This window comes from Topomyia yanbarensis, chromosome 2 (genome assembly GCF_030247195.1).
Source record: "Topomyia yanbarensis strain Yona2022 chromosome 2, ASM3024719v1, whole genome shotgun sequence".
Taxonomy (NCBI): Eukaryota; Metazoa; Arthropoda; class Insecta; order Diptera; family Culicidae; genus Topomyia; species Topomyia yanbarensis.
In genome coordinates, this window is record NC_080671.1 from 199037125 (window position 1) to 199929624 (window position 892500).

Consider the following 892500-nt stretch of genomic DNA (forward strand, 5'->3'; position numbering starts at 1 on the left):
AATCAAGCTCAGACTAAGCCAGTACCCGGCGGGAACATACAAAAACGTTCTCCCAATCCCTGGTGGGATAAAGAGTGCTCAGACGTGTACGCGGAGAAGGCCGCTGCGTATAAGACCTTCCGGAACGACGCGTTACCCGCTTGTTTTCGACAGTACGCGACGTCAGACAAGCGAATAAAGAGTTTGATGAAAGCCAAGAAACGTGGTTATTGGCGCCGGTTCGCCGACGGATTAACGAGAGAAACATCGATGAGCACTCTTTGGGGAACAGCCCGACGTATGCGAAACCGAAACAGTACTAATGAGAGCATGGAATATTCAAACCGTTGGATATTCGATTTCGCCAAGCAGGTTTGTCCGGATTCCGCCCCGGCACAGAAGATATACCGCGCCGCACCCCCTCACGATAACGCGAACGAAATACCTTTTTCGATGCTGGAGTTCTCACTTGCTCTCTTGTCGTGTAATAATAAAGCTCCAGGGCCAGACAGAATCAAACTCAACTTGTTGAAGAATCTGTCAGACTCTGCCAAGAGACGCTTGTTGAACTTATTTAATAAGTTTCTTGAGGTTAACATTGTCCCACCCGATTGGAGGCAAATGAAGGTCATCGCCATCCAAAAACCAGGAAAACCAGCCTCCGACCACAATTCGTATCGACCGATCGCAATGCTATCCTGTATCCGGAAGTTGTTCGAGAAAATGATCCTATCCCGTCTCGACAATTGGTTCGAAGCAAATGGCTTACTGTCAGATACACAATTTGGCTTTCGCAAAGGCAGGGGGACGAATGATTGTCTTGCGTTGCTCTCAACCGAAATTCAAATGGCCTACGCTAGCAAAGAGCAGATGGCATCAGTGTTCCTAGATATTAAAGGGGCTTTCGATTCAGTTTCGATCAACATTCTTTCAGAGAAGCTGCACCAGCATGGTCTTTCAGCGACTTCAAACAAGTTTTTACTAAACTTGTTATCGGAAATGCACATGCATTTTTCGCATGGTGACTTATCGACATCACAATTTAGCTACATGCGCCTTCCCCAGGGCTCATGTCTAAGCCCCCTGTTATACAATTTCTACGTCAACGACATTGACGAATGTCTTGACAATTCTTGCACGATAAGGCAACTTGCAGACGATGGCGTGGTTTCTGTAACGGGACCCAAAGCTGTCGATCTACAAGGACCATTACAGAATACCTTGGACAATGTGTCTGCTTGGGCTATTAAGCTAGGTATCGAATTCTCCACGGAGAAAACTGAGCTAGTTGTATTTTCTAGGAAGCGTGAACCAGCACAACTACAGCTTCTATTAATGGGTCTGACCATCGCTCAGGTCTTCACAGTAAAATATCTAGGGGTGTGGTTCAACTCGAAAGGTACTTGGGGATGTCATATTCGGTATCTGAAACAGAAATGCCAACAAAGGATCAACTTTCTTCGTACAATAACCGGAACATGGTGGGGTGCTCATCCAGGAGACCTAATTAGGTTGTATCAAACAACGATACTGTCGGTAATGGAATACCGATGCTTCTGTTTTCGAACCGCCGCGAACATACATTTCATCAAACTCGAAAAAATTCTGTATCGTTGCTTGCGTATCGCCTTAGGGTGCATGCAGTCGACCCATACGATGAGTCTCGAAGTCCTGTCGGGCGTTCTCCCGCTGAAAAATCGAATTTGGGAACTGTCATATCGATTGCTCATTCGATGCGATATCTTGAACCCGGTGGTGATTGAAAATTTCGAAAGGCTTGTTGAGCTCAATAGACCTTTCTCGTCCGACCTAACCCCCATTTTTCTTATTTTTATTTAAAAGACTACACATTTTTAAGAATATTTCCGCTGAAATAAGACTTTTTAGAGCTATCGTGATTTTTTAATGATATTTTTAAATTTGCAAGAATGTTGAGTATTTTTTTCACCTTTGCAAGAATGGTGGGACTCAAAATATGTGTTTGGGCAGCACTGATTTGTATATTTTTGCCTGTCTTCCTGGCAACGCGGCAAATGAAGTGGTGAGTCGCGGTACAAAGTTCATTGGTTACAAAGAGAATAGGAAAACAGACGAATAGTGTGAAGCCAAAAATACCTTATTGAGCAGACCAATCGTGCAATGTAAATAAACATTACTCATGCCTGAGTTGGAGGAGATAAGTATTGTAAATCTATCAAAAAAAAATTTGAATTTTCGTCAGAATTTAGTGCAATCGTGATTGTAAGGTGCATTCTAGAGTCTATGTATGAGTAAAAACAAGTTTTAGAATTATTTCATCTCTTTGTTTCGAAATGCACATCGTTTGATAAACAAATTCAACGATCGACAAAAGGTTTGTTTTTAAAATATAATAGGAGTCATTTAAAGTGCTGCCTTTGGAAAGGTTGCCAAATTCTAGTGTTGAAATCATCGTAAAGGGAGTGTTGCCGTTTTGACTGATTTTCACTCTGCGTCTCTTTCACTATTCTCTTTGATTGGTTATGTAAACAAACTAAAGTGAACCTCTCGGTGGAGAACGTTGCATGGTAATGTTTAACCTCACTTTTTTGACAGTTCAAAGAGATTGTTTACATGATCTTGAAATTTTTGTTAATTCGATCATAGTATGAGAAACTTGGTATGGTTCGCTGCCAAATTTTAACACTTTCCCAACAAGGTCGCTCAGTTGTATTTTTTAATTGATGTCGGCATCATACATTGTTCCGTTAAATTTAACATTTTTACTTTTCTTGTACATGATTCATTGAAGAAGCAAGGAATTTCTAGCCAAACATTTGAAAAAGGCCTACTGCCAAATGCAAACAAATCGAATTTTGATATTCTCTATTAAAATCCTGGGACAGAACCTGTGGTTAGATGTTTTCTTTTTCTTTTTTCTGTTCATTTTATCTCTTGTCTTGCATAGCCACTGTTTCTTCCTCACATATTTTAAATGGACTGGCTACATTTGACAGTCCCCCTGACTGCATTTGACGGTTCCCTTTGGCTGCATTTGACAGCTCCCCCTGGCAACAATTGAAATATATATATATATATATATATATATATATATATATATATATATATATATATATATATATATATATATATATATATATATATATATATATATATATATATATATATATATATATATATATATATATATATATATATATATATATATATATATATATATATATATATATATATATATATATATATATATATATATATATATATATATATATATATATATATATATATATATATATATATATATATATATATATATATATATATATATATATATATATATATATATATATATATATATATATATATATATATATATATATATATAGATTGATACACGGAAACGAAAAACTACCTAAAATTGAGTTCCTTTGACTCAATCTCGTGGTATCGTGCTGGCCGATTGGAGCCCCGACCAGTGGCAAATTGCTACTTGCTGTTTTCATTTCAAAGCGACAGTTTTATTTCTTACACAAGTTGAAAACTTTACTTGTATGTCAGTTCTCAGTGGTTGAAGCTACCCGGTCAAACCATTCGGAATTTGATTCGGAATCCTTAATGGAGTCAGTATGGATTCCAAATCAAATGCAACAACCGATTCTGAGTCGGAATCGGTTGTTGCATTTGATTTGGAATCCATAATGACTCCATTCAGAAATCCGAACCGGTTCCGGAATGAGTTTAACTGGGTAGTTTCCATTCAACCATGGTAAAAATTACACCTCATTGATAGGTTTTTTATACACAAATTTAAGTTGAATTTACCTAATTTTGAGTATACCCCAAAGAACTCAAAAGTAACTTCCTTCACGCAAGACCTCGACTGAGTCGAATCTCTCGTTTTGTTTTTGATAACACTAATAAGTGCGAAAGCGACGCACAACTCAAAAGTAAGTTAAAAGAACTTATTCTGCAGGTTGTTTTATTTAACCGTGTAGATAGTACAAATTCCACGTAGAATGAGTTGAGGAATGTAGGTGCTGGTTTTGGGTTGATTTACTGTGGGTTGGTTGGTAAGTTTACATAGGGGAACGGAAACCACGATCCGCTGTAGCCTGCCATCAAACATAATAACCAACATACCAATATTTTCGACGTTTTAAATCATAACTTGTTTGTGAATTTGATAGTAAATACAACTACAGGTCCCTTGGTTCCAACTGTGATTACTTGTAAATTACAGTTTTATGACTTTTCATTATAAATCATTATATTCCATCACTGAGAACTGACATACAAGTTTTTAACTTGTGTATGAAATAAAACTGTTGCTTTGAAACTGGCCGGCGCTTCGATCGGCCAGCAATCGCTATTAGAGATGTGCGGGTATGGATTTTTTCATACCCGGACCCGACCCGAATATTATTCTTGTAAGCTTACCCGAACCGTGCCCGGATTTTTTAAAAATACGAAACCCGAACTCGACCCGTACCCGGGCCTGTAAAAAAATGAGAACCCGACCCGAATCCGACCCGCTCCCAAATTTAAAAAAAAATTAAAAACCGTGTCCGACCCGAACCTGATTTTCAATAAATAAATTTAAGCTATTTGATTCGAAAGAGTAGAGAAGTCCGATGCTAGTTGGCAGAATTTTCATCTCTTTTATTAAAGTAGATTGTGCACAAGAGTGGCTCGACATATCACATTTTTCAGCACAGCACTTTTTGAGTTTCTTTTGTGGTCCCAAATGCATGTGCAAAATTTGGGAGCAGTCGTTCGCTTCCCGGGTTTGCGCATTGCTTTCAGTTTATATGGGATTTTATATGGGGGAATCAATTATTTTGCATTTACGTTAATAAATATCACTATTTCACTCAATATGAAAAACCAAAAGCATTTATTATAACCACAGAGAACAGACATATAAGCTAGAACAACTTTTCCCGAAAAACCTGTGTAAACATTTAAATGAAAATACGTTGAAAATGACCATCGCATACAGGTTCGTATGCGTCAGTCACCATTGCATCAAAGTTTGCATACAAATCCCGTATAGCGATTGCTGGCCGATCGGAGCGCCGACCAGTGGCAAATTGCTACTTGCTGTTTTCATTTCAAAGCGACAGTTTTATTTCTTACACAAGTTGAAAACTTTACTTGTATGTCAGTTCTCAGTGATATAACTATAGTTCAAACTTTGGTTAACAACTTTGTCGAAGACGGTAACTAGCTACGAGTTTTCAAAAAATAGTTATAACGATTTTAAAACTTATGGTTCAATCCAAATGCAGAAATTCATTATTTCTTCCAACGCTGTCAGAACACCGCCGATATCGATACTTTAAGCCTAAATAAATGAGAACATAGTCATCGCAAAGACTTGGTACCCTTAAATAAAATATTTAGAATGAATTGTTGAATAACAATAATACATATTCTAAAACACTATTTCTTAGCCGTTCAGAGTCAAAATTTACAAAAAATGCAAATCGATAAATTCCTTGAAGTCTCGAAATTGTTTCTATTTACGTCTTCCTTTGAGAATCTAAGAACGAAACCAAGATAGTTATTTCAAACAGATGTTTTTGATGAAATTGAGTTGGGTTCACGCAAAACAGTGGTAATGTTAGGAAAACAAATATACTTCAGGGTAGAACCCAAGACGATTTCCAGAACTGAGTTAGTTTTAGCCTCAAGCAAAAGCAACACCTAAGTTTTTAGGTGTAAATTCTAAATTTTGTAAATGTTACTTCCCACAGCAACGATTGTAGTATGATTCATATTTGAGTCTATCAAAATATTAAGAAAGTAAAGTCGTTCACATTTACTAGGGTGTAATGATTTTTTATCTTATACAAAACAATCTAAGAAAGGGTACTGGGGAGTACACAAGCCCCCCACCCCCTCTTCCTTTCATTTTCGTACGACGTCTATATTATTCAGCAATTCATTCTGATCATTTAATTCAAAGGTATTGTGGTTATCACTGTAAATTAGCAAAAATAGCAAAAAAACAAGATAGCGACAAGATTGCGAAACCGCCATTTTTAAGGTTTAACCTTTTCAATTCCGCAAGGCTACACAAATGTAATTTGAATTGATTTTTATATGAAGTGTTCGAGCGACTATTGCTCTTGAACCAAGGAAAAACTAAGGAGGATGCAAAGGAATCGAGTTAGGAATCAAAAAGGCACACTAAACAATAAATTAAATGGGTACCAAAAAATAGTAACCAACAGGGCCTATATATTGCTAGATGTTTGTTTTAAACTAGGCAGATGGAGCTAACAGGGTATATTTTCAATTCTTTCGCTATTTTGAATTGATTCCGTCGGTGAAAAGCACAACACCAACACACTCAATTCAGTTCGGTAATTTCCGCACAGCTGAACAGCCGGTTTTTCAACTGATAGCTCAGCAAAGTGGCGTTAATTTACTAATTTTCAGCGATATATTCACCGAGTTTATTCAAAACAAACGTCACTTCTACTGAGACCTCGGTAAAAGCTTTGTTAGCTGAGTGCTCGGCTGTGCAAAACTCGGTAAAAGTAGCGAAAAAAGCTGGGATTCGGTAGAACAAGATTGAGTGTGAATGTCTGCGATGAATATATTCTCATTTATTCAAGTTTTAAATGGCGATATCTGTGGTATACTGGCAGTGCTGGAAAAAAAAATCCGCATTTGGATTGAACCATAAGTTTTAAAATCGTTATAACTAGTTTTGAAAACTTGTAGCTAGTTACCGCCTTCGACAAAGTTGTTAACCAAAGTTTCAGCTGTAGCTTTATAAAGCTGGTTTTTCATATTGAGTGATATAGCGATCTTTATTAACGTAAATGCAAAATAATTGATAATCTACATTTTTTGGTGTTTGGTGGTTAATTTATACTATTTTCCTTGAAAAGATCGATAGAAGTCATACATGGGAAAAGATATGTACATGCACTTGCTTTTCTTTCTGAATGGTGGAAAGATGAAGGAAATTTACATTATTACTTCAAAAATACTCGAGAAACTTCGTAAAAAGCGATAATTGTTTCCCTGTTTAATAGTACAGCAAAACATTTCAATCGAAATTTTCTAAATGATTAACTTCCAGTTCAAAATGGAAAATTATGCTTGTTTTAATATTTTAATACGAGGATAAGTTATCATTTTTTTATTGTGGGGGAAACATTCAAAAACGGGTAAGTGCACAATTTTTCGAAAAAAACCCGACCCGACCCATACCCGGAACAAATATTTTTTAATGTACACGACACGACCCGTACCCGGTGATAACGAAACCAGAACCCGCCCGATTCCTACGGGTACGGGTTCGGGTCGGGTAAAAATACCCGTACCCGCCCATCTCTAATCGCTATACGGGACTTGTGTGCAAACTTGGATACAATGGTGACTCACGCATGCGAATCTGTATGCGATGGTGATTTTCAACGTATTTTCATTTAAATGTTTACACAGGTTTTTCGGGAAAGTTTGTTCTAGCTTATATGTCTGTTCTCTGTGATTCTATTCTATTCTAACCCTTACACAGCCAATATTGAAAAGCATCCTGTAAAACACTGCAGTTATTCCGTAGTGTCAATATCAACATTAGGTTTGTGGTACCGGTAATACCGGTACCGAAAATCCCGGGAATACCGACCCATTTTTGGTACCGTAATACCGGTACTGAACAAAAGCCAGTACCGGTATTTTCGGTACCGTACAATATTTTCATGGAAAATGTGTGGACTCTCTAGTGGACCTGTTTAAAAATGACTGCAAGATGACTTAATTATATTAAATATCTCCTAAATAAATCGTTGAGCTAACACCTTTGTGGGGAAATCCGCTGGGGCCATCATAATAATAGTTCTAGAAGTTAAACATTACTAGCTCTTGTTGTACTGAACGGTTTGTTTAAATTCCTGCACTATTTTGTCGAAATTAAATTTTAACGATCTTGTAGTAAATTTCAAAATATTCACATGTAGCGTTAGAGACATAAAATTTTTCTATGCTTTTTTATTAGCAACCTTCTGTTTGTTTTCCATTATTCACTGGGTGGCGCGTAATAATACTATGGTCTATGTCATGTCTGTATTTGGTTTGCTCTTAAACCTTTATCTATAAAAGAACGAACAGCGATTTAGAAGCTAACAATTTTAGACTAGGTAAACTGCTTCAAATGTGGCAATTGGTTATTTCTTGTGATCGGAAAATTCAGCAAAACTCTATAGTTTACAGGAAAGCAAGGAGCCTTGGTATGCATTAGAGAATAGTAGGCAAACGACATAAAGGTCGAAACCAATTTACAGAAAAGCAAGAGAGGAAATGCGAGCAACCTGCATGGATTCACTGCCATTCTCGCTTTGATTTACTATTGTTAATAGGGTTTCTTACATATACCATCTGTTGAAGTCGACGAAAGTCGCACCGCGTAGCAGTTGTTGATTTCAAAGTAGCCTTGATTTCGAAATAAAAGCAGGTGCCTCATACGAAAAATATCTTCTGTGAAATGAGTCATGCCTAAGCTGACCAACTGTGGGCTAGGAAAAATCCGTACACATTTCTTCTCAAAAGTTAGAAAACTAAAGTTGGTTCGATTCCCAACCCCGCACACAGGGTTAGAGTTTTTTCAAAAGCGATTCTTCTACCACGAAAAAAGAAGCAAATGACCCCAATGTTGAAACCTCTATAATCGAAATATTTTCTGAATTCAATGTAATTGATGGAGCACAGAAATTATAAGTCAGAGTTTCTGTGTTAGTGTACTGATTGGTTTCCTCCATGTACATTTGTTATTTGATTTGCAGTTAGTATTTATGGAACCAAAATATATTTAGTTTACCATCAAAGTCTAGTTCGACCATTCCGAGACATCGTTTCGTTCTTCACATTATGCTTTTAAAAATATCCAGAAAAAAATCTTCTGTTTAGCATTCGTCATGTTCACAATGAACTGAAATTTTTGCCATGCAGGAAGGTTCTTAGAAATTATATGGGTTTCTGTAGAAAATTAGTCCGATCGAAATGAACTTACGAAATTATAACAGTTATGTTCGTCGGAGAGGTCGCCCATAGCCCAACACAACTACAACAACCCCATACAGCACCTAGAAGATGGGCCCTCTGCCACACCGCCTCGGCGTTGGAGAGAACGCCCATGGCCCAATACAACGAGACACACGCCACACAGCACCGGAAACCGGGGAATCCCCCACCATTCCAGAGCACCCTTCACTCCGTGTGATTCCTCTGCCAAGCACCACGATGTGCTGGAGAGGCCTCCCACGGCCCAGGCCAACTCAGCACTTGCCGACCTCACCGCTAGCAAAATATGAAAATGGTCCCAATCAAACGGAATCAAAATGGAATCCTTACGTTTTGTATATTTATTTTTTTTTTGATCTCATGGGCGAATGACCAGTAGGTTAAAACCCAAATAAATAAATAATAATAATAATAATAACAGTTATGTTGCTTAGAACATTGAATTCAAAATGATTACTGATTAGGTTTCGAATTTAAATTTAAATATCCAATTTGATTAGAGGATCTGAATGCAGAATCATAGAATTTTGAAGTAGGAATCTGTCATTGATAACTGCAAAGCGTGGTTTATAGAATTATACTGTCGTGTTTTGTAATGTCGGACCAGGTAGGAAGAACACAATCTTAACGCGTAATCACCATTGAAATATCTAGGAATAATTAGTTTTTTTTCATGTGTCCTTTGTAACGATTCCACTTTTCTGTACAGCGACACTTTTAAAAACCGTATCGCAAGCTCGAGATGCCATATCGTGCAGTCGAATCTTGATTTTGCCATTATCCATAAACACTAATTGTTGTAGATTGTTCTGCAAAATGATTTTATTTGCCTAGCGCAATCTATCGAAAATAATCATTATTGAATGTCTGATATGATGGCATCTGATAGAGGTGACTTTCGCAAGGCTATGCTATGAAAACTGTATGTAAATATTCCAAAAACTCGGACTAATACGAAAAGATTAAAAGTAACGTTCTTTGACCAGAGTTCCTCTTTTGTTTTTCATTTTCACATATCTCGACAATAAACGATCACTTCGGCAAGAATTAAAGTATTACAGCGATTGTTGTTCAAATTGACACTTCCCGACAGATTCTACGATACAGTAATTCTTCCAAGATTCACTCAAAAATCTTTAAAATCGCGAAAGACCATTTTCACTACAGATGAAACATCTAGACCTTTTATTCAAAACGACTTCTACAATGATTGACTCTCTTTGTTTACTTTCTCTTCAGTTAATAATTCGGTCGCTTTAACATTTATCCCTCAACTTTTTGCATAATATGCTAGTCAAAACCACCATCTTTCGATCTGTACTGTAAAATAAGTAAAAAGTTCTATAGAGATGCCGTAAAAATCGAAAGAGAAAGTAAACAAAGAGAGTCACTCATTCCCGGTCAAACCATTCGGAATTTGATTTGGAATCCTGAATGGAATTCCAAATCAAATGCAACAACCGATTCTGAAACCGATTGAGTCGGAATCGCTTGTTGCATTTGATTTGGAATCCACACTGACTCCATTCAGAAATCCGAACTGGTTTCGGAACGAGTTTAACTGGGTTGTAGATATGTCGTTTTGAATATAAGTTACGCCATTAGACGTTTTATTGCGCACTTTCCGCCAACCTGGACTCCGCACTTTCAAAGGGCGAGTGATCACACTGCTACTGAAAACTGCGAGCTGTCAAAACACATGTATTTCAAGTGATAGATATGGTACTTTCATAGACAGACCAGTCGAACTAACCAGTCTATGAGAAGAATTTAATAGAAGAATAGTAAGTGCGCAGTGCGGTTTTTAGTGCCTCAAGCAACACTAGCATGGGTTTTGAGCATTTTGCACGGCAAAGCAAAGTTTTTTGATTCAAGTGCAATACTTTAAAAGGACCTAAGAGTTTTTGCAGCGTTTTCAAAAAAAATGTGACGAGATCTGTATTATGTTCAGCAAAACACAAAAAAAACAAACGCAGAATAAAAAGTTGCGAATTTTTCAAAAAATTATTTTTTTTATCAAAAATTAAAACTACAAAAACTCATTTTTTTAAAACTTTTATTTTTTCACAACGAAAGTCTGAAGAGAATAGAAACATATTTATTGTGGTTGCATCGCGGAGAAGTGAGTAGTAAAAATGTTTTTCTTGTAAATGTTTTTAACATGTTTCTATATTTCATACTAACTGACAGACAAAAACATAATTTTATTACAGAATACGATTCTCATAGATATTTTAAATTTCGTTTTCTTTTTCGAGAGTTGTCCTACTGGAGCTGTAGAGCTGAGTTCACGGAAAGGCTACCCATCAGAATTACTCATTACTACTTAAGTCCAATTGCAGCAGGCCATGATTCTGATTGTGATATCGAGTGTACGGTTCAATTGTGCGGGCGTATGGGCTCTACGATCGCGTGAGAATGAGCGTTTATTGGTGTGTACTTGAGACAGCGTGAATCGGATTGGAAGTGATGTAGGCGTCACTAAATTATTCGGGGCGTTTTGTGTTAGCGAAATATTGGGCGTAGTTGTGCGTGGATGATCGCGATTGTATGTTCGGCTTTGTGTATAATCGCGAAGGTTTAGGGCGTTTGTATGTTAGTGTATTCGATTGCGTGGGCGTTTGTTTGTCGCGTAGACGTTTGCATGTCGTGTGTGCTAGCGTGTCACTTTGCATCCATAAATTCGATTTTAAAACCAGGTCCATTTACATATTCGCGTGTGTTCTTGGATGATCACACGGACCGTGAATCTGATACTTATTTTCAGTGTATGGTTCAGATGCTAGAAAAGAGTGAGTTTTCTATCACAATCAACTCTATCATTAGAGTTCCCGGTCATGTCACCATGGAACGTATTGTCTAGTAGATATGAGCGTGATTTTTTTTCTGATTGGTCCAGCTGAGGGCATGGGGCCTAGGCTGCTAGGGCCGAAAGGAAGAACTTCCGGACATAATTAATTCATGATCACGAGAACACGAGCGTATGTAGGCTCATTCTTGAGACTGCGTTTCTGAATTTATAAGTGCTAAAACGTTCGCTTAGTCACCGGAGTGCATGCATGCACAAGAACGGTGCTGCATCCTGTGCACTGGCTCATAATGTATCAGAGCTAAGTTCATTGAGCTAGCAAGTAGCACGAGCACCGATGAGCGAGAGCTCTTGCTAGCCCGAAGCTAGCTAGTACGCTGCTCCAAGCTATAGATCAGCTATAGCAAAGTTGAAAAAATACAACACGTTAGTGTGAGTAACAATGCTTGTATCGTTTTATTGCAGAGACTTGTCGCACATTTACCAAGATATTTTTTTCGTGCTTTGTCCTATTCTTTCGTTTAACGGCTTACTCTATTGCGTTCTTGCTCATTGGGCAGGCTTACCGTGCTAGTTAATTGAGCTAAATCGTGCCAGATTACCGAGCTAGCTCTTCGAATCCTACAGCTCGAGCACAAAGTATACGTAGCACGAGCGTTGTCAGTTCTAATTGCATTTGATTCGTTCAAAGCGGCCTCTGAGCTCGTGTTAGACTCTCGTGCTGTGCTTCATGCATCCCTGCCGGAGTGTTCCTGTTAGCAAGATCGTAAGCGTAGGTATGCATAGATGATCGCGAAGGGCTCAAACGTTTGTATGTTAACGTGTTTGTCGCGTGTGCTAGCGTGTATGCAACTTCGCGTGTATGAATTCGATTTTATAACCGTGTGGCTATTCGCATATTTGCGTGTATTCTTGAATGATCGCGCGCGGACTCTGAATCTGATACTTAATTTGCAATGTATGGTTCAGATCCTAGAAGAGAGTGAGTTCTCCCATATCACTAGAGTTTCCGGTTATGGCCAAAGAGGCATCCACGTAAAATAAAATCACCCCAATAACTGAAATGGAAGTAAAAAATCTCATCACGAAAACTTACAGCAGTAAATATGAACGGTTTATGATACAAACGAGCCTGCTATATAATTTGGTCCCGAAAAAGAATAAAAGTAGAAAATGTATAATCCGGATCATTTTCAGATACCTTCATAGGAGGCAAATTGAGTTGAACCAAATACTAGGGGCAGATCACTCTAGGAATACAAATTACCATCAATTTAAAAAAAATGCATTTAATTTCCAATTTTGCATCAACTTTGCACTCCCTCGTAGAAAAGTTTGTTTAACAAACGTCCTACGCTGATCCACTTTGTTCGACATTTTGTTGAAAGTAGGGCTAGTTGTTTTGAAGGGTTTTGACGTCTTACACGCAGCGCAAAATACATCAAGAATTTGTATTTTCATGGAAAGAAATTCAGTTAATTTCGCTAATTGTTAAAAATGCATCACAAGTGATCTGCCCCTAGACCAAATGTGTACATCGAGCACTATATTTTTCATTACGGAAATTAATCGAGTAAATTGCGTTTCGACTTCGATAGAACGACTTGGCGGCTGCTAGACACTGAATTTCAAAATACCACCAAGCTTGAAAGAACGGCTTAAACAACTAGTCGAGGTGGATAGCGGGACCTATAAAAGTTCATTTTTTTCTTTTATATTAGAACAAATCGTAAAGTTAACTTAGTCCCAAAGCTTATAAGAAAATTCACAAAAATTGATTTTTTAGCACTCTTGTTCACTGGTTTCCTTTTGCTTATAATTGCATTTTTGAAACCTGGGAAACTAGTTTGCAACATTATTTAGTCTGTTTCCATTTGTGGAAGATTTTTTGTTGTCCCGGGAGTACTTCCACTTCCACTGAGGTTGAAAATTCCGTACAAATTCCGGACAAATCCGTACAAGTATTTTTTCCGGACACATGACCAAAAATCCGTACTGTCCTCCCAAATTCCGTGCAGTTGGTCAGCTTAGTCATGCCATTCCGAAGTAATTAAAAACAATAAACATGCTTTTTTGATCAGCACAAATTAATCATGTAAGAATAAGGTTTTCGGTTTGAGCATTCAATTTCACTTTGACACTTTTTTCAAATTTAAAAAAAAATATTCGAGTACCGGTACTTTACCGGTACTACCGGCACTGAGAGCTTCAGTACCGTAGTACCGGTTCTTGCCAAAAAGGGTCGGTACTGCGAACCCTAATCAACATGCCAATTGTTAAAAAAAAACAATTTTAAGCTTAAGCCAAACATGAACCGCCATGTTGGAAAAACGAGAAAAACAATCAAGTCCATTCTAGCTGCCAGAAAAATTGTCTAAGTATTGAAATTGCCTTTAAATCTCATTCGCAAATTGCATTTGTTCCTAGGGGCAATTAGCACAGGCGAGTTGAGTCAAACATCAAACTGTTTAAATCGCCTGACTCAGAGTTTTTAATGGTAGAGTTGCGCAAAGAGGATTGGCATCATTGGATCAATCATTGGTCTTTTTTAAATTTTGGCAACCTTTTATTTTTAGTTGAATTTCAAATGACTTCACCCGAACGCTTCAGTTAGAAGTTAATTTTGTGCATTTAAAAATTTAAAATTAGATGTTTAGTTTTATTTTGTAAAAATCAGTACGATAAATAACATCGTATAAAGAATTTAAGATTTTCCGGTTCCCAACTGATTCGCAATCAAGAACGAAATGTATTGATTTTTGCCGCTTGCCGTCTGATTGCGGAGTGAAAAAAACAATCAAATTTTCAACGAAAAATAAATTTGAATAAGTAATATATATATATATATATATATATATATATATATATATATATATATATATATATATATATATATATATATATATATATATATATATATATATATATATATATATATATATATATATATATATATATATATATATATATATATATATATATATATATATATATATATATATATATATATAAGTGGAAAGCATACACAAATTTGTCAAAATTTTAGCAGCACCTTTAACTACCTTCATATTTCCACTGTCGGTGGAAGATTATTAACTCTACCCAGAGCTGTTCCGGTGTTTGAAATAGTGACAAATTTAAATATCAGTGCGCATATATTTTTAATAATTATATCTTTAATTTTCTTAGTTTGAAATAATGTTAATATTACATCATTGAATTTTTTCTCATAATTAATACTCCCCACGCATTCGAGCATTGTTATTCTTCGTGTCCGATAGGTAGACATTTTGAGTGTTCGATAGGTGGTAGATTTGCTTCAGTCTTTGCGCAACTGTTCTTTATAAACTGTGGCCTGACTAAAGACGCTGAATCCCTCTGGATAAACACTCGCCAACCCTATCTTATTCTTATTATTCATCAGTAAGTGTCATTCCATTCGAGTACGAGACATGTCAAAAGCCCTCAATCCGAAGAAAATTGCTTCGAATCCTTCTGGAACGAGGGCCATTGACAGGTCTCGTGCTCGATTGGAATGACACTGACAGATAAATGGTAAACAAACGATTGCCGTGTCGAGCCTTTATCCAGAGGGATTCAGCGTCGTTACGCCTGACCATGTTCGTCCGCATTTTTTTGACCGGGATACAGTAGTTGGCCATTTGACATAACAGTCGTATAGCATATGCACAGACATAACACTATGGTTAATTCTTTAATAATATCGATCCGCCAAACACTACACATATTAGCACAGATAAATATTAGTTAACCCTCAGACCCAGGAGCTTTTTTTACTAATGGTCTATCCCGTATACTTGCGCATATATCAGTGGCTCCATATATGAATTATAATCGTAAATGCGATCACTGTTCCAACTAAAAATATCTTCAAAATGACCGCTAACATTTGCGAAGAATTGTTGTCGAGTATTATATCTGTTAGTCTGTGATATAAGTACCATTTGGCATAAGGTACGAAAATACTTTCGAATGTATTTCGGGTGTATCGTACATTTGCATACAAAAAATTTCGAATTCAAAAGAAAGATAAATCTAGAGAAAATTTTCAATAGGACGTAAGTAACATTAAGAGCCTCTCTTTGTTTACTTCCTCTTTCGTTTATTACGACGTCATTACAACACTTTGCACTAATTTTCCAGTACATATCGAAAGCCGACGGTTTTTACTAGAATATTATGCAAAGAGTAGAGTGTTAAATATTGAAATGGCCTAGTAATGAACAGAAGAGAAAGACCCCAAAGAGAATCTCTCATTGTTACTTACGTCCTATTCTAAATTTTCTCTAGATATCTCGATAAATATACACTGAAATGAAAATATCTTTTGTATTTATTAGATTTGTCATATGAATCAGATCACAATTCTTTGTGTAGAATTTATATGAATACATATGAATGTTACACAAAGTTCATGTTAAACCTCAGTGATATCCAATAAATTTGAATCCAGCGCGGACAATATGAATATAATTAGAAAAGCATATTCAAGTTATATGAATAGCTAATGAGCTCAACCGTCTCGTGGGTGTAAGTAGTGGGTTGTAAAACGAAGCCTGACAAGAAAAACGAAATGGCGGACCGAAAGCAAATGTTTTTGTTTGGTAAGGGTTTTTAACAAAATTAAAATGGTAAAGATACGTTCTAATGGATTTTTTTTTTATTTCCACCAGGTAATGGTTTCGAATTACACTAGATGATATTCTCTTCAACAACTAACCACAGAAAACAGACATCAATTTCAAGCTTTTAATTTGTTGAAAAAATAAAGATACATATTCAAAGGTAATTGAACACCACCAAATGCGAAACTGTCGCAATTTCGTTAAGTAGGTGAGTGTTACTGAATTTAAAGGCTGGTCATATAGAAATTAAAAACGGCCAACATAATTATGCACCGAGTTAGGATAGGCTGGTATGGTGTAGGGTTGGGAAAACCGTGACTTATTTAAAAACCGACAACCAAAAATAAAAAAAAAAAAGGAAAACAAGTAGAATTTAAAACGCAGTCACAAACAATTGTTTCGAAAACTGACCTGAAGCAAAGATAAAATTGTCATTTCTTTGCCTGAAGTTGCCATTTTCTCCTCATACAAATGCTTCAATATATAATGAAAATTGTGTTCAACAGAAATTTGAGCCAAGTTCCAGCGCATCACAATCGTTTTAGATTTGCTAAAGGTCAAATTTATCCCGGTTTAATTTGTAAATGGTATTCAAATCCATTGGAGCAGTCATACTCAATATATATGAAACCTAACATGTATTTGCTTTCTTTTCCAACTGAGCATGAGCATAACGATCGTACAATTCGTAGAAGTAGCCTTCGCGATTGACCAGAACAAGCGAATGAACGAGAATCAACGGATGGAGCCTGGGAGTAGCTGCATGTGCACGTTTCGAAAGTTCTATGCGCCACGTCTTTACAGTAATATGGTAAGGGAATTAATGTTATTATAACAAACGTGGTTATGGAGATTCTGTATATCTCTGCATCTCTACGTTTACTACGGGAAGGAGCTAGTGAGGTGGGGTAAATAGTTACAAATCTGAATCCACCTTGATAAGCGATACGATCTATGTAACTCGGAGAAGAATTAGCGCGTGTTTTTTACCCTGGGCTGCTGGCTGCCGAGAATTTCAAATCAATTCTGAAATTCTGAGATAGTTAAAAATGCAACTTCAATCACGGATAACCGATGACCGGGAGTATAACTTAAATATGAAGTAAAAGAAACTGATTTACTAATTTAATATGGCAAAGTGCTAAAATAGAAAATGCCATAAATGGAGAAATGATTCTAGTTTTTGTTGCCTCTTACGAAAACGTTTTTTGCTTCCTTTTACAATTTCTTTTAAACTTAACCCGTTGCAGTAACGCTACTAGATTGACATTTTATAAACAATATTTAATGTGACGACTTTGCGTAATTAAGACTGTAGAATTTATTTGTCTTTATTAACAGTTTTATTATAGTTTTGAATCGCATATAGATTAAAAAAATTGAACACAAGTATATTCAGCTACAACGCGTTGATCACTTAAAGGACACATCGAAATGCGTAACATTAACTACGCTTCCAATAGTCCGATTATAGTGATGGTTCGTCGCTTCAACGAGTTTGTCGAGCACTTCGACTTCGATACCAATTCATCACAATTCCGTCACCGTTTGCTGTTAAGTTAATTATTTTTAGTTTAGTTAATTAAGATTTATTGTAAGTTGAACACAAATTTTTAAATACAAATGTAATTTCCTTCTGCTGAAAAGGTAACACACTGCACATTGGTCCCAAAGAGCAAAAAAGGGGTTTTTTGGATTGCGTCAAAACTGTTGACTTTAGCAATGTGGTGTCTTTGAGAAAGTTTCTTGGAGTACAACTCCCCTTCTTTTCGTTTTATCGGATTTATGATTAATCCCCCTAATAGTGAGTTACGAAATTTATTTTATTCAATTATTCAGATAGACAAATACTTCAGCAAAGTTGTACAGAAACTAGTTGCAAACATTTTACCTGAAGGCTTTAACTCTCTATTTTTTCATGACAAAACATGCAAATGGTTCAACATTTGTTCAGAATCACGTCCTAGTTCTAATGATAATTTTAAAGACATTTAATTTCCAACGACATTTTGATCATGACTATCGGTGGAGAAATAACGGAGTAATTCGACTTTGCCTAAATTAGGAATTGCTCCCACGACTCTTAAGGGGTTTATGTGGCACTGCTACTATGATCAGCATCGCACCACAGCGGTTATTTCGAAAGAGAATTTTCCGCCTTAAGGGCTCATGCACGACAATTTCCAATTTGAAAACAATTGAATACCTTTGCCATTTCCCAATCGATTTTAATGATCAAAATGTCGTTGGACACGGAATTAAATGTTCTTTCGAAGTATCATTAGAACTAGACCGTGGCTCTGAGAAAATGTTGAAGCATTTGCATGTTTTTCAAGAAAAAAAACTCAAAAAATTGGCAATTTTAATATTGTTGTCCAAAAATGGCGCATTATTTCTTACAAAACAGCATCATATGGCTATCTTTGGAAAGGTATACTTTTCTTCTAACTAGAAATGTTGATAAATCGCAAATCGGCTGAAAACTGACAGCGCAATTAATTTATTGCAGAAAGTCCCAAAAAATGGTTTAATTTTGCTATAATTCAAGATTTTCTATACCCCATCTTTACAACAATTTTTTAAAATGCATTTGAAGTGCTTTACAACCTGTACTAGGTCTCTTGAAAAGTTCAAAATTGCTGTAGCACCGTGTAATAAATTGAAGATTTGCCTTCCTAATTTAGAAATGTTGCCACATCTATTATAATGTATTGTAATGTACTGAGAACGAGAGCTTGAAAAAATTAACATCCCTGCGTGAACTTAAAAGAAAACAAAATTCAATTGATGCCCGCCACGATGAATGAAATGTATGGTTCGTTCCCCTTGTAATTCATTCTCCCGACACACCGCATTCAGGTTCGGGCATGTTCGGTTTCAGAAGCAAACTGAATTTTGTTTCTATGCCAGCTCTGAGAGGGATTATTGAGCAAAAGTGCACCAGATATAGATTCCGCAGTTCACTTATGCTAGAAAATGATAAAACGGTACTACTGGCGATAATCCTAATTTAGTGTTCTGTATCTACTTTTTGAATTTTGAAGACGAGGCAATTTCTTTTATGTCGCTATGCGACAAAATTTAAAACTTTGGTTAATAAATTTAAAATTACATGTTTAAAAAAATAATGTTTTCCAATTTTTGCTCAAATATACTTAAAAGTAAGTTCTTTTCTATGGTTCAATCCGAACTTACTTTTATTTGCCCCAATCAGAGATAATGACATTTGAAAAAGGGCTATTTATGAACTAAAAGTTTCCATAACTTTTGAAAGAATAAAGTTAGACTTTCAGAGTTATGAAAAAACGTGGATTGAAATTTTCTAAAAGTTGTTCAAAGGTTGTTTTAACAAAATATAAAATTTCTTTCGAACATTAACAAGTCTCAATTTTACATTTGGATTACTACTTGTAATGAACTTAAGCAGTTCATCTGTCTTTTACCAGTGATTCGCCAACTCTCTTCGACTAATATCCATATTTACTAGTTTTATTTAAAACGAATAAAATCAGAAACCTTTTTGCCTTTCTCAATAGAAAGGTATTGCAATTGCTCTGAAAACCGACTTTTTAACGGAGGCCCGGAGGGCCGAGTGACATACCATTCGATTCAGTTCGTCGAGTTCGGCAAATGTCTGTGTGTGTGTATGTATGTGTGTATGTATGTATGTGTGTGTGTATGTGTGTGTGTGTGTATGTGACCAAAAATGTCACTCATTTTTCTCAGAGATGGCTGAACCGATTTTGACAAACTTAGTCTCAAATGAAAGGTGCAACGTTCCCATAGGCTGCTATTGAATTTCTAATGGATCCGACTTCCAGTTCCGGATTTACAGGGTGATAAGTACGAACACGCAGAAAATGTCGATTTTAATAAATTCTGCAATGAATGTATAAAGGTGAAAATTTTTCCAAAATATGACCACAACTGCTTCGATTTGTAGTATTAGGTCACTAACATCCATTCAAAGTCTATTTGGCCACATTGGCCACCATCCTCGGTTCCGGAAGCCCCGGCGGAAGTATCTAAATTCAGAATAACAGTCACATCGGTTTCTCGGAGATGGCTAGACCGATTCGACTAAACTTGGCCTCAAATGAAAGGTATTGCGTCCCCGTAAATGGCTATTTAATTTCATCCCGATCCGACTTCCGGTTCCGGAGTTGCAGGTTGTGGCGTGCGATCACATAGCAAATTGTGATTCAAACCGATACTCCGATGAAAGCAAAAAAGGTAAAAATCTCACTAAAATGTCTCTCAAACAACTTAAATTTGCTGTTCTAGGTCACCGACGGCCAACCAAACTTTCGTTGACTACATTAACCACCATAGACGGTTCCGGAAGTGCCCGGGAAAAGCGGCCATCTTTCATAACTAGCAAACTCATATCAGTTTCTCGGAAATGGTTGGGTCGATTTTCCCAAATGATAGCTATATTATCCCCACAGATGTCTATAAAATTTCGCACGGATCGCTTATATGGTTCCGGAAATATAGACTGAACGGTCCGGTCACACATGAAATTCCCATATAAGCCTGAACTCATATTTTTTTTCAAAGGGGGGACCACATGAAATTTCAGAAATCGAATTCGTATTTTTGATGCCAAACATCTTTAAAATGCATGAAACGTCGAGATTTTATGTTATCTCGAAAAACATTTTTTTTATAAAAATCGACTTTTTGGGACTTTGCCGATTTCGCACTTTTTTTCAGCTCAATATTACCGTGGCTGTTTTTTCTTTTTCAAAATTTTAGAACTCGAATAATGATTTATTTTCCTGTATATAGTTGTCATGTGAGGTATAATAATAAAATGTAATATATGCATTTAAAAGTTTTTAATGAATATAAACAACGCACACATTCTCGTGATTCATGATTGAGAAAGGCACAATTGCACCGCTAGGTGGATTAAAATAGGTTTTTGACAGTCATTTCACTTATGCAAAGCTTGCTGCGATGAGAGAATGACATTTGAAAGTGGCTATTTTCACAATACAACGATATGTGTGTAAATGCGTTAATGCGTTGAACCTGCAAACCTACAAACTTTAAATCTAAATTGCAAATTTTAAAAAAATAACGTGTTCGCCAATTTTTGCTCAAATATACTAAACAGTATGGTCTTTCATGTGGTTGTAACCGTATTCAATTTTAGGTGCCCAGCGATATTGAGCCTTGAAATAGGCTATTTTTTAAAGTGTCCATAACTTTTTAAAGAAAAAAGTTAGACCTTCGGTGTCTTGGAGAAAAATACTCGGCTTGAAGTTTTCAATAAGCTGTTCAAAGGTTGTGTTAACAAAAAGTAAAAGATACGAAAGTTATACTAAAAAAACGTTTTTTTCAGGAACACCCTAATATTTTTTTTAATTTCTTGTATAACAAAAACTAAAATAGATAGAGCTTTAATATATTCAACAAATTTATTCAAAATAATTTACTTTACAACTTTGTGGAAGACTGTGGAGCTCTATCTTTCATCAGTAAAAAGTTTATTTTCGTATTTTAGAACCACCCTAATAACTATTCCAATAAAAAGAAGCATCTTCTGATGTACACAAATTCATCCTAAGACATGATACGGCTAAATTATACAGGTTTGTCAGAAAGTAAAAATTCCTCTTAAATTAGCGATCTGGACCACTGTGCACTGGTACCAATGGTATACAAATATGTTCTGAATTAAAAACTATTAAATGTTTAATCTTTTATTTACATTATAGTTGTTTCACTACAGTCTAAGAATAACTGCATTATTTTAATTAAGAATAATAAGACGATCGGTATACTATGAATACCATAATTTTGGAGCACATCCGAAAACAATCAGTCCAGCTTCATATAAGAATTACGTAGAAAAAGCTCTCTATCTAAATAACTAACATTTCTTATAGATTTAATAAACCATCATATGTTTTAATCCGTTAAATATTCCTTATACATTTATCAAAGTGTCATATACATTTCATTGGACCACCCAATGTTTTTAATATGATAATTATCAGATAGTTATTATATGGTGCGCTGATAGATTTGGGTCTGACACTGGAATTTAAATGTTATATGGAAACCTGATAGAATTGAATTTGTGAGGAATGCAACATTCAACATGATATCCATATAAGTTTGATATACTTTTGAAAGTCTAATGTAGCAATCATTGGAAATTCCAATAGTGCTGAGTTATATGAATATCATATAATATGGATGTAGCGATTCCGCTCAGTGTATGATTACGGCGTTAAAGCCAACTGTCAAAATTCGCTTTTAGCGGAAATTCTGGACAAACCGTTACTCTCCAACGGTAGTAAACAAAAGAGAAAGGGTTTTTCTTTCATTAAATGCTGTGAACAGTGTGTGGCCTATAATAGTTTGTCAGGAATTTCCTTTCAAAGAGTTTTGACAGTAAGCTTTTACGCCGCAATCGTATGTTTGTCGAGAAATGCTCTAAAAATACACCAATCTGTTTGTCAAAATGAGCATTAATTTCGACTTTAATACAGATTCACGGAATGTTCAAAAGATGGAATCAACACTAGGGGCAGATCACTCTAAGAATGTATAACAAATTTGCATCAAATTGAAAAAAATGCATTTAATTTCCATTTTTGCATCAGCTCTGCACTGCCTCGCAGAAAAGTTTGTTTAACAAACGTCCTACGCTGATCCACTTTGTTCGACGTTTTGTTAAATGTAGGGCTAGTTTTTCTGTAGGGTTTTGACATCTTACACGCAATGCAAACAACATTGCACGCAACGCAAAAACATTGCACGCAACGCAAAATACATTATGAATTTCTATTTTGATGGAAATAAATGCATTTAATTTCGCTGATTTTTAAAAATGCATCATAAGTGATCTGCCCCTAGAATCAACACCTATGTTTGAATAATCCGGTCAGACGAAAATGTCACAAATTTGCGGGCAAGAGTTATTTGGCATAGAAAACCAAAAAACTGCTCATGATTGAAAGAAGGAACCAAACCCTATGATCGAGTAAACTGGTTATACGAGTGGATAACAAGTTGGCTTCGGCAACATGTTCTCAGCAGCTTTACACCGCATTAGTTCCTTGAATTAGGTAATGCGCAACCCTTAGGCTTCACCACAATAAATGATTAAGAACATTAACTTTTCTGGGGAATGGGGCATTCTGGGGTATGACTTTCTATGACTGTGGAATTCAGGGTATTGGCTTTCTGGGGAATGGTATACAATACAATGAAGCTCTATATAAACATCAATAATGCATAAATACACAGCCGAAATATAGCATTATCGCTTGCTCTATATGCGCATATAAAGCTTATATAACGCGTACATGCTTCAAGGATCTTCAAAGCATGTAAGCTTTACATGTGCATTTAGTGCCATTGTAGAGTAAATAGAAAACCGATATAATGCTATTGTATTGCTGTGGGTTCATTCGTTATGTAACTCTTCTTGAAGGTTATATTCGGCATATTTCATTAAAATCGAACGTATGCAATATAGTCCAGACAGCAAACGCAGCGCACTTACCGTGAAGGACGAGGCAAGATACCTCAGTTCGATACTTAATAGAGATAATTTTCGTAAAACATTCATATCACATGAAAACGAAAACCTATTAAGGATATTCATTACAATGCATTAGAAGAGAGTCAATTATGGTTTTAAACAGAACATTTTATTTTAAAAATTTTCCTTTTTGCTCATCATACCGCAAGGAAATATAAGAAATGGTTTTTAAACCATGGCGGACAATGACAGCCAACTGAAGCTTTCTAATAGCATTAGTTGTGCCAATATAAGGCTTTTGAATGTGACATTTGTACGCTGGTGCCATATAACAGCATTAGTGCTGCTAAAACGAGATGTCAATCTCTGCACAGTAATAGCACTAAATTTCGCCTTTCATGGCATAATACCAGCATTATATCAGTATTTAGGGCTTCACGGCTCTTTAACATTCGGAATACCAAGCGGGTAAAAAAATGGGAACGCTTACTTTGACCGGTCATATCTCAGCCGTTACATAATCGATTTTAAATCTGTCATCACCAATAGAAAGGTATGTCTTTTGTGCACACGTCGAATTAAAAAAATAGAAGAATAGAATTGTCTACCGTAAGTAACAGTAAAAAGAGTATAACAAAGTCAGTGAAAAAAATGGGAACGCTTCTTTCACTTGCCATATCTTAGCTGTTTGCTCACCAATTTTAATTCTTTCTTCACCATTGGATAGGTAAATCTTTTATAAAAACAGTGAACAAAGAATGATGGAAAACAAATTTGTATATCTGAAGTAATTGTAAAAACAGTAATTGGGAGTCAGTACAGACGAAATGAGTTTTTCTGTTCAAACAATCGTATCACGACCGTTTGTCAACCAATTTCAATTTTTCTTACACCAATGCAATCCTTAGAGCTTCTAGACTTGTAATATATGCAATAAATAGTAGATTTTTAAAAATTACTATACTTTTTCGAGTTTTTAGGAGATAGGATTATTACAATGTACCTGGCATACGGTTGATTGAAATTCTTTGCGACTTGTTAGTTTTACGGTTTGAAAATTACCTGTTTACTCAATAGTTCTACATATTATACATGGATATTATTATATCAAAATGTTTGCACAAACGTGGAGAAACACAATATTGTATGTAAGTTACTAAATAATAGAGTGTGTTAGGACGATTCAGTAAATACGAAGAAGTTCAGAATTTTAAAATATTCGTCATATAACTTTAAACTTGAAGCGATGACCTATACATTTTAATACACCAGTCGATTGTAATTGATGGCGGCTACAATTTCTGAAAAAACATATTTTTATATTTTCTCAAAAAAATAGCCAAAAATACGTACAAGTACAGAAATTTCATTTAGTGGGTAAATAACGTCGAATTCTAAGGGATGATTTATACTTTTTTTATACACCAATCGATTGTAATTGATGGCGGCTACAATTTTTGAAAGAACACATTCTTATTTTCTCAAAAAATAGGCAAAATACGTAGAAGTACGGAAATTTGATGTGGTTGGTAAATAAGGTCAAATTCAAAGTGATGGCCTACACTTTTATATATACCAATCGATTGTAATTGATTTCGGCTACAATTGTTGCAAGATAAACTTTTCATATTTTCCCAAAAAAACGACAAAAATACGCAGATGTTCAGAAATTTCCTCTGATTGGCACATAATTGCAAATTCAAAGGGATGACCTACACTTTTTTATACACCAACCTATTGTAATTGATAGCGGCTACAATTTCTGAAACTTTTTTCAAAAAATAGCCAAAAGTAAGTAGAAGTACGGAAATTTCATTTAGTTGGCAAATAACGTCAAATTCAAAGTGATGAACTATACCTTTTTATATACCAATCGATTATAATTGATTTTGGTTACAATTTCTGGAAGAACGATTTTTATATTTTCTCAAAAAATAGACAAAAGTACGTACAACTACAGTAATTTCATTTAGTTGTAAAATAACTAATACTCGAAGACAAATAACTAATACTTGAATAAGCTATCACCTATGCAATTTATACACCAATCGATTGTAATTGATTTTGGCTTCAATTTCTGAAAGAACAATTTTTTATATTTTCTCAAAAAATAGCCAAAAATACGTGTAAGCACAGAATTTTCATTTAGTGGGTAAATAACGTCGAATTCTAAGGGATGATTTATACTGTTTTATACACCAATCGATTGTAATTGATGGCGGCTACAAATTGTGAGAAAACAATTTTTATATTTTATCCAAAAATTGACAAAATACAAAGAAGTACAGCAATTACAAATAGTTGGCATATAACTTTGAATTCATGTAACATAATTTGGGAAATACTGTCTTAACCATTATTCTCATCAGACCTTACTCCCTCCGATTTTTTATCACTGTAGTCATTTCTAAGAGGAAAAAAATTCATCGGAATAATACCCTCCATATGGTCGCCGATGGGTCTTCGGTCTTCAAGAATGAGAAGTATCATATCAACTGGATTGAAAAATTATGCGTTTCATCCAAGACGAAGAGAAACAAAGGTGGGAGCATTTGTTACTTTTAAGTGTATTAGTTTTTTTAGTTGTTAAATTAAACATGGTGTCCGGGACCCTGGAAGTAAACATAACCATCCGGACGAGTATGTTTGAAAAATTTCTGACATCAGGACTGGTAACAAAGCCGATTATGTCATTTGTTTATGTTTTTCTTCTTCATGTTCTCCGATAAAGCGGTTTTATCGAAGGAAAATGATAACCGTACTCATACATAGAAAAATGTGGCCACCTGGCAGTCTTGCGTTTCATAGATGTTAAATTATTCGGTTGTATTTGTGGCATCGCCATTTTTCAGTAGTGTAATTCTGGGTTAAATTTTCAATAGAACATCTCGGCGGGATTTTTTTTTGTTTATAGAGGTTTTAACTTTAGAACCATTCGCCTCTGTTATCGGGTTAGAAGATTCTATTTTAAAAAGATCTCAAAGCCTAAGTACGGGGTGCGGAATCGATCCCAGTTGAGCTACGTACAAGGCATTCGATTTACCAACTGCGCTATGCCCATTCCCATGATGAGATTCTCTTTACCTACTGTTCGAAAATCGTCTTAGGGCGCTAGCGGGTGCTCGTTCAATGGGCCATTTGCGCGACTTCCCGAGGGTTACCTATCAACAGCTGAGATAACAGTATGTCCAGATTTTCCCCTCAAATACATTTTGATAGTTGGCTTTTACACTGTAATAATGTGAAGAGACGTTATGCAACAGCGACAGATGAAGGTGGAATACATTCGGAACTATTAGATGTCGAAGTTTTTGGAAAAAGCACAAAATTTATATCAATCAGATACATGCTCCACATAAAAATGTAACAAATGCGTGGTTGCTGCTCTATCGTGTGACTATTGTCATGAAAAAGTTTGCAAAAAACATACGCACAACAGAAAACAGTGTAGTGGAGAACAGTGTAGAAAACAGTGTAGTGGAGAACCAACATAACACAGACCAAAGATAACAAAATCTATTTGCTACTACTGCAAAACTCACAAAACTAAAAGCTATGCAACTTGCAAATCCTGCAATTGTTCTTTCAGAAATTGTAGCCGCCATCAATTACAATCGATTGGTGTATAAAAAAGTATAAATCATCCCTTAGAATTCGACGTTATTTACCCACTAAATGAAATTTCTGTACTTGTACGTATTTTTGGCTATTTTTTGAGTAAATATAAAAATTTGTTCTTTCAGAAATTGTAGCCAAAATCAATTACAATCGATTGGTGTATAAATTGCATAGGTGATAGCTTTGAATACTTGAAGTTATTTGTCAACTAAATGAAATTACTGTAGTTCTACGTACCTTTGTCTATTTTTTGAGAAAACATAAAAATTGTTCTTCCAGAAATTGTAACCAAAATCAATTATAATCGATTGGTATATAAAAAGGTATAGGCCATAGCTTTGAATTCGAGGTTATTTGCCAACTAAATGAAATTTCTGTACTTCTACGTACTTTTGGCTATTTTTTGACAAAATATAAAAATGTGTTTTTTCAGAAATTGTAGCCGCCATCAATTACAATCGACTGGTGTATTAAAATGTATAGGTCATCGCTTCAAGTTTAAAGTTATATGACGAATATTTTAAAATTCTGAACTTCTTCGTATTTACTGAATCGTCTTAACACACTCTATTATTTAGTAACTTACATACAATATTGTGCTTCTTCACGTTTGTGCAAACATTTTGATATAATAATATCCATGTATAATTGTTATAATGTTGTTTCACCTTTAAATCCATACCTTTATTATACTACCTTGACACAGCCAGTCTACCAACTGGCCATTTCTAAACAATGTATCTAGTACGCTAACAAGAAAAATAAAGATTCATTCGTTGTTGTAAACCACTAAGCGAAAGTTGTCTTTTCTTCCGTGTCTGCATTTACAACAATAATATAAAGAACTATTGAGCAAGCAGGTAATTTTCAAACCGTAAAACTAACAAGTCGCAAAGAAGTTCAATCAACCGTATGCCAGGTACATTGTAATAATCCTATCTCCTAAAAACTCGAAAAAGTATGGTAATTTTTGAAAATCTACTATTTATTGCTTATATTACAAGTCTAGAAGCTCTAAGGATTGCATTGGTGTAAGAAAAATTGAAATTGGTTGACAAACGGTCGTGATACGATTGTTTGAACAGAAAAACTCATTTCGTCTGTACTGACTCTCAATTACTGTTTTTACAATTACTTCAGATATACAAATTTGTTTTCCATCATTCTTTGTTCACTGTTTTTATAAAAGATTTACCTATCCAATGGTGAAGAAAGAATTAAAATTGGTGAGCAAACAGCTAAGATATGGCAAGTGAAAGAAGCGTTCCCATTTTTTTTCTCGCTGACTTTGTTATACTCTTTTTACTGTTACTTACGGTAGACAACTCTATTCTTCTATTTTTTTAATTCGACTTGTTCACAAAAGACATACCTTTCTATTGGTGAAGACAGATTTGAAATCGTTTATGTAACGGCTGACATATGACCGGTCAAAGTAAACGTTCCCATTTTTTTAGACCCTTTTTTTGGTAGTCCGCGTAACTTTTTACCCCCTTGGTATTCTGAGTGTTAAGACTACTTTATATGCGAATTTAAAGCAGATATTAGGCTACGTTATAATGCTAATTGATTACTTGGGATGTTTCCTGACGGATGTCTCATATTCAAAATTGAGGTATGGCATACTGCCCTGGGCTGCTGCGTTGAACTCTCGAGGAAGAACCGAACGAAGTTTTTAAGCACGTTTCGCCTGATAGCTGTACGTTTCACGAGCGCGTACAGAATCATAAGGTCGAGGGCAGTATGCTTCATTGCCGGGATGATTACTTTTTGGATCACTCTGGTTGAGGACGTGAAGGAATACACGAAATGCAAGGAGACTGGTCAGAGTGGAGTTGTTCGTTAAGTAGCAGCAAGAGTGGGACAACACAGTGAAAGCAAAGTGGGGTCTCCGACTCATCCCAAATGTCCCAAGTAACCAATAAGCATTATAACGTAGGCTAATATCTGCTTTAAATTCACATATAAAGTGTTAAAGAGCCGTGAAGTTCTAAATACTGATATAATGCTGGTATTATGCCAGAAAAGGCGAAATATAGTGCTATTACTGTGCAGAGATTGACAGTTCGTTTTTGCAGCACTAATGCTGTTATATAGCACCAGCGTACAAATGTCAAATTTGAAAGCCTTATATTGGCACAACTAATACTATTCAGCTTCAGTAGGCTGTCATTGTCCGCCATGGTTTTAAAACCATTTTTTATATTTCCTTTCGGTATGATGAGCAAAAAGGAAAAATTTTAAAATAAAATGTTCTGTTTAAAACCATAATTGACTCTCTTCTAATGCATTGTAATGAATATCCTTAATGGGTTTTCGTTCTCACATGATATGAATGTTTTACGAAAATTACCTCTAGTAAGTCTTGAACTGAGGTACCTTGCCTCGTCCTTCACGGTAAGTGCGCTGCGTTGACTGCCTGAACTATATTGCATATGTTCGATTGAAATGAAATATGCCGAATATAATTTTCTAGAAGAGTTGCATAACGAATGAACCCACAGGATTACAATAGCATTATATCGGTTTTCTGTTTGCTCTATAATGGCACTAAATGCACATGTAAAGCTTACATGCTTTAAAGATCCTTGAAGCAAGTACGCGTTATATAAGCTTTATATGCGCATATAGAGCAAGTGATAATGCTATATTTCGGCTGTGCATTTATGCATTATTGATGTTTATGTAGAGCTTTATTGCATTGTTAATGCTGTAGTGGAGTTTCAATGCAACATTAGTGCAAGTGTATAGCCAATATAGTGCAATGGCTTAATGCTTATGGTTACTTGGAGTCTCGTGCTACATATTACTCCTCCGATTTTCAGCATGATTCTTACCAATACGTTAGTTGTTCTTGCAGTCTTCTCACATACATAGCCGACATGGCTGTTGTAATTTACCCGATCCTCGACTGTCATACCCAGGTTCCTCAGCGCACGCATCGAAGGAATGTAGTGTCCGCCGACGATTTTTTTTCGGTTGCCGACCAGCACTACCCTCGTTTTGTGGTGACCCAACTTCAACTTGACATCAGCCATCCAGATTTCCACAATGCCTATTATCTCTGCCATCAGCATCTCCACTTTCTCGTGCTTTGACTCCCCTGGGTAGTTCCAGTGTTAACATTCCGTTGTACATGATATTCCAGAGCGTTGGGCCGAGTATGGAGCCCCGAAGTACTCCCGCCGTGCCCCTAATCGAAATTTGTCCTATGTTCGTCTCGTAGACTAGTACTCGGTTCTGAAAGTAACTTCTAAGAACCTTGCACAAATAGTCCGGGACCCGCATTCTATGTAGCGCTACGGCGCGGCGATAGTACCGTTGAATGCTTTCACTTCTAAACCACGGCAAATCATTGTTTAAAACTATGTTTGTGAGTGAAGAGCATAAGACCTATAACTAATTCAACGATATTCAATTAGCTAGAGATTACTGGATACGGAAAGGTATGAAAATTTAGAGCCATAGTACTTGTTCGCAATAGCGAAAATTTACTTAACGAGCGAGAATATTCTCCGACCAGAACGTTCTCCAACCATCCTGGCGCACTGCACCGCGAAACATCTCGAACCCTCCGAACTGCGCAATTTGCTTGCGAGGCCGCAAACGAGAAAGAAAGAGACGAAAATGCGCATGCGCCAACACACAGCAGCACGAATCATACCGATGACGCCATCCCACACGTTGATTGGTGGGCCAATCAGCATCAGCCATTCGGTTTGCTACAGCAGTGAATGACGTATATATAGCAGAGCCTTGTTCTAAATAATTCATTGAGTTTCAAACCTTTGTAAAGAAAAGTGTAAGTGTATACCACAGTAATAAAATAGTGTAAAAGTCACAAGCTTTTGTCACCATTTTTTTTTTTGGATTGGCGTCAATCCGGCATTAGCTTAATCCTGTCACTAAGTTAATGCCGGATTCTGATGAGACGAAGTCGAAACTCAAATACCATAACTAATTTATACAATGTGTGTTATGAACGTTATACTCGCCCAATATTTAATTTATTGTGATAACTTCATTGGCTTAGTTCATTTGATATAGATTGGGATTCAAATATCTTCTCTGGTGGCACTCCCCTGTCGACTCTTAAACGTTAAGCATATCAGGGTATATAACCATAGCGATTGTCCTTATTGAAATCATTAATAAAACCAGTGTTATATGTTAAACTTTTAACCACTTCTTTTGAGACGGGATGCACAATTGAAACTTTGAAGTCATTGATCGAATCAGAAACCCTGCTGATCGGATTTTCAATTGAAGCAGTTGGATCATCACCAAACAGGGCACGATATTTCTCCGTCTTGACAATTCCGAATATTTGAAATAGTGCCACAACGCAAGCCCATAAGTAGAAAAGCAGAACTGAAAATAATCGATCTTTTTTGTAATTGCAGAATAAGAAGTACAACACAGAACTCACGTAGAATAAATCCTCCGATAATCGTCAGTGCTATTAGATCACCTAAACTCACGTCTTGTTTGACCACCATCATAGTTACTATATGTATCAGGGTCAGCATACAAAGTTTGATAAAATCCATGATGATGAACGGAATCAACAAATATCTAAACATCTGTAAATTGTCAATAAAACGTTTTTGAATTGTCCACTCACACATTCCGTTACAGTTATACCTTTAAAGCCCCAATAATCATTAAAATGCAGCATAACATATGAATCCCGAGAAACGTCGTTAGTGCCAAGAATATTTCATCCGAACCTGCCTTCAACATATCCATAAGCCATATGAAAATATCTTTTTGCTCCGTTTCCTCATCCTGGCCCTTCATTCGTGAAACTACATTCCTCAGGCTGTCTGCTCCACCAACAACACAAATCGCTATTATTGGCACCAAAACTTGGATCTAAAAAAGAAAAATGGAATTTCTTGCTGCTAAATAGATAAAACTGTATACAATTGTAAGGCCTCCAACAATTACACTCCCAAGCCGGGTGGAAAGACGAAAACAGCACATTTTCATACAAGGCATGATTGGTTTGGTAGGCCGACGCGTAGTCCACGAGTAAATTATATTCTAATTTCTATTACGAATATATCGTTCGCGTTTGGTAGTCTAAATGACACATTGCGGGTTGCGTGTTGGTAATTTAGATTTGATGCAGCAGATATTATTTTAACAATGGTTTATTTCGTTGCGTTACACAATTAGCAGCTATCGTATGCCTGCTTACCTTTCTTATTGAATAAGTCGAAATAACTCGCTAAATGTCTGAAAAAAAAAATTAAAAATTGTTACGAGATCCTGATGGCAGCGACTCTTAGTTTTAAATACAAATCGACTCAGCTCAATGAATAAATGAATAGTTTTCGGATCATTATCTCAGCAAAAGTTGCATCGTACAGCGTCTCAAAAAGATGAATCAGATTAGCCTTCTTCGAAGAAGTTTATAGTTCTGAATGGACACATGTTTTGATATAATGAGTTGAGTGTATTATACCGCTATAAGATATATATCAAATTTATTTTTCCAACAAATTTAGACAGAATCTTGTTTTCTTTTATTTTTTAAGCGGGCTGGAAATGTAACTCAAATATGTTGTTTATGATGGTAATTTAATAGTCTATTTAGATTCTTGTGTTTAGTTTTTGATTTCATACTTTTTTTTGAACAATCAATCTTGAGTCGATTTTAATGACATTATCAGCGTGTTATTATTAAAAAGTGCACAAGTACCCGAAAAATCAAAATATTTTTGAAACTGTAAGTCTCAATTTTTGCAAATAATATTTACATTGAGCATGAAAAAGATTCCTCGGAGTAATGTATATTTTCCATTCTATTCTATTCTAACCCTTACACAGCCAGTATTGAAAACAGGCCCGTAGCCAGGATTTTATTTCGAGAGTGGCTAAAAAATACAATATGTAATTTTAATAGTGTTTACGATTTGAGATGACCGAGCACATAGGCTCATAAAATCAAATGCTATTTCGAAATTTCGCCAAATGGAAACAATGTTTGTTTACAAGTTTCAAACCAAAATGAGGTGCAGGGGCCAACATGTGCTCTCCAATTCGATTTATATCGTGATCGATAACAATATTTACGAAAAAATTAACTTCAGTTTACTTTGTGAACAAGAAATTTTCAGCGGTCCAATCTGAGTTAGGCATTTCAGAGTATGTTGGAAAGAATAAAATTTCGGAATTCCCAAAAAAAATCTTATCTGACAGGCGATTCATAGGTGTGGTAAAACTGGTATTGAATTCTACTTGTCACAACTAATGAAGCAGAATGAACTATTTGAATTCCCATTATAAGATTAATCCTTGTAATTTTTTCAATTTTGCTTGAAATTGCTTGAATTCAAATATTTACTTGTTTATATTTGAATTTTCGCCTGGACCGAAAAACTTTTCAATTCAATTCATTCGCTGATATCAAAATTGCGGGTGGGAAATACTAAAACATAAATGAAACTGATCTCCTCAGTAAACTCAAGTAATACATATTCGATAGCCCTTGATCATGTTTATGAATTTTTCATTACTACAATACAAAAATTGCGCAACCGCATTTAAAATTAAACGGTTCAAATCTAAATAGTACATACACTAAATTGTTAATACTTCACCACTCGCAACACTGGTCAATGCGCTAGCTTAACGAAGCCATGGATCCGTCATATATTTACAATGCGTAAAACTAATATTTTCAAGACGGTGTCCGGTGAAGATTTTCTTTCATTTGGGAGAAACAAGGGCTTCTTCGCCTACTGTATCTTGGAGGTCATCCAAATTACTCTCGATGCCGTTATGGTCAACGTTACTACCGTGATGGTGTTCGTGTTCAGATGTTCTTGCTTGTGTCAACTCACGGATCACAAGCCGTCTTTGGTATCGGACGCAGCTTTTGACTACAATGTTTGTCCTGGATGTACTATGGTTTTGGACTGTTAACGTTTTGGTGTCTCTGTTGTTTCATCATACATTGCGCCTGTGTGTATATATACAATCATGTGAAACGACTAAAATTTTGCTACTGACAGCAACATGAATTACTCATGATAAAATTACCTATGAGCGAATGATGGAAGCAAAAATTGATACATATTGATGTGACTAATAAACCTATATGTGATCGGCATCCGACCAAAAGAGAAGACTGAATCACGTAGCCTACTTTAAGGGGAGAATTTTCTTCAACTGACCAGAGAGTAAACAAAATTTTGAGTCTAAATGACAAAATTTTTATTCACGCGGTTTTTGAAATTTTCGCGGTTTTCATTTACGCGGATTTTGAAATTTGCGCGGTTTTCATTTACGCGGATTTTGAAATTTACGCGGTTTTCATTTTCGCGGCCTGTATCCCCCGCGTAAAAAATCGTACACTCAGATTTTTTACGCGTTCTTTAGACCTGTCCACACGTGCAGTGCAACACGAAGCATTCTGGGAACGTGCATAATGCCATGGATAGGTTTCAATCTGTGGAGTGCGTCTCGAGTCGAGAGCGTCCTACGGCGGCCAGGACGCCGCTTCGAACAATGTACAATGCACAGGAAGGCAACACTGTTTGCTCCCAAACCGTTGGTTTTAAATAAGTAGTATTTTCGCCAATCTTTCTAAGAACTTTCTTGTGAAATTCAGCTACATCATGTTCTGCAAACAGGCATGGGAAAAATCATTTCACGAAACGATCAATTTGAAATCATCCACCAACATGCTCTTACTGTGAAACCCGATCTCGGCAACCCTTCTTGTGCAGAGTTACGCGTTCATGTGAAAGCGAGAAGCAAAACACAAAACTGAAAAAAGTGTCAGCGCCCGGCTATGATTCATTCTCCATCGCATACGTAATGTTTTGAATGAAAGCAGAAAGGATCGCAAATGAATGCATTCTTTCATTCACAAAGATTCATTTCAAACCATTCACCGGATCGTTCTAATAAAAAAAAACTTGTCGTTCTTGTTCCTATGAAATTTTCACTTGGTGATCTCTTATTGTTAAGAAAGTAGTTTGCTGGTGAAAAAAATAACTTCTTAAAACGATTCCGTGCATATCACAATATCAATTTCAAGTGGATTGTAGTGCAATCTACTTCTCAACATTGATTATAGTGTACATTTGCACTATAAAGTTGACCTAACCCAACCAGAGAATACAATGTCACATTCATTTGTGAACTAAAAGTTGATTCACCTGTGAATGTTTACAGTACAATCTTCCGATTCAATCCCCGTATGAAGAACACGACCTTCTTCATTCAACATAGTACGTGTCATTCTTTTACGTTCAGATGTGTTCTTTTGGAGAGTTTTAGTCGGATCGTGAATGAACGACTGGCTGCTGTCAAAGCAATGAACGGATTCGCCAAGAATCATGCGAATGAATGATAATTCCCATCCCTGAACTGCAAAGTTATAATACAATTAAATTTAAGCTGCTGAATAAACTATTTGCCTAACTCGAATGTTTCAAGCGTTATGATTTTTAAAATACTTAAGGTAGGGTGTTTCTTGAAAAATTGATTTTCTATTCATATGCGTGTTAATTTCTCGTGTTCTAGAGGTTTGCAGAACTTTTATAAATGCACATTTTTGCCGAAGCAATACAGTTTCCATCTCTTTTGTTTGCATAGTTATGTGATTTTCAAAATAAAAATGAATTTTCAAAACCAATTTCTTCCAAGATTGCAAATGGATTACGCTTTCAAATGTAGAGTTTAAAATAAAACCTAATCTTGCAAATTGTATCTTTCTAAACAGTGTGTTTTCATTTAGCCTAGTTACTTCTGACTCACCCGTAAATAAATAAACTAGGGGTGAACGAATTTGGGTTAGAGTGACGGTCAGCCTTATTCTGCATTACGACGGATCACATTTTCGAACGAATGTGGTTCGTTCGAAGCAGGATTCCGTTTGGTTTTGCTGTCGTTATTGAGAATGCAATTCAGATTCGTTTGAAAAGCGATCCGTCATAATGCAGAATAAGGCGGAGTATATCGAAGTTGTAATTTGTTTTTGTTTCGATTGTAGATGCCTTAACTTGTTTCAACATAATAAGATGCTTTCAGTGACTTTGTTTTTGGTTGTAAGTTAAGGTTAAAGTTGCTGCTACGGTGATTGAAACATGATTAAAATAGCTTTCAGTTTAAGCAGTTACACCACCGTAGAATTTTTAAAAAGTCGAATTTTTTTATTGATTTAAAATGTGTTTTAGGGTTTTGAAAACGATATACCAAAAAACACAGACGACGATAATTGCTAAAGGCTCAAAATTTTAATTCAGCCGCAATGCCTCTTATGTATACCCTGAGCGTACTGAAAACTTTAACTGCGTTTTTACCGAAACAGCTAGCCGGGAACGTAACTCTATCAAATTATTGTTGATCGTTTTGAAAGTTTTACAGTATATTCAAAATTTATAATTCCAGCGACGTATGTAGGATTTTATTTTTCTATTGATTAATTTTTCGTTATTCGACAATTTTGTGTTAATACTTTTTACTGAAAATTTGTTCATTTGGCGAAAAATCAAAATATCGAAAAAAAATCCTGCGTACTTCGCTTCATATTGTTATAAGGAATCAGAAAAATTCTAGTTTTAAACGAAAGGTTAAAATTACGGGGGATATGTTTCCGGCCGTGGACCGGTTTCAAAAAGACGCGTCTAGGGGAAAAGGCTGCACAGCCGCCATCTTGTGACAGAACAACTTGAAACAAATTATTTTTTGCGCTTCACAACTAGAATTATAAATCTTAATTAGCAATATCTCGATTCACTTCTTTATTGCATGTAGAAAAATTTCTGAAATATGCCTATTATTTCGAGCTCTACAGTGGTGTATCCCCTTAACATCATAAATATCAAATGAAGTTTTCGTACTTTTATTTAAATTGAAAGAATGAACACGGGTGTCTTAGCTTCGAATAGAATATTAAACGTGTATTCAAATAAAAAAAAACACGTAAGTATGGAAATGAATATAAATATTACGTTAACGTGACGTGATTAGTAGGAAGGGATTTCCGTTATCCCCATCCAGCCTAGCCGGCCAGTAGTAGATTGGACTAGTAGGCTGTATCGATAGGTCATTTGCTAGCGATGACCGCCGAAGGTTTATGGGCCATTTTTATAAATAGGTACGACTACATTCAATCCACACACTAGCTCAGAGCGCAAAACGCGAACTACTACCGGGTTTCAGATGGAACAATGCTACGAAATACGACACTATGTTACACCATTAGAAACGCACTTACACAGTGTAACCGGCTATCAGTCGACAGTCACGAAGACGAGTCGCAAACTCTTGAACCGACAGTAAAACAACTACCGTCAAAACGGGTTGCTTCAAACTGACTAAACAAATTTCACAGCTTCTCTTTTTAACCATTCGAAATTTGTCTGAACGCTAGCAACTTAAATTTGAAGTGAAACAAATTACAAATTGTTATAAAGTAGAAACCGGTGTCAAAATAACGCAAATCTGAAAAAAAATTCTCTACAGGTATCATATTTGTAACATAGATTGATAGTAATATAACACGATCGTGATAACTCGAAATGGCAGTGTTAATTAGATTGCGAACCAAATGAAAATCTAAAGCCACTCGTTGCGACGGTATTGAACCAGTGCGCTGCAGCGAGGCACGACGATAACGCGACACTGACGGCATGGCAGAGAGAAACAACAAACAAACAGTCTCAACATCGGAATTAAATTCAACCAAGTCAGCGCGAATAAAGCTGCGCATTCGCGGTTTCTCGCGCCGTTAGTCTGTTTTTTCATTTAGTACAGTTTCTTATCGCCTTCGTTCCAACATTCTGGGATTCACTGAAATCTCTAGCAGGAGTAGCTGAACTAGTTTCCATTTGTTATTTTAGTTGGTTGGATCGCGAAATTCCGGTCGATCGTTCGCGGTCCGGAGAAAGTTGTGCTTATAGTGTACAATTATACCACATTCGTAGCTGATGTCGAGATAAAAGTGCACAATACATGATCGAGTGTTAGTTGTATATCATCGGAGCACGAAATATTTAGCCAAATTTACGGAGTGAAAACGTGTCAAAAGGTGTGAGCTTCCGAGGGATACAATGGATAGGGAATATGTTCTAAATAATAATGTGTAAGTCTTTGAATTGTCTTTGAAAAAAACAAAAGAATTTATGCTTTCGACATGGTTTTGTATCCAGTGTATTTTAAGTGTATTGTTTGCTAGCCGTTCATCTTCTGAGTTATTTTTTGTGACTACTTCGTAGACCACATTCCATTCCAGCTCTATTCGAATAGCTTTCTAAAACGAGCATCTTCTTATTATGTATTTAGATGCACAACGCGACATGTGGAGATATATAGTAGACATGCATTATGATGATTATTCAAAATTAACGATTTATTTGGAATACTATCTGATTTAAGGCGTAATAGTTTGAACTAGGCATATGACGCGTAGTATTGGATAATACTCAACGTATCCTAACAATCGGTAATTTATTTTGAAGTTTTGTAATGTAGGAGAGTAAGGTTGTTTAAACTTTTCAATAAAATCTAAATGCCACTAGGAGAATGGGTTTCCCAGTTTTTGATGTCAGAATCGTAGACAATTAAAATTAGTGGAGCGAATAACGTAAATTCAGAAATACCTACATGACTATCAATTTGAATCAGCATTGTGTTATGATTACATCCACTAGTTAGTTGCACTGAGTGAACGTCGTTATGAAATTTAGGTGAAATCTTTTCAAAACTCTAGGGAATTGTGTTAATGTAGATAATGATGCGACTCCCGAAATGTTAAAAGAGTATTCTGTGCTGGGGGCGATTGCCTTGTACGCAGCTAACCTGAGCTCGATTCCCAACCACGCACATAGGGTTAGAGATTTTCCCCAATAAAGATTAGACCCTAAGGTTAAAACCTTTATAAACAAAAAAAAAATTCTGTGCACTTGTTTCTTGATTTAAAACACAAGAGGGAACTGAACTCAAGTGTGGTGGATTCTGTATGACAATGCTATTTCTCTTTCGTTCGATTTCTGTAACTTTATTAGGTAATAAATTTCGATTTCCAAAAACTTTCTTCGATTTTTTCGATTACTAATACATTCAAATATGATGTTTACTCACATCATTTGGATACAGCACATTGTACTAAGTCCTCTCACCCACCACTTTATCATGCTTTGAAGGTACATTTGTACCTTTGCTGCTTAATATTTTCCTTCCGATGCTCAATACAATTTTACCAAAATATTTACAATAGTCTAATTGCATGGAAAATGTAGTCGAAGACTGTGTACTTTGATAGGTTTTAGCAGTTTTCAAAAATATTTCAAGACTACGATGATATATCATATATCGGGGATAAAACAAACTCAGTCATAGTACCAGCACACCAAGAGGCTTGCCCGCTTCGAGTTAGGCGTGTTTCTATAAAAATACCTTGGTGGAATACCGAACTTGTGTACTCAAAAAGTTATATAGAAAGGCTTGGAATCGACGCAGGGACGGGTCGGAGGCCTTTAAGTTGGCTCGCAAACCATACAGAAATACCCTTCGATCCTCTGAGCGAAGTGGTTGGAAAATCCTCTGCACAAATGTCCCAAGTCTCAACGAGACTAGCAGATTAAATAAGTTACTTTCGAAATCGAAAGACTTTCATATATGTTAGATTAGAACTGCTGATGGTGAATACTCGTCTGACGATATAGTCTATTGTCTTTTTGACACACACTTTCCAGGCTGTACGGAGCCATCACTAACGACTGCCCCTGAGTTCTTCAGGTAATTCTGATTCTTGGGCATTTGCTCGTAAAATTGTGACAACCGAATCGATCAAATGGGCGATTGAAAATTGTGCTCCGCACGAGTCTCTGGGAAAACATGAAATCATTCCAGTTCTACTACAAAGAGGATAGGAACACATTGAAAAAGGTTCTTACTTGTAGTCTTACAACAGGATACATCCCATTAGCGTAGCGGGAGATAACCGTAAAATTCATTCTCAAAGATGGCCGCGTCTCTTATGAGGAGGCAAAGCGCTTTAGACCCATCAATCTGACCTCCTCCCTTCTCAAATCACTGAAACGTTTAATCGACCACTACATTTTGGACGATAGCTTGGGCGAGCACCCGCTGCATGCAATGCAACATGAATATCAGCGGGGGAAGTCTACTACTACCCTATTACACAATGTTGTCTACAACATTGAAAAAGCTTTTTCACAAAAGCAATCAAGTTTAGGGGCTTTTTCTCGATATTGAAAGTGCTCAAACCCAAGTACATTCAGTGGATCTACACAACGTTTGTTGGACCAATACTGGCATACTGGTGTCTTGTTTGGTGGCAGAAGGGAGAAGTTATGACAATCCAGTCAAAGTTAAACCACCTTCAGAGGATGGTGTTGATGGCGATGACTGGTGCGTTCTCGACAATATTTACTGCTGCACTCTTGAACATAAAACCACTACGTGTGTTTCTGAAACAAAAAAGCACTTTCTTGTGCATACCGTCTAAAGGTTACTGGACTCTGGAATAGTAACCCAATAGACCGTGCAACTAGCCACACAAGACTGAGGGCCCCAAATTGTTACCTGGGATGAGTATGGATGGAGCGACAACTTGAAGAATATTGTAGTTCGTTATACTGACTGTTCTTTGTTGGAGGGCCGACCTGGTGCTGGAGTCGTGAAATGAAATTAAAACAGGCTCATTCGCTCGGTAGATACTGTACCATATACCAAGCAGAAAGCTTCGCGATTCTGTGTGCCGTACAATCGGAACTTCAGCAGGGAATTTGCGGTCAAAGAATCTATTTTTGCTCTGACAGTCAGACTACTCTGAAAGCACAGATTCGAAATTAGTAATCGCATGTCGAACTCAAATCGAAGAATTTAGTATTTTAAATGTCATTCCGGTATTACTGGAAAAGAATGGGCGGACAAATTGGCTAGAGCGGGCACTGCGACTGACTTCGTTGGTCCAGAAGTAGTTTTACCACTTTTCTACCTGATGCGAGTCCGAAAATGTCAAAGAATTTCTCTTCTTTTTCTAATCACAATTGTAGTATTGTAGTCAGGGCATTGAATAGACATTGCAAACTCAATTATCACATGGCTACTATTCAACTTGCTGAGTATTGTTCGTGTGATCTTTGTGAATCCGATTACGGAACTTCATATCATTGGATATGTGGCTGCCCTGCAGTAATGCAATTGCGTATCCGGATGTTCGGTTCTCCATACATAGATTATTCTATGTACAGAGAGCTGAAACTCAAGGATACGCTACTGTTCCTAACACAAGGTACAACACCCAACCGCAAATATTTGCTCCATTTGAGAATTGGTTTGAAAAAAATCGGTTCAGTCATCACCGAAGAAATCGGTTCTTTAATTATGGAATTTAATTTAATAATGGAATTTAATTATGGAATCTACCCGGAGCCCGGGACGTTATATTCCAAGAACCTTGGATTGGCCTTCCGTGATTTAAACCTACGAATCGAAGTAATTTGAAGTCAATTCCAATAGATTTTTAACCTCTAATGTATTGCCGTTGTACCGATTTTTATGAGAAATTCCTATGTGACTATAGGGGAACATGGGGAGACTTGACCAGGTTTTCAGCTAAAACTGCACAAATCTCTAAAAAACCTTCAATCCCTCAAAAGTCATTGAGATATAATGTGCAAAGCTATTGTGCGTCTTCATGATTTTTTGCAGAATTTTTATTTTAATTTTTGAAAAGTTACAAAAGTTTTCTGTGATCGTTTTTTTTTTGGTCAAGTCTCCCCACTGCGGGGAGACTTGACCAAGGCGTGGGAAGACTTGACCAAGAGAATTTTGAAAAATCATAACAAAAAATAATGACATAAGACATACTGTAATTATTTTTTCCATATTGTCGAGATCCTTAGGTAGCAGTAAAAAATATAAAAGGGTTGCATTTGATAAATTTCGATTTTTTTAATGCATTTCTTTTTAAGGATTAACCGTACTGCTTGCATTACATGTTCACATGTCACGAAATTAGTCATACTATTGCTAACTTTGTTTACTAATACTAAAATATAAAGACTTATGTGTGAGGTGGGATTTTTTTATAGCGTGATTAACATTAACAGTAAATATCAAAGCATAATAAATATCAGGAATTTTGTATCTTTCTTCAGCTAATTGCCACTTGGTCAAGTCTCCCCATAAAATCTTGGTCAAGTCTCCCCAACATTAGTTATTGCATTCAATGTCAAGCAAATTCTAGTAATAACTATTCCAATGTTCCAATATATGTAAAATCATTTTACTACTTCACAAGGATTAAGATGGTATATTAGTACATTAATAGTAATTAGTAGTCGAGTAGATATGTCCAAACAAAATTTGATAAAAAATTACATCATTTAATGCAAATTTATTAATTACGTAATATTTTCTATAAGGAAAGGATTTTTCATTCCAAACTTTTAAAATTACCTTAAGGGAACTAAACAAGTATAAAAATATTTTTGAAAAATTTTTAAGAAACGAATAGAAGACACCATAGCCAAAAATAGAATTTTGCGCTTGGTCAAGTCTCCCCATGTTCCCCTACAGTATCATACTTGTAATTCCAGAATTAAAAAATGTTTTTGTTGCATAAATATATGTTCAGGAATAGCAAAAAATAATTTGATTGAGTTCAACTGAGAACAATTCAATAAGCGGCCATATTGGAAAATGAAAAATCAGTTTTGTCTTACAGTGCTCAAAGCAATTAGTATCAATTCAAGGGAATTCAAAATCAAAATATTTTTCACCGAAATATAAGACTCGTATTTCATATTTTTTTATAAATTACTTACAGTTTCAAGAAAGGTGTCCGTTTAAATTTCACTGTACTATCAGTTGGACTTATACCAACACCGTGTAGTATGTAATATAATACAAGTGTAAATTTTGAAGACCACTTGGACTTATACCAACACCGTGTAGTATGTAATATAATACAAGTGTAAATTTTGAAGTGGTTTCACAGATTTCTATAGCGGAATACTCCTTTTCAAAGTAAGCCACTCGAGAATATTTCAAAAAATATATTGCTATAACTAATTCAAGTTTAGCCGAAATGCCACTTAGGGCCGATTTCTTCACCCTCGCTTAACCTTTAAACCAGGTTCACCAGTACATTTAAACCTGACTTAAACATTAAGTGAGGGTTAAGAAATCGGCCCTTACACCAATAGTGCAGAATTACTAATCTAGCAAGAACTCTTTGAGCATTAGTAGAGCATTGAAAATTGATAAACTATAGATAAAAATTCGAAATAATGCTGTCGATGTTTTGTCATATCTAGACTGAATTTTTAAACTAAAAATGAACACAAATTTCACTTATCGTGAACAAATTCCAATATTCTAAAGATAATTAGATAATCCAAATTGCCTTATTCAATTAAGGGGACAAAACTTTCAAAATCATTCCAAAAATATCAATTTTAATTAATAGTCATATCACCTCAGAGTCTTATAGCAACGTATCAAAGCTTATTTTGTCATGAGTTAAATTTATCATGACGCGTCATGACATAGTGATTTTTTAAATACATCCGCGTCTATAGCAACTAAACACCTCCTTCGAATGATTGAATGATATCTACTAACTGTATTGTTAAGTTAGGGGTTTAGCTTTTGTGAATATAATTCTAGCGAGTAGTGCTTGACAGAACTTGACTCATATTGAACAAATCAACACTAAGATATGTAGGTAACTATCGATCAGCAGTCGGAAACGCCATGTAAAATGAAGGACAACATCTCTGTCCGTTGGTTGCAATTGCAATAACGCTAGACGGTTGGGTGACACACGTGATGTCAGAACATGATAACACGCTATTCCAGTGAACTGAAAAGCTCTCATGCAACGATCCACGCAACTGTAAACTTGTTTTTACGTGTTTCTTCAGCGGGCTAACTGCACTGCAGGAATTGAATATTTCTGTAATCTCAAAGCCAGCTTTTAATTTGGTGGGCACTGTGCTTATTGTGCTTCAAATATTTAGTGGGCAATATTAGAAGCACAAGAGGCATAGTGCCCACCAAATCATTAAAATCAATAAATTTGAAAATACTGGCTATTTAGTGTCTGCAATGCTGTTAGTATCTATTCTAATGTGCTAGCGTATAGAACACAAATCAGGTATAAAAGATACAAAATCAACGAATATATCAAAAATAAAATTCTGGCGACTTGTGAAAATGTTCAAACTATTCTAAAACGCAAACACAGTTTTCAATATTTCAGGTAATTAAATGTGCTACAGTGATTTTATACTTTTCAAGTGACCTAGTATGGGTTGTAGTTCTCATCAAATGCAATACAAAATAATGTATCAAAAATGTTTTATGCCCTCAAAATCTTGATTTATAGCAAAAGGAACTATTTTTTTGGCTTTCGACACTAAATTTTTTTTCTATGCTGTAATATTTCAACCTATTTTAAATTTTTTGAATGTTGTAGAAAGAAGATGAAATCATCATGCAAGTTATGCTCTTTTGTTAACAATACTATGCGGTTTTGGAACAAAACTATGAAAACAACAATTATTTTGCAATTTTTTCATGAAAATCGTGAGTATTACTCAACATTCTTCTAAATAAGCGTTTGTTGTTTGTTTGAATAAAAATTTAGAAAATATAATTCCGAATCTAACGACTTATTTATCATCAGAGTCGGTTGAGAAATGGCAGTGTTATTAATTGCTTGAAATTGGAATTGGAAACTTGCTCCCATGAACTCTTAAGGACGATTCAGACGATACATCAGCTTCCGTCAACGTCACCGTTCCGTCAGGATAAGTTACATGCAGTTAAATGGAGGCATTCACACACAACATCAACGGCACGGAACGTTTTGACGTACGGCATGTGTGAACGGATGCAAGAGAAAAGTATTTAACTTATCCTGACGGAACGGTGACGTTCCGTTGACGTTGACGGAAGCTGATGTATCGTCTGAATCGTGCTTTAAGGGGTAAAGGAGGCATTGTCGAGCACTATAGGATTTTAGAATTATATCTTCCGTTATTTTTCCAATTTTAGAGTCAAATTTCACACACATAGTTTTGAACGTATACGTAATCGAGCATAAAAAATCGATCTCTGCCATTGTTCAACTTATTTTGATAATAAACAGGTCGTTGGATGCAGAACAAAATTTTCTCACTATTTTTTTATAAAACAAAAACGCTTCTTAATTAATGTGCCGAGCATTTTCCATATTTTTGATGAAAAGATCGCAAAATAATGGTTAGTTTCATATTATTTGGTCCAACTCATAGTATTTTCAACAAAAGACCATATCCTAGCCTACCGTTTGAAATGTCAATTCTTCTTCACTCAAATCATTTAAAAATTGAAGATCGGCTGATAAATAACCAGGTAGAATTTTTTTAGCACCGAAAATCCAGAAAAATTGTTTTGTGCTATAAATCAAGATTTTGAGGGTATATTAACCCTAGAACAGTTTTGTGGGGTACAATCGTACCCCAATGCTATTTGCACTTCCATTATAGCAGGCGTAACCTATTTGTTTCATTTGACCAACTTAATAGTGCCCGTTTAAAGTTTGTTTGGGGTAAAAATGTACCCCACAAACCCGTTTACGTTAGTGTTTTGTCATGTGCACATAATTGATTATATCTCTATTTAGGGTAACGTGCCTATTTTCACCATACTAAGCAGGGTGCCTCACTAATTCATTAATTTCTCGGCCTACAATCAATGTAATCCGTAAAAGACTACATCAACAGCTTTGCTTTGCTGTTAAGAACCAACATAATAACACAAATGCGCTGAAAACAGTGAAATTCTTGTGTTTGAGCGCAACGAAAACTCGAATCGACTGCCCCTATTGTTGCGCTACCATTTGACTCAATGCGTTGAACAAAGATGGCAGACACTGCTCTAACCAACGGCTTCAAATGGGTAGCGTGATAATAGAAACATAGCGATAATGGGCTCATCACCCTATATAGAAAAATATCGATACATAGTAAGCGAGAAACTTGTCTAAAATTTTATAAGCTTCAACATTGCTGAACAACAGAATTTGTTATTTGATATACTAAAGCTACTGTGGCAAAGTAACTAGAAAGTGCGCTTGGATCGTTATCGTAATTTTTGATTTGCGGATGAAAGAGACGAAATACATTCGTATATCTGATTTCCATATAATACAGATTGGGGAACATAATTAGGGGCTGTTCATATACCACGTGGACAAAAAACCTTCGTTTTTAATCCCCTTCATTCTCTCCATGGACAAGTGTGGGCTATTCCTGTACCCCTACTCTCCTCCCTACGATGTCCACGTGGAATTTAAAAAAAATCGTGTAATTTGTTATATTTTCTCATAAATGACAAAAAAATTAATAAAAGTCCACGTGGACATTTTCTATCCCCCCACCCCCTTCCCATGGGCAAACGTGGACTTTCTCGTGAGCCCTCCCCTCCCCTAAATTTTCACATGGTATATGGAAGGCCCCTAAGGGATCATCCGTAAATTACGTAGCATTATATGGGGAGGGGGGAGTTTTGTATTTTATGATGATGTGTGACGATAGGGAGTAGGGGGTCATGTCATGCTACGTATCTTTTTAAAGGGGAATAAGGGTTGACCTGATGTCACGACAACCTTACCCGTTTCATCTAACTAACATCGCTTTTTATTTTTTTAAATTTTTTTACTGGGACAAGGGGGGAGGAGTTTTACCGTCAAGCTACCTAATTACCATGGGGTATTTAGAGGTTTGTGACGTAATGCTACGATGGGGGAGGGGGGTGTTAAAAATCACTCAAAAAATGCTACGTCATTACTTACCCTGTACAATACACTGTTTTATCATCGTTATAGCATATTGCTGTATTTTTACAGTTTGTATTGGCGCGTGGTGTTCAAAAAAGCATTGGAATACTTTTCAACTGGTTTTGGAATTATTTACTATTTGTTCAAAAGACAATTTAATAATATTCGGTCAGAAAGTACCGGAGTTATAGGAAAAAAGGGGAATTTCGATGCATTTTAATGCTTGTTCTATGAAGAAATATTACAAGATAAAATAGACAATGTACCAATATTCATTGAACAGGCTGCTTTACGAATGATTTTGGAATAAAACTATCCAATTTATTTATAAAATCAATAAAAATTAGGACTTGGTGGTATCCAACGGGGAAAAACGATCGGAAATGGTGAGTGAAGCTAAGCAATAATGTGAAAAAAATTCCCCCCAGAGGCGAGATTCGAACTCGCAACCTTTGAGACTCCGGCCCAATGCACTAACCCTTATGCTATCCCTGGGTATGGTGACATCCCAGAAATAACATATGATTATCCCACTGGCGACGGTGATCGTAACCTGCCTGCAAAGCGAGAATCACACACAACAACGACAGCTGATCACCCCAACACATTTGATCTATTTAATTTCCCCGCTAGATAGATAGATAGATAATAAAAATTAGACATATTAGAATGATTTTAGTTCTGGGGTACGAATTTTCCTCACAAAACTGTTAACGTATAGAAACCGTTGTAGGATTAAGTTGATCAAACGTGGTTTTGTGTTGTTTTTGAAAAGACCTACAACCTTTAACGGATCACTTGAAAAGTTCTATCAATTCTTTATTTTGTAGCACCGTGTAATTAATCAATTAATGGAGTAATAGCAGAGGGTTAATTGCTCATTGTTCCAACAATGAGTAGGTACTCATTCAGAGAACGGGTTAGTTATACGCTGAATTAGTTACAGATATATAATGTGTTAATTTTATACTTAAAATAAGCCTATATCGTACTAAGTTTATTTTTCGTCGCCCGAAAACGAAGGAGATATAAGAGCCTGTTTCTAATTCGCAATATTACTCTGTTCTTAGATGATCTGCAATTTGTGGCCTTCTCTGAAATGCCTGAGCTCTTCGACATTATGTTGTGCTAAATAGTGAAGGGCTTGATTCGCTCCTGAATCTGAAATTATGAGACAGCTACACATTCCGCACTGATAGAATATATTCGTAAATCGCTGCGAAATAGTTTCGTACAGACAATTTTCATAAAATATACGAATTTTTCGTACATGTCATGAATCATTCGTAGTTCTATTGAAACACTTCTATTTTTTATTACGAGTTTTTCGTGAGACGACTTTCGTTTGCTTATTACGAAACGGCATCATTAGGCAAACGAATTGTTCACTGCTATATACGAAAGTCTTAATACTATTTACGAGCACTATTCGTCCAACCACCAACGTCAAAAGAGCTTCACTAGAGGTAGAATATGGAGTCCTTTTTGCTATATGTCAGATAATTGCTCGTTGGTTTTGTATGAAAAAGTTTGAGTTTTTCTCTACCGGAGCAATGTCAGAATAATATGCTATTAAATTCGAAAACGTCGCTTAGATGAACGAAATGAATTCGTGCGACCAACGAAATTGTTCGTAATATTCACAAACCAGGCCCGTGCGCAGAAAATTCTCAAGGGGGGGGAGGGTTGATTTTTTAAACGTTTATTTATTTATTTATTTATTAAACCCACAGAAACCCTTAAACTTTGAAGATTTTTTCAGAGGCTGGCCCTAGTCTTGTGAACCAAATGACTCAGCTCAACAAATTGGGTGAATGTTTGTTATCGAGAAGGAGTTATCAAAAGACGCCGCTGCATAGTGGTCGGAAACCCCAAAAACGTAAACTTAATTCACTAGAGGCCTAACGATCGAATATATTCACAGGGTATCTTTGGGCGAATTATTCGTAAGAATATTCCCCACAACCTGATAAAAATTAAAATTAGGCATGGCTTACTAAGATTAAACTAAAAAAATTAACTTTTTATGCTGACGAGGTAGAAAGTTGATGTCTTCGACAAAGTTTTAGAAATACTCGTAATAAAGAATTTTGTTAAACAACTTGAACTTGTATGACTTAAAATTATCGTTTTATAAAGCGTTTTCTAAGGCTACCCCCTAAAATTTAGTTTTTTAATATATTTTTTTCCATTGTGACTTGGATGTGGAGGCATTAAAACCACACACAGAAAAAAATGTTGATAAAAATAAGAGTTTTTCACTCTTAGCAAAAAATAAAACTTTTGTTTTGAGTACTATGCTTTATTTACTTAAAAGGAAAACTTTTACTTTGATTATTATTCTTGATTAATTGAAAAGTTTTACTTTCAACCTAATAGTTGGCGTTGGTTGTTTTTTTGCTAGGAACGGAACACTCTTACTTTTAGTAATATTTTTTTCTGTGTGCACATAATATTATTGGAGACTGTAAGTGAAAATACTCATTCGTTTCAAAGTTATTGAAGATTTTAGTATTTTATACCATTAATTACAAAATTTCACAAAAAAACGGAATTTTTTTTTCGTTGATTTTTATATGGAAAAAGTAAAAAAAAACATTACAAAGTGCCCTATTCATAGGGTTCTAGAGTGCCACGCATCAAACCTTACGTTTATTATGCGTAGTCTGGACATTGAAAATAGTGCCTGCTCGTCCATTTTGGTTTACACCTTTCTCTCTTATATGCAGTTAACGTTGGTGTAAAAAAATTTAAATTTCTTCAATAACTCGAAAATGAATGAGTATTTTTGCAAGATGTGTGCGCCGCGCCGCCGATTTCAGGTAAGAATTTTATATGCAGTCTTCAACAATAATTTAATTTTTCAATTAATGCAGCCTTAATTTGTCTGGAACATCGTTTGCACAAAAAGTCAAAGTGAAAAAAGTTATATTAAAAAACTAAATTTAAGGGGTTTGCCTTAGAAAACCCTTCATAAATCGATAACCTTAAGTCCTACAAGTCCAAGTTGTTCAAAAAATTCTTCATTATGAGCATTTCTAACACTTTGTCGAAGACATCAACTTTCTACCTCGTCTATACAAAAAGGTTGTTTTTCTAGTTCCATCATAGTAAGCCATGCCTCAATTTAATTTTTATCAGATTGTGGGGAATATTGATACGAACAATTCCTCCAAAGACAAAGACCCTGTGAATATATTCGATGGTTTGGCCTCTAGTGAATTGAGTACGCGTTTTTGGCTTTTCCGACCACTGTGTGTTGCCTGCTGACTCGTGGTGGATTCGGATTGGTTTGTTAAGTCAACCGACTATACCTAAACCTCTTGTATCTGGCAATCCTCATCCATCCGAAGCAACCGTTAAGTACTGCTTTAGTAGGGATTGTGTTCTTGCTTATTTTGTTTTTTGGTAATCATCATATTTTTATCCATTGCTACTTTTCCTTACTTGCTGTCCAACCTTCGCGATATATCTGGCCTGCTCAGGTCTGCTGCAAATATCGTCACCTGTTGAAACATGAACCGTTGCGGAGGCGTCGACCATAAGGATTTACATCTGTTTACAACCACATTCACCGGGATTCTTATCCTTCTTGGTGCCAGTCGTTCCCATTTTTCTGCTAGCTGTGCTGAGAACTTCTCGCCGCGGTATTTCACCGTATACCAATGCCGATTTTCGCGATCCATTTCGCTGCCACTCCAACGGAATAATCATCGGCGGTAAAATTTCTCTGGACATCGATATCCCGATTTTCTCCCACTTTGTGTTTTTCCTCTTTAGCTGCCGTTGCTAGCCTGCTGACCGACATCTGCTGTCTCCTCACTACTGTTGCTAATATCGAAGCTTGTCGAAACGTGAACCGATCCTTCAGAGAAGCCATCCAACTTGACATACATCGCTTTCCATCCGCCCTCGCAAAGTTTCGTCTTTGGTTTCTTTATTGGTTTGTTTCTAGAGTGACCGAACTCAAATGACATTGTTGTGTCAAAACGGTTTGCAGTATATTTTTTTCCTGAACAGCAAGTTAATAAATTTTTAAAGGTCAATAAAACCCGTTATCGGGTGGGTGGGGGCTGTATTTGAAAACCCAACCCCCTCCCCCTCCCCCTTGCGGGCCTGACACAAACGTTTATTAAAATAATCGAAACATTTCGTTTCATTCACGAAAATATTGTCGTTAATAACGATAACATTCGTGCAATGTACACTAAATATGTAAAATTTACGAAAACTAAAACGTTCATAAAGCGGCCATTACTTCACACCACAACCTGTCTAGTTCTTAATGGCAGGTGAGCAGGTTGAAATAAAATCGATTTTGCCAGATAGATGTATTTAGTTAAAAAAATCGTTGTTGTCAAACATCGATTCTAAAAGAACGATTGAAAAAATAATACTTTAATAAATACGAAAACTTTCCAAAGATAAACGAAATGAATTCGTGCAATCAACGAAATCGTCCGTTATATACATAAACATTTATTAAAAGAAACGAATTATTTCGTTTCATTCACGAAAAATAATGTCGTTATCAACGACAACATTCGTGCAATGTACACTAAATATGTAAAATTTACGAAAACTTTCGTTCATCAAGCGACCATATCTTCATACTACAATAAAATCAATTAGGCCAGATCGATATTTTTAAATTAAAAAAACGGCGTTGTCAAACGTTGTCCTGAAAGATCTTTTGAAAAAAATAATATGCTAATAAATACAAAAACTTTACTAAGATGGACGAAATGAATTCGTGTGACCAACGAAATTAATCGTAATATACACAAAAAATAAATTTATTAAAATAAACGAAACATTTCGTTTCATTCACAAAAAATGTCGTGCAGTTTATACTAAATATGTAAAATTTACAAAAGTTTTCGTTCACCAAGCGGCCATTCTTGTTCGTGAAATGAACGAAACCTACTATTTACAATGCAAGAAAAACCTTCGTTGCAGAAAACGACGACGATCGTGCATTGCACGATCAATTTCATTATATTTACGAATTTATATTATCAGTGCGGAAACATTCTTACACACTAAATTTTGACTGCCGGAATGAGCAAAATTTTGCCGAATTTTGACGAGCTGAAATATCAGAAAAAATATTTCACTGAAATTTCAGCAATTCGAAACTGTCAGTTTGATTTACTGAAATTCAGCAAAATTGCCATTCTTTCACTGATTGTTTCAGCAATCAAATTCTAGAGATTTGCTGATTTTCGGCAGAATAATGAGCGTCACTGAAAATAAGCGAAACAAAAATGGCGAAACTCATTTTTTGCTGGAAAAATTTCAGAAATATGTTGATTTGATATAAAATACAAAAAAAATGGTTTGTTTCATATATATCATTCAAAAACATCGTGAACATTCTTTTAAATCTTCACATCCTCCTACTGAATTGTTTTTGATGCATAGAAACTTTGTTTAAAATTGTTGTTTTGATTAAAGGCCTAGAATAAAACTTTACATGCATTCTAAATTTCTCAAATTTGATTAGCATTTTATCAATTTACATCAAATCTTAGATATACAATACACATTCAAAACAAGAATGAGTCAAATGATGATTTGAAACCGGAATAAATTAGCATCGCTAAAAATAAGCTGGGGACAAGGTGTCATATATCTATTTTGATTTTAGTACAGTTTGTTTTGTATTATATTCGATCTGTCCAATAAGTCGCTACTCGCACGATGCTAACAAATGGATATATTATTTATTCATGAATAAATTTTTAGTATACGATGCGTGTCAACTATCGATGTGAGTTTTCTTGCGCGATTGCAACACATTTACGAGTAGGTATGTGTCCGCTTAAAGGAGGTTTCTACTTTGTTGGGCCATAAAATAAACATTGCTGAAAAAATTACATTTAAAAAGTCACGATATTGAAAAGGACGGCGTACTGATGGTAAAAAGAAGAAAAAAAAACATTGCTGAAGAATATTCGTTTTATGACCCAACAAAATTGAAATCTCTCTTTACAAAGTCCTAATTTATTTCACTTGAAGCTTGCGATAAATATTTATATTAACTATTATCCAGATAGATGTATCATAGCTAAATAAATATGAGGTGACATTAAATTTGCTACAATATTTATCGATGGGATTGTTCTGTTTGTTTGTAATTTAAAGAGTATCAAAATCTTTTCCATCAACTACAACAACATAAGCGTTCACTAGCCTCACGAATCTAAAGCCGAAAAAGGATAAAGCTTAGAATGATGGGTAGTGGATATTTACATCAGCGATATTAATGTTGCGTTAGGATGGTGGGAGTTTTAGGTCGGTGGTAGTCAGACGAACCAAATCGTTTACGTTCTGACCGACGCGACGGAAAGTTCCATCTGGAAATAGGAGTCAATTTTTCATTCGGGTTTGATCTGAAATATAACAAGTAGTAAGGGGTTCTGAATAGGGTACAATCATTAAGAAATCAATTCTTTTTATTCAATTTCTTAAATGTGTTGTTTATCGTTCCTGCACAATAGTATTTCGCGATGTTACGGCAACACTACGTTTTTGGAAGCAAAATAGGGCCTACCGATAACTACCGATCAAATTTGTGTAAATCTACCAATATTAAAAAAATAAATCTGGCCACTCTGATTTTGTGATTTTTTAGAATTGGCATGAAACAAAGAAAGTTATTGAACAAATTAAGGTTTATTTTAAAATTCAATTTCATGAGCCTAAAATTGTAGTTTGAAATCAGTTTTAGATTTTTTTTATAGGACTTTAAAAATAAATTTTCCAGAATTTAAAATTGCGTTATTGACGAAGAGTCCGATGAATGAATCATATAGACATTTGTAATGTAAAGTTCTGATTCACCAGTAAAGTCAGCCCGAGCTCTTTACGGCTTTTGTCATAATTCCGACTCCAGTAACACAACCGATTCTAATTAGAATCGGTTGTTTAATTGAAGCCGGAATTCTGACTGTAGCCAGCCGGGATTTCGACTGATATCCGGCTAGCTTAACTAGGTTTTATGCGAATCATATGTATATACGAAAAAAATGATAAGTCAATATTTCAAGTCCAAGTACTGAAAGCTATAGTTGCTACGTCCGACAATGTATAAATTAATACCCGAAAATAATTCAGCAGACGCGACAACGAATCAAACACACAAATAATCCAGAACCGGTACAAAGTGCAGTCAGAAGCATGACGTCAATGATTGGAAGTGTTATCGCCTCGCTCAATAACAGCACAAAAGGGGCAATGGTTTAGTCATGAAGCGACCGACCGATACGTTGATAACAACTACATGAGAACAATGTTGCTTTTGAACTTAATGCTTTTAAATACACATAATATATAGGGACGATTTCAACAGCTGTTGAGAGTTCATTATTGAAATATGATTACTTCAACGCGTGAATCTATGTCCTCGGAATAGGGCTTAATATAGGCTTTTGCGTTATCAGACCTGTCGACTTAAAACGTGATATCGAATCCCTGCTATCTGGTTGCTCCTTTGGTAATTATTTTAGATACTGCGTATCTGTTTATGTGGAATGTGGGAAGTAATCTAAGGATTGTTTTTTCTTGACTGATTGCTCAGTTTTGGTTGGTCACTGTCTAATCTCAATGCATGCACGATGCACCTGCACTATTGCACACAAACAAACTAGCGCGGGGTCAGTCTCGAAGTCAACGTCCTCTACCAGGATTACTGCTCAGTATAAGTATATCTGATTTACGCTCATAGTTGATGAGCTCAAATACTTCTCGATATGAATTTATAGGACTCCAACAGAAACTAGTCCAAACATTGTTTGCTATTTCAAGAGGACTATTCAGTAGCATGTTTTCTTAGTTTTTGTGGTATTATGGAAACGTGAATGTTCTTGCTCTGAAATCAGATTCTCATTGTAGATTTCTTGTTGTTCGTAATGGGAACAGCATCAAAGATGGAATACACAATTTTCTTTTTAAGCACATGACAACTGTCGTTTTTTATTATTACTTTACATTTTACTTAAAAAAGCATATGGACATATGAACTGCCCAGGTAAACAATAAGCACGAAAAATAGCCCATAATCAGCTGTGTATGCCTCATCATGTCAGCCTTTGTAATGCTAAATAGCATTTAAAACACCCTCAAAAGTATTAAAAAATTTGTTTTGGAAAAATATGACGCCGTACAATGTTCGAAATTTGACACACACGTTGGTTGCCTTAAATGGTAATGATAGGATTGAGATTGCGTTTTAACGAGTGGCGGATCCAGGGGAGGGTCCTGGGGGTCCGGATCCCCCCCCCGGAAATTTTTTAACTTGTTGAGGAACTTTAAAATAGTTTTTATTTGAATTCGTTCTGAGCTCCAAATCATTCCAAACGAAATTCGACCACCAAAATTAAATTTAATTTAATGAGGACATTACATTATTATATAATGAACATTTCAAAATCGAAATTTCAGACCCCCTCCGAATTTTTTTTCTGGACCCGCCCCTGGTTTGAACTGCTAATTCAATGCATTCAAACTACGGCTCAATTTAAAATTGAAAGAATTGAAAACAAACAAAACGCAGACTCCGGAACTGGGCAGAGGTGTTTCGTTCATCTCACAACGCAATTCTTAGCAAGCTGTAACATGGGAGTGGCCTTCCTAATAGGAAGGGGGGTAGAGAAATTTGTAACAATTTGTTACATTAGGGGAAGGGGAGTCAATTTTGGGCAATTTTTGCGTTACGTAATTTATGAATGGCCCTTGACTGCGGTTGCTGTTGTTTTCCATCAGTCGTTCAACACGTGAATGAGCTCGCGTATCGCGTTTGGTGCCTAAACTTGTCATCCCAGGTTTGTAATGTGCAATCTTCTGTATGAAAAGGTATAGACTGTGTTCTATATTATTCAAATTGTCATTGCTTTAATATAAAAAATTAACGGTTTAATCTATTGCTGAAAAAAATGTCTAAGCTACAGGTGCAAAATTTTTAACATTTATTGTTGAAAGTGCACCCCCATATCGAAAACGAAGACGTAGTTCGCTGTCAAAAGTGACACCACTGTAGGCGCACTATATTGCTACTTACTGGTGGATTATTTCACGAATATGAAAACATGTATTTAATTTCCATTTTTTTGCATGAACGTTTCTTTGAAGAAAAGTTTGTCCAATTAACAAAGTATTCAGCTGAAATGTGATACTCGTAACGCAAACTTTATTTTGAATTGATTTTTTGATGGGTAGAAATACATTTAATTTATTTTCCAAAATGCAATGCACTTGATTTGCCCCTGAAATGCTATTGCTTTTTAAGAATGTCTCTATTTGAAAAGTTAAATAATTCTTAAGAGTGCAGATGGAGCTTAAACTGGTAGAAGTTAACTAAAGAGACTAGAATAACAAGAGATGCCATGTTTCGTTTGGAATTCCAATTTAACTGTCAATGTCATTCCAAACGAGCAAGAGAGTTGTCAATCATAAATTATGTGGTAATGTGTTTAAGGAAGTATTGTTATCCAATCCATTAAAATTACTAATTTTTTTAAAGATAACAGTTACATCCTCAAACCAAATTTGGTACAATACCATCGTGTTTAGAAACGCTAACGAGAAAATGGCATGGTTTGATGGGAGAGCAAATTTCAGCATGAGGGTTACGAATATTAAATGATGTAAAAATTTATAATGAAAGTTGTTCCGTTATTGTTCTGAATCAGCAAAACAAAGCAAGGCTCTTTTGCTTCCTGCAAACTCACAAGACAGGGACATGAAATCATGTTTTAGCTGGTCGAGACACTCAGATTCCAGAAGTCGCAGTAAATTTTTATTTTGGCTTAGACCTATGCGCCGCCGTGCCACGCCGCCGCCGCCGGTAAATTTTAACAAGTGCCGACGCCGAAAGGTAGACAGGCGGCGCGCCGCCGATTTTTTTCCCCACGCCAACAATTCGCGAACTCGAAAATCGTTGGCTCATAATTTTAACCACAAATCTAGAAACATTGTCTATGGTCCGAATATACGACGTTAACTGATTCATGATTAATCACATATTGATGTTTATTTGGTATTAGTGGTTGTGAATTAGATCACAAAATTAACAAAGTCTTGATATTTTCTCGCAAATCATTACACGACACTCGGAATACAATTCATGGATCCATTCTTGCTTCGTCAACTGGTTATGATTGCAAGCATATAAGTTACAATTCACCATTCGTGCGCGTGGAAATGTCCACAAATTATAAAAAAACACTTCCACTTTCAAGATATAAGTAATGAAATTTACGATAATGTGCCTAATCTTAATCTTTGCACGTAATCAATTTCACTGGAATACAGTGTATTATTCATCGATTTTTTAACCGATTCATGATTCCTAGTATGCTAGACACGATTACCCGTCGAGCTCGTGAAACTGTTCATGATATAGTTCATGAAGTAATTAATTTTCCACATAATCTTAATATACTTACGAAAACAATTTCAAGGAACTCAGACTATTATTCATGGATTATTCTTTCTGTTCTTTGGTTTTGAAATTTCTATGTAAGATATTGTGTACAAATGCTAGCAACCAGTCTCATAGGCGCGAGCATTAGATACAAGGAAACTACCAGGACCTGTAACCCTGTTATTCTTTTGTTAAGATTCAGTGTAATGTTCGGAGTTAAATGAAACTGCGCTAAGCATCAAAAATACATTACTTAGCCACAATTCAAGTCCGTGAAATAATTAAGAAAACTATAAGACACGTGACTCTGTGTAAAAAATCCGACGATAAACTCAAGACTAAAATATCACGTTAACACGAAGAGAATTTACGAAAATCGTTGCACATCATTCAATTCTTGACTTTTTTAGTCAATAAAGTTAATACAAATCAATGTATCATCAAGTTATGAACTAGAATCATAAAAATATTAAGCATATTCAGACACAACCACCTACTAAACATATGAGTATAATGCCATCTTTTTTGCGTGAACTAGTTTTTTGAAAACACAAAAAAAAATTCAATGCGAGGTTTACTTATCATTGATTGAATCGTGACCTATTTTTAAAAAAATTTTTCGAAGAATAGTTGGACAGAATGATCCTGACTTTTCGCGACGCTGGTGCACTGATGTGGCGATGCAGAGGATAAGATTTCTGGTCTCAATAATTATGCATCGTGTGATCTAGCCCCACTCAGGAAAGATTTTCAGTGTCAGTTGCATCAACCCGGTATCACAGACAAAAAAGACGTAACACGAGATGAATTTTCATCACTCGTAGAAAAACGGTCGTTTTAAATTACAAAAAATGCGCCATATCAGCGAGCGTGGTGTTAGTGAAAAGATTTTGACACAGAGCTAAATGCGTTACTTAGTTTCCGCACCCACCCAAAAACGTTACCGTCTTTTTAATCTCATGCAAACCAAAACAAACAAAATGGGCCGGAAATGTGAAATTCATTCAAAAACTACAAAAACTAGAGATACGCTCAGACCATTTTCAATCAGACTTGTTTAGTAATCAGTTTCAACCCAACATCAAGTCGTGGAATTATTATGAATGATAGTAACTGTATATTTAGGTTTCGTTATGGTGTAGATCTGTATGACTCCAGCACATCGAGCATACTTTGCACTCTAGATAGAAGCAAATCTTAAGTTGAAAGAAAATGTAGTGCCACGGAATCGTATGCGTTATTTTGTACTTACAAGAAGTAAAAGTAAATGCCAACCAGGAAATTGAAGTAATACCTTGAAAGGTCCTTACATGACCATTAAAAGTGACATTTCCACGCAGTAATGCCATTAATGCCATTAGTAACGCCTCGTGTTAGGGTACCCGAAATCTGTGGGATTCTTAAAGAGCGACGGTAAAGAAGACTAAAATGAGTCAAAAAACAATGAAACGACAACAAGAATTAATTTCCTCAAACAAAACAAAAAGTATTTAACCGTTTTAATTTCCCAAACATAGAACAATAAATAATTATTATGGGTCATTGAAATACAGTCGTTAGGCCATTACAAATATTTTTTAAAAATTATGTCACCCCCCCCTGCAAAATCGCTGAAAAAAATCAGGGGGCAAATAATTTTTTTTTAAAATAACCAAAATTCAAAAAATTGTCACGTTTTATAGAATAAAAATAACTTCCATAGAGTTTTGCTTTTCGTAACTGAAAACTATTATGGTAGTTTTAGAAATTACCATCCCATGATAATTTTTATTTTGACCATTCTCGGGTAAATGTGAAGTTTAAATGAGATCATCGATCCAGTCCAACATCAAATGAAACGTTTGCTGGGTGCGGAAGGAAGGACCCATCTGTGTATTATCAAACAAACATCTCATGGAAAGGCTAATACAGACCGACTTCTGAATCGATTCCAAATTAAACTCAACAGTCGATCGAGACATAATCGATCGTTGCATTCGAAAATAATTTCGATAAGGAAACAATCTGAATTCAAATCAGACTCCTGGAGATTTATATGTGGTTCAATATTCTATATACATGAGCTTTACCGAAAGGTTTTTGACATTTAAAGATTTTATATGGGATCGTAGTATTCCTACCGTATTTCCGCAGCCATATGTGCGATTCTTATGAACTTGATCAGATCAAAATCTGCTACCAAACCTTCCATTTAAGGCTAAGCTTGTGAAAATCGAATAAGCCGTTTTGCGAGAAGCCGAAGAGACATTAATTCTGAAATATTCCAAGAACCAGAAACATGCGAAATTTTCGAGATAGACGCTGGAATCAAAAGAACTTTGTCTGGCCATCAGCGATCAAGAATGCTCTAGCAAAGCTAAATATAGATCTTACAAATAATGGTATCATCGGCACTTACCGCAGGAAGAACCGGGAATCCATTATCGATGTTAATTTTTGTATCCTTGGAGTAACCGTAAAGATGGACTGAAAAGCGTGCGAGGATATATCCACAGCGACCACCAAGCGATTTGGCACAGCATTGATAACAGGACTATGAACTACACATGAATATGAATATGTAGGAGATATATAAACGAGTGAAGATGGAAAACAGCGATTTTTCACAGGAACGTGTCCGTCGAAGAACTTGAATTTGAGGGTATCCTCTTTAACCTAAATGCGAACGAGTTCACGGCACTACTAACAAAGGCGTGTAATGCGACCATACCAAGGGATGGGAAACTGAGAAACGGTCGCCGGGTGCAATACGACGATTATCGATCTACGTATAAGTTGCCTCCGAGCTTGGAGAAGAAGTCGGAGATCACTTCGGTTTCTCATCTCGCTCAGTTCAGAAGCTAGAAATCGCTCCGCTGCAATAGCAGGGCAAGTAATCAAATTTACCCGCGCGACGCTTGGCAAAAATTGATTCCTTCTGCCTAGTGTGTGATACGTGAACAAACAATGAGTGACAATGCCAAGCAAAAGTATATCACGATGCGGGCAAACTGTGTTGCTGTCAGAGCTGCAAATTTTCACCAGGTTGTTTTGAACTTGAAGGAAGAACAAATCTCAAATCATGCCCTACTATGTTCAATTCGCAGTTATTCGTTTACATCATTCATTCAAACAGTCGAGCTGCTCAATCATTTTCCTTTCATTTTCGATTTAATTTACCTTGTGAATATCTCTGTACTGGGATATTGACTAAGTTTTTCAAGCAAAACTACTCTGAACATACTTCTTGCTGTTCATGTAAGCTTGAAAACATTTAAGCTAAACCTGTCAACATTTAACCTAAACTGGCCTCTACAGAGCAGATGACAACTTTGGTTGGTGAATGAAAAAGCATCAATTTGAAATGAAGACGTACGCTTCGGTTATGAAAATCCCGCCAACTTTAAAGTGAATGATTAAGGGAGGCTTTGAATTTGAATCATGGTTGGGTTTGATTGAGCTGAAAGTTGGCATTTGAAAATGAAAATTTGCACCACTGGTTGCTGTTGACTAAACGAAATATCCGGTAATACCATCAATTCATGAAGGGGAGCAAATGTTGAAGGAGAACTTGAAGTTCAACGTAGCTTGCGGTACTTTATGCGGTGCAATTCCACCATTTACGTCATGCGGTACTGAACATGTTAAAAAATATTAGTCAAGCAGAATCATTCGCTTCCCAGAACAACACGAAACACGTCATCGAATGTAATGACATTTTATACAGTATTCCAACGTATATAGATGTTGACAGTATCGAAAAAAAGATACATGACCTGGCACCACGTACTAGTTCCTTCGCTATCAATCCTGTCAAAATACGGAGAGGTGAATAGTGTTAAGGAAGATAGTTGGAGGAACTTCTTCCCAAGACTCCACAACGAAGTTCGTGTGGTGAGAATGCGTCCGACAAAACCTATTCCCTCTTACTTGACTTTCACATGCTAATCACCTAATGATGTTGAATATTCTCAACGAACACTAGTCACGCACCCAGGACAGATTCCTACCTGTCAATATTGTGATCATCCGCTACACCACAGGAAACCTTGCGCAGAGACTGCTAAAGAAATTCCACCTGATACGAGCAAAGCCGGTATACAATCATCGTATGTTAAACCACAACCAGTTGGTAAACCAACGACTGCAGACCGGACATTCACAAACACCAGCTCAACAACGATCGGCCCCAGTACCACTAAACCATCTGCCATTACCAACATCGAAGTAACAACGATTACAGCAAATGTTTCCAAACCAACAACCAACACCACCAATAAGGAATCTAATACCGATGAAGAAGGATTTACAATAGCGACCCGTAAGCACAAACAACAAATAAGAACATCCGACGATGAGCAAGATGAATGCAGTACCGATGATGACATGGACGTAAACGAAAACGCGAGAGAAGACGGACCAAATGACCCACAATGTGCGCTCCACGGCTCAGTTGTGCTAACGCATTGAGCTGTGTAAAATATATTTAAAATTAAAAAGAAGTCAGAAACCTCGAGGGAAGCGAGCTGCAAGAACCGCTCTCAACAAAGCAGTCAAGCTGTACAAGAAAGCCTTGCCACAAAGCCAACGCGAATTTCCTTAGGAAAGACCTACAAAGTTGGCATAACAAAAATAAAAGGCTCAGCTGCACCACCTGAAAGGTGCCCGGAAAAGATGGAGGTCACCATCGAAAGGTTTTCCCCACAACATGAATCTATTCTCGCCGTACAGTGAGGAGGATGATCACAAAGATGAAGATCGATTTACCAACAAACAGATTATCGAGATGGCGAAAGCCATAAAAGTGAAGCGATACATGAGAGCCCGGATAGTTTCAAAACGATCCGATAATTGGAAGCGACAAAAGCTGATGTTGCTTCCGATGCCGGGACAACATGGAAATCTTTCAGCGTAGTCAATATATCCCTTGGTAATGTTAGAGAGAAGGAGTAATCCTGAACAAGCTAACGAAGTACGCGGACCGTGAGAACGGCATCTCATATAATTCGGCTTCGTTATAGGCAGGTCTACAGTGAAATCCACCCGAACGGTTGTGGGAGTTGTGGAGACAGCAGAGATAAGGATATCGTTTTTGCGTGGTGGTTCCCTTAGGCGTGAAGAATGCTTCAATAGTACTAGCTGGGAAGCAATCGCCCACACGCTGTACAGCACGAGTAACTCTGCAGGATATTATAGAGCTACTTTCAGTACCGAACACTGATCTACGAGACAGACAAGGGGGAATCACAACTACAACTGACGTTCCTCGACTCGACGCTGTGGAACGCAGTGTACGATGGAGTATTGAAGCTGAAGCTTCCCAGAGATATAACGATTTTCGGCTTCACGGATGATGTGGTGTTCCAAGTAATCGGACAATCGCTAGAAGAGGAGACACTCGACACGGAGACGATTGCCCATCATAAAACAGAGTTGGTGATGACTAGCAGCCGAAAGACAGCGCGGTCGGAAAATATATCATCGACTTGAACTTTTAAAGTCACGACGATTATGTTAAGGGGAAGGCTGTGAGAGTAACCACAGCTTTGCTTGAGGCGCCAGTGTACTGGGCACCACGAACCAGCGGAAATCGCTGGACCGAAGCATGTGAACAGACTAGTTTCACCGTCAGGGACAAGATCGAGTAGGTCGAGTGAAGCACCAGCGGTGGGTCGTCGAGTTTTCAACGAACTGGAAGCAGCGAACTAGAAGCTACGCTCCATCCAGTATCGCCGAACCGCCCTCGCCAAGTACTGGTTGGCCCTTTGAGTAGGATTTATATACTATGCGAGTAGATTGCGACAAAACTGGGAGCTAAATGACTCGCGCAAAAGCCATCGGTATCAGGAGAACTTCCGACGAGGAATTGAGATGGCTCGCGAAAACAGGAACTAAATGGTTCACAGAAACGAGAGCCAAATGGCTAACGGAAGTTCACCACTGCGATTAGCCGGATATGTGTTCGGAGCTAAACCGCTCTAATGTATCATTTTGTCTTAAGACTGAATCAGCCTCCCCACGATATAACGCTTCGATGCAGTCGACATTTTCAGATATCGACGAACTGAATCTAGTGGTATATGACACTCGACACTCCGGGTGTAGCTTAAAAAGTCGAGTTTCAGAGTGATTGCACAGTCTTCCTTATATGAAAAAGGCAAAAAATGAACTGATGATTGCTATACATTTCATAAATCCGTAAATGAATTTCTCTGATATGGCTACCTACTGCGCAACAAGATGGAGAAAAATGCAAAGATTTCGAAGATGTACACTGAACCGAGCCGAATTACTATCATGTACCAAACAAACAAATCTACAAGTCTTCAAGCACAAGCGATAAACCAAAGCTGATGTTTCCACTAGAGTTCGAAAAAGTTTAGTATGCACAGGATGTACGTTCGCCAGGCTACTGTATATGAAATACGCAATAGAAAAAATATCAGAGAAAACCATATCTGAGATAAATAATTCCATTGACGCACACTTTACCTTTGGATTCATTTCAGAATGTTTTCCAAAAGTCCATAAGTGAAATGTTGCAATCCTGTTTCTGTACATTGTTATCAAGCAGGTTCACCTTTGACCGATTTCCATGCCTTGTGTGTACAGTCGGTCCATGTGCCGCCATAACGGAACGAAAACTATTCAAGCAACCAAAAGTTAATACCTTAATGTACTCTTAAATGTTTTTTAAGTTCTTAGAGAACTTTCAAGCTCTTATTGGGAATTTAGAAATTGCACTGTTCGGAAAATTATTTAAAACGAAAACTTTAGCATCCCTTTCCTATGTGAACTTTTGATTGATTCAGTAATGTTTGCTTGAATTTTTCTAGTAAAACAAATAGCTCAACCCCGCTATACGAAATCACCCTGCGGAAATGTCCATGAGAACAATCGAAAGAAAATGCAAAAAGAAAAAAAAAATTGTCTTTATTAAAATAAATATTTATTTTTTGTTTGCCCCCCCCCCCCTTCAGAAAAAAATTTGTACTTGGACATAATTTTTAAAAAAGATTTGTAATGGCCTTACTCTGCTTTCTTTAAATTTGTCCATTGCAATCATTATTTCATGCGAAGTCGTAGTATGCGACATCGACATTTTTTCTATTTCGTTCTTTAAATTTTGCAACTGTAAAAATAGTCCCGCCATTCATTTATTATCTTGCATTTGGCAAGCAGGGTGGGCACTTGTGACGCATCAGCGAAATTAAATGCATTTCTTTCCATCAAAATAGAAATTCATAATGCATTTTGCGTTGCGTGCCCTACATTCAACAAAACATTTAACAAAGTGGATCAGCGTAGGACGATTGTTAAACAATCTTTTCTGCGAAGGAGTGCAAAGTTGTTGCAAAAATGGAAATTAAATGCATTTTTTCTAATTTGAAGCAAATTTGTAATACATTATGAAAGTGATCTGTCCCTAGGTGGGTACTATTGGAGCTTCAGTTGAAAAAAAATTACTTGATATGATTGCGAGAATTCCATTTTGTGCAATGTGTTCAACAGATGTCGCTAGTACATCGTGAGCGATGATTTTTTTAGAATTTTCTTCAAGCTGGTAACGTCTGTTTGTATGTGCTGCGAAGTCTGTTACCAATTTGGGAAAGGAATTTTACTGCCAAGAATTGTTTTTAGTTACATAGGCGTCAATATTCGTCACGCCGACACACGCCGGCGCGCCGCCGCCGATAGGGTCCAACGGCGTGACGCCGCCAACGCCGGCCAAATATGTCGCTTACGCCGCCGCCGATTAAAAATGAATCGGCGCACACCTCTATTTGGCTAAAAGATACAAACGGAATAACAACAAACAAGTTTTATGAGGCTTGCACATTTGCAGTGTTGCATGTGACCCATAGCTTTATTGCTAGTTGGATTGTTTTCACTGAATTAAGATGGCGTCTCTTTGTTATTCTAGTCTCTTTAAAGTTAACATTCTGCTGATTTTTTTTCAAGAATTTTACTCAAGATAAGTCATTTGCTTCCTGAAACAACATGCAGTACATCACTGAATGCACGTTAAAACCAGAAGTCGCATATGTAACATGTATCAATAGAGGTACGTTTACACGAGCTTGTCCTACGTACTCCTAATGGTGTGAAAAAATACACCTCAACATTCATTTTTTAATGTTGCACCGACTTTCAATAAGCAAGAGACTGGACGGTATGAAGTAATTTTAATATTAACAACCATAGTAGTCAGGGAAGAGCAGCGAGATGAAGCGAGAAAGTTTAGAAAAGTATGGAAAAGGATCATATGAAACAGTTTAGAGTCTCCCGATGACTTGACCCTTTGTATTCTATCGCAAGAGTTTGGGCGTTTTAGCATTTTATCAAATGTAAATCGCCTGAGACGGCGACACATCCGGAAAAGCGTAAAGTGACTTAACACTTTACTTTTTTTCGTAAAAAGACTCCGTTAAACGTGATACTTGAGGGAACTTCTTCATTCTCTCTGTTCGTGTGGTAAGAATTTCTCCGACCAAACTAATGTCTTCATAGCTGGCCACCTTATACAAATCACTCGAAGATTTTTCGTATAATCAAACAACGCATGTCACGCCCCGGGGGCAGACATTTTACTGCATTCCGGAAGCTTTTTGCACAAGCTGCTAAGCAAAGTGCGCAGATCAGGTAGATATAGATTTTTCACTCAACAGCGACTAACACCTCCAAGTCAACATCCAGCACAACCATAAAATCTGCGAAAGATGAATACAACAAGAAACAAACACATCGGTTTCTCGGCGATGGCTGACCCGATTTTCACAAACTTAGTCGCAAATGAAAGGTACAAGGTATTCCCATCGGCTGCAATTGAATTTCATTTTTATCCGACATCTGGTTTCGGAGATACGAGTTGAAGAGTACGGTTACATAGAAAATCTTGTTATAATTTGTCCATATCGGTTACTCGGAATTTTCTGAACCGATTACCACAAACTCAGTCTTAAATGAAAGGCACAACGTTTCCATCGCTGCTATTGAATTTTGTGTGGGTTTGACGTCTAGTTCCTGAATTACAGGATGATGAGTACGATCACGTAGAAAATCCAGATTTCAACGGATACTGCGATGAATCTATAAAGATGATATTTTTTTCCAAAAAGCGACCACAACTGCTTGGATTTATAGTCTAGGTCGCTAACAGTCATTCAAAGTCTCGTTGGCCGCATTGGCCACCATCGCCGGATCTGGCGGCCCTGGCGGAAGTATCCAAACTTAGAATAACAATGACATCGGTTTCTCGGAGATGGCTAAACCGTTTGGACCAAACTTAAATGGTCCAAACCATTTACTACTACTGTGATTAAAATTCATTCTGATCCGACTTACGGTTCCGGTGTTACGGGTTGTGGAATGCGGCCACATAGAAAATTCCGATTCAAACTGATACCACGATGAATATCAAAAGGTAAAAATTTCGCTAAAATGTTTATATGTGTCAAACAATTTGCATTTACAGTTCTAGGCCACTGACGGCCAACCGAAGTCTCCTGATTGACCATCATACACAGTCCCGGAAGTGCCCCGGAAAAGTCGCCACCTTTCAAAATTGGCAAACTCACATTAGTTTATCGAGTATGGTTGGGACGATTTTCATAAATTTAGTCCCAAATGTACGGTATATAATCGCCAAAGATGTCTATAAAATTTCGTACGGATCGGTTATATTGCCTAAATTTGAATAACGAATTATGATGATGATAATTATTGACGTAACGGTCGTTGCAATGATTAACTGCTAAGCTTTTCCAGCTTTAGCAAATGATCATGTGTCCATAAATCTGTACTGAACGGTAGATCGTAATATTCTCTTGGGCATTACCCGCGAGAGCAACTGAGCTGTCAATCGAATAGAATAACGCAAGTTAATAAAAAACAGAATTAAAACAGGTTTTGTTATACACTAGCGACAACAGCATTAATTGCATGAATCTCCTTCTAAGGTTGTCAGTGAAAATCATGGTCTTTTCGCAATTGCAGATCATTGATGGTAATAAACTCATGCGATCGCGGTTGATGCTACGGCGGTACCAAACCCGCGACCGACATACAAGTTGTTAGAATGGCTTGAAAAAGTTGACTTGGCGGCCTGAGAAGTACCGCTTTGGCCGGTGCAGGCGGTATAAAAGCTGACTTTTGAAGGCCGTCTAGTTCATGTGCGATGGTTACTGTATTCAATTTTGATCTATCAATACGGCAATCAACGATCAGGTTGCAGCACATAAGCACCGGATAGTAAGCCCTTAGCGGCATCCACTGACTGGTTTCCAGACACGGGCAGCGAGAAAACGTTTAACCCAGTTATAGTCATTCAACTTTAACTGAACCGGTCGGTAGTGGTGCTGTTCTGGAGGAAGTATGGTTGGCTTTGAACGAGAGACAAAATTAGACGGAAGGTGTGTCCCAAGCGTATGAATTACGAAGTCTTTAATCATATCTAGTCATATGATTGGGATCATTTGTAGTAGAGAAAGATCCAATATAATTTTAACATCACTATGTATGGAATATCATTCTTATATAACTAATATCAAAAGTATTTCAAACGTGCTAGGTAAATCTAACAATCATTAGACGAACGTGATAATTACCCGATAGTGATTCGAAAATAGTAAACCCTGATTAAGCAAACAGATCCGCCTCAATGCAAGCGGAAATACTGAATAAACAGAGCTCAGCAATCATTCAAGAATGACGTTTTATCGAAGTTCTTAATCTTGATTGATCATTGTGTTGCTTTGTGTTATCTGGTGCAAGTATCTGTGCTGATTTTACACTATACACTAGACAAATACACGTGGAAACTCGACGAATATACGAGCCATTCAGTTCAACGATCTGTACTTTGTGATACATTTATGAGCGAGTCGCGGGTCAAAATGTAAGTATTCAGATGCAGATATATGCGAGGTCGTTTTTCATACTCTGGTCGCTTACATGATCTGCAATTAGAAATTTGCCGAAAATGCTTTTTATGGGATTTATTAAATTAATTATGGAATTTGCGTTTCGACCTCGTTTCATCAAATTCCGACACTAACTTAATGGCAGGACTAAGCTAGTGCCAGATTGACGCTACCTCTAAAAGAACGAAAACATTATTTGTGTTTCTAAGCAAACCCCTAATCATACGTGATGTCCCGCTAAGCTTGTTAAGTCAAATCAAGTTTCGATGTCATTAACTATCATCAGCTTAAACAGAACATATTAAAAGAGCTGTAGAAAGTTCAATTGTGGCATTATTATATGTTAATTGTTATATGCAACCATTTTTGAAGCAGAATACTACTAACGTTTCAATATGGGGTCCCGTTTCAAAGTTTCTGCTGAGCTATTTTCCCAGTCTTCAAATGCAAATTCCGTTGCTGATCGTAAACTCTATATTTTTGCACTATCTGATCGGAAATATGTGCACGTATATTGTGTTTGATTCCGTAAAATGTACGATTACTATAAATAACGAAAATAATATATTTTGTGAACGTGGTAATTATCTGCGCTGATTTGTCCGTACAATTCAACCAAGCAGCGAGTGTTGCTAGGACTGCCTCTTTGCCATCCAACGAACTGCGACATACGTATAAAAGCGGCACGTAAAGCGAACCCTACACGAAACAGAAATATTGTCAATAATTATATTGACAAGACTGCTTCAATCCATCAATCCCATTTAAATTCTACAGAATCAATATTTTCAAAATGACCTTGCACCATCAATATATTGATCAATATATGATTTATTGTCAATATTTCTGCTCGTGTAGGGTCCGCTTAAGAGAAAAATCGTTAGTTGTTCGTTCGGTAGTTGGTGTTCGGTCGTGGTGTCCGTTAGGTTTCGCTAGAATGACGAAAAGTAAACGGCGGTCAGGCCGAAGCTCGAAGGCTAGCGGACCGAACGGCAAACGATTGCGTTCCGAAGGAGACAGAATGTCAGCATATTCTACGCATCCCACCAGTGTTGCGAGTGTAGCTAAAATTGCAACAAACCGGATCGAACTAGGTGGATTTGGTGGCTCAGTCCAGGATCTACAAGAGGGCGATCTACAGCTGCCAATCAAAGTCAAGCATTCCCCGATTATGTTAAAGTCAGTGTCGCTCGACAAAATAATGAAGAAGATGAAAGCTCTTGGTGTCACAGTCGAATATAAGATGTAAGGAATCGGAACCAAAGTTATGGTAAACTCCAAAGACGACTATAATAAAGCTACAACATATCTAAAAACAGCAAAACCGAATTCTTCATCCACGATATTGCGGGTGATAAACCATTCAAAGCCGTGATTCGTGGATTGCCAGTAATGAACGTACAGGGAATCGAAAATGAACCGCGTGCCAATTACAAGTTGATGCCAGTCGGTGTTTTTCAAAAGTCTCGGCGAGACAAAACTAAAGCCTTTCGGGACTGCCTCTACTTAGATCACTTTCCAAAGGAGACGGTTTCGCATAACGCACTACAAGCAGTGAGAAGTATTGGTTCAATGGTTGTTCGTTGGGAACCATATCATGGTACCAATCGTGATGTAACTCAGTGTTAACGACGCCTGAACTTCGGCCACGGGACGAGAAATTGTAATGTTAAACCTCGATGCGGAGATTGTCGCCAGCCGCATGCCGCTGCAGACTGCTCGATTGAAGGTGCTGTCAAATATCGCTGTGCCTATTGTAATGTAATTTGTAATTGTAATCGACGCATGGATCGAACCGAACGGGAAGAATATAACATTATCCGGAAGCAAGCATCCAAGAAAACTCAACCATGAAAGAATAAAATGGAAGTACCTTCACTCCCGCCCGCCAACTGCCCTGAGCTGCCTCCAGCTAGGTCCGGGTCGGCGACACCTCAGTCCACGCCAACTGCAAATAACCCATGGGCTCTCTCAGCTGTTTTCGAATAGACCGGTGGGCCTTCAACGAATGCTCCAGACCAGCTATCAACTCCAATGTTTTCGGCAGAGCAACTGATGGAAATCTAATAAGTAAGTATCATAACAGAAACCCATCTTTCTCCTGATATACCATTCTCCATACCCAACTATTCTAGGGTGCGCATGGATCGAAATTAGTCTCGAATCATTGTGAAAAAAGCGTCAAATTTCATGTTCTTCTCCAACCCAGTACAACAGTAATAGAAACAGTAGGTGTTGAGATTGAAACATCTGAAGGGAAACTTAAAATCATCGCTGCTTACTGCCCTCGTCAATGTTTTATGAGCAATGGCTCGTCAAGGTAATTTAAAAACGACTTGTCAAAGCTCACGAGAACGAATACCAAATTTATTATTGGAGGTTACCTGAATGCTAAACATGATCTTTGGAGAAATAACCGAAAAAATCAAAACGGCAACTTGACTACTACTGTGTCCACATTCCTGATGAACCGACCTATCGAAATCCCACCACTCTGGACATTTTTTTGTCCAATGTAGACATCTCCAAGCCCTAAACCTTCTCCGAGCTCAGCTCCGATCACTTCCCTGTAGTGTGTGAGTTTTCTGAAAAGGTTAAAGGACTGCGATCCAACAAAGAAAAGATTACCATAGAGTGAACTGGGAGGCCTTCTAAAGAATAGTCGACTCGATTGGATGAAAATCCAGTTCTTAACAACACAGAAGACATTGATAGATGCCTGGCTGGTTTCCATTGACCCCTTTTTTACAATGGAGAAGACGTATTCGTCCTAACCCAGTACACGTGCTATTGGTTGGTGTCGAAGCTACCACACGGGGTGTACTGGGGGCGTGTCGGGCTCGAATGGTGACGCTGCCATTAATGCCGACTAAACTCCATTGGGCTCCGCCATCGTTCCCCCCAGGAACTACCTCTCGGTATTACTTCTGGAGGGATGGCTGTACTTGATGTACTCATTCACTCTCACTCACGCGTTCATATGTCCTGTATGAGGCTTAAGGTGCTCTCTCCATTGACCCCTGGAGGAAGCAGATAGGTCCTGCATCCGGGAAGTACCAGTGAAGGCTACTTTCATCCCAATCGACGGTGACACCAAATACTATATTTGCCTGAGAAACATCTACAGGCGTCAATTCCAGAGAACGGGTGACCTGAATGAAAAACAACTCGTATCAGATCTCAATGTTGTAATCAAAGCTAGAATAGACCGTCTCAAAAACCAAAATTTTGGAAACGTAATCCAGAACTTTACGGCCATTCTGGAAAGTCGCTAAGGTACTCAAGTCTCGTCCCAAGCCAATTCCACCGCTAAAGAAGGATGCGAAGCTACATGTTTCTCCCCTCGAAAAGGCCAACATCATTGGCGATCATTTTGTGCGATCACATAACCTCGGTAGCAACATCCAAAGCCCGCTCGAAACATTGGTTGAGGAGAAAGCTCGCAGTTTAAACGAATAAGTCGGCGTTGTGCCTCAAAACCAGCTCGTGACAGTAGAACAAGTTCGCTCAACTATCAGGAATATGAAAAACATGAAGACACCTGGGTTCGATGGGATTTTTAATCTTATTCTAAAAAATTCTAGCCAAAGAACTCTTACTTTCCTAACGAAGGTGATCAACAATTGCTTAATACTTCAGTACTTACCTTCCATCTGGAAAATGGCCGAAATCGTCTGGATCCTCAAACCCGGGAAAGATCCCACGATATCCGCGAGCTACACACCCATCAGATCGCCTCCTAGTATTCTTGAACAATAACAACATCGTTCTACCTGAACAATTTGGCTTTAGGAGAGGTCATTGAACGTTACACCAGCTGCTAAGAGTCATAAACATATTCCGAAGAAACAAAGCCGTCTCCAAATCAACGGCCATGGCGCTACAAGATGTCGAAAAAGTATTCGATAATGTGTGGCACGACGGGCTGATATATAAGCTTTGTGAGTTCAATGTTCCGGTCTATCTAACGAAAATTATCCACAATTACCTGCAAGATATAACCTTTAAGGTCTCTCTGCAGGGAGCCGTCTCCGATTCTTTCCAAATACCGGCTGGTGTGTCCCAAGGTAGCCTCCTTGAGCCAATATTGTACAGCCTGTTCACGTCAGACATACCTGCCCCCCCCCCATGGCTGTCACTATTTGCGGATGACACTGCCATACTAGTGAAAAGACGACAACTTCGAGAGCTCAGGAGGAAATTACAACGATGTCTGGACATTCTGGTAAAATATACAAACACCCAAACCCAGACGATCATGTTCAAGCGCCGACAAACCACCACCAAACTGGATCCTCCAGACGACTGCAAAGTGTCGCTTGGAGGCGTCCAAATAAACTGGTCCACCGAAGCAATATACCTTGGACTATTAATAGATTCCAAACTCATCTTCCGCTAAGACATTGAGAAAGTGCAGTCCAGATGTTCTCTCCTCGTGAAAAGCCTCTACCCCAACATCAACCGGCGTTCCAAGCTCTCCGGATGCAACAAGTTGGCAGTGTTTAAGCAGATAATCACCAGTGATGGATTACGCTATTCCGGTGTGGCAGACTTGTGCAGCCACCCATAAGAACAAATTGGAAGTGCCGCAAAACAAAAAACTAAAAATGAATTTGAACCTACCGTTTGATACCTGGACTTACCTAGTCCACAGGCTAGCTAACATAGGAACTTTTATTCAAAGAGCAATAAAAATAACAAATAAATTTAAGGAAAAATTCCAAATATCAGAACATATGCTTATTCGTAGACTATACTAGGATTAGAAATATTATATATTAAGGTTTACGTTAAGAATTTAAAAACAAACAAATTCCTCCAATTCGGCAAGTCTATAACAAAAACATCATAACCAAAAACAAACAAAATACGCAAGAATTATCAAAGACCCATTGCATGTACCTATACAAATAGAAACCAATAAAACAAATTTAAACTGTTAAAAATAAATCGTCAGTTTGCTTTCTGACCTCCTAGTAGTTGCTACGTTTCGTCAGCTTGAAGCAATAGACATCATTTCAATGATGTACTGTTTCGCCAGTTTCATGCATACAATGATCACAGACCACATAAAAAACAGAACGCTCTTTCTTTCGGAGCTAAATAAACTAATTTCAAAGTGTTCACGGGTGATGGGGTGGTTGGGTGCGAGAGACCTCGCTCGCTTGCTCTTTCAATGATGTGTGGCGTTCTCAAATAAATTCACCACGGCGAGTGGTTAGTTTTCTTCTGGCAAGCGGCCGTGCGGGTGCGATTGACGATTTGATTAGTACTGGCTGTAGCATTGTGGTATCAGGTATTGTGTGAAGGAGATCATGTTGGTTTATTGAATACTGATATGTAGAAGCTTCTGCTGATGGTTTGATAATCGGGGTAAACTGGGAAAACGTTTCACATATCATCGTATATGCTGCTATGAACAGTTTTATAACGATCCGTAGAGCCAGATTAAGTGAATAAAATGTGCATAACACGATTTTACTTATTATGATTGCGAATTTCACTGCTCAACAAGTGAAATGCTCCGTTAAAAGTAATATCCTGGTACTACATTTATTCATAGAGGCATTCGCCTTAACTCTCTAATGCTGACATTTCAAGCGTTTCCCTGTCTTTTAACTCTGGAGTGAGTTCAACTTCTAGTGAGTCCAAAAAGTATTTGTTATCCGATTTGGCCTTCAATTTATTTTATTTGTGCATGCTTTGCTTTAAAGCTTTAAAGTGGCCTATTTCTAAAAATAAGCAGCTAGAGGATTGCATTTTGACACCAATATATACACTACCGGTAAAAACTTTAAGTTCACCCTTCAATGTAAAAGTAATGTTCAAAAAGCTGTGGTTTTCTTCATTTATTGTTATTAATTATAATTATTTAAACAGATTTTTCGACCCATTTCTCTACGATACACACAAAAAATTGTACTTTTTTCACTTTGCAATAATGAGATGATAATCTTCGAAATGGTTCAATTTGAATAGATATTTCTTTCGACAGTTACGATTTAAAATATAAAATCTCTACTTGCTTTTTAACCCTCAAAAAGGCAACCGGGTCTCAGAGGCCCGGCACGTTACAATTTTTTAGTTACAAAAAAATGTGTATGCAGTATAAGCTTGGGCATGGAAATTTTGATAAGTAGCTTTGAAATCTTTAACAAAAATAAAGAATTGTGAAATTTTCATCTATGGAGTGATGCGCAGCTATGTTTGAATTTTTTACATGCACAAAAAGGCAAGCCGGGCCTGGCAGGCCCGGTGTACATGCAATATTTACTAGGAATACCACGGGTTTTATACATTAATATTTATCTGAAAAAAACATTTTGATGAGTTCTTCTTCATATTAGCAGGAATTTTTTTCATGTTTTGATTGATTTCATCTTTTTACCTTTTCTTATAAGAAAAAATTATTGAAAGTTTGAGCGAATTCTATACATTTCTTTTATAAGAAATGTAAAAATAGCATACGATAATGACGTGTGTCATATTTTTTTGGGTAAATACTTTTATTTTACCCACTGGGGTCTACTTGACAATTATTTCGATGCAACATAACCTAACTCTGTCGTTATTGTCTATTTTTGTTGTCTATTCTTTGTGTTATAGTTGTCGTAATTATTCAAATTGTAGGATCTAAAAGCAACAAAAAATTGAAATGGCTATAAGACGATATGCCCATGTTTTCAATCGTCTCAAAGAATCTGAAATAATGGAAGAAATTCGAGCAAATTCAACAGCAAACGATTCCGAAACTGATTTGCAAAGCGAGGAAGAAGATGTGAATGATATTGCTTCCGACGATGAATCTGATGCAGAAAAATATGAATATGTACTCCGGTTATGCATCAGAAGAAATTAATAGCAACCCAGAAACATTTATTGGTCGTGTTCAAACGAAATGGAGCTCAGAACCAATCGACAGTCGACGTGATCTTCCGAGTACTAACCTTTTGGAAAAAAAATTTGACCTTTTTACATCCATCGCCTTATACGCTGAAATCGGGATTTGCTGCGTGTTCGTACTCATCATCCTGTAGTTCCGGAACCGGAAGTCGGATCATTTAGAAATTCAACAGCAGCCAATGGGAATGCTGTACCTTTCATTTGAAACCAAGTTTGTAAAAATCGGTAAAGAATTCGCTGAGAAATAGGTATGAAATTATCTTAGGAACTTGGTAAGTTCCCCCGGGGCATCAAGAACCGCCATAGCTGGCCAATGTGGTCGAAGTGCCTTCGGTGGGTCATTAATGATCTAGACATGCAAAGCCAAGTAATGTTGCGCATATTTTAATATATATTGCATCATTTGGACATCATGGTGGTATCAGTTTCTATGGAAATTTGCTGTGTGATTGTACTCTTCAACACGTAACTCCAGAACCGAAAGTCGGATCAATAAAAAAATCAATAGCGACCGATGGGAAGGCTGCACCTTTCATTTGAGACTAAATTTGTACAAATCGGTCCAGCCAGCTCAGAGAAAAATCGGTGAGATTGTTTGCCACATACATACATCCATACATACACACACATACAGACATTTTACGATCTCGACGAACTGAGTCGAATGGTATAAGAGATTTGGCCTTGCGGGTCTCGGTTAAAAAGTCGAAATTTCGACCGATTGCATAACCTTTCTATATGAGAACGGCAAAAAGGAGCTTGAATTTAGACGGGCCTGAGGGGCCCGGCTTGCTCTTTAATGTTAGGATTTTAGCTTGCCTTCACAAGGGTTAATATAGAAAAATATAAAAAACGATTTGGAATATAATTATGTAAAATTAAAAAACCTATTTTAATCCACCTAGCGGTGCAATCGTGCCTTTTTCAATCATGAATCACGAGAATGTGTGCGTTGTTTATATTCATTAAAAGCTTTTAAATGCATATATTACATTTTATTATTATACATCACATGACAACTATATACAGGAAAATAAATCATTATTCGAGTTCCAAAATTTTGTAAAAGAAAAAACAGCCACGGTAATATTGAACTGAAATATCGGTTTGAATCGGAGTTTTCTATGTGATCGCACTCCACAACCCGTAACTCCGGAGCTGGAAGTCGGATGGAGATGGAATTTAATATCAGTTTCCGGGGACGCAACACCTTTCATTTGAGACTAAGTTGATCAAATCGGTCTAGCCATTTTCGAGAAACCAATATAACCGTTATTCTGAATTTGGATGCTTCCGGATACGTCGATGGTGGCCAGTGTGGCCAAAGAGACCTTGAATGACTGTTGGTGACCTAGATCTACAAATTCAACAGTTGTGTTGACATTTTGGAAAAAAATTTCACCTTTTTACATTCATCGCAGAATTCGTTAGAATCGGGATTTGCTGCGTGATCGTATGTATCACCCTGTAATTCAGGAACCAGAACGCGGATCCACACAAAATTCAACAGCAGCTGATGGACCTTTCCTTTAAAATCAAGTTTGTCAAAATCGGTTCAGAAAATTCCGAGAAACCGTTGTGGACAAATCAACAAATTTTGTTTTGTAACCATACTCTTCAACTCGTAATCCGGAACAAGATGTTGGTTGAAAATGAAATTCAATAGCAACCAATATTGTACCTTTCATTTGAATCTTAGTTTGTAAAAATCGGTTCAGCCATCTCCGAGAAACCGATGTGTACATTTTGTTAACAAATCCGCACATTCACACACATACACACATACATACATACATACATACATACATACACACAGATATTTTGCGATCTCGGCGAACTGAGTCGAATGTTATGAGACTCGGCCCTCCGGGCCTCGGTTAGAATGTTGGTTTTTGGAGCAATTGCATAACCTTTCTATATGAAAAAGGCAAAAGAATAATATTTAATTAGCTTAATCAGCATGAGTTCAATGTTATCTTCATCTGATTATAATTTGGAAAGGTTGGTGGAATGGGTTTGAGCGTGTAGGGAATGGAGGTTAGTAGAGTGGGAGTGGAGGATGCGTCAGAAATCCTTCATCTTATTTCGGTATACGGGGTGGATGAAGGAAATGCGTGAGGGTAGTCCAAGAGGAGGGGTGATGAAGGAGGGAGGTGTAAGGGCAAGGGGGGGGGGGGAGGCGTGTCGACGCAATACTCAACTGCATATTTTGCCTTCCATTTGAGACTTGGTTTGAGAAAGTCGGTTCAGTCATGACCGATGAACCGATATGACTTTAATTGTGGAATATGCCCGGAATTCCGGACTCCCGTAATCGTCGATAGTGCACAATATATTCAAAGAATGTTTGATTGGCAATCAGTGATCTAGATCTGCGATTAGAAGTAATTTGGTGACCATTTCAATAGTTTCTAGCCTCTGAGGTATTATGATTCTACCGATTTGTATGGGAAATTCCAGTGTATCCTTACTAACATCCCTGTAACTCCGGAAGCAAGAGTCAGAACCGAATGAAATTCAGCAGCAGTCAATGGCATTACTGTATATTTCATTTGAAATCAGGTTTGTAAAAATCGGTAAAGAATTCGTTGTGGAATGGGTGTTATATTAGCTTAGGAACATGGCGGGTACCCCGGGGGCGTCATGAACCGTCATAGGTGGCCAATGGGGTCAAAGCTGCTTTGATTGATCAATAGTGATCCAGACCCGCAAACTAGAGTAATTTTACATCAATTTTAATATGTTTTGCATCATTTGAACATCATGGTCACGGTGTCTTTTTTTAACAACTTTATGCAAAAAAATTCAGCATCTCTGAAACTTCAGGATATGAAAGAATGGGCTTTCCTCTTTCATTTGAAACCAAAATCAAAATAATCCGTCGGGGGGTCTAGAGCAACTTTTTTTTGAAGTTTTTTTTTCGTGAAAACATAGATTTTACAATGGAACTAGTTCATATTTCTGCCCCTAGATGGTGTTTTAGACATTCGAACAACACTAAAAGTGAGAATCTGATAGATTATTTAATTGTCTACCACTTTGTTACCAACTAAAAACCGATTTGAAATTATCCCGAAAAGTAGTTTAATATTTTAACGAATTCTAAGTCTAAGTTAGTTTCACAGAAGACCTAGTGGTTTGTTAATTCACAAGCACTTTTTTATTTGCCAAATAGTTGTGTTTAGTTCAATAGTGAATTCAGCGGAATTTGAGAGCTTGGAAAGTCATCTTTTAGCTGAAAATTATAATTCCCTGATACAGGGCACCATTCATATTTTTGGAATGAGAAGTTTTTGATAAGTGTTGACCAAACTAGTATGATATTAATATTCTTTTTCATGATGGTAAGTGATTCCTCCCGCAGAAACAGCCTTTTCAATTATGTATGCTATCTTTTTCATTTTTTTCGATTGTTCTCAGGGATGACTGATAACTATTCTTACATGAATCACCTACTCTGTTAGCATCTTCGTATAAAATTGACTTGTCCTGAACTTCAACCTTTATATTTGAACAAACTCAATGAAACTTTTAACGCACCATAGCAATATTTCGCGGATTTCATTGCAACGCTTGGTTCAAAACGCTGATTATCCGTTTTCAAAATTAACTCAATGTGACAAACAGTGAACAAAAAACTTTGAGTTTTTGGATCAAGATAATTTTTTTTGGGATATATTCTAGGATTTCTATGTATATAAGGTTATTGTTGTACTCAAATCATATTTTGTTTTCAAAAGTAATACATATCGCATAATCTAGGATCAATTTAGTAACGATATCTCGAATAATTGATAGGAAATGGCCGTAAAATCCAATTGCCACAATATGCTTTGCGGAGAAAATTTGAATAAATCATTTCACACTAGCCACTAATTTGGACAGTTACTGCTGTGGTTTGCGTTAAACTAGAAACGGTGTGTCCCAACATTTCGTCTTGAATGGAATTATAATAGCTGACTTAAGCGATCATAACCTAAATTATACGATGTATGGTCCTTTCTAAAACACCCGTGTAACAAAACATAAATGTAAGCAAACCCTTGTAACCAAGCAATACCTTCCGATGAATGGTAGTCCCTTCAAAGCTATCGGGAAAGATTACAAACCAAAAGCACAAATAGTTTTCTGATTCTGTCAAACATCCTAATTTTCAGAAGTTCAATTAGAATTGTCAACGTAATGAATCCCGTCTAATATTTTTATGCCACTAAACCCAATTTTTTTTTTTGGTAGTATAATAAGTGCGAGAAAACATATTTCCAAACCACTAGGCCTCGTGTGAAACTATCTAAGATATAACTTTGTTAAAATCTTAAACAACTTTTCCGGATGATTTCAGATCAGTTTTTAGTGGTCAACAAACTTGTAGACAATTAAATTTTCTATCAAATTCTTACTTTTAGTGTTGTTCGAATGTATAAAGCACCATCTAGGGACAGAAATATGAACTATCTCCAGTAGTAAAACCTATATTGTTACGAAAAAAACTTCAAAAAAAAAAGTTGCTCTGGACCCCCCGACGGATTATTTTGATCTTAGTTTCAAATGAAAGGGGAAAGCCCATTCTTTCATATTCCGGAGTTTCAGAGATGCTGAATTTTTTTGCATAAAATTGTTCTAATAAATACACCGTGTGGTGGTACCAGTTTATATGGGAATTTGCTGTGTGACCGCACTCTTCAACCCGTAACTCCGGAACCGGAAGTCGGATCAACTAAAAATTCAATAGCAGCTTATGGGAGCGTTATACCTTTCAGATGAAACTAAGTTTGCGAAAATCGGTTTAGCCATCTCTGAGAAAATTTTGTGAATTTAAATGACACACACACACATACACACACATACATACACACACAGACATTTGCCGATCTCGACGAACTGAATCGAATGGTGTATGACACTCGGCCCTCCGGGCCTCGGTTAAAAAGTCGATTTTTACAGTGATTGCATAGCCTTTCTTTATATGAGAAAGGCAAAAAGCAAGTGAACTTAAACTTTTGACCGGTAGTGTAGGGGAACATGGGGAGACTTGACCAGGTTTTCAGCTAAAACTGCATAAATCTCTAAAAAAGCCTTCAATCCCACAAAAATCATCCAGATATAATGCGCAAAGTTATTGCGCGTCTTCATGATTTTTTGCAGAATTTTTAATTTAATTTTTGAAAAGTTACAAAAGTTTTTCTGTGATCGTTTTTTTCTGGTCAAGTCTCCTCATTGCGGGGAGACTTGACCAAGGCGTGGGGAGACTTGACCAAGAGAATTTTGAAAAATCATAACAAAAAATAATGACATAAAACATACTGTAATTATTTTTCCCTATTGTCGAGATCCTTAGGTAGCAGTAAAAAATATAAAAGAGTTGCATTTGATAAATTTTGATTTTTTTAAATGCATTTCTTTTTAAGGATTAACTGTACTACTTGCATTGCATGTTCACACGTCACGAAACCAGTCCCACTATTGCTAACTTTGCTTACAAATTTTAAAATATAAAGACTTATGTTTGTGGAGGGATTTTTTTATGGTGTGATTAACATTAACAGTAGGTACCAAAGCATAATAAATATTAGGAATTTTGAATTTTTCTTCAGCTGATCGCCACTTCGTCAAGTATCCCCATAAAATCTTGGTCAAGTCTCCCCAACATTAGTTATTGCGTTCAATTTTCACTGTTTAACAAGGATTAAGATGGTATATTAGTCCTTTAATAGTAATTAGTAGTCGAGTAGATATGTCCATACAAAGTTTGATGAAAAATTACATCATTTAATGCAAATTTATTAATCACGTAATATTTTCTGCAAGGAAAGGATTTTTTACTCCAAACTTTCAAAATTACCTTAAGGGATCGAAACAAGTATAAAAATATTTTTGAAAAAAAATTAAGAATCGAATAGGAGACGCCATAGCCGAAAATAGAATTTTTTGCTTGGTCAAGTCTCCCCATGTTCCCCTATGTATATAAAATATATGAATACTAGAAATACCTAATAGCTGATTTTATTGCAACCGTGAAGAAGATAGTAAAAATTGCAAAATTCGAATTACCAACCTAAGTGTATTCTACATCACTTCGGTTATGTCTCTGACATAACCTACCCATCTCTTTTCTTTCAATTTCAATGATCAGTGTGGTTCAAAAAATTCTTTTTATGGCGGTTGTGTACAATCGGGAGTTTAAAATAACTTGTCGACAATGTATTCCGGTAAAATATAACTTTTTCTGAAAAAAACGTTGGATTATCTTAAACACATTGAAGGCATCATTGATACACTATTTGGGAACAGAATCGATAGAATCCCTTAACTCTAACACTATTGATTTTTCAGGATGCTAGTATTTGTTTAAAAACATAGCTAGTCGGCTTAACTGTTTTCACGTATAGTAAAACTTAAAAATATAATTTATTGTTGTTAAAAAATGGTACTCTAATGGAATTCAATATTTATTTTCCAACAGTGAAAAAGGAAAGATTAAATTTAATCCGGCCCAAAAATGAATCGGTAATACTCTTTGCATTTTGTGTGGGTCATACTGTAGCTCGAATCAAAGAAGCTACTGTAATTATTCATAATTTCAATCGTATTTTGGCAATAAAAATAATAATTTATTTTTATTGCCAAAATACGATTTAAATTATGAATAATTACAGTAGCTTCTTTGATTTGCTATATCTCCTTTGTCAGATAAGTAATGCATATATAGTTTCAGATACGTTCAGTATCAGCGGCACTACAGCAAATTTGGTTTAATTTTGTCTATGAATCGCTACCAAGTTTGTGACACCTCCCAAGTAACAATTGAAATGCTTGAAGGATTTACCATTGTTTTATCTTGATTTTAAAAGGAAACCGTCGAAGCCGCTGATTTTATTATGGTTTTAAATAGCTATCATTAGAATAGCTCTGTAAGTACTCTATAAAACATTGTTATGACTTCAACAATATAACTTGAACTTTTAAATTTGGTTTTGTAGTTGTAAAAAGGTTCTGTGCACTATTTTAAACCTAGAATAAAGCTAGCATAAAACAAGCAATCAAGTCATAAGACAGTTTGATTGTAGACTATTGCAAACCTTGAAATTGACCGATTTCTTTAATAAAACCTATTCAAAACAATTATTCTAACGCAAGGTATAATATGCATTACAGCGTTATTATGATTGTCAAGATAAAATAAATAAATGGTGGGAGTTGGTATTTTGTGAGTGTGAATCGAGTCCTTACCTTGGCGCAGCCCCAAAAAATAAGTGAAATGGTGGGAGCTTTTATACTGATGCAGTTGTCAAACTTGAGGGTGAAATAGAATGGAATTTAGTGAATAAATTTTACGATTTGGTGGACATACATAAGAAATGCTGGATACATATAGCGTCAGCAAATTAAAAAGACGAATATATGATACCAGGACTAGCGATCTTAAATAATAAGGTAACTTTAGCATTTATTAGTAGAATAGTAAATATTATTTACCGATGCAAAAAATTACAATATTTGAATAATTCACGTATTGAATTAGGGCGATGGAGCTTAAATTCTGTGTCTGTGGAGATTACGGTTGTATTTACTATTTTTATTTATATTCTACGAAAATTAAAGCAGGTGGCCATTTCACATTATCAGCCTTTTTGCTAGACATTTCACCCGCAGAGGTTAGATTCGTTGACCTGTTAATTCAACTTTACAAATTATTTGTTTTGTTATTTCACCTACACAATATTAAAAAAAAAGTCACTAAATTTCTTTGGCGTTAGTTGCATCGAAAAGCATAAAAATCAACGCAGAGTTTAGTGAGGCTATTACACAAAAGTTCCGCTCGTTACTCGTTTTATTTTATGATCGACGAAAATAGATTGTCTGTTCAAAATAAAGCGAATTTTTTCCTATCTGTTTGGAAAAACTTCGTTGCTAATTCTCAGCGAACAAAACAATTTCATGGATAGTACTACAATTCTGCACTTACAATTCTTCTTCGAAATGGAAAGTGTGGTATTTTTCAGTTCTATTCCTAAGGAGCCAACCGGATCTCTAAAGTTGAATCAGTTAATACCACAATGCTTCCTACATGAGATTCCAAAACATGATGCTCCGTTCACATGAATACGGAAGTTTCCTGCTAATTTGGTTACTTCAAATTTACTTTAAATTTATCATGACATTTACTAGAAAGACATTACATTGTGTGACATTTGCTATAGCTGTCAACAAATCAAATATTTGACGGCGGTCTCAGCAACAGCCTGCCATTTTAGAATATAGTTTAAAATAGTAGTTTCGATACATGTTACAGTATTAGCTGTAAGTGCGGAATGTATAACCATTGTATCTATATTGATATTTTATGCTACTCAAAACGAAAAATGTATCGTAATCGCTTTGTTTTCCTTTAATAACTCAAGTTTGACAACCGCTGCATACAAAAAACGCCTACCTTTTTATCTACCATCTTGGTCGAAGCCAATGTCAAAATAATTATAATCTGCAAGCAGCGATACAGCTCAACATAAAACATGTCGATCGTAACATAGCAACAAAAGCGCTATGGTAAACACACTAGCTATATGACTTGTTATGTTATAGCAAACTCAGGAGGACATGTCATATTGAAGTATTTTTAGGTATATCAAGTTTTGTTGGGAATAAATGTCGTCTGATACAAAAATTCATGCAAACACAAAAAACACAAATTAAAATTTCTCAAATACATGCTTATTACTTCGTTTGATTGAGAATTATACGTTTCAAGGCGTCTACTGAGTAAAAAGTAACTTTCAACAAAATGTTGCATTTTTAGTCAGAATTTGGTAGAGTGTTATTTTAATTCTAGCATTTTAAATATCATAGAAAACCCATTTTTGTCCGAATTCATGAGGCGCATTTAATCTGCGTAACTTTTGTATTATACTTCACCGTAAATATTTAACGGCATGCCTAGAAAACAAGTAAAAATGGGTCATAAACAAGAATAAAGAATTCGTATATTTAATATTTTGGGAAATATTATATACCTAACAATCATGCATTTCGTTCGATGATTGAAGTTATGAGGTGTGAAGGAATATAACCATGATTAAATTTTATTGAATATATCCATTCAACAGAGAAAAGCCAAGCTAGAAGTGAAAGCTTTAACATGGAAAACAAAAGAGACTTTAAAGACTTTGAAATAAAACGATTACTCCTATGGTGGTTTGCATATCACTTATACTGGTAGCAGTACAACTGGGCCAACTTATAGAAAAGTGTCAAAACCATGAAGTATGCATGGAATGTTTTAAACATTGGTTGTAATAAATGCTATAAAACTTGAATATAACCAAAATTGTAACTTATGCTGGTCGATATCTATAGTCGTAGCTAGAGTAGTGCAACCGTGTATGCGCCAAATAGCTGCCATGGTGCGGTTCACCCGGCCCTACACTCCCCGTCTAAACACACTGTCATCGCGATGAAACGGTGTTCGTATGAGCGGCCGCCGCGGAGGTACCGAGTACCTACAGGCAGACAGCTGTGGTGCGCGTATGTTTTCATATAATTTTAGTCATCGTTCGACTCGAAAACATTATATCGTACAGCACGCATTCAGTCGTTCTCTGGACAGCAGTGTCTGCAGGCTGTTCCATCCAACGTTGCAGCTGTGCTTCGGGTGCCAAACGAACAAGGGAAGAAAACCAGACAGAAGGTCGTGCGCCTGCAGATTTGGATGAGTCAAGTACCTGTTCTCGTGGATAATCCATTAGAATCGCGCTTAGAATCATCGTCGTTATCTTACGTTAGTGTTGTTCATGTGATTTTTGAGCACGTAGAACGCAAAGCAAATGCCAATGCTACTCTAGTGCATAATATTTATGACTATTGTCATAGTGTTGAAACGATATGCACAAAACGAATGAAAGTGTGGATACCTAATTGAAAACGAAATTGTTACGTCCATTGAGTATACAATATAAATATAATTACTGGCGAAAGAAGTAGATCGAAAGGCAAAACCATGTCGGAAGTGAACGAAAGCAGTTGTAGTGTAACTAATAATTTACTCGATGACAATAGGAAAAATGGCGCCGTTCGAGTACAGATTGTGCCTTCGCAACCGAAAACGCTGTCCCATCTGCCGACGCGACCCGCCGTGGATTTGGCCTTCCACAATCTCACCTACCGGGTCAAGGAGGGACGACGCAACAGTAAGTACCCATCGTTTTTTACTGACTGCCTTGTATTGTCTTGGAATAAATTGTATGTAGGTATTTGTCGGTTTGGCCTCGTTCTAATGCATGCATGCGAAATAAGCTATCACTTCCTTCCAGCAACAGGCATCTTGCGCCAGTTTGAACTATCGGTATATGCGCCCCAAGGCTTCTCGCTATTTGATTTCACATTCTACGTTGAAAACTGCCATTAAAAAGTATTTATCGTCACGCAAAATATAATGATGCGATAACATACTGACGAAACCCGGATTAGGTGTAGGTGCTTATCTCCAGTCCAGTCGGGCGATTGATACGAAATGAGTGATCGATCATTTGCGCCATACATTACTTTACCGGAATAAAATAATATAATTTGAGTTTAAAAATCGTTCGGATATTGCTTTTTGAGGTTGAATATTATCTGTTTCGAACATTGAACTGATTATAGGGTTTTCACCTTGAAATATAAATCTAAAAATCCTTTTTATGTTCCCGACTGTATTCCTAAAGCACACAATAGGAGTATTTGGTGCTGACACCGATATGTCTATCACAACCATCGACCGAACTAGTTGCATTTCAAAGTGATTTTCAAATCAGTTTTTCTAGAGAAGCGCATAGGAAATCAGTTGAAGTTAAGTTTCAATCAATAAGTCTCCTTCTTCAAAAGCTTTAGCAATGGAGATCCCGAATTAAAAAAAAAATCTTTTCATGTATTTTGAAGGTATTCAAAAACAAAATAAATGTACATTGTAAACTGCCTAATAGCTAACAAAGTGCTATAAAAGCTGCTCTTTTTCGGATTAGAAAAATCTTGTTTTAGAAATTTTTTTTAACCTGGATGAGCTTCATACAAGGCAATCGGTTCACCAAATACTCCATTTCTGCCCCTGCTGAAGCCAGAACTAGCTGTTAACCCGTCTTGCTTATCCGTCAAAACTTCCATCTCCTGGTTCTTTAGGTCGCCTCTAAACAGACACTTTCTGTCACAGGTATCAATTGCCTATAACGTATGCGGAATGAAATTTGGACAACGCTTCCAGCATTAGAACAAAAATGCAACCCTGCGCAAAGCACCATACCAAACGTCATACTCTAGGCACACTTATTTCAAATATCCAGTGTTAATTTCGACCCACTAGGAGATACCATGTGAACAAAATGGCAGCGAACGCCCAATCTGGCACTTAGCTATTAATTCAAAAAAAAGTTTTGGCGCATTGGAGGATTATGGTATATATTTTGTACGAAAGGCTGATATCCCTCCAAATATACCACAACTGCGTCCAAATGAGGTTTTTCTGGGATAATATGAAGCAGAGAGTAAATGCTCATAATTTTCGACATAAAACTAACAAAAATGATAATCAAAATTAAGAAAGAAATTAAAAAAATGCCAGCATCAATTTTTTCGACTCCTTTGCAAAAAGTTCCTGCAAACTGTCGTAAAGCTTCTCGAATGAGTTCAAATTTTTTTCTACATTAAGTTAAAAAGCTGACAAATTCATATAGAGAGAACATTTAATAAATGGTTTTCTACAAAAAAATTGCCTTTTGAATTTTGTCCAAATTTTATTCCGCATACGTTATCTCCGCTTTACAGTAGAACCTAGAGCCTTGTAAAGACCATAAACTCGGCTAACAATTTTAAGTAAAAGTGACGTTTGATTACTGAGACTCGGATAATATTTCGCCGAAAATTAGTAATCATATGTCACTTTGCTGAGATATCAGTATCTTAATTTGCTGACTTCACGACTGTCTGGAAATTACCGATCCGAATTGAGTGAGAACGCCTTTCGGAACCTTACATCCAATCAGTTCAGTTAGGTATGACAACTTCCAATGAAAGATCAAAGAATTGCCTAATCGGCATGCTCTAAGTGAATGTGTTTACGTTGAACAGTTTCCGTGCCTCGTAAAATACCTGTATTAATACCGATGGAGGTACTACGCTCTGCCTTCATCTTCGTCTTAAAATGGACATGATCTATGTCTAACAATTCTTCCAAGCAATCGTGATTGCCAGACAAAGCACTCTTTATACCTTTAGACAAGCCACTCTTTATACCTTTGATTCAGACACCCTCAACTTTTTTTCTGCATTCGCGTGTATGATCAGTGCGTCATGTTTGGTTGCAAGATTTCGGGTAGCCATTATGTATTTTAAGGCTATTTTCGTAGTTTTTTGACATGCCGATTTCACAGCAGGTTACTATCTGTAATTACTCCAAGATATTTACTTTGCGTAACACTCAGGTGATGGTTCCGTTGAGGATAGGTGGGTTCAGTTTGGCTTTTCTTTTTCTTGAAAATGGAATTGCGCTGATTGTGGGTATTTGTGCTAACATTCTCCATTTTACAACATTGCCATGTCGGGTTCGGAAAAGTTTGAATATGGTCTGAAATAATAGATTCTACTTTGCCCCACACAGTGATAACAATGTCGCCTGCGTAACCCGTTTACTACTTTGAATCACAGACCTTCCAGTTAATTCAGAAACTCGTTTACTACGAGCGACTACAGAAGGGGTGACAGGACTCCTCCTTGAGGGCAGCTGCTGGTGGTTCTCATGGTTACAGGCACGCCTTCCAGCGACGCAGTCACAGTTCAGCAATACATTATTTCAGTAATCGGTTCGACAGTGGAACGCTAGACGGATCTATTTCGGTAGTGTTCATAGCATTGTTGATGATGTAGGAATCCTCGACAGTATTACGGGCAGTATACGCTCGAACTTCGAGCGTTTTGGCCATCTCACGCGTTGAATGATGAAATCATCATTAACTTTTCCATCCATATCCTTACATGTTCTTCCTGGTTTCCCACAACCAAAACTAGGCCGTAATACTTTTGCGGCAATAAAGAAAAGCTCTTATTGCAGACTGTTAATACTAAAACCTGTTTTAATCCACCTATAGGTGCAATTGTGCCTTTCTCATTTCTCCAAACTATGATTTAATAACTGGTTCGTACAATATAATATTATGGAAATGTCTTTCATTCTTATTACACTTGGTAAGTATATATAAGAGCACCTTTTTGCATTCATCGAGGTATCGGTTTGAATCGGAGTTTTCTATGTGATCGCACTCCACAACCCGTAACTCCGGAGCTGGAAGTCGGATGGAGATGGAATTTAATATTTCCGGGGACGCAACACCTTTCATTTGAGACTAAGTTGATCAAATCGTTCTAGCCATTTTCGAAAAACCAATATAACCGTTATTCTGAATTTGGATGCTTCCGGATACGTCGATGGTGGCCAGTGTGGTCAAAGAGACTTTGAATGACTGTTTGTGACCTAGATCTACAAATTCAACAGTTGTGTTTATATTTTGGAAAAAAATCACCTCACCAATTCATCGCAGAATTCGTTAGAATCGGGATTTGCTGCGTGATCGTACGTATCACCCTGTAATTCAGGAACCAGAACTCGGATCCACACAAAATTCAACAGCAGCTGATGGACCTTTCATTTAAAATCAAGTTTGTCAAAATCGGTTTCCGCACATACACACATACATACATACATACATACATACATACATACATACATACATACATACATACATACATACATACATACAAACATACATACATACATACATACATACATACATACATACATACATACATACATACACATATACATACACACATATATACACACAGATATTTTGCGATCTCGGCGAACTGAGTCGAATGTTATATGAGACTCGGCCCTCCGGGCCTCGGTTAGAAAATCGGTTTTTGAAGCAATTGCATAACCTTTCTATATGAGAAAGGCAAAAGAATAATATTTAATTAGCTTAATAAGCATGAGTTCAATGTTATCCTCATGTGATTATAATTTGGAAAGGTTGGTGGAATGGGTTTGAACGTGTAGGGAATGGGAGGTTAGTAGAGTGGGAGTGGAGGATGCGTCAGAAATCCTTCATCTTATTTCGGTATACGGGATGGATGAAGGAAATGCTGGCGTGAGGGTGGTCCAAGGGGAGGGGAGTGATGAAGGAGGGAGGTGTAAGGGCAAGACGGGGGGGGCGGCGACGCAATACTCAACTGCATATTTTGCCTTCCATTTGAGGCTTGGTTTGAGAAAATCGGTTCAGTCATCACCGAAGAACCGATGTGACTTTAATTGGGGAATATGCCCGGAATTCCGGACTTCCGGATTCGTCGATAGTGGACAATATATTCAAAGAATGTTTGATTGGCAATCAGTGATCTAGATCTGCGATTAGAAGTAATTTGGTGACCATTTCAAAAGTTTTTAGCCTCTGAGGTATTACGATTGTACCGATTTATATGGGAAATTCCAGTGTATCCTTACTAACACCCCTGTAACTCCGGAAGCAAGAGTCAGAACCGAATGAAATTCAGCAGCAGTTAATGGCATTACTGTATCTTTCATTTGAAATCAAGTTTGTAAAAATCGGTAGAGAATTCGTTGGGGAATGGGTGTGATATTAGCTTAGGAACTTGGCGGGTTCCCCGGGGGCGTCATGAACCGTCATAGGTGGCCAATGTGGTCAAAGCTGCTTTGATTGATCATTAGTGATCCAGACCCGCAAACTAGAGTAATGTAACATCCATTTTAATATATTTTACATCATTTGAACATCATGGTGGTACCAGTTTATATGGGAATTTGCTGTGTGACTCCGGAACCGGAAGTCGGATCAACTAAAAATTCAATAGCAGCTTATGGGATAGCAGCGTTATACCTTTCAGATGAAACTAAGTTTGCGAAAATCGGTTTAGCCATCTCTGAGAGAATTGTGTGAGTTTAAATGACACACACACATACACACACACATACATACTCCTCCGCGAACATAGTGAGGAGAAAGAGTGGGTTACGTTTTCCACTACAGGACACATTTGCAGATCGGCTCACACTTGAATACACAGTAAGACTGGAAAAAAATGGTTGTGTGATGTATATACATGTACAGCTACCGAAATTCTTCATTCCATCCTTCATTACTTTTGCGGTAATAGGGGTTTAATAGGGGTTTAATCACAATGCACAATTGCATGGTCTATTAGCAAATAGGTAATTGAATCTTACCTAAAAGTAATAGATGTTCACCCGTCTGGCACCATACTGGTTACTGGTGATCCAATGTAAGCCGACTTTGGAATCTATTCAGTACTCGGTTGAACTACAAATTTTTAGTTTTTTTTTGAGAGCGCGATATAGCAGCTCCGATTTTCTTTGGCGCATGTTTCACGGGTCTCTATTTTACTGGCCCCCATATTCGCCGTAATTTGGTTAATTCCTGTCCAGTTGAAAAAACAGCGAGAAGGAAACAATAATTTCAAAAATACCTTGCTGAACTGATCAATTGAGCAAAGTGCCTAAATAAAAATAACTCGTCGTGGGCCACGATTCGTGGCTATAAGATGGAATGTGTAGTGTAACTATTCTTGAAAAATAGGGTTATCTGCGGAAAAGGTTGCCAAAAATGTTCAGCTGAAATCAAAATACAAGGAGTGTTGCTATGTTGGGAGTTTTTCTTTTTTGTCTCTCTGTTGTAAAACCCCTAATATCCTTCGGTAAATAGTTGACAAAGGCTGAAATTTTGATGAACAAGTCGAATGCTATAGCGAGTTTTTGTAAAGATAGTATAGCCCTATTTTACTGACTGCGTACAAACAGTGAAACAATGTCATAACGACGTAAGTGTTGCAATAATTTCGTATTCACCCTTCAGTGCGACATCTTCCCTAACAGAACCAACATAAGCAAATCACCCTACATTTTCTTCAAGCCGTTTCTCTTTTGCCAAGTCACGAGTACGTAATGATGGTCAAAGTGCTGGGGCTACATTGAGATAGTCCGAAACGACTGGCAAGAATGAGTAATTTACGCATGCGCCGCCGTCTCAATAATCCTTCAACTGTATCAGCCAGCCTCAAACCATCCAGCAAGCAGTGCTGACTAGATTTCTCTTTTTTTTTGCTGCTCTCTTCGCTCGAGTGAGTCTGATTCAAATCGGACTTTAATTTCTTTGTGATTTTACTTCTACTTCGCAAACACGTTCGTTCTTCTTTGTGAGTAATAAATAAATAAATAAATAGTAGCTTGATTGTCTCCAACTCAGTTCAGTGGACGTTGGAGTCTCTCCTTTACAAATGGACTGTGTTGTCATGTGTTTGAATTCCCATAGCTTTGACCGGGAGCCGATAATCAGAATAAACATTCGCGGTTGCCGTCAAGTGTGCACCAAGGAGGTGAATATTTAATCAACTGATAACGGTAATACATTTATCGTCAGAAAGCCTTTGTTTTAAGTTTTAATTTGAATGCTTACACTGTAAAGGGAACAGACGAGATAACCAATACCATTTGACAACGACTATACCAGTAAGGGTAGACGGGGATCAAAAGTCAACTATCGTCAGTCGGGTGGATTTTTTCGTGCGCTTCAATTCACCGCCATGTTTGTTGATATTGGTTTTAAAACGTGCAAAGCCCAGAAACGACTTCATCGATTGGTGGCTATTAAGCTCCCGGGATTTATACCACGTGGATATTCTCTGATAATAATTATGGGGAAATTTGTGGAATTTTCACTGACGACAATGGATCGATCGATTCGATACGCGGAATGCGCAACATAGCATCGTCACTATTGGAGACTGGGTGGTTGGAAATACGGTTGAAATTTGTATGTTACTTAACATTTTGCACGGTTACTTAGTTTTCTTTTAATTCATAATGAATTTTGCGTTTCTCACTAGAAGGCTATACAATTGCTCTGTAGGTGTGTTTACGTGTGTCTGTGTGTGTATCTGATCAAAAATGTCACTTCGTTTTCTTAGATATGGCTTAACTGCTTTTCACACACTTAGTCACAAATGAAAGATATATTATTCCCATAGACTGCTATAAAATTTCGAATGAACCTATACAGCTTTTTACTTGCAATAATCGGTCTAAATTGTTTAGTTTAATTGCCCTTTTTTGATAATAATCGTTTACGCCAGCTTGACTGCAACGCCCAGTTGAAGATGTCGGGCGTTTATTGAGTAAACATCCAACGCATTGGACTAACGTAGGATGACAATCTCACTGGGCGGTTGACGTAAACGATTATTGTCAAAAAACGGCAATTAAACGTATCACGAACTGAACAATTTAGAACGTCATTATGGCACGTAAAAAGCTGGATAACGGAGCTCAAATCTGTGAATAACATTCATCTAAGTTATAACGATTTCCAGGGATCACGTTACAACTTTTGTGTTCTTAACCGTTATGTGTCCAACAAAAAAACATCTGTAACAGGCCGACGTGGGTACCCGGGTACCCACAAATTGGAATGCCCATAACTATGGCTTCCTTTAACCGATTTGGACGGTTTTAGATGTTTTGGATTCAGGAACTCGTCCACTTTTTGATTTCGTAAAATTGAACCTAGTTCATAGGGTATGATTTGTAAATTTTAATAATGCTCTAGCAAAACGAGTACCAAATCTCTTCAAATTGTCTCGGAAGTGTGGTACGGGACCCTACGGTAGTTTGAAAAATGTAATTTGAATGGAATGGCCACTCACGGCCCCACGGGGACCTCATCCGGAATGTCCGTTCCGGGGTCAAATCACCAAATGTTGCCAAAACTACGAGATATAGCCTACTAATGCTATTCCAAGAATTTTGATACTCATATTGATAGTATTCCATTGAAATTCACAAATAGTATCCCAGCACTGGAATCTGTTTCGATAGTAAAGTGGAAGTACATTTTATTATTATATAGGGTAATGAACCTATTGTGGCAGTTGATCCTCTTATGACTATTTTGCACCTCTTGGTTTCGAACCAAGTCTGTGAGATAACGATAATATCTATTTGGATAAAAAAGCTGTGTAGGAATAAGTTCAAGTTGTATTCTTATTAGCGCTACATAAAATATTCAGAACTATAGGCTAATCCCAGCTAGTTAAAATTACGCGACCTTTTTTTTAATATCTGCTAATTCGCCTCATTCACATAGTTAACCGAAACTGTACACAGCGGCGCTTAACAAACCCACAAATACGACTGGTCGATTACCGCCTAATATTTCGCTATACCGCCACAATATATTAAACAGAGCACATAGCTTAATTTTAGCTGGAGAATCCATTTATGACTAATGTTACAGTACATAATTCAGGAATACGACGGTTCCATTTATTGCCATGTTTGCTTAAGATACACTACCACTATCAAAACAATCATTTTGCACCCAGAACACAGGAAAGAATCAACAGTATGGCCAAGTTAAAATATAATCCTGAAAACATAAAACATGTAATGCAATTTTAAGTAGAGCAAATCAATTTTTTCTAGTTATTCAACTGATTGTAGAATAGAGATTTTATTTTCATCTTCATATAATTTTTTTGGCTAGTGGCAATGCAATGTAACTGATCTGTGACTAGTAATTACCAGTTGGCTTCACATGGTAATTTACTGCGAGCACAGTTCTGGGAGCTCTTTCATGTGTATGATGTTTATGTTTGTTTAGTTCGGCTGAAACAAGTAGAATGATTAGTTATAGAAATCATGCGATGGTGCCCATGATTTGGATACCCAGTTAGTTAGTTTTCGGTGCAATGGAATATATGGTATTGCGTTTCAAGCAGGCTTTTTTCGTTGTGGTGAAATTTATCACGCTAAGAAGACGATAATTGGATTGCTATAGTGAAACTAGATGCACAAAATACTACATTTATTTTCATTTATACTGAAAAGTATGGCTGCTAAATAAGTATTATCTTTAAGAAACAGTTCACTGATACATTATTTTTAGAAAGCTTTTAGATAATATAGTTTCATTAAAAAGTTGTTAAAAAAATAATCTGACCCTCTATCTAATATGGTCAAAATAGACTCATTACACTACTAGTATCTGTTTTGATAGTGAAGTGCAAGCGCATTTTATTATTATATACATAGTGGAATAAAAAGGCAGACGTCTATCTCAAATATGTGAAGTGTGACATTCCAATAAGTCACTAAAAAGCTTCGTTTTCAATTGTCTAATTCCTGGCTACCCTACCACCTCCGAAATTATGAATTTCACGTTCCGCCCCGACGCGGTACCAGTAATGAAATTCTGTAGATTTCGACGTAGAACTCGTTATTAGGCTCATTCCGAGAACCGGTTTGAATTAACACAATAATGATTGTGGTGAATTCGTGTTTCGGAAGCTGCCTAACGACTTGGATCATGATTTAGCAGTTTGATGCACGGATGGCATCCAATACTTTTAATTGAATTCCATCTAACATAGTTTGTTGTTTTAATGGCTGTAAAGTTCCGATGGGCATCATCAGAACTCGAGAAAAGGAGGAATAATCTTATAAGGTACCGTTGTACACTGTTTTGATAACGACTGTCATCGTCCGGTTTAAACCATCGACTATAATGGACATCTTTATTCCAACCGGTAGCGCTAGACGAAAACGTGTTTGAGCGACTAAGAACGGTTTGAAACCGGCATTAGTGGTCTGACCTTGAAAGACGAGGAAGAAAAACAAAAAAAATGCTAATGAGTTGAGTTGTATGCAAAAACGGTTTCTGATCATTAGTATGTACACTACAAGTTGCAAAGCAATTTGACATATCATTGGGGTGGGGAGCAGAAGAAGTACGCGCGTCGAATTCTACTTGCAGAATGTCGCATTTTTGATGATTTTTTGAAGCGTTACCAAGCATCAATAACATCGTTTATTGCGAGAGGTCCGTCTTGCTGATTTTCTCCTCAATTCCATGGCGGCACCTGTGTAGACTGATAATAAACAGTAGATATTTAATCATTTTATTTATTTAGCCCTCCGAAAGTCGCGCATATAGCCCACTGAACGAGCAGCCGCTGATGCTCTATGACGATTTCGCTAGCTATTCAGAGCAGCGTGCACTCAGTGCACTCGCGCGACTGGTGGAAGGTTAACCGGTCTAAGATAATTTAAGGTCGATGTACCAATAGCCGTATAGTGCTCTTAAACTATAATATTAAAAAATCATTGCAGATATCTACGAGCTGTGATAATAGGGTAAGAAGCCTAAGTCATAGAAAAACAATTCAAAATTCCACGGTTGCCAAGAGGAATCGGTGTTTCAGTCAAAAAAATTTTTTCTACCATCTGTGATGCCCAAAAAAGAAAAGAATTCTGTGAAAATGTCTATGGAAGTGTCTAAACCACTTAAAATGCAATAGTTATGGGCTTTTTAATTGATAGTACTCGGGTACAGAGATGCCAGATTTGAAGATTTGTCTTAATTTTGAAGACATTTGAAATGTTGTGAAGACGTGTTTTTCGTTTTGAAGACAAATTTATTCGGTTGTCTGCCTGATTTCTGGCAAAATTCTGGCTCAAAATCAACAACCGATTCAGAATCCTGGCCGTTGAAGACAAATGAAGACATTTTTTTTTATAAAATGTGAAGACATTTTACATACCTGGTATTCCTGCCGGGTAACCCTGTCGACTTGTTAAAGGTGTTCTTTTTGTTGGGTTTTTGTTGTTTTTGTTTTGACACACTAGAAAAAAATCGGATGCGAAAAACAAATCGCTAATACTTTGAATTGCAATTTATATATAAAACTTATTCCAATTGAAATCTGGTTCATCTCGGGATCGCTTTGAAATAGTTATTCGGCTTAATTAATTACACTTTGTAAAATGAGGTCAAAGACGATTGTAGTTAATAATTTTTTATGTTATTTATTTCATCGTACATAGTGTAACTGCAATAATCTTTCATTAGAAACTAATCCCTAGCATGGGGAATGTTCAAGGACACTGATAAGAGACGAATGGAAAATAACGAACAAGTAGAATATCGGGAATGAAAACTCGTGCGCAAAATTTTCCGCTTTGTTTGATGGATTCGAACCCGAACTTAGCTCGGAAATACTACACGTTAGCTACGCCACTGTACAGCTGTGGTTGGAGAACTGCCACTGCACATAAGAAGCAGTGCGGGTATTCAAAACTCTCATATGATCAATTCAAATGTTTGCTTGTAATGGGCAATGGGAGCAAGGAATACTATTATTAATCGCTTTTGTGCGTCGCCAGCTCACTAGTCTCACTGATTTAATGGCAGCGCTTCTAGTGGTCATATTTGGAATTCTAGTAATTTATTTGGAGAATGCACGTGATTCACTGCTGAGAGTTTCGTGTCGATACGAGCAGTATTGAAAATGTTTGGTCAACACCAGGGGCCCTTTTTTCAATGTAGCCTTGAGTCGTTTTTTCAGATATCCACTTGATGATTGCCAATACCTTTCGATAGGGCGTAATCGCGGGTAGTTGGGAGGATTGAACTCTTAGTGGGTGAAATTCACCTTATTGTAGCGGTACCACTGTAGTCCATCCGAGCTGTATGCCACTTTGTAGTCACGCTGTTATGTTCTACTTTAGCGGAGTCAGGAGGGTTCAAGTCTTGGTGTTATTTTTTGGGATTTTTTCTTCGTGTCGTTATGGTCACCAACACATAAGTAAGTTATTTATAGTATGATTTTAGGCTAATGTAAAATTAATCACTTGCATAATTTTGCACCATTTGTCGCGTTCCATTTATGTTCAGAATAGATTATGTGCGTAATTTTACATGATTTTTTTATCTGTGTCGGAAAAAGTGAAAACACCCATACATGGGTCAGTTTGTTCCGGACATAGCCATCAATAGGCAATGTAGTATATACAGTGGGGTGGGACAAAAATTAGTTTCCTGCTCCGAGCAACTTTTTGAATACCTTTCAGGTTCTAGAACAACTGTGCAAATTCTAAGCTCGATTGGTCAAACTATATTTATGCGCCCGCGGTTTAAAGTTTACATGGCATTTCGTATGGGGGAAGTGACTTTCACAAAGGAGATTTTCAAAATTTAGAATGACTCCCAGCCCCAGATAGTGGAGTAAGACATTTTTAATGTCAAAATAATTCCTCTAGGAGTCGCCCATTGCTTCCTAAAAATAAACCGATATGTGGTTTTCATAGAAAATTTATAAAGAACCAAAGTCTCGAAGACCACGAACACCACGATGCTTGTGGAAAAAGTTATAAGCAAGAAACTGATGAGCTGTTGGATCTCGAATTACATGCATTTTTTTACTTTCTCTTATTGGGCCCAAATCAATAACCTGAGCTTTTTGGCCCCATTACAAGAGTTTTGAGTGATAAAATGAGGCTTTTTTGTTCACAATAAGAGAGAGTTAAAGGTGGTGTATATAATTCGATCGTTAGCAGAAGTGATGCTATGTAAATTGAAATTTTCATCAATCTTCAGAGCATTAATTGAATTTTGCTTAATAGCTTTTTCCAAAAACGTCAGATCGTTTCACAGTCTTCGAGACTTTGTTTCTTTGATAAATTTCCTATAAAATTCATGCATCGATATATTTTTAGGAGGCAATGGGCGACTCCTTGAGGAATTATTTTATGAAATTTATAAAAGTCAAAAATCCCTTGTATAAGCCGTGGGCGCAAAAATATAGTTTCACCGATCGAGCTAAAAATTTGCACAGTTGCTCTAGGACCAGGTATGGCGAAGATGGCACTTTGATATTCGTAAAATGAATCTTACATGAGTGGTGTGAGTGATTACAGAATAAATCGACTTGCTTTCGTCATACCGTTCGTTCCGCTCTCATTGAATCGTGTGAACGCTATGACGTTCGCCGCTGTGCTCCTGGATTGTTTACATATTTTTGGTTGCCAACACTAGCTCTGCCACACCTATATATACCTCATTGGTCAATAGGGAGCACCTAGCGAAATTCCACGAGTATATAAATATGGGTACCCCGTGTCTGTTTCAGGGTTACCAGATTCACAGATTTATCTGTAATGTCACAGATTTTTTCACGATTTTTGATCACAGATGCTTTTTTACAGATGACAGATTTTTGGCGGTTTGATGAAAATTTCACAGATTTTTGGAAATATAGTGATTTTTCACAGATTTTTTGGAAATTTATCACAGATTTTTTTCCTGTTTTAGTCATCACAGATGGTAAAAAGATTTTTTTTGACTGAAACACAGATTTTAATGTTTGAGTCAGTCGACGCTTGCAGTCCAAATGAGCAACGTGGTGACTATACACTTAATTTTTTCTGCCAAATCTCAGCTCTGTTGCATCTTTTGCCGAAATCTCAACAGCTACGACCTCAGCAAACAATTTTTTGATGAGATATCAGTAAATGTGACGTTTGATAACTGAGACTCGAAAAATATTTCCCAAAAATTAGTAAACAAGGTTTCTAAATGGCTGTTGGGGGTGGGCGTAGCGTATTGGTAAATCGATTGCCTTGTACGCAGCGCACCAGGGTTCGAGTCCCGACCCCGCACATAGGGTTAGAAATTTTTCATAAGAGATTTTTCTAACCCGAAGAGGCGAATGACCTTACGGTTAAAACCTCTATAATCGAAATAAAAAAAAATGGCTGTTGAGAAATTACCGAACTGAATTGAGTGTGCATATCGTCCAAAGAGTACAATAAACGGTAAACGCTATGGCCTTTCTGCTACTTACACATAGTTAAATCGTGTACAACTTGCAGCCGTTTCCTTGTTGTGTGCAAAGTCATCGCGCGCTGCGCGGGTTGAAATTTTGCATACCCAAAAATTGAAATGTAAATAATGCACTCTAAACTACTTATACCCAAATTTTCAAGAGAAAATACCCAATAGGTTATTTGCTACAGCGTTTTTTGCGTTGAGCAAAACTGAAGCAGGCTCTATTTAATTTCATTTCAACAGATTGTGTTTAATGTAGAAAGTAAGCTCGAATAAAATATAGACATGTGTTAGTTTGAATAATACAGTAATCAAATAATGTTATAATCACATGAAAGTATCGCCAAGACTCGAGGGACGAGTTCAGTGGAAAGTGTGCTACAATAACACATTCAAATCACCCAACATAACCAGCTACCAGCTATTTAACTATCTCGTCTCTCCTCAGTTGGATTAGAATTCACATGAATTTCTTTCACGGAACACACCAGGCAACATGTTTTGAGATCGATTATTCTGCACCTCATCTACTGTTGTGTGACGGAATAGCATGGGTACAATTGAAGCAATAGTATCAATATTAACAGTTGAACTGTTGTATCTCGATTATTTGACGATGCTGATTCGCCAACGATCTATTTAATCAAGAATTCTCAGTTAACTCATTATAATCAACGTACTTATCTGATATCTGATAGGTAATTGCGGCTGCAGTTTTTCAAGTTGAAAGCGATTTTTCTATTGTACGGCTTATTAGCAAGTCCCAGGCTAGAACAATACATACGACGAGCTCTAACTTTTTCTACTGGGCCGTTAGTAAAATGAATATGAAAGTGGTGTGCTCATACAGCATAGGTCATTTCTGCCTTTTCTGTTTATTAGTTCATTTGCCTCACGTCTTATATGCTTCTCGTCAGTTGCAGAGAAGTTCTTTGTCAAATCATGTTGCTTTACGACAAGGGTTTCCCTTCTCACAAAATTGACAGCGCAGGGACAGATAAACGACCACGTAGCGAACTCCTACAGCATCGATTTTATTTTCCTACAGGTAGAAAAATTATCACGTCACGCAATCGACCCGCATCGATAACGCATACAATCAATATCTAGCTTAATTACAGTCCGGTTTGCGCAGTCGGAAAAACAAGCAAAATGACACGTGCTCGGCACTGACCTTGACCGGAAGCGATGATACTACTATTTCATTCGTACCTCTGCTTCAGCTTCGATAATTTGCAATTCTAGTCGATACTTGAAAGTTCGTGAAGTGTCCATCGAAAGGGTAATTATAATTGATCACGTGTTTTATTTTATCACCTTTCTAGATGTGAAAACCATTCTGAAGGAGGTCAGCGGCAGGCTCCGGTCGGGCGAGCTGACGGCCATCATGGGGCCTTCGGGTGCAGGAAAAAGTACACTGCTGAACATTCTCACCGGTTACAAGTAAGTCCTCGTTCGGAGGAAAAAATAGAAAATAAAAAGCCTCTTTTACAAACCGGTTTACATTTTTCCGTAGGACCACAAACATCGAAGGATCAATCACGATGAATGGAAAGGAACGTAACCTTAGTCAATTCCGCAAGCTGTCGGCCTACATCATGCAGGACAATCAATTACACTCCAATTTGACCGTGGAGGAAGCGATGCACGTTGCCACCAGCCTGAAGCTTAGTCAGCAAGTTGAGAAGAGCGAGAAATTGCATGTGGTAAGTGTTGAATATGAGCTTGTAGTAGTCGAGACTATACAAACCGTTTTAAATGAACACATCCGACCGAGACAAATCTCAAACCATCTAATGATATGAAATAGTCGGTCATCTAACACAAAAACCGCCTCTATTGTAGATCAAAGAAATTCTGGACACACTTGGACTAGAGGAGCATCGCGCAACCCTGACGAGGAATCTCTCCGGAGGACAGCAAAAGCGTTTATCAATTGCCCTCGAGCTGGTTAATAATCCACCGATCATGTTCTTTGATGAACCAACATCCGGATTGGACAGTTCGACCTGCTTCCAGTGCGTTAGCTTGCTAAAGTTCCTCGCACGAGGTGGCCGTACCATCATCTGTACGATTCATCAACCGTCGGCGCGTCTTTTCGAAATGTTTGACCAATTGTACACGCTTGCCGATGGACAATGCGTGTATCAGGGAAACACCAAGCAGCTGGTGCCGTTCTTGGGAACGCTCGATTTAGAGTGTCCGTCTTACCACAATCCGGCCAGTTACATAATTGAAGTTGCCTGTGGGGAACATGGTGATCACACGCGCAAGCTGGTGAACGCGATTGACAACGGCAAGCGGGATATCCGAGGGGAGAACGACTTCCCTGCCTTGAAGAATAAAAAGAACGAAAATGGCAACGTAAATGCCAATTTGAAATCAAACTACGACAAGTTGAATGGAAATAGCAACAAGTATGCTGACAACTTGAACCTAGGAGGTAATGGTCTATTGCCACCGTCTATGGTGAATGATATTGCAAAGGAAACAACGACCGAGTCGGTTAAAATCAACGTTGAGCCGGAGAAGGAACCGGAAGTGAATACTGCACTCTTGCCAGTGGATGGACAACTCGATGCCGGACAGTCGCCGGAACGATATCCTACCTCGGAGTTCCACCAGTTCTGGGTGGTGCTGAAACGGACACTGCTGTTTAGTAGGCGTGATTGGGTGAGTGGTTTGCTTAAGAGTATTTTGCCTATGAGGTTTGTTCCATGAAGATAGGTGATCCCACCGAAAACGAGATAAACAGTTCTGAGAAGGTTGCACCAAAATATTTGAAAAGAGAGGAAAAGAAGAACTTTGATATATTTTTAATACTAAGTTAGTGTTAATTGTCCTCTCAAGCATTCCACTTCATTTGTTAAGCTATGGTGGATCATTAATATAGTTATTCCATTACATTTACATGTGACCATCAACGCTCCCCGGTAGATCTTCTATTTGATATTATAAGACTGAGTCTGGTGGCTGTTAAGAACTTCCTATCCTAGGTTTCCTATCCTCTTCTTGCGTATCAATTCGTGAACCGCATGTGGTAGAGTGCTTTTTTGTATAGCTCACGAGACGGGCTGTCACCGAGGCGTTACCGGTGCTGTAGACTTGCTATGATCGTCGTAAAATGTTCCACGTTGGGCCACCCACGGGAGTTTTTTCAGTCCATGCTTGCCTAGAACTTCCACATTCGGCGAAGAACAAAGCAATGGCGCCTCACCTACCGCCAACAAAAGTTCGACCATTTTGAGGAACATGCTTCTCTTCACGATCCTCCAGCGGAGGATGTTTCCATCGAACTATTTTGGAATCTGCGCCACTTCCACGGCTTCCAATGAAGTACTTTCCCAGGGTTTGATCGCAGCTATGGCATCTTGCAGCCACCTAACTGTATCCTTGTCTGCACAGGTGAATTCGAGAGACCCTTGTTTGTATATGCACTTTCTATACTTGGGTCCCATATTAGTTGAGCTCTGCTCCGTGACACAATCGATCAGTGCGCATCGAGTAGCATTCTGTTGCTCATGAGTGAGGGTTTTCGCAGGGTACCTAACCGGAATGATGGCCACCGAGTTAGATTTGACCATTTCATCGAAGGATGGGCGCTGATTGTTTTTGTGTTGCTCTTGGATCTTGCCCCTCGGTGTCCGTCGAATGCTGTCGCTTGGCTGATGCTATCCTTATAGGGATATTGCTAAATTTATCGTTTCACGGGTTTTCTAGCCGTTTCTCAGAAACCACCCATCGTCTTTCTTCGTCGCTCCGCTTAACTGATGAGTTGCTCTACGAGACTGGTCTGTGTCTGTGTCTTGACCACTGTTCGATTCTCTTCTCTGGAGCACAGGAGGAAACATCCTCCAACGACCCACTATTCAGTAGCTCCCCAAGTTTGCTTTCTGCACCATCCTTCTTATCTTCCACCTCCACCGCCGCAGTCTCCCCTATGTTTAAAGCGTTCTTAGTGTTTTCCATTTTGTTCCCACGAATAGCTAGAGAAAGAAAGGCAGCCCTGTCAGAGCTCCGCTTAACAGGGTAAGGGCAAAATACTGTGGGGTGTGCCCTCGTTTCCTACAGGCTCTGTGCGTGGCTTGGTATTTTGCAACACTTCGGAGGGCAAGTCTAATACTAAACTATATACCTACAAGCTGGAGACAAACAAGGGTAATATTTATACCAAAATATGGGAAGCGCAATACATCACTTCTAAAATCTTTTAGGCCGATCAGTCTAACCTCCATATTTCTGAAAATAATGGAGAAAATGATTGACTTACACATTAAAGAGTACTTGAAAGACTCTCCACTGAGCGAATTTCAATTCGCATATCAAAGTAACAAATCAACAATAGATGTCTTACACATGTTGGTTGAAAAACTTGAGGATTCTATTGAAACAAAAGAACTCTCACTTGCGGCTTTTTTAGACATAGAAGGAGCTTTCGACAATGCATCTCATAGTTCAATGCGGAATGCTACGAGAAAACATGGGTTTGAGATTTACACAATAAATTGGATCAACTCAATGCTTACAAGCCGTGAAATAACTAGCACACTTGGAAACACGTCAATAACCATGCAAACAAATACGGGATGTCCTCAAGGCGGAGTTCTATCACCCTTATTGAGATCATTAGTTGTAGACGAGCTACTGAAATCATTAACTGACACGGGATACGAAGTAATTGGATTTGCATATGATGTTGTAATCCTTGTGAGAGGAAAATGTGATTATGTTATCTTAAATAGAATGCAATCTGCACTCAACTTCACTTTTCAAAGTGGTGTAAAAAGAAGGGGCCTGAACATAAATCCCTCCAAAACAATCATAATACCATTTACTCGAAAAAGGAAATATTCCATATCAACACTTTTGCTCAACGGAACAGTAATGAAACGTCCTCTGAGGTAAAGTATCTGGGATTGATACTCGATAAAAAAAACTAAACTGGAATGCACACATTGAGCAGGTTATAAGCAAGGCAAGTTCTCCTTGGGTGTGCAGTTGAATAGTTGGTAAAAAATGGGGTCTCAGACCAAGTATGGTTCACTGGTTATACTCTACAATAGTCAAACCAAGAATAACATATGCCTCGCTAGTTTGATGGCCTAAAACAAAAGAGACATCAACTCAAAAAGTTAGGTAAACTTCAAAAGCTTGCTTGTGGAGCGATGACCGGTGCCATGCGAAGTACTCCATCAAAAGCATTATATGCACTGTTGCATCTCCTTCCGCTACATCAGGTGATACAACTTGAAGCGGAGAAAAGCGCATTCAAAATAAGTCGTCATAAACAATTATTATCTGGAAATTTAACAGGACATCTTGCGGCTCTGACAGATTTCCCTATAAATAACCCCGTCATTGCAAATGAAGACTGGCTGCATGCGATGCCGAATTTTGAAACTACTTACAAAATTATGGAGCCTGAACGGTCAATCTGGGAGTATAATCGAGTGCCCTCAAAATGGAATTGAAAAAGTGGGAAATCACAGCTATAAAGAACTATTGGAGTACCACACCTGGACTACGACAATCAAAGAAATTATCTCACTCAACGAGAAAAAAAGCTTGGAGTTGCTTAAACTAAACAAAAAAGAGCTACGCATCATGACAGGAATACTTACCGGACACGGTCCTAGTAAATATCATCTTAAAAAATTGATAAGCTTACAAACGATACATGTCGGGTCTGCGGATCTGATAGTGAAACATCAGAGCATCTGCTCTGCGAATGCAGTGTTTTGATACAACGCAGACTAAGAGTCCTCGATAAAGGAACATTGGAGCTTTTTGATAATTGGACTGCAAATCCCAAGCAGGTAATAAACTTCATACGAAGTGGAGTGCCTAACTGGGAAGAGTGTGTATCTCAATAACGACAACCACTCATCAATAGTGATATGTCATAGTAGATAGCAGTCTTCCCATGAACATCGACAAGTTTGCACCCGTGTACAAAATTTCGTGCACGCGTTCAACTTCAAACATGATTTGCCTTTGTGTACAGGTTTGCATCGAACACCGAACCCAAGCGAACGATGTGCAAACTAAGGTTTAAACACCGTGTTCGTACACCGTGTGCGTACACAAGAAAGGGAAGCACAAAACAGAATGCGTCAACGCTAATGATGATTAGTGAAAGAAAGAGAAATCTAGTGTCAAGATCCTGTGTGTACGAACACCGCGTACGTACATGAGGTTCGGATGTGCACGTGTTTTGGTACGCATTAGTGCGTTCGATTTTGCACACGAAATGTGGGTATAAGATGAGCACCGAACTAGAGCGAATATGGTGTTCGATGTTAATTTGGGAAGACTGGTAGATAGCACATTTAGATTAAGGAAGGGGGATACCACAATAGATCTAAACACTGGTCGCAGTGGTTCGTCTCCAACAAAAAAAAAGAAAACACTTCGGATCCCAGTCCTAGTTTTACGTAGGGTTGGGGTTGGAAGTGTTGATGCCCCCCCCACCATTCATCCCTCGGCACATGTCGCGTCACACCTTGGATTGGGACATAAATTTTACGGTACGGGCTTTAAGGCCCGCCTTTTGGCACCCTCTTATTCCGTTGCGACAGCAGAAGGTTGATAGCACCAGCCGACGCCTGTCTAATGACGAAATGTCTTCGATAGACTCACACGGAGGCATGAGATAGGGAACTTGTGAGTACTAGCTTATCTCACTATTTGACGGCACTGCTCGGCACGCCTCTTACGACATCGGGAATAGAAACCCAGTGGGTCCATTCTTTGCTTAAGGTTCAAGTTACCTTTTTTAAGCATGTGTTAGAATTGAACGCTTGGTAGTGTGGGTAGGAAAATTTGTGTTCAGCTTTGCCACCGGATTATCCATTTAAACCTTTTTAAAACTCTAAAAGAAGAACATCAGTCGATTTATTAGATCATCATGGTTCAATTCATGCAAAATACCTGCTGGAAAAACCATCGGCTTAGCTAAACGGTGCTTTTGAAAAAGTGGCTGTGGTTTTTTCATTGCGCAGTTGTGGTGCGTACCCCAGCTCGGTGTGGTAGTGTGATAAAAATCACAGCCACTTTTTCAAAAGCACCATCCAGCTAAGCCGATGGTTTTTCCAGCAGGTATTTTGCATGAATTGAATCGTGATGATCTAATAAATCGACTGATATTCTTCTTTTAGAGTTTTGAAAAGGTTTAAATGGATAATCTGGTGGCAAAGCTGAACACATTTTTTCTTACGCATACTACCAAGCCTTGAGGTAACTTGAGCCTTAAATACTGCGAGAGATTTCAGCCACCACCGGATACCACACGGCTTGATGCTTGATGCTTCATCCAACAGCTTTCATTTCATGAGCTTAAGTGTGAGGTCGTCGTCCAATCGGGTTTTGAGGGCTATTGTAAAAGTATCGTATTAGTCGGAGAGACTTCTTAAAATTATCGCGATGGTAAGATTCTCCTCTTCCTGTGTTGGCAGTGGTGAATCCAGGGGTGGTGGTCCGGTCCCCCGAATTATTTTAACTTGTTGAGAAATTTTAAAATAGCTTCTCTTTTCTTTTGTTCTCAACTCAAATTTGTTCCCAAATCAAATTCGACCATTAAAAATGATTTTTATTAAATAAGGTTATTACATATTATGTGTTGTACAATGAACATATCAAAATAAAATTTTCGGACCCTCTCCGAAATATTTTTCTGGATCCGCCCCTGGGTGTTAGTCACACGACAAAACAGCTTCTCCTTCTCAAATAGACGTTCCGCTATATCGCCGCAGCTTGCGAAACGTTTATCACAAATTTCTTTTAGTAATGACACATTTGACGTCAGGTTTCACTGTTGGTTGCACTTGAGTAGCGCGCTGTCCAGGTCTCTTTGGACGATCATGATTGTGTAGTTCGTCACACACATATTATTCGACTTACGAACTACGCTTTGCCAGCTCTCTGAACAGTCAAATACTGTAATAAACAGTAATAGTGGTTAGGCGAAGTATCTTACTATTATTACTGTTGGGATAAGTGCAGAAATTCCTGCATTTGTAACCAAAATCTAAAGTAATTTTCAAAACAAGTGTCAGTTTTTACATAGATATACACTGTGAAAAATAATGATAAGGATGCATGTCATTTTAAGGAATTATCTTAGTGCGATTGAATAATAATGACACAATTGTAACATTTGATGCTTTAGAAAACGTTTTGATAATTTTTAAAGTAATTGACTACTTGTTTCAACTCACACTCACTGATGTTTCAACTTACCTTGGTATGAGAAGAGTTGAAACGAAGAGAACACTGTTACAAAAATCAATATATTGATGCTGTTGAGAATTGTGGGACTTCGGCAGAATCACTTTTGATAGCAGTTTTCTCGTATAATAAACAGCTTCAAAACTGAAAATTTATTCATATTAATATAGGTACAGTTTTACAAATTCAACATTAACTCACATTATAGTGCTTCTTCTCTCATTTGCCGAGCGACAATTTTCAACAAATCCGCCTGTTTTCAGATTCCTATTTTGAAACACAAACGGATTAGAAACTTAAACTAATATATAAATTTGTAGAATTCATTTGTTTTTGTTAGATCATCTAATTGCATCTATAAATCATTTAATCATTGGACAATACACTTACTCACAGTGCGTGGTGAATATGTGCGACGCACAGTGGCACGACGAGTGACAAAACCCCAAAAATCAATGTCTTGTAATACTTTTGTAAATATTTATTTTATTTTTCTCTCAGTTTGAATAAAGGTATCTCAAAGTTTTACTATGATCGGATGAAAAATGAATTTTTAACATGTTGTTGAAGCAAGTGATGTCGAGGATTTCTGTTCAATTCAATTCATTAGAATTTTTAGTACCTTAGAGTTTCAAATGGCGATATCTCAAGAACTACACAGCCGATTGGAGCAATTTTAAGTTAATTGAAAAGAAGAATGAATATGCTAAACTATAGATGGGAATTTTTTTGTGCAAAACTGATTTACATTTGTTCTGCATCAAAAAAATCCAATTAAAAAGTTTCATATCGTATCAGTAATTTATCTTAATACGTCTTCTAATTTTTGAGATGTTCTCCCATGGGTCACTTATCATGAATCTGACTCAAAATTTAGTGTAGTTTCAAGATATATAGGGCTCATCTTGCGCATTTTTGCGCCGAAGTTGGTATATCTATGTTTTTGAAAATACCCATATAGAGACGCCTTGTAGCTCATAAATCTCCTTACAAATTAATTGCCTAACCAACATCATATTACTGAAAAAATAAGTGATTTCTACTAGTTTTGTCAACCATTTCTGCTATCTGATGAGATTGGCTACTATGATTAATGTTTATATTAACCCTTTAACGACCAACGCATTCAAATGGGTTTATATGAAAGTAGTCGAAAAATGAAATATCAAAACTGATAGCAGAAATGGATTCAGCGACCCAAAATTAGCTAAAACCCCAAGTTTTAGCCACATAGACCAATTTTTATAATTTTGTCACAACTTTGTATGAACAGGTGCCGCTGTGCGACGTGGTGGGTATAGTTAACACATTAAATTTTAATTCCATGCAACTTCACACAGAATTGGTGCATCTGTGTGTTCTATCGGGATGTGTACAACGGTCGATTTGTCCTTCAGGTCACTGTATAGCGAGCTTAAACCTGTTGGCGAACAAACAGCTTCATAAAGAAGGGGCCTACAAGATCTTATTGTTTCCTGCAACATGAACTCGTGGTAGCTTTTGTTGCATGATCACACCGCATTTCTTACCGGTTGGCCTTTCTATCGCGGCAAATATGCTGCGGTTAGTGTTTAGCGTTGTTAGGTAACGCTAGATTTCAACCAACGGTAGGGAATGGTACTACCCGAAATTAATTATTATTAAATGCCGCCTTTGTAAGCACATGCACTTCGATCGAACGCTCCTTTTCGTCTGCCCATTTGTCTAGTATATGTAGGCACACTCATTCTGCTCTTTGCTCTCTCGTGTAGTTGACATTTCTGCTGAACGGTACTCAACTCCGCATCTGTTATTGTTTAGGGAGTATCCGGATACTACACTACTATCAGCAGTGTTGTCAGATTGGCTGTTTTCAACAGATGCTTTGTTATTGATTAGTACCAGTTATTTTGATGTAATTTGGTAAAGCATTAACAGAAGTAAGAAATTTAAAAACAAGCAGTCATCAAATGACAGCTTTTGTCGATTTATCTAACAAAAACAAAAAAAAATTGTTTCAACCCTCCTCGGTCTTCCCTACTTACGTTTATCAAAATCACAACATGCGGCGTTTTATTGGCTAAAGGGAAGCAATTTAATTTTTAAATAAGAAAATAAAATTCATACTTTATTACATAAATTGATAGAGCTCTAAATGTAGCAAAGTATTTGTATTTCTAAATTCTAAATGTAGCAATGTATTTGTATTTATTCCACGAAAATGCAAACACGTCCTTGGTTGACACTATCGGTCTTCCTTGACATTTAATTTTGTCGGCAGCATAGTTATCATTCATAAAATTTCAAAAAATAAATATTATTTAGTTTTACGTACAATTAAGTGAAACGAAAGTTTTCTACTGCGTATCTTTAACGTCAGCTACATTGGAAACGACCAGAGATGCCAGATTTCAAGATTTGTCTTCATTTTGAAGACATTTGAAATGATGCGAAGACGTGTTTTTCATTTTAAAGACAAATTTTTTTGGATGTCTGACTGATTTCTGGCAGAATTCTGGCTGAAGATCAATAACCGATTCAGAATCTAGACCGTTGAAGACAAATGAAGACATTTTTTTCTAAAATGTGAAGACATTTGAAAAAGATACCTGGTATCCCTGGAAACGACCAAAATCGTTTTACGGCTTAAGGGGTTAGGGGAACAGCGGGCTTACCCGGATATCAAATTTTAAATCATACAATAATGACAGGATATTATTAGTACGATTATTTTAGGCATTTCGATACACATCGATGCCGTATGGATTCATTAAACGTCAACAAAACAAACAAAACAAGCGAAAGCAAAGTTGATGCGCGTTTGGATGTTATTTTTAGTTGATACATTTTAAGGTTTCAATAACACAAAAGCTTTGAACATGACCCGTTTTTGGGTCACACATTCTATTCTACTCGCCATATCGTTATTTGTGTGAATTGAAGATAAGTTTGAGTATTTCAATACTGTTAATTGAGCATTTAACAAAAATGTGCGCTGTTAGGGTAAGACCGACAGTTTTTGGGTGGGGTAAGACCGACACGGTGTTTAGTTGATTGGGTTCGTTTTTGAATCGATACAAACGACTTGGTATATTTGTTGTGTTCAATTATACTATAATTACGTCATGTTAATGATTGAAATACACGGAAACTATGTTTTTTTTGTCTTTATTTATCAGTATTGTCTAAAAGCCGACCAAAAAAATTAATAATTAAATTGAGCGTGATTCATAGTTATATTACAAACAGAAACGAAAAGTATAATCTAATATGAGATTTTGAAATGATATTGATGAATAACTTTCATTGACCACCGGATTATTGATCAACAGTGTTCCGAAAAATCACAACACGAACCGGATAGCTTACTACGAAGCGTGCGTCACTTTTAAGTGAATGAGTCCTAGTAATAGCGTATATAATCTGCTTGCAGAACAGCTCTTCCTACTTAGAATGGCTATACAAGTGGCAATTAAGCTCGAAAGAATTACTTGAGAAAACCCGTACCATAATATAAACCATGCGTTAAACATTAAACAACATTTTTAAAATGTCATTTTCTCCATTTTTGGCAACCAATAATTTAATAGTTTTTGAGATATCACGTTCACCGCAACGGTACTTTTCAAAAAACTTTGTTCCGAGATAATTGCGTTAAAAGATTTGTGTCAACTTCATTCGCGGAAGAACCAGCGTGCTGCGAACGGCTGTAGTTTGAAATCTGGTGCTCCGATCTGAATGAAATTTCGCAGAGATATTTTCAAAAGTATGTACTTTCAGAACATTAAATAATAAAACTTTCAATTTTTTGAGTTCCAACTTTGTATATAACCCCACTAATTAATGACTTCAGTGACTAGGGTTATAACAATAGAAAGATGAAAATCTCCTTAGGATTTCTGGATGGGATGTACTGTGGGAATTTGATCAAATGGATCCGGGAAAGGGGTGGAACACCATTGTAATCGGAGGATCTTTCATTTTTTCACTAACTCTATTTATCTATTCCAGACCCTCATGTATCTCCGTCTGTTTGCTCACATCCTGGTCGGTTTCCTGATTGGTGCATTGTACTACGATATCGGCAACGATGGTGCCAAAGTACTCAGTAATTTGGGTTTCTTGTTTTTCAACATGCTGTTTTTGATGTATACTTCCATGACGATTACGATTCTATCATGTAAGGTTTACATAGTATTCGCTTGGAGGAAGATTCTCATAACGTTTCATTGCAGTCCCTCTCGAGATGCCTGTTTTGTTGAAGGAAAACTTCAATCGGTGGTATTCACTCAGATCATACTATTTGGCTATAACCGTTTCGGACATTCCATTTCAGGTTAGTATTCAAACAACAAACTGCTAAATAAAATTCTATCTGATGAAACATATTTTTTTTCAGGCAATATTCTGCGTTTTCTACGTATCAATCGTATATTACTTCACATCACAGCCGCTGGAGTGGTTCCGTTTTTCGATGTTCCTGGGATCTTGTTTGTTGATTTCATTTGTCGCTCAAAGTGTTGGCCTGGTCGTCGGCGCTGCTATGAATGTACAAAACGGCGTTTTTCTTGCCCCGGTTATGTCCGTACCTTTCCTGTTGTTCTCCGGCTTCTTCGTTTCATTCGACGCCATTCCAATTTACCTCCGGTGGATTACGTATCTATCTTATATTCGGTATGGATTTGAGGGTACAGCTCTGGCCACATACGCGTACGGACGTGAAAAGCTTAAGTGTCATCAAGTGTATTGTCATTTCAAATCGCCTTCGACCACACTGGAAGAGCTTGATATGCTGGATGCCAACTTTACGCTGGACATTGTCGCTCTGGTAGTCATCTTCGTAGTGCTGAGAATCGCTGCATTCATGTTTTTGCGATGGAAGCTCAAAACCACTAGATAAAAAATTTTCTAGGCGGTTTCGAAATATTCTAAAATACGATATACAAAGTTATTACTCGAGAATAGTTTTATCTATGTAGTTAAGGGGCTTAGAATATCACTTTACATACCGTAATAAACATTGAGAGCGATTTATGAGAGCAAATTTTTTGCAACATGAAAAATGGCCAGATGAAACTGAGATAGCTATTTGTTCAAAATACCAACGCAAAGTGATTGAAAGTTAATTATAGAAAGTTTGTTTTGCAATGAATGAATGAGTGAGGCTGTGCTGAATGGAATAGTTTGCAAATCAAAACAAACCACAATGCTCTCGTTGTCAAATTTTTAAAAGGAAAACATTTCTACCAACTAACAATTTGCGGGACTACGGATTTGTATACAAGTAAGGATTCATATTGATAAACATTCAGGAAAATGTAATGTTTTTGAATATTTTTACAACCAGTTGTGACTATTTACACACAGAGCTATCCAATTGTGATACTTTTCAATTTAAAAAAATGGAATAAATGTGGTGATTAAAATCGACTATGCTTTTAATTTGCTTCATGTGAAATGTACTCAAGTGGTGTTTTCTTCTACGCTGTTTTTAACAACAAGATAGTGATCAGAAAAATTATATTGAGTGATATTCAGCTTTAATCTACTTGCATACTACCTGCGTAGTGTGCAACGTTTAGAAATTCTAGCGAAATCATCCAAGTAGATAATAACGCGATTGCCAAAGGGTTAACAGCAAGCTGATTTTTTTACGGCTTCCATCGCTTCTATCGATTTCTCAGCTAGTCTCGATTTGATTTCTTACTATAAGTTTACATTTAGCCGCGGGCGCGATGGGCACGTGACTTTCATTATTTTTCAAGCACACGGTACCAAGTAAAAAGTGCTTACCTTCAATATTTTTTGATAACTTTAAAAATTTCTGGAAAAGTTTCGAAAGGTCTTGAGGTTATTTGTTGCATTTAACCGCGACATTTAATCAAATTGAAGAAAATTTCTATGTTGATGTAAAGATTGATTGAAAAAGGTAGAATTGGAATTAGGTTCAATTCCCAACCAAAATTTTTATAAAATGATTTGTCTAACCTGTAAAAAATGTATCCTTATGACCTTAAAGCTAAAATTTCTATGATAAAAAACATCCTAAAATTTTAATTATCGATGGTGGCGCAACTATCCGAAATTTCATCGAAACCAATGTGTAGAGAAAGCGGTTTTTTCGGCGCTGGGCCGTGGAGTAAAAATCTTCTCTTATGCGATAGAAGGCAAAATCGACACAAACAATGAAATATAATTGACATCTCATAAAGAGACATTGTAATAATTTGCCATTAAATATTTAGTGTTGATTGAGCTCTTTGACTATGACGGAAATAATTATGGGGACAACTAATCAACGCATAATTTTAATAGCCGGCTCGAGCTATTATCAGCCTGCGCAGGGAATTTAGGCGTTTATTCAAACCACTCTTTTATCCATCGACCATCTCCCGCTGCTGCTTTCGATACGCAGTCACACCATCAAACGTCGACGACTGGTGGTACCGCGCTGCTTACACCAAATTCGACGAGTGCTGTTCGACGACGAAGCGGACGTTTCGCGCTTTCTTGCGCCGAGGGTGTTGTTAAGGTCCTAGCTTGCATTTAGATATCTACTGGTAGTGTTGGACATCCGGACTGCGTACCAACAATAAAACACTGATGCTACGGATCCGGCTGATGGCGTTTAGCGATGCAGGTAATGCAGCGCTGGCGCGGCGGCGCTTCGTTGTCCGACTTTTTGTTGAATTGACGCAATTTCTCGATTGGGAGGTTTGATCCAGAGTGTAGTGGTAGGAGGTGGGATGATCTTATCTGGCGGTGCGGAGTTAGCTTCCCCAGGCGTAAAATCTGTTATTAGAAGCCGTCGCATGGCTCTCAATGAAAATGATTTATTATTTTTTTAATTCGTTTATTTGACACGGCTCATAGCGGTAGCTTAACGGAGCCGTGGATCTTTTATACGTTTACAATACATGTAAAAATAAAAATACAAACAAGAATTAATTAATTGGATCTCATGCGCGCAACTTTTTATTGCGAGCGGAGACCTTTTTTCGCGAGTACTGTTGGCAAACAGCGTCAGGGGGGTCATTTAATTCTCTCTTGTTTTTCACGTTCCGGTCGAAGCTAGCTTGGTGTCCGGGATCAGATGTTCTCCCTTGCTTCTTGCACTTATTGTTGATCAGTGTAAATCCGTCGTCATTGTTACTGCATTCGTTACCGATGTTGCTTACAGTTGCTTTTGGGGTGCTGGATGATTCTTTTGCGGTTGTCATTATGGTCTGAACAGCTGCCACAAATTTGGCCACCGTTTGTGGTTCAGGCATTGGTATTGAAAACTCTTTTTTAGGTTGGTTTGCCGTAGATGAGTTGGCAATCGGTTGAGATGCATTTTCCTCTGCATCTTCCGCGCAAGGTTGTCCATGATGAGCTGTCTGATTACAATACTTGCACGTAGGAGTTTGCCCCTCATGGGTGCATAGCGTAGTTTGCATAATTGTAGTTCCGTGAGTATTGAGTTTTATTGCCAAGTAGGAGGGTATAGGCCTTTCAATCCGCATCCTCACTACAAAAACGCCGTTTGGAGTACCCGGGAAGAAGTTTCTCCAAGTATCAGGTGTAACGGATTCTACTTCTCCGTATTGCGACATGCATTTTGCAATTGGCTCAGGAGGGGTACGAGGTGATAGGTCATATAACCTTACATCTATATAATCATTCTCAATGTATACGGGAATCTTAATTCCAACGTTGTCACTTTCAACCACGTGTTTTAAGTTGTTCTTCAAAACGAAACGCTTGGCTTGTGCTAACGTGTTGAATGATATTAACACTACATTGCGAAGATGATGATACTGAAGGTACAAGACTTCCGCAAGCCTAAGTTGCATTTTTACCTTCAGAAGGTATTCCACTTCACTAAAACTCGGTCGTTTTAAACAAAATTTAAAGTGAACGACCGCAGCGTTGGGTCGGAGTAAAGCTTTTTCGTCAACTTTACTCATGATGACAAGAATAATCCAATATTTCCTTTGTTCTCGAGACAATGCACACTAGATCGAGAGGCCTGTTGTTCACTTGGCTCGATTGTACGTCTGACTGCGGCAGTAGTAGAAAGTAGACTAAAAATGATTTATTTGTAATTTGGCCTAATCTACAGAATTCTCACGTTTTAGAGACAAAACCTCTTATCGAAATTCCGACACTACAAACAAACTTTGATTTCTTCTACTGATCAAATCGATATGATTGTTAGATTAATCGAGTTTAGAGGGTTTGAAACCGGAAATTACATTACGAATTAATTTGGAACTGTTCGGGATCGATGAAAAATTCATGCTGGAAAGAAATGTCATTTTCGATTTTATGTCAATGTATAAAACATACATTGACAGTTTTCTTTCAAGAACAGCAACAGCAGACTCATGCATGTATTGCATTAAAAAAACATTAGCAAGCAAATATTATTGACGTTAACGTAATTTTACTTTCTCTAAGGGTCCAAAATTGGTTGGTTACCCTACGTTTATGTAAATTGAAAACCGATGAAAACTATCATTCCACTATTTTTGGATTTGAACGCTTGTTAAAATTATGAGCCAACTCAATAATAATCTGTGAATCTAGCGTTATCAACTTTGTGTTATTATGATGAATTTTAAAACGTAAATCTAATATTTGCATTCGATATAAAAATTTGTGTTCAACTGACAATAAGTCTTAATGAACTAATAGATCATAATGTCGTTCAGAAATGAGACATTTCCATGGACATTTCTCAAAGAGATTCTATGATATTTTGTTTTGTTGTTTGATATTTTGTTTGAACGATTTTCATTAAATCGGTATCTTGCTCTAACAAATTGGAAAATTTTCTACTAAGATTGAAAACCTATTTTTATTAATGAAATCACAAACAAAATTTTGGAAAGTCCACGTGGATATCGTAGAAAGGGTGGTGGGGGTACAGGAATTGTCCACGCTTGTTCATGGAGGGAAAGGATTTATTTATTTGTCTTGAAGACATTGTAGCTCTAGAGGAGGGGGGGGGGGTGTAGAGCAAGAGAGGGAGTGGGGAAGAATTATACACATAAACAGAGGTAAAGTTTCCCATGAAATATTATCGAGTTGCTATGTTCAGGTGATTTATTCGAAGACATTTTGAAAGGATAATCTTTTTGACGCTGTCCGATCAACCGAAACGAATATTTCTGTTAAATTTGATTACTTGTGGATTGCTTGTTGAAATAGGAAATTGGTTTCTCTCCACACCAAAGTGATTGAACTGTTCTGCAAAGAGCATCTTATGCATATACATCATTATCAACTTTTCTATCATCGATATAAGGTAGAGTAGAGGGGATGCATCACAACGCTAATCTTCTTACCTATTACGCTTATGAGATTGAGCAAATGTGATTAAATAAGTCATCTAAACAAACCAACTCGGCAATATTACAGTTATTTTAGTCCGAACCTGTTTAAGTGTATAATACACCTACCCCAGACATTTCCCGATCTCGCCGAACTGAGTCAAATGGTATGACCCATGGCCCTGTTGGCCTCCTTAAAGAAGTTGTTTTTCAAAGTTATTGCAAAACTTTTCGTTACATGATAAAGGAAACAATCAGATGATTCAAAAATGTCATGATTGGAAGATGTGTAATAAATTATTTCGGAATATTACCCCGAATACGAAAGGTTCACCACCGTCGAACACTTTTTAAATTATTTCGAAATCAACAACCAAGGCCTACATTATGCAACCAAGTCGAAACGATTTTTTCATTCAAGCTTGCATACAAAAAAACTTGTTTCGACATGCGAAGTGTCATCACAGGGCACTAAATCGTTCATTAAATGTTCAAAACGGAACTTCACTCATTTGGAAGTCCTCGTCATGGGATCATAAATTCGGCAAATTCACTTTGTGCGCCATATTACCATAAAGTTAACGGAAAGGCAGAATTGGCGGTCAAAATAGAAAAGAATGTTTTGAAAAAGGAAAGGATAGATGGCTATCGTCACTTGAATTGTGAAATTCTCCGCAACCCGATGGATACACATTAACACAGAAACTGATGGGCAGAACAACTAGAAGAGTTTTTCCGGTTGCTTAACATTAGTCACAAATTATGCCAGTGGATGCTGAGAGAGTCTCTGTAACTGTCTACTAGCAATCTTCAGGATGAAACCTCAGCTAATAGCATCCAATATTTAAAAAGTCTAAGTTAACTATTACTCTGGTTCAGATTTATTTTTCCCGACTAACCTTTCTTTTCAAGGTGGCGAAGAGTTCACCAAATATTGCTAATTTCTTTCACAAAGCAATGAAAATGAAAAACAAATAAAATTTACTACAAATTAACCTTCCGGAAGTCGCGCTACTGCACTGAGTGCACGCTGCTCTGAAAATCTAGCGAAATCGTCTTAGGGGACCAGCGGCTGCTCGCTCGGTAGGCCATATGCGCGACTTCCGGAGGGTTAAGTAAAGTAATTTTTCGCTATGTGCTACAATTGAAATGTTGCATTCCACTAAGTCGCTCAAAATGGTGTAAAAAAGTTATTTTGCTGCCATTTTACCAAATCATTTCACTCTTAGTTGTGCACCAGCTGCACTAAGGTCTGGCAGATTTGTTCTAATCCAACTGACTAGGTCAACATCAAACGTGTTCTTCCGGTGTTGTTGCTATTCCGGCAGCGATCCTTAACTGGACTAAGGAGGTGAGTGTTGCCCCTTTGTTACGAAATTAAAATTTGTTGGTAACGAATAACCGACACCACATAATATGATTTCGCAGCACTGCCTCCTTTTCTGTTAATTTTGGAGGAGAGCAACGCTCGTTCGGCTTATCCTCCACAGTGAGAGTAGCTGGTGCTTTTGTATTCTTGGCACTTAGTCGGGGAAGTGAAACACTACACCACATTAAACTGATAAAACCGTTCTCAAACGTGAAATATTTACAGTTTTATGTTAACGTAATAATAAAAAGTGATTAAAGTGCTCTAAAATGCCGAGCAATCGCTTTGATTCCAATTTCTGTCTCGTTCCACTCAAAATACATCACCCCCCAGCTCAGTGAAAATCTCTGGGTCAAATGGGAAAATCGAACCACGAATCGTTCATTCGTCGTTCACAAGAAATCTTTCTTCAGTTGTGATGCATTCTGTTTGCTTAGAAAATGATACAGAGTTACCTGGTGCTACGAACACACGCCAAATCTACATATACTTAAGTAATGTAATGTAATTTAACGTGCAATATTGTTTAATGTGTATATGTGAAAAGATAATGAGGTTCTTACGTGCATTTGGAGGGTGTCACACTAACTGCAAATGGCCTTTTTCTCATTCAATATTTCATGTAGACCATGTAGGTCAGATGGAAAATCAATAAATAAATAAATAAATAACCAGTGAAGAAGCACATCCGTTCATTTTTATTTTATCCATTCAGCGGTTCGCGCTTGAATAAAATTTTTATTATGCAGTTTTATTTTAAGTTTGATTTTTTGTGTTTCGAATTCATCTCGTCAGTAACTAGCACCAACAGTTATTCGATGTATCTAAACTAATGCCCAAATTAGCACTAGTTACGGTCGATTTCTTCAGCCTCGCCTAGCTTTTAAATCAGATTCACCAGTACGTTTAAGCCTGACTTAAGCATTAAATTAAACGAGGGTGAAGAAAACGGCCCTTAGACACAAAAAAATTCCAAATAGTTTACACGATATATATGAACGTTTAAAGCAACTGACTTGTCCCGAGACGCAAATGCAGAAGCTCTGGTTTGCTGTCGAGATAGCGAAAACGAACTCTTGATAATTTGGATATTAGTAAAGATACATCGTCAGTAACTAGACACCCAATTGGTGCTAGTTACTGACGAGATGAATTCGAAACACAAAAACTCAAACTTAATTTAAGTTAGGTTTTGTGCTCTTAATACGCAAATTTGTTTAATCCAAGTTTCCCTTTTGGGAATTATTATTGCATAGGTTTTATTTCGTTTTCATATTCACAAATTATGATATACGCTTAGAAAATCATCTACCGTTTATTGAATAGCTTCTTCCTTGGTTTCTTCAACGACTTGTTTCTAGAGTGACTGGACTAAAATGGCATTTTTTGTGTCAAAACGCTGTACAATTTTTTCCTTAACAGGAAGTTACTAAATTTTCAAAAGTAATTCAAAATCCTCATGGGAGGGGTTTGAACCCTCAAAGCCCTCTCCTTGCGCACGGGCCTGAGTCGAACTAAGGCAGCATTACTTCAACTACCGAAATCATTCTACAATCATCAACGAAGTTACCGAATTCCTCGTCTGAAAACCAACTACCATGCGATCCGGAGAGAGTGCCAGTGGTGCAAAAAGGATTGAGCAAAACCGCAACCTCCAGCGATGGCTGATCTTCCACATTCTCGTCTGGGTGCTTTCAGCCGCCCGTTCACCTACATGGGGCAGATTATTTCGATCGATTCTGGTTTTGCTTGGATGACACTCGGAGAAAAGGTGACTACCGACTCTTGCGTAATGGCAATTCGAAACATCATGACTAGGAGGGGAGTGCCGGCTGTCATCTACAGCGATCGTGGAGCTAGCTTCCAGGCTACAAGCCAGGTGATTAAGCAGACGATCAAGCAGCTAGCGACCTCGCCCCATTTAGGAACGTCTGAACCGCAGGAAGCTGAATTTAAGCAAACTACAACCTACTAGACCACCTACCGTCAAGGTGTATTAGAACGCGTGATCGAGGTAGAAAACATTGTCAACTCGTGACCACTGACTGGCATTCCCTTGAATAACGACAAATCACATGTGCTAACACCTAACCATTTCCTGTTAGGATCAATAAACGGTCTGAGGTGGGTTCATTTCGATGACAGTCTGGTACATAGGAACCGTCGGACTCAATCACAGATCATGGCGAACTTATTCTGGAAGCACTGATCCGTCACTATCTATCCACGATCACATACAGAACCAAGTGGTTTACTCCAGCAAAACCGATTCCTGTCGGCGATATTGTAGCAATCGTCGAATCTAAGTTTGACTGCAACTGCTGGGCTAAGGCACTGAGAACTGGCATACAAGTAAAGTTTTCAACTTATGTAAGAAATAAAACTGTCGCTTTGAAATAACAATAGCAAGTAGCAACTTGCCACTTGCCGGCGCTTCGATCGGCCAGCAATCGCTATACGGGACTTGTGTACAAACTTGGATGCAATGGTGACTCACGCATGCGAACCTGTATGCGATGGTGATTTTCAATGCATTTTCATTTAAATGTTTACACAGGATTTTCGAGAAAGTTTGTTCCAGTTTATATATCTGTTCTCTGTGCCGAAGGGTAAGGTTATTGCAACGCAAAAGGACCCCACCGTACGTATACAGACAGAAACCGGTGGAATCAACGAGCGGCCTGCAGTATCTTTAGCTGTGCTCGACGAATGCGCTGTAGACAATAAGGTGACGGAAGACAGGTGTGCACATTTTTTTCTGTGTGTGAGTGCGGTTGTCATTTTTCTTTGATGAAACCAAAAAAACAAGATGATATGAAGAAGAAAAGCACAAACAAATGACGTAGTGGGCCTTTCTGTTGCCATAAGTTTTCTTTCGGTTCGGTCATAGTTAATTTAATCGGTTTTTTCGAAGTAAAAAGTGTCCCTAAGCGTTCTAATAGGTAGATTCGAGGTGAAGCTCGGCCTTTTCTCACTTTTCATCGTGCGCCAAAGAATCATGATGCTCGTTCGTTCACTTCAAGGGCCCCGGCCGCCATGCTTAATTTTGCAAGTATTAAACTAATACACTCAAAAGTGTCAAATGTTTCTCCCATCTTGGACGGAAGATAGTATTGACTACGCCCCATCAATCACCTAATCAGGTACCCCGCCCGCCATGCTTAATTTTGCAAATATTAAACTGATACACTCAAAAGTGTCAAATGTTCCCACCTTTCTCCCATCTTGGACGGAAGATAGTATTGACTACGCCCCATCAATCACCTAATCAGATCCACTTGATTTCGATGTTGCTGCGCTAGTGTTAGTGCTGCGATGGTGTGTGCCCCACCCAACCCGTCCACGGGATCGGCAGCAGTAGAAAGGGCATAAACAAAAACATAAACATAAACAAAGTGCAGATAGTTTGGTAAATCAATCTGATACACTTGCGCGTGGACTAAATTAAAGCGAATCCAACAAAATTATTAAAATAAACTTATACTATTCTAATTCCTACTAATATAATTAGAGCTCAACCTGGTAGACTTACAACTAGTAACTTTGGGCTTAGAAATAGGATACAAAGTGAGGCGTTATTTGTTGGTGTACTCATCTCTTATATTTTGGATAATCTGATATTAGTTCGTGTTATGCCGACTATAAGCACTGAGAACTAACATACAAGAAATTTTTCAATATGTGTAACTGCCACTAGGAAGTAGCTACTTGTCACTAGCCGGCCAGGAAACGCTATAAGGGCTTTGCGGGTAAACTTAGATACAATGGTGATCCATCTATGCGAACCTATATGTGATGGTGATTTTCAACAAATTTTCAAATTTCATGTTTACACAGGTTTTCCAGGAAAGTTTGTTCTAGCTTGTATATTTGTACTCTGTGCTATAAGCGATTGAAACATACAGTGTTGCTAGAGAACTTTACATGAACCGGGAGTATAATTGAAATTATTGAACTTAAGTCTAAATCTTCAATCTATTGTTTTAAATTTATAATTTACATTCTTCCACAGAATAAATTAAGAAGACGAACTCTTGTCTTTTGGTTGAAGAACCAAACGCTTGGTATTATGCAATAAATTCCCAAAAGGGAAACTTGAACTAAACCGTTTTGTGGGCACAAGACCTAACTTAGGGGAAGATGGGGTAAAAAGCACCCCCTAAGGAAATATGATCATAACTCAGCTGTAGAACATAAATCGGGAGAATTTAATTAATGATATCGTTTTGCCAACATTTTCCTCTGTAATCACAATCATAACACTTTGAAAACTAATCAAGAACATGAAAAATATTCGATTCTTCAAAATCATTAAAAATTGCCTTTCGAAAAATAAGCAGGGCAAAACGCACCTGTTCGGGGGTAAAATGCACCACAACAACGGGGCACAATACACCGCAACAACGGGGCAGAATGCTCGGTGAACAAGCAAGTAGTTTTGTTTTCTAACGAGATTTCACAAAAGTGTGCCATTAAAAAGCCTTAGGTTATGTATGTTTTCAGAACAATATTTCTGTTTTCGATTAAAAAATCAGCAGAATCAAAGAAGAGGGCATTTTGCCCCCGATGGAGCAGAGATATAAATTTAGCAAAAAGTGAATTTATTAGTAGATTTTTCATATATAGTGCGACAGAATAATGAACAACGGTATAAATAGAACTGGAATGCACTGATATAATAATACAAATTGCATTTATAAGAGCTGAAAATCCTTGTTGCACGAGCCACGATAATGACATGAGAAGAGCACGTTATTGTCTTTTGTTTATTTCTCGAGCTGCTATTGATGTACGGTTATTAAACTTTGACAAAGTATGTTTATTTTGGCGGACTTCCGACAGGTGTTACCCTTTTCTATAATTTTTCAGTAGTTTTCGATATAAGCAAGGGGTGCATGCTGCCCCGGGGGTGCGTTTTACCCCATCTTCCCCTAAATTAAGTTTTGCTTTTTTGTGATTCGAATTCGTCTTCGCTTTCTCGTCAGCAAACCAGAGCTATATTTGCTTCCCGGGACATCATTCGGGACATGTAGCACATATGTCGTGTGAACTGTTTGGAATTTTTTGTGTCTAACTAGTGCTAATTTTGGTACTAGTTTAGATACATCGTCTAACTAGACACCCAGATGGGTGCTAGTTACTGACGAGATGAATTCGAAACACAAAAAAGCAAATTTAGCTTAAATAATTTCTGTGCATGATTTGCCAATTTTTTCGCCCCTCTCACCGCATGACAGGACACGCATTTCCAAAATTTTCAAATCCATTTTCTAAATCGTGCATCAGATATATTTTACCAAGAAGGCGTGCCCCCCTTTATCATCTGGTTGGAGCCGCCTATGATTGACACTGGGCCATTTCAACAAGCCGGCCGGTCTTGTGATGCTTCCACACAAGAATATTTCTAGCAGATCTGCGATTTTAACTTTCCGATGCGCGATGAGTCATCTCCGTCATACCTCATAACTATTTGTTAAAAAAAACGACCACAACAAGATCGTACATCTTCTACGTTGGGAATAAAAAAATGGCGTAATAGCCCCAACAACCTGTTTCTCTGCGAATAGTTTCATTCACTCAGCGACGTACAATGGCAGCTTCTAACGAGTAAATGTCTAATCATAATATTTCACGTGTTCCTTTCCCACTCCCATGTTGCTCCTGACGGTTAATCATGGGCCTATTGTGGGTCAGTAAGGCCAGTCCGCGCACGAAGAATGGCACACTGGTACACGGCGGGACAACGTTGATCGTACGCTTTCTTCTTTTCGGGGACACTGATCGAATTGAAGCTACCGGTGCGGTGCTCAGCAAAGCCATGACGATTGATTTTTGGACTGAGTATCCCAGGGTCTTATGGACACAAAATATTAATCTTACGATTGACGCGGATAGCGGGTGCCGGTGTGTTCGGAACGGGCCTTAGCACGGGAACGAAAGCGACTTGCACAAACCAGTGACTTTTAATTTCCTCGGTTGTTTCGGTTCTTCCCATCTTTCGCCGAAACTGACCGGCATGTTGCTGAAGATGTCTGGGCATTCCCGTCTTTGGTAAATGGTATTTATGTTAATTGTTTCATTCAATTTATTGTTGAAGCGCGATATGATATATGTTTGGATGGATTTGACCTCCTTGACGATGTATTATTATGAGTGCCGCGTGAGACATGCTGTGTAAGCAAGGGGGAAATCAAAACATCGGTGCGTGGAACTAACTGAAGAGGACACCCCGCGAAACGTCCGCTTTGGATAGCATTTATTGGGCGAAAAAGTAGAGGTGGTTCTTTGTGAAGCTTTAACGACCTAGATCTAAAATATAATTTCACCAAGTGGAAATTTGCTTTAATATCTCAACACACTCAACCTTCTAGCGACATCGGACATGGTACCCATTTCGCACCATAATCGAAAACAATTTCACATACTCCGGTGCGTTAGACTAGTTCGTGGTTTCGTGAAAAATAAAATGAAACTAAATTGCGTGCAAAGCATTTCTTCAGTTACTTTTGTGATCCCAGCGACTGTGAAAATGATTGAGGTTATTGGTTGCTGCCCGGCTTTCGGTAACGCGTTTAATGTTTGTATGGAAATTAGTACGGAATAGAATGTGATTAAAAACTTTACCGCGAACTTGCTTGTATTTGACAATGTATATAACCAACCAATTTTGGACCGCTAGAGGAAGTAAAATTACGTTAGCGTCAATAATATTTGCTTGCCTATCTTTTTTAACCCTCTGCTGCCCAAATTTTTGTTTCACTTTGAGTAGTAGTCGTAAAATATATTGCCGGTATACGAAAGCTACGGGTTTTTCAGTTGAACCTCAAAACATGTAACCCGTCAAAAGGCGGGCTTGGGAAGCTGTGCCAATAAAATGTAAAAATATTTGTTTCACGCCAAAATGTTCGAGATGGTTTTTTTCTGGCATAAACATCGGGGTAACATGCTTAGTTTGTGTGCACACACACCTATGGATGTCTGCGACATCAGTATCCGATTTTCAGTATATTTTCCAGGTGATCCTATTGGATCAAGGTAGACGTCAAGTTAATCTTATTTGGTGTTTGAAGCGACAGATATGCTCGCTTCGAAAAGGAAAGATAATGATCAGTCAGGAATATTAAACAACAATTGTTGGCTCGTTGAACCAGATTCTAGAATTCCCGCAATGTATAGCTCATTTATCGTCGCGTCGATTCAATTGCAGATGGCGCATGACAGTAATATTCACACAAACAGGTGGTCTAAAGAACCCGATTCCGCAATCCCCGGGCCCAGTTGAAAAGTTTCCGCAAGTGTTCGGATAATTTAAAATGCTTATTATTGATTTATCATCGATTTGGTGTGTAATTTGGCATGTTATTACAGTTATATTTAGGTGCAAATGTTTTATGTGTGTTGCGCTTTTCGGATATGTTTCCTCTACAATGTTCTATGGAATCGGTATAAGGATGTCCCAAAAAATCACGAATGCACCAAGAATAGAATCTGGAGAATGCTACATTACCCTCAAGTATATAATAAGAATAACTATGTAGTTTGACATGGCGTTCGGTATTGTGAAGTTGTCCTTTACAACGTCTCCTGGAAGCGTATCTAAAAGCAAAACAAAGCTTTGATACTATCATTCCGTTTTGGAACTTGACCTTCGGTTTCAACAGACTCGCAGCAAGTTCTTAGTGTTCAGGACAATTACACAGCCAGTGCTACGATGCTGCTGATGACGACCAATCCTTCATAGATAAGTTCCGCACGTACGATGAATGGTTTATGAGAACAGCACCTTACCCTCTGAACCGCCTAACCAGCGATCATTTCTAGGTTGCCCAAAACTAGCTAATATGTCTCCAAATTAATTCAGGAGGCTGACATTTTGGATTTTTTATACTCAGGTTATGCTAAGGCGCACTTTTAGCTAGGAATTGGATGAGTATTGAATATGGCTCACATGGCCCATTGACAGACCTCACTGGATTTCTTTGTAAAGTCAGAAGTGGTTTTCTGACCTGACCAAAAAGTATAGTTAATAAATCTTGAATAATTTCCCAATTATATACAAGGAGTTTAGTCGAAATCGGTCGAAAATTGAGAAAATTTAAGCCAAATAAACACCTTAATTTGTTTGGGTTGCAGTCGGAAGGACCGCGTGCGTTTTCTCTAAGCCCTCGACCTACAAGTCAAGCCACGGCAGGTCTCGTGAGGGTGGGTCAAACAACGTCCTCTTTTCTGCCCTAGATCGAGCTGGAGACACTTTATCTCAAGGTCGGCTTTGCTCAATGGGGATAGCTAATCAGGGACTCAAGGCTGTGAAAAATGTAGGCAAAACGCTGTCAATTACAACATCCTAAATTTATTACCTATAGTTACAAATCCTGTGTGTGTTAGAATGTCTGTGTGGACTCGAATGGCTTCTGCTCGTACGACTTTCTGTGGTGACGGCAGCTGGCACGAGGCGATAGGTATATTCGGGCCTTGTGGCGCGCTCCCGGTGATCGGGTTGAGAATTGCTTGATCGTTTGCTGGCGATCTTGGAGGGACGCCGGGTTAATGCTGCGCTCGTATTGTCCGGTTAGGACGTTGATTCCGTTGGGTCTATGGGAGCGTATCTGGTGGTGGCGTGCTTCCGGTGATCGGGTTGACGATCGCTTGGTCGTTTGCTGGTGATCTTGATTCCGTTGGGTCGATGGGATCGTATCGGGTTGTGCTGATCCAGATAGTCGCGTGTTCGAGTGTGTGGTTTGCCGCTCAATCCTTTTTCCTAAACGGTGCAACTTCCAGCTAAGTTGGAGCTAAGGATCACGGGTCCTGATCCGATGTTCACGTTATTCGCTCTTGTGAAAACTCAATAATTATTTTAAAATTACTATATTTTTTCTTAAACGCCTTAATGTCGGCGATATTCACTACTAGATCGACTGGTTTGTCTCAAGTCCTCGTGGAAACAGAAAATATTTTCACTACATCGGTAGTGATCTGCCTCCCTCTCTCATTGTTCTTCTCGATCATCCACTGAACTGTCTCAAGCGTTACCTTTTTCTAGCAGTTTATTTTGTGTAGTGTGAGCGTACCCTTACTTAAAACCTAAGCTGTGTCGTGTTATTTGAATTGGCCGTTATATTTATTTTAGTCCATATGAGATCTTTTAACGTTTACAATAACTTTTAACATCAGTTTTCATTTAGTATGAGTTTTAATCTAGTTTTATCTCAAAGCAACTTAATTTATATACAGTGTGGTTAATTATTTTAATATATTGTTACGAACGGTAACAAATTTTAAAGTGTTAAGTTCTTCGAAAACGCAATTTTTTTCGCCCATTCGCCCAACACCGCCTTTAGCTCATAAGTGTAACTTCAAGTTAGTACTCGACCAAATTTCAATATTCTACAGTAAACTACTGCTGAAATGTAACTTACCAATTTTTTTTAAACTTAAATGTGTGATTTTTTTTTCTTATTCCCTCAAATTTCCAACTTTCAACTCAAATATCGTTTTATATAATGATTTCAACAAGCAGATAATGCATTTGTATGACAGGTGGGAATGTTTTGAAAAGGTTTTAGTGGGGTTGACAGCACAAAATCGTGTATTGTGCATTTTACAGCGATTCTGCTGAACCCCGCCAAAAGACGTAAATGTATATTTTTTACATTGACATAAACTCGAAAATGACATTTCTTTCCAGCATGAATTTTTCACATTTCGGACCCTTCCACAATAATTTAGATAAACACGTAATATGCGTAATACCAAATCAGACACACTGATTGAATCCATAAAAAATATTATATAATTTTATATTTAAATCCAATTTGAAAATGTCCTCCGGTTCCGTTTGGCTATTGCTGAACTTCCGGAATTATCAATTGTGAGCAATATATTCAAAAAATATTTGATTGGCAATCAGTGATTTAGAGCTGCGGTGATTATTCCAATAGATTTTTAGTAGATTTTTAATAGATTTTTAACCTCTGAGGTATTACGTTTGCAACGTGATCTTACTAACCAACCTGTAACCCCGGAACCAAAATTCAGAACCGAATGAAATTCAATAGCAGTCAATGAGATTACTGTATCTTTCATTTAAAATCAAGTTTGTGAAAACCGATCCAGAATTCGATGAGAAACAGGTGTGATATTAGTTTAGGAACTTGGCGAGTTCGTCGGGGGCATCAAGAACCGTCATAGGTGGCCAATGTGATCAAAGCCACATTGATTGGCCATAAGTGATCTAGACTTGCAAATCCAAGTAATATTACGCCCATTTTAATATGTATTACAACATTTAGACATCATGGTGTTGACAGTTTATCTGGGAATTTGCTGTGTGACCGCACTCTTCAACCCGTAACTCCGGAACCGGCAGTCGGATTAACTAAAAATTCAACAGTAGCTTTGGGAGCGTTATATCTTTCATTTTAAACTAAGTTTTTGAAAATCGGTTCAGCCATCTCTGAAAAAATTTACGAGTTCAAATAACACACACATACATACACACAGACACTTTCCGATCTCGACGAACTGAATCGAACGGTACAGTGGCGTAGTAGCGCGGAGGGAGGTTTGGGGTTTGGGTTTCCGGAATCGTAAGCCCGACCACTGCACCCCACCGGTTGTTCCGATAGCAATATAGCAAAAACCAAAGAAGAATCGGTACAGGGAGAGAAGCAAACAGGTTTATTACAAAAAAAAATCTTATATGGCTTATGGTAACAATTAGAAAGCCTATAAGATGCAAAAAATTTCGAAGAGGGTCCTGTTTTTGTCACTTCTTGTAATGTGCGAGTAGGAGAACGGTGGATGCCACGCGGCCTCTCAATGATATCAAAAGAGGAAATAAAGAAAATCTGATGCTAACCACGAGCCATTCGAGAAGAGCCATCCTTGGTGGAAAGGAATAGAACAAAATAGCCATTGGTTTGCTTCGTTATTTGTTGTTGCAGTTTCGGCTATGATGCGTGCGCTGCGCACAAATTGCGCCAAGTGAAGAAAGCTTTCTTGTCGACGACGAATCATTTGCGGAAGCCGATTCTAAACAAATCCTGGAGCTCAAATTCTACGAGACTCATTCCGTGGCAAGTTTCCTGGTAGATTCAAGTGTGATTCAAGAAAAAAAATTGGTTTAGAAAGATACCTGCTCATGTAGCAAGAAAATTAGTTTTGGACAGATCTAGCCAGTTGCCATTGTAGCAAGGGTGAGCTACAATATTTCAACGGCGATGGAGTACAGCTCATTATAAAAGAACCCACCAACTTATTCCCGTAAGATTAAGGCAGCAGTCACCAGCCTCACATTGGTCCTATGAAGAATTAATGTAATCAGATCGCCAAGACCGTGACTTAAAAAGCATGCAACGGCTAATTTTCGTCCGACCATATAACCATATAAATTTCATTTTGAATTTCAAATGATTTCAAAATGAACGAAAAAGTCGAGGTCTGATTCTGATATCAAAGTAAAACACAAGTTTTGAAAAAAAATTGTAACGGTTATGATAAATAAAACATTCGTCTTGAAAACAAAATTTTCTTGAGGATAATTTAAAAAAAAATCTTCCTTGTGACTTTGAACATTTTGTTTACCTTCCAATTTTTCAATCAGAGTAATCTGCGGAACAAAATAAAACCAAAATCTAGCAGTGAGTCAAGGATTCTGCTTAACAGTTGTGAAGCAACATCTCCATGCAAATTTCGGTATTAAACTGTGAAGCCGCGTTCCTTTTTTTGTAAATTACTTCACCACGGGTTTTAATGTCCTCAAACTTCGGGTTGTTTCCATTTTTATTTCGTTTTTAAAAAAGTTAATTTGGTTCCGTAGGGTACCTTCGGGCCTTCTTGCGTGATCGTTCCTAGGCGAGGATTATTTTGTCGGTCTTGGTGGCAAAATTTGACGGCAAGTTACACTGGTTTATCTATTATACTGCTAGACTCGATAATATCAGCCCACCCTAGTTTTCTGTTCTATATTTATAGCTGATTTGTTTTAGAATACTATTCGTCTTCAAATTCTACGAAAATAACCATATCAAAATCAAGTTGAAATTTGTGCCAATTAAAATGCAATAACAATATGAGATATTGATTTAATAATTTTATATTCATTTGACTAAAACCCATCGAATAACCGAGTCATGAAGTATGGTTAATTAACGAAGTTGTGGATCAACATGAAACTCTGCACTCATTTATAGGAACTCAAAAGTCAACTAGCGATCCATAAGTTGATCTACCATTTGCATATCTATTGAGGCTACAAACATGAAACAGGAAAAGTTTCCATACAAAATATGTATCCTCTTCATTGTTGCTTGAATGCATCCACTTTGAGGCTTTCAATCGATTATAATTAGCTCGCTTGGACTTGTTGTGAGTAGGGAAAAGAAAATTGGCGGTGCTCATTAGCTTAGTTTTGGAAAACAAATCATTGGTCACGTGCTCGGTTTCTCTATTCACGTTTTTAACGGAAGAACTTCAACTGTCTTTTTGTGGCGCTGTTATCGCGTGTGTGAGGGAAGGTTTTGAAAGTGTGTGCCTTGCTTCAAAAGTCGCTCGGCATGGCGAATGAATATTAACAATGTTCAATATCAGACGCGGAACAATGCGGCAAACGAAAGTCAAATATCATCGCTACGATATCACGCAGACGTTTCATTGTAGGAATTTTTTTTACGGAACCTCGACTAGCTAGACGTGTCAGTTAGGTGGCTACAACCATTGATCCAGTCTGAATATAGATACATAAATTCCAATGGTTGTAGAGCTTTCTCATAAAATATCTAAAATTGATGATGTAGGGTTTCGCGATTTTATCCAAGCATCTCCATCACGGTGCTACTTGAAATCACCACATGCTAAAAATAGCTCATGCGAACACTCCATAAAAGTATCCCATCCAATGATAATTACTTAGTGTCGAATTAAACAATAAAAATTCAGCTGCGTACAATGGTCATCGATCTTTACCGTTTCAGTTTGCTTCGTGAACTAATGAGCTATCCTTTCACCAGATTCGTGCATAAACCGCATTTTGGGCATACTTTTCAGAAATAAATCGCAAACGTTCTCCCACACTGGTTTGCTGGAAGAAACGCTTGATTTGCTAGCGAATGGGACTTGATTGACAATTTAACGATCAGGCCGAGGAGAGACGTCTTCAAATTTCCATAAAGTTTACTTTCATACACTCACATTCACCATGTGCATAAGCTCTTCCTATCCGACACTTGCGGGAGGATATGGGCTTCTTGAGACACGCGAAAAAATCGTCTTGAGCAGTAAAAATAACAATTCAAAAGTGACGGTTCATTGAAAGCAAGAAACACACTCGAGCTTGAGTGTCGGTGCTGCACCGAAAGGTACACAGGACCATCTTTCACTCCATTAACGGCGGCATCGCGGCGATGATCGACGCCTGTCGCTTGGTTTGGCTGTTGCTCACTGACGTGATTTATGCTCAGGTTGGCACGCTAATAAGCTCACGAGCCGTTGAGGAATAAATAGCACTCGCTGGGACTGGCGCTACTAAAATATGAGCAATCATTGATCCTATCTTGTCGTTCGCCGCCCGGCACGGGATTTCACTTGTTTCTTGGTGGATTGCACATCGAAGACAATCGCTTTTGCGCGTGCTTCACGGTCACTGAAGTATTTACCTATTGGAATCGGTGAAAACGAATCCACCGTATATTGAATGGGACGATCGAGTGCTTAAGCTTACCTTGTTGCCAAGAAGAAAAGCTTTGTTGAACATCAGTGCCCACAAGGGGAGAAAAACTTGTAACAAATGTGTGAGTAAATGGAAGTTGCAGTTGGGCCAGTGATTTTCATAAAATTCTTGTCTAATTGAATTTTCTATAAGACTTAGAGTGACATTTTATTCAAATTTCATTTGGCCGATATACTTATAATTTTACCATATGAAAACTATTTATTATAGATCAAAGCGCAGAGAACAGACTTATAGGTTGGAACGACATTAATTGTTTTAATGTAGCCTTTGGACGGTTCATTCTTGATTCCCAAAGGTAAACTATAATCAATTTCTGATGCATTTTGAAAAACTTGTTATTTTTGATGGAGAATCGCATACAACTAATATGATAATATTTTTACGAATTCTCGGTTTTTGTTGCATCAACGTTTAAAATATTTTGAAAACAACTACAATTTAGAAGATGTTTTGTTAGGAGAATTTAAATTTCTAATGACATATAAGTTACATTATTGACCGGCAAATAGTATGACATTTGAAAAACATGTTTAGATTGTTTGTAGAAAAACATTCAATGTCTAAATCTTCTCCATACTAGATTCATATACAACATTCACGTTGGTGGTAAAAATTATATATAAAAAAATTGGTTTTTGTATTTCCTTTTTTAAAGATTTTGAAATTTTGGTTTCTTGAAAAAAATGTCGCATATTTCTCGTAAAAACCGACTTAATTCACCTAGCAGTGAGATGAGACATTTCTTTCATTTGTTATTGTTGGTCGTTCATTAGTTGTAGATGCGAAGTAGGCACTCATGAGCAGGAATGAGAATAGTTTCGTGTTCTGCATGAATAATACCTCGAATAAAGTGGATAAAATATAGAAAATCAATAAAACAAGCGAAATTTAAAAAAAATGGGTTACATATGTTGAGGTCAGCCAAAAAATCAATTATTTTTATTCTACTATAATAGTTTAGGTTCTTAAGAATGTTATCTCAAAGTAATTTAGACACAAAGTTTTTTCATCTTGCTCCCTTGCAGAGGCGTGGCTTACTCTTGAAACATTACACGCGATTATCTCAAAATCATGTTTCCCAAAGATGTGACAACGATTGCCGAAAAAGTTTTCGACCGACCTCAAAACTTTTTTTATCTTGTTCGTAATTTATCTGCCGCTTCCTTGAACGATTCCATTTTTTCGTCAAAATTTTCGTATTGATGTTATGAATTTTTAATCTTTTTTTTCGTGTGAAAACAGTATTTTTTGTAAAAATCGTACCCGTTTCCAAAAAGAAGAACACTAAGTGAAAAATTCGATGAAACGAATAAAAGGAATAAAAGTACAAAACTGCATAAAATTTAAGTACTGAAAGAAATTCTTAAAATTAAAATAATTGATAGAATGAACAGAAAGAATAAAATGAATAAAAGGAAACAAATAAATAAAATAAGTAAAATAAATTAAATAAGTGTATTAACCGTTATGTATCCGACGCGGTACCCGGGTACCTTTTTAGGTTTCAATTAATGAAATTCCTATGTTTTATCCATAGCTGGAAATTGAAACTTTGTTACATTTTAGAACACCACTAAGTCAAGCTTTTGGGTTAATAATGTTGTTGATATAGTAATAGGGGGAGTGAGGAGGGTCTCCTGATTTTTTTACTACGTAACAGGCCGACGTGGGTACCCGGGTACACACAAAACTGAAATGCCAATAACTAAAGTAATTTCCGACCGATTTTGATGCTTTTGAGTGTTTTGGATTCAGAAACTCATCTGCTTTTGGACTTGTTTAAAATGAATCGGGTGACACGGTTTGTGAACTTCATTGGCATACTAGCAATATGGGTATCAAAATTCTAGGAATTGCATCAGTAGGCTGTATCTCGCGGTTTTGGAACCATTTTGTGATTTGACCCCGGAACGGACATTCCGGAGCAGGTTCCCGTGGGGCCGTGAGTAGCCATTCTATTCCAACTCCATTTTTTAAATTGCCATAGGGTCCCGTAACTATAAATAACAGACTTCCGAGACAATTTGAAGAGTTTTGATACTCATATTGATAGGACATTATTAAAATTTACAAATCATGCCTAGTACTGGAACATTACCCCGGAAAATCCGAATTACCAAGCATCAGATTCATTCATCCGGTTCATTTTTACAGAATCAAAAAGTGTACAAGTTCCTGAAACCAAAACATCTAAAAGTGTCGAAATCGGATAAAGGAAGCCATAGTTATGGGCATTTCAATTTGTGGGTACCCGGATACCCACGTTGGCCTGTTAAAGGCGTTTTTTTTGTTGGACACATAACAGTTAAAGAAATAAAATAAATTAAAAATAAAATAAACATAATAAACGTGAAATGAATAATTTGGATAAAATTAATAAAAATAAAAATAAACAAAATAAATGCATATGGTAAAACTAATAAAACGAAGAGAACATAAACAGAACTAAATACATTCCATCAGGTCCGCGCGCAAGGGAAATGTTTTGGGGGGTTCAAACTCCTCCCATGAGAGGTACAATTATTTTTGAAAAAGTTGGACGGCATCGCTGAATCGGTTTATACTTGAATAAGCTTCGATATTAACAACAGTTGTGAGTAGATTAGTTACATAGCAAAAATCGATCATTGAGCTAGGAATAGCAGCAAAGGAGAAAAAGTAGTGAAGGAACTCAGAGAAAATAGGAATATCATTGCCTAGAAAAATTGCACCGTTGGTGATCTTTGCGTCAGAGTTGCTAAATAGCTCATGAAAACGGTGTATTAGGAGAAATTCCGCTGCCGAGAAACTCTCAGTACCAGCAAGAAGATAAATAGGAACGAGTATCGCAAAGAAGGATAAGAAACCCTGCGAAGATCGTCGATATCTCTGTATCGGTTCGCATGTCTGCAGGTGACGATATTTTTAGCTAACCTGAGTAGGTCAGTTATACCATATAGGTTGGACAGCAAGTAAGAAACAGCATCAATGAAAAAATTCGAACGATTACCACAATTAAATAAAAATTCAATAAAATTAAATAAAAATTTATCGGTGACCCCGGAAGAATAAGGATTAAGAGGAACAAGAGGTTCAGGTTCAGGCTTACTACAAACAAGCACAGTAAGAATCCGATGCTGCCATGACCCAGCAGGCGGTGGTGTCTGACCAAGATTTCTTCCCGATAACAGGCATTATTCCTAATTTTTGAGCTGAGTCCCCAAAAGTTTCACCCCCCTGATCTCGAAAACTTTTTGCAACGTTTAAGTGTTTCTATACCTTCCTTATATAAGAAACAAAAATAATCAAAACCTACCTTAAGAATTTTCTGCGCACGGGCCTGAATTCAATGTTTAGATTAAAAATTATGCGACATTAAACGAGTTGTAAAATTAGGATTAATGAGTTTCTGTTAAACTAATAATTTGGATGGAATAAACAAAATTAGTCAGATCATTGAAACAAAAAAACTAAACAAAATATAAAATTAAAAAAAAATGAATAAATTACTTAAAATGAAAAAAGTAAATGAATGAATAATATGAATAAAATGCACGAAATAAATAGACTGATCATAACGAATCTAAGGAATGAAACGAATAAAATAAACAACACTCAAATAAGGACAATGAATAAAAAGAATATTGAATAATATGAATGAATATCTGGTGTTTCTACTTTATTGGTCAGGAGCGGATCCAGAAAAAAAAAATCGTGAGGGGAACAAAATATTGATTTTCGAATGAACATTATACAATACGTTATACGTCAAAACCTCATTTAATGAAAATCAGTTTTGGTGGTCAAAATTGGTTTGAAATGATTTTGAGTTTGAAACTAATATAAAATTGAAACTAATTTAAAAATTTTCAGGATGTTGAAAATTTTTGGGGGAGGATGGGTCCGGATCCCTAGGATCCTCCCTCTAGACACGCCATTGTTATTGGTGGACCCTAATTAATTATCAGGGTATTGGAACGTTCAATAATTTTAGGAATTAAGGGGTTATATATGTTGAGGTGCGGGAAAAAGGGAAAGGTTAAACTTTTGTAAAGATATGTAGCCATATTTGAAATACATGTTATACGTCTAGCGTGGTACATTGTGGATTTGCAAAATCCACTCAAGAACACAAAAATATTAATTATTGTCGAAGTTGTAGCAATTTCCGCAAAACGTGTTTTTGTCAAAGAGGTTTGCCGTGACTACGATTCCAGTCCAACAGCTCAACTGAAAGCATAAAACTTCAAAAAAAAATCATCAGTATATGTACCAGTGTGGGTATTTTCGGAATGGCCTTGATGAGTGGGTACCAGAAATTGATATTCGTCGCCATTTTGAAATTCAAGATGGCGAGTTCCGGTTTAGCGAAATGCTCTATAACCCAATCAATATGTGTGTTTTTGGAATGGTTTTGACAAGTAGGTCGACATTGTTTTGAAGTTCAAAATGGCGACTTCCGGCTTAGTGAAATCTTCCAAAACTTTCTCGAATATAAAATCTACTATAAACAAGCGAAACGCAAAATATTTTTATATACTCATCTAGAAAAGTGCGATGAGAATTTCTTTTGACTCCCCGATACCTGCGTCGAACGAGCAGCTTCTTTCCGTAACGATCAACAGTACTACTTACTTCGTTATACATAGCTAGTTATAAACGTTAGAAAGAAAGCTTTCGATGATTTACAGCCTGACATCGAGGGGCTAAAGGCACATGGCAACCTGCTGAAACGCAAACGATCTCACGTTATTTTCGATAGCGATTATATGTTACAAGATCATTTACACGATAGAATTGAACTAAGTTTTGATTCGTTAACAGTATGATATGTATAAATATGTAGTTGAAGGGGTAGAACAAATAGCTTTAATCAAACAATTGAATTTACTTGAATTTTAGCAATGTGTTTGAATTGATTTGAATTAATTCAAACTCACACCACATCCTCCTCTTTTTCTTCTCACTTTCGTTCTCGCACGCACTCTACTGGATGAACACATAAAAATATTTTACGCATCGCTGGTTCATGATAAGATCTAATTTTCGAGAAAGTTTTAGATGGTCACCCAGGTTTTTTATGCGGGAGATACCGCACCAATTGTAAAATTCATATCTATTAGTTTATAGAGAACTAGCTAATATCCATCGCGCGTTGCTGCGACTTTCACCAAAATAGGAGATAAACACAATTTGCTCCGAAGCGCCATCTGGTGGGCAGATAATCCCCAACCAATAGCACACAAATACGCTATATATATATATATATATATATATATATATATATATATATATATATATATATATATATATATATATATATATATATATATATATATATATATATATATATATATATATATATATATATATATATATATATATATATATATATATATATATATATATATATATATATATATATATATATATATATATATATATATATATATATATATATATATAGATGTCGGTGAACCTAAAGTCGCCATCTTAAATATTAAAATGACATCAAACATCGACATTCGTCTCTTACTCGTCAACACCATTCCGAAAATACCCATATTGTCGAGGTGTGGGCCATAAAGGAGCTTCTTCCGTCTTTCCGAAAATCTTCTAAGACTTTTGCTTTAAAAGGGACTTCAAATTTTTTCGAAAAAAAAACCGTTTTAATTGCGAAATCAGCGCAAAAAAACTGCCAAAATTCTTCTAAGTTCTTTGCATTTAAAAGGACTTACAATATTTTTTTCAGAAAAAAGTCTAATTCATTCGCATGCAAAAGGACCGCAAAAAGAATATTTTTGCAAAAAACGTGTTAATTGCAAAAAACCGCATAAGAAAACCTGAGTATACCTCTGTTCAACGAATTGCTTGAAATAGTTGGACGAGAAGAGGGGCATGCCAAAGTAGTTTTTTTTGTTGGATTATAAAGGTTTTTGATTTATGGTCATTAGCTCCATTTTTTCGGGTAAGAAAAATCACCAAGGCAAGGGCGGATCCAGAATTTTTTTGTGGCCTGATCTGAAATTTTGATTTTAAAATGAACATTGTTCAATTCGTATTAGTAAGAACCTTATTTAATGAATTTAAGTTTTGCTGGTCAATTTAGTTCGGAATTATTTTAAGTTTGAAATATAAAATTGAAACTAATTTAAAATTTCTCAACAAGGAGAATAAGTATTCGGAGGGGGTCCCCAGGACCCTTCCCCTGGATCCACCACTGCCTGTGAGCGGGATTGGTAATCGAGTCCAAGTGAGCTGCGTGCAAGGCACTAGATTTACCAATTTCGTTATGTCTACCCCTCGCGTATAGTTTTCGAGCCACTCTAACGCAAGTATTTAACACTTTTCAAACCTGTTCTGTTATTATGCAACTTCTTATTAGCGAACAAAGATATGTATAGCAATTTAAACAGAGTCCTGTTCAGGAACGCAAATTGTGTCTCCGTTTTTAGGAGCTAGCGTCAATCTTGCGCTAGCTTAGTCCGTTAACTAAGTTAGTGTCGGTTTCTGATGAGACAAAGTCTAAACCCAAATTCCATAACTCATTTAAACAGAGCCCATTGCGTGCAGGTTGGTAAACGGCCAATTGATATGAATTAAGAGTTATCTACCATGATTGAAACTAAAAGTAATACAGCACTGATGCATTAGTTGTTCATTGAAAAGCAATTGGTTGCCAAATTCCACATCCATTAAATTTAACAATCAACATCAAGGTATTATATTCTGTACTAAAGCCAGTACCCTTTTATCTGTTATTGGCAATTATCAGTTTAAATAAAATAAAATTGGTTCGATATAGGAAAGCACTCAGCACTGCGATACATCAGCAACAGAGAAGTAACTTATATTTTATGACGGTTTCACCAAACTTCAATGACTTCATAAGTGCAACTATTCTAAACAGACTTGCACAAAATATCCTGGGATTAACTATATCAATTCCAAAATAAATCATTACGATTGGCATGTTGTCATAATGAACGCATTGGCCGCTATTCGGTTACTTCGATCAAATCACTTGATCCTATATATACACAGTTGCACGCAAGTTACCATCAAAGAAACGAGTTGCGTCTTTGCTAACACCTTCTCTGTTTACTATTTGCAGTGTGCTCTCAATGATAATTATTCTCAATTCTCTAGAGTTGAAACGCATGTGGTTCATTAATTTCTCTTCTCTCAAGCTCACGCTTGCGAGATTTTATCCTCTGACTGAGCATCGCTCCCGACAGAAGCTTATACGCTTGTGCCAACATAGGAACATTATCGTCATTCGAACCTCTCTGGAAGCCGCACATTGGCACCATCAGCACCATGGAATAAACGCGAGAAAGAGAGCTCTGATTGTGCAAAAGCCGCAGTAGGTGTACCAGTTGAGCGCGTTCGATCGCTGTTGTAGCGTTTTTCGAGGCCAGTTGGCTCGATGTACGACAGCTTTGCGTTAGTTGTGAAACGTCGGTGAACTTGTAAACACTCGTTTCTTTCGGGGAGAAGTTTTTTTGGTGCACGTTTAGATTGCAAACTAGTTGGAGCATTCTTTGATGTATTTTCGCTAATGAGTTTGTGTAAATAAACGATTTATGTAATTCGAAACGACACTTTCGACCATTGGATAGATGGAAATAGTGAACCTTTTTTGAAGTGTACTAGATTTAAGGTGACGAATGCAGTGGCCGTGGGTGTGTTCGATCGTGTAAAACGCGAATATTCTGATGGAATATTAAGGTTGAATCACACATATCCCGAAAATGTTGACGATTTCAGTGCAGGTGAAGCGGATGGCTGCTAGAAGAGCAGATCTGGTAACTCTTTTTCGCTGAATCGCAACCGCGACGCTGCTGGTGAATTTCGGTGGTGTGGAAACGTCAGAAAAAACTAACATTTTCACACGCAAACAGTTTTGTGTCAGCGCATGGTGCGCAGCAGGTTCAAGTCACCATTTACGCGAGGGTGCCTGTGATTTTTTTTGTTTTCGGTTGCTGTCTGTGCCTACTACGCTTGTGCTTGTGGCTGCGTACGTATGAGAGTTAGCCAAGTGCTACCCTGACGAGGTTGGCAAACCGGTGGTGTGTGATTTGAGCAGAAATATCCATGAAAGTGGAAGGAAGGTGAAAAACGAGATAATATCGCCGCAGTTCATTTGCGCTGCTGAGCGAGGTGCGCGAGCGATTTCTAATGAATTAATGATGTGGCTAAAGCTGTCCCATGGTGGATCGAGTTTTGTACGGTTTTGACAGCTAATATTTATTAGAAAGCTGTCAAGTGGTGTGTTTGGCTGCCCTGGTGATCTCCAGGTCTGGCTGGTGTGGCTGTCTACGAACGAAGCCAGCTGAAATAAATAATAAATATTTGTGTTTTCAAAGTGGTTGATGCTCGTGAGCGCCAGTTGCTGCGAACAGTGGAAGGAAGACCCAGATCAGAAGGAAGCCAGAGTGTAATAACAAGTGAATGGAATGAATTGGCAAATAGATGATTTTGTGATGCAAGTTTTTAATCACAGTCAAGAAGTAAAAGATTAACAAGGAACGAGTAAGAAGAATCGACACTAAACTTAGGTGTACGAGTAGCGAAAGTTAATTGTTATTGGTACAGGTGTTACATTAATTAGATTTCATACTATCGATCGATTTCGAGCCGAACACGTTGAAAACAAGGCGAAAAGGAGTGAAGAGGTTGCCAGTGTCAGTGGTGTACACCGGAGCCAAACAGCAGGAAAGGAAACAAGGCTTTGGATTAATTTTTCTTGTTTCTCAAATTCGTTTTGTTATTCTTTTCGACGACGGCTTAAATGCTCCGTTTCGTGTGTATTCGTTTTATTTTTCCCTACGAGTGAGTGCAAGTTGTATAGACAGTGATTAAAAATATGTGTTTCCATTGAATTGGAGTCGCTATTCGAAGACGACTAAAAAGGTTTATTTTGGTTCAATTTCGGTTCAAGTGAGGTGTTTTTACCCTCGGTTGTAGTTCTTTCGAGTTTGGTTTGATGCTGCTGAAGCATCGACATCGATAAGCATTCCATCGAGGCGGAACCGGAGCAAAGGAAATATTTTCGATTTTTTGTGATCCCTTCTGAGTGCGCTTCGGTTCTCCCGACTTTTTTTTCATACCTTCGGTTGACGGTGGAGAAAATTCGTAACGATGGGCAGCCGAAACGTGGAGTGTCGTAAATTTTCACCAAACATCTTTAACAAGAGCAAATGTACACACTGTTTTCGCCAGCGTGAGGAACACAGTGCGGCTGCACTGGAATGCAATCGGGTAAGTTTTATTTCTGTGCTCTGTCGTTGAGTTCTGACTTGGGTGATTTTATCCGTATGTCTACATTTCTGGGGGACTTACGTTAACGGAATTGGAACGAAGGGAAGGGATCAACAATCGCAGATACGTATCTGTGGTTTGGGTAAATGAACCCATACGCAGGGGTGACACTTTAAATTATTAATTGTAGCGTGTAAAAATGCCTCCTACAGTCAGCCGACTGAAGTTGTCTGAAGGAATTTTGATCTCATTCTCACGGCGGACACTTTGAAAAGTCATTTGAAGTTAGCGTTCCGTTTGGTAGACCTAACAATAATCGGGTGTGACGGGCGGAAATAACAACCTACACATCTTTTTATTACGAAGTGCAATGTTGATGTGAGGAACACACGTTGCTTGTCGCAAAAGGAAACATTCTTCGCTTGAAAAAAATAAAGTACATGTATATATGTGATGTAATGCTACCTCAATATCGTGTTATTTTTAAAGTGCTAATAAGATTATAGCCACTTGTACATGATGTTTGGCGTTTGATTTGCCATTGTTGGTGGTTGGTTGTAAATTCATGGTCGACTGGATTTCATTTTAACGATACCGATGTTGTATGGAACACAAAATGTTGAACTAGACAGGCATCGATGTATCGCTGTTAGTTACAACATTCATCCCCAAAACATTTTTTACCAATGTAACAACCAGCTTTAATTATAAATATTGGTCAAATTGGACTTCACTACTTAGGATTAGGGTGTCAAAAATTTGTGAAATTATGGCTTAATCTTGTAGTGTGTGTCATATGTTGCCGGCTTTTCATTAAGTTAAGTCATTTTCGTGCTCCAGATTCTCCTCGTCATCAGCTAATAGCTGTCTTGACTTCTAGCTAGACACTAAATTCAAAAATGACACACGGCGTATGTGTTCGGTTGGTATGACTGATCGGGACCGAAGTTCCGGTTGGTACAAAAGATATTTTTTTTTAATAATGTCTACCATATCGAATTGATAGTTTTGTAATTAACGCGCCAAAGTAGTGATATGATGATTTTCCCTTGGGATCCATATTTTAATTAACCCCCTCGTCGGATCTTCAGTACTAAATAATTAAATTTTAAAAATTACTAGCTGTAAATTAATTGCAATAGATTTTTGGATCATCAAAGGGTGAAATAACAGTTTTCACAAGTCTTTTATCTCATTACTGCACGTGAGTCTAAATCTATTGGCATTTAGTGCTTAGACCGGCAACGACTGGTACTACCAGCCTTTTGCTGAGAATAAGATGGTAGCCACGGGTTTAGGCCTGAAAAAAACTGTTTGGAATTCAAATTGCCTTTGTTTAGAAAACAGGATACTCTCGGTAGCCGGCTACCCAGAGTTTAAAAATACCTAAAAAACTAAGCAAGATTTTTCTTCTTTATGTAATCAAAGACCAGCTTGTTGTGGTGTTAATATGCGCCAGATTGGTATGAATTCCTACTTACCATTGTCTAAATAGTTGTTATTAGATAATCATCAGTCAAACATAATAAAATCAGCGTGCAATCCGCCAAAATCATCGTCACAACGCAACATACCAGGCGCGTAGCTTTGCCGAATAAACAAGATGCATTGTCGGCATCCCTTCAGTATTGCTTCCAAATCTAAAGCTAGAAACAACAACAAACAGGTATCCACTTTACAAAATCCATAGTTCTTAGGGCCGATTTCTTCACCCTCGCTTAACTTTTAAACCAGGTTCACCAGTACGTTTAAACCTGGCTTAAGCGCTAAGCGAGGGTGAAGAAATCGGCACTTAGAGCATGAACAGAAACACGATTTAATAATGATAACAGAAGTCGCGACAAAAAGGGGTGTTGAATGTGTTACGGAGGAAAAATTGAACACAGTTATAAAACATATTTTTGTTCACGGTATTTTCATAACGTAAAAAAACGTGCTTGTTTCAGAGTTCAACAGAGCAACTACTAAACTTTTTTTGTTTCAAAGTTAGTTACCTTTAATAAAAAAATAAAACTTTTTCAGATGGTATTACTTTCGATTAGGGCACAAAACAATAAATACCATAGCTGTTATATGAAATAGCATGCTTTTTAGCATATAGAACATTGACAATTATCGAGGAATTTATGCGCTCTGTGCCGTTTTCAAGCTCTTCGAGTTAGTCGTGGTGGACTCAGTATTTTGCACTGTAAGGAACATATTCCTAAAAACCCACAAAAATTCATGCCGAACCGATCAACGACGACGAATCTACTATCTCCAACCTCTTTTGTGTCCGAAAGGTTCGACGCGAATCAATAAACTGATGTTATATATACTGACCTTAACTGAAAAAATATCTCAAATAACAAAAACTCAACGTAAGGGTTAGGTATTTTTACATAGAATCGCAAAAAGTGTCTTTTTTCACGTTGAAACCCTTATCCCTCCCCCTTAATGAAAAATCAAAACTGCAAAATTTATACAAAGAAAACCATTTCTTAAGTTGCACCAAATTGTTTGAGTAAATTACCTATGAAATGAAAAGTACAAGACATAGGCTTATAGTGTCTTCGATAAAGTTTTTAATATAATTTTCTTCAATTTTCTGGAAGACAGCAAAACTATCTCGAACCATTTAAAAGTTAATTTTCTGATTTTAATAAATTTGGAACCACCCCACCCAGTAAACTCGTAAATTGCGAAATTTATTAGTAAAACGAAACTATATCTTCTCTATTGTCCACCGTGACAGTAATTTAAACCAAGGTCAATTCATGAAAAACAAAATTTTTAATATGAATTTTTCAGTTTTCGTTTTTTTTCCAAGCTGTCCTTCAGATGTTTTTCAGAGTTTTTGAAGACAATTTTTTTCCAATGTTTCAAAATTCTAGCTTCTATTATTCAAAAGATATAAGACTGAATGAAGTAACCCGATTCATTTTTACCACGTCTAAAAGTAAATGAGTTCCCGAATCCAAAACACCAAAAAGAATCAAAATCGGTTGCAAATTACCTTAGTTATTGGTATCCCGAGCAAATACTTATCGGTTCAAACACCACATAGCCCCTTGAAAAGTCCTTAAATGTGGTCCGCACCAAAATTTACAACCATCAAGACACCATAAAATGATCTCGTTAACCCATAAATACACTAACATATGGTATTTTATATGGAATCTACCGGATCATGGTGATGGTGTTTTCAAAGGTTGAACCCATTTCAAACATCCATGTCAAACCCCATGAGCATGGGTGTATTATGGGCTTTTCGTTTGCTCGGGATTTCAGTTTTGTGGGTACCCGAGTACCCACGACGGCCTGTTACGTAGAAAAAAATTCAGGAGCCCTTTCTCACTCCCCCTTACTATATCAACAATATTATTAACCCAAAAGCTTTACTTAGTGAAGTTCTGTCACAAAGTTTCAATTTACAGCTATGGATAAAACATGGGAAATTCATTAATTGAAGCCTAAAAAGGTACTCGGGTACCGCGTCGGACACATAACGGTTAAAAACATAAAAAATCTTTGCTTTTGATTCCATGTTTTATTTGTTTAAAAGGACGCCACATGGAAATTAAAATTCTTCAGAGGGGGTGGGCGTAGTGTAGTTGGTAAACCGATTGCCTTGCACGCAGCGCACCTGGGTTCGAGCTCCTTGCTTGACACTTGCTTGTTTTAACCACATGGGTTAGCATTTTTGGTAGTTAATTTAGCAAAAGGATAGTGATCAAGGTGATTTAAAGGAAGGTGTGGCCCAATTTCAATTTTATTAAATAATTTATATTCATTCTTTTACGTAGCAAAAAGAAAAAAAAAACGTCTGCAGCATCGAAAATGACTAAAAACAGCATTTGGCTTAACATTTTCATGACTAACTATTTTCTCGTATTTATAGAATTCTAAAACTATTTTTCCTTGAAAATGGAAGGGTCAAGAAACACGAGACACCTTTTTTAATACAGATAGGTAGTCACCTCGCAGTGCTAGAAGCTGCACAATTTTTACTTTCCAATGCTCAATACAAAATTCCTAGAATTATCATAATAGTCCAATTGCATGGAAACGTACTGGAAGACAGTCTGAATTGATAGGCTTTCTCAGATTTCAATAATAATGCAAAATAACGAAGATATACCAAAATTTCATTTTTCGTCGTCAACGTGAACTACCCCTGGCAGCACTGTTCCATCTATATCCAATCAGACTAATTGCAATAACTTCAGTTCTCGAGCTAATACATACTTGTAACTAGTATTGCTCAAATGAATGGTAATAATCACATTTATTAACTTTACTTCTTTTGTGAACAAAACTTACCACAACCAGCTGTTGTGTATAAGGAACAATGGGCATGAAGGGGTTAATTAAATTAGTTATCGGAGAGTCGTGTCGAGTTCCTCTCACCAGAATCCGACACTAACTTAGTGACAGGACTAAGTAAGGGTTTTATTTGTTTGATTATACACTTCTAGCAAAACGTATTTAACCACTTCTGATTTTTGGTGCTGTCCAAGCAGTGTAATAACTAATAAAATATGGGCAATTTTGAGAGTAGAGAAACGGTTAAACAAAAATATGCACATGTAGTTGTCTCTTTCTAACGTACATAAAACTAAAAGTTAGTCAAATATATTTCAACTTCTTCTGATAATCCCTTTAAAATGCATATATTTCCAAATGCGCTTTACATATTAATTGGTTTGAACCAAGCGCCATTTTGAGATCCATGCTCAAAACCACCATCGCATCCAATGTCCTACTGGATAAACCCACATTTATTTATTTTTAAAATCTCAAATAGCAAATGAAAGCACATAAAATTTTATTGAAATTCTATATTAATGGCAAGTTACCCAAAAATAAATTTTGGCATGATACCAGAAAAATACCAGATAAAATATGGCGCTCAGTTCGGTTTGGTTTAACAGTTGTGTCCAACAAAAAAACACCTTTAACAGGCCAACGAGGGTACCCGGGTACCCACAAATTGAAATGCTCATAACTATGGCTTCATTTAACCGATTTGGACACTTTTAGATATTTTGGATTCAGGAACTCGTCCACTTTTTGATTCTGTACAATAGAACCGGAATAATGGATCTGGTTTTCGGTAATCCGGATTTTCCGGAGTAATGTTCCAGTACTAGGATATGATTTGCAAATTTTAATAATTTACTAGCAAGATGAGTGTCAAAACTCTTCAAATTGTCTCGGAAGTCTGTTTTTTATTGTTACGGGGCCCTATGACAATTTGAAAAATGGAATTGGAATGGAATGGCCACTCACGGCCCCACGGGAGCCTGCTCCGGAATGTCCGTTCCGGGGTCAAATCACCAAATGGTTCCAAAACCACGAGATACAGCCTACTGATGCAATTCCAAGAATTTTGATACCCATATTGTCAGTATTCCATTGAAGTTCGCAAATAATACCCCAGCATTGGAACCTGCTTCCGGAAACCCGGATTCCCGGAAACCGAATGAAGTAACCCGATTCATTTTTATCAAGTCCAAAAGTGGATGAGTTACTGAATCCAAAACGGACGGCCAAAAGTATCGAAATCGGTTGGATATTACCTTAGTTACGGGCATTTTAGTTTTGTGGGTACCCGGGTACCCACGTCGGCCTGTTACGTAGTAAAAAATTCAGGAACCCCTCCTCACTCCCACGCTTACTATATCAACAATATTATTAACCCAAAAGCTTGACTTAGTGAAGTTCTAAGATGTCACAAAGTTTCGATTTCCAGCTATGAATAAAACATAGAAATTTAATTAATTGAAACTTTAAAAGGTACCCGGGTACCGCGTCGGACACACAACGGTTAATGCAGGCCAATATGCGTGCGCACAATGTTTCACTTGGTCCATTCTCACCCACCAAGAAAAACATTACAGACATTATAGCAAAAAGTTTGAGTAATTTATGGAAAAAACCATTTCACTGTTGAAATTGCCATTGGTAACTTTTTATCCCACAATTGACGTTGTTGTATATCGGCGCCGGTGGTTGAGTGATAAGCGTGACCGCCACTCATTCCAGGTGGCCTGGGTTCAATTTCCAGCCGAGGTCGTTGCGATTTTTCTGAGTTGAAAAAATCTGTTGTCACGTCTTCCTTCGGAAGGAAAGTAAAGCAGTTGGTCCATACCGGCTTGAACCTTCGTTCGAACCGGTCACGAATCTTGATAGCTCCTGGTTTACCTAGAGTTTTTCAACAGAAACAGTCTTTCTCAAGGCTACCTACATTTTCGCTCGTTCCGTCTTTCTCAAGACTACCTATATTTTTTCGACAATTAGTCTTTCTCAAGACTACCTACTTTTTCTACTCTACTTTTCTATTTTTTCAAGACTAAAACATTTTTCAAGAACAATTCAGCCTAAAGAAATATTTAATTCTTCCAACATATCTAGGTCCTCCCAGAAAGGCCGTGTGTCAAAAATTAAAGCTAAACGGAAAAGGGTATCTTTTCCACCCAAAAATTCAATTGACTGCAGCAACTCATTCGATGTTTTATCCGAATGTGAAGCTGATGAAATTTCTAAATTTCCTCGCATTGCGCATAATGCCAATGAGAAGAAAACGCAATCACCTCCGCCTATAACAGTGATGATCTCCGACTTTCGAACTGAGCTTTCGACGTTCCTTCCGGACGTGAAAGTCTCTTTTCAGATTGGCCGAAGAGGAGAGTGTCGAGTTACAGCGGAGGAATTGATTGGCCACAAACAACTACTCCAGTATCTTACGGAGAGGTTATATAAATTTTATTCATATGATTTCAAGACCGATAGACCATTCAAGGCTGTCTTGAAAGGGCTACCACAAGGTCAAAGTATGAAATATCCAACGAATTGAAAAATTTACTTGGCTTTTCTCCTTCACAAGTTATTCTTATGAAGAGAAAGGCTAGCGGCGATAACACGCCAGTACGCTCTGGAATTATCCAAGAGCTTTATTTAATTCTTTTTAACCGTAATGAGGTTAATAATTTGAAAGTATTTGAAAAAGCACGTTTTATGTTCCACATGCGAGTAAAGTGGGAACGTTATAGACGACATGAGGGCAGACATGAGGCTTTGGGCACTGACAAAAAGCTGTCATTTGGATTCCAAATGTATGATCTGTGGTGATAAATCGCACACGAAAGATACTTGTCCGGTGAAAAAAACCACAAAAAGTTTCAAATGCGCTAATTGTAGTGAAAACCATAAATCGAATTTCTGGGGTTGTCCTGTTCGAGACAAAATTATAAATTCTCGTTCTAGACAACAAAAACAACAAATAAAAAATGTTCCTACTTCTTCAGGTACACTTCAAGAAAACACGTCCAAACGTGTTAATCCGTTTCAAAATAGATTAACATCTTCTACCTCCGTCACACCATCCTACAATAGTGTGTCATCTTATGCTTCAGTGGCAGGTAACAAGGCCAAAATAACGGCTATCGTTACCACGCCTACAAAAGCATTTGCACTCAACGCTTCCTTTAGTCCATTGGATCTAGGTAGCGTAACGGAAGAAAAATTAAAGTACTTGCAAGACTCTATGTCACCTATGATGATTGCTATGTTAAATTCTACCTCCATGTTTGAAGCTTTTCAAGCGAGGTGGGAATTTGCTAACAAAATTGTAATGAAATTAAAGTTTAACAATGACTTTAAATAATCATTTAAATATATTAAATTGGAATGCTCGTTCATTAAAAACGTGCGAAGACGAATTTTTCAACTTCTTGAGGATACATAATGTCCATATAGCCGTTGTGACCGAAACTTTTTTAAAACCAAATATTAAATTGAAGAGTAACTCTAATTTTGTTATTCATCGATTTGATCGAATTGTTGGGTTCGGCGAAGGAATCGCAATAGCGGTTAATCGCAGGATCAAACATTCCGTTACGCCGTCTCTTGACGCAAAGGTGATCGAGAGTTTGGGTATCGAAGTTGAAACTGATCTTGGTATCATTTTTATTGCTGCAGCCTATTTGCTTTTTCAGTGCACTGGCGAGCAAGTTAATTTCTTGAAAGGAGACTTAGAAAAACTTACAAGAAAGCGGTCGAAATTCTTCATAATCGGTAATTTTAACGCCAAACACCGAGCCTGGAATAATGCTCAAAGCAATTCCAACGATAAACTACTTTTTAATGATTACTCTGCTGGTTATTATTCAATTTTGTTCCCGAATGGTCCTACGTGCTATTGTTCTTTAAGGAATCCATCAACAAATGATTTGGTTTTGAAAGATCCAAGTCACTTTTGTAGCGAATTGATTACACATGCTGACTTTAATGCTGATCATCTTCCAGTAACTTTTTCACTTTCTCAAGAAGCTATTTCCAATCCCATTAGCTCAGTGTTCAATTATCACAAAGCGAATTGGGAAAAGTACAACACTTATATTGAGAATAATTTTAATCGTGACCTTGATTTACAAAATAAAGCTGACATTGATACGGTATCACAAAATTTAAGTATATTTATAGTTGATGCTAGAAATTTATCAGTATCAATAACACAGAAAAAATTTAATACTCCTATTATTGACGACGATCTTCAACTTCTGATTCGCTTGAAGAATGTTCGAAGACGTCAATATCAACGTTCTCGTGATCCTGCTCTGAAATGTATCTATCAGGATCTACAAAAAGAAATTAAGCATAGATTCACACTCTTAAGAAATGAAAATTTCACGAAAGAGGTTGAACAAATCAAGCCAATTTTCTTTCTGGAAACTTTCTAAGGTTCTTAAGAAACCTCCAAAACCAATTCCAGCTTCGAAGGAAGGTGACCACATACTTCTTACAAACCAAAAAAAGCCCAAAAACTTGCTCAGCAGTTTAAAAGCGTCCATAATTTTAATCTCAACGTTGTGAGTCCTATTGAAACCGAAGTCTTACAAAAATATGAAAACGTTTCAAATCAAGTATTGTCTCTCGACGATATTGTTGAAAGAAACTATGATGAGATCAAATCCACCATGAAAAAGTTAAAAAATATGAAAGCTCCAGGTTATGATGGAATTTTCAATATTCTTCTTAAAAACCTTCCCGAAATCACCCTAAGATACTTGGTCAAAATATTCAACAAATGTTTTGAATTAGCATACTTCCCTGAAAGATGGAAAAATGCCAAGGTTATTCCTATTTTGAAGCCAGATAAAAACCCAGCAAAAGCATCTAGCTATCGACCAATTAGTTTACTCTCTTCTATTAGTAAATTATTTGAAAAAATCATCCTAACTAGAATGATATCACATATCAATGAGAATTCTATTTTTCTTCCTGAGCAGTTTGGATTTCGTATTGGACATTCAACTACTCATCAACTTGTGAGAGTAACTAACATGATAAAGGCAAATATCTCAGAGGGCTATTCCACTGGAGTTGCTCTTTTAGGCATCGAAAAAGCTTTCGACAGTGTTTGGCACAAAAGATTAATTGCCAAAATGTGGGATTTTAATTTTCCAATTTACATAATAAAGATAATTAAAAATTATCTTACTAACCGTACCCTACAGGTTTCTTATCAAAATTGTAATTCTAATAATCTACCCGTTAAAGCAGGCGTCTCTCAAGGATCAAGCGTCGCACCAATCCTATACAATATTTTTACCTTTGATCTTCCAAATCTACCTACAGGCTGTAAAAAGTCACTTTTCTGTGATGATACTAGCATCTCAGCCACTGGTAGGGGTCTTCGTATTGTCTGCAGTCGACTGCAACGAAGCTTGAATATTTTCAATGATTACCTGAAAAAATGGAAAATTTCCACTAATGCGGCAAAAACACAACTGATTGTGTTTCCGCATAAGCCAAGAGCTTATTCTCTAAAACCAAATAATAACCATATTATTAAATTTAATGGTTTGAATTTAACGTGGTCAGATCAAGTTAAATACTTGGGTTTGATTTACGATAAAAACTCACTTTTAAGGATCACATTGAAGGAATCCAAACAAAATGCAACAAATATATAAAATGTTTATACCCTCTTATAAATAGGAAAACTATTAATTTATGAACACATATTTAGACCGGCAATGCTATATGCAGTGCCGATCTGGGCAAGTTGTTGTGCTACTAGGATGAAAACGCTTCAAAGGATTCAGAAAAAAATTCTGAAAATGATTTTGAAGCGTCCTCCCTGGTTTAGCACAAATGAGTTGCACAGACTCGCAAACATAGAAACATTAGAAATGATGACGAACAGTATTATAAGCAACTTCCGACAAAAATTGCAATTGAAGATTGCAACGATTAGGTCTCTTTATAGTTTATAAGTTAGTTTATAAGATTTGCTTAGCTCCTTATTCACAAGACAAGTAGGTTTAAAACATCCTACTGAAAAAAAACTTAACGGCGAAAGCATATTATATCTTAATAATAATAACTGAATCATGTAAACAATAGGGATGAAAAGTCACCACTTGTGGCTGAACACCCAATATACTAAATTAGGAATGTAATGCAAACAAAGCAATATAATCAAATAGAAAACAATATATAAAAAAAATAAATAAAGCAGTTGGTCCCCGGCTCATGAGTTGATGGATATCTAGTCCAGATAGTGGAGTCACCTCTCTGGCGTCGGTAAAGAAGAAGTAGAATCCAACTTCTAAACTTACTAACAAATATCCTCCCGTGATACTTGTGGAGTGCGCAGTAGTATACATATACAGCCTCTTGCAAAAGCAAGTATCGGACTAACCATTCCTTCCTTTTCCTGCCACGATCTACGTTCGGGCCTGGCCGGCGCTGGTATTGATCAATGAACACTTTAGGTTTATCAGGAGTTGCACATTGCAAGATGTTTCGCTACTCCCAAGCATAATTATCTACTGTTTCCATGTGCAACTTCAGCTAGTCCAGATAGATAACGGAGTAGCAGCCAGGGGTGGTAGCACAAGCTCAAGCTCAACAATTGACGTTGTTGTATATCTGCGTAACACTATTAGATTAGATTAATTTGAAGTGTTATTTGCGTTGCATGCCGCATTGCATTTGAAATTCATATGGAAATTAATATGAGAAAACCTACTTTTTACATTTTCATTTCCAAGTTTTTGCGAAAGTACACAACCTATTGCTTTACTTTGAGCAACCTTAGTCCATAAAGTATCTAAGAAGTTTGCCGATGGCATTCCGGTGCTAGAAAGTTTTTTTTTTTATACCCTCCACTATACCCCACACCAAAGAGCTCACACAGAGAGCCCCCTGGTAATGGACACAACAAGTAAACAAAAAGAAACGCGGAGATCAAAACAACAAACAAAATAATATGAAATCCCAGTGGAACTTAGTTCCTTTGAAGGGATTCACAAAAAATGAGCCTAATTTAAATAAAAAATTTAATTATTAACTTAATGATAACTTAATGATAACGTGGTTTAAAACAAAAAGGAAATTAAAGTAAATTTAAACTTATGAAGTAGGGAAAAACTAGCAGAAGCCAGAAAAAACCTACAGGTTTGAATGGTTGATACGCTTAAAATATATATTCGTTTACGTTCCTCAGTATATGCTGCTTAAGCTTGCTTTTGAAAAGAATATTGTTTGTTATAGCTTTTAATTCTATAGGAAGTACGTTAAATTTCGATGCTCCGTGATATGTAATGCGCGCAAGACCAAGGTTGGTACATGCACTGCTTCTCAATAGTTCGTTTGCGCTTCTAGTGTTCTGAATGTTTACCCGAGCCGCGAATACAAGATTGTGATGGAATTTCTGGTTGTGTAACGTATTGTGTACAAATATGATTGACTGAGAGTCGCGTATACCTACAATGGGGATAATTCTGTGGCGTAAACTAGTGAAAAGTGAAACTGCAGAAAACAAGGTCGGCAGATTGTAGATTACTTTAATGCATCTATTCTGCAATGTTTGGATTCTTTTCAATTTCGATTTAGCAGCATGACCCCAGACTATAATCAAATATTGAATTATTGACTGAATGCATGCATAATAGAATCGCAACAATGAGTCATTAGGCACAAAAGAACGCACCCTTCTCATTAGGCCGCATAATGATGAGACTTTGGTAGCTACATGATGTATATGACTGTCCCATGAAAGACATGGGTCTAAATAAAGTCCTAAGTATTGGAATGATGAAACTTTTTCAATGTGCAATGTTCCGACACATGGATCCGCATGTTGTGAAATTTTTTTCCGTGGTGAGTGAAAAACCATGTACTTTGTTTTTGTCAGGTTCATGGAGAGGTGATTCCCGTTAAAATATTCTAGGAGGGTAGCAAGATCAGATTCAATGTCATTAATAATAGACACTACAATGGGGATAGAACAGTGCTGTGTCATCAGCGAAAAGTCTTGGTGTCCCATGCAGTTTCAAATTTTCTATATCGTTGATGAAAATCAAGAATAGCAAAGGCCCTATGTTGCTCCCTTGCGGGACTCCAATGTCTATCGGTCGTAAGGTACTGCGAGCGCCATTTATCACCACAAATTGTTTTCGTTCTGATAAATAACTTCTAATCAATTCGTTGGCAACACCTCTTATTCCATATCTATCGAGTTTGGCTAGTAAAATTCTGTGGTTTATAGTATCAAAAGCTTTCTTAAGATCGATGAATAAGCCTCCAACGATCTTTTTTTGGTCAATGTTACAGAGCAATTCATCAATGAGCTCGGTAATACCAGTCACAGTTCCACACCCTTCCCGAAAGCCATACTGAAGTTTATAAAGAACATTATTGGCACACAAAAAGTTAACAAGTCGGTTGGTTAAGAGCTTTTCCAAAATTTTATTCAGTACCGACAGGGTTGAAATAGGTCGATAATTCGTAGGGTCGTAAGAGTCACCGGATTTGAATACAGGCGTTACCTTAGCGATTTTCAAAACATTTGGATAAGAGCCCGTTACTATTATACGATTGAATAGTTTACTAATGATCACGGAGAGAGGTCCTATGTTGGCTTTCATAAGATCTGCCGATATGTTATCATGCCCCCTACTTTTTTAACGTCAAGCTGACTTATGAGAATACTAACTTCACTTACACTAGCAGGTCTCAAAAAAATAGAATTGCTTACACTCTTTACTGATTTCAAGAAATCAAAATTGTTTTTCGGGAGATTATCGGCTAGGTTATTTCCAATCGTGGAGAAGAAACTATTGAACACTTCAGCAATATCTTGATCAGATTCAAGAGTGCTTCCATCGTTTTTTAATTTTATAGGTTCACTAACTTTGGTGCGACCAAAAATTTGATTTAATTTTTTCCACACGTTTGTATGGCTTGAGCTTTTTAGTATATTTTCGTAATAGTCACTTTTGCATCTCTTTTTGGCAATCTTAACTTTTTTTGAAACATGTTCTAGCATTTCAGCAGCTTGCGCATCGTGAGGATTCCTTTTGACTTTATCAAGATATTTATTCTTTATTTGTATCAAACGCCAAAGACTGAAGGTCATCCATGGACAGATTTCATTTTTAACTCTAACGGTTTTAGTAAACGTTCTGGTACAATCGGTCAACAATTTGTTATAGGTTGTAATAAGAATATTCAAGGTAGCTTCAACATCATCGGTAGTTTGAAAACTGTTTAAAAATGTGGAGAATTGGCTCTGTAGCTTAACACGATCGACGATATTCATTCTGAGTTCCTGTTGCTGCTTACCTAAATTCACAGGAAGAGACGAAATGACAGGAAGATGATCACTAATGTCGCTGTAAATTGTATGATTTTTCAACTGAGAAGCGGAGTCAATGGAGCAAATAAAATGATCCAAAATGTTGTTACTTATTGGACGTGTTGCAACAGTATTTGTGCACACATAGCTGTACGATTCTAGTAATTGTTTGTATCTAATTACCACGTTATTATTGTGTAGATTGATTGGAATGTTCACATCGCCAGCAATGAAATATGGTTTAGATGGAGTAGAGTTAGATAACCAATTTTCTAACATATTCTGAAAAGTGTTGTAGTCAAAAGATGGTGGCCGATACACACCAATAACATTATACAGGTGGCCGCGGAATTTTATTTCTAAATGAACGTAGTGCAAGCCATTGATTGTTTGATTATCTATCAATTTACATTCCAATGAATTTCTCACGAATACTGCTAAACCGCCTGACGAGTTATTACGACATGAGAAAAAAGGACGATAGCCAGGAATATTGTAAATGCCACAGTTCTCTTTCTTTATCCATGTCTCACCAATAACAATAACATCAATACCTACCAATACCTACATTCATTCACAAAGTAAATCACTTCATCAAACTTTTCAAAAACATTTAATCCTCTAACATTCCACTGAGCAACATTTAAACAATTAGTACCATCCAATTCACATTTTTCGTTAAAATCATGCAAATTATCATAAAATCTATTTAAAATCATATTCGGTGTAGAATCCATTTTTCATGATTGGCAACCCAAATTTTTAAGAAATTTCTGAAATTTATTGTGTGCTTTTCTTCCGCTTAGGCGAAGGAGATTGCACAGAAGTTGACGCACAATCAGGTGTATGTACTGGTTTCAAAAAATGTTTCATGACACGATTGAGATCTTCTCGAGTTTTTACCAATTCCGGCTTACTATTGTCATCTTGTTTTATCAATATGACTCCACCCCTTCCTGCCCAAATGTGCTTCACGTTTAACAATTCTTGTGATTCCCTGAGTTCTTCGAGCAACTCCAGAGCTAATGGAGTCAGTTCATCGCGCAAGGTCACGTTTGTGGCTCTACCGTTAACTACAAAAAGTTATGACTGTTCAAAACTCGATGGCTCGAGTTAGATTACAAAATCGCACTTTTTTCTGTCAACGCTCAAAAATCTGAGAAACATGAAACATATTAAAGATTGAAAGTGCCCTTCGACCAATAAAATTACACTCAATGCTTTTGTTTCATTAATCGGAAGAGCTGGAAGGAAGTGATCGACTAAAATGGTGAACGAAATGTTTCATTCACTTGAATGAACCTGATATGATAGATTTCAAATATGTCATGGATTGAGTAACCCTATATTAGATGAAAAAGTTATGTGCGTTTTTGCTACTGCTCACTTAAATTCAAATTCATTAAACGAAGTAATGGTATTCAAGTTTAATATTTGGTTTGTACGAATATATGAATCACATATATATTTTATCCGATTGCGAACTGGAGAATCTCCAAATCTTGTGTTTCCTATTTTGCAAATGCAACTAAGTTATTTTACAAGCTTAAATTTTTAGTTGGTTGAGGTTCATAAAAGCGCTGAATATTACGGGAAAAATTGCAAATAACATCGAGCTGAGGTACGCCGTTGAACGAAGGAACGGTATCTGTATCGTATGTATCTAAGTCTGATCTGAACAGAACCACTGCATCACTACAAAAATATCCAATTTAGTTGGTTAAAGTCGAGTAACCGGTTTGATATGATTTACGACAATCGATAGCCAGATGGAGAATAGACCATGCGCAATCTTCCGTCATCAATCGTGGGTCGAAAGAGAATATCCAACCAACCAGAGGAGAAGTTTTGCCTTAAGCAGGTCGTAAATTAGAGTCTAAATTTGGCAACTAACCTATTCCCATACTCAATCATTCGATCTCTATTCTTCCGCACATATAGGCACACACGATTTAGCGTAGACTAATGACCCCTGGTTAGTTGGTTGGTTGGGTTGGTGCATGTCTCTCCCGAAATCCCTGGGTCCAACGTGTAAAATGTTTTGGAAAGAAAAACACTTAAAATCTCACTCAAACTCATACAGAAAATAACAACTTGCGAATGTCGAAATTGATGTTCTCGACGTCGTCGCTCAAGTGGTTCGCCTCTCGTCCAGATTGAGTCCGAAACACCACGGCCAAAGTGGAATTTCTAGCACCTCGTACAGCGCGCATAAGAGGTTTATGGATGATGGTCCTTGTGACGTCCTTCGGTTTTCGGCGCTCCGTGACCAATCTGGCTGGCTCTGCGGGACTCGCTCACTGGTTGGCTGTGCCACTTGCTGTTGCTCGGCAACGGCGTTTCAAGCAGCTCTCGGCATAAATCATACAGATAACTGTTCATTGGTAGTTTTGTGGCTTTTTGAAACAGAGGATGACGTTTCCAAACACCACCTCACGCCGGTCAATTTCGCGTGGCGTCAGTCAGTGGAGCCAGCAAGGGGTCAGGTTGGTGTTTTAATTGATGGCATTGTTCTATGTTCTCACATTGTAAAGCTTTTAGTTTTAGAGTGCGCAGCAAGAATATGGCATAAAAGAACTGTTGCCAAGGTGTTGCTGGAATTAACCACTGTTCACTGGTTTTACTACAGAATGTTCAAGAGAGGGGGTATAGGAATATTAATGGTGCTTTATGACAATCAATTTCTTTATTTATTATGTTGGGATAGGTTGACACTCGGCCAATTGTGATCGATAACTGTAATTACGGTATTTCCAACCAATATAATTGGAAGTAGTCTATATTACCGTAGGTTGTAAATAAATTCCATTCCACTCCCTACTATTAAACTGTTATTCGTGCAATTTTAACGCTGGTAGATTGATGGGGTTATTGACACGAGCGACAACAGTGATCACTGAGTTAGCGTCATCAAAACCTTCTAAGGTAAAAACCGTACAATGCATAACCATTCCTATCGGTGCTTAATAAAAAAAACTAATCGGAAGCAACGGAACCCCCGGCTTTCAATGCGGACCTAACAAAAGTCAGAAAAAGAAAAGTGAACGTGCGCGATGAATCAATCTAAACGGCCGCAGCAGTAGTCGGTCGATCGATCGGCGCGTGCATTGCGGCGAAATTGTCGAAACGGCCATTCCCAACTTTTACCTCAACGCTGTCGTATCCAATCGCGGTTGGTACCTAACTTCTTATGTACGTGCACGCTTCAACGGACAATTATCAAAATCGACAATAATGGCGAAACTGAGCCTCTATCCAATCCACGTTGGCCCATGAGTCCGGAAAGCTTTCCGATTAATTCATTTTCCAACGATTTCATTCAATGTCGACGCTGAGCTGGAGGTGATCAAGTTTCGCTCCGAGATACACAGACCTTTCGGTTTAGTCGAGCGTTTCGGCTGGCTTTGATTTTCGTTGACACTCAACGAATGCTGTTGCAAAACTACGCAACGTGCGAAGACCTTTTTTCCAGTTTCAAGCAAATATCAAGCCCTTAACTGTATACTGTTGCCTTTTGGCAACATACCGAATTCTGTGATATAAAGCCTTAACAAGAGGTATATATTGTATCCAACCAGAAAAATGAGTACCAAGAATAAATGAGTTTCATGCATTTAAGGGTTAGAGTCAAAGTTTTATCCATTCGAATGTCTCATACCATCAGGGCCACTGGGTAATTTGCAGAAGTTTTTAGCATTGAAAATGCTTCACTAGACTACAAGGGAAATCAATCCGCGTCGCGAAATTGTGGCATAATTTTAAACGATTACGGCGATAATTGAAATTGAATAATGTTAGTAACTTTATTTTGGTTTTTCAGTTATAACTTATTAAAATAATTAATCTTTGCATTGTTGGGGGAAAATATTAAACAGGGAAAACAAACACAATTTCGCATACGTTACGTTAATTGTTAATGAATTTTCATAATTAGAGCACCAGATCAATTTTCGGGAACTTCCGCTAAACTTTCACTAACACAGACCTCATTATCATACACATAAGCGTCGTACAAATTTAGTCGGTTAATATAAATTCAATTCCTCTACTCTGTTGTGAGCATGATTAAGGTTTTTATTGCTACTACTGGCTAGTAGGATATCACAGTTCAGGAACCCTTTGGGCCCCATTGAATTTACGTGCCCATTATAATAGAAATATTTGCGCGTTAAAAATATGGATAATAAGTCTCGTATTTATGAAAATATTTGTGTTTTCAAAAAACTAGTTCGCGCCAAACATATACATGGCGTTACATTCCAATGTTTGGTTGGGTTACTGGGGTTCTTCCCTGGACATGTTTAGTTTTTGTTTAGATTTCATAATTTGGGGATACACTAGATTTGTATAAACTATATCAACTGAAAGAACCGATATTTAAACGATCATGATTTCAGGATCTTTGTCGCAATTATCGTACCTTTTCACCACATAACTATGATATTTAATTCTTGAGTTTACCGGCTATCGGTTTTCTGGCAGAATAGTGCGATTTATGTTCATGATTTCAGACCTTACTCACAATTTCCGTGAATTAGATTGAACTGGCAGAGTATTTTGATTTATGCTCATGATTTCAGGATCTGAGTCGCGAATTTTGCAATTTACATGCACGCTAACGTGATATGTTCTTGAGCTCACGTTCGAATTTAACGCGTGGAGTAATGCAATTCGTGTTCATGATATCAGAAGTTTTATTTTGATATTCGTAATGTCTCTTAGTCTTATCGTGATATGTTATTTTTAATGACAATCGGATTTTTTACTAGGAGTAACGTGACAATAGTGACTGGATTTTAAAAGTATGACGGTATCTAGTTTTGTAAATGATATCACGAATATGTTTTGTGGTTCTTTAATGTATCTTTGGTTCTCAGCTCAATTTTCATTTTCTGTTCAGATATCACATTGAATCTCATCAAATGAATAGCGGTGTTCGAGATTCTAATAGTTTTCTTATGCCTGCTGCACGTACTTATTACTAGTTGCTAGCAGCTGGATATGTCATGAAATTACCAACTTCGTGACGTGAAAATTTCATGACTATGTGCACCATGAAAATGATCAGAGATATCTTTTAAATATCACGAACACTCAAGATAGATAGTGTACTAGGTATCATTAATGAATACATGAACAATGTATTATCGTTTTGTGATCTATTTCATGGGTACGCATGGTCAGGCATGGCTTTACACTAGAAATCATGAACCAGCTCACGTGCATCAGTTGAATAAGATTTCATGGTTTTGTGACTTTTTTACGAGCACGTATGGTAAGCGGTGACTAACATACTAGAAATCATGAATCAATTCGCGAATACATGAATAATATTTTATGATTTTGTGAACTATTTCACGAGCGCGTATATTGAATCGTGGTTTATATATTAGGAATCATGAACTAGTTCACGATGATTGAAAGGAAATGATTCATGAAATAGTTCACGAGAAAATATGTTCTGATTTTGTGACACAACCACGAAAACTAGATCATTTTGAAGACGTAATAAATCATGAATCAGTTCAAGCCGTATACTCAGTCTCTGATTAATATTCCTAAGTCTATGAATAAAACCACGAGTCAACCTTTGATTTTAGGAGTGATGGTCATAAAGTTGTGAACTATTTCACGTACAGAAAATCGATTTGATTATGACATGGCGGACACCGTGACTGAAGTTCACAAAATAAAACAAATATCTCCACGAAAAAAGTGTTGTTTAGGCGCTACTGTAAGCAAATTATGGTTCTGTTTCCGTGACGTAAAAACGTGATTGTTCCAGAATTCATGGAAATTATGGAAACGATTTTTTTCTGTGTGACTTGGAAAAATTCTGCATGTTTTCATATGCATCGTTAGCGTAATTGTCTGTTTTCGCAACCTACTAAACCCCCAGTTTTATCGCGATCTACTCTGGCAGTCTACTCAATGGTGACGCTGTTGGTCCAGCAATTCTGGATGGTGGTGGCACTTCGACGCGACCCACTCGATCGAGTCCCAGGTGGTGGATCAAGCCTACTCACGGGCTTCTTGATAAAGTGGCGATGTTGGTCACTGGCGGTGAATGTAGCCTACTACACGGGCCACTGCTAGGATGCGTTTATTCGAACTGTCAGCTCTGATGACTAATTCGTTAACTATTCTTCATTTCTTCTGCAGCTCCACTAGTAATCGGCGTAACTGCTCCATTGACGGTGTCCCACATCCTTTCGTCTTCGCACATATTTTCTATGACATTCTCTAAGCTTAAAGCCGGTAACTCACTTGGCCCTTACTCGAGACTGGTGCAGTCGAAGATCAAGCGAAACTGTTGAGGATGACCCTTCCCAAGAGTTTTTCAAGAGTATTCAGCATGCTTATGGGTCTGCATGATGCTGGATCTCCTAGACGTTTCCCTAGTTTGGGCGTTTCCATCAATCTATGAAATAGCTTTATTCCAAGCATTTCGTGATCACCGTCCTGAACTTGTCCGGAAACGCCAGGATTACCAGGTTTAATGACACGTTGAGGATTTCATCCGGACCGGGAACTTGCTTCACTATTACACCCGTTGCCATTGTTGGAAGCCCGAAATTAGAGACCTGCCAGTCTCCGGTGATCGCTGTTTCTACCTCGCCCAGTGTCAGCGGTCACGTCTTGGAATCATGCTTCGTGAAAAGACCCTTTTCATGAATGCCTTCAACTTGTCCTGGCACATTTTAATTGGCGTCGAGCCGCAGATCATTGCCATAATGACTCGATAAGCGTTACTGGATCAGCATTAGCTTCTCGGTACAGTTTTTGTCGAAATCTTTTGTCTTCCAATTTATCACGCCAGATCTCGTCTATCATATTGCCGAAGAGTTTTGTTAATCTATACTGTAATGAATCGCTTGATGGGCGCTGTAGGTATAGTCCTCACCAACTCTCTAGTTGATGTTTCTCACTAGCGACGAACTGCAGACCATTTCGTCAGTAATGGATTCCCGTCCCTCCAACTTTACTGGGACTTCCAGTGGGATGAATCCTCTTGCGTTGGTTCGTCTGCACCCCCACTCCACCACCCATACCTTAAAATCTCATCCGCTGACAACCGGTGTTCGCTCAATCAGCTTGTCGGCTAGTACGTCCAGCATCAGGTTATACTGCTCCACTGTCACCTGTTGATTTATGCAATTGCGAGCCTTAGAATGAACGCTTGGATACTTCTTGGGTGAGGAATCCGCCCATTATTTTAATTGCAGACATTTCTGCACTATTCGCCACCCAGCACTTTCTGCACTCTACAACCGCTTCCTGAATTCCATACTATCTACTTCGCTTCCTTTTCTACTGCTTATGTCAGAGCCTCTAGACAATTCGTATTCTTGACCTATGAAGACTGCAGCTTGGATAACTGCTTACCTTTCTGCTTACACCTGATTCATACCAATTTCTCACTCAACTCCTTCAGTTTGGGATCCTCTCTCACCCTTTTGAGAATCGCAGTATACGTCGATAAGTCGTTTGCTTTGGCGATTAGAGCATTTGCCTTATGCCTCACCCGATGCTGCCGAAGTTCTTCTTTAATCCTTTTCCCTTCTTTCCCTTTCTATTTTTCCTCCACTGGTATTGGGTTTCTACTGATTTTCTTCCACTTCCCATTTGTCAGTCGTTCCACTGTCCTTAACCAACCTTCTTAGGCCACCTGTGGCTCTTCCTAATCTTGCGTGTCCCTTACTTTCTTCATGGGACGAGTATATCGGTCATCATTCGACATTTCTTCGGTGTCTGTCTACGTTTTCTCTGTGGTCTTCGGTGCCTTTTCAAAGCTTTCGGTTCTCTCCAACAACATGAACTGTTAGCAATCGGGTGCTGCTATAGCGGATTTGATGCTGATCCTTGATTTACCTGTGTAAGTTTCCTTTTCTTTTCATGTACTCGTAGAGCTCATCCATTTTTTGCCTCAACTTCATCACTTTGGGCCATCGAGTCTACCGATATTCTTAAGTAATGTCAATGTCTTGATATCCTGGACAAGTGGCCTCCCGGGGCTCCTCTCGCATATTTGATGTGGATTGCCATCTGCTTGTGTGCATGACAGTTATCGTCTCTGGCTAATTTTACACTAATCGTAAACATTGCCGGCCACCTAAATTTGTGCTTTTTCAAATTTACAATTCATTTTCTAAATACAAGCACTAGTTTACAAGAAAAAATAACGAATGTTTGTTTTGCTTATTTTAAATGCACGTCGTGGTACTCGTTGACTCTGCGGCACTGCTGATTTCTCGGTTGAACGGAAGAGGACATATTTTGCATGCTGGACGTGTATATACACCGCTTTTAGTTCTGATTGTTACTACACGAACGACGTTATCCTCTCCTGGCGAAATTTTTTTCAACTCTGGCAAGCGGCCATGATGTCGATGGTTTAGTTTCATCCAAAAGCAGGACGATTTGTCCTACCTGGATGTCAACAGGTGATGTAGTCGTTTTCCGTTGATTATTAAGTTCGGTGAGATATTCCTTCCTCCATCTATTCCAGTGATTTTGTACAAGGTTCTGCAAAAGTTGGTAGTGATGTAAACGGTTCACTGGTATGTTGGTATAATCCGGATCTTGTAAGCAGGCCAGCGATGAGCCGATGAGAAAATGACCTGGCGTCAAAACATCCAATTCCAGTGGATCCTCGGAGAGCGGAGTAAGCGGGCGGGTGTTCATATTTCCCTCGATCTGGGTGAGGACAGTAGCGAAATCCTCGAACGATAGCTGAGTGCCACCGATTGTTTTCAGGAGTGAGTGTTTTGCCGTTTTTACTGCTGCTTCCCAGAGTCCTCCAAAATTCGGCGCTTTTGGGGGAATGAAACGCCAATCTATTCCACTGCGACTGCATTCATTGACGATTAGTTCCTGATTCCGTTGATTACTGAAAATGTTGTATAATCCTGCGATTTTGTTTTTTGCTCCCTGGAAGTTTGTCCCGTTATCGGAATGTATTTCTGCGGGCATTCCCCGTCGGGCGATGAAGCGGCGAAGGGCGGCTATGAAGGCATCCGTGGATAGATCGCACACCAGCTCGAGATGGACTGCTTTTGTGGCGAAACAAACAAATACGGCGATGAATGCCTTTCGGGAGGCAGCCCGTCGGTGGGTGGGTTTTAAATATACCGGGCCACAGTAGTCTACACCAGTTGTAGCAAACGGGCGACTGGGAACTATACGGGCCTTAGGCAATCGGCCTTGAGGCTGGTTTAAAGGGACAGGGTGGTATCGGAAGCAAGTATGACAGTTACGACAAACTATGTTGACTAAATCTCTTCCTCTCACAGGCCAGAACTGTTGACGAATTGCGGACAACGTCATCCGAGGACCAGAGTGAAGATTTTGGGTGTGAAAATGCACCGCGATGAGGCGAGAAAGTGGGTGTTTGCTTGGTAAAGCTATGGGATGCTTGGTATGATAATTCTCGTTAGAATTTTGAATACGACCACAGAGACGAATTATCCCCTTTTTGTCAAGAAATGGTCGCAGCAGTTTTAGTGATGACTGACGTGGTACTGAATTTTTTTGTTTCAACTCTTTTAATTCCTGCACGAACTCCTTCTGCTGCACCCCTTTAGCCAATGCTTCCTTTGCTTCGGCTAACTCCTTCGTGGAGAGGAATGGTTGATATATACGGGTATTTTTTGTTCGACAACAATTGACAAACCGTAGTATGTATGCGGTAACACGGACCAATCGCCAAAAGGATGAGAACCGTTCGAATAGGGGGTCCGGTGTCAGAACATTTTGCACTAATGCTACCGTTTTTCTCCGCTCTAGTACATCTTCAGGAGGGGTGACTAGTATAGAGTTTCGGGGCCAATCATCGTCGTCTATAAGCCATTGCGGGCCGCACCGCCAGTTATTATTGTGGATGAATTCATCCGGTAGCATACCGCGAGAGACGAGATCTGCAGGATTTTCGGAACCCTTGACGTGATGCCAGCTATGGCCGTGTGTAAGAAGCTGGATCTCCGAAGTGCGGTTTCCGATGAACGTTTGCCATGTATTGGGTGTCGCGCAAATCCAATGCAAAGTCACCATCGAATCAGACCAAAACCAGCATGAATTTCCTTCCATTCTCAGCGCTGCGGATACTTTAGAGTAAAGTCTTGACCCCAAGAGTGCAGCACACAGTTCCAGCCGAGGTAACGATAGTCGTTTCAGTGGCGCTACGCGGGATTTCGAAGCAATTAATTCAACCTTGACTTGACCTTCCTTGCTGGTTGACCGAGCATATATGCACGCCCCGTATCCGACCTCCGATGCATCGCAAAAAACATGAAACTGGACCGTTGACGAACTGGCCAAAAATATATGGCGGGGCACCTTGAAGCCCTGTAGTAGATGTAATTGTTTGTAGAAATCCAGCCATCGCACCTCAATTTCCTGCGGTACTGGATCATCCCAGCTGATAGATACAAGCCATAGATGCTGGAGTCGTATTTTGGCCCATGTTACTACAGGAGACACGAGTCCTAGTGGGTCATAAAGCTTTGCGATCGTCGAAAATATTTTCCGTTTCGTCCAATGCCCATCGTATTGAACTAATTGTACGTCGATGCAGAACTCGTCTCGTTCTGGTTCCCATGTAACCCCTAGCGTCTTCACTCTATGCTCCATCTCGAAGTGTAGCGTAGCCGTTTCCTCTAGTACCTCCGGTGGTAGATCTTTCAAAACTTCTCGTCGATTCGAGCACCACTTTCTTAACTGGAACCCGCCTGCAGCCATTAGCGATTGGACTTCATTCCGCAGTTTAATTGCCTGCTCGATAGAGTCAGCCCCGGAAAGGAAATCGTCCATGTAGAAATCCTCCGATACAGCTCGCGCGCCAGTTTTGTACATGCCTTCCAAATCCGATGCAAGCTGCTTCAACACTCGCGTGGCGAGAAAGGACGATGGAGCTAAGCCATATGTGACCGTCTGAAGTTCGTAAGTGTTAACCGGCTCGGATGAATCGAATCGCCATAAAATCCGCTGCAGAGAAGTATCTTCGGCATGTATGCGAATTTGTCGATACATCTTCTCAACATCCGCAACCAACGCTACCGCGTGTTTGCGAAACCGGAGCATGAGATCGAAGAGTTCGTCCTGAATCACTGGTCCGGTGAGAAGTGCTTCGTTCAAAGAATGGTTGGTGGATGTTTTGGCAGATCCGTCGAACACCACCCGTATTTTCGTAGTTGAGCTCGATTCCTTGAAGACCGGGTGATGTGGAAGATAGCAAACCGTATTGTCGGCTTTGTGAACCTCGTCCGATGTTCCAACAACCTTCATGTGTCCCAGCTTGATGTATTCCTGCATGAAGTCGTTATAGTGGTTACGTAAGTTAGCATCCTTCGCAAACCGTCTCTCGATTTGTTCAAGCCTTCGCAAAGCTGTGTTCTTTGATTCACCGATCATCTCATGAAATCCCACCCGCTTGGGATATCGTGCTACGTAACGCCCCGATTCGTCTCGTGTGATTGTGTTCTGAAAGTGGATCTCGCAGTCTTTTTCCTCCTGTGACCGAAGCGGTTTTTCTGAAAGCTCTTCAATTACCCAGAACTTCTCGATTGCCTTATCTAGCGGATCTGCCAAAGCCATATGGCAACAAACCTTCTCAACGTCCTCACAAAGATTCGTTTCCCCAGTAGCCACCCAACCAAACACTGTATTGACGAATGATAGTAATTCTTTGCCGACTTTGCGAATCTGAAGCCGGCCACCATCGAGTAGATGGAAGTCGTAAAAGAACTGTGATCCCAGCACCAGATCGATGGCCCCAGAAACATAAAATTCGGGATCAGCTAAATCCATGCCCTGTGGTGGCTTCCAGTTTGCTAATGGAAGTGACGTAGATGGCTGGTTATCTGTAACCTGCCCCAAAACCAAAAAATCCATCGACAGAGAGAAATCACGAACTCTTGAAGTGATATTCGCCGAAACTTCGTACGCAGTTTGTCTCCGAGATTGGCCGATCCCTACAATTTCCACCCTTTTATCACGTCTAGGTAGCCTCAGAAGCTGGCAGAGCCGTTCGGACATCAAGTTGGCCTGTGAACCAGAATCTAGTAACGCCCTTGCGTAGTGACTCCTTCCCCAATTGTCCTTTACTTTCAACAGCACTGTGAGCAAAAATACATGAGATCTTGCGTACCCCACTGCCATATTTGAAGAAATCGATACCGCTGAACTAGAAACCGATTCACCAGAGTGCGATACGGCGACGGAAGATTGCGGGGAAACCGTGCTTTCGTCTTGATTCACTGTCTGGGTTGCAACTGGGCCAGATCCAGGAAATCCAGGATGGAGTAGAGTGTGGTGTTTCCTGGAACAAGTTCGACATCGATATTTAGAAGGACAATCCCGTGCCAAATGATTGCGCCCCAAACAGTTACTACACAGCCGCTTCGAATTGGTTAACTGTAACCGCTCATCAACCGCCAGATTATTAAACGAAGGACATCGTGACAAGAAATGTTGCTCGCTGCATGCCATGCAGTTTGGACCAGTAGTTTCAGTCGCCGCGTTGACCGAAAGCTTAATCGAATGAACCTTACCATCAGTAGTCGATGGCCCGCTGTTTGAACTTGACGTTCGTTGATCCACCAACACTGCATCCAACACCCGGGTCTGCGTCTTCAGGAACGCAATCAGCATCTTGAAAGAGGGATCATCATTCTGCGAAACGTGCTCTTCCCACTGTACCTGTGCACTGTCACAAAGCTTTGAAACCATCAAATGCGTCAACATTGCTCCCCAACCACTTGTTGCTTCTCCTAACTGGTCCAGGATCTGCGTGTTTCGCTCAAAACAGTCAATTAAGTCGTGTAATCCCGCCGCAGATGCCTTCTTTATCTTTGGATATTCAAACAATGCATTCAAATGACGCTTTTTTAGTAGATAACGGTTGGAAAATCTCGAAACCAAGCCATCCCAAGCCACCCTATAGTTCGCATCACTCATCGGAAAGGAATCGACTAGTCTAAGTGCATCACCCTTGAGAGCAGCCTTCAAGTAATGAAATTTTTGAATATTGCTCAACTGCGGGGAAGAATCTATCAGGGCTCTGAACGTATCATGAAACGGAAGCCATTTTTCATAATTGCCATCAAACTCCGGCAAATTTATTTGCGGTAGTCGTACATATGTGTGTACGTTGGCCGGGTCAAGGCAATCGCTGGAATTCTGTGCTGAAACCTGCCCTGTAGATCGAGGCAACTTTTTCACCAACCCTGCCCTTACCGCAAAGTATCTCTCCTCAAAGTCAGCCCTTACGTTTCGATGTTCGTCCACATTACTCTCATATTCCTCGCAGCCTTCGATCTCCGACTGCACCTCCTCGAACTCGCTCCATTTAACCTCCAATTTCTCTAAACGGAACTTGATCTGGTCCTCGTCCAGCTGCTCGCTGCTCTTCAAAAATCTCTCCGTGCGTAGAAGAAAGTCCATGATGCCATCTCGCGTGTGGATCTTCATTTTTAGTTTCTTTCCCATAGCAGTCGATTGAAAGCGGCTGTAAATATGAGCCAAGGGAAGCACCTTTCGTGTGAAATTTAACGTGGATGGACAGGTACTCACCTGGTGAGCCTATCTATAGGGCCTTGCAATTTGAATATACTGCGAAAAATTCACTCTCCGCCCTATCTACGAACAAATACAAAAAAACCAGCGATGTCTACGGCTACGTCCAACCCTTCTAGCATTTGCAAAGCTCGAGCAATGAAATTGACAACCAGCGCCAAGCTCCACTAACTTCACTGTAAAAAAACAGCACAAGAGAAGCACCTTCCAACAAAATAGATGTATTTTGGACAGGTACTCACCTGGTACCTGTCTAAAAATGCTTTGTACAAAATTAGCAGGTATATAAAGAGACTGACTCTCAAGTACAGTTTTCAGGACTTCAGAACGCAGGGAACGTCCGTGTTCTCCGTCAACTAATTCCAACCACCAGATTCTCCCGAAGACTGATTCCCGGGTCGTATGATTCCGAAATTGCCTTATATTTCCAAGGTCACCGATACTCCGACGATCGTTGCGATATAAAGCCGAAAAAGAAAGATCCGGTAGAAAAGAAAAAGATTTTGGATATTTTGGACAGGTACTCACCTTGTGAGCCTGTCATATAGGCTCTAAATCCGAAATCTGTCGATTCTTTTGATCCAAACTCCAAAAGGCAATGGCCGTGCCCAGTGCGACTGTCTCATACAACAAAGTTGGTCTGCAATGGCGACGATGCTATTGTCAGCTACCCAAAATGTTTCCATCCGACGCCGAATCTGCTTGGAACTCTATTCTGGTCACGGCACCAATGTTGTGACCTTACCGAAGAGTTCCACCGAAATTATTTTGGGACTTAATCCGTGGGGTCTCCCTATTGATGAACAGCTGGTATTTTGGTTCCTTCCAATTCCTCTTTGGCGTTTCTTTCTCCCAGATATAACCGACGACGATCGAGCAATTTCAGCGGGTAAGTACACACCATTTATTTCACTACTCCGTTTATTTATAACTAAGAACGTCTTCGGTTTATTCTAACTTACTTTAATGTATATATCGCACTTAATCTAAATTGGATATTTTATAGCTTAACCGGTGACCGAACTAGCGCAATGAAGGCGAGAGAATGACGATAACAGCAATGTATATGGCAACTATTTCTCCTACAAGTGTACGGCCCTAGATAATCTTGCATGCAAGAGCTAACTTGAACTTCAGCCTACCTACATATTTGATGTGGATTGCCATCTGCTTGTGTGCATGACAGTTATCGTCTCTGGCTAATTTTACACTAATCGTAAACAGTTCTGTTTCCGTGACGTAAAAACGTGATTGTTCCAGAATTCATGGAAATTATGGAAACGATTTTTTTCTGTGTGACTTGGAAAAATTCTGCATGTTTTCATATGCATCGTTAGCGTAATTGTCTGTTTTCGCAACCTACTAAACCCCCAGTTTTATCGCGATCTACTCTGGCAGTCTACTCAATGGTGACGCTGTTGGTCCAGCAATTCTGGATGGTGGTGGCACTTCGACGCGACCCACTCGATCGAGTCCCAGGTGGTGGATCAAGCCTACTCACGGGCTTCTTGATAAAGTGGCGATGTTGGTCACTGGCGGTGAATGTAGCCTACTACACGGGCCACTGCTAGGATGCGTTTATTCGAACTGTCAGCTCTGATGACTAATTCGTTAACTATTCTTCATTTCTTCTGCAGCTCCACTAGTAATCGGCGTAACTGCTCCATTGACGGTGTCCCACATCCTTTCGTCTTCGCACATATTTTCTATGACATTCTCTAAGCTTAAAGCCGGTAACTCACTTGGCCCTTACTCGAGACTGGTGCAGTCGAAGATCAAGCGAAACTGTTGAGGATGACCCTTCCCAAGAGTTTTTCAAGAGTATTCAGCATGCTTATGGGTCTGCATGATGCTGGATCTCCTAGACGTTTCCCTAGTTTGGGCGTTTCCATCAATCTATGAAATAGCTTTATTCCAAGCATTTCGTGATCACCGTCCTGAACTTGTCCGGAAACGCCAGGATTACCAGGTTTAATGACACGTTGAGGATTTCATCCGGACCGGGAACTTGCTTCACTATTACACCCGTTGCCATTGTTGGAAGCCCGAAATTAGAGACCTGCCAGTCTCCGGTGATCGCTGTTTCTACCTCGCCCAGTGTCAGCGGTCACGTCTTGGAATCATGCTTCGTGAAAAGACCCTTTTCATGAATGCCTTCAACTTGTCCTGGCACATTTTAATTGGCGTCGAGCCGCAGATCATTGCCATAATGACTCGATAAGCGTTACTGGATCATGGTTGTGACCTTACCGAAGAGTTCCACCGAAATTATTTTGGGACTTAATCCGTGGGGTCTCCCTATTGATGAACAGCTGGTATTTTGGTTCCTTCCAATTCCTCTTTGGCGTTTCTTTCTCCCAGATATAACCGACGACGATCGAGCAATTTCAGCGGGTAAGTACACACCATTTATTTCACTACTCCGTTTATTTATAACTAAGAACGTCTTCGGTTTATTCTAACTTACTTTAATGTATATATCGCACTTAATCTAAATTGGATATTTTATAGCTTAACCGGTGACCGAACTAGCGCAATGAAGGCGAGAGAATGACGATAACAGCAATGTATATGGCAACTATTTCTCCTACAAGTGTACGGCCCTAGATAATCTTGCATGCAAGAGCTAACTTGAACTTCAGCCTACCTACATATTTGATGTGGATTGCCATCTGCTTGTGTGCATGACAGTTATCGTCTCTGGCTAATTTTACACTAATCGTAAACATTGCCGGCCACCTAAATTTGTGCTTTTTCAAATTTACAATTCATTTTCTAAATACAAGCACTAGTTTACAAGAAAAAATAACGAATGTTTGTTTTGCTTATTTTAAATGCACGTCGTGGTACTCGTTGACTCTGCGGCACTGCTGATTTCTCGGTTGAACGGAAGAGGACATATTTTGCATGCTGGACGTGTATATACACCGCTTTTAGTTCTGATTGTTACTACACGAACGACGTTATCCTCTCCTGGCGAAATTTTTTTCAACTCTGGCAAGCGGCCATGATGTCGATGGTTTAGTTTCATCCAAAAGCAGGACGATTTGTCCTACCTGGATGTCAACAGGTGATGTAGTCGTTTTCCGTTGATTATTAAGTTCGGTGAGATATTCCTTCCTCCATCTATTCCAGTGATTTTGTACAAGGTTCTGCAAAAGTTGGTAGTGATGTAAACGGTTCACTGGTATGTTGGTATAATCCGGATCTGGTAAGCAGGCCAGCGATGAGCCGATGAGAAAATGACCTGGCGTCAAAACATCCAATTCCAGTGGATCCTCGGAGAGCGGAGTAAGCGGGCGGGTGTTCATATTTCCCTCGATCTGGGTGAGGACAGTAGCGAAATCCTCGAACGATAGCTGAGTGCCACCGATTGTTTTCAGGAGTGAGTGTTTTGCCGTTTTTACTGCTGCTTCCCAGAGTCCTCCAAAATTCGGCGCTTTTGGGGGAATGAAACGCCAATCTATTCCACTGCGACTGCATTCATTGACGATTAGTTCCTGATTCCGTTGATTACTGAAAATGTTGTATAATCCTGCGATTTTGTTTTTTGCTCCCTGGAAGTTTGTCCCGTTATCGGAATGTATTTCTGCGGGCATTCCCCGTCGGGCGATGAAGCGGCGAAGGGCGGCTATGAAGGCATCCGTGGATAGATCGCACACCAGCTCGAGATGGACTGCTTTTGTGGCGAAACAAACAAATACGGCGATGAATGCCTTTCGGGAGGCAGCCCGTCGGTGGGTGGGTTTTAAATATACCGGGCCACAGTAGTCTACACCAGTTGTAGCAAACGGGCGACTGGGAACTATACGGGCCTTAGGCAATCGGCCTTGAGGCTGGTTTAAAGGGACAGGGTGGTATCGGAAGCAAGTATGACAGTTACGACAAACTATGTTGACTAAATCTCTTCCTCTCACAGGCCAGAACTGTTGACGAATTGCGGACAACGTCATCCGAGGACCAGAGTGAAGATTTTGGGTGTGAAAATGCACCGCGATGAGGCGAGAAAGTGGGTGTTTGCTTGGTAAAGCTATGGGATGCTTGGTATGATAATTCTCGTTAGAATTTTGAATACGACCACAGAGACGAATTATCCCCTTTTTGTCAAGAAATGGTCGCAGCAGTTTTAGTGATGACTGACGTGGTACTGAATTTTTTTGTTTCAACTCTTTTAATTCCTGCACGAACTCCTTCTGCTGCACCCCTTTAGCCAATGCTTCCTTTGCTTCGTCTAACTCCTTCGTGGAGAGGAATGGTTGATATATACGGGTATTTTTTGTTCGACAACAATTGACAAACCGTAGTATGTATGCGGTAACACGGACCAATCGCCAAAAGGATGAGAACCGTTCGAATAGGGGGTCCGGTGTCAGAACATTTTGCACTAATGCTACCGTTTTTCTCCGCTCTAGTACATCTTCAGGAGGGGTGACTAGTATAGAGTTTCGGGGCCAATCATCGTCGTCTATAAGCCATTGCGGGCCGCACCGCCAGTTATTATTGTGGATGAATTCATCCGGTAGCATACCGCGAGAGACGAGATCTGCAGGATTTTCGGAACCCTTGACGTGATGCCAGCTATGGCCGTGTGTAAGAAGCTGGATCTCCGAAGTGCGGTTTCCGATGAACGTTTGCCATGTATTGGGTGTCGCGCAAATCCAATGCAAAGTCACCATCGAATCAGACCAAAACCAGCATGAATTTCCTTCCATTCTCAGCGCTGCGGATACTTTAGAGTAAAGTCTTGACCCCAAGAGTGCAGCACACAGTTCCAGCCGAGGTAACGATAGTCGTTTCAGTGGCGCTACGCGGGATTTCGAAGCAATTAATTCAACCTTGACTTGACCTTCCTTGCTGGTTGACCGAGCATATATGCACGCCCCGTATCCGACCTCCGATGCATCGCAAAAAACATGAAACTGGACCGTTGACGAACTGGCCAAAAATATATGGCGGGGCACCTTGAAGCCCTGTAGTAGATGTAATTGTTTGTAGAAATCCAGCCATCGCACCTCAATTTCCTGCGGTACTGGATCATCCCAGCTGATAGATACAAGCCATAGATGCTGGAGTCGTATTTTGGCCCATGTTACTACAGGAGACACGAGTCCTAGTGGGTCATAAAGCTTTGCGATCGTCGAAAATATTTTCCGTTTCGTCCAATGCCCATCGTATTGAACTAATTGTACGTCGATGCAGAACTCGTCTCGTTCTGGTTCCCATGTAACCCCTAGCGTCTTCACTCTATGCTCCATCTCGAAGTGTAGCGTAGCCGTTTCCTCTAGTACCTCCGGTGGTAGATCTTTCAAAACTTCTCGTCGATTCGAGCACCACTTTCTTAACTGGAACCCGCCTGCAGCCATTAGCGATTGGACTTCATTCCGCAGTTTAATTGCCTGCTCGATAGAGTCAGCCCCGGAAAGGAAATCGTCCATGTAGAAATCCTCCGATACAGCTCGCGCGCCAGTTTTGTACATGCCTTCCAAATCCGATGCAAGCTGCTTCAACACTCGCGTGGCGAGAAAGGACGATGGAGCTAAGCCATATGTGACCGTCTGAAGTTCGTAAGTGTTAACCGGCTCGGATGAATCGAATCGCCATAAAATCCGCTGCAGAGAAGTATCTTCGGCATGTATGCGAATTTGTCGATACATCTTCTCAACATCCGCAACCAACGCTACCGCGTGTTTGCGAAACCGGAGCATGAGATCGAAGAGTTCGTCCTGAATCACTGGTCCGGTGAGAAGTGCTTCGTTCAAAGAATGGTTGGTGGATGTTTTGGCAGATCCGTCGAACACCACCCGTATTTTCGTAGTTGAGCTCGATTCCTTGAAGACCGGGTGATGTGGAAGATAGCAAACCGTATTGTCGGCTTTGTGAACCTCGTCCGATGTTCCAACAACCTTCATGTGTCCCAGCTTGATGTATTCCTGCATGAAGTCGTTATAGTGGTTACGTAAGTTAGCATCCTTCGCAAACCGTCTCTCGATTTGTTCAAGCCTTCGCAAAGCTGTGTTCTTTGATTCACCGATCATCTCATGAAATCCCACCCGCTTGGGATATCGTGCTACGTAACGCCCCGATTCGTCTCGTGTGATTGTGTTCTGAAAGTGGATCTCGCAGTCTTTTTCCTCCTGTGACCGAAGCGGTTTTTCTGAAAGCTCTTCAATTACCCAGAACTTCTCGATTGCCTTATCTAGCGGATCTGCCAAAGCCATATGGCAACAAACCTTCTCAACGTCCTCACAAAGATTCGTTTCCCCAGTAGCCACCCAACCAAACACTGTATTGACGAATGATAGTAATTCTTTGCCGACTTTGCGAATCTGAAGCCGGCCACCATCGAGTAGATGGAAGTCGTAAAAGAACTGTGATCCCAGCACCAGATCGATGGCCCCAGAAACATAAAATTCGGGATCAGCTAAATCCATGCCCTGTGGTGGCTTCCAGTTTGCTAATGGAAGTGACGTAGATGGCTGGTTATCTGTAACCTGCCCCAAAACCAAAAAATCCATCGACAGAGAGAAATCACGAACTCTTGAAGTGATATTCGCCGAAACTTCGTACGCAGTTTGTCTCCGAGATTGGCCGATCCCTACAATTTCCACCCTTTTATCACGTCTAGGTAGCCTCAGAAGCTGGCAGAGCCGTTCGGACATCAAGTTGGCCTGTGAACCAGAATCTAGTAACGCCCTTGCGTAGTGACTCCTTCCCCAATTGTCCTTTACTTTCAACAGCACTGTGAGCAAAAATACATGAGATCTTGCGTACCCCACTGCCATATTTGAAGAAATCGATACCGCTGAACTAGAAACCGATTCACCAGAGTGCGATACGGCGACGGAAGATTGCGGGGAAACCGTGCTTTCGTCTTGATTCACTGTCTGGGTTGCAACTGGGCCAGATCCAGGAAATCCAGGATGGAGTAGAGTGTGGTGTTTCCTGGAACAAGTTCGACATCGATATTTAGAAGGACAATCCCGTGCCAAATGATTGCGCCCCAAACAGTTACTACACAGCCGCTTCGAATTGGTTAACTGTAACCGCTCATCAACCGCCAGATTATTAAACGAAGGACATCGTGACAAGAAATGTTGCTCGCTGCATGCCATGCAGTTTGGACCAGTAGTTTCAGTCGCCGCGTTGACCGAAAGCTTAATCGAATGAACCTTACCATCAGTAGTCGATGGCCCGCTGTTTGAACTTGACGTTCGTTGATCCACCAACACTGCATCCAACACCCGGGTCTGCGTCTTCAGGAACGCAATCAGCATCTTGAAAGAGGGATCATCATTCTGCGAAACGTGCTCTTCCCACTGTACCTGTGCACTGTCACAAAGCTTTGAAACCATCAAATGCGTCAACATTGCTCCCCAACCACTTGTTGCTTCTCCTAACTGGTCCAGGATCTGCGTGTTTCGCTCAAAACAGTCAATTAAGTCGTGTAATCCCGCCGCAGATGCCTTCTTTATCTTTGGATATTCAAACAATGCATTCAAATGACGCTTTTTTAGTAGATAACGGTTGGAAAATCTCGAAACCAAGCCATCCCAAGCCACCCTATAGTTCGCATCACTCATCGGAAAGGAATCGACTAGTCTAAGTGCATCACCCTTGAGAGCAGCCTTCAAGTAATGAAATTTTTGAATATTGCTCAACTGCGGGGAAGAATCTATCAGGGCTCTGAACGTATCATGAAACGGAAGCCATTTTTCATAATTGCCATCAAACTCCGGCAAATTTATTTGCGGTAGTCGTACATATGTGTGTACGTTGGCCGGGTCAAGGCAATCGCTGGAATTCTGTGCTGAAACCTGCCCTGTAGATCGAGGCAACTTTTTCACCAACCCTGCCCTTACCGCAAAGTATCTCTCCTCAAAGTCAGCCCTTACGTTTCGATGTTCGTCCACATTACTCTCATATTCCTCGCAGCCTTCGATCTCCGACTGCACCTCCTCGAACTCGCTCCATTTAACCTCCAATTTCTCTAAACGGAACTTGATCTGGTCCTCGTCCAGCTGCTCGCTGCTCTTCAAAAATCTCTCCGTGCGTAGAAGAAAGTCCATGATGCCATCTCGCGTGTGGATCTTCATTTTTAGTTTCTTTCCCATAGCAGTCGATTGAAAGCGGCTGTAAATATGAGCCAAGGGAAGCACCTTTCGTGTGAAATTTAACGTGGATGGACAGGTACTCACCTGGTGAGCCTATCTATAGGGCCTTGCAATTTGAATATACTGCGAAAAATTCACTCTCCGCCCTATCTACGAACAAATACAAAAAAACCAGCGATGTCTACGGCTACGTCCAACCCTTCTAGCATTTGCAAAGCTCGAGCAATGAAATTGACAACCAGCGCCAAGCTCCACTAACTTCACTGTAAAAAAACAGCACAAGAGAAGCACCTTCCAACAAAATAGATGTATTTTGGACAGGTACTCACCTGGTACCTGTCTAAAAATGCTTTGTACAAAATTAGCAGGTATATAAAGAGACTGACTCTCAAGTACAGTTTTCAGGACTTCAGAACGCAGGGAACGTCCGTGTTCTCCGTCAACTAATTCCAACCACCAGATTCTCCCGAAGACTGATTCCCGGGTCGTATGATTCCGAAATTGCCTTATATTTCCAAGGTCACCGATACTCCGACGATCGTTGCGATATAAAGCCGAAAAAGAAAGATCCGGTAGAAAAGAAAAAGATTTTGGATATTTTGGACAGGTACTCACCTTGTGAGCCTGTCATATAGGCTCTAAATCCGAAATCTGTCGATTCTTTTGATCCAAACTCCAAAAGGCAATGGCCGTGCCCAGTGCGACTGTCTCATACAACAAAGTTGGTCTGCAATGGCGACGATGCTATTGTCAGCTACCCAAAATGTTTCCATCCGACGCCGAATCTGCTTGGAACTCTATTCTGGTCACGGCACCAATGTTGTGACCTTACCGAAGAGTTCCACCGAAATTATTTTGGGACTTAATCCGTGGGGTCTCCCTATTGATGAACAGCTGGTATTTTGGTTCCTTCCAATTCCTCTTTGGCGTTTCTTTCTCCCAGATATAACCGACGACGATCGAGCAATTTCAGCGGGTAAGTACACACCATTTATTTCACTACTCCGTTTATTTATAACTAAGAACGTCTTCGGTTTATTCTAACTTACTTTAATGTATATATCGCACTTAATCTAAATTGGATATTTTATAGCTTAACCGGTGACCGAACTAGCGCAATGAAGGCGAGAGAATGACGATAACAGCAATGTATATGGCAACTATTTCTCCTACAAGTGTACGGCCCTAGATAATCTTGCATGCAAGAGCTAACTTGAACTTCAGCCTACCTACATATTTGATGTGGATTGCCATCTGCTTGTGTGCATGACAGTTATCGTCTCTGGCTAATTTTACACTAATCGTAAACAGTTCTGTTTCCGTGACGTAAAAACGTGATTGTTCCAGAATTCATGGAAATTATGGAAACGATTTTTTTCTGTGTGACTTGGAAAAATTCTGCATGTTTTCATATGCATCGTTAGCGTAATTGTCTGTTTTCGCAACCTACTAAACCCCCAGTTTTATCGCGATCTACTCTGGCAGTCTACTCAATGGTGACGCTGTTGGTCCAGCAATTCTGGATGGTGGTGGCACTTCGACGCGACCCACTCGATCGAGTCCCAGGTGGTGGATCAAGCCTACTCACGGGCTTCTTGATAAAGTGGCGATGTTGGTCACTGGCGGTGAATGTAGCCTACTACACGGGCCACTGCTAGGATGCGTTTATTCGAACTGTCAGCTCTGATGACTAATTCGTTAACTATTCTTCATTTCTTCTGCAGCTCCACTAGTAATCGGCGTAACTGCTCCATTGACGGTGTCCCACATCCTTTCGTCTTCGCACATATTTTCTATGACATTCTCTAAGCTTAAAGCCGGTAACTCACTTGGCCCTTACTCGAGACTGGTGCAGTCGAAGATCAAGCGAAACTGTTGAGGATGACCCTTCCCAAGAGTTTTTCAAGAGTATTCAGCATGCTTATGGGTCTGCATGATGCTGGATCTCCTAGACGTTTCCCTAGTTTGGGCGTTTCCATCAATCTATGAAATAGCTTTATTCCAAGCATTTCGTGATCACCGTCCTGAACTTGTCCGGAAACGCCAGGATTACCAGGTTTAATGACACGTTGAGGATTTCATCCGGACCGGGAACTTGCTTCACTATTACACCCGTTGCCATTGTTGGAAGCCCGAAATTAGAGACCTGCCAGTCTCCGGTGATCGCTGTTTCTACCTCGCCCAGTGTCAGCGGTCACGTCTTGGAATCATGCTTCGTGAAAAGACCCTTTTCATGAATGCCTTCAACTTGTCCTGGCACATTTTAATTGGCGTCGAGCCGCAGATCATTGCCATAATGACTCGATAAGCGTTACTGGATCAGCATTAGCTTCTCGGTACAGTTTTTGTCGAAATCTTTTGTCTTCCAATTTATCACGCCAGATCTCGTCTATCATATTGCCGAAGAGTTTTGTTAATCTATACTGTAATGAATCGCTTGATGGGCGCTGTAGGTATAGTCCTCACCAACTCTCTAGTTGATGTTTCTCACTAGCGACGAACTGCAGACCATTTCGTCAGTAATGGATTCCCGTCCCTCCAACTTTACTGGGACTTCCAGTGGGATGAATCCTCTTGCGTTGGTTCGTCTGCACCCCCACTCCACCACCCATACCTTAAAATCTCATCCGCTGACAACCGGTGTTCGCTCAATCAGCTTGTCGGCTAGTACGTCCAGCATCAGGTTATACTGCTCCACTGTCACCTGTTGATTTATGCAATTGCGAGCCTTAGAATGAACGCTTGGATACTTCTTGGGTGAGGAATCCGCCCATTATTTTAATTGCAGACATTTCTGCACTATTCGCCACCCAGCACTTTCTGCACTCTACAACCGCTTCCTGAATTCCATACTATCTACTTCGCTTCCTTTTCTACTGCTTATGTCAGAGCCTCTAGACAATTCGTATTCTTGACCTATGAAGACTGCAGCTTGGATAACTGCTTACCTTTCTGCTTACACCTGATTCATACCAATTTCTCACTCAACTCCTTCAGTTTGGGATCCTCTCTCACCCTTTTGAGAATCGCAGTATACGTCGATAAGTCGTTTGCTTTGGCGATTAGAGCATTTGCCTTATGCCTCACCCGATGCTGCCGAAGTTCTTCTTTAATCCTTTTCCCTTCTTTCCCTTTCTATTTTTCCTCCACTGGTATTGGGTTTCTACTGATTTTCTTCCACTTCCCATTTGTCAGTCGTTCCACTGTCCTTAACCAACCTTCTTAGGCCACCTGTGGCTCTTCCTAATCTTGCGTGTCCCTTACTTTCTTCATGGGACGAGTATATCGGTCATCATTCGACATTTCTTCGGTGTCTGTCTACGTTTTCTCTGTGGTCTTCGGTGCCTTTTCAAAGCTTTCGGTTCTCTCCAACAACATGAACTGTTAGCAATCGGGTGCTGCTATAGCGGATTTGATGCTGATCCTTGATTTACCTGTGTAAGTTTCCTTTTCTTTTCATGTACTCGTAGAGCTCATCCATTTTTTGCCTCAACTTCATCACTTTGGGCCATCGAGTCTACCGATATTCTTAAGTAATGTCAATGTCTTGATATCCTGGACAAGTGGCCTCCCGGGGCTCCTCTCGCTGATGCTGCTGTTACGGCTGTATTTTCTGTTGCTGAGTCGGCGACCTCGCAAACCCACTTTGGCAAACGAATTCGCCGCACTTGCCGCATTGTAATCTTTTTTTTATTTTGGTAATATTTGTTATTTCAGTTACCTACAATATTATTGATGCTATGGTTACCTTTGTAAGCAGTGAAGTCACATGTGAAGGTTGAGGAGGTTTTTCATGGGAAGCGCGTTCAAAGCCGGATCAGCGCTAAGCAGGAACATTCAACTGAGCATACTTTCACTGGCTAAGGTACCGGGTCTCGACCGTACTTGGAAACGTACCAAAGATATAGCGGTTCAGAAGACAGCTACATGAGCTCACTCGCCGCTTCGGAAAAGTACTCATCTTTACAAGAGTAGTAAAATAACATGACTGTTAGTCCGTAATACCATTCCGATGAAGTCGTTATCCACGGCCATGTATTGCCACTAACTTACCATAATTAGGGCTTCGCTGGGATAGATCATAATACAATCCTGCTGGTGTCGGGGTAGTGCGCTTCATGCGGCTTACCACACACTAGAGATTCAACAGAGCCCACAGTCGAACTCCACTTCATCCTAGGCGAGCTTCCTGTATGTAACGAATGTTCTATTAAAATGACAAGTCATGTGGTTAAAAAACAAAAAAAAATCAGCGAATTCAGTAATTTTTATTAAAAACATACTGTTTATTCGTCAAAAAACGTCAATTAATATTGGAGGAGCCCTGGTCAGCCATATGACGCAACTTAGTCGCGATGCTCTCACAAGAGCGCTGGACGGCACTGACTGCTGGATACAATTCCGGATCCTAGTGGTCAACTGCTTCGTAACCTAGGCCCACCGGTTAGTTTTGTACACTAGGGCACTGAGGGAGCCGAAAAAATCCCCAATGAGACGGCACTGGGGTAAGTTGGTCGGGTTCCTTTCTTTCGGCACGGACAGTATCTTTTTCTACTCAAGATACTCCAGCGTCTTCTTGGCGTAATGGTAACACACCTTGTCCGGTCAGAAGACGTACTTCCCATCCGCATGATGCTCCTTTAAGAACGGCAGAATGATTTTCTTAAGACACTCCTCTTGGTACACTTGTTGATTGATGGCCAGACCGCTTGGCTTGAACCACGGCTTTGAAATCCCTCTGTCCGATATAGCGACGCACAGCATAACTTTTTTTCAAATTTATGCTTTAACTTATATTTTACTTCGAGGGGTGTGGCCGACTTGTCGCTGGAATAGTAGCTGTCATTTCCTGGAATGTGGGTCTTAGAGGGCGGAAAGTAACTTTCGTCATCCTGCACGAACGACGTAGTTCTTCGTTATCCACCGACACGATTTCACGATCGCTATCTGCTCGTCCGTGTACTCGGGGGACCGAGTCTTCTTCCGACAGATGATGCCCTCCATCATGAGGGTTCGGTGAATCAAGGTATGGGAGGAGTGATATTTTCGGCCTTCGTTCCGTCCTTGTTGTCGAACAGCTTTTTCAACGCATCCTTCTTCTTCGTCATTATCTTCGCCGGTCGCCACTATGGGGCGGCATGCGGCCAAAAATCAAAAATGGCACCAGCTCCAATTTAATTCTATTCTATACTGACTATTTCTATATACTCTAGATAAGAAAACTCTTAAGTATCTCAGAAAAATATTCGACTCAGCTGGGTAATATGGGTGTTTGAAGATAAAAATTATGAAAAAAAACATACTACGTGCGTTTTCTCAATTGTTCGTATCTCTGCTGAATTTTGCACGAAGCATATGTTCAGTTCTTATATGTCATTTAAAAGCTTAAATTACCAGCTTTGTGATAAAATTATTAGAAATGCTTATATATTATATCGATATGCAGTTTTATGAAAAATAACCTTGCAATGTACTAAAATATCCCTAAATTAGACCCGAGAAAAAAAAGTCCCCCAATTTCTCCCTGGACTCTCGATTGGTGATGCAAGTATGATGTATCTTCTAACTTATAGTTGTCCATATTTGCCCTAAGCTGAGTATGCTTCAAATGAAATTTCGATAACCACACAACACAGGTCGCCATGGTTGAGTAGTTGGAAAGCTAAGGATTATTTCCGAAGTAGGTTGCTGCGTAGAATCCGAATTCGGGGATTTTGAGATATTTGAGATTAAGTACATAGTGAATGAAAAATTGTATTCTGTCTCTCTAGTTACACCATTTAGTACCACTGTGATTCATTAATTTGACAAATCAAGATGTCAATGCATGTTTACGATTTCAATAGATCAATTACGATTTTTCGCAAATTTATGGCTATATGAAGTTACAGAATTTGTCCCTTCGGCGTCTTTCATTCCGCTATTTTGAATATTGAAAAAGCAAATTATACTTTTTGACTTCATATTCGTTCTCAGCGACTTTTAAAGCTCCGTCGTGAAAATTTTTGTCCGTTTGCCACAAGAGCAGATCGTTTGCCAAATCATGTACTTATTGATAAACTTTAAAAGTTTCTGCTTCCTCCGGAACATGAAATTTGTACTGGGTGGTGAAGAACAGTAGCCTCGGAAGCTGCCAGAAGTTCGTCTTGACGTAAGCCTCATTATCCATGATGAGACAATGAGGTTTCGTCAACATCTGGGTGTACAGTTTTCGGGCCCGTGACTTTGCCATCGTATTTAGCCATTCGTCGTGATTTAGAATCTTCTGCACTTTGTACATATACAGTCCCTCCCGGTCCTTGGCTCTCTGAACAAAAGACTAGACAGGTTCAAGCTTCGGATTCCGCTCAAACACTTTCACTACACGCTTGTGATTTTGACAGTAGTAGAACATCCATTTTGACCGCATTTCATCCACCGTTAGATGCTCAGGGTTTGGTAGTAACGTTTAATCACACGACTCACAGTTGACTGCACGATTCCGAGTTGTTTTTCGATGGCCCGATGAGAGAGTTGAGGATTTTCCAAATGCTTGCGCAAAATCAATTCGCGACGTTGCGTTTCGGGTGACGCCATTTTTTCCAATTTTCGGAAAACTGACAGCGATAAAAATACAGTGTAAACAATACACTCTAAAATACTTCTATCCTAATTTTCAAGAGAAAATGTCCAATGGGTTATTTTGCACAGTGTTTTTTTCCATGATGCAATTTGATGTGGGACACCATTTACTACTTAGGAAGAAAATTAGATAGACGTACGCGGCATGTTTTTTTTCAACTTCCCTCCAAGCAGTAATATAATAAGTATAAACATACACGTTAAATAAAACTAGCACACACCGTAATATTGACACGTATAGCGAACTGATCTTGCCAAAGAGCGCTACATTAAAAGAAAAGATGCTCAAATGAAAAGTATTTTCATAGCCCGATCAGCGTTGGGGTTTTGGAAAATACTACACAAAATTTCTCCGAATAGAATGGGTCATATAGTTGACGATTGTGAACGGATGTTAGTAATTTCTGGCTTATTGGAAGAATAAGTTTACAAGCTTTTTATCAGAAAGGAGACAATATGCTTAAAAGAACAGATATTTTCTAACCTCCTCCCTGTGCATGAAACGATGCAATAAACCCCCTTACCGACCTTGGTCGGTGTCTGAGTTGTGCTCATCTTGGCCAACAAACCGAACGAGGGAACCAAACCGCACACCCTGTACGGCATGCTACCCATATGGTTTTCGTTATACCGGATGGAATGTGGTTTGGGATGAGACCGTTCATGCGTGCTATGAATACTGATGACGCGGCCTTTGCTCTGGGGTCTTTGTTGGCTGCCGCCAGCCGCCACAGACACAACGCAACAGTGGGCCGTTCCGCGGTCGCGCGCTGTCGCCCTACGATTCATCGACCATTTTAGATAGGGGAACCGCAGCAAGCAGAGAAAGTTTAAATATGCCAGGTCCTGGTTTAGGTTGCGCAGTGGCCACCTCAGTGCGGCGTGTAAGAATTTTCACGATTTTATGCCATTCCATGCGGCGTTGTGTTTCGTGGAGCGACCGGAAACATTTGACGGAGAAAGTGATTTCGATCGTGCGGAAAGCATAACTAATGGCCGCATTTTTGGTCACTTTTTTGGGACGTTGCCGATGGTACAGGGTGGCCTAATCATCGAAGAAGCCGCAGGGTACACAGAATTGCGTTTCGTTTCTCGGTGTGATGTAACGTTGTAAAGATCAATCAACTTGAATGGCGGTCCTATGAAGTGATTTACAATCTCTTAAGTCGGCCTCGTTAGCCCGTCCAACACCATCTTTAGCTAAAGCCGTCTATCATTCATCACCATTAAAATCCAATAACATAAATTACCAGCTACAACCGACCAGTGATAACTTATCGAAACAGCTAATTTTCCTAACTGTTTCAATCTTATCGCAAGGAGCACGTCAGTAACAAATCTCGTGGCGTTCCCTTGCCTCTAGAATGGATTTCTACTGTCTGCCGTTTTGTGTGCTTGCTTCCAAAGTGGAAATCAGTGATCAATAAAATAAAATATTTATTATGCTGACCTTCATGAGCACCTTCCTTTCTACGCAAATGTAGAGGTCTTAATTTCATTCCAGCCATTGTCGCTACTCCACGTTAGCTGCATCTAAAATGTCTGTTGTTGTAAATTTTTAACCAACCCTCCGTCAAGTGCACTTCAAACCGAAAACACTGCTATTCCAGTGAAGAATACAACGCTTATCTTGAAAAGTTAAATTAATATAAAAGGTACCTAATTTTGCACCTACTTTCGAAATGTACCTCAAAGTGCGGCCCTCACCAGATACCTAGGTCCAGGAGAAGAAGAAAGAAGCAAAGATTCTGATCTTTTGCGCACGGCAAACCGAACGGACATCGATGGATGGGACGAAAGTTCGAGGTGCTGCTTCTGTTGTTGATGTTGTTGTTGTTGTTGTCGATGATCCACGGCCACTGTCATCATTCTGTGTGCAACCCGAATCTTCCTGGCACAGGCTCAACTTACAACGAACGTGTGGGATGCCGGTCCAGGCTGACGATGATGCGATGGCGCGGTTATTGCTATTACTTTTTGCACTCTCTCTGGATGATGGTGATACGAACTGCTTCCGCAAGTGGCTGACCGTCCCAGTCAGTACCCACCAGCATATGCATGATGCACACAGGCTTTCCTCCACTGGCGCAAGTCGGCTGATCGCTGTTCCTTTATGTGCTCGATAATGTTTATTATCGTTATTATTATTATTATACATAACTTTCCCGTACGTTTGTAATTACTAATTTTTCTTATTGGATACCGTTAGGTTCTATGTTTTCTGAGCAGATTGGTTAGCATGTGAGCGCGCGGATCGGTGATCTTTGTAGCAAGATGCCCGTAGACTAATCTCCTCTGGGTGAGGTCACCCCGCAGTGCAGCTTTTTATTTTGTTCCCGCTTGTGCAGTGGCCACTTGAAATAAATTTTTCCAGAGTGCTGGATTAGCACATTTCTCCCGGCCGTCGAGTACCTTCCGCCATCCCATCCCATTCCATCGGAGTTCGATCATCAGACATCGTTTGGTCGGTTGGTAGGTGTTCGATGACCGAGAAGGCGACACGTTGGAAAGAAGCGAAAAAGATATTTGTACGTTGCAATGTCTTACACATCTCTATATCGTATAGAAACACAACATAATAATGCTTCAGGAATGTACACTCGTTTTTGCGCTCCGCCGTGATCTCCCACGTTTCTGCTCCAGCCAGATGTTGCGTACTCGCGATTGGCTTTTAGGGACAGCATTCTCACAACATGATATTGAATCTGTTGCAGGGAAGTGATAGACACAAACTTCTCTTCCCTATGGTGAATCTATCGAGTAGCATCAGCGGCGATCATATCTTAGTCTGTTTTCCTATTTATTCACACTTAGAATGTATAACAATCGCATAGAATAGACCAATTTCTGTATCACAATATGCGTTCTCGGTTTTCCCGAGATCAAGCCATGATCTGGGGTGCTTTCACGCAGAGTTTAGTGGGTTACAGCAGCGAGAAGCAAGGCCAATGCGGGCTTGCCAATCATTCAATCAGTACAGTTTTAGTTGTCTCTGTTGGCGATCTTAGTCACTTCTGACACACCCGGGCAAATTAGTCCGAAAGTATGCTGCTGTAGTTTTCGATGATTGATCGCCGACTTTCGGAATGCGAACTAATTTCTGGGACACGCCGCGGTTGACTTATGTATAGCAATGTACAACCGCACCACAGCGAATGGTCGAGACAGTGCCAATTCCAGCCAATTGCAGCGATGATTTCGTTACCCGGGCGATTCTTGCCGGCTTCATGACTTGCGTGAAATGAACATAAATAAATAACTGCTGCTGGCTCGGACCGCCGGCTCCGGCGAGAAATGATCGTTATTGGTGATTTGGCGTTGTTCTGCTGCGGTTTCGCTTTTCTCATTTCTTAAAATAGAAAAATGAAAAAAAACTAACTCGATGAAGTTATTATCGTGTTAGCAAAACTGCTGTTTATTTACTTAATTTATATCGAATTTGGTGGTTTTGCTATAACCTATTTTCAGTTCACTTCTACCCACGTTACCAGATCGTCGTAATCGACTTCATTGTCTCAAGCGTGATTTCAATTAGACGTTAATTTTCATATTAAATCAGGTTACTTATTTGCCAGACAGTGGAGTAATGCAAGTTGCGAATTTAAGGCTGTGATAATCCATTATTGTTAATTTAAGGCTGTGATAATCCATTATTGTTAGTGTCAATTGGTGCTTGGATTCTAAAAGTGTTTTCATATATGGTTCCATTCATGGCTAAAATCTCTCTAAGGGACCATAGGGAGGGGGGCCTTGATTTTCTTTCTTCTGTAAATAACTTGGATGTCCTAAAATACCTCTAACTCAAGAAGTATACTACTTTTGCCGATCTTTTGAATCCATTGGCAAGATGATACCGTCGGCATCGGCGGTAAAACATGATGATGAGTTATGTTCTATCAACGACCGTGCGGTAGACTTGGGTGGAAAGCCCAACTGCTACCAGCAGAAGGCAAACGATTCTTCACATTTCCTTTCGATCATGTCCATATGAGCCTGTCTAAATAGTCCATGATTTCCTTTCTATGTTTATAACTGATTCGCTCTAGAATACCTATCCCTCTTTTAATTTCATTGCTTAGTCTTAAATTTGCCGAAAATAACCAACAAAATCGATACAGTAGAACCTTGCGTCAACATAGTAACATAATAAAAGATGATATTATGTTCTTTTAAATTAAATTTTCATATCTGTCATTTCATGTGTTTATGCAGTGAAATGGTCTAAAGTATTTTTAGGGCAGAGTCCTCGAAAAAACGTATTTGTAAAAAAAATTCACTTATTGTTCCAAATATATTTAACATTAAACTTTTTACAGATAAAAGTAAATATACTAAACTACTTAAAAACGTTTTTATTTTTTTTATTATGGTTACACCGAAAACAGCTACTCAAACTTGTCCTATTTGTTGGTGAGTGTCATCATTTCTTGGAAACTAGTCTGGTTGGTTCTACAATGAAACATTTCCACCGAGAAAAAATCAAAATGGCGGACTTTTTAATTTTCGACTCTTTTTTGACCTTTAAAAGAAATTAAAAAGTCAGCCATTTTATTTCTTTTTCATGTTTCATTGTAATACCGACCAGAGCCAATTCGATACAGAATGTGAAACTGATTTGCTTTTGGCTTTCAGATGATTCGTTTCCAACACACCAAAAAATAATGAAATTTAAACGACATGTAAATCGATACGAATGCAAACAGCTGTAAGCTTGAATCAAAAATTTGATTGAAAATTAAGTTGAATTCGATGCATTCAATGGAAGCATCAAAAAGCATATGATTTTAAACTTTCGTTCGCGTAATATTAAATGTCATTTATTTTACAGCAATATTGGATTAAAAATACATTAAAGTATTCCGTTTAATGAAACTGTAAATATCAATTAACGTGTAATATTATAATAAAATTCCTTGAAGAAAGCACGATAAGTTATGTGTATTTGTGGTGGAACCTAATTTTACATATATATTCATGCTTCAAATATGTGCATGAAAATAAATTAAAAATAGCAAAATATTTTTTTCTGTGAAGAAATGATGACACTCACCAACAAATCGGACGAGCTTGAGCAGCTGTTCACAGTCGCCACAATAAAAAATGTTAATAAAAAAAGCAGTTTCAAATATGTACTTTTACCGGTAACAAGTTTAATTTTGAAATACCTTTGGAACAATGAATGGATTTAAAAAAAACATGTTTTTGGAGGAACCCTTACGAACACGATCGTTCAGTATTCCAAAATAACGAATTTGGCCAAATATATTACAAAATATTCTTACAAAAATATATACTAGTGGAGCTTTAAGCGTTGAAAATATTTTACTCGATCACATGGGGCTGGGACTAGATGTAGAACTAAAATTTGAAATTCGATCCGCTTCAAACCTTATTTTAAACACCTGTAGCGCTGTTAATCATTGATGGAATGTGTCATTTACCAATCTATTCAGAAAAACCCAACTTAAAAATTGATTGTAACTTTAATTTGCTGATTCAACTATACACTATTGAAAAATTTGTATTATGGTAAAATTTGGTGTAAAATTAGAAAAGGCACACATCGTTTTTGCTTACGTTTTGTTAATTGGTGATTGTTATCAAATTCATTTGTGTAATTTAATGGTACACTCTTAAAAAATCCGAAAATATGGAAAGAAGAAAAACATAAACAATTTTCACAAATATGAGCAAGACTTTCCCTAAGACGAATCTTATCTCGACTCTCAAATAGCGCCCTTCACATTTTATCGCTTGATATAAAAGGAATTTTTCTGACCAAATTCCTTCATTGCCATGTTGGCAGAGCGTGCAAGATTACATTAGTTTACAGCATTTCTGAACTAAATCAGCTAGTGGTCATTTTCAATGTGAAATCGTTTGCTGAATCCGAAAATGAGGTCCATTTACAGTAGAACAGTTTTCGAGTTACAGTGAAAAAATGAATTTTACCTTTAAATTTAAAAAAACGTTCCGTAAAATCCAAATATCGTCGGTTGTAGTGCATCGATATAAAGTATTAGTATGTAGAATAAAAGGTAACTGAATGCACTTCCGATCGTTAGGACATTTTGTTTTAGTGCGACTACTGGTTCTGACGTCATTTACGAATCTATTGAACTTTTTCTTAATTTTTCGTTGTTTTTGAACAAAAATGAGCGTGTGTCAATATTTTCAGCAAGATAAAGCAATCCCAAAAATTATATTTTTATGGGCAATTAAAGCCTGCCAATAACCAATGAAAATAAGCACTTGTTAGTTTAAGTCCGATGAAAACAGTTGAAAAAGGCTAAATCTCAATTCGAGGTTTCCTCAAACTGCTAGATTACTCTGAAAACACGTTTACATTGAAAAATAGTAATGCTCGTGGAATTCGTTTATTTTCGGCTTTGCATCACACTGCAAGGAGGTTTAATATTTTCATATTTTGGTCATAAATTGTCTAAAACCATGAAAACCCATTTTTTCATCACTTGTTATCGCAAAAAACAAGTGAAATAATTTTGGCCATGGATTTGAAATAGTTACGCCACTGTGCGACGGCTGGAATGGCAGCGTGAGTGTCATGGCTCTTTCTATTCTCTTTTGCACCGGTTCAAATCAATTATTGAACCAGCGTGCATTGCTGCAATGTACTTATGGGCATTGGAGCTGTTTGCAAAACGAGAGCTGTGTACAAACCTTGCGCCGTTCGTTCACAGCTGCTGGTCGAACGCTTTTTTTTCTTGGGTAGCCTAACAAGACGTTTCTGCCTTTGGGCATACTAGTTATAAGCGCGTATGTAGGGTAACTGCTCCCTAATTCATCTTAGCACCTCTATTCATCTCACCCATTTGAACACATTAGTTAGAGCAGTATCTGCTATCTCTATTCAACGCATTAGCTCAAATGGTAGGATGAATAAGGGTACGTTGTGCTCGACTTTTCGCTTCGCTCAAACGCGAGTATTTTACATTTCCCAGGAAAAAATTTTAAACTGTGCTGCTTCTTAGGAACGAAGCAAAGATGATGATACCTATTTAAGCGCAATCCACTAACTCTAAGTCGAGTTATCATCGAAATAGTGTGATATCCTGACTAATGAGATGAATAAGGGCTCGTCTACCCTATTTGGTTAGTTCGACGATAATAATGAACCGTCTACTTTTGCGTCAAAGAAATCGTATGTTCTTTGCATTTACGTACTAAAAATATGTCTACTGAAAGTTTTCTATTCATGAACGCGTAGATGTTAAATGCCTGTTTCCCACGATAATTTGCGAGGAAAATAAGTTTTCTGGATTTAATTAATTGCATGTGGAACGTTCAAATTTCTATCAAATTTGAAAGAATTAAGGTATGATTTTAAACCGGTTGACAAATGTTTCGATCTATCTTAAACAGAAGGACGAATAATTCTCGGTGTGTAGAAAATAAGATTCTACATTGCAAGTTAATTCAAATCATACAACGATATATAAGTATTCAATAATCCTATTATACATGGTTGTATTGCTTATGTTTCAGTTAAGAAATCTTTTTTCAAGTCTAATTAAGTGGTAGCCTTCTTGGATATGATACATATATATATATATATATATATATATATATATATATATATATATATATATATATATATATATATATATATATATATATATATATATATATATATATATATATATATATATATATATATATATATATATATATATATATATATATATATATATATATATATATATATATATATATATATATATATATATATATATATACATATATATATATATATATATATATATATATATATATATATATATATATATATATATATATATATATATATATATATATATATATATATATACAGGGTGTTTGGTTCATGGTTAAGAATCTCTCGGCGGGGGTGATAGACTGCCATATTTGGAGAAAAAAATTGTTCTACACATACCATCAAATCTCAACCGTTACAGAGTTATTGAACTTTTTGTGTAAAAAACTTATTTGTCTTAAAATACCTTTAACTTTAAAAGTATACTTTGTATTTTAAATGTTTTAGTTCCATTCGAAAGGTGAGAAAATTTCGCATTGAGTGATGCCCTCGCATGTTTCAGCTAATGAGTTTAAGTAGCCTTTTCAAAGTAATTTATTGAAAATTAAACAATTTTAAACGATTTTTCGTTCACTTCTTGAAAATCCTAATAGTTAACCTCATCCTTTTAATAATTCAGATTGTTAGTCTTGGTGAGCTGCTTAATTCGTTCTTTGACATGATACACTTACCTTTTCTTATTTTCATGATTTTGGGTTATTCAACATGGATATTTTTATCTCATTTTCACTAGTACCAGCTGTAATTGAAAAATTATGGCACTTATTGTACTTTTTTTCTTTTTATTCGAAAGCCAGGAAAATTTTGCAGTGAAAAAAGTATTAATACCTTACAGTTAAGTGAATTTAGTATTCTTTTAAAAGTAAATTAGTTTAAAGTTAGTGCTATTATTAGCATTTTCGTTAATTTTCTTAAAATAGTAAATAATAAACATCACCATTATTATCATGGAAATAATGCATCTCAGCAAGTTCTACAGTTCTTTCTTTGACTCCATTCAATTATCTCTTTTGGTTTCGACGCAAAATCGTGTTTATCACATCGTTTCATATGCAAAAATAACGATTTCGAACCCACTAAATTTGTGGCGAGCTCATGCTGTGTTAACTATTAAATAGCAGCAAAATGAAAAGTGATATAGACAAAGTGTCAAATAAAAAGTTATAGAGAACATTAAGGGACATCAAATGAACAATAGTAACGATAAATTTTGTTGATTAATAATTAGAATAATTAAAAAACTCTCCAAAAACACAAATTTTGAGTTATTTCGTAAGTAAAAAACCATTTAGTACACTTAACTAAAAGATATTTGTACATACACTGATAGGAAATTTTCTCAGCTTTCCAATGAAATCTTGTAAATAACGATATAAAGCATATTTTTTAGATTGGAGTCTTTTAAGCACTTGCAAGTCGGTTACAGGAAAAGTATAGTAATGAAATCACAAAGAAATGAGAAGAGATAGAAATATGACGTCCAAGAACAAATTATGAATCGTCTTACAACCCAACTTTTGGATAATAGATATTGCTATAATCATACTTCATTATTTCGAGAATATTAGCAAAAACCTCCTCAAAAACACTAACTTTTAACTACTTTACAGCTAAAAGGTAATTAAAACAAATTACTTAAAAGATATGAGAACACCATTCAATAGGAAATTTTCTCACCTTTCGAATGGAACTGAAATATTTAAAATACAAAGTATACTTTTAAAGTTAGAGGTATTTTAAGACAAATAAGTTTTTTACACAAAAAGTTCAATAACTCTGTAACGGTTGAGATTTGATGGTATGTGTAGAACAATTTTTTTCTCCAAATACGGCAGTCTATCGCTCACCGAGAGATTCTTAACCATGAACCAAACACCCTGTATATATATATATATATATATATATATATATATATATATATATATATATATATATATATATATATATATATATATATATATATATATATATATATATATATATATATATATATATATATATATATATATATATATATATATATATATATATATATATATATATATATATATATATATATATATATATATATATATATATATATATATATATATATATATATATATATATATATATATATATATATATATATATATATATACAGGGTGTTTGGTTCATGGTTAAGAATCTCTCGGGGGGTGATAGACAGCCATGTTTGGAGAAAAAAATTGTTCTACACATACCATCAAATCTCAACCGTTACAAAGTTATTGAACTTTTTGTGTAAAAAACTTATTTGTCTTAAAATACCTCTAACTTTAAAAGTATACTTTGTATTTTAAATGTTTCAGTTCCATTCAAAAGGTGAGAAAATTTCCTATTGAATGGTGCTCTCATATCATTTAAGTAATTAGTTTTAATTACCTTTTAGCTGTAAAGTAGTTAAAAGTTAGTGTTTTTGAGGAGGTTTTTGCTAATTTTCTCGAAATAATGAAGTATGATTATAGCAATATCTATTATCCAAAAGTTGGATTTTTAGAATATTCATAATTTGTTATTGGACGTCATATTTCTATCTCTTCTCATTTCTTTGTAATTTCATTACTATATTTTTCCTGTAACCGACTTGCAAGTTCTTAAAAGACTCTAATCTAAAAAATATGCTTTATATCGTTATTTACAAGATTTCATTGGAAAGCTGAGAAAATTTCCTATCAGTGTATGTACAAATATCTTTTAGTTAAGTGTACTAAATGATTTTTTACTAACGAAATAACTCAAATTTTGTGTTTTTGGAGAGTTTTTTAATTATTCTAATTATTATTCAACCAAATTTTGTTGTTACTATTGTTCATTTGATGCCCCTTAATGTTCTCTATAACTTTTTATTTGACACTTTGTCTATATCTCTTTTAATTTTGCTGCTATTTAATAGTTAACACAGCATAACCCCGCCACAAATGTAGTGGGTTCGAAATCGTTATTTTTGCATATGAAACGATGTGATAAAAACGATTTTGCGTCGAAACCAAAAGAGATAATTGAATGGAGTCAAAGAAAGAACTGTAGAACTTGCTGAGATGCATTATTTCCATGATAATAATGGTGATATTTATTATGTACTATTTTAAGAAAATTAACGAAAATGCTAATAATAGCACTAATTTTAAACTAGTTTACTTTTAAAAGAATACTAAATTCACTTAACTGAAAGGTATTAATACTTTTTCCACTGTAAAATTTTCCTGGTTTTCGATTAAAAATGAAAAAAAGTACAACAAGTGCCATAATTTTTCAATTAGAGCTGGTACTAGTGGAAATGAGATAAAAATATCCATGTTGAATAACCCAAAATCATGAAAATAAGAAAAGGTAAGTGTATCATGTCAAAAAACGAATTAAGCAGCACACCAAGACTAACAATCTGAATTATTAAAAGGATGAGGTTAACTATTAGGATTTTTAAGAAATGAACGAAAAATCGTTCAAAATTGTTTAATTTTCAATTAATTACTTTGAAAAGTCTACTTAAACTCATTAGCTAAAACTTGTGAGGGCATCACTCAATGCGAAATTTTCTCACCTTTCGAAAGGAACTAAAACATTTAAAATACAAAGTGTTACCGCGACTGAACCTGCAAGCGGAGCATCCCTCGGTCGATGGTGACGTTTGGTTTTTCGCAACTAGCTCCCGCTCGTTGTGTCCGTGTGTGAACTGTCAAAAAACCGAAAAAGTTCACATGTGGTTTGTTCTTTATTGTACCCAGAAGCTGCCATAGGAATAACCTGAATACTTACCGAATACTTACCGTGAGTAACCTGAAAAAGAAAGAAATTTAAATTATAATTCATAATACTTACCTCAAAAATTATAAATACTTACCTTACCTAGGAAAACAAAAGTAGGAAAGAGGAAAGGAAGATAGTTAGAAAAGCTGGTCGGAAGGTATTAGCGTGGGAGGAAAATTTGAAAGTAAGAGAGAGAAATTAAATGTTAAAGATGGAAATTAATAAAAGTTTATTTAGTTTTAGCCTGCATAAAAAAGGTGCTTGCTCATTATTTCTTTCCGTTCGGGGACGACCGAACAAACTAAAATTTCAAAGTTTGGATCGCACCTCACCCTCGGCACGATGAGCGACCAGGAACTAGACTACACTACAACGCCGTGCGGCAAGTGCGGATTGGCTCCAAAGGAACTAGGTGGAATGGTTGCATGCGACCACTGCAACAATTGGTATGATTACGCTTGCGCGGGTGTAACCGATACCGTTAAGAGGAAGAAAAAATGGTTCTGCGATAATGCAGTTTGTGTGGCGGCAGCCAAAAAGCGCACGAAGAAGGACGCAAACCCTCAATCGACGGCAGATGAATCAGATGCCGGAAGTGTCAAATCGTCCACAGTGCCGTCCGCAGATGAACAAATAAAGGCCATGGAAGAAGAACAGCGGCGGCTCGAGGCGGACTGGGACAAACAGATGCTAGTGAAAGAGAAGCAACTGGAGTTTCAGGCCGCAATGAAAAAGAAGAAGTTCCTGCAGGAACAAGCACTGCGCCGAAAGCAAATGCAGCTAGAGGAAGAGTGGCGCTGTTTCGAGCTAGCAGAACTAGAGCGCGAAAACCAGCTGCAGCTGCAGGTAAAACACGAGCACCTGAAGCGAGTTCAGAAACTGGAAAAAGATTTTCGGGAGCAGATGTCAACTGTGGATAATCAGTTGGACACAATGAAAATGGAACGGCAACAGAAACATTCCCGACCTATTACCGTTAAGAATCAAAGTACACCGCTACTAGCTCCGGCGGGAAAGACGGGTATTTGTGTTGAGTCGGAAATGGATGATACGGAGGAGAGTTCCAGTTCGGAGGAAGAAACTGATAATGAACCGGACGAGAAGGTTAAGCAGGGTTCCAGACCAACAAAGGGCCAACTTGCTGCCAGGCACGGGATCGGTAAACACCTTCCCCTATTTTCGGGAAAGCCGGATGATTGGCCACTGTTTTATGCGGCGTATAACTCTTCTACAAAGGCGTGCGGGTTTAGCGATGTCGACAATTTAGCACGTCTGCAACAATGCCTAAGGGGCGACGCACTGGAGCTTGTACGAGGACAACTGCTTCTTCCGAAATCGGTCCCTCGTGTTATTGAGAAGCTTCGCCAACACTTTGGTCGTCCCGAGCAATTACTAGATCGTCTGTTGGAACGCGTTAAAGAATTGCCGGCACCGAAGAATCTGAAAGGGTTCATTCCGTTCGCCAACGTAGTAGAGCAGCTTTGCGATCACGTGGAAGCAGCGGACCTTAAGGAGCATCTGAAGAACCCGTTGCTTATACAGGGCCTGATAAAAAAGCTTCCGGATGCGGAGAAAAGACAATGGGCTGATATCAAACGGGCTCGAGAGGGAAGAAAGATTTCTCTTCGTACAGTAACGGACTTTCTCCTACGAATTGCGGATGATGCGCGGGAAGCAGAAGTGGACATCGAGCGTACCACGGAGACGAGATTCTCAGGCGAACATTTCGGTCGAAAGCGAAAAGAGAAAGGAGCAGTATTCAGTCACGCCGAGGAAGGAAATTCGAATACAGTCGTCAGCCACCGATTAGGGTTGAAACCATGCAAAGTGTGCCAGCGTACCGACCACCGATTGCGGTTTTGTCAGGATTTCAAGAACTGGTCACACGCCGAGCGCGTAGCAATGGTGACACGCGATAAGCTATGCAAGCTATGCCTAGGAGAACACGGAGGACAATGCCGGTTCAAGTTTCGTTGCAACGTCGGCTCCTGTAAGGAGGCACACAATCCGCTCATTCACCCGGTCAGTGCGGTGGGTATTAGTGCACACATTCACTCGTGCAACCCACTGCTGTTTCGGATAATTCCCATACAACTACATGGTAGGGATCGGACGCTGACGGTTTTGGCATTTTTAGACGAAGGTGCTTCCGTCACATTGATCGAAGGTAAGCTAGCTAATAGATTGGGTATTGTCGGGGCCGAAGAAAAGCTTACAATAAAATGGACTGCCGACTATTCACGTACTGAGAAAAACTCAAGAAAAATGAATGTGTGGGCTTCGGCAGTTGGTGTTGGAGATAAAATGTTGCTCAGAACGGTTCGCACTGTGGGCAAGTTAATGCTGCCTCATCAGAAATTGGATGCTGCAGTACTTTCAGCCCGCTATCAATACATGAGCGATCTGCCGATCGCATCGTATGAAGGCCAGCCAGAGCTTCTTATCGGTCTCAACAATGTTCATGCTTTCGCGCCCATGGAAGTGAAGATAGGTACCGTCGCTGACCCGATTGCCGTCCGTTGCAAACTCGGATGGACAGTATATGGTCCGAATCAAGCGAGCCATACTACAGAGAGAGGGTACGTATGCTTGCATCATGATGTAACCAACGAAGACATACATGGTTTACTGAAAAGCCACTATGCATTAGAGGAATCTGTAGTAGCAACGGCCCAAGAATCGGCAGAGGACAAAAAAGCGATGGAGATTATGGAGCGGACCACGAAACGCATCGGAGAACGGTTCCAGACCGGTTTGCTCTGGAAGGAGAACAATCAGCGATTTCCGGAGAGTATTCAGATGGCGCTGAGGAGAAATTTGCAGCTGGAGCGGAAATTAATGAAAAATCCGGAATTATACACGAAAGTGCGAATGCAAACCGATGAAGATGCCAGAAGAGTTGTTCTGTTTCACGAATTCATAAAGATGGAGGCGATTTCGAGATGGAACAGGCTGCTGAGAGTGACCGCCACAGTGTTGCGTTTTATCGGAAATTGCAAGCGCAAACAGAAAGGGTTGCCGATACTCACAGCAAAGGCAACGATGAATCAACAATTAATGCTGAAGACTGCACACCCCGCAGTACAAACACCGTTGCAGAAAAACGAATTACTGGAGGCGGAGAAAGTTTTGTGGAAACAAGCACAATGGAACAGTTTCCCCGATGAGATGAGCGTGCTGACGAGCAACCTACAATTAGCCCTTGGCCAGAAAGCAGAACGAATCCCGAAAAGAAGTGGCCTATACAAATATTCGCCGACGCTCGACGAAGATGGCGTGCTGCGAGTAGATGGTCGACTGGTGAATGCGGAAGCAATGTCCTTCAATCAAAGGTATCCTGTTATCTTGAGTCGTTTTCATACCGTAACTAACAAAATCATCCAGTATTATCACGAGCAGTTTGGACATGCGAATACAGAGACAGTGTTCAACGAGATACGAAAGAAGTTTGTAATTCCGAACCTTCGTGCAGCAGTCTCTAAAGTGGCCGGTGAATGTGTATGGTGCAAAGTGCATAGGTGCGTTCCACACACTTCGCGCATGGCACCACTGCCAGCTCAGAGTGTTACGCCTGGAAAACGCCCCTTCAACTCTGTCGGCGTGGATTACTTGGGCCCTGTTAAGGTGACAGTTGGACGCCGAAAGGAAAAAAGGTATGGAAAGCCAGAAGAGATATTCTCCGACAATGCGACTTGTTTTAGAGGAGCGTGGAACGAAATGGTAAAGGCCAAACTACAAATCAACAGAAAGTGCGCCGAGGAATTCATCAGTTCAACTACTGCCTGGTGTTTCAATCCTCCCGGCACCCCGCACATGGGCGGTGTTTGGGAACGGATGGTGCGGTCTGTAAAGGAATCGATGAAAGCGCTGGATGACGGAAGGAAACTCACTGATGAAATCCTGAAAACAACAGTAGCAGAAGCAGCTGATATGATTAACACGCGTCCACTCACGTACAAACCTCAGGAACCCGCAGGCGAGGAAGCACTAACGCCAAACCATTTCCTGCGAGGTGCAGTGACCAGTGCGGATCTCCAGGTGGAGCCAGTGAGTGCAGCGGAGGCTCTACGAAACGTTTACAAACGTGCCCAGTACCTAAGCGACCGTATGTGGGAGCGGTGGATCACCGAGTATCTACCTACGATCAACAAACGCAGCAAATGGTTTGACGATAAGCGACAGTTGAATGTTGGGGATTTAGTTTTTCTGGTGGATGGGAAAATTCGGAAGAATTGGAGGCGTGGAAAGATAGTAGAAGTATTTCCGGGAACAGACGGGACCATTAGACAAGTCAGCGTGAGGACAGCAGACGGGAAGCTACATCGCCGGGGAGCGGTTAACATTGCGGTAATGGAGATAGTTGAAGGTAAATCCGGAACAAGAAGTAACGCCGGATGTTACGGGCCGGGGTCTGTTACCGCGACTGAACCTGCAAGCGGAGCATCCCTCGGTCGATGGTGACGTTTGGTTTTTCGCAACTAGCTCCCGCTCGTTGTGTCCGTGTGTGAACTGTCAAAAAACCGAAAAAGTTCACATGTGGTTTGTTCTTTATTGTACCCAGAAGCTGCCATAGGAATAACCTGAATACTTACCGAATACTTACCGTGAGTAACCTGAAAAAGAAAGAAATTTAAATTATAATTCATAATACTTACCTCAAAAATTATAAATACTTACCTTACCTAGGAAAACAAAAGTAGGAAAGAGGAAAGGAAGATAGTTAGAAAAGCTGGTCGGAAGGTATTAGCGTGGGAGGAAAATTTGAAAGTAAGAGAGAGAAATTAAATGTTAAAGATGGAAATTAATAAAAGTTTATTTAGTTTTAGCCTGCATAAAAAAGGTGCTTGCTCATTATTTCTTTCCGTTCGGGGACGACCGAACACAAAGTATACTTTTAAAGTTAAAGGTATTTTAAGACAAATAAGTTTTTTACACAAAAAGTTCAATAACTCTGTAACGGTTGAGATTTGATGGTATGTGTAGAACAATTTTTTTCTCCAAATATGGCTGTCTATCACACCCCGAGAGATTCTTAACCATGAACCAAACACCCTGTATATATATACAGGGTGTTTGGTTCATGGTTAAGAATCTCTCGGGGGGTGATAGACTGCCATATTTGGAGAAAAAAATTGTTCTACACATACCATCAAATCTCAACCGTTACAGAGTTATTGAACTTTTTGTGTAAAAAACTTATTTATCTTAAAATACCTCTAACTTTAAAAGTATACTTTGTATTTTAAATATTTCAGTTCCATTCGAAAGGTGAGAAAATTTCCTATTGAATGGTGTTCTCATATTTTTTAAGTAATTAGTTTTAATTACCTTTTAGCTGTACAGTAGTTAAAAGTTAGTGTTTTTGAGGAGGTTTTTGCTAATTTTCTCGAAATAATGAAGTATGATTATAGCAATATCCATTATCCAAAAGTTGGGCTTTAGGACGATTCATAATTTGTTCTTGGACGTCAGATTTCTATCTCTTCTCTTTTCTTTGGAATTTCATTACTATACTTTTCCTGTAACCGACTTGCAAGTGCTTAAAAGACTCTAATCTAAAAAATATGATTTATATCGTTATTTACAAGATTTCATTGAAAAACTGAGAAAATGTCCTATCAGTGTATGTACAAATATCTTTTAGTTAAGTGTACTAAATGATTTTTTACTAACGAAGTAATTCAAAATTTGTGTTTTTTGGAGAGTTTTTTAATTATTCTAATTATTAATCAACAAAATTTATCGTTACTATTGTTCATTTGATGCCCCTTAATGTTCTCTATAACTTTTTATTAGACACTTTGTCTATATCTCTTTTCATTTTGCTGCTATTTAATAGTTAACACAGCAAGAGCTCGCCACAAATGTAGTGGGTTCGAAATCGTTATTTTTGCATATGAAACGATGTGATAAACACGATTTTGCGTCGAAACCAAAAGAGATAATTGAATGGAGTCAAAGAAAGAACTGCAGAACTTGCTGAGATGCATTATTTCCATGATAATAATGGTGATGTTTATTATTTACTATTTTAAGAAAATTAACGAAAATGCTAATAATAGCACTAACTTTAAACTAATTTACTTTTAAAAGAATACTAAATTCACTTAACTGAAAGGTATTAATACATTTTTCACTGTAAAATTTTCCTGGCTTTCTAATACAAAGAAAAAAAGTACAATGAGTGCCATAATTTTTTCAGTTAGAGCTGGTACTAGTGAAAATGAGATAAAAATATCCAAGTTGAATAAGCCAAAATCATGAAAATAAGAAAAGGTAAGTGTATCATGTCAAAGAACGAATTAAGCAGCTCATCAAGACTAACAATCTGAATTATTAAAATGATAAGGTTAACTATTAGGATTTTCAAGAAATGAACGAAAAATCGTTTAAAATTGTTTAATTTTCAATAAATTACTTTGAAAAGGCTACTTAAACTCATTAGCTGAAACATGTGAGGGCATCACTCAATGCGAAATTTTCTCACCTTTCGAATGGAACTAAAACATTCAAAGTATACTTTTAAAGTTAGAGGTATTTTAAGACAAATAAGTTTTTTACACAAAAAGTTCAATAACTCTGTAACGGTTGAGATTTGATGGTATGTGTAGAACAATTTTTTTCTCCATATATGGCAGTCTATCACCCCCCGAGAGATTCTTAACCATGAACCAAACACCCTGTATATATAGATATATATATATATATATATATATATATATATATATATATATATATATATATATATATATATATATATATATATATATATATATATATATATATATATATATATATATATATATATATATATATATATATATATATATATATATATATATATATATATATATATATATATATATATATATATATATATATATATATATATATATATATATATATATATATATATATATATTGTTTGCACTTTTTCTATGGTAAATTAAACATTCTACAAGACGATTATTGGACAATTAACTGGTGGGTTTTGTTTTGGTTAGCTTCAGCGAACAGTTTGCTGTCAACGGCCCTATTCGTTAGATGTTGGATGAAATCGAAGACGAAAAAATCAGCTGAACAGAAACTCATGGTCTCATGGAATCGCATTAGAGATGATTGTGACGTTTAGGCGCTTTGTGGTGTATTGAACAGGTTGACGGTGGAACCACACGTCGCCTCTGATAAATAATAATTCTTTCCTGCATTCGGTAACGTTTTTCCTAAAAATCGCTGTTTGAAGCTTTAAAAATTGTATTAAAAATTCTCATCTGTTGCTATATTTTAATTGCCGCAAGGTTCTACTGTATCGATTTTGTTGACTATTTTCGGTAAATTTGAGACTAATAGAAACGAAAGCAATGAAATTGAATGATGGACAGGAATTCTAGAGCGAATCAGTTATAAACTTAGAACGGAAAACTAGGACTAGGCAGGCTCATATGGACATGTTCGAAAGGAAATATGAAGCGTCTTTTGCCTTCTGCTAAGTAGCAGCTGGGCGTTGCACCCAAGTCTACCGCATGGTGATTGATAGAATATAACTCATCATCATGTTTTACCGCCGACGCAGAAAGTTCTGCGACGTAAACTGAAGCGAGATCATTCAGTTTGAATGAGGCGGAGGTTTTTGATCGGATATATCGAAGCCATAGGAGCTGTCTTGACTCGTTGGTGTAAAGCATCTTGCTGCGGTCGACTTCAAAAAAAAAATCTGCCGACAAATTTCTTATTTCCATGATGTGTCGAAAAATACAGTTGAATCAAAAGCATGAAGCATATTGACACGGTTGGTACAATACGAAGAAGAATTGATGTTTTGTGCCATGTAATCGAAGTATAAGGACATAAATCGAATATGAGAATTAAGCTCATTGAGTATTTGTGACAGCTGCGTCAGGGAATGGAAGCGGAACTGATGTATATGATAGAATAGTACGTAATCCTTCTCAGGATTCATTGATCTCTTTTGACCGGTGCTTCATTCTTGTATTTGATTTGATTCATTCGGGAAAATTGACAAATTAAGGTGCGATTAATTTACCGACGCACGTGAGTCATCCATTAGCATAGCATGAAAAAATTATAACATAATGCAAATGTCGTTAATTGTACATAAGTATCATTTGCTGTAATTTAGACGAGTTCAAGTAGTAGTTCATCTTCTTTTCATCTACTTGATTAGTCTGTCTTTGTTGTATTTATATTACTCATGTATGCCAAAACTAATATCGATCAATTTATACGCTTCTATTTAATTTCTTTCCTTTTTCTTTATTCGACATCTTATTTTTCCTTTTATTAATATATCTAAACTCAGGTTTATACTAACACTCAATATCACAATAAATTGCATATTTTCTCATATACACTCACAATCTCTCTCATTCCAAACGTACAAACGATCGCGGCCTTCGCGATAAGACAAACCTGGTCACAAACACGAACATGCAATTGTAATCATCTGCTGTCTCGCCAACATTCAAAGGCCGGGTAGTTCAATGATCGATAAATATGCAAACGCTGTCTCAGGAGTGAACCTACAAACGCCGGTGTTCGCGCGATCATGAATCGGTTTTGTCCGGACATCCCTACCCCCGGCCCTTGAAGCAAATGTCCAATGCCTTCAGGTGGACCAAACAACAAATGACGGTCATATCCACTAAACAACATGTTCCATGGCGACATGAGCGGGAATTTTAGTGCTTTGAAAGAACTCTTTCTCTCTTCTAGCATCTGAACCGTTAACTGAAAATTAAGTATCAGATTTACGATACACGCAATCATCTAAAACACACGCGAATGTGCGAATGGACACGCGAAGTCACATACACGCGAGCACACGTGTCAAACACGTTAACATAGGACCGCTTAAGCCCTTCGCGATCTTGACTTGATAACACCCCGGTAAAAAGGTAAGCGTTTTAATACTTACAAACGTGGTCTCAAACACGAACCCACATCGGTTACGTCCGTAAATCTTTACCCTCTGTCCTAGCAAGATAGGTCCAATTGAAAAACAACGCTCATACCCACTGGACAAAACGTTCCATGGGGACATGAGCGAGACTTCAAGTGATGTGGAAGAACTTACTTTCTTCTAGCCTCTGAATCGTACACCGAAAATTAAGTATCAGATTTACGGTCCGCGCGCGATCATCCAAGAACACACGCGAATATGCCAAAGGACATACGGTTATAAAATAGAATTTATACACGTTAGCAAACGCGATATACAAACGCACACGCGATCGAACACGGTAACGTAGAAACGCTCGAGCCCTTCGCGATGATGCGTGCGATCACGAATTCCCTACACCGCACACATCTGAGACGTACAATGAATATCACATTCAGAATTATGGCCCCCTGCAATTGGCCTTAAACGTAGTGTAGTGAGTATTCTAACGGGAAACCCTTACGAGAACCTAGTTCTGCTGCTCCAGTAGGACAACTCTACAAAAGACATGTTCAAGCAGTATCAGCAACAGTTCGTTTCGACTTAGTGAGTCGTACGCTACCTTGAAATCTACAAACAGATGATGAGTTCGCAAGTTGTATTCCCGGAATTTATCCAGAATATTGGGCATTCGCAGCTAAAGTAGTCAGCCAAATAGAACACGAGAGAGCAACGTATAGGCGGCATTGAGATTTATTACGCCAAGATAGTTATTACACTGGAATTTATGGCCTTTCTTGAAAATTGGACGTATGAGGCCACCCGAATGGAAATGTACAGTAACAAAACCATGATTTTCACTGTGACAGTACAGTAATTTACAGTAAATTCTGGTGTTACACTATAATACAAAAGCAATAAACTTTAACGTTTCTACAGTCAATTACAATGTAAAATAGACTTTTACAGTAAAAAGGAGGGTGATTATGTATCCTAACATTGTAAAAATTGATTTTTTTTCATGCATTTTTTCTCGAAAACAGTTAAATTCAATGTGAATTTACTGTATCCGTTTTTTGCTGAACTGTAAAATTGATTGTTTCATGAAATTTTATTGTAACTCTGTGAAGAACAATGTTGAAACAGTAATAACTATAATATTTATTGATTTATGATTGTTTGTAGGGTAAATGCTATTGTAAAATTCTATTCGGGCAATTTGTGTTATAAAGCTCGTTTTAAAGAATATATATTTATTTTGTTATTGCGTCAAGACGAATTCCCCAAATATATCTATTTTTCGAGCTTTACAGTTGTGTAATTTCTGAAACCATGAAACTAAATAAAACTGTAGACACGAGCGCAGTTGATCTATTTAACCCATTGATGCCCATGTTGTTTGTGGACAACAACGTTTTTAAGCTGCTATAACTTTTGGTTTAGGCAAGAATTGTTCCCAAAAATAAGTAAGGGTAAGAAATGTGACTAATACCTTTCATTGGAGCACTAAAAGATACAAGTATTAGCTCTAAAACTGAAGTTATTCCAATTATCTTGATTGGATTCTGATGGAGCAGTGCTGCCAGGAACAGTTTACGTTGATGACGAAAAATGAAATTTTGATATATCTTTGTTACTTTGCAATATTATTGAAAACTGATAAAACCTATCAATTTAGACCGTCTTTGACTACATTTTCCACGTAATTGGACTGTTGTGAAAATTCTAGAATAAATGAATTAAGCATTGAAAGGTAAAATTTGCGCAGCTTCTAGCACTGCGATGGAAGTACCTACATTTATTGCAAAAGATTTTTCGAATTTCTTGACCCCACCACTTTCAAAAAAAAATAGTTTTGGACCCCTTGTATGCACAAGAAAAAAGTTGGGTATGAAAGGGTTAAGATATAAGTTTTATCTTACGGATAAGAGATTATGTATTTGTTTATCACACCTGCTCATGTGCATTGTTTGCATACTACGCTCTGACCTTTCTACCAGATCTGTTAGATGCATTCGAAACCGCTTTACATCAGTGTGTTCACCAGCTCCGATTTGTCATCGCACGTTTCGTTTAAAAAATTAATCATGTTCATACAATGCATGCAATTGTGCGGACCCTATCCCTATATCGGAATCAATTTGTTTCAATTTTCATTGTGCCGAGAGATGGGAAAGGCAACGAACTCTGATACCCTGTTCCTTTTGCGCATTCACCTCGGAGCACCAGCCGCTCCGCAATGATTATCGGACAACTTGCGTGCTACTGTGGTTGACTGAGCGCGTTTCGAATGTGACTTCGTTCACACTCGAACCCATTGCCCATGTGAGTCATTCATGACCTATCCCAATATGTGTGCAACGTTCACGCGTTCCCGCTGACAATTTATTGTTATTATTAGATTTTCTGTTTCGTTGGAAAGCGTCGGTACCCGAGTTTATCGAGTGTCCGGGGAGCTCTCGGAACGTCACATGTCAGATCCAAACTGGTTTGCCGCTCTCGATTAATCGGTGGTATGTATTGAAGCGTTATTAAAAATTTAATTCGCGCTTGTTACTCACTCGATTGGTGATTGGCAGAAGGTTTCGGTTCAGCCACCTTCGACCAATGAAACGGAGCCTGTGTCGATCTAAAATTAAAGGAGTTGTTCATTAGCCGTGTAGTGTCATAGATAAGAAAAAGTACCTCCCTATCTCAGTATATTATTTTATATTAACAAGCAAACACACTGTTTGTTGATTCTAAAAACAGACGCAGGGCTCCGGATGAGTGGAAACGAATAGACGAAGGGCGCGATAACCTGGACAAATATTGCGAGACAACACCGTAGCAGCTACAAATCATCGACATATGATCCTTAATGGTCCAAGCAGGCGCAACACTTGGCTCAGCTTCCGCTCGCAGTCAGTGCCCGGCGAAGTGCTAGAGATGTGAACTGGTAATAGGATATCTTCATGCTTCTTTAACACGTTTGCTTGGATAGCAGATTGGGGCATTTTCTGCGTGTGTTCGGTACACCTTTTTCATTTGTCTCTACTCAGCCGTGAAGTTTCATCTCGTGTGAGCACGATGCGAGAGGTATCGGGTAATATGAAACTAAACCAGATTAGCCGACACTGATAATAACGCCATCAACAAGAACACGCGATGGGCAAGGTATCGGAAGTTTCGATCGAGAGTCTAGTGTGTACTGAATAATATCTATGTGCTAATGGCAAGTCTTAAACCAGTTAGCACAGCGAATATGATCCCGAAAAGTGCAGTTATAGGTCAACGTAAGTAGTTTTTTTTGTGATATGATTGTCGGGAGTGGTGAATGAAAGCACATCCCATTGCAATAAAGTTTCGGCGGTATGAGTTGAGAGTTTTAGCTTAAATCAGTACGTGATTGTTTTTGATTTTTGTTTTAGTCCGACTGCCTCTACTATCTGTCAACATCCTATGAAGGGAATTAGAAACGGAATTACCTGCCACTTGATGATAAGATTGTCTGGTTACGTTCGCAGATTCTTGACGACACGCGCTGATAAGCGGTGCGCTGATTTACTTTTTTATAGCATCGACTCCCTTTCCCACCTGATAACACCGGCGGCACAATCCATCACAGTCCAGTCCACGAGCCGGTTGATGAGCAGTGCTTGCTATAATTATTCATTCCCGCGCCGATAGTTGAGCTGGTGGTGTTTATTTTAGTTCAATTTCGTTCACTTATCTAACGCCCTCAGGGGTAAGCAAGGCGTCTACAGACGAGTCCAGCTCCGTCAGATCGGTTTCCAAGTTGGACGTGAAATGAAACGATCCAACTCCATGTGTGGAAGAAAAGTAATCGGGCACCACCCACGCACTTGTGGGGTGCTCCAAGTGGTAGACCCTTCCACGGACAAATTTAGACAGACGAAGTTGCGCGATATTTTCCTCCATCCGATCGTTTTTTTCTCGTTTGCGTGGATAGGGGAAAAGAAATTCATTTTTAATCTTACCCAAACGAAGCGATTTTGATCAACGACCCTCTCTAGCGAGTCGCTGGTCTGAGGCGAGTTTGAACTGTTGGAGTTTGAACAGAGCTACAGCTGAAGCGAAAGATTCAGTCCTAATTGAAACTTGTTTCTGACTGGAAATCCTATATAGCCGCATAATAAATAGCTTGTAGTGGAGCGATGAAAGATTGAGATAGTGAACGACCGGTGAAGCCGAAACTGTGTATAAAATCCAAAGAAGTGAGAGGGTCCCTGGCGTAAGGTCTGCTGTTGATGGTCAGCTCAGCGGAGATAGATATCCAATAGGTGGGCGGGAGCGAGGGACGTTTGATTATGGCTAGCATGGCCATCAACGAAAGTACAATAAATAATGTTATTCTTCAAATAGTGTGGAGACTAATAAAATAATCAGCCTGCGCCATTTCTAGGGTCCTAACGGGGTTTCGGGTGAAGCAGCACTGAACGGAGATCTGTTGAATTGAAAGGCGAAGAACAAAAGCCTCTGTGGTCAACAATCGCATCGCAGTTCACCGTGGAATGGGAGGCACGCTCAGTAATGGACTTGTAGGTACCGAGAAATGTGAGAGTTAAAGTAGTCCCCGAAGTCAGCCGACTTTGGAAACAAAGATGAAAAGGAAAGAAGCCGTATGGGTAATGTGTAAAGACGATTAATCTTTAACAAATTTCTACAGTTGGCGCCTTCCATTGCGAGATACATCCATTTTTGGTCGTCCTGTAAGAGCATTGAAACCGATTAAGGGCCCTGCGATTGTAAACGGCTGTTCTCCTTCGGTTTTGTGTACACTCATAGCTAGAGGCAATCAATGCTTTTATTTTAGTTGTTCCAATGTCATCACATCGGCAGGCGCTTCATTTCATTGCATTTTTTATTGTTTCGAAAATGATGCAATCTTGACCGAAAAATATGCTCCTATGAGTGGATGAATGCTCGGATCTTCAGGCTATTCTGAGGGGTCGATTTTTTTGTCTTCAATCGCTACAATTATTATCAGAGAATATTCTTGCAATCTTTCAGAGTATGGCTGATTAACATCTACTGCCATTATATTTTCTTTAATTTGATTCTGTCCTTCAAAAATCTTTAAAGCCCATTTTATGATAACCATGTTTATCAAAATTTCGTGCATGAAAAACTATAAAAGCAATGTATACAAGTAAAACACTGTTATTAGATAATTTAATTGTGCACAGCCTTAAAAATGTATTTAAAAAAATCTTATTTTACATTTCTAAAAAGGCCGAAAAATATACTGTGCAGAAAATCCTTTCTTCCGAATAATGAAATATTTCATTGTTTTGTTCCAAGTAAAAAAAACGGGCCGAATCTTGCACGGTGCAGTTGTCCGCGGCGAGCTACTGCGCTATCTTGTTAATAATTAACTTCCTTTTGTTGAGTAAATATATGTTCAAAAATACGCAAAAGATAATTAGTTTCTCTTGTTTTCTTTTAATTCGTTTATTTGACACGGCTCATAGCGGTAGCTTAACGGAGCCGTGAATCTTTTATATGTTTACAATATGTAAAAATAAGAACACCAACAAATATTATTGTACCAATATTGGATCTTATGCGCGCAACTTTTTATTGAGAGCGGAGACCTTCTTTTTGTTGACATACTGCGTCCGAGGGGTTATTAAATTCTCTCCTGTTTTCACGTCCAGATCGAAGCTGGTTTGGTGCCCGCGATCGGATTTTCTTCCCTGCTTTTTGCACTTATTGTTGACCAGTGTAAATCCGTCGTCATTGTTATTACCTTCCTTGCCGATGTTTCTTACAGTCGATTTTGGGGTGCTGAATGCTTCTTTTGCGGTTGTCATTATGGTCTGTACAGTTGCGACAAATTTAGGCACCGTTCAGGCATTGTTATTGAAAACTTTGTTTTGGATTGGTCCATGACGTCCATGATGTGCTGTCTGAATACAATACTTGCATGTAGGAGTTTGCCTCTTATGGGTACATAGCGTAGTTTGTTTAATTGTAGTTCCGTGAGTCTTGAGTTTTATTGTCAAGTAAGAGGGTGCGGGCTAGGACATCGCAAAAAAAAATCTTTAATCTCAATGTACTCCCCTTTCATATTGTGACAAACGTCAAAGTAAGCTCAGATGCAAAATTTCACTCCATTTAAACAATTTTAGACCCCGCCCACTTCGCTTGAAGTTTTTGACATTGGTACCTACTATAGGAAAATATGAAGAAAAAATATATTAAATGCTATAACTTTTGAAGTGGCATTCGAAAAATTACAGTTTATACCTATGTTATGGAGAAACATTCTTGACATTACAACGAGAATATTTCCATTACTCGAAAAATACAGAAAGTTGGAGTTTTGGGACATTATGTCAGATTTTCTAATGTGAAAAGGTCTCAGGATTCGAATGAAATTATTGCGACCTTTGTCAGAATACGAGAAGTTGGGGTTCTAGGGCATTTCGTCCTTCATATTAAATTTTTACAATTTTCTCGTGCACGTATCTCAAACAACACGTAACAAATTTTATCAAATGTACCTTGTTGAACTTAGAACATCATATAGAACAAAACAGAAGAAAATTTGCTATCATTGTATTTTTTGCCATTTAGTTTCGATTCCATACTTTTTCATTAAAAAGTACATATTAACTTCATTTAACAATAAATTACTATTTAATACACTATTTCTAGTGTAAAAATTATCAGAAATCACATGGTATATGTGATCCCATTCCAAGAAAAATAAAGAAAGCTGGGGTATCAAAGCATTTGATGTAAAAATGAGGTTTTTAGACTAAATATCAAAGAAACTGACGTTTCTTAATTTTACCCGCAACGAATCTGTTTTTTCCTTCCTTTGAATTTTTACGTTGTTCAATTGAAGAATAATAGAGATTCACGAGAAAATGATAAAATTTGATATGAATTACAAAATGCCCAAACATCCCAACTACTCGTACTCTGATAAAGGTCGCAAGGGTACCATTCAATCGCTGTGTTTTTTTTACATTAGAAAAACTGCAAAATATGTATGATTTGCAGCATAGAGCAGAATGATTATTCAGAATATGAAATTTTTGGGACAAAATGTTCCATAACTCTATCTTCACGTGTTTTTCGAGAAACGAAAATATTTCCTTTTAATTGCTAAGACTATTTTTTCAAAACAAAGGTATAAACTGTAATTTTCTGAGTGCTTTTTTAAAAGTTATAGTATTCAATATATTTTTTCCTCATATTTTGCCATAGCACCAATGTCAAAAACTTCAAGCGAAGAGGGAGGTGGTCTAAAATTGTCCAAATGATGCGAAATTTTGCATCTTAACTTACTTTGACATTAAAAAAAGATCTTAAAATCTTTTTTATGAGCCACTGTCTAAAGTAGGTAGTCTCTAAGGATACCGATAATACGTCTCTCACGATTGTGATCTCTTACGCATAATTCTGTGCAAACTTTTTCGGGATTCTAAAGGTACAGATAGACTCCATCTCTCCACTTCCTATGATATTTGTTCAGAATTTTTATGTTATTTGTTCAGAATTCTCGGGATTCCGGTGAAATAATTTCAAAGTTCTTGTGGAATTCTACTCAGAGTGAAATCCTCGAGATTCTAGTGGTAGGTATCTTTAGGAGGATGATTTTCGTTCGACTCTTGAAGATATTTTTCAGTATTATTGACAGGACTCGAACAAAATTCTGGGCATGCTCCAATAGAAACATGAGCACGATTCACGAATCAAAATCGCGAGCAAGCGTCGCTAGAATTTATTTATTTATTTATCATGTGACCTAGTTTGTCTTAATGATATGGTATGGGGATGGGGAAAAGCCAATTCGTGTGAAACATCAACTCTTCCCTAAGTGGCACTGTCTTTTCAATTACACGTGCAATACAAAACTTAACAATAAATAGAAAAAAATTGTATCATAACGAAACAAACTAACTCAATAACGTAAACAAAAAAGTAAAAATATAAGTGAAAAGGAGTAAATAATACAGATTAAAATGTCATTAGTAAATATCTGGAAAGTCATAATCTCCTCAATAGCCGGATCTTGAAATCGAAATCCGCAAATATTAAGTTGAATGTGGCAGACATGAAGCAAATCGGATCATGACCACCATATAGGGAGTTTCTATGTTCCAACAGCAAAAAGCTTCGTTGCCGGATCCCACGTTTCGGTGCCCAGGTGTGGAATTCACCCAATAATTCCGACGATTCCAACTCTCCTAGAAGAATCTTAGCGACGAAAACAGCTTGGGCTACTCTTCTTCACCTTTTAAGCGTATATGGACCTAATAATCTTCATATGGTCGGTGTTAAGTCAGACCGGACTAAGTGACAATTTATTGATTTCGAGAAAAACGAGTTTAAAGTTTAAATCGCGCATCCTTTACCATATAATAGGACTTAGGAGATTGACTTAGCTTATAAGATTATGTGAAAATATTTCTGTAATGTTATTGAAATGCTGTATACCTTGTATGTAATTTTGTTAATTTGTAATGTCAGTTCATTATTATTGTAGGAAAAACATGCGAAAAGATTATGGGTTTTTACGCGCATTCGAGGTCTGCTTCTGAAGTGAACCTTGAAATGGGCTTTTCCCATACAACAACATTAAATTTCATGTAGACCAACATGGGTCAGATGAAAAATGGAAATAAATAAATAAATAAATAATTGGAAATTAATTTTCGCCATAACTTCTGCTTATTTTTACATATTTCAAATCTGGCTAAAGTCGAATGTAACTGATGAAATTCTGTATCCACTGCTATTATTATCTTATTTGTTGGTGTTTTGCGACTTGGTCCTGTCTGACTTAACACATATATGGCGGAAGATCATTGGGGTCCTGCCACGGAAACCGTCTTAATACATATCGAACGAATTTGCTTTGAATTGCTTCAATTCTGGCTATCCATGTTGCTTGATACGGACACCATATTACGATATATATTATGGTTCGTTAAATTCCTTCGAAACTTTAGACATGAATCCCATCTGTCGGTTAGCCTTGTTAATAATAAAGTCGAAATGAAATCGGAAAGTGAGCGCAGAATTATAAAAATCGGATGTAAAAACCTGCAGTATAAAAATTGGAAAAGTATATCCGATTCTTACAATGTAGTTTTCGCCTTTCTCAATAGAAAGGTATTGCAATTGCTCTGAAAACCGACTTTTTAACGGAGGCCCGGAGGGCCGTGTGACATATACCATTCGATTCAGTTCGTCGAGTTCGGCAAATGTATGTGCGTGTGTATGTATGAATGTGTGTATGTTCGTCTGTGTGTTTGTATGTGACCAAAAAAATTGATTAAAAAGGCAAAAAGTGATTTTGACAGTCTCAAACTGAATGTTAATCTGCCTAGCAAGAAATTATGGAGTAATATTAAAAAAAACTTGGTGTCACGAAAAATAGATCATCTGAGGATAAGTATATTCATTCGGTCGATGATATCAATGACTACTTTTCCTCCAATTTTACAACAGACAGAACATCGATGCCAGACTTTTCGTACCTCACAGAAGGCTTTCGGTTCCAGCCATTTGAGGATTCTGAAATTATTAATGCTATTCATTCAATGAAATCTAATGCGTTAGGGCTTGATGATATACCAATACAGTTTATAAAAATCGTACTGCCATTAGCATTACCATTAATCAAACACCTTTTCAATGCGATTATTAAAACATGTAAATTTCCTTGTGCATGGAAACTCGTTAAAATTATACCTATTAAGAAAAAAGGAAACAGTGAAAGTTTATCTAACCTCCGGCCAATAAGTATACTAAGTGCCCTTTCAAAAGCGTTTGAGAGATTGATAAAGGATCAAATTCACAGGTTCATCACCAGTATGGATTTTTTAAGTCCCTTACAATCTAGATTTCGTGTAAACCATAGTACCGACACAGCTCTTATGAAAGTACACGACGATATTGCTAAAGGAATTGATAAAAGAGGAATGGCTATTCTTCTATTAATAGACTTTGCGAAAGCTTTTGACCGAGTGTCACATGTTAAGCTTTTAAAAAAATTGGTTTTATCTTTCTATCTTGGTTTTCTAATATGGCTGCAAGTCTAATTAAATCTTACATGTTTGCCCGTAGACAAGCAGTTTATTGCAATGAAACCATGTCTTCTTTCCATTGTATCGGGTCCGGTGTTCCTCAAGGATCTGTGTTGGGGCCCCTACTCTTTTCATTGTTTATAAACGATTTGCCCTCAGTACTAAAATATTGCTCGATTCATTTGTTTGCCGATGACGTTCAAATATATTTCTGTGCTGACAAACATACAAATATTGATGATATTTCCAATAAAATTAATAGCGACCTAGAAAGTATTTATATGTGGTCTCAACGAAATTTATTGTTCATAAATCCCTCTAAAACTAAAGCTATATTTTTTAATAGGGTGAACACAACAGTTTATCCAGCATTGTTTCTTGACAATCAGCCAATTGAGTTCGTGGATCGAGTAAATAATCTTGGAGTTATTTTCAAAGCTAATCTTGACTGGGACGACCAAATTAGTTCACAATGTGGAAAGATTTACGGTTCCTTAAAGCGACTAAATTTAGCAACGAAACATCTTTGTATTTCAACAAAACTCAAACTTTTTAAAACACTGATACTTCCTTATTTCATATATGGCGATTTTTTATATTTAAACGCATCAGTTATGTCACTACATAAGCTAAGAGTAGCTTTAAATGCGTGCGTTCGATACGTTTACAATCTTTCCAGATTTTCTCGAGTATTCCATCTACATCACCATCTTATTGGCTGTCCATTTCATCAATTTTATAATTTACGGTCCAATCTAACTTTATTTCGTATTATCCAATCTAAACAACCTGACCTCTTCGTAATCCTCGCACACTAAATTTTTCATTACCCCTTTATCATATTATAACCAATCAATATTTGTAAGAGGTGTTGTTTGTTGGAATAACTTGCCCTTTTCAATCAAAACTTGTAATACAAAAATAGCCTTTAAGCGAGAGTTATTGCGCGAACTCAATAACATGAATTAAAATATTAGCAGTTGAGAGCAAAAATTAGAATAATAGATTAGTATTAGTTTTAAAGTTTCATAACTATCATGAATTCTGATCAAAGCAAAGTGTAACATTTAAAAAGGCAGGTGCCTTACGTTATACGGTGGAATAAGCAAATAAATAAATAAATATTGAATTTATAATGGATCCGACTTCCCGTTCCGCTTTTACAGGGTGGTGAGCACGATCACGCAGAAAATGTCGATTTTAATAAATTCTGCAATGAATGTATAAAGGTGAAATTTTTTCCTAAACATGACCACAACGGTTTCGATTTGTAGTATTAGGTCAATAACATCCATTCAAAGTCTCTTTGGCCACCGTCATCGGTTCTGGAAGCCCCGGCGGAAATTTAGCTAAAATGTCTCTCAAACAACTTAAATTTGCAGTTCTAGATCACCGACGGCCGATCAAACTTTCGTTGACTACATTGACCACCATACACGATTCCGGAAGTGCCCGGGAAAAACCGCCATCTTTCAAAATTAACGAACTCATATCAGTTTCTCGGAAATGGTTGGGCCGATTTTCACAAACTTAGTCCCAAATGATAGCTATATTATCCCCACAGATGTCTATAAAATTTAGCTCGGATCGCTTATATGGTTCCGGAAATATACACTGAACCGTCCGGTCACATATGAAATCCCCATATAAGCCGGAACTCAAAATTTCAGAAATCGAATTCGTATTTTTGATGCCAAACATCTTTAAAATTCGTGAAACGTCGAGATTTTATGTTATCTCGAACAATTTTTTTTTATAAAAATCGACTTTTTGGGACTTTGCCGATTTCGCTCCTTTTTGCCTTTCTCGTATAGAAAGGTTATGCAATCACTCTGAAAAACGTCGACCTAATCACGGCCCGGAGGGCCGAGTGTCATATCCCATTCGACTCAGTTCGTCGAGATTGGAAAAAGTCTTTATGTGTGTGTGTATATGTATGTGTGTGTATGTGTGTGTGTGTATGTATGTGCGTATGTGTCAAATAATGTCACTCATTTTTCTCAGAGATGGCTGGACCGATTTGCCCAAACTTAGTCTCAAATGAAAGATGCAACCTTCCCATCGGTTGCTATTGAATTTTGGATCGATCGGAAGTCTGGTTCCGGAATTACGGGTTTCAGAGTGCGGCCACACAGAAATTTCTCATATAAACTATAGGAAAAATTAAAAATAGATTTTTTATTTTTGATGCTAAATGTGTTCAAGGTGCATGAAACGTCGAGATTTGATGCAAACTCGAAAAAAAATTTGACGACGATTCACTTTTTTGGATTTTGGCACATTTTTGCCTTTCTCATATAGAAAGGTTATGCAATCACTCTGAAAAACGTCAACCTAATCCCGGCCAATTTTTTTTTCGACTCGCATAAAGTTTCTGGATTTTAACAGGGGCGTAGTTGATGGTTTACGGAGAGGGGTTACACCCCCCCCCTCTACTGTTCACTCCCCTCCTTTAAAAATCTCCTTAAATCACCCCTCGGACCACCACCCCATCCAGCCCTCATACCCCTCCCTTTCAACCCCATCATCTTTAAACCACCACTATATCACAAAGCATACCAATTTAAGCTGGGGAGTCGTTCGTTCATGGGACTTTCGCCCTCTTCACATACCCACCCCCGCATGACAAAATGAGTTAGCTAGCAGATAACATTGATCTAATGCTGATTAGGCTAATGGAGTATGATATTTTTTTGTTTCAAGTGTTTCACCGTCGACACGTAGCTCATCAAGTTCGTGGCTGGCATGCCATTGTGTATAAGTGCAAAGTGTACTAAGAATGTAATGGACATTTCCACGATTATGTTGAACATAAAAAGCCTCCGTGCCATAGTTTAGAGAAATGAGAAAGGCACAATTGCACCGCTAGGTGGATTGAAACAGGTTTTTCATTTCAATATTACCGTGGCTGGTTTTTCTTTTGCAAAATTTTAGAACTCGAATAATGATTTCTTTTCTTGTATATAGCTGCCAATTCATGTATAATAAAATTGTAATGTATGCATTTGAAAGCTTTTAGTAAGTATAAGCAACTAAAAAATTCATGTGTTCATGATTGAGAAAGGCACAATTGCGCCGGTAGTTGGATTAAAACAGGTTTTTTAACCGACTTTTACTCTCGAACATCACGGTATACGGATGCTCCTGCGTACAAATTATTTATTTTTTACCGGTTTTTGCACTGTAGGTTCCATCCTTACTGAGTTTTACGGGTGAGAACTTTTTAAGTGATTCTTATGCTGAAGGATCTCTGTCCGGATTTACGCTTCAAGTTTACTTCCGATTTTTATATTTGAGCCTTTAAACTCTTCTCTTGCTTTTTGTCTGCATCTATTACGTCCCATTTTACTCCCGTCTGAGTGAACCGTTATGCTGCTGATTTCATGAGCCATTTAGCTCCTGTTTCTGTGAGTCATTCGGCCCGGCAGTGAACTAACTGTGCTCCGATGGGGAGTTTTCCAACGGAAGTATTTCTCTCGATACCCGCCAACTAGCCCCGGCGTTCCCTATTCAGTTTAATCGATGTTTTATAGGTACAGAACCTCCCAACTCTAGTTGGGTGCCTATTTTGCATGAATTCTGTAAACTAATAAATACAGTGATACAATACAAATATCACAGATCACGGCTAGGTGTATTAGACCGGTTCTATTTACTGTAAACTGCTAAGATAGAATAACAATCTATGGCACAAGCATTCAACTCAGTATCAAAAGAAAAGTAAACCTACCTCAACTACTGAAATATCCTGTATCTGATCTGGACCCACTCGTGCACTTCAATCTGATGCACCCCCGGGGAAGTCTGGTGTTTTCCGCCGCTAGCTTGACCACCGCAGTCGGTGTAAAAATTGACACATGGCTAAACGGACGTTTAGCCGTAACGGGACTCGCCTAGAGCTACACATCGCAACCGGTCCGTCCTCGTGCTGTTCAGCTTCGGCAACTTGAAATGCAGGAAGGAAGGCCCACTGGAACCGATTTGCTGCGATCGTTGTTTGGCGCAAGCCGCGTGGTTTGCGCTTGATTGGAAATTCAAATTTCTTTCTAATTTATGATTTTACCACTCCACGAGTTTATTACGAACACGTTCACGTTCTTTTCCGCGGACCGGAGGATGGCGATTGGCAGGTTCGTTTCGTTTGGCGTGTTATCCGAGCTGGGCAAGAAAAGCGTGATAATTTCGGCTGACACTGCACTCGACCAAAGGCTGGATAATCGTAGGACAGAACAACACAAAACAAAAACTATTTCGAAACCAATCGTGTGTGAGTGATAAAGATAGCGAAACCACCTTGATGTTCAATCGGGCGGGTCGTGTTTCCTGAAACCTACACGTCACATGCAAATTAAAGCAGTTATTTCATATTTTAGCTTTCCTTCTGCTTCAGGCTATCGACAGGTTTTCTGGTTTCTCCTAATAAGGCGAACCCGACTGTGTGGCGGAAGGGGTGGTTGTTCAGATCATGGCGGAAAATAGACTCACTGTGAATAGTTGGAAGATGAGATTGCCTTTCCATCTAATTGAATTTGTTCAGTGCTTTTAAACTTTAGTCACAAGAATCTATCATGGTGGAAAATCATACCCAAAAGCTGGAAAGCGATAAGCTAACATTCAAATGCACTCTGATTTCTTTTTTAGCAGTTGATTTATGTTGGATAATACAATACAAATGATTACAATAAAGCGTTTGACTGATACCTATCGAAATTTATAACATCTAATTGATTTCCCTTTATTCTTTCTTCCAGGTATGTTGATCAGAGTAGTTGTTCAATTTCTTATTCTATGTAAGTATGTAGCACACTTAAACTTTATCTATAACTATATATCACATATTTCTCATATAGTATCTCTTTCATACACATTAAAACCACTTTCAGTGAACAAACAGTTTAATTTCCACGAGCCGCCCGACACAGGGTGTAGAAATTGAGAGTTAATGAAGCTGTTACATCATTCGTCTGGTAGTTTCCCATTCCGAATGGTTGTCGTATTTCTATTGCTTGCAATCGGCTGTTTCACATTCATTTCAATCTCCAATTTCCCAGCATTTATTTTCATCTTCACGCTTCTTACGGTTATAATGAAGCGCGAACCTGAACTTTGCTCGCCATTGGAGCAAAGTGTTGAAATTCCAACAGAAAATCTGAAAAACAAATAGCCTTCAGCCGTACTGAATGGATACTTCATTTTTCGTTCTTTTAATTAAAAGTTGCACGTTTCCACTGGTTGCCTTCAATGGCTTTTAAAAATTTAATTCGACACTTCATCCTATCATCTATTGTGGCAAACATAAAATCAGTTGGACGCTTTATGCGAATTGTAAATCATATGGTTGTGAAGTTCGATAGAGCAGTAGTTTTTTGAAGGTCTATCAAGGTTCCACATGAGAGTTGAATGCACTGAATGGGGTCTTTGAGTACACTTTATGACTTATTTTCGGGGGACGAATATTTTCGAGATTTGTTGTCACCAAGGTCAACGAACTTCAAAAAAAGACTATGTTCGAAAGGAAAATGAGCCATTTCACAAATCAACATGGACGAATACCTCCAAAAGCATCTATACCTCTTGAGCTCTTGCATCCTGTCACTATGTCCGGGCAAATTAAGATCATCTAATATTTTCTTTTGTTTTTGAGATACATCAACCCTAAAATCGCACTAGAACCAGGGCCTAAAATACTCATATCCATTCAATGAATAATGAGACTCAAAAGATTCACCTTCGTCTTTCACTGCCTCTTGGTGTTTACAATCAGCAATTTGTGGTTCTCATTTTAAGTTTCATAAATTGATATTATAGCAATGTGCATCTAGAATGCAGCAAACACAAGAAATATGCACACCTACAGTGCTTTAGTCTTCTAATATCATTACTAGCTCGTAAATTAACGAATTCGAACAACGACAAGTAAATATCGCTACTAGGGTCTTTTCGTTTCCTCAGCACTATGTTCAATATCTAAAGTACTAATGCCGTTCTCAATCTCAAAGCGAAAACGAGTGTAAAGAGGAAATAATAAAATTAAATTCACACGCATGCTTTGTCGTTCGAGCTAAAGTATTCCATCCACCTGTTCATTTTCCTTCAACAGAGCTTGGCAACAGAGTTATAAACTTCAGCTCTTATAGTTAGGCTACATTCAAGGCTTTTAACGCGGACAAATCACTGTCCAAACTAGCGATTGCGTGCCGAACCCAAATCGAAAAACTAAGTATTGTCTACACTATATTGTCTGGGTGCTCGGACATCCAAGTATTACGGCAAATGAATGCAGCATACTGACCAGGGCTTTAACCAGCCACTGCAAATTCAATTATCTCATGGCAACTATTCAGCGCGCTTCGTGTGATTTTAATGAATCCGACTACAGAACCTCATATAATCATATGCCCAGCAGTAGCGCAATTGCGATTTCGAGTTTTCGGCTGTCCTTACACAGACGACACCGTGTTTGGACGACTGAAACTCAGATACTAAAGTCCTTTATCCAATGCGGTAAAGAGCTTTAGGCTTTCTCGTAGGCGATTTTAACTACACTGCATACTTGTGAGTTTAACTTACATGCCGTTTGTCTTTGTGCTGTTATTTTTCCCACCCCTCTAATTATACTGCCTCCTTCCTCCTTCTTCTTTCCTTCCGATCAGGGAAATGAGAAGATACGGCAAGGCACAAATCCTCGACTACATACAGGGAACGTATAATTTGAACCAATATATTCTTATTCATGATCCCTGATATTTCAGACCCGTATCTAGTCCCTCCCGAGAATGACATTTTGGTAGCAAACAGATATAGTTGCGATACAGGTTATGGGCATTTTCCCAATATATCGATATATCGATATCGAGTGTTATGGACAGACAGGAGAGTGAGAGGTGTGACGAGGATTGGGATAATGCAAAGAACAAAAATGGCCTCCAGCTAACTTCGAATGAGTCTTTGTGGGAACTTCTGAAAGCACTTTCACTTAACGCAGTTCCAATCAGGTCACGACTGCTTCAAAAAGTATATGAATTGGCTCGGTCACGCGTCTTTATTCTACCGTTCGGCGTGTGAGTGCGTGTCTTCGACAGCGCAAAACTGGAGGAAGCGCAGAAGAGTTAATAATGTAGTAGAAAAAATGTATAAAAACGAAAGGACGTGGAATACCGCAAGTAGAGTTGTCACACAGATACAATGAGGGCTACAGAGGAAATGGAGAAGAGATCAACGAATTAGTGACCAAAGCTGACATTTCGGTCACCGCGTTGAGTAGACTAGATCCATTGCCGGAGACTTGCTCGAGTAGAAGATGTTGATGCACGGGTGGTGGGTCGTCGGACGCTAGTGAACCGGGATCAACGCTTCATCTAGATTTGCCGGATTGACCTCGGCATCTAGAGCGCCGCACAGTGAAAGAAATCCGACCAAAAAGGCAATTAATTAGAAGCCGCTGAAAAAGTATGACAATATATACACCAAAAGTTGCGGAATTTTTTAGAAAATAAAACTGCAACTAATTTTTTTCACCGCACGCAACTGTGGCCTGATTTTTAACAGCCCCCTCCCCCTCCCCCATCGTAGCATTTCGTCACAATCCTCTGATAGTTACGTAGCTTGACGATAACTCTTTCCCCCTTGTCACCGCAATTTTTTTTTAAATGATAAACGATGTTAATTATTCCCCTTTAAAAAAGCTACGTAGCATGACATGACCCCCTACCCCCCTGTCGTCACACATCGTCACAAAATACAAAACTCCACCCTCCCCCATATAATGCTACGTCATTTATGGATGGTCCCTTATCGGTTTTCATCAAATCAGAGGCCCAATCCAGAATCTGCTGAAAAGTACAAAAAATTATACCTTTAAAATTGTGAAAAACTCCAGCGAATTTGTTGACCGCACGCACTTGTGACCGGAGATATGAAGCTTTAGAAATCCGGAGCATTATCGATTTTCATCAAATCTGAGGCCTAGTTAAGAAGCCGCTGAAAAAGTACAAAGAATTATACACTTAAAGTTGCGGAAAACTCCAGTGCTCAAGACGCAATCAAATTTATTTGCCGCACGCACTTGTGACTGGAGATATGGGGCTTTGAATATCCAGAACATTACCGGTTTTCATCAAATCAGAAGCCTAATTCAGAAGCCGCAGTAAAAGTACATAAAATTATACCCTTACAGTTGCCGAAAACTCCAGCGCTCAAGACGCAATCAAATTTGTTCACCGCACGTCCTTGTGACCGGAGATATGGGGCTTTGAAGATCCGGAACATTACCGGTTTTCATCAAATCTGAGGCCTAATTCGGAAGCCGCTGGAAAGATACAAATAATTATACCCTTAAAGTTGCGAAAAACTCCAGCGATCATGATGCAATCAAATTTGTTGGGGCTTTGAAGTTCCGGAACATTACCGGTTTTCATCAAATCAGAGGCCTAATTCAGAAGGCGCATAATACAAAATTATACCCCTGAAGCTGTCGAAAACTCCAGCGCTCAAGATGTAATCAAATTTGTTCACCGCACGTCCTTGTGATCGGAGATATGGGGCTTTGAAGATTCGGAACTTTACCGGTTTTCATCAAATCTGAGGCCTAGTTAAGAAGCCGCTGAAAAACTACAAAAAATTATACCCTTAAAGTTGCGGAAAACTCCAGCGATCAAGATGCAATCAAATTTGTTCACCGCACGTGCTTGTGACCGAAGATATGGAACTGTGAAAATCCGGAACATTACCGGTTTTCATCAAATCAGGCTTCAAATCAGAAGCGGCAGCAAAAAATTAAAAATCTGTGGATAGAAAGTTGCAAAAAAATCCAGCAATCAAAACGTAATTAAATTTGTTCACCGCACGCAGCTGTGGTCGAAGTTATAGGGGTTTTAATATCCTGAACATTGCCAGTTTTTCATCAAATCAGGCGCCCAATCAGTTGCTGCAAAATACTACAAACTATACATCGAAAGTTGCATGTAATTTTCATTTTTTTAAAAGTGTGTAGGCACAAGATGAACCGGCTATATGGATCACGAAAAATTAGTTTACAATGACAAAACAATTGCTTTATTGATCTAATTGTGATAGGTATCTCCTGTAGCAAACAATCAGGATATGTTGGTTGCTGCACTTTCTTGGAGCGATACATTTATAGTTCGAAAATCAAAAAAAAAAGCAACACGAGATTCCGAGTTCGAGAAGGTCATTCGTCATTTCGCAACTTTAAGGGTATAATTTTTTATACTTTTACTGCGGCTTCTGAATTAGGCCTCTGATTTGATGAAAACCGGTAATGTTCCGGATCTTCAAAGCCCCATATCTCCGGTCACAAGTGCGTGCGGCGAACAAATTTGATTACATCTTGATTGCTGGAGTTTTCCGCAATTTTGAGGGTATAATTCTTTGAGGTTTTTCAGTGGCTTCTGAATTAGGCCTCTGATGAAAACCGGTAATGTTCCGGATCTTCAAAATCCCATATCTCCGAACAGAAGTGCGTGCGGTGAACAAATTTAATTGTCTTTTATTACCTAGGAATTCCGCAACTTTTGGTGTATATATTGTTAAATTATTATATTGTTACCTCACACAAAATATCTAACGCTCTCATTGATGACGACCACTTTCCTTTCACACGAGTATGTACTATTTTGAACGGAACGGCGCCATCTTGAACAGATGCTTTTGCGTTCTTTATGTCCTATTCACTTCGTTTTGGCGTTTTCGCACGAAATTACGCACAATTTATTATATTTATATTGTAGTAAAGGTCTATAGTGCCCCCCAACGGCTAACCTATCGTGCTCCAAGCGTATGTGTCATGTCGATGTCCGTATTTTTCAAAAACAAAAATATAGAAAACCAACTCAAAACTCGTGTTCAGCATTAATTATTATGTAAGAAAAAACTCACTTCACATTTGTTTCCATTGATTAAATGTACTGTACTGAACACAAAGGATAACGCGTTTTCGCAGAACAACACACGAGAACATAAATGACGCCGAAACTAATACAGCTGATCCACAGTAACAGCCGAAATGACAACCGTCAACGCTGTTCTCTACCGTGTATCTACCAATTCATGAAACATGAGCGACCTCTGCAAAAACATAGCAAATTGTATCCCCATACCTATTTGACCCCATTCTACCCTATTTGTAATTTCAATGGAATACTGACAATATAAGTATCAAAATTCTTTAAATTGTCAGAGAACGGCATCTTATACATCAAATGTTATGTAATGAGCAGTAAGGCACTTCTGGTAGAATTTAAAAAAAGGATTTTATTGAAATGCATAAATCGTATCCTAATATAGGACTATGAAATTCTAGAAATAGAACTACGAAAACTCAATTTTGGATCGTTGGTGGTGGTGTGGTTTTCTTTTTCGCTCCGTAGTTTCTTTCTAATAGCTAAAACGGTAGGGAATGTTTTTTGTGGTAAAGCACGAAAGTCAATCCCACTCTGTGCCAAAATTCTGAATGCAAAATTTTTGAAGCTTTTTTAACTCCATAATAAAAAAAAACAATTGCACAACTGAAAGAATCGAGTCAAGTGGTATACAAGACTCGACTTTGTGGGCCTTGTTTAGGAAGATTAGGTTTTCAAAGTGATTGCATAGAACGATTACGAAAAAGGCAAACATGGATAAAGAATACTTTTGGTTTTTTGTACATAAACCTATTTTTATTGCTCTTTCTTTGAGCAAGCAACCGTCTCGTGATTATCTATAACCACTCAAAGCAGGTTCGATGCTAGGGAACCCAGATTTGAGTTCGCTCTTTTATAACTTTATATGATCCAAAGTTTTTTTAAATTCAAGGCAGCGTAGCTAAAACAGATAATCTATAAATGGAAACAATCGGCTCGCACCCAAACTACATATAAAGATGAGGCCAAATGAGCTGCCGACACCGACATATCACCTAACAGCAATCCGGTGCAGCTCAAACTATAACAGGTGTCAATCATTGCATGAAAACCTATTTTTTATGGCCGCGCCAAATAACGATTCCGACTGGCATGGAAAACCTGTCAGCAAGCGAACTACATAATTTGTCATGTATGTAGGTACACATGTTGTTGCTTCATTGCTGGATGCTGTTGAAGATATTCCGTACACGGTGCTGCGAAGATTGCAACTTTGTATGCTGTATCGACACTTTGCTGCCCGATTACTACTCGCCATATTGAGGCTGCGCATGATGTAGCAGAAAAAAGGCGAACACCTCCAATGTAACTTGAAGTAAAAGAATGTTACTTAATGCATTTTTCATTGCCCCCATCATTAACCTAAAATCATTGCCACGAACAAGCGCATTTATAAGTACCGAACCTATTCACTGTGCGGCCGGGGTAAAGTCACGTGCAGTGCTAAAAAATTCCAGCTAACCTACACAACCTTCTACCCCAGGCATGCATTGTAGAAAACGGAAGGTTCTCTGGTGCCTGCGCCTACCTGTTGTCTACTCCCACTTGGTAGCTAATTTTTCGACTGCACGCGAGAACCCCTGACGATACCGGCGGGTGCACCGTTCGATACCCAGTAGCCTATTGGACTAGATTACGAAACAAGTTCATTCGCTCTCATAGCGGATATGTCGCCTGAACGAGAAGGCCCTTGGAGCGCGGGCAGGGGAGGAAGTTAGGTATGGGTACACAAAAACACGCAACCGCCTTTGCATGTACAGTTACCCAGCGAGTTTGCCCAGTTGCCAATGACAACCACGACGTGGGAATGTTCTAGCAGTTCTATCAATAAATATTTTCTCGGATACAGTTCAATGCTGGTCGGCAGTGGGCGTGAAACAACTATGTTGACTGTAGATTATTAGGGCGTAAAGTTGGCGAGTTTCCGGATTGAAATCAAACTTCGGAGATGCAGATTTTGCCGAAAATTCCTGCGGTACTGTCAGTACATTTGGAGTAATCATTTTGATTGGAGGAATAGCTACATGTTATATTTTTGAAAGACAACCAATAGTGGTATCGACTATGATTGTCATATTTCAATATTCGGTTAAATAAAGCGAGGTCAGATGAATTAGACGGAAGCATATTTTTGTTTCTGAAAATTGAAACTGACATATCATCGCAAAACACTTTACCACGGAAACGATTAACAACACACCAAAGAAATTGACAAAAGAGCAAGTGCATATTCAACTACACACAGCCAAAGTGACCCCTCGTCTGTGTTCTGAACGTACCGCAAATGCACTGCGTAAGTCAACAATCCTCCGGTTTTTGCGTACTAGGAATGGGAAGAAGTTCTAGTAAAGGAAAAAGAGAGATGTGCACCGATTCCCATGCTCAAGTCGATCGAATACAAATTGAACATAGTATTGTTATTTTGCAATTCAAATACTTCCAGGAAAAAAACCACCGAAGAACACATATTTAGTTGATGTTTCGTAATTCCGAAGCAATTAGAAATCAGGCCAATCATTTCGAAATCCGTTTCGTGATAGAGATCAATTTAAAACTCTGAACCATCTAATCATCTTCCTTGAGCAAAGGGGAAGGAAACGAAATTTCAAAATTATATAACGCTGAAACCATCCATCGCGTTCCGGGTGTTCAGCGTTGGAAGTCACAAAGTGGGCATTAAAATTCTCCCAATTTATTTATAGGAAACGATTAAGAGCCTGATGCTGCGGGCGATGATAAAAGCAACTACCGGCGAGGCCACGATGTCGCCAATGAACGATGTCGCAAATTAGGGTGGAGATAATTAAAGTCTGCGGTCGGAATAGATTAACTGTAGAAGATTTTTAACCAAACCAGAACGCCAGTATTCGGTAGCGTGTGAAGGTGGAATGATAGCGCAGCGAAATTTGAAACGGGAATTCCAGTAGAACCTGCCCCCTCCCATGGCACTATTTCATTTGTGATTCCGGCCTACAATCGATGGAATGTATTTTAATTGGTATTAATCTCTTTGTTTCGGTTCTAATGAACAGTATAATTAGAAGAGTGTCAATTTCTTCAATAACGACGCCGACCACGACCAATGCTGTTCTACCGGGGAAGGAAAGGAATGTTAGTTCGATACTCGCTGTTGAAAGAGACCGAGACTAAACAGAAAAGGATATTTTGTAATTTTAAGGGTATTTTGATGCACATATTTGGAGCGTGAATATAAATCTAAAATTAAGTTCCACCACAAATACACACGACTTGTCGTACTTTCTTCAACTAATTTTTTATAATTTTACCCGTGGATTGAAATTTATAGTTTCTTAAAACCAATGCACTTCAATGTATTTTTATTCGAATATTGCTGTAAAATGAATGACATGTAATATTACACAAATGAAAGTGTAAAATTGTATGCCTTTTGATGCTCCAATTGAGTGCATTGAATTTAACGAAATTTTCAATCAAATTTCTGATTCAATCTTTAAATGTTTACATTCGTATTGATTTACATGTCGCTTAATTTTCATTATTTTTTGGTGTGTCCCTGTGCATCTCCACGAGCATGACGGGAAAGGAATTGTGTTAGTAGGAGAGGGAAAGGATCAGGAAATATCTTGGTAGACAATACGATCTGAGTAATTTGCACAAGAGTCGACCGCGATCGATTTCCTAAAGTTTGTATCGAGCGACTTGAGCTCCGGACAGCCGGTCATCGGAAGTGTTGCTTCTTATTTATACTTCAACAATAATTTTCAGATTTTTTTAGTTCGGTTTTTTGGTATTAGTTTTTAGTTTTCATTTGTGCGAAAGGCCCTTCTAACAAAAGGACAAAAACAATATAATCCAAGGTCGTAATTCTACAACAGAAAACTATCTAATTTATTCATGAAGAATTGAGCGACCTAAAATAAGTAAAATTAAAACACACTAGAGGCTCACGTGCGCGTCGTTTGTTTTCCTTCTCTGTCAGGATACGATCACAGATCCTACCGGATCGTCATTATTGCCGCTCCCGCTCGAAACGAAACTGAGCTAACCTCCAACTCCAACCACTGTCAAAATGTATGAAGTAACAACGGTTGATACCAAAACCAGACTCAGGCCTCAAGCACAAACGACATAAGGCAAGTCGTATCCTGGTTGGTATCACGGGCAGGTAAGGGATAGGAGTTCTGTATCAAGGATGAATGGCGACATAGTGTGGCCTTTTGTTGTACAATAATACAGCTTGGTTAACCTGCAAGTACCTCTCAACCCATTTTAAGTTTACACACCTGTTTTAAATTAATAATAGAACTGTTTTGCCATTGTCAAAACAATATCAAATCTGAACCATAAGCTAAGATCTCTCTAAGATCCAATGGACCAGAGGCAACCAACAAATATGTCAATAAAGCGTTAGTTTGTCGTTCTAATACGGTTCGTTCGACGGTTCACCGCTCATTATTTATTCATAAACTCAATTTCCAGTCTTCGTACGCGGATCATAACACTCAATCATTTATCTGTCCGCCCCTCACTCATATCAATATTAAAGCTTCTAACTCTCACTATTTATCACGCCAACACCAACCTCTCGACTATTTATCACACTAACCCAATGTGTATGTGCCTCTAAACTCCTCCACTTCCCCAACCGTAAAAAATTTCCATATCTACTGTATCGCAAAAGAAGTGTTTTATTTAAACGCCGAAACCCTTCCCCCTCCCCCTTAAAACGTTGCTGTTTATAAACAACAATGGTTAAACAATGAGTGCTATCATCCCCCGCATTCGTATAAGTATCGTATCTTCCGGGGCCCTTGAAGTAAACATAAACATCCGAACGTGAATCTGGAAAAAAACTCTGATCCTCCGATTCGAATACTTAGGGACACCTTTTATCTCGAAACTACCGATAAAACATAATTATAACCGAACCGAAACAAAACTTATGGCAACAGAAAAGCCCACTACGTCCTTTGATTATGCTTTTCTTCCTCATATCATTCTGTTGTATCGGCATCATCGAAGAAAAATAACAACCGCAGTCATGCATAGAAAAATATGTTTGAAATTACCATAACGAACGAACAAGATGCACCAGGATTTCCAAACTTCGAGAAAAATCGTTGATTAAGCTAGGGTTACCAACCGTCCTTATTTGAAAGGACATGTCCTTATTTTCGAGGTTTTTGGAAAGCGTCCTTATTTTACTTCAAATGTCCTTAATTTTAGTCTCAAACCATGGCATATACAGGGTGGTTCAACATGAAGTTTTTTAACAGGGCATTTTCTAGTAGTTAACGGGTACTAACTGCAAACTGTCATGCTATTGTAGTTTAGTATTGTTTGCCATTTTATAATGGAAAGACTTACACTGGCTCACCGTCTTCCATTTATTCAACTATATTTCGAAAATCAGCGATCTGTGGAAATGTGTTTAGTGAACTCCAATCATAATAAGGTCGACATCTTCGGCCAACTGTTTCAACTATTCGCCATACAACCAAAAAATAAGCGTTGTAGTTCTTGTTATTGGATGATAAGCGTACAAATCGACCACATCCAGCACGCAGTGAAGAAAACATAGCGACGCACAGAGGAGTAATTGGGGTCGAATCCTGGCCAAAATTATTTGCTGCTGCAATTGTTGTTATTATGCCTTAATATGAACTAAAAATAGACAATAACTAGTTTTTGGAACAATTTGGCATCTACCCACTTACCAGTGCAGAGGCCAATTTTCTATATCCTTTCAAATACTAGTCATTTCTAGGTGATCTTTGTGAATACATTTATTTTTCCAGTTGCATAAATATTTGATCAGTGGGAAAGGGAGAAGAAAAGGGACGCCTGTGCATATTTTCATAGAGATACATGTTGGCAAACATAGTATTTGGCCCTACAGCATTTCGGCGTACCTCAAATTAGTATAAATATCAATATTTTCAAATCGCTTGGGATTGGTGGATCGGACAAGATCGGAAGAGTTCGAATATTTTTTGTATAGCTGAAATCTTGTATTGTAATACTGCTTCAGCAACTTTGCCGGATCTAGCCGTATAATGTAACTTTTTTATAATTCAAATTTGGAATAAAATGTTCAAACAAGGTATTTTTTAAAGTTGGTGCAATACACAGCAAGTTTACTTTTTTTAGTTAGTTTTAAGCTGAAGTTAAACAAACGGTTGTGTTGAACTACGTTTGTAATAATATTATCTTATTTAATACAGTCATCATCACTAGAAAGCGATTTTGCTGAATATATAACGAAAACGATTAAAATATCCCTTAAAATATCACCATTGGGCATACATGCAAAAATTCTTTAACAATTTTTGATATACTCCTTATTTTGCCACGTTATACAGTAGGTTCTTAGCTATGTAAAAAAAATATAACGAAACAAAAAAATCGAAAAAAAAATATTTTGGTTTTTGGCCAAGAATTTGTTCTAGTTACTCCTCTGTGCGACGGTGACATCCTCAAGCATTGGAAACCAACATTACTCGAGTAATTAGCCAGATACCACTTGAAATACTCGAATCCGTCATCAAAAATTGGACCAATTCAGATAAACTTTTTTCCAAGAGAATCAATTTCAATTTCTTCCAGTGATTTTTTTTGTACTCTGCGACTCATGGCGACCAAAATTTGTTTTACTCAGAAGTAACCATAATTTGTTGGATAGCTCAATATAAGGTTTGGCCAAAGTGGTATCTTCGTTTGGTATTCGCACTACATCATTCTAATTTTTCTCGATTGAGATTCAACATCCCAGTTCAACCGCTGGAAAATTGGTCAGAATTCCGACTGTTTTTTCAGCATTCTGGCTCAAGTGACATAACTGGCATAACATTTGTCAGGGATGTCCTTAATTGCCTCTCAGCCCATTTGGTAACCCTAATTAAGCTTTAAAATAAACGCTGAAAATCTGGAGCAGTTTGTGTGAATAGAAAAAAAAAGTTATCCAAAAAATATAGGGTCAACGTATAAATGTGGGACCCCACTTTTTCACTTAATCTGCCATAACAAACGAACGAAACACACCAAGGCTTCGAAATTTCGAGAAACATCGTTGTTTAAGTTTCAAAACATACGCTGAAAATTTGCTGCAGTTTGTTCGAACGAGAAAAAAAAGTTATACTGAAAAAAACAGGGTGAACGTAGAGGACACACTGTATCTCGTATATAGAGTCATTTTTGTACGGTAATTTGATATTGCGAGTTTGTCTTTCGGAGAATTATAAGATTGGAGATGTAAAATAATTCTTATTATTAACTAACAAAAATATTCTTAATAATTATGGCTTAGGTCCGGACCTGGTGGGGAGAAAAGGGGATGAACTAGATCCAGAGATCCGGATTCGGGTACTAGTCCAGATCCGAGTACTGGTCTGGATCAGGGTACTGGTCCGGATCAGGGTACTGGTTCGGATCCAGGAACTTATCCGGGAGAAACTAATTTTGGAACTGGTCCGGCTCCGGGATTTGGTCCAAATCGGGCCTTGTACTAGATCCGGGGACTGGGCCAGATCCGGAAACTGTCTAAAATTTTTATTTCACTATTTAACCTACCCAGTAAAAATATCCGTAATCCCGGCTGGTTTCTGCCAATATTGGGGCAGATTCCAGCCTGAATTCGGGCAGAAACCCGCAGAATTCCGGTTGGTTTGACTCAATACATACGAAGAGAGCCGAGGTTGGCACATACTGCAAAAGTGTTTGGTTGTGTGATGCACATACATGAATAGCTACAGAAATTCGTCATTCCAGTTTCCACCGTTTACTACCTTTGCATTAATATGAGTTTAATACCGTAATTACGAGGTCAGCTTCCGAAAAGACAATATAACCTTACCCAAAAGTAAGTCGGATTTTGGGTGTAGTTACTGGAAATCTGCTGCTATCACACATGTTCACAAGAATTGTTAGTTGGAGAACTATGGCGCGATATCGATCCTCAGCTGCCTCCAGAAAGTATTTGAACGTTTGTTATGCGACATTGTTTATCAGACCATGCATCATACCATCGTTGAGGAACGACATGGCTTCGTCAGGAAACGATCTACAACCGCAAACCTTATGGCTTATGTATCCATAAACTGATTAACTCTGGCGGAAAATTTTATGCACCATTTTGCAACGAGGCACGATCGTTCACCATGGTCAAGCAAACAGTCCGCATGGTGTAGGGATGTTTTAGTCAGAGTAGATCAGCTTATGTATCCACCATCATCGACAAACTTGACAATCGACAACAAGTTGATTCCATTAATGTAGACTTGCCAAAGGCCTTCGACCATACTCCGCATCGCATTGCTGTCGAGAATTGAATTTCCGGCTGGGTTAACAGATTGGATTGCTTCGTATCTCGCAGGATGCAGAGCTTTTGTTCAATTGGGCAACACATTTTGATATGCGATCTGGTGTGCCACAGGGCAGTCATCTTGGACAATTGCTCTTCACTTTGTTTATTAATGATCTTGGAACGGTTTGGAAATGTCCGAAATCTATGTTTGCTGATAATTTGTAATTTTACCGACTAATACAATCTTTGGAAGATTGTAAACTGTAAGCTGGATATTGACGCCATGTTAACTTGGAGCACTATCATCGGAATGCAGGTTCATACAAAAAATGCACCGTGATTACATTCACTCGGGTCCTATCGCCGAAGATGTTGAACTATAAAATGTCGTCAGACAACGTACACCGCAACTTCGTTATCAATGACTTGGGAGTTTATTTGGACAGCAAGTTAACTACTGCCGCCAAAGCTTTCCGTAAGTTAGGATTTTTGAGGCGTAACACTCAGTTGTTCAAGGACGTGTGCAGTCTAAGAGTGCATTATTTGTTCGCTTGTAAGCAGCAGCTTGGAGTATGTCGTTCCTGTTTGGGCTTGTCATTACATTGAGAAAGTGCAGAATTTCTGCATCAGGTTTGCTCTTCGTTTTTTACCTTGGACCGACCCAGTTCATTTACAAGGTGCGCAAATAATCCACCTGCCTACGTTTGCTGACCAGAGGATCAAACATCAGCGAATGCTTATTTTCGACATACTGGACGGGAAAATCGAAAGCAGCCAACTATTTGGACAGCTTAATATTAGTACGCCTTGAATACTAACACACCAAGTGGGCTTCTTCCGTTTACCGTTGTTCCGTACAAATTTCGGACGAAACAACCCTGTTGTCGTATGTTGAATCAAATTTAATGTTTTTTTGGTCTTAATGTGTCAAGATGTATTGGATTAGTTGACAAGTTAGTATGTGCGATTAATAGTCGAAGATCAATATATAAATACATTGTAAAGCAACATGCTTAAAAAACAAGCAAGATTTATTCATTAAGTTGGGTTTAACATTTTGCGTTCAGCATAACAAACATATTCACCAGGCCCATAGTGAGCAGTTGGCCCCCACCAAGGGCACCAACCCTATTTTGCTTTATGCAGCTCTGCATCCAATTAGGGACGATCCATAAATGACGTAGCATTTTTTGAGTGATTTTTCACACCCCCTCCCCCATCGTAGCATTTCGTCACAAACTTCTATATTCTCCCCTGGTAATTTCGTAGCTTGACGGTAATCCTCACCCCCCTCGTTTTCCCCGTAAAAATTGAATGAAAATGTTAGTTAGATGAAACGGGTAAGTTTGTAGTGATATCAGGTCAACCCCTGTTCCCCTTTAAAAAAGCTACGTAGCATGACATGATCCCCTACCCCCCTGTCGTCTCACATCATCACAAAATACAAAGCTCCCCCCTCCAGCATATGATGCTACGTCATTTATGGATGATCCCTTACAAAATTTCATTCGACAATTTGTTTTGATTTCACTTACGCGAACCTGCTATATAACTCTTCGATGTGGCGTTCTGAAATGAGCGTGTAGCTAAAAAGGACGATAAACAATATCAGAAAAATTGCTCATCAAACTCTATTACACCTGTTTTTCGTACTAGATGAAACATACTATTTTCCCTTTTACCGTTTTTTGTCTAGTAGTGGCCATAATATTACGCATTAAGGTAGAAAAGTTAATTCAAAATATTCATATGTTTGGAAGAGGAACACGGCGGCCTTTTTTACTGTTAAAATTACCTTTGGAGCAGGATGCAGTGATTCCTACAATAACAGGTACTAATGTCTTAAACCGTACCTTAATACCATGTGGCATTATCAACTAGATCAAGGCTCACCGCTATTACTACCTAAATTAAAAGTAATAGTCACAGTTGTCAGTCCTACTTACCAAATCTCGTCTAAACCATTAGTTGTAGCTGTTTAAAAACGTTTTTTATAAACAACGTGAGCTTGAAGAGGTTAAACTGCCGTAATACGCATAATTGACCATTGATGTATGTGATTCCCTATACACATGGGACAATTATGCGTATAACGGCAGTAAACTGCTTATTCAATTAAGTATTAAAATAATAATCCATTTTCCCGTCAGCAACGTTCTGTTCGTCAGCGTTCACTAATTAATAGCCGGGTGAATTTCACATGACCCAAGTAACATTTGAAATTTTATGGTACCCTACAAGTGCAATCTAAGATATATGAATAGTTATAAAACTACCATAAACCCTCAGATCTTACTAGGGGAATCATTCTAAGAACCAGAGTTTCTCAGGTCGAATCCCGGACCATTAACAACAAAGAAAAACTTGGCAATGAAATTACAAAAAAAATAGTGACCAGTGCGAAACGGGTTATCAAGTTAAAGACTAATAATCTAAACCAGCGACAGATCACAAGTTTGAACACCGACAATCATAATTAATGCTTCACCTCACAGGCAAGTCCTTGAGTATGCTAGTTATAAGTTCATTGTTTTCAAGCTTCCCAACGAAAACCAGTTCATTCTAATCACCGTGTTTCGGAGGTAGGCTAAGGTGCTGAGCGAACGAAGGAAATCAACAAAGCAGGTCTTTTGATTGAGTATTAATTATAGAATCTGTGCTTGGGTTTTGTACCATTTTTCATTTCTTCCGCTCGTTTTGGACTCAGAAAAAAATTTGGTCACGCACCGAGCATCTTCTTTTTCCAGCATCAATTTATTTCCAATTATTGCTTTATAAGATTACACGTCGTCCTATTCAGGGTTCGGTTCTCGTCGAATCAGCTTCATCCGGACGGCAGCCGGTTCAGAAACGCCCTTGACGAAAGAATCTTATCGATTCTTACCTCACATTTCGGCTAATCGATCTAACAACCGGCATTCCAGGCTTCGTTCCTTTATATCTGATTCTAAGCGGAGAACGCTGACTGGCCCTTGATGAACTGGTTCTACCGGTATGTATGGCGGATGCTTACAAGGAGTGGCTGTAATTTATCAGCGACGAGCTCGACAACATTGGAAGAAAGGAATGAAAATTAGGAATTAGGAGACTGTAGAAAAATAATCGTGGGATGCTGAAGACTCACAATTAGGCGACTGATGATGTTTCGAGAAGAAGAAAGGGGATGGTCTTCTTCGGTTGCACCGAAAGGTTGATCGAAGTAGTAGTAGCATCAGATCGATATCGATCGAATAGCAACGCCAGGTGTCATTTTGTAGTCCGAAATGAGCCCGTTTGGAAACGGAATTTTTAAACAGTTCAGCAAAAGGCATGAAACATGTGTATTGAGCCACTCCACACTCCGTTTCAACTGTCATTTGAGTAAAAGTGTCTCGCAGAGCAGAGTGTTGAATATTAATGATTTATTGTAGAACAATGTCACTCAATTCGCACTCAACAGGATAGCCCACGCAAGTTTCCGGTGCGACAAAAACAGTCAGGTCGCTCATGAAGCCATGCGAATGCTGGTGCGCTAAAATATAGTAATGACGGGCATAGGCTACATTTACGGTTGACCTTTTCCTTGTGCCTGTTTATGCATACATTTATGGATCATTTAAAGTGGGCCAATCAGGCTGGTCTGCACCGTTGCGCCGTGAGCGGTTCCTATAAAAATGACCAAGGAATGTAATTAATTTGACCAGCCTGTCCGAAATACGGCAGGAAGTCACTTCATGGATCACACATAATAGCAGACAACGTGGCATAAATCATATAGCAATAGGTTGGGTTTCCAGACGGTCACCGTTTGGTCACAGCACCAATTCATATATATCGATCTGTCCCTAGTATTAGTCCGAACAAGAAAACCATAACACTTATCCCAACTTTCACAGGTTCAATCCTGCCGCGGTTATTAATTTTCAGTTTTGCTCTATGCGGAATTTTCCTTCCCAGTTGAACGAGGTGAAAAACTATTAATTATTTATTGAATCCATCGACTTGGTCGCTTCTATTGGCAAGACTTGATGGGAGCTTCGATGAGCCGTGCTAGTTTACACTACCGGTTATCATCAACACCATTATAGTTATTATTATCAGACCGGCTGCTGGCTGGACACGACCATCCATGGTGAAAGCGACCCAGCGATTATGTGATATATTATTTCGCTCCCCTCGATTTTCGAACGATGTCGGCTGGTCCTGTGTGGCGTTTTAGATATTTTGGTACACCTATAAGGTGCTTCTATGACACTAACCTGTGCCGAACCAATTAATCTGAGATCCCATTTCACCAATTATTATTGATTAAGGTTTATCTTCAACTTTCGGTTCTCTACTATGGAATTATTTATATTGGATGCTGTGATCTACTTAGTTACCAAAATGAGAAAAGAGTGTGATCGTGACTGCATCGCAAACTATATTCAAATGAAAAATTTAGAATTAGCTATGCAGTGTGTCCCATATTTATACGTTCACCCTAATTTTTTGGAAAACTTTTCTATAAAAACAAACTGCACCAGATTTTCAGCGTTTGTTTTAAAGCTTGTTTATGTTTTATTGCAGTTCAAGTGAAAAAAGTTGTTCCTGCAAAACACGTTAAGGAACACGTAGAATGTACAAAAGGCATCGAATCGCGATTGATGGCATAATACGCTGAAGGTTTCACGCGCGGAAGCTCTTTACTCAGCTGTAGATGAAACTGCATTATCTCGTCATGGATGACGAGACTTTTGTGAAAATAGTATTGCGGCAGCTGCCTTAGCTTTTTTTCTTTGCTGCTCGTTGTAAGTTTGACGTCCGTGAGGAAGATAAAAAGCAGATGTCTAAGTTTGCCAAAAATACATGATTTGGCAAGCAATTTGCTCGTGTGCACCCCGTTAGTGACTACCGGAACAATCAATTGGCGAGTGTGCTTGCAAGCATGCCTCCAAAAGTGTATACTTTAACTTCTGAATCTCACGAGGGCTATACGCTTTTCTGCTCTAATCTATCAGCAGGCTTACGCTGTCAAATTTCCGTTTGATTGTAAACAGCATTAGCCGGGATGGGTTTCGCAGTAAATGTAAGCTTAGAATGTGATCAATAATATGTAAGCTAATGTAGATAAAATTCCAAGAATTTAATAACATTTGTTTTAAATAAATGTTCTATTACGAAACGGTGTTATACAATCAGAAATGACGTCCCGGTCAGTTGCGAGACGCAACAATGTATATATGTTTTTAGAGAGCAGAAAACATGTTAAAAACACGATGAGCAGGAAAAACTTGTACAAAAACCAAGGAACGGGTTTGAGCAGCCACCTGACCCGCTAATACAACTACTTTTGCACGAAACCTGATTCCTCCCTGGCACTATCTTACGACATTACTTTGGGAAAGGATTATTTTTTGTAGACAGCAAAACTCCAATCCAACTACTTAGTAGTTAGTTCTTTCAGTAGAGTTACAGCACCTATCGTCGACATACTACCAGTATTCGACAACGTGGAAATTTCTGTTTGGCAGTAGGAAAGCTAGCTGTAGGCCGAGAATTAGTGCTCTTCCTCTACGAGGACAATAGGGCATAGCAATTTTTTTTTAATTCTCAAAGCTCAGATGTCAAGTTTCACATCATTTGGACAATTTTAGACCCCCGCCCACCTCGATTGAAATTTTTGAAATTGGTACTATAGGAAAATATGGAGGAAAAATATATTAAATGCTATAACTTTTGAAGTGGCACTCAGAAAATTACAATTTATACGTCATTTTAAAGAAAATAATCTTAGTAATTGAATGGAGATATTTTTGTTTCTAGAAAATTAAGGGGAAGTGGGATACTGGGTAATTTTGGCCCCAAAATCCCCTATTTTTAATAATTTTTTCTGCTCCGTGATGCAAATCATACATATTTTGCAGTTTTCTAATGTGAAAAAATCTCAGAAATCTAACCGAACCCTTTTGACGTTTGTCCGAATACGAGAAGTTGGGGTTATAAAGCCTTTCGTCATTCATATAAAATTTTATCATTTTCTCGTGCATATCTCTATTATTCTACAAATACTAAGATTATTTCTTTTTTAAAGAGGTATAAATTGCCATTTTCTGATTGCTACTTCAAAAGTTATAGCATTTAATATATTTTTCCTTCATATTTTCCCATAGTACCAATTTTAAAAATTTTCAAGCGAAGTGGGCGGGGGTCCAGAATTGTCCAAATGATGTGAAATTTGGCATCTGAGCTTACTTTGACATTTGTCACAATATGAGAGGGGGGGCCTTCGAGAATTAAAAAAAAATTGCAATGCCCTAGAGGCGGCAGATTGTCAAATGTTCTGAGCCCTTCGGCTTCCTTTGTGCTATTAGCACCACTTCCTCGTTGAGCTCCCGAACTACTTGCTCTAGTCCCAGAGGATTCTACTCCGACGGAGAATTCCCCGGTGGGAGAGGTTCTTCCAAAACCGAGCAAACCAGCCAGGTGTCGAGATCAGTTCGGCGATGCCGGTGGAGCAGGGACTCCGGTTCGCTAGTGCCCCGACGACCCGCGGCTGGTGGTGTCTCATCGCGATCTACGCAGTCTAGTCCCCGGCGGTAAATCTAGCTTACACTGACGGAGAGTTCCCCGGCGAAATAAGTTCTCCCGATACCGATTTTTTTTTTGGTTTTTGCTATGTTTCTATCGGGCCAACCGATAGGGTGCCGTGGTCGGTCCGGCATTTACAGATGGAGCGTGGCGTCTAGTTTGCTGGCGTCCCGACGAGCCATACTCGGTGCTCTGTCGCAGTCTACGCAGTCCTTGGCGGGGGATCTAGGCTACTCCTGCAGAGAGTTTCCTGGCGATGATTGTTCTCCCGAAACCGTTGTTCTCTATTCATCACGCCATTTTCGCTGTAAGACGGTCATGATCTGCATCACCACTCTGTTGAACACGTTCCACGTGTTAACGTCGCTTGACATACTATATGCTACATTATCCGGGTTGATGTCCGGTCCTCCCGTTTTAAGTAGCTCCCTGCACGTCGCTTCGAACCTCGGACATTTGAAGACCACATGCTTCGGTATCTCCTCAACGTTCTCACGCTCCGAGCCCGAACCGATGAAAATACTTCCTGAAGCAACCGTGGCCTTATAGCAGCAGGTGGAAGGTCACCTCTCCGTGCCTTCTATTGACTCACGTCGACAGGTTTGAGATGAGCCGGTAGGTCCACTTTCCTTTCTTCGTATTGTCCCATTCCTGCTGCCACGTCACCATCTACTAATAGATGCTCATCATCATTTTTCTCAAGTTTCTGGCGCTTCTTTGATTGTAGCACTCGATATTCTCCGCCAGGGTGATAGAGAAGGAAATCATCCAGGCGATAACGCACTCTGCCTCCGACGATATTGTTCTGTACGTGCTTGAGACTCGTACGGCCATCAACTGCAACGCCCTCTTCAGCTTTTCGCGATTCCACTTCGTTTTCAAAGCCGCACCCCAGACAGGAACCCCATATCGCAGTGTTGATGACGAAACCAGACGTCTCGTGCTGCTTCTCGGCCCGCCGACGTTTGACATAATCTTTGCTATTGCGTTCGTTACCTTCGCCGACTTTTCGCAGACGTAGTCGACGTGGTTGTTGAAGCTCAATCGGTCGTCGCTTATCTCTCTAATTAGCTTCAGTGAGCGGTTCGGTGCAATAACGTGCCCTCCGACGGTGATCTGCATCCACTGAACCGCTAACCGCTAGGTGCTAACCAACAACATCTCCGTATTATGGTGAGCTATCTGCAGCTTGATGCAGTTCTCGATCGCGTCTATTAACTCCGTCACCGACCCTTTCACTAGATTCTCACCTATCACCGTTAGTGACATGTCGTCCGCAAAACCCACGATTTCTTGGATAGCCGCAGTGTCAAGACCCCATCGTAAATCCCGTTCCAAAGAGTTGGACGGAGAATGGAGCCCTGAGGAACGCTCACACTCTCATTGACTTCTGCCCTTCGTTCGTCTCGTACATCAGCACTCTACTCTGGAAGTGGCTCCTCAGGATCTGGCATGGTCATTCTGTGCAGCGCTGTGGCGATGGCTTCCTAGCTGTCGCTGTTAAACGGATTCTTCACATCTATCGTAACTACAGTGCCGTATCGATCTCCTGTTCACTTCTGTTTAGATGCCTTCTCTGCACTTCCGAGCATTGTCCGAATTACCTTCAATGTCGATACTCTTTTGCGGAATCCGAACTGCATCTTGGACAGCCCGCGCTCACCTTCTGTATATTTCGTCGCCTGTCAAGGATATTTCTTTCCAGGAATTTACCAAGTGCGTCCGTTTTATGAACTAGTTTTGTCACGACACCAGAAGCCAACTCCCCGCTTCACTGCGATGTACGCAATGTAGTCCTCGACAGTAGACTTAGCCTCCACAACGGTTCGACCGGTAGGTGCCGAGGTCCGTCGCCAATGTTCACTACAAGGAAATGAGCTCAGAAGATAACTTTTGCCCCCCCCCCTACTACGCCATTGACTACTTCATAAGGACTAACATGGCATTTGAGTTCTCTAAAAAGATTAATTACTTTAGTAGAAATGTCCATACAAAGATTGACAAAAATTACATCATTTTACGCAAATTCATGAATTACGGAATATTTTCTATGCTGAAAGTATTTTTCACTCCGAATTTTTAAAATTACCTGATGGGATCGAAACAAGTAAAAAATACTTTAAAAAAATTCAAGAACCAAATGCAACATGTTATTGATAATTGTTTAATCTCGTACTTGGTCAACTCACCATGTTCCCCTACCTGACGTCCAACTCTCTAAAATGGCCTCTGATCCGTTCACGAATTCATCATTTGAGTAAAACCACTTGTCAGCAAGTAATATATTATACAGATTATAGTTACACGGAACCATATCCGGAGAACAAGCGACGTAAGAGAGGATTTTGATACCTAATTTAGTCGGAACATGATGCATATGCTTTTGAACTCCAGACAACATATGCCACGCTTGCACACTACCATGGTCTACCGGAACATGGTTCGTCATTTGTCTTCTTACGATCAAATTCGGATCCACACGACATCGTACTACTGGATGTTTACAAGCTCAAATGGCAAAGCCAATACGGGACCAGCTGTACCTAATCCACCTGCAGAAAAACTCCATTGCATTTACCTATCTAATGAACATGAAAGCCAATAACTTAGGTTTTTACCCGGTTTATTGCGCGATTTTCATTTACGCGGATTTTTGAATTTACGTGGTTTTTGAAAATTTACATGATTTTCATTTACGCGGATTTTCGAATTTACTATTTATTGACTAACATGGTTTCCATTAACGCGGATTCTTAAATTTACGCGGTCTTCATTTACGCGGATTTTAAAATTTACGTGGTTTTATTTACGCGGATTATGAAATTTACATGGTTTTCATTTACGCGGATTTTGAAATCTACGCGCCCTGTAAAACCCGCGTAAAAACTGAGTGTATCTTTATAATCAAGAGAATACTATTAGCCTGTTCACGGCGCCGTAACATTGCGACCAGACTACCGTAAAATGACACCTTTGATCATCGGGGTAAGTTTGATCAAATGAGAATTTTTCAGTAATATGCGTTAATATGGTTCCCTCTAATCATCGAAACAAAAACAAACCATATTCTAAACACGTTCAGCATCTATCAGTAATGATTATTTCGTCTTCTCATGTACTATTTATGAGCATAAATTCAAATTGAAATTGATACAACCAGAGGTGGGAAAATACCGGTTGAGTACCGGTACGGTAAACCAAATTTCTACACATGTTTGTGTTTCCTTTACATTGTGTGCGGTCTTACCGCTGGTTGTGTTTCAACGAGACAAGAAAACCAAACCGAGTTTCGTTTACACAGCACCGCGGTTTGGTTTTGATTTTCTTTTACCGGTGCACGAGTATGGGACGGAAACACCAGAATAAAGAAACCAAACTTTGGTTGTGTTGCGGTTGTGTATTGGGGTTGATGTTTATCGGCTAAGCTAGTACTGCTAGTATTTTTATTACGAATTCTAGACAAATTTCTTTTGGGTATAATATAAGGTATCTTTTCGGTAATTGAAAAAATGTCTTCAGACATCTTTCTGTTCAAATAAATTATGTTCGTTGTCATAAATGACGTTCCTTAACTCAATATTGCGACATTTTCATAATGATTTATCATCAGGAAGTTTGCAATATGAGTATGTTTGGTATGGGAAACTGCCCAAAAATCGAAAGTAAAAGGAAATATTTAATAGCCTCCGCTATTTTTATATCTAAGATAGCAGATCAAAAGTTAAGATGACGGTATATTCAAAATATTCTGTCATCTAGAATCATGCGACATGGAAATTTTTAATATAAGAAATATGTTAACAGATTGCAAATTGATGCCTGCCGTCATTTAAAATATAATATGGCGAGCTATATTCAATACTACTAGCATTCAATAACGTTTTTGCCATTAAAAAATCATGAAACAAGGGTATTTTTGATATCAATAAGTTGTCTAGAGATTCAAAATTGTTATTCGTCGCCAATTTGCATCCCAATATGGTGTTATTTTCACGACGATTTAGCATTTAAAAGCATATTTAAATAGGAATATAATTCCAAGGAAACGAAACTTGAATTGCGTCGTAAATAAGAAATTCAAAATGGCGGAATTATATTAAAAATTATGGCCTATTCATGATGATTTAACAACTGGCATGGTTGCAGTATGGACCAATATTCACATTAATGATTGAAGGACGTTTTATATGTTTTGTTGTAATGAGACGGACAATTTCGTGATTGGTTACAATGTTAATATTTTTTTTTCATTCGAATGTTCGCGCAATTTTTTTTTAATTTGATTGTTCTGCAGTAGATTTGTATACACACAACGACTGGTATCGCCGGAAATATTTATTCCTTAAAGATACTTAGTTTCCAACGGCGGCCTATTAAATGAAAGTATTTTTGCAATTCGTTAGTTAATTGCTGTTCTCAATAAATTAAGTTTTTTTAGTAATTGAATAATTGAGGGGTAGTTTTCTCTTAACTCGAATATTCGCGACCAAACCTTCTAGAGGACCTCCATAATATGTCAAAACGATGTACAGTATCAGCCACAATAACCGAAATATGTTTTACCAGTACTCAGTAAATAAGGACCTAATCGTTTAACAGTGAGTTTCCCCCACTTGCGTCTGAGTTGCTTACCATATGGTCGGTGTTAAGTCAGACTGGACTAAGTCGCAAAACATCAAAAAATGAGTTAATGATAGCACTGGATAAAGAATTTCTTCATCTACATTCCACTTTTACCGCATTTGAAATATGACACAATAAACAAGAATTATTGCAAAAATTATTTTCCAATTATAATGTAAAGGATGCTGCGATTCAAACTTTAAACGCGTTTTTCTCGAAATTAATGCACTGTCACTTAGTCCGGTCTGACCTAACACCGACCATATGTGAGTACACACATATACGCAATTGCCTCTGTGCAAGGATATATGTATCAATTCGATGCGCCATACAGTAATAATAAGGATATATGTATACGTCATGTGACTATGAGCTCGAGATTATTCGAGAATCGCCTAACCAGCACAACCAGACATGGATTAGATTTCATTGATACGACTGTTGGCGATATAAATACAACAGGCCTCTTTGAATGAATGTGAAATTATTGATTTCATTAATTTAATGGATTTTTGCCTTTCTCATATAGAAAGGTTATACAATCACTCTGAAAAACGTCAACCTAATCCCGGCCCGGAGAGCCGAGTGTCATATCCCAATCGACTCAGTTCGTCGAGATCGGAAAAAGTCTGTATGTGTATGTGTCTGTGTGTATGTGTGTGTGTATGTATGTATGTGCGTATGTGTCAAATAATGTCTCTCATTTTTCTCAGAGATGGCTGGACCGATTTGCCCAAACTTAGTCTCAAATGAAATCGGCTGCTATTAAATTTTGGATCGATCGGAATTCTGGTTCCGGAATTACGGGTTTAAGAGTGCGGCCACATGGCCACTATAGGAAAAATTAAAAATAGAATTTTTATTTTTGATGCTAAATGTCTTCAAGGTGCATGAAACGTCGAGATTTGATGCAAACTCGAAAAAAAATTGACGACTATTCACTTTTTTGGATTTTGGCACATTTTGCCATTCTCATATAGAAAGGTTATGCAATCACTCTGAAAAACGTCAACCTAATCCCCATAAGGTTTCTGGATTTTAACAGGAGCGTAGTTGATGGTTTAAGGAGAGGGGTTACATCCTCCCCCCTCTACCGTTCACTCCCTTCCCTTAAAAATCTCCTTAAATCACCCCTCAGCCCTCATACCCCTCCCCTTCAACCCCATCATCTTTAAACCACCACTATTTCACAAAGCATACCAATTTAAGCTGGGGAGTCATTCGTTCGTGGAACTGCCGCCCTCCTCACATACCCACCCCCGCATGACAAAATGAGGTAGCAAGCAGATAACATTGATCTAATACTGATTAGGCTAATGAAGTACGATATTTTTTTGTTTCAAGTGTTTCACCGTCGACACGTAGCTCATCAAGTTCGTGGCTGGCAAGCCATTGTGTATAAATGCAAAGTGTACTAAGAATGTAATGGACATTTCCACAACTATGTTGAACATAAAAAGCCTCCGTGCTATAGTTTAGAGAAATGAGAAAGGCACAATTGCACCGCTAGGTGGATTAAATTCGATATTAACGTCAATTTATATGCTCTAGACAATTTCGCCGAATCAAATATATCTACATTTCATTCAATTATTCGCCAAGACAAGGTAGCGGTTTTTAGTTTGCTGTACGCCATCTTGGTTTCAGCATTGAAACAAACATCAATTGTTGAACTGTTAACAACTGCTCAGAACCAGCCATTTCGATATTGCCCCATTGACTCTTTACAACTAATTGAACTCAATTCAGTTTTCTATTCGGCAGCACTGCATACGAATTTACTGCTTCTTCTTTTAACCGCAGCACCGTGTATAGAAAAAACCAGATTCGGTTTTCTAAAACCGAACCGAAACCGCTGCTAAGAATACATCAACACAAGTAGAAACTTGTGCACACATGTAAACGGTGCTGAGTGACTCGGTTTGGTTTTAGAAACTGAGACCCGGTGGAGGTTTTGACTTCGTTTACCGTGTGAACGAAATCAAAACCGAATACGATGTGTATCACTCGTTTACACGTGTTGAAATTTTGACAACCATACCGGTGAATATACGTACTGGTTGGTTTTCTTAACCACCTCTGGATACAACTCTAATGCATCATTTCAATCTATTCAAACAATACCATGTATATTAAAGAAATCAGTCATTTCCAACTAAACTGATATTTTTTAGAAACCGTAAAAATATTTGTCCAATAATTCATTTAGAAAATCCGAGATTTTTACTGTTAACCAATTCATTTCGAATATTTTCCTGAAAAAATCGATAAAAGCTAACTGTATCCATCTAGGTAATTTTGTTCTGGTTCGAGACTTCACAATATCGGGCCATGAAATTGCCTGCAGATATGCAATTTACACAACATTTCAAGAGTTATGTCCCATTTCGATAGACATATTTTGTTGATCAAAATTACCCCAAAAGCAACGAATGAAAATTTACAACAAAGTATTTTTATTTTTATATTAAAGCAAAATAAAATACCCAACTATTTAAACATTTTCAATCTATGAGTACTTGTTTTAAAAATGCAAACAGTTACATCTACTTGAAATGAAGATAGTTATTCAAAAAACTTTTGAAAAAGTGACCAACGTTCCCCCGTTTACGGTACTCAAAATGTGGACAAAAAACAAAGCCACATTCCATTACGGAACTTTATCTTCCCACAGACTTCACTGTTTATTCTTAGTGTACAGAATAGTGGTATCAGCGGAGCCCAAGGCTTGTTGGCCGATAGAATCCTATTACCTAAATATTTTTTGTATATTTTTTGTATGTGGAATCTTGTTGGTAATTTACTGTAGAAGGTTTTAAATGGTGGAGAAGACTACGCTATAGTTCTCCCTAAGAAGAAAACATTGGGTAAAAGCCATTTTTTCTCCGCTAATGAGAAAATTAGATAAATCCACTTTTGCACTTGAGGGGCACAAAATATAACTGAAGTAATTAAGAAATTTCGACTTCGTCTCACAAGAATCCGACACTGATTTAGAGCCAGGACCAAGCTAGTGATGGGTTGATGCTTGCTCCAACCACATCCAAGTCCTAACAAACTAATGGTAAAGAAGTTGAAAATATTTTCAAAAAACAATTTCATGCGGAATCGTAAATGCGCCATTTTAGAATAATCGAACAATCAAATTTTGGGCGGAACGAAGTTTGCCAAGTCAACTAAACAGAGACTATTCAGGCAATACGTATCGCAAAAATTGCCACAAATTGGCATATCACAAATAATCACAAATATACAGTTTCCCTAATAAAAAAAAACAATAAAAAGTTCGAAAGTTCATCCCGAAAGATTTCTAATGATTTGGCATTGATTTTTCCCTTAAAGTTTAATGAAAAACTAACAAAGTAACTAACAAGAGTTTCTAATCCTTCATGGCTTTCTCAGCCTTCCGGAAATTACGTAGATCCCTTAACGCTTAACGATATGAAATTCGGATGAAATCGCTTTGGAGCCTTAATTTAGATATTAACGCGCCTGTCGAAAGGATTATAATGCACTAATCCCCCTGTATGAGCATAAGTAAAACGTTACATATGTAGAAAAGATCATGCGTTCAAACAAGACCTAGCTATTTATGAATCGAAACATTTTTTCAGTTCTTCCTATTATTTACTGTAATAATAAATACTCTTATAATTATTCTAACATTTTCCTTATTTTGTTCTCTTTACAGGTACGTAACTGTCATTCGTGAATCCGCTTATGATGAAAAAAAATCAATCCAGCAGTGACAACCGGGCGTGCGTAACGGTTTCTTCATCTGTCCGTCCTTTTGCGGAACGAATTCTTGCAATAATTTTCCACTACACATGGTCATGTAGACTGCTTATGGCCTATCGGTCGGTTGATCGAAAATGGATGCGAGAGTAATTAACCTTAACTCGAGTGAGCGAATGAACGATTTCTCGATAAAGCTGGATCTAGTTTTCATTGCGATCGATTTGCAACTAAATATAAGAAGGAACGCTCTTCTGCCACGCTGCTGGTCATCATCGTGGGCTCTATCAGACTTGTCACAGAAGGAGTTCGTGCGAATTCGTCGAAACACGCTTGCATTTCCATTATCGGCCGACTTGGCCTGGTCTCCTTTGTGGCATTCGGTGTAGTTACATTTAGTTGAGTTTCTTTTTTTTTCTCTGCACCCGATGAATAAAGTCGACTGAAAATGTAAATTGTCCGTATCAAAGCAGTTTCATGGCCCTGCGTTTTCGCGGCGCATATAGAGTGCACTGATACTGATGTTTCGCTGATCCCCGGATGATGGATGCACTTTACACATTGTTTCTATTTTTAATGTCTACCAGTAAAGTGAACAAATCCCGGTTGCACTTTTGGTGCATACTGATCTGTTCAGTGACTTCACAGCTTACGACGAAGGGGTGGGATTTTGGTTTACTCGATCCGTGTATAGTGTGCTACTCGCGATTCGCACAGACAAGTTTCGCTCTTCACGACCGAGCGATCTATTTTCGGAAAAGTGTAGCACCATCCCGTCCGTATCTAGGAAAATGGCTCTTGCGATACATACGAGTTACAATTTCGCTATAGATACGATGCTCCTGTACTACATGGAGTCTGTTGAAATCGTCAAAAAAGGAAAAAACCAGAAACTTCTTGTCTTATTCAGTAGGACTTACTGCAGACTATTGCGGAAAAAAATACCATCGCTCTTTAGGGAACTGAGCGGAATGAAGCCACAGTTTAATCGTGTTCGACTTTCTGCATGTTAGGCTCCGTGTGGGATTGCAGTTTCTCACCGATTTTGAATAATAGTTTGCCGCATGACATATTTCTTGTTCGATGGCGGCACATTTTCCGACCACGAATTGAAGTACATTTTTTTGTTTGAATCGTTTTCTCTCGGCTGGATTACATCTGCAAATTAGAGACACAGAAATTTGGTTCAAATTTTTAACTATTTATTGATGTGATTTGCATGGCAAAGTCCTCAGGTGAACTAAACAAACCTAAGCTCTGTAAAAATGTTTATCGCAAAAATTAGAGTTTATTCCAAAAGTAAAAAAAAAACTCCATCATAAATTTCTTTATGCATTGGTGTCAGTCCACGAGGTTTTCTGATTAATAAGATAGTCTACTTCTAAAACGTACAACTTCTTGAACTGGGCCAAACCCTAGGAGGCTACTTGACCACCTCCCTTCCCGGAACATTCGCAAGAAATCAGAGCAAATCCAAGTTGTTAGCAAGATATTTACATGCATGCGTGGTAGGATGCTAATGTGTACCTTGGATTCCGTATAACTCTCGCTTTATAAAGATAGAAATCGAATGACGTCAATAATAAACGATAGGCATTAGGTAGCTCGGCTCTAGTGGACCACGCAGTTTGTAAGTAAAAGCCGAGAAGGAATCGTAGCAAATCATAACATTGCACTGGAGTTAGCATCGCGATCCGTTCCCCGATGTAGATTCGAGATATGTATATGCTGCTACTGACTAATTTGCCACGATCCGAGCGGCTGATAGTTTGCATGCATGGTGCAGGAAAGAGAGCATCAAAAGCAGGCGAATCAAAGCTCCACTAGCGGTAATTAGGTACATTACGTTATCTCCTATAGCTAGCGGTTGTAGAGGTACCTCCGATACGATTTAATTGTTAGATTTGCAGCTCCCTCCGGTAATCGGTGACTTCCGTTGGCGGTTGGCTTGCGACGTCGATTTCACTCCTGTTCGGTGGTTTCGGGGTGTGCAATCTAATTAACAATCCTTCCGAACGCCGCCACCACTGACTGCTGGCTGCCATGAACGCGTTCCAGCGACCAATTAATCGCACATGAGCTGCTGCCGCCACCGCCACACTCGACATCGCCAACTGTGCTGGGAAATTGCTGCTTTATCGGGGTCGTCATCGGCTTCGTGTGCGGTGGAAAAATAATTCAAAGCGGTTTGCAACTATTATGATGAAGTGTGTTCCACTTTTTTTTAAATTTTACTCGCTTGCGTACCTCATCGTCGACGTGTGCCGCTACCTATATCAGTGGTGAAATGACAACAAGGCGACAGCGAATAAATAAAAAATAGCTTACAAGCTTCCACTTCCGGATTGATCAAAATTTGTTTTAAAAGTTCGTAGGTATGGTTTCAGTTTCGTTGCAAAAAATATATATTAATAGTTTGATTTAATTAGTTTTTTGTGCAATGCGGGGGGTTTTAACCAGATGGTCATTCGCCCATCGACTCAATTGGTCGAGATTGGCAAATGCGTGTATGGGTGTGTTTGTAAATTTTCTAATGTCACTTTCCTCAGAGATAATTTAAGGGATCATTCATAAATTACGTAACGCAAAAATTTCCAAAATTGGCTCCCCCTCCCCCCATGTAACAAATTGTCGCAAACTTCTCTATCCCCCCCCCTCCCCTATTACATAACGAATTCTCCGAAAAAATTGTTCTGTAACAACATGTCAACTTCTCGTACCCCTCCCCCCCCCTCTAAACGCTTTACGTAATTTATGAATGGTCCCTAATGGAATTGCACAAACTTTGTTTCAAACCGGACTTCCGGATTCGGATTTACGAGTTGAAGAGTCACACAGCAAATTTCCATGTAAACTGGTACCACCATGATGTAACACATATTAAATGATGTAGGGGAAGATGGGGTAAAATACACCCCCTAAGGAAATATGATCATAACTCAGCTATAGAACATCAATTAGGAGAATTTAATTAATGATATCGTCTAGTCAACATTTTCCTCTGTAATCACAATCATAACGCTTTGCAAAGTATATAAAAACATGAAAAATATTCAATTTTTCAAAATCATTGAAAATTATTTTTTCAAAAATAAGCGGGGCAAAACGCGCCTGTGCGGGGGCAAAATGCACCACAACAACGGGGCATAATTCACTACAATAACGGGGCAGGATGCACCGTAACAACGGGGCAGAATGCTCGGTGAACAAGCAAGTAGTTTTGTTTTCTGACGGGATTTCACAACAGTTGCCATTAAATAGCCTTAGGTTATGCAATTAACATGTTTTCAGAACGATTTTTCTGTTTTCGATTAAAAAATCAGCAAAATCAAAGAAGAGGGCATTTTGCCCCCGATGGAGCAGAGATATAAATTTAGCAAAAAGTGAACTATTTAGTAGAATTTTCATATATGGTGAGACAGAATAATGAGCAACGGAATAAATAGAACTGGAATACGCTGATATAATAGTAAAACAGCATTTATAAGAGCTGAAAATCCTTGTTGCACGATCCACAATATTTACATGAGAAGAGCATGTTATTGGTTTTTGTTTATTTCTCGAGTTGCTATTGATATACGGTTATCCAACTTTGACAGTGTAAGTTAACTATGACGGACTTCCGATTAGTGTTACCCTTTTCTAGAAATTTTCAGCAGTTTTCGATATAAACAAGGGATGCATTTTGCCCCAGGGGTGCGTTTTACCCCATCTTCCCCCAGTACATATTAAAAAGACAGGTAGGTAATGTCAGAGACATAACCGAAGTGTAATAAGTCAAACCACGTCAAGTGGGCCCCGAAATTTCAACAAAATCACCGATTTTCATGAAAAATATTTTTAGTGTAACTTTTTGTATTGATATATTGATAAAATTGCTTTTTTTTGTTTAAACTATAGACTTTTCAGATCTTCAAAACAATAAAATTGCAGTTTTTCTTCAATTTCATATTTCTCAAAAACCACTTCTGATAATTGAATGAAATACACTGTCATATAAAAATATATTTGTGGAATATTTGTTTAAATAGCAGTATTTTACATACATTTTTAATAAACAATTTAAAATATTTTCGTGTTCTCGGCGCTATAAAAAATCACAAAATATAACAAATGACGCGGAAAAAGTTCACCTTCAATAATCTGTAAAGATATTTTTGTTCTTTTGTTCCTGTTCAGAGATATGATATTTTATATCACGCACCGTGCTCTTTCAACATGCTGTGCATTTCGATGATGGCCGTGATGACCAACCCTCCCGCAACTTGACATTTAGTCTAAGTTGCTTGAAACCACCGTGTTTGGGATGATGTCGCCACCATAGAGTCCACTAATAATACTGTAGATTTGTATTCGAGAAAATAATTTCGTGGCGTCTTTTGCGAACTTTTTTTCTTTGTTTACATTCGGAGAAGGTAATCAGGATAATCATATCAAAACAGCGTAAAATTTTAATGTAAATACAAACCACTCAATTCATCATTTGGGTGTTTCAAAAAATGATCACAAATAGTGCCAAATGTAAAATGCATGATTTGAGTTATTGCGTTTCTAGTGTAAGCCTTTCTTCCCCGTCGCTCTTGAAACATCTTTCGCATATGACTATTCTCGAAAGTTTGTCGTAAATCCTTAAATACATTTAGTTTTGTGATTGTCATTTTTAACTTCGCATTTAACAAATGCCGGAGTGATGCCGTTTGTTTATCTTTGTACGCATGTCATCTAACTGATAGGCACTGTGCCATTTACGGTGTAAAGTTATGACAACTTGTTTTTCATCGGAGAGGAAGAAAAACAGTTCTGTGTCATGGTGTACTACGTTTACATTGAAATAAATATCTTATTACCATAAAATCTGAAAACTGTATGAAGCTTTTAAATGACTTCTATGAGCGCTACTGGGTTGTATGCCTATGATTCCAAAAAAATGATCGGAGTGCATTATTTTTACCAAACCCCACAAGTCTTCAAAAATGAATTATCGAACGTAAAACAATCTGACGAGAGAATTTGTACTGTTAACAAGTTTACGCTTTGTTCTAGAAATTGGTCTTGAAAAAAGATTGATCTGCCATTTTAGACTCACACGCTCAAAAAATGGATTCAACGATTTGTATAGGAGCTGTCAAGTTATTCCCCCTCTGATGGTAACGCACTAGCCACAGCCCACGCGAACTCGATCAACAGGCATGTTCAAACTTGTGTTCAGCACATTGCGGTATCTATCATTTAGCACGCGTCAACTTGTGTTGTATACCAAATCGTAACTTCTATTGTTTAGAACGTCGTCAGTTCTACAGTTGAACATATGTTAATTAAAATTATAATCATAAATGAGGTAGTACGGTTGTAACGGAGTACAACGGAGTACAAGTTGTTGTAAAGAGAAACTGTCATTTGCTCTTCGGACCATTTGACATGTTTGGCTAGATATGCTTTAGTTCACTTATTATAAGCCTGAATGTTTTCATATTCTCAACAAACTAACAAACGTCTTTGCCACTGTACCGTTTATTTCGCAAAATTCTCAATCATGCATCTCGAAAACACATTGATCCACGTAACTGAGCCTGTGTAAATGTTTTTCGTTGAACTAAAGAGAATATATCGAAAATACAATTGATGAGTAATAGCAATATTGTCGCACAGTTGGCACTTTACTAATGCCATTCAAAGTTAATATTCATGACGAATATAACGATAATAGGAGAAACCTAGTCGACAAGTTTGTAATGTTCAGACTTTGCATCTACCAGTTAGATAAAATGTGGCACTAGACAATCGATCAATGGCTTTGTAATGTTTCAAATGTGTTTAAATTTACTCGTACTTTATTTGTATCATAAAAGGTATTTAGTATGTATGTATATAAAGTTTTCACTCTTCGTATGTAAACAATATTACATGCATTTCATTTTATTTCAATCTCAATACTCCCCATGAGTTACTTCATATATCCGCCATATTTGTTTACATTGCTCGTTTGGAACCGTTGTTTTGAGTTCGATTGGAGCTTTTGGCTTCGCGCATCTTTATACAACCATCTCTGACCCACCGCAAGGCTTTCGAGCGCGCGCCGCGGCGGATTCATCTGAGCACGCCACACGTAATTTAAAGAGCAAGAGAGCGGGGTCTCTCGCACTCTACCACCCCTTTCTCAACGCACACTTGACATCCGTTTTTTGAGCTCCGAAAGATTTTCAGTGATGTGCTATGTAGCCGCTTTTGCATGAAGTCAGATCGCCAGATTTTGAGTTTGACTCACCAATATCCGAAAATATTTTAAGAATTTTGCCATGTGGATTTAGAATTTTTATATATGTTCCAAATTGTACTAGCGATTATTTTGAAATTAGTTGAAATGTAGTAATGAAGAATTGAATTGGAGCTTTGGGGCGCTTTTCAGTAACTTAGCTTAATACTTTGCCGTTTTACATCAAGAGATAGTTAATCCCAAGTAACAATTTAATCTTTAATAGGTTTTAAGAGCGACTTCAAGAGTGTGATAAAACCGTAATTGTTGCTAGGGAATACTATGGTTTTGATCCAGGAATCGATTTTCTGTTTGTTAATGAAACAACGTAATTATGGATAAAATCCTCTCTTGTTCAGTTAAAATTCTTTGTATTATTGTGAATAACTTAAAACAATCACATCTTTATTCGATTTGAACATTATTCACTACATACAAAAGAACGAACACCGATTCTGTGTTATACTTGGCCGACGAGCGGAAAGAAAATTCTATCGGTGCACGAAAGAGAAGCATGCAAGCATTGCTATGCCTAATGTCGCTGGTAACTCACGATGAATGCGAGAAGACCTGAGATGTACTGCTCGACAGCTGGTATATGCAAAAAACGAAAGTATGAAGTGTCCACTTCATAGAAGTAATTGACTCTGGTAAGATCCCAGATCCTTTAATAACGTTAGCATATTTACGGTCTTTACAAAATAATAGATTAACAAAATGATTCCGGTATGGTAAGATATCACGAAGCGTGGCATTGGGTAATTTACCTTGGGCTCATAAGGAATCTTCTGTCTGGGATCTGACACCACGTTATTCTGAACACGTCCAAACAACATGCTCGATATCTTGATAACGCTTGTCACAAAAGCTTAGTTTACTATCAATGAGTCCGATATGAAAAATATGAGCATCGAACTTATAGTAATGGGAAATTACCCAAAACTTCGAGTGATTAAAATCACGAACTAATTTCAACTTCTCCAGAAATGCTTTCGTTGATGCCATAGGGAAAATAGAATGTAACCACCATTCCACCAGTTGATTCTATGACAAGCGAAACAGTTTCAATGAACCTGTAGAAGATAGATAAATTCTTGTTAAAGATACCGAAGTTAGTGGATTATTCAATACGTGTTTCCCGAAGAAACTTTCTCACAGTCAATGTGTTTTTTTATTTATTTGTAAAAATATTTGGGCTCTCCTGCAACCGTTGATGATCCAGAATTCTACGAATATAAGTATTCGGATAAGTATTCTATGCAGAACGTATAATCTGAGTATTGCAGAAACATAAGTAGAAGAATTAGACTTATAACCGTGGCACAATCTTGGCAGGTGCTGATCCTTACCAAGATCAAATTAATGCGCAAAAAATTAATGTATCGATGTCTGGTGTATTCTCTTCAAGTGCATTTAAAGTCGGAACAGCCTTCAGGTACTTGAATGCTAAAGTGATCATTCTATCCTTTACTAGAAGATGAAGTTGTGCTGGATCGCACTTCATCGAAAACCAAAATTTCCGATTTAGAGAACTCGATACCCGAATTGTTAGTCAGTATGCAAATATATACAAAGATACCTTGCATTGGTTTTAGCATATCTGTAGCTCTGTGACAGAAACCACGACAGAATGCGCTAATTGTATTGAGTTGGCAAGATATTTATCAATGATACACAGGTATAAATTGTAAAGAACCCGATCAGAAAACCATATCAAAAATATATCAAAATTATTGCTCGATTTGATATTTTAATCATATGATCATATAATTTTGACATATGTCGCTTGGAACAAATTATGAATAAAATTTAAATTATATCATGTTTTGATTTGTCAATAATGATATCATATATCATATTTATATCAACCATATTGTCTTTTCAACATAGTAAGAACAACAAAATAATATCTTTCCGAGACAGTTTTACTAAACTATAATGATGCCATCAGAAATGAATCCTCCCAAGTACTGGCTCCAAATCGCATTACTGGTAGTCTTGTCTTGTCATAGGTTGGAATGTAAATACATGAGAGAATGTACGTTTTGTAAAGTTACTCGCGGATTACAGAACACAACAGAGAAAATGTTCCGCTGCAGGCCCGCGAAGCAGCAAGTAGCTTTAGAGATTTGATTAGACCGGTTTCGGCATACGACAAGCCAAAAGAGCAGCACTCTGTGAACTGTGAAGAGGAATGGAAGCAAAACGTATATAAATTGCAGGCAAATTATTAAAGAAAAGTATAGGAGAGAAGATCATGCGAAAGAATAGGAATAAGCTTTTTAAATATGCTAAGGATGTAAAGCGCAAAACAGGAACGCCTTAGAAAAAAAATTAACAAAGTATAAAAGCACGCTGAACTAACTGCGAGTTCTAAGTTAGAACAACTTCTAACAAGTAGCTGCGACGGTAATAACAATAATAAAATTAGTAAGCGAAATTAAATGCAAATTGTACTAATGAGAATTATCTTTCACAAGAAATTAATTGATTTTTTAATTAAAAACAGAAGAAAAAAAAATTTGGATTTATGTGACACAATTTAGATATTTTCAGATATATTTACTGCCCTCAATTAGATATAAACTATCTTAAATATCCGTCTCTGTGATATAATGATTATATCAAACCAAGACTCAACAAAAATACTTTATATCAAAATAGACTAAGATATAATAAGATATAACCGATACATTTTCTTGGTATAAAAACTTGATATTTTAACAACTATCCAGCTATATTTTATAGCAAAGAGAGATATATATTTTTCCATGATATAATATCTTATCTTGATATAGTTTTGATGTAAATTTCTGATCGGGAAGGGGCTTAAACAAGAGACTCGTGGAGAACCCATGTTTCATATCCATGTAGAGCAACAGGAAGCATCAGCAATATGTATGGAGAAAGTTTGTTCGTTTTTAGGCTACGGGACTTCAACTGAAAGCGCAAACCGTAGAAGATCCCATTTACAGCCGTGTGTTATCTCACGGCCGTCTCCGTTATCACATGTCACGGATGTCACTAGTGTTCCAAGATATATTAATTCGTCGACAAACTCGGATCAAACACTGCGTGAGTTGCCTGGTTCTCTATCAGCTACCGTGTATTTTATTTTGTTAGGCACAAAAACCTCTTCCTTTACGCTACTAATATTCCAATGGTTCGGATGCTAAGTATCGTGTGAGATCTCGTGATAATAGTTTTGTTCGCAACGTATTCCTGAATAATAAATCAGGAAGCGCATAGCTCTTCTTCAATACATCTAACGTCACAAACGAGTCGGATGTCTATTTGGTTATTCTGACACTTGATTTTCAGCCATCTAGCGTCTTATGAATCAGCCTGTTCAGAAAGTCGGAAAGCTGCTTTTAAGCTTTCTGCATGACGCCATAATTCGTTTCGTTGCACTGAATCATGCGCTGCCTTGGAATCCAAGGAGCAGATGTAAAAAGTGTATATCCAAAACAGTCCAATTTACAGTTTTTACAAACTACCTAAAACTAATTCCGGAATCAAAAATTGACTTAGTTGGTTGGTGGTTGTTTATTACGGGCTTTAACCTACTTGATCATTCATCCGAGAAGATAATAAAATACATACATATTATTACATTTCATTGTGAATTTCATTGGCGATATTCTAAAGGCTGACTGATAGGTTGTTCGTTGTGGGTCGCTGGCGTGTTTTGAATTTTGGAATACTGACTTAAAATTACATGGATTACTCAATGTAAATATCCTAACAACTTTCTTCGAAGAACACGAATATGAAGTTCACGAAGTTGCATTTTTTTGTTGGAGGCGAACCACATTCGCATTCAGTGACGCACTACAAAATATACTTCATTGAGATTTTTTCAATGGCGAGAAAATTATCTGGATTCCCAAAGAGAAAGATATCTGGATTCCCAAAATATCCCAACATTGGTTCACCTTCTTCGCCAGTGTACTATCTTGTAATTCTATTTTGTATTTTTTTACACCCGGGAAACTCTTCAGTTAACCTTAACCTCAATTATAGGGTCCGATAATATGAGATGAATTTTCTTAGCGATCAAGAAATTATTCACGTTTGCAACTAAGCGATAATATTGGCTTAAAACGAGCATTATAGGAATTCGCGTTGCGGGTAGCGGAGTAACAGTGGAGGATGCGTCAGAAATCGTTTACCTTATTTCGGTATGCAGGTTGAGTGAAGGAAATGAACACCGCAAGGGGTGGGGAATCTGAAGGAGAAAGGTGTAAGGATAAGGGGGGGGGGATGTAACACCCAACTGCATATTATACCTTCCATTTGAAACTTGGTTTGAGAAAATCAGTCATCAACGAAGAACCGATGTGACATTAATTGTGGAATACCTATGCCCGGAACCCGGGACTTCCAGAATTGTCAATAGCGAACAATATATTCAAAGAATTTGATTGGCAATCAGTGATCCAGACCTCCGAATCGAAATAATTTAGTGACCATTTCAATAGATTAAGAGCCTCTGAGGTATTACGATTGCAGCAGTTTATTTGGGAAATCTAAATTATTCCTATACAGCATGATATTTTATTTTATCCCAGTTTTAAATTTGTTTTCTCAGAATTATTTCCTTCAACATTGCACAAATGTGTTTTATATTAAATATATTTTATATGAAAGTGTTTTTCTAGTTTTAGATATTTCGGTATTTCCATTAGAAATACAGAAATATTTGGTTTTAATACAACCTTTAAGAAAACAGTAAAAATTGCAGTATTCGTATTAACAGCCTAAAGTGTATTCTACTTTACTTAGGTGATATCTCTGACAATACTCACCTCTGTTTGATCACTTTCGCACTGCTGATGAAAGTGAGTCACGCACAGCATCTAATTTTTTCGTTATTTATAGTAATCGTACACATTTCAATATTTCGTGCAAGAATCTTATAACTATTCTCATAGAGAACATCAAGTATAATAAAAGTTATTAACGTTCAAAAACTGACGCGACTGCCACAGCCTATATTCAAAGCTTAAACGTATTTTACATTAAAGTATGACGTCATTGTGAGGTCGCTTATTTCTATTGAATTAATTCACCATATCTGGGCGATGAATTTGGCAAAAAAGCTGAAATTGGTGTGACAAGATGAAGTAAAGAAAAAATGCATAAAACGTATTGTTACTACAAAGGAATTGCAAGAATGAAAGAAAAGAAAAGTTTGCGTCCATGTTTTTCCTGTCACTTTCATACCGGAAAAAAAAATTCGTTCGCCCATTGAACCGCTCTTGAAATTCGTGACCTTCTATTGTCCCCTGAGGTAGCCACCATTGTCCGGGCTAAGAAGATCTACAAAGTATAATATTGGCAGCTAATTTCATGGCACCGACCTGTCCGATCGGTGGCAGTGCTTCCATCATTCGCGTGCATCGTATTGAATGAAACTCGCGCAGCAGACGAAGCAAAGGACCGACAATTCAACTCAAGTGGTGACAATTACTCACGCTCTCTCGAGATCGAGATAAGGGTCAATGTGAGGATCGAAGTGGTGGGATGTTATGTATAGGTAGCCTCACAAAAGCCAACGATGACAGATAATCAATCATAGCAGATTGATCTACGACTTCCCTTTCGCGGTCGCGTCAACGCAACTCTATATTTAGTCCTATTTAGCCTTGAGTGCAGGGCACCTTGCCTTCGAGGTGCAAAGGAAATCGCGTTCGCGATATAAAATAAAATCACGGTGAAATAGGTATCGATTGGCCCCTTTCGCCTCGCCAGCAGTGATGCAGGTCAGTTCAATTCTATTGAAGCATTCCAGTTCAATCGAGGCGTAAACATTCAATTCAACACTGGAAATAATTGAGCATTAATTAGGTGCTTGACTCGGTTGCACTTGATTGGCTGTATGGCAGAGTTGTTTACTGCTGTCGTAAACTAGGTCATAGCGGTCGGTGCTACGTTTTTCCTGATTTGGTCCGAGTGGAAGTTCCAGTCAATGTCACCAAAAAACATATGTTATCAAAAGTTGATCGTTTTAAGGTTACATTTGATCTGACGTCTAAAATTATAGAAAATATTATAGCTCAATATCAAACACTAATCTCATCTTTACTTCCTCCTTTGGAATGATAAATTACTAGGCCTGCAACAAGATCAATGAAGACATATAACAAATCTACCTGTTCCCACTAATCAAACATCAACGACAATCCAACGACCTGTCAAACAAAACTGCAATCGCCCTTTCTGGACAACAAATTGGCTGCCAGGAATTTTCACATTTATGGTTGAGTGTGTCATCCACGGTTTATCATTCGACGTCGAAGTTTCCATTCGGCCCTACAAAGCGACGTCAACCGACTGGTGACTCAAGACTCCAAACGATTGTTCGGAAGGGGCTTCTATTTATTTCCTTTCTGACCATTTGCTTATGAGAAGACGGCGGTCTCTATACAAGCATCTGTTCCTGAATTCATCAGAATGCTGCCATTTTTGAAAGGGACCGGTAATCTAAATGGAACAATCTTCACCGGCCGAGAGCCATCCGATCGGTCAAGCACCATAGGACCGAGTGGGAAGACTTTGGCATTGCGATGAGTTGAAGCATAGAGAATTCACAGATAATGCGGTATCTGATCGATCTTCTAACAATCACGCACTTTCCATCGGCCATCGTTTGCCAATGGCGGAGAATTAGGTAGGTATGCTTTTTCTGAACCGAGGGCTTGTCGAAGACGTGATTATCTTTTCAATGTCTTTTCCGTTTGTCAGATGTTTAGACGTCCTGGGCTGGACCATTGTATCTGATCCGATGTTGACAATCCGAGTTTTTGATCACGCATTCCTGGCAAAGATGGAGCAGATTTTGCAATTGGGTCTTTTCAAATCTGTTACAGTGATAGGTTGTGTTTTTGAACTGTTGATATTGAGTTTTTTCGTTTTGAACACTCAATTTAATTTGTTCGAATCAAAGAAAATAAATATTCTATAATTTACTTTTGATTTTGTAACATGGTTTAGATAAGGTTATAATAATCGAGAAAACAGGAGAAGATTAAAAACTTCTGATACAATACTCAGTTTTGTAATTATGGAGTATTTTAATTAGAAAAGTTTTCCGTTCTAATTCCATTTAACAGGCTTGTCGACTCATCGAATAGAGATTTCGTAGATTTCGAGGCAGCATCTGAAATCAATTAATTTGTGGGTGCGAGAAGCCATATTTATGTTAGCTAGTAATAGCCGAGCGAATTGCTCGCATTTATCCTCGGTATTCTCATTTCGCTACAATCTTAATTCTCGTTTCTGCCACATATCAAACTGTTATCTTTCATTCGTATTGTGTTCCTCCGGTCGTTCGGACGTGTATTGTACCGTTCAGCCGGGATTATTCATGACACACTTTTTGTCTGAATAGCACACACATTTTTCGCATGATGATTTAAGTACGATTCACACGATACATCAGGCTTCCGTCACCGGTACGGAACCCCAATATTCAGTTACATGCAGTTAAATGGAGGCATTTACACACAACATCAACGGCACGGAACGTTTTGACGTACGGCACGTGAGAACGGGCGCAAGAGAAACGTATTTAACTTATCCTGACGAAACTGTGACGTTCCGTTGACGTTAACGGAAGCTGATGTGTCGTCTGAATCGTTCTTTATCGACATCACGATTTAGTTACAAGGGCATTCCCCACGGCTCATGTCTTAGCCCCCTTCTCTATAACTTTTACGTGAATGGCATTGACGAAAGCATTGTCCACTCATGTAAGCTAAGCTGTGAGTTACTAAGTGGCCTCTGTTATAGAACCTACAGCTGTCGATTTGCAAGGACCACTGGGAAATACCTAATAGATAGATAGATAATTTGTCTACATTGGACTCTTCAGCTGGTTATCGAATTCTCCACAGTGAAAACTGAGCCTGACATATTTTCTAGGAAGCGTGAACAAGCGTACCAACAGCTTTTATGGATGCGTCAAACTATCGCTCAGGATTTACCTTTTAAATATCTCGGAGTCTGGTTCGACTTTAAACGTACTTAGGGATACCACATTTGGAATCTGAAACAAAAATGACAAGAAAGGCTCAACCTTCTCCGTACAATAACTGATACATGGAGTGGCGCCCACTCAGGAGACCTGATCAGACTATACCAGACAACGATATTGTCGGTGATAAGGTACGAGAGTTTATGCTTTCGCTTCGTTATGATTATACATTTCATCTTACTGGAGAGTACCGTTATTTACATATTGCATTGAGTTGCATGAAGTTAACCCATACGATGATCCTCGATGTGCCGTCGGGCGTTCTGCTACTGAAAAATCGACTTTGAGATCTCCCATATCGATTGCTTATCCGATGTGATATCTTGAGCCCGCTGGTGATTGCGAGTGGCTTGTCGTGTTTAATTCTCAGACTCAATTTATGTCCTTGTACTTCGACTACATGGCACAGAACATCAATTCTTTTACAAGTAATCCCAACCGTGTTGATTTCCTAGATCCTTCAGATTCAACTGTTTTCTTCGACATATCCAAGAAAAAAGAAAGTGATCCAAAATGTTTTTTTATGAAATTATTCCACGAAGTACAATAAAATATTCACTTTGCTCACAGATCATAACTCCATAGTTTCGGATAGCGTTAATTATACTGATGCTGTCCGTTCGATGAAGCCGGCTGAGCACTCTCCGTATTTTCGAATCAGATTACATTAGTATGGGTTTCCTCGCATTACACTATTCTGAACAATAAGAAGTCGGCTTCATCTGCTCCACCTTAAAAAGTGACATCTACGAAAGATCAATCTGCTTCAATGAATCATTTGGTATTTCCGCCAGAGAACACTCGAAAGTTGGCAGATCTCGTAGAGCTTGGTCGCTGGCTACAATACAGGTTTAGGGAAATGAATGTGGGTTGGGATTTTATTCTCGAGATGTCCAGAATAATTACATGTTAGAAACACATCTTAGGTGTATTGGACTTGTGGTTATTGGTATTTGCGCTTGTGAAACATGTGGGAAACATGACATCGACCATGTTGTCTGGACATGCGCCGAACAATGTGGCACCAGGTCTCAATTATTGGATTCAATTCGCCCAACGTTCCGGTTAGGGATATAATGTTTCCCTATATGTCTCTTATCTACCTTCTCCTATAATATCAATATTCCAATTTAACCCCTTCTATTTCCCTTTATTCTCGTTCTCAGAAGTCCCCTGTACTGCATTTGTGGCGTCGATTTGCATCAGAGCGCTACTACGTAATCGCATGTACTCTATCTATTCACTGCTGGTACCGTTCAACACATTGACCAGCATTTTGCATAATAACCTAGAATTCTAGGTTGTTTATGGCAGCGTTAAAAACAGTATCACTGTGAATATGAACAATGGGAAAATTAGGATATGGTTGCAGAATCTGGCACCGCGTCCTTTCGATGTGACCATTCAAAAATGTATGTCGCAGTTTGGAGTCCGTACGGAGGATACATGTCTCCCCTAGGTAAATAGGATTGATAGTATTGGAAACATCTTCAAACAATATTACATGCATCAACTTGAATAAATTTATTAGAATTATCAACAATTAATATCAGCTTATTCGTAAATAGCCATTTAAAGTATCCCTTAGAAAAAAAAATCTCCTCGATAGTGGTACATCGAGGAGACCGGGAGGGCTTGTCAAGCTTTTTGATTTTGCATGCTTTTCCTGATGTCGCCTACCCAAACCAAAGTTAAGCCATTAGTTAGTGTTTCCAATATTTGTATGATATTCGAAATACAATGTTCTTGTTTCATGTGCTGTATGTTTTTGCATTTCTCACCTTGTATTTTAAACATTTTTTGTAGTCCTTCTCATTATTGCAACAATATCTAATGCATTTCTCTAATATATTGCAATATACGAGTGGTTTGTCCATCAATAATTTATTGAATGAATGTCTAATTAATGTCTTGTTTCTACTGTTCCTTCTTAAAAATACATGGGAATATGCGAACGACCACAAGGTTACATGTATTGGTATGCACGAAACTCCAAAAACGCCACCATGCACGATTTACAAACATTAACATGGAAATGATTGTGCCTTTTACGATAATATAAAACTGACCACGCACGCAAAGATTCAATCGGGAGAGCGCACACCTACGCCCGCGATCTTGCACAAACACTAAGGTAATCAAGTCAACATGTAACCACTTACGAATTTAAACACACGAAAGTGCGACTATGCTAACGCCCGTTCTCACACTGTTATAAATCGATCACATGTGTTCCTGAATCTCGCTCAGAGCAAGAGCAAAAAAGTACCCTGTTATAGCTATCAATAAACTAAGCTTTCAATTTTTACTGCTTTGTTGCTCATCCACTACACAAACAGTGAAGTGTGCCTCTACTACGAAAATTACCATTGCGACTGACTTTGAACAAATTCGTATTAGACCAAACGTGCGCTTGGTGAAACAGTTCCTAAGGCTGATAACGGAGTTAATCCGCAAGAAAGTGGCTACATCGTGGGCGATGTTTTTACCCACAAACTCGCGTAGTTGTATTTTTTCTAGTCTTGTGCTACTAGCTCAAATATTTATCCGTTTTCGGCTACATATTCACAAGTTCATGAAAAATATTCAATAAAAAGTTCTAAAAATTGTTAAATTGATTAGTATTAAGGTACACCGGGGCATGTTGAAATGCTAGGAAAGTTGGAACGGGAATCTGAACCTTCACCAGAAAATAGCAATAACCGAGATTATTTTTTCCAACAAAAAGCTTCCTTAAACGCACCTTTTGTATACCATAAGCCAGTGGTTTTCAACCGGGGGTGAATTCACCCCCAGGGGTAAATTGGACGATTGTTGGGAGTGAATTATGCGGGACAAATTTTAACTTGTTATCCAAACATTCCCGTCGGGTATTTGCCTTTATATATTGTTTCAGTATGTCAAAAATTGAGATGCTTACTGAGAGTGCCCTGGAACAGTTTTCTTATTGTGAAATTGTGGCATTCATCCAATTGAAAATCTTTTTTGCAGGGTAATAGGGTTACCACCTTTGGTATGGTTTTCACCCGGAAATTTTTACTGACCTGGGATAGGTTTTATACAATCACTTTGAACCTATCTGACCTATCCGCTGAGTTTAAATTAGATAAGTATAAATTTTTTCATTCTTTTTGTAACTCGTCGAAGTATCAATCACCAAAATTGACTCACATTGACCGTTTGTTGTTTTGTTTTGGCAAAGCATGATACACACCAATACTTTGAGCTTTTCTTATTAGCTGTAAATTTATCACGTTCGTAAACCGTATTTTCCACTTAGATAGGTGTGAAATTTCACTTCCCTGTCTAACGACAAAAATCCAAAAGCACCGGCCACTCACGCTGTGGAGGAGCAGCCGAACAATCATTGCTCTCTGCCACAGCTAAGTACCGTGAAGCAGGCAGGAAAGAGGTAGCATCTGTGAAGCACACTGCGGTGTCTTACAAAATTGTTGCTGTGCATAAAATATTCGGTTATTTGTCATCACAGTCGCTAGGAAGGTTCCAACGAAGTAGCAAATCGTTTCTACCTGGCCAACAGTTAAGGTCCGCTGCTGGAGCAGTCAACATTAACACCGGAGGTAGTCATTTGAACATATTGAGTTGAAATTATTCATCGTATCACTATACTCGGAGAAATAGATGCAAAACCCGGAGGCAATGAGATCCTCTACAAAAACTGGAGGGGCAGCAACCCTACAGGGTAATGATGCTAAACAATTTTTAGAAAGGGGTACATCATGGTTATCAATGTTCGGAAAGGGGTACATGGAACGAAAAAGGTTGAAAACCACTGCCATAAACGGTAGTTTGAAACATCCCCCCCCCCCCGATTTTGGCCCTTTTGTTTATTTTTCGTCGTTCGCGAAACCAAAAACCTCTTTTTCCAGAATCAGATAAATCGGTAGAAAAATGTTGTGGTTACAGATTACTAGGGGAGCCCGGGGCTAGTTGGCGGTTGGGGTAAGTTGGCGGAATCCCTTTTTCTTCGTTTCTATCATACATACAGCGCTGCGTTGTGTACCTCAAGTTATGTGAAACCCATTATCCAATGTGTTTTGTTGAAAAAGTTTGCGGATTTACAGTGCAAGTTGGCGGTGCTATTTACAGTGCAAAATAATCATCAAATATTTTTATTTTTGGAATTCACTTCAAAGTAAGAAAATCTTTTTCTTGTGTATCTCGTCAATGCAGGGTTGGCCAATCGCCTGAAGAATTTCGAAAATATGCTTTTGAGTATGGAATACGTGTCAAAGTCCAAATGCCGAGGTATTGAGACTGAAATATATTGGCAATTGTCGGTAATATACAGTTTTATTGAAAAGACATTCAGAAATATGATTGCTTATTTTCTGGCGTATCCATACCTACCGCCAACTTATCCTGGGGCCGGGGTAAGTTGAAGTTTTTCCGAGTCACACATTTTTGTCTATTAAAACAAAGGCAATGCAACTTTGAAAAACATCAGGGAGGTTGCCAACAGTCTGTCCTTTCTTGCCATATGTTCTATTTTGCAAGATTTACCTACATCAAAGCTGTAAAAAATGGAAACTAAAAACACCGCCAACTAGCCCCGGTCTCCCCTACTAAAAAGTTGTATGTTAAACAATCGTTTGGGATCTATCAAGTGTAGTAATTATAAACTGTGTGCTAAGAAACCTTATTTTTTAGCGTTCCATTATACCCCTTATTTTGACACCCATTGGGGCAAATAGAAATACATACAGAGGGTTGGAACGACAGTAGTAATGCTCTAATCTTCAATTCGGGATTGGTCATTTTGTTCTAGCATCCGTTATGGTCCGCTAGTACACCAGGAAGTCGACTAAATATTTATTTTACTATTTAATAATAACTGGTTACATACTTGGTTTATTTTCGTTTGTAATTTGCTGCGCAATTTCAAATTCAGTTGCCAATTGCTGTGTGAATTTATCAAACCCAGCATTCAGTTTCAACGCCTCTCTCACACATTCGCTTCCCAGCTGACTGAAGCTTCACGCAGAATCGAATCCATTCAGTGCAAATATGTATTCATTCACCAACCAACGCATTCATTTGTTATAGGGTGATGTGCCTATTATGGCAGTAGAGCCTATTGTGACCCTATTTCGTACCCCTTGGTTTCGAACCAAGCATATGAGATAATGACAATATCGATTTGGCTAAAACAGGTGTGCTAAAAAAGCTCAAGTTATTTTCTTTATTTGTTGTGCACATACGTATTCAGAACTATCCACTAAATCCAACTTTTAATTAAAACAAAATCACCTTATTGAAATATCTGCTGATCCGCCTCACTCGCGTAGTGAACCGAAACAGGACGCAACGGCGCTTAGCAAAATAAACACTTTCGAGCCAGCATTTACCGCCTCATATCTCGTTATTCCGGCACAAATATATTAAATATTGCACTGATACATACCTTTATTTTAGCTGGAGAACCTTTTTACGATTATTTCGCTTTAAAAGCACTCGTCAAACACTAGAATAGGCCTAGTGTTATAATAGGATAAAACTAAATACGGGGGTTCCTATTATTGGTATGTTTTGCTGATACACTACCACACTCAAAACCAACTTTTTGCATCCATCATACAGAAAAGAATCACCAGTGCGGCCAAACCAAAACATGAACTTGAAAACATAATGTTATGCAATTTCAGGTATAAGTAATCAATTATTTCAAGTTATTCAACTAATTGTTGATCGCAGATATTTTATTTTCATCTGCACATACAATTTGGATCGGGAGGAAGTAATGTGTGATGTGAACTTTATATTCCAGTTGTTAACTTTCGCATGGTTATTTCCTGCATGCGCAGTTCTGGGCGCTCTTCCACTAACAGCTGATGAGTTTCTTTCGTGTGCGTAATGTTTACGTTTGTTTTGATCGGCTGAAAAAAGCAGAATAATTCGTTTTACAAATCACGCGTTGGCGTCCATGATCTGGATACCTAGTTAGAATCGACGCAAATGAAATATGAGGCATTGCGTTTCAACTAGATTGTTTTTCGATGAGGTGGAAATCGGCACACCCATGAGGCGATAATTGGAACGTTCAGGTGGGAATAGATGCACAGAATAGAACATTTATTTTCATTTATGCTGAAAATTGAGACAATTCTGCCAAATAAGCATTATACAGATGTTTAAGAAACAGTACACTGATACTTTATTCTGAAAAAGGTTATAGGTAATATGGCTTCTTTTTAAGTTATTCAAAAAATAGTGCGACCCTCTCCATAATGGTGCCAAAATAGGCTCATCACCCTATGTGGGCAGAAAGTGACATCTTTTATATTTTCGAGCATAAGAAAAGTGTGTAATCTATGCCTGAGGTATTCTTGGTCGATAACTCATAGTCAGCATAGAATCAAAATTCAGTTTGAAACTGAAATTGAATTTGAACCGAAAATAACTAAATGAATGCACTACGAGGCACGATTGAACGACAAGGCAAACAACCGAAGCATTTCCTTCAGCGCACCGAGCGTGATTTTTCTTTCGTTTCTCTTTCAAGCTCACTTGGGTATGTAAATATTTCAGAGTTCTACTATGTAGAATACAGTGTTTGAATTTATTATTGTCCTACATTTTTTGTATACATATCGGACTCCTTGGTGGAGGTTAGAGGAGTAGGGTTCAGAGTTATCTTTTCTATTCAGAGTCCCTCACTCTGGCACACGGTATTATGCAGCGACTGGTACAAAGGCCAAACTTTCAACTCATGAAATCATATTATTTCAACATACCCCGAAACGAGAGGCAAGCCGAAACAAAGCACTTGAAAATTTGAATTTTCAATAACCACTATATTTCATAACTAGATTATGAATTGTTTATTTTATGATTTAAACTTCTCTAGTTCAAATTTCAACTTTGAAAAACCCGTTTCAACTTGCCCTGGTGTACCTTAACTGTTTTTACTTCATTCTAACGTTCATAGCATGTCATTTGACTTCCCTTTTACCTTGGCTTTATTGAGTTTTGTGTTTTAAGCGGCCCTTACACGTTCAATATTTTCGTCAATACCAGTATTGACGATATTGTTACAATATTTCAGTCCCGTTTGAAATCCACATCGTCAATATTTTTTTTCCATTACACGTACAATACTTTTGTCAATACTCTCTATTATTGACAAAAATATTGAACGTGTAAGGCCCGCTTTAGACAATTAACCTTAAATACCTACTTAATACATACTCGACAAGTTTGTTAAAGCAAAAGCATGGTAATAAATCGAAACCTATCTGGTAAACTGAATGAAAAATTGAGCATGAAATAAAGAAAAATGCAAATGAAATGAAATGCGAAAAACAAAGAAAGAAAACGTTGCTCTACTAATATCTTCAAATGAGTAAAACTGCCATTAGATTTTTCTAAAAATATGCTCAATGCTTCTTCAACTTGGTTTCTCAGAATATTTTAGTGGTTTTCAAAAATATACAACCTTTCTTTATTTTTTTGTATTGAAAGTATACAAATGACGAAGTTCAAATTTTTGCACTCTAAGTGGATTTTGAAACCCGGAGACAAAACATCTTCAAAAAACAATCTTCATGTTTTAAACATAATGTATATTCTTTATCTTTACTGCGGGGCCCCTTCTCAATCGTCATAGATAGATGATAAGATAAAACTTACGGGCAAAGTTAACACTTGTCTCATAACCAGAGCCACTATCCTACTTTAAAACACGAAACTTGCAACGAAGATCTAGCGTGCCATCAGTCATCGTTACCGATTACTTAATGGGCAAAAAAACAAACATTCGTACTGATCCTGAGTGGCAATGACGTTGCTAAAATAGTAAATAAAAAAAAATCATTTTATTATCTAATAGTTTCTTGTCTAGCCTATTCGCTGCGACTAATTATGCTGTGTCGGATTGTTTGTTTAAGTAATAACGAACTTGTTCTTCAGGTCCGTCGATACAACCAACACCGTGACAAATCCGATCCATCACTGTACGTAGTAGGCCATTCGTTTCGGCGATCTATTACCTCATTACAACAGTCCATTCAGTGGCCGGTTTACTGATAATGGCACAGCTCTATTTATGGACTTTTCAAATTATCTTGCCATATGTCTTTGCAAAAGGCTCGAACATGTTAGTTATGTCCGTTTCGTATTTATATGGGCCGAACTGGAATCAGAATGATGGTAAGTAAATAGTTGCTGCTACGAGACCGAGGAAAACGGCGATTGCTTAATTCGGTTGCTTCGTGGAGTGAAGCTTGTCCTCGATTCAGCACTGGGAATTTTGAACACAGCAACGTACTGGTTTGGGTATCAATCAATCAATGTTCAGAACGTCCCAACATGCTGTTTTCCGCAGAGCTTGGGGTCAACGATACGAACCTTATGTTACCATCATGTACGTATATCAACATGTATAGTCCAGATGTTGCTCAACTTTTCATAATGCTCAGAAGATTTTAGCACTCTCATGCAATCCGTCATCGTCGTGGAGAACTCCCTGTGATGAACTTGAATCTTATTTTTAGCAGTCTCATTGATGTCAAATTAGGACCCAGTCCGTTTCGACAGGGCTAGCCATAAGACAAAGTGTCCGTCGTATCGGACTCTGGAGATCTAGTTTGCATGGGCAGGACAAATTTTAGATTTTTTATTTTGTCCACAAGGCAATATTAATCTTGGTTACCTATTATTTGGGCACGATCGGTGAACGGCTACTGGTCGGAAGCCGTTGAACTTTTGCCGACAACCTGATGCGAAGTTTTGCGATAATCATTGTACGACGACAGGCGTGAAATAGTGAAGATAATAGGAAAATTTTAATAACAGTCTCGGCATAGCTCTGCTTGTGCCGCACCACTTTCATCGAGATAATGCCATTTTTACACGAGCCATTTTGGTATAATGGAGAAAACATAAGTAGCTCTCACCACGGGCCACAAACGTCACAGTGGTTGGTGAACTGCGTAGCGATTATGACGCTAGTTGATGAGGGTTACAGTGCAATATATTGCTAAAAGTTTGAAATATGATGCATCAATATCAACAGTTAATATAGTAGTTACAGGTAGCTCGTATGGGTGTAAAGGAATCGTAATGTTGCAGCGACTGAATCCTTCCAATAAGGGATTTCTGTATCTTAATTTACTCAATGATTTCAAACTCCTATCTAACGTACTTTCTCAAATTCTCGTTATAGTTTTATATACGAATTGACCTACTACAGACTGGCTCCAAGCTATTTTGCAAAATCACTAAAATTGCGCCCAATGTGACAGGTTTCAGGGCCACACCCGCGTTGTGCAAATCTACACATTGCCCACAGCAGAAGCAGTATCAACAGCATGATCGCGTTTTTTCAACATTAGCGAAATTATCCCTCGCGGAAGATCGACGCAAAATCCAACGGCGGCTCATTCCGTGAAGCTAATGATATTTTAATTACCCGCAAAACAACGAACGACGAACGAAACCTGAATTGATGCACCAGTCGTGTGTCAGAGAGGAGTTGAATTCAAGGAAACCCCAAAAAACACTAGCATCACCATTTGCCCCTAGGGCTCGTTGGTTGCGTGATTATTGAATGAGGAATTGGCCATTCGCATTATCCCTTCAAGATCGCCACCTCGAGAAGTTTTCTATCCAGCACGTGGTGCAAAATGTTCTACATCAGCACCAGTAATTTCAGAATAGACTCTATTTCCAACCGAGTCTGTAATTATACAGCTCTGCTATGTGGCGCACCGTACAAAGCATTGACTTTTTGCGCCCTCGATTGGAAGTATTGATCGTTTTCTACCTTTTTGCCGCCTTTGGCGTTTATTAGGTAATGTAACAGGGGAAACGGATTGATTAATTAAAAAAAATACCTAATGAATGAACGACGTCGGCGTCGACTGATTGTAAAGCTTTGGTCAATATAAAAAATCTTCGTGCGCGTAAAACGATTCTTCATAGTAATGATTTCTTAGTGGGACTAATTTTTTATCAACTGAATAAAAATTGTAGAAATCCGCCCCGTTGGGAAATGCAGGTTTGCTATTTTACAAATTTGTCTAATACAATATTGTTTTGTGGTAGTTGAATATTATTTGAATGATTCCTGAATTATTTGGTTGAATGTTAGAAATATGATTCTAAGTATATCATGCCTATGTACAGAATAGATTGACCTTCGTTTATCTTTCAGACAATTTACACATGTTTATGCCGCGATTGAATACACTGTAATATCAAATCGATTGAAGACACTGTAAATCATCTAATTTTATATTATTATCGTACTGTTTAATTTACTGTCAATGCTAATTCCTACAGTTGTTTTCTCAGTAGTCCCCAACTAATATACAGGCTATCTAAAAAAATTAATGCCTCCAGCATTAAAAAAAGCAACCCTGTCATACTCGAGGTAGAATCTGTGTATTATTAAATCTCATACAGAGTAATGCGCAACACTGCATAAAATCGTAAGTACCTCTGTGTTTCTAGCAACCACAGTTTTTGCTATAACTTTGAACGACTTCAACCGAGTTACATAATAAATTCATACGGAGTGAGTGCAAAACATGCTGTTTCGTGGCTTACAGCACTTTATTTATAAAACTCTTTTGTTACAAAAGAGTACAACAAAATTAATAAAATGTCTTGTCGATTGAAGTATTTACCAATAATATTATCTATCTACACTATTACTTTTCATGCATTTTATCTTCTCCGATAGAAGAAACGAACGGTTTCGTGATTTTTTGTATACGTTAACGGTTTTGTGGGGTACATTTGCATCTCAAAACTAAACTCGCTCTAATATGCCTAATTTTTATTGAATTTATAATTAAATAGGATAGTAGTGCTGTAACATCGAAAGTTTCGAAACGATTTAGCCTATCTATATGGCGTTGTGAAGCTAATTAATTTGCCTTTTGAACAAATATTAATAAATTCACAAAAAAGTAAAAATGTATTCATTCCGATGCTTTTTTGAACACCAAACGCCAATAAAAAAAAGAAATATACAGCAATATACAGTAACAAAGTTAAAACAGGAAGGCGTCGAAGCGACAGGCCTGTGCATTGCACGTGTATATTAATTATGTTCCAGAGCCTGGGCTTCAGAAGCGGACGGATTTAGTGGTGCGTGGTACATATTATATACAAATCATATTCATGAATGTGTTTTGTCTCGTTTATCATCAAAACCAAAAAAAAAATAGGATAATGATCGAAGCGCATTTTCAAAATACTTTGCTGAAATAGCTTTATAACAGATTCTATTGTTCAGCAATGTTGAAGCTTGTTACTATGTTTTAATTGCCGCAAGGTTCTACTGTATCGATTTTGTGTTACTATGTTTTAATTGCCGCAAGGTTCTACTGTATCGATTTTGTTGGATATTTTCGGCAAATTTGAGACTAAGAGAAACGAAAGCAATGAAATTGAAAGACGGATAGGTATTCTAGAGCGAATCAGTTATAAACTTAGAACGGAAAACTAGAACTAGTTCTAAGTTTATAACTGATTCGCTCTAGAATACCTATCCGTCTTTCAATTTCATTGCTTTCGTTTCTCTTAGTCTCAAATTTGCCGAAAATATCCAACAAAATCGATTTTGTTGGCTATGTTCGGCAAATTTGAGACTAAGAGAAACGAAAGCAATGAAATTGAAAGACGGATAGGTATTCTAGAGCGAATCAGTTATAAACTTAGAACGGAAAACTAGAACTAGGCAGGCTCATATGGGCCTGATCGAAAGGAAATGTGAAGAATTCTTTGCCTTCTGCAGAGTAGGAGATGCTAGCAGAAAGGGAGAAGAATGATCGCATGGTCGTTCTAGGCGAGGATTTGTGAAGAATTTTTTGCCGGCGTCGGCGGTAAAACATGATGATGAGTTATGTTCTACCATAGACCGTGCGGTAGACTTGGGTGCAACGCCCAACTAAAATAAACCGTAACGGAATAATAGGGATTGTAAATATCTCAGGGGTATCAACGTTTTAGGGCGAAACATAAATATCGCCTTTGACTCGAGGCACATATTTTCAACATCCAGTGTTACTAGGAGATACCACACAAACAAAATGACTGCGAAAGCCCGATCTGGCATCTAGCTAGCAAAAAAATTTGAACGCTATGTAGGATTATGGCATACCTTTTGTACACAAAGCTGATAACCCTTCAAATGTACTACAACTGCGTCCAATTGAGGATGTCTGGGCTAATTTGTAGCGGAGAGTATATGCCATTATTTCTACCCTAAAACTATCAAACATCTGACAATCCAAATTAAGAAAGAAACCAAGTAAATGTCACCATCAACTTTTTCAACAGCTATGAACAAAGTTCCTACAACCTGTAAACTGTAAACGTAAAGTTTCTCGAATGAGCTCCAATTTTTTTCTAGATTACGTTGATAAACTGATAAATGTTTTCATATAGAGAGAAAACTTGATAGATTTTTTTTGCCTTTTGAATTTTGTCCAAATTTTGTATCGCATGCGCTAGTGCTCAACTTTGGAGAAAAATTCAATATTCAAAAAAAATTATCTAGAGGTTTCACTAAGTCATTTTATGAAAAAGGTCTTTTTTAATAAAATTGGGATTTCAATATTTAATTTTACTGTAGACCTCTAGAAGGTTTTTTAGAAAATTGATTTTTGCTTCAAAAGTACTTCAAACATGTACATCAAGGGTTGAGCATGTTTTTAGACATCCTTATGTAAGGGTACATACATTTTCCATCGGGATAGTGATCCCAAGCACACAGTTCAGAGTACAAAACTGTAGCTTTCATATAATCCCACAAAATAACTGAAACGCCTCCTCAGAGCCTAAATACAAACACGTAGACAGAAAAATGATTCATGGGGTGGAGGGGGAGGGCGTTGAGAGTGTTTTATCTGAGAGTTTTGATGTAAAATGTCGATTTCAAAACATCTTGCAGAAATGACGCTGTGGTTGGTTGCCGATCTGTCCACGTTTCAATATTTGTCAATATCATCATCGCGACAAAACTGTTATTGTAAAACAGGATTTTTGTGACACACCATCTTGTCAGTGAGTTTAGCATAAAATATGGAGGTGTAAAAGTAGATGGTTAGGTAGTGTCATCGATTCTGTGTACAGTAGTACTCAGGTAACCAATAAGCATGCTGAATGCGTCTTAACGGCTACTTGATAAGCACTTAAGTCGTTTTAAATGCTATTTAAAAGTCGCTTTTGGCAAAATATACGGCTACATTACTGCTGTGCTATGAAAATGCTTTTTTACTACTGTTGTGCATTCAGAATGCTGTTTACTGGCAAGAAGTTTTTGAACAGTTTTTCAAATGCTGATTAACAACAGTTATGCATAACGAATGCCAGCATACTGCAAGAAGCATCCGGCATGCAAAATTTACGCTACTTTACTGCATACACTAATGCTTGTTGGTTACCTGGGTAGCGCTGCACAGTATCCTTGATTGTTGGCCGTGATGCCAGAGTTAATGTTATTGAATAGATAATCTAAGACGAAAAAAAAATATTTGCATTCGATATCCGACCACCGCTCAAGGCGGTTGGTTCTGTACTTAGTGATAAGTTTAAATAAAAAGACTAATCAAAGTATAAAATTTTTATTTACCTGTTGCTGTTGTTGCTTAATCCAGTAATTCCCAACCTGGAGTCCGCGGACCGCTAGGGGCACGTTTTTGGGGAGCAGCGAAGAAAAAAAAAATTTCCGAGTGTATATTGAAATTTCAAGACTTGTTTCCTAACAAACTGAAAATAACATATTGATAGCATACACAATCGATGTTTATCCGTGGGAATCCGCAGTAACCCAGGATGATTTCTAAGGGGTCCCGTGGTACGCAAAAAGTTGCGAATCGCTGGCTTAATCGATTATTTACCTGCTACCGTTGATATCATCCGACGAGTGACCTGCAATGAGAATAACCCGGAAACCACGTATCTAAGTATGGATTCTCGACCCATTCCAATCCCGATCAGAACGAACTGCTCATCCACAACGTAAGGCTTAATCATTGGACGCACAATTGTTTGTATTTTTAAAACAAGTACTGGTGCCCACAGATTAAATTCGTTCGATTTATTTCGTATAGTTATGAAAAATAAATATTTTCATTGTAAAGTTTTAAACTTTACTGCCGGGGTAACGTTGATCAGCAGAATTATTGGTTCTAAAAGTTCTCTTTTAGATAGCGTTCGAAGAGTTCCATACCTTCAGGGAATCCCATGCCCATTATTGTTACGGCCCAAAAAACAAGTTTGCCTGGAAGGATACAGAGCAATTTTATCGAATTTCGTTTAGAAAAATAGTGGAAATGAAATAGTTAACAACAAACTTCCATGATTTTTTTGTGAAATAATTACCCAAAATATCTACGCTTTCGAAAAAACGGATCAGTTCAGTTATAGTAGCTCGATTTCAAGAATATACAAGGCATGGTTTGATCAGATCAAAAGGGTGCAGGAAAGTTATTTGCAATGTAAATTCAAACAACTTTATAAACGTTGCGGATAAATTCTGAATATGTTCAAAAACGATTGGATTGTTTGTTTCTATAATTTTGTTAGTGAGAATCATCTTATCGTACCGTCACTGAAGTTCTTTTTTTTTATTATAAACGGTCGGTGGTAAAATGTACCAGTGTGCCCCATGAGTAGGAACTATGAAACACGACGTCGTCTACAGTGAAATATCCTACTTGTAATTTTTATTCTTTTGTTTTGACGAAGAAAGATCCAAACGCTTCTAATCAAAGTTATATTGAGGCGCAAATCGTTTGTTTACGAATGAAATCATTATATGATCACGTTATATCGGACCATCATATATGCAAGTTACATAAGTTACAATCCTGAAAGAAGAGTTGATTTCTACAAAAATTGCCCACATTGACAAATTTTCCACAAAATGAGTAGTTTTTACTGTGTAAAATCGAAACCCATTCACATTACAAGATAAACACAAAAAAAAATAATTCGCTGTTCCCCATACGTCGTCGTTTCATAGTTACTAAATGGGTCTATTTTTGAAAATTGTCAAATTACACGGAATCATGACAAGTTACTAAAAAACTTTGTTCGCGGCAAATGTTGAGCATGAAATTTGCTATTAACAGCAATAGACTAAACATTAATCCGATGAACGGTAACTCATAAAGATCTCATGTGATCAAAGTTATCAGGTGATCAAAGATACCCCGTTTTACGGTATTCCGAAACTATACAACTAATCGGTATATTGGGAAAACAGTATTGTTAGCTGCGCACTGGTAGTATTGTTTCCGTGTTAGTAGCAGACTGCATTTTCAGGCGAGCAGAAAAAACATGTCGAATGAATTCTTTTAGATAACAATTATTATGCCAAATGGTCAATGTTGTATTTCATTACCTCCTTTTTATGTGATTTACACCAGCTGCTATTTTGTATTATATATTTACTATAAAATTTTGTTTATGTTTATTACCTTCACCAACAGGCCCCTTGGCCCCAATGGTGGTTGCTAAAACTAATTACATTTTAAAATTGCCAACATTTTCGCTTTTATCGCATTCCGCGTCCGGTTGAAGTCAAAAGTCGTCGCCACACTGTTAAAAATTCGTTGGAGTCCGGTAACAGCGCTCTGGCAACCATAATTGGTTCTCCTGAACGGAACTCGCAGAAGAGAGTTATTACGTAGAGCTCGAACGCGGGCTTGAAGATCCAGACGTCCGAGGATTGTAGGGCAATCCACTCCGGCAGAGATTAATTCCGAGACGAACAGGGCTCGAGAGCAATCCCTCCGAATGCTGAGTGTATCAAGGTGTATTAGCTGGCAACGGTTTTCATAGCTCGGCAGCTGAAATCTGTTTCGCCATGGGAGATGACGAAGAGCGAAGCGTATGAACCTGCGTTGGACAGCCTCGATTCTGTCAATCCCCTTCTGGTAGTACGGATTCCAAACAGCAGAACAATATTCTAACGTTGAGCGGATCAACGCGCGGTAAAGCGATTTAAGACAATATACGTTCCTGAAGTTTTTCGCTATTCGGAAGATGAAGCCAAGCTGTCGTGATGCCTTATCCACGATGTATGACGCGTGTGGTTTGAATGTTAGTGCCGAACCCATGACGACTCCGAGATCTTTGATGTGAGAGTGTCTTGGAATGCTCGAGCCGAAAAAATGGTAGTTAAACTGAGTCAGATGGCGTTTCCGCGTGAACGTAACGATTGAGCATTTGCTCGGGTTTAAAACCTTTCTGTTTAGATCACACCACGTACTAAAGCTGTCCAATTCCCTCTGAAGAAGCTCGGCATCGGTTTTATCCCGTATTTGTTGAAAAATTTTCATGTTGTCGGCGAAAGAAAGGCGGGGTCCTTGTAATGTGATATTGACGTCATTAAAGTAGAGGAGGAATATTACTGGCACGAGATGGCTTCCTTGTGGTATGCCGGATGTAGCGAAGAATGGTGCAGAGAGACAGTCCTTAATGCTGATTTGGAGTTGCCTTCCATCGAGGTAGGAACGAAACCAGCGCAGAAGTTGTCCATGAATGCCGAGTTTGTCCAGCTTCGCTATTGCGATATCATGGTTGATTTTGTCAAAGGCCGCAGATAGATCCATGTAAATAGCATCGGTTTTCAATCCGTCAGCGAATCCATCCATTACATATGTTGTGAACGAGAGAAGGTTTGTCGTTGTCGATCGTTTAGGCATGAAACCGTGTTGGTCATCTGCAATGTAGAGTTTGCAGTGAAAGAAAATAGGATCTCACACAACCAGCTCGAACAGTTTTGATACAGCACTTAAACACGAGATTCCCCGATAATTGTCAATGTTCGATTTGTTTTCTTTTTTATGAACTGGAAACATGTGCGCTGCTTTCCAGCAGGAAGGGAATGTACCAGTAGTGAGTGATAGCTCGAAGACTCGCCGAAGTGGTTCAAGAAGCCCGCTGATGCACTTTTTGACAAAAATCGAGGGAACACCATCTGGACCCGGGGAACAAGATGCTTTCAGTTTGGCATTTGCTGCAAGAATGGCAGCATTATCGATACAAATTCGGTTGAGGGTTTGTCCTAGAGAAGGAGTTAAATTAGCGGCAGCAGCGACTTGTTGTGGTGGCAGGTGCTCGTTGGAAAAAAAAACGCATGAAAATTTGTCGGAGAACAGTTGGCAAATTTCCTTAGTATCGGTGCCTAAAACTCCATTAAACGACATACAAGATGGTAAACCGGATTCTTTTCGTTTCTCGTTAACATACTTCCAGAACGACTTGAGCTTGGATTTCAGTTGACGCTCGACGTTTCGCTGGTGTCTAAAAAAGGCGCGCCTGCTTTGTTGTTTATATTCGTGGTTGAGTTGAAAGTAGTGATTTCGTAATGCAAGTGTCTTATGCTTCGAGAATTTTTTGAAAGCAGCTCGTTTGGCAGATTTTAACCGTCTAAGGACGGTTGATTGCCAGGGAGGGTGTTGATCGATACTAATTGTTCGTTTTGGCACATGGCGATCGATAATGTAGTTATGAATACTAGAAAACGTCATCGCTGCTTCGTTCGCGTCGTCATTGTTATTATTTTCGTCCCAGGTTATATCCAACAGCGTACTAACGATGCGTGTCGTAGTCAGCGTTTTTAAAATCGTAGACGATAGAGTTTGAGACGTCTTCAAAATGCACTCCTAGGTTACCAGCGAATACAAGATGTAGTGGGGGATGATGACGCACCTGCTTGACTAAAGGAGTCGGTGCAATGCAGCAGTACGGAGCGCTGTCCCGGGCACTTACAAAGCAGAGGTCCAATGTACGTCCATTCTCGTTGGTGACATTATTAATTTGTCGAAGAGTTGTGCTGCTGTAGTTGTCCAAAATAGAACTGGCATTGTTAATAAGCGCAGATTTTTCGATATCCAATCGTAGAAAACCATTACTTGCCTGGCACCACGTCAATCCAGGTAAGTTGAAATCGCCCAGTATAAAATATCATCAGACGGGGCGGCGATCGAGGTGATAAAAGAAACGGAGGAAAGATGTACATCGATCAGGCAGGAATCACGAATTCTGTCAGGTGGAAAATACACAACACACAGGAACACTGTTAACTGAATTTTCATATAGAAAAGTATATCAAAACCAAGGAAAATTAGTACACCCAAAATCCGACGGTTACGGTTTCCATTACTTTGGTTTCTACTCCTGGGTAAGATTCTATTGTGTTTTCGGTAACAGACCACGCAATTGCGCATTGCGGTATTAAACTCATATTCCCGCAAAGGTAGTAAACGGTGGAATGACGAATTTCGGTTGCTGTTCATGTATGCGCATCACACAATCAAACACTTTTTCAGTATGTGTCAACCTCGGCTCTGTTCGGATGTAGGATAATTCGGTCGATTGCTATGATAGTATTAGTACCGAGTCAAACCAACCGGAATCCTGGCGGATCTCTATCCAAATCCAGACTGGAATCTGCCTCAATATTGGCAGAAACCAGCCAGAATTACGGATTTTTTACTGGGTAGGTTGGAGAGTGGAATAAATAGTTAAGGCGGTTTCCGGATCCGGCCTAGCTGCCAGATACGGACCAGTCCCCAAATCCAGACCTCCCGGATCCAGACACGTGCCCAGATCCGAACCATCTCCCGGATCTGGACCAGTACCCGGATCCGGACCAGTACCCGGATCTAGCCCATCCCCTTTTCCCCTTACCAAGTCCGGACCTGAACCAGACCCAGACCTGGTGCTTAGATCCAGACAAATGTCTGGATCGGGACCCTCGGTTCGGATACGTGGATCCAAACCATAGGTCTTGCTTCCCGTACATGACGGGAAGGACTGTTCCGATCTTCAAATACGGAATGTGTCGTGTAGAGAAAATCGAATCTCGTTTTTGTCCACATAGTGTTCACTTCACTTGATGCGCAATACAACGACAAGCGAAGTGCTACACACTTCCAAACAATCCGACGCGAAAATATTTATTGAATAAGAATTGATGAAACATGAGTGCGACGCAGAGAAGATTTGAATGTATTGCCGTTTGAGGAATTTTTTGTTGTGACCGTTTTAGCATGAAACATCTTGCTATTAGAGCATTTTTTTCTTATTACCGTAAAGGTATTACTGCCGAGTTTTGGGTGTAGTATTTTTTCTTGGATTTGGTATTCTTTGCTATATAAAAATCCAATTAACAAATTTTCTATTGCGATTAGAGCTATGTTCACCTGTTAAAACATGTTAAGATATGTCTAAGGAACAACCTTTGACGACATGTGGGCTTGTAAGGCCTATTAAATCAGAGTGTAAGTGGTCTTCCTATGGAAACATATCAAAAACACGATTTTTGATTGGAGACACCTCTAAATCATGTCCAAATTAAGCCATTTTTGGCGAAAGTTTTTAAATTCACACCTAGAACAAGAATTTGAGCTGACCTATGTATATTTCAAAACTTTTTCAAAATGTGGAAAGGTCTAAGGAACAGATTGCGATCGGCAAGTTTCACTGATATCCACACTTGCTCGGAGCTCCCCCACCGGTCATCGTTGATCACTCGGGCTTTTATACCACGGCGAACGGCGATAAGCACACCGCCGCCTGATGTCTTGTGGCTGTTGAGGGCATTGCGGTCACAGCGGTAGACATCGAATGTTGAACCAAAGACCTGGCGAGACAGAGTACGGTTGTCGAGCCACGTCTCGGTCAAGGCGATAACGTCGTAACAGCAACCCGTGGTCGCGAGCAAATAGCTGTCCGTTGATAAATTTAAGCCACCAATATTCTGGTAGTAAACCTCGATGTTGTTGGAGGACGGATCAGGTACAGCAGAGAGCGAAGCCATGTTGCCGTGTAGGAAGATCCTTTCATCGCGCCCCAAAATACGACTATCGTCTTCGTCGAGAGAAATGGCAAAAACTGGAATCGAAGAATACATCAGCGCTTGAAGTGTTCGGAACAGATGTATACTTGCCATTTGCGGCAAGTTGGAAGACCCTTTCACCCATCCCACACAAGGACCGGGACGACTGATGATCGCTGGCTGCAAGTGCTCGACTGTGGCGGGGGGATCGAGGGCTTCCATAGTGCCAACTGCGGTGCGTCCCAGTATGCGTTGAAACCCGATGGCGGAATGCGGAGAGCAGGAGCGGGGTGGTAGCAGCTTACGGCGAGAGTCTTACGATGAGCTAGAAGCGTAAATCGGATCAACCGTTGTATCGTTACAATTTGTATAATACTTATCGAGAAAGACGTCTTGGAAGACCCTTTCTCCACCCACACATACAGGACCGGGACGACTGATGAACGCTGGCGGCAAGGGCTTAACTGTAGCGGGAGGATCGAGGGCTTCCATAGTACTAACTGCATTGCATCCCAGTATGCGATCAGCATCGATACTCCTTCACAAGGGCGGTGTAGCTTGGTATAGTGGCATGGCCAATCGTTGCGGAGTCCTCTGCAGGACCATTGATGGGCCGGGTTGTATTAGAGAAGTACATGCTTCTTCTGGGGGCGGTGGAAAATCAGTCGGCGGGCTCCAAATGTTCTGGGTACGGCTGTCTTCAAATTCCCTGAACAGTATGCCTTGCGGCCATGTGTCAGGGTTAGGAGCTGCATCACGGTACTTTGGGTGAACTTCAACTTTGAAGGATATGAAGTTCAAAGTACTGACGTCTATGCCTTTTGTAACAAGCGGAATAACCTTTATCTCCTTGTTACAATTTAGTCCTTCTTTAGACATTTTTTTCGACAGTCTCTTTGCTAACGCTAGGATGAAAGCGGGAAAGATACATCCAGAGCAACGGCGCGGGAGGTGGAACCGTAACAATGTTGCTATTATCGACTAGTTTTCGACCACCAACAAGAATATTGCTCGGATCAGGGCCATCCTCGCGACGACGTTTCTGAGGTGGTCTAGAGGTACCAGGGTTTGGCCGGACTGGAGTAGCTGTTGAAACCCTTCTAGCGAGGCGCGAAATTTGCTGGTTATTTTTGGATAACTCGGCCTTTAGTTCAGCACAGACGTCATCCGTTTTCCCAGCGATAGCAGCGATAACACATCCAAGTGAAGAAACGGTGTCTCGAAAACGAGCAAACTTCATCAGCTTGACACATTCATTGCACATCCAAAATAAATTTGGGTTTTCCGCAAGTTTTACATATCAAAAAGAAACAAGTTTTACATATCAAAGAGAAGTTTCAATCTTACAATTCAAAATTATGTAAAACACCAATAAAACTACTTCCATTGCAACAAAATCGGTAAAAAATGCGTGGTCTGAATTGTTCCAGAGTGGGGGTAATTACCTTCGATGGACCTTTGCACAGAAGTGTGTATACAAAATACTGTAAGAGATCTAAAAAAGTCGCATTAAACACACCTTCTGCTTCTTTAGCTCATAAACCCTAGCTAGGTTCGAATTGACCCAGTTTTTCATCGATGCATTAAAAATTATTCATATTTTACCTAGAACAAAAGACAAATGAAAAAGTTTTTTTCAACGCTTTCTGAATTTTTCAGCAAATTGTATAGCATGATGGCGGCTGTACAACCTTTTCCCGTAGACGCGTGTTTTTGGAAAAGATCCACGCCTGGAAACCTATCTTCCGTAATTTTTAGCGTAGAGCTTAAAGCTAATATTTTTAGAGCCCTTATAACAATAACAAGCGACGTACGTAGGTTTTTTTTATTTTTTTATTTTTCGCGACATAGCGCTCTTTTTAGTAAAAGTTCGTGTTACGTTTCCGGCCAACTTAAAAAATGTGGAAAACGCGGGGAAAGTTTTCAATACACTAGGGGGATAAATAAAAGGCGTTGCGGCAGGATTGAACATTTGAACATTTAGCAATTATCGTCGGCTGTGGTTTTTTGGTATATCATTGTCAAGACTTTAAAGCACATTTGAGACCAATAAAAAAATCGATTTTTTAAATATTCTATAGTGGTGTAACCCCTTAACACTATTTGGTTCGTCTTGACTAAAGGAGTCCATAAACATTTCCATGTTTAAGCATTTTCTATCACAGTTTGTTTCGTTTCACTGAATCGTACGCCGTCTTGTAATCCACTAACGGATGGTGAGTCCGCCAGTTCTATTGCTGGAATGTATGCAGGGTTTGTCGCAGGATAAACATATGGTCCGTCATTATTCGTCGTCTCAAATTCTGGTATGCGTTGACAAAGATTTAGCCGTCAGACACAATCGTATAAAAATTCTGTAACCATCATAAAACATGATATTGCAAAATAGTAATAATATTTTTTCTTTTCTAATTGCAGGTAAATACACAACTACAGCCAAAAAGTCTGTCTTTGCCGTGAGATATGTTGGTAGGCTTGAGTGATGGGTGGGTAATGTCTATGACATAATCGGAGTGTCGTGATTACAAGTCGGCCTGATAGTTCAAATCTAATGATATTCAACGGAATCATGTTTGAATGGATGTTTGAATATTTTTATATGGTGGTCTAAACAGAACCTTTGATGTTGGCGTTAGTTTTGATATGTGATTCGCTGGATCCAAAGATTGTTGAATGCTGCTAGATGCAATATGCATGCTGTTCGTGAGTACGATTCTGATATGATCTATGTAGATCGTCAATGAGTATTAATTTTACCATGTTATATACTACAGATTACAATTACTACAAATTAAAGCATTATATCAATCAAATAAAGTGTCGTTCGTATGTGCAAAGTTTATTTTATATAATAGTTTAAAAGAAATATCTCGTGTTGCAAGCCATGTGATTCTTTGGCTTGAAAAATAGCCTTTATATCGCAACCGGGGCTGTCGACCAGGAAATTGGTGCGCAGAATTACTTGGAAAAACATCTCTTGACTTTCCTCAAGCAACACAATTGTTCCTTGCTATTTTGACCGGATTTTGCATCTTGCCATTACGGAAAAAGGCTACGGAGTACTACGCCGCGAACAACGTCCGGGAGGTGCCTATGGACATGAACCAGGTTCGTGCGTAGAAAATTCTCAAGGGAGGGGTTTTGATTTTTTTCGTTCCTTATATAGGGAAGGTATGGAATCCTTCAAACGTTGAAGATATTTTCCGAGTCCCGGAAGGCTGAGTCTTGTGTCGACTTGGCTCAACAAATTCGGACAATGTTTGTGATCGAGAAGCAATCTTGGTCAGACACCACCACCTACTGGTTCATGGTAGTGTCGGATTCTTACTGTGGTTGTTTGTAGTGAGCTTACCGACTGAACCTAAACCTCTTGTTCCTCCCAATCCTCATCCTTCCGTGGCCGCTAGGCCGTTAGGTATTACTTCAGGAAGGATTGTGTTTTTACTTTTTATATTTGACGTTTCAGCAGCATAGTATCAACCACTGCGGTACCTACAAACGTATGCCTGATGTGTTTTAATCGCTTTGGTTGAAATAGTATTTTTTGTCGAATGTGAGTCTAAATGATTGTTATCTAGTTCAATACCTACTAATGATGCACATAAGAAATGTTACAAATACGTGTTTCTCTTATTGTTACATGTGAAATAGTGGAATTGAAAGGATATCTAAAAAACAGCAGGCGCTAAAAGCATTCAAAATGTCACTCTGATATGCGTTCCAAATGCTATTAAAAACTTTGCAAATCACAAGTAAGTACATGGGTAAATTATTAGGGAAAATATATTTTCATTATATAGAGTGAAAGTAAGAAAAGAGTAGGGTTATCAATTCCAATCTGAAAAAATCGGCAATTGAATAAACTAAAAACTGGGTAGCTTGATAGCTCTGTCCGTTCTGCCATTTCAGTGGTTGACAAATAGTCTTTTTCGTACGTACGTTCTAATACGCAGCTGAAGCACCGTTTGCTGATTTCGTATGCACAACACGAACTTCCCCCTAACCTATAAACCTGATCAAGTGTGACCAAAGATCGTTTTCAACGACCGCTACCGTACTGTGTAAGATTGTATTAGATTTCACGCCATGCCTCCGACCCGTTGTGATCCAGGGAAAACAGCAATTTCAATCCAGTACCTACTTTTCCCACTCACATTCGGCTTATCGAGTTAGTCGGTTATAAATAAAGTACTTTCGCAACTCGTCTCAATTGACCGATGACTCCAGGAGCTCATGCTGTTGCGCCGTATCCATACCTAGCAAGATGGTCAGCTCAGAGTCATCATCCATCTGCGGTAATTTCATCGAGGCGAACCCAATTGCTGCCACGGTTCTGTTTGGATGAATGCATGATGAGTCCGTCGTCAGAAAATGGGTTGAAAAACACGAACACGAGGTTCTCCCTTCTGCAGCAGCTCAGTACCCCGATCGATCATACATCCAGGACCGGGCAGACCAGAAGTGTGTCACTAGTGATGTGGATAAAATTGGCGGAGCGTACATAATTACTTAAATTATGATTGTCCGCAACATGACTGACGGCAATACAGTGACGGCGATCGATTTATAGGACTTTATAGTAATAAAGAAGTTAAGTGGAGTGAAATGCAATGAAACGTCAGAGATCTGATACGTTGATTTTTTTCACAAACATAAAAAGCTCCATCGACCGTTCCAGAACGATTCGATATAGCCCAACGACTGTTGCGTTCGTCTGTCCTGGTGCGGCATTTTAAACCGATTCCAAAACACCACACCTTTCCGAAAAAAAAGATACTGCTCCCGCTTCTCAGCGAGGCAGTTCGAAATTAAGACTGCGTCGCCGTTTCGTGCTTGCTGTGAGCCATGGAGGGTATCATCATTTCATGATCTAAATTACAAGGTGGGTTATGAATTCATGTAGGTATCTGGTTACAAACAATAAAGATCAGTAGAAAAAAGTGCATCGTTGAGCGATCGCTTCGGAAAGTTACGGGTGGAGATTCGTTCAGCTGATACATGTCATGGGTTACGTTTTACTCGAGTAGGTAGGAGACACGACACGTGATGGACTGAATAAGGATGATTGAATCGAAGTTTCAGGAATTTTTTTTTTAAGTATTTACGTTGGGGAATCAGGGGTCTGAGCTGGAAGCAATACCAAAAGTGGAAGTGATTCTCATAGTTGTTAGTAGGGCTGCATCATTTTCACCCAATCAAATAACTAATAGAATATATTTTTTCACTTGTTGAGTTGTTAACTAATCCGAAAAGTTCCCAGGTTCGCTCTAAACTGCACTTACATTCTATCGGTTTTCAACTTGCTACTTTTGCAATAATTCGGAACCCCACTTTCCGAAAATTTTCAACTTGTTGTGAAATCTTAAATTAGTTTCATAAAATTAGTTTCAAACTCAAAATCATTTCAAACCAAATTTGACGATCACCACTTTTTTTAAATGAGGTTTTTACGTATTACGTATTGTACAATGTTTATTTCACAATCGAGATTTCAGGCCCCTCCCGATTTTTTTTGATACGCCCCTGGGAGTCAGTGTTGAAAGCCAGATAGCCTCCGCTTTTTTGGTTAAACCAACCCATGTGAAAGTTCACCATCCCAATTCGACATGACGAATCTTTGTGTTTTCTTTCGTCCCGAAGCTAAACTTCGCATTACTCGGGACCTGAGAGCCAACTATTCGGCAGTATCCGAAATCCGCAAAGTTCGACCTAGCCGATTGCGCATCACAGTCAGTAGCTTTAAACAAGCAAACGCGATTGTTTCAGACCCACACTTCACGCTAGTATATTTGAAATATATTTCTTCTCGAAATGTGGAAGTAGATGGCGTAGAGATCGAAACGGAACTAACTTTCGATAACTTTTTGAAGGACCGGGTGGTCGCTTTTATAACCCCTTACTTAAGCCTGTAAAAATATTAGATTGCGAGTAATTGAGCTCAGTCGATATCGTAGCTAGCAAGAAGGTCTACACCAAGACGGACACGTTTCGTGTAACCTTCGCCGGGTCTACTGTCCCAAGCTAGTTGCTGGGAAAACTCGTCTACCTGAACGCTTGTTTGTACCACGTGTCATGCACTGCCTTAAATGCAAACAGCTCGGTCATACGGTCATATGGGGAATAGCATGAGGATATCTCTTGCGGAAAAAAAATCCGAAAAGTGTTTCTACTGCGGGGATAGTCCTCATGAGCTTACATCATGTCCTACGTATAAGCAGCGCGGACATAAACTAAAGCACTTTTTAAGGAGCGTTCGAAGCGCACCTTTGTACCATCATCCCTTTCAGAAAACCTTTACGCCCGCTTGTCTCTGTCGTGTCTGATTCTGATGACCCACACGAGGTAACATCCTTCGTTGTCCTGGGCAAGAGGAGAAATCTTCCCTCTCCCAAACTAAAGAATTTTTTCAGTCATGTGGTCAAAAAATTTTTTTTCAACGAATATTAAAAACATAATGTTCATTCTTCATTCTTCAAAAAACGTCAATGAATATTAGAGGGGGCCCTGGTCAGACGTACGACGCAACTTAGTCGCGATGCTCTCACAAGAGCGATGGACGGCACTGACATCCATTTTCCGGATACAATTCCGGATCCTGGTGGCCCACCAATTATTTTTGTACATTGGGGTACTGAGGGAGCCGAAAAAATCCTCAATTGGACGGCACTGGGGCAAGTTGGTCGGGTTCCCTTCTTTCGGCACGTACGGTATCTTTTTCTGCTCAAGATACTCCAGCGTATTCTTGGCGTAATGGGAGGACGTCTTGTCCGGCCAGAAGACGTACTTCCCATCCACATGATAGGCAAATTATAGTTAAAACCGACACCTTAAGCTTAATACTTTTTCTGGGTTGCCACAAAACCCATAAAATTATAATTTCTACACAGAATTCTTCTTCAGAAAATTCTTAACAAGGCTTAATTTTTTCAGCGCTTCAAAAAATTATTTTCATTAAAAATTATTGGTTGCAAAACTTGGAAAACAAAGAGAACTTTTTGTAGGCACTGCGGGTAAAACCGACACCCCATAGGGGTAAGATCGACACTCCCTTTAATTTATTTTCTCTCCACTTTATTAAAATGTTTGTATTTTTAAAAAATGTGATGTATGCCTGAGTAATAAAGTGTGAGTATGTGAGAAACAAATATGTGCTTTTCGTAGTTTCATTATGTAGTGAGAAGAAGAGAGTTCGAAAGCGTAGTGCTATAAACATGAATATTTTATGCTATAGGATTATTTCTTGATAAGGGTATTTCCAAATAATCCTTATGTACATCATTGCAACCTTCAGTGTCATTTTTTTCGTAAGATAATATTTGCAAGTGTTCTACATTCTGCTAATCGGATTCATTCACTTATAAGTGACGCACACTTCTTAGTAAAACTACCTTTTCCAGCCTTCATTTTTCGAATTCTGATCATCAACGATCTACCAGGTCTCATTGTGATAAAGTATATCTATGACAAACCAAGAGAACACTAGAACTTCGGAGGAGCATATTGGAGAAATAGCATAAGCTTCTATACAATCTGATAAGCAAAAATACCATTTTTTGATTTTTAAAGAGGCTTATAAGAAAAACAAAACAACGAAAGTATTTTCGTGTATTTATGCCATTACTATAGTGTGCTAATAGTGTGATTGAAGTGTCACAAAGATCCACAGCCTTTTGTAATGAACCGCATGTAAACACAACCATCTTAACAGCGCACAGTGGCGGATCTTCAAACAAAAATCGGACAAAACCTCAAATGTTACCGAATTTGGCTGAAAATCACAATTTAAGCTAATTTTGAGATGCTAAGCTCATTTTTTGATGTCAAAAGTCGTAAAATATTAAATGCATCTTTCCATACAGCGTCATTGAACCTTTCTTATAACTATGATCCCGTTTTCATGATTGATTTTCCGTCACTGTGCACCAATGTCAGCAATATCATAAAAAATGAAGAACACTACTTTAAATCCATTGTATAACGTGTTGGTTTACTATAGATTGTCTAACTATTATACACAAAACACCGTGCGCCTCCATATCAGCAACTAAGCTCCAAAACCTCCTTAAACTTTTTTGCGTACCTAGGCACAGAACGAGACCATGATATTCGAAAAGTATAGGTTATTTCCCATAGAATGAATACTATGTGACTGTTCCGAAATGATTCCAAAATTTGTACAGTATACTTTGGTGAAAAAAGTATTTTTCATCTGACCACCTCAAACATATTTAAACGAAGAAGTCATAGTTCCAAGCAAATTTACCGAATGTATTTTAATCGCTAACCAAGTTCTTTTGTTCCCCTACATAATGAAACTAGTTGTGCAAAAAACCGGACCAAAATCAAAAGAGTTATGTTAAAATGATGTTAAAAATCGTGTTCTTATCCAATGACCATGAAATTTTGAATATACATCATTCAATACATGAAAAAAATAGGAAAAATATAAAATATCAAAATTTCAAAAATAAATTTTTGAGGTTTTGGCCAGCCTTCAGCCACTGTGCAGCGTGTCGGTTTTACCCTAACCAAAGGGTGTCGGTTTTACCCCAACAGCGCACATTTTTTAAAAAAGCGATTAAAAATATTGAATTTCTCAAACTTGTCTTCAATGCACTCAGTTGATCAAAGGAAAGGCCGATAATAGTAGGTACTGAAAAATGTGGTGATTTGAAAAGCTTTTGTTCGGTTAAAACCTTAAATTAAACAAAATTTTACATCCAGACTAGTATGAAAGCTGCTGTCGTATGTTTTATTTATTTTTATGACATTCGGCGTACTAACGTAAATCCAATTTGTCTTCAAATGCTCTACATAATCATACTAATAATAAAGTGTCATTATGAAATGAATAAAAATTTGATTTCTAGGGAAAGTTGTGGGGTGTCGGTTTTACCCACAATTCCCCTACTCCTTTAAAAACGGCAGAAGAATTTTCTGGTACACTTGTTGATTGATGGTCAGACCGATCAGCTTGAACCATGGCTTTGAAATCCCTCTGTCCGATATGGCGATGTGCAGCATATTTTTTTCAAATTTATGCTTAAACTTATATTTTGCTTCGAGGGGTGTGGCAGACTTGTCGCTGCAATAGTAGCTGTCATTTCCTGGAATGTGGGTCTTCGAGAGCGGAAAGTAACTTTCGTCGTCCAGCACGAACGACGTCCCGCGCTAGTTCTTCGTCATCCACCGGCACTGCGATTTCACGATCGCTATCTGCTCGTCGGTAAACTCGGGTGAACGAGTCTTCTTCCGACAGATGATCCTCCATCTTGAGGGTTCGGTGAATCAAGGTATGGGAGCAGTGATATTTTCGGCCGACGTCACGCAAACTCGTTCCGTCCTTGTTGTCTTACAGCTTTTTCAACGCTTCCTTCTTCTTCCCGATTTTATTCGCCGGACGGCCGCTATCAACCTTCCGCTCCACGCTTAGGGGTGCCAGTTTCCGGTAAACTGTACTCACGGGCACGTTTTCGTCTCGAAATGCGTTGACCATGCGTTTTGTCAACTTTACAACACGCTCGCGGAGTGCATACTGTTTCGACGCCATCTTCGATTGAACTGACAGCACGCTAGCGAAAAGAAACATGCCACCCATTTCTAAGGAGTCCATAGAGAAATTTTCTTGGAGAGAAAAAAAATACGCTCTTTACTTTAATTACAGCAAGGTATTGAAATCATTCTCATTATTAATTGAACACCCGTTACCTCATAAGGGCGCCAAGATATCCTCCACGGTGGTTGCGCCATCACGATCAGACCAAATTAATGGAAGTGCAGCTTTAAAACCGAAGGAAGTAGTTCATGGACTGCGAAATTTGAATTCCACTAAAGAGTACCTGGAACATTCAAGGACATCAAAAATCCCAAGTGTCTCTTTTTTCTAAGATAGCTCAGTGATTTTTACAACTCGCAAGTCTTCTGATAACTTTTCTCCCTATAGTGAAAACATTTTTGAAGCAGTTTACTGCTGAATGGCGTTTCTTTTCATCGATGGTACCCTTCGATGGATAATTCATCGAACAACGTCGCGGATCTGATCACTGTTCTACAGTAGAACTACAGAAGTATCATCCCGAAAATCGATTCATTCTAAATGTTAATAAATAATATGATCTAAAATCTGAATACAGAAATGCCATCAAAGGTTCAATTTTCTCCGGACAATAACCAAAACATGGTGGGATACCCAGCCAGGAAACCTGATCAGGTTTTACCAAACAACGATATTGTCGGTGATGAAGTTCTTTCCGTTTCGTTGCGAAGAAACACTTCATCAAACTGAAGAGAATCCGGTATCGTTGTTTGTGTATTGCTTTGAGTGGCATTCACTCGATTCATACGATGATTCTCGAAATGTTGGCGGGTGTTCTTTCACTAAAAACACGATTTTAGGATCTCTCCTATCGATTGCGCATTCCTTGCGCTATCTTAAACCCGTTAGTAATTGAAAATTCGAAAGGCTGTCGAGCTTTATTCTCAGACCGCTTTATGCCCCTGTAATTCGACTACATGACACAGTCAATTAATCCTGCTTCATATAATTCCAACCATATCCACTTCTCTGATATTTCTGATCCAATCGTATTCGTCGACTCATCCACGAAAGAAGAAATTTGTGGAGTCCCGGATCACGTAAGCGCTCAATCGATCCCGTAAATCTTTTATAATAGATTCCTAGAAGTCAACTGTGATAAAATCTTCTACACTGACGGATCAAATCTCAATGGCTTAGGTATCTTCAATGAAAATATCACCGTTTCTTTCAAGCTTAATGTTTCTGTTTCAGTTTACATTGCAGAATTAGTTGCAATTGAGTACTCTTACTCTTGGGATCATCGACACTTTTCCAATTTTAAGTGTGTACCTATTAATTTAGGACACGTTTTTAACATAAACTACACAAACAAATGAATGAATGGGACAAGGTCCGCCAAATTTTGAAAGAACCCGTGAAATTATTCTTTTAACAAACTACCAAAAATTGTATAGTTGGTGTAGTTCGATGCAGGAGAAAAAAGATATCCTCAAAAATAATTCTCAAGTAGACAGTATTCGAAGAAGTTTCTTGTGGACGAGTTTGTAATGAGTTTGTTTCCATTTCTTCTCGTTTTCCGAGATATATTTTTGATCGATCAAAGGGTCATAAGTTAGAAAATTAGTTATTAGAAGGTACTGGCAAATGAAAGATTGCACATTGATAATCACTTCTCCAAAGATGCTATTAACCACAACTTAGCTGTTTTGGCGGTAATAGTCAATTTCATGTTTTTGGTCTTATTTCTAGATATTGGGAAATGGCAAGAATCCGTCATCCGTATTTAATGTTAAATATCTCCTTCGATAATAGTCCGATTTCAACAAACTATAGTTCGTTCGAAAGGTGTTCGTATAATCTGTCTGAGGATGTATAAAGTGTTTATCAGAATTAGAGTGGAGGATGCGTCAGAAATACTTCATTTTATTTCGCTAAGCGATATGGATGAAGAAAATGCGGGTGTATGGGTGGTCAAGGGGGGGGGGGGGGGTGATGAAGTAGGGAGGTGTAGGGGTAAGAGAAAGAAGGCGATGCAATATTCAACTGCATACTACGCCTTCCATTTGAGACTTGATTTGAGAAAATCGGTTTAGTCATCACCGAAGAACCAATGTGACATTAATTGCCGAATATGCCCGGAATCCGGGACTTCCGGAATCGTCGGTAATGGACAATATATTCAAAGAATGTTTCATTGGCAATCAGTGATCTAAATCTTACTAACCAAACTGTAACTTTGGAACCAGAATCCAGAAACGAATGAAATTTTCAGCAGTCAATGGAGTTATTGTATTTTCCATTTGAAATCAAGTTTGTAAAAATCGGTCAAGAATTCGCTGGGAAATAGGTGTGATATTAGCTTAGGAACTTGGCGGGTTCCCCGGAGGCATCATGAACCGTTAAAGGTGACCAATGTAGTCAAAGCTACGTTGAATGATCATTAGTGATCTAGAGCTGCAAATCAAAGTAATGTTGCATCTTTTTTAATATGCATTACATTATATGGACATATGTTGGTACCAGTTGATATGGGAATTTGCCGTGTGACTGCACTCTTCATCCCGTAACTCCGGAATTGGAAGTCGAATTACCTAAAAATTCAATAGCAGCTTTTGCGAGCATTATACCTTTCAGATTTAAGTTTGTGAAAATCGGTTCAGCCATCTCTGTGAAAATGTATGAGTTTAAATAACACACACACGAACACACACATACATACATACACATAGACATTTTTCGATCTCGACGAACTGAATGACACTCGGCCCTCCGGGCCTCGGATAAACAGTCGATTTTTACAGTGAATGCATAGCCTTTCTTTATATGAGAAAGGCAAAAGATTTAGTTCCGGGTTATGTGGGAATTTCATTTGTGACCGGACGATTGAGTCTATATTTCCGGAACCATATAAGCGATCCGTACGAAATATTATAGACGTCTATGTAGATGATATACCTTTCATTTGGGACTAAGTTTTTGAAAATCGGCCCAACCATTCCCGAAAAATTGATGTGAGTTTGCACAAAACAAAAATAAAAACTAAATAGTGTAATCTAATATGAGATTCAAAAAATGATATTGAAGAACAATTTTCACCGACCGTCGAATTGTTGATTACTACGAAGCGTACGTTACTTCTAAGTGAATGAATCCTAGTAGCAGGGGATACATTTTGCTTGCAAAACTGATTCTAATCCTTAGAATGGCATCACAAGTGGTAATAAAGCTTGAAAAAATTACTTCAGAAATTTCATTATATAATATGAACCAAGCGTTTAAAATTATTTATTCATAACACCACGCATTCGAATGCTCTTTCTCTAGCTACGCGATGGAACTTCAGAAAGCATGCATTTGAATCACACATGCTCATTAGGGTGGGGCAAAATGATCGTTTTTTCAGCACAGCGCTTTTTTGGTTCCTTTAGGGGTCCCAAACAACTGTGCAAAATTTGGGGTCGATTAGTGTTGACCCGGCGTAGCACATTGCGTTTGAAATTTGTATGGAGATTAGTATGGGAAAACCTACATTTTTGCATTTTTAATTCTACAGACTACAATTCTTCCTGTAGTATGCCAACAAATAGATAGAAGTGTAGTCCAGGATATACTAAACAACTTTGCCGAAGGATGTATGGTGTTAGAATGTCTCTAAGCCAAGTTATACCTGCTCAAAGTTCAATACATCGAATTAAATGGCAAAAATCATTTTTATTGCCAACACTGCGGGTGTACCAATGGAATTTCATATAGAATTCCAAAATAACATTATTTATATTAGATTTACCACATTGATATGTTTGGATGAATTATTCAAAAGCATTAGCTCAATTTCATAAGGTAGTTGTGCAATAGGGCGTAGTGAGGGGTGAGGGGTGAGGGGGGGACTTTAATATGTAGAAATTCGAACTGAAATGTCGAGTTGGAATGTTCAGATGAATTATTTCATAACATTTACACATTGTCCTACGCATAATAGTAACGATGAAATAAAACATACTGTATCCATTTGTCTTGACTTTTATCAATAGAAATTATGTTACAGACTGAATCAAATGATGTCGAGTTGATATGTCAGAGGATTATATTTCGGTATAATACGCATGATTTGATAGCATGCTCATTTCTATGCTGTTCGATCACGAGGCGTGAAGCTAATTTCTGGATTTCAACATGAAATCCACCAGATCCCTACATCATTTTTTTGCTTCAGGTGATCGAACAGCATCGAAATGAGCATCCCATCAAATCAAAGTGCGTATTAAACTGAAATACAATCAATGCAATCCTCTAACATATCAACTCGACATCAGTTGATTCAGTCTGTAACGTAACTTCTATTGATAAAAGTCAAGGCAAAAGGATACAGTATGTTTTATTTCAACGTTACTATTATGCGTAGGATATTGTGTAAATGTTTTGAAGTAATTCGTCTGAACCTTCCAACTCGACAACATTTCAGTTCGAATTTCTACCTATTAAAGTCCCCCCTCCTCTCGCCCCTCACTACGCCCTATTGCTCAACTACCTACGCTCATGAAATTGAGCTAAGGCTTTTGAATAATTCATCCAAACATACCAATGTGGTAAATCTAAAATATATAATGTTATTTTGGAATTCTATATGAAATACCGTTGGTACACCAGCAATGTGTTGGCAATAAAAATGATTTTTGGCATTTAATTCGATGTATCGAACTTTGAACAGCTATAACTAGGTTTAGAGACATTCTAAAACCATACATCCTTCGGCAAAGTTGTTCAGCATATCCATGACTATACTTCTATCTATTTGTTGACATACTACAAGAAGAATTGTAGACTGTAGAATTAAAAATGCAAAAATGATGGATTTCCCATACTAATCTCCATACAAATTTCAAACGCAATGCGCCACGCCGGGTCAACACCAATCGACCACAAATTTTGCACAGTTGTTTGGGACCCCAAAAGGTACCAAAAAAGTGCTGTGCTCGGTTGATGTGGCTATGATTACGTTTTTCCATATAACAATGCCCCACCCTAATGCTCATAGATACATAATTACACTTTATCACGCATACAAAACACATTTTAATGAAAAAATTTGACAAAAAGATTGTTAAAAAGGGTGTCGCACTTGTCCCTTTGGGGTGTCGGTCTTACCCGGAATGTTTTTTTTGCCACTTTATAGCAACCAAATTTTCAAATAAACCCATTTTTTGAAACGCTAAAAAATTATATCTTGTTAAGAACTACCTTACCAAGGATTATGTACAGAGTTTACAACTTTAGGAGCTTTGTGGAAATTTAGAAATATGATTGCGCTTAAGGTGTCGGACTTGTCCCCGGTTCCCCTAATTAAAAAAAACAAAAGCGACATAACGTTTCGTTTGTATCCCGTAGTCCCAACGAACGAAATAGTTGATCGAAGCTTCAAACAATACCAACAAAAAACCAGGTTTGATAGAAAGTTGGTAAATGTAAATGAAAGTTTTGGCCTAGCAAATGTGACATACAAAATAAATCAGAATCATAGTGGGAGAAAAATAATGAATTTCATCGGCTTTCAACCGCTAGGTTCCGTCGGTTTGCGAAATAGTTGACAAACCGAGTCTCAGCCTAGTGGTTTGCATGAAACAACGCGCATTTCGTTAGCAATGATTTTTATTATTTATAGCTGAAATTGTACCTTGCGAATCAACATGCCATTCAAACAAAATGTTAACTGCCGCAAGTCTCACTCGGTAATTATAGTTTGCATCTGAATGTTAATTGGTGATTTCAGTTGAATTTAAAGAATGATTCTTCTCGTAACGTGAACCTTATTTCCATGAAACAACTACTTCGGCTGACTAACTGACTGACTGACTGACTGGTAGGAGATTCACACAGAGCCATCGTAAAAGTCGCCGCTAAATTGCAAGAGTACATAAAATTCTGGAGTTAAAACAAACATGGATACTCACAGTGACTTGGTTCAGTACATAAAAAGTTACGTACCCATAATGCAAACGGAGTGCCCGCTTCTGTTGCCATTTGTATTCCTATACATACATACATACATGCATACATACATATATACATACATACATACATACATACACGAATTGACAAGCAACTGGCAATGAGGCCCGAATAGCGCAAAGAACTTGCACTTATTCAGAGCATGCCCATTTAATGTTGTGAAAAATTCACAATACTCAACTAGAAAATAACAACAACAAATCGACAGCTGATTGTTCGTGGGAGGAAAGTGCGCCGCAAACATTCGCTAGCATAAGGAAAGCATAGCAGAGACCGCATCAGCGGCGAGCCTGCGCTCGTGCCCTGAGCATACCCACAGTTGAGAGGATCCCAGCTGGCATAGGCGCGTAAGTTGTGGAGAATGTGCGCGAAAGCGATCTTGGCGAGTCATAAAAATAACTATAATGCATTACTTTTTACGATCTACATAATTTTCAATTATAGATATAAATGAAAAGCAACCGTGCGCACGCGTTGCAATATTCCAACCGCTTGCGCTGCTCTGGCTGATGGCTAAACTTGGACCGTTTGCTGGCAAACGATCGATGGAAGAGTATGTACGTTCAAACGCACTGCTCCAGTCACTCGTCGCATTTTCGCGTGGTTTGGGTGGAATGGCGAGCATGTAGGGTGATGTGTCCATTTTGAACCCATTGAGCAGGCTGTCAGGTTATTGCGTTGATTATTCGGTCTACACTATATAGATTGCACATCAGTCGACATCAAGGTGTATGATACATACTAAAGAATCTATAAAATAATAAATTGTATGAGATAACACACATTCGTGCTTGGTTGAAGAAAAAAAGCATGCTATTTCACAAATTCTTTAGGGCACTAATAGGATCATGGTACAGTTGGGATCGATACCCTATTACAGTTACCATCGCTCAGCAACATGCGCCGGTAAGGGATGAGTTTTCGAACTGAATTTATCGATGCATAAAGAGCAATGCACTTACACCGGGGTCTTTGAGTGATTCTGCGCACAAATTTCGCTCTGATGGGTGTACAAAACGAGGTCAGCAAGCGTTGATGTGAGCATGCGTAGCGCAGTACATATTGCGAAAGTGGATTTGTAAAAAATATTAAACAGATGACATCGTTTATCTGCAAAAAAAAACATTTTTAAAAGAATACAATTTGCTTGAATCAATCAAAATTTGGACGAAACTTTTATTCTTCTTTTTTAGTCATTGGTTTAAATTCTGCAATTCCAATTAGACAACCGATTTTTAAAAAATGAGCGACGCGGGGAGAAAAAATTTCGGGAACGTTTTAGGCAAAGCTCTAAACTACATCCCCTTAGGGAAGGCTCGAAACAGCATGAATTTAGAGCTATCATTACGATTTTACTTCTGATATCACACTGGTGACGCATTCTAGTCTGACCGAAAAGAACACTGGGTAAAACGATACAGGTTCCTCAGGTGCTGCATCAGACCTTACTTACCTTTTCATACATTTTTACCTTCGTATTTTTCAATGTATATTTCATTAGGAATTATTAATGCCACCTATAAAAAGGAACTAACTTTGATTGCATTAAAATACATACATAAACTGAGGTCAATCCACTAAAGAGTGGAAGTATAAAATAAATTAAATTCTATTAATTAAAGAATACATATAATTAACAGAATGAATAACATGAGAAAAAATGATCTATTTCGTACATTGAACAGATTGAGTATTACAAATTAAATTAATGAAATAAGTCGAATAAAAACAATGAAATGAATTAGAATAATAATGTGAACACATTTAATTTAATTTATTCATTTAATCTATTTTATTCCTTTTAAATAAATAAAATGAACAGAAGAGAAGAGCTGAATGTATGTAAAATGAATGAAATAAATCAAACAATCAATGTTTATAAAATGAATAAAATATGATTATACAATACTAGTCAAACTAATAAAAATGATTCCAATGATTAAATAATTAAACTGAATAAAGTTAATAAAATCAACTATATGATCAATTAAATTTAATAAACAGAATAATAGGGGAACCCGGCGCTATTCGGACCAAATCGCCATTTTGGGTGGGTAGATGTGAGTGAATTGATCGGTCTAAGGTCCTATATTTTTAGTTTTAAACCTCTACATTTTGAAGCCATAAAAATTGATCAGCCCAGCTCCATGGCAGCGCAAGGCGACGGTTTGCAAAACTCTATTTTTTCCATCCTTCTAAAATGTAGGGGTAATTCGGACATTCATATGAGGCGATTCGGACCGTCCATTTTGCCTTTCTCATATAGAAAGGTTATGCAATCACTCTGAAAAACGTCAACCTAATCCCGGCCCGGAGGGCCGAGTGTCATATCCCATTCGACTCAGTTCGTCGAGATCGGAAAAAGTCTGTATGTGTGTGTGTATGTGTGTATGTATATGTGTGTATGTGTGTGTGTATGTGTGTGTATGTGTGTGTATGTGTGTGTATGTGTGTGTGTATGTATGTGCGTATGTGTCAAATAATTTCACTCATTTTTCTCAGAGATGGCTGGACCGATTTGCCCAAACTTAGTCTCAAATGAAAGGTGCAACCTTCCCATCGGCTGCTATTGAATTTTGGATCGATCGGAATTCTGGTTCCGGAATTACGGGTTTCAGAGTGCGGCCACACAGAAATTTCTCATAAAAACTATAGGAAAAATTAAAAATAGAATTTTTATTTTTGATGCTAAATGTATTCAAGGTGCATAAAACGTCGAGATTTGATGCAAACACGAAAAAAATTTGACGAAGATTCACTTTTTTGGATTTTGCACATTTTTGCCTTTCTCATATAGAAAGGTTTTGCCTTTCTCATATAGAAAGGTTATGCAATCACTCTGAAAAACGTCAACCTAATCCCGGCCCGGAGGGCCGAGTGTCATATCCCATTCGACTCAGTTCGTCGAGATCGGAAAAAGTCTGTATGTGTGTGTGTATGTGTGTGTATGTGTGTATGTGTGTGTATGTGTGTGTGTGTATGTATGTGCGTATGTGTCAAATAATGTCACTCATTGACCGGCTAGACCGATTTGCCCAAACTTAGTCTCAAATGAAAGGTGCAACCTTCCCATCAGCTGCTATTGAATTTTGGATCGATCGGAATTCTGGTTCCGGAATTACGGGTTTCAGAGTGCGGCCACACAGAAATTTCTCATAAAAACTATAGGAAAAATTAAAAATAGAATTTTTATTTTTGATGCTAAATGTATTCAAGGTGCATAAAACGTCGAGATTTGATGCAAACACGAAAAAAATTTGACGAAGATTCACTTTTTTGGATTTTGCACATTTTTGCCTTTCTCATATAGAAAGGTTATGCAATCACTCTGAAAAACGTCAACCTAATCCCGGCCAAATTTTTTTTTCGACTCGCGTAAGGTTTCTGGATTTTTCTTATAAGCTAGCATAGGCGACATTCAAATGCCAACGCGCTCTAACATGGTAACATAGAAGCACCTGAACCTTTCGCGATAAGTGTACTATCTACTATGGCATATCACTACTGATTAAAATTAAAAATAGAATTTTTATTTTTGATGCTAAATGTATTCAAGATGCATAAAACGTCGAGATTTGATGCAAACACGAAAAAAATTTGACGAAGATTCACTTTTTTGGATTTTGCACATTTTTGCCTTTCTCATATAGAAAGGTTATGCAATCACTCTGAAAAACGTCAACCTAATCCCGGCCAAATTTTTTTTTCGACTCGCGTAAGGTTTCTGGATTTTAACAGGGGCGTAGTTGATGGCTTACGGAGAGGGGTTACACCCCCCCTCTACTGTTCACTCCCCTCCTTTAAAAATCTCCTTAAATCACCCCTCAGACCACCACCTCATACCCCTCCCTTGCAACCCATCTTGACAAAATGAGTTAGCAAGCAGATAACATTGATCTAATGCTGATTAGGCTAATGGAGTATGATATTTTTTTTGTTTCAAGTGTTTCACCGTCGACACGTAGCTCATCAAGTTCGTGGCTGGCATGCCATTGTGTATAAGTGCAAAGTGTACTAAGAATGTAATGGACATTTCCACAATTATGTTGAACATAAAAAGCCTCCGTGCCATAGTTTAGAGAAATGAGAAAGGCACAATTGCACCGCTAGGTGGATTAAAACAGGTTTTTTACAATAGGATTATGTTTACTGATGAAATCTTTATTGGAGAAGCTCCAGAAGAAGCAAAAAAATTGTTTTAAAAATTGATCAGGGTAGCCACAGCTGTCGATTGGCGCATCATGTATTCGCACGAAAGTGGTGAGCGTCTTGAAAATATTTGTGTTTTCACCCACACAAAAAATCATTCCATAAAATAAAACTCTCAAGTCTTCCAAAATACTTGGCTGTTATTTTTTCACTTTTATTTGTTACTTTGTTATTATAATATTTTTTTATTTTGAGGATGGCAAAAAACGAAACACGATGCATCTCCCTTAAAAAAACTGCTGAATGGCATTCATCTGTCAAAATTAAAGTTTCAGGTCTTAATAGCCCCGGGTTCCCCTATAATTTAAGCTCATAAACGAATAATATGAGTAAAAGAATTAAATTACTAACATGAATAATCTGAATATAACCAAGAGAATGCGAATAATTAACTGGAAAAGAATTTGAAGTATCAATCACCAATATTGACTCTCATTGACCGTTTGTTGTTTTATTTTGGCAAAGTATAATGCACATCACTACTTTGAGCTTTTCTTATTAGCTGTAAATTTATCGCGTTTGTAAACCGTATTGTCCATTTAGATAGGTGTGAAATTTCACTTCTCTGGCTATCGAAAAAAATTCAAAAGCACCGGCCACTCACGCTGTGGGGGAGCAGCCGAACAACCATTGATCTCTGCCACAGCTAAGTACCGTGAAGCAGTCAGAAAAGCTGTGAAGCACACTGCGATGTCTTCCGAAATTTTTACTGGGCACAAAATATTCGTCGCTAGGAAGGTTCCAACAAAGTAGCAAATTTGTTCTACCTGGCCAACAGTTAAGGTCCGCTTCTGGAGCAGTCAACATTAACACCGGAGAAACTGATTTTAACATATTGAGTTAAAATTATTTATCGTATCACTATACTCGGAGGAATAGATGCAAAACCTGGAGGCCATGAGATCCTCTCCAAAAACTGGAGTCTCAAGGTCAAATCCGGAGGGGTAGCAACCCTACAGGGTAATGATGGTAAACAATTTTCAGAAAGGGGTACATCATGGGGTTCAATATTCGGAAAGGGGTACATGGAACGAAAAAAGTTGAAAACCACTGGTATAGCTGATTAACATCTCATGTTTGTAAGTTTCCTTTAATTTGATTTTTCTTTCGAGATTGGTTTTGAATCTAGCATTTTTATTTATTTTAACACTCAGAAAAATTTTACGTTGAGTAAATATATGTAAAAAAAATATGCAAAAAAATACTTTGTTTCTCTTTCTTTTTTCATGACCAAAGAATACATCCAGGAACCCCTTTTTGAATAAGCCACCAGTAAACGTTTTAATCCCTAAAAATTTTTAAACGCGGTCTAAAGTGCGATTATATAAACACGCGTTCCTACGCGGACCAGCATCGGTCTCTCCCAGAAGCCTGAGATCTAGAAACCTAGGCCTTACCTTTAGTTGGAGCATTCTCAAAAAAGACGCTCATATTTACTGGACAACAAGTTTCAGGGCAACATTTGAAACTCTAGTGATATAACGGAACTCACTCTCTTCTAGCATCTGAACTGTACACTCAAAATTAAACCCACTTGAGTATGCAATTGGCCACACGGTTATACAATCGCGAAATTTCTTATAAGCTAGCATAGGCGACATTCAAATGCCAACGCGCTCTAACACGGTAACATAGAAGCACCTGAACCTTTCGCGATAAGTGTACTATCTACTATGGCATATCACTACTGATGAGTGATTGTCGTTATTGAGATACACACACTTCTCAGTAAGGAACTTGCCTGTCTGGGATTTGCAATCCAAATATCAAAAGGCTCCAATGTTCCTTTACCGAGGACTCTTAGTCTGCGTTATATTGCTCTGATGTTTCACTTTCAGATCCGCAGACGTGGCATGTATCGTTTGTAAGCTTACCAATTTTCTTAAGATGATATTTACTCGAACAGTGTCCGGTAAGTAGTTCTTTCATGATGCATAGCTCTTTTTTGTTCATTTTTTTTAATTCGTTTATTTGACACGGCTCATGGCGGTAGCTTAACGGAGCCGTGAATCTTTTATATGTTTACAATACATGTAAAAGTAAAAATACAAACAAGAATTATTGTAGTGATATTGGAATTTGGGCGCGCAACTTTTTATTGCGAGCAGAGATCTTCTTTCGCGAGGTCTGTTGGCAAACAGCGTCAGGGGGGTCATTTAATTCTCTCTTGTTTTTCACGCCCCGGTCGAAGCTGGCTTGGTGTCCGGGATAAGGTGTTCTCCCCTGCTTCTTGCACTTATTGTTGATCAGTGTAAATCCGTCGTCATCGTTACTACATTCGTTGCCGATGTTGCTTGCAGTTGCTTTTGGGGTGCTTGATGATTCTTTTTCGGTTGTCATTATGGTCTGAACAACTGCCACAAATTTGGTCACCGTTTGTGGTTCAGGCATTGGTATTGAAAACTGTTTTAGGTTGGTTGGTAAATGAGTTGGCAATCGGTTGAGATGCATTTTCCTCTGCATCTTCCGCGCAAGGTTGCCCATGATGAGCTGTCTGATTACAATACTTGCACGTAGGAGTTTGTTCCTCATGGGTGCATAGCGTAGTTTGCATAATTGTAGTTCCGTGAGTTTTAAGTTTTATTGTCAAGTAGGAGAGTGCAGGCCTTTCAACACGCATACTTACTACAAAAACGCCGTTTGGAGTACCCGAGAAGTAGATTCTCCAAGTATCAGGTGTAACGGATTCTACTTCTCCGTATTGCGACATGCATTTTGCAATTGGCTCAGGAGGGGTACGAGGTGATAGGTCATATAACCTTACATCTATATAATCATTCTCAATATATACGGGAATCTTCTTCAAAACGAAACGCTCGGCTTGTGCTAACGTGTTGAATGATATTAACACTGCATTACGAAGATGATGATACTGAAGGTACAAGACTTCCGCAAGCCAAATTTGCGTTTTACCTTCATTAAAACTCGGTTGTTTTGAACAAAATTTAAAGTCAACGACCGCAGCGTTTGGGTCGGAGTAGAGCTTTTTCGTTAACTTTACTCATGATGACAAGAATAATCCGATGTTTCCTTTTGAGGGCACTCGATGGGAATCCACAAAATGGTGCTGGACCGATAAAATTAGTGGAAGACCCTCTTCTTGCTAGCTCATCGGCTTTTTCGTTTCCTGCAATGACCTGGAACCAAGTATAAATTAGCATGATTTTTCTCCACCAATTGTCGGATTGCAAGAATACACTCCCATACTAGTTTTGAGCGGCACGTAGGAGCACTTAATGCCTCGAGCGCAGCCTGACTATCTGAGAAAATGCAGATATTTGCATACCGGTATTCTCTATTCAGACATATGGAAGTGCATTCTAGAACGGCATATATTTCTGCTTAAAACAGTGTCGGCCAGTATCCCATGGAGATACTAGCGTTTATTCCTGGTTCTATTATACCAGATCCTGTCAAATAATTCATTTTTGACCCATCTGTGAAGAAAATTACTGAGCCTGGGCGGAGACTAGGGCCACTTTGTTCCCAGGTTGTCCGTTTCGGCTCCATAATTGAAGTGCAAGAGCGGCCCAAGGCAAAAAATATCAAAAGTGGATTAATCACAAATTATTATATGTTATTATGTAATGAATGCAATGACACCGACTTCTGATCAAAAAACTTATTTTGAAAAACATATTGTTTAGCTTACGATTTTTTTTCAAAAATTTAAAAGGAAGAGCCGCCCAAGTCGATTTGGGCCGTTTTTCCTTTTAGCTCTGGTGAGAGATAAGTAATCTTACATTACATGGTTATAAAAGTTTTTTTTTTTAATTTTTTCTGCAGAAATAATCGTTTTTATTGCATAACGGGTTTTACATATACAATACTTAATGGTTTGATGGTCCATAATGTCAAACTTTACAGTTAAACCTAAAACAAGACGTGACAATAGGGGGGAGTTTTGTTCCAATTTTACGTCAGAATCTACCAGCTGCTGATTAGTTTATTCTACCAACTTGCACCATAGGAAATGTTACTGCAGGGATAGTGAAATGAAGTTTAGTAGTGTTGCTATATTTATAGGAAAGTATAGTCATTACTTTCGACAAATAAAATAATTGTCGTCAAATGAACAAAAATATTCAAATCGAACAGAGAGTGTGCGGCAAGTATTTACCATGTCATGATTAACTTCAACAATAATAAGAAAACAACCAATCCATGATCTAAAAATTTCAGAAAATGGCTTCATCAAACCATTCTAGACACTCATGACACGGAAAAACGGTGCTCTTCATCAATATAGTGGAATAAAGTTACAAAATATTGCAGACATAAATCCCTCGGCATGATACCGTACCTTGATGTGGTCCGGGGGCTTTTCCACCAAAGCAGTATTACAGTGATTATATCACATAAACTTGGGATACGATTATTTTCTTTTTAGTTAAGCTACATTGTGATCAATTTTAGTACTTAACTTGGCGACCTTTATTATCCACTGCTATGGTCAAATAATATACAATGTGGGTTTAGGGCCCAATTCTCTCTGCAGGCACCTCATTCCAAACGTACAAACGTGGTCTACGCGATAACACAAACCTGGTCACAAATACGAACGCCCGCGATCTCGCCAATATTCAAACACCCCGATTGATTAGGTGAACGTTGGAACCTAAGAACCTAAGCTCGCGCAATCATGAATCGGTCACGTCCGGAAGTCTCCGCCCTTGATCATAGCAGCCCAAATGCATGCCTTTAGTTGGACCAATAGAAATAAAAACTAGACAAGACGTCCATGTGCGATCGTCGGAGAATACGCGAACATGCGAATGGCCACACGCTTATAAAAATAATGTGTCCACGCGAAGTTACATACTAGCACACGCGACAAAAACGTCCACATACAAACGCTCGAGTCCTTCTCGATCATCCACGCACGACTACACCCACGATCTCGTAAAAAGTATAACACCCTGGTGACTAAGTGAATGGTTTAGCACTTATAAATTAACAATCCCGGTCTCGAGAGTGAACCTCCAAATGCCCGTGTTCCCGCGAAACTACATAAAAATCGAATGCAAAGTCACATACACGCGACAAAACAAAATATCAAAATGCTTGAGCCCTTCGCGACCATCCACGCAACCCATACTCGCGCTCTTCCAGACATTATAACATCCCGGTGATAATATGAACGTCTCGGCACTTGTAATCACTCAAACGCAGTCTCAAGCGTGAACCTACAGTCCCCCGCACTCGCGCATTCATGAATCGTTCGCGTCCGGAAGTCTCTATCCCCGATTCCAGAAGTCTAGGTCCATGCCTTAATTAAATCAATTAGCTCTACAGTTCCAGTAGGACAACTCTCGAAAAAATCGGCATATTATTAATACTCAATAACAATACTAACTCTTCTCTTTATTTTATTTTTTTTTATTTATTTTCGGTCTCATGCGTTATTTTCTTGTGATGACCTTTTTGAGCTCATACATCCAAGAAGAGCAACATTGCTGCCAACAATGATTCTTCTCTGCCATCGGACGTCGCCAGGTTTTAGAACAATGGATATGTATTCTCATACTCGATGGTATCAGATAAGTAGGAACGATCAACAAACTGCAAGTAGTATATTACACATTTCTTGTTTTGAAGTATAAAATATTCGTATTAAAATATTATTTACAGGCTCTACACATATCTCAACACACACAAATACACAAATGCTTGACAGGTGACTGGGCCAAGTGCATTCACTCGTAGGATCTATCATTTCGATGATCGCCTCGATTCTACGAAACCAGTGCACAAGTAAGCTGACATAAGCTAGTCTCATCTGGTGAATGCATGTAACCTGGAAACCCCAGACACGACAGGACGAGACGGACAGACTGGACTCGACGGGGCCTAGTTCAGAGTTTTTGAGCATTGTTCAATGCACGGTTATTGACCTAAAAAAAGAAACATTCGGCATGTTATTTTTCCTTTTATTACTGTATCTTGAGTTGGGTTCATACTGATATTCACTAGCACAGTCAATTGCATATTCTCCCATATACATTCACATCCAAAACGTGCAAACGCCCCTTACTTTCGCGATAACACAAACCTGGTCAAAAACGCGAACTTACATTACAATTTCAATCATCCACATACACCTACGCTCGCAATTTCGCCAACACCCCTTTACTTAAGTGAACTTTTCAGCACCTATAACTTTACAACCGCGGTCTCAAGCACCCACCACTCGCGCGATCATAGACCGGCTACGTTCGGAATTCTCTACTCTCGATCAGCCTAGACTCATGCCTTCAGTTGGACCGATCGGGAAAGATGCTCATATTCACTAGACAACACGTTTCTCTACCAAACACTGAAAATTAATTATTAGATTCACGGTCCGCGCGCGTTCGTTCGAGAATATACGTGAATGTGCGAATGGCAACACGGATCTAAAACCGGATTTATGCACGCAAAGTTGGAGACACGCTGGCATTCATATGCTCGAGCCTTTAGCGATCACACTATTACACAATTAGTAAACGCCCACGCTAATCCAGACAGATATGCACTCCTGGACTCGAACGCTAAAAACCACACCTTCCACGCATACACCACCCAGGACTGAACATTAGATTCATACATACAAAGCAACAAGTAATAATTACAGGTATTCGACTGGCAACCGGGGGAAGTACATCTCAAACGCAGAACTTATCATTTCAATGATGGCCTTGGATCTGCGTTGCCTGTGTTCAAGGCACCATAGCTTTATCCGTCAGGTCAAGGATGTATGAAACCCGCTAGCCACCACCCTCGGCCCTAGCTGCCCATAAAGGGATAAAAAAAAAATATTGCAGACATAAATTAAATGAACAAGAATTCATTTTTATTAATTAAAGTAGCAACACTGTTCGGAAAATTTCGGCAGAAGCAAATGAGCGAAAAGAAGAACGTCCAAGGAAAAATAAGCCGATTGTCGCGAGTTGTCTTAGGTTATAACGTTCTCTATTCGTTACGCGCATTTTTATATTTGAACAATGTCGGATTCGTCCCAATCTCCGTTCGAAGGATTTTCAGAATCGGAATCAAAGTATGTGCCTTCTGATAACATTGATTCCTCGGAAAGTTCTGATTGTAATTTGATGTTGGAAGTTCGTGAATGCCGTAATATTCAAGATGGTAATACGTTCATGCTCCAATAAATTTTCCAATACAACTTAGTTCCAGCTTTTCAATTACAACTTAATTTCAGCCAATCATTAGAAATCCGCCGGGAATGTGAAAGACTCCGACATTATCCGAACCAAACATTGCATTTGATCGTGTTTCACACACTGACGGTAAGCTTTACATACAAAGCAAACACCTTTTTATTGATTAAAATCGTTTTAAATTTGGCTTAGACGCTATTCACCCACTAAGCCAGAAGCACAGTCATAGGGAATCCAGCTGGAGAATGAACAAGGCTAGACAAGCTAGGACATCTGACAAAGAGTTCTCACGTTCACAAGCACACCTGTTGCGTGCTAAAGTTTTTACGAAGGAGAATGCGTGTGTAAACGTAAATGCCATTCTAAATTTTCGATTGACCAACGGAAAAAAAATTTCAGCGCCGTTTGGAGTTTCAACGCCGTTTGGAGTACCCGAGAAGTAGATTCTCCAAGTATCAGGTGTAACGGATTCTACTTCTCCGTATTGCGACATGCATTTTGCAATTGGCTCAGGAGGGGTACGAGGTGATAGGTCATATAACCTTACATCTATATAATCATTCTCAATATATACGGGAATCTTCTTCAAAACGAAACGCTCGGCTTGTGCTAACGTGTTGAATGATATTAACACTGCATTACGAAGATGATGATACTGAAGGTACAAGACTTCCGCAAGCCAAATTTGCGTTTTACCTTCATTAAAACTCGGTTGTTTTGAACAAAATTTAAAGTCAACGACCGCAGCGTTTGGGTCGGAGTAGAGCTTTTTCGTTAACTTTACTCATGATGACAAGAATAATCCGATGTTTCCTTTTGAGGGCACTCGATGGGAATCCACAAAATGGTGCTGGACCGATAAAATTAGTGGAAGACCCTCTTCTTGCTAGCTCATCGGCTTTTTCGTTTCCTGCAATGACCTGGAACCAAGTATAAATTAGCATGATTTTTCTCCACCAATTGTCGGATTGCAAGAATACACTCCCATACTAGTTTTGAGCGGCACGTAGGAGCACTTAATGCCTCGAGCGCAGCCTGACTATCTGAGAAAATGCAGATATTTGCATACCGGTATTCTCTATTCAGACATATGGAAGTGCATTCTAGAACGGCATATATTTCTGCTTAAAACAGTGTCGGCCAGTATCCCATGGAGATACTAGCGTTTATTCCTGGTTCTATTATACCAGATCCTGTCAAATAATTCATTTTTGACCCATCTGTGAAGAAAATTACTGAGCCTGGGCGGAGACTAGGGCCACTTTGTTCCCAGGTTGTCCGTTTCGGCTCCATAATTGAAGTGCAAGAGCGGCCCAAGGCAAAAAATATCAAAAGTGGATTAATCACAAATTATTATATGTTATTATGTAATGAATGCAATGACACCGACTTCTGATCAAAAAACTTATTTTGAAAAACATATTGTTTAGCTTACGATTTTTTTTCAAAAATTTAAAAGGAAGAGCCGCCCAAGTCGATTTGGGCCGTTTTTCCTTTTAGCTCTGGTGAGAGATAAGTAATCTTACATTACATGGTTATAAAAGTTTTTTTTTTAATTTTTTCTGCAGAAATAATCGTTTTTATTGCATAACGGGTTTTACATATACAATACTTAATGGTTTGATGGTCCATAATGTCAAACTTTACAGTTAAACCTAAAACAAGACGTGACAATAGGGGGGAGTTTTGTTCCAATTTTACGTCAGAATCTACCAGCTGCTGATTAGTTTATTCTACCAACTTGCACCATAGGAAATGTTACTGCAGGGATAGTGAAATGAAGTTTAGTAGTGTTGCTATATTTATAGGAAAGTATAGTCATTACTTTCGACAAATAAAATAATTGTCGTCAAATGAACAAAAATATTCAAATCGAACAGAGAGTGTGCGGCAAGTATTTACCATGTCATGATTAACTTCAACAATAATAAGAAAACAACCAATCCATGATCTAAAAATTTCAGAAAATGGCTTCATCAAACCATTCTAGACACTCATGACACGGAAAAACGGTGCTCTTCATCAATATAGTGGAATAAAGTTACAAAATATTGCAGACATAAATCCCTCGGCATGATACTGTACCTTGATGTGGTCCGGGGGCTTTTCCACCAAAGCAGTATTACAGTGATTATATCACATAAACTTGGGATACGATTATTTTCTTTTTAGTTAAGCTACATTGTGATCAATTTTAGTACTTAACTTGGCGACCTTTATTATCCACTGCTATGGTCAAATAATATACAATGTGGGTTTAGGGCCCAATTCTCTCTGCAGGCACCTCATTCCAAACGTACAAACGTGGTCTACGCGATAACACAAACCTGGTCACAAATACGAACGCCCGCGATCTCGCCAATATTCAAACACCCCGATTGATTAGGTGAACGTTGGAACCTAAGAACCTAAGCTCGCGCAATCATGAATCGGTCACGTCCGGAAGTCTCCGCCCTTGATCATAGCAGCCCAAATGCATGCCTTTAGTTGGACCAATAGAAATAAAAACTAGACAAGACGTCCATGTGCGATCGTCGGAGAATACGCGAACATGCGAATGGCCACACGCTTATAAAAATAATGTGTCCACGCGAAGTTACATACTAGCACACGCGACAAAAACGTCCACATACAAACGCTCGAGTCCTTCTCGATCATCCACGCACGACTACACCCACGATCTCGTAAAAAGTATAACACCCTGGTGACTAAGTGAATGGTTTAGCACTTATAAATTAACAATCCCGGTCTCGAGAGTGAACCTCCAAATGCCCGTGTTCCCGCGAAACTACATAAAAATCGAATGCAAAGTCACATACACGCGACAAAACAAAATATCAAAATGCTTGAGCCCTTCGCGACCATCCACGCAACCCATACTCGCGCTCTTCCAGACATTATAACATCCCGGTGATAATATGAACGTCTCGGCACTTGTAATCACTCAAACGCAGTCTCAAGCGTGAACCTACAGTCCCCCGCACTCGCGCATTCATGAATCGTTCGCGTCCGGAAGTCTCTATCCCCGATTCCAGAAGTCTAGGTCCATGCCTTAATTAAATCAATTAGCTCTACAGTTCCAGTAGGACAACTCTCGAAAAAATCGGCATATTATTAATACTCAATAACAATACTAACTCTTCTCTTTATTTTATTTTTTTTATTTATTTTCGGTCTCATGCGTTATTTTCTTGTGATGACCTTTTTGAGCTCATACATCCAAGAAGAGCAACATTGCTGCCAACAATGATTCTTCTCTGCCATCGGACGTCGCCAGGTTTTAGAACAATGGATATGTATTCTCATACTCGATGGTATCAGATAAGTAGGAACGATCAACAAACTGCAAGTAGTATATTACACATTTCTTGTTTTGAAGTATAAAATATTCGTATTAAAATATTATTTACAGGCTCTACACATATCTCAACACACACAAATACACAAATGCTTGACAGGTGACTGGGCCAAGTGCATTCACTCGTAGGATCTATCATTTCGATGATCGCCTCGATTCTACGAAACCAGTGCACAAGTAAGCTGACATAAGCTAGTCTCATCTGGTGAATGCATGTAACCTGGAAACCCCAGACACGACAGGACGAGACGGACAGACTGGACTCGACGGGGCCTAGTTCAGAGTTTTTGAGCATTGTTCAATGCACGGTTATTGACCTAAAAAAAGAAACATTCGGCATGTTATTTTTCCTTTTATTACTGTATCTTGAGTTGGGTTCATACTGATATTCACTAGCACAGTCAATTGCATATTCTCCCATATACATTCACATCCAAAACGTGCAAACGCCCCTTACTTTCGCGATAACACAAACCTGGTCAAAAACGCGAACTTACATTACAATTTCAATCATCCACATACACCTACGCTCGCAATTTCGCCAACACCCCTTTACTTAAGTGAACTTTTCAGCACCTATAACTTTACAACCGCGGTCTCAAGCACCCACCACTCGCGCGATCATAGACCGGCTACGTTCGGAATTCTCTACTCTCGATCAGCCTAGACTCATGCCTTCAGTTGGACCGATCGGGAAAGATGCTCATATTCACTAGACAACACGTTTCTCTACCAAACACTGAAAATTAATTATTAGATTCACGGTCCGCGCGCGTTCGTTCGAGAATATACGTGAATGTGCGAATGGCAACACGGATCTAAAACCGGATTTATGCACGCAAAGTTGGAGACACGCTGGCATTCATATGCTCGAGCCTTTAGCGATCACACTATTACACAATTAGTAAACGCCCACGCTAACCCAGACAGATATGCACTCCTGGACTCGAACGCTAAAAACCACACCTTCCACGCATACACCACCCAGGACTGAACATTAGATTCATACATACAAAGCAACAAGTAATAATTACAGGTATTCGACTGGCAACCGGGGGAAGTACATCTCAAACGCAGAACTTATCATTTCAATGATGGCCTTGGATCTGCGTTGCCTGTGTTCAAGGCACCATAGCTTTATCCGTCAGGTCAAGGATGTATGAAACCCGCTAGCCACCACCCTCGGCCCTAGCTGCCCATAAAGGGATAAAAAAAAAATATTGCAGACATAAATTAAATGAACAAGAATTCATTTTTATTAATTAAAGTAGCAACACTGTTCGGAAAATTTCGGCAGAAGCAAATGAGCGAAAAGAAGAACGTCCAAGGAAAAATAAGCCGATTGTCGCGAGTTGTCTTAGGTTATAACGTTCTCTATTCGTTACGCGCATTTTTATATTTGAACAATGTCGGATTCGTCCCAATCTCCGTTCGAAGGATTTTCAGAATCGGAATCAAAGTATGTGCCTTCTGATAACATTGATTCCTCGGAAAGTTCTGATTGTAATTTGATGTTGGAAGTTCGTGAATGCCGTAATATTCAAGATGGTAATACGTTCATGCTCCAATAAATTTTCCAATACAACTTAGTTCCAGCTTTTCAATTACAACTTAATTTCAGCCAATCATTAGAAATCCGCCGGGAATGTGAAAGACTCCGACATTATCCGAACCAAACATTGCATTTGATCGTGTTTCACACACTGACGGTAAGCTTTACATACAAAGCAAACACCTTTTTATTGATTAAAATCGTTTTAAATTTGGCTTAGACGCTATTCACCCACTAAGCCAGAAGCACAGTCATAGGGAATCCAGCTGGAGAATGAACAAGGCTAGACAAGCTAGGACATCTGACAAAGAGTTCTCACGTTCACAAGCACACCTGTTGCGTGCTAAAGTTTTTACGAAGGAGAATGCGTGTGTAAACGTAAATGCCATTCTAAATTTTCGATTGACCAACGGAAAAAAAATTTCAGCGACTTTTATCCAACCACAACTTGCTATCTACTTTTATTTTCGGAAGCGTTAAAGTAGCTAAAGAATGTTTCCAATAGAACCCGTACAACGGTTTATTACTTGCTAAGCGGAATTTGCAAGGTAAAAGTTTGTAAGTTTTTTTTAAGGAAGTGTCGGATGGGCGTAATAAAATAATTCGAAATAAGATAGATATTGAAACAGCAACTCCGTTGGATCAACGGGGAAAACACGTAACATGGAACCGAACCTCTGACGAGAGAAGGTATGCAGTTTTATTAATCGACTTCCGGATTACGAGTCTCGCTAAAGCCGTTCTAACAATCCCAACCGAAGATATCTAGCCCCTGATCTTTGCATTTCAAAGTTATTCAAACTCTACAAACAAGATTTAAATGGGAATGATGAACCGGTTTCCATGTACCTACGTATTTACCAAAATTTTCAACGAAAAATTTAATTTGCATTTTCGCCTACCACGGAGCGACACTCGCAAAACGTGTGAGAACTTCAACATTATGATTAACCCATTATGTCCTAGCGTATGAAATTTCATACGCAAAAACAACACATTTCTGGATAATACTTGTTATACAATAAAGGTGTTTTCAAACTTCTGGTCTTCTGTGAACGTTAATTAATACCCTATAATTTATAATGTGTATGCTCAATAATCTTTTTTACATAAAATTTCATTGTGTTTTCGAATGTCAAAGTTGGACAAAATTCAAACCAAAATATGAACAATGCATATTATTAAATTTCTCTTCTAAATCACTAACTCTTGTTTCGGATTGAGAACGAATGGCCATGTGAGGTGTGAAAGATTTAGCTCAGAGAGAAAAAATGGGAGAAATTGGTGAAACAATTGCGAAAATTCTGCTGGCAGTACAAGGTATGAAATTTCATACGCTAGGCTGAACCGGTATCTTTTTTTCCTAAGACAAAATTATTTCCTCTTTAGGACCCAGGGGGAATTCACAACTTTATCGCTGATTTTAACAGTTATGTGCCCAACAAAAAAAACACCTTTAACAGGCCAACGTGGGTGTACCCGGGTACCCACAATTTGCAATACTCATAACTATGGCTTCCTTTAACCGATTTGGACACTTTTAGTTGTTATGGATTCAGGAACTCGTCCACTTTTTGATTCTGTAAAGTTGAACCGGATGAATGGATCTGGTTCTTGGTAATCCGGATTTTCCGGGGTAATGTTCCAGCACTAGGGTATGATTTGTAAATTTTAATAATGTCCCAGCAATATTAGTATCACAACTCTTCAAATTGTCTCGGAAGTCTGTTATTTATGGTTACGGGACCCTATGGCAATTTAAAAAATGGAATTGGAATGGAACGGCCACTCACGGCCCCACGGGAACCTGCTCCGAAATGTCCGTTCCGGGGTCAAATCACCAAATGCTTCCAAAACCACGAGATGCAGCCTACTGATACAATTCCAAGAATTTTGATACCCATATTGCCAGTATTCTATTGAAGTTCACAAATAGTATCCCAGTACTGGAACCTGCTTCCGGAAATCCGGATTCCCGGAAACCGAATGAAGTAATCCGATTCATTTTTACCACGTCCAAAAGCGGATGAGTTCCTGAATCCAAAACACCCAAAAGCATCAAAATCGGTTGGAAATTACCTTAGTTATTGGTATTTCACTTTTGTGGGTACCCGGGTACCCACGTCGGCCTGTTACGTAGTAAAAAAATTCAGGAGCCCCTCCTAACTCCCTCCCTTACTATATCAATAATATTATTAACCCAAAAGCTTGACTTAGTAAAGTTCTAAGATGTCGCAAAGTTTCGATTTCCAGCTATGGATAAAACATGGGAATTTTATTAATTGAAACCTAAAAAGGTACCCGGGTACCGCGTCGGGTACACAACGGTTAACGTTGAATCAGTGCATTCAAGGTTAACAAATGCGTATTACGTTGCAAATCATGCCTGGTTTTAACCAGAATATTTTTTATGTAAATTCCTGTAAGAAAATGTTCTTTTTCTTAAAATAATTGCAAAGATTGAGGAAAGGATGGTTTAATACAGCGAATCAATCATGCGACGAAACGGCACACAAGAGGAGAGAAGTGTTAAAATCGTTCAAAAAAGCTGCTAAATTAATGATCTCGCAAGGTTGAAGTTATTTTTCGATTTTATGCTAAATATAAGGATATTAGCCGAAATTTATCTGTAATGATTTTTTGATACCCTATCAGCCCAGCGTATGAAATTTCATACGTTAGTTTTTTGCGCAACAAAACGTTTTAAAGGGGTTATTTTATTTTTCCCATACTTAATTCGGCATAATTTGAGGGCTCACGAAGTATTTTATAAATTATCAAAAGTTTTAACATAGCGGGGTTATAATGGGTTAAAACAAGCAAGGAAGATGAAAACGCAAATTTTCAAGCTGAAAAGAATCAACACTTGAAACATGCTGAACTTCTTCGAAACGGAATGACGAAAGACACGGCATTTGGAAAGCTACCCGAAAACGATACAACAGTCATTGTGTTTGATTTGATTAAAACACTTCCAACCCCGAATTTCTCAACTGGAGTTGCGTCTATAAGCGACAGCTGTTTTGGGGTGCACAACTTGTGTTCAAATGTAGTTTACATGTTTGTTTAGCACGAAGGAATAGCTTCTCGGGGTCCATCGGAAATAAGTTCATGTTAGCAATTCTTCGTAAAAAAGTATGTACCCACAAAGAAACAAATCATGTATAGCGATCAATATGGTGCACAGAACAGAAACATTAAAGTATCAGCTGTTTGTAACTTTATGGTATGTAACAACCAATTCGTAGTTGAGAGCATTGACCACAATTTTTTAGTTTTGGGTCATAGTTGCTTACCATGTGATAGGAATTTTGGAGTTGTAGAAAAAGAAAACAAGATGCACAAAGATATATTTCTACCAGAAGATTGGTATAATTGACTTACCCTGCAAGTAACGCGAAAAAAGAAACCAACATTTCAGATGGATAAAACTGACTTCAAAAGCACAGATATGTTTGAACAACTGATCACCAACAGGAAGATTGACAACAGCGGAGAAAAGTTGAAAGTGGAATGGCTTAAAGGCTGTGGATGCGCTATACCGCTGAATCACCATGCACAATATTTTATAAATACAGTAGCAAAGAGAGCGTAAAATTTAGTTCGCTTAATGTAGATAGGAAGCAAACTCGCCATTCACACAACTTGAATGAAATTTCATTAAGCACTCTGTATCCTGACGGGCGCCCAATAGATCGCAACAAATACAATGACCTGCAGCAGCTGCTACCATACATACTCCCCCCCCCGTTATTCACAGTTTCTACAAAACTTTAAGAACATCTACTACAGCGGAAAATACCGATATTGATATGTTCCTCGATTGTAATTAGTGGCCTAAATTCTTGTTTTTGGGAATTTTTTTTTATAAACCAATCCAAAAACATTGAATTTATGTTCAAAATTATCCTGGAATATTACCATTTTAATATACGGAAAAGAAAATGCAGAGAAAACTTAATAGTCGCAAATAAAACATAAAAACAAATTCTGTTATTTTCATTTTCCGTTATTTCTCAGAACAAGTTTTTTGGAGCTGGGCCGTTCTTTCACTAAGCCCTTCAATTTTGTAAGTAGTTTCAATGTTCGGCATCGCATGCAACCAGTCTTCATTTGCAATTTTAGTTCCCGATCAACGAATTTTGACTATTGTCCAGAAAATGTTCGATAAGAATGATTTACATCTTTCCAAGCAATCTTTTTTTCTGTCAGTGCGTCAGAAAGTTAGGTTTTAAAATTTCCTGAAGTTATGCAACCAATCATTCTTTTGCACGTTATTTGTAATTTCATTCCAATAATCATGCTGATTAAAATTACCCTGGGAACAAATTTACAACAAAAAGCAATAAATCACACAGAAATTTTAACGTTCCGATCCCAGCAATTTTAATGTGCCGTTGGCTCGAACAAAGCGCACGCAGCGCAAAAATAATGAATCTACACATTCACACCGATGCCAGACGCAGACCACCGCCTTACAAAAACTGGACACCGCGAGGGCGGCAATTAAACTGGACTAACCGGGTTAATCGCAGTCGGTGTCCGCTGGAACACCACAGCACAGAAATCACAATCTACCGAACATGGCGTACAGATACCACTGCTCGACTAGCCTGCATACCTGTCCATTTCAGCAGCACTTTTCACAAAGTGGCTGAAGAGGATATCCGTTAGGTGCGTTTGCGCCCGGCACGAATCCGTCCGACTCATATCCGCCAGACCCAAATTCGTCAGGCCCATATCCGTCAGGCTCTTATCCGTCCGGCTCATATCCGCGGGATCATCCATTGCATTGTTACCTTGCGGATTTCAATCCGATGGAATATGGTCATCCTCCGATGGGTCACGGAGAGATTTGCTTATACCCTAATGCAAATGATTGGATCCTCTTAAATGTAAGCCGAATCGTGTATTCCCTATTTCATGAATTTCCAAATTAGATTGAATGAAAAAAAAACAAGTATGGTCCAATCTCGCAATTTAGTGAAAAGCTAAAGATAGCTCAAAATCCTTGTGCAATAGTGATTGATCCTTCATTGGCCTTCTGGTAGCCTCTCATTCTCACATTGGCTCGAAAACTACTTTTACTGGTCATTCGACAAATTTAATTTTTGATCTTGTGAGATACTTTCGAGTCTCGACAAAACTGTGCAAAAAAGCAGTATATGGCAACCATAATTACTACATACGCAGTTATCGAGACAACACAGAAATTTATTTTTTTGACTTACCCTGCAAAAGTACACAGGCCAATCTGTTCAGCTAATATATGCAGAACGATCGGCTATGCATTGACGGCTGTGTTAGGGAAGCGCAATTAATTTTTAACTACCTTTTTACCAACTAGTTCATATGTTACTATGTTTTAATTGCCACAATGTTCTACTGTATCGATTTTGTTGGCTATTTTCGGCAAATTTGAGACAAAATCAACAAGTAGTTCAATCACAATAGGATCGGTGCGGCACCGATAGCTTGGTGTCGATTGATGCTAGCAGAAGTGGAAAAGAATGATCGCATGGTCGTTCTAGTCGAGGATTTGTGAAGTGCAACGCCGAAGGCAAAAGACTTTTCACATTGCCTTTCGATCATGTCCATATGAGCCTGCCTAGTCCTAGTTTTCCGTTCTAAGTTGATAACTGATTCGCTCTTCGTTTCTTCGTTTCGCTTAGTCTCAAATTTGCCAAAAATAGCCAACAAAATCGATAAAGTATTGTTTTGCTGATTTCTCTTAATTTTTTTTATAATTTCAATACAGAAATCATTTGAAATTGATTCTACCAAGGGTAAAGATGTAGATTCATGTGTATCTTTCATGAAATTCAACTCGGCAGCGGAATAATGAGCGAAACAAGTTTGTTTACAAAAATCTCATTAGCCCTTTTGAAGAATTAATATGTTGATTTGCCTTAAACATCGTTTTTAACTATTTAAACAAGCTTTACGTGTCGAACAAAATATCAGTAGCAAGCGTTGATCACATTCCAATCGATTTGCGAAAAAAGATTAGCAATTAGTTGAATAGGGAGAATGTCATTAAGGTTCAAAGCGCACGTAACGCTTCCGTTTTCAAATTATTATGGTATAGTGAAGAAAGATGTAAGTCCTACGTCAATATTCAAAAGTATTCTTTAGTTCATGGTAAAATCCAGAAAAGGGCGTCAGAGCTTTTGTTTTCTTTCCGGACATCACGTTAAGCCCAGCGAAATAAATGTTGGCGTACGGATTGGTTACTATTGCGGGAGAAAATTTATACATAGATATGTACTGTCTTCTTCACTTCCAAATGCTTTGTCGAAGGTGAAGCATTGTATCGAAATTGTCTTCATGTTTGTGGTGGGATTGTAGTTCGGATATATAGCTTCGAAGCTTTGTTGAACCTCGAAGAGAAAATATTTTGTTGAATATATATGCAGATATTACGTTGTGAATTACAATAACACTATATGACCATTGTATTTCAGCAAATGTGGAAAATCTTGAACGATGTGAGCTATAGCTTTCTTTTCCTGAACGATGTATTGAAATAACGGAAAACATTCCACCATGCCGTCGCAAATGGTTCTCATATGTTGCGAGTTCGCACGATGTGAAGCTATGCGTTCCACGGCTTCGCTCAAAATCTTACTTGGTTTGATGATATTAGTTATAACGTTCCTTCGAAGAAGAGGATTTAAGATGAACAACCACAATTAGAAACAATCTGGTAACTTTTGGATACTAATCTAGGTACTAAGCATATATTTAAATGTTCGCGAATCTACTAATTCCATTGATGCTATAGGTTATTCAAGAATGTCTTGGAGAAGTTATAGTTACAGGTAACGTAACAAACCACCACAAAAACCAACTTCCATGTTTGAACAAACAGGTTTAAAATACTTGTGTTAAAATTTGTACGGAAACCGTGAAATCACCATACGCATTCCAAACTGGTAGGATATGGTCGGTGTTAGGTCAAATCGGATTTTGTGATATTTCGTGGATTTCTAGAACAAAATTTCTTCAGCAAAGTTGATCGAGAAATCAAAGACTACTAGATGGCGACAAATTAGTTTCAGATACTTTCGCTATGCGGCGCTAGTAGAAAATGGTGTCTTCGGCAAAGTTCTTTAGCGTATAAAATTTTGACTTCCTGGACAACTTTTCCTGAGACACCTTTAAAAATAATCAGTCATGATATATTCATGTCAAACCAATTCAACGAAGGTCCTATTTACGACGAAAGATTCGATTTATTTAATCTCTTGATAGCACCGCTAGCGGCATAGTTCTCATTTAATTGGTTAATCAATGGCTCTAAATTGTAGACCCAAGTTAATACAAATGATGAATCGGGCAAAATAATCGGCCACAGCCCCAATTAGTCGAAATCCCATAAGCTATGGGATCCCTACAGGTAAGGTGACGGTGAGAATAAGGCCAAAATTCCGTTGAACGAAAGTTTTTTCAAAATTGTTATTGAGTAGTGTTACTTTATTAGTAATCTTAGTTTTAAAGTGTAAACTAACAATGAAAATGAGATTTTAAAGGCAGCTTTATTTTCGTCAAGCATATGTAGACCACATGGTATTCCTATATTTACTTATACACGTTAAATTATTTCTACAGTTAAGTTCAAATTTAATTTTCTTTAGGTGTTTGGGTCAATATGACCCAAAATGAACCTTCAAAATGCGATAACTTTTTAAGTGTTGTACCTAGAAGTTTCCGATGCTGATTCCGTATAACTGTCTAATTCATTAATCTAGTTCTAGAATTCTGAAGTTTTTTCGAAAACTTTTATTCACGTTGCATTGGCATAAATTTCTAGTAGTGAGTGAAAAATTAACCATATTGGTCACATAATGACCATCTAGAAAATCTGGAACATTCGCTAAACTGATCAATTCATAAAGCTGGTCTTAAAACCATGAGTTTCTGTATTTCATGAATTCTCATTTGAATGATTTCGTACTTATGACCTACACATGTTTTTTGCTACATTATGAACATCCGAAAGATCTGGAACATCAGTGGAACTGGCCATTTCATGAATCTTGTCCTAGAGCTCTAAGATTTTTTGGAATATCATTCGCATAAATTCGAGAATTTCCTAATCGCATAAATGCGTACTTGTGACTGGAGGAGAATGACCCTTAGGGTTAAATCCTCCATAACAAACAACATCTAACATCTACTTGTGACTGGGATATGGACCCTATTCATATCGTTACGGAAGATCCGGAACTGGCTCTGGAAATCTATGGTTTCCTCGACAGTTTTTTAGAAGTATTATTGGAAAGAAATTGCATTTGTGACTGCAACAAAGACCCTATTTGTGAACTAACCAATTCTACGACGGATCATCCGATAGGTCAATGGGTCTTTGTCCCAGCCACAAGTACAAATTATGCGAATTATTTGACCAGCTACGTGGATGTTCCAGATCTTTCGGAATATCATTATGGGGCTAATTTTTCAGTTATAACTACGAAGTTATGCCGATGCAACAGATATTTTCAAAAAAAAATCAGAGCTCTTGAACTAGATTCATGAATTGACACATTATACGGATGCTCCGGATCTTCCGGATGATTTTCACGTAGAATCCAGGGTCAATTGTTGAGTGTTAATTTCTTTATAGACGTGATTTTATATAAACTTTCAAGCTTATTACAAATGTTTGGTATCAATTTCATTGATTGACCACATTGTCACTTGTTCAACATTATGAGATATACAATCGGCATCGGAATTGAATTCCAGTCGTATCATGTATAAATTTGGTACACATTTTCTTATTTTCTATTTGTTTGTGTTTATTATATAGTATTTTGTCAATAAACCTGTGATTTGTGATGAGTGTTGTGCATACATCTATGTATGCCAAACATGACCCCATTTGGCACCGATTCCCACTAGCCAATCTGGACAAAAACGGTTATTTTTACCAGAAACTGAAAATTGAAACTCTAAAACACAATTTGGGTACAGGTTCATATAGATTTGACTGAGAATGGGTCTTAAAATTAAGTTCGAAATCCGGGTCAATATGTCCCGCTAACACCTTATTCACTACAAAAAGTTAACACCTAAAGAAGGTTAAAGGCAGCTTTATTTTCGTCAACCATATGTAGACTACATGGTATTCCTATATTTACTTATATACTAATATAAATTCAAATTTAATTTGTTTTCTAGACATAGTTTGACCTAAAATATTGTTCAGGGAATAAATTGCGAGTTCTTAGTTGACGGCTAGGCACATAAAATTTTATTTGCGAAAGTAATGATGCGGATTGTACACATTGAGGAATAATGTCGATGATAAAACAAAGCATGGCAAATTCGCGGCATTCTTTGAGTGTTTGTATATTAATGAGCATGCAACGTGCTTTATACGATGGAAGAGGAAATGTCGTACAGTTTAGTTTAAGACACAATTTTGCATTTTTCTACAAGTTGGTTGCCTAAGTGTATGGCTATTGGAATATTTGAAGTTTTTCTGCTGAAGGTTTTTGAGTTATATTGCTTTACGTAAAGTTGGAGTAGACTTTTGGTACACCATGTCTGGAGTAGAATAATTTCGTTTTGGAATACTTTTAGTGTCTTTGACATTTCTTATTTCCATGTCATCTGCATATATAATCACTTTTAGATTTTTGAAGTAAAAGGTAATGTCATTTACGTACAAAATAAATAGAAGAGGTCCTGAATAGAAACCCTGGGGTACGCCAGAAGTGTCACGAATTACTTACCATATAACTTTGCCATTGTTTAACCATTTAGTATATGAGCCAATGAAAATGAAAGTTGCAAATACAGAACATGCTTCGTATAACCCGTTTCAAATATATCAGATAATAAAAATCGGAAATAAACTTCAAGTGTAAAAATCGGACAGAGATCCTTCAGCATAAGAGTCCAGTATAAAAACCGGTTAAAATACATAAATCGCTCACAGGAGAATCCGTATATCTTGATGTTCAAGATTAAAAGTCGGCTTATAAAACGCTACTTTGTAAGAATCGGACATATTTCTTTCTGGTTTTTACACTGAAGGTTTTCTTATACGACTCTTACAAAGGAAAGTCCCAGTTCGATTTTTATGCTCGAAGTTTATATTCGCTTTTTATATTAAATTTTAAACGGGTTTACAAAGCATGTTCTGTCCTTGTGACTTTTATTTTCGGTCGCTCATATGTACCAGCTGTTTCGTCTTACTACTTCAAAACTACTTCGTTAGATACTGAAATGCAGAGATGCACTATGCTATATTTCGCCTTAGTGGAGAACTTGTAGAGAACAATATTTTGCTAAAAACTATTTTTCTCCATTAAGGAGAAAATTGTTTAAAACCATTATTGCGCATCTTGCAGTGGCTTGCTAAGCCAAACCAAATGTTTCAATTTCATTAGATCTCATCAGCTTAAAATGAGCTACTTTGCTCAGGAACACAAATTGTTTATCCGTTTTTTTTTTTGGAGCTAGCGTTAATCTGGCGCTAGCTTAGTCCTATCACTAAATTAGTGTCGAATACTGAAGAGACGAAATCTAAACGCAACATCCATAACTAATTTAGTTATAGATTTTGTGCTCTTCACGAACATAGGTTTTAGACAATTTTCTCCTCTGAAATCAAATATTTGGAGGTTTCATGGGTAATTTCATGGGTGCTTTAAAAATCAATGTTCAATAATTGGGACTGAAGGTAGCTCACCTTTAATCCCATATATCGAACATTGTTTTTTCAAGCATCCATGAAATTACTAACGAATATCAGTGAACAATCAAGCAATAGTGCAAAAATGTGCTACACAATTGCGGCATAACCGTACGACACAAACGTCATTCCCAATTCACATACGTTATCCACTAATCCACTCGATCAGATAAGCTCATCCTACGCTGTAAGGCTTCTCCCCACCTCCCGGACAACCGATCGATCACGTGTATCTAATAGGATCTGACATTTTCCTTTTTGCATGTCACAGGATTAAAGTCTTCCTCTCAATTGGATTAGCAAAGTCTCGCTCATCGTCATCGTCGTAAGCATCGTCAATGTGCTAAACCGAGCGTCACCGGGCTCGGGAAGGAAGAAAATATTGTGACATTGAACAATGCGCTCCGGCACATACAGAATATAGGTATGTACGTACAGCTAGAGGGACGGCATTCTGATGGCAAAATTGTACGCGGAGCTCGACCTCGTGTTCATTACGGAGAGGAGATGTATTAATTCCACCTCCGTTTCAGACGAGAACAACATCAATTAATTATTGACTTGCAATGCAAGGAACCGACGCGGGTGTATGACATTTTCAGACTTAGACACATTGCCATCGATACCTACTTGTTGCTTGCTGAGTAATGATCTCAGAGGAATATTTACCGCCTGCATCGCATTTTTGCGGCGTTGACATTGACGTTGACGTTTGGAGGTGGGTGCGTACTTTATACGGTGCCGAAAACAAAATATCAATTTACTCGTGGGACTATTTTTTGTTTTACTTTCTAAAGTGGAACGGTGGATATTTCATGTTACGGCGAGGACAAAAATGACTTTCAAGTAGATCCGTGCTACCTAGTGGGAGATGGGAAGGTCGATCACCGTGTTGGTATAGTCAACAAGCAATCATCTTTTTCTAATTAAAGCATATTTTCCAAAGATGATGCTGAACGAGATTATTTTTCGAACCGACACTATATAACTACCTATATTACTATATAACTATAATACCACGTAGAAACTATTCTCAATTGTTTAAAAATCCGCCATTTTTATTTACTTATTCAAAAATACGCTAACCACTCTCAAAACTTAGATTGCACTTGTAGTATGCTATAAAACCCTAACTGTAACTTGGGTCCCCAGTCGGAGATGGAATATGGGTGAAAGCCGTATATTTCATTGCACAAATCGAATGAAACATCTTAAAATTATCAATGACTCAAACAAAATTTCATGTAGAAACGAGTATTTAAAATTTGCTTATGATTTATTAGCAAAGATAAACCGTTCCTCAAAAGTAAACATTCTCGCCTCCTTGACAGTCGCAAAACGCCCACAACTGAATTATAAATCCAACCACACTGAACGGTAAATATATCTTCCCTTGTGAATCACGGAGCAGTACATTGCGAATGCATTCCTGGTACTAATAAAGCCTTGACCGACGTCCGACACGCCAACGACCATTAATCTCTGTATGGGATGCCATCATATCCGAAATAAAAACGAAGACAATTCCACTTGTGCACACCCGATGCCAAATTGAATGAAGGATTGCCCCACCATGCAGTAATGCTAAATTATTGAAGCGATGCTTAATTGCTGCAAAAAAGTCCACCCACTCACAAAACTTCTTCCATTTATGTTGTTGAATTCAAGTTTGAAATTCTTCGCAAGATTGGTCGGTGTTAAGTTAGACCGGATTAAGTGACATTGACTAAATTTTAAGAAAATCGTGTTGAAGCGCACCAGGATCTACGTTATAATTTAAAAAAAAAATCCATTATTCTTGCGTATTATAACATGTTTTAAATCTAGCAAAAGTCAAAAGTAGCAGAAGAAATTCTTTATGCAGTGCTTTCATTATCTAATTTTCTAGATATTACGATTCAGTCTGGGTTGATTCACTGACCCATTGAACCCCGCCACATGGCCCTTCCAATTTGGTCGGCTATGTTTAAAGGATTGACGTGTCGTTCGTTGCCAGGATGGAGAAATTGAAAGTGCGCTCAACTTTTACTGAGTCACATTCTTCTGCAAGTTTGCGTTAAATGGATGGCAAATGTTTGAATAGAAAACAGCAAAATGTCGCTGCGCGTAAAGAGCTCTCTCTCTCTGCCTAGCCAGCTGCGCACAGCGCATTCCGAGGCATCGTACAGTTTTTCAACAAAAATAAAAAAAAAACAAAGAACTCTCACTTTCGCAATAAGGTTTCCCGGCGCGGATACCGCGGCCGTGGTGTTGCAGTAGGGTTATGACCTGTGCTCAGTACAGTGTGTATCATCGAAGGGCTCAGCCAAGGCTCACTGTAGGCGCATGAATATATGAAAATCTATAGCCACATCCTTTACCACGGGGGTTATGCAGCAAGGAGTGTAATCATTCATAGAAGGTTTCAAATAGTTTTTGCACTTAGCACTATTGAGAGTAATATGTCCATCATCTGATCTATAGAGATGTGGTGATTGACATATGCTAAAAGAGCTTATAAATGAAACAAAATCTCCACTGGAAGTATTCAAATTTTCGAGTTTTAACCTTAGGATACCTTACAACAAAGTGATTCATTACAAAATAACAGTCGAAATATTTAGCAAGTTAATTTTGAACACACGAACTTCTAAAACATGATCTCACCCGGTGAATGTGAAGCTCGAGGATGGGGACTTGAAAAGAACCCCTCATTCTCGATTAGGTTTTTTTATAATCTCATTCTAGTGGACAGACCTACCTATAAATTCATTAGATGTTAACTGACCCGTCAACAGCAACAATGATAATACCGGTCACCCTTCGCCTTGGTAACTGACTAAGCAAACTAAAATTAAGCAAGTATTCTCATAAGAAATGAATCGACGATTGCTCTATCTGTCGTTTTCAACCCTCACGCCATCAATATAATGAAGCTGCTGAGAGATGAATTTTAAACAGTTCCTGGGTGACATTATTAGAGGTGTGAAACGATTTCGTAAATCGCGGACGCATGGTTTTCCGCTAAGATTGTGGGAGCCAGAGGTGATGATTCAGATTCTGAACGTTAGAGGAAATACTTAAGGGGTTGCACCACTGTAGAACACGAAAAAATAGGCATATTTTAGGAATTTTTCTAGACTCAACAAAGAGATGAATCGAGATCTTGTCAAATGGGATTTATCATACTAGTTATGAAGCCCAAGCAATATTTTTTTCAAGTAATTTTGTCACAAGATGGTGGGCGTACAGCCTTTTCCCGTGGACGCCTCCTTCCGGAAAGGGTCCACGGCCGGAAACCTATCTCTCATAATTTTTAGCCTAGAGCTTAAAACTAAAGTTTTAACATTCGAAATGTCGTACTGCACTATCTGGGGTGGGGTGTCATTCTAAAATCTAAAATCAAACGATGTGACGTTTTTGCATCACTATTTTGAACGCTAATAACTTTGTTATTTATGAACGGATTTCCGTCTGGTTTTCCCCAAACAATTTGGAATTAACTGAAATTATGTTTTATTGCTATAGTGTTTTTATATTTCAATAGCACAATATTGAAAAACAAGCAAAAATGAATAGATGTCGGAGAACGTGAAAACTCCCATGCATCAGTCAATCTATCCCCGGCAGAGCCGTCTATATGGAGCACCTTAGCGACTCAAACGAACACGAAAAGTTATAAATAAATGTGCCGCGTGCCTGTTTGAATCAGTTGTTGCTCTTTTGCCAGACAAGTAACATCGTGTCTGTAGCGTCTCGTACGACAGATTTGAGCACCCAGCACACTACGCTTCTATGAATGACGTCATCCTCGACTATTTAAAGAATATCATTCCTCGAGCGAGTTCTTTCTCCCGTCGAACGTCGGGCCGTAAAAAACAGTCAGGCATGTTGACAATGCGCTGCCATGAGTGCTGCATTTGATCACTGCTACCGCTGGGGGTGGGGACGACGACAAGTCTAGTCCAGCGGCCAAGCGCTCGTGATGTCCTCTTTCCATGGCTCTGATTGGCTGTATTGATTTGGCCGATGACATCGTCCTAGGTTATATAACTTTCAGCATTTCTAGGGCGAGCTCATTCACTGGTCGAACGTCGGAGCGGAAACGATAGCAGTAGCCGATAGATATATTTAAATTATGCAGTGCGCTGTGTACTGCTTTGCACACCACAACTTGAAAGTTATGGCACTTAGTGCTAGTTGAGAGCATGCCGTTGCGATGAATCTAGTACCGTGTTGCTTTTTGCGACACTAGAGTTTATAAACTGACAAAAAACAAATCGACTGTTCTCATATTGGGAAAGCCGATTGTTTTGAGCTTTGTGGAACACATTGAAGCTCAGTGTATTTACACAGGCTCACTCTCGCTCATTTTGATTTATTTAGGTACTCGTCCGCATAAAAGATTAAAATTTGTGCGTATCGAAAATGTTGAGCCCTAGTTAGCTCTGTGGTATCCGGCCAAGAATTGATCCACTAGGTTCCTGCTCCCATGTCGTAGGAGGCGACTGAAAGTAGAAGTCCCTAAGTCAAGGTGTAGTTCCGTGCCGATGACTTGATGACCGGAGGGTCTAAAGTATGCCAGTCGCTCACGGAGCATTTTGGGTTTCCCCCTTACTGTTTTATGCGAACCTCTGACACAGTGGACCATTATTTTCTTCGCAAATTGTGGGAATCAAATGATCGTGTCCCATTTAAACCTGATATTTTTTTTTTTTTACAATGGAGAAGACCTTTATGTCCTAGCCCAGTACACGTGCTAACGGTAGGGTCCAATCTACCACACGGGGTGCACTGGGGGCGTGTCGGACTCGAATGGTGACCAGCCATTAATACCGACTAAACTCCATTGGGCTCTGCCATCATTCCTCCCAGGAACTACCTCTCGGTATTACTTCTGGGGGGATGGCTGTACTAAGTGTACTCATTCACTCTCACTCACGCGATCATACATCCTGTATGAGGCTTACTTGGGTGCTCTCCCAATCACACTTTGATTCACTCTCAAACACTCCCACATGAGGCTGACTTTTGTGCTCACCTTTTACGTTCCATGCGAGGCTGACTTGTGTGCTCACCTTACTCATTCCTTGCTAGGCTTACTTTTGTGCTCGCCCTACCCATCCATGTGAGGCTGACTTGGGTGCTCACCCTATCACCTGATTCACTCTCAAACGTGCCACTCTATTGTACCTTTGTCACTCCCTCTGGCATCCCATGTGGGACATTTTTCTTAGGCCCCACTTCTGACATACCATGCGAGGCTGACTTTTGTGCTCACCTTTTTCATTCCTTGCTAGGCTGACTTTTGTGCTAGCCTCTACCAACCTGTGAGGCTGACTTTTATGCTCACCCTTAACATGCAATGTGAGACTGACTTGGATGCTCACCCTTTCACTCCTCTGCCACGCCATGAGGCATCGATAGCTTAGTTCCAACATACTACGCTACGACCCTCCCGTCTTGGCATGAGGCAGTCCACTTATACGCCTATACACTCACTCTTCTGTCTTGCTTCGGGGTGGCTGGGTTTACCCCTTACGCGGTTGCCATTCGCTGCGCCAACCTACCTCGGCATGAACAGACCATTCACTCTCTTATTTTGCGCTTGGCCTTTTTCGCTCCAGCTAACCAATCACTAGTTAGCCGTGCCCGTCGTCTGTTGCTCGGTTCGCCAGATTACCTGTAGCCTACTGGCAATCTGGATGGTAGCAGCCGAGACTGCGTTCCACTTCTCCACCGTTTGACACATCCGCTGAATAAGGGTATCCGGGGTTGTGTCCCAGCCACAGACGTCAAGCATTGCTCTTCTTTCGACGTCGAACCGATGACATACGAACAGTATGTGTTCGGCAGTTTCATCTACACCTGGGCAGTCCGGGCAGACTGGGACCTCCGCGTGCCCGAACCTGTGGAGGTACTGACGGAAACAGCCATGGCCTGACAGGAATTGTGTCAGGTGGAAGTGAACTTCCCCATGGGGTCTTCCCACCCAGCTCGATATGCTAGGTATCAGCCGGTGGGTCCACCTACCTTTCGAGGAGTTATCCCACTCACGCTGCCATCTGGCGACCGAGGTCACCCTGGTGCGCTCGCGGGCTCCCCTATTTCCACGTAGCTCAAAGCACTCCTCATCTTCCCGAATGACCAGCCCGACTGGCATCATGCTCGCTATCACGCAGGATGCATCGTGTGATACCGTGCGGTAGGCAAATATCACTCTGAGGCACATCACGCGGTAGGTGCTCTCCAGTTTCTGTAGGTAACTGGTTACCCTCAGTGCTCTTGACCATGACGGGCCGCCGTACCTGAGGATAGAAACGGCAACGCCTGCCAGTAACCTACGTCTACTGGCGCACACCTTTGAGCTGTTGGACATCATTCTCGATAGTGCCGCAACAGCAGTCGACGCTCTCTTGCACGTATAGTCGACATGGCTGCCGAAGGTCAGCTTGTCGTCTATAATGACTCCGAGAGACTTCAGACTTCGCTGTGAAGTGATCGCGACTTCTCCCACATGGATAACTGCATGTTGTGCCGACTTGCGGTTGTTGACGATAACTACCTCCGTCTTATGATGAGCGAGCTCCAAGCCTCTCGCGCTCATCCATTCCTCCACCGTGCTAATCGCGTGTTCTGCGGTTAGCTCTACCTCAGGAATTGACTCCCCGTAGACCTCCAAGGTTACGTCGTCGGCAAAGCCGACGATCTTGACCCCAGGAGGGAACTTCAGTCTCAGAACCCCGTCATACATGAGGTTCCATAGCACCGGGCCTAGGATTGAGCCCTGCGGGACTCCGGCGGTAATCGGAACCCTTTTCTGACCGGCATCGGTCTCGTATAGCAGTACGCGGTTTTGGAAGTAACTTTCCAGGATCCGGTACAGACCCACCGGTAGGCTAAGCCGGTGTAACGAGAGCGCGATGGCATCCCAGCTTGCGCTGTTGAATGCGTTCTTCACGTCAAGTGTCACTAACGCACAGTATCGAATACCTCGCCTTTTTCGTTGGATCGCTATCTCGGCAGTATTTATCACTGAGTTGAGAGCGTCCACTGTGGACTTACCCTTCCGAAAGCCAAACTGGTTGCTTGACAGACCGTCCGTACCTTCCGCGTACGGGGTGAGCCGGTTGAGGATGATCCTCTCAAGCAGTTTGCCAGTCGTGTCTATCAGACAGATTGGTCTGTACGCCGATGGGTCGCCTGGCGGCTTTCCGGGCTTCGGCAACAGCACCAGTTTCTGCCTTTTCCATCTATCGGGGAAACGGCACTCGTCAAGGCATCTCTGCATAGCTAGCCTGAACATGTTCGGGTTCGCTATGATCGCTGCCTTGAGAGCGTTGTTCGGAACTCCATCCGGCCCTGGAGCTTTGTTCATTGCTAGGGATTTAGCCACTGCGAGTAGTTCTTCGTTCGTCACTGGAGCCACCATTTCGACCGTGCCCGCACTGTTTCGTAGTGCAGGTGGCCAGGGGCTTGTGGCCGAGACGGGAAGAGTACTTCGATAATCGTTGCCAACCGGTCCGGAGACCGTTCTGGGGGTGAGGAGCCCCCTTTGGTCTTGGCCATCACAATCCGGTAGGCGTCACCCCACGGATTCGCGTTGGCACTCTCACACAGGTTGTCGAAACACGCTCTCTTGCTGCTTTTAATAGCCTTGTTAAGGGCTAATTTCGCAGCTCGAAACACTTCACGGCGGTTCTCTCTTGCATCCTCGGTGCGAGCTCTTTGCATCCTACGTCTAGCTCTGAGACAGGCTGACCGTAGAGCTGCAATCTCGGCACTCCACCAGTATACCGGGCATCTACCGTTTCTTGGCAGTGTTTTTCTCGGCATAGTGGCGTCGCACGCGCGTGATAGAACAGCTACCAGCGCATCCCCGCTTAGACTGTCGGTGTTGGCCTCCAGTCCCAGGGCCGCGGTGAAAGCTTCGCTGTCGAAGTGATTGACCCGCGTACCTGACAGGGATCTCCCGCCCTCGGATGCTGCACACCATAGTTGATCTTAAAGCGGATTGCTAAATGATCGCTATGGGTGTAGCCTTCGTCTACCCTCCATTCCATGCCTGGAGCCAGACTCGGGCTGGCAAAGGTCAAATCAATCCACGCCTCCACTCCGTTTCTACGGAATGTACTAGCGGAGCCATCATTAGCTAGCACAGTATCGAGTTTCGCAAACGCTTCCATTAGCGCTTGACCCCTGCTATTTGTACAGCGGCTGCCCCACTCCACTGCCCAAGCGTTGAAGTCTCCCGCTATTACTACCGGTTTCCGGCCCACGAGGTCCGACGAGAGCCTGTCGATCATCTGGTAGAACTGTTCTATTGGCCACCTTGGTGGGGCGTAGCAGCTGCAATAGAACACACCATTGATCTTGGCAATCGCCACACCCTCGGCGGAGGGGTGTATTACCTCTTGAACCGGGAACCTTCCCGTTGTACAGATTGCCACCATTCCAGACCCGTCCGACACCCAATTGCCGTTGCCGGCAGGGATGCTGTACGGGTCTGATAAGAGGGCGACATCTGTCCTCGACTCCGAGACCGACTGCCACAGCAGCTGTTGGGCTGCTGCACAATGGTTAAGATTTAGCTGTGTGACTCTCACGGCTTCTTCTTATTTAACTCGCCGAAGGGACACGAAGGTCCGCCCATAGCATGTTTATGGGCTTGCTTCTTAGCGGTGCAGATAAGGCACTTATATGCCTTAGTGCACCCCCGCTCTTTATGCCCCTCCTCGCCGCAGCGACGACATAGCTTGCTCCTATCTATGCCTTTGCATTCGTATGCTTTATGGCCGGATTCTAGGCACCGATAGCACCTGTCCACTGCAGGCGGCTGGGGTATACTAATAGGGCATACCGACCAGCCGATCTTCAGCTTCCCTTTCTCGGTTACCTTTTTGGCATCCGCATTCAGTAGCCTGAGGTAGGCTACTTGGGTGCCAGAGGGTCCGTCCCTCAATCGCACAGAGGCCCGCTCGATTGTGACGCCGCAGTGCTCCTTGACGGCTGCGACGACGTCTTCTGCGGTCGCGAACTCGTCCAAGTGCTTGCACTGGAGAGTTGTTTCCGCACCTAGCGACCTGATTTGGGCGCCCTCACCAAGGACCTCTTGGGCCAAGGCCTTATATACTGCACTTGATTGTGCGCCTCGCTTCAGCACCAGGAGCATCTCTCCCGTGTTGGTGCGTCTTACGCTACGCACATCCTGCCCAAGGGCCGAGAGACTTTCGGCCGCCTTCATCGATTTAAGGACATCGGCGTATTTGTCCTTGTCGGTTTTTAACCACAAGGCTTCGCCTCTGTCCTTGGCCTTCCTCGCAGGCCGCGGTACCTCCGGTTTCGGTGCCGGCTTTTTCTTGGTGACCAGCGTCCAGGGGTTTGAGCCCCCCTGCCCCGGTCGTGCCGGGTTGCTGGTACCATCGCTCTCCACAGCGAGGTCACTCTCGCCCTCGCTTACCTCACCCAGGCGGCGTTTGACCTTGACGGTTGCACGCCGAGTGGTGTCGGTTTTGGCACCCTCGCCTGGCGACTTCCTAGGGCGCTTCGCATTCGATGCCGTCTTGCGATTGCCCTTTCCTTTTCCCTTCGAGGGGAACTCATTCGCCGCTCCGATCGACGTGGCTGCTCCGTAGAAGGTAAAGGCCACTGTCTGTGAACCTCTATCGACCTTCTCTCTTTCCTCCCTATTGGAGGCCACTGTCTGGGTTTCTCTGTCGGGCCTCTCCCGACATTCCACCCTCTCAACATAGGCCTGCTGTTCCTGTCTTGCGACACGAACAGCTTTCCGGAGCTCCAGAAGGCTCAACTTCAACTCCTTGGCTATATTCTGCTTTGCGCTAGCGAAGTCGATTATAGAATCGAGTTGCTTCGCTACTTTGCGCATCGCAGCTATTGGCCCCTCCGATGCATTGGTAGGGTTATTGCCTACCGCCGCTGGGGGGTCACTGGTGCTTTCGGATGCAGCACTCATCGCTCCACTACTCTCCCCACGGGAGGGAGACCTCGCCAAACCACCTCTTGCGAAGGGGTTTGGCACCTCCGTCTGTTTGTTTTTATTTTTATTTACCTCCATGTATAGTCCCACGAGTAGCGCGAGAAATATATGTCCGCCACGCCAGAGCTCCGCATTAGCGTGGTAAGGGACGCTTACTGTGGGGGTTGCCCAGGTACCCCACAGGCTCCGTTAACGATCGAGCATCTTTTTCACCCCCTCGATCACTCATCCCTCGGCACGGGTCGCTTCACGCCTTGGAATTGGGGTTATGCCCTACCTTGCTTTACGTGGTGATCTCGGCCCGGATCATCACAACCATCCTCCTTTACCAGGGCTTTGGACCTGTAGCTCTGGTTCTCAATAGTTCCATGTACGTATGTTATTACAGACATGCTACTATTGGGATCCGTCATTCGCTAGCGGATGAAAAAAACCTAAACCTGATATGGCTCGCTATATGCGTTAACATCCCAACTTACTTGGTGTCCTTTAGTTGTTGTGCAATTTATGTTGGAAATGAAATGTACAGTTCTTTAATCAACAATGGGTAGAATAGCATAAATCAATTTCTGGCATAAACGTACAGCAACTCGCGCTGTTGTGCTATCTTATGAAAAGCACCATTTAGCACTTTTCGAGAGATTTTTAAAGTTTGAAATAGAATATTATGAAATTAAAAAATGTTAGAAGCTTTTCGGAGAAGGCAATCGATGCTTCTATCTTTTCTGTAGTAATCTCTCAATTTATGCGAAGATTGGTGACTATAGTGACAGTTTTTGCTTAAAATGTGAACCAAAGTCACTCGCGTACGTGTCATAAGTGTGTATTGACGATAAAAAATGTATAACTTGTCAGAAATGTGCACAGAAGATTTAATATAAAAAGACTCATAACTGATTCGTAAAATTATGCGTTATAGATCACTATGCCCCATGTTATACTTTTCCATGCGGTAGTAGCTATATTAGGTTACAAAATGATGGTATTGACCACAAAATTTTCTCAGTTTTCCTCCTTTGTTCAGGAAAAACAATAAATAAAAGTTGGCTTATTCAACAATTTAGAGACAATATATATCACACGAGGTTATTATTGACAGGCGACTAGACGAAAAAAATATTCTTCTTGCATAATCCTTCATTACATTTCGGCATACTTTCCAAAACTAGTGGAAATTTCAAAAGGAAATTTGTTCAATTATCTTTTAAACACAAGCCAACAATTCGCAGAAAAAAACTATGGTAGGAAAAGTTTTCATCCCAAGACAAGAGCCTAGAAAATGAATATGGTTAATCTGCACAGGAATTACGTATGTCATCAGAGACATCTGTTGGCTTGCTATAAGCTTTTTGGCTTATAGCAAGCCAACAAACTAGGATTGTTGTCCATTTTTTTTTTGTTGCCACAAGATAGCAAATTATGTTTATAATCTCAAAGTTTAAAAATCGTTTTTCTTGAAATGTGCTAAATGGCGCTTGCCATAAGATAACACAACAGTAACGATCTATCTGAATTTTCTGTGCTGAACAAATCGTAATTTAATTTTATTTAATTTAATTTAATGGGCACAAATCCAAACCTGGATCACAACTAGGGACACTCCCCCCTACACATTGTGACTTTTCAGCCATGCGTTACCGGAAAGTGCGCCAAATTACACCCGTTAACCCATTCATGCCCATGTTGTTTGTGGACAACAGCGTTTTTAAGCAGCTATAACTTTTGGTTTATGCAAGGATGGCTCCAAAACATAAGTATGGCTAATAAATGTGACTATTACTTTTAATTTGAGCACTAAACGTTACAAGTATTAGCTCTAAAACTGAAGTTATTACAATTAGTATGATTGGAATCCGATGGAGCAGTGCTGCCAGGGATAGTTTTCGTTGACGACTAAAAATGAAATTTTGATATATCTTCGTTATTTTGCAACACTATTGAAAACCGATAAAACCTATCAATTTAGACAGTCTTCGACTACATTTTCCACGTAATTGGACTATTGTGAAAATTCTAGTAAAATTGTATTAATCATTGTATGGTAAAACTTGCGCAGCTTCTAGCACTACGATGGAAGCACCTATTTTTATGGAAAAAGGTTTTTCGTGTTTCTTCACCACTCCGTTTTCAAGGAAAAATAGTTTTGGATCTCTGTATGTACAAGAAAAATGTTGGGTGTGAAAGGGTTAAATTTGCAACAGTGCAAGTGTGTAAACGTTTCGATGTTTATTTTTGTTTCGATCACTCTCGAGTGTTTTCTATATAGCAAGAACCCGACGAAAATATAGATTATTCCGAGATGGACTATATCTCAAAATGATCTATATCTTTTATCAATTTTATAAACAAAAAATGTCAAAGGAGTGTTGCCAAATACACGATTGAGAGTGGTTTCAACCGTCGGAACATATTTAATAACATTTCAGTTAGCGTTGTTTCACGCTGGCACACATAATCGTATCAGCTTGTTATCAGTAATACTAATTTGGATTTTTTTCTTTTGTTTTCAGGTATGTTCAGCAATGTTTTATCGATTCGATTTTGATACTGAAAACAGCGGAAGTTGCCTTTGGAATGCTTGTACAGCAGATACCAACCCGTGGTGGAGGAGTAAATCAACGTTCAAGTTATTACACTCGTGACTTAAAAAATATTAAATTTCTTTGTCACAATAGTAACAATGTAATTAGCCAACATAATTTACTAAGTCAACACTTTTTAATAGCCATAGCTAAGTGGATCGAATGCTTCCGTACGATAGTTTTACAGCTGTTTCTGACACTGGGTCAGCATTTGCACCTGTACTTAAGAATTGTATCCGACTGACAATGTGTCTTAATGAACCTAACTGAAAATAATAGAGAACATTAAGGGGGTGCTTTACTCTCGAGGCCCTAACATGAGCTGTTAATAAAAGTATTGGTTCGATTTGGGGAATAAACAGTAAATTATCTACTGAATAGATATTGAGAATTTATTTGTTTTATTTTTCAAAATACATGTTTTGATTTTCAAATTTTAGTTCTGAAGACCAAAGAACCCCATTCGCAACTTTGAAACATCATTGATTATAGTTATGTTGAAACTGCTGACGAATAAGACCTTTCATAAAAGTATTGGTCCGATTTCTATTTTTATAGTGTCTAATATTTCATAAAAACGCAGTTTCGTAGAACAATTGTGTCAAAATATCCGCTCTACTAGCAACAAACCAGAAAATACAGAAGAATATACATGAGGTCTTATACAAACTAGTGACTAAAAGGAAATTTCCTTGCGGTTTCACGCTCCTATTGATTGTAATTTTTTGCTTTATTAGAGCAGAGAGAAATTCGTTCCAGTGAATAAAATGCAGAGAGAAATTCATCCCAGAATCCGAAACCTTCCAAATTTTCTTAGCATAACCTTAAAATCAAAGTGTCCCTTCCGTAAGCTCTAAAACTGGTTTCGGCAATATTTTGCAAAAGACTTCCTAAATAAATAAATACAAACGAAATGCGAAAAACATGCGTGGTTAAACATATGCTGGCAACACGGTTCTTTCTAACAAATGAAATCTAGTCCCCAGCCTATACGACCATCAGCGTGGCATGGCGCATGTTCCGTACTGTTTCCGCCATAAACCGATGTGTCGATGGAATTCTGTTCCGGCACAGCCCCCATTTTTTCACCATCGTCTGCGCATGTCATTCCCAGAAGGTACAGCTGCCCAAAGATATCATTCCCTCCCCTCAGTACCGATGTTGCTCCCTATCGCGAGGCACTGAAGATGTTATCTCACCTGTACATGACCCGCTCATATTACAGTGCCGCACAAGACATCACAGGGCAGCAAATTTCGCCCGGCCAAAGAGCTAGCTCGCATTATGGAAGCACCAGAAGATAAGATCGCATTTTGTAACGGGCAAAAGTTTGCTCCTGTCGCGGCATCACCGGTGACTTCGATGCCCTCTGTAAGCCCAAACACATATGAAAATGAAATCACGGCCGATCGCTATCGCAGCAATCCGTTCCATAATGTTTTCCTACACGGGCCCTCAGGTTCAGTGTCGTTACGAGGAGGTTTTTTTTTGTCGAGAGAAGCAGTCACAGACAGATTGCATAGTAAGCCGAATGCAAGCCTATTCTGCAGCATGTGAGTGCCATGTTACTTCAGCTGAAAGCGAAAGTCACGCTGAGCCTGCCAAGCCGAGCCGAGATAGGTAGGTATGTGTTATGTTGCCGCGGTGCGGCCGGTGCTCCAAAGGTGAAAGCGAGAGTTTGACGGCCTGAGGCAATATAGGGAGAAAAACGCGTAAAACTATTCGGCACTGATGGCGAGTCTACAGACGGGTTGTTCGTTAGTTGCGATACAATATCCACAATGGGTCTTTTTCGATTAGAGTGTATTTTTTCGTAATACTAGATAACAAAATGTTCATTTGATCGTGTCAGATATACGCATTAAATAGAAAATGACTTTTTGTTCTGATAACAGATGCAATTAAAATGGAGCTTAAAATGTAATGTTTTGTATTTGTCGTTAAGTTATGACGGGTAAGAGTGATGACGACCGATACTGATAACAGTGACAGAACCAAAAACCCTGCGACACCAAAAACCAATCCGTACCGAACTTTTACTTTTTAAAAGTAAGCTAAACCCTATATGTGGTCAAATTTCGCTCACTGTCAAAGTTGAAGATTCCGACCAGAATAGAGAACATGTACCATCAAGTTTTAAAATTCCATCAAAACTAGCTTTATTTGCACCATCTGCTTGAGTACATGAATAGATTTTCTATTTCAAAGCTTTTGGCAGCAACTCCACGCGTACCGGACAAAATGTTGCAACTTTACTATTTCCGGCGCTTGCAGCCATCGTCGCGCTGTGAGAGCAGCAAAAACGGTTATTTCTCATACAGCAGCATATCTCATGTATTAATCAAACGCAGTTGACATTATTAGCTGCAGGCAGAAAGCATTAGACACACGTGACTTGGCTGGCTCTGTAGCCAGACTTTTAACAATAAATAAATGGTGGAAAACTCACCGCACCGCCGCGAACCATTCCGCTCAACGGCAGATCAAGAAGACCATGAGTTTTCGAACGTCTCTCGATTCAACCCACCACCGTGGCTGACTGACTGCACTGTCACACGAGTTCCCGGCTAACGATAACTAGCTGGCCGGACCGCTACACGAGCGACCGACTGCCGCATCACGTTTCTCCGCTGCGAGCTGCCTTGGACAAATGGCCGGGCGGTTGCCTCACAGCCAGCGGTGTCATAGTTCGATAGGAGAGATGTCGCTGAATTGTGGTGAAAAATTCATGAGCTGCAGGAAGTTTTAAATGCTGAAGGTAATATGTGTCCCATTCACTCTCGGTACGACCCTAGCCTTGTGGAGGCAAATTAAAGAACTGAAGAAGGAGACACGAGAGCGAGATTTCAGCTGATTGATAATGTACGGATGAACGGTGCAGGGGGAGGGGGTCTTTATCATGGGTAATGTTTGGCATATACATAGAGGCACAGGTACCATATGCACCTCGTCACATTTTTTCTTTCGTCGTGGTTTTCCCTTTCGTTTTTAAGGTATAGACGAAGCTCGTGGGGAGAACGACCAGGGTGCTGTTTTTCTCATGAGACATGTGCATTTTCAATTTTCATCGTTAGAGTAGAAAGTTTAAGGCAATGTAATTACTGGGTCAGTTCTATCATGACTGGTGCACCTCGTTGTCGTCGGCGATATCGTCGCTCCATCGTGCTTCCTCTTTGTTTAGCAATTCAATTGAAGCACGATGCACGTGCATTATCGTTAGGAAATTAGAAATAAAGTAGTTAAATTAATTTGTGCTACCTGTTAATGAATCACAACTGGCGGTGAGCATCTTTTCCACTCATGTAGGAACACTTTGTGTTATGTAGTTGGAAAGCCCCATGTAGTTATGTCTATGCTAGTCATGGCACATGCTTCCTGAATAAGCACTCGGATTGAAGGTTCATATCAATCCGTTGCGTTCGACAACTCTACTAGTATCCTTTAAAATGCAACTCTAGATCACTCGCAAGATTCGTTCTCTTGGCCAGGATTCTCACCTTTAAACGATCTTTCCATCTTTCTCAAGTATCAACGCTTTATAATTTGACAATCAGATACAAAGCTGATATTGGTTTTGTTATCTCTATTCGGTTTTCATAGCGCTTTTTCCAATTGATAATCACTTCGTCATGGTTATTGATTAGAGTTGTTTTCAGGACTTTTTCTTCAACATGAAGTCTAGTAAATCATCTGTGCGTTGCGCGTCTTTTTCTTTGTGAAACTTCCTCTCGCCTCTGCGAAGCAGTATTCGTCAGTTGCAAAGTTCAAGAAAGCAACCAAATCATTCTAAACCAAGCTCAGAGCAAAAAATAAAGAAAATAGTAATAACTAAATGCCGAAGCGAATGAAACTTGTATTCAAAAAAATTAGGAATTGTAAAACTTGTATTCAAAAATATTAGGAATTGACTACTACGTGAAGTGTTACATATTACTGGATGATTACTTGAATGAAGCATTTTTTGGGAAAAACTATATTTTTTCTTAGTGAACGTATAAATGCAGGAACAACTTTTTTCACTTAAACTGCCAGCACAAACGAACGAAATGCAGCAAGGCTTCGAAATTTTGAAAAACATCGTAAATTAGGCTTTAAAATAATCTTTGAGAATTTGGTGCAGTTCGCTTCAATGAAAAAAAGTAAAGGGTTGTGTACAGGACACGACCACTAGACTGCCCAGAAAAATAATGAATTTATGAAAACTCAATCGGCCCACCCCTGAGTCGATTCCTAGTCCCACCAGGAGTACTTGCTCCAAATTTGAAGCAAATCGGACAAGTCTAGCTACCGGACCAACGTGCTTGAAGTTTGTATGGGATTTTTCGACAATTTACATGGAGAAAACCCTCTTGCTCACATTTTCGCCGCTAGGTGGCACTGTCTACATCAGATTATCACCAAAAGTGAAACTTAAGAAGATAATTTTATTATCTACAACTTTGTTGAAGACTGCAAAGCGATCCGACTCCAATAGGAAAAGTTATTAAACTTTTAACGAAGTGATGTCTGAGTCAGTTTTGCATGGGGCCTAGCAGTGCATGGTAGTGTATCAGTACTAGGTTCTAACAAACTAAACATTTTTATGGAATAATGGTTAGATTTAGCTGAATAGTATGTTCGGAAGAATTGCAGTACATAATACGAGTTATGTTTTGGTTAGAAAATTATAGTTCAATCTGTGACCGCATAGATGGCGCCAACACTAACTTTTCAACGGAGAGAGATAGAATATCGAGATGTTTGGAAGAATTACTGCAATATTCTTGTTCAACAACTTTGTAGAATACACCTAATTTCTATCTCTTTTCGTTGAAAAGTTAGTGTTGGCGCCATCTATGCGGTCAGATGTGGAACTACAATTTTCTAACCAAAACATAACTCGTATTATGTACTACAATTCTTCCGAACATACTATTCAGCTAAATCTTACCATTATTCCATAAAAATGTTTAGTTTGTTAGAACCTAGTACTGATACACTACCATGCACTGCTAGGCCCCATGCAAAACTGACTCAGACATCACTTCGTTAAAAGTTTAATAACTTTTCCTATTGGAGTCGGATCGCTTTGCAGTCTTCAACAAAGTTGTAGATAATAAAATTATCTTCTTAAGTTTCACTTTTGGTGATAATCTGATGTAGACAGTGCCACCTAGCGGCGAAAATGTGAGCAAGAGGGTTTTCTCCATGTAAATTGTCGAAAAATCCCATACAAACTTCAAGCACGTTGGTCCGGTAGCTAGACTTGTTCGATTTGGCTCAAATTTGAAGCAGACACTCCTGGTGGGACTAGGAATCGACTAAGGGGTGGGCCTATGGGGGTCATTTTTTTCTGTCACTCTAACGACCACGGTGACTTTAAAAATGTAGCTTTTTTCTTAAGCGTGCAAATGAATGACAGGTCAGGAAATTCCAGGTGTTTGGAAAGAATTTGTTCTCTCGACTCGCGTTGGTTCACCTCCATTTTCGTTGAATCGAAAAACACGACTTCGAGTTTGACAGCATGTAAACAATACACATCAATGAGAAACTGTGCAAAATTTGGTTGATTTTTACCCAATGGTAAAAAAGTTATGCCCTGTTGAATGTGTCGCAATAATTTCGTGTTCGCCCTTTAGTGGTCTGCTCTTCTACTAGAAAATTCAACAACAGTGAATTTGGCTCCACAGTTTACCAAGTTGTTTTGTCTGCTAGTTTTGGCAACCAGGAGTTTTGTGTAAACAGCGAGTGACTTGTTGTTTTAAGGAAAGCTTGACGTATTTCTTTTGAGAAATATTTCATAAAATACTCAATCATGCAACTCGAAAGCGCATTGATTCACGTAACTGAGACTGTGTAAATATTTTTTGTTGCACTAGAGAGGATATAACAAAAATACAGTTGATGAGTAATAGCAATATTGTCGCACAGTTTGCATTTTGCTGATGCCATTCAAAAAAAGTATGACGAATATTACGATAATAGGAGAAAATTAGTTGACAGGTTTATAATGTTCTGACTTTTCATCTTCCAGTTATATAAAATGAAGGACTAGACAATCGATCAATGGCTTTGTAATGTTTAAGATGTGTTTAAATTTATTCGTACTTCATTTGTATCATGAAAGTTATTTAGTATGCATACATATAAAGTTTACACTCTTCGTATGTAAACATAATTACATGTATTTCTTTTTATTTCAATTTCAATACTCCCCACGAGTTACTTCCTAAATCCGCCATATTTGTTTACATTGCTCGTTTGGAACCGTTGTTTTTGGTTCGATTGGAACTTTTGGTTTCAGTCTTCGCGCATCTCTATACAATCATCTCTGGGAAAGCCCACCACTCTCCCCTTCCTTCCATATACAGCTTATCCAGAGTGCATATTGAATTTAATTCCACAATTTCAGGTCTATAACTTGTGCGTTAGCCTTTAAATATAGCTTTTACATCTTTTTAAATTGTAACCCTCTAGTTTAAAGCTAAAAAAAGAAAAGACAAAAATTGGCATCTTCCAGCTAACATACCGTGCCGCATAAAACAAACAAACTAAATGAAAAAGATTATTGTCACGACCCCTCGGTCGTTGCATCTCACCATCTATAGCGCAGGCAACACTTTAACGCACTCAGCTCTCGGTCGGGCGCTAGCTCTTCGCACTCAGCTCTCGGCCGGGCTCTTATGTCAGCTAGACACTTCGCTGTGAGTTGTGATAAAAAGTAAAACCACGAGACAGGTCACAAGTATAAAATAGTAAATCTAAAATCTAAAGTAAAAGTGAATTTATTATTGCTTAAAATAAACACATGCAAAACTCTTATACTAGTTGGTACTTAAAACTAACTTGCATCTAGTTACGAGGTAAGAAATTAAAGAACTACATTTAAAACTAGAACTTACTAAAAGCTAATTATTTCCTACTTACCTAACCTTAAAATCTATACCAGAGGACTGTGCTCTGCGATTTGAAAACGTGCCAGTGTTCGCACAGCTTCCGCAACCGGTTTTTAAGGTAACGATTCCTAAAACTAAGACAAATCATTAAAGATATCATGTTACAACGCTTGTTTTAGGAGAGGATAAGAAGAGGAATAGGAAGGAAGACAAGGAAATTTATAGGGAGTAAAGGTAGTAAACGTAAGTAGTTATTAAAACCTAACATTTCGTACGTTACAATACGATATAATCCTTCCGTAGGAAATTTGTAATCGCGCCATCAATAAACGGATTAACAAATCGGAACCAACCTTTATTCCTTGTCGACATTCGTCGACAATTTACAAATTTCGTTTATCCACGTCCGGGATAACGATGTCGGAAGGCAGAACCAGTTCCGACGAATCAAACCAAGGGGTTTGCAAGGTATGCGATGGAAGCGATAACTCACGGATGGTCCAGTGTGACAGATGCGACGACTGTTCCATTTCGACTGCGTGGGGGTAAGTCAAGCTGTAGAGAATCAAGATTGGTTCTGCTCGGACTGCTATGGGAAGCAGCATGCCAAGAACAAGAAATCTACGAAACCAACTCTCCCAACGGTACCGCCCGTAAGTACACTTGCAACCATTGTAACAACTGGAACACTGGTTCCCAAAATTACGAGTACGTCCTCTATTAAGGCCTCTATTAAGGCACAAATCTCCGATCAACATGGGGAACGTGCCATTTGAGCCAGACGCTACTGATTAATGCACCAATGCCACCCCATTCGCTAATGCCATCCTGTTCATACGCGCAGTCTTATTATATGATGCCACCCAATACGCCAATGCAATTAAATACTTCTATTTCACCAATGCCACTGATACAATCATATCGTCTGTCAAATCCGAGTATTTTGTCGTCGGGAGTGAACTACTACGACCGTTGTTACACAGTGCCATCCAGTTTCATTCAGCCCATTCCGTCAGTGCCCTATCCAGTTGTGTCTAATGATGTGCAACCAACTACCATCCCAATAGGAGGACAACCTAAAGAGCTGCTGGAGCAACTGCATCCACGATTTCCTCCGAAGACCAAGAAACAAGTTTTGGAGGATAACATGAGCCAGTATTCCGAAGTCAGTTCCAGAAGGTCCACCAAACAGAGACAGTTGAAGTTGCAACTGCAAATGTTGGACGACGAACGGAAACTACAGGAAGCGGAAGAAGCAAGCAAACGCGAGTATATTCACACCCGAAACCAGCTGATGAAAGAGATAGTCAACGAGGAGGATTCGATTGTGGATGCAGATGAAGGACTGTCAGATGAACGAGTAGCGGAATGGCTTAACGACGAGGCTCCTGCAGAAGTTCCAGTTTCGCAGAACCAACGTCAGCTACCGGTATCCCAGTCAGTGGTTGTACCACAACTAACGAATGTGTGGGCGTCGGTCGGACAGATGCAGATCCAGGACCGAGTGAAGAAAACTGGTCTGTACCCGACTGAGAATCCCGGGATCAGACGAATGAATGTCAACCATCAATCGACCGCGGTGGGAAGCAAATTTGTTCCTATGTTACGCTCTACTCCGAGACAGATGCCCTCAGGTTATGAAAACAGCAGCAACCTAACACATAGCCAAGTCGCTGCTCGACAAGCCGTGTCACGAGAACTCCCAGTATTCAGCGGCTCGCTGGAAGAATGGCCGTTGTTCTACTCCACGTTTACGACAACGACCAACATGTGCGGCTATACCGCAGAGGAGAACCTAAGGCGGTTGCAGAAGTGCTTGAGAGGCGTATGAAGCAGTAAAGTGCCGCTTGATGCATCCGGCTAATGTTGTTGGTATCCTGTCCACATTGAGGATATTGTACGGGAATCCCGAGATCATCGTGCCAGCGCCAAAAGCGGACTAATTAGAAACACTCATCGAGTTTTCCCTTGCAGTGCAGAACCTTTGCGCAACGATCGAAGCTTGCGAGCTGGAAGAGTATTCGTACAACGTTGCTCTTTTACATGAGCTTGTAGATAAGCTACCTTCAGGGTTCAAGGTGGAGTGGGCTAAATATCGCCGTAACCTACCACGAGTACATCTTTCAATATTCGCAAAATGGTTGTATGAGCTAGCAGAAATTGTGTGTCCGATCGCAAATTTGCATGGTAGCGGGGCTAGAGCGTAACAGAGTAACAAGAAAAACTCAGCGTTCCTTAATGCTCACAGTGGGGAGACAAGCGGCGGTACGACGGACAAGACTAATCGTCAATCCAATTCGAACCGATTTGGGGCTAACTCTAAGGAGTGCCTGGTTTGTAAGGGAAGTTGTCCTAATGTGGAGAAATGCCAGCGGTTCACTGAGCTTGGATACAACTCTAAATGGGCAACTGTGAAAGAGTTCGGGTTATGCCGGAAGTGTCTACGGAAACATAAGGGACCGTGTAAGCCAAAGCAAGTTTGCGGCACAAACGGTTGCACTTTCAAACATCACCAACTGCTCCACAACAATCAACGTGAAGGAGCGCTGCGTTCCGGTAGTAGGGATTCACATTCCGCCACGGTGGCACAAGACACATCTGTACGCGAATGCAACGCTCATCATAAGGCCACGAACAAGGGACTGTTCAGAGTTGCTCCGATCGTCATCCATGGCCCGGTTAAATCCATCAAAACTTTCGCATTTCTCGACGATGGGTAAAACTAGATGGGACGCATCGCTAGTGCAAGAGCTGAAGCTACAAGGAACGCCGGAACCGTTATACCTTAAATGGACAGGTAACAAGCGGCGGATGGAAAGTGACTCAATGAGATTGGACCTCGAAGTTTCTGGAACGGGAGAGGTTCAGAAGAAGTATCGCCTTGCAGGAGCACATACTGTTGCTAGTTTGGATCTGTTTCATCAAACGGTAGACACGGAGTTGATGTGTAAACAATATCCCCATCTACGAGGAATCCCCATCGAATCGTACATAAATGTACAGCCTCGGATCTTGATCGGAATCGATAATGCCAACCTGACATTCCCACTCAAGGGAAGGGAAGGCAAGATGTACGAGCCGATCGCAACGAAAACGCGACTCGGATGGATTGTTCACGGAGGTTCGAACACCGGAGAGGCTGTTGTGGGACATCATAGCCATAGCGTTCAGAGATGTCCATGCAGCGAATGATCCAATGGTATATTGCAGCAATACTTGTACGTGAATACTTTTCTCTGGATGGACCGGGAATTTACAGACCGGAGAAGCAACTTTATTCCGCGGCAGACCAGCGTGCGCAGCAGCTTATGCAGTCAGCGTCAAAGACAGAGAGTGGGCGATATGAAGTTAGCCTGTTATGGAAGTTCGACGAATTCCGACTACCCAACAGCAAACCTGTAGCTCTACGACGCTTCCGCTGCCTAGAGGCCAGAATGAAGAAACAGCCGGAGTTGGCCCAAGTATTGCGGGCGAAGATCGAAGATTATCGTAAAAAGGGGTACATCAGAAAGCTGTCGGACGAAGAGCTACAAGTTCCACAAGAACGAGTGTGGTATCTCCCGTTGTTTCCAGTGTTCAACCCGAATAAACCTGGGAAGGTGAGAATTGTGTGGGACGCGACTGCAAAAACTAATGGTGTATCGCTGAACTCGATGCTGCTGACAGGGCCGGATTTACTGACGCCTCTGGACTACGTGCTTTTCCGGTTCCGAGAGTTCCGCGTAGGACTTAGTGGTGATGTGAAGGAGATGTACTTGCAAATGGCAATGTCCAAGAAGGATCAGCACTGCCTCAGGGTGTTATGGTGTGATGACGCATCTGGAGAACCGAGCACCTACGTGACGCAGGTTATGCCGTTCGGTACCTGTTGTTCGCCAAGTTGCGCGCAATTCATCAAAAATCTCAACGCAAGCAATTTCGAAGGGCAGTACCCAGCGGCCGCGCAAGCCATTATCAAACAGCACTACGTGGACGATATGCTGGTGAGCGTCGAATCTGAACAGGAGGCGATCCAGTTAGCAATGGATGTGAAATTCGTGCACGCCCAGGCTGGATTCGACATGCGAAACTGGATTTCTAACTCCCCTGCAGTTATGAAAGCCCTGAAGGAGAATAACAAGGACGAAATCAGTCTAAACATCGGAGTAGAGCTGACGACCGAGAAGGTTTTAGGAATGTGGTGATGTACGGATTCAGATGCATTCATTTACAAACTTTCAGCGAAGCACGACCGGGATTTGCTTGATGGGAATCGCACACCTACGAAGCGAGAGATGCTCAGAACACTCATGGCTGTTTTCGATCCACTGGGATTGATATCCAACGTGATGATCTACCTAATAGTCCTATTCCAGGAAGTATGGCGATCCGGAATCGGCTGGGATGAGGTGATACCAGAACGTCTTACCGAAAAGTGGGAGAAATGGCTGGAGATCCTACCCAAGGTACAGACTATCAGCATACCTCGCTGTTACCGGTCTGCAACGCGGTTGGGCCCGCAAACGAACATCCAGCTACACACGTTCGTCGACGCTAGCCTGTCGGGTTTCGCAGCGGTCGTCTACCTACGTTTCGAACAGGGCAGTACTGTGGAGTGTGCGATAGTAGGTGCGAAAACACGAGTAGCTCCCATAAAGTTTGTTTCCGTTCCAAAGCTCGAATTACAGGCCGCAGTCATTGGAGTCAGGCTAGCTGACAGAATTACAAAGTCGCTGTCGTTCAACGTCCACCAGCGGTTCTTTTGGAGTGACTCGAGGGACGTCTTATGCTGGATCCGGTCAGACCGTCGCAGATATTCGCAATTCGTTGCCTTCCGTGTCAGTGAAGTCTTGGAAACCACGGGAATTACTAACTGGAGATACAAGTGCTCGAAAGAGAACGTTGCTGACGATGCTACAAAATGGCAGGGGTTTCCCGATCTCACCGAAGACAGCAGATGGTTCAAAGGTCCAAAATGCTTGGAGCGCAGCGATAGCTGGCCATCAAATCCATTCGAAGATGTGCATACCGAGGAAGAGCTACGTGCAAACCTGTTTCATCATCGAGTTGAACCCGAACCAATCATCACCGTTCAAGACTACTCTCAATGGGAGCGGTTGCTTCGCGCCACAGCCACAACATTAAGAGCAGCACAACGGCTTCGCAGCACAACGGAAGAAGCAGAAGGCAGCAAAGGATCTCTCACGGGCGAAGAATTGAAGCAGGCCGCCAACTATCTGTACCGACTGGCTCAAACAGAAGGATTTCCGGATGAAATGGGCGTTCTATGGGCTAAAGTGGACAACAAGGTGCTACCCAAATCAAGTTCGATCTACACACTCAATCCGTTCCTGGACGAGCAACACATACTACGAATGCACGGCAGAATCAGTCCATGTGAGTACGCTTCCATGGGTGCTAAGAATCCGATTATCCTTCCGAAGGACCATCACGTCACAGGGCTGATCGTACAAGACTATCACGAGCGTTACCACCACCAGAACCACACCACCGTCGTGAACGAGTTAAGGCAGACCTTCCGGATTCCAAAGGTTAGGCGATTGTTTCAACAAGTTAGAAGCAAGTGTCAGGTGTGCAAAAACCAAAGGGCTGTTACTCGTCCTCCCCCAATGGGTGATCTTCCTGTGGCTAGGTTGGCGGCATTCACAGGACCATTCTCATACATTGGCTTTGACTACTTTGGCCCAATGTTAGTAGTTGTTGGGCGTCGAACTGAAAAGCGTTGGGGTGTGCTTATAACGTGCTTAACTATACGGGCGGTACACATAGAAATCGCACATTCCCTCGATGCGAATTCATGTATAATGGCGTTGAGAAACTTTATGGCAAGGAGAGGCGTACCAATAAAGATCTATAGTGATCGTGGGACTAACTTCATTGCTCTAAATAAAGAGCTTGGGAAGGCAAGCGTAGAACTTCAAGCTGCACTGAAGGAGATGAACCAGGAGCACGTCGTCCGAGAAATCGTCAGTTCAAACACTGAATGGTCATTCCTTCCTCCAGCATCTCCCCATATGAGTGGAGCCTGGGAAAGGCTTATTCAGTCGGTGAAGAAGAACCTCATGGCATTGAAACCAGGACGCCATCAAACCGACGAGACTCTCCCCAACATGTTGATGGAAGTTGAGAACATCGTCAACTCACGTCCGCTAACGTACGTTCCAGTAGAAGACCCGGAAGCTCCAGTCCTGACACCGAACCATTTTCTCGTGGGTTCATCGAGTGGACTCAAACCCTACAGTGTCCTCAACGATGATTCGGTAGTTCTGCGGCGAGCATGGTGTACGTCACAAGTCGAAGCGAACATCTTCTGGCGACGATGGGTGCGAGACTATCTGCCGGAGTTAACCAAGCGCTCGAAGTGGTTCAGCGAGGTCAAGCCGATTGAGGTGAACGATATCGTAATCGTCGTCGATCCAGGGCTCCCACGGAACTGTTGGCCCAAGGGACGGATCATTTCTGTTAATACGGGCAAAGATGGACAGGTAAGGTCAGCTGCTGTACAGACACAGGCCGGGATCTATGAGCGGCCTGTGTCTGTACACTTTAACGCACGCAGCTCTCGGTTGGGCGCTTATGTCAGCTAGCTCTTCGCACTCAGCTCTCGGCCGGGCTCTTATGTCAGCTAGACACTTCGCTGTGAGTTGTGATAAAAAGTAAAACCACGAGACAGGTCACAAGTATAAAATAGTAAATCTAAAATCTAAAGTAAAGGTGAATTTATTATTGCTTAAAATTAACACAAGCAAAACTCTTATACTAGTTGGTACTTAAAACTAACTTACATCTAGTTACGAGGTAAGAAATTAAAGAACTACAATTAAAACTAGAACTTACTTAAAGCTAATTATTTCCTGCTTACCTAATCTTAAAATCTATACCAGAGGACTGTGCTCTGCGATTTGAAAACGTGCCAGTGTTCACACAGCTTCCGTTTTTAAGGTAACGATTCCTAAAACTTAGACGAATCATTAAAGATATCACGTTACAACGCTTGTTTTAGGAGAGGATAAGAAGAGGAATAGGAAGGAAGACAAGGAAATTTATAGGGAGTAAAGGTAGTAAACGTAAGTAGCTATTAAAACCTAACATTTCGTACGTTACAATACTCCCCTTGCGAGCACGCATGAGGGCATTGCTAAAGAAGTATGTTTGTTTACTTTGCACGATAGGTAGCCGGTGACATGTTCGATTGGTAGATTTGGCTTCATTCTGTGCGAGCCTTTATATAAGTAAACAACGCCTTTGGTATGTAACAGTTTCTAAAAGAATGTTGCCAAAACCTCTGCCTGTGCCAGATAAATCTGGCATAATGGCATCCCTGTCCACATCTCCTTTTTCTCCAAGATCTTCCCCCAATAAGTCCAATAATGGAAGCGTGAGCTTGGTTACTACGTTATCCTTAGTCACACTCTGTCACTTCGCAGGATAAATAGAACGGCCGCAGCGAGCAAAGATCGTTTTGATTAATCTCTACCAGTCACGCGTGTTTGCCTAATTGCCCTCCACGAACGTCACAAACGATCATCCGTTATAAGCAAGAACGTTCGCAAATATTCTTCCTCCCTGCATCATTTTTAATTTCAGCTTGATTGATATGACACGGAACGTTGTAGCTAATTACGCCACTACTTTTTGCTGCGGATAAATCTGAACCTGTCTGTACGGCAAAGCAACAAAAAAACCAGTTCTGTTCGAGAGATCCTCTTGAACAACACGACACGGGACGTAATTTAACCTTCCCTTTCGGAGACCGTGCGGTCACCCGTAAAGGTTAATTCCTGCCAGAAGAACAAGCGGGAGGCAAAAAAAAAACAAAGTTTATGGAAGCGACAAATAAGTCCGTTCAGCCTTACAAGTGCATTCGCCACGGGTCGGCCATGTGAAGCGAGGCCAAGCGCAGCAAATTCCACCAGAGTGGGCTTCAGGTGATAAGGGTTTTTTTCCGAAAGAATGATTTGTTTGTTTGTTTGTTTACCTCAACATTTTGAGTCATCTTATGTAACCTTGGTGAGACAAGTTTTTACCTTTTATATTTAAAAACATAAATCAAATGTAAGATAATTGACTTCTAAAGTCGATACCATTAGATTAAAATTATTTTATCCTCAGTTATGAATCAAAATCAAAAATCGAACCACATGAAATTGAAGCTAAAATATGAACCTAGTTGATCACCACCAAGAAAGTGCGACCCTGTCAATCATGGTGCACCTTCGATCGGCTCATATCTGCCAACGCGTGCTCAGGTGTCGCCAGGTGCAGTAGCCGTCAGTGCCATTGTTGCATCCGAATACACTCAAGGTTTCGTATAGATATCTACCGAAACCTTATTGTTGGCTCTGGTGGTCACCGATATTGTACATTCATGGGATTTTTCTAGCGCCCATAATGGGGATGGTACGTTCAATAATCTACAGCGTAACCTTCCGAAATATAATGCGAATAATTGATTTGTGGATTTCTCCCTAAGGGGAAAAATTCGGTAAACGTCAATATTTCTTCCTATGGCGAAATTTTTTGATGAAACCACTCTTTGTACGTGAAGGGGACAATTTAACTATCAATTGCAGTGAAGATTAATATCGAGTTTTATCGGGTCTCATTCGATCTGCACAAACACAGATTCCATAATTTATTCCACCGTATTCCCGCAACGTGCCGGAACAATTTGTCAGGTTTGTTAACACCAAAACCCTTCTGTTGGTTCGGTCTGTGAAACTTTACAAGTAAGTAAGTTACCTTAAGTATTCGAGCGTAAATAGTTCGCTTCAACATTACTACCAGGACAGAAGTTACGTTTAAGCTATCGACAAAAACATTTCAAACAAAAAAAACAGAAGTGCTATACAATTTCCATTACATAAAACCCCATTATCGTGCAATGCAATTAGTATCCGCTACGGTTATTGCAGACTTCGTTATTCCGAAAAACATAGAAGACTCTCCCAATTCGAGCAAGAACAAACAGTTTGATAGCTACCGTTCTCGTTGATTTTATTCTGATCTGTAGCAAATTAAGAGGTACTGTTTTTTTAACTAATTGAACTTTAGCTTTTACCGATCAAACTTGTTGATCACCATGTTTTTTTTTTCAAATTTATGCTACCATCCATTATAAACTACCTCATCTCAAAAAAACCTATTTTAATCCACCTAGCGGTGCAATTGTGCCTTTCTCAATCATGAATCACAAGAATGTGTGCGTTGTTTATATTCATTAAAAAGCTTTTAAACGCATATATTACATTTTATTATTGTACATCACATGACAACTATATACAGGAAAATAAATCATTAATCGAGTTCTAAAATTTTGAAAAAGAAAAAACAGCCACGGTAATATTGAACTGAAAAAAAGGTGCGAAATCGGCAAAGTCCCAAAAAGTCAATTTTTATAAAAAAAAATTTTCGAGATAACATAAAATCTCGACGTTTCATGCATTTTAAAGATGTTTGGCATCAAAAATACGAATTCGATTTGTGAAATTTCATGGGGTCCCCCCTTTGAAAAAAAATGAGTTCCGGCTTATATGGGAATTTCATGTGTGACCGGACCGTTCAGTCTATATTTCCGGAACCATACAAGCGATCCGTGCGAAATTTTACAGACATCTGTAAGGATAATATAGCTATCATTTGGGACTAAGTTTGTGAAAATCGGCCCAACCATTTCCGAGAAACTGATATGAGTTTGCTAGTTATGAAAGATGGCCGCTTTTCCCGGGCACTTCCGGAACAGTCTATGGTGGTCAATGTAGTCAACGAAAGTTTGTTTGGCCGTCGGTGACCTAGAACTGCAAAGTTAAGTTATTTGAGAGACATTTTAGCGAAATTTTTACCTTTTTTGCTTCCATCGGGGTATCGGTTTGAATCACATTTTGCTATGTGATCGCACGCCACAACCCGTAACTCCGGAACCGGAAGTCGGTTGGGGATAAAATTTAATAGCCATTTACGGGGACGCAACATCTTTCATTTGAGACTAAGTTTGGTTGATTCGGTCTAGCCACCTCCGAGAAATCGATGTGACTGTTAGTCTGAATTTGGATACTTCCGCCGGGGCTTCCGGAACCGATGATGGTGGCCAATGTGACCAAAGAGACTTTGAATGACTGTTAATGACCTAGTACTACAAATCGAAGCAGTTGTGGTCACATTTTGGAAAATTTTTCACCATTATACATTCATTGCAGAATTTCTTAAAATCGACATTTTCTGCGTGATCGTACTCATCACCCTGTAATTCCGGAACCGGAAGTCGGATCCATTAGAAATTCAATAGCAGCCTATGGGAACGTTGCACCTTTCATTTGAGACTAAGTTTGTAAAAATCGGTTCATCCATCTCTGAGAAAAGTGAGTGAGATTGTGTTCGCGTACACACACAGACGCACATACATACACACATACATACACACACATACATACACACACAGACATTTGCCGAACTCGACGAACTGAATCGAATGGTATATGTCACTCGGCCCTCCGGGCCTCCGTTAAAAAGTCGGTTTTCAGAGCAATTGCAATACCTTTCTATTGAGAAAGGCAAAAAGGTGCGAAATCGGCAAAGTCCCAAAAAGTCGATTTTTATAAAAAAAATTTTCGAGATAACATAAAATCTCGACGTTTCATGCATTTTAAAGATGTTTGGCATCAAAAATACGAATTCGATTTCTGAAATTTCATGAGGTCCCCCCTTTGAAAAAAAATTTGAGTTCCGGATTATATGGGAATTTCATATGTGACCGGACGGTTTAGTCTATATTTCCGGAACCATATAAGCGATCCGTACGAAATTTTATAGACATCTATGGGGATATTATAGCTATCATTTGGGACCAAGTTTGTGAAAATTGGCCCAACCATTTCCGGGAAACTGATGTGAGTTCGTAAATTTTGAAAGATGGCCGCTTTTCCCGGGCACTTCCGGAACCGTCTATGGTGGTTAATGTAGTCAACGAAAGTTTGGTTGGCCGTCGGTGACCTAGAACTGCAAATTTAAGTTGTTTGAGAGACATTTTAGCGAAATTTTTACCTTTTTTGCTTTCATCGGAGTATCGGTTTGAATCACAATTTGCTATGTGATCGCACGCCACAACCTGTAACTCCGGAACCGGAAGTCGGATCGGGATGAAATTAAATAGCCATTTACGGGGACGCAATACCTTTCATTTGAGACCAAGTTTAGTCGAATCGGTCTAGCCATCTCCGAGAAACCGATGTAACTGTTATTCTGAATTTAGATACTTCCGCCGGGGCTTCCGGAACCGAGGATGGTGGCCAATGTGGCCAAATAGACTTTGAATGGATGTTAGTGACCTAATACTACAAATCGAAGCAGTTGTGGTCATATTTTGGAAAAATTTTCGCCATTATACATTCATTGCAGAATTTATTAAAATCGACATTTTCTGCGTGTTCGTACTTATCACCCTGTAATTCCGGAACCGGAAGTCGGATCCATTAGAAATTCAATAGTAGCCTATGGGAACGTTGCACCTTTCATTTGAGACTAAGTTTGTCAAAATCGGTTCAGCCATCTCTGAGAAAAATGAGTGACATTTTTGGTCACATACACACACATACACACACACATACATACATACACACATACATACACACACACAGACATTTGCCGAACTCGACGAACTGAATCGAATGGTATATGTCACTCGGCCCTCCGGGCCTCCGTTAAAAAGTCGGTTTTCAGAGCAATTGCAATACCTTTCTATTGAGAAAGGCAAAACATATTGTAGCAACCTCGTAATAGAACGATGCTCCTAACCTGAGCCTGGAAGTCACCTCAAGTCTGGTGCCTACTTCAGCCAGTCCTGTTGTACAGTTGTACAATCCACGTTTGGTCCAGCCCCACGGGCACGAATGATTCGCACCGAGCTCACATAAGAGCCATTACATCAAAACATATTATCCATCCTGAAGCGTGATCGGTGCCGCGCTAATCATTGATTTTCGATCAATCACTGTTGTGTAGACACGTCTCTGTGTCTGCCCCTCACTTACCGGCCCAAGGTGCGGTTTTAAACATTCGGCAGTTTGTGCACTTTGCTTCTTCTTGCGACTAAATCGTACCGCACACAATTGAGCGCGTCGAGTAACAACGAAAAAACCGGAGTCTCCGTTCAGATCAACTCCCTGCTCAAGCTGTGAGCTACTGCCCTTCCGCAATGGGAGTGCGAGAGAGAAAGAGAAAATCAGACAACAAAAAAAGTTGCCGAGGGAAAAAGTAGTACATTGCTCAAGTCACCACAGCTGATGGAGGTAATATTTAATAATAATTGCAATTTTCGATAGGACGGTTATGTAAAATGGGTATCACTTTGATTATTGTGCCACTAGGTCTTTCGATGCTGTTGCCAGTTTGAGAAAATATAGCGAAAATCTTACGCCGATTTGCTATTCACACGTTGCTCGAGCAAAGAAATGATCGTCAAAAATATTGTAAATATAATTACTCATGCTGTCGATTTGCACGTAAAGGTCGGACTCCGCTCGATGCTTGATATTTCGCTGGGGCATTCTCCATACCTTGAAATTTCGAGGCACGTCTAGGAACCACAGGCGGTTCACATTTTGCGACCTAGATATTAGCTGAAGTACTTATCTAATGAATTCCATTATAATTTGGACAATTCATAACAGACCTTTGATTTTTGGATGGTAATGACAACAATCGCAGCCTTTTGAGATTATTATTGGGATTATGATCGTCTACCAAAGGCGAATAGGAGCTATCATAATTGTTGTACAAAGAAAATATGTAAAACGAAGAAGCGAAAATAGTTTGAGATGAGTATGAGCTCATTTATTTAGGTCTTATGACTGTCGGTAATTAAAGCCGCACTTGAATTCTGAAGTTCATCGTAATAGAAAATCTCCCGATGACGGAAATTTTACTGAATCTTACTTAGGCCATTACAAATCTTTTTTAAAAATCATGTCCAAGCACAATTTTTTTTCTGAAGGGGGGCAAACAAAAAATAAATATTTATTTTTATTAAAGCAAAAAAAAATCTTTTTGCATGTTCTTTCGATTGTTCTCGTGAACGTTTCCGCAGGGTGATTTCGTATAGCGGGGTTGAGCTATTGGTTTTACTTCAGCAATTCAAGCAAACATTACTGAATCAATCAAAAGTTTATATAAGAAAGGGATACCAAAGTTTTTCGTTTTAAATAATTTTCCGAACAGTTCAATTTCTAATAGCGGTTTAATCTGTTTCTAAATTCCCAATAAAAGCTTGAAAAGAACTTAATGTGAACATTAAGGAGTAGGTACGTTTAGGTATTAACTTTTGGTTGCTTGAATAGTTTTCGTTCCGTCGTGGCGGCACATGGACCGACTTTACACAAAAAGCATGAAAATCGGTCAAAGCTGACCTTGCATGATAACAATGTACAGAAACAGAATTGCAACATTTTACTTATAGACTTTTGGAAAACATACTGGAATGAATCCAAAGGTGCTCCACAAATGTAAAGTGTGCGTCAATGGATTTATTTATCTCAGATATGGTTTTCTCTGATATTTTTTCTATTGCATATTTGGCGAACGTATGTACATTCTGTGCATTCTATAATTTTTCGAGCTCTAGTGAAAACATCAGCTTTGGTTAATCGCTTGTGCTAGAAGACTTGTAGATTTGTTTGTTTGGTACATGATAGTAACTCGGGTCTGTTCCGTGTACATCTTCAAAATCTTTGCATTTTTCCCCATCTTGTTTTGCAGTAGGTAACCACATCAGAGAAATTCATTTGATAGTCATACGGATTCATGAAATGTATAGGAATTATCAGTTCATTTTGCCTTTTTCGTATAAGGAAGGCTACGCAATCACTCTGAAATTCGACTTTTTAAGCTAGAACCGAAGTGTCGAGTGTCATATACCACTAAATTCAGTTCGTCGATATCTGATAATGTCTGCATGTTTTATAGTATGATTAAATAGCTTCAAAAGTGCATTGGCACTAGGTGGGACTCACTTTTGTGCCTAACCACTACAAACAGTCCTTACTTTTCTTCCTCCCTTTTGTTCCACGAGACTGCATCGAAGCGTTATATCGTGAGGAGGCTGATTCGGTCTTGAGACAAAATGATACATTAAAGCTGATTAGCTCCGAACACCTATTCGGCTAATTGTAGTGGTGAACTTCCGTTAGCCATTTGGCTCCCGTTTCTGTGAACCATTTAGTTCCTGTTTTCGCGAGTCATCTCAATGAGCCATTTATTCCTCGGTGAAATTTCTCCCGATACTGATGCCCGTTGTGTGAGTCATTTAGCTCCCAGCTTTGTCGCAATCTAGTCGGATAGTCCATAAATCCTACTCAAAGGGCCAACCAGTACTTGGCGAGGTCGTTTCGGCGATACCGGATGGAGCATAGCTTCTGATTCGCTGCTTTCGGTTCGCTGAAAACTCGACGACCTACCGCTAGAGCTTCACTCGACCTACTCGATCGTATCCTTAACGGTGAAACTAGTTTGCTCACATGCTTCGGTCTGGCGATTCCAGATACGTGGTGCCCAGTACGCTGGCACCTCAAGCAAAGCTGTGGATGCTCTCACAGCCTTCCCCTTAGCACAATCGTCGTGACTTTAAAAGTTCAAGTCGATGATATATTCTCCGACCGCGATTTTCGCCTGTTGTTGTCTTTAGGCTGCTAGTCATTACCAATTCTGTTTTATGATGGGTAATCGTCTCCGTGCGAGTGTCTTCACCTCTTCTAGTGATTATCCGATTACTTGGAACATCATCAACGAAACCGAAAATTTTTACATCACTGGGAAGGTTCAGCTTCAACACTCCATCGTACACTGCGTTCACAGCATCGAGCTGAGGAACGTCAGTCGTATTGGCGATTCTCCCTTGTCTGTCTCATAGATCAGTGTTTGGTACTGAAACTAGCTCTATATTATCCTGCAGAGTTACTCATGCTGTACAGCGAATGGGCGATTGCTTCCCAGCTAGTACTATTGAAGCATTCTTCACAATGTAACCACTACGCAATAGCGATATCCTTATCTCTGCTATCTCCACAGCTCCCACAACCGTTCGGATGGAACTTACTATAGACCAGCCTATAAGAAAGCCGAATTGCATGACATGTCGTTCTCACGGTCCGCGTACTTGGTTAGCTTGTTCAGGATTACTCTCTATAACATGACCAAGGGATATATTGACTACACTGAAAGATCTCAATGTTTTTCCGGCATCGGAAGCAGCATCAGCTTTTGTCGCTTCCAGTCATCGGATCGTTCTGAACATATCCGGGTTCTCATGTTTTGTTTCACTTTTATGGCTTTCGCCATCTCGATCAGCTGTTTGCAGGAGCTGAGCTTCTTCTTTGTGATCATCCTCCTCACTATACGGCGAAAATAGGTTCATGTTGTGGGGAAAACCTTTCGATGGTGACCTCCATCTTCTCCGGGCACCTTTCAGGTGGTGCAGCTGAGCCTTTTATGTTTGTCATGCCAACTCTGTAGGTGTCTCCTCGAGAATTCGCGTTGGATTTGTGGCAAAGCTCCCTCAATGCAGGCTTTCTTGTTCAGCTCGACTGCTTTGTTGAGAGTGGCTCTTGCAGCTCGTTTCCCTCTTTCGGTGTCATCCCGAGCCCTCTGACTTCTTTTTTTATTTTAAATATATTTGACACGGCTCAATGCGCTAGCTCAGCTGAGCCGTGGATCTTTCGTGTTTTTTTACAATATGTAAAAACAGAAAAAAAATCGTTACAGCCTGTTCGTCGGATCTTGTTGACGCATCTTACTGCTGCGTATTGAAATCCTCTTCCTTGGTGGCGAAATATTAAATGCGAATATGAATATGAATGAGAATATTCAACACCATGAAGTGATTTGCATGTGAAAGTCATGTAAGAGGGAATAGGTTTTGTCAGACGAATTCTCACCTCACGTACGCCGTTGCGGAATCTTGGAAAGAATTTCGTCCAATTATCTTCCTTAACACTATACACTTCTCCGTATTTTGACATGATTTGTTTGATAGCCGAGGAACTAGTACGTGGTGCCAGGTCATGCATCTTTATTTCAATACTGTCAACATCTATATACGTTGGGATACTGTATAAAATGTCATTGCATTCGATGACGTGTTTCATGTTGTTCTGGGAAGCTAATGATTCTGCTTGACTAATGTTTTTGAACAAACTGCATTACGTAAATGGTGGAATTGCACCGCGTTAACTTCTGCTACGTTGAGCTTCATGTTCCCCTTCAACATTTGCTCCACTTCACGAATTGGTCTTACCGGACATTTCGAGTAGTCAACAACAATATAGTTTGCCCGCAACGGGATATACTCTTGCTTTGCATTGTCACTCATTGTTTGTTCGCGTTTCACACACTAGGTAGAAAGAATCATTTTTTGCCTTTGCAAATAGACCAAGCGTTGCGCGGGTGAATTTGATTACTTGCCATGCGATTTCTAGCTTCTGAACTAAGCTAGATGAGAAACCGAACTGATCTCTATCTTCTTCTCCAAGGTCGTAGGGAACTTATACCTAGATCGATAATCATCGTATTGCACCGGGCGAGTGTTTCTCGGTTTCCTATTCCTTGGTATGGTCGCATTACACGCCCTTGTTAGTAGTGCCGCGAACTCGTACGAATTTAGGTTGAAAAGGATGCCCTTAAATTCAAGCTCTTCGACGGACACGTCCTTGTGAAAGATCGCTGTTTTCCACCATCACTCGTTTATATATCTCCCACATATTAAAACCGTGTCCTATTATCAATACTGTACTAGATCGCTTGGTGGTCGCTGTGGGTATATCCTCGCACACTTTTCAGTCCATCTTACCTGCCATTTGAGCCAGACGCTAATGATTCCTGATCTTACCTGTTACTCCAAGGCTACAAAAATTGACATCTATAATGAATTCCCGGCTCTCCCTGCGGTAAGTGCCGGTGATACCATTGTTTGTCAGATCTATATTTAGCTTTGCTAGAGCATTTTTGATCGCTGATGGCCAGACAAAATCCTTTTGATTCCAGCGTCCATCCCGACAATTACGCATGTTCCTGGTTCTTGGAATATTTCAGAATTAAAGTCTCTTTGGCTCCTTGGAAAACGGCTTATTTGATTTTCACAAACTTAGTCTTTAATGGAAGGTTTAGTAGCAGATTTTGATCTGGTCAAGTTCATATGAATCGCACATTTGGCTGCGGTTACACGACGATCCCACATGAAAACTTTAAATGTCACAAGCCTTTCGGTAAACCTCATGTATATTGAATATTGAACCACATATAAATCGCCAGGAATCTGTTATGAATTCAGATTGTTTCTTTATCGAAATTATTTTCGAATGCAATAATCGATTTTGTCTCTATCGACTGTTGCGTTTCATATAATTCAGAAGTCGGTCTGTGTTAGCCTTTCCATGAGATATTTGTTTGATAATTCACAGGCGGGTGCTTCCTTCAGCGAACAGTAAACGTTTCATTTGATGTTGGACTGGATCAATCATATCTGCCCGAGAATGATCAAAATAAAAATAATCATGGGATGGCAATTTACAAAACTACCATAATAGTTTTCTATGACGAAAAGCAAAACTAGAAAAGCTATTGTTGTTCCATAAAATGAGACAATTTGTTTAATTTTGGTTATTATAAAAAAAATTATTTGCCCCCTGTTTTTTCAGCAATTTCAAGAGGAGGGGGTGACATAATTTTTTAAAAAAGATTTGTAATAGGCTTACTAATTATTTGGCTAAACAGTGTAATAATGTGAATGACGAGTCTAGTCTACACACTTACTTTTTTGCCGAATCTCAGCATTTTTTGCATCTTTTGCCGAGATTTGAACAGCCCAGTACTCGGCAAGTTCGTATTTCGCCGAGATCTCAGTATAAGTAACAAATGTTTGTTGAAACTTGGAGAATATTTCACTGAAAATCAGCAAAAAAATTACACTTTTCTGATATTTCAGAAAAAAAACATACACTGAATATTCGGCTGTGCAGGAAATTGTCGAGCTCAACTAAGCATGCAAGACCTACGAAGCGTACCCAAAACATGCCATAAAACTCATCTATACACAAGTCGGTAGAGAAGAATTATTCCGTCCAGTTACAGTACCTGGGCATATAATTGTACTGCAACTAAAAATGGAGCAATCACTTTATATTCGTTGTTTTGATTTGTGACAAAAATGCAATATTTAAAATGGCTAAATGACGTGATATGTGGCCAACCAAATATGTATTGAAACGGCGGAACCATATTTCTTTTCAACTTAGGTATAATAATACGGTCAGGGACTGCACTGGAACCAATAGCTCGCTGCAACCAGGTGTATGGCAATTTAAAGTACATGATGGATTTCACTAAGATCCGCCCGAAAATCTTCAAAATCGTGACCGATCATATTTGATTCTGATGAAACTATACACATTTCGCGGGCATGGTAGACTAAACGTTTTCCACAGTCAATGAAATTATTTTAACTGAAGAGCAATTTTTTAAAAGGGTGTAGAAGTTTTTGCATGTAGCAATTTAAAAAAAAAATGTTGATATGAGAACAAGTTACATGGAATGAATATTTCTGCTCGAAAAAATATACGCTGAAAACAATGATGTATTTTCCAAAGACAAAAAAATATGTTAAAAATTTAAATTATAAACACTGGAGAACCTATCAGTAATTTTTTTTCTATCGATAACTTTATACATGTTTTTAAATTTCTTACTAATTGACATACTAAACTGTAATTCAATATCAATTCTTCAAAAGGGCTAATGAGATTTTTGTAAACAAACTTTTTTCGCTCATTATTCCGCTGTCGAGTTGAATTTCATGAAAGATACACATGAATCAACATCTTTACCCTTTGTAGAATCGATTTCAAATGTCTTTTGTGTTGAAATTATAACAAATTAAGAGAAATCAGCAAAACAAATGTTTGTTTACAAATCTAATTAGCCCTATTCAAATGTTGATATGGAATTGTATTGCAAAATATGATTCTAAGTGCCATTTCAAATGACAATGAACATCCAAAATGTGATATTTGTCGAGATTATTGTAATTTTATTTCGTAAAATTACGCCCTTTGAAAAGTTGTTCGCGTTTCACTATCTGCAACTATCAACAAACAAATGTTTATCGTTTTAAAGGCGTAAGGTTACTTTTTGAACGTATTTGGATCATTGAGTTTCTCAATAAATAAAATAAATGCAATAAAAAAGTTTTCCTAACAAAAAATTTTAACATATTTTTATAATTCGTGTTATTTGCAATCAAAAATACAGTTTTCTTATTGAATATGATTTTAAATGCCATTTCAAATCAAAATTCTCATAGCAAAAATTTTCGAAAATGAAGTATTTTTCGAGATCTATTCTGCATGCAGAAACCCGAATAACTTATGTAAAGAGCGCAATGAAACAAAATAATTGTTTTTGTTAAACCAAAAATTAAAATATTTCGATAACTACTAAATTTTCGAAAAATTTTGTATTTTGATTTGAAATGGTATTAGAATTAGAGGTGTGCGCCGTCACGTCATGCTGCCGCCGCCGATGATTTTTACACGCCGCCGATTTCAGGGAAAAATGGTCAGCGCGCTGATTGCCTTTTTGTGGTGCGCCACCGATTATATTTAAACCCGCGCACATTTCATATTTTACCTAAATGTGTCTTGAGCTATTGAATTTAGATATTCTCTTTGTAAAACAAACTTTTTGGATATAACAGTTTTGTGTGATTCTTTCCATTCCCAATCTTCAGGCATGATATTGTAGTCCATATGGAAATAAAGGTGCTTTCGAACTGGACGGCAATTCTGCAAGCAATTCAATTGTCGCCTGGTCTGTGAGTGGTTTGCTTAGGAACTGTGAATTTATATAGTGTTCCGCTGCTAAAAGACTGGACAAGCGAATATCAGCCGAATAGCTTGGTAAGGTATTACAAGGTATTAACAGGTTTAGCAATATCTACTTGCAATATTGTTCACTTGCACTGATCGTTTCTTGTATTACTAATCAATCATTCGATATGATAATGAACTAGCCTGGAAAGTATTTTTTCGGAGTTCCTACTCGCAGAGTCATCCGGAAACAGCAATCCACAATCAGTCTGTGGAAACCATAATACTTCCCAGTGTCGAAGTCTCAGTAGTTAAAGACACAAGTTGCTCAGTACAATAAGTGAATGAATCCGATTAGCAGAACGTAGAACGCTTGCAAATCTTCTCTTACGAAATAAAATGACACTGCAGGTTGCAATGATGTGCGCAAGGATTATTTGGAAATACCCATATCAATAAATAATCCTATAGCATAAAATACGCCTTCGAACTTTCTTCCCCTCTCTACATGATGAAGCAATAAAAAGCACATATTTGCATCATACATACTCACACTTTATTAATCACGCATATATCTCATTTTTAATACAGATAAAGATTTTAATAAAGTGGAGAGAACATAAATTAAAGGGGGTGTCGATCTTACCTTTATGGGGTGTCGGTTTTACCCGCATTGCCTACAAAAAGTCACTTTGTTTTCCAAGTTGTACAACCAATAATTTTTAATGAAATTAATTTTTTGAAGCGCTGAAAAAATTAAGTCTTGTTAAGAATTTTCTGAAGAAGAATTCTGCATAAAAATTATAATTTTATTGGTTTTGTGGCAACTTAGAAAAAGTGTTAAGCTTAAGGTATCGGTTTTAACCATAATTCCCCTACGATGCAAATTATCATCACACGCGTGAATTATTATTCTACCCAAATTTGCACGCAAGCAAGGCCCGTAAAGCAATTCTCGACAAACATGTCAAATGGTCCTAAGTGCAAATGACAGCCTCTCTTTGTTTACTTTCTCTTTCGATTATTACGGCGTCAGCGTACAACTTTTCAATATTGTTTCAGGATATATCGAAAAACGCTGATTTCGACTAGCATATTATGCTAAGAGTTAATTAACAAACGTATAAACGGACGAGTTATTAGTGAAAGAGAAAGTAAACAAAGAGAAACTGTCATTTTCACTTAGGACCATTTGACATGTTTGGCTAGAATTGCTGCAGGTTTGTTATTTGTTCACACCATGTGCACCAAGAGCGAAATTAACCGATGAAAAAAAGAGCAACACAAAAACATTGCGATGTGCAGATCACTCGCGCAAAGAGAAACTTGAAAACGAAAAAGAGACAGCTGTACACCAAGAGCTGCACAAGTTCACACAAAGAGTCACCTTGAAGAGCCACTTTTTTGTGCCTCCCCTCACTGGCAAACAGGGAGGAAGGTGAATTAAACTACAATTAAGATAAATATAATAATAATAATAATATGTAATTTGATTGAGCTTCCTGATTCCGTACGCTCCGGACCAAGATACACACTAAAGAGTCTCTTTATTTCTACTCTTTAATGTGTGCAGCCATGGAGTAGAATGCATAGAATGGGAGCAACACACGTTGGAGTGAAGGGGTTTATTGTAAAAGAGAATAGCTGTGATTCGCATGAATGGTGCAAAGAGCGTTTTTATCCTTCTCTTTGTTTGCTCAGAGGTGCATTCCATCCCTGGTCTGCTGGTCGATCGTTGTGTCGTCCTCTACTGGCATTTCAAAACAACAGTGTTATTTTTTACACACGTCGAAAACTTGATTTAGATGTCATATCTCAGTGACATAATCAGACATGTATTTGACAAGAAATCCTATTTAATCGTTCTATGCTAAGACAACTCGTAATACGATATTGAAACCAACTATTAACTATTAACAACCTTGGTTCAGAGGGTAAGGCGTTGGTCTTATAAGCCACCCGTCGTATGTTCGAGCCTAGCCAGGAAGGATTCTTAGTAGTTAGTAGCCTCGTAACACTGCCGAAACGAAACTTGGAGCGGGAAACTAGTGCTGGACATACTCATATAGGCATGACGGAAGGTTTTCTATAAGTTTACAACTGATTCTCTCTTGAAAACCCAAAAAGACCTTCAAGATCGATACAGTAGAACTTTGCCGCAATCGAAACTTAGTCCTTTGGAGAGTTTTCGACATCTGTCAGTCGGTCCAACTAACGAATCAAATTCGTTAGTTGGACAGAGGTGTGGCTCAACCAGCGAATCACGACTGTATTGGCCTATTGTTCAGTGTATCAGGCAAAATATTGAGTTCAGTGTATCAAACAATCAGAGTAGCCCAGGAAACGTCCCGTTAATTTCTATTTCAGTATTTCAGCAAGACTCAAATCTCAATCTTTTATTAATTCGTTTATTTGGCATGGCCTATACTGCCCATGATCGCATACTTGTCCCGTTTTCTATGGGATTTCCTATCTTTATGGGACTGATATGCGATCATAGGTAGTATAGCGATAGCCTAAAGTGTATTTTCATTATATAAAACAGATGTGCATGTGCTTTCTATCGGGAGCGGACTCTTTCTTTTGCGGTGGGTGAGACGATGGTATGTGTTATTCAAATTTATCGCTGAGCCAACAGCGTGTAGCTATGGGGTACGATATTGTATTGCACAAGTATGAGGTTGGTTGAACACTAACGCATCTTTTGGGAGCTTTTCGCTCACAATTCGAGAGCGAAAAAAACCATTTCCGCTCTCAAAGATTCGTTTTGGATTGGTGTCTACGATCAGATGTTGTTTCTTGCTTCTTGCACTTGCGCATTAGCAACGTAAACCCGTCGTCATTGTTATTTACGTCCTCGCCGAAAGTGCTAACATTTGATTTTGGGGTGCTCGATGCTGTTTTGTAATTTTCATTACGGCCTGATCATGTGTCACAAATTTGGCAACCGGTTGTAGTTCAGGTATTTGTATGGAAAACTCTGTTTGGATTAGTTTATCGTAGATCTGCATCTTTGCATTGCGCAAAGATTGTTCATGGTGTGGCGTCTGATTTTAATACATGCACGTAGGAATTGGTATGTTATGCAGTACCGTCTTTACGCAATGGCACCCTGGGCCAGGGCCAGGGGCCCCAGGCTTTTAGGGGCCCCAGGCTTTTAGGGGCCCCAGGTTTTTAGGGGCCCCCAACTTAGGGTGAATTAGAATCATTCTGAAGGCTTTGTTCCAAAAAAATAGCAGCACTCAATTGTTTGCAACTCTATAGCGTGTGGGTAATAATGGATCAGTTGCTCGTATTTACACATTGCACCTTAACCCATGTGACATTTTAAGAGCATCAGACAATCAAGCGAAGTGGTGGCAGCGGCAGGGAACGAGGATGATATTGGACTAATTCAAACGTCAGCCCAACATTTCTATTCAAGTTTCAATTCATTTTGAGCAAAAACAATGAAATGTTTTCTACAACATATAGAAAGTTCGAAAGGCACCAACCAGGAGCGGCAACCAACAAGGTGGCAAAATTTGTACAAGAAAGTTGTACAGAAAGTGGAAGAGGAAGATGCCGAAATTCGGTACACAATCCTTGTTTGGCAAGCGATCCGCGCATGTGGCAAATTTTCATTTCTTCATTACATCAGGGATTGCACACTTAATTTTTTCTGCCGCATCTCAGCTTTTTTCACATCTTTTGCCGAAATCACAACAGCTGAGATCTCAGTAAAAAATTTTTTTGCTGAGATCGCAGTAAAAGTGACGTTTGATAGCTAATACTCGCAAAATATTTCACCGAAAATCAGCAAATAAATCTCACTTTGCTGAGATTTCAGTTTTTAAATTTGCTGACTACACAGCTGTTGGAAAATTGCCGATGCGAATTCAGTGTGTGTGAATGGACAAATCTACATGAAAACCTCTAAATGAATCCTGGACTTCTTTAAGTCTCAATATACTTTCGCGGCCAGATTAGGCATTTTCCACTATGCCGTCGTAATCTGGTACAGTACCAATTATGTTATTTTTGTACGACAATCCGCCCTATCAAAAATATTAAAGGCCGCCAGAATCAGGAATCAGAATATACTGGCTCAAATGGAACGTATTCCGTAGGTAGTCGAGGATTTGTGCAGCATGCATTCGATGTGTTTACTATTTCGTCTGGTATTAAAATGATGTTTTTAAATTCAATTTTTTATTCATTTATGCTTGAGTTTACATTTTGTATAATATTGCAGACTAAGTGATATAGCATTTGATTGTCGTCTTTGATGAGCTTCGTTGGTAGATGGTTGTATCTCTGATTATGAATGAACTCCTTAAAGTAGTGGTAGTGAATTACTGAAATGAATTGAGTTGCTCATATTAATAGGTTCGAGTAATTTTGATGTTTTGCTATGTTTATTTGTTTAAGTAACAATGAAGGTATTGAATATTTGTACTTTCGAAAGGTGAAAGGGCTAATTATTGTTATTATTTTTTTCCTTTGGTCTCTTTCTGTACTGAGTGCCTATCACCGACACCAGAGAGGCGACTTTACCATCAAAACCCTAGACTTGCCACTTAACTACTGGCACCGGCTTTGAGATACTAATTCGTTAAATATGAAAATATTAATATTACTTATAATGTACTTGTTTGCTATCTTTGCCTCTCAGAACCGTTTACTACAAAAGAAAGCACAAAACTTCTGTCAGAATATGTAACAAAAATCTACTTCACCAACAATTTTTGCAGGAAGAGACACTATTTCAAAGAATCGTTCTATTTCTGCGGCGAAAAATACGAATATCTAAAATGGATGAACCTCGAATCACACAATGATTTGACATAAAATCGATTGATTTCAATGGCTACAACATTCAATATTGTCATCTGTAAATGTAGCTGAATCATGATTGAAAAAAATGTGGCTTTTTTAAAGCTGGCAATGGACTTTATCCAGCTGCATCATATCAGGAACAGTAAGAAATTGAGAACAACATTATACGAATCAATGTAACTTTTGTAAATAACGTAGTCGTCATCTATTAACAAATAGGATTTTATTGGCATATTGCTAAATATTTTTCCTTGATTGTCATAGTGTAAGGACAATTATTGAATGAATCGTCGACATTGTAGTGTTGACGTTTAACCCCCCTTACTCCATCATCCCTCATTATTGACGGAGGCACTCTTCTGCCTCAAATATCGTCTTAGACTTAGATCAATGAAGGTCAGATTATATCATTTAGGGAGCAAATAACGCAACTCTATACGCAGCTCACCTGAGTTCGAACTCCCACAACCGCATATAGTGTGTTAGGCCATTTGCCAATTTTGGTCAAATTGGTCAGAAATGCTAATATCTTTTTAAGATCTATCAAAATTATCTTCCGTTTTTCGACGGTACCTAGACAATTACAATGAAGGAAACATAAAATTTTGCTCCATATATTTTGATTTCTACAGTATTTTTAATACTTCCACATAGTTAAATCAATCTCAAAGTGGTGTAGATGGTTCCCTGATGTTGGGGATTTTTAGATTATCCTACTTTACAGCAATTTGTACCTGTTGAATTATAGGGGCCCCTAAGTTCAGTTGTGCCCAGGGGCCCCGAGTGGTCTTAAGACGGCTCTGTTCCGATCTCGACGTAGTGAAGCCCTTTGTTGAGAAGTCGATTTTTTGAGTGATTTATTTATTTATTTCGTCTTCGGCATATACCGTACAGATAACTCTTAATATAATTGTTAACGTCAATATTAAAAAATTTTAATTGCTAACTTATAAATAGATTTAGTGGTATGCAGGTCGTAAACTAGAGCAGTTCCGTTGAATTTGCTACAACATCTGTCCACCGGATTATTCTAGCCATAATCTGTACGATGTCTAGGAATCCACAAAGGCGGACGATTCCTTATACCACGAGGAGGAACAAACAAATTAATCCTAGAAAGAATATCGGGACAGTCAATATTGTTCGATATCATATCGTAGATGAACATTCTTTGCAAGAAACTACGGCGAGACTCTAACGTTGGAAAATCTAGCAACATGCATAGGGATAGGGTCGTTCCAAGGCAAATTCTGAGAGCAAATCGTACAAAGCTTCTCTGAATACGCTCCAACCGATTAATTTGGACGGCGTTGTATGGAGCCCATACTTGTACAGCATACGCAATTTGATTTGACATAAAATCGATTGGTTTCGATGGCTGCAATATTCAATGTTGTCATCTGTAAATGTTGCTGAATCATGATTGAAAAAATGTGGCTTTTTTATAAAGCTGGCAATTGACTTTATTCGGCTGCATCATATCAGGAACAGTAAGAAATTGAGAACAACACTGTACGAATCAATGTAACTTTTGTAATCACGTAGTTGTCATCTATTAGGATTTTATTGGCATATTGCTAAATATTTTTCCTAGATTGTCATAGTGTAAGGACAATTCCATATCAACATTTGAATAGGGCTAATAAGATTTGTAAACAAACTTTTGTTTTGCTGAATTCTCTTAATTTGAATGAATCGCTGGCATTGTAGTGTTAACGTTTAACCCGCCTTACCCCATCATCCCTCATTATTGACGAAGGCATTCTTCAGCCTCAAACATCGTCTTAGACTTAGATCAAAGAAGGTCAGATTATATCATATGGGGCGCAACTCTAAACGCAGCTCATCTGAGTTCGAACTCCCACAACTGCATATAGTGTGTTAGGCCATTTGCCAATTTCGGTCAAATTGGTCAGAGATGCTAATATCTTATTAAGATCTATCAAAATTAACTTCCGTTTTTCGACGGTACCTGGACAATTACAATGATGGAAAAATAAAAAAATTTCTCCATATGTTTTGATTTCTACAGTATTTTTAATACTTTCACATAGTTAAATAAATCTTAAAGTGGTGTAGATGGTTCCCTGATGCTGGGGATCATTTTTGGATCAGAAATTTATACCTGTTGAATTATAGGGGCCCCTCAGTTCAGTTGTGCCCATGGGCCCCGAGTGCTCTTAAGACGCTCTGATGTTATGGGCGCATAGCGTGGTTTATTTATTAGTTCCATGATTTTTGAGTTGTCACCCAAAACGGCGCGCTCCGATTTTCTGTGTTGGGCTCACAATCTCATTCCCAAAAGCAATCTTTTTTGAACATTGAGCTGTTCGCGCACAATTCGAGATGAGCGCAACGCTCGCGAAATAAAAAAAACGATGACACACACTCACACACAAGGAAACTTTGTTAGTATTTGGTTTCGTATCTTTCTTCTACACCTTACATTCCCCCCTCCCAACAACCACAAGCAATCTCATCATCATGGCTGCTGTATTGCATTTTGGTTTGTTTCATACTTTTCTCCGCTGCTATAAATAGCACGTGACCTGAAACTTCTTGTAAAAAAAACCTGATATCAGATTCTAGATTAGAACCGACAAACTTCTGTTCGGTAAAAACACCTCTTTACTACCCGTACCATGATGACACACTGGTGCAGTAGTAAAATGGCATATATAAGCATCATATTAATGATGAGTGAGATAATATCGTTTGCCTCCCTGCCGCCGCGTCGGTATTTCAGCATCGTCATTGACGCATTTTGCTTTGTACCATTACCCCACTGTTATTAATATTTCGTTTGTATGTATGTGTTTGGATCTAAGCCTTACTAGAAAAAAGATTAACGGGTAACATCAGGACTGGAACCGTCAAACATCTATTTGCTAAAATGCCTACTTCACACTTTGGGCCATAACGACACATAATGAGTAGTCATTCCAATGAGCTACATAAACTTCTCATCATTGCAATGCATTGTAGCAGCGATCACAAATGGGACAACATGGAAACGATGGTATGTGTTATTCAAGTTATCTCTGCATTGCATGATCCAACCGCGTGTAGCTATGGGTTCTGATATTGTATTGCACAAGTATGATGTTGGTTGAACACAAACGCATCGTTTGGGAGCTTTTCGCTCACAGTTCGAGAGCGAAAACAAAATAGATGCATTTCCGCTCTCAAAGATTCGTTTTAGGTGTAGTCAAGTAGGGTCCTTTGATCCGCATTCTCAGCATAAAGAAATTTCTCCAACTATCAAATGTAACAGATTCTACTTCTCCATATTACGACATGCATTTTACAATTAGCTTAGAAGGGGTATGCGATTATGTCGCCTTACCTCTATATTGTAATTTTTCATATATGCGGGAATCTCAATCAGTATGCTGTCACTTTCAATCAAGCTTTTTAGGTTGTTCGGCAAAACGAATTTGTCTGCCTGGTCTAACATGTTGAATGAAATCAGTGTTGCATTGCGCAGGTGATGATCCTGAAGATAGGCGACTACCAAAAGCTACATTTTCACATTTAGAAAACATTCCGCTTCACGAAAACTTAGTCGTATGAAATAATAGGGTAAACTGACGGCAAGGAGTTAATGAAAAGGGATTTGCATTTTGATACGTTGATTTTCATACCATTTTCTTCGCATCAACGGATCAATGCATTTATATCTTCTTGGAGTATATAACAATCAGCTGTTGTAGAGATCACATTGAAGATTTTTTAAATTATTCCTATTTATGGAAGACTTCGAAATTTAGCACAAAATTGATGAACATTTTGCAAATTTATCACTTTGGTTTATTCCTAAATTTTAAAATGGAGCCCCTATATTGAAAAGTATGTCAGTCACAACAATACACAAAAAATAAATCGACTTTTCCCACTCATAATTGGCCTTACTCATACTCCACCGAGAAAGTTACATTGTCTACAAGACAACTGCTCAAACATGATCTTGCAACTATAATGGCGAATTCTACGAACGAGGTTATCAGCTAAATTAGCTAAATCTAATTTCCCATTACCAACATATAAACGATATCAGCATAAAGTGTTTCTTTTATTCGAATATTTATTTCCAAAATCACGAGTAAGACATTTTTTGTTAGATATTAACCGGCACTATTTACAAATAAACACATTGTGGACATTCGATTCATATATCGTGTTAATAATTCGGAACCGGTGTGGAACTTCAGGGCATCTAATTAAAGCGTAGGGTGATTGGAGCTGCCAACTTTCTTTCATTAGTATTTCATGGATAGAATGCGCACTCTTCTACAATCTTCCACAAGCCATCGGTTAGCGTTTCAATGTATGATCAGGTGATTCAAATGAGAATTTCAACCATATCGTGAAAAAGCATATAAGTGCCTCAACTTACGGGTTCACCCATCCTATTTTAGCTTTTCTTACAGACATGTTAAAGATATCAAACATGTTAAACTTGAACAAATTATACTGGAAGTTAGATCAAGCTACCTGTTCTGGCCAAGTGTACATAACTCATGATCAACTATTTAACGAAATATCTTCAATAAATCTAGCCGCACGTATGTCAATAACAGGGTTATTATTAGACTAATATACTCCAGATGATCCAATTCGACAACACTCGCACGCACATCAATCCACACGATAGTTTTCACCGCGAGGAGAAAATTTCTATTTCGGGCACGGTGGCATGCGTGCATTTGACATTTGCGTTTGTTTATCAATTTGTAGCGCAAGGAAAGTGGCCAATTAGGAGAAAATAACCTGAACAATCACGAACGATTCCTCCATTTGCAAACCGTTTTCAGTATCTGTTACCGAATGCAATAGTGTGGTTGTTCGGTAAAAGCCGAAGATCGCACTATATGGTGCATGAAAACGATGCCCGTGCCATGGCGCATGATGATGGCGTTGATGATGATGAAGGTCTATTCTCGCACAATTGAACCCGATTTAAACGCGAGCACTTCCACCACTACTAATCATCGCTAATCAACGGTTCACGAGAATGCTCCGCTTATTACCGCTGCCGGAGTTCACTGTGGATCATGTGAACTTTTCGGGTTGTGTAGGTTAGGTACTGCATGATGGAAAGCGATGGGAGCAGCACGAGACGCTGATTGAACCATTTTCGCTTTCATACTCGTACGAGTGTTCATAGTAATTTAGCTCTTTTCACAATTGCACGGAATAAATGTGTTCAAAAAAGGAGAAAAATGAAAATCAGATATGACAAGCACTTATGTACACTTCTAGTCCGCATGCGAACGCGGATCTCAATTGATCATGAACATACCGAGTACGGCAAAATCGCTCACCGAAATAACAAAGCTAGGCGGTCCAGGGACTAGTGAAATGCACACGAAGAATTGTGTCGTACATTCCAAAGACCGTTATGTGAAGAGTACAGTCGGGATCTCGTTTGCAATGGCTGAATTTGGGGATATTGTGTGTTCTAACATCTAATACGGATATAATTAACAGTCGCTACGAAGCTCATCGCCGGAAACCTTAAACTAAACCATCTTAATCAACTCGGTAGTGCCACACCGGCATCTACCCGTGTGAACTATCGTTGCTATAGAGCCTTGTTACTGACTGACCGACTGTACCATCTATCTGATTGCGTATGAGGAAGGCAGTAGCCGCGCACAGGCACCATGTCGAGGCTTATTCCTTCTCTATCATTCGAACGCCCCCTCCCAGAGCGCACAAATGAAGCGTGTCCGTAATGAGAACGTATGCGTGAAAAATGCAGACAAGTAGAGCAGAAAATGCCAAGCCGGAGAAATAACGCAGTCGGACGTCGGTTACGGAAAGCCAAAGGTTTCGATCTTTAGGTGCACCTAACTGACTACGGCCGGATGGCGGGCTTATGTCGTGAGTATGAATTAGTGATGCTGTAATTAGTATCAACAAGATGTATCATTTAGATGAAGTGAAATGGAACCGCTGATTTAAGCTGCGGATGGCAAAAATGGATCTACTTCGTGTCGAACTTGTATCAGGTGAAGTGCCTCGGCGGCCGTTTTTGGAATGGGCGAAATTAGGTTGTGAAAGGTGGTTTGGTTTTCTGTTCGTAGTGGACATGCGATGTAGATGAAATGTGGAAGGTTTGAAAATTTTGAATTGTACTCTGATTTGCAGAGCACTTTCCTAAGTCATGAAAAAGAAGGCTCAACAAGGGAATGATATCAATTCTTACCTCAGAATTGCACGTAAACAGCTTCTTTAGGTTCATATATCCAACTGACAATTCTTGTCATGTCTAGTTTACACATACAGAATTTGTTCGTGAAGAGATCCTGGGAAATGATAGACGCTAGTGTATCATTTTTCTTATCAACTACTAGCTGCCCGGCAGCCGTTGTCCTGCCTATGATTATTAACTGGAAAATACGAAGAAAGCAAAATTAGCAATGATTCTGGATCAAATTTCTATTAATTTTAAATCCAGTGATGTGACTCCAAATGTAAAACATGTTACGAAAAGTCCGTGTTTGTGCCTCTCTCTATAAACAGTAACAATGCTGATGCTTTACCAATTTACCATGGGAGAATTGACGATACTCCAAATTTATTCCGAGGCTTTTCGATGTCTTATTTTTATTGTCAAAGTCGAGTAGGAACTTGAATCCGGTTGAATCATGGGAATTCGAGGAAACAAAGCATCGCTTTGTACTCTCCTTTGTGCATAGTGCCTTGACTGCACAGAATGAGGGTCCCCGACTATCTATGCCAGATCCTGAAGAGCTACTTCCAGAGCAAAGTGCTGCTGTACGAGACGAACGAAGGGCAGAAGTCAATGCGAGTCACAGTGGGCGTTACTCAGGGCTCCATTCTAGGCCCAACTCTTTGGAACGGCATGTACGATGGGGTCTTGACACTGTGGCTATCCAAGAAAGTGAAGATAATGGGTTTCGTGGACGACGTGTCACTAACGGTGATGGGCGAGAAACTTGAAGAAGTGGAGGTGTATGTAACGGAGACAATAGAACTGGATGATCGGGGTCAATCTGCAAATAGCTCACGACAAGATGTTGTTGTTGGTCAACAACTGCAAAACCGGTCAGCGAATGCAAATCGACGTCGGAGGGCACGGCGACTGGTTGAGCTTCAACAACCATGTCGACTACGCTTGAGAAAATGCGGCAAAGGCAATGAGTGCAATAACGAGGATCATGTCAAATGGTCCGAGAAGCAGCACGAGACATTTACTTCTAGTGTTTCGTCATCGATACTGCGATATGGGGTTCCTGCCTAAGGTACGGCGCTGAAAACCAAGCGGAACTGCAAAAAGCTGAACGGGGCACTCCAGCTAATGACCGTGCGAGTCGCGAACGCGTACAAAACAATATCGTCGGAGGTAGTATGCATTATCGTCGGAATGATCCCCATCTGCATCACTCTGGCGGAGGCTACAATCAAAGGAACACCAGAAACGTGAGGAAATTGATGAGAATCGATTCAATGACGACGTGCAGGAATGGGACAATATGACGAAAGGAAGGTGAACCTTCCCGCTCATTCCCAAACCTACGACGTAGCTAAGGTACGCCGAGGTGCACTTCGACCTGACAAACCTTTTGTCTGACCACGGCTGCTTCAGAAGTACCGGGAGTATGAGAGACCGAGGAGACACCGGAGCATGTGGACTTCGAATATCCGAGGTTCACAGCGACACGCAGGAAGTTGCTTGAAACGGGAGGACCGGACACTTACCGAGTATTTCGCGAAAAAGTCGAGAGCTCAAGGAAGAAGTGGTGCTAAATGGCACGTGTAGGGAGTCAAAGGGCCTAAAGGAGTTGCTGTGCTAAAGGGCACCCGATAGGAAGCGACAGGGCGCAAGAAAATACGGCGTTGAATGGCACAAGGGAACCGAGGCGAAGTATTGAATGGCACAATAAATTCGAAGGGATCAGTAAATTAGATAATCTGGAGTTTGCCGCCCAGATTGTCCTTGAACAGGAAGAGCACTAATTCTCACCCACAGCTGTCTTTCTTTCTATACATAAATTTCCACGTTATGTGGATAGTCTAATACGGGTAGTGTGTCCAGGAGGGGGGCTGTAACCCTACTGAAGGAACTAACTACTAAGTAGTTGGATTAGAGTGTGTGCTATGCACATATAAAAGAGCAATTCCAATAGTTCAGGGACGAGGCGGAAAACTGTATTTGAGCAAAAAATGTTCAACATGTTCATGTTTAACGACATTCAATTAGCAATGGACTGAAAGGCCTGAAGTATTTTAATATTAACCCTCTAGTGCCCAATTTTTTTTTTTGGCTTGAAAAAAACTTTTGTAGGTAGTCTTTGTGATGAGAAAAAAAATAATGTTGATAATTCTTGTAAGTAATGGATTTTTCATTAAAGCCTTAAAATAAGTAAGCTGCCTAGAGGTGGAGTTGGGCACCTAAGAGAATAAGAAATAAAAAGAATCTATTTTCACGTTACCCATGTGAAGCCGTTGGTTAGAGCGGCGTCAGCCATCTTTGTTCTACGCATTGGTTTAAATGGCAAGGCGATTTTTGTTATCATATTGGTTCATAAGAAGGAATAGGCTCTTTACTCCATTACGCTCAAAAACGTGTACGAAACAGAATGTAATGCAACATAAATACATTGGAAAATGTATTACACAGTACCTTAAGTGCAGAGACAACGCCATATGTCTAATACAAAAGGATAAAATGATAAGGACACCCATATTCTAAGAGTGCATTCACCCAAAGTGTTTCAATCTATTGCGGGTGACAACATACAATAATATTTTAGCAGTTTTATTTAGATTTTTATAGAGACCGCCTAGAGGCGGTGGTGGCAACTAGAGGGTTAAGATTGTACACGAGGTAATGTATAAAAATACAGTCATATCATGACCAAAGGACAGTCTTCAAGCCGTATGACCTTCAAGTAGCTATCCGTTATCTAATTTATAAACGTTTTTGTGTCTCTACTATCAATAAATTTATTGTCATGTAAATAGTTAATAGCTTCTTTAAAGTTACACTGCATAATTGCGTAACTTGTAAATAGTTAAACGATGTGTTCAGAACATGCAAATCCTAAGAGTTATAAAATCTCCTCGAGGGCTTCCATAACCAGAAACCTTTCTTTCGTGTGTTTAACTAAACCTGCAGCGGATCGCTATTTACAATAGGAATGGTGGAAAGAATCCCAAGTGACTCCTAAACATGCAAAGTTGAACGAGCTCTGCTGTCGCCATACCATTCCCGTCCACGGGCAAACATTTCCTTCATAATTTTAGTATCATCCCTAGCAATAAATGAGCGTTTGTGTGGGCAACATAAAAGAAGAAAATAAAACGCTTACAGTTACTGTGACGTCGACGTCGCACATAAAACACATCGCGTGTGAACCACGGCCGCAGTGACAGGGCAACGAAAGTGAAAGCTTCAATCAAATAATCATAATCGTTGCTGCCATAACCGAACAGGTATGAGGCAGCTTCCTTCCCATTTCGCCTTACGGAGCCGGCCGCTCAGTGCAACAACCCATTCACCCACCACCGGCTGTAGCTACGGAATGGCATGCTGTTTCTCACTTCTTTTCCAACCGACCGACTGTCCACAGCCATCCAACTCAGCCACCACCGACCGTCTGTCTGGTTTTTGTCCCTCCGGCACGGTAGGCCCTAACCTTTCGCTGTCAAGTTTTTTTCATCAGCTTAACCCTTTAATAGCCAACATCGTTATTTACAGAAAAGCTCAATCAGAACAGCAGCTTATAAATGTAATAAATTATCGACTGAGCATAATTTACACCATTATGATCGAGTATTACTTGGACTCATTTGAAGTAAGTGCCATTCGAGCTGCAAAAATATGAGCCAATTAAGTAAAAATCGAAATTGAAAGTCTTTTGTTACAGAACAATTTGATAAGGAAAGCTTGTTGGATTTCTTTTCATGCAATTTTGTTATAATGTATTCATATATGTAATTCAGACTACAGATACGACAGAATTTTAATAACCCACCAAAAAATGTTCAATTGAACAGTTACGTTGATCATACCAGGATTTTTATTTTTTTATGAAATGTAGTACGAAGTAACCAAAGTTATTTTGCTGCAAAGAATATGTTCTCTTATACACAAAACCTATAAAAAATCTGTAATCTCTCAAGAGCCAATTATCTAATTTCCAAATGCCAATGATCTGGAGCTTTACAAATGACTCTTAATCGTTTCTATACCATTCTTTCAACTTTTGTAGTCATTTGATTTTTTTCAGATCGGTTGAAAATTTGCAAAGTTTCTGTGGAAAAAATGAAAACCGCGTTTATTCGTCCAAGCCAAGTTATGTATCATTGATTCAATAAATTCCGTACTTCCACCTACACAGCTGTTTAAGCAATTGAAAAACGGAGATAATGATATACATTTCTTTTGTTTGCATGTTTACCTGCGAAAATTGCGTTCGTACTACAGTGCAGCGTTCTAAGGTAAAAAAGAAAGTGTAACGTTCTAGGATTGATTGCGTTACGACTTTGTTTCATCAGTACCTCCTAACGTCTTGGCACCAGATAGACACTAAATCCAAAGCGCAACACTACCTTCACTGGTAATGACAGAGATAACTCAGGGCGTTGCACAGTGGCTGGAGGCTGGCCAAAACCTCGAATATTTATTTTTGAAATAATGATATTTTATATTTTTCCTAAATCCTCATGTATTGAATGATGTATATTCAAAATTTTATGATCATTGGATAAGAACACGATTTTTAACATGAGTTTAAACGTAGCAAAGTCCGGACTTTTTAATGATTTTCATTTCCGAAACCACCGTTGCTCTGTTCACTTCAAATGCATGTTGCTCTTTTGATTTTGGTCCGATTCTAGCACAACTAGTTTCATTGTGTAGAGGAACGAAAGAACTCGGTTAGTGAATAAAATACATTAGGTAAATTTGCTTGGAACTATGATTTTTTAGTTCAAATATGTTTGAGGTGGTCAGATCAACAATACTTTATTCACTAATGTATTCTGTACAAATTTCGGAATCATTTCGGAACGGTCACATAGTATACATTCTATAGAAAATAACCTCTACTTTTCGAATATCATAGTCTCGTTCTGCGCCTAGGTGCGCAAAAAGGTTTAAGGAGATTGCGAAGCTTTGTTGCTGATATGGAGGCGCATGGTGTTTTGTGTGAAAAAGTTAGACAATCTAAAGTAAACCAACACGTTATACAATGGTTTCAAAGTAGTGTTCTTTATTTTTTATGATATTGCTGACATTGGTGAACAGTAACGGAAAATCTATCATGAAAACGGTATCATATTTATAAGAAAGGTTCAATGACACTGTATGGAAAAATGCATTGAATATTTTACGACTTTTGACATCAAAAATGAGCTCAACACCTCAAAATTAGCTTAAATTATGATTTTCAGCCAAATTAGGTTACATTTGAGGTTTTGTCCGACTTTTGTTTGAAGACCCGCCACTGTGCGTTGTCTTGGTAACTGTACCAGGTTTCGATTTCGCTGTCTCATCAATAAGTCAGAACGGCTGTGCGTCTGGAGCTTCACTCAAAATCAATTCTTTGCTTCGTTTGAGTTCAGAAGTGTTACACTTTTAGAGTTAGCATATATCTGATGTCCAATCACTCATAAATTTTAATGAAACGAAGCCGAAAGGCAGTCCTTAACTTTGAACAAACTTACTTGGTATGTTGTTATATTTCTATTCGTTTCATTATAACGTACTAATAAATTGTTTATTGTTTCTATTTTGTTCAGTCTATCTCACCATTTTTGCATTTTTTTTATTTGTTCAATTTACTTCATTTTTCGTGTTTCATTATTTTAATAATTTTCTTCAATAGTCAGGTATTGTGTTCGGATAAATTCTGCTTTCTTATTATGTACTACCGGTAAAAAGTTTAAGTTCACTTGCTTTTTTTATTTAACATACTTCATTATCTTCTCAGTTTCTCAGTCTACGGTTTCTCAGTAGGCTTTGTCAAGCACCTGCGTCATGACTATATCATGTTGCTACACGCTGCTGGTCAGAGTGTGGTTTGACGCCTTTGGATGACCCGTAGATCTCAAACAAACTTGTTATAACAAATTGTATTCTTTCAATGCGTCGAGTACATAATACGCTGCGAGAACTCACTCTAAAAATTATATTCCAAATTGTTTTTTATATTTTCTGTACTAAAACGAAAGATTTTTATATCGAAAATAACTGCAAACATATTTATTCAATTTGACCTAATTCGAAGATTATCATCTCATTATTGAAAACTGAAAAAACTACACATCTTATGTGTCTGTCGTAGTGAAATTATTAATAATAAATAAACAATAAATGAAGGAAACCTTAGCTTTTTGAATATTACATTAGCATTGTAGGGTGAACTTTAACTTTTGACCGACAGTGTATCTTGTCGACGCTTTTCTGTCCGAATTTATAAAATTATCAGCATTATTCGTTGAAGTCATATTTACATTTTTGTGATCTTTCCAATTTATCCTTTCCTTCTCGTTCCTATTTTTCTATCATATGTCCATTTTTAGCATTTTAACTATTTTCCATTATAACACGGAACCATTTTTTTCCAATTTGTTCCATATTATAATGTTTCTTTGATTTGTCCTTTTTTTCGTCTAGATCAATCGTTCAGCTTACCCCTTTGTAGAATTATGCGGTGAGACCATCAACATCACTTTAAATCATTTTACTATTTAGTACCATAGCTTGAATGAGTTCTATTATTTTCTCGTAATCCTATTTTTTTTATACTTGCTTCTCTCAGCATTTTCTTAATTTAGTCTGTTTCTTTTTTCAATTTTGAATTCGCAATTCAATATATTTTTTATTTATCTGCATATTTAACTTTTTAATTTGTAATCGATTTTTGATTATTTAACTTTCTTCAGATTTGAATTTTTCTCCATTTTTTCGTAGATTTTTCTGTTTTATTTTTTCACTTCTCATTTTTATTGAATTATGTATCTTTCCATTATTCAAACTAATCCTCAATTTATCTATTTTTATTTCCTCGATCATTAAAGTTTTAAATGTTTCTTATTTGTTTATTTATTTTTGACGCCATTTTACTTGTTTTCATCTGTTTCGATCGCATTGCTTTCTTACTTGGTTTATTTTCATTTTTGTGCATTTTTTCACTTTTGATAACTTTGATAAGTTTTCTATTTTCTTTTGCTTTTCATTCTGTTTTGATTTTTATTGATTTCACCTTTTATCGCTTTGCATCTATCCGTCTACCACATATATTTGATATATTCAGCTCCTCCATTTTGTCGAAATATTTTCACCATTTTTTGTTCATTTCCATTCCTTCGTTTTTTCCTGAATTTTACCCCAGTTATTCCAATTTAAATTTTTACAACATTTTCAATTTTGTCCATAATTTTATGTTACAAAATCTCTCCATTTTTCATCTTTGATAAATTCCGAATTAACATTTAGGAATAAATTTATTACAGACAATAGACCACAGTTACGTACGTGCCCCGTTAAAAACGATTCTTACCATCAAAAACCACGATGAAAGAACCCAACTCACACAAGCCCATGTTAAATCGTTTTTCAATTCATGCGTTTACCAAGGCCTGTATTTTGTCGAAAATTTTTACCCCAGAGAAGAAAACAACGTTTCTGCTGATAAATTAGTTGATAACATTGCTATACCGACAGAGCCCATTTAGTAAGCTTAAGGGGTTGCATGCCTTTTTGCGAGAAAAATTTGTGGAACGCTCAAGCGTTTGAATTTATGTAAAAGCATGATATAATTATTTTATTACATCAAAGTTATAGTATTTTGATAGCACATTTTTTAGTGAAAAACAAGCATTACCTTATAAAAATATATTGAGAATTGGTGGAATTATGACTTTTTATTTATTTAAGAGGCTTGCGGTGATCACGATGAAAGTCCAACGAATCAAGTAAAATCCGAAAACTCAGAAAATGCATTAGTGTAGTAGTATTCATCATAGTAATGATTAGTTGAATAAATAATAGTTTTTCTGTGCACAGAAACGTACGAAAACAATTGAAAAAAAATTGAATAACATCGGTTGAATAGTTTTTCGGCAATCGTGAGCACGTAAAAATCATTTTCGGAAAAAAGACATTTGGGGATAACCGAGTTTGAAATTTCATGTTATTACTGCTCTTGGTAGACGAGGCGTGCTTCTAAGTGCTGAAACGTTCGATCTATTGATCGGATCGCTGTGAAAATATGAGAAAATATTCTCAAGTAGTTGTACTTTCAGATTAAGTAATGCAATTTTTTAAGATTTTTGGAATTCAAGGCGCAAATCCCCGACTACATACGGGGAACGTGCCATTTAAGCCAATATATTCTGATTCCTGGACTAATGCTTGTGAGTTAGCTGAAAATGTTGTAGTACATATGTATGCAATTTGTTTATAGATATGTCAATTCGCAATCCGATTTTCATTAGTGCAAAGCGTTGTCTGAGCTTTGGGTGTCCCATGAGCTAGAGTCACAAAAAATGAAATTGTGCAAATTAACCGCATTTTCAGTTTCTCTAAGTTTCAATCAATTTTTCAGTATTGCGACATGGATTCTATAATTGATTCCTTTGTAGTAAGTGTTGAGGATCCTAACATTGACTGCTCCTTAGTACGCTTTACTTCTCTCGCTCTCTGTTTTATATGAATAAAGAGATGTACCAAATCCTACTTACTGAATAATACCAGTACAACCTTCCCTGCATGGCAAAACTGTATGCAGAAAAGTACCAAAAAACACATTTTCTCTTTTGATAATCGTTTCATTTCACGAAGACAGGGACGAATCTTGTGGCACCATTAATACCAGTGCGTACATTCACAACGGGTGAAGCTTATGTTAATCTCCAGCTTTGCTTATCTCGATCCAACTCGCAGTAGAAATACTAATAACGGCGCTTTGTTCTAGGTTTCTTTTGTTCACGGGCACGATATTGCTTTGAACTTGGACGGGGGAATCTTTTTATAGATATGATCTAGTGGACATGCATAGAGCTACCTTCAAAACAGTCTATAAAGAATTATAGTATTTAGTGGTTACGAAATATAACATTGAAAACCGCATGGAAATTTCGAAGAACTGGTAAAGTTGCTTTACAATGCTTATCACATTATTCAGAAATATGAAAATAACTTCGTAGACTACGGAATATTCTGAAATCATAAACATCTTTGGATTTGTCATTTTTCTGCTTTGTTCTGGATATTGAAATTTCAAAAATCTCGACAGGTGCTTTAAAGAACCACATAAATCGAATAGAATTAAATAAATAGAATTTACTATATTATAGTGTTTTGTCAATATTTTTTGATGTTTTATTACGCAAAATAAAGGTTAACCCCTTCATGTCCATGTTGTTTGTGGACAACAACGATTTCAATCAGCTGTAACTTTTGATTGAGGCAAGATTTACTCGTAAAAATGAGTAAGGCTAATAAATGTGACTATTGCCTTTCATTTGAGTATTAACTAGGATCAGATCTAGAACTGTAGTTGTTTGAATTAGTTTGATTGGATTCCGATGGAGCAGTGCTGCCAGCGACAGTTTACGTTGACGACGGTAATTAAATTCTTATAGATCTTCGTTATGTTGTAATATAATTCTCAACAAACATATGATTAGAGCATATAAGCCAACTGTCAAAATTTACATTGAGTGGAAATTCCGGACAAACCATTACTCGCCAATCACAGATGTTAGCAGTAAAAAAAGAAAAGTTTTCTCTTTCATTAACTGCTATGAACTGTGTTCGGCCAGTAACAGCTTGTCCGGAATTTTCATTCAAAGAGAATTTTAACAGTTGGCTTTTACGCCGTAATCATATGTTTGTCGTGAATTGAAAACTAATAAAACTTATCAATTTAGGCTATCTTTGGCTACGTTTTCCACGCTATTGGACTATTGTAAATATTCTAGGTGAATTGTGTTGAGCATTGGAAGGTAAAAATTAAGCTGCGAGGGAAGCACCTATCTTTATGAAAAAAGTCTTCGTGTTTTTTGACCCAACTGTTTTCAAGCAAAAATACAGTTGAAACCTTACATACACTAGAAAAAGTTTGGCACGAAAGGGTTATCAATCTTAAGGAGGCACTCACAAATAACTCGTTTCAAAACTAATTTGAGAAGGGATTGCAGGGGAACCATTAAAGCGAATGGAATGAGACTTTTTGGGTTCAAATAGTTTATTTTTGAACTATAAACATGATTTTTTTTTTGATTTTTTGTTCTATGGTGTTTGACTTCTGTTTGACCTTGAAATATGTAATCAAACGGTTGGCAAAAAAATTGTATCCCCTTATCTATCATCTGACACACGGTTTTTTAAAAAAAATTGGCAAAATGGTTGAGATGAGAACAAAAAAAATTTCGGTGTTTTTGCTTAAGGTGGTAAACTTAATAGCAGCTCGTATCAGACGATAGCAGTTCGTTTTCCGAACATTCCTCAAGGTGTTCCGGGTCGATTGATAAATTTGTCTCTGAGATACCTTGCAAACCAGTTGCAAAAACACGACTTTTGGAAAACTTGCGGAGGTGAGTTATACGGGGCAGCACGCAGCCATGTTCAGAACTCGCGGAAAAAACTAATACGTATTCCGTTAAAACCTTTTAGTATCGTATTTGAAATATGCTTTAGAATAGAAGAAGGCAAAAAACTATTTTTTGAAACCACATTTGTAGAGAAATGAAGTATATAATCACAATAGCAACAATTTTGACGTTAATTTGCTTAAAAGTTCTTTCCAGAAAAAATTGTTTAAAAGACGCTTTTGCTGCCTAAGAAACCTTTTAAGACTGATTTCTCAACGACTAGAAGTTTGTAAATTCCACACAATAAAAAAATGACAGGTTGTGGTTAAATGGAAAATAATTCAGCACACTTTTGTGATTAAACAAGGTGTGCCAAATTGTGAATCGTTGAAAAAGCAAACAAACGTCATTGCTAATTCCACGGAAAATATGAATAGAAATAGTAGGCGTAGGACAAGTTGAAAGATTCTGTTTCGTATAATCGCTCGATCCTCGATCGTTACGTAATATGACGATTAGCGATCCCTGAAGAGGAGAAGGGCGAAAAACGAAATCAAAAGTGAAGAATGAGGTAGTACGAATCGCTAAATAATAGCTCAGTGCTGGAGTTGTTCGTCTTTGGAATTGAATTTTATGAGCCTTGAGGGGGATATGAGCGAGCAGAGGAAAGGGTGCAACACTGGCTGGGAGTATTTTCGCCGGATCTATTATTTTCTGTTCCCTCCGATCATAAAGGTTTTTTTTCTTCAATGGCATAAATCGCTGTGAAATAAGTTACTGGTGCGATAACACAATGCGACGAAAAGGAAATGGAAACGATTAAGTTCATAAAAATGTGTATAGAATCGGCAAAGTGAGCGTGGCATATCTAAATCGGCATGAAAATATGCTTTCAACCAGCAGCCATTCGATGGCGTTACTTATGAAAAAAGATGTAGTATTTATGAACGGTCAAATAATACAAAGGAATCGATTGGAACGGGGCACGGTTAAATAATAAGTTCTAATCAACCATAGGCATGCTTATTGCTTACGTAACCAGGGAAACGCAATTGTTATTGCCGTGGCTATGAACAGGTCAACCATGCTAGTAATCATTGAAAAAATGCCGGTTTAGTAATTGCAACCAATAAAAGAATGCAACAAACAGAGATCGATTAGTAGGCTGTGATTTAGTATTTAATGGATAGATTTTTAGATGCTGATATTCAGCTGGAGGGGTGTCTATCGCGGTAGTATTTAGTAATTTTATTTTGAGCAAGGATATAAATTATTTTATAAATTTAATGGTTTGGAATAGCTATTTTTCTATTTGAGATTAAGGGTGTTTTTGGTGATATTTTTAGCGGTAAAAAGATACTAAACTTTATAGCAGTGTAGAGTGACAATGCGTATTGTACCATAATAGGCAAAACTGTATTTTTTCGGATGGCTGTTCATGTAAAGGAATAAGGCGCAATGTCAGTGAAAAAATAGAAATAAAAAAATTGAAATTAATAACTAGAAATCGTAGAAATACGAAGAAATTAAAAATGTTTACTTATTCTCTAAATATCTTTGAATTTAACGCAATGTCCTGTTTCCAATGAATTTAGACAAATTTTCTTCCATAAATTGTAACCTGCATTGATTGCAATCGATTGATGAATTATTATGTATATGTCATCGATTAATTTAAAGTCTTAGGCTGAATAATTACGCATCTACCACGCTTGCTTGCCGCGGCTCCATTCATTATCGTTTGAAAATGTGACAAAATGTGCAACAGACAAGGGGTGAATCGCTTAGCACAAATCGAGTTGTGCTTGCAACCAAACAGCGTGACAGCCTGTGTCGCAATGTGCCACGATGTGCCATGGTGTTCAGCAAAACAAAAACATGGGTTGCTATGACCATACTGAATTTTGTTGACTGTTTTTGAGCTGGCAGAAGTGTGCCTCAATGTTCCACATATTGTTATAACCAGTGAAATGATTGTGTATTTCTATATGTCGTATTCTTATATCGTGTTTTCGTAGCTAATAGAGTGTATATGGCACATTGTTCTAGGCGGATCACCCCTTGGCAACAGACAAGTTGTTTGCGGCGCCCCAAACTTTTAAGCCTTCAATCCTCTGTTCGAAACCCGTTCGCGGCGACGCTCGGCGTGGAATAATTCAGTTACAATTGGCGGGTCATTTTCTTCTTGGCGGCATGTTATTTGACACTAGAAGTAGCATAGGTGATTTTTTTCGATAAAAATAAGAACACCTTTTTAAATGCAAAGCTAATGTTTAGGAAAATTTCATTCTACACATACCATCAAATCTCACCGTTACAGAGTTGCTTTTTTACCGTTCTATAATTGAATTCGACAGGGTGTTTCATTTGATTGCCTTTTATTAATTTCTCATTTCAAAATATGATTATTTGTACGAGATGGTCGAATTTTTAAAAATTTACCTTTTTCGCATTAAAATGTGGTGTTGACCTCCAACTGCTGCGAAACCTGGCGAAATAGACGGTGAATCAAAATGTTATATAAAAATTCGATCAATACAAGCGATTTTGTGATAATCAGTTCACCTTTCTCTTTCCCTTAATTTTCAATTTTTGTTTATTTAATTATTAATGCAATAATGTATTATACTCAAATTAAACCTATAAAACGACATTTTGTTTCCTAGTATATCATTACTTCTTTAAAACATTAACTGTTCCTCAGAGGCAATAGAACTGATTATTTAATATCTTATTCGAGAATGATTTGAGTTGGTAATCAAACCATTTGGAAACAATTTTGGAAACAATTGTTTTAGTTTTCAGAATAAAGTTATTAATCATGGAATCATCAAAACGATCGGGGGTTGGTACAGTTTTGAACTCGATTATACCGCATATGTACCGAAACGTTTTGAAGTATGTAAAATAATGAAAAAAGTGGCTTAGTAGCTGGGTTGTTTTATCATCCAATAATGTTTTATAAGTTACTTGTAGTGAAAACCCCACCACCGCTCACGGAAACGGGTATCGGTATCAGGAGAACTTCCACCGCCAGGGAACTCTCAGTTGGAGTATGGTGAGTATCTTCCGGGGACTAACCGAGCAGATCGTGACAAAGTTGGGATCCAAATAGCTTACAGAAATCGGAGCTAAATGGCTTATGGAATCAGGAGCTGCCCTGCGGGATTTTTCTGCCGGAGAATAGCCATGTGAAGTAGCAAAAATCGCGCGAGTACGTAGTAGATAGAGATAATGATAGAAAGCAAGAGGAATATCGAGAGTTAAATAGATGAATCAAGCGAGGCTCCGAGTTGATTGTCGAAAATTCCTGAGAAAAAAAAGAGGTGATATGAAAGAACAACGAGACCCTCCTCTCCCCAAGTTATACTTTAATGTAATTTCGTGGGCGACAGAAAAAGAGTAATGAATGTTTTTAGTAGGTGGTGGATAGCATACACGAAGGCTTCGTGATCGCCAAGGTCAACGGTGTATTCCTGTGTAGCTGTCCTGCTCCCCAAGGTACCAGAGCGGTACAATCGGACGAAGCTGGATGTAAGACTGTGCAACGAAGATTCCGCTAGCACATTCCTTAAAGTCTATCGGTAATCCATCATCGACGTAACATTCTACAGTTCGTAGCTGATGAATAATACGAATTGCTCACTAATATACACATAACCACTACACTACTATTGGTCGGTGAAACTGTACTATAAGGCGGAGGCAGATATATTTAAACGTAACAGCGCCAAGGTTATTGGAACCGAGGAACTGCCAACGTCCAGCATGGAGGAACAAAATGCTCCGCACTCTCCTGCTGCCTGCCTAAAAGCCTGAAGACGCGCTCAGTTAGCAAGATAAGGCAGTTAGAGAGGAGCGTGAGGTAATATTCCGAAAGCTTCCAGTTCGGACGGTATCCTCAACATTGTACTGATGACCGCGATCCTGACATGTTAAATGCCTAGACGAAGGTTTCCTACCAGGTGGATGGAGGATCAAGAAGATGGTATTGATGCCATAACCGTGGAAGGAGATCGGCCTGTATGCTTGCTGGATACTCTTGGTAATCTTCTGAAAAAGATCATCCTCAAAAGGATAGCGAACTACGCTGAAGTGAGTGCGTGCTATCGTAGAGGCAGCTTGAATTTCGAATTTCAAGGGATTTAAACGGTAGATTTAGTGAAGAACGCGTTCAATAGCACCAGCTGAGTGGCTATCGTCGTAGTGCTGCATCATAAAAAATCCAACGTGGCGTGATCAGTTCCAGTGGACCTTGAATTCCATCGATGCATGCGCTGTGCAATGGTGTGATGGTCGACGATCAGTTATATTTCAAAAGCTACGTCGATTATTTATGTGAGAAAGCAGCGAGGACAACTCACGTCTCATGGTTACTGTCACTCCCTCACTCAATGCTTAAGGGGGTCCTTTACTCGCGAGGCCTAAAATTGAGCACTTTTTTGTGCAGCATCTACTCAATGGATTTTGAAACTTTTTTTTTATTTTGAAGATACATATTTTGACTTTTCAATTTTACATTTGAAGACAAAAAGAAAAATCTCTCGCGACCTTGAAAATTCATTAATGACATCGATGTTGAAACTGCATGAGTCCCGCTTAAGTAAAGTTTTGGTAAATTGGGTAATCTGAAATCGGAAAAATCATATTTTTTTTAGTCGTGGTCACGTTGGCTATGTTTAGACGAGAGGGATTTCTTTTATTTTATAATTTGTAAAAGTTATGTAACTATTTGTGAAAATTTCCAATATTCACATTATTTTTTGGCCTATTAAGGGCCATAAAAATGGAACACATTGACATTTTGCAAATCCCTCTCGATCAAACATAGCAGTATATTTCCTGAACAGTTGGTGGAAAAATTATTGAAATCGGATCGCTTAAAAAACACTACTTTCGGGAAAACGCGTTTAAAGATATAGTACGGTGTAAAACTCGATTGTAGTACCTTACTAGATAATCTATCATGAAAATGCTCTTGGCTTTGCACATTTTGCCCTCTCTGTTGACTTCGGGCCTGTTTTGCCGCGACACTCACTTTGCGTTCAGAACGAGTTATACGTTCACTGTCGAGTCGAGAAGCACATCTTTTAGCTTCAGTCCCCAAGGTAATTTCCATCACCTCCATAGCTTGTAAGATCGATGAAAATCCTTGGTTGCAGATGCTGACTGCCAAATAAGTCACTACATTGACCGCCTGCTTGCCAAAATTTGTGCGTTTTGGTGCTAAGGAACAGATTCCACTATTCAGAGACACATTGATTTTTTGTGTGTGAGCTCCTAAGCATCTTTCGAATAAATCATTAGATGATGTACTTTCGTAGATCCTGACATGTTAGAAAGTTTCTAAAGTTCCTTTTACTTCAGCCTGACGCCACTTGCACCAACTGTCCTCGCTGGGTGAACACTTTGAGGGATTTTCGTTCGATGACGAGCAGTGTTCGAGGGAAGCCCAGATTCCATTTCGCGTATGTTCTAAAGAATTTGAGTTTCTCCGAATCGCCAGCCCATGAAATTTTGTTAGCTGGCCGATTGATTTGTCCCTCAACTTTCCCTTTCCTTTCCCACAGATACCTTTGTTTTCTTCAGTTTTCGTAATCTCGTTCCCATACGCTCTTCAACATGTCCAACGCATTCTTTCTTCCGTACGATAATATCGTCCCAAAAAAGCAAGAAACCATTCATAGACGCTCACATATACATAAACCGTAAAGAATGGACCGGTAAATTCTTTAAACAATGATTTTTCCATTTCCATACCATCGTGGTGCCGCAGCGCTTAGTACCTCAGAAACGGCTGGAGTATCTCAGAAACGGCCGGATCCTTTCTCTTACATATTCTTAGATAAATAAAAATAAACAAAGATAAAAAACCGATTGTTTGAAACCGTGAGAGTAAAAGACCCCCTTAATGTAGGAAATCGCCCAACATTTGCACGAGCTGGCAGAGAAGAAGTGTTAGATGTAACTCTCTGCTTTGGCAGTAAAACGCTTGAGTTTTAGATAACCGTCGTTATCTGATCATAAGTACATCGTCTTTGATCATTTAAACGTCTCACTAGATATCGTCATATATCGTAATACCACATCTACTGGGACCTCTACGTTTCAGGGGTATCTTGCGACGATTGAATCTCCACGTGACTTGGATGATGGATAAAACAAACACACTCATAGCTGCAGTATATCATCAAGAGGTTTGCCCGCTTCGAGTTATGTTTCTAGAGGAACACTTTGGTGGAATACCGAACTTATTCGACTCAAATTAGTAATCGCATGACGAACTCAAATCGAAGAACATAGCATTTCAAATGCTATCTACCTTTTATAAGTACCTGGTCATTCCGGTATTACTGGAAATGAATGGGTGCACGGATTGGCCAGAGCGGGTGCTGCGACTGACTTCGTTGGTCCAGAACCAGTTTTACGCCTTTCGATAAGTTGGATTCAAGATTCGCTATTTGCTGCATTTTTCCATGCACAATTCCAGTGGTCTAGTCAGGGCTGGACATTGCAAACTCAATTATCACTTGGCTAGTATTCAGCGTGCTGAGTGTTATTGGTTTGATCTTGAAGTGTTATTGGTGTGATGAACCTGTGTACAGAGAGCTGAAACTTAAAGATATGGTATTGTTCCTAACCCAGTGTGGTAAATATTTATAGTTTAAGCCATATTTAAATGACAATATCTCTTCGGAAGGTGTTGTCGTTCTATTATCTCAATATCCCCTTGGGGTTGTACCTGTGTCGTTATTTTCCTTACTACTAACCTTGCCACTTCCCCAATCCTTCCCAAAACGGACATGATGAAAAAGCAGATCAAGGCACAAATCTCCGATCAACATGGCGAACGTGCCATTTGAGCCAGTCGCTATTGATTCCTGATGATGGCGTGAAGGTCTCTAAGCGCAATAGAAATTTGATTGCGCGAGATCCAACGGATAATGAATAATATTTGTTTTTAGTTATATTTTCACGTATTGTTAATATATCAAAGACCCACGGCTCTACGGGCTAAGCTACCGCTATGATCCGTGTCAAATAAACGAATTACAAAAAAAAAGCTACCACACGTTTTTACATTAAATACTTTTGGTCAACATTTCAAAAACCTTTCGTAATGTTGTTAATCGCTGCCGGAGACGGCACTTTTCTAGCTCAAACAGTTCCCGAAAAAGATCGGCTGGTTACCCTAATACTAACTCTATCAAAATATGACTCATTTGATATATTCTAAAGTCTTTATAGCTAGAAAATCCATGGAGGACGTGTCTTTTTTATGAGTTCTACATGTTCAAATATGGAGAAATTTGCACAAAGCCAAGCGTGTGGATATGAGTGACATGCTAAAATAAAAACTTAATATAAGATGCATATTGTAAATTCCCATTTTATAGTCGATAGCATAAAATTAAGTGTTTGCTGTGATAGCAATTGCCAAACATAGCAATTAGGCATTAAATTGAGCGTGACAAACCAGTTATTCTAGGAGATACAATATTTTGAAAAAAGTGTCGGGAGAGCTGGTCCTACCGCACACACAACGGAAAATAATCAACAGCCTGAATAAGGCTATTGCTACTTACCGTGTGGAAAACAGTGGTATGTGCCCTCTGTGTGCCCCTCACGGCTCACGGCACATTCCATTCTTTTGATAACTCCATATTTTAATATGTAAATGTTCCACAAGTACCTCCGGAGACTTCATCATGACCCTCCCTAGTAAGCCACAATATTGCTTTGCCCTAAATTTTGAGTACGCAGCCGTCCAACCTTTCCGAAATGAAAAAAGAGTGACATTACTGATTCAGCTGTCAGCTGTGCAGTTGGATTTCCAAAAAGACCCAGCTTCTCGAAACTTAACGGAACATTATATCAAACTACGCCCTCTACGGGATTCATTTTCATGCGAACATTGATGTAGTGTCCGCACGATACAAAGAAAAATACCGCAGTCAATCGAAAAGAATTTCCCGCAATTGATTTCATCTTCTGATAGCTGTGTTTACAAGGGGCAGCGGCTTTCACACTGACCGAGATTCGTCCGGAACGCTTGCGGCTGCAGAGAAATACACGCGAAATGTTGCGATGCATCCAGTGCCAGTGTGCCAAAGATGTTGCTGAAACCTGTTCCGAAGAGAACGAATTGAGAAAGTAGTTCAGTAGAAGGTTCGCTCGGACCATGACAAAAGGGGCGAGGTCGACTAGAATGAACTTTGGCTGGCCACGATTCGCTGTTCAATGGGTTCGAGGGAGCCGATGTAAAGATCTCGTAGATCGATAGAACGAACTGAGCGCAAGAAAAATTTCCAAACTTCTCTGTATGTTGGAATTTGTGTTCACTCAGTTTCTGCCTTGGCTCAATTGGCCAGCTTGCCACAGACACCTGTTTTACAAAATGAGGCATCTTTGGTCATTGTTCAATGGAGCTAACGAGTCCATTACAGCAAGCATCGAAACAATGCATCTCTTTGCTCAGAAGACGTAGGAAAAACAGATCGAGATAATTTGCCGCCTTGTGTACACATTGCGCTGGGGGTAATTGTAAGTTCTGTTACAGCTTGGAGGCGACTTTCTTCCACTTTGTAGGACGGTTCGCACAATTTGCAAGCCTGTGGAGTAGAACCGTGCTGCGCCGCGCCGCTTGTGACCAGCCAGACATTGTTTCGAAAACTGTTCATTATAACGAAAGTCGATGTGAGATAGTTTGTGCTTGTTTTGAAATTTGAATGCTCATGTGAGTCATGAAATCGGGCCCCTTCGTCTCTGTGGCCGCACTCACAAGGGGAAACTCTGTCTGGTATCGTACGAATCGGAGAGCAATGTGCGCTGGTGAATACTATGTTTCAGGCAGGCCGCTCGCTGTTGTCGATATGTTCCTGCACACATTATTGGCAATGTGGGTGAATGGGGAACCAGAACAGCCGCCTCCGCCACCTCGGTTAGCGCCTCCTCAACCGACGTCTGTTCGACACACATGTTTGTTTTCGCTGCACTGCGCAACGCCTCCTCGATGGGTGCAGTAAAAATAAATCCAGATGGGAGCTTGTTCAATCGAAGATCTGGCTGATTGCTCACGCGAGGTCGGAAATTGGCCATAATAATATTATTCCAGCACCCCGTGGGCCGGTTGGAACGGGTGCACGGCGCAACAGCTGATCCGTAGCTATTTCGGTGAACCTGGATGAGCAGGGCCAAGCATTGAGAAAGGTCTAATTTTTAGAGAAAATATTCCTTGCACAATGCAGATCTTTCTGACTCGGTTATAGTGTTCATTTTGACAGTTTATTCGTTTGTATTTGTTATTTCTACACAATTTAATCCATCGTGTGCACCATTTTATCTTTTTCAGTTTTGAGTACATGAAATCTTTTGTTTTCTTATAATAATTTACGTTGATTATATATTTTAGTTTATCCTTGCCCATATAAACTTAATGTTGATAGTTTTAATACAGTAAATTCCAGAAATGAGCTTTCTTTGTCTATTATTTTGGAAATTGGAAATCCTGCTTCTTTCTGTACTAGATATTTATCAAAAACATGGAAGAATAAGAAATATGACGTTATAATTTTTTAAATCCTATGTAGAGAAACCTGTTTCATTCCACCTAGTGGTGTAATTGTACCTTTCTCAATCATGAAGACTAGGATTTCATGGTTGGTTATGTTGATTAAAAAATTTCAAATGCTTATTAAATTTATATTAGGGGAGCCCGGAGCTAGTTGGCGGTTGGAGTGAGTTGGCGGAATCCTCTATTCTACGTTTCTATTAGACATATATTGCTGCCTCGTATATAACGATACCTCAAGTTATGTGAAACCCATAATACAATGCGTTTTTGTTGCTAAACATTTTGTCTTGTAGAAGTTGTGTGTTGTAGTATTGTGTATATATATATATATATATATATATATATATATATATATATATATATATATATATATATATATATATATATATATATATATATATATATATATATATATATATATATATATATATATATATATATATATATATATATATATATATATATATATATATATATATATATATATATATATATATATATATATATATATATATAAATATATATATATATATATATATATATATATATATATATATATATATATATATATATATATATATATATATATATATATATATATATATATAGAAGACGAAGTAAATTTTCTTAATTTTAAACATTTTGTGTTTAAGGTGATTTTTAATATATTCCCCGAATGGTTATATTTTTCGATAGTGCATGAAAAGAGCTTTCAGTATTCGTATAGATATTATACCGATTCACGAACAAAAGTTATTTTCTAAATATTTTTTGTAAAATTTGCGGTTGGGGTACGTTGGCAGTAATGCACGTGGGGCAAGTTGGCGGTACTATATATAGTGGAAAAATAGTCATCAAATATTTTTATTTCCGGAATTCACTCCAAAGTAAGAAAATCTTTTTTTGTGTATCTCGCCAATGCAGGGGGTATTTATTTTGGCCAATCGCCTGAAGAATTTCGAAAGGGTAGTAAAGCCGTTGGTCCCGGTCCATGAGTTTATGGATCGATATTTAGTTCAGATGTCGTCGGTAAAAAGAAGCAGAATTCAACTTCCCGTGATACTTGTGGAGTGCGCAGTAGTATACACGGCCTCTAGCAAAAAGAAGTATCGGACTAACCATTCCTTCCTTTGAATGACGGTTTCGTTACTCCCAAGCATAATTATCTACTGTTTCCCTGTGTAACTTCATCTAGTCCAGATCGATAACGGAGTAGCAGCCAGGGGTGGTCGCAGAAACTCAAGCTCTCAAACTGAAGCTCAAAATAAAGAGAATGCAATATACACGTTGATAAAATTCAGGGGTGTTGCCAACAGTCTACCCTTTTATGATACGTGTTATATTTTGCAAGATATACCTAAATCAAAGCGGTAAAATATGACAACTGAAAACACCGCCAACTAGCCCCGGTCTCTCCTAATGACATGAAAGCCATATACAAGAATACATATCAATATTCGAGTTTTATAATGTTGTAAAAAAAGAAAGCCCAATTAAAAAAACGAAACCTCAAAACCAATGATCGACGGTTTGAGACATAATTTGGCCGTCATGATCTGCTGGTGGAAGAAGAAGAGTACTGATCGCACCACGCTACAGTTTGCTCGGGCCCGGGCTGAAGCTATATTCACCAAATTTTTGAGCAAATCGAATGAAAAATAAAAGTGCTACATTTTTTTGAAGTGAGCATCCGTCATATAATTCAGCTTTAGTAAGTACTACAATCATAAATTAAACAACACATTATCAATGAAATCAATATAAGAAATTTCTTTAAAACTGACTTAGTTACATACAGAGTATTATCACTTTATCGGTAAAAGCTTGTAAAAGGATTGCATCTCTCGTAGAATTTCGTCTTATTTACGAAAATCATGTCATTTTGCGCCGTTTTGCACAATAGCTTGAAATTTGGTAATTTTTAAAAGTAGTTTTTTATTTTTTTTGTTCATTATTATTCACCGAAAGATTTCTTTTTCTGAACGCTACTCGTATAATCAGGTTTTGTGGCGATTTCCGTGCTACAAATATACGTAGGGAAGAGGGGTTATCCCCATACGTCATTGTTCCCCCGTTACCCAATGGGTCTATTTACGAAAATTGTCAAATTACACAGAACCATGAACCATTTGCTATAAATAGCAATAGACTAAACATTTATTCGATGAAGGGTTACTCATAAAAATTGAACAATATTTTTCATTGGAAATTTACTCTGGCTATTATAAAACAAACAAACAATAGAACTCCTGAAATATGAGGGAATGAAACGGTTCTGTTTATGCATTATGGTTTACTTCCTATATTGCATGTTCCCGAAGTTGTTGCACCTTCCGAGCAGTTTCTTTCCGTTTACTACCAGAATGTGAAAGGAATGAGTACGAAAACACAAGAATTCCATCTAGCGCTTTCTTCTAGTTATTACGACGTCATTGTGGTCACGGAAACCTGGCTGAGACATATTAAACGCTGAACTCTTATCGAACTACGTAATATAACGCTTCGACAGCAACGCAACAACCAGTCATCTGCGCCGAGGCGGTGGCGTTCTAATAGCGGTAAAGAACAACCCCGTATGTTCGCAGCTAAACTTGTCAGAAATTGAACGCTTGGAGCAAATCGCCCTCCCGAATTGATCTGAATATAATAGCTGTGTTTATCTAAGGCTAAATAGTGATCTGGATTTGCATCACGTTCACGCTAATGCCGTTCAAACAATTTTTGACAATACTGGCAGCCCGACACTGTTCTCGTTTTTGGAGACAACAATCTTCCACGCCTTCAGTGCTCGCTCGTTACCGATCTAAAATGTTACTTACCGTCGTGCGGGGTATCTTTGCGCACTTTTTATCAATTTTTCAGTTTGGACGACTTATAACCAGGGATGCCAAAGGTACTGGTAAACAACATTTTTTTCGGTATATTTACATTTGCACATGCCGTACAGCCCGCTACAGCGACGCATCACTTCAGCTCTTGCCAGAACGGTAGCCAAACCGAGTACATTTTCCCGTAGAGCAGTAGAATACATTTTTGTTTTGCTGCTGTACTCCGACTGCTCGGTGAGAGTGTGGCGTAGTAAAGTTTGTTCTCTCACTTTGTACACTTTTCTCTGCGTAGTCAAAGGGAGAGGCCCGCACACGAAAGCTATGATGCCGGTCGTGGCGTAAACGAACCGCATTTATTGTCGTCGTTTGTGATTGAAAATATTGAATAGATTAAAAATATTAAAAAGTGTAAAATAAGGAAAGAGAAGCTGTACCGCTCGCGTCTGATGGCTGTACTGGGGGCAGTATTTCTTTGTCATGTTACTGCTTTGCTTACAGACTGCCGTACAGCGCTGGGCGTCCTGCAATAGCGAACGACAGCAGCGTCAAAAGAGAAATGAGAATGTAGGCAGAAAAATTACAGCCGCAGAAAAGGTAGGCATTTTGCATCCTTGCTTATAACTCCTTTAACCCATTCGTGCCCAACATTTTTCTTGTGCATACAGGGATCCAAAACTATTTTTCCTTGAAAATGGTGGGGTTAAGAAACACGAAAAACCTTTTTCCATAGGTACTTCCATCGTAGTGCTAGAAGCAGCTCAAGTTTTACCTTCCAATGCTTCTCACAATTTTCCTAGAATTTTTACAATAGTTCAATTACTTGAAAAATGTAGTCGAAGATGGTCTAAATTGATAGGTTTTATCAGTTTTCAATAATATATTTTGCAATATTATTATAGAAGAAGATATATTAAAATTTCATTTTTTATCGGCAACGTAAACTGTCCCTGGTAGCACTGCTCCATCGGAATCCAATCAGGCTAATTGTAATAACTTCAGTTTTAGAGCTAATACTTGTAACTTTTAGTGCTCAAATGAAAGGTAGTAGTCACATTTATTAACCTTATTTGTTTTTAGGAGCAATTCTTGCCTAAACCAAAAGTTATAGCTGCTTAAAAATGTTGTTGTCCACAAACAACATGGGCATGAATGGGTTATTAATCGATGGATTTGTATCATATCAGCACAGATTTATTGTCATCGTGTATGTATTATTTATGCAAAATATGCGCAGAATTGGTTCATACATAGAAAAGTTGTTCATATAGCGTTTGAAAATATTTTTTGTGGACTAGCTGGGGGCTACTTTGTATACTTCTTGAATTCGAAATAAAATAAAAATTAATTAGTTTTATTTATTTTTATTGAAATATCATTAGTTTCTACTGATATCAGAGGCTTTTTCAACAATAAAACATCACCCAGTTGTCGCAGTTTCTAAAATGAGGGATTCATTTAAATTTAACATTTACAATGTTACTTGTCAAAAAAACTTGAGTGGATTGAGACTGCATATTGTTTTTCGTAGAGAGAAAAAAAGGAAAATGATGGAAAATGGCGATATCAGTTTATCTCTAGTATGTCAGAATAGGTTTTTAAGAGCATTTAAGGATGTTTTGTATCATCAATTATAAAAATAACCACACGGTGGGATAGAAAATTTCGCAAAATAAAAAAATGGAATAAGGGGATATTTATGACGTACGTTCACAAGTTATGCTCTTTTTATGTCAAGAATTCTAAAATAAAGGTGCGAAACCAGCTTTTCACGGCCAAGATCACATTATTTCGCAACCACCAACTTTGGAGTTTCAATGTCTTTCAGAAAATTATACAATATAATACAGAGCATCTCTTAAAAAAAATAATTTGGTAATTAATGCTCTTGGAAATAATTACTGAGAACAAACTCAAAACATTATTTAGAGGCTTGGTATGTTCGGTAAAGTTGTTGATAATTATATTAACCTTTTTAAAGACACAAAAATCTTCAAATGGTCATAAAAACCGATCCTTACACAATCGGAAAACGCCATTTTGCATCACACAAAAACCTTCAAATGCTCATAAAAACCGATCCTGACGTACTAGAACGGAAAACGCCATTTTTCATCATTTTTTCTTCTTTCCGAAAATCAGGTTTCCGTACACTTAAGATTTTCTGTTTTGTTGGGCAGTCTCATTTTACGAGCCTCCAACCACTTTTATCGACCCTTGAAGTGTTTTGTTTGTTTTATGCAACATGGTTAAAAGACATGGCTCTACAAATGTCAAAAGTATAATAAAACTAATAAAAGCCCGTCTGTTAGTAAATATTGAAAAACTAAGCAAACTGTGCAAAGTAGCCCCACATATCCAAAGTAGCCCCGCACGACGGTACCTACACACCTAGAAAAAGTCGTGTAAATTTACGTCTCCTGACCCCGACATATACGAGCATCAAAAATGACTTAGTTTTACGTTTGGTTTTAATTTTACATGACGTTGATTTTTGTAAATTGTGTAATTTTACTCAACATATGGCGTTTGTTTTCAATGGCAGTAAGTGTAATTTTGTGTTATTGCGCATGTAAAGCATATGTTTCATGTAAAATTAAACGGAACACGGTAATGTTTCCACATTTCAAGAATTACAGGTTGTTAAATTGTGTCATATTTGCAATTACGTCAAAGATAAAATTCATAATTTTTTGGTGTGTATTAATGCCAAGATTAATACAAGAAATAGTTATGACGGAGTCAAGCAATCCTGAAATTAAAGCGTTCACGATTTCCCACTTGGCTGACTAACTGGTTGCAGTCGTATATTTCCGATCGCTTGGCATTCGTGAGTATAAAAACACGCGCTCAACCAAACACCCACAGGTGTCTCGCAAGGCAGTCATCTAGGCCCTTCTATTTTTATTTTGATTATTAACGATATCTGTATTCGGATCTCAAAATCTTCCGAATTATCGCTTCGGCACTTCACGCCGTAGTGCTCCTAGAAGATATCTGAATTATTCAAGAATGGTGCGCACTAAACGTAATAGAAGTCAACGTTAATGAACGCAAAGTAATTAGTTTAGGACGCTTGATTACTCCACGGCGTTATGAGGACAGGCTTACAGGAAGAACAATTGAAAGCGTCGACTCGATCCGTGACTTGGGAGTGCTCTTCGATAGGATAGGAAACTTCCACGGAATGATCCAGTTAAATTGCCTCCTTATGCCGATAGATGTTTGATACTCGGCCCGCAGACTCTGGCGACTCGCCGTATTTTACTGCAACTCTTTGTTTTCGACTTGCTGTCAGGTAATATCAGTCCAGATCTTCTTTCGGGTGTTAATTTGTATGCGCCACCCCGTGTTCTTCGTAACCCCACTCTGGATCCCAATACACCGTACTTCAAATGGACAAAATAATCTACTGGAAAGAAGTTGCCGAAGATTTAACGAAACTTGTTCAGTGTTTGATTTTAATATTTCCAAGCATGAATATAAGTTATTTATAAGCAATATATAGTTTAAAACGTGTCTGTACGGTGTATACCGAAGATAAGAAATAAATAAATAAATTATTGCGAATGTTTCATAGCTCTTCCTGTTCTACCGTTACCCTTTCTCAACCAATGCCTAATCCGTCAGACAACAAAGACTTGGGTTTCTATATTTCCACTGTTGTCAGTAGAGAAAGGTTCAAGTCAATAGAAACCAGTTTGTAGTTTAATAAAAGCCAACTGCCACTACTATTGTCAGTTTCCATGAATCCTCTCTTATTAGTACGTATTTGCGTTAGCCTTACTGGTAACCGATATATGGTTAACGAGAGAATCAGTGGAGTTCCTTTCTACCCGAATTTCTTTTCCTTACTAGTGTACAAAAACTTTTCCTACAGCGCTGCGATCGCTAAGTACACAAAAATGTAAAATTGATATACCGTACACAAAAAAGAAAACGATCCGAATTGATGTAGACCATGCTTTTGAGCAGCAAAAATTGACGCTCAAGATAGTATTACAATATGGACGATGGAAAAATAAAAGATTTCATTATAAGTGGTATGTTTTTGTCTGTAGTCCGACTGTATAGGGTGTTTAGTTCATGGCTAAGAATTTCTCGAGGGGGGATAGAGCATCATATTTGTGGAAAAAATCATTTTACACATACTATCTAATCGCAACCGTTACAGATTTATTGTATTTTTGCTGTAATTGACGTGTTTGCCATATTTTTATCAAATACAAACATATTTGTATTTGTTTTTATCTTATTCCTCTAATTAAAAAGTATGCCATACCAAAGTATGTTATGTTCAATATAATTGTGGAAATATTTATTACACTCTTAGTACACTTTACATAATAGCCCGCCAGCCACGAGCTTGATGAGCTATGTGTCGACCGTGAAACACTTGAAAAAAAATTCTGCGAGATTACATCAAATTTCTACGACATGCATTTTACAGACATTTGACATCAAAAATACAAATTCGATTTTTAAATTTCTACTCCCCCCTGTCAACTTTACTCATGATGGCAAGAATAAATAAAATGTTTCCTTTGTTCTCGAGACATTGCACACTAGATCGAGAGGTTGCTAGTTGTTGTTCACTTGGTTCGATTGTACGTCTGACTTGGGCAGAAGTAGAAAGTAAACTGAGTGACTCAAAGTTCAACAGCAGCCGATGGGAAAGGTGTACTTCATTTGAGACAAAGTTTGTGCAAATCAGTCCAGCCATCTCTGAGAAAAATGTGTGACACTTTTATCACATACACACACATACACGCATGATGATGGAGATCATTTTGACGTTGCACAGCAGCTATTGCGACAGTCAACAACAGAAACGCAAGTGCGACGTGCGACGTTGCAAATATTGCAGTGTCATATCATGTTCCTCCCAGTAACGAAAATTGGGTGGTGGATAGTGCAGGGATAACGACAATCTAAGTGATGGGCGGTTTCCCTCTCCGAGAGGTGGTGAATAACACACACAAATGTTTCGTTATCGCCACGATCAACGATGTATTCGTATGTAGCTGTTATGCTCCCCCACGGTGGACACCAGAGCAGTACAAGCGACTTATTGGTCGTTTGTAATTGGAGGAGATTTTAACGCTTGGGCCGTTGAGTGGGGTAACAGACTGACCAACGCAAGTGGATATAGCCTATTGGAAGCCCTGGCGAAGCTGGATGTAAGGCTGTGCAACGAAGGGGCCGGTAGCACATTCGGTAAAGACGACCAAGAATCCAATATCGACGTAACATTCTGCAGCGTGTCACTGATGGATAACATGAATTGGCGAGTTAGTAAGCAGTATACACGTCGATACCACCAGGCGAGACACTACACCATTGGTCGGCGGAATTGCATTGTGACGCGGAGAGTGAGGACCGGTGAGCGGAAGTGGAAAATAAAAGACTTCGACAAGGACCTTTTTGTGGAAGCCTTTCGTGCTGACAGCCTCGCACGAATTTCGAATGCCGCTGAGCTGTCGGAAACATTAGCGAGGGCGTATGACGTGTCAATGCCGAGGAAAATGGAGCTGAGGGACTGCCGGTATCCGGCGTATTGGTGGAACGAAAAGCTCACAATCCTCCGTGCTACCTGATTGAAAGCCAGAAGACGCGTTTCGAGAGCAAGATCTGAGGCAGTCTGAGAAGAGTGTTAGGTGACAGGTCCGCTTTTAAACACCAGATAGGACTTAGGAAGTCCACCTACTACAAGTAGCTGCGCAGAAAAGTAGACACTAACCAATGGTTCAACGCTTACGGTGTCAAGATGGCCAAGATCAAGGGTCCAACGACGCCAGCTGAAATGTGCGCTAACAAATTGAATGTTATCGTGGAGAGTCTTTTACCGACCCATGCTGGTGACAATGGAGTCTCCAAGGATGAACTCCTTGTAGTGGAAACAGGACAGAAAGCGAAGAAAGCTCTTGGTCCGGACGGTATCCCCAACGTGGCACTGAAGACCACGATTCTGGCGTTGCTGGACATGTTCAGGCTAGTTCTACAGAAATGGCTGGACGAATGCTACTTCCCGGACAGATGGAAGATCCAGAATCTGGTGCTGACGAACTGCGCTGACAGTGAGTACGGACTATCACAAAGGCAGTTCGGATTCCGGAAAGAGATATCGAGGGTGGATGCCATCCGCGCAGACATCGCGAGCGTGGAGAAAGCGTTGAAGCAAATGAGAATGAGTAATCGCAACTGCGCCGTGGTAATGATTAACGCGAAGAACACGTTCAACAGTGCCAGCTGGGCAGCGATCGCCACCTAACACGATGCACAGAAAACGTGATTGTTTTGAATAACTCCGAAATGGTTCATTAAAGCGTACGAACTTTGAAAGAATTTGTGACAATGTAACGCCCCTTCTTTTTAAATAAGGATTAATCCTACTGTAAGTGAGATGCAAAATTTGTTTCTATTAAAATTAGAGATAGCGAGTTGAAGTCTTCGACAAAGTTTTAGTAAATTATTGTACAAGAAACTTTACCGAAGGTGGCAATACCCTATCTTTAATGATCTTTAAGGTATCGAGCACTATTTTAGAAAGGACCGATCAAACTAAACAGGAGTCTTCAGAAAAGTTGCTGTATTGTAGTTAGCAAGGCCGACGCTGGTATCAAATTTTTATTGAATTTTTATTACAAATGTATCTTCTGAGGATGCAAATTTTATTAACTATAAATTTGGAGATAGAGATAGATGTTTTTTGCCTTTCTCAATAGAAAGGTATTGCAATTGCTCTGAAAACCGACTTTTTAACGGAGGCCCGGAGGGCCGAGTGACATATACCATTCGATTCAGTTCGTCGAGTTCGGCAAATGTCTGTGTGTGTATGTATGTGTGTGTATGTATGTGTGTGTGTATGTGCGTCTGTGTGTGTACGCGAACACAATCTCACTCACTTTTCTCAGAGATGGATGAACCGATTTTTACAAACTTAGTCCCAAATGAAAGGTGCAACGTTCCCATAGGCTGCTATTGAATTTCTAATGGATCCGACTTCCGGTTCCGGAATTACAGGGTGATGAGTACGATCACGCAGAAAATGTCGATTTTAAGAAATTCTGCAATGAATGTATAATGGTGAAAATTTTTCCAAAATGTGACCACAACTGCTTCGATTTGTAGTACTAGGTCATTAACAGCCATTCAAAGTCTCTTTGGTCACATTGGCCACCATCATCGGTTCCGGAAGCCCCGGCGGAAGTATTCAAATTCAGACTAACAGTCACATCGGTTTCTCGGAGATGGCTAGACCGAATCAACCAAACTTAGTCTCAAATGAAAGATGTTGCGTCCCCGTAAATGGCTATTAAATTTTATCCACAACCGACTTCCGGTTCCGGAGTTACTGGTTGTGGCGTGCGATCACATAGCAAATTGTGATTCAAACCGATACCCCGATGGAAGCAAAAAAGGTAAAAATTTCGCTAAAATGTCTCTCAAATAACTTAACTTTGCAGTTCTAGGTCACCGACGGCCAAACAAACTTTCGTTGACTACATTGACCACCATAGACGGTTCCGGAAGTGCCCGGGAAAAGCGGCCATCTTTCAAAATTAACAAACTCACATCAGTTTCCCGGAAATGGTTAGGCCGATTTGCACAAACTTAGTCCCAAATGATAGCTATATTATCCCCACAGGTGTCTGTAAAATTTCGCACGGACCGCTTGTATGGTTCCGGAAATATAGACTGAACGGTCCGGTCACACACGAAATTCCCATATAAGCCGGAACTCAAAATTTTTTTCAAAGGGGGACCCCATGAAATTTCAGAAATCGAATTCGTATTTTTGATGCCAAACATCTTTAAAATGCATGAAACGTCGAGATTTTATGTTATCACGATTTTTTTTTTAAATCGACTTTTTGGAACTTTGCCGATTTCGTACCTTTTTTCAGTTCAATATTACCGTGGCTGTTTTTTCTTTTTCAAAATTTTAGAACTCGAATAATGATTTATTTTCCTGTATATAGTTGTCATGTGATGTATAATAATAAAATGTAATATATGCATTTAAAAGTTTTTAATGAGAATATAAACAACGCACACATTCTCGTGATTCATGATTGAGAAAGGCACAATTGCACCGCTAGGTGGATTAAGATAGGTTTTTGAAAATTTCATTTTCATATCATTTCATCATTTTCATTCTAATGTTTACCCAAAGCTTGAATGTTTCTATCTGATTGTGTATTATTATTCAGCATATTTCTCCACTAGCTTCTTAAAACTAATTTCAATGATATATGAAATAAAATCGTAAAAGAAATTAAAGCATTTTTTAAACCATACAAAAATTAACAAATTTGATTTTTTACTCCTTGTTTCTCCGGCCCAGATTTCTTTTAGATAAACATTTCGAGGCTTCTTAGCAACTATCTAATGCATATTTGGTAACAGAAACTTGCCGAAAATCATTTAGTTCATTTAGTGAGGTCAAACGTTATTTTTCTCGAAGCAAAGAAATATGCAGAACAATGCTACATGATTAGATAAATAATCAGCAAGCTTTGGGTAAAAACTAAACTAAAAGAATATGTTTGCAAGAAATTCATTCCAGAGGTTGTAAATGAAGATATAGCTATATACACTCAAGTTTTTTTACGCGGATTTTGAAATTTACGCGGTTTTCATTTACGCGGATTTTGAAATTTACGCGGTTTTCATTTACGCGGTTTTTGAAATTTACGCGGTTTTCATTTACGCGGATTTTGAAATTTACGCGGTTTTCATTTACGCGGATTTTGAAATTTACGCGGTATCCATCAATGAGGTTCCCTTTATCGCGGATTCTTAAATTTAAGTGGTCTTCATTTACGCGGATTTTGAAATTTACGCGGTTTTCATTTACGCGGATTTTGAAATTTACGCGGTTTTCATTTACGCGGATTTTGAAATTTACGCGGTTTTCATTTACGCGGATTTTGAAATTTACGCGGTTTTCATTTACGCGGTTTTCATTTACGCGGCTCGTACCCCCCGCGTAAAAAAAACCTGAGTGTATGTTGAATATTAACGGAAACCTCAGGGACACCCCAATCTCCGTAACAATTTTAATTACCTATAGATTGAAAACTATATGGGCTATGACGCATATTCGAAATAGTTGCACGCTTTGATTTCTCTATCATACTCCTTAATAAGGAAACCAATGGCTAGTTATTTGCAGGTTATACTATATTGTCCACGATGGTCGTATACTCATTATAGTTTTCTCCTCACAGTAGATTAAAATTACATGGTGAAGAAATCCTCTGAACAATTAAACAGGATTAGATTTAAGATAACAATTTTTTACGTAAAAATTCAACTTACTTTCAAAAAATTCGTCATTTGTTAAAATCCGCCTACCTACAAAATTCGTATCCTTAGAAAATATACTTATAAGTATCCCATCTACAACTTTGTCGTGGACACCATCTTTCTATCTAGTTGATAACTAATAATTGATAACAGCGAACGAATGTTTCATGATCAAATAAAGTTCTGGATGCTATGCAACAACTTTACCAAGGGTTGAGTCTGTAAAACTGTAAAACGAATGATAAGGCAAGGACGTAGGAATTGTGGGTTACCCTATTTTGTACGTCAAAAGTACCAGATGCAAGCTATTTGGGGGAAAACATTAGCACAGTTGATTGCGAATCGTCAAATAGCAGCGACTCAATGGTTTGACTTGTTAAACGACTCCCGTCACGTGTCGCGACCCTAAATAATATACGAACGGTTCTCCGGAGGGACATACTTACCAATTGTTACAGCCTGACACCTGCTTGTGAAAATATAAACAAGAATGCACACGTCATCTTTCGAAAGCTGTGTCAAATTGGCGAGAGAAGAAAAAAAGAACTAGGTAGGCCTGGTTCGTCGCGAATGGGGAGAAGAATCACGTTGTTATGCCAACTCGACGGGCGCACGCGCGCATGCCAACAGACGCGAAAACGATAATTACGAGTTCCGTTATAAAGATAAAGTGAAAGAGAAGAGACCCATCCCCTAGCAGACCTGCTGCGTGCCGCGCCAGGCCACGCCGCGGTTCGGAATTAAATATCGACAGCAAAATTTATGTTATTTCTGCAGTATGCACACACGTAGGCTCACCCAGGGGCAAATCAGGCTAATGACGTGCGGCCATACAAGCGGCATTGGATGCAAGCCGAAGTATTATTAATAAATAGATGTAATCTACGATCAGCGCGCGAAATTCAAAACAGCTTCTACGATCTTCTTGTCTGTTCTGTTTTGTTTTTGTCGGTCATGTTTCATGAGCTGGAACGGAGCGTAGGCGTGTAATGTACGGTGTAAATTGGTTTGCTATGACCCATTTCACTTCACTAAGTCGGCTGTGCTTAGGGAGCAAACATGGAGCCGCTCGTCCTCGTTTCAGGCTCTTCCATCCGTGTAGTAGTTATAAACTGTCTAGATCGCAATTTATGGCAATTCATAAAACGTCGACCGAAGAATTGGTTGTAATTTGTAAAGCTTTACTTTCCAAATAAAACGTCATAATGCACCGCCATATTCAAACACGCACATTCAGACAAAGCTATAATGTAATAGGGTAATTTAACTATTTTGACCCCTACTAAGGAGGATACCGCACAATTTCCATAATGATTCGGCCTACAATTGATCGAATGCGTATGAATTGGTATCAATATCTTTGCTTCGCACCTAAGAAAGAAAATATAATACGAAAGTGGGGTCAAAAAGGGTAAAATACTAGTGTCAGTAAAAAATTCGAAGCGAATGCCGAATAATACGTTGAATAAAGATAGTAAATCTTTCTCTAACTAACGGTTTGAATTGAATGTGGTGATAATAGGGATAGAGTGAACATGAGCTGGGCACCCTTGTTGAGCATGGTGAGTGGCAAAGTAAAAATATGATTGCTAAATTGAAGGTACACCCAAATGGCTGAGAGACAATCAATGCCATCGTAGTAACAATAGGATAATAAAAAATGCACTTCTCGTAATACACCGTCTGACTGAGTGCGGTGACCAAAGCACAGTAGGCCCTAGCTGGTTACAGAGCAAAGGCGGCTTCGATGGAGTTGTCGAATCGGGTATTTGACGCGATCATTCTTTTGGTGACGACTAACGATCAGACTGTACTGTTCAGGGTGATGGTTTAAGAGAATAGCGGCGGCGACCATGAACACAATCGACGGGGCGTATGATTTCTGTTGGGAGCTGAAGTGGACAGAAACAATATTATTAGCTAAAGGCGTGAACTAGCATTAGGAGAGACCGGAGCAGATTAGTACACTCTCAGCAGTATGTCATCAGGTTTGTCGGAATTTCTTGCGGGCAACAGCTTAGTCACCTCTTTGAGCACCATTAACCGCAGAGACCCTTTTCCCACAATTAGAATGTTACAGTTCAATTACTGTACCTCATGCCACTTTACGAGCATCTTATCAATTCAATGGACCATTTTCAGTATTCACAACGGGCCTGGTTGGCCAGGTCACAGAAGGGTACAAATTTCGTAAACCATTGTCTACTGGGGTTAGCGTATTTCGGGTAGGTGGCATGTCGTTCGTTGTCTTGGAGCCAATGCAACGTCTAGCGAAAAGATGGAAGATACGTATACCCTGAGGCCACCTATTCTTTGGGACTTGGATTAAACACTTTGTCGGAACACGAAGTGCTGAAAGTATTTGTTTTTTGTTTCCACAGAGTTGCTTTCGATTTTCCTCACCGTGGGTTTGCCAGTTTTGTTACGATTTTGCAATGCAGCGAACGTTTAAACTAACTCGGATCAATGCTTATACCTCTCGAAAACCGCTGAGGTCTCGCTACACCGCCAACCGCTTTTCCATCGGGACAGCTCTCGGTTTGAGCTCGCTCGATTCGGGTATCGGAACGCGAAATTGTGTACATGTATGAATTAATCGGTGGAATTTTAATTGGCATTTAGTGCCCATAGTCTTCCTCTGCTGAGTCTGGATTTTTCTTCGCCAACTCTCGCCTCGATCCGAACAGCAAGCACCCCTTCGAGCGCAGTCAGTGTGATTGAAGCTGCTGTTAAGGAATTTGTGTACATTTTCCGCTCACCTGCACTCGCTTCTGCACTGATGTAATAATGCATGACGTTGGTGCATAACACATATATTTGAAATGAGATTCATAATTTAAAAAGTCTCCGGGAGAAGCAAGAAGAGCCGTTTTTCAACTAGTTTTTTCTTCTTCTTTTTTCCTTTCAGGTAAGCATCACGGCATTCACAAACAACCATAAGTATCGCTCATGCATTTGCATAGCGTAATCAATACGTTTTGGAATTTAGTGTCTCACTACTGTAATAAAGTAAGATAAAATATCTATTATAAATAATCATCGATTACTCTTATATTTACTATATTGTACCTACTTATTGAGAAAATTAACAAAAAACCTGTTTTAATACACCTATTGGTGCGATTGTTTCATTCTTGCAGGAAATGCGGATGTTAGGGGGGGGGGTAAAACGGGGGGGGGGGGGGTACAAGCGTAGGAGGTAATGGTGTAATGGTAAACTCAACTGCAACAGGTGGGAGCAATGCAAAACTCAACTGCATATTATACCTTCCATTTTTCCATTTTCCAACTGCATATTATAGTTTTCCATTTCGGTTTAGTCATCAGCAAAGAACCGATGTGACTTTGTAGAATATGCCCGGAACATGGAACTTCCGGAATTGCCGATAATGAACAATATATTTAAAGAATTTTTTTTTCCTTTTTTATGTCGACTATGTTAGTCACATTTTTTTTCTACATTTTAACGACATTCAATTAGCTAGAGATTACTGGGTAGGGAAAGTTATGAAAATTAGAGCCATCGTACTCAAGTGAGAGCAAGGATGTGAAGTAAACAGGTCGGAAAACTAGAAATGGCAGGGTTATTTGAACAGGCTTAATATCGTGCGGGCTTAATCTTTGTCTTCTGTTAATGAGGGTCGAGCTTAGGCAGTATAACTACGAATCACCCGAGTTCACTAACATGTGTCCTGGTAATGATAGACGTGTCCATCAAACCCGCCACGACTGTAAGCACAGTGACAATAGTCTAATAAAAATCTATCCCGGCATTCGAAAGGCAAACAGAAATGAACAGCAGCAATCATCATTACGATTGATGCTAATCGTCGACAGGTTTTCAGTGGTGATCTTGCGTGGCTTAATTTTTGTCGGTTGTCACGGTAAAGATGGACACGTCTATCATTACCAGGACACATGTTAGTGAACTCGGGTGATTCGTAGTTATACTGCCTAAGCTCGACCCTCATTAACAGAAGACAAAGATTAAGCCCGCATGATATTAGGCCTGTTCTAATGACCCTGCCACTTCTAGTTTTCCGACCCGTTTACTTCACATCCTTGCTCTTACTGGAGTACTATGGCTCTAATTTTTATAACTTTCCCTATCCAGTAATCTCTAGCTAATTGAATGTCGTTAAAATGTATTTAAAGAATGTTTGATTGACAATCAGTGATCTAGACCTGCAAATCGAAGTAATTTGGTGACCATTTCGATAGATTTTTAGTCTATGAGGTATTACGATTGTAACTGTTTATATGGAAAATTCCAATGTGACGTTACTAACCACCCTATGGGAATTTTCTGTGTGACAACCCGTAACTCCGAAACCGGAAGTCGGATCTACAAAAAATCAATAGCAGCTTATTGGAGCGTTATACTTTTCATTTTAAACTAAGTTTGTGTAAATCGGTTCAGCCAGAGAAAATTGTGTAAGCTTAAATGACACACACAGACATTTTCCGATCCCTATGAACTGAATCGAATGGTATATGAGACGCGGCCGCCCGGGCCTTAGTTAGACAGCCGATTTTTAGCGTGATTGCATAGCCTTTCTTCATATGAGAAAGGCAAAAAAGTATAGTTCTTTATATGAGAAAGGCAAAACAATAGTTGATGTCACGAATAACCCAAACGAAAAGTCCATAATGCCCCCATGATCATGGTCCGAATTCACCCCAACTGCATAGTGTTTTGATAGTGTTTGGAATGGTTTCTACCCATGAATCACCATCACCATGATCCGGAAGATCCCATTTAAAAACCATATTCTGGTGTATTTATGGGTTTTGAGACCATTTCACGGTGCCAAAATAAAAGAATGCGCCGGGGGGATGGTATTTTTATAGGGTTGTATGGTGTTTGAACCGTTGAGAATTCGCTCGGGAAGAATGATGATTTCTACTTTACTTGAGAAGCCACCATCATAAAAATACAATGCGATTCGATCATCGGATTGGTTCGATAAGAACCCGATCAGGTCACAACATAATGCTATCAAGCACCAGTACTGATTGTCTCCAATCGGCTCTCTTGATTATTTTTACATAAGAAATATTACTGATTGAAACATTAACGAGGGCATGTGGCAATTCCCAGGAATCTAAAACCAAGGTGCAATCGACATCCCGCCTACTACTGGAACGAGACACTAATGCTGTTTTCGGTTATAGAATCGAGTCGCCCTAGGTTCGCTCTAATGTTTACAGTTTCCATACAAAAGTGACAGCTCCGAGCGAACCTAGAGCTACTCTGATCTAAAAACGAAATCAGCATAAGAACTCTCAGGATAACTTATCTTAGACGCGTTCAGCGAATCAGAACCGAAACAAGTTAAGAAGTGCATAGCGTAGTGCACTGTGTTGCCAGAAACGGTTTCAAAGCAAAGATAAAGATGAGCACATCAAACTGTTACAAAAAGCTGTATCGAGAAGGTGATGCTAATCCTTGTACAGTGGGACGAGCCTGGATTTAAGTCCATATATGAAGGTTATGCGATATTCTCACTAATATTTTTCTCGTATCAGCTGAGCCATCAGAGAGATTTTAGGTGATTTTAATACAAAATAAATTTTTGACAGCTTTTTGAAGGGAATAACTCAGGTATTTTTTGCATTCTTTGACCATAGGAACTACATACGGTTATTCTCGTTTTTCAAAGAAACGGTTGATTTTATGAATTGCATTACTTCACCAAAATTATCCGTGTGATAAAATTACATCGTAAAATCGCCAAAAATAAGTCACTAGTTGGTTTAGTTAGTGTTTAGATAACTGTTTGTCATGATTTTTTATTGAATTCGAACTTCTAAAGCGATAACAACAACGACGGTCGTAAATGCCCGCGATCACACTATGCTCATTCCCTTTAAAATGAGCCTATGCTAGTTTTGCGAAAACTTGCGAGAAGCAGTCAAAATTTTAAAAACTGTGAATGGAGACGCATGGTTATTACTGATATTTAATTTGAATATTCACTCTATGACTAGAATAATGACACTAATTTATGCACAACTTTTAAATAGCATTTAGAACATGATCTACAAGGGTTTTACTAGTGATCAAGAGTAAGGAGCCGAATGGGAAGTATGGTTTTTAAGTGGTAAAGGAATTAAGAATGTTTAAAATTCAGTAAATATTTTCAACCATCTGAAATGTGTCATAAAATGTTTCATGAACTATTTTTGCTAACTTACGCAGTAACTGTCAAATTGAGTGAACACAGTTGAGTTCTAGTCATTTGGTGAGACTATTTTTTCCGAGTTTGCATAGCGCTGATATAGCTTAAGGGTATGCGATATTATCCTAATAAAATAAGACCATTTTTAAATGAACCATATACATCTTTTTTGATCCTTAAAAATAATATAGTCATTTCTAAAGCCACGTAATGAGAATCAATTCGTTTCAATACGGAAAATAAATTCCAAAATTACAATTAAAAAAATCTTTATAAAAGATAAAATATTTACTTTTGAGCCACTCTAATAAGTAGTAAAGTTTATTTCCATTTTCAATAACCAACATAGGAATTCAGCGCACAAAAATGTCTTTAAAATTTGTTTGAACCTTAACAACAAAATAATTATTTTTGAGCCACCCTAATGTATAATGAATTTTTTTGCAAATGTTTATATCAAAAACGATTTAGCACACGAAAATTAATATACACAAATTTTAAGAACGATATAGAAAAAAAAATTTGAGACACCCTAATGAATAGTAAATGTTTATTTTTCAAATGTTTTAATATCGAAAACGAATTCAGCGTACCAAAATTACATAAAAACATCCTATATGAACCGATACGGAAAAGTTTGGACTTTAGTCCACCTTTTGTTTTAAGTCGTGCCACTGTGCCTTGGGGTAACGCTTATCGAGTCGTGATAGCAAAGATCTACGGTCCATCGACAACAGTTGAAATGTACCTGGATAAACTGAATGGAATCATAGAGGGTTGATCGTCGATCCAACGGCGTCGCTGCCGCTATCGTCCAACGAGCTAGAAGCATTAATTGCCGAAGATATGAATGTCCTCAAAGTCGAACCTCAGATAGTTTCGAAGGCGTCAATAGCGAAGAAAGCTCTCGGTCCGACTGGAAATCTGTTTCGCCATGGGAGATGCCGAATGGCGAAGCGTATGAACCGACGTTAGATAGCCTCGTTTCTGTCAATTTCGTTCTGGTAGTACGGATTCCAAACAGCTGAACAATATTCTAACGTTGAGCGAACCAACGCGTAATAAAGCGATTTAAGACAGTATACGTCCCTGAAGTTTTTCGCTATTCGTAAGATGAACCCAAGCTGTCGTGATACCTTATCCACGGTGTATGAAGTATGTGGTTTGAACATTAGTGCCGAATCCATCATGACTCCGAGATCCTTGATGTGAAAGTGTCTTGGAATGTTCGAGCCGAAGAAATGGTAGTTAAACTGAGGCGTTTCCGCGTGAACGTAACGATTGAGCATTTGCTCGGGCTTAAAACCATTCTGTTTAGATCACACCACGTACTAAAGCTGTCCAGTTCCCTCTGAAGAAGCATGTCGTCGGCGAAAGAAAGGCGGGGTCCTTTTAATGTGATATTGACGTCATTAAAGTAGAGGAGGAATATTACTGGACCGAGATGGCTTCCTTGTGGTATGCCGGATGTAGCGAAGAATGGTGCAGATAGACAATCCTTAATACTGATTTGAAGTTGCCTTCCATTGAGGTAGGAACGAAACCAGCGCGGAAGTTGTCCATGACTGCCGAGGTTTGTCCATCTTCGCTATTGCGATATCATACTTGATTTTGTCGAAGGCCGTAGATAGATCCATGTAAATAGCATCGGCTTGCAATCCATCAGCGAATCCACCCATTACATATGTTGTGAACGAGAGCAGGTTTGTCGTTGTCGATCGTTTAGGCATAAAACCGTGTTGGTCATCTGAAATGTAGTGTTTGCAGTGAAAGAAAATAGGGTCTAAAACAACCAGCTCGAATAGTTTTGATACGGCACTTAAATACGAGATTCCTCCCGATAATTGTCAATGTTCGATTTGTTTCCTTTTTATGAACTGGAAACATGTGCGCTGCTTTCCAGCAGGACGGGAATGTTCCAGTAGTGAATGATAACTCGAAGACTCGCCGAAGTAGTTCAAGAAGCCTTTTTGACTAAAATCGAGGGAACGTCATCTGGACCCGTGGAACAAGATGCTTTCAGTTTGGCATTTGCTGCAAGAATGGCAGCATTATTCGGTTGATGATTCGTCCTAGAGAAGAAGTTAGATTGGCGGACAGCGACTTGTGGTGGAAGGCGCTCGTTGGAAAAAACGCTTGAAAATTTGTCTGAGAACAGTTGGCAAATTTCCGTAATGTCGGTGCCTAAAACTTCATTAAACAACATACAAGATGGTAAACCGAATTCTTTTCACTGTTCGTTAACATACTTCCAGAACGACTTGGGATTGGATTTCAGTTGACGCTCGACGTTTCGCTGGTGTCTAAAAAGGCGCATCAGCTTTGCCGTTTGTATTAGTGGTTGAGTTGAAAGTAGTGATTTCGTAATGCAAGTGTCTTGTGCTTCGAGAATTTTTTAAATGCAGCTCGCTTGGCAGATTTTAATCGTCTAAGGACGGTTGATTGCCAGGGAGGGTGTTGATCGGTACTAATTATTCGTTTTGGCACATGGTGGTCGATAAGGTAGTTAAGAATACTAGAAAACATCATCGCTGCTTCGTTCGCGTCGTCATTGTTAAGATGTTCGTACCAGTTTATATCCAACAGCGTGCTAACGATGTTGACGTAGTCAGCGTTTGAGGCAGAGATCGATGACCATTACGGCGGAAGTGCCACAAAGCAAGCACCAACGCTTTGGAACAGGAGTTTCGAGTTCCAAGACGCTCGTAGAAGTCAAGATAGTTGAATTCACGGAAGACGTTCTAACGCGAAACACTGAAAGATGCGGAAATGCTGACAATGGAGACCATCACCACAATCGAAATCTGGATGTATGTATTGGAATAGTTGGGAGTAATGCTAGACGATCGGTTAATCATCAATAACCACATCGACTATACCTGGCAGGCAGAAATCGAGGAAGAAGACCAACGCGGCGGCTGGAATACTGGTGGACAAAGAAGGAATGAAAGTCTTCGAAATTGAGGTGTGATGTTCCAGCCTGATGGAGAAAGCACCAGAACAATGACAATGAAAAAAAAAGAAAAAAACGCGTTGGTTCTGATACAAAAAATTGAAAGAGCGAGAAGGTAAATCATTCGAGAACTTTCGCTCTAATGGCTTGAAAAAAGCAATTGCAAATGTAATAGTAGTGGTAGAGCTCGCCTTTTTGTTGCACTTGGATGCCGGGATGCTGTCAATCATAACCCAGTAAAATTTGTAGAGCTCAATCGGGCCAACTATGCCCGATGACGGGCCGATCAGAGCAGGATATCGGGTTTATATCATGCAATTCTACACAATTTGCATAAACCGCGTCAATCTTCGAACATATCAAACGTATCCACATTATCGGGCTGACGTGAGCCCGACATCGAACTATAGAAAATCGGGCGAGTTGTGATAGGCGAATGATTTTGACATCTCGTACCACTATCTATAAAGTAAGCTAAATTAACCGCGGGAAACTAGTTCGAGTAGTTCGCGTTGATACACCAGTAGCAAGGCCTAGAGGCACTTGTGAACTGGAAACCACGTACTGGTTGACCTGTTGTGACTAGGTCCACCATTGGGGACTAGATCAGGTAGCTCTCGCCAAAGCACAAATGTATAGTGGTTTGAACAGCGAAAAACGTGATCGTGAAGATAGAAAGCCATAGTCTTTGGCAATGGTTTCAGATTCACCGAAGATTTTAGACTATAAAATCATATTCTTAAATCCAGCTTCCAGAGCCATGGATACAACCGGATACAAATGATTTATACATAATTTCGCAGTATTATGAGTTATTTGAGTGCAACGTAGGCTGCAGGTAGTACATTCCCTAGTAACAATTGTGATTTTATGATAGTTTTATAGCCACTGATAAAACTTAGATTGCACTTGTAGCGTGCCATAAAACTTCAATTGTTACTTGGGTTGCTTTAACTAACATGTTTGGGCGTTTTTAAACCACTGTGGCCGCTCTTGGAAATACAGTATCATGAGAAATTCCGCCGCCTGGAAACTCTCAGTAGGATAGGAATTCACCGCCGGTGATTATCCGAGTAGATCACAACAAATCTGGGAGCCACAGAAACGGGCATCGACTTGGGGAGAAACTTCGCCGCCGGGGATTAGGATAAATTTACCGCCAGCGTATTCAAGAGAAAAATCGGGATATGCACCGGTTTCAAAGAACTAGAAAATGGATGAATCAATCCAGCTTTCGAGTCAATTGCGGAAAACTTGCTATATGAGAAAGGGAGATCGCGGCAGATGCTAATTTAGTCCCAGAACGTATTATTACCTATTATTAAGTTGTTCGATATGGTTCCAACCTGAATAAATAACTAATAGCCTTTTCAAGCTCTTTCGAAAATATAATCATCAGTATAATAATTTTAAACTTACCATACAATGTGTGGGATAATCAAATTTTCTTGGAATACTAAAATGCCTCTTATCTTCTACAAAACACAATCATATGTTCCACTCGATGCAAAATGTTTACATCAATTGTAGTGTAGTGCAAACTAAAAACAGCTTTGCGCCACGTATCCAATACTGATCAAGTAAAAAGGATTCCGCCAACGCACCCCTACCACCATCTTCTCCCGATCTTCCTCGTGTCAATATTTTTACTACTTCTATTTAATAGTTTTTTCTCATACACGTCTTACAGAGGCTAGATTTTCTCAATATTGTTACTGGTGGTAATATTAATCATTATTTCGTAGTAATAGCCCCACTATCCACAATCTCATTTGTGATGCCCTGTCATTGCCAATTGAATGGGGTTTTAGAAAGGTGAAAGGAAAACCGCAACTTGCCCGTGCAAGAACACGTGTTCAGATAGAAACCGTGACTGGACAAATAAGCACAAACGTGCACTGATTAGCTATGGCTCGAGGATACATGGTTAGTCCAAACAATGGGCAGCAAGTTGACAAAACCTTTCCAACTGAGCAAATTTGTGAGCAAAACTTTTCCGTATTTCTATCCCTTTTTTGACCGTTATTACTACCGCCTCTTTAATGTGCGTTGCATAATGCTACAATTAAGCAGATGTTCATACAATCGACAGGATCTTCCTATAGCGCTGTTTTCTGGTTAGCTACATGTTACTGGGTTGATTTATTGCCAACTTAAGCATATTCGATCTTGTTCTCCGAGAGACCTACTTCGAACGCAGCACGAGTCTCCGTGTGATCCCATGTTTTGGCACACGCCACAGGATGCCACTTCACGCAACCAGGAAGTAGGCACAGCACACCTAAACATGAATCATTTGCAGGGATATTTTCCCAATTCTAAGAACGGCTTTCTTTTGGTCGGAGTGTGCCATGAAAAATTGATACAACAACTCATATCGAAACATGATCACAAAACTGTCGCACTTCATGTGTCGTTACAAAACATACCAGCGTTTCAGAGGCAGCCCAGTACATACATTGATTGGCAACGATTCGGGCTTGTTTTGGTGAATTGAGGTTATGTGCAAATGAGAAAATATATATGACTGCTTTATGAGTCAATTCTATGCAAATTATGATTTATTTCTCCTCGGTCCCTAATGGATCCCCGCCGTGGGTTGTAGGTATGGTTCGCGTTAGCTGTGGTGAAGTGATTTATTCTTGATCTTGAACATTTGTGGCTTTTCACTATCGGTGCAGTCTACTTTTCAAATGGTTTCATTGTTGCCGTAAAATAAGAAAAAAAGGAAAGGCCTCAACCACAAGTTGGTGCTTTTAATTCACACTCCCTCCATTTTTATGTTATATTCAAAAGTAACTCGAAATTCACCCTAGCAAGAGTGATATTGTTAAGGTTCAAGTGTGCTATGGTAGGGTGAGTGTGAGAATGGAAAACTTGTTAGCTTCGCTTCGGTTTGATTCATAGTTATTTTTTCAAAAGCGGCACATATTCAGTTAGATCGTTAGTTGCTGCCAGAAGCATTTTTGCAAGATTCGAATCATGGTTGCCAACTGAATCAATTTTTTTTCTTTTTAGCTGTTTCAGTTTAATAAAAGTTGTATTTGAATAGCGAAGCAGAGTACACTTTCGTTGTTTATTGTTTTTTTAATTAAAGGCTTTAACTTCATGGGTCATTCGGCCTGAAAAGAAAAAAGGACTACAAAGGTTACATTTGTTTTATTGTAGCCCGAAAGATGTCTCGTTGCTATGTGGGCTCGTAGAGGTGGCCATTACGGATTTCTCCTCCTTTGCGTGGTCGTGGTTTACTGGTTTGCAGTCGAATGGAGTATTGTTTAGCTGATTCATTTGGGCATGTTAGGGTTGCGGAGAATCCTCCCCACACTCTCCAGAGTGTAGCGGAGGACCCGCGGGAAGTGTTGGTTCCCGTTTAAATAGACTCAAAGATCCTAGCATCCTTTGAGAAGTAGAGTTTCCTCTCGAACTGGATCGTTACCCAAAGCATCCCGAATGGACAAGGGTAGGTTAAATTGCTCACGAAGATCATTTAGCTCTTGGCAGTTAATCGGTAAGTGTTCGATCGTGATTCTAGCCTGACAGGATTCACAAATCGTAAGGTCGACACGTGATATGGTGTGAGGGTGAGTAATTTATGTGTGTCCCACGGGGAACAAAAGAGCATTCTTTACGCATAGCCCCATATAACGGTGCAACTTTTCTCTCTATAGATTTTATATGCTCAACCCAGGAGAGTGTGGGGTCTAAGTGAAGTCCTAAATATTTGAAGCAGTTAGTTTCCTGAATTACAGACTGTCCCATTCTTGGGTTAAGCAAGGTTGTGCGATTACATTTGGTATGTCGTGTGCTAATTACTTGAATTAATCGCTTTCTGCTCTTGCAGTCTTGCTTTACATTTCTGAAATGCGGTAGGAAGGTCAATTTACGGTCAATCGTAATACCCAGAATCTTTGGTTTTTTTGCCTTTCTCATATAGAAAGGTTATGCAATCACTCTGAAAAACGTCAACCTAATCCCGGCCCGGAGGGCCGAGTGTCATATCCCATTCGACTCAGTTCGTCGAGATCGGAAAAAGTCTGTATGTGTGTATGTATGTGTGTATGTGTGTGTATGTGTGTGTATGTATGTGCGTATGTGTCAAATAATGTCACTCATTTTTCTCAGAGATGGCTGGACCGATTTGCCCAAACTTAGTCTCAAATGAAAGGTGCAACCTTCCCATCGGCTGCTATTGAATTTTGGATCGATCGGGATTCTGGTTCCGGAATTACGGGTTTCAGAGTGCGGCCACACAGAAATTTCTCATATAAACTATAGGAAAAATTAAAAACAGAATTTTTATTTTTGATGCTAAATGTGTTCAAGGTGCATGAAACGTCGAGATTTGATGCAAACTGGAAAAAAAAATTTGACGACGGTTCACTTTTTTGGATTTTGGCACATTTTTGCCTTTCTCATATAGAAAGGTTATGCAATCACTCTGAAAAACGTCAACCTAATTCGACTCGCATAAGGTTTCTGGATTTAAACAGGGGCGTAGTTGATGGTTTACGGAGAGGGGTTACACCCCCCCCCCCTCTACTGTTCACTCCCCTCCTTTAAAAATCTCTTTAAATCACCCCTCAGACCACCACCCCATCCAGCCCTTATACCCCTCCCTTTCAATCCCATCGTCTTTAAACCACCACTGTATCACAAAGCATACCAATTTAAGCTGGGGAGTCGTTCGTTCATGGGACTTTCGCCCTCCTCACATACCCACACCCGCATGACAAAATGAGTTAGCAAGCAGATAACATTGATCTAATGCTGATTAGGCTAATGGAGTATGATATTTTTTTGTTTCAAGTGTTTCACCGTCGACACGTAGCTCATCAAGTTCGTGGCTGGCATGCCATTGTGTATAAGTGCAAAGTGTACTAAGAATGTAATAGACATTTCCACAATTATGTTGAACATAAAAAGCCTCCGTGCCATAGTTTAGAGAAATGAGAAAGTCAATTGCACCGCTAGGTGGATTAAAACAAGTTTTTAAACGGTATAATGGTACCGAGTAATTTCACCGGCCGATGCGTTGCTCTGTGCATAGTATTGCAACAGTGTGTAACTGCACATTTCTCTGTCGCAATGTTGAAGCCGACTGATTCTATCCAAATGCCGACGGCTCTTACAGCAGCTTGGAGTATGATTCGCACGCGCGTCTTATGTTTCCCGGTGATTACCAAGATAATGTCATCCGCATATACTAATAACGCCTTTTGGTAAGGTGGCGAATAGTAAGTTCATCCCGATAAGAAATATCGTCACCGCCATGACGGAGCCTTGGGGAACCCCATTTGCTTCTTGAAAAGAGATCGACTTCCACCTATACCAACCTGAACACACCTGTTACTCAAAAATTGCTGTACGAAGTAGCCCAAATTTTCTTCAATCCGCCATTGCCTGAGTTGTCGGAGAGTTCCTTCACGACACGTAGTGTTGTAGGCCTTGGCTAGGTCTAGAATAGCGATGTCGATATGGTGACCTTCGTTCAGGGCCTGGGTTGCCACTTCGCCGAAGGATCCCAAATGTACTCCAGTACTGAGGTCTTTACGAAAAGCAAATTGTCTGAGATCCAGCAGATTACGATCCTCCAGGAGCGTGGTAAGTCTTCGGTTTACCATCCTTTCCATCACCTTAGATGTGCACGGGAGAAGGCTTATTGGGCGAAAATCACTTGCTATTCTAGGTCGTTTCTTAATTTTGTTATTTATTCCTCGGCTTTTCGGTCTTTCAAATCAGAACGGGTATTGCACACTGCCCGACGTTTCGGCCACTGGTTTTGGCCTTTTTCCAGGGAAATATGTTATCGTTCTAACATATTTCCCTTGAAAAAGGCCAAAACCAGTGGCCGAAACGTCTGGCAGTATACAATACCCGTTCTGATTTGAAAGACAGAAAAGCCGAGGAATAAATAACAAAATTAATAAACATTATCCGGTCGTATGTATATACTTCTAGTTCGTTTCTATTTTGATATTGGTACAATAAGAGCCTCACAACCTTGGTGGGAGGTGGCGCAATATGGGGTCAAGATCTGTTGACTTCCCTCGACCAAAACCAAGGGCTGTAGCGATTTCGATACCAGAGAAGGCTCTATTGTATTCTTGACTGAAGTCCGGTGAGAACTTTGTAGGGGATGCCTCTAATGCAGTTTTGCATCGAATGAAGGCGATAAATTTGGTCCAAATAGCGGCTTTGGCTTCTTCAACGACCTTTTCCCCATGTTTCTGAGGCATTCGGACGAGGCTTCGGGGTGTTCTCTTGAGTGCGCGCAGTGCAGTTTGGCGGGCTTCAAGGATTACAGCCACTTCAGGGTTCCGCCAGTGTAGTGCGTTGGGTGGGAAGCGCCGCTGGTCAGGGGAATACTCTTACCCGCTGCTCTCAATATGATGTCGGTGAGTTCACCAGTAGCGTATTTACGATCAAGGTCTAGGCTTTCCAAGATTTCTTCGAAGTTCGGCCAGTCGGCGCGATCGAAAATCTATCGCCTTTAGCGTGTGGTTGCTGGTGATAAGTATTGGTACGATATAACGATTGGAAAGTGATCACTATTACCCATATCCGGCGATACCCTCCAGTCGAGTGTTCCAGCGGGATTGCTGGAACAAATGGTCTGATCAATGGCCGACGATGTGCGGCCACGAAGAAATGTGGTACTGCCGTCATTTAGTATGATGGTATTGGTATCTTTGGCCACCTCGAGAATCACGTTGCCCCGGTGGCAGCATTTTTCCGAGCCCCAGGAAGTGTGGTGCGTGTTAAAGTCGCCCATATTGATAAAGGAGATGGGTAGTGGTCTGACGAGGTTTCGAAATTCGTTTCCGAAATCGCTAATCGTGTGTGGTAGATATACATTAGCTACAGTACAGTTGAAACTATAGGTGATCAGAGTCGCCGTGGCAATCAATTCGGTTGTCAAGGGGATTGGTTCCAAAGGTATATCTGCCCTGATGCCGAAGTTTGGTAGAGATAAGATCTTCTAGCTGTTTCCCACTGATAACGGTTGCCGAACCATGCTGCTAGATCTATATCGCTGTTGGTGTGGGTTTCTTGGATCGCGAGGCAAATTGGGGAATTTCGAGCAATAATGATCTGTAGCTCACCTAGATCTGCTCTAAGTCCATTGGATTCCTAAAGTAGAATCTTTTTCATCTAGTGGAGATGGTGGTATGATGAAGCTAGAGTATCTCGGATGGTTAGCGGTATTTGTTGGGCTTGGCGATATGTGAATTTCTGACACAACTGGGCTAGCTCTGCTGTATCTTTGGTCCTCTGGGCTCCTATGGGGCTGCGTCTGATTAACTTCTTGGGTCTTAGGGGGTTGCTTTGTTCAGTTTCATTGGCTGAAAAGTGAGTCGGGGACTCAACTGATCCTGGGTTTATTGTGGAGTGACTTAGCCTGGGTGGGAGCCGAGCCTCCTGCATCAGCAGCTGCCGGAGGCTCATCGACTAGGTACGGGACATCCACGGTCGGGGCCGGTGCAGGGGAGAGGGCTTTTTCCCTAGTGGATCTGGTAACGTATTTGTTATTACTAGTTATGCCGTGTCTTCGGTCCATCGGGTTGCTGTGAGGTGGCGTTGAACTAACGAATCGTGCTCCCAGGGATATCAAGGGGTTTGGCGAGAGAACCGCAGTGCTTGATATTTCGGGGTTAGCTCCATAGCTATCGATGAGCCATGACCCCGCCATTGGACTTAGTAATGGAAGATTTGTTGCTACCGTAGTGATGGCGTAGATGTAGTTCGTCGTCTTTTCGCTGAGTGTTGTGAAGGCTGCTTTATTTTGTAACGAGGTTGTTCTGGTTGATGGAGTGTATTGTATAATCTGCCGGAGCGGATAAATGAGCCTGCGGTGACGGAGCTTGTGGACGGCTCATCTGAGTCGTTAACTTTTCTTCTCTGGTTGTTTGGATTGCTTCTTAATTCAGGTTAGGTGGATGAGACACGGCGGCCCTTTTTCTCTCCAAGAGCCCTCTGGATGGTTGTCGAGGCCTCCACGTATTGTTTTGTGCAGTAAAAGTAGGCCGGAGCACTCATCTGGTCTTGGTTAAGAATTATTGTGTGGATACTTACCCGGGCGGGAGCCGGGCCTCTGCACTAGCAGCCGCCGGAGTCTCATCGAATGGGTTCGGGACATCCGTGGTTGGGGCCAGTGCAGGCGAGAAGGCTTTGTCCCTAGCAGATATGGTAACGTGTTTGTTCTTGATGGTTGTCCTGTGTCTTTTATTCTCCGGTCTTCGGTGAAGTAGCGTCGGGCTATAGGATCGTTTCTACAGGGACATCGGTTTGACGAAGGGTTCGCGGCACTTGAAATGTCAGAGTTTATTTGGCGTATTCTATAGCTTTCTGTACGCCATAAGAGGCCCGCTACCGGGCTTACTAGGGAGTTAGATCAAAAGCAAGCAGCTTTAGTGTAAACTTTGAATTTTGATTTCGTTATAAAAATACGTCCTATCTCGAGGTGTGCACGATCTTTAAAGTTTGTATTTTTGGAAAATAGCTTTAAAATTAAATAAAAATCAGATAACAGCGCCGGTAATTTGATACGAGCTAGGTGCTAGGAGACAACTTTTTCTAAGGGACTAAACTATAACCAGACAGCTTAAAAAGGGACGCAGGAATTGGGGGGTGGACGCTAGGTTACCTCACCAAATTAAGAAAACGCTCGCTACATGGTAAGCTATACACGTACTGATTTTTGCTCGAAAGCATGAATCAACAAACTAGTAATATATCAATATACATTTATTTATTAATTAATTACTGTAATATTTTATTTATTTATTTTTTTATTTATTTATTTATTTATTTATTTATTTATTTATTTATTTATTTATTTATTTATTTATTTATTTATTTATTTATTTATTTATTTATTTATTTATTTATTTATTTATTTATTTATTTATTCATTTTTTTATTTCTTTATTTATTTATTTATAAACGTAAAACATTAACTGGCCGCAATCGGCTCCAATAATAATATCTTAATCTAAAAATTCTTGATTCAAAAACTTGTCCTTATCTCATTACTGTCAAATTGAAGTCAAATAGATGTGTCACACGATTGAAAGTTCGTTGTCATCCTGTAATGACCACATTTGCTGTGTGGTTGAGCTGCCGAAGAGGCACTCTTAAAAGTAGATAGCTGCGCAACGTCCTAGTTCTAGCTAGGACGTTTACTAGTTCGACCAAGGCTGGAAAATCGATGTGCGCTGGCAACTAGAGCTCTTGCTGTCTGCGGTGCTGTAGTTGGCAGCGGCTCTCATAGCTAGGTAATCGAAAACGATCCAGCTAGAGTAGCTGTCTCAGAGCGAATCGTATAAACTTTCGTTGGGTACCGTCAATTCGATCACAACCGTTCATATAGTGCGGGCTTCACATCGTGGAACAATACTCGAGAGATGACCGGACAAGACACACTCTTAAGGCAGTATATATCCGTGAATGATTTGGCAGCACGGAACGTAAAACCCCAGGTGCCCGGCCAGTAACATATGAGGCGTGCTACTTGAATGTGAGTTTGGAATCTAACATCACTCCAAGATCCATCCTGTATTCCATTGAACTCATAGCACAGAATTGACAGCTGATCGGTTTCATAGCTAGCGAGCTGGATAGGATTTTATTCCCCAGTTTGCAAACTTATATAAATTACTGTCAGAGCAGAGAGTTACATTTAACAGCTCTTCCTTGCCAGATTCTGCTAAAATTCGACGATTTTCTGCATTGAGTACATGCAAGTTCGTACTGCTTAAATATTCTGTGAATTCAAGGCTATTCAAATTGATATCTGAGCTTATCCAAATTATGTAATCAGCATATACATCACTGCCGATTATGGGTGGAAGTCAATTTCTGCCACAGTATGACTTAACTCTTTAGAAGTTATCAGAAGATAATGGTTCATTATGCGGCAAATATGCCGAACAATATCAACAATTATATTGACTGTGACAGCACAAATATCGCGGATGGAAAACATATTATTTTGGGAACACAATTGTTCTTTTTAATGGAAAACTTAGTATTTAAAATAAGTTAGTTTCGATAAGATTATTTCATCTCATGCAGGTAAGACTGGGTCAACCGGAAAATGTATTTAGTTGATTTTCTATATTGGGCGGAAGGCGTTTATCGAATTGACACATTCTTCTAACAGCAGTTAAGCTACCTAACCATTAGAAGAATTCATAAAACGCTTCATTGTTTTCGACCGATGATTTGGGACGCCCTCCACTTTCACCTTTTTCCGACACCCCGTATGTGCAATGCATAGATACATAAATCACCTTTCTTTTCTATATTCTCACGTCGCGTGTAGCATTTTTCCAACTCTCTATAGGATAAATGAAGACATAAAACAACATTTACCTAAGTAATTGAGAGCCGATGCTGATGTGACACAGTTTAATACGCCGTTGAAAACACATCTAAGCAACCAGAGCTCTCTCTTGTGTTCGATTGTCCACTGGAGAAAAATCGAGCGTTTAAAGTTTTCTTGGTTTATGGTCAGGCGAGCTCACTTACGGGCTGAGGCTGCGCTATATGTCGTCTTGGAGCAGATTGCGTAAACTACATTCTGAAGTCGCCAGTCGGGTGAAATATAACACTTCCAGGCCAAGTTCCCTAGTGCCGCTTGCAGGAAAGATCGATCCGGTTACTACCGCTACAGACGGTGGTGTGGACTGTTTTAGTATGGATGGCAAAATTAAAACGGGGACGGAGTATTGCAGTCAGGAAGGAAATCAAGCTGTCCCCAACACAACTATAAATTAAATCAATTATAAACGACCGAGGCGCCCAATGCTAACAGATACCGGCGTCCTTCGCCAATGGCAAGCTGCCCAGCATGGTGTGCCAATCGGAATGGGAAGCTCTCACCGGTGCAACATCAATGATATCTATCTGGTTTCAACGAACTAGAATACCCTCGCTGTGCAAATTGACGGCACACAACACAACGATGTGACCTCAGAACGGTGATTGAACGTCAGTCTTTGCATGATGGAGCAAAAATTTCAATTTATTCCAACCTTGCACCTGGTTCAGGCCCCCAAAATTCGACGTTCTCACAAGTTTGCGTCTATTTTTCGTGGTTGATCAGGGTGAGGGAAGGCGAGGAGCTGACGTTCGTAAATTTGATTAACACTTGACAGCCTAACTGTTGTCCGGTGGCATCAATTCTACCCCTGCTTTGATGGTCAGGAGGCACCCCGTGAGACGGATGGAATGTTACTAGCACAACATGTGTATGGTTCTCTGTTTTTGGCATCGCCTCCATTCACCTTCATCCATATCGGGATGTGTATGTCATGGGAAACCTGTACGCCTAAGCCTCGCAGTCGATGGCTGGTATTAAGTCCGAAAATGGCTACCACCATCAGCCGAATAAGTCCGCCGCAATGCAACCAACAAGCAACACAGTAACCAGCGAATTTATGAAAAGAAGTCTTTCATCGTCAAGCAAAGTTGTTGTAGTTGTTGTTGTCGTCGTCCTCGTCGTCGCCATCGAGCTGAAGAAGCATCACTGTGAATTATGGCCAACATGGCCTGTTCAAATGCTTATTTTGACATTTTCAGTTTTTGTTTGTCAGCCTACTACAATGGCGCATTTTTGTGTGGATCATTCTCGTGTAATAGTTTGCTAGGTGCTTCAAGTTTCATGCCTAGCAAACAAAAAAGTATTCAGTTCTGTAGCTTTGGTTGATTCATGTTTGCCTTTTGATGAAGTCGAGAAAAACTTTCAAATTGGATGGAATTTGGTAGAATAAAATTGTTATGACTTCAAACGTGTGCTGCGTTTAGCTCAAACTCACTTCAATGTTCACATCACCTGTCAATTTAAAATATACACTAAGTAGAAAAAATTTACCCACCCTCAGCACGACAGTATTTTTTCAATATTCATGACAAAGTTTTTCAAAAGTACGTTTTTATTTACTTGTTTTATTATTTATGCACATTATCAAATTCATTACAAAAATACTTCCATTTTCCTTTTTTCACGAACACGAATGGTGAGTTATGACTAATATACTAGGAATCATGATCAAGTTCACGAATACTTGAATAGTATTTTAAGACTTTGTGAACTAATTCACTAGCCCGAACGGTCTGTCGTCAATAATTCGCTACGAACCATGAATCAGTTCACGCATACAGGAATGACATTTTCCGTTTTTGTAAACTTCTTGACTAATTCGCTAGGAATTATGAATCAGTTCATCTATACTAGAATAATATTTTATGATTTTGTGAACTGTTACATGAGCACGTATATTAGGAAGCATGAACTAGTTCACGATGATTGAAAGAATTCGTGAATGATATTCTGAGTTTCGTGGAAAGTACACGAAAATATATGTTTTAATTTTGTGACCTCATTCACAACTATAATAACCAGATGCTGTTCAAGATGTAACATATCATGAATCAGTTAACGTCATATAATGGGACTCTGTATCTTATTCCTAAATCTATAAATAAAACCACGAGTCAATCTCTGGTTTTATGAATAACTTTCATAATGCTGTGAATTAGTTCACTTAAGTTCACAAAACAAAAACAAATATTTCCACTTACAAAAGCGTCATGTTGTCGTTACTGAAGGGAAATTGAACATGATTATAAAAGACATGATTTTTGTTCATGATCCTGTTTTCGTAACGTAAAATCGTTATTGTTCCAGAGTTCACTGCACTTTATTCACGATTCTTGGAATAATTGTTATCCGTGTATTTAGTAGGTAAACTGGGCAGAAAAAGTTCATGACCCCTAATATACCTAGTTACATTTTAGCGTACACAAACAAGTTACTGTCATTATTTTCAATGTAAACAATGTACATATCCGCAATATCATCGCCGACCCTTATGCTTTCAATCATTTTATTCATGGTATAAGTCAACCACACTTTTTAATCTTGTATATCACTTGGCAACAGATTTCTTACGAAATAGGAAGATCTCGGGACGTTCGCTGCCATTTTTTGTATGCAATTCCAGCTATAGTTGTTATTTACTATGTTTACTGCAAGTTGTTTATATGCGCTCAAATGTAAAAAGTTGCATTATGGTAGATAGTGGGATTATAGAGCAATATATCTCTCTGATTGCATGAATAATTGTTATACAATCTACTACTATCATCAGCTAGGTTTATATCTTGGTATCAAAAGGGTTACCTTCATAGATTTTCTCTGCGTTTGGATTGTATATTTACAAAATTAGTAGGTATTTACTTCGGTTTTGAATCGACATGTTTATGGATTTGGATGCAATGTATGTATTGGAGAGGAATTCTAAAACCCTAGAGAGACACCGAATATGAATTGACTTTATTAGGCATGTTGTCCATGAAACACGTTGTTCACGCACATTCAAGCGTTTGTAGAGCTGTTGGATATTTATGACGAGGGAACTTGTTCGGTTCGCGGTGCAGTAAGAAATCGCGGTCACTACTCTTAAATTGGGTGGGTTTATTGAGGAGAGGTGATTATGTACACATGCACTGAAAGAACTGTACTGTTCTGTGGATAGCACAATGTATTTCACTACCGCATGATAGCTTCTATTGCTGATAACTTTTAATACTAACTGACTGTGGACAATGACTCTTGAGACTAGCTCTTAATACCAACTGACTTAACTGTTAATGGGTTGAACTATATATAGATTGCTGCCAATATTAGATGAACACAACTGTTCATACAGGAAACGAGAAAATTCTAGAACCTTATCTATGTATGCGTGAAATGCAACTGAATGCTTCAAACTGTTCCGTAACGTATATCTGTAAGGTTCATTATGCGATACCTAACTGTCCTGCACTACAGTGAAGTCTTATTACATCGAATAAATATAATTCGAAAGCTGGCGCAAGCACACGTAACACCACACTTCTCAAAATTCTTGATAGCGGAACTTTATTCGATGATAACACCGTCTATCTCTACTTCGCGCAATGGAATATGAACGCAACACTTAATCATAAAGAGCTCACAAGAGGTTATCTCGCAAGCTTGTCTAAGGTTTTCAATACTAACGCGTTGACTTTCACGATCTCTTTCATCGCAGAGAATCGTGAAGTCAAATCCTTTGCAATTAGTACAGCATTTAGCGGTTTTACTTTCCGCTTAAAGAAAACCATCCATGGGCCAGATGACTCTTCAGGATAAACCTCCATTCTAGGGGAATTTGAGGTAGGGGCATCAGTAGAATTTGAATGCCTTGTGATATAGAGGTAATATAAAAATGACGGGGGTGTGTGGCTGGTATGAGGGATGGATGGGGTGGTGGTCTGAGAGGGATGGTTGAGGTAGTGGTCTGAGGGAGGTGCAATGAAGGAGGATCTAAAGGGGGTTCAAATGGTTTTGATCAGTGAAAGGGGGCCCTTTCCCCCTAACTACGCCCCTGTTTAAATACAGAAACCACAAAAAAATTGGCGGAATTAGGTTGTCGATTTTCAAAGTGGTTGCATAAACTTTCTCTATGAGAAAAGCAAAAATGTGTCAGAATTCAAAAAATGGCAATTTTTGTCAAATCTTTTGCGAGATTAGATTAAATTTCGAAGTTTCATGCATTTTAACTTTCCGGAAGTCGCGCCTAATTGGGGCTATGGTCGAATATTTCTTCTGCGTTTACATTTTGCGCCATACTTTCTTTGACAAAGTTATTGTGCTTACTTAGACCTACAACTTAGACTAATTGGATATCTAATTATTGAGCACTGTACCACCATTGATGCTTTAAAGGACAATAAATAAATCGAGCCTCTTGTGAATCTGAATATCATTGAGTGGGTTTAACATGGAATATAGCGAAACACTGATTATTTTGAAAGGTCTCAGAAAGATTTATCCAGAAAGTCAAAAACTTCTGGATGGTGAAATTAATAACTCGGAATTGTCCCGCCAGGCTACGCTAGTGTGAATGCAAATGATCAACTAATGCCAAAATCATTGTTTATCTAAATAGCGAGAATATTTAGAGGGGTACTGTCTTCAGTAAAGTTGTTCGAGAAATCAAAGACAACCAGATGGTGACAGGTTAGTTTGTGATACTCCTACTATGTGGCGCTAGTAAGCGTACCACCTTTCAGCACCTTATGGAATATTATATATCTCAAAAGTCTAATCACTTACAAAGATGATGTGTTCGGAAAACTTCTAGAAGAGGTCAACGATTGTGGACAAATCAAATTGAAATAGATCCACAAGCCGGCGCCATTAAGCATATACTATTTTTCAAATTCTATATCCCGAGATCATGATAAATTACAACACAGATAAAAAAATCATGTAAAATTATGCTAACTATACTACACATAAAGGGAACGCGACCAATAGTGTAAAATTATTGGAGTGATTAGGTTTACATTGGCAATAAATAACTTACGTATGGATTGGTGACGATACCGTCATCAAAAAAATCCGTTAAATAATACCAAGACTTGAGACGATAATCATTCTCTCACCAGAGACACCCCCTTATAGACTGGGCTAAAGTGACACATAACAACGTGACTTCAAAGTGGCGTACATAAGCTTCGCTTAAGCGTGGACGATCCAAGCGCATTGAGTTGCGGCTCATGCATGTATGTGTATGACGCAGTTAGGTTTTCTCTCTGCTCAACACCGTTTCGTATAAAATCGTGTAAAAATAAGATATTTTACCTGAAAGTTGAATGAATAGCGCGCAGGTCTCGAGCAGAATAATGTAAATTCCCATAGGAACATACAGATTTGCATGATTTTCAGGGGTCATTTTATGTGCATGATATATAGCGGAAATTTATTTGTGAAACATAATTACACGAATAGTTTTTCTGCGATATCAGGAAATACGCGGAAGTTAATTTTCATATTTTTTTTGCTGTAAAGTGTGGTGTCTTCGGCTATATTCATCATCGGATCTAGTGCTGCCCGAAGGCAAATAGGCAATTTCAGAATTCAGCCACTAGGCGGCGCTAGGAAGAATGTATAACTATAAATTGGCAAACCTCAGGCGTTATAAGGCGACAATGAAAATGTTGCACCGCCGCGGATAAGAATCTCTGCATGCACTGAAAAATTTCGTACGAAGAATTCAATTAACACACATCAAATATATTTTTATTATTTATTTGTAGGACATTTTTAAAATACACACGTCTCCGTTAAGCTCATGCACATAAACGATTTAAAATAATCCGTTTCGTTGGCAAACAACCTTATGTAACAAAAATGTATGCTATTTATGTACATATCACATAAAATGGGACCTATGATACTTCCTTGCGGCATATCAAGTGGAATTCAGAGTGAACTAGATACCAATTAGTACTTTGAAATTTTAAACAGTAATAGTTTGAATTATAACTGAGTCTGAGATCTTGCATGTTTTTATAGGATGTAAAAATAAAAAAATAACATAAAGTTACTGCAATCTGTTTAGTTTTATTAACGCAGCTTGATCAGCGTTTTGAAATCCTATTTCTTAATGGTGGTACATTAGCTACGTTGTCCTTCACGGTTCTGGATCAGTCCGTCTACCTTCTCCATGTCATCAACGTAATGCTTTCATGCTGTTCACGGTCGGAAATTTTGATTTGTTTCTTGATCCTACGGGTCACTGTTGTAAATCCATCTTCATTGGCATTTGTTTCTTTATTGGTGGTGTTGGTTGTTGGTTTGGAGGCATTTGACGCAATCGCTGCTACTTCGCTGTTCGCTATGGCAGTTGGTTTAGTGGTACTGGGCACGACCTTTGTCGAGTTAGTATTTGTTTCTGTCCGGTCTGCAGTTGTTGGCTTAGTAACCGGTTCTGGTTTAGAATACAACTGTGTACCGGTCTTGGTTACAACAGATGGAATTTACTTAGTAACTTCTGTGCAAGGTTTTCCGTGGTGTAGCAGTTGATCGCAGAATAGACACGTATGGATCTGCCCTGGACGCATAGCCATTGTTTGCTGAATATATGTATCACTTTGTCTCGATTTGAATTGGATAATCAGGTAGGGGGGATTGGTTTTGCCGGACGCATTCTCAATACACGAACGCCTTTGCAAAGACCTGGGAAGAAGTTTCTCCAGGTATCTATGTATGTCTTAACGGTACCCACTTCTTCATATTTTGACACGTGTTTGATAACGCCTGCATTCGTACGTGGTGCCAGGTCATTAAGCTTTACCTCAATAGCGCCATCGTCAGCATATGCTGTATAAAATCTCATTACATTTTACGTCGTGTTTCAAGTTGTTCTGTGAAGCAAATGATTCTACTTGGCTAGTTTTTTAACATAATCATCAACACATATCGTAGATGGTGGAGTTGCACAGCTAAAATTTTTTTTCTAGGTTGAGCTTCACGTTCACCCACAAAAATTGCTCCATTTCTCGAATCGATGGTCTTACAGGTCATTTCAAAAAGTATACAGCAACACAGTTTGACCCCATCGGGGAATAAACTAGCGCTGCATTGACACTCTTTGTTTGTTTACTTTTCACGCACTAGGTAGAAGGTACAAAATTTTGCAAATAATGCTTACATTAAAAATAGATACAGAAAAAATCAGCAAAATGACGAATGGGCCTTTTCAAAAACCACAACAATGGAAAAAACAAACACACAAATGGGAACGAATATATAAAAATCATACATCACACCTCTAACCGCAAGTCACTTAATGTAGAAGTAATAATTAAAATGGACTTGCCATTAAAGCATTACTTAGGTAGGAGGTGGGGGTGAAATACGTCTAAGCATATCGCGAGAAGCGTGTGTCGTTCTTCATGACATGAAAGTCAAAGGATTGGTGGATTGAAGCCAAAGACCTTAATAACCAACTCAGTAGAACCACACAATGCTTTTCGGATTAATAAAAAACACCAACGACTCGAGTATTTTTGCCTTGACTGATTCCGAGAAGTGCCCCAGTGCCAAACCCACAGAAGTGTTCTCGTTTTATCAAGTATTGTATGATTTATATGTACATTGCATTGGGTTTGGATTTTTGTACATTTCATTTCAAAAGGCATTCTGTTTCGATCCAGCTGCTGATGGAGAACTCTCTGCTCCGCCCCCAGCCGCTAGGCCTCCCTCATATGTTGAAATTTACCGCAAAAGGCAATCCTTTCAGAAGAAAAAAAAGTTTATCTCTTTCGCGCGCGGGCGCACATTCTCTTTGCTGTCAAAGCCCCTCAAGGTCAAATAACAGTTACCTTTAAAGTGATCCGTTAAAAGAACCTGTCAGAGGGAAAAATAATACATAATAATAGCAAAAGAATGACAGGAAGAAGAGGAGACAGCGGAGGAGATGCCGAAAGAGTTGAGCTGAAAAGGCCAACCACTTCAACCGGCAAGATGAATTTTAATCAGAAAGCGTGTTTCACACTCTAACTGAGGATCGCAGCATAAATTCAATCGCGATTGTTACGCAATTTCCACCGAACGGTTTGATTGATTTTTGGTTGAACAACCTGTTTTTGGTGACTGAAGTTTGGTTTTTAGAGCCTATTAGCATATTGTGTTGTGTTACTTTGCACGAATAACTTCAGCGGACAATAAATTTGAAGATAACATGTTTTTACGACAGATGTCTTGTTTGTACGGGATGAAACTGTACCACAGGTGGAAACAATTCTCGAAGTTGAATACTTTGGTAATGGGCAGCAAGCACATCCGACCTACTCATTTTCAACCAATGGTCAACGAGCGCACCTCAAGGATCTTACAATCCATATGGTCAAATATATGAAAGATTCCCTTATTCATCTGAAATTAAATTTATTGTAACGTTTTATATAAGTAGGTGTAAAGAAACAATCGGGACTTTTTGGGCACTTCATCGTCTTTGTATTGTAGTATTTTCAATATTCCGCATAGATAGTATGCTCACTAAAGTTATGTAATTTACTAGTATCTGAAACATTCTAGAATTTTCCTGAGAGACGGAAATTCATTTTATGGATAAAATGTAGAAAAAACAGATTTTAAGGTATACCTACCAAAATATGGATATACATCTGCCAAACACGTTTATAGGCAAGTAAATATCTTCAGTTACTCCAAATCTACTGTTCTACAAAATTGCTGAAGAAAAAACATTTATTTTATTGTTTATCAAAAAAGGTTACCTAAACGTAGGAATACCCGTATCTTATGCCTCAAAATTGACATAAAAACTAGATAGCATGTTGGTGAAAGGTTTGTAATTTTTTAGAATCTTAAACTTTATTGAATAAACCTATTTGATAATCATTGCATGGAAAAAACGGTACCCCTTTCATTGACATATTCTACCAAATAAATTAATAGGCAAATAGCTCATACAACCATTCTGAACAATTCTGTCGAAGACACCAAGTGTTTGCGAAGAACATATTCTAAGATATTTAGGATTGAATCATAGATGATGGTTGTACATTGGCAGTGTTGACAATTTCAGCGTTTAATTTAACTCTCCATCTTAAAATCGTACCAATCGCCCCCCCCCCCAATTTACACAGTCGTTTGGGATCACAAAAAGAACACAAAAAGTACTGTACTGGAAATAGTATATGTATACTAGGGCATTGCAAAAAAAAAAATTTTTTTTTTGAATTCTCAAAGCCCCCCCCCTCTCATATTGTGACAAAGTAAGCTCAGATGCCAAATTTCACATCATTTGGATAATTTTAGACCCCCGCCTACCTCGCTTGTAATTTTTGAAATTGATACTATGGGAAAAAATGGAGAAAAAATATATTAAGTGCTATAACCTTTGAAGTAGCACTCAGAAAATTACAATTCATACCTCTTTTTAAAGGAAATAACCTTAGAATTTGAATGGAGATTTTTCTGTTTATCGAAAAATACGGGAAGGTGGGGTACTGGGTCATTTTGTCCCCAAAATCCCCTATTTTTAATATTGTTTTCTGCTCCGTGATGCAATTCATACATATTTTGCAGTTTTTCTAATGTGAAAAAATCTCAGGGATCGAGCAAAGCCTCTTTGACCTTTGTCCGAATACGAGAAGCTGGGGTTATAGAGCCTTTTGTCATTCATATTAAATTTGATCATGTTCTCGTTCATATATCTCTAGCATTCTTTTACCAATTTTAATAAAATGTATCTTGTTGAACGTAAAAAATTCTTAGGAACAATTCAAAAATACATTCGCTACCGGTAAAATTCATAAACATAAAAAATTTTGACATTAACTCCACAAATCACATTTTTTGTCCTAATACCTCAACTTTCTCTATTTTCCCAGAAATGAAACTATTTTCATGTGATTCCTAAGAATATTTCACACTAAAACTGGTAAATTAAATAATAATTTATTGTTAAATGGAGTTGATATGAGCGGTATAATGATGAAATTGTGAAATCGAGACTAAATGTCAGAAAATTTGATGTTTATGAACTTTACCGGTAACGAATCTATTTTTATTTTGTTGCTAAGATTTTTCCACGTTCAACAAGGTACAGTTCATTAAAATTGAGTGAAGAATAATAGAGATATATGCAATAGAAAATGATAAAAATTAATATGAATGACAAAAGGCCCTATAACCCCAACTTCCCGTATTCGGACAAAGGTCAAAAAGGTACCGTTCGATTTCTGAAATTTTCTCACAATAGAAAAAACTGCAAAATATGTATGAGTTGCATCACGGAGTAGAAAAATTATTGAAAATAGAGGATTTTGGGGACAAAATGGCCGAGTACCCCACTTTCCCGTATTTTTCGAGAAACAAAAATATCTCCATTCAAATTCTAAGGTTATTCCCTTTAAAAAAGGTATGAATTGTAATTTTCTGAGTGCTGTTTCAAAAGTTATAGCATTTAATATATTTTTCCTCCATTTTTCCCATAGTATCAATTTTAAAAATTTCAAGCGAAGTGGGCGGGGGTCTAGAATTGTCCAAATGATGTGAAATTTGGCATCTGAGCTTACTTTGACATTTGTCACAATATGAGATGGGGGGCCTTTGAGAATTCAAAAAAACTTTTTTTTTTTGCAATGCCCTAATGTATACGGCGAACTACGCTAGTGCATATGCACCTCTCGAACCCGTCGCATTTGCAGACACTCGTATGCAAAATCTCAACTCGCACTTCTTGGTGAAGAGAGTACAGTAGTTGTACTTGTTTATTTCATGTTGCGTTTTGTGGAAATTTAAATGTTAACAGTAAGTGAACAGCCCTTTGGTACTCCATCTTTGTTTTTGTCATCATAGGTTTGGCTTTTTGGTTAGTTTTTGTGACTTGTTTCTGGTTTTGCATTGCGTTGCGCAGCGTACTTGAGGCATAATGTTTATGTGCAACAATTGGGATATTAGAAAGGAAGTCTTGATGAGGTACTTACTTAACGGAAGGCCTGACTCAGTGACACTCCTATAAGTACCACGGATTCAGTAGTGAGTAGGTATTTAGTCAGTATTCACTTCAAGCAAGCGACTGATAATATAATTTCGTGTTATAGAATTTTTGTAGTTACTTATGTCAGAACAGTTCACTGATTGATTAGAATAAATATATATATAGTTTTATATAAATTAATTAGACTAGGGATAACCAATTATCGAGAGTATGTTCCGTCAGAATCAACTTGAACTCCGGACAGCCGCACGGTGGCGTGTCATCGAACAGAAGTCGGACAAAACCAAAGATGTTACCCAATCTGGCTGAAAAATACATGTTAAGGTAGTTTTAGGGTGCTGAATTCATTTTTAACGTCAAAAGTTATTAAAGGTGAGACATATTTTCCCATACAGTGCTATCGAACCTTTCTTATTAGCATAATACCATTTTTCTGATAAGTCTTTTTTTAATGATCAACTGTATCAATAACAACATAATAATTGGATAACACTACTTTCAATCTCTACATAAAGTGTTTGTTCACGTTTTATTCAGTTGTTATTTTGCACTAATCACCATGCACCATGTTCCTTCATGTCAGCAAACATAAAAAATGTCGGGGGGGGGAGGGGGGGGGGGGGGTGCTAACTCCGGGAATGCCTAGCGTCCAAAAGGGGCTGTTATAAGTAAACGAAATTGAATACGCCCTGTAATATTTAACGTGGCAATGGCGTTATGCCTCGTTTGTTGGTACCGCTTTTATAGTTCTTGTCAAGTTTGTTACGTACGAGTGACAGTAAAAAAGACCAAAAACTTCTGGGCATAGTGATCAAGGAAAGTAGTCCTTTATTTTATCTCTCTATTCCGTTATTGCATTTTGGTGTTGTATCTCGGCAATCTCGATCGTTTACGTTGCTCGAGTGAAGAAAACGGTTTTAATTCCACCTGGCGCTTGTGCGCCAAAATAGATAAAGTGCGTTAAGCAAGGATTCTCATGACGGCTGGAGAAGCTCTGCTGTGAATAGCGTTGTAAAGCAGAAGGACCAGAACAACTGGAGGTAAGGAAATCGAAACCTGTAGTCCCGCCTGAATCCAGGGGCTAACCCACAATTCACACGTCCTTTTGTTTTGAAGTTATGGTGTCTTTGGCAAAGTTGTTTGACATCGAGCGCTTTATTTGATCATTTCATATTAGATCGAAATTCAGTCGCTAGGGCGGCGCTGTTATCAGCTTTATAATGGAACGAGATAGAAAGATAGTGTATACGGCAAAGTCAGTGGCGGCGCTAAGGGGGGGCGAAGGGGGCAAGCGCCCCGAGCGGCAAAATCAGGGGCGGCATTTCCTGCTCAACAAATTTTAATATTTTAATAATTGTTCAAGTTGCATTAATCTCGATAAAAATCAAGTGCGGGTGAAACGCTTGAATGTACATTATTTTCGCGTCTGTTGACGATTAAAAAGGTAGGGGATCGGGACTGACGGATGCGATCGAACAAAACTATACACATATTCCTCAGTCTCAAATGATTCAACTGAGATGAGTTTCCAAGCGCACTTGAAATGGTGGGAGTATGCAGACTAATTTGCTGGAATTAAACCAGGAAGCTCTATCATATACAGGGTGTTTGGTTCATCGTTATCAAATCTATCAAATATCAAATATTACAAAGTTATTCAACTTTTTCCGTAAACAGCTTGTTTGTCTTTTAATGTCTCTAACTCAAAAAGTATACTTTGTGTTTTCAATCTTTTAATTTCATTGGAAAGGTGGTTCCTTTCCTGTTACGTGTAACGGGTACGTTGGTCCAGCATAGCCGATAAGACAACCGGTCTAATAAGTGTTCTATAGAAGGTTAGTTTCGTTTGTCGACCGAATAGTTTTTTTATAACCGGCGATTAGCAAGGGGTAAACAAACCAACATTTTTTGTTCACTGACTATAAACTCTGATTTCTATACGGAAGATTATCCGAGAGTTTAAAATCGATAAGGCCGTTGGGAAGACAAGACGCACCCGGCGTTTGAATAAAATTTCTTTCGAAATTACTTTATAAATTTATTCTCAGTCCGAAATACCATATTTGAATTCAAAAACAAGAAAATATTTGCATAGACTACGCAAAAATTTTCAAGCGAACTAGAATTATTTCACTTGAACTGTTTATTTTTTACTTATGCGTCTGTAGAAAAAAAAGCCCCACATTGGCCCACTTATTTCTCATCGTGGTTATAAAGTTAAAGGTCTCTCTCTACTCGTCACCAACAACAGCTGCCGCCATCTGCTGCTTCATGGGTTATTACAAATGTTGTGGAACATTTTTTTTATTTAATATTTATGATGAAAACACCCTTTAAATGTCATGATAACATCTATCACTCTTAAAAACTATTTTAAATATTGTATATTTTCGAAGATTTAGGAATAAAATATTTGAATCCAGAGATTTTTTGATAAAAAAAATGTTAAAATGTTATTTTCTCGAGTATTTTTTTAATGTCATGTAGCGCCATCTATTATAGGTTATAAAGCAAAAGTGTCTTTAGTACATATGCTAAAAATATAAAAACAAACAAGTTTGCCGAAGACAGTTTTTTAATAGAACGCTTATGTCAAAAGAATTAATCTTTATCGGTTTCTACTTATTTGATTATTTGTTTAATACTAGAGGGTTTTGGCGTCGAAAGTTGCATTCTGCCCCACTGTGTGCCGCCTACAAGGTAGTCCTCGTGTTCCAATGTACTGGATTCTAAGGTGTGGCAATGCTATTGCTCTCTCGCTCGGTCTCTATAAAGAACGTGGATATATGAAAAATATATGGAGTCGAAATTTATTACGTAATAAGTTTACAGAAATTGAGCGAGAGAGCAATATAGCATTGCCACACCTTAGAATCCAGTTCATTGCTCGTGTTCTGTTGAGGAGACTGCGCCTGTTGTCTGAATACTTTGTCGGCGAATATCAAAGTGGGTTTCGAGAAGAACGATCAACGCCGGACCAATTGCGACAAATTTTGGATATATTCCGGGAATAAAACTTGCGGACTCACTATCTGTTTGTGGATTGCACGGCGGCAAACGATTCAGTAAAACGAAATGAACTGTGGCAGATAATGGTTGAGCATGGTTTCCCGACAAAACTGATTAAAATAATGCGATCAATATCGACATCATTGGCATTGATTGCAGTACAGTGGAAGAGGCATTGTTGCCTTTTAAAAAGGAAGCTGCAAGAATCGGACTGACTATAAACTTTGACAAGACAAAGTACATGGTAGCTGGTAGAGAACGTGCAGTTGTGTTGGGTTCGTAGCAACGTGCAAAAACGATCAAACCATTCGTTAACTAAATAGCATTACTAGAAAAATACTCTACATGCTAGAAAAATCAAGACACCCCAAGGCTTCTCACTACATTTTCGTATTTGCACAGGATTAAAAATTTATATGCTTTCGGTTTTGCAGCAGGTGCAATGGATACATAAATTAATATGTCAAGGATATGTTTTAAAAATCATTTTGGAAGTATCAACTGATTCTTTATATAAATCATGAATGAATCAAATAGATTTTTTGGTAGTTGACTTGAAGCAACAATTTCAATTTCGTTCAAATATTTCGAATATGCTCAAAATGACTACAGATGCTCTCTTAAATTAAAGGGCTATATGTGTATATCCAAACATCGAAAAAATAATTATTCTTTTATCTTTCTTATCGTTACACGCAAAACTACTCCATGTGCAATAAAAATCCCAATACACATGAGACAATTATACGTAGAGCGGCAGTATAAGTTCTTAAGAATGTTTTCCTAAATTATTATAGAGATTCAAGCAGTAGAACCAACATTATAGCGTATTTCACTATCCCCTAATGAGGTCCCGGGTATATACTAGAAACTTTGCAAGTGATTATCTCGAAATCATGTTTTTCCAAAAACGTCTTTGCTGTGACTACGATTGCCGAAAATGTTTTCAAGCTATGTCAAATTTCTTTTTTTTATTGTTTGTAATTTAAATGTCGTGTCCTTGAATGATTCCATTTTTTCGTCAAAATTTTCATATCAATATTATGAATTTCTTAAAAAAAATTACAGTGATAATAGAAAAATGGTGGCTTTTTTGGAAAAATCGTCCCCGTTCACCACAAGTGCCTGCACTTATGATTTTTTTTTGTTTTTATATTTTCAATTGAGCTGTTATACAGGAATCGTAGTCACAGCAGATCTTTTAGAGAAAAATGCGTTTTTGCGGAAATGGTTATAACATTTGCTTGTACCACTATAGGAACACATGTACCAATAGTGGTGCAAGCGCTAATTTAATTTCTTATGGGACTTGCAACTATAGGTACACTATATCAACTATAGGTGCAAGGGAGCTCAAAATTCAAAGAACATATTTTTTTTTCAATAGTTATTTGAGCAAATTTCAAGGATAACAGTTTTAGTGTGACGAATCTCTAAAAAAATATTTGTTGATGGTTGGTACCTTAATTAGGCGTATAACCCACTACTGCAACTATTGGTACACCTCAACTATATGAGCACCCACCCTATTAATATTTAGTCATGTTCACAAGTGGGTTTTGCAAATTAGACATTGTACTACGCTAGAAGTATAATAAGTATTTGATAAAAATATGGCTACATAACTTCATAAAATTTCAAATTTTTACCTTTTGTCCTGCACCTCAATATATAAAACCCCTTAATCACAAACAGAAACTCCGTTGTATTTGTTTTCAATAATGCTTTCCAAACGAATTAATTTTTGGCTTGTTAAACTATTAAAAAATGAATGGAGAAGTTGTATTTTGATAGGTTTAGTCTTCCTTACAGAGAAAGCCTATAAACCTGCTCGGTACTGTTTAGAATCCGCATATCATGACTATATATTCGTAACACACCAAACATTACGTTTGTAAAAGGTTTTCTAATTATTATTGATATAGTTTAATTGAATTGTTAATAACATATTTAAGAAATCGAAAACAATTGTGCGGGATTCAAAGATAGATTGCAGAATCTCACTATCTTCACTGCAACTGAATATGTAGAGAGCAGTCTTGGGCCGCTCTTATTTTTCCAGTATATAAAAAAGGTACTTTCATTTAGTTACCAAGTAGCTTATCCGTTTTTACTCGCTATGCTATATTTCACCCTAAGGAGGAAAATTTGGTAAAAAACAAAATTTCTCACTAGGGTGAAAATTTGTTGGTAAAAACCAGTCTTTGTACAGGAGGGCACAAATCCTTATTTCATACTATGTTGCGTTTCGGCTTCGCCTCATCAGAAACCGACACTAACACATTGTCGGAATAGATTAGCGCCGGCTTGACGCAAATCCCTTAAAGCTAAAACACACTATGTGTTTCAATCAAACGACTGATCAAACGTGATGTCCCGTTCGAGCAGAAGTTCTGTTTATGCCGATGAGACACAAGTGAAGCCGAAACTTGTCTTGGCTTAGCAGGCCTAGTGAGAAATTTTGTTTTTTACCAAATTTTCCTCCTTAGGGTGAAATATAGCATAGTGCTTTCGCATAGGCCTGCTAAGCCAAGACAAGTTTCGGTTTCACTTGTGTCTCATCGGCATAAACAGAACTTCTGCTCGAACGGGACATCACGTTTGATCAGTCGTTTGATTGAAACACATAGTGTGTTTTAGTTTTAAGGGATTTGCGTCAAGCCGGCGCTAATCTATTCCGACAATGTGTTAGTGTCGGTTTCTGATGAGGCGAAGCCGAAACGCAACATAGTATGACGTTTTTACTCGGTTTGGAGATGTTGACCTTAGAAAGAGTGAATAGCTCTGTAAATAGCGAAAAGCGAAGCGAAAACAAGTTATGGTGGTTTAGAAATTTGTCTATTTCAGCCGTCTATATTACTTTTTTAGAACATCAGAAATCGCTTGAGGCTCCATAATATAAATTGTGTCGAAAAAACTGTTTTTGAGGGGTTTTTCACAAACAACGCCCTGTATCTCGAAAACCAAGAGTTTCCGAAAGAAATCGTCCTGGTAAGTTTGTCTACAACATCATTTAAGTGAGTATTTTTCTATCTGAATTATTGAAGAAAATAAATTTCGTAACTCACTATTAAGAAGATAAGTCAACGATCCGATGTGATTGAAAGAAGGAGCGTTTTATTTCAAGAAATTCACATCACATAGCTAAAATCAATAGTCTACTTTAAGACCATTGTGGAACGGGGCGAAGATAGAAACCCATACGAAGAAAAGAACAGTATATGGGATTTCGCCAGGGGCGAAGATTAGAATTGAGTTTCATCTTGCGTTAATTTTCGCCACTTTTTAAAATTGTTCAAACTTAATTAAATAAAGATAATAATCGCGGATGTGCGTTGACATGTATTCCTGCAATGCTCAAAAACATTACTATTGAATATTCTAACGCTTACTCACAAAATTTATATAACTTTCCCCGCGATAAAAAATTGCCACCATTTTTAGTTTTCAGGAAAATAAGTGCTCTACAGGCATTACTTTATTTTCGATTAAAAATACGTTATGAAATATTTTTGTTTAAATTAGGGCAGTTTTCACATTTTATTCGTCTTAGTTTGTTTTTCAATAATAGTCTAAAGCGAAGGTCCAGATCGTAAAGCAGAAAGAATTATTTGCAATTGTTCTACAAGGGGGGCGAAAATTAGGGAGGGGGCAAAGAATGATACTTCTTCCCTATATGGTAGTGCCCAAATGAAATTTAATAATCTCAATAATTAATTTTATAAGCTAGTCTTGCTTTAGCCAAAACTTATGGTTATAGATAGAAAGGGGTTTAATGGGGTTAAAGGTATATAAAGTTTCTCTGATCGTTTAGCTAGAGAATTTAAAAAAAGACATGGTTGATCGCCAGTAATTCACAGGAATTTTAGTTTAAAATTATTTATCCCATTCTTTGATCAGTGTTTTTCAATATGTAAGTTTTGAAAACACGTCAAAATTAAAATTATTCAATAGAAACTTTTTAGTAACTTCGCGATTTTTTTTGTCTTCATATAATATTAAAATTAATCTTGCACTTAAATTTCATACTTTGATTTTATATTTAGGGTAGTTATAACTAATATCTTATATTTTATTGAGGATCTACCAATAGCGCGGAGCGAACAGGTGAGCGGAGTCGTAGCGCCACCTTTCGCAAGGGCATTTATGCGCAGCACTACCGCCATGAAAAAATATTGACAATAAAATGTGAAAAAGTTCGTTTTCATGTAGACATTTTCTAATACTTTTATCATATTTGTTTAATATAGGTGGGAAAAAAATCGAACTCTTTTAAAAATTTATTATAAACGGGGCGGCAAATTTAATTTTTGGCCCCGAGCGTCAAAACACCTCGCGCCGCCACTGGGCAAAGTTATATGTCAGGTAATTATAAATATATCTTCTGAAGATACCAACTTTTTAGGTCCTACTGGTTTTGAAATATGGCGCATTTTTGAAAACAAAATCTGTAAATGTTTTAACTAAAACCTTCTCTATCTCGAAACATACAGGATCTATAAAGTTTGCATCTTCAGAAGATATGTTTAAAATTATGGGACCTACATCTTTTCGAAGACACCACATTTCTATCTAGCTTTATTAAAAAGTTGGTAACAGCGCCGCCCTAGCGACTGAATTCCTAACTTGTATGATTCAACCAAATAAAGCGCTATGTGCCATACAGCAACTTTTCCGAAGACACCTTAACTCTATAAGGAAAGATAATAATTGATTCTATGGTTTTTAACTTTCCGACCACAATGTACCGTTTTATTCTTGATCACTTATTGCTCGTTCAATTTTCAATGTATAGACATGACACTTTCACTGGAATTTTCGACAAAATACGCTAGCCCCTTTTGGACGCCAGCCATTCATTTGTGAAAAAATAATTTTCTATCAACCCCCTTAAGATATATTAGTAAAAATAAAACGTTCTGTAAAGAAAGTCCACTTTCTTTGCGTATTCCGTTCAAAAAGGACCGAAGCTATTTTCGATTAGCTATAATCTGATTACTTAAAAAATTCGCGAAACGCTGCTTTTGGCCATGCTAAAAATTAAACCCGGGAAAGGCACGCATTCCGGGACGTCAGGTTTTAGGTCACTTTAAGCCAGAGGTGCTTGCTGTAACCAAATGGAAAGGAACTAAGATAGTATTGGGTGTTTTCGAGATTAGAGTTAAATAAATAAGTGAACATCTGAAAATCAAAATAAACCATTAACCAATCAGCATATAACCAACCATAATTTCCCGTCTGTAATTTTTCAAATCATTGGTAATTATTTTTCGCTCAAATTATATAGCGATTATAATTAAATTGTCATTATTGCCATACAAATATACAATACAAAAATACGACTTTCGTTGCGCACCAGTAGAATATTGTGCCGCACCGTTGCTTATTCACCGCGCCTTGGCTGCTGAGAGTGAAATGAAACCTCCACCTCATTGAACTGCCAACTACGCAATGTCACTAATAGGCGCTGGTGTTTGGAAATCGTTTCTTTTTTGTGTCTCCATTTCCCATTCATTCAGACAAACTCCGTGTGATTGCTGTGGATCGTCTTTTCTCTGGTGCTTCCACCAATATGTGACGAATTTATTCTGCGTTCGAAAATGGGGTCATTGTGCCACACCGCCGCCATGCCGACAGGAGGCCCCGTGGCAGAAACAGCAATTCTGTTGCAGTACCGCTGTGAATTATTCTACCGTTACGTTTAACTGTACACTCTGGCTGTCGAATAGTTTGGTATTGCTTAGAAAGCATTTAAAATTGCCATGTGCGAATGGCAACCAGACAAACTGTGCATCTATGTCAATAGGGTGGTTAACAAGTGAGGCCAGATAGAGCAAGAAGGGTACACGTTTATTGGGAATAATTTCCATGAAATCATAATATCTGTACTGATTACTAAGGACTGAAAAAACGCATTACTGAAATTCACATAACAAGATGCTATTGATCCGTGCCAAAGCTAGAAAAATTCAACCTTGCTTTTTAATTTGCATCCTTTTTGTGGTAAGTACCTAGCGGTGGCGTGTTTATTGATGGAACCTCCCTCGGTTATCACGAGGAGAAAAGAGTGTAGGGAATTAAATAAATTATCTATTTAAAGGCAATTAAACAACACCAGATCTTACTTTTGATGTTTTCATTAGGTGTCAACAGCTACATGAGAGCTATTTTATATTTAGTTTGAGTGAGTTTTAATATAGTAATTCGGTTGTCGTGAGTCGTGACTAACTTAAACTCTAAAGGGTGTTACGATCAAAAATGAATCAACCAAGAAGGTGTGTAAATCAATCAACTTTCTATTAAAAAGTTAAAAGAATTTTAATTCATACAGACTAAAAAAAAGTATTCCCTCAAGCTTCCTCTTGACGGAATGCGAATTGCCGGGCCTTCCATCAAGTTTTGCACAGCGTCCTTGGTCACTTTCCTCCCCACACAACGCAAGATTGCCTAGAACTGCATCTCGCTGACAACTGTTCTTCGTGACTTCTTAATGTTCCTCTTGACGATTTCCCAATATTTTGATATTGGGCCGAGATCTAGCGTGTCGATGAGGAGGGGTGGAGGGGGGGGGGGTCGGTGTCACAGCCTTGGGCACTACCTGGACATTGCTTGCGGTATTACACTCCACTCCACTGCCTTTTTGCGTAATGGCAAGATGACAAATCCGGCCAAAACAGAACGGAACAATTATATTGCTTGAGGAAAGGCAACAGATGTTTTTCCATATAAATTTTCAGATTGATGATTCCGGTTGCAATGTATTTGTCACTCTTCAAGCCACAGTAGCAGATGGCCTTCCACACAACCTATTTATTTTCAAGCCTCGACAGTTTAATGTGTTTCAAAATCTCTGCCACCTTTCCTCTTTTAATCGGCACATAATGCTCCTGTCCAGGAAGCTACTTAAAGTCTGCCTTGACATAGATTTTGTCATCCTGCACCGCGCATTCAAATTTCATCAGCATCTGCATGTACGTCTTACGTGATCGTTCTCTGACCGACTTGTTTTGCTGATCGTCACAATTTCAGCTTTCTTGCGACATCTCAGACGAGGAGGTTGTGGCTTGGCTTGAAACAGCTGATCACTGTTTTCGTCTTTCTTGCAGCCTTCTGCCTTCGATTTACGCCCGATCCAGCCTTCCTGGTTGTCGTCAACCGTTTTGCGAGCACTTTTATTACATTGGTAACGGTTGATTTAGTCACAGTCAACAATTTTGCCAACTTGGCGTGCGAGTAGTTCGTGCGAGTTTCCGTACACTACACACACTACACGATGCCTGGAGAGCCGAGTCTTGTGTACCAATTGACTCAGTTCAACAGATTGGGTGAATGTCCGATATCGAGCAGGAATCTTTAATAGACACCGCAGCCTGCTGGATCGTGGTGATGTAGGATTGGTTTGTAGTACCGACTTAGCCTAAACTGCTTGGCTCTTGAAATTTTCATCCATCCGGGGCAATCGTTAGGAGCTACTTCAGTAGGGAGTTTGCTTTTGCTCTTTTTATTTTGTGTTAAACGTTCATGTTTTTTTCTATTGCTTGCTTGCTGTCCAACCTTCTCGGTATATCTGACCTGCTCAGATCTGCTGTGAATATTGTCATCTGTTGAAACACGAACCGATCCGGAGGTATCGAACATAGTGATTTACATCTCTTTACAATCTTCGGAGGGATTCTTATCCTTCTTGGCGCTACTCGTCCCAATTTATCTGCTAGCTAGTGCTGAGAGTTCCTCGGCGGCGGTATTTTTCTCGATAAAGATGCCCATTTTCACGAGCCATTTAGCTGTCAGCCACTCCATCAGAAAGATCATTGGTGGTGGAATTTCTCCAGACAACGATATCCCGATTTTCTCCCACTTGTTGTTGAAACGTGAGCTGATCCAAAGAAACCGATCAACTTGATTTATATCACTTTCCAGCCACCCTCGCAAGGCTTCTTCCTTGGTTTCTTCAATTTGTTTCTAAAGTGGCCGAGCTCAAATAACATTCCATATCTCAAAACGACTCGCAGTATAATTTTTTTCCTGAAGAGGTAGTTAATAAATTTTTAAAAGTAATTTGTAACCCTCAAGAGAGGGTTTTGCACCCCCAAAACCATCCCCTGGCGCAAATAAAATATGAGATATCACTTCGCTAACAGTTTAATAACTTCTTTTAATAATGCCGGTTTGACTGGCAGACTTAGACAAAGTTGTAGACAATTAAATTATCTTTCTTATTTTCACCTACAGCAGTAATACGATGCATACAGTGCCACCAAGCGGCAAAAATGCGAGCTAGTGGATTTTCTTCATGTAAATTGTCAAAAAATCTCATACAAATTCCAGGACCGTTGGTCCGGTAGCTAGAGTTATCCGATTTACTTCAAATTTGGAGCAAGTATTCTTGGTGGGATTACGAATCGACTCTGGGATGGGCCGATTGATTTTCAAAAATTTATTATTATTTTTTCTGGACAATCTAATATATATATATATATATATATATATATATATATATATATATATATATATATATATATATATATATATATATATATATATATATATATATATATATATATATATATATATATATATATATATATATATATATATATATATATATATATATATATATATATATATATATATATATATATATATATATATATATATATATATATTTGTTTATGTTTATGTTTATTACCTTCACCAACAGGCCCCTTGGCCCCAATGGTGGTTGCTTAAACTAATTACATTTTAAAATTGACAACATTTTCGCTTTTATCGCATTCCGCGTCCGGTTGAAGTCAAAGGCCGTCGCCACACTGTCAAAAATTCGCTGGAGTCCGGTAACAGCGCTCTGGCAACCATAGTTGGTTCTCCTGAACGGAACTCGCAGAAGGGAGTTATTACGTAGAGCTCGAACGCGGGCTTGAAGATCCAGACGTCCGAGGATTGTAGGGCAATCCACTCTGGCAGAGAGTAAGTCCGAGACGAACAGGGCTCGAGAGCAGTCCCTCCGAATGCTGAGTGTATCGAGGTGTATTAGCTGGCAACGGTTTTCATAGCTCGGCAGCTGAAGTCTGTTTCGCCATGGGAGATGACGAAGGGCGAAGCGTATGAACCTGCGTTGGACAGCCTCGATTCTGTCAATCCCGTTCTGGTAGTACGGATTTCAAACAGCTGAACAATATTCTAACGTTGGGCGGACCAACGCGCAGTAAAGATTTAAGACAATATACGTCCCTGAAGTTTTTCGCTATTCGGAAGATGAACCCAAGCTGTCGTGGATAAGGCATAAGGTATGACGTATGTGGTTTGAATGTTAATGCCGAATCCATGCTGACTCCGAGATCTTTGATGTGAGAGTGTCTTGGAATGCTCGAGCCGAAGAAATGGTAGTTAAACTGAGTCGGTTGGCGTTTCCGCGTGAACGTAACGATTGAGCATTTGCTCGGGTTTAAAACCATTCTGTTTAGATCACACCACGTACTAAAGCTGTTCAGTTCCCTCTGAAGAAGCTTGGCATCGGTTTTATCCCGTATTTGTTGAAAAATTTTCATGTCGGCGAAAGAAAGGCGGGGTCCTTGTAATGTGAAATTGACGTCATTAAAGTAGAGGAGGAATATTACTGGACCGAGATGGCTTCCTTGTGGTATGCCGGATGTAGCAAAGAATGGTGCAGATAGACAGTCCGTAATGCTGATTTGGAGTTGCCTTCCATCGAGGTAGGAACGAAACCAGCGCAGAAGTTGTCCATGAATGCCAAGTTTGTCCAGCTTCGCTATTGCGATATGATGGTTGATTTTGACGTAGGCCGCAGATAGATCCATATAAATAGCATCGGTTTGCAATCCGTCAGCGAATCCATCCATTACATATGTTGTGAACGAGAGCAGGTTTGTCGCTGTCGATCGTTTAGGCATGAAACCGTGTTGGTCATCTGCAATGTAGTGTTTGCAGTGAAAGAAAATAGGATCTAACACAATCAGCTCGAACAGTTTTGATACAGCACTTAAACACGAGATTCTCCGATAATTGTCAATGTTCGATTTGTTTCCTTTTTTATGAACTGGAAACATGTACGCTGCTTTCCAGCAGGAAGGGAATGTACCAGTAGTGAGTGATAGCTCGAAGACTCGCCGAAGTGGTTCAAGAAGCCCGCTGATGCACTTTTTGACAAAAATCGAGGGAACACCATCTGGACCCGGGGAACAAGATGCTTTCAGTTTGGCATTTGCTGCAAGAATGGCAGCATTATCGACACAAATTCGATTGATGGTTCGTCCTAGAGAAGGAGTTAAATTAGCGGCGGCAGCGACTTGTTGTGGTGGCAAGCGCTCGTTGGAAAAAACGCTTGAAAATTTGTCGTTGGTTGGTTGGAAAATTTCCTTAGTGTCGGTGCCTAAAACTCCATTAAACGACATACAAGATGGCAAACCGGATTCTTTTCGCTGCTCGTTAACATACTTCCAGAACGACTTGGGCTTGGATTTCAGTTGACTCTCGACGTTTCGCTGGTGTCTAAAAAGGCGCGTCTGCTTTGTTGCTTGTATTCGTGGTTGAGTTGAAAGTAGTGATTTCGTAATGCAAGTGTCTTATGCTTTGAGAATTTTTTAAATGCAGCTCGTTTGGCAGATTTTAACCGTCTAAGGACGGTTGATTGCCAGGGAGGGTGTTCATCGGTACTAATTGTTCGTTTTGGTACATGGCGGTCGATAAGGTAGTTAAGAATACTAGAAAACGTCATCGCTGCTTCGTTCGCGTTGTCATTGTTAATATTTTCGTCCCAGTTTATATCCAACAGCATGCTAACGATGCTGTCGTAGTCAGCGTTTTTAAAATCGTAGACGATAGAGCTTGAGACGTCTTCAAAATTTACTCTTAAATTACCAGCGAATACATGATGTAGTGGGGGATGATGACGCACCTGCTTGACTAAAGGAGTCGGTGCAATGCAGCAGTACGGAGTGCTGTCCCGGGCACTTACAAAGCAGAGGTCCAATGTACGTCCATTCTCGTTGGTGACATTATTAATTTGTCGAAGAGTTGTGCTGCTGTAGTTGTCCAAAATAGAACTGGCATTGCACAATGGTCCAGATCGCTAATTTAGGAGGAATTTTTACTTTCTGACAAACCTGTATAATTTAGCCGTATCATGTCTTAGGATGAATTTGTGTACTTTAGAAGATGCTTCTTTTTATTGGAATAGTTCTGAGGAGTAATTTATTTATAATTAATTAATATCAACAGACACAGTGTGGTCCTAATGATAATTTCTTAATCTATTTAAAAAGTCAACATGTAATCTGCTACGTGGAATGTGAAGATCGAACTCGGATGACACTCTGTTGAAGGTCCGCTGCAAACCAATGATGGCACCGTTTACTCCATAGTTAGTCCGGCGAAGAGGTAATCGGAGGAATAAATTATTGCGAAGGGCGCGAGGGCGAACATTCATATTTATCGCACTGAGAAGCTCGGGGCAGTCAATTCGATCTTGCAAAATATCCGAAATTGTCATAGCACGGAATAGATCCCGTCGCACTTGCAATGTATCGAGTCCAATAAGCAAACCCCGGCTTTCGTAACTTGGCAGCTGGTGAGGGTTGCTCCAAGGCAATCGACGAAGGGCAAACCGAACAAATCTGCGCTGTACTGTCTCAATTCGATGGACACCGTTGAGATAATGAGGGTTCCACACAACTGAACAATATTCCAGAGTTGATCGAACGAGTGAGCAGTAGAGAGATTTCAAGCAGTAAATATCTGAAAAGTGCTTAGATATTCTCATTATGAACCCCAAACAGCGTGATGCCTTTGCGACTATATAGCTGATATGCTGTTTAAACGTCAGTTGTTCATCGAGAAAAACTCCGAGATCTTTGACGCAATTCGCTCTGTCAATTGTGGATTCAGCTAGACAGTAATTGAATCGAATTGGCGTTTTTTTCCTCGAGAACGTAATGACCGTACATTTCTTGGGGTTTAGGGTCATTCGGTTGATCTCGCACCATTCCGCAAAGGTTTCCAGTTGGCGTTGAAGGAAAGCTGCATCATCAGTATTCCGTATTCTATGGTATAACTTGAGGTCGTCGGCGAAAGACAACCGTGGCCCTTCTAAACAAAAGTTAACGTCGTTGAAATACAGAAGAAAAATCAATGGACCGAGATGGCTGCCTTGCGGAATACCAGATGAAGCAAAGAACTCTTCGGATACACAATCACCTATCTTGACTGCTAGACGACGATCACTGAGATACGATTGCATCCAACGGAGAATATTAGTACCAAAGCCAAGTCTATCCAATTTTGCCACTGCAATAGCGTGATTTATCTTGTCAAAAGCAGCTGAAAGATCCGTGTAGATAACGTCAGTTTGAAGGCCGTCCGACATAGCATCTGTAACATATGTTGTGAACGACAGAAGATTCGTAGATGTTGAACGTTTCGGCATAAATCCATGCTGAGTCTCGGAGATATACTGTTTGCAGTGGCTGGAGATGGGTTCCAACACAGCCATTTCAAACAGCTTAGGAACTGCGCTTAGCGTTGTAATACCACGGTAATTGTCAACTACCTTTTTATCACCTTTTTTGTGAACTGGAAACATGAAGGAGGATTTCCAGAGTTCGGGAAATACTCCGGTTGATAGCGACAATTGAAACAGATGACAAAGAGGTTCAATTAGACCGGCAGAGCATTTTTTTAGAATAATAGTTGGTATACCATCTGGGCCTGCCGAGGTTGAAGCCTTCATTTTGCTAATCGCCAGTTGTACCATATTATTGTCGATATTGATAGAGTTCAAAGACTGGTATGATTGAGGTACATTGAGAGCCGCGCGTGAAGCCTGGGTCGGTGTCAGTTTCTCGTTGGAGAAAACACTCGCGAACTTTTCAGAGAATAGTTGGCAGATCTCCTGTAAACTAGAGCTCATACGTCCTCCATAGCTCATCGTTGAAGGCAACCCGGATTCCTTTCTTTGCTCGTTTACATGCTTCCAGAATGTTTTAGGTTCGGACTTCAACTTACGTTGCACGTTTCGCAAGTAATCGGCATGGCAACGCTTCGATGTCTTTTTATAGACTTGGTTAACATGAACGTAGTGTTGTCGCAGCACGTAGCCCCCAAACTTGGAGTACTTCTTCAGAGCGGTTCTTTTAGTCGCTTTTAACCGTCTCAGCTCGGCAGTGTACCACGCTGGGTGCTTAGATTGAAGGCCACTTCTTTTGGGTACATAGCGATCGATAGCATAGCTCATAACATTGGAGAAGGTCTGCACTGCAACGTTGACATCATCATTGTCGAGAATTTCAGTCCAGTGGATATTCGACAGGAAGTCAATAATGCTATTATAGTTGGCTTTTCTAAAATTATAGCTGACGGTGTCAGAAGCATTGCAGTCATGCTTCACTCGAATCGTTATTAGGGTGGTTCTAATTTATCTAAAATACGATAATAAACTTTTTACTGATGAAAGATAGAGCTCCACAGTCTTCCACAAAGTTGTAAAGTAACTTATTTTGAATAAATTTGTTGAATATATTAAAGCTCTAGTTTTTGTTATACAAGAAATTAAAAAAAAAGATTAGGGTGTTCCTGAAAAAACGTTTTTTAGTATAACTTTCGTATCTTTTACTTTTTGTTAACACAACCTTTGAACAGCTTATTGAAAACTTCAAGCCGAGTATTTTTCTCCAAGACACCGAAGGTCTAACTTTTTTCTTTAAAAAGTTATGGACACTTTTCGTTAAAAAAAATAGCCTATTTCAAGGCTCAATATCGCTGATGCGGGCACCTAAAATTGAATTCTGTTTCCACCACATGAAAGACCATACTTATTAGTATATTTGAGCAAAAATTGGCGAATACGATATTTTTTTAAAATTTGCAATTTAGATTTAAAGTTTGTAGTTTTGCAGGTTCAACGCATTAAAGCATTTACACACATATCGTTGTATTATGAAAAAAGCCACTTTCAAATATCATTCTCTCATCGCAGCAAGCTTTGCATAAGTGAAACGACTGTCAAAAAAGGTTTCTGATTTTATTCGTTTTAAATAAAACTAGTAAATATGGATATTAGTCGAAGAGAGTTGGCGAATTTGCTTATTTCTGGTAAAAAGACAGATGAACTGCTTAAGTTCATTACAAGTAGTAATCCAAATGTAAAATTGAGACTTGTTAGTGCTCGGAAGAAAATAAAAATCTTCATGTTGGAATTTAGAAGGTTGTGGATTCGGAGTAAGCGCACTCAAATTCGGTTTGAGCTGTTGCTAGAACGTATGTATGTGCTATTAACAATCATCAACAGCAAATTGGGAATTAACGCGGATGCTTACCGGAGTTACGCCGAAGATACACGATTGCTTTATGTACGCCTGTATGGTTGGTACGCTCTCTCACCAACCGTGCATAAACTCCTGGTCCATGGAGGAAGCATTATTCAACATAACATGCTGCCAGTAGGTATGTGCAGTGAAGAAGTTCAAGAAACCAGGAATAAAAGTATTCGCAGATTCCGAGAATTCCACGCACGCAAATTCGATCGACTCGTCAATCTTGATGACGTTTTCAAGAGACTTCTTGTTTCATCAGATCCTATAATTTCTCTTAAATGTAAACGTCGAATTCAACGAGCACCGCTGGATATACCTGAAAATGCAATGCATCTACTTTTGAATTAATTGGCATTGAATAAATTCTCCTTATATAAATCATAAATTGTTGTCATAGCCAAATTATTTTTAATGAACACATTCTGTATTGTTGATATGTAAGCAAAACAGAAAAGGAAATACAAAGGCTTTAGGCAATTTCTTTTATGTCGCTATGCGATAAAATTTAAAACTTTGGTTAGTAAATTTAAAATTACATGCTTAAAAAAAATAATATTTTCCAATTTTTGCTCAAATATACTTAAAAGTATGTTCTTTTCTAAGGTTCAATCCGAACTTTTATTTGCCCCAATCAGAGATAATGACATTTGAAAAAGGGCTATTTATGAGCGAAAAGTTTCCATAACTTTTGAAAGTATAAAGTTAGACTTTCAGAGTTATGAAAAAACGTGGATTGAAGTTTTCTAAAAGCTGTTCAAAGGTTGTTTTAACAAAATATAAAATTTCTTTCGAACATTAACAAGTCTCAATTTTACATTTGGATTACTACTTGTAATGAACTTAAGCAGTTCATCTGTCTTTTTACCAGCAATAAGCAAATTCGCCAACTCTTTTCGACTAATATCCATATTTACTAGTTTTATTTAAAACGAATAAAATCAGAAACCTTTTTTGACAGTCGTTTCACTTATGCAAAGCTTGCTGCGATGAGAGAATGATATTTGAAAGTGGCTTTTTTCATAATACAACGATATGTGTGTAAATGCTTTAATGCGTTGAACCTGCAAAACTACAAACTTTAAATCTAAATTGCAAATTTTAAAAAAATATCGTATTCGCCAATTTTTGCTCAAATATACTAATAAGTATGGTCTTTCATGTGGTGGAAACAGAATTCAATTTTAGGTGCCCGCATCAGCGATATTGAGCCTTGAAATAGGCTATTTTTTTAACGAAAAGTATCCATAACTTTTTAAAGAAAAAAGTTAGACCTTCGGTGTCTTGGAGAAAAATACTCGGCTTGAAGTTTTCAATAAGCTGTCCAAAGGTTGTGTTAACAAAAAGTAAAAGATACGAAAGTTATACTAAAAAAACGTTTTTTCAGGAACACCCTAATCTTTTTTTTTAAATTTCTTGTATAACAAAAACTAAAAGAGATAGAGCTTTAATATGTTCAACAAATTTATTCAAAATAAGTTACTTTACAACTTTGTGGAAGACTGTGGAGCTCTATCTTTCATCAGTAAAAAGTTTATTTTCGTATTTTAGATAAATTAGAACCACCCTAATAACTATTCCAATAAAAAGAAGCATCTTCTAAAGTACACAAATTCATCCTAAGACATGATACGGCTAAATTATACAGGTTTGTCAGAAAGTAAAAATTCCTCCTAAATTAGCGATATGGACCACTGTGCATTGTTAATAAGCGCAGATTTTTCGATATCCAATCGTAGAAAACCATTACTTGCCTGGCACCACGTCAATCCAGGTAAGTTGAAGTCGCCCAGTATAACGATATCATCAGACGGGGCGGCGATCGAGGCGATAAAAGAAACGGAGGAAAGATGTACATCGATCAGGCTGGAATCACGAATTCTGTCAGGTGGAAAATATACAACACACAGGAACAGATTGCGATCGGCAAGTTTCACTGATATCCTCACTTGCTCGGAGCTCGCCCACCGGTCATCGTTGATCACTGGGGCTTTTATACCACGGCGAACGGCGATAAGCACACCACCGCCTGATGTCTTGTGGCTGTTGAGGGCATTGCGGTCACAGCGGTAGACATCGAATGTTAAACCAAAGACCTGGCGAGACAGAGTACGGTTGTCGAGCCACGTCTCGGTCAAGGCGATAACATCGTTACAGCAACCCGTGGTCGCGAGCAAATAGCTGTCCTTTGATGAATTTAAGCCACCAACATTCTGGTAGTAAACCTCGATGTTGTTGGAGGACGGATCAGGTACAGCAGAGAGCGAAGCCATGTTGCCGTGTAGGAAGATCCTTTCGTCAATCTCACGAACAGTATCGGAACGGTTCACGGTCGCCTGGTCGACTGTGGTGAGGGATTCGAGGCATCCCGAATCAACTGCGTCGCGCCCCAAAATACGACTATCGTCGTCGTCGAGAGAAATGGTTGGCATCTGATAACAAGATGTCGGAGCAAAAGGCAAAAAACTGGAAGCGAAGATATATATATATATATATATATATATATATATATATATATATATATATATATATATATATATATATATATATATATATATATATATATATATATATATATATATATATATATATATATATATATATATATATATATATATATATATATATATATATATATATATATATATATATATATATATATATATATATATATATATATTTATATATATATATATATATATATATATATATATATATATATATATATATATGCGGTAAATAGTAAATGATAAAATTTGATATGGATGACATAATGCCTTTTAACCTAAACTTTTCGTATTCTGACTGAGGCTGCAAAGGAAAAAATTACAAAAAATGCTACTTTGCAAATTATAGTATTTAATGTATTTTATCCTCATATTTTCCCATAGTACCAATGGCAAAAATTTCAATCGAAGTTGGCGGGGGTCTAACAATGAAGAAATGATGTGAAATGTAGCATCTGAGCTACTTTGACATTTGTCAGAATACGAAGCGAGGGGCATTTGAGACTCACAAAATGAGTGTTTTTTGCAATGCCCCAATAAGCATTCCGTATAGCGGCGTTGTACGCATTCGAAATTGAGTCAATGGAACAACAAACATTTGAAACCGGATTTTCTTTTATTCATATGACACAGAGTGAATGTGGCATTTTTGTCTTCCTCATATTGACGCTTCCATGAAGTGCTCAGTTGCCCAAACAGACAACGCATGTATGTCACCCGCGGCTGCAACCGCATGCGAGTGACAGAAACAATTGCACCCTTTTCAATACAGTCATATACAATTCATTGTACAACACATAGCTGCAATAGTCCGCCATTGGGAGTTGAAAACAGTGCGCTCAAACCGTCTGTTCTACAAGCACAGCAAAGCTGTTTTAAATCTAATTAATTTACATACCTGGTTTCATTACCTTGCCCAAACTATTCCGCTATGGCGTCTACGGCATCAGTTGGAGCGATTGTTAAACCATATTTACCCTGACAAACTTCCCGCTCCGCAAAGCCCCACTGAGCAAAGAGCAGGCCATGAAGTGCCAATTTGTGCCCTCCAGCGGATTCAAACGAGCAGCCAACTAGCAATCCCAAGTGGAGGCGTTGGGCGCGTGCTGAGCACAATGGCAATTTCAGCCTACTTCATGAAGTGTGAAATGAATGGGATTTGCCGCCTTTTATGACAATTTCTTAATTAGAGCAGAAATCTCGTAGTATTGACGGCATGCTCCACGGTTCTATTCCAACCACTTTACGCGACAATGTTGAACAAAACAAGTTAGATTTGCGATGAAGGGTACAGGATCAAACAGAATTTAGATTGTTTACCTGCAGATTTTTTTATTCGTTGAACCCGATATACATTTTATTGTACCTCTACAGATTTACTTCACCCGGAAGCACAATTATTTTATTAGCTTCCCCACTTACCGACGAGTGAAGCTCACGACAGTACTAATGATTTTTCTATCTATTTCTCTTTTTCCTCCCGCAGGCAACGAGGAAAGTGTCAAAACGTGGATATTTATTCGTGGCACCCGACTGGGACTTCAGCAATCCGCTCTACAGAACAAAGGTAAGACGTTATGATTTAATGTTCATGTTGCCCCACGGTCACACTCGAAGTTGAGCCTGGAGTCAACCTGTTTCGATAGTGCTTTCACTATGTTTGCATTGGTTTTTTTAATGAGATTAAAGTCAATAAAAGTGCCGAGTTCGTGCATGCAGTCAAGTCTGTCATACTGAGCGTTGGTTTGACGTGAAGCAAATAAATAGTTATATACTGGTTGACTTACTATGTCTTTTTGAGTCTAACTGGGAGTTACATATGTGCTTAAAACTATTTATCCTAAAGTTTTTGAGCTTTTGGAATCTGTCCTCCTTTTCCCCGTTAACTTCTACTCTTTATACATCTTATGGCTCCAGTTGTTCTAGTAAAGGTGTTATTCCTATCAATAAATATCAAATACTACGTGGACAAAACAGTCACTCTTGACCCCATCTCCCTCCTGAGGCCTTGCGTGGACGATTCTAGTGACCCTACCCACCTTCTCACATTTTTCGATTCATTTGCTATAATATTTTTTAGGAATCGTTTCACTAAAAGTATTCTTGAAAAAAACTTCAACGGAAAATATATGTTGACAATGAAAATGATTGCGTTTTAAATTTTAGACAGGTATCCAATAGAAATCGTTCCCATGTCTGTATGCAGTACGGTGGCTTAGTGTCGTCTCGTGAATGCCAACGTCTGTAACTGTTTCACATCACGGGTGTGAATATACGTGCTGAGTGAGCTACACGACTAGAATTGACATACAAAAGGCAGTCCGAACTAACCTTACCCGGGTGTTACCATAACGCTGAGCGACGGCCATCGTCTTTGATTGGTTTACATCACGGGTGTGCAAATGAACACTGAATGAGCTGCCCGAGAAGAGTAGGCATACAAGCTGTACGGGGTTACGGAGCACACGGGGAAGCGCATATAACGCCAGATAGAAGACGCGGACTGTCGATATTCCTTGACAACAAAACTATGCATGCTACTCGTATCTTCGTAGAAGATACGAGTAGCATACATCTATTAGCATAAGATGGCAAACTAACTGGATCATTCCATGGAAGTTCCCTGAAGGCAAATCGGACGTATCTTTGTATCACGTATCACGTTCTAGTCAGTATCTTTGAACGACATGGTATGATACATAGACTTGCACAGCGCACTCCCGAACACTTATGATCAGGGCACAGTAAATTGACTTTAGTGCATGGAAATCATCGAACTCTGCGATACAATTTTTAAGAAGCCTGCCATTCCGAAAGTTTTTGGAGTTGTCGCGGTTATATGGTCGAAAAAGCTCAACTCAATCCTATCGAAAAGCAGTCCTAGGTCAAGAATCGAATCGATGCTTCCAATAGCGCCTCCTTGTATGCTATATTCATAACGTCCTGGAGTAAGTAAGCTTGAAGCACTACAGTGTGCAGTCCCTTAGCAATAATTTGAAAGATTTTGATATAGTCTTCATGTAACAATTGCATAGACTTGATACGAGTATCGTTAATAAATAAATTAAAAATAAGCGGGTCGAGAAGACTGCCGACCTTTTGTTCGGGCTAGAACGCGTGTTTCTACCTATCCTAACCTAACCTAAAAGTTGTAATTTCAGGATTGTGATGTTGTGTGGTACATTGTCGAAATCTTCTGAAAAATCCATTTGTATTGCGTCCACCTGATGACCCATAGCACTTTGAGCTAGTTTTGATCAAATCTTCAGATTTTTCACTCACACGGTTAATCCTCCGGAAGTCGTGCACAACGTTGTGAAATTCAGACGAAATCGTGCTAGAGCCGCAGGAGGTCTCCTAAATGTGATAATAGCGTCGTAGAGATAAGAAATACGGACAAATTCGAGAGCGTTATTCTGCAAGAATACATAGGGAAGTCCGGGGCTAGTTGGCGATTGGGCTAAGTTGGCGGAATCCCTTTTTCTCAGTTTCTATTAGACATACAGCGCTGCTTCTCGTTGTGTATCTCACCTATACCTGGTTTGTTGCAAAACATTTTGTTTTGTAGAAATTGTGGGAGATAATGTATTCACGAGCATACTAAGCAAATTTTCTTAATCTTGAACATTTTGTATTATTTAAGGTGACTTTTAATCCTTTCCACGAATGATTATATTTTTCGATAGTGCGTGAAAAGAGCTATCAGTATCCGTATAGATATTATACATATTCACAAACAAAACGTTAGTTTTTAACCCTCAAAAAGGCAACCGGGTCTCAGAGGCCCGGCACGTTACAATTTTTTAGTTACAAAAACATGTGTATGCAGTATAAGCTTGGGCATGGAAATTTTGATAAGTAGCTTTGAAATCTATAACAAAAATAAAGAATTGTAAAATTTTCATCTATGGAGTGATGCGCAGCTATGTTTGAATTTTTTACATGCACAAAAAGGCAAGCCGGGCCTGGTAGGCCCGGTGTGCATGCAATATTTACTAGGAATACCATGGGTTTTATACATTAATATTTATTTGAAAAAACCTGTTTTAATCCACCTAGAGGTGCAATTGTGCCTGTCTCATTTCTCCAAACTATGATTTAATAGCTAGTTCGTACACTATAACATTATCGAAATGTCTTTCATTCTTATTACACTTGCTAAGTATATATAAGAGCACCTTTTTGCATTTATCGCGGTATCGGTTTGAATCGGAGTTTTCTATGTGATCGCACTCCACAACCCGTAACTCCGGAGCTGGAAGTCGGATGGAGATGGAATTTAATATCAGTTTCCGGGGACGCAACACCTTTCATTTGAGACTAAGTTGATCAAATCGTTCTAGCCATTTTCGAGAAACTAATATAACCGTTATTTTGAATTTGGATGCTTCCGGATCCGTTGATGGTGGCCAGTGTGGCCAAAGAGACTTTGAATGACTGTTGGTGACCTAGATCTACAAATTCAACAGTTATGTTTATATTTTGGAAAAAATTCACCTTTTTAGATTCATCGCAGAATTCGTTAGAATCGGGATTTGCTGCGTGATCGTGCGTATCACCCTATAATTCGGGAACCAGAACTCGGATCCACACAAAATTCAACAGCAGCTTTTAAAATCAAGTTTGTCAAAATCGGTTCCGAAAATTCCGAGAAGCCGATGTGGACAAATCAACAAATTTTGTTTTGTAACCATACTCTTCAACTCGTAATCCGAAACAAGATGTCGGTTGAAAATGAAATTCAATAGCAACCTATGGGAATATTATACCTTTCATTTGAATCTTAGTTTGTAAAAATCGGTTCAGCCATCTCCGAGAAACCGATGTGGACATTTTGTTAACAAATCCGCACATACACACACACATACATACATACATACATACATACATACATACATACATACATACATACATACATATATACATACATACATACATACATACATACATACATACATACATACATACATACATACATACATACATACATACATACATACATACATACATACATACATACATACATACATACATACATACATACATACATACATACATACATACATACATACATACATACATACATACATACATACATACATACATACATACATACATACATGCATACATACATACATACATACATACATACATACATACATACATACATACATACATACATACATACATACATACATACATACATACATACATACATACATACATACATACATACATACATACATACATACATACATACATACATACATACATACATACATACATACATACATACATACATACATACATACATACATACATACATACATACATACATACATACATACATACATACATACATACATACATACATACATACATACATACATACATACATACATACATACATACGTACATACATACATACATACATACATACATACACACAAATATTTTACGATCTCGGCGAACTGAGTCGAATGTTATATGAGACTCGGCAATTGGAGCAATTGCATAACCTTTCTATATGAGAAAGGTAAAAGAATAATATTTAATTAGATTAATCAGCATGAGTTCAATGTTATCTTTATGTGATTATATTTTGAAATGTTGGTGGAATGGGTTTGAAAGTGGAGGGAATGGGGGGTTAGTAGAGTGGGAGTGGAGGATGAGTCAGAAATCCTTCATCTTATTTCGGTATACGGGGTGGATGAAGGAAATGCGAGCATGAGGGTGGTCCAAGGGGAGGGGAGTGATGAAGGAGGGAGGTGTAAGGGCAAGGCGGGGGGAGGGGCGGCGACGCAATACTCAACTGCATATTTTGCCTTCCATTTGAGACGTGGTTTGAGAAAATCGGTTCAGTCATCACCGAAGAACCGATGTGACATTAATTGTGGAATATGCCCGGAATTCCGGACTTCCGGAATCGTCGATAGTGGACAATATATTCAAAGAATGTTTGATTGACAATCAGTGATCTAGATCTGCAATTAGAAGTAATTTGGTGACCATTTCAATAGTTTTTAGCCTCTGAGGTATTACGATTGTACCGATTTATATGGGAAATTCCAGTGTATCCTTACTAACACCCCTGTAACTCCGGAAGCAAGAGTCAGAACCGAATGAAATTCAGCAGCAGTCAACGGTATTACTGTATCTTTCATTTGAAATCAAGTTTGTAAAAATCGGTAGAGAATTCTTTGGGGAATGGGTGTGATATTAGCTCAGAAACTTGGCGAGTTCCCCGGGGGCGTCATGAACCGTCATAGGTGGCCAATGTGGTCAAAGCTGCTTTAATTGATCATTAATGATCCAGACCCGCAAAGTAGAGTAATGTTACATTTTTTTTTTTTTTTTTATTTCAATTATAGAGGTTTTAACCTTAAGGTCATTCGCCTCTTCGGGTTAGAAAAATCTCTTAGGAAAAATTTCTAACCCTATGTGTGGGGTCGGGACTCGAACCCAGGGGCGCTGCGTACAAGGCAATCGATTTACCAATACGCTACGCCCACTCCCCTAATGTTACATCAATTTTAATATGTTTTACATCATTTTAACATCATGGTGGTACCAGTTTATATGGGAATTTGCTGTGTGACCGCACTCTTCAACCCGTAACTCCGGAACCGGAACTCGGATCAACTAAAAATTCAATGGCAGCTTATGGGAGCGTTATACCTTTCAGATGAAACTAAGTTTGCAAAAATCGGTTCAGCCACCTCTGAGAAAATTGTGTGAGTTTAAATGACACACACACAAACACACACATACACACACACAGACATTTGCCGATCTCGACGAACTGAATTGAATGGTGTATGCCACTCGGCCCTCCGGGCCTCGGTTAAAAAGTCGATTTTTACAGTGATATATCTTTATATGAGAAAGGCAAAAACATTTTGATGAGTTTAGTTTAGTTTAGAGTTAGCAGGATTTTTTCATGTTTTGATTGATTTTATCTTTTTACCTTTTCTTATAAGAAAAAAATCTTGAAAGTTTGAGCGAATTCTATACATTTCTTTTACAGGAAATGTAAAAATAGCATACGATAATGACGCGTGTCATATTTTTTTTGGGTAAATACTTTTATTTCACCTACTGTGGTCTACTTGACAATTATTTGGATACAACATAACCTAACTCTGTCGTTATTGTCTATTTTTGTTGTCTATTCTTTGTGTTATAGTTGTCGTAATTATTCAAATTGTAGGATCTAAAAGCAACAAAAAATTGAAATGGCTATAAGACGATATGCCCATGTTTTCAATCGTCTCAAAGAATCTGAAATAATGGAAGAAATTCGAGCAAATTCAACAGCAGACGATTCCGAAACTGATTTGCATTGCTTCCGACGATGAATCTGATGCAGACTCGGAAGAAAAATCTGAATATGTACTGCGGTTATGCATCAGAAGAAATTAATAGCAACCCAGAAACATTTATTGGTCGTGTTCAAACGAAATGAAGCTCAGAATCAATCGACATTCGACGTGATCTTCCGAGTACTCACCTTTTGGAAAAATTTTTTTTGACCTTTTTATATCCATCGCCTTATACGCTGAAATCGGGATTTGCTGCGTGTTCGTACTCATCATTCTGTAATTCCGGAACCGGAAATCGAATCAATTAGAAATTCATCAGCAGCCTATGGGAATGCTCTACCTTTCATTTGAAACCAAATTTGTAAAAATCGGTAAAGAATTCGCTGAGAAATAGGTATGACATTATCTTAGAAACTTGGTAAGTTCCCCCGGGGCATCAAGAACCGCCATAGCTGGCCAATGTGGTCGAAGTGCCTTCGGTGGGTCAATAATGATCTAGACATGCAAAGCCAAGTAATGTTGCACATATTTTAATATATATTGCATCATTTGGACATCATGGTGGTATCAGTTTCTATGGAAATTTGCTGTCTGATTGTACTCTTCAACACGTAACTCCAGAACCGAAAGTCGGATCAATAAAAAAAATAAATAGCGACCGATGGGAACCCGATCAAAAACACATAACAAAAACATTTCATAACTATATCTCGCGCTGTTACTTGTTATAATTTTCTGTTATTTTAACTACTAACGAGACCAAATTTATAACACAGTATGTTACGAAAATTGAATTCTGTTATAATCTTGTTATTTCATTCTGATCGGGAAGGCTGTAACTTTCATTTGAAACTAAATTTGTACAAATCCAGCCACCTCTGAGAAAAATCTGTGAGATTGTTTGCCACATACATACATCCATACACACATACACACACATACAGACATTTTACGATCTCGTCGAACTGAGTCGAATGGTATAAGAGATTTGGCCCTGCGGGTCTCGGTTAAAAAGTCGAAATTTCGACCGATTGCATAACGTTGCTATATGAGAACGGCAAAAAGGAGCTTGAATTTAGACGGGCCTGAGAGGCCCGGCTTGCCCTTTAATGTTAGGATTTTAGCTTGCCTTCACAAGGGTTAAATAGTTTTTATGAAATATGCGGTTGGGGTAAGTTGGCAGTAATATTTACAGCGCAAAAATAGTTACCAAATATTTTTATTTCTGGAGCTCACTTCAAAGTAAGAAACTCTTGTGTATCTCGTCAATCAGAGAACATTTACTTCGGCCAATCGTCTGAAGAAGTTCGAAAATTTGCTTTTGAATATGGAGTACGCGTCGAGTCAAAAAGTTGCGGTATTGAGACTGAAACATAATGACAAATGTCAGTTAATTTAAAGTTTTATTGGAAAGACATTCAGTACGTTCCATAAGAACCCTAGAAGTAATTGAATCTCCATTTAATTGCTTCCATACACAAATATTCCGCCAACTTACTCCGGGGCGGGGGTAAGTTGGCGGATTTTCCGCGTAACATATTTTTTTCTATAAAAACAAAAACAAGGAAGCAAACATTTTGATAAAATTCAAGGATATTATCAATAGTATACCCTTTTATGCAACATGTTCTTTTTTATAAGATCTCCCCAAATCAAAGCGGTAAAAAATGAAAACTGAAAACATACCTAAAATACCTCATTCGGCCATCGATAATTCCCCACTAGACCTGTGCGCCGCTGCGCCACGCCGCCGCCGCCGGCAAATTTTAACAAACGCCGACGCCGAAAGGTAGACCGGCGGCGCGCCGCCGACGCTTTTTTCCCACGCCGACAAGTCGCGAACTCGAAAATCGTTGGCTCATAATTTTAACCACAAATCTAGAAACATTGTTTATGGTCCGAATATACGACGTTAACTGATTGATGATTAATCACATATTGATGTTTATTTGGTATTAGTGGTTGTGAATTAGATCACAGAATTAACAAAGTCTTGATATTTTCTCGCAAATCATTACACGACACTCGGAATACAATTCATGGATCCATTCTTGCTTCGTCAACTAGTTATGATTGCGAGCATATAAGTTACAATTCACCATTCGTGCGCGTGGAAATGTCCACAAATTAAAAAAAAAAAAAAAAACACTTCCACTTTCAAGATATTAGTAATGAAATTTACGATAATGTGCCTGATCTTAATCTTTGCACGTAATCAATTTCACTGGAATACAGTGTATTATTCATCGATTTTTTAACCGATTCATGATTCCTAGTATGCTACCCGTCGAGCTCGTGAAACTGTTCATGATATAGTTCATGAAGTAATTAATTTTCCACATAATCTTAATATACTTACGAAAACAATTTCAAGGAACTCAGACTATTATTCATGGATTATTCGCTCTGCTCTTTGGTTTTGAAATTTCTATGTGAGATATTGTGTACAAATGCTAGCAACCAGTCTCATAAGCGCGACCATTAGATACAAGGAAACTATAACCCTGTTATTCTTTTGTTAAGATTCAGTGTAATGTTCGGAATTAAATGAAACTGCGCTAAGCATCAAAAATACTTTACTTAGCCACAATTGAAGTCCGTGAAATAATTAAGAAAAATCTAAGACACGTGACTCAGTGTAAAAAATCCGACGATAAACTCAAGACTAAAATATCACGTTAACACGAAGAGAATTTACGAAAATCGTTGCACATCATTCAATTCTTGACTTTTTAGTCAATAAAGTTGATACAAATCAATGTATCATCAAGTTATGAACTAGAATCATAAAAATATTAAGCATATTCAGACACAACCACCTACTAAACATTTGAGTATAATGCCATCTTTTTTCGCGTGAACTAGTTTTTTGAAAACACAAAAATTATTTTCAATGCGAGGTTTACTTATCATTGATTGAATCGTAACCAGAATGATCTTGACTTTTTTCGACGCTGGTGCACTGATGTGGCGATGCAGAGGGTAAGATTTCTGGTCTCAAAAATTATTCATCGTGTGATCTAGCCCCACTCAGGAAAGATTTTCAGTGTCAGTTGCATCAACCCGGTATCACAGACAAAAAACACGTAACACGAGATGAATTTTCATCACTCGTAGAAAAAAACGGTCGTTTTAAATTACAAAAAATGCGCCATATCAGCGAGCGTGCTGTTAGTGAAGAGATTTTGACACAGAGCTAGATGCGTTACTTAGTTTTCGCACCCACCCAAAAACGTTACCGTCTTTTTAATCTCATGCAAACCAAAACAAACAAAAGGGCCGGAAATGTGAAATTCATTCTTGTCGAAGTGTCCAAGGCGGGTGTTGTTCACAATTATTTCTTAAGTTACAACACGATGCCGATCGCCGAGTAAGCACTTAATAGGATGTTAGTAATTTAATTGATTCGGTGTATTCGAATCTGACTAGATGTATGCAATGGATTAGAATTTGCTGGTCCCCGGATCTGCTGGAGCAATTGGCGGAGTGCAGGTGCTACGAAAACTAGAGATACGCTCAGACTTGTTTAGTAATCAGTTTCAACCCAACATCAAGTCGTGGAATTATTATGAATGATAGTAACTGTATATTTAGGTTTCGTTATGGTGTAGATCTGTATGACTCCAGCACATCGAGCATAGTTTGCACTCTAGATAGAACCAAATCTTAAGTTGAAAGAAAATGTGGTGCCACGGAATCGTATGCGTTATTTTGTACTTACAAGAAGTAAAAATAAATGCCAACCAGGAAAATGAAGTAATGTGTGTACCTTGAAAGGTCCTTACATGACCATTAAAAGTGACATTTCTGCGCAGTAATGCCATTAATGCCATTAGTGACGCCTCGTGTTAGGGTACCCGATATCTGTGGGATTCTTAAAGAGCGACGGTAAAGAAGACTAAAATGAAACAAAAAACAATGAAACGACAACAAGAATTAATTTCTTCGAACAAAACAAAAACTATTTTACCATTTTAATTTCCTAATCATAGAACAATAAATAATTATTATGGGTCATTGAAATACAGTCGTTACTCTGCATTCTTTAAATTTGTCCATTGCAATCATTATTTTATGCGAAGTCGTAGTATGCGACATCGACAATTTTTCTATTTCGTTCTTTAAATTTTGCAACTGTAAAAATAGTCCCGCCATTCATTTATTATCTTGCATTTGGCAAGCAGGGTGGGCACTTGTGACGCATCAGCGAAAATAAATGCATTTCTTTCCATCAAAATAGAAATTCATAATGCATTTTGCGTTGCGTGTACGACGTCAAAACCCTACAAAAACCCAGCCTTACATTCAACAAAACATCTAGCAAAGTGGATCAGCGTAGGACGATTGTTAAACAATTTTTTCTGCGAAGGAGTGCAAAGTTGTTGCAAAAATGGAAATTAAATGCATTTTTTCCAATTTGAAGCAAATTTGTAATACATTCTGAAAGTGATCTGCCCCTTGGTGGGCACTATTGGAGCTTCAGTTGAAAAAAAAAAATTGCTTGATATGATTGCGAGAATTCATTTTGTGCAATGTGTTCAACAGACGTCGCTAGTATATCGTGGGCGGTGATTTTTTTTAGAATTTTCTTCAAGCTGGTGACGTCTGTTTGTATGTGCTGCGAAGTCTGTTACCAATTTGGGAAAGGAATTTTACTGCCAAGAATTGTTTTTAGTTACATAGGCGTCAATATTCGTCACGCCGACACACGCCGGCGCGCCGCCGCCGATTGGGTCCAACGGCGTGACGCCGCCAACGCCGCCGCCGCCGGCCAAATATGTCGCTTACGCCGCCGCCGATTAAAAATGTATCGGCGCACACCTCTATTCCCCACAATACTTCTCGGTAGCCGAGAGCATTGCATTATCCATCATCAAAATTGTACCGCTTTTCGCCATCCAGCCAACACCGCTCCGTTTTCGCTTTTCCAGCTAATTTAGCAGAAAGTGACAGTAAGCAACAACAGCCACGGGGGCCAATTTACGCCTGGCTCACGACAATCGTAGGTACTGTCGGCTGCTGTCGGCTTTGGACTTGACTCTGGTGGTGACATAACAAGCCTACTTCAATTTCGCTCAGCCATAACGGCCAACAGCTCGTGACAAGTGAAAACCAATTGGAGGAGATGTAGTCAACTTGAAGAATTGTGCCCCGCGGACCTGTGCGGAATGTTGGAGCCGCAGCTTTTGGGGCAACAGACAAGACGTGCACTAAAGACACTTTAGCCAGCGTTAATTAGCCCCCATGACAATACCTCTTTTGTTTAATATTTTAAAATGTTTAAGCTAATTTGTGATGAACAGACAGTTCAAGCCTGTTGATGTAATGGTTTATGCTTGACTGACGTATGTTATGTTTGGTGCTTGGTACAGGTTTTGTATGGCACTCTTTAAGATTGAGCTCGTGCCCTAGGGTTGCCACCTCTGGAGAGGCTTTGACCCAGAGATTTTCACTGACCTGGGGGGTGGTGGATTTTGAGTGGAGCTAGACGGAAATTGGAATCGAAGCGATTGCTCGGCATTTTAGAGCACTTTAATCGCTTTTTATTACTACGTTACAGTAAAGCTGTAAATTTTTCACATTTATGAACGGTTTTGTTGGTTTAATCTGGTGTAATATTTCACTTCCCCGAATAAGTGCCAAGAATACAAAAGCACCAACTCTTGCTGTGGAGGATAAGTCGAACGAGCATTGCTCTCCTCCATAACTAACAGGAAAAGGAGAGCAAAGGAAGCTGCGGCATCATGTGGGAAGCACTATGTGGTGTCGGTTATTCATCACCAGAGGTCACAACAAAATGGCAAAACTCACCTCCCTAGCCCACAGTTAAGGGTTGCTGCAGGAGTAGCAACAACACGAGAAGAACTCGTTTGATGTTGACCTAGTCAGTTGGCAAAATCTGCCATACCTTGGTGCAGCGGTCGATAAGCACCACTAACAGTGATGTGATTTAGTAATATTGCACCAAAATGACTTTTTTACTTCATTTCGAGCGACTTAGTAGGATGCTACGTTTCAATTGTAGCATATAGCGAAATATTACTATCCTTAATTTGTAGTAAATTTGATTTGTTTTTCATATTCATTGCTTTGTGAAAGAAATCAGCAATATTTGGTGAACTCATCTTCACCACCTTGAAACGAAGGTTAGTCGAAAAAAACTGAATCAGAGTAATAGTTAACTTAGACTTTTAAAATATTTTGTAAAGAATCAATTAATTCCAAAAAATGAAAATATTATTCTTCCCACCAAACCCGGAGAAATTGATGTGAAACCCGGAGGCCCGGAGATCGCTCCCGAAAACCGGAGTCTCCGGATCAAACCCGGAGGGGTGGCAACCCTATCGTGCCCTCTTGGGTCATTGGGGTCATTGGGTTCTGGCACTGACGTTACGAGACAAATGGGTTTTGAATTTTCACCGATAGTTTGTTAACCACCAACGGAGACTTGAAAAATAGTTTAGTGTGAACAGTCTCTGTTTAATAATAACTTTTTTGGGTGGACACTATTAATGTGTAGAAGGTGCTACTCATATTTAACACTAAAAGAACTGAACATTAGTTATGTAAAGGGGCATAATAGCGATATTCACGTTGGACAAATCGTTGACGTGTCATATTATGGCAATTTTGCTTTTAACTCTTTCAAACTGCTAAATTTAGAGTTACTAAGTCGTACAATGAAAAACTATGTACTAGTTTTTTGACATTACTAAACTTCAGCTAGTCATAAGACTGGCCCGTGGCGTCAAGAAACAAATAAAAATGCCCTTATTAGCGAGCGCCCAAATAACTGCCAACTTTGCTGTAACTTGCTAGGGTTTTTTCTGAAAATATTACTGCGATTTTAAAATAGAAAAGCCAAAGTAATCGCAGATTTTTTTTTCATTGGCAACATTGCAAACGTAGTTTTTGTGAAACATTAAACAATTTAATCCTTAACCGCTTATAATACCCTGCCAAGAATTCAGGGCTACAAATGAGGTCAACACGGTACAGGCCAGACTCGATTATCCGGGGAAAATTATTCGATAATCCTAGTGTTTGAAAAAAAATTAAATTTCAACTGGAATGTCTGATTATGATTCTAATTCGATCATTGAAGTTAATTGAAAATGCAAATCCATCAACGGCTGGATTTGACGTTATCATCTGCCGATGTGCTTTGAGGGCAGATTTCAATATGCTTCACCATAGCTTTATTCATCGTCAGATCGCAGGTTCGATTCCTGCTTGAGGACATATTTTTTCTTCTTTTATGTCCAATAAAAGGTTAATTGTCACCATTTCGGTCTTTCTCTCTCTATTTTCCATTGGACACACACTGGTCTCGTCTGAAATACGTTGAACATTAGGAAGACTGACGTTTTTCCAACTGGCGGGGATAAATTTATTTTATTTTAATTTATTATTTATTAGTAATTGTTGCCACTCATAAACTAATAATATAATAGCATATCTAATGTAGAGGGAGAGGTGGCAGGACCAAATGTGACATGTTTTGACATATGGGGGAGAACGAACATTACGAAACATATTACAGCTTAAGAAAAATTTCCTTATCAAAAAAAATCTCATGAATACGTCGTTACTTGTTCAAGTTCTGATCAGAAATGATTCTTAGTATCAGTAGAAACATTATTTTAGACTTGAAATTACCAGAACTTCACTTGGAACCATTCTGCGGAGTAGAAAAGTTAGCCTTCCCACTAATTTTCAATAAGAGAAACTAAAAGGATTAACTACTACTACTACTAACTTCCATGCAAATTTTATACGTCGACTACTACCACTGAAATACTCCCCCATAGCCACCATAGAAATACAATCAGGCGCCGACTTATGTATAAGTCTTGAGTATCACCAGCCAATAGTAATTGATTGAGCACAGTCAGCAAACACATATCGCAATTGATATCAGAATAAGTCAATCTCACTGTAATTAAATATATTTTGCGACTTTCCAACTACGTTTAAGAGATTCTAAGAATCGTTCTGAAAAGTTCTTTCGAAGGAACCAGGTGCCTGCAATTGGATTGGTATTGATGTGAATAAGCGAAAATGCAAAAAAGTAGTTTATCTTATAATAAGCTCCTTACAAACTTTAAATAGTGCTCGAGAAGCAACCAATCGCAATCATTTGGAGAAACTCAAAAAGCTGAAAAATGAAATATGGTGAGTCACTCTACTCATATGTGACTCATATATGGCTCGTCATATATCATTTTGCTGCACAGCACTTTTTGGTTTCCTTCTGTGATTTCAAATTATTGCTGAATTTGGGAACAAATGGTCGGTGTTAAGTCAGACCGGACTAAGAACATTGCTTTGATTTCGGGAATTGAATCGCAACACCTTTTACATTATAATTCGAAATAAATGTTTGCCATTTTTCATGCTAATTGTAACATATTACAATTCTGGCAAAAGTGGAATGCAGCTAAAGAGATTCTTTATCCAGTGCTTTCATTATCTCACTTTTGATGTTTGGGTACTTAGTCCGGTCTGACTTAACACCGACCAATTACCCCCGAATTAGGTAACTTACTCAAATAAAGCTCGTCGTACAAGTCATGTAAATCAGCTATATTCGAAAAAGTTCCAAATTAGTTCATTATGTGTTCCCGAACCGTAACGATCGTTAATCATCTAATAAACTGAGACCTGGCGCAATATTCGGCGTACGTCCAGACAATGTGCGCGATATCGTGACTACCATCACCACAAGTGCAGAGAATACTGTCCAACACGTCGAAGATACTCATCTAACATGCGAATAGAATCCCGATCCAAATCCATCCCCCGAAACCAAGATTCCCTCGAGATATTAGAGAAAGGCCAGCGACCAAGCTTCCCGTTGCTCCACGAGGTCTGCCAGCTTGCGAGTGTTCGTTTACAAGAAATGCCGAAAAATTCGTTGAAGCAAATTAATCTTTAATAAATATTGCGACAACGGTACTTGTTTATCTCAAGTGTGATGAAGTGTATGTTCGCAGCGGAGCAAAATCAGAAACACCTCTACACCAATTTTGTTGCTTGACACTACTTGAAGAGGTCACTTGGGTGGGCACCACACCATGTCTAGATTATTGTACGGCGACAGTTAATCTTTTTTTTTTAATTTTTATGTTTCTAATGTGACAGTTCCCTTAGAGTACAACCTGACCACGGGATATTTAAACGTTAAATATTGAGCGTGAGAAGTTGCAGTTGCCTGGGCCATGCTTGTTAGAAAAGACGACCAGGTCAGTTTTCCCCGTGCAGAATTTGACTCCCAACTGAAGAGCCCAACTAGATAAATTGTCCAAAGTATCTTCCAATGGTCCTAACAGATCGATTGTTTTGGGTCCTGTAACAGAGACTACTCCGTCGTCTGCAAGTTGCCTTAACTTATAGGAATGATATTCGTCAGTGTCATTCACATAAAAATTGTGCAGTATCATCGTACGAAAAATGCAAAGGAACTTTGATAGAGACTCAGTCGCAGAATTCGACTGATTTCTTAAAAAGTTAAATATGATTCTATCTAACCCCGGAGCATTATTGTTGCATAACAAAAGAGCACGTGAAAAATCCATCATTTAAAAAACGGTAATTTGCTTGGTTCTGTGAGGGATCACGACGTGGAGTGCTAGCATAGAATCCGAGAAGACTTTTTTGGCAAAATCGAATATCCAGTGATAGAAAAATTCTACGCGATCGTTGGTATTACAGTGGTAGCGATGTTTCTCTTGTTAAACCGTCAACGACCGGCGCTTTTCGGCTTTCATTAAGCACTTCATAGTCGTTTCCAATATCGAGTAATTCATCAAGATACCGGGCGCTACAATCTTCTGGAAGTCTATATACGCGGAGGCCTTCTCTGCGTACAAGTCTGAGTACTCTTTGTCCCACCACGGGTTTTTGATTCTGCTACACGTTTCGCCGCGAATGTTTCGTGTGGGGACAGATAAAACACCAAATAATCTTACACAGTTACCAATTCACTAGGTTGAATCTCTGGCTGAATTATTGAGGCATTTAATGTTTTGGTAGCTCCCTTTTACAGTTTAACCCCTCTTGAAGATCACTTAAGTCACATTTTTTCTGTACCTGACCTAAGAGAACATAAGAGTTTGTTATAGTCGCAAACGAATTTTTTCAAAGAAAAAAAGACTGCTTCACTTATGCCGTTTTTGCTTAACTCCGACACTGAGTTATATTCGAACCCCAACGGCTGTCAGCTCAAACATTTTGACAGTAGTTGAGGTTAGAAACTAATGTCGTTTTCGCTTGAGGCAGAAACTAACTCAGTTTCGGACCTAACTGCTGTTTGTTTGAAGCCAGTTACGAATCTAGGTTACCTGAAATATTTTATCCTACAAATCCCCCAGTTGAAAATCAACGTTTTTACTGATTCCCGAACAATTTTTTTCTGGTGCTATACCCAGCAAAGCCAAGTTTATTTTACCTGACAAATTCGCCCGGAAACTGACAGCTTTTCAGAACCAATAACACGATGGACTCGAAGTTGTATGAGCAAGCATTTCCAGAGAAATGTATACATTATTTCATTAGGGATCACAAATATCCAGATGGCTGCACGACTAGGCCCTGTAACTGGCTTCGATCCTATTTCGTTCATTGTCAAGTTACTCTTTGTATTGGCACCGCTCACTATAATTCCTTTTCGAGCATAACATTGGAGTTCCTTAAGGCAGTACACATGGACCACTACTATTTTCGCTGTTTAGCAACGACGACGATATTTCAGGTCTGGTAGCACACTGTTAAAATATATTTCATCTATAGTCATTCTGACTTCTTTGTACTACAAACCGTTCTGGATACTCTCATCGGCTGATGTATGCGGCATATGGTAATTTTGTATATTCTTAATTGCATTGTCATCAACTTTTGTCGCACTAGAAACGCCATCAAATATGACTACATTATTTCTGGAAATCATGTTAACTAAAATAGACTTGGTGTAAATATTAAATTACAAGATTACTTACCCTCACCACCTCTCTGCTACAATCGATAACGGAGATTCCTGTTCAAGATCTCCAGCGCATTTCGTGTTCCTTTGAGTTTTAAGCTATTTACTATTCGTTTGAGCCTTTGATGCTGAAATTTTGGCAGTTTCCTTTGGAATCTTTGGCATTCTGCTTGGATCAATATGATCTAAGAGGGTTCAGAGACATTTCGTCAGGTACAAACAACTATGCAGCCAACAATCCAGTCATCACAATAATAAAGAAGTTCAGAGTTTTCCGAATTATTTGATTTTAACCTTACGGTTTCTGAATTTTGGAGACGTATTCAATCACACTAGTTTTACGATATTTCATTAAGACATAGTAGATGAATAATATTTTGCGAAACACAAATTTCACCTGATCGAAAAATATTGGGCAAATATCAAGCGGAGGTTAAAGAAAACCAGAAATACACGACTCAGACTACTGCTCAAATAGCTCAATGTTGCAAAAAATGGCCGTGGACCAGTCTAATGTCGGGTTCTCGATGTTTCAATTTTCTTTTCTCGTCTTATATCCATTTTTTTTTAAATAATTACGTGGAGCAGTCTAGTACATATCTTAAATTGTCACACTTATCCTGACTCCTTTTATGACTTATTGTCATTAATTTTATTAAACAGATCAAGATTTCTGCGCCCCCTAAGGCCGGCGCCCTTCGTCGGGGCCAACTCGCCCAACCGCACGCTACGGCCCTGCTCACAGTATGGATACTTTTCAGCATTCCCACTACAAGAATCATCCCCATGATTCCCTCCGCACTTGCCATACCGGGCTTTATTGCTACAATGGGTGACAGTGTTGCCCAATAGGTTACATTTAGTGCCATTCATGACCGGCGGTAAGCCGACAAGCGAACCTAGTCGGAGAGCGAATAATTTGACAAAACAGAGCCGGCGAAATATTGCACAGCATTTTTTTCGATTTGCCTCCGGAAATTCAATATCACTAGCATAATTTACATTATTTCGCATTGAACAACATTGAACGAACCAATCCATTTAGTTATCACAAAAATATTAACAACTTCGTGTTTCACTGCAAATACCTTACCCTCCTCGCGCCCCCTTGACCAAGTGTTATTATTAACTAAGCTTGACAAAATAGGAAATCGATCCTACCTTGTACACCGTGAAATTGTTTATCAAATTGGTGACAGTATATCTGAACCTTTCACTAATAATTCCTTAAAGAAGCACACTAGGTCTACTATTACTCACGTTACTTGAGAGAAATGTTTGCTCAATGGTCTAGTGAAAAGTTGATCTTTGCTAACGATTTCAACATGATTCTTGTTGCTCGGTTATTGCTGCCATAGCGGCAATAACGGAGTTGGTGCGTTGAGTGGGGGGCTTGGTGACTTTTTTTTTAATTTCAATTATAGAGGTTTTAACCTTAAGGTCATTCACCTCTTCGGGTTAGAAAAATCTCTTAGGAAAAATTTCTAACCCTATGTGCGGGGTCGGGACTCGAACCCAGGTGCGCTGCGTACAAGGCAATCGATTTACCAATACGCTACGCCCACTCCCCTTGGTGACTTCTTCTGATAAAACAAGATATCGGGTTCAATTCCTGATCAATCCAGGGTATTCCCGGAAAGGAATATCCCTGGATTGCCTTGGGTTAGTGATACGCAACTTTCAATAAAGGGGCCTGATGTGGATGATATAACTCGATTAGACTCTGCACTGCCACTAGGCTCGTCACTTCTCACCTTAGCATGTGGTAGTACCGATGTCTTGGTCAGGCGGGAGGAGTCTTACAGAGAATTATCAGAAATGGAAGCTATTGGGTTCAATTCCCGATTCTATCAAGTATCTTCCCGGAATGGAAATTTTCTTGATGGACCCTGGTTGTTGATGGAATATTCGAAATATATCTGGTTACGTTCTTTTGAAGGAAAGGCTATGTCTGCAAATTGAACCAGTCCGTTTTTTTTTGTTAACTGGTCTTGTCATGATTGAAAATATTAATTATCTTCTAGATAAATCGTTCAGCTCACACCTTTGTGGGGGTATGAGGTGGGACCATCATCATCATCATGTTATACTAAAAGAAACCTTTTGTACAAAACAACCAGGAGGTTTTAGTCGCGGTATCTCATCATTGAACAACGTGAAGATCACTTAAGTCACATTTTTTCTGTACCTGACCTAAGAGAACATAAGAGTTTGTTATAGTCGCAAACGAATTTTTTCAAAGAAAAAAAGACTGCTTCACTTATGCCGTTTTTGCTTAACTCCGACACTGAGTTATATTCGAACCCCAACGGCTGTCAGCTCAAACATTTTGACAGTAGTTGAGGTTAGAAACTAATGTCGTTTTCGCTTGAGGCAGAAACTAACTCAGTTTCGGACCTAACTGCTGTTTGTTTGAAGCCAGTTACGAATCTAGGTTACCTGAAATATTTTATCCTACAAATCCCCCAGTTGAAAATCAACGTTTTTACTGATTCCCGAACAATTTTTTTCTGGTGCTATACCCAGCAAAGCCAAGTTTATTTTACCTGACAAATTCGCCCGGAAACTGACAGCTTTTCAGAACCAATAACACGATGGACTCGAAGTTGTATGAGCAAGCATTTCCAGAGAAATGTATACATTATTTCATTAGGGATCACAAATATCCAGATGGCTGCACGACTAGGCCCTGTAACTGGCTTCGATCCTATTTCGTTCATTGTCAAGTTACTCTTTGTATTGGCACCGCTCACTATAATTCCTTTTCGAGCATAACATTGGAGTTCCTTAAGGCAGTACACATGGACCACTACTATTTTCGCTGTTTAGCAACGACGACGATATTTCAGGTCTGGTAGCACACTGTTAAAATATATTTCATCTATAGTCATTCTGACTTCTTTGTACTACAAACCGTTCTGGATACTCTCATCGGCTGATGTATGCGGCATATGGTAATTTTGTATATTCTTAATTGCATTGTCATCAACTTTTGTCGCACTAGAAACGCCATCAAATATGACTACATTATTTCTGGAAATCATGTTAACTAAAATAGACTTGGTGTAAATATTAAATTACAAGATTACTTACCCTCACCACCTCTCTGCTACAATCGATAACGGAGATTCCTGTTCAAGATCTCCAGCGCATTTCGTGTTCCTTTGAGTTTTAAGCTATTTACTATTCGTTTGAGCCTTTGATGCTGAAATTTTGGCAGTTTCCTTTGGAATCTTTGGCATTCTGCTTGGATCAATATGATCTAAGAGGGTTCAGAGACATTTCGTCAGGTACAAACAACTATGCAGCCAACAATCCAGTCATCACAATAATAAAGAAGTTCAGAGTTTTCCGAATTATTTGATTTTAACCTTACGGTTTCTGAATTTTGGAGACGTATTCAATCACACTAGTTTTACGATATTTCATTAAGACATAGTAGATGAATAATATTTTGCGAAACACAAATTTCACCTGATCGAAAAATATTGGGCAAATATCAAGCGGAGGTTAAAGAAAACCAGAAATACACGACTCAGACTACTGCTCAAATAGCTCAATGTTGCAAAAAATGGCCGTGGACCAGTCTAATGTCGGGTTCTCGATGTTTCAATTTTCTTTTCTCGTCTTATATCCATTTTTTTTTAAATAATTACGTGGAGCAGTCTAGTACATATCTTAAATTGTCACACTTATCCTGACTCCTTTTATGACTTATTGTCATTAATTTTATTAAACAGATCAAGATTTCTGCGCCCCCTAAGGCCGGCGCCCTTCGTCGGGGCCAACTCGCCCAACCGCACGCTACGGCCCTGCTCACAGTATGGATACTTTTCAGCATTCCCACTACAAGAATCATCCCCATGATTCCCTCCGCACTTGCCATACCGGGCTTTATTGCTACAATGGGTGACAGTGTTGCCCAATAGGTTACATTTAGTGCCATTCATGACCGGCGGTAAGCCGACAAGCGAACCTAGTCGGAGAGCGAATAATTTGACAAAACAGAGCCGGCGAAATATTGCACAGCATTTTTTTCGATTTGCCTCCGGAAATTCAATATCACTAGCATAATTTACATTATTTCGCATTGAACAACATTGAACGAACCAATCCATTTAGTTATCACAAAAATATTAACAACTTCGTGTTTCACTGCAAATACCTTACCCTCCTCGCGCCCCCTTGACCAAGTGTTATTATTAACTAAGCTTGACAAAATAGGAAATCGATCCTACCTTGTACACCGTGAAATTGTTTATCAAATTGGTGACAGTATATCTGAACCTTTCACTAATAATTCCTTAAAGAAGCACACTAGGTCTACTATTACTCACGTTACTTGAGAGAAATGTTTGCTCAATGGTCTAGTGAAAAGTTGATCTTTGCTAACGATTTCAACATGATTCTTGTTGCTCGGTTATTGCTGCCATAGCGGCAATAACGGAGTTGGTGCGTTGAGTGGGGGGCTTGGTGACTTTTTTTTTAATTTCAATTATAGAGGTTTTAACCTTAAGGTCATTCACCTCTTCGGGTTAGAAAAATCTCTTAGGAAAAATTTCTAACCCTATGTGCGGGGTCGGGACTCGAACCCAGGTGCGCTGCGTACAAGGCAATCGATTTACCAATACGCTACGCCCACTCCCCTTGGTGACTTCTTCTGATAAAACAAGATATCGGGTTCAATTCCTGATCAATCCAGGGTATTCCCGGAAAGGAATATCCCTGGATTGCCTTGGGTTAGTGATACGCAACTTTCAATAAAGGGGCCTGATGTGGATGATATAACTCGATTAGACTCTGCACTGCCACTAGGCTCGTCACTTCTCACCTTAGCATGTGGTAGTACCGATGTCTTGGTCAGGCGGGAGGAGTCTTACAGAGAATTATCAGAAATGGAAGCTATTGGGTTCAATTCCCGATTCTATCAAGTATCTTCCCGGAATGGAAATTTTCTTGATGGACCCTGGTTGTTGATGGAATATTCGAAATATATCTGGTTACGTTCTTTTGAAGGAAAGGCTATGTCTGCAAATTGAACCAGTCCGTTTTTTTTTGTTAACTGGTCTTGTCATGATTGAAAATATTAATTATCTTCTAGATAAATCGTTCAGCTCACACCTTTGTGGGGGTATGAGGTGGGACCATCATCATCATCATGTTATACTAAAAGAAACCTTTTGTACAAAACAACCAGGAGGTTTTAGTCGCGGTATCTCATCATTGAACAACGTGAACAACGTGCCAATGGAGCTAATGTATTCGGATTTTCAAGGTACGTACATATTTCGATCGCTGTTTGGCCTACGTTAAGCCAAACCAAGCTGAACGCCAATTTTTTTGTTGGGCATGTATTTAGAAGTTCGCCGCCTCCAACAATATGACCATACGTAGTACCTTAACCCAGCATAGCCTCGCATATAAGTACACCTGGAGGTCACCACATCAGACTGAATCATAATTCGACCACATTTTGATCGATGGATGGCACATCTCTGACACTATCGACGTCAGAACCTATCGTGGTGCTAGCATTTACTCGGACCACTGCCTGGTAATGGTAAAACTGCAGAAGTCGCCACAACATCCGCGTAAAACCTGGAGGCAGCATTGCCGAATGAAAGGGAGCTCGATGAGGCCCCTCTTGAGGACTGCTGAAACACTATTCAAAGCGGAACGGACTCAACGGAGCGACTAGTTCGAGGAGGGATGTAGAGGGATTTTATAAGAGAAGGACGCAGCGCGGGCATTGATGCTGCAGCATGGCACGCGGCTGAACGTTCAACGATACCGACTGAAGCGGAAACAACAGACCTGCCTATTCCAGAAGAAACAAAGAAGAAACAGAGTGTGAGGAAATGGAAAAGATGTACCGCTCTCAAGAAACCCGAAAATTTTATCAGAAGCTCAACGCATCCTGCAAAGGCTTCGTGCCGCGAGCCGAAATGTGTAGGGATAAGGATGGAAGCAATCTGACGGATGGACGAGAGGTGACTGAAAGGTGGACGCAACACTACTTTGCACACTTTAATGGCAACGAAGAAACGGATGCAAAAGGCCAAGGCAGCGGAGGAGAATACTACGTCAGTACGGCGAGCGATTAAAACCAGCCTATTCCCACATTGGGGGAAGTTAAAGATGCCATTTAACAGCTTAAGAACAATAAAGCAGCTGGTATGGATGGTATTGGAACTGAACTCATCAAAATGGGCCAGGAAATGGCCATTTGTCTGCACACACTGATAGTCAGAATTTGGCAATCCGAACAGGTACCGGAGGAGTAGAAGCAAGGGGTTATTCGCTCCATCCATAAGAAGGGCGACAAGCTGGAATGTGAGAACTATAGAATGATCACCATCCTGAAAGCCGCCTACAAAGTGTTATCCAAGGTTATCTACTGTCGTCTACCAGTTATTACTACTGAGTTCATGGGAAGTTATCAGGCGCCGGTTTTATCAACGGGCGCTCCACAACAGACTAGATCTTCAGCGTGTGGCAAATCCTCCAGAAATACCGTGAATACTAGGTCTCAACGCACCACCTGTTCGTCGATTTCAAGGTGGCATAAAGCGACGATGGAGGGGTTGCAAAATGTTCAACAACCGAGGTACGATTTTTACACAGTTTGTATGCTTTGCGGATGAGATGGAATGGCATTCATATACCTCGTATATCTGCTAACGACTGATAATAATAACAATACTAATATTGTGTCCTAATCAAATTCGGCAGGTAGGTGGGCTGACCAGGTGCAGCAAGATCTGGAAGGTATTGGACACAACCGAGGGTGGAGAGAGGCTGCCGCAAACCGAGTGTTATGGAGAAAGATCGTTGATCAGATTATAACAAATTAATTGATGTAAAGTAATATAAATAAATAATAAGTATTTAGAAATGGCGCTTGGTCCTCTTTGGTTTAACAAAACCCTTACACACAATCAATGTATTCATCACTATAATTTCTGTTCGCGTAGGGCCCACTTAAGACCAATTACACTACCAACAATCCGATTTCGTTAATGATCGTTCGCTTCAACAAGTTCAAAGAATTGTTATACGACACCAATTCTGAACATTTTTGTCATCGTTCAGTGCCGTTTTAAGTTACTTAATATTTTGTTCACCAAGGGTCAGTGTCAAATGGAGACCAAACTAAATTACAAATTTACAACATGATTTATATTGAACAATCCAGCCATAAATAAATGGTTCAAAAACTCGCTGAATAAGATTATTTTTATGTTTGCACTATTTTCATTAAAATTTGTGCTTGGATTAAATATTCACAGCGGTTAGAACAATATCAAATTTTAACCACAATATCTCTGCTGACTCACTAAAAATCCTTCCTGGGTGCGGCTCATGCATATGTCCTGTTACTTATATGACCCGCACTATGCCTTCAAACCACAATCTAAAACTCGTGTAAACAAAACAAAATCGGCTCACAAATTTCTGCACATATGCTAAGCTATGTACATGTTAAATTTTGGTTTTAACTAATATCAAATTTGTTCAATAGATGTTATGGCAATAATAATTTTTTTAGAAAATTCCTGGTTCTAAATTTTTATACCTTAAAAGAAAATTTTTATACCTTAAAAAGCCCATCTAATTCACCGAAATAAAAGCGAAAGGAACTCAAAATGTGGTGTTTCGCTTCTTCACATCTGTACAGTCTACTTTCGCTGTTCTTCATTTTCGATAAACTGATTTCACCGACAGCAAAACACACGAAAAATGATTACAAAATTGATTGCTGATTCGATTTCGATTTCAATCCGTGGATGGAGAAGAAAAATTAGAAGGAGGCTGGAGATGGAACCATGTTCTTGGCCCAAAGTGTTTTCCCCTCTGTCGAATTACAGCCGCATCCTCAGACAACGAACGATCTACAATCGTACTCGCGGAGATGAGGCAATTTCGTTCAATCGCAATCGGATTATCGATGAATCATCGGTTTTGATTTCATCGATGCTTTGGCAAGTGCGAACAATTTCCTGTTTAATGGTTTATCCACACTCGTGCCGGAGAATTGATGGGCAGAAGAAAGAAATGCTTGTTCCATTTGTGTATCTTCATACTTGGTCTACCTCAAGTCTAGTTCAACGGGATTTGCCTCGATGGTTTCCGTTAGCGAGAACATTTAGTGCGGAATAACAGCACGATTTGAACCGTGTGTGTGAGTGTGTAGCATTGTAGTCGTCGCCCGCCGGTATTTGTTGGTTGCACACCCTTTGATTTATAACCAAATGGATCTTCACCCCGCTGATGTTTTATCAGCTGGCAACGAATGGAATACCAGAGAAAAACAAAAAAAGTTGAAGAGTGAATTAAGTAATTAAACATCTTTACGGTGGCTCTTTCAATCTTGTTCCTTGCGATAAAAGTACCTATTGAAAGAAACGTAACGTGCAATGTCACTATTGCAATTGGCCTGCGTTAAGCCAGACCGAACTGAGCGCCATAATTTTTTTCTGGTATTTTTCATGTTAAAATGCATTTTTAGGTAACTTATCATTAGCGTGGCAAATTAAAGACCACTTATTTGCTTTCGTTTGATATCTGTGTTCCCAAAAATAATTAGATGTGGCTGTTGCTGGTGCTATGTTGGATGCGATTGGCGCTTGGTCCTCTTTGGCTTAACACAGGCCAATTAGGGGAAAGTCGACTAAGACGGACACTGTGGATATGAACGATACCTTGCGTTTCTCATAAACCGCAAAATTCTATAAAAATGTAATCATTCGGTATCATTTATAAAAGATTTCGAATGCTTCTGGAAGATACTGCAAGAATCAAGTATGTAAAATATCAGATACATGAGCAAAACAATTTGTTTTTACGATAGCGTGGTAATAGATATAACTTTTTTTATAGTCACCCAGGTTTTTTTACGCGGTTTTTTTTGCGCGGTTTTTTTACGAGGTTTTTTTACGCGGATTTTCCAATTAACGCGGTTTTTTTACGCGGATTTTCCAATTAACGCGGTTTTTTTTACGCGGATTTTCCAATTAACGCGGTTTTTGCAAAAATATTCTAAGTCCTTTTGAATGCAAAAAACTTAGAAGATTTTCGGAAAGATGGAGGAGACGCCATTTTGAAATAAAAAATGGCGACTTCCGGTTTAGCGAAATTCGCTATAACCCAATCAATATGGGTATTTTCGGAATGGTCTTGACGAGTAGTAGACAAAGATAGATATTTGACGCCATTTTGAATTCCAATATGGTGACTTTCGGGTTAGCCACATTCACTATAACACAGTCAATATGAGTGTTTTTGGAATGATCTTAACGAGTAGGTTCCAAAAATTGATTTTTGACGCCATTTTTAAATCCAAGATGGCGATTTCCGATTTCGCGAAATTCGCTATAACCCAATCAATGTTGGTATTTTTGAAAGTTGAAGTTGTAGTACAAATAGTTTTAATTCAACAGTTGAATTTACTTAAATTTTAGCAATATGTTTAATTTGAATAAATTCAAACCCCCAACTCACACCACATACGTCTCTTTCTTCTCTCTCTCTCTCTTCCATTCTCACCGCACTTTCCTGGATGAACACATAAAAATATTTTGCATTTTGCTGGTTTATGATTAGATCTTATATTTGAGGGTGATTAAGACGATTGCCCAAATTTTTCATGCGAAAATTTCGGTAAGCCGGAAGTCGCCATCTAGAATTTTAAAATGACAGCAAACATCGACGTTTGTCTGCTACTCGTCAAAACCATTCCGAAAATACCCATATTGATTAGGTTACAGCGAATTTCGCTAAACCGGAAGTCGCCATCTTTGATTTCAAAATGGCGTTAAAAATCAATTTCTAGCACCTACTCTTCAAGACCATTTCAAAAATACCCATATTGATTGGGTTATAGCGAATTTCGCTAAACCGGAAGTCGCCATCTTGGATTGCAAAATGGCGTCAAAAATCAATTTCTGGCACCTACTCTTCAAGACCATTCCGAAAATACCCATATTGATTGGGTTATAGCGAATTTCACTGAACCGGAAGTCGCCATCTTGGATCTCAAAATGACGCCAAAAATCAATTTCTGGCACCTACTCTTCAAGACCATTCCAAAAATATCAATATTGATTGAGTTATAGCGAATTTCGCTAAACCGGAAGTCGCCATCTTTGATTTCAAAATGACAACAATAATCAATTTCTGGCACCTACTCCTCAAGACCATTCCGAAAATACCCATATTGATTGGGTTATAGCGAATTTCGCTAAACCGGAAGTCGCCATCTTTTATTTCAAAATTACGTCAAAAATCAATTTCTGGCACATACTCTTCAAGACCATTCCGAAAATACCCATATTGATTGGGTAGTAGCGAATTTCGCTAAACCGGAAGTCGCCATCTTTGATTTCAAAATTACGTCAAAAATCAATTTCTGGCACCTACTCTTCAAGACCATTGCAAAAATACTCATATTGATTGGGTTATAGCGAATTTCGCTATAACGGGGAGTTGCCATCTTTGATTTCAAAATGGTTTCAAAAATCAATTTCTGGAACCTACTCTTCAAGACCATTTCGAAAATACCCATATTGTTGGGGTGCGGGCCATAAGGAATCTTCCAAACCCGTCTCTTCCATCTTTCCGAAAATCTTCTAAGTCTTTTGCATTCAAAAGGACTTAGAATATTTTTTGCAAAAACCGTGTTAATTGCGAACTCCGCGCAAAAAAAAAACTTCCAAAAATATTCTTTTGCTGAGTTTTTTTTTTGCGCGGATTTTCGAATTAACGCGGTTTTTTTTACGCGGATTTTCCAATTAACGCGGTTTTTTTACGCGGATTTTCGAATTAACGCGGTTTTTTACGCGGATTTTCCAATTAACGCGGTTTTTTTTTACGCGGTACGTATCCCCCGGGGTGTATAAAATTACGAATAAAACCTGAAAATCGTTGATGTCAGGAAATATTTCTAAATGGGTATGAGATATTGGGTATTCAACACTTGATTGGCAAAAAACGGAAACTTTAACTAATCATTCTGAATATAGACATATTTCTTACGCCAATACAAAGCAGAATGCCGTCAAGTTGCATATTCTTTGGCTATATTGTGATGAACCGACAGAAAACAAAATGTATTGGTCGAGAAGCATCTCATTCTGCCCTTATCCTACGTCAATATTTACCAATGCTGCATGTTCATCTTATCTACGCCAGGTGTCCACCTTTCCCATACCACTTTTGAAATGACGAGTTCTTATATTGAGACAACATGATCTCAAATCAAGGTTTACGTGCAATTTGCGTGCAATGCAAGGGATGAATGAGTCAAATTTGCTTTTTAATCTAAGGGTGTCCATTAGGGTGGGGCAAAATGATCGATTTTTCAGCACAGCACTTTTTTGGTTCCTTTCGGGGTCCCAAACAACTGTGCAAAATTTGGGGTCGATTGGTGTTGACCCGGCGTAGCGCATTGCGTTTGAAATTTGTATGGAGATTAGTATGGAAAAACCTACATTTTTGCATTTTTAATTCTACAGACTACAATTCATCCTTTAGTATGCAAACAAATAGATAAAAGTGTAGTCCAGGATATGCTGAACAACTTTTCCGAAGGATGTATGGTGTTAGAATGTCTCTAAACCATGTTATAGCTGTTCATCACCTGAAGCAAAAATTGTTGTAGGGATCTGGTGGATTTCATGTTGAAATCCAGAAATTAGCTTCACGCCTCGTGATAGAATTAGGGTGACCATATGAGGCGCGTAAAAAACCAGGACAGTTGAAAGGGGACAGCCTCTCCCCGTTACCTCTCAATCGACTGTGTCTTATCCAAAGGTTTTCGGCAGTTACAAAGTTCTTGGGTCTGGCAGGCAAAGCTTCGGCAGTAAAAAAGTTCTGTGGGTCTGGGAGGAAGAGTTCTATCAGAAAATTTTTCGTGTGAATTCTATCACCGTGCTTTTTCGGATTTACACACACAAACACAGTTCTTGCTACACCACTACCGGCGAAAGTTTCATGCTGTTGTCGGAGAAATGGGATATCCTGAATAGAGCAAATGAGACGAAATATTATGAGATCGTTTGTGCAGGAACCGGCGAGGAGTTTTCAGCACTAAATAAATGTCATTGAAGTAAAACCGAAACATCAACGATCCCTAGTAGCTTCCCTGCGCTATATCTGGCAATCTCCAATGAAAACCATTTTCTCTCGATCTGAGAGCTAGGATCGAAACAGTTGCAAAACCTACCGTTGATTTCAAATTTCTCCATTTTATCGATTGCTATATTAAAACCGGCGGATATGGTGTTGCTAGTATCAGTTTAAGCGCGACTTTCGCACATGGTTTGGCACATAGGTATCTGGCCTTCATATGTGCACAGCGTGATTTGCGATTTGCTTACACGAAATACGTATTGAAGGATCAGGTGTGAAGGAATAGGTTTCGTAACTCGCATTCTCACGATATGAAGACCATTGGAGATACCTGGAAAAAAGTTTCTCCAGGTTTCCAACTTTCACCGTTACGTACTCCGACATGATGGTTGTAGTGAATTTATTGGTAGTACGCGGGGATAGATCGTCCAGACGCACATCAGTCTTATCATCGTCGATCTAAACGGGTATCTTGATTCTAACATTGTCATGCGCAACGACGTGTTGCATGTTGTTTCCAATAGCCAAACTTTGGACATTTTTAAATGCTATCAGTACTGCATTACAAGTATGCGCCTTTATTAATTGTTCCACTTCGCGAACACAAGGATGAATTGGACAATCACTGTATTGTACCGAAGATCGTTCAAATTGTGCTGCTGACTTTCACGCATTTTTAAATAAACGATACCGCATCGATGAAAGTGACGGTGCTTTATTGTTCACACTGGCTTGGGACAACTGTTATTTTTCTATTGCTCTGCTGGCGCGATACATGTAGATAGCAGACAGTATGTAGAAACATTCGTTTGATTCACTGCACAAGCTCACCGATTTAGCTTTCGATTCGATTGAGATGGAAAAATAGAGTTATTAGGAACTGGTATTGATTTTAAAGGGGCTCCATAATCACCAGCTCGAGAGAGCGTTCAACGAGGTTATTCCATGATAGTTATTGATGTTGCGCCATTTTACTTTTTATGAAATGGATTTCCAGTAAAACGAAAAACTACCACTAGCAAGAGAACTCTAGGAGAAGAAGAGTCACCAAAACTTCAATGTATTTAGGTTTTATTTGTCACCGCAAAATTGTTATGTATTTGGTTTATTGATTTTCTCAGTGAAATTAAAAAACGAAATCTCCTTTCTTCGTTGTTACGTTACGTTTCGGCCTACTACGCTTCAGCCATCGTCGGACGCCTACAAACATTGAATAATCATTCGAAATAAATGTTTGTAGGCGTCCGACGATAGCTGAAGCGTAGTAGGACGAAACGTAACGTAACAATGAAGAAAGACGGTTTCGTTTTTTTAATTTCACCGAGAAAAATTAGTGAACCAAATACATAAAAACTTCAATGTGTCTTCTCAGATCTACCAAAGGAAATTTTTCGGATCCCGGATTGAAAGACGATTTAAGCCAAGTAGAAACTCTGATAATCATTGTTTCATCGACATTGATTTGTTCGGTTGCCAAAGTTTCTTGCAAACAGACTAAAGCTCATTCATATGCTACATACATACGAACACCTCTTTCTCTTTTCAATTTCCATGTAAAAAAGTTGAAAAATGAAATAACCTGGTACTATCGAGAGAATTAAAAAGGTATAGGATGGTACAATTGGGAGATCCGAGTGTAGTTTTGTTTGTCGAACTCTGGAGCAGAGTGAATAAAGCGAAAACTCAATTAGAAATATAACAGGTGTTCAATAAAATATGATAATGATTTCAATACCTTTCTGTCATTAAAGTAAAGAGTTTTTTCTCTCCAAGAGAATTGCTCTCTGGACTCCCTAGAAATGGACGGCATATTTTTTTTCGACGGGTGCTATCAGATTAATCGTAGATGGCGTCGAAACAGCAAGCACTCCGCGAGCGTGTTGTACGGTTTTACAAAACGCATGGCCATCGTGAAAAAATGTTTACGGTAAACCACTTTCGAGACGAGAACGTGCCCGTGAGTACAGTTTACCGGATCCTGGCATCCCTGAACGTGGAGTGGAAGGCCTGTAGCGGCCGTCTGGCGAAGATAATGACGAAGAAAAAGAAGAAGAAGGAATCGTTGAAAGAGCTGTTCGAAAACAAAGACGGAACGAGTTTGCGTGACGCCTGTCGAAAATATCACTGCTCCTATATCTTGATTCACCGAACCCCTTAAGATGGTGGACATCATCTATCGGAAGAAGATTTGTTCCCCCGAGTACACGGAAGAGTAGATAGCGATCATGAAATCGCAGTGCCGGTGGATGACGAAGAACTATCGCGAAATGTCGTTCGTGCTGGACGACGAAACTTACTTTCCGCTCTCGAAGACCCACATTCCAGGAAATGACAACTACGACAAGTCGGCCCCACCCCTGGAATAAAAGTGACTTGAAAAAATTCCTCTGCGATTCTTGAAAGAATATCACACGGGTCGGAAGTACGTCTTCTGGCTGGACAAGGCGTCTTCCCACTACGCCAAGAAGATGCTGGAGCATCTTGAGCAGAAAAAGATACCGTACGTGCCGAAAGAAAGGAACCCGACCAACTTGCCCCAGTGCCGTACCATTGGGGATTTTATTGGCTCCCTCAGTGCCCTAGTGTACAAAAATACGAAGCAGTTGACCAGTTCCGGAATTGCATCCGGAAGATGGACGTCAGTGTCGTCCAGCGCTCTTGTGCGAGCATCGCGACTAAGTTTCGTCGTACGGGTGACAAGGGCCCTTTCTCCAATATTCATTGACGTTTTTTGGAGAATAAACATTTCGTTTTTAATCAAAAATGCATAATTCGTTGAATTTTTTTTATGACTGAAAAATTCTCATTTTATTATTTTGAACACCCTTTATTAGGATTACAGGAGGAAAAACCAGGACAAATCAAGCTTTTTCCTCGACTTCCCAGGACACCAGGACAGCCAGTGCAAAACCAGGACATGTCCTGGGAAACTAGGACGTATGGTCACCCTAGATAGAATAGCATAGAAATGAGCATCCCATCAAATCATAGTGCCTATTAAACTGAAATATAATCAATGCAATCCTCTGACATATCAACTCGACATCAGTTGATTCAGTCTGTAACGTAACTTCTGTTGGTAAAAGTCAAGACAAAGGGATACAGTATGTTTTATTTCATCGTTACTATTATGCGTAGGACATTGTGTAATTGTTTTGAAATAATTCACCTGAACATTCCAACTCGACAACATTTCAGTTCGAATTTCTACATTTTAAACTAACCCCCCCCACCCCCCCTCACTCCTCACTACGCCCTATTGCTCAACTACCTACGCTCATGAAATTGATCTAAGGCTTTTGAATAATTCATTCAAACAGACCAATGTGGTAGAACTAAAATATGTAATCCCGATCAGAACGACATAACAGAAAGCTATCAAATTTATATCTCATGTTGATATTTATTACTCACTGTGTTATCTTTAAGATATCCCAATCAGCAAGGCAAGCAAACTTATATCAAGATTATATCTTCTGGTGGTATCATTAAACTGCTAATATGATATTAAAGTACGCATATAACGATGATGTTATAAAACATTACATATTCTTTCACAATTATCTTTGTATGCTAACTGTAAACTGTAAAGTGGGCAAATGACCAGTTGGTTAAAGCCCCAATAAACAAATTAATCGATCAACTGTGAATGATTGTTATATTACATAGATGACCGTCTATTTGCTAATACGCTGAAGCCTCTTTTTTTGCGTAGTTATTCAACTTTTTAAAGCAAATTTTCGTTTATTTTTTATTGCTTTACTAATATTTTCGTTTTCCACATGGATATTCAAGGTTCCACGATTTTGAGAATAGATAAGTTTTAGAAGCAAGTGGTCGGAAAATTCGAAATTAAGGTGTTTAACTTACTTGTTTGCGTTTTGAATAAGAGATTACCTATTTACTGAGACACTCGTCTGATATGCAATTTCGAATATGGGGCTTATGATTTCAATGTTGAAACCTTTATTCAAAAAGTTTTGAAATCGTAAAGTTATCAACAAGCTATTCTAAAGATAATAATTTTCATATAAAACTTATTTTAAAGAAGATGCAGGAAGTATCAAGCACTCCAGATGAAATAAAGAAACGCGGATTGAAATAAAAAGCATTTTTTAAACTATTTATTATGGTTTAGTCAAATGATTATATAATTAATTTTCTTTTAATTAATTGTGCATATTGCGAAAACGAATTTTCAGAACTCAAAAAACTGTTTTATATATACCGATTTCCACAACACCGTTATGAATTTTGGGGATCTTCGAGGATCTTCAGTCAGATTTCTCCAATTTATGTGGGATTTTGATAAACAACCGAAACTTGTCCAGTGTGTGATTTTGTGCGTTCTCCGCATTACCAAAGTATTGCAATTTAAACCCCCGCATAAAAATGTTTGAGGCTGAGATTGTTGTATCTTTTCATTCCACCTAAGATAAGTTTGACATTTTACGGTTGAACTGCCAATTGCTTTGAATGCGCATATGTACTAATGTTTCCGTTGTATTCGATGGTGCTACGTTCGGCTTAAAAAAAATCATCGAATTAACAAATTTTCGAAATATTCAAGATACTTGATTCATTTTGTTCAAATTGTTGAAAGATTAATATTTGTGAGCACGCTGCATAGAGCTATCAATATTTCAAAATGGCCTAGAAATCCCTGAATATATACATATCCCAGCTGGTATTATTGTTTGCTGTTAAAATTTAAATATGTGTTTTAGATAATGCTTGAAATAGCTGTAGGCTTGAATGTAAAAATATTGAATAATTTCCTTCTTAAAATTAAATAAAATTTAGAAAAGAAAATGTATTTTAGAAAACATGAAATATTCTAAAATTCGTCACACAGAAGAATCCTCAACAATTACTCGAATTTTCAGATTATCTGTTATAATATTCGCTGTTGATAGATTGAACTATTGTAAAAAACGTATTTCTGAGAATTTATTAGGTGTGAGATAATTGTACTAGTTTGCTTAATCTTCCCCATATTAAAAACGCCAATAACAAAACCCCGAAAGCGACATTACATGAAATCTCAAAAGTGTGGTATTTGTTTCTTTGAATCTATTCGGAATCATAAGAAACATTTGTAGTCTTCTCCGTAAAATAATGTAGGTAAATTATCCGCTCAATGTTACCATATCGCATCGACATTATTTCTAAAAATCGCGTAAAACATGTAAACGTACAAGAGAAGCACCGAGTCGCACTATTCAGAATCTAAAAATAGCCCCACTTTCCTAATCTGAAAAGATATTATAAAGCTATTCAGTCTAAAACAAAGCGTACGATACAAGGAAAACAAACAGTCCTTAGGCTTTGGCAAACTTCAATGTGTGGGTTCATCTGCATCATCTGCATCTATAATCGTTTTGCCCTTGACGGATGCGTGGAATATTATGCTAACATTCAACATCGGTCGAAAGCAACGTCGTTAGTTCATCCAGGAAACATCTCCATAAAACTCAGAATACCCAGGTTCAAATCGCTATATCCACAAATAACAATCAGTGCGTCATATATTCATAATAACAATCAGCCAACATGTATGCAATCATTTGACAAAACTATAAAAAGCTTTTGCTACATGAAGCTTTTTGCTTCCAAACGAAAAGTGTCTCAATGCATGCTATATTTTTCTATTCTATTTTTAGACATGCACGCTAAATTCGTTGATACTATGCAATAGGTAATAAAAGCTATATTGGCCATGGGAGAACCTAACAAAATTTGTTATAATTCTGATAGAAGCCTATCACAGGTTGTCATATTTTTGATATGAACTAGAAGAATTTCTGTTATGTTTTCTGTTATTTTACCAACTAACGAGACCAGAGTTATAACATAACTTGTTATCATAACAAAGTAACACAATGTGTAATAACTTTGTTATCTCTTTCTGATCGGGATGTTATTTCGGAATGCTATATGAAATACCATTGGTACACCCGCAGTGTTGGCAACAAAAATGATTTTTGGCATTTAATTCGACGTATTGAATTTTGAACAGCTATAACTTGGCTTAGAGATATTCTAACACCATACATCCTTCAGCAAAGTTATTCAGCATATCCTGGACTATACTTCTATCTATTTGTTGGCACACTACAAAAATAATTGTAGTCTGTAGAAAATGTAGGTTTTCCCATACTAATCTCCATACAAATTTCAAACGCAATGCGCTACGCCGAGTCAACACCAGTCGACCAAAAATTTTGCACAGTTGTTTGGGACCCCAAAAGGAACCAAAAAAGTGCTGTGCTTGGTTGATGTGGCTATGATTACGTTTTTCCATATAACAATGCCCCACCCTAGTGTCCATCTTAGTCACAATTTCCCGTATAATGCTGTATTATTTGGTCGTTGTCCTAAATGTACCATTGCTTCCTCTTACGGAAAATTATCCTGTTTTATCTAGTTGTGTATTTCTCTGCGTTGTTAAAATTTCAATCATAAATTAAAGAATTATTCGTGAAACTAAACATTTAAAAATAGGTTCTTAGCTCTTAGACTCGTAGTTAGAGAATGAACAAACGTCATTTTGAATAATGCTATTTTTTCAAGTCATACTTGGCGATATCCTGTAAGGAGGCCCAATTCTAGTTTGGTGGCACGATCATCACATTAGGAACGTTAGTTTATTTGTTGTATATCAACTGCACAAAATACAACATGAAAATCAGTGTGCGAAATCCACGATCACACTGCTTAACAATGTTTTCACGAGATTAAGAAGGCCTTCTCGCTCAAGCAATCTAACTTGGGTGTATTCCTAGATATTGACAATGTGTCTTTCCAGTCTATTCTGGAAGCGAAACGCGGTCATGGGATATCTGCACGTATCTCGGGTTGGAGAAACGCAAGGCTTAGTAACCACATTCTTTGATCGTCATTGAGACAGGCAGAGATACGGAAGTTGAGTATTTACGATTGTCCTTAGAGTGGCTTTCTGTCACCTTTGTTACCGACGTCTTATTGAAGAAACCTAATAAACATAGGCCTCATTTGTCCCTTATACAAAAAGGGACACAGACTGGAGTGCGCCAATTATCGAGTAATATCGCTCCTCAATTCGGCGTACAAAATTATGTCACGTAATCTGGTGGGTTTCGTGAAGGCCGATCAACAACGGATCAAATGTTTACCCTGCGACAGATCCTAGATAAATTCCGGGAATACAACTTGCAGACACACCATCTGTTTATTGATTTCAAAGCGGCGTACGATTCAGTGAAAAGAAACGAGTTATGGCAGATAATGGTAGAACATGGTTTTCCGACGAAACTGATTAGGCTGATTCGTGCAACGCTGGATGGATCGAAATCGGATGGATGTTCGAGTTGCGGATGAGATTTCGACGTCTTTCGTAACCTTAGACGGATGGGTGATGCGCTGTCAAACTTGCTGTTCAACTGCCGTAACAACAGTCAGGCGAGATGGGCCACTCCTGGCCTTAGCCTGTCACGTTACAGTGACGAAAGCAAAGGAAAAAAACTTGCTGTTCAACATTGCTCTCGAAGGCGCCATCTGGAGAGCAGGCGTGCAAAGGAACGGTACCATCGTCACTCGGTCGCATATGCTCCTAGGATTTGCGGACGATATTGATATCATTGGAATCGACCGCCGAGCCGTGGAAAAGGCATTCATGCCTTTTAAAAGGGAGACAGCACGAATTGGTCTCATAATCTACATGATAGCTGGAAGAATACGTGGGTCCAATAGTGATGTTGGTGGTGAAGTGGTGTTAGGTGGTGATAAATTTGAAGTAGAGGAAGAATTTGTGTACCTTGAAACTCTAGTGACGGGCGATAATGATGTTACCCGAGAGGTGAAAAGGCGTCTTGCAGCTGCAAATAGGGCTTTTTACGGACTTCGTAGCCAGCTGAAGTCCCGTAGCTTGCAGACGAAGACAAAATTCGCGTTGTACAAGACATTGATAGTTCCGGTTGCCTTGTACGGCTATGAAACGTGGACGTTAAAGGAAGTTAATCGTAGAGCGTTCGGTGTCTTCAAACGTAAGGTGCTGCGAACAATACTCGGCGCTAGAGAAGAAAATGGCATCTGGCGGCGTCGCATGAATCACGAGTTATACCAAGTATATAAAGGAGTGGATATTGTCAAACTAATAAAAAACGGCAGGCTGCGGTGGGCTGGTCATGTGGCACGAATGCCGGAAGAACGACAGGCGAAGATAATATTCAGTAGAGAACCGGGAAGAGACCGACGACTCCGTGGCAGGCCGCGTACACGATGGCGTTTGCAATGGTAGAGGACCTAAAAGCACTCAATGTCCAGGGTGACTGGAAGAGATTGGCCCAGGACCAGGTCCAGTGGAGGAGAATTCTTCACTCGACGTAGATTCAACGAAGCGACTTGTTGCCCATCAAGTATCAAGTAAGTAATGAGCTTGGATTTCCAAGCTACGGGTTTGCAATCAATTACCAAATAGTAATTACTGGACTGTGCATCGGAACAACAAGCATTATGAGCTGTTGAACAGTGGTGTCGAAAAGCTAAATTATCATATAACCCAAAAAAAGCTTCAATGGCTCTTCTTACGACGAAGCAAATAACAACCTGGGTTCAGGCCTTGCAGTTCTTTGATTCAGAGCTACTGTGTACAGATCAAGTTAAATAAATTGTAACTGCATTGGATTCTAAACTGAATTGGTCTACTCACATTGAGTGCAGAGTCAAGAAAGCGTGTATGGCCTTTGGGCAGTGCAGACAAACTTTTGGGAAGACCTGCGGTCTCAAACCTAAATACATCTGTTAGATTTACACGACAATTGTTCGCCCAATACTGTCATACGGATGCCTTGTGTGGTGCCAGAGAGTCAAAGCTAACCCATTAACCCATCTGCAAAGAATGGCGCTCATGGCGTTGACTGCTTTCACCACAACTCCGATTGCAGCCCTTAAGGCCCTTCCAAACCTCAATGCATAATCATATGCATACAGACTGCAGGTTACTGGGCTTTGAAACAGTAACCATGTTGCTCTTGCTCCCAGCGATATTACACTCACATGTAGTGTTCGTTACAGGACATTCCATGTATAGATTCTCTCGTAAGGAGTGGTTGTCTGGCTATATGGAGAGACAACAACAAACGCAAGTGGTCTGTTACACTGATGACTCTCTCGCTAAGTAGATACTGTACTGTATTCTAAGCAGAAATCCTTTTTTTTAATTCGTTTATTTGACACGGCTCAATGCGTTGGCTTAGAGGAGCCACGAGTCTTTTATATATTTACAAGAAGTAAAAAATAAAAATAACAATAAATATTATTTTGAGCCTGCAAGATCCCGTGCGCGCAACTTGCCATTGCGAGCGGAGATCTTTTTTCGCGTCGGGAAGTAGTGCTTTTTTTCGCCAACTTCGGGGTTAGCCATATCTGTCTCGTTGTTATTTACGTCCGTATCATCATCTATCTGCCATGATACTCGCGATCAGATGTTCTTCCTAGCTTCTTGCCTTTGCGGGTCACGAATGCGAACACTCCATCCTTGATGGAAGCTTCTCCACTGGTGGCATTAGTTGTTGAATTTGAAGTACTTGACGCAGCTTTAGCAGTTGTCATTTTTGCCTGAACAGCAGCCACAAATTTGGCAACCGTTTGTGGTTCAGATAGATATTGGAGCCTGTGTGTTGGCATATCTTTCTGGAGATGAGCTTTCCTTAGCTGTTTCTGGGCATGGTTGTCCGTAATGTGCCGTTTGTTCACAAAACTGGCACGTATTAGTTTGTCCTTGATATGTACAAAGAGTTCGCTGTGTAATGGTATCACCCCCTTCTGTGTTGTACTGCAGGGTAAGGTGGGAGGGAATGGGTTGGTCTACCCGCATTCTTGCCACAAAGACACCATTTGAAATACCTGGCAAGTAGTTTCTCCATGTGTCCTCCGTAATAGATTCCACTGCTCCGAAATGCGACATGAATCTTTTCATTGCCACTTTGCAAGTAAGTGGAGATAAATCATGTAATTTAACTTCAATATTCCCATTATCCATGTATATAGGGATCTTGATTTCTGCGTTGTCACAAACAATCACGTGTTTTAAGTTGTTCTGCGAAATGAATCTTTTCGCCTGGGCGAATTTGCTGAAGGTTATCAGCACCGCATGCCTGACGTGCTCAAGCTGTATGCAGGTGACTTCCGAAAACCGAAGCTGCATTTTCACATTCAACAGATGTCCCACATCACGAATACTTGGTCTTATTCGAAAAGACCTGAAGTCAATGGCCACTGTGTTAGGCCGAATAATCACGTTTTGTTGAGACTCAGTCATCTTGATAGATCACGCAAGAATAAAAATAACGGTATCCTTTGTTCTTCAGACAATGCGCACAAGTAACTGTTTTTGCGTTCGCTTTGCACTGGCTCGGACAGAAGCAGGAGTACACTGAGTATCGTGACCGATGCCTTTGATGGTTGAAAATAGACTAAAGCAGAAATCTTATGTGCAGGGTACAATCAGCCCTTCAACAGAGCTTGTCGGGCAAAGTTATAAACGACTCTGGTGATACATGGGGCCTCTTTCTATAACCGGGAAAGCGAGTGGTCCCTTGGCAATTAACTTACCGTTTAGGCCAAGATTGCAATTGGAATAAAGATACCCAAGGTCTGCGAAAAACGGGAGACACCGTTTTGAGCCTGCACTAGTTGGATGTTTGCACCACCCAGCACGTAATGTAAGCTCTAGATTAGGTAGCTTGACATGCAGCGTAGGCCAAAGGAGCGAATTGATAGGTGATAGAGAAATAGCCCAGTAGTGGGATGGTACTAATAGACGTCTCCAATTCTCGACCAACATATGATTACGGCTTAAAAGCCAACTGTCAAAATTCTCTTTGAAAGGAAATTCCGGACACGTTACTCACCAATCACAGATGTTGGTAGAAAAAAAGAGAAAAGTTTTCTCTTTCATTGACTGCTGTTAGCTGTTTTTGGCCAGTAACGGTTTGTCCGGAATTTCATTTCAAAGAGAATTGTGACAGTTGGCTTTTAAGCCATAATCATATGTTTGTCGAGAATTGAATGTATGGAATATGCCAAGGCTGGGTATCTTTCTCCTTATTGATATCTTTGGCTTCGGTTAGCCTACACCAGGACGAACGAGGATCCCAACCACGGCTCTTTTCGAGGAGAAAAATATGTAAACAATCCAGAAGCACAACGTGTTGACGACATAGTATTCACACGATTCAACGGGAGCGGAACGAACGGTATGATGAAAGCAAGTCAATTTATTCTAATATCATTAATACCATTCATGTAAGATTCATCATACGAATACCAAAGAACCATCTTAACCTTATAATATATCCGTGTAACACTACCTAAAATATCGATCACCACTCGATGACCTAAAAACACATCTCAAAATCACACCGTTTCCACTAGCTGTCAGTGTACAGCATAATCAGTATACTTTTTTGCAGCAAGAGAAGAATTGTAGTCTATCTAAGCTCTATGTTATTGATTTACACTTATGAACAAAAAATACTGGACCAACAGAATTGTTCACAAAAGCCTAAACAAACAAAATATACTAAAAAATGTGAACGATTATAAGGAATAACGTTGAGCATTCTGTTGCATAATCAATACACTCTACGGAGTGTATAGTACAAGCGTAAGTATTTTTCTACCCACTGCTAAATTATTACCCTGATGGTTTACAAATGCAATAAAAGCTGTCGTTGAATTGAAAGGATGACCAATTATATAATTCGAAAAAAAACATGCTTGTTTGTTCTATTTTTCCCTTGGACATAATGCATAAAGGTTCTGCTGGGCATATATCCAAATCTCGACCTAACAACGGCAGATATTTAGTTAAACATACACAAGCAAGGCAGAATGCATAGAAACAAACAGAGCGATAAGGATTTAATTGAACTTCCAGAGTATATGGGAATCCCCACTGAGCGCGAGTTTAAAGTTGAAATAGCATTACGTTGCCTAGGAACACTAGTCTCTTCAGTCGGTGATAAGAGATGGAAACGTAGAGTTTGAACAAGGCAATGAAGCTGTGCTCTGCTCTGTTCATGTGTTTTATTAGCTTGTTCAGTATTTCGAATACAGGTTAAATTTCATTTAATTTCTTAATTCACAACTATTAACAAGTCATTTAACAAAACAGATGCCAATGAGACCTGCATAACAGTGGATGGATCGGAAGGGCACTGTGTTCCACCGGCTCGATGCAACTGGGTTCATTCGAGAGCATTAACTGAGCAGAATATTTCATCTAAGAGCAAGTGTGGAATCCGTCATAACTATTCTAATTTAGTTTGTTGCCCCAAGTGGAAAAATTCGGAGAGTTGTGGAAATACTGCAAACAATTCAAATTCGTCAGTAGATGCAGGAACGTTTCCGTGGGTGGTAGATGTGATCTACCACGTGAAAAGGCAAATCTACGCTATCAATTGCGCTGGATCATTGATCAATAGTCAATACGTACTGACGGCGGCGCATTGCATTTTGGATTTACCTATGAGATATAAACCGTACGCCAAATTATTCGATATTCGCCAACGCGAATTTAATACAGGTTTTTTTCAGGTACAGGATTAGGGTGAAACATAAATCGTATCAAGAAGACTACGAAATTCAGAAAAGTATTATCCATCCTAACTATAGTGAAAGCAACTTCAACAAAGTGCATGACATTGCACTATTGAGACTGGCTGACACGGTTCAGTTTACTCAATATTTACAACCAGTTTGTTTACCCGACAGAAATGATCACATTAGTTCATTGTCCCAGCCACGCAATCTAACCATTTTTTCAGTCGGCCCACGTCGAACAGGTATGGACATAATATAATGATTTCCTTAAAATCGCCTAAACATAATAAAAATCTAACCAGTTTCAACAAAACGCATCAAACGGCCAATTCTGATGCCGGAGCATGATAATTCCGTATGCAACGATCTGTACCGCGAGCTCAACCTTAAACTGGATCGATCGCAGTTGTGTGTGGGCGGTGAGCCTGGCCGTGATGCTTGCCGTGGTGATTCTGGGGGTCCCTTGATGCAACAACAGTCCCAGCGCTGGTTCCAAGTCGGTATTGTTAGTCTCGGTCCACCACGGTGCGGTGGCTCGATTCCGGGAATCTATGTTAACCTGTTGGAGTACATTGACTGGATTGAAGCAACCGTTGCTGCCGATCAGAGAACTGGCACTAATTAGCATAACACTACTGACTAGCCGGGCAGCTGCGTGCCGCTGAGTTAAGCGCGAGTTGCAACGCAATCGAAGAGGACACAAATGCATACATCGCATCCGTGCTGTGGCAGAAGCGCGGAAAATGATGGATATGCTTCTAATTATAGCATTTCAAAGAAACAAACAAGTAGAAGACATGTGCCAAGATCGGTTCCATGTGGTAACATGTGCAAATTGTTCTCGGAAAAAGCTGACATTTTTTTCTAATCAAGACCGACGGGGAACTTACACCTTGATTTGTGGAGGAGGGAGGTGGGACGACGGTGGATGCGAACGCACCGCGCCACCGTCGAAGCTAGGAATCCTTTTGAATATTCATAAGAAAGATGACAAACAAGGAATAATGGCGGTAACGTGCGTGTTGGTTGATCATGTAAATTGGCGGAGATGAATAGATGCTAGACATGAAAGACTTGTGACTAGAATCGACCAAGACGCAAGTTGAAACATGTCGAGTGAATAAACTTATGGGTGTATGTGCTTAATTATTAATTAAAAGAATTGTGTGGTAATTCGATGAAAATAGTTATTTAATGAAGAAACTCACAACGCGATCTAGCTAGGAGTGATATGAAGCTGATCTTGTAACAAGTGTCGTATCGAGTTTGGTTACATCTCAGATAGGTGCAGATGATAGAAATAGAAACAATAGTATTGAAAATTAATTCCCTTTGTCAAGGATGAGTTTCATATTTAAAAGGTTGGTGCTGAGTTCACTGAAAATATTTCCTTTCAACAAGCTGTATTTGCATACTAGCACAAAAATATCGCATGATTTATCGCCAGTAAATTCTAGATAGCACCAAAATAATTAAAAAGTGTTGTCAATAATGTTGAATTGAATTTAAATGACATTAAATAAATAAATAAATGGTGAATTGAATAATTCATATAAATTGGGCTTATATTACCCAAAGGACAATACAAATATAACGAGTGGGTTGAGTATTTGCACAATTCACCTGATTCCGAAGGTTCGCAGGTTTGAGTCCTACAGCATCGGACAAAGCAGCAGGACCAATGAATAAATAGAGTAATATACAAATCTCATATGTTTTTTGTTTCCTTAAATAGTCATTCATGAACTTTACCCTGCCTTATCAAGATAAAAATAAAGAATATTTGGAAAAATTTACTAGATAAAGAAGATCCGTGTACTGTACAAAATGTATTCTATTAAAATATAGATTAACTATACTATTAACTAAAAAAATAATCAATAAAATAAAAACCAAAGAAGCACTATTTTCGAGCATTGCGATATTATTTGCGAATTTCAATGGAATAATCGTAATATGGGTATCAAAATGCTTCGAATTGACGAAGAAACCTGTATCACATTGTTTTGAAACCATTTGGTGATTTAACCCCGGAACGGAAATTTCGGTGCAAGTTCCTGTGGGACCGTTCCGAGGCCAAATTGCCATATGTGCCCATAAATATAAATAACAGACTTCTGAGACTATTTCAAGAATATTGATATCTATGTTCCTATGATTTTATAAAAACTTCCAACTCATGTCCTAGTACTGCAACATCTCTCAAAAAACCACATTACCGGGAACTAGATCCGGTTCATTTTCACAAATTCTAAAAATGGATGAATTTCTCGATCCAAAAGTGCCCAAATCGGATGCAGAAAGCCATAGTTATAAGTTTTTAAACTGACAGGTACCCGGGTACCGTTGTCCGTTTGATAAATGTAGGGGGAACTGGGGGCCAATTCGGACCTAGTAAGGGTTTATGAGCTATAGAACTGGAACGTGTCAACCGATTCACAAATTAATATTTTTTGCTGAAAGCCTGATCAATTGCGTACATTTTTTTCCAACACGACTTTTTCCGATCTTTTACGGTATTGTGTTTGAACGATTCTGCGCAAAAGTACATGAAAGGTCCGAATTACCCCAACCCTGTTCCAATTTGGACCACCCATTTCTTATCGATTTTTTGCAGTAGAAATTAATTTCAATTTTGGCCTAAGTAATTCCTATCTGATTTGAACTAAATTTCGAATTGTGAAATGAAAAGTTCTCTTTGATATCTAAAACTTTGTAGAAAATATACAACAAAAATAAGAGCTGGGCCAAATCACCTAAAAATAGGTTATGAGACATAACGTCGAAATCTGTCAACCGATTTGCAAAAACTTGTGTTTTTCTGAAAGCTCGACTGACTGCGCATATTTTCCTCTCAAACGGTATATACTTATAGTATAGTATATAGTATATACATATTTTCCACTCAGTTCGTATATACGGAAAAAGGTCCGTATTGGACCAACCCATATTCTATTATTCCCACTTCGATTAAACGAAAAGAGTTCATTGTCTCGCCCAAAACAACATATTAAATAAAAGATATTATCCGGCAGATCCAGAATTACGCTAATTCACTTGATTTAATAAATTGTTGTTGCCAACAAAAATCTTGTTTTTCGGCTTACAAGTTTAAAAAAAGCGCTCCGAAGTAAAATTTGCCCCTAGCGTAGTCAGTCGCGTTGCAATCGATCTTCGGAAAGCGAAATTGGAATTCGACGTTGTGAGAAATTGATTAATTGAGATCGATTAATTCACAAATTGGACTTGCACCTTTAAGAAGAGGGTAACGCAATCGCTCGTTGGCCGAGTGGATGGTCTACTCTGTACTACATAAGAACAGACAAAAGCGAAAGATAGTTTGAATTCGTCTGAGGGGATAATTATCGTTAGGTTTTGGCTGTGCATAGCAAGCAGGACTCGGGGTTTGCCTTGTGTATTAGCCTAACTGAGCCGCGGGTCCTCTATATATTTACAATATTAGTAGGAATATGTTGAACCTTTGGCACACGATGTATTATTTCGTATTTAGTTATTTCCTTTTTCTATAGCGAGAGCCGTTTAAAAGGTCACAAGCTGTCTGCTTTGTCCCGAATAGTACTTGTCCATGATTCTGTCGATTGATATCAAAGCAGTATCACTTATAACATTTCTTCATTGCATTAAACATGCAAGTACGTCTCTTGTTTAACAAATTTAAGTTATATTTTTCAATAAATATCATTCATTATTTTTAAAAGAGTTCGTAGCTCTATCGATTTAGGAAGGTGTATACGTACATCTCGAACCGGGACATTGGGTAATCTTCCTCAGGCCCGAAAGGAATCCATTAGTTGCGATTTGTCGGAACACTACTCGGCGCATGCTCAGATAATACAGCTATTCGCGAACCCAATACGTCAGAGATGAGAATCTAACGTGTAGTGAGCCGAGATTTGAAAAAAATTTAAAGTTAAAAATTGAGGAATAATTTGACCCATTAATTGAAGCTGTAATTGCGCTGGCTCACACTTCCTGGAAAATACAATTAGTTTAGTTTTATCCGTATAGAATTCGATACTCAGCTGGAGGGCCCAAGCTGACAAATTGTCCAATAGTGCTTGCTCTTTGCTAGCATATGCCATTTGATTTCAGTTGAGAGCAACGCGAGACAATCGATGATCCCATTGCCTTTGCGGAAGCCAAATCGTGTATTTGGCAGTAAACCATTTGCTTTGACCCAAATGTTGAGGCAGAATAGGACCATTTCTCGAATAACTTCCGGATACAGGATAGCATTGTAATCGGTCGATACGAATTATGGTCGGATGCTGATAATAGAGCAAGTGAGAACTCCACCATCGAAAAAGGTGTTTCGTTCGTGTTATCGTGACGGGACGCAGCGCGGTAGACCTTCTGTTCTGTGGCGGAATCCACACAAACCTTCTTGACGAATATTCAACGGTTTGAATATTCCACGCTCTCGTTAGTACTGTTGCGGTTTCGCATACACCCCAAAAAGTGGTAATTGATGTTTCTCTCGTTGGGCCGTTAAAGAACCAACGCCAATAACACCGTTTCGATCGATAACTGGCGTGCAATCTGTCGTCCCAAAAGGTCTTATACAAATGGCAGATGGTCGTTGCCGTGGGTATCTGGGAAGGTATCCGCATACAATCTAACCGCAAAGATGTCTGATGCGCCCGGGGGCGCTGGGGGAGCCGGAATCCGTGTCATTTCATCCGTTTTCAAAATGGTCATATTGAAGTTGTCACATAGCTCGAGAAGTGAGGTAGATCGATTATCGTTTATGCTGTACCGTGGAAGTTAAAATCGCCTACAACTAGTCTCGGTACGGGGAGGAGTTCGACATTATCGCAAAACTGTCGGTCACTAACTGAGGCCCTAGGGGGGATGCAGGTGGAATAATGCAAAGATTTTTGCCATTAACTCTAGTTCGGCAAGCAACAACTTCAATACCTGGTGTCGACGGGAGGTTGATCCGATTGAAAGATTAGCACTTTTTGATCCCCAAAAATACTCCTCCGCAAGAGACTTCTTGTTACAAACGGATAGTATTGAAATCGTGAAAGTTGCGATCCATTTCTGAAGTAAGCTATGTTTTGCAGAATGCAAATGCATTGTAAGTTATTTAGTAAAATTTTAAAAGAATCGATTCTCGGGATAATGCTTCTGCAATTTCACTGTACAACAATAGTCAAATCCGTGACCTCATTCGATGAATTAGCCATCGACGGATACGTTCACTGAATGGAATAGCCATATTGTAGTCAACTACATCAAGAATGTTTTTTACTGCAGGGAGAAAGTTTATTAAGATGCTTTTAACCCCTTCATGCCCACCCAGCCAACATTTTGATTCACTTTAATAAGTTGCAATTTGATTAACTGAACTCTTAAACGATATAAATTGATTGTATAAAATGTATAGATCCCTTCTATGTGAACAAAAGTGGAGGCCATATACGTACAACAAATCGGTATAGTAGAACTATGTGATTTACGACGAATTTTGATCTCATCAGAAGCATTACACAATCATCTAGCTTATCTGTTTATATGTGATCAAACTTACAATCATACATGAAGGTTTATGCAACTTAAGGTGCCCAATGTGGTAACAAGGAGTATTTTTTTAAAAATAACATGAAAATAAAACAATCAGGATGAAATTTCTATAATTCTGTTATAAGACATAGTTACGCCCACACTGGTCGATATGTTTTTCATGGGTGAGTTTGGAGTTACTGGAACATCAATTATCAAATTACCTGCTACGATTTACTTCCACAGTTTCGAACCTGAGATCTTCGTATTCCCAGCATAGCCGCTATGTACTCACCTATTTATACACTGTCAAGCAACGATTATATTTGATAATTTTTATTGCTTTGTGATTACGATCTAAAAATACCATAATCCAACCTAAATATGGCCCTCCAATGATACCTTCTATACCTGTCAAATCAAAACCTACATTCTTTACTCAAGCCATTTTTTATTGCTCAAATATTGAACTAGTCTGACAGAGAATTTGCGAAGTGCTATAAGCAGGTGACAATTTTTTTGAACGATTTTGCAGTTTAATCCAATTGCAAATTAATTTCTATACAATGTTTCAAGATTTCCGCATGTACAATTTTGTTTTAAGTTGTAGTGGACTAATAAATAACTTCAAGTCAAAATTGTATTTGGATCACAGATTTGCATTTTATGTGAACTTTTTACAACAAAACATAATTTTTGCTTGCACTATTTGTAATTTTGATTTAGTCTGTCATTATTTGTAATTTATTGTAAACTTTTATATACGATTGCTGGTTTGCTGGGCATGTTGTTTGCGGACAACAACGTTTTCAAACAGCTATAACTTTTGATTGAGGTAAGATTTGCTCACAAAAACAAGTAAGGCTAATAAATGTGACTATTGCCATTCATTTGACTATTAACAGTTATAAGGATCAGCTTTAGACCTGAAGGTATTGTCATTAGTATGATTGAATTCTGATGGAGCAGTGCTGCCAGGGATAGATTACGTTGATGACGGAAAATGAATGTTTCATATATCTTCGTTATGTTGCAATATTATTTAAAACTGATAAAACTTATCAATTTAGACTGTCTTCGGCTACGTTTTCCACGCAATTGAGCTATTTTAAATATTCTAGGAGAACTGTATTGAGCATTGGAAGGCAAAAATTTAGCTATTTCTCGCACTGCGAGTGAAGCACCTATATTCTTGAAAAAAGGCTTTTCGTATCTCTTGATCCCACCGTATTCAAGCAAACCATTTTAAAACTTTACGCTCTAGAAAAAAAAGTTGGACATTTAAGGGTTCAGAGGGTCAGAAGTATTTGGAGCTGTATAACTATTGTTCACAATATCATAGAATTTTATTAAGCCAGCACTGGTGTCTTTCTATGGCTGGAATATGGAAACAAATGGGGTTTTTGATGTCCCAGAAAGTGCTGGGAGCTCCTTTTCTGAGCTCAGGAAGTTGATCATAGTAGGCTATAGAAAGTTTACCGTTTTAACCGAAAGAGATAGCGTTTGGCAGTATTCGATAAAGTTGTAGAGGAGAGTATTTTGATAAATTTTGCAGAAGACATGTTGTCTCTGTCACTCACAGTAAATGAGATATGATATGTTTTCTATGATGAACTCCTTCAATTCTTATTTTTGTTTATAACTTTTTTGATTATGATTTTTTACGTTAACAATGTTCGAAGGTATTTTTTATCATTACAAAACACATATCTTTTTCGAAGATACTAAGTAGCTGTGAATGCTGCGTAAAGATTTATGGCTGATTTTGATTTTATTTTATCCTGTTTTCGAACCTGTGTAACTTTACTATAGGCAAAAATTGTAATTATACTATAAATTATTTTAGTAGAACTGGGTTTCCCCTACAAAATGAAGTTAAAACCGTTTGTCCGTAATCACCCGTTCAGACGTTATACCCTGTTGAAAGCTTTATGCCTGGCCGTTTTAAAGTCGAGCGCATGGCTCACTGAACGAGTAGGCGCTGGTGTTCAGTCCTATTAAAATAATTGATAGTATACTCACGATAGTATGTGTGTTTTGTAATGATAAAAAATACCTTCGCACATTGTTAACGCGAAAAATCATAATCAAAAAAGTTATAAGCAAAAATAGGAATTGGAGAAGTTCATCATAGAAAACATCTCATAACTCAATTACTGTGAGTGACAGAGACAACGTGGCTTCTGAGAAATTAATAAAAATACTCTCCTCTACAACTTTGTCAAAGACTGCCAAGCGCTATCTCTTTCTGTTCAAACCAGGCATGCACAAGAACGGTGCTGCTTCGTGTCCTATTGCTGTGCACTGACTCATAATGTGCCAGCATTAAATTCATTGAGCTAGTGCTTGCGCTGGTTTCCGATGAGCTAGAGTTAGCAAGTAGCACGAGCACCGATGAGCGAGAGCCCTCGCCAGCACGGTGATAGCTAGCACGCTGCACGGAGCTATAGCTCAGCTATAGCAAAGCACAATAAAAAAAACAACGCGTTAGTGTGAGTAATGATGCCCGCATCGTTTTTTCAGCAACCTGTCGCACATTCGCCAACGCATATTTCTTGCTTTGTCCTATTCTTTCGTTCCATAGCATACACTGCTGCACCATTCTAGCTCATCGGACAAGCTTACCGTGTCAGCTCATTGAGATAACTCGTGCTAGCTCACTGAGCTAGCTCACCGAGCTTGATCGTGCCAGCTTACCGAGCTGGCTCATGGTGCTAGCTTATCGTGCTAACTCGTTGTGCTAGCTCTTCGAATCGTACAGCTCGAGCACGAAGGTTACCTAGCACGAGCGGTGTCAGTGCTTATTGCTTTTAGTTCGTTTAAAGCCGCCGCTCAGCTCGTGTTAGGCTCTCGTGCTGTGCTTCATGCATCCCTGGTTCAAACGTTAAACTTTCTATAGCCTACTATGATCAACTTTTTTCAAAAGTAATATTGCGAAAAAATGGAAAAAATACACACACAAACATGGTAAAATATGTGAAATCGCTAATACGAACAGTTTGGACTCCAATGAATTAAGTACCTCAAACCGCTGTTTTGAGCCTCTGTACACAGTAAAGACACTTTTCAACGACCCTTCCCCAAGAATCAGCCACATGATTTCCACTGCATTTCCCACAACGAACCTTATTCCACAATTGTAGGCTGTGTTTCCCAGTTGTTTGAAACTTGTGGAGTTTATGACCCACGGCACCAAAAGGCGAATAAGTAGAAGAAACTTTGTCAAAGTGGAGATAGTTAGGTACAGCAGAACCGATAAAGGTCACCCGATTAGAGTATGATTTGACGTATGTCCGCTTCCCGTCAGCTGCGACTGATGCTGAATGCTAGTATCTTCACTGGTTGGAGCACTGGGTCTTTAAAAAAAACCAACCACGTGCATCAAGAGCTCCGCGCAATTCAAATTCGAATCGGAGACGACTCCTTCACATTCAACCCGATTAGCTGGTACATATACTCTGTACTCTTTCGTAAAAGGCCCGTAGCAATATCATTTGCCTGCTGCAAACTATTTGCCCGACGCTTATCAGGGCGATGTTTCGATATTACTGTCACAGCTGAATATCGCTACGTTAGAACTCGAGGAACCTGTAATAGATTCAAACATTTCTTGTCTTTGGACCGGAATAAGATCACAAATGGCCCGGTTGCGGAGGGTGGGTACAATTTTAGTCGGAGGGGCGATTTTATTTCTGCATCTATCTCGCCTTAAGGCAAATCATTATCAGGGTAAGTCATTTTTGCAAGGGGCCTATTGCCCAATGCAGGCTGGTATTGGAGAAAATAATGGGGAATGTCATATAATAGCTTTACTTAACTTGTATATAAAAGGGTATCCAGACAGCTTACTAGAAAGAAACACTGGCGATAACAGTAAACGTGCAAAACGCAAAAGAATGAAAAATGCTGAAACCTCGACGAGGCAGAAAATGCTCAAGGTAACCTTGACAGCGGATTAGTACTATTCTCAATATTCAGTATGCACGGACTAGACAGATCGACCTGAGGTTTTCGTTAGTAACTATTTAAATATTATATTTTTTGAAAAATATATCTGGGATACGCAGCTTTGCTGTATTAGCTTGAGTTCACCAAGAGCTCGATATTTTGAAAAGTGAATTCAAAAAATTCAGTGCGGTGCGCTAACCTTCTCAACAACTAATTATAGAATAAAAACCGCCAAACCGATTTTTCGAATTTATGCCACGTTAGTTGGGTTTCATTGTTGTATAACACTAACAAATTAAAACTAGCTCTGATATGTAATCCCAATCCAACCGAATGTTGTTCTACTTTAGTATGGATCTAAAACTCATCCGTTTGAATATTATCTCAACTTGGGAATGATCCATAAATGAGGTAGCATTTTTTGAGTGATTTTTAACACCCCCCCTCCCCCATCGTAGCATTTCGTCACAAACTTCTATATACCCCCCCCCCCCCCTTGTAATTACGTAGTTTGACCGTGAGGGTTACCCCCCCTCGTTGTCCCCGTAAAAAATTAAAAAAAATCAAAAACGATGTTAGAGAAAACGGGTAAGATTCTCGTGACATCAGGTCAACCCCTATTCCCCTTTAAAAAAGCTACGTAGCATGACATGACCCCCTACCTCCCTGTCGTCACACATCATCACAAAATACAAAACTCCCCTCTCCCCCATAGAATGCTACGTCATTTATGGATGGTCCCTTGGTGGATGCAAAGAATTATAACGTACCTATTATATATTGTGCAAATACGGAAAAATGTGGTGAATCGTTTAGTGCATTGATCACAGATCCATTTACAATCCTAGATAGTTATTTGTACGTCCAACATAAAAATAAAAGTTCTAGACACTTAGAAAGAACATTTTAAAGCTTTTCTCGTATGAAAAAGAAGCAAGCTTCCGTTTAATGAGTGTTTCAGCGATTAAATTTGAAATATCGTTTTATTTTACGAATTTCAAGAGTTTCACAATTAAAGTGGATCCGCCTAATTTAGGTCAGAGGTATCTTCAAAGGATTTTATGCTACTGCATGTCCATTATTCAACCACCTTACTTAAAAAAAGATGTGATATTTATTGGATTGAAAAGATTCATTAAAAATTGATCGTAGAAATATTTAAAAAAAATAAATGTTCTAACTAATAAGCTTTCGATTAGTAAGTACTTCAACGATACTATTTTTTCTGAAATTATTATATATTGTCTTCGAATTAATAAATTTTCATACAGACTGAAATACTATACTAACTTAAACCTATTTTCAATTTAAACATTTCTCTACTTAAGTTAAAGTCAAAATGATGAAAAACGCTATTGAAGAGCTGACAGCAAACATCCACCGGGTTATTCTGGTCGTACTGCGTGCGATGAGTAGAGCGCCGAAAGAAGTCCATTCTCCGCAGAGACCTACCAGGAACGTTGAAGTCCTGCTTAGCGAGAAGCAGAGGGCAGTCAATGTTGTCAGCGGGAAGATCGAGCACAAAAAGTCGCTGCAGAAAAACTCTCCTGTTTCGTAGCGTAGGCAGGTTGATAATAGCACAACGATGCTCATACGGTGGTAGTTCAAATCGATTTTGATTATTGATATCAAAAGTCGTGAATCGTTTTAATAAACGAGGTCGAATATTACTCCAGAATAATTCTCATAAAATTCGTCATATTATTTGTTTGACAGAGTTATAACAGAGAATCCCTCATAAATTGTAAAAGAATTGGCATCTAGACGGTTCAATAAGTTGACCCAGGGAAGCCCAAAAGTCCCATTCTACTTGTAAAATTTTCACAATTTTTTATCCGATTTAAACTAAAGTTTATTCTTTTTTATATATTTTAACGACCGTCAATTAGTTAGAGATTAGGGGGTACGATGATTGCTGCTGTTCATTTCCGTTTGCCTTTCGAATGCCGGGATAGATTTTCATAGGAAAAAACTAAAGCTTATTTTTATTAGTTGTTAACAGGTTTTAAGCTTTCAAAATATATTGCTTTATCTTATCTAATATCTTGGCCAAACGCTAATTTTTATTAAAAAATGAGGAAAAATTAAGAAAATATTCAACCACCTCGTAAATAACGTCAGAATAATTAGTCGCACTAAAACAACATGCTCAAACGACCGAAAGAACATTCCCTTTATTTTAATACTAATAATTAATCATATTGATGCACTTCAACCGAAGATATTTGGATTTCACTTTCATTTAAAAGGTGAAATTAATATTTTTACTCTAACTTGTAATCAGTTCTACTGTTATTCATTTTACTATGCTATCGTGGTTTTAGTGAATAAATTGACTTAATTAAAAATATCAGTAAGTTGATGTCGTGAATACCAGACAAAAATATCTGTAAATTCAAATCAACAGTTGGAGCTACATTCAACTCGATTATTTCAATCACTTGTTTGCAATCAACGGAAAAGAGTTAGACACTCTTTTGCTACCAGCGACATAAATCAAAAACATTAGTTGCCATTTCTAGCAAATTCCAATGATTGAATATGCAATAATAAACCGCAGCCCTACGATAATAAATCAGCGAACATAGTTGATAGCGGTGTGTTATCTCATCGACACAACTTTCATTTCGCCCGGAGGGTTTTTCTTTCTGTACATACGGTTCAGCATCATTGGAAGAAAGCTGCCCTCAAACCGAACGAACGCCTTCCCGACGCTTCGGACAGTGTCGGAGTGAGTGGTGAGTGATCACATCTAAACCAAAACTGAAACACATGACTGCGAAGAAACAAGGATGGTCATCGACAGGCCTATAGGTACGGAGAAAACGGTCTAAACAGTAGAAAAACTTACCTGAATGGGTTTATGTTGAGACAAGTGACGGGCTAAAACCCGTATTGGCTGACCATGGGCAGTCCGAGAGCCCGCCGTATTACGTAAGCAGTTCGTCTATTTCGTAGAGGAAATCGAGTCTGGTCGGTCATATAAAATACAGGAAAACGTTTTGTTTTTCTTTTTGCGCTGCTACAACTCGAACTGTTAAGCTGTTGTTTTATATCCTCTGACCAGTATCATAAATTGTTGATTCAACGATAGCTGAGCTGCTAATGTGCGATGAATCCACCTAACTGGAGGGTCTGAATCACTGATCTTGCACGATCGACCAGAGTGCAGTTGCCGTCAACTAGCACACTTGTCTTTGTGTTACAACATCATCTATCTGGTTTAAGATTTCACTTCAGGGCAGCTGTTTCCTTTCTCGAAAACACCTGTTCCGCAAGATCGAAAAAGGTATGTCTGCCCAATTTGAGCCTGTAATCGATCATAAGTTTTTTTGCAAAATGTCTTTGAACACGACCGCCGCTGATCGCACCGCAAAGCCAAAAGTGACCAGTTTTTTTACATCACTTGTCTGTATACAAATCGAGAGTTGACTGCCCTCTGTGTGGTCGTGCGGTCGTTAATGATGGTGTAATTAAATGTGTATTATTTTCGCATTACTTGCCTTGGAGGACGAAGGCAAACCGCGTTTATGTTTACAATTTGGAAAATTGATGGCGTATCTGGAATTGAAAGACTCGAGTTTGCACTTTTCGTGCTGTTCGTTCATCATGTGCTGGGCATGTTGGAGCACACGCGGCGAAAGTTTGACACCCTTTAAGTTTTGACTTCAGTTAATAACGGATAGCTCTCAACTAGGTTTCATTTACGCTTTAAATCACCACGTGATTACTATTTGACAGATTCCCACCGCAAATATAATATTTTCAAATCGTATTCAATAGACGAAAAGGAAAATATTCGTAAAACCATATGTCATGGTTTGTATTGGCAATAGGATGTAGGCTGTTAGATATCAAAATATTTGAATCAATCAACCCCTAAACCAACATTGTCCTTAACTTATATCTATACAGCACACGATATAAAGTCTCCAGTGTCGCTTTGTAAGTACATAGACAGATTAACACCGCTTGCAAGTTTGAGGAGTGCTATCATGCATGAAATTCCCTTATAAATGTGTATCTTTTTGCTTTCCTTATATAAAAGTCACGATGTTTCCCCAAAATTGTATAGAAAGGTTATACAACCTCTCGAAACTTATCATTGTAATATTGCATTGGACTCAGTTCGATGAGTTCGGAAGATGTCTGGGCATATCCCATCACTTTTTCAGAGATGGCTGATGAATGCAGACACACCGAACACCATGTTGGCAGCTATCGGCGGTTCCGAAAGCGCCGGTTAGTAACCATCTAAATGACTAGAAAAACACGATTTTTCGGAAAATTCAATTGGCCAACTCCCGAATCGATTCTAAGTCCGCAAAATTACAGTATGCGAAAATAACAAAAAAAAGTTTATTGTTCTCAACTTTGTCGAAGGCTATAAACCAAAATTTAAATTTTGATCAATCAAACTATGACAGGAGAAGTTATTAAACTTTTAACGAAAGGATCCCTGAATCAATTTTTCATGGTGAATCACTAGAGTGCTGTAAACAGAAGTGGGCTAACCGAAATTTTTTGAGTACTAGTGATATCTATGTCATACCATGCGCATCATTACCATATTTTGACGTTAGCTCACCTTTCATAAGCATTTGGAGATTGTGGACCTTTTTTAGCATTGTCCAGAATATCGCACCGCATTTTTTTGAAAAAGTTTATAAGCTTGCTTGCATTCATGAATTATTGCATATTCAATCAAATGGGATAAATGTGCAATGTGCTAGTTTCCGATCAAATCTTTCGAAATGCCACGTGACGTTTGCCCATTATACTGAACCACTGATAGCAGTTTTTAGGGTAATTCGGGTGCGATGATTTCAAAATTGACCATAGTTTTCACCGCTGTGCTCCTGTTTTTGAATAAATTCCATAAATTACAGACAGACTATATTAAACCTATTATTAAAAGCTGCTACAAACATCTGACAAATACATATTTGGAAATCCGGAAATACTGTTAAATTTAAAAAAAATACGTGTGAACAAAAAATGCCATTTATAAGAAAATTTGACATTTTTCAAAATTCGAAGTGCTGCCATTTCAAAAGTTCTCAATTGATTTTGATCAACAATAGCTATATTTGTAGCTGAAAGCATTTTCTTTCAGTCAAAAAAAGTTTAAGCTGACGAAAATTGTCAGAAAGCATTTGACAATTCAGCTTTATAGTTCTTGGTGTTTCATTTGTGATAACGTTTGAGTTTGTCACCTGCATATTTCTTGGGTTGTGCATTCAAAAAGCAAATACGAACAGGTATTTATACATTGTATTTATTCAGTACTTCATCCCTAGCACACCGAAACAGCATAGATTGAAGCAACAGGGCGTCTTCAAGGAGAGAATGAAAGCATGAAACACAAAGAACTATAGAGCTGAACTGTCAAATGCCTTCGATCGTAATGAAGTGAGGTACAATCAACACATGATGGGCATGGCCGTTTCTAGGCCAGCAGATGTTGAAATATTTTTAGGTTACTTTTGAAATGAGATCATGCAACTACTTTATGACTTTTAATTTTTATTCAGAGCATCGCAAGACTATAAAAAAACATTTATTTTTAATAAATTTTCCGAAAGGGGGGGGGCGACTGGTGTAAAGTGCTCAAACTCAATAAAACACAAGATTCGTTCGTGGGCTGCATCCGAACATGCCAACTGTTGACGTAGCTCGCAAACTTGCCTTCAAACAAAGATTTTTCTGCCGGTGTGAGTCCGAAAATGTCAAAGAATTTGCTGCATTTTTCCTATCACAATTGCAGTATCAGGGCACTGGCTGCACATTGCGAACTCAATTATCACGTGTCTATTACTCAGCATGCTGAGTAGTATTCGTGTGATCTTTGTAAATCCGATTACGGAACTTCATATTATTTGATATGTAACTGCCCTGCCCTGTAGCCGGATGAACCTATGTACAGAGAGTTGAAACTCAACGATATGCTATTGTTTCTAACCCAGTGTGGTACTGAGTTGTTGTTTAAGTCGTATTTGAATGACAACATCTCTTCAGGGGTGTTGTCGTTCTGTGATCTCAATATGCCCTTGGGGGTGTTGATATATTCGCTCATTGTTAAAATAAAAATCCTAAGTTCCGGCGGCTGGAAGTTTTTATTTCTGCTATTATAGCAACTGCATCCTTCCGGGTGTGCAGAACGCTCTGTTTGAATTGTTCTATGTGGTTATTTTCCTTACCTCTAACCTATTCCCAAATCCTTCCCATCAGGAAAATGATGAAAAGACATCATGGCAAGGCACAAATCTCCGATCAACATGGGGAACGTGTCATTTGAGCCAGTCGCCATTGTTTCCTGAACCCCTAAAATTCCACACTTTTATGAAAATCGAAAACAAATTAGAAATTTCATAAATTTATAATAGCGGGAAGTTACGTTTTTTGGTCCCATTCCGATTGAAAACAAAAATGTCGCGAAAATTTAGATTTTTAAATACTAAGGGGGTCCTCTTATATAATCGTGCAAAAAGCACATAATATTCTAAATTTTTTCTTTGAAGAAGTAAACTGACTTAGACATGTGCGCTATTATGCAAAATGTTTATTAAGGTTTCATCTAAAAAATCAAAATTTTCGAGTGCAAGGTGTCAAAAATGGCGGCTCTAGCAAGAGGTGTTTTGAAAACCGACCTCATCTGCACGCACAATACGCAATTCGATCTTGAAGATTACATACCACAGAGACGCTCCAATCTAAAAATCGTGAAAAAAATTCATCATAGAAACAAAATGGAGACCACTTGAAAATAAAGCATCATTTTTTCGCACGATTTTTCCGATTTGGCCGGCTATAAAAAAACGTTAATGATCAAAATATTGCGATTTTCTAGGTTACAACGCCAGAGAATGCGGGCAAAGCGTGCAAACTTCCTTTAGGCGAGCAAAGCGCGAAGTTGATTAGTTGAATTGTTAATAAATAAGAATTATTATGGTTTCAGCTATAAAATCAAAATTTTCGAGTGTAAGGTGTCAATTACATTCGAAAATTTGGATTTTATAGATGAAACCTTTATAAATATTTTGCAGAATAGCGCACAAGTCTAAGTCATTCTACTTCTCCAAAAAAATTTCAAGCATTAAGTACTTTTTGCACAACTAAGATTAATAAGAAGACCCCTTAAGATCAAACATCAAAAGGTGGCCCGCTTCTGTCTGCATTGCTCTGGTCGACTTCCAAAAACTTTAGTTCATTTAGCGATTGGTTAGGTTTAGCAGAATAATACATTTGATAGAATATTAGTACATAATATGAGTAATCTCTTGGTTATAAAATTTTAGTTCAAAATTTCATCAATAAATTCATAAATGGGATCGACCCAAACCTCTAGGATTGAATTGATCCAATTTGTAAATATCAAACCCATGTTTTATCACAGATTCCATATTGAACGATGGGATTATTTTCAGAAATCTGGACGTCAAGCTGATTAACTTTAATGATTTTGGATGTGACACGCTGACTTGATTTAGTATTTGTTATAGTATTCAATTCCACTCCGTCCGTTTTACAGAACTCAAATTCTATACTGTGAAAATGAAGACATCTAGTTACACGATTCGACTGTTTATGTCTTCATGGCTCATTCGCACATAATTTCATTCTTCCTTTGAGTATTCCACCATTCCTGATCGTAAGGGATCTGATGGACTGCGGTGCATCGTTCTTCTACAATACCTTACCCTTTTCCTGCTTTTAATTGAAGTGGAGTTAGTGTGACGAGACGGTAAAAAATGAACAATTTTCCATCTGAATCTGGTTGGTTGCATCTCAACTACCCAGTTCTGCCATCCATTCCCCATGAGAAAATCATGATAGCTGCTATAAACGTGTGTATTGTCGCTTATTGCATTATAATAAGATATATTGTTATCATCCTTGTTGAACTGATGTAAGATTGCTTATCTGACTTTAACTGCATTGGTTATGATAAACACGATATAAATTAATTAACTCGACGTCAATTCAAATAATACATACCTGAAAATAAGTTTGGAATATATCCACATTACACGCTTTAATTTCCGAGCAATACCTTTTTGTGCAAAGAATGTCAAGAAAGTTTGAATTTACGTAAAGACCTAAAGCAATGTTTCATTACATCAAACTTATAGTATTTTGGTAGTACATTTTCAGTGAAATAAGCAAGCATAAGTTTATACAAATATATTAATAATTGGCAGAGTTATGGCTTTTTCCCTGAAACCCTTTTTTATTTAAGAGATTTGCGGTGATCACGATTGAAGGCCAATAGATATACTAAAATCCCAAAAATCAAAAAATCCATTAGTGTATGAGTATTCCTCGTACCTTAACGATTAGTTGAATAAATAATAATCGTTTCCTGCATTCGGGAACTTTTTTCCAAAAAATCGCTGTTTTAACCTCTAAAAAATTTAAAAATTGTCATCTACAAAACAAACTTTTATGCATAAAAAAAGAATCGTTAAGGTACGAAAAAAATTAATGACGATCAATTGTAAAAAAAATCGAAGCGACATTTCGGGATAATCGAGTTTAAAAATTTAATTTACCACTGCTCTTGGTAGACGAAACGCGCTTCGAAGCGCTGTAACTTTCGATCTATTTCTCGGATCTCTATGAAAATTTGGTAAAAATTCTCAAGGAGTTGTGCTTTCAGATAAAGTAATAAAAAAAGAAATTTCGATATTTTTTTTAAATAAAAAGGTATGTAACCCCTTAAACGTTAAATGATATTCACATATGTAAACTAACGCAAACGTGCCTTATTAAATAAACGAATTGAATAAAAACCCCTTAAACGATGTCATTAGCCGCACGACTTGTTTTTCGTTAATCGAACAAATATTTTGGTGTTATTTACATATTATTTAAGGGTTTGACAAGTTATATTATTTAAAATAAAGAGATCGATCTGACAAAATCCATTTTATTCTAAAGTGCTCACCACTATATTTCTTATACGTGACGTTTACCGGACATATTTACAAAAGTTAGATGCACTCTCGTAGTTAATAATTTTATTGTGATGAAATACAGTAGGGAGTCTTTGTGAAAAAACCGTAAATGGGGCAAAGCAAGTTGATTGGGTTGATGATGAGCCTATTTCGCTAATGGCAAGAATTGTTCGATTAAATACATGAAAAATAATATAATATTTACAAACATCTTTCGTAGTAATGGGCATTTCGAAAAAAATCGATTTTCTCATCCGCTGATGAAAAAAAATCGATTCATCGATGTAAAAAAATTGACACATTAAATTAATTCTATGAGTTGACTACGAATCTATTTCGTTAATAGGACGAACACTATTAGTAATGTTTACGAATAGCGAAGCTCCTTTTAAGTTGCCATTAGTTTTATTGCAGGTTGCTCATTAGTAGCATAAAATAAATTTTGTAGGATGTTAAAAAACCGATTTCGTAAATTGTACGAGTTAAGGTAACCAACCAATTTCGGTCCCCTAGAGGAAGTGAAATTACGCTTGCCTATGTTAATCCAATTTGAAAATGTATCACTTCCACCGGTTTTTCTTGACTGTCATTGAAATATGAAATGTTTTCGGTGATGTTTAAAACTTTTGATTCTGTTTAATTTTCAACAATTAGAGATGAACTAATGATATTGAAGCAATAGGCAACCCAAGGAATGTAATTGTTGCATCAAACCAAACAAATGCAGATCAACCTGGCAGTTCAGGAGGCAAATAGATTAACAGGGTCCAAAATATGGGTAGGGATCCAAAGTAGGTTGGCTACCCTATTTGATGAAAAAACGCAAACAATGTTATATTTGCGAACATTATTCGTAGGGGAGACTGAGGAGACTTGATCCCCTTTTGTATTTTTCAATCCTACTCCATGGAATGACACAAAAACTATGTTTTTTTTGTTGTAGTTTTATATTGTTTCTAGGGTTGACTGATAATCATAAAAAATTACATGGAAATATTTTACTGGACATGAGCTATGAGCATTTTTGGAAAACAACAAAAATTGGAAAATTCTTTGATTAGTGGAGACTCGATCCCTAATTTGGGGACACTTGATTATTTTTTGAAAACGTGTTTAAAAGAGCATGTAGGGTAATAAACCTATTTTTACCCTTTTTCTATTATCATCCTATCCATCTGAAGCCTTTGGTTAGAGCAGCGTCTGCCATCTTTGCAAATCAAATGGTGTTGCGATAATTGGGGTACTTGGTTAGAGTTTTTGCTGCGCTCAAACAGAAGATTTTCACCATTCTCAAGACAATTTTTTGTTATTATATTGGTTCTTAATAAGAGGCGAATGACCTTAAGGCTAAAACATCTATAATCGAAATAAAAAATGGCTCCTAATAACAAAGCAAAGAAGCTGAAATAATAAAATTATTAATGAAATAATGTGGTACCCTCCCTAATATTATTACATATTACGCATCTCTCACAAGATTTTTTACGAATTCCCTAAATCTCTGTGCAATTATTTGAAAGCTGTCGTTATTATGGTTGAGGAACGTCAAATGTGGGATACATGGTTGCTACGTATACTGTAGTTAACAATTACAGTTAAGTTTATGTACGATGAAGCGTTCATTTTTGACAGTATTTTTTGTTATTTTATGACAACAATGACTTCAATTGTTCTGGCGTGAATTTGGTTATTTTCAGTGGTGTGTATGAAGCATGGCGAAAGGGATCAAATCTCCACAAATTTGAAGGGATCAAGTGAACCCATAGCATCTATTTCAGCAAACTTTAGTACAAGTATAGTTGAACAAAAAAATCAGCTCAATCATAACGTATTCATATAATTGACATTCTCCTGTATTTCTATATGCAAAAGTATAGTATGTAGTGGGTGACTTTATCAATTGTATAAAAGTTTGAAAATGTAGAAAATAAATCTTCTTCACTTCTTCTGAGATTTTTTTCTTTGAATCGGTAAAAAACGGTAAAACTGCGCAACTTTCTAGTATATTCGATTAATGTATTCTGATCCGCCTTTGAGTTACAATGATGGGATCAAGTCTTCCCGGGGATCAAGTCTCCTCAGTCTCCCCTATATATTACAATTTTCAACCACGAGAAACGAATTTAAATACAAATTTCATCTGATTACATACAAACAATTCCTATATTTTACGAAAGAGCTACCCTGTAGAGTATCGAGGCCGGTATGGTGATTTCGGTGAGCCTGGCGGTACTACGTCGCGTACTACTCAACTGGTCCCCGCCGTTGGACCTAGTATAAACCGACGGAGAGTTCACCGGTGGCGGAATTTCTCCCGAAACCCCATTTGTGGCGCTACTTTGTTCGCCACTTCCTCTGCAGCTCGTAACTACTCTGTTGAAAACGTCCCAGATATGCTCGTCGTGGCACATCTCTTCGTCGATATTGTACACTGTCGCACCAGGCTTACCCCTTCAAACTTCTTCGAACCGAGGGCATTCGAAGACCACCTGATCCGGTATCTCTTACACGTTCACATACTCCGGGAAAAACGTTGACGAAACATGTCCAAACCGATGCATGTCAGGAACGTTCAACTGAGCCTACTTTCGCTGGCTAAGGATCCGGGTTTCGAACGTACTTGGGGAACTACCACAGTTTTAACGGGATGGTGGCAGCCAGTACCATTGGTTCAGTCTAGAGCTTTTATTTCCCAACGGTTTTCAGCTTCCCGGGAATCGGGAAATTAATAAAACACTTCCCGGGAAATCCTGGATCCCGAGAATACACACAGAGAAAATAAAAGAATGGCTTGCTTCATAGAAAATAAAACAAATTAAATTTAAAAGTTTTCAAACCTGATTGTCCTCAAACAGTTGTCAGAAGATGTCGATTTGACGGACTACGCAGCATTGAATCATTTGATAACTCGTCACTCAGTTTATACAATATCAACTTCTTTTGAATGATTTTTCTTGGATTAACCTTGGATAATCTAAATTCTGATAATCACCAATACGATTGAGACGATATCCTGAATGTACATTTCATATAAAAAATTGATATTACAAATCCAGTATAACACATTTCGTTAAACACTATATCTTGACAAAATATCAAAATTTTAGAAACCAAAACTAATTGATTTTTTTAAAGAAATCAGCCAAATTTCCTTATCTAATCTCTATTTTCAAACACTTTCATTGAAGATTTAGTTATTAAAATAAAAAAGAACTGATGAAAAATCCATAAATTGGTTTATCGGTTGCGGAGATGTCATGCGCACCACTAACGCTACTGTAAAGAAATGTTTCGCGATAATAGTCGATTTTTCGATTTGGGTATGAAAACATTAGGTTTGGGCGTAATTCCTTAAAAAATCACAAAAAAACGTTCATATTACCAAGTTCAAAGATATACAGTAATGTTTCGATTATATCACGGTCGGTCTGTATTTTATCGTGATATATTTGAAGCGTGATATATTCAAAACAAAACAAAAGGTTACATTCAAGCATTATTCCATGCATTTCTATAAACAAAAAGTAATAAAAAGTTAAAGTTAGTCAAAAAGAATAAATTATAGTTGGGTAATGAGCCTATTTTGGCCATGTTTCTATTTTAACACTACCCATTTGAAGCCTTTGGTTAGAGCAGCGTTCGCCATCTTTGTTCAACGCATTGGGTCAAATGTTATGGTATCAGCGAATAATTTTTATCCACACAGCTTCACTTTTCGTATCCCGTACCGTTTCTTAAAATTGTTGAACCACCCAAATCTAACCTTCATGGAATCTGGCACGTTAAGATGTATTCGAAGGGACTACGATTCAGTTCTCGTTGTTTGAACATCCATATAAATAGTCCCATATCCAATCGTTGATGTTGTCCTTTCAAAAGAAAAGGTTTCACATCCATTCAAGAGAAAATGTCATATCTCGGCATACCTACCATATCTTTCCTATTTTGTTTTTCTCATCATTTTGTTAGATTTTCCTGCGGATAACTAACAATTAAGCGAATAAAAAAGAAGTCGTTTTTTTACCAGACGGCTTCTTAACCCTTTCATGCCCAACTTTTTTCTAGTGAATGTAGGGTTTCAAAACTATTTTTCCTTGAAAACGGTGGGGTCAAGAAACACGAAAAGTGTTTTCATAAAGATAGGTGCTTCCATGGCAGTGCTAGAAGTTGTTCAATTTTTACCTTCTAATGCTCAATACAATTCTCCTAGAATAATTACAATACTCCAATTACGTGGAACACGTAGCCAACTACAGTCTAAATTGGTAAGTTTTATCAGTTTTCAATAATATTGCACCATAACGAAGATATATGAAAAAATCATTTTCCGTCGTCAACGCAAACTGTCCTTGGCAGCACTGCTCCATCGGAATCCAATCAGACTAATTGCAATAACTTCAGTTCTAGAGCTGATCCTTGTAACTGTTATTACTCAAATTAAAGGCAATAATCACATTAATGAGGCTACTTGTTTTTGTGATCAAATCTCGCCTCAATCAAAAGTTATAGCTGTTTAAAAACGTTGTTGTCCACAAACAACATGGGCATGAATCGGTTAAGGACACGGCAATTAAGTTACGAAGAATTTAAAGCAAAAACTACTACTGAACTACTGTTTCTACTACCTAGACGTCTTAAAAAATTTCAGATTCATTCTTAAGAGTCTATTCTTTAAGATAAAAGAAAAAAAAGTTGGACTATTTGACCGACACCATCATATATAAACCCTTAACGAAATAGTCCGAAACCCAATAATAGGCTCATTACCCTACATGTACATAAACAAATCAATTGTAAAATATCTTAAAAGTATCAGGACATAATATGTGGCTTAATTGGATCACAACGTAGTGTGCCTTGTCTGTTTTTCAAAAAGCGTGATATAATCGAGACAAAACCGTGATATAATCGAGGGTGATATAAACGAGTATTGATATAAACGCATAGTGATATAATCGAAACATTACTGTATCGCCCATTGATCTGCGAACCAGTTGAAAAAGTATAATTTACAATTTCTACCCACTCCAAATGCTTGCCAGTCGACATATCGCCTGCAGAATTTTTTGTAGAAGGTAAGTTTTTTGGAATAAATTAAAAAATCCTTTTCCCGGGATTCCCGAATCCCGGGAATGATGAAATATAATTTACCGGGATTCGGGAATCCCGGGAAAGCTTTAAATTCCCGAGATTCCTGGGAAATAAATCTCCGGGATGGAACCTCTAGTTCGATCGCCGTTTCAGGAAAGTGTTACCCATCCTTACAAAGATAGTTGTTGGATTACTGTAGCGTGTGATTTTTCCGTTAATTCTTCAGCTTCCGATATTGTTTTGGTCGATTTGCTGATGGTGTCGATCGAATTTTGTAACAAATTGTCACAAGAATGAAAATGCTGACCTAGTTTACTGCATATGCTTTCGTTCTTTTTATGGACGACTTGCATTGACTGTTTTACGTCGTTAAGTAATTGTTCGATGCTACCGAACAATTCAAGACTGTGGCTCTTTAGGTCAGCTGTGGTTCGATGTTGTGTGTCCGTATGCGACTTCGTCATTTTAGCAGCTGATCTTGTAGATGGATCATTTTGCGTGTGTCGGCCTCTGTCCTAATAATGTGCTGGCAGTCCGCACACACAAGCACCATAAATGCCCCAATATTTTTTTCCTGATTACGTTGCACACCTACACAGGCAGCATGGTACGATCTACTGCAAAATTCACACTTCCAGAGGAAGCGGTCGTCGTTGATGTTAGAAGTTTTTACACCGCGCTGCATTATTTTACTGTTACTTGAAGTTCAATAGCACTGTAACTTACGATGCACGTTTACGTAGGTAAAAAAACTAATTAAATTAACATTACTTGCGGAACGCTTGGAGAGGCGTCCGCACTCGTTGACTGTTCGAGCGAAAAATCGGTCAGGATGTAGCCAGTAAGTTAAATCTGTCGAAGTCTTTCGTTCAGAGAACCAAGAATCGGGAGGGACTGCATACGTACACAGTGCAGATGCTGACGAAATCTCAATGTCTCATTATGGATGATGAAACTTACGTCAAGAGGGACTTCCGACAACTTCTGGGGCTACCTTTAAAGTTTGCCAATAAATACACGATTTGGCAAGCGATCTGCACATGTGGTAAACGGAGTGTGCCGTTCGTGACTACCGGGACTGTAAACGGGGAGATCTACTTCAAGGAGTGTCTACTGAAGCGTCTGCTTCCTCTGTTGAAGCAACACGAGGGCCCAACGATCTTCTGGCCGAATCTAACTTCTTGCCACTATTCAAATGTTGCCATAGAGTAGTCTGAAGCCAACGGCGCACTTTCGTACCGAAGAACATGAGCCCCCCAATGCACCGGAACTAAGCCCCGTCGAAAAATACTGTACAACTTTGAAGCAGGCGGTACGGAAACATCCAAATCTGAAGAAGGCATATGGAAACAGTGGGTTTCCGTACAGAAGTAACTGCAGCCAGAAGTTGTACAGAACCTAATGAGGGGAGTTGAGCGTGAGGTGCGAGCATACGGTTGTGGTAATGAAGTTTTATTCTCTGAAAATTTGAAAACGATCGGTCCACTAGATAATGTTCTACAGATTTTTTTCCGTGATGCAATTTGATTTGGGATATGAATTCTGCTAACTAATTGATGATCCAAAATCGAAATGTGTAAAAAATGTCTCATCTCACTGCTAAGTAAATTAAGTCATTTTGGACCATGTGGACCAATTAACCCTTCCTCTGGATCTATTACCAACTCATGATTCACACACTTACCATCCTATTCCGTTAAATGTTAAATTACACTCCAATCGATTAAAAACTATCTGCGGTTCACTACCTGGGAATAATACATCGAAGCTAATGAGATAAAAATTATAGAATTTTCTTGTGACAAAACGCAACAGAACATCAAATTGATTAGGTCTCAGTATCCTCGCATCCTCGTAACCTCGCAATTGGAGCAGCGTCTACTGCTCCAACTCACAACTTCAAATCGAAATGGTAACAATAGGGACGTGACGAAATTTGCATCATCACCCTGTCTCATCATCCTTTCTCTTTCGTACGCAAAATTATGTTACAAGAAGGCAGCAAAAAAAACTGATTATACCGGGTCGAGCCATCTTCAGCACGTCACGAATTGACCGGGGAATTTGCTCGGCGAGGGATGCAATGCTGGATCATCATCACCGCTTGAATGCAGCCCCCGGAGGGCTCGCCCCGTTGCACCATATTATTACCGGGTTGATGTTATTACGGAGCCGTCGTGCCCGTTATTACCGCTATTATGTAACATCGGCGAAGCCTTCTTCCTCCTGCCATGCTGCATGTTGCTACGATGTAATAAGAGGTAGATGGAGGAAAATTGTGTATGTGCGTCCCTCTGTCTCTCTCCCACAACGGTAACCGGGAGGAGGAGCGTCAATCGTCTTTGGGGGCGCTTTGAGAGATGCAGTTGCAGTTAGAAAAATGATGCACCTAGACAAATAGGTAAGAATGTTTTGTCTTGTTCCAGATTTTTCCTTTATCTGCGTTGCTAATGGGTTTTGTTGTTTTTCCGTTGCGTTCCTGATCAATAGTAAATGTTTCTATTCGTTTTCGATTGAGTGCAATTGCTGCTGATTTTTACGATGAAACACCAACGGTGTTTGTAATCACTCACTGATGAGCATTGTATAGCTTCCGGTATTTCGAAGCAGTCAATGCTTTCTTCTGCGCCGGTAAATAAGTATGTAAGCGCGATTCGTTACTGCGGTGCACGAGTTGGATATCGGTGCGGCATTCTATCATCACATCAAGTGAGACTGTTAATAGTAATTGCTACATTCTTATAACTTTATTAGAATCAGTTAAATGAAACTACAGAAATGATATCTTGCTTCTACATAGAACGGTTTTGATGACTTTAATTCACCTCTATCGAGAAGTTAAAATGCTTCGTTTTTCTGTCAAAACGTCCAATATAGAATATCACGGAAACTATCCAATTAAAAATCAGTACACTGTGGTTTACTTTATTTTAGTTGATTTAGCAGTTTTAGTTGATTTAAGCCGACAACTTTCTCAGAATAGTATTGTATTCAATGATACAGGTTGACGACACTTTTTAAGTTCTCATAGGTCTTGGCTAATTTGCGACACGTCTTGAGCAGTCCGAATAAATTGACTAAACCAGCAAAAAATAGGTCACAATAATCCACTCGTTCGGTTGTATTTTCCAAATATCACATTCTCATAGTAATAAGCAGCACAAATTCACCGAAGAAAAAAGCTAGCAAAAAACGTGATAATCATGTCCTACCCTTTCGCATCTAGATCATCACCGTGCAAATCAATGTTGCCTACCCTATAAAAGAAGAACACAAAAACCACAACATCTTTTAAATAAATAGATGATCATCGCTCGCCGATGTTGATCACTAAATCTAAATTGCACGAAAATGTCAATTGTTCCGAGATTGTTTCACACTTGTTTTTTTTTTGCTTCTCTCTCCCTTCTTTGGTTCCCACTCATTCATACGCGAAGAGTTCCCAAGTTATGCGCTCTAGCATGGAACGAATTCCTCTCACGATCTTGGAGCGGCTCCCATTCGTGCTGAGTGGGGCACGGATGCTGGCACAAGTGGTCCGTGGTGGTTCATCTTTGTGTGGCTTGTTACTCTGCATTCCGCCTGGCCAGTTCCAGTGGCCCGCGTGATGGAGGCGGTAGACTAGTCGAACTTGGCCCGATCTCGACTGACTGATATGGCCGCGTGTAGTGTAAGAAAACATCCGCCGCGACACAGGGTGAGAAGATTGTGTAATATTTGAAACCGAGACGGTGGGATTCTGATCGTGTCGCGTTCCAGTGAGTTGGAATGTTCATTTTGTTATGTTTGCAAATTGTACGTGCGTATGATTCCTGTCCTAATCCACTCAATGGTGCTATTGTTCCTTTCTTATACTATAGCGACCCGTTTTTATCAATCTCTTGGTGTGTTCTAGCTCACAAAAAATGGGGATGTTAATAAAATCTGGACGCATTTTTTTCTTTCTTTTCAATAAACTCCCTAGACATTGCCTCATAACCCTATCTGATTATTTATCATAAATTCCAATGCAAAATTTTAAAAAATAATTTAACTTTTTCACATTTTTCATCTTCAGGATAACAAAAATATATCCAAGAAAGGATGTACTCGAATTTGACTTGGTTGGTTAACAAAAGCGCATTAAGCTGGTTTTCATATGGTCGGTGTAAAGTCAGACAGGACTAAGTCGCAAAATCGTAAAAATGGGATAATGATAGCATTGGATAAAGGATTTTTTCAGATACATTTCACACTTAACAGATTTGAAATATGTTATAATAAGCAAGAATTATGGCAAAAATTAATTTCGAATTATAATATAAAGGATGCTGCGATTTTTTTTTTTAATTAATTAAATTTATTTAATATCAAGCAGTACAATACAATTCATTTTTAGCCAAAACATACAAAGAATTAGTCTACGTAGCACTACCAACAAATGTTTAAAAAAATTCAAAGCCTTTTCTGGATCAACAAATGTCTAAAAAAATTCCGAAATCGACAATAAACCTCTCTCGCTTGTTCCATCTCATCTCTCTAATCTCTTTTTTAAAAACATACAGAGAAGGTTCGTGTGCCCTCAAATTAAACGAAGTCGCCCTTACAGTCAGCCATAAAGCAGCTTTTAATTGCTTCGAAGAAGGTGGAATTTTTTGTTGGAGAACATCCTCTATGTCCGCTACATTAACTTTCATTCGTTCGATAATGATTTGGTTGCACCAATCCCATATTATCTTAGCTTTCGTACAATACTTGATTCGATGTTCATTGGTATCAGACAAACCACACTTCTCACATTTGGTTGAATTCAAGTTTCCGATGCTGTAAGCCTTGAGTTTTTCTCTATTTGGGATAAGGTCATTTACGAACATGTACAGATACGCGTGGTCTTGAAGTGGCAAGAAGTTTACACTTAGGTTCTCCCACACGTTCATCCAATCAAGCTGATATTTAGCTTCAATTGCAGGAACTGTCTTGTTATTATCAATAAAATAACTATACAATAATTTTGTTGTTTGCAAATTAAAATCGTTCTTCAGAATTATTCCTAAGGGGGTGGGCGTAGCGTATTGGAAAATCGATTGCCTTGTACGCAGCGCACCTGGGTTCGAGTCCCGACCCCGCACATAGGGTTAGAAATTTTTCCTAAGAGATTTTTCTAACCCGAAGAGGCGAATGACCTTAAGGTTAAAACCTCTATAATTGAAATAAAAAAAAAAAAAAAAAAAAAAAAAAATTATTCCTTCCTTTATCCACTCTCTAGCGTTACGAGAAAACTTTACATATAATTGGCTGTTCAATAGATAGTTTTCTTCCATGTGATTACCATTATCGAATATATTTTTGAGAAATAGAGCTTTCGATTTAGCTTCAGGGTCAGCAAGATGAACACCTCCTTTTTGACAATTCAAATACAGCTGATTCCTGGCCAATTTGAAAATAAAACCGTTCCAAATAAACTTTCCACATGCCGACTTTAATTGAGCCAAATGTCGGTTTGATGGCGGAATAATCTGTGCCACATACCATAGCTTGGATAAGATAAATACATTTAACACTATGCTACGTTCAAAAATGTTCAGTTGGCGAACATTGTGGATCTGCAAGTGTGCTTTAACATTTGTTACAAGTCTTCTATAGTTTGATTCCACCATAGAACTCCAGCTTTTTTCAAAACAGACTCCCAAAATTTTCACGTTTGACACCTCCTTTATTTTTTGAGGGCCCACCCTAACATTATTCAACCGCATGTATGATGATTTCATTAAATTAAGTCTAATTTGAGCAAATCTGCCATATGAATCAAAGATTGATAGCAATCGATCGAATTCAAAATCATTCCTTACAAAAACAACAATATCATCTGCATAAGCGATTACATTGATGAACTTGTCATATACAAGTACTCCTGGAATACTATCTGCTACTTGCCTTATTAAGGGCTCAATGTAAAAAGCAAAGAGCACCATACTCATGGGACATCCTTGACGAACCGAAGTATTAATTTTAATTTCTTGAGAAAGAAATCCATTAATTGAAATTCGAGAGGATGCGTTCATGTAAATGTTCTTCAAACAATCAATGAAGGTTTGAGGAAACTGAAATTATTCCAGTATTTTCCACAAGTAAACGTGATTTACTCTATCGAAGGCCTTATTTAAATCTAAACTTACTATACAACCCTTAACTTTTTTCGTTTCAATCGATCTAGTAACTAACCTTCTAATATCTTTTAAATTATTTAAACATGACATATTCGATATACAGGCAGCTTGTCCTGGTCCCAGCAATTTATCAAGAAACTTCGTTATCCTGATTGCAACTCCTGATCCTATCCTATCCTGATTGCAACTCCTCCAAGTACTCCTGGAATACTATCTGCTACTTGCCTTATTAAGGGCTCAATGTAAAAAGCAAAGAGCACCATACTCATGGGACATCCCTGACGAACCGAAGTATTAATTTTAATTTCTTGAGAAAGAAATCCATTAATTGAAATTCGAGAGGATGCGTTCATGTAAATGTTCTTCAAACAATCAATGAAGGTTTGAGGAAACTGAAATTATTCCAGTATTTTCCACAAGTAAACGTGATTTACTCTATCGAAGGCCTTATTTAAATCTAAACTTACTATACAACCCTTAAATTTTTTCGTTTCAATCGATCTAGTAACTAACCTTCTAATATCTTTTAAATTATTTAAACATGACATATTCGATATACAGGCAGCTTGTCCTGGTCCCAGCAATTTATCAAGAAACTTCGTTATCCTGCATGCAACTGTACCCTTCCATATGATTTCCTAAATGTTTCAACCTTGCATGTTCTATTTCCATCAGCCGCGATTTAATTAATTTTATGTCCAACAACGTTTCCTGACCTGCATTTTGTTTATCCATCCACTCATTCATTTTACCATAGAAATAGTTTTTCTCACTGGAGATACGGCTGTTTAACAGAAAGCTTTCCCGCTTAAAAAACTGTTTAATTTTATACTTTCCCACTTCGCTCCACCACCTACCTCTGTCCAACCAATAACACTCACGCGCTTTCCATCCATCGTATTCTACCGCCAATTGCTCACAAGTACTGTTATCTTTTATTAGTGAACTATTCACTTTCCAGTATCCTCTACCTACAGGCACAACATCATCATTAGTCATTAGAATCCCGAAGTGGTCCGAAAAAGCTACAGGAATCGTCGAAAAGCTATGAACATCCTTCGCGAGACACAACGGGGCATAGAATCGATCTAACCTTGCTGAAGAACCATTTCTTATGAACGTGGGTGTGTTCTTCTTTAACTCCAAAGCAACATCTTTTAAGTTGAACATATCTACAAGTTTCTTTAATCCCGTGGAAAAATTCTTCATTGAACTATTTGAATCAAAGCTATTCAGAATGCAGTTGAAATCACCGCCAATAACATCAAAGTGTTTCCCACCTTTGCTAATGTGCACAAATCATTTACGAACAATTGATCTCTTTCTTTCTTTCTATTACTACCTGAATATGCGTATACGTTTATATAGTTAACCTTGTTAACTATCACAGAGGATATTCTCCCGTTCGGATCCATTAAAGGCTGACTGAATTCAAACGACTTTCGTATCAATATTGCGGAACCCAAACCACTCTCTCCTATATTGACTAATGCATTATGAGAAGGAACAAACGAAAAATTAGCATAGCAAACTTCATGCAAAAAACTATATCAATATCATTATTTTTTACAAAATCCCCCAAAAGACATTTGTTGATTGCATTAGTAGAGCTATTCAGATTAATTGAGTGTTTTAAAACGTCGTTTACGTGCTCAAAATTAATAGCGTCTAAACCGTTGACTTTAGAGGTATAGTATGTTCGGAGAAGTTGTTGTTCAAATTTATTTTCCGAACTGATTGAGATAGAGACTTTGTGTCTTCGACAAAGTTGTAGAAAATATTACTACAAAAGAAATTGCTGAAGACACTATATATCTAGCTTCAATCGTTTACGAGTTATGGAACATATTATATGGAAGACCCCTTAAAATTAATTTTTTCATGATAACTTTTTTAGACATTCTCGTATCTTCTTGGAATCTTCCACAAAGTTGTTTGCGGTATTGAAACACATATTTTTGCTTAACATAGTTACTTCGTATCTGTTGAATTTAAAAAGATATTCCAAATTTTACGATATTTTGGGGGTAACTTCCACCTTAAATAATTCGTTAAGGAGCAAAAAGGAGCAAACAACATCATAACATACTGAAAGTACTAGCTTTTTACTTTCATATAATGGCCCGATTGTTAGTCGACGCGATTCTTCCCGAGTGTTATGTTCAATACAATATGCCATCGCAGTGGTATAAAACGAAATATTCAAGCGCACTGCGACAAGCAGCTTCATGTTTTTATGGTAAATTGTATAGAACACGGTCGCCTATAACATGCAATGCATATGGTTTGCGTTTCAAATATCAAATTACAGTTTTGGATGTGTTTAATAATGTCGATATTTGCATTATAAATTAGATAAATAAATTTATTTTTAATAATCGTTTTCTACGTCATCTTCAAAGTTTCTTCTTCCGCTAAAAGAGCTTTGGCGTCTTATAAAAATCGTTTTATACTTTTTTAGCCATCCCCGAGCCTCAGTCACGACAGAATCCACATTGTGAACAGGTGACGTTAATCAAGCTCCATTATAATTGTCACGAAAGACATTAATAAACCTTCTGGTAGGACTTTTAATAATTTTTCCAAGCTTACCAGTATCCACTGATTGCTTAAATTTCACATGACACACTTCTCGAACGCACTATATGCTACGTTTCGTACTTTGATCATGATTGTGGTCAAAGTTCTCCTTTCCTTTTTTGACATCGATGAATATGTTTCATGCAATTTACCATGAAAGGATGAAGCTGCTTATTGCAGTGCGCTTGAATATTTCATTTTAAACCACTGTGATGGGATATTGTATTGAACATAACACTCGGAGAGAATCGCGTCAACTAACAATCGGGCCATTATATGAAAGTAAAAAGCTAGCACTTTCAGTATGTTATGATGTTGTTTGCTCCTTTTTGCTCCTTAACGAATTATTTAAGGTGGAAGTTACCCCCAAATTATCGTAAAATTTGGAATATCTTTTTAAATTCAACAGATAGGAAATAACTATGTTAAGCAAAAATATGTGTTTCAATACCGCAAACAACTTTGTGGAAGATTCCAAGAAGATACGAGAATGTCTAAAAAAGTTATCATGAAAAATTAATTTTAAGGGGTCTTCCATATAATATGTTCCATAACTCATAAACGATTGAAGCTAGATATATAGTGTCTTCAGCAATTTATTTTGCAGTAACATTTTCTACAACTTTGTCGAAGACACAAAGTCTCTATCTCAATTAGTTCGGAAAATAAATTTCGTATATCACTTATAGGTGAATTAATCACAGAACGGTAACCTCCTGTGGATGCGCAATCATAAGAATAACAACTTCTCCGAATAAACTGTACCTCTAAAGTCAACGACTTAGACGCTATTAATTTTGAGCACGAAAACAACGTTTTAAAACACTGTGCTCAAAGCTCATTTTCTTGAGATATAATACCACTACCGTGAATATACTTGATATAACAAATACTAGCAATTACCTTCCAATTAGAGCTAAACAACAGACCGCTTTTCACTAGCAGATCTGCTTCTTCTTTCCTCTTTAGAAAGCTTTATCTGCTTGCTCCGATTTCTCGTTATGACTTTCTGCTACTCGCTGATAGTAGAACTAGTCGAATGGGACTTAGTGTCCGATGTGTCCGACAACGAGCTTTCATCGCTTTCCCCTTTATTTCCTTGCTGTCCGTCGTCCCTCGATCGCTTCAGTGAAAGCTCATCCGTCTCCATCTGTGTATGTGTAAAGTTCTTGCTTTGACTGGTGTGTGATCCGTCAGTCGTCTCCATCGAAATTATTTGTGTGCGTAACGATGTATCTGTTTCCGGTCTCACTGCGTGTACCGCGTTGTCTGCCTCCATGCGCGTTTGTTCGATGTCTCCTGGTTTCCTATTTCCCATCTCGTTGTCTAACACGTGTTTAGGCAAGCATGAGGGGCTCGCGCTGCTAGAAGTTAAGAACTGATCAACACTAGGCTTAACACTCTCCCTCGTTGATTGATCTTCTTTTTGCGATGAGTTCGATGCAAGCAACTTGTTCAGATTCGTCATTGTGTCACCAACCTCATGGTCATGTTTCTTTTGCGCTTTGGACCAGTTCCCTTTCAAAGCAGCACTGTATGAACCGCTTTGATTTACTCGAAGCCTCTCATTAACTGACCGGCGCGCCGGGCAATCCATCTTGATATGTTCCGGACTACCGCACTGGAAACACTTATTCACCAGACCTTCGTAATATACATGTGCTTGCATGTTTCTTACGTTCACAATTCCTGGAATTTCTGCTCCTTCCTTTAGCTCCAAGTACAACCCTTGAACTGAGGTCCATATCGGAAACCCGGTTTCAACACCATATTTCTCTCGTATCATACGTTGTATCTTTCCATACTTGGCCATTACATCCCAAATATCCTTGTCCTCAACTTCCGGCGGCAAATTGAAGAGCCTTATATACCTAACCACACTGTTCGCAGCTGATAATTGTACTTTGCAGCTTCGATCCTTGTCATATGCAAAATCCATTGATCCGGGTAAACTGTCCAGTGTCCTCATCATATCCTCTTCTGTTTTAAACTTTTTAATCACTGACATCGAGATTTTGTCTTTGTACATGGATAATAGATCATCACTCCGCAATTGCATTTTATCTTTCATGAACACGAAAATATCCGTATCTGTAGGTTCAGCACTACCACGCTCAAAAAGTAAACGTAAGGAATTGGCCTTGAGATCAGCCATTTCAGGTTCCGATAGTAATTTAGATTCAACCGACTCCTATTGCACTATTATTTCAATAGACGGCAATAGCTTTGTATTTTTCAAAGTAAAGTTTGCGAAATCACGTCTGCTTCGCAGAACAGCCTAACACGAACTGATTAAACTTGTTTTTCTCGAAATCAACACAATGTCAGTTAGTCCGGTCTGATTTAATACCGACCATATGGTACTGACAAAATCGGGCAAAAAATCTGACCATATCGGCGGTAGACAAAATCGGGGGCAGACAAAACTCAGGGCTAATAATAATAAATTAAAACCCTTTTCTGGGAATGTGTTTGTTTCAGTTCCATGTTTCAAAATAGAGGTGCCGTGCGTACGTTTTAATCTTTCGTTGCTCGAATACCAAACGAGAAACTTTATGACTATATCGTCCGGACGGTACAATCGTTCGTGTACATGCCGAACATCGGATCGCACGGCGAGGTGAGGAGCGCATGTCTGATTGTGCACGCAGCAGGGCCATAGGTGCAAATTTTACACAGTTTATCTGTTCGAGTTGTTGCCGTCTCTGTCGAAAATCCATAACATCTACTATGGGGTTTCGGCAGTGGTGGCATTGACGCAGTTGGACCTTCTGGGGCATGCTGTGTGCAAGGTTTGTCGTGCGCTCTTTGCCCTTCTGTGGAATTAAGGACATTGTATGTACAAGCACGGATGCTGGATTTATCTGGAAAGCAACATTTTTTGCAGCTTCCAATAAAACATCTTACTCTGCCAAGTTTTTAAATTATAGAAGCGATCACAAAAAAAATTATGTAACTAAACTATATTTTGGAAATTTTGGAAAAATCGATTGATGCACTTTCTGTGAATACTAAAATGTACGCCAAATTTCGATGTTTTCTGAGGTCGCTGTCAAGTGACAGCTTTTTTCAGACAACTTGCATGCGTTGGGTTGATACGGGTGAAATTCTGATGCCACAGAGTGATGAGCCTATTGACACACACGATTATTATTTCGAATATGCGTGATGCTTTTTATCACTGAGGCATCTGACAACATGCTTCTGTAGGTATTTCTGAAGCACGGGCGTAATTAACTGGAATTGAACCTGCTAAAGGGCAGATCTTGTTAGGAGATTTTGGTGGGCGAGGAGGTTGAGCTATGTTAGAGCAGTTTTAGTAAGTTTAAAATAGTTGCGAAGATTATCTGTAGTTATTCTTGGTGTCCAACACAAGGGTGATGCAATCTGACCAAGATAAAGCTCTGATTGGGTTTTATTGTTATCACAAGTTTGCAAGCATTAGTATTTTATGTCAATCAAGTTCCTTAGGGTGTATTAAGTAACGCAGTTTTTAATATAGGATTTTAGAAAGATTATAACGTACGCACGGCACCTCTATTTTTAAACTACCTGTTTTTGATTGAGTCACTTGGGCGCGAGTGTGTGATTTTTCGAAGTAAGAATAATAGTTTTTACTCAAATGCTCACCAATTTGTTCATAATTGGATTATTTGCAACTGGATGGGTCAAGGGCTACATAATTTAATACGCTTTAAGACCCAGTTCGAATTTTTTATTTCCGATTCACGTACGAGCTCCAATCCATGGTACCGCAATTCATCTATTTTTCTCACTGGCAACTCCAAATTACCGGAGAGGAGTGGTGAAAAGGTTGTCGTATGCAACAAAAATTGTTGTTCAAAACTAAAGAGTGTTTTGTAATATGCAAAAAAACCTCCATTCAGTTTGCCTTCCCGCTTAGGGGCCATGCACTAATTACGTAAGGCTTTTTTTGAACTTTTCAACCACCCCCTCCCCCCCCCCCCCCTGATAAGAGTTCGTAACATTTTGGTGAACTCCCCCTCCCCCCTACGTAAGATCTTATCATGATTTTTGTAATTAAAAAAGCATATTGTTAATTCATTAAATAGTAAGATAGCGAAAACGAAACTTAAAGAATTATTACAAGAAAATAATGACAAAATTCAACTGTAATCATCAGCAGTAATTTTATTAGCATCTTAATTTTGCCCAGTAGAAATTTCAGAATAACTGGTGGGAGATATTCAGAAACTCCGATTTGGTCCTTAAAGTCTGCTTCGCTATATTCGGAAATAGTTCCTTGTGATGTAAAACCTCTTCTGGTGGGAATTAATTCTGAGTTACAACTGTGACGCTTATCGTACGCGTAGCTCCGACATAGCCATCTACGAATTTTCTTGAAGTCAAAAACAGTTCACACTCTGGCAATATTCGGTCTACAAGATCTTTGACAATCGCATGACAGAACATTTTCCGACTACCTTGCGGAAGCGAAAATTTGAAAAAAGGATGTCGGCCTAATAACACGGTGTCAACATTTCCTAATTTGTAAAGCATATTGTGACTCCAGTTCCTGAACAGAACAATGTACCACCAAGAGTCAAGAAATTGCTGTAACTGATCCAACACCATCGACAATTAAGTCGCTCCTCACGCTGCCAACAATCAATAAAATTCCATAACTAATTTAGGAATTATATCCTGTCGGAAAATACTTTAATTTGAGGTCCGCTTTTCCTTGACCATGATGTAAGATATATGCTCGTTTTGTGTAATATACATGTTTATGGTAGAAATAAGAAATAGTGCCCTCCTTTTCTTATGAAAATAATATTTTTCTTATTGATTTTATTTTTCATACTTGTTTTACGATATTACGTAAGAAAGGACAAACCCTCCCTCCCCCTTAGATAAGAATTCGTAAGATATTTTGAAACTCCCTCTCCCCCCATATTCCCTTACGTAATTAGTGTATGGCCCCTTAGAGGTTTTTTAATGTGTCAAAAAAACAAGGTAAACTACTCCTATGCCCCCTTAAGGGCTTGTAGCAATTTGTCACTGGATGGATATCTACCTACCTATCTGATTACTCTCTATCTCTCAGTAGAGTGTATGTATTAGACTGTTTCAATTTTTAACTTTTAGCTCCACCAGACTCTACTGATTCCTTTTATGGCCCTTAATAATTGTGCAAATTTTGGTACCAATCGGTTGTGGCTACGGACCCTCCAAAAATTTCAAAGTTTATATGGAAATTAGTATGGAAAATCGGTTAAAATTGAAAATAAATTCTTAAAAAATCACCTTATCAATCAATTCATGAGAACACTATATATTTCTAAAGGTATTCTTCTACTGAACACATTCGTGGAACATTTTAAGTTTGTTAAAATTCGCTGAGAAAAGTTATTAATTAAAAAAACAGCATGACTTCAAAACAAGTGGATTTTATTATTAATCATAGCAACAGTGCACTGTTCACTATGATTCATGTTTTCTTGAAAAATTTCACTTTTTCTTGTAAATGTTGTTTGTTTTTGCTTTTGTGGACGTTTTTGTCGGCCTAGTAAATTTTGTTTAATATTCCTGTATAAATCACTTAGGGATTAGATATGTCACCGCTCTCCTTTTGCTTTTAAATTGTTGCTGGTTATACTGCGCAAGGGCGTTGACAGCTATGCGATGAGGCGGTATTGCATCGTTTTATTTTGATCGGGCAGAAAGTGACGGACCACGATTTAGAACAGACGCACAGTGGCTCAACTATATCAAATCTATGGCCAAAATAGAATTTATTTTTGTTTTTTTGTTCAAATTTTTAGCTTAAATCGTTCTTCGAAAAATACTCTAACGTTTTGCTTAAAAAGAAAAGCGTTTTCGTTTGATAATTTTTGTATGCAATAATTTGAAATCAGTGATTTTTTTTTACACATTTCATTAGCTTGAAAGCACTATCCCACATTTTTTTCAGATTGCTCAAAAACTAATTACCCAAAGTCGATATATAATTCAAAATCGTGCTTTTCATAGCAAACTCCAACAATTACTATCAATTGGGGTCAATTCTTGCTTTTCTTTTTCATTTTTGAGAAGGTTTTACAAAAGTGCTCACTTTATTCAATTCAATTTCATATTCGTTAGTAAAAAAGTACCTTGTCGGGCAATGTCGGGTAAATCCGTTAAATGGAGAAGATTATTTGGAGTGTCTTCTCACTGTTCCATGAAGAAAATCTTCCCAATTAATAACATTCGATTTTTTACAGTTGTTTGAAAATGTAATTTTTTTGCTCCAATATAACAAGAATAAAATTTAAAGAAAACGGTTTTGGACTATTTAAAAGATCTTATATGACAAGAATAATTTGCGAGCGGTTAACAAATTTAATTGCGTCTGGATAAATGAAGTTTTTCACAAATTTTAATGTATAACTCTTTGTACTTTTGCTGCGGCTTCTGAATGAGGCCTCTGTTTTGATGAAAACCGGTAGTGTTCCGGATCTTCAAAGCCCTATATCTACGACCACAGTTGCGTGCGGTGGACATATGTGATTGCATTTTGTTTCCCAAAAAAATCTGCCACCTTTGGTGTATATATTGTTATACTTTTTCAGCGGCTTCCAATTAAACGCCTTAAAGATTTCTTCCACTGTGCACTGCAAGGAGGTTTCATATTATCATATTTTGCTCATAAATTGTCTAAAACCAAGGTTAACCATTTTTCATCACTTGTTATCGCATAATAAATCTGAAAAACGTGAAATAATTTTGGCCATAGATTTGATATAGTTACGCCACTGTGAGACCTCTGGAAAAGTATTTTTTGCTGAAGTTTTCCGCCACTACCAACCAATGAGATGACGTGCACGCGTGAGACAGTAAAAATCCCTGTCGAAAATTGTTGGCCCGAGATCCGGGTACTCAATAAAGAGTGGTACCAGATGGCCAATGTGTTACAAGAAGTTTCGCTTCCTCGTCTAATCGTCAAAAATCTTTAGCGTCCGTTCTTCTCGCTGTAGGGGATAAGCCGAGCGAGCAAAGTAGAGGGAAGCAGCTAGGGCAACGGCTCCGCAGACGAAGACACCAGTCTTGCGGGATTCCTTGCCGGGAGCAAGCGAATCCGACAATATTTCGTCAGCGTTGCTAGAAAGGTTCCAACAAAGGAGCCTAGCTCACCTCCCTAGCTAAACGCCAAGGACCGCTGCCGTAGCAGCCAACGAAGATACGACCGAAGGAAAACACGGCCGTTGTTGACCGCGATCAGCAGATATCATCACCAGCAGCAGCAAATTGAGTATCAGCGTGCAATTCAGTGAAGGGGAGTGGATGTGGCGAATAAAAGTCGGTAAATTACATATATGTTTATTTACATTTTTAGTTTATGCACGAAAATCCGGAATTTTGATAAGAGCATCTAGGCCGCCCTGACAAATAGGGTCCGCCGGGCAAATAAGAACTCAAGTAGGGGAGAAACCCCTACTTACAAGCTGTCGAACAATGGTGTCAACAAGATAAATTATTTCCAAAAAAAAATGTCATACATATTTATGTCCCCTTCCCTAGTGCGTACACACAGAAAAAAATATTGGTAAAAGTAAGAGTGTTCCGCTCTTAGCAAAAAACAACCAACTCCAACTAGTAGATTGAAAGTAAAACTTTTAAATTTATCAAGAATAATAATCAAAGTAAAAGTTTTCCTTTTAAGCAAATGAAGAATAGTACTCAAAACAAAAGTTTTATTTTTAAACTAAGAGTATGTGTTGGTTGTTTTTTGCTAAGAGTGAAAAACTCTTATTTTTGCCAACATTTTTTTTCTGTGTAGTGTATTAATTTTTAAAATGTTTTTTTAGAAAAACATATTGCACCACGTTCTAGCTTACTCCCCCTCTCACATAACTCACAAAATGTAACATATGGTCATATTCAAACTTTTTAACTTGTTAAGAAATTTTAGAATAATTTCTATTTTAAATTCGTTCTCAAATTCTTTCTAAATCAAATTTAACCACCAAAACTTACTTGAGGTTATTATATATTACGTGTTGTAGGGGACGATGGGGAATTGTGAACATAGTTTTATTTTCGGGGCATAACTACCATAAACATTGGTCGATTTTCGAAATTTTGCCTGATATTTGTAAAGGGCACCTTAGTACATCCACAGGCTGAACCAATTTAAAATATTCGTTATCTTCTTTGAAATATGGTAGAATGCGTGAAATAGGCATTTGTTTGTTTGGTGGGGAGTTGTGAACCATCGCAAAATGTAGAAGAAATGGAATATTTTTGTGGTTTATTTTTATTTGAGCTGTAGAAGACAAATTTTAAGATATTTCTATACTATATATGTGATGGAAAAGTGATCTTATTCGCAATGCGTAGGTGACAAAATCATTTGCGCCAAGCCAACTGAATTCGCGGTTGCGGCACGGGGTGATTAAAATTGTGGTAGAATCCTGTTTATTTTAACCTTTTTATATCATAATATGTATAAGTCATCCATGATTTTAGAATTATGATACTGTTCGTTTTGGAAAAAAACTATAATCCACTGAAATGTATGGTTCACAACTCCTCACTTTACATATCTTCGAAAAATACGTATCTTCATCGACACACTAAAGTTTCATCCAAATTTTTTTGTCAATGAAAGCCAATTGCCCAAGGAATGTTTTGCACTAATTTACTTTGAAATCAGCTACATAACTGGACTCCACATACCAGATATACAATTGAGTGAAAAAACTTCTTGTTTGGTGTACTCGCTAGTTACCTGAACATGAAGAACCTGAGTTAATGAAAGACTTGTTAAAGAGAAAGTGACGTTATGATAGTGGAAACATTTAAAAGTAGTTATCTGATTTTTTTTTCAATTATCGCTTAGCGGGAATTGACGGTGTTCACAACTCCCCATGGTTCACAACTCCAACTGTAAGCGACTGAAACTTAGTAACATATGTACTAATGTTTTTAACCCAATATGATAAAGAGCTTTTGGCTTCATCGTAGGCGATTTGAATTACTTGTGAGTTTAACTTACCTGCTGTTTGTTTTTGCGTTGTCATTTTCCGCACCATACCAATTCTACGTCCTCCCTACTCCTTCTCCTTTCATTCCGATAGGAAAATCATGAGAAAACACGGCTTGCCACATATCCCCGTATACATACGAGGAACGTACAATTTGTGCTAGTATATTCTAATTTTTGATTCCTGTCTGGAAAAAGTTTTCCGCCGCATTTTCTAAACCAATTCGTTTTGACCAGATTTGGCATCCTGGCATTGCGGGGAAAAGACCATGGAGTGGTGAGCCGTGCATATTGTGACATGCATATTGTGCCCAATAACAAGAACCCTCCCAGGATGCCAGAGAAATATGGTGCCGTGATCGTGCGGAACTTAAAGAAGAATCATGACATTATTTGATGTGAGATGAAATTTAAGGAACGTTGTCACTTTGCAGAATCAGGTGGCACAAATTAAACGAAAGCCCCGGCAAATCAAATTCAGTCAACCGGAAGCTTATCTGAACATTTTTTTTCTGTAAATTAACCAATTGATCATAAAAAAGAAAAAAAATCGATTGGATTTATAACATTTTCGATCAGACATTTTCGTTTCACCAAAGTTTGATCGTAATATCCTTTACATATTTCCAAATTAAGCGAAAACTAGCTAGCTATGAGTTCTATGTATTTAAAAATGCAATATCAAAAGTAGTATAACAAAAAAGCGATCATCCCTCCCAGACGCAGACTTAGCATAAGTACTGCACCGCAGCGTCCCTCGTGCAATCGCGATCGATGCCGACGATCGTTTCCCAACACCGAACACAGAGGCTTGGCTCGTACGATGCGATGTTGAAGATGAGTTGAGTATGCACGATCTCGTCCCAATCGATCGATACGCTGCGACAACTTCAACGAGCGAGCAATGGCACACGAGAGACGGAACATTTAGAACTCCAAGGTTCGTTGCCGTTCTTCCTTCTCGTTCACATTCAGTGCAATGTCTTCATTGTTTGCGGGCGAAACACCGCGCACGTCTCTTACTTTGCGCCACGGTTCTAATTTGTTTTATGGGTGTGACAATTTAATGATTCTGTAATGTTAGCTTAGATGGGATCTGCAGAATCATTAGCGGGAATTTTGTCCATTATTCTCGCCCATGGAAGACGAGGTGTGTCACGCCGCGTGTTGGAAGATGAAAAGGCTTATTATCAATATTTATGTGTTTGTCGTTTGCAATTAAAAATCGTCTCGCTTTTTCTTGTAACGTGTCTGCCAAGCTAACCATCACTTATGCCAGTCAGTCGCTAATGTTTGCTAAAATGTTTCTCTAATGAATTCATTTTCTACCTCTTTCAGGTATGTCGCATACAATCAATGCTAGCGGGACATGTTCTATGCATGGTAATGTACAATTTTGCACAATTTCCTTTATACAGCTAGTGCCAACCCACGCGGATCAATCTAATTGAACCCAGCCACGGGAATCGATTTCACAATTAATTAGCAGCTGCTCAGTCGAATGCATTTTTCATCCGTTTGCTGCAGCAAACGTATTCATTATGCACTATTTGCTATCATGGGCAAGCCATAATAAGCACTGTTATTCTAAGCAACGATCCCGAAAGCACTGATCCAGCAGTAAGAGTAAAACTTGATCTTGCGAGATTACTGCTATAATCACATTTCCTCTGCTTCGCGCTTAGACCGCGACTTGGTCAAGATTATTTGTTCGAATCTTGTAGAAGATTATGTCTGTGCGCTTGGTCGGAACGAGTCGTAGAATTTATTATTTACAATTATGGCTCAACCAACATATCGCTTTCCTAATGATTTTCCAATTTTGCCTACAGTTCAAGAATACTGTTCTTCTCGCCGGAGAATGATTGTGTGGTCACTTGCATGTAGGACCTAATCACCTCGTGATCACTGATGCCAATCCCATTTTGAGATTGCAGCATGAATCAGTACATCGTCAACTGTGCTATTGAACGCTATCATACTTAATTTCAAAATCATCATCATAAATGTTACCAGAATGTTAAAATCGTAGAGATAATAGTGCACCCTGCTAGGTGGATTGAAACGAGTTTCATAGTGCTGTGTGCTGACTGTTGCGCTACCGTGGTGTATATCAAATAACATTTATCGCCGGCTGCAGAGCTTAATCCGGGCTATCATCAACAGCAGGGAAACTTTAACGATCGCGATGTGGCTGATGAACAAATTTCTGTGCCGTTAGCTTTCGTTTACAACCGAATCATTTTATATGAATACCTATAAATATAAATATATGGCGATATCTGAATTGATTACTTAACATCAAGGTACTGTACATTTTAATAAAATATTTTCACGATCGCATTGAAGCTATTGTACGAAACATTGGGATACATTGTTTGAAACCCTACAAAATATTAGAGAAAAAATTTCCGAGCAATTTTTTGGAAAAATAGTATAAACCATTAGATGAATACGATCTGCCAAATCATAATTTATTTTCAAATTAATATTTCACGTGCTCTACACTAATGTGTTACTGACCACGACTTGGCTACCTCTCAGTGACTGGTATTTTGTCATACTACCACAAATTAATTTACGGTATCCCCGTATGAAAATAACTGGCCAACAAAAAAGTTTTTGTGTGAACACAAGTTTGTTGACACATTGAGATGTGGCCCAAGAGAGAATCGTGTGCTTTATCCAATTGATCGACAGTGGTAAAACTGGGTCTGGTTCATCGAATTCATTCGTAGCATGTTCTCTTGTCAACTCGTTTCAAGTAACACCAGGATGGCTGTATAGTAATTAAAGATTAATTCTTTCATCGCTAGTTCCCTGTTCAAATGCTGACTGTGGGTCACACAGAATCGCTAAGATTTCCACAGTATCTACTAAGCGAATGGGAGTAGTCAAATTTCATTTCACGATAATATACACCAGTACCTGCTCAACCTCCCCAACACAGAACTGTTTATTCGAATTTTATTCTAACAATCCAATGAAAACTTACAGTAAATCTCAATTCGTAAAATAAAAAGTAGATTTCAGATTTTTAGTTCAACCCGAATTGAAACACATTATACTGAGCGGGATACTTCTAACGGGTGTTCAATCAAAAAATGAGAATTATTTCAAAACCTTTCTGTAATTAAAGTAAAGAGCATGATTTTTTTCTCTCCAAGAGCTCTCTGGACTCCCTAGAAATGGATGGCATGTGCCCGTGAGAACAGTTTACCTAATCCTGGCATCCCTGAGCGTGGAGCGGAAGGTTGGTAGCGGCCGTCCGGTGAAGATAATGGCGAAGAAGAAGAAGGAAGCGTTGAAAAAGCTGTTCGACAACTAGGACGGAACGAGTTTGCGTGACGCCGCCCGAAAATATTACTGCTCTAATACTCTTGATTCTCCAAACCCTCAAGACGGAGGACATCATCTGTCGGAAGAAGACTCGGTCCCTCGAGTACACGAACGAGCAGATAACGAACGTGACATCGCAGCAACGGTGGATGACGAAGAACTATAGCCGGACGTCGTTCGTGCTGGACGACGAAAATTACTTTCCGCCCTCGAAGACCCACATTCTAAGAAATGACAGCTGCTATTCCAGTGACAAGTGCCACACCCCTAGAAGTAAAATATAAGTTTAAGCTTAAATTTGAAAAAACAGTTTTGCTGTTAACAAGTGTACCAGTAGGAGTATCTTGAGAAAATTCTTCTGCCGTTTTTAAAGGAGCATCATGCGGATGGTCAGCACGTCTTCTGGCCGGACAAGGCGTCTTCTTATTACGCCAAGAAGACGCTGGAATATCTTGGGCAGAAAAAGATAGTACCGTTCCATTGAGGATTTTTTCGGCTCCCTAGTGTACAAACATAATTGGCGGGCCAAGGATACAAAGCAGTTGACCACCAGGATCTAGAAGATGGACGTCAGTGTCGTCCAGCGCTCTTGTGAGAGCATCGCGAATAAGTTGCGTTGTACGGATGACCAGGGCCCCTTCTCCAATATTTATTGACGTTTTTTTTTGAAGAATGAACATGTTTTTAATAAAGAAATACTAAATTCGCTGAAAAAAAATTGTTTTTTAACTGCATGGCTCGAAGAATTCTCATTTTTTATTTAACACTCGTTTGCGCCCAAAAGGGAGTAACCCACAATTCACACGTCCTTGCATTATCTTTCATTTAAGAATTATGGTGTCTTTGGCAAAGTTGTTTCAGGGTATCTACCGCTATATTTGATGATATTAGTTCCAAATTCAGTCGATAGGGCGGTGCTGATATCAACTTTTTACTAGAATGAGATAGAAAGTTGGTGTCTATGACAAAGTTTTATGTCAAGTAATTATAAGTATATCTTATAGAAATACTTACTATTTTTAATCTAAAGATTTATTTGAAACGGCTCAATGCGTTAGCACAACTGAGCCGTGGGTCCTTCAATTTTTTACAATGAGTAAAAATAAAAAAATAGAATGCTAAGAATATCGATCTTCCAGATCTTGTTGACGCAGCTTGCTGCTGCGTGTTGAGATCCTTTTCCTTGGCGGTGAAGCCGCTTAGAGGTCATTCAGTCTGCCTTCTCTCGCGTTCTCGTTCCCGTCCATGTCATCATCGGTACTGCTTTCTTGCTGTTCACGATCAGAGGTTTTTTTTATTTCGATTATAGAAATTTTAACCTTAAGGTCATTCGCCTCTTCGGGTTAGAAAAATCTCTTATGAAAAATTTCTAACCCTATGTGTGGGGTCGGGACTCGAACCCAGGTGCGCTGCGTACAAGGCAATCGATTTACCAACTACGCTACGTCAACCCCCCTGATCAGAGGTTCTTATTTGTTTCTTGTTCTTACGGGTCGCTGTTGTAAATCCGTCTTCATCGGTATTTTCTTCTTTATTGGTGATGCTAGTCGTTGGTTGGGGAGCGGTTGTCGTGGTCGTTGTACCTGTATTATTGGTTAATTGGATCGTTGTTTTGGTTTATCTGAAGGTGTCGGTGGCTGCTTGTTAGAGTTTGCTGTAGTAGACGACTTTTGACTAGTTGCTTCGGCGCATGTTTTTTTCCGTAGTGGGCAGTATGGTTACAGAATTGGCATGTTGGTGTCTGCCCAGGATATGTGATTAGCGTTGTTTGCTTATAGGTCACTCCATCCTTCGGAGATTTGCATTCGATAGTCATGTAAGAAGGTATTGGTTTAGTCACTCGCATCCTCACAGTACGAACGCCGTTGGGTATGCTGGTGAAAATTTTCTCCAGGTGTCATTCGTAATAGATTCTACTTCTCCATTTTGCGACATGATTTGTTTGATGTAATCTTTCTTAGTGCGCGGGGCCAAATCATGGATATGCACGTCCACCATGTCGTTTTCCATATGCACCGGGATCTTGATTCTGGTGTTATTAAACTCGACCTCGCGTTGCATGTTGTTCTTTTCAATGAAGTTTTCTGCCTGTGCTAAACTTCTAAACGTGATCAAAACACAGTTTTTAACGTGATGTAGCTAAATGTACGTAACTTCAGCGAGATTAAGCTCCATTTTAACTTTAACTAATTGCTCCACTTCCTGAACTGTGGGTATAACGCGAGTTTTATTAAAGTTGATCGAAATAGTGTTATCCCGTAGCACGGGCACTTTTGTTTCATTTGGCAAACTCATTTCACTCCGCAGCCGGGGGAAACAATACAATATTGTTTGTGCACTGATATGATATGGACTGCTTGTGCGATAGGAACCGATCGGCTTGTAGGTAGAATTGACTGTTTCACTTGTGCGGGACGATTTTTAGCTTCTGTTCAGGGCGAGATGTGAAGACAAACTGAGATACTTTTTTTTATTCATTTCGTTTATTTGATAGGCACAAATGCGTTAGCTTGGCGGTGCCAAATGCTTTTGTTTTTACATTTTGGATATCTTAAAACTAGGAGGTTACAATGCTGAAATATTTTTTTTTACAAAGGAAAAGAAAGTTTACAGCTATCTTAAGACTAGAAATAAGATTCAATATACAAGAGAGGGCCAAAAGATTTTTTTATGAAAAAATTTAAAACGAAGGATTCTCTTTGATATACAAGAGGGGGAGTAATAGTATTTTACGAAATATTTTACGATTATCTTAAAACTAACAATATAGTTTAGTACACAAAAGGGGGAACAAATATTTATGAGAAACTTCACAGAAATCTTAAAACTAGGGATTCAATTCTATTAACAAGATGGAGGACAAGAGTTTCAATAAAGAATAAAAATTATAGCTATCTTAAAACTAGGAATACAGAATACTAATTTGAATTTTTTAACTAAAACTTATGCTTGGTCAAGATATTCAGAGGGTGGCTTATTTCCGCATCAGTGTAGCAGCAGTTGTATCAAGGACGGGGGAGAGACAGGGAAAGAAGAGCAAAACTTGCAACTTTCGCTCGAACGGGGTGGGGGGAAGGGGGTCAGCGAAACAAATTTGCGCCTCAGTCTAGTAAGTCGTCGAGTACCGGATTGGCGGATGGTATTCTTCGGACCCGCAGGGAATCCTTCAAAAGTCATCGGACCTTGAGTCGCTCTCGCTTCAGTTTTCTTCTATGCAGGCGTAGTGGTAAGGGCGACGGCGGTTACATAGTGGCACTCTGGAGCTGATCGGTTCCACAAGGCAGGAGGAAACTCTAAAAACGAGAAATAAAAGAGAGGGGCTAAATTGGGATATTTATCGTTTTTATGAAGATATAAATAAGGGACATATAGGGGAAATCACGAGTTGCCAGCATATCTCGGACTGGTACATTGGGTGGTCTACCTCGGGCCCGAAGGGATTCCTTTAACTGAGACCTGGCGTCACAATACCCGGCGCATACCCAGACAACGTGTTCGATGTCGTGATAGCCCTCGTCACAAGCGCACAGACTACTCTCCGCAAGCCCAATACGCCGCAAATGCGCATCCATGGTGTAGTGATTGGACATAAGTCGGGACATTACGCGAATAAAATCCCGACCCACATCCATCCCCCTGAACCAAGGCTTCGTTGATACCTTTGGGATAATCGAATGTAGCCATCGTCCAAGTTCCCCATTGCTCCACAAGGTTTGCCAACTGTTGAGCGTCCTCTGACGACAAATACTAAAAAATTCGTTGAAGCAGATTGGTCTTTCGTATATGTCACCATTTAATGCGCCCACCTTTGCTAATGAGTCGGCCTTTTCATTGCCCGGGATAGAACAATGAGAGGGGACCCAAACAAAGGTAATCTGATAAGATTTTTCAGATAACGTACACAAGGACTCCTGTATCTTCCCCAGAAAATACGGGAATTGCTTTTTAGGCTTCACCGCACGAAGAGCCTCGATAGAGCTGAGGCTGTCCGAAACGATGAAGTAGTGATCTGTGGGCAGAGTGTCGATGATCCCAAGGGTGTACTGAATTGCAGCTAACTCTGCGACGTAAACGGGATCATTGAGCTTGAATGAAGCGGTGATAGTATTGTTGAAGATACCGAAGCCAGTGGACCCATCGAGATTTGATCCGTCAGTGTAAAACATTTTGTCGCAGTCGACTTCTCGGAATTTATTATAAAATATATTGGGGATCACTTGAGGCCGTATATGGTCCGGGATTCCACGAATCTCTTCCTTCATGGATGTGTCGAAGAATACAGTAGAATCAGAAGTATCTAGGAAACGGACACGGTTGGGATTGTACGAAGAAGGATTGATGCTCTGTGCCATGTAGTCGAATTACAAGGACATAAAACGGGTTTGAGAATTAAGCTCGACGAGCCTCTCGAAGTTTTCAATCACCAACGGGTTCAGAATGTCGCATCGGATGAGTAATCGATATGAGAGTTCCCAAAATCGATTTTTTAGCGGAAGAACGCCCGCCAGCACTTCGAGACTCATCGTATGGGTCGAGTGCATGCAACCCAAGGCAATGCGCAAGCAACGATACTGGATTCTCTCCAGTTTGATGAAGTGTATGTTCGCAGCGGAGCGGAAACAGAAACACCCGTACTCCATCACCGACAATATCGTTGTTTGGTACAACCTGATCAGGTCTCCTGGGTGAGCACCCCACCATGTTCCAGTTATTGTTCGGAGAAAATTGATCCTTTGTTGGCATTTCTGTTTCAGATACCTAATGTAACATGCCCAGGTACCTTTAGAGTCGAACCAGACCCCGAGATATTTAAATGTGAACACCTAGTTGATCGTTGCACCCATTAATAAAAGCTGGAGTTGCGCCGGCTCACGCTTCCTAGAAAAAACAACCAACTCTGTTTTCTCCGTGGAGAACTCAATACCCAGCTGAAGAGCCCAAGCAGACAAATTGTCCAAGGTATTTTGTAATGGTCCTTGCAAGTCGGCAGCTTTGGGCCCTGTCACAGAGACCACCCCGTCGTCTGCAAGTTGCCTTAGCGTGCATGAATTGGCAAGACAACCGTCAATGTCATTCACGTAAAAATTGTAGAGCAGGGGACTTAGACATGAGCCCTGGGGAAGACCCATGTAGCTAAATCGCGATGTTGTTAAATCGCCATGCGAAAAGTGCATGTGCTATTCAGACAACAGGTTTAGCAAAAAGTTATTTAAAATTGGTGAAAGACCATACTGGTGCAGCTTCTCTGACAGATTGTTGATAGAAACTGAGTCAGAAGCCCACTTAATATCCAAGAAGACTGATGCCATCTGCTCTTTGTTAGCATAGGCCATTTGGATTTCTGTAGAAAGCAACGCAAGGCAATCGTTCGTCCCTTTGCCTTTGCGGAAGCCAAATTGTGTATCTGACAGTAAGCCATTTGCTTCAACCCAATTGTCGAGGCGAAGCAAGATCATTTTCTCGAACAACTTTCTAATACAGGACAGCATTGCAATCGGTCGATACGAGTTGTGGTCGGAGGCTGGTTTTCCTGGTTTTTGGATGGCGATGACCTTCACTTGGCTCCATTCATAAGGGACAATGTTACCCTCAAGCAACTTGTTAAATAAATTCAACAAGCGCCTTTTTGCAGTGTCAGGCAGATTCTTCAGCAAGTTGAATTTGATTCTGTCTAACCCTGGGGCGTTATTGTTGCACGATAAGAGAGCAAGTGAGAACTCCACCATCGAAAACGGTGTTTTGTTCGCGGTATCGTGAGGAGACGCGGCGCGGCACGTTTTCTGTACCGGGACAGAGTCCGGACAGATCTTCTTGGCGAAAGCGAATCTCCAACGGTTTGAATATTCCACGTTCTCGTTGGTACTATTACGGTTACGCATACGTCGAGCCGTACCCCAAAGAGTGCTCATCGCTGTTTCTCTCGTTAACCCGTCGACGAACCGGCGCCAATAACTGCGTTTTTTAGCTTTAATTAGACTCTTCATTCGCCTTTCTAACGACGCGTACTGTTGATAGCTAGCGGGTAACCCGTCTTCCCGGAAGGCCTTATAGTGGACTTTTCCGCGTACAGCTCTGAGCACTCTTTATCCCACCCACTGAGATACTTACTTTGTAGGTCCTACAAGTTTTGAAATACGGCGTATTTTTTGAAAACATAATCCGTAAGTAAATTTTTTGCTGTATCTCCAAACATACAGGACCTACAAAATTTCCATCTTCATATATTTAAAATGAAAGAGCCAACAACTTTCTCGAAAACACCACATTTGTATCTAGCTTTATCAAAAAGTTGATAACAGCGCCGCCCTAGCGACTGTATTCCGAACTAGTATGATTCAACCAAATAAAGCACAAGGTGATATACAGCCACCTTTCCGAAGACACCATAATTCTATAACGAAAGATAATAATTGATTCCATTTTTTTTTAATTTTTCAACCGCAAAATACCGTTTTTCTCTTGATCCCTAATATTGCTCAGTCAACATTCAATGCAGGGACAAGACACTTTACCAGAATTTTCAAAAAATTACTGTCAACAACATCCATTTGAGCAAGAAATATAATATAGACAGAAAATAGTCTTACAGAGCAAGTATGTGAGCGGCACTCACCTTCAGGAACGACTGTTCGGGCCGAAACGTCAACGTACAACGCAATCCAATATCCAGTTCGCTGATATGTGAGCTACATAATAAGATTTACTGATAGCGAATCGATGGACTATTTTTTCTTAAAACGTCGGAAAACGAACGAGAAAACTCGAAGTTCCATAAGACACAATGTGGGGTTAACCCCTTTTGGACGCCAGCTAGTACTGGTGTTTCCTCCATGGTCAACTTTGACCGCTAATAGCAAAACATCTAAAAATTATTTTCAAATTTCCACGTGGATTACTTAGAACTATAAAAAATACAAAAATGTCAATTTCGGAAAAATTGTGCGTTCGCCTTCTTTGGACGTAAGCCATTCTATTGTCATCTGCCATACTCACAGAGCCGCTCTCTATACTCTATACTCGCCCGATAAGCTACTCCTAAATTCGGGTATTTCAACATTAAAAAAACAATGTTAAACTGTTAATTTCAATGTCTCCGTTTTTTGGAGCTAGCGTAAATCATGCGCTAACTTAGTTCTGAACTAAGTTAGTGTCGGATTCTGACGAGATGAAGTCGAATCACAAATTCCAATACACCGCAAATAGGACTTCACACAACTTGTGACACAAGTCGTCACTGTCACTGTCTTATGACAAACGCCATTTTGGGGTAAACTGAGTTAGATATGCCACATTACTTGTCTAAAAAATCTCTACAAAGTGGCGTTTACAGAATTTTGATATTCTACTTGGTTACTAAGATATAGCGAGAAACGCGCTGAGAAATTTTTAATTTTTTGCTTCAAATGACTGTGTCTGGGGATTCGCTCAAATTATCTTTATGTATGAGATGTTTTTATATGTAAAACTATCTGATAAACACAATGGCATAATCATTTTCGAAACAAAAATGCACGAACTGTGACAAAAATGCAATTTAAGTTTTAAACTGGAAATATAGCATATTTGGCAACACTGTAACCAAAAATAACTATTTTTTCTAGATTCCCTGACTCATTTCCTTCAAAATGCATCTCACCGATTGTTTATAGACCAAATGAAGCCAAAAATATGAATAAAAGTTAATAATTGATGATTTTTCTCTATGGAAAATTTTCCATGCACGATTATGACACGCCATACAAATTTTGTTATCAATACACACCTATGACACATGTGAGACCGACTTTTGTTTACATTTTTAAAGAAAACTCGCAATGTAGTTAACCGATTTTCGTAATATTTGAGAGATTAATGCAGAATAGATAGAAGCATCATTTGTTTTCTTTTAATTCGGCTGTTTTCAGCGCCCCTCAAAGGTTGGCGCCCTTGGCGGGGGCCAACCCTGCCAACCGCACGCTACGGGCCTGCAACCCATACATTTCATACGGAAAAGTTCTCCATTTTCATTCTATATGGCGCAATGTTTCAAATAAACCACACATTTCACACCAAGGAGCCTGTTTCCAAAGGAGCGGTGGAAGCCAATCATTGTTATGAACATTTCTGGGTGTGAGTAAAAAATCAAAGCAATCCAAGTGGGTTTTGACTCTTAGGTTTTCACTCCTGGTTTTGGCTCCTCCTGTCCACTCTGGTTTGTGATTATTGTTCTGTCGCCGCTTATAGACCGAATTTAATTTAAACTCGCTAATGTCTTGTTGAAAATAGACGTTTTTCAGACCTTTTTTGCATTTGTGGACAGACAAAGTGCGCCAAAATCCAACGGTAAATTGTAGAGAGGTAGAGACCATCGACAACGGTAGCGTGCGTTGTCGATGGTCTCTACCTCTTTGAAAAAATAAGGACCGGATGATTGTTTTGGAGCAAAATCCGGCCCAAACAGTTACTTTCTGGTTGTGCAGTGGTGTTTGATGCATAACATATGGGTTCTGTGTCCCCCAAATTCGACAATTTTGTTTGTTTACCTCGCCGGAAAGGCTGAAGTGAGCCTGCCATATTTTTTACGATAAGCACGCACAGTTTTCACTATTGAACGATCGTTTTCCATGTAATGCGCTACGATTTCAGCGCGTTCTTTTGGTGTAAATCGACTTATAGCTAAAATAGCACTAAATGATGTTTCAGAATTGTGTTTATCTGTCAAAATCGGCTGAAAAATGGCGGAGTTGTTCAATGTTGAAATAGGATGCATTCAGATGGTGCACCCTGTATATATTGAAGCAAATCATTTGTTTTCAATTTAATTTTCATTAACAAATATATTATTATAACAATAATCACGGGCAAACATATCTCAAATCCGGCGTAAAAATGTTTCTGCTGAAGTGATGAAATCCGAAAGTTCAAATGCATAGTGGAAGGATGCAAAACAGGTGTACTATTTATTACTGTAATGGCCTAAGCCTAGCCTAGTATGCTAACCATTGAATGCTGACCTTCGAGGTCTATCGAAAAGAAGCTTTCGCCATGAAGTGTACCAAGGATCTGTTTTGCTTTTGTGCTTGATAAAATGATAATTGAAAATCTAAATTGAGCTCGGACTTTTAAACTGTATGCTGCAATTATAATCTAGTAACCTGTTTTCACTCCTCAGGAGCCAAAAAAATCATGGAATCATGAAATCATGGATTTTAATGATTTGTCGAACTATGGTTTCTTCAACGCATGCTGATTGGAGTGATTTTTGAAACAATGATATGGCGTAAATTGAGTGATTTCATGTTTTATTTCTCACTAAATTATGTTTTTCAGTTACCAACAGTGAAAATAAAATTAGCAGAAAATTACTATTTTTGTTTTAAGAATTCAACCTATAGGAAGTTTGACCTCAACATGGGGAACGTGCCATTTGAGCCAGACGCTACTGATTCCTGAACATGAACATATGTGATGCGTATCGATGGATATTGATGTGAAATTCATGGTTTTATGCAAAACAATAAGTAGTTTTAGCTGAGATTTTTTTTGTAAAGTTTCAAAAATTGTTTAAAAAATGGCAATTTTTGGAATTTTGTGCTCATTATTACATAATATTCATTGCAATAAACACCAATTTGCTTTTGATATATTTTACCGAAATCAAACATTGTTAAATTGGTGAAACTTTGAAACTCGTAACATTTTCGGGTGACTTGCGCCAGTGGTTCCGATTGGAATTTTAATGAAAAAACCGCTAGGTTTTACTTATATTTTAAATATCTGGTTTAGGCACTATGAATATCATACTTTTTCCGTAAAAGCGTTACTAATGAAACTAAAAAGATTAAGTAGTTCACAGTTCAGTGACACCAACAAAATTTAAATCAATTATGGAACTTCGGAAAAAACACAATTTAAGCGATTTCAACACTTTACTTTTATGAGAGAGAGAGAGAGAGAGAGAGAGAGAGAGAGAGAGAGAGAGAGAGAGAGAGAGAGAGAGTAAAAGAACAATAGAGTACCTACTAAATGTAAATACGTACCAAAGACTCATCAGAATTCGTGCCACAGCTCATTAGAATTATAAAACAACATTAGAATGAATTTGAAACGAACGCCGCAGTTTCCTGATGCGCTAAACTCGCTTTAACTGTGACAGCTTGCACGAATGCAGAACGCAGAATTTATCTCACTGCACTCATCACTATCATTCGTGGTGGCCTGCGCTGTAATATTTTCTGATATCTTGTCGAGAAACGAGGTGCCTCCATTACCAACATGTATTCACATCGTACATCAGATTATGTTCGTAACTTGACCTATTCGAAACAAATTAAGGTTAATCTCGTTCCAATCTGTAGACAAGTTCTTTTGAAAGGTTAGAGAACCTTCTGCTGTGATGCAACAGTTTCATAAATAGACACAGCATTGGAACCGACAAAGCATAAACAATACAAGTTAATCTAATTTCAGAGGAATAATAAAACAACTTTTCCCGGCATTCTAGCGACCGACCACCGCCACGTCAATTCATCAAGTATCTTTGTCGGTTCTTGGAAAAAATAAATGCGAAAGGTAGCCGATAAAAATTACATTTAAACATTGAAACTACCTCTGCTGAATCATGGACAGTTTTATAAACATGCAGTATTATGCGCATAAAATGCTCAACGCTTTCTTTTTGAAAATTGTTGGTGTTATGACAAAAAAAATAAATCTTTTTAATAGAATTGGCCAAAACGCAGTTTTGAACAGTTTAACTACGATTATTTCATTGAATAAAAAAAACTAATCTTCATGAATTTATCGGCAATATTACGCCAAATTTCTATGATGAATGTGTCGCCGTACCGTCTACGGCTGTTAGTTACCTATAGTCATGGACAAGTTCCACGGTTTCGCTAACGGGCAGACCATGGATGGCGGCGACTTCTCAAATGAAATGCAAACCGCCCGCCGAGATCAATGTTCGCTGATTAAATTTATAAATTGAGCCTGTGCTTCATCGCCAGCTGTTGCGCAACCGAGTCAGCTTCCATAGGTCAGAACGCGTCGTTGAGCGAGATCAGGAGGAGGATGACTTCACGCATTGCATTGCCAGTTTTGCCGGCAAAATTCATGTGAACCGATCGCGATCGGGTGCGGTCAGACAGTCTGAATGGAGGCGCAATTGAAGTTAACCAACCAATAAATTGGATTCACCTGTTGGACCCCTGCCTCTGTCTACGAGGGCAATGTATGAGATGAGAAAGGAAAAAAAATCCCACCGTGTCTGGCAATCGCAAAGACGCAAGTGGAACACATGTAAAGGGTCACCTGAACAGTTGCAGCATTTGTATAGCGACATACACGCGGCACTAGCCTACGGAGGGAATCTCATCTTCCATCTCAGTTAGTCCGCAATGAAGGGAAAATAGAAAATTGATTTTCTAGATATCTGTCTCCGTAGGAGCTTCCGCCTTCTGCAAACAACGATGTTTGTCCAGTTTCACCGCGTTACGAAAGAAGTCCGACCGCCACCACCGTAGAAATAGCGGTAAATGCGCGCCGCCCGGTAACTTGCGCAGTTTTTGTTTCGCTGCCCACCGGCAACTTTGCCTTCCATGCCTACAAATGAAGATGACCGATCATGCTCTTCCTCATACCGATGAAATAGGCTGGGAAAAGTGCGACCAAACCAATTAGTTTAGGTTGGCTGGACTGTTATGTTGTAATGTTGATTTAAGTTAAGCAATAAAAACTGTCTATGTAGGATTGATTACAAATCCAATTCCATCTTTGTTGGCCGTCTACCGATTAATTGCACATTACCTGGTGTCATTGTCCTCGATTCGCATGCAAACAGCATTGCAAAGCACAAAGGTGACGCCTTAGCTCTGCACTCTGTTGTGAAACTTGATCTTATAAATCGACAGACTTCACAGACGATCCGAAGCATGCAGGATAACTAATTGTAGAATTCGATCATTTATATGAGATCAGTGCCTACCAAAAAAATATCGTAAAGCGCGATAATTTCCCGTTAGATTATAGAAGTGGGCCTATTGTCACCGTATATCGCATCTCTTGAATTCAAGGTGAGCATATGAGAAAACAGCAATGTCAATGATAAGCGACATTGCAGTCACTTTATCTTTGGTGGGCCGATCTTCGATTCGTTCGTCGAGCTTTTAACCTTCCGGAAGCCGCGCTAGTACACTGAATGCACGCTGCGCTGAAAATCTAACGAAATCGTCTTAGCGCACCAGCACACAGTGGGACAAATCCAAAAAAGATGTGACAAAACCTGTTTGAGGCCTTAGATGTCATTTTAGAGCCAGCATTTCTTCGTAGGATATGTTCACAATATTATTCTGCAACTTTGTAAATAGAATATTTTTTATTGGACTAAAGTAGCAAAAAAAATTTCCAAACAAATTTTAGAGGGTCGATGTCTTCGACAAAGTTGTAGAATATTATGTTTTGAATAACTTCTTCTAAGATATAACAGACATCGAACCTCCTTTTTGAGACAAAATTGTTGTTTTTTGTAACTATGACCAAAATCAGTTTTTCGACTTTTTGGTTGATTTAATATGTTTTGCAAACTTGCTGGTATCACTAAAATATAATTTTTTGTTGAAGGAACTAATAACGTAAAAGCAATATTTTGGCTTCTAAAACTATTTTTCATATAAATTTGCTCTATTTGCATCAAAGATTTCTGTTTTTTGTGCACTTTTGTGCAGCCAAACTTTGACTATTCCGATAATATATTATTCCTAGAATAGAATGAATGTGACTCAATTTTCTCAGAGATGGCTGAACCGATTTGCACAAACTCAGTTTCAAATGTACGGTATAATGCTCCCATAAGTCGCTATTGAATTTTTATTTGATCGGACTTCCGGTTCCGAAGTTACGGGTTGATGAGCGTGGTCACACAGCAAATTCCTACCCAAGTAGCACGCTTTGTTACTGTACAGTATCTGTAACTCTCTTGGTAACAACTATGTTATGGAAAAAGCGCACTTTGTTTGTATGTTGTGCAACATGTTCCTAATTGCAGCAAAATAATGAAAACAATAGCTGTGCCATTTTTCGAGCACTGGGTAGTTGGACAGTTCTGTTTTAGGGTGGAATGGCAAACAAAGAGGCATTTGCAACTTGTTAGACTGTTTGTGCAAGTTAGCAAAGTTTCTGATTAGTTTCACATCTGTTATTAATGTTTGCATAATTAAAACTATTGGCCAGCTCTATAGTTACACAGTTGCACAATCAGTTTAAAAACCCGTGGAAATTCTTTTCAAATATATCCAACAATAAAAAATATTGTTAAACAGTTGTGCAACATTTAAAACTTTCAACAAGTTGCAATTGCTACTTGGGTATATAAACTGGAAACCCTATGATGTCCGAATAATGTAATACATATTCAACTACGTACAACATTACATGAATTTGCGGGTCTAGATCACTAATGACCAATTCAAGTAGTTTTGACCACATTAGTCACCTATGACGGATCTTAATGCCCTCTGGGAACTCGCCAAGTTCTCGAGCTAATGTCACACCTATTTGCCAGCAAAGTCTTAACCGATGTTTACAAACTTGATTTCAAATGAGAAATATAATACTCCCATTGACTGCTGTTGAATTTCATTTAGTTCTGACTTTTGGTTCCGGAGTTTCAGGTTAGTAATTGCGGTCACATAGGAATTTCCCATATAAGCGGGACAATCGTAATACCTCATAGGTTTAAAATCTATTGAAATGAACATCAATTTACTTCGATTCGCAGACCTAGATCTCTGATGGCGAAGCAAAAATTATTGGAATGTATTGTCCACTATCGATAATTCCAGGAGTCCTGGGGTTCCGGGCAAATTCCAGGTCTAAAGCCACTTCGGTGATGACAACCAAATTTCACTAACCTAGTCTCAAATGGAAGGTATAATATGAAGTTCGGTGTTGAACCCTCCATCTACCCCTCCACCACATACCTCTCAATGCCCAGCCCTCCAGCACCCTCTCCCCACACTCTCAGATCAACCTCCCTCATGCATTCCCTTCATCAACCCCGTATACTACAATAAGTTAGATGATTCCCAACGCATCCTCCCTCTCCCACTAATTATATCCGTTCCCATGGAGTTAACATGAAGACAACATTGAACTCACGCTGATTAAGCTATATAAATATTATATTTTTATTTGTTTCAAGTGTGTCAGTATCGACATGTTGCTTATCAGGTTCGTGACAGTCGTGCAGTTATATATGCTCATCAAGTGTAATGAGAATGTAATAGACATTTCCACAATGTTATATTGAACATAACCAGCTATTGAATTATAGTTTGGATAAATGAGAAAGGCACAATTGTACCGCTAGGTAGATTAAAACAGGTTTTTTGGATTGGTCCCACTGTGCAGCGGCTGCTTGTTCAGTGAGCCTATTGCGCGACATCCGGAAGGTTAAGCATATCCCTCGATGACACACTCAGAAGACAATTATGCTAGACATGGATCAGAGTCGACATTCAGTCCACGGACATCAATGGCAGCGGAGAAATGTCGACTTTCAATCAAAATATGGTCAATTTGTGAGCAAGTTTCGCAAGTTTGGTTGGTGGTTGAATGACAAGACCTACACGACTGAATTTGTGTCTTCCGACCTATGCAATTGTATTTCCAATGCATCGCGATGATAAGGTATTAACTAGGCGCTTAGGAGACTCATTGTTCACATCATCAGGTTTGTCGATTGTAAGTACGTAGGCATGTTTATATTATTGTTGTTTTTTACTTGAAGCGGAATACACTTTTGCCATTTTTTGCGTATATCAACGCTTCCTCGAGAGAAAAATTTTAGCCTTTTCAACAAAATTTCATTTGCCTATAGTTTTTGGGTGCAGTGACAAGGGGATGTCTAAGTCGTACTTTACCTGAACAAACTATGAAATTTTGTAGTGGTGAATAGTACCTCTCTTCAGTTTCCCTTCAAAAGAGTGCATTAGCATGTAGTATACTTGACTGTTTTTTATTAGCATTCAAAAGTCTATATTGAAACGTCTTGTTAGTAAATAGCATTCGGAATTCACAACAGCAGTAAAAAAGGATTTTTATGGTAGTTCAGTAACGTAGCCGTATATTTTGCCAAAAGCGTTTTTTAAATAGTATTTATAACGATTCGGTGATCACGTTGTCAATCTCTACTTTGTAGACGGGAATGTAGATACGGTAGCACATCATAAAATACTTGTCGTCAGCAATATCATTTGCTTGCTTTAGATAGGATTTCACGATGTTGGGTTCATTTAAGACTGACAGTTTTTGTGTCAGCAGTTTAGTACAAAGTGAAAAGTTGAAGAGATATAAATTACAGGAAATATAAGAAATTGAAAGACGAGTCAGTCGATAATACGGCAAAACTGTGGTCACCTACCTTTCCTCGATGTATGGCTGGAACCTACCGATACCAAATGGCAAAACCGATAGCAAATGGCTAGAAGAATGCGTAAAAACTCTTATCAGCAGCAGATTATAAAACCATCTTTTTTACTAGCTTGTGCAAAAGGAATGTCGTGACGCCGTTTGGACTGATAATTCCCCTCTAATATTATGCACCGTAAACAATGATCCACCAACCAAGCCACAGCTCCTAAAAAGTGTCTCCTTAGTTTGCCGAATATATGCTCCATCCGTTGCCTTCAAACACCTAGCCTCAACTGATGTCACAATCAAACAGTCTATTGGAATTCAGATTTTCATTATTCTATCCGACTGATGTGTTTATTCTGCTCAATTTTTCAGCGATGTATTTTGCTCTTTGTGTCTAGTGGGTGAAGAAATAATAAGTCTGGGGATCTGCAAGGGGTGTCATTCTTATTGTTTTTAACCAAAACTGCCTAGTCAGGTCAGTAAAACTTCTTATCTAGCAAGCTGCATAATAACGATGTTTTTACTGGTCTTCTTAAATCACGAATGAAATTTGTCCTATCTAAGAGAAAGTCGTGTTTAACAGTCTGTGTCAGTGAAATGGTCATTTTATGTTGTATTAGTCAAGATGAATGTACCATATCAACGCAGTGGTGCAAATTTTCATTTTCAAATGCCAACTTTCAGCTCAATCAAACCCAACCATGATTCAAATTCAAAGCCTCCCTTAATCATTCACTTTCAAATTGGCGAGATTTTCATAACCAAACCGTACGTCTTCATTTCAAATTGATGCTTTTTCATTCACCAACCAAAGTTTTCATCTGCTCTGTAGAGGCCAGTTTAGGTTAAATGTTCACATGTTTTGCGTATTCAAGCTTACCTGAAGGGTAAGAAGTATGTTCAGAGTAGTTTTGCTTGAAAAACCTAGTCAATACCCCAGTAGAGAGATATTCACATGGTCAATCAAATTGAAAATGAATGGAAAATGTTTGAGCAGCTCGGCTGTTTGAATGAATTATGCAAACGAACAAATGCGAATTGAGCATAGTAGGGCCTGATTTGAGATTTGTTCCTCCTTCAATTTCAAAACAACCTGTTGAAAATTTGCAGCTCTGTATCAACGTATATACTAAATTATTGTTAGAAAGTCGAATTGAAAACAAATGCTATATAAACACTAAAGGGGCGCAAAACTGAGACCTCGCCAAGGGCGTCAGAAGACCACGCTACGGCTCTGCGGATTGATGCATTTTATGTCCACGGACACGAATCCACTGTACTGCATTAACACCTACTCGGCCACGAAGAAGCATAAACAACATCACAGAGCAAGTAATATGACAGTTGTAAGTAGCAGTTTGCCCACTACTCGGGTTTTTGTTTGCCCGGTGCACCCTTCTTGTCAGAGCGGCCTAGGTGCTCCTATCAAAATATCGGATTTTCGTACATGAAAAAGGTAAACAAACAAAATAAATTAATAAATTCACCGACTTTTATTTCCTTTGCTGTACTGTGCACTGCTAATGCTAATGGCGAATCAACACCGCTTTTACGTGTGCCCGAACCACGGACCGGCCCACAGTGGGACCAATCTAAAAAAGGTGGAACAAAACCTATTTGAGGCCTTAGATGTCATTTTAGAACCAGCATGTCTTCGTAGGATATGTTCACAATATTATTCTACAACTTTTTAAATAGAATATTTTGTTGTTGGACTAAAGTAGGGTACACGAGCAAAAAAATTTTTTTCAATAAATTGTTTTAGAGGGTCGATGTCTTCGACAAAGTTGTAGAATATTATGTTTTGAATAACTTCTTCTAAGATACCACAGACATCAGACCTCAAATTTGAAGCAAAATTGTTGTTTTTTGAAAATATGACCAAAAAATCAGTTTTTCGATATTTCCATGCTAAAAACCCTAATTGATTAATTCAATATGTTCTACAAACTTGCAGGTAACACCAAAATACAACTAAATTTACTCTATTTTGATCAAAGATTTCTGTTTTTAGGTGCACTTTTGTGCAGCCAAACTTTGGCTATTCCGATACTCTATTGTTCGTAGAATAAAATTAATACTACATAGAAACAGGATATAGTTGGACGCGTTGTTTGGGTGACCATTCATGTACGACGGTTTATAACATAAAATAAGCTTATATTATTTTTAATTTATATACGTTATTAGCTATTAACAAAATCTTATATTTTGCACGCACTTACAAGCATGTAGAACATATTAAGTTGATCAATTAAGGTTACAATATGGAAAAGTGAAAAAACAATATAAATTTTGAATTTAACCTGCCAAAGAACAACGATTTCGGATTAAAAAATAAATCTAAAGTATGTATAAGGTATTTTTAATAAAAATGTTCGAAATTGAATATTACACAACTTTGCTGAAGTCCTCAAGCATCTAAAAAATAGAAATGATTCAATTATATTGTGAATATTTTGTTAGTGCGTACAAAATGTAAGATTTTATTAATAGCTAATAATGTATATAAATTAAAAATAATATAGACACATTTTATGTTATAAACCGTCGTACATGAATGGTCACCCAAACAACGCGTCCAACTATATCCTGTTGCTATATAGTATTAGTTTTATTCTACGAATAATAGAGTATCGGAATAGCCAAAGTTTGGCTGCACAAAAGTCCACCTAAAAACAGAAATCATTGATGAAAAGAGAGTAAATTTATATGAAAAATAGTTTTAGAAGCCAAAATATTGATTTTAGGTTATTAGTTCCTTCAACAAAAAGTCGTATTTTAGTGTTACCTGCAAGTTTGCAGAACATATTAAATTAATCAATTAAGGTTTTTAGCATGGAAATATCGAAAAACTGATTTTTTGGTTATATTTTCAAAAAACAACAATTTTGCTTCAAATTTGAGATCTGATGTCTGTGGTATCTTAGAAGAAGTTATTCAAAACATAATATTCTACAACTTTGTCGAAGACATCGACCCTCTAAAACAATTTTTTTGAAAAAATTTTTTTTGCTCGGGTACTCTACTTTAGTCCAACAACAAAATATTCTATTTAAAAAGTTGCAGAATAGTATTGTGAACATATCCTACGAAGAAATGCTGGCTCTAAAATGACATCTAAGGCCTCAAATAGGTTTTGTCCCACCTTTTTTGGATTGGTCCCACTGTGCGGCCCTCTGCGACGGATTTACCTGGCCGTCAAATGCACGAACTTCACTTCACTGGCAATAGTGTCGAAAAACTGTCGCGAAAAGGATTTGCTAGTTCGGGCGTCTGATAACACTCATGGTTCGTCGCTAGCAGGGATGCCAGATACTTTTTTCAAATGTCTGCAATAATAATTTTTAAAGTCTGGGAAGAACAAAAATGTCAGGAAAACTAGGAATTTGCAGCCATGTCTGTAAATCTGGCATCTCTGGTCACCAACTAAAACTTTACGATGGCCGCCTTCTGCACTCCACCAAAACAAACACAAAAAATCGCACCACCGCATATCTGTCATCGGTACCAGGGTTGTTAATCGATAATTAATCGTCATCGTCGATAACGGTAACCACCCGTCAACGTCATCGGAAACTCCGTTAACGATAATGTATCGTCAGATTCATCATCATCGTCGATAATTCATCGGTGGTTATCGCGATACATTTTGCGTTACTTTCCCGTTTATTGGAGTTGAAGTTGATGCGGTTAACTTTCAATTGTTTAGGAATAAATAACTATTAAAGGACATGTTGTTGGCAGTTGAACATCAATAGTATTGGACATTTTCTATGCACAGGGGGGTTTGACGATGTGTCAAAATGGATTTTTTGTCAACTTTTCGGGAGTGTTTCATATTGAAGGGAAAGTTATTGGCAGTTGACAATCATTAGTTTTGGACATTTTCAATACACAGGGGGTTCGACGCTGTGTCAAAATGGATTTTTTTCAACTTTTAGGGAAAGTTTATTATATTGAAGAAGTTATTAATAAGTGAAAATCAATAGTTTTGGGCATGTACCGTCGGTGCGTCAAAATAGAAATTTTTTCAACTTTTCGCAAACTTTTTATATTGAAGGGCAGGTTGTTGGCAGTTGAAAATCGATAGTTTTGGACATTTTCAATTCACAGGAGAATCCACCAGTGCACAGTGTTTTCAAAATGGCAAAAAGGTGAAAGAAATTCTTTGAACCACGAAAAACATGTTTTAGCTATAGTGTCTTCAGCAAAGTTTATTTATATTTTTTTTGCATTTAAAAAGTATTAGTTGGGTGATTAATCCCTCTAAAGCTGAGAAGCAAATTTTTGTTTGGGCATTCATGAAAATAAAAAAAACTTTTTTTGACAAAGTTGTTGAGAATATCTTTAGTATTAACTTCGCTGAAGAGACTCTGTGTCTATCTGTCGATTTAATTATACATTTGTGAAGATTTCTTTGATATACCCCACAAAATTGCTTATTTCAAAATACTTTTCCTGGTAATTTTGTAGAATTTCAAAATGTTCCAAGATTTCGTTCAGCATAAGAAAATGCAGAATTTTTGTAATGTTAGTTTATTTGTATCTTTTACAACTTAGAAGTTATCGAATGATTTAGTGTCCAAAAAGCAATGTTTTGGTATGGAAGCCACAAATTTCCGCAAGAATAGCTTCACCAAGACGAATCTGTAAAACAAACACTATCAAAACCGTTTGGTGGTCTCTAGTCTACGTTCAAGTCAAATTCAAGTAAATTCCTTCTTTAGCATATCTTTCTTATCTGAGAGATGCAAAATATACAAAAATAATACTACTGTACTGTAAGACCTCCTAAGGGAAATTTTTACTAAATAATCAGAACGGGTTATGAGGCTTTGTCGAGGGACTAAAGAAGATTATTTTATTTACTGCGGTTTATTAAAAAGAAAGGAAAAAATATATTAGTCTTGGTGTTTGCGTTTCGACATCGTCTCTTCAGAATCAGAAAAAATATGTGCCGATTTTGTCAATGTCAACTCACCAAGGGGCTGATAAAAACGGGTCTTCACTTTATTCAAAAACGACTGAAATTCTATTATGAGGCCGTTCATAAATTACACTACATATTTGAGGGTAAAAGAAGGAAGCATGAAGCATCTTGTTACATAGTGGAGAGAAGAAACGGAAGAGGGGCTAAAAGCTTCCCAACTAGAAAAAATATACATTGTAAATATGTATATTCTCCTTTTTAAAATTCAAAATCTTCTAGTTTAAGTTAAAATTATAATAAAATATGTTAATCACCTAATGGCCTAATAATAGTGGTTTAGTAGTTTTTTCAATATATGTCTTTGCGTGATAAAAATTACTAATTACACAATAGCTCAAAATTTGTTTTCTTCATGGTCAAAACAATTTTGATTACCTTTTTGCCGCACTGTGCACCTGGGACTATTCTGTGCACCAACTTACTCAAAAAGTTAAAAAAAAATCCATTTTGACACATCGTCGGACCCTTCTGCGTATTGAAAATGTCCAAAATTATTGATTTTCAACTGCCAACAACTTTCTCTTCAGTATGATACACTTTCCCGAAAAGTTGAAAAAAAAAATCTCCGCTGTGCATAGAAAATGTCCAAAACTATTGATTTTCAACTGCCAACAACATGTCCTTCAATAGGTATTTATTTCTAAACAACTGAAAGTTAACCGCATCAACTTCAACTCCAATAAACGGGAAAGTAACGCAAAATGTATCGCGATAACCGATGAACCGACGATGACGATGAATACGACGATACAATTATCGACGATGACGATGAAGGCGACGATACATTATCGTTAACGGAGTTTTCGATGACGATACATTATCGTTAACGAGTAACGCCGATAAATTATCGCGAAAAATGTATCGTATTAACAACCCTGATCGGTACATCATAGTCAGATCACTTTTGCAGTGAAAGGCGAGCGGTAACCTAAATAAACCCTATGTTACGTAAACACACATGTTTAACAAAATTTTCTACACCTATCTGCACGCATATAACCATTGACAAACGCGAAAATAAACAAAAAATTACAACCAAATGTGAACGGTACAGAACAGGGGTGAGCATAATGTCGCGTAAACAAATATACGGAGTGATTTACACCCGGTGCTATTTTTGACCCTCGTGTGTTTCACAGTATAAGTTCCAATGATTGATTTAATATATGTACAAATTTGGTTTTTATCGGCTAAATACATGAGAATTGATTGTAAATTTACTGAGTGCCAGTGTTTCTAACATTACAATAGAAAAAGCGCTCGTTCTAATCAACCCTTTTACCCGTGAATACTAAACACATGGTGTTTTCTACAATGTTTCTAATCTGAAATAGAAAATAATTTTACTAAACAACAAAAATTCAAAGCTTGGCAGCAGTAACCAGTAACAGTGATTAATACAAGTTGAACGCAAGATAACCTGAGTCAATGGATCAAATTTATACTTAATTGCATCCCTGTTTTGTCATTGATGTAAATAAGCGAAAATAAACTTAGTGCGGAAGGATCTATCTATTTCTGGGCAGTACTTGAAAGCAATTAGAAAATTATTTAAAAATGGCAAATAAAACAATTGAAGCAGAGAATAAATAGAGAGCAGTGTCCATCCACCGCTCATTTTAATGCATAAATGATTTTAACTCGAATAATAAATGTAACTTAGAAACAACAATTACAACAAAAACAGCAACAGCGATATCAATATAAGGATAATTTTCAAAGTAATTTTACACAAACAGAATCAACACACTCTGCAACACCTAAATTTTGTCCTAAATTTTCGTAAATAAAAAAAAATTAACCTAGAATTTTCGGTAAATGGATTCCTATCATTAGGAATGATCCGTGAATGGCACAATAGAGAGATGCGCTGAGGACGTAATAACCTTCTTAGAATAGTGCTTTTTCGATTATAGAGGTTATAAACCTTATGGCCATTCGCCTCTCTTTTCGAACTAGAAAAATTATTTTAGAAAAATCTCTATCCTACGGGGTTGGGAATCGAACGCAGATGAGCTGCATACAAGGCAATCGATTTATCAACTACGCTATGCCCGCCGCATTTTATAGTCCTAAATAGAAATGCCAACGTGTTTTTATCATATTCTGGTCAGAAACAATTTGAATTGCTTAGTCTCTATCCTCTATGGCTTCCAGTATAATTTTCCTCCCCTAAAAAGCTTGAAACGTGTTTCAAAGCGCGGCTAGCTGCGATCAGGCTCAGCTACTTTTCAAATCTCGCCATCATGTGTCTCATATCTTACCGTATTTTATTATTCTGACGGGAGCGGTCGCGCTCTGATGACAGGTTTGGCCACATTTCACTATTATAGCAACCAGTGGTGTCACATGCGTGCGTGTGTATGTGTGCATGGGTGGATGGCCATCCCAAGCTCATCGAGGAGTGCGTCTGACGAAAAGATGTTTAGTCATTGATAACAGAAAAGGCCGTTGATTTCCATCAGCAGGATAGCGTTCGCCCAGGCCCCCTGCTGTTGCTGTTGCTGGCACTGGACAAGTTCACGTTATTCAGAACGCAGTCACTTCGAGAGAGACAACCCATCCAAATATCTTCACACCGAAAGGCATGTCAATGACCCGTGGCAAACCATAGTAATGGCCACAAGTCAGAGCTCAACAGTCAGCAGCGTGTATGTAATATTGCTTCAGCTGATTTGCGCAAACAATAATTACCGATCTTTCGGAATGTTGAACGTCAAACAACGTAAACGTTAAGCGAGTACAGGTTGCTCCAGGCCACCTTTAACCAGCAGTTCCACCGCGTACATGACACTGACACTTGAGCTCTGATGAGTGGCGTTGACGAGCCTCACCAGAGCCAGTGAGTGTTAGGGGCGAGTGTGGAATTACTGGGTAGTGTATTTATGTATGTTTTCTGCCATCATGGTTGCGTCTGCGGCATAGTTCTTTGACATTCTACAAATCGCGGCTCGGGACAGGATATAAAGTCTACAGGGTAATTGAAGCTAATGATTAAGCGAGGTTAAAAAACCTTCTAAAGCAGCACAAATTTGCAATCGTGAATTTGTATACTCCTTCAGCGACGTTCGAGAAACATGCCTTCAGCCAGTGGTATTTGAAAATTATTCGGTCAATTATGTATCGCTCTTCAGTGCGCCAAATGTAAGAGAAAAAGGATTCTAAGGCCACACAGCTCGAAGAAAATAGCCTGGGTATTTCGTAAGATGAACTCAATTACAGCGTATACATTTATTCGCATTTTATTTTCGGAGCATGCCTACATTGCCCTCTTTCGCATCTTATATGTACAGTGACTGCAGGGCTCGAAGGTACTTTTTCGTGTTCAGGTTTTAACAGTATGATTGCAAAACTAAATTGTTTGCAGGTCCACATTTGAAAACAAATTAATCACGTTAAATGTGGAAATGGTCGCTACGTCATAAATAGTGATAATCTGCGGTGATTCATAACCATTATTTAGAACACATGGTAACGAAGGTAAGGCATGCAGGTTAGGGTGTCCCAAAATGACATCATGTTAAAAAAGTCATCGGGCTCACTTCTTAAATGAAAGCTTAGGGTATTAGGACCACTTTCTTCTTCGGAGTGAGTTTGCTAAAACGCTTCCTACTGGTGGCGACTTTTGATTTTTTGAAAAATGAGCCGATTTTGGATAAAATTTCAAATTTATGCCTGTTGAAGTGGTCCTGAACTGTCTTAGATTTTTTTTCAGCATTTTTTATTTTTTTGGAGATCCAAACAGAGAAGTTTGGTTAGTTAGTTTGTACAAATTTGGAATTATAAGAGCGGCAGAGCCATTAAAACTTAGTAAAAAGTGAAATTTTTAGTGTTTTTCAGTATTTTTTCTTCAAAACTGGGTATCTACAAAATTTTAAAAGTACAGAAAATACTTTATATAGTTGAGCCGAATTCAGGGGCGTAGTTTTGCTGAAGAAAGTGTATAGCTACAGCTAATGGGGTATGAGTTATTTAAGTTTTTGTTAGATATCCTTTGACATTTTTAGCAATTTATCAAAAATAATGCTGTTCCAAAAAGTAAATCAGTTCAAATGTGCTTTAACCACACAATGTTTTTCGAAAAATAGAAGGAAAATTATGAAAAATGACGTTTTCTGTACGTCTTTAGTATGTCAGGACGAGGTTTAATGAGCATCTGATGATTTTTTTGTAACTTAAATTATAAAAATAATAACTTTGCTAATGACGCCAAGTCTCTAATTATTTTTTGAAGAGTTAATTCTCCATAATTACTTCTAGGAGGCATCTTCAACAAAACGATTGTGTCAGAAGATGCGCTGTAGTCTGTTGTAAAACTTTTTCGAGGATATTTGCCCCAAATTTGACTATTTCGGAATTATGTGATCTAAACAGTAAATATCTGTTTTTCAACACTCACCTCACTCTTCTGCATTTTTCTCCACTTTAAAGTTCCAAATATGGAAATAAGACCTTATATACAAAATGTAAGTACGTTAATAAATTCAGCCTTCAAATATACGCCATAACTTGCCATTAACTCGACATATTTGTTTATTTTAGTGATTTTCAAACCCGCTAGGTGGCTATTGGTATAGAAAATATTTTTTAAAAAAATCGTCAAATGCTCATAAAAACCGATTCTGATGTACTAGAGACAAGCGAAAAACGCCATTTTTCATCATTTTCCTTCTATTTTCCGAAAAGTAATATGCGGACTAGGTCCACCTAAGTTGTTTTATATTGTAGAACAGTGTTATTTTTTATGAATATCATTAAATGTCAAAAGGTTATTTAACAAAAACTTAAATAACTTATACCCCATTGGCTGTAGCTATACACTTTCTTCAGCAAAATTACGCCCCTGAATTCGGCTCAACTATATAAAGTATTTTCTGTGCTTTTAAAATTTTGTAGATACCCAGTTTTGAAGAAAAAATACTGAAAAACACTAAAAATTTCACTTTTTACTAAGTTTTAATGGCTCTGCCGCTCTTATAATTCCAAATTTGTACAAACTAACTAACCAAACTTCTCTGTTTGGATCTCCAGAAAAATAAAAAATGCTGAAAAAAAAATCTAAGACAGTTCAGGACCACTTCAACAGGCATAAATTTGAAATTTTATCCAAAATCGGCTCATTTTTCAAAAAATCAAAAGTCGCCACCAGTAGGAAGCGTTTTAGCAAACTCACTCCGAAGAAGAAAGTGGTCCTAATACCCTAACCATTCATTTAAGAAGTGAGCCCGATGACTTTTTTAACATGATGTCATTTTGGGACACCCTAGCAGGTGGGATACGGTTAACAATGTTAAGTTCACCGTAAAATTAATCCCTTAATAATAAATAAGAGTGAGAAACTTTACTACCTAGTTCCACAAATTTCGCAGCCAATTCTTGGCGTTTATGCAAATCGCGGTACTAGTGGAACGATGCAACAAACACTAATGGCTATTCTTGCTTGAGACAAAAGCACCAAAAGGAGCCTTAAAAACTCAATGTTCTTGTTTTTAAAAAATTTCGGATGCATAAACACTACAAAAAAATTTGATATTTTTATTTGTTAGTTGATTCCCGACATGGTTTTGAGCAACTTCGGAGGAAATCTGCGAGAAATAGCCAACATTAGACACATTATACATGATCCTTTTTGATTGAAATAAAAAAAAAATTGCGCATATCTTGTAGTTGGTAGACGATATATTTTTCATTGGCCAAGAAAGCCTTTTTACACAAGAATACCTTTTGAAGATAGAGTATTTTTTGACAAATACCTTTCAAAAAATCTTGGTTACGTTGAAAAAAAATGTTATAAAAAGTTGCAAAATATGTAATTAACGGAAAATACACACTAAAAAATTTAATATTTTTTAGAAAATCTTCATTGCGCTCTCGAGTATATAAGTGAATTAACCTTCCGGCAGTCGCGCTAGTGCACTGAGTGCACGCTGCTCTGAAAATCTAGCGAAATTGTCTTTGGACACTAGCGGGTGTTCGTTCAGTGAGCCATTTGCGCCACTTCCGGTGGGTTAAGGTTATAAATGAAGAGCTATTCTCAATGCTGAAAATAAATTCAGTAAAATTTATTATTTAAAAAATACCTATTCCATATCAGGACTAAGATTTCCATCTGCAACGACAAATTATTCAGAATTAACGAAAAATTCTTGGTACGAGGATATTTTCTTCAAAATAGATTGGCTTAAGCGCAACAGTCCCATTTTCTATGGAATTCCTATATAGGTGGGGCTGGTATACATATCATGGCATTATAGTCCTCTCAAGGAAACGGGAGATATGATACATAAAGTGTGTTATGATATAAATTTGGTCGACTTAAACGTGCCGCGTTTCGTTTGATGGGTTATGAGGTTATGTGTACACCCAAAACGAATCATCGGGAGCGTAAATGCTGTTTTTACCGCTTTATTGATCATCCAGTCTTAAACTTGTGCAATATAATATCGATGCAGAGATAACATGGTGTTATTCATATTAACGTATCCATGAAGTCCCTCTTGTGAAAATTGCTGCAATTATGAGTAATTGAGTAATATGAGTAGCACATCCAAAGAGCTACTTATCATATCTTTTTCAAAGTATGAGATTGAATGTCTTGAAACTTGAAAGGGGTATAAACAATTCAAAGAAGGCAATTGATGCTTCTATCTATTCTGTGTTAATCTCTCAAATATTACGAAGTTCGGTTGACTATATTGCGAGTTTTTACTATAAATGTAAACAAAAGTCGCACTCACAAGTGTCATAGGTGTGTACTGATGATAAAATTTGTATGGCGTGTCATTATCGTGCATGGAAAATTGACCACAGAAAATAAATCATTAATTATTACCGTAAAACGGGGGAATATTGATCACTTTTTAAAAATATTTCGAATAACTATCTTCACTTCAAGTAGATGTAACTCTTAGCGTTTTGAAAACAAGTACTGGTACTCATAGGTACTCAAATTGTTCAAATACATGGGTATTTTGTTTAGTTTTATTATAAAAATAAAACTAATTTGTTGTAAATTTTCATTCGTTGCTTTTATGTTTATCGAAATGAGAGATGCATATCTGCAGGCAATTTCATGGCTCGATATTGTGACGTCTCCAAAGAGAACAAAATTGCCTAGAAAAATACAATTGGCTTTTATCGAACTTTTTCAGGAAAATATTCGAAATGAAATAGATAACAACAAAATTCTCTGTTGTTATCTATTTCATTTCGACTTTTTAAATGAATTATTGGACAAAAATATTTACGGTTTCTAATATCACTTTAGTTGAAGTTGACTGATTTCATTACTATACAAGGCATTGTTTTAATAGATTGAAATGCATGAGAGTTGTATCATTTTCAATTTGAATTTGTGCTCATAACTAGTACACGAAAAGACGAAATAATCGTTACTGATTGATGCTGAACATGTTTAGAATATGGTTACTTTTTTGTTTCGATGATTTTGGTAGAGGGAACCATCTTATCAATTATTACTGAAAAATGTCTCATTGATCAAACTTACCCCGGTGATCAAAGATACCCTGTTTTACGGTAACTTTTATTCATATATTTGGCTCCATTTAATCTATAAACAATCAGTGAGATGCATTTTGAAGGAAATAAGTCAGGGAATTTAGAAAAAATATTTTTATTGGTTACAGTGTTTCCAAATATGCTATATTTCCACTTTAACACTTAAACTGCATTTTCTCACAATTCGTGAATGTTTGCTTTGAAAATGATTATGCCATTGTGTTTCACAGATAGTTTTACACATAAAAACATCTTATACATCAAGTTAACTTTAGCCAATCCCCAGATACAGTCGTTTGAAGCAAAAAATAAAAAAATTCTCAGCACATTTCTCGCTATACCTCAGTAAACAAGCAGAATGTCAAAATTCTGAAAACACCATTTTGTAGGAATTTTTTAGACAGGTGATCTGGCATATCTAACTCAGTTTACCCCAAAATGGCGTTTGTTATAAGATAGCATAACATCGACGATATGTCGTTATGGCCTAGGGTGTAAAGCGGCGTTTTTAAAGAGTTAGTGTTTGTCGGTTCTAATCCTAATGCTGCCCGCTAGTATTTTTTAGTAAGGTTTACTTCCCAACACATACATTCAAACGGGATATTAATATCAGTGGGACATGGTACAAAGCAAAATGCGTCAATGGAGATGCTGAAAACCGGTAACGGGTAGACAAACGAAATCATCACACTCATCATAAGTGTAAAGTTTATATATGCCATTTTACGACTCAACGAGTGTGTGTCGTCATAACATGGATAGTGAAAAGGTGTTGTTAGCTAATAGAAGTTTGTCCGCTCTAATCTGAGAGATGCATTTTTTCCAAAATGTGCAGCGCGACAATGATGAGTGGGAATATGAAGTGTAGAAGCAAGAGAACCTTTGTAAGCTTCCTAAGCAGCAGCAAATTGATACGAAACCAAATACCAAAAAAGACTATATTTTTGATTGTGAATATGTGCCATCATTTTATTCGAAAGCATTGCGCTCAACTCAAACTGTGTGCGAATAGCTCCAAGTTCAAAAAATTTTGCTTTTGGGCATGAGATTGTGAGCTAAAAATCAGAAACGGTCATCAAGCCGTTTTGAATGTTGCAACTAACGACAAATATACTTTTTTTATATAAAGAGTAAAACGATCACTTCGACCTCAATTCAGCGTATTTTCTTTTATATCGTGGTCTCATTTTAAAAGTATGAAATGTGTATGAAATATTGCCTTCCCGAGCAAACGAAATACCCATAACACACCCATGCTCATAGAGTTCTAAAAATGTTCAACCTATGAAAAAAAAAACATCACCATGGTTCTGAAGATCCCATACAAAAACCATTTTTTAGAAATTTATGACTCATACATACTATTTAATAATATTTTCATTGTTGTAAAATTTGTCAAGGACAAATGGCTACGAATTAGGGATATTGACACTACATAGAAAAGAGCAAAGGAACGAGCCGAGAGTTAACTTACATGTTAACAGTGACGCCCATTGGGATGACAGCAGCGAAACACTACGGCTAAGGCAAGAGCACGTAGGTTGTACACAACATCTCTGCTGATATACTGCTACTGGTAAATGAAAAATTAAAGAATAATTTTGAGCGGAAAAAGTTATCTTTCCGAGAAAAAACTTTGATCTAGCAAGCGATTTGCACATTTGAGTTAAAAAAAGAAGTCGTAGCCAAGGACATGTGAGTTAAAAAGACGGAACCTCAAAAAATACATGAAATAATTGGAAATAAGAAACCATCCAAACCATCTTTAGGCTTTAGGCATCAGATATAGTTGACACATCAGCGGTACAAAATGTATTGGAAGGTTTGAAACGTTAATACGCAATGGGGACATCAAAAGCATAAGCACATGATGAATTATGCAACTATTGTAGGAATATTGCATTTTTCGATCTCTTACCAGATTGTGTGCAAACGCTTTTGTGCAAAAGTCCGAATTACCCTAACCCTGGTCCAATTCGAACCGCCCTGTTTTAAGGATTTTTGTAATGACAGTGAATTGTAAATCAATTTACTTAATTTGCTATTGCAGAATGAAAATTTCACTTCGATACGTAATGAGTTTTTGTTAGTGGGATGTAGTAAACACCCGACCAGAATGCAATAATACGATTATACCAGCATGCAAGTTTCGTAATAAGCGGCGTTATAAGTTTGGTCTCGTTATTAGTTAAAATAACAAAAATTTTTAACAAGTTACAACGCGATTAGCTTCGAAATTTTTCTGTTCTGTGTTTCTGATCGGGTAGTTATACTATTCACCTTTATAAGTGATGCGATCTAAATAACTCTCAGAAGTGCTATAATGTATTTATTACTCTGGGCAGCCGGTTGCCGAGAATTTATGATAAATTTATCGACTCTTTAATTAATTTGGAAATGATTGGTTTTTATAAAAAGTCACTTCAGCTTCGGACAGTCGGGGGTGTTGCTTATGTTTAATTGAATCAAACGGTATGTAGAAGATTTTCCTTGTTTCGTCTTTATTCCGACGAAATACCAACGTCCCAAGAACAATGCAATGTAATAAAAAGCGATTACCAAATACCGATTTCGTAAGATGAGTATTATTTATGATGTATAAACTTTCTCTGCATTCGAATGAAGAAAATGCCGATTCTTATATTATCATTATACCAGCGCGTTATTATACTAACTGAATCGCATTTTAACGGTATAAAACAAGCACTACCGGAAAACCTGAAACTTTGTGTGTCGTATATACAATCGATGAGATGCGCGCAGGTTTTTTTATGGCAATCAAAAATATAGTGAATGTTATACTGCAAAACATATGAAAACACTGAATAGAATAAGAACAATTAATATAATTGATAACTGATACAATGAACTAAAAGTATATGACAATAAAAGAAAATTGTTCTTCATGCTGGTATCACCGCCACAAATTGGTAAGTGGTTTTCGATTCTTCTCTCGAATCAATTCTCAACCCTCATAAAGGATGTCCCACATGAAATTGCATGAAATATAGAAAATTACCTGGTAGTCCGATCCTTTTTTTGGCATATTTATTTCATTCAACATCAATACCACAACCGTAAGCTCGCACCTTACGCTAAACTCCACTCATTAGGTTCTGTACAACATCTGTCTACAGCTTCTTCTGTCCGGAAACCCAGTTTTTCTTTATGTCTTCCTCAGGTTTGACTTTCTTGGAATGCTTCCGCAGTGTTTGCTTCATAATTCTTCAGGATTTCTCAATGGGCCTAAGGTGGGGGGGAGGGTCATGTCCTTGGGTACAAAAGTGACCCCGTTGGCTTCGTACCACTCCAGGACAACATTTGAATAGTAGTACGAAACTAGATCCGATCAGAAGATCGTAGAGAGCTCGTGTTACCTCAACAGAGGAAGCAAACGCTTCTGTAGGTACTCCTCCCCGTTTACGGTCCCGGTTGTCACGAACGGTGCACTTCATTTGCCACATGAGCAGATCGCTTGCCAATTCATGTTTATTGACAAACTTTGCCAGTTTCTGCTTCCTTACTTCCTTCGGAACATCAAACTTGAGCTGGGTGGTGAAGAACAGTAGCCCCGGAAGCTGCCGAAAGTCCGCCTTTAAGTATGTCTCATCATCCATGATGAGACAATGGGTCTTCGTCAGCATCTGGGTGTGTAATTTCCAGGCCCGTGGTTTTCTCCCCATATTTTGCCGTTCGTGTCACGATTTATGCAGACCCTCCCAGTCCTAGGCTCTCTGCACGAAAGGTTTGGACAGATTCAATGTTTTGGCCACATTCATGACCGAAGCATTGGGATTCCGCTCAAACACAAATATCCATTCTGACCGCATTTCTCCTTCCGTTAGATGCTGAGAGTTTGGTAGTTACGATTAATCACACGACTCACTGTTGACTGTACAGGGGACCTTACACGCGCAATAAAAGTGTCATTACTAAGTAATGACATGACTGGAATTATATGGAAATTCCGTCATTACTCACGTTACACGATCATTAAAAGTGACATTACTGCTCAGTAATGACATTACTAGCGCCTCGTGTAAGGGTCCCTTACGATTTCGAGTTGTTTTCCGATATCCCGACGAGATAGTTGAGAAATTTCCAGGTGCTTACGCAAAAAGAATTCGCGACGTTGGTTTTTGGAACCAATTTTTTCCAATTTTTGAAAAACTAATAAAAAAATACAATATAAACAACACACTCTAAACTACTTCTACCCAAATTTTCAAGCGAAAGTACCCAATGGGTTATTTTCTACAGTTTTTTTCCGTGCGACAATTTCACGTGGGACAACCTTTACATGATTCAAAGGTTATCATTCCACTCAGACAAGACCGTGCGTATTCCCCACGCACTTTAAATTCCCAGAGGATTAGTTCCCCAGTTTGTCAAATAAATACTAACAAACCTAGGAATTGGTTTGCTCAGTCCAAAGAAATGTCAACTTGATAGGCATCACCCGGCGGATACATGTTCCCTTACAATGCCATGAAATCAAAGAACATTTAATGATAAAATGAACACTACTTAGTTATTTGCAATAAAATAAGAAGGGTTAAAATGGGTCGCATAACCCAGGCGATTTATTTTCAAAGATAGCACTGTTTATGAACCACCTTATACTAATGAGGGACGCAGACGACAATAGCTGACCGCTGAAATATTTTACAATTTACAAACCGATTAATCAAAAACAGTCGATAGTCTTACCCAAAGCACGATAACAGATGAAAGATATTATCTAAGAGGTTGACAAAAATTCATTTGATTTAATCGATTACAATCGCATACAAATATAGCGCTGAGGATATTTTTTATTAAAAACAACTAAATTAAGCTTTGAAATCGTAAACTTTATTAAATCATATTTTTACCATTTTTTTTGTTAACCATTTTTGTTAACGACCTATTGAGTTAATTTGTCAACAGTTTTTTCGGCATTTAATTAGCAAGGGACTGGAAGGTGAAGTATATTTTTCAATATTTAGAGCCATAGTACTCAAGGGAGAGCAAGGTGTTGAAAGGAGAAAGTTTAGAAAAGCGTGGAAGGATCATATATGCAAGCTTAGAGCTCACCGGCGACTTAACCCTTTGTCTGCTACCGTAGTGGTCAAGGTCTTTTGGCATTAGAAATGCGAATCACCTGAGTCTACGGCATGTCCGAACAAGCGTAAAGTAACTTGTTACTTCATGCTGTCGGAACCGACAAAAAGTTAAGTCACGGTAAACTTCCACACTAAGCATTTGCGACGTTGAAACTCATTGAATGAGCCAGTTTTGTTTGTTCCCTCACCAATTGCCTGCCTGAGTGATTTTATTTTATCGACTATTGTGACTGTCTCAGCGTGTGTAACAATATGGTCACATGTGTTGCTGATTTGCACGGTGTCGGCAGCTTTCACCCAACGCTGCAACGATGAATCCCCATCACGGTAAGTTCTATTTTTACCATTTTTTTTGTTAACCATTTTTGTTAACGACCTATTGAGTTAATTTGTCAACAGTTTTTTCGGCATTTAATTAGCAAGGGACTGGAAGGTGAAGTATATTTTTCAATATTTAGAGCCATAGTACTCAAGGGAGAGCAAGGTGTTGAAAGGAGAAAGTTTAGAAAAGCGTGGAAGGATCATATATGCAAGCTTAGAGCTCACCGGCGACTTAACCCTTTGTCTGCTACCGTAGTGGTCAAGGTCTTTTGGCATTAGAAATGCGAATCACCTGAGTCTACGGCATGTCCGAACAAGCGTAAAGTAACTTGTTACTTCATGCTGTCGGAACCGACAAAAAGTTAAGTCACGGTAAACTTCCACACTAAGCATTTGCGACGTTGAAACTCATTGAATGAGCCAGTTTTGTTTGTTCCCTCACCAATTGCCTGCCTGAGTGATTTTATTTTATCGACTATTGTGACTGTCTCAGCGTGTGTGACAATATGGTCACATGTGTTGCTGATTTGCACGGTGTCGGCAGCTTTCACCCAACGCTGCAACGATGAATCCCCATCACGGTAAGTTCTATTTTTACCATTTTTTTTTGTTAACCATTTTTGTTAACGACCTATTGAGTTAATTTGTCAACAGTTTTTTCGGCATTTAATTAGCAAGGGACTGGAAGGTGAAGTATATTTTTCAATATTTAGAGCCATAGTACTCAAGGGAGAGCAAGGTGTTGAAAGGAGAAAGTTTAGAAAAGCGTGGAAGGATCATATATGCAAGCTTAGAGCTCACCGGCGACTTAACCCTTTGTCTGCTACCGTAGTGGTCAAGGTCTTTTGGCATTAGAAATGCGAATCACCTGAGTCTACGGCATGTCCGAACAAGCGTAAAGTAACTTGTTACTTCATGCTGTCGGAACCGACAAAAAGTTAAGTCACGGTAAACTTCCACACTAAGCATTTGCGACGTTGAAACTCATTGAATGAGCCAGTTTTGTTTGTTCCCTCACCAATTGCCTGCCTGAGTGATTTTATTTTATCGACTATTGTGACTGTCTCAGCGTGTGTGACAATATGGTCACATGTGTTGCTGATTTGCACGGTGTCGGCAGCTTTCACCCAACGCTGCAACGATGAATTCCCATCACGGTAAGTTCTATTTTTACCATTTTTTTTGTTAACCATTTTTGTTAACGACCTATTGAGTTAATTTGTCAACAGTTTTTTCGGCATTTAATTAGCAAGGGACTGGAAGGTGAAGTATATTTTTCAATATTTAGAGCCATAGTACTCAAGGGAGAGCAAGGTGTTGAAAGGAGAAAGTTTAGAAAAGCGTGGAAGGATCATATATGCAAGCTTAGAGCTCACCGGCGACTTAACCCTTTGTCTGCTACCGTAGTGGTCAAGGTCTTTTGGCATTAGAAATGCGAATCACCTGAGTCTACGGCATGTCCGAACAAGCGTAAAGTAACTTGTTACTTCATGCTGTCGGAACCGACAAAAAGTTAAGTCACGGTAAACTTCCACACTAAGCATTTGCGACGTTGAAACTCATTGAATGAGCCAGTTTTGTTTGTTCCCTCACCAATTGCCTGCCTGAGTGATTTTATTTTATCGACTATTGTGACTGTCTCAGCGTGTGTGACAATATGGTCACATGTGTTGCTGATTTGCACGGTGTCGGCAGCTTTCACCCAACGCTGCAACGATGAATCCCCATCACGGTAAGTTCTATTTTTACCATTTTTTTTGTTAACCATTTTTGTTAACGACCTATTGAGTTAATTTGTCAACAGTTTTTTCGGCATTTAATTAGCAAGGGACTGACCACTACGGTAGCAGACAAAGGGTTAAGTCGCCGGTGAGCTCTAAGCTTGCATATATGATCCTTCCACGCTTTTCTAAACTTTCTCCTTTCAACACCTTGCTCTCCCTTGAGTACTATGGCTCTAAATATTGAAAAATATACTTCACCTTCCAGTCCCTTGCTAATTAAATGCCGAAAAAACTGTTGACAAATTAACTCAATAGGTCGTTAACAAAAATGGTTAACAAAAAAAATGGTAAAAATAGAACTTACCGTGATGGGGATTCATCGTTGCAGCGTTGGGTGAAAGCTGCCGACACCGTGCAAATCAGCAACACATGTGACCATATTGTCACACACGCTGAGACAGTCACAATAGTCGATAAAATAAAATCACTCAGGCAGGCAATTGGTGAGGGAACAAACAAAACTGGCTCATTCAATGAGTTTCAACGTCGCAAATGCTTAGTGTGGAAGTTTACCGTGACTTAACTTTTTGTCGGTTCCGACAGCCAGTGTTGTCATAATCATAATCAAAAAATTAAAAATCAAAGATCACCGTCGAAAAAAATCATCGAAGATAATCGTTTTCATTATTACCACCTAACATTACAAACCTTATAACTTGATATACAGAGTGTGATGTTGATCTAGTATTCTCGTTTTCAATTTTATGTGCCCTCTGTCACCCACTACTGTTAGCGCAACGATAACCAAAATAAAATCATCACGTGATTGCTACACATTTGAGTAGAAGAAATTTTATTAAAGAATCGTGAACAATATTTCTCAGCGTTGTCTCTGGCTAAACGCTCTCATCATATTTTATAGGCTATATTAGTAGAACACACAGCTAATGGCATTTTCGTTTTTGACAATGCACTACACTGGTGTAGTCGGTGTTACACTCACTCAAACTCCCTAACAGCAGAGAAACCGTGTGAAGTTTCCGGGTTTCTAGTGTTTTGGCGGCTTCGGTGATCACGATGTGAGCCCTATTGGGCTGTTGGTCAACTAAAATCCTAACACTCAAACATGTTTAATTTGTACTATAACGTTAAATTAATATTTTGGTTCGCTGCATACGAGAACATTTTCCTCCTAAACAAATGTGTTGGGCCCTAATTAACTTCCCGCATCTTCCGTTATATTCAGCTCTAGTTGTTCGATCGCAGCTACTGCAAAATGGCAGACGAAACTAATATAGCAGTTTATGCGCATAATAAAATAATCAATATCACACATCATTGATAATTGGTGAGATTGATTTTCTCTTTAGATGATTTTATGAGTACGTGTGAAAGAAAAACTTACCACGATGATGAGATCGAAGAAGGCGTAACGGATTTCACATTTTCATTGTATTGCTAAACTCATCCGTGATTTTGCTGATAATAAATATCGAGTAAGAGAATCAGTAGTAATTTTTTGCGTTACCGATTTTTGATTTTGTGATAATTTACCAACACTGCCGACAGCATGAAGTAACAAGTTACTTTACGCTTGTTCGGACATGCCGTAGACTCAGGTGATTCGCATTTCTAATGCCAAAAGACCTTGACCACTACGGTAGCAGACAAAGGGTTAAGTCGCCGGTGAGCTCTAAGCTTGCATATATGATCCTTCCACGCTTTTCTAAACTTTCTCCTTTCAACACCTTGCTCTCCCTTGAGTACTATGGCTCTAAATATTGAAAAATATACTTCACCTTCCAGTCCCTTGCTAATTAAATTTATTAAATCAGTTTAATCAGATTGACATCAAAACGAAATTTCGTCATTTTGGGATAAGTTCAGAAAAGAGATTCCTGCTTTTCTTGATGTTTCATAGTAGGAGAACATGGGGAGACTTGACCAGGTTTTCAGTTAAACCTACGTAAATGTCTAAAAAAGTTTTCAATCCTTCAAAATTCATTTGAACAATGTGCAGCAGTATTGTGCGTATTCATGATCTTTTACAGAATTTTTCATGATCTTTTGCAGGACTTTTTCCAAAGTTATAAAAGTTTTTCAGAGATGAGTTTTTTCGTCATGTCTCCCCACCGCGGGGAGACTTGACCAAGGCCTGGGGAGACTTGACCAAGAGAATTTTGTAAAATCAAAACAATACATTAAGACATAAAATATGCTGTCTTTATATTTTTACATATTATCGAGATCCTTAAGTACCAGTAAGAAATATAAAAGGATTGCATTTCATAAATATCGGTTTTTTCAATGCATTTCCTTTTAAACGTTAACTGTACTGCTTACATTGCATGTTCACATGTCACCAAATCAGCCATATTACTGCTAACTTTATTTACTAGTACTAAATGATATACACTGATGTTTGATGTGGGATTTTTTGCGACGTGATTAACAATAATAGTAGGTACCACAGCACAGTAAATTTCAGAAAAATTTTATCTTTCTTCAGCTTATTGGCACTTGGTCAAGTCACCCCATAAAATCTTGGTCAAGTCTCCCCAACATTATTTGTTGCGTAAAATGTCGTGCAAATGTTAGTAATAACTATTCCAATGTTCCGATTTATGTAAAACCATTTCACCACTTCATAAGGAATAAGATGATATATGAGTAACGAAAAAGTAATTATTAGTCGAGTAGTTAGATAAAAATTGCATCATTTAACACAAATTTATTAATTGCGGGATATTTTCTATAAGAATAAGTATTTTTCATTCCAAGCTTTCAAATTTACCTTAAGGGGTCGAAACAAGTATAAAAATATTTTTGAAAAAATTTCAAGAACATAATAGAATTTTGCGCTTGGTCAAGTCTCCCCACTAACTAACTCACTAACTATGAAATGCTATGTCTGAGTCCATTAAATATACAAATTACAATTACTTTCTATCTAGTATTTGTTGAGCTAATCTTTGTTATCCTTGTCAATTAGTAAAAGCAATTCACAATACCGCACCGTTTCCGTCTCATGCACAGAGTAGGATATACGCTTAAAGAAAAGATATTCAAATAAAAATTAGTGATGAAATGATATACGAACGAGAAACTCATCGTCAATGTAATCAAACGAATGCCAGCCCATCAAGAACGCCGTAACGCCGTTTATTTCTTTATTCAAGTTTCAAGCCAAGGAAGAGATGTGCTGTACAATTATTAGTTAAGATATAGTGAAAGATAACACTTAATTCAACTACGACTTCTTACTGCAGCTGGCAGTGAAATGGGAAAAATTGTTATAAATAAACATGTACTTAGCAACTCCCACCGAGATATGTGGACAAAAAAGTCTTCGGGGGAGGCCGGAAGAATTTTATTATTTCAACACCGGTGTCTCTCATCTCAAGCTTTACGAGTAGAGAAGTATGTCTGCATGTAACCGATTCTAGCTGTTAGCTGTAGGCACTGCCCAACACGATAGGTTGTTAATTTAATTAGCATAACAACAGGCAGTCTGATGCTCGCTTCAAAAGTTTGTAGGGCCGTAATGTAAATAGAGACTACCCGGCACTCCTTCCCATTGTAAGTAGGTGTACACCTTTTTCAGTCATTGCGGGGAAGAGGCAAGTGTGAATGATTAATCAATGAGGTACTTTGAAAAACAAAACAATGATTATGTAAAATAGCACACTTTTGTACCTTTTGTTTGATAGCTTTGTTTCAACACCGCAATGCGACTGTTTCGGCACGCAGAGATTTATCTCGGAAGATATTCGTCAATGAATCGTACAGGATTTCAAACAGATCAAAATTCTTTTTTAAAAACTAGGTGATCATTCTGAGCGGTAGGACCCGTTTCCTGCCTTCCAATAAACGGACGAAGCGAACAAGGCACAAACAGCGAAACAAAAGACGGACTGTGATAAGATATAAAAACACAAAGTACGATCGATCGACCACCGCCGGCGGTGACTGAACTAGACTGTCGTGAATTTTATTTGGCGCACTTTATCACAGATAATACATGTACAACGGCGGGGGCATATGCACAGATTGCGCTCTGCCGCAACATACTCCCCCACCAAAACGAATGTTTTTTTGTTAACAGCTGTATGATTGGTTTAATAAAGTCAAACGACGGGTACTGCAGAACTTTTGAAATGAACTTCGACATGTTTCCTCCATTGTAGTAACTTTGGACGGTGGTATTCCATTGTGTTGACATGATGGCGTTCAGCGATTTACTTCGGCGGAGCACTTGCTTTTGATGACTGCATTTGGGGACGTTGCGATCGGTGCAACTGGAAGTTGATCCCACTGGAGTAATGCATTCCACTAAGCGGCTGCAAGTACGCCCACACCGGCTTAGCTCCGCACCGGCTGTAAATGGATTTGATTTCACTGTTGCTAACTGGAATAAATACTGATTCAATTGTCCTTGTGACTCATTCAACTGAGTATTTTAAATATTTTTTCCCAAATATCTAAGACAATGTTTTAAAATGTTAAAAAATATATAAAATAATAACTTTTAAACCTTCCGCAGACGAGACAACAGGACAGACGTTACAAAAAATATTCACTGTGCATTCTGTTTTAATTATTCACACACTGTTGCCGCGGCTTTTAACTCTAATATTTAAATTATTTTGTTTCATCAATGATCTCCAATTTCTGGGAATACTTTAATTGTTCATTCTGCACATTTCAAAAATGCTCAAAAATATTTAAGTAGAATTATTCCAAGGATTCCATATAGGCGTAAAACAGCATTCGTTTATATTTTTGCCTTTCTAATATAAAGAAAGGCTATGCAATCACTGTAAAAATCGACTTTTTAAACGAGGCCCGGAGGGCCAAGTGTCATACACCATTCGATTCAGTTCGTCGAGATCGGCAAATGTCTGTGTGTGTATGTATGTGTGTGTATCACTTAAACTCACACAATTTTCTCAGAGATGGCTGAACCGATTTTCGCAAACTTAGTTCATCTGAAAGGTATAACGCTCCTTAAAGCTGCTATTGAATTTTTAGTTGATCCGACTTCCGGTTCCGGAGTTACGAGTTGAAGAGTGCGGTCACACAGCAAATTCCCATATAAACTGGTACCACCATGATGTTAAAATGATGTAAAACATATTAAAATTGATGTAACATTACTCTAGTTTGCGGGCCTGGACCACTAATGATCATTTAAAGCAGCTTTGACCACATTGGCCACCTATGACGGTTCATGACGCCCCCGGGGAACAAATGAAAGATATAGTACTACCGTTAACTGCTGCTGAATTTCATTCGGTTCTGACTCTTGCTTCCGGAGTTACAGGGGTGTTAGTAATGATATACTGGAATTTCCCATATAAATCGGTACAATCGTAATACCTCAGAGGCTAAAAACTATTGAAATGGTCACCAAATTACTTCTAATCGCAGATCTAGATCACTGATTGCCAATCAAACATTCTTTGAATATATTGTCTACTATCGACGATTCCGGAAGTCCGGAATTCCGGTCATATTCCACAATTAAAGTCACATCGGTTCTTCGGTGATGACTGAACCGATTTTCTCAAACCAAGTCTCAAATGGAAGGAAAAATATGCAGTTGAGTGTTGCGTCGCCGCCCCTCCTCCCCCGCCTTGCCCTTACACCTCCCTCCTTCATCACTCCCCTCCCGTTGGACCACCCTCACGCCCGCATTTCCTTCGTCCACCCCGTATACCGAAATAAGATGAAGCATTTCTGACGCATCCTCCACTCCTACTCTACTAACCCCCCATTCCACCAACATTTCAAAATATAATCACATGAAGATAACATTGAACTCATGCTGATTAAGCTAATTAAATATTATTCTTTTGCCTTTCTCATATAGAAAGGTTATGCAATTGCTCCAAAAACCGACTTTCTAACCGAGGCCCGGAGGGTCGAGTCTCATATAACATTCGACTCAGTTCGCCGAGATTGCAAAATATCTGTGTGTATGTATGTGTATGTATGTATGTATGTATGTATGTATGTATGTATGTATGTATGTATGTATGTATGTATGTATGTATGTATGTATGTATGTATGTATGTATGTATGTATGTATGTATGTATGTATGTATGTGTGTGTACGTGCGGATTTGTTAACAAAATGTCCACATCGGTTTCTCGGAGATGGCTGAACCGATTTTTACAAACTAAGATTCAAATGAAAGGTATAATATTCCCATAGGTTGCTATTGAATTTCATTTTCAACCGACATCTTGTTCCGGATTACGAGTTGAAGAGTATGGTTACAAAACAAAATTTGTAGATTTGTCCACATCGGTTTCTCGGAATTTTCTGAACCGATTTTGACAAACTTGATTTTAAATGAAAAATCCATCAGCTGCTGTCTAGGTCACCAACAGTCATTTAAAGTCTTTTTAGCCACACTGGCCACCATCGACGGATCCGGAAGCATCCAAATTCAGAATAACGGTTATATTGGTTTCTCGAAAATGGCTAGAACAATTTGATCAACTTAATCTCAAATGAAAGGTGCTGCGTCCCCGGAAACTGATATTAAATTCCATCTCCATCCGATTTCCAGCTCCGGAGTTACGGGTTGTGGAGTGCGATCACATAGAAAACTCCGATTCAAACCGATACCGCGATGAATGCAAAAAGGTGCTCTTAAAGTTATATTGTACGAACCAGCTATTAAATCATAGTTTGGAGAAATGAGACAGGCACAATTGCACCTCTAGGTGAATTAAAACAGGTTTTTGTTCTACTGATTAGTCAGAAAAATTTGGCCATTTTTATATTTAATTTCGAAAAAGTGGTTTTGATAAAATCTGCCTTAAAAATGTTAAAAACACCCTGAGCAGGAAAAATGTACAAAATCCAACAACTCAGAGAACGGGTTTGGACAGCCATCCGACCCGTTAAAACAACTACTCTTGCACGGAACCTGATTCCTCCCCATCACTACCTTACGGCATTAATTCAGGGAGAGGTTTTATTATGTGTACAGCACACACTCCAATCCAACTACTTAGTAGTTAGTTCTTTCAGTACAGAACACCTCCTCGACACAGTTTTCAACCAGCCACACAACATGGCAATTTCTGTATGGCAGTAGGAAAGCTAACTGTGAATGTGCTAGTGCTCTTCTCCTACGAGGACATTCTGGGCAAACATCAGATTGTCTAATTTACTAAGCTTTTGTTCCATTTAGTATCACATCCTCGTCGAGCTCCCGACTTGTTCGCGAACTATTTGGTCTAGTCCCCGACGATGGACTTAGCCTACTCCAACGGAGAATTCCCCGACGAGCCAACCAGCCAGGTGCAGAGGACAGTTCGGCCGTTCCGGTGGAGCAGACCGTCCGGTTCGCCAGTGGCCAGACGAGCCGCAACTGATGGTGTCTCGTCGCAATCTACTCAGTCTAGTCCCGGCGGTTACTCTAGTTTAAGCCTACCGAAAGTACCTCGGCGAAAGTAGTTCTTTTTTTCGATTATAGAGGTTTTAACCTTAAGGTCATTCGCCTCTTCGGGGTAGAAAAGTTTCTCATGAAAAATTTCTAACCCTATGTGCGGGGTCGGGACTCGAACCCAGGTGCGCTGCGTACAAGGCAATCGATTTACCAACTACGCTACGCCCACCCCCTGAAAGTAGTTCTCCCAATACCGATTCTTTTTTTGTTTCTGCGCCACCAATTCCCTTTGGCTCCCTGTTCGGTGCCATTTAGCACAGAAAATCCTTTAAGCCCTTTGACTCCCTTCTCGTGCTATTTTGTACCATTTCCTTGATGAGCCATTCAGCTTCCGATTTGTTCGCGAAAATACCCGGTCTAGTCCCCGACGATGGATCTAATCTACTCCAATGGAAAGCTCCCCGGCGAAGGAAGTTTTCCCGAAACCGAGCCGTTCAGCCAAGTGACTAGATCAGTTCGACGATTCCAGTGAAGCAAGGCGTCCGTTTCGCTGGTTCCCCAACGACCCGCGACTGTATCTGTGGTATCTAGTCGCGATCTACTTAGTCCAGACCCCGGCGATTAATCTAGTTTACGCCGACGGAGAGTTCCCTGACGAAAGAAGTTCACCCGACACCGATTTGGTTTTCTCTATACAGAAATGTTTCGATTATATCACGCCTAGTTAGATATAGGGATGGATGTATACATGTATAAAACAATATTTAAGTGCCCCTATTGTTGCGCTACCATTTGACTCAATTCGTTGAACAAATATGGCAGATACTGCTCTAACCAACGGCTTCAAATGGGTAGGGTGATAATAGAAACATGGCGCAAATGGGCTCATCACCCTACATAGAAACATGCATACATATATAGATATATAAGCGTGATATGATCGAAACATTACTGTACTTCTTTCGGGCCAACCGGTAGGATGCCGTGGTCAGTCCAGCGATTCCGGGTGGAGCGTGGCATACGACGACCCATCCCCAGTGCTCTGTCGCAGTCTTCTCGCCTAGTCCCCGGCAGTGGATCTAGCCTACTCCGGCGGAGAGTTTCCCAGCAATGATTGCACTCCCGATACCGATACTCGTTTTTCGTCACGCCATTTCCTCGGGCATGATCTGCGTCACCACTCTATCGACCACGTTCCACGTTCGTTTACATCGCTTGTCATTCTGAAGACGACATTATCCGGGTTGATATCCGGTCCTCCCGTTTTTAGCATCTCCCTGTGCGGTGCTTCGAAACTCGAACATTTCAAGATCACATGCTCCGGTATCTCCTCGACGTTCTCACACTCCGAGCACAACAGTGATGTTGCATGCCGGAAGCAATGAAGATACTTCCTGAAGCAGGCGTGGCCCAACAGAAACTGTGTCAAGTGGAAGTTCACCTCTCCATGCTTTCTATTGACCCACGTCATCAGTAGGTCCACCTTCCCTTCTTCGTATTGTCCAACTCCTGCTGCCACCTCACCATCGAATCTATTCTCACCCTCTTCCTAACGTTTCTGGTGTTTCTCTGACTTTAGCACTCGATATCCTCCACCAGAGGGATGCACATGGAGGTTAACCCGGCGATAAAATATACTGCCTCCGGCGATAGTGTTCTGTACGCTCTCGCGACTCGTATGGCCATTAGCTGGAACGTCCTCGTCAGCTTTTCGCGATTCCGTGTAGTTTTCTGAACCGCACCCCAGGCGGGAGCCCCATATCACGGTATCGATGACAAGACAATTAATAGCAGACGTCTCGTCTGCCCTTTTATGCAATTGTGACGTTAGCGCCAAAAGGAATTTTTGTCGGGAAATCAATTTTTGCGTTTCGTGTTGTTTTCAAAAGCACGATTATCAGGAATCAGAATATATTGGCTCAAATGGCACGTTCCCCGTACATAGTCGGGGATTTGTGCCTTGCCGTGTGTTTTCATCATTTCCTGAGCGGAAGGAAAGGACAAGGAGGTGTGGGGAAGTAGACTTGGAAGGGTGGGAAAAACAGCACAAAACAAAAAATAAACAACAGGTAAATTAAACTCACAAGTAGTTCAACTTGCCTGCGAATAAGCCTAAAGCTCTTTACCACATTGGATAAGAAACTTTAGTATGTCTCTGAGTTTCAGTCGACCAAACATGGTTTCGTCTATATAAGGACGGCTGAAGACTCGTAATCGCAATTGCGCTAGCGCTGGGCAGTTGCATATCAGATGATATGAAGTTCCGTAGTCGGATTCACAAAGATCACATGAAAAAGACTCAGCGCGCTGAATAGTTGCCATGTGATAATTGAGTTTGCAGTGGCCGGTTAAAGCCCTGGTCAGCATGCCGCAGTGGAGCTTCGAAAAATGTAAGAGATTTTTCGAAACCACTGGGCATGGTTGTTCTAGAAACGCCTTTGTTTGGCGACACGTTTGTAGATTTCTCCAATAATTGCGGTGCTCGGACGAAGCCCAGGACCGTATTTTTTCCCTTATCCAACTTGTCGAAATTGGCAGCGCGGGCTCAGGACCAATGAAGTCAATCGCTGAACCTGCCCTGGCCAATTCGTCAGCCCATTCATTTCCAGTAATACCGCAATGTCCGGGCACCCAGACAAGGTAGATAGTGTTGACAATGCTTAGTTCTTCGATTTGGGTTCGGCACGCGATCACTAGCTTGGACCGGGATTTGTCTGAGCTAAGGGCCTTGATTGCAGCCTGACTATCGGAGCAGAAGTTTATAACTCTGCCGGACAAACTCAGTTGAAGGGCCGATTGCACCCCGCACATAATCGCAAAGATTTCTGCTTGGAATACAGTACAGTATCTACCTAGTGAGTGAGACTGTTCCAGTCTCATTTCACGACAGTAGACACCAGCACCAGCACGTCCCTCCATCAGAGAACCGTCAGTGTAACAAACCACTTGCGTTTGTTGTTGTCTTTCCATAAAGCCAGACAACCACTCCTCTCGAGAGGGAATCTTAACATGGAATGTCCTGTAAGGAAAACTACAAGTGAGTGTAATATCGCTGGGAGCAAGAATATCTTCACCCCATGTAACCATTTGTGACCACAATCGTGTATGACTGGTAGCAAGATCAACATGATTACTGTTCCAAAGCCCAGTAACCTGCAGTCTGTATGCACATGATAGTGCTTCTTGTTTTAAGTGTATGTGTAATGGTTTGATATTTAAAAGTGCCTCAAGAGCAGCAGTCGGAGTCGTGGTGAAAGCACCAGTCAACGCCATGAGCGCCATTCTTTGCAGATGGTTTAGCTTTGACTGGACTGTCACCACCTCTCCCCTCTGCCACCACACAAGGCATCCGTATGACAGTATTGGACGTACAATTGTCGTGTAAATCCAATAGATGTATTTAGGTTTGAGACCCCAGGTCTTTCCAAAAGTTCGTCTGCACTGCCCGAAGGCCATGCACGCTTTCTTGACTCTGAACTCAATGTGAGCAGACCAATTCAGTTTGGAATCCAATATGACTCCAACGTATTTGACTTGATCTGCACACAGCAGCTCAGAATCAAAGAACTGCAAGGGACGAACCCCGGTTGTTATTCGCTTCTTCGTGAAAAGAACCATTGAAGTTTTGCTTGGGTTAACTGATAGTTTAACTTGTCGACACCACTGTTCGACAGCTCTTAATGCCTGTTGCATCAAGTCAAAGATTGTTCCGATGCAAAATCCAGTAATTAGTATTTGGTAATCGTCAGCAAACCCGTAGGTTGGAAATCCAAGCTCATTGAGTTTCTTCAACAAGCCGTCAGCTACTAAGTTCCATAACAAAGGTGACAGAACGCCGCCCTGAGGACAACCGCAAATACTCAACTTCCGTATCTCAGCCTGTCGCAGTGACGAGCAAAGTATGCGGTTACTAAGCATTGCGTTTATCCAACCTGAGATACATGCAGGTATCCCATGACCGCGCGTCGCTTCCAGAATAGACTGGAAGGACACATTGTCAAAAGCACCCTCAATATCTAGGAATACACCCAAGCTAGATTGCTTCAACGAGAAGGCTTTCTCAATGTTGTAAACAACATCGTAAAGCAGAGTGATCGTGGATTTCCCACACTGATATGCATGTTGCATTTTGTGCAGTGGATATTCAACTAAACTAACGTTCCTGATGTGATGATCGATTATCCGTTCCAAAGCTTTCAGAAGAAAAGAACTTAAGCTGATAGGCCTAAAACTCTTGGCTTCTTCATAGCTTGAGCGCCCCCCTTTGGGAATAAATCTAACAGTTATTTCTCGCCATGCTTTCGGGATATACCCGGTAGCAAGACTGGAAAGCAAAATCTTTTTCAAGACATGTTTAAGGATATCAAATCCCTTTTGCAGTAGCACGGGAAGTATTCCATCTTTTCCGGGTGATTTGTATGGAGCAAAGCTGTCAACTGCCCACTTGACCGATTCAGTGGAAACCAATGTGCGTGCTAGCGCCCACGAGTCCGAATCACCAGAATGAGATCTGTGAACATTGATCAACTCCGGATCGATACAACCTGGAAAGTGTGTGTCGAAGAGACAATTAAGAACATCTTTTTCGTCTGTCACATAAACACCATCTCTGGTTTTCAAGGAGTTCATCTGAAAATCATTCGATTTGGAGAGAATTTTATTTAATCTGCTAGCCTCGTTCAGACTAGAGACATTAGTGCATAGGCTTTGCCAGCCAGCCCGTTCTGCAGATCTAAGACATTTCTTATATGCACTACGAGCTGACCTGAAAGCCCTGGAGTCATCACGCTGACGCCGGTTCCAAGCTCTTCTCATAACTTTCTTCATTCTATCAAGCTCAGCCCTCCACCAAGGGGTTCCCCTAGTCGATTTAACAGTACGAAGTGGACAAGCTTCTTCGTAGGATGCTAATATGAATGAGTTTGTCGTATCCACGACGTCATCTAAGTCGTCTAGTTGACTAATTGTTGGAAAATATCCATGAAATTTAGTCGCTAAGTTTTCCAAAAAGAGGTCCCAGTTTGTAGACTTAGGATTACGATATGTCACCACATTGAAGGTGACATCAAAATGCTCGAAAAATATATATTTATGATCGGATAGAGACGGTTCAGTTTCATTTGGAACCTGCCAATTTCCCAGTTCATGCAAAATTCTATCAGAGCAAAGTGTTATGTCTAACACCTCCTCCCTCCCAGACCTCGCAAAAGTTGGTCGGTTTCCCACATTCAGAATATGGAGATTTGTACTACTTATGTACTCCATCAGTTCAGAGCCTCTCAGATTGATGTCTGAGCTGCCCCAAATGATGTGATGAGCATTCGCATCACTGCCGATAATGAGCGGAAGCCCATTTCTGCTACAATATGATACAACGCTTTTGAAATCATCAGAAGGAGATGATTCGTTATGCGGTAGGTATGCTGAACAGTATATATATTTTTTGTCTACGTTTCCGACAGTCAATGTAATTGTGACAACACAGATATCGCGAGTTGTGAGCTCCGATATGAGACACGCGTCAATAACCTTATTTGCAAGAATGCAAGCACGAGGCATTTCACGTGGGTTAGTCATGCCTGTCTTGTTGTAAGCAATGAAGGCAGTGTTAAGTAACTTTCCAAAATAGAAGTTTCCTTTATGGAAATACGGTTCTTGAACCAATGCTATGGAAGCTTTACCTTCCTGCATGAGTCGAGATAAATTCATAGTTGCTGTACGTTTATGTTGGAGATTGACTTGTGCTATTCTAACCATTGTTGATTAGAGAACTGTACATTTCATCTCCAACACAAATTGCACAACAACTAGAGGACACCAAGCGAGTTGGGATGTTAACGCATTTAGCGAGCCATATCAGGTTTAAATGGGACATGATCATTTGATTCCCACGATTTGCGAAGAAACTAATGGTCCACTGTGTCAGAGATTCGCATAACACAGCAAGGGCAAAACCCAAAATGCTCCGTGCGCGACTGGCATATTTTAGACCCTCCAATCAGTAAGTCCTCGGCACGGAACTACACCTTGACTTAGGGTCTCCTACTTTCAGTCGCCTCCTACGACATGGCAGCAGGACTCCAGTGGCTCAATTCTAGGCCGGGTACCACACGGCCTCTGGGCAGGTTCATCTGTACACATCGAAATTTGATAATCGAGACTCAACAAAACTTCACCGAACTACCATCAGCCGAGAGTCTCTGCAAACCCCCAGCCAACAAAAATTCGGCAAAATTAAGTGGATCATCGGTGAAAAAAATCGGTGTGTAGAGTGAACGTTCCGCTGCGTAATGCAGCGTACTGGGGAGTTCGCCCGACTCTTCCCAGGCTCCGTTCGCCATTGAGAATGTTTTAAACCCCCTCAACAATTTCACCCATAGCACGGGTCGCATGACACTATGGAATTGGGGTTCCCTGTTTGGTAGATTTTTACCACTGAAACAGGTAGTCCGTAGTGTAATTCTTAGCCGGTTGAAACAACCACTACCGACATTACATGGCTTATCTAGGCTGTTCGGTGAAAGAAGCTGACATTGAAGAACAGCTTCCATATTTAGATGGGCGAACAGCCGCAGAAGGAAGGAAGGAAGGATAACGGGAGGAGAGGGATTTGGGCTAAGCGCTTATTTAAAGGCGGCACTGGCTCGCCTTGTCAGGGCTGCTTTAGGGCATGTGGTATTTAGGCCTAGGACGTATAGGGCCCACTACCTCGTCCTACCACACCCGCAGTCAGCCCCCGCTGCTGGTTCGGGTCGCGAATCACAACTAGTTGCTATCGCGATTAAGCATTATCCACCACCTATGACCCGCCCGGTTGCTTGCAGCTCAGCTTCCCACGTAGCGTTCCTCCACCACCACGGGGCCCGGGTACTTCTTTCGGGCCAACCGGTAGGATGCCGTGGTCAGTCCAGCGATTCCGGGTGGAGCGTGGCATACGACGACCCATCCCCAGTGCTCTGTCGCAGTCTTCTCGCCTAGTCCCCGGCAGTGGATCTAGCCTACTCCGGCGGAGAGTTTCCCAGCAATGATTGCACTCCCGATACCGATACTCGTTTTTCGTCACGCCATTTCCTCGGGCATGATCTGCGTCACCACTCTATCGACCACGTTCCACGTTCGTTTACATCGCTTGTCATTCTGAAGACGACATTATCCGGGTTGATATCCGGTCCTCCCGTTTTTAGCATCTCCCTGTGCGGTGCTTCGAAACTCGAACATTTCAAGATCACATGCTCCGGTATCTCCTCGACGTTCTCACACTCCGAGCACAACAGTGATGTTGCATGCCCGAAGCAATGAAGATACTTCCTGAAGCAGGCGTGGCCCAACAGAAACTGTGTCAAGTGGAAGTTCACCTCTCCATGCTTTCTATTGACCCACGTCATCAGTAGGTCCACCTTCCCTTCTTCGTATTGTCCAACTCCTGCTGCCACCTCACCATCGAATCTATTCTCACCCTCTTCCTAACGTTTCTGGTGTTTCTCTGACTTTAGCACTCGATATCCTCCACCAGAGGGATGCACATGGAGGTTAACCCGGCGATAAAATATACTGCCTCCGGCGATAGTGTTCTGTACGCGCTCGCGACTCGTATGGCCATTAGCTGGAACGTCCTCGTCAGCTTTTCGCGATTCCGCGTAGTTTTCTGAACCGCACCCCAGGCGGGAGCCCCATATCACGGTATCGATGACAAGACAATTAATAGCAGACGTCTCGTCTGCCCTTTTATGCAATTGTGACGTTAGCGCCAAAAGGAATTTTTGTCGGGGAATCAATTTTTGCGTTTCGTGTTGTTTTCAAAAGCACGATTAACGTTTCAACTATCTATTCTGTACAAAATGTGTACAATCCATCGTGGATAAGAGCCAATTTTAACTAACGTCACTTTTGCAAAAAAAAAGGACGATTTCATTTCTGACATACGTATACAAACCAATAGTGTCGGGTAAAGTGTATTGTGTATTTTCAACCGGCCAGATGTTCGGTTTTGGATTTATGCGGATGTTTTGTGGGTTATGTACGAGGGCCATTTAGTGCATTTTCATTAATTTTCCAAAGCTTAGCTGCAAGTCTGGCATTATTGGAAAATGTATCAACTATATTATCGTGCATATGAACACTATGAATTCGATTTGGTATCATGTAGGCCTTTTCAGGCAACGCGGAAGCGGTTCTGGGCTGGAAGATCTAGTGAATATATCTGTGAAACAATTGTACTTGAAAATACTTGCCATGCGGCACTTGAACGATGATCTATGAACAATGCAAACATGTAAAGTAGACCGTCAACAATTTTGACTTTTTTTTTGGAACACTACTAATTCGAATGATAATTGGTAATGGTAATCTTATGAAAAATATGAGCTTTTTCCGAAAGTTCTAGTTCACCCACCAGAGGTTTCAAGATTCTATTTTAATATATATTGAAACTCGGAAATAAAAACTTAAATTCCAATAAAACAAATCGCAGTAACTCTGCGTACCTCAAAACTTACGGTTGCGTAGCTTATTTTGTAACAAATAGCTTTGTTGCAGATCGCATATTGATTGGAGGTTCCCCTAAAAAGTTATTTGACTTTGAAGACCAACAAATTTTTCTGAAATTTCCTATGCTAAGCACTTGCGAGGAAGAGAGGCAACACATAACTTTATATGAGAATATCTTTTTACTGCAAAATCGGATCAATTTGCAGTCTTCGGCAATGTTGATCCTTACACCTGAAACTATATATCTGCATATTTTGGAATGCACAAGATGATACTGGCATTTTGTACTGAATTTATTGTTTCTATTGCCTGTTTTTTATATATTTTCACATACAAACTTGAAAACTCTTGTGAGTAAATTAGAGTTTTCGGAAAAAGCTCATATTTGACAAGTGGTATGTGAATTCAATTACCGTTTGATTTAACAGTGTTACGAATAAAAGTTCAAATTGTTGCCGGTCTAATGTAAAGTCATACGGACACACGGGGAAACTTTACGAGTTATTCCGGGAATTCCGGATGCCTTCTCATCGGACGAAATTTTAAGCGAATATTCCTGTCACGCAGCACATCAAAGTACACCATTCTGACCAAACAATTCCAGTAATTATTCCTGTCATGCGGCACACTAAATTCTGTGATCTGTGAATAATGCAATGATATTTGAAGACATTTGGATACAGTGTCCCACTTAACGACCGGTCCCGGTAATTCCGGATTCCGCTTCTTTGGTAATTATTTTAGTGAATGCACGTTCTGTTACACAGCACATCAAAATACATCATGTCGGTTGTCTATGAACTATTCAAGAACATTTCTGAGCATACGGTTATTCAGGTGTTGGTCGTAATCTGTCCCGTGTGATCTGATGAATTTACATCTGTTTGCATTGTTAGTAGATCGAGTGTGTCGAATAACAGGTGTAGTCAGGTACAAACATTTCATGGGTATGGTTTATCCATTATGGGTCCACTACGTCTCTCAGATGGTTTCAACATTCCTTTACATATACAATTTATTAATGTTAATTTTATATTAATACCAATCTTTAAGTTATACTTTGAAAAATTAATAAAACTGGCCTAAATTAGCCTCGGAAATTTCTTATAAATTCGGAACCGGATATCTGAACAGTTTAATTCACACGGTTTATGAAACTTGAATTACAGAGTTGGTTTGGTTGGAATTAGATTAGAAATCTGCACCGAAATAATGAGAAATAGAACAACAGCGGTCAAAATTTTGAACAAACGTTTCCTCCAAGAGACGTTCGTACATTATTGTTGTATCAAAAATCCAAGCTGAAAAAGGCTAAGTTCGCTGCTTTACAGAAACATTCTAACTTGCACAGGAAACTTCTTTATAAAATATAAATCGTTAAAAAATAAGTTTCTATCGATAAATTGCTGGAATTTGATCGCGCTAAAAAGCTAATTTGAATACCACCCTAGCCTAATTATAATACCACCCTAGCCATTTACATCACAAAATGGTGCTTATCTAGCTCCTCAATATTACTTATGATACAACAGTTTAATAATAAACTGTTTTGCCTTGTTAAATACGCATTCCGTGCTATATTGCACCGGTACGTCACTTTGGTAAAAAAAATGGCGTTTACGTTACTTTGTTTTTCACTTTCAAAAGGCCATTTTGTATAATTTTTGAAAGACTATTACACTAAAAGACGTGGATTTTTGTATAGAACTCAGAAATATGAAAAAATGAAATTTGACCAAAGTGGTGCTAACGTCACTTTTGCATACAAGGGCAGTCGTGCTGCTTCTCGGGCCGCCAACGTTTGGCATGATCTTCGCTATTGCGTTCGCTGAGTTCGCCGACTTCTTGTGGGCGTAGTTAACGTTACTGTTCAAGATGTTGAAGTAGCTGCACCTTCATCCAATTTGCAATCGCTAACCGACAACATCTCCGTCTTGTGATGAGCTATCTGCCGCCTAACCCAGTTCATCTAGTTCTCGATCGCGTCTATTGTCTCCATCACCGATAACTCCAGTATCTTACCCATCACCGTTAGTGACACGTCATCGGCGAAACCTACGGCTTTCACTTTACTGGGCAACCGCGGTAGACCCCATCGTACATTTCGTTTCAAAGAGTTGGGCCAATAATGGAGTCCTGAGGAACGCTCGCTGTGACTCGTATTGGCTTCTGCTCTTCATTCGTCTCGGAGCTTTATCGCCCAGTGGCTTCGCTGGTTTTGGCAGCAACACCAGCACATTGTAAAGTACGCCTTCATCTAGACACTTCTGCAGCACCATCCTGAACATGTCCAGGTATGCCAGGATCTCAGACGTCAGCACCACATTTAGTATTCCATCCGGACCTTTGATTTCAGTCGCTCCGATGCTTCTGTGAGCTCATCGTTGGTCACTTGCCGTGTTTGCTCCGTCTTCTTTCGCCAGTAAGCTGGGCGCCGCCTACAGCGTGTCCCCAGTTTTCGCGGACTGGTGACGTCAAAAGCCGTCGCAGTATTTCTTGTTAGATCAACCGCAACAACGTTCTCGATCCCGCTGTCCGGCCGAACTGCCTTCCGGTTGTCCTTCTCCGTGCTGCAGCAGGGTTCCGTTGGTCGATACGGTAGTTAATCGTCTGGTGGTCGCTATAGGTACATTTCTCACATACTCTCCAGTCCACGTTTGCCGTCAGTAAAGAACTGCAGAATATGACGTCGATGGTAGACTCATTCCCGTCTCTCAGCATTGTGCTAACGGATTCTTCATTGCACTTCATGCAGGATACACCCTCGTGTGTTAGTGCATTTAGGTTACCACCAATGACTACCAGCTTTGGTTAGAAACCATATCCAATTATTCCTTACAGCCATTGTTACCCTAAAATAAAAACTGTTTTACTAATTCCGAAATTTTATCTATAGCTATAATGAGATAACAAATAGTCTTTGGGTGTTACACGAGAAGCTCTTTTTTAAGCAGATCCGACCCTTACTCTATAAAAGCAGCCGCCCCTCAGGTTAAAAGTGAAACAAGTGAATTATAATCACACGCCGGTAAATTATTGGTACCGATTGGGGATGATTTTTTCGCATATTTATATTACGGCCAATTTTCTCCCCCATTGCTTACTTCACCGCCTCTACTGCGGCGTTTCGAGATATTAATTAGGACCTGTTTATCTTAGTCCTTGAAAAAAAACCTTCATTGAGGTCGGCAGCATCGGCTTTTGGAATTTTGCTGTGCGGTGCAATAAGCTGATTAATAGAGCCCGTTAATATATGCATTGGTGACAGTTGGGCAAAAGAGAAACTGATGCTTTACAGGGTGCGGTAAAATTTTTCGTAATTTTTTCTCGATGTGGTGCTCAAATTTGACATATGCTCAAATGAGCCCCCTGTGACAATTTATACTTTATACAAATGCAGAAAGATTAATTAAAATCGGTTCACGCGTAGTTCCACAATGAAATTATATACATCGCGATGTACGAAAAGAGGATTTTTTGAAGCAAGAATATCGACCGCTGTGGATCGCAAAAACATTGAAAATATCAATTCAAATCATTTACTACTCGATTAAATGGTATAATGAACTTGAACATTTAAAGTATCGTCCAGGATGAAACAGAAAAAAATGCGAGTACCTCTAGAAACCGTACAAAACTTCACCAAAGGATAAATCGAAATTCTAAGCGTCAACAATTTACCTAAGCGTTGAAGAGTGTGTATTAAAGTTAATAGAAGATGTTTTGAGAGCTTGATGTAAATATTCAAAACATTGTAATGTACCTACTTACAAGTAATCGAGTAATGCCTAAAACATTATGATCATGAATACTTTTCCCCACCCTTTAACGGGTCCGAAGTGAAGAACTAGCATATAATTTTTACCTAACCTAATTTGTAGGGTATACGAAAACGAAAGAATAAAGTAAACAGGAAAAAACAAAATCGTCTTAGATCTGGTATTCAAAAAAACATATTTTGAGTAAAAGTTATTTTAACAACGGTTACACGTTGATAATTTCTGTCTCACTACATCAGACTTGCACAAATTAGGCACCTGCTGTATTCAGTAAACAAGAAAAAAAATAGTTCAATATACTCCTCCCCTTCCACCGAAATAAAAAAGTGAAAAAAGTGAAGAGTTTCACGCATCACAAAATGCCTACCTCTCATGAATAATAATGTGAGAAATTCTCGTAACATTCTTGGTTTCCGACGAAGAAGAACCAACAATGAACCGACTGTTCCCAAATCCATCATCGTTCCTTTTGAAGCGCTTTACGACTCACTGATTTATGTGGGGCAAATTGAAATATGTGTCTAATGCATATTCACCAGCCACTCCGCCGCACCGTCACCCAATCGGGTTGAGGCTGAATTTTCGCTACCGTTTGTACAAGTGGCCAGCTAACTGTTTTCCGCATTCTAATGCCCCAGTGGGTAGTAAATTTCACCGAGAATGATATAATCTAAGCCGCTTTGCGAGCCTGCGTCAGATTGTCGATTGTCACAATTTGTGCCAGCGCGGCCGGACACACTGACCCGATCTTGACAGAATTCCGTCCGTCACCGTTCATCAGACAGTGAGGAGATGATATCGGCTGGGGAGCTGCGTGCCGGTAGCATTCCCGGTAGCAGTGGGTAGTTGGTTCAGCTGTCCATCCGTGTTCAAGATCGTGTAAATTTATCGCTGTCGGAGATTTGTTTGTCTTCTTACCTTCAAACTCAAATGCTGCTGGTTTGCGGATTCAATGGTTGGAAAGAATTGGCTCCCCATCGTAACAAAAAAAAAAGGTGCTGCAAAAAGGTCTGCAGCCCAAGTGCGGTTGCCTCCGGGCCATTCGGTGCACTTTATATGCGGTAGCGTAGTAGTCTCCCCATTTTTTACTATAGGGGATGTGGGGGAAACTGATAGGCAGTGGAGCGAACTGTGGCCAACAACAAAGCCACAAAAGAAACTGTGGTTGAACGCGAAAATGGCAATTTGCATAAATTGGTGTGTCATTTGCTTCGATCGACAGATTCACAGACCTTTAGGTTCGCAACACGCCGGACAACCTCGCTGTCGAGACAATAACCGGTGAATAACGGGAAACTTGTTAAATGCATACCGATTGATTGGTAAATTACGGTTGTAGCTCGGAAATTTGGCCTTTAGGGAAGGCTTTCCGATTGTGTTTACCAGTTTATTCGAAAATGAAAACAGGTGATATCTGTTCAAATACGTAGCTTCTATCCAAATATCTAGGCTTGTTCATCTAAATGCGCCACCTGATATTAGAAATGATTAGGACAACAAACTGAATAATGAACATCTATATTTTAATCATTCGGATTGCTAATTTAAAAGCTAAGCTTGTTTGTTCATTCACGTGATATTCCTATATCCTCTAATTTCACTGCATTTGGCCTGTTGTACTTGTATTTTTTTGATGACATAAGGATGGACGATAAAATTTAAATACTGCGGAAACAGATTAGAAAAACTTGCAATACGTCATAGAATATCCACGCGAAATCCGAATCAAATCTATTGGAATTATTTTAAGATTAAACCATTGTTATTCTGAAAGTTATGATAACAGTGCTATCTTGGGCTACCCGTCGAACTGAACCTTCAATCACGTGAACCTTGACGTATTTGTTGTGATCTTTAGAACGCGAGATTAAGTTGTAACAGAATCTTTCAAATATTTTAATTTTTTTGTGGGTAAAAAAACGAGACTGAAGCGCGAACGATTCCGGTTATTTTGCAAGCTCAACTAATATTCACCGCTTTCTACAGTGGTCCCCCTATAGGCCAATAATACAAAAAAAATATTTCGGCAAACGCGTGTTTTCATCTTGCGATTATATGGTTTTAGATGTATGTTTTATTGTTTCAAACTTGATTTTGCTAATAATGAACTGATTTTTTAGTAAATAGAAGAATGCATAGGGTGGTTCGTTATTTACCGATAACTTAAATAATATTGATATTTGTTGATGCTCGTCAGATTTTTTTTGTCGAATTATAGTTATCAATATTTGTATTTTTATTGGACAACGTTTAACTAAAAATATTGAACTTGACTTAAACTAACTTTTCCTTTCACTTAAACTAGGATGCGCAAATTTGCGCCCAGAATACCTAGAGGATCTAAGATATTGTATATGTTTGACGAGATAATACAAGACGAAAAAAATATTTCGCGGTTTAAAATTATATTGTTTTTTTATTAGGGGAGCCCGGGGGCTAGTTGGCGGTTGAGGTAAGTTGGCGGAAGCCCCTTTTCTTCGTTTCTATTAAACATAAAGCGTTGCCTCTCGTTGTGTACCTCAAGTAATGTGAAACACATGATCCGATGTGTTTTTGTTGCAAAACATTTTGTTGCATGCAATTGTCGGTAATGATAAATATACAACATTTGCTGCATTTAGACGAGTTTGATTGCATGTTACATGTGTTTTTCTATTCTACTTCATTAGTCTGTTTCTTTTGTGCATCTATTAGTTTGCTTTTCCATTATTTATGTATACCAAAATAGTATTGTTCAATTTATACACTTCTAGTCAAGCTCTTTGCATCTTTTTTCTTTATTCAGCATGTTATGATTCCTTTTATTAGTATATCTCTACTATACGCTATCTATACTCATATAGGTACAAACGCTCGAGGCCTTCGCGATAATACTGGCCTGGCCACGGGTGCGACCATGCAGTTGCAATAATTCACATATACTTGCGCCCGCGATTTCGCCTACATGAAAACACCCCGGTAGTTAAGTAAACGTGGCATTTTTAAACTTCCAAACGCGGTCTCAAACATTAACCCACACCTCGCGCGATCATGAAACGGTCTGGACTAATGCCTTCAGTTGAACCAATCAAAAAAGTGACGCTCATATTCACTAAACAACACGTTCCATGGTGACTTGACCTGGAACTCAAGTTTCCCCATAGGGAAACAGACTACCATCTGTACCATACACTAAAAATTAAGCATCAGATTCACGGTCCGCGCGCGATCAAGCAAGAATGCATGCTACATCATTATAAAATCAAAATTATACACGCTAAGTCACACACACGTGACAATCACGTTAATATACAAATGCTTGAGCCCTTCGCGATCATTTCCGGCACCTACACCCGCGATCTCGTAAACATGATAACATCTCGGTGATAAAGTGAATGTCTCAGCTCCTATAAATTTTCAAGCGCGGTCTCAAGCATGAACCTAAACACTCCCATACTCGCACGATCATGAATCGGTCACTTCCGGATGTTTCTATCCTTGATATCAGCAGACCAGGTGCATGCCTTCAATTGGATCAATTAAAAAAAGAAAGCTCTCATATCCACTGGACACCACGTTACATGGTGACATGACCGAGGACTCAAGTGATATGGGGTAACTTACTCCCTGTCAGAATGTGAATTGTACACCAAAAACCAACTATCAGAATGAAGGTCCGCATGACCATCCAAGAACGCACGCGTATATAGGAAATGCCACACGGTTACAAAATCCAGTCTTGTACACGCGAAGTCACATAAACGCGAGCACACGTGACAAACACGTTAGCAAACGAACGCTTAAGCACTTCGCGATTAACAACGCACACCTACGTTCGCGATCGCGCAAACTTAGTAACATCCCGGTAATAAGGAGAACGTTTTAGAACTCACGAAGTTTCAAACGCTGTCTCAAACACGAAGCTATAAACGTCCATTTTCGTGCGCTCATGAATCTGTCACGTCCTGAAACCATTACTCGTTCAACGCGTTCCATGGCGGCGTCACCGGGCACTCTAGTGATATCGAGGATCTCACACTCTTTTAGCATCTTAGCAGTACACCAAAAAATAAAGTATTAGATTCACGGTCCGCGCGCGATTATCCAAGAACACATGCGAATATGCGAAAGGCACACGGTTATAGAATGGAATTCATACACGCGAAGTTACATACACGTTAGCACACGCGACATACAAACGCACACGCAATCGAACACGTTAACGTACAAATGCTCGAGCTCTTCGCGATGATATACGCAATCGCGAGTCCCTACGCCCGCACATACCTGAACCGTACAATGAATGTCTCATTCAGAATCACGGCCCGCTACAATTGGCCTAATGCAGTGTTTTAGTGGGCGACATTGCCTGTCTCGTCTGCAAATTGTAGTATGTGATTCTGACGGGGAGCCCTTCCGAGAACCTAGCTCTACAGTAGGACAACTCTCGAAAAAAAACATTTTGTTTTGTTGAAATTGTGGGCAATATTGTGTTTTCGAGCATACCAAGTTAATGATTATATTTTTCGATAGCGCGTGAAAAGAGCTTTCAATATCCGTATAGATATTACATCCATCCACAAACAAAAGTTATTTTTTAAATAGTTTTTAATAAAATATGCGGTTGGGGTAAGTTGGCGGTGTTGCACGCGGGGCAAGTTGGCGGTACTATTTACAGTGTAAAAAAGTCATCAAAAATTTTTATTTGTGGAATTCACTCCAAAGTAAGAAATTCTTCTTCTTGTGTATCTTGCCAATGCAGGAGACATTTATTCCGGCCAATTGCACGAAAAATTTAGAAAATTTGCTTTTGAATAGGGAGTAAGCGTCAAAGTCAAAGTGCTGGGGTATTGAAACTGAAATATAATAGCAAATGTCGGTTAATATGCAGTTTTCTCGAAAAGACATTCAGTACGTTCCAAAAGGACCCTTGAGGTAATTGAATCTCCATTTGATTGCTTAGTTTTTGGCATATCCTCACATACCGCCAACTTACCCCGGGGCCGGGGTAAGTTGGCGGGTTTTTCGCATCACATATTTTTTTCTCTAAAAAAGGAGACTATGCATAAAACACTTTCAAAAAAATTAAAGATGTTGCAAACAGTCTGCTCTTTCATGCCGCGTGTTCTATTTTGCAAGATCTACCTACATCAAAGCGGTAAAAATTGAAAACTGAAAACACCGCCAACTAGCCCCGGTCTCCCCTACTTCAGATCTTGAAATTATATAGCTTGATCATTACTTTCCCAAAATTTATTTTGGATCGGATCATTATAACCTGAGTTATACTAATTTATTGGACGCTACTTTTTGAAACACATGTCGGCACAGAATGTTCGATATACGAGGCAAACGGCTCTTTCCACTTCGTACCACAATGATGTTCTCGTATACGGATTTTTTGAAAAAGCCCGTTGCGATTTACAAATAAATTTGAAATCATAAACTATTACTCCTTTTTAAAATAATTGGTATCCTAAAGAGGGTATTTTTATTTATTTATTTTTTAATCTATTTGTATTCATAAAATGTAGTTTTAGGAAAAAAATTCACCATTATTTTTAATTTTGAAGTGAACTTGCCATTATAATCACGAACAACATTCCAAAATTGAAGATTGGTCTGTAAGTTGATTCACGAGATCACGAGATATCATGCTTACTGGTAACGATATCAAAATATTGACGATCGTTGCAGTTTCGAGAATTTTCAATGAAAAATCATAAAAAAAATTCACAAGCGCATCGAAACATGTACTATTTGATTCTCTAAAACAATGTTAGAGCAAAAATAATAATAATTAAATGTGAATGATTAGTGTAATAAGAAAGGCTATATATCACTGTTAAAAAAAGAGAGAAAAAAGAAAAAAAAAACTGTTAGGTGGATACAGTCAATTTTTTAATGTGAAATTCAGATTTAGCGACCGAAAATTCACAAAAGAAATGTAGTTTTGTATCGATATTTGTATTGCATTTATTTATGACCGCCTCTCTTAAGGACTTTACCACAATAGATCTAAATACTAGTGGCAGTGGTTCGTCTCCAACAAAAAAAGGACTGGAACCACTGTGCATTCCTGTCTAGTCTGATACTGGAACTGCTATAAGAGTGCCATGTGTACTAAAAATATTTAGCGGTTACTTTGAGAAAAAATATTGAACGCATTTCCCGAAATTTGTCCTAAAGCATAGTACAACGTATCAAATCAACATTTTGCTTGAAATTACCTTCAATTTGATATCAGTATCATTAACATCGATCAAGCCGTTTGTAGTAAATAGGCACAGCAAAACGACACCGTTCTCTTTCAATCCGGGACAACAACTGCAAAAAACATGTAGACTTTGCGCGTTAATATCTCTCAAATGAATCATTACATAATAACGAAAAAATTACATATCTATAGTAGGATAAGGCTAGAAGGCGTAAAAAGAAACAAATATTTAGAAACCGGAATACTAATATTAAAAACAACAACAACAACAATATTTTTCCACCTGATCGGAGACCCCCTGCAACAATAAACGATCGTTATTATGGCCCGCCGGCCAATTTTTCCAATCGTAACTTTTTTAATCGTGCCAGTAGCTCCAGTCATAACCAAAACCGTCATCCAAATCATAGCTGCAACACGAATTTTCTACCACCGGATAGAGTGCTTCTTGCAGCAGCCAAGGATCGTTTTTCTGGCCTACCTACAAATTATATTCCATCGATTCAATTTACACGAGGCGAGATTTTGAATCCCTACCCAGCACGTGACACATCAAGATCATCGCAACAATTAAATGCAGTAAATACGGAATGTTCGCCATCATCATCACCGTGTGAGGCATGCCGCTTTCAACATTCGTGTTTTCGGTAGTTTCGACACTTTCCTTAGAAGAAGAAAAAGACGAGTTTGCTGTTGAACACAGTGTTTTCCAAGAATTAGATAATGATGGTAGACTTTCCAATACAAAAAAGACTGCGACAGAATTATTAATGTATTGTCAAAATTTTAATAGGATGAAAAGTCCAGCCAAAATGGCAGAAATTCATAAACGTATATTAGGTTCGTCATTTTTGGTTATATTAGGAACTGAAACTAGCTGGGACGATAGCGTAAAAAGTGAAGAAATTTTCGGCAGTGGTTTTAACGTATTCAGAGACGATCGAAATCTTCACGAATCTCAAAAGAAGTCTGGCGGGGGAGTCCTTGTGGGTATTTCGGCTCAATTTAATTCAGAAATTCTAGTCACAGTGAAGTTTAAGGAATTTGAACATGTGTGGGTTAAATCAAACATTGCCGGCGAAATGCATGTTTTTGCCTCTGTATATTTCCCACCAGAGCATGCTAATATAACATCGTACGAAGCTTTTTTCCAAATTGCTGAACAAATTTTATCTGAACTCCCAGCCGAGGTTAAAGTTCACATTTACGGAGACTTTAACCAACGCAACGCAGATTTTATTCCGGACTCTGAAAACGAACATATTTTAATCCCAGTCGTGGGAGAAAACGAAACATTGCAGTATATTTTCGACAAAACTGCTAGCATAGGACTAAATCAAATAAATCACGTAAAAAATCGACAGAATTGCTATCTCGATCTTTTATTTACAAACATTCAGGAAGACTTCTGTGTATCTGAATCTCTAACTCCTTTGTGGAAAAATGAAGCATTTCATACTGCTATTGAATTTTCCTTATTCATCCATGAAATTCAAAAACCCAGCGATTGTGACTTTGAAGAAGTCTTTGAATACCATAAAGCCAATTACGACAATATCAGGCGGAAGCTAAGTAGTGTCGACTGGCAAAATAGCCTTAGAAATGAAGAAAATATTGTAACCGCAGTGGACGTATTTTACAAAATTATTTTCAAAATAATTTATGAAGAGGTGCCTATTAAGAAAAAAAGACGACACGGCAACTCGAAGCATCCCGTTTGGTATAATAGACAAATTAAGAGTTTGAAAAATAGGAAGCAAAAAGCCCATAAGCTATATAAGAAAAACCAAAATAATGAGGACTTGGAAAAATATTTCGACATTTGCGATAAACTAAATATGGCCATAGATTCTGCACTTGCGGATTATAATTCAAAAACGGAACAGCAGATCAAATCTTGTCCAAAGAATTTTTTCAACTACGTCAAAACTAAATTAAAATCAGACAATTTCCCATCAACAATGCACTTGGATGACAACGTACGTGATAACTCGGAAGAAATCTGCAACCTATTTGCAACATTCTTCCAAGAAATATATACGACTTTTTCTGAACAAGACCGTGATCGCGATTACTTCGCTTTTCTTCCCGATTTTCCTTTGGATATTAGTGTCAATCATGTCATAGTGGAAGACATTTTCAATTCTCTAAAACATTTAGATGTATCAAAAGGTTCTGGCCCTGATGGAATCCCACCATTATTTATGAAAAACCTAGCAACCGAGTTAACTGCCCCATTGTTCTGGCTGTTTAATATGTCTTTGCAATCTGGACAGTTCCCTAAAATATGGAAAAAATCTTTTTTAGTGCCTATATATAAATCTGGCAAAAAATCTGACGTACGTAATTATCGTGGTATAGCCATAATCTCCTGTATTCCGAAACTTTTCGAATCAATCATTAACGAAAAAATATTTCTTCAAATAAAAAACAGAATTTCCAACCTCCAGCATGGCTTCTTCAAAGGTCGTTCGACCTCAACAAACTTACTAGAATTTATTAATTATACACTGATTGCAATGGATAATGGAAACTACGTGGAGGCACTTTATACAGACTTTAGTAAAGCATTTGATCGCATTGACATCCCAATGTTACTTTATAAATTGACAAAGATCGGCATTGAGCCTGGGCTACTTACATGGTTAGAATCATATCTCTCCGAACGTCAGCAAATAATTAAATTTAAAGGAAAGCAATCTAATCCAATAAAAGTCACCTCAGGAGTTCCACAAGGCTCTCATTTAGGCCCTCTATTGTTTATTTTATACGTGAACGATATCTCCTTCATTCTCAAAAAACTGAAAATACTAATTTATGCGGACGATATGAAACTTTATTTGGAGATAAGAAATGCCGAGGATATTAATACATTTCAAAACGAAATACAAATTTTCCACATGTGGTGTCAAAAAAGCCTCTTACAACTAAACGTGAAAAAGTGTAATTCAATAACCTTTAGTAGAAAACGACAAACACCGAATGTTGAGATTACCTTAGGAAATCAGACTGTAGTAAAATGTGAAAGAATTAGGGATTTAGGTGTTATATTAGATTCAAAGTTAAATTTTATTGATCATTATAACACAATTATACACAAAGCTAACAACATGCTCAGTTTTATAAAACGCTTTAGCTATCATTTTGAAGATCCTTATACAATAAAAATATTATATATTGCATATGTTAGGTCGATATTGGAATATTGCAGTATTATTTGGTGCCCTTTTTCAAGCAGACATGAAGAACGAATAGAATCGGTACAAAAACAGTTTTTATTATTTGCCCTTCGTAAATTAGGATGGACAGCATTCCCTCTGCCATCTTATGAAGCACGCTGCTTGCTTATCAATATTCAAACATTAAAGGAGCGTCGCGAATTTGCAATGCTCTCATTCATTAATAATATCGTTTCGCATCGTATCGATTCAGCTGAAATTTTATCCAAATTGAACTTTTATGCACCTTCACGACAGCTACGAAATCGAAGTATATTTTCAATAACTCCTTTTCGCACAAACTATGCAAAATATAGCCCCATAAATCGAATGATGTCTATTTATAATCACTATTGCGACTCAATTGATTTTACAATGTCTAAACTGAAACTAAAGCAATATTTTATACACAAAAGAAATTCTAACGCGTAAGAGGATGATTCAGTAAAAGCCGAAATTGCTTCATTTATACTAAATTCACGAAATATACACATTAGTAATTAAGGAAATCTGTAGTCTACATCGATTGACGAAATAAATAAATAAATAAATAAATAAAATCTTTAAAATAAGAAAAAAGAAAGCTTTAGCCATTAGCATGGAAACATTTTTTAACCGTTCTGTGTCCAACAAAAAACACCTTTAACAGGCCGACGTGGGTACCCGGATACCCACAAATTGAAATGCTCATAACTAAGGCTTCCTTTAACCGATTTGGACACTTTTAGATTTTTTGGATTCAAGAACACTTTTTCATTTTATCAAATTTAACTGGATGAATGGATCTGGTTCTCAGTAATCCGGCTTTTCCAGAGTAATGTTACAGTACTAGGGTATGATTTGTAAATTTTAATAATACCCTAGCAATATGAGTATCAAAACTCTTCAAATTGTCTCGGAAGTGTGTTATTTGTTGGTACGAGACCCTACGAGAGTTTGAAAAATGGAATTGGAATGGAGTGGTCACTCACGGCCCCACGGGAACCTGCTCCGGAATGTCCGTTCCGGGGTCAAATCACCAAATGGTTCCAAAACCACGAATAATAGCCTACTAGTGCAATTCCAAGAATTTTGATACCCATATTGCCAGTATTCCATTGAAATTTACAAATAGTATCCCAGCACTGAAACATGTTTCCGGGAATCCGGATTTCCGAGAACCGAATGAAGTAATCCGATTCGTTTTTGCCAAGTCTAAAAGCGAATGAGTTCCCAAATCCAAAAAAAAACCAAAAAGTATCATAATCGGTTGGAAATTACCTTAGTTATTGGTATTTCAGTTTTGTGGGTACCCAGGTACCCACGTCGGCCTGTTACGTAGTAGAAAAATTTAGGAGCCCCTCCTCACTCCCCCACCCTTACTATATCAACAACATTATTAATCCAAAAGCTTGACATAGTGATGTCTAAGATGCCACAAAGTTTCAATTTCCAGCGATGGATAAAACATGGGAATTTCATTAATTGAAACCTAAAAAGGTACCCGGGTACCGCGTCGGACACATAAAGGTTAAACTACGCGCAAAGATTCAGTATGATTGTGATCGTATATATGGTATTCCCTGCTTAGGGGGACCAGTAGGAGCTAATAAAGGCATTACACGTTTTTGGGCATGAAACACGAAATCGGAGACTTTCAGCCACAGTTGCAGATTCCCTTCCCAATCATCAGTTTACCAATCGCGTTTAAATCGTAATGTATCGCTGTGCAGTCCAGTTCGGTCGGTTAATAGCCCGATACTGGAAGAAACTTACTCGAGTATCTTTCGAGCTGTACTGCGAACAGCTCCTAGTTTGATGGCCCGCCCAGAATCCTGGATTAGCACTGAAAACCTTCACGACATCCTTTTGAAAGATGGCTACCGTTTCCGGGTACTTACAAAATTGACTTGGCGGCCAATGGTGGTCAACGAGACCACCTAGAACTGCATAATACAAGTTGTTTGGCAAAATTTTTACCTTTTGTCATTTATCAGGGTATCGGTATGAGTAGGGATTTTCTATTTCTATACACTTCACGACTCGTAACTCCGTAACCGGAAGTCGGATCTGGATGAAATTCAATAACAGTTAACGGAGACGTAACACCTCTAATTTGAACCTGAACCTGAGTATAGTCAAATAGGTCTTGTCATTTCCGAGAAACCGGTGTGACCGGGGCTTCCAATGTGGCCAAAGAGATTTTGAATGGCTGTTAATGCCTTAAAATTACAAATCTAAGCAGTTGTGTTCACACTTTAGGAAAACTTTAACTTTTTGCATTCATCGCAGTGTAAGCCGCAATCGGGATTTGCTGCGTGAACGTACACTATTAGAAAAAATTAAAATTACATTTGACGTAAGCAACGTAGCGACGTATTTTTCTGTCTAAGAATAGGATTTTACATGTTCTAATATGTAAAATTAAATATTGTGACTCTTGTGATGTAAAATTCAGACTGAATGACCTAGAAAAAGCCGAACAACTCACATTTTTACATGTAATTAAATGTAAATTTATGTGAATTGGGACGCTCCATTTATGTGCATCTGGCAAGACGTAAAGTTGCAATACTTTTTTTTGCTGTGTACTTATCACTCTATAATACCTGAGCCGGAAGTCAAATCCATTAGAAATTCAATAGCCAACGGGAACGTTGTTCTTTTCATTTGAGACAAAGTTTTTTAAATATCGGTTCAGTCATATTTGATTTATGATAAAGATTGCTTGCAGTTGTAATATACCGAAACAGAATAACAGAGACTGTAAATAGAAGCATCTAGCTATCGACCAATTAATTAACTCTCTTCTATTAGCTATTTATTTGAAAAAATCATCCTAACTAGAATGAGAATTCTATTTTTCTTCTCACCCAGCACAACATTTATCCATAACACATCTGGTCACTCTAAGAAACAAGTAGCCTAAAGCATGAAAGAGTTAACCTATAAGTTTGCAAGAGCACAAGATCGCTCGAGATGCGGTTCAGCTCACTGAAATTCAGAAACACAATAAAACAGTTCTAGGTCAATCGTGCAAAATAACTGTACACCATTACCAACGAGTAATCAATTATAATTAATTATCGGTGACAGAACTCGCCCTTGCTCTTTCGTCTGGGAAGTTTCAAGCATGTGTGTAAACATTTTCGAAAGAAACACCAAGCCACAACACGGGACCGACACAGAACCTCTCTTCGGCACCTAAAAACAATAAAAAAAAACAAAAATTAAAATAGGTTCGCTGCCTTCGAGCAAATAAAATATCAAATAACAATAAAACGGTTAATTTAGCACGAACTCACCCGGAAAGACAAGCAAATTAAAATGAAATAAACCATAAAAGGGGTTTCAAGCTCAGCCACGGGAATGCACGCATCGCGTCCGTTTTCCTGGTTTGGCCCGCGAAAATAAAACCGTTACCCTCGCACACTTTCGGCAATAATGTTCCGAAGAAGAATTTGAATGCGGTTTCGGATCTGCTTTGACGCTTTCTGACCCTGTACAACTCCGTACGGTTTTCTCCGACGCAACCCAAACATCCGCTCGTAATCGTATTTTTAGGTAAAGCCAGCTCACAAATTTGAACAAAAAAAGCAGATAAATTACAGCACCAATAAACATCTTTCTGGCATTGCCAAATAAAGACTTTTACTGTAATGTTGCCATTGTAAAGAAAAATTACACCTCGTACCCTTCTTGGAGGAGGAACACAAATTTTCTCCAAACTAAGTGATTTTTTCTCTTATCTCCTGGTTAATGATGACCAACTTGCTTGTGTCGAAATTCCTCCAGTTCGAAGGCAGCATCGAAGATACCGATTTCCTTACTGCCCACTTAAATATGCCTGTTTACGAGTGTCATAATTAATTTTGCTGTTTATTCTATCTTTCTTGCAGCGCTGGCAACGACGGTGGTTCGTCCTGTACGATGATGGGGAGCTCACATATTCCGTTGATGAGCATGTAAGTAGAAATGACTTTTGCGATACGACATATTTTTTTCGTGTATTTAATTTCGTTTTCTTTTTCATTCATACTGTCTAGACTTCGATAAGCCTTAACTTTTCTAAAACACAAATTAAATTGAATGAACTTTACTAAATGTTAAATACTCAAAAATCGTTATCTTTGCTTTACTAGCACCAAGTTACCATCTAGTTTATCAACGATTAGGACCAAAATACTTATCAATAATATCAAAAAAACTTACATGAACTCACACAAAACTATAGAGCATATGATATTGCTCGTAGGTAAAGTAGATATTTTTGGTGTAATGTATTGTTTGCCATGGCGAAATGAAATTTCGACAAAAATATGATTAGGGCAGGCCCGTGCGCAAAGGGAGGGCTCAAACCCCTCCCATGAGGGTTTTGAATTACTTTTAAAAATTTATTAAATTCCTGTTCAGGGAAGAAATTATACTGCGAGCCGTTTTGACACATCAAATGTCATTTAAGTTCGGTCACTCCGGAAATAACTTGTTGGAAAAAATTAAAGGGTTGTGTACAGGACACGACCACGATGACATTAAAAATGTACCTTTTTTCAAGAGCGTGCAAATGAATTTTATCTATCACACATATTGACTCACGTTCTTGCTCACTCTCCTGTGTTCATGTGTTACAATTTGCTATACACCCTCCCCATTAAAAGATAATTTATTGAAGGTCATTTAACGGTAATCTATTATTACAATTAATCAAGTATCTCACTAGCTGATTTTCACTATTTGGCTGATCCATCTAGTAAAAATAGACTGTCCAGAAAATGAAGGCTTTTTTTCAATAGGTCCAATCCAAAGGCGTTGTTTACTTATATAAAGGCTCGTACAGAATGAAGCCAAATCTACCAATCGAACATGTCACCGGCTACCTATCGTGCAAAGTAAACAAACATACTTCTTTAGCTATGTCCTCACGCGTGCTCGCAGGGGGAGTATTGTTATCGGCAGGAAAAATATTACAATAATGGGAATGAAAAACCATTTGTTTATATATTTACCTTTTCTCATTTCTTATATTGCCTACAAAAATCAGCAAGTTAACAAGAACGTAATGAATGCATATTTTAATTGATTCACCGAACCTCTACAGTACCATTGAACGACTATCAGGCTTATTTTCCCTTTTTTGTATAGTTGATAAATTCACGAACGGAACGTTACAAAACACTATTATCTAATTGCGATTATTATGACATTCTTCTTCAAAGATATTTATGGTAAGTGATTTCATGAGTGTTGCCAGGTTTGATGAAACGTTATAATTACAAGTGACGAGACTCGTGACGTCCCGAAATATTCTCTCCAGCGCGATAAAAAACAAATACGGCTTTGCTTCGGTTCCTAGGCCTCGGTTATGCGTCTAAGCCGCATCGAAATGGTACCCCTTAAACAGAGGTTCCTGAAGGGTATCGGATGGTTACCGGAACCCAGTAAAGTTCAACCGTAAAGGAGTCGGAAATCTAGCTGGTTCTAATTCATTTTCCGGCACCAGTAACACAAGCGATTGTAACTAGTCGCTCCAGCACCCCGTTGAATTCAAACGATTTCACCACCTGGGCGCCAGTTTGACGATATGAAATGTTTTATGTTTATTACCTTCACCAACAAGCCCCTTGGCCCCAATGGTTGTTCGCTGAAACTAATTATATTTTAAAATTGACAACATTTTCGCTTTTATAGCATTCCGCGTCCTGTTGAAGTCAAAGGCCGTCGCCACACTGTTAAAAATTCGTTGGAGTCCGGTTACAGCGCTCAAGCAACCATAGTTGGTTCTCCTGAACGGAACTCACAGAAGGGAGTTATTACGTAGAGCTCGAACGCGGGCTTGAAGATCCAGACGTCCGAGGATTGTAGGGCAATCCACTCTGGCAGAGAGTAAGTCCGAGACGAACAGGGCTCGAGAGCAGTCCCTCCGAATGCTGAGTGTATCGAGGTGTATAAGCTGGCAACGGTTTTCATAGCTCGGCAGCTGAAATCTGTTTCGCCATGGGAGATGACGAAGGGCGAAGCGTATGAACCTGCGTTGGACAGCCTCGATTCTGTCAATCCCGTTCTGGTAGTACGGATTCCAAACAGCTGAACAATATTCTAACGTTGAGCGGACCAACGCGCAGTAAAGCGATTTAAGACAATATACGTCCCTGAAGCTTTTCGCTATTCGGAAGATGAACCCAAGCTGTCGTGATGCCTTATCCACGATGTATGACGTATGTGGTTTGAATGTTAATGCCGAATCCATGATGACTCCGAGATCTTTGATGTGAGAGTGTCTTGGCATGCTCGAGCCGAAGAAATGGTAGTTAAACTGAGTCGGTTGGGGTTTCCGCGTGAACGTAACGATTGAGCATTTGCTCGGGTTTAAAACCATTCTGTTTTGATCAGACCACGTGCTAAAGCTGTCCAGATCCCTCTGAAGAAGCTCGGCATCGGTTTTATCCCGTATTTGTTGAAAAATTTTCATGTCGTCGGCGAAAGAAAGGCGGGGTCTTTGTAATGTGAAATTGACGTCATTAAAATAGAGGAGGAATATTACTGGACCGAGATGGCTTCCTTGTGGTATGCCGGATGTAGCGAAGAATGGTGCAGATAGACAGTCCTTAATGCTGATTTGGAGTTGCCTTCCATCGAGGTAGGAACGAAACCAGCTCAGAAGTTGTCCATGAATGCCGAGTTTGTCCAGCTTCGCTATTGCGATATCATGGTTGATTTTGTCGAAGGCCGCAGATAGATCCATATAAATAGCATCGGTTTGCAATCCGTCAGCGAATCCATCCATTACATATGTTGTGAACGAGAGCAGGTTTGTCTTTGTCGATCGTTTAGGCATGAAACCGTGTTGGTCATCTGCAATGTAGTGTTTGCAGTGAAAGAAAATAGGATCTAACACAACCAGCTCGAACAGTTTTGATACAGCACTTAAACACGAGATTCCCCGATAATTGTCAATGTTCGATTTGTTTCCTTTTTTATGAACTGGAAACATGTGCGCTGCTTTCTAGCAGGAAGGGAATGTACCAGTAGTGAGTGATAGCTCGAAGACTCGCCGAAGTGGTTCAAGAAGCCCGCTGATGCACTTTTTGACAAAAATCGAGGGAACACCATCTGGACCTGGGGAACAAGATGCTTTCAGTTTGGCATTTGCTGCAAGAATGGCAGCATTATCGACACAAATTCGGTTGATGGTTCGTCCTAGAGAAGGAGTTAAATTAGCGGCGGCAGCGACTTGTTGTGGTGGCAAGCGCTCGTTGGAAAAAACGCTTGAAAATTTGTCGGAGAACAGTTGGCAAATTTCCTTAGTGTCGGTGCCTAAAACTCCATTAAACGACATACAAGATGGCAAACCGGATTCCTTTCGCGGCTCGTTAACATACTTCCAGAACGACTTGGGCTTGGATTTCAGTTGACGCTTGACGTTTCGCTGGTGTCTAAAAAAGGCACGTCTGCTTTGTTGTTTGTATTCGTGGTTGAGTTGAAAGTAGTGATTTCGTAATGCAAGTGTCTTATGCTTCGAGAATTTTTTAAATGCAGCTCGTTTGGCAGATTTTAAACGTCTTAGGATGGTTGATTGCCAGGGAGGGTGTTCATCGGTACTAATTGTTCGTTTTGGTACATGGCGATCGATAAGGTAGTTAAGAATACTAGAAAACGTCATCGCTGCTTCGTTCACGTCGTCATTGTTAATATTTTCGTCCCAGTTTATATCCAACAGCGTGCTAACGATGCTGTCGTAGTCAGCGTTTTTAAAATCGTAGACGATAGAGCTTGAGACGTCTTCAAAATTCACTCCTAAGTTACCAGCGAATACAAGATGTAGTGGGGGATGATGACGCACCTGCTTGACTAAAGGAGTCGGTGCAGTGCAGCAGTACGGAGCGCAGTCCCGGGCACTTACAAAGCAGAGGTCCAATGTACGTCCATTCTCGTTGGTGACATTATTAATTTGCCGAAGAGTTGCGCTGCTGTAGTTGTCCAAAATACAACTGGCATTGTTAATAAGCGCAGATTTTTCGATATCCAATCGAAGAAAACCATTACTTGCTTGGCACCACGTCAAGCCAGGTAAGTTGAAGTCGCCCAGTATAACGATATCATCAGACGGGGAGGCGATGAAATGAACTTTGTTTACTTTCGACAAGTTTTGATTTGAGCCAACAACATCCAGCCCTCTTAAGAATGTATCCTGCAATATGGTACACTAGATTACGTTCTGAGTTATCGAACACGCTATCGTCAAAAATCTTCAGAATACTCCAACTCCACAAGAAAGAAGGAAGACATTTTAGACCAAGACTATATTTGGTACCACCTGGTTTACTTTTTCTTCCATCTGTTCATTATACTCTTTTTGATCTCATCTGATTTGATTTGTTTGATTTACGGATGCCTTCGGTTAAGTCCATTAACCGTTTTATATCGTCCAACTTATAATGATGAAGGAATTTCAGATATGAACTATGATAAAGAAAGCAACTTCAAGTTATCTTTAAATTGAAGAGCAGTTGGACGTTATTCAAGCAGTGTTCTTACAATAAATTTACACTAAAATTTCAAGTAATAGTTAATTTCATTTTCTAATAAACTATGATTCAGTAAATTAGCATTAAATGTGAAATGCGTGGAACAAAATGATTTGTTAAATAACATTAAAAAACTAAAAAATCAACGCATAGCCAACCCTAGTTACTGTAAAAGTCTTGTTTTTTGTATTATAGTATAACATTGGACTTCACTGCAAATGGTTATTATTGTTCTGTCACAGTGACATGGTTTCCGCTTAAAATAACTTGAAAAATCCGCTCAAAATAACCTGAGTCCTGCGTTGACTCAAATTCTTTGAATAAATTTAAACACGTTATTCATTGATTAAATGGCATTCAATAAATCAGATGAAATGGATGTTTGAAATGGTTTTCGCTGGGATGTTCCGTTTGCCACGATAAAGTTGCTTAATTTTTCATTCAGTATGAATTTATTTTGTGATTTGATCAAAGTCACTCAAAGTTACAGCAAATATTCCGGTTGCCAGAAAAAAATAAATATTCCACGTATTCCACGCAGTGTTGCGCATTCCTCTGTACGGGACTCTATATTGTATACAGACTCTAGTCCAATCTACAAAAGAGAGCCTCTCTTTGTTTACTTTCTCTCCCGCGAATTATTCGGTAACCTTTCAGATTTCCCTTGAACTGCTTGTGTAATAAGCTAGTTAAAACCTTGGTCTTTCGAAATATACTGATGAATGTGTAAAAAGTTTTATGGTTTTGCAGTAATAATCAAAAGAGAACGCGAAGAAAGAGGGCTCTCATTTGCAGATTGGACCTCATGAAAAAAAGTCTTCAAATATATTCAAAAGAAAAGCTCCATATTGAGAACTGTGATGAGAAAGCCCACGCTCGCCAACGGAAATATACAGATTCTCCATGAAATTTCATTTTCCATTTAAATTTTCAATAATGTACTAATGAACTTGATCGATTAGTGGTCGAACAAATGAAATTATTTGATAAATTACATTGTTATACAACGCTCGCACTGCCAGTTAAAACGGGTTTTGATGCTATCTTGGTGACATTTTTCTTGTTGCTAATTATTATAACGTGTTATAACTATGTAGTGTAAACATTGTATTATTTATTAAACCAATTCTGCAGCGTTTTAGGTTATATAGGTGTTTTATGTGGCAATATAACTGACATAATTATATCTCCAGTACAGCGGTTTGTTTCATAATTTAAAACAGATTTATTTTAAAATTTAAATTGGTATACACAAACGTTCTATTTGTTGTATAATTTAAAACGCGACTAGAACTGTGTTTTAAATACATAGAGCAGGACAGATACTCTGACTGGATAAACTGGAAAAACAATTTTAAGTCCAGTAACGCTTAAGACATGACTTGAATTTTTATTGAAAAAGAACACCCGCTTAAACTGCTGTAAGATCTGCTTTAAAATTACGGTAAGTTCTGTTTTAAAATTTTCCGATTTGTGCAGTACGAAACAAAAGTGTTTGAAATTAGAAAAAAAAGTTCTGCTGGGAATGTGATTGTTTCCGATGCAATTACACTCAGGTTTTTTTACGCGGGGCATACAGGCCGCGTAAAAAAACCTGAGTGTACTCTCCTATATAAAATACTATGCTGCTGAACAGTGCTTTAACAATAACTATAGAAGCACGTTGTCAGATGACTTACTGGTAAAAAACGTGTAACATATATATCACATATAACCGAAATATGAAACATATGAAAGCCAATAGGCTCTTTGCCCTACGCAGCTACAAAGCGCCGTAAACATGGATTAACAAGTTACAACGCACACGCATGCATAAAAATAAATATTTTTTTTTTCAAATGCAACACTCTCAAGCAGCACACATAAGTCGCATCCTGCCGTATTGAATTAAAACCAAACCACCCCACCCACTTTGCAAATCATTCTGTGACACCGTGCTGGTACCTGAAAAATCCGTACACGGCCACCGCTGCCGAAAATGCATATATCGTCTACCTCTTATTGTAGTGTTCAGACGCTGCAGCCATGATCTTACCCGTTCGACATAAGAACAAAAACTGATTCAAACGTGTACGCGTCACCTCTATTTATAAACTAACCGTATATGGTTTAGTCACTTAGGTGCGAGTGTGTGCAAATGCTAACGTTGCGAAAATCGATAGCGCTTATTGCATCGCCCGGAGTCGATGTTACTCGTATGGGATAAGAGCAAAAACTGATTAAACCGGACACGCGTCGCTTCTATTTATGACATTTCGTGCTTGATTGAGCCACTAAGGTGCCTTCTATTGACGGCTCTGTCTGAGAAATCTGCCTCACGAATGGTAATTTTCCCGTTTTTCGTGAACTTTTTAATTTTATCAATTTCCAAAACTCTACTTTTATTGCGGAGATATTAAATTATTACCAATATTTAAGTTAGGTGTTTCTGAATCGGTTGGTGTATGAATGATTAAAATCCATCTAGTAATATCGGAGTTATAAGCGTGCAAACCTTACATAGTTTCGTTACATGGGAGATAATTTAGATTTTAGAATGACACCTAGCCCCAGATAGTGTAGTAAGACATTTTCAATGTCAAAACCAGCTTTATAAAACTATAGTTCAAACCTTGGTTAACAACTTTGTGGAAGACGGTAACTATCTGTGAGTTTTCAAAAAATAGTTATAACGATTTTAAAACTTATTGTTCAATCCAAATGCAGAAATTTATTTTTTCCAACACTGCTAGTGCACCACCGACATCGACATTTAAAACTTGAATAAATGAGAATATATTCATCGCAGAGACATTGTACCTTCGAATGAAATGTTCAGAATGAATTGCTGAATAACATAGATGTAGCCAGAAAATTTAAAAAAGAGGGGGAAGGTTGTGTACTCCCCAACCCCCTTTTTAGATAGTTTAGTGTAACATAAAGCCTTTCCATATTCACAGGTTGAAAGTAGCATATTGTAACCCATTACTTTGCTATGTGTGTATTCGGGGCAATAAACACACACACACACACACACATATATATATATATATATATATATATATATATATATATATATATATATATATATATATATATATATATATATATATATATATATATATATATATATATATATATATATATATATATATATATATATATATATACGCGCGAAATATAAACCATCAGTGTTATCAGCGAGCTCTAGAAGTTATAATCTCTTTCACTTTCCCAGATCTGACAGACGGTGATAAAGTTCGACCATGATTCGAACAAAACTTTGCAATTATGTTCCGTTTATGAATCTCTATATTTTCCAATCAAACTCAAGAGTAGTTTATATAGGGAGGTATATTTATAAGTATAAATAGGTATAAGAATCGTCACTTTCCGAATAGAAATGAACAGTAACAAAACTATAATTTTTGCTGTGACAGTGCAGCAATTTTGCAATAATTTACAGTAAAATCCAAAGTTAAGCTGCAACATAGAAACGGTAAATTTTAACGTTTCTACTGTTAATTTCAGTGTAAAGTCGAGTTTAAAGTAATAAGGGGAATTGATTAGGCATTTTAACATTCAAAAATCGATGTTTTTCGACACATTTTTTTTTCAGAAATAGTAAAATTTAATGCGAGCTTACTGTATAAATTTTTCGCTGGACAGTAAAATTTATTATTACTTGAAGCTTTGTTGTAAATCTACTGCGAGAACTCTACATTGAGCAATGTTGAAACAGTAATAACCATAATATTGTGTTATGATTGTTTGTAAAGTAAATGCTACGAGGGTCGTTCAAAGTTAAGTCCTTAGAAAATCGGAAAGGTGGCACTCGTAGTGCCAATAAAGATTTTTTTTTGGTAATAGCACTATCTGACCCCTGCAAGGCGGCCAATGCAATAGTATGGGTGCCATAGGCCTAGAAGCGACTAGAGTCCATCATATGTTGACTACTGTCAAAGTCGGCATATCTCCATAGCGGATGACATCCCTCTGAGCACTATCGATAGAAAATCTGTCAAAATTTCAGCGTTGGTGCATTTCTATCTTGAGCTTGAGCCTGTGGCTGCTACTTCGTTATCGATCTGGACTAGCTGAAGTTGCACAGAGAATCAGTAGATAATTACGCTTGGGAGTAGCGAAACCATCTTTCAATGGACAACTCCTGGTAATCATAAAGTGTTTATTGATCAATACCCGAACGCAGATCGCGGAAGGAAAGGGAAGGAATGGTTAGTCCGATACTTGCTTTTGCTAGAGGCCGTATATACTACTGCGCACTCCACAAGTATCACAGGGGGAGGATATTTTTGTTAGTAAGAGTATAGAAGTTGGATCACTTCTTCTTTACCGACGCCAGAGAGGTGACTTCACTATCTGGGACTAGATATCGATCCACCAAACTCAGAACGGGGACCAACGGTTTTACTTCCCCTTCGAAGGAGGACGTGACCACAGATTTTTCACCTCAGAAAAATCTCAACGGCCTCGGCTGGAATTGAACCCAGGAATGAGTGGCGGTCACGCTTAACACTCAACCACCGGCGCCGTCATTCAGCGTTGGTGCATTTCTATCGTCGATTAAAGTCAACGACATTCGTTTGTTCATAACAATGAAAAAAGCGAGTTCAGCGCTGTCATCAAACATCTCCCTTTGAAAGGCTTAATCCCGGAAAACATCAAAGCCGAATTGGATGCAGTTCATGGCATATCTGCACTTGTGTTTGCGACGGTTTTGGCGGTTTTGAATTTGAATCTTGGTTGTGGTAGATTCAACTGAAAATTGGCATTTGAAAATGAACTAATCGTTTCTACTTTCTGTTTTTTTTTGTAACGGATACCGAATGCTCGGTAGTTTTGCTTAATATTAACAAATTGAAAATGGCAAGTGAAATGACGCAGCCACGGTATGTGCAATACCTTCCCTGTTCAAGCAATATACTCGATTTGAAGATCATAACACAACGATATCAAACTTATATCTCCCGTTGATACTCAGGCTCTTCTTCTTACTTTTCATAAAAAAAAATGTATACTCCAATGCAGAACATACTTTAATAATGAACCTAACTAATACCAATGGGGTGAATGCATTTAAACGAGGTTGTTCATCCATAAAAGAGGAATATCGTTCAGGACGTCCAGTGGTGGTATTTACTCCTGAAATTATCGAAAAAATCCACATTTTGATTTGGAGCGATCGGCGAATCAAAGTGCGGGTGTTAATTGAGGCCACGGGCATATCAAAGGTAAAGTCGCTTCAATATTGCATGAATAATTGTCTGTGAAAAAGTAAATTTCGACGACATGGGTGCCGCGTTTTCTCTCAGAGGAGAATAAGCTCAATCGTGTACCGTAAAACGGGGTATCTTTGATCACCGGGGTAAGTTTAATCAAATGAGACCTTTTGCAGTAACGTACGATAAGATGATTCCCTTTAACAAAATCATCGAAACAAAATACAAATCATATTCTAAACATGTTCACCATCTACCGGCAACGATTATTTCGTCATTTAATGTACATTTTATGAACACAAATTCAAATTGAAAATAATATAACTTTCATGCATCGTTTCCACCTGTTCAAACAATTCCTTGCATATTAATGAAATCAATCAAATTCAACTGAACGGATCACTTTTTTAGAATTTTTTACAATTTTTTTTTTCAAGTTCAAATATCATGAGATATGAATCTTACTATATACGTGTTCTAACTATCACGGATCATTCAAAACATTGAGTCCAATCGAGGTCCTACAGAATCCAAAGTAGCATTATCTATAAACACGATTGAGTGTATATTACATAAGAAAAAACTTCAACATTTGCCAATTCGATTCAAAATATTTATATATTTCAAGAATTATATAGTGCAACAGAATGTAATAATGCGTTTGAATAATTGAATAATTTTCATATGATTCGGGAGCCTCCCAAGTCGTAGTAAAGTCCAAATGAAAAGACTCGGTAGCTTGTTTACTGAATTTTGCTGATTGCATAGTTTCACAGAGCTGTGGCATATGGAATCTTAAAATATGAAACTTTGAACTATTGGGAAGTTCCGCTTTTGTCCAACTTTCTGCAAAACATTCAGTGTGTTTCTCGTACTGGGTGTAGGATCTCTTTGAAACAAGACTAATATATTTAATGAAACTGGCACGAGCCTGAAAATATATAAATTTATTTCAGTGTGGTTTCTATGTTATAGAATTCAATACCTTTCTTAATATTTCAAGATATATATTTGTCCAATAATTCATTTTAAAAATTCACGAGTTTCATTGTCAACTATTTAATTTCGACTATTTTCCCGAAAAAGTTTGATAAAAGTCGGCTGTATGCTTCTAGACAATTTTGTTTTCTTACGAGACGTCACAAATCGCCTTCAGATGTGCAATTTACACAACATTTGGAGCGTTATTTCTCATTTCGATACATATTTCGATGTTTACAATCTATGGGTACCAGTACTTGTTTAAAAAATGCAAACTGTTACATCTATGTGAATTGAAGAACAATATTCGAAAGCCTGTAGAAAAATTGATCAATTTTCCCCCGTTTTACGGTAGTTGTTATGTTAACTACTACGCTTCAGAAACGGAAAGACAGGCTTGGCGGACAACGGCTCGCTTCTAAGGAGGACATCATTGCTCAAACGAATGAGTATTTTGCAGTACTTCCAAAATCCTATTTTTTGGACCGGATAAATATTTGAAAAATGGTTGTAAAAATGTGTAGAGCTAAAAGGAGATTTTGTTGAATAATGCGCAATAACAATAAATACAACGCGAACAATGTCAACAATGTCTATTGTGGTACCGTAAACCGGGGTGACATCATACTTTTCGAAGTAATCATTACATATTTTTAGACGCAATACATTTTTTTCAAATTAAATATTTTTAAACCATGTACTGATGTATGGTGAACAAGATTGGATGGTTTTACCTAAAACTGTCCACTTACAGCTTTTTTTCCAAAAATGATTTCAAATTGAAGCTCGTTTTCGTATTCCGGGGTGACTTTGATAACTTGCACGTTCACCCCCTTTAAGTTATTGATGTCAATGTTTTTCATTCAAATGTTTGTTTAAACTAATTCTGGAAAGGTACTCATTATTAAATAAATGTTAATTGGTATCATACAAAGTATTTCAATATACTGTAAAATTCGAATAACCAAAATTCGTATAATTTGCGTCCGACTAGAAAAAAATATTCTAAAAAATATGAGTATCAAAACTCTTCAAGTTGTCTCGGAAGTCTGTTATTTATTGTTACGGGACCCTATGGCAATTTAAAAAATGGAATTGGAATGGAATGGCCACTCACGGTCCCACGGGAACCTGCTCTGGAATGTCCGTTCCGGGGTCAAATCATCAAATGGTACCAAAACCACGAGATACAGTCTACTAATGCAATTCCAAGAATTTTAATATCCATATTGCTAGTATTCCATTGAAGTTCACAAATAGTATCCCAGTACTTGAACCTGCTTCCGGAATGCCGGATTCTCGGGAACCGAATGAAGTAACCCGATTCATTTTTATCAAGTTCAAAAGCGGATGAATTCCTGAATCCAAAACATCCAAAATCAGCAAAATCGGTTGGAAATTACCTTAGTTATTGGCATTTCAGTTTTGTGGGTACCCGGGTACCCACGTCGGTCTGTTACGTAGTAAAAAAATCAGGAGCCCCTCCTACCTCTCCCCTACTATATCAACAATATTATTAACTTATTAAAAGCTTGACTTAGTGAAGTTCTAAGATGTCACAAAGTTTCAATTTCCAGCTATGGATAAAACATAGGAATTTCATTAATTGAAACCTAAGAAGGTACCCGGGTAGCGCGTCGGATACATAACGGTTAAAATCGTATTAACCACGTTTTTGAAATTCTAAATTATACTTAATTGATCATATTTTCTGTGCTCATCATTATCCAATTTTAAATAAACTGCTCTTAATTCAAGACAGTTATATTAACACATTCCTCACTTTTTGCAGCCCGAAACGGTTCCACAAGCCATAATAGATATGACTAAAGTGCTGGAGGTAACCACCGCCGAAGATGTCACCAGTCATCCCCACTCGATTGCCATCACCGCACCGGAACGCATTACATTTGTGAAGGGCACCTGTCCCGAGGAGAGCAAATGGTGGTTCAATGTGCTATCGGCCTTCCCCAAATCAAAGGTAGGTTTTTTTATCGATTTTCCTATTATGTATTTGTTTTATTTATTTACCCCTTCTTCCTCCTAATGCGCACAGGGTCGTCACAAAAGGAATGCGACATTCCCTGGCGGACAGGCAAGCACCATTTTGCAATCACAGCGTGAGTAACTATTTGAAAATGAACACTTAATTGTATTAGTCAATATATATATAAATAGATAGCTCTATCCTATTAGAATCGTTAGCCGTTTGGAATGAGGATGAAATTTAATATTGCATCTAAATAAATATTACCTTTAAATAAATTGAAATTAATATGGCTTGGCACTGCAGTGGGTAAATAAAAATCAAATGTTGAAGTATCCCACATATCAATTGCCAGAGGCTTGCTAAAACTAGTAAGACTAACAACCTTTTATTAGATTACAGTTCTTTCTACTGAATAATCTGTAAAAGTTACTTGATTTAGACTGACTGGTTCTTCTGGAACAGTGGTACAAGACATTTCGTACAGCCTGTGGCTTGCAAAAAATTGCTACATATCTCGAATCAAAACACTTAAAAATTAAAATTTGCATTATAGAAAGCTCACAATGAAATAGTAGATAAATCCTTTGCGGGCAAGTAATATAAAATACAAATTATTCACATATACCGCCTACTGCGATAAACCAACCATTTTCTAACAAAACCGCGCCCCATCAAAGAGAGAAGCCCGTCAAATTGCCTTCCTCATTCCAGATGCAAATTTATTCATAATTTCACAGAATTGCTGGCAAAGAACAAATTTCTCATTTCGCAAATAGCCTATTGAAAGTACCGCTAGCTTAAACAAGAATTCCTTCTGTATGTGTCTCCTTCTCTATGTTTCTTCTATGCTTTGTGCCCACGTTCCTAATTACGTGCATGCTCTTCCCGAATCGATCGCGGCACATAATGGAACAAATCGCAACAGCTCCATCAACTGTTCGGAACCGACACAATTCGTACCACAAAGATCTGCTGCCATCATCACCGGTCGGCAATCTGGTCGAGGCACTGACGGCGCCCTGCTCCTGGAGTCCCGCAGCTACGATTACCTCCGACGAGAACAATCTGAATGCAAATAATGAAAATACCACAAGCGGCAGCAACAGTAGCTGCAACGTGAACACCAAAGGTAAGTGAGAAGAAGATATCGCGGTAATCAGATCACCAAATACTGTCGGTCGTTAGAAAATGGCACTGAATAACTTAGCAACGCATGTGCATGGAGAGGGCATTGCGATAATATTAATAATTCACAAACTTTACGTGATTTGTAGAGATGGACTGGAACAGTTATATTTACTCGAAACTGGACCCGGACCCATATACGTAGCAATTGGGTCGGGTTCGAGTATGTAAGCATCGAGTGTATTTAGTGTATTTTGGAATGTTTTTTTTTTCGGGTATAGACTTCATTCGCTGAATTTTTTTAAAGGAATAAATCAATTTTCTATAAACAATGTAATCGAAAGGAAGACATAATAGATTAATTTAATTCTCACTGTGCTTGCCGCCAAAAAAATCGGGTTTTTGGCATTCCAAACGCTTTTTCAATTCTCTCAAAACCCCAAAAACATATTCTTGAAGCTCGAATTGATGCTTTTTCGCATACATAAATTTTTTTTTTTGCACGGGGGCTGCGTCCCGTGCCAAAACGTACAATAAAAAATTCGTGTTATTTCGAGAAACCGTGAGATTGCTAATAGTTTTCATTATTAAGGGGTTGTCAATAAAATACAATTTTTTATCCAGTTCGTTAAAAAGTTATTGTCAGTTGAAAATCAATAGTCAGATGCTAAAATGCATCAACTATTTAGAGTTTATTACCCAGAGTTTACAATTTTCGCATTCTTGAACAGAATAAGGCGATATTTCACCTACATCGACCAGGAATTAAAAAAGCAAACAGACGATGTAACATTGTTTGCTCTCCAACTTTTCTCGACAAGACAGCGTTGGATCCCATCTTTTCGCGGTATAATATGAGATGATATTGTCGCGCCTAATGTAAAACTACCGAATAACTAATGGTTTCGCAAAAAATCACAGAAATGAGTAGATACAGATGCAAATGCTGCCATAATGTGGGGAAATAAATTCTATAATGTAATATATTAATGGTTTTTCTTGAACTTAATTTATCACGAGGTTCGATGCTGCGAAATTATCACGCTTCCGTACTGCATTGTCAGCAAATTCTCGCAATTTCTTGAAAGGTGAAAAGTTGGGTCTGTGCCTACTAAGGATGAAAACGCTGTGCGATAAACAGTTTGTCGTGAGAATGAGCGAATATTTTAACCTCTGGTACTAGCTTTGAAGTGTCTGCATAAATACACCTAGCTCAATAGACCGATAATATATATTAATATAATATTACCTTTTTGTAGATTACACGGTGCTGCAGTGATTTTGAACTTTTAAAATGAACTAGTAAACTGCCCATAAAAGCATAAGAGTCCCATATGGATTTTTGTCCAAAATGAGCTCTCCGTTGGATTGTATTCTGTATCACCACTGAATCACTATGCACGAATAAGATTACCAAGTTTGTTCAGAAAATATCGAAAAAATACCAAAACATGGTTGTTCCATTCATAAGACTCAATGAAAGTGTAAATCTTGAACCGAGTTTTTCTCGGCTTGCTGTTTTTCATTATGGGACTCTTATGCTTTTATGGGCAGTACAGCAAATGCAACACAAAATCATACATGAAAGATGCACTGAAAATTTTGATTTATAGGACAAAACATTTTCTAAAATTTTGCTAAACCGGAAGTCGCCACCTTTGATTTCAAAAAGACGGCAAAAATCAATTTCTGCCACCTACTCTTCAAGACCATTCCAAAAATACCCATATTGATTGGGTTATAGCGAATTTCGCTAAGCCGGAAGTCACCATCTATGATTTCAAAATGGCGTCAAAAATCAATTCCTGGAACCTATTCTTCAATACCGTTCCGAAAATACCCATGCTGTTGGGGTGTGGGCCATAAGAAGTCTTCCAGACCCGTCTCTTCCATCTTTCCGAAAACCTTTTGCATTGAAAAGGACTTAGAATATTTTTTTGCAAAAACCGTGTTTATTGCGAAATCCGCGCAAAAAAAACTTCCAAAAATATTCTAAGTCTTTTGCTGAGAGTTTTTTTACGCGGATTTTCCAATAACCGCGTTTTTTTCACGCGGATTTTCCAATTAACGCGGTTTTTTACGCGGATTTTCCAATTAACGCGGTTTTTACGCGGTACGTAACCCCCGCGTAAAAAAACCTGGGTGTACTATGTGTCGACACTGAAACATCGTTTGAAGCCAGCGGCGAATCAAGGAGGAAGATCCGTTAAGAAATTTTAAACTAGTTATAATTTTAAAGTAGCAACCCCTTACTGCATACTCCTACCTAAGCCTATACAAACCAAAAAAAGGAGGGAGGGCCGGGATTAGGTTGACGATTTTTAGAGCGATTGCATAACCTTTCTATATGAGACAGGCAAAAATGTGCCAAAATCAAAAAAGTCAATCTTCGTCAAATTTTTTTCGAGATTACATCAAATCTCAACGTTTCATGCATTTTAAAGTCATTTGGCATCCAAACTACAAATTCGATTTTGAAATTTTCCGTTACTCCCCCTTTGGAAATTTTTCATTTCAGTTTATATGGGAATTTACTGTGTAGTCGCACTCTTCGACCCGTAACTCCGGAACCAGAAGCTCAATCAACAAAAAATTTAATAGCAGCCGATGGGAAGGTTGCACCTTTCATTTGAGTTTGTGAAAATCGGTCCAGCCATCTCTGAGAAACAGAGGTGACATTTTTGTCGACATACACACATACACACAGACATACACATACGCACAGACATTTTCCGATCTCGACGAACTGAGTCGAATGGCATACAGCATTCCGGCCGGGATTTGATTGTCGATTTTTAGAGCCATTGCATAACCTTTCTATATGAGAAAGACAAAACATTAAAAAGTTTTTGTTAGAAAAAACTTTTTTACCGATAAGTTCTCCATCATGGAATCACATTCAGAATGTTTCTTTTTTCTACAATTTTTTGTTGACAAAATAAAAAAAATTAAAAAAAAATAGTTTTTTTGCTATTTAAATTTTTAACATAAATTTTTGTTTTTGTGAAAAATGGCACAACATTTTTTTTCAGTGTATATTTTTTGCACAGAAGTATTCATTCTCTGTAACTCGTCCTCAGATAGTTTTTCTGTATAAAATACGGTAATCGAACTTTTTTTAAAACTCATGCACCCTTTAGGGAAAATGCTCTTGTATCAAAATATTGCAATTGGCAAAGAAAATTAAGGATATTCAAAAACCGACCACAACTGCAAAGTTTCGTTCGAATCGACGAAGTTCATATTTTACGTTCGGCCGATTTCTCATGGAAACCCTCGCATTCAGCTTAGAGTCTCACACGAGGTTACAATGCTTCAAGGATAAACTTGAATGTCCGTAAAACGCAGGGTAATAGACCTCCCTTCACTTTTGGTCATGTCCATCATCGCATCGCAGCGCAAGTAAACTTAACTGATCTCCGAACATACTTGAGAGGTGCTTTGGTTTCGAGTGGTTCCGTTTAGGTGCCAGAAATGACGAATAATTGCGCGTAGATGAAAGATTGGTTGGATAGGGATTAGTTAAATTGAATAGAATGACGAATCGGTGGACAGCTTGTAGTGTAATAGATGCAGAAATTGCATTAGTAGGAACCGTGATAGAATTATTTGGAAAAACTCGGAAGGAAAATGTCAATGTGTTTGCATAACCAAATATTCATAAATCTAATTCTATGAACTATGTCGTGATCAAAGCTCAATACTTATTACCACGGTTGTGCAATTGTCTTTCTAGCTAAAGCGAATGTTATTTTTAAGAGGCGAAACATTCCGCATAATTCTAAATGGACAACCATTATGCTAGCTAATTTGCCTACCCCGGAAACGGGATATTTGCTCGCAAAACTAATATCAATACCGGTGCTATTAACTGCAGTTCAAAGACACTAGTGGAACGTTCACCACGCCACTCGGCGAAAGATCAGTGCTAAATATAACAAACAACGATTTTACAAGTAATTGCCCATCGGAGCTAATAAATGAACGCTGACTGAGAAATTATGCGCCAAACTGTTGTTGAACAAGGGAAAAACAGCCAATAACAAACGCACAAACGGAAAAACGACGGTGGAAAAAAATACGGAGGCAACAGAAAAACAATAATTATTGACCTTCCCGAGCATCATTATTTATAAATTTTTCACATCTCAAAGCGTTCGCTATTCCAACTCCACACCTTTCCTCGCTGTACAGTTGCATAAAATGGACGCCTACAGCGGAATGATAGGTCGAAGAGCTTACCAGTTTGTTTTAGCTACCTTCGAGCAGAAGCTGCAAACGATTCCACTTTCATCAGTGTTGTTATTTTTTAAATACCAACCGCATTCATTTGAAATGTTTTCATTTTCGTTTTGTAAACGGACGAATTTCTTGTTCTCTCTTCGTTCACTGTTTGGATGCCAGGAAGATCCGCTTGCAGGGATCGTTCCGTGACTTGCTTATTGGCGTGTTTACCTAGGGCTCTTCTGGTGCTGGTTTTAAATTATTTAATCGTCAATTGAAATATTACTATTATTTCCATTGATTAATTGAATATCATTGATCGTGGCGGCGATCGCGCCTCTTGTGCTCCGCTGCAGTTCACCTTGCGATCCAATTCGGTCCGATTCGATCCGATCGGGAGCAATTTAAATTCATTTAGCTCTAGCTTTTGCGGTCCATCCTTTGCGCGTCGACCAGAATCAGGTAGGTGGGTACCTAACTACCTACCATCCGGCGGGATGTGCGATTTCTCAGAACGTACTGCAACTCAAGCTGGGCCGGTTCATGTCGGCATAGGCATGAGCAGTGAACTGCATTAATTAATTATTTGTCGTGCATTAACAGTGACCATTTACAAATTGGTTGTTGTTCGCAGGGAGTAGTTTGTACCAGAGCGGTGTTTATTTGTACAGTACAGCGAAATTTGTTACATACGACATCCTTCATTGGACAGTCAAGTGGTACGAGATGTAAAATGTTTACTTAACCATTTCATGTCCATGTTGCGAAATGAATTTATATGTTAAATATTTTTATTGGAATTTCCGAATATATTTCCAGTTCTGGCGAAGTTCATTGTCAATCATTTCCGGGTAAATTATCTCTTCATTCACAAAAAGGTCTCTCCCACTACTCTACGGTCAATGCATGTAATGACATGTGCGATCGATAGGTGATTTTCCAATCAACTGCTGTATTGCAATTCGTGGTTCATAAGCCCATTACATTCGCCTGTAATTGGGTCGCTCGTGTCAATCGTCGCTCTTGTTATTATACCTTCAGAAGCGATATTGAACAGCAGACCATAGAGTCCATCGCCGTGCGGAAGTTCAAGGGGTCAAAGTTCTAAAGATCATGGTATACATACCTTTTGTTTTACCTTGGCTGGGTGGATTGATGTTGTTCTCAACGAAATCTATACCCTTTTTCCGTCAGCCAGTTGAAAATTGCTGCTGTAGTGCACCATCGCTAAATTCCGCTAAAACAGTGCAAAGTGGGTAAAAAGCGGCCCCAAGAAGAACTTGATTAATTGTCGCCAGATTCCTATCATAATTTGTGTATCGAAAATTACAGAATTTGATAAAAAAAAATCAAACGCAACTGGTTTGATTCACTGCACCGATGACAAATCACCAACCAGAACAACAGCAACATCGCTGTTTCCCTCATACCTCATACTCCGGATACTCAAACCCCCGTAACATCGGCCACAGATGCGTGACGTAGAGCAAATCAGTTGCATTTGATTTCTAATCAAATTCCAGAACTTTTGACGTATAAATTATTATGCTTAGTAAGTCTGTGCAAGGTACACTAGGCTATATTTCTCCTTAGTGGAGAAACATTTAGGTAAGAACTAATCTTTCACCACTAGGGAGAAAATCGTTTATAACCACCTTTGTGTGTTAAGGGCACAAAACCTATAACTAAATCAGTTATGGAATTTCCCACACTAACTCAGTGACAGGACTTAGCTAGCACCGGATTAACGTTAGCTTCAAAAGTCTGGGGATCGCTTTTTACCTAATACCGGGAATACTACGGGTACTCAAATTCAGGTAAGTCCTGCCACAGAAGCGTGCAGCGGATCAAATTAGTTGCGTTTGATTTCTAATCAAATTTCGCATTTTTTATATGTAAAATATGATAGGAATTCGGCGGCACTTAAGCTTTTTGCATAATGCCGGGAATAAACCGGGTACTCAAAACCCCTTAACTCCGGCCACAGATGCGTGCAGTGAACCCAACTAGTTGCGTTTGGTGACTAATCGAATTCCGCTGCTTTTGATATATAAATTATGATAGGCATCCTTTTCGCAAAGCTTTACTCTCGCTTTTTGCCCACAGTGCAGTGCATACTTAATTTTTCTGCCGATTTTCGATATTTTTTCTAACTTTTGCTCGGCAAATTCATTTTTCAATTAGATCTCAGTTAAAGCTACAATTGTTTATTGAGATTCGGAAAATATTTCGCTGAAAATTAGTAAAGTGTCATCTACATTCCGAGATATTAGTATAAACATTTGCCGATTTTTTTAGGGGAAACTTTGCCACTGCGACCACTATTCAGGTTATCTTTTGTGGCTGCCCCTGTTTGCTCTACATGTTACAAATTGACTGAATCCAATGTAGTTGGAAGTAAGTTGTTTGTTTGTCCACATGTGTCGTCCCAACCGGGTAATACATTATTAATGTAGCTGAGGATCCGTTTGAGACAGGTATGCCTTACCTCGTGAGGCGTCATAAGATGCCTTCCGAAGTATCGCTCCCTTCGAAGAAATAGTACTGCACAATGGCAGAGAATGTGCTCCGAGCTCTCGGGCTCGTAGTTACAGAATCAACAAATGTAATCTTGACTTTTACCATTTTTTTCAGATGATACTTAGCAGGACAATGTCCCGTCAATAAACCTGTGATTATACGACAAATGAATATAATTATTTCAAGATTTTCCTCGTCAATTGGGTTTTTTCGAAATTTAAGCTTTTTATACCAAAATGTTTATGCGTCGAGATTTTTCTGAAACTTAAAAGGTTTTGTACTCTGTATACCGAATACTGACCAACGACTTGCAGTCGAATTTTTTGGCAAATTCATTGAAGCGGCGGCACATTGCTCTCTATCACAGCCGCTATGAAATCAAACCCACTACAGCTATGGAAGCCATGCTTCATCTACCTTGATTGCACAAATATGTTATGGGGGATGGCTTTGATGGGGCTTTAACCTGTGTATAATAAAGGAACTCAAAATAAACCCTGTCTTGACTACAGTTCAAGATAAAATGGATGCTAAACCTAACTTCGATATCTCATATGAGGTCCACATAGTGAATCGGCTGATATGGGATCTAGTGGGTCCCATACTGCCTCAAGGCACACTATCATTCTATACGGATAGTTTCAAAATGGGTGAGCTGACTGGCTCGGGAGTCTACGGACCAAGAATTAAAGAAGCGATATCAATGGGAAAGTGGCCTACGGTTTTCCAGGCAGAGGTATATGCAATATACACCTGCTCGGAGGTCTGTAGGAAACGAAACTACAGACATGCAAAAATCGCAATCTTTTCGGACAGCCAAGCAGCACTGTTGGAATTAAGCGAGCATAATTCCAACAGTGCTGCTTGGCTGTCCGAAAGGATTGCGATTAAATGTGAGTCAAAGATGGTTTGGGAGTGCATCGCCTCTTTACAACAACTGGCAACTCGGAATAAAGTAATGATATTCTGGAATAGATGTCAACGAAGTGGCCGATGAATTAGCCAGGCGTGATTCATCAAACATGTTTGTAGGACCAGAAAGATTTCTAGGTACATCTACCTGTGTCATCAAACAAGAAGTTTCGGCTTGGGCAAGACAACAACAACTACTGGCGTAACGTAGAAGGCGCTCGACAAGCTAAGAAATTCATACATCAAGATACAACGAGAGCCAAAAAACTAATGGATTTAAAATGAAAAGTTGTACATACAGAAATACAGATCCAGATCCTCATTTCGATTATTACGACGATCACGCCGTGAGAATTATCTAATTACTTATTTTGCATTTAGTTTATAATTTATTGCGACATCTTCAACTCCTTTGCAATTCCTTCACTGCGACGAATTCCACGCCAAATTGGTGTACGAACGTATAAATGATATGAGCTTATGCCGCTGCAGTAATGTCCTGGCAGGTGGTGCACTTGAGTTCCAATCACTTTTTCAAACGAGTTTTTCTTACCACAGACCAACCAATCGTGCATATTGTTCTGCGCTCTGCTTTACTACATAAATATCACTGCCTTCCTCCAAATACATCGTGTTCACGTCTGAACCCATTCCACAACCGAATCTATACCGCATCCGTTCCAGAATGATTTACGAGTACCAAAATGCATTATTTAACAAAAATCAGAAGCGAGAGTAAAGCTTTACGTAAAAAATCATTGAATTATCATGAATAATTGATTGCAGTGAGCATAAATTACGCAACGCATTTGAAACCGTAGTGATCAATCGCTCAGGCAAGCTGCTACAAATGTGCCATTAGGCGACAAAAAGGAGCAGTTGTTAAACAAAAACTGAATATTTAAACTCTTTTGACGAGGTATCATGTTAAGAAAACTCAACTTTGATTAAATCTTTGCATCAGTAGGAAGGAAAATACTTGAAATTCATTCAATGCAGGCACGCGTAAGGTCAGCACGATCTAAAAAAATGCCAGCTATTTTTCAATGTTACGCTTGTCGGTATGTTGCTTGGAAAATCTTCAATTATAATCGAAACTTTTATATCTTTAATTAATCAGTGTTGGTTCACTTTGTGGCTGGGTGACAGATAGCAGAGTGCGGCTTAAACCATTCGCCAGATTCTGTTAACGGTTGTTCAACTAACTGATCCGACAATAAACGTTGGGAGTATTTTCAGTTTGATTTAGTAAGCATAAACGTGACTTTGCGGATATAGTCAACCAACTTCCAGCAGATATGCCAATAGAGCGGATATTTCTCCGACAAATTGCTAATTGCTAATTAAAATGTAAGTGGTAAAAGCATTCCTTGAATGGAACGTAGCCAGAGGGAAGTGACTAGGAGGCTAAGGCCGCTCCCCATTTTTTTCCAATTTTTTGCTAAAAATAACATACGCGACACAAACATATCTCTCGTGAATGCGCTAGAGAGATAAATAGAGCTAGTGAGCTAGTGATTGTAACAGAGCAAAACAGATAAAAATCGGGTAAAGACGCATCAACAGACAACTGCGGAAAGCGACTAAAATGTTACGACTGGTTGCATCATTAATTTAGTATGTGGCAGCCAACTCGACCATGCACATCTTTAAGTGACTAGTGAGAACATGGCCCTAGATATATGTTCGTTATGGAGAGAGATAATCAGAAGTAAAAAAGAGGAAAAACAATCAATGGAAATCCATCCAAAAGCAACTCATTCATTAATTCCATTCACTCAATATAAGTGCTTTCGAAATGCGGTCTGATCCTTTCTCCCAATTCAAATAAAACGGCATTTTCGAAAGCACCTTCATCATTGCAATTCGTTCGGCTTTTGTGCGTTAGGTGCATCAACTTTTAGGGACAGGGCAATTTATCATAAATCAATGATAGTGAAAACTCCTGCCTAATGAAATTTTTTTCATACATCCAGACATTTACGCCACCGAGTTGTCGCTTTTCAATAAAGCGTTTCAATAACATACATACCGTATTCGATTATCCGTAGTCTCAATTATCCGTATTCTCGATTATCCGTAACTCGATTATCTGTAGAAAATGATTCGATTATCCGTAGTCCGAAGAAATTGTTTCAATTTTCCGCATATTATGTTTTCTAAAGCTACATTACACGTCTATTATTGTAATTGATACTGTTGGATTTATGTCGAAGGAACAAGGATTTTCCGTGATTTTAACTCCTTTTATTTGATGCGGAAGGATTAAAAACTTCCTAAAATTCATACAAATTCAGTTTCATTTATGTTAGGTTATGTTCACAATTACTTACGTTTAGTTTCCCTTATTCCCTTCACCTTTTTCACTTCTATCCAACTTATTCTTTTACTTCACGCTATAATAGTTAATAAGCAAATTCATTATGCTCTCCGCAGTTAAATCATCTCAGATCTTATGTAGGCCACACTTAATATCACCTACGGTTCACATAACCTTCTACTCTCTCGGTAATCAGTAGTTAATCGTAATGCCTATACAAATTTTAATATTTGCAACGAGTGATTTTATATAAAGTAAATATATCTATACCTCTAATAGATTCCGCTATTTTGTAGTTAATTTAATTAGCTTTAAGTAACCTTAAGGGCAACAAGATGTGGAACAGACCAACACGTTGTCTTCTCTTTTTCGTCTGTCCTTGCTGTCATGCATACGGGCTCGTGGTGACGGTTCTGCCTGTCAGTTAGGTATCGTGAGGCGCGCCGACCAAGGGGTCGCAACACTCCCCTCCGGGTACGCCAATTCCGTGGCTTACTGCTATCTCGCGCCGAACGTCCAGGACCGCCAATTTAACCACCGGTCGCTCGTAGATTCCGGTTGATGTTTGCACCGCTGCTGATCTTATCTGACCATCTCTGCTTTTGTTTACCGATATGATTCGTCCCTTTGGCCAGCAATTACGAGGAAGTAGAGGATCTGCTATAATTACTATATCGTTGATCCCTAACGGTTTGACATTCCTAAACCATTTTGTGCGTTTCGAAATGTCAGGTAAGTAGTCGTGAAGCCAACGCTTCCAGAACAAATTGGCTTCACGTTGAGAGGTACGCCATGATCGTTTTAGCACTACAGCACTGTCGTCGAGAAGGCTTAATGGCTTCAGTCCACTGGAGGAGCCCAGTAGAAAGTGATTTGGGGTTAGAACTGCAGCTTCCGGATCGTCTAATGGAACATGTGTTAGTGGGCGAGATTTTATCGTATTTTCAATTTCAACTAGGAGATTGCGAAGTACTTCGTCGGTTAGGTTTCGCTCAGGTCTGATTGCACTTAAGTTTCTTTTCACCGACTGCACCAACCTCTCCCAGCATCCTCTCATGTGAGGCGATGCAGGGGGAATAAACGTCCATTCTGTTTGAGGGCTTACAATTTCGCTAATCATTTTATCTTGTTCCAACTCTTTTAAAGCGGCTGCTAGTTCCTTGCTAGTGGCTGTGAAGTTCGTGCCACGGTCGCTATAGATTTGATTAGGGACACCTCTTCTTGCCATAAAATTTCTAAGTGCCATTACGCATGAATCGGCATTTAGAGTGTAGGCAATTTCCAGGTGAATCGCTCGTACTGTCATGCATGTAATTAGTACACCCCATCGTTTCTCTGTTCTGCGTCCTACGATGACTGATAGAGGACCAAAATAGTCCAACCCGACATAGGAAAATGGTTTAGTAAATGCAGCCAGACGGGCTGCGGGGAGATCTGCCATTGGCGGTGCTCGTGGAATTGCTGTTCGGTTTTTACATTGTTGACATTGTGCTCGTATTTTTCTATATAGCACGCGCAATTTAGGGATGAAATACGTCTGCCTTACCTCATTTAGGACTGTTTCGTGGTTTTGATGGTGGTATCGTTCGTGATAATCATGTACAATAAGTCTCGTAACATGGTGATTCTGCGGAAGAATAATTGGATTTCTAGCGTCGGTGGATGCATATTCGCACAAGTTGGTTCTACCGCGTCTGCGAATTATTCCTAGATTGTCGATGAACGGGTTTTCGCAAAAAATCGAACTGGATTCCTGAAGACTATCGGCACCTGCCTTGGTATTTTCAGGTGCATGTAATTCACGAGAAAATGATTCCCGTTGTGCTAGTTTTATCAGATATGTTACTGCCTGGCTGAGTTCGCCTTTAGATAGGAGCCCTATAGCACGATGCATGCCGGTTAATTTGCAGCGTACATTAATCACGAACCTCCTCACAAACGCTACAACCCTTAACAAGCGCTTCCATCTAGAAAAGTTAACAACCTCTATAACTGGACCAGTATTCACTGTGTGATGAAGTAGATTGGGCCGGAGTTCCTCGTATGTGGAATACTTTGTTGCAGACTCTGTGGGCCAGCGTTCAGACGATTGTCTCAGAAATTCGGGACTATTAAGCCATCTGCTGTCGTTTGCAACATTCGGACGTCGTTGCCACTTTGTAGCTTCATCAGCGACATTATCTTTTGTTGGCAGCCATCGCCAGCTATTTATGTTAGTGGTTTCAAGAATTTCGCTAACTCTGAACGCGACAAACTGGGTATATCGGCGATGGTCTGACCGAATCCAAGAAATAACATTGCTAGAATCGGTCCAAAATACATGTTGTTCTATTTTCAAGGAAAGCGATTTCGTGACGGTATCTGCCAATCTGGTTCCGATTACCGCTGCCTGTAGTTCTAGTCGGGGTATGGAAAGAAATTTGAGTGGCGCAACGCGCGATTTAGCTGCAACGATAGAGCACTCTATATTGTCCCCTTGCTGAAAACGTAGGTACACGACGCAACCGTATCCTGTCTCGCTAGCATCGACGAATGTGTGCATTTGGATTGTAGTTGCTGTTCCCAAGGTCGTTATAGTTCTTTAGCAACGGGGAATTCTTAGATTTTGCACCTCTGGAAAAATCACTAGCCACTGTTCCCACTTATCGTAAAGAACTTCCGGTATTTGATCATCCCAACCAATTTGTGACCGCCATACCTCTTGAGGAATTATTTTCAGGCAGATCAATACATTTGATATAAGTCCAAGAGGGTCGAATATCGACATAAGTATTCGAAGAATTTCTCTCTTAGTCGGTTTTCTTTCCCCTAGGAGCAGTTCTTCGTTGTGCTTTGATGACAGTTTATAAGTGAAGCAATCAGTTACCGTACACCACCACATCCCTAGCACTTTCTCAGTAGCCATCTGAGCTCCGATATTGAGACTTTTTTCCTCCGTTGTTGTCCCTTGCATGGATTTCAGTACGGCAGGAGAATTTGAAATCCAATTGCGCATTTCAAATCCCGCTTGAGCGTGAACATATCGCACTTCCTGTGCTAATTGAATAGCTTCAGATTCAGTCTCCACACTGACTAACATGTCATCCACGTAGTGGTCGTATATAATTGCATTTGCTGCTCTGGGAAATTGGACTGAATGGTTTTTTGCATTCAAGTTTTTTACATGTTGCGCGCAGCTCGGGGAGCAGCTTGCGCCGAACGTCATCACCTGCATCACATACACGCTAGGTTCGTCATCCGTTGCTTTCTCCCTCCAAAGGAATCTCTGGCAGTTCTGGTCGTGCTTAGGGATCATGACTTGATGAAACATTTCGGCGATATCGCCGCAAACCGCTACCCGATTCTCTCTAAACCTATAGAGGACAGAACTGAGCGCCGTCAGCTGGTTCGGGCCTTTCAGGAGCAGAGAATTTAATGAGACGCCATGTACAGTTGCTGCGGCGTCCCAAACTATTCTCATCTTGCCGGGTTTGTTCGGATTGAAAACTGGGAATATGGGCAAGTACCATATACGCTGATTGGTTTGTTTCAAATCAGCTTCTGTGAGCTTTCGGATGTAACCCTTTTTGAGATAATCGTCGATCCTTGTTCGCATTGTATCTGCTAGTTCCGGTTGATTTTTTAATTTCGTCTCTAGGCAGCGGAATCGGTGTAATGCGAGGGGTTTGCTATTCGGTAGACGTACGTCGTCGTATCTCCACAAGAGACCGGCCTCGTAGTGGCCGTTAGCGGTCTTAGTGACAGACTGTAGGAGTCGCTGAGAACGTATGTTGTCTTGAGACACAATGATTTTATCTGGTTTTATTATTCCGAGGCTTTCGATAGAAAAGTAGTCTTGCACCGATTGCTGTAGCATATCGTCAGTATGTTTACTGCATGCACTATGATGCCCAACAAATTCTTCTTCTGTATTTAAGCCACCGTGAACTATCCAGCCAAGCCGGGTTTTTGTTGCAATTGGCTCATGAAGTTTACCTTCCCTTCCTTTCATGGCATATCCGAGGTTTGCATTATCGATGCCGATAAGAATTTTGGGTTGTATGTTTTTGTACGACTCTGCCGGTATTCCTCGCAGGTGTTCAAATCGATTGACCAGTTCTTCAAGAATGAGTGACTGGTGGAACAGCCCAAGATTTGCAACCATGCGTACTCCTCGAAGACAGTACCTATTGTGGCAATTTGCAGTTCCTGATACCTCCAAGTCTAGCGTCATTGACTCTTCCTCCAGTCTGCATTTATCGCTCGTCCATTTCAGTAGTAGTGGGTCTGTTTTCCCAACCAGATTCAGCTCCTTCGCAAGTGCAGCATCCATTAAGGTTAACTTGGATCCATCATCCAGAAATGCATACGTTCGTACCTTCTTCTCGCGACCGTATAATATTACAGGTACAACACGAAACAGCGTATTATAAGTATGATTGTGGTGTGTGTTGCAGTCGTGCATCGTGGAAGTAGCACCTCGTGCATTACTGATTTCGCTAGGTTCATCAGCAGTAGATTCTTCACGGTGGCTGTCGTGCAAATGTGGATGATGTTTGAAGGTACATCCATTTTTGCCGCATATTCGTTGAGATCTGCATATTCCCCTATGCTTCTTCAAGCACTTTCTACAAAGTCCGAATTCTTTCACGGCAGCCCAGCGGGAGTTATAGCTGAGTTCAGCGAATCGTTTGCATTTTTCAATGATTGAGCAGCTCCCTTTGCAGATAACGCACTTGGTAGCTGACTCCGTCTGATGAACGTGAGTAAAGCCATGTCAAGTGATCCTCGAATTTTTCGCAAAATCACCGATCTTCATGAGGTATAATTTATTGTATTGGGATTATGGTGATTAGCTTTTGGTATAAATATTTCGTTACAATTTCTTTTTTTCTTTAAGATATTAACCCTTAAACTTTATTGCATGATAAAATTGAAAATTTTATATCTCGAAAACTACTGAAGATAATTCAATGAATTTTTGCACACTTATGGAATGATATTTGCACTATCTTATAAAAATATTACTGCTTTATAATTGTGTAAATAACGGTACTTTGCATCTATTTAAAATTTTTAATTGTATTTTTTCTTGTGTTCTTCATGCTAAAAAAATTCAAAACTAATGTCAAATTATGCGAAAATCTTTCACCTTCAATAATCTGTATTGATATTTTTTCATTTTTGTTCCTATCGAGAGTTATAGAGGATTTTGTAACTGTGCGCTGTTTCAACGCACGGCCCACTTTGATGCAGCCCGCGAGAACGTACATGTCGGCAACGCCGCACGTCGCAACGTCCTAATGCGCATCTCTTTGAAGCAGCGTATCTCATGTTCAAAATTGGCATCTCTGAGATTAAAGCAAAAAGACAAGCTTTTCTTTATGGATAATTGAAAATGATGTTTTCTGAGTAATTTGCATGCTCTTTAGCGTTATTATATTGTTCAAGAGTTATTTAAGTTTCTGTCACTCAATACCTCGGACAAATGCGCTCGGTTGTTGCCAGCCGATGAGCAAAGTTGAGCAGTGGGCATGTTTTAATCTGCGTTGGCATATTTTTGGCAAATTGACATACTTCACCACGTTTTATTTACAGTTGGTTCTGTCTAAGAGGTAGCACGGTATATTGTGAATCTGCGAGTGCGAGTGAGAAAATGTTTTGACGTTTGTTTTTGTTTCGATCGCACTTAGGTGTTTCCCATATAGAGAGAACTCGACGAAATGCTATATTATCTCAAGATATACAATATTTGCTCAAAAAACATTCGATTGATTTATGTTATAAATATCGGTCGATCACACGAATGATGTATTCCGTTAAAAAAATTGCGTAAATATGTTCGTCGTATCTTGTTTTTATGGCATCCATGTGGAGTGATAAATTTAAAAATTATATTGGTCAACACATGTGTAGCATATGTCGTAATGGGCGCAAAAATACAACGAAAATAAATATGAACATGAACAAAACACAATTTTCCTTAAATTTTCAATTTTACATCCCGTGTTTATAGTAATGGGTTCCTCTATAACGCGTTTACAATATAGGAAAATTTACACGTTTAATTTTTCTTCTTATAGTGTTTCCCAAAGTAATGAAACTGGAATATTCGATGACTCAACAGGTACATGCGGAAAACTGTAACGATGATTTTGAAATAAAGAACGTTGATGATTAATTGAAATTCGACAAAAGTATCTTACCAGAACTTGGAGAACCACCAATCAACAGAATTAACAGAAGCAATAGTGATAAAAAACCCCAACATCGATGCGATTGAACAACAGATTTTATTTAAACTTTTTTCAAAAGACACATAGTTGTTCACTCGGAGAAAATAAAAACGTGAAATAAAATGCTGTTGGCATAAGATTTTCCACTTTCATATAGTAATGTTGTAGACTAAAAAAGAATTTGGATATAACGTAGATGTACTTTGACTAACAAAAGTGTTTTTAAAGATGTTAATTGTTAGTAGCGTTAAATTAAAATAATAAAAAATATATTAAACAATTATAATTTTTGTTGTGCACTTCAGTCAAAAAATTTAACGCATCTCAAAATATCCGGAAAAAATCACCTTCGATAATTCGTATTGAAAAGTTTGCCCTTTTGCGCTAATCGAGAGATATGGTTTCTTTTAGTCATGCGATGCGCACTTCCCACGCGATGCGCTTTCTCACTACGTCATATTGGCAACGTGCGACGTTGCCAATATGAACGTTCACGCGGGCTGCATCAAAGTGGGCCGTGCGTTGAAACAGCGCACTGTTACAAAATCCTCCATAACTCTCGATAGGAACAAAAATGAAAAATTATCAATACAGATTATTGAAGGTGAAAGATTGCCGCATAACTTAACATACGTTTTGAAAAATTTTAGCGTGAAGAACACAAGAAAAAATACAATTGAAAATTTTAAATAGATGCAAAGTACCGTTATTCACACAATAATAAAGTTAAAATATTTTTATAAGATAGTGCAAATATCATTCCATAAGTGTGCAAAAATTCATTGAATTATCTTCAGTAGTTTTTGATATATAAAATTTTCAATTTTATCATGCAATAAAGTTTAAGGGTTAATATCTTAAAGAAAAAAAGGAATTTTAACGAAATATTTATACCAAAAGCTATTCACCATAATCCCTATACAATAAAATATACCTCATGAAGATCGGTGATTTTGCGAAAAATTCGAGGATCACTTGACATGGCTTTACTCACGTGGATTTGTGACATTGTGTCTTCTTCTTCTTCTTGCAGTGAATGAACGTTAAAGAACGCCGGACCATTCCTATTTCCTTTGAGGGGCTTTGGTGCGATGATATTGATTGGTGCTATCGGGGATATTGTTTCCGCCAGCTCATATAGCCAGGCTGCAAAGGAAGAAAGGTTTACGTTTGGAAGAGTTCGGCGATATTTAGCCCAGTCTAGTTTAATTGATGAAGGGAGTTTTTCTACTAGTTCTCGGAGGAGTGCAACGTTATATGCATACTCCTGAAGCTGGCATGCCTCTGCCGCTGCACACAAGTTTTGTACTGCAAGCGCAAATTCGACCAATGTATCCAGTCTATCTGTCCTAGGAGGGGGAGCAGCATGTATCTTTGCAATCAAATTATGTACGATGATCTCTGGGTTTCCATATAGCATCTTCAAAGTCGATATGATTCCAGGAACGCTTGCAGGATGCATCAGTCTGCACTTCACCGCCTCTAAAGCTTTTCCTTTGAGACATTTTTGCAATCGTATCAAGTTTTCTTCCGATGTGTAGCCGCACATACTGGTAGTCGTATTGAAAGTAGAATAGAACAGTGGCCACTCTTCAGGAGAACCACTGAAAATGGGAAGTTCGCGTGAAACAGCCTGGCGGGCAGCTACTTGACTACGGGATAAATTTATTCCTACATCCTCATCTTCTGCGCAAGTGTATGTGGGCGGACAGTGCCTGGGAGTAGAGCCGAGCATGGGCATAAACTCGGAGGCCACATTCGCGGTTTGCATGAAAGGTTGTTTTCTTATATTTGGTGAAGGTGCTGTCCATCTCGGCTGATTATTCGGGACGCTGGAGTTTTGAGCTAATAGTTGAGGAGATTTTTGCGGTACCAGAGGATAGGGCGGTGGCAGAGTCTGATCATTCGTGATTACTCTTCGAGTCGTAGGGCATTGTATATTTAAGTCCTGCATTGAAAGCCATTCTTCCACTTTACTCATTTGATCTCCCTCTTCCACACAAACGTTTGACGATGTTTCGTTGATCGTTTCCATTTCCATTAGTATTTCGTGTTTTTTACGATTGTACTCACGCTTTCTTGCCTCAATTTGTTCATCCATCTCGCGTTCTTGTTCCAGCTTTTGTAATGCGAGCTGAAGGCGTCGTTGTCTTGAAGGCACGGTTGAGCTGTGTGATTTACTCGATTGTGTGGAGTAGTTTTCAGAGGGGTCGGGGCCATCTTCCTTGGCAAGCAACATTCCCGTCCTAGTGGTGGTAGATTGCGTAATAGGTGAGGTTACCATTCTGGGTGTACATGGTTTATTAGAGCGATCTGCATCATTATTGTATTGAAGGGGTGGTCTTGGCACTACCATAGGAGCGTCAACGGGAATTCGTGTTGCAAACGATACGAAAGTATTCGATTGTCCGCCATTCCATGCCGAACATGATGTGTAGAGCGGATTCGTGCGATTTGGAATAGAAAATATACTTGGCACTACGTGAGCCCCTGGTATAATAGTGGCTGTTGTTAATGTGTGCCCGCCTTGTGCAGAGAGGTTATAGTTGATATTCGACGTGTTCCTTTGTGCTCCCGTGGCTGCTGGACAGTACGAGCAAACCCAGTCATGGTGCTCAATGTCCTGTGTAACTCCCACACATTCAAAGTGGTACCAACCGTCGCATGTATCGCACTGGACCATCCGGCTATGATCTTCCCTGTTACAGACTTTGCAATGACAGTTCAGCTGGATGGTAGCACCTGCTTGGTTGTTTGGCATTGTGTGGCTACGACAATAAACGAAGTTTTTAACTTGTTGGATTTATGTCGAAGGAACAAGGATTTTCCGTGATTTTAACTCCTTTTATTTGATGCGGAAGGATTAAAAACTTCCTAAAATTCATACAAATTCAGTTTCATTTATGTTAGGTTATGTTCACAATTACTTACGTTTAGTTTCCCTTATTCCCTTCACCTTTTTCACTTCTATCCAACTTATTCTTTTACTTCACGCTATAATAGTTAATAAGCAAATTCATTATGCTCTCCGCAGTTAAAGTTTCTGAAAGAAATAAAAATTTCTAAAAAATTATGAAATCTTCATAGAAATACAGAAGTTTTACTTAATTAGCATATAATTTTGATTTCGATGAGATGACTTACATATTTTCGTAGACCAATCGACTACAATTGATACTAGCTACAGTTTTTGGAAAACCAGAATTTTATGCTCTGACAAAATATTCACAAAAATACGTGGAAAAACAGAAATTTCGCATTTTTAACAAAAAACTTTTTTTTCTATCCTAATATTTAAATACAAAAATCTATAGAAATTGATATCAGCTAAATTTCCTGAAAGCACAAAATTTTAAACTCTTGAAAATTACAGTAATTTTGGAAAATAAAGAAATTTCATTTAATCAACAAATATTTAAATTCAATTCGGTGTGCTATAAAATTTGATACACCTAATCGGTTGGCTACAAACTACATTTTCCTGTAGATGCCTATGATTTTCTCTGTAATTTTTAGAATGAATACAATGACTGATTTTGTGAGCCCCGTTGTGTATTTAGGACTGACGAAATCTGAACATATTGATTTCAGATTGTTTGTCACTATCTAAGGTGTGAAATAAAACCGTAAAATACTCTTCGGGATCAGTGAATTATCGCATCAGTTTGAAAAAAGATTGAAACTTTTTTGTTACTTTATGAACATCGGCATTTTGAATTCTTGACACACTTACGCAAAGGCTTTCGCTTTAATTCCATCGTGTAACATAGGGGAATTCGATCAGAAGACGTTGTCTTAAATGTGGTTGACAAAATCGGGTCAAAAAGTTGACAAGCTCTGTTGTAGAAAAAATCGGAAGCGGACAAACACGGGGACGAATGAAATAGGATCAGTACTGTAGTCAGTACTGTAGTAGTCAGTACTATGCACCGATCTGAAAAGAACAGCGCTAATAATTCTTTACGAAGTAGATGCACTGAACAGTCTTTAAGCGACTCGGTAGATTGCCGAACAATGGCCAAAGAAAGATCCTGGATGATGTTTCCATTTACTGTATCAGCTTATGTAGAATGTTGTTACAGTACTGCTAATTAATTTTTATGAAGATCTAGCACACGGTGTAGCAAAAACTGCTTTTTTCGTTTTCGTTTTTTTCCCCTTCTCTGTTCAACCTTTACATAAAATAAGTTGGCTAAATAACTTAATACATGTCTTACTTTCACTTTATAGAATATAAAGTGATCGATATTCGTCCAAAAGTCAAACATTAATGCATGTACCATAGGTCAAACATTGATGCATGTACATTAGATACTGTTTTTCAACATATAATAAATATATTTCATGAAGAAAAAAACACTTTTTTTGATTCGATTATCCGGATGATTCGATTATCCGAAGAGAAATTTTTCTGCACCCTACGAATAATCGAATCTGGCCTGTATAGCCAAATTCAACGTCAATATTATTTATTTATTCCATTACGTCAGTAACACTTGAAAATTGTTGAAGTATAATGAACTAATTATTTATGGTTTGCGACAAATTTACACTCGAAAGCGCAAATAAACCCGTGATTCAATCGTTTGCCCGTTATGTTTAAACATATGCGCTTTTGTCAGCCACTTATGTGACTAGTTACCTCAATACCAAAATACTTCATCAATTGTTATACCCATGCCAAACGACCACTATGCTAAATTAGTTATACCAAAAGACTCTCAGCAGTAGCACGGCTCTAAATTATGCCTAACGACCTTGCGTCTCGTCAAGTTTTAAATTCTGTTGTCTCTGAAGATAAGAAAATTATGTCAAATGGCATTCAGTGTGATAACTTTTCAAAATTATGCCAAATATCCGTTATACCAAATGAACTCCACCTTACGCACAATTCGAAAGTATGCCAAAATGACCGTCATGCCAGATGACCATTGAGTTGTAGAATAAAATAATTATTCCACATGTTCGTTATGCCAAATGATCTTCAGTATGATCCATTCTCCAAATTCTGCAAAACGAGCATTATGCCAAATAACCGTTATGCCAAATGTCGCTTATGCAAAATGACCTTATGTCAAATGACTCAGACCAAAAACCAATTCCCAAAGTATAGTAAAACAATCAAACAAACATTACAGCTTTCTTCAAGACGTCGAACATAGCTTTCGTTCTTGATGGCGAGTGTGAAAAAGCCAAGTTATTTTTATTCAATAAACGATTGGGATAGTTTTTTAGCAATTCATATTCTAAAATTTTCCTCGTCCCGAGTTTTGAAATTCATGAACTCTAGTATAGTGAGCATTTGAGATCTTAATAGCTTCGAAAGCGTGTAATAATTTCATACCGGAATTGGATCGAATAAGATTAGGGTTGCTAAAAAAATTCAAAGAAAAAACGCGCCTATCCGTGCGAATCCAAATACAAAAACCTGTTTTAATCCACCAGGTGGTGCAATTGTGCCTTTCACATTTGTCCAAACTACGATTCCATGGCTCATTATGTTCAATACAATGGTAGAAATGTATATTACATATTCAGCACGATTTGCACATAGTACATACAATGGATCGACATCCACGACTTTGTGATACTGTGTCGACACTGAAACATCCCTTGAAACCAGCGGCGAATCAAGGAGGAAGATCCGTTAAGAAATTTTAAACTAGTTATAATTTTAAAGTAGCAACCCCTTACTGCATACTCCTACCTAAGCCTATACAAGCCAAAAAAAGGAGGAAGGGCCGGGATTAAGTTGACGATTTTTAGAACGGTTGCATAACCTTTCTATATGAATAAGGCAAAAATGTGCCAAAGTCAAAAAAGTCAATTGTCAAATTTTTTTTCGAGGTTACAGCAAATCTCAACGTTTTATGCATTGTAAAGTCATTTGGCATTCAAAATACAAATTCGATTTTGAAATTTTCCCTTACTCCCCCCTTTGAAAATTTTTCATTTCAGTTTATACGGGACATTGTTACGTGGTCGCACTCTTCAACCCGTAACTGCGGAACCAGAAGTCCAATCAACAAAAAAAATCAATAGCAGCCGATGGGAAGGTTGTACCTTTTATTTGAGACTATCGGCCAAGACTATTTGTGCAAATCGGTCAAGCCATCTCTGAGAAACAGAGGTGACATATTTTTCCACACACTCAGACACACATACATACAGATACACACGCACACACAGACATTTTCCGATCTAGACGAACTGAGTCTAATGGTATATGACATTCGACCCTCCAGGCCGGGATTAGGTTGACGATTTTTAGAGCGATTGCATAACCTTTCTGTATGAGAAAGGCAAAACGCAATATTTCAGTGCTTATGTTCGTTGTTCGTGCCTTATTTATAAAAGTAAAAATTATCTGTAGAGTTGAGTAATACGGAAAAAAGGCGTGAAATTGATGCGACTACTCGATGGCATGTAAATCTAATAGTAACAAATTCATCAATAAAAAACAATTGAAATGACAACACACAACGAAGTAAAGTATAGCAAACTTTTGACATTAATTTAGCAAGTCTCTTTTACAAACGAGAAGAAAGATGAAAGATGAAGTGTTCTCTTTCGTATATCGGAAGCGAGCGGTGCTGAAATGACCAACCAACTCAACCATAGTTATAGATTCATGTGATGTTATTATTGATTTAATAAGTTTTATGTAAATTGCAAGATATCAGTAAGCATTCCGAAAACTGGAACTTACGGAAATAGTAATTATCGGTTTGCTTAAATGTTTACCATAAAAGTAGTGGAATATTTTCCCTTCAACACTATTGAATCGTAAAAAATGGCCTAATAAAAGATCACATCCTCAAAATTTCACTATTTTCAATTACTTTTGCACACATAACACATTCCTCAAATGATCTACACACTCGAACAATTCCAAAATTCTTGGCAGATTCCTTTAGAAGATATAATCATTGAATCATACATTTTGCATTGTCAATAAGATCGGGTCAAATATGAAAACTTAAAAAAATTTGTTCAGAATAATATGATTTTCTTAACCCTTTCATGCCCAACTTTTATCTAGTGCACGTAGGGTTTCAAAACTATTTTTCCTTGAAAACGGTGGGATAAAAACAGCCTTTTTTCATGAAGAAGAGCGTTCCTTGCAGTGTTAGAAGCTGCTCAATTTTTACGTTCCAATTCGCCTAGAATCTTTACAATAGCCCAATTGCATGAAAAACGTAGCCAATGATAGTCTAAATTAATAAGTTTTGTCAGCTTTCAATAATATTGTACCAAAACGAAAAAATTATTTTCCGTCGTCAACGTCAACTGTTCCTGGCAGCAATGCTCCATCGGAATCCAATCAGACTAATTGCAATAACTTCAGTTCTAGAGCTGCTCCCAGTAACTGTTAGTACTCAAATGAAAGGCAATAGTCACATTTAATAGCCATACTTGTTTTTGTGAGCGAATCTAGCCTCAATCAAAAGTTATAACTGTTTAAAAACGTTGTTGCCCACAAACAACATGAGCATGAAGGGATTAAAGTAAGTAATCTTTTGAACTCCCAACAGTTTTGCGCCGCTATTAAAACCCACAACAGCTTCCTGTAGTTGCTTTTTTCACCACATCCACAAATTGCCTGCCAGATCATAAATTTCTTGATCAATCTTGAATTTTTTCCCCCGATCCTACTCGGGGAGGCTAAGCTTGGACTTGACGTTGAAATATTCTTATTCAGTGAATTGCCAGTTTCGTCATCTATAACGATGCAGCAGTAAACTGTGGCTAGAGTGTTCTGAGAGTGGTATTTACGATGGCACTTTTTTATTCATTCTGATTTTGTGTCTTCTACAACTTGTGACCATGTAGTCCATAACATTTCTTGCATTTCTTAGTGACATCAAGATCGGTTGACCTTTTAATTTTTGAATATCCATTATTTATATGGTCATTGTTTGGAAATTATTTGACTAAAACCTTTTAAAATTTCGTGACTGTCTCGAGTCGTATGATTAGTTAATTTATGCATTCAACTTTTAAGCCCCTTCCCAAACAATATCATGGCTACGGGCCTGACCTGCTGTAGAAAACAGTTTTTTTTTAATTTCATGATATTTTTCGACTTGTTTACACCCCTCCAACATGATCTGAATGAAATATTATACTAATGGTTAGTTTTGATGCATACCTTCCGTCCAAATATTGCAATATCATAACCATCACGAAAAACAGCATCTTTTTTGCCTCTCATACGAGGCACACCTCTTAACCTTAAAACCATTTCGTACGAGCCTATATGACTAGATTAGTTTCAGTGTACGCACTAAAATACCATCCGCAATGGAACGTGTCTAACATTGCACAACAATTCCCTGTTTGTCCGACCGGAAAACAAGCGTTTTACCGTGTTTGTTTACATTTATGTAACCTATTAAAACTATGGGCTTTCCCATTAACGCCTTTCCTCATATATACATGAAAGCGTAGCCCGATGATGAAGTAAGTGTCACCGACATCGTCGCCACACGCCATACATTGTGATACTTGGCCTGGTGCCACAACACTGAAGAAGGTAATCGGTTACGAAAGAGGAAAGCGACAAAATTTTCACTTTTTAATTAAATTCATAGTATAGTTCAGCAACCAACTTGGGGCAACGGTTGGAAACCTGAACCGTGCCTCTGGCAAAGAGAGATAAAGCGGACAGAAAATCTCTTACTGCACCCGCTCGTATTCTTTCTTTACTCAGCAACGAGTTGTAAGCCGAGAAATACAATAGTCTTGGTGGACCTAGGGAGATTGAAACGAAAGTTTATACGGATTAAACGGCCAAAAACTAAATTTGTTGAGCGATCAGTTGATATTCTATGTGAAAAAATCAAAATATCATATTTTGTACATGTGTTTACGTTGGCTTTTGCTTGAATCCACATGCAATACAACTGCTTCTTCTTTGAATTGGATTTACGAAGGAAAAATCTTAAGTACTTTATTAAAATGAAAGTTTTTTGTGGCTCTACAAAATGTTTTCAGTAATATTTCGCTCTGTGCTTGATGAAATGTCGAACGTTCCTTTATATTACCTTTATATATATTCTTAGCGGCAAATTTATTCTACCATTCTCACCTAAGGCTCGTCATTCATAAGTAGAGTAGAATGGAGTCAAATGGGGGGGGGGGTACAATATGTATAGGGTATCTTATTAGATTAAATACACGGTAGAGAACATCGTTGACGACATCATTTTGGCTGTTACCGTGGATCAGCTGTGTTAGTCATGGCGTCGTTTATGTTTTCACCTGTTTTTCTGCGAAAACGCGTTAGCATCGCATTCATAAATATAATTTAAGGTGTTGTGTTGTTGAAGATAATCGAAAAAAACATGATTGAAAATGGTCCGAAGCGCAAACGCATTCGTTGCACGGTTAAGCAACCAAGTTAGCCGAAATGCACAACTTCAATTCCACACTTTGGCGACGACGAGGATATCGAAGAAGTCATTTGAAAATACAAAACCAGACGCAGCTGCTGAAAAAAAACACTTTTTTAACATTTCCTTCCGCGGTTTCATGATTGTTCGAATCATTTACTACTTTCTCATTTTCTTACCTAAATGACGTCAATGGATTGCATTTACATATTATTGATGATAAGGTGATGAGCCCATTTTCGCCATGTTTCTATTATCACCATTTATGGCCATTTATTAGAGCAGTGTCTGCCATCTTTGTTCAATGCATTGAGTCAAATGGTAGCGCAACAATACGGATACTCGATTCGAGTTTTTGTTGCGCTCAAATACGAGAATTTCACTGTTTTCAGTGTATGTGTGTTATTATATTGGTTCTTAACAACGAAACAATGCTGTTGTTGTCAATTTTTACGCATTCCATTCATTGTAGAACGAGAAATCAATGAATTAGTGAGGCACCTTGCTTAGTATGATGAAAATAGGCACTTTACCCTACATTTCTTATAACTGTTAACGCTTTCTTCGAGTATTATATCGATTGAGAACATTTATAGCCGTAAGCACAAAGCCGTACTAACTGATTTTAAACCGGACTAACTTTTAAACCGGCCTAAAATATTTGGTAAGCTTTAATCAAACGATGCTGTCATTTATATGGCTGCGTTCTGATCTGCGTTACACGTCAATGTTAAAAAACAACAAATTCAAGTTAAAGAAAATGAGTAAATTCATTCCGATATTTTCTTGCAGTAAAATAGCTTTTCTTCGTCAAACGTCGTTCCACAGGGTTTGAGAACAATTTTGTCAACTTGTTGCCGATATGTTTCTGAACATAGAACTTTAACGTGTTGGATAGTTGAAAGTTGGCCGATGATGTGCAGTACTTTGTAGTGACATAATATGCACAAAAGAAAATAAATTGATATGCATATGCATGTTTTTATTCAGTTTGAATAGGCGCTCGTCGAGTTAGAGGTGGCTAAACCATCGGTTGTAATTGGTGCCATGATAGTTATTTCTCGACAAAAATATGATTACTGGTTAAAACCCAACTGTCAAAATTCTCTTTGAAAGGAAATTCCGGACAAACCGTCGCTGGATAAACACAGTTCATAGCAGTTAGTGGAAGAGAAAATTTTTCTCTTTTGTTTACTGCCAACATCTGTGATTGGCGAGTAACGGTTTGTCCGGAATTCCCTTTCAAATATAATTTTGACAGTTGGCTTTTATGCCGGAATTATATGTTTGTCGAGATTTCAATCTTTGATTAAAAAATTGGTTAAAATATTTCAATTTGAATTTAAAATGAACTGTGAGTGTCATTCTAATTGAACATGATACCTATCGACGTGGGGGAGAACATTTATTTTCGTTTCAAGTGAATTTTCACAAGTTTGGAATAAAGATCAATTATCAATGAAGGTCTGCGAATTAAAATTATACGCGTTTTTCAGCGAGGTTTAAATAAAAAGTAAACAAGGATCAAACAGAAAATTAAACTTTGACAGAATGATCATTTATATTCACGAGCGTTATATTTAATTTTTTTTGCACTGTGGCAGACATAATATAGATATATTTCTTTAATGCATCAATGCAAATTGGAACGATTTATGCCAAAAATCGAAATAAATATATTTATCACCGTTGTGTTCACAATAAATTTCAAAACATTTTGTATTCAGAATTTTTAGGTGATTTTATTTTTATTGGAACATTGCACATATTTAAAATCAATTATTTACTCTTAGCTTAGGGTATTTGTGGAGCTAATTTCTAAGCTGTTAACATTCTGATTCAATTTGCTAACGAGCAGTGTAAGTAAATTCATAAAATATTGCATTTTACGATCTATATCCAATTGTCATTTGTTTGGATCTATCCCCTAAAAACAATAATTTTCTTCTGTTATTTACTTTCTTTGATGTGTGATACAATAGATATATGGGCAATCATTCGTGAAAATATGTTATCGATTTATATTAACGAATTAAATGGTTCCGCTTATTCTCTTAGCGATAAGCAAAAAGAAAAGAATCAAAACAATTCTTATTGTAGTTCTGTTTCTAATTCACAAAAACAACTTTGAACAATTTATCCAAACGTGCTCTACTGTAACCCTTTGATGTGCAATTGGAATCAAGCGTGTAGAGAGAAGGAAAGAACGAGGAAATAAAAAAATGCGGGTAGATAAACACGGTAAAAAAACTTTACCCATTTTATGTATTCAAATTGCCCATTTTCGGAAGTTATTCGAGCTGTCAAAAAATGGGTATTTTATTGCTTATAACAATTGGTGCTTTTTATTCATTTCACAACTACTCTATGAGATAATGTCAATGGATATACTGATCTCAATAATGAGTGAAAAGTCATTAAGAATTATTTTAAGCGAGTTAATCTGCAAACTAAGGTTCGTAGCTGAAGCTGCAAATTACTGGTCTGCATCTAAGTACGTGGCGGAAACGGAACATTTCGGCAATGCTCATAAAAACGGCTGTTTAAACTACTGAGGATGTTGCAAATATGCGTTTGGCATTTTTAGAGCAGCCAAAAGATCCAGCCATTAAAAATATATCCAGTTGGCGGTTTTATTTTGTTAAGTAGTTAAGGAGACAATAATGTGAAATGAATGTTATTTTGTTTTTTTAATTCAGAAATAATTCTATTGACAGTATTTTTCATTTTGGCGCGATTTTCATGAATGGATATTTTTCACGCGTTTTGTTGTAACAGTTCTGCGAAAAATAAAGGGTAAAACACACCCAGGTTGACGTACAAGAGCTGTATTCATTTATGGATACGAACTCTTTACCCACTTAATGGGTTATTCCACTTTTATTGAAAATGCGTAGTTTTCTACGCATTAATTAGTACTTTATTTTATTAGTGTAGTTCGACAGTGCTTGTCTTTCCTACCTGATAAACTAGCTTATTTATTGCCATCTTCATTATCCAGAAGAAAGCCGAAGAGAGGATTGAAAATAACGAAATGTATGCAAGAGAAGCATGACCAATTTTTGCAAATGTTTGTCTTCTTCCGGTAACATGATGCTGCCATTTGCATTGCTGCGTTCTGATCAGCAATACACGGCTATGTTAAAAAACTGTACAATAAAGTTAATTTAAAATTCACTGTTTATGCCATTTAATAGTTTGATTATTTCGAGAATTTTTTATTGCTCATTAAAACATAAGTATTGTATCAAATAAAATAATTTTTTCGAGCAATTTCATCACAAGATGGCGGCTCTGCAGTATTTTCACCTCATGCGCGTATTTTTGGAAGGGGTCCACGGTCGGAAATCTATCTCCCGTGATTTTTGACCTAGCGCCAATAAGTTTTTCTGATTCCGTATGTCAATAGCGATGTACGTAGGATTTTTTCGATATTTTGATTTTAAGCGAAATGGCGCAGTTTTGAGTGAAAAAACGTAGAGAATGTCATAAAAATCTACACAAAATCGTTAATCAATAAAAAGGTAAGCAATAAAAAATTTAATCCTGCGTACGTGACTAGAAAAATCAACTTTGAATATACTGTGAAAATTTCAAAGCGACCAAAAATCATTTGCTCGAGTTACATTTCCGGCCAGTGGTTTCGAGAGAATCGCGGTTAAAGTTTGCAGTACACATGGGTTATACATAAGAAGCGTTGCGGCAAAATTGAAAATTATATTTTTGAATTGTTTTCGTTCTCCATATTTTAGGATATCATTTTTTACATCCTAAAGCACATTTTAAACTAATAAATAAAAAAAATCGATTGTTTTAAAATTCTACAGTGGAGTAACCGCTTAAACAATTTATTATTTTAGATCCATAATTGAATAAAATGTTATTTTGCTAATAACGGTGCATACTATCGAGAACGTTATAGAGTTGTATTGTTAGGCGCTAGCCACTCCAAGGGCTTGAAGAGCTTCTCTAACATTACACTTAGCAGTAGTAGTTTGTCAGTTCAGCTAAATCTGACTGTTCCAAATTAAATCAAATGCTTATAGAAAAAGAGTGGAAGCTTACATCTTTTTAAAAGTTTGTATCAGTTGCTGTTCTGCAACACATGAAAAATGCCATAAAAATTATTTATTTGCTTCAGATAATTATGTTGTCCATGGAATGGAAATCTGAAATTTTAGCCTGGTGGGGCTTATTATACCATCCTACCCAACTAGTCTACTAACCATGCATATAGAATTTGGCAGACCTACTTTGCTGAAAATGAAGTAATTCAAATTATCAGCACCATTATCCAATCATGCCTGAAATACTTGAAATTTCTTGAACCAATCGTTTTGAATTTTGCACAATTCTTCTTCTTCACATCATTGCCCAGGCAACTACAAGAGATTTTTGCAAACTGCTAAATATTATTATTTTATAATAACATGTTAACCGTTGTTTTAGCAATAATCGGACTTTGGTTTCAAAGTGCTACGAAAAAATCGAAAATCGACCAAAAAATAAAAGCTCCCTTAATTACTTGTGAAATGCTGTGAAAAACAACTGTGTAAATGTCTCAACGTTTGTCCAGTAGATTTTGAGTTATGGTGTATACCGCAAAACATGATTTCGATGTGGCGCCTGACTGAAAAGACAAAGAATCTTTGCATCGAAAAAAAATTAAGGTATCCAATTTTTTGCCTTACACAACCCCCCTTAAGTTCCGACACGATTTAAGCGATTTTTCCGTATTCAACTTTTTGCGTCATTTTGCCAAGTCATCTGTCTAGTCTCAGCTTTCACAGCTCTTTCATACCCTGTGCATATCTGTTCTATCATAAAGAATTAAACGAAAATTTGTACTACAGCGGAAATGCAAATCGTTCAAGATATGCTAGAAAATTATAAATTACGAAACAATACAAGCAAGCTCCGATAACATTTAAATAACGAACAAAATGAGAATATTTGTAACAGTTTGTTTGTCGTCATATTTAAAAGTGTTACTTAGGCTATATGGCATAGCTTCATTTACAATTTTTTATTCAATCTTAGTTTTGAACTCTTTCAAAAGCAGTAAAAATATAAATAAACTTCCACTTGCTTATGGTGTTCTTTGTGAGAAGATACAACTAGAAAAGGGAACAAATTGTGATTATATATTCTTTTCCCCATGTAAAAATAACTAAAAAATTGTGAGCAAATTAAACTTCACTCATTTTGATAGCCATAGGTAAACTAACGAACGAAACCAATTTTCATCTCTGAATCCGATTATAAAATTTCGTTCGACAGTTTGTTTCAATATGATTCGACTTCTGCTAACCTGCAATATAACTCTTCGATGTGGCGTTTTGAAATGAGCGTGTAGCACCTTCAAGATATAGGACGATAAAGAATATTTTAAAAAAAATGCATTTAAAATTCGATTACACCTGTTTTTCGTACGGGATAAAACTTGCTTACTTGCCCTCATATGGTTTGTGTGCAACATGGGCCATAAAATTGCACATAAAGTTCGAAAAGTTGATTCAAATTATTGAGATGTATGCAAGAGGAACATGGCGGCCTTTTACACTGTTTTCATTTGGCTTCAGGATGCAGCCATTTCTGCAATGACAGGTACTAACGTCTTAGGCCGGACTAAACTCAGGCCTAAAATCAAAGATAGTACCGTGTGGCGGTACCAACTAGATTCAAGCTTACCGCTATTAGAGCTTGATGCTTCGCGATATTTTTGATAAAACATACTACATGGGATAGTGGCAGGACTCAGAGAATCGCTCAAATTAGCATAGGACAATATCAGTGCAAGAAATCTCAATTTAATGGAAAAGCGGATAGCCTATAAAATAGAAATAAAAACGAATTATTGCTAATGCTCCGTTAATAACATATATAAATTCTTCAATCAATGTATTGTGTAGCGAAAACTGAATTTTCCTAAGGGGCCATACACTAATTACGTAAGGGCATATGGGGGGGGAGGGGGAGTTTCAAAATATCTTACAAATTCTTATCTGAGGGGGAGGGAGGGTTCGTTCTTTCTTACGTCATATCATAAAACAAGTATGAAAAATGGAATCAACAAGTAAAATATTCTTTTCATAAGAAAAGAAACTATTTCTACACACAAAAAAATAATGAAATTTAAACGACATGTAAATCAATACGAATGTAAACATACAACGATTGAATCAAAAATTTGATTGAAAATTGCGTTGAAATCAATTGGAGCATCAAACAGCATACAATTTTACACTCTCATTTGTGTAATATTACATGTCATTCATTTTACAGCAGTATTCGAGTAAAAATACATTGAAGTGCATTGGTTTTCCGTTTAAAGAAACTGTAATTTTCAATCCACGTGTAAAATTATAATAAAATTCGTTGAAGAAAGCACGACAAGTCGTGTGTATTTGTGGTGGAACTTCATTTTACATTTATATTCATGTTCCAAATATGTGCATGAAAATAAACTTTAAATTACAAAATATTTTTTTCTGTGTAATTTGTGCCATGAAAATTTTGAATATCAAGCAAAATGAGCACATTTTGTACATCATGGTCAAGGAAAGGCGGACCTTGAATTGCAGGTTGTCTGCAGCGGCAGAATATGATTGTTAAATTACACACCTAGAAAAAATAGTGTAAATTTACGTCTCCTGACCCTGACATATACGAGCATCAAAAATGACTTAGTTTTACGGTTGACTTTAATTTTACATGACGTTTAATTTCGTAAATCATGTAATTTTACTCCACATACAACAGCGTTTGTTCTGAATGGTAGGAAGTGCAATTTTATGTCATTGCGCATGTATAGTATATGTTCCATGTAAAATTAAACGGAACACGGTAATGTTACGTCATTTCGTAAATTACGGTTTGTTGAATTGTGTCATGTTTGCAATTACGTCAACGATAAAATTCAGATTTTTTTGGTGTGTAGTTAGGGGATTTTGTTGATTGGTGCCAACGTCAGGAGCGGGTTAATTGTCGATGGTTTTGGAGCAACTACAGCAATTTCTTGACTCTTGGTGGTTCATTGTTCAAAACTGGGGTCATAATCTGCTTTACAAGTTGAGAAGTGCTGATACCCTTCATGTTGTTAGGCCTTTTCAAACTGTCGCTTCAAACCCGCAAGGTATTAGGATGACTATTTGGACCAAATCTGAGTTTCTGAAATCTTCCAAAGGTTGTTCTGAAATTTTTACTGGACGAGAAAAGGATGCAAATAAAATTACTGCAGCTGATTCAGTTAACTTTTGTCCTGAATTTTCTTGTAATAGTGCTACAAGTATTGTTTTTCTTATATTTAATGATTCAACAATATGATTTTTTAATTACGGAAATCATGATAAGATATTATGTGGGGGGAGGGGGAGTTCACCAAAATCTTACGAACTCTTATCTGGAGGGGGGAGGGGATGTTGAATAGTTCTAAAAAAGCCTTACGTAATTAGTGTACGACCCCTAAAGGGGTAATATATGTTGTGCTGATTCAAAAAATCTAAAAACAAATTTTCGAATAGATTTGAAGTTCATACCCGAGCAGAAGAAAATAACTGCGGAATACTAAATACAGGTATCAATACCAACGACTGTTTACCACAATATGGTATTAATGAGTTCTACATAAGAGATAAAATACCAAAAAAATAACACAGACCTGTTCTACAAATAACTATTTGATAATGAAACGAGTTATTATAATACCTGAATAATAATAAAACATAAACCTTCCAGTAACAAAATTCACTCCATTGAGGCATTCAAAAAGGTATTGATTTGGTATTTATAAAAATCACTGGAACACATAAATAATACTAGGGGAGTGGGCGTAGCGTATTGGTAAATCGATTGCCTTGTATGCGCAGCGCACCTGGGTTCGAGTCCCGACCCCGCACATAGGGTTAGAAATTTTTCCTAAGAGATTTTTCTAGCCCGAAGAGGCGAATGACCTTAAGGTTAAAACCTCTATAATTGAAATAAAAAGAAAATAATACTAAAATAAAGTATTATACCTCATTGAGGTATTAAGCAGGTATTGAAAAATGTTTTTTCAATACCTGCCTAATACCTCAATAAGATATAATAATCAATTAATACCAAGTTTTGGTATGAATACCAAAAAAATAGTATGCTCGGGTTATTATCCAGCTATTTTCTCCTGGTCGGGTACACAATAGCGATTACTCAAATTCCCAACGCGGATGAGAACTAAGCACTGAAATTTCAGCTCTTGATATCTCGCTACCTCTGAAGTGCATGCGTGCATAGTTCAAACTTTACTTCGATATCGACTTTTTCTAAAAATGACTTCCCAGTACTATCTTCGATCTAAATTATTATCCCTAATCCTAATGCCAAAGAACAAATAAAAAACTCTCGGAACCCGTTAGGGAAAATCATTATCATTACTGGAATTTTCTTTTTCACGGAACTTTTCGATAACCTTCAGTCACTTCTTTTAAAAAATTTCAAATACTAATTTACATAATCTTACTGGGAACAGTTGTTTCAGAAGTTTTTGTAATATTGTGTAGGGAAAGCTGAAAATTTATGATTTTTCTCTATCTGCAAAATATAAACCCTTGAGTATACCAATTAATTTAGGATACCCTTTTAACATAAACTATCGTACGAATGGGAATAGGTTCGCCGAATTTTGAAAGAAGTCGATAAAATAACCCCTTGAAAACTACCTAAAAATTGGTGTAGTCCGATGCAATTGAAAAAAATGTCTTCAGAAAATGGGATGTACCTATTACTGTGAATAATAAATACAGTAAAAACCCATTTTTGTCATCTCCATGGTGTATTTTAGGCTGAAAAAATAGTGACATTAACTAAATCGTGACATTTTCTTTCTTTAAACTGAAACTGTTAAAATATGCTTCCCTTCCCTTAATGTAGTCTAATAACTATTTCTGATTATTTAACATAATCTTCTAGCGCAAAAATTTAAATAAATTGATTTTTTTTACTTTTGCATATTTTGCATCTTTAAGATAAGGAAAACATGGTCAAGAAAGGATTTACTCAAATTCAGCCTTGTTTGTCTGCTAGATCCCATCAAACATATTTTCATATGAGGCAGATAAAATTGAGGGTTGATCAAATCGGGTCATTATGTATAATTTATTTTATTTATATATTTATTTCGATTTCGTGAACATCTAACTGCCCAAATGACATAATTACGAAACCGCCATCTTTGAAGTTTTAAAATTATGGGGAATCAGTTTTTCAAAAAATTTTAACAGAGTTCCTGTCTTTAGCGAATTTGTTGAGACTTTCATTTAAAACAACTTTATTGTTGGCATGAATACCTCGTATATGGAGTATACCGAGTTATAAAATGATATTTACGAAGTCTTCTTTAATTTAGTTTTTTCTAAAATAGCTTTCTATTGTAAGTTTCACAAACTCATGCTTTGGATAAAATGTAAATTTTATCGTTTATAAACAATAGAAGAGATTTATCATAAACAGTAAAATCATAATAATTTAATTTAAAATTAAATAGCAATAACCTAAAATATGTTAATACCTTGAAAACATGGAACCTTCTTGTCTTCAACAACGTGGTTTGTAATAGCACTCCCCACAATTTTGCTGAAGACATTAAGTCTGGAACTAAATTTCTTTGAAGAGTGAATTCGCCATAAATACTTGGAGGATATAACGCCAAAATTATTTACGTTTGTAAAATTCATGGAAGATACTATACTTGCAAATTGGCGGAACGGAAAACTCCATTTTTCATAAAATCCCCTACTTTTGGAAGGTGGTTTTCTCGTTATTAATTCTATAACGTTTTCGTCTCAACTCGGCACATTCGCAAGATAAAAACATTTTCAGCAAGTGTTGGAAGTTATGCAATTTTTCGGTGAGCAGTTCTAAGTTTCATAGACATTAAAGCTATTTCAGTTTCGCGACCGATTAAAAAAGGCCCTGATCCATATTACAGTACACCCCTTCAAAACTGAACTCAATATGATAGGAAATTATGATTATGTTTGATTTCAGAAATCTGTTATGAATTTCTATTGGAATGGTTTTAGGCAGGTATTTGATATTGATGTCATTAGACAACTGTGAGATCAAGACCAATAGATCAGTTACAGATCGGAATCGCATTCCCAATGTTTTACAAAGATCCTCATGTAATATTGAATTAAATCAGTCAGCATCAATAAATTTTTAACTTCAATCTAATTTTTTGTGAGGGGGGGGGGGGTGTGGTTAAACCCCGAAGGATCCTCTTGGCTACCCCACTGCTTGGAGTTATTCATTTCACTTTTCATTTTCCGAGATATGTTTCAGATCGATCCGACGATTATAAGTCAGAAGGTTCGCGCAAATGAAATTGTTTGCACCGATAAGTGATCATGTTCCATCTAGACAACTTAGAATTGTTCGGTGGTTATTAGGGTGTCCCAAAATGACATCATGTTAAAAAAGTCATCGGGCTCACTTCTTAAATGAAAGGTTAGGGTATCAGGACCACTTTCTTCTTCAGAGTGAATTTGTTAAAACGCTCCCTACTGGTGGCGAATATTGATTTTTCAAAAATGGGCCGATTTTGGGTAAAATTTAAAATTTATGTTTGTTGAAGTGCTCCTGAACTGTCTTAGATTTTTTTCAGCATTTTTTATTTTTCTGCAGATCCAAATGGAGAAGTTTGGTTAGTTAGTATGTACAAATTGTGGATTATAAGAGCGACAGAGACTTGAAAACTTAGTAAAAAGTGTAATTTTTGGTGTTTTTCATTAATTTTTGTTCAGAACTGGGTATCTACAAAATTTTAAAAGTATTGGAAACAATTCAAGTAGTTGAGCCAAATATAGGGGCGTATTTTTGCTGAAAAAAGTGTATAGCTACAGCTAGTGGGGTATGAGTTATTTAAGTTTTTGCTAGATAACCTTTTGACATTTTATGCTATTCATAAAAAATAACACCGTTCTACAAAATAAAACAATTTCAGTGTGCTTAGTCCGCATTTTGTTTTTCGTGAAATAGTAGGAAAATGTTGAAAAATGGCGTTTTCTTCTTGTCTCTACTACATCAGAATCGGTTTTTATGAGCATTTGACGATTTTTTTTAAAATTATTTAGTATATTAATAACTACCTAGTGGGGTTGAAAATCATGAAAATTAAACAAATATGTCGAGTTAGTGGCATGTTATGGCGTATATTTGTATGCCGAATTGATTAGCGTATTCAGATTTTGTATAAGAAGTCTCATTCCCATGTTAAGTACATTAGAGTGAAGAAAAATGCAGAAGGGCGGGGTGAATGTTGAAAAACTTATCTTTACGTTTTAAATCACATAATTCCGAAATAGTCAATTTTGAATCGCTTTGTATTTTCGAAAAAGTTTAACAACAGAATACAGCGTATCTTCTAGTACAATCGTCCAAGAAGTAATTATAGTGAATTAACTTTTCTAAAAATAATTTGAGACTTGGCATCATTAGTAAAGTTCTTATTATTTTTATAATTGATGGTACAAAAAATCATCAAATTCTCATTAAACCCGATCCTGACGCACTAAAGACAAACAGAAAACGCCAATTTAAATCATTTTCCTTCTATTTTCCAAAAAACAATATGTGGTCTAAGCACATTTAAATTGTTAGATTTTTTGGAACATTATTATTTTTGATGGATTGCTAAAAATGTCGAAGGTTATATAACAAAAACTTATATAACTCATACCTCTTTCACCGTGGCTATACACTTTCTTCTAAAAAATAACGCTCATTTATTCAGCTCAACTATTTGATTAGTTCTCTATACTTTTAAAAATTTGTAGATACCCAGTTTTGAAGAAAAACTAATGAAAAACACCAAAAATTACACTTTTTACTAAGTTTTAATGGCTCTGCCGCCCTTATACTTCAAAATCTATACAAAGTAACTAACCAAACTTCTCCATTTTGATCTCCAGAAAAATAAAAAAAATGCTGAAAAAATCTAAGACAGTTCAGAAGCGCTTCCACCAGTATGAATTTGAAATTTTACCCAAAATCGGCCCCTTTTTTCAAAAAATCAAAATTCACCACCTACTGGTGGCAGCGTTTTAGCAAATTCACTCCGAAGAAGAAAGTGGTCCTGATACCCTAACCTTTCATTTAAGAAGTGAGCCTGACGACTTTTTTAACGTCATTTTGGGACACCCTAGTGGTTATTCTAGCGGTCGTAGATAGAAAAATGAAATACGAAATTCGTTTTATCGAAATAATATTTCGCTTATTTAAATGGATTATTACTATATTTAACAATAAATAGGCGACAAAGTGTAATCCATAAACAACAAGCCATGACTTTTAAAGTATTCGAAACCCAAACACATGAAAACAAGACAAGATAAGTGTTTCATGTCAAAGAACAAATTATACAACTTTTAAAGACTAACAATTTGAATTATTAAAATAGTGATGTTAACTATAAAGTTTTTCGCGAAGTGAACGAAAAATCGATCAAAATTGTTAAATTTTAAATAAATTACTGTGAAAAGATTACTTAACTTAATTAGCTGAAACATTTGAGGACATTTTTCAGTGGAAAATTTTCTCACCTATCCAATAGATCTAAAATATTTGAAATAAAAAGTATATTTTTTGAGTTAGAGCAATTTTAAGACAACTAAGTTTTTAACATAAAAAGTTCAATAACTTAGTAACGGTTGAGATTTGATGGTATGTGTAGAACGATTTTTTTCTCCAAATATAACAGTCAATCACCCCTCGAGAGATTCTTAATCACGAACCAAACACCCTGCATATATATATATATATATATATATATATATATATATATATATATATATATATATATATATATATATATATATATATATATATATATATATATATATATATATATATATATATATATATATATATATATATATATATATATATATATATGTATCTCCATATATATATATATATATATATATATATATATATATATATATATATATATATATATATATATATATATATATATATATATATATATATATATATATATATATATATATATATATATATATATATATATATATATATATATATATGCAGGGTGTTTGGTTCGTGATTAAGAATCTCTCGAGGGGTGATTGACTGTTATATTTGGAGAAAAAAATCGTTCTACACATACCATCAAATCTCAACCGTTACTAAGTTATTGAACTTTTTATGTTAAAAACTTAGTTGTCTTAAAATTGCTCTAACTCAAAAAATATACTTTTTATTTCAAATATTTTAGATCTATTGGATAGGTGAGAAAATTTTCCACTGAAAAATGTCCTCAAATGTTTCAGCTAATTAAGTTAAGTAATCTTTTCACAGTAATTTATTTAAAATTTAACAATTTTGATCGATTTTTCGTTCACTTCGCGAAAAACTTTATAGTTAACATCACTATTTTAATAATTCAAATTGTTAGTCTTTAAAAGTTGTATAATTTGTTCTTTGACATGAAACACTTATCTTGTCTTGTTTTCATGTGTTTGGGTTTCGAATACTTTAAAAGTCATGGCTTGTTGTTTATGGATTACACTTTGTCGCCTATTTATTGTTAAATATAGTAATAATCCATTTAAATAAGCGAAATATTATTTCGATAAAACGAATTTCGTATTTCATTTTTCTATCTACGACCGCTAGAATAACCACTAGGGTGTCCCAAAATGACGTTAAAAAAGTCGTCAGGCTCACTTCTTAAATGAAAGGTTAGGGTATCAGGACCACTTTCTTCTTCGGAGTGAATTTGCTAAAACGCTGCCACCAGTAGGTGGTGAATTTTGATTTTTTGAAAAATGGGCCGATTTTGGGTAAAATTTCAAATTCATACTGGTGGAAGCGCTTCTGAACTGTCTTAGATTTTTTCAGCATTTTTTTTTTATTTTTCTGGAGATCAAAATGGAGAAGTTTGGTTAGTTACTTTGTATAGATTTTGAAGTATAAGGGCGGCAGAGCCATTAAAACTTAGTAAAAAGTGTAATTTTTGGTGTTTTTCATTAGTTTTTCTTCAAAACTGGGTATCTACAAATTTTTAAAAGTATAGAGAACTAATCAAATAGTTGAGCTGAATAAATGAGCGTTATTTTTTAGAAGAAAGTGTATAGCCACGGTGAAAGAGGTATGAGTTATATAAGTTTTTGTTATATAACCTTCGACATTTTTAGCAATCCATCAAAAATAATAATGTTCCAAAAAATCTAACAATTTAAATGTGCTTAGACCACATATTGTTTTTTGGAAAATAGAAGGAAAATGATTTAAATTGGCGTTTTCTGTTTGTCTTTAGTGCGTCAGGATCGGGTTTAATGAGAATTTGATGATTTTTTGTACCATCAATTATAAAAATAATAAGAACTTTACTAATGATGCCAAGTCTCAAATTATTTTTAGAAAAGTTAATTCACTATCATTACTTCTTGGACGATTGTACTAGAAGATACGCTGTATTCTGTTGTTAAACTTTTTCGAAAATAAAAAGCGATTCAAAATTGACTATTTCGGAATTATGTGATTTAAAACGTAAAGATAAGTTTTTCAACATTCACCCCGCCCTTCTGCATTTTTCTTCACTCTAATGTACTTAACATGGGAATGAGACTTCTTATACAAAATCTGAATACGCTAATCAATTCGGCATACAAATATACGCCATAACATGCCACTAACTCGACATATTTGTTTAATTTTCATGATTTTCAACCCCACTAGGTAGTTATTAATATACTAAATAATTTTAAAAAAAATCGTCAAATGCTCATAAAAACCGATTCTGATGTAGTAGAGACAAGAAGAAAACGCCATTTTTCAACATTTTCCTACTATTTCACGAAAAACAAAATGCGGACTAAGCACACTGAAATTGTTTTATTTTGTAGAACGGTGTTATTTTTTATGAATAGCATAAAATGTCAAAAGGTTATCTAGCAAAAACTTAAATAACTCATACCCCACTAGCTGTAGCTATACACTTTTTTCAGCAAAAATACGCCCCTATATTTGGCTCAACTACTTGAATTGTTTCCAATACTTTTAAAATTTTGTAGATACCCAGTTTTGAACAAAAATTAATGAAAAACACCAAAAATTACACTTTTTACTAAGTTTTCAAGTCTCTGTCGCTCTTATAATCCACAATTTGTACATACTAACTAACCAAACTTCTCCATTTGGATCTGCAGAAAAATAAAAAATGCTGAAAAAAATCTAAGACAGTTCAGGAGCACTTCAACAAACATAAATTTTAAATTTTACCCAAAATCGGCCCATTTTTGAAAAATCAATATTCGCCACCAGTAGGGAGCGTTTTAACAAATTCACTCTGAAGAAGAAAGTGGTCCTGATACCCTAACCTTTCATTTAAGAAGTGAGCCCGATGACTTTTTTAACATGATGTCATTTTGGGACACCCTAATAACCACCGAACAATTCTAAGTTGTCTAGATGGAACATGATCACTTATCGGTGCAAACAATTTCATTTGCGCGAACCTTCTGACTTATAATCGTCGGATCGATCTGAAACATATCTCGGAAAATGAAAAGTGAAATGAATAACTCCAAGCAGTGGGGTAGCCAAGAGGATCCTTCGGGGTTTAACCACACCCCCCCTCACAAAAAATTAGATTGAAGTTAAAAATTTATTGATGCTGACTGATTTAATTCAATATTACATGAGGATCTTTGTAAAACATTGGGAATGCGATTCCGATCTGTAACTGATCTATTGGTCTTGATCTCACAGTTGTCTAATGACATCAATATCAAATACCTGCCTAAAACCATTCCAATAGAAATTCATAACAGATTTCTGAAATCAAACATAATCATAATTTCCTATCATATTGAGTTCAGTTTTGAAGGGGTGTACTGTAATATGGATCAGGGCCTTTTTTAATCGGTCGCGAAACTGAAATAGCTTTAATGTCTATGAAACTTAGAACTGCTCACCGAAAAATTGCATAACTTCCAACACTTGCTGAAAATGTTTTTATCTTGCGAATGTGCCGAGTTGAGACGAAAACGTTATAGAATTAATAACGAGAAAACCACCTTCCAAAAGTAGGGGATTTTATGAAAAATGGAGTTTTCCGTTCCGCCAATTTGCAAGTATAGTATCTTCCATGAATTTTACAAACGTAAATAATTTTGGCGTTATATCCTCCAAGTATTTATGGCGAATTCACTCTTCAAAGAAATTTAGTTCCAGACTTAATGTCTTCAGCAAAATTGTGGGGAGTGCTATTACAAACCACGTTGTTGAAGACAAGAAGGTTCCATGTTTTCAAGGTATTAACATATTTTAGGTTATTGCTATTTAATTTTAAATTAAATTATTATGATTTTACTGTTTATGATAAATCTCTTCTATTGTTTATAAACGAAAAAAATTTACATTTTATCCAAAGCATGAGTTTGTGAAACTTACAATAGAAAGCTATTTTAGAAAAAACTAAATTAAAGAAGACTTCGTACATATCATTTTATAACTCGGTATACTCCATATACGTAGTATCTATGCCAACAATAAAGTTGTTTTAAATGAAAGTCTCAACAAATTCGCTAAAGACAGGAACTCTGTTAAAATTTTTTGAAAAACTGATTCCCCATAATTTTAAAACTTCAAAGATGGCGGTTTCATAATTATGTCATTTGGGCAGTTAGATGTTCACGGAATCGAAATAAATATATAAATAAAATAAAATAAAAATAAGGAACCGTTTTAGCAAATTCACTCCGAAGAAGAAAGTGGTCCTAATACCCTAACCTTTCATTTAAGAGGTGAGCCCGATGACTTTCTTAACATGATGTCAATTTAGAATACCCTAATGCACATTCACATGAATTTTGAAAAACATATTGTTCTTATTGAATTTACGTGAATAACATCGTTATTTCACGAAATAATACTTTTTGTTGAAATAACATTTAATGCAACTTGAAATGGGCTACACTTTAACAGATAATTGCAATAACATTACAACATTACGAAGTATTACTCTGTTGATAAATTATTTGAAGTTGTTGCAAATAAAATGAATTTTAAAAATATGTTTAATGTTTAAAAAAAACTTTCAATGTTACCTTCTCCATAATGCAATTTTATTTAAAAGTATTTTTTTTATGTTTATTGTGGAAAACGTTTGATAATTGATGGAGAAACGTGAATAAATCGTGGAAAAGACATATTTTCACTAGATCATTAAAATTTTTGTTGAAAGAAAATTTAAATAAATTTGAAAACAGATTAAAAGTTCTTTGTAGAAATTCTCTTTTACTAATAGCTCCTCCACACTGCAACTACAGATTTTTCTAACTCGTTGAGTAGTTGTCTTTCGTTATCACATTTTTCATATTTTTTTCTTTCATTTTTGTTTAAACATTTCAGCGAAAAACGTATTCGCTCAGAATAATTAATTCCCTGCCACTCATTATTATGTAGTTTTGCTGTACAAATGACGAGTTTCAAACAAGGATATTTGAAAGTAGATCGCGATCGGTGGTCCGGCGAAACTTTGCCTTAGAGGTTGGAGGTAGGTGCAGCCCGCGGTGGATATGACTCGATATGAGGAAAGACTAAGTTGTGGCTTTATTTGAAAGTGCATATTAAAAATACTCTTGACTAATGTTCCTACTACCCAATTCTCAAACGAATATTGATATCAGACTAGCTCGCGCTTTTAGCAATACTCCTACGGCCGGCTGTTTGGACTTCAAATTGCTGTAGTTTAGGGAAAAACTAAATCACTCTCGATGGCCGGCTATCCAGAGTTTAAATACAAGAAAAATCACAACTAAATATCTTTTTGCTTTAAGTATACGTGTACTCGGAGATTAACCATCCCACCGCATAAAACATTCATTTTGTGGTCGCATTGCCTGCTTGTGGCGAATCCTAGACCTATACCTGTCCTTCAATCCAACTCCGTAATACCTATGGAAGCGTCGCTGAGTCGGGGGCCCTCCTTAAGTAGGTATTACATCAACATTTCCTACCCTATCTTAAGTATCGGTGAAGATGGTCGTGGCCGGCAATAACGATTCTCATGCTATTGGTTTACTGAACTCATAAGAGATAAAGTTCATTCCCGATCATTTATCTCACAAGCAAGATGAGTTTAGCTACCTATAGGCAACATGATGATCGTTAGTATGCAATCTACGAATAGCACCGTGCAACGCAACGCAACGCAACAAATGACGAGTTTCAAACAATATTTTTGAAAGTAGTGTATGCAAGATCTCATACGCCCTTTTAAATAAATATAAAATGGTTTGTTTGCTTGTGGAAAATACTTAGTCTCCCATATAGATGAAACGTCAAAAGTTTCATCAGAATTATGATGTTCACAATATTTCACTTGTATTAAATCTGGAAAACTATTCTACACCGATGATTTGAAGATTTTTCGATTTTCGAATTTTTCGATTCCAAGGAAACAAAGAGAACATAAAAAAATCCCATTACAATGCTACATCAATTAACAAACTTAGGAAACCAACTATTTGGACATCGATATTGCAGTTGCAAAATAAGCATATTTCATCCAACCTTGACATCGTATAATTCCCAATGAGAATTCGTATACATCTTCCTCGATAACTCCAGTACAAAACAGTACAGTCTGGCGTTTGTCTGTCCATTATCTCCAATGTTTCAGACGACGTTGGACGTCATTATTGAAGCACTACATTTTCCGTGGTCGTCTGATGCGACTGGACTGCAAATATATACACAATGCGATAAAGCGCACTTCTCGAAATGAAGAGGTGTTATAAATTCAATGTTGTTAATAATCTATTGTTTAAAACAATTTTCCTTTCGTTCACTTTGGCTTCTTTGTGGCAATATACACTGTGGCTGCATCATCCGATGAGAGGTAATCGTGGCGAACGAAGCGCCCGGTTTGTCGTTTTCCTCTTCCGAAGGCGATAGTTTATGCTGTGTCTTCTGCACACTACAGGCGTAACCTCGCCCGGGTGGACTTCTCGAAGTTCGAGTGCGTATCCAGGGTTGCTCAATAGCTACATTTCAGTAATTTATATCTTTTCGGGATCACGTTAATGCTGATTTGTATTATTTTATTTGACATTCGGATGGTTGAGTAGATTCAAACATCTTCTGATCGACGATCAACAAAATTGTCATTCCGGTTATGACCCGGGTCATTGTAAAAAAAATCATATCCTTCATATTGCATTTCATTTACTCTATAAATAAATGAACAGCCCTTTCTTTGGAGGGATAAGCGCTACAAGAAAAGGATAGAAGCACGATATAATAAAGCATCTTGGTCACACGCCTCTGCTGCCGCGCACACAGACAGCACAATTATCATACAATTGATTAATGAACGTTATCTGATACAAGAGGGCTTATTGCTATCGGTCTTGATTTTCCGTTTCTCTCTCCGTGACGCGCGACCAATTCTGAATCCTCGGAATGGAGGTCTCCAGACTAAGGTCCGTCCACCGTGGAGCACGATCAAAGCCAATTGCGACCGGGCTAATGCTACAAGTTCCAAGTTTTGCAAGGTTAAGAACTTGCTGAATCCATCCATTTTCCATTGGAAGAGGACTCGCTCACGTATGTGTGTGATAGCGATTATAGTTGTTGGATGTTGGTTTATTTAGTCGGTTATTAGCATACAATGTTTCTCGCCACGATTGCAGATGAAGTCTATAATTTAGTGATGGTATTTTTCATGTTCAATTCTGCACCTCCCTACTATGGAACTGGTGCGTGCGTGTTTGGTTCTCGACTTCGATCGCATCATTTGTGTGCCTCCACTTCCAGCTTGCCGCATAAATTGAGCTGCAGCGATTTCGCGAGCAACATTCAACGCCACAGAAGGATGGCCCTTGGATCTTTTGTTGCTTTTCCACCGACAAAGAGAAAACCAATTGGTGGCATCGTTCGTGGTATGGTTGAAAAATGATTTCAGACAGCCTTGTTTTATTATTTTCAGTTGGAAATGATCATCTAAAATCATTACCGGATTGCTGTACAGCAAGAATTGCCAAACAAGTTAAACAAACGAAGGTATGTTTCCCTTTCGTTGAAATAACCAACGCTGCAAAAATGCATTATTCAATTTAATAACATCCATAGCCTGTGGCATAATCGAAATAAACAACTATGTGACTGAATTGCCTCAGCATCTCAATAATGATTAGTTAACTTTGAGTGTCTCCTTTGATACAATAAGGTCGACCACTTAAGTTACCAATAACCACGGCCCATTCATTCTACGTAAAACACAGGTAACAAGCATTTTAACTATCAGATGTTTGTGGAATACGGAGATTTGGATTGGAATATTTTTCACAACCGCTCGCTACAAAGTTAAATAGTTGGTAAATCGAATAGTTACTTTCCTGCCCATATACCCGAAGTTAACAATACTAGGCACAGTCTCTACGCATCGCTCGATCGAGATAGAAGTGTTTTGTTTTCGGTCTGTTGGAAAAAGAACAGTGCAGTAATCCGCGTTCAAGGTTATTTTGCCATTCTCTGCCTCTTCGAGGTTTGGACTTTTATTTTCTTTTGTGCGTGTGTTAACCGTTAGGCCACATTCCTCAACCTTTTGTTCGTAAAGCGAGGATTGAACAATAACCAGCTATTTAAGCTGGACTGGTGCGTCGTGGGAAACGAGTATACAGATAAGTGAAATCTACCTTTTTGATACATTTACGGCTTTTTCCCGTCTGCGCGGGTGCTGACCCCGTGCGTTGACGGTGTCGATGGCTTCCTCCCCGGATGGCCAAATGGAGATCGAATCGACTCCTAAGGCTCTCCCCCGACCCAAACAATATCCAGAGCTCTCGACCGGTCCCTTTGTGGTCTTCTTTCGGCCCAAAACAAAATCGCTGAATCTATTACAGATTTCAAAAGACCTGACGGAACGGTTCTCGGCTGTGATCGAAATAAAAAAGGTCCGCTCAGACAGGCTGAGGGTCGTGCTGACTAACTCAAAGCAGGCAAACGATATTGCTTGCTGCGAGCACTTTACGAAGGACTATCACGTGTATATTCCAGCTGTGAAAGTACAGTCTGAAGGCGTTGTCACCGATGACAGTTTGACATGCGAGGATCTGCTGCAGTACGGGGTTGGCCGTTTCAGAGACCGCTTACTTCAGCCAGTGAAAATACTCGAGTGCAAGCGTTTGCACTCAGTAGTAGTCGCGGGGGATGGTTCAAAAACGTACCCCCAATCAAACTCTTATCGGTTGACCTTCGCTGGTACCGCTTTGCCAAATTACGTCCTCTTGCACAAGGTTCGTCTGCCTGTGCGTCTGTTTGTGCCGCGGGTCATGAATTGCACAAAGTGTAAACAATTGGGTCACACAGCCACCCATTGTAGCAATAAGGCCCGCTGTGGAAAATGCGGGGAGAATCATCTAGATGATTCGTGCAGTAAGAATGCTGAGAAGTGTCCTTACTGTGCAGAGAATCTGCATGATATCTCGGCATGTCCCGCGTACAAACTACGCGGGGATAAACTAAAACGTTCCCTTGCTGGACGATCCGAACGTTCTTTCGCAGAAATGCTAAAGAAAGCTACACCACCAACCTCAACAAACATCTATGCTCACTTGCCTCCTATCGAGGGCGAGGCTTATGACCCACAAGAGGGAACATCTACTAGGGCGCCTAGAAGTTATAGGAAGAGGAGGAACATTTCCTCTCCTAAAGTTCGTTGTAAAGGCCAGAAGGTATCCCTTGACGGGACTCAGAAAGTCACATCTATTGGAAGTGTTGCAACCAAACCGAAGCAATTAGCTCCTGGTCTCGGAGGAATAAACTCAGAGAAGGAGTTCCCAGCACTTCCCGGAACATCAAAAATCCCAAGTGTTCCTCTGTTTCAGTTCGAGAATAATCGCGGCACTGGAATTATCAAACTCTCGGACATTGTGGACTGGATAATAAAAACATTCAATATAACTGATCCTATTAAAAGTCTTATGTTAGCTTTTCTCCCTACAGTAAGAACATTTTTGAAGCAGTTGACTGCTAAATGGCCCCTCCTTTCAGCGATTGTATCCTTCGATGGCTAACTCATCGAACGAGGTCACGGATTTGATCACTGTTCTACAGTGGAATTGCAGAAGTATCATCCCGAAAATCGATTCCTTCAAAATTTTAATAAATAATTTGAGTTGCGATGCATTTGCATTATGTGAAACTTGGTTAACTTCCGACATAGATCTCAACTTCCACGACTTTAATATTATTCGCCTGGATCGAGACACCCCCTATGGAGGAGTGCTTTTGGGGATCAAAAAGCGCTATTCCTTCTACAGAATTAACCTTCCCTCGATAACAGGTATTGAAGTTGTCGCTTGTCAAGTAACAACCAAACGCAAAGATCTTTGCATAGCTTCCATATATATTCCCCCCAACACCGCGATTGGGCATCGCCGGCTATATGACATCATAGAATCCCTGCCTGCACCGCGACTAGTTTTAGGCGACTTTAACTCTCACGGTACGGAATGGGGTTGCCTTTATGATGATAACCGTTCCTCTTTAATTCACAATATTTGCGACAACTTCAACATGACAATTCTAAACACGGGTGAAATGACACGGATTCCTCCCCCACCAGCGCGCCCAAGCGCATTAGATTTATCCCTTTGCTCGACCTCGCTAAAGTTAGAATGCGCGTGGAAGGTAATCCCTGATCCCCACGGTAGCGACCATCTGCCGATCGTAGTCTCAATCAATAACGGCTCAAGGCCATTGGAAACAATCAATATTTCGTATGACCTCACACGAAATATCGATTGGAAGAGCTATGCTGCCGCGATATCCGACAACATCGAATCTACTCAAGAACTTCCTCCGGAGGAAGAGTACAGCTTTTTGGCTGGCTTGATTCTCGACAGCGCGAATCAAGCTCAGACTAAGCCAGTACCCGGCGCGAACATACAAAAACGTTCTCCCAATCCCTGGTGGGATAAAGAGTGCTCAGACGTGTACGCAGAGAAGGCCGCCGCGTTTAAGACCTTCCGGAACGACGGGTTACCCGCTAGTTTTCGACAGTACGCGACGTTAGACAAGCGAATGAAGAGTTTGATGAAAGCCAAAAAACGCGGTTATTGGCGCCGGTTCGTCGACGGATTAACGAGAGAAACATCGATGAGCACTCTTTGGGGAACAGCCCGACGTATGCGAAATCGAAACAGTACTAATGAGAGCGTGGAATATTCAAACCGTTGGATATTCGATTTCGCCAAGAAGGTTTGTCCGGATTCCGCCCCGGCACAGAAGATCTACCGCGCCGCGTCCCGTCACGATAACGCGAACGAAACACCTTTTTCGATGGTAGAGTTCTCACTTGCTCTCTTGTCGTGTAACAATAAAGCTCCAGGGCCAGACAGAATCAAATTCAACTTGTTGAAGAATCTGCCAGACTCTGCCAAGAGACGCTTGTTGAACTTATTTAATAAGTTTCTTGAGGCTAACATTGTCCCACACGATTGGAGGCAAGTGAAGGTCATCGCCATCCAAAACCAGAAAAACCAGCCTCCGACCACAATTCGTATCGACCGATCGCAATGCTATCTTGTATCCGGAAGTTGTTCGAGAAAATGATCCTATCCCGCCTCGACAATTGGGTCGAAGCAAATGGCTTACTGTCAGATACACAATTTGGCTTTCGCAAAGGCAAAGGGACGAACGATTGTCTTGCGTTGCTCTCAACCGAAATTCAAATGGCCTATGCTAGTAAAGAGCAGATGGCATCAGTGTTCCTAGATATAAAGGGGGCTTTTGATTCAGTTTCGATCAACATTCTTTCAGAGAAGCTGCACCAGCATGGTCTTTCAGCGACTTTAAACAACTTTTTACTAAACTTGTTGTCGGAAAAGCACATGCATTTTTCGCATGGTGACTTATCGACATCACGATTTAGCTACATGGGCCTTCCCCAGGGCTCATGTCTAAGCCCCCTGTTATACAATTTCTACGTCAACGACATTGATGAATGTCTTGACAATTCCTGCACGTTAAGACAACTTGCAGACGATGGCGTGGTGTCTGTTACGGGACCCAAAGCTGTCGATCTACAAGGACCATTACAGAATACCTTGGACAATTTGTCTGCATGGGCTATTAAGCTGGGTATCGAATTCTCCACGGAGAAAACTGAGCTAGTTGTATTTTCTAGGAAGCGTGAACCAGCACAACTACAGCTTCTATTAATGGGTCAAACTATAGCTCAGGTCTTCACAGTAAAATATCTAGGGGTCTGGTTCGACTCGAAAGGTACTTGGGGATGCCATATTCGGTATCTGAAACAGAAATGCCAGCAAAGGATCAACTTTCTTCGTACAATAACCGGAACGTGGTGGGGTGCCCACCCAGGAGACCTAATTAGGTTGTATCAAACAACGATACTGTCGGTACTGGAATACGGATGCTTCTGCTTTCGATCCGCCGCGAACATACATTTCATCAAACTCGAAAGAATTCAGTATCGTTGTTTGCGTATCGCCTTAGGGTGCATGCAGTCGACCCATACGATGAGTCTCGAAGTCCTGTCGGGCGTTCTCCCGCTGAAAAATCGATTTTGGGAACTCTCATATCGATTGCTCATTCGATGCGATATCTTGAACCCGTTGGTGATTGAAAATTTCGAAAGGCTTGTTGAGCTCAATTCTCAGACCCGTTTTATGTCCCTGTACTTTGACTACATGGCGCAAAATATTAATCCTTCTTCTTACAATCCCAACCGTGTGCATTTCATAAATACTTCTGAATCTACTGTTTTCTTCGACACATCCATGAAAGATGAGATTATTGGAATTCCGGACCATATACGCCCACAAGTGGTTCCAAATATTTTTTATAATAAATTCCGAGAAGTCGACTGTTCTAAGATGTTTTATACTGACGGATCAAACCTCGAAGGGTCCACTGGCTTCGGTATTTTCAATCAAAAGTTCACCGCCTCCTACAAACTCAGTGACCCTGCTTCAGTTTACGCCGCAGAACTAGCTGCTATTCAGTATACCCTTGGAGTCATTGACACATTACCCGCAGACCATTACTTCATCGTCTCGGATAGTCTGAGTTCTATTGACGCTATTCGCTCGATGAAACATGGAAAGCATTCCTCGTATTTTTTGGGGAAAATACGGGAGCTACTGAGTGCTTTATCTGACAAATCTTTCCAGATTACCTTGGTGTGGGTCCCTTCTCATTGCTCCATTCCGGGCAATGAGAAGGCGGACTCCTTAGCTAAGGTGGGTGCCATTGAAGGTGACGTTTTTGAAAGACCAATTTGCTTCCACGAATTTTTCAGTATTACTCATCAGAGAACTCTCGAAAGTTGGCAAACCTCGTGGAGCAATGGGGAGCTAGTAAGGTGGCTACATTCGATAGTCCCTAAGGTATCGACGAAACCTTGGTTCAAGGGGATGGATGTGGGTCGTGACTTCATTCGTGTGATGTCCCGACTCATGGCGAACCATTACACGCTGGATGCACATCTCCGACGTATTGGGCTCGTGGAGAGTGGTATCTGCGCTTGTGGCGACGGTTATCACGATATAGAGCACATAGTCTGGGCGTGCACCGAGTACAGTTCCGCCAGGTCTCGGCTTATGGACACCCTCCGGGCCCGAGGAAGACCACCCAACGTCCCGGTTCGAGATGTGTTGGCAAGCCGCGATGTCCTCTATATGTCCCTTATATACACCTTCATAAAAACCATCAATATCCAACTTTAACTGCCCCTTTTTCCTTATCATTCTCAGAAACGCTCTCTTCCACCTGTACCATACACCCACGATGGTTTGATGCGACTCCAAGGCGACACAAAACATCCCTGTCGAATGAGCCAACAAACACGGGACCTAAAGCACGAACATCACACGCACAATTCGAAATGTAGCCGATCAACATCTGAGCCGCACTACGAAATCGTCTGGAGAAACCCCTGCCATCTCGAGAACGACCACCCGGCGTCCCAGTACATGATTCTTCCTGATGAAGACCACCCTGATTCTGTAATCCATCCGTTGATCTCCCGAAGTCTGAAACTGAAACAATGTTCTCCCCCTGCCATGTTTGTCCGCCCTACTTCCCCTGACTCTTATACACAGAAGTAACACCCCTTCCCCCCCCCCCCCCAAATATCTTCATGAAGCATTTAGCTCTTCTTGCCTTTTCTAGTTTTAACTATTATATTATATGATCTCGTTTAAAATGCCCAACTCTACTACCACGTAAAATAACTCTAATTAATGTCTCCGAATATTTACAAAATTTAATCACGCCCTCTAATTATTTCTACTTTTAAGATAGTCGTAAAAATTTTCCCCCTTAGTTAAACATTATTTGCTCCAATAATCTCATTGCTAAAAATGTCAAACCATATTGCCATAAAAACTAAATGACCCCTCTAATCTTACGAAAATTATACTACCCCCTTGTGTATATGTATAGCTATAAATTAGCCTTAGTTTAATTTCAAAAATCAATATGTAAGCCCCTAGTTTTAAGTAATTTAAAATGTGAAACAAAACAAAATTGGCACCTTTAAGCTAACGCAAACCTGCCTTATCAAATAAACGAATTGAAAAAAAAAAAAAAAAAATACTAGGCACAGAAATATTGCGATTTTTACATTTTTACAATAATTTATCGAGAAACGATCATTGACTATCTAAATCCAGCAGTTATAATTTTTCGTCCATACTTTGAAATGTTACTTCCAACATTTGACAGATTTTGGGTCACATACTTAACCTTTCGCACTTCCTCGAATCTATGGCAGTCGAAGACCAGGTGACGGCGCCGGTGGTTGAGTGGTAAGCGTGACCGTCACTCATTCCAGTTGGCCTAGGTTCAATTCCAGCCGAGGTCGTTGAGATTTTTCTGAGGTGAAAAAATCTGTGGTCACGTCTTCCTTCGGAAAGGAAGTACAGCCGTTGGTCCCCGGTCCATGAAATTGGTGGATCGATATCTAGTCCAGGTAGTGGAATCACCTCTCTGGCGTCGGTAAAGAAGAAGTATATCCAACTTCTATACTCTACTAAAAAAATATCCTCCTCCCGTGATACTTGTGGAGTGCACAGTAGTATATACGCCCTCTAGCAAAAGCAAGTATCGGACTAACAATTCCTTCCCTTTCCTTCCGCGATCTACGTTCGGGCCTGGCCGGCGCGGGTATTAATCAGAAACACTTTAGGATTACCAGATGTTGCACATTGAAAGATGTTTCGCTAATCTCAAGCATATTTATCTACTGATTCCCTGTGCAACTTCAGCTAGTCCCGATCGATAACGGAGTAGCAGCCAGGGGTGGTCGCACAAGCTCAAGCTCAAGCTCTATGGCAGTCGAAGACCAGGTGCTCCGGCTCTGGAGTAGGGTGAAGGTGTGTGACTGAACCAATGAAGATACTGACCTGATAGGAGGTGCGTCAAATAAAAGTCGCACACAGAGACAAATCCAGGATTATCCAATGGGTCCACCTTCCATTCACCGCGTTATCCCAATCCTGTTGCCACTTGACCGCCGATTCAGCTCTCACCAACCTCCTCACTCCTCTCGTATCCCTCGGTTAAAGGGTGTCCCACATTAAATTGCATCACGGAAAAATACTGTGGAAAATTATCTAGTGGAGCGATCCTTTTCCAATTTTCAGACAATAAAATATAACCTATTAGTAAGCTTGTGGCATATGTTTTTCATTCAACTTCAATACCATAACCGTACGTTCGCACCTTACGCTTAACTCGACTCATTAGGTTCTGTACGAAATCTGGCTGTAGCTTCTTTCTGTACCGAAACCCACTTTTTATTCATATATTCCTCAGATTTGACATCCTTAGAATGCTTCCGTAATATCTGCTTCATAATTGCCAAAGCGAGATCCGGCCAGAAGATCGTAGGGCCCTCGCATTGCTCCAACAGAGGAAGCAGACGCTTAAACGCTTTTACTAAACGCTTGTGATCCTGATCACTAATAGAACATCCATTCTGACCGCATTTGTCCTTCCATTCGATGCACAGAGTTTGGTAGTAACGTTTAATCACATGACTCACTGTTGACTGCACGATTTCGAGTTGTTCTCAGATGCCCGAGAGAGTTGAGGATGTGCTTGCGCGAAATCAATTCGCGACGTTGTTTTTCGGGTGACACCATTTTTTGCAATTTTCGAAAAACTGACGGCGATAAAATACAGTGTAAACAATACATTCTAAACTACTACCCAAATTTTCAAGAGAAAATACCCAATGGGTTTATTTTCTACAGCGTTTTTTCCGTGATGCAATTCAATGTGGGACACCATTTAGAGTAACACCGATGGGGATCATCCCGGCGATGACGCATACACAGGTAAAAAAGTACACATTATTATTATGTGTGAAACAATATGATTATTTGTAATGGGGTTTCACACATAATTCTTATAGTTGTTGGTAAATAACATCCATGCCTTCACGGTATATAATATTTATGTGATCATCAATAATTGGTAATCTGGTAATCCATGAAAGTTATGTGATTGCGTTATGAATGTTATGGATTCATACATACAATTTATGTTTCGGAAATATGATATTTATTTGTGACAAAATTTATTTCGTATTCAAATGGCATTGTTTTCAATAAAAAAAATAATCATTAATTGTACATATTTTAATTGTAATCGGTCAATTACGTTCGTAGCGTATGTCGATAAGAAAATTAGCTGCGAAGTCTCTCAGAACAGAAAGCCACCATTCCACACATACACAATTTTAACAAGTCTGAAACCTACAGAACGGGGTCAGTACTATATTGGACAAATTCATAAACAGGGCTTACATTTTTTTTTTTTTGCTTTATCCACTTCTCGCGTAATCTTCGTTTCTCTGCACAGAGAAGCTCACTAACTATTATAACAATCATCATCATTTATCTGCTACTTGCACCATTTTGATTTTCTGGCACATTCACGAATAGCACATATAAATTATGTGTGAAACATTATGTATTTTTTGCAATATCCCGTCTGCACATGATAAATATATTGACAACTCTTAAAGTTCATGTGTCACGCATCTTTTTAGTTTCTTAAACACATCTTAAATATGTGTAGATCATTCGTTATCGAGCACTCAGTCGAGATAGAAGTCTTTTGTCATCGGTCCGTACACTCTATAGCAACAAATAGTTTTAATCCGCGTTCAAGGTTATTTGCACACTCTACGCCTAGTTGAGGTTTCAGTATTTTTTCCCTTCTTTTGTGTTTCTGTTTCTGAGTACCGTTAGCCGGTCAGTGACAAGTGAAGCAGTGTTCTTCTTGTAAGCCGTCTGGATACCGTTACCTACACAAGCTAAGTATTAGTTTTCGTTTCCCCTTCTTGGTTGTCTTAATAACGTGCACTGGGCAATAGGCCCGTGCAAAAATGACTTCCCCTGACGGCGGTTCATCTCAAGGTGAGATGGACGTCGAAATAAAATCGGCTCCCCGGCTCAAGGTATATCCGAGCTCGGCCACCGGGCCATTTGTGATCTTCTTTCGGACCAAAGAAAAAAAGTGTTTGAATCTGTTGCAGATTTCTCGAGTTCTGACGGATCGGTATTCGGCCGTGACAGAAATATCGAAAATTCGCCCTGATAAGCTTCGAGTAGTTGTTAACAGTTCAACTCAGGCAAACGATATTGCTGACTATGAGCCCTTTATGAAGGAGTACAGGGTGTATATTCCAGCTAGCAGGGTTGAAGTCAGTGGGGTCGTTTCCGATTCGAGTCTGAATTGCGAGGACCTGCTAAAATATGGGACTGGCTGTTTCAAAGACCCCATGCTTAAGCCAGTGAAGATATTGGAATGCAAACGTTTGCATTCAGCATCAGTCGCAGCTGACGTCAAGAAAATATACGTCAACTCAGACTCTTATCGGGTGACCTTCACCGGCTCTGCCCTGCCCAATTACCTCCTCTTTGACAAGGTTCGTCTACCTGTTCGCCTCTTTGTGCCGCGGGTCATGAACTGTACTAATTGCAAACAATTGGGGCACACAGCCTCCCATTGTAGCAATAAAGCCAGCTGTGGGAAATGCGGTGGGAATCATGCGGATGATTCCTGTGGTAGATATGTCGAAAAGTGTCTCTACTGTGGGGGAAACCACCATGATCTCCCTTCATGTCCCGCGTACAAACAGCGCGAGGAAAATCTTAAGCGTTCCCTTCAGGGACGCTCTAAGCGATCTTTTGCAGAAATGCTTAAGATAGCTACGCCACCTGTCTCTACGAACATCTTTACCAACTTGTCTACTGACGAAGACGACTGTGATGAACCCCAGGAGGGAACATCTTCTGCTGTGCCTAGAAGTAGTAGAAAAAGGAAGAACATTTCCTCTTCCTAGCTTCGTTGTAAAGGCCAGAAGGTGTCTCTTCATGGTCCCCCTAAAATAACTACTCAAGGAAGTACTGGTGCAAAACCGAAGCAAGTCGCTCCCGATCTCAGTAACCTGAGCTCAGAAAAGGAGTTCCCAGCACTTCCAGGAACATCAAATACCCCAAGTGTTCCCATATCTCAGCCAGAGAAAGAAAACAGTGCTGGCTTAATAAATTTCTCTGACATTGTGGACCGTATTCTTACAGCATTAAACATTTCTGACCCCCTTAAAAGTATTTTGATAAGCTTTCTCCCCGCAGTAAAAACATTTTTGATGCAGTTCACTGCGAAAAGGCCCCTTCTTTCAGCGATTGTATCCTTCGATGGCTAATTCATCGAACGAGGTCAAGGATTTAATCACTGTTCTACAGTGGAATTGCAGAAGCATTATCCCGAAAATCGATTCGCCTAAAATCTTACTAAATAATTTGAAATGCGATGCATTTGCCCTATGCGAGACACTTCAGAAATAACCCTACACTTCCACGATTTTAATATTATTCGCTTGGATCGAGAAGACTCTTACGGAGGAGTACTTTTGGGGATCAAAAAGTGCTATTCTTTCAATCGGATCGACCTCCCCTCGACACCAGGCATTGAAGTTGTCGCTTGCCAAACCAGAATTAAAGGCAAACACCTTTGCATTGCTTCCACCTACATCCCCCTAGAGCCTCAGTTAGCCACCGACGGCTTTGCGATATTGCGGAACTCCTCCCCGCACCGAGGCTAGTTTTAGGTGACTTCAACTCCCACGGCACGGCATGGGGTTGCCTTCATGACGATAATCGATCTACCCTACTCGACATCGCTGCGGTTAGATTGCATGTGGAAGGTAGTCTCTGATCTCCACGGCAGCGACCATCTGCCAATCGTAATTAATATTGCTAACGGTTCAGGGCCACCGAATACAATCAATGTTTCGTATGACCTCACACGAAATATTGATTGGAAGAACTACGCGTCCGCGATATCCGACAAAATCGAGTGCACTCAAGAGCTTCCTCCGGAGGAAGAGTACGGGTTCCTGGCTGGCTTGATTCTTGATACCGCGATTCAAGCTCAGACTAAACGCGTACCAGACGCGAACTCACGCGGGCGTCCTCCCAATCCATGCACAGTGGTCCCAAAGAGCAAAAAAGGGGGGTTTTTAGATTGCGCCAAAACGGTGGACTTTAGCAATATGGTGTATTTGAGAAAGTTTCTTGGAGTAGATTTTTCCTTCTTTCTGTCTTATCGGATTGATGATTAATCCCCCTAATAGTGAGTTACTCACTTCAGCAAAGTTGTAGAGAAACTCGTTACAAACATTTTACCTGAAGACTGCAACTCTCTATCTTTTGAACTTTCTGAGATATGGGACATTATTTGTAAAAGGCCCCTTAAAACCAGTTTTTTCATCATAAGTTTATTTATTTATTTATTTATTTCACTGACATTATGTAACGTAAGACTAAAGTCTTTTCAAATATTACATCTTGGTGGAATTCTGTGCTTTAATTTGAAAATAATATGAAAAGGTACTAAATCTAATTCTAAATTAATCTAATTCTAATTGTTCTCTAATATCGCATTCTAATTCATGCCGTTGAAATAACAAAGCAGCTCTCGCTTAAAGTTTCTCAATGAGATAATGGATTTTAAAAAGTATGGCAAATTGTTATAAACAGAGATACCCCTAACGAACATGGATTGGTTGTAATAAGCAGTAGTGTGCTGAGGTAACTGATAATTAAGTGTACGTGGGTTAAGTCACGGCCTTAGTTTGCAATGTAAATATTCAGGTTTTTTGGAACTGATAAGTCGGTACAGGATCAAACTGGACCGATAAGCATAAAAGTTAGCAAATGAACAACCTATGAGAGATTTTTGCAGATGAGAAACTCGGGAATACCTGGAGAGGTTGTAGACATAACGAACACACGTGTTTAAAGCAACTCTCAACTTATTCATGGATGCTGCAGACGCATTTGAGTATATGAAGTCTCCATAGATGAAATGTTGTAAAACAAGTGATTTGAAAAGTTTAATTTTGGTGGTAATTTCAAAATGTTTAGTAACTAGATTCAAACGCTTCAGAGAACCGTATATCTTTCCACATTGCGCATTTACTTGGTCATCCCAGCTCATTTATAAAAAGTGAAAACAAAATAGGTCCAAGTACAGACCCTTGTGGAACTCCTGACCCAATGTGCTGAAAGGAAGACATAATCCCATCGAAGAAAACTGCCTGACTTCGATCACGCAGATATGACTTCATCAAATTCGCCGCTAAATGAGAAAATTGAAAAGACGATACTAGCTTCGATATAAGCTTACTATGTGACACACGGTCAAACGCTTTGGCAAAGTCAAGTAACAGAAGAATAGCAATTCCACGTTTCTCAATCACTTGCGAAATATCATCGTGCACTTTCATCAGTGCGGTTTCAGTGCTGTGGAATTTTCTGAAGCCGGATTGAAAGGGATGTAGGAAATTCATTTCGTTAATGAAAGAAGAAATTTGTTCTTTAATAAATTTTTCAAAAATGTTAGATATCGCGCTGAGCAAGCTAATAGGCCGAAGATTAGATAAACAAGCTAAATTACCTTTTTTCTTGATGGGGACTACTTTGACACATTTCCACATGCGGGGAAACACTGATGAATTTATAATTGAGTTAAATAAATGACGTATATATGGCAGTGCATGAGGCAGGATTAACTTAATGTATTGTATGGGAATATTATCCAGCCCGACCGCATTAGATTTAATCGAGTATACGACGCTCATAATTTCATAGTCTTGGATAAGCCTAAAGCGGAAACCATTGTTATTTGTGGGGAAGGTAGCAACTGAAGAGTTGTCAGCGGTAAAAGAAGTAATCGTTGATATCGTTTGCAGAATGGCCAAAGCTATTTTGGACCGCTCCTTTTTTAGAAATACCGAGTTTTTAAAAGGTTATTCCAAAGTTGCTTACTGGGAATTTCCATATTAAAATTACGTCTATCAAAGTCGATTTTAGACTTTTTAATTAGTTCATTTGCATTATTTCTGAGGCGTTTATAATGGGCATGATCTTCAACACTTTTGCTGCACTTCCAATTTCTATAGGTTATATCTCTGTTGACCATAGCTCTTTCAATATTCGCAGTTTTCTTCTAGATTTTTTTCCGTTATATAAATGATCTAGTACATTGTTTGAAATATTACACTGCATTACTTTGCCGAAGACGGAAACTTGCTATCGCTAGTATGTGTGGAGATATTCACGTTTTTTGATTGAAAATAGCTCTTTTTCCAATGCCGATAACTTTTAAACGGGCAAAAACGAGCAAACCACTTTGTAAACAAATTAAAGTTCCAGAAAAGCGCAACAAATGCTGGAAAAATCAGATCTCCCCAAAGCGGCCCTCTATGGAAATACTAGAGCTGAAGTTTGTCCATACTAGAGTTGTTCCGATATTAAATACATCACTATATATTACTGTTAGTTCTAAAATAAAGGGTTAAAGTCGTAATAATTAGCCTTTCTTACTTTTGTAAGCACGTCTTGAGTAAATACCCAAGCATCCAAAAGTTGATATAAAGGAGCTACATAAGCTTCTCGGTTTAAGTAATTTTGCAATACGTTTTATGTTCTAATAGCGGGTTAAGCAGTTCTATTAAAGCTTGAGCAGCTTGAAAGTTCGCTAAGAACTTTTTGTGAATTTTAAAGTGTGCTTTTTAAGTATTATCCGAACTTTAGTTTGCTTGGGTCGAAAGTAACAGTTGTTCAAAAACTCAATGCATACGCCTGACACCGGAAACTGACGATTCCCTTGCGTCTACTTCGTAACAATGGCGCAAGTGCAACCAAACGGCGAGTAATCAATTGAATTTAATGACGGAATGAGACAAACTTCAGCTCTAGTATTTCCATAGAGGGCCGCCTTGGGGAGATCTGATTTTTCCAGCATTTGTTGCTCTTTTCTTGAACTTTAATTTGTTTACAAAGTGGTTTGCCCGTTTTTGCCCGTTTAAAAGTTATCGGCATTGGAAAAAGAGCTATTTTCAATCAAAAAACGTGAATATCTCCACACATACTAGCGATAGCAAGTTTCCGTCTTCTGCAAAGTAATGAAGTTTAATAGTCCAAACAATGTTCTAGAACATTTATATAACGGAAAAAATCTAGAAGAAAACTTATGATGAAAAAACTGGTTTTAAGGGGCCTTTTACAAATAATGTCCCATATCTCAGAAAGTTCAAAAGATAGAGAGTTGCAGTCTTCAGATAAAATGTTTGTAACGAGTTTTTCTACAACTTTGCTGAAGTGAGTATTTGTCTATCTGAATTATTGAAGAAAATAAATCTCGTAACTCACTATTAGGGGGATTAATCATCAATCCGATAGGACAGAAAGAAGGAAAAATCTACTCCAAGAAACTTTCTCAAAGGTGCAATCTAAAAAACCCCCTTTTTTGCTCTTTGGGACCACTGTGTCATGGTGGGACAAAGAATGCTCAGACGTGTACGCGGAGAAGGCTGCTTCGTATAAGACCTTCCGGGACGACGGGCTGCCAGCTAGCTACCGACAGTACGCGATGGCGGAAACGCGCATGAAGAGTTTGATAAAAGCCAAAAAACGTAGCTACTGGCGCCGGTTCGTCGACGGACTAACGAGAGAAACATCGATGAGCACTCTTTGGAGTACGGCCCGGCGATTACGAAACCGAAACACTACTAATGAGAGCGTGGAATATTCAAACCATTGGATATTCGATTTTGCCAAGAAGGTTTGTCCGGATTCCGTCCCGGCACAGAAGATCTACCGCGCAGCGTCCCCTCACAATAACGCGAACGAAACACCGTTTTCGATGGTGGAGTTCTCACTTGCTCTCTTATCATGTAACAATAAAGCCCCAGGGCCAGACAGAATCACATTTAACTTGTTAAAGAATCTGCCAGACTCTGCCAAGAGACGCTTGTTGAATTTATTTAATAAGTTTCTTGAGGGTAATATTGTCCCTCATGACTGGAGGCAAGTGAAGGTCATCGCCATTCAAAAACCAGGAAAACCAGTCTCCGACCACAACTCGTATCGACCGATTGCAATGCTGTCCTGTATCCGAAAGTTGTTCGAGAAAATTATCTTGTTTCGCCTCGATAATTGGGTTGAAGCAAATGGCTTACTGTCAGATACACAATTTGGTTTCCGCAAAAGCAAAGGGACGAACGATTGTCTTGCGTTGCTCTCAACAGAAATTCAAATGGCTTATGCTAGCAAAGAGCAGATGGCATCAGTTTTCCTAGATATAAAGGGGGCTTTTGATTCAGTTTCTATCAAAATTCTTTCTGAAAAGCTGCACCAGCATGGTCTTTCAACGACTCTAAACAACTTTTTGCTAAACCTGTTGTCTGAAAAACATATGCATATTTCGCATGGTGATTTATCGAATTCACGAATTAGCTACATGGGTCTTCCCCAGGGCTCATGTCTAAGCCCCCTTCTCTATAACTTTTACGTGAATGACATTGACGAATGTCTTGTCAATTCCTGCACGCTAGGGCAGCTTGCAGATGACGGTGTGGTGGCAAGGACCATTGCAAGATACCTTGGACAATTTGCCTACTTCAGCCCTCCAGCTAGGTATCGAGTTCTCCATGGAGAAAACTGAGCTAGTCGTATTTTCAAGGAAGCGTGAACCAGCGCAACTACAGCTTCAATTAATGGGTCAAACTATTGCTGAGGTTTTAACTTTCAAATATCTCGGGGTCTGGTTCGACTCTAAAGGAACCTGGGGATGTCACATTAGGTATCTGAAAAAGAAGTGCCAACAAAGGATCAACTTTCTCCGTACAATAACCGGAACATGGTGGGGTGCCCACCCAGGAGACCTGATCAGGCTGTACCAAACAACAATATTGTCGGTGATGGAGTTTCTGTTTCCGCTCCGCTGCGAACATAAATTTCATCAAACTAGAGCGAATCCAATATTGTTGTTTGCGTATTGCTTTGGGTTGCATGCACTCGACACATACGATGAGTTTAGAAGTGCTAGCGGGCGTCCTTCCGCTGAAAAATCGATTTTGGGACCTCTCATATCGATTGCTCATCCGATGCGATATCTTGAACCCGTTAGTAATTGCAAATTTCGAAAGGCTTGTCGAGCTCAATTCTCAAACACGATTTATGTCCTTGTACTTCGATTACATGGCACAAAATATCAATCCTTCTTCATACTATCCCAACCGTGTCAATCTCCTTCATGCTTCTGATTCAACTATATTCTTCGACACATCCATGAAAGACGAGATTCGTGGAATCCCGGATCACATACGTCCGCAAGTGATCCCAAGCATCTTTCATAGTAAATTTCGAGAAGTCGACTGCAACAAGATGTTTTACACCGACGGGTCAAACCTCCACGGCCTCACTGGCTTCGGTATATTCAATCAAAACCTCACCGCCTTATTCAAACTCAATGATCCTGCTTCAGTTTACGTCGCAGAACTTGCTGCTATTCAGTATACCCTTGGGATCATTGATACTTTGCCCACCGATCATTACTTTATTGTCTCGGATAGCCTCAGCTCAATCGAGGCTCTCCGTTCAATGAAACCTAGAAAGCACATTCCATATTTTCTGGGGAAAATCTGGGAGCGCCTGCGTGCTTTGTAAGATCGTACAAGATTACCTTAGTTTGGGTTCCCTCGCATTGCTCCATTCCAGGTAATGAAGAAGCGGACTCTTTAGCTAAGGCGGGCGCTTTACAAGGTGACATATATGAAAGACCAATTAGCTTCAGCGAATTTTTCAGTATTACTCATCAGAGAACCCTCGAAAGTTGGCAAACTTCATGGAGCAATGGTGAACTGGGAAGGTGGCTACATTCGATAATCCCTAAGGTATCGACGAAACCTTGGTTCAGGGGGATGGATGTGGGTCGGGATTTCATTCGCGTGATGTCTCGGCTCATGTCCAATCACTACACGCTGGACGCACATCTCCGGCGTATTGGGCTCGTGGATAGCGGTATCTGCGCTTGTGGCAAAGGTTATCACGAAATCGAACATGTTGTCTGGGCATGCGCCGAGTACTGTTCTGCCAGATCTCAACTATTCGATTCCCTTCGGGCCCGAGGAAGATCACCCAATGTCCCGGTTCGAGATGTACTAGCAAGCCGCGAGATTCTCTACATGTCCCTTATATACACGTTCCTCAAAACCATCAATATCCAAATTTAAATGCCCCTATCTTTTCTCTTATCATTCCCAGAAGTGCCCTCTTCCGCCTACCGTACTCCAACGATGGTTTGATACGACTCCAAGACGAGACAAAATATCTGTCGAATGAACCAACAACACGAGATCTACAGTACAACAACACACGCGCAGCGCGGTGTGTTTCCGATCCGTATCTGAGCCGTACTACGAAATCGTCTGAAGGAACCCCTGCCGGCTCGAGAAAAACCGCCCGGCGTCCCAATACTTGATACATCCATTCGAATCTGTAATCCTGGTCGTTGATTCCTGATGCCGGAAACTGAAAGTTTATATCCCCCCCCCGTTCAGCCTTGTCCACCCTCTCTCCCATGTCACTGATACACAGTATGACTTCACCCCTTTCTCCCCTTGAATATCTTCTCAAAACTTATGTGCCCCCTATCTTCTAGTTTTAGTTGATCAATCCGTTCGAATCTGTAATCCTGGCCGTTAATTCCTGATGCCGGAAACTGAAAGTTTATATCTGCCCCCCCCCTTCAGCCTTGTCCACCCTCTCTCCCATGTCTCTGATACACAGATGTATGACTTCACCCCCTTCTCCCCTTGAATATCTTCCCAAAACTTATGTGCCCCCCTATCTTCTAGTTTTAGTTGATCAATAATTAATCCCGTTAAGAAATGCACAACAGTACCACTACTTTAAAATAACCCTAATTAATTCCCCCTAATCTTGAACCACTCTCTCTAGTTATTTCTAGTTAATAAGCTTGTAAAATGTTCCGCTTAGTTAATAATTAATTTCTCCTACAATCTCCCTTCTAAAAATTATAAAGTGAATTACTACACAAAGAACACACAAAATGACCCGCCCCCCTAATCTTACGAATAATATATTATCCCCTCTTTTATATGTATAAGTTAGCTGTAAAGTTTTTATTTTAGTTTCATTATATAAAACAAAATAATATTGAAATGTGTAACCCCCTAGTTTTAAGAAATTCAAAATGTTAAACAATGAATAAATGGCACCTTTAAGCTAACGCATACGTGCCTTATCAAATAAACAAATTGAAAAAAAATATGTGTAGAAACATAACAAGTATCGCCGAAGCACATTAAAATTATATGTCACACATAATAGTAATTTGTTTGCTAGCATATAGAATTCATGTGTTACCACGCATTGAAATATTTTTCAGGGCGTGTATATAAATTTTTGAGGCGTGCTAAAACATTGTATATTTGAATCACGTTCTAATCATGTTTTGCTTCATAGATTTAATTATACACATATAATTTTTCAATGACTCATATAAAATTTATGAATGGGGAATTTAAGTGCTTTTCCACATAAAAATTAGATTTGGTTTTTTACCGTGTAGGGGAGCCCGGGGCTAATTGGTGGTTGGGGTAAGTTGGCGGAACCCCATTTTCTCCGTTTCAATTGGACGTAAAGCGCTGTCTCTCGTTGTGTACCTCAAGTAATGTGAAACGCATTATCCAATGTGTTTTTGTTGTGAAACATTATGTTTTGTGGAAGCTGTGGGCGATATTGTGTTTTTGAGCAAACTCTGTAAATGTTCTTAATTTTAAACATTTTGTGTTATTTAAGGTGGTTTTCAATCTATTCCCCGAACGATTATACTTTTCGATAGTGCGTGAAAAGAGCTTTCAGCATCCGTATGGATTAGGGTGTCCCAAAATGACATCATGTTAAAAAAGTCATCGGGCTCACTTCTTAAATGAAAGGTTAGGGTATTGGGAACACTTTCTTCTTCGGAGTGAGTTTGCTAAAACGCTTCCTACTGGTGGCGACTTTTGATTTTTTGAAAAATGGGCCGATTTTGGATAAAATTTCAAATTTATGCCTGTTGAAGTGGCCCTGAACTGTCTTAGATTTTTTTTCAGCATTTTTAATTTTTCTGGAGATCCAAACGGAGAAGTTTGGTTAGTTAGTTTGTACAAATTTGGAATTATAAGAGCGGTAGGGCCCTTAAAACTTAGTAAAAACTGAAATTTTTGGTGTTTTTCAGTATTTTTTCTTCAAAACTGGGTATCTACAAAATTTTAAAAGTACAGAAAACACTTTAAATAGTTGAGCCGAATTCAGGGGCGTAATTTTTCTGAAGAAAGTGTATAGCTACGGCCAATGGGGTATAAGTTATTTACGTTTTTGTTAAATAACCTTTTGACATTTTATGATATTCATAAAAAATAACACTGTTCTACAAAATAAAACAACTTAAGTGTGCTTAGTCCGCATATTATTTTTCGGAAAATAGAAGGAAAGTGATGAAAAATGGCGTTTTTCGCTTGTCTCTAGTACATCAGAATCGGTTTTTATGAGCATTTGACGATTTTTTTAAAAAATATTTTCTATACTAATAGTCACCTAGCCGGTTTGAAAATCACTAAAATTAAACAAACATGTCGAGTTAATTGCAAGTTATGGCGTATATTTGAAGGCTGAATTGATTAACGTACTTACATTTTGTATATAAAGTCTAATTTTCATGTTAGGAACTTTGAAGTGGAGAAAAATGCAGAAGAGTGGGGTGAGTGTTGAAAAATTGATATTTACTGTTTAGATCACATAATTCCGAAATAGTCAAATTTGAGGCAAATATCCTCGAAAAAGTTTTACAACAGAATACAGCGCATTTTCTGACACAATCGTTTTGTTGAAGATGCCTCCTAGAAGTAATTATGGAGAATTAACTCTTCAAAAAATAATTAGAGACTTGGCGTCATTAGCAAAGTTATTATTTTTATAATTTAAATTACAAAAAAAATCATCAGATGCTCATTAAACCTCGTCCTGACATACTAAAGACGTACAGAAAACGTCATTTTTCGTGATTTTCCTTCTATTTTTCGAAAAACAATGTGTGGTCAAAGCACATTTGAACTGATTTACTTTTTGGAACAGCATTATTTTTGATAAATTGCTAAAAATGTCAAAGGTTATTTAACAAAAACTTAAATTACTCATACCCCATTAGCCATAGCTATACACTTTCTTCAGCAAAATTACGGCCCTGAATTCGGCTCAACTATATAAAGTGTTTTCTGTACTTTTAAAATATTGTAGATACCCAGTTTTGAAGAAAAAATACTGAAAAACACCAAAAATTTCAGTTTTTACTAAGTTTTAAGGGCCCTGCCGCTCTTATAATTCCAAATTTGTACAAACTAACTAACCAAACTTCTCCGTTTGGATCTCCAGAAAAATTAAAAATGCTGAAAAAAAATCTAAGACAGTTCAGGACCACTTCAACAGGCATAAATTTGAAATTTTATCCAAAATCGGCCCATTTTTCAAAAAATCAAAAGTCGCCACCAGTAGGAAGCGTTTTAGCAAACTCACTCCGAAGAAGAAAGTGTTCCCAATACCCTAACCTTTCATTTAAGAAGTGAGCCCGATGACTTTTTTAACATGATGTCATTTTGGGACACCCTAGTATGGATGTTATACCTTTTCATACTCAAAAGTAAATTTTTAAATCCTTTTTTATAAAATATGCGGTCAGGGTAAGTTGGCGGTAACGCACACGGGGCAAGTTGGCGGTACTATTTATAGTGCAAAAATAATCATCATATATTTTTCTTTCTGGAATTCACTCCAAAGTAAGAGAAACTTTTTCTTGTATCTCTCGTCAACGCAGGGAACAATTATTTCAGCCAATCGCCTGAAGAATTTCGAAAATTTGCTTTTGAATATGGAGTGCGCGTCGAAGTCAAAATGGCAGGGTATTGAGACTGAAATATAATGAAAAGTGTCGCATACTATACAGTTTTATTGGAAAGACAATCGGCACATTTCATATGGACCACTTATGTAATTGTATTTCCATTGGATTGCTTATTTTCTGGTAGTCCGCCAACTTACCCCATACATACCGCCAACCTACTCCGAGGCTGCGGTAAGTTGGCGGCTCTTCCGCGTCACATATTTTTGTCTCTAGAAATGAAGACAACGTATCAAACAATTAAATAAAATTCAGAGATGTTGCCAACAGTCTACTCTTTCATGCAACGTGTTCTATTTTGCAAGATCTACCAAAATCAAAGCGGTAAAAAATGAAAACTGAAAACACCGCCAACTAGCCCCGGTCTCCCCTACTTCCTTTTCCGATATGGTTCCATACACTCATGCGAATCGTATGGCCATGAGATACTGACTAGCATCACTTGCAGATTGTGGTGGACTAGCTGTAACCAAATATTATAAAATAACAATATGGTTCACTTCTGCATTTCTTAAAAGACACCACACTGGCGCCACCATGACACAAAAGGTTACTAGTACACTGTAAATTTTGCAGTACGTAATGGCAATTCTCAGTTCAACACAATACATTATAGTAGAGGTGGCGACATTTCTAGATTATGGACACTGAAAATAATCGAAACGATAAAACCATATGCAATTAAACATCAATTTCATGTACGTTCTCATGTTAAAAAGTAAATGAAAAGATTTCCCTTTTTTCGAACAAATTCCACGTGAATATGACATATTTATCCATTGAATGATCATTACCATGCTATTGAACTTTCCACATGACTTTCGCGTGAAAAACATGTAATGCATTTCTACATGTAAAGCAATTGATTTCACCGATTCTTCTGCCAATGAAATCTATAAGTAAAACAATGTGATATTCACGTGTAATTCATTTGAAAATTTTAGTCAATGGTATTTCTTATGATGATGTTTTTTCAGTGGATTTATTATCTTTCCAGCAGGAGAAAGCTACATGATTTCGTTCTAATGATCATATTTTAATACCCACGTGAGATAACGATCATTGCGTAGTCTGACCAGTTCATCAAGAGACACAGTTTACAGAAAAAAGGAAACAGAAAAATATTTCGCTGACGAAAATGCTGGAAATCTCATTATCTGCTTACACTGCCCATAAAAGCATAAGAGTCCCATATGGTTTTATGACGAAAATGAGTTATCTGATGGATTGTATTCTGTATCACCACTGAATCACAATGAATAAATAAGATTACCAGGTTTGTTATGAAAATACCGAAAAAAAAGACCAAAACATGGTTGTCCCATCCATAAGGCTCAAAGAGAATGTAAATCTTCAATAGTGTTTTTCTCGGCTTGCTGTTTTTCAATATGGGACTCTTAGAATCCATTGCACACTATTTTTTCCACCATAAGAACTCAAATATTGTCAATTAACAACTTTCGAGAAATTCGTTTGTTTATCTCAACGATTTCTCTGACGTCACCGAAAACTGTCAATTCGCGGGGTAACAAGCCTAGTTTCTGTGAGCCGTACTATTGGCCCACCTTTCTCTTCTATACTTCTTGGGCGCGTTTGACATTTCAATCGCACGCTAATCGCAGAATGATTATTTATTGAGATTAAAAACCTTTTTCGTCCACAGATGGCATTACATTTATGTCCTTTGTGATTCGTATGGGATTTACAGGAGTGGACTGTATTGTTAATATACAATATTTGCTGTAACTGTAACTTCATCCAGTTTTCGAAATGTGTTGGTGGCCTCCATTGTCAGAAATTTCACCACCATAAGCGTCACACCTGTTATAGTTAGTCCACTCCTACGGGTAACTTTTGCGTAAGAACACCATTCATTATAGATGATGTTCCAAAACGTTGGGCCAAATATAGAGCCTTGTGGCACTATCGCCGTGATCCTTGTCAACTTCTGCCTCGAATTTGTTTCATAGACAGTACTAATATTGGAGGATTTACATTTTGTGCAACGATGCTACTATATGTGCGCAAAGAGCACAATACACCGATGTGCAGATCGGTGTCCGGCCATTAGGCCGAAGGGCATTAGACCGAATGGACATTAGGCCGAATGGTCATTAGGCTGAATGGTCATTAGGCCGAATGGTCATTAGGCCGAATGGTCATTAGGACGAATGGTCGTTAGGCCGAATGGTCATTAGGCCGAATGGTCCTTAGACCAAATGATCATTGGGCCGAATGGACTTTAGGTCGGGTGCTGAATAGAGAGGAGGGAAAGGGATCCGAAATAAAGGGATCAGAAATAAAGGGATCCAAAGCGTATACCGTACAGCTTTCGGAGCTTCTCGGTATGAGCTAAATTTTCGTATCTCGATTGAACGAATCTCGTATTGGTTTCATTGTCTGGATATCATTATTATTTTTTTCATTTGAGGTCCGAGCACACGGATTGAAGCGATGCGGGGTAGCCACGTTAGGCGCTATTATAATTTATTTTCTACATTACGTCGGCAACAATGTCCGGCCATTAGGCAGAAAGATGCTAAGCACAGAAAATCTGTCTGTAATTAAAATAATCTGTTCTATGACAATTTAATCAATAATGCATTATAAAGTCAATCCAATTTTCTTCTTTCATATTCCTTCTCTGTCATTTTGTCTCACCCTCTTCCACTATCTCTTACTTTTCTATTTTGTTCTACATTCTCTCTCTCTCTCTCTCTCTCTCTCTCTCAAAATCTCTAATTATTTCCCTAACTCAATTAATTTAAATCACTGATGTTTTATCCTTCTTTTTAATATGAGCTGTCCTTTAAAATTATATTCTGTGCATTCCACGACTTCTATCCAGCTAGTCAAATTACGGAAGCAGCGGCCCCTCGCGAGCGAACTTGTGATCTACTCGTTTGCCCGGATTATTCAAACATATGGGCTATCAATTAGTTTAAGTCCGACGCAGCGGTAGCGATATCGGACATTACCTGGGTTGAAGCGATGTGGCGTAGCCACATTAGGCGTCCATTTTATTTTTTATTCCATGCAGTCAATAAATCAGTAGCGAGAAATGGGGTGTAAATATGCTAAACGTTATAATTTTAAGTTAAAAAAAATCTAAATAAATCGCCCTTCATTGAAAACTGATAATTCTTTTCCGTTCCAACCACTTCATCTATCACTCTCTTTGGTTTATTTGTTCTAATGGCCATTCAGCCATTTGCATTCGGATGAATGACCATTCGGCCTAATGGCCATTCGGCCTAATGACCATTCAGCCTAATAACCATTCGGCCTAATGACCTTTCGGCCTAATGACCATTCGGCCTAATGACCATTCGGCCGAATGACCTTCGGCCTAACGGCCTTCGGCCTAATGACCCAGCATCGTGCAGATCACCCACACAAAGGGATACAGTAATATTTCGATTATATCACGCATATATATATATATATATATATATATATATATATATATATATATATATATATATATATATATATATATATATATATATATATATATATATATATATATATATATATATATATATATATATATATATATATATATATATATATATATATATATATATATATATATATATATATATATATATATATATATATATATATATATATATATATATATATATATATATATATATATATATATATATATATATATATATATATATATATATAGAACTTTGCGTGAAGCGAATTGATCAAAACTTTTGTACATTTTAGTATGTCATTTCAATAACATGCTGAATTTTTCTATGCAAAAATATCGACAAACGACTCGGTGACGAAGCTTTTTGTAGAACGTCTCTGGAAAAAAATACCTAATCCCTACGTTGAGTTTATACCATTCGATTCAGCTTGTCGAATTCGGCAAATGTCTGTGTGTCTATGTATGTGTGTGTATGTGCGTCTGTATGTGTACGCGAACACAATCTCACTCACTTTTCTCAGAGATGGCTGAACCGATTTTTACAAACTTAGTCCCAAATGAAAGGTGCAACATTCCTGCTATTGATTTTCTAATGGATCCGTCTTCCGGTTCCGGAATTACAGGGTGATGAATACGATCACACAGAAAATGTCGTTTTTAACAAATTCTGCAATGAATGCATAAAGGTGAATTTCATCACGATCCGACTTCCGTTCCGGAGTTACGGGTTGTGACGTGCCGTCACAAAGCAAATTCCGATTCAAACCGTTACTCCGATGAATGCAAAAAAGGTAAACATTTCGCCAAAATGTCTTTCAAAGAACTTAAATTTGCAGTTCTAGGTCACCGACCTAGAAACCAAATTTTCGTTGACTAGTGGCCATCTTTCAAAATTAACAAACTCACATCAGTTTCTCGGAAATGGTTGGGCCGATTTTCACAAACTTAGTCCAAAATGATAGCTATATTATTCTCACAGATGTCTATAAAATTTTGTACGGATCGCTTATATGGTTCCGGAAATATAGATTGATCCGTTCGGACACATATGAAATTCCCATATTAGCCGGAACTCATTTTTTTCAAAGGGGAATGAAACGTCGAGATTTTATGTTATCTCAAAAAAACAAATTACATAAAAATCGACTTTTTGGGACTTTGCCGATTTTGTACCTTTTTGCCTTTCTCAATATTTCAATTTAATATTGCCGTGGCTGGTTTTTCTTTTACAAAATTTTGTAACTCGAATAATGATTTATTCTCTTGTATATAGTTGTCATGTCGTGTATAATAAAAATGTAATATATACATTTGAAAGTTTTTAATGAATATGAAAAACTCAAAAATTCTCCTGTTCATGATTGAGAAAGGCATAATGTCAACGCTAGGTGGATTAAAACAGGTTTTTTTATTATTATTCCATCAATGAATCTGTGATTTGTAATAACGGATCTGCATACATCTATGGTGGCCAAACATGATACGATTCGGCATCGATTCTAATTGGTCAACTGGGCAATAAGGGGCTTTGCATAAATGACGAAGAATTTTGAGAGTTAGGGGGAAGGTCTACCAAATATATGACGAAGTGTGACGAGAGGGAGGGTAAGGTAATAAATTGTGCGACGTAACATTAAGTTTAAATTTGTTTTTGACTGGCATCAAAACTTTCGGATTAGAAAAAAGAATTTAATGTTCCTCTTTTCCCAAAAGAAATAAATTAAAATTCACACAAGTTACTTTTCACACGGTTTTTCATGTCATAAGTTTTTCGATTCACGGAATTGCAAGCTCTTTATGCAGATATCACTTGTTCCGTTAGTTAGTTATTCTTGCTAACTAGTAGCTAAATTTAACTTTCTCTTCTGATTGAATCAAACAAAATTTAGTAATTTATATGAACGTAAACACCAAAAGTAATGAAATTTAAACGACAGGTAAATCAATAGAAATGTAATCATACAAAGCTTGAATCAAAAATTTGATTGAAAATTAAATTGAATACGATGCACTCCATGGGAGCATCAAAAAGCATATGATTTTATACTTTCGTTCGTGTAATATTATATGTTATTTATTTTACAGCAATATTGGATGAAAAATACATAATGCAATGGTATCCCGCTTTATGAAACTGTAATCTTCAATCAACGTGTAAAACTATAATAAAATTTGTTGAAGAAAGCACGACAAGTTGTGTGTATTTGTGGTGGAACTTAATTTTACATTTATATTCATGCTCCAAATATGTGCATGAAAAAAAAATTTGAATCAAAATATTATTTTCTGTCTATGCTTCTTTGAACCAACCCAATTTTTTTCCATGCTCCATGACATTTAAAATTCAAAACAAAACTTCAAACAGTAGAGTAGAATGGGGTCAAATACGTATGGGGGTACAATAGGTATAGGGCATTATCTTTGCTATGTTATAGCAGAGGTCGCTCATCTTGTTACGGCGTCGTTTATTTTTGTTTTATTTTTCTCATTTTTTCCCCGAAAACGCATTGTGTTTCGTCCTCAGTACAGTAATGTAATGTAAAAAATGTCAAGTGGGTTTTTTCTTACGTAAACATTAATGCTGACCACCTACTCTGACAGCTAAGCAACCGCGTGAGCCGGATTGAACAACTTCAATTCCACACTCTGGCGAGGACACCGAAGAAATTCCATTATTGTCAAAACGTTTAACCTTTTCAACGAGTGCTTGTTTGTCAAAATCAATGCAAAAATACCACTGCATGAGCTCGCCAAAAAAAAACTGACCTACTTGAACCCACTTTACTCTATATTTGTCATTAAATGGGTTTATTTTGTACGCAATTTGCCCTTAGTATGAAAATGTTGATAAAAGCCGTATTTTTTGTTGGTATGCTGTTCATAAGCGCACAGTGGCACCTGTTCATACAAAGTTGTAACAAAATTATAAAAAATGGTCTATGTGGCTAAAAATTGGAGTTTTTTACTAATTTTGGGTCGCTGAATCTAATTTCTGCTATCGGTTCTGAAATTCCCTATTTCTTTTTTCGTCTACTTTTATGTAAACCATACATACGTTAATTATAGTAACCAATTACATCGGATAGCGGAAATGGTTGACAAAACTAGTAAAACTCACTAATTTTTCAGTAATATAATATTGTTAAGGCAACCAATTTTTAAGCAGATTTGTGAGCTATAGGGCGTCTCCATGTGGGTATTTTCAAAAACAAAGATATGATAGCTTCGGCGTGAAAATGTGCAAAATTAGGCCTTTATATCTTGAAACTAAATTAAATTTTAAGTCAGATTCATGATAAATGACCCATGGAAGAGCATGTCAATGATTGAAAGACGTATAAAGATAAATTGCTGACATGACATTGAATTTCTCAATTGTTTTTATGCAGAACAAACAAAAATCATTTTTGCTCCAGTCTTACATCTATAGTTTAGCATATTAATTCTTCTTAGCTTTGCTTAGCTTAGTTGACCACCCGTGAGTTTCTCGTGATTGATCAAAGCCTGTTAAAATTGCATATTGAACAAGTATGATACTAGTTTAGCATATTCATTCTTCTTCCAAAGATTTCAAAATTATCCTATCGGCCGTGTAGTTCTTATGATATCGCCATTTGAAGTTCTAAGATACTAACAATTCTTTTCTATACAGAAAATTTTCTCGGCTTTCTAGTAGAACCAAAAAAAATATAAGGCAAAATTAGGAAAAAGTTCAATTTTGTACTTACACTCCGAATTATGCTAAACGCGATTTAAATTTTGCTGAAAAATTTCCCATTATACTCATTTTCAACAGACACTGAATCGTTTCTGTTACAAAAACCAATTTATATACAAAAACCATTCCCTTTACCATTAGAATCTGGTAATTGTAAGGTTCAAATGTACACAAAGAAATTTTTGCAAGAACTGACAAATTTCATTTATTTCGTGGACTTTGTCGACTTTTCTCGGCGTAAATGAAAAAAAAATTGTGCTGTTTCATTTTCACCGAGAAAAAGCAACAAGTCCTCGAAATAAATATAAATAGTGGTACAGGGCCTTCAAGTAACCACATCGCTTGTTGAAATGTTCAACACTCTTGCTTTTTCAGTAATACACACACTGATAACTTATTACCTTATTCTCTACTTCCATATAATACATTTCACGAAACACCATGCACCAATTCCACCTGCACCTCAAACACGACGAAAAACAACACTGCACTCCAAAACAACTCTACATCACTTGTCGCCCGGTATCACAGTGTACTGCGATCAACCCGTTTCATCGAAATCGCCACCCACGAGAGATAAATTACATCCCGAAGGCAAGGTTCAGGCGCGCATCAGGAATCGCAATCGAACGTCTTTGGATGCAACCGATGCAGGTAAGCGCCCCTTTTTTGTTACCAACAAATAACACCTACAGACTATACCCGTTCCCTACATCAAACGCCACCGTTCAACTATGTTGTCTTTATTCGGTACCGTTTTTTCATCCCGATAACATCAAATTCAATTTGTCATGATTCTCTTACTTCCATCCATACCCGACTTGCACTGGGAAAACATTGCATTGTAAGACACATTCCATTAGGGATTACGGCCTGCCTGTTAAAAGTGACCCAGTGGTAGACCCGAATGGCGATATTTTGGAGCTGGTTTTGGTATTTTGGGTCCAACAATTCATTCCACCAAATACAAATTAAATACGCCAAGGTCCCATACAAATGCGTGATCGCAGCGAACAAACTAGGTATCTGCTACGCCGCCATGCTCGCCGCCATAATTTCAAAGCCAACATCTAAAACAATTTCATTCGACACAATTTTGTTGGTGCACCATGCTATAAAGTTTTTGTTGTTCACTGACATGTCCAAAATAACACATTTCTTCAATTAGCTGTCCAATCTTTTCGCTTTTTAACAAATGTCTAAAAATTGAGTCATGCCGTACGGTATCTGACTGGTGAAAATCGAGCTTCGAGCAAAATGAGCAGAACAATTTGAACTATCAGTGGGAACCATAATTTGTGTGCCCGCTGAGATGTTGACTTATGTCAGTTCAATACAAATAGGATAGGGGTGCCATATACGTGGAACAAACGAATGATACCACCCTATCCATCTATTTGGTATTCACAGGTCGAAATATTAAAAAAAATTAAACTGGCAACGCTACACAATCAAAGTGTGCTGTTCGTTATCCCGTTATCAAATTTATTTTTATTACTGTAATGTTTTGGTTATTTTTCATTATTAAGAGCACAAAAGTTATTTTATATTCTAGTTTGGTAAACTGACGAATATCCAGCGAACACTAACCGGCTTCTAAAACTCAGTTAGGGCGATGTCTTCTCCAACGCTTAACTTTTAAACCAGGTTATCATACCGGTAATCTTGGTTAAACATTTAAGCAAGGGTGAAGAAATCGGCCCTTAGTATCCTTAAATTGAGGGTATTGGTTTTTATAAATCAAATTTCATTTTCAAATCTTCGATGGATATTTCAAATAGTATCAGCACAAGGCATCGAAAAATAGATCATCGAGAAGTAAACCCCACAGACTAGTGGGATCAAATGATACCCTGGTGAGGCACAACTTACATAGCCATAGCTAGGATATTGGAAAGGTTTGAATGAAAAATTGTTTTGCGTTAATTCACATTTTAAGTATTTTAGACACTTTACAAAAGTTTTGACACACCTTTCCGAAACTGGATTCGGGTAGTAAGCTTGGGAAAGTTTGGGTTTGAATCAGCTCTACAAACAGGAAGGTATTTTGGAGAAGCACAGCTTAAATGAGAAATAAGAGGGTAGACACAATACCGAAGTTACCTCAATTAGAATTTGCTCTGACTAAAAACTAAGATTTAGCTAGATGGCTATTTTATGATCGCACTATCACCGATTCACGAGACATTTTTACATCTTAAAGGTCTGTAGAAGACTATTTTTATTAATGCGCTTCTCGAAGAGCTTAAGGTTGCACAGAGAAAGCGCAAAATTCGCAAGCGAAAAAAGCAGTTTTTTTCCACACCATATGTCAGATCTTCATAAAAATCAATCAGCGTATGTAGAATGTTGTTACAGTACTGCTGATTGATTTTTATGAAGATCTGACATACGGTGTGGAAAAAAAACTGCTTTTTACGTTTGCGAATTTTGCGCATTCTCTGTGCAACCTTAAACTAATATTGAGTTTCGCAACTGACAGAGAAAATCATAACATAACCTCATGACAAGCGAACCAAACACAACACCTTAAGATCAATCGCGTAAAATGTTCCTCTACATGAGATTTTCTATCTGCAAATCCTTTTGAATATAATGGGACATTTCGAACATTAACAATGAACAATAAACGTGATCATGTGCATATTGTGTCATTTTTACATATCTTATTAAGGAAGATTTTTTCCGAGGCCCGGATGGCCGAGTCTTATATACCAATCGACTCAGCTCGACGATTTGAGACAATGTCTGTGTGTGTGTCTGACAAAGACATTTTTCTAACCCGAAAAGAAACGAATGACCCAAGGTTAAAATATCCATAATCAGAAAAAAAATTAATTCGAGACTTAATGTCTTCAGCAAAATTTTGGGGAATAGTATTACAAACCACTTTGTTGAAGACATGAAGGCTCCATGTGTTCAGGGTATCAAAATATTATAGGGTGTTTTTATTTTCCTTTAAAATAAATTATTACGATTTTACTGTTTGTGATAAACCTCTTCTACTGTTTATAAATAATAAAATTTACATTTTATCTAACTTCAAGTAAGTAGAAACAATGTCGTTCTATACTCGTCCAGAAAAAACTTCTTCGAATACTGCCTATCTATTCTAATACAGTGAAGACCCGATTTGATCAGCCTCCGATTTTATCAGCGTCATATGAAAATATGTTTGATGGGCTCTAGCAAGGCTGTATTCGAGTAAATCTTTTCTTGAGCATGTCTTCCTTATCTTAAAGATGCAAATATGCAAAAATATGTTTTTTTTTATTTTACGCTGGAAGACCCCTTTAATTTGCGCTGGAAGACCCCTTTAAATCAAGGAACGGGAAGAATATTTTAACAGCTTCAGTTTATTATAAAGAAAGAAAAATGTGTCCCGATTTAGTAAATGTTCTCATTTTGTCAGCCTAAAATACACCATAGGACTGATGATAATGGATCTTTACTGTATTTATTATTCACTGTGTTTTTCCTGCAAAATATTACAAAAGCTTATTAAACAACTTTCCCTAATAAGGTTGTAAAAATTATAAAGTGTTTGAGAATTTTTAATAGCTTTATTTTTTAATAAACGTAGTAGTGACCGTCACTCCACAATGCACTTTATTTTTCATGGCTTTTGGTGAGCACGATCTCTCGAATTGCTGAACTGAAAATTATGGAATTGAAGTTAGTTGTTGGAATTCTTTACAGATTTAACCCGTCGAAAATCGCGCAAATGGCTCTGAATGAGACCCTTGGACGGCTCTGAATGAGACCCTTGGACGGCTCTGAATAAGGCCACAAAACGATTTCGCTAGCTTTTTAGAGCAGCGTGCAACCAGTACACTAACGTAAATGACGGAACGTTATCGAAAAGTTTAGCAAAAAAAAATTCCAGCGAAGATTTTCCGTAACGGGTTTCGAAAGCTTTTTTTTTTGTTCTTTGGCATTAGGATTATCGATAATAATTCAAATCAAAGAAAAAATGTCTATATCGAAGTAAAGTTTGGCTATGCACACATGCACTTCAGAGGCAGCGTGATACCAAGAGCTGCAATTCCATTCTTAGTTCTCAGTCGCGTTGGAAATTTGAGTAAACGCTATTGAGAGTATGAACCTCAAATTGATTCAAAAACTAAAATTTTCGATTTTTTTCGCTCAGCACAACATTTAGCACAACCCTTTAGGAAAATTCAGTTTTTTATACACAATGCACTGAATGGAGATATATTTTAGATATATTATTAACAGAGCATTAGCATTAATTCGTTTGTCCGTCTATTTTATGGGCCAGTTTTCCGCTTTCCCATTCATTTGGTTTAGTATTTGAGATTTCTAGCAATGTCCTATGTTGATTTGAGCGATCTCTGAGTCCTAGTATGTGTTTTGATAACACATACTAGGACTCAGAGATCATCGCGAAGCATCAAGTTCAAAATGTTCTCAAACGATATAATATCCGAAGAGAATGATAAGAGTTGTAAGAAATGTCTCATCACACTGTTAGGTGGATAAAAAGCGTTTTTATTTTATGAATTGTTAAAGTTATGTAACGATTTGTGAAAATTTCCAATATTTACGTTATTTTTTGGAACAACATTTTGATATTTTGCAAGTCCCTCTTGGGAAAACATAGTGGTATGTTTTCTAAACAATTGGAGAAAAAATATTGAACTCGGACCAGTACTACTATGAAAAGTCTTACTTGACCGCTTAAAAACACTACTTTCGAGAAAACGCGTTTAAAGATAAAGTAAGCTGTATACCTCGATTGTAGTACCTTACTAGTTAATCTGCTATACCGAGGCCGTAGAGTTCACCTTCCTCATCACGAAAATGTTCTTGGTTGTCCACATTTTATTCCCTCTGTTGAATTCGGGCCTTTTTTGCCGCGACACCCACTTTGCGTTCAGAGCCAATGTTACGTTCACCGTTGTTCACCGCCAATGTCGAGTAGCGCATCTGTCAGCTTCAATCCCCAACGTAACTTCCATCACCTCCATAGCTTGTAATATCGATGGAAATCCTTGGTTGAAGATACTGACTTCCAAATAAGTCGCAATATTGAGCACCTGCCTGCCAGAATTTGTGCAAGTGTTTTGGCGCTAAGGCACAGATTCCACTATTCGGAGACTCATTGATGTTTTGGGTGTGAGCTCCTAAGCATCTTTCTAATAAATCATTGGATGATTGACTTTCGTAGATCCTTACATGTTCGAAAGTTTCTAAAGTTCCTTTTGCTTCAGGCTGACGCCACTCGCGCCGAATGTCTTCCCCAACACTTGGAGTGTTGGGATTTTTCGTTCGATAACGAACAGTGTTCGAGGGAAGCCCAGATTGCATTTCGCATATGTTCTACAGAATTTGAGTTTCTCCGAATCGCCAGCCCATCAAATTTTGTTAGCTGGCCTATTGGTTTGTCCGTCAACTTTCCCTTATCTTTCCCGCCGGTACCTTCGTTTTCATTCTTCAATTTTCGTAATATAGATCCCATACGCTTCTCAACATGTCCGACGAATTCTTTCTTCCGTGCGGTAATCTCGTCCCGAAAAGACAGGAAACCATTAACAGACGCTCACATATACATAAACCGTCAAGAATGGACCGGTGAATTCTTTAAACAATAGTTTTTCCATAGACAAGCGCCATCGTGGTGCACCGCGCTTAGTATCTCAGAAACGGCCGCATATGGGTACCTTTCGGTTCCTAGAAACATGCCAAGGAATATGATTTTCATCAAATCCTTTCTGTGGCGTGTTCCCTGATACATATAGATTGAAAATAAACAAAGAAAAAAAAGATTTTTTTAAATCGTGAGAGTAGAAGACCCCCTTAATATGAACTAAAAATAGATAGCAACTAGTTTTTGAAACAATTTGGCATCTATGCACCTACCAGTGCAGAGGCCAATTTTCTATATCCTTTCGAATACTAATAATGATCTTTGTGAATACATTTGTTTTTCCAGTTGCATAAACAGATGATTAATGGAAAAGAGCGAGAAGGGACGCCTGTGCACGTATTCATAGAGATAATTTTTTCCAAATAGAGTATTTGTCCCTATAGCATTTCGGTGTGCCTCAAATTAGTAAAAATTTAATATCTTAAAATCACTTGGAATTTGTGAATCGGACAAGATCGGAAGAGTTCGAATGTTTTTTGGATAGCTGAAATCTTGTTTTGTAATACTGCTTCAGCCACTTTGCCGGATCCCGCCGTATAATGTAACATTTTTAGCGTTAAAATTTGAAATAAAATGTTTAAAAATGTTTTTTTAAGTTGGTGCAACACACAACAAGTCTACTATTTTCAGTTAGTTTTGGGCTAAAGTTATACAAACGGTTGTGTTGAACTACGTTTGTAATAATATGGTCTTATTTAATACAGTCAACATCACTTTGCACGCATCATGCCACGGTTAACAGCTCGTGGTTTGAAAAATCTTATGTGCGCTCAAAAAACTTAATAGAATACTTTAAAAGTCCTAACACAACGTTAATGTTATGGGTTCGATGTTTTTCATGTTGTCCTTTCATTCTGAGAGGTGAAAATGTCGCGTTAGGGGACAACAGAGCAAAATATTGAATTTCCTACCTACAATTGTATTTATCAAAAAACCTGCTCTATCTCAAACTTTAGAGCATCCATTTGTTCTAAGAATTTGATCATCGATAGTCAGAAAATAATACTCAAGACTCAAAAATCTAAGTATACAGACTTAGATTTTTGAGTCTTCATGAATTTTTTTTCACGACCGTTGCAAACGCTGCGTTAGGGGAAAACACCAAAATAAACACAAACGGTCGCACATGAAGTGTTGTCCCCTAACGCGACTGAAGTGTTTGTTGAAGCCCAAACAAATTATATTATAATTATAATATTACCTCTAAACCTGTGAATAAATCAAAATAAAGATTTAAAATAGCAAACCTGTTATATTTCTAGTTTTACCTTCATGTGTATTTGACAATTGATATTTTGAAATTAAATCAATATGGATTGAGAACAAGACACACTGCGTACCACAGTATGAGATTGTAGACCACAATCGCCACTTTCTAATGGTTCGAAAAAGGTGGTTTCAAATAGTTTTGATAAGTTGAATACAATATTGACATCGGAAAATATATGCAATAAAATTAACTATTATTAGGATGACTCAACAAATTTTTATTTTGTTGACCAAATAAGTTTTTTTTTTTCAAGTAATTTTGGTGCGCTGACTTTATTTTTTGACATTATAAAATCTTGAAAATAAAATTGACTGTTGATTAGGGCAGATAAAAAAGTGTCATTAGGGTGGTTCAATATATTTTCTTGTTGCGTTAAAAATAAACAAATGGGACTCTGAAGCAACTTAACAAAGGTAAGACTGTCAAACGATTATGCTTAGTCAAGCAGTTATTATATTTACATATTGTATATAATGTTGTCGCGAAAAACCAGTAATACGGTTAAAGTAAACATATCAAAAGAGAATATCGCCCTTCCAGTTCAACCTCTGGCGTTTGTACAACCGTTTCTACTCATAGATTTGCAAGACGGCACTTAAAAGTTACGATTGCGGAAATTAATCAGAATGTAGCCATTTTACGCGATTTTTGGAAAAGAAGAGAAAGATTCAGCTTTTTGAAAATGTAAATCTATTACAGCACAAACAAATTCGTTAAAAAAATTACACAATTGTGGTCTTGTCATTGAATTACTTAAATGATAGAAAACTGGAGAATTTCGTGAAATTGTATCTTTTATTAGCGAATTCCAAGCGATGCGTATCCTCAGGATAAAATTTTGACTTCAACGTGCTATAAAAACATTGAAAAGCTGCGTTAAACTACGATGTTTGGTTCATGTAGAAGAAAATCCACTGCGAAAAGACAAACCGTGGTTTGTTCCAATTGGTCAATAATTACCCCGTCAATTTGAATGAATATTTAAGGGAGACGAGTGAGTGTTATTCCCTAGGACCAAATTCTTCCGTGCGTTCTTATATTTATTTGGCATTCTAATGCGTTCCATTCTATATTATTGAAATCACTTCGAACTCTGTTCTGAAATTGTTGATTTATCCTTAGATAATTTATCTATTGATAGGTGTAATAAAAAACTCGATCATTTTTCGATAATATAAGGTAGGCCTTCCCCTTAATAGCATACCCCCCCCCTCTCCACCCCTTAGGCCTTCATACCACTGCATGACTGCGCTATTGCTGAAATAGATTGCTTATATCTTTTGAGTCTATATCCTGTTCTGTAGGTTCTCAAAGTAACTCTGCAGATGTATTAATCGTACTGTAACGGAAAGCGTTAGAGGACAACACTTCAGTGCACCCCTGTGAAAGAACGATTTCAAAGCTCGTTATATACATATAGCACATTATCAGAAAGGAATTGATGAGTACTACTAGCTTTTGAAATGATTTCATGGATAGCGTGATTTGTTTTTGTGAAAAATTTACAAAGCATGATTTTTGCGCTAGGGGACAACGCAAAAATAATCAATTTTTGCACCCCCTTTTATCCGGCGATCCATTCACTCAATAAATCTGCGTCCAAAGATGAAATCTTTGTACAATATGTAAACAATAAAATGGCAAATGTGTGGTACAGAAAAATCAATTCAATTATCAAAAAATGAACTTAAATATATTACTGGTTTTCATTGCCGACCGTCATAAAATTCTTTTAACCCATTCATGCCCATGTTGTTTGTGGACAACAACGTTTTTAAACAGCTATAACTTTTGATTGAGGCAAGATTTGCTCACAAAAACAAGTAAGGCTTATTAATGTGATTATTGCCTTTCATTTGAGTATTAATATTTACAAATATCAGCTCTAGAACTGAAGTTATTGCAATTAGTCTGATTGTAGAGCAGTGCTGCCAGAGACAGTTTACGTTGACGACCGAAAATGATTTTTTCATATATCTTTGTTATGGTGCAATATTATTGAAAACTGATAAAACTTATCAATTTAGACTGTCGTTGGCTACGTTTTCCATGTCATTGGACTATTGTAATCATTCTAGGAGAATTGTATTGAGCATCAGAAGGTAAAAATTGACCAGCTTCTAGCACTGCCATGGAAACACCTATCTTTATGAAAATAGACTTTTCGTGTTTCTTGACCCAACCGTTTTCAAGGAAAAATAGTTTTGAAACCCTACATGCACTAGAAAAAAGTTGGGCATGAAAGGGTTAAATAATTTCTATATATCTATGGTTTGAGAACCTTAAACCTATACCAACATATTTCAGAACAACTTTTACGTATATTAGCAGATTTATTTTCATGAGATAAGCGATACAAGTGCGTGGAATGCTGGATATATAATAAAAATGACAAAAAAACCATTAAAATATCAACATTTGGCATCCATGCAAAAATTCTTTAACAATTTTTGACAATTACTCCTATAATTTTACCACGTTATACTGTAGGTTTGAAGTATGTAAAAAATATAACGAAATAAAAAACAATAAAATTTTTGCTACTAGGTAGCGTTTACGATTTTTATAAGACATTTTTGGCCCAACAATAAATGTAAACTGATCTGAGTTGATCCAAACAAGTTATTAATCTTTTATTGATGTTATGACTGACCGATACTGGTAAACTAAAAAAACAAATCCATTTTAAGTACAAGAACGAATTAAAACTGTTAATCTTTTGGTTAAGATATCTTGGCACAGGATGGCAGAAAGGTATTGCAACCAAATGATTTATAGCTCCTTCTTGTACTTAAAAATGTTTTGCGCATTGATGTGTTGAATTCTGTGCAACAATTGGTCAGACATTACTTCCATGACCATTTTTAGATTAATTCTGATCATCTTGCGCGCATAACACTACACTAATGATTTTTCCCCGCGAAAACTTTAACCATTTCCATTGTAGGTCAATGTGGCCTAGATTTTAGAGTCATATGAATATAATGGCTGATGCAGTGGATTATTTTTGGTCATCCTACTATATATCTGTTCACAACTTTTAAATTATAGGGGCCCCCGAGGATCCTTAAGACGGCTCTGGATGAATGATCTAGTGACAGTAGATTTTTTTCTAATTTAAATCGATATTTATAGCTATTCTCCAAGAAATCGTCAAATCAAGTCAGATTATTCCAACATGACCATAACAAATATTGGAACAAAGTCTTCATATCCGCTGTTTTTAAGAGGTCGGTTGGCGGCACCTTTTCTGCCATCGTAACTGCTGTATCCTTTAGCTCGCCAACCAGTCAATCGATAACATAAACATCGCATAAGAAGGGCTATCATTATATACATAATTTATAACCACTGAATGGGAACATAAAATTCATAAACTAATTTTACACCAACCATTATTCCTGTCACGAGGCATAAACCTATGCCTACAGAGTAGCGCATGATACAAAGAAAAACAATTCATTCGCTAAGCATCAATCGGCGTTGCTGCCGAGCTCGCTACCGAAAGAACAACTAGCACTAAACATTGGATAAGTGATAATCGCGAATAATTACCCCGTATAGGCGCGCTTTCGATTCCCCCGCAGGGTCCGATGAAGCAGTGCTTGAACATGTCGCCATAGGCCATCTGCCGACCAAATAACTGGGCTGACCCTCTGCGGCACCGGTATGTGGGATGGGTTCTGCACGCCAGTCACGGAGATGGCATTTAATTTTATTAATATACAAACACAATCTACCGCTGGACGGTTCTATGTCTACGACAGGATCTTGTCGATTGTGCTGGTATTTTCCGCATATAATTTTCCAATCGTCCCCCTTAGCCAAGTGATGGGTGCTCTAAGGGCTGTAGATTTGCTGATGTTTGTTGCGACAGGAGATTCTGAGCTGTGTAACAAAAGGTACGAAACAAGACAGACGCAGAGCCGAACTCGCAATATTAAAGCGTCATCTGCAGAATAGGCTCGCCATAAACTGTGTTATTTATAAAATTCATTAATTTTAATTAAATTTTATACGTAATTACTATTGCATGCATAGTTTATTAGTAAGTGGAGAAGAAGACGTTTGTGTTGGTTTCTGTTATAAGTTGGTAACTAATGCGCTGCCTGATAAATAGCACGAGACGGTTTCACTCCGGCAATGTTATTTTGTCGCCTGAGGCGATCTCCGCCAATGTACGATCGGAAATGGGCTGGTCCGAAAAGCATGCTATATTCTAAATCGGGTAGTTGCAAACCGCAACATTAAAGTATCCGCTTAACCTACAAGCAATTCCACCAGAGATGCCCTTTTTTAAAATCACAGCATTCTTCACAGATCACAGAATTTGACGTGCCGCATACCAGGAAAATTTACTAGAACAGTTTGACCCAAGCTTCCGTATCCGGTGTGCCCATGTACCCGGATGTTATTGTTGTGTTCATATAATTCGATATGGCGCATGATGGAAATGTTTTTTCGTCTGAGCAACCGGATCCTTCAAGTTAAACGTTTCACAGACATAGGAAGCGCATTTTCGACTTACTCAACCCCCCAACCCAAAGCCGGTTTTAGATTGCCCGAGAATGTCCTCTGTGGTCCAAAAATAAATTTATGGCGTTCAAATATACTACTGCCACAGAGAACAAACATACAAGCTAGAACAAGCTTTTACGAAAAAGCTGTGTAAACATTTAAATGAAAATATGTACGTTTAAAATTGCCATCGCACACAAGTTCGTATTTATGAATTTATGATTGCTGGACGATCGTATCGCCGGCTAGTGGTAAGTTGCTACTTGCTGATGGCATTTCAAAACGACGGTTTTATTTCTTACACACATTGAAAATCATTGTCAGTTCTCAATGTTCTGTAACATAACAAATCCATGTTAGAATATGGCCAAAATTAATGTAAAAAAACTAGCTCATTCAAGAGTTTTCAACGTCGCAAAATGCATAGTGGTGAAGTTTTCCGTGACTTAAATTTTTGTCGGTTCCGACAACATGAACTACAAAGTTACTTTACGCTCGTCCGGACATGCCGCAAACAGGTGATTCCCATTTCAAATGCCAAAATATCCTGACTCCTGCGGTAGAAGACAAAAGGTTAAGTCGCTCGGAAACTATAATCTTTGCTCATATGGCCCTATTCTACGCATTTCTAAACTTTCTTCCTTCAACTCCTTGCTCTTCCTTGGCTATTATGGCTTTTAATATACTCCACCTTCCAGTCTCTTGCTAATTAAATGCTGTTACAACAGATAAAAATTGACTCAAGTAGTCGTCAATACAGAAAAGGGGAGAAAATTCCATATACTCAGTCGTCAAAAATGTCTTCGTGAATTCAAGTTCGTTTAGATCAATCGTCATTGTGTGCGCTTATATTTAACTTTGACCCTGTTTCAAACACCGGGTAAGCTCTTTCTACTATGTTATAGATATACTTATTTGAACTCATTTAACACTGCCAGTTCGACTGTTCAGCCACTTCCCAATCTGATGGTAAGCGGCAAAAATCTATCCATTTGGTCCTAAGTTGTGGGTCAATTGGGAACTGAAAAAATATAAATTCCTTATCCGATGTTTTTCATCGCACTGCAATTAAGCAATTCATTATAAACTTTAAAATGGACCAACGTCTCACAAATGAAGCGGTCGGGTGAAGTCACTTGAAGTCTTACCAATACAACAGGTTGCCAAAATAAAATTAAAAGAAAAAAACCTTTTTTAATCCACCTAACGGTGCAATTGTGCCTTTCTCAATCATGAACACGATAATTTTTGCGTTGTTTATATTCATTATAAGCTTCCAAATGTATATATTACATTTTTATTATACACGACATGACAACTATATACAAGAAAAGATGATTATTCGAGTTATAAAATTTTGTAAAAGAAAAAACAGCTACATTAATATAAAATTGAAAAAGGTGCGAAATCGGCAAAGTCCCAAAAAGTCAATTTTTATAAAAACATAACATAAAATCTCGATGTTTCATGCATTTTAAAGATGTTTGGCATCAAAAATACGGATTCGATTTCTGAAATTTCATGGGGTCCCCCCTTTGAAAAAAAATTTTGGCTTATATGGGAATTTCATATGTGACCGGACGGTAGTCTATATTTCCGGACCCATGTAAGCGATCCGTACGAATTTCATAGACATCTGTGGGGATATTATAGCTATCATTTGGGACTAAGTTTGTGAAAATCGGCCCAACCATTTCACGAAAACTGATGTGAGTTCGTCAATTTTGAAAGATGGCCGCTTTTCCCGGGCACTTCCGGAACCGTCTATGGTGGTCAATGTAGTCAATGAAAGTTTGGTTGGCCATCGGTGACCTAGAACAGCAAATTTAAGTTGATTGAGAGACATTTTAGCGAAATTTTTACCTTTTTTGCTTTCATCGGAGTATCGGTTTGAATCGCAATTTGCTATGTGATCGCACGCCACAACCTGTAACTCCGGAACCGGAAGTCGGATCGGGATGAAATTAAATAGCCATTTACGGGGGCATAACACCTTTCATTTGAGACTAAGTTTGATTGAATCGGTCCAGCCATCTCCAAGAAACCGATGTGACTGTTATTCTGAATTTGGATACTTCCGCCGGGGCTTCCAAAACCGATGATGGTGGGCAATGTGGCCAAAGAGACTTTGAATGGATGTTAGTGACCAAATACTACAAAACGAAGCTGTCGTGGTAATATTTTGGAAAAAAAAACTTCACCTTTATACATTCATTGCAGAATTTATTGAAATCGACATTTTCTGCGTGTTCGTACTCATCACTCTGTAATCCGGAACCGGAAGTCGGATCGATTAGAAATTCACAAGCAGCCTATGGGAACGTTGCACCTTTCATTAAGAGACTAAGTTTGTCAAAATCGGTTCAGCCATCTCTGAGAAAAATGATATTTTTGGTCACATACACACACAGACGCACATACACACACATAAGGTTGTGGTACCGGTAATACCGGTACCGAAAATCCCGGGAATACCGACCCATTTTTGGTACCGTAATACCGGTACTGAACAAAAGCCAGTACCGGTATTATCGGTACCATGCAATTTTTTATGAAAAATATGTGGACTCTCTAGGGGGACTCAAAATATCGGTCTGCAAGAAGACTTTTAATTATATTAATTACCTTCTATAAGTTAAACATTACTAGCTCCCGTCGTACTGAACGGTATGTTTAAATTCTTGCTTTATTTTGTCGAAATTAAATTTTAACGATCTTGTACTAAACTTCAAATTATTCACATCTAGCGTAAAAGACGTAAAAAATTGCTATGATTTTTTTATTAGCGACATTCTGATTGGTTTCCATTATTCACTGGGTGGCGCGTAATAAGACTATGGTCTAAGTCATGTCTTTGGTTTGCTCTTAAACCTTTATTTACAGAAGAACGAACAGCGATTTAGAAGCTAACAATTTTAGACTTGGTGAACTAATCCAAATGGGGCGATTTGTAATTATTGGTGATCCGAAAAAATAGCAAAACTCCATAGTTTATAGGAAAGCAAGGAGCCTTGGTATGCAGGCCGAAACCAATTTACAGAAAATCAAAAAGAAATGCGAGCAACCTGCTCGGATTTACTGCCATTCTCGCTTTGATTTACTGTTGTTAATAGTGTTTCTTACATTTATTATCTGTTGAAGTCGACTAAAGTCGCCACCGCTTAGCAGTTATTGATTTCAAAGTGGCCTAGATTAAAAAAAAATAAAATAAGGTGCCGCATTCGAAAAATATTTTCTGGTGAAATGAGTCATGCCATTCCGAATCAATTAAACATAATAAACATGTTTTTTTATCGGCGCAAATCAATCATCTGAGAATGAGGTCACCAATTTGAGCATTCAATTTCACTTTGAAGCTTTTTTTCGAATTAAAAAAAAATATTCGAGTACCGGTACTTTACCGGTATTACCGGTACTGAGGGCTTCAGTACCGTAGTACCGGTTCTCGCTAAAAAGGGTCGGTACTGCGAACCCTACACACACATACATACATACATACACACGCACAGACATTTGCCGAACTCGACGAACTGAATCGAATGGTATATGTCAGTCGGCCCACCGGGCCTCCGTAAAAAATTCGGTTTTCAGAGCAATACCTTTCTATTGAGAAAGGCAAAAACAATGATTGAAAGAATTGTTGCCATTCTTTAACACGCAATTCTACACGCATGAAACTCTGGCGGATGCCAGTGCAAAACAACAGTTGCATTTCTTATACACAATGAAACCTTTACGCAGATGTCAGTTCTCAATTACCGTGTGTACATAGCGAATCATCCAGGTACCGTAAACCGGGGTGACTTTGATCATCGGGGTGACTTTGATCACTCGAAACTTTTTTTCGTAGATCGCTTATTAAATCAGAATAGTCTTCCGATTCATTTTAGTTTGAAATGATTTTTACTCTAAACTTATGAAATACTGGTTTGTTATACTTTTTGAGTATTTTGTTCGGTTTTTTGGGTGCAAAAACTACAAAAAACCAAAATTTGACTTTACCTTATTTTTACGAAGCTTCACAAAGTGTCTATTTTTTATAAAACAAATAAATCTCAGATTTGAGCAAGAGTAATAAATTACAAGCGAGATTTTATTATCCTTTAGAGTGGGATGTACCAAATTTACTTTTAAGAGTTACATTTATTTTAAATGCAATTTTTTGTGAAACTAGTTCCCTGGGCTTGGGTGATGAGCCTAATGGGCGCGTACTCTTGCTTGGTCGATAAGAGTGGGAGATCCGAGCGAGTGCTGGTTCATTGACCTCTGAATCTCATGACTAATAATCATTCGATCGAGTGTTTTGGCGGGCGGCTGATATGGATGTTTCTACTTTCAAATGGGGGAACATGCTGGTTCGGTTGTTCGGGGACTCATTTGATCTTGAGCATAGTGATCGAGTCATTCGATTCGGATCGATGGACTGTCATCTATAAGAGATGATCAGACTGAAGGTGGGTGTTTTTATCTCTTAAATAGCTCTGTCGCTCTGGCTCGTGAAGATGGCGAGTAACACTCGTTTATAACGAATCGGATTCGCTGTTTTCAGAAACAGAGATGACAATCTCTTATGGATGGAACCTTCTCTTAAACATACTGTTCAGCCACTAGTTAATGTTCAACTAGATCAACTTAATAAACTGAAACACGTAGTTTTTGAAGAAATCCAAACCACGTGAACCACATCACCAAACACCTAAAAGTAGTTTAGATGCATGTAATATCTATTTCTGTGTTATCTATTATCTTATCTATTCTATTATCTATTAATATCTATTTCTTTATCCTTCTCGCAGGAAGATTGACGGTATTGTAAACATCATCAGGCCACAATAGACTAAATAGAATTATCTAAATATAAGGACCCTTCGCTCTTTTTGGTTTCTATTTGCACCAAGTGCTATTACTAGAGGTTAATTAGTTCTTATGTCAATAATCCACCAATCATTATGACGCAAGATTTTATTTATATAAGAAGCCCGCTTCAAGATGTTGATTACAATACGCCTCGATAGTGGTGTATCGAGGAGGCCGGGAGGGCTGATAGGAGCCTTTTTTCTGTTCTTTATCTTTCTTCTATTCACCCGCTCATAAACAACAATCAACTAGTAACAAATAGATAATTGAGAAAGGATGTGCTATGTGTGGTGATTGGGTATTCAAGTATTAGTAGTGTTTGAAGTACTAATGTATGTCTTTCATGTTATGATCATAACTTTAGCGGTATCTTGTACCTGTTTTATCTATTGCGTCTCTCATATATTGTCTTTTATCTCTTCTTTTCGAATCCTATACTGCCATTCTACTCTCGCCTTCAGCTGGGTCAGCAAAGATGGTGATAGCCAACATCTTAACACTCACACATTCTCAAACGCGGTCTCAAGCGGGAACCTACAAAAATGCCCTCGCACGCGCGATTACGAATTGGTCACGTCCGGAGGTCTACCCTTGATCCCAGAAGCCTGGGTCCATGCCTTCAGCTGGACCAATTGGGCAAATACGCTCATACTTATTCGGCGGCACGTCTCATGGCGACATAACCGGGAAGCTTATCGATATAAGGGATCCCACTCTCTGCCAGAATTCTGGCCGCACACCGAAAATTTAATATCAGACTCACGGTTCGCGCGACCATTCAAAAACACACAACACACGCAAATATGTTAGAAAATCACGTTAGCGTACAAACGTTAGAACCCCTCGCGATTTTCTAAACAACCTACGCCCACCAACTCGCAAGCATGATTATACCCCGGTGATAAGGTTAACGTCTCAGCGCTCATAAACTTACCAACGCGATCTCAAGCGTTAATCTACAAACTCCCGCGTTCGCGCCATCATGAATCGGAATCGTCCGGAAGTCTCTATCCTCGGTACCAACAGTCTAGGTCCATGTTAATTTAAAAAAAAAAAATAAATAAAATTGAAGAATTAAAAAAAAATTGCTCCCATATCCACTAGACAAAACGTTCCATGGTAACATGACCGGGAACTCTAGTGATATGGGATAACTCACTCCCTGTCAGAATGTGATCCGTACACCAAACTAAATATCAGAATGACGGTCCGCGAATATATGAATGGCCGCAGAGTTTCAAAATCGAATTTATACACGCGAAGTCACATACACGCGAGCACACGCGACAAACACGTCAACATACGAACGTTTAAGCCCTTCGCGATCATCTACGCACACCTATGCCCACTATCGCGCAAACTTGATAACACTCCGGTAATTATGTGAACGTTTTAGTACTTACGAAGTTACGAACGCAAATCCGCAAACGCGCGCGATCATGAATCGGTCACGTCCGGAAATCTTTAGCCTTCATTCTAGTAATTTAGGTCCATACATTCAGTTGGACCAATCAAAAAAATAAAGCTCATATCCACTAGACCACATGCTCTACGGCGACATCGCCGGGAACCCGTGATATGGAAGATCTCACTTTCATTTAGCATCTGAGCCGTACACCAAATATAAAGTATTAGATTCACGGTCCGCGCACGATCATCCAAAGAACACACGCGAATATGCGAAATGCACACGGTTATAAAATAGATTTTATATACGCGAGGTTACATACACGTTAGCACACGCGACATACAAACGCACACACGATTAAACACGTTAACAAACAAATACTCGAACCCTTCGCGATGATACATGCGATCGCGAGTCCCTGCGTCCGCACATACCTGAACCGTACAATGAATATCACATTCAGAATCACGCCCCGCTACAATTGGCCTAATGCAGTGTTTTATTGGGCGACATTGCCTGTCTCATCTGCAAATTGTAGTATGTGGTTCTGACGGGGAGCCCTTCCGAGAACCTAGCTCTACAGCTCCAGTAGGACAACTCTCGAAAAAAAAAATTGTGAAACTAGTTGGCAATTATTTCAAATTATTTTAAGCTTAAATTCCCATTTTTTTATTGTTCAATATTCCAACATGTTAAAATGGATGAAACATTTTGTACATTGATAAAGCACTGAAATAAAACAATTTTAGCAGTTTTAAAGGTTTTCAGAATCTTTTATTCTAGTTGGACACAAATTATACGAATTTTGGTTACTCGAATTTTACAGTACATTGAATACTTTGTATAATACCAATTAACATCTATTTAACAATGAGTATCTTTCCAGAATTAGTTTAAACAAACATTTGAATGAAAAACATTGACATCAATAACCTGTATGGTTATCGAAGTCACCCCGGAATACGTAAACGGACATCAACTTGAAATCATTTTTGGAAAAATAGCTGTAAGCGGACAATTTTAGATAAAACCATCCAATCTTGTTCTCCTTACATCAGTACATGTTTTAAAAATATTAAACTTGAAAAAAATGTGTTGCGTCTAAAAATATGCAATGATTACTTCGAAAAGTGATCAATGGTACCCCGGTTTACGGTACCTAGGTTAAGACATTTTGGTCAATCAGCGGAACTGACGTTTGAGTAAGAGCCGCGTGTAAATCGCACACGAGATGTAATGAAATTATTCAGATCGTAAATTCCGTCCCACAGCCGAGTTTTGCTACAAAGACAGAAACTGTAAGGCAACGCACAGCACGATAGCACTTACAGCTTTGGAGATAATAAAGTCATAAGCAGTTCAACTATTGCTTCATAAGTAAGAATGATCTCAGCACAATCTGATTTTATCGTCTCGTTTTCCTGTTAAGCTATCTGCAGCAACATGGAGCATCATCCTTGCTATGGCAGTTATAATCGCAGCTTTTTGCACCCAGTTCCATAGTCGTGATCGGTACCCTCACCCATGCCGCAATCGCTAGATTCTGTCAGCAGTCACGTAACCTCAGCCGATCGACTGTTTTGATAAAGCTTGTATCTCCTCGAGATACAACCTGTTGATGTAGATAAATTGGTGAGTGTGTCGCGCAGGATGGGAATTCCTGATTGCCCAAAAGCACAAAATTTATATTGGCCTATAATCAGTTGAACCAAAATTTAGGCTCAATAAAAACTAGTATGCGTAAGAGGGGCAAAACGAGTAAATATGAATGGGGCAATTCCCACGACCCAACGTTTGCCCGAATGCTCGTAAACCTGTTTGAATTTTTTTTTTAATTGTGGTTCCGAAATTGTAGTGGTAAAATCTTAGATAGTATATATCTATCGATTTTAGTAAAAAGAAAACACATTTTATTCAATCTTATTAAGGCAGTCTACTTTGTGTTTTTTGTGACCGTTGACTTTGGTGGTTGGAAGCAGACTAAAACAATCGATTACTCGAAATTTATAAACACTAAAGTTCTATATTTTTCCGCGATGTCTTGTTGAGAAGAAGGAGCCTGGCTAAAACAATTTGATAAATTGTCAGTATTGTATGATTTTTGCTATTAAATTGTATGTTTCCTGACATGATTTTGAAATCTTTTATTATATATTTCTAATATTTCACATTGGAAGTGATAGCGTTGATTAGAATAGATAATTAAAAATATATTAAATTTATCGAAAAATTATTACCTCATAAATTTACATAATTTCTCTAAACTTTTATTATACCTCCCTAACAAAGAAAAGACGTTACATTCAAAGGGAAACCTTATCGCACAGAGAGAATATCACAAAACTCATCGCAGAAGTTTTCTCTCTGGTCATTACGGACTAAAGTAGGATTGTGTACAGAACTATGAAGGCGTGCGATGGAAACCTAACCATCGTTAATTTACATTCTTTATTAATGAAAATATGCAACCGATAACAGAAGGTAAAACAAAAGCAAGAAAACGTTAGAAAATTATTTTTTTGGAAAAAGAACACCTAGAGTCAAACCCATAGGTAAATATAAATTTGGATACCACCCAGGTGGTTGAATTGTGTCACTTTGGTCAAGTCTCTGAAGATGGAAACCACAGACGAAAATGATGTTTGGATTAAGTCTGTAACTTAATCGGAGTGCCTTGACTATACTTTAGCCTGTTAATCCATTTCTAATGTTACTGTTTTGCTATTAATTACGCGGTACTCGCTGATAATGATTTGTGATGGTCTGTGAGAGTACCGAAAATTTTGAACTACAACTATATTCAGTCAACGTCTGATAAAACAGTTAATAATTCAAGCATCTTATTTAAACTGAAACCTGCGCGGGGCTGGCGCTAAACGCAGCGATGCGAATAACTCAATGAATCATATATATTTGGGTGATTTACGAGCGATTATTAATAGGTTAATAATGTACGAACAATTTAATAGTTTCCATTCACTCGCCTGAGCGGATCTTAGAAGCCCAATAACACGTCGTTATGATTTTATGTTTTCATGGGCGTGCACGCGGTCAAATCAGGGTGAAGTCCACGCACCCACCGACTATCATCGCATTTGCTCAAATGAAGACTTACCTACAGTAAAGAGTGGTATTAGAATTTAAAGCGGCTATATATAGTGGGCGTGGCAACACTGAAAAGGCGACCTTTATGCGGCTTTAAATCGTTGTGAAAGATTACTTTACATGAAAATAGAAGCGTTGCACGTTGTGCCGTTTTTTATGATCGATTATCAGCGTTGGTGTCCAAGTTTTTATGAACGATTATCATATGAAATTTGGAGCCGATTCCCGAAAAATAAAAAAATGCTTTGAAGTTTTATTAACAGGCCTTGGTATTGTAATGTCTTTCACAATAATACACCTTTTTATACACATCCTGAAGATGTAAAGCATAGCGGTGAAATAATTTATTAGATACTACATACGCACTAGGGTCTGTGCAAGCCACCTACTAGAGCACCAATTTTGGAACATTCTGTCACAATCCAACTAGTTCTGTTATCATAAATTGGTGCTAGGTGTCCCAATAAAGAATTTATTTGACCAAAGTAACGAATCTGATGAGAATTTGACCAAACATTCGATGATGCGCGACCTTCGAATTGACCATTGGAACGAAGGTCGCGCGTGAGAAGCCTCCTAGCTGTGTCGTGATTGGACACCACTCCCGATGATCACGAGGTAGACCGATCCAGACTATGGTTCTCACCACCGTACATTCATGTTTCTTGGTAGGTTGGTAATTGGACCCGAGAATAAAGATCTATTTCAAGGACATGATTTGCCTCTTTGTGCACTGCATTTATTACGACGGTCGGTGGCCGCCGTTCCACTCCAAGATTGTCATGGACCAAGCGCAAGCCACTAAATCTAGCCCAGTCGGAGATGCGTTGGGTTCAGAAATCCATGCATGATGCAAACGAGCTATCATCATCTCAGTCATTATCATAAATATAGCAACGAAAGGTTCGTGATGATGAATGCGTTCATTCCTCTTCCTTGGCCCTGTTTTTCACCAGAAGGCATAAAAATTACTACATCACGCACCCAAGCTGGATGGTGCATACAAACAGTATTGCAAAAAATGCAAATGCTGCGAACCGAGATTAATGCATTATTTGTTTCTTAGCTTTGTTCGCACTAATTTGACAATTATCTACGATCTACTTAAAAAGCTCGACATTTACACCTCAAATAGCATGTTTCAATTAACGTTAGACTGCTGATGGTTAATTGGGGATCAAAATTGTGTGTTTTATGGAGAACGTTAAAACAATTTTATATAATTTTTTTAAGCTAGCCTAGATTACACGCTACTACAAAATGTCAAACATTGAACGAACTTTTCAAGTGACCTACTATAGGTCGTAGGTCTACTCAAATGCAACACAAAACCACGTTTAGTCAGTTTGATATACCCACAAAATCTTGATTTACAGCAAGAAATCCATATTTTAGGACTTTGTGCACTAAAATATTAGCTGCACAGTTATTTTTCAGCCAATTTGCGATGTTTTAACATTTCTGGAAAGAAGAAGAATAGGCCTTTCCAGCGGTATGCTATATGAAGTAGTTTTGTGAGAAATAATGTGCGATTTATGGACAATATCAAAATTGTCAATATTTTGAGATTTTTTCATGAAAAGCATAAAAAAATTCAAAAATTTTCCAAGGGCACGCTCAAGTTCTAATCACAAGGCGAAAGAATATTTAATTCCGCTACGACGACATTTTGATCGGTACATCGTCTAACTAGACACCCAGATGGTGCTAGTTACTGACGAGATGAATTCGAAGCACAAAAAATACAAAACTTAATTAAAATTAGGTCTTGTGCCCTTAACGCGCAAAACGGTTTAGTCCAATTTTTATTGCATAATACCAGGCGTTTGGTTTCTTGAACCAAAAGACAAGAGTTCGTCTTCGCTTTCTCGTCAGCAAACCAGAGCTATATTTGCTTCCCGGGACATGACTCGGGACATGTGGCTTTAGGCGTTCACATATGTCGTGTGAACTGTTTGGAATTTTTTGTGTCTAACTAGTGCTAATTTGGGTACTAGTTCAGATACATCGTCTAACTAGACACCCAGATGGTGCTAGTTACTGACGAGATGAATTCGAAACACAAAAAATACAAAACTTAATTAAAATTAGGTCTTGTGCCCTTAACGCGCAAAATGGTTTAGTCCAATTTTTATTGTATAATACCAGGCGTTTGGTTTCTTGAACCAAAAGACAAGAGTTCGTCTTCGCTTTCTCGTCAGCAAACCAGAGCTATATTTGCTTCCCGGGACATCACTCGGGACATGTGGCTTTAGGCGTTCACATATGTCGTGTGAACTGTTTGGAATTTTTTTGTGTCTAACTAGTGCTAATTTGGGTACTAGTTCAGATACATCGTCTAACTAGACACCCAGATGGTGCTAGTTACTGACGAGATGAAACAAAACACAAAAAATACAAAACTTAATTAAAATTAGGTCTTGTGCCCTTAACGCGCAAAACGGTTTAGTCCAATTTTTATTGCATAATACCAGGCGTTTGGTTTCTTGAACCAAAAGACAAGAGTTCGTCTTCGCTTTCTCGTCATGTGGCTTTAGACGTGAACATATGTCGTGTGGCTTTAGGCGTGAACATATGTCGTGTGAACTGTTTGGAATTTTTTGTGTCTAACTAGTGCTAATTTGGGTACTAGTTCAGATACATCGTCTAACTAGACACCCAGATGGTGCTAGTTACTGACGAGATGAATTCGAAACACAAAAAATACAAAACTTAATGTTTTTCATGAAAAAAATCTCAAAAGATAGACAATTTTCATATTGTTGTCCATAAATCGCACATTATTTCTTACAAAACAGCTTCATATAGTATACCGTTGGATGGGTCTATTGTTCTTCGCAAATTGGCTGAAAATTGGCTCACTAGTCAAAGGGTTAATATTTTCTATAGATTACTCGTCCCGGAATCGATAGAAAACGCTTAAGAAGGTATTAAAAAAATGGGCAAGCATAGGGTAAGTAAGGTAAGTTTATTACCTTGTACTTACCTGGGTTCGATACCCAACCTCGCACATAGGGTTGGAGATTTTTTTAGTCTGAAAAAAGGCGAGGGACCCTATGATTAAAACCACTATAATCAAAACAAAAAAGCTCCAATACCTTTACTTTGTTCCTAAAAGACCAAAGTGTGCATGCACTTAGAAAAAATCTGTTTAAATTACCCTAGTGATGCGATTGTGCTTTTCTCATTTATCGAAACTATGATTCATTAGAAAGTTATTTTATATATATATATATATATATATATATATATATATATATATATATATATATATATATATATATATATATATATATATATATATATATATATATATATATATATATATATATATATATATATATATATATATATATATATATATATATATATATATATATATATATATATATATATATATATATATATATATATATATATATATATATATATATATATGTGGAAATGTAGATATTCTTATTACACTTAGCACGTATTCCACGACTCCAATGTCAACGCAGACACACTTCAAACTATTTATTCAGCACAAATTTGCATATACTTAATGTAGGAAATCACCCAACAATTGCAAGGCAGAGAAGAGATGTTAAATATAACTCTCTGCTCTGACGGTATTACGCGTGAGTTGGCAAACTGGCTCGCACCAAACCGTAGTAATCTGATCATAAGTAAATCGTCTTCGATCATTTAAACGTCTAGATGTAGCAAACGCTTGCGCTTCTACTGTGCAATAATTCAATTTTGAATAAGTGGTAGAAAGAATTTATTTAATTGTGTGGACTTTGCTAGATTGTAATTTCCCACTCTTTTTGATCAAATTGTTGATGCGTGTAGATCCATTTCGGATTTTCGGAGAGTCGAAAATTGAGTCACTTCCCACAACATCAGGTGTGAATATTGGTAGTTGTGAGAAGCGTGCCCCTTCTAATTCCTTAAAAATGAGGAAAAAATTTATCAAAATCAAACAAAATAACCACAATCGCAGAAGTGCTCTCTTCAACAATGCTTCAGTTCATTGTATAGAGCCTTCGAGTCACAATACTTATCGAGCGCAAGCAAGATTGGAGAAAGATCACTTGTCGATTGCGCTGAAGGATGATCCTTTAAAAGATCTTCACGGGTGTATCTTTTCAATCGCTCCCATCTCATTCATCCCCAGTTTCAGTGGGTTTGGCTTAAGGTATGGTATTGTTTGGTTCTCTCCGGATAGCGAACAAAGCAAAGCAACTGAAATTGGAGAAGATAAGTGGGAAGGCAGGCGACTTCCGTTTTATTGTCAAACCATATAGCCTTCACAAGGATAAGTTATTCCTTTACATCCCGTGGAATACCAAGGAATGCTTGAAGAGTACTGATCAGGGATGCCAAAGGTACTGGTAAACTACATTTTTTTCGGTATATTTACATTTGCACAAGCCGTACAGCCCGCTACAGCGACGCATCACTACAGCTCTTACCAGAACGGTAGCCAAACCGATTACATTTTCCCGTAGAGCAGTAGAATACATTTTTGTTTTGCTGCTGTACTCCGACTGCTCGGTGAGAGTGTGGCGTAGTAAAGTTTGTTCTCTCGCTTTGTACACTTTTCTCTGCGTAGTCAAAGGGAGAGGACCGCACACGAAAGCGTTGATGCCGGTCGTGGCGTAAACGAACCGCATTTATTGTCGTCGTTTGTGATTGAAAATATTGAATAGATTAAAAATATTAAAAAATGTAAAATAAGGAAAGAGAAGCTGTACCGCTCGCGTCTGGTGGCTGTACTGGGGGCAGTATTTCTTTGTCATGTTACTGCTTTGCTTACAGACTGCCGTACAGCGCTGGGCGTCCTGCAATAGCGAACAACAGCAGCGTCAAAAGAGAAATGAGAATGTCGGCAGAAAAATTACAGCCGCAGAAAAGGTAGGCATTTTGCATCCTTGGTACTGATGTTTTGATGAGGCTAGATTTCCATAATCCTGGTTCGTGGGCAATTCGCTAGGAAGTTCGGTGAACCAAGTCGCTTGCTGAGAAAATACAGCAGTATTTTTGTAGTATCGTCCACCGTTTAAAACGAAAAAGGTTTATAAACTGAACTATGGCTTCCAAAAAGCCACGGCGAAAGTTTATAAACCTAAATCGGTTGAAGCCGAATTTGAATGACAATATCTCTTCGGGGGCGTTATCGTTATGTTATCTCAATATCCTCTCGGGAGTGTTGATAATGAAAAATACTTCCGTGTCATATGATCAAGTCACTACTGATTCCTGATACCTGACATTCTTATTACACTTAGCACGTAACCCACGGCACGAAAGTCGACGCTGACAAACTTCACACTTCTTTTAATCCACCTAGCGGTGCAATTGTGCCTTTCTCAATCATGAACACTCGGATTGCGTGGATAGTTATGGTAGTATACATACTAGGATATCATTTTAAATATTATATTAAATATTATTTGAAAGCAAAGCCATGGTACGAGGGAGAAAACGTAGCAATCACTAGCGTAAAACGCGACAACTTTTTTCTCCCTATAAGTTTTTTCGGATTCTTTGAGTTCTACCATCATTCCCCGCATTTTCAAGTATTGCATTGGCTTTAACCTAACAGGTCATTCCCTGGATTTCCCAGTTTTGTTCATTGATATTTTCTCTTGAATGATGCTTGAATATCACTAATATCCTCTCTGTCTGTGCATTCGAGCCTATTCAATCAAGAGCTTTCATAATATTGCGCATTTTAGACCAAATTGGACTATCACATAAGTGAGCACCTTATTTTAAAGTGTGTTAAAAGTGTACATTCATGTTGGATCGCTTGGAAGTTATCCATCCACTTATTCCTTGGTTTATAATAAATAAGTGCTCTGAAAATCCCAACCGATGCACAGCGATTCCACTCAAAACAAAAGTCTAAATTTTTCGATATCACGAGAGTAGGTTCTTTTAGTATTATGGATTCTCTTTCGGTGTATATGATTTCATGAAAATACTTTTGGATTGATTTGGGTGGTCCCAACACACAAATTATAAATTTCCAACCAACATTGAAAACGTTAAATTTTGCTTTAGCACAAGTAACAGATATTTAAGCTTGAACAAAATTTGTTAAAAAAAACCTGTGTAAACTTTTAAATTGATAAACATTGGAAATCCGTGCATTGCGTCGATTACTTCGCCACCTACAAACGTTTGCCCAACGTTTTCAGAGTCTGATTTATTCGGTATTTCAGTAGCGGGTACTTACATAGGTTTCGAATCGAGCCTGAACGCAACCTAGAAAAACACTCACATCAGTTGGTCTAGGTTCAATCCCAGCCGAGCTCGTTGAGATTTTTCTGAGGTGAGAAAGCCTTCCTTCGGAAGAGAAGTAAAGCCGGTTATCCCTGGTCCTTGAGTTTGATGGGTCGATATCCAGTCCAGATAGAGGGAGTCGTCACCTCTCCTGGCGTCGGTGTTTGGACTCGTAGCGGACATAGGCCGACGGAAAATAGCCAGAACTAGAAGAAAAAGAAGAGGTATTACGATTATAACGGTTTAAAAGGGCAATTCCTGTGTGACCGTGCTGATCAACCTGTAACTCCGGAACCAAAAATCAGAACCGAATGAAATTTAATATTAATCAATGGGATTACAGTATCTTTATTTAGTTTATATGGGAATTTGCTGTGTGACCGCACTGTTCAACTCGTAATTATGGAACCGGAAGTGCGATCAACTAAAAATTCAATAGCAGCTTATGGGAGCGTTATACCTTTCATTTGAAACTAAATTTGTGTAAATCTGTTCAGTCATCTCTTAGAAACTTTGTGAGTTTAAACTACACACACATACACACCTACATTCATATACACAAACATTTTCCGATCTCGACGAACTTATTCGAATGGTATATGACACTCAACCCTCCGGGCCAATGTTAAAAAGTCGATTTTGAAGTGATTGCATATCCTTTCTTTATATGAGAAAGGTGCAAAATCAATTAATTCCAAAATGTCGATTTTGCTCCAAACACGACATTTCATGTATTTTAAAGACATTTGACATCAAAAATACGAATTCGATTTCTGAAACCGGCGGCGGCAGTAAAACATGATGATGTATGTTGTATCAACGACCATACGGTGGACTTGGGTGGAACGCCCTACTCTTATCAGCAGAAGGCAAAGGATTCTCCACATTTTTTACGACCATTTCCTTATCAGTCTACCTAGTTTTAGCTTTCCATTTTATGTTTATAACTGATTCGTTCTAGAATACTTATCAATCTTTCAACTTCATTGCATTCGTTTCTCTTAGTCTTAAATTTGCCGAAAATAGTTAACAAAATCGATACAGTCGAATTTTGCGAAGTTTGGTAATTTTGAAAGATGGCCGCTTTTCCCTGGTCTGCTAGAACTTTTTATGGTGGACAATGTGGCCAACGAGATTTGGAAAAGGAAGAGGAATGAAGGTTTGATGGGAGGTGCAACCAACCACATTTTTTACTTTCCCCTTGATACTTGAAAGTAAGTTGAGTCATCACCGCACAACCGATGTCACTTTAATTCTGGAATTTGGCTGAAGTCCGGGACTTCCAGAATTGTGGATAGTGGACAATAATTTCAAAGAATCTTTGACTGTTCATCAGTGATCTAGATCTGCAAATCGAAGCTATTTGTTTATTTGTTTAATACATCAACAGGATTAACGAAGCCCCAATACTGTTGGCCTGAATACTAATCTTATTTCTAACAATCAAGTACCGTAAACCGGGGTGACATTGATCACTTTTCGAAGTAATCATTACATATTTTTCGACTCAACACATTTTTTTCAAGTTTAACATTTTTGAATCATGTACTGATGTATAGTAAAGAATATTGGATGGTTTTACCTGAATTTGTTCGCTTATAACTATTAGTCCAAGAAATTATTTCAATTTCAAGTCCGCTTTCGTATTCCGGGGTGATGATGATGGTCCCACCTCATACCCCCACAAAGGTGTGAGCTGAACGAGTTATCTAGAAGATAATTAATATTTTAAATCATGACAAGACCAGTTAACAAAAAAAAACGGACTGGTTCAATTTACAGACATAGCCTTTCCTTCAAAAGAACGTAACCAGATATATTTCGAATATTCCATCAACAACCAGGGCCCATCAAGAAAATTTCCATTCCGGGAAGATACTTGATAGAATCGGGAATTGAACCCAATAGCTTCCATTTCTGATAATTCTCTGTAAGACTCCTCCCGCCTGACCAAGACATCGGTACTACCACCTGCTAAGGTGAGAAGTGACGAGCCTAGTGGCAGTGCAGAGTCTAATCGAGTTATATCATCCACATCAGGCCCCTTTATTGAAAGTTGCGTACCACTAACCCAAGGCAATCCAGGGATATTCCTTTCCGGGAATACCCTGGATTGATCAGGAATTGAACCCGATATCTTGTTTTATCAGAAGAAGTCACCAAGCCCCCCACTCAACGAACCAACTCCGTTATTGCCGCTATGGCAGCAATAACCGAGATTAACTCTATTGTCGAGCAAAGCCAGCAAAGCAACTCCATCATCAAATCAGACCCTGATCACAACAAAAGTCTAAAAGCTTCAATTCAACCCGATAAGCTCTTAGTACTGGTCACCATGTTCGATTTCAAGTTAGTCTCTATCTGTTTATCGCGCGCGTGGCTCAGACCTCTGTAGACATCTCATTATTTTTAAAAAACTATAATAAACAATTAACAAAAATCCATCATCATCATAGCGAATATAATAACTTAGTGTGACTAAATGCAAATAATAGAAGCGAAAAAAAAACAATCTTCGTGGTATTACATAGTTATTCAAATAACTCCAAAATATAAAAATTCAAAAAATCTGTCTACAAAGCAGATTTTACGTGTGAAATACATAGTGTTTTGAACTCCGCTAATGTTGCCGCACGTTTAATATGTCTAGGCATCGAATTGAAAAAACTTATTCCTTTGTACAACAAGGAGTTCTGTGATCTACTAAATAAAAAGTTAGGTGTTCTTGCATCAGACGCGTTTCTAGTGTTGTACCTATGCACATCACTTCCTCTTTCAATTCGATCACATAAATATCGAGGCAGCATTCCATTAATAATTTTAAAAATGAACACCATTGTTAAGTAATAAATTCTTTGCTTCACAGAGAGCCATTGTAATGCGCTTAGCATGAAACTAGAGGAAGTGTATCTGTTACATTTTAAAATTAATCGCATGATTCTATTTTGCAATCGCTGTAACCTCAATATTTGTGTTTGATTGGCAAGAAACAAAATGGACGGGCAGAAGTCAATATGTGGTGAAACAATAGATTTATATAATAAAATTTTACTACTAATTGTTAAATCATTTTTCAGACGACACAATATACCATACTTTTTAGCAATCTTTTTGATGACATTGTCGATGTGATACTTAAAGGTTAACTTATCATCAATGATTATTCCAAGATATTTTAATTCACTAACGCGATCAATAGTCTCACCATTTATTTCAACGTTAACGTCAGGCCTAGTATTAGCCGAAGAGATAATCATATATTTAGTTTTAGCAACATTTAACTTTAATTGTTTAAATTTTAACCAACGAGCAAGGGAATGCAAATCTTCGTTCAAATGCGCCACGGCTTCATCTATATCCTTAGCTGCAATGAACAGAACAGTGTCGTCAGCAAACAAATTTAAGTCACAAAATCGTAAAACTCGCCTAATGTCATTTATATACATAATAAATAAAATAGGACCCAAGACACTACCTTGCGGCACTCCAAGAGGATTGTCGAGAGGACTAGATACAAAATCGTTAAAACTAGTTTTCTGAGTTCTATCACATAGATAGTTTTCAAACCACTTATGTGCTATCCCTCCGATACCAAATCGCTCTAAAGTTTTCAAAAGTAAAGGTCTCGAAATTGTCTCAAAAGCGCGTTTCAGATCCAAAAATACAGCAAAAATAGTCTCTTTAACCTCGATTTTCTCTTTCCATTTTGCTAACACTAGATTCAAAGCGGTTTCGCAAGAGTGTCCCTCTCGGTATCCCGATTGCTCCGGAATTAGCAAATTATTATTATTCAAATAACTCATCAGCTGGCCCTTAACAACAAGTTCTAAAATTTTCTCTAATGTGTGCAACATGTTAATGGGGCGGTACTCTTCGGCTTTATCCGTCCCAGTAACTTTGGGAATAGGAATCACAAGTGACTCCTTCCAAACTGTCGGCACGTGCCCAGTTTGTAGCGATTCATTTACAAGGTCCAGCAGCTCGTGTCCGATGACATGAAAGCAATCCTGTATCACTTTTGCATTGACATTATCGATACCAGCCGATTTTCCCAAAGAAAAACAAATATCTTTCAATTGTTCAAAAGTGATTGGGTGAAATCCATCAAATCTACAGTTAGTATTAATCGGCTGTGTTATTTCCACAGGTTCACTGACCAGCTCAATACTTTGATTGATCAGTTGGACACTGTTAACGAAATAACTGTTCAATTTTTCAGCTATTATTTGTTCAGATCGTTCTTCTATTCCGTTAAAAGTTATGGACTGCGAGGAACTACGTTTAGGTTTAATTAAATTCTTTAGGATTTTCCATAACTCTTTGCTGTTGTTTTGATGTTGATCGATCTTCCTTTGAATATATTCACATTTGGTCTTCTTTAAGGCCCGTGAATAAATATTTCACGCGTGTGTGTACCCATTCCAAAGACGTTCACTATTAGTTCTGCAAAATTTCGTGTACTTTTTATCCCTTTTACGTTTAAGGCGCAAAAGATCTAAAGAGTACCAGCTGTTCGAGTTATTTGAATTAACAAACTTTTGAGAAACTAAACTATTTGTACACTCTTTTAACACGTTAGTTAGAACAGCTGCCTTGTTATCCAAATTTCCATTCAATTCCGTAAAATCCATGCTTCTCGAAACCAGTTGAGACATAGCTTGTTTCGAATATCTTTTCCAGCACTTGATTTTAACTTTATCCTCTTCACGGTTAGGTTCATTCTCCAGTAAAATTGAAATTGTCTCATGGTCTGAAATTTTACAATCGGCCTCTACATACGAATGAACCCCATCAAAATTGGAATACACGTGATCTATCAATGTTCTACTGTGTCTGGAAATTCTTGTAAACTCACTAACCGTTTGCTTGAAATTGAAAAACTCTGCCAACTGCTTCAACTGATTCGAATTTTGATCATTGAGCCAATCAATATTGAAATCGCCCGAAATTACATTAAGTTTACTTAAGTCAACGAAATTCTACCACCAGTTTTCTAAAATTTCTAAAAACCGTCGATCGCTTGAACTAGGAGAATGGTATACTACTGCAAAATTTCCCATCTGCATGCCTCTTTCAACTGATATACCCAAGAACCAATTATTATCAACTGCTTCGTTTAACCGAACGTTGAATTTAATCGATTCTTTGGCGTAAATAGCAACTCCACCGGTATGTCTGGAATGAGATAGGCAAAAAGCAACTTTATAACCCGGAATGCTATACTGATCAAATGCATCAGCATCAACAATATGTGTTTCTGATATTAAAACCAACAATGGACGTTTGTTTTCTACAAGATGTCGCATTGCGACAAAGTTTGTAGATAACCCAGCTATATTTAAATACAATGTTTCAGACAACCTCTCGTTTGTTAGTTGCTATTCACTTGACAAAACGTTGCTTTTTTCAATTCTAGCAGTCTCCGATATATTGAACACTGCTTACTAAATGCCGCATGATTTACGTCCAAATTCATTTTACGTTCATTATTCTTTTTAATACAATTAACGCATTTAAAATCCGTTGACGAGCATTCAGATGTTCTATGTGCTCCATTACATCTGGAGCATGTTTCTTTATTCACGCATCCCGTGCTCTTATGACCATATTCTCCGCAGTTGAAGCAGCGCAACACGTTAAAGGCCTCAAAAACAGAACACCTATCCCAACCAATGTTTACCGCACGGGCTGACATCAGGCTGCTATAAGTGTCCTTATCAACTTCAATTATAACATTGTATTTGTTATATTTGAAGCGTGGATTTTGGAAATTGGCAACAACTTTAACATATTCAAACGGAATACCCTCATTCTGACTCTTCAATAAGTCAATGAAGACTTCTTCAGAGTATCGATCACTCATCCCCATTATTTTTATCTTCGGTTTACCGGGTATCGGTATAACAGCATTATACTTGCTTACAATGTTTTCTTTCACCGATTCAATATTATCCCGAGTGGCACACTCCACAATAATCGAGCCATCTTTACCGTTTTTAAAGTTGCTAATTTTGTGCACCTTTGGATTTAATTTATTTTTTAATTCATTCCTCGTGTCGTCACTCGATTGCAACGGCTCGACTGGTTTAATCACAATGACCGGGCGAGCCTTACGTTTCGTTTGACTTCTAGTTCTAATTTTATTCGTCCCTGTAGCTCCCGACAAAACATTCGCGTAAGTAATTCTACTATTTTTATCAAAAACCTCGTCATTATTTCCATCATCGTCTATTTCAATTAACATCGGTTCATCTTCTTTATTCGTCAAAATTTTTCGTTTTCTACTGGGATTCCCGTCAGATTCAGAATGAACCTTCGTATTACTAAAATTCCTCTTTCTGTTCATTCCAACTAATTCAATTTCACGCTTAACATTTTCATTAAAACAACTTTTAAAATCTTCCAACTTTTTGGCAACACTGTTTTCCAAGCCAGCCAATTTACTCTCGAGAGAGTTGTTGAAAGACCTGATCAGTTTTTCTATTCCGTTTTCTACTGCGATGTTTATCTGTGCATCGATGTTTTTTCGGGCATCAGTGAGAGATTCAGAAATGGAAGCAACTCAATGATTATCGAACTGACATCCTGCACACCAGAAGACTGGGTTGATAAACATTTTGCACATTTGTAGCAAAGACTTGCATTATCAGCCACCCAATTTACCATGGCCTTTGTTAACCCGGAACATTTTTGATGGTATTTATCGCCGCAAAAAAGGCATAGTACAAGACCTTCGGCGAGACTCACCGTGCCCGTACACTTTGCACACAGGCCACTCATTATAGGCAAATTAAACAACAGCTGGAGAAGCGGAACAAAAACAAAAAAATATATAACACTGCGTCACCTCGCTGCTGGGAAACTTACAAAGCCAGCCGATGCAGCGAAATGAAATCCGAAAATCACAGAACAATAATAGTCTGTATGACTACACACTATACCTATCTGAATGATATTCCGATTAGCGATTAGCGCCCACAAAGTTTTCAACGAAAAGCAAAGTATTTCTCACAAATTTAAGCGATTGCTTCCTGCACTATGTACACACAAGTTACCATATTCACTTTCACAAAAGCAATGACTTTGATAACCTGCATGTTCACCCACATTAAATTTTTGATGTCAATATTTTTCATTCAAATGTTTGTTTAGACTAATTCTGAAAAGATATTCAATTATTAAATATTAAAAATGCATGTTAATTGGTAATATATAATGTATTTCAATCTACTGTAAAATTCGAGTGACCAAAATTCGTATAATTCGAGCTCAACTAGAATAGAAGAATCTGAAAACATTTTTAACTACTATACTTGATTTATTTCAGTAGTTTATTAATGTACAAAGAGTTTCATTCATTTTAACGCTTTGGAGTATTGAATATAAAAAAAATATTGCGATTTTAGCTGGAAATAATCTAAAATTATTGTCAACTAGTTTAAACAAAAAATGTTTTTAAAATAAGCGAACTATTAAAAATAAATTTGGTGCACTCCACACTAAAAACATTAAAATTCACTTAAAATTTATTACTCTTGCTAAAATCTAAGATTTATTTGTTTTATAAAAAATAGACACTTCGTAAGGTAAAATAGGTTAAAGTAAAATTTCGGTTTTTGTGATTTTTGTACTCAGAGTGCCAGCGATGAACAAAGCTCATGCAGTATTCCTTAGAACATGTAGGGACTCCAGTTGAATTAGCTGACTCCGGTTTTAATAGCGTAGTAGTCGGAAAGGATCTCTCCACGGCAATCTACGAAGCGCGAAACGCAAAAGGCGACGCCGAACGGACTCTATTCTCTCAACGCCGTTATTGTAGTTTGGCCTCCAAACTGCAGAGCAATATTCTAGTATTGATCGCGATCAACAACAGTAGAGCGATTTGAGACAATAGATATCCGTAAAATTTTTGGCAATTCTGAAGATGCATCCCAGTGCTCGAGATGCTTTACCAACTGCATAGGAGACGTGTTGCTTAAACGTAAGTTAAGAATCCAGAATCACTCCCAGATCTTTAACGTGACTGACACGTTCAATGTCTGCTTCTAGTAGACGGTAGTTAAAATGAATCGAATCCCTTTTCCGTGAAAACGATATACCCGAACACTTCTTCGGGTTCGGATATTCATTTCAATAGATTTTTAACCTCTTAGGTATTACGATTGTAACGGTCTATATGGAAAATTCCTGTGCGACCGTAGTAACCAACCTATACCTCCGGAACTAAAAGTCAGATCTGAACAAATGTCATTAACAGTTAATGAGAATGTCATATCTTTCATTTGAAATCAAATTCGTAAAAATCGGCCAAGAATTTGCTGAGAAAAAGATGTGACATTAGCCTAGGAACTTGGCGAATTCCACGGGGGCATCAAGAACCGTCATAGGTGGCCAATGTGGTTAAAGCTACTTCAACTGATCATTAGTGATCTAGACCCACAAATTCAAGAATTGTTGTATGCGTTTTAATATGTATTGCATCATTTGGCCATCATGGTGGTACCAGTTTAAATGGGAATTTGCTGTGCCACCGCACTTTCCGTAACCGGAAATCCGATCAATAAAAAATTTAATAGGGAAGGTTGTAATTCGATGGGAAGGTTCTACCTTTAATTTGAGACCAATACTACGTTCACACTACGAATTGATGACATTTTTCTAGTTGCCAAATATCATAACATGTTTTAACTCTGTATTTGCCACATATACGCACATACTCACACAAACATTTTCATTCTAACATGTTTTAAAAGCCTACTCAATCCACAGCTAGTTGTGCAATTATGTATGAATGATAATAATAACCGATGCAGCAGGATTCAGCTTCGTATTAAACCAGCAAAACACATACACACACTTTGTAATCAAGATACTTCGCGTATCCACTAATAACTCGAAACCAAAACAATAAAAAATTTATCTAACAGTCGGTGGAACAATTTTGACAAAACTTCGGCCGAAATTTATTTTATTTGCCGTGAGTGCAATAACCACATTTTATATTTCTCGGCCGCTTATGTATTATGATAGTAAGTAACAGACAAAAAGGTTTATATTGGGAATTCAAGTGTGGTCGGAATATTTTATTCATAAATCCGGAATCAATACGTCGTTCAAATGAAATTTGGTCAATGTGAATATTATACCCGTCATTTAAGACTAAGATTGTAATAATCGAGTCTGCAATGCATGAGAAACCGGTGTGAATCCATTTTCGAAACTTGGTCATTTCCTCGGATCTTCCAGAATCCCGGTGTGATAGCATTGAGCATAAACCAGAAAGATTCAATTTTCAATGTATCTTATTAGGATCACTATTTTTTTAGATAATGCGATGTCTCTACAAAATGCTAGTTTAGACAATTTTAACCTTCAATTTCAGTGCTCAATTGTCATTTCGATCAACCAGAACTTGTGATACACTCTTTATTCAGTATGCCTTCGAATGCGAATCAACTTCTCAGTCTCTAGATGGATGCGTTAAACACTAGAGACTAGCAGATCGTAGGTTCGATTCCATCTCGAGGGCATATCTTTTATCACTATGTCCAATAAAAATGTGAACTTTCACCGTATCCCTATTCTAACTATTCCGATCATTCTTTCTCTGTCTATTTTGCCGCAAACCTCTGAATTACTTTGAAAAACGAAAATATCCTTAACTCAAAAAGCTTTCATGATTGCGTTAAGTAGCTCAAAATCATAGTTTGATATGGGTAACCAAAAATAAAAGTGGGAAGAACCGAGCTTATTTTGCGCAACTCGCTATAAATGTATTAAAACATCAAAATCGAATATAAATTTGAAACGTAAAAATCGCTTAAAAATTTATTCCACGAAAAAGTTGCCAAGGATAAATATTTAGTACAAAAACCGGCCTAAAACAAATGGTTCAAGTGCAAGAAAATCCATATATTCCTAGATTCTGATTAAAACAGTTCACACACGAGGTGAACGACACACGCCACAAATGATATTCACTATGAATTTTGTTCCAGCTATTCCAACTGTTGCCGCGTTGGAATAGCTGGAACAAAAACCATAGTGAATATTTTTTGTAGCATGTGTCCTGTCGCCTTATGTGCGTATAGCTTAAAAAACGGATAAACAAAATACTACAAATCTTCTTGTGTAGGAAAATGACGCGGTGTATTACCGCTGTAAGTGCAAACTAGTTTCATTCCCACACCAATTGAACAATGTCTAGCAACCGCCCAGTACAGATAATGACTTTAAAGAAATATGTTGCTATGGCCTGTGCGATATGTTCTTCACCATGCGATCCTGATCCGGTACGTACGGTATTCAATGCAAACGCATCTTCAATTAGCAACGCGCCACCAAGGAGTGCAATGTAACTAGTTAGGTAGCCCCGAGGTATGAGTAATCAGCTAAGCACCACAATAAAAAAAAATCTCGTCCGCGCGTAAATCAAGCATGAAGAAGTTCAGACTACGCGAGAACCTTAATAACGAAATTGAAATTCAAGGACCCATCAATAATAATTCCTTCATTTCATTGCAATAATGTCTCGTACGCGGTCGGTTGCCTCACGAATGTATTTCCTGATGCAGGAGTTGGTACTTCACTTCCAGCTATTTCCATATGTTGTTCTACTATTATATACATACGTCTATATGAATGTAGTCGGGTGAGCTGGGCTGTATGTTAACCTTGTTCTTGGCTTGTCTTTGGCACTCAGCAAGTAATGCACTACACTGCAACAACAACAAACGGGTCGCAATCAAAGGCGTAGAACCGCGAGCACTGATTTTATATGGTCATTGGATTGCCTTCTTTAGTTTAGCTGATGGCATGCGGTGGGCAGACATCAGGGGAAGCCTCGTTCGAGATCTTGCAAGGCGACATGATTTTAACAAGCCAATAAAAGGCACGTACACTCGTGTATAGCACGTAAATTATGCTTTATTCCACTTGTTAACATCATTATAAGGAATAGTGCATATAAGCTGGTACGGTGCATCGGCGCAAGGCGAGGCCAGAACCTGAACGAGAACCAGAACGAAAACGTAAACCATGGGCCGTCATCGCTCAGACACTGTGGAATATGAATTAATTCATTTTTCATGGGCTCCCTTATGATGCATATGTTTTCACGTTTTATTTGCTTTATGGGTTCTACCCATTCACTGTACCTTTAGAAGAAGGGATGCTGGGAACTCTCGACTGAATGCAGCGTTTGTCTTCCCTCGGTGGTAGTCAAATACAGAGGAAGCTATTCACGAGACAATCGCAACGTACCTACATATAGTGCTATAAACAAGTTCATAGTGGTTTGTTTGCATCATCGAGATGAGTTATGGGAAACGTGATAAAACCTAGCTAAACCTCGTGCCTGTACTGTACAGCTTCCTTCAGGTGGCGGTCGGTTATTTATGATAGTGACCTTCAGCTGTAGTTGCTAATAAGAGGTCACTGAAAATAACGGCAAGCCGTGTTCACAGTGACAATTTACGGTAATATTTGTGAGTGGTTCTAACTCGTGTGTGGATTAAATAGTTTACATCTACCTGGCAATGAGATATCGTAAGTTTCCATCATCAGTTACTATTGTTTTTTGTTACTACTATTTCAAATGTTACCACTATTTCAAACAAATGTTACTACTGTTTCATAATCAGAGGTAAACTCTAAGAAAACAAAAAGCAAATTAAGCATGTTAATGGTCGTAAAGGAAGGTTTCATTTTTCGTTCAAATGGTTCCGTGTCGGACTATAGCTATAATATAACACCAATGAAATATCATTTGCATTACTTCGAAATGATATTTGCATGGGTTGAAAAATATTACATTATATTCCACGACAGCCATATGCCGTCATATAACTCTTTGCAAAAAGCAGAGGGGAAAGGTGTCGCAATCCTTCTTGACAAAGTATGTCTTATTCACGATTTAGGGAACATCTTTTTCAATGTTACAAACATATTGTGCTGACGCATCCTCGAAATTAATAATTATCGTCCTGTCTTATCGACGCAAGTTCACTTCGGAAGCTCCTCCGGTAGAAACTTCCTCGGTTCAAGTATGAGTTGGGACAGTTCACTTTCTACGAGCAAAGCGAGCAACAACATTCATGATGAATTATTCCCCAGATTTCATTTTTTCTGGGTAACACAAAAACATATTAACAAGGATATCAGAATTTATGAAATTGCATATCTACATCGTTGGTTAGTACGAAACGCGTGAAGATTTATAGAAATGCCGTTGTAATTACTCGGTTTTGTATAATTTGGAATTAAAGACATAATATTAGCAGATACAGGGAAATTCAAAAGAATTTATTCGCAATTTATCGCGTTGAGTGAAAACGAAATAGTCGAAAAATCAGTAAATTTTTGACGCCATATCAAAAGTTTTGCCAACATTATATCCTGTCCATCTCACTAAATCCGCAAACTGCCTTCTTTATTTAGTTTTGCATTCTATGATAATTCTTATTTTTAGACTCGAGGGTTTCTACATCGATTCTTCCAAACAATTTGTAAAAGTTTTAAGTGTCAAAAAAGGTATTAGTACACATGGCGTTAAACATAAATTTCTGGCCCCTACTCGTGAAGACCATTCCGAAAATACCCAAATACGCATGGGTTAAAGCGACTTTCGCTAAACCGGAAGTCGCCATCTTATATTTTAAAATTACGTCAAGACCATTCCGAAAATATCCATATTGATTGGGTTACAACGAATTTCACTGAACCGAAAGTCGCCAGCTAGGATTTCAAAATGGCGTCATACATAAATTTCTGGCAGCTGCTCGTCGAAACCATTCCGCAAATAGTATCATTGATTAAGTTATAGCGAATTTCGCTATACCGGAAGTCGCAATCTTGGATTTCAAAATGGCGTCAAAAAGCAATTTCTGGCACCTACTCGTCAAGTCCATACCGTAAATACCCATTGTTAGGGGCGGGCCATAAGGAGTCTTCCAGACCCGTCTCTTCCATCTTTCCGAAAACTTTCCAAGTCTTTGCATTCAAAAGGAATATTTTTTAGAACATTTTTGGCAAAAACCGTGAATTACGAATTCCGCGGGAAAAAATACCAAAGTTTTTTGCATTTAAATGGCCTTAGATTTTTTTTTTTCTCAGAAAAAAGTCTAGGTCGCATTCAAAAGGATTATTTTTGCAAAATTGCGAAACCCGTGCAAAAAAAACTTCCAAACAATATGTCTTTTGCTTTGGGTTTCTACGCGAGTTTTAAAATTAATGCGTTTTTTGCGGATTTTCCAATCAACGCGGTTTTTTACGCAGAGCATATCCCCGCGTAAAAAAAACCTGGGTGTACCTGAATCGTGTTCTCTCTGTCGCTCTCTGTTTAAGGGGCTTGAAAACACATGGGACCTTATATCAGTTTACTATTTCCAATTGCGCGTTGAAATACTGGACCTGAAGATTCAATACATTTTTCAAAAATCTTTTTTTCAGAAATCTATAACCAAAAGGACATCTTTAAATTCCAGAACAAATTTAACATTCCAGTTTCCTGATGACTAGTTAAGGCTCATCTATTATTAAGTAAAAACACCAGATGAAAAACGACGTCGTTAAGAAAAGAAAAACGAAAAGAATGAAAAACAAGAAAGTGCTTTGTATACTAATTATCCATTTTTCAAATAATGAGGTTTTCACAAACATTTCAGAACTTTCTGAAACATTGGTTCTCAAATTTGTACAAATCGTTTTATTCTATCGCTTTATCTATATCATTTTTTTCAGAATTTCATTTTGCACAGTTTGTTCATTTCATGGATTTTATTCGTTTTGTTTATTTTATTCATTTTAAAGAAATATTTGACAAATTTTCAATATATGATCATTTCATTTGAAACATTTTTTTATTCAGCATTGTTTTTATTCATTTTGTTCATTAGAGCTCATATCATCTATTTTTTTGTTTCATTTTTTTGGATTCATTCCAATCTGTTTATTCATTTTATGCATTTTATTCGTAGGAAAAACCGAGGAGAGTTGAAACAGAGGAGAGTTCAAACAAAGCCCATTGCTAGTGCAACCACGCCGTAAGAAATCTGGCCAAAGTACACAGAAAAAAAAATTGGTAAAAGTAAGAGTGTTCCGCTCTTAGCAAAAAACAACCAACGCCAACTATTAGGTTGAAAGTAAAACTTTTAAATTTATCAAGAATAATAATCAAAGTAAAAGTTTTCCTTTTAAGCAAATGAAGAATAGTACTCAAAACAAAAGTTTTATATTTAAACTAAGAGTTTGCGTTGGTTGTTTTTTGCTAAGAGTGAAAAACTCTTATTTTTGCCAACATTTTTTTTCTGTGTGTACTTTTGTTTTACATATTTCGTATGTGTTTAACAAAAGCATTTTTTTCAAAAATCCCTAGCGGCATGGTTTGGCTAGAAATGGGATTTGTTTAATTTCTCCTCTGTAGCAACTCTCCTCGGTTTCCCTATTATTCATTTAACTTATGTCATTCACTTTTATATGATATGCAATTAATCAATTAAATAAATTGAATATTATGAGCATTTAATTTACTAATTAGACAAAATATTAATTAGACAATTTAAATTATTAAATTATGTTTAATGAATATTAATTAGACATAATTTAGTTTATTATATTTTTTAAAACTTTTTTAACATCGTTTAATTATTCGATTTAATAATTTTATTCAATTTATTTTTTGTTGCTTTTTATTCGTTTTGTTAATTTTATTCATTCTATTCGTTTAATGATTTTATTAACCCATGCATGCCCATGTTGCTTATAAAAACATTGTTTTCAAACAGCTAAAACATTGGGATTAGAATTAACAATTAAGACTAATTACTGTGACTATTACCTTTTAGTTACGCTACCGGCTACAAGAATCATACATATAACTGAAGTTATTGCAATTGTTCCAATTGAATTCCACTGGAGCAGTGCTGCCAGAGACATTTTCAGTTATCGGTGCAAAGATATATTTTGATATATCTTCGTTGTCTTAAAATATTTTTGACAACTGATAAATGTTATCAATTTAGACTGCCTTCGACTACCTTTTCACCCCAATTGATATATTGAAACCTTGGTTTTGGGACCCTATGTGTGCTAGAAAAAAGCTGGGCTTGAAAAAGTTAATTTCGTTCATTCATTCATTTTGTTTGTATTATTACTTTTATTATTTGAATTTATTTTTTTGTTTTATTCCTATTATTCATTTTATTCATTTTATTGATTAATTTATTTTATTCATTTCATTATTTTCGTATTCTTTTCCAGTTCTTACATTTTATGCAGTTTCTTCATTTTATTCATTTTATTAATTCCCTTCTATCATTCTTTTTATCCATTTCATCCAATTTGTTAGTCTGAAACAATTTAATTTATTTTATTAATTTTATAACTTTTTTTAATATTGACGCGCAATGAAATACGAGATGGGGAGCTGTCATCTCGTTGTTTTGATCGCAAATGGCAATAATCTCAGAATAGTATTTTAAAAGACTACCTTTGCTTTTCTTCAACACACATTTCGGCCCGTGTGGGACCTTTTCCAAGAATTATTGAAGTTTAGTTGGAATGTTGCAATTATCGTAGATGAATGCTACACACACTACACATAATGAAAGTGATTGCATTTAGGTTGATCGGGCATTCCTCGTAAGTAATATAAAACGACTAGTTGAGCCCAGCAGCTGGAGAAACATTGCTCTTAACTCAAAGTCAATAAAACCAGTGCGAATTTTTTTTTCTGCTTTCACAGGTAACTTAGCCTTCAAACTGAACATCGATTAATAAATTCTGCGGTATGTTTACCAAACGATCAACCGTCGTGCTCTGGCTTCCAGATAATGATCAGTCGGGTGATTTATAGCATGTGACCAGACAAGCCCGGCCAGCAAATGCCGTTAAATCCGAGCGGGGGCGTTAAGAAGCCGGTCTGATGTGATCGCATATTTCAATTAATATTTGTTTTATTGAAAATGCTGCGGAAAAAAATATATTTATTGCTCAGTATTTAAATGCGACCGTAGGTAAGTCTTGCATCCCTTCCCCTTCACCAAATATCCCTTTCCCAGCGCTACAGTTTGCGTTAGTCTTGATTGTTAAGCCGGCTCGAACGCCCAGATTAGCTTCAGTCGATCGATCGCTTAATTTCAATATAAATTGATCAACTGTCCTCCCGGTGGTCACTCTGATGGCAATAGCAGTCCCATCTATGGGGAATATATCTCCGTGAGTCTAGTCAACCATTGCATTGTGGGAGGTTCAGCCTGCAAACTTTGATGTGCGCTCTATAAAAATCGCTGCATTAATAGGATTTATCCCATCGAATTTACATTTTTATGAATTGCCTGTACATACGGCGAATCAAATCAATGGATCGTTGCCCCAGTGCAATGGTAAGGAAAAATTAACACAAACCGTGGGTGCTTGCACGTAGCTCATCAATAATCGTATTAATATTTTTGATCGAATCCGCGCACAACACAGTGCACAGCTTTAACTACTGAACACTTCCTGTGTCTACGATGGATACAATTTGAATTCATTTTCAGAATTTTTTTTCCATCCAGTCAATCCGATTTCATGAACTAAGCGGCTTTTGTGCTAAAACAATAGATAAATTCAATATTCATATTACTCTTTCAAAGTGAGGTTTGAATGTATTCCTTGTGCATACTCATACATTCCAGCACTAACTTTGTCAGCTCAGTTTGTTGGTAGACTGTTTATTTACTTATATATTGATTTATTCCTTTATTTATTATGTACACAGAATCATTCATCAACAAGCTCCCCAAAGTAACTTAATCAAATTCTCATGGGTTCAAACACCATACAATCCCATAAAAATACCATGAATATAGTCCTCGTCAAATTTTACAACCATCAAAACACCATGAAATGGTCTCAAAAACCTATAAATACACCAGAATATAGTTTATAAATGGGATCTTCTGGACCATGATGATGGTGGTTTCATGGGTTGAACCCACTCCAAACACTATCAAACACCGTGCATTGGGGGTGAATTTGGACCATAAGCATGGAGGCATTATGGGTTTTTCGTTTGCTCAGGAACCTGGTGGTTGTAACCAGACTAGTTTTTATTAAGAATTTACAAGACAGTCAATTTAAACGCATATCAAGCCAAGTGATAACGAAACCATCATTGAAAATACGCCGAAGTGCGATAACAGCACTATCACGGACGTAATTGTAGAGTTCTAATGCGGACATGATAGCATAATAGAACAATTCACCCTGGCAGACAAGTCCGATACGAATAGTGTTTCAGAGTAGTCGCTCAGGATTCTGATAGTATTGAAGTGTACTAGCTGACAACGGTTCTCGTAGCCCGACAGTTGAAATATGTTGAAAAGCAAATCGTTTAAACTGGAATTGAAAAGATTCGACTCTGTCGAAGCCGATCTGGTAGAATGGATTTTAAATAGCAAAACAATGTACTAGTAATGCCCAACGGAAAGCATTTGTGTGAGTATTCTAGGATTGAAGATAGCAACAAATAATAAAACAAATGCAGTCTTCGTACATCCATACAACTTTTGCCATCCAAAAAACGAACGTTAGTTGTCCACTATGTGAAGGATATACAGTCCCAAGCCATATTATTATACTTAAACTAAGAGATGGAACCATATTCGTCATTGAATTGTATTATTTCTCAACAGAACACCTATTTTCCTACTCCTACAAATATTTTCTGAAGTTTTTTGAAGATTTATAAAAACATAAAAAAGGCAGTAAAAATCAAACACAGTTTAATCATTAAATACTATAAAATAGTCATAACATCGTAATTAAACAATATTATTCTTCAAAATTGTTCAACGGAGGAGCTTTTTACAATTTTTCATATGAAAAACCTGTTTTAATCCACCTAGAGGTGCAATTGTGCCTTTCTCATTTCTCCAAACTATGATTTAATAGTTGGTTCGTACAATATAACATTATGGAAATGTCTTTCATTCTTATTACACTTGGTAAGTATATGTATGAGCACCTTTTTGCATTCATCGCGGTATCGGTTTGAATCGGAGTTTTCTATGTGATCGCACTCCACAACCCGTAACTCCGGAGCCGGAAGTCGGATGGAGATGGAATTTAATATCAGTTTCCGGGGACGCAACACGTTTCATTTGAGACTAAGTTGATCAAATCGGTCTAGCCATTTTCGAGAAACCAATACAACCGTTATTCTGATTTGGATGCTTCCGGATCCGTCGATGGTGGCCAGTGTGGCCAAAGAGACTTTGAATGACTGTTGGTGACCTAGATCTACAAATTCAACAGTTGTGTTTACATTTTTGAAAAAATTCACCTTTTTACATACATCGCAGAATTCGTTAGAATCGGGATTTGCTGCGTGATCGTACGTATCACCCTAAAATTCAGGAACCAGAACTCGGATCCACACAAAAGTCAACAGCAGCTGATGGACCTTTCATTTAAAATCAAGTTTGTCAAAATCGGTTCAGAAAATTCCGAGAAACCGATGTGGACAAATCTACAAATTTTGTTTTGTAACCATACTCTTCAACTCGTTATCCGGAACAAGATGTCGGTTGAAAATGAAATTCAATACCAACCTATGGGAATATTATACCTTTCATTTGAATCTTAGTTTGTAAAAATCGATTCAGCCATTTTGTTAACAAATCCGCACATACACACACATGCATACATACATACATACATACATACATACATACATACATACATACATACATACATACATACATACATACATACATACATACATACATACATACATACATACATACATACATACATACATACATACATACATACATACATACATACATACATACATACATACATACATACATACATACATACATACATACATACATACATACATACATACATACATACATACATACATACATACATACATACATACATACACACATACATACACACAGATATTTTGCGATCTCGGCGAACTGAGTCGAATGTTAATGAGACTCGGCCCTCCGGGCCTCGGTTAGAAAGTTGGTTTTTGGAGCAATTACATAACCTTTCTATATGAGAAAGGCAAAAGAATAATATTTAATTAGCTTAATCAGCATGAGTTCAATGTTACTTTCATGTGATTATATTTTGAAATGTTGGTGGAATGGGTTTGAAAGTGGAGGGAATAGGGGGTTAGTAGAGTGGGAGTGGAGGATGCGTCAAAAATCCTTCATCTTATTTCGGTATACGGGGTGGATGAAGGAAATGCGGGCGTGAGGGTGGTCCAAGGGGAGGGGAGTGATAAAGGAGGGAGGTGTAAGGGCAAGGCAGGGGGGGGGGCGGTGACGCAATACTCAACTGCATATTTTGCCTTCCATTTGAGACTTGGTTTGAGAAAATCGGTTCAGTCATCACCGAAGAACCGATGTGACTTTAATTGTGGAATATGCCTGAAATTCCGGACTTCTTGAATCGTTGATAGTGAACAATATATTCACAGAATGTTTGATTGGCAATCAGTGATCTAGATCTGCGATTGGAAGTAATTTGGTGACCATTTCAATAGTTTTTAGCCTCTGAGGTATTACGATTGTACCGATTTATATGGGAAATTCCAGTGTATCCTTACTAACACCCCTGTAACTCCGGAAGTAAGAGTCAGAACCGAATGAAATTCAGCAGCAGTCAATGGTATTACTGTATCTTTCAAGTTTGTAAAAATCGGTAGAGAATTCGTTGGGGAATGGGTGTGATATTAGCTTAGGAACTTGGCGGGTTCCCCGGGGGCGTCATGAACCGTCAAAGGTGGCCAATGAGGTCAAAGCTGCTTTGATTGATCATTAGTGATCCAGACCCGCAAACTAGAGTAATGTTACATCAATTTTAATATGTTTTACATCATTTGAACATCATGGTGGTACCAGTTTATATGGGAATTTGCTGTTTCAATAGCAGGTTATGGGAGCGTTATAACTTTCAGATGAAAAGTTTGCGAAAATCAGTTCAGCCATCTCTGAGAAAATTGTGTGAGTTTAAATGACAAACACACATACACACACATACATACACACACAGACATTTGCCGATCTCGACGAACTGAATCGAATGGTGTATGACACTCGGCCCTCCGGGCCTCGATTAAAAAATCGATTTTTACAGTGATTGCATAGCCTTTCTTTATATGAGAAAGGCAAAAATGTGATTTGTCGCCAACCAAATATTTAACCCTCCGGCACTCGTGCGAATGGCTCCCCGAATGAGCAGCCGCTGGTGCTGAAAGAAGATTTCGCTAGATTTTCTGAAGGTATTGCACAAAATACAACGGCGCGAGTACCGGAGGGTTAATTAAACTGTTTGCTTTGTTTGTTTTAGTTAGAACTTTGTTTGTTTGAGCTAAATCTGTCAAGTTATGAAATGTGCAAATGAAGAAAAAGTATTTTTGATTACTTTAAGTGCCGATTTCTTCACCCTCGCTTAACGCTTACACTATGTTTAAACGTATTGGTAAACCTGGTTTAAAAGGTAAGTGAGGGTGAAGAAATTGGTACTAAGAGATGCGTTTTTCAAAGAGAAGTCTTTCGATCGCGCTGTACCTCAAAGTTTCGACGGAACATATGACTATAATACATAAACTGTTCGTTGAATGGTCATTAGAGGCCAAGTTTTTATCGTTTTCTAATTGATATCGCGTTGCACTATTTTTAAAGTTTCGTCTAATCATCGTCGGTTTGCCGGTTGTATTTGAATTTTGTGTTAAGCTGAATCACCGTTAAACTGAAAATTGGATCGAAATTTCTGGAGCATTTGCGCTGTGCCAGCCGCTGTTATATCTTGCTACTTACTACGTGCTACCGAGTATCGTGTATAAACTATACGCAGTCAATTCGTCCTCGCCGTACTGCCGTTTGATTGATTTTTCTGTGACCGCTTTACTGCTGATCATGGAGCAGAATTGCGCTAAGTGCTACCAGCTAATTAAGGGAATTGTGGGCAAAACCGACACCCCACAACTTTACCTAGAAATCAAATTTTTGTTGATTTCATAATGACACCTTATTATTATTACGATTATGTAGAGCATTTGAAGACAAAGTGGATTTACGTTAGTTCGCCGAATGTCAAAAAGTTAACAAAACATATGACAGCAGCGCACTATGGGGTGGCTAGAACAAAAAGTTGGACAAAATAGGGAATTTTTTTTTAACTTTTTAATCAAACTATATTTTTTAAACATTCTTCAAATATTTTCTACATCGTGTACCATTGAATTGATAACTAAAAACTTTGGTCTAAATTTGTGACACACGGTCAAACATTATTAAAAATAAACACGTTTTTTCTACTAAATCAGGCAATAGGAAACACTTTCTACTGAAATTGAACAATACAATCAATGTAGTATTATTATACTAGGAAACATTGCTAATGACCTATTCTAACTACTCTAATGCTGGATATATCAAAATAAAAAAGTCAAACTATTTTGTTTTGCCAAAAAAGTAATTGTTTGTTTTGTGATTTTAGTACTATTTCGCAATTGAAAAAGTTAGCAAATTAAGTCGAATTAAGATAAAAGGTTGAAAGCATTCGAAACTATCGGCTATTGTCAGTCCATCGCAAGTGGATACTCATCCGACCGCGTCCGACCGTTGGTTTGAGAGCAATTTGAAAATTGTAGTTTTTACATAATTTTTGTGCTTTTTATCAAACATTATAAGAAACTATAAGTCTTATTTAACTGAACCGCCTGCTAAGATTTCTTATCAGTTTCGTAAATTGTTTACCGTTTATAATAGTCATAAATTTTCGATGACAAACCCTTACCTCCCTCCTCACCTTTTCAAACCAGCGGTAGAACTTGAAGATGAGGAACAAAGAGTCATCGAGGAATGTTAACGTTACACATTTTTCTTCAGTATACAGTAGCACTTCCGAAAAAAGTTTTTTATTGCTTTTGTTCATAGTTGATAAACTGAAAGTGTTTTTTCTTGAATTTACTATTTACCAAGAGAATGAGATTCTCCTAGTAATTTTTCATCTACGTCGACACAAATATTTTCTTTGGGCAGTCATTTACATCCACACCTCAATCTTTGAACAATATTGAATGCATGCATACAAAGCAGCAGTTTCTGTAGTAATCAGTTAACTATCGTCTCCTTTCAAAATATTACTTTTTGCTTTGAGAAAAAATAACATAACAATGGAATGATCATCAATAAAACAAGGTAATTTATGTATTGTCTCCAATGAACAAATATAATCTAGAAAATTATATTTGTTAGAAAATCGTCCTTCGAATGATACTATAGCCACCATTCACAATGGTTTCATTTAGATTAAGTTTTTGAAGAAATACTAGAAGAAAACAAATTTCACACTGTTAGGTGGATTTTTTATAAAAAAATGTGCTCAAGATCAAATATTTAAGCTTCTCTTGAAATATAATTGCAAAATAATATATAGAACAGCAGAAAATAATTTTGTCCAGGTTTTCGTCCTAGTTACCCCACAGTGCGGCGCTGTGATTTCACGATCGCTATCTACTCACCCGTGTACCTGAGGGGATCGAGTCTTCTTCTGACAGATGATGTCCTACATCTTGAGGGCTCGGTGAATCAAGGTATGGAAGCAGTGATATTTTCGACGGGCGTCACGCAAACTCGTTCCGTCCTTGTTGTCGAACAGCCTTTTCAACACTTCCTTCTTCTTCTTCTTCTTCTTCTTCTTTTTCTTCTTCGTCATTATCTTCGCCGGAAAGCCGCTGCCGGCCTTTCGCTCCACGCTCAGGGATGCCAGGATCTGGTAAGCGGGCACTTTCTCGGCTCGAAAGTGGTCTATCGTAAACTTTTTTCAACGATGACCATGCGTTTCGTAAAACCGTACAACTCGCTCGCGGTGCGCTTGCTGTTTCGACGCCATCTTCGACTGAACTGACAGCACCCGAGCAAAAAGAAACATGGCACCCATTTCTAGGGAGTGCTGAGAGCAATTCTCTTATAGAGAAAAAAAATTACGCTCTTTACTTTAATTACAGTTCTTTTAAAGTTTTTCTCATTTTTTATTGAACACCCTTTATAAGATCTATCGGCCCATAGTAATGGCGATTGTATGGGGTAATCCCATTTCAAAACACGATGCAGTGTGGTGAATTTGGAGCACGAGCATGAGGTGATATTATAGACTTTACGTTTGCGCAGGCGGTATATATCTGGATGTTTCATTCATCTGTCGATCGATTAGGCATAAACCATAGTGATCGTCTGCGAATTAAGGAAACAACTAAGAGAACCCCACTGAAACTTTAAAGAGTGTACACACTGTGCCAACTTCAAGGCAAAAAAAAATAATACCCCTGGAGGAGATTTGAACCCGGGTCGTAACATTGGTTCAACTTCTACATCTCAACACTGGTCCTCGCTGTTAATCTGACAGCAGTCCGGAGTTAATTCAACTCCGCCCGGAGTTAAATCAACTCGAGCGGCACTGGCAGCGCTCTTGAACAAGTGCATTTTTAGATTAATTTATTTCAGCATTTAAATTCAGACCGCATACTCCCCCCTCCTCGTTTTCTCTAGATCCGGCCTTCCAAATCAAGATATTCGTCTAAATATTTCCAGCGGATCAGTTTTCAACATTTGAAGATATAAAATCGGATCCTTATAAAAACCATAGAGCTTTTATCGATTAAGTGGTGAAAATCAGCAAAAATCCCAAACAGAAAGAGTGGACCAAGCCTGGTTTAGGAACAATTGAACGAATTTTGTTATGGGCCCAGAGATACTCTACTATCTAGTATTTGAAGATGTCGGCGAAGAAGAAATCTGGTGGACAGTTGGTGAAGGACGAGCCATCAGCTGCTGGTTGCAGCTCCGGGACGCCTGCAGGTGGCAGCAATCGTAAATCCGCTACAGGTGGTAGCACTCGGAAATCAGCTGCAGGTGGCATCAGTCGTGAAACGGCAGGAGAGGGCAGCGCTGGTGGACCTGCTGTAGGTGGCAGCAGTCGTGAAACGGCAGGAGAGGGCAGCGCTGGTGGACCTGCTGTAGGTGGCAGCAGTCGTGAAACGGCAGGAGATGGCAGCGTTGGTGGATCTGCTGTAGGTGGCAGCATTCATCAATCGGGTGGCGATGGCAGCTTTGGATCAGCGACAACCCAAGGAATGGGCGAAGCTCTCGACGACATACTTGTCCCGAACGCGACGACGATGATGTTAATCCAACGGCGTAGTGTAATGGTTGGCGTATTCAACGGAGACGAAAAGGAGTTCACTCCATGGAAATGGCGTCTAATCCACCATTTGACGCGTCTCAAGCTGGAGCACACATTGCAGACCACTCCAATGGATGAACCATATGCATTTCCGGATCCGAATGCAACACCCGAAGATGAGGCGGAGCGCCAAGCAAAGTATCGAAAACGCTGCGATCAAGATGATGCGGCTATTGATGAAATCTGCTGCACGATTTCAAATGAACCTTTGCAGAAAATTATGCATTGCAAGTATGCAAAGCAGTGCATAGATGCTTTAGTTCGTTCCTATCAACGGAGTGGAACATTAGTGGCGATGAGTGTGAGACGACAGTTGTATGCTCTAGGTCAACAGCAATTCAAAGACCTTGGTGAGCTTTTCTCAATGCACACAAGTCTATGTCGTGAGCTCGAACGCACGGATCCATACTGCAGCCAAATGGAGAAAGTACAAACATTACTTGGTGCAATTCCAGAAAGGTTCAACCATGTCGTTGCAGCAATTTTACTATTGCCAGAGGAAGTGGTTCAGCATAAACCTTTAGAAGACATACATAGAATGCTATATGATGCCGAGCTGGTCCACCGCCAACTCCCGCTAATCCTGTTGCAATGGTTGCAAATGAAACTGCGAAGAAAAAGCTAATAAGATGCTTCGAATGTAATGAACTTGGTCATTTTCGTAACCAATGCCCAATCTGGAAGAGAACAAAGCAGGAACAGCGACGAAAATTCAACCCACTAGTAAAACGCAACGAAAATCCTAACCTCCATGCATTAATTGCGGAAGTGAAGAAGAAGAAGCTTCAACATGTGTTGGACTCAGGTGCGTCAAAACATATGTTCAACAACAGGAGAAACTTCGTCGAACTAAATGCATTGGATGAGGAAGTCATCGTATCTACGGCTAAAAGGGGTGAAGAAATTAAAGCTAAAGCTACAGGAACTGTATTATTGCGCTCTGCAGTTGGTAAGAGTACAATAAAGCAATTGAAACTTTACAATGTTCTATTTATTCCTGAACTACAAAGAAATTTACTATCTGTGAACCGAATTGCCTCCCAGGGATACAAAATTATCTTCCAAAACAATGAAGTATCGATCAAAACGGAAAATGACGAGACTATCGCTGCAGGAGAATGCATTGATGGGTTGTATTTCCTTGACATTTATCACGAGCCTGATTGGGAAGATAAAGCAATGTTGTGTGAGGCAAGTTCATTTGAGAAATGGCACAAAAGGTTTGGCCATCTAGGTGCTCAGAACATAATGAAATTATTGAATCATAAAATGACAGAAGGGCTAGATCTTAAAATATCGGATATCCAGCAAACACAGCTGTTTTGTGATTCCTGTTTATACGGAAAACAAACTCGAGAATGTTTCAGAAAAATGGAGCTACCTCGTTCAAAACGACCTCTTGAAACAATACATTCTGATGTCTGTGGTTACTTCGAAGAATTTACTTACGATGGATTCCGAGGTAAGAGGTAAACTACGGTGAAATGTGTATAATCGTCAATAAATGAAACGAAGTACATTTATTGACGATTATACACATTTCACCGTAGTTTACCTCTTACGTCAAAAGAGCGAAGTGCTGAGCTGTTTTAAGCAATATGTAGCTATGGTTTCAGCTCATTTTGGTACTAATTTGGTCTATCTCAGATCGGACAATGGCACAGAATACTACGGGACGGCATTCAAAGAATTTTGCCTGAACAAAGGAATTCAAATGGTAGCCACCGTTCCTTACACACCGCAGCAAAATGGCGTTAGTGAAAGGATGAATAGGACTATATTAGACAAAGCTCGAACCATGCTTAATGACAAAGGATTACCAAAAGAACTGTGGGGAGAGGCGGTATTAGCTGCTGTTTATCTAACAAACAGATCTCCTACGAGTGCTTTGTTAGAAAATAAAACCCCATATGAAAAGTGGTTTGGAAACAAGCCAAATGTTGCCAAACTACGAGTATTTGGTTGCAGTGCTTATGCGCAGATGGACATGTAATTCACTCGCAAGGATTTTAAAGTTTGTGTATATTACATAAATTCCTGTATAGCTTCAAAAATTGTAATTAATTGCATTACAACAATGCAATGGTTTGGAGAAGACGAGGGACAAAGAGCAGAATCATTTTAAAGGTACCTGAACCATGATCATGACATCATAGATTTATAGATCTGTATGTTGTATATCGTATCGCCAACATCAGCCTTTTCCTTTCAAAAAACTTGAGGTACAAGTTTGGATTTTAATTATTGCCCTTTTCTTCTCCAGCAATGAAACCTTCATCCCGATCAAGAACCAGATAGAACTCTTCTTAACTTTAAGTATCAATATTTGCAACAATGTTGCACAGCAACGATCATGTGGGATTAGTTGTATACAAAGGTTTGCCAACCGTGAAACCCGATAATGGTTTTAGCGATCGTTCAATGCCACCTGCCACCTTCTCTGCTCACGAGAACTGAGAAATAGCAAATGGTACATAGGGAACGATCGCAACCACTTTGCACCCAATCATATTAACGAGTAAGGAATCGACGCAAAATAGGCAATAGCATAAATACTGACAACGGCCTAGCGTGAAGTTGACCATAATAAGCCAATTCGAATGCATCGGGGAGGATGTAGGAAAGAGTTTATCATTCTGTTCAACATTTTTACAGCCGAGATGGAAAACCAGTCCGGGGCACGATTCTGAGTAGTCCATGCAGCAACTTTGATACTATAATCCATAATTTACGTTACGTTACAAGTACGGTAGTGATTCAATGCCCGATCCTGAAAGTCACACAAATTAAACGCATGCAACAAAATGTGTTAAGACTATCTGTTCGATATTTCGGTCCCCTAGGAGCATTTTAAACATTTTTCTCTACTGATTCAGGTCAAAATCGAAATTACCATTGCACTATGGTCCCAAAGCCGTATTTAGGAAGACAAAACTGTTCGCACCCAAAACGGTGGTTTTAGATATATGGTGCCTAAGGCAAACTTTCTTAGTACTTAAGATAAGTTAAATTAAGGTACTCTTGTGGTTAGGGTTTTCAAAGCATCAACTTTTCAGATAGCGTCGTGCGAGACTTCTTTGGGCCCTTTTTTAAATTTTTCTATTTTGACTAATTGATGAATTTCGCGTCAACTCGAACAAATGTTGACAGCACCCTCTCAGATTTTAATGCAACTTTCTGTACATGAGAACTTTGCCAAAAAAGCCACTTTACATACTTTGTTTTTCCAAGAATGATCTAGACTGTCTTTTGAAAAGGGCCAAACTTTTTTACCATTTTTTTCAAATGGCTATAGTCTAAAAATGACAAATCCGACAACAAAAATGTTGTAGGAGTGATTTTCACAAAATTAGTCAAATTTTTGAATAAAAATATTGAAAAAATTCTTCATTGACTCCAACACTGGAAAAAATCGATTTTAAAAATTTAAAGTCGACTTACATTTGGCATTCGAAATGGCATTTTGTTCCAGCATCCTATGGAAAAGGACCCTGTGATGCTATTGGTGGCACTCTTAAGCAAATGGCAAAAAGAGCCAGTCTTGCTCGCGACTATGGAAATACCATAACAAGTCACCGAGAGTTATATAACTGGGCAGTTGAACAAACTGATAAAAATATCACAAAATTAATTTTCTGGGTGTGTTACTATGTTTTAATTGCCGCAAGGTTCTACTGTATCGATTTTGTTGGCTATTTTCGGCAAATTTGAAACTAAGAGAAACGAAAGCAATGAAAATGAAAGACGGATAGGTATTCTAGAGCGAATCAGTTATAAACTTAGAATGGAAAACTAGAACTAGGCAGGCTCATGTGGGCATGATCGGGTGGTAAAACATGATGATGAGTTATGTTCTACCATAGACCATGCGGTAGACTTGGGTGCAACGCCCAACTCCTACTCTGCAGAACGCAAAGAATTCTTCACATTTCCTTTCGATCATGCCCATATGAGCCTGCCTAGTTCTAGTTTTCCGTTCTAAGTTTATAACTGATTCGCTCTAGAATACCTATCCGTCTTTCAATTTCATTGCTTTCGTTTCTCTTAGTCTCAAATTTGCCGAAAATAGCCAACAAAATCGATACAGTAATTAATTTTCTGCTACATATTCACTGGACAGTACAACAAAATGTCAGAAGAACTCTAAGAGCTGTATAATAACGCCAAAACAATATCTGGAACTCAAAAATTCCACAGTTTTGTGTCTATTCCTGGGGGCAAAGTAGAGACGAAAAGGTATTCTCATTCAGAAGATGAACCAAAAATATTTTCCTTGTATAGAAATAATACAAAATAGCATGCATGAAGATAGTTTTAAAACAAATGTAATATATAAAAATAAATAAATAAATAAATAAATATGTAAAATTCAATACATAATATTGTGGTGGTTATTTCTTTCTCTGATTCTTCCTCAGCACGAAACAAGAAAATAAAAAAGTAATAATGGAATATTTGTTTAACGACATAAACTCTTTTCAATGGGATTCTTGATTAAGAAGTTACATACCTTTTAACGATAAAAATGTCAAGAAAGTTTGAAATTACGTAAAAGAATAAAGCAATGATTTCATTACATCAAACTTATAATATTCTGGTAGTACATCTATCAGTAAAATAAACAATCATAAGTTTATAAAAATAAATTGATAATTGGCAGAGTTATGGCTTTTTCCCCGAAACAATAAAGGAGGTTTTAAGGAGATTTGGATAAACATTCTCAAGGAGTTGTTCTTTCAGATAAAGTAATAAAAAAAATTCGATTTTATGAAAAATGAAAAAGTAGTTAACCTCTTAATAAAAATATGATTAGTTGCTAAATTAGACAATATCTTCTCACAAATTAAGTTTTATTGTTTTCTGAGATGATTATGACTTTCATTGGTTTAGTTTTCGATAAAAATACACTGAAGAAAAAAAAAGAAATTCAGTTTGGTATGTAAATAGGTAGGGAACATAATTATCTATCCTGGAACAAAATTTCATCCAAATCAAAAATGGGGTTTTTTTTGTAAATCGACTTTAAATTTTTAAGATCGATTTTTTTCAGTGTGAGTCAATGAAGAATTTTTTCAATATTTTTATTCAAAAATTTGACTAATTTTGTGAAAACCACTCCAACAACATTTTTTGCAGGATTTGTCATTTTTAGACTATAGCCATTTGAAAAAAATGGTAAAAAGAAGTTTGGCCCTTTTCAAAAGGCAGTCTAGATCATTTTTGGAAAAACAAAATATGCAAGGTGGCTTTTTGTGACAAAGTCTTCATTTACAGAAAGTTTCATTAGAATCTGAGAGGGTGCTGCAAATTCTGAATACGATTTAGCGCGAAATTCGTCAATTGTTACTCCATTAATAATCGATGGATTTGTATCATATCAGTATATATTTATCGTCAACGTGTATGTGTTATTTATGACAAATATGAGCAGAATTGGTTCACAAATAGAAAAGTTGTTCATATAGCGTTTAAAATATTATATACGGACTAGCTGGGGGCTACTTTGCACACTTCATGAATTCGATGTATAATAAAAATTAACCAATTTTTTTTTCTTTTATGGAAATATCATTTATTCATACTGATATCAGAGGTTTTTTCAACAATAAATATCACTCATTTATCGCATTTTCTAAAATGAGGAATTCATTTTAATTTATTTGTTTATTTGTTTAATACATCAACAGGCATAACAAAGATAACAAAGCCCCAATGATGTTGGCCCTAATACTAATCTTATTTCTAATAATCAAGTCGTACACAAAAACAATAGTCATACAATAAATAAAAAACCTGTTTTAATCCACCTAGCGGTGCAATTGTGACTCTCAATCATGAACACGAAAATTTTTTAGTTGCTTATATTTATTAAAAGCTTTCAAATCTATACATTACAATTTTATTATACATGACTTGACAACTATATACAAGAAAAGAAATCATTATTCGAGTTCTAAAATTTTGCAAAAGAAAAAAGAGCCACGGTAATATCGTCCCAAAAAGTCGACTTTCATAAAAAAAAATTTTCGAGATAACATGAAATCTCGACGTTTCATGCATTTTAAAGATGTTTGGCATAAAGAATACGAATTCGATTTCTGACATTTCATGGGGTCCCCCCTTTAAAAAAAATTGAGTTCCGGCTTATATGGGAATTTCATATGTTACCGGCCGGTTTAGCCTATATATCCGGACCCATATAAGCGATCCGTACGAAATTTTATAGACATCTGTGGGGATATTATGGCTATCATTTGGGATTAAGTTTGTGAAAATCGGCCTAACCATTTCCGGGAAACTGATGTGAGCAGAGCAGCAAATTTTCAACAGGTTGTTTTGAACTTGAAGGAAGAACAAATCTCAAATCATGCCCTACTATGTTCAATTCGCAGTTATTCGTTTACATCATTCATTCAAACAGCTCAGCTGCTCAATCATTTTTCATTCATTTTCGATTTCATTTACCCTGTGAATATCGCTGTACTGGGATATTGACTAGGTTTTTCAAGAAAAACATCTCTGAACATGATTCTTGCTATTCATGTAAGCTTGAAAACGCAAAATATGTCAACATTTAACCAACGATTTAACCTAAACTGGCCTCTACAGAGCAGAAGACAACTTTGGTTGGTGAATGAAAAAGCATCAATTTGAAATGAAGACGTACGGTTTGATTACGAAAATCCCGCCAACTTGAAAGTGAATGATTAAGGGAGGCTTTGAATTTGAATCATGGTTGGGTTTGATTGAGCTGAAAGTTGGCTTTTGAAAATGAAAATTTGCACCACTGGATGTGAGTTCGTCAATTTTGAAAAATGGCCGCTTTTCGCGGGCACTTCTATGGTGGTCAATGTAGTTAACGAAAGTTTGGTTGGCCGTCGGTGACATGGAACAGCAAATTTGGACTGTTTGAGATACATTTTAGCGAAATTTTTACCTTTTTTGCTTTCATCGGAGTATCGGTTTGAATCGGAATTTGCTATATGATCGCGCTCCACAACCTGTAACTCCCGAACTGGAAGTCGGATCGGGATGAAATTTAATAGCCATTTACGGGGGCGCAACACCTTTCATTTGAGACTAAGTTTGGTTGAATCGGTCTAGCCTTCTCCGAGAAATCGATGTGACTGTTATTCTGAATTTGGATACTTCCGCCGGGGCTTCCAGAACCGATGATGGTGGCCAATGTGCCCAAAGAGACTTTGAATGGATGTTAGTGACCTAATACTACAAATCGAAGCAGTTGTGGTCATATTTTGGAAAAAAAATTACCTTTATACCGTCATTGCAGAATTTCAATGAATTCCACATTTTCTGCGTGATCGTGCTCACCACCCTGTAATTCCGGAACCGGAAGTCGGATTCATCAGAAATTCAATAGCAGCCTATGGGAACGTTGTATCTTTCATTTGAAACTAAGTTTATCAAAATCGGTTCAGCCATCTCCGAGAAAAATGAGTGACATTTTCGGTCACATACACATACACACAGACGCACATTCACACACATAAATACACACACATACATACACACTAGACTGCCAAGAAAAATAATGAATTATTGAAAACTTAATCGGCCCACCCCTGATTCGATTCCTAGTCCCACCAGAAATTCTTGCACAAAATTTGAAGCAAATCGGACAAGTCTAGCTACCGGACCAACGTGCCTGAAGTTTGTATGAGATTTTTCGACAATTTACATGGAGAAAACCCACTAACTCGCATTTTTGCCGCTAGGTGGCACTGTATGCATCGTATTATCACGTTAAGTGAAAATAAGAAAGATAATTTAATTGTCTACAACTTTGTCGAAGATTGCTAGTCAATCCGGCTTTGTTAAAAGAACTTTTAACTTTTAACGAAGTGATGTCCGAGTCAGTTTTCCATGGGGCCTAGCAGTGCAAGGTTGTGTATCAGTACTCGATTCCCACGAACTATACAGTTTTGTGAAATAACCGTTAGGTTTAGCTCAGAAGAATTATACCACATAATACGAGTTATGTTTTGGTTAGAACATTTTAGTTCCAACTGATCGCATAGAGGGCGCCTACACTAACTTTTCATAGAATAGAGATAGAATATCGATTTGTTTGGGAGAATTATTGCAAAATGCCTGTTCTACAACTTTGTGGAAGACGCCTAATTTCCATCTCTCTCCGTTAAAAAGTTAGTGTTGGCGCCCTCTATGCGGTACAATGTGGAACTAAAATTTTCTTACCAAAATATGACTCCTATTATTTACTACAATTCTTCTGAACATACTATCTAGCTAAATCTAACGGTTATTTCACAAAAATGATTAGTTCGTGCGAATCGAGTACTGATGCACAACCATGCACTGCTAGGCCCTATAGAAAACTGACTCAGACATCACTTCGCTAAAAGTTTAATAACTTCTTTTAACAAAGTCGGATTCGCTAGTAGTCTTCGACAAAGTTGTAGACAATTAAATTTTCTTTCTTATTTTCACTTACAGTGATAATACGTTGCGAACAGTGCCACCTAGCGGCGAAAATGTGAGCTAATGGCTTTTCTCCATGTAAATTGTCGAAAAATCTCATACAAACTTCAGGCACGTTGGTCCGGTAGCTAAACTTGTCCGATTTGCTTCAAATTTGGAACAAGTACTCCTGGTGGGACTAGAAATCGACTCAGGGGTAGGCCAATAGGGGTCATTTTTTTCCTGTCACTCTAATACACACGCACAGACATTTGCCGAACTCGACGAACTGAATCGAATGGTATATGTCACTCGGCCCTCCGGGCCTCCGTTAAAAAGTCGGTTTTCAGAACAATTACAATACCTTTCTATTGAGAAAGGCAAAAAACAAATTAAAAAGGTCAAGTGTTGCATATACGCAGAGTTGTCGAGAAACGTTGAAATCAAATGCTGAAGCAGTCTGGTTAAATATCGTTGCAGACCAGTGATGACTCCATACATGCTATAGTTAGTGCCACGGAATGGTAATCTGAACATAATGTTGTTGCGTAGTGCTTGAAGTGCGACGTTTATGTTGATTTGCTCCAGAATAGCTAGGGCTACACGACCTTGCAGAGTGTCAGTGATGAACAAAGCTCTTGTGGTATTCCTTGGAACATGTAGGGACTCTAGTTGTATCAACTGACACCGGTTTTTAAAGCGAGGTAGTCGAGCGGGATCTCTCCACGGCAATCTAGTTACGAAGCGCTAAACGTAAAAAGCGACGCCAAACGGACTATATTCTCTCATCGCCGTTATTGTAGTTTGAACTGCAAACTTCAGAGCAATATTCTAGGCTTGATAGCGATAAAGAGCAGTACAGCGATTTGAGACAATAAAAATTTTTTGGCTATCCTGAAGATGCATCCCAGTGCTCGAGACGTTTTACCAACTGCATAGGAGATGTGATGTTTAAACGTAAGTTGAGAATCCAGAATTACTGCCAGATCTTTAACGTGACTGACGCGTTCAATGTCTGTTTCTTGTAGATGGTAGTTATAATGAATCGAATCCTTTTGCCGTGAAAATGATATAACCGAACACTTCTTCGGGTTCACGCACATGCGGTTCGTGTTGCACCAATCAGCAAATACATCAAGATGCTATTGGAGAAATCTGCAATCTTCAATTGAACGAATTAGGCAAAATATCTTGAGATCATCTGCGAAGGACAATCGTGGAATCTTCAGTACTAGATGAACATAATTGAAGAAACATCAACGGTCCCTAGTGGCTTCCTTGAAGAATTCCTGACGTACAAGTAAAAGTGGGCGCCCGACTATCTCCTATGACAACCGCTAGCTCTCGGTCTGTGAGGTAGGACCGAAACAACTGTAAAACACTACCATTTATTCCAAATATCTCCTTTTTTGCGATTGAGATATCGAGATTTATCTTATCGAAAGCTGCAGATAAGTCGGCGTAAACAACTTCAAACCGACGTTCGACGAGCCTGACGAGATTCCATAATCACCAGCTCCAATAATTTCGAAACAGCACTCAACGAAGTTATTCGACGGTAGTTATTGACGTCTCGCCTATTACACTTTTATGGCTAAGGAACATGTACGCGTAATTCCAACAAGATGGAAAAACTCCTCTAGATGCTCGAAATATATGAAGAAGCGGAGTAATCAAAGCTTCAATATGCCTTTTCAAAATAACGGAGGGGAACCTGTCGGGTCCCGGATTGAAAGATGACTTAAACCGAGAGGAAGCTCTGGTAATCATCGTTGCATCGACATCGATAGCACCCAAAGCTTGTCCTACAAGTAGAGCTCTGCTAGCAGCGAGTTCGATTTGCTCAATAGTTAGTGTCTAATTTGTGAATACTTTCGCGAAATTTTCCAAAACAAGTGCACATATGTTTCGAGATGTGGTAGCTGTGTTCCCATTGAAAGTCGTAGACGACGGCAGTCTAGATTCCTTGCACCGCTCGTCAACGTATTTCCAAAAACGTTTAGGATCAATAACGTACACCAGAACGTGGGAAAAAGTTTGAACTGCAGTTTCGACATCTTCGCGGTCCAGAATATTTTCCCAATCTATGGTGGAAACAAGGTCTACAATAAAGCGATGGTCAGCTTTACGAAACTCGTTGGAGACGGTGAAATATCGCACCACTGTGCTGGCGATCAATGGAGGATGATGCGCTACTGGTTTTACTAGAGGACGGGGAGCTATCACTATTGATGTGGCGGAAACCTGATCGCTGACAAAACAAAGGTCAAAGTGGCGGTTATTCTCATTGGCAATAGGATTGATTTGTAGTAACGTGGTCTCACTGCACCTGGGTGGAGAACGAAATGGTCAGAATCCGGATAAAGAAATCCATTGCGGGAAGATTTCCATGAAATGCTAGGAAGGTTAAAATCTCCTACCACCATAATTTCATCAACTGCATTAGCATCTTCGAGGATCGTAAAAACCAAGCTGCGACAAATTCGATGTCACGAGCGCGGTCGGGTGGAACATACAACGCACACAGGTACAACTTACGGTCGCCAAGTTCGATAATCGGCAAACCCAAGAAATGTTCTCGACAGCTCTTACCTGCAAGCTGGAATTAACTGCTACTAATACGCCACTTCCGGTGGATTTTTGGTTATTCTTCAGGTTCCGATTACAACGAAACACCTCATAGCCGGTACCGAACACCTGACTGGAAAGCGTGTCATCGTTCAACAACGTTTCGACGAGAACAATGGTGTCAAAACTCTTATCAGAGACTGCAAGGCGATATTGTTCAACGAATGAGTTGATTCTACCAACATTTTGGTAGTATAACAGCAGCTTGTCCTGTCGTTGACCAAGGCTGGAAATCGAAGAGCTTTAAGGCAAGGAAGAGCTCGCAGATGCATTGCACTTGCCTGTGGTAGGTTTAGCGGAAGACCCCTTTTCCCAGCTCCATCACAGGACCGGGACGGCAGCTGATCGCTGGCAGGAAGGGCTTGAGTGATGGGGGGGGTCAGGGCTTCCTCACGGTTTGGTGACAAGTGTGCGTCCCGGTGACTGGTGACGATATTGCGTGAAATGCAGCTGGACTATGTACCTCTCGTCAATGTTCTCATTTTGTCAATGTTCTCATTTTTTCAGCCGAAAATATAACACGGAGCTGATAAACGTGTCTGCTTTTAATTATAGTGTTTCCAAATAGGCAAAAACGTGATCGAAATTGTTTTGACCACGAAAAACGATTTTCGAGCTAAAGTGTCTTCAGCAAAGTTTGCCTTTAAAATATTTCCCATCTTATTAAAATATAAGTTTGGTGATTAATACCCCTAAAGCTGAGAAGCAAATTTTTGTTTGGTCATTTATGAAAATAATTGTGGAGTTTTCTATGATACACCCCCGAAAATCACTTTTTTCAAAATAACTTTTCAGGGAGATTTTTTAGAATATCAAAATTTTCTAAGATTTTGTTCGGCATAAGAAAATACACAATTTTTGTTATGCAAATTTATTTCTATTTCTTATATCACTTTTTGTCACTGTGATCGCTCTGTAGTTTTCACAGTCCAATTTGTCGCCTTTCTTGTATATCGGGGTGATGACTCCTTCCTTCCACTCCTCTGGTAGCTGTTCCCTGTCCCAGATTCTTTCGATTATTCGGTGCATGCATTCAGTCAGTTTCTCCGGATCCACCTTGAAGAGTTTCGCTCCTAGACCATCCTTACCAGCTGCTTTGTTGTTCTTGAGCTATTGAATAGCCTCGTTAACCTCATTCATAGTGGGCGCCGGTACATCCCCGTCAGCTGCGACACTGACATAATCGTCCTCCTCGAACGCCCGATTGTCGGCCTGCGCACCATTCAGATGTTCATTGTAGTACTGCCTCCACCTTTCGACCACCTCACGTTCGTCCGTCAAGATGCCACCTTCCTTGTCTCTACACATTTCGGCCCGCGGCACAAAGCCGTTGCGAGAGTCATTCAGCTTCTTGAAGAACGCCCGCGTTTCCTGAGAGCGATACAGCAGCTCCATCTCTTCTCTCAGACTCTTCCAGGCGGCGCTTTTTGTCCTGAAAAAGACGAGTCTTGTTTTCGCTTCCGTCGATATGATTCCACGTTCTGACGAGTGGCTTGAAGCAACATCGCTGTGCGTGCTGCATTCTTCTCGTCCAATATCTCTTGACACTCGCCATCCCCAAGCCTAACGTGCATTATGCCAAACGTGCATTATGCCAAACGTCCATTATGCCTAACCTCCATTATGTCTAACGTCCATTATGCCTAACGTACTTATGCCACGTATGTCTAACGTACTTATGCCTAACGTACTTATGCATAACGTATTTATGCCAAACGTCGCGCACCCCCATATACCATCGACTGTACGTAGAATTCTTCTTCAGAAAATTCTTAACAAGGCTTAATTTTGTCAACGCTTCAAAAAAATAATTTTATTAAAAATTATTTGTTGCAAAACTTGGAAAACAAAGTGACTTTTTGTAGGCACTGCGGGTTAAATCGACACCCAATAGGGGTAAAACCGAAATTTTCTCTCCACTTTTTTATTAAAAATGTGATATTTGCGTAAGTAATAAAGTGTGAATATGTGTGATGCAAACATGTGCTTTTTGTAGCTTCATTATTTAGTGAGGGCAAGAGAATTCGAAAACGTAGTGTTATAAACAAGAGTATTTTATGCTATAGGGTTATTTCTTGATATAGGTATTTCCAAATAATCCTTACGCACATCATTGCAACCTTCAGTGTCATTTTATTTCATTAGAGAAAATTTGCAATAATTCTACATTCTACTTTGATTTTTCGGGACTCTGATCATCAACGATCTACCGGGATATACAAAAGATCATTGTCATCATTGATAAAGTTCATCTATGACAAACCAAGAGAACACTAGAAATTCGGTGTGATGAGCTTTTAGCAGAAATAGCAAAAGCTTCAATAGAACTTGATAAGCAAATATTCCAATTTTTGATTTTTAAAGAGACTTATAAGAAATAAACACAATAAAACTATTTCTGTATATTTCTGCTATTACTATAGTGCGCTAATAGTGTAATTGAAGTGTCACACAGATCTCTAGCCTTTTGTAATAAATCTTCTTCTGCTCGGTCGGGACATCACGTTTGATCAGTCGTTCGATTGAAACACAAAGTGTGTTTTAGTTTTAAGGGATTTGCGTCAAGCCGGCGCTAATCTATTCCGACAAAAAGTTAATGTCGATTTCTGATGAGGTGAAGCCGAAACGCAACCGTGTAACAAACACAACCAACTTAACAGCGTGTCGGTTTTCGATGGCGGAGTTCTCACTTGCTCTCTTATCATGCAACAATAACGCCCCAGGGTTAGACAGAATCAAATTCAACTTGCTGAAGAATCTACCTGACACTGCAAAAAGGCGCTTGTTGAATTTATTTAACAAGTTTCTTGAGGGTAACATTGTCCCTTATGAATGGAGGCAAGTGAAGGTCATCGCCATCCAAAAACCAGGAAAACCAGCCTCCGACCACAACTCGTATCGGCCGATTGCAATGCTGTCCTGTATTCGGAAGTTGTTCGAGAAAATGATCTTGTTTCGCCTCGACAATTGGGTTGAAGCAAATGGCTTACTGTCAGATACACAATTTGGCTTCCGCAAAGGCAAAGGGACGAACGATTGCCTTGCGTTGCTTTCTACAGAAATCCAAATAGCCTATGCTAACAAAGAGCAGATGGCATCAGTCTTCTTGGATATTAAGGGGGCTTTTGACTCAGTTTCTATCAACATTCTGTCAGAGAAGCTGCACCAGCATGGTCTTTCGCCAATTTTAAATAACTTTTTGCTAAACCTGTTGTCTGAAAAGCACATGAACTTTTCGCATGGCGATTTAACAACATCGCGATTTAGCTACATGGGTCTTCCCCAGGGCTCATGTCTAAGTCCCCTGCTCTACAATTTCTACGTGAATGACATTGACGATTGTCTTGCCAATTCATGCACGCTAAGGCAACTTGCAGACGACGGCGTGGTCTCTGTTACAGGGCCCAAAGCTGCCGACTTGCAAGGACCATTACAAAATACCTTGGACAATTTGTCTGCTTGGGCTCTTCAGCTGGGTATTGAGTTCTCCACGGAGAAAAATGAGTTGGTTGTTTTTTCTAGGCGCAACTCCAGCTTCTATTAATGGGTGTAACGATCAACCAGGTTTTCACATTTAAATATCTCGGGGTCTGGTTCGACTCTAAAGGTACCTGGGGATGTCACATTAGGTATCTGAAACAGAAATGCCAACAAAGGATCAATTTTCTCCGAACAATAACTGGAACATGGTGGGGTGCTCACCCAGGAGACCTGATCAGGTTGTACCAAACAACGATATTGTCGGTGATGGAGTACGGGTGTTTCTGTTTCCGCTCCGCTGCGAACATACACTTCATCAAACTGGAGAGAATCCAGTATCGTTGCTTGCGCATTGCCTTGGGTTGCATGCACTCGACCCATACGATGAGTCTCGAAGTGCTGGCGGGCGTTCTTCCGCTAAAAAATCGATTTTGGGAACTCTCATATCGATTACTCATCCGATGCGACATTCTGAACCCGTTGGTGATTGAAAACTTCGAGAGGTTCGTCGAGCTTAATTCTCAAACCCGATTTATGGCCTTGTACTTCGACTACATGGCACGGAGCATTAATCCTTCTTCATATACTCCCAACCGTGTTCGTTTCCTAGATACTTCTGATTCTACTGTATTCTTCGACACATCCATGAAGGAAGAGATTCGTGGAATCCCGGACCATATACGCCCGCAAGTGATCCCCAATATATTTTATAATAAATTCCGAGAAGTCGACTGTGACAAAATGTTCTACACTGACGGATCAAATCTCGATGGGTCCACTGGCTTCGGTATCTTCAACAATACTATCACCGCTTCATTCAAGCTCAATGATGCCGCTTCAGTTTACGTCGCAGAGTTAGCTGCAATTCAGTACACCCTTGGGATCATCGACACTCTGCCCACAGATCACTACTTCATCATTTCGGACAGCCTCAGCTCCATCGAGGCTCTTCGTGCGATGAAGCCCAAAAAGCAATTCCCATATTTCCTGGGGAAGATACGGGAGTCCTTGTGTACGTTATCTGAAAAATCTTATCAAATTACCTTTGTTTGGGTCCCCTCTCATTGCTCTATCCCGGGCAATGAAAAGGCCGACTCATTAGCAAAGGTGGGCGCACTAAATGGTGACATATACGAAAGACCAATCTGCTTCAACGAATTTTTTAGTATTTGTCGTCAGAGGACACTCAACAGTTGGCAAACCTCGTGGAGCAATGGTGAAGTTGGACGATGGCTACATTCCATTATCCCAAAGGTATCAACGAAGCCTTGGTTCAGAGGGATGGATGTGGGTCGGGATTTTATTCGTGTAATGTCCCGACTTATGTCCAACCACTACACCTTGGATGCGCATTTGTGGCGTATTGGGCTTGCGGAGAGTAGTCTGTGCGCTTGTGACGAGGGCTATCACGACATCGAGCACGTTGTCTGGGTATGCGCCGGGTACTTGGACTCCAGGTCTCAGTTAAAGGATTCCCTTCGGGCCCGAGGTAGACCACCCAATGTCCCAGTCCGAGATATACTGGCAAATCGTGATTTCCCCTATATGTCCCTTATTTATACTTTCATAAAAACGACAAATATCCCAATTTAGCCCCTCTCTTTTTATTTCTCGTTTTAGAAGCTTTCTCCTGCCTTGTGGGACCGATCAGCTCCAGACTGCAACTATGTAACCGCCGTCGCACTTACCACTACGGAAACTGAAGCGAGAGCGACTCAAGGTCCGATGACTTTTGAAGGATTCCCCGCGGGTCCGAAAAATACCATCCGCCAATCCGACCTACTAGACTGAGGCGGTAATCTTTCGCTGATCTCCCGTTTGCCCGAAAGTTGCAAGTTTTGCTCTTCTCTCCCGGTCACCATCTACGCTTTCTCTCCCCTGTCCTTGATACAACTGCTTCTACAGCCCCCTCTGAATATCTTGACCAAGCATAAGTCTCCGCTAAAAAAGTTCAAATTTGTATTCTGTATTCCTAGTTCTAAGATAGTTGTAATTTTACCTCTTTGTTAAAACTATTGTCCCCCATCTTGTAAATAGAATTGTATCCCTATTCTTAAAACACCTGCGAATTTTCTCATAAATATTTGTTCCCCCTTTTGTGTACCAAACTATAGTGTTAGTTTTAAGATAACTGTAAATATTTCCTAAAAATTATTACTATTGAATTCCTTGTTTTAAAATTTTTTCATAAAAAAATCTTTTGCCCCCTCTCTTGTATATAGAATCTTATTTCTAGTCTTAAGATAGCTGTAAAATTTTTCTTTTTTAAAAAAAAATATTTCAACATTGTAACCTCCTAGTTTTAAAATATCCAAAATGTAAAAACAAAAGAATTTGGCACCGCCAAGCTAACGCATTTGTGCCTATCAAATAAACGAAATGAATAAAAAAAAACAGCGTGTCGGTTTTACCCTAACCAAAGGGTGTCGGATTTACCCCAACAGCGCACTTTTTTTTTAAAATGCTATTAAAAATATTGAATTTATCAAACTCGTCTTCAATGCACCCAGTTGATCATAAGAAAGGCCGATGATAATAGGTACTGAAAAAAATGGTGATTTGAAAAGCTTTTGTTCCGTTAAAACCCTAAAATCTACCAAAAAAATCTAATATCCTAACGAGCATGAACGCTGCTGTCGTATGTTTTTTATTATTTTTCTGACGTTCGGCGTACTACCCTAGTAGCAATTGAGGTTTTATAGTAGTCTTATAGCCACTGATAAAACTTATATTGCAATTGCAGCGTGCTATAAAACTTCAATTGTTACTTGGGTAACGTAAATCCAATTTGTCTTCAAATTCTCTACATAATCGTCCTAATGATAAAGTGTCGATATGAAATGAATAAAAATTTGATTTCTAGGGAAAGTTGTGGAGTGTCGGTTTTACCCACAATTCCCCTACGTTTAAAACTGGCTTAAGCGTTAAGCGAGGGTGAAGAAGTCGACCCTTAGTATGTTAAAAAATTGTCACAGCGAAATCGATTTTTCATGCCGTAATATTAGGTATCGTGATAATACAACTAGGCCGCAAATAAAATGTTGGGACTCTTTTGATCTAAAACTAAGGCAGAATAAACAAAAGCAAGCCGTACAACTCATATTTGTACATGTAATTAAATGAATTGTTTTAATTGAGACGCTCATTTCATACGCAGTTTGCAAAACATATCAGGAATCAGAATATATTGGCTTAAGGTTCAAATTACCTTTTTTAAGCATGTGTTAGAATTGAACGCTTGGTAGTGTGCGTAGAAAAATTTGTGTTCAGCTTTGCCACCGGATTATCCATTAAAACCTTTTTAAAACTCTAAAAGAAGAATATCAGTCGATTTATTAGATCATCACGATTCAATTCATGCAAAATACCTGCTGGAAAAACCATCGGCTTAGCTAAATGGTGCTTTTGAAAAAGTGGCTGTGGTTTTTTCATTGCGCAGTTGTGTTGCGTACCCCAGCTCGGTGTGGTAGTGTGATAAAAAATCACAGCCACTTTTTCAAAAGCACCATCCAGCTAAGCCGAAGGTTTTTCCAGCAGGTATTTTGCATGAATTGAATCGTGATGATCTAATAAATCGACTGATATTCTTCTTTTGGAGTTTTGAAAAGGTTTAAATGGATAATCTGGTGGCAAAGCTGAACACAATTTTTCTTACGCATACTACCAAGCCTTGAGGTAACTTGAGCCTTAAATACCACATTCCCTGTATATAGTCGGATTTGTGTTTTGCAAGATATTGCGCTACAAGAATTTTTAGCTGTGTAGGTATATGCCGAAAATAATATCTTTCGTGATTCTGTTTAGAAATATTTCCTAAAGGTCTAGGCGGTTTTTATAACAATTATAGTGTTTAGAAGTTTTAATTAATATCAAAAAAGTACCTACAAAAATAAAAAAGAACGGAACACGACATGCCTGGCGATGCTACATGACGCGTGATGAAAAAGTTATACCAAACCATAACATCTATCTTATATTTGTAACAAAGTTTTCTCCAGCTAATACTAGGATCAAAAAACGTGTTTAATCCACCTAACAGTGTGATGAGACATTTCTTATAACTCTTATCACTCTTCGGATATTATATCGTTTGAGAGCATTTAGAACATGATGCTTCGCGATGTTTTTGATAACACTTACTACATGGGATAGTGGCAGGACTAAGAGAATCGCTCAAATCAGCATAGGACAACATCAGTGCTCTCAAACTCTCAAATCTCAAACCAAATCAATGGGAAAGCGAAAAAATGGCCCATAAAATAGACATACCAACGAATTATTGTTAATGCTCTATTAATAAAATATCTATATTGTGGTGGGAAAACTGAATTTTCCTAAAGGGGTTATATATTGTACTGAAACAAAAAAAACGAATTTTTTTTAATCGATTTGAAGTTTATATTTTACTCAAATTTCCAACGCGACTGAGAACTAAGAAATCAACGCTTTTTCTTGAAAAGGGCGATACTAGCAGTGATACCATTCAAAGAAAATCAACAGTGAATATTTCCAGACTTGGTTTTATTTCCTATTTAAGAACTATTGTGTTTTTTGACATCCTAGATTGCATGATTCAGTGATCGAAACCCAAAACTTCATAAAGTATTTGAAATTATTAAATTAAAATTTGTTTTTGCTATTGAAATTGACAAAATGATAGTATTGCCCCTTTGGCGATTGTTTACTTTTTCGGTCCCATCTATCAGCATTGAAGTATCGCCCTTACGTTTTTTTACAATAACTACCGTTTTACACCACCGATTTCGTCCGGTTTTTTTTCAATAGAGATCATTGTTACTATTTACAGCTGGTATCAGTTTGATAATCCTAAAAAAATACGAAAATAACAGTTTCGCCTCTAAACTGCTGGCAAAAAAAGTATCGCCCTGTTTGTTTGCATGGAGCGTGGAGGGCGAAACTTTAAATAAACAAACTAAAATACAGTTTCGCCCGTTGTATTTTTTTCTGTAGTTTAAGAAAGCAATATCGTAGAATCAAAACTTTTAGGTTAATTTGTTGCGTTTCAAAGCCCTCATTCGCATGTAAGAAAAAAGCCCTATGTTTACATCTGTAAGTAACTGCAAAAACGCAATTTTTACGCATTCAAACATTCATATCTGAAAAACTAAACATCAGAATCAAAAACAAATTAATAGCGTTCATACTGTTTTTTAGTTCTTTCATTTAAAATTGGTTTGAATAAGATCGGTTCAGCCATTGCTGAGAAACACGAATGAGAATTTGTCCGTTACATACACACACACACAGACACACACACACACAGACATTGTCCCAAATCGTCGAGCTGAGTCGATTGGTATATAAGACTCGGCCCTCAGGGCCTCGGAAAAAATCTTGAAAGTTTGAGCGAATTCTATACATTTCTTTTATAAGAAATGTAAAACTTACGATATCGTTAATTTCTATATTTTCAGCATCCAAATGCTATCTGTTGGACGATGTGCGACGGGAGGAGAAACTAAAGGATATTGCCAACACCATCACGAATGTTAACCGATGGAGCTCACCGTGTATTACAGATAGTCTATCGATGATAGCGACTGCGGACGACAAACCCACACGTGATGAGAACACGGTACCGCAGTATAGTCCCAAAATGACCGGACAAATCCGACCACAGTCATTGTCGATCCCGTCTACCGCACCGGCCATTGTTTCTGCCATTGTTAAGAAGATTCCTACTGGAATCACCGGCATCAAGTCAGAGCTGTCAAAACCTACCAATGCTAACCATACAACCTCTAGTCTGAAGTTGCGATCTAGTCAAACCCACGAGCGAGGTGATCCCGATGGAGATTGTGGCCTCGATGATGCTCCCGCAAGCTATCTGGCGAAAAATTCCGAACTTCGCGTTAGCCTACCTTCCGAGGAACTGCTCAACTCTAAAAAAGGCTGGCTTATGAAGCAGGATACTCGCAACGGTGAATGGAGTAAACATTGGTTCTCACTCCGAGGTGCAGCTCTGTTCTTTTACCGTGATCCCGTAGCTGAGGAGAAAGGAGTTCTAGATGGTGTTCTCGATGTCAACAGCATTACCAGCATAACGGAGGTGCCAGTCAACAAAAACTTCGGATTTCAATTGACGGTATGTATTTCTTCTGCTCCATAATTAGTATATTTCGATATATAGCGATGAAAATTTTATTTAACCTTTCTTATCTTTCAAAGACATGGGACAACCGAAGAATCGTACTATCCACAGTGACCATAAGCATCAGGAACAACTGGATAAATGTGCTCAAGAATGCGGCTGGATTACCACAGACCAAAGTTATGCTAAACAATAATAGCCTAGGGCTGAAAAATCAAAACGATGAGAACTTTGACACGTTAACGGAAAAAACTCCGCTAGAGATACAGATCATAGACAGTGGGTCCATTTTGGAGAAAGTCTCCAATCATAGTAGTAGTACTCGAATCGGCGTCGAAACGAATCGAGGCGAAGACGTGGTGGACTGTAAACCTGCCCAAAAGAGTCAAGACGTGATCATACACCTTACTAAATCGAACAGTACCAGTGATGTTATAAACAACAATGTGCCTCAGAAGTCATCCAGTACGACAGTGGTAGTTACGACTCCAGTAACTCCGGTAACGCCAAAATCGATGCTTTTTTCTTCCGACGAAGAATACCGCACTGCGTCCGAAGGTGGTCGGAGGGACAGTGTCGGAGATTGGGGCTCGCCTTTATCTTCTTCACCGCCAGTGCCTCTTTCAGCGATAGCTAGAACCAAAGATAGATTAAGATCATCCCACAATCGGTTGCATAAACGAAGCCGATCATCCCCACCCAGCTCACGACGTAGTACAATCGATAGTGTTCAGTCGGAAGATCTCCCGTTAATAAACGCAGTTCAGGAAGAAGTTTTCATTGATAAAGAAGTGCAGCTCCGGCTACAGGCTGCTGAGAAGGAACTTTCCATTCTACGGGAGGAAACCCACGAACGGGAGGCTAGAATGTCTGAGCTGCTGGCAACATTGGAACGGACGGAGCACGAACTTACAAGAAAACGAGAGAGCGAGGAGAATCGTGAAAAACTGATGATGCAATTAGATGAAAGTCGAAACAGTGCCCAAGAAATTATCGATAGGATAACGGTGGAGTTGGACAAAAGTCGGGAGATGATCAAAGAATTAGAGGATCGTCTTGCACGTGGTATCGAGGAAAATGAGTCGTTGTACAAGAAAATTCGTGATTTCGGGATTTCCAGTCCAGCTTCCAGCATTTGCAGCTTAAATACAAAAATGGGTAAGATGAAACGAATGGACTCGTTTAGCGATCTGACTAGTTTAAACGAGGTAGACCCGAACAGTTTGGATAAAGATATGCTAACGGACGAGTATCACGAGCTTAGGGCACGGTTCGAGAAAGCTGTGAGCGAGTTAAAGGCTATGAAACGAGAACTAAAAGAATCGCACAAGATGTTCGATGATCTTGAGATATCCTATGTAAGGATCAAGAAAGAAATAGACCGGCAGCAAAAAGAGCATGAAGCACAGTCGAGAATGATGGCAGACCGAATTCAAGATATGACAAACAAGTATACGAATGCTGAAAAACAAGTTCGAATGTTGAGGCAAAAGCTTGTTCGAAACGAAAAAAGGAGATCGCTGTCTTTGAAAGGTAAGGAATCACTCTCCATTCAAAAAGAACTAGAAGAGAAAGTGACTGAGTTGGAAAACAAGATTGATGCATTGGAGCATGGATCGATGCTGGTTGAAGCGGCTGTATCGCCACAGGAATCATCCGAGCTAAAGAACGTGAAACGAGCTTCTACACGACTTCGAAGAAAGAGCTTGGATAGTGCTACGATTTCTACCCAGCCGATGCAGGTTTTGTTACGACTGAATACTTTGGAAAAACGAGTCGAAACGATTAAAGCGACTACCGGTGAAGTTCTATCGGTTTCAAGCTCTAACGAATGTGTCAACAGTACGGAAGCCGTCATCAGTAGTACGAGTTGCACCAAAGATGGCAATAATGCAGCTAGCTTCATTCCTCCAAAGTTCTCCGAACATCTAATGGACCGCCTGAAAAGCCTAGAAGGTGTAGTAATTTCAGTTCGTGAGCTAGTTAACCAAAGTATGCATCAGTTTCAAAACCTAAAATCGTCTCGGTCGCGTAGATCAGTTTCACCAATTGCAGACAAGAAGGACTCATTCAAATTCGTCGAACGGTGTCTATCGGAAGTGTCGAAACTACTACGTGACAGTTGCGACAATTGTGTTATACAGGACTTTGCGTTAAATAATAACATTATTCTGCTACCTGAAACGAACCCGATCAAGCTAGCACTTACGCAGATGGAGGGTCAGCTAAAAAACAAACTAAGTGATCTGTTAAAGCAGCGTCGAATGCTTCGAGAAACGAATGGGTTATGTCAAAGAAAGGACATGGAATTGTTAGCCGAACGAATTGCGTACGAAAGTGTTTGTTTCGGCCGACTGAGAAATGCACTGGAACGAGCGGAAAATGTAAAAGAATACGAAGAGAAACAAACCAAAGTAGAAGTGTCCGAAACGATTCAACTAATGGCAATGCTGAAAGCGAAACTAGCCGGTAAGTGTGGAATCAAAACGAACAGTAGTATTGATGTGTTGGCAAGTGTTTTAGCAAGGAAACTAGTGCTGTCAGCAGGAAGAACCAGCAGCACTAGACCATTAAACTTCCCGCCACTGAGTCCTAATCTGTTAGATGATCTGCTGCGACAGCAGAACGAGGTTCACATGGTAGCAAAACGTTACAAAACGACTGTAATGGAAAATTTGGCGTATGGTTTGGCTGCTGAAACACTTAGCTACATTTCGTCATCAAACGAAACAATTCAGGGTGCTGTTCAGGAGGCTTGGCGACAGGCTCAAGAAGCAGTGAATGCCGAACTAGTCCAGTCTGAAATAGCCCACATCATGATGCGAAGTGCTCAACGGTATGAAAATGCTATAACACCCGCTTTTGGCTACGCGTTGTCAACAAACGAACGGATAACTTTTGAAAATTTTGCCGATGCTGTTCAAGATGTACTACGAAAAGAAATGGAAATGGCAGTGACACAGCTAACGGAGTGCTACGAAGAAAGTCTAGAAAAAATGAAACGTGGCCAGTGGCGATTGCATCTGGAGCAAGAACGAAAGCCAAGCGAGGGACGACAACTGCTGGCAGAGTTTGCTGATATTATCGCCCATAAAGCTTTGATCGATGCTCGCGTCCAGGTTTTAAAGGGAGATTACGTGCCTGCCAAAATCAAACTGATAAGTGAGGATACCAATAGTTTCAGTGTAGTAGGTCTTAAAAAGTATGAAAATTTGTACACTGATCTGACTTCAGACTTGGAAATAGCCAATCCAGATGACATCCTAGCCGAAGCGGACTTTAATTTCATGTACAAATACTTCGTACATGAACATTTGACCAATAAATCGGACATCAAAGAGATATCGAACGCATTAAATGAACTGGAACGATCGGTTGTGTCACTGCATAATACCGTGATCCCAGATAATGTATTGATTTCTAGTACGATTGATGTCGATAGCTTGCGAAGCATACACTCACGATGTTGCGAGATTCAGAAACGTATTGATTCTCTGTTACTACAAGCAAATATGCTGCACGCTCAGTGTGATGAATGCGATCGACTGCAAGAGACGCTTATCCAAATTACCGATCGCCACGAGACTGACATTGCCAGCTTAAAGCAACAGAACGAGGCGAAAGTTAATCAACTCAATAAAAAGATCGTCGAACAGAATCAGCTTCTGACGAATATCGAGAGCGAAAAGAGTGAAATACAAAAGAGGCTCAACAATGAGAATAATTTACTGAAGTTGCGCGAAAATGAGTTGAGTGAGTTGAATACAAAGCTTCGTGATTACGAGACAATGTGCCATGAGAAAGATAAAGAAATTGAAGAATTGCTGGAAAATTACGATGAGGAACGCAAAAAATCCAAAGTACTTCGCGACAAGTACGAGGAGCTTTCCAACAATTACCAAAGAAATGTACAGGAATACGCCGAGCTAGAGAAAGAGCGTGACTACGTGTTTGAGCAGATTCAACGGGAGAAGGATCTCGTGAAGAAACATGAAAGGCATCTGGAGATGCTGGAGACAGAACACGCTCAGCAAGTAGACAATCTGCACGCTGCCTACCGGGAACAGCAGATGGCAAACGAAATCGACTCGCAGAAAGATAAAGACGACGAAGACAGCCTTCGATCGAAGTATCAAGCGGAAATCGAGCAACTGAGAGTGAGTAGAATTGTTTGAATGACTATAACGTTTGAATTGATAATAAACCTGCTTCTGTTTATAATCCCGATTTAGGCTCTTTGCGAAAAAGGACTAGCCGCGATGGAAGCTTCCCACAAACGCATCATTCACGACTTGCAAGAAAAACACCAGCACGAAATAGCACGATTGATTGTAGAAAAGGAACAGGCGCTGGCCGAAGAAACACAGGTATTATTTTTATGCGGTACACTTCGATATTGCAAAAACTGTTAATATTTTAAATTGAAACAGGCAACTTTGGCAGCATTGGATGCAATGAGGAAAGCTCACCAAAACGAAGTTCAGCGAGAAGTTGCTCGTTTCAAGCAGGAGTTTTTGAAGCAGTTCCAGAAGGGAGGCCAATCTCCACTAACCTTTAAAGAAAAAGAGTAAGTTTAGAAATATGGTAACTGACTAACTGCAATCTAATATCGATTCATATTAGGCAAGAGCTGGAAGAAGTACGCCAGGAAATTCTGTCCCTGTCGGAAAAGTACTCGATGAAATGTGTAGAAACAGCATCGCTAGAGGAAAAATTGAGAATCGCTTCCCAGCAACTGAAATATTCCCAACAGCACATTCAGCAACTCGATGTTAGGTAATATGTCCGCAAACAAGAAACGTATCAATATTTCAAATAATCCAATGCATTATCGACTTAGAAACAAACAATTGCGAGCGCACTTCGTTTTGGGCGAATCCGGTGAATCTTCTTCGCTCAGTAGTTACACATCGAAAGGAAGTCAGCTGAATGCGGTCAGTATATGATGGATTTTGTGTCTTATGTAGCAAATATCCAGCTTTCTAATGGAGTGCGATGTTAAAGGGTTTAACATTTTTAAATAGAAAACTGGATACGTTTTGGTTCGTCACTTCCTGATATGTTTGGTAACTCAAATGTTTTTTTTCGTTTCTAATCACCTGGATGTAATTATCCTAACCTAAACCCAACAAAACTAACAGCATGAAGATGTGAGCAGTGTGCGAAACTTCCTGAGTAGCAGCAGTTCGACGACTCCGACAGTACAAGTAAGCCCGGTGGTAGGTACTGCAACAACGCCAAATACCACCCTACTCGGCAGTACCGATTCAACGTCAGTGACCAGCAGCAGTTCATCTTCCTCAGGCCATGGTGTTGATAGTCACAACAAAGAGTACCATATTATTAACAATAAGAATGAATCACACCCCAGATTGAAGTTTTGTGAAGGTATTACATTGTTCTGTACTTTAAGTTTTAACTGTTCGCAGGACTCCTTTCTATGGATTGTATAGCACTGGGACGACCACATTGCACATTATTGGGGAAAATTATTTTTTCAGCCATTTAAATAGGGGCCAGCCATATACTACGTGGGCAATTTAGGGGAGCGGACTGGATATGAAAAAGTCCACGTTTGTCCATGAGGAGGATGCCAAATAGATACGGGATGATCCATAAATGACGTAGTATTTTTTTGAGTGATTTTTAACACCTCCCTCCCCCATCGTAGCATTTCGTCACAAACCCCTAAATACCCCCCTGGTAATTACGTAGCTTGACGGTAAACCTTCCCCCCCCTTGACTTCGTAAAAAATGTAAAAATTTAAAAAAAAACTATGTTAGATGAAACGGGTAAAGCTACGTAGCATGATATGATCCCCTACCCCCCTGTCGTCACACATCATCACAAAATACAAAACTCCCCCTCCCCCATATAATGCTACGTCATTTATGACGTCCCTATGTGGATTTGTTCGTATCTGCCGAACTGATCCACAGCCGCTGGCCATATTATTAGCTAAGAAATTGAATAACCAAATTCGATGTTTTTTGTGTTCTTTCCAAGGGCAACGTCACCTCAGAATAATCTTTATACTCTGTTCCGTTTTGTAAGAATTCCTATTTTCCCTGGCAAATTTAAAAAAAAATAGTTTTTTTTAATAAATCGAGTATTGCTAAAAAATTTAAAGAAATAACAACAAATCCATCCAATATCAATAAAGTTTGGCTCGAATTTCGACCGATTTCATTGAACTGGCAACTCTGCATACTATTCTTCGAATCGTTCAATAATTCTGGAAACAAAATTCATGTTTCTATTTTGATTTGTTCCGGAGAGAATGGAAAGAGAGACGAATATTCTGAAGCCAGAAATATTCTGGTTGCAGTTAAAAATCGAAATAGTGAACTTGCGCCTTTCGATTTTCCTCCGATTTTTAGCGTGCGGAACTAAAGCGCAACTGGTGTAGATGATGCGCAAGTTGATTCTCTAACATGTACACAAGATGCGCTTTAGTTGCACACTCTGCAGATAAAAAAACGAAAGGCGCAAGCCGCATTTTGCGATTTTCAACTGCAACCAGAATATTTTATTAAGCAGACTAGAGTCTGTATACAATATAGAGTCCCGTACAGAGGAATGCGTAACACTGCGTAGAATACAGTCGTGATTCGATGGTTGGGCCACACCTCTGTCCAACTAACGAATTTGATTCGTTAGTTGGACCGACTGACAGATGTCAAAAACTCTCCAAAGGAGACGTTAGTAGTGTAATTTCATCTATTCACATCTCTAATAATTGTCAGATTGATTGTCAAAGTAAATTTTACATAAGATTTTGACATTCAGATGCTTTTTAGTTGGACAATGGTTCAACTAGCTGAGGTCCAGTTAAGTCTGTTGTAACCAGATGCCAAAACTTGTCGCTAGGATCACAGAAATAGATCGTAGAAGGTGACTTAAGCGGCCTAAACTAAAGGTGGAATTTGTTGTATGAGGTATCTTTCCATCCCTATCAAGTCAGCCATCTCGGTATAGTCGATCACTCAATAAATAATAAGGAAGATCGCATGGTCCGATTTATGGTTGTACTTGTATCCATGTCACATTTAAATTATGCCAAGGTGTTTCAAAAAGGAAAAAACAGCAAATTTGTAATTAGATTTTCTCTATCTCTTCAATATCGAGCATATTTTTAGCATATACCGGGTCATTCGATTCGTTTGACGTTTTCGCACTGTATTGGAAAGAAAAACATCGCGCCACAATTTCTACCCATTTTAAATTCCTCGCATAAATCTATGCACTTGAAGTATGTTTTTTTTTCATTTGCTGCATTCAGGCGAAAATCATGAGAGAGCGACGCTACTTTTTAAACCACCAGAACATTGCGAAAACGACAACGGCCTACGAAAAAGCATGCGTGCAAATTCAATTTCATTATTTGCTCCACACACTCGTTTTCGCTTTGAGATTGAGAACGGCATTAGCACCTTGGATATTGAACATAGTGCTGGACAAACAAAAATACACTAGTTACGATATTTACCTGTCATTGTTAGCTTTTGCGGATTTACGAGCTAGCGATGATATTGGATGACTGAAGCACTATTGGTGTGCATATTTCCCGTGTTTACGGCGTTCTAGTTGCATGTTATGATGCATAAAAATAAGTAGCAAAATTACTGATTTAAAATTAAAACAATATTGAATTTTCGTATTGTAATAGGATAACGAAAGACGCTGCTTCTACTACTCGCTAGAATTGAAAGAGGAAGGGGCGTTATCTTTATTGTTTTGCTTTGTATGTATTTAGTAACGAAGGCAGCGAAAAAATGAAGGCGAATCCAGTGGATTTCATCGTCCATTGAATGGATATAAGATTTTTAGGCCCTGGCTATAATACGTTATGTGTACCTATCCCCACTCTGATCTTACAACCCAGAATTGAGGGACAAATTTTAACAAATGTGGAACATGGACAAAATTTTGACGGGGCGTACTCCAATGACCTCTCCTTACTGAGGTAACAAAATAGAATACATGGTTATGATGTATTGAAGTGATGCCCACTAACGCATTGATTCCGGAAGCGCATATTAAAACTTTGCTTGTTATTAACAAACTTCTTTCGAACTTTTACACTTGACTCGTTTATAAATTAAACTTTAGTTGAAATTTATCTTGAACAATTCCTTCATTTTTCCAGGAGCCAAACTGAACGTTTCTACAGTCATCCCTACCTCGACATCGACCGGTATAATCGATCCCGCCAGTCTGGCGAGCAGCAACAATCGAGCCAAAGTTCTAAACTCCAAACAGCTAAACAGGAACCCTCTAGGTAACGAACTGACCAGCACCTCTTCACAGCCGTCCTCCATCAGCAGCGTCCACGCAGCAAATCCCATCCTTAGCACCAATAGTAGCAGCATTAAAAGCAGGGACAATAACAGCAGCACCAGAAGTAATAATAATAATGATAGCGACAGCCTCATCGAGCCTAAGCCAACATTGAAGATGTGTTCGCCCCCTCCCTTAGATGAGAAGGACGTTGAACAAATTCATCGATTCGAATTGGAGATCTAAAGCAATACTATAAACAAAAATAATATAATCATAATCATCGTTATTATTATTGTCAACACATTGAACATCGGTTACATCATTAGCTTCCTCGAGTGCCACGCGCCAAAATTGCACTGCTTTTCCAGCTGCAACGCAACCCTCCAAGTAAAAATGTTAATGGCTTTTGTTGTATTTTAGCACCTGTGACTTCCCCATACCTCCCACCAGTTAATTATGCACACAACAATCGTTCCAGCGCGGAATGCTTTAGTTTACATCTATCTAATTTAACAGATCACTGTAAATTGCTAGATTTTAAATTCTGATCCTTTTGTTTCATTTTACGTGTACAGTAGCTTACGAAAATCTGTATAAACATAACTAACATTTAGTAAAATTCATCATAGCATAAGCGTAGAATTTAACAAAATCCGAACCTATCTTACAGCAAGTTGAAAAAACGAGTGTACGAGAAACCATTTGCTAACTTTCACACCTACGTACTGGTAGACTTAGATTACATCTGGTGTTGTCTCTTCCCTAATAGAGCAAAATATGAACCATTCAGGCATTTTGAATATTTCAAAATTAGACACCTAAGGCAGCTAGAAGTTTTTGAACCTGTTAAATGTTTTGGTTTAATCCAATCTAGTATTTCTCCTACGAAACTACGTCTACGTACTAAACCTTCCTTTAGTTCTAAAATCTACCAATTCTACGCAGTCTTCCCCCTGCCAAAGTGGTTCTGTTTACTTTACGTTTCATCAATAATGAAAATGCATGTTTTTGACATATTAAAAAAGTCTTCACTTCATAGCCGCTGTTATATCACATCCCAGGAAAAATAAACATATTAGCAAGTAATTCCAAATAAAGGTATTTTTAATTTTCCATCAATTTACTTGTATCGATACCCGCCAACTTTACATATTAGAAGTCCCCGGTAGTCTTTTGGTCTCAGAACAAGGTTGGGAAATATACTGGACAAATCCACGAATTAGCAAACATACTGGGTTAGAAAAATCTCTTATGAAAAATTTCTAACTCTATGTGCGGGATCGGGACTCGAACCCAAGTGCGCTGCGTACAAAGCAATCGATTTACCAACTACGCTACGCCCACCTCAGAGTCTTTCTTCTTGCTGTGCCTGGTGAGACCAAGTACGTTTTTATTATGTGTTGTTTTTAGTTCTGCCAAATAGTCTAACGCGTGCAAGACGCACTAGCGGTTCTGGTCTGCGAGATTATTCCCTAGAGAACTCAAACAAGTGATTTATGCGCCACCTCCGAAGAGAACCGCTTGTCACATTGTGTTTGCCCGGCAAGTGTCTTAACCTCGGATCCTCATAAAAGAATCCGACACGATTTGACAGCCCTGGATGACCATCCAGTGACCTGGACTCGGACCGAATAACGCTGAAAATAAAAATAGAGGAATTCCGTCGTTCAGCCAGTCATGGAATATCACCTTTCACGTGTCTCGTCACAGAAACCATTCCTAATTTCAAACTGACCCGTAACGCCACAGAAGTGATAGTGGAGGGGGTTGAGGTTCCCAAGCAACCCAAGACTTGCAGAAAAACAGCAATTAAGACTAGAAACTACTGAACGAACGACGTGAAACTCCTTTTAAACCGAGCCAACCATTGCGAGGAAAAACTGACTAAAATACATTCATTTTACACTTTTACATGAATTACAAAAACAGATTTTTATTCACGCACTGCATTCTATCCTCATTGTTTGACCGATCTATACTTCCTTTCCACCTAACGTGTGCGATTTTAGTTCTGGCGACATTTTTCGCCCAAGAACTATCTACACCAAAAAAGCTTCGTGTGCTAATGTCAGTAGTACCCACAGATGCTACGAAGTGCTGTACGGCGGGTTGATGATATTCGCCGCGTGGTGAGTTTTGCCCTACGCCAGGGCGGCGTCGAAGCTTCGTTTCGATTGGTCGGTTTGTTGATTATGTGCTTTGCGGACCTGGGGCGCCATGATTAATACCACTAGCAACATACCAACACAAACATGACGAATTGCAACACCTGTACTATAATGCGTCTTGCGTGGAAGCTTGCGGGAGTGATTGGTAGTGAGTCGATCTTCGGCTTACGCGTCGCTAGAACCGTTTCGTTTTGTTGACAACGGTCCGAAAAATTGCTAGTCGGCGGGAAATTCGACGGTGACGATACTGTCAAATAAAAAGCCGTCGAACGGCTATTCAACGCTGGTTTAAGCCTATGCTCATATAAGCACACATGTTTTATATTTACCTTGCTTTAAAAAAACACTACCGCACAAAAATTCTAGCTTTGACTCTTACAATAGCTAACGGAAAAGGAATTTTTTTTTTCAAATAATTAACTCGGGCTAAAAGAATTCTAACGACGTTTTATCTCGACATTACAGCGCGAAGCACTCGCACTTCTGGCTTCTTTCACTATCCAGGACAAATTTGATTGTAAATTGCGATAGGTCTTCAGATATACTGCGAGTGTTAATTTTCAGGTTTGTTAACCGGAAGTACGTTATTACGTATTCTCCCAGAATTCTCCCAGAGTTCAATTCTTCACGGATTCAAATCTACATCTCCCTCCCCCTCAAGCCACCTAGATCAAACCAATTGGGTTTCGCGCGTATCTGTATATAATTACAAAGAATCACCCCGCCGATTGATTCTTGCCAGGCTATAGAGAACCCATGGGAAAGCAATTGGGCATTTATCCCAAACCTCCCGCTAAGGTCTACGCATTCGCGCAATAGAAAGAGCGGATGAAATTTATCAGTTCATGTGCATGAACGGGATTATTTGTATGCGTGCGTTTAGTGTTCATTACCCATGAACGAGTTCATTAGGCTTTTGGAAGTTCGTTTCATTTGTAACAGTGCTATGCGAACTGGAATATACCTTGGAAATACTGTGCGTATGAACAAGACGACTTGCAAGAATAGAAGTAGTAATGCAAAAATATGAAGAAAATAATATGAAAGTGACCCAATAACACTCACCATATAATATCACGCACAAAGGTTATTTTCGGATCCAATCTCTCGAAACTCGTGTAAACCGACGCCGACAGGGCCAATTTCTTCACCCACGCTTACAAAACAGTGTCCAGAACATTATTTCCAAGCCAAGTTCGTTCTTAAATCCATTTTTCCAGAAAACTCTTCAAGCAGACAGATAATTCTCAAGGGGGGGTGGTTGATTTTTTAACGTTTATTTTAAAAGAAACGTACAGAAACCCTCAAACTTTGAAGATTTTTTCAGAGGTCTGGGCCTAGTCTTGTGAACCGAACAACTCATTGGGTGAATGTTTGTTATTGAGAAAGAGTGATCAATAGACACCGCTGTATAGTGGTCGGAAACCCCAAAAAAACGTGAACTTAACTCACTAGAGGCCAAACCATCGAATATATTCACAAGGATATCTTTGGATATCTTGGGTCACCTGTATAGTGGTCGGAAACCCCAAAAAACGTGAACTTTACTCACTAGAGGCCAAACCATCGAATATATTCACAAGGATATCTTTGGACGAATTGTTCGTATAAATATTCCCAACAACCTGATAAAAATTAAAATTAGGCATGACATTGTAAATAGTCTGGACATTGAAAATAGTGCCTGCTCGTTTTTATATGCAATGTTCAATAATATTTTCACATGCAGTCTTCAACAATAATTTAATTTTTACATGCAGTGTTCAACAATATTATGTGGTTTTAATACCTCAACATTTTCCGGGAACATCGTTTGCACGAAAAGTCACAGTGAAAAAAATTATATTAAAAAAACTAAATTTAAGGGAGTTGCCTTAGAAAACGTTTTATAAATCGATAACCTTAAGTCCTACAAGTTCAAGTTGTTCAACAAAATTCTTCATTATGAGAATTTCTAAAACTTTGTCGAAGACACTAACTTTCTACCTCGTCAGTATAAAAAGTTAATTTTTCTAGTTCAGTCATAGTAAGCCATGCCTATTTTTAATTTTTATCAGATTATGGGGAATATTCAAACGAACTATTCCTCCAAAAACACCCTGTGAATATAATCGATGGTTTGGCCTATGGTGAATTAAGTTTTATCACATTTTTAACACTTCCGACCACTGTGCGCTGCCTGCTGGCTCGTGCCGGATTCGTATTGGTTTGTAGTAGTTGTTAAGCCAACCGACTAAACCTAAACCTCTTCGCAGGGGTTGTGTTCTTGCTTATTTTATCCATAGTTACTTTTCCTTACTTGCTTTTTAACCTTCGCGATATATCTGACCTGCTCAGGTCTGCTGCAAATATCGCCACCTGTTGAGACATGAACCGATCCGGAGATGTCGACCAAAAGGATTTACATCTGCTTACAACCACCTTCGCCGGGCTTCTTATCCTTCTTGGTGCTAGTCGTTCCTATTTATCTGTTAGCTGGTGCTGAGAACTTCTCGGCGGCGGTATTTCACCCTATACCGATGCCCATTTCGGTGCCACTCCAACGGAATAATCATCGGCGGTAAAATTTCTCTAGACAACAATATCCCGATTTTGTCCAACTTCGTGTTTTTCCTCCTTAGCTACCGTTGCTAGCCCGCTGACCGACATCTGCTGTCTGCTCACTACTGTTGCTATTATCGAAGCTTGTCGAAACGGGAACCGATCCTTCAGAGAAGCCGTCCAACTTGACATACATCCCTTTTCAACCACCCTCGCAAAGTTTTGTCCTTAGTTTCTTCATTGACTTGTCTCTAGAGTGACATGACATTTTATGTGTCAAAACGGTTTGCAGTACATTTGTTTCCTGAACAGGAAGTTAATAAATTTTCAAAAGTAATTCAAAATCCTCATGGGGGGAGGGGTTGAACCCCCCCCCCCCTTGCGCACGAGCCTGAGTTCAAGGTACAGTGTTACCCGATTGTTGATTCGGCTGTAGCGATCACGTGTATCAGATTTTAAAATTGCTTCCTATTCATTAACTCCCGTGCCCTGCTATAAAGATAGGTTGTTCACTTCTTCCATCTCCTATGATGAAGAATGAATACTGGGCGGCTAGAACAAATGTTCTGCTTGCGTGCAAGCCAAACGACGTTTCTCTCCATGTCGTTTTCACTAAAAATTGGGTGGATGAAATGGTTAAATGCAAAATACCAAAGGGAAAACGAGAGGTGGTTCGATCCCGAACAGTTCCAAATGAGTTCACAAATTTCCGGTTTCAAACCCTCAAAACTTATTTAATCTGAGGATTCACAGTTTCCCTGTTCAACCATTTTCAATTTGTTCAGTGGAAGAAGACAGAGTGTGCTTGTAGTATCGTGATTTCGTTCCGAGGGCTAGCGCAATTAGGAGAAAAGTTGAATGTGCGGCAAGTGCGAGAAAAAAGCCGTGCGACGGCTTTTAATTGCAGATTTTGCGCCTGGCGAAGCTACTACCGCACCGCCAGGAAAGATCATCCCACCTCCTGCCACCACACTCTGCATCCACGTTTGTTGAGGAATTGCGTCCGTTGCAGTAAAAACTCGCACAAAGAAGCGCCGCCACGTGCGTAATACGGCATCGCTAAACGCCGCCAGCCGGATTTGTAGATCCGTAATTTGTTGCTGGTACGCTGTCCGGAGGTCCGACACTACCAGCAGTTACCATCAATCCCCCCTAGGACCTCAACAACACCGTCGGCGCTAGAAAGCGCGAAACCGCCGCGTCAGTACCGAACGGCACTTGTCGTATTTGGAGCAAGCAGCGCGGTACCAGCAGTCGTCGAAGTTTTATGGTGTAAGTGCGCATCGAAAGCCGCAGCGTGAGATGGTCAGCGAATAGACAGACTGCGAGTAAACGCCTAAATTCCCTGCGCAGGGTAAGCAAAAGCTTGAGAGCAAAGGCAGAGATTATAGCTAGCTTTCCACCCGCACATGCTAGGCCCTGAACCGGTATTAGAAATGTAGGATTAGCAAAATAAGTGTAGTTTTGGAATAAATGTAAAAATTAGATTGTGTGTCCCCTAAGCGAATGTTTAAGTGATTTGAAGTGATATTTCGATAGTTGTCTCGTTGAAGGGTCTCATGTTTCGCGTTCATTCCTTGTAGTTTTTTTTGTTGTTTACTCCGGGTAGGGCTGCTCGGGAAAACAGTCCCCACTCTGGTTTTAGAAGCTGGCTTATTGTTTGGTTGTTTTTTTTTTGGACTCTGCCAGTGATGAGAACCACGAGTTGGTGCAAAATTTCGGTTAATTAGTTGCGGAATCTTTGCGTATTGTTTGATGTCGTCCCGCGAGACGGAGTACCCTTCGGCTTTTACGTCTGCCGTTTCGTTTCCCCCAAATTTTAAATAAAACTAACCCGCCCTGAGGTTGGGTTTCTTGTCGGACAACCTTGAACGTGACAAGTGGTCCTCGTAAGAGGTGGCGCTTAAATCGCTTGTTCAGTGATCCGGAAAAAAGGCTATAACAGACAGATACGTAGATACGTTTGGCACGCGCTACACGGCATTTATTAAGGGGTTGCATACCTTTTTGTGCGAAAAATGTCAAGAAAGTTTGAATTTGCCTGGAAACTTGGACTTCCGGAATTGTCGAGAATATTTGAATGGCAATCAGTGATCTAGACCTACGAATTTGTGTAATTTAGTGATCATTCCAATCGATTTTTAACCTATGAGGTATTACTATTATAAAGGTTCATAAGGGAAATTCCAGTGTGACCTTACCAACCAACCTGTAACTTCGGAACCAAAAGCTAGAACTCAACTAAATTCAATGGCAAATAATGAGTTTACTGTACCTTTCATTTGAAATCAAGTTTGTAAACATCGAACAAGAAATCGCTGGGAAATAGGTGCGATATTAGTTTAGGAACTGGGCGAATTCCCCCGGGGAATTAGGAATCGTCATAGCCAATGGCCAATGTGGTCAAAGCTACTTTGATTGATCATAAGCGATCTAGACCTGCAAATCCTAGTAGGGGACCGCGGGGCAAGTCCGACACCTTAAGCGAAATTTTTTTTCTAAAATTCCACAAAGCTCCCAAAATTGTATATTCTGTGCATAATCCTTGTTTAGGTGGTTCTTAACAAAATATAATTTTTTTAGCGTTTCAAAAAATTGAATTCATTAAAAGATATTGGTTACCAAAAAATGGAGAAAAATTACATTTTAAAAACGCTGCGGGTAAGACCGCACCCAAAAGGGGCAAGAGCGATCCCCTTTTGAACTCTCTTTTTGTCTATTTTTTCCATTAAAAATGTATTGTGTATGTGTGATAAAGTGCAATTACGTGTATATGAGTATGTGTGATGCAAACGCATGCTTTCTGCAGTTTCATCGCGTAGCAAGAGGAAGAACATTCGAATGCGTGGTGTTATGAATAAATAATGTTTAACGCATGGTTTATATTACGGTACGGGTTTTCTCAAGTAATTATTTTGAGCTTTATTGCCACTTGTATAGCCATTATAACGAAGAAGAGCTGTTCTGCAAGCAGATTATATACGCTGTTACTAGGACTCATTCACTTAAAAGTGACGCACGCTTCATAGTAAGCTATCCGGTTCGTGTTGTGATTTTTCGGAACACTGTTGATCAATAATCCAATGTTCAATGAAAATTTTTCAACAATATCATGAAAAAATCTCATATTAGATTATACTTTTCTTTTTGTAATATAACTATGAATCACGTTTAATTTAATTCTTAATTTTTTTAGGTCGGCTTGAGATAATACTGATAAATAAATGCAAAAAAACATTGTTTCCGTGTATTTCAATTATTAACATGACGTAATTATAGTATAATTGAACACACGTCGTTTGTATCGAATCAAAAACGAACCCAATCATCTATACACCGTGTCGGTATTACCTCACCCAAAAACTGTCGGTCTTACCCCAACAGCGCACATTTTTGTTAAATGCTCAATTAACAGTATTGAAATACTCAAACTTATCTTCAATACACACAAATAACGATATGGAGAGTAGAATAGAATGTGTGACACAAAAACTGGTTATTTTCAAAGCTTTTGTGTTATTAAAACCTTAAAATGTATCAACTAAAAATAACATCCGCATCAACTTTGCTTTCGCTTGTTTTGTTTATTTCGTTGACGTTTAATAAATCCATATGGCATCGAAGTGTATCGAAATGCCTATAATAATCGTACTAATAATATCCTGTCATTATTGTATGATTTAAAATTTGATATCTGGGAAAAGTCGTGGGTGTCGGGCTTACCCCCAGTTCCCCTAATGTAGCACACATCCTTTAGACATCATGGTGTTATAAGTTTATATGGGAAGTTGCTGTGTGACCGCACTCTTCAACCAGTAACTTCGGAACCGGAAGTCGGATCAACTAAACATTCAATAGCAGCTTATGAGAGCGTTATAGCTTTCATTTGAAAATAAGTTAGTGTAAATCAGTTCTCTGAGAAAATTATGTGAGATTAAATGACAGACACATACATACACCCACAGACATTTTCCGATCTCGACGAACTGAATCGAATGGTATATGACAATCGGTTTTTAGAGTGATTGCATTGCCATTCTTTATATGAGAAAGGCAAAAAGGTCAGGTTCGTCCGCTTGGCTGGTTTGACAAGTTAGGCTCACAAGACACAATCTTCTGGCAGAATAATGAACCCAAGCACACAACCCAGAATACTAAGCTGTGTTTTTCATATAATCTCCCCAAACAACTAAAACTCCTTTGCACAGCCTACACATGAACTCAACAGACCATCATCAGAACAAACCAACCGGGATTTGATCCGTAATTTTCTATTTTTGCCTTTCTCAATAGAAAGGTATTGCAATTGCTCTGAAACCCGACTTTTTAACGGAGGCACGGAGGGCCGAGTGACATATACATATACCATTCGATTCAGTTCGTCGAGTTCGGCAAATGTCTGTGCGTGTGTATGTATGTATGTGTGTGTATGTGCGTCTGTGTGTGTATGTGACCAAAAATGTCACTCATTTTTCTCAGAGATGGCTGGACCGATTTTGTCTCAAATGAAAGGTGCAACGTTCCCATAGGCTGCTATTGGATTTCTAATGGATCCGACTCCTGGTTTCGGAATTACAGGGTGGTAAGCACGACACCCAGAAAATGTCGATTTTAATAAATTCTGCAATGAATGTATAAAAGTGAAAATTTTTCCAAAATATGACCACAACTGCTTCGATTTGTAGTATTAGGTCACTATTATCCCCAGCGGAAGTATCTAAATTCAGAATAACAGTCACATCGGTTTCTCGGAGATGGCTAGACCGATTCAACCAAACTTGGTCTCAAATGAAAGGTATTGCGCCCCCGTAAATGGCTATTAAATTTCATCCCGATCCGACTTCCGGTTCTGGAGTTACGGGTTGTGGCGTGCGATCACACAGCAAATTGTGATTCAAACCGATACTCCGATGAAAGCTCAACTACTCAAACTACTTAAATTTGCAGTTCTAGATCACCGACGGACAACCAAACTTTCGTTGGCTACATTGACCACCATAGACGGTTCCGGAAGTGCCCGGGAAAAGCGGCCATCTTTCAAAATTAACGAACTCGCATCAATTTCCCGGAAATGGTTAGGCCGATTTTCGCAAACTTAGTCTCAAATGATATGTATAGCTATATTATCCTCACAGATGTCTATAAAATTTTATACAGATCAGTTATATGGTTCCGGAAATATAGACTAAACCGTCCGGTCACATATGAAATTCCCATGTAAGCCGGATCTCAAAAATTTTTTCAAAGGGGGGACCCCATGAAATTTCAGAAATCGAATTCGTATTTTTGATTCCAAACATCTTTAAATTGCATGAAACGTCGAGATTTTATGTTACTTCGAAAAAAAAATTTTATAAAGATCGACTTTTTGGGACTTAACCGATTTCGCTCCTTTTTTCAATTCAATATTACCGTGGCTGGTTTTTCTTTTACAAAATTTTAGAACTCGAATAATGATTTCTTTTCTTGTATATAGTCAAGTCAAGTATAATAAAATTGTAATGTATACATTTGAAAGTTTTTAATAAATATAAGCAACTAAAAAATTCTCGTGTTCATGATTGAGAAAGGCACAATTGCACCGCTAGGTGGATTAAAACAGGTTTTTTTGTTTTGATACTCCTCGGGTGAATTTCACTTACGACTAAATCGTCGTTTAAGTCTAACATCAAGCTCCGACGTTCGTTGGACGAGAAACGAAAGATGGTGTAGCTATCAGGATATGCAAGAAAGCCTGCATTAGGAAGCTTTACCACAAAGCCAACGCGAATCCTTGGGGAGACACCTACAAAGTTGCCATCAAGAAAATAAAAGACCCAGCTGACCCAGTTTATCACCGGAGGGTTGTTCCCGCAGCATGAAACAACACTCTGGCCTCTGCCATCGTACAGTGAGGCAAAAAAGAGACTCGAATAACCAACGAAGGGCTAATCAAGGTGGCGAAAGCCATGAAAGTGAATAAGGCTCCAAGACCAGATGAAATCTCCAACCTGGTACTGAAACCAGCGATACAGTGCAATACGGATATGTTTAGAACTGCGCTGCAGAAATGCATCTATGAAGATAGCTTTCCCAGTAACCTGAAGCGACAGAAGCTGGAATGGAAGGCTAGCTAGCTGCATCACTGAAAGAAACGGATGTTTGCAGTCTGTGGGATGAGAAAATTTACTGATTTACGAAATATTTTCCAAATCTCAGTTATCAAGTTTCAACTTCACTGAGGTCTCACCAAAACATTTGCTTCCTGCGATCTCGGCAAAAAAGGCATTAAAAGATGAAATTCATCAAAAAACAAAAACTGTTCAGATTTTAGTCATGGGTGCGTTTCGACTCCGTCGCTTCAGAAACCGACACTAACTTTTATCGGAATAGATTAGCGACGTGATGTCCCGTCCGACCAGAAGTTTATACAGATAAGACACAGTTGAAGACAAAACTTGTCTTGGCTTAGCAGGCCTATACGAAAGCACTATGCTATATTTCACCCTAAGTATAAAAATTGGGTAAACCAGCGCGAAATTTTTTGGTAAAACCAGTCCAGTGGTAAAACCAGTGTGTATGAAGGACACAAATCCTAATTTATTAGTCATGGGTGCGTTTCGATTTCGTCTCTTCAGAAATATAGCATAGAACTGTGCAGAGCTGGTGAGATTTTAAAAATTCTGTGCTGAAACACAAAAAAACATTTGAGAAATTTGCAAACTTTTTGCTATTTTCCGGCCCAAAAAGTCGTTCCTGAAGGTATGTGCCGCTTCACAAAAGAAAAAAAATTGTGAAATAATTTCCACATGAGGGCAACACACCTTACGTAAAAAAGTTGAATGTGAATGTTTCGTGTTCCACTCGTCAGTAACTGACACAAACTTACTACCAGTTAGACGATATATCCAAACTAACACCGAATTGTATCGGTTATCCAAGCACGTCTGACTGGCAGCAAGTTGGTGTCAGTTACTGGCGAGTGGTACACGAAACATTCAAAATCTGAAGATGATTCAGGACTATGAAGAAAAGAGAAATGAAATACTGTTTGCTTATCTCTTATGTGGATTATAAAATTCCGGCTTAGTAAAACAAAGCATCAAGCCATCTTTTCAAGAAGTTGATTGTAAGGTTTAAAAAACACAAGCCTACTCTGTAGTGTATTGCATTTTAAGGTTTAAAAACACAAGCTCTGTAGTGCTACTCTCGTGACTGATCACTGAAACACTCCTTACTCGTTTTACAGCCTTTGTGTGTCTTCGGGTATGTGCGAGAGTTTTAGTATGTAGTTGTCGTAACTCTGCATTCTCGCCAAATTTTTGCGAGCCCCGGACACGGACGAGACTAATCGCTGGGCCGTTGTACAACCACGAATAACACTCGTGTGCTCCGAGACCTTACACCCGGTTCAATGGCTGCCACTCGCTGGCAGTCCGCTCGTTTTCACCACTAAGAACCTCGTGTCCAATCGCTCGGCTCGCTGTTTCCAGTCCACTGTTGGTCGCTTTGCTATTAGAGACTTTCAAAGTCTCTCGAGCTACACTTTGTAGCGGTCAGTCTGATTTGTTTGCGCCAAGAGTTAGACAACCTACCGTTGATCGACTCTTGCGCAACACCCTAGCAAATATGTACTCCTCTCCGCGAGGGGAAGAAATTAAATTGCCTGTTGAGATTCTCCTGAAGACGAAAACCATGACGATCCTTCGCTTGGAATGCATGATGGAAAGGGGCAGATAGAGCCAAAGGTTAGCTGACAGGATAAAACAGCTAGTAGGGTCGTTGATTTCCGACTGTGTTTGTAGGAAAGTGTGTGCAGAAAGTTGCTAGAAAAGGTAAATGTGCTCAACGTTAGGTGTCATTGACCTCCACGCATGTGCTAACGACCCCGTTTGCCGTAGCCAGACGGCATTATATTTTCTATTCCGCACAGCTCGCCGACGAACGAGAGAAGAGGCAAAACGAACAAAAGCAGCACGCGCACAAGGACGAATTTGAACCCGGCACCGTTACGCCGCCGGAAGGAAGGACGGTCCATCAATAAACCGTTTTCTTCAATCGCCGGGAAAACCATCGCAACTTTTCCGGCAGATATATCAGTATCAACCAGCATCAACAACCGCTGGTCAGAAACCGGCGAGACAAGAATCGAGATTGTGTGTCGGCCGTTATGTTCTAGTCCGCAATTCATGAACGCCACACACAACCCTTTAATAAATTAAGCCACCCGTGTGCAAAGCGATTGCCGTTGATACGCTGGAGCCGTGAGGTGATGTCACTGAAAGTTGAGGATTTGATGGAGAAAAGCACACATGGTCAATGAGCACAGTAGGGAGAGAGTACACGCACACAATTAGAAGATAGGCCTAGAAAATTAAAAAGTTAGAAAATACAAACATGCAATAGACCATAAATCTGCCGTTTTGTACCGTAAATAAATGTTGTTTAGTGTAAATGTAGCGACTCCCCATACCTAACTTATCATCACTGGAACTGTAGCCACTCACCGCCAGGTGGCCCAAACATACTGAAAGCGAAGCTTTCACCCGCTCGGACGTGCCTGGCAGGATTCCCCCCAGATAGCCGGCAGCGAAATAAAAACTTTGGCAGAATTTCTGGGGGTCTGGCTGGCAGAGCGCTGCCCAGCCGGCCGGCTCAAATGCAACAACCGTTTCTGGCAGAATTTTTCGCCTTACGGTTATTAACGGTTTTTTCTGCCGGATTTCTGCCAGGCACGCACCGGCAGGACCGGTTTTGTATCGCTTCAGGTTTTGCTTGTATTTTTTCTTAATTTTTTTTTAATTTTATGTAAATTTATAATAAAAACATGTGTGGAGACATGAAATCCATATTACTTACCTTGTTTGAAACCAAAATCTTTGTTTCTTCCTATTTTTTCATCTGCCAAAACTATCCTTCTTGGAAAAATATTAATATGGCGAAAATGAAACAACGATAAACAAAACAGAACCGGTGAGGCGAATCTGCCTGCCATAACTGGAAGGAGTATAGCTGAATTCTGGCAGCGCCATTTTGATAATTTTGACAGCTGCCGGAATCCTGACGGATTTTTGCTGGCTGCCCGTTTTTCTTCCAAGCGGGCACCACTCATCAAATTCCGCCAAGCGGAAGACAGCGAAACAAAACGAAAACTATACCGAACGAAGTGACGTAACCATACTAGAACGAGACTAAAACCATAAGGGAGTACTACATGAATCTACAATCATGTAGTACTCCCTTATGGTTTTAGTCTCGTTCTAGTATGGTTACGTCACTTCGTTCGGTATAGTTTTCGTTTTGTTTCGCTGTCTTCCGCTTGGCGGAATTTGATGAGTGGTGAAAGCTTCGCTTTCAGTATGTTTGGGCCACCTGGCGGTGAGTGGCTACAGTTCCAGTGATGATAAGTTACACTAAAAAAAAGTAAACGTTATGCCTATTGATTTTACACATAGATTTTTGCGATTAACGGAGGCATATAGATACTATTTGCTGGCACATAAACCGAATGTGCGTATTTACAAGAAATATTAATCTTACATTCACATTTCATAACTATTAGGCACGTAAAACCCCATTCTATAACAATGTGTACATATAACTTATGTGTGTGCATACATAGTTCATACAGTTGACACATAGAAGGTATGTGTGCGCGTGATAACAATAGCATTTCTTCTTCATATGAATTTTAAGCGGTTTGAAGCAAATAGAATTAACTTTTGGATTTTTTTCAGTGTAGGTTTGGGGAGTTTCTTACCGCGAATTATTTGAGAGTGATTAGGTTTTCTGATGATTGCTGCTAGTTGATAATAGGGTCGTCTACACGACTTTTGGAGGCTAACTTTTGAAAAGCCTGTCTGGTTCGATCCTGATTAATTTTTTTAGGTGAATTTTGTTCAGGGACTCGCCCTAAAAAGAGTCTCATCCGGGCAAACAAATCTTGGCGTGCAGTCTTCCTACGGAAAGTGGCGTATAAGCTGCACGCTTGCTAGGGATCGACCAGGGCTGGCTACAACTTGTAAAGAGGGACCGATGTGACATAACTTAAGGTTGAACAGAGAAAGGGCGAAAATCGAAAACGAAAAAAGCAGTTTTTTTCCACACCGTGTATTAGATCTTCATAAAAATCAATCAGCATTACTGTAACAACACTCTACACAAGCTGATTCATTTTTATGAAGATCTAACACACGCTGTGGAAAAAACTGCTTTTTTCGTTTTCGATTTTTGCCGATTCTCTGTCCAACCTTAATACATAGTTGTATAAGCTGAAACATATTTTATTAAAGCTATTTATTAATCAGCATCATTCCCTACGGACTGGTTTGTACCGAAAGATCAAAAATTCTTTTGGCGTCGTATACACAAATTGCCAAATATATAGCTAGAGAGGGCAAATACCTTGAATATTTTTTTTCGGTTTCTTTATAAAAAAAATATGTTTTCGACAAAAAAAAACAGCGGATTGAAGCTTAGGGGCCGTTCATTTACCACGTGAACAGAAATGCCATGATTTTTGACCCCCTCCTCCCCCTCCGTGGACAAGTGTGGACAATCCCACCTACCCACCTAGCCACGATGTCCACGTGGACTTTTCCCTTTTTTGTCCGGTAATTTCATAAAAGGGTTTTAAATTCCAAGAAATTTTAAATTTTTCCGATGTTTTCAACTACTTTGATGTTGAATGTTATCTTAAAACCATATATTTCGTTTAAACTTTATCCACACAATTCTAGTTTTATTAGTTTTGTAAAAATATCGCAAAATTTCATAAAATTAGTTTAAAATGGTTTTTAATAAATTTATGTCTAAAAGACACATTTTTTTCATTCATTATAATAACGCAAAATTGAAGTAACATATGAATTCTTGAATTGGGTCGCGTATCAAATTATGAAATCCAAAACATAATGGGAATCGATGAAGTTACAAAAGATAGGATCAAAAGTTTCTGCAAGCAAAATTGTGTGAGGTCAGCTACAGAACTGTATGCGCGATTTAAGTGTTTACTACTATTGGGAAAAAATTTGAACTAAACAAGCAAGCGCTTATATGCCATTACTGGTGCAAATTTGTTCTACATTCGATAAAAGGAAACAATAATCAAGAGTCCTCGTGGACAACTATCATATCCCCACCTCTCTCTTCATTAACCAAACGTGGATTTTCTTGTACCCCCTACCCTCCTCTAAACTGTCCACGTGATACATGAACGGCCCCTTATACACCTGGTAATATTTTCCATTGCCGAAAACTATCATTAATGTCAAATATTTGTAAGCATTCATAAATACCGAAACAACTGATTTTAAGGTTGGACAGAGAATGTGTATGTGTGTATGTGAAACTGTCCGGCAGCGATGTTTGCATGCATTTGTATGCACGCATGCAAATAACTTGGTTCCAGGATTTGGGTAGGTGCTAGCTCAATTGAATTCCGATGACACATTTCGTATACAGAGCAAATCGTGTTCCGAAGCCATCGTTCCATCAATCAGCCCCGCCCTACTGTATTGTTTGTATCAATAGGATTCAACAATACAATAGGTTTTTCGATTTCCTACATATGGTAAGAAATCGACGTGCATTTATTCAATTTATTGGTTTTATGTGTCAATATTTATATTTGTATGTGTATACAATGGACAGGTCTTACCAAATTGTTCCTTTTCCTCTGCCTTTACTGGTTTCCCTTCTTCCTCTGATAACACGTCAATTATACGCCCATGGAATTTATCATAGAGTCTCTGTTATTCCTTCCAACCATTTTAAGGTTAGACAGAGTGGGCAAAAAACGAAAACGAAAAAAGCAGTTTTTTTCCACACCGCATGTTAGATCTTCATAAAAATCAATCAGCAGTACTGTAACAAAATTCTACATACAGTGAACAACGCCAAGCTGAATTGGGATGCTTTGATGATGAAATTTGGCCAACTGCTATGGCTACATTGAATGCGCTCACTGATGCAGAAGGTGACGTTGCTAAATATCCTTGTGACATCCAGAATTTGGTATCTCGCTTCAATTCTCCCACCATCAAGGCTCCATACAGTAAAGCTGACTTCATCTATGGGAACTTTCTGTGGCGCAGACTACCAGCTCACGTTCCAATGCATCAACTGGCACGTGAACAGGGTGGACTAAAGCTCCACCTGCCAGCGTTCAAATAAAAATCTTTCTACAAATCCGATATCCTACAAGATAATTCCAACTCAGCAATTCTTCCATTTGATAGCCCTTACCTGAAATTGATTCGTCAACAATTCTTACAAACACATCCCCAACTCGAACAACACCCTTCCGCTGATCTGATGTAATATCTCTATGTGAAGAGCCCAAAATAAAAAGTAGAAATCCAAGCATAGACCTACTACGAGTGTGATCCAACATGCAACGTACTTCAGAACTATCATCCAGTCAGATAAGCGAGCTATTCCTTGAAATCGAGCACAAGCGATTGATGTACGGCATCCGAAGCTTGGACGAGGAGCAATACTACGGTGAAAGGCTACGACAACGTTGCGCGGTTAGAAACAACTGGGCTTCTTCGATTTGACAAGACATACCCTCAACGGAATGCAAGAGCAACGAAAACATATATACTAAAACGTTTTGCGAATTATATTATTGTATTAACAGATGTAGTGTTATAGATGTGTACGAATTAGAATTTTATTTCACATATGGTCGGTGTTAAGTCAGACCGGACTAAGTCGCAAAACATCAAAAAGTGAGATAATGGTAGCACTGGATAAAGAATTTCTTCAGCTACATTAGACTCTTGCCAGATTTAAAATATGTAACAATAAACAAACATTATGACAAAAATTAATTTCCAATTATAACGTAGAGAATGCTGAGATCGAAACTTTAAACTCGTTTTTCTCGAAATCAATATATTGTCACTTAGTCCGGTCTGACTTAACATCGACCATATTATTTGTAAATAACAGAGTTAGATATAACAACAAACACAGACAAAAAATAGAATTTTCTATGGTTTACATAGTCAGCTAAAGTCCCACAACCTACAAACACGCAAAACCTTACACTATACAAATCGCTGGTACTCCCTATTGCTCTGTGTACGGTCACGGGTCATGGGTGTTGAAAGAAGCAGACTATCGAGTATGTATGTTTGAGAAAAGAATTCTGCGTTCAATACTCGGCGGTGCAGTAAAAAATAAAGCATAGAGCAGGCGCAGGAACCACGCCCTCTACCAAGTATACAAACATGCTGACATTGGAAGGCTGATTCACGGTAGACTGTAGACGGCTGGACATGTAGTGCGAATGCCGAATGATAGACCAACTAAAGTTACACTTCAAAGTAATATCATTAGAGCCGATTTCTCATATCATGTTTCGCTATATCTCAGCACTGAAAATCTCAGCAATCTTTGTTGTGATTTTCCAATCACGTCAAATGACATATCAAACACACACGCTCGTAAAAAGTTACTCAGATTCTGAGTACTTTTAACTCAGTTTTGAATGATGTTCGTAAACGTCAAAAATTGAGTTGTCATGTATAATATCTCTGAGTAACTCTGACTCTATTTTTGGGTATTACACAAGAAACCGTTTTGGAGTTACCAAACGGAAAAGCCGTTTCTCGCCAAGTTAAAAATTCCAAGCGTCATCCGCCATTTTCCATTAGTAGGTACACGCTCGTTTAGTTATCGCTCATCACTTTTTCACAAATAAAAATTTGTTCAAATATTTATAATAGTTGAAGCTAGAGTTGTAGTGTGTAAAATACATTTTAATTGAAAGAGTGGATTTGAACAACCAGCATGCAGAAGATTTCGGAAGAGGTGGATGCTGAAACTGCAATGAAGTTGCGAGGTAATATTCAATAGTAATATATATATATATATATATATATATATATATATATATATATATATATATATATATATATATATATATATATATATATATATATATATATATATATATATATATATATATATATATATATATATATATATATATATATATATATATATATATATATATATATACTGGAAAAAAAGTGTAAGGTTTCAGGTTTCTCATGCCATGTGCCAAATTGTGGGAAGATGATTCCTGGACACGTGGATGAATTGAAGGAACACTTCCGGTTGGTACACCATTTGAACACCAGCAAAGCAGCCGCTCAACCTTTCCTTTGTTCAGAATGTGGTTCACTGTACCAGAGGTTTAAGAGCTTGAAACGGCACATAGAGAGTGTTCATCCACTAATTACAGAAAATTCTACAAATATTTCATACGACCATGACGCTGTTGAACAAATTCAAAATAATCATCCGGAAAATATGCTCGTAGATGATGATTATCTGTTGAGAATAACGAATACCATATTCTTTAAAACGGCGCCGTCGTTGGATGAAATTACTAAGAAAATTAGTAAATTCGCCACAGATTTGCGAAAAGATGTATCTCTTCCCGAGACAAAAATCAAAAAGTTCTTACAGGTTACCTCGAATCTTATAGAAGATTACGAGTGTTACATGTTGAATCTATTCAGAGAATTTTTGAAATCGAAGTCGATCCCATTAAACGATACCGACGCTTTGAAATTTATAAACGACGCATCTTTGGATGGAATTTTTGCAGACGTAGCTTCTCCAAAAGACAACCTAGCATATTTGTCTGGAGTTGCGGGTTGTGCTGTGCCAAACCCTAGGGAAGAAGTCTTGGGAAGAACTAGAATCACTAAAACTGTCCCCGCGATTACCTAACTAGGCAAAAGAAAAAGTGTACAAATAGTGAAAGACGTTGCTCACTATATTCCACTAACCAGCATTTTAGCACTGGTTATGAAGAATCCCGGAGCTCGCAAGATGATAGCAGAAGAAGCAGTGAATGACGATATCTTGTGCGGTTTCAAAGATGGTCAACGTTTCAAAACACACCCATTCCTGACACGGTTTCCCGATGCATTACGACTCTCGCTTCATCTGGACGATGTCGAATATCTGAACCCTTTGGGATCACGCAAATCAAAAAAAAAACTTACCAATTTCAGTGTTAAAATTGAGAATCTCCACCCCGCAATTAATTCATCCTCCAACAGGATATATCTAACGCTTACAGTTCGCTCAAGAGATGTAAAAAAATATGGCTACAATAACGTTATGAAACCGCTGATTCAAGATTTGCGTGAGCTTGAATCAGATGATGGTGTTGTAGTACAATATGGGAGTGAAAAGTTTACGATGAGGGCAGTTCTAGTGCATGTTTTGGGGGACACGCTGGCAATTCATGAAATTTTCGAGTTAATGGGGCCCCAATCAAGTCTATTCTGTAGAATGTGCTATGCGACGCGTACTGCACTTCATTGTGGAAACATTGGTGATACCTTCCCTCATCGCACTGAAGAAAGCATACAAGGTGATTTAAATGCTCTTCAAAGCGGAACTAAAACACCTTCACAATGCGGAATCATTCGAAAATCAGCACTGAATGAAGTTAAATATTTCAACATAGCGGAAAATAACACGTTTGATCCAATGCATGATCTTTTGGAAGGCGTCGTCATGGTCGTAATCAAATGTGTTTTGAACGAAGCTGTAAATATCCATAAAGTGATAACGATTAGTCAAGTCAACCAAATTATACAGCATTACGAATACGGTATAACTGAATCGGCTGATAAACCTACCGCTAATTTTACTTGCGAGAAGTTAAAAGCACGTGGACATGCTATTCCTCAGTCAGCTTCGCAATGTTGGCTTCTTCTTCGAGCATTCCCTTTTATGTTCAACCAGATTCTCGGATTTAATTCAAATTTATCATCATTGCTTAGAGCTCTCATGAAAATAACTTATTATAGTTTCTCCAATAAGCTAACATTGAATCAGATTAACGATCTGGAAAACGAAATCGAATGTTTTTACAAGTTGTTCAAATCCTGCTTCCCTGCCATCAACCCTACCAATAAATTCCATCACATCTCTCATTATCCCTACATAATTCGTCAGGATGGGCCAGTTGTTAATCATAGTTGCTTACGCTTCGAAGCGAAATTCAAGGAGTCGAAATCTCAAGCGAAGACATGCAACAATTTCATCAATTTAACAAACAGCTTTGCTAAGCGCCTGAATCTAGCACAGATAACCACTATTCTTGACCATTCATACGAAATTGGTACGGTAGATATCGTTTCGTCAAAGCACATACACAAAAAATCTCTAAGTAATTTACTCCTGATCCGGGATCTACCAGATTCAATCAAATATATAAACCATATGAAAATAAATAACACAAGCTTTCGGCCGGGACTGATAGCGAAATACCAAGTATGCAACGAAATGTCCTATGGTTTGATAATAGATATATTGCAATCGGATAATCAAATTGTTTGCCTAATACAGCATCTCGAATGCGAATATTGTTTACAATACAACAGTTACAAACTCAAAACTGACAGTCAAGTTATTCGCATATCACACAAGAACTTGCAAACGAAAAAAACATACAACTTATGGAGTATATACGGAGATTCAGAAGAAAACTACTATATAAGTTTGAAATATGTAGATAGTTAGTAGGGAAATAAACTTGGAAATAAATTTATAATAAAATAAACAACAATCAAGAAGGTAGTGCAAACAACTTGAGATGTCACTTTAAACCTTTATATATACTTATTCGCTCTTTTCAGCCCAAAAAATAAACGATCAGAACCTAGTTCTGCTCAACGATGCCGACCTAGTTGAAATGGGGATAATCGAAAAAGGATCCCGTCTAACAATTCTTAACATAATAAAAAACTATAGTTCTGAAGCTAATCCGACCAAAGATAAAATTGATGAGACTTCCACTAATGTTCAAAATTTGGTAAACTTTCTACTATAATTACTGTAAGCGCTTGTCGTACTATACATATTTAACGTTTTCAGATTAACCGTTCGACATTCGAAGATGACGCAAAATTCCGAATGAAAATTTTGTATCCAATTTTGGATCAAGGGATCGTACCAGATAAGGACGGTTTAAATCATCTTACACGAGTCGCATGCAAGCAAATGGAGACTCAAATAATGGACGGTCAAAGGCAAGTAGAAAGTTTTATTTGTTACTCTACTAGTGCATCAAACTATGAACACTCCTTAAAGTGTGATGGAATGAATTGTTTACATTGAACCGCACGAGTCTCTCCGCTAGAGCAACCTTGCGGCGAAATGCGCAATGCCTATACATATTTATAGGGCTTACGGCCAATTTCTTTATCCTCGCTTAAATTTTAAACCGGGTTCACCAGTACGTTTAAACCTGGTTAAGACGTTAAGCGAGAATGAAGAAATCGGCCCTTAGTAGTCCTTCGAGCAAATATGCAGGTGATCTAACACTGTCTATGAGCAGAGAAAAGCAATGCCTTTCGTTGTGAAGCTTCTATTTCAAAAAACATCGTAGTCAATCAGTATCATGCATTATTACTTCATTGAGCCTATGAAACTATGAAGTATGCATAGTAATGAAGCACGGCCAAACAACTTCACTTCTGATTATAAATGTAAAGAAATGTATGAAACACAGTACAAACTGCTAGAGGAAACCACATAGTTATCAGTTCTTCGCATCCTGATTTCAATATTGACCATTCTTTTCACATCTTCAATCTGGTTCGATTTATAAACTTCGGCATAAGAACGTACATGCGTCTTTGACGGTGGTACTTAGAAAGCGTAATTCGTCATGTTCCGGCACAAAATTATAAAGACGACCGACGACGACGAATTATAATAACTTAAACATTTAAACCAACAGAATTTAAAGGTATAATACAATTTCTGTTTATAGCGAGCGTGTTTATTTGTTTACATATACAGTTCAATCGTAAATCGACCAAAGGGTCTAACTAAGCCGCAATGTCGTTGAATCGAGCAACAGCGATGCCAGATTTACAGACTGTGGACAGATTTGCTACACTGAGAAACAAAAATATGCAGAATTAGCATACTTTCATTCACTTCGGTCAAACGCGCGGGAAAAAAAGAGCAGGAAAATTCTACTGTCGCGTCATCTGCATGTCAATTTTGTAAACAAAAGTGTGAAGTTAGCAGGAAAAAACGAGAGCTTGAAAAAAAAGAAAAAAAATTCCTGCTAGGTTTGTGAAATGAGCGGGGAAAAACAACAAAATGGAATCACATAACTGTTAGTAGGCGGAGCTTAAATACCAAAATAAGAAAAAGTTATTTTTTTCTTGCTAGGCTCGTGAAGTGAGCAGGAAAAAACTTCATAATGGTGTGTAATTTTTGGTGGTCGGCATATCACTTTAGGTCCCGTTAGATTAGTAAACAGATAAGAAAAAAACATCGGTTGAGGATTGTCAACAATTATTTGACGAACAAGGAATAAGGTTCAAGAATAAGGTAAGAGGAATGCTCTTAAAAAACTTCTATATTTATTACTGTTTGTGAATTATTTCCAGAAATTCTACTAAAACCAACAACGATACGGTTTTTACAATGTAATGTTGATTGAGTTCGTTTACATATACTCAACCATAAGGCGTCGCTTTGAGCAGAGCTCGTTCTCCGTAATAATGTAGCATAGGACTGGCACTTACATGTTGCATACGTTTTTTGCGAACTGGACAAGCAAGTCGTGATTTACTGGAATGCTTTATTGCCCCGAAGGAAGGATTTTGGATGCAGTGCTAGATGCAATAAACCGGTAAAATATCCTAGCGACTTGGGAGAAAAAGTTATGCAGCCCATTTTAATTGATCGTGAGAATTGATTGCTAAACAAAGTCAAGATAATGTTAATTCGCGTACTGGCTTGCTGCATAAGCTAATAAATATTGAACAGTGTAAAGGCTACTAGGACCGCGTTGGAAAATGTTTCACGATATCCGGTCCGAACAAGATATTGTTTCCAGCGAATAAGTTTCTGGACGAGCTGAACTGCTTTTTTATACAGTTTTGTCGATGGTGTCATCTGCTATGGTGCGGATGGAGAATCCAAGATAGATTTGATTACAGTGTTATTCTAAACTAACATCTGTTATCAAGACGGAAAAGTTTCTTCGCAACTGCTACTACAAAAAGTGAGTAAAGGTAAGTTTGATGCCATTTCTTTTTTCAGCTTTTTGCTTGAGGCAAAACAGTCAGATTCTGTCTCCAACTGCTGTTTCGAACCTAATTCAATTTAGAAGCCGAGCAAATGCCGTTTTTGCTTTGGTAATTATTGGTCACAAATGATCGGAATCCGTGTCGTTAAATGTCTTCCATGTAAAAACAACTGTGCAAAGAGATAATTTAGCGTTTCCTATCATGTTTTATTCTCCCAGTCAGAAGATAGCTAAAAAAGAATTTCTTGCACTAGGTTTTTGTTGAATCAGTAACTGCTAACAAACTTCACCATTTTTCTGATCCGCAACTTTAACCCATTATTGCACAAATTATTTTAGTAAGTACAGCCAGGTCTCCTACTACGTGGATTTCTACCGCGCGGTATTGGCTAGTCGGAATCCCCTAGGCGGGATTTCGGCTGATTGGGACAGTGATCGATTATTTCGTCCTTGCGGTTCTTTTGCAAAGTTGTTATGATTACTTGGACCTACAATTTAGATATTAGGATTCAGGATATCCAAATAGATGAGAACTATTCCTCTAGGGGTGCTATGAAGAGAGAATTAATAAGTCGAGTTTCCAGTCGTAAATACGACTATCACTGAAAAGGTTTAACAAGAATGGGTGCTAAATAATTCTGGATTCTGATTGTAGTGAAAGGTTGTGTTTCTTGCAAAGTTGTCAAGCAAGTCTAGAGCTTTTTGATGATGAAAAGAATAACTCGAAATTGTCTCATCAGACGACGCTATTAGTGCAAATGCAAATATTCAACATATCCTTTATCAAATATCGTGATTATTTAGAGGGGTACTGTCTTCAGCAAGGTTGCTCGAGAGATCAAGAGCTACCCGATGGTGACAGATTAGTTTCGGACGCTATGCACTGCTGAAATATTTTAAAAGTCTAATAAATTAGGAAAAATGTTTTCGGCAAATTTGTTGTGGAAGGCAAGGGCTACTCAATTACAGACAAATTTTTATTGGAATAGACCCTGGCAGCGCTAGTGAACTTTATTTCCAACCTCTTTATGTTGAGATCATGATAGATTAGAAGGGAGGTGTTTGTGGCTTTGTTCATCGCCTGATCGGATGCTAAACGACAGTAAATAAAATATTTCAGAACTAATCCACTATGCCGTGCTAGGGAGAATACACTTTCTATATTGCATTTGAATGCCAATGTAGAAGGCTTGGAATAGCCGATAGTGACATTGACAGTGCTAGAGCCTATCAAACATATTTTCATATGAGGCTGACAAAATCAGGACAAAAAGCCGTCAAAGTTGGGGGTAGATAAAATCGGGGGCCGAACCAGCGAATTTAGGTGAAGGGAAATTTTGCACACGTGTATGACCGGTTAGTGGGTTACCAATAGAGGAATTCCACGAAGATCCGTCCGAAAATTTCTAAAATTGTGATCGACCAACTTAGATTCCGATGAAACTTTACAGGCTTAGCCGGCATGGAAGACTAAACATTTCCTCAATCAATAAGATTATTTTGACTCAAACGCAATTTGTTAAAAGGGCGTAGTCGTTTCTACTTGCAATAATTTCAAAATTTGTTTGTTCGATTACGCTATTTTATGCAGTAAAACTCCCAGGTTTGGATAAATGAGAAAGGCACAAACGAGCGACCGAAAATAAGAGTCGCAAGAATAGAACACACTTTGTAAAACCCGCTTCAAATATATGGGAATATAAAACCCGGATAAAAACTTCAAGCATAAAAATCGTACTGCGACTCTTCTCTGTAAGAGTCAGCATAAAAACCGAAAAAAAATCCGATATTTTTGTAGCCAATTTTTAATCTTCAATTTCACGATATACGGATACTTCTGCGCACGACGTAGGTATTCATTTTTAACCAGTTTTCATATTGAGCGTTCATCCTTGCCGAATTTTGTGGTTGAGAATTTTTTAAGCGATGCTAAAGGATAATAATTATTGTCCGATTTTTGCGCATGAAATTTGTTTCCGATTTTTATACATCTAAAATACTTAAAGCGGTTTTATAAACCATCTTCTGTCCTTGCGACTTTTATTTTTGGTCGCTCAATTTCACCACTAGTTGAATTAAAACAAGCTTTTAAATATTCTTTCAGGTGCTGCATTGTCATTACAATCGGCAGATTATCATGGTGCAAATAATAGAGAACAGCAAATGTAGCCAGGGACTTCGACCAAGGTACTCGCTACCGAGTACTGGGCATCGTCCGTTAAATTCGCATGGATGGACATCTCAAGTGCTGTCAGTCCGGAAGATTTAGTCTACCCATGTATTTTGCATTTCATTCAGGTAAGTATGGAACGGAAATTCATTGCGTATAAATTAGCTAATATTCAGGAAAATACCATTTTAGAATTGCCCGAGCTACCCCAAATGTCCGGACTATCTTTTTTAGCCAGACCGAAATAAGTCAACCGAAGAATACAGAGTAAAATATACTAAGAAGTATGTCGTGAAAAATGAGCAGGAATTAATCCTTTTTCTACGCAGATGCAGGAGGAGATTCGCAATCGAATGGACGACAAGATGAGGATGACAAAACGAATTGGAAGGTGAGAGAGCTATGTTTGGTGTTACCAACGATGATCGCTGTGCATTCGCTGGGCAATGATGGAATAAATTGATGATGGTACCGAGCCCATGTGATAGAGATTGTTGACGACAGTAACTACACGATGTTCCTGATCGATAAGGCTTACATCATGAATACACGTTACTCTAACGTGCGCAATCCCAGCCGATTTGTAACAGGTTCTCCCGACTGCCATCCGATTCTTCATGGCCTGCATTGGACCGACTGGAAATCAAGAAACGTGGTCATCATCTGTTATCCACGTATTCAAGGTGGCCATCGAGAAGTTTGAATGTTTTTCCATCTCACTTCATGGTCGAAGCGTGAATGACTCAGTGCCGGTCATTCCATGCGCTGGATGTTGAAACGGAGGATCCTCTCGTGGAACCAAATTATTCCGGTTCATGTGATACGTATCAGGAAGACCCCAAAGACGACCAATTCCGATCGACCGGTGGTTGCCGACGAAACCAATCAACAAGACCATTTTCGTAGGTGTAGCCACCTATGTAGACAACAATGGTATCATCTACCTGCAACTTCCAAGAGATAAGTTCTACTCGAACGGGGAACCGTGTCTGGCTAAGTCACATTGGCGACCAGTTCTATCGGGCTGATCCGTAAGGCGATCAGTCCTTGCTGGTACAAGGTCCAATTGGTTGACTATGGCAATATGGAGTGTGACGTGCAGCATCTGCGAAAGAATGTGATTAGCGGCCGCATTTCGATACTGGTCAATAAGTATCGGCTGACCGACGTTGCGCCGATAGATACGGACTTGGTTTGGAAAACGGACGTTCTGAATACGATGCATTCGTTGATCGTTGGCAAACAGTGTCAGGTTCAGGTCGATACAGACACTACTAGGGTGCCATGCTACCTGAAGGTGACCAGAGTGGTTTCGATTGATGTATCTGAGTACCTGCTAGAGCAACAGTAGATCGAAAAGAAACACGCCGGTTTGTTGATCATCTATACGACCCGTACATGAATCCTTTTGGCAACAAAAAGCGAGTCTCCTCACCAAAAGGAGGACGGTTGCTTATCGGTGCCAATTTGTACTGGACCCTGAAAGTGACAGTGAAAGTGTGGACATCCATTCCAATAACCGTGGTCGTTTTAGTAGACAAGAACTGGACGATCTGTTCGACCATTCCGGAGACAACGCTACCGGAATCGATTTGAATAAGGTGCAGTACTTTTACAGCTTTGGTGATGTTAAGCAGGAACTCGACTCGAACACGGAACACGATGAAGTAGTTGATACGGATAAAACTAGTGACGAAGTTGGTGCTGGTTGTCTCAAAATGAATGCGTCCTGAAATGTTTCGTTTAATCCGAACGAATTCGATACTTCGACCCAAATATATCCACCACTTGAACTGACCCGTCCGACTTTGCACGAATTTCCACAATTTCAGCTGAATGAATCCTCGATGGCGAAAATGTTACGTTCGTTAACATCGAAAGTTTTCCGATATCGAGAAAAATATTCCATACCTTGTGTTGTTCCAACAAAACAGTTTCTAATGACAGAGTCTCATTGAAGAGTATTTTCCCGTGCGTGCGGAAGTACGAATTTTCTATGTTGATTACCCTAACAAGGCGACAATCAGCGTGCGAGATATACTCAAATGTCCGGTTAGTTACCGGCGTGTTGCACTGCGAAACGTTCAGGTGAAACTGCACTCAATTCGAGATAATCTATAAATGCGTGAGTCAGACATAATGATGAAGCTGGTCGAGGTAATCGAAGGTAAGCAGATAAAACGCCAAACACTATACTATTATACGCCTCTCGAGGCCGATGTGCACCGATTCCAAGTGTACCAATCTGATCTATCACAATGGGAGAAATTCTTTTTAGTGGCCGATGATGCCAAATCATCGTCTCGTAGTCGAGAGAATTAACTATGTAATTTTTAATGAAGGGGCGGGGGAGTGTGCAAATGGTTTCAGCGTGCAAAAAAACACTTTTTGCGATTTTTTTAGAACTTTGCGTGGAAAAATTACAGCATGTTATTGAAATGATACACTATAATGTACAAAAGTTTTGATAAATTCGCTTCACGCAAAATTCTAAAACGATTCGCAAAAAAAGTTTTTTTTTACGCTGAAACCCTCCCCTTCCCTTAAGGCTCAAGTTACCTCAAGGCTTGGTAGTATGCGTAAGAAAAATTGTGTTCAGCTTTGCCACCGGATTACCCATTTAAACCTTTTCAAAACTCTAAAAGAAGAATATCAATCGATTGATTAGATCATCACGATTCAATTCATGCAAAATACCTGCTGGAAAAACCATCGGCTTAGCTGAATGGTGCTTTTGAAAAAGTGGCAGTGGTTTTTTCATCGCGCAGTTTTGTTGCGTACCCCAGCACAGTGTGGTAGTGTGACAAAAAATCACAGCCACTTTTCCAAAAGCACCATTTAGCTAAACCGATAGTTTTTCCAGCAGCTATTTTGTATGATTTGAATCGTTGTGATCTAATAAATCGGCTGATATTATTTTTTTAGAGTTTTGAAGAGGTTTAAATGAATAATCCGTCGGCAAAGCTGAACACAATTTTTCCTACCCATACTACCCAGCGTTCAAATCTAACACATGCTCAAAAAAGGTAGCTTGAACCTTAAGAAACTTTCCAATGTTGTAATGTCCGAAAGGCATTTTCTATTACAGTAATTTTCTACTCTCTTGAATCAAATGCGAATCAGCGAATGTATCTTAGTGCGTTATAAAACATTGAAATACTCTAGCTCTGGATGAGTTTGAAACGCGATTTATCGGAAGACACTTTGATTCAATAATATTTATCTGGTGCATTCTTTCTCATTGTGGTAATAAGGAAATCTTAGTGGGAAATCGAAGAACCGAGATAAAACGAGTTTTATCCGGCTGAAACCGAGAGGGCACTTTTCTGGTAAATATCGAGCTGTACCAGTTAATTTCGCTATTCCTGCCCTTGTGTTCAAGCTAAGCTCTGGCGTAGCGTCGCAGGAAATGTTTGCTATGTAATCTTCAGTTAATTACCTTCCAGGACGCGGCGACTGGGTTGTAATAAATTATCGTAGTACTGTGAAAACGTGTCAATTTATGTTAAATAAATGTATTTATATTTGTTTAAATTACAGGTATTGCTGTACATCAGGGATGGGAGAAGCGTTCAACAAGTGCCAATAATTTTTTGTAATGTACCGAGTAACGGAAGAAGTGGGAGAAACTTCGAACAACCAACAAAGTTTGGACGCGTGTTGTGGATATGAGAAGCCGATGATGTCAATCGGTGTCTTGAAACATCCATCATTGATGAATAGCTTGAATAGTTCTTCAAAATCTCTCACATATTTTAATTTCGATAACTTTAGCTGGCCATCTGGTTACTGGCATCTGTTACTAGAATTGCAGAACGAAACCTCACATAGATGTGGATCAAATGAATAATGTTTATGGTGCTTTATCCAATGATTTCCGATAAAATTCGTTCAAATATTGAAAGCTCCGATATACAGAAAAAATACAGAAATAATACTGACGAAAAGTTCAATTACTTGCGAGAATAAATTTACGTATTTCCGATCCGATTCAATGAATGCTCAGTACCATGCACGGACACCAATATTCTTTCATATATTTTATATGCAAGCATTCACAAGTGTGTAAACGAATATTGGTGTCCGTACAAGGTATCGGATAGGTGTAAATAGTGCCTAACTCTACGAGCACAGCCTGCGGGTCTATAAGTTAAAAGAATGTAATCGCTACGTTTCTTGTGTATGTATATCTTATTGATCTTACAAAACTACACAAACTGCAGGGAAATTAATTCTTGTTTCTACTGTAATCGCATTGTTGCAATGCCTAAATATGTAATGCATGTAGCGACAAACATAGACTTCTTTATCAAGACTATACACGGCAGGGCGTTTGAAACATATTAGACACTGCCATTAGCACCTCATTCAACGGAATACTCAGTCAGCACCAGCATCATACTCGTAGTGTAACGAAAAATATAATAATTGTAGAAAAAGAAAGAATGTAATGGAGGTGCTGGCCGATTTTTTTTAAACGGGTTACTGTGAGGTATATAAATAATACGACACGCAACTTATGTTTTTAGATTAGGTATTCAAATTACAAATAAAATTGTATAACTAGATACTAATTTAAATTTTCAAATAATAAATATTGTCAAATCAAAATCTTCGAGCAAATTTGCATTCAATTTTTTATGACATGCATACTCAAAGAGAAAGGAAGTAGATTCTCTTACTAATCTGGTCATGAACATATTTGCCCACACATGGACAAAATGTATATGTATCATGAAACTAACTCCTTAGTGCTAAATTGGTCGGTGTTAAGTCAGACCGAACTAAGTCTGTGGACTAAGTTTCTTCAGTTACATTCGACTTATGCCAAATATGTAATATGTAACAAGAAGCAAGAATTATGCCAAAAATTAATTTCCAATCATAACGTGAAGGATGCTGCGATTCTAACTTTAAGCTCGTGTTTCTCGAAATCAATACATTGTCACTTAGTCCGGTCTGACTTAACGCCGGAATACTAGCAGGAATAAAACGCCAACATATTATGATGTATATATTTTCGATAAGGGATCGATGGATTTATCAGGTTGCCTTCGTTGCTTTCTTATTATTTAATTCTGCAAATAAAAGGAATGCTAAAATTTCGAATCTCAAAAACATCAAATTTGCATTACATTGCTATTGAAATCGAATATGTTAGGTATTCTTAATAACAATAAAATCAAATGGCGGGAGTTTACAAACCAAATACTTTCGAAAAATCAATCAGTCGTAACGTTTATTAAATGTTTAGAATAAAAGGGTGATGCATGACCAAATTTTGTCTATTGTTACTGAATTGATATTTTAATTTCCTGATAAAAGGAAAATAAAGAGTCAACAGGAAAAGGCATGGCAAAAATTTCTTTCTGTTATAATATAAAGTTGGCAGAAACCCTTGCGATATCTGTACAATTTTTCCTGCCAAGTTGGCAGGAAAAGGCGGGCCCTTGTTTGCTTTTCTTGCTAGATTGTGTGAAGTTAGCAGGGAAAGGCGGGCCATACTGTTGTTTTCCTTGCTAGATTGTGTAAAGTTAGCAGAAAAAGGCGGGGCATATATTACTTTTTCCTGCTAGAATGTGTGAAGTTAGCGGGAAAAGGCGGACCATATATTACTTTTTCCTGCTAGAATGTGTGAAGTTAGCGGGAAAAGGCGGAGCATACATTACTTTTTCCTGCTAGAATTTGTGAAGTTAGCGGGAAAAGGCGGAGCGTATATTACTTTTTCCTGCTAGAATGTGTGAAGTTAGCGGGAAAAGGCGTGGCTTTGTAGTGTAATTTTTGACATGTAGGTGGCGCAGCGATTGTTTTTCCTGCTGGCCTTTTTTCCCCGCTGTGTTGATTCCAGTCTTTCATTCCCGTCTCTTTTGCTGTAATTCTCGACGAACATATGATTACGGCCTAAAAGCCAACCGTCAAAATCCACTTTGAATGGAAATTCCAGACAAACCGTTACTAGTCGAACACAGCTCACAACAGTTTATGAAAGAGAAAACTTTTCTCTTTCGTTTACTACCAACATCTGTGATTGGCGTGTAACGGTTTGTCCGGAATTTCCATTCAAAGTGGATTTTGACAGTTGGCTTTTAGGCCGTAATCATATGTTTGTCGAGAATTTTCATGCATTTTCTAGCATATACTTCTAGTAAATATTCAATGAGTGGATAGACCGAATACGTCCAATGCACAAAATTTGCAGCAGAAGAAACGAGAGGCAGATCAAAAAGTATGATATCGGTGATTAAAAAAAAGTTCTGCGTATGCCTGGTCCAGACATTTACAGACTTTTAAAACAGTAATAAACTGATCGATTTTCTTCAGAAAATAATAGATGTGTCCCAGCATGCAAAGAATTACGAATCAAATACCGTTCATACACTGAAAAAAATCCAAACGTTAATTCTATTTGCTTCAAAACGCTTAAAATTCATATGAAGAAGAAATGCTATTGTTATCACGCGCACACATAGCTTCAATGTGTCAACTGTATAAACTATGTATGCACACACATAAGTTATATGTGCATATTGTTATAGAGTGGGGTTTTATGTGTCTAATAGTTATGAAATGTGAATGTAAGATTAATATTTCTTGTAAATACACACATTAGGTTTATGTGCCAGCAAATAGTGTCTATATGCCTCCGTTAATTGCAAAAATCTATGTGTAAAATCAATAGGCATAACGTTTACTTTTTTTTGAGTGTACTTTCACCATTTAGATTTTTTTTAAGAAATTTAGAACTTAATCTTTCACGGAATCTTTTTGGTCTTTTTCGGAGTAACGAACCAATGATCTCTAAATGCGCAGGTATCCTTCTGTTGATCAACAGCATGCGGCAGCTGTTCAAATCGTAAAATTATTTCCACAACTTAGTAATACGCGAGTCACACCAACTGCTCCTGATGAGGTTTGTTATTCTATGCTTATTTAATTTCTCTAATATAATTATAATTATTTTCATGCTAGTCATTTTTCTTTTGGCGCAACGGAGGCAAGGAAAAGGGTGCTCATACTGGCATGATATTTCATCGCATCCGGAATGTCATCAAACAGCTACCTGCAGAAAAACATAAATATAATCGAGGAACTATGCCTGTAGAAGAGTCCGTTTCAACTGAACTTGTAGAGCGGGCTCAATTGCTCCGAGTAATGCTTGCATCGGCATCAGTAGCAGAACATATTTGTGATGAAATGGACCGATGCTTTCCAGTCCTCAAACTGTTATTAAAAGAAAAGAAACCCGTTAATGATATCTTGGATATGTTTCCACACCTGTGTTCATATGAAGGATTGGTGGTAACATGTTTATTTTTTATTATTTACTATTTCACTTTATGGTATTCACGGAACATATGAATATTTATATCATATCACTTTTTCTAGATTCGTCAAATGTTTGAGAGATTGTATCCTAACAGAACAGAAGGTCTCAAAATCGAGGATGTCTTCTCTCAGTGTCTATCTTATTCACCGTCCAGATTCTCTAGAGTAGAAGATGGTGAGATATAATTTTTTTTAATTTAGCTCAAAGGTCTGTCATAAAATTTTAAATTTGTAAAACTATTCACAGATCACATTCGAGGATGCTTGAGAATAATTTCTCATATGCCAATTCGCGGACAAAAAAGAACGCTGGTAGGCTGTCCAACTGTAGGCGAAGAACATTCGGCTTCAATTTTAATTCGTTGGATTGGGGTAAATGCAATATAATATACATAAGGTTAGATGTAATGATTTTATATCATCATTAGGAGTGCTTAGATACATACGTGGCATCCCCCGCAACTGATTCCAAACTACACATGGTGTGCGTAGCAAGCCCGATGAAAAGAGGAAATTATGCCGTCATTTGTGAGAAAAAAGTTATATTCGAGACTAACAATTCTATTCATGCAGTGGAAATTTTATTCAAATGCCACGCAGTTCTCGGAGTGGAGGTGCCACCTAATTTTAGAATGTTTTGGGACTTTCTGGCATGTGCCATATATAATATAATTCCGCACAGTCAGAGGACAACTGTGAATAGACTCGTCCAAACTTTTATTGAAGTTTCCTGCGCACGTATTGACAACAAATAAAAGGACAACTTTTTTATACAATACTTACTAAAAACCATAAAATTTAATAAACAGAAGTTTCTTTAATTATTATTGTAAAAATATTCCATAAGAAAAGAAAGACTGCATTGTGTTGTATCCAAAACAAAATTTTGACGGCCAATTTCTTCACTGGATGTAAACCGGTTTAGTTCCAGTTCAAATGCAACAATTAGGCAATCCATGACACGTTTCTGATCAGCTGATTATTCCTTGTTTACTTCTTCTGACGTTACTCCGAGGGGTGCGACGTCCAACAATATCGCTGATTCGATCCAACATCAAACGAAGCGGACTAACGAAAGATGTTTGTCCGACGAGTTTTTCTGTTCGCAGGAGTAGTTCTGTTGACAGAACCCACCGCTGAATTGTCAAACAAACGTCTAATGGATTGCCTAATCGATCATGAACCAATTTAAATAGGAATCGGTTGTTGCATTTCTTCTTACAGAAACCATTCAGAATTGCAAGTCATAATCCGGATGTTTCTCAGTAAAGTTCAGTCAGAAATGAGCCGGAATTCCGGCTGGCTCCAGTCAGTACTCCGGCTCCAGTGACACAACCTATTCTAACTAGAATCGGTTGTGTCACTGGAGCCGGAATACTGACTGGAAACAGCTGGAATTCCGGCTCATTTCCGGCTGAACTTTACTGGGTTTTAATGAAATATTGCACTCATAAATTGGGTAATATTCTACCCAAAAACTGAGGAATTACAACTGGCTTTGTTGTCTACTCAAAAATTGGGTAAGCTTCTGCTCATAATATGAGTAAAAATCGATCAATTTTTGGTTTTGTTGAAGTTCTACTGAACCCAAAATTTGAGTAATGTTCAACTCAAAGTCTGCGTAATAATTACTTAATTTTTGGTTTTGTTAAATTTGTACTGAACTCAAAATTTGAGCAATGTTGAACTCAAAATCTGAGTACTAGTGAAGCACTTTTGGGTTTAGTGTAGATAATATTGTACTCAAAAACCGAGTAATAATTACTCAGTATTTGGTTCAGGCTGGCTTACTCAAATTTGAGTAACTCCGGAATTACTCAATTTAAGGGTTGTTCCACTTTATCTGGAAATGGGTGGGATTAAACTCATTTTTGAGTAACTTTTTACGAGCGTGCAGTTTACCATCAACATGGCGTTTGTCATAAGATGGCCCAACACCGATCATTTCGAATAAATTCATAAGACCTTTGTTCCTTAGTGAAATTGGTTTTATTATTATTTGCTGATTGCTTTTGAATTATTTTTATCTATAGTACAATATTTTGTTAGAAATTACATTTTCATTCTCTAAAGCTATGATACTAAAGTTTTTTTAGTCTCTGATAAAGTGCAAATGCTTGGAAGATTTTATACATAATAGTACCTTGAAATATGATAAAATAAATAATTCATCGTCTAAATTAACCATTGTTGGATAAATCGTGCAATGTGCAATGGTGAACAATTTTGGTGTACAATAGGTAACCATAAAATTATAAGTTAATTTATAACCAAAGGATTTTTTTTTGCTTTTATACAATAATTCTTATTTATTATATCGTGGAGGAACGTAATTAGGCCGGACTTTGACAAAGGAGCAAGAACGATATCAAAACAATAAGTTCTCTATAACATAAATAACAATGCACAATGAAAAATGCTGCGACAGCAGAGCGGTCATATTGACGTAGCTTTCAACTGTTTGATCATAGATATTTAGCACTTTCTATATTAGCAATCTCAGATTATTTACTGTTTGCGATATAGGTTTTACGCAAAAAAACTGGGAATGAATGTAAATGTTGTACTGTAGCGTGATATTATAGTGGCTGTACTGGGACTGAGTTTAAATGAAATGAATTACACCTTTCCGTATGCTATACACTTGTTAATTCTATATGGCCTGTCTAAACAAAGTGAGATTTTGGTGATTGCTACTTAACATAAAACTCATTTCTCAGTAGTGTGGCATATATATTTGTAAATTATTCAATGTAGCTAGAACCAGTCAAGCCATTTAATTGTGATTTTTATTGTGGTTTAAAATTGAGAATCGTTTCTCTCCCATCAGGCAAAGGTGTAAAGTTGCTATAATATAAAAATATTGGAGTATATGTCTTACCTTTCATGCTTCGATTTATACTACCCTCTGATTTGGGTATTTTCTACTTATCACATGTCATCGACTCTCGATCAACAACCATACCCATTTGATTCCCGTTGTGCTTTTTGTTTGAAAAATTAGCAGCCATTTAAGCACACCATTAGTGGGGATAGTCGTCATCATCGGATACGGCTGGTCCACTGTTGTTACTCCCGATACAGCAAAATCGGTTAGTGTTTGCGCTGAGATTAACACCTTTCGTCAAATCTATCGTATCATGACCTTGAGCGCGCAGTTCTCGCTCCGTGCACTTTTCTAGCTTTTGCCATTGTTTTACTGCCAAGGCAAATGCTTCATACACGTTCACCGATGTTTTGGCCGATGTTTCAATGAAAGCCGCTACATGATGCTCCTGGCACCATTCCGACACTTCTTCGGTTGTAACCTGGCGTTTAGCCGGTGCAATGTCATTTTTAGTTCCCACCACGATGAACGGAAAACGATCAGCCTTGACGTCATAGTACTTAAGGAATTCCTCACGCCATTGTATCAGTGCTCTGAAACTGGCCTTGTCGTCTACGGCGTAGGCTAACAGGCAAATGTCCGAGCCCCGATAGAACGGAGTTCGCAGTGCTTTGAAACGCTCCTGACCGGCGGTGTCCCATATCTGAAATGAAATGAAGACATCAAATTTTAGGTTATCAATTCTACACTAAGGCCAAAAATCGACATTGGAAAGAAACTGTCTCCAAAAACACAGCATGCGTATAGAGTGTCAGGATCAGCGGTCATCTTAATCTAAAACATTTTGACATATATACCCATTAAACTGAAGTAATGAAACTAAACTGTACTGCGATTGGTACAAAAAAATTGCTTAATATTTGATATTTTCTAAATTGAATACATATTTATATTTGATATTTTCTAAACTGCCGCTATAAGCATAACTGTCCCATGTGCTATGGGATTTCCTGTACACATGAAACAGTTATGCGTATAGCGGCAGTAGATTGAATATTTATATTTATCTATAAACCGAATAGCCCCATAATGTACAAATTCGCATTATTTATTGCTATTTTTATTTTTGGAATTTAGAATATTATTAGCAGAGGACAACAACGCCAAGGCAAATCATAACCGATTAAGACATTTTCTTAGAACATTTAGGTGACATAAACTCAATATTTTTTTTCACTGTGTGGAAAAGAGCAAATCCAAATTTCCGAAAACTTGTCGCTGTGCTGAGGAATTGGAAGTAAGTTTCAATAGAATGCTAACAATATGGATTCTTGGAATTGTCTCAGAATGTTGTTTCTTCCTTCAAACAGACATTCACGGTCTCACGAGAACGATAAGAAAATGTCTTTCGAAGTAATTCCCAGAATTTCAAAATTCGAAAAGTGCGTTTAGAAATTAGAATTAAGAAAAGTAAAGAAACCATTTACAAGTGAGTGAGTTAGGGGCCGCCAAATAACCTTCGTTTTTGACCCCCTCCTCGCACTCTGTAGACAAGCGTGGACAATTCCTGTACCCCTATCCCCTCCTTATGATCTCCACGTGGACTTTCTAAAAAAAATCAAGTAGTTCCAAAAAATTCCAATGTGTTAGACTGCCATGATGCTGAAGGATTTAATGAAAATCGTTCGAACTTCAACCACTGAATGTAATACACTCCTTTAGTCTTTTGTGACATTTCCATGAAAACATCTCATTTCTAAAATACATCACGATCTTTTATATATACGTTTTAAAGATTCATCATAATAACACAAAATTGAAGTAACCTAGGGATTCGTCAATTGGCTCGTAATTTCAACCACAACATTTCAAATCCAAAATTAGTGGGCAAATCCCACTAATTTTGGTTAAAACCAAGTTATAGAAGATCGAATCAAGTGGTTCAGGCAAACATTTGATCTAGGATTTTATTTCCCTCTGAGTTTTTCTCAATAAAAGTTTCCATCGATGTTTTCGGTGTGGGAGTTCTCGTGACCCCTACCCACCCCTACTTTGTCTACGTGGTATATGGATGGCCCCTTATAAGTAATCCAGTTTTAATACTTATGAGCTTCTCATTGTGCCCTTCTTTTCTGCATATTTAATATAATTCCGCCAATAATCGCAAGTCAGTCCCTATCTACATGGGATTGAGTTGCGATTAAAGGCTGTATATTTGAATTCCAATTTTCAGCAACGAATAAGCAACCAAATTATAAGTACGCATTTACGTTGAAATGCCTTGGGAGACTTCGTTGTAATATTTTTTTGTAAACCAAGGCACAATTTTGAATTACTTTTTGACTTTGAAGACCGTGCTGCTGAGTTAATTGAGAGAACGTGTGCGCATGTCTAGCTTTACTGTCTGAATATCGATAATTATTGGAAGATAATAGTAATCTAATAGTGCTTACCTGTAAAGTATATCTGTCGCTTCCAACCTGGATATCTTTGTTCAAAAATTCAACTCCAATAGTGTGAAAACTGTTGGCATCAAAAAAGTTGGACACAAAACGATTCATGAGGCAACTTTTTCCAACCCCGCCGTCGCCTAGAGTAAACACAATTTGCCATTAGAATGGAATAATATCTTGAATAGTGAAATGATGTCTAAAAAACTAAATGTAATTTGTAATTTATTGTCAACTATTGTACACGGTAACCTGTCGTTATATTAACATTGATTCAGGTCAAGGCAAAATAAAGGATAATATGACAGTGGAAAACAATGTGTACAACAAACGTAGAAGTATAGATTAGTTGCTTATTCTCCTAACAGCTTTCTTGAAGCTTGTTGCTGAAGGCATCGATTTAACGGCGAGCGGCAGACGATTCCACAGAGAAGCACCTTCTATCAGCACGCTTCTCCTGGTGTTCGATGTATGTTGTGGAATTACGAAGGTTTTGGCTCGCTCCTCTTCCTCGCTGCAGATGCTATTGTAGATATTCGGGGAGCTGTCCGTGGTAGCCCTGCCACATGAAACAACAGACTCGAAGTTGGAAGCATTGATGGAAGTCGCATCCCATAATTGTATTTCTGAGTTAGGGATCCAAATTTAAAAAGAAAGTCCACCACCCATTTAATTCGATTTAACCTACGCGTAAATCGTGCAGGATTTGTTTGACACCATTTAGCACATTTTATTTACTCACCCAAAATCACCACTTTCAGCAATACATTTTTGCTCGGTGGTCGCATATTCGTCATTTTGCAGTCTTGTAGCTAGTTATCCACTTTGAAAACTAATAGGTACACTTCACAACTGTAATTGCTACCTACTTGAAATTTCAGTTTATTTTGAATTAAAGCCACTATCTCTTTGTTCAAATGCGCATAAAATTGAAACATAAACACAAGACACTGCCTTACATACCCTATGAACAGCCCAAGGTTGGTGAGCCAAAGCTGCCTCTGACCTAATCAATCCAACTACAGCAGTGAATAATCGATCTAGCGCGACTATACCTCCAGACACTTCTGGCTAATGATCGAAAGCAAAACACAAACCGTTGGCTACCAAAAATTGCATTATTTCTTTCGATATTGTAGATTGTTTGCGATTTTACGCAGATAGATAGCTCACTTAACATCAGCTTTTTCTCCTTTGGCTATACATGAATGAATAACTGACTGACTGATGAATGAATAACGAATTGTAAATAATTATAACGGTAGGCACGCATCAAATGACATTCACTTTGATGTATATTTATGCACGCTCAATTAAAAGTAAGTGAGTGAAATGTTATAAAAATACACAAGTATTCTTCGACAAACTTTTGCTTAGAGCGTAAAAGCTATCTGTTCAAAATCAATTTGAGGAAAAATTTGGGGGAAACCTAGGGAGAAACCATTTGTTCACAAGCATAAATGGATAATTCCTCTTATTGTTTTTCTCAATTTTTCATATTGTAATTTACGACGTCAGCATTTCATAAGGCATCCCGAATAGAAATGTACAGTAACAAAACCATGATTTTCACTGTGACAGTACAGTAATTTTACAATAATTTACAGTAAGTTTTAGTGTTATGCTACAATACAAAAACAATAAACTTTAACGTTTTTACAGTAAATTTCAATGTACAATCGACTTTTACAGTGAAAAAGGGGGGTGATTATGTATCTTAACATTAAAAAAATCAATTTTTCTTCATACATTTTTTTCTCGAATACAGTAAAATTTAATGTGAATGCACTGTATCAGTTTTTTGCTGAACAGTGAAATTTATTGTTACATGAAATTTTATTGTAAATCTACTGTGAGAACTTGGCATCGAACAATGTTGAAACTGTAATAACTATAATATTTATTGTTTTATGATTGTTTGTAGGGTAGATGCTAATGTAAAATTCTATCCGGGATTATATACAATATGCTCATGTTGAGAAAATGGCGTCTGAAAAATTACCTCGTACTTTATATTCCCATTTATGACCAGGACCTTGATTTAAGGACTAAACAACTCAATGCCGTGTTAAATTAACCATTTTTCCGGTATATTATTCCAGATTTATTAAAAAAAATTGCATTTTGAACGATTTTTGCAGATAAATGTTTTGGTTCTTTTTGAAACATCGCACTGGTTTTGTGCCCTCTCCCATAATCCCTTATAGTGCATGCGGGTGAGCCCTTTCGTTTACAGCAAATGATTACGTGACGTTTATTTTGATCCCTTTCTTGGTGTTGTGATGTTTTTGTTCCCTTTTCAAGTATAGTCTTTTTCATTAAGAAAAGGGGGGGAAGTGAAAGGGAACATAATCAAAACAAGTTATTTTGCTTATATGCCTTTTCGATAATCTATTATTTCGCCAACAGCCAGGCTTCATATTCGGCTTATTTAAGGTGTGTATAAAGCTTTGTTAGTGTCCATTTCAAGTAAGTATTAACCGGAATTGTTTACGTTTTGTTTATCGGCCCATTTGAAATGTTCTCGTCGAATAAAGATATACTGCAAGTTGCTTCCATAATTTGGGGCATTGTTTTCCACTGAAAACAATAACCCAAATGATGGAAGCAACTTCACAATTTCGCGAATATCCAGCATATTAAGTGCCATAATGGCGGTCTAAGTTGTTCAGTTCGTAATAATTGTCCTTTTTTGACAATAATCGTTTACGCCAGCTTAACAGCAACGTCCAGTTGAAGATGTCAGGCGTTCATTGTATAAACATCCAACGCATTGGACTAACGTAGGATGACTTAATCTTACTGGGCGGTTGACGTAAACGATTATTGTCAAAAATGGGCCTTTAAACGTATTACAAACTGAACAATTTAGACCGCCATTATGGCACGTAAAAAGCTGGATACCCAAGTAACCAATAAGCATTATAACGTAGCCTAATATCTGCTTTAGATCCACATATAAAGCTGTCTTAAAGAGCCGTGAAGCCCTAATTACTGATATAATGCTGGTATTATGCCAGAAAAGGCGAAATATAGTGCTATTACTGTGCAGAGATTGACAGCTCGTTTCTGCAGTACTAATGCTATTATATAGCACCAGCGTACAACTCTCAAATTTGAAAACCTTATATTGACACTACTAATGCTACTAAAATCCTTCAGTTGGTTGTCATTGTCCGCCATGGTTTTAAGACCATTTCTCATGTCTCATGTATGATGAACAAAAAGCAACAAAAAAAATAAAATAAAATGTTCTGTTGAAAACCGTAATTGACTGTCTTCTAATGCATTGTAATGAATATTCTTAATGGGTTTTCGTTCTCACATGATATTAATGTTTTACGAAAATTACCTTTAGTAAGTCTCGAACTGGGGTACCTTACCTCGTTCACGGTAAGTGCGCTGCGTTTGCTGCCTGGACTATATTGCATATGTTCGATTGAAATGAAATATGCCGAATATAATCTTCCAGAAGAGTTGCATAACGAATAAACCCACAGCATTAGAATAGCATTATATCGACTTTCTATTTGCTCTATAACGGCTTTAAATGCACATGTAAAGCTTAGATGCTTTAAATATCCTTGAAGGATGTATGCATTATATCAGCTTTATATACGCATATAGAGCAAGCGATAATGCTATATGTCGGCTGTGCAGTTATGCATGATCGATTCTAATATAGAGCTTTACTGCATTGTTAATGCTGTAATGGAGTTTCAATGCAACATTAGTGCAAATGTATAGTCAATATAGTGCAATGGCTTAATGCTTATGGTTACTTGGATAGCGTTACGTACTTTACCGACGCTATCAAATGAATAGGACAAAATAGAACCTTACAATCTTTGCTATTTTCCGCACTGTCTAAAAACATTAAACGTAAATTTTATGATGCCGCTTTATCTAATTGAACTTTTTCCGCTATAGAGCAAAGAGCACAATTTGTTGTGAGTTCCTCCCTTGTTCTTGGGCTTGGCAAATCGGAATTAGCTAGTACTGATTATTATAACTGTTATATTTTTAACCATAACCATAAGGAATAAAAACTTACCATATCACATATGGTTTAAACTACCATACATGATATGACCTTTTTCATATATATTTACTATTTTGAGTTGTAAATATAAAGCCCAACAGAACGAAGCAAACATCATTTGCGTTCATGTTTTTCATCTTGTAATACTCTACAATATTTTGCTTAATTATTTTATCAGCCTGTTAGCTTTTACGATCTACAAATTGCGCTTCAAGAAGTTTTTTAAAACGCTTCATAATACAGTCGTGATTCGCTGGTTGGACACTTTTTAACTGGACCGCTTTTTAGTTGGACCTCCGCTAGTTAGACCATTGTCCAACTAAAAAGCATCTGAATGTCCAAATCTTATGTCAAATTTACTTTGACAATCAATCTGACAATTATTAGAGATGCGAATAGATGCAATCACACTGCTAACGTCTCCTTTGGAGAGTTTTTGACATCTGTCAGTCGGTCCAACTAACGAATCAAATTCGTTAGTTGAACAGAGGTGTGGCCCAACCAGCGAATCACGACTGTATAATACGCCATAAGGCTCAGAAAACTGACAAAGGAAATTTTTCAATGTGTGTAATAATATAATACGCTATAAGGCTCAGAAAATTGGCATAAAGGAAATTTTTCAATGTGTGTAAGAAATAAAGATCTCGTTTTGAAAGACTCCAACAAGTTGGAACTTAGCACAAGGCGCTAACTTCGGCCTTTATACGGTTACTATGATGATTCACTATTGCGAACCTGTGTGCACTGCCATTGCACACAGGTTCGCAATAGTGAATCATCATGTTTTCATTTAAATACTCACACAGGTTTTTCATGGGAGTCTTTGATTTAGCTTAGATGTCTGTTCTCTTTGACTTAAAGTAATCTTGATATAAGCTAGAATAAACTTTCCTAAAAACATGTGTAAACATTTAAATGAAAATGCGTTCCGTTGCCAACCGGCGTCGGTGGTAAAACATGATGATGAGTTATGTTCTATCAACGACCATGCGGTAGACTTGGGTGCAACGCCCAACTGTTGAAACAGAAATTGTTGTTTACAGTTCCTGTAAAAACATAAAAATTATCAGGTTTAATATCTAGATATTGTTTTATTCTGACAAAACTGTTTTTTCTCCGCTCAACAGTGTATATAAACAAATTTTGTTCGTTTTATAAGAAACGGAATGGAAAATTTCTTTTTCTTTGCCCGCCACTCAATAAACTTTAGCGTTGATTCAGTGATAGAAGAAAATATAACGCATTAATTATTTAAATATTTACTTACAGAAAATTCCGAAATAATTAAGTACGGTAAACTTTGCTTCTGCTGTAGAAATCGGCTCCATTTCATGCGCGTCGATAAAACATTCTCCACCAGAAGCAACTTTGCAGTGTCAAATGGAAATTAACAATGTAATGAAGCATTGTTTTAAATTGACAGGTGACTTGTGATGCATTTAAAAAAATCAGCGAAATTTAATGAATTTCTTTCCATCAAAATAGAAATTAATAATGTATTTGGCTTTGCGTATTTGACGTCAAAACCCTACAAAAATCTAGCCCTACATTCAACAAAACGTCGAACAAAGTGGAACAGCCTAGGACGTTTTGTCAAACAAACGATACGATAGAGTGCAAAGTTGATACAAAATTGGAAATTAAATGCATTTTTTTCGAATTTGATGCAAAGTTGTTATACATTCTTAGAGTGATCTGCCCCTAGGCCTGCCTAGTACTATAATTTTCCGTTCTAAGTTTATAACTGATTCGCTCTCTAGGGGAAGATCACTCTAGAAATGTATAACAAATTTGCATCAAATTAGAAAAATGGCATTTAATTTCTATTTTTGCATCAACTTTACACCCCCTCGCAGAAAAGTTTGTTTAACAAACGTCCTACGCTAATTTACTTTGTTCGACGTTTTGTTGAATATACGGCTACTTTTTGGTAGTGTTTTGACGTCTTACACGCAACGCAAAATATATTGCACGCAACGCAAAATACATTTTGAATTTCTATTTTGATGGAGAGAAATGCATTTAATTTAGCTGATTTTTTAAAATGCATCACAAGTGATCTGCCCCTAGTTCGCTCTCGAATACCTGTCCGTCTTTCATGACTTTCGTTTATCTTAGTCTTAAATTTGCCAGAAATACCCATCAAAATCGATACTGTAGAACCTAACGAATTTGATTCGCTAGTTGGACCGAAAATGCATATGCTCTCATCTCTAATTAATGTCCGTTTGATTGTCAAAGTGAATTTGACACGAGGTTTTGACATTCAGATTCTTTTTAGTTGGACAATGGTCCAACTAGCCGAGGTCCAGCTAAAAATCGGTTCAGTTAAAAAGTTTCCAAACGGCGAATAATTAAATCCAGCAATGAGAATAAGGCAAAACAAACAGTTCCAAATATTTGAAATATAGCGCTAAATATAATCCTCTTCCAAGCACGTTGTCTGGTTATTTGCGACCATTTCTATCAACAAAAAAAGACTCGCCGAGAACGGTTGCTAACATTTAATGAAAAAGCTATGTTTTCTGTTTCGCCTACTGCTGTGATTTATAATCGGCGAGTACACTGAGCAAAATTTGCTTTGAATTTCCATAAAAATGTCTTATGACTTTCAGACATAAGGATTTTAAATGGATTTTATAAGTTTGTCTTATGATTTGGAGGAGAAATTTTCCAAATCCATCTCTTATTATTTTCATAAGACAGTTTTATGAAATTTATGAAAATGTCCGAATGAACGCCATAGGTGCCCTTTTTTGAAAATTGCTGATATTTATACGCAGAAAATATAGTAGAAATAATGATTTCCATAGAACAGTCTTATGAAATTCATTACAATGTTCGAATGAATGTCATAAGTTTTTTTTATGGATATTATTATACATTTATATAAAAAATAGAACATGGCTGACATTTCTCGAGCATTTTAGTAGACAAAAAATCAACAGTAAAAATCAACCTTTAGAGGATATTAGGTTTTACACCAACCGACATAACCCCAAAATGAGCCGGATGAACTTCGTTTAACAATTTTCGGTGGTTTGTTTACATGGGAGTACGTGAGTTTGAAATTAACAGATGGGAACCCGTTGCACTCGAACTCACGCAACTGACAAAGTAAACAAACCACCGAGAATTGTAAAACATGAACGTCATTCATAATGAGTTCATTAGTGTGGTCATCTTGTTGAACTAAATTCGGGACAAATGAACCGCCAAGTGTAGATCCCTTCAGAAGATTGAAGAGAAAACTCATTAAATGGTAAAATTTCTACATTGAGATAGGGTAACAGGGGTATTTTGGACCGCTTTAGGAAGTCATGAGAAAAAACTTGAAAAAATACGGTTTGGCTACGTAATCTGGATCATTTCATAGGCTAATATGTACGGCATTATGATTTTTTTTGGATATGTAGTGTTCTAAATAGTCAAATAAATCTTAATAATTGGGAAAAATGACAAATCGTGAAAGCACATTTTTCTTATTTTGGACCCATCAACTTTATTTTGGACCGTAAACAAAGCATATTTTGGACCATCGATTTTCCTTTGTACCATTGCTGTAAACATATTTTGGACCGATATCGAAACAGATTTTGGACCATCTAAATGTTCACATATCTCACTTTGTATGATGAATTTGTACATGATTGACTAAGAAGTGCTTTTCTGGGAACAAAAAGTGAACTTTTTTTTAATGCAGAGTAGATATGCAAAGAGGTGTCAGAGTTAATTGGGAGCATGGCGATAATATGTTATCCTTTGTAAATAGCTAACATATTTTGGACATACCCAAAATAACAATTTTCATACATCTGATTGCTTTTTTCAATCTAAAATCGATTTCTTATGTATTTTATAAAGATAATAATGATGTTTGCATGATTGAAATGTATGCACTTTATAAATAATAACTCTTCGATGTTGGTGACAATAATGCCACCTCCTCCTGATTTTGGATCAGTTCAGCTGAAATGTGAAAACACGATTAAAAATTTTCAATTCAATGGTTCCTATTAAACCATCTGACTCAGAATACACCGGGAGTTGCTTTCTAGCATAATAATTTCAGTGTTACGTTTGCAATATTTCAATTTGTTATGAGCTTTAAATGGAAAAATGTACAAATCATCGTCAAGTGGTCCAAAATATGGTACTGGTCCAAAATACCCTCGTTACCCTATCTGACGTTTAAAATACGCACACTGAGATCTCGCATTTTTATACTACCGCCCTCCCCTTAAGCCCACAAGCGGTTTGTTTTCCTCCCAATTCGCAGTGCAAATTGTTTGTATTCCTCCCAATCTAAACGTCAAAGTGGCATAATACCAACGAAGCTGGATAAGTCTATAATGAGCAACGATTCGTCAATATTTCGTGGGAAACTGGGCTTAGACAACTGAATGATAATGATTGTTACTTCTCAAATGATTTTGATAATCATAAAATACGCGTCAAACCTAGGGGCAGATCACTCGAAGAATGTATAACAAATTTGCATCAAATTAGAAAAAATGCATTTAATTTCCATTTTTGCATCAGCTTTGCACTCCCTCGCAGAAAAGTTTGTTTAACAAACGTCCTACGCTGATCCACTTTGTTCGACGTTTTGTTAAATGTAGGGCTAGTTTTTCTGTAGGGTTTTGACGTCTTACACGCAACGCAAACAACATTGCACGCAACGCAAAAACATTGCACGCGACGCAGAATACATTATGAATTTCTATTTTGATGGAAATAAATGCATTTAATTTCGCTGATTTTTAAAAATGCATCACAAGTCATCTGCCCCTAGCGTCAGACACTAATTATATGCACAACTTATTTCATTTCAAATAATCGGATATCTTCTGTAAAAATCATAACCATGTAAACTGATTTAATGCTCATAGTAATTTATTCAATAACATAAAAAACAATTATTTAAAATTTTGTAGCAATTTGACAAAAATCTCACTTCTTTTGTTTGAAACAGCGGTAATAAAAAACAAAGAGAATAGGGAAAGAGACGAATAGTGTGAAGCCAAAAATACCTTATTGAGCAGACCAATCGTGCAATGTAAATAAACATTACACATGCCTGAGTTGGAGGAGATAAGTATTGTACATCTATTAAAAAAGAAATTTCAATTTTCGTCAGAATTTGGTTCAATCGGGATTTTAAGGTGCATTCCAGAGTATATGTATGAGTAAAAACAAGCTATAGAATTATTTGATCTCTTTGTTTCGAAATGCGCATCGTTTGATAAACAAATCCAACGATCGACATACGGTTTGTTTTCAAAATATAATAGAAGTCATTTAAAGTGCTGCCTGTGGAAGCGGTTGCCAAAATTCTAGTGTTGAAATCATCATAAAGGGAGTGTTGCCGTTTTGACTGATTTTCACTCTTCGTCTCTTTCCCTATTCTCTTTGATAAAAAAGTGCTGGCCTGAAACTATTAGCTTCTGGTTGGTCATAAGAAACAATTATGAACTTTTCACAAAAGTGACGTTTACGAAAAACAAAATACAATTTTATAGAATCAATAACAGATTTCATATGGGTTTCATAAGAAAAACTTATGAAATTCTTAAACGCATATATTGGAGCGAAGTCATAAGACTGTTTTATGAAATATATTATTTGTACGTCTATGGAGTGCATGAATAAAGATAAATGAATTCATAAGCCTGCCTATGACATTCTAAAGCGTTCAATGGCATCGTCAGAAGGCTGGTTCATATGTCGAGACTTATGAAATTCTCAGAAGCTTTTTGCTCGGTGTAATGGTTTGTCCGGAATTTTCTCCTCAAAGTGAATTTTGACAGAATGCTTTTCAAAAAATACGCGATATTGGCACAGTGACACGTTTATGAGGATCATAAAATAAGCATGTGAATTCCATAAAACGAACTTATGAAATGCATAAGCGATCAACGCAATCAAAATTGTGCAGGTTAATAAGTTGCGACTTATGAAATCCTTAAGTACACGCAGAAAAATTATGTGTTATTGAATCCAATAATTTATTGTTTATACTTCAAACAACCAACCTATTGGTCTGAAAACATTTTTTTTTTCACAACAGTAAATTTTTGCGTTCAATAAAACAGTTTTAATTTCAAGAATTTTGTTTTAATATTAAAAAAATATTAAAAATAGAGCAATATTTTTTATTGAAACAATAAATACACTTTATTGCATTGAATAAATGAATTTATTGTCTCCCGACCAATACTTTTATTTACTAAATTATTAGTCCATATTGTTATTGAATCTACTATTCTTTTTTCTGTTTGTAGGTTTGCTTCAGTGTCCTTTTTTAATCTGTCAAATAACGGTGGATCCTCCTATTTCGTTAACTGGGAAGCGGCTCTGTGTTGCGCAGGTGAATTATCTGGGCACCCTATTGACGGCGATGCTTATCTTATTTTGCTTTTTTTTTATTTACTATAATCAAAAACGATTTCAGAGGACAACATATTCCACTCATTCGAATCTAACATGTATTATTGTGTAGCTAGAATCGAACTGCGACAGTCTTATTTCATAACCGTATCAGCTTGTTGCTTGTTTAGCTAAAAACGATGGCAAAGAGTGATTCATTTGAAACGCATGATAGGTCCGTGATTTGGTTTGCAAGCTTGTGGACAAAGTTATTCGATTTTTTTTTGTTTACAGTTGGTTCAATTGGACAACATATTCTCATATGATGCTGCGAGCAATCGAAAGGTCAATTTTAGCACGTAAGTAATTCGAATTTTTTATAGAAAAGGTACAGCTTGTATTTCGCACCGTCATCATGATATTGCGATTCATTAAAATACAAACGAGTTATGTTGCTCAATCTTATCTCTGCCTCCCAAAGTATACTTAATGTATGGCATCTATCAAAATTGTTTCCTTTTGCACCATAATGTATTATTTTGAATTAACTATTTCTGTTAATGCTATGCGCAAATTTATTGTGCTTGTTCAAAAATTTTATTTAAGCTACTACAAGGATATTTTTCCTTGATCTGGCATAAGGTATACCTGCAAATGTAACGTTTCTTTCTTCAGATCTGCGACTTCCGTATCGAGGGACGTTCGTGGACATTGGACCATGCGTTGGAGAGGCTGACAAAATTTGGACAATTTCGATGAACAATGAAACGAAGCGCACGCCCATTCTCATGCTCCATGGTCTAGGTGCAGGCGTTGCTCTATGGGTGCTTAATCTGGATGAGATAGCCCAGCACAGACCACTTTATGCGATCGATGTCCTTGGATTTGGTAGAAGTTCTCGGCCAGTATTTGCGGACGATGCAATGGTAGCCGAAAAACAACTGGTGAAATCGATAGATGAATGGCGCAAAGAGATGGGATTGAAAAAAATGATCGTTCTCGGGCATTCTATGGGTGGGTTTTTAGCTGCTAGCTACGCGTTATCATATCCCGATCGGTAAGTAAAATTTGTTTATTTTCTAAAAGTGACAAAGGGGACGTCATCATATTTGTATTGTTAGTTGAACTCATAATTATTATTCATATTCCTGTCCTGTTCTCAATTTTTAAATCACCGATAATTGAGAGCAGAATATTTTCCTTTGAAGTGTTAAGCATAGGAAAATGTTTATTTTTTCTGGTATCTAAATATAATTTTGCTATGGAAACTAAAAAGATCTATAAAAGCATTTTTTGTGGTATTAAAAAATATTTAGGTATCTATTTTGTTTTCGAAATTATTAAGAAGTCAAGCCAATAGTGTAATAGAACATTGCTTGTTCACAAAGTAATCATTTCATGCTAATTTTGGGGATCTTGTCACATTCGTTCCCTTTGGTAATTCTGATCCCCAGCTTCACTGAATCTGATTTTATATAACTCCGGGACGTTTTTTTTATTTTATGATAATTTCTAAAATCTCCGGATTTTTGGAATACTTTAAACGCTAGGGATTTAGATAGCAAGATAAAGTATGGGTTTTCGGAGACATGAGGGAGCGATCTTTTAAGCCAGTGGTTTTCAACCAGGGTGAATTCATTACCACCCAGGGGTAAATTAGACTATTGTAGGGAGTGCATTATCCGGGATAAATTCAAACTTGTTATCCTAACATTGCCGTCGGAATTTTGTCTTTATATATTGTTTTAGTGTGTCAAGAATTGAGATACTGAGAGTCGAACAAGAATAGGTTTCTAATTGGAAAATTATGGTTTTTATTTAATTGAAAAAAATTTACATCATAAGGATCAATATTCGGAAAGGGGAAAATGGAACGGAAAAGGTTGAAAACAACTGATTTTTGCATTTGAAAATAATGAGAAGACATTATACGGCAGGCATAAATATCCGAAAAATATAAGTAACATATCTTTTGAGCCATTATGTTCTGATACCTAAGGATTCAATAAATCAATAACAAAAAGATTAACAACTTTCTATTTTCAGAGTGGAACACCTAATATTAGCTGACCCTTGGGGTTTTCCGGAGAAACCAACCGATCTAGAAAGCCGGTATAAAATCCCATGGTGGGCGAAACCGATAGTAGCATTAGCAAAATCAGGAAACCCTCTCTGGGTGGTTCGCTTCTTTGGGCCATTAGGATCATGGTTGATTGGCAAAACTAGAGGAGATATTATGAGAAAGTTTTCAGGAGTCGTGACTAACCAGGACGATATTCCGAACTATATTCATCAATGCAACGCACAAAAACCAACGTAACTATTTCTGAGACGTCCTACAGCTGCAAATTTGAATATTATACTTTGAATTCCTCATTTCAGTGGTGAGAGTGCATTCCATTCGATGATGCAAGATTTGGGTTGGGCCAAGAATCCCATGATAAAACGCATACCGGATTTAAAACACAATGTGCCTATAACGTTTTTGTATGGATCTCGGTCGTGGGTAGACAACTGTGCAGGAGATACAATCAGACAACTCCGTCAACAAAGTTATGTCAAGGTACACTCTATTGCGAATGCTGGTCATCATGTGTATGCAGACGATGCAAGCTCTTTCAACAGGTTGGTAAACGAAGCTTGTGCCATTTTTGACGTGGAACAAAAAAGGATTGAGGAGGTAGCTAAAATTCAGGAGAAAAGTACCACGTGACAGTAGGGATAAGCTTAGTTATTTCGAACTTAAATTATAGCTCGTCACATATCTTGACGATTTTCAGTTATTGAAGTAGTATTTTTGTTTATAATATTTATATTATAATTATCATATTGCATATATTTAAATTGAATAGATTTATGTTTGATTCATTTATCATTGGTAGCTCTATTACATTAGATTTTGAACAAATTGCTTGTCAAAAAGATTCGCCCTGGTGGCACGAAATAATATAAACAGACCAACAAATAAAAACGATGACCGAAAGAAATCCATGATAAAATGTTTAACATCAAACTAATGGATCCAATACACAATGCAATATTGACACGTTAGAAGTATTTTTCTGACTAAAATTATTATTGATATTCCACGCTTCCTTTAAAGCGTATAATACAAAAATGGCACTATAAAAACACCTACTAGCATTTAGACCACGACGTGTAGTCTTCTTCAGAGTTCATGTCAGTCTATCTGATATTGGCACTGAAGAACATTATCACCGACATTCTTGTTTACGACGAATGCGATAATCATTCGACAGTGGTTTGTATTCCCGTTTACGACAGAAAAATCGAATGGACTTATTATTCGCTCGAATCGCTTTCAAACGAATCTCGCGTTCGTCTTAAACAAGAAAATACGTCGTAGTTGAAAAACTAGTATCTGTTTTGAAGGTGATAAGAAGGTGCATTTTATTATGATTATTATTATTAAAGTGGAATTGGGGAGCATGGATTGCTTACCTATCCTTCCGGCCATCATATCGTATAGTAGATACACTTAAAATATGTGTACCTGCAAATGCGATATGATACCTGGTGCAGAAAGTGCACTAAATACATGGCAATCTTCTTTCATTTGATTGTCTGCTCAGGAAATCATTTTCCGTACCCAAATATCACATGTGACGCCAGTGATAAATTGAGAAAACCACGAGGATGGTGGAAGAGCAGTGGGTACAAGGCCAAGTGCTTCCTGGCTGGTACCAAAATGATAAGCATAGGGAAAGTAAGGGTTATGTTCAGGGTCTGGAAGGAGAGCATTTCGCATTTAATTTCATTTTTGTTTTGTCTTTTCATTTGTTTCTCTTGTTACAATATATGCAACTCGGTGCAAGAGAACGTGACGGCCAAGGAAAAGCCTGAAAGCCAATAGCCCAAACAGATTAGGAACAGGAAGGAGGACTACGAATAAGGAAACGAATAACAGATGAGAAATCGTTTACTTATTTATTATAAATACGATACTAATCACAATTATTTTGCTTTTATTTTGCTTTTCTTGTTTCATTTCAGCAAACCAAAATCTATACGGACTAGCACATACGAACAGTTACGCTTTGTAGGTTCTCATATTGACAGAGTCTAGATGGGCCGATGAACGTCTGCCAGGGTGTGGGCTGAGAAATGACAATGACACTGTACGAGATGGCACTGGGCCTGTAGCCTTCGAATGGCATGGTCCATTCTCATTGATTCGGAAGTCTTCTTGGCTGGTTAGTAGATATGTGCTCCTACTTGCAAGTTGATCAATTCGCTTGGGTGGAGGACATGTGGATCCTACTAGTTGTCGACTCTTTTGATCGTGAGTATGAGGCTAGTTCAGGAAAGGAGGGCAGGACTGGCACCTAAGAAATAGTTAATTATTCAGGACTTGTTCTTATGATTATTAAACTCGACCAAGCACACCGGCTCTCAGAAATGATAAGCAACCCTTTCGGGTCGTTGTGGTCTATTCGAGTCGAACCAGGCGAACATTCGGTTCGAGCAAACTTTATGGGGAATAGTGGATAAATATTTCTTATGCCTTTATTGGCAGAAATTCTTTTTGCGAAATCCTAAAATACCTTCACTGGTATAGCTACTCAGGATAATAATAATAGAAAAAATAAGGGTTTGCCTGGTCCATAATTTAATGAATACGTATATTGACTAGAACAGGGATAATCGAGTTATGTTATAAAATGGAGAAGAAACAGCACAGTTGGAAAAGTATTCGCGAGTAAGACTAGTATGTTTACCGTTTCAATTAATAGTCGATTGATCCGCTTCGGACCTAGGAGACAAAAGGAGATTAGGAAGAGACAGAAGCGGAATCAATGCGAAATTTGCCAATATGACGTTGACCCCAAGGCGATGGTAAGATGATTTTCCATAGGATGACAGACTAGATGACACAACGTTACACGCTCTAAACTTGTGCCAAATAGTTTGTATGTATGTTTGAATGTATGTATGAATGTAAGCCCATATGTATGCATGGATGTGTATAGGAGCAATGTATCCCTGAGCAACATGGAAGGACAGCCTCTGAGCCGCCAAAACGCTCATGGGAAGCCGGGTGCGCGGTCGTAGGTGTGACCATAAAGCACTGCACACACTGTCAAGTGCAACGGTGAGACCACCGACAAACTGACATGACAACTAGAACGATTTCAGTGAAAATTTTTGGCAAATAATTTAAACTCGGAACAGTAACTCCATCTGTATAATGAGTTACACATCATTACTTAACGTGTCTTTCGTAAAAGAACACTAATGTCCTCTAGTAAAAGTCTGGACAAGACATATTCAAACGAGCAGAAGTTTTTCGAATTCAAATGGGCGGAGCATCGTATATTAACGTTTTAAGTAGAAAGTATTGCACGTTTCATTGGAAACGTGTCGTTTAATCATTTTGAGGCGACGCATTGAATTGGCGCATTTGATAATAAATGCTGAAAACGTCAAAAAATATGCATTACCCAAGTTTAATGTATGCTAATTATTTACTTTAACTGAATTTCTCAATAAAACTGACTAAAACTGTGCTTCTAAAGTTTCAGGTTTTTGTATGTTTTTTACACAAAATTGCACCACCTTTTATTAGTGTCCTTCCATAAGAAATACATTGCGATGAATCGTGCGCCGAATAGCGCTGCGAATCTTGCTGCGACGAAAAATAATCGTCGTGTCTCCTTTGGAAAAGCACGGTATTGCGGTATTGACTGGCTTTGTTCTCTGGAGACTCCATGAAAAGTGAATCGAAAAAATTGAATCAACTTCAAGTCGGTTCCGACAGCATGAAGTAACAAGTTACTTTACGCTCGTCCGGGCATGCCACAGACTCAGGTGATTTGTATTCTAATGCCAAAAGATCCTAACTCCTGCGGTAGCATGCAAAAGGTTAAGTCGCCGGGAAACTCTAAGCTTGCTCAAATGACCCTATTCCACGCTTACTAAACTTTCTTCCCTCACATCCTTGCTCTCCCTTGAGTACTATGGCTCATAATATACTTCACCTTCCAGTGTCATGCTAATTAAATGCCGTTACAACAACTTCGGGATTTATTATCACATTGCACATCGGACCGTAGATCTTTCGCCGAAAATGCAGTGTATGTCATTTGCCCTGATTTACCTCATATTTTGTCAAATATTGTTTATATATATGTTTACAAAATTGATTCAGCTGTTTATCAAATGTTCAACAAAACTAGAACATATATTTCTAAGGTTATAGTTTCCTTTAACTATTTCAAGTATAGCCAAACTTCTTTGAGCCAAGTGCCTTGAAACTATGGTTGTCTATTTTCTCTTGTCCAAACTTCTACTGGAGGAACTCTAGTTACATAGAGTAGCTTGGATGATTATTAGAGAGTTGACTGAAAATTTCGTAACTCGTACTGTCAAACGAACGTCCGTTTGACAGTACGAGTTACAAAATTTTGCGTCGACTCTCTAATAATATCTTGCCAAATTTGAAAATACAGTGTCATGTCAGTTTGTCGGTGGTGAGACGGTGTAAAAAAAGGTGTAAAGGTAATGCACATAGGTTGCAGAAATAGGTTGTTGAGACAGCCCGATTGCACACTGATAAATAACAATTATTATTATTAAAGTGGAATTAAACGGAAGACATCCCAAGTAACAGTTCTATTTTTTTTATTTCGATTATAGAGGTTTTAACCTTAACGTCATTCGCCTCTTCGGGTTAGTAAAATCTCTTATGAAAAATTTCTAACCCTATGGGCGGGGTCGGGACTCGAAGCCAGGTGCGCTGCGTAAAAGGTAATCGACTACGCTGCGCCCACTCCTTGTAAGTAACAGTTCTAGTTTTATAGCACACTACAAGTGCATTCTAAATTTTTATCTTCCGGCAGTCATGCTAGTGCATGCTGCTCTGAAAATCTAGCGAAATCGTCTTAGAGCAGCTGCGGCTTCAGTGACCCATTTCCGCGACTTTCGGAGGGATAAGAAGATTTTCAAGAGTACCATATAATCACGATTGTTACTAGGGATCTGTCATAAGAAGGTTAATTGTGGCATTCCACTGAGTTGCACAAAAAGTTTTGCCTTTTCCTTTTTAATGTTTTCCGAGAGTTGTCCTACTGGAACTATAGAGCTAGGTTCTCGGAAGTGCTCCCCGTCAGAATCACATAGTACAATTGCAGACGAAACGGGAAATGTCACTCACCAAAACACTGCTTAAGGCCAATTGCAGCCAAGATGGAGAGAAAGGTGGGAACATTCGACACTTTTGAGTGTATTAGTATTATACTTGCAAAATTAAGCATGACGGCCGGGGCCCTTGAAATAAACATCAACATCCGAACGAGCATCCTGATTCTTTGGCACACGATGAAAAATGAGAAAAAGCCGAACTTCACTTCGGATCTATCGATTAGAACACTTATGGACACTTTTTACCTCGGAAAAAACGATTAAATTAACTATGACCGAACCGAAACAAAACTTATGGCAACAGAAGGGCCCACTACGTCAACTGTTTGTGCTTTACTTCTTCATATCCTCTTGTTTTTTCGGCTTCATCAAAGAAAAATGGCAACCGCACTCACAAAGAAAAAAATGTGCACACCTGTATCCGTCTGGAATTGCAGCGACTCTTGATTCTTTATGTGATATTCATTGTACAGTTCAGATATGTGCGGGCTTAGGGATTTCGCGATAGCGTGTATCATCGCGAAAAACTCGAGCGTTTGTACGTCAAAGTGTTTGATCGCGAGTGCATTTGTATGTTACGTGAGCTAACGTGTATGTAACTTTACGTGTATAAATTCTATTTTATAACCGTGTGTCCTGTTGGATGATCGCGCGCGGATCTTGAATCTAATACTTGATTTTGTGTGTACGGTTCAAATGCTAGAAGAAAGTGAGTTCTTCCATACTACTAGAGTTCCCTGTCATGTCGCCATGGAACGTTTTGTCAAGCGGATACGAGCGTTATTATCTGATTGGTCCAGCTGAATGTGTAGACCTAAGTTGCTAGGACGGAGGATAAAGATTTCTGGACGAGACCGATTAATGATCGCGCGAACGCGGGCGTTTATGGGTTCGCATTTGAGACCGCGTTTGTAACATCGTAGGTACTAAAACACTATTACCGGGGTGTTATTAAGTTTGTGTGAACACGGGTGTAGGTGTACGTGGATGATCGCGAAGGGCTCAAGCACTCGTATGTTAACGTGTTCTAGCGTGTATGTGACTTCGGGTGTATATTTATTAGGGATCTTTAATTTGGAAAAATTGTGCCAGTTTATCATATGTATTGATAGCGGGTGTCCTTACGAGTACACTCATATCATTCTTAAAGCTTAATTCTTTTATGATTTTTAAATTAAAAAAAAAAACAAATTAAATTCAACCAGCAAACTGACAGTTGTCCTACTAAATGACGTATCTGCAAATATCTCGTTCGCCTCATTGTTAACCGGGACAGCACCCCACACAGCATGATCTGGTACTTTTTCAATCCGCTAGCAGCCTGCCATCCCAAGTTTCATCTGCAAACTATGGTAGATCTGATAAGGCAACCTATAGAGTCGTGCAAGTCGCATGGGTTTGGATGTGTTATTGTCCTAAAAGGAAACAAACTAAAAAATGTTTTTTTCAATAGTTTCGGGCCAAAACATTGAAAAAGGACTGAGATATTAACTCACGGTACTAACCTGCATCAGAATATGCCTTAACCCGCACACTCCTAAAGATCCCTATTCTATTTTGTTACTTTTTTTTAAATTTTATTGTGCACGACTACCTGTTAGTACAGACTTTGAATCATGTCAAGGAAGTTACTTGGATAGCGATTAATACATAAGATAGAAATAAAATTTTAAAAAGAAAAAAAAATTGTTAAAAAACAAAACAAAGCAAAACAAAAAGGCGTGTAGCTAATTGTAAGTCGAAATGAAATGGTTAAGCCAAAAGTTTGAGAGCATTTTTGAATGATGCAATACTAGATTTTTCTTGTACGTTTAGTGGTAGGGCGTTCCAGCAGGATACTCCATACACAAGTAAGCTTTTGCTACTGGATGTATTGTGTCGTGGAATATTGAAGCATCGTATACGTTCTTGTTGCCCTCGTTGCAGGTGTTGTAAAATGTAGCTTTGTAATATTCCGCTATGCCCTTGTTTCCGGAAACAGCAAATTCTTTCGTTGTAGTTCGTTGCTAAATCGTGTCCAAGGATCGTGTTTCTGTCTGCGGTGGTTGTATCACGACGACGAAGATTGTAGACGAAGCGAACAGCTGATTTGAAGCATCCATGTAGTTGTTGTATGAGTGATGCTGACAGTTCGGGAAAATAAAATACGTCGCAGTAGGTAAAAATTGGAACTACCACAGATCGTACCAGCGTCTTGTTGGCAGCGAGAGAACCGGAGTAAATCTTCGGAAAGTTCGAAGGATGTTGTATACCCTCTGAACCATATCGTTGACCTGGTTAGACCAGGAGAGATTGCTGTCCATCTGTAGACGGAGGTTTACTACTTTGCTGGATAGTGGAATCGTTTCTCCACTAAATTTAATAGCATTCGGCGGTGTTATTGTGCCGAATCTGTTAAAAATGATTGCTTGTTGTCTTTTTCGGGTTGGGAGAGAGGCGGTTTGTTTTCACCCAGCGGACTATCGTAGCAAGGTTTCATTAATGTTGGATATAAGTCTGTTTATTTCAGCTATCAGTTCAGCAGCTGAGATATAAATTTGAAGATCATCGGCGTAAAGTTGGTAATTAGACTTTAGTGCCGCTGGTAGGCTATTTATATAGAGTCTGAACAGCAGTGCGCATAAACAAGAACCTTGCGGCGTTCCATCGGGGACCATGCGACTAGGTGAGGAATCGTTTCCGATGCGAACCGATTGGCTGCGCTGTTCAAGGAACGATGAAACAAGGTTGCGGGCAGCTTGCGAGAAATGAAATTCGTCACGTAACTTAGCCTTTAGTATACGGTGATTCACGCAGTTAAAAGCCAGCGAGAAGTCCACCAGCACCATGACGGTGCAGTGGTTGTTGTCAAAACTGCAGAAAATATCGTGGGTTACTTTCGTAAGTTCTGTTATCGTGCTGTAATATCTCATGTACCCAGATTGACGATTTGCTAATAATGGTGGGTTGGCACTCTCCAGGTGCTCAGTTATTTGAGAAAGCAGGATTTTCTCCAGGATCTTTCATATTGCTGGCAGGACACTGATTGGACGGAAATCCTTAGGTTAGATGGGATTATAGGTCTTAGGTATTGGTGTAATGAGTGCTTATTTCCACGTAGATGGAAAGGTGTTAGTGGTGATTATTGTGTTGAAAAGGTGGCATAGCAGCGGGAGAACGAACGGACAGAGCAGCTTGATGAACGAGATGAGAAAGCCATCTGATCCTACGACGTTTGTTTCAATTTCATGTATCCTTCGGCATATTTCATCAATGTTGGTTAGTCGAAAATGGAACTCGGGTGCACCTATGGATCAACAGCTGAGCGGTGGTGTAGTCTCTTACTGCTAGTGCCGGGTTCGTAGTTTGAAGTTGACGATGTCCCTACCTTCGAGAAAAGCTGATTGAGTTCATCAACATCAACTCTTCGTAGGTTGCTCCAAAGTTTTTTCGCCGGCAGCTTATGGTCGAAATGTAGCTCAGCGTACCGCTTCTTGATCGAAAAGATATGAGATCTGGCTCTGTCCCGCTTTCGCTTTCGTAATCCTCCCATTGATTATCACCTCGTGCTCTATCTGAGTTACGTGAGTACAGCGCAAATGCGAGGTTCCTAAGCTTATTTGATTTCATTCGTGATCCAGGGTGTGCGTTTATCTCATACTGCAATTGTCCGTTCAGGGGCATCCGTTGCAAAAGATTCTTAAGCTCCGAAGTAAGAAAGTCTGCTTTGGTGTGAGGAACTTATGTATTGTAGATGGGTTGGAAATCTATCTATTGAAAATCAGCTTGTAGCTGTAGTTGATTAACATTACGAAAGTTTCTTACACGGATGGACTGTGGGGGAGGTTTCTGTATTCGAACGTTAGTGAAAAGGTAGACTATCTCGTGGTTGGAGATATTGTTTGCGCTGGCAGTTTTGGACTTGATAACATTGCGCGGTGAGTCGGTTATTAGGAGATCAATTGTTGTAGAACTATCATCAGTGATACGGGTGGCACCTGTGGGAAGTAGTCAAATTGAACGCACGATTAAGCTGCCCATAATCGCAAGCCAGTCCCATGTAGATAGCGAATCCCATAGAACATGGGACTGACTTACGAGTATGGGCAGTGCAGTGCTGCAACATTAATGTTAAAATCGCCTACTAAGAACATCCGGTCGAAACCAAAATCGAGCAAATCCAACAAGTTTCTCGTAGCTCCGACTATCTAACGTGGTGTCAAGCGGATGTGAGAACTTTCTTTTTTTAATTGATCCTTAGCATGCATATGCATATAGTGTCACCTAGCGGCGAAAATTCGAGCTAGTGGGTTGTCTCCATGTAAATTGTCGAAAAATCCCATACAATCTTCAGGCACGTTGGTCCGGTAGCTAGACTTGACCGATTTGCTACAAATTTGGAGCAAACACTCCTGGTGGGACTAGGAATCGACTTAGAGGTGGGCCGATAGGGGTCATATTTTTTTTGTCACCTTAATGCACGCACACCCCACCAAAAACAAAAAAATCACTGGCGATAATTACCGGACGCGGAGGAAATGTCAAAAGGGAAAAGGCATTCATTAGTTTTGCTAGCTCGGTAGAGGCCTGACGTGCGTTGGTGGAGGCAACGCGAAGGTGTGTGACCAAGGAGGAAGGCGCGGTTGGCGAGACAACGGCAATTTCCCTGTCATGGAAATTGCCGTTGTCTCGCCAGGGCTCTAAGAACCACAGAAACTGGTCGCGTAGGTGCTAGAAACGTCGCCGCAAGAAAAAAGATTACAGTAAGAAAAGGAAAGCGCGAAACGAAAAAGAGCACTGATAAAAATCCAAACAGAGATGACCTCCAAAAAGTTAGCAATTAACACACAACGACACAAACTAATTGATGCTGAATGGAAGAAGCGCAACATCTAACACATTTATTTTATATTATACTCGTATCTTGATATTCACCATGTCACGGTTGACATATATTATACTCGACGGGTAACAAATATTACGTTCACTCGGTGTATTAAAAGGCATGTTTAGTACTGTGTCACTGTTCAACTGTCTCGTTTATTCAATCATCTTAATCTACTTATACTAACTAATACATATAAGTCTTAAAGCTACTTTTCCTATCTGATAGCTAGCTTAGTTCTAGTGGACATGGCTTAGAAAGCTCGCCATGATTATAGGTTTGTTCCAGTACACGGAAGTCACTCTCTGTTGCTCCGGAGCAAAAAAATTCTTGCTCCTTTTCACTCCGATTTGCTACCAGAAGAAGAAAAAGAAAAGAAGATAATACAGGAACGATTTTCTCCCTGTTTGCTCCGGAGTACTTCCAGTTTCTCCTGGTAATGGAACAAACCTTATATTTCCTACGTCTAAAGTTACTTCTTTGGCTGTCTCGCCAGTATGTGTATTTGTTTATGGAAAAAGGAGGGGCTAATTCGGATTGTCTATTCTCTTGCGTCATGTTCTCGCGATCGGGTTATTTTCTCTCGTGGTTTACTTCGGTATTTTGAGCTGTGCTGACTGTCTGACCTTGAGCTACTGCGTGTTTTAGACTGTGCTGACTGTCTTAATGTGTGTCGATGCTATGTTTGTTGTTTCGTAGAATGTGCTGATATGCAGCGTTGCCAATGTTCCAGATTTATCTGGAATCTTCCAGATTTTTCTGAACAGACATTCGCTCAAGTCAGACATTTTACCAGATTTCTTTAAATTTTGCCAGATTTTTCCAGATATTCTGAATTCTACGTTACAACCCAGCGGGGATGCCATTATGCCAGATTTTTTTAAAGCTTTTAGCAAAAAGTCAAATCTCTTATTCTATCAGATTTTTTAAACTGCAGAAGTAGTATCAAATAAATTTTGGAAATCTGGGTCTTATTCGATAAATTCACGTTCTATGAAGACCAAAATGTATGCCAAATTTCGATGACTTTGAGGTCGCTGTCAGGTGACAGATTTTGCCAGACATGTTTAGTTGAACTGACAGATTTTCTTCGAAAAATAGTGGCAACCCTGCTGATACGTGAGTCGGCTTTTGTCGTTCAAGTGCGAAGGCTAATTTATTACGGTCAGTGGTTTGAGGGTTGTTCTTGTTTTTGGGCTCAAGTTTGTGTTGTTTTATTGCGTGCAAAAAACGTGGGTATGTTTTGAGATTTGGACGTAAGTTTGGTTCTGTGGCTTGTATGTAGATCAGTTTTCCAGTTTGGGTGTAGGTCTGTTTTCGAGGTGCTAAAGATGCAGGTCTGTTTTAGAAATGTGTTTGGTTGATTATTACTAGCTGTGAAAAACATAGTTGTTTGGTAATGTAAATGTTGTCTTCTACGAAGTGGGTTTTTATGCCAATAGGGGCTAAGTGTTATGCTTAGAACACAGAGAACAGACATCCATGATCGAACAAAAATATTTAAAAAACGTGTGTAAACATTTGAATTAATATACGAAAAGCACTAGCGCCGCCACACCAACCTATCCCAACTATCCGTCAAATCGATTTTGGAACCGGTTCGAAATCTCGGATGGATTCAGCATGGAATCTAGCTCAAAGAAAACAACCGATACCGACTCTATCGGTTGACGCATTTGAGCTGGAATTCATGCTGGAAGTCCGAATCGGTTCCGGACTAGTTTGACTGGGTAGAGGAATAACCACTGTCAATTCTGTCGCACTCAGTCACAAAAAAACATGACGACAGTAGCGCACCTGGTTTAGATATCCAAACTACCTTCGAAACCGTTAGAGATTTTACACAAGTTGAATGCTGAAGTCTGTTCTCTGTGCTAGAATGCGCGGTCTGAGGGTTTGATTTATTTTAGCGTTGTCAGTATTTCTTGTGTGGTATGATTTTGTCATGTTCGGTGTAAGATTTTCGGGTCGTGGGGAACTATCGGTTTGAGATGCAATGTAGCGTCGTAGGTTGGGTTCGATTAGTATTATGTTTGGGGTACGGTTGGTATTGGTATAGTACAGGTATAGTACAATTTCATTAAAAATATTCCGAAATATGAATGCAAAAAATTAAGTTCCATTGAATTTCAAAGTATGTTTTTTAATATATCGCCACAGAAATCGACCAATGAGCCCCTTGGAATCGATGACTTTCAAACGTCAATCACTTTTTGACTTTCAGTTTTGACATAAGAGTGTCTTTTAGTTGGGGAATGCAAGATTTTTGAATTGTAGAAGTGTTTGCACATACATTTTGGAAATTTAGGGCATATTTTCCCAAATTTATCAAAAATCGATTGATAAATTTCGATAACTTTGAGGTCGCTGTTAAGTGACAGATTTTGCCAGACATTTTTTGATGATCTACCAGATATTCTCTGAAAAATAGTGGCAACCCTGCTAACGAACACCCCAATTAGTGAACCCCCAATTAACGAATTTGTACTCTATACATAATAAAATTGAAAAAAAAAATCAACAAAATTAGGCAATCCATTAGACGTTTGTTTGACAATTCAGCGGTGGGTTCTGTCAACAAGTCTACTCCTGCGAAAAGAAAAACTCGTCCGACAAACAACTTTGTTAGTCCGATTCGTTTGATGTTGGTTCGAATCAACGATATTGTCAGATGTCGCACCCCTCGGAGTAACGTCAGAATAAGTAAACAAGAAATAATCAGCTGATCAGAAATGTCTCATAGATTGCCTAATTGTTTTCCTTTCTTCGCTTTGTTTTCATTTTCCCGTGAAATGGCATGCAAAATACAATTAAATAACTATTATGCATTATTAGCATAAATTTATAATCTGTTGTTTCGATACATCAAATTAATCTTCTCCAGACTTCTATTAGAGGGACATACGTAAAACACGTTTGCTGTTGAGCCCTTTTGAAAAATGATCATATCCAATGACTGCTGTCACCGCTGCCAATGTTTTGTTGTTAGTTTTTATTCTGCATGCTCCCGTAAACAGGTGTGTGAACTGAGAAAGTTGTTTGGCAGCGTCAGCTTTTGGCTTTTTGCCAATAGTTTTGTCGTAGAAGATACTTTTTTATTATTCACGGCAAGTAATTTGATTAGTGGTATTTATACATTAAGTAAAAATTGTTAGTGTTGTGTTTGCAAAAATAATCATAAACGTACAATGATTGCTTTGTCAAAAATTGCTGTGTAATTCAGGAAAACGTCAAAAGTTCTATAGTAGAAATTCGCTTGGAGCTAAAATAGCTGGGGATACACAGAGGAACATCCAACCAATCCCAACTTAGCTTTCTGGTATGTTTCGTAAACTGCTATTGAATCATTCCTATATGTATGTTTATTTGCGAAAACAGTTTTGTCTGTTTATTTAAGATGACACGTAGCGATAACTTTACACTGTAAAAGTGTTGCCTTTGTCATAAACCTACAACCACTCGAAAAATTTAGATTCCGAAGGGTCGTGTATCACATACGTCGTGTTAGGAACCTACATTACAGTCCATACTTTTTTTGAATAACGTCTAACTGAAGCTATATTATCAATGATATGGTACTACTGTTATTTTGAACTCTTCAGGTGACCCAGTATAGGTTGTAGATCTCATCAAATTAAAAACAAACAATGTAGGAAAATATCGTATAACCTAAAAATCTTGTATTTTGTCAAAATATTTTCTGGGACTTGCTGCACTGAAAAATTTACTACGTTGTCATTTTACAGCAAATTTTAATTTTGTTATTGTTCTGTAAACGAGAATAAATCAATATTAATTCTTCAAAAGGGCTAATGAGATTTTTGTAAACAAACTTCTTTCGCTCATTACTCCGCAGCCAAGTTGAATTTCATGACAAATACACATGAATCAACATCTTTACCCTTGGTAGAATCAATTTCAAATGTTTTCTGTGTTGAAATTATAACAAAATAAGAGAAATTAGCAAAACAAAAGTTTGTTTACAAATCTTATTAGCCCTATTCAAAAGTTGATATGGAAATTACCTTTCCAATGTTATGCTATGTTGTTAATACGGTAATTGTTTACTTTAGCTACTTTTCCCCCTGTAAGTGGAAAACATGTTTTTCTTTCGTGAATATGCTAGTTTAGTGTTGTAGATTCATAAAAATGAGGCGGAAAGCGAAATTTTTTTTAATAATTCATTAATTAGCTTTAAAGTAAGTTGTACCTAATAACTTTGTTCATAAAGTTATTGTGCTCCCGAAAGTAAGGTTTTTGGCGAAGCTAGTTTAATGCGGCTATGCCGCATAGCCGTAGTCCTCGTACTCGTCATCGGAAACGTAAGCAAACCTGCGATCCACTCGTTTGCCCGGTATACTCAAACATACGGGCTACCTCTAGTTTAAGTCCCTCTGAGCGGTAGCGAAGTCGGACAGCATGAGAGAAAAATCGGCTTTGCGCCGCTTCGGATCCTTGGACTTGGCTATGTGGCGTAGCCGCATTAAACTAACTTCACCAAAAACCTTACTTTCGAGAGCACAATAACCCTATGTGCAAGGTTAGTAGGTAGAACTTATTTTTAGTCTCATTAATAAATTATTAAAAATTTTCGCTTTCCGCCTATTTTTTATGAATCTAGAACACTAAACTAGCATATTCACGAAAAAAACATGTTTTCCACTTACAGGGGGAAAAGTAGCTAAAGTAAACAATTACCGTTAATACTTTGCGGTTTTGGGACAACAGTATACATTATTTTACGATTTTTCCATGAAAAATGCGAAACTTGATCAAAAATTTTATTAAGCGTATATTCTGCCGTGATACGCATAACAGTCCCACCTGCATAGGAAACACGTAGCAAATGGGATCGTTATGCGGATCACGGCAGTATTGTTTTGATGAAAATTTAGATAGAATATACATTTCCGCATCCATAACTGTTTATCATAAAGGTCAATTGAAAAATGCCCGATTCATTAGTTTCCAAATCAAAAACTTGCTCGCATGAACTCTTAAGGTGTTAATGAGTCGTTGTCGGTGAACATTATTTTGGCACTGCGTCGTATTGAAGATTTAGTGCTTGCCCCTCATATGGGGTTCGAGTCGAGTATCCTATGAAACGAATGGAATCTTGCTGATATGGCTCATACGCACGGTATTAACCAGCAATTCCGGATCTCGCCATCCTTTGTGCAATCCTCACTTAAACCTACAAATAGCGAAATGTTTCAAACAGTACTCGACGAACTCTCCCCTTTCGCAGCTTACATCAAATGAGAGATGGAAGTTCGGCATCTCGCTATGTATGCATGTGCAATTATCTTTCTCTGACAAGTACAAAGAGGAGCTCGAATGCGATGGTGTGGCATACCGCATATGACTGAATTGTTGGTTGTAGATTTTACGATTGTATATTATTACCCTGAAAATCATTCCCCATAAAGCTACTCCCCAGAATATCATTCCCCAGAATGTAACATTTCCTAGAATCCCATTCCCCAGAATGCACCATTTCCCAGAAAGTCATTCCCAAGAAAAGTTTTACTTTTTTTATTATCTGCCATCGAACGATATTCTTCGCTTTCGATTCGCACATTTGAAATGATTTGTATTGTGTTGAAATCGGATGTTAGGATGACATTATTTATTCCGAATTAAAATAAAGAATTTGCTAATTCATGTTGTGTTGAATATTGCAATGAAAAATTTTCCTCAAAAACCATGCCACATAAACTAAAGTACCGTAGTGTTTTCCCCAGAAAAAACTGCTCTCCAAAAAATCATTCTCTCGAATGTAACAATTTCTAGAAAACAATATTCCAGAATGTCCTCTTTCTCGAAAAAGCCAGAATAAACCAATGCTCAAAAGTTTATTCCCCAGATATAGCCATTTCCCAGACGATTGTATAACATTCCCCCGAAAACAATTCCCCAGAAGAATGCCGAAGCTTTTTCCCCAGAAACACATATTCCAGAAAGTACTAATTCCCAGAAAACTGATTCCCAGAAAGTACCAAAGCCCAGAAAACTTTCACCGAGATAGAACCAGAACCCAGAAAATTATTTTGCCGAACATTTTTTTCCTTCCATTGTGTCAATAAACAATTCGTTACATTTAGATCATCAGTACTTAAATACTTGTTATAAGTTCGCTATTAATAGTATTTTTTAAGATTTACGCATTGTGCTTAAATTTAAACGCATTAAAAAAGATGGAAAGATCTACGGGTGATGATTATATATTAAATGAAAGCTTTCAATTCCTATTTGATAGAAAAAATATAATATAAAATAATGGTGTTGAACCAATTTTTGCATTTAAAACCGCTTGCTCCGTGTGTAGCAATAGTGGCGCAATTGCTAATTTCGGCTCCTATAGATGCAAAACCCATTGATTACTTTTGGAGCATGCAACTCTAGGTACATACGCCCCACTATAGTTGCAAAGGAGCTCAAAAATCAAGGAAAACTCTTTATTTAAGTTTTTTTGTAGCAAATTTCTATGATAAAACTTGTGTTGCCTTGCGAGTTTAGTGCGAACTAGAAACCAAAAAATAATTAACGGCGGTTGGCATTTTAATCAAGCGTTTAGCCTACTACTGCAACTACTGTTGAATATTCAACAATCGTCGACTTTCGATATTTGCGGCATCGCGCCGCGGAAATATTCTAAAACTCTATAATATATTTGAGTTGAGATAATAGGTAAGACAATATTACGTGTTACCTGAAGATCTAGAAACATAAAAAGAGTACCATTAGGTTAAATACCTAATAGAACATCTTAAACCTCTTTCGCATTGCGTGTTATTGACTGTTAATGATTGAGCACAAAGCTTTGGCTGCCTAGAGCTAAAAACTAATTTTTTTTCGATTTCTTGGTACAATGGCAATCGACGTAGGATTTTGCGAAATGGCGCACTTGTTAATGAAAAAGCGCTGAAAAATTCATTAAAATCGACGCAAATTTAAACAAAAACTATGCCAAGAAAATCTAAAATCTTACGTACGTCGCTGCAGATGGAAATTCTGAATACACTGTGCAAATCTCAAAACGATCCAAAAGGAGTTGTTTCACTTACATTTCCGACCAGCTAAAAAGTGGTTTCGAAAAAATCGCGTTTAAAGTTTTCAGTACGCTCGGGGTATACATAAGACGCGCTTCGGCGACATATCATTTTCAAAACTATTTAAGCACATTTTCAGCCATTGAAATTTTTTTCGATACTTTCAACAACAGAGTACTTAACATAGATCATTAACAACGTTTTCTAACTTAATAATACTTCATTGATTGCATAGTTTCAGTCTAATAAAAACTGTTGCATACGGCCAGTTTTTAGAAGAAATGAAACATTTTTTTGGGAATAAACTGTTAGGGAGTGAATAGATTTTAATTATGTTTTTTATTACAAAGATACGTGTGTTGCCTTTCAACTTTCACTTTTGAAGACGAAAAAAGCGCGTTTTCCCGAAAGTAGTGTTTTTTAGCTTCCGAGTCTCCTCATAGAACTATTGGTACGATTTCAATTTTTTTAATTGTTCAGAAATCATACCGCTATGTTGGGCCGAGTACGATTTGCAAAATTTTATTCAAAAAATGACGTAATAATTAAAATTTAACTTAAAAATAACAAAAAAAACTCAGGAAAATATAGCCAACGTATCTATGATTAGGGGCCGTACACAAATGACGTAGCTTTTTTCGGCGATTTTTGACCCCTCCCTCCCCCCACGTAGCATTTGGTCACAAAATTCTAACCTCCCCCTCGTAAATAACGTAGCATTTACCTACCCCCTCCCCCTCGTCCCATGCAAAGCGCCCGGGAGATGAAAAAAAATTGCATATGTTTTTCAATTATTTTAAATACATGTCCTTTCAAAATGTTTTACGACTTTTATCAACATTTTCATTATAACAGCAAATTGCGTGCAAAATAAGCCCATTTCATAACAAATATAGTGTTGATAGTTTTGTTTTGAATTTTATAAGTCAAAGGGAGCATGAAGAGAAGTTCTCTCAGTTCACAATCGTGCAGCCGCCAATGATTGTAAGAAGCATACGTTCATCTAAATTACTAAATTTTGTTTGGGTGAATCCGAAGTGAAAATTTAATTCAGCTTTCAAACTAAGTCTACTAATTAGCAACATTAGCTAACTAATGTAGCAAGTTAAACCCGCATACAAAATCTTTTTGTATTTTCGCGAACTTGCAATTCCGCGAATCGTAAAATTTACCTCATGACAAAACCGCATCAAAAGTAACTAGATTGAATTTAAATTTATTTCTCTTGGGAATGGATGATCATTAAATTGTTTTCTCTAAACAATGGGTTTTAAACTTAATGCTACGTCGCACAACTTCTGACCCTACCCTCCCCCTCGTCACACTTCGTCACAAATTTGGTATACCCTCCCTACCCCCCAAAATGCTACGTCATTTATGCATGGCCCCTTATAGAGAATATCAACCTTTTGGTTACTGATTACCCAATTAGCCGAAACTTTACTTAAGCGGGACCCATGTAATTTAAACATCAATGTCACCAATGACGTTTCAAGTTCGCAGATATTTTTGTTTTCGTCGTTTAATATTAAATTGAAAAGCCGAAACATGCATCCTCAAAATAAAAAAAAAATCAAGATCCATTCAGTATATCTTTCGCAATTTATTCCCAAAAACACCTCAATTTTAGGCCTCGAGAGTAGACCCACTTGAAATTTCGATGGTACATGTTGCAACAAACATCGAAGAATGTTATAAAAAATCTTTAATATGATAGTTCGAATATGTTTTTCCTATTTTAGCCAACCTTTTGCCTCAGCTATTCCATAATGTGCTGGAAAGAATGAATCAACCCCTATGTTTGAGAAAACCGGTCAGACGAGTGGATAACAAGTTTCATTCCGAGAACTATTTGGCATACATATTCAAAGAGCTGCTCATGTTTAAAAGAAGGAGTCAACTCCTATGTTCGAATAAACCGGGCATACGAGTTGATCACAGGTCATACCCTTGTTGATTCATCTGCTACATAAATTGAATACATTACATACATACATTGAACGAACGTTCTTGCCCTTAGTACACATGCTCCTTCTAGATAAAACAGAATCCAACTACAAAAAAGCTCTAAAACTGATGAAAACCATAGCAGCTAACAACAACATTACAATTAATCCGTCGATTGTATTGACAGATTTCGAAACCGATGAGATAAACGCTATCGCAAGGATTGTTCCCAATTCTGTGCGATGTGGTTGCTTTTTCCACCTAACGAAAAATTGGTGGAAACGGATCCAAAAATTGGGATTATCTGGAATTTATTTGAAAAACGTGCAAATGCAGATCTCTTTTAGACAAACGCAGGTCTTGGACTTTTTGAAGCCCCAAGATGTGCCTGAAGACTTGGGTATTGTTCATGCTTTAGCTCCGGATCAAATGGCTCCGTACTTTGATTACATCGAAAAAAATGTTTTGGGGAAGCGAAGGGTTGGAAAATACTGCGCACAGGCACAGGTCAGATTTTCCCCTGAATTATGGATCATGCAATACAACACTCTCAATGACATACCCAGAACCTCAAACGCAATAGAAGGGTATCACAACAAACGAAATGCACTCTTGAAAGGTGGTCACTGGTAAACTCGAAAGAAGGAATCAACACCTATGCTTGAATAAACCGGACAGTACATTCTGGGGGAGAGCATTCCGGGGAATGGCTTTCTGGGAAATGGATATCGGAGAAATGGTATACAACTATATTTTACAGAATATTAAAAATATTGCATGGCAAGGTATGCGTTTAGCTCATTGTTTTTACAAAGTACGATGCGAAATTGTTAAGATATCAAATCAAATCAAATTGTATCAAACATGAAAATTATTTAGTATGAAAAGGGATATATTACACCAAAAAATTATCAAAACACAGAATACAATATCAAGTTTGAACAGTAATATTTGACACAGAAATTGAGTAAGTAAAGTAAATACACGGAAACGCTCTCGATCGCATAGCAACTAAATTATTAGTCGAATTTCTGAAATCGATTGGTTAAAATTTGGTACAGCTAAACGATTGTTGATTTTTCTAAACTGTCATTTTTGTTTTTGTGTCAACAAAACAGTGGCTGAAACAACTAAAACATCTAGTTGAAAATACAATGCTGTCAGTTAGCAAAGACACACATCATCTGAATCAGCTAATCAAATGAGTTGTATCTACTAATGTTGTTGTTGATTTTAAGAATATTACGAGTTGAAAACTAAAACTAAGATGGTTGTTTCAATCAACTGGTTTGTTGATTTAATAATTCGCAACCAGTCGTAACAGTCAATATGTTTGTTGAAAATTAAAAGCGATTTTGGTATTTTAATCAATTTTTTTTTTGATTTCGTCGGCCAAAAAGTTGTACCAGCTAATTATTTTGTAAATTCTAGGTTGGATTTGTGATTTGGAATAATAGATATCAAATATTTATATTATTTTTATTATTCCATGACATGATAAATAAGAAAATTACTGTTAAATATATATAAATATTATAAATAATTGGTTGTCATATAAAAACGGAAAAAACTGCAATCCCGTCGAAATACAACAGAGCGCCAAAAGAACAATTCATCTTGGGCGTGGCTGGAATGTTCGGAAGTATTGTTCGCGAGAATGTCTGATCCAATACGCATGAATGACCTAGAATGGAAATAAATATGACTCCATTTTAAATGGATTAATGTGAATGCAAAATTACCAACTCAACAACAATACATAACTGCCTATCCACTCAAAAAATTAAACTTGTAGAACTGGAAACCCCCACTTAAGGAAATTATTCAAACTGATAATTATTAATATTTAGCTGTCTAAAGATTCATACCTGCCATTTCTTTATGTCTTATAAATAATATTCTTAGTTTAATTTATGATAACATTCATAATTACTAAACATTCATCTTATCAAAAGTACCTCTACATAACCTAATTTAAAATCATTGACAACCAAGCATAGTTGGTTAGTTTATATTCTCTCATGGGAACTTCTAGACATTGTGCAACACGCGCGTGCTCCAACCACATTCGAATTATCATTTTCATTTCTTACTGTGCGTTAAATGGGTGATATATCTACTTTTGTTATTCTATGATACATAATTGTCACCTACTTAACAATTCAGTAGCAATTGTGTATCAGGGGAGCATAGGGAGTCCACTAAAACGTGAGTTTAGTGATAATTTCACAACGAATTTAATTTCATTTTGTGTACAATTTCACTAAATGGATAACAATTCGGCTTACAATTTGGATTTAGAAAAGTTTTAGTCAAACATGAATGAGTTATTAGCTGAATGTGCATTTTTTCTAATAAAAAAAACCTTTATCTTTTTCCTCTGCATCCATTCTAAACCCGCCACAGGAAATATAAATATACTACCTACTTAGATATGGTACTATCTTGTTGGTTTAACGGCTGGCTGTATCCATCGGTCGTCGTTCAATCAGGAAACTGTACAACCCATCATAATAATTTACTATTCTCACCTTTGATTTTAATAATACCATCGCATTTGGATTACTGCGCTGAAAAAAGACACACAAAGAAAACAGAAGTTTTAAAAATAGACATACTTATCTGACTCAATAAGTGAAAGCATCACGATCCATCTGTAAAATTTGATCGAAATTTTCGGATAAATATTCCTGAAATTAAATTCATAATTCATTCATAATATGCCTTTGAAAATCATTTCGAAAACTTACCTTTATTATGATTTGGAAATATGTATAAAGTCACACAGAGAAACTGAATAAAGCAATAAAGAAACTTGCTACTAATTTGTTTCTTATCCATATTGGCACAGATAAAAAGGTGGAAACGTGTGCCATTTTTTTATTCGTTTGCTTCTTGCTTGCAAAATAATCAGGACCACCAACCAATCAAAGCGACGATTGTAAGCATGTGATAAAAATAATTATGGCGATCGGACCCGTGTTGAGTAAATATTTACATCACCACCCAATCTTCTTTCTGTCGCTTCGAAAAAAAATAATTTGACGAACTCTGAAACGTAGAAAATGTTGACACCTTTCCGATTCTGCATCTTGAAGAAAATTAGTAAACAAACGATTAACGATAACAACTTTTCTGCTGAACATTTCAGGGATGCCGGTTTAATTTGTTAATCGCCAGCAGCCAAAACTTGTCTTTAAATGGCCACACATGTCTGAAAAATATTTTAAGCGGAAAATTAGGACTATAATCAGCTAATAGAAATTTTCTATCGAAAGTTTTGTTTCGTTTAAGCAAACTGTCAAAGAAGGTAAACTCTGTATCAATATGTGCATTAGGCTTGTGGGATTTATAATCTCCCGCGCGATTTTTTCCGGCAAATAGCTTTTCATCGCTCTCAATCAACATCAATTAATTACCCAATTTCCACGACATAAAATATGTCAAGGGATACAAAACTGAGAGAAAAAATACTAAATTGTGAAAGTCATTATAAATGTTGGTAGTAAACGAAAGAGAAAAGTTTTCTCTTTCATAAACTCTTGTGAACTGTGTTCGACTAGTAACGGTTGTCCAGAATTTCCATTCAAAGTGGATTTTGACAGTTGGATTTTAGGCCGTAATCATATGTTTGTCGAGATTTGAAATAGCTTGCCTTGCTTCCAGGGTGGCCAGACCTACTGATTTATCGGTAGTCCTACCGATTTTGGTCTTCCCTACCGTTTCCAGACGACCAAGGCAAAACTACCGATATTTTGTTATTCCTACCGAAAACTACCGATTTTTATTGATTTTGGACACATCCTATTCAACATTCATTTTTGGGTTGGATTTGGTCTGAGATCTGTGTTGTCAGTATTTTACAATTCTACGTCAATACTACGTTTTTGGGACAACAACCCGGCCTACCGATAACTACCGATAAACTTTTAGTGACCCTACCGATATTAAAGTTTTATCTGGCCACCCTGCTTGCTTCTTTGATATTTTATGAAAAGGCTTTTTTAAGAGACCCATGCAGCAGCGCATTACAAACGAAAATGTTCTCCACGCACAGATGTCGCTAATGATGTTTGTTTATTTTATGTATGCAGAGTGGCCAGATTTACCAATTTATCGGTAGTCCTGCGAATGTTGGGCTTCAGTACTATTTCACAGACGACCCGGGGAAAACTACCGATATTTTCCTATTTATACCGAAAACTACTGATTTTCATTTATTTTGGGCACAGCCTGCACCAATTTTTTTTTTTTCATTTGGATTGGTATGAAATCTCAGGTGGTAGCACCTTTGAATGGTCTAATAATTAAAACATTTCTTCTCAATTTCTTCGAAGGATCATTTGTCGTTTCCGTGCTTCAGTATTTTACAATTTTATGTCACTACTATATTTTTGGAACAAAAATACCCATAAACCTTTAATGAGTCTACCGATATGAAGAAATTATATCTGGCTACCCTGTATGTATGATTAAAGAAAGACACTAAATCCCCCTGGATAAAGACCCGCCATGTCTATCTTTTTCTTATTTATTTGTCAGTGTCTTTCCAATCGAGCACGAGACCTGTCAAAATCACACAACCCGAAGAAAATTGCTGCGAATGCTTCTAGAACGAGGGCCATTGACAGGTTTCGTGCTTGTTTGGAATGACCAGGGATGCCAGGTCATATTTCTTGAAATCTGTGCACAGCCCATTTTGCAATCTGTGCCAATCTGTTTTAAGAAAAAATTAAAAATTTGTTTAAAAACAAGAAACGGTGACCTTTTTTAGTTTTTGCTTCTTATGTGCAAGAGCATTTGTATGCGATTGATTCTTAATGTTTGTTTGACTGTGGATATTTCTTCGAAACGTGTGTGCTTATTTATTAATTTTTTAATTTTTTTTTTTTGAAAATATTTATTTGCTGCTGTTTTCTATACTTCATATAGTATTCGTATATACTCTTTGATATTTGTTGCGAACTTGTTCATGATTTTAGTATCTTGTGAATTATTATTCATGTATGTTTGTTGCAATTAATTTACCTACATTTGTGAATGTTAGTTTGTGTTTGATTTATATATTATTTTGTTTATATCCAATTCACATCTCGATGCATATACTTTTGCAGTTTTTAATTATGAGATTGTTCTTGATTTTAGTATTATTGGCTTTCATCATTTTTTATATGTTTATGTATTAAAATCTCTTTTGTTTATATTAGGTTGTCTGTATTTATAATATTGTCAGTTTGTGTGTATGTGCGTTTAAGTAGTTTAGTTTTTATTTGTTTGATTATTTAATTGTGCAAGTTTGTATTTGTTTGTTTGTGTATGCTTGAGAAAAAAACTGGTCAGCTCTGCTTTAAGAGAGTACTTTAACCAACTGCTTTTTGTCTTAATATTAATTTGTGTATGTCACATTTTAATAGCTTTTTCATTGAACGTTGGTTTCCTTAAGTTTTTGTAAAAGCGTATTACTTCGGCGTTCTAGTAAACAGACACTTAAAAAGTCGGCAATTCGTAAGAGCTGAGCAGCAGACGATGCAACAGGCCAAGGGTCACAAAAATATTTGCTATGAGATTTGTTTTAGCTATTCACATGCTGTAGCTGTTGTCGCGTTCGAATAGGTAGAACAAAATCCCTAGTGAATATTTTATGTGGCATGTATCCTGTTGCTTACTCTGTGAACAGCTTAAAACAATACAAAGCGCAAACACACATGTAATAGTGTGGTCACCTTTCCATCTTTATGAGTTATACTGCGAAATATGTCGCACGAGTTTACTACTACTAAGCAGACCCATGGAGCTCGCGTCGCCAATTTAATTTTGCCATCTTTGTTTATTATTTTCAACCACGTTTTGATAGAGTGTAGGGGTGGGGAGTATTGAGAATAAAATAAAAAGAGAATCTTTTAAATATGTTTACACATCAGCGAAAATACTATATGTTTCCTGATACAAAAGTATTAAAAATTATAGAAGCATTGACCAACTGGCTGGTTTCTCATTTTGTATGGCTCTAAAGATTTAGCATTATGAATTATATCGACTAGAGCTCTTCTAATATCGTGACATTCAACTGCCTTTACGATATATTCCCGCGAATTCTCTCTAGTGCAACGAAAAACATATACACAGGCTCAGTAACGTAGGCAAGGCACTTTTGAGTCTCATAACAACTGAGTATTATGCGAAATACTTCAAAAAACGGATTTGTCAGGTATTCATTCAAACTACAAGCCACTCGATGTTTGCACAAAACTCCTGATTGTCAAAATTGGCGAACAAAATGATTATAGTTAACCGTGGAGCCAAATTCACTTTTTTTCTCTCCACGTGTCTATATTTAAAACATCGTCTTTGGTATATACTAATTCAGCTGCTGCATGGGTTTTTTCATAGTAGACATATTATTGTATATACATCTTGTTTCAGCTTATGATAAACAAAGGAATAGCTAACTTTTTACTATTTGCGTATCGTTAAATAATAAGAATGGTCGAGATAAAAGAAATAAAGAAAGAAATGAATCACTGTAAGTATACGTATAATTTGTTATTACAATATAAATAGGGGTACCCGGCGCTATAAAGACCGTGGGGTAATTCAGACCCCCTCGATTTCTTAGAAAATCGTAAGACTTTCTGACCGTTGTATATATTTGTGGAACCGCTTTTCTAATTTTAACAGCTGAATCAAATGCTTTGGTTTTTTTTAGAAAGGAGATACAACGTTTTCCATTTTTGCCATCCTCAAAACAAAAATCCTAATGTAAAAACCTTGATTAAAGCGACAAAGGGAAAAAGCAAGTAAGTTTTGGAAAGTTTAAGGCTCCTATTTTATGGAGTAATTTTTGGGTGAAAACATATTTTCAAGATGCTCAAAACTTGTGCGAAATGTGTGTACGGAGCTATTCGGCGGTTTGCGACTAGGCAGACAATTACACAAGATATAGCAAAGAAAATATATGATGTGCCAATCAAAAGCTGTGACCAACCAGATTAAGTGTAAAGCAATTTATTTATTTTATTGGATGAAAAAACGAAATCGAAAGGATGTTTTGCAAATCGTCGCCTAGCGCTACCATGGAGTGTTGCAAATGATCTTTTTAAGGCACGAAAATGTAGCTGAGGCTTCAAACTAACAATTAGGACTTTGACCGATAAATTCTTTCACATATCACCTACAAGGGCGATGTGCTTAGCTAGGTCTAAATAGCCCCTGGTTCCCTTATTGATTTTCAGGTTTAGTCTTGCAGAAGCGAATTTTTTATCGATGTTGACGGATTACAAAGACCAAATTTTTTAACATGTGCTACTCAAATAGAAACATCTATCTGTTCTCATCTGTTAGTATTGAAACTTCTTCATTTCGAATTACTTTTATGAGCTCGCCTTTAGTTTGAATATTTCGTCAAACTTGGATTTTTCCTGGAAGAATTCAGATAAAATTATGGAAGAATTCATATAAATCTAAAAGGTCACAACATCCCAGATGATAGTTGTCATCCTGAGCGATAACTGGGATTCAATGAAATTTGAAGCTTTTGTAAACTGGGTAACCTATTTCGAGACTTCAACAAATTCTTGTCCCAATAAATTTCTTCTAATGTAATATTAAAAGTAAGCACTTGCCTTTGGTGTAGGTTGATAACTTTTGTCGTGCCAATGACCCTCTGAATTAATGTCACGCCAGCATTTATGATGCTCCACAATGACAATAACCATGATGAATAAGATGTCTTCAGTTGGTTAGCACTTTATGTGTTACTTCAGAGTATCTATAGAACGTTTTTAAAACAGATAAACCTTGAAAGTGCGAAGCAGAAATAATAAAACGTCCAATACTTACAACTACTGTTTCTCCTCATGATTCAACTGTCGCTTTATCATTATTGCTGTAACAGAAGAATCACAAATCGTTTTTGAAGCCCTAGTGAGTCTTTCGTGCAACCTCCGAGAGTTTGGTTGAACTTATGCTGTTGAATCCCATTGTTTTACACATCGCAATGTTTCTATAGGTCCAAAGTATTGAACTAGGCGGAAATTATTGCACAAAATAGGGCCTTCAAAATATTTCACAAGCACCAGACAAACCCTCCGGCACTCGCGCCATTGTATTTAGTGCAACGCCTTCAGAAACTCTAGCGAAATCTTTCAGCACCAGCGGCTGCTCATTCGGGAGCCATTCGCGCGAGTGCCGGAGGGGTTAACACAATCTCGAACTTGTAAACACTGTGATTCAAATACCCAATCAAAGATTTTAGTATTTATCATACAAGATTGAACACATAACTCAATTTGTTTTGGATTCTGCCTAACAATACGCAATGTTGGAATGTTTCATCTGTAGCAAATCAAACACTTGGAAAATAATAATTCAATGTTGAACTTACCTTTCTATTTAACTTGAACAATGTCCTAACGATTTAGCCCTTCGGATCACCCTTGAACTCGATTAAATTAGGCAGCTATAGAATTTACAAAATACTTTTAGCACTTTTGACATGTAAATATCTTGTTCCTTTAACGCATATTCAATAAAGAAACAAAATAAACTAACTTTCTTACGCAATAAGAGTTTTCAACTAATAATTTTGTTAATTCTATCATCCGGATTATTGTTTTGCATTTTGCTGTCTCTTTACTCGATTGACTGACAGCCCACTAAAACAACAATTCAAATCAACTGATTGATGGTATGAAAATTAACAAAAATGTTAGCTGTATTATCTATTTTTAGTTGAAACAGCCAAACCAAAAATCAAAAATTGCAATATTCGTTTTTTGTGATTGGCGGGTTTTCCGTGGGTAATAATCATCTCGTTTTTCTTACCAGCTGATACCCGTACTCTGAAGTCACCAATTTCCATAAATCATTATTTACAAAGTTTCCTATACCAACTGGTTTGGCCGAAAATATTTTTTTTATTTGCTGTTCATTTATCAATTATTGTAGACCAAAATAAAGCCATTTACGGGCTTCAATAGCTGTATTCTATATTCTCAAATTCACGATCAAAGTTTTGGTCTGGCTTTAGTTTTTATGTATATTCATCACCAAAAGAGTTTTTTTAGTATTGATCGTATTAATTTTGTTATAAATTGTATCATAAGGAATTTTCCTCCCCAAGGTTGAGGGGTTTGACGGTATTGCAAACATTTTTTTCTTCAAGCATATTGCGTGCATCAGTGCTACAGAACCTCTGACAGACTCTGCTTTAAGATGGTTATTGCATTACGCCTCGATAGTGGTGCATCGAGGACACCGAGAGGGCTTATGCGCTTTTTATGTTCTATGTTTCTTCATATTCTGCACCTGAGCATATAAACGCTCAACCACTAGTCTGTGCGCGGTGATGTGGCCGACCAGCGGGTACGCGTGGATTGACTTTTGCTGTGTGCCGTGTTTGCGAAAATTGTTCCACAATTCGATGGCGGTATTCGTGGACGGGGCTCACAGTGGGAGTCATTGTGTGTCCATTTATCGGTCGACTTCGTCATCGTGCATACACTAATTAAATTAATTTAATAATTAAATTAATTTAATAAATAAATAAGTAGAAACCTATTTGTTGTCGCTTTGTAATAATCGTAGTTTTTCGTACGTAGTGTACAATTGTTATATGCTAGTCGTATGTCTATCTATCTATGTTTTTGACTGAGTATTTGTGACAGTTGGGTCAGGGAATGGATGCAGAACTGGCGTATATGATAGAATAGTGGCTAATACTTCTGGTGATCAATTTGTGCATTTGGTTTTATTCATTTGGGAAAGTCAGATTGGATAAATTAGAGTACAATGAATTTACCGACGCACGTGAGTCATCCATTCCCGGCCAGCATAGCATAATAAAAGCCTAAAAGTATGCGATTGTCGTTAATGGTAAATATACAACATTTTCTGCATTTAGACGAGTTTGATAGCATGTTACATTAGAGTGGCTCGAAAATTACATTTTTCAGCGCAGCACTTTTTGAGTTCCTTTTGTGATCTAAAATGCCTGTGCAAAGTTTGGGAGCGGTTGGTTGCTTCCCGGTTTTGCGCATTGCGTTCAAAGTTTGCATAGGATTTTATATGGGGAAATTAATTATTTTGCATTTACGTTAAAAAAGATCGCAATTTCACTCAATATGAAAAACGAGCTTTATAAAACGATAACTCAAACCTTGGTTAACAACTTTGTCGAAGACGGTAACTAGCTACGAGTTTTCAAAATATAGTTTTAACGATTTTAAAACTTATGGTTCAATCCAAATGCAGAAATTCATTATTTCTTCCAACACTGTCAGTACACCACGACACCGATACTTTAACTTAAATAAATGAGAATATATTCATCGCAGAGACTTGGTACCTTTGAATGAAATGTTCAGAATGAATTGGTGAATAACATAGACGTAGTCAGAAAATGAAAACAAGAGGGGTGGGGCTTGTGTACTCCCCAGTTCCCTGTTTAGATAGTTTAGTATAACATAAGGAGTACATCTTCAACGCAGGTTTATACCGCTGAATTAAAAATTAATCTTACGTGTTTGAGTGCTACTATTTAAGGGATCTACTGTTTTTTTTTTTTTCATACGTTTATTTGACACGGCATTTGCAATAGCTTTTTACGCCAGTTTCTTTTTTTACATAGCACGTTACAAAAATCCTTAAGACTAATTTTAACTATACTAGTACTTTGTCTAAAACTAACACTGAAATCACTTTATTGTTTGCTTTTTTCCTTACATTGTTGTATTTCATACTGATCTAGTATTTTCGGGTGTATTTATTTACTTTTTTTCTGTTATTGTCTAAATTTAAAAACTAAATATTCTAGGTTCCTTTAATTGGTGAATGATTAGCCTTGGATGAGAGTATGAGGAGATGAATTTAATTAAATTTTGACAGACGCTGTTTTTAGAAAATGATAGATAAGTTCCATGTATAGAGGATCGCGATACGCCAGGATGTCTCTAACAGGAACATGGATTGGTCTTCCTCGGACTTGTAAAGAATCTACTAATTGTGATCTGGCTTCACGATATTCAGTGCAGGACCAAACAACATGCTCAATGTCATGGTAACCTTCTCCACAAGCACAATGATTACCCTCAGCGAGCCCAATACGACGGAGATGCGCATCTAAAGTATAATGATTGGACATGAGCCTAGACATCACACGGATGAAGTCCCGACTTACATCCAATCCTTTGAACCATGCCTTCGTCGATACTTTAGGGGTAATTGAGTGTAGCCATCGTCCCATATCTCCATTGTCCCAAGATGTTTGCCAACTAGCAAGTGTCCTCTGTCGAGAAGCGCTATAAAATTCATTGTAAGCGATGGGTCTTTCATATATTTCACCATCTAGTGCACCAATCTTGGCTAAATTATCAGCTTTCTCATTGCCCGCAATAGAGCAATGGGCGGGGAGCCACACTAGGGTAAATTTATAACATTTTCTTGTCAGGTTACTCAGAGATTCTCGTATCTTCCCCAAAAAGAATGGATCGTGATTATCAATCCTCTTTGAGCGTAGAGCTGCAATTGTGCTGAGACTATCAGTGAGGATAAAGTAATGGTTCGGGGGTAAAGTATTAATTATTTGCAAACTATAGTGAACTGCTGCTAGTTCCGCTATATAAACAGAGGCGGGTTCTGCAAGTTTGAGAGAAATTGAAAAATTATTGTTGAAAATACCGAAACCAGTGGCCTCACTGATTCGTGACCCATCAGTGTAAAACATTTTAAGGCAGTCTATGTGTTGATATTTACTTGTGAATATTTTAGGGATCTCCCGCGAGCGTAGATGATCCGGAATTCCACGAATCTCTGCTTGCATGGACGTGTCGAAGAATAAAGTGGATTCAGGAATATCTAGTATATTGACGTATGTGGGAACATACCTAGCAGGCGTTATTTCTTGTGACATGTGATTGAAATACACTGTCATGAATCTGGTTTGGGGTTGAAGCTCGACAAGTATTTCAAAATTTTCAATTACCAGTGGGTTCATAACCTCACATCGAATAAGTAAACGAGAAGAAAGATCCCAGAATCGGTCTTTTAAAGGAAGAACTCCCGCTAGTACTTCAAGACTCATCGTATGGGTCGACTGCATGCAACCTAAGGCAATTCGTAAACAGCGATACTGTATCCGTTCCAGTTTAATAATGTGAGTGTTCGCAGCTGAACGGAAACAGATGCACCCATATTCCATTACTGAAAGTATTGTTGTTTGATACAATCTTATCATGTCACTTGGATGAGAACCCCACCATGATCCAGTTATTGTTCGCAGAAAATTTATCCTTTGTTGGCATTTCGTTATTAGATACCTAATGTGGCCTCCCCATGTGCCTTTAGAATCGAACCAAATTCCAAGGTATTTAAAAGTCAGGACTTGGGCTATCGTTCTACCAACCAACTGAAGCTGAAGCTGAGCTGGATCACGCTTCCTTGAAAAAACAACCAACTCTGTTTTCTCCGTAGAGAAATCGATGCCTAACTTCAAAGCCCAACTTGATAAATTATCCAAACTATCTTGCAGTGGTTGTTGTAAATTTAAGGCTTTTGGTCCTGTAACAGAAACCACGCCATCATCTGCAAGTTGTCTTAGAGTGCATGGGCTGACAATACAATTATCAATATCATTCACGTAAAAATTGTAGAGAAGGGGGCTTAAACAAGAACCTTGTGGGAGGCCCATGTAACTTATTCTGAATGTTGCCAAATCGCCATATGAAAAATGCATGTGCTTTTCTGACAATAAGTTGTATAAATAATTATTTAATATTGGTGAAAGACCACATTGATGTAGTTTCTCTGAGAGAACATCAATGGAAACAGAGTCGAATGCTCCTTTTATGTCTAAGAACACAGACGCCATTTGTTCTTTTTTTGCATAAGCTAGTTGGATTTCTGACGAAAGTAGCGCCAGACAATCATTCGTTCCCTTTCCCCTCCGAAAACCAAACTGGGTATCTGATAGCAAGCCGTTCGCCTCAACCCAATTGTCGAGACGTCGTAGGATAATTTTTTCCAACAATTTCCTGATGCAGGATAACATTGCAATCGGTCGATACGAGTTATGATCGGAGGCTGGTTTTCCCGGTTTTGGAATAGCGATAACTCTCACTTGTCTCCAGTCGTGCGGGACAATGTTCTGCTCAAGAAGCTTATTGAATAAATTCAACAAGCGTCTTTTTGCTAGGTCAGGCAGATTCTTCACCAAGTTGAATTTAATTCTGTCTAGTCCCGGAGCATTATTGTTGCATGAGAGGAGTGCAATTGAGAATTCCATCATTGTCAAAGGCGAATCTATGAAATCGTTACTTGTGGGAGCATCGCGAGTGATTTTCTGCGCAGGAGCAGAATCGGGACAAATTTTCTTGGCAAAATTAAATATCCAACGATTCGAAAAATCTTCGCTTTCATTAGTCACGTTTCGATTCCTCATTCTTCTGGCTGTGTTCCAAAGAGTACTCATTGATGTTTCTCTTGACAAGCCATTAACGAAGTGTCTCCAATAACTAGATTTTTTGGCACGACGTATACTGTCAAATTTGTTTTGCAAAATGAAATAATTTTCAAAGTTCTCACGTATACCCCCTTTCTGTTTCATAATTTCTTTGTAGGCAACTTGTTTAGCTTCATATGCATCAGAGCACTCTTTGTCCCACCAAGGATTAGAGGGCCGTCTATTTATTGTCATTCCAGGATTGCATTTCGTTTGGGCTTGTTCTGCTGCTTCAATAATTAAACCCGCTAGGAATTCATATTCTTCGGTAGGGGGTAGCTCTTCTGTCGAAGCAAGAGAAGTGGAAATTAATGTTTCGTATGTTTTCCAATCAATATTTCGTGTTAAGTCATAAGGAATATTGATTGAATTCGTAAGGCCTAATTCACTGTTAATTGAAACAACGATTGGCAAATGATCGCTACCGTGAGGATCAGGTACAACCTTCCACGTGCAATCTAACCGAAGTGATGTCGAGCACAGAGATAGATCTAATGCACTTGGACGTGCAGGAGGTCTGGGAATGCGTGTTGTTTCGCCAGTATTTAAAACTGTCATATTAAATTCGTCACAAACATTGTATATCAAAGAGGATCGATTATCATTGAAGAGGGAACCCCACAATACTCCGTGCGAGTTGAAGTCTCCCAGTATCAGACGCGGAGCAGCCATGGATTCCACTACCTCAAAAATTTGACGTTGTCCAATTTGAACTTTGGGAGGTATATATATAGAAGCGATAGACATGTCTTTGCCTTTAATGTTCGTTTGGACAGCTACAGCCTCAATGCCCGCAAACAAGGGGATGTTAATTCTATAGAAAGAATAGCACTTTTTAATTCCTAGAAGCACTCCTCCATACGGGGTGTCTCGGTCTAGGCGAATAATGTTGAAATCATTTAAGTTGAAATTAATGTTTGAGGTAAGCCATGTTTCACATAGAGCAAAAGCATCGCATTTTAAATTATGCAGTAAAATTTTTAAGGAATCAATTTTAGGTATGATACTTCTGCAATTCCACTGTAAAACAGTGATGGAATCTTTCATTGGAGGAGGTGAATTACCCATTGAAAGATACAATCGCTGCAAGGATGGGCCATTGAGCAATCAGCTGCTCTAAAAATGTTCTAATTGTTGGGAGGAAAGCTGAAAGTATACTCTTTAGTGGTTCAGAAATATTGAATGCTTTAAAAATCCAATCAACAATTTCAGAAAATTTCAATGATCCTACCCCCGGCTGAGGCTCAGAGGTAGTCGAAATTTTATTATTTCCAGTAATGGTGTTCTGTTTGGATTGTACGTTCCCAAAACCGGGCGGAATTGATTTCGCTTTTGAATCGGAATTTTTCGGTTTTGGGCGCAGTTTATCTATTGGTGGAGAAATTTTAAGGCCCTTTCTTGGCAGCTTGGGAAAAAAAGACTGTTTTCTTTTTCTGGAATTTCCGGGTAAAACAAATGATGTACCTTCGCACGCTCCGTCAGAGTCAGACTGTTCCGAAAATAGAGATGCGTAAGTGTTTTCTAAGAAGATGGGTTTAGGGGTAGCATTTTTCAACATTTCTGCATAGGAGCGCTTAGACCTCTCCTTCAAGGATCGTTTAATTTTATCCTCACGCAATTTATAAATGGGGCATGCAGGGAGCTCATGTGAGTTTTCTCCGCACATTGAACATTTTTCTGAGTTTTCATTGCATGTATCCTCTTGATGAGAACCCCCACATTTGCCACACCGTGCCTTATTGGAACAGTAAGTGGCTGTGTGGCCAAGCTGTTTGCAATTAAGGCAATTCATTACACGAGGGATAAAAAGGCGAACAGGGAGACGAATCTTATCGATAATGACATAGTTGGGCAGCGCAGACCCAGCGAAAGTCACTCGAAATGAGTCAGACAGTCGATAAACTTTTTTATCTCCTTCGTGTGATACTGAATGCAATTGCTTGCATTCAAGTATTTTTACGTCTTTAAGTATGGTGTCTTTGAAACGACCAACCCCATGCTTAACTAAGTCATCAACAGTCAAACTCGATTCTGTGATGACCCCATCAATTTCAATTTCCTTTGAAGGAATATACGCTCTATACTCACGCGTAAAAAGCTCGCAAGAAGCAATTGCATTGGCTTGTTTGAAACTACCAACGACAATGCGTATTTTATCTTTATTGACTTTGACGATCTCTTTTACATCCGAGAATCGCGAAGTCAAATCTTTAGAAATTTGAATAATATTTAGCGCCTTTACTTTACGCCTAATAAATACAATCCATGGTCCCGTTGACGACTCTGGGTAAATTTTAATTCTAGTCGGATTTACATTTTCAGCATAAGGCTTAGGGGGAGGGTCTGTTACTCGTTCTCCCATCTCTTCATCCATTTTACCTAGCAAGAAAAACTATCACAAAAAGGAATGAAAAATATACCTGTTATACCTGTAGAACACACCTCATGTGTTACGTTGAAAACTCGGTGCCCGTTGTTTGACAATGTGACACCTGCTGTTCTTCTTCGTCGCGTTGCTTCTTCAGTAGAGAAATAGTCCTACCTGCAACACTTCAAAACTCTCTCCGATTAAGCTGCTCGTCGGTATCACCACCACAAGCGCGCTCTCTCCGTTTCCACCACCTCGGTAGACAAATGTGGCTACCTGTGGCTTGCTGCGAAAATCCCACTGTCGATGCGGCACTTTTCGGTGCCACTTGTTTTCCTTATTCGTCGTACCACTTCTGCGGTAGACAAATAGAGCAAATGGGTCTACCTGTGACGCTTCCCTCTTGTCGATTAGAATTGCCCGACGACACCAATACACTATATTTTTTTCTGTGTGTACAGGCACGATCACTGTCGATTTCTGCCACCGCGGTAGGCAAATTCGTCTACCCGCGGTTTGCTGTCAAAACACCACTTGTCGAGGATGCCGTTGACCACGCCTCCGACGTATCAACTGTCGACTCACACTTAACAAACTGGTCTCTCTCTCTCCCACAATAACGCATACAGCGTCTCGCACTCCGTCACTCTCTCGAGAACAAAACCTTCCACCTGGAGGCACAACCGTCTCGGTCGGTTGCAAAAACTGTTATGTAGGGATCTACTGTTATCTCATTTAAAATGGTACAACGGTTTATAAGTTTTACATATTTTAAAACCCTATTTCTTAGCCGTTCAGAGTCAGAATTTAAAAATTCACATATCCTTAGATTCCTTGAAGTCTCGGAATTGTTTCTATTGACGTTTTCGTTTGAGAATCTAGGAATGAAACCAGGATAGTTATTTCAATCAAGCGTTTTTTTTTATGAAATTGAGTTAGGTTCACGCAAAACAGAGGTGATGTTGGCGAACCAGAAATATACTTCAGGTTAGAACCCAACGCGATTTCCAGACACATAAATTTGTAGTTGTAAATTCTAAATATTGTAAATGTTATTTCTCACAACAAAGACTGTAGTATGATTCATATTTGGGTCTATCAAATATTGAGAAAGTTTGTCGTTGACCTTTACAAGGACGTAATGATTCTTTGTCTTATACAAACAGTGATGTACCAAATCGGGTTTTTATAATTTTGAGGAAAAAACCCAAGGTTTTTTTCCCGGTTAAAACGGTTTTTTCGCGGGAAGATTGGGTTTTTTGCAATTTTTCGATATTTTAGTAATTGAACATTAATGTATTGTTATCCAAACATTTTTATTTTATTTATGAGCATTATTGTCATAAAGTGTTGCATGTATATGAACATTCTGAACGGTTTTCCTCGATTGAATCATTGTTATAGCGGTGATCCAACATTTTTTACAAATATTGTGGTTAAATAAGTGATAAAACTTTTCAACACGTTTTGAGCTAAGTCGATTGCGTTTGTTACTGTGAATCCTAGGTACTAAACATTTTTTCTACTGTTGCTGATGTAGTTGATGCCGAAAGAATTCGGATTGCGATTTGTGAGACTTCTGATAACGGCTCATACTAATGTGGAATGTCAAGGCCACTCGCTTTCTGCATATTACTCACTTTTACTTTTCACTGAACTAAGTACACATGCCCCCCCCACCCCTCTTCTTATCATTTTCTGACTACGTCTATGATATTCAGCAATTCTTTCATTTCATTTCATTTCATTCAAAGATGCCAAGTCTTTGCGATCAATATATTCTCATTTATTTAAGTTTTTAATGTTGATGTCGGTGGTGCACCGGCAGTGTGACAGCGAGTACCTCCAGGTCTAATCACAACTAAATATCTATCCTCTAGGACGGCGCCAAAAACCACTGTCAGAATAAAAGGAGAAGAGATAAAAATAACACATAAGAAAGAAGGAAAATTACCGTGATTTGGAACGTGGAGTTATTAATTCTTAAAAAACTAAACCTTCATTCTGTGAACAAATTATTTGATTTGAATTGGTTAATATTAATCCTAGGTACTATAATTATTCTTAATTCTTACGATAAATTACTATGTCTAATCTTAAAATTATAATGAACTCCAGGAAATTTAACCTAAACTTACGATTGGCGAAAGTGAATACGATCGGTGATATTGGGTACTGAAATTTTGTAAGTTGATCGAGAATTGAAATGAGCTATACTAAAACAATAAAATATTTACAGCTAAAGCTGGTCAAGCAATATACAACGTTTGTATCAGTCTAAGGAATTCAGTGATAACATTCTTTAGAAAATTTCATCAGAAGTGTTTTTTCGCTAACATGGAGCAGAACAAAGGGACCGATCCACAGGTACAATACAACTGTGTTATTTGCAATTGCCCTGACCATGTGGAAGATATGGTGGCATGCGATACATGCCAGTTGTGGTTTCACTACACCTGTGCCAAGGTGGATGCAAGTATTAAAACTCGCCATTGGCTTTGTGAATCCTGTGGACCCCTTGACGATTCCGAGCAGTCGGGAAGACCGACCGCTAAACTCGCTGACTGTTTTAGATTTAAATCATTAACGCTCCAGGAAACTTAACCTAAACCTACGATTAGCGAAAGTGAATACGATCGGTGATATTGGGTATTGAAATTTCGTAAGTTGATCGTGAATTGAGCTATACTAAAACAATAAAATATTTACAGCTGAAACTGGTCAAGCAATATACAACGTTTGTATCAGTCTAAGGAATTCAGTGATAACAGGCAGTGTTGGAAAAAGTAATCAATTTCTGCATTTGGATTGAACCATAAGTTTTAAAATCGTTATAACTATTTTTTCAAAATTCGTAGCTAGTTAGTCTTCGTCAAAGTCGTTAACCAAAGTTTGAACTATGATTTTATAAAGCTGGGTTTTCATATTCAGATGAAAAGCGATCTTTATTAACGTAAATGCAAAATAATTAATTTCCCCATTCAAATTTTGAACGCAATGCGCAAACCCGGTAAGCAACCAATCGCTACCAAATTTTGCACAGGCATTTGGTACCACTAAAGGAACTCAAAATGTGCTGTGCCCGCTAGTTTAAATCATTTTGAAGTTTTCCCATACAACCGCGAGTCACTGTTACATGTGTTTTCATTAGTCTGTTTCTTTTGTACATCTATTAGTTTGCTTTTCCGTTATTTATGTATACCAAAATAGTATTGGTCAATTTATACACTTCTAATCAAGCTCTTTGCATCTTTTTTTCTTTATTCGACATGTTTGATTCTTTATATTAGTATATCTCTACTATACGCTATCTATACTCATACAGGTACAAACGCTCGTGGCCTTCGCGATAACACAAACCTGGCAACAAACGCGACCATCCAATTGCAATAATCCACACATACTTACGCCCGCGATTTCGCCTACATGAAAACACACGTAAGCGTAGCATCTTTAAACTTCCAAACGCGGTCTCAAACATTAACCCACCACTCGCGCGATCATGAAACGGTCACGTCCGGAAGTCTTACCTCGCTCCTAGCAGTCTGGAGTAATGCCTTCAGTTGAACCAATCAAAAAAGTGACGCTCATATTCACTACATAACATATGGTGACATGACCTGGAACTTTAGTGACACGGGGAAACGGACTCTCTTCTACCATGTGTACGATACGAGACGCGCGCGGTCAAACAAGAATACACGCTACATCAGTATAAAATCGTAATTATACACGCAAAGTCACATACACGTGACAAACACGTTAATATACAAATGCTTGAGCCCTTCGCGACCATCCACGGCACCTACACTTGCGATCTCGTAAACATGATAACATCCCGGTGATAAAGTGAATGTCTCATCTTATATAAATTTTCAAACGCGGTCTTAAGCGTGAACCTAAAAACTCCCGCGGTTGCACTATCATGAATCGGTCCCTTCCGGATGTTTCTATCCTTGATATCAGCAGACTAGGTCCATGCCTTCAATTAGACCAATTAATAAAAGAAAGCTCTCATATCTACTGGACACCACGTTGCATGACCGAGGACTTTAGTGATATGGGGTGACTTACTCCCTGTCAGAATGTGAATTGTACACCGAAAACTAATTATCAGAATGAAGGTATGCGTGGCCATACAAGAACGCACGCGTATATAGAAATGGCCACACGGTTATAAAATCCAGTTTTGTACACGCGAAGTCACAAGAGCGCGAGCACACGTGACAAACACGTTAACATACGAACGCTTAAGCCTTTCGCGATTAACAACACACACCTACGTTCGCGATCGCGCAAACTTAATAACACCCCGGTAATAAGGAGGACGTTTTAGCACTTGCGAAGTTTCAAACGCAGTCTCAAACGCGAACGCTCATGAATCAGTCACGTCCGGAAACCACTACCCTCTGCCCTAATAACTTAGGTCCATACATTCAGAAGGACCATTAAATAAATAAAGCTCATATCCACACACATGGCGACATAACATAGTGATATAGAAGATTTCACTTTCTTCTAGCATCTGAGCCGTAAACTAAAAATAAAGTATTAGATTCACGGGCCGCGCGCAATTATCTAAGAACACACGCGAATATGCGAAAGGCACAATAGAATTTATACACGTAAATGTGAGTCCCTACGCCCGCACATACCTGAACCGTCAATGAATATTACATTCAGAATCACGGCCCACTACAATTGGCCTAGAGCAGTGTATTATTGGGCGCCATTGCCTATCTCGTCTGCAAATTGTAGTATGTGAATCTGACGGGGAGCCCTTCCGAGAACCTACCTCTACAGCTCCAGTAGGACACTCGGTATCATAAGGAATTTCTTGTCTCCTCCTTTTGGCAAATAGTACGATTTTTTCAACAATACTTAGAATTTGAAATGCAGATTCGAAAAAAAAACTTATAAACCTATGCGGGTATGTATCACTTTCTCCTACTCAATCAGTTTTCTGAAGATTCTTGCATGCGATTTTACATCTGTTTCGTGTAATTAGCAGCGTTTTTGTAAATGCCTATCGGCAAGCTTTTTTCATGCATTATCAAAATATATAATCTTTTGTGGAATAGACTCAATATCAGACAAAATGTTTAAAATTAAGAAAGTTCACTTAGTATACTCGAGAACACAATATCTACACTATTACAAAAAAATGGTGTGCAATATAAACACATTGAAAAATGTATTCCACATTACTTGATGTACTTAACGAGAGACAGCGCCATATGGCTAATGGAAACTGAGAAAAGAGGGTACCGTCAGCTTACCTCAACCAGTAATTAGCCCCGCCCAAGTAACTACGACGCTTCAAATGATGTAAAGTTAACAGTCTTAAATGAGTCATTCGTGGAATGCAATAAAATGCTTCATTGCTGTAAATGCAACACCAATGCTTTCATAAAGTGGAAAAGAGGGATTAAGGTTGGACAGAGAATGCGCAAAATTCTCAAACGAAAAAAGCAGTTTTTTTCCACACCGTATGTCAGATCTTCATAAAAATCAATCAGCGTATGTAGCATGTTGTTACAGTACTGCTGATTGATTTTTATGAAGATCTGACATACGGCGTGGAAAAAAAACTGCTTTTTTCGTTTGCGAATTTTACCCTTTCTCTGTCCAACCTTAACATCATAACAAAATTTCAGTATAACGCATATGGTTATTTGGGCGGGTTCGCCTATTCGCACGCGCTTACTGTCATGTTATTTAAGCAAAGTTCATGTTCATGTGCTGAACGAAGATTTTAAGGATAGTATTAGGTAGTCAAAAAAGTATTGAGTATAACAAAAAATACAAAATGAACACAGATTTTTCAATTCACTGAAAAACTTATTTTAACCAAGTATCCGCCGTTTTGTTCGACTACGTTTTCTTATTCTTTTAGTATAAAATAAATATTCCACTACTTTAAGTTATGAAATTTTCAATCAAAGTATTGAAGTGAGTTTTGAAGTCGTCTATGGAGAGGATTTTTTTTACATCGAAAGAGTTCTGTAGCGAACGAAACAGATGATAATCTGGTGGCACTATATCCGGGCCATACTGCCGCTCTACGTATAATTGTCTCATGTGTATAGGGAATGTGTATGGAACATTTATGCGGATATCGGCAGTATATGCAGGATACAACAGTTCTTCCCAACCAGAGTCCTTAAGTTTATTTCGGGTAGTGATCGAAAAAATGAGTGCCCATAAACAACAGCAAAATAAACACTTAAATCGTATGTTGCTCAGAAAAATGTTAAGTTTTATAGTTAGGACATTTTTTTGTCTATTAAAAAGGAAAACCTCCAGTCCAGCAAAATGGTAAATACTATTCAGGTGAACGTCTAAACCAACTGAGGCTGTGAACCATTTGGTGAAATTTTTAACTTTTAGTTAAAATCTGTCACTTCGAAAGTTATTTGCAAAATAACCCTACTCTGGAGCATGGTTAAAATTGATAGAGCGATAGTTAAATTTGACAGCTCGATAGTTGAGCCCAAGCCTATCGAACTTGGCAATGGCTATCTGGTGATTTATCTTATCGAAAGCAGCAGAGAAATCGGTATATATGCTGTCAACCTGAAGTCGTGCTTGTAAGGACTTGATGATGAAAGATGTATAGCAAACAAAGTTTGTTGAAGTTGATCGTTTGGGCATAATACCATGCTGGATATCAGATATGTATCTAGAGCAGTTGTGAGTGATGAATTGGAGCAAAATAATTTCAAATAGCTTAGATACTGCACATAAGGCAGCTATCCCGCGATAGTTATCTTATATCAATAAGGCATTTGTTCCCTTTTTTAAACACGGGAAAATGTAAGAATGTATGCATTTCTTCAGCACTATAGATGGAATTCCATCGCTCGACGATGACTTCAATTCAGAACATGCAGTGGTGACAATGGCAGTTGTGATGACGGGGTGGGGCCCAATGGGAGAATGGGGGGGGGGGGATTCTGAATAGTGATATGGAGAGGGGGTGATGGCGACAAGTTTTAGGAAGTGGTGAAGGTGCAGCGGTGATTGCACAAGTACCGGCGAACTCCTGACTAACAAAGCAGAGATCAAGCAGGCAATTGTTGCTGTTGTAACAATTATTCAATTGAATCACACCAGCGGTATTGTAGTCGTCCAAAAGTCTCCGAGAAGAAACAGTTGGTGAAGAGCAATTTGCATCAGTTGAAAATTATGAAAATTAAAAAATATCTGGCAAGTCATGTATATTTGAATGCAGAAAAAAATGCAGGAGAGTAAGGTGAGTGTTGAAAAACTGTTCTTTACGGTTTAGATCACATAATTCCGAAATAGTCAGTTTCGGAAGCTATGTAATATCGAAATAGTTTTACAACTGAATACAGCGCATCTTCTGATACAATAATTTTATTGAATAAACCCCCTAGAAGTTTTATTGTTTTTTTTGTTTATTGCCCCTAGAAGTAATTATGCTGAATTAACTCTTCAAAAATATAATTAGACTCTTACTGGTTATATAACAAAAACTTAAATAACTTATATCCAGTTAGTCGTAGCTGTACACTTTCCTCTACAAAATTACGCCCCTATAATCGATTCAACTATCTGAAGTGTTTCCTATACTTTTAAAATTTGCTAAATAACCAGTTTTGAAGAAAAACTAATGAAAAACACCAAAAATGACATATTTTACTAATTTTTAATGGCTCTGCCGCTCTTATAATCCAAAAATTGTGCAAATTAATTTGCCAAACTACTTTCATTTGGATCTCCAAAAAATATAAAAACTCTGATAAATCTTAGGCAATTCAGGAGTATTTCAGCAGGTATAAATTTGAAATTTCACCCAAAATTGGCCCATTTTTCAAAAAATCAAAAGTCACCACAACAAGGGAGTATTTTTACCAATTGTTTCCGTAGCAGAAAGTGGTCCTAATACCCTAACCTTTCATTTAAGAAGTGAGCCTGTCGTAAGATGAAATAACACCAAATTCACTGAGTGCATATCTCCCTTCCGATGCTTGGAAGCACTTGTAAATTGATACTTTTGGCGCTTACTTATCAATAATACATAGATAAGCACAACAATTATTGGACTGGCATGTATTGATCGAGGTTATCAATTGTTCATTCTTTCAGATATAATTCAGTGCTCTTAAGTCGCCATGCAGCGTTGGTGGTTTCTGGAAGACAATAATAGCTCTGCTAACAACGCATCTTCTGCCGTCAAAAAGACGAAACCACTAAAGCCCCCGGGCGATCGAAAGCAAAAGTTCCGCGTACTAGTCACCGACGAGTTGCTGAAGGATGAAACTATCGCTGTTACCGGTAGCTGTGAAGCGTTGGGAAACTGGGAAGCGGAACATTGTGTGCAAATGCAGCAAGAGGAAGGTAAGAAAGTACGCATATTATCGAAACTATAAGTGCTGTCAAAATTATTGTAAGTTTTATTAGTGCAAATCAGGGACCAGCAACAAAACAATGTCCAGGTCCATTTTGGATTGAAATCAATTCCGTTGAACAGTTCGAATTGGTAATTGCCAAAAATCGCAATTCATGCAGAACGTGACTCGTTCACCGAATTGGCTCGATTGGTACGAGTATTAAGGGTGCAGTATTAATGTTTCTAAGAGACCCCTAGTTTTTAATTTTCTTGTATAGAAAGGTGATTCGATTGCTCCAAACTTTGATTTCTTAAGGGATTTCATCATAGTAAAATTTAAAAACGAAACTTTTTTATAGACCTAAAATGCTCTTTAGAGTCTTAAAAACGGTATTACACAAAATGGCATCTTAAATTTTCAATTCCGCTGAAACGTGTGTCGTGAATCCCGAGTGTACTGAATACTTTCAACGCAGTTTTCTCGAAATCATTTGTTTGAGCTGGACGGAAATTTAACTCAAACAAATAATTTTTGGTCGTTCTGAAACCTTCTAGTATATTTAAAATTGCTTTCTCCGGCGACGTACGTAAGATTTTATTTTTTTTGCAAATAACACTGTTCAACACAACATCGGGGAGCAGAACGAAAAAAATGGCGAAAGTTTGGGGTCTAAGCAAACCCCTGGTGAAGAAATTTTTGAAAAAAAAAATGGAACAGAGTTTCATAGTTTAAAACCAAAGTTTTTATGAAGAACTAGGGTGGTTCTCTGGGGAAGATATCAATGAAAATGGTCATCTTAAATGTTCGCATACAGTTTACTTAAAATGCATATAACATCGAAAAAGGAATCTATGCAATGTTTTAGCTCAGTGGTTTTCAACTTTCTGAAAATTGCTTACCATCATTGCCCTGTCAAAAAAATTGATTTTCAATTGGACGAAAAGCATAATTTTCCAATTAAAAACCTGTTCCTGAGCACTTTTAGTAAGGAGCTCAATTCGCGACACACTGACACAATATATAAAGACAAATGTCCGACGGGAATGTTAGGATAACAAGCCAAAATTTATCTTGCATAACTTTTGAAATATTGACAAAATTTAATACGCAATTTATCAATATTTATAGGACGTAGTATCGCTTTCCACTCGGGACATAACAAGTAGAATGAATGAATCAGATGTTGCCACTTCTCATATATACCCATAAACATATGAATCGCTAAAGTAGAATACCTCTCAGTAGTTAGGTTACCAGTGCGGTCGGTAGCGTAAATCAGGGTTACCAAAAATACAGAATAATCTGTATTTATCCAGATTTTCCAGACCAAGAATCTGTATGTGCAGATATACTCTGTGTCTCTCTCAGCTTAACCCTCTATATTGGGCTGTGCACGCTGACGAAGTCAACTTAAAAATGACTTTTACTGTGAGCCGTGTTTACAAACATTGCTTCACAGTTTAATGGCAGGCTATTAAAGTATTATTTATGTCGACTTCGTCTGCGTGCACAGCCTAATTAAATATATCTTCACTTTTGAGAGTCGTCGCTCATTCTGAAAGGTAAAGGTTTATAATACACTCAGGTTAGCACCCAGCAAACGCCCGGCTGAAGTCTACCTCCAGAAATGTTAATTGTAATGCTCTGTGACTTTGTTAATTCTCAATTTTTTGTCGGAAAATTCGCTAGCTACATTGGTCGACTTAGTGTATATAACATTATATATCAACAAAAGTCATTAAATGAAGAAGAAAATTATTTTTTCCATTGTGCACATCGGTAAAGTTCAAGTTTCTGGATGTAAAATATCAGAACGATTTGTAGTGTTTTTTACGAAAATGTAAACAGGTCCTTGCTTGACTGATTTAAGCTACAGGAATGAATATCTTCGATAGATAATCCAGCAAAAGATTAAACGCCTCAACTGGTTCGATACAGATATCGACACAGATTTTTCGAAGAAAAGATTTTTAGGACAAAAATACAGATTAATTTTGGCAACCCAGGCGTAAATAACCTTTTTGATAGAGCATGTTTGGCGTAATAAGGAATGTCAAATGAATTGCCTTTGGCTTACTAAAGCGCTCTTTTTTAATTGCCGGAAACGGCATTGATGACAAACAATTTTTAAGCTTCGGTATCAAACAGTAGTGTGGTGAATACTCCACCCGGCTTCTCACACTATCGTTTGCGCAAGGTTCATCACTTAAGTGTGGTGACGACCACACCCGGTTTCTCACACTTGAGTGCTTTCACTGGATAATTCCACTTCGTTTCTGCTTTCAATAATTCACCCCCTGTAATAGTCTAATTCACCCCTGTGGGTAAATTCACCCGCGGTTTAAAACAACTATTTTAGCTCAATCGGACATCATTAAGGGGGTGCAGCGTCTGAATATTGATTTCATAATACTCGAAAAGATCCAGGAATAGATACATGAAATGTTGAAAACCGAAAAAGAAATTTCGTCCGGATATGTCTAAAAATAGCATGAAACCACTGCATCTAGTGTCAAAACAAACGAAAACCGCTAAAAACAAATCCCACAATTTTTAGTACCAAATTTAAAAAAAACCTAGCGGTGAGATGAGACATTTCTTACACATATCACTGTTGGGTCATTTATTAGTTTGCAGAACTCATGCGAAGTAGTCAGACAACAATTTCTAGTCGTGCACGAAAACCTGGAATACACTGAATAAATTATAGAAAATCTATAAAAAGAACGAAATAAAATAAAAATAAAGCGAAAAATGAAAAATATGAGAAAGGCAAAAGGTTTTCAAAATCATAAAATGAATAGAATGATTAATATAAATCAAATTTTATAAAATATATAAATCAAATTACATTAGCTCATTAAATGGAAAATTTGGCCAAAAACAATTTATAAATAGTTATAAAATTACCAGAATTAATTAAATTAAATCAAGTGAATCAAATCAATCAAATGAATCAAATGAATCAAACGAATCAAATGAATGGAATGAATGAAATGAATAAAATATAAATCCAATGAATAAATAAAACGAACGAATCAAATAAACCAAACGAATAAAATTGATAAAATGGATAAAAAAAGAAAATGAGCAGAATAAAATACATTGATCAAAATGAAAAATAAACGATGTTAAAAAGCTATAAAGTAATAGAAAAAATAAATTGTCCAATAAATAATTTGGATGAAATAAATGAAACTAAAAAAAATCAAGAAACTAAATAACATGTATGAACTGGAAAAAATGAATAGAATAAAAAAGTGAATGAAATAATTTAAATGACTGATCTGAGTAAGTCCAAAAACTGAAACGAATAACATAGATAAAATGAACCCAAATGAACAAAATGAATAAAAAGAATGCTGAATGTAATAAATAATTAAAAATCGATGATTATATATTTAAAATTAGTCAAATATTCAACATTAATAAAATAAGACGTTTCATGAATTTTAACCATGAAATGAAGAAAGTGAAAAAAATTACCATTCAGAATGAAATTAAAAATAATAAAGTAAATGAATAAACCGGATTGAGCGAAATTGAGAAAGTTATGAAATGTTTTCTAAAATCTCATCATCTGAAAATAGCTAATTAATGTACAGTAGACTTTCTAGGGCTTCCACTTTTTGTTTTCATCTTTTAGTTTTAGTTCTTCTTTACTTGACGGCGTCGTTTAAGACTATTTGGTGTTTCTACTTTGTTGATGGACCTTAATTAGTTATCAGGAACCTGGAACGTTCAATTTGTTTTGGAATTCTATGTTGTCTGTTTGTTCACATATTTCCGAAAAAAAGATTTTTGTGCAGACTAGAATTTTCTGGTCTAGTATTTGAACGCGCAATTGAATATAGCAAGGTGAGACAAGGTCACATATGCTTTCAAGCCCCTTAAACAGAGAGCGACAGAGGGAGAATGCGATTCGTGAATGAGACAGGTAGATATTTCTACGTTTTCATTTGCATAGAAGTAAATAATGTGAAGTGTCTAGGCTATGTCGATAGAATAAAAGCCGTGCATTCAGTTGATTATAATGCACTTTCTTTCCAGTCATCCTTATAGGTTGCATATTGTTTAGTTCGGAATTCTGGTTCAGAAAATATGGATAAACATTTCCTGTTCAATCCAATACTGTGAAAAAGAAATCGTTCAAATTATCAGAATGGCGAAAATGTAGTCAGATAAACTATCTGTCCAATGCATAAACTCTGATTGCATGCCTCGCTAATTTACTTGTACAATACAGAAAACTCTAACGAAACGTGTGCTGAACTATCCAATGCCTCTCTACTAATTGTGACTGCCATTGAAACATCAATTGAAGTGTACTCAGTATAGAGCAGATATGGACGACGATAATTTAGAAAACACATTGTACTTGCATTGCTCATCGAGAGCGAAGACTTTGGGAAACTTCTTTTCCCGGATATAATTCGAGGATATTTTTGGACTTTGATCCGCTATTTTTCATGAAAGTTCATACCAATACAACAATTGTGCATTTTCAATAATATCGTCAGAATTTCTGGACCACTGTGCAATGTGCCTGATGAAAATCGTACCGACTGAAACTGACATTTTTCAAAATATACTTGGGTAAAGAGTTTATTTTGGCCCCATTAAGGGTAATTAATTACTCGGTCTATAATCGGTGGAATGCGTATAAATTAGTATCCACATATTTGCTTCATTCTTAAGAACCAATATTAGATAACAATTTGGCGAAAAATGGTGAAATGCTCGTGTATGAGCGCAACGAACATTCGAATCGAGTGCCTCAATTATCGCTTCACCATTTGAGACAAAGCGTAGAACAAAGATGGCAGATGCCGTTCTAACCAACAGCTTCAAATGGGTAAGGTGATAATAGAAATAGGGCAAAATAGGCTCATTACAGTCATTGCAAATAAAAATAACGATTTTATAAGAGAAAGAATTTCTGGAATTGGTTGCCAAACGGCTGAAATATGATTGTTCCAAAAAAAAATATCACTTTGTGCCTTTCTCATATGAAGAAAGGCTATGCAATCACTCTTAAATGGATATATGTATTAAAATGAGGGCAACATTACGTGGATATGTGGGTCTAGATGACTAATGACCAATCAAAGTAGCTTTAACCACATTGGTCACTTATGACGGTTCTTGATGCCCCCGGGGAACTTGCCAAGTTCCTATACTAATATCCTATTTCCCAGCGAATTCTGGATCGATTTTTACAAACTTGATTTCAAATGAAAGATGTAGTAATCCCATTAACTGCTGTTGAATTTTTGGTTCCGAAGTTACAGGTTGGTTATCGAGGTCACACTGAAATTTCCCATATGAACCGTTACAATCGTAATACCTCAGATGCTAAAAATGTATTGGAATGGTCACCAAATTACATCGATTCGCAGGTCTAGACTGATTGCCAATCAAACATTCTTTGAATAAATTGTCCTCTTTCGACAATTCTGGAAGTTCCGGTTTCCGGGCATATTCCTCAGTTAAGGGGGAGGTAAGGGATTCAGCGTAAACAACACTTATTTTGTGAATTTGTAGTATAATATTTAGTTAGCTTAATCAGCACGAGTTCAATGTTATCTTCGTGTGATCATATTTTGAAACGCTGAGGGGATGGGTTTGGTAGTGCAGAGGATGAGAGCTAGTAGAATGAGAGTCGAGGATACATCAGAAATCCTTTAAGGGAGGTGTAAGGGTAAGGGAGAGCGTAACACTCAACTGCATTTTATATTTTCCATTTGAGACTTGGTTGGTATTTTGTTTTGAATTGTGTATGCCATGGAACATGAAGGGAAGTTCTCTCAGTTCACTATCCTACAGCTGCCAATGATTCTATGAAGCATACATTCATCTAAATTACTCAATTTCTTTTGGTTGAATCCGAAGAGAAAATTTAATTGAGCTACCAAACTAACTCTACTAGTTTGCAACATTAGCTAACTAATGTAGCAAGTTAAATCCGCATACAAAATCTTTGCGTATTTTTGCGAGCCTGTAATTCCGCGAATCGTGAAATTTACCTCATGAAATGTAACTTGTATGAATTCAAATTTATTTCTCTTGGGAATGGAGGAACATTAAATTTTCTCTAATCAATAGGTCAAAAAAATAAAACTTAATGCTACGTCGCACAATATCTGACTCTACCCTTCATGGCCTCTTAATGTATCATTTCAATAACATTCTGTATTTTTTCCATGCAAATATGTTTTGAGTCACTGTGCCTTGGTATTCCGACTGTTATCTATGTGAGCTTAAAATTACTTTTTTCTGTTATATTCAAGGTATTGTTGCAGAATAACATTATTAGCTGTTGAAAAATTTATACTTCACTGCGATTCTTTAGTGGACAATTGATTGAATTTAATGGTTGGTAAGGGGAATTTAAATTCGCTAGATTTTGTCTAGCCGATTTACTTTTTTCAAAATAGTTTGCTATGCACTGTGTCAAATAAGGGACTTTCTTTGATGTTCCAATAAATTGTAAGTGCCTACATAAAGACCGCTTTATAAAAAGAAATTGCTGTATTTCACTGCTTACATAAGTCATATTGGATATTTGGACGGTTTGACTGGTTTTTCATTAAGGTAGACCCGATTTTTCCTTACTACGAGCGTCTAATAATTTTAATAACAGAAAAAAAACATTGGAAAAAGTTATGATGAAAAACACATTTCTTTCTTGGAAAACAACCTCGGAACCATTACATTTTAGAAAGTGTGATTCACTAGCAAAATTTCTCGTAGCGTTTTTTGAAGACTTATCAGGACGTGTAGACGAGTAATAATATTTCGATCTTACTTTCAGCTGAATGAATCACAATTCTTCGTACGATAGTATGTGCAAGATTCTCTAACACATTTGTTTAATTCATCATAACTTCTTCTATCCAATCAAGATACTGAATGACATTAGTGTAAATACCGGGACTATTTTTTGTTCCACATTCAAGAGCACCAAAGCTGACGACTCCAATTTGGTAATTAACGAGCCCATCTTGTAATGTCAGAGGGCCACCGGAGTCACCACGACACGAATCTTGGCCGGATTCACCTCCAGCACATATCTGTTCCTCAGAAAGCGTTATGTTGAGAGAGGAAAATGCTCTATCACAAACACTGTTGTCTTGACCAGCAATAACCACATGGCGTTGCACCCCGACAATATTTCCTAGGGGAATAAATTTATCGTTTTAATTTTGATTGTGGAGCAAGGCGTATGATACGAATGTACCTTTATCGGTTTGACCCCAGCCAGTAACTGTGAAATTTTGCTGGCTAATTGGCATCTCTCTAACTTCCTCACTATATGGAAGGCAAATGGGTATAACATAGTCGGTGAATTGAACTTCCTTTTCCGTTTTGAGTAACGCTATATCATGTCTCATATTGGCAGAAGTAGTTTGATATAATGGATGAACGATCGCTCGCTCTATACTGTATTCTTGCCTGCAGATCTTCATATCATTGAGAACGGTACATCGAGATATTTTGAGAATATTCCATTCGCTAAACCGCACTTGATGTCTGCGAAGAAAAATAATCACTAGTTGTTTTCTGATCGATAGTAAATTTTTGTATACGCACATCCGCCAACTACTCGGAACATCATTAATGCAATGAGCTGCCGTCAATGCCCACCTAGAATTCAGTAGACTGCAACCACATTTCACAGACAATCGCTTTTTGCTGATCCTATAAACAATGACTCCAGCCCAGGGAATCTCCCCAAGCACTGCTTCATTACCTCCAAAAATTCTATTTGCGATTTTGGACACACCACATTCCGGTACGTTGTGAATTTCCGGACAACATATCTGGGAAAATTAAAATTTGATCATCTTTATAGATTAAACCATTTGTCGACAATGCATACTAGTGGTTTAGCAACGAGATCCGCAGAAACTTTTCCACACATATTATGATCTAGATAGTACCACTCTTCATGGGTAGGGTTTGGACTGTGTAGAATATTTTTCACAAACTCACAGTCTTTTACGAGTTTGCACCGGCCAATTCGACGAGACGACGTTGTGCATGTTTCGTTTTCTGTTGATCGAACTTGATCTGATTGTAGCTTCAAAATGATTATAAAAAACCACCACTTCATCATTTTGTGCAATAGTTACGATCGTGTGTGCTTTATAGAATCTCTCGTAGCGTACTGGTTGTTGGTTATTCTATTTGTGCCTGTGATTGGTGCGCCAAATGGAGAGATAATGAGGCTTAATGATTAAAAAGAAAAAAGCATAATAATGAAATGACGATTGGTCGTGCGAATGGTTCCATAGAATGATGAGTAATTATGCCAAATGGAAGTGAAAATTTCATGGGATTCACTCTTTCGTGTGTTGCAGCTGTTTGTTTTAGACTTCCTAAAAAGCATGCTATATTTTTACCTTTTTCGCATATCAGTTCTTTGTCTTATTTGCATTATTGGAACTTCCTGACCACGTCAACACGCCATTACGTCTGTGTTTCGTTGATTTCCATTTCATTGGAATATAAAACAGGAAATGGCAATTTTTCAGAAAAAAAAGGAATTGTAATGGTTTCTAGACGCAAATTCCATTGGGTTGTCAGCAACAAAGATAGATTCTCTGTTCTTATACTCGTCAGCTAATAACTATAGCGCATTAGCTCTTTGTGTAATAAGCACTAGATTTCGATATGCGCAGGATAATTAGGGGAAATTTTTATAACGGCATCGTAAACAAAAGGAGGCTTTCATTGCTACTTACTCCGTATCGAAAACTTACTCCAGATTTATTTTCTTTGCTCAGCTGGAGAGAAAGGGCAGCTCAAGCACCTCACGAGAGCAGAAATAACGTATCCAAACGAATCGCAGAGAACGTGAGAGATTTTGAAGGTTGAACGCCTGCCAGAAAGGGCATGGCTTGTAAGAGTTTCTAGATTTATGGAACAAAGTCAGACTCTGAGTTCAAACACAAAACTGATTTTTTTTTTGAAAAATGGAGGATAGGAAATGTCAGAGATATAACCGAAGTGAAGTAGAATACATTTAGACTGTTAATTCGAATGCTGCAATTTCACTATCTTCTGCACGGTTGTATCAAAATCTGCTACTTCGGTGTCTCTGATGGGAATTCCAATATAATGGTATGTACAGATGCATTGAAATGAAAAATATTCAAGCGCCTATTCCTTTCTTCAAGGTTATAGAATAAATCTAGTATAAGTTCTAGTCATATGTTTTGCTTACAATTACAGACAAAGCCAGCGTCACATTTTTAGCCCACGCGGGTAGTAAGCTAAACATAACGTAAGGGTTTATTACTGGGAATATGTCGCATGTGCCCAATAGGGGAAGCATCCCGGGGCAAAAAGCACCTCTTGGTTTTATCAAAAATTGCAGAAAATTTCTGGAAAACAGTAATAGTAGTCGGAAGTCCGCCATAGCAAACATACACTGCCAAAGTTTTAAAACCGTATTTCAATTGCATCCCGAGATATAAACAGAAAACAATAATGTGCTCTTCGCGTGTAACTTAACTATTGTGGTTCGGTTCGTGCAGTAAGGATTTTCAGCTCACATAAATGGCCTGCGTTAAGCCAAACCGAACTGAGCGCCATAATTTTTTTCTGATGTTTTTCATGCCAAAATTCATTTTTGAATAACTTATAATTAACATAGAAATTTGATGAACACTTATATCCTTTCATTTGCTATTTGAGTTACCAGAAATAAATAAATGTGGGTGTTTCTAGAACTACATCAGATGCAATAGCGTTTTTAGAGAATATATCTCAAAATTGCGCTTGGTCCTCTTTGGCTTAACACAGGCCAAATGATGTTTCACCATTATATCAGTATATTCCTGTGCTATTGTTACCATTGTTCGACATTCTGTCGTACTAAATGATAAAAATTTACTAAATTTAAGACCCCTAGAGAAAGTAAAATTACGTTAACGTTAATAATATTTGCTTGCCTATGTTTTTTAATGCAATACATGCACGAGTTTGCTCCAAAATTACTGTTCTTGAAAGAAAACTATATTAATAGATGTTTTATACATTGACATAAACTCGAAAATGACATTTCTTTCCAGAATTTTTCACATTTCGGACCCTTTCACAATAATTTAGATAAAACATTACAAAGAAAACTTTTCAAACACGTAACATGCATAATACCGAACCAGACAAACTAATTGAATCAATAAAGACTATTACAATCGGATATTTAAATCCAATTTGAAGGTGTCCACCGGTTTCTCTTGGCTATCGTTGAAATATGAAACATTTTTTTTTCATGTGACCCGTGAAATTTATTGTTGTTGTTGTATGGGAAAAGCCCATTCAAGGTTTACTTCAGAAGCAGACCTCGAATGCGCGTAAAAATCCATAATCTTTTCGTACGTTTTTTTTAATAATTAAAACATTACAGATTAACAAAATTACATACAAGTTATACAGCATTACAATAACATTACAGAAATACTTTAACATAATCGTATAAGCTAAGTCTATCTCCTAAGTCTATTCTTGAAAACATCACTAGATACATAAAAATCGAAATGGTCATACACAGTATTGAAAACATTACACATCGCCCTTATGGGTTCGTTCTGACTGTACTCGGTGCGCTGAAAGTCGAGTCTTAAAAAGTTACGTGATCTAAGGTTTCTGGGGGGTACGTTGATGTTGATTTGTGAGAGAATATCTGGGGCATCCATTTGGCCAGTCAATATTTACCCAATAAATACTGCTCTGAATGTTGCCAGAGTTTCCATATCGTGCAGACAACAGCGATCGATGTGTGGTGGTAGCTCTGTTGGGTTACGCCACGGTAAAGTTCTAAGAGCAAAGCGGAAGAATCTTGCTTGTACTGCTTCAATTATGTTAGTCCAAATGCTCGTATAAGGACACGAAATGGCTGCGGAAGCTTCCAGGACAGACGTGAGAGTAATGGTTTCTGAATGTCACTTGCGAGTCCAGGAGTACATCAAGGTCTCTGATAACTGAAACTCTCTCTAGCAATTGGCCGGCGATGTTGTAGCTCCAGAGAATTGGATTTTTCTACACGTGAAAGATATTATAGAGCATTTGGACACACTGAGAGCCAACAAGTTTCGATTACACCAATTACAGAAAGCATCCAGATGTCGCTGAAGTTCGATACAGTCCTCTATTGACCGCACAATGAGAAAGAGTTTGAGATCATCAGCGTATATAAGCTTGCGCCCTGGGGTATAACATAGCAAATGTCATTGAAGAATAAAGAAAAAAGATTGCTCCCTTGAGGTATACCCGACAAGTTGATGAAGCTATATGACACGTTACTTCCTAATTTCACAGACAGAGAACGATCTACGAGATATGATTTAAGCCACCTTGTGAAATTTGATGGAGCACCCAGCCCAGTTTTCGGTAATATTTTTAAAACTGTGGATTCTGTTTAATTTTAAAGAATTAGAGATGCACTAAACTTAATAGACAATCCAAGCAATATAATTGTTGCATAAAACCAAACAAATGCAGAGAAACCTGGCAGTGCAGGATGCAAATACATTAACAGGGTCGAAATACGTAGCGGTCCAAATTAGGCTGGTTACCCAAAATCCCTTTTTGTCAGATTTATATCTTTGCTCCATCGGGGAACCGAAGCGCATATTTTTATCTATGGTAAATGGTCGACCAACACATTATTCTACAATTCACACACTGATTAGGTAAAAACAGTAGTCTCACCCAAAGTAAGATATTTGATGAAAGATAATACCCAGCCGATCCATAAACGAGATAATGCACATGATTTAATTGATTTTTGCTGTCAACAAAAAATTTGTTATTTGGTAATTCGTTTGGCATACAATTTTTTTAAAATATCGCTCCGAAACAACATGTGCCTCTAGCATACGCAAACGACAACTGAGAACCGCCAAATTTTATGAGTTATAACAGAGCAACATGACATCCATGAAAAGAAAATAGGGTAATAAGCATATTTTCGCCATGTTTCTATTATCACTATCGATATGAAGCCATTGGACGTTGTAAAATAGTAAGGCAACAGTTGGGGCACTCTATTCGTGTTTTCGTCGCGCTCAAACACGAGCAGTACACAATTTTCATGGCATTTGTGCTATTGTATTTATTTGTTCTTATCAACGAAGCAAAGTTGTTGATGCCAAATTATGCGCATTCCATCAATTATAGGCAGTGTAATTAATGAAATTCCTAATGTGGTGAAAATAGTCTGGCACTTTGCCCTATACGCTTTTCATAATAATACCATAGCTGAGAAACTGCTGAAGGTCATTTTTTTCTTCATCATTATTAAATCAATTCAACGAAAATTGTTTGTTGGTCAAGGAATAGAGAGATATTGCTAAATACTCGGATATGATCGAACTCTCCATATTTCGTTTTACCATTTGAGATGGACAGAAATAGCCCAAGCTAATTCAAATGGATTGAATAAAGATAGATGATGAAATGAATACGATTATCTAACTTAGAATGCTTTTTATTAGATGCGAAGCTAAGTTATCCCGTCAGCTGCATTTACGCACTCGGCATACGGTATCTAGTCCATTTTGAAAAGCTTTTCATTTTGGCATTACAAAATACTTGAGCCTGAGCTTGAGCTTGTGCGATCACCCCTGGCTTATAATCCGTTATCGATCTGGACTAGGTGAAGTTGCATAGGCCCGAACGTAGATCACAGAAGAAAAAGGAAGGAATGTAAGTCTGATACTTGCTTTGCTAGAGGCCGTATATACTACTGCGCACTCCACAAGTATCACGGGAGGAGGAATTTGTTAGTAATTTGTTAGAAAGGTGACTCCACTATTTAGACTAGATATCGATCCATTAAGTCATGGGCACCGGGGACCAACGGCTGTACTTCCCTTCCAAAGGAAGACGTGACCACAGATTTTTTCATCTCAGAAAAATCACAACGACCTCGACTGGGATTGAACCCAGACCAACTGGAATGAGTGGCGGTCACGCTTACCACTCAACTACCGCACAACGATCACCTTCCGTACAAAAGTTGGACAAAACCTCAAAAGTGGCCCGAATTTGATGAAAACTTCACGTTAGGATAATTTTGTGGCGCTGAATTCATATTTGATGTTATTTTTTTGCCTCAAAATTTTGGTACTTAGGGTGGTTCGAAAATTCAACATTTACGAATATAAGGGGCACTATATCTGACAATTCATTTTCAAAAAAAAATGTAGTTAATTTTCATTTTCAAAAAAAATGTAGCAGAATACACATTTTTTCAATTGTTGATAATGCTGTGAAATATTTATAAATTACATTATGAGCTCTGGGTAATCAACCACTACCATGCGTCTTCTTTAGACATATCATGAAAAATCACCTTTTTTCATACCTCGGGACAGAAAGGGAGAAAACAAGACATTCATTTTCGGAGAGTACACCAATTTTAAAGTCTCATTAACTACAAGCGATCTTTTCGAACTGTTTCAAAATAAAGTTCAGCCACTTTGAACATAATTTTAATTTAATACGCGATTTATTTTTTGTTCTTTATGTCTGAGCGAGAAGAAAGGCTTGCATCGACTAAACAGAATGGCAAGTATAAGTCCAGCAAATAAACTTTCAAATGAAACCAGTCCGACCCTAATCAGAATCTGAACTAAAAAGTTATAGTCATTTGAATAACATAAGTTGGTATGCAGGTTTTTCCAGAATTGATAATCTTTTCAACTTTGAAGTAAAAAATCTTACATTTCGTTCCCAAGACGTAATGTTTTGAGAAGACTATATTCAACCTGTTTACAAACAGAAAAAAAGTTATATCATGAGAAAATCCAAAATAAAATTTTGAGGTTTTGTCCGTACAGGCGACACTGGGCTCCGGTGCTATCGTCATTTTGGCGATTGCAATACTGGCCAGAAACCAGATTGTTTTGCTATTTTATATATGAATTCTCAATAGATTTATGGAATATATCGGAAAGCACAATGTATAATTTTCTTTCGGATCAAAACCTCAATTTACCTAGGGTGAGCATACGTCCTGGATTTTCACTGACTGTCCTGGTGTCCTGCGAAGTTGATAAAAACGATTGGTTTGTCCTGGTTTTTCTCCTGCGCGCCTAATAGATTTTTATTTATTGAGTCTTCGCTTTAGTCACTCTGCTCCAGATCGCAGTTACGACCGATCGCAACTATACTCACCTAAATCCGAGTACGACAACAAAACTTAATTAACTCGAATCTCCCAATTTTACGATCCAATGTCTTTTTTCTCAATAGTGCCTCGTTATTTCTCTTTTCAACTTCCTTTTCTTACATGGAATTTAAAAGAGAAAGAGGCGTTATGTATGTAGTCCGTCTGTAATGAAATTTGGCATCCGAATTAATCGATCCGATTCCAGTTGTGAGCCAAACTCTGGCCGCTATCAATGTCGATGAAACGATGATTACCATAGTTTCTTCTCGGCTTAAACCGTCTTTCAATCCGGGACCCGCAATGAGTGTACATCTGGAAAGACATAAGGACGTTTTGGTGATTCTGCTTCTTCTTGTATTTTTTTGCTAGTTGCATTTTTTCGTCGTACAGGAAGTTCATTCCATAAAAAGAAAAAAGGCGAAACATCTCTAACTATCGTGGAATAATTTCATTGAACGCTCTCTCGAGCTGGTGATAATGGGTCAATGCCAGTACCTAATCCGTCTACTTTTTTATCTCGATCCGATCGGAAGCTAGAATGACTCTGCTTGATAACAGTACAGTAAATGAAACGAACGTTTCTACCTATAGTCTGTTGTCTACATGTACCGCGCTAGTCCTCCCAAGCCAATAAAGCATCGTTACTTTCATCGGTGCGATATCGATCCATTATTTCAAGATGTATGAAACTCAGCAACATTTGAACAATCTTCAGTACAATATAATGGGCGACTGCTTTAAACACTGCCCAATACGCCCTAGCGTTCGCGAAGTGGAAGAGTTATTATTAAAGGTGAAAAATGCAGCTTTGACTTGTAGAAGTAATGCTGTAACATTTAAAACATGGTAAAAGGTGCATGTGGCAGTTTCCGGAAGCAGCTAACAACAATTATCGAAAAGGAAGGCGAATTTTTAATGAAATAATTTACAATTCTTATTAGTTATGAAAAAAATAAACACTTTCTTTGCAAATATGCCCGAATTGCGAAGAGCTTACCTCAGCGGAAGGTGTAATGCTGCACTCGAATCCGATCATTTGGACGTAGCCTAAAAAACTTTTCCTTTCTATTTTCACGAATTGCTCAAATTTGGCTGAATGATATTTCTGTTTTTGGTTATTTCACTCTTGGTTTCGGTCCAATAAGCAAGTCGTCATATGTTCGGATTGTAACCAGGACGGCTTTCGCTTGACACATCTCACAAATGAAAGCAGGGTAGTTATTTCAACCAACGATTTTAATAGAACTGAGTTGGGTTCAGTTGAAAGGCCGCCAATCTAGGTTCGAAACTGGATTCAAACAACCCATTTGATACCCCACCAGGCGTTTTACATGAGCACAATTAGTATATGGTCAAGTCGGCTGCTATATGCTGATGATTTAACTTCAGAACATTAAACCCACCTTATTAATAATAACAGTTGAGGCGATATTAAACAATATCGTATGTTTCGACTTGTAGCGATTTGTATTTGCCATAGCTGCGTTAAATATGATGAAAGTGATTATTAAGCATAACATTTTCATCAGTAGTACATGGTTTATTTTTGTCTTTTACTACCTTCATTCTTCACTCAATCGCTTTCTTCGCTAGCCTCGCAATGGTTCTCGTTCAGTTTCTTCTATCCAATCCACGTATCTCGCCACATTGGTGTAGATTCCAGGAAAATTTTCCGAGCCACAAAATCTAGAGCCAAAACTAACTACACCGAACTGATACCACACGCCATCCACCAACCTCATCAATGGTCCACCAGAATCTCCTTTGCATGAGTCCTTGCCCTTTTCACCACCCACGCAGATGTGAGTTTCAGCTAGTTTGATATTGGCTATAGCAAAAGCTTCATCGCAGATTTCGTTACTTCTTCCGAGTAAATCAACGTGTAATTGGACGGCGCTTCTATATGCTACAAACAAGTTAATAATAATAGTTTAACAATGTGATCGTCCCAGGTCGACCAGCATTCAATTTACCTGTTTCAGTCTGACCCCAACCAGACACTGTGAAATCATTCTGGTCTATAGGCAATTGTCTTACTGTTGGATCCAGTGGCAAACAAATAGGTCGTACATACTTGTCAAATATCACTTCTTCTGCTAGCTTCAGGATGGTAATGTCGTGTAGTTTGTTTCTCACTTTCAAATCGTAATCGGGATGAACGATTATTTTGTCAACTTCGAAATCCTGTCGACATATTTCTTCATCGTTCACGGTGGTACAATTCTCCTTACTGATGGTGTTCCACTCGCTGAATCGAACTCTGTGCCTGAAATCATCAGAACAGTTTACACACCTGTCCTAGAAGAACGTTATACTATGAAATAATTACAATTTCCATTTTTGGGGCACGTCCATAATGCAGTGAGCAGCTGTTAACACATATCGCGAGTTAAGCAATGAGCCTCCACATTTTGGTACGAATCTATTCCCTCCCAAGTCGTATATGAGCAGCGCAACCCACGGATGTTCTCCGAGCTCTGTAACTTCCCCTCCAGTAATTCGGTTGGCAAAGTCAAGAGCTCCGCATTGATCCGGATTGAGCATGCTGGGACAGCATACCTGCAATATTTGTGACATTTTATTTTTGTAGAGGACATGTGATGTTGGATATAGACTTACCAATGGTATTGGTCGAGATTCTGACAATATTCCACATTTACTCATCACCAAATACTGCGAATCCCGATAAGTAGCGTCTGGTTTTTGAATAATCTTCCGAGCGTAGGTGCAATTTCGCACAGGAACACACTTTCCCGGTGCATTGCAGGGTGTAGTGCAGGACTCGTTGACTTCCAAACCCGCAGAGAAGGATATATAAATAATGAGTAATACTAGAAACTTCATTTTCCTCGTCAAGTCACCGTTTTGAATGAAGCTTCAAATGAACCGGTATCAACTGATGCTGACGCTAAGCGATTTTGCTCAAGTTGAAAGATCATTGCGCGAGCAGAGCAAAAACTGATTAAAACTGAAAAGTCCCGATGATTCGAGCTATCCCCCTTACACGTTCTGAACTGTGCCGTTACATTAAAACTGCCGTATTGCAGGTAACAGCACGTGTATCAATCACAGACGTAATGTAAAAATATAAAAATCAAATTTGCAGATTTATCAAAGATAATTTTGAGCTTTATTAACCAACACGCATTGGACCTACATGGGTTGATATGCATATTTCGCCTGATTGCAGTCCTTGTCGTCGTTACGGTTCGTGTTTTGTGCTCATTAGATGACTATGAGACTGCACAGCAATTCTGGGAATTTCCGTCGACTGTGATGATCTTTCCTTTCGATAATTCAATTTGCTGGACGCAGTCAAAATATTTCATTTCTGGTCCCGCATCATAACTTGAAATTATGCTGTGTGGTTGTTATAAAATTGTTCGCTATAATTCAATATATTTTCAGGTTTGCACGAATTTTATTAAATACTGATTCCACCAAACATGCAGTCATAAATTATTCTGGTATGTTGGACAAAATAGGAAAATTGATGGTTAGTTGAACAAGCTGCACAATTGTATTACTTTCTCACCTAATTATTAGTCATTCAGATATTAAAATTACCTTCTAAGTTTCAAGTTAAACATATTTTGAACACGCTTAGTAATAATACTTTTAACAGATCACATTTTTAAACATTCTAGGCAAAACCGAACAAATGAAATAAGTTTGTTACGTGTGGGTAAAACGAACATGTGGGAGCAAATGAACTCTTTCTGTGGTTCCCTTTTGAATCCTAGCGGTGAAAGATCACTGTCTCAGTATTCGATTATTCTTACTAAAAGTTTAAAACTGGCTTAAGCGCTAAGCGAGGGTGAAGAAATCGGCCCTGAAACATATTAACAGTAACGCCGCGCAGTGGGGAGATATAAAAATGGCCGGACATTGATATTTGCGACTATTAATTATGGTACTTCGATGTTTTCGGAAAGGGATCTTTATTTTTTGATTACAGTGTAAAGTGCCTATTTGCACCATACTAAGGAGGATGCCTCACTAATCCATTAATTACTCGGCCTATAATACGGTGCTACAAAATAAAAAACTTTTAAAGTGGTCTGTTAAAGGCTGTAGATCTCGTTAAATACAACACAAAACCACGTTTGATCAATTTGAATAGAAAAAGTTATCTTGAATAGGGTGAACGTATAAATATGGACCACACTGTAATACAAAAAGTTAAGCGAATTAATTTTACGTTTTTCTAAGTATCCCTGTAGAATTATACATATCGA

The 892500-nt window shown here is 38.3% G+C and overlaps 9 protein-coding genes, 2 long non-coding RNA genes and 1 pseudogene across 28 annotated transcripts in view; 8 read left to right on the top strand and 4 right to left on the bottom strand.

The window, feature by feature from the left end:
• Window positions 1–31381: 31381 nt before the first annotated feature.
• On the bottom strand, window positions 31382–107707 carry LOC131682657 (uncharacterized). 4 transcript variants are annotated; one of them, XM_058964317.1, is made up of 4 exons: window positions 107576–107707; window positions 32216–32446; window positions 32001–32154; window positions 31382–31942 (listed from the first exon to the last, which is right to left on the bottom strand). In XM_058964317.1, exons 2-4 carry the CDS (start codon window positions 32369–32371, stop codon window positions 31680–31682), a joined length of 573 nt encoding a protein of 190 aa, XP_058820300.1. In that variant the 5' UTR covers window positions 32372–32446; window positions 107576–107707; the 3' UTR covers window positions 31382–31679. The 4 variants fall into 4 exon arrangements, with proteins under 4 accessions (XP_058820300.1, XP_058820299.1, XP_058820297.1 ...); XM_058964316.1 differs by lacking the exon at window positions 107576–107707 and adding an exon at window positions 37809–37884; XM_058964314.1 differs by lacking the exon at window positions 107576–107707 and adding an exon at window positions 32498–32733.
• On the top strand, window positions 38254–112972 carry LOC131682650 (ATP-binding cassette sub-family G member 4). 2 transcript variants are annotated; one of them, XM_058964305.1, is made up of 8 exons: window positions 38254–38675; window positions 85674–85804; window positions 100663–100780; window positions 100854–101043; window positions 101183–102010; window positions 111554–111722; window positions 111778–111878; window positions 111942–112972. In XM_058964305.1, exons 1-8 carry the CDS (start codon window positions 38644–38646, stop codon window positions 112440–112442), a joined length of 2070 nt encoding a protein of 689 aa, XP_058820288.1. In that variant the 5' UTR covers window positions 38254–38643; the 3' UTR covers window positions 112443–112972. The 2 variants fall into 2 exon arrangements, with proteins under 2 accessions (XP_058820288.1, XP_058820287.1); XM_058964304.1 differs by lacking the exon at window positions 38254–38675 and having other exon boundaries at window positions 85200–85804.
• A 26388-nt stretch (window positions 112973–139360) lies between these two features.
• On the top strand, window positions 139361–780880 carry LOC131682649 (protein outspread). Of its 4 annotated transcripts, none has more exons than XM_058964299.1 (16): window positions 139490–139507; window positions 140306–141200; window positions 457389–457469; window positions 611518–611583; window positions 624136–624324; window positions 624400–624463; window positions 625259–625462; window positions 700103–700225; window positions 770908–771578; window positions 771662–775741; window positions 775817–775951; window positions 776015–776151; window positions 776208–776360; window positions 776425–776518; window positions 776726–776972; window positions 779735–780880. In XM_058964299.1, the coding sequence occupies exons 2-16, from the start codon at window positions 141081–141083 to the stop codon at window positions 780109–780111; spliced, it is 6741 nt and encodes a 2246-aa protein (XP_058820282.1). In that variant the 5' UTR covers window positions 139490–139507; window positions 140306–141080; the 3' UTR covers window positions 780112–780880. The 4 variants fall into 4 exon arrangements, with proteins under 4 accessions (XP_058820286.1, XP_058820284.1, XP_058820282.1 ...); XM_058964302.1 differs by lacking the exon at window positions 139490–139507 and adding an exon at window positions 227326–227511 and having other exon boundaries at window positions 141062–141200; XM_058964303.1 differs by lacking the exon at window positions 776726–776972 and having other exon boundaries at window positions 139361–141200; window positions 779735–779890.
• LOC131682662 (uncharacterized) lies at window positions 206529–284045 on the top strand. The gene is made up of 3 exons (XR_009304121.1): window positions 206529–206670; window positions 218196–218234; window positions 283090–284045. It is a non-coding gene; the product is annotated as an uncharacterized LOC131682662 (long non-coding RNA).
• On the top strand, window positions 498181–500753 carry LOC131682656 (CLIP domain-containing serine protease B15-like). The gene is made up of 4 exons (XM_058964313.1): window positions 498181–498433; window positions 498492–498858; window positions 498914–499161; window positions 499222–500753. The coding sequence occupies exons 1-4, from the start codon at window positions 498373–498375 to the stop codon at window positions 499542–499544; spliced, it is 999 nt and encodes a 332-aa protein (XP_058820296.1). The 5' UTR covers window positions 498181–498372; the 3' UTR covers window positions 499545–500753.
• LOC131682661 (uncharacterized) lies at window positions 635203–635826 on the bottom strand. The gene is made up of 3 exons (XR_009304120.1): window positions 635705–635826; window positions 635448–635646; window positions 635203–635390 (listed from the first exon to the last, which is right to left on the bottom strand). It is a non-coding gene; the product is annotated as an uncharacterized LOC131682661 (long non-coding RNA).
• Window positions 780881–802663: 21783 nt separating the features above from the next.
• Window positions 802664–808555, top strand: LOC131682652 (uncharacterized; annotated as a pseudogene).
• Window positions 808556–812529: 3974 nt separating this feature from the next.
• Window positions 812530–813897, top strand: LOC131679981 (uncharacterized). The gene is made up of 5 exons (XM_058960722.1): window positions 812530–812726; window positions 812786–813115; window positions 813203–813317; window positions 813390–813514; window positions 813571–813897. The coding sequence occupies exons 1-5, from the start codon at window positions 812619–812621 to the stop codon at window positions 813895–813897; spliced, it is 1005 nt and encodes a 334-aa protein (XP_058816705.1). The 5' UTR covers window positions 812530–812618.
• Window positions 813898–815113: 1216 nt separating this feature from the next.
• On the bottom strand, window positions 815114–819656 carry LOC131682658 (ras-related protein Rab-9B). 4 transcript variants are annotated; one of them, XM_058964320.1, is made up of 4 exons: window positions 819383–819655; window positions 819162–819284; window positions 818423–818559; window positions 815114–816672 (listed from the first exon to the last, which is right to left on the bottom strand). In XM_058964320.1, the coding sequence occupies exons 2-4, from the start codon at window positions 819214–819216 to the stop codon at window positions 816166–816168; spliced, it is 699 nt and encodes a 232-aa protein (XP_058820303.1). In that variant the 5' UTR covers window positions 819217–819284; window positions 819383–819655; the 3' UTR covers window positions 815114–816165. The 4 variants fall into 4 exon arrangements, with proteins under 4 accessions (XP_058820303.1, XP_058820302.1, XP_058820304.1 ...); XM_058964319.1 differs by having other exon boundaries at window positions 819162–819287; XM_058964321.1 differs by lacking the exon at window positions 819162–819284 and having other exon boundaries at window positions 819383–819656.
• A 9233-nt stretch (window positions 819657–828889) lies between these two features.
• On the top strand, window positions 828890–831864 carry LOC131682654 ((Lyso)-N-acylphosphatidylethanolamine lipase). The gene is made up of 5 exons (XM_058964308.1): window positions 828890–829068; window positions 829128–829192; window positions 829509–829890; window positions 830880–831149; window positions 831216–831864. Exons 1-5 carry the CDS (start codon window positions 829034–829036, stop codon window positions 831544–831546), a joined length of 1083 nt encoding a protein of 360 aa, XP_058820291.1. The 5' UTR covers window positions 828890–829033; the 3' UTR covers window positions 831547–831864.
• An 11976-nt stretch (window positions 831865–843840) lies between these two features.
• Window positions 843841–892500, top strand: part of LOC131682651 (glycerophosphocholine phosphodiesterase GPCPD1) — a 105040-nt gene continuing 56380 nt past the window's right edge. For 3 of the 4 annotated variants that reach the window (XR_009304116.1, XR_009304117.1, XM_058964306.1), the window contains exons 1-2: window positions 843841–844177; window positions 873833–874084. Coding sequence is in view for 2 of the 4 variants with exons in the window: in XM_058964306.1 (XP_058820289.1) it covers window positions 873859–874084 (226 nt within the window). In the remaining 2 variants the exon portion in view is untranslated. Of the gene's footprint in view, window positions 844178–873832; window positions 874085–892500 lie in introns of those variants that run through there. The other variant, XM_058964307.1, reaches the window with a different exon arrangement.
• On the bottom strand, window positions 880580–891295 carry LOC131682655 (CLIP domain-containing serine protease B15-like). 5 transcript variants are annotated; one of them, XR_009304118.1, is made up of 7 exons: window positions 890882–891295; window positions 890592–890821; window positions 890236–890528; window positions 889666–890168; window positions 888268–888574; window positions 888089–888185; window positions 881779–881900 (listed from the first exon to the last, which is right to left on the bottom strand). XR_009304118.1 is itself a non-coding variant. In XM_058964311.1 (5 exons), exons 1-4 carry the CDS (start codon window positions 891104–891106, stop codon window positions 889852–889854), a joined length of 1065 nt encoding a protein of 354 aa, XP_058820294.1. In that variant the 5' UTR covers window positions 891107–891295; the 3' UTR covers window positions 889017–889742; window positions 889823–889851. The 5 variants fall into 5 exon arrangements, 3 of the variants coding, with proteins under 3 accessions (XP_058820295.1, XP_058820294.1, XP_058820292.1); XM_058964311.1 differs by lacking the exons at window positions 881779–881900; window positions 888089–888185; window positions 888268–888574 and having other exon boundaries at window positions 889017–889742; window positions 889823–890168; XR_009304119.1 differs by lacking the exons at window positions 881779–881900; window positions 888089–888185; window positions 888268–888574 and adding an exon at window positions 889030–889089 and having other exon boundaries at window positions 889260–890168.

Excerpts from the sequence above, each read along its gene's own strand:
- LOC131682658 (XM_058964320.1), bottom strand. The coding sequence starts at position 819,216 with ATGACGAATATGCGACCACCGAGCAAAAATGTATTGCTGAAAGTGGTG. Across the intron at positions 818,560-819,161 it reads GCTGAAAGTGGTGATTTTGG|GCGACGGCGGGGTTGGAAAA; the intron begins GTGAGTAAATAA and ends TGTTTACTCTAG. Across the intron at positions 816,673-818,422 it reads GCGACAGATATACTTTACAG|ATATGGGACACCGCCGGTCA; the intron begins GTAAGCACTATT and ends ATTTCATTTCAG.
- LOC131682655 (XM_058964312.1), bottom strand. The coding sequence starts at position 882,196 with ATGATGAAGTGGTGGTTTTTTATAATCATTTTGAAGCTACAATCAGAT. Across the intron at positions 881,901-881,959 it reads ATCTCGTTGCTAAACCACTA|ATATGTTGTCCGGAAATTCA; the intron begins GTATGCATTGTC and ends TAATTTTCCCAG. Across the intron at positions 881,255-881,317 it reads CTGGGGTCAAACCGATAAAG|GAAATATTGTCGGGGTGCAA; the intron begins GTACATTCGTAT and ends TTATTCCCCTAG.
- LOC131682650 (XM_058964304.1), top strand. The coding sequence starts at position 85,615 with ATGTCGGAAGTGAACGAAAGCAGTTGTAGTGTAACTAATAATTTACTC. Across the intron at positions 101,044-101,182 it reads AGAGCGAGAAATTGCATGTG|ATCAAAGAAATTCTGGACAC; the intron begins GTAAGTGTTGAA and ends CCTCTATTGTAG. Across the intron at positions 102,011-111,553 it reads TGTTTAGTAGGCGTGATTGG|ACCCTCATGTATCTCCGTCT; the intron begins GTGAGTGGTTTG and ends TATCTATTCCAG.
- LOC131682649 (XM_058964299.1), top strand. The coding sequence starts at position 141,081 with ATGGGCAGCCGAAACGTGGAGTGTCGTAAATTTTCACCAAACATCTTT. Across the intron at positions 611,584-624,135 it reads CATATTCCGTTGATGAGCAT|CCCGAAACGGTTCCACAAGC; the intron begins GTAAGTAGAAAT and ends CACTTTTTGCAG. Across the intron at positions 776,973-779,734 it reads CAGATTGAAGTTTTGTGAAG|GAGCCAAACTGAACGTTTCT; the intron begins GTATTACATTGT and ends TCATTTTTCCAG.
- LOC131682656 (XM_058964313.1), top strand. The coding sequence starts at position 498,373 with ATGAAGCTGTGCTCTGCTCTGTTCATGTGTTTTATTAGCTTGTTCAGT. Across the intron at positions 498,434-498,491 it reads GTTCAGTATTTCGAATACAG|ATGCCAATGAGACCTGCATA; the intron begins GTTAAATTTCAT and ends TTAACAAAACAG. Across the intron at positions 499,162-499,221 it reads AGTCGGCCCACGTCGAACAG|TTTCAACAAAACGCATCAAA; the intron begins GTATGGACATAA and ends AAATCTAACCAG.
- LOC131682654 (XM_058964308.1), top strand. The coding sequence starts at position 829,034 with ATGGCAAAGAGTGATTCATTTGAAACGCATGATAG. Across the intron at positions 829,069-829,127 it reads TCATTTGAAACGCATGATAG|TTGGTTCAATTGGACAACAT; the intron begins GTCCGTGATTTG and ends TTTTGTTTACAG. Across the intron at positions 829,193-829,508 it reads CGAAAGGTCAATTTTAGCAC|ATCTGCGACTTCCGTATCGA; the intron begins GTAAGTAATTCG and ends TTCTTTCTTCAG.
- LOC131679981 (XM_058960722.1), top strand. The coding sequence starts at position 812,619 with ATGCGCAGGTATCCTTCTGTTGATCAACAGCATGCGGCAGCTGTTCAA. Across the intron at positions 813,116-813,202 it reads GTTCATATGAAGGATTGGTG|ATTCGTCAAATGTTTGAGAG; the intron begins GTAACATGTTTA and ends CACTTTTTCTAG. Across the intron at positions 813,318-813,389 it reads ATTCTCTAGAGTAGAAGATG|ATCACATTCGAGGATGCTTG; the intron begins GTGAGATATAAT and ends AACTATTCACAG.
- LOC131682657 (XM_058964314.1), bottom strand. The coding sequence starts at position 32,572 with ATGCCTTGTATGAAAATGTGCTGTTTTCGTCTTTCCACCCGGCTTGGG. Across the intron at positions 32,155-32,215 it reads TGATTATTGGGGCTTTAAAG|ATGTTTAGATATTTGTTGAT; the intron begins GTATAACTGTAA and ends GACAATTTACAG. Across the intron at positions 31,943-32,000 it reads TATCGGAGGATTTATTCTAC|TTCTGCTTTTCTACTTATGG; the intron begins GTGAGTTCTGTG and ends GATTATTTTCAG.